General features: G+C 37.9%; 29 protein-coding genes, 11 long non-coding RNA genes and 1 pseudogene across 97 annotated transcripts; 22 read left to right on the top strand and 19 right to left on the bottom strand.

Annotated features, from left to right (window-relative positions):
- Positions 1-2,966: 2,966 nt before the first annotated feature.
- LOC145968425 (endocuticle structural glycoprotein SgAbd-4-like) lies at positions 2,967-5,973 on the top strand. Its single transcript, XM_083093870.1, has 2 exons — positions 2,967-3,134; positions 5,226-5,973. The coding sequence occupies exons 1-2, from the start codon at positions 2,982-2,984 to the stop codon at positions 5,604-5,606; spliced, it is 534 nt and encodes a 177-aa protein (XP_082949996.1). The 5' UTR covers positions 2,967-2,981; the 3' UTR covers positions 5,607-5,973.
- A 2,989-nt stretch (positions 5,974-8,962) lies between these two features.
- On the bottom strand, positions 8,963-34,672 carry LOC145968046 (endocuticle structural glycoprotein SgAbd-8). 5 transcript variants are annotated; one of them, XM_083093253.1, is made up of 4 exons: positions 34,164-34,672; positions 11,555-11,920; positions 10,963-11,162; positions 8,963-10,554 (listed from the first exon to the last, which is right to left on the bottom strand). In XM_083093253.1, the coding sequence occupies exon 4, from the start codon at positions 10,551-10,553 to the stop codon at positions 10,155-10,157; it is 399 nt and encodes a 132-aa protein (XP_082949379.1). In that variant the 5' UTR covers position 10,554; positions 10,963-11,162; positions 11,555-11,920; positions 34,164-34,672; the 3' UTR covers positions 8,963-10,154. The 5 variants fall into 5 exon arrangements, with proteins under 5 accessions (XP_082949379.1, XP_082949380.1, XP_082949378.1 ...); XM_083093254.1 differs by having other exon boundaries at positions 11,000-11,162; XM_083093252.1 differs by having other exon boundaries at positions 9,443-10,594; positions 11,000-11,162; positions 34,164-34,671.
- Cpr14 (cuticular protein 14) lies at positions 13,491-22,542 on the bottom strand. The gene is given in 5 exon segments (XM_083093248.1): positions 13,491-13,901; positions 15,487-15,761; positions 16,545-16,678; positions 22,364-22,384; positions 22,387-22,542. Coding segments are annotated over 5 exon segments (576 nt in total). The 5' UTR covers positions 22,528-22,542; the 3' UTR covers positions 13,491-13,896.
- LOC145968099 (dTTP/UTP pyrophosphatase) lies at positions 27,683-33,809 on the top strand. 3 transcript variants are annotated; one of them, XM_083093347.1, is made up of 5 exons: positions 27,683-27,821; positions 32,826-32,921; positions 33,057-33,298; positions 33,361-33,507; positions 33,582-33,809. In XM_083093347.1, the coding sequence occupies exons 2-5, from the start codon at positions 32,832-32,834 to the stop codon at positions 33,718-33,720; spliced, it is 618 nt and encodes a 205-aa protein (XP_082949473.1). In that variant the 5' UTR covers positions 27,683-27,821; positions 32,826-32,831; the 3' UTR covers positions 33,721-33,809. The 3 variants fall into 3 exon arrangements, with proteins under 3 accessions (XP_082949473.1, XP_082949472.1, XP_082949470.1); XM_083093346.1 differs by lacking the exon at positions 27,683-27,821 and adding an exon at positions 32,632-32,743; XM_083093344.1 differs by lacking the exon at positions 27,683-27,821 and having other exon boundaries at positions 32,646-32,921.
- Positions 34,673-35,608: 936 nt separating the features above from the next.
- On the top strand, positions 35,609-39,628 carry Fis1 (Mitochondrial fission 1 protein). 2 transcript variants are annotated; one of them, XM_083095233.1, is made up of 5 exons: positions 35,609-35,905; positions 36,663-36,748; positions 37,283-37,489; positions 37,577-37,682; positions 38,419-39,628. In XM_083095233.1, coding segments are annotated over exons 1-5 (492 nt in total). In that variant the 5' UTR covers positions 35,609-35,904; the 3' UTR covers positions 38,511-39,628. The 2 variants fall into 2 exon arrangements, with proteins under 2 accessions (XP_082951359.1, XP_082951360.1); XM_083095234.1 differs by lacking the exon at positions 35,609-35,905 and having other exon boundaries at positions 36,486-36,748.
- Positions 39,629-40,513: 885 nt separating this feature from the next.
- On the bottom strand, positions 40,514-49,790 carry LOC145969264 (uncharacterized). Its single transcript, XM_083095232.1, has one exon. It carries the CDS (start codon positions 49,788-49,790, stop codon positions 49,173-49,175), a length of 618 nt encoding a protein of 205 aa, XP_082951358.1. The 3' UTR covers positions 40,514-49,172.
- Positions 49,791-49,901: 111 nt separating this feature from the next.
- LOC145969263 (uncharacterized) lies at positions 49,902-241,656 on the bottom strand. The gene is made up of 5 exons (XM_083095231.1): positions 240,819-241,656; positions 178,287-178,361; positions 119,925-119,984; positions 100,012-100,053; positions 49,902-51,569 (listed from the first exon to the last, which is right to left on the bottom strand). The coding sequence occupies exons 1-5, from the start codon at positions 240,897-240,899 to the stop codon at positions 49,902-49,904; spliced, it is 1,926 nt and encodes a 641-aa protein (XP_082951357.1). The 5' UTR covers positions 240,900-241,656.
- Positions 112,522-115,131, top strand: LOC145968377 (uncharacterized). Its single transcript, XR_014437728.1, has 4 exons — positions 112,522-112,754; positions 112,920-113,006; positions 113,599-113,961; positions 114,436-115,131. It is a non-coding gene; the product is annotated as an uncharacterized LOC145968377 (long non-coding RNA).
- On the top strand, positions 142,133-161,018 carry LOC145969265 (uncharacterized). 2 transcript variants are annotated; one of them, XR_014437999.1, is made up of 3 exons: positions 142,133-142,350; positions 155,294-155,631; positions 160,037-161,018. It is a non-coding gene; the product is annotated as an uncharacterized LOC145969265 (long non-coding RNA). The 2 variants fall into 2 exon arrangements; XR_014437998.1 differs by lacking the exon at positions 142,133-142,350 and adding an exon at positions 153,340-153,603.
- A 1,488-nt stretch (positions 241,657-243,144) lies between the features above and the next one.
- On the top strand, positions 243,145-470,852 carry Nachralpha6 (nicotinic acetylcholine receptor alpha6). Of its 9 annotated transcripts, XM_083093602.1 has the most exons (15): positions 256,038-257,167; positions 259,339-259,880; positions 316,471-316,610; positions 324,239-324,283; positions 349,283-349,392; positions 364,324-364,504; positions 381,566-381,641; positions 384,721-384,915; positions 396,317-396,403; positions 413,945-414,031; positions 455,481-455,590; positions 457,247-457,461; positions 458,836-459,036; positions 459,521-459,673; positions 460,966-470,852. In XM_083093602.1, exons 2-14 carry the CDS (start codon positions 259,778-259,780, stop codon positions 459,603-459,605), a joined length of 1,635 nt encoding a protein of 544 aa, XP_082949728.1. In that variant the 5' UTR covers positions 256,038-257,167; positions 259,339-259,777; the 3' UTR covers positions 459,606-459,673; positions 460,966-470,852. The 9 variants fall into 9 exon arrangements, with proteins under 9 accessions (XP_082949725.1, XP_082949728.1, XP_082949721.1 ...); XM_083093595.1 differs by lacking the exon at positions 413,945-414,031 and having other exon boundaries at positions 256,038-257,088; XM_083093598.1 differs by lacking the exon at positions 396,317-396,403.
- LOC145968245 (uncharacterized) lies at positions 341,131-343,108 on the top strand. Its single transcript, XR_014437699.1, has 3 exons — positions 341,131-341,412; positions 341,551-341,678; positions 341,822-343,108. It is a non-coding gene; the product is annotated as an uncharacterized LOC145968245 (long non-coding RNA).
- On the bottom strand, positions 365,473-372,622 carry LOC145968290 (uncharacterized; annotated as a pseudogene).
- LOC145968244 (uncharacterized) lies at positions 394,833-398,166 on the bottom strand. Of its 2 annotated transcripts, XR_014437698.1 has the most exons (4): positions 398,079-398,166; positions 396,799-397,778; positions 396,297-396,407; positions 394,833-395,445 (listed from the first exon to the last, which is right to left on the bottom strand). It is a non-coding gene; the product is annotated as an uncharacterized LOC145968244 (long non-coding RNA). The 2 variants fall into 2 exon arrangements; XR_014437697.1 differs by having other exon boundaries at positions 396,799-398,166.
- Positions 470,853-473,042: 2,190 nt separating the features above from the next.
- Pka-c1 (Protein kinase, cAMP-dependent, catalytic subunit 1) lies at positions 473,043-536,801 on the bottom strand. 4 transcript variants are annotated; one of them, XR_014437816.1, is made up of 4 exons: positions 536,595-536,801; positions 536,367-536,531; positions 500,858-500,936; positions 473,043-473,225 (listed from the first exon to the last, which is right to left on the bottom strand). XR_014437816.1 is itself a non-coding variant. In XM_083094312.1 (2 exons), exon 1 carries the CDS (start codon positions 529,208-529,210, stop codon positions 528,149-528,151), a length of 1,062 nt encoding a protein of 353 aa, XP_082950438.1. In that variant the 5' UTR covers positions 529,211-530,840; the 3' UTR covers positions 500,960-502,017; positions 525,844-528,148. The 4 variants fall into 4 exon arrangements, 1 of the variants encoding a protein (XP_082950438.1); XR_014437817.1 differs by lacking the exon at positions 473,043-473,225 and adding an exon at positions 500,213-500,351; XR_014437818.1 differs by lacking the exons at positions 473,043-473,225; positions 500,858-500,936 and adding an exon at positions 500,960-502,017.
- Positions 496,758-497,513, bottom strand: LOC145968732 (uncharacterized). The gene is made up of 2 exons (XR_014437839.1): positions 497,222-497,513; positions 496,758-496,986 (listed from the first exon to the last, which is right to left on the bottom strand). It is a non-coding gene; the product is annotated as an uncharacterized LOC145968732 (long non-coding RNA).
- Positions 536,802-537,289: 488 nt separating the features above from the next.
- On the top strand, positions 537,290-541,630 carry LOC145968661 (uncharacterized). The gene is made up of 3 exons (XM_083094313.1): positions 537,290-537,504; positions 539,745-539,971; positions 540,061-541,630. The coding sequence occupies exons 1-3, from the start codon at positions 537,485-537,487 to the stop codon at positions 540,219-540,221; spliced, it is 408 nt and encodes a 135-aa protein (XP_082950439.1). The 5' UTR covers positions 537,290-537,484; the 3' UTR covers positions 540,222-541,630.
- A 445-nt stretch (positions 541,631-542,075) lies between these two features.
- Positions 542,076-550,664, top strand: LOC145968659 (putative ATP-dependent RNA helicase DHX35). Its single transcript, XM_083094311.1, has 12 exons — positions 542,076-542,254; positions 542,541-542,755; positions 547,397-547,576; positions 547,803-547,943; positions 548,022-548,184; positions 548,266-548,427; positions 548,675-548,821; positions 548,906-549,047; positions 549,181-549,467; positions 549,698-550,003; positions 550,083-550,236; positions 550,309-550,664. The coding sequence occupies exons 1-12, from the start codon at positions 542,227-542,229 to the stop codon at positions 550,433-550,435; spliced, it is 2,052 nt and encodes a 683-aa protein (XP_082950437.1). The 5' UTR covers positions 542,076-542,226; the 3' UTR covers positions 550,436-550,664.
- On the bottom strand, positions 549,557-551,116 carry LOC145968662 (uncharacterized). Of its 3 annotated transcripts, none has more exons than XR_014437821.1 (3): positions 551,032-551,116; positions 550,714-550,852; positions 549,557-549,995 (listed from the first exon to the last, which is right to left on the bottom strand). It is a non-coding gene; the product is annotated as an uncharacterized LOC145968662 (long non-coding RNA). The 3 variants fall into 3 exon arrangements; XR_014437820.1 differs by having other exon boundaries at positions 551,020-551,111; XR_014437819.1 differs by having other exon boundaries at positions 550,714-551,111.
- A 23,208-nt stretch (positions 551,117-574,324) lies between these two features.
- Positions 574,325-575,565, bottom strand: LOC145967874 (uncharacterized). The gene is made up of 4 exons (XR_014437592.1): positions 575,389-575,565; positions 574,971-575,042; positions 574,626-574,715; positions 574,325-574,341 (listed from the first exon to the last, which is right to left on the bottom strand). It is a non-coding gene; the product is annotated as an uncharacterized LOC145967874 (long non-coding RNA).
- A 4,070-nt stretch (positions 575,566-579,635) lies between these two features.
- Ufm1 (Ubiquitin-fold modifier 1) lies at positions 579,636-582,280 on the top strand. Of its 2 annotated transcripts, XM_083094696.1 has the most exons (4): positions 579,636-579,784; positions 579,979-580,038; positions 581,337-581,467; positions 581,538-582,280. In XM_083094696.1, exons 1-4 carry the CDS (start codon positions 579,780-579,782, stop codon positions 581,606-581,608), a joined length of 267 nt encoding a protein of 88 aa, XP_082950822.1. In that variant the 5' UTR covers positions 579,636-579,779; the 3' UTR covers positions 581,609-582,280. The 2 variants fall into 2 exon arrangements, with proteins under 2 accessions (XP_082950822.1, XP_082950821.1); XM_083094695.1 differs by lacking the exons at positions 581,337-581,467; positions 581,538-582,280 and having other exon boundaries at positions 579,638-579,784; positions 579,979-581,149.
- Positions 582,010-591,901, bottom strand: Pod1 (coronin). Of its 5 annotated transcripts, XR_014437883.1 has the most exons (19): positions 591,622-591,901; positions 590,878-591,091; positions 590,638-590,786; positions 590,346-590,532; positions 589,979-590,273; positions 589,638-589,893; positions 589,410-589,562; positions 587,814-588,197; positions 586,976-587,606; positions 586,792-586,905; positions 586,500-586,670; positions 585,970-586,408; positions 585,739-585,877; positions 585,454-585,660; positions 585,243-585,378; positions 585,014-585,150; positions 584,505-584,594; positions 583,969-584,170; positions 582,010-583,411 (listed from the first exon to the last, which is right to left on the bottom strand). XR_014437883.1 is itself a non-coding variant. In XM_083094677.1 (18 exons), exons 2-18 carry the CDS (start codon positions 591,035-591,037, stop codon positions 584,162-584,164), a joined length of 3,657 nt encoding a protein of 1,218 aa, XP_082950803.1. In that variant the 5' UTR covers positions 591,038-591,091; positions 591,622-591,901; the 3' UTR covers positions 582,010-584,161. The 5 variants fall into 5 exon arrangements, 4 of the variants coding, with proteins under 4 accessions (XP_082950803.1, XP_082950804.1, XP_082950806.1 ...); XM_083094677.1 differs by having other exon boundaries at positions 582,010-584,170; XM_083094678.1 differs by having other exon boundaries at positions 582,010-584,170; positions 591,720-591,901.
- On the top strand, positions 591,313-594,023 carry LOC145968856 (uncharacterized). Its single transcript, XR_014437884.1, has 4 exons — positions 591,313-592,754; positions 593,342-593,515; positions 593,616-593,903; positions 593,986-594,023. It is a non-coding gene; the product is annotated as an uncharacterized LOC145968856 (long non-coding RNA).
- LOC145968852 (TBC1 domain family member 19) lies at positions 592,020-595,661 on the bottom strand. 2 transcript variants are annotated; one of them, XM_083094691.1, is made up of 13 exons: positions 595,059-595,661; positions 594,744-594,860; positions 594,480-594,618; positions 594,276-594,398; positions 594,010-594,217; positions 593,810-593,897; positions 593,637-593,697; positions 593,325-593,555; positions 593,180-593,254; positions 592,869-593,103; positions 592,602-592,803; positions 592,344-592,530; positions 592,020-592,262 (listed from the first exon to the last, which is right to left on the bottom strand). In XM_083094691.1, exons 3-13 carry the CDS (start codon positions 594,585-594,587, stop codon positions 592,194-592,196), a joined length of 1,587 nt encoding a protein of 528 aa, XP_082950817.1. In that variant the 5' UTR covers positions 594,588-594,618; positions 594,744-594,860; positions 595,059-595,661; the 3' UTR covers positions 592,020-592,193. The 2 variants fall into 2 exon arrangements, with proteins under 2 accessions (XP_082950817.1, XP_082950818.1); XM_083094692.1 differs by having other exon boundaries at positions 595,142-595,661.
- Positions 594,775-600,278, top strand: LOC145968850 (uncharacterized). Of its 2 annotated transcripts, XM_083094682.1 has the most exons (6): positions 594,775-594,913; positions 595,162-595,586; positions 595,658-595,753; positions 595,963-596,124; positions 596,234-596,471; positions 596,563-600,278. In XM_083094682.1, the coding sequence occupies exons 2-6, from the start codon at positions 595,526-595,528 to the stop codon at positions 598,667-598,669; spliced, it is 2,664 nt and encodes an 887-aa protein (XP_082950808.1). In that variant the 5' UTR covers positions 594,775-594,913; positions 595,162-595,525; the 3' UTR covers positions 598,670-600,278. The 2 variants fall into 2 exon arrangements, with proteins under 2 accessions (XP_082950808.1, XP_082950809.1); XM_083094683.1 differs by lacking the exon at positions 594,775-594,913 and having other exon boundaries at positions 594,943-595,586.
- Positions 600,279-600,357: 79 nt separating this feature from the next.
- Positions 600,358-617,300, bottom strand: LOC145968851 (uncharacterized). Of its 6 annotated transcripts, XM_083094685.1 has the most exons (12): positions 617,050-617,300; positions 615,971-616,216; positions 610,260-610,460; positions 604,640-604,893; positions 604,234-604,565; positions 603,761-604,006; positions 603,173-603,479; positions 602,348-602,849; positions 602,092-602,250; positions 601,793-601,968; positions 601,509-601,715; positions 600,358-601,101 (listed from the first exon to the last, which is right to left on the bottom strand). In XM_083094685.1, exons 4-12 carry the CDS (start codon positions 604,752-604,754, stop codon positions 601,022-601,024), a joined length of 2,124 nt encoding a protein of 707 aa, XP_082950811.1. In that variant the 5' UTR covers positions 604,755-604,893; positions 610,260-610,460; positions 615,971-616,216; positions 617,050-617,300; the 3' UTR covers positions 600,358-601,021. The 6 variants fall into 6 exon arrangements, with proteins under 6 accessions (XP_082950811.1, XP_082950812.1, XP_082950813.1 ...); XM_083094686.1 differs by lacking the exon at positions 610,260-610,460 and having other exon boundaries at positions 615,967-616,216; XM_083094687.1 differs by lacking the exon at positions 610,260-610,460.
- Positions 617,301-617,989: 689 nt separating this feature from the next.
- Positions 617,990-621,249, top strand: LOC145968853 (uncharacterized). 2 transcript variants are annotated; one of them, XM_083094693.1, is made up of 5 exons: positions 617,990-618,156; positions 618,448-618,528; positions 619,652-619,779; positions 619,964-620,615; positions 620,699-621,249. In XM_083094693.1, exons 1-5 carry the CDS (start codon positions 618,094-618,096, stop codon positions 620,996-620,998), a joined length of 1,224 nt encoding a protein of 407 aa, XP_082950819.1. In that variant the 5' UTR covers positions 617,990-618,093; the 3' UTR covers positions 620,999-621,249. The 2 variants fall into 2 exon arrangements, with proteins under 2 accessions (XP_082950819.1, XP_082950820.1); XM_083094694.1 differs by having other exon boundaries at positions 618,142-618,232.
- A 359-nt stretch (positions 621,250-621,608) lies between these two features.
- Positions 621,609-623,538, top strand: Cdk1 (Cyclin-dependent kinase 1). The gene is made up of 4 exons (XM_083094697.1): positions 621,609-621,861; positions 622,259-622,551; positions 622,731-623,050; positions 623,114-623,538. The coding sequence occupies exons 1-4, from the start codon at positions 621,825-621,827 to the stop codon at positions 623,355-623,357; spliced, it is 894 nt and encodes a 297-aa protein (XP_082950823.1). The 5' UTR covers positions 621,609-621,824; the 3' UTR covers positions 623,358-623,538.
- Positions 623,539-624,542: 1,004 nt separating this feature from the next.
- Positions 624,543-627,754, top strand: LOC145969352 (apolipoprotein D). 2 transcript variants are annotated; one of them, XM_083095408.1, is made up of 5 exons: positions 624,543-624,699; positions 625,786-625,908; positions 626,183-626,309; positions 626,484-626,579; positions 626,976-627,754. In XM_083095408.1, the coding sequence occupies exons 2-5, from the start codon at positions 625,789-625,791 to the stop codon at positions 627,452-627,454; spliced, it is 822 nt and encodes a 273-aa protein (XP_082951534.1). In that variant the 5' UTR covers positions 624,543-624,699; positions 625,786-625,788; the 3' UTR covers positions 627,455-627,754. The 2 variants fall into 2 exon arrangements, with proteins under 2 accessions (XP_082951534.1, XP_082951535.1); XM_083095409.1 differs by having other exon boundaries at positions 624,598-624,699; positions 625,789-625,908.
- Positions 627,755-628,314: 560 nt separating this feature from the next.
- On the top strand, positions 628,315-634,544 carry LOC145969353 (acidic phospholipase A2 PA4). 4 transcript variants are annotated; one of them, XR_014438043.1, is made up of 5 exons: positions 628,315-628,459; positions 632,138-632,392; positions 632,556-632,893; positions 633,139-633,332; positions 633,591-634,544. XR_014438043.1 is itself a non-coding variant. In XM_083095410.1 (5 exons), exons 2-5 carry the CDS (start codon positions 632,138-632,140, stop codon positions 633,615-633,617), a joined length of 735 nt encoding a protein of 244 aa, XP_082951536.1. In that variant the 5' UTR covers positions 628,315-628,459; the 3' UTR covers positions 633,618-634,544. The 4 variants fall into 4 exon arrangements, 3 of the variants coding, with proteins under 3 accessions (XP_082951536.1, XP_082951538.1, XP_082951537.1); XM_083095410.1 differs by having other exon boundaries at positions 633,139-633,253; XM_083095411.1 differs by lacking the exon at positions 628,315-628,459 and adding an exon at positions 629,294-629,388 and having other exon boundaries at positions 633,139-633,253.
- On the bottom strand, positions 628,680-632,865 carry LOC145969355 (uncharacterized). Of its 3 annotated transcripts, none has more exons than XR_014438052.1 (5): positions 632,566-632,865; positions 632,130-632,372; positions 629,933-630,116; positions 629,218-629,441; positions 628,680-629,099 (listed from the first exon to the last, which is right to left on the bottom strand). It is a non-coding gene; the product is annotated as an uncharacterized LOC145969355 (long non-coding RNA). The 3 variants fall into 3 exon arrangements; XR_014438050.1 differs by having other exon boundaries at positions 628,732-629,065; positions 632,566-632,864; XR_014438051.1 differs by lacking the exons at positions 632,130-632,372; positions 632,566-632,865 and adding an exon at positions 630,196-630,500 and having other exon boundaries at positions 628,743-629,065.
- A 517-nt stretch (positions 634,545-635,061) lies between the features above and the next one.
- Positions 635,062-644,336, top strand: Limk1 (LIM domain kinase 1). Of its 2 annotated transcripts, XM_083093433.1 has the most exons (8): positions 635,062-635,141; positions 635,689-635,803; positions 635,938-636,378; positions 636,746-636,838; positions 637,602-637,734; positions 637,822-638,054; positions 638,119-638,347; positions 638,629-644,336. In XM_083093433.1, the coding sequence occupies exons 1-8, from the start codon at positions 635,120-635,122 to the stop codon at positions 640,909-640,911; spliced, it is 3,549 nt and encodes a 1,182-aa protein (XP_082949559.1). In that variant the 5' UTR covers positions 635,062-635,119; the 3' UTR covers positions 640,912-644,336. The 2 variants fall into 2 exon arrangements, with proteins under 2 accessions (XP_082949559.1, XP_082949560.1); XM_083093434.1 differs by lacking the exon at positions 636,746-636,838.
- Positions 644,337-644,624: 288 nt separating this feature from the next.
- On the top strand, positions 644,625-724,622 carry LOC145969356 (uncharacterized). Of its 3 annotated transcripts, XR_014438054.1 has the most exons (7): positions 644,625-644,857; positions 645,023-645,306; positions 685,533-685,993; positions 690,952-691,127; positions 721,978-722,271; positions 722,636-722,732; positions 724,337-724,622. It is a non-coding gene; the product is annotated as an uncharacterized LOC145969356 (long non-coding RNA). The 3 variants fall into 3 exon arrangements; XR_014438053.1 differs by lacking the exon at positions 724,337-724,622 and having other exon boundaries at positions 722,636-723,032; XR_014438055.1 differs by lacking the exons at positions 721,978-722,271; positions 722,636-722,732; positions 724,337-724,622 and adding exons at positions 708,532-708,701; positions 708,763-709,415.
- LOC145969354 (uncharacterized) lies at positions 658,378-869,395 on the bottom strand. Of its 5 annotated transcripts, none has more exons than XR_014438047.1 (3): positions 868,662-869,395; positions 849,531-849,591; positions 658,378-659,028 (listed from the first exon to the last, which is right to left on the bottom strand). It is a non-coding gene; the product is annotated as an uncharacterized LOC145969354 (long non-coding RNA). The 5 variants fall into 5 exon arrangements; XR_014438049.1 differs by lacking the exons at positions 658,378-659,028; positions 849,531-849,591 and adding exons at positions 721,010-721,053; positions 722,038-722,213; XR_014438044.1 differs by lacking the exons at positions 658,378-659,028; positions 849,531-849,591 and adding exons at positions 752,368-752,567; positions 760,537-760,632.
- Positions 725,189-726,049, top strand: LOC145969108 (uncharacterized). The gene is made up of 3 exons (XM_083094963.1): positions 725,189-725,292; positions 725,615-725,704; positions 725,822-726,049. The coding sequence occupies exons 1-3, from the start codon at positions 725,189-725,191 to the stop codon at positions 725,955-725,957; spliced, it is 330 nt and encodes a 109-aa protein (XP_082951089.1). The 3' UTR covers positions 725,958-726,049.
- Positions 741,928-821,966, top strand: Bi (T-box transcription factor bifid). 8 transcript variants are annotated; one of them, XM_083095401.1, is made up of 8 exons: positions 741,928-743,933; positions 751,362-751,683; positions 771,796-771,909; positions 772,352-772,465; positions 774,154-774,307; positions 814,423-814,569; positions 815,297-815,373; positions 820,371-821,966. In XM_083095401.1, the coding sequence occupies exons 1-8, from the start codon at positions 743,135-743,137 to the stop codon at positions 821,182-821,184; spliced, it is 2,541 nt and encodes an 846-aa protein (XP_082951527.1). In that variant the 5' UTR covers positions 741,928-743,134; the 3' UTR covers positions 821,185-821,966. The 8 variants fall into 8 exon arrangements, with proteins under 8 accessions (XP_082951527.1, XP_082951526.1, XP_082951524.1 ...); XM_083095400.1 differs by having other exon boundaries at positions 774,154-774,316; positions 820,374-821,966; XM_083095398.1 differs by having other exon boundaries at positions 774,154-774,316.
- Positions 869,396-869,631: 236 nt separating the features above from the next.
- On the top strand, positions 869,632-913,260 carry LOC145969205 (Fanconi anemia group J protein). Its single transcript, XM_083095128.1, has 16 exons — positions 869,632-869,852; positions 869,935-870,039; positions 870,209-870,809; positions 870,895-871,006; positions 902,889-902,924; positions 909,850-909,958; positions 910,033-910,131; positions 910,198-910,291; positions 910,379-910,588; positions 910,798-911,040; positions 911,204-911,503; positions 911,596-911,925; positions 912,006-912,338; positions 912,444-912,634; positions 912,711-912,762; positions 912,843-913,260. Exons 1-16 carry the CDS (start codon positions 869,683-869,685, stop codon positions 912,930-912,932), a joined length of 3,075 nt encoding a protein of 1,024 aa, XP_082951254.1. The 5' UTR covers positions 869,632-869,682; the 3' UTR covers positions 912,933-913,260.
- LOC145969209 (coiled-coil domain-containing protein 86) lies at positions 912,477-913,927 on the bottom strand. Its single transcript, XM_083095131.1, has 3 exons — positions 913,667-913,927; positions 913,250-913,454; positions 912,477-913,168 (listed from the first exon to the last, which is right to left on the bottom strand). Exons 1-3 carry the CDS (start codon positions 913,837-913,839, stop codon positions 913,088-913,090), a joined length of 459 nt encoding a protein of 152 aa, XP_082951257.1. The 5' UTR covers positions 913,840-913,927; the 3' UTR covers positions 912,477-913,087.
- A 351-nt stretch (positions 913,928-914,278) lies between these two features.
- Positions 914,279-919,714, top strand: LOC145969208 (co-chaperone protein HGH1 homolog). The gene is made up of 6 exons (XM_083095130.1): positions 914,279-914,486; positions 914,618-914,852; positions 914,939-915,172; positions 915,243-915,527; positions 915,611-915,772; positions 915,854-919,714. Exons 1-6 carry the CDS (start codon positions 914,399-914,401, stop codon positions 915,957-915,959), a joined length of 1,110 nt encoding a protein of 369 aa, XP_082951256.1. The 5' UTR covers positions 914,279-914,398; the 3' UTR covers positions 915,960-919,714.
- Positions 915,876-928,248, bottom strand: LOC145969204 (uncharacterized). 2 transcript variants are annotated; one of them, XM_083095126.1, is made up of 8 exons: positions 925,481-928,248; positions 922,698-922,888; positions 922,401-922,593; positions 919,710-920,032; positions 918,012-919,528; positions 917,543-917,941; positions 916,915-917,297; positions 915,876-916,824 (listed from the first exon to the last, which is right to left on the bottom strand). In XM_083095126.1, exons 2-8 carry the CDS (start codon positions 922,808-922,810, stop codon positions 916,468-916,470), a joined length of 3,285 nt encoding a protein of 1,094 aa, XP_082951252.1. In that variant the 5' UTR covers positions 922,811-922,888; positions 925,481-928,248; the 3' UTR covers positions 915,876-916,467. The 2 variants fall into 2 exon arrangements, with proteins under 2 accessions (XP_082951252.1, XP_082951253.1); XM_083095127.1 differs by lacking the exon at positions 925,481-928,248 and adding an exon at positions 924,757-925,046.
- Positions 928,249-930,190: 1,942 nt separating this feature from the next.
- LOC145969207 (uncharacterized) lies at positions 930,191-939,280 on the bottom strand. The gene has a single exon (XM_083095129.1). It carries the CDS (start codon positions 937,751-937,753, stop codon positions 936,047-936,049), a length of 1,707 nt encoding a protein of 568 aa, XP_082951255.1. The 5' UTR covers positions 937,754-939,280; the 3' UTR covers positions 930,191-936,046.
- Positions 939,281-947,125: 7,845 nt separating this feature from the next.
- LOC145967937 (uncharacterized) lies at positions 947,126-959,087 on the bottom strand. 2 transcript variants are annotated; one of them, XM_083093039.1, is made up of 7 exons: positions 958,875-959,087; positions 956,751-956,935; positions 955,371-955,609; positions 954,757-955,035; positions 949,219-949,561; positions 948,196-948,484; positions 947,126-948,105 (listed from the first exon to the last, which is right to left on the bottom strand). In XM_083093039.1, the coding sequence occupies exons 1-7, from the start codon at positions 959,034-959,036 to the stop codon at positions 947,884-947,886; spliced, it is 1,719 nt and encodes a 572-aa protein (XP_082949165.1). In that variant the 5' UTR covers positions 959,037-959,087; the 3' UTR covers positions 947,126-947,883. The 2 variants fall into 2 exon arrangements, with proteins under 2 accessions (XP_082949165.1, XP_082949166.1); XM_083093040.1 differs by having other exon boundaries at positions 947,130-948,102; positions 958,875-959,084.
- Positions 959,088-959,474: the final 387 nt, after the last annotated feature.

Genomic DNA, 959,474 nt, shown 5'->3' with positions numbered 1-959,474 from the left:
TCCTTTTCAATTAATATCTCTTATATGCTTTAAACGCTTGTTGCACAAAAGATCTTGAGTTCGTGGCTAAAAATGTAAATTTCAATCGCACATAAATATAGTGATTATAAAATAAAAAATATAAAATATATAAAATAAAAAATAAAAAATTAACTAATCTTCTTATTAGCAAGACAAAACGAAACACAATTTTCTTTCAAAATATTCTTTTAAAATATTTATACTATTCTCTCATATCTAATATTTTATTAAATTCTCTATAATATACAATATTGTTAATATTGTTCGAGAATTTTTAAAATTAATTAAAAAGTGTATTAAATTCTCTTTTCTCTCATATTTCCCTTAATAAAATCTTAAAAAATTGCTTTTGATTAAAATGAAAAACGTCAACAACTTTGATTTTAATGCGTATCAACCATTTTCGTAGCATAATTATGTGCAATGTGTGTTGAATAATCTTTACGTAATATTTTGTGAATATTACATTACCGTGAAAATATTGCGTTATAAATTACTGTACTTACTGAACCGACGTTTCATTATCATCCGCGGCACGTTAAAATATTCAATGAACAATCGCGAGACGCTGTTTTAGCATTTATCATGTCAAGCGTCCTCGACTTTCAAGAGAAACACACACACGCCTTCCTAGTTCCCTTCCCTTCCTAGTTCCGATTAACGAATTATTTTAAATCAACTGTGGCTTTTCATGCATTTTAAAGCGACTTGTAAATGCAAATGCGCACTCGAGAAAATCATTCGGATATATCGATGACGTGACTTTGTGAATCACGCAGGTACATGACGCGGTGCTACACGGCGAGCAGCTGGCATTCCTAGAGACATGGGAAAATTTATTGTCGCGCTACGTGCTTCTTACATTTCCCGTAAAAGAAGAAAACTAACGCCTATCGAGGCATTATTCACTGTTCCCCCGACGGATTCTGTCTAATGTTACATCGGTATACTTCGCCGGTAATGTCCACGATCAATAATCGTACGGAGAAAATGGACGGTCTTCACCCCACTTTTCCAAAGTAGTTCTTCTCTTCGAAGAAGAGAAAAAGGGATTGTCCGACGTAAGCTGCTACTTTAATTAATGTAATTAATTTCAGCAATATTTCCATGACTTTATTGGAATTGAGGAGCTTGATTGTTGCACAGAGCCTCATGTTACATCATATCTCTAGATTAACTTTTCAAATTGCTTAATCTCTTTGTATCTTTTGATAGCCGTATTTTTTTTATAAAAACAAATATAAACAAGGGATTATGCAGAGAAATTAACATAGTTGATCAAGGATACTGACAATCTCAAACATCCCAACGGAATAGCATTGATTATTAATTACATGCGCATGTTAGGTACATGCATAATCCCCGTGCAGCTTCCGGCACATGCATCGCTTTAAATCAGCCGTATCGGGCCGTATATATCATGTTATGCAATAAGAAAGGAATTGATATCGCGCATTACGTACGGTGTTTTGCATCAAAAATTAAAAAAAACCTATTTTGCCCAGCGGAGATGCAATTCACGCACATATGTACAAAGGAAACATAATTTCTACGATCGCGTGTAGAAATGTCTCTTGAGAGGTTTGACACTGTTTTTCACAACTTGTTATGCTAAGAACTCAAATATTTGCTTTATTTTTCTCCAAATTTCTTAATTGCGATTGTAATAAATGTATGCTAAATGCGAGCTCATTATTCCCTTACGGCGGAAAGTTCAGTCATGACAAAGTAAACGCGGTATAGTGCGCGCTCCATATAATTATCACCCGATAATGAGAGATTGTCAGGTCGCTTCCGATTGATTAGAATAGACGATGCAATTGTGTGTGTGTCATGCGTTTGTCGGCTGATGCACGAACGTCCAGTTTCATTTTGCCGCACCAAATCCCATGAGCATGCAAGTAATTTAGCCTCTACTGCGATTAGAAAAATCGAGGTAAATAGCTATTTGACGAGCGTTCGACTGATTGTTTAATGACGACGTGATTTATCGATTAGAATCGTGAAACGCGTGTTAATAATGACGAGTACGAATGTTACGCAATATTTATGCAAATGATAAAACAGTAGAATTGCTGGTTAACGACTGGGAAATAGTAGAAAAACAATTCAATTTTATTGCATTCGTATATTGCTAAGAAAATATCGAAACGATTGAGCACTATATCTAATAATGAGATACGAGATTAAATTATTTTCATACGTATGTGTGTTTATCGAATGAAAGCTATTCTTTTTTTTACAAAAATGCATAACGTAACAACCGACAACCATAAATAGATTTCCAAGCATACCACATTCAATTTTTCGCTCTCAATCTTTTAATCTAAGGTTAATTATATTTAATAAATATTCAAATAACTGAAAAATGTATAATAAAATGTAAAGAAATTGTTAAAAATTATTTTTATTTTAAGGAGATTTTTCACAAGTAAAATCTACAAATCTCTGTTTAAGATAAAATCATATCCAAAAAGTTATTCAGCTGTATCTTTCTTAAATTTGATGTCAGAAAAAAATAGTAGAAAGAATAAAAGAGACAAGAAAATTTATATGATTGTTGTGCATCTTTTAAAACAATCATATTTCCAGATTAATTGATCAACGAAACAATAAAAAAACATATTCAAACGTGCTAATGAATCTGTAACAGAGAAAAAAATACGCAAACCGTTTTCGGCTATGAATCGACGAGAAAAAAATCGACAATTTGCCGTGCACATGCTCGTTAAAGAAACGATGATAATTGAGCAAGCATCCTTCAACGGGAACCCAATGACATTTAGCGCAGTGTGACATGGTGATCTCGGGGAAGATGGTCTCTCCACGATGTCGATGTAGAGTGTGTTGTCTCTCCGCGTCCCCCTACGGTGACAACATACACACGTACCCACACACACGCAGCTCTGCCGTTAAATCGTGAATCCGTGTAAATCGCACGCGGCCCCTCTGTGTGTCCCATGTGCATCCTACTCGTGACATGGTGGCCATCGGTGCGTCAAACTAACGGTGGTGTTGGTAATGCCTTCAGGGGTATATATACGACGAGCGCTGCGGGGCTTGATAAACACTTGCCCATCAGCGATTACTGTTGCAGGATGTACACATCACTGGTAAGCGTTAATTAAGAGGAAAAAGATTCGAAATGAGGAGCAAGGAAGAGTCAACTCGTGCACTCCGATAGAGCCGCGTGATAATACACTCGTAGTCAGGTCGTGTGAATTTGGCGGTGCATTTCATGGCGATTCCCTGTGCGCGTTCTCCCGGTTGTTCTGTGAATTACGTTGTTGTAAGTGACACTTCGCGATTATTCGGCATAGCGTACCGAAAGCTCCGGGGGACTCGGATGTCGGTGGGTAGAACGAAGGGGCGAGACCGAAGGATAAGTAGCGTCTCCCGGAGGATCGGCGGTAAGGATATCGATCGATGCCGTCGGGGATACACCCTGAAATTTGTCATCTTCATGTAACGCGCGTACGTTTTTAGATACAAAATATTTGAACTTTTGTGACGAATACGGTGCAATATACATTTTACCGAGTTAAAATAATTTTTTATTTTTTACAAAACTTTAAGCCATCGATAAGTTTTGTTGATAAGCTTTCAAATTGAAAAAGTTGGAAAATATTAATAATATTCGAGTAAATTTTAGCGTAAGGACTAATTATTTTAATTTCTGATAGCGATATAACTGCAGAATTTCATGATAATAATAATAATTAACATTTTCGCAATAATATCCCGTGCGTTCTAACAATGTATTGTTTTGCGCTTCAACTCAAAATATCATTTTATTGTAATATCAGAATTGTGTCACCACACACAAATTAGACAATAAAGGTAATAATAATCCAAATATTGTATAAAATATTGTTATAGCGTAATATGACATTAATATATAATCATTAATAATATTGTTCGTTTCATTCGAGGTGCGGCGTCTGACCTAATAACGCTGATACTACCGCGATTTCTGTCGTGTCTGACTCAAAACGGTATCACTACTGCGGAGCGCGGCGCCCGTTTCTACTGATTCTCGCGAAGCTTTTTCTCCATCACAATACGCTCGATTTAATAATCGAGACAACTTTTAAAATTAAATCAGCAATAATTTCGATCGCGACGAATAAACGCATCGTAATATTACGAAAATTCAAAAATTCTATACATATTTTCAAAATTGCTGCCACATACATCAGGATGTGCGCATTGTTTCTAATTATTCCCTGAAACCGCCGTAGCTAAATCATCGTTTTTACTAATCGTCCTACAAATCGCTTGTGAGAGACGGTTGAATATCTAAGTGGCGGTAACCATTAGCGCATTCTGCATAAACACTTGTGCAACGACGCGAACGTCAAAGAGGGAAACTGACGAAAAGGCTAATGTTCATCTGATGTTTATGCATCTGGAAACTTACGAAGCGATGGTTGACTAAGATCGCTTACTTCTCTTTGTATTGCGATGTAACGTGTATTATATTAGCGGCTTGGATATATTTTATCGTTGTACAACGATATTAAATTATATTCACGCCGCGGGTGCATTCTTGTCCGCGTAATCATCTCTTTAATTGAGATTTCATCTGATATCGATGAACGATAGGTCAATCCATAACAGGATTAATTAATTATCATCATTAATTATTCATCAAGGATAGATATTACTTTTACCCTCGACTCTGTGCTTACATTAAATCTTTTATAGATTCCATAACTTTGTTTCAATGATCGATATCATATAATTTTGTAATGTCACATTTATATATAATTTCAAATAATTAATTAATTGAAAATTTCTATTTCTCATTAGCATGTATATATTTAGTAAAAGTTACATTTATAAATGCAGGAAGCCAACACATTGATTAAATATTAAAATAAATGTAAAATCAATTAGGATAATCGTGACAATAAATTTATCTGCAAATATATTTCAATAATAAATTAGCAATAAATATGTTTAATAATAACTGTTAAACGAATAGCGATGTCATCATTTTTCATAATTTTCTAGACATAATTAATTTTATCATTACGTCATATGTTACATCATTAATATCGATTACATCGATTAAGTTTAAATTTTTGTAGCTCAAAATTAAATGCATTTTTATAATCGGAAAAACGCTTTATCGCGATTAGTCTGATCATCCTTAAACTCAATATTCTTTTTTATCTCAATATTCTTGCGATATCCACCAGGTAATCTTGCTCGCATTGGCAGCGTGCGTCGCAGCAGCGCCTGCTGACGATGTGATACCGATCGTCAGTCAGGCCCAGGAGGGTCCCAATCCGGATGGATCCTACAAGTGGAATTACGAGACCGGCAACGGTATCAAGGCCCAGGAGGAAGGCCACCTGGAGAACGTCGGCAAAGAGGACGAGGCGATAGTAGCAGAGGGTGGCTTCAGTTACGCTAGCGACGATGGTCAGTCGATCTCACTAACGTACAAGGCCGACAAGGATGGCTTCCAGCCGGTGGGTGCTCATCTACCTACCACACCGGAAATCCCGCCGCTGATACAGAAGGCCCTCGAGTGGATCGCGGCTCATCCATCCAAGGAAGACGAGAACCAGGTGTAAGCCCGCGACCGGCGCTACTGTCCAATACGTTTGTGATCTCACGACCTTTCACGTAATTATCATGCCAACGCGAATGGAAGACGAACCACGATATACTCGATGATACCGGATGATGAGTGTTGCTGTGCCACCCTCGCCTTGTCCTCGCCCTCGAAGCTAACACAGAATACTCTGGTTCAAATTGTTGTAAATATTTATTGTACGTCTATGGATATATGTTATATGCAAACACATTTTATAATTGTATTAATATACAATATGCATACTTATATGAAGATACAAGTATGCACCTATATGATTATGTAATTAACTCGTTGTTAGATATATGCCGGTACATTAAGAATAAATGTTGCATCCCAGGAGAGAAGCGTCTCTTCCTATTAATACGCCTGATCCTTTCGAAACATATGCGTATGAGATTCTCTCTCGAGCCCTTCAGGAAGGAAGGATGCGGGAAATTGTGCGGTTAGCATGATAGCGTCACTCTTCCATCTTTTCGATGATTGAAAATTAAAAATTTAAATTTTTTTCCCTTTAAGACATATGTATAATAAAATTATGCGAATTTATTCGCGCGTGCGCGAACAAATTAATCAATCATTGTCAGAAAATGTTTTTTAATTTATTCGTGTCGATTGTTTGCGAAATTTACACATCTCAGAAATACATAGCAGCTGAAGAGAAACCGTATTCGAGCAAGAACATAATATGTATAGATATAATAGATATTAGGACCATCTCAAGCGAGCTGATTTACGATAGAAAGTCGCATGGCTATTACTGTAAGATATTACATCGCTGTAAACACAGCTGCTGCGCGCGTCTTTATTACACACTCACACACACCACATACAACGGACCTTGTTCGCTATCATTAATCAATCACGTAGAGTGGACAAAGACGCGTCTTATGTAAGCGTCATATGAAGACCGCGAGTACTTTGATTACGTTCGTTTGGTGCAATGAATATTTAGACAGCTCGTTTAACCGCTTTCGAGGTAATCATGATTCACATTTACATCTACTGCATTTATTATATATAAGAATCTATTAATTAATCTATTAATTTTTTTATATAAATTAAATTAAATTAAATTAAATTAAATTAAATTAAATTAAATTAAATTAAATTAAATTTTGTTATGATTAAATTTAAATAAAGCGATTATATGTCGAAATAACATTATCCTCGTTTCAAGCAAAATTTTGACAGTAACTTAGAGATTATATCTTCCAGTATGTTTTAATAATACTGGGATTGGAGATCAATAGGCTATAGTAGGTACAAGTTAATAAAAATGTTTCTTTCAAAATTGAGGAGCTGTCATTTCACGTTGATGCATGACAAATATAAGCTTCGGCACGTTCTTCCCATGATTCTTTGCATCCCAAGCGATTTACGCCATTATCAATGATCAAACATTCGTCTACATATCAAGATCCGCTATCTCTCAAGAAGAATGGTACCGAGCGATCAAATCTTCAAAGCTGTCACTTCGTGTCGTGCCAAGTTGTGATGGATACAACATCAACACATTCCTTCCGTTGACTGCTTTCATCTTCTCTAAGATCAAATCAAAGAATATCTCTACATGAAGAGATGTATTATATCTCAGACGAAATAATACTTGCTTGATATAATATTAGCATATGTAATCGTCATGGTGAGACACTGTGGATAATCTTGCGATGTCTTTTTCGCAGATTATCTATCCGAGGACTTTCTAAGAGGTCGTCCGGCGGCCTCATTGACAAGAGGCTCCAAGAGGAAGGGGGTGGAGGAACCGGAACCGATTATACTTCGCTCTCATTGAACTTTCACCGCGGGTGGTATGACACTCGTCATGTATAGCCGTTTAGCGCGTGTGTCAAATTTGTTACAACATCACGTAACCGCGACTTACATAAATCTTCTTGGCGCAAACTCGTGTTTGAATCTTTTGCAAAGTTTATTCCCAAAAGAAAGAAATTGTATACAAGCATCGTATTTCCCAAAAGTGCAGTTTCTTAAAAATTTATTGCTAGTTTGTGATTTCTTAGTCAAAATTTGATATAAGATTAAATTATATTATTTTATATAAGACTATCAATATTATTAAGATCATCAAGATCTTGATAATATCGTAATCGAGATATAAAATAAGATAATAAGATAAAAAATTGCGCAAGAGTGACTGGTGAATTTTATATAAATATTCCTAAAGTTAAAATATATTTAAATTAATTGAGAAAAATTATAGATTTAGTTACGCATTATTTCTGATATTTAAAATTCAATAAAATATTTAAAACAGAACTTATATTAATGCTACACACTATATTAACATAACAGCATTTCTCTTAACATAGATTTTATCATTTGTGGTTAGAGAAAGTGAAATTCTCTTTCCCGGTATACATTCCGGCATATTATAGTACACTTGCGCAAAACAAATGTCGCTCTTGCGTTATATATACCATCGTATTTTACAAATATTATAACAATTTCACGTTTGACAAAATATTAATCTGAATATGCATTAGGATGCGATGTATCGGCGATACATCGACGCGTTACTACCAGCGCGACTCATAATGTTTATTAATAGTTCCATAAATTCGATTATCCGGCCTCGATTAATTCCACCTATCGCAGTCTTATTTGCGCTCGCAATTCAACAAATACCGATTATGATCGTGCCGTCGAATCGAAATTACTGCTGCAATCAAGAAACATGATTCGCAGAATTTATAACCGAATTATGAAGCGGCCGCTTGGTATTAATTATCAAATTAAACGCGGTGGCACACAAATGTAACACACATATATGCACCTCCGTAAACAATTTAGTGTAATAATTGGCGTATGTGAATATTCCCGCAGACGAGCAATCCGTGTTTGTTTACACGCACATTCATTTTGATGATTATAATTCAGACAAAAAATGGGGATATTAAAAAGGAAAAAAATAAAATAAATCAAAAGAAATGAATGAAAAAATAAACAGCAAAAAGATGCGGAAAAGATTGATTTCGCTCATTTAATTGAAATAAATATATAAAAACACTGATTATTGTATAATTATTATAATATAGTGTGTAACATTATAATATAAGTAAGTAAATTATATCTTTTATTAATATAAACTTTAGATAGAAAAGAGAGAGGAATTCTATTATTATATATATATCCTATTATTATATATACAATATTTTAATAATTTATACATTTTTATCATTTATATAATATTGTATTTTTAATTTTTAATTATTTTGTTATTCACTCATTTATTTTTGTATTTTAATATGAAATTATTGTACCAATATATATATATATATATATATATATATATATATATATATATGTGTGTGTGTGTGTGTGTGTGTGTGTGTAAACTTAATAAAACTGTTTCTTTCTACATTTCACTCGTAGTTTAATTGCTTAAGCTACCGCTATATTTGTATATCTGGTTTCGAAAAAGCGGTGTAGTTGATAATACGACAGCAAGAAACTCTCACTATCACTCACTTACATAACGATTTGTCTTTCTCCTTCACCGCAATGACCATTTCTGACCCAAATTTTTCTATTAACACAGTCATGTGTCCACACCTAACATGATGAGTTTGCTATTCTCACGTCAGATAGTCTCTCACAAAATGCTCTCGCAAATAAGATAGATGAAGAATACAGCTTATGTCGCGAAAGAGTAAATATCGATCCTCTCGATTACTTAACGATCAGAAAAGTGCCTCTATCGTCGAGAGAGATAGCAATATATTTTCGAATACATTAGGAAATATTTTTTTTTACATTAAAAATTACATTAAAAATAAATAATAAAAAATTTATAAAATATTTTTTAATGTAGCTATTCTCGAATATATTCAAAATGTCTAATGGATAAATTTATATTTATAAACTTGTACAAATTTATACATTATTAGTTCTAAAGTCCTTAGTTTATAAGATGTTTTAATCTCTCTTTTTCTCTTAAATCAATAACTTTCTCTCTCTCTCCCTCTCTTTCTCTCTCTCTCTCTCTCTTTCTCTTTCTCTTCTCTGTCTTCCATTCTTGTATATTCTATTCTGTGCGGTAAGCCAATAGATAGAATCATTTAAATTATAGGCAAACAAGATAATTATGATATTAAAGCAAACATATGCAATGTATGTATGTGTGTGTGTATGAGACAACGTCATATTTTGCAATGTTATAATTAATAACATAATTACTTCTTAATAATCTGGTAATATATATTAAACAAGCTGTTATCAGTTTCAATAATTTTATAACTGAGTTTATCCCTCTAACGAAACGTATCAATATCATATTTATCCCAGTTTATCACAATTATTCCAATTAATCGTACACAGCACGCGTGATTATTTCATCAAACACAGTGAATATACTCATAAGGAATCTACAATTAAATGACACGTTTATTCTCTCAGCATATAGGATTTTTATACAAACTTTTTTAATTTTTACATATGATGTTAAGCTAAACATGTACAACTGAACCGTGATCGTTCAACGTTATTTGTAGCAAAGGCTCATCAGCGATTACACTCTGTTTCTGTCCTCCTTAGAAGGGTGAGCGGCTATCCAGTCAAGAGCACGCTGGATGAGAGGCGGAATTTCCGGCGGGGGTGGCGGGGTCGGTAGATGCGCCCCTTGGAAAGTGGCGCCGTTCTCGTCTGCCACCCAGCCGAGATTAATCTTCTGTCCGTCAGGCGCGGTCCACGACACTGAGCCGTGCACCTCCTCAGCCTCTTTGTCCTTCTGGCCAAGGTTCTTTTGTACGCCCCGCTCCTCGAAGGTTATCCCGTTGGCGCTCTCCCATTTCGTGAAGAAGCTACCGTCCGGGCTGATGTCCTGCTCCTGCTTGATGATGGCTATCGGCTCATTCGCTGCCGATATTATTGCCGCCAGGCTCAGCAGGATAATTACGTGCGGATTCATCCTGAGCGGGACCGGAGATTAGGGACTCGTCTAACGCTTGACTGCCGATCACACATCGTATATATCGTTCATTTATAATCTTGTTAAGAAAACTCCCACTGCTACAATACTCGAGTTATATCACTTTCCAAACAAGCAGTTTATATAAAAGTATAATCAAAAAATGCAATATTAAAAGTGAAGAACTAAAAAATTGAAAACTTGTAATTTATAAAGTTTTTGATAACTTGTAGTTTTACTCGCACTTTTATCTAGCAGATATAATTTTCTCTTGTAAAAGCTATAATTATATATAATATGAGCAAGAAATATGTTTCAAATAATTTGGGAATTTATTAAATTTTCTCGGATATGAAAATTATTATATATATATGATACATATGACAATTATATGATTACGATAACGTACTTCGTGATTCAATTGGCAGACGACTTTAAGTTCTTACTTCGACTGTGCTTCGTTTTCCAGATATTACGTACGGTACTACTGACGGGCGTTTATCTATTGCATTCCCCTTTTATAGACCAAGGTATGCTGTACTATCGTCGGCGTATTGCTTCAAATGCCACTCGATGATACCGGTTCGAACTTTATTATAGACTGAAGCGCTATAAAAGGAATGTTTTCTTTTACTTTTATACCACTATTCGGAATACGTATCGACAATTTTAAATTTCTGCCTACGCTTTCGACACATACGTGCAGACGCATACAAATACACTATCTCGTTATCATCAATATTTATCGTAACGAGTATATCGATTATTTTTTATATAAAATTTACAAGAAAAGAAATTACAAGTGCAATATAGCGAAATCTTGTATATGATTAAAGTGTAAAATTCATTTGAAATCTTTTAATCCGCAAACCATTATAAAAGCAAATGAAAAATTCAGCAACATTACATGTTGTTCGTGCACATTTCTATAATACAAAGAGACAGATGGAGTTCAAGTATATGTTGCAAATACATGTAATGGTTTAACCTTTGAAACGCACTTTGTGTATTCACTCGTTTTTCCTCGGGATTCCTTTCGCGATCAATGTGCATTGCACTCAGGTGATTTTTTATTATTAACGCCGACAGCTGCGACGTATACGATGGGTCGTTGGAACATTTATATTCATTCGAGTCCTTTTGTGGCAATTTTCATGTACGTCCAGCTTTTTGTAGCTTCTCTCATTTATAGTCTTTTATTAAACCGTTAATTACTCGATATCGTTATTGACATTTTTCAAATATATTTTGTTTGCATTTGTTTTAATGTTGAATTTTCTTACATATTCGTAATGAAATCATTAAGTGTTATCCTTGCAAATATTAAAATTGGCTCTCTCCCACAATTCTCCGTCATCTTTTAGATACTTAGAAAGAAATGCAAAAATTGCGATTAAAACTAAATTAATTATAAAATTTATGTTTGCGGATTCAAAAAAGACAATTGTGAAAATTGTTTAAACTATACAAAGATTGAGGATATCAAATTAAAAACCTAGATATATATTAAATACCTATTTAAATATTAAACATATATAATGAAATGAGTTCATTAAAATGATTTAATTAAAATATCGTTTAATTAAAATATCGCGCAGTTTCTTCGTAATGAGCGAAATAATTCATCCGATATTAAAAGATATAAAAAGTATTATATTTATAATATTTCACATATATACAAAAAGTCTATTTCTAACAGATGAACTTTTGCGTAAAATTTTATCATTTCTGTATCAATTTTATTATGGCATTTAAATCTTTAAATACGCGCCATGCATTCAGTTCAATTGAGACAAAGAACATATTGGCTTGGCAAAAGCGATCGATACAGTTATTTATTAGCGAACGGTATAAGTAAATATCATTGCGTGAATATCATTGTTACATAGAATTGTTATGTTTATTAGACATTTCATTTTAGTGAGTCCTCTAGTCACGTAATGCAGTTTCATTATTGACTATCGAATCTTGTCAGTTGCCGTAAATGCATTTGATACTCGGCAAAATATGCACGCACGCATGCAGAAATCACATAACATTTCGTAAAAGGATGTGTCATTGAAATAGTAGCCGGAGATTTTCCGCGACATTCTGCGTAATATAATAGTATGGCCATGCGAGTCATCAATTTTTTATTTGGCTTATTATTAAAACGGATCTGTTGTCAGATACACCTAGATTTTTGCTCCCGTTAAAAGATGCAACATTCATTCTCCGAGAGGATGAATAAATTAAAAATGTAAGCGAAGCAATAAATTGTATAATAACGAGAAACCAAAGATGTATTCGCAGTTTTTAATCTTTTAATGAGGCATGAAAAGGAAACATTTTTAGTAGCATAAACGCGCAACGTTGGCAAAAGTGATATTCTCGCAATTATTTAGCATTTGCTGTATTTATGTCATGTTTTGCATTTACGATCAATGCACATATAAAGTGAGAACGCTTCTCCTCCGCTTTCTTCTCATTAAAATTATTCGTGTATATGCAAGTGTGAAAGCTCGATAATCTAAATAACAGAGTCGGAAAATGAATTCCAGTTGCAACGCGCGAGAAAAGTAAATAATTCTCGTGAAAAATAAAAATCTACATGAAAAGTATTCGCCAAAACATTTTAAGAACTACTTGTACTACTAACATTCCTTCTAGCTTCTTATGATCTTTATTTCTACAAAATCTATAACAATATAATAACATCTAACAAAAAATAATAAGTACAATTTTAATATAAGATAAAATTTATATATACTTTTTATTGCGATTTATTAAATGTAAAAAATAAGTATACCAAAGAAATAAAGTTTGCTTAAGTTGCATTTATTATTCATACAATTTATAGAACATGGCATTGCGTACACGCTATCGTTAATTTCTAACAGAGGAAGAAGATCGGGGATGGAAAGGATAAAGCTATCGAGATACAACAAGATTCCCAACTTGGGCAAAACGCTTTTATTTATATACAAAAATCACAAGTTAAGTATACGTATATACTATTAACGACCGACGCGCGTAAACGATTCGTACGCGCGTGTCGTTCTCGTTTCTTGCGTGCGGAGGCGGTGCGCGTGCATCTCGGCACGGCATCGTTCCTCCCTGGTGAAACTGCTGAACAGTGCGCTTTATTTTCCATCTATACAAAAGTAAGATAAAGAATCATCTCGGGAGTATATTGCTTATTATATACCGGTGTCTCATGCCTTGTCTTCGTGTTACGTTGTATCCTCTAGATTAATATACCACACTATATTTATTTTTATGTTTGCGTCGAAAGCTCGGGGTCGGTTCTATCCATGGCAAGCTGGCTCGGAATCAGGTCACGTTTGAAGTAAAGTTGGGCTGATTAACCTGCAACACAAGGTAAACCGGAAGCATGAGGATGGTGTCTAAAATATTTAACGGAGACAGGTTACAGAGTCATAGTATGTACGTTAACAAAGTTACACATAAGTAGAAAGACACTTTATTGTTCATATATATATATATATATATATATGCGTGGACAATAGAAAGCGAAAGAGTATAGTATATAGTCGAAATATATAAAATTAATTTTTAAAATATTAAAAGATATATATAAAATATATATAAATGGAAAATGTGCATATAATAATAAGAAACTTGAAATGTGACATATCAAGTAATGGAGAAATATATTTAGATCCATTTTAAAGTTATAGGATCGGCGATTTCGGAACAATCTATGGGAAACTGCACTATGGCCATTCGCGATTACGCTTCCGCATCGTAACTTTTGATGCGTTCGTTTCGCTAGAATTCGTTCCGCGCCTCGAACGATGGTGAATCTGAACAGGGCTATTATCGGCGAAATATGGAGCCTTTTCCAGCGCGTATCTCCAGTAACCAGATTCTACTCCGTAAAAGTGATTAACGTACGCCGAAATTGTTTTCGTTCCTCGTGCACGGTCGCCACAAAGATATTTTCGGTTCACCGACGCGCCCGGATTCGACGGGCCAATTTCAATTTCGAGTTCAGAACTAAAGTGAATTACGATGCCACGAGCGAGTCTCGTGAGCTACTGTCGAGTCGCGATTGAGTAAACTGATTTACTCCGGTTTGTCGGAAACACAGAGGACGAGGCGTACGCTTAACGTACGGGAAAATTTAAATGGCTGCTTGATCAAAACGGGTCAAACGATCGGGATTGTCCGGCGTAAATCAATTTCGCGGCGGGACTTTTATCACCGGTTTATTTTACCCAAAAGTCGCGTGTGTCTTCTATTCTGCGGTAATTTGATTGTCGTTTTTCGTACGCGAGAAATCGCGTGCGGTCAAATTTCAACCGACGACGAAGAAGAAAAATTGCGTGATTTAATCGTTAACTCTGGACAGAGGCGCTTCTTCCAATTATGAAATTAATTAAACCTCCGGTTGTGGAACACAAAGAAACTTCATTTCTACCACGCAGCGCCACGTAGTCACACGAGTGATATCCCTCGGGGTAGAAATACCGTTTCAAACGCCCCCTTTTGAAGTCCCACGTTTGATTATTAATCTTCCCTAATTGTATTCTCAGGCTCGCAATAATTCTCGTATACCTACTTCATGCGATTGTTTCACAACATATATTATTTCGTATTTTCGCCATCAATTTAAAATTTTTTTGTTTTTCTTTTTACATTATGTAATTTTATTGAACGCAAATTTTGTTGAAAACTCTATTGATTCATTTATTTATGGAATGTTAAATCTTTATTAAATGTTAATTAATTAATAATTCTAATTAAACGTTGAAATATTAAAATGTTTACATCCGCGATTCATGCATCATTGAAATGTGGCCGATAATAATCTTTAATATCTTTATCAATATGTCGATCGCCGCGAAATAATTCGAAAATGATACAAGAAAATTTAAGAAAATTCAAAAGTCTTCATTATTTAATTACTATGACGAAACACCGGTCTCACCTCTTGGTGGTGGTCTCTGACCGCCATCGTCCTCTTCGGGATGAGCGGCATTCCATTCGAGCGCCCTTTGGATTTCCGGAGGGATGGGCGGCGCCGTCGGGATATGGGAGCCTTGCACTTGGAAACCGTTCTCGTCCGCTACCCACGTGATACTGACCTGTTGGCCATCAGGCGCTACATACGCATCCTGGCCCTGCGAGACGACCGGCGTCTCATTGTCCACTTGTTTCGGCTGGCCCGTTTCCTGATGACTGATCCCGTTGCTCGTCTCGAAACTAACGATGATGAAAATTAATGTAACAATATCCAATTGCATGTTCGAATCGTAAAATATTATTAATTTCGATTATATCCAGGAGAGAATTTACCTCTTTAAATTATCATATTTTACATTCTAAGTATTAAACTTATGAAACACGATTTAATAGCTTAATCATATCGATAGTTAGAAAGAAATTATTCTATTGTTATCAAGTTAACGATCGGGCGAAAAATATATTCGTAATTCACATAAGAATAAAACGTAAATTCGAGAAGCGTCACGCGCTCACAGATGGTTCCTGAACAGTACACGAAGAAGACAATAGAAACAGTCGAGGAGGAGAAAAGTCCTCGGCACAGTAGCAACTGCTCCCACTCGCGCATAACAATGGAGTTATGCAGAAGGCAGATCATTTGTGGGCGACAATTGGCAGCTGTGCTAGCAAACCGGTGTCATCAGGTACCTGATATATGCAGGCATCTGACAATCTTCCTTGTATCTATTGTCTTCCTAACGTACGATCCGTAGGCGAAAAAGGATACGAATGTCCGCGTGGGTCGCGCGGAATATTTACAGAGGATTTTCGCCAAGTCATTGATTTGCTAATGAATTAATTTGCGAAATTTATCGATGATAACATGATTATTTGACCGATGAAGAAAAGAGAAATCTCGATGAAATATTTTTGACATTATCCATGTTTGTCTTATATTAAATTAAATGATGTTCCTTTAATTGATTGTCGGTTATTAAAATTATTTAGAAATACATATAAAGTTTTAGCGGCACAACTTACTTGTTAACGTAATTGCCATCGAAGCCGACTTCGAGCTGCTGAGACGTAATTACCGCATCCTTGTCCGCGCCACCCTGCCCTCTTTGTGGTGCGCTCAATGTGCCTGTCGTACAAAGTACGACCGCCAACAACACCTGTCAATAATTATCTTAAGTCAGTTACTTGGATCTTGTTGAATAAATTATTAGATAATAATATTGTCTATTAAGAGGAAAGGAGGAGTATCCTCCTGTTCAAAATAATATTTTTGTCAACGAATATATACATATATATGAGCGCAAGAAAATGGCGCTTCGTTGAAAGTCATAGTTGGAACTTGTGGAATTCGAACTCATCGCGCTTTGTAAGCGTGGAAAATTCGCTGTTGCCTCACGTCGCGTTATAGTCGCGCGCGTAATGTCGCTTTAATGTCTCAATGCCGGCGGGCCGTAAATGCGCGAGCGCGTGGTTTTATTGTCGCGTCGAATGAGTAATTTTCACGATCCCATAATAACGATGCATCACAGTGGAATTTTCGCACAAAAAATGACGAAACAAGAAGAAAAAAAGAGCCGCTACGATGTAATTATATTAATCGCATTCAACGAATTGTTGAACAATCGATGGATTAAACTGCAAATCCCTTTGAAAATCAATACGAATTTCAACGATGACGGTGATTCATTTCGAAATCATCGCAAAATTGGTAATCGGGCGTACTTTCAAATTCGTGTGTATCGCGAGAATAGACGGGAAGATTTCGCGATGTGTCAATCTCTTTGATGCTGTATCAGCAAAATCTTTCGTTCAAATATTTATAAAAGTCGTGAAAGTATAGGTTGACGAGTGAAGTCGATTGTACATGTCTATTTGTATATATTATATATATATGTATATGTATATACATACGGGGCACGATTGCAAAGGGCAACTGAGGATGATAATGCTTAGAAACTGCAAGGCGCAGTTACGTCAATTGCAAATGACATTATGAAATACAGCATGTAATGACAAAACGAAAGTGGTGCCGAGCAACGCGCCCGTTTTTCTGTACGAACACGAAGTGAACGTGTAATTTCATTCACGAACTTCAATCTAACCGACAACCAGAATCACATCGTGTCAGAAATGTCAACCGATCTTAATTAGTTACTCATCTTACTGCTGCATTATTTTAAAAATTAAAATTTAAAGTATATTATAATCATGCATATACACTAATATAAAAAAAATAAAAAAAAGATCATTTTAAAAGAATAGAATTAAAATTGATAAGTACCAGCATACTAATAAATGTTATAATTGTTACATATAAGTGTTACATGTAATTGTAATTTAAAATTTTTCTTTATCCAATTCTTTATATTTTAATTTTAATTGCTTCTTATATATAAATTCGCAAAATAATACATTAAACTTTTTACACGAAATAATAATGATAAAATTGGCTTGTAATAATATTATGACCGACAAATTATTTTCAAGCTCATTATATAAAAGATATCGTTTCTATCCATATAAAGCGGATATTCGCGAATTTTAAGCCCTCACAATTAATTCCAATTAATAATAGTTGGCGTACTCTCTCTCTCTCTTCTTCTCTTTCTATGTGAATTTCAACTCAGTTAAATTTTTAAATTCCAATTCAATGCATATGACTGCCATACAATGAAATGTGCATCGGAGGATCGTTATTGATTTTCCAGTAATCGAGTAACGAGCGATTAAAGAGCCACATCGATAAAGCCTGTAGATTAACGAAGCTGTCATGTGTAATTTACAACAATCTATGATTTTCATGCGATATCGTTCACACTTTAATCCTACCAAACAGAAGAAAAAATTATCAAATTTGTCACCCCAATTCTTACAAAATATATTATCTAAAGATTTTTATTCAAATCTGAAATCATAATTATCTCAAAATTTTTGCTTTTCTCCAAAAAAAAAATAAAAATCTGTAAATCTTTTAAGAAAATATAATTAAAACTGCTATAAAAGTTAATTAAAAAAAACTTTTAATCCCCTTTTCATTTCGCGAATAAGGAAGCCGATGCTTTGAAGGTGCACACGAACGAGTCTTCTTTTACCAGAAATTTTCGTCGAGAAAAATACTTATGGGAACATGTTTCTATATCGGAGATGGGCTCTCCCGTTAGCCGGTCAACCGGAGATTGCTAATTACCTCTCGATACGTGTAATTTTGAGGGAGGTAGAAGGTCGGCGTCGTTAATGATCGTTACGACGCATTTCGAGGCATCGCGAGACTTCTCGATGCAAGATCTTTTCTCTTTCTTTGCGGTTGCAAGCGTCTCAAGATTATTTCACACCTCGCGTTCGCGTAATTGTCTCGGCGAACGAATCTAAAATCCTAATTGACCGACAAATCCGTTATTAAGCCATCGGGAAAAATGACACAAAATTAGAAAATCACATCGTCATTGCAAAGAGCGAGACGTGGAGAGGATTATCATGTAATAGCATCGTGTAGATGCGGTTCTATGTAACGAGTAATACATGACGAATTATGAAAAAGAAAGAGACGTTTCTAGCGTCTAAGGTCGCAGGATCATGCAGGAAACTCTCCTTTGAGGCGCACGTGTCTGATATTGGATTTCTCTCCAGCTGATTTTAACATATCGGCAAGATTGTATAATAGTTCTCAATATATAACGTTGTTTATCGGATGCAAACATCGTAGTTGCGTATATTGTATATATGATGATGTGAGTTTAAGACGATAATTGAGTTTAGCCAAAGATTTTCTATTATAAACGACTATAAATAAGACCGTTTACATTGTTTTCGTCGACAGAAAAAAAAACGAGACTCGAATTTCCTTGCGTGCAAAGTCTGGAAGTATTCCTTAAATTTTGTTCGAAAACCGAAGACTACTAACGGCATTGGAGTTTCGTGTTTGCTTCTAGGTAGGAGATTGTTAATAATGTTGATCTTTGTAGCAAGCTTGATTACGGTAACTACGGTAATCAAGTTCGCGTTTCGTAAGTCTGAGATGCTGCAATTTGAAAACAATCTCGCGGAGGAGCCGATCGTGCTAAAGGACGGTAATAAAATATGATTAGAGGGATATAAGATAGCAATCTTTTCCTTTTTCTAGCGTCGCTTTCATTGAAGATTACCGGGAAACCGATACACCTTGCGCTCGACGAGCTGACATTGAGGATTCCAATTTCAATGACATTCTATGTCGAGCTGGAATACGGATACGCGCTTCCGTTGTGTATCAAACGCCGATTTGCCTTGAGAATGTGCGCGTTTATGCATGCATATGAGTGTTCGTGTTAAAAAATCTCAAAATATTTTTGCATTAAAAATTGTTTGCATTAAAATATGTTTGAAAACTTCTCTACGAGTAAAATCGTAAAATCATTCCGTAACATGTAGCAAACATAAAATATGCATAATATACATTTGAAATTTGCATTTTAATATGTAAATATGATGTAAATAGAATTTATCAATAATGTGGCTCTCTGGTTATTTTTGTACAAATTTTGTAACATTCTAAAATAATCATAATTAACAGAATAATTAATCATACGGATAACGCAGTTATATCGTCTCATTTTCTTAATGAAACGAATCATCAGAAATAATGCGTGCACGTATCGATGAGCGTTTTACGAAAATGCATGTGTAATTATTATTTGTAAAGAAGTGAAAAGTCGTCAAAAGTACAACTTTAATACAACTTCCGTCGAGTGTCCCATTTATTACGACAATTATATTCGCAATTCTAATTTATTCGGTATGTATGCCATATATCACGCATTCCGGGTGCGTAACTTGCGTTACGCATTATGAATGATACTCGAAATGACTGTTAAAATTATTATTACCGATAATATAATGTTACGGAGCAACCCTCAAGGAACAAAAACGCGATATTAGAGTCATTTTAGCATAAAATAGAATCATTAGAAGCGACACGGACTCTCGAATTAGACGGTGAGGAAGCGCGACGCCATTACAAAAGAGTGAAGAAACTAGGGTAAAAGACAAACTGACGTGCGATAAATAACATAAAAGTATAATAAAATATCGCGATAATAAAATCATCGCGACACAAATAAATATATTTTTCTTTACCGTTTTTTATTAAGAAAAAAAGATTTTTATAAAATGTATATTTTACTTAAAATTTAAGTGTTGTGTATGCAAAATTACGAGCCCTGACATGTATTATCCCATTAGCGGCTAAATCTGGCTGTCTGACTCCAATCTTATGATTTATGCATCGCGTGTAGCACCCAGAATCAGACAGCCAGATTTAGGTGAGAATAAGATCTATTGAACGAACACAAGTTTTCATGAAACGTATTTGTACTCTTATACAATTCTTGAGATATAAATGTTAACATTGAATATCAAAGCTTCTAGCTTTTGACGCAAATTGTCTTATTCTCAAAACTAGAGGATAACACATTTTTATACAAGATTTTATGCAAAATTTTATGCAAAAAAGACGCGCGCGTTTCTGATATGTAACTTATAAAATGCATTTATTCGATTTGCAAAACGCATTTTCGAATGCCGAATATCGTGATATTTCAAAGCTTTAAAGAATTTTTTCTCCGGTTTCGTGCGCATGATATGATGCATACGTATGCGATAGGCATGTCGCTCTCGTGATAGCGAGCAGCTAACAGCTATGCGTATTTCATATTTACTAATATACGGAAAGCGTGCCGGAAAAATTGCCGAAGTCGCACAAAGTTTATCGGTTCATTTCCGCGAACGGCTTCTCGTGAAAAATTCTGCTGATATCGGACGCCCGCGCCAGAGAAGAGGATCCCGAATGGCGTTTGAATTTATTCTCCGAGCGGACGAGTAAATGCAAGCACGAAAATATTTTTCTTATAATAACTCGCTGAAAAAGCGATCTAACGTTCCTTCCATTATCGATAAGCTGGCTCTCTGTTCGTATTCAATGCGAGTACGAAATCTATGCGAGCTATAACATTGATCGTTCGATGCGCAATAATTTTTTCCCTTAAATTATGGATTTGATGGACTATGAACTGTCCAATTTGTACTGTCATATTTGTTTGTAAAATAATAAAAGAAGATAATTATAAAACTTGGAGAAAGTTATCTATAGAAATATTTCAATTTTTCAACATCTTTTTGACTCTTTATGTCTCATCGAAGCCGACATCAAACTAATGACGATAAAAATACTTTTTTCATGTTTATAATATATAATTTTTTAGTATTTATTTTCTTTTATTATTTTACAATGAATATATAAATGCGCCGTTTGCAGTTCAATTTTTTTGGACTCGGATGATAAAATACGTGCAATATTTTCTTTAAGTCTGAGTAATTAGTAATTGATAGCTTATCGCGGCAGACTTAGTTCTATTGCAACACGATCCTCTTGGCTCGACAGTTAATTATACAAGTGCATAACGTCAAAGACGATGCAATGTGAAACTTGCGCAACTTGAACGTCTCACCGTAATGTCATCCCGTATCGCCGGCGACAAATCGCGCGTGAAGTTCGAAGGCTGTTGGTCCGACTCTAGACTTAAACTAATCTCGTGACAGCAAAACGTCTTCTCGCCTGAGGGACCTGACATTCGTTGTTACCTAACGCAAACGCGATTCCGCGTATGATGAATGACTCGAAATTTCCGAGACCCAATTCTCTCTAGTTTCCTAGTTTCTACGACGTACCATCGCAAGGCGAAAGAGGACCCGCGCGGACATAACGATATCCGACAGCTCGCGGGAAAACGATGCGATCCTGACGGGACGAGATTCAACAGCGAACAACCGCGCCTGACGAGTGTGCTATGCGCGCGTGTTGTACCTACCTTAATAGTATACATAATCTCTCTGTCACACACGGGTGTCCGACGATCAGAAGAGTCTTCTTGCTTGAGATGCAGATGGGTTGGTGATACTTGTGCTTCTTCGTCAGATGCTTCGGCTCTTTATATACACGACGGTGCCAACGTGGTGCAGTGAAAGGGGTCATCCCTGCCCTCTCTTCACAATACACTTCTTCTTCTGGCCAGTGCATCTTCGGAAAAATGCCTGGAATGAATCAGGAGTCGAGACACCGTTCTTTTTTTTCACTCACTCACTCACGTCGGTTCTCTCCCTCCCCCCTCCACGTGTCGGAGCACGTGAACGGTGGAGATTGATTCCGGTACGTTCCTCGCGATCGGACATCCGGTCCACATACTTCACGAGAAGGGAGACATAAAATAGGGTGAGGATCTCCCGCCTCATGAAATACAAATATTCTTTTTATTAAAAATTAACTGGATGTTAAAAGAGAAAGAGATGTCATTATCAATAGAAACAATATAGAGACAAATATTTCTTGACATATATTTTAAAGATATGTTAATATTCCTCATTATTTAAATTTGTCAATTTTCTTATTAATGAGAAAAATAAGAAAAATTTTATTCTTAATTTCAGCTATATATAAAAAATATATGTATAAAACTTCCTAAACTATATATATATAATACATTAATTTAATAACATTAAAATAAACATTAAAATACATTTTAAAATACATTAATTTAATAACATTAAAATAAACATTAAAATACATTTAAAAATACATTAATTTGCAAAATTGCAAAATCTGCGATAAAATTCAATGCCTTCGGGGTTCCTTTCTATTTTTTTTCTTGAAAAACGATTAATATTGAAATCTATTATAATTTATTTATATACAAATTCTTTTTTAAGAGATTAGTCAGGATTTTGAAATCATTTTTTCCTCGACGAAAATATCAAGCGATTAAATAAAATTGCAACACACTCTACATGTTGAAAATTCTTAGCTATTCTCGATACATCCATTATTAGCGAATAGATCAATATTATTTTATTCGATTCGAGACGAGCGATATGGAAATCTGTCGCGTTGATTCGCGACGCGACAGATACGATCGCGATTCTACGAAATGGAGCAAAGTGCATTGAGCTCGAGCATCGGATGCGTGTCTAGGGATGCAATGTCTAGGTCGATTACGGTTGCATCGGCATGGCGTCGCAGCGATTTCCTCACACCATTCATAACATCGCGACACGTAGCCCGATAGCCCATTAGAGTAATGCATGTATGCGGGAAACCTATACTTTATGCGCTGGTGTCAAGTCGCTGATAAGCCGCTTGTTGAATTTAACCTAAGGATAATCCTAAACATGATCCGCGCATGTGTGTGTATATTTCAGCGATCGCGACATTTTACGTCTATTTGTATATTTAATACATGTTTGATAACATAATTGATGTAACATTGCATGTTATCTACAATATTTTTATTTGCATTCTTTCTATTTTCCTCTCACATTTTCGTCATCTGTACAAATTCTCTTCTCGTATACATCTTTATGCCTTATTACATCATATGTTAAAGTTTTATTATTTTACTCAATTTGCATATTTTTTTGGTTTGTTTAAATATTAATTACATGATGATTGTATGTTTATTGAATGCTTTTAGGGACAGACATTTATATTTATATTTTATATTTATTATCATGTATCTCTTTCTTGCGTAATTTTCTTTCACGATTAAGTTTTGGATCTCGCATTTATGATATCATAATTATGTTGAAAGATTATTGCAATAACAACTCGCCGTTTTGAGAAACCGCAGAAATTAAAAAATTATTACGCAGTACCGCACGTCGCGCTTCAACTCGCGCGCGTGTCAATATTCCTGGAAATCGAAATTCTCGTAACTTTGTTGAACGAATCTAATGTTTGCGTATAAAATATTTCCCGTTTCTTTCTGTAATGTGACGGCGTCCACATTGATCCGCGTATTGACCTTTGCGATCGCTACCGGCTACTTTCGACTTTTACAACTATCGCCAGATCATAAATCTGCGAATAGATTACTAAGAGAAGCGTAATGAAAAACACGACAAACCGTAAAGAGACGTGAATAATTTATTACAAAATTCCCCGAAATCGACTAATTGTGTCATTTTATAGCGTTGTTATCATCAATCTTGTGTCATTTACATATGCTGAATTGAAAACATTCCAGGAATTGTTTGGCCTCAAAAATATTTGTACGCATATAAATCAGATTTTAAATTGTATAACAATTTTCCCTGTTTTTCCACATAAATGTAAATATATTTACAAGTTAAATTTGCTAATTTGTTTTTTTTTTAATTGTTTAAATTAAGCTTCATGTATTATACATGTACCCCCCATGTTGTAAATTAGAATTCAAGAACTATTTAGCAATCTATTTCTCAATTCGAACATAGAGAGATGACTGACTTCGAAATCGTTCATTCAACTCTGACATTTGCTCCATCGGCGCTCCAAAAAAGGTCAAGTGATTTACAATTTTCGTGAATCGCCGGCAGTTTTATTCGTCTCGTTTTTACCACACCGGTGCACGCCAAGTCCTTGAAATGAATTACGCCGACCGTTACGCGACGCGGTCCTCGAGATCTCCGACTCGCATCTCGTGTCGAGTCGCATCCTGCAATTGCGAACGAGGGTGCTCGTTCGGTTCTCGGGCGTATAACCTGCCCGACTTTTACCGCTCGTAATTAGACGTTCGTTACGTTGCTCATACGGGAACCTTTCGCCTCCACGAGAATTCGCCGAGCGGGATTTCGCGCTCTCGCTTTTGACATTTTCCTAATTTATCACTGTTGACGCGAGAGAGAAACGCGCGTGTTAGCCGATCGTCTCGCGACTGCTTGCGTGTCACTTGGTCCTTCGGGTCAACCTGGTTTTTTTTTCTGGTAGAGACGTAACAATTCAACGGACGGAGAAACGTGACGGAAAAACGAGGTTTAATTTTTGAAAGTGGCCACGAAAGAACTATGGCTCTCGTGAAAATGTAATTGAACAAAAGTTTCTTATTCTATCCGGAAAAATGTTATATTTCCGGTTAACTGTTATATTTCAACGCTTACCAAAATTAAATTATATTAGAATTTTTTTCTTTCTCTGTCCCTCTTTTTTTTCTTTCTCCGTCTAATTACTGAGAAACGTCGCTAATTCTCCTTTCAAATTTTAAAGATTGCAATTATTATCAATTTCAAAATACTATATAATTGCGGCTGGATTTTCGCTGGAAGAAATGCAACGTTACATGCAAACGTTATCAGTCGGATGCCGAGCGGCATCGTCGGTTTCGTGCATACACGTAAGAGGCGGATAACAACAGATACGCCCGCAGATATTGTGTGGCGCATCAAAGCAACCTTAGCAACCGCGTGCTTTGCGTAATTTCCAGTCATTCATAGCCGTGAGGCCCAATAAACACCTTCGCTAGCCAAGCTTCGGTATACACGTCTTATCAATTTCCGTAATCTCGCATGAATAATCACGCGCATGGAATAATTTCTTTTTGCGCCTCACCCAGAGACCGATAGGCTACTGATCGTTCACCGCTCGTTTCGCGAGTGAAACACGAAAAGAGGGTGTCAATCAAGATACTTGCACAACGCGACATTCCCCCCTGCCCCAGGCGAATTATAATTCTTCTATTAATTTCTTGTGTCGAATATACGCAACCTTTCTCGCGAGCCTCCACGGCCATACAGCGACATTTACATCATGTCATTCATGACGCGATGATACCATAGAATGCACACGATTCTTTGGAAGGTGATTTGTCCTCGAATGGATCGGACTGAAAGGATTTACCCTTAAGGCGCGCGCGACGATTCTTCCCGCTTCATTCGTATCAGTTCATTCGATAACGATAGCTTTTTCGATGATCTGGTCCATGAAAAAGATAGAAATATCATAAGCAGAAAAGAATGGCTTATATCGTAAGATGAAGCGAATATAAGACCTTTAAAATTAAAAAATCAATAGACATACGCTTTTTCATCTTCGATCAATTATAGTACATAATATAACCTTTTTAGAACGATTAGAAGAAGATTAATCAGAATTGACTTAGAAATTTCGTTGAATTTTTATTAGCAGACGATACGAGTAAACGAATAAAATAATTATCTTTTAGTCTTAATCGGTTTCATCCCATCGACATACTTCAATCTTGCAGACGCGCTGGGAATGTGGACGATTGAGACATAAATCCCGTTGAAAAATTCTAATTAAGATTGCGCTTGGCTATTTAAATCGTCGAGCATTCCTATTCCATCGGGAACACCGATAGAAAAACAGAAAATAAATTGAAATCACCCAAAGGAACGGTGTACGCGAATGTGATCTTTTGCTGTTGGTTATTTAATAAGTCTGCAAGCACACGAATCGTGCAAGCGAGCAGAGTGCACCGATCCTCCAAAACGAATATTCAGTACTCGCTCGCGTCACGTTTCTTATATATATATATATATATATATATATATATATATATATATATATATATATATATGATGTTGAACAAAAACCTAAAACGCATCATGAATTAATAAGCAATCGCTTGTGCAATAATAACAGATGAGTCATTTTCGCAGATGATGAAATCGGAGATGGCATTTATCTAACTTATTTATTTATCCATAAAATATCTATCAATACATATTTATTTGCTTAAGTGTATTTACTTCTCAAATAATTTTTTATACGTGTAATTTCATAGATGCCAAATATATCATTTTATTTACATTAATTATATAATAATTAATGTAAATAAAATGATATATATTTTCTTTGGCTAATAGATGCATGTATGATGCTCTACATTCTTTTCTAAACTTTTGATAATTTTATATTTTTAAAAGTATAGATCTGTACATCTCTCATTTAGCTTTCTATTTCCATTTTTGACCTTTTACTTCCTTTATATTTCCATGTTTTATCTTTCCTATAAAAATTCATTGAGACATAAATTCCTAAGAAGTGAAAGAAGTCAAGTAATATTTTTCACAAAGTGAATTTATGAAAGATAAAATTATCTAATAGCTATTGTGATTTGTATTTAAATAAAGTAGGAAAAAAACTATAATATACATATATATGCAAATTCACAGTAATATATTTAAATAAAGAAAATAAAAAAATGAGATGCAGAGAGAGGATTGTTAGAAAACTTTGACAAGAATGTCGGCGGGGGAAAAGGAAAGGCGTTTCTCTCGTAGGAGAAGAGATGCGCCTCGGCGTGATGCATAATCCAATGTAAAAACGTGCAGCTGTGGCGCGACCGTTGAAACATTTCAGGCCGACTCTAGAGGAGACTATCGGCACGACGTTAAAGTCACAATTTGCATTCCGATGGGTGGTAGCCTCGTTGTCTTCCATAGAATGGTTGGAGACTATACGCATACACGACCAGAAGAGTCAGCTGAGATGATCACGTAAGTCGCGCGTGTGCTTATCAGAGATGTAAGTACGTATCGCATGTATGTACACGAGTACCCGTGTATGCAAGATTAAGTTAACGAAGTAATTATGCCAACCGCGATCTCGTCATCGGCCTAGGAAAATCGAAATTAATTGTATGCATGAAGAAAGTGTGCCATATTCCAATTAAAAAATCAATATTCATGTCAAGATTTGATATACAGCGCGTTCTTTATATTTTTTTAACAAAAATTTATGTCTAAAAGTATTATTTTATTTTAAAATTGATAATAAATATAGATATCTTGATCAATTTGAAGTTAAGCTTCAAGATAAAAAAGAGAATGCATAATCTTGCAATGAGCTTCAAATAGTAATACATGCTAAATAATAAACGTCAATGTCAATTGACTTTATTATGATGAGCAAATGTCCCTCGCAGATAAAAAAATCGATATGAAAATATTATCCACGAGCACAGTAGATGAAAAGATTCTCGCGCGAGAATGCGAGTTTATAAGCAGGAAGTCTGTCTTTTTAAATTACTGGCTATGCAATGTCGCGTCAGACAATAAAACGATAATGACAATTGAATTAATTAAATAAAGGTATCTACGCGCGAGATGTGCCATGAATGCTCACTTCCTAGTTCGATGATGGAAAGACGTCGATACCGGATTGCATTATTAATAATCGCGTGAATAGACTGTCACACTTTATTGCAACGCTGCAATGCGGATGTTCCTGTTGTTTAATCATGACAATCATTAGAAAAAGAAAGAGTTTTACAATAAACTTTTTTTATAACAAGTTTGTAATATATAGTAATATATAACGTGTATAGTATAACAAAATGGAGATGCGATATATAATAATAGAAAATATATGAAGTCCACGTAATCATCATAAAAGTTTAAACGATATATAATGATTTAGATAAATAACGGTTTTTAATAGATAAAATCCATTTTATTTGTGCCTATTTTTATATTCTAGAAAAACGATTAGTAATCAATAAGTATGCGTTTAATAATATCCCCTGTAAATTTAGTTTTACGAGGCAAACGACGAAACCCTTCGGCGTATCTGTCAATCCCAGATCGAGTATCCGCGTTTCATCGCGCGAAGACGATCGATGAGCAACAATTCGGGATCGGGTTCCGATCATAAGATACGTCCCTGATAATCGTGTGCAGGCGTTTTACATGTAATACAAAACCGCAAAGGCACACTCCGCAGGCGTGACGCGTAGCGGGCCCCATAGAGGCCACGTTACATGCCACGATGTCATAATGCCCGCGTCCTTTGGAGCCGCTTCTCGCGCGCGAGTTGCGCAATTGCATTTAATAACGTCAGCTCCAGCGCGATTGCCGTGCACGACGCGGCTCTTATGACACTTTAACGGATTTTCACGACAAAACGTGTCGAATAAATTCAACTGCGAATTTGCACGAAAACACGCGTGCGCGCACACGTGTTGCAAAATTTCGGATTAAGCTGCAAGGACAATGAGATTTTCTCTTCCCGTATCTTTTGCGATTATTTATGATTTATATTTTCCTCCGACAGTTTTACAGGGGTAATCGTAGATGAGACGACATCGAACGACGTTTGCAATCGGCGAATCCTGTTCGAATGTCTAATATCGTTGTGTAACATTCGAGAGTAATATGGAAAATTTATATTAGTTTTGATTACTAAAGTTATTTTTATGACACGGCTCACTTTTCACCTCGCGCGTAAAATTGCCATTATATTAGCTAGTCGATTAATTTTATCTGCTTAGGCAGTCATACTTGTCGAGCATGTGTAGATCCTGCCATAATTATACCTAGTTATAATTTAAATATCAATTCATATAATATTATAATTATGTTTAATGTTGAATTTCTAAATTTATATGTAGAACATCGATGAAATGGAATCATCTTACAAAAAAAGAAGATAGTTCTTAATATCTTGATATTTGGTATTAAGAAAAATTTTAATTCATGATATTTATTATTTATTGCTTCTATTAGAAATTATTAAAATTACATAAGATTAATAACATAAGAAGATTAATAACATGAGAAGCAATTTGAGTAGAGTGAACTGTAATTCGATTAATCATACGATGATGTATCAGTGACGTTCAAAGAAAGATTTACATTTAAGCATGATTGCGCGTGCATTTTGCTGAGTTATCATAAACCATCTCGTCCCAGATTATTCGATTTATTTAATCGCTTGAATATTTGTTAAATCCCTCGAGTTACCCTGGTGACGTAATCGATGATATTCTGTGTATCGTACACCTGCCGCGAAGGGGTTGAACCGAAATGGATTTCACGTGGAATATGAGTATCCTGTTAAGATAATAAACAAGCGTGTAAAACCACACTTTATGTGCGCGAGACGACTTGATCGAAAAGCGAGAAAAGATACGACCGCATGTAAAATCTTTTTAATAACTGGTTTGTAATATCCTGCTTACGGCAGCTCCGGCGTTAATATCTGTGCACTTTGCCAAGCGAATCATGTATTTTATTTTCCTCCTTTCTAACACCTGCAATTTGATTCGTGGCACACTCATTTATTGTATATCTGCCGTAATTAGTTTAATTTTGTCCAAATGTCTAATTAATTAAGCAGTGGCTATTTAAAATGATTCATATAGAAAATACATGCAAAGAGGCAAATGATATAGAACAAATAACCTTAACTCTTGAAATAACTAAATATAATTTTTCAAATATATAAATAAATATTTTAAAAATAAGAAAGTTATTTATTTTATTTTTCAAGATATCTTTTATCGAGATAAATGCATTTTATATCTCGCAGTATTAATTCTGGTAAATAGATAAAAATATATCAGAAGATAAATTTTAACGTGTGTATTTTTGTTTAATAAAAAATTTTTATGAAAATTATTCAACAGCTACGGAAAAAAAATTGTAAACATCATAGTTCCGTATGTTTGCATTATCCTTCAGTTTAACGATTGTAATTTCAAACATTTTTATCCTTGTATTTATCACATACAAACACACAATCGTAACTTAATTTACATACAGCAATATGTCGATATAAAAAAATTAATAATTAGCAACAAGCTTATGCTTATAAATTATATGATAGTCATCGTGCGTCAATCATTATTTTCAGAGATTTTAGATATGTTCTAGCAACTCATTATATAAACGCAATTATTACAGATCAAACTACACAAACGCGCGATTGAAAGCAATGAAGCGATATTTCATTTTCACTCGACTTCAAGTAGTAATTATCTAATAAATAATACCGACAGAATGTTCACACGTGCTCATTAGTAAACTTGACCCTGCAGTTACTACCTGCATTTGCGTTTAAATTAAAGCGATTAATTATTTATGGAAATTATTTATCAGAGACAAACGTGTGTTTGTTAATTTTCAGCTGAATCAATAATTGCAAATATATAATTGTATGTTATGTAATTGACGTATATTTATTTTAGTATAAAGCAAACTTCGGACAACGATAAAATATATTAAATCTGATGAAATTTAGACATTGTAATGCAATGCTATCCTAATAAAAAAATTAACAGAATTTCATAATCATTTAAGAATCTTCTAACATAATAATTTAATTACATAAAAGATGGAACAGAGAGTTATTACTTATATTTAAAAATATTCTATTGTATTCTGTAATATAATACATATACAGATATGTGACCACAAATTAATAGAGCTACTAAAATATTCAAATGTCCATAAAACCGTTCATTTATTTAAAAAAATAATTAATATCGAAAATAAATTCAGAATTGCAAAGATTTTTTAAGAATTCTTTTTCTTTATAGAAATAATTTAAATTACGTACTGATTAATTAAGGACACACGAGATCGCACAAGTGACACGTAAAAAATGCCGCTAAATCTTTGTTCAGCTGGAAGGCTGAGCGGCGGTAAAGATGGGTCAACCTTTCGCCTTGCGATTATGTAAGGCCTCGGTCTGACTGACCTTTAGGTTCGTTCATGGCATGCGGCATTTACGTAATTTACCGATTACGATGTATTAGAGTCTTGTGCGCCTAGAGAACAGTTCTCCTTCTAACGCTAATATATTTTTGAATGCGCGCTATATTACATATAATGGACCAGAATATGTTTACATGACTTACGATCAATGCATCGAAAATCTTGTGAATTTAATCGACACAATAATCTCATATTTTCAATAATAACTTTCAAGTGTCGATTTTCCTCGAAGAAAGGAATAAATAATAAAAGATGATTTTTAGAGAATGATAACATTTAAAATATTGTATAATAATATATTAGTAAAATATTGTATAATAATATATTTGTAAAAATTTATATTATATAATTTATATTATAAATATATTATAAATATTATAATATATTATAATATTTTAATATTGTAATATTATATAATATTATATTATTATAATATTATATTATATTATATTATTTATATTATAAATATATTATTATATATTTTTCGTATATTTTTATGTAATAAATTAAACAAGTATTATGTATATGTATATAATTATTTAAATGTTATTTAAATTTTAATTATATCTATAATCAATTTATTATAAAATTTTACATTTTTACAATATCTATATATTTACATACTTATAATCAACTATTTTCAACAATTTTCCATGGATTTCTAATCAATGCAAAATTTATAAAAATTAAAATCAAAAAGTTCTAAAATATTCTGTATAAAATTATATAGCACGTTTGATAATGAAATAAAAAAAAAACGTTATTGAAATAAGTATATTCCTTTCTTCGTCTACAGCGTCCTCTGAAGTGATAGTTGATATTATCGACATGTAAAACAGCTGACATTAATCTGCATTTATCGACGGATGCGACGTACCGTTTGTTTATGAATGTATTTTACGCATCATGTGAAACGTGATTAGGTAATTCATAACCAAGCAATCAATAACCAAGCAAGTTTCATTGATAACAAATATCAATAATAATTACTAAATGTTCGTACAGAGAAAAATGTTAGAGTCGACTATTCACGCGCTAGGAAATGGCAGAGTAATCTTAGCTAGTGGATCTCCAAGACGACGTGATATAATGAAACAATTGGTAAACAATCATTAAATCATATAAAAAATTTTACAAGTATTGTACAAATATAAGTAAATAAAATAAAAGTCATCTTGTGCAAAGATTGTTCAAACAAGTGTGATTGAGAGAATTAATACAAATAATATTTATCAGCGTATAACTGCAGAAATAGTACCATCCTTGTACGATGAAAATCTTGACAAAACCAAATATACCAATCATGGAGAATATGTTCAGGACATAGCCAAATATAAAGTACTCGAGGTATATGAGCGTTTAAAAGCAGATTCAGTACCTCCATCATTAATAATAGGAGCAGATACAATGGTGACAATGGGTGATGTTATTTATGGAAAACCACACAATGAAACAGAAGCTTTTCAAATGTTGTCAAGGTAACAACTTGCGTCAAACTGTGTCATCAAATAGCATATGATAATTAAGTGTTCTTGTTTAGTCTAGCGAATAAAGAACATGTTGTTTATACTGGTGTATGTTTGAAAACGCCTAAAGTTGAACTCAAGTTTTATGAATCTGCGAAAGTAAAATTTGGAGATGTGTCCGAAAGACAAATAAGAGAATATATAAAAACAGGTGATCCTATGTAAGTTATAATCTCATTAGTCTTATTAATATTATATCGCACAACTTTACTATCTAAGTAGAATATTATTTTAGGGATAAAGCAGGAGGATATGGTCTTCAAGGTATAGGAGGCTGTTTGATCGAGAAAATAGAAGGTGATTATTATACTATAACAGGTTTGCCACTGTATGCATTGTCTAAATATTTGAATCAAATATTTTCTAATAGTTAATAAAAATATTGTATTGAGCTTGTTAGTACCTGCAATGCAAACATTGTACCTCTATCTCTATGTCTCTAATAAATTTTATTATTTTACACTAACAACTTTGTAACTTTACGAATTTATATATTTAATTGTCCTTCCCTCCTCCTCCTATTTGTATATTTAACAGTCTTTTATAACAATCATATTTAAATTGGCATGTTAATATTGACATTGCGTACTATTAAAAATACAAAATAAATCACTCATCAAGATGTAAAATTATTTAACATTATATTTTCATTAATAATAACTTTGTGCAATTTATATCAAAATGTATAAAAATTTCTATATAAAAAAAAAAGAATATATTTTTAATATTACATACACTTATTTATGTATAGGCAATATATATATATATGTATAATTTCAATAATAAAATTCTTTAATATAATTTTATTAATACTTACGAACTATGAATAATACTTGGAGCTACAGCCGCGTGGAATTCATTTATCAAACGCTCACAGTTTCAATACTTTTCTCGACATTTCTGGCATATCGCACTATATAGATGATATTTTTTCTCGGCAATTTTTTAATACATTTAATTTAAAGTCAACCATGCCAAGTTTGCTTAACAGAATTATTATATATTTGCACTATCAAACCGATATATTATATCCGAACATAATACGACAGTTGTCTGATACTTTTTTCGACACTCTCGATACCACACATTTATTTAAATATTTGTTTTCGATGATTTAAAATCGTAACTCGCGGACATGATAAAACAAATAATTATGATCGTAATATAATTACACACTATTATTATATAATATGTATAATTATAACTGTAGCACTAATCACAATGATAAGAAGCTCTTGTTCTTCCAACACGATGTTAAATTTAATTTACACTACGTCCACAACCGCACACGATGCACTAAACTTCTTCATTTTCGATTTTTAAGATGGCGAGTTTATACTGCGCTAGTCAAATGACTATCACGACGTGTATTATATGCATTTATGTCTTATTTTCAACATATTAACACTGTGTTTATATCCAAATAATATATATAGTATAATAATATCATATATAATAGTTTATAAACATATGTTTATTATAGTTTATAAACATATGTTTTAATATCATATTTATTAGAAATTAGCACAAACAATTCAAATTTTAAATGATAGTATAACATAATAATTCAAATCGCAGGATCGGAACAGTCACTAACGAAATAAGAAAATGAGATAAGATACCTTCTATTTAAAAATATTCCGAATTATCTGATTGATTAATTAAAGAAATTGAATTTACTGGAGACACGTCTCGTTTATACAAAATATTTTTTAAAGACATGTTCGATATAAAAAAAGAATGTGTTTCTCTTTGATTTTTTAAAATTCGCATATTTTATGTATTTCGAGGAGTAATTTTTTTTCATTGGTCAATCAAACGCTCGAAGAATTTATAGTGTCAAGTGGAGTGCATCTATAGATTTATACATTGAAGACAGCATTAAATGGTATAAGAAAACAATAAGGATTTAAATGCTTTCTTTGCCCGATTCTTTTCTTGTTGAACAAGAAAAGCATCTGACTTTCTAATGTCCTCTCACTAATGTTTACTTTTTTGCTTTTAATAGACGCATAGTCTATCTATGTATACGTCTTTGTTTATGCTATGTGATCTTCGCGCTCACTTCATTGTGTTGCTCAGAGTTTCGCGCGGTTTTTCGTGGCGTCGAGACGCTTGTGATGCTGACGTAAATGCGATGAAATATTGTGAGTAATAATCGCTGTAATTAATATTACATTCGTTAGTTATAAATACAATACGATATATTACTATATTACGGTTAAGAATTATATATCTCATCACATCTGAGCAAATTTAGATTATTGAACATAAATTATATCGTGTACAAGGAAGCGCGTAGAATCTGAAGTGCCGAAAAAAGCATCGGACGATCGATTGTATCATGTGTAAATGCAATATATTAAATAGTGCGAAAGTGTGATGGTTCTGTTAAATAACTGTGCGCGATCGTTCCAAGCAAAATACGTCAATACAATATTAATAAGTCACCGAGGAAGATTATCAACGTATATCGCGAGTGCCGAGAAAATATCGGACGATCATCATATCACGACAATCCCGATAAGTAAACTCCATGTGGCCGTAACTTCAATTAAAGTGAGTATTAATAAAATCATAAAAAAATAATAAAATTACTGAGAATATATTATCTGCAGCATACAATATTGGAAACGTTAAAAAAAATATCGAGTAACCATCGTATTATATGCAAATATAGTAATGCAAAGATGCGATCATGTGAAGGATGCGACAGTTCCATTAAATAAATTCTACGGGAACCCATAACTCAAAGCATTTTTTGTTGAACATATTAATAAATTAATAAAAAAAATATAAACATAAAATAAATGTTTATATAATATAAAGGTCTCTTGCTTGATTTGTTAAATATATTTTGATGTTATATTAAAATCAAGTAAATATTAAGAAATCGTAAATATTTAGTACAAGGGTTTCTTCTAATTTTTTAAAAATTTATTTATAAAATCAGTTTTTAAAAAATTAAAAACTTTTATACCGTATATTTATCAATTTTTCTAATTGTCTCCTTAAAATCAAGTGATTGCACTTACAAATAGATGTTACACATTTTCTTTTATATATTATACATATTATTAAATATTATTTTTATTTTACCCTTTTTATACGAAATAAAATTCACAAATAGCGCCATCTGCACAATATGATATTTAGATAGTTTACCGTCTCTCGTTCTTAATATGTCAAAAATCGTTTTATAATATACCTATAATCATTTAAAAAACTAATTCCCGATTATATAAAACATATATATTTGTAGAGAGTATAGTGTGTATAATCTTTTTTTTCGCTATTTTTTCTCTCAATGCAATAGTGAAGTGCTCTTTATGCTTTGTGTCTTTCGTGTTGGGAAAGATGGAAGACGTTTTAAATGATGTTGTTTCTTCTGAAGATTTAAAGGTAAACATATATTAAACAGTGATTTTCATGTCTCCGATATTTCCACAATTCCTACTTTGACATGTCATTTTTTGTGTTGGATTTTAAATTGATCAAGAAGGAATAATAATATGTATCAGAAAGTTAGGTTAGAGTAGATAAGATAGTATACTTGACTTGTCTTTATTTGTGTAATATTTTATTTTTTACTTTGTATCGTTACGTTATCACAATCTGGGAAACTTCATACTCATATAAAAGAGAATTCTTGTGTACTTTTACAATTCTCGAATCATTCTGCATTTTCATGGTCTTGAAACATGTTCAGCGAGGAACATCACAGTGATATTTCATAATAGTATAAGTATATTATAAGTAATATTTAAATCGCAATTAAATTGACATTGTTAATAATTTACGTTTTGCAATAAATTCTAAATGATTCATCAATTAACAAGTATTATGAACCTTGAAAAATATTTTAGAAAAGTATATAAATATTGTACATTTCGTAACACAATCATTTCAACATACAATTGTTATGCTATATTTTAGAAATTTGAAAGTGTATATCACGAGCAATTGCGTGCATCACATGTTACACAAAAAGCACAATTTGAATATGCCTGGTGCCTTGTAAGAAGCAAATATTCTGCCGATATTAGAAAAGGAATACTGTTATTAGAAGATCTCTATAACAATTATGATACGGAAAAACGTGATTGCCTGTATTACTTAGCTATTGGAAATGCCAGAATAAAGGTAAATATGGTTATTATGAGCGAATATGTTTGATATTGTAGCCATAACATTCTTAATCTCTTTGTTCATTCTCTTATATCTTTCCAGGAATATTCAAAAGCACTATCATATGTGAGGTCATTCCTTCAGATTGAACCTGCAAATGTGCAAGTACAACAACTGGAAACATTGATAAAAAAGAAGATGGAAAAAGGTTTTCCTTTTATAATTTATTATCGGCTTAAAAGAATAAAAATCAAGCTTTGCTTAGGGGCAATATCGCTAAGAAGTTTCTGTGATTTTCTTATGCAGTCATATTATTTCTGGTTGCTTCTAATCATTTTTCTATTCTCCTGGATTGCTAAATTTTACATTTATTCTACTTAATAATTCCCTGTCCCCATAATTCAAACTAACCTCATCAATTATCAAAAAATAACAAATGTATCGCATATATTTCTGCGATAAAGTTTTAACTTTAATTTTAATGATGTAATTTCTTTCACCACTTTTTAGATTTTATATTTAATTTTTTTATTTTGTGCATGTTTATTAATACCTTAGTTCCTTTTATGTGTGATATTTAATTTCATATTTAAATACATAAATTAAAGAATTTAGTACAGATTCGGTACTTTTGTTAATAGTCATTGCTGCATATTTTTTATAATGCATCTATTTAATATTTCATCTCTCTGTACATCTTGTATAATAATTAATAAAAATTTATGTACCGATTACATAAAAGACCACTATTTAATACCATTATGTTGCTCGATGCATGTCTCATTGTTCTTCCTTTATTATTAATCGAATCTTTTATGAATATAATTAATAATGCTTCGCGGGATTAACATAATAAAATTACAAATGTTATTTAAAATACTCAATAGTCACATTTTTTTAACTGAAATTGGCATTGAATTTTGTTTGTTCCTTTTTTTTTGCAGAGGGCCTCGTGGGTATGGCTGTCGCGGGAGGTGTTATTATTGGTATTGCAAGTATTCTGGGCCTGGGCATTGCAATGGCCAAAAAAAATTAGTTATTTGCGAAAGAAAATTGATCATAAAATACAATTGCGATGTAGTTTATCTGCACAAAACATACACATTGTCTCATAATTGCTATGTGAGACACTGTTTTGAATAGAAAAAAATATATATATATTAAAAAAATCATGACCAAAAAAATTACGTAATTTGTAACATCACATTTTTCTAATCAAAAAAATAGAAAAAAAAACAAAAGAAAAAGAACTTAATAAGTCGTATATACAGTGTAATTGCTTATTTAATATGATTCATTAAATTATTTCAAATAAATATATTTGCGCTATTGCGCAAAATGTAATTCTTTGTTTTATGTGTCAAAGATATCTATTCAATAGATCAGTTTTATTTTTAATACATTCCGAAATTGTGCATGTAATTTTTGAATTTTATACCCTATGTGCATGTATATAATGCCAAAAAACCATTGAATTTTTTAACGACAGATTTTTTGGTTAACTTGTAAAGTTTCCTCTCGAAACCTCGAGAGAGACTATTATTTATTTTCGAGTCTTTTGTATTATATATCTTTGTTACTAAGCTTAAAAATTAAATTTTATCAAAACATTCTATCTAAAATTAAACTAAAGTTTATCCATTTAATTCCTAAAAATTTAGTTTGCTAAAAATTTTTCTTTTTTAGTTAGGTTTAATTTGAAAATTATTGATTTCTCAACATTCTTTAAAAAAAAATTCTGTTAAAAAAAAATTAACTCTAAACTAACGAAATAATCTGTCATTAAAAACATGTCAGGTGATTTTGGAACTTATGTACATATAAATAGAGGTATATATGTATGTATATAAATGTTGCAGACATTCTACAGAATTAGTCTTTAAGATGGCGAATTTTGGTAGACTGACGTTTTATAATAAAGCTAACTTAAGAAAGACCCTGCAACATTATATATAATATATGAATGTCATATGGTCTTTGTTATAAATACCGAAAATTTTTTATATTAATATTATGCGAGCATATGTTTAATCATCGTACCAAAGCGTTACATAAATGATAACAAATATAGCTTTTATATATAATTAGGAAAACAATTGTATTTGCTGATTTGTGCTGTTGAATTGATTTAATAAAAGTCAATATTTGAAGGTATATATTGGATATTTTTTTCTATGCAAATTATTAAAGTACGCATGCATAACTTTGCTCGAAACTGCCGGAACCTGACGTAATCCTATCATAATGAAATTATGCAAAATATATATGAGGCAGCTCCGCTTTTCATTTGTAATATTGCACGGAAATTTATTCGCGTGAAAAATTTGGCAATATTTCATTTGCAGCAAACTGCAGCATGGCTGAACTAGACATGGCAAATTTTTGTTCTCGAATGTAACGTATATGATGATGAAATAAAAATCTAGTTTCAACGCGAAAAAGCAAAATATTGCTTTATATTTTAAATAATAATTTGATGCAAAATCCAGTTATCGCATCCGCATTGTATGTTTACTACTCAATGTGATCTTCGTATTGCACAAATGGAACCACATTACAGTAAATGTAACTGTTTGAGTTTCTTCCCGTGTTTACACTGAGAGAATGTGATTTCCATATTAGATAAATGAAACTCAGAATTAGTCAGCCATATCTAGCGTTAAATGCACCGCTAAACACAGATGCGAATATTGATTCCTGCAAATATTCGACCGCACTCATAGCGAATAGCATTTGTAAAACATTGTATATTGGTTTATTTGTGAAAAACAATATTTCACATAGGATTAAGCGATGCAAAATTCATTACAAACAAGATGCGATATTAAAAAAAGTTGTGTTTCTCTTTTCAATCTAAAGGTGCTTTCCATTTACATCAAAACTCAGATAAATCTCACTTCTGTCTTTCTTCAACATTCATGTTAAAGAAAGACAAAAGTGAGATTTATCTGAGTTTTGATGTAAATGGAAAGCACCTTAAATCTATTCGATATAGAACATAATCGGAAATAAAGGATAGATGAAAGAAATATAACAGGCTCTAATTCATATTTTTTTATATATAGATTTATTGATGACTTCTTAATATCTGTTGATAAAGTTGTTTATGTACAAAATAACGCTGGAATATCCCTATTAATATTATTATAACTATTATTATTATTATTATTAATGACCTATGTTATGGCCCAGGGACTCTCTCGAAAGCCCTTTCCCCGCTCGCTTCGACGAGTCAGTACATTCGCTTGTCTTTTTTCCATGCCAAGAAACACGACGGCGATGATGAGCGCTATGCATATTTCTCGCTCGCCTTCTTTTCTCTCGCTCACCCACACGCGATAATAATATTTACACTGGTCGCCCATTGATCGGATCGGCACCTTCATCGGAGAACGGATGAAAAGAAGACCGCGGGATTTGTCGGTAATATTCGCGCGGCTTCGCCTTTACGGTATATCTTAATGAAAGATTCGATAAGTAAAGAGAAAATCGAGTATAGGCGATGAATGCGATTGTTTAACGCGCGTGTGTCGCCTCGCATTCTCCAGCGCCGTTATTAAATTTATTCTTAGCGCAGTCAAAAATTTATTTATTTAATAAGTTTTCTGTTTTTTTTTTTCGCACAAGTAAAACGATGAAACGATCGACGGACCGTTTGCACTTGATACGTACCGTCCGAATGAAATTTAACTTGTTCATTACAAGGTCGCGATTCAATGGGGTGAAATTCGAGCAACCACATCTAGCGCCGCGTTTAACGTCAAATACGATCGCGATGAATTTTTTTCATTACATCGAGTTATTTAGAATTTCATTTATTTTACGTAAATGATTTTTATATAAATTTTATATTTATTTTATATAAAGGAACGCGCGTTTTCTCCCTCTCTCTCTTTCTCGAATCGATCAAGATGAGACGAGGAAAATCGCACATCGGCGTATTTGACGCTAACCGCGCGGCAAAAATGCGGATTATTTTTCTCCGAGAATAAAAGGATAGAGGGAGAGGATATGAGATGTATTTACAAAGGAGAGTCGGGGAGGCTCTACTATACTTGTACCCACGGTATAACGACATCGACGACTTTCGCAGTTGGTCCGCGAAACGACTGATGGTGATCGATATTTGCGCGAAGTGGATAACTACTCTCTGTCGACCCGGATTGTTGACCGCCCCCCTGGAACGTGATGCGATCGTTTAATAAAAACAGCGCGCGCCGCGTATACGGGCAAGAGTGCCACTCTCGGACGCGCAGAGCGGCTATCGATTAATAAACGCTGCGAGGAGAAAATCGCGTTTTTTTTTTTGCGCGCGCGGATCACTTTCAAAGTGGTGAGTTCGGGCTAGTCGCGAGAAACTTTGAATTTCGATTCGCGACTATTATGCGAAAGGTGCACTCCATGGTCTAGAGAGGAAGTCTCTCTTAGATTTTCTCTGAAAATTTTTCGATAGATATTTACAGCCGTGTACCGTACTCCAACGACTCCTTTTGCACGACTTAAGAATTTAATTTGGTTTTTACTCGACTCGCGTGTTTTTCGCGGCGAAAATATATTTCAGCCTCGCCGTCAGACGCGGCCAGTTCGCAAAACTTTTTCGTTCGCAAAACCGCTTTTTGTGTACGAACGAAATTTCGCGATGTTTACGTAAACGCGAGAGTCCACACGGTAATTAAACTTGTCCTTCCAATCCAATTCTACGCTGTATTATACGGTCTAGAGAGAGTGAACACGCTGTTTTATATTTCTATCGTAATTTGTTCCGGATGATAGTACGGTTGTTTCTGCACTCATGGAGTGGTAATATTTCCGAAAAATATCAGAGAGAAATCAAAAGAAAAGACTCGATGTACACCTTATTCGCGGTAATAGATAATCAAAATTCGAAGGAGGATCTTCGCGATAATTCCTGAACTGGCACGTGTTATCCGTGGGTCACAGCTTCTAGTCCTCTCGCGCGAATTCGGATCCTCGCCGATCGCGAATCATTTCGCGATCGTCGAGTTTTCCCTGTTCGCATCGCAGGAGAGACGTTTCGTTCTTTTACCTAGCGTAGGAATTAATCGCTCGATAGATTAGCAGCTTGAAAATACTTTAAGCAGTTTAAGGATGAATATTGCTTTCTCAATAAGGCTCCGCTATGCTTTACACGAATGTACAGTGTGTAGGTGTGTGCGTGCGCGTTTGTGTGAATCAAATTGAGAGTGTTTTTATGTATGCGTCTGTATTCATCGGCTCGTTTGCCGATCAAATCTCGACTCGAACTAGATCTCGATTCTCTATGATCGTCTTTCAAATCTAAAGTGCACAGAGACGAGATCGAAGAATTACAATCGCCTAAAGATATCGGTCGATAGAAGAAGCTTTAAGTTCCGCCATCCTGGAGAAGCGCGAAATATCACTTTAATGATATATGTACGATCTCCCGTGGAATGTGCATAAAATTCATCTCGTGAAATTTACAGTTTCGCACAGCTGCGCGAGAATCAAATACTATACGTATATATATATCACAATTTAAGATTAGGTCGTTTAAATTCGATACATGGAATATCATTAGCGAAGGGAAACTTGTTTAACCACCCGTGAATCCTTTCTGTGGGTGAAATTCATTTCTCCTCCTAGATCGAATCCAATTAACAAACTGAATACTTAGAGACAGACGTGTTAACTGTGTAATTTCTACATTTTCCAAAATAAATTACGCGCGACGCGAGTAATTCGATCTCGAAATTTTCTTCTGTTATGACTGTTAATGTAAAAAAAATATGATTTTTTTCTTTAAATATTGTACCGAAAGTGTACTGTGTTGTACACAGAGGATTAATTGTTACGTCTGTCTTCGCACCGTAAGTTCCCGTTATCATGCACATATCCGGGAATCGCGATCACAATGGTGCACAGAGCACGTATTGATACTAAGTTTATCGAGAGTACTGATAAGCGCGCGCTTGAATACTGACACCTCCAGCGAGAGAGATTGCATTGCGCGCAGCTAAGTACGCGGAATTCGTCAATCGACGCCCTGTCGTTGTCCGATAACGGCATCGTGAGCTCGCGGTCGAATGGCAGAACTCGAGCTTATCTCTCGAACGGCAGAAGGAACTCGGATGAGTGTTATGACAGATATGAGACGAGAGGTGTGCGCGCCTTTTGACGCGGCGCCGATTTAGGAGCCCAGTCACAGTGAAATACACGAGACGCATATGATGAATAAAATATATATTATATATATATTTATAAGAAATAGATATGATAAAGGATAAAAATATGAATGACATTGTGTCAGATTTCCAATTGATGTTAAAAAATTTAAATTTTTATTTATATCACTGTCAAATTTAAATTTCTATTTTATATCTTCAGGAGAAATATATAAACGATTACATCTTTCTGAGATTTAAATCTGATTTGGATTATGCATTTTTCATTTCTCATTCGTGTATTTCGTTGTGCCGTGGCACTTTACATGTGCGTATACATAATCGATACGAAAAAAAGATACAATAGGCCTTACGAACTACCGGCGCTCAATTTTGTACAATAATTTAATATTTCGATTAATTTACTCGATCATTCAAACGCTTCTTTCTTTCTATTATTCCTTTTATTCCTTTCTCTTTCTTTCCTTCTTTTTCTTTTTTTTGAAATACGTCGAATGACTAGCGATACGATAATATTATATGATGAGATTTTAGTGTATCACGGTCATATTGTAAAATATACACTTTTCGTCCTGCTTCTATCGTGATGATGGCTTTTTAATATTCTTTCTTCTCTGCTCACAAAACTATCTATGATACTTGAATCCTGACATTTACAATGTATTTTAATTACGCTATTAAGATTTATTCAATGGCTCGCCTCGAAATCGTGAAATTAAATCGCAAATTATCGTACATAAATTTCAATTTGATTATATATACAAGAAAATATAATAATTCCAAATATAGATACGCATAATTTCGCAATTCATTAACAATTTTCAACAATATCGCACTACGGATTTGACAGAAGTAAAAAATGTCACAACTTATATATAAAACATACAAAGATTTGTTATCATAATTTATCATCACCAGAAAATATATTTTTTTAAATTTATTTTTGCACTACTAACTTTCGATATTTGAAATGTTAGTATTGTATCTAATTAATTTTTATGTTTCTTGTAAAATTCAAAAAAAGATTGATGAGAAAAGAGGAATTTTCATTAAAATAGCGAGATAAATGTGTTTTAGATGTAAAGTACTTGTTACTGATTGTAAATTAAGAGCGTCGTCGTATAATAAATCGTACTTCATTATAAATAAAATTGTACAACGAATCACGCGCATGAAAAAAAATTATCATGAGCGATCGATAATTTATATTATTATTTTATATTATTTTATATATTTTAAAAAGGTGAAATTTTTTGGATTATATTTGTCTCTCGAAAGGATCTGGTTGCATCGCGATTCAAAATTGCACGAGCGTTACATCAGGCGTTTGCGGAGAAGCTTCTCTCGATTTCTCTCGTTTAGTCAAAAGCGAGGATAAAGCCGTCCCGCGGAAATTTGCAAAGTTTCCCAGGATATTTCGGATTAATTTTCAAACTTACGAAATTAAATACTATGTCCCTATGTTAGTTCTCTTTGTCGATATCAACGTTAGAGTGTCCGAAATGCTGCTATCTTACGTCACAGAACATTTGCATTATATTGATTCTCGAATACGAATAATATAGCATACAACTTTTCATTCATATGTATATATAAATGTAATAATATTATAGCGTAAACGTAATATCATATTCTCAAAAAATTTAAATTACTTATGTCGATAAGAGATCACGTTTTTTACGCCGTCTTATTTATTCCGTAAAATTCAATCTGAGCTTAGCGCTCACGAACACTCATGAATTTAAAGCAGTCTTCGATATGTAATATATCGAAACGTGTTTGTAAAACAGCAAAAATTGTTACGGTATAAAATTATAAATCGTATTTGCGGTGTTCGGTCGTACAACACGATGCAATAATAAAAATGTTGGCTCTTCTTCATGGCAGTCATAATTTGAGCGGAAATAATGTTGTAAATCTTTCTCAGATTTCCGGTGACATTATTCATTTGCCAAAAAATGGGCGATAGATTATACGGCTTGATTTCGTGTCCAACTTATTTCTAAGAGACGCTCGTTTGAAACGATATTTCGCGAATATCCGGATTTTACAATTGATATATATTTCAGTATATTTTTCAGTATGTGTGTCACACTTATTTTCTCAAAACGCATTGCAGCGCGGAATGTTTACAGAACAATATCGAACCATTTAGAAAAATCATCAAAATTTTATTCGATTACATCGATATATCGGAAACTTAATATCACTCATTTGAAAAATTTCAACGATTGCTTAAAGTTACTCGCAAATCTTGATCCTTGGCAGCCAAATCTTGTTTCGACACAAGAATATATCTCTCGCTTTTCTTTTTCATTAAATTTATTATTAAAATATGATACGTAACGATATATATTTTAATCTTACATCGAAGGAACATAGTCGAATGTTATAAATCTCGCTCTTATCCGGACAAATTTCGCGTCGCGATCAAATAATAAAGACTCTGATGCCAAATGGCGTCAACGGGATAGAAAGGGTTTATGAGAGCGAAGATGAGTGTCCTTGAGATATGTGCAAACGCATCCACGGGAGAGAAGAGAGAATTCTACGCGCAGTTATACCTAAAAGTAGAGTTGCAATATATCTTTCTTCGGCGATACCGAACGGTTACTCCATTATCGATAGTAACTTTCACTCCCGCCGTATCTTCGCCATTCGATGCATCCGTAATTTTCCTCCGATAAATCATGCTCGATGTACCATAGTATTTTATTTAACGACATTTATTCCTTTAGCTCTTAACGTTAAACACATCGTTCCACTTTTAATGTACTTATCATTTGAAGTCATATTTGCTATGTATATGTGCATACATATCTTTTCTTGTAATTTTTCAAAAATTGATCTTTATTATTTTATTATCGCGCGATATAGAGATAAAAAGAGAAAAGGAGAGAGAAGTCGATTGGGAAAAAGTAATCACGATATTTCTGAGACAGTCCGAGTGCAAATCAACACACATCGCTGCAAGTACTAAACGTATTCAATTTCCGTCCGATTTCCGTGTCGACGAGTTAATGCTCTTCGAGCCTAATCTTCGAACCCGTTGCAAATTCTACCGGAGCTGAAATTCCGCTACTCTCTTCCACGCCCAGCAGCGAGGTAGCGAGCAAGCGACTGCACCGCGCCGCCGGGAGTCGATTCAAGGTGCAGTCACCTTTCTCAGGCTGGGTGACCGTGGAATTCCACTGGGTACACTCGGGCGGAAAAATAATCTCGTTCCGTAAAGTACATCTTCGCCGTACCTCGCCCTCTCTCGTTCTTTGCTCTCTGTCTCTTTCTATTTTTCCCCTCTCCTTTTTTCGTATTCTCGCTCTTTCTAGCTCCGTAGCCATTACGTCTCTCGGGGAACTAACTTAAACTCGGCCGCGCCCCGTGCATTTTAATGTAGCCGAGATTTATCAGGACCGCGAGATTTCCGATGCACATCGCCGCAGGAATTGCCTCGTATATAATATTGAGAGTAAAAGTGACCCGAAAGTTATCCACGTGGCGTATACCAACGTCGTTTAATGGCGATTAAAACTCTATTCCGATGGCGTGAATTGGAGACCGGTTAAAATTCGCATAGTCGAGAGTGCGGCGAGATGTTGCTTTCTTCGCGCGAATAAAAACCCTGAGGACAAGATAGATCGACTCCGTTCTAGACTATGAAATATATGATGTTCCGAGGTTGACAGGTGTGCACGAAGCGGTTCTCTCTTCCTTCTCTCTTTTTCAAATAAAATCAAAATTTTAAAAAATTATAAAAATAATGGACTATATTTTATTCAATTATTTATGAAAAAAACTAACGTTTTATAATAACAATATAATATTAATAATAATAAGAAAAAATTTTAATTTTTGGTCATGTTTTGGATATGAAATCATCCATATATTAATCAACGTGTATCTGAAAATCTGCGAGAATTCTCTAATGTCTCTATCGCGTGGATTGACATCTCGATCTCGAAAGACACCCATTCGCTAAAAAACGAAAGAAACGGACGATATCCGCGTTCAGAAACCTGCGCGGTTCCCTAACAACAGCGTAAACCTTCTTAAGGTTAAATCCTTAACGAGTCTTACACACACACACATCGACCAGAAAAAGAAACGGCCGATCTTACATACCGCTAATTCGAGCGCGATATCGATATTTTGATAATTTCTCCACCCCACGATCTCTTCTCTCTCGACGATCGAGGGATCGAATTGCAAGCGGGTACCCGCTTACTGATTTTCATTCTCTTTTTTTCTTAGTGAGCAGGTATCCGGAAACTCTCGATTTAAAGTTAAGTTCATTAAAGTTACGATAGTCGAGGACGCCTGACACTAGCTCAACTATATCGTCTCTGTCATTGCCTCTGTACATTGGTGTTTTTATTTAGAAAATAATTCGACCGTTTAGAATATATATAATTTATGTATATATATATTTTTTTATTTATATATCTGTATATATATGTATATTTATATAGCTGCAGTTCTACATTCTTTAGTACGGTATCTCCTCGCTTATGATACACGTTTCGCGATACGAATTCTCGTCGCGTGTCCGTCTCGAATAAAACGATCGGGCGACGATCGATAGATCCTAACGAATCGCTCTCATCTGTTTGACGACGTTTAAGCAACTCGTTAAGTTCTCGTTGACTCTTCGGAGCTCACGAAGAATAACTCGACGTAGACCGATGCGTTATCGAACTTCAGTTGCGATCGAGCTCGATGGTCTCGGCACGATCATACCGTGTATGTCAGTGTTTTTACGCGTATATATAGGTACGTGTATCACATGGAACAACAGGCTCCACGTGACCGATGACCCGTCGTTTCCGTCGGTTGGGGATTGTAGACCGACCCTGCCTTCCCACGGATTATTCATCCGTGAGGGATTTCCGTTTGGCATCACTCATCCTGGACAAGGCTGCGACAATCTTGTGGTCATCAGTGATAAAACGGAGAAAACTTCTGGCGAAAGTCATTTCCGTGTTGAATCCTCTTTTCTCTGGAGATTCATGAGACGATGATGCTCAACATAACGTAGAGAGTATTAACTCTCGAGTCGAAGGAAGATAGATTTATTTAAAAAACCGTTGAGAGCTACGAAATACATAATTTTTAGAATATCATCTTGTCTCAGAAAAGTTGATCGACTGATTTGCGGCATTATATTGATAATCAAATAACTATATCGCTGGTCTGATTAATATCGATCAAATAGATATTCCGAATATATTACCGATCATCTGCTATTATATCGACATGGTGATTCGCATTTGCTCTCACTTTTTGATATTCTTTGTCAATGTTTTCTCAGTCTTCTTTACATTTCATTGATTTTCTTTCCTTTACGTCTTGTGAAGATAGAAACTTCAGGCTGTCTTCGTCACACGTTTTGGAATTATTTTCTTACAAATTTTCCCGTACTAAGTGAAACAACGCGGAGGAGTTTACACGAACATGCGATTACGTCTTTTCTGGACTATAAATGCGTCTTCTCATTTTCTTGATCTGCAAGATGACGCAACCGGTTCATCGACGCTCGTCTACGCTCGATACGTCCCAATAACACCCATGTCGAGGCTGTCTCGCAGCTCCATTTCCAGTTGGGCCTCTCGATGTTTATCGGATCGGTGAGACGATATGGGCGGCGGCGGTGGCGGCGGTGGTGGATCGTTATCCCGCTCGCGATTTCTCTCGCGAACGGACGATCTGTCTTTTTCACGCTCCCTCGCATGATGATGATAGTGATGAGCGGCGTGTCCGTTGACCGGCAGAGTGGGATACGAGGATTGGCCACAATTTGCCTGATGCCTGGAGGGCAGCGGCGGCGGCGGCGACGACTGATGGCGACTACCAACCGGGATTCCGTTCTGAAGTCCGGACTCCAGAGTCCGCATCCGGTCGTCCGGTTCTCTGGCCGAGAGTTGTGGCTGTGAATGCGGCGTTCGACGCAGGGAGTGACTGGAGTAATGGGATCTCGCCGTGCTGGACGTGACTCCGTCGATCGGCGTGGCGTTCAGCGACGCCGTGCCATCATCCACGACGCCCCTACCGCCTCCCCCTCCACCTCCCGTTCCGCCACCTCCTCCTTTTCCTCCTCCAGCTCCTCCGCGGTGACCGGAAGCATTGTTCGCGACGGGCAGCGTTCCCGGGCGGCGCATCTGGCGCGCCGTCTCGCCGTCGATGTAGGTGAAGCCCTCGGCGAGGGTGGTGCTGCCATGCGGCAGGAACCAGACCCCGCCGGTCCCGGGGCTCGCCGCCCGAAGTTCTAGCTACAGCTCCGTCACCGGTATCGGTTTGATACCGGCCGTCATCTGTGCGTGAGGCTGCTGTTGCTGTTGCTGCAACTGCTGCTGAAGATGATGGTGATGATGATGCGTGGACACCGGCTGAGATTGTGGCGGTTGATGGTGATGATGATGGTGGTGGGCGTGCGCTGAACGAACAATGTATTCATCATCGGAGAAGGTCTTCTGATATTCATGCTCCTTCCGCGATATCGCACGGTTCTTCCATTTGTAATCCTTGAGCGCGTCTCGGACGCGTCTGCGACATCGATAATATAGAATCAAAGCGATACCGGTAAAGAGAGCCAATCCGGCGGCGCCTACAGTCGCTAGCAGGGCCTGTTTGCGCGGATCCGAGAAAGCGCAGCCTAGTTCGTCGGGTGTCATGCCCTTGATAGGTTTACCTTTGGATTCCGGTGGCTCAGCGCATATAACTGGACTGGAATTCCTCGGTACGAGAACCTCGGCTAGCCAAAGCTGACTACAGTCGCAGATTAACGGATTCTCACTGAGATCCAATCGACGCAGTTCGTTCCAAGCGACCAGCGATTCCGAGAATGTAACGAAAGCGTTATCGCGCAGCATCAGATGCCTCAGATTCGGTAAACCAGCCAGGGAACCGTCCTCCATCGTGGCCAGCCGTTTATTACTATTCAATATGAGTGTCTCTAAATTGGCATTGTCCGAGAAAGCTCCCTTCTCAACGGTAGTCAGCAACTTAGCGCCGGACACGTCGAGTTTCTTCAGCGTCGACAGACTCTGGAAGGCGCCGGATCGCAGGATCGTGAAAAAGTTTTGACCTAGGGTGAGCTCTTCCAGACGCGGTAACACCGCTAGCTGCTTCGTCGGTACTTCGCGCAACTTGTTAGCGCTCAGTTTCAGACTACGAAGAGCGTTCAAGCCGCGAAATGCCCCGTCACTAATGTTGTCCAATCCAGCGCCCATGATATCCAGCACCGCCAACTGCTCGAGGCCCTTAAATGCGTCATCTGGCAACGAAGAGAAGGCGTTCCAGCCGATGTGAAGCTCGGCGAGAGCCTTCATCGGCGCCAAGGCTGGCGACGGGATAGTTCGCAATTGATTGTCGTCGAGATACAGCACCCGAAGAGTACCTAGTTTTTGGAATGCACCTGGCTCGACTTTCGATATGCGATTCTGACCCAGATCGAGCTCCTCAAGCTTCGACAAATAAGCGAACAGGCCGCTACTTAGTGTCTCCAGATAGTTGTCTCGCAGATTCAACACTGTAAGAGACTTGAGGCCTTGGAACGTTTTCTCAGTCAACGCCGAGATCTTATTGTGCTTCAAGTGAAGTTCTACTAAGTGTCGTTGAGCGTCGAAACTGCCATTCGGTATGGTGAACAAGTGGTTACTGGAGAGATCAACGTTCTTCAAATCGCCGTAGAACTGGAAGGCCGCCGCGTCCACGATCTTGATGCGGTTCTCTTTCAGCACTATCCGCTGAATGCTAGGATTCAGCGCGATCGGTATTACGTCCAGATTGGCGCCTACGCAAGAGACAACCAAGGTGTCGTCGTCGCAGGTACAGCCATTAGGGCAGAAAGTCCGTGCCTCGGCCGTGCTGAGAGCGAAAAGCCCGACCAGGACGAGCAGATGGAGAACGCCATTGACGGTAAAGCTGCGCCGCGATGTCTGCAAATAATAAATAAAAATTCTGATTAGTTTTCATTGGAAAGAAACATTTTATTTAAAGCAGTACACAATATCAACGTTGCGATATAAACTTAAATTTCTATTATTAAGAATCATTTAAAAATAATTTTTGACGAATAAAAAATTTGCATCAATTACTTATTGATCAACTTTACTTTCGCGAACTGCTATCCAGGGTGCGGATAAACATATTTGATTCTACATTTAACGGAAAATGCTATCGATAGTTGCCTTGGGAAATGGATACCATCTGATGTATACCGGCGCCCAATTTACGCCAGTTTTACGACGCGAGCGTCGTTGAATTATTTCCCGCGCGGAGTTCATCGTAGCGTCGAAGAACAGCAAGAACAGAGCTCGTTCATTCTGTAACCCTCTCGTAACGCGAGAGAAGTTATTTCCATTTTCGTGGACTGCGATCGCGCACGTAGGTGCGAAATTAAGCCTGCCACGCGCAGCTGAAACATCCGTCGGGCTAAATTATATCCGGAAATACGAGCGCTCGCGGCTGTTCCGCGGATAATAAGCTCCCGGAGCGTAAAAACTTCTATTCGAGATGGAAACGCCGAGAGCACGGTCATCCGGACGAGTCCGAGCGCGCCGCTGCGGCTAAAGTACGCCGTAAAACTTAAACGGGATGGCTGATCCCAGCAACGGGCGAAGACGCCCGATGTTTCGGACCGAGAGGGAAAGAGAAAGAGAGAAAGCTCATCGGTAGACCCGGGAAAAATTCGATATCGACCTGGACTGTTTTGATATAGATACTACGTGAATCAGATAGCCGAGAAAATCTCGCATATATTTCGAATTTTGCGAAACATTCTCTCATGGTGTATCATCTTTGATAATGTGTACATTCTTTTCACGAAAATACTCCATTGTGTAAATTAATATAATAGATACTTGTACTGTTGTAACTTTCACGTTCTTCAGGTAATTACGCGTATTTCAATCGTGCCCGGAACAAAGAAAGTTCCTATCAGATCGAGCGAGTTCGATCAAAATCGCACTCAACTTGGATTATCCGGAGAATCATTCGCATGCACGATCACGGAAACATGATTTACCGAGTTGATAAGGATATTTTTCTTGCAATAGTATAATCCAGGTCAACAGAAGTCTAAAAATCCGGTGAAATCGATCGCGCGGTGACAGTCGCTAGAAAATGTCGGGAATATTAACAGCGTTTCGAAAAAAAAGAGTTCGCGTGATTTACGCATATGGAAGGATTTATTTCGAAAGCTCGCCTCGTCTCGCCTCGCCTAGCCGAATCGGTGTCGTGCTGATGCACTCCGTATGTTCGCATTAAGCCAGGCATGCAGTGTTCCAAAATCACCGATACATATTGTATCTCAACATATGACAGATATATCAAAAACTTAATCTAAAAAAATATACTCATATTTTTCATGCATTGATGATCCTCGAATGATAAGGAACGAAGAGTTAATATAAATTCTCGAATGTAAAAAAAAAACCAAGACGCGATACGTAATTAATATCGTAACTAATTTATTTAAGTTTTAATTTTAAATATTTAATTTTAATACAGGATTTTTATAAATTTATGATATTTAATAATATCGGGTAAATCAGTTGCGCGAGTTGCAAGGTGGTAGAACAAGATATTCGTTTTCGAGAAACTCGCGCATCCGGAGATATGCATGTCGAGATATCCACGAGGTATCCGTCTCTCCCGTGTATATATACAGAGTGACTTTACATATACGTTTCAGCGCGCTGAGTGCTAATCCGCGCGACGAAATATACGAGACGCAGTCGGATATCGTTGCTGCGTATTAAAGCTAAAAACGGTTGCGTCATTAGGAAAGGATTATGCGATCCTCGCGAATACCGAACTTCCTCGTACTCACCACGCGCGCCTGACCCCATTACTCATTTCCCATTTCAGCCGCATTACGCAGCATCCAGCTGTTATTAATGACTTTAGGACACAAATCGACTTTTCCCCTCGCTCTTTCTCGCTTTACATGTATATATAATCGGCTTTTTTATTATTAATACTGTTTTAATAATGTTAGCGCCAAGTTTATTAGAGATAATTAAATATCCTCGGCTGATCAATACGTTTCAAAGAAATTAGTGATTTTCTGTTGCAATTCTATTGTTTTTTATTAAAGAAGTAAAATTAAATAGTTGTAAAATTTATTATTATCTGCAGAAATTTGTGAACCACTGTGAATCTATAAATACTTTATCTTTCTATCTCGAAACGTGTAAAAACATTTTAATTAATATATATTTCTTGTAATTATAATATCACAAAAAATTATAAATTCCCTTATTATTACTTTTAATTAATGATATTTATATTTTTTTCTGCACATTTCTGTATATATTCCTATTTGCTGCAAAGACTTCTCACAGAACTCTTAAAATTCTTATTTAGCTGTTTCGCTCTTTTCATCGAATTTTCTTTATTTTCTTCTGATTAATTTTCCGTTGTTGTAAGTAGCATGATTTCCGTAATTGCTTCTCATTTTCTCGCATTTTTTTTATATTTTACTTGTATTCTTGTATATCCATGTGCGAAATATTCTGAAATTTCCAATGTTATTCCTACGGATATAGATTTTCACCGATCATATAAAACATGAATTTATTTATTTTTATACTTTTAAACTTAAATTTTTATTACTTCTTGCGTTCTCTGGAATCTGTGTTCAACCTGTTGCATTGAAATTATTGACGGTGCGTTATCAATCAATGCATCACACGAACCGACTCTCAAAGTTCAAACTCTCGACATTATTTATGCACTTCGGTGAAGCCACTGTTGGCAGCTCGAGAGCAACGCGACTCATCGGCGCGCACGAGGCGCAAATTACGTATGCGACAACGTGTGGTTGGAATCGGAATGCCGGTGTCCGATTCAGACGTCATCGTCTGCTGCGGAGACAACCGGAGAAATTAATAGAGCAACGTGTAATAACCGCTGCGAATAATCATGCCGGTCGGCTTCACACGCGTACATTTCGTATTATCTCATATCTCACTTAGGATAAGAAGCATAACATTTCCCCATTACATTATTGTAGTTTTAGTCACCTTGACATTTTATTTTTTTTTAATACAGTCCTTTGCTGGATGATTTATTTGCGAAAAATTTCAATGTTAAAATTTGATTGCAGCTAATTTATGGCTTCTTTTGCTAAACATAAAATATAGCTTCCAATTAAGGGGTTATACCTAGTTAGCAAGTCGAAAAAAACGTATTTTTGGGGAATTTAAAAAAAAAACTGTTAGGTATTTTTATTTTATCGATTCTTTATCATAATATATATCTATCAAAGAAGTTTTCATAATTTTTTCAATTAAAAATATCGAGAAATGTAGGCACAGTAGCTATTTTCCAGAGACATCTTTTTTCGGAAGCACTTGGCGGTGAGCAAGATTGCTCGGAGCTGGATCATCCGAAATAAAAAATTCAAAAGGATTTAGCTTTCGTATGAATTGATCTAGTCGGTGAACGAAGGATTTTACAAAAAATTGATTTTTTACAATGTGACAGACGTTTGACGCAAAAATACGAATTTTTCGTGTTAAAACTTTTCGTTCTTTTGTTAATAAAAAAAAAAAAGGTTTCATCAAAATTAAAATCCTTTCGTTCACCGACTAGATCAATTCATACGAAAGCTAAATCCTTTTGAATTTTTCAAGCGCCTCCGAAAAAAGATGTCTCTGGAAAATAGCTACTGTGCCTACATTTCTTGATATTTTTAATTGAAAAAATTATGAAAACTTCTTTGATAGATATATATTATGATAAAGAATCGATGAAATAAAAATACCTAACAGTTTTTTTTAAATTCCCCAAAAATACGTATTTTTCGACTTGCTGACTAGGTATAACTCCTTAATAATAAGATAATATATCTTTCAAATTTTTCTAGAATATTTCGTTAAAGACTTCTTTAAACTGAACTCCTTAGTAAAATTCTCCATTTTACATTTCATGAATTAAGCATTTGAATTTTCATGGGAATTCTCTTAGTTCTATGGATTAAAACAACTGTACACTCTGTAGTTAAACATCTTATCCTATTTAAATTTCTAAACTGGAGAAGGAATTCTGTAGAATCTATCGTTGCGCCGATAGTACAATACAAAGATTAATCGAGAAGTATATGTATGTACACCCTCACCGATAAAACGAATATCGCGGCGTTTTCGTTCATCCATCGTCAGCGATTTTTTTCGTGCTTTCCGAAAAATAAAATATATTTTTCTTTAGACACACAAAATCCGAATGGAAAATTTCGTTAAAAACCGCCGGGTGTCCAGGTGCTTTTCGCGACACTTTCGAATTTTAATCAACGCATCGCGAGAGTACGAACGAGACCACGCTACAACATGCGTACCATAACGCGCTTATAAACGCAGTTAATTATCATCATAGCGTAATCAACTTGGCTCAGTGTGGCAAAACCATCAACTACCGAGCGTGCAAAGCTACTCTCTACCAGCCGTTATGCCTGTACCATCTTCGTCCCTCTTCCTCCTCCCTCCCCCATCTAGTCATCCACCGAAATATCATCCGGAGATTTTGTTCGAGTGCACCATTTTCCGAAAAGCGAGATTTACATTTATTCGTCCGCTTTATACACGTAACGCTCTCGCGCGCGTCGGGCAGATTTACATTTATTTATACGAATGTTTATGGCGGCGGCATTTTTCAACCTATTTTTCGTCTCGCTCCGCCGTTATTCTTTTTCTTTTTTTTTTTATTTTTTTATTCACACTCGCCACTGCAGAAACGTGTATTATACGGGCTCTCGAAACGCCTGATCGATATCGTCGCGTATCACGCGATAATTTTTTTTTCTATCACAGCGAAACGACTGTTGTTGTGCCGGCAAAACGTAGTCGCCAACATATTCATGCAACGTAAAATTGTTTATTTTCAAAGATACGCTCCCCCCCCCCCCCCAAGTCTTTTGAGTAGAAATATTCATTCGTTGCTTATGGATCTATCCTCGCCAGTTTTGAAAATATTGCATACATGCATATATGCAGCTTAAAATCGATTGGTTGCCCCTTTTTTACATTTTGACACTTTATTGCTTTCGCGCTTATTAAGTTACGTTAAGAAAATTCATTAAAAACACTGCAAAGAGTATATCGTATTTGTAAGTTCAATAAAAATTTGTGTTATTTATATATTTGTTTATAATAAAATATTTATAAATAAGTTTGTATAATAATATATAGCGATGTAAAAAGAATATAATATTTTTCAAGTGTGTATACAAATTATTCGGCCAGTATTTGAAGTAAATATCAACTGTTTTCCGATAGCACGACCACCGTTGCGTAGGACGTAAAATATGCGAATTCAATTGTAGTCGCTGGGTCGAAGAGGGTTAATCGTTCCCGGATAACCGGCACGGGAGAATACGCCAGACATCTCGACTTATCGCTCGCACTAATCATAACGCGGATGTCGCGGGCGGGACGGGGAGAAACGGCGGCGGCGGTGGAATATAACGTCACGCCCAGCCCTCGTTTCAGGGTGAATACGTCGGATTTAACTCGATGTAATTAGCGATTACAGATTACCCTTTCGTCCATTAGCATGGGCCATGATATGCACACGAACCCGGCCGCTGTGTTCATGTAAATGCGTCGCATACATACAGATTAGGCGTTTCACCGGAAACCGGACGATCTACCGTGTGTTTATACCGGTTTAGACTCGAAGAGTCTTTAATTTCCGAAATTCCTGCTAGAGATTTTTATACAACGCCGCGTTAATTTTACACCTCCATCCGTTTCCGCGAACATTAATTTTCAATGGGATATAAATGTATCGTTTATTTTCCAGCAGTTGAACATACGTATCATTTTGAAACATTCGTTTCCATTTCGGAAAATAATTAATTTGGCTAGGTGAGCTTTACCGACTATTCAACTTTGAATGTTTCTCATTTCGCATTTGTATATTATTTATGATTATTGTAAATGAGACTTATACATCAACGATTAGTATCGTATTATGTTCACCGACGAAATAATTGGACGTAAAACCATAATAATGTTTGCTGACAATTCTTTCATATTAGTATTCGACGAGTAAATAAAGTATAGCTCTATAAAGTTGTTTAATTACGATATTTTGAACTGTAACTGACATTGTTTCAAGAATGAGTGACTCCTATAAATCTAACGGGTACTTCAGCGGGGGTTTACAGCGTGACAGGAATTAAATAAATCCTAATCTTATTAGGTGTGAGAGCGGTTAATTTTCTTGTGCCATTAAATTGATGTCACCAGCTGTGGATTTAACGAGCGCATGTTACTAACCGCTTTGCGGTTGAACCCTTTTAATCACACGTGCGTCCGAAATGCGCTCGATGGGCGACCATTAAATGAACGACTTTCATATCTCAAAATTACTCGGTAAACGAACTTCGAACTCTAAAAACTGAAAAATGTATTTGATTTCTCATCGCGCCCTTCGATGAAATCAATCCAACATACAACGCTAATGGCATCCACGTATATAAAACAAGTTATTCTGACATGTGATCGCGAAATCTCCTATATTTTCACTGAAATAAAAATATACATGTAATAATATAGTAAAATGTTTTCGATAATTTTTCGGAAATATTTGAGCATCGCAGCCAAAAATTATGTCTGCTTACAACACCTATACATATCTTCAATTAACTTCCAAAATCCATCACTCTCACTCTTTGTATTTCATCTCTCATATTGCGCAAGAAAAATGCACTCCATTTCTCCGCGATTTTTATTATTTTCCATGAGGTCGAGGTAGGTGTCATTTTAAGGTTTAATCATTTTCAATATGATTCGGTATAACAAACCGAGTTTTTACAAAAATACGATATCCAATATCCTTTCTCATTTCGTTAACGGATCGGTTCACGATACTCCACGCAAATATCTCGTGCGTACGATATTTCGCGTACGCAGACACACGAGTTTTTCCAGCCCGGCCCGTTAAGGATTAATAATCTCGCTCTACCTTTTCGACGCCCGACGTCGCCTCGGGCGGCGCTCGTCCGACGACGGGGTGGCGGTATTTGCAGTACGCGAGATTTCGCGTTTACAAACGGGCGTGCAAAACGCGCGGGTGTGCGCGGAAATGGAATTCGCTTTTTGCGCGCGGCGCCAAGAACACGGGAATGCTCAGCCTGGCCGGCCGGTCGTGTAACTAGGTGAGCACGCAGCCCAGGGGCAGTTTGAGGTTTTAAGTGCATCTGCCTCCTCTGGAGAGCTCTACGTATCTCTTGTTCCTCAAAGCTTGTCCGAGTTTTTTTCTCTTCTTTCTTTTTTGTGTAACAACCGCTTATCTGCAATTTGTTCAACTATACGGACGAGAAAAATGTTTTGACTATGTAGTATGAGAAAAAAGAATATTCAATGATGTAATTCTGATATTTGTATTTTAGATCTCGGCTGCTCTCCGGCAAATTCATACTTTAAATGTAATTGTGTGATATAACGTTTTAAATGTTCCCTGAACCGTAAAAACTTTTTTAGTAGTTGTAATTCGCAAAGATTCTTGTGAACTCTTTTACTGGTGACGTACCAGGGTGCAGCAGCTCGTAAAACTTAGATTGAAATCTCTGCAAAATCTCTAAGTCAGAATTGCCAGCTTTTCTTTATGGTTCAATTTCGTATGTCACGCGAATTTTACGATACTGTTTTGTAACAATAATCTTGTTTTTTCTAGAGAAAGACCTAAATTTCCGCAATTCAATCATTCAAGTTTCCTTGTTACGGTTCAAGAACTACAACTAGAAGATTGATAAATGTGATATTTATGCTGATACGAATTGAGAGATTTGTTAAATTTTTTGCGCCTTTCTGTTTACGCTGTTACGCTTCTGGTTACGCTTCTTGGGCCTGACCTCTTCTGTTAAGTTTTTTATTTGGTTGGGCGGGCACTTTTCCATTCTTTACCCGAGATTTACGCGGTCCGGTCGGTCCGAAGGCGAAGTTTTCATCGCGCAAAATTTCATCCGTGACTCGCAAGAATTTATCGAATAGAATAGAATAACAATTTACGATACCCGAGGAGCTAACGGAGGGGGCCCTCCGAGAGTTTTAGCGAAATTTTACATAACATTTTGCGTAAAACAGTTTTGACGTTACCAGGTTACGAGAATCCACAAGAGGGAATAGAAGATATTTTATCCGTGAACGGATCGTGGTAGATATCCCTCGAGAGGCGACATTAAAGCTACTAATTAACAGCAAATTAAACCGTCGGTGCTGTCTCGGTAATGTACAATTTACGTTTCCTAATTTACATGCGAGCAGTATTTTTATTTATTTCGATGCGAGCGAACATCCCCGGGAATATAATAAAAACGTATACGTCTTATTCTATCCTAAAATTCATCGCGGTGGAGGACGATGATATTGCGGAGGAAAACGCGCGGCTGCAATTGTGAGCGCTGTACGCGAGCCGAGTCGTCGACGTCGTCGCTCCGAGTCTCGAGTGCGCGACATTTGCATTTCTATCTTTTTCATCGCGGGTCTCCATTTTCTGCGCCAGTTAAATTCAAAGAGCCATTACTTTCTTCGCGAGCGACGGAAAAAGCGCGTTCGACCGTCACCGGAGCCCGTCTTTCAGACGAGTGATCCGTGACTATGATATCGATAGAATTTGATCCCGAAAGTGAAGAAGTCGATCGGGGTTTCTAAGGAATTGCTTTTAAAAAACCTTTTTTGCATCAACTAATAAGTTGCTTTTCGAGCATCGATTTGATAGAAAATAGTCGTTTTTAATCGTATATTTTAATCTTCAATTTCAACGTTATATTATGTTTTCGTTTTTCAAAAACAATATTTTTATGTCTAAAAAATATATAATATATTGCATTAATAAATATGCCATTTAACTATATATTTTTCATATTTATCTCCTTTATTTTATTTTTCAATTCAGAGAGCGAAAATTTAAAATTTATTTGTTTATATTAAAGTTCACTTTAGATGACAATTCACAACCTACATCTATAATTGTAGAAGATATTTGAAAAAGTAAAATAATATATCAAAATATACATATATTAAAATATGCGTAAAAAATTATCAACATAGATTTTTATCTTAAATTTTATCGCAATGTGTAGAAAGCTAACTTGATATTGCATCACATGAATCGTTTGCTTATGCAAAACACGATAGATGCGATCGACTTTAAACGATTTCATCACATTTTCTCTAACGTGCGGGTGATGGATGCGCGCCAGAAACTTCGTATATATCTTTGTTTTTTTTTTTGCAATTAAATCTCGGAACAAGTCGAAAGCATAGCCCTTCGAGTGAGAATTCTGCGCGCGAAACAAGTTCGCGTGGCTGTTTTTCGTTGCGAAACGGCCGAGTGTAAACGAATAAAAGACTCACGCGGCGATCTTTATCCGCGCGCCTTTTTGTTAGTTTCTTCCTTCTATTCTCTCTTTTCTTTTCTTCTCTCTCTCTCTCCTTTTTGTTTTTTGTTTTTTAATTTAATCCAGAGAAGCAATCCGCCGCCGAGGCTGAAACCGCTGAACTTTCGAGCACTTTGATACGCGACCAGGGTACGTCGACCGCGTTAACGATATCCTTTGACCCTTCGAATCGCCCCGTCGCGTCGGACCGCGGTGAATACTGCCCCTTGGGGCGTCTACGACGTTTATGCCAAAAATTCAAACGAGGATATTACATTGCGTATTACTCCGTTGCGTCGTATAAACCCATTGTAACCCTTTTGATGTCGGTCATTTTTTGTCAGAGGATCATAAACGATCTTTGTTGTCGATGGTAACAATGAAAATCGCTCATCGAGGGAGTTCTCGGCGATAATTAAGTTGTATTTAATCATCTTGGATTTATATGTATATGAAGATATTAGCATTTTATATTTTCTTTTGTCTCTCTTAAAAAGAATAGATTATTTTGACTCAAAAGCGCCGGAATACCAGAGATATTATCTTTTCATTTCCTGCAACGTGTTTGTAGCTCTTCTTATTACTTCTAATCTTAATTTTACGCTGTAATTTTTTCGTGTCTCGCGAAGGCTTAGATGGTTGCGCGCGAAACGAAAAATTTTGCTCCACTTTCCGCCGCGCGTACCGGATTCGTCCGACGATTTTAATTCGCACGTAAATATGCATATACTCCGCGGTCGCTCTAAATGACTGGCGCGCATCTACGGGTCGTCTAAAAAATTACGTCCTCTGTAAATTTAATTAAATCGTGTACATGTCCGAAAGGCGACACTTAATTGAAGCCCGCACACCTGCGCGCGCGTCTCAATTAAGTCTCGCAATTACGCTCGCGTATTTTTTTCAGGTCGTCTACTAACTCGCCGGTCGATACTCGCGGCCGGAAAACTTCTCGCGGCGATTATTATCTGCTTATCAAAACGGATGGCATTCGTTTTGAAATCATCGATAATGCTGCTTTCGATACAGCTAAGAATAAACTGATAAAGCGAATGGCGGTGGAGAAATTATTATATCAATGAGCGATTTATACTCGAATAGGAAGGGAAAAGAAGATAGAGACGATTATTAATGCTAAAAGATTATTTACGAGATACGTTTCGTCGCCATGTGAAATGTATACAAATGTCAAATTATAACGAGTCGGTTAGAAAACTTTAATGGAAAAAAATCAAATATTCCACGTTAATTACTTATCCTATTATTTATAGAAAAATCTACATTTTTATCATTTTAAACATTGCTTTACGATTTCTCTAATTGTAAGTCAGAAGGGAAACTTGTATTCCTTCTAATTTTATTTTCTATAGAGAATAAAAAAATATATATGTTGAATATTAAGGCGATGATTGGACGGGATTAAAGATAATTTGTAAACTGATTCCCTTAGCCAAACAAAATTTCAGTTTTGACTTAAAATTAGAATTATATGATGTTTTCGATAATAGTTCATAAATATTGCAAATTTATCACCAATTTGATCCAAAGATTCATCATACGTATTTTTAGCACTCTCTAGCGCAAGGCCACCCTGTTCTTTTCACCCATCAGCTTTCGTCGGTTCTATCAATTTTGTATCCATCCTCCAGTTTTCGTTCAGCAATTGTCGCGTTCAATCATCTGTCGGCGATATATATGTCGGTCAAGTGTTACTCGCAGTATCCCGACAATAATACAGCCGTATTGGCAGACTCGGGCTCTCGCGCTCTCTACCTACCAGTCGATTGGATAATGATATCCTTGTTCCTGATTCGAGAATCAGTTTCGCCGAATAGCCAGTTGTTCGCTCTGAAACGTCCTGCTCGAATTTCGGCGATCGCACGATAATTGCTAATTTTTCCACCATCCGATTCCTCCCTTCGACCATTCGAATTAATTCCCGCGTGTTCGGATACGCTCGCTACTACGAATTACGCTTATCAGCTTGCAAACGAGTATCGTAACGTACGCTCAATATTAGCATATCTGATTAAACGTCGAATGTTTTTAGGTAAAGTGGCTCTATCGTATTTGTTCGCGGGATATTGGAAATAGAAACTGCATTACGGGGAAAATTCTTCAGTTTAACTCTTTTTCACTTCTTGTAATGCTAATACATTTTCTTAGAAACTTCTCATTTTAAATACTTTTTACTGGAATTTTGACGAAAATTACAATACAAGTTTCTGTTTTCTTTTATTTCTTATAATATTACTGTATTCTTGTATCAATCGAGAATGAAATTTTAAATTGTAAAATAATATTTTAATAACAACGGGCACCAATAATATGCTTCAATTTTTGTCAAGCTGATATCGATATTTTCAAAAAGATAGGGAAGATATCGTTCCCGTTAGTCACTAACACTCTCGAATTTTTCCGTGGTCAACGACATTGCGGCTCGAAATTTTTTCCACCGAACATGCTCCTCTCCGCCTATAGAGAGGAGTGTCGTTCCGCCATCAAATCCGTCAGATTCTCTCTTTCAGGAAAATCGACCACAAATTCATCAAAGGCCCTCGCATTAAAATTTCTCTCGACCGTAATGGAATGCCTCGGGTATTGGTTTTTTTTATTTTCCGCAACGAGAAAGATACCTATATTAATCGCTCTTCTCAATAATAATGGATCTGAAAAGGGCAGCCCAAATCCATTCGTTTCGCTACCATTCGCAACTTCAATCGGGCTAACAGTCACGACGGCGAACAAACCCGTTGGATTGCTTTCGAAAATATCGACCGATCGCACCGGTTTCACCTACAGACACGCGTATTCGCCGGTTCTGCCGGTACATCGATGGTCATTGATTCTAACGACGCATCGATTCCGCATCGGGATTGTTTTGGATACGTGATCGTGTGGCTACACGCGCAGAAATAAGCTTCGCCGAGCGACTTTTGTTCGATTTTCGCGACCGTGTGCATAAAATGAACCGTCCCCGCTGTCGATGCAATTTCGCAACATTTTTCGCGCGTTACGCGTCCCTTCGCATCCCGACGCGAACGGTTTTGTTCGCCCCTTCGCGAATACGCGAACCGGCAACGTTAATGCAAGCGTTAATTGGAACGCTCGCGAACGTTGGATAAAAAAAAAAGACTGCAGCGATTTCGAAATTGTCGACATCTCAGGATCGATAATCGCTCCGCGTACTTCCGGCTCTTCAACGTATGCCGTTGAACTGTCAAGAACTTACCGCGCGACGTCGGAAAAGAAAATTCAATTATTTCCGTCGCGCAAACTGTAGTTCTGAAAACATAAACTGTTTCGACGGAGACAGGAAGTTTCTAAAATTGTATGAGATGGGAATAACAATTATAACGAGAATAATTAATGAGCAGAACTATGAGTAGATGAGTAGTTTGATAATTGTGTATTCGTTCTTCGAATTGTATCTTGGAAGAAACGCAATGATATGGTGACAAATGAAGATTTCAATAAAGCATAAATTTTAATCGAGATGGAAGGAAAAAAGAAATGATATATCCTCAGAGAGGATAATATGTATTCGAAGGAAAGATGACGCATCTAATACACAAAGTTAAAAATACTTTCGGATCGCAGTCGCATACATGATGTTAAAAAAAAATATGCAAACGCAGGTAATTGAAAAAAATAATAAACAGCGCTGTTGTGAGCATGTGAAGAGGACTGTGCAGGCTTCGCTATTTTTTCGCCACGCTATAAAAGAGGTGGATTTTTTAGAGTCCCTCTCTTGTTGTGGACGGCAATACAAGTTTCGTCGCGCGACAATTCCCGCAGTTCGATTTACGTCTTGTATTCAAATTTAAATCGCAAGTTATGAGCTCGTGTCTTTTGCACACACATATATATGTGTATATACACACATATGTGTCTGCGTATATGCATTTATCCACATATGTCTATTTGTGATTTGCCTACGGATACACACATACACAACACACACACACACAACACACACATACAAACATACACAGCGTATACTCGCAATGCTCTCTGTAACTTTTTTTCCCTGTCCAGTCTCGGCCTTTTATTAGTTGGTCTGTACACATCCACGTGAAACATTTATGTGTGCGTTAATTGAACTCTCGGTATCGACGATATGCGACGAAAAATAAAAATCAGAAAGAACTGTGAACTTTGGATGCGCTTCATGAATGGAACGGATGATCGGTATACTACAGGTGAATGCAAGAAGAGTGCATTTACACTTCTAAACTAAGTCCATTTCTTTGATTTTCATGTTTTTGATGTGTAAATAAAATATGAAACAAAATATAGATGAATACAGTTATAAATGTATCCTGAAAAAAATAACGAAATATGATATTTTATATTTATTATATAAATGATATACAAAATCTCTTTGCATTCCAAAATTTGCAATTTTGGCTACGTTCCTAAAACGTGATACACGAGGCATTTTTGTGTGTGCGTGCGCTAATTGAACTCCGACTATAGAGAGAGGAAAAATAAAACTCAAAAGAACGTACAACCGCGCAATTTTAAATCAAAGTAGTATATTTCCGAAAATTCATCTTTTAGATTCAAGCATTTCCATACTAATAAGGGTATAATAGTAAACGATCTTTATAATTTAATTGGTGGTATTATGCGGATGAATGCAAGTAATACATTTTGAACCTTAAAGTTGGAAACGACCTGATTCCTTGATATGAAAATAGATGTGCAACATTTTCAAGGCTTTTCAAGGCGAAATATTTTTCGCTTTATAAAACTTTGAGTAAAACTAGATGCTTTGGTGAAAGTTTTATTATCAAGAGTCGTTCTTGCAAATTAAAATTTTCAAGTGTACCAGTTGAAGATTATTGTTCCAAACTATAGATACAATTTTTTTTAAGCGATAATAAAAGCGATAATAAAATTAAAAAATAAAATTAGACAGTAAAATGTTTTAAAATATCACAGTAAAGCAAAATTAAATAAATAAATTTAGGAAATTCCGACAGAGTTATAGATTCAAATATTATAATACAAATGTTAAATTCAAATATGATAATACAAGTGAAAAATAAAAAAGGATGTGTATATACTTTATGAGATCAATATACAATTATACTTTTCATGTCTCTTTTAAGATGTAGCCCTCAATTTTGAAGGGTGACTGATTGCTCATTTGCGAAATTTAATATTGAGAATCGCTGTGAGAGAATGCAATTTTCGATTCTGTATCCAACGCGAAGCTTGCATGTCATTTTCCTCCAGAGGGTCACTCTAAATTCCGTTCATCTGAAAACTTTATTAAGTCGTGCGATGCTTTCAGAAAGCGAAACCTTGATTACACATACAGACTGGCGATAACGCGATCGATGTAAGCTTTTCATTCAAATGGCAGCTACACGTTGCAAACGTGTATTTACTCCATACGTAGATGCGCGCGCTTTCACACATGTACATGCACATACATAACAAACACACGCACATGTAAGCTCAATCGCGAGTAAAGTAGTTTCGTAGACGAACAACGATTTCAGTTGCCACTTTTTTCAGTTCCACTAGCATATGCGAATGCCGTGCACGTGCTCGAAGCATTAATATGCGTAAACTAATTGAAGGCTGTCACGACTACATATCGAAATTGATACGGTCGTAATAACTTGTCGAGATATACACCGAATTGCTTTCATTTTTCATTCCATTGTGTGTCATTCGTTCTTTCCCATCGCTATCGAAGAATTATCGTTGCATTCATTTCACATCAACTCCTCATTATACTTGTCCAAATTATCATTTAGTTTGCAAATTAATTAATGCACAATCTGTATATTCTTATGATTTAAATATATTCATCTATTAGAATTTTTAAACTATATTTTAATTTTTACACGATTGTATAACTAGAATATTTTTATATTTTAAATAACTATATATAAAAACAATATTTATATATTGATATTTATGCATTCTCATCTTTATGAAATTTTCACATATTTCTATCACTTAATATTCTCAAAATTGTTCTATTAATCAAAAAGAGTTTGAGAAAGCAATCTGAGCATTCTATCCGTGTCTACGTCTATGTCTATGTCAAAACTGTTTAGATACCTAAGGAAGATTGGAAAATACTTTCGGAAAGCATCATTAATATTCTGCCTGCCACCGTTGTCTAGATCTAGGTATGTTTATGATACATCTATCAACGCATCCCAGATAATGCAAACAAAATAATGGTCGAACAGGGTGTGTACGTCTTGGCAGGAGGAAAGTAAAAAGGAGAGAAACACGAGACGCACGCAGGAGAGAAGCAGGAAGCGAACGCCGGTAGCTTTGTACACGTGGCTGGATATTTTTATGGCAATATCGCCGCCCCGTTTGTATTCCGACTGTCGGAGCCGCAGCAGTCTATCGACATTCGCTCGATACTGGAGGCAACCGCTCGGATAGAAATATATGGATTGGAGGGAAGTGGCGCGTTGCTCCTTTTCCGACGAGAATGAAAAATAACGTCGCGGAATCTGTTTTCACCGTCCGTTAAAAGCGCAACCCCGCTTTTTATTCGCGGTCGCGATAACTTTCGCACCGGCGGGAAAAAGACGACGCGACTTTTAACCCTTTCGTGGCGTGGCAACGCGGAGACACCAAACACATCGGTTCGGTCGGCACCGACGTGATTTTATGGGCGATTTTTTCGCCGGTCGCCGGATAAACGAGCGCGCGCGGTCAGGCAGCGCGAAAAATAATTGCACCGGCGGTAACGTTCGATCTGCCAGAGTCAAGAAATTTACGGAATGGAATTTACGCAACGTTCCACAGGTTCGGAACACTATGAACATATACATGGAAAATTATATATGAGAGAGAGAGAGAGGAAGGAAGAGAGAGACAGAGAGAGAGAGAGAGAGCAGTAGTGTCCTGGTTAAAATTATCATGGAATTATGCATTTTATTGGCGGATTGAACAGGTATTTGTGAGATTCCGTTATTGCGTTGGTGAATAATGCCGCACGCAAATGCACATTGTGCCATTATTAACAGATTAGATAATATCGCGATTAGATAATTCCGTGGGTACATTATTGCATTCGAATTAATCAAGAATTTATCTCTCAAAATCAAGAGCGGATATTCAATAGCGGTCTTCTTCTCGCTATAAGCAGAGCCGCTCATGTGTGTATGTATGTATGTTAAATATTTAATCTGGTTTCTCTCTTTTTATCATTTATTATTTTCCCATCATTATTTTTATTTTCACTTTATTAATTCTATCGACTTTATTGACCCAAATATTGTCAAATTAACTTCGTGCGCGAATCTAAAATACCAAACTAAAATACTCGTCACTTTTTTGCGATATTTCTAGTGCGAGGAGGGAATCGATTCCGACTCTGTTGATTCTTCACAACCAATAGTGCATCGTTCGCTTCAGCTTCGCGTGCATCCCGCGGGAAAAGTTCGCTAACAAATCGGCCGCAATTACGCGAACTTCATAATTGAGAAAGGGGCGGAATGCCGGTTTGTCAAGCCGCTTGTATTACGCGAGAAACAGAGACGGAGCGAGAAACAAAGAGACGATGACGACGACGGTCGATGAATACTTATCGCCGCGATGCTCGCGTCGTTATCAAAGACGCTCGTTCGTTATAGTCGGTCGCGTAATAATTAATTTCTCGCGGCGGAATTATAATTTCCTTCGCGGCGGCGTCTCTCTGTATTCTTCGGCGTTGCCACTCTCGACGACCGGATGATCAGTCTCAATGGTTCCACAACTTTGAAAGAGCTCGAGACGTCTGTGCTTCAATTTCAAGCTACTAATTTCACGCGGAGACAGTACTGCATACAAAATAACTTGTAGAAGAATGATCTCTTCGAGAATTATATATTTCAATGCAACATATCCCGAATACATCTCTTACGTAGTCTCTTATGTGAAATTTTCTCCGGAAAAGCGGTTCTATACATATATGTTAATCTTTTTGCGAATCAATCTTCTGATTTACATCACGCTGATTAACCATTATTTTTTCAATTTTTTTATATCTTGTCATTAAATTTTTTTTAAATTAGACAAATTTAAAATTTTTTAAATATCAATCGCACAATTAAATAAAAAAATTTATTTTTTTGCGGCTCAATCTGTTGATTTATATCACTAATCAATCATTATTTTTTTTCAATTTTTTTATATCTTGTCATTACATATCTATTAATAAATTAGCTTAAATGCTAATCTTGATTCATTATAACTTTGCAATGTCTTTCATTCAAGATGCACTCCTCGATTTGTAAAAATTCGGTATGTGAATGCTGCTTATTTATTTGTTGAAGAAGAAAGCCGAATTTTTTTCCAGCGGATCATTTTTTTTCCATTTCGGGCAGACGACAAAGGCCGGTACGACGGGATTTTAGCGGCTTATTGTCTCTTTTCATTCGCAGTTATCGCGGCGATCGCTAGCGAGGTATGCGATCGCTGCCATCACATATCACCGAAGCTGATAAGTCACCGGTACGATCAAACGCGCGTTGTCTCCATGGCTTTATCATTCTCTCTCTTTCTCTCTCTTTCTTTTCAGCGTAAGATACTCGCGACAGACAGCTCGTGACTTTGACATGTTGAAAAGCGGCGTCAGTGAATTCTTCGATAAAGAGCATCATCTATGGAAAAGGGAGCATGTTCTCGGCATCCATGAATGGAAATGCGGCACGAATTTTACACCGGATGTGCGAAACGAGCAACATTTAATATAGTATATTGTCAAATCAATTCTCGATAAAATAAAATGGATTAGTATTGAAACACAACGTGTGTGTGACATTTATTGGTTTTTATAATTTTCATTCTAGAGTTAAATCGATTTTAAACTTTTATTAACACATTGTATGTCAAAAAATATAGACAAGTCAAAGAGATTCACAAAAAGAATAACTCCTGAAGTTCGATTGATACACTTGTACATAATGAATCACTTTTATGATGTGTCGGATTAAATTGAAACTAAATAAGCATAACGAGTGCATCTATCACGATAGGATTAAGCTTGATAAAAAAGAGAGAGAAGACCAATCTAGTTTAAATAAAATACGGAAGAAAACGTTTCAATATTTTTAAGCGCACGACCGTGTCGTATATCAGGCGTTCAATAAACGATCCGGAAACGGACGAACGATCGCGCGGTTGGATTTATGTTCTTCTGGAAATAGCCCGAAAAAATTGACGGCGTGTCACTCTCTCGCGGGAACGGAAACGGCGAATGGGGAACGGTAATGGTGGAACTTTTTCAAGAAACAGCCGTCGCACTTTTCCGGACGCGATCGCACCCGACTCGTCTCCGGGTATCTCCCAACCCGCCGCCCCCTCTTTTTTCATCGGTCCATTTCCATAAAACGCCCCACGCAATTGCGAGTCGTCGCGATTCGATTACGACAAGCTGTTTGTGCGCGGAGCGCATGCGTGTTTTTTTTTCTTTTCAATTAGAATAGCCAACTCGTCGGTTCGACGGTCAAAAACTGAATGAATCTGTACGCGAATCCGTAGGGCGGAATTATTATTCGCGTAACAATCCGGAACTGTCGGTCGGAAAGGTAACGTTATAAAGCCAACGCGAATCCGGGCGGTTTTTGTTTGCGCAGATTTCCGCGCGACGTAATGCAGCCCAATTTGTGACAGGTTCGGTATATATGCGCGTTGTTTTGCGTAATTATGATAAATTACATCAGTACAGAGAAAACAGTGCTATTCCTCTATACATCTCGTCTACGAAAATAATGCGCGATACATATTCGAGATATTTTTTTCAATTTCATTAAAATATTCTGGAAAAATATTTTTCACCATATTCCCTCTATACGCACTAATTCATTATAGAGATTTTCTCTTTGATAAAGAAAATTGCCTGCGTACAGCAGGCATGACTGATGTAGCAAAGTATAATTAACATAAATTATGGATTTCAGAGATGGTACACAATATTATACACGCTACATTTTCGCATACGCATATTAATTCTTTAATATTTTAGTTTACATAACTCAAAAACACTTTTTTTATTTCCCGAACATTTTTCAACGCGTATCACCTATATTAGCAGACCTTTCTGCTTACAATACACCAGGGGGAATTTTAAAAACACAATTTACATCGAACTGTGTACGCAGCGTTCCGTAAATCCGAGAGGAAGTCTGGCTCTCTCCGTCTGTTTATCTTTCTCTCTCTCTCTCTCCTCACACAGAAATTGTTGTACCTTAAATAACATTTTACGACGGACGTTTATGCGTACTGCGCTGACAGAATAGACGGACAGATTAGCCGACGACAAAATCTACTTAGGCTTCCTCCCCGGACGCAGTTTTCAAACTGTCTCGACTGTTACGTATATTATCTGTCTGTTCGCAGTAGCAGTGTTGCTCTCCTCTCTCTTTCCCTCGCGTGAGTTTCCTTCGCCTTTTTCTGCCTCGACGAGGCGCCGCGCGAAAATGCAATCCCGTTGTCACATATTCTGTCACACTTTGACAAGCGGCTGGTAGGGGGTGCGAAACGTGTTATACGGTTTCAACTTGAGGCGGCTTCTCGCCAAATACTCCTCTCTTACTTCCTGCCTCCCTGATTCTCCCTCTTCGTCGTTCGCTCCAAAGCTAAACTCTTTTAAATAGAACGCGGCTTTTTAACACTTTAAACTCGTAGGTGGTATCGGTTAACAAGATATCGGTATGTCACACACGCGTTCCTTTCCTGACAGATATACAACTTTATTCTTTCACGAGGGAAAGATTCCTGCGTTCACATTATTGGATAGTTGTCAAATATACGACTTTCGAGACTAAAATATGTTTTTTTATTTTATTTTTTTTTTAAATACAGATGAATAAACCCTATTTTTTTAAAGGGAATTAGGATGTTTCCATTTGAAATATTTGCGTCAGAATTTTTCGATTTCAAATATTTGTAGAGTAAATTGTGTACGACAATAAAATATTCCGATTGCATGTCACGCGAAATCGAATTGATAAAAAAGGGTCGTATCTAGAACTTGCCGCGTACGCCATCATATTCTTATAACACATGTCCATCCGAATGGCAATCGCTACATCACGTCGGTGATACGCGTTATTTTTGCGGTGTATCTGCCCTGGGGATAACATTCTGCGGCATAAAATTTTACCGATCGTTTTCGATCGAGAATCGACGTCTGTCGACGTTGAACTCAATAAGGCAGCCTTGACGTCGCATGTACATCCAAGATCTCTCGGCGAAATCTTGGGGAAACTTTAACTATGGATGACGACAAGCCTCTGCGACCGAGGCGTCCCATTTCGACCGCCGCGAATGGCTGTATATCTTGCGAACGGGACTTTCAAAGTCGAAATAAAACGCTATCCTGGCGAGAGAGTACAATTCTTATGCTACGAGGAATAAAATTGTTGCAGTTTTAAGAGTTGCTTCATAATAAAACTCACATTAGCATTTCACGCTCCTATTTCATTCTCTTTTCTTTTTTTTTACTTGAATAATTATCGATTAATTTTACAAATGTCATAAAAATCATATCAGTTTAGATCCATATATTTACTAAAAACTGCTTTCAAGAAGTAAAATTTGAAAATATTGATATTAATTCGCAGATTCTGTTGAATTTTGCCGCTGGCAGTAAGAGTAGGAAAGCGTAGCTTTCCTGCACGCGAACTGAAGGTGCAAGTAAATATCTGTATACGAGGGTTTTACTATCAACAGAGTGGTTTTCGAATAGCAAAACTCCGAAATCCCTGCTCGGGAGGGTTATTGGACGATGGCCGGAACGTAATCTTCGCGCGAGCACGAGCCGCTATAGAGGTATAGAGTTGGTTGTTTGCTCGCAAACCGAAACATCGCCTCGAAATATCCAGTATGGCGCGGCACCATTATCCACCAATTACGCCAATTATCGCGTGAATACGTGACACGAATGCGCGCTCCGTTATAACGCGCCACAAAACGCAGTAACCATTGTAAACACATTAAAGTAAAACCTTGCGAGCGCGCGCGCAAAACGAATGCAATCCCGAGCTTCAGTCATCGTTGCGCGATAACGGACGAACAAAATCGCGGCGGTATCTGAACGCGCGATGACGAATGGACGGGGGTTAAACAGCGACCGCATGAAATAGCGCTTTTGAAATTCGCCAGGGCAAAACCGCACGAAGGGAGAAGGGAACAGGGACCGCGAGGATAGCGGAATCGCGATCTCTCCCGAAATGTAGGACGACGCGGTGTCAGTGGGTGGATAACGATAGCTCGACGAATCAATCGGGCTTCTCCGATACGCGGCAGCTCGATGAAAGCTCGGCGCGTTTCGCATCTCGATCGCTGCATTTTCTCAGCTCTTTTCCGTCATGTCAATATTCTCTCTCCTTTTCCCTCCTTCTCTTTTCAGCTTCATCTCTCGCGGCGATGTATTTCGAAGATAGCAGTTTCGCGCCACGTACATTCCACATACTTTGACAAGTCGTTGGTAAGAGATTGCGACGTGTTATATTTTTCAACTTAAGGGAATACATATCGTTCGAAATTTTCCAAGCGAATAAAGTGCCTGAAGAAGTGAGAAAATCGACGAGCGTTTTGTTTTTGTTTTTTTTTTCACAAAAAGGTAATAAAAAGGCGGGGAGGAGAATTTAATATTTATCGAAATTCCATTAGTATCAATTAATAGCGATTATTTATTAAACGAAATGGAAATAAATAAACACGAATAATCGCGCAATTGTGTACGGTTCTGCCATTGTTCTCTCATAATTTCTGTATAATTTATTATATGTGGTATCCAGATCTCTCAAAATGCTCTTCGTGTGAGATGAAGTGATACAAGTTACGGACATCGAAATATCGATATCTCGATATTAGAGAATCCCTCGAAGACCTCGAAGACGATGCCTTGGCTCACCGCACGTCTTCGGTTCGCCGGTCGAATTCGTCTTTCGGGAGAGAGACAGCTCGATACATGCCAAGCGGAAAATCGGATTAAGTAGGTACAAGCGCAGGAGTAGCTCGAGATCGAGACGGGGCGCTTCAAAGCGACCTGTATAACTAATTACGAGTCTTATCTCGGGCCGCCTAAAAGGCGCTGATTAAACGGGGATTCGTCGCGCGCGACACGCGATTGAGTTAAGTGCGCAGCGCGCTTTTGTCGAGGAGCAGATCTCGCTTCGAGGATTCAGTCCCCGATATAATGATGCGCGCACGTAACAGGACGACGAATACTTTTCACGTAACGCTTACAAGTGCTAATTACACGTCTTTCGAAGACAGAACGTCCTTGAGCTAAAATACCCTGAATATTTTAAAGAGAAAGTCTCCAATTTTATACTTTTGCTTTGATGAGAATTCCCAAAGGAAGAACAGATGTTATATATATGCATATAAAATTGCTCTTGGTACTTTATAAAAATCTTTTAAAAATATAAATCTTCACAAAGCATTTAAAAATATAAATTTATAAAAATATATGTTACGAATATATCTAGCACGTATGGAATACGATAACTGAGAGTAGAATTTATTTTGGAGCGCATATCGTATATTTTGAAAAAAGCTAAATATAATACAAATGAAAGCGAGAAGTGTACAGTTTAACCATAGTGTAAAAACTTAAATTACGGTTTAAAATAAACTTCATTAAAGAATTGTGAAAGCGGAGTAACACAAAGATTGGTGAAATCCAGCCTATTCCCATTGTATCAACTTTCAACACAATTTGTTTTGGTAACACAATGTGATATAATAATATATTGAAAGTGCTTGTATATTGAATTATGCGGGATATAGAAACAAAGAAATTATCCTTAATGGAATATATTTAATTTATTGGCCAAGATATCAATTTTAATTCCGTTTCAATTACTGCTTGATATTAATTTATATAATTAGACCTCTCGAATACTCATTAAAAAATTGTTGCAATTTTGATCCATATTCTATAGATATGGAAATCCCAATTTGTTAATATTACAAGAATACGGTTGTAAAACTCTCGATTTAATTGATATTATCGCGCGAAGCTCTATTTCAAATAAGTAGAGAAATTATTTATCGCCATCGTGCAAATTAGCAATGTGTTTAAACGAGAAACGCTTTTCTAATATGTGGGTTAATCACTAGTGCAACAACGTTCGCGTATGTAGGTCCCGTATATGGGTCTTTAACAGCGATATTAACGGCCGTTTAACGACTGGTGCGAAAAGCGATCAAAGTAAATTACGCCCCGAACTGTCCGTGATTACTGGCACGGATCGGAAAGGCCTCGCATTCCATTCGCGACGTATAATCCTCGTTAGTGCGCGAAATTAATACGAATACCTATCGTCCTTCGCATACTCGAATCTCATCATCGTCGAGATCTATGCTGTACATTCTTATAAAAATTCGAGCAATTTTATATCTTAAGTATCTTTGCTATTCTTGAAGATTATCTTATTCTTTGTTACTTAACGAATTATAATCTACTTTAAAATATAATTCTTCTCGCTCATATAAAACAATTTAAACAATTCGTCGCTCAAAAACAAAATCACACGTGTAAGATTCGATCTTGATGCGATAAAGAGAAACTTTGCCCGTATTCATCTTTTATATATGGCGTATTTTCCGCAGCACAGTTTCGATTGTAGTACCGGTCTAAGAAAACGACAGCGGAAAATTAAATTACTCGTAAACGGTAAAACGTGCGAAGGGGAATCTAAACAACCAACGGGAAATGGGACTCCTTTCCTTTGCGTGTGAAATCAATGGAGCTTTCTCTAACGAGCTAACGAAGCGGCGTGAACGTTCGCGGAAAAATCCAACCTGCAACTAACGCGCAATGTGAGCATCAAGGATATTAGCATATCGAGAGCTTTTCGAGGGGAACCGAAAGAGAGAGAGGGAGAGAGAACGATCGGATGCACACGTTGCAATGGAAGTGGGTGTATCCGGCCGAGAAGAACGGGATGAAAATTTCGCCTTTCGCCTGTCGCGTCGCTTAAATTCGACTGCCGCGATGCCGCGCGCGTTTTCCGAGTCGATACCGAGCGGAAAATCGGATTACCGAACGGGCACGAGACGGATGAAGCGGGGATTCCGAGGGGCACATTTCGCGAACTGTGGCTACACGCTTTATCTATGTCCTCGTCGTAAAATCGCGTCGCGCTTCAATCGCATGAATTGTTGCAATACATGTGAAATAATACGCGAGCATCGTCCTCATGTTTGTATTAGCGAAAATAAAAATTGATGAAAATAGATGAAAATGAAAATTAATATCGAATGGATAGTAATAATCAAATAGTAAATGTTACAAGAAATAAAATTGATTTCTCGTTTTAGATATTTTTGTTGATTATTTGAAATTTAGTAGTACTGATATTTTACTAAACAATATTTATATTTATGTTGGACACACACACACAATTGAAAGTGCTGAAATATATATAAATTTGAAAGATCTTTTAAAAAATTTTATCGGATGGTTATTTTAAGAGACACGTACTGAAAAATATCTTATTATACATCTATATTTGTTGCCAGATACAAAAGATTAAAAATAACTGAAAATATATAAATATTTAAAAATGCCTTTTTAAGTAATCTCTTTAAATAATCATCTGTCAAGCAAAATACAATAACTAGATTTGATATACAGAATATGTTTGAAAATTTTTTTAAAAAATCTTCAAACGTTATATATTTCAGAATTTTATATACGTACATTTTGCTACATTTAGTTTAAAAAGATCACTTATGTTAACGAACTTAGTCAATCGCTTTTCGCGATTTGATGCGTTTTAATGCGTTTTAAAACGATATAATTCATGGAGCAAGTTTTGGCAGCCGTCGGGGAAATAAACGCATGAATAAACGGCCTCGGCAGCATCGAAAGTTAGATCGCGCTTTTATACCCAGCCTGCTCTTGGGCCGCGCCGCGACGCGCAAAATTCGGAGTGTCGATGTCCCGTCGTGTACGCGCTATACGAGGCGGAAAATCGGATTACAAACGGTAGACGGACGAGGGCTAGACAAGGACAGAGAAAGAGAGAGATTTCAAACAACCGCGACAGCTAATCATGCTTAATTACACATCTTACACTCTCGATCACCGAGGGAAAGAGAGACAGAGAACACGTCTCATTAAGAACGATTCATACTTATTGCCGTATTCTGAGAAGAAATAGGCAAATTACACACTTATCGCAGTAAAAATAAAGAGCAGAAACACTTTTAAGAATTTAAATTTGATAGACGCAATTAAATAGTAAGACTAATCTTTATGTTTATTCAATTGACGTAAGATATATCTTTTATCAAAAATTGAACTTATTGGAATTATATCTCTGTACCTCAAAGCTTATATAAGTATACAAAGGATGCATCTATATAGAAAAAATAAAAGAAATTGAATGCTTCTTAAAACAAATTCAAAAAAATGACTTAGCGCTTATAAAGTTGTGTCAACGCGTATTTTTTGAATTCGTAAATTACAAATATATTAATCATATGAGCGGATTAAACGGTATTTACACACCGGCTATTCCTGCGCGGTTTGCTCGACGAGTCGTCATCAAGAAGTATCCCGTATAATGTTACGGCGCCTTTCACCGGAAGGACAAAGTTGTCGAAAGGATCGCTCGATTTTAGATTACAATTTCAGTAGTTCGACAAGAAGTTTCAGGCTAGGGATAAATACGAGAAATTCGTGCCGGGAGCAAACGACGCGATTCACTGCGACGGCGACAGCAGCAACGTGGACGGGCGATATCGGTTCTAAGTAATTAATTCCGTCTCCACGCCACGGCACGGATGTCACTCGATCGGATGCCGCGTTCCATAATTTACGAGAAGAGGAGGCCGTCGAATCGACGATGGTGTGGGTGCTAGCTCGGTTCAGGGCCTCATAAATTCTCGCGGTGGATTAAGAGGCGTGAACGACGGCCGCTGATGCGATCTCGATGGATACTTATTAATAATAATTAACTGATTACCATAATCAATTAGTTGGCGGCCTTAAGCGCGGCCAAGCACGCGAAATGGTTTTTGTGTAACGAGACACTGCAGGCGTGTCGATAGACTTAAATTAACTCTTCGTTTGGTAATATAAATTATACAAATTTTATTGACATTAATGTTCGATGTTCTTGGAGAAATAAGAATAAGAAAGATGACCTAAAAGAAGAATTGTTTAAGTTATAATAAATTAAAATTAAGTTTTACATATAAACAAGTAATTTTTTATTAAATAAATGCAGACTGTGCAAATGATATAAGCGACAAGCATGTTTTTAAGCTAGCCTGATTTCATCGTTGCAAGCATGAAATATGAGCGCTTGGGACGTCGGTGATTGCTCGGAATGCTTCGAATTACCTTGCAGCTTATTTCATTTCGCAATATGTACTCAGATATTGCACTCTACGCGCGCGTAAGCGACTCTTTCCAAAAGACATCGTAAAGCGCGAACGACCTCGAGAGTTAATTTCTTCAACGATAAAATTGCATACGATGGTCAACAGATTAGCGCGTTTTACGTCCATTTTGCAACGTAAATTAGAGTAAAACGACGTAAAACGAAAGCCTTGATGCGATAATATTATGTGATCAAATGTCAATTTTTTTTATTACATATGCAATTAATTATTTTGAATCTCAATAAATTGATAAAATTTTACATAAAGCTTAAAAAAAAATGTTGAGATAAACTTACTAAAACATGTTCTGATTGCTTTATAATTTTATAATAAATATTATAAAATGTTATAAATATTATATAACTTTTTTAGAAAGATATGTAATTTGATTGACTTAGAAAATTCAACACACATATAATTTTGAAACATCCAACATTTATGGCGCGTATTATATATATATATATATATGAAAATATTTTAGGAGATAAATGTGCATATAACGTGGCCTGTAAAAATCAGTCGGTATAATCGATAAAAGCGAGCGTGATAAAAATTAAGAATTAATTTTAATTAGCAGCTCCGATCGAGACGTGAAGTGGAAAGTCAAGTTGCAGACAGCTGGTCGGCTGAGGAGAGATCTCAAGAGGGTACAACTAATTACGATTAATTAAGCGATCTTACCTCGGACGAGTGGGCGCAAAATCTAACAGTGCGAGGGGAAGGGAAGAGGGTTAATGACATATTTGCATTGCGCGCATGTGTGTGTGTGTGTGTGTGTGTGTGTGTGTGTGTGTGTGTGTGTGTGTAAAATTTTCTCATCCTGCTTTTTCGGCTGCTCGTTTCACGAAGAGGAAAAAAATGTTTCTCGATCAACGAAGCGTTGTGCAAACGCCAGCTTATAGAATAAATCTGCATTGTATTTACTCGTCGAAACATTAAAGGTGTATTCGATCGCTGCATAAATAAGTTCGCGTTCGTGATGTTTTGCGATGCATATATTGTATCTATCTTTTAATCGTGACTGCCTGTATTTGCACAATTAATTGTAATCGCGATCGAAATATGCTCGATATTCGACGAATTTAAATCTGATAGCAGAGAAATATACGTCTCTCTAGAAGAATTTGTATATCTGCAACCCGATTTGTATATCTGTCGATATCCCGAAACTAGAATAATTATGTACTTTCGTGTGTGTTTTGTTGTTTATATATATATTTATTAAAGCAGTAAATGCTTTCTAGAGAATGCCTTCATGCATTTTCCATTGAAAGTGATACAGTATCATTAATTACTATGAACACGAAATAAAATCGCATATGTTCCTTAAAAGCGCAAAATATTTACAAAGAAAACAAAAGGAAAACGTCAAGATGAGTTCATGGTTACATAATGTAACCACTCTTCGTTAAACGCGTCTCGTTCCTCTGGATCTTGCGTAAAAATACTTTGCTCGATCTTTCTCTCTCTCTCTCTCTTTCGCTTTCCTTTTCCACACGATAAATATTATTTCCCGAAGATTGCAACATCTCTATTACGGGGTATTATTCCACTCCGAGTGTACGCTTCTCGAATTTATTCACGGCGACGCACGGTAAGCGCACTCACCTGGAGACAGGTGCGTCTCTCTGTACGGATACAAATATACGGTGTTTATAGATATTTATACGCGAGAGAGCTCGCGTTTCACAACCGGTTTCCAGAGGCTGCGACGACGACGACGACGACGACGACGATAACGTGGGCGAACCGAGCCATGTCGATCGATTTCGCACTCTTTTATCGAACGCCGAGCCCGGGAGTTATGTTTCCTTTGTGCGCATTCAAGAGCTGCTACGAAAATCCGCAGCTTTTCTACGATTATTACATTGCATCGTGTGTGTATGTGTATATATACGGCCTACATTTGTCTCTACACATGACTCTCTCCTGATTTTTATTTTTATTATTATATCAACGCTTCGATCGAGAGCACGTCCGTTATCATTGTCTCTGGTAAACTCGAGAAATAGACGTAAACCAGAGCGACGTAATTGCCAACGATTTTACTATTAGTCGCATCTACGTTATACAAACAGAGAACTGATATCTTTCGACACACATGATAAATTTAGAAATTTGAAATTGAACAATCTTATATTTAACAAATCGAACAATCGCATATCTTTCTTTTTCCACGTATTACGATGCTACCAACAACTGATTAACAGTAATAATGATATAGAGCATATGAGATTAAATGCATGTAAAGGGCAAGTGAATGTGATATTTTCATACTTTAATAAATTTAATTTTACTTTCTAGTTTTCTCTATCTTAGAAGTTCGAAATTTCTTTCTAAAGTTAGGAAAGAGAGATGTTAAGTAACTTTCAATCACCTTACTATATGCCTGTCCCACATACTCTTACCTCATACTTATCTCACATTATTTTTCAAATGTCCAATCCACTTAGACGTTAAGGTAACTTTCCGCGTTCTGATTTATGAGATTTATCGAAGGGTAAAAATCCCGTACACCGTAATGTAAGCAAATGCGGGGGCACAAAAGCGGCGATAAAAATATATAGGCTACGCCAGGAGGCGAGCAAGCGCGCGAGAGGCGTAGTTGTTGATAAAACGAGTTTGCGATACGATTGTTTCGAGGGCGATTCGAACTGATCGCTCTCCACCGCGCACTTTGCGCTTTATTAATCTCTCACGTCGTTAACGCGAGCGAAAAAAATCTGCCATTATTTTCGCGCGTGCGGCTTTGGTAATCTCAAACGCGCTATATTAAACGGATTACGCCTGCGACTGTTTTTTTCTTCTCTTTTTCGGAAAAACAGAACTTTTCTATTATTTGACGCGTCGTCGGATATCACAGACAATGAATTATAGATCGCGAGAAAAGCTCGCGCGAGAATTTTCAAGCTCCATTTAGCTGCAAGAGCCTTTAAAAATTTATCGACATTGCGGAAAGTAACGAGCCTTGTAATCTGTTCCTTTTATCCATTACCACAGATTGTAATCTTCGCGGTGATAGAGAAATACAATAATTGTATAATAATTAAAACTTCGATTTCACTGTCGATACAATCAATAAATTTATTAATAATTAATAAACAAAGAACATTGTAATTTTAGAATTATTTTATTATAATGCCACGTTATAACTAGTGATTAAATAATGTTCCTCTATTAAATAAAATTCAAATGATATGTATATATTTATTAAGAATTTAAAAATGCAACATATAATGTATACTATACAAAATTTATTTCGTAATCTAATGAATCATTTATGCTATATTTTGCATGCTCTGAATTAGGTAATATAGAACGTAATGGAATTAACGATAACCAATTCATCTTAAAGGATCTTTTGTGTCATATTAAATCGACAGAGCATTAATCTTTCACCACTTTTCCCTCATTATGTAGCGAAGAAAATTTGTGCTTCACTTTATAACGGGATCCCTTTGACGTGTATTACAAAGAATGGAACAATTTTTCGAATAATATTAAATTTTGAATAATATATCGAAAAATATAATTTATTAATATATAATTTAAAAAATACATAAAGAAAAAAATATACATAAAGAGGTGTCACGATATCTAATTTATTCTTCTTGGTGCAAACATTTTTTCGTCTACCAGGATCTGAACGTAAGAATTAAATTTTTCACAAATCGAATCAAATTAGCAATCGAAGAGATATCTTATGATGTAGCAAAAATCAAGCGAGCAAATATTTTTAATCGGGCGTGAAAGATCGATAAACCGGTGGCAAAATAAATGAAACAGTAGAGAACGTGTCGAAATAGAGAGTCTAAGCGCGGTTAACTAAAACGCGCGCTGAAATAATATTTACATTAATGGTGGCTCGCGATGAGAAGAGCTACGAGAATTCGACGGTGTGTGGCGGCACGAAGATAAAGCGAAAATGTTGTACAAAAGCGTCTCGGTTTGTGTACCCGGTCGAGATTAACCGATGTTCCCCTGATCACAGTCGAATTACACAAGTTCAAATCCAACTGTGCAATTATTGACATTCGATTGAGAATTTGGCGAATTCAGTTAGGCGAAATCGGTGATTCGTGCCGCGAATGGAAACTGATACCATGTAAGCACATGTAAATAAGGAGGTCACTATTTTCCACCGGAAATTAGAACGTGCGCGCGATGAAACGATTTAAATATGTCGATTTCCAATTTTGATCCGCGTCGCCTCGTTTCTCGTAAATCGACTTTTGCTAAATTTATCACGACTTACACTATTCATGTATAGTGTAATATTACATAAGTGAAATGAAGTAATGAAAGCTCGTATTGGCGTGGGATTAAAACCAGGTCTCGCACATATAAATACGAATTAAAAGTTTTAATATCAAGATTAGAGATTCCAACACGAGATCATATTGTGCGCTAAATGTTCAGCGGGAATGCGACATTTCTGTTCATATTTAGTGCTAATGCGACCGTCTGATTCTGAGTTTTATTCGTCCAATGCGCTCATAGCCACACTTTCGGCGCTAAATGTGTGGCGAGAGCACGAGTTTCGTCCAGCTCGCGTTTAATGAATCGTGCATAAGCCGCTCGTTGCCCTCGCGTCCGCGATTGCGCTTTATCCGATTTCTCGGCCAGGGTGCGCTCGAAAAAAAAGGAAAAAAAAAAGAAAAACGTAAGAGTAGCAACGGCAATGGTTAAGGGGTCAAGTGGCGGTCTTTGTGAAATTAATGAAAGGTTTCCACGCGCGAACCCGGTCTCTCCGCAAATATAGAAAGTCAAAGCCCATTCGTGCCGTATTATTCCCTTTCTCGCATTCTCGGCGAGTGGATCCTTCTCTTTCTCTCTATACTTTCGCGCTCGACCACTTAAACTTCCAACCCGCCGAGCGAGAAAAACTCGCGACTTATTTTCTGAAAGCGCTTTGTCCGTCGCTTAAACACGCCCCGTCGATCGAAATTTCCGACAGAGACGTCTCGGAAAGCCGTCTCGATCGCATTTTGTTTCGCGAACTTTATAGCCGGCGAAGAAAAAAAGGAGGAAGACTGGAGAGCTTTGCGAGGCTCGCGCCGACGAGAACGAAAATGAGGGAATGCAAATCTTTCGTCGGCGAGAAAAATTGCGGAAGCTTATGGTAATCATTGTTTACGCGTGCATGCTTAGCATTGATTAAAGTCGATAAGCTGGAAAGCCTAGAAACGCGGAACTGAACGGAAAGGTGACAAAAATTTCAACAAATTTAACGCGACTTCTCTTTGTACTTTTCATCGTTATTTTCAAACAATTCGCGACTCACGAAGCATACGAGAAATTATTAATCAATTAGCAGCGGATAATGAGCAATCGCATTTGCATATGACTTTGATCGATTTTTTCAGGATTAAGCGCGCATCGAGAATTGGCGATTTTTAATCCCCGAATTAACTCTGCGCCCGCTCTTCCGCATCGTGACGTTATAATCGCACTATCGTATTAAGAATACACACGCGAATTGTAATCAATGCGAAAATATTTCCAACAGTAAAATATTTCCCGCAAATAACGGAATTAGTCCGGCGATTTCAACCGCACGATCGCTCTAACTTTCCATTTGCAAATATCTCCTATGCGCGCCATGTCAATATTCCTACGAATGTACTACGATCCTAATAACGCGTGTTATAATAACTGTGCGAAACTATTTACTCTATATTCATAGCGTGCTCAAACTGTGGTGATTCCTCGAGATGGACGACCGAACGGACGACCCGGACAGTCGAAAATAATCAAATCGATTAATTGAGGAATCGAGTAAGCTAGCTAAATTGGTGAAAAAAATACGGGTTTGAAACAAAAACTATAACGTTATGACATATTTTTGTCAGCATAATTATTTATGCGCGTGTGTAATTTAATCTTGGTGTATAATTCCAACGAAAAGAAAATGTATGCTAGTCTTATAATAGGATTCACATTAATAAAACAATATAATTTTCTGTCAAGATTTGTCTCTTTTCCACAATATTAATTTTTTCGCAGTTTCATCCGTACATTATAAATCGCTATGAATTAATAATCCTATTGCTCGTGACATCGACGCTCGTTTGTCACGTTCTTCAGTGATTCGATTAAAGTACCGATCAGACAAGTCAATGGCTCATAGATCACTAATCCTTCAATTAACATATCGCCAGATGCATCTCTCAGTCTATTTTCGACGCTATTTCTATCTTTCCCCACAGTTTTAAATATAATCAGGTTATTATCGATATATAGCTCTCGATTCGCTCTTGACTTATGGATTCGAATATTCGCGATATTCCATTTTCTAGAAATTGCAATTGAGAATTATTTTATAATCGCTTTTATAGTGTGATCACTTGGTTTGACATACAATCGAACGTGCTGACTGAATATGCGTCCACATGTCCACGCGTCTATTTAATTTTACATTCTAAATCGCAGCGTTAATACTTTATTTCTTCTCGGAAATATGTAACGCGTGATAAAATAGCAAAGTATATTAGACATTTAGAGGTCGAGACGTCTGAGAGAACGACACAGTTTCGACTTTAAATTTTATGTCCTCCATTTATATCTCTTTATTTTAGGCAGGATTAATTATTAATCTTTTAAACGCCATATTTCTCTATAAAAATAGCAGAATAATTTTATTGAGAAAGTTAAACATGAAATATTTAATATAACACGATATATTTTTTATTTACATGTTATATATAATTTACTGTATTCTATGTCGGCCGTATAAACATTGCTATGAACGCAAATATGAGAAAAGTACATAGCAATAAAATCCAATTTTCCGCACATTTCTCATTTTTCAGCATATGCAAACTCACTTAAGGGATTAAAGGTCGAGTTTTGAATTTTAAAGTTTGCATTCGGAATTAACAACGAAAACTGTTCGACAAAATTTCGGTTACTGAAATTTCGCCGCTTCCCCTAATTGAACTTTTTTCTGGTCTCTTGAAAACTCGGAGTATTACGACAGCATCCCTCTCGCTCTCTCCTCTTTCCAACGTTTTGGAGGCCGCATGACGACGTGTTTGCGAGAGGAGGGAACGTCAAGTGTCGGCTGCACTTCGCAGCTTTTTCGCGACTTCCCGCGCGTTTTTCTCTTCGGGGACCTATCGCGGCAACAACGACGACGGTGGCTACTTCAGCAATAACGATTGGACACACACCGTCGCGCCGCAAACTTGTGCACACGTCTGAAGAGAGAATGGGCGGGACAGCGTTGCCAACCGCACTATAATTACAGTATTTTCGCTATCATTTTGTCATGCGCTGTACAATCTCTTGTAAATTATGGTACTTGATGGTCCGGTTTCTGTGTAATTTTCCAAGACCGATCTCCTTCCAGATAGAAATTTATCGCTTTTGCGATCGAATACACCGATTTCTCAAAATCGCTCCCATCCGGATTTCTAAATTCTTTTGAAGCGGTCATGTTGCACTAAAAATTACATAAATGTGTATGCGGCAAAATTAATAATTTAAATAATAATTATACACATCAAAAGATATAACGATAACAGGAATATCAAAATTCCTCAGTTATTATCTGCTTTCTAAAGCTGCTAATCGCATGCTTTACGCGCAGATATCTTTCCTAAGGGTCTCCTCCAGTTATTTCCACACATATGCTCTATAACCATGCCCCTTTCTGCAAATAAATTTCGAAATACTATAATTCTCTCCGTGCCATTCCAGACTGTAGTGTTTTGAAAAGTTGGTAACGCGAAGTGGAGGGTCGACGGGGAATGGTTTGTTGCTAGGGGAAACAGCAAAACAGAGGGAGAGAGAAAGAGCGAGGTAGCACGGCAGGAACATCCGAAAAGGGTAGACATCTCTCCGGGCTCTCTTGCTTGGAAGATAGAGCAGCACGCTAGAGTATCTGCTCCGTCACCGGCAGACCTCGGCCCTAACGGAGCGCGGACGAGAAGTGACTACCGCAGGCGAGTTCTGAAGGACCAACGGGCGTATACATTCCCGGGGAAGAGGGCGAGAGGGTGGCTCGTCGGGAACGCGTACGAGGGTGGAATTCGCGGGAAACTCTTTCGGGCGGTCGATCTCGCTTTCTTCTTACTTGTCAGACTTGTCGGGTCGATCGAGAGACCGGTTGAGCTAATTAATTCCAGTCGCGCGATACCAGGGCGATAAAATATTTTGACGCAAATGTGCCAGAAGAGAGAGACAGAAATCTCGAGAGAAATTTCGATATTTAATAATATCGTGACTTTTGTTGCGATGTATTTTTGATCGTTTGCGTCGACGATAATCGCTTCTTAGTCGTGAGTTATCTCAATACTTTTGCGCTGACGCTGAAATACGATTCAGAGTCCTGAGTCATACGCTTGCCTGTGCTAAAGATATCTAATACCTATGACATCAGCAAGCAAGCGCTGCACTTGGTGTAACGTTCAACTTACTTAATGGTGTATTACAGCGCTGCAACAGACTGATTTACCGCTCTCATGCCAGAACTGGAATTATTTTAAAGAAAAAATACTACTAACAGCGCATATATATTTCGTAGTTCTTTCAACTTGGAGAATCGCGCGGAAGATGTTCTATTCCGGGGAAACTTGGCGGATTAATAGGCGGGTAGAGAGGCAACTCGGTGATGTTTGAACGTGCGAGGAGCAAATATAACGGTTCGCGATGAAACAGCTGCGGCGAAAGAAACGGAGATGGAAGGAGAAGAGAGAAGTGACTGAGGTAATGGCGTAAGTTGAAATAAACGAGGAAGACGTGAGTTAGGAAGAATAAAGTTTGATTCCGCGATACTGAAATGTGTCGCGATATGGAATGCGTAACGAGTTCTTATATTCCGTTGCCGGTCCTCCGCGACTCGTCGGGGCTCCGAGAATGTACATCGACGTATTTACAGGAGGATGTGCTATTTTGAATTCGCGAGTAGAAATTGGATCGCGAGACTCCGGAGTCTCGTTAGGAGCCATGTAGATATCGAGCGTGTGTTGATATCCGAGAAGCGCTGCGATAATGATGCGCACGTCATTGCATATTTTCATGGGTGTCGCATTTATGTCCGCGCGAGGTATACGCCCTGTCAGCCTGTTTGCGCGACGAAAAATCGTGCAAAATAAATCACGGAGTGTTATTGAGTGCCGAGAAAAAGTTTATAAATGATGCAGCTCCATATATTCGTACGTGATTCCCCTCTGATTGTATCGCTTGGAACGTGTAAAAGTACTTCCGAATGTACTCTAATAACAACCGACTACTCCTGCGAGAATAATCTTTTATTAATTCGTATCTGCGTGCATACTGATTACTTACTGACCCTTGAGGCTACCCGCGGTTTATCATATAATTGGAGTTGTATCGTACATATTTTGAGATTGTTTTGCTCGGTAAAGGGTTTATTTTATTCTTTCATGGGTTATATTTGCATCTTCATGTAAAACAAAATTTTAATTATCTTAATATAAAACATATTTCTATATTTAAATCTACATGTAAATCCTTTGAATATACGTATAAATTCTAAAATTTATATATAATAAAAATTTAATAAGATATCGAACATCTTTTTCCCGGCTCGATAAAAAAAATTGCTTTGTGGAGGCCAATATATAATTTCGTGCAATTTCAAAAATTTCTTCCATGCTTTTTACACGAAAAAAAGAACAAAGATGACAACAGCACAGTTTGCGCACATAACGAGCTAGTTACTCACGTGGGAACAGTTTGCGAGAGATACGTTCGCAACCGAGATAACGACCGAAGATAAAGACAAATGTATCGCGTTAGCTGTGAGTAGGTGTGGTGGCTGCAGAATGCTAAGGCTCGATTTATCCCTTGACAACCGAGTCGGATGGCTCTTACCAGAAGGCATGGCCGGCTGGGTAAACCTTTGTAACGCGAATAAAGTACGAGGTGGGACGTTAACGATATGATGTCTGGGAATTTCTGCCGATCGTTCGCGCCGCGAAGTCGGAACGAAATTGTCGCAGCTGATCATACTTCTTCTATCGGGCGTAGCGAGAAACAAATCGGATTGCGGACTTTTATCTGGAGATCCGGGGACGGAATTCCCTCGAGTGTACCTTCGGGGCGCAGCCCCGAATCTAAGTAGCTGTTGCGCGACTAATGCGTTCAGATTAGACAGATCGAAACGGAGAAGAAACAATTCTCTCCCGTCTGCTAAACAGGAGCGCGTTCGCCGTACTTATGTAAGGAAACACAGTGGATAACATTGCCAAATTATGTTTCTCGGTACGAAAGCTCTCCCGAGCGAGCACGCAGACCCGATAAATAAACGCAATGCACATCGTAACATCTCGCGAGAGCAAGAGGAAGGAATATAACGGGGCGTTTTCATGCATAATTCAGATATAAAATATTTAAACCATCACTTTATGTGCGTAGCTCAAGTACACGTTTAAATAAGATTGTTTGTTTACTTGAATTATATCGGGTTTATATTCCCTCGAGAATTTAATAGCGATAAGAGTTTACAACTGCATAAATATGCATACATATGCATGTAGGATACCGAAAATAGCTTCTACCGTTTTTAAAATGGTAGATAGGAGAGGATAAGAAAAGCGAAGCGGAGGAGTTCAGGTTAATGCGTTTCCTTCAAATAAAGAGTAAGGCTAAGAGCGCATAAAAATAACAAATACTCTTGTCGGTCCGTAGATGCAACACGAGACAAAGCCACGTTTAGCATTCGCGAAATAGCGAGGGCGACCCCGCCCTTATGGGCGGAAGTAGGTCTCGTTGACCTTCTTCTTCTCTATGTAAATGTATTTCCCGTGGGTTACTAGGCGCGGCTTTATTACACGTTAAAGCGAGGGCGTGCTCGCGAGAGAGTGCATAAGAGGGACGCGAATTAGAATTTAAATTTTTTTCACCGGGTGGCCTTTGTGATCCGAAAAGATGCGACTAAATTACCGCAAGTCTTTGAAGATTCCGTAGACGGACGATGATCCCTGAGGAGACAGCAACGGAGTACGCATATAGGGTGCGCAAGAGGGTGGATGAGAGAGAGAGAAAGAGAAGGCGGGAATAAGAGGGGTTGCAGTAAGTTAAACCGAAATAAACGAGGGAGATTCGGCGTGGGTTACGAAAACGAGGTTTAGTCGTAGATATTGGAATCCGCGGTAAAATTGCAGAGCGCAGCACAAAGTGCGACGAAATTTACGATGCGAGCGGGGAGGAGATGGGGAGAGAAGCGGTCTCCAGGAAATTCCGGAGTACGTTCATTATTGCGTTACTACCGTCTGCTGCAATACATTAGATATATAACGCCATTCGCCTGTAGCGACACAAACGAGTTTTACTTTTGATCCCCGCGAGCGTTCGCTTCTGTTGGTCGCAGACGATAGCTCGGACGATAGCTCGGTCGACGCATGAATGGTCCGCGAGTAGAAAAAAAAAACAGATTCCACTGTATTCTACAATGAACATTTTTCTCTTTCAAAGAGCTTCGCGCTGATTGTTTTAACTCAAAAATGTACGCGGTACCTCGGATGGTCACCGCACTGTTAACGACCTGTTAATGACAGATTTTATCAAGTCACATATATCAAAAATTTCTAAGTTATAAGCAATTTAAAAAGAAGAACTTTTCACAAAATAAACTTTATGGAGAATTGCAAGATTATTAAAACTACATTCTTTAATTAATTTCAGGTAGAGTTTACTTTAATAGAATTTTAAATTAGCTCAGTTACAGAGGTATATAATGGTAAAAATTGGAAATTTGCAAAAAGTGATGACTCCATCGATATTTTCGCTGAGGAAAAATTGTCTTCAAATGATTTTGAAAATCTGCCATTAGCCGATAGTGCGGTAATCCTGTGAGACACCATCATTAATCACTTTTCTTTATTTCTCTCATTAACTTATTTAAAAGATCAACGTAATCAATGTAATTATGTTCTAATATATTTATCATCGTATACATTTATTGACAAGATTTACTATATTCCATACATACAGATTATGTATATAATTAACATAAAAATATATATTTATTTAATAGCTCATGCATATTTAAAAAAAACTAATACGGATTCGATGCAAAGAACCGAAACGAAAAGCAATTATTTCATCCGACACTATCTATCCATACATCATAATTTTCGATTTCGCAATAATTGTCGCTTGACTATAATGCGCCGATCGTATATCTAGACACATAATTTTTGGAGAACGGCGCTTAGTGATGCTTACTTCCGGTAGGAACCGGACCGGAATTGGGCACGACCGAACATCGCTCTTTCCGATTCGTTCGCGATTGATGGGGTCATTAAATCAAAAAGTCCATTAGGTATCACGAGTTTTACTGTCACTTTTATGTCTGACGAAATCTAGCTACAGCTACATTAGCAGATGGCATTCAACTGTTAATTAATTTTTAAATTCTTGATAGGATTGAAGAAAAAAAGCTTATTAAGTAATTATTACATTAGTTATACTATTAAAATAAAAAACAGAATAAAAAAATTTATATTATTTATACATTTCATAGAAATTTCTAATCTTTTATTTTGTTTCTAATATTTTATTACAGTGTGTTAAAAAATTTTAGAAAATAATACTTACCATAATACAAATTACAAAAGAGATATAAATATAACTTACATAAAAATTTAGGAGTATGTATTTTTTACTAGAATCCAAGTATATAAATGGAAGGGAAAGAAATGTCCAATATAATACAATGTGCCAAATTTCGAGTTACGATCTATATCGGAAATGTCAAGTTTTTTCAATAAATTTTTTTGAGGCTTTGAATTTGCGATATGAAACTCTCTGCGGGTTTCCACGATCGGTTCCTTGAGAGCTCTACATTCCCACCACAAGCTGCAATTTTGATTTCCGCGTCTGATACGCTCGTAAATCGAGCAAATTACGTGCCCGTAGTCGAAGCGCGAGTAAAACTCCGCGTACCGGTTATTGGATCCCGTTTCTAAAAACCTTCGTTACACGCAGCTCGATCTGCGAGCACAGTCGGCTTTGATGTCGATTCGGCGCTTCATAAAAGGATCACGTATCAATGAACAGATAGCATGAAAAATTTACGCGAGCGGGGTGTATTCTTTATTTCCGCCCACTTCCACGGTATAGTAAGAATCCGCCATATGTGGACGAGGGCTTCATTTATCAAATTTCCGTGTGAAAGATTATATTTCTAGCGAGGAAATAGAAAAATAATAGGGCGAAAATTGATTTTTTTTCTGTACAACGAAAAACATTTCCTTCGAAATTAAGAAATAAGATTTACGAAGATTGCAAAATATATTCTTGATTTGATCGATCCATGTATACGATAATTATGTGTGCATATATTTCTTAAATGAAGAACAGGTATTAATTGAATAAATTAAATAAATTGCGATTGGATAGAAAACTGAAGTACAATTTTCCTAATATCAGAAAATCAATCAGAGTGATTGTTACGTCGAATCAAATATGATATATCGCAATATTTCCAACAAAATTAATCACAATTTTATCATAAGTTTATGACGACCGTTAAATGAGTTATCATCATGTTTAACCACGGATATATTAGTTTGATCGCTGAACAATATTGCAACATTATTCACATCTCACTGTCATAATTATTTTAACAATTATTGCTCCTGTATGTTGCATCGTTTATTCTCGTGAATGGAAAATAATTAAGGATAATTTTTCAATAATTTACAAAATGCGTATAAATTTATGTTTATGCTAGAAATTAAATTGAAAAGTAATTTATCGCAAAATACATCCATGGATTGAATCTCAACTTTACGTAGTTAAATCTTGTATGAAAGCCTTTACACGAAAGATTTCTTACGTTCGACGACATACGGACTCGCGACAATTTCCGGTCAAAAGAATTAATTACCAGATCGATGTTGCGCGGGCACGCCCGTATCCTTTGTGAAGCCAAAGTACATTATTGGGTTAGCGAGACGGGCGGACTTTGAGGGTCCCGCGATCTGCAATTCCCCGGAGCAGTTGTTCCCTTATATAGAGCGAAGTCAAACCGGAATAAACGAGCGAGATTCGACGCGGGGAACGAGCTCTCTCGCCGCGCAAGTTGGAGAGAATACCAGAGTCCGAGTGTATAAAAGGGCGGCGCGTACTGCTCTCTCGGATGCAATACGGTCCTCGGTGGGGTGTGCACCACCTCGCCCGGGTGACCTCCATTATTACATCCACTGTTACATTATTGTACAGTTCTCCGGGCCGATATCGGAGACTGGCTCGCGCTTTGGAAAACACCGCGCCGAATTGAAGCGAGGAAATTGGAGATAATGATCGCGAACGGGTAAAAAAAAAACGCGTACCTTTCGAAAAGCGCGAGATTGGATTACCGCAGACGAACACGGCCTCTCTCCGATACGGTGTACATATATATATGTACGAGGGGTCTGGACGATATATACGTTTACCCGTGGTGCGGCGCGATCCCACGGGAAAGGAGCTCGCCGACGTAGATTCGCCGTGCCCGGGATAAACAGGAAAGTTTTGAGCCTGCCTTCCTGCTCGCCTGTGCGCGGGAAAACGAGGTTACGCAATTTTGAGGCGGATACACATCGCGGGTCGGTTGCGCGCAGCTGATGACTCTCGCTGACGCGGTCTGGCTTATTAAGATAATCGCGGATATTGGAGTTTTCTATTAAGATAAAGCTCGAACTCTGCGGGGATGCAGCGCGGAAAGTACCGATAAACAGTAATAAGGTGAGTTTCTTCCGTCCCCTTCGACGCGGAGGAGGGAAATTTCATTTACGAAGAGAATCGCGCTCCCCTGCGAGAAATGTATATGCTTTCCATTTTAAGAATCATCGATAACAAGACGGTAGATTTTTATCTCCTTCCTCCTCCGACAATTTAAAAAGGCGCGTTAAATTTAAGGCGAAAGTTTACATTCCCCGCGATGTATATCGCGCTAAATACAGTCAGAGAGAGAGACCCAGACTTTTATTTAATATATACGAGCCGGGAATGATACATGTGGCCGCGCATACGAGGCTCCAAATGTGACACATTAATAGATCTTGGTGTTGGAAAAGCACGCGACGCTGTAGTGTTTTAAATCGCCGCCGCATTCGCCGCAGAATCGTGAATAATTCGACACGAGGAGAAGACTCGAATTTATCTCTCTCTCTTTAACGAAACACTTGGCCGCTAATGCCACGGTAATCCCTCCTCGCCAAGTCAGCTGGAGGGATCGCCTCTCTCGGGCGGCCCTTTATCCGAGATCACGGAAAGTCGTCGCAACATCGTGATGGCGGCACGGCTCTCGCACGGAGATAAGCATGGCGAGAAGCATCATCGTTGATTACAGGAACACCGGCTGGCAGTCTGTGTTCCGGAACGTTAGGACGGAATTGCACGCGGCTTACGCAACACGGTAACTTCCTTAGCGCGGCCCTTTTCGACGGGGGAGAATATATCCGGGCTGACGTCCGCGCTCATGTCGGGAACGTCGCCCGTTGTAATCCAATAGTTTGTACCCGCAGTGACGTGGCGGTGCACGCCGGTGAACTCCGTGATACGATGGGATGCGGTTTGCGATGGCATATCCGCAACAACTGGCCAAAGTCGGAGAGACCGCGCGGATCCTGAATTATTCCGTTATTCTCGCGCGGATAGATGGCCCTATTATTTTGTCAATTTTCGCTCGCGGCAGCGGCGCATTTCAATTCTCGAAATCTTGTAAAATCTATATATCGTAGTAATTTCCCTTGCCTTCCATTTGTCGCTCGCATACGTTTTTCTCCAAAAGTCACTCGACGCTTCCAGTTACGGAATTATATTCTTTTATAGCGTCCTGCGTTAGAATTTTGAAAGTAAACAATTGAAATTAATTCGTACTCTCTTTCTCTCTGACGTCGTCGCGTAATTTTTATTTCTGGTTGCTATTATATAATTGCTCCTTTTACTTTATTTAAATTAATTTTAATTTCGTTTGCGAGTATATCATTTACGCTAAATTTTCGTCAACAGATTTCGCGGATAAAACACATCCAAGGATTTGTCGTAGAATTTGCTCGCCACTAAAGAAATTCGTTTCTTACATTATTCATTAAGCGTAAGGGAACGGCAACAGATGGAGAAACTGGATCGTTTTTCAATAATTTCTGTCGTAGTCGTAAAACGATCGAGTCGCCGATGACCCGCGCGTATGTATCGGAGACCTACAAACAGGTTACGTCCTCCCCGGGGAACGGAACGTCATGGGATTCGGCGTGTCCGGAAAGTTAAGCCAAAATAAACGAGAGACAGACAGAAATAAGGTTAAGTTCGAGGATATCGCGGGATGTTCATAGCGGAACAGGCAGAGCAACAGGGCGGTGTGTTCGTAACCAGATAGGATTTATGGCACAAACGGAAAGCTCCTGTGATAAGGGCGGAGAATCAGGGAGGAGAGGCGGGATATAGAGAACATAGTAGGAAGAAAAATCGCTCGGTGCGCGACAGCACTCGTGTTTCGACTTTCCCGAAAGGGTGAAGTCTAGTTCAGCCACGTTGTCAAGAATTCAACGTCGGAGTTTGTCGGAGATTTGATTGAAGCGGATCCGACAGCTGTAACGACGTGTATCCCGCCCAAGAGTGATATTTCGCGACTTTGACGCTTTAATCCGCAAATACTAGTCCATCAATCGATACAGTTCATTAACTATTTGTGGATGTCGCGGTAATCGATTGTAGCAATTCTTCGATAGAGTAGATCTTTCATAACTATTTTGTCACCTATTACTTACGATCGCGCGCCCAAGAACATTATTGACAAATCTGTCAATAACCGGCACAGAATTTGCATTTTCCAGTTTTCTCTGACATTTGCTTAATGTAAATAATTTATATTGGATAAGAAGGTGACAATTTCAGCATCGGAGGAGCGTGCATTAATTTATGTGCCAGTATAAATAGAGAAATAGCTTTCAATCTGTGTATCGATTATCGAATTTTGCACGGTGTCAGAGAAATCCACTAGTCTAAGTAAAATCAATTTTATATCTAGCTATATTAAGAAAGATATTTATATTTTCTTTCAGAAAATTTTAGAATATATTTTCAATTTATTTTGTATATTCCTTCTTTCATATGTTTATTTCAATCTACTTTATTAGAGTTTAAGAGAGAGAATAATTATAAATTCACGTATACAAATTTACTAATGGATGGATATATCCTTTCTTTGCGAATCTCACCGGAGACAGATTTTCGCATAGAATTCTTTCTAACGGACATACGTTATAGAATTATGACGAAAAAAAGGGAGAAAAAGAGAAAGAAAATGAAAGAGAGAGAGAGTGCGGAGAGCGTCGATGTAAACGTCAGGTCGGATATATTTTTCTCGTAGAAGTGCAACGTGTGCGCGCGCAAGTGCGGTATCGAGAAACCTGGATCGGAATAAATGAAAGAATTGTAGAATAGATTGCGGGAACAAGGTTAAGTTCTAGGTTCTAGGATATCGGAATTCATGGCAAAATAACGAACGGCGTATGGGATATATATGATAGGGATAAAATTTATGACGCTGCCCGAATATTTGAGTGCGAATGCAAGAGACAGTGACATAAGAGAACTCACGTTTAGTGCACTCTTCGCTGCAGATGAAGCTAAAGGACCCTTTAGTGTTTCGGACAACTACAATTTCACCTTTCGCTTTTCACCCCTTTTCGATTTGTCATCTCCTCTCTCTCCCTTTCTCCTTAAATTATTCAAGTTATTGCTAAGCATTCCCGAATGTGCGCGTGACTTTGCTTCATCATTGTTTTAAGTACACTTCTGCTTGGTATTCTTCGAGTGAGGGAGAGAGTCTCTCTTATACGATTCTTATATAAAATAAATATTTTTGCACCGACATATCATATTTATCTTCTACCTTTTTTTTATTTCTCTTTCGATTTTTATCATTTCGTTGTTTACCGTTCACTGCTTTGTATCCTTTACATTCTCCACTCTTGAATTATTCTTGTTCTGATGGGGCTTGTTCCAGAATAATAAACAGATCTATTTTTCTCCTTCCCTTGATCTTTCTTTTTTTCTCTTTTTTTTTGCTTTCCTTTTTTCTTTATTCTTCCTTTCGGCACTAGGTCTCCCCTGAGAATTGCGGGTTCGTTGGTTGTGCTACTGGCAAGAAGTAAGGTGTATCTTTTCATTGCGATGGTGAAACTCAAAGCCAAAGTTGCGAGATGAGTGGGTTATATATGTATAGATAAATTGTGATAGGTAAAGTCGTTGTTGAAAGCAACAGCGTTAGAGCGAAAATCCGATCAGGTCGCTCCTCGATCGTGTATCGAAACGTCAATCGTAATTGTCGCAACGGTCGAAATCGATATCGCGCGCATAGCTGGCGATAAAATCGCGACAGCGAGGATCGATTTGGTATTAAAATTTCACGCCGACGAGCGAGGATCGAATGGATTACGGATTACGGAAATCGTCGGGTCGAGTGGATTCTCCTCGCTAAAAAAGGCAAATGCATTGGTGAAAAAGCTAAGAATCACCAGCTCGAATATCGCACCAAATTAGGAAGAAAGCAATTTATCGTAACTAAATGATCACGCCCTTCAAGGTCTACAGAAAATTTACACAAGTATATGTTAAAAAATATGAAACAGAAGATTAAATCTCAATGAAAATGTATGCTATCAATTAATCAATAATCAACCCTTCAACGTCATTCTTTAATTAAATATAAAGAAAATAATATAATTTGTATTATCAAAAAAGAAGATATAAAATTATACGTCCTCAAAAATAAAAATTAAAGAGACGATGCTCAAGTTGTGACTATTTAAATTTCAAATGTCACAGATGACGAAGATTCTAAAATTTGATCTGATCAAACTGACATGGAACTTGACCGCGGAATTTTGTGTTAAATAAAGAAAGGAAGTAAAAGAGAGAAAGGGCGTAAAACTAGGAGAGAAAGCTTCGAAATGGGTTTGAGGAACAAGGTTAAGCACTGGGATATCGGAATGTCCGGTGAGGTGGAAAAGAGATTCGTACGGAATACGAAGGCAACTGTACAAATAGAATAGAGTCCCTCTCGGAAAAATCAAAGACGAGAAAAATACAGTTTCTTGGCGTATCCACCGTATTGCGGTGGTTTAATAGCGTGAGGCCGTTAAACGGCGGCCAAGCAAATAGAATGAAAATCGCTTCTAGGAGAGATGTATGAGGGAATCGACCTCGTCGAGTAAATTAAAAGCGAAGGACGACACGTCGTTGTTGACGTTCCACCAAATGCACGCAAAAACCAAGCAAGGGAAACGTGAGCTTTTAGAAAAAAAAAGCGTATTAAAAAGTTTCGGTAGATGGATGACGAGTTTTTATAATATCGGGCTGTGGCGTTATAATAGATCGTCGTTAGTGTGATCTATTTCATACATCATATCTTTTCCTTGACGAAAAATAAATTTACGAAAAAAAAGAACCAATAATCAATGTTTATTATGTTATAATAAAATCAAAATGTAATTATTAATGAAATATATTGATAATATTTATCTCTTAGAGTCGCCGATTATTTCGATTTATCAAAATTTATTAAATATATCTATCTATCGTAGTGTTTATTTATTTCTTTATCATCATTTTTATAATTAAATAACAATTAGCTTGTGTGCACACTTTTAGTTCATGTTGCAAATCGAGCCTCTTGGTATTAATACGATTAAATAAACAAAGTAAACGCGCCGTTGTAAATGCCGAAACGATGATGAAATTGAAAGCCTCATCCATTCTGCTTGACGCACGAAGATATAGTTGCCGAATGTACCCATACAACACTGTGGTCGCGATATCGGAATTCGGGATATATACGTATAAGATGGGCGAGCCAAAGTAACCGCGGGAGTGCTTCGAAATGGGTTGCGGGAACAAGGTTGAGTTCTAGGATATCGGAATATATGGGCGCGTAACACAAGGGGGGGGGGTAGAGAGGTAGGTAGGTAACGCGGGTGAAATTTATGGCATCGAAGGAAGGAAAGGTCCCTAAAGAAGGGAGCACGGGAGAAAAAGAAAAGGGCAGGTGGGGAGGAGAGAAGAGTATACTCGAGGACGTGGAATAAAATTGTTCGGTCTTTACATAAAACACTAGAACACCCGTCGAAGGCGAGAAACGAAATATCTCGTTTCGTCGGCGCAACAACATAATTCTGCCGATTCGATCCGCATCGATGGGGATGTCTCGAAAAGAAAAAAAAAGAAAGAAAGGAGAATCGGGGACGAAAAAAAACGGAGAGAGAGCCGAGTTGTATCCGGCGGAAATCCTCCGGTGTAGCGAGATCGAATTCCTGGCCACTCCCGTCTCGCGTGGAATAATAGAACGCTCGGGGGCGAATAATATTTAAGGATGCGGTTTTGCTTCTCTCATTCTCGACGGCAACGGCAGCGGCGAGCAGTGGAATAAGGATTTTATCGTGAATCGCCGTAACGATCGTCCTTACGACGCGATTCGCCACGCTCTCGAGGGCAAAACAGCCGCTCGCGTATTGGCTCGAGTTCAAGCCGAAACGAGACGACGACGGTGCCGGCGAAAAATGCGTACCCTGAAAGCTTCGGTAGTATGTTATTTACGAATCGCTATTAACCCCGCGATGTGACCTACTGCTCTTCTTATCTGAAAATTTTACGCAATAAAATCGGAAACGATAACTCAGGTTTTATATTCGGGACGTAATCTGATTCATCTTATCTGAATGTTCTTACACAATCGGATTTAAAATGAGAACGCTGCTTTTATATTACAGCATGTAGTCTGATGAGTGTAGAGCAAAATAAAGATTTCAATGAGTCTACTTTTGAGAAGATGGCAATCTTGAAATTTAAAGAAAAGTTGATATCTTCGATCGTACTCGAGATTTTAGATATCTCTCGATCTTATTTCGCATCATAGATTCAATTACATTGTAATTTGTGTCGAAAAATAATCATAATTATTTTGCTAACGGTCATTAAAATTAATTACATTTTTATATGATAATTCTCGACACTTAATGACCCTTGTTAATTTATCAGTACTCTGTTATGTAATTGGTAATTGATTGAATGCCACGCGATGTAAGGTGATTACGATACGTATTATTAGTTAATTTAATTGGCCGTTCTCTCTCTCTCTCTCTCTCTTTCTCGCGTAGCATCGCCAGTAACATCGCGTGTAGCAGGCAAATGAGAAGCTAATATAGACGACTATGTACCACGCGGTACATATTGGACCGCATTCAAATCGAAACTCAAACAATGCCGCGGACGTGTTTCCGGGATCGTCAATGGATGCTAAGGAATCTGTGCTAAACGTTTTGCCGCATGTCCCGAAATTACTTTGAACTTTGGCGACCGTCTCGGCCGACGTTTGCTGTACACATACAATCGGTACGACGGTACGGCAGAGGAATGGCAAACAATGTTATGTCAATTTAATCAGACATCGATTTTCCGACTGGTATGAAACATATATGCGTATTTGTGCTTTTATGAATGGACATATGTAAGAGAGATGTTATCGGATCTATTTGTTCCTTTACTTTGCCTTTAGAAAGTTAAAAATATTTTAACTCTTATTTTCTAATGAAAATCTTTCGATATTGATTGTGAGAAAATAATAGAGGAAAGAAATTGAAAATGGTTTGAAAATTTACCTGACGAGTTTCCTGCTGTTTGTGTCGTCTCTGTTGATAGCTCTGAAATCAAATCCAATTGTAATGATTAATGATTGAATAATTGTTATGCGCGTGCGATATACATATACATATATATATCAAATATAATGAAATAATATTAGTTGAGCGGTAAGATGCGCACTAATCATTTTCTGCGAGTTACATAATTTTATAATTGCGTCGGTGACAGTATCGCTCTTGCGGCAAATTAATTAAACGAGTTTCTCTTCGTCGCCGGTCAATTCCTTCGAAATTTTCCATAAGGGCCGTAATTCCGTAAAGAGGTTACGGCAATGCGACTCTTACTGAAAGTGGCTTTAACTAGTTAAAGTCCATCCCTTGTCGACGGGAAATACCTTTAACCGCGTCGTCGCAGTCGACAATGCCAGGGTCTCATTGGGATACCGATATATCGATATTATAGAGGAGTGCAAAAGCGATTGTAACACAACAGAGAGAAGAGAGAGAGAGGAGAGAGAGAGAGAGAGAGAGAATTTCCCTTTATTACCAACTCTGAAATTATCTATATTACTAACACTGTCTCAAACTAAACCGTCTAACTTGTGTACATACTTGAATCTTCTCTATCAAACATTATTTAAACAATAATTCTCGTACTCAAAATTTGTATGAATACTTATATATATTATTTTAATTATATTTGTAATATAAATTATATTGTAAAAAAATTTGTATAAATAAATTTTTACAAGTAAGTTTCTTGTCTCAAGAAACTTATAATATAAGTACATATTTTTCTTCAATATTAAAAAGTATATATTTGCAATGGCTGGATCGATCCGTTCTCAGTGCGCCATGGTTACAAGCCAGAATCTTGCTCTAGGGTTAAATCTATCTATCTCGCGAAACGAAGCGCTCTTCTAAATGCGGAGAAATCGATCGTTGCGGTTTCGCTCGCTCGCTCGCTTGTTCGCTCGCCGCGAAGCAAATTCTCGACGCGAACTGTCGGAGGCGAACGTGTTCCGTCGTTAAAAATGTAAACTCCAACGATCTTATAAGCGCGGGCATAGTTCATTTGCCTCATAAAGGCGAAACTAATGGTCGGCGCGAAGTTATGTATCCCCTATTGGCTCGCATTCAAGTCGAAATTCAAACCGCGCCGTGAAACGCGCGACATGATCACCGGTCGGTTTGTTTACGACCCTAGGTTGAAGCACGAAGTCAGCTTGTCGAATTATTAACCCTTTCGTTATCGGGCAAAATTTATGCAAAACGTCGATGATTTTAGGCAATTTCGTGTATTTTAAAAGATTAATGTGTCTTTCTGCAGTATTGTAAAGCTTCTCGTTGTAAGATGGGCGCATTATACATTTTGCGATCGATTATCTATAAATTGCTTGAAGAATTAAAAGTTCATTTTTCTTCAAAACTTTAAATTTCTTGGGAGCTAAAATTTAATCGTGTATAACTGCTGATTTACTTTATTATCAATAGTTTTATTATAAAATTAATTGGTAATTATCTAAAGAAAAGGAATGAGTTTATAATACAAAGAATAATAACAAAACGTTATATTAAGTCATGTAGAAACATTTTTGATGAGTTAATACAAATAATTATCCAGCGTAAACTTATAAATTGCAATATTTTACATATATTTTTATTTTTATATAACTTATTTCATAGTAATCGCAATAAAACGATTGAGATGACAAATCGATGACGATGAATCACAAACGTGGAAATAGCGCGCATTCCTACGTATCGTTACATTCTCGAATCGGCATTGAAACGATGTCGTGAAACAGGTACGTGAGATCACCGTAGGAATCGAGATATTACCGCCACCGGTGGGAAGCCGGAACATTTGAAAAGAATTTTATTTTCTCATGCATTTTTCTATCTATGAAGCATTCGTAGTGCTAAAATGTAACATCGAATCATCGTACCATCGAAGTACATTCGTTTTTGTAAAGGCGAATTATTGCCGGCTAAAGATATGATATAACAAAGATTTTAAATAAATTATGTGAAGAAATAATATAAGCTCTATCATTGAAGAATTTCTTTTTTCTTCGCAAAAATCTACATGTGTGTATTTATTACAGTCCTAAAAATTTATATAGATTTGAAAAACAGAAATAATTCTGATTAAAACAGAAATAATTAAAGACGCAGATTTATTTTAAAACTTTTGAAAATAAATTTGTAAGTTATCATTTATTACCAAAATTGTCATGTTTTAATAAAACTATGATGTTTAATTTTTTAAATATGACGTAATTTACATATTAAAATTTTTATTTTTTTAATCATTTAAAAATCTTCAATAATATTTCAATTTCGATATTTAATATAATCACAAGGCATAATAATTAGCCAGAAGCTTTTGTTAAAATTCCATCACAGTAGAATGTTAATTATGATAATTAAAAGAGGGAGAGAAGAGAAAGGTAGTTATCAATTCTTATCGGAGAAAATACTCGCGCCTGGATTAGACTCGCGTCATTAGAAATCTTGTCACGTGGAATAAATGGACTAGACATTTCCATTCTTCGGACAGAGAAAAATGAATCTATAATTTCTACAATCTGTGATCACAATTTTCTTACTTATCCTGGAAGAAATGTCTCGCGTATAAATAGCAGATTAAGTTAATGATGAATTAATACACAAAACGTATAACACTCTTCGTATATACAAATTATTGAAGATTTCCAAAAATTGCCGTTCCTTTTTCTTCGAAAAAAATTTAGATATAATATTATATTATAAAAATATTTTATTTAATCACTCTTGGATTAAAAAACCAATTGTTTTTGAATTTTTATAAAACAACAATATTTTTTTCATAATCCAATATTTTTTTCATATCGATATTTTAGTTTTTAAATTTTAATTTTTCATTGTAATGTTAACTTCTCTTTCTTTTCGCTCGCCTCGGTCTCTTCAGTGAAAACTTTACTATTCACAAACGTATTTAGACTCTTAGAATTCTAGAAAGCAGGCTGAAGTTACAATGGCGGTCGAGAAAGCAATTCTAGTCGTAAAACACCACAACGATGTCAGTGGTGGTGCAAATTATCGGTTGTACGATTCCGACAATTTAGCGTTTCATCGTTGTACGACGACACGACGCTATTCAAATCTCGCTCCTGTCTTTGCTCCCCGCTCCACCGTGGCGTAGTAAAACAAATCCTTTTATCCCGAACGACGCGTTTCGTCTCCTCGAAATCGTAGCCGCGTTCATCCCGTAGGATGTGTTCGGGATGAAGAGTGTAGAGAGAACGACGCAATTCTACGTTGACGGAGAATACTTTGTCGGGTTACAGGAGGGAGGGAAGGAGCAGGCCGAGGCACATTGCGCAACGCAGCACGTCTGCATTCTGCTCCCCCTCCCCCCTTCCTCTCCTCCTATCACCGTCTTCCGCCCCGTTATCGTCCTCGCTGCCGCCGGCGATGGCTACAGACGGCGCATAAGCCACTCGTCATTATTTCATCGAAGTCGGTGGCTGGTTCAACAGGTACATATCTAGCGCAATATGCCTGCCGCGGTCTCGATTCTGTCGTCTGAGAAAAGAAAGCGGGACAACGGACAGGGTCACCGATACGCGGGAGGATGCTTGCATACAGGATGTCGCAAAAGTGGAGCGCAGATATTATTCCGTGTTGGTTGGTTGATTTTGTCTTGAGCGCGCAGCTCTTTTATATTAATTTCTGCATAGATTTCAACGTGTTAAATATTTTCATAAATAACGAGGATACAACGTGCTCTAAATTTCAAGTTGGAAGTTCAAAATTAAATTTACTTATGTAATTGCCAGTGCGAAAAATACACTGAAACAAAATATTTTACCGTTCAATCGTTTGTATCGTCTCTATCATTTTTATTCCTCGCACTTTTAAAAAATATAGGCGATTTTTTTTATGACACCTATATCCTTGTGCATATCATTGCTCTATATCTTTCTACGATGCATGTGATGCCGAGACGAGAGAATGTCGAACACGAGGAGCTCGACGAAACTGGCTTCGAGCCAGAGCATTACTTCTGGGAAGGGTTAAAAGAAAAAGAGTCAGAGGAGACGATACATACGTGAGAGTGAGAAAATGGAAAATGAGAAAAAGAAAGAGAGAAGGGAGAAACAGGGACCGAGGGGCCGGTAACCCGAATGAATATTTAATTTCTGCATATCTCACCCCGGTAAAGTTCAGAGCAACGGGATGGCCGGCTCACTCCCAAGAGGATAGAAGGAAGAGCCCCGTGTCCCTTGTACTTCCTAGCAGTCCCCGTGATATAGGGTAGACACTCCCGAGGATCTCTCTCGCCACCGCTACCGCCGCCGCTATTACCCTATCCCGCACAACCCCCAATCCTTTCCCACTCTATCCGGAGAGCTCGCTCTGCCGGCTGCTTTCCGCCGCGGTCGCTCGTGGCCGAAGGGCCAATTACGACCTTCCTTACGAGAAGGCGGAGACGAGGGTGAGCAGGATGGAAAAATACCGGGAGAGAAAGAAAAAGAAATGACGACGAGAGACGGTGAGAGGAAAGAGGGGAAAGACGAGAGTGCAGCGAGTGCCTGAAGAGCGTAGAAGCAGGGGATGGTCGAGAGAACGAAAGGTCGTGAAGAGCCGGGGATAGTCCGGAGGGTTGGTTCTAGACGAAAGTATTTCCACCGAGATCTGGATCTTAGACTCGATGGACCGCAGACCATCTAGGAGAGGCGGAATATGGACGCGCCGTCGACAGAGTGGGGTTGGAAGGAGATGCAGGGACAAGGGAACGAAATGGAGGTGCGGTCGAAAGTTTCAGTGGAAAGATAAAGGCGCGAGCGAGATCGATTAGTGCGCCCAGGGTAACGAAAGAGTAATTTATAGTGAGCAAAAGCGACGGGGGCTCGAAAGGGAAGCAGAATGGAATAGTAAATTAGCGAGAGAGAACGAGGACGGAGACCATGGTTAAGAGAGAATGAAGAATTGACGAGGAAGGAGGGAAAAGGACGGTTGAATTGGTCGCAGAAATATTTAATTCCGCATTCTACGGTTTGTACAGGTCGACGACGCGCGAAACGTAATTTATATATACATATAGATATACACACACAATCTGAGATAATAATGCACTTTTTTAAATGAGACTCTCGCTCTCGATGGAGGCTAGATAAAAGAACGAAGAGATAAGGAGAAAAGAGCTTTAGGGAGCATCAAAGCCGGACGAGATTGGACGCTAAAAATGTACATAGCAATTGGACAAAAGAAAAAGCGAACGGAGGCTGGTAAGGAAGGATGGAAGCAAAAAAGGCCTCCGTGACGGGCGTTGAAGGAAATCCCGAAAAAACACAAATAACAATCAACGAAGGAGATCGGCAAAAAGGGGAAAAAAGACACGTGTACAAAAACCGTCGTGACAAGTAATTCGGGGTGTCGAATGCGAGTCGAAAGATAATCCCAGAGCAGTTGCTGAAACCCCATAAGATTTTGTCTGAGGAATTTTTTTGTTGTCGTGTCAAACACAGAATATAACGTTAATCTGTGAATTTATGATTTCTCACGTAATATTTTCCTTTATAATTTGCATGCAATTTATGTTAGATTATGTCAATTATTATATTATTAATTAGTTAATAGGTTAAAACAGTTACTTAAATTTTCAATCAATTTTTTATGTATTTCATTTATATCCCGCTGTCAATCTTAAAAACTTAAATTTATCTTTAGTTTATTTTCGATCCAACTTTAATTCAAATTTAAATATTCGTAAGTGTATCGAGTTTTAAGAAGTCATATTACACATCACATCTAATCGTTATTAGATTTAATCTTAAGATAAACCGGAGATGCCTCTATTTCTCTATCTAATAAATAGGAAAAGTCTTGGACGTCGAGGGAAAGGGCCAGTCATCGCGACGAAGAAAAATGCGACGATCTCGTAACTCTTCATCTCAACCACGCGAAAATCCTGGAGTGGTCGTGTGGTTACGAGCGCGAGATACTCCGGATACACAGTGGCCATTGGTGGCGGTCGACACCAGTCAGAGGGACACGAAGTAGAATGCAGATATAAAAAGTAAATAAAGAAAAAGTAAATGAAAATGAGGAAGCTACCAACTGGGGACGGTTGAAAGGAGTATAGCCGGCGAGGGTGGAGAAGAAAGACAACAATGAAGACGAGGGTCGGGTAAAAAGAAAAGAAGAATATCTACGGAGAGATGGGCGAGAGAAGTGGTGGAAGGGAAAGGGGATGAAGTGGCACGAAGGTACGACGACGACGAATGAAAGAAGGGAGGAAAAAAGAAGAGGAAGAAGCCGAGGCTGGTAATTTGGAGTCGACCATCTACTCAAACCCCGGGTACTAGTGGTGGCCGACCCGCTCCTGTACCCCCTTCGCTAAAATCTGGATCTTACTCGATTTAAGTAGACCTTAAAAGCCGGATAGCTCGTTATAGGATAAAGCATCGTGCACATAATATCCGACCTGATTCGAAAGTATGTCGCGAACATATCCCATTGTCAGAATAAAAGCAAGATTACGCGTATGAACGTGTGAATAGACGAACACATAAGTCGTCTCGGATATAGTATGAGATGTAGGGACTTTGAAAGTCTTATTAAAACAAATATTATCTCACAGACGTGAGTTTCTACATCATTTGAATTTATCATCTTACGAAGTTAAGGTTGTGTTATTTTTAGAAAATTATTCAAGACTATATATATATATATATATAATATCTAGCTTTTGTCAAAACACAGAATTTTTTAATAAATTACACATTACATTAATCAAGGCACAAATTAAAAAATTAACTTGTGCAGTGATATTTAAGTACCCATTATTCCACTAATAATTATATTTCAAAGGATCATGCAATAATAGTATCTTGCAATAATATAGTAATATATTTTAGTCTTTTCCCGACATGTTGACCGACATAATTATAATTCTAATTTTTAGATCTTAAAATAAAATACATTTCCGCAAGAGTTAAGAACCTTTTAATTGCTTCAGTATAATAGTGCTAAATGCGTTTTGTAGAATACGCTGAAACAAGATTAGTTCGCTATCTAATTTTGCGGACGATTATACGGATAGACGGCGAGGCGAAGCCAAAAGCCGCGGAATTAAAATTAGAATTCCAGCGGATGGGATACACGGCAAAAAGTCGGTGGATGAGGTGAGGAGGGATAAAGAGGGGGACGAAATGAGAGACTTCGCGACAGAGAGACAGAAAGAGAGAGATAGGAAGCGTAGGAAGGCTGGGCGAAAATACGAAGAGACGAGAGGATGGCAAAAAAGAAACGATGAGAACGGAGATTGGTAATTCGGATCTAGCCGACTGCGCGATCCAGGGAACCAGTAGTGTCCATCTGGCTGTCTTAAATCTCGATCTTCCGCAATCTAAGTAGCCTCTAAAGCCAGATGGAGTGCCGATACGATAAGAAATACGGTAAGGAAATGGAGAATCCGTAAAGGGGAGTTTGGAAAGGATCGCGAAAAAACAAAACTAGATAAATACTGCTGGAATTTAACCCGAGCGATCAATACCGCGACGCAATTGTGCGGACAATTGGCTGTATAAAAAGGAGAAATTCGAAGAGAAAGAGACTCGTAGGAATTAAAATTGCGACTGCCACGCAGGCGAAAACGCTTACCAGAAAGCGTCTAAGAACACGTCCCAAAGGATAAGGATCGCAACGACCTGTGAGAAAATCGCGAAAAAAAAAAAAAGAAAGAGCTGTTCAACGAAGAGCTAGCCATACGTGTGATATACGAGCCATAGATCCGCACACAAACATACACAGACGCATAAAATAAACGTCTCCGAACGCGATGTGGCGCGCGAGAGGTAAAACCGCCGGAATTAAAATTACAATCTCTGCGCGGAGATATCGCGCGGAGTAGCAAAAAATTAAGCGTAGGTCGGGGAAAATCCCTCAGTCGTTCTCAAATAACCGCGAGACGAAGAATAGAACATGTCAGGAATAGAAATGCGATAATATAGGAAACGATGAAGGATTAAAGAAAGAGAAAGAGAGAGGATGATGACTGGATTTGCGTGGCGAGAGAAACGACTGTTTCCTTTTCCAACATTAGGTGAGGTATCAGTGAGATATCCGTCTACCGTCTTCTATCTCAGCGTTTCTCAAATTGATCTACGCGATGAAAATTTAAAAATATCATTTAAAAATAAATTATTGATTTCGTGGACAATTTCGTTATTGAAATAAATTTTATTGAATATGTTTTCTTTATGAAATAATAAATAATTCATTATTTATTATTTCATAAAGGAAACACATTCCATAATTCATTATTTATTATTCTTTCCATTTTATCTCTCGAATAAACATCACAAATTAAATTTTATTGCAATTATTTTAATAATGTGTACCCCGTGTTATTATCAATCGTCATTTTTATATATTTTGTTTTTTAAATTTTATTTAATCAATTAATTTAATCATGAATTGCGTGCTTGTGAATATAGAGTTCATAAATTTTATTGAAGTGTAGAAAGAAAAGAAAGCAGATATATTATAGAAAAATTTGAGAAACACGGTTTTTACCCCTTTTTCTATGCGATATGCCAGCAACTTTTACTGATTACGTCGACATTGCATTCGCAGGGGTTGCCAAGGAGGCAGGTTATCATCCCGCGAAAAAATCCGGAAATTGGAATCTTAAATCGATCTAAATTCTCTTTATCGCCAAAAGATTCATCGAAAGATTCGAAGAAATTTCCTTTAGAAATCGTCATATCGGTCCACGTGTAAATGTAACGATTGACTTTTCGTCTCTCCTCCATTCCGTGCGACGCACGATCTCTCGAGATTCGATCCTACATCTGGCCAATCGTGCTAGACCGAAGGTCGTCATGATCCGTTCTCATGTTCCCCATCCCCATCTTCGCTTATGTATCGCAAATTGGTTTCGCCTAATTGGATTAGCAAGATTAGAACGACCGTATCTTGGTAAATGGTGCAGAAGTATGTAAGGATTCAAATTTTGTAATCCCCTTTAAGCGCTCCTCAAGACCTGCATTGTGTTGTTATTTATATTACAAATTTCTGATATATTTGTTACTTCCGCAGCATGTTTTTTTTCTCTTTTGAGAAATACCGTTTTAAATCAACGCGCCTGTTTGATAATTATGATGGAAACTATAGCGAAATATGCTACGTATCGTGGCACGACGCATTATTTAGTAGGACTTAATAAATCCGCTTCCTTCTCTCCCCATCTGTCCCAACGGATTATGAATTCTGTTGGCTTTTACGCCATCGGATATGTATATACGAGATGAGAGATACACCAACAGTGAAAGCGATTTGCTCTATTGGGTATAATGTGCAGTAAATATGAAATCGAAATTCGGCGCGACAACCGTATTTAACGTGAAAAAGAAATAGAGGTAAAGATAGATAGATAGAGAATCTGCGATAGATTCGTCGCGGAGGATTTACCGATAGTTGTAGAAGATTTATAGATAGTCGATTACATGCCTCGCTTGCGTATTGCGCGCTTTGAATACCAAAGCTCGGAATACATGTACAACGGCATCGGTAACGAGTGGAAGCCAAAGCGAAAAATTTTTGCGAAAACACGTGATGGGAACCGAAGATCATGAGCTTGAACTTTGAGATTAATTTCATGTATATAATTATATATAATAGATAGCGAACGCGATCACCGATGTCACAGTTTACAACTGCACTGGAGAGAATAGAATAAACATTTGTGTAAATATTTAAGCTTTAAATCATTTCAGATATCATATGTGCATGATAAAAAATTTTTATTTGCTGGAAATCAATTCTGCATAGTTAAAAACCGCGAGAAAACTGCGGTATATGATAAAAATTATGGTATATGATAAAAAAAAAACAAAAACGAAAATTACATGTTCTTTTAATCTATATATAAATTAAACATATAACACTCGAAATTTTTTATATTTTTCTGTAAAGTTAAAAAGCAATAGTAATTTTTTAAAAATTATAAAATAAAGTGTACTATACAAACTAACTGTACTTTTTCACTTTCATTTTTCTTTACGATTTCAATATCTCTCTCTCCCTCTCTCTCTTCTAATTAATATTCGCCATTTAATATCAACGCCGATAAAATGCTCAACGTACGCGCCACACAAATATTTGCAAGCGCAATCTGCGAACCGCCGACGACTGAATTTGCAACGCAACTACTCGAAATTAAACGCAGTCCCTCTCTTATTTCGACAATCCGCTCGCTCACCACAACTGACGCGAGAGACGAGGAAGACAACGCCCAGTAGAGAGATTTATTCAAGTTGCATTCTAGATTGCATGACCTTGGAATAGAATTAAATTTGATGAGATAATTTCCCTCATTTTCTAAGTAGTATTAATTATAATTATAATTTTTATTTTTATTAGTATAAATTATAATTTTATATATTGCCCTATATTCTTCTAAAAATATTTTTAGCCGATACATATATGTTTACGATATATTTTTAGTCGATACATATATGTAGCTTGTAACATTTAACGGGAAAAGAATGAAGAAAATGCAAAATCGCGAATAATAAAAATCAATTAAATCAATATACATATAATAATAAAACTGCACGAAGCACATACCTCAGAATTGAACTATATAAGGGATCCTTGATATATTTACTTTATGCACAAAATGCCGATATTCGGCATCGCTTCCCAGATGTCGATGCCTAGTTTCGATAACAGCAAAGTAAGCATTCCCCGCCTATTGGCGGCCAGATGTCCTCGAATCCTAAATATTCGTACGATTCCATCGACTAGCCGGCTCGATCCCGCCGGTCTCGGCGTCGCATCCGCGCGGTAATCCTGTTTACAATAGCTGATTGCAATAAAATTTACATGCACCGGCGCTGTGAATTTACATGCGGCGGCAGTTAAATTCATGCGCGTCGCGCGCGCTGCACGCAATTTACATACGCCATACGGGGGAGCCCCGAATTTTATGCCGCGCGCAGCGTTCACACGTGCTTCATTTCCCGCCCCTTCCCCGTCACCCACCCCTCACCGGTCGCTCATCACGAGCTGGCGAGCGTGTGTGTGTGTGTCTCTCTAATTTTTGTTTTTTTTTTAGACGTATCTGAAAAAAGTTTCGGTACGGTTTGAACCAATTCGCGATATCGGGCGACAGCGAAAGAGAAACGCGCTCGTGTCGCGCGCGGGCCGCGATACCGCGATTTACTGTCCATTTATCTGCGCAAGAATCGCCGAGTGATAAATTTCGAGTATCGCGCTTAAACGAGCGTACCGTTTTACCGCCGCTGTTCGTCGTGGGAAAAAAGCGACTCATTATCCGGATTCGCGTAATTTTAAGCGCGAAATTCACCGGCAGCACGGCCGACCCGATTATGGTCGACCCCTTTTATGTTTAAAAGGAGGGGAAAGAATTCTAAAATGAATTATATTTTCGAACTGAATGAACACTGAATATAAAGCTAAGAACGCAAAGAATCTTTCCGCTCCACAATTAGCAATTCCCTTTAAAATGTAAAAAAAAATTATACATACATTGAAGAATATTTCTCCACTACAATAAAATTATTTTATTTTTCGATTAAATAATAGGGAAATAAATGCAAATTTAATCCTTCCAAATTTAATCCTTTCGATTTAATCAAAATTTGACAATAATTGATAATATTTTTACGAGTTCAAAGAAATATGATTTCAGATTTCAGATTTCAGATTTCAGATTTTTCAGATTTGCTCTAATTAATTTTTAAGAAAATTATTTAATCATTCGCATTTAATATTCATCTTCGCAAGAGCTTCCATCATCCGATGACAGACAGATTTTAAGATATTCATTCCGAATAATCATTCGCGAATTTAGCCGCGAGGGAATTAGCGAATATAATTCGATCTGCTTAATATATGATTAAATTGGCTCATACATGTAATTTGAAAACAACATTTCTCGACAATTAATTCTTAATCAGATAGATAGACTCAATCAAATTACACGTATGAGCTAATTTAATCATACATTAAGCGGATCGAATTATATTCACAAGTCCCTTCACGTCCGATCGAAATTCGCGACGACAGATTGCGAGGATCGTAATTTCCAGCGAACGCCACCGATAATCGAGATTATCCTCCTTCTAGTCGCCCACTATGTCGCGTAATGCGCTTCGTAAAACGTTCCGTCCGGGTAATCGGCGAGTTATCGAGAATCCTCGTTTATCCCCTCGCGAGAAGAACGCGCGTTAAATCGCTCGCCGTTCTTCTCGGGAGAACAATATCCTCGTCGATACGCCCGTTTCACGCCGATATTATCGGACTGGATTTTATTATTTCAGCTATAACGTTTATCGTCGAAAAAACATTCACTATGTCGGATACGTATCCACTCCTGCATCAAGCATACAAATCTCAAGTCGTGCAATTTTGAGTCTCAAAACGTTCGACTAACATTTATCGTCGAATTTTTATTGCACTACGATATAAAGCGCCCAATTTCCGTATGCGACCAAATACGATGCGAGTTTCGAGATCGGTTTCCGGTTAGACGAAAGTGATCGGCAACAGACGCTTCCGTTCGACGCGCGAATGCGAGTTTTGACGTCTGATACGACCGGCGTTCAAGTTTATTTCATAACCGATCGATGTAACCTCGTTACAATTGAAGTATCGCGAGCGATACCCTACAACTTCATTGATTTCACCTATCTACAAAGTTTTGTCGTGGTTAAAATATAATCAACTTTCTCCGTGCACAAGTAATCGTCTGTCTTATTTGTAATCTTGGATATCAAATTCTCTCTTGATTAAATTACAAATTAAATTTTCTTCGAAATTTATCTAAGCTTCAATCTATAAAAATTAAGCGTAAATTGAAAATATATCTTGAAAATGTTTGTAGTTTCAAATATTATTTCATTAAGATCCTAGAATGCAATATAACGAAAGTTCTACATGTTTGGCAAAAAGTTAGATGTTAACAAGAAAGACGGCGATGATGGATAGCCTATGTAAGTTCATTCGATATTAAAATCGTCCGCAGTTAACAACCGTGTGCATATCGTAATGTCTCAATCCAAACGGAAAGACGACAGGATGAAAAATAGATGCGATAAATGCACGTTAAAGTCTGCATACAGAGAAACTGCAATCAGGATAAATTGGCACGTTCAGATCGCGATCTAGAGTCTTATTCTACTTTTCCACCGCGACAACTGTTCCCGGTTGTGTGTATAACCTTGGTCTCCTTTATCGTACCGCGAATGTATATAATTAAGGTACAACTAAGGTAGAAGCATGTCGACTTTACCTTGCATTATTGAGAAGCTTAACTTCATGTTCTAAATGTTGCAAACCTTATCGAATCAAAATTAAAAATTAAAAAAAAGCGCGCTGAAAAATTTAATTGATATAAGAGTAATAGTGTCTAATAATAATGAATTAAATAGACAACAGTTTAAAAAAGCAAATTATAGAAAGAGGTGCTATATCGATTAAAAAGTATCGATTAAATTTACACATTGTGAACTCGTTTATTGTCATGTTTTCTCAACAATGTCACGTTTACCCAAAGTTTTTAAACGAAACTTAAACCGCTGTTAGGTAACATATCGCGTTTCTGGATTAAAAAAAGAGATCTCGAACACCGTGATATCAAAGGAGAGCCGACAGACGCGAGACGTCACGTACACGTTGCAAAAAGGCCGGAAAGACCTGATAAAGCATGTTTTAAGAAGAAGGAGTAAACGTCGGGGCTCTCGAGTATGCTGTGTACAATGCTTCGCGCAAATAATCGCGGCACATTATTTAACAGATTAAAAATAGCTTGGGAAAAGCGAACGGAACATTGTGTACTTAACTTATTCGCGGATAAGAAAAAGTAGAAAGAAAGAAGCATATAAAGGAAGAAAAAAGAAGATGCTTTGCAGAGAGAATTTACGCTTCTTGCGTTTTTCACAAAGAGAGGTTAAAAAATGAAGATGTTTCGAGACTATCTCGAAAATGTTTCGATTAAATATACACAATATATACAGTATGTATTGTGTAGATCTATATTTAATCGAAGCATTGCGACTGTGTATATATAAAGAGAGAAAGAGAAGGGAAGATCAATTATTAAATTTCTTTAAATTTATATAACTTTTGTGCGTCTTTCTGTAGAGATATATTTAATCTTTATAATTTCTATCATAACTTTAATTTATATTCTCTTGTTCCGGCACGTTTATTTGTTATGTAGATACATATTGCATCCTCCATTATTACCTTATAACTGCCGACTCACTTTTGTATATTGTACATAACAGTTGTGCTTTGCTTTTTGTTCTTGGAGGGATTTATCCTAGAACATAATAAATTTCTCTCTCTTTCTCTGTTTCCCTTCCCCTCCCCCCCTCTCTCTCTATCTCCCCGTTCCTTCCCTTTTCCCTTCCTCTCTAGCTTCTCTCGATGCGGTGCCATACACAAACACAGCGATGCAACGCGATACAGGATGTGAATCCTATATTACAACCACCGGCAGGCTGTTACCTCTGGGTTCTTGTGCAACGTGCATGGAAACATAATGGGCGCATAGTGGTTGGCTGACTGTTACATTATTAAGTAGTTGAGTGCACGTTAGCTGCGAAGTGCTGTCAGCCTCCATTCAGATGCGGCCCGGGCGAAACCAGTAATTTGGCGTTAGCCGGAAGGACGAAAGTTTCCGAGGGAGAGGGATGGGGAAAAAGAGAGCGAGATCGGGGGTTCCCCTTAATCGATTATTCTCTCGCGGCCATCGCGATAAACAATGTTGGAAAACTTCGGGAGGAGAAGGGAGGGGGGAGTATTATCCCCCATGCCCCCATCGGTTAGATAGGTAACCGCGGCACAGTCCAGGGAATTTTCGAACGTTGCAGAAATAACGGGTAGGAAAGAGGGTAAGCGCGGCCAATAGGAAGATCTTTTTATTCTCCCTCCGTCGCGTCAGCGGCGATCCGATTAAAAATAAATTCCGCAAATGCTCGCGTCTTGTAATGGCGGACTACGGACGAAGATAAGAGTTCTTAAGGAGACTGTTTTGTCTATTACATTGCATTTAATGAGAAGCTCCTGTCGCAAGATGCGAGATAATATCCGCGTTGTACTTATGACTCAAAGTTGTGGATTTACATATATATATATATATATATATATATATATATATATATATATATACACACACCTTTAGATAGCTATTTAAAGAAATGTAAATGTTAATTAAGATATTTATAAAAAATTATTATATTAAATATATTTAAATAAATATTTATAATCGCTTTTTCTCTCCCTTAAAAAGCCTACTTTTCAACAATATACCGTGGACGAACCCACGATTTTCGAAAAGAATATATTATTTTTTTGCTCCTTTTCCTTTCATATTCTTTTCTCTATGAGAGGCGAATTTATAATATCAAAAAGGTTAATTCCAGGTCTCGAGAAACCTCGACGACGCGGTTTCTCGCCCGTCGGTCTCCTCGACATGACGACGAGGGCGAGGCGGGCGAGGCTCGTTATCGATTTCGCGAATGCCGCCGAGAGAGTGACTTAGCCTATTCGTTGTATAGGAGAGACGGCGGCAACGGTGACGGTGTAGTGCGCTTATCTGTCGCCGCGCGCAATAAGACGAGGGGCCGCGCTTTACGCGTCATAGATTCTATTATATTTCTCCTGCTCGCGAGTGGCATTAGAGAGCGTATCTACCGCGCCAGCATTTTATCGCGCTCGACAAAACACGTCCCATTGCCAGTACCGCGGAAATGTACCTACCTACCAATGTATCTTTACATTCGGCAATGAAGTGTCCCTGTCGGCCACAAATCATCGAATTTTGACACTTTTGATAAAGTTATTAATTTTTCGATTAAAGTCTTTTAGCGCGGTTTATTCAAGTTAAATTAATCATTTAATCGGCATTCAAACACTGTGTGAAAATCCAAAAGAAAATATTTCTTTCAATGAAACGAGAGCTAAAGTCGACGTCTGTAATATTTTAATCAATATTGAAATTTTATCAAGTTTATGGAAGTTTGCGATTTCTTCAAGTAATAACCATCGACATTAATATTTCGCTCGTATCGATATTCGATCAAAGGCGGTCCTCTAATTGAACCCCGAATCAGGATAAAGGACGAGCACGTTCTCTTAGACCAGCGGTCAGCTCTAATCTTCTCCGCACTTCCTCTTCCTGGGAAATTCCATTATATTCCTGGCCAAAGGAACGCGCGCTTTAATGCATCTCCGTTGCATTTCGCGAAACCGAATACACCGTCGTCCCGTGTCCCGTTCTGTCCTATCCTCTCGGCCATTCTTCCACCGCCGACCTTCGCTGGCACGATACGTCGACGGAAACGGAAGGCGAGCTCTCGCGCGAAAAATACGCGACGCAGAGATACCGAGGAGCAGCCGCGGCCCCGGCGCTTCTACGCCCGCGGTCATGTTTTCGTAATTAATCGGGCGCGATGTTTAACTTTAGGCTTTTAGCGCGGTTTAATATTTCAGACCGCGCGTTTTCGCAACGCCGGCAGTTTCGCGCCGAGTCCGTATAGCAGAGAGAAATGCGTCGCAATTTTTACGCGCTCGTGTCCGCTGTCGGGGAAAAAAAGAGATGAGAAACGTACAATAAAACGCGCGACGTTATCTCTCGCGCGTTATTAATGCGATAATCGACATGAAAATATCGCTTCCACGTTGATATTTTTTCATTCCGCTCCATTCCACTCGCCGTACGGTAGACTCGTTAATCTTAATCTCTCCTCGTTGTCGCGAATCTTAATACGAGTTTTTGAGACCGCGGAATATTTCCCGGTATAGAGTTTCCTCGCTAAAGTTCGCTAGGATTGTTATTTCAGTATTTCATTTTGCATATTACGTCGTACGGAAAATTGTAAGAAGATTAATTAATATTCTAAATTATTTCACTTTTATATAACTATGAGAAAGATTAAAGAGATCAAAGAATTCGAGAGAGAGGGATCTCAAGATTATTATTTACCTTCTTTTTAATGCTTTATAATTTTTAATTGTCGACATTGCTTTCTGGGTTTAATCCACGATAGAAATTGTTTTCGTTTTTCTCTCATTATATTGTATGCAATTTTTTTGCAACTCGCAAGACAAGATAAATTCTAGATGATGCATCCTAAGACTACTGCCGAGCGCGTGCCCGAAAAATTCACGAGACCAGACGGGTTTCTCGCCGAGAGGACGAATTATATCACGGCGCGGCGGGGCTGCTGGCAGGCGTAATTCAGCACTCGAGTGGACAGTCTCGTTGCATCAATTACGGATATCCATTAGCCTAATTAAGCCTCGCGACACGCGCGAAACTGCACCGCTCGAAACTCATCCTGATGGGATAGACAAAATGAGAAAGGACGTTGAGAAATAAATTAATAAAAAAAAAATATGAATTAAAATCAAGTGAGAAAAAATATAATACAAAAGGCTTATAATAAAACAGTAAATTAAAGATGAAAGAGAAAAAGGATTGAAGAAAAAAACGAAAATTGTTGTAGTCTGCCGTAGACAGGTTTCGAGAGGGTGTAAACGATGAGAAGAAAGGCGGGAAGGGGCATCGACGTAGACACTGGGGGGTGGCAAAATATACTTTGCCGAAACTTTCGGTGAAGTACAAGCCTCCGTCGCCTTATGGGAAATTACACGATGAGCTCGGCGGATTACCGTAACCTTCCCAAGTAACTTCCCCTTCCTCCCCTTCCTCTCGTTGATCCCCTTTTCCACTTTGTCGAATCATTCTCGAACCCCGTCTCATTTCAGGAAGACTGTAGATTTTCCTTTAAGACACGCCGCGATTTTGCCTTGAACGTATCTAAAAAAATATCGACATACTGTCTCCGAAAAGGTGAAGCGAACGATGATAAATTTAAGGATCAAGCATGAGCGACGGTCTACCAAAAGTGTCTGAATTTTAACAAAGATCAGCTCGATAGTATATACAACAATATATGTATATCGATAGTAATGCATTTTATCTCGACTTGTTTTTATCTCGTAATTTTGTTGCACACTAATTTTTCATAATTGTGTGTATCGTGTATTAAGTTATCAATATTAAATATTAAAAAAAGAAAAAGAAAGAAGATTCTGTGAATAAAATCAATTTAAAATTAATTTCCAAAAAGTCCCATTTCGGTTTCTATTTATATCTTTAAAATTTAATCATTTGTGTATAAAATATATCCATATCTTAAAATTGGAATAAGCAATGTTTTCCTCAAATCTAATTTTGCTTCTAACTTTCATAGCTCCTAGATATATCTTCTCTCTCGCTCTCTATTTCTCTGAGATGTATATCTTTGAATCATGGTCGTTAGAATATAATGATGCATTGGAGCACGACTAGAAACATATGCATAATGCATAATAACGCATATGCTCAGCGGCAGGAAATTCGGTGAGATTGTGAGAGAGAGAGAGAGAGAGAAATTTTAAATTGGATTGAGAACGTGCTAATGAGTTTCACAAATTATCACGCCTCTCGCGTGAATTCGTACTGACATATGCCCGACATTTTGCGTTTTATATCGAAACACCTAACTAATTAATAATTATGCGATTAAATAATGTGGATGTTTTTCTCGTGAAAACGTTAAACGAATGATTTATGGAAATCTCTCAAATTCAGATTGCAATATATATACCGAGGTGAAAGAAATATCTTTCTATTTAAGTATTTCATATCAAGGCACAAAAAATTTAAATTCTGGATTCGAAATTTTTTCAAAAAAAAAAAACAACGATTTGAATTTAAAAAAAAACTTCTATCAGAACTCTAAAATATTTTATACGTGCATAATTTCAGATGTAGAAAAATAATTTGCAATATATATTTTCAAAAAATGTAAAACGTACGCGTCTTTGTTATTTTAAATTGTTTTACAGTCTATTCGAGTTTCATATTAAAATGATAATTTGTTCGTAACATGTAGCACGTGAGAAAATCTTTACCAACACGAATATTTTAATCATTGTATTCGACAACACGTACACAAGTTTTTTCTTTTTTCTCTTAGCTGATTAATATTCGAATCCATGTATTAGAGTAGTGTCGAGAGGAAGTTTCCACGGGAAAGTGACACGTCCGAGACGGCGAATTAATTAGTCGGCGGGCGAACTGATGAAGCCATTAATTACACCGGTTCGAGCAGTCCCCTTGTCTTGCGGACTACCTTGTAAGCAGTGGTCGAACCCGAAATCCCAAACGCGATAAAACAGCGAGTAGCATCGCTCGGATGAACCTGGGACGTCACGGGACGAAACTTGGACGAAACCAGACAATGGTACTCCATTAAGAGCGCTTTCATCTTTGGGGAACGAAGTCGGTCGAGTAGCTTGACGATCCTCGATACTTAATCTCAGCCATTCCTACGTTTCTCGCTCCTTGTCACGACAGGCCGAGCTTATAGGTCGTGATTTTAAGCTCGACTCCGATTTTTAAGCTCGTTCCTTATACGAAAGGAGGACACCGCGGGAGGTAATCACGGAGAGAGGTTTTCGAACGCATCGGACGACAAGAGTTTTATACGAGGTACTTGGCGAACAGAACGATACTTCTCTTGGAAAAGTGAAATAATTTTTTGTAACAGGAATATCAAGATTAATTTTTAAAAATTTTTTAAATATAACAATAATAAAGAAAAAACAGATTCATGCTCTTATTTTGAGCTTAAATTTTCGAATATTTAATATTAAAAACTTTAAAGAGATTAAATAAGCAAATAACATTCAATAAAATTTAATAGAAGTAAAACCATTTTAAAACCATTTTAATTTCGATGAGGATTATCGCTGTACATATGATGTTATATCATTAAAAAAATTAATCTACATTTTAAAACTGCGCGTTTAAGACTAATGGACTAATTAATTAGGTTAAATAAATATCAACTCACCGAATGCCCTCTGGAAATGTCGAAATTCAGCTTGGATTGCTTCGCGGTGACTCGGTGATGCTGGAAAAAGATACAAAAATTCATATTAATCTCAAAAATGTTGGAATTATCATAGACGAGAGAGAAAAAGAGGGAGAGAAGAATAAAATGTTAAATTGAAATGTAAAATTATAGATTCATGCTTTTAACGATAAATTGAAATTTTTCCAACATAACAATGATATATCATTGCACATGCATATACATACTTATATATATGCATATTACATACACAACAATAAATATCATATACTACATTTTGCATTGTATTAAAAATATTAATCACATTACAAGAGATAGAATATTTATGGACCTAACTAATTTTATCCGTCAATTAATTTATCCTGATGAAATTTGTTTTGACTTTTTCTAACGATATACCAGAATTACGCTAGTAACAGAATAATAGAATGTTTATCTAATACCAGAATGAGAGAATAATGTCAGTCTACAGTACAAATATATAATCAGAGATTATGATTGTTGTTACTTATTCAAGCGTACGCTTGCCCGTGGAAGCGCGCTATTGTTCTTGTATGCGCGTATACACGCAAAATGCTAAACAGGAAACGGTCATGTTCTAAACCATATCATGGAAAGGCAAGCATCGCTTGCTCCGATCAACGCGAGAGCATAATTCTGCGCAGGCCTCGATTATGCGATGCGATCACCTACTACCTACAATCTACTACCGCATTACATTATTCACGATTTGAAAAAAAAACCAAGGGAAAACTGTAACTGTAACCGGCGAACCGGATTGACCTGGTCACAAGGCGAGTATCTCATTGACAAAATTCGAACGAAATCGCACGATGATCCTCCATTAAACGCGGCCCCCTCCTAAATCTTTGCTTTGCGGATCCGCTCGAGGATCTCGACGATTCTCGATCCCGACCTACACCAGCATGATCGTACCTGGCCGCTCGTTGCAGAGCAATGGCGAAGAAATGGAGCGAGCAAGACAAGAGGTAGAGAGAGAAGGAAAGAAAGGAATTGCAGGAAGAAGAGCATGGTAAGGAAAGGTGCGGGAATGTTACGTAGATACTTCCAATTCGATCTGCGGTCTAAGCCTTTAATGCCTGCTTATTCGCTCGCCTGGAAGAGGATCCCGAAGAGGTATCTAAACTTTCCGAATGCTCCTCGGAAGAGAGCTAAACGCCGAACGGTTTTGCTGCCACTACGAGGAACACTTCTTCTCCTCACTGATTAAGTCGTGAAGATCGGTTGCCGATCATTAAGCGAATTGCGTCACGACGTCGATATAAAGTATTCATTTCGACGAAAATAAAAATAAAAAATCTAAATGACTTACATAAAAAGTCGTAATTATATTATAAATTTTAAGATTTTCATTAAAATAAATTTCCACATCGATTTAAGATTTTCCTAATTCACTTTTATGTTAACTAAAAATAAGTCATACTGCATACATCAATGGTATATTTAACGATATCGACATTTGACATATTCACGTATTATTCAACGAATGCATTTATATTCGCTGTACAAATAGGATGAAACCATTTCGTTCCAACATTTGACTTGCATCACTTTTAAATAAACCGTATGTATGACGCATTTATTTTTCAACTCTCTAAATAAATTTGAATCTCGTATTTAAATTTGAAACGTTAAATGTGAAAAAATGAAATAAAAAACGTGGGATATATAAGCTACATCTATAAATCTGCCATTTTGATTATATTTATGAAATATACAAGGAAAGACAAGTAAAATGAATTCGTGAATCTTGTGTGAGAATCGCGGATAACGATTCGCTACACTTAACATTTTAATGGAAATTGGAACGTTTCATTGCAATTTTTCACGCAGTCGGAAATAATTTTTGCCCGGATATCTCCATCGGCAATGTAGTAAAATTGCAGAGCCCATTTACTACGCAGAAAAAGAGAGAGAGAGAATGAGAAACGAGTCCAAAGAGATCGCGGGCATTACAACGTGTATTCCGACATAGACTCGACTTTCTACCGGAAAGAAAAAAGATGCGGGTTCGAAAAAGGGAGGCAAAGCGAGCGAGCTTTATATCCCCCTGGATATCGGCGATTGTGTTTTTTGTCAAGGATCGAAAGTGCCTCGTCTACCCACACCGGCGCGCTTTGACGTTTAACCGGACGCTTATCGATTGCGGAATTTATTTCTTTTCGTATCTCTCCAGTCTCCGCCACCATTGTCCGCGCTGTCGCTCTCTCTTTCTCTCTATCTATCTCTCCGTCTCTATCTGTTCGCCTTCCCTTCTGCATCCCCAATGTCGCTCTCTTTATCCCGAATCATCCGGCCAGGCAGACCGGTCTCTCATTCCCATTTTGTTTCCGTTCCCCGACGGCTGTACAGATAGGTGAGATTAAGCCCCGCGATGGCGCGGCTGCGGTTATCAGGAGATTGCATTTTAGCATAATGGCTACGAGAGGCCGCATTGTAGCTCTGTTTTGAGGGACGCGCTGTGATGTCGTTGCACCGTGATGGGTGTCGGAACATTCATCATGGGTCAGGTAGGCATTTTTGCTTCTTCTTCTCTCTCTCTCTCTCTCTCTCTCTCTCTCTCTCTCTCTCTCTCTCTCTCTCTCTCTCTCTCTGTGTGTGTGTTCCTCCCGTTCTTGCTCTCGTTCACTCTCGCGCAGCACATCGCGTGTATACGCGCGTATACGGGACTCGTAAAGTGTGTTCTCTCTACGACATTGCAAGAAAGGATGTATTGTAATGAATAAAATACATTTTCATTTAATTATTCCTGATGACGATTTTCTATTTTCCCTCGTACATTTTGCGCAACTAAAATTCGCAGGATTAATTGACAATTTGCGAGTCACAAATTAAATATATGCGTAATGTTAAATATTTTTGTCGCGTATATTGCAATTATCGAGTAAACACTCAACCACCATCGAAAGAGTAATTGGGCAATGCGCCATCTCCCCATCGATGCTTGTGCAGCTAATATTATTAAGGTGGGCGCCGATTTGGTAAGCGCTATGTTTGTGTAATACATCAATCGCGACGCCGAACAGACTTGCGCGTCGATGATGCTCGTTCAATTAAACATTTCAGGCTAATTCCGGTCTATGCGATGCATATGCATGCGTGTGCATACGCTTCACGGTGTATCCAATGCGCGCGGCTATATATGCTAATCGCACGTACTCTCAGGTTTATTCGTTTGCGCATCCAGAAAGAGCGAACATGAAATACACATTATACTTAAAAAACAATTTAATGCGATATCAATATTTATTATCGATATTTTCGTTTAAAACATTATCAAATTTGTCGTCCACATCTAAAGTAGCAATTTTTTTCAAATACAATAATATAGAGTTCTATAAGTCTTTATGAGAAAATAGATAGTTCATTATTACACGCTAATGGATTAAATTCACGAGTTGATATATTGTATGAATTCACGCACATCATTTTGACTATTAGACTTTCTTTTTCATATTGTATAAGACTCTATTAAAATTAATGCTTTATTTTAATTAAAATTAAATATCGACAGTTATTTGACTCTAAGATTATATCCATCAATTTCTATTGCTTATATTTTTTATATTCAAATAATCTCTAATTGAGGAAACACAACGATTCATGAAACATTGATTATTTCGCCTATGAGAGAGAACAAACAAACGAATCAATCGTATTGATATACATTGAACGATATAATAGCTCTATTATTTAATAGTAAAATAAGAAATAATAATAGCGCGCGCAAAAATAACAATTTTAACAATAGATTTTTCAAATAACGATTTGTGAAACAGAAATTCATCAAGTATAAATAGGAACACGGATCGATAATTAATTATAGTTTCAATCAGAGATTGCAAATAATATGTGATTATTTTCGATTACAAATATATCGTTCAATATTCTTAATAATATATCGATATAAAGTATTGTGTGGTAAATAGCTGTATATAATATCTATTACGCTTTAATTAAATTCCCATATAATGCACAATACAGCGCATTTTTTACACGTCTATAATAAGTAATCTTTTTTCAATATAATCTATTTAAAATATTTAACGCAACACATATTTAATCACGTATCAGCGGCAGACAAAATTTATTAAATATACAAAACCGCGTATATATAATAATGTTATTTATAACTGTGAGAGTGCTTTTGGTATTTATAACATAGCTCATTACTCTCGTATATTATCATTCTTTAAAATTAATTTTTTACAATTAATCATTTATGTTGCAATTATTGATAAATTAAAATTTATACATATTTTGCGCAACAATTCGTGGAATATTTGGTATTATTGTTGCCATAAATCAGGTTTTGCCACCAGTAATTTTATATATTATCAATAATGTTGTTATTCAATAATATTATTAGTTTAACAATGTATTAATATTATCAGTAATATTATATAGTTGGACAATTTCTTGCAAATTCAAAATATATTATCATATAATTACCATAGAATTATTATATGTTTCCATAGAGTTATATATACATATATATATATATATATATATATATATATATATATCACATATATAAAATCTTTCTTTATTTTCTCTACCTTTTACATTTGTGCATCTTTAATTTATTTATAATTTTCATTAATACAAAACGCATCCTTTTGATGGATCTGATTAATAATCATATTTTCACAGGTTCTATAAATCCTTCGAATGATTCGTTTCGATTTTCTCATTCATTCATATCATCATTCAATTAACGCACAATGCTATTAATCATTGAGGAGAAACACTTTAAAGCACGACATATTTCTCTTAGCTTACATCTATGTAATATGCAACAACATCTCTTTCGTACACTTAGCCGATTAAGACGTAAAGAAGGTAGCTATATAACGTCCATCGGATATCCATAAAAGTTTTCGGTTCCTCGACTCCTACATCTCGCCTTACCGGAGAATAAGGTGGCTGCAACGCGGTTGCATATAATGCGATCGGCCGGGAAATAATGACCGTAACCCCGACGATCGCGACGCGTGTGCGCCCAGGCGCAGCCGGCACCGAATAAATAATTCAGAGTCTACTTCGGCGCGCAGACGGTGGCGGCACGAAAAACTTTTAAATGACTTCTGACGAAAATAGTGGTTCAGCCGCGGCATAAGCCGGAACACGTCGTCGGTGGGCCGAGGATACCCGGAGAGGCAGACGAGCGAGGGGGATGAGACGAAAACGGCGCACGAACGGGGAAAGGGAGGGAGAGAAACACTCAGCAGCTTGTAAATTTGATTTAGCCGAGCTCTCTGTAGCGTACATCGTATCCTGCGAAGTTACGGTTGCGTGGCTCTCGGCTGGTTATAACGAATTCGGGATCGTCGAACGAGGGACGAACGGCCGGGGATGGCCGGAGGACGGGGAATGGAACGGGGGCGAACGATCCGGGGGATGAGGGGCGTCGCGGGTATAATATGCCTCGGCGGACTCGAAAGCGTGCACGCGCGTTCGCGCGCGAATAAACATGCAGTAGAGAATGAACGAGAGAAAGAGGTGGGTGGAAATTAATCGGCGCGAAGCTCTGGTTTTTTGTCGGTGGACCTCGATCTCTCCTATGATCAGGGAGATGAAATTCACATAAGTAACCAATTATAGTAGCGATCGCGCGCGCCGGCGTTCTACATGAGCGGGATAAAACATGTATGAATGGGATTCGAGCGTGAGGAGGCTGAATCAGATTTTATCTTAACATCATGCACACCGATTCGCTTCCATTCACATTAGCTTAATCTATTAATTCTCTCCCGATCGTTTGGAAAGTAGTCGTGCGCGGTTACTGTATCTTCTATAGGGGAATATTTCGATAATTCAATTCATCTTTCAATTATTTACTCGATTTTAATATAGGTATACAATAATAATATTAAGATTTAACTGAATTATTACGTGCTAAAATAGATGCGAATAAAATCGTTGTCGAATGCGAAAAATGCGAATAAAAATAATACTACTAATATAATTTCGCAAAATTGCGCTAAAAATATAGAGCAAAAACAAAGTTGCATTTCATTTTTGATAACTGTCAATTATGATAAAATTTTGATGCAATTCTTTGATCATAAATTCTATACATGGCAACGGGCAATGATGCGTCGAGCGTATGACACGCCTCGTCGAGTCCGAAAACAGCCGGACGCATTTTACACGAAACAACCGGAAGACCGAGAGAAACGGAAATTAATCGGAGAGTGCCTCTTTTTTTCAGCACCGACCTCCGGCATAATGTCCGGCGCGATAAAACGCCGCTCGAGATGTGGCGTATCCAGTTTTTGCGAGAACTTTAAACTTTTGCAAGAAAAGAGATGCTTTCTCATGAAATCAAAGATTTTCTTCTTTCCTCATTTTCTTCAAATATTTTTTTCAGTCTTACAATATTGAAAATTTTTATGGAATCTTTTCTTTTATCTCTGATAGTTTTCACGATTTATCCCCAAGACTCGAGTATTATAATAAATTTGCACGTATTAGCAGAAACAAAGGAATACGTCAAACTTGTAAGAATTGTAAATTTATTAGCATTTTTTATGCGTATCAAATTTCATAAAGATCGTAAGGCGGCGATTTTTGCGAGGACGTTTCTTAGCAGCGAAAATGCCGCGTGTTTCCTAAGTGGAAGTAGCACGAACGAGGTCAGACGAGGCGAGGATAAATCATACCTGTATTACCCGCGGCGGTGGCTAACTCCCGCGAGCAATAAGGTCTAAAAAAGTTTAAGAGTAATACTTATAAATAACGAATAACCTGAATGCATAATACAAAAGCAAGAGAGGAGGGAGGAGGTGCGAGAAGGTGAGGGGGAGGAAAATGACGACGACAGGCGGGGGTGGGAACACGATATGCCTCGGTGGATTCGAAACTAAGAAACGAGCGATAACGACGAGCGCGAGAGCGGCAAGGATGGAGGCGGAAATTAATCGGAGAAAATCTCTGCTCCCGTCGGCTTTAAGCGGCCCCTTCCGCCCGGTGAAAATTATTTACCGAAAGGATTGGTGCGCGCGCCTCCTTTTCCCGTCGGATGAATTTCGAGACGGTCCGCTCGGTGATGCGGAAATTTTCAAAAGAAAAAGGAAAAAGAGAGAATGCATACGGCGAGAACGAAACTTTTTCTCTCCCTCCCTCCCTCCCTCCCTCTCTCTCTCTCTCTCTCTCTCTCTCTCTCTCTCTCTCTCTCGATTTGCTTTAAGCCACGTGCACATTCAACCAAGCTTCTGGAAGAGATAACATAATTTGGCATCCTGCTGAAATAGCAGAAGTGTAATCTTGTACGAGGAAAAGTGATTGATTTTAAATGTAATTTATAAAATTTTACATCTTTAAAGATCGTAATTTGAGAGAGTAGAACATACAGATATATAGCAGGACGACCAGCTGTATTTGACGTTTCCGATCCGCAGCTCATTTAAACCATATGGTTAAAATGTCCCCTTCCCACGTGGTTTGAATCGTTCAGCTTATGCGGTCCGGATTCGCGCGTGCCTAAGTGTGGATGTGGCTTTATACAATATACGGGGATATGACGAGGCTGTCGCGAGGCTGCCTTTCGGTGCCACTTTTCACTCTGCCGCGGCCACGTAATATACATATTCGGAGTAATGGAATACTAGAGTGAATAGCAGTAATCGTGTTGTATGAGAAACTCGGAGTTTCATACACATCTTCAACTTTGAAATAATGTTACATCATATAATTCGAGATATTGTAAACTCGTATCTCTCGTCAAAGTCATCGCTCTGTATTGAAAAAAAATAATCCTAAAGCTGTATAAAGTGAAAATCTATCTCCCTCTAATAATTACTAAAATAAAATAATAGAGAAGAAATTTACACGCTCGCTGCTTGCAATCGTTTTGCAATACATGCTTATTTCGTCTCAAAAACGAAAACGGAATTAATTTATTAGCATTAAAAAACAACGCACAAAAATAATGAAAGATTGTAGATACAAAGCAGCCTTTCCACACGAACGGGTCGATCGAAGCTCGGATTGGCCTCTCGTGCAGGGACAGCATAATTCAGCTGGCCTTAATATATTCCAGGGTGTGTAGTCTCGCGCAAAATATTTGGCACGCGCGGTATAACGAAATTAACGCGCATACGTAAGTAGCGTTAAATCAATAGCGCACGTTGCGCCGGTATTAGAGACGCCAATGCATAATACATAAGAGAGGAAGAAGAGGGAGAGAGAGACAGAGAAAGAGAGAGAGAATGATACGGTATAGTACCGGGTGTGCGGACAAAATGCGGCCACCGGATCTCGCCGATAAATGCACCTGATCGTTTGCACGCCCAAATTTTTCGACGCCGAACGATTGTTTATGATAGTATCGGGTACAACCGCGTAACCCCGTGAACTCCATTTCCGGCCCGATAAATCATGCGCGCGGTTACCGAATTCCAACCTCGTGATAATAGTCGCCGAACGAGACTGTTTGAACAGTTATCGCGCGCGAGCACAAAGTGCAAGCAAAAAAAAAGAGAGAAAAAAAATACGAAAAAATAAGCGATCGAGAATTATTGAGCAGCTGGATCGGAATAAACTCGATATAACTCGCGGAGTTACTCGATTACTAGAACGGAAAAATAAGAAAGCGTAATCGCGGGAAGAGAAGAGAAGCGAAATAAGGGTAATACGGTCAGGAAGAAAAAGATGAGAGAAAAGTCCCGGAAGAGAATTACCACTTCGCGATTCTCCCGATCGAAGTGCGAGAATGGAACGACAGTTCATCAACGGGAGGAAGGAGAGAGAGAGAGAGAGAGAGAAACAGGCGAAAGCGGAAAAGGGGGAAGGGAGATCACTTTTTATCACCGCGGCGCATTTTGTTCCGCGAGCTAAAATCATTCGAAGAAGCGACGGCGCGCCGGTGGTTTTATCGATGGAATTTCGTTTTCTCGGGGAACGTTTGAGGAATCGTTTCGCGATTCCGCGTCGCGGCGACGGGGGGAGGGATCGCACGATAGAGAACGGAGAGTGGAATAAAACGTCGAGCGCAAGGGGGAAGGGAATGCACGCACTTTAAGAGAGAGAGCAGACGGGAAAATGGAGAGAAGCTCGCCGCGCGCGCGAAAGAAGAGATCGATGGGCGGTGGGAAAAATGTGCACCGAAATTTATATAACGAGGAATTCCATTATGCCGGGCTCGATATCCCCGAGATAGTGTGTGTGGGTATATACATATATACATATATATACCGGAATATCGAACGGCGTGCTTCATCGACCGAGATAAGATCCGTTTACATTTGCCTCCCTCTTTACTCCTCCCTCTTCCCTCTTGCCCCGTGCATGAATCACGACACGCCCGTAAGTTCTCCGTGGGACCGATTTTTCGTTTCGCTCACATCCGCGAGATCGTCTTTGAGACGTGAGCGGAATCTCGCGCTCGCGCTGCGGCTCGCGAGAGATCGAGAGGGCGAAACGAGCCGCGAACTGAATGAACGAAGCGCGTCCGGAGACCGGACAATGCACAACGATGAATAATAGATCCGCAAATAAATTCCGTTCCCTCTCTTTCTCTCGAACGCGACAAGATTTATAGCGGGAGGACCGTAAGACAGTGAAAAATGTACGAACGCTACGGACTCCTCATCGCCGTGAGCGGTAACTAGAGGACAAGAGGGAGTCCTTCGCGGAGAATTTAAGCGTCAATGCATTGTATCGCGCCAAAGTCTGGATTACAAAAGCTTCTTATGCGACCGTCAGTCTTGAGAGAGAAAGAGAATCTTATTATCTCACAAAATAATCTTCAAAAATACAATAAAATAGACATTAAGAAGATAATGAGAAATAGATGAATATAAATAGACATGCACAATAAATTTGAATAAATGATTGTAGGAAAAAATTAATAAAAATGAACTTGTAACAGTTAGTCATATATAAAAAATAAAAAAACATTAATAATAAAATAACGAAACGCACAAATAAACAATAAAATTTAATTAATTTCTACATTAGTGGCATTTATCCCATGTTTAAATACATAAATGAATACGGAAAATTAAAGAATTACAAATTATATAGATGAATTGTCAACGTTTATTTCATTTAACGTTGCTGGCAAAAGAAAATTTTCTTTAAATTAAATTTTCTTTAGTACAGTTTGTAGATGTTACCGAAAAATTATAATGAAAATAGATCGGCGATGAGAGAAAAATTTAATAAATTCATAATCCTGAATCTTCTCAGAATGGTTATCGGATAATTAGCATTTTTTTCTCAGCAATATGTCTAATCGTCGTCAGATTAGGCGAGCAGGTGTTATGACGTCGCGGCAGCAGCCACAATCGCGGCCACATGGGGTGGAATCGGTTTAAGCAGGAGAAACCCGTTGAATTTTTGATGAAATTCTGAAAATTCGCGCGATCCTTTTCCGACTTCGTATACCGTCAGCTCGAGCGGGTCACAGGACGTGTTACCGACATCGTCAGATTGAATTTTAACTCGAGAGCGAAGTCGTCCCGACCGCGACGTATATTCTCTACCCTTCGCGATCGTCGAATTTGCAAAGCTAAGCGGAGAGCGGGATCTTCTTGATTAAAAAGATAATTCGATCGCGAACGCTTCGTCTTTTCATGGAATTGAAATGTCTCGGATTCCTCGATATTTCTCTCCGTCTTCCATCTTCTTATCGATTGATTTATTGCATTGTAACGGCCGTACGGAGGAATGCCTTAATTAAAAGTTGTAACTATTTCGAGGCACTGTGTAATTATAAATATAGATATCTAGATTCTCTCTCTTACCAAAAAAATACATTGTATTCTTTTAATACGAAAAATTTCCGCAGCATTATGCATTGTGAAAAAAACCACATAGACCACAATATACGTTAGTTTGTACAAAGATTATAATAATCCACATAATGTTCGAAATAATTGGATAATATTTCATAAATGAAACGCGTTAACTTTTGAATTTCTTTTTAAGAATAAAATATGTACGCATTAGTGACTTTTTCAATTCGTACACTTGTATTTTATGTGTGTGTATGTTAGACATAAAATAAAAATTATTTATCATATATATTGTAATATCTAATTATTTCATTACAATGCCATAAAAAACACAAAAAATAAACAAGAAATAATGCAACAATTTTCAATTTGCTTCTTTTCAAAATGTTAAATCTACTCTTTCCTTTTTCAATGTTTATTTCTTAAGTATTTTACTCAAGTAAATCTAAATCGAGAGAAATTGTTCGAAGATCTAAAATCGCCTAACTCCGATCTCGTGACAAGAGATTCGTGCGGTCACAGAGAAGTCACGTATGCGACATGCTCGAGACTGATTGTATTTTACCACGAATCGATATTTACTCACTCGATCCTCACCATTCTATCGTGCCTCACATATAAAGGTGTCGATATCGCTCTCGTATTCCGATTTTATCGCGTGATGTTCGATGAAAATTTTCAATGTGTGCATTATTGATTCTTTATCATTCCGAATAAAAAGCCTAAGCTATTATCATCGCGTTTATGACACTACTGTTTAAAGAACGATAAGATACTGAAGTCACCGATTCAGGTGAACGGGACAAAATGCGCATCTCTATATGACAATCGATGAAAATTAAAAGGTTTAACAAAGAGAGTTTCATATACATTTCATATATATTTTCATATATTTCATATATTTCATATATTACATATATTCAAGTTATTTACGTATATTTAAAAAGTCAAAATGTAATTAATTTAAATAAAAATATAGTGTTTTTTTACATTAACTAAATTTGAATATTTAAATATTAAATATTAAAAAAATAGCTTTTCCAAAAAACTTGCTTTTATCCTGTAAAAATTTCTCGTATTTTTCATTATCCGCAACGAAAATTATCCCCAATTATCAAACTTTTAAAGTTGAATAAACTAATATAATTATGCGCATTCGCACGACGGCTCGAGATAATAAAGTTTCCTTTGATTGACAATTTTTCGCGATTGATGTTCAGACATTAAGATTAAATAAACAGTGTACTCTCGCGCGCTCAGTACATCAATGTTAAAATTTTCCTTTGGATCAAACTGACGGCGGTTCGAAATTACATTTTGATTAAATTCTGTTTGGTGCCGATCGTGGCGATCGTTCAAAGTCGAGCAAGATGAAATGTATATCCACTCAAGATGTCAACTATAAAAATTTGCTCGGGCGCGTTCGACAGACACCGTCGACGATATAATCGACACAATACATACATGAGCCGTACCAGAAATTACGATCCGTGAACGTTCCACGATATACGAACGAGAATCGAACGAAGCCGGATATATCTCCGTGAAAATTCGCGCCATGGATGTTACGTCTCGTTATATCGAAATGAAAATCTCCGAAAGTAAAGCCCAGTCGCGATCTAATCGACGGTACGCAAATTACGTCGAGAATATACGGATTCCATTTTCACAAAACCAGTACTCTTTCGCTTTTGTCATTGATCGTAATCGTGACTGCGATATGATCGACAAACTAGCTCGCCGACTCTTTCCGAGATATAAAATAATAACTAATTACTCTCCATCGGTTAACCATTATTCTCAAAACGATCACGTAAATAATTCTCGTTCTCCTCTTTTATACTCGTATTTTCCAATAAATCTCAGAAGAACTAGAGAATTGGATTAAATCTACAGAATTAACAGAATGTTCTTTAAGATTACAGCGAGATATAACGAGATATTAAATATACCATGTTTTATACATCCGACATTTCTCCATTATTTCATTGTTCTCTCTTTTCATGTCTATGAGAATATTCTGCATGTTCATACTTAATGAAGAGAGATGTCTTATTGAAAAAAAAAGCTTGTCCTCCTTCATCATTTTTCACGTCATCATTTATCTAAAGATAATTTATTTCCACGTATTTTGCTATTCGTACCCGGTTTGCTTTGACAAATGTTTCTTTATTGACGTCCAAGCTCAACGTATGTTCCATCGGATGTTCACCATCGTGATCCTTTTTCATCGTCGACCGTGTAGATGGAACGGCCGACCGGTCGGCGTTAACTCGGGCCCCGAGTGATAAATCGTCTAATTATCGGTCGTTTTCTCCGCGGGATTGTTGCCGCGATGGATAGGAAATGCGAGTTGCTCCGCCGAGCGTTTACTCGCGCTAATTGCTGCATCAGCGATCCGCGTTGTGACCTTTCTCTCTCTCTCTCTCTCTCTCTCTCTCCTCCCTCTGTCTCTGTCCCTACTGGCTCGTAATTGAATTGCATTTTTCGTTACCGCGCGGAAGGATCCACGATTGTCTGGGGACGCGCGCGACTTTCGCAATTGTATCGTTGCGCGTCGAGAGCCAATCGATGAATAATATACGGAGCAATTATACGCAAATACATCTACTATCTCTTCGTCTCGGATTCACAACTAAATTTTTCGCAAACTTATGTCTTTCGTAGAAAGATATATATATTTTTTTAAATTTAATCTCCAAATTTTTGTGGACACATATCTATTACATCAAATTACACAATAATTAACAGAGAAAAATTTTTTAAATATAAATGAATTAATTTAATAAAAAATATAGAGACATAAAACACAAAGAGAATTTTCCTTATATTATTAATTTATATCTACAACAATCGAGACGAATATATGTAACGTACACATATTAGATTTTAAATCTTATATTTTATGTCGGATTTTTTCAATCAAATGAGAGATAGAACGTAAAAAAGTAAAGCGTAAAGAGATAAAAAAAAATCTCGTATAAAAATACTACATAATAAAAAAGCTAAGTAACCCATAATATCCCTCTAACATACGATATCTCGAATGGATTTTGCTTCACAAGCGCATTATCTTTAAAATTTACCGCCGGATGAATAATGAATGGATCGTCCTTGCATTGTCTTCCCTTCTGATCCGCATTATGTCACTTTGGATACGCGTCCAAGGGCGTAGAATAAAATCGAGAGAGAGAGAGAGAGAGAGAGAGAGAGAGAGAGAGAAAGAGAGGTACAGTGTGCGTGCACGCGCACCATAGCGAATGCCATTCCATAAAACGAAGCGTGACAGCGTTTCGAGGTGCGAGCTGGCCCGTAATAATAGTCAGCCGTATATGTCGGCTAATCCAATTGATCGTGCGCTAAAGTGCGTTATTATCGCCTTACACTTTCCACTCTGAAACATTGTAACGCCGCGGACATTATGTCACGTCGCATAAGGGCACGTATTCACGTATTCACGCATACGCGTGTCACCGAACCCATTGGGTCGTTTTCTAATCGTACTAAACTACAGACCATTCATACTAAACTGGCGATTCAATCTCGACACGCGTTGCTCGATATTGTTAACTAATCTTTAGGCACGACGTTAGAGATATAGTTTTAGAAATTGAGAAATTTGAACAAATTAAATTACAGCAATATAAATAACAGATTTTTTACTTGAAAATGTATACGTTTTCATCCAATGTACCTCTCTAAGGTTCGTGAGAGTTTGTATCTGCCGAACTAACATTCTGTGGGACTTGGAAAGCTTCACTAAAGTGAAGGACCACGCTTCATCTCCTAACTTTCTCATTTCGTTTCGCAAACGAGAGTAGCTAGACCGTCACAAGACTAAATCAAATAACGCAGAAAATGTTGGAAAACCAACTCGACAATATCTCGTCGGCGTGGAATAAGGCGCATCGCGATATCTCGTACGAGATGAATGTCGCTTATGAAAGAAACGCTATATGAAAGAAAAGCACGTCTAGAATAATAAATCGCACGCGGATGCGTTATTTTTATCTCGCAGTCTCGTTATACATTCGCATTTGATGTAATCACAAATTCGTCGCGTCGAAAATACTCCGTCTTACCCCGTAAAAAAATGACGAATATCGCGATAAGATAAAAAATGTCACATCACGTGTACAATCTTTTCTTCACTGATACCCATTCGAACATGTCCGATGAACATTCCGCGCGTTTGTGCGCCTTCTTGACACACGTACGTGACCATCAACCGCGTATGAATGCGACCACAGGCTGCGCTAACAACAGACTGTGCATTACCGATACAAGCAACAACGCCGCACTCGGCAATCCCTCGTCGAATGCATTTGGTGCATTCGACGTTAATGCCCGATACTCGGCGACGATGATAACGGCATGCTCACGAAATAGAGGGTAAGCGCGCGTGCCGTATTTCTGTTTATACCTCAATAGATACGAGTGACTGGGCGATGCATAAAAGCGACATCGCATCCTCCTCTGCTCGCGCGAAGCCGTCCTCTTCCGTGTCCGTTTCATTTCGACGTCGCGCTCCCCCATCCGGCTCGTCGTGTTCGCGTATCCCCCGCGTGTCGAAAAACTTGGCGCTTTTTCTCCCTGCATGCTGCATCGTGTGCATATAGGAAGGGGAGGCACAGACCGAAACGAAACGGTCGAGAGGAGACACGGGGGCGGTTCGAGATACCACCGAGAGGGCGGAAAACGGGGAGAATAGATTAACGCTGCTATTATATGAACCGAACAGCGCTTCTTGCGTAGTGCACGTTAAAAAGGCATTAACATTGTTGTTGTTACCCGACGAGCATTGCGAGCTTCTTTTTCCATATTTTCATCCTTTCAACACGCTCATTTCTGGCATACATAATCATGTAATCACGGTAGAAATATGTACAATGAACATAAAATATTTATTATATGTATAATTATGATAAGGCAGCAATATTTATTTATGTGGTTTAATTTTATCGTACATTAGCTGCATAAAAATGTACATGTCATTAAAATTTTTTAATTTTCATACAGCTGCTTTATGATAAAATCATTTAATGTAAAGGGTGAGATATTATGAGATTATGTATAATAATTAAGCTACTCGTAAGTATATATGTATATAATAAAAATATAAAATGTTATTTAAGCTTAAAATGTAATCTGAAATATTTTATAATGTAATATAGTCTTTTTATAAGTTTTTATGTGTTTTTTAGATTTTATACATATTTTACTAAGCATTAAAATTCAAAAGACCACGCAATTTCTTTTGCAATATTAAGATATCGTTATTCCAGTAATTTGGAACAAAAATAGAGACGCATTAATTCTCAATAATGCATTTTTCATAATAATACAGACGATGCGCGGCTTCGATTAGAGTTGCTTTCCTAGATAAAACAACATAAGACGCAACTACACGTGCGAGAAAAAGAAAATGAGATCCTTACCGCCACGGAAACGCACCTGGAGCACACGCGTTTCTTGCAGATTCCCATTTTCGCGACAGATCGCCGAGATTCGTATTTTTCTCTTTCTCTCTACGGCTCTCTTCGATTCGCGACGATGTGAAATTGATTGGCGAAGAACGGGACCATTTTTGTAATAACACTCCCGTAGACATATCGGGATGTATCGAAAATATAACGCGAAATCGAAATAAAATCGCGGGCCCGAATACTTTTGCAATGGAAGACTTCTTTCTCGAACATGATGATAACGATCGTAGAAAACCATCAACTTTATCGAAGTACTGTGAAGGAGCTGATACTTTCTCTTATTATTCGTATTCGATATACAGTGGTTAGGTCGATCCAAGTTTCTGAATTCTGTTGAAACCGTTGAAGCCCTTTACTACCGCATTTTCTTTCTCTCGACGTTATTTCTATTTCTTTATTCCTTTAATTTCAATTTTATTCTGGTTTTTGAAAATAATTCGCGCATAATGTAATTGTTCCACTTATTAATATCGTATAGATTTTTCTTTGTTAATTTAATTGTTTAATAACTTTCTACTGGCATTTCCACTGAAAATTTTATACACAATTTTTTTCTTTTTTATATATATGCTACTATAATATTATTTTTATAAAATAAACTTTCAGAAGCTCTTTTATTTAACAGTAGCAATTTCACGCGAGATGGAAAAAAAAGTCAAATTTTGTCTTTCCACATATTTCATATAGTTATCATACATACACAGAAAAAGAGAGAGAGAGAGAAAGAGAAACACACACACGATGCCCAAAAATGTGCAGCTGCGAGATATTAACCTACGGATTCTTTGTGGATTGCACGCAGCTGGGCGTATTCTCGCCCATGGCAGATTCTATTTTCGAAAATTCGATACAACGTCATCATGACACATATAAACTGTACATATAGCTTTCACTTTAATTATTTCACCACAATTGTACAATTAATCGAATAGCGTAATTAATCGCTATTCGAAACTGTGTCGGTAGCTGGCACTACCTCGTACCTCGTAAAGGAAAAGAGTTAATTACGTTTTCGCATTTACGCCGATTTACAACGGTATCGCGTCGACGCGATTAACGATAGGACGATCGACAGGTGACGGCCAATAAGGCTCACGATTTACAACGACATCGATTTCCCGGCGCACTTTCAAATACGCCATCCAATCCTCTTTCTCGCCCACACCTTTATATCTTTTTGCACTCTGCGCTCGCGCTCGTGCTCGTAAAGCGTACGATTTCAATATCGCACGCGCGGACTCCTACGTAATTCGATTTCGATCTGACGACGAGGTATGCCGCTTTTTCACTCTGTGAAACAGTAGAGTTAGACTACATACATGTGGTGCATCGCACATACGCGACTATCGCATAGTACGCTCCTATCTATCATCTACGGATTCCACATGTTCATTGTTCTGTATCTTGATAAATATGAATTAAATTAATATTAAATCAGGCACACAACCTCAATCGTAAAATGAGCGCTGTTTATACGAGTTTGCCTAAATAGAATGGATAAAAAAATTCTTATTTTTTTTACGATTCTGTACAAGAAAGAATAAATGAAAGAATAATAAAAGAAGAATGGTAAAAAGAAATAAAAATGAAGTGAAAGAAAAGTTTTGTTTTGTATATATAAACTTTTCTCAAATTCTCGTCCGAGTGATAAAACTTTCGAGGGTCGTCTGCAATTATCCGTCGCATCTTCATTTGTCTCGTTCAAATTAATGAAAGCATTTTTCGTGGAAGTATATTAATGGAAAATCGGTCGAGAGGGATCGCGGGGCAGAAAAAGAAGGAGAAAAACGCGCGCTTGAGCTTTTATTGCTCCGTTATTTCGTTACGAATTCACTGTCGAGCTCGCGCGATCGCAAAGTCGAATACACAATTATCTAATTAGCGCGGCAATTACGTCATCGGAATTTCATTGAGCGCGTTAAGCAGCCAGGTAAGGCAAGTACTACACATATATACACACACATACACTCATATATATACAACCGTCGACTTCGATCGGTCGCTGCAACGTAACTCAATTTTCCAAGACAGTCGAGAATGAAGAAAGAAGAATGAGGAAACTATCTTGCCGGGGCAATTACAGAAAACCGACCTTGTGGCTCTTTCTCTCTCTTTCTTCCCTTCTCGCCACCACTTATTTTTTCTTTTATTTTCTTCTTTACGGCACAAAGTGCGCCTTGACGTGCTCGCGATTAATTTGCTGATTCGCGATCGCGTGACGAATAAAGACTCTGCTAATCAACAGATGCAACCGCGATTGTGGATTCGTATTCATCAATGTACTAATATAATTTTCTATACTAATTAATTTTAAGACCAGCTGTTTTCTTTATAAAGATGCGGAATCAATCGCGGATACACGCGGTTATGAGCTTGATGTAATTTGTGAAATCAATCCTCAATTAATATCGCTTGTACTTTTTGCCAAAACAGTTCGACGAAGGATATAATACGTGAAGCACATATGTAGCAAATACATACCATGTATTATATAAGCGATAATTAATACCGCAATGTTCGGAGCACGATATAATTCAGAAGAGCAAAGGAAACTGTTAAGAAAGAGAGAGAAAAGGAGAAAGGGAACTATGGGAAATGGCCGTACGTGAAATATCGCGTCGCGTGTCGAGCAAAATTTTTTACTTATTCCGAGGTTAATTTAGCATCGCACGACGTTATTCAGGAATAAGGAAGTCGTTTGTATCGCGGGAAGGCTGGAGTGAATGCGCGACGGTATGCGAGAGTGTATTAGCAAGAGTACTTATTACCTCGCCGACAAACGCGAACGATGATTCAAAACTTAAATAGAATTAACGGCGTTTCCAAGCGGAATCCAATTAAAAACGGCATCCTACATTCTTTCGACAGCAGCAAGCCTTTCGGGTCAACATTGTTATTCATGGTGAAATCGAGTGTAATTAACTCCATGTATTTTGAGAAAGGGAGGAAGAGAAAACGCGCACTATCATGATTACAATTTATATTGAAATTTTAGACGATTATCGGATTATACATTATACGGTTTAAAATCCTCAAAAGCTATTTTCATTAACAATGTGCCGATTTAATTCAACGGCTTCCCGCGTCACCCTACTGCACGTGCTTGAAAATAGTGTTTTTCATGACAAAGCGAATATGCATTGTACGTATCATTCTTTCTTCGGAGCGCGCGATCCTCCATTATCCATTTATTCAATATTAAATGTGTTCATCCGATACGAATTCTGAAATTGATCTGCATAATGCATAAAGAATATATGAAAAATACAGGCAAAGAGATATTTAATATTACCTTTAGCATATATCATATAAATGCGCAATCTATGTATATATTATCATTTTCCATTTAATGCCATCTCCAAGTATGTATGAATATTATATAGATATCGCATTCACGCGACGTCAATACCCGTCAACGATTGGATAATCATATTTAACACGCTTGGGCGCATAGAATCCATGCTCACGACTCGTATTTAGCATTAAATGCACTCGTCTGATTGCGAGCCTGAGTTTTATACAAAGCTCGCGCGTAACAACGTTATCTCGAACGGAAAATCATACGGTCGCGTTTCGCGCGCACAGGACGACGGTATACGGGCCCAGAAATCTATTCGATCCAATTTTATACCGTCCCGCCACCCGTCATCGTTCGCGTTGCTCTCGCGGATTTGCATGAACGAGCGTAAACGATTGCGCGCAATATCCACAGATTCCCTCGACGAGCGCGAACAGTATGTAGCGCGCGCATTCGACTCTGCCCGTGACGTGATATATCCGCATTTAATATGAGAACTCGCGCACTCTTGATGGAGGAGAGAGGGGAGGAGGGGGCAAGCGATCCGTTTGTTCCGATTTCAACGATACCGAACGGCACGGGAGCGAATTTTGATTAATGGTTCTTCGTTTACACGCGCCCCTGGGGTTTCGGAGGACGTAAACGCCCCCCCTGGCTTCATCTCTATCCCCCTCGCCCCGTAGTTCGCCGCGCCTCCTCTCCTCCTCTCTTTCTCTATCTCTTTTTATTTCCTATAGACGCCGGAATTTTTTCTCTCCCCTTTTTTGCCATTCATCTCGATCTCTCGGCCACCGCGCCTCTTTTTCGCGGTGTGCGACGCTCCTCTCTTTCTCTCTCTCTCTCTTTTTTTTCCATTTTCTTCTCCGCGTGTCTTTTGTCTCTCTTCTTCTATCCGTCGCGGCAGATTACATTACTGGCTGTAATGTCAAGTATGAAACATTACACCCGACAGTGTCACTCGAGTCGAAGGGATCTGCGAGAGATGCGGTTGCGTGTTTCCGGACGTCTGTACCGCGAAACAGGAGAAATACGAGCGATTATACGGAATATCTTTATATGTAGATTCGACACATCATATAAATATTTAAACACAATGTATTATGTAATACAATAACGAAAATTAATTAATCTTACTCTACTTTATCCTGTCAGAGTTCGCGTCGATTAGGATTAGAGAAAAAAAACGAAAGTCTATTTTTCATCTAATTGACGCGAACTAAGATAAGACCGAGTTGCATCGCAATAGATCCATCAAGCGTCATTCTTCTTAGATCGCTGATAGAGAAGAAACCAATGAAACAACGAATCCAGAATCGTTTCCGATAAAACGCTCATCCATCATCTCGTCTGCCACTTAAACCGGCTCGGCACAAGCCGGTTACTCGCGTAACTCATTTATGCAGTTGCGCATATAAAAGCGCAATCAAGCGGATATTTCGCGACACGAGGTAAAATCCATGGGTCTCTGCGTTACTCAACTACATATCGCTAATGGAAACTCGTCGCTCATATACTAGAAAAACTGGAATTATTATTTTGCTCCAGTTATATTACCGTACTTTGCTTTTATCATCGGACAATCAATATTAACATTATTATCAGCCCATCGCTATTATTTTATTATTATTATCATCACTATTTTGCCTTGTTGTAAAACACGCACGTACACATGCACGTGATATTGTTTTTAGATTCTCGTACAAATTCCCTCTAATACTGTTTGCGCCAACATATGAAAATACAAATATAAATCTTCCACTCATCTATCTATACAACATATTGCGAAAGGACACGATAATATCGTGCAATATTTCGTCGACAAGAAAAACATCGCGCGCATGACCCGATTCGCATGAGCACGAAATAATTTATGTATATAGCTCTTTTAGAACCGATGCATCTTCGTTCTTGGAATCCGTTCAAATGCAGGAAGCGGCTTTACGGTACAAACGATCGTTTGATATCTATCGGTGGTGTATGAGGTGAACAGCATTGCGATGGATCCTTTATATGCCTTTGTGTGTACGTGTGTTTGTGCGCGAGGAGAAGGCGGATTGATTTTTTAAAATATTAATATTTATCTCTCGCGGATTTAAATCGCCGCGCGGAAAAAAGAATGGAATGTTTCCCTCGAAAGAGTAAAGCGAGTTGGAATACATTATTGTCCGGAGAGGCAATATTTATTGAGTCGTAAATCTCATATCTTTTTGTGAACCGCGGTGAACTCGATATACAGCTTGCGCGTGTTAAAATATAATCGTAGAAATCGGCACGAGAATAGTTTTTAACTTTTATCTATGAAATAAAATTCTATAAATTTCCTCTCTCCTTCTCCTTCACCCACACAATATTTCTTTCCTGAAATTCTGCGCGCTTATCCTATAAATATATCCTGAAATAGTGCTTATTTTATAAACGAGCGAGGAGAAATGACAATTTCACGTTACTCTTTTATCGGTGAGCGGAAGAAAGCACTGCCGGAAAGATGACAATTCCGATTCGCCTAAATGGCCCCGTATAATTCATACCATCCGCTCGAAAAACGATACGTCTTCGTTTCCTTAGAACGGACGCTAAAGCGTCCGTTCTAACGTACCAACGGTTTGATTTTGATATCGGTACGCGAGGTGAAATCGTCGTATTCGTGGCACCCACATAATGGCACCCACAAACACATTCGCGAGCACATCGACGCGTTCGTTAATGCAACAGCTCGTCGACATACCGACGCGAAAATACAACGTGGGACCGATAAATTCTCACTTTCGGCCTCGTGGAAAAATGTTCGTTTAAGCCCCTCCTCCCTCGGAAAGTTCGCGCCCGTCCGACAACGTTATTGAGTATCGGAAGTATACCAAGTAAGTCAACCTCGAAGCCGCGCCGCGCTAATGACGAACTTGCTTCGCTGCGCTTTACCGTGCACGCTATATAACCCAACTGTCTAAACCGATCAAACTCTTGTCATCCGCTTTCGGATCTACCTTCGTTGTTGACGACCGCTGAATATATATATATATATATAAAAGATATATTCAGGAAAAAAAGTATAATCATGAGAAAACAATTCATGAGAGAATGAAATTTACGAGAAAACAATTACCTTTGAAAAAAATTTTATCGTTCAATCATATAAGTAATATTTCTTTCCATTTTCTGCCATGTATCATAGCGCATTCGACTGCACGGATTTTCATCAAAATATGGAAAATACACGAGAAAATAATTGAATTTAAAATACGCGCTATAATATATCATAGTAAAATCCTTTTTTATAGAGGTATTATTGAGTATGAAAAATTTTACACGGAGAAAATTTTACAGCAAGTTACGTGAAAAATCCCTTTTACAACATTTATTGTAAAGCTGGAATATAATGTCATTAAAATATATATTATGCTATAAAAATGATAAATTATGCATTTGCTGTATGGTTTGTTAACGATTATGCATTTGTTTGTGCATCAAAATATTTGAATAATTACAATACTCTTTTGTAAAACATAATATTATTGAATCAAAATATCGCGTGATTTCTCTTATATACATATTATATATATATATACGTTTCACGATTACAAAAATTATATTATAATTTTCACTATAATATTTTCTCCGTGTATAGAGGGGAAAATTTATTCTTTTTTGAAATATTCCGTATGAAATTGTGCATAAATATTAAGTGACGCATTAACGAGTCACGGCTCGTTAACGCATCATTCATTTATTTATCTCGTCTCAGGTAAAGCGTGGAACGATTCGCCGCTCGTGTCGTAGCATCACTCTTGTCCCAAAGATCACACACTCACGTATCTATGTATAATGAAAACACAACGCAATGGAAATCGTCAATTTTTAATAAAACGTCGCGACACATATCGCGAAATGCTGTGCGGATGGCGCGGACGTGGAGTCGTTCGATCAATATCGAAAACGATATCAATATCGAGACGAGAGTCGTCCCCGTTCGCGACGGCGTTTTCGACAGCGCTGTCAATTTTAACATTTAATCGGATTTCGCGCATGACACGCGAGCGCGCGTGCGACGAAGGGAACGTATTTAATAATGATCTCTTTCGATTACGCGCGCGCAGGACGATATCGTAAAAAGACCGCCCGCATATAAACTTGCCGAGATAAGACCCGCGGATTCGAACATTCCGCCACCGAGCGGTGGGATTAACGCGAGAGAAACGCGATTGGATTAAGTCGATCCGCCGAAAATCCGACGTGTCATGTATTTCCGGGAAAAAGCGCGAATCGCGCGTGTATTTCCTGCGCGGAAGCGGCCGACAAAGCGAATGCTCTTTTCCCTGCATCAGACACGGTCGTCGACTTCTCTTTCCATCTCTCTCCTTCTCTCTCTTGTCGCGGGCGAGGCGCGGCACCTTCGTGCGTCACGAATGCGCGGCTTTTAGTCATAAAGTAATCCAAGGAAAGATTACACGGTGCTCTCTCGACAAACAGAAGTTAATTCAATTCCGGACACGTTTTTACGAACCCGCCGGGAACTTCACACGTAATTAAATTGAACGCGGTCACGGAAAAAGAAACAGGCAGCCAGCCTAGTCTCAGCGAGTCTTACAATTAGATTCGCTCCGCGGAATGTAACGTGTACTCTACAACCGCCGCATGTGTCAGGGTGGTAACGGTAGTCGTCGAACGGAAACAATTATGCAAACATGAATAGAATTTCGCGACGAATAATCGACTCGTCGATTTCTGCAGCTAGCGGGCGTGTACCTGTTTCGAAAATGCAGTTAAATATAACGCGTAGTTTATCTCGCGCGCATCACAGTAGTCGAATAATTGGTAACAGTTACACGAAACAATAGCCGAAAAACAACGTTTTGTAATTGATTGCCCCGCGGTATAACTGCGTGCAATCGTAATTATGTCGACGCGATATATCTCGCGCTCGTGCGCGCTGCATTACGCACGCGTGCGACGCCAATTTATTTTCGATAGTTGCGTACATACGCGCGATCGGGTCATCCGCCGCACCGCATCGAGGCATCGAGGAGAGTTCATCGATCCCGATTAAAGTTCAAAAACATATGTCCCGAATTCACCGACGCGACCGCGCGGATGTAATAGCTCGGGATATTTTCTGCCATTAATGTACCCTGCGAACTCTCGGAATATATTTCTAGGATGCTCTTTATTTGGGTGCGCGCTTTAGAGGGCACAAAGCGCTTCGCGGTTGTTGCAATTCAGTATTAACGACTCGTTAATGGCGCGGTTCGGCCGAAACAATTAGATATTTTACCGATGCAGCAAATATCAAAAGACAATGGGGAGGAGAGGAGGAGGTTATCCTCGCTTGCGGATAAACTCGATTAATAATATCACGCTCGGCAAAAGACCGCTGACGGCGAACGATTCCATTCGCGGCCGACAATCGACGATTTCTGCTCGATATCTTTATAATATTACAAAAGTATTTTATTTCTTACGGTTGGACGCTTAATCATTTGTTTTAATTTTTCTATCGTATTAAAAAGAGACGATTATTTACAATTAAATATTAAAAGCAATTATCTCTTTAATTCTGTTTACACTAATTATTTCTTATACGCTTATTATTCACTTTTATATTATTCTCTCTCCATTATTTTTATCGATAAGAATTAAAGATTCCTATCATTGCCACAGTAAAGCACCTAATACTTAATAACTAAAAAGAGAGAGCGCAATTCAATGTCTTGAAATATTGAATTTTTTTCGAGTCGCAATGTCTTTCGGAAGGCGCGACATTGTGGCTTCCTTTGTCAAAATGGCGCATGCCTTGAATCAAAATGTTGTCGCGAAATCTGCAGGTAAGAAACAAGTAAGTCAACAGTCTGACACGCCGAACAATACCCGGCGCTGTAAGCTGTCGCGCTGCAGCCGCGTATTTACGGCGACAAGTATGTCTTTACAGCGTCGTTGCGCGCTGCCGCGCACCACCGTTGCACCGCCCGCAACAATGCACTCCGCGAACTATACCATACTGACATCGTTGCAAGGACCATCGCTCGAGGCAAAGCGCAAAACCTTTTCTGTGCGAGCTCTGCCGCGACTCGGGTCTCGAAGCAACAAGTTTCGCGACCGAGTTCTTCACAGGCGCCAATCGATAAATATAATATACCTCTAAATCAATGATTCGATAATAGCCGATGATAACGTCTTTGACAATCATTCCTGATGTTTTATACAGGTGTAAGATGTTAGATTTAACACGTCTCGATTTATCTTGTTCGTATAATTATATTTTCCACTTAAGATTCTAAACAAGTAAAATGAGATGAAGGGAAAGTCATTGAAATCGCTGAAACTACGTGGTTAAGAAAGTTATACACGACGCGCGTACGATCATTTCAGGCTCCAAAGTGCATCCGAGGACTAACGCCACCGCCACCGAGCAAGCTTAACGTCATTGGCCCACAAACGAACGAACTTCGGCGCATTCGACGATGTTCGCGAGTCCTGCGCGAGCTCAGCGATAATCCATGCCTCGAACGCTGCTAACTCAGATGTTCAAAAGTCGCTCTCTCTCTCTCTCTCTCTCTCTCTCTTCCTTCCTCTTCTCTCTCTCTCTCTCCTTCGCTCCTATTTGGCGCAAAACCATACCGCACAACGCGTGTGCGCCATCGTGGGATAACCAGCATTAATTCGCGTCCCCTCGGCACCGAAACTTTCGGGCCAACCATCCTCAAAGTCAACAAAACGATTCGCGCATTAGTAACGTTAATGTTCCAGCCACTAAGCTCGTAACGCGGTCCGACAAGAACAGCCGGTGAGACTCTTATCGCGCGTGATTATTGTTACATGCGCGTGTATTAATGCGTCCGTTATTACGGATAGACGAGGGAATGAACGGTTCATCTGTCGCTCCCATTAATTTCTAGATCTTGTCGTTATCGTAGAAAGTACCTTATGGTTCTTAAATAAAATTTGTTTGAAAGTTGATAAAATATCTATGACATTAGTATATCGCGATCCATTTTACAAATGCTATTAATGTTTAAAATTATCCATGTGCGGATTTCTCTCGTGCGAAAAATTATAAAATGCAAAAGTAATTTACTTTAGTCTCTCGGAATACTGGACAATTACGTAATTGCAATATATCAACGTCGCGTTTATCTGACGACAATGAAAATGTTTAGAGGCGAGGATGTAGCACGCGGCGCCATTATTGCAAACTCCGCACAATCATTTACCGAGAGCGGCGTCCCACATTCGTCATTATTACCGTTATCGTATGTTGCCGTATCTATTGTCATAATTAATTTGATCTGAACGTAATAGATAACCTCACTTGGTAATTTAATGGTAACGAGATTCACGACAAAACAAAGAAGATTATTCGCGATACGTCAAAATCAACTGCATTATGTATGGTCTATGTCGCGATACGATTTAATATCCGATACTAAAAATATATAGGATGACCCAGAAAACCTATTTACAGTATAAATAACTAAATAACAATATTGTAAAAAAGCAATATTGTAAAAAAAAAAGCAATTTTTGCATGTACCTTTAAAAACAAGCATTTTTGTTCTCCAGTTGCTCCACTTTTCTCTTTACTTTTCATTTGTCTTACTTATATGTAAAGTTCAATATAGTTCTTCGAAAACAGGACCGTTACATCTTTTATAAAGATTCTCTCTCCGTCTCTCCTCGATGCTAAGATTTTGCGCGATGCTGCGGAAGATGTACAAAGCATGGCAGCGCGAGGCGAGGCGAGGGAAGGCGCGAAAAATATTCGCGTATACGTAAAGAATATCGGAATCGAATCGAGACGCAATCGAGAGCCCGAGTCTCGAGTTTCATTTCCTACGCGCGAAGAATCATCGTAAGAGAGCAACGAGGGCGGCGAGAGCAGAGGGAGGAGGAGAGGGGGGATACAAATTCCCCCCATTTAAGTTTCAAATTAGATTTTTCCTCGGCAATCTTGGCCGCGCGCGCTCGGATTACATTCAGAGCCCCTTCGCTTTGATCGGACGGGCTGATCGATTTGGCATGGAATGCTCCACTTACTTTCTGTCGTTTGCTCGTAAGAATCGTTCTCCTCCTCTCCCTCTCTCCTCTCCCCCGCTCTGTTCCTATCTCGGACGAATCTCAATGATATTGTACAATTTACGTTATGATGGAAGTATGGCAAATCCACGCGAACTACAGCGGGACGGAGATGTTAACGGAGGAATAGAACCGAAACGGTACGGATGGGAAAAGTGCTTTATTACAAAGCCGATTGTAATGAAAGTTCCGGGAATGGGTCGCGTCCGAGAGAGCTATAAAGAGCAAATTATACCTCGTTCTCCATGGGCTACCTTGTCAATATCCTGAGATAAAATCGCAATAAAGCACGCTTATGCGCGAGCGTTGGCCCGTCGCTCGATTTACTACCGCTCCTTCGTTTAGTAAATAACCGAGAACGAGAGCGAGCGCGAGTCGAGAGAGAGAGAGAGAGAGAGCGCACCGGCGAAGTCCGGGAATGGGGAAATGTTTGATCTAGGCGGACGCACTAGATAAGAAATGATTTCCTTACGTATTTACGTGTTTGTACGCAACGGGGATGCTGCTTCTTTCGCGTCGAGCATGAAAGTCGATTCGAAAACACGGGAATACGCGACGCGAGACGACGCGACGCGCATCCTTTACATCCCCGTAACAGCTGACATTGCAACTCGGTTCTTGTCAGTTATCTTTTTCCTTTTCAAAAAGGTTTCTACATGCTAAAAGATATTTGACTATCATTTTGCCTTTACATAGCGTCTGCTGCAGCATACAAATATCCGGCGAATATTTCTGGGTATTCGCGTTTCTAGAAATTAGATTACACATTATTTATAATGATCGTGTTTTCATTCGCTAATAAGTTTTTCGTGCGCTACTATACGTATTTTGTTTAAATTATTTAAATGTAATTAAAAATACTCATTTTCTATTCAACATTCGCAGTTCCTGCAAAAAAACGAAATGAAAACGTGATTAATTATCGCACCGGTCTCGAACAAAGCGCACTCTAAATTTTGCCGCGGTTTATCTCGCTACAAAACGAGCTCCGCGCTCTCTCTCTCTCTCCCCCTTCCCCTCTTTCTCACCGCGGAAGGGCCGAGAAGAAGCGCACGCGTGAAATATGTTTATTGCGCACTTTCTTCCGTCGACCTTTTAAAAGACTCCCGTGTCGCGTCGCATCGCATCGCATCGTCCCTGCCGTGTCGTCTTTATGCGCCGGAAGTTTTCCGGCGAGATAAAAACTTGCCGCCTCGGGACGACACACGCTGGACGCTGGCGGCGGCAGCGGCGACGGCGAGCGTGTAATTATTTGTTGATGACGCATAAGCCCGCGATATTTTCCCGGCAGCAGGCAGCAGCCTCCGGCATGCTGAAAACAGAAAGCGGGGTAGAGGCGAAACTTTCCGCGTCGCCGCTCCACGCCGCGTCGCACATCGGTAAGAAACCGCCGTAGCGTATGGCGCCAAGTTCGCTGTGACAGATGGCGGGCCAAAGTCTGGGATTTACAGCGAGCGCGTCAGCTGATGTCGCAATTATTTCTGCCGTCCAGTTTTGTACCTCGCTATCTGACCCGATTGCCGAGAGAGTCGCGTCGCGTCGCGTCGTATCGCGCGATTGATAATCCCAATTATATATCGCTCTCGACGGCGAACAACGGGAATAAATTGTCAAGTTTCCGGCGGCGAGATAAAGCGGCCTATTACAAACAGACACGAGTATTAAGGATCCCTCGCTCCGCCCTTGTCGGAAAAATGGGACTATGCGGGCCCAGCTGTGGCGCTAGTTACTTTAATAGTCTACGGAAGAAACAATAAAATAGCCATTTGTGAGGAGCTACGTGTTATTATATCTATATATTTTTATTCGAGGCATTTGAAAAGTTAAATGTTAAGTGCTTTTAAACGTGTCTCCGACTAATAAGGTTTTACGCGTATATAAGTAGACGGCTTAGTATAGTAGTGCTCGCTTCATTTCACATGGAATGTCGAAAATGATAACTCTCTATAATTTCGCATATATACATAATTACTGACATATTACATATTAAATATTAAATATTTACAAATTACATTCATAAAGCTTAATTAAGCTTAATTAAAATTAACAAAATTAAACGTAACGTTTGTGAAATGCTTCGTATCAAAATTTTCAACCGCTGCCTTTGTATTTAATTAATAACATTTAGCGGATTATAAATCCTAATAAAGTACGAGCTTTCTATCATTGTTTAATTATACGTTTAGCTTCATAATCTACAGCAAATCCCCCCTCCCCCAGATCGCCATTTTTTCGAATGTGCATAGCACGCGATGTAAAGTTCAATTGATTGCGTAAAAACTCGCGTTAAACAGTTACCGTGACACCCGCATAGCATAACTCGTAACTTGGAACGAAACCACAGTGCGCGTCATTAAATTCGCCGTAAATCATGTAAATATTTACGACGCTAAAAATACAATCGAGAGGGGAAACGAAATGAGCGCGTGCATGCGGGTCTCGGAAATTCGTATAAACGCCTGATAATTAAGGGCTCGTCTACACAACGACAAAGATTTTCTCTCTTTCAAACGATAAAGACCGTTAAACGCGATATTCTCGAAAGCGATAATCACCATAATCTCTTTCGTCATTAGCCTGTAGTCCCCAGTTGAAAGCTAAAAATATTACCCCTTTGTCTTTGTCCCAGTGCCGAGTCGTAGTTAGGGTAGCTTATGTGGGTTAGGGTTAAGCGAAAAGCCATAAAGTCCGGCGGGGATGTTTCAACGGGGGGTATATCGCCGGTTAGGTTGGGTTACCGGGGTACCCCTCTATGCCTGACGATGGGGTGCGAATATTCAGGGTGATCGCGCGCGTGGTCGCTCTTCTATTCATTGTAATTTCTGCGCACGTGGGAATTCGACCGAGCCGCGTGTAAATACTAAAGGCCGTGCAGTTGCAATTGCACACGTCCGGTAAATACGGCGTGTCGGTCCCTCCCCCTCCCTCCCTCTCTCCCCCCACCGTTCCCTTGAACGTTACGAGATTTCGGCCGGCGCTAATTAATACTCGCGCAAAAAACTCACCCATCACGCCGAAACGGGACGTTCCTCGCACGCTAATAAAACACGCTAATAAAACCCCTTTGCTCGCCGATCGCACACGGTGATTTTATCGCCTATGCTCGAACGTTCGGATCACTCGCGCGATTTGTCGAATGTAACTAAACCGGATTTTAATTTGACAATTATTCGACGGTGCAAAAGAAAAGCGTTTTTGCGCGTTGGTTTTTCTTCCTGTTTATTCATTAAACTCTTCATCAGTAATATGTATAATACTTGTTATTTTTTCAGTTATATTTTTTTTAAATTTTAGTGGACAATTTGATCAGCGATGCAGTAATACGATAATTGGAAACATCAATATAACAACGAAAACATATGAAAATAAAATTTAAAATTTTTTTTTAAAATAGAAAAATAAAAAATTTTCCAAATATTCAAATAGTAACTTTTTTACAGCCAAAAAAAAGAGCCTTATTCCTCGTCATTGTTATATATAGAAACGATTACGTATTCATTTATCCGCCGAAACTTTTCGACATGACGCAAACATGCATCAAGTGGATTAAAGCGTCTTTCTCGGGTAAAACAGTGTTCAAAAATAACGCTCGTTCGTAAATTTAGAGATCCGCGGAGAACGTGCGGGCTAGTTAGATTAACAAATTGAATTATGTTAATACATATTCTGGGACGCATTTGCCGCGCAAACTCATGCACGCGATTACTATCGACGCGATTTCGCGTGCTGCTGCTGTTGCTGCTACCACTCGTTTGGCGTGCTCGAAGTGAAATTAAATCGACCTTGCGCCCTCCGGGATGCCCGTGTATTTCATTTTGTTTCTCTTGCTCAGCCGTGCTCTTCAAAGCGTCTAATGTACCATTGCGAGAGCGGCTAAGAGCTGTGCCCCTCGATGAAAACCTTCGCTCGATTAGCCGTATTCGATAATCGAAAGAGGGATATCTCTCGCACGAGGATGCCTCAAACGAATCGATGGCGAGCGAGACAAGACGCCGTTTCAACTTGTGTTTACGCTCGTCGGAAATGAATGGACGGCACGGTCCATTTTCGACAATTGCGGTCTTAATTGGCCGTCTGTATACTGTAGGATATGCTGTTTATACGCCGTGGTCACGCAATTTACGGCGTGATCGTTTTACATCGCGCAACGCGTTGTTTGCTCGTCAACGGTCGACTGGCACATGTATATTCTGCGAGACTAGCCCGATACAGAACTGGCTGGAAACTAATCGCAAAACTAACACATTTGATCAACAATGCGTAAATTTTCGATAAAAAGGGATTATCGTATCTCTCATGTGATTGTTGTGCGGTCGTTTCTGAGAAATATAAACAATCAATGGTCCCGCGACGTTAAACGGATCGATCTTCCAATTGCCAAGAGATTTCTATTTACTATTTGCTTTATATCAGAAATACATTACAGAATGTTGCTTTAGTTGTAATGGCAGACATAATGGATCTTTGACAATTTTAAGAAATCGATTTTCTCTCTATCATTACATTGAGAGAGATTAGCACAGTTTTAGATTTATATAAAAAATAATAAGAAAAAATTATACATATGAAAAAACAATTGTTATCAACATTAATATATTTCACGTGATTCTCGACAAATGTTTTTTGATGAAATCTGCATTAATTGCCTGTATCACGTATTTGCATTATGAACAATTCATCTGTGACAGATTTTAGCAGCGTTTATTGAATAAAAAACGTATTTGTATGGAACAATGATCGTGGAAATTTTTAATCTCCATCCGCTCTCCTGCTCTGTCGCGCATCCCGTTTGACAAAAATTCGTCGAGTATTTGAAGGATTAACTCGCGAAAATTCGCCGGCTAAAACCACCGATTTCGCTTCGAATCCGTCCGCGGAAAATCGTTCCGGGTCGGGGGACATTGATTTTCCACCCAAAAGGGGGCAGGGAGAGGGGGGACAGGAAGGCATATAAGGCACAAGCGAACCGCGTCCGTTTGACGAGAAAATCGCTCTCGGCTCCGACGCTAGCTAGTCTACAGCCGTTCCTCCGTCGACTTCGCGTGCGGCAAAATAATTTAAACTTTCGATAAACCGCCTCTGTAACCGAGTGTGTTGAGAGGCATCTCGCTCGGGCGCGGAAGCCAATAAGAGAGTCGCGGTCGCGCGCGCCATGTCAAGAGAGAGAGAGAGAGGCAGTCTGGAAATGAATTTCCGCCCGCAGTCCCATCGTCGCGTGTTTAAGCGAAATACAAAATTAATAGCCCGTCTAGGACAACGCGCGCCTCTTTCTCACTTCGGCGCTCGTCCGTCTGCGGATAGGATAGATTTAAAGCACTTTGCGCCTAATTTCGCGCAGGATATCCCGAAACTATCGCTCGGATAGAGCTTCTTTGTCGAATTTGAAATTAACTTTTTTTCCCCCTAAAGGAGAGATTGACGACGCGTCGGTACTTTTCGAGACGTTGAAAATCGATAGCGAAATCTCCGAAGTGCAATAAGTCGAATTTCCGAAAATAGCGCGAACAGACACACATTCATAAGACGAATGTATCTTATTTAATCTGCGAAGGAGAAAAAAACGCGTAAATCGCGCTGGAAGCGGGAAGGAAAAGATCGGCCGTATTGTACGTGTTCGATCGATATTTTACCGTCGAAATATCGCGTTGAACGTCGAGAATTGCATCGCTAGCCAGATCGAACGTTATTCATGTCTTCGAGTTAAGCCTTCTTCGCACTGATTTGTCACCCATCGAGGAATCGTATCGATCGCCGACGAATGCAGAACGTTGGCTAGATAGAATGCTACTTACGTCGCGTCAGTCAGATAACGGATGCAAATGCGCTCACCAGCCGCGCGAAAGGATTTGACAGCACTCGTGTATTACATATCGCGCTTTGCAGTTTCAAAAATAATGGTCGACGCGTCTCGCGAAACAATTTCTAAAATATGTCGCGGTAATCCGTGCCGGGAAAAGAGAATCTCACGCTGCCAGTGTTAACAGATAGTAATGCACACCGATGGTGCCATAGAAAATAACTCGGCGAGAGCTGGGCATCGGTTAAATGTGAGTTATCTCGGCAAACCGTGAATGTCACTTTTGTTCCGCTCTTCTCCGCAAACTATAATATTTAATCACGCTATATTTAATTTAAACCGCGCTTTTTAATTTCATCTCGTATTTTTCTCTTATCGAGTTGAAAACATTTATTCTTTTAAACGTCACATATATTTTTATCCATGCTTCATGCTCGTGTGTGTTTCACGTATTTTCGTAACAGTTATATTCATATTATTTTAATAATATAATAATATAAAATCTATAAATAAATTACATTAAATTATAAATTATATTAAATACATTATAGTTGAAAAACGATTAAAAAAGATCACAAATGCATAATAAAATCTTAATCTATTAAAGTGCTGATTTTATCCGCAAAATGATGTCGAATATAAATAAAATCGAATATAATAAAAACGTCAATTTACGAGGCGAGGAAGAAACAACTTGTTCCGGCAACGAGATCGCTCGAGTCCTACGGGAAGAGTTAGAGCTCGTCCTCCAATTCGCCAGAGCGGCGTTATCCGCGCGAAACGGCTGCGTCGCGACGCTCGGCAACGAATTCACAATTACCGGGACCCTCGGAGGAATCGCTACGTCGTCGCCAGACGACGCGGATACAAAAGATGGGACTTGCGCGAGGAGGAACAACGAAAGCCTCGGGTCGAGCTCGCGCGCACACTAAGCGACGTTTAACTTTCCCCCTCTTGCGTCGCGCGGCCGAATGCACTTAATTAGGCGCAAAGAAGCGCCGACGAAGGGAGAGGCAGAGTACACAACAATTAACTCGATTAATTCACCCGGCGTGCGAGTCGAAGACGGTTAGCTTAAATTCACCATCGTCTCTCTCTCTCTCTCTCTTTCTCAATCTCGCTCTCCTTGTCTTTCTCTTTCTCATCCGCCCGGCTCGTGCACGCGCACGCCACTCGCATACTTACACCACCGGAGTCGTTAAAGACGCGATACTTGGGGTGTCTGGATGCAGATGCGGTTACTTGCGAGATAAGATACCTAGTTAACGATACTTGCGACGGGTTGCATTTAGATGCGGTGCGGGAGCACCGTGTTTGCGCGTGTGTTTACGGCGCGCATTTATATAGATATCCATTCATTTTCGATATAAAATTTTATTCTCTGCCCAGATTATTTATATTAAAGACAGCGTACTTTCTTAAACTAAATCAATGAAAATGTCATTGTGATTAAAGCGATAAATATTTCGCGAAGATTACTATTTCACTGATTTTCCACAAAGATTCTCCGTCTTATATTCCATATGAATATGACAGATTTCACTGAAAACTCAACCACTGCTAAAATTCTTGTCGGTTAAATTTCACTATTTTCAGTAAATATAATACTTAAAACTAAAACCATTGCTTATCAGTGATATAATACATTACAATTCCATTGAAGAGAATAGAATTAAATTATCTACTATATGAAAATTGGCTCAATACTACAAAAATGTATCCATCTAATTACAAGTAATATGAATTTGTTGTTTCACTAAGCGGCTTTAAATAATAGAATAACATGTCGGTTATCATAATATTCTGAAGGAGACTGCAATATTATTCGCGAATCTATTCGAAATCTTCGTACTTGGATATTTAATGACACCGACATACACTCATACGCATACGCTGAAGCGGCGACGTCGACGACGAACTCTAGTTTCGTGTCCTTTCAGCTAAGAACGGCGACGACGACAAGAGCCGGTGAGCACAATTAACTCCCTTGGAGAAAGATACATCCGAGGTTGGTGCGAGGCAACTCGTAAAGAAAGGAAACGGAATGGCGAAAGAAAGGGAAGAATAGAGAGTACGAGAGGTGGCAAAATAAGACCAGAAGAAGCGCGATGACAACGGTGCTCGAGTAAAGTCTGAGGTTTGGAAGAAAAGGTAGAAGGAAAAAAAGGAGGAGGCAACTAAAGAGAAGCCAGCAAGGCGAAAGTGCACAAGAACGGAGGATGAGAGAAGCAATGGGCGGACGGGGATTTTTCCACAAAGCCGATAAATAAAAAAGTTGGTAAGGTCGGAGGCGTTATATATATATATATATATATATATATATATATATATATATATATATATATATATATATATATATATATATATATGAGAGAGATGCGGAAAAAAAGGGTAGGAGGACAACAACGATTGTGGATACGGAGCAAGGTACGATGACGCATCCGAATTCTTCGAGTAATGATATCGATAACTCCGTCCGTTGAGCGAGAGGCCGCGAGTTATATTTTCCATGCATCCTATGCACGAAATCTTGCTTCTGCTTTTTATCCTCTTTCCTTCCTTCCTCCCTCAATCTTTTGTACGAGGTCGCGCGTTCTGTCGCGCGCGAGAGTGTGCAGCGCGCACGCTCATATTTATAAAGGCACGCAGCATTTACCGGTGAGGGTCTCTCGTGAAATTCCGTCATAGTAATAGCGACGGTGGTTGGTGGTGCAGTCCTCTCTTTAACCGCGACTCCACCCCGTCACCCCCGTGTCGCGCCCTCGCGCATATTCATATTTGCCCCCCACATGGGGGCTCGCTCTCTATCTCTCGGTCCTACGTTTCGTTCCGTCGACTCTCGGAACACCGGTATGCATTACAAGGCATTACTCGTCGGACACGTGTAGCCGTTATTTATGTCGCGTGCTCCCTCTTTCCTTCTCTCTCTCGTATGCACGTACGTGTAAAGTGTACGAGCGTGTGTCAGAGCGAACTGTGCACCGAGCGTGCTGCGTAAAGTATCGGTAAATGCTAGCTGAACGCACACTGATATCGGTAGGATTGGCGCCACGGATTTTATACGCTCTAACAATCGAACGAATGATTTAATCGCCCGGTGGCAGTTACCGTATATTGGCGCGGTTAATGTTTTATTCCTTCCGAAATGTGTACTCTGGCATTTCGACTGTCACTTGCACAAAAATTGAAAAGAACGAAACGAACGAGGAGGAAACGTTGCGTTCTTATGAAAGTCGAGTTGATTTCACAAAGGGATTATTATTGTATTTTAGCTCACATTTTTTCATATTAGTAACACGCTAGTATTAGCTATTTTTAATCTACCACGTGTGTATGTTTTAATCATTGATTAAACGCTAATTTCGACAGAGAAGGTATGATATGTGTTTCCTTCGCTCAATTTTACTATTGTATAATTACATCTAGAGATACTAGAGATACTAGACATACTAGAGATTTGCAACGCGCGGCTTTAATTACATCAACGTTACTTTGCGTTACTTATTAAATAATAAATCAATGAAAAGCGTCAGTTGGTTGAAAAATGGAAATTGAAATTTTTCAACCACAGTAGTGTGTGGCAGGGAGGCCGCACGGAGTCCGTGCGATATTGTTTGCAACAATAAACTTCTGAGTTATAATTAACGGCGCTACAACAGCCGCAGAATTACTAATCCAACGAATGCCCGCTCTCGGTTTTACGATGTAAGTACTGTGTACGACATTTGCGCTACCGTCGCTCTCGAAGTATCTCGCATACATGTGCGTAGCCACAAACAATCTCGGCTATGGATATGCGAGCACTTTCAATAAATTACGAGTCACAAACCACGCAGCCTTCAAAGATTAAAAGATTAAAAGCACGCGAAAAAAGTTCTTGTAAAATAATTCTTCTAATAATACAAATTTCCCGTGTCTTTCGATTTGTCAACGTCGATCGTTTTAACTTATGTATCCCTATTCATTGAGAGCGCGCACCGTAGTTTCGACCAAGGCTGTACCCATGTGAACGAACGACGTTGATACGACCATTCAGCTACCATACCGTGTGCTGCGTCGTAAATATGTCGCGAGATGGGGAACGCACACATTCTGCGAAACTTGTCGGGGACCTTTCTGTCGGCCATAGAACGTCCGCTGTTGGCCTTCGGGCTTTTAATGGCCTCTTGCACGCGCTATTATCCGCTACACAGTCGTGTACATACATTTTTGCGCGACTCGTCGTAACCATGCCGTGCTTCGTATTCTCGAACGCGGTTGTCATTTAGCGAGACGCGCTCTTACGACACCTATTAGCGACTCTCTAATCGATTCCTCGCGATAAAACGCTCGGCGAATAGTGTTATCCGCTACCGCGCCAGTACAATCCGATAATGAATGAATTTCCGGGACTGGCCGTTTGCGGAAACTTGAATTTTTTCAGGAGATTGAAGGGACGAACGAAAGCGATAAATTTTTTTTCATTTTATCGATGTTCTTAATGAAAGAACATCGATAGAAATTACGAGTCTCTTTGCTGTTTGCACGCACGCTACGTAATTTAAATTCTCAGATATTTCAATATTAATAATGTGCATACATCATGATAATATTGCAATCCATATTTCTTGATTTATGACTGTCGGCTGCACAAATACTACGTTTCGCGCACGGCTCGGAGAACGGAAAAATTAGACGCTGCCGTTCCACTTGGTGTTCAATTTACGCCTGCTGGGTGTAAATTGCACAGTTGCCGCAACGTGATTCTCGTCGAGCTGTTGTTTGAGACCAGCCCTCTTTGCGCTTTTACGCGATGTAAGAAGCAAACGCGAATGCTATGTAAAAAAAGGAGCTCGGCGTGAAAAACGGGAAAATTGGTTAACGAAGAGTTTACCTTGAGTCTAACCGAATATAAATTGGACGTTTAACAGCGTGAAACGAGCGAGGCTCGAAAAGCACGCATTTTCTGCTTTATTAGAAATGAAGCTTATGCTCACGCTAATGCGATGTAATAAGGAAGCGCGCAAGTGCAGTAACATACTACTTTAAGTATCTATCGTGGAGATACTTTGCTCAGCAATCTTACTTTGTATCTACTGCGCATACAAATTTAATATTAATGTTAAACTGACGAGGAGCGATGTTAAAAGAGCGTATACCATTTACATTTGTTAATATCGCGTTCAAGACGGCTGTTTTTTAACACCATTATTTTAATAAAGAAAAATCACGAGATGCAATATTGCGCGATAATGAGAAGCGAATTAAATTTTCAGAGTAGCAACAATGTTAAATATTAAATTACACGAAGCAATTTTGCTTTCTACTGCGATATCATAAGCGCGTCCGCAACGCGCGTATTTTATTCAGATTCAGCCCAAACTCCTCGATGTAAATTGGCATATGAGAGACTGACTTTTCTCTTTTTTTCGATATAGCTATTAACATAGTTTTATCTATTCCAGGGAAGAAATTCGCGAGCTCGCGTTTTGCGAAAAATTTAAACAGAAGCATCGCCGCACGTCGAGACATTTAATTAAATTTCCGACAGGAGACGTTCGCTCCAGAACAAACATTTTATAATTACTCTTTAATTTCAATTCGTACACGCCATTAAATCAAGAATAGTAATTTATAAAATATGCGATATAAAGAACAGTTTTCGTTTGTTTGAAAATTAAAAATTAATTCTATGGTAAATAATAAGTTTAGATATCAAACTAATCCTACGTGCTGCGTGCAATTTTTTATTATACATTAGACGCACACAAAAAAAAGTTTGTTTACTTGCTCCATATATATGTATGCATATGAGAGAGCATTGCGATATAAACGCTAACGATACAAAGTTGGGAATATTGGTTTTAAAGTACCATTGTTTTCAATCGTACCGGATATTGATAGCTCTGAATATAAAAAGCTAAGTTTCCAATGTCCCATTTCGCGGAAGCGACTTTTACGCTGCTTTTTACTTGCGCGAGTCTCGCCTTCATTGTCAACTTTTATCCGTAACTAAAGACAGAGTCATACGGACAAAGTGTAAAGCGCAAAGTAAAGAGCCGCGAAGTCACTTGGCGGAATAGCACGCGGAAATAAAAATATATACCAGATGTCTCATCTCAAAGTGAACGTTTCCAGCATCCAATTCCCGACCGCTCTCCTCTCGCCCAAAGATAAAATCGAAACCGGAATTAAATTAACTTGAAAATAATTTGTTCCGCGGCCACGTCACGGTAGGTTACGAGCGGTATCGAGATCCTCGTCAGCTCGAGCGAATGCCCGAGGGAGCCGCGCTCGAAAACCCAGGCTCGATGGAACCCCATAATGCGCCGCATTAACGAACCACTCCGCGTCTTCTCGTCGTGAGCGAGGGGTTCATCGCCGGGCCGTAAAACCATCAGACATCCGTGAGATATATAGGGTGTCCGCGAGGCTACCGCACTCTGGCGAGAGAGGCTATAGGTTGATTAAAGATAAATTCTCCTGGCAAATTTCAGACACGCGAAAGAAGGGGAAGATGTATGTAAAGATGGATAAAAATAAAGCACGGAAAGCGGGATATATATCTGGCGGATTTAACTTATTAACGACGCATAGAGAGAAGCGTTCTTTTTTATCGAACCCACGATAAACATAAGTCGAGCTTCTTTTCCTTTCGCGTATTATTGGCCTTCAATTCTCATAAACCTTTCGAATCCCTTCAGCACGAAGAGCGTCCGGTGAAAAGCAGATCCGGCACAGCGCGATTTCAACGGTAAACGGATAGAAGAAGTTCCGTGTACACGAACAAATAAAAAGTATTTACGATCGTGTGCTGGAAACACATCCGACGCGCGCGAAGCTGCGGGAGACACGAAAGGAGAGTTCGCCAAGCCGGCCAAGTAAGTTTCGCCTTCGACAACTTTTCCACGCCGTCGGATGTTCCAAAACGACGGGGATATGACACGTATGTATGTACGTGCATGTGTGTATAAGGAGCGGTGCCGTGTGTCTGTGGGCCCCTAAATCGACGCGGCGATTCGGAAGGGCGTAACCCTCTTTTTGTCGCGAGAAAAAATAAGACGAGAACGTGGCACGGCAATTTTTCTTAAAGCGCGAGGCCTTGGTAAATTCATTACTAGACGGAGAAATATAGTTGGACGGACGAGAAATGACCGATAGATGAAATTAACCTTTCGTACTCTTCAGCTGTTTCGCGAAAATCGCGAAATTGCGCGAAAAAGGTATCACATGTTTTCTCTCGTTATCGCGTTAGTATACCGTTAATATATCGCGCTTGAACTTTCGACCTCCGACACGGAGTGCTATTCGACATCGCCGTCGAGAAAAGAAAGAAAGCATTATTAAAAAGCGCCATACGTTCCTATTATTGCTTTATGACCCTCCAGTGCGCGTGGGCGCGCGCAATAATTTAACGACGAAGAATAGCGCGGAAAAGTCGCCTCGTCTCGCATCTTATTTTTTTTCACGAAGAATCATCTGTTTTCGGGCTGTGCGCCATCAATCTCCGTAAACCCCGCGAATACACGCGAGCATGGCTGGATTCCGGTGAGATAGGTAAGCTAGGGACCAGCTCCCGCAAAATGTACGAATTAAGAGGGTGCAACGTAGCGTGATGCTATCGTACATTGCAAATAAATTAGAGAAAAAATTACATATAAATTTTACACATCATATTTTCGAAAAATAAATCTGTACGTTTAATCTCGCAATCGTATCCGTTCAGAAAATAACGTTTAACTCTAGCACTTATTTTCATGAATATTAATATGAATACATTATATATGATATCATGTTATTTCATTATATATATGACATCATGTTTTAGCATGTTTGAAATGTTTTTCATGTATGAAAAAAAACTGCGAGATATAAAAATAGAAATAAAATGGAAATATAACGCCAACTTTACAATATTTGCGTACCTTTCTTTCTCAAATATATATATATATATATATATATATATATATATATATATATATATATCTGGCAAACTTAAATGAAGTACTATTTATCAAAATTTATTTGTAAATGCAAATAAGATATAAACTCGAATGTTATCTCGAAATATTTAAATGTCAGAAGCAACAAGAGCCGACGCAAAACGCGTATATGATTTCGCCTCGTCCTCACGGCAATCAGCTTCCGGATGTACATATACGTAGAGATATTTCAAACAGCAGTCGAATACACGTTCCGCGGCAGTTTTATCCCGCTCTGGTCGCGCCCGAAAATTCGGACGTGACTGCCAGACACGTAGGCTATTGATTGGCGGACACGACGGTGCGGTGCGGCGATATTTCGCGTGCGGAGAATCACGGAGTGCGCGAGGGAGAGGGCGAGGTCTCGATTTGACCCTCGTATGATAATACGACGGCAGATAATTTCCGGATCCCGATACACGGGCAGAGTAATGGGAAAAACGGTAACCCTTCTGTCATATCCGTTATAGATTCATTCGATTCAACCTCCATTTGTGTGTCCCATTCTTGTGCGCGTATCGCGCTCGCTGCACACAATCGAGGGTGTTTTATGCGTTCACGGCCGTTAATCATTCGTCGAGTGATCAAAGTATAATGCGTATTTCGCAACGGTCCGATGGGGACAATCCTCGGTCGATTACCGAAAGCATCGATGGCTCCCCCACGTAGAGAATAAGATTATTTATAATTCTACCCTTAATTCGACGTAAAAAAAACCCTTCGATTTCATTCGTACCATTAATTCGAAAACTATTTAAAAAATTCTCCGCGTTGAAGTAAATAATTTCCCATTTTGATCTTTGATATACGATGATTTGCGTTAGAAGTTGTAGGAAACTTTATGTACCAAACTCACGCGAAGTACCAAGTTTCTAACGTTTACGGATATCGTTCGAGATTAATGCAACATTCTTCGAAGGAACTAACTGTAAAGTATTTTGCACCGCAAAAACATCAAACACGACGGTAAGCTAAACCGAGAGAAATTAACACTCGAAACAGTTATGTGCCTCTCCCTCTCTCTCTTCCGTTCTCATTCTCTCCCGCAGAGTGGCTGGTGAGATTTTTTAACGCTACGCATCCCACGAAACGTCGCGACGTCGTGCGGAAATTTCAAAAGCCATGCGACACGCGCGTTTACCGCATGGCGACGCGTGCGTTTGTTGCGGTTCAATGAAAATCGCGCTGCACGGCAAATTCAAAACACACATCCCTCGCCAGCCATGGGCGCGTTATCGGGAAAAACATAGGGAGTCTAGCAAGGGGAGGGAATACGAGAAAAGAGGGATGTTAACTGAAACACAGAGAGGAAAACGGCAGACGGTCGACAGCCGCGGGTTACGAAGGGGCAGAAAGAGAGAGGGAGGGGAATGGTTCCGCGATAAAGATGAGGGGGAAGGGGAGAGGGAGGAATACAAAAAGTATACGGGGGCAGGAAGGGCTCGGGACCCTTCCCTACGCAGGAGGGTGAAAAGAAGGGAAACGCCGGAGGAAAGAAGACCGCGAGCGGGCGCGCAAGAGGGAGAGAAGAACACCGGCTTCAAAGAAGATAACGATCTTTGCTTACGTTAATTACCGTCTGACAAGGATGAACGACCGCCCATGGTATTTTCGCCCGCCGGTAAGATTCCCATCAAATTGATTGTCCCGAGGAAGAGGAGGAAGAGGAGGAAGAGGAGGAAGAGGAGGAGAAGGAGGCCGTGACTTCGGGCGATCATGGGTCGCGCGTCAGTCGACCGACCGGTCGAGCGGGCTCTGATAAATCATCTCTGATAAGTGTACGTATTAATTCGCGACCAAGGAAGGGAGAGGGAGAATAAGCGTAATTGCAAAGTGCGGCAATAGTAAAATAGGACGGTAAATCAGGAGTTGCGAGATTGTCTTGGGAGTAGCTAGATCGAACCGACTGGATATCTCGCGCGCGTCAGGACCGATAGATCGCTTCTGCCAGAGTTTCGAGATGGATGTAAGATAAGCCGCTCGAGAGAGTAGCTGGAAGCTTCTCCGATTGTTGTCTCGAAAATGGCGCGGTAAGTCGCAAAGTCGAGCAAAACAACGTTTGCGAGCGGCGTGAATATTAGATAAAACTTCCGATATCCTCCATCAATGTTCATTATTTTGTAGAATAAATTAGTACTCTGCTTTTTTTCATACATTACAGAGAATTTACATTAAATCGTGATTCTAAAGTACAGTGTATACTTTTGATAACGAATAAACAGTAATCGAAAGCTAAATATATTTATTCGTGATTTATTAGAATTTATTAGAAAAACTTAGAAATATTTCATTACATTAATATAACGAAATCTGAGTATATAGGTGAATTGTTTCTTGTGCGTTATTTCAATTTGTAACGAATTTACACGGATAAATAATGATTTATGAAGTTAAACCGTTAGGAAAAGATACCCCGACAATGTTTTTAAAGCTTACTCGGCGCGTCAGCAAGTATTAGATTACTTTAAATTAATATAAATAAATTGCCGTCGCGCAGCGCGACGTTCGGGTGCAAAGCTTTCGCGAAATAAAAGGTAACCGTGACGAGAAAACCGTAATAGCTCGCGGTTGAGTTATTCTATAGTTGAATATGACAAGGCTGCTTCGGACAGCAGCCGAGGGGTGGGAATGGGGAGGGAGGAGGAGGGCAAAACTGTGAGATAAAATGGCTTGCTTGAAAAAAAAAGAAGAATGAAACTGGGTCGATCGAACGAGCCATTGGCTTTTGTAAATAATATCAGGGTCCGCAAAGTTCCGGTCTTCCTCGTAATAGGCAAATAGTTTGTAATTATGTCGTCCGAACCGTTTCGCGACGATAATCAAATTGTGAAACTCTTAATTGTGTCGCTATACAAGTAGACTTACGGCTCTGGTCGGTCTCCTTTGTCCCTTATCTCAATTTGGATTCTATAGAGAGCCAACTAAATTATGATAAATTTTTAACATAGGACATTTCACAATACGCAAACGAACGACCGGGATGGCGGTCGGTATGCTTGTAAGAATAAGAGATATCATTATGCGAACAATTTCCCCGACTGCAGCAGCAGAAACAGCGGTAGCAGCAGCAGCGGCAGCTCACGTGAGGTATTTACTGCGATGCACCGCACGGCAACGAACGGTATCTACGGAGAGTACGCGGGGTATATAGTAACTGTTACAACCTCGTAGCGAATACAATAACGAGGAAACGCTTAGCCGCGAAACAAAGACGCTCGGTGTTACTACAAATTATCCGCCCGAAGCGCGCGTCGAGAAAAGAGGCATACAGTTACAATATCGCAGTTACAATACCAATGTATACGGTGATTTTTGTATACGACGGATCATTTCTCTATGTGGCATTTGTACTTTGAAAATGAAAAACGGAAATGTTACGGAAAGATATGACGCTGAATTCGCATGACGCACATTTTTCACGTAATCAAGAAACTAAAAAAATATTCAGCTTCGAAAGAGATTTTGTAAAAATGCCGTGCTTTTTTAAATTTTTAAATAAAGATCGATAAATAAACGTCAATAAATGTCCATAAATAAATGGTTAATAATAAATGTCTGCAGTTTTATTAACCAGCTGAGCAATAGAAATTTGCACGGAAGAAAATTTTGCCCGTTGTATCAATTAAGAATCGAAACCATATCGCGCTGGAAATGTTATCCGCGAAATTACGGTTATGAAATAATTTCCAAGTGTAGCGGAGGTGAATCGAACGCCTACTTATTTACGAGCGCGTTCGATACTTTCCACCCTATCGGCGAATCATCTTATACCCGGCAGTTCCACGACACAGGTGCAGCTCGGTAATGATCGGCATCATTTCCGTAACCGCAACGTTTCCTCTTTCTTCTTGTTGCGGCAAGAAGTTTGCCTCAGTCTTCTCCTTTTGCGGTAATCGCGGGACATTTACGATTGCGCAAATATGTCGCGTTAACTTTTCTCGCCGCATCTCATCCTCGCTCCTTTATTTTGCATTTTTCCCATCGCATACAACGCATTTTTTCTCACGCTGATACTACGAGTAGAATCCTCGGACAAATAATATTTACACTCACGAACCAGAACCCAGAACCATATTAATCGTAGTTTTCTGTTGATAAATTAAACGCGATGTTTGCGTATCAGACAAAAATTTATCGCGTGCTCGAAGTATCTGGTAGCCAACTATAATATTATACACGACGTTGTGGAAATGAGAATACTTTGTCTGTGCAGATTTTAGCGGGTTTCTTCGAGCTTTCTTCCGCGGCATTCGCGATCTTACAAATATGTCGCGTTAACTTTTCAACCACGTTCTACATCGCGCTCTTTGTCTCTGTCTCTGAGCGAAGAGGTTGTGTGGCAGCAGCAACAACTGTAGGAGCGAACAAAGGAACAAAACCGTTAACCCCCATGCACACAAAGATTGCGGCTTCGCAATCTATGTCGGATCTTGAAAGAGGAGAGGAAGAACAAGGAACGAGGGCCGGAAGTGACGTCGGAGATCGGCAGAACACGACGGTTGAGTTCAGGGAGAAAACAAACCTTCGGGCTATTTCAAAATACTCGCGCAATCGAATTCGGAGCAAAACACAACGAGATTAAATCTGAGGGGAAAAGTGTCGATGTCTATCATTTGACGTTTTCGAATCGATTCGGTTAAATATTTAATCGCGCGAATACGAGAGAGAAGGTATTCCATTCAAATGTGTACGTAAATTCAAAAATATTTTCCTCATCGTATAAACCCGTAATAAAAATCTATGAAATATGCAATATTTGCAGAAGATTATCTCGCATAATAAATACACACAAACATTACTTCAAATATTCTCTGTTTTATACGTAGCAAGAAGGCAATTAACTTCTTGTAATAAAACGCTAAATATATAATTTTCCGAGGATATCCTTCTCTTTCTCTTAGTTATTATCGATCCTATAAATGCGAAAAATTAGAGGAAAGTCGAAGCATAAATAATGCAGCTCATAAATGATTAAAGACACGATCGCTAAGTAGTTTCAAATAACCAGGAAGTGATCTCGACTATTAAAAGATCTTGAAATTAATAAGTGCAAAATAAAGATCATATTTATCGAGTACAAGATTAGTATAGCGTAATGAAGACGTTTATCATCTCCATTATCAGCAAAAACCGCAAAAACCGAGGTAACGTGATATTGCACTATGTAAATTACAAAAATTACATTCGATTATCTTGTAATCAAGTGGACATCGAGTGATCCTAATTACTGACGCAAGGCGGAAGATATTAGGAACGCGTAATTACGCGCGCACGATAGCCCTTTGCGACGGCGACGCGTTATCTCGCAGTGATTAATAGACACGAGCAAGCGCGATAAGCGGCGTCCCTTCTCCTCCCGTGGTATAACGACATTCTTTCAATTTCGAGTCAATTACCCCGGCCGCGAAACAGCCGCGCGTAATCTCGGAAAGTCGTTTACATCGTAAAATGCTGACTTTTATCAACGTGCTGCGCGAGATGCGCTATAATCAGGTACCTGTGCGCGCTGATCCCTAGGGTCCGGGGGTTAAGTGTAACGTTAGGCTCGGTGCGCGACGCGCTTTTTCTTCCGTATACAACCCAATATCTTCCAGAAAGAGGCGCGGAACGACTCGCGTTTACATAATCCTCCTCTTCGCTCAGAAGAGCGAAGCGAAAAGAACGCTCGTGAAGAAAACGTACTGATGAAAATCTCTTCCGGAATTCGTACAACCGCGATAATTTCGTGATATGAATAAATAGAATATATATATATATATATATATATATATATATATATATTTATTTCAAATTTAACGATATCAATACGCGCGATAATTACATAACGTCGATTCTAAATTGTTAAATTACGCAACAATTCACGGACGAGAATGTTGTAATTTTTCGATGAAATTTTTATTCGCATCATGTTCCGTCAACTGTAAATTAGCTAAATTGACGAGCACAATGACAAAAGAGAAATCTATATCAATAACGAATTTTAACGAATAAACTTTCAACGCTAAATAGATATGCAAAACTCTATCGCGGTATATTGCCGCAACTCGTTTTGAAATTAACTGAAAGAAGCAAAACACACGTATTTAATGTTTTATCAATATTTAATCGATTTCGCAATCGTTGCATTTTCATATTTACTATTTATTTGCATTCTCCTTAATTCTAATTCCAGTATCTACGATCGAGGAAACAGTACGATATTCGCGAGACACTCTATATATATTATAGCCGCACGAGCACCTGTACGTGCCGCCAACAACCCGGGCGTGTACGCTTCCGTCACGCGCGTGTAGTACGTTGCCAGACTAGGGAGCTTGCGCCCTGGCCTGTGCCTGGCGAAGGTATCGCGATGATAATCGCGCGCCGGGTGAGAGTCCAGGGCGGACGATAAAATCCACCGCCTAATGCATGGCCGGACGGTTATCCGCACGGCCGGAATTACCGGAGAGCACGCACTGACAGTGACACTGTCGCGCGCACGGAAAGCACGTGGAATTTAATAACCGGACGCCACTTCGACCTCGAACAAGAGGCCCGGAACGCGCTCTCGTATTAATTGCGATTAAGGGACGCGACAGTCGGTGACACGTAATTCGAAGAAAGTAATAACCTAAAGAGCGCATCGCGCCGCGGGAAATCCGCGCTGAGTGTCTCGCGGGAGTCGCCGGAGGATTATTACAACGATAATTACCAAAAGCCAGAAAGCGTGTTGCCGTGACGTGTTCGAGCCTCATTGATACGAACCAGTGGCTGTAATTAGCAATGTGACTTTTAGATAGTGCTCCGACATAATAATGAGTGATGCATCGCATCTCAGATTAAAATATTTCCAGCGGTTCCAATATTTCTACATTTTAATGCCAATATTTTTTCTAATAATACGTATAGATAAAAAAAGAACTCGCAGAAAATCAATGTTGTCAGACGTTATTTACGAAGAATTAACTTTTTTGTGATGTGTACATAATAAGCGATTCACGATCTGCATTATTCATTAAAAATTTTTTAATTTAGTTTCAATTTAAACAGGAAAAATAGAGTAAAAAAATGTAAGATAAATTTTTAAAAGAATTTGAAAAATTTCGCAGTAATAGCAATTACAATGTTAAATATATTATCATCGTAATATTACGATAATGCATAATTGCTGAACATAATAATATAAATAAATCATATCACATAATTTCACAACGTGCTTATTTGTTTTATGTTTCAAATGCAATTAGATTTCTTCATTATCGTAATACGATTTCTTTATTGTTCTTTCTCTCGAGCAATAATTTATCGTGTACAAAGGCGAGAGCACTAATTTCTCCGATGTAAACGATGCAACTTTCATCGAATGACGCGATGTTTAATGCGAGAGCGATGAGCGTGCATAAATGGAATTAATGCAAATTAAAATTATATTTCAGATATCTTATACATTTAACAGAGAACAAAACCAGAATCACGTCGGGCCGAAATTATGCAATAATATTGCAGAAAGATAATTATGAACGAATTAAACAAATGAAATACGAGGCAACATCTGTAATGAATTTTAAATAACTGAACTATATACTGGACCAATAATCAATAGAAACGATACGGTGGTATGTGATGCACAAATAGCAAATATTTCGATGCAAAATCGAAACAAGTTTGTCTTCCTTTCTCTCTGAAAAATCTGTATAGTGATATTATTTGCGCAACATTTTTTTTCTTTTTTTTATTTGAACAGATAGACGAATGATATAGATATCTCGTTTAGGATACGGCGAAATTATCGAGTTTAAAGTTCCGTGCTCACAGTAGCGTAATAAATATTGCACACATATGGATCATTTAATACAGGCTAATCTTATTAAATATTGTACAATTAAATTGATAATATCGCGATATATACGAGAATGATTCATCTCTAATGTGACATCCTCATGAATTTATTTATATACTTATAATCCCGAGCAAGTACTTGTCTCTTTCATTTATTCTTATACCGGATAATAATCATTTGTCCGTTTATAAATCCAACTACGACGTATTACCAGCAACTAATCATGTTACCGGCAACAAGCAATTTTATAGTCCCCGCGTATCGCATCGCGAACAAATAACCATGGAAGAACGCGCGATAATTGGAACGGTATAGTCGTGCCGGTCAACTCGCGTCATAACAAATTCATGTCGCGTTTCCGCCAGAATGACGGAGTAAGTTGCGGGGGAAGGCACGCGCGCGATTTATACGCGAAGTATCCGCGAAATTATTAATGCACGTCGCGCTACGACGCCGACGAGGGATCGTGTGTACTCTTTTTATCGAGCGGTTTATTCAGGTAAATAACCCGGCAAACTCCCTTCGGGAAAAAGAGGGAGAGAGAAAGCGATAAAGAGCGACTCTGGTGAGAGAGTGTGCTTAGACCATCGATGCAGATCGACGCTGCCTGCGAACTTTCGATAAGAGCGCCCAAGACCTGCTGCGGAAAGGACGTATTTTCTTCCACCCTTTGCATTTCATCCCCCCATCGAGAGACGATATTTGAACTATCTTAGAATATTCAGCGGAATAAACGAAAACACGTCGCTAACGTCTTTATCGGACGCTTCCATGATTTTCATTTGGTTTGTTATGAAATCAATTGTCCTTAAAAAAATAGATGAAAGTTCACGAATAAATTTTAACTGTACATATATCGGATAAAAGTTACTTTACGATTATATATGATCGTAAGTTACAGATGTATGACGATATTAATAGTAAAACAATCGGTGTTGCGTGATAATTTACGTACGCAGACATGTTAGTTTTATTTAGAATCCTTGAATCCTTTTCCGTGATGGATTTTCGGAGTTGATTTTTAAACTGATTCTGTTTTGCAATATGCGCCATCATCGCGATGGTGATTTTGCAGAGGCAATTCTGCTAGGCGGTATATCGACCGGTCGCACGGCGCCATCTTTCATTCAGGAGGAACCGAGCAAAAGTCAATACACGCTGTCGCCGATACGCGAGGGCTCGCAACCGCTCGCCAGGAAAATCACATTAGCGATGTTTCGGTAATCGCTTTTATATCCGGCGCGCCGTGATTGACGGCGTCGACGGAATCCGCTTTCATGCCGTGTCGTATCACCGCGGGGATCCCTTCTCCCGCAGGAAAAATCTGGGAGAGAGCCATCGCGCTCCCAGATCGCGTCATTCCGTGGACAATACCGGTCGAATGCCTTGTCCGTCCCGTATCGTAACCGAGAAGAATTACAAGAACATCGCCTCGCGATCGATGAGGCTGCATCGACGATGTGCATTTTTTTTTTTTTTAATAGACTCCAACGTCAAACCATTTGACGTATTTTAACCATGGTCGAATAATGTTTCAAAATTGCGATATATGTAACGTTAGATATTTCGGACGCATATTTCATCTACGATCATTCTAAATTGAAGCTTTGCGATTATTTTGAAATTAACTCTGACGTATGGCATATTGAATTCTAAAAGAGTTTGGTTACAAAACGAGAGATATGTAATATTACATCTACATTTTACTTCATAAAATGAAACATTTTATAGGAAAATGTTGTATTTTGTTACAGAAACACACATGTGTTTAGCGAACGACATTATATTAAAATTATATTAATTGTACATATAACACGTATTTATGAACATCATACGGATTTTCCAATCCTGCAGCTGCAAAACACACCTTTCTATATTCATGCGTACTTTATGCGCGAGAGGTGCGCTTTCAACAATTCCACGTGATTCTCGCTTCTATTCCGTTTTCCTCTCGCTTCTCCGTTCGTCTATCCGTTTGCAATATGATCTTTGGTATACAATTCAGTCGTCGCATGACGCGTAATTGAAGCGCGACTGACGCCCACGCGGAAAAGAGCGTCACTCGCGAAAATTACATTACCGAGGTTTCAACAATCGCAATTTTTGCCCTCGTGATTGACGGCGCCGATGCAATCAGCATCCGTAGCCTTTCATGTCGCCAAAGACACCGTGATACGAGACAAAAATTAGAGTATAGGCTAACGGACGGAATACGGGCTAACGAACGATCGTGATTAAACGTTGCGGTTATATTTGCATTTTTACAACGATTCGATCATAGATGGGAATTTTATTATTGTACTCTTTGTATTATGAGACATGTGCAATTCCTCAAATAATAAGAATGTATTAGTGAGTTATAATCCTTTCATTATTCAAAAATATCGTAATTCAAAAATTGTCAATATTCTTTAGTGAAAATTGACGTTATATTTGCCTGTTGTTTTTATTGGAATAAATATAACACGCAGCTTTATATGAAATAGCGAATATAAATACAAAAATCGGAATTAATTTAGCGAACGAAATTGGTCGCACGTCAGGTGAAAAATAATAACGACAATCTATATAAAGTATACATCGAAGAAAAAAAGTAAACGGGAAAATCATTGAAATAAATAGCTATCCGTTTAATGATCGCGATGGTCCAGTTAGCAGCAATCGGCGCAATTGGAAGCTCGATTTCTCGAGCTTTTGAAATACGACGATAGAATCATATAAACGAATCTTTATGGACAATAAAAAGTATCGCGGTCGACAGAGGAGAACGTCTTATCGACTCCCCGCCTTCACGTTGTCTCAGCCCTGCCATTGACATGCGACCGAACTGCAAGTAACGTGCATATCGGGGTAACTGAATGGCAACGGAAGGAAATCACATTAGTGAAGTTTCGGTAATCCCTTTTATGTCTATTGACTGTGATTGACGCTGTCGGCGATCGACCTTTTTCGTGTCACCGGTCGGTATGGCCGGTGCTCCGGATCGAAGGGAGGGAAAAAAAATTAGCCGGTCGACCAGTTTTCCACCGAGCTCGCTCGTTAATTCGCTCGTTCGCGGTGAAACAGCCGCGACAAAACAAACGCGATTAAAGCGTCATTGCGCCGCGCGCGCGATGTGAATTCATATTTGCCTACAAATATATAACACGCGAGCACTGGACATTTATCTATCCGCACGAGTATATCAAGCGAAAAGCATTATATCCGATAATATAACTCGTCGCTAAATTAGTATATTTCAGAGCTTTGAAACAACTAATATCGCTTGAAAATAGAGGGAAATGCATGACCAAATGTGGAACGTACGCGATTAAATTTACCACCATTATTTCAAAATATATGTATATATAATTATCAAATCTCTCTTATTCAGGTATTAAATAAAAATCGGATATTAAATAAAAGTTGAAATAGAAAAATAATTTAATAAATTAAATTTTGAAAAATCTTGAAAAATTTAAAAAAGTAGTATTTATAAAAGATCCGTCAATTTTTTTACAGATATTTTTCTGTGAGAAAATTGCCTCGCAAAGTCGAATATCGATCCGTCCGAAAAATTTCGAATACTTTTATAGTTTACGACAGGTTATCATACGATTCGCGTCAACAAAACGAAGCATTGTGTAATCAGTTTGTCACGATTAAACAAATCCGGTGTGTAGAATCGAGAGCCGAGCATGTAACGTTTCGCGAGGGGCTCACGAAGTGCTTAAAGGTTAACGAGGTAGCGTATCCACTTTATTTTTCCACTTCCTTTTACACGTATCCGTTGTATTACCGGCGGCCATTGCACGACCGGCCGGACCTCGTCGTGTACCTAGCCCGACGAGTCGACGTGCCTCGAAATCAAAGACTAGAAAAACACGTCAGCAAACTTTCGATAATCGCTTTTACGCGTCGCTTTTACGCGATCGATCGTGATTCACGTCCCGGCTGGAGTGCGGTTTTCGTGAGCTTTTTCGCATCGGCTTAAGAGAAGACCGGTCAGCAAGAAACGTCAGTCGGCGACGGCGACCGATCGTGATCGAATGTCGGAAACGATCCGACCGATATCTCGGTGACTTGCGCTCTCGCGCGGATCGATAACTATAGAGATAACGAGAAATCGTCACCTGACGTGGGCTGGTTATTACCGTGTGTCACGTTCTTTATTATGTCTTATGACAGGTCGGTGATGCGTGCCGAAATGTGATGTAGCGAGACTTAAAATCGCGCTGGTTTTTACATCAAAAAATGCATAAATGCGCATCGCGAAAAATGCAAACGTTGTAGCAGCGAAAAAATACATGGTGTCGGTTCATGTAACGCTTCAATTGCTTGAATAATGCAGCTATTAAAATTAGTGTGTTTCTAAAGCAGAGAATTTTAACGCGGAAGGAGAGAGAAAGAGAAGAGAAAGAGAGAGAGAGAGAGAGAGAGAGAGAGAGAGAGAGAGAGAGAGAGGCGCTAATCCTTCCCTCTATTTTTCGAGGCGAATATAATCGTTGCTGTGTGCATTCAGCCAACCAAACTGTCGAGCACGCGCGCAGTCGGATCCGCTTTTACCTCCGCGGTCCAACCAAGAAATAATTAAATGCGATTTACCTTGGTCTCTGTATAAACGCGCCTTCGCGTGGCGATCAATTTTTCAAGAGATGTTCTAACTCGCCCCGTCCGTTTCATCTTTAGAGCTCTATTCATCGCGCTATTAAATATCATTGCACGCTGATGCATTTAGCAAAAATCCTAAAATCCTGAATTTGCCATTAAATTTGACATCGTTTCTTTTGATAAAATTGTTCCGATGCAACAAAAGTTTGTGGGTTGAAGACGATTAAAAATAACTGGCTTTATCGAAATTTAAGCTTCTAGGTTGCAGCTATTTAAACAATACAAACTCCAATTCCAATTTTAAATCGTTGATTAATGTAAACGCTCGAATCGAAATGTTTAAAATCTGTAATATTAGTTGATACTAAAATATTTGTTGTTAATCTTTCTCATTTTTAAAATCGTGCTAAAAAAATTTGATTAAAATTTATTATTAAAGAAATTAAAATTTTCTTATTAATAATCAATATTCGCAGAATTTAGTGTAAAGAAAAATAAATTTAAAATTGATTAAAAAAGTTTATAACTGAATTAAAATGTAGAAGGCAATTTTACAACACCCTATATATTGATAAGTCCTGTCGATGCACCGAATGTCTTGCTCCTTTCCGATGACGTCGTCTTGAACGAGCGTCGCGTTTCTCGCCCGAGAGAGAACTCGGTCAGTTGCTGGTTGCGACCGGATGTCAATGGCAATTTTTCCGGCAGTGATATACGGGACAACCTCGATATTCCGGGCGGCGCCCGGCTGGAAGAACGGGCTTTTCACGTAATGGGGAAACCGAAGAGTTCAATTAAATACCGATCCTAGAGCGCCGAGCTATCTAAAGTCGAGATAACAAGGGTCGAGGGGCGACAGAAAAGCCGGAAGGAATATAACGTGGGACACACGCTATCGAAAAATGCCATAATGGAAGGAAATGAGTGTAGAAGTTGAGGCAAGAGTAGATAATCTCTCTTTCTCTCTCTCTCTCTCTCTGATTCAGGTAAATTTATCACCGCGTAAAACGGCAGTCTAAATAAATGTTACTGTGCATCGATTTAAAGGCTAACCGCAAAACGTGTGACCGAATTTTAAAAAAGCATCTCAAGTAACAGACAATTCTTTATATATAACTTTTTTTACAACTATATATATATCATTCTACAACTAAAAATATGACAGACTTGACAGAATATCTTTATTAAACATTACTCAAGTATGATTCAATATTTTCCGATCAATTAATTGCAGAATGCGTGCAGAGAATATCCTCCTGAGCGGGGTGAACATATTAAAATGTGTATTTAATTTAATTTTCAAGCGTTTAGCGCTCGACCGTTCGCTTCTCGGCACTCGAGCCAATTTTAAATCCGACTCTTCAAATGCACCGCTGCGCGTTTAACGCGGTCGTGCACCTCACGGGGTGAGTTTTACTATATCCGCGCAATGCCGGCTACTGACGTGCAGTGGAAGTGCAGGTGACACGTGTACGGCGGCGATGGTGGTGGCAGCAGCGGTGGCTAGCCACCACAATGCGAAGTGTGCAGTGTGTGTGTGTGCACGTGTGTGTATATGCGTGCATGTGTGTGCGTTTGCGCGCACAATCGGACACCTGTGCGGTCGCACAGAAAATGACCGTAATTCGAGTCATTATTCTCGTTCTAAAAAAGGAGCCTATCTCTCTTTCTCGCCGATCGAGACCGTCCCGACACTTCCGGTTGCGGCGAGCTTTCCGCTCCGCTGCCCGATCGCGCACGAACGGGACGGAATGAATTGGAGATCGATGCTTTTTCACGAGGGCTTTCCGGGGGATTAGGTGGTTTCTGCTGACTGGGACTCGAGATCCTCGGGCGATAACGAAGGATCGAATGTATTTGGGTCGACGGGGTAACGCGACTTGCTTCAAGATGAATGGCCCGAGGTGAAACTAATAAGAAAGTTTATCATAGTTTTATCTTCGCGAGAGATATAATCAAGAAAAATATTTTTGCGATATATAGTATATTTTTCGCGAAAGATGATATAACAAAAATTTTTATTTCGTAAAGCAACAACGTATCTACTGCTTTTAGAGGACAATTTCCATCGTATTCACACACGAATAAAATTACATTTCTCTCTCTCGCTAGTATTTAACGCAATTATATCTAACAAAATTATAAAATTAAGCTTTTCCAATTATTTGAGTTAGTTAGTTTTGAAATATCTTTGGAACGATATTATGCGAGAGATATATTGCGTTATAATATTTCATATATCATTATTAGAAATAGTTTGAAATATAGCTAATAAACGTAACAAATATAATAATTGAAAATTAAATTGCGCAAAATGTAATAATGTATAAATTATATTTCGCGATATGCTTTATGAATGACTAATAGAGCGAGGGGATTTAATATAACGGATGCTCGTAATATTCTCGTAAAAAGTTTCCATTTTTCGATCTTCTTAACAAAATGATATCTTGTTCGTTAAGCCGACGTCGTCCTTTTCGAGGAGTTTCCGATATTCCTCGCTAATCTCGCGTGATTTTTTATCCGCGCTTAAAGATTGGCTTCGTAAAGGGTTAATCGCCACTATTAACAGTAACCATAAGCTCAGGGCTTAACCCCCGACCTGTCTCCGAACGTTGCTTCTCTTTAATGTCTCGGAAGTCTTGCCAAGACTCGGATAACGAAGGAGCGCGGTTAAGCGGCGAAAAAGCAGCTTAACCTCCTCGCTTCTCGGCCATTTATTTCTTGATGACGCCTCGCCGCGCGATCGAACGATAACTTTCGTCACTCGAGATACGATAAGAAGCGACATTAAACAAAAGCGAAAATGAGATAACGAAATGTTCAGGCGACGAAAACTTCCAAATGGGTCGTCAGAGCCGCTTTTGTCGACATCCGTTCTCGCCGTCATCATTATTGCAATTGTCATTGTTGCGTGGATAAAGTTTCGTTTCGCGAATTAAACTGAATAAAAACGAATCTTTGTATATATCGTTGCTCTTATTTCTGCCTTCGCATTTTAAATAAATCATGTCTGCGAAGCGTCTTTATAAAGAATTCAACGTATCTCGGTAAACTCGCAATGTTTGTACGAAAATAAAAAATTAAAAAAATGGATAAAATAGCGCAGGCGGCAGATTCAAGCTAACCGTAGCGCATCTCGTGATCGATACTGGAGGAACCGAAAGATATCAAGAGAGTCCAGGAAACTCGGGAAGAGGTGCGATAAATCTGTTTCCACGAGAAGATCATCGAAATTCTGCGGACGTAGGGCGTAAGGGGAACACGCACGGAGAGAAAGAGAAAGAAAGGAAGATAAAGAAGACAGAGAGAAGCTGAGAGGAATCGAAAGCAGCTGGGGATTGACTGACTCGTGTCTTCGGGGCTTTGGCGCAAAGGGCGCCGATCGGATCTTTCGACGAGACTGGCGCAAAGGGTCTTACGCACGCACGCACCAACGTCGAGAGTCACGCACGCACAAATACAAGCACGCGGCGTACACGTACGATCAACAGGAGCGCCGAACAAGCCGTGTTAGGGAACGGTAGCTATTGTTACGGGTATTATTTGCCGCTAATCAGAACGGTCGGTGCGGCTAGGTGTTGGAGCGTGTGTTGTGTGTAACGCGTGGATACGCAACGGTGTGTGCGTGCGCGGAGGGAAGAGGGACGAGGCGGGGCGAGGCTCCTCGTTGAACGCACCACCAGCCTGATTGCAGACCCCGCCGTCGTCGTCGTCGTCGGCCACACCACGCCCTGACCCACGAGATTTTCAAGATACCCGGCACACGACCCACAAGCTCCGCACTTTATGCGGGGTCAATCAACTCGACCCCTCGCCGTTACGAGCGTGATATCGATACAACGGCGTAATGGGTGCGGCGGCGCGCCAAAACTTTCTTACGACGAACGTTGACGATATTTAAATACGGATAAGGCGGGAGGGTGAGGAAGGCGTTCGTTATAATCTTGACATAATTTTTTTTTCTTTTTTTTTTTAAGAAGTGTCCGTAAGTAAATATAATGTGTCTCAATAACCGTCTTTAATAACATTTTCGAAATAGACGATACCGAAAGCTAAACGATAAAAGAATGACCGCTCGCTTCAACGTTGGGATAGTAATTATGAATGAAAAATAAATAAAAATTAAACAATGTTAACAAGGGAGTTAAAAAATAGAACATTGAAAAATTTCTCTTATAGAAACGTGCATATAGATGAGAGAAATTTGCATTTAATTTCGAATAGACTTTACTTTGACAGAAACTGTAATTTCAGGCTCAATTACCAAGATGTTTAACTTTGAAAAGAAATATTATGTCTTGAAAGATTTTTATTAAGATAACAAATCGACTTTAAGTCAAACGGAGCCATGTGTAATCGAAGAAGAGATACATTAAACGTATTAAATCAACTATCAGATATTAGATACCCGATAAAGTTCAAATAAGAAATATCGTTGGACGCCTGATAAAGTGCCACACATGATTTTTTAATTTTGTTGTAGAAAATGCATGATATCATAAGGGAGAGAAAAAGGCAGAGAGAAAATGATGGAGAAAAAATGTAAAAATGAAGACTCACCCGTGTCGATGAAAGCGAGAACTCGGCGCTGCGGTGACGATGCTCCAGCGGCTCGTAGTTTTGCCGGCAGCTTTTCTGCAATGATACAAAACTCGCGATTAGTTTATGGATTGGTCGCCGCAAACCATCGAGTACTTAAGCTCCCACGAATGTTTGTTCTCGACAATAATCGTTTGCAACGTACGACTCGCGGTTGAGCTTATAGGACGAGCTACGACCGAAAAACCGAAACTCTACATTTTGCCTCCGAAGCCAGAGAATTTGTATGCCAAATACTACATTTCGCACACTCACTGTTGGAATTATTTTACTAGAAAAAAAAAGAATTACGAGTACGCAACTTTCATTGCGTCTATAATTCATAATCGATCATTATTTATCGACAAATCGTAGTTTTGTCAATTTTTAATTATTCATATATCAGTTGTTCTAATATTAATATATTTCACTATAATATTAATTATATTTAATATTAACAATATAATACTAATTATATATCTAATATCGCTAATATTAACATTAACGAGTAATGTAATATGGTTTTATAATCTCTTTTATAATTAAAACTGCTAAATCATCAACAATATTTTTATTCGCATGTTCATGGAAGAATGTTTTCATTTAATTTTCTTTTATTTAATTATTCTCCATATAATATTTCGCGTTAAACTATTAAATATAAAAAAATTCAATAATATATATAATATTATATAAAAGAGAAAAGAGAGGATCTCGATGTGATTATTTTTAATAATAAGAGATAATGAAATATAAAAAAATCATTTACAAATTATAAAATGATTTTTTTCGAACACGAGTTCACAATACAAAACACTAAGATATTAATCCAAATAATTGAATAACAATCTAGAGTGCGAATCTACAATTAATTATAATTTCAATCAAAAACTGAAAATTATTACACAACTATAAATATATCAGTCTATAAATATAAATTAATAATTCTTTCATAATCATAATATATAGTATTCAGAATAGTGTATAGAGAACAACATACAATAACATATTCGTGATATTTAAAATATTTATAATATTATTTTATGATATCTTGTAAATTCAATGTTATAATATTTGTGATTTTATGGTATTCGGCATAATTAATGAGTTGATTACTCAAGCAGAAAACTTGTGAAATGTACCGATTAAAGACCAAATTTTCACTGATCGATTTTCACATCATTATATATTTTAATATGTATGAATATAATTATTGCAATGTTATTATATCTTTAATACAATATCATATTATCGACTAACAATGTAAGACGTAGTCAACGTATTATCTAAAATCGCCAGTGTATTACGAAGACACCAGCAAATACGAGTGTAAGCGTTCAATATATCGACTATGCTCTGCTCGTAGGTCTTAATAAGTAAACATCACGTAAAATGCATCGCGACATTTTCGAGAGAGCAATGTTTCGAGCGTGACACATCGCGTTCGACGACACGACGGATTTTAAAAGTAACTGACACACTCAGATCCATATAATATATTTACATATTAGCGGAATAAAACGTATGTCCAAAAATATCCCGACGGCGAATTATATCTCGAAAATCAAGAGACGCGATTACGACTATTCGCGATGCATCCATCATTCATCGCCATCATTTTTCATTAAACTGTTAAAATTAAACACGTCATCGAAAGACCGAGCGATAATCCAAATAAGAACTTGAACATATTAACATGTTTAATTCTGCTATATCGAAACTAATGTCCTCAGTACGCGAAACAAATATATTTACCAGATGATCTCCATTTCGCGAATAATGGATATTCAATTAAATCCACGACAGGGAGGAGCTTCTTTTATTCCACGAAACATCGCAGGAACGACGCGTAAGACGTCGCACGAGGAGAATTTTTCGAGCAGCGAATGAACGATATCGAGGAGACGCTGGAATTTCCGCCAACCGAAATTCTTGCGCCAGCCGAGGAATTTTCGGGCTAAAGAAATCGGGAAGTCGGTACACGGTGCGGTATAGAACGACGAACGGAGTGATCCGCGCATTCCGTCAATCGGAAGTCGTTTCCCGAACTGTTAGCGGGAGGTTCGGAATAGTTTGGCGAAGAAACCGGCAAAACTGACACCGTCCGCGAACGGTATTTGCGAGGAGCGAGATCGCGCTGCGGCCGACCGCGACTTCCCCAGACGGACGCCGGAAGTGACGTATCTCCGAGGGAGAAAGACAGAGACAGAGAGGCGTGCACGTACATACACGGCGGGATTAATTCGACAGTTGCCGACGTTGTGGACGCCGAGAATGTTATCTCTCGGATTCTATCCGAAGTATTCCGAGTATAGAGCGCGATCCCGCCGCAAACTGACCGCTAACCGGCGATTTTTGAGGAATCCGAAGGTGACTGACACGCCGCTTCAGCTCCGATCGCTCAATATCGATCTCTCCATGAATTCGGCGGAGAACTCTATTCTGACCGACGAATCGGAACATCGGGAGATAATCCGCTTCCACATACAGGTACACACACACACGCGTACCTATACGAAAATCGATGCGACTATCCTATGGCACAATGCATTCACGCGCTAACACTAAGGAGGTTTAACTCGCAGTTAATGTTGTTAACTATCGCAACATCGAGTGAGATATTAGGATTTTCAACCTGCTAAATTTTTCATTTAACACAAGGTATTTTATGACATTTATATTTCAAATTCTAATTTTTTATTGCTTGTGTATAATTAAAGTATATTTTTGAACTGCATCATCATTAAGAATTAATTTTTATTTTTTCGTCATATTAATTAATATATAAATAAATATACAGAGTGAGAAATTTTCTTGCCCTCTTGAAACGCAGCTTTTCCTCTCAAAACGTACGAGTGAAGCCTTTAATTCGCGTAAACGTGAAAGGAATTGGATTTATCTCTCTCGTTCCTTTTCGTTGCATGCTTGATAGCGCAGCCTGTAAAATTTTTCGAAATTGCCAACAGATTTTTGCATACTGCACGCGTCCACGTTAGTTGGACGAAACTTTATGATGCATGCTTGGTCTTAATTGAGCTCATACATCTTCCTGGATGCGCCTTCTCTCGAAAAATACTGCTAAAGTTCCTTCTAATGCAAGTCCATCATATTTTAACAGTTAGCCATTTCTTCCTTAACATACGTGTTTCTTCAGCCGTTTGACGTACCGAATGGTCAAAAGTAGTTCCGCGAAAGCGTAGCCCAGAATTTTCATATCGCACGTACAACTTCAAATAGATTGACATATTGCCATCGGTTATGTATAATGCGTATTTTCTCTTTTTCAATTCCGACCGCGATATCGTCGGGAAGCGCGTAAATGATAGGGGGCACGTGAAAACGGGAATGGGGAATAACAGAGCGCGAAAGAAAACGCCGCCGAATGCGCGTTGCCGTTGTAATTCGAGCGCGAAACTACAGGGGAAACTTCCTCCCCGAGACATGTATCTCAGTCTCCGAGATAACGTATAGTCGCGTCGTTTGTCACAGAATCTCGCTACGCACCGTCCCCGTTCTTGCGCCCAACATCTTCTCGTAAGCCCGTACGTTTCCGGTTACCACGCCAAGACCGACTCCATCGCGGATCATTAAAGAATTTCCAGCCGCGGCCTTATGGCGCACATATTTCTTAACGTGCAATTTAACTTCAGTTGATAAACCCGGTGCAAACGTGTTCCGTGCCTTTCGCGTTGATATTTCTCGTAATTTCAAAGGAATTTTCTTTGTATAGTCTTGAGTAAAAAATCAAATTTATAATAAGTATTATAGATATATCACTTTCCTGGCGATTTCCACAGGAATCTTAATATTGTACGCGAAATTGTACAACGAAGAAAAAAAATATTGATTGAAAAACTTTACATTTTTCTAATACGATTTTAAAAAGTGTATAGTTTGTAGAGTGCACATGTGCGTGATTTTAAGTGTATATGTGTATATATATTTAAAAAATATAATTTTTTATTTTATATCGAAACACTTTATTTCTGAATGAATATAAATATAATGTTAACATTTTTTCAATATATACATATATATTGTTATAATTCATATATCGATTGGAAAAAATATATGTTTTGAAATGAAGTAAATTTAAATGCACTGAAAAAAATCTAGTACAGTATTAACATTGACATTTTCGTGTTAACGCTTCAGTGAAGAAATTTCAAATCAAGTCTGCAAGCATGAGGAATGGCAAAAGTACGTGAATTCATATACCATACGAAGCCGCAAAATAAACGAAAAACAACGTCGACGTGAACGAGTCAAAAATTCCAGCAGACATGAGGCGAACTCGTAGGCGCCGCGTATCTGCTTATAATTCGAGTGTAAAATCGCAAAATAACGCGACGAGAAATTCCGATGCCGACAGCTCGGGAATTCGCAGGCGGGAAACTAAGTTTCCATAGGCTGTATATTTCACGTCAGTGGGAGGCGCGGAACCGCAAAATAATAGGAGTGCCGCCCTTTCCCCAGACGCGCGCGTCTTCTCGATCCGACCCCGTGAGTCGCGATCCTCTCTCTCTTCCTCCCTCTTTCGTCGCACTTGTAGTCTGCTCGAAGAAAAATATCGGGACACTCGAGACTCCGCGGAGAGCAAGAGGAAAAAGAGAGAGAATCCGCCGAGTTACCGGAAGTAACGCGCCAAGACGAACGAGCGTCGTCCGAATTCCGCGCGCCGTAAATCCGCGACGTCGGCTGATCCGTTTCCCCCGTAAGAGAAGAAGATCGTCGGGGATCGGCTACGAGGTAAACAGACGTATACACAAACGAGCGAGAGCGAAGAAGAGAGAGGCAGAAGGAAGAAGAGCCACATCGGACTTCCACGGGAATTCCGTAAGTCGTGCGTTCTCGTGCTGTAAATCGAGCCCGAAACCAGGCAGCAACAACGGACCGTCGAGAGATATCCAACCCCTCGGTGCTCTCGCGTGTATCTCGATACGTTACCCCTTTCCGGAGGGGGTGTAGAGAAGAGAGCCCGCAGAGCTCGAGACGGGTCGAGGCCGGGAGACGATTGCTTTGCACTTCTGTGCACGCCCCCGGGGCAATCGTAAGTTGAGATACCTAGTAGGGTATCCACTCCCCGACCGTTGCACCCCCTTACCGTCCCACGCTTCCCGTCTCTTCCATCCACCCTCGGTCGCTCGCTCGAGCTCTCGGCTGTACGTACTTCTCTCCTCTGGCGCTTCTCTCTCGGTGGCGACGCCGAAGTCTGGAACCCCGAATGCAACCGGCACCCGCGAGGAGGAAGAGGAGGCGGAGAAGGTAAAGGAGGTCGGGGGCGACGGGGATGGGACAGAGAGGCGAGAGATCGATCGCTCGAACGTGCTTTCGGCATCGTCGAATATTACCTACCACCTATATTCCCAGCCACATAGCCGGTGTATGTACGTACGTAATACTCTCCGGAAAGGGAGAGGAGGTGAGGTACGTATGTGGGTAAACGGGTGTACGGGGTGTCCTGTACCTACCTACCTAGCTACCTATCGCGCACGAGCGAGCCTTCAAACCTAGATGATAGAGAGAGTCGTGACTAAGAAGAATGACGGTTGTTACAAAGTCGAGACATCGATGGTTATTGAGTTAGGGGCGATCGAAAGTCGACGAGAGTTTTGATGAATTAAAGCGTCGCGTATAAATGGATAACGAAATCTCCCTTTCATCCGTTTTTTCCAAAGAGGGAGAGAAGGAGAGGGGAGAATAAGTAGGGGGAAGATCGCGACGGACGTTTAATTTAAGCTTTAATTGCGAAAAAAAAAGTCGCGATGCAATTAAGAAAAACTTGCGACACAGATCGATAATGACCGAGGGGGTAAGGTCAACTTTATAATTCATCGAGCAAAAGCGACAAGTTCAGTCACGCTCGCGTGTTAGCTCCGGGACACCCTGTACACGCGATCGTATGCGCGCCAAGCGCGTATGTTATGTGATATAATACGCGGTGTATGTCCGCGGGGTGTGTGTATATAACGGATAGGTAATATATACATAACGCACAGACCGCGACCAAGGATCCGAGCGCGAGCACGGGGAAGATGAGGTACGGAGGCATTGTTGAGCGACAATGGCTGTGATTCGTGGGCCATCTGTCTGCCGGTGGTTCGAAAATTGCGCGGAAAATCGAAAGCGCTACCGCGCCAACGAACGGGGGATGCATGCGAGGCAGGAGGGTAGGTCGTATCTGCTGTATTACGGTTCTCGGTATTATCGTGGGATATCGAGAGCTCGTGAAGTGGCTGAAGAATTTTCGTTCGGGATATCGATAGACGCGATATCACGAGAGGAAGAGAGAAGAAAAATCCGCGCCTCGAGAAATTGGATACCCGCGATATTTCGCGAGTTGAATGTGATAACTTGTGTTTTACATTTAATAAAACGAAACGAGGGCGACGTCGTGCTACCGCAATGTACTATCGAGCCTCTACCTGCGGCTCTTTTTTATCGAGTTTATAATCCCAACGCTCCGATACGTATATAATTCTTTCGGAGATGTCCCGGAAGGTTTAAACCATTTGAGATTCTATGAACGGAAATGATATTGTCACTTGTATTACTCGAAACACATTCATCGTAATATTCATTGTGATGCTTTTTATTTAATTCTATCTCGTTCTCTTCCGCCGTATTTTTCTCTCGCTTAAATTTCGCATATCGACAAGAACGAGAAACAAACATCGACGTTGCGATAATCGTTCGACATACAAGTTCCGTAAAATAATGGCGCGCACATGAGAAAAAGAACGATATTTGCGTGAATTCGAATGTAATACTTCTCCGGGCTCGTAGGTAATATCTCCGAGTCTGGCAAGTTTCTGTTCGCGTTGGAAAGAGTCCGCAGTGAAACACGTGTTACACAAGCAGTCCGTGCAGGGAACGGTGCACCGGTGCCACGCGAGTAAATTATAGATAAGGCGAGAAGGCAGGCACTTCATTTTCGTGCGGATTATTCCTAAGGTTGGTTTGCCAGAGCCAGTCGTTTTTTGCGGAATAACTCGCTCGCGTTTTCGAAAAGACTTCAAGATTTCAAAGCGTATGCACGTTGCCGTTTGCGTTTTTTGCGGCAGCTAAGCCGAGGGTGTTGCTACAATAATTGACTTTTTCAACTTATTCTTGCCCCCTGCGCTCCTGCAATCACCTTCTTTTTATCCCGGCTTTCTTCCGCTTTCTACCGCCTCTCTTCTACATCTCTCCTCCCCGAGTGACTCTCCTCGTTCTATTCAACGCAACTTTATTTCCCCTGCTTCTTCCCGACTAGCGGATCTCTGGCGTCGCGTTTTTAAAGTAAATAAAACTTTTCGACGATTCTCTCTCTCTCTCCTCTCTCCCGACCAGCATCTCTTCCATTCGAATGCCTGAGTACCGATGACGGCCGTCACTCGGCGAATATATATCCCGAGTATGACGGGAGAAATGTTGAAAAACGTATTTAGACTCTCGAGTGGAGCAGCTATACACGTCACGACGATTAGGTCATGTCGAACGCGAACTTTCTGCTATCGATCCAAGTATCTTTAGCATGCAATTCGAGATAATGAAAAATCGTATTTTTATATATATGGTAAATGTGTATACTCGCAAAATAGTTCGACATTTCTGCAAGTTGAAAATAGCTTGGAAAAGAGAGAACAAATATCGTGTATTTTCTGCAATAACTAACGATACATGAATTAAAAAAACAAACTCGGTTAACTCGGTAGAATTTATTTGGTATCAAGGAATGAATAGTAGTAAAAGAATGCACAACGTCAATTAAAATTCAAAGTCTCTAAGCGCAATTTGCGAACAAATATTTGCAGAGGAGCGCAGGAGAGGAAATGATGTCGCGTCACGATATTCCAGTAGCAGTTGCAGAGTACACATTAAGTAATAGTCTTATAAGCCGCGAATCTGCGATTGTTTTAACGGCCGCTCCACGATGGCACGCTCTATAACGCCAAATGTGATGAAAAACGAACAAACGGATCGTAGCTGCGATTCCATATCGAGTACCGAAGGATCATTCGGGTATTAAGGCTGATCCGTATTCGTCGACACGGCGCGCTTATTCGCCGCTCTCGTAATACTCGATAGCTACACACATATATAAGCCTCATCCGTCCTCAAACCGGGAAAGCGGCGCTCTGAAGGGCCTCTAAAGGGTGAGTGTCGATTTAAGCGCGTCCTACATTCGCCCGTGCTTGTGCATGTGCGTGCACGTTGGCTCGTTACCAGCTAAGGAATTCGATACACTATGGGACACGCTCTTCCCTTCGATTAATACCAGGTCAAATTTTCCCTCTTGGAAAATTTGATACCACATTTGTTTGAGAGTAGACGAGAGATTTCGAGCCAAGAAAAATAGCTGGCGTATTTTCATTACAATTATAATTACGTGGTAGCATATCTAAATTTAAAATTTTCAAGAATATTATTCTCCTCTTATATTATTAAAAAAGTGATAAAAATCGATGAAAAATAATCTACGCCGGCCAATTTTCACGATATAAAATACTCAGGTATAATACCTGTCTCGCCATCGTATCAAGGTTTTTGTCCAAGTTAACGCGGTCCGTCAAAAGAGCCGTGCGTTGCAAAGAGTTGCAAGACTTTTTCCGGAGGCGTTGCATATTTTCGGAATTTTCTCTATTCATGACTATTTAAATCTCCTCGTTCTCGCAATGTTCTCATTGCGACAGTAACAACAATCGTCCCGGGCTTGTCGTAAATCCCTCGCCAAGTAACTTTAAACACGCGCGCCGCAGCTGGGAGTGCAAACCTCGTCCCGTGTCAAATCACGAAACGCCACTCCGCGTGCTGGCCGTAAAGCGTGGATTTAATTTAAAAGGCAGAGGACGTGTGTGCACACAGTCCTGTCTCTTGATAAACTATGGAGTAGAGAGAATTTCACGAAGGTCTTGCGCATTTAAATGAATCGTTCAAATGACCGTGATAATTACCCTTCGAAGAGAGCGAGTGCTCCTCCTCGAGAATTATTGTCGAACTCTATTAAAGTTCAAGTTGTTAAATTCGGTTAATTAACGTGAAATTTTCTTAACATCCCTGTGAAAACGGCCTGTATTTTTGTTTCGAGAGTAAAGTGTTTCTCTTTGAGAGCTACTTTGTCTGAAAATTTTCCTTTCCTGAAATTTTGACGATCGTAAAATTATTCGAGACATTTAAGAATTTCGCGCAGTATTTTGCGTAATAAATTAAGGCGCGGTAATCTAGGAGAGTTAACTCGCGAAGATGCCGAGGGGGTTGTTTTCAAAGTCCATCAAACGCGTTATGACGATGGTGCATAGCCGCGCCGGCATTACGACGCCTACGAACGCGGTAAACAAGGTAATTAAGACTCGCCGGGGGAAAGAAAAGGATTATTATGGAGCAAGCAATAAGAATATAATAGCGCGAACTCGATAACCGCGATATGAAGCGGCGTTATAACGTTGCATGATTAACGTCCCAAAATTGCAGCGAGACGGTGGGAAGGGGGAGGAGGTGTAACACACACACACACACACACACATACCGCCCTCGCTGACTTCAGAACTTTGACGTCGCTTGACTCGCTTTTAGTATAAACTTTATCAGACTAGAGCAACATAACATTATCGCAATATTATACGGAAGGCTCAAAGCAGGATGCCTATTTTCGCCTTTATTCTCATACACGATCCTTTACCTCCTTCTATGCTCCTTCTCTTTTATTCTTAATCTTCAGTATATAAGAATATACGTTATATCTCGTTTCAAAGTATTATGCATAATTATTATTAAAGGATAAATCTCGCTGATCAAAGTTGTACATTTTATAAATATGTAACTTTGTACTGTGTACTTTTTTTAAATAATATCCATATATTTTTAAAATATAATGTTCACTAAAATCAAAGTAATGACATTTCATGTATAGTTTAATAATGTTCTTACATTAGTAATTTATCCCTTAAAATGGTGATCAATCGTCATATTTGACTACATTGATGCTATAATTTGATCTTTCGATATATACTAGTTATTTTTATATCAAAATAAAATTTATGTAAAAATACATGAAAAATACATTTTACTTTTTTAAAAATAATTTTCGTCATATTACTAATAAGTATCATTTTTCACGTATTTTTAATGTATATGTGTATTAATAATAAAGACACAAGATTTACTACACAATCGTATCAACTTACTGCAAACATGTGTGACATCTAATTAAAAATTTGTCAGTCGTTTCCTCCTTTTCATTTGATCTGTTCATCTTTCTGCTCTTTCTAGTTTCAGTTGATGATTGATGATCGATGATCGATGATCCATTGCAAATATAACTGATCAGTCCACTGGATATTACACTACAATAACGTCGCGATGTTTAAAATTCAATGATTGCACAACATTAATCACCACAAAAAATTTGTCCGATATTCATTTTACGCGCTATAACTTTTCAAGTATACTCGCTAAACTGAGTATACAATACTTTTTCTTCGGCATTCTCATCGACATTTATCCGTTTAAAACGTACATATGTATTCATCATAATTCACGGCACACTTTAAAACTCGGTGCAATTACGATATATTTTTGTCCAATATTTTTTTCGATATTCGCTAAACTCGTATATACATGATTCACATAAAAATATTCGACAAAATTAGCGATTCACGAGCCGATTAAATATCGACTACTTTACGATAATTATTCGCGAGGATTTATACTCAATCATCACAACGATTGCTTCCTCGATACTTTGCGTGACGCTCCCGAAATTCAACTAACTTATAACGCGCATTAGTAATAAGACAAGCTCGCTTTCGCTTCAACTCCAAGGTCATGTTTTCTTTTAGTGTATAATACGCTTCGCTGATACGCACATCTTTTGAAAAGAAAAAGATGTTTATATTCCTCTCTCTCTCTTTCTTTCTTACAATTACATTCCAGAAACGGACAGATAATGTGTTTGTTTTTTTCCTTAACCACCAAAAACGAATAAACATGGAATAAAATATCAACATGACATAATAGCAATTAATAATTAATCATCGATGAAACTGATAATATAATAGTTATATAAAAAATTAAATATATCGAAAGAGGAATATTGCTGACGATTTTGTCGCGATGATCTGGAAACCGGTGTGTTTTCCGCGTTTTTCCCACGTCGAAAATGGATATGCGAATGTGTGTATACAAAAGTAAATACATTTCAAAAATATAATATTAAATCGCGTATCATGTAAAAATTGCGGGCACGAGATTGACTCTATTACGAAATATGTGACCGTTAAAATATACAAATAATTGCCTTGTAAACCATTAACTTATTAAAATGCTCAGTTTCTTAAAAGTATTACTTTTTTAGATAATTTCCACTTTTTTAAGAGAAAATTAAAATAATATCTGGTAATGCCTGAAAAAGTCTACATACTCTATAGTACTTTCAATAATTCCCTTCTCGATTAATATGCTACTAAAGTTTATTATTTCTAATTGTTTGCTTTTCATAGGTCATATTATTTTGAGAATGTGAATTGATGAATATTTTCAGAGAATTGAAATTTAATAATTAATGCGCTCCATTCTTATCTCATCCCTCAAAGAATAAATTACATTGAATTCACGTCTTCTTATACGACTTTATGCTTTGCAATGTTAGAGTATCGCAAGCTTGCTGTATTAAGAGAAAAATACAAATGTGCATATTCCTTGCACGTATTTACATAATCTCGATAACGTATCTTTAATTCTATTCCATTAAGCACGCCACGTTAATCCTAGGAATTATACCGCTATACGTTGATTGCGCAATCGCGACCATAAATATCGTGCAATAACAGGCATAAAAATTCGTGTTAACAGCACGCAATGAAATGGTAGATGAAATTGAACGATGTACGTTTAAAAATAAAAACCTAAAACGCAGAAAAAAAACACGTTATAAAAGCGCATTTCGTCGCTATTGTAAACCGCGGTTACGCATTTTGTTAAATTCGAACACACGTACACGTGCAACGCGCTATGTGTTGCAATGATTGACTCGCCAATGGCGATCGTCGCGGAAAAGTGCATCAAACCCGAGAGGGAGGTAATGCACATCCCTCCTCTCTCCCTTCGTCTCTCTTCGAGAGCGCAATATGTTGCATGCGCGCGTGACCGCGATAAACAATGATTAAAACTCGAAAGGAATAAAACAACGCCGGATGCATAATAAAAGGAGAAAAAAATACATAGAGAGTTATAGATGCATCGCCGGGACGCACGCAACATTCGCGCCCTATGCGCGCGCGTGTAAATTCACGGCGAATATGTGTATTATTGCGGATCCGACGCGCTGGAGTTTGTTAAACACGGCGTGATTTATGGCCGCGCCGGGGATAAAACACGTTCGATGTGGCACCTCGTCGCGGTACCTCGTTATACCTCCACGATATTACTATTTTAGGCCGCTGTACGTACATACGAGCCGCGACGGTACCGGGTTAACTAATAACACATTTTTCCCTCTTTTTTTATTCCATCACATTTATTCTCTCTCCTCTCATTTTTTTTTTTTTGCGGTCTCTTCTCCCGACACTCACGTCGCGCAGATGCCACGCACTGTCCGACGCGTTGTAACAAATAGCCTTGAGAGTGGCGTGAATCAGCTCCGGCTTGGTCATTAATAGGACGTGCTTTCGGACCTGAATCACGTTTTCCTGGCAGAGCTCTCTTTTCGCAACGCCTGAGGGCCGGAGGCTGTCTTAAGATGGGCTTATGGGATAAAAGCGCGAGATCGATAATCAAAACGAGCGCGAAAATCTCACGAAAGCTAACAGACGAGATTCTGCGTGTACGTATGAAAGAATAAACAATTTCCATAAAAATATATAATTATTGAAATATACAAACATTCGAAGAGGAAAAAACAAATAAATATAATTTGACTATAACAGGTAAGAGTTAAAACGAATCGCGCGTCAAGATACCCTCGGAATTAACGCTAATTGTTATTCGTTGAGCGCACACGCGACACAGTCTAATTAAAAACCACCACACTATATATATTCCCTACGGTATACAAATTATACCATAATGCGTGTCTCTTTTAATTTAAACACGCGCTAACCAAATTTCATAGTGGTCTCATAATCTCGTATTCCTATTCCCGTCCTTGTTCCTTCTTTTTTTCTCTCTCTACCGAGACAAAAATGCTGTCCGTTTTCCCTATTACGTAACCTTTCCAACAGACGTTGTCTCCTTTCGCAAAAAGACGATTGAAAACCGGAAATTGGATTCCTACGTAAAGGAGAATCAACGATTGTACTCGCGTTTCAGTAAAAAGTCTACACATTACTCTCTTGTCCCACTTTACCGTATGTTCTTATCAAAATACTCGTTGTTATCCTCCGCCTTTAAGATGCGCGAGCCAGGACGGGTTCGAACGGCGTTTCTCGGGCAAGACCAAAGAACAGGTATGGCAGAATTTCGGAGAGAGCGGGTAAAAGATACCGCTACGTGAGCCCTAGGTCGGATGTCGTGTCACGCGACGATAAGCGCGAGCGGCTCGCAATACACATCACGGTGAATATACGAACGCGTGTGCGACGTGCATGTATACGGCCGGGCGGTGTTAACGTAACGGGAAGTCTCACGTACGCTCGCACAATGGCCACCTTTGTCGCGTTTAGCTCGAGTTAGCGAGCGCGAACGGACGGCGGGCTTTCTTCCGATTTTAAGGAATTTTCTCGCGCTCGAGATGCCGCATTCACGACGCTTTGTCAGCGTTACAATGGCCGCGAGCGTGCATGGACCTTTGACTCCTGCGCGTGAAATCCGACGCCTGATGAGATACGGGCTCCGTTAAAGGACGCGAGAAAATACGCCGTCCATTATCATTTCGTAATTAAGACAAAGTGCGTGAAACTGTACCGGACCGGCTAGTTTACCCGACTCTTGCTGACAGCGGTGAGGTAAATTATGAAAAGCGTACGTAAGATGTGTAAGATATTCTTGAAAAATAAACAAAGTAATTTATTTACATAAATTAGTAGAAAGTCTCGAGCACTCAAACGTCGCCAGTAGGATCCATTCAGAAGTCTTTTTTCGCACAATAAATTACTACTTTTATTCTCGCCTTTAAAATTCGCGTAAGCGCCAGGCTACGAGATGCGACACTTCTTTCTTTAAATTTTAAAGATTCTTGCGGTTAATAATATTCTCGCACTTCTTTATATTAGCGGCGCGTGAAAATCGAGTGACATACCGCCTCTCATGTTATTTTTTCTGATCCTTTTTTTTAAGATAGTGATTAAACGCACGATTAATCCCTGCGAGAAAATAAAGCAAATAAAGCAAAATCCATTATGTCAATTAAACGATAAAATAAATAGCGAGATGGAGTGTGTTAAAGTTACATAATAAAAAAATATCGGCGTTAAAAAAGAAAATCAGATAAGAAGTTATGATATTTGAGATAATTCACGTTGGCGTGTTACGAGCTTCTTTCTTAGCTCCAAGAAAACTGGAAAATATATATCAATATACTCGAAGGCGAAACCATTCTCTCTTTCCTTCCTTGCTCGGCCCTTTACGAATGGTCAGCAAGATCGCTAGTAGGTACTTATTCCATATTGAGACTTATCGTTGTACGTGTCCGCGCTTCGGAATCAGTGACTACGGTGAAGCTGGCCAAATTTTCCACATATAATATTTCTACGTGTGCGATTCGCGCCATAAACGCCGCACTCACAGAAGTATATTCCAAGAGAGATCGCTCGACCCCGGTAACCAGTCCAAGACACTTTAGTCTAAGGAAATTAAACTTTACGATCGTAAGTTGTGTCATATAACGGGAAAAATAGGAACATTAAAATTCGGCAACATGAATGCACTTTGCAGATATATATTATTCTCACGTGTCTCGCTTCGCCATAATTGTGGTGATTACGAGAGCGCGAGTGGCTAATAATAATCGCTGGACCACCATGAAGTTCCAAGAACGAACTTCTCGGAAGAAACGAGAATGCGCTCTATTTTTGCCCCTTGCATGCGATTTTATTGCATGTGCGAACTTTGCATAATAAAAAGAAATTTTGTAGCTCGTAAAACTTGTAGAAGCATACGAAGATCTAAACGAAGAGTGAAATATTCGAGTCTATTAACTTCGAGTCAGCATAAAGGTTTAGAGAATTACTAGAACGCGTGATAAAATATATAAGAATATTATGTACAATGATTTCAATTGCATGACATGCTATTACACAATACTTTATCAAGAGTGTCAAGAAAAAAAGTCTATTGATTTTGTAGATTAAGTGCTCCCTCTCGTATAGAAGATGGAAATAAAATCATCTATAAATAGAGTAAAAATAACGATACTTGTTTCACGATAACGCGAAAATCACAGTTCTACGAGCCAGCAAATTCGCGCATCACTTCCATATTCCCCGGCGTGGCGTAAAAATTCTCGATGGAGGAATCGTCGAACGTCGGAATAATTTGTCCCTGAAGGAGTTACGACCTATCGATTCGTGGTGCGATGAACCGACTGTAGTCAGGCCGCGCGAATCCTCTTCCGCGGTGAGTCAGGAAGTATAAATACACTCTACGTATAGAAACGTACACCTAGGCGGCGTGAGTGTTACCACTAGCAATGCCGTTATGGAAATAAAATATTGCATTCCATTTTCGATATCGTTTTAGATAGATATTCGTTTCGGTTACACCAAAATAAATATTGATATTTTAAATCGTTGAATAATTTCGAAAAAAAAAAAAAGAAAAATTGTTTTATTTGTTGCGTCACACAGGCAATCAAATATATAAATAAGATACTATGAAAAAAATTGGGTTTATAAAAAATAATTCTTTTTTTGTATTTTTTTGTAGTTTAAGAAACATAAAAGAATATGATATGTTAATAAATTTTATTATTGGCAAAACTCTTTATGTCAAGACATGCACGTTTCTGATTTCTAATAATTCTCGAAACTTTTTCATATTTGCGACTGTTGTTAGAACAAGAAATAATTCAGTCTTTTATTTGCAATGCAATGAAAAAAAATATCAATATACGCATGTATTGCATCCTTAATGAGAAGTACTCGTGGCTCTCAAATCAATATCGTTTCTAGTACATCTGATTGCCTCTTCTAAAAGGGAGAGAGAGATGTAGAGTAATTCACGGAAATATTACACAAGTTCAGAATTTGTTTTACGAGGCACTTTTAATTAATGTAATAACTATATAAATAATATATAAATTACATTATATTTTAAAAAGAGCAAGAAAAATTTATACAAGTACAAATTTTAAAAAGAGCAAAAAATACTTATTCGGATACAAAAAAAACATAATTAGGATGCTATTTTTTCTTAAAATCGCAATTTCTATATATTTTTTAATTATTCAGAGTTAAAGTACTCTCTATTCACATATCAATTTATTTTATATTCAAATAATATAACATCAAGAAGTAACTTTAGAAATTATGATATATTCGTTAATCGCACTGTATATTTTTTCATTTTCTCATTATCTATTTTTCTTTTGTTCGCAGATAAATATATTTCAAGAAGCGTGAATAGTTGAGCAAAATATAGGTATGGTTCGATATCTGGCATGTATTCCGCGCGCCTACCCATTATTCGGAACTTTATTTGCACGCAACTATCTTCAACTCGAGTAAGCGTATAGAATTAGAAACAACGCGTAGAGCAAATTCCCAGAGTCCCCAAGATAATCCCAAAGTTTGTTTGTTTAAAGCCCGCGATGTCAGCGGGTGAACGCGCACTTGGACGCGTTCGCGAAAAGAAACTGTATCGCGACACAATCGAAACGAGAGAAAGAGAAAGAAGTGAAAAAAAAAAAATAAAAAGAAAAACGATATCTGTGCGTTTTATAGAGTTTCGCGGTGTTCATTAACGGAGCTTAACTCTTTCCCTTCGCATACCGGGGGATTTAAACTCCCCGCTTGAGCTTAACCCCGCTTCGCCCACTCCGGTGTGGGATATTTGCATGGAAAGTTGATTAAAATAAACCAGTCAGGATACTTTTTGCTCGATTGCATGTTCGCTCCTGTTAAGCGACAATAACGTGGAAAAATGCGGGTACCATTTTGAGCTAACTAGTTTAAAATATTTCAGCTTTCAAAAATCGCATTTCTACAAAGATTTCTGATAAAATTTTTAATAAAAAAAATTGCGATATTATAATTATTATAAATTATTAATTTGTATTCATTAACTTATTAGTAACAATAAAAAAGCAAATTTGTTTTTGGCTAAGTTGTACGGACTTCGTATATATTATATATATAAAATCATCTATTTTATTCTTTATTTATTAATCGATGCCGTTCCAACATGCAGCTCTTTTTTTCTCATTTGCGAAATTGATGCGACCTCGCGTAAAATTCCTTTTAAAAGTCGGAGCGAAAGAGGCGCGTAATCACATCAAATTTATCGCGTGCGGCGCGTTGCTTGATAAAAAAAAAAAACCACCTCGAGCCAGACATATTAAAAACGTAAGCCGTCTCGCCCGGAGAATTCGTTCCACTCCCAATCTCCCTTCCCTCATCGCCGAAACCTCTAATTAACCGATAAGATCTGAGAAAATCGCGGGAGTCTTTTACGCGACTGCGGAGAAAAAGGGTTGTCGCGATAACGATAACAGCAGCGACAGTTCCCGCGTGCGCGCGCGTTGATGCGCGGCAACAATCCTCGCCGGAACCTGACCGGACCGACAATTCAGCCCTTCTCCTCGCCACTCCTTTGTCCCCTTCGCCCTCCTCTCCCCGGCCCGGCTCGTCGGAGAGGAGAGATCGTAATTAGGTAGCTGTCGGTTCCCGAGAGATGGGAAGACGTCGGCGTTGTACTAAACTTGAGGAGACACCGCACGAGGGAATCCTCCTCTATCGCCGCTCTCGCGCTGCTCCAATTAGTCGATAAGATCTTTCACCCAAGACCGGGCCGAACCTTCGACGATGGCATCGGGCACGTCGTCCCGGACGAAAGCCGGGACTTTCCCGCCAAACGACGAGGAGGGGCACGTTGTGCGGTTCGTGTTGCTTCGAATAAATGGGGAATGACATTCGGATAAGTTACGGAGTTTTCTATGGGGAAAAGTTACACAGGATTGTTCGAGGTAATAAACTTATTACCGAATGTAAGGGAAGGAAAATGTATAGCTACGAAATTTTCAACGGAGGATATCATATATTCGCAATGATACCGATAAAAGTATAGAGAAAAAGTCTTTTTAACCGTGATACATGTAAATAAAAAAGAAAAAAATATCTTAGAGAGAGAACGAAGATGTATCTAAACATATGTAATATGTATGTATAGTGGAAGGAGCGATATGCTAAGACTAAAGCGATATAATGGATTTAATACTTGGAAACTAGAACAAACGATATCATTTTGTGGTAGAGGGACCAACCAATGCGATTCTGCGGCTTTGGGATAATAGGACCAACTCTGTGGCTTTGAGATAGAGAGACCAATTCGGCGGTTTCCAGGCGAAAGGACGATTTTCTTTCCTCCGCGTCTGGAATGGTATTATAGCCGTTTTAGTTCCAAGATATTGATGGATATATGATCTTCAAGAGTAAGGTTTTAATATATTTCATGGGTGCTGTACGATAAATTTGTCGGATGTGCTTTGAAAAACTTCGGAGAAGTGCCCGAAGTTTCCGGAAGTTCGCCATCAGACGGCGAATATAAAATATTACTCTAACGCCATTGGTGGAAAATTTTGAAGAATCATCGTACCAACATATGGCTGCGTCATGCACCGGCATTGCAGCCGGTCTTGCTTAAAATGGCCGGTGCATAATGCGTTTTGAATTACGCGTAACACAACGTACGTAACACACGTTGCGCGCATGTTCGATTCGATCGCGAGCGAGAGAACAAAAAGAAGAGGGAAAAAAAAGTCGATAACGATCGAGTGTCTCTCTCCCACATCTGTCATAACGATTATGATGCGTAATCGAACGCGTTGCGCGTGTTTACGCAAGAGAGCTTTCGCACCAGCTGTTACAACGACGTCCACACGTGGACACAGCTGTGACTGAGAATCCGCGACACAATCGATCCTTGGCGCGATTCCTATCGACGCTTCGGGAGTGTTAAACGGAATTATGCATTAACGCTGCTATACACGACACGTTTTTGCGCCAAACACGCTACCGAGATTACGGGTCGCGTTGATCTAATTTGTATATTCAAGTCTTAGATTCGCGATTAGAATAGTTTATGTTTTAAAAATGAAAAGTGAGATTTTTCGATCAAGCAACAACAAGTATTCAAAAATTATAAATTCGATATAAATATTATAGAATCGAAATTTATATAAGCCCCTTTTTATCAGGTTTTTATCATAACGATTCGATAACATTCATTTTAGAGAGAGAAAAAAAGAGAGAAAATACATATATTTATTTACAAATATTTATAATTTTATTTTATTACATCTTTTTAAATCTAAGAATTTATAGTATTTTCTCTTCTAGATTTATGTAATAGAAAATTAATTTAAATCTTAATACGATTAAAATTACCTAATTTTACATTCGCAATAATGCGCGTAAACGCGATTATAATTTAGTATCGTGTATACTAGCTTTCTTTATTATCCAAAGCAAGTTGCAGAGTTTATAAATTGACTTGTGCCGCGGCAAGTTGCGGTTCCACAGGTGAAGCTGTATAAAGTCTCGTTCTCGATAGAATCTCTCACGCGAGAGACGCTCTTAATTTTTGACGAGACGAGCCAAGTGGCTCGTGCGCGAGTAAATCGTAGCTGGTCGACCCTTCGCGACAGCTGGTGAAAGTATCCGAAGACAGACGCAGTTACAGCGGCTGGCTCTCGTGACGATCGACCCTCGCGCCCTTTCACGGCCACTCAAAGGGCAGTAAACGAGACGGCGGCGCGTTATTGCCGGCATGTAGGGCGTTGTTGGACAAGCAACGTCTACGTCTCGCTATACAAAATGATCCAATCATCGCCGTCGGCGAAACAGGGATCTCGTTTCGGGGGATGAGGGAGTAACGCTGATAAGGATTCTCCTCACCTGGGAGCAATGGGTGAAGAAGAGGAAGGAAGATAATAGAAAGGGAAACGCAGAGAAACTCGATGGCGCATTTTTCGTAAATTCGAATACGCGCGTCAAATTTTATTCCTTCAATTCGGTAAATGCTGATTGGGGCTAATCGAATGTTTATGTTCTTTCAAAATTATACCTAACGATTATATATGGTCTCTCGTATCATCTATTCCAGTTTTCAGTGACCAAGAGTCCATTTTCCCCCGGCGGCTTTTAAGATAAATCATCGTTTATTGTGTGTGTCATGCATTTTTGAAATATTCAATGCGCTTAGTTTAAATGATGAAGAATTAAAGCATTTCGGCAATTTTAAAATGCAACACAGTCGTGTATAATCGTTGTATATTCTTTACGCTTTTCACATTTATTATAAACGTGCGAGAATGTGGAACGAACGTTTCGTGATACAAAACAAACACGCAATCCTATGTTCAATAAATTTGAGCATTCCCTCCAAACCAAAACGCACTGTTATAGCGGAAAGAAAGTTCTCGATGAATTTATGGGCTGCTTCCTCGCTGCACGAATACAGCGAGAAATACGCGAGATACGCGAAACTCGAACGAATTAATGAGATTATTAGCGCGGCCAAATCTTCGCCGCGAAAGCGCGTACCGAGCATAAGAGAGCCGCGTTTAGTATTCATTAGACGATTAGACCGTCATAAATTCTCTACAATAGGATTAGCAATATTCTCGCCGTTTGAAACGTTTATATCTGCGGAACGAGCGCAGGCAGCGAGGCGCAGCTAGCGAGATCCTAGTCCCTTAAAGCATCTCGGACGAGGTCACGGGGATCCTTTCGCGAAAATATCGCGCAGTCTGGCAATATTGGGAAAGATATATCGTCCGAAACGAGCTTTCAAACTTTCATCGGCCTTAATATCTATGTGCGCATTCGCATTCGCATCACGCGTTATGTCTTGAAAACGATGAACTGACGGAAGCGCGAGTCCGTTAATGTCCCATAAAGTGAATTTTTAAACATAACTACATAAAATTAATTGAATCGACACGAGCATTCGCATCAACATTATGAATCTTCGGATACCAATACCATGAAACGAATCGAATGCAACGATCGATTTTTGCGCGACGTTCAAAGGGCGACAAATAAAATCGCACGCGAGACTCCCTAATGAAATTGAAAGATGCATGCTTTTTGCTACTAATCAATGATGAGATCACACATGAGAAATAGATGCTTGATAAAATAGAGCGAGCAAATTTAAGTTTTTCGCTAAAAAAGATATACAACCTTTGATAGTATTTATTAACTAAAAAAGATCCATATCACCAAATTTTTTAACAGAGTCAAGCAATTATATTAAAAATAAAAAATGTAAATTTAAAACTTGATATTAAAAATTGTAAATTTATACAAGTTATAAATCGATATTGTGATAATTAGTTTAATAAAGAAAAAAGTAAATTGAACATTTTGTAGGAAACGCCAAAGTTGAAAAGATCTATCCGTCCAAGTTTTATTCGACTTTGAAATTTTTCGCAATCACGTCCCGAAGAGTTAATCGAATCCTCCAGCTTTATAGCTCGTGCACGCACGATTCGCTTTGAAGCGGCCGCCGCATCGCCTAAAAGCGTGAAAGCTCATTACGCGTAAAATCAATTCGGCTCGAATTCGTGCTCCTATAGAGGACGAGAAGCAGTCTCATTCTCTCCCTTTCCCCTTCTTTCTTTCTCGCTGCCGTCTGGAGAGGGCATATTAGCATCGCTCGCGAGAATTCGCATGCGGCTGGTTCTGTTTATTGTCGAGGAAAGAAGTTTAGCTCGAAGATTCAAAAGAAGACAGGCGCTAGAAGACCAGAGGAGGGTGGCGGCAGCGACAGAGGAAAAAAGAACGCACATAGACAAGAAGTAGGGAAACAAGAACAAGAAGGAGGAAAAGACGACACCAGAGAGAGAAGTGAAAATTATTCTCAGGGAATTTCACTTGAGCACCCGCCGCGGCGTCAAGCCGAGGGGAGTGAGAAGACGAGGAAAGCGGTCCAGTTTCTCCTTTCCCTCTTCCGTTCGCGCGCTCTCTCTCTTTCGCTTGCGCTCCTTTCGCGTCTGCTTCTCTTTTTGTTTTCACGCTAGGAGCGTCCCGAAGGGGATGCGTTAAAGCCCGGCTGTAATCCGGGCGATGCAATCAAGTAGATGAGACGGGACTGCAACCTCTCTTCCCCGCCGCGCTCTCTCTCTCTCTCTCTCTCTCGTCCTCCCTCATCTTTCCTTCTCTCGTCCCTTTCGTTCCAAGCCAGATCGCACCCTCTCTCCCTCCCCCTTGTCTCTTCTAAGCGCAGTCTCTCACAGGAGTGCTCCTGCACGCGTGTGTTCTCTCTCGGTCAATCTCGTAACATCCCTTTCGCGTTTCTCTCATTGCCCCCGTCCCCCATCGCTATACGAGATTCCCTCTTGCTTCTGTACCGCACCACCATTTGCCACCCTGAAGCAGCCACGGTAACGAAGCTTAAGCCACCCCAACAAATCATTCGTTTTACTCCGCAGTCGAGGCATTAATACGTGCCAAGGCACCCTTATACTACTATACGATAGTGATATCGCCATGCTTTTCTCTCTACCTATTTACCTATCTCTCCATCTATTTATCTCCCTCTCTCTTTTCTGAGTGCACGTCAAATTCGACGAAGAAAAACACATCGGTGTGTAAGATGAAACACAGAAAAATATCCTGTTTAAGGATATTTCCCGATCTGCTGCTGCGGTACAAGGGTAACCAATTTTAAATTCTATTTCAAATTAGGCTTTGTTTTTCCCTTTTCTGCGAAATATATATCGAGGAAGAAAATATATCCCATAAATGTAAAAGAATTTGTGTAGAGAGAGATAATAAAAAATATTTTTGTTATTTTATTTCTTTTCATAAATTTATATATGTGACAATAACAATAAATTGTTATTGTTTCACACACATATAAAATAAATTGTGCTATTGTATTTCATTGATTTTTATCCGCAGGATATAAAAAATTAAGTGCAACTTTACAGAAAATATTTATGACTCTGTCATTATGAAAAGAAAAAAAGAGAAAAAGAGAAAATTATTTCTATTCTCGGCTCTTTGTTCGCAAATCAAACGAGAATCGAGAATCGAGTAAAAAGAAAAATGATTTCCTCTTTCATAAACGCTTGTTCGAGAACGACGCCTTCGATTAGAAGCACCGTGTCGCAGCAGCAGCACCAGCAGCAGCAGCATGTCGCCTTAAGTGATGTTTCACTCACGTGGTTTTTACACGACAGGCCGTCGCCTTCGCTTATGTAACGAACAGGGTCGCGCGTACGAGGGAGTATCTGGGTCGTCGAACGAATTACACGGGCAAGCGGCGCCCGTCATTACAGAAATCCAATAAAGTGTAACGCCGTTCGTTTTTCGACGCTTCACCGCGCTCCGTTTGTGTGTTTGTGCGCGCATGTGTACAGCTGTCGCGATTAACCGGTCAAATAAACGATGACAATGGCGGCCGATTCGTAGTGTGTCTCTCTTGCCGGAATGCTCGTCAGCGCGTTGAAATCGCGCGAACAACCGGAAAGCGAACGGAAAGTAAAGGTAACGCGGGAGATGATGACTCGGCGAAATGATTTTGTCGACTGCGATCGACACAAATCGCGGTCAGCTGCGGTTTACGAAATCGGGCCAACGCGAACTATGCCGCAAATAATTATCGGCCTCAGGATCGGGGAAAGGGGGGAAAGGGTGAATGGGAGGTGGTGAGCCCGTGTTTAATCGTCCGTATGACTGCGTATTAATAATAGAGGGACAACGGCTACGTGAACGCACGTATATACGCGTATATACGCACACGCGTAGGCAAAGGCGGGAGGGCCGACTGCAGTTCGCCCGCAGCGCGCACGGATGCATATTTTTCTCGCAACGGTCCGATCGATAAACTCCGCAATTTTACGAGCGCCACTCGATCTGACATCGCGCTTCTCGATAGTCTGATGCGCCGCGTGATGCACGTTCGAGCATCACGAATATAAAAAAAAAGAGAAGAGAGAGGAAAGAATATGCCCTCCGGAAAGTGCACCCACCATTTTATCGCGACCGATATTATGTTGCAGGCGTTATTGACGTTCTTTCCTCGTTTCTTAAGCCAAATGGTATCGAAACTTATATTAGGGGATTAACATAAACGCGATTGATCGAGAAAAAGTCCGCCTTAAAAAAAGATCCTTTGATTGATCGAAGTCTTATCTTAAAACGCTTTCATTCGGAGCGAAGAAGATCAGACTCGTGAATCGCGCCTAATGTAATGAGTAAAAGCATCGAATAAAATACGAGATTGCTGCTGACTGTTTGTATGTGTACGTGTATATATGTTTCTTTAATTTTCTTACTAAGTCAACTTGAAGTTTAAATGCTGATAACAAAGTTTAATATTTGGTTGCTTTAAAGTTTATGATAATTTTTAATATAACTAATTTTTAAGAAAACATTTTGCAATATATATATATATATATCTCAACATACGTAACAATCTTTATAAAAAAAACTCGTTACGAAATTATTCAATTGTTCATTGTTCGATTTTATTCGATCATTAGAATAGAAAGATTAGTTTTATTGATTTGTTGTCATACAAGGATTTGATTATCGCGGGATCATTAATATCTCATGTTATTCATCCGGGACTAAAATCGTCGCATTAAGCGCAACGCGCATATTACCGCGAACGATCGATGGACATAGAACCAAATGGTGTCGGGCGCATATTACCTCGGGAGGAAATTCCCGTCGGAGATGTTCCTCGAGTTACACGGTGACTCCTTCCTCGGAGTGGCAAATAAAACATCCAAAATGTGTGGCGGACACGCGCGCGTTTCCGAAACAAAAGCCGCGAACGGACGTATCTGTCGCGCTTCCGGGAACAAAAGATCTAGACGCGGATAGCTAGAGCGATGCCGTATAGAAATGTATACCGTATACAACGTGTATAAAACGCGGAAATGTGCGAATTAACGCGACAACGGAATTTCGTCACTGAGCAGTCGAGTGCGTTCATTTAATAAGTAGCCTGTGTATGAAACTATTCTCCCTCTTTCTCATCCTTTTTCATTTTCTCTCTTTCACTCTCCCTTCTCTCTCTTTCGCGATTTCTCCCATCCTCTTCCATTTTCTCTCTGTAAATGCAGTTTTACGCGTTAATACGAAACAGAGAACGACGGAATTGCGTCGTGCGCCGGAATGCGAAAGCCGGACGTAATCGGCTTATACACCGTGGTACCATGGGACGAGGGCTCGATATCAGAATCCGCGCAGAGACGGATCCGCCCTTTTTACATCCCTCTCCCCCACCTCTGTTTTCTTCTCTCTTTCCTCCGTGCCCTCCCGCCCGTTTGCAAATGCTGTAAAGCGCGAATCTGACCCAGATGCTGGAAAATCTGCGCGTTTCCATCTTTCCCTCCTCCCCCCTTGCTCTTCCTTCTCCTTAACGCCCGATTCCCTGATTATGCTCGTTTTTCTTCCCTCGAGCAACTCGGAGAGACTCTCTTCCTCAAGCAGAATTCTAAGGATCGGATTAGCCTTCCTCAGGATCGACCAGAGGGGGAATGGAAGTTACGTTCCGCTCCGGTGTCCTTGGTCCTGCACGATGCGCGGGATTTATCCGGTAATTCGCTTCTTACCGCGTCTCGCCACGTAATCGTCGTTAGCGAGGCACTTTTGCCAAATTTAGCAACAGGTAGTGCCTTATTGACGAGTTAATTACTAGCTACAGTCTAATAGAAGTAAATGGAGCGATATGTTTCCGTAGAATTGTATATTTCGTTCTTTATATGCAAAACAAACTTTGCCTTTATGAAAATATTTATATATAATTTTTTAAAGATGGAAGAGGATAAAAATCTCTCTCCTCTAGTATCTAAATATATAAAAACTGAAGGAGAATATTTTTCATTAAAAAAGAAATTTAGTATAAAATAATAAGTAGAAATAAAGAAGCTTGTCGAGATGGAGAAAAGATAGACTTTCTGGAAAACAAATTAATACTTATTAAAAATTAGTAAAATCTATAAAAATCATTTCTTCAAAAATATGTATTTTTTGCATTTATTTACGAATAACATTGATTTTTTATTCCAGATAAATATTGTGCTACGCTCGAATTAATTCCACCTAAATGAAAGATTTTTTTGAGGATTATTTCAATCCCCCCTATTTTTTATTCTTTTTTATTAACACGTTGACTGCCACGATACTTTTCAGGATTCCGGTGTAAAAAGCCAATTTAATTTAATCATATTATATTATTAAAAACTCTAATTATAGTACATAGTAATCATCAAAAAGCATATAGAATGTGTTTTTTTGAAAAAAAGATCTTGCGAATTATCTCGTAGTTGGCTTATGTAACAGAAAGCTCTTCGCGGCGTCCTAGGCAATAACGCAAACTACGAGTTATCTCGTACTTGGCAGTCAACGTGTTAAATGTGTGTCAATCGTATACTTTTATACGCAAAACGTTCTTCTATTAAGACAAAAAAAAGAAAAAAGGAATTCATCCCGTGAAATGATGTATATGTATGCATGTATCAGTGGCACGCGTGCCTGGGTTAATATCCGAAAAACCGATTCCCTCGGTAATCCGCCGGATTTCTCTTCGTCGCCGCTTTTCCCCGCACGAGTCCCTTAATTTTCGTTTCACCCTCTACTTCTCTCTCTCCTTCTCTTTCACACGGACTTTCTACTCATCGCCCATTCATAGTGCCCTCATCTTCGTCTTCCCCACCTTCGGTCTCGTCCCCCTAAAACACTAGCGATAGCAATAGCGGCGTCCCATCTCCAGCTTTACAGCTACCGTGGGCTTTATGTTTTTTTTCTCGCTTTTTTTCCCGAACCGGTATATTCACCGCTGCTCGTTTAATGCAAGCCCCACCGTGTGGCATAATACCCGAGGTATTTCTCCGCAGTGGCTCTCTTACCTCTCTCCAATCCTTTCTATCCTTAATCTTTTAGTCGGTACAACACCGAGAGTTAGAGCTTTACATTAAATTTTAAGGACTTTTCAAACGGCGCCTAGATGAATACATACACGATCCCTTTGCGTAGGAAACGTGCGTGAATTCATGGGAAGGAGAAGAAAGAGAAGGGGGGAAAGGAAGGATCTATGGATCTCCCGACTGCGTCCCTGACGGCGTAAAGAGGCCCCGACAGGAAACGCACTGAGTGCTTTCGCTTTATATTCGCTCTCGGAGAGACGTGAGCGCGCACGATCCTTTTTGCTTTTATCCCTGGCGACGGTCGTTGTCGTCGTCGTCGGCAGTTACTAGCCGGCCGAAAGCTATCGGCGCCGTGCGACGCGACGTAACGTAGTTCCAAAGAAGTATTAGGTTAGCGACGACTTCGGCACGCTCGAGTGCCGCGCAAATGGATCGGCGGTTTTACAAATTCGCCGTTATTTACACGCGCCGCGCGAACACGATTCGTGTTCTCACGACGACGACCGGGCGCCTTCGAGAGCGCGCTCCACGTGTGTGTACGCACGATTGACAAATATAGCTGGATTAAACGTCCCGGTATCGAAATATGAGAATTTCTCCGCGTGCCTTTGGCCTGAGAAAATCGTTCTCGCGTGAAATATCAGCGACTACGAATGAATGAAAATAATACACATATCCATAAAGCTGTATATATGTATATGTATCGTTTCAAGATTTATTTTTTTCATTTGTATGCACTAAAATATTATAGAAGCGCAATCTTGTACGGACTTTGCGCGCAATCTTATTTCTCCTCTCAGGGAATATTCGCATAATAATACCGTTGTTCTATTGTCATTCTAATTGCGAATCGCATTTGATATTTCGCTTAACGATCGTCGGTATTCATAGTGACGTGGAGAATTTTATTTACATAACGATTGATAATTATATTTCTTAAGTCTTTTGTAAAGAGAGCGCTCGAGCGATTTGAATAATTGCTACCGACGTATTCCTTGTACCTAAGAGAAAAATGTCGCTTAATTAAGGGAAATTAATTTTGTCTGCCTTATTTCACGGGGAAAGGCGATGTTTCTCCATTACAGGCTAGACGACTATATAATTGGAAAAAAGCGCATCGTTACGAACTCGTAATGACTCTGTGGATGCCTACGGGAAGCACGAACGACGAAATTGAGTCCGACCTCGGTATAATTAACAGCCTGTGAGCTCATCTTCGCGTCGTCGTTGCGTTGCCGGAATTTTCTCTCCTATGTAGAAACTCACAAAAAAATTTCGAGCATCTGCCTATTTTGGAGCGTCCCGGCCATGCTCTTAACCGAGAGCTGCGCTCTTAAAAGCGCGGCGAAGAGCGCGCAAAGAGCTTCCGTTTTATCTCGAGTCTCGAACAGAGCCCCCACGGCAGGATGATCCCACTTATTTCATCCGGAAACTGCGCGACATTATCCGGCGAAGACGTACGACGTGGAATCGTAACGAGCGGAGAGACTCGGCTCGAAGCTGGTTAACTTTTTTGCCGCACGACCGTGAATTTCCGCCCGCTCGAGGATGATTATTGCCCGCTTTATAGCCTTCTTGCGGCGAAACCTTCGTGCGGGATCTGCGCGATCTTTGTCGACACACACGTATACGCGAGTACGCACCTACACACACCGACACGCGCGCGCGTACACACACATGTATACATGTCGCGGGTACATTTCCCACAGGCGCTCTAGTCTACGTGAATTGCATTAGGAATTCAGAATATCCGGCGAACTTCCTACACACTGATCACTCGAGAATTTCAGCAAAGCGCACGTCGATTCGGAGGAGCTTACACCATAAATTTCGTTGTACGTGGTGTAACGCCCACCTCGTGGAAGCGCCCCGCGTCGCATTTGTGATGCCAAACGAGCGCCTTGCTTTCTTCAATGTTGCGATTCTACTCTACCGATTCGCGCGTTTTCCGTGTTTTCGTAGTCTACGACGCAAGCACTCGGGGATAGTACTTTTCAATAAAGCAATAATTTCCTCTAATCGTGAATAAAATAACGCGGGCACGCACATGCTCTAAATAATAATGCAGTTTATAATGCCACGGTCGATTGCGCAGTCTCAAATTGTTTGAATAAGCTGTTTATGCCTCTCTTTACTAGGGCATATTTATTTAACGTCATTCGTATATTATTTCATAATTTTATGATTCTTTTTAAAAATCGTAATAATAATTTTGCTAAGTTCAAATATTGATAAATAAATATATAATTTCGTACTTTACATGAGCTTATAGATGCAACATTAATTGTATAAATATGCCTCAGATGAGAGATACTTAAAAATGTTATCCTTTTACGTGCAGTTTTTAACTCGAACGATATTTCAACCAACTAGCTCTTTAAAACCATCGTCGCGGCTTCTAAGAGAAGATAACGAGCATCGCGAAAGGTGTTGCACAGCTCGATGTAATTCAAACCAGTATACGATACCAAAGTGGCTAAGATTACTGCATCCGAAGCTAAATCTCGGCAATGGTTCTACACTTCTAAGAACGGGCTCTACAATCCAGAAACTGTTTCACAAGATTTATGTTAATAATGTGTGTAGACAAATAAAGTAGAATAATCTTGCCGATATGTTCGCGATAATTTCGTTTTAAAAAAAATAGTCAAAAATTTCTTACTATATATATTTATATAAAATCAGGTTTCTTGGAAGAAAATATCTCAAGAAATTTTCATTTTATTATTAATAATTTGCAAGAAGAAATCTACGTGGAGTAGAAATGTTATTAACGGATTAAATTATTCTCAGTAAAAAAAAATTATTTTCACAATTTTTTTATATATATTTGATATATATATATATATATATATATGCTTATAGTTAGAACTTAAAAAAAACATCAATAATATTCAAAAATGTATAAAACTGTTTTAAAACAGGACTCTCAAAAATTTATCAACGTTTTACCTCGATATATTCATATATACGTGTGCTCGCTCATGAATATTTCATTTTAATCAGTTTTTTTTTATTTTAAAACTTTTTTAGAATTCATGTATAAAATTATAAGTCTTTAAAAATCTTACGAGAAAAATGATGAAAGGAAAATCTCATAGAACAAACTGAGACGATGCGTAAACTTGACATATCAATTTGTCCTGAAATATTTTCTTTGGTTTAACGGTCAGAATTATATTATATGTTTGAACTATAAAACTATTAAAAATAAATCTTTAATTATTTATGACTTCCAACGAACTAATGCGCCAATTTTACACACATTTTACCTGTCTCGCTAATCGTATTTATCGCTGAAATCAGTTTTGACTCTCGTTTGTTGAGAAAAAGACCGCGACCACGGATTGCCATATTGGCACCGTATTAATTCTCTAAAATTTCTTCCGGCATTAGCAAGATTATCGACGGTACTGGCGCCGCGCGATGCGGTTAAAAGCATGGGGTAGAGGTAATAGTACGGGGATCGGGGCTTTTAGAGCGACGGCGGTGGATATGCGGACTCATCCCGTGATAACGTGGCGCGGTTGAACGCAGTCCGCTTTATCGAACGTAGCGCGCACGACGCGAGTTAAAGGCCCCGTACGCGCGAGCCCATGGAAAATTCTCATTTGAATTGCAGAACCTGACGAGGCGACTGCGGCCGACTGATTGATTCGTCAAAGCAGTCACGCCGGCAAAGCAGATGCGACGGGCGAGAAGTTTTTTCACGTTGATCCCTCCACGCGCCCGTCATTGTCACCAGGCAAGGAGAAGCAATTACAGAAACGTCTCGCACTATGTGACGGCGAGATATTTACGAAGAATCATAAAGAAACAGTGGCGTAATTGTTTCATGTGTTTAAGGTGCACCTTGATGTATCTGTCTTATCTCCGAGGAATTAATAGATTGATATTCGATTCTATGCTTCGAGCTTATGCATTAAGAGTATCACTATTAATATATAATATGTAAAGTTGGTGTTTTAAGGAAGAGTGGTCTATGTCGTGCTGGGGTTTTCGAAACCTTACTTCATCGATTTCTTTATAATTAATGAATATAAAAAAATCTAATAGTAAAAAAATGAAATAAATGAAATAAAATACATTTTTATTGTGTATTTTTGTACTTTTCTAAAAATACGTTTATTATAAAATATTTTATATTTATTTTGTGTATTATAAAGAATAAATTTTGATACTTCTAAATAAATTCATCATATTTCATAAATCATACCACCACAAGGTTTTTAAATCGTATCGTACAATACGATATTTGGAAAATATTTATATAAAAAAAAGTTATTATTGCCCCAACTGTTGTTTATAAATGTGATATTTAATATAAATATAATTTAATGTGAGATATGGATTAATATTAATATATATTACACATCCTTTTTTTAATTATTATAAGGTTGGATGTTTCTTTATTTGTTTTTAATATGTGTAAATATGTATTAGCCAATGATTTTTTTCTCATTTATTCTTTTCTTATTATTTCCATTCACAAATTTGCTACTTTTAAAGAAATATATATATTATATATATTAAGAAACTTTTGATTTCAAAAAAACTGTACTCTGTAATACGTAGAATGCCAATGCGCGACGGAAGTCAATTGCTTCCGTTTGTGCAAATCTCGATAACAGAAATCTCTAAGTTAATGTATTCGACAATCGCTTTCAATATCGCTGCGAAAAGTATGCGAAGAGTTTCGCTATCGACATTTACTCCGCAAAATGAAAAATTTTCAGATGGGCGCACGGGGAGCCTACGACCTTCGACAATCGAGAGACAGATTTTACGACATTAGAAAGTGAGATCGACTGGCGGATCTTTTCCACCGTCGTTCGCTTTTAATGAAAACGATCCAATCGTATCCCGGCGCGCTTTGTCTGCCGTATCTGTAATTACGCCGTGGAATCGCGATCAAAGCCGCCTCGATATTGATGTAATTGACTTTCGAAGTTGAAACGCTCTCAAGCGATTAAAATTGCCGCGCGTAATGGTACGCCGCGTTGCGTTAACACCGCGATGCGGCGATTACGTTGTTAACAGCATTAAAACGTACACAAACATCATCCGCGTTCAACGCATTTATCCGCATCAAACGTGCAAATCGCACTTCCGAAACGCGAGGCTGAAATCCAGCTGATTATTCCGCCGTGCAGCGTAGCTGTCGCGAAATCGGTAAAAGAAGCTCATAATTACGGATCGCGTTAAAAGAATTCCAGAGTTTTCTCCTTCGCCAACACTGAAAACGCGAGCTTTAAAAAAAAACCTGTTCTGATTTTGCACGTTCAGTGCACACAGCAAAGTTTGCAAAACGAAAACTAATTCGTTTTATAAAAGCGGCGAGAGAGAGTGCTAAAATGTAAAAAAACTGCGATGGAAATTGCGCAAAGTGCCGTGTATTATAACTCGAAATTTGTCGCGTATCTTTGGAAATTTTGTTAATCGGAGTTATATCGCCGCTATAGCGGCGTACTTTAATCTCCAAGGTTGTTCGCTTGTTCGCGCGATGAATATAGCGATTTGCAACGGTAATGGAAGTGAATCTTAACGAAGAAATTTCATGAAACTACCGCGTGAAATTTCGGCATTGCGTCACGCAATGAATAGCGTATCCGTAACTACGCCTGTAGGACTTCAGCAGCGGCCAAAAGTCACAGGATAAACAGGCATTAAACGCGTCGCTGCGAAATATACGTTGTCACCGTCTCCAACGTTAGCAGCTACGTAGCTTAGAGAGTGCGCTACGTCATTTAACGCAGGGAGAAGGTGTTAAACGCGTGAAATGGCTGACTCTATCTTATAACATCTAGACAGCAAGGTTACTGCTCGCGCTCGACGATTACGTTGAAAGTCTTAATATCAGAAATTTCCGCGCAATTTAACGAAAATACCTGTTAACGCTCTTTACGGTAGGGTAGCTCGTTTCATATCTCTCGAAACTGTCGGCACCGACTCGTGCCGCTGTAAGCGAAAAATATATTAATCTTTCTTTTTATTAAAACGAATTTTTGCGTAAGCAAAGACTCTCTCTCTTGTTGTTACTCTTAATGATCTGCGTCTAAGAGTTAATAACGGGAATTTATCCGCATCAACTTATGATGGATTCTCAGCGAGATACCTTTCTGATGCTGTAATTTATATGAAAACACGCCTCGGGCAGGATAATCTCAGCGTCCATTTTTCCAAGTAATATCGAGTCGAATGAAAGACCTCGCGATGTATCACCGGAAGTCAAACGCGGCGCGTTCCGGCTACCCCATAACGGCTCCTCTCCCATCGGGCACTTTGGAAATCCCAGAGTTCCATTTAATCCTTTGAGATCGTATATCCCGACATGAAGAAACAGTTACCCCCTGATGCATTATTTTCCAATGGCTGCCGGAAAAGAGGAGCGGGATTGCGCGAGGGGCACGGACGTCAGCCGGCAATAACTCTGGTAAACGGCGGCACATTGAAAGGGCCAGAGTCATTACCAGAAAAGTCCACGGTGCGCCATGCTGGTCATAGAGAGAAAGTCGAAAGAGCGAGGCGTATAGGGTGTTTCAAACTCACTTTGTCCTTATTCCGTCCTAAGATAGAAAAATGGCAATTTTTTCAATTCGATGGCATTTATATCCATTATATCGAGAAATGTAATGTAAAGAATTTTATAATAAACGCAGACAAAATTTCCATCAACGTATCACTATAAAAAAATTGACGCTATAAAAAAAACTCAATCTCAACTTAAAATCTTCAGTGACGTCAGAATCGACTTGATCGATTTAAAAACTGTTCAAACGGAATTTATTGTAACGTGTCTACTATTTGTGACATCTAGATAGTTTCGAGACACCCTGTACGTCCGACGGCCACGAGCGCGCGGTTCGGCTTAATATTTGCGCCTCGTTTTTCTTCGTCAGCGCACAGGCAAAGGCGGTGGCGCGCGGCCGACGTGAGCGTCGGCACGCGTAATTTACGGCGCGAGTTTTCAAAGTCTTTACAGGCGCAACGCGCTCCGTTTAATTACTCCCAGGCGAAGGCCCGGCTCACTCTCGATCTCCCGACATAGTTTCGGGCGGCGAAGAGAAGGCAGGTAGAACGAGAGAGACGGAATAATAATACAGGACGGAGCGGAGGAGGAGGGAAACCTTCCGCGATCCGCGGATCCCTCTATTGTCCATAAGTATGCGCGAATTTCGCCGCCTTGTTTGTCGAAGCCCGTCCCCGCACGGCTTGCGAAAATTGCGGATATTATGGAAACGGAGCAGCCACCGTTGCACGAAAAGCGGAAAATCGGGGCGTTATTAAATTATGCGCATGGCCCGCGGATTTGCGAAAGGCGTCGGCCGTAATAATACGCGGTCGAAAATTCGGGATCTCCGTTTTATAAGGTGGGTGCGAGCGCGAATTTATGAGACGCGTGCGAAGCGACGAGAGAGATCCCGTTAAATCTGAGAGAGAGAGAGAGAGAGAGAAAGAGGGGGTCGCGCGAAACTCATGATGAATTGTTGGAGCGATAAACAGTAAAAATAATCCCGGCGTATATACGGAGAATTTTTACATCCATTCCCCGTACAAGATAAAAGATATTACTTGTTTTTGCTTCAAATTCGTGCGCTGCACCATAATTATTTATTCCCATGTGACCAACGGGATGATCCAACGATTAAAATTTATTCGCGAACGCAATTTTATACTTGTTAAAATATTTTCGGCAATTTTATACATTTTCGCAGCTTTACTTTAAAAAATGAAATACGCATGTACATTTAAATAAAAAAGTCATAGTTAAAAAATATATTTTACCTTTTTATTCAAACTCCCTCAATTGTCAATAATTATTTAATTTATTGCCTCAGCAAGTGCTTGCGCATTAAACATAACTGATATAATACAGAGACAAATAGTTTAAAAAAAAAACTACCTTCCATTCATCCATGACATTTGATACGCATGTCTCATGAAAAATGCAGAAAGAGCATTATGCAATCCTCAGCGGCGTAATGAGTATAAATTTCGTACGAAATACGGTTGGGTTAGATCGGGCGAATCCTTTAGTACGTTCGACATCGCTCGTTAGAGAACTCGAGCGATACAAAACGCGCGAAAATGCATTTCGCCGAGATGCAACAAGCGCGACCGAATAACGAAGCAACGATATATTCTTTCTCCCATCGCGCGCACAGCATCGCATCGGTATCCTTGAAGCATTCAGCTCTAATTGATCACTTCGCGGAGCCGCGATACTCGTGTCTATCTTGGAGATTTCGCAGAAGCAATATTGCAGTTCGTTCGCTAATGACTCGTACACGCATCGCTCATGCGTTTCCCGCGGCTCGATCATTACTTGCGATTTAGTTATAGCACGTTCATCGAAAGCGGACAAGGATAGAATTGAATAGAATAGAACTGTGCACATAATACACACTTAACATATGTACTGCAACTGATAATTAAAATTCTATACGTAATTACATGCTTCGTTACTAGAACAATCATTCCTTTTATACAATTTATCACCTAGTATTTTTAAATAAAAAGAAAAGATTCAGAGTACAATTCTTCTTTTTCGATATCACAAACATCACAGAGTTTACGTCGCAAAATCAAGATATGAGCGGCTACTCGCAATCGTGGTTGCTCGTAAGGCGTATCTGCATGTAAATTATTATTTAAGAAAGTAAAGAGAGGCAGAGAGGAAGGGAAGAGAGAGAGAGAGAGAGAAGCTACCGCGCGAATCTCGTGCGGTGAGATTACCCGGCGAGGAGCGACAAGAAAATTAATACTCTCGCGCGCAAAAGCGAACGAGGGCCATTAAAAAGGTAGTGGTTGCTGGCAGCGGAGGAGAGAAGGGCTGAAAATGCGAAAGAGCTACGGGAGAGCGAGAGATGTGGAGGTGCCGGTAACGACATCTCGTCAAAAGAGTCGTCTCGCGCTCGCCCGTACTAATATTACCCGCGCGCACATGTATTATGTATACCGCGAGGAGGAGTACAATGACGGCGGCGGCGGCGACGACGTCGGTGCCGCGGGCTGTTTCGATTCGGCCATTTTTTCCCACCGGTCCCGTCACCCTCTTCCACTCTCGCGTTTCGCTCTTTTTCTCTTTCTCTCTCCCTGGGGATTTTTTTTCTTCCTTTTTATTCATCCCGCCCGACCGGCGGAATGCGTTAGCATACTGACGAGAAAATCCGCGACTATGACGACGGCGACGACGACGAGAACGACGACCATGTGTACGCGAAACCCCAACGTAACGAATACACCCGTACAATCCCCTGGGCGAGGATAATGACGTTAGGAAAAGTACACCACCCGCGCCCGTGTATGGACCCGAGCGATTCAAAGCCGCCCGAGTATGCGCACACAGCGCATACATACGGGCGATGCATGTTTGCACGCGGGTGGTTGGGAATCTGCATCTCGACTGTAAATACGACTCGAGCCGCGCTGCATCGCGCGGCTTTCGACCGTCGCCGCCGCCGCCACCCTCTGTCCCTCTCGTCGGGGTTAGGCTAGGGTATCCGCCACTCGCCTCGGGTTACGCGCAAACACGCTCCGGCTTTGAGGTACTTCGGCTTGACTTTTGACCGGAACAGCGACAATTACCCCGAATGTCGGATCGAAGATAACGTTTTAGCCGCGCGTTAGTTAACATTTGCCCGATCCGCGACCATTGCGAGATTAATTAGCTTTCCGAAATGGTCGTGCGTTTCGCCGCACATCGGTTATCCCGGGCTTTCTGCGGTCGCATTCGTACGTGGAATTCGAAAAAGGGATCCTCCTTTAACGAAACCTCCATGAAGCGTATATTTAACGTTTGTATCGCGTATATTTCTAATTTTCTAATAGTAAAATTAACAACACAAATTAATAGCAACAAATATTAAATAGGAAATCAATATTAAGACACTAAAGTACATATATCGCAAAGTATACCCTACAATCACATAAATGTAATATATATATATATATATGCACGCGCGTCGAAATAAAGATCAAACGACACTTGAAAAAATTTAAAAATCGCGTACCAACAACTTGACGCGCATGTCGCAGCAATGTCCATTTACTTATCTTTCATCGACCACGCCGATATTACATGTGACGGCGTAATCGTACCTGCGGCGATTTCGAATCATAACTCGAACTAACGAAGTCAAAAGTCGGAGGGAGCCCGACAACTGGCACGCAAACCGATGTAACGAATGCACAAACAGGCGCGAGCAAATAACCGCGGTCGTAACGAAGTTAGGGGAAAAATACACGCCGGAAGCTGGCTTCCAACGCGATTAGACTTCGAGTGTGTTCATCGGTGTGTAGACAGAGCGACTCTGTGAGCCACTTTGCCGCGAGATAAAAAGCCTCGGAAACACTATGGGGCGCGATAATTTTTCTTTTCCGTTCTTTGCGCGAAATTGATAAAAGTCGTTCGATATCTCCATTTTGCCAATCATGAAACCGTAAAAGAGTCGATTTATTTTTCAAATTTTCGTTCTCCAAATGTATATAAACGCGAGCGTAACGTCATTATTTTCTATAATAAATATTTTTTTGCATATTCTTGTATGTATGTGTCCAAAGCTAAATATTTTTTAAATTAATAAGGGAGTGCAATGAGAGGCTCGTATGATATAAATCAAAAACACAAAGCAATAAAAGGCAAAGAGCCCTAGACACAGGTGGAAATGTGTAAAAGAATTTTTTATCAAATTATAAATTGTATTAAAATTATACAGTTATACACACACACAACTCTTTGCACATTACAAATTTCCAATTCAATATACAAACTATTATTGAGACAAACATTTCGACCTTATCCAGGTCCTTTTCAATGTCGACAAGTACTACTCTGGACATTATTTGCGTTGCGACCTTGATCATTCTTTTCAAAATGTACTTTATACTGCTTTCTGTCTTTTCTTAACTTAATTTGCTCTTATTTTTAAAATTTAACTTGTCGAAACGTTTGTCTCAATAATATTTTGTATGTTGAATTGGAAATTTGTAATATGCGAAGAGTTGTGTATATAACTGTATGATTTTAATACAATTTATTATTTAGTAAAAAATTCTTTTACACACTTCCCCCTGTATCTAGGGCTCTTTGCCTTTATTGTCTTGTATTTTTGATAAATATTTTTTCTTTAGACTTAATCAGTATCTTGTTGCTCGGGAAGATTTAAAGGACGATATTCTCTTTTAGTGCATAATGCTTGTGAATTTATTTTAAAAAAATAACAGAAATGAAAATACAAAAATTCTATTTCCAATATCGATGATTATTGTAAGATCACAAAATGAAAGAAACAACCTGGTACCAGACATCTGGCTCAAATACACAACTTCTATAAAAAAATAATACTTTTGTTATCTTGAGAAGAATACGCTATTGCTTCGATGCTCGATACGTACAAGAGAAAAGGACATATATAAATAAAAGAGAAATCTAAAATCAACGCGACCGCAATTTTAGTCGCAAATTATTTAATTCAATTTGTAGTCAATTTGTCCTTAATTAAAATGTCAAGATACTAATGGCTTACGAGTATTCTTGCTTATAAAATATTGAAGTGTTTTTCAAGTATTAAACTTCTGGGATTCGAGGAAATAACAAAAAATTCACGTTCATTAAAATTCAAGTGGAGTTTATATTTTTGAAAATTTCATTTAGCTATTATTGATTAAAATATTTAATTGAGTAAGAAAAAGTTGCAAAAAATACTTTTCTTAGATTTTTCCTCCTTTGAAGAAAAAAATCGACGCAAACTTTAAATTCAACTAACAGATCTGTTATTAAAATTAAGGCTGGGATTATGTATGCATCGTACGTATGCGGAGGAAGAATGCATGTTTGCACGTGGGTATCTGCATCTCGACTGTAAATATGGCGAGAGAACCCGACAGTTCACCCCCTTCGAAGGCTTTTTGCCGCGACTTCTTCACAGAGACACGTATCGCTCGGCAAGTGTTTACCTTCGCCGCGCGTATCAATAATACAGCGTATTTTCATCCGTATCCGAGCGACTTTACGGGCTGCGCCTTACGGGAGGCGCCATATCGCGTCTGACAACGGCTTAACTTAATCCCATCGACGACGACACCCATGTCGACACGCGCGCACAGATGCCATGCCAATGCGATCTAAACGCATTAATATTTGCTTCATAGGATCACATCGTTATCCATCGAACTTGGGCGCTCTTGTGCTTCGGTATTCACACATGCATTTCATAACGTTACATCTCATAAAAATCATTTCAGAGATATTCATGCTTGCTTACATTTATGCTCATATTTATCAATCCTTATTAAATTGTACAATTTAAAAAATATTATCAAAGTTAAAGATACTAGTCGATATAAATAAAAGAGATATTAAGAAATGAAATATAAAATCTTTAGGTAATAAAAAACAATGATAAAAATATTCACATATATATCATTTCAAACTACAGCATTTCTCCTTGACAACCTTTTTTTATTCTTGACAATATAAATATATCTTTTTATAAAAAAATGAAAAGATTTAAAATTTCTATTTATTCTTAACTGGTAATATTAACTCGAGGTTGCATGTTGCGCGATATTATGCGATAATTTATACCGATGAAAGGACAATACATGCAGCGCGTGCCGCATAATAAACGAACATGAAGTTACATGGAGAGATACATAAATGCGCGCGGACGCCTCGAAATCATGATTAGCGATCGCACATGCGGTACTAAAGATAGCGTTGCATAACGCGCATAACCATGTTGCGTACATGGCAATTTAACCCTTAGGCGCGCGATGTCGACACGACGCGCAAATTTACCCGCTCGCCGGAGCGCAATTGAAAGTCGACTGAATCAAATCCCGCGTACCCGTGGAATAATACTTCATTATTATTCGTACGCGATCATCGTATTGATCTCACATATCGAGTCTGTATTGAGAAGATCAATCAATGCTTCCGCAGCGCGATGCGGAAATAAAAATGCCAATGTATTCGAGCACTGTTCGAATCAAATTTAATTGCGCGCTGTAATTCATGACATGATTAGATCATTTTAGAAGTACAATTTCCCCGATAATCCGTGTATTTAAGAGGAAATTTGTTGTCTGTTTTTGGTAAAATCTGATTGTCTTACAATTGCACTGATTAATATGTATTGTATATTTATAAGTAAAATTATATATTTATAAAACGCGATACAGTTTTACTAATTTAATTATCCAATACACTGCATCTCTACTTCAATCAGTGTAATTATGTATATTTATAAAACAATTAGATATATATTTAAATCTTCTAATTATTAAGCCGAGTGTCTCGCAGGTTGACCAAATCCATATAGAAAATCAATAGAGAATATATAAATAAATAAATCCCCGATACGTGATATATTTGTTTCCGCCAAGCATCGAATTTATATTTATATTCTTTATATTAATTTATATTTATATTCTCTACCCGCAATCGATGAATTTTATAAGAATATTTAATTTTTGTTCTATTTAAATAAACTGTTTCCACTAATTTATTTCTACAAAATCATCTCGATAAGGTGATTCTTTCGATAAAGCTTCAACATCAAGCATACTTTCAAAGAATAATGAATATATAAACGAATGCAAAAGGCCATCCGCATATGTATTCGAACATAAAGCTGGTGGCAAGCCGTGGTCTCGTACACAATTCTAAGAGAAGTCGCACCGACATGTGCATAAAGACGATGCATATAATGCCGGCGACTGCCGACTGCAAATAGTGTAGCAAAGCGAGCGAAATAAATGCGTGTGTGTTTGCCCAGGTAGCGACGAGCTCGTGAGAGACTGCGGCTTTGATCTTTTCAATATCAGATTTCGGGCCACTGAGTATCAATATAACTTGCGATGGTGAAACTCATGTTCGCTTATATCGATTTAACGTGCATATAAAGCGGTTTAATATTAGATTTTCGATAGAGATCAAGATTCCTAAAATAACAAGTCTAAATTTTGATTCACTTTTAGAGTAATAAATATTTGATTTTCAAAACGAAAACTATATACATGTATACGCGAGAAAAGAACAAATTGACAAATATTTATCGATGACAACGTTGTTTCGCGTCACGGTGACATTATGTTGCAGAGCGTTAAGAGACACGGATTGTCAAATTCGACGCCATGATTGCGTACACTATGTATGCCACTCGCGCTTAATAAACATAATAGCAACATAGTGTACGAGGAGATAGAACGCAATATTGGAAAGTACATCGATAATGAGTGGGATGCATAATCGATAGCCAGCAGTGCGTCGATGCGCTCTCAACGAGGGATAATGACTTTATGAAAGGCGTACCGACAATGACCGAGCTTCCGATACTATTCGAGGACAAGTACGCGGTCGCGTATGCGGCGCGCGACGGTGTGGGATGCACATTATGCACGAATCCGTAAACACGTCGGACAAACCCGATATTGTGTTCGCCGCGGACGGTTTTCGTCTCTTGTCTCGTAAAATCCCTCGTCGCGCGCTGCCATCACGAGAGCATCGTTTCGGAATAATGGAACGGTCGCCACGAAGCTCGTTAATAAGAGGAGCGAGGGATAATGGCGTGTCCTCGAATCGAACAAACGAGAGGTATCCACTAGGGACTTCGCGGCCTTTGATCGGTCCAGCGTTTGGTGAAGCTCTGCACGCATTTAGCTGGTCATTGACTGCGCGTAAGCTTGCCAGCTTGCGATCTTGTCGAAAGATTTAGTTTATTCCAATTAACATCGATTTAAATATCTTGCGCGTTATCTTTTTTTTTAAGTAATAATATTTTTGGTATTTTTTATAGCTTTTTAATCTAAGAAAAAAACATAACAAAAAATTAATAGAAAATATTTTTCTACGCTACACTTTTTTACAATATTCAAATTTGTACCTTTCGAAAAGAACACTTTAACGCATACTTTTCCACGGAAAGAATGAGTTAATTATAATAATTATTGACACATGTTTAATCGCTAAACTGTTCATATACGCACATATAGTTAATACATTACAATAATGTCATAATCGCAATTTAGCTTTCAATATATAATTTAACATAGCTCGCTTTGAGGTTTTTGATGTTTCTCTACCATGAATATAATAGAATTAACAGAAGTACGCCCGAAGGCTGACCCGTTTGGTTTGAACTACGTATTTGGATGCCCGTATTTGTGCGTTGTGTAAATGTGAAACTCGACAGAATCGTGATCTAGTAAAGAGGCAACCGCATGTGTTTCCAGGCCTGATGAAAATTTGAAACTTTGCGTCTGGGATTCCCGGGAAAATGTATAAATGTTGCGAAGCCAGATTCGACCGCTAATGAATTAGAAATGGAATCGTGTAATATATAGATAGATCTATTTTTATGTTGCTCAATGAAACATCGTGCCGAAACAAAAATGTCATTTAAACTGCATGTTATCGAAAGTTCGGTATGCATTTAAACAGGTAAATATATCGACAAATGAATTAAAAATCTTCAAAGCGTCGTACTTTCACATGCGTATCAATGACAATTCGATTTTTCTGCAACAGTGCCCTAGATGAGAACGCGCCTGTCGAAACTATTCTTTCTGGAAAAAACGAAACGAAGAATTTTACGCGTAACACGAATGTTACACCGGGGCTTTCAAATACCTTTTCCCCGATTCTAGAAAAATTGGTTCGCGAGAACTATTCTAGCGCCTCTTGTTTGCCTTGCCGTGCGCAACTTCGTGTAACTTTCAAAATTAGATTATGCCCTAGTCAGCACTTCGGGATACCCCGAAATTTTACGCGGTTGAATGAAACCAGTTCAACTGCGATTCTATGAAAGAAATCGATTCGCTTCAATCAAACTACCTGCTACTTTTAACTGTTCCTTTAACTGCCGGCTCGCCGGAAATATGATTACATTACGATACGAATAACGGAATAAAGGAATAAAAAACATTGACGAAAAATCGTGCGGAAATAGGATCCCTCGAGAAATATTCAGCAAAGAGCGCTCCTGAAAATGTTCCCGAAATTTTTCGAGAAAAATCCGGAGAATGAAATCAAATTCCTCTTTATCCGCGAGATAATGCCGACTCTTCACATGCGGGGTGCAGTTTCCGGCACAGTAAGACGTACATCGCGGGCAATCCGAGTTCTCGGGAAGTCGCAAACGGCACAGCGTACGGCGCGGCAAACTTCCGGAATATAAAATAAATGCACGGCACAACGTCATAAGACTGAATTGGCGCGCAATTGAAAGAATACTCGGAAAAATGTTGCAAACGCTAAATTCTGCATATGACGTTTCTCAGTGAAGAAACATGATTCTATCTCAAAAATTAAAAAATACGTAAAAAATATGTAAAAAAACAAATTATTTTTATATGAAAGCTAATAAAAGAATAATAATAAATTATAATAGAACAAAAAGAGATACAAATATATTAATAAATATAAAAATATTACATTTACATAAAAAAATATTTATATATTTATTGCTATTTTTAAGTATTATCATCTTGTTTCTTTATCAGTTCTTTATATGATATTTTATCAATTTCATGTTTGCAACAATTTCTTCACATGATCGAATCCATCGGAATAGGTTTACAATATAAGCTGTAATCTCAATATACAATCCTATCTTTACGTATAACATGCACAAAAGAGAAGTATTCTTAACTGAAAAAAAAAAAAAAAGATTTCTTTAAACCTCTCAGTCTTTTTCCTTCTCGTACGCAAACCATAAGATAAAAATACATTCGTAAATCCCGGTACGCAGCTTTTCCGTCGGACTTTTTGTAAATGCAACCGTCATTCAGCGACCTGTAAACGGAAATGTAAAAAGCGACATAGATCGGTGCGCGGGATTAAAACACGCATCATTCCCGACAGAGCATCAAAAAGGTGACGATGTCAGTCTCGCAGTGAAAAGACACGTCATGAACAAATAAACAAGTCCAAATCTTCCCATCTCGCTGACTTCCCTCCGCGCCTCTCGTCCCTTACAGTCTTTCAGGCCGACGTAGCGTTAGTTATAGCGTTAGTCGTGATAGCACGGCGCGATACAACGCGATAAAAACGCAATCGTGAAAACTCGGAGAAACATCCGGCGGGGGAGTAGTCAAGGTAACGGTGGTTTATTCCGTGCTACAAGCAAATTACCGACGTAAAGTGGAAGGGTGGAAGCGGGCACCCGGGGGAGGGTGAAACAGAAACGCGGTAAAGAAAAAAGCAACTGGCGCAAAAAGCATGTTTCGAAGGAAGATGGGTAAGCGCGAGTGCCCGCGTTCTACAGCCACCCTCCCTTTCTCCTCCTTCCTCCCCTTCGAGGGTTGCCGCGCGTCATCACGGTACACCGCGTGCATGCATCGCACACGCCTCCACGTTTGTTGACAATACCGCCGCGAATGTTGTTAATTGCAGCGAGCTGGCAGAGCAAGCTTCCCCACCCACGCCCTCGTCACGACGAGGAAAGTTTGTCGATGCTGCAGTTTAGCGAGCAGTTTTTTGCGACGGACGGAACAAGCGGGATGTTTCAATACGTATTTTGTGTATTCCGACGCGCGGATACGTGCTTTTTTTCATCGAGCCTTAAAACAAAGAGGTGCAGATGTATCCGCGTGATGTATCCGCATTTTTTTTTTCAAAATTGCGCGCACCATAAGACTGCAAGAACAGGAACGATACCTTGCGATAGGAAACAAAAAAAAGTTCCCGATACTGCATATACTTATTTCATGGAGAAAATAATTAACAAAAAAATATAAATCTTGTAAGGGTTACTAGAGATAAAATCCCCCTACGAGTTATTTTTCCTACGAGACATTATGCGGATGCTTCTAATTTAATGTCGTGCAGTTCGCGCGAGTTCTCTCTTTCTTCCTCACAGGTATAAAAAAAATTGTCGAAGAAAAGATAATTAAATTAGCCACGCATACGGTTCATACAAACAGAAACATGGCAGCATGCGGCGAGAAGATAAATGCGCGATTCGTTAAAAGGCTTCGTTTGATATTCCGACTGTGAAGAATAGCGAGCGTGATGAATCTCAATGTTTCAACGTCCATATTCCCGCAAGTCGGTTCTGTTGTAATATTTCGGCGCTTTTACGTAGAATTTACGAAAATACAAGAGCTCGCCTAGACAAAGTCTCGTTAAAGCTTTAGCATTAAAATCATCGATTCGAAAACATGCTGGCTCCGTGAAAAATTTCGTTCTACGCGAGCACGCGATTGCGGAGAGCGCATCTTCGCGCGAGAAACCGCTAATATCGTTAATGACGTGCTTAAACACGCCGTTTTTCCGGAGAATCTTTTTACGGCTCGGCCGTAATCTGCCCCTTATTCTTGCAAATCCGGAGCCGGGAATGTTCATCAAGCTGGCAATCCCATTTGCTAGGATTGGGGGAGAGAGGGGAGGGGGGCAACGAGTGCATTATGACCGGTCGATTACATCCGTGCGCGATTCCCTCTCAGCGTGCACTTTTTCCGCACGAAATATATAGAATACTTAGCTGATCTTTAAGAAGTGTCTTCTTTAAAAACTTTACGCGACAATCTTCTCCAAGCGAAAATTTTATCGAGCGTTTTCCACTTTTTCGTATTTTGAACCCGTAACACGTTTTAATACGCTTCAAATTAAAATCTTAGCAAAGTTTAAAGTAATTAAGAAGTAAAAATTTGTCTCTTTATTCCGTAAGATTTAATACATCAAAATAATTTTCGATGTAATTTCACACGATCTTGCTATGGTTTAAAAATGCAAACGTAAAATCGACTCGGAATTGATCAACGTATTTTTAAAGCTTACATTAATATAACTCTTATGATTACGAACGGTTTACATTTCATCATTTCGCATTTTTTTCCATGAAAGTCAAGCTGCGAACGGTTTAATTTCCTGCAGAACGAAATTGCGAGGCTACAACGGCATGAAAAGCAATAGCAGAAAAAAGTATCGTAGATAAATAATAAAAAGCTTATTTTATCAAAAACACATTTATATCGTCTAATTTTAGCAGTTTTACCGCAGTTGATAATTGGCAATGTAAACAGACACAAACTTTTCGGCGCTTGTCGCAACGTCCTTTGATAATGTCATAATTAATGTCAGCGTCGCGGATGGCGGGATTGTCAGAAGTTTCGGCGCGTTTCACTTCGACGGTCGCGAGCGTTGTTTGAAAGTAGATTAATGATCAAATATTATGATGTGGTTACTAGAAAATTAGATTACGATCACTAATAGCCATAGTTTATAATAGTTTATAACAAAACATTTTCGTTACATTTCTTATATAATTAGATTATAACTTGAAATTTATGAGAAATAATTATTATTCTCAACATAATTACTATATATCCTATAAATCTTTTCCGAGCGCGCAACTTTGCGTGAAACAAAATATTCTATACAATCTAATCATATGTTTTACAAGCGCAAATTTCCCTCTCTTAAAATCAAGAATTTAATATATTGCGATCAATGTAGAATATATCGCGAATATTTCGTCGTAACATCTGTTTACGATTGACATTACAAACGCTGACAAGACCGCTAAAAGGGCCGCAAGACCCTTTATTTCCCTGAATATGAAAAGAAAAGAGACAACGTCGCCCGGACCTCGTAAAAAGTTAATGCCGCGAGCGTAAAACATTGTAAAGCGCGGGTCACCTGGCGGTTTCGTTCGTGTCATCGCTTTATACTCCTCGCAGTTCTTATCAGAGGAAGGATAAGCGATGCTCGCGACAGTAGTTTATTTCGCATTAGTAGTCAAGTAGAAACGCGGACGGAAAAAACGCGGGGAAGAAGCGCGGTAGAAGGGCACTTTCTAGAGCGAGGAGCCAGGAGAGGAGCCTCGCTTTCTCGGCCGGTTACACGACAAACGCCGACCGCCGATGAACGCGCATCGTTAATTGCTGTCGCGAAAGGCATCGCAAAGTTTTGCGATGCGCAGAGCAGGGCAGGGCAGCGCAGCGCGCGGCTGAAACCGACTTTCATCGTCGTGAAACTTGATGATCATAATTAATGTCGCCTTTTCGCGAGTGCGAGGAAACGCGGAGGGGCGAGAACGAGGACGGGAACAACGAGATGCGACGGGACGAGGGTTGCCACCGGAGAAGTTTCAATACACAAGTTGCGGGGCGATCCCCGGGCACCACGCGAGAATGTCGCAGATATAAACCTCGAGAAACAAGAAGTTTCCTCGCGGAGGCGCGAGGGCATACGTAAATGGGAAACAATGCGGGGTCGGGTATTACTTCTGCTCGCGGACCGCTCGCTAACAATGCTCGGCAACCTCTTTCTCGCGCTTCCTTTTTGCGACTGAAAATGAAATATAGAATGGTCGCGTGGTCGCACTCTCTTTCTCTCTTTCTCTCGGGAACTTTACGTGAACTTTCAAGGTAGCACGCTCTAATTTTGCTGGATTTTTAACGTATAGCGACACGTTTCCGTTGCTAGCTACAGTTAACCTTGCGGTAGTATATGTGATTTATGACGACGATGAAGAATGACGTCGGTCTGCTCGAACTCTTTTGCAAAAGATTCTTTCTCACTATGAACAATTGTATGTGCACGTGTGTGTGCGTGGGCATTTTTGTAAAGTTGGCACTTTATTTCTAGAAGCTCGAAATAATTGATAGAATTGTGACTGCCTTCAAGATTTTAGAGTTTCTAGTAGATTTGAAGAGATAAACTCCGGCAACTTTCTTTATAATTCTTAATAATCTTTTTATACAGATGAAATTATAGTTATCAAAATTTAGTTATAAAAAAGTAAACCACCCTTGTAAAGTTGCGCATATTATACAATTTTGCGATGTTTAATACTAAAAAGCTATGCAAAAATCGGCTAATAACCTCGATAAATAACCAATTCATATTTTTAAAAAATGTTATATTTTTATAACATTCCTTTTAAAATAGGCCACGCTTCGGTTCTGATCTTCATTAAATTTATAATTGATTTTTTTTCTATCTCTCAAAATTTTCATTCTCCACGCATACATAAACACACAAAATTTCATATCAAAATACTAATTACCCATATGTATACATAATTACACAAAACAAATGAATGAACTCATTATTACACAATTCAACGCATATGTTGTACAAAAATTAAAGCGGTCGCTTATTAATGATATCAAAGAATATCCGATAATCCCGCTTAATCGCACCGAAAGTTTTAATGAATTAAATAATGATTTGTATCGCTTGTGCGCGCAATTAGCTGGCAACGGTGTCGCATCGCGAGCATTCAACCGACTTTAATAGACACATGGGAACTCGGCGCGAATAAAGTCAACGAACGAGTAATTTCCGGACGCGGCGCACTGATATCAGCTGAAAAGCTGGATTTCTGCATTATGCCGGGAATTGAACGGAGCTATCGTCGTAACAATCGGCATCAATCACGAACGTAAAGTGGATTATATCGACGCGGCTTATCCGCTCGGTGTAAAATATTATCAGACTTGATCTGTCTACCCGGCCTTTGCATACGGGGAATATCGAATCGTTGCGCATTTGCAATGTAAAATGCGCAACAGAGCGTCGCCACGTAATACACGGAGCGACACGTATTCATCGGTACGTAACACGCGACGTTAAATTATACGACGAGGACGAGGACGAGGACGACGACGACGACGACGATGACGACGGCAACGGCGTCGGAAATGAGAATGAGGAGGACGAGAACTAAGACTAAGACGACGGACGAATGAATGGAATTTACGAGGGGAAAAAGCGGTTTAATTGTCGGCAAGATACCGGCGCCTTGTTAAGAGTAATGTCACTAATATTTTCTTCCGCGCGGAGCAAACGATGAAGTCGTTACGTTGGAACGGAGCCAGGCTCTAATTCGCGCCACCTCGCAAAGGAAGAACTTCGCGACAGCTCGGATACGTTCAAGCTGAACACATCGTCGTGGAAAACGAGAAAAGGTATACGCGCGGTTATCGCGTCTGCACCGCCGAGAACACGCGAGAAATGTGGTCGAGACGAGATCTCCGTAAACGCTGATCCGCATCATCGATCGAGTGTGCCTTCTCCCTTCCCATCGAGCTCTGATTTAAATTCTCCCGAGTGGCAGAGGTTTTCATTCGCGCGCATTATTTTTTAACGCAAAGCCACCGAGGCTATTTTCCGAATGCGTTGGAAGCGGCTTTCACTGTGGGGAAGTTCATCGGCCACCGCGGATACACACCCACGAATCGCACCCCCGCATGTTAAATCACCCGCGGAGAGTTTATATCTTACCGCGGGCGACGGATTAACCACGCGATGATATATGCATTTTCCACGGCATCACTCGAAAGAGAAAACTTTTAATTAAATAAGCACGACGGTGGAAGGCATTTCGATCAGGCTCCGAACCATCCGGTCCCGTTTGATCCACAGTCGCGAATCTTAAGATTATATGAGGCGGGGAGGGAGACAGTCGGCGAAAAGGGGGTCGCGCGTTCAACAAAATTACTTTGAATTCGAAATTTTCCTAGAAATTGGAAACGTACGACTATCCTTCGCTAGTGGCGACTCGCGGCCGTTAAGCAAGAGCTTTCGAAAGTTTTAACTAAATTCAACTCTGGGACGCGCGCGAGGAAAGTAAAAAGTTCTACGCAAGTATTCGCGCGTCCCGAGTAATCCGCGCGAGAGCATTAACGTGTACGAATATACATTACATGCCTATGAAGGGAGATACTTGGTCATATTATTTAATCTCGTAATCGCGCGTTGATTCACTGGTGGAATCTTCAGAAGATGGATAATTTCGATTTAATTAAATGTGTCGAATGAAAATCATTGCAAGATCCATTGTCTCACATATTTTACAAAATACGTATCTTACAAGATTTTATCCAGCTTTCGGACACGTTTAGGATAAATCTTTCCATTGCACAGATTTTTGATAATGATAATTAGATTTTTACGAATTATACGTGTCTCAGAGATCGAAAGTAATGTTATCATTCAATTAATTTCAAGATTTTAACAGAGAAGCGTAATCTAAAATTTAATTAAAATATATAATGTCGAAAATTCCATCTTTTTGGAAAGAATGGCTTTCCATTAAATTTCTGACTAGAAAATTATCTCTGAATACGTTCCCAAAGTTTAATGCAAACGTCAGAGAATAATCTGTGTGTAATGTATAATAAGAGTACACGTCGTGCGATATGCATGACGCGTACACGTTGATATCTTATCATGACAGACTATCCACAAAGAGTATTTAAATCCACTATGTTACAAAAGAATATCGCGCAAGTATGTCCAGACTTATAATAGCCGTGATGTAACATAGTTATGATAAATGGCGATGTACAATAATAAATGATATTGCTTTTATTATTCAGTTCTGATATACGCAAGATTTGTTTTTTTTTAAATTTCATAAACACGAAAATAACGATATATTCCTATGTAAATGCCGACACACCAATCATATTTCCAAAAGTGATAATCGTAATATCTCTCTCTAATAGTGGATATTATGTCATTCGCAAATATATCTGAAAAAGTATGCATTCTTATTAAAGCGTGCAAATTAAATTACGTGTGAAAAATTAAATTACGAAAAATAATAGAATAGCAATGAAAATACATTTATAAAATATTGAAAATAAATTTCAACAAAATTTTCATCATCGGTAAAATGTGCAAAAAAGGAAAGTGCTCTCTAATAAGTTATATCTTACTTTTTATAATTAGAAAAACAAGCAGCTAATTTAAAACACTTTTGAAATCTAAATTTTGTATGACGTCAATATTTTTGAAGGTATAAAAAAAGTATAAAAAAATAATTGACTAATGATTCAATAAAGAATATTAATATTTTCACATATATATAGTCATTTAAAAATATTATTTTCCACAATAAAAAGGGAATAAAAAGTTTCTTATAATTAATATATAATTAAGAGGATTTTATAAAAATAAAATGAGTATTGTGTGTGTACTGTTTGAAATTTACAAAGCAAAATAATTCAGTTGTTGGAGAATTTGGATTTAAATGTCGTTTTACGAAAGTTAAGCTCGCACGAGACGATTTCTCACAATCGCGTTTTACAGGTCACGCGATACCAAAATAAAAACAACGCGAGCGAGGCTACGAGCGACATACAGTAAGCGAACGCGAATGGAAAAAGATCTTTCGAGAGGCGAGAGCGGGGCGCGTTCCCCGGGGAATCGTGCCAAAATTGTTAACGGCCGGGGGACAGCCGTGTTATAGGTGGCATGTGCTCGCAATCGGTCGCCCGACAGGCGAGAGAGAGGTGGAGACAGGTGGTCGGCGGCCCTGAGATACCGGTCGCGGAACTAAGGGCGCTTTATTGAACTCGCACCCGATAGATACGCCGTCCAGTCGAGGCATGTGCGAATCTATCGGGAATAGGCGTGCCAAGTGTATATCGAGAGAGACAATTCCGTTACTATCACCATAATAAACTAAAAGTTCCTCGCTACTAGACTGATGAGAAACTCTTATAGATGTCCATCGGATAAAAAAAATAAGAAAGTTTAGCAAATATATAATTAATAAGAAAGTCAGGCAAAAGTTTCTCCCGCGAAGACACAGAGAAATCGACAATATTTTTAAAGGGATGATAGAGACTGTAATTATTGAGATTGTAATTATTTCTCAACTTTAATTGTCGGCATTTTTAAAACATCGATATTATTGCTATATCTCAGTCTACGAATCTTTCGTCTCTCCTTGTCGCTCTCGTTTCTTATTGCACGTATTAACGAACGAGGGACAGACACGGAGAGTCTCGTCTTTTCATGATTCTCGTGGTCGTGCGTTTTACGTAAAAGAAAAAGAATCGAGCGGAAAACGAAACGAAGGACAGAATAATAACACTGCGGGACATCTGCGGTCGGGCGGAGATTGAAATACGAGATGAAGGCTTTCGTCGTCGCGCACAAAGCGCGGATACAAAGCGCGGCATGTCGTGATACACGCGGCGACATCGGCTAGACACCCGATAGATCCGTTCGCACGGCTAAACAAACTTCTTTTCGAAGGCGGCGCGCGAGTCTGATACTATAAGGTGTATAAAGTAGTGTACGGAAGAGAGTGTAAGCCGATCGATACTTTTTTTTTCCCCCTCGAACGAGGTAATATTTCGCGCCAGCGAAATATACTCGAGCGAGAGTATTTCACGTTTGAACCTTCCGAATTATTTATAGCATCGATAATATCGCGAGATAGATTTTAGATTTTACTCGCGCGGATAATTCGAGTTTCCCTTCCTCTTCCTCGTTACTTATATCGTGGCACGCGAGATAATGAAAATCTTGTTTCTATATAATAGACTTTTATATATGTATAACAGGCTCGGCAATACCTTGACAGCCGTAAAATTAGGTCTAAAGTAGTCACGGATGAAAAGAATATCAATCTAACAGACATTATTTTTGTAAAGAGAATTAATATTTTGCAAATTATTTAACGTGAGAAATATTTCGCGTAGCGAAAAGTATATCAGGAAAAAACCAAACAAACTTAAAAAGATTAATTTGTGTCAATTTTATCGCATTTGATGTACCAAGTATTCTGTTGATATAACGAATATTTTACCTGCGAGAAGAAAATTCTAATTACAGATAAAATGGCAATCCAATTTTTTTTCAAAAGAGACGACTCGTGCCGCATATTAATGAATACAATAACAAGTTAATTGGAATCACGTGGTCATTAATTAAATATAGATTAAGGGTTTTAATGAGGCGCGCATCTTTATTAACTGTTTAAAAAAATGTTACTCGCGAACGCGCTATCTTCAGCAGACAGACGCGATTCCTTCGCGACGCGAGTAAGCAGAAAAATTCAGCAGAGTACCCGGGATCTCTCGGAGATTTCAGACGCACTTTTTATTTCTCTTCACGGCTTTCCACGGGAGCCTTTGCTTGTTCGCGCGTACGCGGCCGTTCTCTAAAAGGTCAAAGGAGCTACGTCCTCATCTTGAAAACATTAATGAGCTGCCTGCCGACGACGACGTACGTACACGCTGCGCGCCCTAGGATGCATACGTCTTTCTCAAAAAGGCGCGGCATCGAGACGAAGCAGACGAGAAGCATACACAGCCGTGTACAGGAAGTATAGGAATATCTCCAAATTTGTTGCGAGCTTTTTAAAGGTATGAAATTAAGGCCCGATTGCACCAACGTTATTTTGACTTTAAACGAGACTTAAATACGTGTCTGTCTTTATTCATTTAGAAAAAAAGATCAAGATATAAATAATATTGGTGCAATCTGGTCTAAGAGGACGATTTACGTCAAAAATATTGTCATTACAAAAATGAAGGTAATCAATTTTTTCAAAAATTTTTCAGCAAAATTCGAGACAAGAGAATAAATATGTCTGTAAAAAGTAGATTGTTTGTGAATTTTAAGATATTGATCATTGTGTAATCAACTTAATTCTTATCGAAATAATATTAAAAATTTCCTCTGTCCCGCTTCTCGTCTACAACAAGAGATCGCCAAAAATCTCGGCGATATTTCCCCGTCATCCAATAGACGAAGGAATACACGTCGCGCGACATGTGTTGCACGTACGCGGACTAACAGAGTCTATCGACTATCGCGCAATTTAACCCGCTTCGAAAGTTCCGGCCGATTCGTTGCAAAGCTGTCGGTGGCACGCGAGCGAGCGCGGAATTCCCCCGTCGGGAGAAACTCGTTTATCAAAATACAGTTTATCCGAGATTACAATGATCCGGCGCGAGCGCGCGCCGCCGTTGCACACCGGATAGGGATTATTTAGAAGAGCCATAAATACGCCGCGTTTAAACCGTCCGACGAAGGGTGGTGTGCGGCGTAAACGGAAAAATGCTCGTTAGGAGATTTCCGCGCAAGCGGAACCTCCTCCGATACGACCCAAGAAACCGAGAAACTTTGATAAGGCGGAAGAGATGATATTTTCGACGAATCTCTCCCTTGTGTTAACAATCCGAACACGAAACTCGTATCCATTTTTTTGCTCGGCGAATAACGTAAGAGCGGAAGTTAAACATTGAGATAGAAAGAAATTGATACCATTATCGTCATGATTCCGTATACTAATACGCGTATCGCATATATAAGATATTTCACGAATAGGGAAACGATGTGTGTGTCGCGAAGAAGAGCGTATCGATTTCTAACATTTGGTCTCGTCAATCTTTCTCCGATTCTCGCTAACGATTTTAAACATTAAAAATTCTATTAAAAGATCCTTATAAATAAGGATGATTTAATAACGATAATGAGTAAATGATTTAATAATGATAAATGCTAATATCTATGAAAAAAATTTTTATTAAAAAAAATTTAACACGCTAGAATATTTAGCGTTCCAACAAGAAATTTTGCGTACTTACATGTCGAATAATTTCGCGACATATACCATATACTATATGTGATTTGTATGTGGAATATATTTACTGCAGAGTTTCGCGAAATACGTTAATAAACCGATATCTCGCAGTTTTGACGTTTTATAGTCTCTGCAGCGCAATTACGCAGTGATCGCATTATAACGGACATGCGGTACGATATCGATTACCGATATGCATTAATAAATAAACGATTTGCGAATTGGGAAATTCGCACGAGTGATCGGCGACAAAACCATACTTAAATCGGTGAAGCGCGACCGGCAGAACAGACCGATAAAGGGAAAAAGGAGAGGATGAAGAGTTCCTTTACTGTGGAATTGTTCTAGATTTATGAGCTCCAGGAGTTCAGCCATTCAAATTTTTCATCGGCTCCTTCTTACCTCAGCCGCGAGCTCTCAGCCCGACAAGGCGCAGAAGCCGATATAGAAATGGAGGGAAATAACTTCTCGTGCAGCTGATGGTGGTGTATGAATCGCGGATATTGATGAACTCTAATAACGTCAATATAAAAATTTGTAATGCTTTGTCTGGTTTGATAGTAGCATAAAAAATTGACTCGCTGTCATCGTGTAGATTGTTGACGAATGAATGTATATCATTCATATATCTTAGAAACGTTCAGTGTACGTACGTTAACATATGTTAGATAAATTTGGAATCCATTTTTTCCGGGCAATAATTTAATATGAAGTAATTACCGATTGCGATTACATCTTATCGATTATGCAAAATATAACATGTCAAAATAATGTTCTCACTTCAATTTAATTCCAATTCATATCGAAAGTATCATTGATAACAGATTCCACGGAAGACATATTATCTACAACGATATCAGATTGCCAACTCTCTTATTAACTTCGTAATCACGCGATGGCGGCATATATAGGAAACGCGCGAAATAAAACTGTCATTAAAAGTTGCCTGGCCGGATGAAACTTATAATGCCACGATAAAATATACTTTCGCTAAGAACTTCACCAATACGTCCGTAACATGTAATTCTAACGGTGCCGAAGAAAAAAAGATTCATGAATAAAAGATATACGTTGACATAGTCTCTATGCTTTTCCAAGAGCCTCTCGAGAAGCATCTCGTCGCGATTGCGCGAAGTTCGGTTCCCTGACAAAGATTTTCTCATTTTACTGCGGTCTAGTTCCATTAAAAAGAATTTTCAAACAATGTACAATGAAAAGATAGAATAATCTGAAATAGCTGTTGAAATTATTTTCAAGAAATAGACAATTAATTTCACGTAGGCAACATAAGTAAACTTTGTTTTACGTATTTAAGAATTTTAATATTCAAATGTAACGAAATATGATTCATTTTAGCTAATGATGTTATACTAAATTCTTTAAAAAAATTAAAAAAAAACTTTTTAATCGCAATCTAGTTTATTGCTACTTCTCAGTTTCCGCAATTTTTTTATACCTTGTATATAGTACTAAAATTTATGTAAATTATTCCGAGCTGTTATCTTACGTATATCTTATCGTAGGACACTTAATTGCTCAGTTGAGGTTTATAGAAATCCGATCTTAAGGTCCTCAAGAGATATACTCTTTCTCCCTCCCTATCTTTTACAGCTTAGCATAGACGGTAATAAGCGCTTTCTCTCTTCTCGTATCTCGTTGACGAGCGGCCCTTCTTGATATCGCTCTCTTTGCAAAGCTCAAATTACAAAGCGAAAAGAATTACTCTCTCGAAGGCTATATAAATATATATATGTTGACTTGATCTCTCGGTAGATTGCACTTCCTGGAAATCAGAGATGTAAACACAGTATCGTAGCGCTCTCGAATTCACGTGCGCTCTTGACATTTTCATCGAGATCTATACATGTGTGTTACACACTACGCTACCGCGATACACATGTCTACGTATCGTACGTATATATGTATATATTGCGAACGCGTACCGATCTGTATCGTGTATCGGGTGGAGTCGTTCGCTCCCTGCTCCACGGTAATAATTACCGTACCGGTTCGATTGCATTGAGACATGCTCGGTTTATGCTCGAGCTCGGCACAACCTGTATCGAAGAGGCAGATGAAGCGAACGGAGCACAAAGAGCGAGAAAGAGAAGGAAAAAGAGAGGAAAGAGAAAAAGAGACGGTTATAAGAAGGCAGAATCATGAGGTATAGGAGAGAAAAAGAAGGAGAAAGAGAGAAAGCGGTAGTACCGGTCCAGCGTGTCCTCGCCGAGCACTTGGAGGCACGTAGATGGGTAGATAGGTAAGGCATTATCTTACGCCATGATACTAATGCCTCTAGATATCAAGAGTATTCTTGGCTCGGTATTTTTCATCCATTTTTCGCCTGCCACACAGACGCGATGGAAAACGAATGGCCGGGTTTTCGCCGACGAAAATCTCGAGCGAAATTAATCGAGCGTTGGTCGATCTTTGCGGAAAAGCGTCGATCGTTCTCGCTCCGAATGGTCTCCCTTCGATAAAAAGAACGCAACGTCATTCGATAGAAATTGACCAATCAAAGGTACGCGTCGCGCTCTCTATATAAAATCGATCATTTTTAACCATGACGTGTATCAAATTTAAAAGTATTGTAAACTTGAGTGAAATATCACTTTTTAACGACGCCATGTATTTATACAAGAAAGTTTGACATTTCTCGTATCGTTTTCTAAGATATAACATGTACATGCATGTAATTTATCCAGTATCCCCAGTCTAATTTTCTCGTCCAAGAAACAGTCCTGCCAATGCTAAACGGCCATCAAAATAGGAGAAACACTCGGGACATCGTATAAAGTATATTCAGTACTCCGTTGTTCTCCAATTTCGAACGTCTTTTACGTCGGAAAATGCCAGCTGACGCGGTTTAACGTGGCTTAGAAATGCAGGAATACGACAGCGTATATACTCGGAGGATATATTAGGATCGTCAAAGCTTTTATTTCAGCTACGTGGCGGATCTTGCCGGGACGAAAACACCACGTGTCGGATGAAATATCGAACCTTTTACGTACGAGGGTTTAAGAGCGACATATGCATGGGGTGCATAAACGTTCCCTCGCGTCCCCACCGTCGCGACGCGGGGCGCCATTGGATACGTTAATGCATATAATAGCCCGTTATTTTGTCCCGCACATAGGAATTTAATTCAGGTGTAATTTTCCATGCCGCGAGGTACCGACCCTTCCCCGCTACTTTGCCCCGCGTTAATTAAATTATCGCGACGCGCCCCGGCACAAAGGCAAAGAAATTAGTTCCAATTTGAGCTAATTCACGATTAAGTCTTGGGCCGTTTAGTCGAGGCGCGCGCGGATAAGAAAAATCTTTGGACCCCTAATAGGCTTTGGCTCTTGGCGTTATCGCGTTAAAGTTATACTCGAACGAGAATACGATATCCCCCTGCGGCGTTATCTCGCACGACCGGGATTTATGTACACATAGACATCGACGCACCCGCGTTTATCGTAACCGAGTTAACGTAACTCAGACTCCCATCTACTTGTGCTGAAGAAACGGCAATAGCGTCGCGATATCCAATCTCTAATTCACATCTGACGGCTACAAGGATTTACGCTCTCGCGTTTCTCAGACGTTTCGTACGCGCCCGAGACATTCGAACGGAATTTTGCAAATCTTGTTAAATTAGATGGCTAGATTTTACATTTATATGAAGGCACATAATGCTCATTTCATACGTGTTAAAATAGCGAAATTAAGAGCGATAAACCCGAATGTGCAAAGTATATTAAAATTGAATACAAGAAAACTAAAGAGAGAAAACTCTCGATTGGATTTATTAAATTATTACGCACAAATTCTCTTCTTTTTAATCAACCGTATGAACGACGCAAAACTCCGTTTCTACTTGAGAAGATAATGATTAATAGTTTTTATCGATCGGACTTTTTAACACAACATTAGGATTCACAGGTACAAGAGAATTCTCTCGAGAATCGATGATATGTTAATGAGACGATAAATATTTATGCCGTACGAAGGCCATTCTGCGATTGTTACGAGATTAGAAGTGTCATCCGTATTAATAGTCGAGAGTTGCCAGAGTCGGAAGTTCGCGTGGAACAGACGGCTACTTCACGGTCGGACGAATTTTTGACGATCGTAGGAACGAATGGAGAAATTTCTCGGCGAGAAACTCGGCCAGCATATTAAACATACCGCTTCCACGAGTCGCGTGATAAACTTTGAAAACGGGCACCGCTACACAATAATTATAACGCGCAGCTAAGAAACAAGCTCGCGGAAATTAGAAGGGAAATGGACCACAATAATTTGAAAATGCAGCCGTAAGCCCTTGGATAACTTCGGGCACTCGCGATACCATTACTTTGCGCGGCATACTATGCAATCTCGGAAATTGTTACGAGCTTCTTTAGAATCACGAACCTTCCGTTCATTCGAAAAATTAATACGGAAAACGCGGACGTAGCGAATATCTCGTAACGAATATATTTACCGAAGCTCTTAGTTTCCAAGTTCGCGCTGTTCCGTAATTATAACATTAAAAGGACGTGACAAACTCATTCATAATCCGCGTCACATGATATTCCAACGTATTTCTCTAGTACCATAAATTTAAAATATGGATAAATCCGTATAGTCGGGGATTTACATACGTTTCCAGGGAACAAATTGAACGAGAATAATTGTCAAAAATTGCAAATTTGTTTACCGCAACGTCCGATGCATGATTTTTAGTTCGAAACAAGGATGGTGTGGCACGGACATCCGAGTGCAAAAATCTCGTTGAACTCGCGCGCACCTTGTTTTTGACAAACGCGACGTGTAAAAGCAAGTTTTTCGTCGCATCATCGTGATGGGACCATGGAAAATCTAAACGTACGCGATAAACCGTGTTTGCAGTGTTCGCGTTTATCACTTTCCGTCACTTCTCTTCCTTGTCGTCGTTCGTCAGACGCGCTTCTCCGTTAGATGCGCGGCACCGACGCCTTTGACACAGCAACGAACGGTCTACGCTTAAGCCGCTTTAATCTTTCTGCCACAGCAGCAGCCTCATCGCCGTCGAGTGTAATAATCTAAACGCCCGAGACATATACATTTCGATTCCTGGAATTTTCACAGGTCGGCACGCACCATGCAGTCTCGAAAATATACCTGCCGAGCGTCAAAGGGTAAAGAAGAAAATCATTTATTATATGGTCTTGGAGCCGTGTCTTCTGTCCAGTTTCACCAACAGATAACTTACTCTAGTGGATATCTAAAATTTTCTTTTACGTTAGATTGTATTGATTCAGTAAGGATGAGTACACTTATATTGTTGGTGAAAAGAATTAAACCGCAAGATACAATAAAGAATGATGAATGTAAACTCGTAAAGTATAACACGACGTAGAAAATTATGGGAAATATACACGAGATACACGAGAAAAGAAAAACTGTTAATATAAATATATTAACGATCCAAATAATAATTAATATAAAGAAATTATTGCTCAAAGACATGCATCATTAGGAAAAAATAAAATTAATGAGAAACTAGTTATATAATGAATGGGTGTTATTGTAGCATTTAAATTGAGATGAAGCTTTTAAAAGGAGAAAAAAATCTCGATACTCGATACGGAAAAGATGAAAAGCGGGCGAGCGAGACGGAAAGAAAACTGAGAAAGATAGACAAAGAGCAACAATCTACAATAGCTGTTCTCCCTCTCGTCCTTCTTCGTATCCCTGCCATCGTTCTTTTTCTTTGACTTCGCTCGTGATACCATTCCCAAGCTAGCAGCGAGCTATAGCGAACAGGGCAAAGTGAAAGAGAGACGGACGAACAGAAAGAAAAGAAAGCTATACGAAGAATAGCGTTTATTATTAGGTTGCAAGATTCACAGAGAGAGGATCCTACGAGCACGGTGTATACGAGACAGTGACGCGATTGATCGAATAAACGGAATGCTCCCGATGCATTAATCCGAGAACCGGTATTTCCAAGAGCAGAAGAAAATGCGGCGCGTCAGCACTCGCGGCAATGCGTATGCATCATGCGATACGCATTAGATTGCGAACGTCTAGATGCGAAGCACGCATCAAACGAGGATCATGAAGATTAGAATGTTCCTTGATAATCGAGAGTCTATGTATTATGCATCGGAATAGGAAACGTGATGCAAAAAAAGAAAGAAAAAACCGAGAAAGGAGAGAGAAAGAGAGGGGCATTTTCACGAGGAAGTCTAATTTACGATATCGATGTCGCGCGATGCGCGCTTTTAAGGCGCAACCCGTTAATGCATTTTATGTCACACATTATCAATTAATTTCGTTACCAACTCGCCTCCTTGATAGCTCAAGCTTAATTACGTAAAACAGTATTAGCAGCGGCGAGTCAAGTGTTGCGCCCGACCTCGCCCGTCGTGAATTTTATATCAGGCATTAACGCGATCGTCTCTCTCTCTCTCTCTCTTTTTTATTCATCGTCTAATCTTCGCCGCAGCTTTTTCACGCCTCGCCGTTCAGTCTGACAGTGTAAATGCGCGTAGTTTTGAAACTCCTCGGGACTAACTTCGGGACTTTCGTATTCGCATTAACGGTATGCGAATGCGAATGCAGGCAAGTCTGTGCGCGTGTGTCTGCATCGGTATGCATGATTGCTAGTTACATGATGTAGTTGCTACAATCTCGCAACTTTGGGCATGAAACTTCAAATAGAAATTAAACATGAGAATGCTAATGATATGTTGGAGCAAAACGCGCGTTTCTGTTAATATCGGTGCACGGACACATCTTCTTTATCAGGTTTACATGAATCTCTGGATTTTGATGGAGAACATCCTCTGATTTATATAAATTCAACGATTTCTACATAACTATCGAGTAATTTATTTTACATTAAATTATCGAAATATAATTATAATTATGTGAATGAAACAAGAAAATGCTATAATTCGAAATTTTATATCCAATCAACTTTTAAAGTATTAAACTTCCTGATAATGATAATTAGTTGCATTTATTTATTACTTAGTCTTCATCGTTTTACGATCAGCTGCTTCGTCGATTACGTCATTTACGATAGATTCTTAAGCCGAGTGCCGAGATGCAATCATCTCACCGCAAAAAACTCTTACAGTCTCGCATTCATAAAGTACCACTTATCTTTGAAATATAATTATTATAATGATCGTCATCAAATTTTCTGCATCGTTCGCATAACAGTGCTTCAGTGTGAGAAGCGAAGAGTACTGATTCTAAAGTCAAACTGATATTTTGAATTACAGAATAAACAAAATATTCAAGTACTAAATGACAAAGTAGTTTCTTGTTATTCTCATTATAAATTGCCTCTATTCCGTCATTCGTATAAAAAAAAAAAATGATGTCACGATCAATACTTAATATTTTGAATCGAAAAGAAAACTTGAAAATATCAATCATTATTTTCCGAATAATCAACAATATTATATTTGTTAATTTCCATTTCGTTATTTTGTAAAATAATGAAATCACTTAAAATGTTATATAAATCGAATAAAAATATCGTGCAAAAAAGAAGAAATTTCGAATCGGAGAATATTTCAAATATAATCATTGTGTGCGATAATTATTATCAGCTGCTCATATTTGTTTATAAAAAGCAATATTGTATTCCTGCACGATCAACAAAATTCGAATCTCAAATGAATTAACGTGGAGCGCCGCATAAGTAATAAATCCACGGTATCGTTATTATTGTTATCTTCTGCTATTGCTATTGCTTTTTACTGAATTCACTCGAAATCGCTCTAATAAATCGACGCATTATTCCTTTTAAAGGCACGTTTAAAGTAAGGGAATTATAAGCGTGTTATTTCTCCAAACAAAAGTTTCCTAACATGAATCAAATATCACGAAGGGAATAATCGCGTAAAATAGCATTTTTCTCTATTGACTTTGTTCCCTGTTGATTCTAAAATGAATAGAAACAACCATGTTAACGAGATTTTCGAGTAAAGTATCGGAATGCAATGTAAACATTGACGCGGAATCGAGCGAGGCAGCTGACGCGCAAAAAAAAAAACGCTCGCGACGGACAAAGAATCCGACCTTCGAATTCTTTCGGGGCAACGTAAATCTGTGTCGTAAATGTGTAAAGGAAATCATTGAGATAATACGTACATTTTTACGATAACTTTTGGAAAAACTTACCCCAATGGACATGCCGACGTCGTCTCCGGTATCCTCCTGGCCGAAGTCACTAACTAGACGAAGCCCTTGCACATCACCCATGATTCCTGACCGGTGCGTTTACGACGAAACAACTTATCCGTCACACTTTCCGCGCCGATTATGGAACGGCGCACGTACACACACGAGCACGCGAGATAAGAGCGAGAGAGAGAGCGAAAGAGAGAGGAGAGGAAGAAGACAGAGAGAGACAGAGAGAGGAGGACGCGGGCGGAGGACGCGAACGGCGACGGCGACGACGACGACGACGGCGGCGGCAGCGGCGTGATGGAGCAGTAAAGGCGGATGCACCGAATGCCTCGACGATCATCGCGTCATGTCTCCGAGTGCGTGGCGGCCGGCCGTGGCCGCAGACTACGATCCCGAAGCTGCATTCCTCGCTGTAAGGCCGCTCCCGGTAGTGCCGCTCTCGCTCTTGGCTGCTTCCTCTCTTCGTCCGAACTCGCCCGGCGAGTTCGCCTCCTCCTCATGTGTCGCGCGCGCCCGTCCGTTTCGAGTTCGCGCGCCGCGATTCACGTCCTTCGTTCCTTTCCCCTTTCCCGGCGAATCAAACTTTCGACGGCGTCGCTGTTTATTATCTCTCGATTTTCACTCACTGTTCGGCATTTTTCGCGCGCGACGAGGTTAACGCGACTTTGCTGCGTACACACGACACACGACCAAGGTGCGTCTACTCCTTTCACAGTGACGCGATGAGCTGCGGAGAGCGAACTGTGGCCCGCTGCGTGGACTCTGGAGCACGAACGACGACGCAACGCGATGGCGCCACGGCAGAAGTCGGACTGACAGCGCCGCCGTCTCACCGGCGATGGCGACGCGCGGTACTACGCCGTACCTCGAGAGGGAGGGGGAAGCGGGAGAGAGAGAGGGAGACGGAGAGAGAGAGAACGAGCGACGCGTATGTGGATAGCGCCATGATATACACATATATAAGAAGGCGTCGAATACGCGTATATATCGTGTGCCTCACGCGAATAGGCGGTATCGCGATCCCAGGGCCGCACTGATCCGTCTTTCTATGCGGCGGTTATGTAAAATCGTCGTGTGTGGCGAGCTGACAATAAGTCGCTCGCACTTCCAAGAACGAGAGAGACACTTGATTTACACTTTCGATCTTCTCCCGCGAAACAACGCGATAACGCTACTTTCGCCTGATTCGTCGACTTTATAACAAACACACATATCACGCAAATAAATATATCGCGACGATTCAAAGCTGGCACTCCCGAATTCCGTGCATTTTGTATACAACTTCACTCGATTCGCGTCGTCCACTTGTTCGGCGATTGTCGAGCGGCTTCGATTATCGTCCCGAGATACGTAATTAACACGAGTGGCCGGCAGTTTTTCGATGCTACGCGAGAAAAGCGTACACTAATACACATCGCACGTAGGTTTATGGTAACTTTCGCGACGGTAATCGAATCATTTCAGCTCGCGAGCAGCGGACGCGAATTCGACGCGCACTATACGTCCGCCATGACAGTTCGTGACTTTTGCGGCGTACTTCGCGCCTTCGATTCGTTTCTATAATACACTCGTCAAATGAGAAGCTAAACAAGAAAACTGTTTTAATTATAGCGCTCGATTTTATAGTCTTTTATTAATTTACGCATACTCGGTATTATATTGTATTGTAAACACAATATATAATCGATTTTTGAGCGATTGTGATTTTTGAAAATACGCCAAGTCGCTCAACGACTTGCAATGCATCGGAGGCGAATTCACTCCGCGCTTTTCGCGATCGTGTGTGCGTGCGAGAAGAGAAGTTGTGGGAAGGCAAGGTGAGTTCGTCGTGCGTGAATAATCGAGCAAACTAATGCAAGTACGAATATCGGGAGTGTCGAATGAAGTATCGTGCAGTCGTCATAGCGTGCTAATCAACGCGACTGTGATTAATATACCGCGTACGGTATTCGCGTCGCGTCAAAACTTCCGCTTAAATGACCGCCGCCATTATTTTCACGTACCAAGTGAATCGCGTGCATAATCGAACATCGGACGAGAGTGATTGAATGGTACTGTAACGTGTCAATTATGGTACGCGGTTGCGATCGTTTGTTTATATTATTCGATTCGGAGTAAATATACAAATACGCACGGTCGTTAGAAAATTGGCTGCCGCGTGACGTCACAACGTAAACATTTCCGCGCAACGTAAACAAACGTCGGAAGAATTCTTTCGCGCGTTTACGTGTGAGTTATTCCGTAAAAACGGCGCGATAAATTCGCACGCTACGCTAATTCGCGAGAGAACTGCCGTAAATGAATATCGTATGTCGCGAGTGAGTGAAGTGAGATCAACGAGGGATGCTGCTGAAGGATCGAGGATTGAAAGCGGCTTCCGGTTGTTTGTGATTTTCGACTCGTTGACAACGCTGTATATGACGGATTTCCGGCTTCATGTATAATAAAGGAGAAAATGGTGAGTGTTAAATATTAATATTTTCAAGTTTCTTGCAAATGTAGCACTGCAGAGAGAGAAAGAGAGTCTTAAATTTCTTACTTAAATATCTTACATTTTCTTTTCTTTAAAGTGAAATTTATGACATTACAATCGATGCAATTAAAGGTTGGAAAATAATAATTTATATAAAAGAAATTCATATTTAATTATGATAATATAAATAATAGATTGTTAATTATTGGACTCTTTCTCTCTTATTATATTAATTATACATGTAATTATAAAATATTATTTTCAAAGAGTGTCGTCAATATAGATATTCTATTATTTATTTGTGCGATAAATTACATTCTATTATATAATTACAAATGACTGCGTTATATAACTTACAAATTAGAAATTTTTACGGTTTTTGTTACGTAATACGCGCATTTTTATTTCCATGCGTTATATTCGGGAATAATAGCATATCGTTCTGACTTCAAGAAGGTAAGCGTAAATTATAAAGACAAATAGCCGTTGCGAAGAGAACGTTTTGAAAACAAAGAAGCAAGTGCAATAATCAATTGTGATGATGAATGAGAGCAACGAAAGTTCTCTTTGCACCATTTCGTGTATTGTCTCGCATCTCTCTCTTGCAGTGATTAATTATACAACTTAATGATTATATTCAAACGGACACGATAGAAGCGAATTTTGCTATCGTCCCGATTAAATGAACGATTCTCAATTATCCGATAAATGGAATGAAACATTAGATTGAAATGACCTGCTATCATATTTTCTCACGTTTAATATGATATTTGATGCATTTACATAAAAGTAGTATTTATGCGAGCATATTATCCTATCATTTATCCCGAGCAACATTTATTTATGGTAAAATATGACTAAAAATATAATAATTTATAATAATACATTTTATGAAATTTTAACTTTAATAATAAAATATTCCCTTTTTTATTATTTCTCATTAATGGTGCAAAAAATGATGCAGAAAATTGCATTAAAAAATATTTCTGAATAATTATTAAAAAATTACAATCAGAAAAAAAGATTTTTTTCGAGGATTACTTTCAAACGCGAAGTAAATCTCAATACTTAATATCGATATGCAAATTTGCAAAATGTGCTATATCCATTCGCGTTCTCTCCCATTTAAGGGGTTAAATACGATTGCCCGTGTAATCCCTTCATCGGATTTCATCGTTTTTGCCACGACAGTTGCGAGCGCGTGCGCGTCTATTATACACATAATTTCGTCGGTCACGTCGGGGTAAGAAAGGGCAGATGTATCCTCGGGCGAATGCGGCCCTGCGGGGTGTAATTGCCGCCACCCTCCAGCTCCAGGTTTCATGTCGCAGGGCCGACGCGACCATAATTCGTCGTCGATCGCGACGATTGCGGCGACTGATTGCGAACGCGATTTAACCGAGGACGGACGGGGTGGCCGTATGTCTGTCTCTGAAACATACCTCGCGCTCGTATAAACCGAGTGTTAAATTGCGCGCTTTAAAACGATTTACGTTCTTTTTTTACGCATATGGAATTTACGCGCGCGTTGACCAATTTCCGAGTGACATTCTCGTTACGATTATGCGTGTTATTCGTTCGTTACGCGCGCATTCCTGCGCATTATTCAATTGATTTATTCGAAAGTTTCGTATCCAAATTGAAGAAATTAAAATAATGTTTCGTAAAAACCATGTGAAGCGCGATGCAATATCTAGCTATTTGTGACTGTTTCATAGTGAAATAAGTCGTTATAAAATTTATTCTCAAATAAAATTTTAAATAACATACTCCGTTGAATATTTTTCGGGATTTTACTCCACGCTTTAATAGCGAAAGGGCCTCTCATACGATTCAGAAACTCGAATCTCGTGACTCTGTAACCGTGAATATACGAAATAAAATTTCGGCAAGATGTATCGCACTACAACACCCGACATAACGACGGCCCTGTATTTCGCGGCAGGCATCATCTGTCCTTTTTCCGCGGTATTACGCGAGTAACGTGTACACGATGCGCAGATGCTAATTGATAGTAATGCGCGATAATCTCAAACAATTTACCGAACTAGAGCCGTGTTTGTTTCGCGCTCTCCCTTCTACCTCCTCTTCTACCGCCAGCATCACCGCCACCATCACAATCTCCGTTACCATCACCACCAGCATTCGTAACGCAAATACGACCGGCGCGCGCGATCCCCGCTCCATTTTTCATTAAAATTCAGAGAAACTTCCGGGGTTGTTGCCAGCATGCGAGTTTCGAAACTACGCCCGCGCCCTTTGTCCCGCGAAACTTGGCAAAATCATTTACATTAAGTACTCACTGCCGGGATAAGGCATGCATTCGTAGTTATTACCTAACTGTATACAATCTTGCCTCGCCTCATACGAAACGGGCGCGAAACAGCGTAGCAAAGCTCATCGTCTACGCGCAATCGTCCTTGCATTTGAGAGATTGTGCGTAAATTAAAACGGTGTCTTTTTCTCGCTTTCTTTCACTTTACATCAATTGTATAGAATGGCAGACGTTCTCTTTATCTTGTCGTGCTACGAGTTTAAATCTGAATGGCACACAATATACCACTACTATTAAATCTGCCACGTCGACAAAGACAGGGATTGTTACCTGATTTATGTATTTTCTTTGTGTTGGAAAAATCTCTTAATTACAAATTGCGTAAGGACCGTTAAGCTTTGTATAAAGTAAACGAGCGTGACAAAAGAGAGATCGTCGAGACGATTTATAACGTTACGGTCGAGGCAATTATACGCAAAGTCGAGGAGAATTGTAATAGAAATCTATAGTTATTTTTGTGGAAACGCACGCTTTTGCGCGATATATAACACTCTCGACGCTTACTTTCCGGTCTCCATACGATTCTTTTTCACGAAGACCTCGAAGGACCGAGGGTGAAATTGTAAGGCCGGCAGCGATGGCGCGGAATCCCATCGATTGCCAAGCGCAAATTCGAGATTCCGGACGGTGCACTCGCGATTTCTCACCCGCGCCGTTAACTACGAAGTTTTCAATAGCGTCGGGCACTCTTCGAATTCTACCAATGTCAAGAAACTTTGGCGATCGAAAGTCTTCAAAGTCTGGCCTGACGTTGGACATTTCCCAACTTTTCAAAAGAGTTACCGAAATTTTCGATGCCATACGAAAGAACGATAAAATCAAAAGGCTATCGCGTGTCTTTCGCGCTATCAACATGCCTCGCTCGATTTTCGAAATTGCCGAAATATCCCCGGGTTAGCGGGTTCGAGTTTATAAAACTCGACCTAACATCGCTCGCGTCGGAAGATCGAAACTCGTCTCTCGGTCTCGGTCCCATCGCTACCTCGATGCGCTCTCCATTCTCGAGAGGATATCCGAAGCCACCCGAGTTCTCCGGCATACATCCCCTTTTCGCTATCCGAGGACGGCCAGGGTTGCCTGGCTAAGTCGCCAAAAGCTTGCACTCCCGGTGGAATTCAACCGCCGTCATGCCTGAGACCAGGCGGGGGCGTATTGCGTGGCGTCCCTCGGCGTTGCCGATGCACTTCCATCCGCCGGGATCGTGCTTCGTAAAATTGGATTTGCGCATGGCATGTAGACGATTTGTCATACCGGCTGGTTACATTCTCGCAAAGACTCCACCGGCGCTCGTAATATCTCGCTCGATGAACTCTCGCGTGACGATATTTCGCGGCACTCGCATCGGCAAGCGATCTCGTAATTGTGATTGATCGCCGACGCATCGCCGTGCATATAAAATCGTAAAACGACGTCTAGTTTGAATCGATAGCTCATTAAACTAGACGCAGTTGTATTTCCCGTCCGTACCTGTCGCGCATCGGATACGCTCGCGAATTTAATACCATCGCGAGTCGCGTTTTATCGCGAAAATTAAATATAAATAAATAACTGTGAGTAAATTGCGATTCGCGAGGTCGTTTATAACATTTGATTTCTCTCTACTCTTTTCTTGTTTTTAATTAAATTTCTTTTAACCCAGATCCGGGATTTTAATTAAAATTTTCTGCCGATTCTTAGTTTTTCCGTCGCATATTTTCCGTCGTTCCTAGTCTCGAATTTCACCCTGCTATTCGCTATTTATTGTGACTCGCAGGAGGCGAGACGACGGTGTCCAATCGATTCTCCATCGCCGAAAGAGCGTGCGTGTATACAGGACGCATGCATCACGGTAAATCCGTGTCGAGCCTGAAAATATATACTCCTGTTAGAAATATGATGACGCCTTATAAATATTATAAACAAGCGCGTACACCGTATCGGATGCACTGGATATTCGCTAAAAAGCGTAGTCGGTGTTCGGTATTCGGTGAAAAGAACGATATTCATTGTCGAGAAAACTGAAATAATATTTCACTATCGCACAAAAACATCGGAATATCAATAGCAATTTGAATTATCACTGATGAACAATCATCTGCGAGATGTTATTAAATTTGATACTCTTTCATAAATTCAGTTTATGCGATCTCGTATACTTGTCAGAATTAAAACGCGAATCGCGCTATCGCGGCGTCATTGATCGATAGATTTGCAGCGTCCGTCGCATCCGTACGCCGCGGGTACGGATTACAAATCGTTTGTTCGGGCATGATTTATGAACAACATCGCACAACCGCCGATTACAATGGAAATTCTCTTCGAAATTGGCCGGACGAAAAAATTATTGTTCGCCGCGCAGATCTCGCAAAAAACGCCTTAGTCGGAGCAACCGACTGAGCTTTTTTCCCTTCTCTCTTTGATCCGTCCTAACAATCTCTCCGAGGCGGTGACAGATAAATCTTCCGGTATATTAGTAGAGAGAAAAGAAGAAGCAATCGCGTCATTCAATGGCGAGTAGCGAGTACGGTTTCCAGTCAATTTCATAATAGCGTCCTCCGACAATAAGTAGCGTAGATAACGGTGCCTCTTATCTAACGGGGGCTCCTTTTTGGCCGATCGAAACGCTCGTCGGAATGAGATAGAAAGTATCGCGCACACACATAACGAACGGAGAACTTCGGATACAGGGCAAAGTTTTTGCGATACCCGCGTGAACTGTATCAGATTTCGTATAGTTAGGCGAGAGGCAGCTAGCTTCTCATCCGCTCTTCCGCAGTTCAATCCTCCGCTTTTAAAGCCCGCTTATACTTCGTACTTAGTTTTCGTGTGGTTAGAGAGAGAAAGAGAGCTAGGGGGATTGGAAAACGAAACTTACCTGACGGATACGAGTCGTTGGGCACGATATGGAATCCCGAGGTCGCACCTCGGTCGACGGCGGTGATGGACAAATCGTCTCGCGGAGAGAAATTGAATGTCGAACTAGTTTCCAACCACTTCCGGAAACGAATAGTTCCGTCAGAACAGCTTTCGATAAATTTTCGTCGCGCATGCGAGCGCCAACGAGGCGAAAATATTTTTTTACTCGCCGGACAAATGTGCCGTCATGCGTTTCATTTCTTATTTATGCGTTCCGGCAAGTCGGCTGTAAAAGTTCTTCAAAGACTAGAGATAAAATTCTCGACATATGAGTTAGGGTGCTCTTGTTTGTCTTGGGAATATTTGTTAGTCCACGATTAACCCTAGAACAAGAAAGGGAGAGTTACTATAATATAGCCCTAATACAAGAGGATATTATTCTGTTTACATATTTGGTATAATCTACTACTATAAAAATGAGAAACATAATCATTATTGAACATAAATTTATTTTCCACTTTTTAAATTTAGAAATGATTCAAATTTTTTAATTATATATAATTTTTTATATGTAAAAGCAATTTAAAATTTGTGAAAATTAAATACAAATTAAAATTTATAGCTTTATTAATATCGTACAATTAAAAATTATTGAAATGAATCAATTTATCTTTAATTGTAATTTATCATAAATAATGACTAGATCATTAAAGATATATGTTATATATTTTCTAAAGTTTTAAAAAAGTAGTAAAATGAATCACGTTTTATAATGCATAAAAGAAATTGCCATTTTAAGTAAACATATCGCGACATTATATGATTTTTAGAATACGAATTTTCCGAATGTCATATTCAAGTGAGAAAAAAATTATATAGTCAATTATGTTCAATAATAATATATTATAATTTTTCTTTTAAATAAATACTAAATAACAACAAAATTCTTAAAAGACAACGCGCTTGGTCTAACAAGAAAGATTCGCTTGACGTTTTTGTTTGAACCAACCAGTTTCGCTTATTAGCCTTACATCACACAAAACGATCATTTCCAATTCGATGATCAAAAGAACTTGGCAACTTCTATTTTCGTAGAAATTAATAATTTCCCGGAACATTTAACTTCACTTGATATTACTTTTATTCTCTGCCCGTTTTCGAGAAGAATGAGAACGCCCTATAATAATAAGAACGAAACGGTAATTTCATCAGAGACTAATCCTGGTGGCTGATCCGCCGACCCGATATATCTATCTTGATGTTACATCTCACATCAACAAGGAACAAATTCGAACGTGTCTAAAAATTCCCCCTCTTGAAATTCACATACAAGTAATTAATTAATTTTGGTAGAACATGTTCTTATTACGTGACCATATTATATATTATGTAGCCGACAAACATCGGCGCAATTTGGCATAACATTACAAGCCATATGAGGTATTCCGTTATTTTGTTTGCCATGGCATCTTCCCCTTTTACGTATGCCACCGTGAAACAATCGTATTCCCCTTACGGCCATAACCGGTTCGTGTGCCGCGTTACGGAGTACGTCTTCTATTTCCGCGTCGAGTTTTGGAGGGTTTGTCCTCCCAGGAGGAATGTTCCTCCTAATTTATGAAACGCGGCGGACGTTACGGCGTTTAGTGAGGCACCTTCGAAGTAGGTACGAATCTGCACGAGTTGGCACATGAAGCGGAAACTTTGCAGGTAACCGTAGGTACTCTTGGGTTACTACCAGGCGGATTTTCTCTCGCGGCGTCATTAGTATTCCGGAATATATACAGTCGCGGCGAGAGACAAAGAAAGAGCATGGGCGGAGAAAGATGAGAGGCAAGAGAGAGGCGAGAAATAGAAACAGAGAAAGAGAGAGAGAAAGAGAGAGAGAGATTCTCTCTCCCAAATGAGTACCTCACGCACAGAGACACGTTTCTCTACTCATTTTACTTAGCGTAGCATTGCTATACACCAGACTTTTTTCCATCGAGCTCTCCTTCGCATCTTCTCTCTTTTTCTGTCATGCCTCTTCATAACTCACTGCGGGGAACAGCAAAAAAGAAAAGCGAAACTCCCTTAACGAATGCTTTTCTTCGTCACTTGTCATCAGACTCACAGATGGCTCATAGCGAGGTGCAGTCCCCTCAGCAGTCTTGTAATCAGCGAGATTAACGAGGCATTTACGTTAGTTCCAATGCATTCGACGCATTTTAATTAGAGATTCCGTGCGTACACCCCGATCACGATTGAAGGACGTAGATATAGTTATTAAACTGGCTTGGTTATAATTATAATTATATATATGGTAGGAATAAATATGAATATATATTCAACACATGATACTGACCGATACATACGATACATTTTCAATTCTGTTTGACTGAATTAGTGCATGTGCCTTCAAAATACCATCCGATATGAAATCTAATAGAGCTAATTGACATGAGTTAATTATTGGATATAAATCTTTTCGGTAAAATTGGCTGTTATTGAAATTCTATCCTTTGCGTGACAAAACCTTCTGGTAATCGATAAAAATATCTATCATGATAGATTTACATCGACACACAAAGCATAATTTTGCAAAGAGTTGGACGTATGCAGGATACTCTGTCCTAGGAAACTTCATTCTTGTGACACGCGAGAGTTGAAAAGAGTTAGTAAGACAAGAATAAATACGGTTAACGCCATTCATCGTATACTTTTGCACCATTCGTAAAAGTCCTCGATATGCAGAGTTAATCGTTATTCCGTTTCTATAATAATCAAAGTCGACCAAGCTTCGTGACGTATCCGCGAAATAATTTATCACCTCGTAAGTAAAGAGTTAGCTGATTGATTAATATTGATTCATTCGGAAAAAAACTTACTTTAACTTTGATGACTAATACTGCAACATGCGCCAGATTTATTTAAATCATTTATTTTTTTCTTTTTCCTCACTCTCTCGATGTAAATAGTTTTGTGTTTTTTTTCTCTTTTATAAGAAAAGTTTTTTATAAGTTTTATATAAGAAAATTTATAAAAAAAGTCAAATGCAAAAACACACAGATATAACATTATGTCGCAAGTTTTCATGATTCAAGTTTTACATAAATAACAAAACTTTATTTCTCAGTTGATTATAGAAACACTTTACTTTAACAGAAATTTTAGTTGAAGTTTACTTATCAAGAAGTGGAATTTTCGAAAATTGGAAAAGTGTTGACAAACGATTATCTTTCTCGATATTTTCGTTAAAAAAATATAGACTTTATATTCGTTAAATAATTTATCTCCATTTCAAATATTTTTATTTGAGTTGAAATATTATTTGCTAGACAAAATTGAAATACATTTACATTTAAAAATTATTTTATGTAATTTGTTTTTTTCTATCTCTTTATTGTAAAATAAATTCAATATTTCGATGTTTTAATCTTATCATAACAGACAGCATCGACTGTAGATCGCACACAGACTCGCGTTCGGGTTGGATAGGTGAAGGCGTTAACATTTCCGTTTCATTCGAAGCACAGCGTCGAAAACACATATTTGCACAGATCGCGCACATTCCGTCCCGGATACGTCAATTGCGCAAAAGTTTCGAGTGATCTGTTCGCGAACCGAATGACCTAAATAGATGTTTCCAGCATCGAATGTTTGACCCGAAAGTTCGGGGAGAGAGAACCCCGGGTCGATCGCGCGCGGTTTTGCTTCACCCCCTCGAGCGCACATGAGAGAACTTTGTCCTCCCTCCTTCCTCCCTTCCTTCCCTTCTCTTCACTGTATTTAACCGAGCGTTCCGCATCGGATTCGTCGCGCGTCGTAAATAAAAGTCCACGGGCGATAGCGAGCGAGCAAGCGATACGTCAGAGGGGTACCACCGTGACACCTGGTGCCTCGTGCAATCGGCATTAAAGTGCAATGAAATTGAAAAGAGCGCAGAAAAGTCAAACCATTCCTGGACGATGCAAGAGCGATCTAAAGGAGCGAAAACTCGGCGATACACAATAGCGTTCCGGCTCGTCGAGGAGCCTTGTCGCTCTTCGAGGCGCCACAATGGTCCACGAGGATAGTCCAGGGGGAACGCTGATTTCTCCACAATTTCTGTTATTTTGGGCGAGTGTACGACCAGCAGGCTGATTCTCAAAGAGGGACGGCCGGCTGTGAGGAATGGACCGTGGAGAGTGGAATGGGTCGGATCGTGTGGTGAGAGACGCGCCTGCGAGGCGTGAGTTCGGGTTCCATCTCCGGGTTGCCAGGTGCAACTGTTCCCTTCCTGCTTGTATACCTGCGTCTTATAAAACATCGCTCATTTCTCGTACCGGTCCGTCCATCCGTCTCAGCTTGTAGCCTTGACCATTCCGAGCGCCGCAAGGAACTCACTTGCTGGTCGTCGCGCGATAATCGCCGAGACGAATGAATAGATTCGTATACGCGCTTTCACCAGTTTTCAATGAATGCTTTCGCCAGCTTTAATAAACGTCGAAATTTTTTTATCATTAATATTTATAAGAATTTTAGTCACTATTCAATCCGCCGTTGCGATATAATTCACTTCTGGTTCTCGAAGAATGGAGAGGATAAGACCGCAGGTACGCTTAAAGCGCGCAAAAATTTGCATCTCAATGATTTGTTTCTCTCGCGCCGATTAATCTGTCGGTATGTGCGAATTTATGAACGCATTGTTTTCTTGGGAACGTGGTGGCGAATCTCAGTCTTGACCATCTCGAAATGGCGCGGGTAAGATGACGATATATTACCTCATCCGGCGTCTTGCCGTAATTAGCATACTGAGTAGGTGGGTAATTGTATTCGATGTTGCTCTAAATGGTACGGGAACGAACCTGATGCCTGACACGGTCTAGAAACGTAGTTTTGATTAGTGATTACGCTGCCGTGGCAAGGGCTTCCCGCTTTTGTGAAATTTAATGTAGCGTATGGCAAATTGCCTTCTCTCTCTCTCTTTCTCTCTCTCTCCCTCTCTCTCTCTCTCTCTCTCTCTCTCTCTTTCTCTCTCCCTCTCTCTCTCTCTTCTCTCTCTCCGTAAACTTTGGGTAGCTGTGTGCTTTGTGTCAGCCGAATTATCTTAGAATAGGGGAGCGCGCGTCTTTGTAATGGCTTCTAAGGAAGTTATAACAATGAGTAAACGACCTCGTATATATAAAGGAAAATGCTGAATCCTTGAATCTTCTCGTTACTCGCACGTGGACTTTGCTGTGAATGTGGACACTTATAACGATAATATTCTACTAAGTATATTATACTATATATCAGAACTAGTACAGAATATTTCAAACAACTTTACACGATGCATAGGAAATAATAAAGGGGAAAACAATAAATATTACTAAATCATTTAATTATAATTACATTTATTAATCATTAAATTATAATTATCGTTTACGAAAATGTGACACCTAATGATTAGATTATATTTATGTACTTGTCTAAGGTTGTTATTTATGTGACTGATTGCAAATTATTAATTGCAGTTTCATTGTATAATGAGAACTTTAATCAGTGTTATTAGATATAGTTATGCAAATATTAATTATTAACATAATTCATCCAGACCATGCTATTATTGCGTAAAATCAATGAATAACTTTGATGAATAAATAAGTTTCATTGATTATAGTTTGGGTATCCATTACAATTTTGAATATCACAGAGTTATTTCATTCGAATTGATTGATTTTCAGGCATTGTGAATTAAAATTAATATATGTATAATATATATTCTTAGATTATAAAAATATACTGGGATTGATACAATGTTATGCAATCAAAGATATGGAAGAGATCTTACATATAATTATAAATATGAAATATGTCTTTTCGAGATTTAACATATATGCAAAATATTTTTCTGCGAGAAAATATATACAGAAAGTTTTCAAGGAATCTGTCTTCTCGACTAGAATATATTTTTGAAGGGAGATATTTGTAAGAATTTAGTGAGTAACAGCATATGATGAACGTAAAAGCCGGTATAGTATCGACTGTAAAAGCCTCGGACTTGCTACATTTTCATAGGACGGTGATGCAGGTTTGAACGATTCTGAAGGGAGATTACCAGCGATAGTATCAAAAAAGTGGCATTTAGGCAAAAATAAGAAAACGAAGTTATTTATTTCTTAATTAATCTTTATCAAATAATATAAAAAATATTTTGAAAAAGCTTGAAAAATTTAGCATTTCCTCTCTCTTTCTTCTTCTATTTTTATAAAATAATGATCTCTGACTGACTAAAGCGCCTTGTATGATTTTCCTGCAATCTTCTCAACAAACAACTGCTGGTAAAGAGACTGTCTGTGTATCGTCAATTTATTAAATATAATTCTATATATTAATATATATTTATATTACATGTACATGTGATACTATATAAATAAAAGTAATCAAAAATATATAAAGCAGTATAACATGTTCATTATTTTAGAAAGATATTAAATTTATTATAAACATATTCATTTACACTGTATTAACGTATCTACTAATTTATTATATTTTATTATTATTTTTATAGTATTAAGTTTCATTTTTTTGTCCAATATTTCAAAATAATCATTTACGAAAAATACAATTATTACCATTAATTATTTCCTCAAATTTAAAAAAGCAAAAAAGTTATCATATAACTAAAATATATTTTTTTAAATAATCTATTGTAACTTTACACCACATTTGCTCTGTTCTTTTTATGAAAAAAAAAGACATTACGCGGGTGTCCATCTTGCAAAAACTTTGATCGATATATAATGACCGTGCATGTAACATTTTGTTCGTCGAACAATCTCATTTTAAACATGCATTTTCCCAACAACTTTGAAAACGACTCATTTGTCAACCCCGATATCTATCCGTGTTCTACTTGTGTGGTGTCGGTACCCTTTGATACACCAAAAACTATGCCGTCCCTGGGATCTCGACCGCCGAGGCTAATCCCCCTTAGCGGACTTGGACCATGCTCCAGCATCGTTCGCGACGGTCGCGATGGAATCAACGCACACCCTCGCGCGCGCGCGCGCGCGCTTACACTTGAGAGAGAAGGCGAAAATAAGAGCAAGGGAGAGAGGATGAATAGGAGAGAAAGAGAGAGAAAGGAGGGAAGCAGAGTGAGCTCGCGATACACGGCAACGGCCGTGAGCCACGGGGGTTCGCAAAGGGGTGGTTGGAGATGAGAGAGATGAAACATACGTCGCGCGACGGTTATAGGAGAGAGACAGGGATAGATTCTCCGGTACAAGGTGGTGGGCACAATATTGATCTGTGGGGTGGGCTTCGGGGATGCTGTCCTCCGGCTCTCTCCTTCACCCCCGGGCCGCCCGTCTCACCCGCCTTCTCGCATCCCCTCGAGCCCCGCGCTGTCTCCCCCCTCGCGCCATCGCACCCCCGAGTCTACTCCCCCGGTGCTCGCGATGTAGTGGGGGTCACGCTGGTTGCGTGCTGGTCCAGTCCGCAGCCTCCCACGAAATCGTGGTGGGAACCGGAGGCGGCCACGGGAGGTAGGGACAGCGGGGAGGGCGGCTGCTCCGGTGATGGAGGTGGCGGAGGAGGATTATGCCCCATCTCGTGGGGAACGCTCCTCGCGCTTATATCGCGGCGGTAGCTGCGAGTCGCGAGAGCTCGACCGGTAGCTCGTACACGACCCCGACCGCTTCCTTTTTCAGGGGTTTCGGTTTCCGGTTCGGGCACCCGTTCGCAGGGACAAGAGGCGGTTCTCTCCATCCCCGCGTGTCCAATCCCCCTCTCTCTCTCTTTCTCTTTCTCTCTCTCTCTTTCTCTCTCTCTGTTTCTCTTTCTTTCTCTCTTTATCCCTCTTATCTTTTGCCACCTCTTTCTCTCCATTCCTATTTCTCTGATCTTCCGTCGTTTCCCTCTTGCCAGCCGTTGTCTCAGTCTAGCGCGAGTTGCCACGTTCGGACGGACTTCGCGGCGTACATCCTGTGCGTGCGGCCTGTACGGGAAGCTACACGTCTCTTCGTCATCTTCGTCATCGTGTTCGTCGCCACAATCGTCTTAATCGTCGTTCGGATATATCGCGCGTTCGTTATTATTTCGCTCGTGTGAAAAGCCGATGCGTGCGATACGAGATAGAAGCGTGCGTACAAGAGGAACGACTTCGCCAAAGGACGAAAGCAATTACGGATAAAAGCAGCGACACATAGAGCGACGTGAGGACGGAGACGGATGGGATTGCGGAGAGAGAGAAGAGCTAGCTGCAACAGGACAGGAGGGACGACGATGATGAACGCGGATACACGAGAATGCACGTTCGCGCGAACGCGTGATCCTTGTTGAGGAGAAAAGAAGAAGAAACGAGTGCGACGAAAAGGGTGCGAAAGGAGAGAGAAGAGAGAGAGAGCAGCTCTATCTCGAAAGAAGAAGGAAAAGAAGAGAAGAAGACGCGCGACAGCGGCGAATTCGTTGCCTACGTGGAACGGGCTGCTGGCAGAGGGAGCAGCCACGCTCCGCAAAGTTGCCTAGATACCGGGCAACACCGTGTTGCGCTCCGGTGAAGTAGGAGGCAGCGAAGGAGGCGGAGGTGGCGGTGCTGCTCCGCGGGAGGATGGAACGCGCGGTGGACTGTAGTGAGACGAGGAAGACGATCGCCGGCCAGGCCGCGAACGCAGGTCCGTGGTGCTGCCAAGAGTCACGATAGCACCCCCGCGCCCCTCTCGAAACCACGAGAGAGAAAGAAAGAGAGCACACGTAGGTCGAAAATCGCGGCAGCGTGTTCGCGAAGCGGCTCGAGAAGTCAATTGCGCAAAGTATCGCGGCGTCGTTTGCGGTGCTACAGAAATAGAGCCGTCGTTCGTCGACACCGCCGGATACGACGAATAGTTGTAACCCGCACAGGCATCCGGAGTATCGCGACGTTGTTCGCGGATGTGGACTCTTTTTCCGTGGAAATTTTTGTATAGAGAGAAATCTTTTTTACGAACTCGCGGCTCGTATCGCTCGTGGTTCTATGTTGTTTCGTGCTGCTCTCGCGGCCGGAAATTCCGATCGAATCATCAAGGTGGGTGTGAGCGAGTAGTAATAAAGTGAGCCCCGGTGCCGGTCGAGAACGGGGTGAGAGTACTCGTAACGATGGACGCCACCGCGTGGGGGAGAGCAGGAGGATTCGGTGTAGCGAGGGCGCGTAGTCGCCACGGACACCTGTAAACGGCACGAGCCCTCGCAGTTTTCCTTCGAGACGAGTTCTTTTTCGTCGTACAGAATCGGTGACGTACGCACGCCAAATGCACGCCGAAACGCGAGTCTGTGATGTACGCGTACGCGTAATTGACGAACGATACCGCGTGAAAAAATACCGGATATAGTCATAGGTACGTTCGTATCGACTGCGTCGCAGCGTCAAAACTCCGCAGACGCATTTCCCGTGAGATTAAAACTCGCGCCATTGTTGCTTCTTCGTGGCGTGAGAGACAATGGAAAAAATTGCTACCTATGTCGATATAGGTAGAAACCGCGGTAATGGCGTGCCATTTAATGCACACTCCTCCGTGAATCCGATAAATAGGTCATCGTAATGCTGGACTCGTGATCAATGGCTGGTTAGTTGGAAAGGGTTGCGGCTAATTAAATCGTATATTTTCGTTAAGAAGCACGGAACGTTTCTATTTAATACAATTTGGTGCATGTAAAGATAAATGAGCGAAAACAAAAGCATATTCTCGTGTATTGTATTTTCAAAAAACACGAGACAGTAATAAGATTATTATTTTTTACTTCTTCCGAATTATTTTCTTTTTTGAAATGAATATTTTTTGTTACATATCTAATAAGATTTGATAATATATCTGATATTTTTCGTTATATCGAATTTTATATATATATATATACATAAGGGGGTAATTTTTTTACAAATTTTTTTAAATTTAATATGTGATATTAAATGATAGTTGTGCTTTTCTCAATTTTATAACGTAATAATATTAATTATTGCAACTGCACAAAATATTTAGATCTAATTCGCAGATAACGATTTATGAGTCTGCATATATATGCGACTTTTTCAATTATATTAGTAATTTATTCGGTCTCACCAAGAGGATGGAAAATTTATGATAACGGGGCTTGGCGAAACCGATCGTGCTCAGTCGCGGCACGTTTTTCCAAAGGGAATACAAGAAATCTTTTCTCGCTGATAGAGAAATAGTAAATCAACCTCTCAGTTTGTAAATCACCTAAGTCTTCGATACTCGCATAAACTGACTACTGTTACGTATACCGGCAAAAATATCACGATAAATGACAGTATTATTCAAATGAATGTTTTACTTCACTATTTCGTACAGAATAATATTTGCGTAAATTTGTATAGCATAAATTTCGTGCACAATTTTTAATTTGAATTTATAGTTTGATAATAATGTGAGTTATTTTTATTGAAATTTTTATATAAGCTTTGGAAAAAATTTTTGAATGCTTATAAGTTAAAATTATCGGATTATGATTAATTTCTAAAATCTCATTAGATTTCTTTCTTATTTTAATTATAACGAGTTTCAGAATCAATAAAATAATGAATCTAAAAATATCTCTTGTGTGTGCCTTCGATTATTTCTCATAAATTCCAGTAGTAATGTAAACTTGGGGAATGATATTTTAGATATAGACATATGTATATGTATATAATATAGAATAATTCGTGATAAAGAAAAAACTGCAAATTTTTAGCTTCAAATAAACCCAATAAAGCTTGAAAATTACATGATTATAGGTAGGAAAGTTGAAGGCAATGTCGACGAATTCACGAGATAATGCAAACACATGCTGCGAAACGACGCCGCGCGCGATAGGAAGCAGGGGCGCGAAGAGGTCGTTCACATACATACACACCTGTACACACATACACACGAAATCATTATTTTCAGGATTTCTCGTGAGAATGCTCGAAACGCTGGGAAGCATCGTCGCGCGAACGTAGCGCGTTCTCTCTGCGAACGATAAAACGCCGCCACCTTTCAACGATCGGGACCTCGCGAATACGCACGACCGAGAAGCGCGGAAGAACGCTTGGTTATGACGGCCAAGTCGGGAGGTGCGTTAGCGAGGGCATCGAGTATCGATTAGCGGATGATTCGCGCGGAATTGAACTCGACTCGCGAGATCTGCACGATGATGATAATCAGTGACGCAACGGATGACAAAGCGTTCCCGGGCGATATTCGCGGTAGTGACCGCTGCATGTAGAAGTGAACACGCAAAATTGTGCAGTGCATTACGGTCACGACGGGGCACGTCGGGACCGAGTGAAAGAACATCGGCGAGTCGGTGTCGAGCCTCGACCTGGGCCTGCAAAATTTATCTGCCATGGCGCACCAGACAAGAGATCTACCGCAGTTGCGAATAAAGTTTTATAATACGGTCGCCGCCGGTCTCCAAATAGTCCTCTTGCTCACCGTCCTACCTCAAGGTAAGTTTGCCGGAACACGAATTTCCGATATTTTACGGTGACGTTGTGTTTACGCGACATTACTCGTTATGATTTTTCTTCGCTCGTCAGAATCCGCTTCAAGAAAAAGGCACGAATAATATTTGCAAACGGTTTTGTTAGGATACTGATGAATAAAACTTTTAATGATTCAAATTACGTATAAAGAATGTTTCATCTGTCAATTGACAGATATGTTTTACCGAAAAATATGAATCAACTTATTCACTTGTAAATATTAAAATATCAAATATTATAGCCACATAAAATATTAATGGCAATTGTTAATGAAAATTTTTGCAATATGCATCTACTTGTTGCCTGACTTGTTTTTTTAATAACGCAACTAAAGTATGAAATATTTCAATACGCATTTACTTTTACGGAAATAGGAAAGCACTTGATTTATCTATAATCTTGATCATTGATATCAAGTGAAAAAGTAGTTCAAACTAGTTTAAAGATAATTAGCACTAAAATCTAATGTAACCTTATATTTATTTTATATTTTGATTTTTGCTGAGTCGAATCTCTCAATTTGACTGATATACTAATGATTATTTATATTAATTATATTTTTTGGTAAAAAAATTGAGGCTGAAGTTTAATTAGGAGATAAATACGTTTCTTTTGTGGATGCTTTTATTATTTATATACACACATATTTATATAATTCCATTATCTATTTAATCCATACAAAGAAAACAATTATTGTAATTTTAGTTAAAATTTTTAAATATTATTAATACACATATTGTGTGTAAAATAAAAATGAATGTAACATGTTCTTATTAGTAGTCAAGGATCAAAGTCGATTTTTGCATGTCGCGACTTCTATTCAGCCATGTCATTTCGTCGGGCTATTCTTTTTCTCCCTCTCTTGTCCTGATATAGAAATTCCGAAAATAACTTTAGACGAGTACATAATTTAATGAGCGACGCTCCCACGACTATATTCCAACGTCATCTTTGGTACAGACATTTCTAGTCGATCAACATGTTAAATACGGTAGGAAATCATCAATATCGTTCATATCGATAAAATTAGTCGCGCACGTGTCAAATATAATAATTGTAAAAATTTACTTTGGAGATAATAGCAATAGTGACCCACTAATTGCTGTCATATAATCTAAATATCTAACTCTGTGTTTTTCTAAAAAATAACAAACGCATTCCATGCTATGTTCTGCACACGCTTATGCATATATGGAAGATGTGTTCGCCTTTATATAATTTACGCGTGACTGATTACCCTGAAAGTGGCGCCGCGTATGCGTATAATAAATCGGTTCGTCAATCATAATTACGGACGACGCGTTCGGCAATAGTGCAACGTATAATAGAATCACCACAACTGCAGTATACTGGGTGCGACCTGCCATCACGATGCATCGGCGCTCGACCGCGACAAAACTACATTTCGTTCAGTCAACGAAGTTTCGCAGCCATGCGCGGTACGACTCGGCCGGAATTAAATCGCACGATTTGAGGTACTCCCTCGGAAAAACATCGACGTGTGTGTCGCGGATGGCGAAGTTTCGACGTGGCCGATGTTGGCTTTCCCTCAGATTCTACGACACGTTAATCTCCGCGGTAACGGGTTTAGACTATTGGGAATTGAACTCGTCGCGATTTTCGAGAAACTTGACGAGATTTTTTTGCCGTGTTATAAAACTCAGAGCTAAAATTGTGAAGTAAAAATCAAATAATATGGTACAAGATGTTTGGAAATTCAGTATCTCTTTCTAATTAACTTCAGATTTGAATATTTTTCAAACCAAGTGCTGTTTTTATGATTTTGATATATTTATTACATAAATTATTTTGTAGTCGAGGATAAAGGAAAATGAGAAATATAATAAGTAAAATACAAGCAATATATTTTTTAATTTCAATTAGAAATTTTGAATATTAGAATTTCTTTTCTGATTCAGCGATCAACGTACCTTAAACGAACACGGTTAGGAGGTTAAACGTGACTTTGCTTGGATGAGAAAATATGCAGAGTCATAAGTCAACTGGAATATCAAAGTTCCGCGATAAACATTCTGGCACGAAATATCATACGACGATTGAACTTGTATGATCGTTCGGCAGCAACAGTAAAGTTAAACCGCTGGATTTAAACTTGAAATTTACTGGTTCGTTGAGACGAAGTCGGAACATTAATAACTTTTCGCCATCATCGCTCATGTGTTAAAGGTCGCGTCCGGCAAAGCGATAAAATCTTTTCAATATAGACGATCCGAAACATTAAGCGCTTCGACAAATTTTTACGGGAGATATGTGTACACCGTCTCGATCATTATTCTCTGGCAATATATTTAACGTATAAAATATTTTATCACCAAGTAACGCCATCAATCGGATGTCATAATTTTCTCGTTTTCTCCACATCAAGTGAAAATAGAACTATAATATAGTCGTAATGTATAATGTTTAATGTAACTAACTCGTAATCCTATATATTTCACTATTTTTATTAGCGATGAAATTCACTTTTATCAAATAATTAGAAAATTTCTTCCGCGTTATCTTTTCGTTATTAGTTTACTGATTATCTATACTGATCGATCATTGCTTCACTCGCCCTCGTTGCGTTGTGTCAGTCGTAAATCAATCAGGGTGCGGTAAGTGGAGAACGATGGGCAGCCTCTCCTTTCCTTCTCAACTCTCCGCTGCATGTCCCGATATAATTTCGATCGAGAATCTATTCAGCCTGATGCTGATGTAAAATTCATCGTCATGTTTTTTATACCGTGAGTCCGGTCCGCGGTCGGCGACATATCTATTTTGTAGCTCGCACATTTCTTCGTGAGTCCGAGATTACACGGCCCGCGATAATAAGTCATTCGATTTATCGCCGGTCTTGCGCAAGATATCTTCTCAGAGGGGTTAGATTTCAGAGAAGGCTCTTGGATTTTTCCCTCAACCTCGTTTCCCTTACCGATCGCCGACCGATCGTGAGTTATTCTCGGACGAACGGGAAAAAGCCTCCCTTCGAAACTGCCGCGGGCACTGCGTATTTTTCTACGTTACGTTTTCTACGTTACGGCGGCCAATGGCTGTTTCTCAATTATTGGGGCACTGGCGAGGGATTCTCCGAGAATTCTTCTAAGAGAGATTGCTCTTCAAAATAGCGCACCATATTCCATTTTAACGAGCAACGCACCACTTATGTATACAATGTCTTTTTCATCGCTCTTGAACATTGCAATTAAACTTTTAACAAGATCTCTTAAATGGGAAAATTTCGAATCTTTGAATGAATGAAAACAAATGTTAATTTCTATTTTGTGATTCGAAGATTTTAATTTGGAATTTATATATTGCATAATAGTAGATAATTGCGTAATAATTGATTTATATTATTTTGAATTCATTTATGATTGAAAAATATAATTTTACTATGCTTCATTGAATACACTGTGCTTTTATTCTACGTGCCACGCACATGGCTTTGAAGATTAATAAAACATTAACATCGCTATCCGATCGATACTAAAATCAAACTATTAATTTTAATATCGATCGATTGTCAGACTAGGCCAGTGAAACATTTGTCAATGAGATGACACACATGAATTATTTAAATGCGAATTATCGATAAATATTATTATTAAAGATGTAAAATATAGATATTTTCATGATTAGGATAACATAATATAGATTGTTGCTAAATGAGAAAAAAACTATAATCGACCAAGTTACCAAGTTTTCATCCCAATAAATATTTAAATACAGAACAAAATATTTTCTTAGTCAATGTTACATTTATGAGTGTCGCTTTCAATAATACATGTGCATGAGATTTATATAAATTTTTACATAATTATTCTTCGCGGCCATATAGAATACAGAATGTCTTTCCTTGAAATATTTGCCCGAGTTATATCATTGTCGAGAATATATCATTGTCGATGAAACAACTCTTCCGCGTTCACTCACTCAGAATACCCCTTCGCTTCGCGTAGTAATCGGTTTCAAAGTTCTGACGAAGTAATCTGCGATCGATGCCCTAGAAAGTATCGCGGACGGAAAAACGTCGAAGAGAGAGAGCGGAAGTCAGTCTTTGTTAAAATTTCAGAATGTTTCGCCGGGGATTACGCTTGCAACGTGTTCGTTTAACGCGTCGGCTCGACGTTTTACTGTCACTGGTTGAGCACCACGGCTGTCGGATATCGAGATTTTTACATTGCGCGTATTGCGCTGCAACGGAACGGAGACGCCGCCTATAACGTTGATATCGATTCTCGAACTTGCAACCGCGCCATTTCTCGTACGCGCGAGCATACACAAGTATTAATCGAAGGAAATATATTCGCTGTGAGATTCGCCTTCTCTTTGCGTTTTTTGAATCGACTCAAAGTCGCATTCTTTGTGTGAGCACGAGCGAAATCAGGCGCGGCGGTGACGGCTGTTGAAATTACATTGTAATCGATAACAAAACTCATTGAGTCTGCATCAAAATTTAATTTGGTCATTTTATCCGCGAGATTTTCGCGTACATCGCGATATTTTGCTTATCTGATAATTACAATCCGATTATTGTGTTTTATCATGATTGTAATTCGGTGTTCGACAAGGTACGCGCGTTTTGTGCTGTATAATTACTAATACCCTCATTATGGACCGAATGAAAAATCGCGATTTCACTGGACGGCTGATCGTACAAGCTTGACTAGTCGTTGCGATTTGACATGCAGATAAAAAATCATATTATCCAGGATTATTGTTTGCGCACAATAATATTGCTCGAATGAACAGGCATTTGTCAAAAATATTTCACAACTGAGTATTGTTATTACTGAGAAAAACCGTGACGTAGAAAATATTATAAATATTATAAATAAAATCAGACAATTCTTTTTTCAAAATTTTATTTAATCCATGAATATAAATATTTATCAATCACAATAGATTATCATAAAATTTTTATAAACTACAATGTAAATAAGTGAAATATTAACAAATATTAATGTAAATAAGTGAAATATTATAGTTATTCCATTTTATGTTTGTTATATGTACGCACACACACACACACATCATTTTTGAAAAATTGATAATATGGAATTATCTAATTTTTTACTCTTCACTTTTTTATTATTTTTAGGGACATTGCTTTATTTAGCTCGTTAAGCATTCACAGATTAGTTTCAATGGTTTTCTATTACCAACTGATCTTTTAACACAGGAACACAATTTAGGTCTATCTATATAGATTTGCATGATGACCACAATATTTGAATATATACTTTCATTCATACAATGTACTAGCGCATGTATATATAATAAATTACTACAGATTGTAAAAGATTAATGTTTGTGTGCGTATTTTCCAATGAAAGCCGTCGTTAGGTTAATAATTCGATATATGGTCATCGTAACTAAAATGTAAGTCAAGATTATATGATATTATTAATATTAATAATATCATATATGAAGGAATAATATTAATTTTTGGCTTTTTAATTTATATCTATATCTTTCTATATCGAAATATTAAAAAAAATCCTATTGACATAAGTTATATAAATAATTATGTATAACTGTACATATGTAAAGCTTTATGCAAATTTTTTTATATACTACAGTTTTATATATTAAATTACGCGTTTTTATTTTTAAAGACATATTTGAAAATTATAGAATAAGATCAGTAAATTTCACCATTCTCAGTTGATTACCGAAGCTTGCAAAACCCAACGACGGCTTCCTCGGGAGACTATATCATAGCACCAATTCGTTAGGAATTAACTTTGCGCGGGCGATACATTATCTCGAAAATGCGCGTAAATTTGTTCGCCGAAAGTTGCGACTACGATCCCGAGGGTAAGAGACCGGTCGCCGACGAATCCCCGAAATGATTTATAATCCGTCATAAAAGCAGAAACTCCCGGGAGACGCGGTTAGAGAACGCCGCAGCATCTTCATCATTTCGGTCGGATGGTGACGGTGCGGTGGGACAGGGCTCGGGTTTTCGGGACTTCGGACTACTCAAACTCGTACAAGATCACGATCTCGTGCACCGATCCGTTTTATTTAAATCACGGCTATCCATAACGTCGAAATTCACTTCGGCCTGTTTAATGGTGATTTATGCTCGGCCCGTCTGGCCGGCCCACTTTTCGCAATTTAGTCTGGTATCGCGCCAGGGATTGTCTGTCGAGATAATCGAGTATGCCGCTTCTGTGTACACACCTTTTCGTGTACGAACTTCAACGTAAGTGATGTTTGAATAATAAATAAGACGTGTCCTCTCTCTTTCTCACTCTCTTTCTTTCTTTCTCCAAGAATACGCTGATAATTAATTGAAACGTATAATCGCGTGCGTGATTTAGCGATACATGCGCATTGATTTGGTGGATACTTGATGAGAATATATGTGCCTATAAAAGCGAGAGTGGCGAAATACACGTTTACAGTCTTGTGAGAAGTTCGTGAACATGATGATTTGGTATCATAAGTGGAATATGAAGCAAAGATTGTATCTTCTCCGCCAAGAGAACGATACGCGGGCGCCGGTGAAGTCCCTGAAACTTTTTGGCAAAGATCTCTTTCTATCTTTACGCGAGTGGTTCGGTTTACCGTATTTACCGAAAGCTAAGCGCATGAAGTAAATATAGAGCGCGACCAACGAGGACCAAGAAATCTCCGCGCGTCAAAATATCGTCGCCAGAATAAATATATGAATGGCTAGAGCAGGAATTACACGATCAACGTCCAACTTTTGCACACGCCGGACGCGTAAAAGTTGAAGTTTATTGGTGACACGGCGAGAATTATTCGAAACGATAAAGATGAGGATCGAATTTTCTCTTATGAGAGGGATTCTCTGACGTAGGCATTAAATTTCAAGGACGACCTCTGTGCCCGATGTGAAAGCGTTCAGGCGCGCAAAAATCTGAATATCCTATGACCCAGATAAATTTGACTTTTCAAGGCGTGGTGCCACCCCACACGCTATGGCGATGAATGAAACATTTCGTCGACATAAGTGGATTCCGCGAGATGATATTAGAATTTGAATTTCTCAACAGTGTGTCTTTGCGTGTGTTCTGGGAGGCTCGATAGGCCAAGCGTCGATCTTCAAAAAATGTAAATTCTTATTGCGCGCGCACTTCTTGATATGCAGATTTTTCCCGCGAGGAATGCAAATATTTTATGGAATGGATTATTTCAAAGATCGTTGACTGAGATAGTTTCGAAAATTGGGAGCTGCAGTTCTTTCACGTTAAAGTTGTATGGCGCAGGATGATTGGACTTGAGACTTTTCATATATACGTTCACTTTGTAACGTGCAATTCGAAATTCTCTATTATTGTCTTTCTCCGATTTCATTCATTATGAGAAAACGTTTTACCGCCTACAAACGCCAGTCTGCAGAATTGCAGAGAAACTATTTGTACTTAATCTCCATTTACCGCTTAAAACGAGCTTTCTGAATATGACAGATTGTAGAAATCAGTAGTTTCGCTTGTATATCGAAAACAATCCCATCTGCGGATGTCCCACGATTAAATTGTTGCTTTGAAGTCTCAATATAGCGCGAACCGCGGTATCAGTCACTTGCGTTTCCATTAAATTGCAAGCAGCTGAATGTACCTACATCTCGAGCTTTGGACCCCGAACGATCAAAGTGGCGTAGCCAATCTCATGTAAATGCGAAAGTGATTGAAGCTAAGACGCTGGTGGTGCAGATAATATACAATACGCGTACATACACATGAGCATAGCTACAGACATGAGTTCCTTGTAGGAGAGATCGATGTGACACGAACGTAAAGCCCGGATCCTATGCTTGGTCACACGATACATACATCACGATCGATACATCATAATCGCTCACAGCTGCAGGTACACCTGCCGCGTCGAATTTCCGTCTATCTCTCTGTCTTCTCCCCTCTCCCTCTTTCTCATTCCCTTCGAATTAAACATGAAGTTAGAGAATGCATAGAGTGAACAGAATATTACACGGAGATCAGTTTTTTAATAAAGCATTTTCTTAAATCTAGCAAATATACTATTGCAGCTTTTTTTATTAATGGAGTAGAATAGAAATTATAAGAAGATAAAGGAATGTTCAAATATTTTCATAAATTTTGCTATTCATGAATTTTTATTTTTACTTTGTCAATCATGCGTTTTATATAAATTATAAATATAGCTTATATTTTTGTTCTTTGACGCTTGCACGCTTACACGCTTTATTCAGATTTAAACACTCTTTTTATTTATTATATAAGCCGACATTACTATACTTTCAGCCTTTTATGAGTTTTTGCAATCTACAATTAAGTCATTATTCTAATTTACTCTTCCGTTATATTTTATCATCTTAATTAATGATTTTTGGTCTCACGTTACCATTGTTTTGTGTCTAACCTTGCAAGAATATTTCCCTTGAGTATTCATAAATTTTCCACTTTCCCTTCATTTTGACATGAGCTTATGCGAGATTTAAGAAAAGTAAGCAGGAAGGTAGATCTCGCGAAATCGAAGTCGACAGAGGCCAACCGAAAGAGATCCTTTTTATAATTAGGCCCACGGGCAACGCGTTGCTCCACTAATTACCTGTCCAACAATCTCCAACGAATGAATAAGTGGCTCTTACCTCAAGACTGATTGCTCTCGTTGTTACAAAGCTTATTTAGTTACAAACAACCATCTCACGTATCTCGTCATTTTTTAGTTTAACTGATGTATTTGTGAAATAATAATCTATATAACATACTTGTTTATTCTATACGCAATATACTAAGTCTAGTACAGTCATCAAATAAATTTTCCAGAAATAAATAGTGGGTTAAAATGGCTTTATTTTTTTTTCTTAAAGAACATTAATTCGCACTGATTATTATAACCATAGTAATAAATATTAATATTTTATGCAAGACTAATTTTTGAATAATTTTTATAACTATCGTAGCATCTTAATCCAATCTTATTTTTAGCACTAAAATGTGATTAAAATATCGATAAAATATCTTTGATCGATAAAATAATTTTCTCGAAGGTGTAAAGTTTATAATATTAACGGATCTATTTAGTTATTAATTATTAATCGATTAAACGAAAAAGATCCCGAGCACATTTCCAAAGCGCTCGCCCTCAAATTTCTCTGATGTCGACCCAATGCAGCAGAAACGAGATTGTTTGCGCGAAACTGTTTACGCAGTTAGGAGCGAAAATTTCCCATAGTCTGATTTGCGAGTGCAGTCTTGTGTAAATGAGCTAGCGCATAGCCGGCCTTTGATTCGTCTACATATACTCGTTATTGCTCTGTCTTCATCGTTACGTGAATAATTAAACGATCAAAGTTATCTCCGGACGACCCCATTTTGCTATGACTTGCTTTGAAAAATCTTCCTGTGCGCGAATTCTTAAGTGTTTCTTTACTTTTGCAAGCTACCTCACAAGTGAAATATTAATATCTCTGAAAGTTCTATTCAAATAAACTTTTAGAAATAAATAAAGAAGCGAGTGCAGATCTCATATTTGATGTAAATTATTTATCTCTAAAACTATATACATATATATATATATATATATATATATATATATATATATATATATATATATGTACATATATTACATCAAATATGAGACTTGCACTCGCTTCTTTATTTATTTCTAAAAGTTTACAATATATACACTCATTACACTTACATATTGTTGCATATTGTTACATATTGTTACACATAGTATGTATAGTAGTATAAACTAACCGCTAAGTCGGCGAGCCAACAAGTAGTTATGGTCTCCATCTTTTTGTGAATGCGAGACAAGGTCGTTACGCCTCTACGATAGAACCCAACATTAGGCATTGTTTAGATGCATTGTTAATATAACTTGCGCCAAAAAAGTATATTCATAAATTCATCGCATAATAACGACATTTTAACAAAGATTGTAAACTAGAATAAAATTAAGCATTTTCGCGTTAGAATTAACGGATAATAATTCCATATAAAATTTTAGATTTATTTTTTCTTTAGACAGAATTATATGTTTCTTGAGATTTTATTTATGTCATCTTTTGAATCTATAATATTGATAAAGTAAACACGCGTGCGTACACACATATATGTATATACATACATATATATATACATATGTGTGTGTGTGTGTGTGTGTGTGTATATATATATTTTCTCATAAAGACTTTAAATCTGGCCAGCTGTACGAGACGGGGTATAGACAGCCGTACGTAGAGATACGATCTCTCGTATAGCTTGAGATAGATCCTAGCGCATGTAAGGTAAATTGCCTCCTCCCTGTTCGGAGTATTACGGATAAAGCAACAGCTGTTGTGTGATACCGCCGAAGTTGCCTGGCTTTCTCCATGAGTTTGCAATCGGGTATCCGAAAAATAAAGGCTAATATGGTATGGATATGATACACGAGAGAGGATAATATAGGGTGGCTTATGAAGATGCCGGATATATAGTCGGGATTATACAGTGATCTCGAGCTATCGTTGTAGCATGCGGGAAAGACGAACATTATGTGATGGGAAAACTCTAGTAGTGGGTCGTAGATGTCATTTTCGACTTTACTGCAAATTGTTCACTATTTCGCACTCGCGATTTATGTCACAGTGATTTAATTTCATTGCTATAGATTAACAGAAAATAAATATGAGATGCTAAACTGAAGCATATAAAGGTATCTCTACTTTATTTGTATAATATAAAAGAGTACATATATATATAAACTGAAATAAGATTCTTATAATATAATACTCATTATTTTGCTCTTATTTATTATGAAATTAAAAAGCAAATAATATTATATTTCATAAATCTTTATAAAGTCTCGAGTATCCGAATAATATTCATATTCCATTAATCAAAAATCAGTCTAGAATAATCTATTCGTACTTTTCCTGTTGTGATTTATAATCATTACTGTTATATCTATAAAATATTTTGTATATTTAAAAAAAAGAAGTATATATTTATACACAATTTTTAATTGAACAGCTTTATTAATTCGTATTTATTGTTAAATGTATCACAAATATGCGGCAATATTGTACATTTCGACATTTCTTAGTAGACCAAACATAGATATTATATATACGTGATGCAGCAATCAATGTACTAATTAATTAAACACTCGATACCGCATAATTAATGCGGTAATAATAATGAATCCTACGGAATGAATTTCAAGACGCCATTACAATCATCTCGTTACCATCAAATTCACATCTTCAAGTAATTCGAGGATCGAATTTATCCATTGTAAATTTCTGTTAGTTGGACAACGTTGTCGGAGGCGACAAGACGTTGAAATCGATATACGAGCACATTGAAAACCGTCGGTAAAGTGTTTATCTGGGAACCGTAAGCTCTTGTGATTCGAGCAACGGAGGCTGCCTCGATATCTGCGGCCTCTTAAGCGTCGATGTGCATATACCGGTTGACCCAATAAGGAGAGAAACATCCATTCCCAGTGCCCATAGCGCTCTATCTGGCTGCGTCTTCTCAAGTTGTCAATGGAGAAAGCGCTGAAGAGAATTATATATCTAGATCGAACCTTGGAAGAGGTCTTGGAACGTTCAAGAAAATACTCAAAGGCATATTTAATTCCTATTGAATGATAAAATTATTTCAAGATATCATAATTATTCGTTACAGAAACACTTTTTCATGCTTGATTTACCTCATTATCTTTCGTTATCAATCTGGACGATCGAATCGAATTAGCGCGAAATGATATTTTTTTGCATACAATTTGAGAAAATGTTTAAGATACATATATATATTAAATAGAACATTTTTCTACTTCTCATATATATATATATATATATATATATATATATATATATATATATATATATATATATGAGAAGTAGAAAAATGTTCTATTTAATATTTCATTATTGATAATATATATGTATTATCAATAATGAAATATATTAAATAGAACAATTTTTCTACTTCATTTTTATGCATTTGTGCTTCGCTCCATGCATATTAATTTTTATATTGGGCAAAGCAAGAAATTGCAAAAACGTAAAACAATAAAATACTATTTAATATTTCATTATCGAAATCACGATGCACACGATAATGATTTCACAATTACCGCCAATGCACATATTTCTCGGTGATAGTGATTCTTATTCGTCAGCTCGTAACGTAATGTCAGCTGTAAAGTCGTTCAAAGTACCGATTCACTTACGCTAACGAAACAGAAACAACACGTTTCCCAGGTCGCCGAGGGGCATTACGAGCATATGCATCGGCGATTACCACCGCACAGCGACGGTATTTGAATCGCAGCAGCAGCGGCGACACCGGCGGGCGGTGATGAACTCGTGCAAGGAGGGAGAACGAAGCGGAGAACGGGGAAAGAGAAGAGGATGGGTGGCTTGGATGCTGGTGTGTGTGTTGGTCGGTAGAATATAGAGCAGTGTGTCAGAACGACAACCTTCAGAACGAGAAAGAGAGGGAGAGAGAGAGAGAGAGACAGAGAGAGAGAGAGAGAGAGAGAGAGAGAGAGAGAGAGAGAAAGAGAGAACCACCGTTCTCTCCAGGACCGCTTGGCCCTCCGCACCTTCCGTTCCCTTTCACAAAGCGTCGAGACCATCTCTTCGACGACGAGGACAACGACTACGATGGACGAACTACTCGACGACGATCCTGCGCCCTTCTGCTCCGCGCCTCTCGCACCACCCTCTCACCCGCTCGGTCCCTTCCCGTTACCTACCAACCTACCTACCTACCTACCTACCTATCTATCTACCTACCTACCTACCTACCTACCTACCCTACCCGCCTATCAATCCCTCATCCTACCTCACGCCGTACAATCTACAACCTACACCACTACGTGCAGCCTATCCAACGGCTTACTTTCTCGTTTCACCCTCTTGCTCCTCTTACTCTTTCCATTTCTCTCTTCTCATCTCTTACCCTCCGACTTGACAGCCTCTTTCTTGCCCGTTCTCTTCTCCGCTGCTACCATATGTCTTTTTCTTTCTCTCTTTCTTTCCTTTTCCACTCTCTCTCTCTCTCTCTCTCTCTCTCTCTCTCTCTCTCTTTCGTGTCTCGCTTCATCGCACGTTCTCTCGACCGTCCACTGTCTCACCCTTGTGGCCTCATCGACATCATCTCGTCCCGTTCTCTCACACCCTTATGCTGTCGTTCTCTTCTAGCTCGCCAACGTCTAACCCGCGCATTGATTTTACTCTACTCACCGCCTATATCCCAAGTCCTCTCATAGAGTAGGTAAACACTCGGCATAGCCGGGTGGCGCGCGTTTTGCACTTTGCGCAAACGAACGCTATCCATTAACCAACCTCTACTTTACCTTTACAAGCGATACCGCTGACAATTTAACGACCGACCGTCATGAATTTTTCACATAATGGGATACTTAAGTTGCTATTAATTTTCTAGAATGTAAATGTTTGTTTTTTCGAATTTAGAATACATTTTGAACAAAAATAATAATATATTACATACAAATACTTATGAAAATTGCGATTTTATTTATAAAAGTATAATTTATATTTGAACATTCGAAAAATTGAAATACATAATTATGCATTCTTAAATAATCGTGCTAATTCAATACATAATTTTATGACTTATTATATATATTCTTTATATATGTCTATATTCAAATGTGTAAATTTGTATATCTATATTCAGATATGTAAATGTTTATATTTATATACTTTATATTTTTATATATTTATATATTTATATAATTTAGTGAATTATTATATACATTTTTCATTTATATATTCATGTAGGTTTTTCCGTGTCGTCGCATGATATCCCTTATCTTTTTTAATGAACATTATGGTATGAACGGAAAAAAATAGCATTTGCAATTGCTCATATGTGCGCGCTTACACACATATACATATGCAAATCATCCATTAAATTTCTATTACATAAAAATTCATTATATCTGGGAGTAGTCGACAAACTGAAACATAAAAGGTTAATGCAATATCATAGTGTGTCATATCCCATTAATTAATTGTCCGTTAAAAAGGCAGAGTACAACTAGATTTCGTGTTATCCAATAAAAATCAGACTTTTCGGTTATATTCCACCAAAGTGATGCTAATAGAAAAAGAATTTCGTACGAGCTCATCTCGCGTATGTGATTGAGGATTAATTTCCATAACAAATTACTAAGGCGTGCAGTGATTGGCAGTGGAGTTTAATTGGCGACTATTTTCAATTTTAAATGAGAAAATCTAGTTTGGCAGTTCCCTTAATTTTGCCAGTCGCATATATCTTTATTAAAACGACACAATCAAGCGCTTTCTTTCTATTTTGTTAATAATTTTCTGTTTTGTATAATTATACTTTCTGTTTTGTATTATCATGTTATTTAAGTATGAGCGAATGTAAATGTTCATAAGACTATTTTCTTAAAAATCTGAATTGAACTGATTGAAGATTTGATGTGAAATATTATATTTCTTAAGAAACGAATTCGTATTTTGTAAAAAATACTTTATATGCCACACCGTTAATAAAACATCTTTATTAAGATTCTTATCATACTCATTAACGCTTTAATCAGTATCTTGGTGACTCTTTACAAATGTAATAATGAAAAAGTATACTACATACTAAGCGAGTTATCATAATGCATAATATTCGGTTAAAGCAAAGAATGTTTTTTAGAGATAGATACTTTTAAAAGATATTTTTTGATGAATTACGCGATCAATGCTTTCAATTTTTATATTGCATATATAAAAGTTGCAACAAAATAAAATAGGCGCAACAGACTAACGAGAATAAATAAAGAGAATAAAGAAATTTATGATGCATTATTTTTTTAGAAAAGAGCAAAAGGCTGTTGGTTACGTCTAATTATCTCAAGCATATTTTTGTAAAATTTGTGAAGCTTGTCTACTCGCATTTTTTAACGAGACACGATGAAAATTGCGTGAAATGAGATTCAATATATCAAATTTATTCTTCACATCGTGCGCTAACTGATACTCACTGAATATCTTACAAAGCAATATCAATCGGTCGAATTAAAATTTAATCGAGAACGATGCTGCCAGCACATAAAATAAAAGACACATAAGTGCGCACCAGCGTGTTTGTGGAAAAAGTTAATTAAGATACACGATCGACAGATCTTTCGTGGAGCGATAAATGGAAAGAACAGGAAGCGTTCTCTGGAAAGATGCCCAAATTTACGTAAACAAACCTTCGTCCTTTTATGGATAAAAGTGAGACTAGCGTTGCCGTTCGTTCTTTAAGTTGATATATATATCTTTGACCGCATATATTATATATATAGTCGAGCTGTTTTCGTCGACGCGGATTCTCGTGCGTATTCTCCTACTCAGCAAACAAACACGGATCAAAAGTCCATAAAATCCGATTGCAGCAGTCCGCGGACGCCAATGCATTTCCGCCGGGACGCGCATCGGTAAATGGGTTTTTCTGCTGGAACATCCGAGCGCTGAGGAAGGAATAAATGACGCTTAAACCGACACTCGCATGCAACCGCATGCATTCGAGGAAGAAATTGAGGAGGAGGGAGAGGGACAGAACGGTTAAAAAATGCGAATTTTTTTACGAAAGCTCGGAAAGCAGTAGCGTCGTTTCCATGTTGCTTACAGTCACGCGTGCTGTTTGCATAATATATTTTGCTGCGCTTCGTATATTTCCCTCTTTATACGTTTCACCGATTAACGATCGCGTTGTTATTTTTCCAAGTCAAATCGATTAGATGGTTATTTATGAAGCTTCACGCGCGATTGTCATCATCAATATCGCTATAATATGTCATAGATTTATTTATGCTATTATTCACGCTATCGATAATATTCTCACGCAAGCGATGATAGTCATTAACTATGTCATCGGTAATTATTGATCGCGTTACTATCTTTTACTTTTTTTCAAGCTGCGAAATATTTCAGATATGTCGGAGAGATATATGAGAATGCGTAAAATTTTATTTTATTCGCATTCGTCTCTAATTTTCCACTATACGGAATTTGTGGCATCTATTTCACGCTAACAAATTTGTTATTTCTTCTTGTTGGTGGATAGTGGAATACTCTGATAACGAAATACACGTGGAGGGGAGATGCGATACGTAAAAAAATATTTCGTCGACGGTGATTGCTTGACGGGAAAGCAATCGGGGGCAATTTCGTTCCGGCTACAACTGCAGCTGCTTCGTATATATCTCCCCTCGCGCGCGCACCCCATCCAAAGAAAACGCCACCCCCATCTCCGGAGGGTAATTGCTATCCCTACAGACGGCGAGCCTTGTCGCGTAATTACACGGCGTTTAATCTCTCAGCCCTTTTTTCCTCGTTATCGATATCGTCTTGCGCTGCATTATGGCGGCGCATCCGCGCGTGAATAATTTTCCGGCTGTAATTTTAGCAACGAAACTGGAGCAACGAAAGAAAGAAATTCGGTTCTCACATTGATGTAGTCGATCCTCTTTTTACGATTAAAGAAGATATTACATCGGGACGGGATTTCTTTAACGTTGCGCGAACTTCTGACAACGTTGCGAAGCTTTCACAATTCCGGAAATTCTTTGCGCTCTTCTCGGACTTTTATCCTTCCTTCCATCCTTCCGTTCTCCCTCGAGCGCGATAATTTTTCCGACATCGGAGATGCATCGCGCGAGTTTTCTCGCGATCTTACTCGGCAGCTCATTTCCCTTCTCGCTGTTCCGTTCACAAAAGTCCACTCCTGGAAAATATTACACGACGATACCAGCATGCTTCTGTTACTTTAATGTGTACGCACGCCGGTATGGGAAGCTTTATGTTTCCCGAAGGAAATAATATTCGCGCTCGGACTTACACGACAAGTTCTCGCGAGCTTACAAAAGTGAATTTAATTATTGGAGAAAGTTTCGCAATGATTGCCAATAGGTAGGATTATGAAAATTATGTTAGCTTTTTAAATATATATATATTTTTTTTTTCTTGGTAAAAGCCGCCCTTATCGATTTTCTCTCTTTCTCTCTCTTTCTCTCTCTCTCTTTTTCTCTCTCCCTTCTTCGGTTAGTAAAAGGAGCTTGGAAGGGAGGAAAATGGTCGATGGTGTTACGAAAGGAATCTGTATTGAGAAAGTGTCATTCGGGAGTACAGCCCACGAGAAAAGTTTGTTACGGTTCTGCTATGAGTCATAAGAATCCCACGGTAGAAAAGCTTCCTTTGAAAGCTCGCTGTTTCCTGAGGCGATGCTTTAAAGCGTGCAAGCGTCTCATGATATGTAATAGTACGAGATATAGAAACATTGTAATGAATATCATAAGATGTTTATATCAGTTGTATCTTTTTGAAGTTTTTATTTTATTTGAGGCAACACAGGAATATTCGATATAATATTAGCTTTTAGAATGTTTGTCAATTTTTCTATCTAGATTTCTCAACATTCAACTCTGGCCATTATAAGTATTATCAATCCTAACAAAATAACGAGAAAATATATTAAAAATATTATAAAAGAATCTTATAAACGATTGGAAAAAGTGTTATTAAAAATTAAGTAAAAACAAATATCACAATACAATTTCACAATATAATAGATTTTTATGTATTTTTTTGTATTTTTAATCTTGAAAGATGTTAACTAACTACTAAATGCTTTCATTTTTTCTTTGAGAGATTCATAATTTTAAATTTCAAAATTGCAGAGCGGATTTTGACATATGATTCTTTTTTGTACTTTTAATATTTGAACTATTGTTATTTAAACTAAGCTACAACAACTATCTTTTTAACTTTTAATTCTTATCACATTTTTTTATATCACATCATCTTTTTAACACACATTCACATCATAACTGCGTTTCACGATTTGATGACTATTTCAAGAGGTTATTTTAATAATTTTTATACCAAACTGAGACTTAAAATGCATTATTTTACTTTCCAATTTTATTTTCCATATTGTGATGAAATTTATATCTAACGAATTAAAATTACTACAATTGATTCTCTTGATGGTAATTTAATTTTTTATGAAACAATGAAATATCTACAACAGGCACATGCATATAATATCATTAATATAACTTTATAGCAAATACATTACAGTGTGTATATGTATATGCAAACGAGAAGTTTTAGTAGACGAATGCAAGTAACTTCGTGTCGCGACGCCTATGCGACGGGAGTAGATGAAGACTATAAAGTCGCGGAATGTAGACAGGGTGGAAGAGAGTCACAAGAGAAACGAGCGGAGGTAGGAAAAAGATTCTCCGGATCATTTACGCCCCCCTTGTGGTAAGATTACAGGGAAAATATGCCCGGATCGGATACACGCTGGCGTAACCTATCTATCCTGCGAGGCGAACAATATCGTGCATCCACGTTACACGTGACGAGCCTATACTCTTCATCCCGATACGTACATCGAATAGTGTGCTCGAAGAACCGTTGTTTTTGAACAACATCGCGCATGGTACACAATAAACAAATAAAATTAAATAATATCAATAGCAGTGTGTATGTAACACTTAAAAAAAGGAAAATAAAACCATTTTTATATTGCTTGTACGCGCATAGTTGGACGTCAAAATATTATTTGTAATAAACTTAATCTTATGCAACGATGATAAATATCGTGAAGATGATGATGGATAAAGATGGAAGACGTGTTAATTGACAGCATGCGATATATAGAGATGTATAGTATGTTGAGAAAAATATTAACATAGAAGATTGGGGAATTTCCAGGTAGATCGTAATAATGTTTTATGAGTGCTCGTTCGCCTTATGTAATCTTGCTGAATGTGGACTTTTAAAGTCTGTGCCTTATTAACGTCGATCGAAAACTTTCCTCTTACGTTGAGTAAAGGAATACTTGACAAGGCGCCTCTAAGTAAATATTTCTCTTCTGTGAGCTAGATCCGGTGACCAAGCTCACGTAACTAATTACGCTAGCGGTAGCCAGTTTCTTCTTTCAATTCCAATGTCGACACATAATGTACGTTCGCGATCAGTTCGGACGATGATATTTGAGCCGGGGAAGAATATAAATAAATTGAATCACTCATTCAAATATGTGTGACAAGTTTTTTCGACCGAATTCAGACCGTTAAGAAATTAAAACGTCATTCAGACGATAGTTTTTCGATTTCACCCATCGTTCGCAAGTTGGCTTTGTCAGCGCGAAAATTATTTGAATGTCGGGATTGCGAGACAAAATAATTGCTCTGTCAATCAAGCAAAATCACGGCTGCGTGACAAAGATTAAGCCGTGTGAAAATCCACATCAAACTTTCATCGATTATAATCGAAGTGCCGTTTTAATACCGCGTTGATAAATAATCCACGCACCGCACTGCTGAAAATAATTCAACGATATACGCCCATTCATTAATCGCTTTCGTCGCTTTTTCAGCGATTATCCGGGTGCGATATCTTTCCTAATGGATGCTTAAAACGTGCGATAATCAATTTGCCTATAATCAACATAATTCGCTAAGCATTTTCTTTCCACGCTTGAAATAATAATAATCGACTAATGGATCGCGCTTTCCTGCGAAAGCGTGAAGTTTATTCGGATAAATGATTTATGTTGTTCCTCGCACGTGAGACTGCCTGATCACGTTAGGGGAAGTGACATCGCATGACACTAATGTCATCACTAATTTTCGAAGTGTCCAATCATTTCTCTGCGCCGGTTTCTCGGGAAAATACACAAGATAACATCGTTATCTTCCTCTGACATTGAGGGAGAGACGGTAAAGCTCGAAGGATCAAGCTGCCGGAAGATCAAATTTCGCGGAATGCGCTTTACAAGGGGATCCACGATGACAAGCTGGCCGTCAACTGCTGATACGAATTTTCATCTTTCTATAAGACGTTGCATCCCTCGTAGTTACCATGATAACGACGACCGTTAAAGGCGAGAAGAGGGCTAAGGTCTTTTTTCCCGGTCGTATTCAGCGGCCTATTCGAGAATATTTTCCGCTAAAATAAGTAGAACACCTTGTTCATCTTTCGCAAAGTCGCTTAGGTAAATACGTCCAAGAAAAATAGCGTTTCGCTCGTTGGCAACGAGACTAGAGTCGCGAGGCAACGGTGAGGAAATAATCGAATAAGAAAACGAGGTAGCTTGATTTTTCTATCTTCTTAGACGAAAGAAAAGCCTAAGTCGATATAGCACTTATGCACAATTTTTAATTAAAATAATACATAAATTATATTTTAATTGGTCTTTATAAATCCTATTTTTGAGAAGAGTGATAAGGAATTATTAAATAAAAAATAATATAAATTGATACTGAAGATATTGCCTTTGCACACGTATCGAAACAGAATAACGATAGCGTGTGATGTTCAATTGTGATACTCTTTCTCTAATTATTCATATTATTTTAAATTTTGCAACTATAATTGTAAGATATGTACCATTGTTTACTTAATTGCCAACATTGTTTGACGTGTTACCTGCCACTTTCATTATTAATTAAGTCATCGTTTAGGATAGTTGCACGATTTTCTGGGATTATCGAGTGAAATCGATACGATTTTAATAGGAGCGTTAAAGTGTCTTCGTCTTTAGTGCTTCGACAGACTGGATGAGGTCAAGCCGAGGGTAAGATCGAACGAACAAGAGTGTAGCTAAATGAGCTCGAGTGTGCCTGACAGAGAGAATAATGTGCGAGAGAATGAACGAGACGGAGCGAAAATCTAGGTGAAAAAGGAATACGATGAAAGTACCTCTGGCTCAGTTGTTGCGAGATCGAGAGGGATGCAGGTTGGCAGCTTTCTCATCTATCTGATTTTTCTTTCTCTTTTTCTCTTTCTCCCTCACATCATTTTCCTTGCCTCTAAACGATCTCTTTCTTTCTGGACTTTGGTCCTTTTCTTAACTAGTCACACTTTATTTCTTTCTTTTTGCGTCTCTCCTTCTCTTCGCGAACCGATTTCAATGGACTCGCGGAGAAGTTGTGAGAAGGAAAGGTACACAGATATAGTAGAAAAGGAGAGGGAGGGAAAGGAGAAGAGGAAGAGAGACAGAAGGGCGATTTTCGGGGGTGCCTGTTGCTATGACGACCATCCGGGACTAAACGCCGAGCAATAGGGGTACCCGGCCATGATTCGCGACACCGTTATACAGAACGTATGTATAGAACGTGTATTTGGAAAATCAAATTCGACCATCTCGTATGCCAGGAAGAGCCTCGCGACTCTCTCCTCTCTGCGTTGTCCACTCATGGATTATGGAACTTGCCAGGATTGTCTACCATCTCGCTTGTGGTTAAGGACAAGATGACACACGTGATATTCGCTGTAAATCCAAATATACGGGGAACGATCCTTCTAATGCTTCGCGTGATTGCATTCAAAATGAAAATACTAAAACAAATTTTGATAATTGCGGATTAACAGAAAATTAAAAAAAAATTGTATTGATGTAATAAAGAAAATAACTACAAATATTATTTATAATATCATTTTTTTTATAATGTGAAACTAATTAATATAAATGGTATAATATATATGGGGAGCGTTTGATATATTAATAAAATTTAATTTATTTATTTTGCAACATTTTAGTTTATAATCTTATAAAACAAAGCTATTTATAATTCAATATATAATCAATATATGTCAAAATAAATAAAATACAATAAATTTTGTAAGCAACCGAGAACAAATAAATCAATACACGATAATCAATTAAAGGAGACAGATTTTATCGTATTTTGAGTTACAATCAAATAACTTGTACAAGAGATTCATGGATAAAATATTTTATCGAGATATTTTTCGCAACAAATTACCATCTTCAGCAAAGAAGACTTATTATTTTCGAACGAGTCTTATTATGAGAATTTGCCATTATAAGAGATTTGCAAGAAATTATTAATAATTATTACATCTATATTTCTGTTGTTTATACACGTTATACAAAGTTTTATAATTATATGTTCAGAAATTAATCAGTTAAGTTAACCAATTAAAAATTATAATTAGAAAACGATATAAATTATCTTTTTGATAATTAAACAAAACTATTTTTCTATAAATTTTTGTTTCCATAATTATTTAAAAACTTCCTCGACCAGTGAATATATATTTGATAATGATATGCGAGATAATTTAATAAAAAGATATATAGATCTAATATTAAATTTTTAGAAATTTATAATATTTTATATATATATTAATTTTATATATGTTAATTGATGATAGCTTTGTTTTAAAACTAAAATGTCGTAAAATAAATATGACTTAAATTAAATTTTATTAATGTCAAATCTCCATGTATTATATCGCTCATATTAAGTGGTTTCACATTATAATAAAAATAATCCATAATCCTTTGCAATGATATTTCGTATCTACGTGTAGTGAGTCGCCAACTGCTGGCAATCATATAAAATCCTCTTGGTTTAAACGATTACCTGTATTACGCGTATTTCTCCGCGACATTGAATTCGCGTGTCGCTTGCTGGCTTGTTCTTCGCATATATAGCCTTGTGTTCTCGCCGGAATTATGGCTCGTATCCAAATGCCACCCTTGTATACCGGTTGGTCGGTGTTAGTATCAGTGGTGACACTTGTGGCGTGAATTTAATCCACTAAAGATCGTTGTATAAAAGTCATACTGGTAAATATATATTAAAATAACAATTTTTTAAGCATAACCATTCAGTTCATTGCTCAAATAACTTGATACACTTGAATGATATTAGAGGACAGATCCATTTATATTAATGAAGCGGAATAGAGTAATTTTATCGATGCTGAAAACCTGAAATATTTGTTTAAATCCTTTTCTTCAAGAAATATATATATATATACACATATAATGAAAAAAATTATCAAAAGTGACGTTATTTAATGATTGTTGAATAGCGTACAAAATGAAATTTATAAAGACAATTTATGCAAAGACTTTGCGTGTACGTATTTTTATATCAATATATTTTCCATTATTATAAAATATATAATATGTCGTGAGTAAAGATGCAGTTTAGAGAGAAAATTTTACTTCACGCGTAAGAAAATTAAGCCACTGAGCCAGTTGTCGTTATGACGGATAAATGCAGCATCTTGAATTTTTGACATTTGAAAACCAATGCTAATCGAAAGCAGGACTAGAATCCAAAATGAGGATGCGGCGAGTGCGGCTGAGAATATGCCTCACACGTGCGACCCGCTTGCAAATGCAAAGTTCACGAGAGAGGATGTGGATATTGAACACGTGACATACGATATAAAATATTCCGTACTATAAAAGATTTTTGACTCGCAATGTAAAGTAAGATTTAAATGCGAAAACGCATGCAATATGTGCGTAAGAAACTCTGCTCTCTCTAACATAAGCATTATCTTCTCTCAAATTAACCTTTCTACATCACCATTCTTGAAACGAGAGAGAAAGAATTGTTATTGGTACGAACATTTTTATTGTTTTTTCATTAATTTTTCTAAAATAAACAAATTAAATTTGTTCCGGAAAAAAGAAGATGAAGTAATAATTATATCTATTCAATATTTAACTTGCATAATATTTAATACTTTTAAGTTTTTCATTTCTATTGATTATTATAAATAATAGGCATTTTATGATTTTTATAATACAAAATGTTGAGTGAATATTATATCATTTTTGTTTTATTACGATTCGCTAGATTTATATGACACTAGTTTTAATGTAATTTTATAATACCAATGGGAGATTATTCTATGTTATTTTTTAGAACGTTTTGCGTCTATGTGCAATAAAGAATAAATTTTCTATGATTAATATGCTTTACATTTTGTGAAATATTTTCGTCTCAAATTTTACTTGTATCGCTAATCTTATATTAATTTTTTTGCTGAGAATCACTTTTTCTGCTGGTTATAACTTTCGCTTTACGTAGACCTACTATCAATAACGTATTTGAAATTCATAAACATTCAATGTGCGTCTACATTCGACATAGAATGATCTATCGAAACGTCGATATTCGGTCACAAGCACTGCGCACTGTGAAATTCGATGCAAACCTGATTGATCTTCAACGATCCTTACTTTCGGACTGACATTTGTAATGAGTATCAATAAGTCTCAAAAAAATTTTGTAAATTTTTTCGGAATGAACATAAATTTAACGTGTTATCCTTCTGTCTACAGCAATAACCAAACGATTACAAATATTTGCTAATAGAACATGCAATTATGAATATAAATATCTTTTGAAATTTAAACATGAATATCAAACATTATAAAAAAGACATAGAAAAATACTAAACATATATTTTTAAATTAACTTATCCGATCTCTTTGTAGTCTTCAATTATAAAGCTCAATTTCGCATCATCTTCTTCGAAGAAGACTATTGTCTTGCCGACAGGTAGACTATTCGCGCGTATCAGTCTATCCTAATTTCCCTCGAGTTTCCGCGAGTAATTAAGCCTCAGGCTGGGCGCCGCCCTGTCGAGCGCTGACAATCAAAACCATCGAATGGGTCGATGTTATTCTCTCGGATTAAAGTTTAGCGATGTCAGCTGTTAACTACGTTAAGCATCAGCTTTTGTCCTGTAGCGGTTCGCGTTGCGCGTTCGATTTGCGGTGTACACCGACGAAACAATAAAAGCCGTGATACGCTATGCTTCCCTAACTCGTGTGCAAGAGGTCAAGGGATGCCATGTATTGTTTATGACTCGTTAACGCGTTGTATCCGTTGCGTCCCCGGCTTTTTGCATATTTTATGAAGCGTCTCGTTCCCCTACGACAACGTGCTAACGAGATGCTAATAAAATATTAATCGCCCACTCGGTGCCTCGTTTATGGAGCGGCGCTCTGATCGATTGGCGTGGTCTTATGGGGAGAGGGTACATCGATATGTAGATGACGTATCGCAGATATGACTCGTGCATTTGCTATTATATTGCGTAGTCGCATTATTTTCATCGGACTTGCGTATCTCCCGACGAACAGTTCGCGAAACACAAACCGCGAATAAATGGTGCATAATTAAAAATAAAGTCCAAGACTCGTAGCTTATATTTTTATGTAATTATTTTTACTGGATGGATGGCTGCGAAGGTTGCGTCAAGAATAGGGGATCCTGTAGCCTCGCTCGAAAATCGATAATTGTTAATGCGCGCAGGTGTTTACTCGAATGACGTTAGTCCAATACTTTAATTATAATCAACGGACGCCTCGGAGTTTTAAATAATGCGAATTTAATGTAATACATTATGATTCCACTCGTTCGATCTCATTTACATATATTTAACATATTACAAGGTAGAAAATTTAAAGAGGACAAATTTTTAATAAGATTTTTTTCAATGCAGTTTCAAACTAATTAAATTTAATCTATTCTCTTTGATAATTTTAATTATTAATTTCTGAAAAAAGCGCAAATTATAGAGGAAAACATGCGAAAATATTAAGCAAAAAATATTTATATAATAAATAAGAACTCGTGTAACAATTATATTAATTACTTTAATTTGTTGATAATAAAAAAATTTTCGATATATCGACTGTAACAAAGCATTCACAAGATTTCACGGTATATTGCATTCTTGTGACATCCGTCTATGTGAAGCATACATCACGATACTGCGATTTTCCATAAATTTCTCGACGCAGTAGAAATTGTAGTGTCATCGCGGCGATATATTTCACGATACCAAATGGAACGGTAAACCCATTAATTTTAGCGCACTCAATCCTGACTTATGAAAGTCGCATATCTTACCGTACATAGCCTTTTCCTTTATTGGCACCAGCTATTTGCAATTTAAACCTCACACAAGTAATCATCTCTTTGAATTTTCCTAGTGCTCAAAGGCTGCAATATTTTACATTCTATCAAAATGCGGGTTATTTTGGAATTGTTGAATATCTAGTTAGTATTAAAGCGATTCTATAATAAGCGATTCTAATAGAAAACCCTCGGGCGCGTGCGCATCATACAAACAAGATGAAAAAAAATGCGCTAACCTTTCAGATCTATATATTGCTATTCCGTAGAAATGCTATTTGCTTAATAATAATCTTATTTAACAATAATCTTCGTATTATTATAAAACATATATATTTTCACATCGATAAAGAAACATAAATGAAACTAATATGAGGAATATTTTTATCATATTATATTTTTTCTAATATGTCACTATTGTTAGCAGTAGTTTGCCAAGCAAAAAATTTCACGCAAAAAATTTCGCAAAAAGTCGAGAACGAAAGTGTCATAACGTATTATATGACATAAACGTATCAAATGACAAGGAATTTACTTTATTAAGCTGCTATCTGCATGTTACTTGTTTGCCGTGATCGGAGAAATCTCTTTTTCTGTTTTATTTTAAATTATTTTATTTTAAATTATTTCTACTCCAAATTTTACATGATTTCTCTCAATACGTTTCACATTAATCGATCATTTCTCGTATGACCATTTTTTTATTTTATATTTGTTTTTACGATTTTTCTCTCATCTGAAAATAATCGATTGCGCAATATATGTAACATTCAAGTGACGAGTTATATTCGCTGGTTCATTGCTCCAGAATGAATATCGAAATTCCGGAAATATATTTGCCGATATGCGTCGCAGCATTCATTGAGAATTACCTCGTAAAATCGAATCCTTCTCACGGCGTAAAACGAACAACTAAGCTTGCCGCGAGTCCCCACTCCGTTCCGTGTAATTCGATTTACAATTTTACTACCTCGAACCGTGTGCATTAGTGCGAGTACACCCTTCCAGCGTGCGAGATTACCGTGGGACGAAACTCATCTATTCAACTCGCATTTCGCCCAGCATCTCGAAAAGCGACCAGCCCTTGGAGGACCCTCGACACATTTCCAGCGAAAGTTCGTCGATTTCGCGTTCCGGCGGTCGAAGGAGTACCTATCTCTCCAATTTATTCTAGACCAACTGGTTTTTGTTCTAAGCGAATTCCATTTGTTCCCAGGGAACGGTCCAAGGGCGAATCGATATATCCAGGCTGCTGTACATATTATCGATTATTCTCGAGATTCGCGAGCTTTTATGTGTCGTTCCGACTTTCAAAGTCTCACTCGTCATGCGCGTTTGCTTCTGTGTTAGGCAAGCATTGTATCTATATGTAGATGGTGAATAATTAGAAAACTCATTTATCGAATTGTTTGTCGTTACAAGTAACTCAATCTTGTTAAAAAATTATTACACATCTCGATTTATTAAAGTTTCAATTCACATTTGTTCGAATGTAGTCCAGTTATTTAATGTTTGGTTAGTGCATCGTCCGGTAATCTAGGTTAATAAATCCGAAGCCAGTGTGGATGGGCAAGCATCCGGAAACATGTGGAACGTAAATGGATTTGTGGGAGTTCGTCGGGTCGATGTTAACCCTCGGACCGAGAGTGTATCCTTACATCTCCCTATCGCAAGGACGATGTTGCAGTTTCAATCATCATCCCCATTATCTGGAAACGAGATCCACGATTTACCCACATCTTCCGCTTCTCAATCACTCGTAGCCTTTGCACATGTCAAACCCCTTATTAGATTTGACATGTACAATTGTATCAGTAATTTGTCACATTTGTCGTTTGTATTATCAGCATTTATTTCGATCGATTTGTACCAAAATTATTTAAATAATTTGCAAAAAGAAATATGAGTGTTTTGAAAGCGAAAAGAAGTATAAATCCATAGCTATCAAGCAGTTATTTTTAGGTATATACTAAGGTATAATATATTAATCATTTTAATACAATGCTTTAGGTATTTAGATATTAATGATATATAATGACATCAATCATTCTCTAATCTCAGCATCATTTATTTTATGATAGATTATATATTTTGATTTATCATAATTATATAATATTAAATATATATTTTATAGCATGAAATAACGAGCATAATTAATTTTTATTTTGTTATTTAGATGATTTTAGATATTTTAGGTTATTTTAAAAACTATTATAAACATTTATATATATTTATAATCCCTATATTTCTCTCAAATAGCAAGAAACAGTTTTCAGTTTTATCTTAATATTATTATCGGAAAAACTATAATAATATTGATGTAATATCGGATATAAAATGCTTATTTCATGTATATTGTGAAGTCAATTTTGTGATGCGTTTTAAACGGCAGTGGCAATCAATTCAATCGAATCAAATTCCATCAAGCAATTTGATAATGTCGATACATTTTGTGGCGATGTGTTGTTTCTGCTGTCATTTTTTCCGGTTTCCACAAAAAATTTCATGTTACTAAATTTTTTAATCTTGCACTCTCTATAAACGGATATTTAAGCCTTTGATCGTTTATATCATGTATGTGTACCTATTTTCAAATAGAAATACATACATCTCTCGCGCCTGTTTTAACTATTATTATTATTAAAACTATCTGGTCAATAAAAGTTGCCGAGTATCGATCGTAAAATTTAACAATAAATAGGAAAAAATCATGCAGATTATATAAATATATGAAAGATTATCGTGTGCAAATATATAAAACTAAATACCTTTACATAAAATTGAAATGTATCTGTTCACAAACATTATATCGCGTTTTCTCTGATTCCAAGAAAAAGTTCGTAATCCGTAAATACAAATTTCTCTCTGGTACGGAATGCCGTTTTTATACCTGTAGCAATTAGTAAATGAGAATGGCTAAAAGTGCATCGTTGTACTTGTGCAACGATAGCGAGTAGTCTTTCTTTCGACTCGATATTTCTCCGGTGGTGTAACACGAGTGTAGATGCGTTCCGGACCATTTAAGCTACGAAACTTTGTGCTTCCTCTAAATTAATAACAATCTCTAATGATGCGTGAAATTCAGTATAGCACCTGCACGATAATGCTTACTGGCTCGAAGAGCGGACTAACTTTTAATTGCGTTCGTTCATTACTATTCGTCGCATTATTTTAACTGATCGTCGAATATTTTTTTTGAATTTCACGTACATTCAAACATCACATTTTTTTGTAGTGTAATAATTTCACAAACCTGTCATCGACTGTTATGGCATAGCCATTTCTGTTGTTCACTTTGTGATCAAAAGTTTTGCTTCCTTCCACTGTGGCTTAGGCGTAATAACGAAGAAGGTCAGATCTCCTAGATTCGCTTTTCCTGCACAGTCAGGTAACAAAGGCAAAGCAAACAATATTGTCTAAGTTGTAGTCACGCGTATTGTATACGAGGCTGAGAGTAATAAGCGGATATAAGTTTGCAAGCAACTGTACAAAGCGATACCGTACCCTCTGTCTGTAATATCAGCCCGGGGTATAACAAAAGCGCGGGAAAAGCTGTAATATATAGCAGACATGGGGCAATACGACGAACAATTTCCATCGATAAGACAGCACGATTTCATCTTTCGATCCCGAGAAAATCCATAATATACAGGGTATCCTGAATTTAAATGTCAAAACTTTGGAAGCATATGGAGAATCGATAAATTAAAAAAGATTTAGAGATTTGTTCGTTTCTGCTCCGTTTTAGAAAATTGCAAAAAAAAAAAACAAAAGTTTTCATTTTTTCATTTATTTATTATTTATTTATATACACTTATTTATTTATTTTGTCACTTCGTTAATGGAGTTATTGCTCAAAATGCAGCGATGAAAATATTGCATCTATCACTGACAACTCGTATTGTAACTATTAGTTTTGTGATGTTTGGTGCACTACACTACTCTTTTGAGCAACTGTTTCGATTGGCGATTGGAATTTTGGATAAATTTAATAATTTTAGTGTTGTTTTACATTTTCTGATGAAAACTTTTTTTATTTATTATTTGTAATTATCTCCAAGAAAATAAGCAAATCTCTAGAAGATATTTTTTCTTAATTTATCGATTCTTCACATGCTCCGAAAATTTTAACATTTAAATTCGGAGCATCTCTTATACATTTTTAACCGCACAATCGCCGATATCAATAATAATCTAGTCATTCAATAATAATTTCTCTGAGATATATTTTTTAAGAAAACATTAAAAAATTGTATATGTATATATATGTATATATATGGATGTGTGTTGCCGAGAAACATACACATGTGCTTTCTTTAAGAAATATTAGGTTACTTCTTTTTTGTCATATAATTGCTTGCAAACACTAAATCCTACGAACAATGCAGATTACGATCAAGTTACAGTTTAGCATTCTATATTTGTAGTTGCACAGTGCAATATGCACCCGCAGACTCGACGCGGCAAATATGAGTTTCCTGAATACAAGCTGCAAGTGGTTTCATATCCTCTGTTACGTAATATTAGACGAGAGTAACAGAAGTAATAAAAGTTACCGACTGTAGCAATATATGTACGAATTACGTAGAATGTGTAATCGGGGCGAAAATGAAGTTTTCGAGTTACTTAGTGAATTGTTACTTATTTGACATTTCAAGTTCTCAGTATTCATATTACAGATAAATACATCGTCAAATCTAATATTTTCAAGAAACACTATTATTAAACTGCTTCGGACATTTATCTAATGCACGAACCAGTATTTCTTTCTTCTTATGTAACTTTTATCGCTAAAATATATCGTAGTTGGATTATAAAAAAGGGAATACAGTCTATTATAACTCGCGTATAATATCGCAGTATCGCGCACGTAAATTTGCAGCAAGTCGTGTAGCCGCGGAAACCTTGTTTATACTTCAACCTAGTTTCTCTTGAAGCAAATACATTAGCAGTTATTACAAACGAATCCCATACTCACTTACTTAATACCAGTCGAAAGTAACACACGGCAACAGCTTTCGATTCATATGTGGCATAGAAACAGTTAGAAGATATTCTGCATTTAGAAAGATAAAACACTTGTATTTTGCAAGGTAAAATTGTATTCTTTTTTCAACACGACACAGACTTATTTATTTGCTTTTTCGAAATAACTGACAGGACAATTGCGACATTGCGCGAAATTGCATGGCATCGCGAAGAAAAACTAGTTATTCGCGGCAAACATGTTTGCTGTTTAAATTCAGCTTGCCCTCGGGACAAACGCGGAGGGAGTGTGCCGGTTTGCATTTTTCCCGTGTAATGTTGTGGGTGATAAAAGAAGCGACGCGACGCCGACGCACGCGTGCCTGCAAAACTAGCGGCGTAAAGCAATGCTAATTGAGTCCCGCGCGAAATTAAGTCCTTAGTATGGTAGAAGCGCTGATAATCTTGCGCTCGCGAGTGATTTAATCTTCACAAGTCATAGGATTTAAGATAAGGTGCTCAATCTTTCTCTCTCTCTCTCCCTTTTTGTCTCTGTTTCGAAATTTTATCTTTCTCTTCTCTTGATCATCAAATAACAATTATAAAAATATATCAAACTGACGTTAGAGATATTTGCATTTGTTTTAAGTTATTCGGACAATAGTTATATAGCCAATTTAATATTCTGCCTTACGTAATATATCGAGTAAGGCCAACAAAGCAGCCGATATACAGTATCGAGTACACACAATGCTTCTGTCCATGATATGTAAGTACAAAGGGGAAGAAGGAGTGGATATTCGGGCATTCAATCCACTAACATCATTGGCAGAGAGACGTTTGTGCACATGCCGCACGAGCCTTTAAATGGGGACAATTGCAACTGAAATGCAAATAACATCAACTTGCGGGAGATAGTTAGAGAGGGAAGCGCGGGGAAGAGAGAAAGGTTTCTATGGATCGAAATCCTTATCGAATGTAATCGGTATTTGATCGATGATGACGAATCTCCAACGACAAAGCTTGGACCTCGGTCAATGGAAATGTTGACATCGCATTACGCAAATTGAACGTGATTTTGGCGAATGTCGACTTCACAAATAAGAAAACCGATTAGTGTATGTGATACGTGAGATATATAGTACGTGCAGTAAAGACAGCCATGCTCGGCTCATTATTCGTGAGCGAAGCTCTAAATAAAAAGGCGTTAAATATAGCAATTGCATATAATATAATAATATATTCTCAAGAGAATTTGAAATATTTCTCAAAGAAAGAAATGTAAATATAATTTCAAAGTAAAATTCCGTGTTTCTTCATGCATCATCTTCCTTTAAGAGATCTTAAAAAATGTTTTCAAGAATTACTTTTTTTCTTAGCTACTTCAAGTATAACACTATTATAATGTATAGTTATGTAGATCGGCAAACTTGTTCGAAGAACATGCCTGCTTCTTTCTCGAAGGGTGCACTTAAACTTTGCTCCGCTCATCGAGCTGATCTCGTAAAATTCCAACTGCACTAGCGGTGTTTGTATTACTTTCGCAAGATATGTACCGCAAAGATAGGTGCAGTGAAGCTGCAGAAAGAAAGACTGAAGGTGCAATCTGATGAATGATTTGATTGAATGACATGAATTGCGTCTCAGGAAATTTTCAAGCAGTTAGCTAGAGCATGATGTACGCTTCACATTGTGGATTTTTGTCTTTATACACAATGAAGATCGTTACATTTAATAGATATGTAATGTTCATTGCATGTGTAACATATAGAAGCAAGGAAAAGTAATCTATGAAACATAAATAAATCGATAAAAAAAAACTTAGAATTCATATGAATCCTCTTATAAAGTTATATAATATCACTAACATATTAGTTTATTTCATATTAGTTTATTAGTTAATTTCCTTAAACAAAATTTTTTTGAAGATTCTTTAACTATTATTTGATAAATATGCAAAGAATTTTAAAAATACTTGACTCTGTTCTAGCATATGTGGGGGGAAGAGAAGAATTGTATAATGAAGCAGAATTGTACAAATATAAAATTCCTCGGCCTTACGAAATAAAAACCACTGAGTCGAGTACTGGCAAATCGAGACAGAATGAAAGAGAGTCGAGTTCTATCTAACGGGGTTCTTCAATCTAGCCGAGCGCTCGTGCGATTTCACGGGGAATGACATAGAAATCCTTCCTTCGTTTCCTTCCGTGAAACGTGTACTTTAAAGCTTTTCTCTTAACGAGATTTCGATTCCCGTCAATCTTCTCTAACTTTGCAATAGAGATGGGAATGGTTCGTGGTGATTGACTCTCCATAAAAAATTTTTAGTCAACTTTGCATAGTTGTCACAATTTGTATGTATGATTCTATTGATAAACGTAGTGTGTTATATAAGAAAGTTGTACATTTTTGAAAGTAATTGTTTCTACTCTGCTCATTTTCTTTTTTATTATGTATAATATTTATATTATTTAAAAATAAAAGACAAAAAAAAACAGAGTTTCCATCAATAGAAATTTATTTATGTATATATCTTTTGTCGTATATCTTTCTGTTTGTAGTACAAGTGAATAGTAAAAGTTATTTTAAGCAAACAATTATAGGTAATATAGCGAAATTTGTAAAAGAATTTAATTTTTGAAAATAGTTTAAGAATTTTCTTGCAAATTTTACAGGAACATTGCATAATTGTTAAATAAACAAAACTTTATATAATCAACTCTCGATAATAAATATTATTAAATACTTGTTAACTATGAACGCATACTTATAAACCGCGTAAACGATTCTACCTAAAGTTTCTAAAATCTGATTTGCATCGCTCATAAATTCTTCATTAAAATTAAAGCATTATAGTTGTATCGTCGTTTTAAATACTCCGGGGAATCGATCTTTCGTGGTTCCTAACGAATCCTTTAATTCTCGTTATGATTATTACAGCCATTTGGCAATTGTCCGATATTAAATGATCCTCTATTATTGCTGAATCTCTTATTCATGAAACCGGAATGCAATTAAAAATATAGGTCAAAGATGGACTAAAAAATATCGCATAATGAAAAAGTACCAATTCATATATCTATACATTTTGACTTTACAATATTTCTAATTCGAAAACCTTTGATATTTGTATCTCGATTCTTCTTCTTCTTTTTCTTCTTCTGATATTGTAAATATCAACGACGATTTAGATGCCGCTTATATTTTTGTTTCTTACATGCTTTGACATACCACTATAAAGTCGAAATATACCACGATAAATGCCAGATGTGAACGTAGCTCTGAAAAGAGAAAGGATAGTCGCGAAGTCTCCATTAGTTTATTAAATATAAATCCTGATAAATAGGTCGTATCTTCGTAAAATTAAGACATCTGTTTCTTTTTATTTACTTCCGTGCTGTCTCATCTGGAAGTATTAGAATAAGAATGAGAATGCGTCAATTTTTATTTCAACTTACTTATTCAAAACTGTATTTTATCAGTCTTTGTATAAAAAACTATACAATATAATTGAAATATTTGTGACAATTTGTAAATGTTTTGATTAAATCTGCTTTTTTTGCAGAGAATTTTAAATAATATCAGAATTCTGAATCTTAATTTTAATGACAAACTCAGATTATATTTTTTCTTAAAAATAATCTTTGTAAATTAATAAAAAGTATACATGTCCAATATAGTTTATTCGATCGCAATAAACTGCACTATAATAGATGAAGACTCAGGTGCAAACGGACCGATAGAAATTAAATATAAGAGAAAGACTAAATACATTTATCGATACTTTTTCCGAGTACTTATTCGTCGACTCGATAGCGCGATAGATAATCGATTCTACGACTCGATGAGTTTCGCCGTTTTTACGATTTATCGTACATGTCGTTTAAAGTGACAAACGATATCGTCCGCGCTTTTCTCGAAAATCGGAGAAGAAGATATTCCTTCCTTTGCACCTGTTACCTTCTGTTTTCGTTATGTTTCTTTTCATTCCTCGTGATTTTACTTCGATGTCATTCTTTATGTATTCGCTACAATATAAAGTGTAGTATACAGGCGAACAAGTTAAAATCTTGGATATTACGAAATATATTTTGAAATATACTTATGCGTGTGTGTGTCTCAAGATAAACTGCATTTCAGATTTTAGCAAATTTGACATTTTTTAATAAAATCGTAGGACTTATTTTGACAATTATTATCGCTATTCCGAAGAGATATATCGGTCCGAATGAACAATATTGTCTTGACCTAATTTCCGGTTTTCAGGAATGCGTATTATTTCATAATAAACATGAATTGTTTCTCCAAATATATATACTCTCGCGCAATGGCGCAGACTATTTCCGGATTCAACGTGAAAAATGTCTTTTTGGCCGGGGAGGCGAAGCATCCGGTATATCTACGGGTATACCGATTCACCTATTATTCGTGGGATTTGACGTACGCGTAACGACGTGCGAGCATATGTGCACAAGCAAATCGTCATTGACAATGTGCGTTGACGCGTACACAGATATCCGGGATCAATGGTGAAATATCGCGCGGAAATTTGATCCTCGATAAACTCTCATATTTTTTTATACTACATTGTCTCAAGGCTTAAAGACAGAGATAGAGAGAGAAAATAGATCCGTACAAAAATCTCCCGTTGCTATATAATTGTTTGTTGCTTAAATAATTAATAGGGTACTTTTTACGTTGAAGTGATATTTGCGCGAAAGAAATTAATTAAACTTTCTCTAATTTGAAGAAAGTCCAAGGTAACGAATAAAGTCAGTGGAAAGTTAGGCCGCACGTTTCATGTTTTAAGTTCTATAGAACAGCGCAAGTCACACATCCTGTTTACCCTCTGCTTCGAAGTTCTCTGTGTGCTCGAAACCAGACGGTGTATTCTACGCAATGGTAGTCTAATGACAGTAGCGACCATAGAGAATCAACAGTGCACAAAGCGTAGGGTTGTAATTTATTTGTTGTCGGGCAGCTTGATGACGAAATGTAAATGCATCGTGGTGCGCAAAACGCTTCTATATGAATGTTGAATACGCAACATTATAACTATACTCCTATCAACATATGTGAGAAAAACAATAAGAGAGATATATATGACAAGAAGAATAAAGTCTATAATTGTGAGAAATTAATTGCAAAATTACGTAATATTGAAAATTTTACATATTACAGTAAACATAATATAAAGACAACAATCTTCTCTCGGACAATTTCAATTCGACATTTTGCCTTTTTTTTATTAAAAATCTAATGTAAAACTTAATCTTGTCAGATATTCACCGCTACAATTAAAGAATTTGATGAACACACATACATACATTTTCAAATGCAATTTTTATTAAAAAAGAAATTGACTTTAAATTGAAAGAACACACTAGTCTTTTAGGATATCCATTTTACGTTCGTTTGACACACAGAAAGTAGAAGCACGTATGGATTACCGATCACATGTCGCTCAGACACCTCTATTTCCCAAGAGACCAAAGTGGTTTCCATTCTGGATTAGCAGAAGCTCTGTGACGTTCCAATATTCGGATATTTCGGCGAATCGCGAGTCGGACGTAATTTGTCTCCTCGTGCTCGTTAGTCATAGCTGTGCATATCGCAACGCGCTCTCTGCATCGTGGAAGCGAACAAAGAAGAAATGTAGGTCATTTATAAAACCGTCGATATCCGATAACGCTTCTTCTTTCTACCGATTGAAAAAAATGACTTATTTCCTTTATGTATGATTTTATTTACTCAATGTTCTCTGCGTCTATGTCGCACGCGCCATTTCGGGGTAGTTATTTACAATCGGCAGATGTGTATTGAATTTTAGAATCAATATATGACAAGTGTATGACAGCCCTCCTACATTGCAAGGTTACATGTATATGGAATGAGTTCACTATGTTAATGTTATTTAATCAGACAAGCATGCTCCCTTGTCATATTATTTAAAAGGAAATGAATATTTCTACATAAAGATTTTGTTATTTAATAAGCAACAAAATTGTATGTATCATTATATTAATAATGCATATACATATCATTAAATTAATAATGCATATACAAGAATAGTTATATACAAAACACGCTATCTAATTGTAGGAGCAAAATTATTTAAATTTTCTATGTATCTATTTAATAAAGAATATACTTATTATCTATTGAATTATATTGATTTATATTTTTATCGTAGACTCGTACCTGCAGCAATTATTTGTACCTTTACTTTTGTTGGATCAAGTATAAATCTCGTAGAAAAAATTAGTGGACCAATTAATTAACAATTTCGCCTTCTTTTCGCCTTTCATTTCTAAACTCAAAAACTCCGGTCTTTAAGGGAATGTATTGCACACGCGCCATTGTATATAGGTATCCATAGACGGCGCTCTACGATTGACCCGAATGCCTGAAGCGGTATTTGATTGAACTGAATAATGTAGGACGAAGGGCATTGATTCGCTTCCAGATAGCCGGGTCTCGGTATTCCGCGCAGCGACGTAACTTTGGAACCCTACGTCGCGGGTTTCCCTTGGAATCACGATCGCGCATCGTACATTATGACCGGGCGAGCGAAATTTCATTCACGTACTGTGCTACAGTGAAACGAGCGAATCGCGCAAATGAGTCATCCGCGCGCGAGAACGTATAACGTGATATAATTAGCACAATGCAGTGGCGCGTCATGTTCAGCGCGGACGAATTATTTCCATAAGGCTTAATTACTCGCTGCGAACTCTCCCTGCGAGGGAGAATTCCGGGAGTAGCGCACATACCTTACGCAAAATGCACGCTCGAGCGATATTCTTCGACCTGGAATTAACGCGTCGCTCCATCCACTTTTTCCTTCGCCCCAATGGAAACCTCTCAACGGTACCTCTCTTCTGAACCTACAATGTTTCATCCATTTGTTTTCAGTTTTAGCATTTCACACGTGCGAATTTCTCCGATCCCGTTCGTATACAGGGTACACGTGAATATGTCCTTCGTCGACATCTTCAAATGAGTATATCTTTTTACCCTTTTACGGATATATCCCTTTATTGCCGTACGCAATGTTCACAGATATTTACATGTTTATCCAATGGATTATTTCGTGAATTTGTAGAGAAATACAGATCTTGCATCGCAAAATACATCGAGACACTTGTTCCGCTCGCGCTTAAATTACGTCTAACTTTCCTGGCACGTACTGCCATTTGTCGTTTAACAAATTTAACGCACGAGACAGTTCTCATCGGTACTGGCTCGGCCCGTTTGCGATATCGTAAAACGTGAGGCGTAATATCTGTTCTATCTCTATTCGAGAGCGTATAAGCTTGATATCTGCGACGCGATGCGGGCTTCGATAATTATCGGCCAGCCTGTTAAAAATGGTCTTTATAAATGCCTCAGCGAGGTTGCTGAAATTTCCCTTAATTCTATTTTCCCTGTCGCGTTCCGCTCGTGCGTAAGTGGATTTCGTTGCGGGATTACACAGGGAAACTTTATTGACGCCGTTGTAAAGCGATTTCGGCCGCTAGAATGTGACTTCTTGGAAGTCATTCCCCATCGCAGTTGAATTCCGCAGTTGAATTGCTGGGTGAAATGGTGTTTTTTGTTCGGAAATAATAGACGTTTTCATTATGCAAATCATCTTTTTATGGAAATCATCTCCATCTCTTTGCGGCGAGTGCGTAGTTTCAGCGGGTCATTGGCGAAAAATAAAGCGGGGAGCGCGTTTTGTCTAGAATCATTTAATATATTTTGGAAAAAAGAGGAGAATAGCAATTATTTTTAAATACTATTATCGTTATATACCGTTTTTAATTTTACATACATGTGCAGATAATTTAATGAAGATGAAAATGCATTTTCCAACATTAATAGATTATTATTGTAAAATCTGCAAAATTTATAGAGGAAATTTTTTTTATAAATATAACGTTTTTGCTCTTAAAATAACGCATATCATAATCATAAAACTTATAAGATTTAGCACTTATAATTAATTCACTAACAATTTGATTACATTGACATATTTATATTAAAATAGAAACAATTCGTCTCGCACACTCATGTATGTCAAAACATGTGTTCTCACTATTTTGTTATTTACATTCTCACTGTCATAAACATCAATTAATTTCATGCTCATGATTTTAACGTAGCATATTAAATAATTCAACATAAATAACATATTTTTAAAATTATTCTTCTTTATCTTATAATATCTTATCTTATAATAATAATTTCGATTTTATAATATTTTCGAATTCTCGATAATTATTATAAATCTCTATATAAATCTCGATAATTCCTTCATATATAACATATATATTTTATGAGATTTAGAATATTATCATAGTGCTCGGATCCATTGCAAATTTCGAAGTAAATGCGAAATATATTTGGGTTAATGGCAAAACTCATCATACGAGTACAAATTTAGATTCCTAACTGTGTCATGAAAGTTCGTCTTCCAACTGAATCCATCTACGTGCGGATATATGCGAATGCAGATATTCTACGTCTTGATCGCCCTCGAACTCGCTGCGAAATAATGAGTTAACATATTCCAGTTAATTGTATATTCAGTTCCACAATGCACAAGTTTAAGAGCAAAATGCATTATAAGAAGTAAAGAAATAATTGAAATTGATTTCAGAATAAGGGAAACGTGTTCCAGATTGCCGAGATAAGAAATTATGAATAAGAATAACTTTTTACATTAAATTCATCTCATCTCATATTCTAGTCGTAATGCTCGGAGTGAATTTAGAAGAACATTCACTGTGCGCTGAATTGTAATTAACGCGAGATTGTCTACTCGATATGTAACGCACGCATACAGGATCGATCGAGGATTGATAGCGCTTACCGGATATTAGATTTTTTTACGTCGGTACATTTGAAAGATATTCAGGTTAATGGCAGATCCGCGGTGATGTATTACGCCGGCAGATAGAAATCACCTTGTGATTCGTACCCTCGCGCGAATGTTCTGCATGCAAACGTATGCCGGCCGCTAGCTTTGAAAACCACTCGCTCGGTAATGGCCGAATTAATATCCCGCGCATGGTTATGAAACCGCACAACCGGAATCTGGTATAACTCACTTCTGCCCGAGTTATTTTCTTCCGGCTAACTTTTCCGAGCACCGCCGTTACGTGCCTCTCGAAGCTAGTGATCCTTCGTTAGTTCCACCGCTTTATGCGACGCAAAATTTCACTTTAACTTTTGAAGTTGGTAATCTAGGAAAAACGAGAAAAAAGTATAACGATGAAATAACTTTTGTACGCGAAAAAGAAACTAATTTTAATCACGCATGATGTTGTTCTTTCGCTTAACAAAAGTAATTCTTGATGACTCGATAAAAATTAAGATAGTTAATATTTAACAAATTATATTTGTCCTCATTTACCGATTACACGTATCTCTCTCATTACATTTCTAAATAATATTACCTTTCTTTTACATGCGTGCCTTACAAACGTTATGCAATACTGAGCTTGATAAAATTAATTTGCGAAACGACGCGACGACACGCGACGAGTTGCTAATCGCCACATATACAAGCCTTTCGACTGAAGCGAAGAGCCGAAACTTGGAGAACGTTCGACGAAGACTAGTAAAATTTGCGGGGTATATACTAGAGCTCGTCTGCAAACTTCGCGAACCAGTTGGTCACGAGCGAATAAATTGCCTCGTCGTTTGCACTTCTGCGCGATTTTGCTTCGTACGCAAACTTCTCCGCTTGTCTGTTCGAAGACCAACGATTTCAGCGAAAGCGTTCGGAACTCATAATCCTATTCGCAATTGATTAGATGTCACATAACTTTTCCACGCTCTCGATCAACTACAATATTAATCGTTGAAATTCATTTAGAAAGAATTACGTAGTTTTTTAAAAACGTCGTTTATATAATAATTAAATCTAAAAAATTTGATCGTACCTTTTTTCTCAATTTTTTTATTATATTTTTATTAAACATCGTTTTTGCTAAAGGTGGCGTTCCACACAAGAATTTTATAGTTTGACCGTAAAGTGTTGTTTGTTCGGAGGTCGCTGACGTGTTAAGAATAGAATTGTTATTCTCTCTATTTTACATGTGTCCCGAATTCAGCAATGTCTCTGATAAAAGTCAGGAAGAATTTCCAAGAAACGACAACTATTCCGATTTGACTTCTTTGGCGGAAGGTATAAAATGAGAAATGTGTTTTTTACAATCTCATTACATTGCAAAGTGGAAAGTAACAAATATCGTACGAGCTGCCAGGTTCTGGTGAACCAATCAATGACTAGCGGAGTATCTTGCGGAAACACATGTACGTACACATACACACGTCGCTGCTGGTTAGTACATTACTGATGTTCTGACTATGCAGGAGGTCAGAAAGGTATCTCGGTTCGATGGGTGGGTGTACGGAATACGCGTACAACGCCGAAACGTCGCGTTGCCACGGAGGTGGACGCAATTTACGGGCAACGTGCCAGCACGTGAGCACCATAAACCCTTGTATATCGATATGACGTGATTGCTGCGGGCCACCCGGCTCCATTTCCACGCGCCGGATATCAATTCAACCATTATCGCTCGTTTGATTCCCGAAGGAGCACGTCTGGTGGTGAACACTCACGTGCCATGTAATCGCGAGCCCCGTACATTGCATAACGATTTCGTCGCATACTGCATAATACAACGAACGATTTGTTTTGCTATTTGCTTCAATTTTCCATACATCCAATAACCTGCTAATAATCAATAATGAATCGAGTATACAATGGTGGAATGATCGAAAGCTTATATTCAGTTTACTTGTTCATTTTCGTAATTTAAAAAATTACAAATTAATATTAATAAGATCTATCATTCATCTTTTTCTATTCAATAAATAGGCAAATAAATATCTAAGAAGAATGCGAGAATTTATATGTTGCCTTAATAAAAATTTGTGTTTCGCGAATAAGTCTTGAAATAAGTGATTTTAAGGATAATTTTGACAAGTAATTTGATTTTATATAAAAATGATCGCGAGCGTCTCAGAATGTGCCACGAATGATTGCGGGCTTATTGAATAAGGGAGAAGACGCGCGCACAAAGTTCGCCTCACCCTTGCAGTTTTAAAACAAGGCGTCTATCGCGCGCGCTGGGCAAAAAATAATTTCCTCCACAAAGATTCCCGCAAGGACGGAGATCCAATAAAAAAAGGCTGCAGAAGAATGCCTCGTACCGTGTGAGCCTTTATTCTCACCACACTGCAGGTAATAACTCGTCGCAGAAATTTCCCTCTCGTCGTGAAAACATTATCTGTATACTCGATGCCCACGGTCGTTCTATTTATAAGCGTTGCCTTTTCTGCTTCTCGACTGATGTCTTTCCACCGTCCTGTCGTATCTCACTAATGGCTTATTTCTTATGTGAGACGAGAAACAACGGAGTAAACGGAGGAGTAGCGCAACTACTAAAGAGAATTATCGTGTCTTCTTTCGCACAAAGTGAATGCCGACCGACTTGAGGTACAACAAAATGTTACCTTTAATAAGTCTGTGATAAAACCATAATGCAAAGCTTCCTCTCAGCTCAATAATAAATCTACAATTATTCATAATATACAGTCATTTTTAATGCTTGCCCGATTTGCTTGTCTTGCTTCATGTATTTAACGTGTAATTATTAATTTTTTATGTAGATATATACATGTATTTTGTTTACTATAATTGAGCCATATACTCTATACATATATTAAATTACATTATGCTAACAAGATTTCCACTTAATTGAAATTCTTGTGTAATGAATTCACGTAACAAATCGCTGATTCCTTGTGCTATTCTATCGCGCGGTTACCACTTTTGTTAATCTTACCAGATCTTTTTATTAGTTCCCGAAATACAAATATATACATATATATATATATTTTTTTTTTAAATGCTTAGTTAATTAAAAACTTATAAATTATAATAATTCGCAAGCAATGAATATACGAACGATAAAATCCTGAAATTGGCCAGTGAAATTCCCCGGCAACAATTTAATAAACTTCCTTTATATTCTTATTCATGAGTTCTTCCTCGTAATTGCGTATATAAATGCTGATAAAAAAGTTAAAAACCATTGAAACACGTACAATTGAAAAGTTTGCATAAAAGACGTATAAAAAATTTGAAATGTACTAATTGTACATTTCTCACTTATTGCTTCTCACAACTTAATTCACTACAAAATTCCCGTTTTTATATCATACTTTTATACATGTCGGAGACTCTTCGTAAATTCAGGCTTTTCATCAAAAGCCTAAGCTTTTCGTAGAAAGCTGGTTTATAAAGATTCGGCGCTCTGTAAAAAAAGCTTTCGTAAAGAGATTGATTTTATAAAGAGCTTGCAACATGTGCACACATACACACGCATTTTTTTCCTCTTGACGTTTTCTTTTTGCACGCAAGATTGCATGTTTTTAATTAGATTTTACATAAGATTTAATTAAATCGTATTATGTTCAATTATATTGTTTTAATGTGAATTCGGCAGTTACACGTATTCTTGTGTTCACGCTTCGACGGATCTCTCGAATTGCCTTTACTCCGGGGAAATACCAAGAAATAAAGAGCTTTTCGCGCTCTTGTTAGCGATAATGCGAGAACAGGAGAATGGCGGGTTGGAGAGAAGTCGTCACGCTCGCTCGTTCGCCACTTGTTTCGTAAGTTTATTAACGTACGACCGACTAATTAACTCCCGACGATCCTTTTACGGCGCGCCGCCGACTTTCGCTAACTGCAAGACACACGGAAATAGAAAAAAGAAAGCAAACATGTGCGCGCGGGAAGTACGAAAGCTCAACGATGTCGGCTGAAATACCGTCGAAAATCTGACAGCGTAAGCTAGCTCGCGTTTGCACGAGGTCAACGGGAAAATTCGGCGCAGCCCGCGTTAATGAAATTCCAGAAACTACCGGCACGGCATCGCTCTCGCCAAGTTCTTTCATTAGAGACATTCGACGGGTTCCAAAAGTGGAATAGTAATAAGGAGAGGAATCGTAATATGCAAATATAGCCCGCATGGGCTCAGAAATATAAATCTGCACGCATGCACACGTATAAATATATATACTCGTCGTATAATAAGTAGATTATGTGTATGCGTGTGCTTATATAAGTAGATTATATGTATGTTTATATAATAAAACTTATCGAAATAATACTCATTCGCTCGAATAATCATGCGACGATGATACGGATTTATAAATTTATTCTGTTTGAATTTGAAACGCGTCGCAAAAAAACAAAAAAAAACTTGGACATTATCATTTAACAATAGCTTTATCTCGTTAAGTTAATTCGACCAGCAATTGCATATATAAATTCAAAGCTGATATAAAAGCGTGCTATGTGCATGTTTAACGATTTTATTAACGAAATGTAATGGCGAGGACTGCGATTAAATTGTCCTCCGATCAAATTGTCTGGACGAGCCTATAAAATTTTGAGCGTGCTTACTCGCGTATCGCAGTATGTCTTTCTTCCTCTCTTTCCCCTCTCCGCTTTTCATAGCTTCTCTTTTGAGGGATGACCCTTTATTTACAACGAAGCTAATTAAGGCCTACGAGCTCTAGCCGGGGCTGAGTGCGTGTCGCTGCGCTTTTAAGTACGTGGCAAAGGGAGCTAAATTGAGAGACGATGCCACTATCATTTACAAAATGCATCATTGATGCATTAGTCGATACACGTTATTCCATTTCAAAATATAATATGCATATTTTTCATGCTCACGGTTGACAGCTCGGCGAAAAAGGGGTTAAAAATAAAAAAAATAACCATACGTTTTGTCTATCACATAGGCGAATTGTTGGAATCTGTGTAATTTTACAATGACGTGCTACTCACTTTTCTCTTTTTTATCGAATGTAATATTTATTTTAAACTACCCATTTTTTTCGTTTTTTTTAATCATGCAAAAATATGACAACTGATCTTTTGATTCGTTTTTTTGTTATTTGTCATTTGTCATTCAAATGTCTTATATTGGAAGGGTTGCTGCAAAAATTCAAAGCCAGTTCGAAGGGACGCTGACGCGGACGAATAGAATTATAACATGTGCTCGCGTGCACTTTCCGCATGAGAATAAGCGCATAGCTGATTTGTGACATCGCGCACTTTGCCCGAGTTTGTGGTGTTATTTTACTTTAGTTTCTGTGTATTCACAGTTCGGTGCGCACCGCGACGACAATTCGCTCCGTTGGTTTCCTCGCGTTGCTTTATAAAGCGGATATATAATACTAAAAATATTGCAGGACGGAAAATCCGCGAAGTGTTTTTTATGCTCGCTAAAACAAGACAGTTAAAAAGAAAACTACCTTAAAACTGGAAGACATTTTGTTAGGTTTACGTGGAGCGAATACGCCCTTTTCCCCAAACTCTATATTAACTTTTAGTATATCTAATTTATATTCAACTAACCTAGGACCATTAAAATACAATGTTAAATTGGAAATTTCTCTAGTTGTAAATATTAAATTTAAGAAATATAAACAAATTTTCTATTATAAAATCTCATCTTACAACAGAAGAAAGAAATATGCTTACTGTACAAAATGCTTTCAAATCTTCAAAACTTAATTATATATATATTTAAATATTATTAATTATTAATTATTATAATTTAATTATATATATATATATAATTAATTTAATTATTTATTTAATTAATGACAAATTTTTATTTATTTTAGAATTAATTTAGCTTAGATCCAAAAATTGATTCCAGATATGTTGAAAAGCCTTATTTAAAAATTGAGTATGTAAAATGCGCACTATATATAATCATATTTTATAAAGAACAAGAATATTATCGAATAACAAGAGAAAAGCATCGAAAAATAAAAAAAACGTTCTTGAAGTGTTACATCGGGGATCTCTTTCAGCGATCCCAATGGATACATATTCCGGCTATATTTGATTATCCGAAAGAACAATCGGCGGTATGGTTTTCATCGTTTCGTCCCGTTTTCTATTCTTCCCTCAGGAGCCTTGCCATGACGCGGAAAGGTTCTCCTAACAGGAAAATCTAATTTAAGTTCTTCGCGCATAGATTTGCGCCACTTTCGATTTTGCATCCCGCGGAAAACTCGAACAATAGGCATCGATAGTCTATTCAGGTAGTAATGAATTCCATACATTTTCTAACTTGTGCACGACATGCGCGAGATTGTTATTGTTCGGAATTTAAATTTTTGAAACGCGTTCCATATCGTTGCACTTCATTTTTACGCAACGTTTTATTATTACAATTTTTCAGAAATTTTCCTTTAAAAGATAACGTTAGATTTTATTGCTTGCGATGTTTGATACCAGTATTGTATAAAAACAATTCGATAAACGTGTAATAACTGTGGATCTTTGTGTATTAACTTTCGTCACGCTCTAGATACTACATTAGGAGCTCTCTATGCATCTCGGACACCAAATCCTATGGGAATTCGCATAAACTATGGAAGGCTCGTATCCGCGTGAAATGGAGCACCGGTGTCGCGCCTCTGTTGGCCGAAAGCCAATTAAGGCTTTTGATTAGACCGTACCGAAACTTGAACTTGGGCTTCCGTGCGACCTTCCGGCGGTGTAGTTTCTCCCCGTTAGACCGCACAACTATTGCGTACAGCCGCCATATATGTTATGTACCTCATGTGTAGCGACGGCAAACGTACAACCGAGGCGGAAACGCCAGTCTCGGTCACGTTAGTTTCCGCAAATTTGGAGGCGCTTAAGTTTTCGTCGTTTGCATTGTTATCGGGTTTCGCTGCAACGTTTGCGCGAAACTATGTTACCGGGCACATTTGCATTCTTGTACATTGAGATTTTTGTTTATTCCTATATCGCGAATATTGCACTATCGAAGAGAGAGAAAGAGAGAGAGAGAGGGAGGGAGTTCACTGTTTCAAAAATGTTGAATTTTTATAATTGTTTCCATTTTCGAGAGATAAATTTTTGAATTCTTTTATATGTATATGAAAACTTATAATAGTGCATGTTCTTGTCTATTAAATTTTAAAATTACACAATTTGATAATATGACATGATAATTGACACGATGTATACGTATAGATATCTGTGTGAAGTTACTACTACTGAAACTTTTACATCTTTGTATTCTTCATATTATTATATCTATTTATCCCGCTTTTATTCCCGATAATGTATGGAATTCTCAATACATCACAATGGAAATATATATACATATATATAAATACATACGCATATATATATATATATATATATATATATATATATATATATATATATATATGTGTGTATATATGTATAATTCTGCGGGATAACATGCGGGTAATTCAATTGAAATACCTTGGTATTTCAATTGGTATTGATTTATACTATACGCTATTATTCCACGAAGCAAGGAATCAGTCGATTCTATTCTAGATAGCGCACATAATTCTGAGAAATGGCAAAATTCCGAGTAATATCGAAAATTAATCGCGGAGCGATCTAGTAAGAGAGTGATTTTGTGGAAACGTAAAGAGATCAGGCAAATTGATAAAAACACATATTCTTATCAGATATTTGAGATGAAATTGTCGACTAAGAACTTCTTTAAATTTATTATTCGGAGATCGGTATGGGAGGAAGCGAGAATCGATAGAGTACTTTGGTTGCGCTGCGCGATGTGATCAAAGTTACCTGGTAGTCGCCGTAAACCCTTTCCGGGTCAATGAAGCTTCAAACTTTTTTACTAGATAAGAGCTGCATCACCTTTCAACATGCTCCACGAAGGGGTCGCGATCTTTTACGTGAATTAAGTGTACACTTTGTTCTAGAGAGGTAAATATATCAAAAGAATTCGCGCACATGTAATATGTCTGTTATTATCCGGTAAATAGTAGGACATATAACACAAGTATGTAGCGAAGTATACGAAATATATATGAAATATATACGAATATATGTGAAATTTATTTATTAGTAAACGAATTTATTTTACAAAAAAAATTCTATAAAATATAAATATCGTTTTTAAAAATTAAATTAAAGCTTTTTCCGCGTGTAATGCATGGTCATCTTTCTTTCTCTCTCTCTCTCTTTCTTTTATGTGAGATATAAATTTAGTTCTATATTACGTCACACAAATTAATGGTTTTCGATATCAGTTTTATATATATCGATGAAAGTACTAACAGAAAATGATATAAAATTAGAATAACCTTATAATATTTAAAAAAAAAATTTAATTAAATGTATAACTTTGAAAGTGCAGAAAGTTATTGCAAGTTTATTGATCTTTCTTTAAATGAAATTGCGAATTGCATGAATAGCTTTATGTTCAACTGGAGCGCATTATTACATTTTCAAGCCAAACGTCGGAAACGGCAACACCACTCGTGTTACAATCCACCGGCGCTGTCGCTATTGAGCGCAGCAACTTGAGTCAAACAAGGTGGCAGGGATCAAGCGTCCCTCTCAGCAACCCCCGTAGAAACGCGGCCCGTTGGTCCGCGAGAGAAGTCTTTTCTCAAGACGAAAGCAACATCGCTGTACGACGGGGTATCCTGTTTACAGCGTGATCAAAGTTACGTCGTAGGCGGTATATATATTCTTCGTGGATCAATGGAGCTTCGAGAGAGCCTCGGCACGCCTCCGCTCTTCGGTAACCTCCCTTTCGTCTGCCATCGTCTGTTTTGCTCTCCTTCTCTCGCCTCTGCTTAACACACACTCACATACACACACACACACACACACACACACACACACACACACGCATATACACGCAACACAGAACGGACACACGATCTTCGGTCCAGGGCTTCTTTCGCGGACACTCCGCCAAGTTTTTTCTCGCAGCAACGCATTGACGTACATCCACGCTTATTGTTGAGATGGTTTGATCAGCGATACAAATTTCGTACATTCTCCGACGACAATAACTTGTCCTACGCAAATGATCGTGAAGTGCCCATTACACATTTCTGGAAAGTAAGATAAGAAAGGGACGGTGAAACCAGTCGCTATGAAACCAAATTTATATGCATACATTTTAAAATAGGCGTATATTTTAAATTAGTTAAATCATTGTATTTCAGCAAGCTTTTACTCTTCTATTTTTTTATTGTCCATTATATATATATGTCTTACTTTTATTTTTTTGTATGATGTGTATTATCTGCAATTATATCCCATATATTATAAATATAATTTTGGATGATTTTAAATATTGAAATAATTATTTAATTATTTTTCACGATTTTTGTTGCAGAGATTTGCAAAATTTAATAGGTATAATGCACGATATGCTATTTTGATATTTATCAATTATTTCGGTAGTTTTCGCATGCAAACCATCTCTCTTTCTTTTTTCTTCTTTCGTCTGACACGAAACCGAGGATAATACGTTAGCGTGATAATAATTTCCGACGCTCGTCTTGACCGGTGCGGTGAAATTCAATAGAAAAACCATCACGTCGATCGCGGGTACTGACTGATAGACTTGGCTGACTTTCTGGAAAATTTACCGTGCAAGCAAAGGAAGCAAGTAGGAGGACTGCTTAGCAGAGACAGTTTTATGGCAGTGTGGCGTGGGCTAGTTTAGACTTCTTCCGAGTGTAACGAAAATGAAAAATGCTGTTGAGTTCTTTAACTTTGCCATTACGTTACGAGATGAATGCACTCGAAGGGAATAAAGCTCCTCGGTCGAATGAGAATATTATTCCTCGTGATTTTGCCTTTTGTGGGTGTTTTTCGTAAAGAATATCATGGTATTTACTGAATGACGCTTATTTATTAGGACGCTTATTTATTCTCGCTCTACCTTTTCTCTTCTAAAAGGCACGCGATCAAGGAACGCCAAGTAAATGATCTTGGAGCGATATAGAAAGTCCCAGATATATCTTTGAGACATTTTTAAGGGATTTCTGAACATATTTGTTAACAAATTTCAATCTTTCACACTTACAAATTAATTCATGGCGTGCTTTTTAATATTTTCCTAATTTTTTACAGCAAAAAAGTGTGTATCGCGACGCGAAAAATATCACGTAGCTAACATTGTTAACTACAATCATTGTGTTGCATCTACTGTAAGATGTTATCTCACGCGTTAATGTCGTTAATCGCGTAGGTGCTCACAGGTAAACGATAATGCACGTGCATGGTTAGGTGCATGGTAGCCTTACCGAGCCGAGAGTCATCACGCAAGAGAATGCAACTGCATGCTATACGCGAGCAAATGCACATTCCGCTACAATGTCGTGGTATGTGCCACAATGCCAGCTGGACACAGTAATATTTGTCTTTATGGAAACTGCAGCACGTATCGCGACACGTCCATCTACCTCATGGCAACGATAAAGACAGTATGTTCGCAATCGTAATGCGATTGCGTAACAAAAGCTACTTATTTGCGTACACGTCGCAAAACAATTCTTACATTTTCGAAATCTAGGCAGCATCTCTCGAGTCTTATTTTTCCTAATGACAAATTCAAGACACAAGTGCAATTAATTCGCAACTTGTACTTTTATTTTAGATTGAATTTAAATATGAAGTGAATATAAATCTTATAAATTCTTATAAAAATAAACCATGCTTATTTTAAGATTGATATGCACCCTTTTTAAGTTCACTCTCCGAAATTCCTCTAATAATTTGTTGAATAATTACAGGAAAATTCGTAAAATATAAAATATATATATATATATATATATATATATATATATATTTTACACATAAATTTTTTAAAGCTATTATACTTATGTATTCTGAATCCCTCTTTCATGTATATCGATGATCATAATAAACCGCCACCAACACATAAATCTTTATGAGACCTGAACTATCCCGTTTAGTACGAGGGATGTGTCAAAAAGCTTGGGATTGCGAGAGTTAATCGAGCTGTCGGCCACACGTGACCCACAGTTATAGTAGTGTGGGTTTCCGCGACTAGGTATACATTACTATATGCATAAAGGCTTGGAGTGTATGCGTGATGATACCCACGCGTGAATACTCGGGTGGGCGAATTTACGCCGGTATTCAAGAGGGCTGCCATTCATAGCGTGGATTCTACCGGTGCCTGGAAGACTTAAACGGTCGAGACGATGAAGATGACGTCGGGGCTGTAAAAACCACCCCTGATGCTGCGTGCGCGCGTTCTATAAAAGTAATCCTATTTATCCGGTGTATAAGTTTATTGAAAGTTGCTCCCTACGAGGTTGAGCAAGAGGATACGTAAAGATTTATAAAGAATCTCAACGATAATGACAATGCGATTACAAATTTCTAGAAAATACTGATTTTGCAATTTTTCACAAGGATGTATTTATTCAAAAACTTTTCAAAGATATCAAATATTCTCGCGTGAAGGTGTGACTATATTTTAAATGTTTGTACGAATAATTTGTGCAAATGGATTGATTAAGTAAAAAAGATAATACTCAAGATTAAATAATTAACATATAAAAACTTCATAACATTTATATCAAACAATTTTCGAAACATTGGTTTCTATAAAATTGATCTCTGTTATTAAAAATTTTTTCAATCATCTCTTTTTCTTACGATTGTTTTTTAAATAGTTTTTCCGTGCATTATTATGCAGTCGTTCATTCTTTATTGCAATCGGTATTTTTACATTGTCGCATGTCGTCAGCAGTGACGTGGGAAGGAAAATATCGCAGCCCCGCACACGTGTCGATTATACACACGCGTAGATAGGCATATGATCACTTCTTATAAAGACTGTCGTCTATGGTGATACTTTCTGCAAGACTCCGTCAACGGCGACAATGACGTTGAAGCGATGAAAAGAATCCGACTATCCATTCATATCAGCGCGTATTTTGACGAAATAGGCATTATGCTACGATCCGCATGAGCTATATTTTAATTTCAGATATATTTAAGCTACGTTCTCTCCCCCCCTCTACTGCATTCTTGTTTCTCCTTCGATTTTGCCGCAACTCGGTCTCATTAATCTAAATCGACGTAGGCGAGCAAATAAAACCACTTTTCTCTGTAAATTTTTTGTGAGCTTCCATTAAAAAGCCCACTCTCTGCCTGGTAATGGCATCTTCCGCAGTGACGAAAAGCCGTGTACTTGCCACTTTTGATGAAATTTCTCATTTCTCAGGCCTTTTGATGAAATATAAAAAATTAATTTCACGCATAAAGTTTTCAAGGACGGCAGTGTATGCTCGTATAATTTCTTTAATAATTTCTTTAATAACTCATTATTATTGCCTACGTATATTTCGGAATCCGTTCTCTTTCGTAGCGACTTAAACTATCAAACTTGAACCTTCAGATACTTCCTTGTTGAACTCGACATCTACGATAGTACTTCTTAAGTCAACAATAGTGACAAACTTTCTTACAAAGCTTTGTCATCTCTCCTTGTTTCCTTCGTTTCTTTCTTTTTTCTTTTTTACATTTCATGTCTGCGAAACATGTCATACCAATTGCTAAACAATTGAAATATTTCATCCTACGCTTTTGACAAACTTTCTCGTTCTTCTCTTTTATTTGTATTAAATTTATTTAATCTTGTTTATTATATAATCTCTCGCACAGGCTACTAATTCGGATTTCAATTTAGGTCGGAACATAACTATACGTAAATTTGTTTCTCCATATTGATAGAAAAAGAAAGAATAGAGATAAGCCTCTATAATTTACGCGAGAGGCACGAGAGAAACGCGAAAATATCACGCATCAAATAACAATTATTTTATCGTATATATAATTTGCAACTTTTCGTCGAAAATCTCCTCGTTAATCCGATTCGCTAGTTTTCGGAAATTAAATGACGGCACACACATCGAGATTGATTCCGTCCTATTCATTTGCAAAGTGCATTTTCCAAGTTGATGTTGATTTTCAGGAATTTGCAGGTACGAGAGATAATCCTGCTTATATGGTTCGTGCTCTTCCGCTATTCTCAACACATTTCTCACCGTTAACAATTTGACCGCTATAGCAATTTAATTCGGGCGATTCGAGCGAAAACAGTTTAATACCTACGGAATGAACTATCGTAAGCTATAATGGAGCTTTATCGGGAGTCGCGCGAAGATACGTGAGAAAGTTGTGGAACTATTATTCGAAATGTGAGATTCATGCTCATTACATGCTTTCACGAGATATATGCGCGATCCATTAAATTATATGCAAATGGCAAACCTTATGGCGGATGTACGTCAAACAGAACAAGGTAGAGGAAGAATAAAGTGCTGCATAAACTTGCGAGATATAAGTATAACAGCAAGTGAGAAATAGCACGTATAACTTTCTAACAGCTTGTTCATTTAATCATATAACTGATGTGATATTTCCTGAATATATTAGACCGAATAAAAAGAATCGCTATATATTATTTTCAGTTTCATCAGATTAATAATTCTTTAACACAATTTTCGATTTAATTAAATTTTTTGCTATGAAACATAGTCTCCGTATTAAATATCACGTAAGGAAAGGAGGACAGCTCTATCATTAATTTTTTTATTCACATTAGAGTAAATATATACGTGTAATGCATTAATTACAAGACACTCTACGGTTCTAACTTCTTCATCCTTGGAAAAGCCATTAATACGAGTTGTGTGATGCACACGAAAATTGCGACGCACGTGCCCCGCTTGTTAGTTTTCCCTAAGTTTCACTCCGGTTTTACGTATGCTCATTAATTACTGCCATCGTCTTCCAGCACTCAGCTAAATGGCCGTTGCACGATTCGACAGAGTCGCTTATTGCTGTACGCTCCGCCGTCGCTCATTCAAGAAGTTCAAGTCTCGAACCGTATTATTTCCATGCGAGGGATCGCTAAAAGGGATTCACGCTTATCCATCCTTTGGCGATGCTATCGATTTTTTCAATTCATTAATATCCCTGAGCGCGCGCGGCGGCAGCGCTGCCTTTCGAAGCGAAAATTGGCCGATAACGCATTGCCGAGTATTTTATCATATTTTACACGACGGCATTTTGCGATCACAAATTTGCGCTCGTTGCAAAAGTGGCTAATTAAACGAGGCTTTGATTTATTTTTCTATTCTCCTAGTGAGCATTCGTTCATCGGGCTGTTCCACTAGGGAATGCGACAGTAAATTACTTTTTAAATCGCATAATTAATTGCAGTCCTAATAATTCGACTTGTTTACACGATGCACGTAGTCAAATGTGCGTCATGCGTCCTACGTTGCAAAATTTGTGATTAATCAACGCCCGCGCGATATGCCCGTAGTGTATAAACTAGAAACGTCGGATTGATATGTGCGTTATACATTTGATTAACTTGACAACATTAATTTCATTTTTGTAATCTGGAAATATTCTATATACATAACGCCCGCTTGAAAATTATTAACTCGTAGGTGTAAAAGTGGGTGTAAATAATTACGCAGTTCATTTTCGCTAACGTTCTAATCATAGTACATGTACATGCGACATTTCTGATGACAAAATTTGATATATTGATTTGTATATCTTTCTCTAATTATTATCTACTTTAGAAGAAATTGAGAAAACTGATTTTATTTCAAATATGCAATTGTTAAGCTCCTAACACGATAACTTGATCAAGAAAAATATTTATGCAGGTCATAAAATTTAAATTCCACGTAAATAGAATACACCCTATTAATATTATTCCAATGCATAATATTATCTTGTCAACCTAAACGATCCGGGGTTTCAGGATGAACCGAGTACGTGATTATCAGTCGACGGAATTCGCAACATGATTGATATCGTGAAGCAATGAATTTGTAAGGAAATTTCGACCTTGGTATCTCGATACCGCTCGAATACGGAATATTAATGTCCCCGGGGCGGACGCGAAGAGGAAGTCGGAATCGTCGGAATAATCGCGAAATATTCGGATCGGACGAAAGACCGGTGTATCTCGCGCGACGATAGATATTTCACAACACGGTGTATTTGTCGCTTGACTTCACACGTCGCGTGATACCTCGGCCTGTTCTCAATGGGCGCACGTGCGCCGAATTCGGCCGACGGCTATTATTCTCCCTGTGCGGACACAATCCTGTTGCATTTCGTATTCGGCGGCGACGCACATCGTCCTGAAATCCAAACTTGATCCCGCAGCAGCACGTGCTGGAATACAATTTGACCCGAGTCGGATAGAGAATGCACTCTCATGCCGGGATTTGTCGAAGGATTAAAGTAGTTTACTCGGTTGTCGTTCAGTCGCTGATAGATAGGAACCAAAGTGGACCAAGTGCGACTCCGGACGGCTTTCGAGTTCACGCCGAACTCTCTAGTCTGCCGACGTTTATGCAAGTTGCGAACTTTATAATCGTCTGGATATATTAATCCGCCCGTCCAGTGCATTAGAGTTAGCAATAAATCATCGATTGCAAGCAATTAAAGAACGTAATTTATAAGATAATGGAACGAAAAAAATTATTAAATTAAAGTTAAATATTCTGAAAGAGAGCACTTTCCTCTTGACAAATAAAAAATATCATCCTAATAATAGGATAACGGAAATATACATTTCCTTTTTGTATATTTTTCTTTTTATGTATAAAAAGCCTCTTTGTATTTTATACATTGTAATATTTCGTATTTTATTTTTATGTGAAACAGTTGAAATATTTTCAAAATATTTTTAAAATAAAGTATAAATTTTTTCAAAAAGAGGAGAAAACCCATGATGATCTAAACATCTCCTTTATTTGTTTACATATTCACACAATGTGTTGACGAGAAATAAAATGCACAGGTATATATACGTTTTTCAGATATCACAACACACGAAGCAGTCGTCAATGAACGAGCGCGGAGATAACATTGTTAAATAAATTATTATGCTTTTCGGTGAAAGAAAGATTATTCCTTAAAAAATATTGATGTGTTATTGGAATATTGTATATACCTTTATACCTATACATACCTATACTCGGTTATCTCACATTTATGTCGCGCAGTGTTTGACAACAGCTGGTTGTGTTTTATATTTCAATACAAAAGAAGGAGAAATTTGTATATCTATAGAGCTTCCAAATATCGGTACAAGAATCAATCATCGATGAACGAGCGCATAGACAGGATCGTAACTAAATTATTTCGCTTTTCGATGAAAGACGGAAAGGGAGATTATCCCTTAAGCAATATGGTAATAATTAGGTATGTTGTTGGCATATTGTACATACCTCTATATGCGTGATTATCATGTATTTATGCCGCGCGGTATTTGACAGTAGCTTATTATGTTTCATATTCCATATAATTACATGCATGCATAATGAATAACGTTTTATACAATATATAAATATTTTAAATACATAGAGAATAATACATATTTTTAGTAATTATTATCCGAAATATATTTGATATACTCGCATTAGTGAGAAAATGTATGGAATCTTTTTTGTAGCGAAATATCAGAAGTAATTTTATGTAAATGGATGTAAACTGAGTTGATTAATTATAATATTACGTCGCAATGTATACCTAATATCATCGTAATAAATCAATTTTAATCTGATTTATGAATAACTATATCGATAGTCCAACATTATATAGACCAACATTACATTTACGATGCGCGTTTATTAAAACAAACAAAAAAAGTGGATATATAGTTTCTATCAATATTAAGAGCCTCATGAATTGCTTTTCGCAAACTGCCGACTACTTGAGAATAAACAAAAAGAGCAAAAAATGTTTCGGGCATTGTTTATCCCGTCTGTTGTACCAAGAATAATTAAATCGCTTTCTGTTATGTTTCTTCCCCAGAATAAAAACCTGTTGTCGACGCGCAGCGAGAATCTTTCCCCTCGTATCTCTTCGTAAATACGCTTTGACAAGGGTCGCTATTATTTGTAGCTCACACCCTCCGGAATAACGCACAGAGAGCTCTGACTGACATTCGATTTTTTTCATTCCTTGTTGCAGAGAGCCTTTGCGGGCGCCACGAGAAACGCTTATTGAATCACCTGCTGGCAAATTACAACACCTTGGAGCGACCGGTCGCGAATGAGAGCGAACCGCTGGAGGTGAAGTTCGGCATCACTCTGCAGCAAATCATCGACGTGGTGAGTCATTGAATCTTCTTTACGTCGCGTATTTTAAATATCTTATGCGCATAAAACATATATTTATTTATGATATAATAACAAATGGGAGAAACATTGAATCTCTGATTACGTGGCTCATTAATTTAATATTTTTATTAGAATAATAGGAATGGGAATAACATAACGAGATATCATTAATATACTAGAAATAAATTTTTTTAGCTATTTTACTCACATAAATAAATGAGCGTACAGTTTATTATATGACTTCTAAGCGCTTCTATAATCTGATTCATTCTTTTAACAACTTATATATGAAACGATTATAGTCAGGACATAAAGATAGTGAGTAATTGCATGCGCAACAGAGGATAACAACCACTAACATAGTCGATTATCTGAAGCATAGTTAAGATTAGCAGGATTGCGGATATGTTCCAAATCCTAAAAGTGAATATCCATTATAAGATGGTTATTCTGCAGCCTTTGCGTGAACCTTCGAGATAAGAAGCGCCAAGATTAGCCCCGCAAGTTTTTGCACTCCAAAATATCGGGCTTATCTAAATGAATGCGCGGGGGGACGAATGAGGCAAGATTGTATTATGTTCTCCATCTTCGCTCCCTCTTACCGCTATTTACTTCTAGCGTCATTATATACAGCGCACTCCCTGTATACACGCGATACATAGCGGAGACATTAAAACGGTACCGAGGGAAAAATGTAAAAACGCGTCCGTAGTAAAATGCGCTTGCAAAACAAAAAGAATTAAACATGGAACGTCGTTAATTTTGTATTTAAGGAAATTCTTTTGGTCTGCAAGATGTTTCGAGGAAAAGTCCATACTAAATTTTTCCGCGAATTATTTCCCAAATTCTAAGAAAAGAAACGAAATTATATGCAATCTTGCTTGAGAAATAAAAATTATTGTGCAAACGAATTTATTGTATAAACGAAAAATGAATTACAATTTAATTCGAATTATTTGACAAAAGCTTCGCGAATATTATTTCCTGGTAAAAAAAAAAATAGATGATATTTTTCGCGTGCCCGCCAAATGTTATTAAATTCTATCTTTGCGGCTTTTTGTTTTTGTGCTAATTGTATATAAATTAATTTTTTTTATTGATATTATTGATTACTTTTCGATTTCTAATGCATACATATTATAGTGAGTTTGTAATAGACATACACATCGAATAATCTCAAGTTAGAAAATCATCGATAGAATTCTAGTCATGAGCGTTATCGTGACCCGTATAAATAAAATCCCGATTGATCAATATTTGATGGACGTAACGAATGAATGGCATTCAAGCGTTCGCGTTAAAGATTTATGACGCGAAAACTTTTCCGCTCCCCTATCACAATTATAAATTGGACGAAGAAGGTACACCGAAGTATTTGCAATCCACTTCGATCTTCTCAGTTTGGGGAAGAGGATAGAAATAATATATAACGCGAATTAAAGAAATTTATCAGATGTATTTCCTGTCAAAACATTCTTATAGTCGACGTTAACTGTCAAGGGAATATATTCGTCACACTGATCCTTTCTCTTCCGTTTCTGATGTTTTACTTACAACGTGAAGATTGCGAGATTCTATGTCGCGTATTCTTCAAATATTTCATCTGTGTACTTAAAGTTTATTGAAATATTTCTACAGTTGGCAAAATTTTTTACATTTTTTGGATAAAATCCATGCCAATGGTAAAACCAATGGTAAAAACCAGTATTTTCCGAAAAAAAAACTGGCAAAAACTGATCTTTTCTATACAAAATGTTAAAATAAATACAAAACTTTTTTATCGATTCGTCAATTGAGAGTGTTCTTTTTAATTTAAACTTTATCGAAAATAAAATCCGTGATAGATTAAGAATCAACGTAACAAATAAATTCGTTTTTGTTAGAAGACGTTGACAGCTAAACATGACCTATGATGAACCTATATTAATTGAAAAAAATTTATTATAAAAATTTTAATCTTACTATATATTATATTTTCTTATTAAACTAAAAATTAATATAAAATTTAGTAACATTTATATTTCAGTTTTTATTTTAAGAATTTTATATATTAATTTGAATTAAAAAAGATTTTATTATATTTAATGTAATTTTTTTAAATTATATAGTGATTATGATGATTTATTAATTAAAACGAAAAAATATCTTTTTGCATGAAGTTATATAAATATATGTATTTTAGTATTACATATTAGTTATTTTTATATTAGTTTTTGCCAGTTTGTTCCATTGGAAAAAAATCCGAGACAGTAAAAACCAGAATTTAGCATGGTTTTTTCCACTCACTGGGCTTTTCCAGCCAACCCTGGATATTTCGCTTGCTTCTCGGATTCCCTCCGGCTACAATATAATAAATGTAACTTTAGTATACAACTCGATTATAGAAAGTACATGCTATGTCTAAAGCAATATCGTATTGCCTCTTTTTCCATTTATTCGCAAAGGATGTGATTATCTAAATAATACAACAGTTTATCTTTTTTTATTCAGTCTCATGTATTGTTTCCCATTATTATAACTGTCATTATTACACGTCATAGTTTTCCTTTTAAAAAGTTCATATAATCTAATATATATTTTCAGTATATGTATATGTGTGTATGTGGGTATTGGTGTGTGTAAAAACAAAAAGCTGCTATATGTTCTGGACGTTAAGAGCGCGGATGTTTCCGAGACAGGCTCTCTTTCTCTCTTTCTGGCAAAACATATTCCATTACATCTTCCGCTTGCCATCCTTATATCCGCATCGTCGTTTCGCTAAGTCGCATAGCTCAAACTGACTCAGGTTTTTGCCGTTGCCCTTTTCAAAGTATCGTTGCTTCTGGAAACGACAGACATCTCTTTCTTATCCGGCGGAAACTGCTACAAGAAATTCGACAATCTCTTAATGAATTAATTCATAAATCTCACAAAACAAAAAAAATATTTATTGCATCTCAAATTTCTTTCGATTTTGAATAAGAACCCTTGAACTATTTTCTCTGTATAATTGATACGAGATTCATTATTTGATATTTTACTATCAGAATGCTCTCTATTGTAAATATTCTTGAGTGAGTGATAATATTGTTTAAATTTTTTAAATTGTTGCGATTGTTATTTGTTTCTACATAAAAAAATTTATAAAATTATAAATTATAATTAAAATATTATAAAAATTATTTTGTTTTGTCATCATTATTATATTCCAGATTAATTAAACTAGGTAAATCGAATAACGTATGACCATTTAAATCTCTACATAAAGATAAAAGAAACTTTTAATATTCAAATAAATTGTGATTGTTTGTCTAACATTATCTTTATTTCTAATATTATTTTATGAAATTATTTTTTATGAGAGAGAAATATATTTAGCTTGTAAATAAGATCACACGAGTGTACGATTTTATTGTATCCAAAATTTTGTATAGATATTTCAACTTAATTAGTACTGTAATAACAATGATAAGTAAAAACAAATATGATATAATGGACAGTCTCTCTTTCAGTTTCTATTTGAAATTAGTTTTAACTCCGTTTTATTAGTTTAATCTCGTTTTCGATTTCCAAACGATGTTCTATATTGATCTCATAAATATGAGAGTATTAACTGAAAAAAGTTTTTTTGTTGATATATTTAGCTTTAAACTCAAACCTTTATTTAATCTCGGAATTGAGATGCGAGATCTTTCGTAAAAGCCAAGTTCCTTTAATTGGTTACGAAATAAAAAGGTGAAAAAGTTTATAATGGCGGGAACTCGACTCTGATGTTAACGGAGAACACGAAACAAAATCAACAAAACTTTCTGCATTCTGCAGTAAACTGAAACTAATCATATTTTAGTGTAGTTGAAAAGCCACGCGAAATAGCATTGATATAATATCTGTGGAGTATTTTACTTTCGAAATTGTGTCTCTTATATCAAAAACATGAACTTCCTCCATGATCTTTAGTATATTTTCTACATTATATGTCATACATCCCGCGCGCGATTTTTATTATCTTTTCGATAAAGCAGTAGGAGATAATATTGAAAGCGACGATCATTCTCTTCTTCCCCTTAATTTCATTTCCAAGTTTTTCAGCGCTCTATAAACTTTTTACTTTACGGTCGTAAATATTTGGCCGCTCAGTCGTGGCTATTTCTCCTTTGCTTCCTGTAGCCGATGAAACGTCGACTTGTACTACTGTCTGCTTCACGGCTGCTGTTATCGAACAAGAATACTATCCATATCTCACAAAAGAAAACATTTTCATTGTTTTCTTGCTTACTATGTCGAGATATATCATATATATTACACAATATTTTGCAAATCAAAATAACGAAGAAGATAATAAAATTATATTCTGAACTTTTAATACTGTTTTTATATTTTGTTTTTTGAGAAATACAGGAAAACAACAAAAATTGAAAGCAAATTATAAAAAATTATAGCAAAAGCGGATGAACGAAGAGATACGAGGTTTTGTTCATGTACTACACATATGCAACTTGTGCATTACGCGACCGATATACGCGTCATGAACTTTTTATATCGCGACACGTTGCATCGATTAATCATAGCATATATCGCGGAAACTCTTGTTCCGAAACGGCCGTACCCTTCCACTTGACGAATGTTTATGCACTTTGTTAGCGTCTGTTGACGTTAATTATCTTGATTAATTGCTCACCCTTAATTAAGACTTCTCAGTTTCCTGTGTGTAAATTGTACAACACACGGATAGTCGCACAACTCAAACAGCTTTCTTCGAAGATTTGATTCGAAATGTAAAATCCATAGAAATTCAATGTGATACATTTCATTCATCGCGGGACGAAGGGAATGCAGTATTCATTGTTACCGCCATTGTCGGCTACGAAATGAAACCCTTGCCTCTCATCGATCAGGAATCGCGTATTTTATGTATCTCCGCAAAGTCCGTCGAATAATGTCGACGTCATGGAGAATCCGTATGCCAATTTCACGTCATTTCAGACGGGAAAGCGAACTGTGAAATTTGCACTTTTTTTTTATTCATTCCGGGTTTCGTATTGAGCCGAGCTCAGCATATCTGATCGATTGTTATATTACGCCGACAGAGTGTGTAACATAAAATATGTTATACAAAGCACATTCAATTTAATATAATAACACTGTCTATTAGTAGAAGCGGAAGAATTTACAGGAATTCCGGAAAAATTATTCTAGATTGAGAAAAAATTGAAAATCTCGCTTCCCTCTATTCGTGAAAAGAGGAAATTAATTTTTGTTTTTTTATTACTGTTTGGCGCCTACAAAAAATTCATAATAACTTTGCAATATCAACTGTGATATCTCATGATTCTTGATGAAATAAAAATTAATTCGTAGCATTATTCATAATTTTATTCGGCTTTACTCAGGCTGACACTGAGTGAGTGATGAGCGCAGAGAGTGATTGCACTATATACTGTAAGTTTTTAATCTTTGTCGTAAGGTGCAATTACGTTGCGCCAATGCATCATGACAAAACGCATCCGTGTGACCCATACATAAAGAGCGCCGACGTAACGGAAGCGGAAGTGCGCCGAGAGAAGATGTGAGAGAAATGCGTGGGCTGTGCACAACCGGTGCACAACCTTTGTCACGCAAAAACCTTCGTCATTAGATTCTGAAAAGCAAAAAGAGATTTAAGCGGCAAAAATAATAACGGGATTCCATTAATTTTATTGACCGAAATTTTGCAAAATTTTATTGAATTATCTTGCAGACATCTTTTAATGTTCTTTTTTTATAAAGATAAACTGTAAATAAATTATTCACAAAGATAATAATATCGCATTTAAATTAAAATTTGTTATTCTGCGCGGAATACAATTTTATTTGCAAAGTTCAAAGATTTTCTTTTTCAACTACAAACATGTATTTTTTAAGTATGTCCTCAAAATGTAAACCTCTCGATGATTGAAACGATATATCGATTTTTGCTTGAGAGATGGAGAGATTGGGATTTAAAATTGCAATCGAAATATGGAATGAGAAATCTCTTGATTCGCAATTTTTCAAATTGATCTTTTTATTCAATGCTGTGTAACGCAGTATGCGTGATCGTTCGTAAATTCTAAATTATTGGTAAACGCTTGTAGTAAATATTTATTCGCAATATGATTATGATCTAATATATTATAATAAATAGTAGACAATGTGAAAAAGCACGTCTATATGTAGTAGCATTCCATATTTCGTTTGATATTACATTTTTACGTATATAAATATTATTTTTATTTACTTATTAATATTTTTTTATTTTTTATTGAAATTTTATTGAAATTACCTATCAATTTGTTTCCATTTTACAACGTGGAATGCGCCCGTCGAGTAACGAAATCAATTAATAAGACTGTCTATGAGATTTGCCTCGGCAATAATACAAAATATATTTGTTTTATAAATCACTTCTCGATAACACTACATGAGAGAGGATGAGGTCGATTCGGTCGAAGCCACGTTTGCAGTCGGCAATTTACGATTATTGATTATCTCTTTGACGGATGTTCTTACGATTGGACTATTCGCATTCCTTATCGCATTCCTCGCATTGCTTCTGCGTTTGTCATAATTTTTCAAAATTTTTCGTTAGTATCATGAATCCAAATTTTGTACGCATATGCAATTGCCGGCCGAGCGAAAAGCGGTTAATAGCTTTTTCGCGACATAAAGAAATCTTCCACGTGCACACGATAAATGAAATGACACAAATCCGATTTTAAATTTAATTTTTCCTTTCTTAATAATCGATAATTGTCGATTGCATTATTTTTAATTATGTTATAGATATGTAATAGATATTTGCATTACATATATAATAATCGTTTTAATATGTTTTATTCTACATATTTTAAAATTATATGTTATATGAACGTAATCATTATGGATGTCGATCGAGCTTTTTTTAAAATATTTTAAAATTAATCCGAACACAATGTGCGTTATCGAGTATATTGGTGGAGTTAATCGCACTTTCAACTCATTTTGTGAATAAATATTTGCTGTATGCGTTTGCTCGCATCGAGCGAAACGTATGAGTGAGTTTGTGCGTCAACGTTGAATGAGATATGTGGAACTATGCTCTCAAATGCATATATTATCAATAGCATCATTTTCAAACAAATAGCTTGTGTTAGAAAATGATAGAAATGATAGAATGATGAAATTTCGTGAATACAACTTATGTAATGTAATAAAAAAGTATAATTTATAAATAAATATCTATTTTAGTGAAATGATTCAAACATAGTGTTAATATATGTATAGTTATGTTTTTTTTGACAAAAATTATCAAGTAAAGTTTAATATAAATAATCGTGCTAATTTTTAAAGCAATATAAGTAATATATCATTCATATAAGTGTATATCATACATACATAGAAGTAATATATCATACATCTTCTCAGCTAAAATACAGGAGACTGAATTTTTAATACAATATCAAGCAAAAAAAAACTCTGATATACTCTAGTAATTATATGCAATGTATACCTCATAATTACAATACACACACACACACACACACACATACACACACACACACACACACACACACACACATTACAACATGTACCTTAATTTTTGTTATGTTTATGTAAAATAATATAATTTTGTTTTTTTTTAGGATGAAAAGAACCAAATACTTACGACCAACGCGTGGTTGAAATTGGTAAGTGTAATACAGTTTTTTTATTGTCTCTGTAATTACTTTATTACAATCAACTCTTATAAGATGAAACATTTTAATATGGAAACTCTAATATTATAAAAATTTCAAGAATAAACTTTGTATGTTATAAACTTTTAAAATTTCAAATTTTAAAAATTATAATTATAATAATTAAATATCAAAAAGAAAGAAAGAAAGAAAGAAAATATGTAGAAAAATTTTTTAATTATTTGTATAAAATGAGAAATTGCTTGCGCAATTTTCATTGAAAATTCTCACTAAGATTCTCATTAGTTAAAAATTTTATTCTACAATAGAACAAAATATGCGATAATGAATGACATCCATTACTAAGTTTACGATCTGTATGTGCTTTTCTGCTCTTTTAACGAAATTGTTAGAAGAATAAAATAAATACTAAGAATTAAACCTAGTGTTTATTTTATTACATTTACAGCTAAAGATTGTAAGTTCTTAACGATCATATTTTTTCTCAATTTCAAATAAACACGAATGTACATACAGTAAACGATAATATGTAGTTATGCGCATAGATTCCTCTATTCATAGCTATACCGCGTTGGAGTAAACGACACGTTCGAAATGCGTTCGTGGTAATTCTCTCGGCGAAATAGCCAGTTAACAGAAAATCAATAACTGTACCGGTTACTTTTCCATCGCCTGCGGTCTTTCCATTTACGAGGATGCGTTGTAATATCGCTGATAAAAAATACATCTGCCATCGTGTAGCACGACGTGATGAAGCGAGAGCAGCGTTAGAGGAAAAAATGCAGCGAAAATTCGGACGGTATATGTGGTTACGATCAATAATTACATTTCAAATGTGCAACCCCCATGAAATACGCAAAATTATGAAAAGTTTTGTTTTTCCAATTTTCACAAAATCTTTCCAGAGATTTCAGGGACTTGACTGGACAATTTTAATACATATTTGTGTAAAAATATTTTATTTTGCACCATTTATATTAATTGTGACATGAACCAAATTTTGGAAATATTTCATTAAAATCTTTAGCCTTGCAAATTTCACAGCCTCGTTTTAATTTTGAAATATTAATATTAAACAAGAAAGTAAAGACAGAAAGAAGACAAGAGAAAATGTATTAATATAATTTTATTTATAATATAAAAAACAAATGTATATATAAAATGTAGTGTAATAATTAATTCAATTTTCATTTATAGTAAACATAACGATAATATGCAATTAGAAAATCTTTATTAATATTACAAGATTAAATTCCTATGTGAAAGTTGAAAATTTGACTCACGTCACATTGACTTACAAGCAACTCGTTTACGAGAGATCTATTTACGGATTCTCTCGCTATATTACCGATCGTACCGCATGGATGAGCAATCAGTAGATCAGAAGCGCGAGAATGCGGCGGCTGCTATTGTCGTTTCGTCTCGCTGTGCATCGATTGCATCGTAGACGAACATCTGCGCCAACCACTTCTTCTCCTCAACCTTCCTAAGAAGATGCTCCGTGTTCCCTCGGGTGCAAAAAAAAAAGTAAAAGCACTGCATGGGAGTAAGAACGTGAGAATAGACGGGTAAAAGGAAGAGACTGCAAGTAGATACGATACGATAGAAGCGAGTTCGAGAAAATCGAGAGAGATAGAGAGAGACAGAGAGAGTGCAACGATGCAATCGGAGCGCGCTCCTTTTGTCACCATCTTCCTCTTTCCCTTTCCCTATTTTTCTCTCTCCTCCCTCGCTTTTTCCTTTCGCATATTCTCATTTTTCTCGGCAACGAATTGGAAAGAATGTTGAATGTTGCTCTTTATCTTGACATCATTCGGAGTAAGCGAATAAAATAATACGATATGTCATCGTTTCAAGTTTTTAACAAATTTGATGAATCCGTCCTGAGTGCAAAATGTACATATATAAGAGTTTTTTAACTACCGTATCATTTTCTATCGCAGTATTTGTTTGTGCTGATACATTAAAGCTTGCAAGTAACTTATCTTTTACCCGGTTAGCAGACGGTGATTAATTATTTACTCTGTTTGCCTTTAATGTTTGCACAGTTGCGAGATAATCTGGCTGGACTTTTTCATCGCAAGCTTTTCACAAGTTCGTTTATGGTTCCTGAAAAAGATCGGTACACATTCTGGCCGTAATTAATTTGGGATTTCATCCGGAAAGCGCAATGTTTCCTCGTCGCTATAATTCTTATCTCATTCGTATATGACGCAATATCGATCTTTTGAGTTTATAGCTACTTTATTGTCTTCAAGGAATCGATTTCTGATCGGTAAGGAGAAACCTCTCTCATTCGCCTCCTATTTTCACCTTGACGAATCTTTTATCTTCCTTGTCGACTACTTCTTCCTTCTTTTTTCTTTTATTCGTACACTTCGACTGTATCTTTTTTACTGCGTTGTCCTTTTCGCTCGAATCGCTGTACCAGTTGCAATAAAAAGTCACAGACAGCTGTAGATTCTTGATAATATCGAGCCAAAGAAGAGAAAGAACCCTTCGTTATTAATTCATTAGCGAAACTCTTATATTGAATCCCGACTATCTTAATTTAGAAGTACATAGATATATCTATATACATAGAATAAATTATCGATAGATATTAATTCTAGCTAGAATCTTAATCATTTTCGAATGCGGCCATACGTGAGATATTTATTGTTTAATAGAGAAAAGAGTATATTCCAAATGATATTGTTGAAGCTTAGTTAAAATGAAATATCATCCTTGTCTCATCAATTAAGGTGAAGCCATTATTTATCACATAAACTGCCATTAAGATAATTAACAAAACCTTTGAAATTTATTAAGCTAAATAGAATTTTAAAATAATGAAATCGATCTCGATTTCATTATTTTAAAATTTACTATGATGTTTATTATGATGTTTATTATCGATGTTTATCATGATGATTAATGTATTACATTAATGTATGATATTTAATTTATTTATATAGTGACTATACGATACAAATGTTTGTTATTATTCTGCTAATAAATATGAATAAGCATCTCTTATAATATAGAAAAATAACTGAAAAAAAAAAAAAAAAATATATATATATATATATATATCTGCACGTATATACTAAATAAACTTCCAAATCATGCAACTACACGTGTTAACAATTTTGCAGAAAAACATAATGTTGTAAGTATAGGACTTTCAGAATTAATTATTTACCAGATCGACTCTTTTGGTTCGTTGAATAATTTATTGATAGATAGCCGATACGCAGCTGCGGTTTCCAGGATAGATTAATAATATAATGCACTTTACTAGTGAGAATTCATATCAGAACATTATATGGAGACCATGGTAATATTAATCGACGCTCTAAATTCACATGGCAAACGAACACGTCAACCATAGCAGAATAGATCTTAACATAATGCTCGCTTTAAATAAGATTCTTATATCGGTTCATTAAATTAATCGTCTATTAATTTTGAAAATTTCATTAACAAATTTAATATTACATTTTAAGAATTATGAACCTCAATTAAATTACTCGTCGAGAATCAATTTCAATTATCTCAAAAATTATATTATATAGCTATATATTATTTCCCAGATATCAACTTCATTTGTAATTAAATTAAAATATCTTCATAAAAGTTCTTCTTTATTTAAAGTCAACTAGGGATAAATTTTGTCGTTTATTTGTTTTGTTGGTAATGTAACAAGTTCATCAATTTTTCTGATATATTATTTAGTACATATAGTTATGAAGAAAGACAAGTGGCAATAATTCTGGAATATATATAATATCTACGAGCGTTGCTCGTATAATTTGCAGATAAATAGCTGCTCAAGAAGCACGAGACAGCACTTCTCGTGCTCTCGGCAAAGCACACTTTGGCAAGCTCAAGGTGTTACAGGATTCGGGATTTCATGCGACGCTCTCGAATAACGCGACCAAGAATAACGTAGTTACGACACGATGACAAAGTGTCCAAATAATTGCACGTGTGTGCATCCTCGATTCGCCAGAAACGAGATCAGCAACGATATTAGTCGCTTTTGCGTGCGAACATACAAAGGGCCAACGAAGGTTCAATGAGGATGGCAAACAGAAGAGGAAGGGAAGGAGGGGACTACGTAACATCATCACGTACGAACATGTCGCTCGTGTGTTGGCATGATGTAGTAGCGCTAAAATATACGGAGTCGAGAACGTTGTCGCGACATTCACGTTTCAGCACGAGGAGAAATGTCGCCGTTTCATCGTACCTCTCGTTGCGCTCGCATTTTAGATCAACCGTTTCGCTGCGAGCAACCGACTAGAAGCAGCTAGTTTGTCTCTTCGTAGCCGAGGAAAATCGGAATCAATTTACGTTACAAAATCGAAATTAATGTTTACCGTGTACAAGATGATTCCTATTGCATGTGATATATAAAATAGTATGATATTTGTTAGTTGCTAAAAAATGAGTCTACAAATATATAGCTGCAATTACGCCGAATGTTAGATTTTAATTCTATCTATTGCAATCAATAATCATTTTATACATTAATATAGTAAATTTATACACGAATAATTTATACAGATTGCGCATGTGTGTGTGTGTGAGACAGAGTATGATAAATAATGAATAAGTCTGCAGAAAATAATTGCATCTTTTCGTCTCTCAATCAGGTTCCTCCAAAATATTTAAAAACTTAAAGATACTTGAAGCCTAAATAATGTATTAAAATAGACAAGAAAGAAAGGTGAAACGGATTTCATGTAGGATTAAATTAAAATTTGAAAATCTTTGCGTTCTTTGAAGGTAGCCTATTATTATATTTTAAGCTGATTGGTATTTCTTTGAGTTTTGCTTATTCTCGACATTGCAATCAAAGCATTGTTATTCAAAGATTTACAGTTATATAATAGAGATTCAATTGGCAATAATGGCGATGAACATGAAAAGCATGAGAATAATAATAATAATTAGATTATTATATTTTGATAAAATAAATACTTGAATCGTAACTAATATATTCTGTCGATCGTTTTAATTCATTCAAACTGTGTTGCTCCTATCATACGTCTCTCTATCATGATCTCGAAATGGGCCGATTCGAGTCCATTCCGAGATCCAATTTCGAAGTCGGTAAATCAACTGTCAGTAGGTCGGCATCAAAGTTTATCTTGATAAATGCCTTTGCGAAAAAGACTCAGTGAAAAAAAAGGAAAAGAGAGAATCCTAAAAGTGACCCTCGGGACAATCATGCGAGGGTACCGATAATTATCTTTTCTTTTATTCCTTGTTCTTTCAATCGTATCTCATACCGCGGCAACATCCGACATTTTTCTTTCCGTGTTCATTCGATATTCAGCGTAGAGAGTTAGCAATTTCGGTTCATTGAGTTCCTTGTTGCGCGCTCACATTTTACGCCGGATTGCGCAAGAGATATGCAATTGCCGAGGAACATTTTTGAAAAAGAAAAGAATCACGTTCGCGATTTTGATCGATTCTTCACATATATCTCATGAGATAAAAAATAGATAAATGACACGCAATAATATTTTCTCTGTGCTGAAGTTCGACTTTTATCATCCCGAGAGAATATAACGAGAGCAAAAGAAAAGTAATGGAATATCCGGAAATTGTTAACGATGCGGAACAGTAATTTTAGCTTTTTAATCTTGAAATAGAGACGCAACGTCGATCTCATTATGTCGATTCTTCGAGCAAAAGACGTGAGAAAGGTTGGTAAAAATCCTGAATCCATTTATCATAGTAAATCAGACTACCTACGTCTTGGCGTTCTTCTACGACTTGACAGATATATATATTTTTTGTACATCTACTGCGGGACGAAAGCCATAATAAAAGAGGCGATTCTTTAAACATGATGAAAGAGAAAAGGATTTATCGCGTTTTACAATTCTTAACAGTCTTTGTCTTGGTGAATCTATCTCGATTTACAAGTCATAAAGGAGATTCGCGGTGGACAGATCAAACGCGTACTTAAAAGAATGGTGTTAAAGCGCAGCGAATTAAATTGAAATACGAACCATATCAATGAATCCTACAAGGTTATTCTCTGTGTAGATGTAAATGTCAAACAATTCTTTGAGATCTAGAAATATACGCACCGCTCTCTTTTAAACTCTTTTTTTTAATGAATTTAGTTACCTTTCTTTCGTCAAGTTATTAATTTAAAAAAAGATATTAACTAGCTATTGCCATCGAGAAACTGTTTCAATAATTATAGTCAAATTAATAAAAAAATCAGTAAATGAAAGATCGCTTGAGAAGAATTCAAATGGGAACCTGTGACATCTCAAACAAATAGATAGGATATTCATTCACATGACGCATATTTGCGGCGATAGATATTGTTATGATGTAGTCACACATTCATGTACTCCTCGCGTATTGCGAGATGAAATAATTCGTGCGAGTTTAATGGTTTTCGCCGCATTTGGATCGCCGAGTGTCACAGCAATGATACATTAATCCCTCTAACGATATCCTTGGCCAATTTCCGCCTAACCGGCGATAAATTTTAATGTCATGTTAACGGCGTCGTCCTGTTGCCGCATTATCAAGTACGCCTGTCGTGGGTGTGGCGAAATTGCACTGTTATGGTTTATCGTTAAGCCCGTGTCGCCCACGTAATGTTACGCGTAATCGGAAATAATTAATCACTGTTATAGACGATAGCTCAGCATTTTGTCTAGCAATCTCTTGTCTAGCGTTTTGTCTGATATACTCGATACTTCCTTTCGGTTAACCTCGCGATTCGGTAAAAAGCATGCATATGCAAGAGTATGTTTTTCTCATGTCAACTGCAGCGTTTCTCTCAATAAAATTCGCCAGAAACTGGTTCGACATTAGCTGAAATAACGTTTATGAATGTAAAATTCCTCCTCGTTTTCTCTTTCTTTACGACTTTCTTTTAAAGTTTATATTAATATACGAAATCGTGAGCAGACACACACACACACATACACACACACTTAGTCACTTTATTTAATTTTCATGTATGATGTATGTAATTACTCGATGTAAAAAAGTTAGCTGTATAACTATGAAAGCAGTAACGATAAAATCTTTTAGTGTCGTTTCGACTTTAATCCGCTAGAAGAAGGAAAAAAAAAGAAAAATTGCTTTATCCACTTTCTCTACCGCGGTACAACCCGCGAGAAAACTGTTAAGTCATAACTGTGCGTCAATTTATACCCTCGCCAAGCACTCGCGAAGTTTCTCACGTCCTCGACGACGCAACGAAGTATCATTACGTGATGGCGACTCGCCAAAGTAAAAGCATCGTGATATCAAACGTTTTTACGACGCGCTCTCGCTTTTATAAGTATACACCCACGCTCGCCAGTCGGACTGTTTCATTTTCTCGTGGAAATAATACCGCATCGCGTGAAACATGAATGATTGTTGGACTATTTGATTCTAAAATGTCAAAGTCTCTCGTGATGCTCTTCTGATCAAAATTTTACAACTGGTATAATTCACTTGAATGAAAGAGTTTCGAATTACACGTGTGAAATAATTCAAAAGGCTGTCGTTTTCTCTCCTGCGTTTTGGTGTAGGCGTTGCAGCATCAAATACGCATCTGACGTTTCGGGTGACAGACAGATAGCACGAGGTGAAGTGTATGAATTCATTTTCAAAGTCATGCGGCGAGAAAAGATGTGTCGAGAATAGCTAGGCTGGTTGCGATTGTGTTGCCGGCTGAAACACAGCAACAGGTTTTAACAGAAATTCTTATTCGCGCGGTTGTCGTAAATTTCCTCTCGCGACACCGTACAATTGCAACGTTTCGTCTGTTATGTCGCCCAATTGTATCCGATTGCCTCGGGTCAGGGCGATATTCGAACGGGGATCGAAACACGGGACGAGTTCTTTCTTCGACGAGTAAACTCATTCCGTAAACGATTAGATCGGAAGTTGGTTTGATGGACTTTTGATTGGCTGCCGCTCCGTAAATTCCGGCGGACCCAGCAATTAGCGGAGGAAAGTCGAGAAAGATTAAACGACACCGTAATCTTTGTTAAGGCAGGTCGAGTTTCACTCCTGGAACGCACTCGTACATTTCGAGACAACAGAGTTCTCCTCTTTTGGAGCAGCGCGCCCGACGATGGAGAACGATGATAAGACTTTCTCAATTAGTTGCAGTATTTTCAAGATAAATATATATAATGAAGGATTACCCACACACGCGTATACACACACATTCAAGCACAGATATCCCGCGATAATTACATTTCACCATTAAAAGAGGAAAAATATATATGAGAAGAATAAAGAAACTTGGAAAAAAGGTAAATATTAAGAGAGAACGAGGAAATTGGGGAAATTTTAGCCATTTGCAATAATACATGAAATAAAGGAGATTGAAGAGCACATTCGATGTTATAGGGAAATATAAAAACCGGGGACGTTCATACATATTCATACATAGAAAATAGAGGTATACAAATTCAACAGATATGCAAATCTCTTACTCCGGAAACATGAAAGTTTAAGTAACATAGCGAATATTTATCAGTTTACTCCAGTTTCCTGAGACTTTAGCGAGACTAGTCTTTTTAATTTGGACGGTAAGCAGCGAAAAATTTATATTCGCGGTGTATTTTCATTTAAAATTACTCTTCATTTTCAATACAATCCACAACACGTGGCGCTTTATTGCGCCATTTTTTTCGATAATCGATAGTTGTTGTCGACAATTTTATTCCTTATTCACGTCCGACTTATAACGCAACATAATTCCTCGTTATATTCTTGTATTTCATAAATAAGCATAAAAGGCGCAACTTCCAGCATGCCATATATTTGGAAAACATTTAATTAACAAAATATATAAATCATGTTTCTCTCTCTCTCTCTCTCTCTCTCTCTCTCTCTCTCTCTCTCTCTCTCTCTCTCTCTCTCTCTCTCTTACTCTCTCCCTCATCTCACTCTGATCCATCAGACATCATCTGTTTTTCTGATGCAAAAGTGGCACATGCGCTGGCAAGTTTTTTACGTTGGAACAAATATTTGTACATTTTCTAGATTTATCATGGCGCGGTCGAAAGTTTTATATCACGATACGCACTACACCCAGCGCGATACATCGAACTGGAGATATAACATTGTGTACGCGATGCGCATGTAACGAACAAGCAAATCATACGGTAGGAAGGGTGCATTTTATATTCTCCGGGGAGATATATGAATAATAAAATATTTGCGAATGAGCAAACTGAAAATTTTTAGGGCATTTCCGTTGTTACGGCAACGCGACGTATAGCGCGACGAGCTCGCGCGAAATATAAACAACATGATGAACAGTTAAGCTGTTTGTTAAATGTTTCTCGTCAAGTTGGCTAGAACTGTTTATCAAATAAACAAACTGCGATGAGCGAATATATCGAATAATTGCAATAGAGCGCACGATACTGCTTGTTAATAAAATCGTCCCTTTTTTTAATAACTGATGTTATTTTTCGCTTGATGGGAGTTTTAATGAAAACAATTCCAAACACAAAGGATTATATCGCTACGCCGGCTACTTATTTTCATTTGTCGCAGAGATATTTTTGTAGGACATCGTCGAGTGCGCTTGATCATGATTAGATTCTAAATGAAGAATTAAATAATAATAAGAATTTAATGAAGTAAAAGAATAATGTGCAAAACATTTGCAGAATTATTCTGCGAAATTTAATCTTGTGTTAAACAGGATGCCACACATTTTCGCACTGATATTAGAAAGAACCGTGTATATATTAGCCAAGACAAGCCCGATAAAGAGCGAAAATGCGATCGGCGAGAACATGTTTATGTCGACACAAGCCTATTTATCCGAGTATCGGTTAACGATCGACGACGTTGTTCAGCATCCCCGGAGGACGCCGATAATACACGGCCAACCAGGAAGGATGCATTTATCACTCGCTTACCAAGAGATAACTCCGTTTGATTCTTTGTAACGTCCGCTAACGCCGGTGAATTACGTTTATAGCTCGGCAGAGACGCATTAAACGTGCATCTTCGAAGAATGGACCATATATCTATGTGAATCTCACGTACTTTTCGCAGTTGATTACAAGAGGCCTTCCTCTGATCAACCTCGCAGAAGTCTTTAAGCAAGAAATTGATTACATTGCACTTTTCAACATTCAATTTCAACGAGATGAGGATATATTTGACAGAATATATTTAAAGTATATATTTAAACAACTCTTTCTCTCTCTTTTTTAATATTTTACACGATTTTTTCTCGATTATATAAAAATATACTTTTAATACAGTCTGTTGCGCAATGTTCTAAAAAAATATTTGATTATTAATAAGTAATTTCAAATATATATCTGTACTTGAAAATTATTAAAATTATGCTTCAAATTAATTCTATCAAATTTAATACATATCTATTCTTTTAAACAGCAAGCAACTAACATATCTATTTTTTTTTATAGCAAGCAACTAACTCGTATTTCTACTGATACGAATTCGAAACCGTTAATCGACGATCGGATAAATAGTCGAGCATAAATATTCCCTTAAGAAGGGGAGAAGGAAAGGGGGTTAACCTATTTTTTTGTGTAGAAGCCACAATAAATGATCCCGATGTACACACGGGATTTCGAAGGACTAACGCGATAGGCTGATTTATGTGTTTCTAAACAATGTCCCGGGGGGTTCGACGGGAAATTTCGACGGAAACGAAAACGTATGGCAATTCCGGTTAATCGAATCTATCCTCTGATATCGACGACACGATTGGCGCCCATCGCTGAAAAAAATTGAGCGTTTAATCTCGCACTATTATATATGTTACGTATATCTTAAAAGCCATCACATGCAACAATAGCTTTTCGCTCCACTAATTTTATGCACTCGAAAACAGCGCGAGGAATCGAAAAGCAGTAAAAAACTTAGAACGTTATATTTCCCGATAAAATGTCTTTTCAATCACTTTATTTTTTTCAAGCCGCCTCGCGTCATTATAATTGAAAATATCGACATAGAGCCGCAACAAAACCATTTATTCACACATCGTGATGCTGTAAAATGATCGTGCCCGCGCGTATTTTTACAAAAGCAATTTTAATTTGCAAAGCACATAAACGAACTGTCATTCGTCGCGATGAATATCATATTTACGAATCGCACGACGATAAATGTAAACCATGCTTGAGGTTGAGAATACTTAATGATGATCGTTCATTCGACAAAAGATATTCAATTTAATCGTGCTGTTTAAAAAATGCAATGTATGTATATATGTGCATATACATACACAAACAATATATATTGTGGATGGTTGAAGCGACATTTACCCAAGATCGCGTTCTTCCTATCTGTCTAATCTTTGCAAAGTGCATTAGCTCACTTGCATTAATCTACAGCCCTCGACCTGACTCTATCATGCCCAACGTTGACCGCCCTCGCCCGATCCTTGGAAATGTGTACCTCGATACACACTTATGCACACGTAGAGACGCAGCATACATACATGCGCATCATCCATCATAACCTCCCCTCCATCCACCCCTAGTCGGCATTAGCATAGATTCACCTGTGAGACACGATGCGTAGAGAATGATAGGCGCCACTTGATCCCCCTAATTCGCGTTAATGTCGAGGCATGAAAGACGGAAATCCGATACTGATTACAGATCATCGATATGATCCGATATAAGATATGATTACATCTATGTGAGATCCAATTGATACACATTTGTACTAATTCGGTAGATATTTAAGTTTTTTACGTGTAATTTAAATTTTATTAGATTCAAGAACACATACACAACAATTGTAATAAAGACAAAAATAATTGAATTTTTTTATCGTGATTAAAAATTAATGAATTATGAAAAATAGAGGATAAAGCGATTAAACAGGTCATTACATATTCAATGAGCAATTGCGCAGTGCGCAATTTTGATGTACATGTAACATGTGTGATGTTTATTCTTTTAGAAATGCATTTTTACTTCCTCTAGTAATACAATTTGCTGAAAGCATAAAGCTGTGCCGAGATAAGATGCTTAGAGACAGTCGAGTGCGAGGTTAATGGATACTTTTGCTGATAGGATATCTTCTTATTTAGAATATTTTTCAGCTCTTTTCTGTGATTAGGACATTAAACACCGCCCAAGAGCGTGCTATACATAAGTACATAATAATATACGCGCATTTGGATCAAACAGTAATTAGCTACGCAAATAGTACGCAAACACATCATACATGCAAACACTGAATATATGTAGGCGAATTTACACAGAATGTTTTATATCAGTTATATGCTCTCTTTTAATTGTATATTTTTTATTATATATTATTCTTTGTGAAAATATCTTTAAATATCTTAAAATATCTTTTTAAATTATTAATGATAAAAAACAAAAGGATTTTAATAAGCTAAATATAAATTTCGCACTTTTGATGAGTAACGAAAAATCAATGAATTAATTAATATAATTTGTTTTTCAAATAAATTTTAGTGAATTTACTTTAAAAAATCTTTCAATTTTAGAATATGAAGTAGCAATCATTGAAAATTAAAGATAGAAAAGATGACATTTTATCGAAAATATGCTAAGAGAATCGATCCATACAAAGTTGGTCATCGAATTCGCAGTTAAATAAAATTCATGCATCAGTTCAAGACATTTTGCAGTGTTATACAAAAGCGTTGAGTTTCGCAAAACTATCAAATACGAACTTGCAATAGATGTCTCTTTTATAGAAAGAGACTTTTACCATCTTTATTTCTGCGCAAGAAACTTTCGTCGAGTTCGCTTCGTGAATAGTTCCGTCATTTTTCCATGCGGATGAATCTCATTGTGTGATTGTCGCTACAGATTATCAGAGAGCGACGTATATTCTTCGACGACAGTATGTCTCTTTTCTCGACGAAGGAGGACTATCTCTAAAATTGTAAATTTTACTTTGAATTTGCCAACTTTATCAGATAGATGCTTTCACGACTTGGCGATTTAACACGCGACAGTATTAATTGAGAACGAAAGGAGCGATCATTTGGAGTGATTAAAATCAGACGAGTATTTTCTCGATGCTGTGAGCAATCTCCGAATAATCTTTCAACGTAGATTTTCTAATTATATATAATATGCTTCTTTTTTTAACAATTTTACATTTTTTAATGTTAATTTAAATTTTAACTTAAAATTGCATAATTGTATTTGAAATCGCGTAAAAGTATTGAAATAACATATATGTGCTATACTTATTCAGATGCAAATATAAACATAGATGATTGTGCATACCATATTAGTTTAGTATTAAAATAAAAATTATTTATATTAACAACATTTATTAATTACGCACATACATTTTCCGTTTTATGTAATATTAAATTTTATTTTAAAATGTACGACATGGAATTTACTGGGATGAAATATGGCATTTCCAGAGAAATAGCCTTTGTGATCCATTTCATCACGAAAGGTTAAAAGCAGCCGCGTGCCATGTAAAAAATTGGAGCGCGTCACGTCTCGCGCATGACTGCATTTACATGCACGCGGTATGTTTGTCCTACGAACTGAAAATTATTATCCATACTTTTGCGAACGTGACGGCTCATCGTGAAAGAGTAAGACAATTCGTAAGAAAACCGAGAACGGACGTCTGAGAAACAAATAGCACGCGTAACAATGACATTTTTAACAAAGAGCTCAATCTCGCGAGTCTGCTCGTGTAAAAATTCGGAACGGAGTTTGACAAGCGGAAGTGAACGCCGAGTTCGTGTCCGATGTTTCCAAGAAGTTCGACATGAAAGCTGCATATACAGAGAACTCTCCTCCGTATCTCTCCAGACACACCGGTGGAAGCCCCACTTGCAGATTAGTGCCTCGTACATAAACGTGCTACATATTATATTTCCCAAAAGTTTCTCCGCACTTAGCGATGGCTTCCCGAGATTGTAGTTGCACTTTGCATCCGTTAAAGCACGCGCGCGCAATTGCATCCCCGAAATCAAGAATGCGATACACGAGCGAACGAGTTCGCAATTTCTGACCGTCTCATTTACTTTTACGACTCGTATTTATATTCTCTTTTTAAATCCTCCAATACAAATCGCATTAAACATTTGTGTTCGCTACTTGTTACAATTGTTTACGCGATGTAAGTACAACTTTATGAGTTAGAAGTAGTTATACATTTGCGTCTCTAAGTATAAATTAAAAATCGAGCTATTAATGTCGAGCAAAATGACTACTAACAATTCTGAATAATTTTCTCTAAAAAGAATGTTCAATCAATTTCTGAAATTGTTTCTAAATTATTCGATCCGTTCGTAGAGAATGAATTATCTGCAGGAGACAATCGCGCCGCTCCAAATTTAATTAATTCAATTTGAAAGGCATCGTTACTGCATGTCTTGCTGTCGATATAATGAAATAATGAGAAAATGTGGATGTGGAATTACGAGCATTTCTACGTTTGCTCTTGAAGCAGAGCTCTAATTGATTATTTTAGACATTCTTAATTTTGAAAGATCTTATCTGCATTCATTCCTACAAATAGATTACTATTTTCACTTTACGACAGCTTGAAACATCTTTCACACTCCGATAACGATCCCGATTAAACGATCGCGAATTCACATAACGCCAAGTTGGTCGAAATTAAACCGCCCGCTCTCGGAGAGATGCGATTTATGACAGAATTAATTATTCGAGCTGAATAAATGCACGGTGTCGCGAACGCCCCAAGACACGCGCTAATTAAGTAAAAATATTTACGTAATAAATGGCGCCGTCGCGTTTCCTCGAGCGTGTTCAAATGCAATGGGAATAATCTCGATCGACCGACAGGCCCCACGACATAACTCTATAGAATATATTGCTCTATACGACGAAAGTATTGTGCGAAACTCGTTCTGAAGATTCAACTTAAATTCGCCAATTACCACGCGCTATTTTCATGCACAAAAACCCTTCGTTAGATAAGAGTTTGGGTTGCTTGAGAAAAGTTCGAACGCAAACTCTCTCCAATCCTGCTCCTCTCTCTCTCTTTTCCTCTCTCTAGCTCGTTTGTCCTTCGTCAGTGCATTCGCAATTTCATCGGTATGCAAATAAGCAGCCGACGTCGTATCGTTGGCAGTAAACAATTGCGATATCGCCACCCGCTCTCTTGCAAGTTATTTAATATTATATTAGGAGAATTGGCTTTTCTCTCTCTTTTCTCTCTTGCAACGTACTCGATTGGCGCGTGCACTGCATTTCACGCGAGTTTGTTTTGTGTTTTTTCACAACCCCATAATTGAATATTTTCTTTGATTTGATTGGCTTGCTGCAATAGTGGGGATAATTGCAAATGTTTCAACGTGTCGATCAATATTATGGAGTATGAAAATTTTTTCAAGGAATTAATGGATTAATCGCATATAATATTAATACGTAAAGACATAAAATAATTGGAAAGGAGATTTACTGTCGTATGTCGAGAATCGCGGGCAGTCTAGTATGTCATGCTGATGATCCCCTTATTTCAATCTTATGTGACTAAATGGTTTATGGAATGTTGCTCTCCATCGTTTCTGGTATCTCACATCCGAAATTTCGCCCTGTAGAAACGCCCTGCAGCTGTCCGACACAGGATGCCTGCAGATCCTGTTAACGTTTCGCAAGCAATTATCCTTAATTGCCGTGCGCATCCAAAATTTTGTTGAACTGCAGCGGTGCTTTCCCTTAACACCGCCCTGCAGGACCACTCAACCGGCGACGTCACAATTTCAGCAGTAATTATCCCTAATTCGCGCTTACATCCAAAGTTCCGGTAAAGGACGTGCAAGCTCTCTCACCATAATTGCGACATTATTTTACTTCTTTAGCGAGATAGATTAATGCATTTTATATGTGCATAAATCGTCAGATTTTTTTAATCGATTAATTAAGAATTTTTCGCGTACATTGCCATTCAATACATTTCATTCATTTAGTCGGAAGCAAAATTTGACGCTCACGTGAGATGAATCCGAACGATTGTGGCTGCAAAATTCGTGGTCCATGCCTCTGGGACACTAGCAATTATATCGCTATTCTGTTATCCTTCAATTTGCGCTACATTTGAGTCGCTGACCAGAAACACCTCTCAAATTTGCACCGGATAATATACTCAGGGTGTGATAATTTGTAGAATCACGCAGAATATAATGCCGTTGATAATTCATTCACGTTAATGCGCATTATGCGCTAAAAGCATTCGAATGTAATTGGAAACTATTCTTCTCACATTGAACTCTTTGTATGATATTTGCCGGAGTTGCGCTTTCAATTAAACTGAAAAAAATATAAATATAAATATAAAACTAAAATATAAAATTAAAATATAAAATTTTTAAATATAAATATAAATTGAAAGAATTAATACTTTTGATTATACGCATATTGTAAGAAGGGAAAATTAAAAAAAAAACAAAAGCAATTTAAGAAAAAGAATGATTAAAGAACAGACGAATTATAGAAAGATAAATGTTTTATTTATAATTATATAATTTTACAATTATTTATAAATCGTCCCTATTCAAATTCTTGCAAGTAAAACGTTTCCCTTATTTTATCCTCTGCTGAAAGAGTGAGAGAAGATACAAAGAGGGATAAGTGTTAAGATCCCATTCATAGATTATCGTACATATGTGTGCTCATATGTGTGTATATATAGATTATCGTACACATGTGCGTATATATGCGCTGCGGTCAGTTAGTTATCATTAAGAGGATTTACGGCAGTGTGAACGTCTGCTCAATGAACTTAGGAACGCTTGATGTGCATTCATTCAAGGAAAATATAAACGTTTTCAAAGAATAATAGAATGTAAACTTTAGTTTTTCAGCAGTATTACATGCGTGTAAGAAAATTATGTTGGTTAAATGCACAAGATCGCGCAAATCGAAATTCCAATTACAGAAGTACGAAAGGGAAAGCGACATATGTAAATCTTGTTTTCAGCTACAAATCATAATGCGATACGGTATCAAAGCGATTGCAATTATATTAATATCAGGTTACATCAACCAATGACGTGGCACACTCACGTTGTATTAAATGTTTCGAATTATCCACCTATGTCGATTAGTGACGAACCCTCTGTAAGGATTAACAATTCTGAAACCAACGAAGAGTAATGAATCGATATAATTGTAAGCGAGAAATTAAACGTCGTTTCATGCGACGTGCAATCACAACTGTTATTGCAAATGTCTTGATTTATTTCTACAATTTTATTCGAACCGTTCGATGAGCAAAACGTAACTTTCTATCATCTTTCGCAATATTAGTCTGCATGGATGAAGATTAGATCGTGGATTGGAGTCTGACTAACAAGTCTGAATATCGATACGCGGTGGCGCTTATCGGACTTAAGAAGCGGGAATTAAGCTAATAACGTCGTGGCAAGTTTGGAACGGTAAGCTTGATTAATAATCGCGGGTGTTTGCTTATGCACAGCCGTGAGCGAATAAATCTCGCAAGCGACATATACAGAATATAGTATGTACTACGTACGGACAATCTTTTATCAAATTTAATTTTATTTTATTTCGTGCGCAGCATACACGATCAAATCTCGCTGCAACGAATAACGACTCGAAGCAGCCTTGACGTTTTCCATCATCTTACCTTATTTTACTAAATTACTCACACGTTTATCAAAAAGATCTATCTCGCTGTCTCGAAATTCAAAGAAACTTCAAACTCTCATCTCTCGCAAGAATCTCATCTCAAGCCGTTTATAAATTATCGCTCGTAAATCCTGAACAAAAGAAGCGCACTCACGTAAAATGAATAAGAGACAAGACGCGGGATACCGATGCTTATACGAGGGAGACCTGCAAGACCTTCCTCGAGCGTGTATATCCTGGTCCGGTGCATGAAATTCTTGCCAAATAAACGTTGGACATGTGCATTTGTACGCGTGTACTGCAATCCCTAGCTGATATGCGGGCATAAACCGAGGTCGGGATTTGAAAGTACAGCTTACGTGTCTTCCCCGCGTTCCTTGTTATACCGAGATGCAAAACGAATAATGCATGACAATGCATGTAAAATAAAAAAAAGTCCTCCGGGAATAAAAACGTCACGGTCGATAGAAGAACGAAAATAGAAGTGGAAAATTTAAATCTTGTGTACGCATCGGGAGGAAGGAAGAGGGATGAATCGTGTCGAATTTGCCGAATCTGAGCATGCACGATTCTTTGATGGAAAACTCGAACTAGAGTACCAAGTACACATTTGTTTAATTTACAACCGTTACACAAGCAAACGCGTTCTGTCGATCGGGCAACAAATCGTCAAGCGTGCCAACACAACTAATTGCGAGCAGAATACTAATTATTATCCGTTCGTTTCTAAGCGCGCGGCCATTGTGGCGGCTCGTCCCAAGGAAAATCCGCCAACAATGAGCTCTCTAAATAATATTCCGTTTAATCGACGTTTAAAGCTTATTATATACAAAGTCGTGTTCCCGCGCAATTATCTACCTGTAGAATGTTGTTCCGCGTGTATTCCCTGACCTATGCCATATTCCCCGAAAATTCAATTAATCGCCGCGTGTTGCGAGTCTCACATGTGTAGACACATGGTGCGCGCGTATTCACACGTCCGACACAGTCTCGTTAAAATCAAGCATGGTGGAAACCAGGTGTGCTTCAACAATGTCCGTTGCGCTTAACCGAGATTTGCGGCTTACACTTAAACTTTGAAAAGCATTATCTTCTCATCCGAAAAGTCACCGACTAAGCTAGCCATGTTTTCGGTATTCAATTACTCGCCGTTTTCTCGCGGGACTAATGACATATGTAGCTTGAAGGTTTCGCAAACAAGCTCGGAGCATGTAAAATCGTGAAGGAAATAATTCATGGAAATAAAATTCGGGAGAATAACTTTTCTCACCACTTTTTCTAAAATCCATATCGATTATTCATCGTTATGTTACTTCCTCAAAATGAATCACTAGGATCTGCTGAAACTGTCGGACACTTTTAACTCGCTGTATTTTAAATTAATAGATTAGATAAATAAATGAGGAGAGCTGTGTATTTCTCTCTTCTCTTTTTCTCTTTCTCTCTTTTGGAAGAAAACAATCTGCCGCAACAAAATCGCGCACACTTGTTATTCTCCACGTGTGGGACGCCGAATCTTTCTTCCGTTGAAAAATGCGGTGTGGTTATGTAAAATATGAGGGTTATATACGTATATATGTATAAAATACGAATCCTCTACGGGAAATCGTAGTGTTACCACACGAGTTACCATATATTTCGCGAAATTAACAATTTAGACTAGTATATACGATCTCGAATGTCGTCGTAACCTATCTAAAGTCAACCGGCGCAAGTTAACTGGGCAATCTCCTTCGCCGCATAATCCAATAACTCTAATTATCCTAACGAGATCAATAATTTCTCCTGTGCTATTCCTCGCTACGTGACGACATAACCAAATGGCGAAATTTCTAGCCATTATAGTATGCCTTGATTATTCGATAAAAACGGACGTCGATAACTTTACGGTTACGACGAGATTTTATGTAATGCCATAGTATAAAACACATGATCAAAGTTGGCAAGAGCGTCCTATATCCTATGTATGACAAGTATTTATCCGATAGTTAAATATTTATAATTTATCTTTTTATCTTTAGATAAAATTATTTTTCTTTAATTTCGTAAAATTATTTTTCATCGAATATCCTTTTTTTATTTTTTAGACGTTTATGATTTTACATTGCGCTCTGTATACGATGTCATATTTCATTTCCGTGCGACTATGTCGTATTCGTCGTAACGTAAATCTATATGTGACACTCCGAAACAGATGGAAATCATTTTTATACTATACCTAGCGTATCACGTAGAGGCTTCAAAATGGTTGAAACATATAATGGATAAAACAACATACACAATATATATATATATATATATATATATATATATATATATATATGTATATGTGTGTATGTGTGTGTGTATATTACACGCGGTAAATTCATAAGGATTCAATTTAATAAGATTCAATATTGCAGTTGACAGATAAATATTTACAGAGTAAACGCAGCGGATTAATAAGTGCGATATATCTAGAGGAAAGAAAGATTAAAAAAGCGTACGTTAAAATAACACAGAGTAAAATAATAGATAAATATACGTTATTATTCGTTACATATGAAAGGGGAAAATATTGCGTCGATTCGCGCAAAACCGTCAATTACTCATCGGTAATTCACTCTGCAAAGAGTCCGGCGCAGTTAAGCGCAAGGGTGCTCTTATGAAATGGCTCGCTCGTAATTAATTGGCGTAACTTGATACGGCGATTGCATAAATCACGGCAAATCAAACTTGGAATATATACGTATGTGACCGTAATTTAGTATCTCGACTCGCGGACGAATCCAATCCTCGGAATCGCCGTTCTGGTTAGCGCGGTGTCACGAGGAGTGTGCGGGAGTCTGGATAGGGTTGCGGTTTCGGAAGATCGTCGTATATAGCGGTCCCCGACCTTAACCCGAAGCACGCATTGCATTAATGCGCGCGCGAGGGGGCGGCAGAATGCATACGCCTACCCATTGTGGCCGTCCGAAGATGGATAGCATGTGTGCGTAGTTAGCCGCACATACTATTCTAGCCACGAGGGAAGAACGCGTCCGTAAATTATGATTTCTTAACGCGCTATCTCTAATGAATTTAACGCGACGATGAATATCGTTATTTCCTTCTTTTAACAGTGAAATAGAATAAGGCTGCTTTTCCGCTGCTTCTAAATCAACCGGAATATTGATACAAAATATCTTTTGTCATCGATTCTGCAGCGTTTATAATGTTATGAGATAAAGGAAAAACGTGTGCACAGACCCGATCCGATTGACTTTCGTTTCACGTCGATACAATATATCTTTGTGCGAAAGCAGGCTGTGAACCGCATGCCACTTGTCTATTATGACAGACACTACACTTGTGTGTATATAACAAAGATATAAGAAATTGTTACAACACACTGTAACATCGTTGCCGCTCAATAAATGGCTAAAAGTTTGATTCGATAAAAGTTTCTCTTGTGTAAAAGAAAAATATACTGGCTTTCTAAAAGTTTTTCCTTTGATAGAAAAATCTGTCAACAGGCCGGTGTACTTCGCTTTCGATTACCAAATGTAAAGTTACATAAAGTTTCTAACAAAATTGTCTTTCTTCTGTTATAATCACCTTATTTTTTATGTTTTTATTTTGTACAAATATTAATTTACAATTTACACTTTTGAACGATTCGATATTTTAAAGTATGTAAAGTTTATATACAGACGAGCCTTTTCATTTCTTGTTATTAATTCTAATACTCGCGTTGTAAGATAAAATACTTGGACAAAGCAAAAATTATCTAATAAATCGAACTATATTTCTCTCTCTCTTTTTTTCTCTCTCTCTTTATACAAGTTAAATACTTTACATACGTACAAAGGCGAAATATTTAATAAATATATTCATATTTTTAGACATATAATTTTTTCCAGATATATAACTTAAACGATTTTTATTAACAGCCTACGTTAGTAACACAATCATGGCCGATGACCCCATTTTTTTCTTCTGCATCGCTCTCATCGTTCGCTTTGACGTGGAAAGGGTTCGATTATAGCATTAAGGTAGTAGCTTAACGCCCCGGATGGCGGAAAACGCGAGAATTATGGCTCGTTAAGTATTACGATACACAGTACACAGGGAGTACAAGAACGGGAAGTTAAGTAATAACGTTCCGAGCATTCGTTGTAAAACTAGCTTCGTGAAACAATGCGACGGATTTTTCCTCTAGAGATTTCCGACTAACTTGGAAACTATGTTACCACGTCCTACATAATGCTATTATGGTAGAGAGTTTGTATCTTAGCACGATATTAAATAAGTAAATATAAATAAATCGAGTAGAGTCGCTATCGTTTAGAAATTAGAAAATCGCTGGTAATAGTATATTAATAAAAAAGGAGATACTTGAAATTCATTTGCCGTAAATTAATATCGCACCAAAGTTGACATGTACTATACATCGCAAAATTAATGACATAATGTAAATTACATTTTGATTGATCATACAATCGGTATTATTCCTCATTACTAGTTATTACGCGATATTAACAGCGGTAAATACTAGCATATTTCATTAATAGACGTGTGTCAAGTTATATACTCCATATTTAATTTGCAACTTTATTTTTGATATAATCCCTATAATATTAAAAGTATGATTTTTGTTCTAAATTAAAGAGAAATATATATATATATATTTCTTTGCAGTATTTTATTATTAAATTTATCAGATTATGATGTACGAGGCGTATTTAATCTTACGAAATAATATTTTGATATATTTAAAAATATGTAAAGAATCTTCCTCCCTCTCTCTCTCTCTCTCTCTCTCTCTCTCTCTCTTTCATTCTTTGCTCGCTCAAATACTTATTAATAATATTAGATTGTTTTTCTTATTCCTTATAGTTCATTATTAAAAATGTTTGACAGCAACATTAAAATATATAAATTTCATTAAAAATAATTTAAATATTGAATAAAAAATATCTTACTTTATTTTATAATTATTTACTTTATTTTTAGATATTATAAACAATATGAAAATACAACATAGCTAAAATTCGCGGTACGCGAATGACTTTTTTGAAAAGTTACGGCGCAGGAGGACGGAAATCAGCGGGCATTTTCAACGATATTGGCGTAATTCAACGCGACGAGTGTAATAAAATAGACGGTCGTTGAACGTGAGATGAAATTTCATTTTTCGGGAAATGTCGTCGTCCTCTTCGTCGAGTATATCCTTCATTACATCGCGTTTCCCGTGAGTCGCGGGATACGCGCCGTAAAAGGAGGACCGCTATCGCGCGGAAACGGAAACTCTCGAAAATCTCGGCGAGAAGAAGGAGAATGAGACGCCGTCGGGCCCGGCGAGAGAGGACGGATACTTTCATCGTGCCGGGCACGCTGAATTTCTCGTTTGTGCAATTCAGCCGCGTAATCTAATGAGCAAATGCCGCGGACTTACTGCGCGCGCGCGTACCGGAAATTGAAGTATACATTATAAAACGTGCTACCGTGGTGGCACCGACGGCGGTGCGCTTCCTATTCGCAAAACTAGGTCGCGCATGCCGCGTACAGGCCTTATCCCCGCGAATTCGCGAACTTCGCACCCGAATGTGAGTTGCAGTTTTCTGATTCGCGGCCGACTATTCCGTCTCGCCTGCTGGAGCGATGAATATTTAGCGACAAGTACGTGACTCCGTTGAAAATATCCGAGCGGAGCGGAAGGGTCGACGGTTTCCAGAAGGAGTCCCGGCGCCTTCCTTCGTACAACGTGACTCGCTACCGGGAGAATATGATTTATCGAGTTTGCGAGATATTTACAGACATATCTTTCTCCGCATTTTGATCGTACAATACGTTTCTCCGATAATAATTTTTCGCATAAATCGCGCGCTTTACAATAACAGCGCGGCGGTGGATTAAAAACGCTTACAGTTATACATGTAATACGCAAGATATAAATGAAATATAGAGTTACATTCTCGCGTACAAGCTGCGATAATTTTAATTTAAATTTACTCAGTTCTCTGTATAATGCCTTCGAAGAGATTGCAGTGATATTATTATTGTTATTTTTGTCTGCTTATCATGCGCGATTTACGTACCGCATTTACGAGAGCACGTAGTTTTATCTTCGCAATTACAACTTTCGCAAGATTCATCTCAATTACCGAACATCGTAGTCGTAAAACGCATCTTCGCAAGAAATTTGATCGTCAAAATTAAATGCGACTCTTAAATTCTATCGGTTCCTGCCGAGACCATCGAGCTGACAAGACTGTCCATCGAGTTAAAAATACTCCATTTGTTTACTCCGATTAATGCGATGAGTTCGTAGCCGATTTTTCTTGACCATTCCATGAAATTTCGCTCAACTTAGCTGGTCAAACTTTGTCGAGGGAAGTAGAATTTACGCGGATAATTAATCTTTCATATAGCAAGGGGGGGGGGATTAATTACCTTGTGCAAATTTATCCGTGGCAAAGGGAAGCTTCGGGAATCCTTGGGCTCGCATTACCATGGATACCTGAGAATGTACATGCATGCACAATTTAGAATTAGTCATATTGTCGAAATTCTATGGAGATTTTGTAGAAAATACACATTAAATACAAAAACAGACTGTAAAATTATAATGTAGATGACAACATATTTTATATCGAGCAATCGAAAATAAAACATAACAAAAAATAACACATACGCTTATTCAATTTATTGTATATTGCGCGTTACATTAATTAAATTAAACAAATTTTTGACCGCAGGGAATAGCCTCTTGCACACATACACACACACACACACACAGACACACACATCATACTATATAAAATTTTATCATAAATTATTTTTATTTACTATACAAGATGTAGTTGTACTATTTATGTGCGTGCTGTAGTTTGAACGCAGCGATAATATAAACGTCAAAGCGAACGTTAAGCACGCGCGTATATCGATTTTATAATTATATTACTTGAACAGAGGAACGAAAATTGAAAATTACGCGACCATTTATTTTGCATAATGGGGATTGGTCGGAGGAACACTCATCGCGTTTATTAAGCGGGGAAATTGTACTTATAATTAGATCTGAATTAATAGCGCCTCAGATTAGCCATTTCATATTATTTTATATATTATTATTAATTTTCATATTTCTCTCGTATCTATAATAGATATCTTGATATCTAGATACTCATGCAGGACGTATACATATAAAGCGATCGTTATACGATAATCATCTATGTTTGTTTTCTAAGCATTGATCTTACAATTAAAGATTTTTTTAATGAATATTTCTATTAAAATTTTCAGATAGACAGTTTTATCAGAAATTTTATTCTCATAAAATTTTAAAAAATATTCAACTCATTATGAAATATAACATCATATCTAAAAGAGAATTCAAAATATAATTCTTTTAATTTTATGTGTGTAGGAGTGGACAGACTACAACCTTCAGTGGAACGAGACCGAGTACGGCGGAGTGAAGGACCTTCGAATTACGCCGAACAAGCTTTGGAAACCGGATATCCTCATGTACAACAGGTAATCTGGCCTCGTTACACCTGCGTAGCGACTCTCATTTTGTATTGACAAGTCAGTAGTCTCGACTAATAACATTTGTCAGGAGTATTTCAGTTTCGCGCGCGCGAGAGGAGGGGCGTCAGTCTCGTAATAGAATTTTTAATTAACGCGGGCGGATAAAACGACGCGCTTGTAATCATCGTGTTAATAAAGTATCCCTAATAAAAAGACCCGTAAAATACGCGTAAACTGATTTTCCACGTGTTGAAATTGCGCTACTTAAGATAATTTTGCGCGATTACGTTTGATTTACGTGAAAATATTTAAACTGGTAAAATCGAGGCAACTTTTAATCAATAATAATATAAAAAAAAACCTCTTTTTCGCATCAAATATCCGAGAAGATGATAGTCGAAAAACTATCACGCTCTAAATAAATATATTTAACGACATCGCGTTACGTCGAATTCTCACTCGTTAGCGCAATTCGTCGTGATTTATTAATTTAACTATAATTGCAAATGAAGATAGGCCACGAGACTTCCAGTACCTCGATCACGATTCCGAGCTGTCAATATTTCAAGCGTGACTATTTACCATTTTCGCGGAAACGTTGAAAAGCTCCACATCCGTGCAAACAAATTTACATCGACTTGTAAATAACGTATTACGAGAAAATCGCGAAAACGTGATTGAGAAACGCGATCGTAAAGAAATGTGCGGTTTAATTATAAAAAAAATAAAATACGCGAATTTTATTTGCGTCCCAAATGTATATCACATACGTTAAGTTCTTCTGCCAGACTTAACGACTAACTTATTCGGAAGGTACAACCCCCGTACGTCTCCTGTGAGGGAAAAAGAAAGAGAATTAAGATTTTTAAGAATGTTTTTTTCAGAAAAGCTGCGAGACGGCTAAGAAATAGCGCGGCAATAGCGCCACTGCAGCAAAAGTTTTTTCATTAACTTTAAGTTCGCTCCCTCCGGAGAGAGAGACTCCGTTCGGAGCGTAAATTATTTTCGATGTACCTCGTACTCTTCTCACGTGCCGTTACAGTATTACAAATGTAGTATAAAAAAAAAGAAAAGAATCGAAGGGTACGTAACTTTTATTCTAGTGTTGCTTCGCATCTCTTATTTGAAAGTATTATATATATATATATATATATATTATATACATATATATTTTTTTATTGAAATCCCTAAAGTGCATGCGTTTACTTGAATCCTAGTAAGAGCCGAGTATATATATTATATATTTATATACTTGTACTCTATGTATATCTCTACATTTTTCATTTGTAAATATTGTATCCACGTAATTATTGATCCCGATCGTAGAAATCTCTCTTATTAGATCGGATCGACTCGTTTCTCGCTTTTGTATCGACTACGTACTCGGCGTATTATACGATTTACGTCGTCTCGCGAATGATGAGGCACAAAATCGCCAAGCGAGTCGAGCCAAACTTTTTCGAACGCAGTTATTACGCAGATTTTAATTAAAAGGCTAGAGTAACGATTGCATAAGTGCCGATCATTTTCATTTCTCGAAAAATTCTAAAGTTGGCCACGTCGTGGAGAGCAGAAGAAATGTGTTTTTGAAGTGTCGCGATATTTTACAACTTGAAAACCACGCGATTTGAAAAAAGAAAATTACGTCCACGAAAATCAAATCACTTTTTTGTCCTTTTTCGAAGCGATCGACGCTGTGGCCGGCTCGCATTTTCAGCCATTCTCTCTATCATAGCCTCTAGAATAATTAGTCTTAGGTACTTATAGGCTGCAGAGCTATATACAACAACCACCAGATCGCCGTATGTGAGTGCGTTTACGCAATTCACATTCGGTGATCTATAAAATTAATACGTCCGTCGCTCACTGTCAATCGATTCGCACGAGAAAGAAATAAATACGTAAATCGCTTAATCGAATTGCTTCATACCAGTTTTCGTTTCCCGTTAACGCGATCGATGCATAAGTCATATGTTTCCTGATCGCTTGACGCAAAGCAATCAGACGGAATGGAATGCGATCTATTGCGAATAATAGAGAGCAATTTTGATAATCGATGAAACATGTGTTATCGAAAATTTCATTTTTTATAACGCGTCCATACAGCATACACGCATTGAGTACTGAGTAAATAATCCTATCGTGATTAAAAACAAAATACTATATGTATAAATTTGGCAGTTTAATTGGTTTAAAAATAATAAATGAAATATATATAACAACGTTTTGATTTAGAAATTAAAAGGAGGAGATTTTTTTCTCCATTTTTCATAGGAGTTCCAATTATTTTCGATCACTTCGTAGATTATTCGTCGTTTGACCCAAGTTTAAATTAGATAATCGTCAACTGTCGGCGAACGACTGAGCTGAATAGCAATCAAATGCGATTAGAGAGAGAATCATGATCCATTTCCAAAATTAAATCTTGAGATAGGTAGAAATTTTAGCATAACTTGTAACAAAACATTTTTCTATGCAAAATTTTAAATTAGGGTTGTGTAATCAAAAATTATGTTTGATCTGGTGTAATAATTTCTTTTATCCGTGTATTATAATAATTAAATACAGTTATAATGTATTTATAATATTGTAAGAAATAATAATTGGACAGTGAAAAGCATTTAATGACAAAATGACTCCCTCGGAAGCACTCAAATAGGCAATAAAATTATATCGTGAATTAAATAAATAAATAAAGAGAGATGATAAAACCACTATATTTTGTGTATGAATAATTTTAATGCATTCTCAGCAGTGCCAAAGATACCATTAAATTATAAAAAATGGAAATAATTATAACGATTTGAGTATAAAATTCAATTACAATTGTTTTAATTAAAATACTAATTTGTAACAAAGAAATAAGCAGTTAAACGATTTATTTAGTCTTGAAAAAATGGGGAGTAAAGTAAAGTGTGTCGTGGGGATAGAGAGAGAGAGAGAGAGAGAGAGAGAGAGAGAGAGAGAGAGAGAGAGAGAGAGAGAAACAGATAATATATGAATCGAAAGTGCGACAGGAAAAGTGAAGAACAGTAAGTAGAAAAGAAAGAAGTGGTCAGGCGGACAGACCGAATCCACCTCCGACCGCAACTAACAGCAGGCCAAGTTGTTAGCCAGCCCCGGGCTGCCGCGAGAGAGATTTCTCGCCGGCGCGCTGGTAAAGTGTGCGGGATCGCTTCAATTAATTAAAGTCTCGTCTCGGTGAAACTTTGCCTTTGTAGGTATCACGGGAACGTGCAATGACTCAGGACTATTGGGATAGCTAACGAATGACTTTCGTGACCGCGCAAAACGGACGAAATTAATTTTTTAGAAATAAAAAAAAAGATCCTTAATCGAGAACACTCGATAGGGTAAACTTCCTCTTTCGAAACGATTTAAGCATATCTGAGATACGAAAATCGATGAAACAGTTTGAACTTTGAGTTTCTGATTTTGCGGCGGTTTTAGATGGCCGCGAAGCGTAAATGATGGCTCGTTAACGGGAAGTGACACTAGAAATCGATGGGAACATTGATGACTCGACGAGTTAAACTTGGATTTCGACGGTTTCTCTCTAGCGATCATTTTCAATTTACTGCTCGTCCCTCCACGAGTACCGGGCATCAATTCGTAATGGACGCTTATTGTTTCAACGGTTTGCTATAACGCGGTTTGTGTGTCCCAACGCGGTCAAATTTATTCGCAATTAGACGTATCGCGTTTTGTTAACGAGTTATTTCCGCGAGGATATATATCTTAGCACGCGCTGTGAAATCTCTTTGGAATTTATACAGTACATAACGTAATTAATATCGCGTAGAATATGCATTTTAAAATAATACCGATTCTCATACAGATTGAACAAAAAGATTGATAATGTAATCTAAATTTTGGAATAACATTGTGTGAATAATCTTTAATTGTGTGACGTCCTTTTAAAATTTTGTTACATACTCTCTACCGCGTTTGTTACTAGTCTTGCATACAATAACTGCCCATGTAAATGTTGGCCACGGGATTTTCATCATGATAGGCCGCAAATATTTTCTCAGCCTCATTCGAAGCGCCCAAGACACATAAATCGTCGCCCGAAATTACATCGTCGATTTTCCGATAAATATGTCATGGACCGTTAAATCATTTAACTTATGTGCTCCCATTATCGACTGGAAAAATTTATAGGGACATTGGCGGAAGAACGGCTTATCGAAGCAGCTGCGCGAGATCTAACTGACGTCTCGTATGGTCCGATACCATATTCCGAAAACAATCCCACCGCCAAATTGTCGACGAAACAACCATCGGGCCGATGATTTACGCGCTTGCCGCCGTGAATCGACTTTACTTTTGAAGCTCGCGCTCGCTACCGCGTCTATCGAATAGAAACTACTGTCGCGTTCCTCCATTATTAAAAATAACACATTCGAATATCTGTTTTTAATTATTATCTAATTATTTTGCCTTTTTCTGAACAAGCATTTTTTGAAAATTGCAAGTTATTTGAAAATATAAGTATACTTGTTTTTAAATTAAATTATATAAAGTGTTGCAGAGAGAAAGAGAAAAAGCTAATTATTTATTTTAAGATTTTATTTTAAATTTTATCAATTGTAAAAGAGATTCCTTCATGCTGCCCGGATACAAGTCAATATTATTTTTTATCTCCGATGCTTTGAAGGTCCTAACGTTTTACCCTCGCCATTTCATCGAAATGAGAAACGAAGGCCCTTTGCCATCGCGAATAGGGAGCGGATTATCTCGTAGTGATGCATCCCACGAGTACTTGTATAAAGAACGAGTCCTGTGGGCATCAGAATTTTGAAGACGTCGGTCCCAATCCTGTTAGAGAAGTTGGAGTGTAAATAAGATAACGACACGGAGGGGTCCAGCGTTCGCGCGATGTGGTTCTATTTTGCAACGGGCTCCGGGGAACGGTTACGCGCTGGTCCCTCCAAAGGGAAAAGGCGCTTTCTTCGCAAAACCGTAAAGCGAATCTCGAGTATCCCGCCCGAAGATACTTTCGGGCGTTACCGTCAAATTTAAGCCGTCGTTAACCCGCGGGGTTAAGAGAACCTCGGTACTGGCGCGCGCGGATCGTAAAATCCGTTTCGCTTGAACACCTTTCCGGCCTCGTAACTACATGTTCACCTTCCAACCGAGCGGCACATCAACGAGCTACTACTGAAAAGTATATGAAGCGACTCGCGGTAACGGTTCGCTCGTGGCCGAAACCTTCGATATGCCTCCTCGGGGAATTGAAATAATTCCATACGCTTCGTATCGTCTTATAGCACATACAGGTTTCGATTTCAGATGATTTACTCGGCTTTTTTTTATTTTGCACTCTCTCTTATCGAAAAGATTTATTCTTTATTACATTGTTATACTCCAAAATATGTTACGTATAATTGCTGGATAAAAATAAAATACGAGAAAGAGGATTATTCGAGTTCTATTAAGATTTAACATGAATTTTAAAGTCAATTTGCACGACGTCAAGTTTGTTAATATGATATTCAAGATATGTAATTCAAGTGTGAATCCAAGATAGTGATTGCATTTGATAGGTATCGGAAAAATCTCAAAATTCTCGTGAGAATTTTAAAATTTTAAAACTTTCAAGAGTCTGCGGAATGAGGAAATGTAAAGAACGCTGATGCATCCGATCGTATTAACATATATTTTGATGCGAATTTGATAATAGAAGGATGCATGGAGGCAAGTCACGATGTGGCTGTCCATTCCACTGTCGGCGCAACCACATATGCGAATATTATACGAGCCACAGCGGAAACGTGAACTTCCGCAGAATTCGATCGGACCGGTGAAGTATATTCTCGAAATCTACTTGATCCATCTACAGATAATCCAATCGCACTGGACATTCTCTCCCCGTTTACATAAGTGTATATAGATTTATAACAATCCCCCGCGCGTTTGATCGAAACGAGGACACGCTCGATCCGCTGCGATTTTTTAGTCGAGGGAGAGAAAGAGAGAGAAAAAGAGGGAGAGAGAGAAAGAGAGACGCTACTCTAATCTACATACTTGATCCGGTTATTTAATCGAATCACGCGCTCTCGAACGAATGCGGTCGCGATTCTATCGGTCGCCATCCTGGGAATACCAGAGTACATAGAACACGGTCCGTGTCCGTCCGCTGTCCAGCATATACTATTTCTCCGATCTACATACAAATATACGGTGTCTCGTAATCATTATTTACTCACGTTGGATTGAGAATGTGTTTGATTTTCGTAACGTCTGCCGAATCGATTGCGCCGGAAACGTACCTCCCACTTTTATGTGTCTCTCTCCTTCTCCCTCTTTTCTAAGTCCAAAATGCTGAAAACACTGTTCCTCGAAATGCAAAGAATAATCAACGAATAACAACGAACACACCAGATCAAACAAGCTTTCGCGATATTAAGGAGAAAATAGAAGAGTCAAATATAAATTTTGAAAATAAATATTCTAGGATACTTCGAATATTGACAAAATTTGAATGCAGCAGAGATGTATCCTGTAAATTGAATTTATTCTACACAGCAGGCTCTCGATATACAGTTATTTAATCTCTAGGAATGTATACCGGTCCGTTATCGCGCAATGGAATTTCGAATAGGAATGAACTGAATTCTTACATTTTTACAATACGAATTTATGCAATAATTATATTAAAATAGTTTTCGCAATGATCGCATTCCATGCCGATCTGATTAGATCGGTATTTCTCTCTTCGATGTAACTGCTGGGCAAGCTATTGTAATGCCTGTGAAAATCGCCCGAAATTTATAAAGCCCGCGAGTCTTTGGAGTGTCTCTCCATCACATCGAGGGCGAATACGATGGTCAGCGAGCGGCGGTTGTAATTATATGAATAATTAATTGAAACGCGACGTCAGGCCACCCCGTTACTGCGGGCCACCGCATGACCGGGCCCGGTACCTGCTCGCTTCTATTTCCGCATACTGCTGCAGTTTTCGATTATTAACCAGGACGTATCCTGAAAATAAGGACCCGAGTCACGAATCGGATGAGAGAATTTTTCTCGCCATTTCGATCGTAACTTTTCTTTTTCTACGAGGAATATTATTAACTTCACATTCGCCGAAAGTATCGCGTGCATTCTGTCTACAAGGAAATTTCTCGCTTCCCTCTTCGCGGAGACAGTCGGAGAAATCGAAAACATTAATCTAAAGCTTTGATATCGCGTGAACATTGAGCGCACAAATGGCGACATGCTTGATAAAGTATCTCTGTCAACTGTGAATGTGCGCCATAAGATCGGTATATCTTCACGAGAGGACTTTATATCATGGGCGTGTCAGCTAAAATTATCGCAACAGCTTTGCTAAGTGCAAGCGTATAACGTGTAATAAATTTTTCATATCGAGTATACAATTTCTCGCTTAGTTTTGATTTTCCAACCGGCGTGCAATTATTGTTAACATATTTTCGGGGATCTCGTCTTAAATAATTGCTCGAAAGTCGAAAATCAGAATTATTTGCAATATTCACGGGCGACAGTGGTTTATTACGTGCTATTCATTTGCGCAAACGAGAGTTGGGGCGACATCGCGTGTCGTTTCCCGGTGATTTGGCGCCGTTAACTTTCCGACAGTTCGCTCTCTCGACGTTTATGACATACAGAGTTTGAGAGCATCTCGTTACATCGTCGGTACTATTTGCTCAAGGGAGCGCAATGAGCGAGTGGACGACATAGAGACGTGCAATGGACGTGCACAGAGTTCTCCAAAATTTCCATCTACGCTCGATATAATCTGAGTCGATTTAGTTAAATCGCAGTCAATTTTTCCTTAAATTTGTTTATACCACTTCTGGCTTTAATATTCGCGATATTAAATATTTTAGTAATTGAGTTTTAAATTAAAATTTAACTGAAACAAATTGAAAAACTTGATTTTGATCTCCCATCTCAATTCCGTCTATAAATAAAAAAAACTATTATATATTTTTATTTAAAAAAATCGGTTTTCAGCTAAACTCATTCTACTGACATAAACGTCTCTCGTGTATGCATCTATTGGTTGACACGTCGTATATAGTATCGGCATGTAGACTAAAGCGAAAGCAAACAATTTAAGATTATAATCATCGATTGATACTAGATTGAAAGTCGTAAAACATCGAATACGACTTTTACGCGTATTTTATTCGCCGATATACGTGACTCGGGACTCGTAAGGTAAATTTATCGTGGCGAAAAAAGCGGAAGGGAGCGGGTTTCGTGGCAAGGTCGGTGAAACCCCAACCGTCCTGGATTTTAAAAGGAAAAACGAGAGAAACGCTAGACCGCCGATAAAAAAAACCGAGTAAACTTGTTTGCGAGAAAAAAGGAATAACGCGAATTGAATCCTCGGCGAGGGTGAGGATTGAATGACGACGACGACGACGACGACGACGACGATGACGACGACGAAGACGATTAAATCGATAAGTCGGCGCGTAAACCATGAAAACGAGGAGACGTCGACCGATCAATTCGGGCCTCGAGGGCGCACCCCGAATTCCACGTTTGACATTTCAATCTCCATGCGACGAAGGTGCTTGGGCGGATACGCGGCTCGTTAGTCATTGCATGTGTCGGTTTATGACGTCGATCTAACGAGATTAAAGGGACAGCGCTTTACGATCTCTTCACAATGCGAGACGGGACTATCGCTGCCTGTCGTTTGCGCTTGGTGCCTTCAATAATGTGTTTTTTTCTCTCTTTTTTTGTTGAGCTTTCTTATTGGCACGCAGATACATCCTCGCACGAGGAAACTCGCACAGAGTATAACAGACTCTATCACGCAGACACTCTACCGTGCACCTAGTGTGATTTGCGTATATATATACATATATACTCTACTGTAGCTGGAGATAATTTACAGGTGGATCACTAGGAAATGCTGTGTCGTGCTGAGGAATTGATTACGCATCTCGCTCGTCCGTCTTTCTAGTCAATCTGATACGAAAGAAACTCTAAACTTGTTGCATTCGTAACTTTGTAGTTGGAATGACAATTTTCTTCTCTCTAAAAATAGTGTCCTTACAAAAATACTGTGTATGTCCTCTTCTTAGAAAAAAAATATCATACTCTTTTTCATAATATTCTATAAAAATAAATTGTGCTCCACCAGAAAAAAAAAACAAGATAGCTCGGTCGAATCTATCACGGGTTTACGGGGAGTTAAGGAATCGCGTGACAATATCGAGAAGTATCTTAATCGCCGCGCATATAAAATTGCATATAAGGAATACGAGATTTCCAGACTATCGTATCGATGAGGCGCGAGTACCGGCGTTGGATCGAATAATCTTCGATATCTTGTGCCATTTCAAACTTGTGACTTCCATGTGCGACACGGTTGTGCGGATATTTATGTCACGAAGAATTTTTATGATCGAAAATCGCGAAGGTAAGACGCGAAAACGTCGACGCGGCATCACCGACAGCGACATCCATGTTCCGTTTGCGACGCGAGTATGATCGACGTTTTGAAATTTCGCAACGCGTGCGCATAGTGTTACATATCGTAACTGGTATTACATATATCGGGGCACGTCATTGCAGCTACCGCCAGCGAACGGCGAGACTTTTCCCGTCTCATCGATTTATAATATTTTTATATTCCTGCTGACCCGATCGCGTAATATTTTCACCTTTACGCGGTATTTACGCGGCGCACGCATCAGCGGACTATGCGACGATACTCACGATCGTAGACGCATCAAAACCTATAATTAACGTTGCGCAATTTTCCTTTTTCTTTTTTTTTAGAAAAGACACAAGGAAGGGGAGAATATTTGAATAAAAGGCATTAATCTTTTTATCTATCTATACATCGTTAAATCTGCATTTATTTCTTAGAATATGTACTTTTATGCAACTAAAAAATTTTACTTTTGCAATTTCAGAAAATAATTAAATTATATACATATCTAATAATAATTATATTATATACAAATATTTATAAGGTATATAAATTCTATTATTTTGTTCAATTATATAGAAAAAATTTTTAGAATCTGATACAAATTTAACTAATTGCGAGATGATCGGAATAATGAAGAATAGATAAAAAATTAATCAATTTGTAACAAAATTGTTTGGATATACATATATTTCAATGTTACAAATATTACATTTTGTTCATTTCTATACAAATATTGCGAATATTAAGATCTTTTTATCATTCTTTTTGTACGGCATTTAAACTATGTATCTTGCTTCCGCTATTTCCAGCGCTATTACCAGAAATGATTTTGAGAATACATGAATTAAGAAGTCACTATGCATCTCGATATCGTCGTTTTTTAAAAGCAAGCTTAGGAACAGTTACTAGAGTGTATTCATCGACTTTGGAGCGCATCACAAGGTGATTAAGATAATCGGTTACATGTCGAAGCAATTTGCGCGGAAAATTTTTAATTGTCCCTAGTAATAATCCTCCCTTTTTTCCGGCAACGCGACTGATCTCGTTCACCATGGATTAACGCGCTTATTAAATCGACCTTAAGTATCAACCAGATATTATTTAAAAGCTACACACAGCGCGTATAATGGGGAGAGGACGAGATGGTCGTTACTCACGGAACAAAAGGGGGTGGTCGCTTACCATCTGGAGCGCACGACTTACTTGTTGCTCACATCGGGCAGCGCACTCTTCTCATGAATATCGCGATCTACGAGAGCGATGTGTAGCGGAAAGCATACGCGAAAACTCACGTTTGCGGATGGACGAAGGAAGAGAAACAAAACACACAGAGGCGAGACGCTGGGTCAGCGATCCTCGGTGAACAGAATTTATCCGAAAACTCGACAATAGGCATCGCAGTGGGATCCGCCTTTGTTCGACGTGGAACAATCGACGAAAACGCCCCTCAGAATTTGCGAATGCGACGGCGCGTGGACTTTGATGCACGTCCTGGCGTAACAGGAGGCTGGAACTCTCAAAGCAAGAGACAGAGCGAGGACGGCTCGATAAACATTGTCCTTTAATCCCATTTGACTATGTGTTTCATCGTCGAGACTTACGCAGCCGAATTTTCTTCTGCCATGCTGTTTCGGTATCATTTTAAATTGTTATTTTATTTAATTTTCTTTCGCTTTGATTATCGTGTAAGAAACTTGCAGATGATGACATAATCATTTTCATCACTAATGAATATGTACGATGCAAATGCGTCAGAGAATATGTAATTTTATAAACTATATATACTATATATATGTTCCTCAGAAAAAAAATTATCTTTTTATTTATAGTGTTGTGATAAAATTGAAATTGATGTTTTTTTTTATTTCGAGACTTTGTAGAGCGCCAATCTTTATTAACATAACATTTTTATAATTAATTTTTTAATATTTGTTTTTTTTCTTTTCGAATTGCATAAAGAGATAAGTTTTCAATTAATTTGTAAATGTAATAGTTTATTAATTGAATTAATCTCTTTGTAAAGATTACAAACTTACAAAATTTAAAAAATCCGATCTTGAATATTTACAAGATCTGTAATATGAAGAAATAAAATTGAATTTCTAAAGATAAAGTTTTTAAGCTAAAGTTCAATGAAAACTTTAAAAAATAAGGTTTTATTATTTATTTTTTCTCAAATTTTAATGTATCAAAATTTTAAATGTAATTGTTTAAATTCTCATTAAAAATTCATAATTTTTCTTTAAATTGTCTTCTAATAGGGAGCTTGAAGTAACAATTGATGGTTCTCGGATATCCTGTGGAGTGTGCCTCCACTATTGTTTTAGTTCGAAAATTCAATTCACACACATTCTTCCCATTCGGAAATTGAGGTGTTCAAGATCAGATTTTTCCAACAAACACCGTTGCCACTCAACAGAGGTGCTTGCTTAGAGAGTCGATTAAAGTGTACATAAACTCCCCCTTCGCAAGTTACGTCCATGGTAAAAATACCGAGCTAACTCTGAGCTTTGTTTCTCTTCCTCGTGTGGCTCTCCTCTTTTTTTTTTCATCGAATTTTTGGACAGCGCCAAATTCGAGATAAATCGTGGAAATATATATAATACTGATGTATACGATCTTTTTTTTATTCACGGATCTACTTGCTTTCTCGCTAATTAAAAACTAGATTATACGTATACGTAAATTCGAGCGAAAATCAATTAATTTGTCAATTATCTATTAATAGTGATATTATTACGTGCAACTTTGCGATATTAGATATAAAATGCCGTGGTATTCTTAAAATTCATGTTCTATATTTTTCCGCTCTGTTTCACAATCTTGTTGCTGACAACATGTGCCAAAAATGCCAAAATGATTTCGCGTAACAACAGTTTGCGGCGCGCGCATAAATTTCTTACATCCTTAACTACCCTATGAGCCATCCTAGACAAGTACTTAGCGTCGAGCAGTCGTTAGGCATTCAGGTACTTTGTTTCTCTTCGAGCGGAAACTTTCGCGGCCACTGTTGTGATAGGATCGAAAGATATTAACGAAAACTTGGAAGTTTGCGGGAAAGTTTATAACAACGCAATATCGAGTGCAATACAGTGTCAGGCTAAATTGTAACTTCCATTACATGGGATTACGTTAAGTTACATCAAGAGTGTCGCGCAACTTCCTTGATAGAATGTATTACTTGTCAGTGGACAAAGTGGAAGCGAGAGATGACATATATTACTTGCCGTACTTCATTAAATTGCTATTCAGAAAATAGCGCACGTGCCTCGCACATCGGCGAAAGTTTACGGGAATAAATAAAGGCAATATTTTTGTTTTTAATTGCAAAGAAATTTATTAAAAATTATTAAAAAGAAAATTATATACGTAGAATCGCGTCGTTGACAGTTTGATTCAAGATAGCGTTCTCATAATTCAATATCTATACGTAATTAACATTCCCGTCAACAGTGACCCGCCATCTCTCAATCTCGCGATAATCCGTCGATCGAATATCGCCATTAACCTATATACTAATGCGTCCCTTGGGATCGTTAATTAGCCCCTTACGATTCGGTCATTAAATTCCATGCGTCGTTATCGCGGAGTCAGTCTATTGGCCGGGTCGCCAATATACGAGTCGCCGAGATACGAACGGTTTCTCATGATTTTATGTTATAAATTGTAGTCGGTAGCACGATATTTTCTCGCTCCGTAGCTAATTAACACTCTTTCTCGCAATAACGAAACATCGGCATGAAAACGCACATATTATATATCCGATATATCGCGCGTACATTTTCTCATACGGCCGGGAACAAATGACATTGGCAACGGATAACGAAGTTATCCATAAAAGAGGAAAACACACGATCAACAAAATCCAATGCCTGGTACTCCGCCAACACGGTTTCGTTCCGTCGAGATTAATTAATCCGACATACTTTTTGGGGTGAAGCCTCGTTTCTCGTTAGTCTTCATTAGCCACACAACAACGACGACAATGCCGCTATCCCCCCGACGTGCCGACGGAATAAACGCGCATTAGCGGGAACGTTCGACCGATTTTTTCGGATTGATCGGTTTTCACAAAGCCTATTTTCACCGATGTCCCGTTTCCTCGCGCGCGAGGATTCGATTAAACGACGCGCGTTAATCGACGTTGAAAGAAAAACGTCGCTCCCGGATGATCGGGATCTAGGCCAGATGACAGAACACACAAAAGCGACAAAACCGCATTTGATATCTCGTTCGCGAAATGAATAGACGAGCATGGCAAGATCACGTACGATAGGAAATAACATGATATAACGATTATATATTGACAAACGGTACTGAAAATTCAATTCGCCGCACGAATTAATTAACTCCATTTTCCGAGACTTCAGCGAAGCGCCCCTTTTTTCCTCTCCATCATTTATCGCCTTGCTTTATCCTTCCTGCATTCTCCGTGATAACGTGTGAAAGTAGCGAGAAGCACGAGAATCTTAATGATACGGCGGTATCGATTTTCGATTGGAGAGAACGACATCCTCAAAACCTTCGATAATGACGCCGATGCCACCATCCGTTGACTCTTCCGTCAATAACATTCTCCGCAACGAGAACATTAATATCGGTACCACTTGATTTTTGCGAACATATTTGTAACATTAATTTCATCAGGTTGTCTTATCTTTAAGTTCTAATATTCGACGATTGTTTATTTGTGTGACAGAATAAAAGACAACACAAGACTTTTTATTAACGTGTCTTTTTGTTATCGTGTGGCGTTCGAAAACTTAAACTAATAAGCCGCTTTGTTAGATGAATATGTTATTAAAATTCGCGCAGATTTCCAGAACCGACTACGAATATATCAGGCTTTATCCTTTAACGCTGTTTAAGTGGCCGTTTCAAATTATTCTTGAGGGATTAACACGAGCGGGTGTAGGCAACGCTCGCGGTATCCTTCTTCCCTCTGTACCTTTTCCGTTCTTCATCATTCCTCCCAACCCTGGGTCGCGCTTAAAGGGACTCTTGTAAAAGCAGTCCTAAGCGGTTTGCATTTTCATGAATAACATTCGTGAATATCCTGCTTTATCATCCTTCGTGATTCCCATTTTATTGCTCGAAAGATGCAGTCGAACATTATGATTTTGATAAATGACGACAGCGCATCAAGCTAAAGTGCACCGAAAAATAGTGTATCCGTAAAATGAGACATCGGCGATTCTGATCAGAGTCCGATTTTTTACGTAAAATAATGTTTTCTTCTCACGGATAGTGCAACGCCGCAAGTAAATGTAATTAGAATGGAGAACTCTTCCCTTGTACCTCGAGTATCCCATTCGTCTCTTCGACATAAACACGACATTCGTGTTCTTCGCCTCTCAATATCCTTCGTGCGAGGTCTTGCCGGCGGCATTTAACAAGAACCGACGACGCCCCGCTCCGTCACGCGATGATTAAAGAGACGCGCGATTAAACCGGCCGCGAAACGGTCGACGACTGACGAGGGTAATTAATGGAAGTATGATATAAAACGTTAGTGCGGATGAGGGTTTCGACGGGACGTACCAAACAAACGTGGTGGTCACGCATAACGGCAGTTGCCTGTACGTCCCTCCGGGCATCTTCAAGAGCACATGCAAGATAGACATCACTTGGTTCCCCTTTGACGACCAACACTGTGACATGAAGTTCGGATCCTGGACCTACGACGGCAACCAGGTACACTACTATCTCCACTTACACACCGACACACTCTCAGTACACACCGAGAGCACCAAGATTATATTATCGATCCCTTCAATTCTTCCGAATGAGCTATACGCGCTTTTACTCGAGCGAACCGGAAGCGAGGGATAAAAGAGGGCTAGGGACCGCGAAATGTGGTTGTACCAAATGCGACCGATGGTGACTATGCGATGCGACAGAAGGGGAGATCATTTTTGCATGATTTTCGACGAAAAATTTGATAAGATATTTTATTGATAAATAATGATATTAGATAAAAATCCACAAAAATTCTCGATTATTCATCGGTGTATATTTTTTGAACAGCAAATCGTACGAATCAAATTTTGCGTTTGATATCACTTTATTGGAACCGAAACCATTATTTTTATAATTATGACAATTTTTTAACAGCAAATTAAATATTCAGTGTAAAAACTAGCGAATACATAAATTTTATATATAATTTAATATAAAATATATATTATTAATGCTACGTTTTTCTTGTGCGAAATTATTAGATTCATAACGCTGCTCCAATTAAAGTTTGCGTTAATTTTTATAAATATTTATGCATTTTCCGCGATGCATTTTTAAAATTACTAAATAATTATGAAAAACACTATTAATTTGTCGCCGAAACCGCAGCGATAAAAACGTATCTCAATCGCGGCTCACGTCGCTTAATTACCGTCCAATTACCAATTACCGGGATGCGTTCTCGTTCTCGCTTAACGAGTTTGCGAAAATTTTCAGTGGAGAAAACTGCCGAATACATTATCCCATCTGCGCCTCGTTGCCCTTCGGCAAGCGAGCGGAGAATCGCGGGATTCTCCGGCGCTCTAATCGCTAATGGAGCAAACCACTTTCGGTGTCCGTTCGCCATCAGGACTCTCGCTACCATGAGAAACTCGACCCGCCTCTCTTTTCCTGACCCCTGGTCCCAACTGACCAGATAAACCTCATCCCGCGCCCGTGATGGGCACACTACGCGGCTTCTTCTGTCCGACACAAGACTCACAAGTGCAACACACAATAGCGATGCTCCATAGATAGCCGTTCTCACGCTTCGTAGCTTCAGCTCGGATCTATATACATAACATAGGCATATATATATGATATATAGCATTACATGTTACACCACGTACGACACACGTATCACACGCACCGACGTATGTGTGAGCTAGATCCGCGACAAAAAAGAAATGAAGTAAGATAGGAACGTGTATCAGGGATGTCCAGCACTCCGGAAAAGAACACGGACGTAATTCCAACCTGCGACAATATCTTTACGCAATCTTTATTTTATTCGCATTGAAAAGTTTGAGACGCCAAAATTTCCGCAATAGTCGAGACAGGAAAAACGTCGCTTTACGAGCGATCAACTTTACCGATTTCTACTTCGGTCGCATCGCTTTCCAGCAGCGGAAATTAATTTCGAGCGTTTTTCTTGTAGCACAAATTTAACTCGAAAACTTATGCACTTACCGTGAATTCCGTAAACACCCTATCTCGGGAGTCAATTAGCGCGCGGAAATAATGCGTACGCCTCGAATCGCCGGATTCGATCTTGCCCTGTTTAATTATTTCCAAATTGCGGGTAACTTGAGGTGATCGCCATTAATGGAACGATCTCGACGCAATATTACCGTAACGCTATTTCCATGCGCCGAACCAACGATGGTGATTGTTTCTATAATGTTAGAAAGGCTACCTCGCTCGATCGTAATTACTTTGTCACGCTAATTTCTCGGTAATCTGCAAATTGCGCTTATTATTTCTCACTATGAATTCAAAATTTTCTAAAAAATTATATAAAATTAAACTACAATGTACATGTATAATTAATAAATATCATATTCTAATTTTGAGTTTAAAAACGGAGGCATAATCGTTTTAATTTTGCATGGCATAATTAAAAAATTAACTCATCTCGTTCAATTTTTAAACGCAAGTTTGCTTTTAGATATTAATTTTATAACGCAGAGCCAAGGATGAAATTTTGTCAAACTAACTCTAGTCGATTATATCTGAATTGCGGATAACCCGTGGCGGCCACCGTTAATGGAACGATCTCGACGTTCACGTAGATTGTATCGTGGATATTTCAACGTGCGTTATCAAGGATAATCATATTCGCCGCGCTAAATAAATTGCCGTTGTCTTCCCTCCAAGATGCGCAATTTACGATACGTACTTTTCCGGTCGAGATACTTTTGCATTACACGCTAATTATCCTTAATTGTCCTTTTTATAACATTCTCCGCATAATAACCGCGAAATTTGCATTTGGATGTTTCCGCTCCGGGGAAAATTACGCTTCGCCAAGAAGAGAGTATTCATCAACGCCTCTTTGTCATGACTTAATCTTTCGTAAGTTTCCATTAATTATCAAATTATCAATTATCAAAGTTTTATTAATTCTCCAAAATTCTCGTTTAATTCCCTAGCTACATAAGTTTCTTAATATTCCGTTAATTTCAAATTTCAAGTTGGCAGTCTGCCAAATGAGGACGATTCGAAGTTTCAAATTTGCACAAACAATTATAATTTTTGTATGTTGAACTATTAAATTCACATTAATGTTAAGTGCCGATAAAGTTTGACGAAAGGCAACTTGATTTTGGTACAAGCGTCATCGTAAATCTGCGAAACTGTCTCTCATGATTTTACGTCTCTTCGTTATGCGAGTGAAATTTTGTCGTCGACACAGCAACTATTCCCCGTCGTCGTAATATGTAGAAACCGAGATGCATGTTTGTGTATACGCCAGATATTAAGGCGTATATGCGAGGTATCGCATTTAACTCGCGACGTCGAGTTTGTCGAGCTCGTTCCCACGGCGCGCAGTTTGCAAGCCGCATATAAACGTTAAATGTTAAATTCATTTTACTTACGACCCGGTTTCGACACTTCGCCACGTCCGTGACAGTTTCCGATCCTTCGAGACTCTCGTGCAAAGAACTACTCGCTATCAAGCGCGAAGCTTGCCAGTTTGTCCTGTCGTTCGAAATCATTCCCTGACGCACGGAATTAATGAGAAGTATCAATATAATTTCACGCAATTCTGCCTGATTCGAACAAGGTGTGTTTGTTAATTTGTTTATAACGTATTGAATATTGAAAATAATCTTTATACATATTTTTTTATAAAAAGTTTTACCCCTAACGATATGTAAAATCGAATCATTTTTATTTAGAAAATATTTCATATTTTCCGGAAATATTCAAACGTGGTACATAATTGGTTGACGACATTTTTATGTATCTGTCTGACGACACAAAAGTGACAAAATTACATGCATTTAACGATACTATTTTTCCATAAAATACTATCTCAGCGTAAAAAGTTTTATGTCTCGCGACATGTGAAACCACATTTTTATACACGCGCAAATTTAATATAGACCGCCCGACGTCTTTATTGCGATGTTTTTTACGATCCTGAGCGAGGAGGGGCCGAACTTTATGATAACGATTTATCGTGACTCGTATGAGAATTGACGTCACCGAGCCATAAAGCAAACTAAAAATGACAAATTGTGATTTTCCGTTTGCTGTTGATACATCGTGCCGAATCGTAAAACTTAATGAATATTCGTTATCGGTTGAATAACACACTTATCACGACGACAGAATGAGAACAACAAGTGTCGAGTGCAAAATTTCTCAAGCGGTTCGCCGCGAAAATCTATTGTTAGCTCTATTAGTATCGTCGTTATCGTTCGAAAGGAATATTTTTCATCTATAATGAATTCACGCGCGACCAAACGCTAAATTAATCACACATAACGGTCTATCATACGTACATACACACGCATGAAAGCATATATTTCTCTATTTATTTCAATATTTTTATTTGTACAATCAAATATATAAATACATTCTCTCGCAAAATATAAATTCAAAGTTATCGAAATCAATCAGTGATATTTTACCATTTTGTTTCTACGCGTTATATTTTATGATTGGTCTCGATTCATCGGCGTTACTGACTTTGACAATATTAAAATCATTAAGCGCACACGTTGCGGCTTTATCGCACGCTTTGATGATAAATAAGGTACACGCTTAAGCATTCTCATAAATTGCGCGTCAAACTATTTCCTCGCTCCTCATTGTCGATAAATTTATAAACACTCCGTCATTCTTCTTTGTCCCCGGCGTTTTAATACGTAGCTAACGTCGATAAGACTAAAAAACTGGCGCTGCTTTTCAGGCGGAACTATCTCTCGGGCAATAAATAATCCTTGTACTTCCGCAACACGGTCTTATCGATTTCCACTTTGAAAGAAATAGATCCTATCATTATTTGTCTCAGCATATATGAAGTTTCTCGTGTCACTTTGCAACACTCATCTGCCCATCTAAATTATGCGAGACACAGATAAAATTTATTAATACTTCAGATATTTCAGAAAGATTTTTTATATAAATAATTATAATCAATAGCTTTTAATTTCCCTAGTTCAATTTTGCTTGGAACTGAAAAGAATAAAATATTGCATCTCAATCTACTTTAACAATTTATAATGAGTCGATTTTGATTTGTCAATCATATGATTAATTTCAATAATAAGTATCTTTAGACTAGAGACCTTTAATCGATAATAAATCAACGATTACATCTTTCGCGGATTTCTTAAAAATCAAACTTAACACGATTTGCACAGTCAGAATAATGAATATCATTTCTCCGCTAAATTTCGCGTTTAAATAATAAATAACCTATCCATTTCTATGTACAGTAGCTCTTTTTCTCCAGCGTCGCGTCATGTCAGCTCACGTATAATAAAACGATCGCGTATTCGGTTCGTCGAACTTCGTCATCGACCATAAGGCAAGCTCGATAATAATGGAATCTTAATGAGGGATCAATGTCTCTTGAATCATACCGACCGAACGAGAGTATTATTAGCGATTCTCATAAAACGTTCACGGAACGGGAACGATTTTCCGACCGACAGTGGCCTTTAATAACGAGGACGTCGTTCGCGCGCGAGATGACGATGAGATAACAGATGCTTGAAATCGATTACTCGAATAAAATATTATTATGCAGTTCTTGAAATTTTTAAAACTGTTTCTCGGACAAAGACATACTTCTCGGAGACAGAGCACCATGCGCCGCTCTTTGAGTCCAAAGGCTTTTTTTTATCCACCATTAAAATCACTCGCAGAGCTTCAGTAAGAGCTTTTTTTAAAGTACATTTGCGATTAAGTCTAATTCGTTCTCTCGTGTTCATTTTACTTTTACAGCAACTTTATTATGCTTCGTAATAGTATTGTCATCCTTACACTTACACACGTTACTTGTCGTTTATTTATTTAGATGTGTTATATAATTAAATCGAATCTAAAAGTCTTCCTATCTCGACACAGTGATAAAAACTATCCAATTGGACTTGTAAAAATGGATCAAATATAAACAAGCAGTCGCGTTTGTCGATTCCATTCCGATGTATAAAAATTTAGTTGCGTCGATAAACAAATTTATTTATTTAATTCATACTAAAACGCAGTTAATGGACAGACCCTTGTTACTTTAAGTCGCGAAGATGACATTTTACCAGATATAAACGTTTATCATTTCCAACAGAAATTCATGCGTTTTATTTGGGATAATGAAAACTTTTAATTTTTCGCGTTATATCTACCTGTGTTTTACAACTAGGTCACACGATGTTGATTTCGATTCTTCATCAATGTACCAATTTGATCCATTTTTTTTTCGAACAATTTATTCTAATTACTCGCTGAATCAAGTTAATCGGGTTCTCTTCGGAGTGCTGGAATGATTTATTAATGAATGCAATCGAAACAACCGAGATTCGTAACCACGTCACGAGCGCAATCTGAGCACACGAATTGGCTATAGCTATGTTGGATCTTATATATAATGGTGTCGGCATATATAACCTTCCTACGTAGAGGAGGGCGCTATGATGTGCTGATGTCGCTTGCCGGTGTTACTTTGCTTTCACGGGCTTTTTCTTCGGGTATCGAGTGAGAGCTTTTTCGCATATATATATATATATATATATATATATACATACATACATATATCTCTATATACTATGATGAGTGCGGGAGAAAAACGAAAGGGAGAAAAAGGGAGGAGAACGGAGAAAAAAAGAAAAACGAGTGGAAATGGCAACGTGGGTGATTTCCGGGATTTTATATATCCACATACACAGATTTTATTCCCCGCGTCTTCCCCGCGTCAGAAAGATACTGTAGAGAAGAAAGTGTAGGACGAGACCGCGCGAGTACACAACCGTCCCAAACTATACTTATACATGCCTCACACACATACACACATATAGACCAGTCAAAGCAGGGACCACGTGATTATGTCTGAGCTGGAAATTACGATTTTGCATGGAGCACATGTCTACGTCGTTCTACTATCGACTCCGCACCGATTATCCTTCACCGATCCTTCACCATTTCTGTCCTCTTACGAAGAATCGTCCCTTCATCCAAGCTCTTTCTGAATCCTTCTCGATTTCCTGCGCGTCCACGATCTCTATTCCTCCTTTCTTTTTACTCTCATGACGATTACAGTCGCGTGCTTGTATACATACGCTTTATATCTATTCAATCTCTCTCTATCTTTCTATTTCCTACTTTTTTATCGCTTCGACAATTTCCCGTGCATGCAACGGCGATCTTTTGCTGCGCATGTTGTGCATAATTTATCACGACGATAACTCGTAGCTAGAGGAAGGTGAGCCTGTTGTGCACTTCGCGTTACGTATCTCGCCGTTTCGGGATTAGTTCGATTCGAAGCCGGATAGTATTCAAGTATTCAGTAGTTTGTTAACGAGAGTTATTTAGGAATGTTGCGCGTACATATCGAGATACAATAGAGTACCCTTTCGAGCGTTTGATTTAGAATTTTCAAGCGTTTCAACGTTAAACGAAGATATATATTTTATGTAGAATTTGCAAGTATTTAAGTATATCGAGATATCTATTTAAAATCTTGTGACATGTTGATTTTTCACGTAGAAAAGTATCGCTTTTTATATCTTTTTTACTGCGAGAATAAATCAATGTCCGATCATATGTTGACTTATATCACTAACTCGGTAGAGTATCAATCAATCAATCAAATTGTCAGTATCCAGTTGGATCTAATCAGCCATCGCCGACAGATATCTTGACGAAAATGTTCTGTACGTTCTAAGAATTCGGTAATTAATTATGAAACGCTCGATTAATAATTAGTGAATTTTTACGTCCGCAAAGTGCAAATATGCATATTAAATCACTTCAATCATAATTTATTTATTTCCGAGAAAATTACGTTACTTACCAGTGGTAACTGTTTCGAAGTTTACTAAATCCCGATCAAAGATCGAAAAAGTGATCATAAAAAGAAGAAAAATTAACGCCGCTTTTACTCATATCGATGGCGAATTATATAAAAATATTCGCGCGTATAATCCACGATTACGCACCACTTTACGTAATCGTGCCAGCAATAGCAGCAGCAGCAGCAGAAGCCGAGGATCACTTTCCTCTCAAGTCGATTTATCAGAGGCGAGAGAGAGAGAAAGAGAGAGAGAGAGAAAGAGAGAGAGAGAAACGCCTCGTTCATTCAGCGGAATAACCGACGACGACGCTCCCGTTCCATGCAATTTTCCGGTCGCTTCGTCATCGCCGGCGCTTCCGGCCATTTCGTTTATGAACAATTTGCGAGGACTCCTCCCGACCCTTCTCCACCTTTCTATCTCTATCTCTGTCTCTGCGAACCGACTCCTCCTACGTCTCACGGACATTCTTTAACTCTCATCTTTCCCGAGCAGTTCCTCCTTGGCGGTCTGCCGACGCAAACACGTCTCGGTTGCCGCCCGAAGATCAAATCTTTTGTATTCTGTCGATCCACCAACAAGTCTGAGTTTCCTACCTTCCGTGGAGTCGATAGCTGAGTGATATCTCCGTGCCAGCGACAGGCAAGTCCTCATTCTTGAGATTCTCCGTCTGGTCGCGCGCGCTTCGATCCACGAGAGTTAATTCTCGATCGATCCTTATGCCAACTATTCAAAAACACTTTGATTTTCTTAATCGACAATTCACTGTGACATTATTAAAACTTTCGGACATCATTAGGCTTAACCGTAGAATCCCATAAAACATAGTCACTGTTGTGATATTATGTATGGTCTTTGAGATTTCACAGATCGCATAAGTATTACCAGCATTTAATCGGCGAAAATTCAGCCGAAAAATATTTTAAAATATTATTAATTTATTCAATACAGCTGTTCTCCAAGATTATCAATCGAAACTATAATGTCAGGTTCTTTGAGAAATTATTTACAAATATATCACAAATATAATTTACAACTAAGCAACGTAGTCTGTGCGAGAAACAGAATTTATAAGATTTTTTATCGAATCAAAAAAATCATTTCCTCATAAAAATTCAAGTTTACAACTGTTGCAAGATATTGAGTCGTTGGTAGGTAAATTCCAATAAGACAAATAAAGCTAATGTTAAATCATCGTCGTATGTTAATTGCAAATTGTTAAACCGAGTCTATCCTTAGTTCGTGGAGAACAGATGGGTCGTTTATAAAATAAATTAATTGAACCGCTGACTGTGTAGATCGAGACGTGATGTGTATACATGATTATACATTCAACACGTATACATACGCACGTGCTGGTGCATATGTAGACAAATTATATATGTATATAGGAAGACAGAGAGAGAGACAGAGAGAGAAAGAGAGGAGGAGAAAGAACAAATGTTGCACAATTAATTGAATATCGAATCAAAGTTGACACCTGCAAACAACGACCTTTAACTATTCGATAACTTGTCGACAAAGATTGCAATATGCTGGTAATACTTCCACGGTCTCTCGTATCCTTAATATCAAAAACCGCGAGCCTAGCTCAAGTCGATTTAATAACGAATCTCCGGCGAGAGAAGATTGATTATTAACACGCGACCGAGTTTTATCCACGGTAAAACTTGGGAAACATCGCACGAGAAAAATGTAATCTAAAAGTTTTGCCGTCGAAAGTCGTTACCTCACATTTTACTTCGGTCGGCCTTTATACGGACGCGAAATCGACGCGCGATATGTACTATAACGGGACAGTCGTTAGATTAGAAGACAGATCAACGACTCGTACAGGTCATACGGATCGAATCGATTAATCGACGATTTAGAGACGAAGATATGCGATAGAACGGAGAATCCGAAGAATGAGTACTCGCTGAGCTAAGCTTAGGCTAAGTTCGCGTTCGCTTCGCGCACATCAGCACGTCTTCATCTCGCCGAAGATCAGAATACTTGTCGTTATCGTTATCTTGATGTTCCGAGGCGATCCTTCAAGTATCGATCTTCTCGGAACAATAAATTATTTACTCGAATGAATGTTTCCTTAACTAATCGCGCTTCGAAAAGTCGTGCAAGTGGAAAAAGCAAGCAATATAAAGATATAGGTAATCTCATTTGTCGATATCCAGTAATTTATTATATGGGACGTACTAATTGCGTGCTAATTACAACCGCCATGTTGCATGAATTGGTGCGGAAGAGAGCCCCAAACTGAATACGCAAATATATACTACCCCCTCGTATCATTTTCACAATATGCATCGAGAAGGCGATAGTATAGTTACCGCAATAATTTTACATTAATTCGAATCTCTCGTAAATAATGTGATTGATGTACATTCATTAATTATATAAGATCGATAAATTAAACTCACACACGCGCAAGTTGAAATCATGCGTACGACGTGTCTAACGCTACATCAGAATAGAAGCGAATATAATTAAAGCCGTAATTTTCATCAACGGATTTCGATTTCTCGAAGAGAAATGGAAGGGAGATGATGTTACATTCGATTACTGGAGCTCGATTTTACACACGACTCACAAATTACAGACTCACGCGTGCCTAATCTTCTGAAGCGCATAACACGTCACTAAATATTCGCGTATGCTGATCGGCGGCTTGTGGTTTGCGCTACACATACGTACAGCAGGTACGCCACACGACGATTTCTTGTTGCCAAGCAACGCAAGACGCATGCTTTTCATGCCGTATTTGCGAATGATATACTGTGAACAATCTCGCAGATTTCCTATTCGCCGCACTATTTCCCTTTCGTATTACTTTCTACGTGGAATACTTAAAACAAATAGTTCTTTAGTGCGGCAATTTAACCACTCGTCGTCATCATAAGTCGTTCTCGAAAATTCAATGAGCAAAGAAAATTTCAAATGCTTTGTTCGAAGGATAAAATGACAAGGAAGGAGGAATACGAATGCGCACATTTGTACTCGGAGCTATTCGTCGTAATGAACAAAATGAAGAAAACGAACGCAAAATTTTACTCAAAATGAAAAGCTCTAAGTATTTTCATCTCTATACGCGCCGTAGAGAAATTATTTTTAATTGGATACTTTCTAACTTCGATAAGAATTGTGGAAGTTTGTCGTACAAAGTTTCTGCTTGATAATCATCTTCGCGCTCGCATATAACTAATTGGAAATATTGAGGCAAATTCATTTTTATCGCATATAATTTATTTTTATAGTACAACATACAACGAATCAATATCAGTATACTTGCATACATAATATAATTAGATAGTTAAATTTCTTCAGAAATATTTCTTTCAAATATTTCGATAACATACGCATAAGCGTATAAAAACCTAGTAGTCGACGAAACGAGAAAAACGTTAATTCAGATGTGACCAGAATAAGATTAAAAATTCCGTTTGTTTGCGGCTATTTTGTAAATTTTTAATCGAGTCGCGACGCGCAGTTTTAAAAGAAGAGAGAATAAAGAAGAGATTCGGCAAACAATAAAAAAAATGTGTCCCTCCTGCGGCGAGGCTAGATGTCGGGAAATAAACGAGGTGCTCGATACCTGCCTTTCACCTGTTGCACATGTGTGTTTCCGCCGTTCCACGGTATGCAACGACGCGTCGAGACACTTTTCTCTGAAGTGCATCTACTCGATTCTTCCTTCCATCTCGCGTTTCGTCCACGCGTCGTCTTTCAATCCTGTCGCGTATCCTTACAGCCGCCGATCCATCAGTATCGCATCCTCGAGAACGACCGCCCTCGCGAAATTCCCACTCTCGGAATTTATTCCTCGTTGAGTCAAGACGAACGGCTGCCTATCGGCTTGTCCGACTGCAGCGAAATACGTTTCTCGATCACCTCGAATTGAAATCCCCGGGTTAGTAAATCAACGAGGGATACGAGCTGCGGACATTTATTTTGAGCAGCTGCTATTGATCGGCGCCGCGGACAGTTTCGATTTGTCTGTCTATCATTGACAGAAGGTGACATCGGGGATCGATTGTACATACGTATTTTGAACTTCACACGAGACAGATTCATTTTTATCGCGCAGAGTATAATATACATTGAATCAATATCAGTGCGTATGTATTTTTCAGATACTTATACATATAATATAATTAGATAATTAAATTTCTTAAAATATTTCAACATAAGATAGCAACAATGATATAAAATTTATTAAAATCTATAGCACTTATATTAGGCACTTATGAACAAAATTCGAAATTGCGAAATCATTGTTTTGCGCAAACTTCCACTTGCAATGATAACGAAGGATGTATAGTCCACACGACAACGATAACGACATAATCTCGTAAAGTTAATAGCAGTACTTGTCTTTAAACGGCAAGCTGTAAAAGAAAGATTATTCGCAACTACGTAAGCGCGAAGCGGACGTGTTTGTTCGGATGCGCTCTTACTTGCGTGCCCCTCGGCGCACTTGATCACGAATTACAGATTGTACTATAATTAAATCTGATACACTAAACGTGCGGTGCGTGCGAGCTAGGGCACTCATGTAAGACCACGTGCCGAAACGAGAAAAAAAAGAAAAGAGAGAAACAGATGTACCGACCTCTCTCGATGAATACATTAAGCTGCGTTCCTCTTATTATTAGCCCTTAAGTGTTACTCGACGAGAAGTTGGACATCCTATTGCTCGAGGAAATCGCCCGCACGCGGCTCGCTCGCGCTATCTCGGTTCGAAGCGTTGACGTCTCGTCTTTAACGGTCGATTACAATCGAATAAAATCGCAAAGATCGCGCGATCGTTGCTTGTTAATCGATCGCTACGCGAGCGCGAGCGCCCGATTACGAGACGCATCCTCGTGATCGGCGAGTTTAGGATCGTACGAGGACCGAGGCAACAAGACGCGCCGAGGGCGGGCGACTTCTTCCCTCCACATATGCGTGTCGGACGAGAATCGTAGATCGTAAAGAATCGTAAACTTCCTCAAACCCCATCGTCTCCATAAAATACATCGCAACGTCGAGCGGTGCCATTACCGCCGCCTTTCTTTTCGCGGTGCAGCGCGCGGCGACAGCGGTGGAATCTCCTCTCTTTCCCTCGATTTTAACTCGACTTTTTCGCGATTGCGCGCAGAAAATGGCTTCAGTCAATTAAACGTACGATGTTGTAACTTTACGCGCATCCGGCGCGGGTTCATATGGACGAAATATTTCATCGGAATATCGTCTCGCGTTTTCGAAAGTTGGAAATATTGCCGCCGGTGCAAAATATCAGTAAACGTTGCGAAATTTCAGTTTCCTAGTTTCATCTTTTTTTCCAATTTCTTCCGACCGAAAATTATTTGCTCATTAATTTATGGATAGATACTTTATATTTCAGCAGTTCCGTATCGATCACATGCTATATACGAGGAATTAATGAGCAGCCATATACTGGCTTGAGCCTTACCTCGTTCGATATTACGACAGCAACGACTTCCCCATTTGATTGTATGTGTAAAGCACACAAAACCGCATACGCACGTGCGAGCGCATGGAATACGATACCGCGAATTCGGTATTTACGAGCGGAACGATCAGCCGAGATTCGGTGATCAATATCGAGCTCGTTTACTCGTTCTCGCGCGAATTCACTCCGAGGTCTCTCGTGAATTCGAAATGCTAGAAAACATTCGGCAAGTTTCGCTCGTTAAATCGCGGCTTCACCGAGAAATCGAACTTATCAGTAACAATTGAATCGTGAGGTGATAAATTTCTGTTTTTTTTTTAATCGTTATACGTATCTTTTCTTATCGATTACAATAGTAAAGTATAATAATTCTCGTACAGAATTGTGAAAGAATGTCTGTCCTTAAAATCTGGGGGCTCGATAATACTCCGAGTCTTTAACGAAAGAGCTCGTGTTAAAAGCGGCCGGGCGGGAATCAATTAAGACGCGGTCAATTAAACAATTTGCGCGCGATTCAATCGAGCCGCACATGGCGAAATCCTCGATCACGCACAGTGGCGTGAGGATACAAGCCGGGCGCGTTTTCATCGCACGTATATCCCGACGGCGGGATTTACGAGCTTCGCTCGCCACCCATGACTCGATAGATAGGACAGGTGCCGAAATTACGAGGCTCGTTCTCGATTCCCGATTACGCACTGCTACATCGCCGTCGCCGTCGCTGCATCGCCCCGTCGAAATGCAGAATCCGTGCGCATTTTCACCAACTGCTCCGCCGCATATATAAACGTTGTCTCTCCCCCACAGCCCGGCCTCCGCCCGACTCATATATCGACTGCTCTCCCCCCCCCCCATGACATAAATTGTGTGTCTATATATCTATAGATTTGTGCCAACCAAAGACTGTGCCGTCTGTATGTCGTACACACCCGAACTTTGTTCGATCCCCATTTCGCCCTCCGTGTCACTGAACGAATCAACATCAACCGTATTGATTGATCTATCTGTACAGCGTGTGTGTCGCATGTTATATGTGTGTGTAAATATATACATATATATATATGTATGTCCAGAAATATTAATAGCCGTTCCGTATCGTGTGCGCGGTGTAGATGCATGCCTTCCTGACGATGCGTAGAATGATGTCCGCCGTTGACACGCAAATCCCTCCGTTCGTCCTCCTCCTGTCACGTGTCTGTGTACGTGTTGACGCGACCATGCGAACCGACAAACCAAGATTGAATACCGGAATAATTTCGGCGAGTTCAAACTTCGGCGTTACATGTGTGCGAGAATGACTTTCGTGTCTGTTCAGCGCACGATGCATTTCCTATACCTGAAGCATCGAGAATCGAACTTGCCGAAGTTGGCAGTATCAATCTCTGATTACGAGGGAAACATGTGCATTTGTATATACTTGTGTAGAAATGTAGACATATCTCGATGTGGATCATTGTTATCGATAAAGAGAGCATGATCAATCGTGCGATACATTTAAATCGGCATATTTAAACGTCGTCCGCTATCGTGAAGTAAATGTGTAACCGTGCTTCGACCGTGACGTTCCTTCCTCTGCATCAAGTCCGCGACGTATTTTATCGCGCGATAAATCTCTCGAAATCACATTTTCAAAAAACGCACAAATAAATTTCATCCGATAAAAATGCTCTGCAAGCTAACGCAAATACGCGAAACATTCGGAAAGGTGAGAATTAAAGATGACCTCTCGGTTGGAGATTAACTAATATGATCGATAAGAATTTCAGAAGATGAAAAATTTAATTTAATTGCAATTTTTGTCGTTAATTTAATTGTGATTGGCAATCGAGTAACACGAGTTGACGTCAAACATTGCATTATTTCTAATTGATTACGATACTGTTTTCATGTGCGTGCATCAATTGCCAAATCCGTTTATGGCACGAATTGTAATCGATCTAGTTTTGAGCGAGTGCATATTTCGATAGCTATGCATGAAGGTAATCTCTACGTTAATTCAAAATCAATGGAAACGCAGTAAACGGTATGAGATGCATTCACTCGTACTTGTAGCGTGGAAAATTGATCTCGCAAAAATTACTATTGATTTCAATTCCCTATTTATAGGTAAAATTTGCGGTCGACGGCGGAAAATGGCTCATTTTTTAATCGTCAAAGAGACTGTAATTATTCGACGAGGCGCTCGATTGCGTATGTACGAGAAGCCCATCCTGCAGAAACGCTCCTCCAATATCATCGTCTTGATTAAACGCGTCGGATAAGAGGCGTTATATATGAAGATTGGATTTAATTAGTTAAGGGATTGCAGGACCGTGCACATAACAGCAGATGCATTTGCATCTCGAGACGTCCATTCCCGATGCATCGCGCTGACGCAATAAACTATGTGTAGCCGCTTCGTGAATAAAGGCCGAAGCAAAATATACGTGCCGCGATAAATTATGAGGGGCTATCTTTATGAGCCCCATGTAATCCGTCCGTAATTTTCGCTGAGAATTTCACGATATATATATTATGTACCTGCGCTACGTAGGAATTATTACGGAAGATCATGAGGGAAGGATCAACGAATGGAAAAAAAAGAGGGCGATGATCAGAAGATAAAGTGAATGAGTCGATTTGATTGGTCGAATACAGGATATGAGCTAGATACGGCAATAATTTTCTTCGAGAACGAGAAAATAAACGCGACATAATCGGTCTTTCCTATAAATTGAGTTTGTTACATCGAGGACTCTCTTCCAATTTTCTCGGTACAAGCGCGACGTAGATTTTCACATGTATTTTGAGAAAGGGAAAGTAACGTTCTTCTCAAAAGAGATATTCGAAGTACATCGGGGACTAAACTGAATTTTTATCGAATTCGTTTTACTCTAATGTGCCCGGGAATATTGGAAAGTAACATCTTTATGAATAATATCTTCTTTCCTCTCTCCAAGGAATAATATTTCTCGATAGAAAAAGAAAGTTTTGTAAAAATAAAAAAGCATTTATGAGAAACTTATATACACGAGAATATGTGCGTTTAAAAAATCATACGAAAAGTTATCTATTATTCGACGCGATTTATAATTAACATCGTTCTCTAGTGTTAATAATACACTTTTGTAAATGATTAAATATTGAATAGCCCAAGAAACAGTTCTGTGTGTCAAAGAAAGTTTTTTCGGAGCCTTGGGTGGTCCGTAACAACCAGACGAACCGCGTATATCCTATTTGGCTCTTGATCAAAGAGCAACAGATATCCGACGAGCGATACGGGACTTGAAAGAAACTAGAGAATCTTCTACGGTATCCCACCGGTGTCGTCACTTTATTTCCTGTTCTCCAATCCTCCGTGTAGATGGGAGCAAAGATGAGCAGAAGAAAATCCCTTTTCTCTGTCTAAGATTTCTTTCAATTACTTTAATATGATTACAACGCGATACGTCCATAGAGAAGTAGCAGGCCGTGAAATCTTTTCGTAGATTCTTATTACTTTTAAATTGAGATATCTGTGCGAAGCAATCGAGCGTAAAATCTACGTGAGAAACGAGGTATTCTTAAGCTAATATTATATTTTATCGTCATATGGAAGATTAAACGGACGGGAATGGATGCTATTGATTTTAGCTTTCGCGAAGCCCTTAGGCTAATATTTCACTTATCGTCCACTTTAAACTCGTCAGATAGAGAACTTGCCGGATTCTCGAAGAAATTTCACTAGTCTGCGGAAATTCCTTATCGTGAAATATCGATCCGAGGCTTTTTGTGGAGGCCAAACTCGGTCCATCTACTTTTATTCCCCTCCGCAGATGGTACACAAATATACCTATTCGTCTCATCGACATGCGTGATATGATTGAAAAGTTTCGCACGGGGGGGAAAATTTCGCGGCTATAGAATCTCGCATATATTCGTGACATCAAGTTGCGAACGCTTTATCATGGACCAGGACTTGTTGACCGCGCGGAAAGCAATTTTCAGCGACGTTAAAGAGCCAGTTTTCCGCCTGTCGCCCGCACAAATGCGTTTCTCCAGACGCGTTATAAATACGGCGCGCCACTTACAACGAGGAAAGAAACCACCATCCGTCTCTTCTTCGCACCGGCCAAGTAGATTCCCCCGTTGCACGTCTTATCACGCCGGATTGCGAATGCACTTTCTCGTAAACATATAGTGTAGACGTAGGCGTAGACGCGAGCGGAATTCGTAGCTGCATGCGGCACGTTCGGCTTCAACTTACCTAACGGAATGCCCCCGTCGTGTAGATATGTGCCCGTCTTAATCAAACTTTGACCTTGGTAGCTCGATCTGGTACTCAACTCAGAGGAGGGTGGTGACTTATCCGATTTCATCATGAACGGGGAATGGTACCTCATCGGTGAGTTTCACAGAGCCTCAAGTTTATGACTTTCCAAGCCAATCAGAATCTGAATTGGCTCGTGTGTGCGTGTGTGTGTCTTCAGATTAAAAATAGAATCTCGAATCGACTCGATGCGTATTGATGAATAAGTTGTGCGCTATTAATCCGGAAGTATAATGATCACAAGTAAGATCGAGAAAAGTCTGATCTATCACGTGTGGACGAATATAAATTTCTGTCAGATTATCGTCGATTTTCGTTCAATATTCAATCGTTTGAAAGATTAATACGTATAAGTGATTGATATAAAACGTCATTTTTTTGATACGTTCGAATATGACATTTTGTCTCTCGCCAACAGTCGCTTGATTGAAACGGATCAGATTTTAAAGCATTTTGATATTTCCTGTTTCAATGGAAATGGCGATCGAGTAATTTATTTCGGAAAAACAGACGATTAATAGATTCGAAGGAGATAGGAAGAAAATTAGTGCTCGACGTAATTTAGATTCTCTCTTGCCGTTTCGCGTCGAGACTTAATCCTCGTCCGTTCTCAGCATGCATGTACAATACTAATGCGCCTACATTAATCCATCGCAATTTGCGAATCTGTTTGTACAGCTTGTACGTTATGGAAGCACAGAATGGGAATAGAACGTCGAATAAAATGCAATATATCGCAAAGCTATTATAGAATTTAACGATTCTATTTTCTATGAGCGCAGAGAGTAATTATACGGCTTTATCTTTAACAGCAAGATGTAATCTTTCAACCGCGTTTCATTCTTAGCGCGCTACACACAATCACGTGGTTTAATTATGCAATTCTGTAAGTTCAATAAGATCGAATTGTTGCTGCCGTGAATCTTTGCTTGCGAACTATTATTCACAATTAACGAAAAGTTTATTCTCCATTTCCTAACCGCTCTGCTTTGCATCTCAATTCGAAACATTGACGATACGAGAATATGAATATACAATCCGAGTTACGACCTGCTTCTTTATGCGGTTGGTATATTACATAATTCACGAATATAATTGTATTTACATATTTCCCGACTACATTGCATTTATTAACTCCTTCGTTATTTATCAAAATAACTTTTTGTTTCTTATTCTAAACTCTTTTACATATATATGGCAAAAATGTATTTCAACTCATTTTGTATTATCTCTGCCAGAAATGAGAGTTTTCGTAAAAATTATGAAGAAAAAGTATACTGTGAAGAAAAATCTGCCATCCTAATTCGTTCCAGTTTCTCGGCTGAATTCCAAGACGCAAATTTCGCCGGTGATACGAAACAGCGTCATCGATGTGTGAAGGAATGTTGATGGAAGTCGTTAAGAAACCGCATCCCCGACTTTTCGCCGATGCTACTCGCAGATGTTGCATCCCGGAGCTTTTCGTTTCGCGTGAAATCGCGATCGATATCGCGCGGTCGAATAGAAACCGAAAGATTTTATGGGCTCTCCGTATCTCTCGCGATGCCTCAACGGGTATAACTTTATGACGTTCCCTCTTCGCGGTGGCAATGTGACATTCCTTCGTCGTGCTTTTCTTTTCCTCTTTGCCCCGCGTCCCACTTATTGGTCCGCTTTCTTTTACGATCACATTCCTCGAGCTATCAAAAAGTGCTATTCTCGCGGTTCTCTCGAAGAAAACTCACTGTGTCTACGAATCGAAATTGCAACGGGGATGAAATTTGCGATAGTCTCGATGTTGAAAAAAATTCTGAAAGTACACGTATATCTGAGCGAGGGAAAAATTTCTGGCAAGGGAAGAGCGCATTCTTCCGAAACAACATTTCAAGAGAGAAACATAAAAATCTTGCGTAAGAATGTAAAAGAAACACAATGTCATATCGCATAATATGAAAGAGTTTGCGTTTCATATATGCATATATGTATTTTCGTTTCAATAAAATTCATTGGACATCGAGTAGCTTTTCCGATGTGAAGCGAAGACGAAATTGAATAAGATTTAAAATAAAACTGATCGATATCAAGCGACGACGGTTTTAAGAGATGGCAGAGACAAAATGCGCTCGATTGTAATACCAACAAATAAAATACAGAAACGCCAGCTCGATATCTTCAACTTATTGCAACCGACAGAACAATACACTCCATGTTCCCACGTGGTGAACATGTCGATGCGTGATTTAGAATGTCGCCTCTAAAGTGTCACTGCATTTTCCGAGACACGTTAATTATCTCGAGCCGAGTGCGTCGAGCACACGATTGTCGAAATACAAAGAAAAAGTGTCCTGAGAAAGAAGCCAGCAACAAGTGACTGTCCGATATTGCGACGTTCGAGGTCGATTCGAGAGTCCGATCGGAAACTATCGCGAAACCCTCCGTCCTCGAAAGTATCGCACGGTCGTTTTTCGTCGAGTCGCCTCTCACACCATTTCCTGGTGGCGAGAACGCGCCGGCAGGTGCATCGTATTTAAAGACCACGAGGAGGACAAGTTCTGTTTTATTGCGAGACACGTATATATCGTCGCCATTCGTTCACCGGTAACTTAGCCTGTCGCGGTAATAGAATCGCCGCGGTGGGAACACAAGGAAACATTTCGCAACTCCACGAGATCCTCTTCCTATACACATCTTGTAGCGTAATCTTAAAATAGTTTTTAAATCGAGATCGCGCAAGAAAAGAATCTTTGCTTACGACTCGATGGCATCCACGTAGCCTCGCTATAAAACAGATGGAGGTGTGATAGATAGACCATACTTTATATCTTGGGATTTTAGTCCCCTCAGGATACAGTACAGATATAGCATCAAGAAAAGTAGAAAAGATGAAGGACGATAATAATAAAAGCATGGACCACGGTAGATAGAGATACTGACAGAGATAGGCGGACATTTTATATGTTCTCCGATGAGAATACATCTCGAAGAATAGTATGGTCAAAATGTATAGCGAGTAACGACGGGAGAAAAAGTGAGAGTGAGGAAAAAAAATTATCCGTAATCGAAAACGCAATCGATGCGATTATCCGGGCTGCGTAAAGCATCGATATCATTTTTTTTTAATCCCTCGGACAGACAGACATGTCGGCGTGTACATCGGTTCTGGCACTTTTTCCAGGTATGCCGGGGAAGAAGAACACGATAATGTATCAGTGTTGCCCGGAGCCGTACGTCGACGTCACATTCACGATACAGATACGCAGGAGGACCCTCTACTACTTTTTCAACCTGATCGTGCCCTGCGTGCTGATATCGAGCATGGCCCTACTGGGCTTCACCCTGCCGCCCGATTCCGGCGAGAAGCTCACCCTAGGTAACGTAACTCGTAGCATGCCTGCCTGCACACCAGCCAGACACACCTCCTCCTTTCTTTTCGATTGGTTCGTTTGGGATTGTTACTGTTTACACGATATGTAATATATACGCGATAGAGTCAATTTTTTAGAATAGAAAGTTTTACACGAGACGCGTAGAGTTTTACAAGACACGCGTGATGATTTTCTAATTTGTCAGAGCTCCAATTTTTTTCTTCTGCAACGTTAAACAGCGGATCTTTTTTTTCAACGAATAGATTTGTTATCGCATCACGATTATCGAAGAATTTCAAGTTATAGTTCGCACACACTAAGGACCTTAGAGTTTTTACTTTACACGTCCGTTAATTTAATAAATTTTTACCTATAGAAATTTTTCTAGCTTTTCTCATTTCCAAGCTACGCCTTCGATTAGTGGATGACATTTTATTAGTGAATGATAGGATTACGGCGTTAACGTGTAAGATGATATATACCATGTTATACTACGTATATATTACATTATATTACATATTACGTATATATTGCTGTATATATTACATATCTTATACACGCGTGTTACGTCTTTATACTTTTCTGTGAATACTTTCCGTTCATACTTTATACTCTCGGCGCCACTGCTGACTGTCCTACGTTTGTTTCGTTTTGACGACGGAAGGAAGTAGTCGAGATCGACTCTACTTCGATCACAGACGACCAAACGACATCGCGCAACGTTCTCGTCGGGCGATTCTCATGTAACGGCGATTTATACAGCGAGATTCCATTTCTTTTTCCTCTCACGGACCATACGCACACTTTTCCGGCTGTTAAATCGTTCGGGAGGGGCTCTCGATGTCTCGAAAGCTGTCGTTCCCGGATATTTATCACAGACGACGTGCACTTTCACTCGGGTATCGATTAAACGAACATATTTTCGCAATTACCTAACCATCAGGAACTTTTATCGTCGCGTTATTTCTGGTGTGAGATGGGAGTATATTATTCTTCGGATATAACTTCTATTAATTTCTCGATTTCTGCTTTCAACAATTTATCGATGCAGGATCTATATAAGATCAATATTTATATTAAGATCGTCTTCTCTGACAATTTTCACTCTCTTTGTTTGATCGTTCAAATAAATACAAGATCTACATAAATCTGTTCATGGATAAGAAACAACAGTGCCAAAATAGCTGCATCAATTGTGCGAAATCGATATTCCTCGCTATATTTATCCCTCACATTTACGTGGATAACGTCGCCTTACTAACGTGTCGATACCTTCTATGTATGCGCGTTTCTTGCGCACCAGACACCTAGTGCGGTCGCCACGATATCTCGTAAAATCGTAATATCTATGGCCGCCTTCGAGGTCTTGCGGGTTTATACGCGTCCACGTTTACATTTACGTAGGGTCGTTCGAGGAAGAGTGCCGCGTGATTTGAATTTTGGATACGTCGGGCAAACCGTTACATCGCGTTAACCTGTAAGGGCGAGCTGCATGTTACATAGTGTATCTAGACATGTAAACGCCGCTGAGCGATGCATATTTCAAGGGCTCGACGAAATAAGCCTCTCTCGAACGGCTCCTTTGGTCCAGCGGCGACGGTAGGTTACGTGAAATATTACTTACGCGCTTTTCTCAGGTCCACGATGAGCACTGTACTCAAATTGACCGATGGTATTGGAATTTTGGCGCATCTCGTTCGAGTAGATAACGTCCACGTTAACGTAAGCGTTAAATTTGACAAGTTATTAAGCCGGATGGATCGAGGAATTTATAATTGGAAATGGTCAACCGATAACCCCAAGACCCTCAATTATTCAGGGTTAACAACCACTCGAATAACCAGCAGCAATTACATCTCCACCGTTGGCTCACTACTTTATGATAAACGCCGAATGAACTGCATAAAATGGCAGCCGCGCATTCTGTTGAATATGCATAGCGCACCGACAGATTCAATCTCCAGCTCTCGATTGTACAGTACATCGAGTACAAAAGAGAATCGCTATCTCCCCTCGAAGTTTTTGACGTGTCGGAAATAATGGGATTTTTCCCTACGGGATGCTTTGCGCGACTTTTGTAAGATCGCGCGGAAGTGGCATCCATCGGCCGGTGACAACGTCATCACTAATATATCGAGGATCTAAACATTCTTCAATAGTTATTTCTCAAGGTCCTGATCCTTTGCGTCTCGTAATTTGCTAGTCGCAGCTGTTTGTTTCTCTCATCTCGTGCGACTCTGCTTTCAATCAGGCTTTTTCAATACGCCGGATATGAACCATATAATTTCTATCTTGGAACAATCGACGGGTTCGATAAAAACACGCGAAACATCAAAGTAGGGTATTAGAGAATCGTTTCGCTGAGATATATAGACTCCGATTGCGAGAAAATTCGTTTCACGAGGTATACTCATTCCTGGCACGTGATCATACTTGCCATCCAAATCGTCAATTCTCGATGCGTTCTCGATACTTCCTCACGTATCGCTTTCTTCCCTCCGTTATTTTTCACGCGGGATTAGTCGGAAGTGCATCACTGTAAAATATAATGGACTCATTGCGAAATTCGCGCCGACTTCCTCGGCTCTTTTCCCATTTGTCATATTTAAGAGAAATTCCGAAAGCTGTAGCAATTACCGAGCAATATCTCTGTGCAGGAATACCATACTTTTCCATTAACTTTTCCTCAGAAACCTTATGAATCATTTAAAATCCCGCAAAAACATTTTGTACAAAATATATAAATCTGATATCATATAAACATAGTCCTGATACCTTGCATTTTATTTTCGATTTAATTTTTTTAGTCAAATGAAGTAAACTGTCACGTAAATAGGAAATTTTATGTGTACATATTTTTCATTATATATATATAATTTTCTTCACATTTTATTTGACGTCGAAAAATACTGCAATTGACAATCTCATTTCGGCAAGTCATCTTGCATAACGTGAGTGGTTTGAGAAACGATTTTTTCGTTCGTCGGATGCGAGAATTAAATTTCCCTTCGGGAAAACGACAACCCGGAATCGATGTCGACGCCGATTCGCGTTGCCGTCGATGTCGTCGCCCTCGTGTCCGAGACTGCTCTCGACGAACGTTATGGCATTATGATGTTAGAGACAAACCGGACATCGCGCACTCTTTACGTCGCGTATTATTTTCGGTAGCTCGTAAAACCGTGAAAATATTTCCTCTCGGTACTCTCTCGTTATAGCCCTCGTGAAGATCGAAGTGCCGCATCAATATCATTTCATGAGTAAATGTCGATAGATCGAGACTTTATCGAGGAACTATACTATTACGTTCGACTTCATTGTGACGTCAATGAATTTCGATTTAATTATATCGTAAATTAAATTATGAAGTAAGGAAAATTTACAACTTTCGAACCCTCTCCTGAGACGTTCAATTGAGATACGGATTATAGGATGTTACAGATACATTAACTTTAATTAATTCTTTGACTAATTTCGAGTATAGATTTTCCTTTAATTAAAATATCGGAACATTAATATTACCTGAGTTTCAAGCAATTGAAACTAGAGTATTTTTTGTGGCAATAGAATTTTCTGGGGTGCGATTAAATAAAATCTTATCGCTTAATTAAATTTTCGAATAGAGACTTATTCTTGCAAAATTTTAATATGCGGTTTAGTCATAAAAAAAGTTGTGCATACTTGAATAACCGTGTTTAATATTCCGTATGCATACACGATTTCGAATATAATAAAAACATATAATAAAAAACACAGTCGTACAATCGAATGAAACGTACTGAAGCGAATATTGACACTGTAGAAGTTGATTTTATGACGCAGCACTATATAATTTTTCGGATAAATAGGAAAAATGATCCAATTCCGATGGAAAGAGCAGAACGCGTGCTTCGTAAAAGTGAAAACATAAGTGCACACACGCACGAAATAACGCTCGTTGCATATTTTCCCGTCTCTACAAATTTATAGATGTACGAACCAGAAAATAGATAAACTATAATACCACTGAAATTTACATTTATCTATCGAAATAAATTTCTTCGTTTTCTTCAAAAGCGCGCCATCTTTTTTTGTCGCAATTTCTGTTCGCGAATTTTAACGCTTTCTAACTCTCTTGTCCTCGATGTCTCTTAATTTAATCATGCTAAATAAGTGCCACAATGCGAGTACTCAGCGGGTTTTCGGTGCGTGCAATTTGTGCTTGACGTTGTCAACCATAGCACAAGTTGCAGTAAAGTCTGGCATTGCAACACGGCTATATGCAAAGTATCTCATTATCACGTGTCACACTTCATGGACTAGTTCCCGGATATTACAATAATGAAATACATTTATGTCCATACACATGCGTTGTGCGAGCATTGCTTAGTCTTTAATGATTCTAAGAATTAATAATATCTGTGTTACATCTTTTTCTAACGATTTTTTTTAACGATTAATTAAAACCGATTTACTTGCAAAAATTCCAACATGAGCCAAGCATAAAGCTTACTTATATAATTAAATACTATTGTAGAAACTAACTATATCATTCATCAAGTTGAAATTAAACTTTAGAATTTTACGAGCACTCTTTGCGCGCTCTAATCGTAAAAATTAAACGAGCTAAAAATTACACGTCGCATCATTCTATGTTGGTTAAAGTCCCACTTTTCCGTGGTTAATAATAGCTCGTAAAGTCTCACCGAATTAAAGCAAGAAAAAAATTCTGACCCCATAAATCTGATAACTCCATCTAGGCACAATTTGATAGTATTTGCCGTTTATTATATTTCTTATTAAGGATTCTAGCAACGTACTATCACGCTCTTTCGTAAACTTTCCCCTTGTTGCGGATTGATGAGGAATCGTGAGCGAGAAAGGAGACGAGGATAACTTTTGCGCTACGCAATCCTTGTCGTTAATCCTGCCGAATTACGCTCACGTGTTCGCCGACGCAATTTCCGACGGCAGTGTGATTAGATTAAATGAATAAGTTCTTTGACATCAATCGACATTTTCAACTTTTGATACACGCTTCTGTCGCAGTAACACCAAGTTTAGGAAATTGCCTCATCGCTATAAACTTTTTCCGTGATACGAGAGCTATTATTTTAGAAATATTATTTTAGACAAATTTTTATTTAATCGTGTTTATACCTTTTCACAACATTTATATATTTGATAAATCGACAAAGAGATAACGTGCAAATTTCGATTCAACAACATTTCAATTATATTACATTCAATACTATCTGTGGAAAATCACGCATTTTTAATCACTTGGAAAATACAAGGTGAAAATTGGTTTCATGAAAAATTGGAATCGTATCTCCAGCGTGAGTTTTCAAAGTGCTTATTCACCAACTTTTCCCATGAACTATTTTCCAACCTAGGGATTCCTAGTACATTTCTACATTTTGCACTCTCGAGCCACACAAGAAACATATATAGATTTTCTCAAACTTTCCTCGAGATTCGAGGTATTCTACTTAACATCCCAAAGGGATAATTCGTACGAAATATGTACCATGAGAGTCGTTAGACGCAAACGAGCGAGCGTCTTGAAAATTATCACAATTACCGCTGTTTTTTGCGACACGATGCGATAATAATCGTAAAGTGCGAGCATATTCGGCAATTTAATTTCAATTTTATGAAAGTAATCTGTCTTTTGCGTCTAAAGATTTGCTGCGCATAAATACTAATATTTTAACTGTTCCTTTAGTAAATTTTTAATATGAATATTGTTAGACGATGCAATAAGTAACCCTGTTTCAATCTTAAGTGATATCTTTTACGAAATGTATTCAAACATAATAAACTTTAGAAACTTTAACTAAAAGTCTGAAAGTTCACGCGATAGATAACATTATATCATTCGAAAGAAACTGTTAAAGCTTCTATATATCTGTGACCCAGTTAAATTTTTACTTGGAAAATCTGTGACAAAAATTTCGGCTGCAGATGTCAAACGTCGCTTTATGAAACTGGTGAAGTAAATTCTGGCAAAGACTGAACTTATGACGAGAGAAACCGACAGGAGGAGGACTGCAATCTACTGACAGATTCTGCGAGAGCCGAAACTCTTCCGGTATCTTTTCGTTTCATTCTCAATTCCTCACCTCTGTGCTATTGTTTCTGCCTTGTCTGCGGATTTCCTTTTGTCCTCGATGAGTCTTTCGTCATTGTTGCTCTGCAATGTTCGTTTCTTTTGACGTTCAGCGCGTTTTAAAACCTGAGAAAGATATCGCGCTGCTACTTAAGACACAAGAACCTTGTTCTTTTCTTACTGAAAGCTATCTTGCAGTTCGGTAAAACGGATGGGAAAGCGAAATGAAATTTCGGGATTGTTTCCTTGTCCGCGGAGAGAAATTTTATCATGGACCATTTCGTCCTTACATTCTATTGGTCCGTATAATAGTCACTGAATTCAGCAGTGGCTATTATATCATAACATAATGAAATTGGTATTAACTTATGTACACTTATATTATTTTTTAACAATATTTTAAATTAGTTTTTAAAATATCTATCGCATACACATTATAAAGTTTTCTGCAACGTATTTTTTTCTAATAACTTGTAACATGTGTCAATCATGCACACGTAACTTTTATCCGCACGATATTTAACGCAAAAAAAAAGAATCTTCATCGTAGATTTGATTTATCAAAAAGTTCCATTCTTCGTTTCTCCACCATATTTTCCTTCTTATAGACATCTATCTCCTCTACGTCGTAATTAATCATTGGTGAAGTCTAGGCTATCTCTAGTGGACTTGCGCGTCCGTTCCAGCGTCTAACAGAACTTTCCTTCGCGAAGATATCACACGAGGATTAGGGACTTTAGAACTTTCAGAAGATCACGCCACATTTATCTCAGGAACGTCGATACACCTTGAAGTCATTAAGAATTTTCGAGCAGCGATAATAATTTTTCACTCTTATACGAATGGGAAAATTGTGGAAGTGTCTGCAAGGAATTATTACCGAAATTTAACTTTTCTTAAATAATTATATAAAAAAATTTATGCAAACAGACGTATAATTTTGAATTTAATAATTTATGCAATAATACGTGCAACTATTAAAATGTTTGTAGTTTTAATTTAGAAAGGTCTTAATTTTCCAACAAGCTGTCAATTAAAAACGTGAAACAGCGTCATTGCAGAAAGCATTATGCGACTGCCTCTGCGCGCTCTCTAAAATCCGCGCTCTCTCGACAACAATATCGTGCCAAACTACGCTTGATTATGCTTAAAAATGCACGGGAGCGAAATTTACATAACATCACGCCGCTGTAAATTCCGAGTAAGGAGAGCGCATTTCATGCGACGTTCGCGAATTTCATTAACCGGATAAATGCGTGCGTTGCGTGTACCCCGTTCGAGGCTGTGTTTATTTGAACATTATCATGACAAAAGGCACGATATGGATGCCCACGTAACCGTGGTCTCTTGTCAACCATCGTGACAATTTTCATCCACAAACGTAAGAATATAATAAAATCAGATGTAAAAGTAGAAAAAAGAATTATAAATTACTTTTTAAAGATCTGAGTCCGCTAAAAGAGCAAAACGTTATAATTGTTGATAGGTATAAATGATCGCGATAGAAATAATTGTGTAAAACGGCATAATGAAGTAAAAATTTATGATAGATATAAATACACGGCCACATGAAAACTTGCAAGTAATCCATAAAGTGAAACTATCCATAAAATGGAGTAGGAAGAAGGAATATCTGTCATTCTTCCCCTTAAGGTATTACTCTACTTGAGAACAGGTGTTCGCTTCATACATCGTTTTGAGCGGGATGAAACTCCATTAAATTGCATCAGTTACATGAATTTCGCAGGAGTTATAACGCGATTACAGCACACATACGAGAGACATATCGGATGAAAAAACGAATAAAGTTGTGTATAATATATATATAGTTTCAATCTTGTATTCCTTGTGACTTGGCGTGATTTAAAGACGCAGTGCGACGAAAGTCTGGCTTCATTGTTTTGGCACGGAATGTTTCAATAACGTAGCTTCGTAAAATACGGATTCATTCAATAATTAAAAAGTAAATGTTATTTTAAAAATTCGATAGAAATATTCGGAAATTACGTGAATAATAGGAAATTAACGAATGTTTAATTAAACGTCACGTACATTTCTTGCGAAAAATATAGATTGATTTTTCCTCGGTATTTCTCATATTTATACATAAACGACAACATTGGCTACATGAATTCAGGAGGATGACGAAAATAAAAAATTGTCGCATAGTGCCAGCTACAAAGTACTGGAGTCTACTTTAAGTCATGTCAAAAATTTATCACTGTTTTTCTTACTCGAAATACCGACTAAAAGAAACTTGGCGCACTGCCTTGTTTTCTTTACGCCTGTACGAATAGACATTCGTAACCAAACATCACACACTGTTTCGCAAAAATGTATGCTGGCCATGACACAATAATTCATTTAGTAAGAATTCCTTTGGCACATAGAAAGAATAAAAATGCATCATCAGGATTAAGAACAATTTTTTTCTGCAGTAATAAATATATAAAATAAAATTCCCTCTCATTTTTAAATAACAAAAAATTTTAAAAATCATATATTATCAATCGAAGCCTATTATAAAAAAGGATTAAGGTTCAATATCTTTTATGACAAATTATATTGTGATTGACATAAAAGAAAAGTTATATAATATTAAAGATACAGCACAAATTTATTTAAAAATATATTTTCCTTATTTAAATGTATAAATGCGTAAATTATTTAATACATATATAATAATCTTAAATTATTTATTATATAATAATCTTTCATTTTTCATTATTATTTTTATTTCTATATTTTATATATTTTTCTGTTAGTAAAAATCTTTATATCTTTTGAATAATAATTCTGCGAATGAGAAATTTTAAGTAAGTAAAATCAACATTTTTCGAGCAAATTTTGGACATAATCTTGAAAAAATATCGATCAGCGATGTCGACATTCCAGCTAATGCTTGGATCTAATAGCAAGGAATTAATTGGTCACTTCCTCCAGTTCCGCACCTTCCCCCGCTGACCAACAATCCCCGCTGATATTGGTGGTTTGCCACCCATCATGAATGCATCTTGTCGCGGTTTACGCTCATCGGTTCCCGAAATACGATGTTCTCACTCGATTAATGTAAAATCTCATTTAAATTCTTAAATAAATTAAAGCACGAAAAACTGTAAAGAAAAACTCGATTTTACGTGTCATTAACATATCACTCCTCGATTTTGAAACAGTGATACAATAAGTATATTATAACAATAAGAATATTATAATTCTTTAATTATTGAATACACTTTGAAAAATTTTTTTTCCATTTTCTTTCCTTTACATCATAGAACAATTAATGTGTTACCTTATTATAAATCAAATAAAATTGGCGTGATGACAAGTGCAATTAAATTCATAACATAAATTATTATTTGGCAATTATTGTTTCAGACTCAGATGTTTATACACATTTCTTGCTAATTAACTTTGTCGATTGTGTTATTTATGACGATATTGCATTGTTCCCGAAGTACCAGCGGACGCATCACGCTATCATATTTTCTGGTGCGCGAGCGATTTAATGGCGACGACAATTCATCGACTAATAGTGAGCCCACTGCGCTCCGCGGAGTTTCAAGTTACTTAAACTACGTATACATGTATCAAGCTTAATGATTCATTGTCAAATCCTTTCGCGCTTTTGAGAGTCATCGTAATGCTCTACATTTAGCAGGTTAATTCACGGAGTTGCAATTTGTTGGTTTTGTTCAGGAAAAATTAAAATTTTGGTACTTATTACAAAAGCGACAAATGATGATTGATGTAAATGTAATACGGATAAAGTATCTTTATTTATTTCTTTTTACACTTAAGAATAATCCTTAACAATAAAACAATGAAAAATTTCACATAATAATTAATATATTAATATTAATATATAAAAGTATATACAAAGAATTTTTGAAGATTCATAGCTCGAAAACTTCCTTCATTAATAAAAACTGTTATCAAAGATCATAAGATATAATTATACATCCACACTTTCTGCTAATTCAAGATATTTTATGTATCTCATTTTCAAACTAATTATTAGAAAGTTTTATTAATGAATAAAAGTGCAAAAACTAAACATTTGCATTTCTATCCCCATGTCATTTCCTGCACAGAGTAATAATACTGCAATTAGTATTCATTTATGGCACTAGGTTAATCGAGTTCGCAAATTCTCAACAAATTTATATGACAATTCAGAACTTGCACCGCCCAATCACTTGTGGTCAAGCAAGCGTCTGTTTCATTCGACGAGGATTGTCAATCGTTCGCAGAAGTTTCTGATTCTGGAGAGGAGTAAGATAATCAAATTTCACCGGTCACTTTGAAGACTGTTACGCAGTAATGGAGTTGCCGACGACTTAGGTAGGTTGGTCCAAGTCTCGCCTAATGTTGCGGCAACATAGCGTACTCACGCGCAGCATCCGTTACGTGTTTCGAACTTTGTCGGCTATCCTTGGAAATCCTGGTGAGGGCAAGTAGAAACTATATTGACAAAATTTACCAGTCAATTATTCGCGTCTGCTCTTAATCATACGAGCTTAATCATCGCGGGTATGTCTTCCCGAATATCTCCGCGCAGTCGCATAGAGGTTAGCAAATCATTCCTAGCGTTCTCTCTCATTATCATTAATATCTCGTTACAGTAAGCGAATTCTATATATTCATAAATCATTCTATGTTACGGCAAATTACCTTCATTTTTCTTTTATTATATTGTATGTGAATCTTTTAGCTCTTAAAAAAGTGTAAAGGGAATTTTAAATAAATTTTTTGTACACGGTTCATTACATATGCATAAAATTAATAAATGATATAGAATTGGAATTATGAAAGAAACGATGACTAATTAATAGAAAAATTTATAGACGAAAAGATTTCGCATCATGATAACAAAATCATAGAGACTGTTAATCCTATAAGTCGAATTATCTAAATTATGTATTTTTTCATGACTGAAAAAGTGCAATTTCATAAAATCAGTCTACAAATCCTGTCCAAATTATTCTTGCAAACCGATGTTATTAATCGGCAAATCGTAATCACGATAGTTTTAGTCAGAATCTGCTATAAATTCAGGAAATTCCCAGTAAAAGAAACTTAGAAGTTTGAGCCATCTTTGGACACGATGGGATTTGCGCTGATCTACGTTATTCGAAAACACTCGTGCAATTTTATCTCGATCGCTCCTAGTTTTTGAGGAGAAAGAGGGGAATGTCAGCAATATAACAAATGTTGTAAGCTTAATCTAGGTGCCCTAGATCCGCGAGATAGACGTTAAACCGGCGCGTTGCAACGCAGTTTAACGATGTTTACTTTTTTTTGGACCTGTTCAGGAGTGACCATTCTGCTGTCGCTGACAGTTTTCCTGAACCTCGTGGCAGAAAGCATGCCGACGACTTCGGACGCTGTCCCTTTAATAGGTACCTATGATTGTCAAACAACGATAACTCGCATCTAGCACACAAACGTGTTTTTACAGTGTCTGTACATACATTCATATGTGTATATATCCGTGAGAAACGGGGTGCGCCGCGATCATCTGACACGACAACGGTAATTATTAAGCATTAACGCTATTGATACCACGCAATGTTGGAAAATAATAGCATAATTATACAGTAATATCAAATGAAATGAGAATATAAGAGATTCTATTAAATTAATTCTTCTATCTAAATTGTGCCATTAAGATGGTATCTCTCTCTCTAATTCGAGAATTATTATATATAATTTCAAAATAGGATTATGCAAATTTCGCAGCTCTGATTAATTACTAATAATAAAGATGATACAACGGCGCTCCCCATAAACGTACCTTCGCCTGTCTTTTGCGCAAATCCTAGAAAACCTACGAAGTAACCAGACCAGTAAAGGTGGAAAATCGATGACAACGGATTATGAAGGTAGTCTAGGATGACAAGTGAATCGGTTCTATCGTTTGGATAATGAGCGCTCGAAGGCGAATTCGTGAATCAAGTACGAATTGAAGAGGGCGACTCAATCGCTTCTTGAAAGGACTGGTGTTCGAGCGACCTATTGCTCGAAAGGGCTGCTCCAGTTCGAATTAGAACCAGGGTGGAGGAATAAGGAGGTCGCCGCGCGAGAATCAGGATTGTACGTTTCCCGGAAGTCGATAACTCCCTCTTTTCTCCTCCCCTGGGTCTTATTATCCAGTATTCTATCCTTAATTTCCTCTCAAACCAGAGTTACGATTAATTTTGCAAAATCTGCCCGAATGGATAGTTTCTTAAAACTATCTGAAAAAAATTGGAATCATTAATTCTTACGTTTTTTCCACGAAATTATTTGTCCGGCAAAAGCTTGTTAAGATTTCACCATCATGAGTTACAATCTTGCTTTATTTTCGACGCGACGGGACGGTTGTTCCTAGGAGGAGACTGAGGGGAGGGGTTGGGTATCGGACGAAGGAAACGGCTTCCTGTCACGGCAGTTCCGGAGTGTATGTCGCGTTCGTGGAGAATGTCGCGAAGGATCGCGCGGATCAACGCTAAGAGCTTCCAAATCCCACCACTGTTTATCGCATTTTAACGGTACCTACAAACTTATCTTCTCTCGCCGGGAAAAGAAGTGAAGGATCGCCGAAAACTGATCTTCATCCAGATTCTTCGCGCGTTAAACTCGTCAAATTGAATTCTCCACTTATACTTGCCGAGAGCCACAACTTTTAATAAAAAAAGATAATACCTTTCATCCAGAGGAAAAGGGGATCGCCTCTTATTTCGTTGTAAAATGTTCTTTATATTTCTTTCACGAAATAAGAAAACAAAAGTGCACCTTCAACAAATAAAACACACATCAGAAACGTTGCAATTACTATTTTAAGTGAATCGTTCGATTTAAAGAGAATTTAATAGAAAAAGAAAGAAAACAATATGCTCTTTGTGTCGTGAAACGTTTTCTTCCGTCAGAAAATATTTTTAAAGACATAAACACAGATCGCAAACACACACATATTTGTGTCACGATTTTAAATTGTCGCAATTATTATTCTAACCAGATCATTCGATGACATCGTAAAATTGAAGCAATATCAGACGCGAATATTTTTATACAAGATGTCGACAATCTACTCACTATTCAATTACACTCATAGACACATAGCTAGCTCGTTCACTCGCAAACAACGACTCATTCGTGGACAGGTTCTTCTCGAGACTCTTTTATGTATGATTTTATTTTTATACTTGCATCGATGGTCGTTATGTCGGGATAGCAAGCAATAAAGATGTGAATGTCGAAAATAAAATCCGACGAACCAGCTGAAGTACATATATTCCGTTACGATGTCGGTGTGAGAAGGTAAAATAGATTACAAATTACGTTTACGATCGCGAAAGCGCCATAGTATACGATCGTTAAAATTAATCTTTACCGTTATGACTGAAACAGAACTAAACAGAATTTTAAAGCGGAGCTCAAGCCAGAGCGCTTGTCGAGATGTGATATTTACATAAAACGCTTCATTGTCCGGGAAACGCTCACATCTTTAGTTCTTGCCGTACCGAATTAGTTGGTTTAGTTTCTGCGACATGTCCCGAATGGTTTGTTTCCTCCAATGTCCGTGTACAGCGAATTTGTTTTTCGATTTCTTTTTTCCTAAGCTTTGAGATTTCCCTCGTAGAACCTCATATATACTGTTGTATTATGTTTTCCATCTAAATGTCCTGCACACATATATCTACTTATATGAGTCTGTTTAGTATTCTCCTTCAATAAACAGCGTGCTAACCGCCCATAAAATCGTCAAACAATCGATGTAATTGACGTATTATATTTTTTTACCTAATAAAAGACCCATTGTGATGTAAAAAAGCTTAATATATAGCAATGAATATTATATTACAAGCCTAAATATTTGTAGTCCAATTTTTACGAGCTTGGAAATGAAACAAGCATTTTTTAACATTTACATAAATCTCTCGATAAAAAGCAATAAAACGTATCAGGCACCAATAAAACGTATAATCCTGATGATCGTCCGATAAAGATAATTAATTGTTGCCTTGTTTAAAAAAGAGATTTCAGAAACCGACTCACGATACGAACGATAGAAGCCGAAGAAATCGCGTTAGATTAACTCTTTTAGAGATTCGTTATCGCCGGTGCATATATCTAGTATGATACGAAGTGCATTTTTGATTCAACACATAGGTTGAATTAAAGCACTTTCGCACTTTAATCTCGTTACTACACATGGCGTCCTAGATTACCGCGAATAAATGAGATCCGGAAGTAATTTAACGATCAAGATAACTTTATTCGGATTACGTGATTTGTGATTTTCCGAAATATTTTTTATTTAAAGATCATCTAAGTTACAAAGAGAATATATCTTTATCTTTTATAGTTCTATTAACTTTTTAATATCTCGATCAAATTAAGTCGATTTCGTTCTGATTGTAACGAGAGCTTACCATCTCTCTTTTTACATCATAGCTCAAACTATAATAAGAAAAGAAATTTGATTAAGCGCACTTCGGCTTAATTAAAGTTGGCGCAACAAATTGTAATAAACGTCATTCCATTCGATGACGCGCGACGCGGGAAAAAAAGCGATCGATTTCCAGAAGCTGGTCCCTTCTGTTGTTCAATGAAAGGAAGAAGAAGAGGGAAAAAAAGAGTATCCTCACGCACATACACACGGTGAGGATCGTTCCTATACTACTTTCTCTCCCCTGGGAAAGAAAGTTTAATTAAAGTCCGTGGCTGGGATAAATGTGCCGTGCGATGCATCTTAAACCAAACCCCCATGAGAGCGGCGCTGAACGCAAATTCCTTTTAGGCTCTATTTCGTTCCCATGAATTGCCCTTTCTCGCCCTTTTGTAGGGCCATTCGATGGGCTATTTCGCTGCTGTTCTAACCCCTTCAACGTCCAACACTGTCACAGAAAATTACATTTCGCGTTGCTAGAAATTTGTTTCAGTCCATAAAGTAATAGAGAAAGAGAGAGTGAGAGAAAGAAGGAAAAAGAATAAAACAATTATCCAGAAGGTAGAATCGTGAAGATATTTCGAGTATCTCTTAATTACCGAGGTCTAGTAGCGCGAAGCAATTAGCTTCTAATGAGTGTTCAGTGAACGCTTTGATTTCACACAGCTCTTTCGCTTCGTGATAAACGATATATTTGGAAGTCTTTTTAATAAAAAAAATATTAATTGTTATATATTGTTGGCGATTTTCGATTTTATTAGTTATAAGCGAGGGAGCTTTATTAGGGAATGTAGTGATGTTTCTTGATAATTTGATAACTCTTTCCTGTTATAATTTTATGCACACATAAAAAGCCTAATTTTAATAAGTGCTTTAACGAACTGACAACATCTTGGCGTCCAATAAAAAACACTGCACCATTATCATGATCAGAAATTTACCGATTAATTGTTCCTTCTTGTCACGCTTCATGAGAATAGAAGCTTACTTCCTCCCTTTCACATACAGGAAGGAAATCCGTAAATTGCGACCGGAGGAGGTTGAATGAAATCGCTAATTTAGCACGAAGCACACTTGGCAGTACGGACTGTTAATTACATACCTGCTCGCATAAAGTCGCTTCTGATAGTTTCTCAATGAATTATGTAATCAAGATAATTCGACAAAGGTGCCGGATTGTTAAAGCAATTAAAGTTAATAATGAATGATCACTTTGATTTTCCATCCTTAGTTGATTAAACGTCGTCAATTTTACTATTTATTGTTGAAAGAAAACGATACTGAAATCTAAAGTTCAAAATGTACTTTTTACTATATCGTTAAAGCGTTTAGATTTTCAAATTTAAAAAATGTCATGCGTCAGTAAATCTCTTTTCGCGAATAAAAATTATGGAGGAAAAAATGTCGCGATTGAAGAATATTTCAATAAACTGAAAAATTATACTATTATTTCTCATTTAGCACATTTTACTTCTATGATATTTTTTAAATCTGCGTTGAATTTTGCTTAATCTTCAGTGCCATAAGTTTTGTTCGCGTGACATTTTTCATTTGATGAGTCATAAATTTTTTCATGCTTTATAAAATATCTTTTACGAAGGATTCTCTCCAAACGGAGATAAATCAAGACAATGTCTCGGGAAAATTTCAATCGTTTTCCATCGACTGAGTGATTTCGTCATTTGAATCATCTGTTCGCGCCATAGAAAGAGGCGTTCTATAACTGCTCCGAAATTGACAGATGAATAATTTTGTGACTTTCTTTCTTCCTTTAGAGCGGTTTCTCGTGTGATTAATGCTCATCGTCCGCAAAATATGATGTCCAGCCGAACGATCCCTTCTCGTTTTCGAGAATCTTTTCGACAAAAACGTCCCAATTCGCGAACGCGCTCTCGCTCACGTATGTGTTCGACGCCGATAAAGTGCGATGTTGAAACGAAAAATCGCGATCCAGTAAAATGAAAGATAAGCAATAAATGCTCGTAAGCTGATATTTATGCAAATCGAGATAGAGCAATAGACGATTTCCTCGAACTCGAGGCAAAATAGAATATTTTTAATTGTAGCGATACGCTTATTCGTACGTTTTTAATTATTGGAAACGTATTGTATAACTCGCGAAATTGTCAGATAAATGTGGTCTCTAATATCGATCCGTGAGCGCCGATTGCCGTGAATATGATCGCATAAACGCGATTCGCGAATTTCATTTAAACGCTCTCTAAAGCCGATGAAATTACGAAATCCTGCGTCGCGAATAAGCTGCGAAACAATTTTTCAACGGTGACAATCCAATGAGAAATTGCGCGATATTTACATAAATGGCATCAAAATTGTTTTGGCAATTCTTCAAAAACAATTCTTCATTCTAAGAATTTCATTTTTTCACGTTTTAATATAAAGGAGATGAAATCTCTCATTGATGTTAGTAAAAAATATTTCTCCAAGAAGATAATTATCGATTTAATTTTTAAATTTTAAATAGATTTAATTTAATTACTCGCGTAGTACTTGTGAGCATAATTTAATCATCATACAAATGCACGACAAAGCGACCGGTCGCATTCCCAACTGTTCCCAATGTTCTTCCCATTATGTTCATTTCCACATCCTACATTTGGCACCAAATCTGTCTGTTTGATTCCGAATGGCATTTATCCAATATGGCTACCACGAATGGCCCTCGTAAAACCGCGTTTTTAACACTGAATGTAAGATCCAAACATACGTCTGAAAACAGATTTCGTCAATTAATCTCGATCATAATTTATATAGTAATTCCATATATGATTTATATTCCATGATTTATATAATTCCATATATTTTCAAAAGAATAACAAGAATTTTTTCTGAAAGTTTCCCTTAAAGTCTCAGTCTATGATTATTTCGTTGCGTTGAATTGGACTGAACTACGCTTGACAGCGCTGTAAATTTCTTAACGTTAACCGAGACGTCGCGTCGAAATCGGCCCGACAGCTTCAGCAATTTCAATTTCGCTCGAGGCGGTGAGCAGCTCCGGTTTAAATCGGCGGAATAATCCGTAACGGTGACAAGAAAATAGCGCGAGACGGGAAGCCGATACCGAAGCGCGGCCGACGAACCGGGTTCGCTTTGTGCTAACGTGCCACCTCGGAGCGTCGCGCCGTCGTTCATCGCGCGCGCTATGCAAATTTATGCAAGAGCGCACGGGCTATCGCGCGGAATAGCCGACGAGGAAGAGCAGGCCCGTCAGCTACATCGAAAGCGATTGTGCGCGAGCAGCTATTGCATCACTAATACGGCTGTATAGGTATAACATCGCCTTCCGATACACCGATATCGCGCCTGTCGCGTCAACCATAAGTTACGTCTATCTCGAAAACCGAGTTTTACAAAGGCCGTTGAAATTTTTACCGCTATGGCGCACCTCGAAATCGCTCAACGTGAGGTCGCATAATTGTTTCTACATAATCCAACGCGCGCCGAAAAGGATCTTTGGAAAGAATACGTGACGGCGAAAGAATCGCGCGTTCAATAAGCGTCCTTTTGTTCATCGCGATGAATATATTATATATAATGTCTCCGTACTTCTTCGATTTTATCTTTCTTTTATGTTCATCATTGAAATCTCAAAAAGATCCGCATCCTAAATTCGTTGAGAAATTTGTCTAGTTAAAATTAAAATTTGAAACGGTAGATTAAAGTCTGTAAGAATGCACTTAAATAGAGTAGAGCCGAATCAAAGTTTAAGACGTTTTATAAAATTCCATGACTAATATATATATTTCTGTTACTTTTAATCCATTAAGATATATTTTTTATTAATGACTACGTTGTTTTAGAAAAAGATATCACGGTCGGTTTATATCGCGTTGCACGAGACGCGAAGTACACGAACTATCGCAGCAACATGGAAATTACCATCCTTCACTTTAAATTACAAAGTTCTCACCGCTGGGACTTTTTCGAATAAAACTACACGACTGGCTTTTGGGATAAGTTACGTATTTTACCGCGCGTTCAAATATGAAACGTTTAATTAAAACTTTACGGCATTCGTAACGATTGCAGACTACGATACATCGATATTCCACGAGGTATTGATTGTCCATTGGCTGTTGGGAAAAGTTTCTAATTTGGATATTATTGTCGGGCATTTTAATGTGCAGCAGGAAAGTTTTGTCATCGTCGCGGTGAGCAATTTACAATTCATATCTTCCTTGACCAACGTTATCCGTATTGCGAATCATTTCGGGCGTTTCATTTACTAGGCACGATCCAGAAGAGAGCACGCAGTGAATGATGCAAATTTCAATTTCCATCACGGATCTGGGACCAACGATATTGAATCTCGAGATTCGACGCAATATATCGGAAACGGACGATATCAAAAGTTTTGAAAAATAGGATATGCCATTATATATAGTATATATATATATATATATATATATATATATATATATATATGTATGTACGTATGTATATATATACCGTTGATCGATATATACATACATACATATATTTATATATACATATACGTCGATCGATATGAGCAATAGTCGAGAAATCCGAGATGAAACATTTTCGGCATAAAATCCTTGAGTGCAAACAGTTATAACAAATATTTTTTAATAAAATCATTCCTTATTGATCATTCCTTATAGATAATGCTATATCGCTTATTTGCAGAAAATTATACAAAGATGTAATACCTAATTACAAGAGCAGACACGAAAATGACGAAAACAGTTTTTGCCGATGCAATTTATTCTTAAATATTATCAAAATGGTGAAAAATTTGAATAATAATTTTCTCTATAATATAAAACTTTATTAAAAATTGAAATAATTCTCTACAGATATTTTTACATCACACTAAATTTAATCGATAAGGATGGAAAGTCAATTTACTATTTATTCATTAACAGACTTGAATGAGTATTTTTTCAAATAAATAAATAACATTAATTAGTGTAACAGTCGCAATAGTACATATATCCTATTTCGCTAATTCTGCGTGTCCGATAAACTTTATTAATAGATATTGATTACCGAAGAACGCAAAAATGGACTGCTATCAATGCGTAATCTAATTCTGAAAGTGCAGATCTTATGCTAGCCAGAGTGCATTATCTGTGCATTATCGAGTGAAGCTCTCAACTAATATAAATTCAATGCAATTGTAAAGCGATATTCTCTACGCAAATCCCTTGACAGTCCTATTGAAAATATTAGCAGAAATTTCATTGTCACAGTCGAACATAGTGCAATGATGCGATAGAAAATTCAATCGTAAATCCAATACAACCGCGAATCAAATAAAATCCGTGAAAATCTTTTAACTCTTCGGCACCCGAACAGCATTCCATTTTGTCCGACATGATTCAGCTTTTATGTATTAAATTACATTGTGTAGTAAATAAAACAATCTGAATATAAAGACAGGGACATAAATGTATTTTTTTTAATATGAAAATATGAAATGCTTTTAAATTCGAAAAAATTACTGTTTATGAGAGTATCACAAATTACATAAAATGAAAAAATTACAAATACGCTTGATTCTTCAAGGCTTAAATCAAGTAACCAGTAAAAGTCTGTCAAATAAACTCTTGAACAGAAATTTGTCAGAAGTTTATATTCCTTTAATTGTGTGCATTTTTTGTATATAGTCTTTCGATTTATTATTCGTTCTCAAATTAGCTTCATTAGTTAGTTCTTTCTTCGCAGATCGCGTCCCTTCGCAATCCCATATTTCAAAGTACTCGAGATGAAACAAAAACGCGGCTTATTTGTCCTCTCTCGGTAAACTTATCAAGAACACGGAATAATCGATTCCCTCAAGCGTCTGTACGAAGATAGATAAATGTGGCAAATCGCGCACAAGCAGGCAGAATTCTACTCTTTGTTCGGCTTACTCGAGGGTTTCCCAGATGGCATTTCTACTTCCGTCTTAGCCGACGGAATCGACTTTGCAGACATATGCGTTCATCTCGGCACGATTAAATTAATGCCAAGCCAGAGAATAGAGGAGAATATCTTGACACATGGCACAAGATAGAAGAGCGACAATCACACGGAAGTCTCATATTAGCAGAGATTACGTGACAGTTGTTCTTATTGATGAAAATTTGGGTTAGCGAGTTTCAGTTCCAGGATCATCCCCCGGATCTATTGCCATTTGCCACATCTTGCAATCTAGAGATAGAAACGCATATTCGCTCGTTCACGTCCCATCTCGTGATTCGGGGCGGCTCGGTTAATTGTCCGCCTGCAATCCGGTCTGCGGTCGGACTCGAAGCGTTTTCGTAGGCGTTAGTGGCCGCATAGTTACTGATGGCGGCTGCTTGCCAACCGCATTGCGTGATGACGGCGCGTACGTGTAATGCTCACGTGCGGCAATTTTGTATCGACGGCACGTCGGATTGATCGATCGATCGATCGCGTCCAACTATTTAATCCGTTCTCCTTTTTCAAGACTTTTTCACGACGAGGCTTGACGCTTTCTCGAAAGTATCTTCCTCGCATCAGCAATTTCCTTAAGAAGCGCACTTTCCAAACGTCATCCTCCAGGTGTCCGCGAGGCACCCCGGTAAGTATCGTACTCGTATCCACACTTCGCGGAATTCTTGTCACATGTCGAAAGCGACGGCAAAAAAGGTCGTTCGATCATTTACCATTTGATCGACGAGCTGAGAGAGATGAGAAGTGAGAAATGATCTTGAGGAATATTCGATGTGGTTCGTCGAAAATTGGGACATTAGTCGCTTAGTTGCGACTTGTGTTCGAAATCAATTGATGAAAAACTTTGATTAATCGCTTGATTGATCAACGATTAATTATGCAAATCCATATGGTTGAGGAGAAATATTCTAATATTTTTATTTTTATCCACTCTGAATACGATTTCGCATGTCCCGAAATAAGGGTATCACAAGATCCATTTCTTCTACATATACATGTGGTTTCAATCTTTTCTACATACCAATAAGAATTATCGCATCATCCAATTATTGTCCATTCACCTTTATCGACACTAACACGAATTACGTCTTACTTGTCGCGTTTCGCGCAAGAAGAATGAAACCTAGAGACTCGAGAAAGAGAGAAAGTCGTTTCGTAGTGCGCAGCACGCATCTTTTTTCCTCTCCGCACCTTCGGAATTAACGACTTTTCGACTTGACTCGAGTGAGTGCGTCTCTCTCGATTCGCCAGCGAGAGACCCGAGATACGAGGCCGCGTGTCCCTCACGTCTGCGGGCGACTACAGAGCTTGCGGGGCCTTACATGTACATCGCGTGTACATATAATCAAGTCTTTCGTCTTCCCTCAAACCCTTGATTTCTTTCCTTGACATTCCAGCCTGGAAGCGTAAGGTAAGTCCGCTCGATCCAAGAAGATCCTCGGTCGCGCGCGGGGAAAAAAGATCAATTCTCCCCGGCCGATTTCGAGTCGTCGATGATCGTGACGCGTAAAAGTGTCCGTTTGAAATCGGGCGTGCGTGAGAGCGAGTCGGAAGGATCAAGAAAGAGGCACGGTGTTACGGTGTATCGTGTTAAGAAGAAAAATTCCAAAAAAAGAGCCAATTCGGGAGAAACGCATGCATTTCTCTAATTTTTAAAATATTCTCACATTGTATCAAGTTTGCCATTTAATAAATATTTTAATAACAATTTTGATTTTTGTCTACATACGAAAATTTAGAAAAGATGAATATCTTTAATACTGCCATCATATCGTGCACACATTTGTAATTTCGCAATTTTTTGAGACACAAAAAAGTGAACTTATCTAGATAAGAAAGAAAAAGAAAGAGAGGGAAAGAATGGAAGGTGATTCTTCTTTAATTTTTAAAAAATAATTTATAGAAGCTTTTTGTAAAGATACTATTATCACAAAAAGATTAATTCAAATTGCATTTAATGGTAACAGAGGAGATGTAATTTGCCAATGTCCATTGGACATATCTGTGACATCTTAGATTGCCAAATAGACTAATGATGCAACAATGGACAATCTGAATGCATCCTGAATGATTACAGGAGTTATTGATGTGACAATCAATATGTACCTATCTATGGTCAATGAATGCGTGTCCATGGTTGAAAATGGACGAACAGTGACATCTCCATGGAAACATATCGGCCCAAGCTAATTAGATGCAAATAGGATCCTCGTCGGAAGGATCAGCTCTCAATCGATGTCCCGTGTTTACAGGGAGCATCCTAAATTATCTGCAATGCATTAACTTAATTAAAGGCCTAGCTGAAACAAAACTTTACTGCATAGAAAAGACTCTCTCTCTCTCTTTCTCTTTCTAACATGCTTTAAAGTTTGAAACTCAAACCCATTAGTCATCGTATATACCTAGAGAATGTCGTACAAGAAAATTATTTTCAGAAAATAATTTATTAATGGAGTGAACATAATTAACATCAATAAACTTAATTAACATGGAATTAAGCGCGATGTCGCAATTATATTGCGGGGATCATTCGTTTTGATTATTCGATAAGCTTTAACCGCGCTTATGTTTGAAAGCATGAAAATGCTGACATCTTTAAAGAAAAGAGATGAGCACGATATCTTTCGTTATTAAACCCGACGCTATGATATACCTCGGTAAGCCGGTTACGAGAACGATTCCGGATTACTTTCCGCGGTCTTTCTCGAGTGCCACGTGCCGTTTCACGAGCGTCGCGACAGCCTAATTGAATTAATAGGAGTCTAGGGGAATCACGCGCCGCCAACGATTGTATGACCGGGATCGGCAAAATCTCTGCTCGGTTTCCCGCTCACGTTTGGGCACGCGGCCAAACGGATTACCGTTTTTCATCGCGCTGGATTTCGCATCCCTCGTTCGCCGCTACAGAATAATGGATCCCCGTTTCTTCGTTTTAGCGGAAGCGTTAAATCTGACATACGACTCTGTAGTGCGCCATCGAACGATCGGTCCTAATTGGTGGCGGCTGCTTCGTTAATCGTCGGAATAATGCAGAGTCTCGTAGTTTAATCATTTACGAGAGTTCCGACGAAGCCCGAAATGGCTGGAAACCGATCAGCGGAAGAGGTACACGATTTTGCGTCGTCTCTCGGAGAAGCGATGTGTAATGCGCCCATGTTAATGCGCTTAATTAATGCAGCAAACGATATCGATAAGTTGATTTAATGTCGCTCGATAGATTCTCGATAGGCGAAAATTTAATACAGAATCATCAGATTCTTGAGGGTTTCTTATAGTATTTTTACGTTGATTCACGCGAACAAGAATTTTTTTTTATATCTTTCTTATAAAATTTTTTATGTATGGCATACACGTAGGTATTTAATAACCATTGAAAAAAATTAATTCCGCTCTCTGACATATATATATTACCAATATTTTATTCAAAATTATTTCCGCATTGGATATTGCAGGAAAAGGAAGACGACGTCTGATTGAAAAGAAAAAAAAAGTATTGAAGTCAATCTCTTTTGCCTTGAAAAAGAGAGCTTGGAAGTCCGATGAGAATAGGATGTCTGGTGACTAGTTCAACGGATTTATCGCTACCGATTTCTATCGGGATTGGAATCGGACAGTAACATCGTGTTTCCGTACAGGAAGGAAATGGCATCGTTCGTATGTCGATTCGGCAATTACCTTGCGCGAGATATACATCGCAGTGTATGATTTTTAAGCGCACACGCATGCGCCATCTCGTCAATAATCGCATCACTATTCTAATTACTGTAAAATGACGTTGAATAGATTCGCGCGCGAAACCGATAGACACTCGATAAATTGCAACACTCATAAATTTCTCATTGCATTAATTATGATCATAGTTGCTGGTGGCTCATTTGTGGTAGCTCACAAGTGAGTTAATCAATCGATTAATATCAATAAAACTCAGTGTTGCATATTTTCATCGCCCACGTATGGCGTATGTATTTTAATCGAATTTCGCGATATCCTTCTCATCGAATTTAAAATTCCAGATTCTCTATCTTTAATTTTATTAATTTATTATATTAATCGCATCGATTACTGATTAAAAGAATCAAATCATTCGATTTAAAATCGATCGCATATTCATATTTCTCGCGACATTCTTAAAACAAAGTAATTATTAATAAAATTAAAAGTATAATAAGAGAAAGAAAGAATACTTTGCTTTTTTTATTATTCTTATTATGCAGCAATTTAATAAGATAAAATTATCTGTCTTACAAGATAAGTGTATGTGTTTATGTAGCTTCAATATAGCCGTTACAACTTTAATGATCCGTAACTAAATTAAATTTTAAATCCTTAAGAAACGGAAATATTGTATTTTTTACGTCAGAGAGTTATTCAAGAATCGATAGGCATTACTTCCAAAAATAATCCGCACGTGTTACCAGACATTCTGAATCTTGGACAAGAGAATTTTTTTCACATCTTAGACAAGAGAATTTTTTTATACGGTCCGCTGCTTTTCCATACTAATTCTTATTTCTCCCTCTTCGCCCCCTACCTCTCTCTCTTTCTTCAACGAAACTTCGACAAAACTTAAATGATAACCGTCACCTCGAGTCCTCTTTTGCCGTATCGAGTCACTCATATTCCAAGAGAGCCAAAAGAAATCGGGCACCGACGAAATTTCACGCCGGGCGACACTTTATTCCTTCTCCGCCTTCTTTTTCAGTTTCAAGCCTCGCTCTTTCTTGACGTCAAAGTTTTGTACGTCTACATGGAGATATTATCTCGCTCATAGTAAATTCATAGTTCGTCGAGTTATAATAACGCCGTTCTGTCCGATGACATCGAATAACGTTATGACGAAAAGTTTCGTGATAGTTGAGACGAAAAAAGGGATTCGGATATAACCGCGACGTTATTAGAATTAAAAAAGAGGGGGAGCAAACACAGGAGAAAGAAGAGTGGTAGAAAATTTATTCCTCTCTCCAAGAGTGAGACAAGGCGGCGAAGATGGAAAAAGCAGGGAACCGGCTTCACGTTTTTCTTTCGCCTCTCTCGTCCTTTTCATTTTCTTGCGGCTCTCGAGTTTCGCTCGGTCTGAGAGAGATTGCCTCTCAAAATAAATTCACGATGCTTCGACTTATAATAATTTCACGCCGACGTCGCGACACGGCCGCCAAATGATTTGTTCTGCGGCGTAAAGTTTTCTTAACGAAACATGAAAAAATTAATGATGTGATATTATGACCAAAAAGAAAAGAAGAAAGTATAATGCGGAACTTGATATCACCTGCCATGATATATTAACTATAATCGTTCAACTTTTGAAAGAAGAGAATATAAATGTTACCCAAAATTTACCAGAGTTTTTAATTAACTTTTCGCAATAAATTCAATTTCTCAAGATTGCACTATTTTGTGATGGGAATTTCTCTCTCAGGGATTTATTTCGTCGACGGCAATCTTTTTTTCAATATGACTTTTAAATCATTCAACAGAATGTAAATTTCACCCATAGTCATATCACAAAAGTGTTATTGTGAAAACACAAAGGAATAAACTATATGTTTTAATAAAATATGTATAATTGTAAAAACAGTATTATAAAAATAAACTCTCACCCGAATAAGTTTCTACATCAATACAAACGCAATTGTTATTCGAGATATATGTATAATGTTCTCGGACAAGGAAAAAATTGCACATTTTTGCAAAAATGTATCGAAAGTATCTCTCTTTCATTTTTACATGCGTGTACGCATTTCTGGCATGTATTGTATGCTAGATTTTAATAAGAATAATTACAATTCTCAATTCCCAGAAAAACTGTGTTTCATCAAAGCGTAATACTATTGTATTTCTCCGCATTTGTTTTTTTTTTTTTAATTGGACATCAGTATTAATGAATAATTTATTTATTTTTCCAAATGGTCTGTGTTTTATGTAACTTTGTACTTTTTATACAAATTTATCTTTATCACTTTGATCTGAAATTCAACTCACACACTGATTTACGCTGTGGCTTCACATTTCTAGTTAACATATATATTAAATTACTATTTTGATATATTTCAACAACTCATTTTGATATATCATTTTTCACTTTTAATTGTATTTTCCATATAAAATATATTCGCAGAAATAAATTAAATCAAAACAAAAAAAATTGCCTATACTTTGATCTTAATGAATAATTTTTCAGAATATTTTATAGGATATAGAGTTACAATTTTTATAATGTCCAAGTTTTTAAAGACACGTCCATGCACGAAAAATAATATAAAATTCATTGAATGAGTATATCAGTGAAAGACTAACTTCTCTTATTAATTCTAGGATTCATATTGTCGTTATCACTTTTTAAGATTTTTCTTTTTTTTATTTTGTTATCAAGGCTGTTTTTTTCTTTTTTTAAATTACAAAGACGTAAACTATTCTTCTGCGATACTTGATTTAATATTTTTCGCATTATTTTCTCATTATTTTAATTTTTGTAGTGCAAAATTAAACATTGTGACAAAAGAATCGAAATAAGTCGCAAACCTCCGAGTACTTCCGAGCGCTTGCAGCGGAAGCTTTACACCTGGGTTTCATAACTACGTGACACAGTCAATTGATACTCAAAGAGCTGGCCGTCGCATCGCAACTCATTCGAAGCGGACACTGCATCGTAGCGATGTGAGGTTCATGGAACCTGTGCATTCTCATACAATGGCGAACAATTTTCCAGGAGTGAACATTCCCCAGCTCGATGTCAATGGTAAAACCGTCCGAGGCACGCGAATCGGTGGATATAAACGCGTCGTAGTTCGCTAAATCGAAATTCCATCCTCCCACAGGTCATACTCGTGTGGATCTGGAAGCGGAAGTGTCCACCGTTCCAGGCCCGCGACTTTGTCGATAAATAAAAATTGGTTGAACACAATCATTCTCGTCCCGCGATTCGTTCGTGTAACTCGCAATTTTGCCATACTATCGAATATAACTGAAAAACAACACAATTTTTGCTGCTTTTTTTGTGAAAACGAGGTTACACGGTAAAAAACATTTTGTATTTCTGTTAAAATTTTCTCGTGTCAAAATTTTTGTGTTAAATTTTTAACATACTCTTATGTTAATGTAACATATTGTCGTTGCGTTATTTTGACATTTCTGCGTTGAGTTAATATTCACCGTTTCTAAGAGTTAAAACCACAATTAATATGTAAATGCACGAATTTTTGATGAAATATGTTATATGTTAAAATGAACAGATAAGTTGTGTTATTTTTCTCTCTATAACAGTTTCCATATGTTAAATAGACATATCTCTTCTGTTATTTATCATAAAAATGTAAGAATAACATTTTCTTTTAATTAAATTTAACATTATAAATATGTTAATTTAACATAAACTTTATTTCCAGATAACTTTAAGAGTGTTACACTTTTGTGTTAATTTTTCACATATTACTTGTGTTATTTATTTACATACTTGCCTTCTGTTAAATTAACATTAAAATTAGAGTGGATAAATTGGGACATGTGAAATATGTTAAATTTAACACAAAATTTTTTACTCTGTATGGAAAAGATATTGAATGATAAGAGATAAATTCTGCTACCGAGGCACTGTTTTATTATTTCTTAATAAAAAAATTTCTCTACGTACAAGTTGGTTAGAGATGATATTCCATCGTTAGTAGTGTAATTAAAACTACAGAGAAATTACATTGCAGAAAATGTGTCCATTAGCTGCTTTGCAATTTTATGCAAACTCGTTCTTTGATTGCGAATTTTAGTTCCGTATGTGATCCTAGCCAGTATAATTGCGCTATCGCTTATCATAAATCATAAAACTGATTAATTTTTTTATCTATTAATATATAAAACTAAAACATAATTTAGAGAATATAGATTTAAAAGTTACTTGATGCAACTGACTTCAAATATCTCGCAAACTCCCGAGTTGGCTTAAAAACAATTGAAGCATTTAAGCGTCATCTCATTATGATTCGTTCATAAATATGCGTACGCGAATTTGCATATAAGTTTGTGCACCGTGGACCGTTTATCTTTAACGAGATATCTATCATTTTTAGCCGCTCTCGATCCCGATCTGGATATCGAGGTCGAGCAGAGCAAAGCAGAATGAATTTTGGGCGGAGCTGAACCCTTCGGGACAGAGTACTCGGTTCGCGTTTCGAGATTATCGAGGAAACATCGCCGATAAAACGGCAAGGAGGTACTACTCCCGCGAGATTTCCGTCGACAATTCCATCGAGGCGAGTTGCGAAACTTTGCTCCGGCTTACAATCGACTGCTACATATCGAAAATATTCTCTTTCGTCCCCTCCCTTCTTTCGTTCATCGCATTCGAATCGCATGGAGATAAATTTTTGTTCTTATTGATGGAAACTGTTGACTCGACGTGGTTCAGCTCCGCTCGATTTCTCTTCGTCGACGAACGACAGGGAGAAAGGACGAGCGGCCGTCGATCGACGATCACGTCTTCCTCGAGTAGAGAGGAGGTGTTCGTCGACACCGCTCGCGAACAGACGTGACGAACGAGAACGGATCATTGAGCACAGGTGGGCTACGGCTGTTTCAGGAGTGACCATCTTGCTATCGCTGACGGTGTTCCTGAACCTCGTCGCCGAGACCCTGCCCCAGGTCTCCGACGCAATACCCTTGTTAGGTACAACTGAGTTTTTACACAGAGCGAATGTCAGAGTAAACCGATGTATTCGCTGCAGCGCCCACAATTCATTCAAGTATCGAGAGTGATTTTCTGATGAACAGAAATCGTGAAAGTTTGGTTGGATCTTTGGGGAGAGGCTTTCTGTATTAATATTTAAAGAAGCGAGTTTCTTTCCTACGTTTTTCTCACGAGAGATTCCCACCCATTTAAAATTGAATCATAGTGATTAAAATAAATGAGATTTTTTTGGGTCATCTTTTTTAAATCTTTAATGCATAAATCAATGAAATATGTCTTTTCTTTCGATAAATCTTGTTTCATCGAAAAACGAAAGGAGAGAAATACTTCGTTGATTTATACTTTGTACGTATTAAAAATTTAAGAAAGGCAAATCTCTTTTGAAAGATATTACTATATTCAAGAAATATATTTGTCTTTCTTAAATTTTTAATGCGTTATCATATTACATCTACGGTATTACATCTACGAGGTATATTCGCTTTTATTTTAATAAATTTATTCTATTCAATAAATTTATTCTGTTAAACATTGACAAGGCAATTCTAAATTACTTTTCAATTTTCGCTTTCTTAACATCTTGAGTGATCGAAAGTTTCTGACCGATAAAAAAACATACACATTATTTATAATATTAAGAGAAGCACTTTAATCCTCCCTCAAAGATCTCGTATAACGGAAGCACAAGCGAAAGAGATGTGGCGCCCTGCAGCTGAAACGAAAGCGCTTTCCCGTATGGAGGAGAATTGAAAATCATAGAATATTCGAAAGACGTTGGAAGAGGAGACTCGTTGTTCAGCGTCGCTTTATCCGATAAAGTTATTTTATCGAAAAGCGTATCGCAGTAAACAAACATTCCCTGCGCAGCCATTTCTTTCTTAAATTGCGATAGTAGGGAAAGACGATAGAACGACACGGAAACGCGTGACTCTCAAAAGTTCGATAGTTCTCAAGGATCTATATCAGGTCCATGTAATGCGTTAGATATGCAGTAGATATAAAGTCAAATTGTAGTTTGGAAGCGCCGTAATAGAGATACGTAATCTTGAAAAATAATCATCTTAATCGTACAAGAACTTGGAAATGATCATCGAGATCATCATCTGTCAGTTGTTGTTGGAAGAAAAGAGTAATTATATTTCGATTTTATTGATCCTGTTTTCGAGATGATTTTAGTAACATGTGTGAATATAAATTTTCTATAGTATAAATACTATAAATTTCTTTACACAAATATAATTTCTTTTCATTTTCTATATAATTTTTTTTAGTTCTATATAAATTTTTATATCAAATCTAATTATCATGCGTGCGAATGTCTAAATATGTCAGCGAAAAAAATATTATATTAGTGTGTTAAATTTCAATTCATAGATTCATCTTTTGTCAAATGGCAATCGCCATTTGATGTCAGACACAGATTTTCGCGAGTCATAAAAATTCTGCGAGATTCTAAGAAAAGTCCTGTAGCACGGCAGTTGTCGATTTACAAAAGTTCGCGAGAGATAAAAGCAATGTTGAGGACCGGCAAAGAGACGCCTTGAGAAGTAAAGGAATAGACAAGAAGCACGGGAAAAGAATCTCGAGTACGTCCGTAGTTGTTATTGCCAAAAACGAAAATCGATTTGCCGGGAGAAAAGAAAGACGATAAAAATAGAATTATTGCCTTCTTGATGCGCCTCGAAGATTTCCTCGCGCTAACTTCGATCGGCTTTAATTGAATAAGTTTGCATCATAACGGCCAAGAAACATCGACGCTGCATTCAGCATACTTTATCAAATAACACCGACATTTTGTTTTCGTTATTATATCGAAAGTCTTTAATTTACATCGTTTCTTTCAAACGAAACAATTCCTATAAAGTGTGCTTTTATTTCATAAGAAACGCTTTGTTCCGCTTTTAATTTATTTATTATTATTTCCTCTGCTTCATAAATATCTTTTCCGTAAATAATATAAAATTGCAAAAACGTTTTCACTTATTTGCGATATTTTCAAATGTTACCACGCCTATCATATCTCTGTTTTGTGTTTTTCGATGTGTAATATAATTCTAAATTTAGAAATATTATTTGTGTAAATTTTTATGAAATGCAGAGCATATAAAATCTCACGTTCAAGTCGTGGAAAGCTTATTTGAAAGTAGTATGTCATCGACCACCGCAAGAGCCGATTACAGCTGTCAATTCGTAGTTTTTCTCATCGCCAAGTCCCATCGCGGTCCATTCTCTTTTTTCGGTACTTTTTGCGCGCACCATTCATTTTATAGGGAATGACATCTCAACGGTTTTTATCAAGCCGCACTGATCGAACTAAATTAAAATGCGTCAATCGCCCTTTATCATTACGAATCCGTTATCAACGTTGCGACTTATAATCGGCAGTTTTTGCTCTCTTTCGCGCATCAATATGAAGGTTATCGAAAGAATATGTCGTATTATTCGGCAACGCTAACAAGAAAAAACATACTGACGTCGACTTGCGAAATCCGGCGGCTTGCGAAATTAATTAACAGCAAGTCAAAAAGAAAAATTCGACGCGCTTTCGCGTGATTTCTAGGAAGAGGAGGAAGACAGCTGCTGAGAATTAATATCTGTCTGTCATCCTATGAGAAAAATGACGTGCTGGGAGACGGACTGGCGTCCATCGGTTTCCATCACGCGCTTTTGCGTCCGCGTTGTTATGTCAAACTTGTCGCGAGAATGTGACCTCGTATAACATTTGAGATTGCTTTGTCCGAATATCCTCTTGTATCTCATCGCTATACATAGTGCATACTCCGATCTTTAAGTTACTTTCGAATTTGTTTGAATATTGATCAACACTCTGTGCATTCGTGATGCAAATAATAGTATGTTTTTTTTTTATATCTATATAGATTTTTTTGCAATTCGCGTCTGTCTTAAGAAATATATTCGAAACGCCATTTTTTTTGGTCTGGTCACTAGATAACAAAAAAGCTTTTTTTTATCTAAATTTCAAATAAATTTTACCTCTTTAAAATATAATTTTAATAAAATAAAATAACTTCAAAATTTCCATTAAAGAAAATCGATAGAAAATTGATCAAAGAGTCCATAGTTTACTTGCAGTATATTCAGATCTTATCCTTTTCTTTTCCTTTATTATACTACATCTTTTCATGAATGAATTTCAAAGCTCGTATGTACCCTATACAAAATTCGCGCATACAAAATTCATATTCCGCGAGAGACATCTTTTCGTAGAAGTTTAGATATTCCCTCTGCTATTATACAGCGAAGAGTACTCTTTAGTGAGGAGGGTACTTCGCGAAGTAGCGTGCGCTTGCAAAGTGCCTACTAATTAACAATGTTCGATGCAAAGCAAGGTCGAAACGTATACGGTGCATTATCGTTTTGCACGGTCACTCGATTACCATACTTATCTCGAGGACCGCATCGTAAAGCGACGTGATCAAACGCATGGTTGATTCACATGGAAATTGAGGCCCCGCCTTGATGTCAATGATAGAAATTAGATGCGGGCGAAATGGAAATGGTAAAAAAAACTAACAGTCGATCTTTGCCTTGAATATTTCTCTATTCGAGATGCCTTCGTATTCGTGCATACATTTCATCATCGCATATTTATTCGATTTATTCGCAGTGCAGCCATATATTCCGTAAAATACACACGAATTGTAGATAGTCGAGAAAATTTCTTTTATCAATGATCGAGTTGCATCGTGTGCGCAATTCCGTTTAATAAATAATAAAAAATAAATAGTTATATGATATTGATAATAAACTGTAAAAAACAAATACTCACTCAATTACGGCGCTTCATAAATTTTATAGCTTCTTTAAAATTATTTTTCATCCTTAAATGAAATCGCTGCACACGAAATTCAATTAACACTGGTAACGTTAGCAACATATTTCCGACCAACGATAACAGCGCAAAAATTTCGCTTTTTGTGAAATTAAACGCGGTCTCTACGCGCAGCAATGTAAAATTATGTTTTCCCTTTGTTCTTCTCAAAGAGGAAAAACTAAAAGGAAGAAAAATGTAGAAAACGAGTAAGAAGTTCCGAAATATGCCGGCGTATGTTCGCTTTACTTTTCCTTTCTCGCGGAAAGACGCATTCATATTTCCTCATTTTCCCATCTACCAACGCTGACATCGCTTGACGCCCGTTTTATTATGTCTAATCTAGCAAGATGAACCACGTAGCTTACCGGAAACGTCGCGTCTTTCCCATGCTTCCGCCGTGACAATCTCTCATGTCGCCGGCGCGTGCGACGCTATCTCGTGTATCTCCATTTATAAACACTCACGAAAACCGTGGAATTTTCATCGCATCGTTCCATCATTTCGGCTATTAATTACTCGCTGTCATCGTAAACACGATTCTCGACTCTTAGTGTTAGTATCAGCTGCGAAGTCATCTAACACGCAATATCGAGCGCTGATAATTTTCTCGCAATACCTTGCATTTAACGAAATAGAATAGCTTTGCGTGATTTACTTAGAGACTTAGGAATGTAGAAGGAATAGAACTTAATGAAACGTAATTAGAAGCAAAAGTTTTCTGTCAATGCTAAATGCAGATGATAAAAAAATAATGTCTAAAATATTCATGCCATATTTACTCTTTAACAAGTTTTGATACCAACTACGTAAAAAATGTCATGAAAGCGAACTGAAAGAACAAACGAGTTTCCTCTTCCATCATGTAACGACTGCGAGCAACTCTTGCGCGATGCAAACTATACGTATACGTTGATACGTTGCAACGTGAGATTCGCCTCGAGGGATTAACACGTTGCAGCAACAGGACGCGGGAATTCGTGAAATCGCCACGCGAACGAAATGAACGACTTCGCACATTCAAAATCCGGGCAAAACTCTTCGCGAAAATATACGGAATGCGGGAAACTTGCGCGAACAAAATGGCACGAATGAGAATGACTGAATGTGTGGATGCGTAAAACAATGCATAGCTTCATTTCTTTACTTCACTTCGAGTTTTTCGAGCGGAAAAACGCGCATCTATATCTCCTCCGCAGCGGGGATATAACTTCGATATTCGTGATTTTCTGTCTCATCGAACGTCTCGAGACGATTCCATCTTCTGCTGAAAAGTTTCGAACGTATTAAGTAAAAAGATATTTCCTTACAATGTTGAGCACGTATTCTTATTTGATTCTTTAATTATATACTTTATGAAACTTTTGAAAAAAATTTTCATTTAGTTGTAGCATATTATTTATTATATTTGATTGAGTCTGAAGATGTAATAAAATTTGCAGAAGTATTTAGATTTGAACTTACTTGTGATGTGTCTTTCAATTAATAAATGAAAATAAAATTTGGAAATATATGCATAAATGCGATATTAAATTTATCTTTAGACTAAAGCTTTTAATAAACAATTTGATTTAATAATTTAGGATTAAAAAAAATGAATCTGATGAAAAATAAAGATAAAAACTTACAGCTCAGAAGAAGTGCAGCAATTGAGAATAAAGTAATTGCGCTCTTCTTAGCGATCAAGATAATTATTAGAACTATGCGAAGCAAAAATGAATCAATATTCAATATAAAATCCAATTTATCCTTCACTTTCATATATGTCTTATTACATAACATATAGGTAAATAAAAAATTAAATATTTTTAATGATTTCTACTCCAGATAGAGCAAAATTATTCTTCTATCTAACTATCTAGCCATGTAGATTGCAACTTACTATAATATATACTAAGAAAAAAGAGTCAAAATTGATTGAAGTAAATCAACAAATAAATTTTCAATTAGATAATTGAAATTTATCTCTCCACACAATTCCATTTATCCGCCTTTATTATAAATAGATTTGTTATCTGAAACAATTTATTTTAAATTTAAATTTAAAAAATACAATATTCTAATATATTTTTAAATATTTCCATTAATTGTAATCAGAATTATTTAACTTGATATTGATACGTTCGAAACTCTCTGGCTTTAATTGGCCTGGCTTTTTCAATTCTTCATAAATAAAGTAGACGGTATAACGGAGATGTTTGCAACCGGAAAACCGTGTGTTACATTTCGCATCTCTTTCTCGAAACGCAGGAGCAAGACGAGATCTGTTTTCCTTGGAGTACGCTTGACCTGTTTCGCGATTATCTTTGATGCCCTCAAGCGATTGTTTCATCGACAAACAATAACGTTCCCTGCAATTTCCAATTTCCGAAATATTTTAATATCAGTAAATGAAATAATAACACGCCATTAATATTATTCCATATATTACAGAAAGAGAGATCGCATTTCTGATTAAAAGTTCTTAATATTTTAAACTAAAGTTTTTATACGAGAATTGAATTATTTACATATCTCTGTTAACCTGACATCTCCAACTGCAATAAATCAAATTTGAATGTATAGCGTAATTAAATGCTAATGTATTGTTAATTTATTGCTCTTATTCTGAATTTATTGCCCCCGCAAATTGGCAAAAAATTTAATTAATGATGGTGCTGAGAGAAAGAGATCTTTGCATACATTAATACTCATGAAAAATACATATAGCGAATAATATAATAAATAAAAATAAATATATCAGAATAAATTGCTAATTATTTGCGTAAAGATATTGCAATAGATTTTAATGATTTACAATTCGCTATAAATATTTTTCGGAAATGGAAATACTAATGTTAAGCCAACACTTCCATTTTTTATGAATTTTTCTGCTAATTAGTAGAAACAAAATGAATTCGAAATTAGAGCCATAAATTAGCACTTAATTTTGCCATTAAATATCCGAATTTGATTTCTCGTAATTAGAGTCCAAGGTTAACGGAAGTGATTTATTTCTCGTTGCTTTTATTGTCATTCGAAAAATCGAATACTGCGAAAAATACATTCGGATAGAAGTTATTCTAAGAAGACACAAGATAGCGCTCTAAATTTAGTGATATGAAATTGAAAGACAGCAAATTTATCTGGTATACAAAATTATTTTTTTATCGCGCTTTCCGGAAATTATAAATGCAATCAATATTTGCGGCTCGCAAATATAGATAAACGTTACTTTTTCGCGATGCAATGTAGGAGTCTTTACGAGATGCACGCAATCGGATCACCCTAGTTTCAATAATAGCTCGAGAGCGCAAGACGCGACAACCCTCTTGTCTGGTTTCTCCCCGTGCGGCGCGTCTCGTATATCTCCCTGAGCGAGCCGAATAATTCACCTTATGTGCAATTGATTTTCCAATAAACTACCGACGACACGACACATGTACGCGTTCGACGACATATACGAACAGTCGCAAACCATAAAGAGACAAATGTAGAATATCTGAGAATGTCTCTTGTCTCGTGGGCAATGCACCCATCATACCTTCGTTCACGTCCAGATATGTCGAATACATACAGAATGCTCCGAAAATGTTCATCTCTTCCATTGCACTCGACCATATAATCGTTTCGCAAATTATTGTAATATGTAACTTATAATGAAAAATTCAAATCACGTAATATAAAGTAAATATAAAAATAAAAGTTTCTTACGATATAAATAATATATTAACATGTGCAATACATATTAAAAATGATATATCTACTCTTTAAAAAAAATGACATTTATATATCTCAAGTTTTATTATTACATTTCGTTCACTTTTCTCGCTATTTTTTAAAAAACCTCTCACAGTTCTCACTTGATGTTCGTTATTTGTAAGTAAAATAAAGGACAAATATTTATCTCGTTTAGATGCATTGCCGATTAGCGAATATCCACTATTCTCAAAGTTCTCGTTACGTTCACAATCACGTCGCGAAATTAAATCCCGTCTGAGATAGAGCCGCTCTTTGAGCTTTACGAAGCATTCCGTCCGCCTGCGGGGCACTTACGGAGCGCTCTGTATACTTTCGCGTACCGATGGGACACCTTTACACGGACACAGCGTGCCATAACTAGCACAGCAGTTTTCACGGTGCATTACCCTCAGTGGTATGTATTACACCGCGAAATAAAATTCGCCAATTATCCTTGTCCTGTTTGCGATATGCCAGCGATAATAATACGCTTAAATAAGGGCCTTATATTAAATTGTTGAGACAACGTTACGCCAGCTACGAGCGTTTGCAAGCGCGAAGACGAGCATTTTCCGACCTCAATGAAAAGGCTAATCGCGATTTGCATAAAAGCTTTAGCTATGGCACAGCGCGCGAAGACGCCGGTCGTGAAAGGAGCGAAGGGGAGGAACGTGGAAACACATATCTGAGATGAGAGGAAAACTTGAACCTCGTCGACTATTTTCGCGATCCTCGAGTGATATGTCGCACTTACATTCGCTCATCATATGCAAACGATTTCGGGGCTGGTTGAAGCCAAAAATGCATCCCGCCTTTTTTCGCAACTTGATTTTTTATAGAACGCAATCTGGGATCAATTGCAGCAGCTTCAAAATTTTGCAACTACTCATTACAAAATCGTATCGCGATATCGAGATATAACAGAAATTTATTTATGTTCGTTAGAAAGAATATTATTTTACCTTTTGGTACATATATAAATTGTCACATATATATATATATATATATATATATATATATATATATATCAGATTGACAATTGATATGACAGATTTTTATAAACTGATAATATTACTTTTTGCACTTATTTTTCGAAAATATTCTCAAGAGAAGTATACCAGATATCTGCTCTTTCAATGACGATTAAGTAATTAAATCTAGGACATTATAAATAATATAGAAATTTGTTACTGCTTTAAAATTAAATTTTATTACGATCGAATTTCCAAGGAAAAATCGTTAGGCTGTTCGTAGTTTCTTTGCTAATATATTATTTCGGTAATATTCTTGTCTAGGAAAAGAACAAATTATCAATTATTTTGAAGTGTTAAGAAAACAAATTTTCAGCTATTTTACATTCGGTGCTCGGAGAAATGTAAAGGAATGCAACAGAGTCGTTGCAACTGACGCGAGAGTTTCGTTTAACAGATTGGCAAATTAAAAAGCGTGTTTTGATAAATTGGTGCAGTGAATAAGAATTTTGTTAAATGTCTTTGAAAGCAACATTCACGCGCAATTATACATATAAGACACGCATAAGCGTAAAGAAATTACATTTTAGCGATCAATTCAAGTAATGACAATAGCAAGCAAAAATGCACAAAACATCAGATGTTGTTAAGTAAGAACAGAATGCGCTTTGTTTTTTTTCTCTCTCATCTTTTACTCTTATCTCATGAACAAAAGTTTGGCGCAAAAAGTAGCAAAAACAGCGCGAGAATGAGAATCCTAAACTCTTACTTGACCTTATTATACGATAACAAACAGGTCGATTGTATTCCGAGGCTTATAGAGAAATATTAATTATCGTTACGGTGATTCGGAGATACTAATAATGAATAATGAAGAAACAAAGACAAAGCCAGGCCATTAACCTTGACGAACGACATTTGTTTGCTCTGCGCAACGTCTTTGGTTTCCTTTCCTACGTTTCCATGGCTGCCGCTTCGCATATTATTTTTTGATATATCTTCGAATTGCGTATCTATATATAAATATATAAATATATAAATATATAAATATATATATATATATATATATATATGTATGTATATGTTTATATATATCATATTATGTACATTATATATCTTTCTACACACATTATATAGTCACACATATTTTATTTTTCCCTTCGTTCTTTTCTCTTTTCGTTTCATACCTATATATTAATACATGTTAAGCAGCACAACGTCGATAACAGTGATATTATACACATACACACACGCACGCATCAAACTCATTGACAAATTAAATATCATAATTAATCGATCGACCGGAAGAAGGCAAGGAGGTATTCGCGACTTATTAAAATCAACAGTCTCATCGAAATTTTGATTGCAAGAATAACCAAGTATTTCGTCGATTTTTCGCGTAAGAAATAATCAGTTTGCGCTAACAGAAAAGTAACTTTGCACCGCGCGATATAAAAGACTTCTTTGTATAAAAAGACAACTCTTTGTATAAAAATATTCCATGAAATTTTAATTGCATATTTGAATTTTGAAAGATTACACGTAAAGTATTTTGTAGCTGTCAGATATGAATTTTTTTTTGCCGCGATGCAAAGTTGCGAGCCCGAGTCGCTACGATCTAATCTCATATTGTTAGCATTTGATGACGAGGATCGGGTATGTTTAAAATTTTTTGCATCGGTGAAAAGACGCGAACGCGTTTGTTCCACGGTCAATCCTCGCGCGCGCCTCTCTACGAGAACTTCAGCTGTAATGCGTCATTGTCGTGTAACGAGGCGCACTCCTAGAAACGCAACGGTTGTACATCACTGCCTCGGTAACATCGAGTTAAAAAGCACCCTCATTATTCGCCGTGAACAATGGCGGACCGTATAAATGGCGGATGCACGATGACGCGATGGTTCCCGGCGATCCAGCGACGAGTGACATTTTTTAGTTGCCGACATCCAGAACGACAATTGGCTCGTCTATTCGCTCGGAGAGTCGGTATAGCGATACTTCAAATCGAAAATGAATTTTTTGCAAGTACGTGCACCCTATTTATTTTTTTTCGAGACTTGCCGCGTAATAAAAAATTTCATCGTCATAAAATGGTTTAATCTAAGTTTTTCTTAAGTATCTCAGTATCGAATTAATAAATAATAGTGCGAAAATATTTAGCATTTGATAATCGATTATATAAGCTGCGAGGTGAGCAGTTGTAATCATTGTCAATGAAATATCAACTGCTGAATCTTGTCAGTACTTTTTTTTAACAGAAATGCGTGAATCTTGCATCAATTGTGCATTGCGTATCTCCATGCTTGCGAAATATATTGAAATCCCAGAATTCTGCTATGATATGAATAATTTAATATACTTTTCAAAGAGAACTCTTGTGTATGTCCTTTACGCGAACGGCTTATTTTCATTTACCCTATTGTACGGTCACTCTGTTCTCGCCCTTGTATTGCTATTATCAATTAACGTTACTACCACCTGTCATGCTACGAAGTTCATATCTCACGATGCGCATTTCCGTTGCAATTAATTATCTCGAATGCGGGCTGAGTATCACGGGCAGAGTACGAAGGTTTTCACGCTTCTCGTTTGACTCTCTCGTAATTTTTGCGGAGCTGCTTTCGTTGTTTTGGTAGTTGCGACATGAAAGCTCTCCCCCTTATGTAGCTAAAAAATGTCACATCCCCTGTATGCCTCGATAGTATATCTCGCTATTCTCCTCTCTTTTTCCACGGTAGTTAGCACGACGTACGAATAGTCGAAGGTCTCCCGGAAAAACGTTGCAAGCGGAAATACTCCAACGCGACGTTCCGAAGAAACGTTGCTACGGATTAAAGCCTAATGAGCTTACTCATTAAGCTTACTTGTATGCAATAGAAGCAATAATTGCAAGTTCACAAAAAAAAATTGTTTAGTAAAAGCAACGTGTTTCGTTCAATTACAATTAGCGCCAAGCGAAATGACTAGCAGCGTTTTTTCACTAGAGTATTTCAATTGACATATATATATACGTATATATATTTGTAGCTCGTTTTATGCTGACGAGCTGTTCGGTTTAAGAAGAGACGACGACGACACTCCTCGAAGACTTCGAAATGCAATCGAATGCGCGACGAATCGACCCGGATTGATTTCGTCGCCTCGAATCACTACACGACAGGAAGATATCTTCCCCGCGAGAGAATCTAACCAACCGCAATACCGCGATCTCTCTGCACGTGGCGGTCGGCGAGAGACGGTAACGAACCGTGCCGATTAACCGGAAGCTCGCATCCCTTCCCGTGCGTGCGGTTAAAGCGGAACGATCTGTCCGACGCGAATCGGCGATTTAACAACGGCTATTTGTTGCACGAGGGCAAGTGCAGACGCGCTGTAATTTTCTCGCTGCATTTTCTCGCAGAATTCGCGGCATTTCGTCGGTGTAAATGCGCATCGTTTATTTTATGCACTTCCGCCGCGAGATTCTCTCGAAACGAGAAACGCCGATGTCGCTGAAATGCGCGACGTTGACGAATAATCCGCCAGTCGTTTCGGTATCGTTTCAGGCACGCTGGATACGGCAAAGTTACTATTTACATATTAAGATATACATTTTAATTTACTTTTGCATTTCTCTCAGTACTCTCTCTTAAATCGAATCAATGTATTATCAATGAAAAGCATTGAATTGATGATCTCAGTTACAAGTGTAATGTTCCAAATCTCTTAGGAAATCAGTTAATAGTAGTTCTTTCAATCATATAATATTTTAGAATGTATCTTATATTATATCATATTCTTATATGAGATAGATTTGCAGCAGTATATTTTATTAAAGAAATATTTGAATTTTCGACAAAATTTTGTTCATGTTCCATGAATTTATCATGTTTTAAGAGTAAAAAAAAATATGTATATAATTTTTAATTTGAATATTAATTATTTCACTCTAGATATATATATATATGTATATATGTGAGAGCTTCTTCTAAAAAAATAACAATCCAAAATAAATAAAAAAAGCTATATCTTGCAACTTCCTTACGTACGATTATTATTGTTTTTTTAATAAAATCTTACTGAAATAATTAGGACATAAAACGGAGGAACAAACTCTGAGTGTTTTCACTGAAAATCAATGAAATACAATCTTGTGTCACTACTTTCATCACAGTAACATTTTCATTGATTCAATTTAAGAGAGTAAATCGTTTAGATTCAATAAGAGTATCAAATCTACGATATAAAAATATAAGAATTAACATAAGAGATATAAAAAAATATCCAGTAATTTTAATTTGTAGAAATTAATTTATTAAATATTTATAGATAAGCAGAGTAGAAATTAATTTATTAAATATTTATAGATAAGCAGTTAGTTTCTAAAAGATTTTTGAATATTCGTTTATATGCGCGAAATCTTTGCATATCCAAGAAATATCTAAAGTGATTTTCTAGATATTCACGCTCTACAGCTTCGAGCAGAAGCTATTCCGCAAATCTCGAATTTTTCAACGTAATAAAAAAGCTTTTTTCGATACTTCTTTAATGCTACACAAAGAATTACATCGAAATTACATTGTAAACAAATTCTTCGTTAAGCGCGCGTAACATTGCGAATAAAAGATCGCGCAATACATAGTTCTTTTACCGCGTACGGTATGTACGGTATAATTGAAATACGACTGGATTTTCTTTGACTCGACGATCTCGTGCGCGTGATACGCTTTTCTCGTTAACCAACGGATGTAGCATCATGGGTAACTAGGATCACGGTCGGCAGCGAAGTATCTAGACACCTATCCAATTACTCGAAAAATACCCTACATTACCGGAAATAAACGGGAGATGCATTGCGGGATTGCGCGCGGAATCAAAGTAATTTTTTTTATCGCGCGCGATATGCAATTAAAAATAACGATTTTTGTCGATCCGTATGTGAGCTAAACTTTTCTAACTCTATGGGCTCTGTGTGTAAATCGCATGAAAGAGATCACAAGTAGAGCCATTAAATTCTTAAGAAAAGAGATGAAATTTTGGTTTGAGGTAAGTACTATCATCGTCAGCTTCTCACAACTACGTCGTCGGCAAGATGATTATCTTTATGTATATTCTCAGTTGTAAAGGTTTATAAGCACGCAGAAAATGAAGGAAAATGCAAAAGACAATAGAGAAATGTCGCATTTTTCCGATCGTTACGTTTTAACGATGGAGAATGGAGAGAAAGAATTATTTGAATTTTTTACTACTGCATGTAGTGCAAAAAATTGCAGAAATATATTTGAAATATATTTTTTAAGTAAATTTTATTATTATATTTTTTCTCTCTTGTATATTCTTTTGCATTTTTCTCAATCATGCGTACAGTTTGATGTACTGATAACTATAAATGATGTATCATACAATAGACGTCAAGGACGCATTACGTCGCCGAAGAATCGTCTCGTAATTTTAAAGTCGCGCATTTTTCACGCGCAAGAATTTCGCGACAATCTCGAAGAGAGAAAATGTCTTAAAAGGCAGGAGGAGATTGAGAGGAATTAAACATTGTCTTCTCTCCGAAATAGAGGAAGGGGGAGAGAGAAAGAAAGAGAGAGAGAGAGAGAGATAGAGACACCCGGCACTTTTAGAACAGTCGGATAGGATAATCTTGTAACTTTAAAAGAGATTGAACTTGACGGGATACCTCGTCGCACTTGCCCCTCCATTTGCCGCGATCTATGATAATCGCGATAAAAACGAGCCGTTGTTCCATTAGATCGGCGGCACCGATCAACTTGAATTTCCGACGAGCACGGGCGATGTAAATCGATGAACGCGCGTCTTTCCGAACAATTCGATTTCCGTTTCGTCAAATACCCGGAAATACCTCGATACGAGCGGCGCTCTACGTCTATCGCATGACGCAAAACGAATTCATAAACGATTTCATTCGCGACCGACACGTACAGAGAAAGAGTCGTACAAAATACACGCATCTTCACACAAAAATTTCACACACATTTCATACACACAGATAAACACAGTACGTGCGTATACACGCAACACAAATAAAAACGCATTCATCCCACGTTCAAATCCTCTCTCGTTCGCTTCTTCATTTTTCTTGTATCGCGATACAATTCGCGACTTACTCTCACTTGCATGAGTCGATATTATCGATATTAATGAAACACACTCGATATCGTGTGTGTGTTGCCTTACTTTTCCTTTTTTTCGTCATTTTCTTACTATTTACTCTCATACCATCACTATCACCAACACTGGAAAACGTCTGTATTTCTTGCGATGGAGTACCGATGCAATCTTGACCGATTTATTTGTCTCTGGCGAGCTTCTCTTCTTTTTTATCGTTTCTTTGTTTTTCGTCACCGTTTGCCGCTGCATAATTATCAGAGAACCGATTTACATTTCTGTCTATATCTGTCTATGTCTTATTCTCTTTCTCTCAATTTCTGAGTCTATCTCTTTCTCTCTCTTCCTTCTTTCTCTCACTTCTCTCACTCTGTCTCTCTCTCTCTTTCTGTCCTGATTTCTTCATTTCCACCTTGCAAGCTGCTGGTTCGTTGGGTTTTCTAAAAGTGCCTGTATACTCGGACATTGCCTGTAACACTATATGCTTTCCACATATCTACGTTAAGTATACACGTGTAATGTCTGTTGGTTGATGTTGATATGTTTCGTACGAGCGGTATATATATATATATATATATATATATATATATATATATATATATATATATATATATAATATATATACATATATATTATATATCTATATATTATATATTATAAAGTTATATTTGATAACAATTAATATATAGTCTTGTGTGCACGGATTACGGATGCGATATCACTGAGAAACGTTGCTGCGCGCGATGCGTTTCGTGTACGTGAATTTTGCGTGCCGTACTCATGCATTTTGATCGTCACGTGCAAGTCTTGTTGAAGTTTCGAGCGGTGAAAGAACGCAAGGCGGGTATGACGGCGCCGGGATTGCGTCGCTAATTTTTATTCGTTTCCCCTCGCGGAGAGATTACTTTTTTTTTAAATATTCTTCAGAGCTCGCATTCTCCTCTCATTTCAAAAATGACCCCGCAAGAATGTAACGAACGTCGCGTTGCATTTTTTGCGTCTTTTTTTTCCTAAAAACCGCTCGCATCGTACGCGTGAGTTCAAAATTTATTCTAAATTACAAACGAGAGGCATCTCGATTCTTTTCCTTGACGATTATACGAAAAATATCGTTAAGAAAGAATTGAAGACGAGAGTTTCCTTTATTTTTTAATTGCGCAATCTCGCTCGCGTAAGAAGAATGCGATTTTGATTGAATCGAGCGGAGATGGGAGGAGAAGTAGAAAAAGCTAACTTTGCGCGCTCGCATTATCGTTTTATCAGTTTGAGATAGTTGAAAGCACGAAGGGATTGTCACTATTTCAGGTTTCGCCGTATCTTCGCGAAAGTTTACAACGAAATCGCGATGATAATTTCGACATCCGATGCGCAATTATACGTATTAATTCACGTTTTATAGATCGTATTTGCCTTCGCTCTCAGCCGGCGGCAATATTTAGCGAAATACATCCCGTAATATGACCTGCCAACATTATCCCAGGTAAATGGAATCGGCTTGAGCTTCCATTCCATCCCCTAGTTCATTTTGTTTCCCTTATCTCCCGCTCATCTCTCGATGCTGCCTTCCGCTTCATCTCTTTCTCTTTCTGTCCTGAATTTTTTCGCGCTCTAGCTTTGCGATCCCAGACTCTCTCTTTTCTAACTTTTTTTCTCGCTCTGATTTCTCATCTATCCTTTTCCTTTCACCTATTACTTTCCTTCCTTCTTCCTTCTTCCTTTCGGTTTTCGAAACGCGTATGTATGATAACGATTTAACGGAACAAGAGGTAAGATTCAGATCGTGCGAGGCGAGATATCGCAATCGTTGACGTTTGCATTCGTGTAGTCTATTAATTCTTATTTATTTGCGTTTGAAGCCTTTTCTAGATCTATATTCTTTAAATAAAAAGTATCTAAAATAATATCGATGATATATAATCATCGACAATCATCACACATTTATCGCATATGATTAAAAGCATCAGAAATTGATAAGATCCGCTACACATTACGTAGTGCTGATAACGCGTCCGCGCTTGCGAGCATCTCGCTATAAAGGACCGTCATAGAATAGTTTTCGTGGAGAGCGAGCGCAGTAACTCATGTACCGAGGTGATCGTATTGAAATATTCATACTTCGCTCTTGGCGAGAGAGAAGCGGCCGAGCTCTTGCTGAAACCGCGTGAGTCGCGTGTCCTCTCATGTTATAAGGACGCAAAGGGTGCATGATTCCCAGAGGACATTTTCGCGGAAATTCGCTCGGCAAAGGATAAAGGGCGGCGCGAAATTGAGAGTGAATTAGGCGACGAGGTTCCGGCAGGAGGATCGTAGAAAGGCGTTATCGTCATAAGTCGGGGAAATCTCGTTTCGGTCGGACGGAAGAAATAGTCCCGGTGAGATTAAGGGGCTAGGACTCAATTTCGAGACGAAAAAAAAGAAAGAAGGACGATAGCACATTTGTTTATTGCACGAGCAATTTTTAAATTCGTCTTTCAATGTTCAATAAAGCGATGTAACGTAGTAAAAATTAATAAGAGAAATAATAATAATAATAATATGTGTGTTAAAATAATACTAATGAAATATATATCTATGTGTCAAAAAGAATTTAAAATATTTGCGATAAAAATATTTATCGTTGATACGATACATAAAATGAGATTTCTGTCAAAAATCGAACGACACGATCGGATAGATGATTTCTTCTTAAATAAGATCGTGACGCGACCTCTCTGTCCGCAGATTTGTGTCCATAATTTCGTCACGAAGTCGGCGCACGTACGGATCCAATCTTGGTGCCAGCGAAACTCCTATCATACGCTTCCACGCAACTTTAAAATTTAACGCGAATTTCCTGGAAACGCGACGATGAATCGGCGCGGAATGACGCGCGCGCGGGGGTGGAACTATCGCGGAAAATGGTTGATCGTGAATTTTCAATCCAACGAACAAGCACATGACACATTTCTCGAAAATTCTTGTATTCGCAAGATATCGCTAAATCCTCACATCCGAAGATGAATAAATGTCGATTTGAGTAGAAAAAAAATTAGTTAAAATCAACTCGCGAAGTGAATTCTTTGAACGGAAATCGATCGCTCGAATTGTCAAACGAAATGATTTCGCCTGCTCAAGCATCAGCGCGGCTTTTTTCATTGGTTTTATCGAAAATATAGTAATAGCTTTTTTTTCGTATCCGATAATCGGATAGGTACATGTTGCGATTCTATTTGATTGGCTTTCAAAATCCACGCCGATTTATCAGTTATCTCGATCACATGCGATCTTTTTGATCCTGGGAATATCAGTCTTCATGAAGTTCAATCTAACTAGAATTAAACAAGCGATTGTGCCGACATGCTATCGGTAATCCTTTTCTTTTCAGAAGAAAACCGATCGTTTGGATGAAAAGTTGAGACAAGAAGTTTGAGAACGAAAATTGTTTTGTCACCAAACGTAATTTATCTGGATTTTTGTCGCGCTGACGACGTGCAAGCGTGCACTAGGAGATTTATTTCTTGCTGGTGATTAAACTTGATAACAATTAATCGGATCGTAACAAATTAGATTCGTAAGAATAATTCGTTTTCGATTCGAGAATTTATTTATCCAACATAGAGAGAGATTATTTATTTATTCGCGAAGCATGAATATAAACGCCGAGTTTATTTTGTATTTCTGCTTCACATAAATATTTCGTTGGTGGATTAATATTTTCCAAGCGCGTACACACTGCGATCATTTCCATATGAAGATTAGAGTGATCTGTTATAAAAATCTGTTATAAATGTCAGAATTTATACCCGCTCCGGCGTCGGGTTCGCTGGAAGAACAGTAGCATCAATTTGCGGAGAACTGCCGGATTTTCCACGGAAATCATCAAGGTTGTTCATCTTCTCTCACCACAATCCTTATCCCTTCGACGATTCTGCGAAAGCCACCCACATATCCTGTCGGCTTTCTCGTGAAGCGCCCGTTTGACGGCGCCGAGGAAATTCGCGCGACTTCTCCAAAGTTCGTCCATAAAACCGACGCGACGAAAAGAGGGAGAGAGAAGGAAAAAAACTAAAACTACGAGGAAAAGCTTGCATCGCGGCCGATGGTAATGGTCGCAGTTGCAGTCGCAAGTTCCGCGAAAACGATCAATTGAACTCTTCCTTGCGGAATCTCCCACGCTTCTCCCTCCAGTTTTCCCCGTTCCGATGTTCTCTCATAGAGACGAGGTTCTCCCTTCTTTTTCGAAGAAAAACGATTTTTGGAGATGGAAAACGAGGAATACGGTCGATCAGTTTTACGCACGTATGCACGTCGTCTACGCTCATATGCAGGATACGAAACCAGGCGGGTGTGTGTGTGTATGATGTTGCAGGTGTGACCATCCTGTTGTCACAGACGGTGTTTTCCCTGCTGGTGGCCCACGTGTTGACGCGAACCTCCGAGGCGGTGCCACTTATAGGTACCGATCCACCTACCTACCCCGACGAGGCTAAACTCGATGCTGTGGGGAGTTTTCTTTAACACGCGAACGATTTGACCAAACTCGCAACGAACGATCTTAATACTATCTCTTTTTCGTATAAAACTTTTTCACGAAACAAAATTTATTATAATTATATCCTATATTTATGTCTAAAAATCGGTAGAAGCTTTTCTATAATTATTTATTATATTTATTAAAATTTTTTCAATATTATCCGATATTCAATAATATCCAAGCTGGGATATTGAAATTTTTATCATAGATGGAAATTAAGATCTAACATTAAAATAATTAAATTAATATAGATGTATTATTATTACTATCATTATTATTATTATTATTATTATTATTATTATATAATTTTTGTTTTAAATTAAACAATCAATTTTATCTAATCTTTGTTAATTAATTTCTAATTTGGGCAAAGGGAAAAAGTCTCTACGTCTATCCAAAAAGCGAAGGTTCATCTTTTCGGCAGATTTTATTTCAACTCTGCTATAATTCTTACAAAAAATATCTTACAAAAATACGTATTCAATTCAAACATTCTTGAGTGAACCGTCAAGGCCAAACAAGGTTTCTTCCCTACTGTTGTTTTACGAGCGCATTTGTTTTTGTGACAAGTACGCATTGCTCACTCTATCAAGGACAGTCGTGTAGTACACAACACACTTTCCATTCACAATCTACGACCACGTGGAAGATTTTAAAGAACCGTAACACTTGTGGAAGACTCAACGTATAAAAATATGAAACAAAGAAGGTATCTCGTTCGCGTGCAATCTTGGCCAAGCCTCGAGCGATAGATTTTCGAAATGGAAGACTCCCCATACGTCGCATCCTCTCTCATTCGTGGCAGGGTCGCTTAGATTCTTTCCTTCATCTCTCCTATCGCTTATATCAGTAATAAATCCAAGTCAACCTACTACCGATGTCAAAAATAATTTACAGCAGGTATTTATCTTGTGCGATCGGACGAATAATTTAAATCTAATTAAATCTTGTCGTTCACGATGGTGAATGTTTCTAATGTCTGCGTTCTCGACAAACATATAATGATAAAGTGAGTGAAAATGTTAGATATTAAAATATTTCCATTTAATAATAATAATAATTTCGTATTCAGTTGATAATTATTATAAATTGAAATCAGCAATTAGCGTTAATATGGCTCAATATTTCAGGCATTTTTGCTAAAAATATTCGAATTGTGATTAAATGCGTTATCGCGCGTTTTTCTCTTAAAAATAATACAATACTAAACAATATAATGTATATTTTATATTTCATGTACGCGTGATGCGCATTTTATGCACGTAAATGCAATCCAGAAATTATTGGATCATATATCTTCCATTATTGCGCATTGATTATTATGAAGGATTATCACGATGTGTTTGATGAGAACTGAAAAATATTATATGCAATTTATATATGATAATGAATTTTGCGATACGACGTTCCTCGATCGTGGTTCCTCTATCTAGGGATGCAAAGGAGATGCCAGAGCAAACGGCGCGGCGTGAACGCGTGAATGTAACGTGAGTGTACTTGAGTGTAAGACGCGAATGGAGATTGTTACAGGCAATGTCTGCTGAACAATGTAATCACTGCTTAACACACTGTCTTTCATGCGAGTGCAATGTTTGCACGTGATGTGTCATCAGATAAGACACGATAAACGTGGCAACTGCGTCGCAATTTTCGTAATTTTCCTCAAAACTCAACGATCAGAACTTACCTAAATTGAAGCTATATTAAATTTTTTCGCGTCACTACTGACGCATTTTTTCCCCAAGTTGCTTTCTTGAAATTATAAGTATAAATGATGAAAAATAGTTTCTGTGATTTAAATTACTTGATTTTCATTTCGTTTTGTATCCTATTATTTCCATTTTTATTTGCACAGCCCAGTCATGATTAAAGCATCATTCATCGAAATCGCAAAACACGATACAGCGATATTCTAGATAATTTTTTAAAGAAACTCCAAGTTTCAACGTTAAATATTAGAAAGTCTCTTTAGTCACAAGTCGTGGCAATAAAATAATTCTTTAATCGCATAGAGAGAGAGAATGCCTGTCCTGTGTATAATATTATACTAAGTATTTTATTAAAAATTAAATTGTTAACAAGAATCTTTTTAATTTCAAACAATTAGTAACGCGCGATCGATATTACCCTTTCCACTGACCAAAAGCGACGATTTCCACGTGCGACTCGAGGATCACGTACCGTTTACCGAGATATCGGGTAGAAGGGAATATGTGCGATAGTCAAGAAACCTGATAATTACGCGCTGATAACAGGAGAAACAATTACGAAAGGATTAAACTGCTTTAAGCACGGCTTTATTTCGCAATCAGGACGTCCCGTATAGATACAAACTTAGATCGCTATAAAAAAATAAGGCGGAAACTGCACTAACAAGAGTAACTTTGCATCGCATTAATAAAGATTGCGTTATTATTTAATATTCAAGACAAAATAATTCGCCAGTTTGAGTTTCTGAATAATTTCTTTGATATTCTTGTTGGTAAAATATTGCGGCGTCATTCCTATTATTTTGCCATCTTTATTGACTGTAACTTCATTTTACAATATAAATTATAAATGGAAAATCCCTCATTATAAGAAAAATTTTCTAAAAAATGATTTTGAGGAAATATTTTTCTATAAATTAAAAAAACATGTGTATCTGTAATAAGAATAATTGAAATTTCGATAGTAGAAAATTCTTTTTATATAATCTTCAAATTTAATTAAATCTTTATTTAAGAAAATCAAGAAATCTGTTGAGATTTCATATTTTAGTTAATCTTACTTTGAAATCTTTGCGAAAACGACACACTAACGATTCTTTACAATAGGACGTATATTTTACAATGACAAATTATCGAGCAATAGCATAGTCTGCTATTACGTCATGAATCTCAACGAGAGTAAAAATCAAATCTTTTCGATAAGAAGTTGGGTAATTGGTATAATTGACTCGCGCGGCGCGCAGAAAATAAATGGGGCGAGTGCGACCTCTGCATCCGATGCTGAATACATATTTCCGAGCGTTAAAACTTTACCGGGTCATAATCCAGCAGGTGGGGGGCGAATTACGACATTATAAGTACATAACTCGTAAACCTTTGCCCGTCTCGTAATTGCGGCGCGACTTTGCGCCACCATTCGTGCGGCCATTATCACGCTTGTATCAGTCCGGACTCTACGCCCTACGCCCGCGATTCCGAGCCGAGTTCGCGTTCCTTTGAGCCGCATATTTCCAGGCAAAGTTAACGGTTCATGAATGAAAAACAAGACTGGCCGGCCAATCTCTCGCAGTTAACTTCGAAGGCGTGTTCTCCAAAGTATAATCAGCTTTAACTTGCACCGTTGCCAAACGAATTCCATCGAACGCGTCGTGTTTCCTTGAAAAGAATTCCCCTCCGCTCGTGAAACTTACATTATCAAATAGCAAGGTACCATCGTATTTCGTGTATTTCCAGCCGATAGAGAATGTACTTTATGCCAATCGGAAATCGTGGAAAGGAGCTTCGCGTAACAAAGCTGATTTTTTAAAATCCTTCTGATTATACTTTTATTGAGAGAAAAATATAAAGAAGCGGAAAGGAGGAACGATCAATAGTGTAGCAAAAAATATTTTAGTCTTGCCTCTCGTATATATCTATAAAAGAGTGAAACTTTCCTCATCTTAAAAATCCGTCGAAAATGACTGAAATTTTCTTTCGCGTGGAATTTAATCTCCCCAAAACAGCTCCTGGCCGCTTCAAAATTCACAAAATAGAGGCAGAAATGTGCGCATTTACGACCTCTTCATTTCTAAGGATACTTATATCGAATGCACACCGCATAGAAACGGGCGGAGCAGCCATGTGGAAATTTAAAGGCTCATGTAAATTCAAAGACACGAGCGAGCATAAGCCGCCTTCGGCCGACATGCCGGGCGAAAAAATTTCCTCCCGACATTTCGACGTGAATTTCGCTCGACGTTTCATCTTCGACCTACTCTCCCGTTTGAAATATATATATTGCTAATCGGCTAATTCACAGGTATTTCACAATTGTATCTATCCCGCAAACGTGTGTATCGAATTTTTGACGCAATTCCGCAAAAAAAAAAGATAGAAATAGATGTTTAATTTAATCGTATTGAGAGCGCGGAATATAGATGGCCATTTCATTATCGGTTCGTTGCGAAACAACGTGTTTCTGCCGCACTGTCGAAATCCAATTTCGCAAAAACAGGTACGCTTTTCGACAACACATATGAACAATAATCGAGTACAAAACAGTGTGAATTTATCATATAATAGGGAAACAAGATTGTATGTTAATTGTAATTTAATGGGCTTCTCTTTAAACCTATCGAATCGTTATATTAAGTCGAATCGTTATATTAGATCTTATTTTCTAATGGACTTTCTTTTAAACCTATCGAATCATTCATATTAAGTCTTATTTACAGTCAGTAAACAATTTCTGTTTAGTTGTACTTTTTATCTTCGATCATTCTATCTTCTTTTAATAATTAACGACATATCTAGAAGCTTTTGAATTATATATATAATGTTCTAAATTTTTTTTCTAAATTTTCTTTAATTAAATTAAATATTTTTTAACATACTTTAAAATTTGTTTTAAAATTTTACGAAAGGAAAATTCGCTTAAAATAAACAAGTTTCGTTATTTAATTGCGTCTCAATTCCTGCCAAAAGTATTTCACTTTTAATTATTTATAAAAAAATTATTTATCCATCTGAATTAAAGGAGGTTGTGCAACAAAATCGAGCAGAAAAAATTAAGACATTTCTCTGCTAAGAGACTTTTTTGTTACGGGATGTGAAAATATTTTATATTGAGATATCAATCATAAATCGTAACTTAATCATGAACAATTCGAGAGGAAAAAAAATTGTTTATTGGAATGAAAAATATGTATATATAAGTCGCGTGAATACCCGAGTGAATCGAATTACATAACAGGTGACAGATTGGATTTCGAGCAACGCGTCCCGAAAATTCCCACCGTGCCTATTCTTTTTATTCGCAACGACAACAATATGATAACGAATATAACGATGAATATAAAACATATCTTTAACATGATTGATCGAATGATATCCAATGAGGCAGTATAATTTAATATCGCGATCACCATCATTGACATAACGCTAGAAAGTAAAATAATTGAATCCACAATTCGTGTGCGATATTACAATTATTACCCTATTAAGTATCGCTTTTGCCGCGAGCGTTTGCAGTTATGCAGAACGAACGATCAGATTCGCGTCGCCTCATTTGAAATTAATTAACGGGCTTATCACGAACGCTCGCGATTATTTACGGTCTCGAAAGAACGTGATATTTGTTCGGCCGACAATCGCATCGCGAATTTTCGGCCTCGATCTAATTTCTGCATTGATTTTGACGAACGATGTACAATACATGACAAAATCATATCGTCCAGAAGATTTGTATGTCGGCGTGTAACAACATTACGGATATAAATATCGTATTTATAATATCATGATATCTCTCACTTCAAATTGCGATCGAAAACCTTATATTTGGAACGTGGTTTTTAAAATGCAATGGTTACAAGGTAAATGAGTTACGTATTACATGTTGTTTTATTGTCGCGTTTTATAACTGCTTTACATGTTATATTTTTTACATAGTATAGATAAATATCTTTGCTGGAGTAAAATCAGCAAACATTATAATTCTCATTTGCAGTTTTTCACGTTTTATTGCAAAATCTGCATTTTTTGGCACTTACGTCCTCTTTTAAATTCTAAATCGATGCGCTTATTTTACTCGAACGCAATTATTATGTATGTACGCTAATGGCGTCTGGTAATTTCCACGACGATAATGATTACAGTAAAGCCAACTAGTCGGGATATATACATATACGTGAACTTGCCGGATTGAATGCAAATGGAATGATTGATATACACCACCGAGTATTACCGGCGACATAAATTCGCGTCTATAATTCAGCAAATGTAACGAGGATATAATTGCATATCACATATTTCGTTATTATGTGTTCACCGTTAACTGTCAGAAGAAATTATTAATCAATAGACCCAGAGCGGAGCCGCTCGCTGAAATTAATGTTTTTGCTTGGACATACAGAATGTTTCGACACGATTTACAGAATTGTAAAAACATTGGTTGAATCGCACGACGGTGCAAAAAAACGGGAATGGTTATCCTACTAACAGTTGTCCAACGGGAAAACTATAAATTTGGTCAATGGAAAGAACGGTACTTGGCTCGATCGCAACGCGTTCCTTATTTCCTTTTTCTAGCGTGGTTTCCGCATTGTAGAGACTTTGCCACAAATAACCGCGGTAAATCGTAGGGACAAAAGTTTCGAGATACGAAAGTGTAAATGTAAGTGGTACAAGAACGACGATAAAACATCAATTGCAAATGCGGTGTTAATGAATCGGTGACTCGAAACAATAAACGTAGCCAAACACACAATACATGCACATACACAACAATGTGCAACTACACAACATAGTTACACAACTCGTTTTACGACGAGCAACACACATGGCTTTTGTGGCGAATAAATCGCACGACAGATAATTAAACTGCGATATGTCATTCCTAATTACGGTCGCGAGATGCATACATGCGTTAAACATTTTACGTGTTTCGCGTCGTCGTCGTCGTCGTCGTCGTTTATTCATCACATGTATATGCGTATAAAACCTGACATCCTATATTAGCTCGTTCGATCGCACTTGTCGTTAACAGATTATTATCGAAGGAAAGAAATCTAGGCCTCCGAAAGGAAAATCGCTCTTTTAAATTTCCGCATCCATATCCCACAGGATTGGGCGATAAATGTGGCCGTATCATCTCGAATTTTATCGTTTAATATGAAGATCGTATACGGGATTATATCCTGACTGGAAATCAGGCATTCTCATATATAACGATAAATGTGGGATATGAATACGGGCTTAAGACTGTATGGTTCGACATAACGCATTCTATTGAAGCTGCAAATTTCCGTAAAAAGCGATTCTCATAAAATTTCGTAATATCGCAAAAAAATGCTCGAGCTCTTGTACGCATTGCGCGCGCGTGTGCTACGCATTTTTCAATTTCTCACGTTGCTAATTTGACGCATTTTGCGACACGCGTAAAGATCAGTTAGCTCGAAATTGATTCGCGAACGCACGCGAAAAATACATAATGCCCGTTAGAAGCAATACATCATGATGTTTAACAGAGATCGATAAAGTTCTCCGAGCTTCTCCCTTTCGAAATTACGAATAACGACAATTTCCTGTCACGTGAATTATACTGCATGAAATGCGAATTGTGTAATGCAGTGCGTACGAGCTTATTCGGGAGTAGAGGCATATGTAGAAATGACATGCACGAAACACACGCAGACCAACAATGATCATTATAATAATTGATCTACCAAAAGCTCGCTCACATCTGACAATGGAAGTGATGGCATAAATTTGCTAACTGAATATTAACATCTGTGTGATTTCAAGCCTCTCCCCCCCCCTCTCTCTCTCTCTCTCTCTTTATTAATATAAAATATAAACAGTCTTACTCAAAAATTCATTTTTTTTATTTTCTCAAAACAAAGCGATTATTGCAATGTATAAAGTTAATATTAATATACAACCATAATTTTCACTTTTTAATAGAATTATTTCTCCCAGCTAAAAAAAAATAAATAAAACGATAATTATATACAAATCTTTTTTTTATGTCGCTATAAAAAAAATTGCAATATTACGTTTTACTAGCTAAGATCGATTCAACTATTTGACATCTCGTCGCTTTTTCGCGATTATCACGGACAAGACGACAGAATTCATCCGCGCATAACGCATTCGATTACACGTGTGCGAGCTTTTGGATGGCATGCGTGTGTCGTTCGCTCGTGTCGAAGGGCTCTAAAGCGCGAGCCGATGTGCGTTTCAATGGAAACGGCGCGAACTTTCCCATTCAGCAGGCAACGCTTTGTCGCTCCGCCAATTCCCTGTGAGCGATGCGCACGTTTCTTCGCGCGCACGACGAGAAAGAGATCCCTTAAACCTGTCGCCCTTTGAGATCGCGCGCACATTGACGAGCGATAAATGATGAGCAATTGAATTAAACGGGCTCGATTATCACATGGAACGTTGAGGTACAAATAATTCAACAAGTGTCTGTACAATATTTTTTTTTTTTTAGATCGACGATTTCACGTCCCTGTGAGAGTGGCATGTGACTGCAACGTAATATACGATAGTTAGCTGCGCTGCCCATCGTTGATATATACACGATCATCGAAGCGCTGCGTTGAAATTTCGATTTCGACAAGTGCGAGATCGTTTATATCTCTCGCAGCTCGTGATTTATCGCTCATCGGTCGTCAATGTTCGGGCGATTTAAAACGCTTTGCTTCGGCGATAGTTCACTTCCACTGGCTCCGCGACCCGCCACCGGCGAACACGAGGAGGAGGCTTGCGCGTGCGTGTGTGAATGCGACGACTACGTATGCTATCACGCTCGATCTCAATCTGCAAACTCTCTCTTACGCAGAGTCTCTGACCTTCCGACCGGGGCAGGTGCTAGCGCCTCAAATTTACGAGTTTAGTATATTGCATTGGTAGTGATTAAAGTATCTCACATGAAAATGTAACTGCACCGAAGGCTCTGAATCAAGGAAATGATCTCTTACTTTCCAGCACCGTCTCTCTCCGTCTTTCCATCTTCTTCAGTTCTATCCACTTATCTCTATCTTTCTCTCTTTCTCTCTGTTTTCTTTCTCTCTTTTTCCATCGCTCTCCTCTTTTTCTCTTTCCTACTCTGCGTTTTTATTCTTGAGTGGTGTTCTAGTTTTATCTCAAAGATAAGCCGATCGTTGCAGTGAGTGGGAGTAAAACAATCTCAGAGACGAAAAAGATTAAACGCTCGTAAACGCGCTTCGAACAAATTAGAACGTTGCACGAAACGCGATACGAGCGGAAGATTTGTTCTTAGATCGTGGATGAAAAAGAATATATCTCGGAATCTTCGCGAGAAAATAGCTTCATCGGGATAATTCAGCGCGCGCTCCGAAAAAAAAAAATTCTCCAAATGTCCTGATCCAGTAATGCCACTCAAGAACGAAAAATTCTCCTCCCCCGCCACAAACGCCATCGTTTCTCTTCCCATTCCTGTAGGCTGCCTCCTGTCGCTCTGCAGTCGCGGAACTTCAACTTGCATAGCCAAGTAACAATAAGTTAAAGCGTATTAAAAGTCACTCTCCGAGCTGTACTAGTTATTTATAACCGCTACGCCATTCATCGCCATTGTCGTAATCACCCCCGCAATTCTAACTTCGCAACTCTCCCCGCGATCTCGTGTCGCTCACCTCCCGTGGATTTCTGCTCTCTGCTGTCGATCTGTTAGCTCTTTGGAACGTCGCGATAGGCACAGCTCGACGTATCGTAGAACGATATCAGCGTTTACTCCTCTTACGCTATGTCGGACTTGGTAGTTGCTTCTTTACCTCTGTATCTTCTTTTCTCTTCCTTTCTCCCTCTCTATCTCTCTTTCTCTGTCTTTACCTCCACCTCTCGCTCTATGAAACGTATCTCGAGAGCCATAAAGTCGCTTTTCTGTCTGTCTCTCTTTCCCTGTCTCTGGCAAGGCTTATTAAAAGTTCCTTCGTAAACGTTGGTTGATACGCATACCTCACGATCACGTAGAAACGTAAACTTTGACTCAAATCATGCAAAACTTAGTGCTCGTTCTCTTTGTATTCCCCTCGTCTTTCCCTTCATTCTATCTCTTCCCTCTATCTTTCTCGTTTCTTTGGTACGCGTTCAAGCAACCGACTCTCGTGCGATTGATGCAGTACGTAGTATATTACGTGCATGGCGCACATTGATTGATTCTGCTGCTGGTAACAGAGTGAATCTCACATACGGAGCATATTGACAGTAGACGATATATGGAAAATGCATCGCTCTTCTCCCCTACGTATTTCTCCTCTTCTTCTTCTTCTTCTACTTCTTCCTCCTGTATCACCTCTTATCGCTAGTTTTGCTCACCGCTTCTGAAGTGGCACTGCTCGACTATGCAGATGTAGTTATATAATTATTACTATACAGATTGCTCTGAGGGTTGGGGTATGAAGTTCAAGAGCGAATGTTTCTCCATCATACTGTACGACGCTTGTTAAAATCAATATTTCAAGCGATGCAACGTACGTTAAAATCTAGTTTGAATAATAATGTAACGTGCAACGTGTAAGTTTAATTTGGGAATTATATAATTTAATATATACATACACGCAAACAAATATACGCATTAGCATTGAGATACACGGATATAATTGCGCATATTTCCATACAAAATATTCATAGTCAACAATACGAAATTAGCGTAATTATTTAGATATTATTAAAATTACGTTACACACAAATATTACGCGTATTTATTTTGAGTTACATGTATAACCGCGACTCTATCATGTTTCATTAATTTTAACACGAGATAATAGAGAAATTATTAACATGAATGACGCAAGTTTTCAAATAACCAAATTTCATGTTGTACGAGAGTGCATCTGAAATGTTCGACCTTCCGATCTCGATGAAGGTGACAATCGATTTGAAACATATCGTAATCGAGATAATCTTAATATTTTAATGGTCCAAAAACGAATATTGTATTAAGAGTGATAAATTATAGATGACGGCTATTTACATATTTGGCATCATATCGAGAATTGAAACTGAAAAATAAACGAGAAAGCGAATGGTAAAATTATTAGAAATAGAAATATCAAAATAGAAATGTCGAAAAGGAAAAATATTAAAACAGAAGAGCAAATTTCCTCAGTAGAACAAAACAAACTTCCGTAGAAAACTATGAGAGAAATAATAAACCGATGCGTGCGCGAAAATATTTCCGTTCAAGAACGGAGAGCTTCATATTTTCGCGACGATAGGATACGATCCGTTATTTATGCGTAAGAAAAATATTCGCCACTAATCCGCAAATGGAAAAAAAAGCGAAAATTATATACAATATACCCCTCGAGACACTCTTCTCTCGTGCGATCGCGAATTATTCAACGTGATTGGTTTCGCGCTTTAAATCATAATTAAATTAGCGCGTGCTTGAAAATTAATGCGAATTATGCGTGCATTATTTCACATCGGCGATGATGATCTTGACGCCACGCTATTATATTTCAGAATTCACGAACGCGTAGCTCGCAAAATCTTCGCGATCGGCCGCGAGAGAATACGATAATTATAGTTTATGCGTAGGAGGTAATAGTAATATGGGCACATGAAATGTGTATGTACAACGCGTGTTACAACGATGAAATAATGCACGACAGCGCGCGACAGATGTCGAGAGAAAGAAAGATCACACATACAGATGCACATATATAAGCATACATTACGTGTATGCAAATGGAGAAATACGAAGCTAATCATGTAGATGAGTAGCCTATTTCGAGAGAAGGATACAACAAATGTTAAACCACATATTTTACTGCGACCTATACCGCTGCCATATATTTCACAAAACGAAGCTGTTGAATCTGTGACAAAATAGTATTTTCCCAATCGTATTTACATCCCGCGTGTTTTCGGCTTGGCCGATATCACTGGAACTATTTTCACACAAATGTCATTCTGTTAATTAGAATCGAAAATATGCATCGTGATTATCTAACTGCCATACATCAACGATATCGCCATTCATCTGGATTTTTACACCAAGAATTAAAATCACTAATCGAAAGGTTTAATGGAATAGAAGCGCCTATCGCGATTATTATTAATTTTTGGGATAATATAGTTTTCCTAAAATACAATTTATACATATACATATATTTCAAATAAGAAGCAACAGAAGGCTAGGAACCAAAGACGCAGATAATAGTGCGCAGATAATAGTAATAATATATTATGATAGAAACTTTGTAAAGTTATTTATCTTACATATAATAAAAAGCACAAAAATATATATTTAAAATGTACCGTCGACGATGTTTCGACCCTGCTCTGGATCCTTTTCAAAGTCAAATAGGAAAAACATAATATAATTGTATTTAAATATGATTATGTTTTTCCTATTTGACTTTGAAAAGGATCCAGAACAGAGTCGAAACGTCGTCGACAGTACATTTTAAACATATATATTTGTGCTTTTTATTATATGTAAGATAAATAATTTTACAAAGTTTCTATCATAATATATTATTACTATCACGCACCATTATCTACGTCTTTGGTTCCTAGTTTTCCTTTGCTTCTTATTGTATGTAAAGTAACTTTACAAAGTTTCTATCATAATATTAATATTAATATTATTACTATCACGCACCATTATTTGCGTTTTTGGTTCCTAGCCTTCTTTTGCTTCTTATTTGATTTGTATCACATTTGAACCATTTTTACATTTTTATATTTTTACTTTTTTCATATAAATATTTCAAGTACAAAAGTTCAAAGTTTATTCTGTCATTTCGTGATTAAGGAGAAACTACAAACTTGTAAATAAATCAACAAACGATAATCTCTCATGATGTTTAATTTTCGTAAAAATGAACATGAATGATCGCTATGGAATAAGATATAATAAATCAATTGAATCGCTTCACAATCAACACGGAATAAAATCATAATATATACGTACACATATTAATTTAAAACAACATAAAACAAATTTCATTTCTGCATAATCCATTCCCAACGTTGGGGAGCGCGTTTAAGGATGATTCATTTTACAATTAAACGCAGTTAAGTTCAACTTAGCGAGTCATTAAGCTCTCGCGTAGCTCTTTCTCTGACAATATATCATTTATGCCGCTGATAAGCGTGCAGCGAAGCATAATTTGGGTGACGTTGTTCGAAAATGTGCTAACTGTGCTGGCTATATTTACGGGAAATTTCTCGTACATATTTCCTTCTTCTCTACATTTCGCCACTAACAGCTAGACAACTTTAACATGCATAAAGTTCGTTATTTAAAAATAATTCTATATTGGTCTCGTATACACAGATTATATAGATTTATAAAATGGAATAAAATTTTTACATTAATACAATATTTATTATATTTTATATTATGTAAATGTTATTTTATTTGTATAAATTAGTCAAATTAGTCACAGTTTCTTCATTTATTTTTTCATTTATTTGTGTAGTATCAGATCATTTTTCCTGTTAATTAATTAATCGATTTGTTAACGTTTTAAAGATTGCTTGAGAATATCTTTAAATTCATAAAATTATAACGTACATTATATTTATGTACAGTTTATCTCCCACTGACAATTTCGATTATAAATTTCCTGTATTAGCAACATACTTGAAAAAAAAATATATTTAAATAATTATGAATGAAATACAAATATTTTGTTACACACTTGTAGATTCTATCACATATTTTTGTGTTTTAGCTTTATCATTTTTCATATCATTTGTAATATTTTAATTTATCACTCTTTTTGTTTTTCCAGGAAAAGTTATAATTAAAAAAATTTAATATATATAAATTGTGAAATCTATACAGAAGTATGTAATAAAAATACATCATTTTTTCTTTTCTTTTAAATGAAATATGTGGTATAATAAAAAGTATATAAATCTAACGAATAGTCTTGTATCACAATTTGATTCGCTTTAATGTCAGGTGTAAAAAAATGCGAGAGAAGGAATGCGCTTGACAATTTAAAATTTGGAATTTTCAAAATCAGAATTTCCCAGCACAATTACCGTGAAGATTCAGGCAAGAAGTGTACTGTAACCGCGCTCGCATTACGGTGAGGATGCTGCGCGTTGAGCCGCGAAAAGAGCGCGCTTTTAAGAGAGCAATTCACGTACGGAGCGGCACATAAACGACTGCCAAACTGCCGACAATAATCCCAGTCGGAACATGCGCTCCTAACAGGACATATAAGTGCTCGAAAATCCTTTCGCGATTCGATAAACGGCGCACGCCGCCAGATGCATCGAATGAAATTCCGAGACATCGTACTAACGTATGGACGGCGAAGCGCGCACGATACCGAGAAATTTACGATTTCCTTTTTGTCACGTGCAACAGTCGTATAAAGAATTCTCTGAATCTTTGTTACAAGAAATATAAACTTGGTAAAAATGTTATATGACTTTTCGTGAATTATTTTTTCCAACCAGAATGAAATCGCATATACTTGTCTTTTAAGAGAGCTCGCTGTTTCAAGCGTGATACTTGGAGACATCGGTATAAATGTAACTCGACATTTCACTTGAAACATTGCCACGTTTTTCATTGTTTTTTTAAGATATTTAATAAATACAAAGGTCTATTCTCTTTTATAATTATTTTTTAACTGTCTAATACACATGCATGCAAAATAGCATCAGCTGTATATTGTCTTTCGAAACGCTGCCCGCGTGTAAATACTGGATTACTTGGCTTAAATAATACGCCGAAAGAATTACTATAGTAACGATAGTAACATCGCAGACGAGAAGCACAATGGAGTAACAATGGTGCGGAAACTCGTACTGCGCTCAACGTGATTTATTTATTTACACCTCCGCACGCGTAGCCATCGACCACGTACGCCCACAAACGCGCCAGCTACCGACAGGTGGACGATACTGATAAAAATCGTAAGAGAAACTCGCCTGTGACTTATTTAAATGTCTCTGTATGGGTGTATGTTACTATAACACCCGCCCACACAAACAAAACGAGGCTACGTTGTCGTTGCCAGTTACAATAGTCGTCGTGTAAAGCAGAGATTCTCAACGTTTAATCAAAGAGCCTGTAACATATCTAACTACGATCTGATTATTACAATGACAAATCAGATAATAATTCACGTGTTTGAATTTATTTATTATTAGTCTGAAAAGCGCGCGAGATTGTTCAAAATTAATTATCAACTATGTTTAATCTTTCTAAACATTATTTTCTTGATTTAATTAATGTATATAATCATTAAATTATTTAGAAAAAAGCAGTTGCTTATAAATAATATTACTTATGCAAATATTAAGAAAGAGCAAAAAATAAAACTTTGATTTGTTTATCATCGAAATCTCGTATTTTTTTCAGCTAATCAAAGATTTCCGAGTGAGCAGTCTGAGAATCGCTCGATGCGGATTTCTACGATTTCTTCTTCCGTGTGCTCTTTCTTCCTACTTTCTTTTTCCGCATTCTCGTAACCGGTTACGAACGACTCACTGCAGTCTCCAAGTATCATGCAACTTTGACGAACGCCATACTCGAAGAACGTTCGCTACTTTATTCTTCGTCGTGGCTGTACAATAAGTTTTTTTTTCTCTTTCTCATCATAGCGTACTTTCGCTCTCTCTTTCTCTCTTTCTCCCTCTGTTTCTACACTCGCAAAATAAAATTGCAATTTTTCACAAAAATCGAATACGAACCGTCTTCTTCCTCGTTGCGAGAATTATTTTAAGAAGAGAACAAAGTTTTCGCAAGCTTGCGATGCTCGCATCGAGAGCGAAAACTTACGAGGAAGTCAGAATCGAAAGCAATATTGTGGCGAAACTTCTAAGACGGAATGGCAAGAGAGCAATCTATGTAATAGTTCTCTTTCGACACATTTTGCGGCGCATTTTTCAGACCTTTCTCTCTCCGCGAATTTTCCATTCGCCGCGAGTTTACACACTTTGACTTAGAAAATATGGCAAACTAGATAAACAATACGATTCGATGATGGAAATGCAAAAACTAAAATACAAAGTACGAGGTTGTAAATAGCGCAACCTAGAAACAACATTTCATAATATTGCCTGCGGAAATGCCGGACAGAGAGTCCACGTAACTGCACTAGACTTTGAAGACATAAAAGATGTTCGCGCACGACCGAGTCGTAAACGCACGTTCGCCGTAATCAAGGGCGACCGCAAAATGTACGACGATACCCCGTAAAACGAAGGAAACTAGGGCGCACGACAGGCAGAAGATAAGAAAAAAAAGCGAGGACGAGAAGCGACATTTATGAAAAATAAAAAAAAAAGAGAAAAAGCAAGCATTTTTCATCCAAAACCAAACTTGCGCGCATAATTGCTCAAAATAATTGGAAAATAATGGAAGACAAGAAAAAAAAAGGTATTAAAATAATGAGAGATCTCTTTAAATGCAATCGTGTATCTCCCTTCATTTCGAAGACGCGAAAGTCGATGTGAAAATAGTAAAAAGTCCGCGACGTTGCATACAAAAATGGAACAAAAATAACGAGGCAAGTATAAGACGAAGGTGAAGAGAAAATAATGGAAAAGCAGGAGCGCGTCGCGTCCTCGTGATGAGATTGGTGATCAGAAAAGGAGCAAATAGCAATCAGCAATGTAATGAGAATAATCGGTTCTCCGGGACCATCAAAGAGAACATTGTAAGAGTATATTAAAATTTGCAGCCGAGTGTCACCTGCAAGGATGAAATCCTTTCATGACTCCCGCTGTAAACGGCATTACGCTAGAACGATGTAAAAACGCCGTCGTAAAAGCGGGATAAAATTCATCTTCAAGATCGAGCGATCAAGAGATAATGCAGGTGTAAAGTCACTCAAATGTTGTTAGATTTAGTATAAAAGTGGAGATGACTAGAGCTGCAAAACGACATCATAGAACAATAATTAACAGAATAAAACTGCCGTAAAGAAAAATAAAATGCTACTAGCAATCAGAAAGTGATGCTATCAATAATTCTCGGCAGTGATATTTCTCTTTGAAAAAATACAACTTTTAATAACATACGAATTATTTAAGCGTTTATATAATGTTCAAAGTAATGATATCAATGAAATATCTTGTTTTATTTCTCCGACAAGATGCAGTCATTGTAATCGAAAGAATAAAATACATATATATAGGATTATTTAAATTGAAGAGATTAATAGAGATAAATTGAGAAAATTGATTAGAAATAATTTACTAATTAATAACGTAATGTGTGTAGCATAAATAGTAAGTTTATAAGTTAAATTTAAATTGTATTTGACGCGAAAGAAACATCTATGATATCAAAATTGTGAAGCATTACTATTGCAATTCGCGTCTAGCCAGAAAGATGAGTATGGAAGTGCTTACTCAAAAGCCAAAAGAGAAATAAAATGCGCAAGGAAGTGCACTTTCGTTGTATCAATAAAACCGGTTATTCGTTCCAAATAACCAAGGACTAGCTCAAGGCTCCGCAAGTAGTACGTAAAAAGGCGGGAATTGAGTAGTAAAGCAGTAAACCCGAACGCGCGCGCGCAAAACGAAGACGCAAAGCGTATAAAAAAAGCTGCAAGGGAGGCAATTCAACTGACAAGAGAAATATATACAGGGGAAAGAGCGAGAGAGAGAGAGAGATAGAGAGAGTGCTATTACGTGACTACGTAACGAACGAGCCACTTCGTCGACGAGTCGTTCGAAGTAATCAAGGAATAGAAAAGGTAAACGAGCGCCTTCAAGGAAAGGAAATACGCTCGGGAAACGAAGCGGGATTCGTGGCATCGACAGAAAAAGGAAAAAAAAAACAAGAAGAGCATCGACAACGTAAAATTCGTTCGCGCTCGAGCAAATAGACTCCATTTAAAATATCTAACAGCAGTTCTATGAAAACACGAATAATTTACGAACGCGAAAATTGTCTACGAACAATGTGTCGTATAATGTCAATAGTCGATTGATTAAGATATAACACTAAACAGGATGATTATTCGTTCTTCAGTGTTAATCAGTTCTTATATTGTATTATAATAATTAATATCTGGTATTCGCATTATTTATTTTAATAATGAATTATAGAATATTAATATAATACTCTCTCTTCTATTAATCTATTATTCTCTTTACATATGTGTACGGTGTTAAGTATATATTAAATAAAATATGTTAAATATATTAAATAAAAGTTTTCAAGTTAACTTTTTTTTTAATTCAAAATATGATTTTATAAAGTCGTTGCAATTTGAAATGTTAAAACCGAAATAGAGAATTTAACAATATTTAAATAACAAAAGATCTGTTAAAAACTCTCTAATTCTGTTATTATCAAAGCTTTATACTTTTTACAAAACACACGATGGCTCTTTAGAAATACTTTACTGATGATGATATGAATAGCATCACAGTTACGTGAGTAGTATTGAAATGACGGCACAGCAGCATTCATAGAAATTACCTTGAAAGCCGTAAAAAATGAAAAAAAGATTTGAATTACCGCTCTCTTGCATTTCTTTAACAGGGAAGTTATTCCACTTGTAACTCTTGGCGCCTCGTAATTATGAATCGAGTGAATTAAAGACCGCATCACGTACAAGAGAGGAACAGATCGATAAAAGAAAATATAATACATCTTTAGAAAGTACGTTTTTAAAATATTCTGCATATTTAAACATTTCGTATTTGTTTTAATCCTTTGAATAATATATAATATTTCATAATTGTTTGATAAACTTCGCATCAAAAAAAGCACTACTTATGATAAACATGAAAAAGAGTAATGTACAAGTAAGATTCGTGCTAGATAATCTTCAGATATCTTTGTATTATAATTATAATTATGCAAATACGATTTTTTAACTCACATCAAACACATACACGTCATTATTAGTTGGTTTTTCGACCGAATTATATTTCGTAGCAGCGAAATATCGACGTTCGTTACAATGATTTATAAATTCTGCATTAACCATTACATTAACTGGGTCGGCGTTGCAGCGCATGTAATAACTAATTAATTCGGTAGAATAATTTAAATTATGACCTATCTGTCAGTTGGAAATTCGACGATGTCAGTTATATATTTCATCGGTCATAATTAAATTGGAGCATATAACGGCCGAAATAATAAGCAGGCGAAGCAAGTAGGATTATTTTGTAAAGATTTTTAGAATCTCTCTGCCATGAATCGAATGAACTGCAAATAAAATGCTTTTCACGTCTCGTATTGTACATAATTTTTGTTTGCTGCCCCGACGGATGTTTGCTCACGTGCGTATAAAATAAATATTTGAAATGAATATCCCTAACTGTGCGAGGAAAAAAAGCTTTATGTACGCGCGTAGCGACTGTTTCGTCGGAATAAAATTTTCTCGTCGTACTGCGTTAATATGAAAGCAGCGTCACGTTTAATTTGAGAAAATACACCGCTCGATTTCATATCTATGAAAAACAAATTCGTCAAAACGCGAAATGGTTTTATAAACAAATACATACAAGTAATCACTACCAATTCTCCCTTTCTTCAGGTCAAATTCAACACAATACTTAATTAAATAAATAACAAAATTTACAACAGAATACATCCCGACATAAAAATATATTACAGTATTTTTTTGCGATCAATATATATTTTTTTTCTTTATTAAACATTTATCTAAAATCTTGGTTGAAAATGTGTAAATCGTCTTTAAGAAATTTAAAAAAAAAAATTATAGTTGACGTACATAAAATCAAAAGGTATGATAAATTTTTGTATTAAATTCTAGAAAATAATGAAGTTCTGCTAAAGAATGATTTATCTTGGTTCTGATGAAATGTAAAGTAACATGTTATCTATATAGCTTGAGATAAAATATTACTGAATAATACTTTTGCTCGAAATTACAATTTTCTGCATCTCATATCGCAACCTCTTATATCAATAATCAAGCTATAATATATTTAATGTAAATTTTCAAGGAATAATCAGCGACTGAATCAAGTAACTCAAAATGACATAACTGTATGCACTACATAATAGCAGGCGAATCTTAAAGATTCATTAATAAAAGGAGATAGCCGTTTTGTACATGGCGATTAATCACAACTTGAGACGCTCGTGCCGAGCTTTATGGAACCATTAAATGCAGCCGCCGAGATAACACGAGAAAGCGACCTTTTAGTATTTTTTTCGTTGACACTTGAAGCTCTCCCGTTCTTTCTTCTTTTTTTTCATTTTCGCGCGCACCTCGTCATTCGCGATCTCTTATTTTAAAGCAGCATTTCGGATGCGCTCGTCCGATTATGGCGATCTAATAATTAAGGGAAATAGATATCCGTAATTGGAGTTACAAGCGAACCTTTGCGATTGTAGGAAGGAGAATAAATATTCAACTGCGTCCGAGCGTAAGCGGTAAATGAAAATGTATCGCTCGAAAATCTTTAATTTGCGAGAAATGTTCCGCATCTACGTGATATAACGTTGCTCCGTTATATGAAAGGGACTTGGTTATTTCCTGGTGAAAAGATAATCCGTAAAAAAAGTATTAAAATATTTTACAGCGTGGCGCCGGAATATTTCACGTTATTAAAAAAAATTTTATGATAGAGTTGATCTTAAATATACATTGACAGGATTGATTATATTTTAATCATACTCTTTTTTAATGCAATTCAGTTAGATCATGGGAAGGGGAAGATAATAATGATGATTAAAGATGATATAAGAGAGAGAATAATATATAAAATCATATAAATGCACAATATTAATAATTATAATCAACATTATATCCAATATATAATACCATGCGATCGAAGTTGCGAACTTCGATTACATTAGCTTCTCCGAAACTCCGATAACTCGCTAAACAGGAGTTTTGGCTTAATCGTGAACACGTAAGATATTCGCGCCGATAATAAAAGTGAAATGAACTACATCCCAATCTTATCGTAGTGCGTAGTCTTAAACGCAGCTTAAACGTTCTCACGATATGCATCCCTGTTTTATTTTTAAGTATTGTTAAAAAATGTGTATCGATGATTCAAGATGTAGGAAACAGAAAATAGGTTACGGAAAACCTTTGTATGCATATTTTATCAGAATGCATTTTCTATAGCTGCATGAATAGTGTAAGCGTTTTCTCTCCGTTGCTATTTCTCTGCGCAACATAACCATCTCGCCTCTTCCTTTTCGTATACGTCTACACGCACTTTGCGCACAAGTAAGTACACTCTACTTTCAACTTTCTTTCTTATTTGCGCTTATCTAACATTGGATGATTGACGTAAGTTACCTTCATTATTCTAGCAAAGTGAGAAACGCTGACCTTAACGTAATTGCAATCAATGAACATTATTCATATCGATGTATCCCATTGTTGTTAAAATTCTGGAAATGTTAGTATTGAAATGAAGTTAGATAAATAAAGCATTTATATATACTTAAGTATAATATATGTAAAAGAAAATTAAAAGATATCTAAGGAACGTTTAAAATATTGAAACGTCTTTCAGATATTCTTTCGCGACATCCTTCAGTCGTTTCTATCCGCCTAAATGCAACACAGAAATGCGAAAAACGCATAAGAAGTATCTGGAGAATGCTCTCTAGATGTCTTATTGTTAGATCGTGCCTTTAGACAGTTTTGTTGCTGATGTAGTGTACGCTATGTACATGAGTGTGTATGTGTACATGCATATATGTATATATACGTGTATATATATATACATATATATTTTTTTCTCTTGTACGTGTGCTTTCCTTTTAGCTCTATGTTATCTATTTCCCGATTATTGCCGAATAATAATGCTCTTATTTCGCTCGTCTATTATTTCTTTCTCAACATTCGCCTCCAGTGTGAGTCGCGAGAGTCGATTCCGTGACTGATCCATTCGGATGGCACCGAATCGTCGTGTGTTGTGACTGCGAATGTATGTCTTGTGGAGTGTGTGTCTTTATTCGCGCGGAGAGGTTTGAATTTTCGCTGCATCATCAGAAGAATGCATTCATATTCAAATTTGAATCCGTATATTTCACTTATTATGTTAAAGTGGAGGAATCAATGGAGATTTCCTCTTAGAAACAGGAAGTGGAAGTAAAAAGAGTTAATGCACGATACACAAGCTACCATCGTGGATGCAAATAGATGTAAACTGGAAAATACACGAAGCTGATCTCAAGCAGATCTGACAGCACTTTTGCGTAATTAATATAACATTAGAGCGAAAACCCGTGAAAATTGTACTTAAAAAATGAATCGCTCTCTCTTTCTCTTGGAGAGAGTCGTCATTTTTTATATTAAAGTTTCGCGTTTAAAACATTTAAAGTATACAATATTCTCCAAATGTATTTGAACCTCTCCACGCGCACCCGAAAACGCGCGAGCAATTGTATTAGCGAATGAAAGATTATTAAATATGCGAGCAAAAAATGAGATGGAAGAAGTATAAGAAGCTTCGCAAAAGCGGAAGCGATTACGCTGTGAGCCGAGCTAAAAGAGAATCCGAGAGAATAATCTTTCATTCTCGACGAAAAAGCGGGCTAACAGCGTCGATCTACACCATTTCCGTGACTAATCGCCTTCTTTTTGTATTCTTTCTTCGGGGGATTTTTGGGAATACCTCGATTCAGGATCATACTTCAATTGCATCATGTTCATGGTGGCGAGCAGCGTCGTGTTGACCGTTCTGGTGCTCAACTATCATCACAGATCGCCCGATAGATACGTGATGCCAAATTGGGTAAGAAATATATACAATTAAATGTAATTATAATATATAATTTTAGAGAAAATTAGCTTCTAATTAATTAATAATTAATAACACATATCTCTCCCAAATAATATAAATGCAGAGATAAATGCAGCGTGCAATTATTAATGATGCAACATGAAAATAAATAACAACAATTTGTCACTAAAATAATGTTGAGTATAAACGGTTTTAACTTAATTAATTAATTAATAACATTGATAATGAGAATTAATGTAATTATTAGGATTATACAAATTATTTGTCTTTGTTTGTAATCTCTATACGTGCGAGTTGTCTGTCCAGTGAAACCTGCATCTCTGGCGCAATCTTTGTAGAGTGGATTACATATGAATTCGCGAGGAAATTAATTAAACGTGGATATTTTCAACTTGCTCTGAAAACACAGTCTTTGGTAGAGCGTGTAGTAAAATATTTCAGTCAAATAAAGATTAATCATTTTAGATACATAGAAATAAGCTGCTTAACTAAACGGATTAGCCGAGATTGCACTTGCTTTCATCATTATTGTATTCGTACTGCATTGAAATCAATATAAATTTAATTGCTTTCCATTATGCTCGATAATTGAATAAGCAACAATTTTGAAATCGTAGAATCATAATTTATAATCGTGATAATAAAATACGATCATAAATATATTAGATTTCCAAATTAGAGAGAGGGTAGGCTATTATAATTTTCAGTTTGATGTATATTCAGATAATTATAAGCAAATGATAAATTATAGTTTAATCGCATTATTTAATAGAAATATTTAAATCAGAAGCAATTAATTTATAAATTCGAAATAACACAAAATTTCGCAGTTGTATGTAAAGAATATTTCGAGTAATGGTTAGTAATATATTTTGCACAATAAGTCTCGCGCTGGCCATTACATCCATTAAAAACAGTGTTTTACTTCTTGAAAGTTCAAATGCCTTCGAGGTGTTAGTAATTGCTCTCGGCTGGTCCGTCGGTTAATACAAATTTCGTCAACATACTAGAGAAATATATTCTGAATTTAAACAGACTCCGTTTACAAAACACTCATAATATGTATATACTTATATAATATGCCAGCATAAAATGCATTACATTGAATTTTTAATCCGATAAATGATTCTTTGATTAAAAAAGAAATACGTTGATACGAGTTGACACTTTTCTATTGAATTTAGGTATAAAAAAACTAAAATCGGAATTATATATATGTATACTGATTAAATATTAATAGATTTGTCTTCTCCTTAAATTTTTTTCTTGTTGAAAAACTCAGAATATATTACGTATAATTTTTAAAATATATATAGCTGCTATATCATGATAAAAGAATTATTACAAGCAGAAAAATATACTGTTGAAACTATCGACAGTTAACTTGGAAGAACTCTATTTGTTTTAGCAATTTTCCATAGTTATTAGTTTTTTAAAACAATGTTAATCATAAAATATCCTTAAATTGCAAGTCCCCTAATGTTAAACTTTAAATATGATATACGCGCCAGTTTAGAATTCTAATTTAAATTTCTGAAAAATTTTTCTCGTTACAAAATTCAGAAAAATAAAAAGGCGAGGCAAATGGCGATACAATGTAGTTACAAAGTTTCAGAGAGACAATCATTTTTGATGTTTATTACGCAGGTGAAAATACTGTTTCTGCAATGGCTGCCGTGTGTGTTGCGCATGAGTCGGCCGGGCAAGAAGATCACGAAGAAGACCATTCTCATGAGTAATCGAATGAAGGAACTGGAGCTGCAAGAGAGGAGCAGTAAGAGTTTACTGGCGAACGTTTTAGACATCGACGACGATTTTCGCCATGGAAACAGCGCCGCTAATCCTGCCTCGGGCTATATAAGGTACCATTCAGTTCGCCGTTCAATCTCTTCAGCTCGTCGCGATTGGCGAAAATCCTGCGATGCAGAGCGGGGTTTAATGCTTCTTTTTTCGACCAGGCGCACTTTTGTTCGCTAACAAGAGGGGGGTTGTTTTTTTTCCAACACTCAAATGACAGACAAACGTTATTTGTGAAACATAACGGAAAATCGCGTTTTAATCTTGCTGCGAAAAAAGTACCGAAAGGAAACAAAAACCGACACAAACGCTTATAATAATCCATTGTGAACCATCGAATGAGCGGCAACGAACGCATCGAAAGCGGATGGGATGCATGTTTCCGAATAAATGCACCTTGTTGTACGTAATTCAACTCGCGTGTTCGCCTGCGTTCGACGTTATTTTACACTTCTAGCAGGTAAAATCGAAGACACGACTGTAAATCGATTTACGGAGCGGTACACGGTCGTATTTGCTTTGTAATAACGGCGAGTGCGGCAGAGATTCGTTCGCACGAAATCTGTCGACCGTCGTTTAAAACGGCCGCAACAGTTATATAGCCGGAATCGAATATCGAGATTTTCGACCCTTGATAAACGCCGACTCAATCTACTGAATCTGGATTTCCGCGCTTTCCCACGGGGTTCCTTCGCGATTTTTCCCCCGTGCCAGTTTTCACGAACCGTTAACAAAATATTCCATTCTATTTTTTCACGATCCTTCATCAATAACCGCTTCTAGTTTGCCGGATGATTTTCGCCGGACAACCTGTTTTCTCCTTCCGTCTCTTCTACCCTCCTCTCTATCACGTCACTACGAAAACTCGATATGAAAATGCCTATGACGTATTATTCCAATTCGTATGCATAACTTGATAATTTCATGATTTAATTTTCTGTTTAAATTATTAAGAAGATATAAACGTGTTCATTAGAGAGATTTTACATAAAATATGATATTTTATAAATGTATTATTTGAAACAGGAGAAAATTATTTTAAAAGCTCAAATTAAATAATTGTAACATAGCATAACAAATAAAGTATTTTAACAAAAATATAAATATAGATATAATAATTAATATATTTTTGTTGTTGGAAAAGTTAAAATATGAGAAATTAAAATATGAATGTTGTAAACTTTTCAGGTATAAATAACCACAATAATTCATAATCGTTTTGCTGAATAAGAAATTTTTACAAAAATTTTGCAACTTACCTTGTGTATATCGAGATATAAATTATTTCAATAATTTATAAACAACTGTTATATATCTGACAATTTGATTTTGAGAAATTGCGTTTTCTCAAATTCTCCGACAATCGAAATTTCTATCGACGCTTGAGAGACCTATTATAAGACACCTTCGAGAGTAATAATTTACATGATCTTTTACAGTAGGTCGGCGTACGGTACACCACTGTCGACCAGACCGGCGACAGTCGAGGAGACTTCGGCATCGTTGCCTCTCAGCGGTATGCAGAAGGAACTTCACACAATTCTCAAGGAATTGCAGTTCATCACGAGTCGCATGAAAAAGGCGGATGAGGACGATGAGGTCATTAGCGACTGGAAGTTCGCCGCCATGGTGGTCGACAGGTTGGGATGCTTTTAAATCTTTCATGTGGTTTCAGTCGTGGTTGCACTCGCGAAAAATCACGGACAAAGAGATAGCTTTTACAGCGAGGTTCGAAATTCAGATCCTCGTTTTTCGTACAAAGAAAAACTCATCCGTCATTTATGCACCGACCCATTAACTTAACTTTAGGAGAATCCATTATGTAAACGTTTGAAACTTACTTGGTAATTATCAACTATTCTCTTCTCAGAATTTCTCTATTCAACAATTTTTCAATCTTATAAAGCTCATTTATTATATAATATCGATTAAATTTAATACGTGAATTTTGATTATCTCGAGATAGATGTGTTTTTATATCTATGTTATTTACAATTCAAATTTGTTTCAAAATAAAATAATTTTTTGTCTTTATTATTTATCTAACAAAAATACATTATTCTGCTAAAATAATATTATTCTGTAAAAACTAACATTAAAATTGTTTTCCCTTACGAAATCAAGGCTTTGTCTGTTCATCTTCACGTTATTCACGGTTTTGGCTACGGTGGTGATACTGTGTCGTGCGCCACATATAATCGTCCAGTAATAGACTGCCCCGGTCGAACCGAAAAAACATGCACAAAAAATGCCAGGGATAGCGCCTCCTGGAATTTGGTAAGGATATAAATTATGTCTCTCTTTTTATTACAGTTCTTTTATTACTCCTCTTTCTTCCCTTCCATATATTATATATTAATCATTCACGAGAAAAGATTTCCTAGTTTTTGTATTTTTTTCTTATTTCGTATTTTATATTTTATTTAATTTCATAGAAAAAGAGACTAAAAAAGCTGCCCAAAAAACCCAATAATTTTTTTACTGAAAATACAACGTCAATCAATCTGTCGAAGCTCGTGAATTCACTTAATAACGTGCGACTAGTACATTGCTCGTATATACAAGATTGAAATCAGCATGTGAATTCGCACCGTACGGATCGCATAGTTCGTCATCATTACATGCGAATGACACGAGCCAGATGATCGTAATGCAGTTAATAATGCGTAGAAATGTTAACAAGCGCCATGTAACAAGCTTGGCTCGTTGGCCGCTGCACGCGTTGAAAATTTCCAATCGTACTAACGGGAATATCTCTATTTTACTATTTCGTCGTGCTAATTGCCGTTCGGTGCCTCTAGAACGCAGTCCGGAGCGCAATTATTTATGCATTAACTCGGATATACGGCCATTCGATTAAATAATTTCAAGTATTTGCTGCTACTTTATTATTGGCTTCGAATGGTATAATAATTCAAAACTAGCATATATAATTAGTAAAGAATATTTATTTCTCAAAATTAATAATATATATTATATATATAATAATAATATTATTATATATAATAATATATATAATAATAAAATTAAGAATACTTATAATATGTGTGCTTATAACAATATATAAATTAGCAGAATTTTAATATTCACGAAATAATAACCTTTATATAGAACAAACGAGCATATTTTAATTACGTAATTATACTGAGAAAACTAAAACGTTAATTAGCTTCGACTGGCACCCCTTTATATGAATGTTACTGGAAAAAATTACATATGAAAACTAAATTTTTGTTTGTTAATCCAGGAAATTTCTGACCCAATTTTTATCTTCATTGCTTTTCTTAATCTTCTTGAGTTTAATTACACGATATTCCCTTTTCAATCGAAGATTAAAAAGTTATCGGAATATATTAGTCAGATGGAAACTCTCACATTTCGAGCTTTAGAACTACTGGAACTAAAAGCTCGACTCGAAGGATTTAATGAAAAAATAAACTTGCAAGAAGCAATCGGCGCTCGCACACACACATACATATATCCCGGAAAATCCTTCACCCTAAATCAGTTCTCTAAAAATCAACAGACATTTCACGTTATAATTGCGTTTTCTCCTCTCTCGTTCATAGGAACGACGTCCGATTCGAGGAGACGGCTACGGAGCGCGTGGAAGTGACGAGAAAGCGCGGAAAAAGAGAGACGGACTCGTTAGCATCTTTCGCGCCCTTCTTCGCGACTCACCCCTTTCGGGAACAAGAGAATGTTCTCTCGTTCTCGGAATCCTCGACGCTGGAAAACGCCGCCGGGTTGTGCGCCCGGTTCTTTCGCGCGACGTGCTTTCACTTAGGCGAGTAAGTAGGCAAGCAAGAGTGAGACCACCAACGACGTTCATGAGAAAAGCCACGGGGAGGATGGACATGCGGCAGCGGTGGCGGACGCCTCGTCTCTTTCGAGTGGAAAGAAACATACCTGGAGGGAAAAGAAAACGCTTCCGGATTCGAGAAGAGAGAAAACGAAGGAAGGGAACAAGGAGCCGATCGCCGATGTCACGCTTCGTTGCGGCTGCGTTCTTTCGTTTAAGTGACTTAATTAACTAGTTCTACAGTGCGAAACCGATAGATAATCGACGCGCGACGCGAGCTGGACGGAGATTTAGAGGCTGCCTCTAGATCGTAGGAGGAAGGTAGGTGCAGACGAGAGAGAGGACGCGCTGCCGAGTAAGTCTAAATCGCGTATCGCGGGCTCTCGTCGATCGCGACTTCGTTCGACGATCTCCGCGACCTTGTTTCGGCGATCGAGATCGATCTCGAGTTCGACGAGCGATGCGATTTCGCGGATAACGCGATAAGTGGACGCGCGACGAGAATCGACACGTGGCATCACGAGAGAAGGAGATCGCGCAGTCCTCGGAAGAGCGTTGTTGCGGCCTTTCGATAATAGTAACAATAACGATATATAAAATATTTCTTATAATAATGAAAATAATAATTAACGATATAATTAATTGTTAGTCGCTTTGCGCGCTCGCACGCACGCGCGTTACGACTGAGTCGTAATTAATTAACGCCGCGATCTGTTGAGGGTCTCTCGTGGGGAGCCGAGACGGACTTTAAAATAACTGCCAAATATAAAAACTCGAGTCAGGGGTGTTCAACCTTCTCTCAAACGGTGGGAAAGTAAAGTGCGGCCTGGACGATCGACAGGGTGAACGCGCGCGGCGCCGTGACCAATGACGAGAGCCGAGACAAGGGTGACCGTGTCGCCGTTTGTTTCGCGCTCGACGAGGATCCTATATTTTCCCTCTGTATAAACCGCGCGGCTAACGCGGTTTAGCGGTACGTTTCTCCAAAGGTGAGCCCCACAAAAACGCGAAATCTAATAGAAACTCGCGCCATCACCGATCGCACGATCGACTCTCTACGCTCGATATATTTTTCCACGTTCTCCCGTTATAAAGCCCTCCTGTCTCGTATTCGAAAAGCGTAAGCGATTCCTCCGCATTTCCGCAAAACCCGCCGAATATTGTCACACCGCGTGTATTACTACGGTGCGTGCGTGTATATATGTGTGTACGCATGTGTACGTGTGTGTATGTGTAATATGTGGGGCTTTGTGGATGTGTGGGTGTGTGTATTGGACACGCGAGAGATATACAAGCGCACAAGAGAGCGGTCGACGCGTCGCTTATTTAGCCGATCGGCGAAAGAGGATCGATCGATCGATCGGCCGCTCATTCGTCCGAGGATCGTACAAGCCGCATGAGCCGCGTAAATACGCAGCGTAACTTACGAACGACCACACGCACGGAGGCGAACGCGTCGAGGGCGAACGAACCGCGCGTAAAAAAAAACAAGAACAAGAAAACTGCCAAGTTGGACCACCCCTGCTTTCCGTACAGAGTCACGCGCGTACCCTCGAGTCCTTGGAGACGTCGGTGAATCCGTCGTGGATCGTGTTCGAGCGCTGCGAGAGCGATCGACATATTCGCGGTGCTGTGCCTACCGCGACGATGATTTATATCTCGGTGGATCGCACAGTTTCTTTGCTCGACTTCGCGCTGTCGAATCCTTCAACGACTGTAATTTGAAATGATCAAGTACCCTAAATTGTATCACGCTTTCTTAACATACCTTCCTCGCGTTATTTTTCAAAACGAATCTCGAATAATTTGTCGATATAAAGATAAAGTCATACAGATGATCATTCGATAAATTAATATAATTTTATTCTATTAGATATATAAATCATATTCTATTAGATAATAGATATAATTTTTTGCAATATAAAAAACAATTAATATTTGTATGAAATACTCTGATGTTCCAAGCATAAAGCAAAGTTTATATTTAGACGTTTAGTTGTTTGGATTTTCCATGAAAAATGTGTCTCTTAAGAAGAAAAAATAATAAATCATAAAAAGTAATGAATTCGTTGTCGATTACAATGCCCGATTGTCGATTATAAAGACCGTTAACGATACGATCCGCAATCGCGGAGGTGAAAAAAGGTGAAAAAAGAACTTGATCCCGAACGAACTAATCAAACAATTAATTCTTGAGGGAGAAGCAGGAGAAGCAGGAAGGACGCCAGGAACCTTCCGGGGCTCTCATTAGCGTAAATTCGTCGTCGTCGAACGAGTCGATACCTTTACATACCGCGGCTAATTACGAACCGACTCGCGAATCCGCTTGTTATCGCGTATCACGTGGATTATACGGATCAGTGTTCTATTTATACGAAAAAAGTTTTGCCGGACTATCGTTATCGCCGTTGATTTTTCGTTGTTTATTTTACTACGGTTATATACGAACACTTTTCGTACGGATTGATCGCGTATTATTCAGAATTTCAAACTGCACTCGCCATTTTTTATCATTATAACAGTTTTGTCAATTGTAACAAATTGTTATTTGGAGAGAGGAGAGATTCTGTTGCTTTAATAATATTAATAGTATTAATTTCGGAAGGAAATATGCCATGCGATAGATAAAATAAATAAATATTACAAAATCTTCAACAATCACATGATGGATAATTAATATTAATTCAGAAAAATCGTAATATATTTAATCGAGAAACGAAATTTTTCCTCTTTATCTTTAATACCATGTTTTGTAATTGATGATATCAGTATTATAGTTAAATTTTTTTCAAATTATTTCGTTTGCTCTATGTAGGACTAATTCTATCTCGATATGTAAAAGTTGGCGTAATTAACAAGATAGTTTCAGTTACATATAATGTCAAATTACAGTCGCCAAAGGTTTTAACGTTGTCAAACATTCTCGCCGTTCCCGGACCGCTCTCCCTGCCTCATTTTAACGAAGCTGTACGGAATGACAGAGTGAAATAATCGTTCAAACGACGCGAAGAAAGATATAATGATGAATAACGTTAAAGTGTTCCGACTAACAATACTCAGATAGATATGTACATAAGTGAGAAATCGTTTAGGTGAGACTTAAGTACATCCTGCAGCGATCCAGTTGGTACATGAGTGAACAATGTTGGCTAACACGCACGCGTACACATCTACATACATCTCTACACGAATGCACATCCACGGCGAACTGCTTAAATGTATACGATGGCGACAGTATATATTTATCTACATCTCGATAAATTCTCTATCTCTCTCTCTCTCTCTCTCTCTCTCTCTCTCTCTCTCTCTCTCTCTCTCTCTCTCTCTCTCTCTCTTTCTTTCGAGACGAGCTGGATGATCTACGATAGTCGATCGCGTACCGATCGAGATTGTCGATCACTCCGTGATCTCACAGACGACCGTAAATCGCGCACCGAGGCGATCCACCGATAGAATCGACGAGCATAGAACGGAGCGTAGCAAATCAAATCAAACCGGAAATCATTGTAAATTCGTTTATCGTGAACGGTTTCAGTGATTATCGATCATTGCCGACAATCATTTCGTGCGACGTAGATTTGCAGCGTTCGCGAAGCGCGTGTAGACGAAGGAATTGTGATACAATGTGAATCCTCGGGACGCACGTGAGAGAACCGGACAAGGTGCGCGACGCACAGGAACAATTTTCGAGCACAACGAATCGCAAATAGAATTCGCGAGTACGCGAGGGAGATGACTGAAGGGCCGTTTACATTGCGCAATTTCTCGACACGATGTCACATTCATGCTAAAGGTATTATTGGAATACAACACGTTATTTTACAATCGTTACAAACTACTGCAGCTTCCTGTAATAATTAAGTGAGAGTCGATGATCGGATTAAGAAACATATTATAATATTTGTAATAATTCGAGTTGCGTCTCTAATTATTGAATCGTAATCATTGAATCAACTAATTCGTAATCAATGATTCAATAAATAATTAATGTAATTTGTTCATTCAACTTGATATTCGTTTGAACGAGCTTTGTTAAATCAAACGCTAGCTTCGTTTTCTTTCAAGCAGTTTCTTTCTCAGATATTTTTCTACACCTTACGAATCTAATACGCGATGTAAACGGTCCTTGCACAATCGCTGGAACAATCGACATCGTACGGGAGTCACCGACGATTTCGAGGCGGCGCGGCCGATCAACGGGAGATTCACCCAAAAAAAAGAATATCCTCCGAGATCTAGCGTAATTTTCTAACTCATCACGCGCTAATCGATAAGTATACAAGTGTAACGGCGACGGCCATATTTGCGGATGAAAGACGCTAAAAGAAAACCGGGGAAAAAATCCGAGGACGCGTGCGTGTAAATCAAGGGACGAGGTGCACAATCTACGATCTCGAGTGGCACATCTCGCGAGAAATGACGCATCGCTATAATAGTGATATAAAGAGGAAGAGAGATACACATGTGGGTGTACAGATCCGTATCGCGAATGCGTTTTTAACGTTAAAAACCGGGTGCTCTCGATCTCCATGCCATGTTGATTTTGTTGATGCCATGTGTTCTTGTACTAGACAAGTAAAATTCGAGATCGGGCGGAAGCTAAGTGCGAGGCGAATGTACGGGCCGCATCCTCCCATGTAGACGTATAGGCACATGTGTATCTTCAATGCCTCCTTACCGGGGATTTTTTTATATATACGATACGAAGGCGAAAAGGCAGAGTAGTGCGTTAGTTTAAAAAAACGCTCAGCAAAACGAATCTAGTGAGTACGCAGCGTAGAGAAAAATTTTACATGGTGTTTGTACGTTTAAGAGATTAAACCGCGTTACATACGGAGGACCACTCTGTGATCGAACCGCTGTACGTAATTAATGAGAGCATTGAAGAAGCGCGCGCAAGAGACAAAGAGGGAAAAGTACGAGAAAGAAAAAAAAATAGAAAACAAAGAAAAACGAGTCCGTGTAACATTAAGCGAATTAAGCTCTAGAAGCTCGACGATGTACGGTAAATGATTTGGTTAGTGTAAAGTCATGTGGTTATTATTACTATTGTTTACGCCGAAGGAAACGACGATCATCGTTAGTGCTATTATCTCACACACACACACACACATACACACACACGTACACGTACATACATACACACACACACATACACACACACATCGCAGGAAACTATTACTATTAAATATGATTACCATTACTATTTATCACTATTACTAGCGCTACCGAATATTATTATTATGGTTATCATTACTACTATTATTATTATTACTAATGTCGTTACTAACTATACTATTACTATTACCGCTAGAGACTACACTTACTATTACCTACCTACCGCTGCTCTACTGTCGTTACTATTAATTGTATGCTAACTTCTCTAACTCTCGCCATCGGGCGTGAAGCGCGCGATATAGCGAGAGATCGCGCACGATTTTAGCCGATAAGCACGATTTGCGTTTTTAATATTCAAATTGTGGTGTTTTTTAATATATGCGCGGGTAAATAGAGAGACAGACAGACAGAGCTCAAGCGATATCACGACATATCCCGAAATCGTTGGTCGAGTTAAGAATTCTGACAAATTGTCGCGATAACGCGCACGTGCCACCCACGTGTACCGAAAAAAAAAGTCGTCAACTTGATTAAATGCATTTAATTGGTTATCGTTTCTTTAATTGAAATATTTTAGGTATTTGATTTAAATATTTAAATGTTTCAATTAAAAACGTGTTTAATCAAGATAACAACTTTTTTCTCAATGTATAATGCGAGCGATGCGTTAACGCGATGCGGAAACATTCTTTTTTTATCGGCCTTTCGATCGGAAGTAAACGAATAGAATTTCGGTAGAGTCGTTGCTATTGCATCCTTAATCTCAACAACAATCGCAAGAGACGACGCGTACAGCACTACGCGTATAAACTCGGTTACTCGATGTTGCGTAATACTTTGAAATTCGTGACGCGAATTAGGCCGACTTGGGAGAGACACGGGGTTATCTTTGCGCGCAAATTCTCTTCATCCCTTCGCGATTCGTTTGAAAAATCCTTTTGCGTTTGCACGCGTTTAATCCTTTCAATCTCGAATAATTCAGTCTCGATTTAAAGTAAAAAATGTGATACATGCGAAGAGAGGCCATTGTGTAAGAGTGTTCGAAGATCACCCATTAAATAGATCCAATTAAGAGAGAATTATAAAGTAGAAGCGCTTTCACACACACGCATACAGAGAGGGCTTTCATTTTAAAAATATAAAAAATGAATAAAGTAAAGTAGATTTAAAAAAATAACACCAATCAATTTGTTTGCCATAACCGCGAACGTATTTTATGTTTTTATTTCCTGGCATACATTTTTTTAATTGAAACAGATATTTCCCTCACAATATATTATTTTAAAATATTCAATTTCAACTGGGACTGAAAGAGTTAAGCGCTGCATCGATTTTTCCACGCGCGCGGTTCTCTTTCCGATAGAACGGCTAGATTTCTCGATTATCTTCGCCGCGATTAAGGATATAGATGACAAAAAGATAAATTTACATACGAGGTAAATGTACGCATCTTTATTGGTACGAAGCTCGTTTCGTAAGCGCGCGGGCGGGCGGATTGAAACATGAAAATTGTGTAAATAACTTCTGTGATAAGAATCGATTATATTAATAATTGCCGAATGCGAAACCCCTTGAGACGAGGACGACGGCGGAAGCAGCGACGCGAGCCCAAGCCGACAACGACGACGACGAATCGCTTCGCCGAAACGACACGAAACTATCGCGAACAAGATGATTTAAATAATACCGAACATTTTTATACATACATATATATACGCTGTTTAAAAATATTTTTTCCCGTATGCAGTAAACAACTTTCATAAATGGACGATATGCTTGCGCTTGCACATTTGACTTCTACTTTAAGTTAAACTATTTCTGCTCAAAAAGATAATCAAACAACATTTATTTAGATAGAATAGAATGTTACAAAAAAAATAATATTTTGATACGGGTTTGAGGACAATGTGCTTGAACATGTGAAATATATCTTAATTCTGATTTTCAAAACTACACTTAGGGGTTGGTCCATGGGAATGTAAATAGGTAGAATGCGGTAGACGTATATGCGTTATATATAACGTAATAGACGATCGACTTGAACAGATATCAGAATAATATACGAACCGGATAATTGACTTTGTTTCACGGCCGAAATAATCCAATTTTCTAAATTACCGAGTCGGTTCCCACAATCTATCCCGTGCCAAATTAACCACCGCCGTGTCAGGTGAGATTGGCTCCGGATCTTATTCTCGCAAAAAATAAGACTCATTGGCATCTTTACAGCTACCTTTTGCAATCGTTCTGCGCCTTGTATTTTCTTATTCATTTCGCGTGTCGAGCAAATAGCAGATTGATATTCGATAAAAGATTGGCCGCATATACGTGATACGTTATCGGTTTCGTGTTTCGCGGCGAAGTTTAACGTGTCTTCATTTGTGGCTAATTGAGACCAATTAGTAGCAACGGCTCTTGCGAACGTCCCCCTCCCCCTCCCCTGTCGAACGAAGATAAGCCGGAAATGACGGGGCTTAGTCTGGAAATTGCCAATCGACGTCTATAATTCATCCGTTTGCGGCCAATTTCGACCCGACGCCGAAGATGGAGCGGCGATGCGCGTGCTTGAAATACGATCGTCCAGATTGCGAGAGATCTAAAAAAAAAAAGAGCTAAATTTGAAGAACGCCCCGCGATTTTCCGCGGCGAATAGCGATCGACGTGACCGGCCCGTTAATAGCAGCGCTAATTACAAGGGGGCATTACGTGCCCGCGCAGTCTGTTTTTACTTTTTTATATGACATCCGCTTCGTCGCGACGAGGACGACGAGGCGCGACTTTTCGAGAGTAGGGTACGTCCGATCGGTCGCGAGTATCGATGATGAAAGAGCTGGAGATGAGAAGATGGCATCGGGGCTTGGGTCTCGCGACGTTACTTCCGGCGTGGAGCGGTTGCGAAGAACCCTCGTTACGCACTTGAGCGATTTCGTTTCGAGTCAGAGGTGGTGCATTATCGATAACGTGTAAAGCCATGCGTCGTGTGTCGGTGTACACATACACGCATATACTTTGAACATACGAATATAAATATATACATATATATATGAATATAGGCGTATAGATAATGCATTATACATATATATACATATTATACATATTATATATACATATATATGTATATATATAGCTTATTATATATATATATACATATATAGAGCAGAAAAAAAAAACAATATTGTAACATACGAATCTGCTAAAGGTGAAACAAAAATACTATATAAATTAACATTAAACGTTAAACTAATGGATAGTGCGAACTGTTAATAAATTGTAATATTAACTCTAATTCATTAATGAACTAAATACAAAGGAATTGAACTAGGTTACACGGACAACTGGTAGTCTGTCCCCAAAACATTCGTCTCTGTTCCTACTTTCTGCGAACATGAACTCGCGCGTTGCTTTCGGTATGCATGTATAGTTTCGCGATTGCCACCGAGAAGCATCTAATTGGAGTCTTCTTTTATTTTCATCGGATAGTATATGCGTAATAATCTTTAATCATTTGTCACGAGTAAGTCAAGAGCTACTGGCCGCGAGACACATCCCCGCGATGCTCTCATTTATATGATAATTATACTCGCATGTACATAGGACACCATTGTATACACACGCGTGCCAACAGTGATTTATAAACGCAATACGAAACCCGGCGTGCGAATCAAAAGAAAAAAAAATATTAAAAATGACGGTGAGACTGGAAGAGGCTACGAGAATGCCGATTGTCGTCGTTCCTTTCCCGAATTCTGCACTGATTCTCAAATAAAAAATATGGCATGACCTCACGCACCGACTGCTCGTATTTTATTCCTCAGGAATAAAAGCCGAGGGTGGTCCCTTCCCTTTCCATGATCCGCGCCCCCGTTCGCTTTCGCTCTAACGATACATAGAAAGAAAAGGACGCGATGAGAGAAGAAGAAAATGAAAAAAAAAGACCAAAACAGGGCGTTTTTCAGATGGACGCGAGTTGAAACGCGATAAAGTGACACACGCAAAAGCGTGACTAGTCGCCATCAATCATGTGTCAATATCGGCGTTATGAGAAAACACGCGCACACATTGCCACGGATTGACCGTCGACGGATCGATCCGCCAGCCGTTTTACACGAGATAAATACGTAATGTTACGCCATTGTGTAAGTGACGTGCGCGAGACGAGGTATCATATAAGTAAATTAATAATAATAATCGATATATGGAGAGGAGACAAGCCAGCCGCGCGCGGTATGCTCAAAATGTAGAATAAAAATTACGACACTGTAAAATGCGTTTAAGGATATCCTTATGTATAGATAACACGTTAATACGGAGTGTGTAAATGCGACTGTCGTGATGAAAGCTAGACGGGATTGTTGAAATTGTAGGATTAAGCGAGAGGATGCGAGAGCGCGAGAATTCGACAGTATTTGCAGTAATGCGTCGCTATTTATAGCGTGAAAGAACAATGCAAATGTGAATGCAAAATTCTACATGAATAATCTTGCGTTCCTAACAATGAGAATATTGTCAGATGAATAAATGATGGATTGACGCTAATTGATTTTAATTTCTATATCACAGTATCGAACACAAGTCGACATAGAAATTTAAACCAAATAAAAGGGATATAATTATTATTTGTTCTATAAACACAGTGATTTTTATTTTATTCCTTTATAAAAATCCGCGTATTAAATTATATTACTTGTGAATATATTAAAAATTTTAAACTTCTCACGTATTTTACTTAAAGATTCAGAAATCTGCAGATATATAAATTTTCTAATAAAAATAAAAGAAATGAGAAGAGAAAGAATAAAAATGCAACGTATTGAGTAAAAAGGTGCAGCCTAGAAATTCTTTCGAATGACCATATATGTTAAGAAAAAGAATTTAAATGCAACATTAATAATTAAATAATAATATTTAAAAGGTTGATTCGCCAAACCTCTTGAATATTTTATTTTATTTAATTATTTAATTATTATCTTTATTAAATTAGAAACATACGTGTTATATACCCTTCGTTTAAGTCGATATAAGATGTAATAAGTTTCGACAGTTTTGTACAAGCAGATGGAAATAAATGTCACGCAGTCTTTGTCTTCTACATAAATTTATTTTTTTTTATTCCTCTCAATTCTCTATCTATTTCTTGTAATATTGGAATAAAAGAGAATTAAGCAGAGACATTTATGAATAATTTACTTTTACAACTATTCTTATATATATCTCATTAATTTAAAACGTTCAAAGTGATAAAATTGAAAAGAATTGATTGTGTGACAAATGACAACGGAATAGAATAATTTTTATGTCATTCTCTTTTTTCTCTTTTTCTACTTGATTTTTACAAAAGTAATTGCACATTTACTCTATTTTTTACAACTGCCTTCATTATAGTCTTTTGTTTTATTTCGCTTCATTGAGAAGTGATGGTGATTTAATTCATATTCATAATTAATTGATAAGCAACAGACAATTAATCATTATTAATGTATTAAGTTAACTTAATTGTTTAATAACTTCGTAGTACGTCGAACTAAGAGGAAAACCATCGTACAATTTGCAAAATCGTAAATGTAGTATAAAGATTTTAATTATATTCAATAATAAATATGTGAATATAAGAAAAAAACAGAGAAAATAAAATATCTTGATTAAATAAAAACCAATAAATTTATACTCTTTAACATCATTTGTAAAAATGCTTTCATAATAAAAAAATATCTTTTTTATAATAATATATCTCCAATTTATGTAATATGCAGTTAAGTATCTGGTATTTATTTCTGACACACAAATTATTCATAAAATATTTCTATACATTTATTGTGAAAAATAAAGTATAAACACAAATGTAATATATAAATACGATTTTTTATACATAAACGTATATGTTATAAAAAATGTTTATATAGTGTTATATAAAAATATACTTATACATTCATTTCACTTTCGCTTATATTTGTTACAATTAATGCTGTATAATAATAAGTGTAAATAATCTCTCAAAAGTGGGAATAGCTAATGTTTCAATACATATTTTATAAAAAGATGTAATTATTATAATATGAAAATTATAAAATTTTAAAATGTTTTGTTTTGTTTTTTTTCTATAATTAAAAATAAATCTTACTATATATACATACACATTCTTCTCTGTTATTATATATATATATATATATATATATATATATATATATATATATTATTATTCTGCTATATTTTTTAATCTATAATATATATTTATAATATATATTATAAAATATATATTTTTTTATTAAAACTTTTTTAACTTTATATTTTTCTCTTATAGATTAAAATAGCAGAGACCTCTCCCAGTAAAATACTGAATTTCTTTGAAATATATTCTATCTGCTTGGAAAAGAAACATAATCAATAAATCTTTCTGATGATATATTTATTGGTGATAATTTTATTGACATTAGCTATATTTCGAAATTTTAATATCAGATATAAATTATAGTTAGATTTATATTTTACACACAAAAAGTAACAATTTTGTTTTTCTCTTATTTAAAAGAATTGTTCAGCAATGGAAAAATTAAAAAAAAATGTGAAATTTCACTGAAATATATATAAAACTTAATGATGCAATTATTAAATGAAGTAATTTTATTATTATCGCTCAGAAACAATTCCAAAGTAAAAGCATCTCTCAAAGAAAAATTCATTTGCACAAATAAATTTTTCTTTAAGAGATAACATTAATAGTATGTAATTATTATGCAATAAAAAATCGTAGTTTCTTCTCTTTCCGCTGGTTGACAGCAAGAATAAATCTCAATTTTCGTGAAAGCGCATTCCAAAATGTATTCAGTTACCATCCGATTCAGATCAACGTGTTTTATGTGTTCGCTCATAGATATCAATCACATCTATTTTCTTGATAAATATATTTTACGTCTAAAATAATTAAATTCATTTTTATTATTTTCAAATCGTTTAATATGTTTAAAATAATACTACATAATTGTCTAATATGTTTTATCTAACAATAAGATTAAATTATATGATATTTTCGAAAAGACAAGACTAGAAAATTTGGATACATATAAATTATACTTTCTACATTTCTGTACATATACTTACGTATATATACATATACTACATACATATATATATTTTCTTTATTTTAAGAATACATATATATGTTATTAAATAATTTTTAATTTAACATGTATAATGATATAATATCAAAATGTGTAAATTTATCCAGTATAATGAATTATGTTTAATCTACAATAATAATAAAAATGAAAATACCTTGTTTGTTACTTTTGTTTAATTTCCATTTTCCGAGTACAAAACGATATATCTCAAGCAGCTAGTGTAAACCATAAAGGTCGGTATTGTCCAATTAACATGAAACGCTAAACCCCTATCAGCTTAAAGTAAAAGCACGATCCTTACATTGAGATTATTTCGGGTTTATCTTTTAAACCAGCGTTAAGTTTCGCAACATAAATAGTAACACGCATTAATGAATTACTTGAAAAAGCATCATTTATTTTTCACTACTTTTCCTTAAATATATCCTCTCAAAGTATTCTTTACGTGAAGCCCAAAGAGACCCCTAAGTTATGGACGACAAAAAAAAACAATACTTTCACATAATACAAATTTAATATCTATTTATATAAAATAGTAAGCAATCAAAGTAGCATTTTTGATAAATTTCTAGAAATAGATTTAGATACGCAAAATTTTCTATTTCATTCGTACCATATTGCCACATAACAGAACATGAAAGCTAAATTTACCAAACACAATAATAAGAAAACATTTTTGGATTAACATCATCGATTGCTGCAAAATTGAAACAAAAATAATCATACGCGACCACAATTAATGCCGAGTAAAATATATAAAAATGTATAAACTACTGTAAAAAATTATTATATGTGCAAAATAGTCTTAATTTTCTACAAAAACAGATATATAAAAATTGTAGTGTGCTAAGAATAAAAATTTGTGCAAGTTAAAATAGAAATATTTTAATTTAAAACACATACTGTTGTACAAAATAGTTATTTTAATTTTCAAAAATAATAATATTAAATTATAAAAATAATACAACTAATGAATAATCCTAGGAAAGAAGATGATCCTAGCCAAGGAGAACCAGACGACGGAAAACAGAGGATAAATAGATAATTATTGTAAGATTAAATAGATAATTGATTGTAAGATTTATCTTCTGTTATTTTAAACAAGTAAGGCTAATTGTTCTCGAGATTTTATTACCAAAAGCCGACTTTACATATTAATTATATATATATATATATATATATATATATATATATATATATATATATATATATATACCTATATATATTTTTTCTGAGAAAGATAGGGATGTATGTGGGAGAAGGTCAGACGTATCTATACGCCCATTTAGTCAACGAGTGACAGAATCCATCCGTGGCATTTTGAGCCCAACGAATAATTGTTAGAAAACAATATTCGTGGACTAGAAAAATATGTGAGGTGCAAGTGGCTGGATCGAGAATCGAACCCGAGTCTTTCGCTTTCCGGGCAATTGCTCTAGACCACTGAGCTATTCAGATCTCACACCTACTGCTTTTTAACACAGTGATATGCGACTCCAGAGCAATGTTAGTATCTTGCTCGATGGATGCAATGCCATGGAGAATCCTTGAAAGGTCGCTCGCTGACCAAATAAGCATTGTACTAAACATAAAATAAAAAAAATTACAAAATAAAAATACAAAAAAATTATTTCAAAGAAAAGTATATACGAAGAAATAATTACACAATCGCAAATATTACAATAGACGCTAATATTAGAAACTGTCATATATTTTTGAATTACATACAATTAGATCCATCAAAATATAAACTCAGGTTAATAAAGAAGAAAAGATAAATAAATTAATCAAATATAATACATTTTAATTAAACAAATATAATAAATTTTATAAATATTAGAATTATAAATTATGAAAAGATACACATATATATAAATATGTCAAAAACACACAAAATTATCAATCTTTCTGATTAAATTATTTCTAAATATACATTTATTATTATATATATGTATATACAACTCTCGTAATTTTCATCCTGACTCGGCAGTATAAAATATCTCAAACACGTTTCTAAACTCGCGAAACGTTTATTACCCGCATAACGCACTGTAAAATTGGACACGTAATTAATGAAAATAATTGGCAATCGCGGTATGCGTTAACGTAACCAAAAAAGATTCGCATTCGATAATATAAAATATTAATATATATAAGATAATATTTTAATACTATTTATGTACATTATACAAACAATAATAATAATAAAACAATATTATAAAATATTTTTTCATACTGTAGACAAATATATAATTTTTATCAAGTTGTTCGTATGGAATATATATATATATATATATATATATATATATATATATATATATATATATATATATATATATTATTTCTAATTTAAAGATGTTCTGTAAAGTTTCAATTTTTAATATATTACGTGTTTATTGCAACAGCAGTTAAAGCAGAAACTTTGTACAGAAACTTCTTCTTTCATTTACAAAAACTGTTCAGCAATGCAAAAATTTAAATAAGATGTAAAATTCCATCGAAATATATATAAAACTTAATAATGCAATTATGAAAGTAATTTTATTGTTATCGTTCAGAAACAATTCTAAAGCAAAAGCATCCCTTAAAGAAAAATTCATTTGTTTACAAAAGAATATTCACTTGTAAACAAATGAATTTTTCTTTAAAAGATAACAATATGTATATATCATTATGCAATAAGAAATAGTATGTATATATCGTTATGCAATAAGAAATCCTAGTTCCTTCTCTTTCCGTCGGATGACAGCAAGAATAGATTCCAATTCTCGTAAAAATGCATTTACAAAGTGTATCCACAAAGTGTTACCATCCGATTCAGATCAACGTGTTTCATGTGTTCGCTCATAGATATCCACCCTAATCTATTTCTTCTATTTTCTTAATAAATATGCTTTACATCTAAAATAATTAAGTTTATTTTCAAATCGTTTCGTATGCTTAAAATAATAATACTACTACAAGTAATTGTCTTATATTTTTCATCTAACAATAAGATTAGATTATATTTTTTATGAAGAGACAAGACTAGAAAATTTGGATACACATAAATTACACTTTTTAGACTTCTGTACATATACTTACATATATATACATATATATATATATATATATATATATATATATATATATATATATAATATAATATTTTTTATTTAATATATATAATAATATAATAAAATGTTTAAGTTTATCCAATGTAATGAATTATGTTTATTCTACAATAACAATAGAAATGAAAATACCTTATTTTGTTGAATTTCCATTTTCCGAATACAAAATGATATGTCTCAAGTAGCTAGTGTAAATCGTATAAAAGTCGGTACAATTAACATGAAACGCTAAACCCTTATCAGCTTAAGGAAAAGCACAATTCTTACGTTGAAATTAACTCGGGTTTATCTTTTAAATGATCGTTAAGCTTCGCAGCATAAATTATTATGGTGCATTAACAAATTATACTTGAAAAAGCATCATTTATTTTCCGCTATTTTTTTTTCAAATACATCCTATCAAAGTACTCTTTAAGCAAAGCTCAAAGAGAACTCTAAGTTATGAACGAGAGGGAAAAACAGTTGGATATACGTTGAAATTTTCAACTCGCGAATCGATTATCGGATAAAGTATTCCGCTCTATCTTATTCTTTCTCGTACCTTTTTTTTATATACATACCTCTATATAAATATAAAGTTATAGAAAAAATTTCACAATATGATCACAAGAGAATGTTGAAAAATATGAAATCGATAAGGTCGATACAAATTACTCAATATTAATTACTCAATATTAAATATTAATATTAATAAAAATGTTTCCAAAAAATGGCGCTCTTTCGTATGACACAAATTTAATACCTATTTATATCAAAAATGCGCGTTTCACATGATACAGATTTAATATCTATTTATATAAAACAGTAAGCAATTAAAACAGCAATAATTTATTCATAATAAATTTCTAGAAATAGGTTTAGATATGCAAAACTTTCTATTTCATACGATATTGCCGCATGACAGAACATGAAGGTTAAATTTAATAACAATAAGGAAACATTTTTGGATTACTGCTGCAATTTTGGATCAATGCTACAAAATTGTTACCGTGCCAGCATTCAATCGAAAATAAAAGGAAATATTGTCATGACCCTTTTTTTTCAGATAACCGAGATAAACGAGTTTGTAGAGGACCAATTGGTTTTAAACACCGAAACTCGTGGTTGGGTTCTCACTTATCGTCCCTGAGGGTCTTGTTTTATAGAGAATTAAAAGAATTTGTAATATTATGCAACAACGAGGGAATATATTAATTCTAAAGTGTGAGTATTATATATTGTATTTATCTTATTTTTCTTTGATATTTATGTATAATATGATACGTATAATGATTTTTCCTCTTAAAATGAATATATCAAGATTTTTAAAATAGATTTTTCTTTTCATTACCTTAATATGTTAAATTAAAAATAATTAAATTAATAATAAATAATTTTTTTATTCTTCATATCTTTTTTATTCATCATGTCTTCTATTTTTTTCTAAAATATTAATATTATATAATAGTGTTCTATAAAAGCACTCAAAAATTTATTTAAGATTAAGAATCCAAGTTTCTTTTAATCTTTGACTATTTATCTTATGAAACGGCCATTTGACTATCATCTTGCGTGACGGGATGAACACTCCCACGATCGTAAATGCGCGATTCCATCGTTACACGTGTAATCCCGAAAATAGTCATCCTCGATCGCCACTGCGACCTGTCTGCCTACCAGCCGTTCTGCACGATCTACTTAAAGATAGCGTGTACTATTGATTACCGCGTCTGTATTTTATTGTGTCGCATATCGAATTAAATGGCAGAATTAAAGAAAATTTTTCGCATAAAAAGCTAAATGTATAAAAATGGTTTAAATGTATAAAAATAAATCGTCACATATATTAACATATCAATTATTACTGTAAATGTTAATATAAAATTTTATATCATAATATATATATATATATATAAAGTATTAAAATTAATCATAAATACTTGAAACTCCTCATTAGGATTTAAAAAACGCATTCACATGTTCACAAATGAGATTAATTAAAATGGTGCAAAAATCGATACACAAAAATGTAGGATATTGATTGCATCGTGTAGCGGTTATTGAGACAAGAATAATCACACATACGCGACCGCAATTAATACCGAATAAGATATATCGGTGCCAACATGTAGGCCTGATGCGTATTGACGGAAAATGAAAGTCGTGGGTGGAGAGTATTCGTCGCCATCTCTCGCACAGTAGTAGTCGACTGCCGTTTTGGATCAGCCACGCTATCAGTTTGATGGACGCAATCAATATCTCACGTTTTCCCCGATATCATTCCTCTATCTTCGCGCGTCTGTCATTTGTTTTACATTTTCGTCACTTCCCAGACACTTGCGCGTTTTGTCCGCATTACATTCGATCAACCAATATCCAACTAATATCAATTCCTCCAAATATTTTAAGAGAAACTTTATCAATATTATCAATCAAAGAGAAAAGTATTCAAATTTTATAAGCACTTTTCTCGATCAAAATTATGAATGCAGGAAACATTTTGGAATACACCAAATAATATACATTCCTTATATACAATAATATACATTCCTTCTCAGCAAATTTTTCGCAAAATGCTGTTAAGTGATGAATCGTGGAACAAATACAAAAGCGTGATGCAATTAATTAAAGCCAGAGACAGAGCAAATCCGATCAACGTATCTGCAATTAATTCAGAAAATTCAGTGGGAATTTTAATCGCATCTGAATTATTAAATCCTTAATCGAAACCCAACTTTAAGCGTAAGTTAAATAATCAGCAGGTAGGCGTGGGATTCATTTTCTTTTCAGAAAAGTTCTAGGCTCACTATCCTTCGCATTCCTATTCTCATACTCCGGTAATTATTATTCATGATGTACTCAAATGCCCACGCAATGAAAACAAAAAAGAACATTTTAACAAGAATATTAAAAGATGGTAATTAAATTAGTATTTAAAAAAATTACATATTATTAGCACTAGATGTATATTATAGTTTAAAATATTGAAGCCATTCTACTTAAGAGAAGAAAGCAATATTCTTAATTTTTCATTCATATAAAAAAAATTAATTCTTTATTCGATATATTGTGTTAATATAAGGAAAGTTTAATAATAATAAGTATAATAATATATTTTAAAAGCTATTTTTTTCTATTGTCCAATAATTTATATAATTATAAATTTATAAATGTATAATGTATAAATATGTCATCCACAATTTATTTACGAAAATAAATTAGAAAAGTTATTGGAGTGTGTCAAATTTTATCCGTATTTTGAAAGTCTAGTCAAATTTTAGAACTAATTAAAGCAAATTAAAGTTAAATATTAAAATAGTTAACTAATTTTAACTAATTGATGTTAAAAATTCCAAGATTCAATCTACATTATAACTTTTCGCTTTTCAATTCACATATATCGTGTACAAAATTTACCGAGCGTAAGTTTTATAAGAAGCTAAATAAATACACAACTAGAGATGTGGTTTTTAAAGATTTATAATAGGAATGAGCAACAAAGGCATTTCTTTGTAATTAACGTCGGGACACGCATTTGTCTTCATTCGTCCCTTTTTATCATCCCTTGTACTTTTCTCTCGTCCATCTCTCAAATGTCTCCCTACCTCCCTTTCTCGTGCTGTCCTCTTACATTTCTCTCTTCTTCTCGTGTTCACCAACTGCCATTGAAAGCCCCGCTGCACGTTATGTCTAAACGCCAGCGAATAAAAGCTCGAAGCCAGTAAAGTGAGTATACGCTTCGTCACTTCTAATTTTAGCACAAAGGGTGCGGCACGCGCACGTATAGGTGTAGATCCATCGTATTAGTACACATATATACAGGCAAACATAGCACGTTCATCGATAGACGCGTCAGTATGTGTATATGTTCATAGAGAACGTCGAAGGGTAGGATATCTACCTATGGATTTCCAGTACGACGCGATGGCGCGCTCACCGCGTTGGGGTGATTTTTATAGAATTTATCCTTTGACTTCGCGCCCCTCCCAAGTCGCCGAGGCGAGTTCGATTGAAATGCTATTTCCATCTCGCTGCATGTCGATGGAAGGAGGCGTGATTTCGTTGCAAAGAAAAACCTCGTCGAAAATTGGAAAATATCGGGAAATACGTTTTGACAAACAAATGACAAGGTGCTGGAAATTTCTAAAGAGGAGCACCTCTGAAGCATCACGAAATTGAGTCGACAAATCTTTCAGAGAACCTTCGAAATGAAATAAAGTTATTTCGTTGCGATCTTGATGATATGTATCTTTTTCGATCCAAAGTTAGATCAAAATACTGCTTCCATTTCAGTGCAGATCGATATCGTAGAAATGCGATTTTCCTACAAAGAAAAACTTAACCATTTAAACATTTAAAAATGTTGATAAGTATCAGTGAAAGGATAAGATTTAGAAAAATAATGAAGATGGAAAGCCAGAAAATTGAACGATTTATCATGCGCGGAAATATTTTAAAAAGAAAAGAAAAACATCTTTTTATAATTTTGAACAAATAAATTTTTTGTTTTATTATTTTCGATATGGTTTCGGTCAATGTACTATTTCTATCATATATATCGATACAAAGAAGCAATTTTCTTTTATAAAAATAACCATATCAAAGATGTAAAGAACGATTGAAATTAAATGTTACAATTATAAGTCAATGAATTCTCTCTCTTTCTCTCTCTCTTGGCAATTAAATTTTCAGATCAAAACTATCCAATCGCCAATCTTACGCAATATCGATTTCCTCAAGCGTAATGTAGTTGGTCGAGTCACTTAGAAGCACCTAGAAGTTTGCATGATATATACATATAGCACATAATGATCGCATATAAGTACAAGTGCTATTAACTAAATGAAAGTGTCGCACAATATTCCTAGAATCAAACCCAAAAAGACTTTTTAGTCTTCTTCTTTAACGCAAACCGTCAAGTGAAAAATTAATAGATTGTCAATTATCTGTTGCAGATAAAAGATATAAAAATTTGAATATGCTGATGTGAATTAAAACTTAGTTCCGCATCACAAGAAAAGTAAAAAAAGAAAACAGTAGTGGTTACAGAATTTTTTATGAATGGTACCGTAAAAAATTCTATAGGATAAGAAAACGATAGCCGCACATTTTCCAAAATTTGTGCTAGAGAGAAAAAATAATAAAATTAATTAGGAAATTTTAACATTATTCAAGCTACGAAGGCAAACATGGTTCTACGTTTCCCTTACGAATAATTTTTAAATATAATAATAAAAATGATTAATATTTTTATTATTTTTAAGTTTATTAAAACTTTTTAACGCGTATATAAAGACTAAATATCGCAAATTTATATCGTACAAATGAATATATAAATGTGTTCATTATAACGATATGTGACAATCAAATCCGTAACAAAACGAACAACACGCGCCACTGAAATATGCAAATTTCCAATTACGAGTTTTCGCGGCTTTACATTTCCGGCCGATAACGAGTTTATAAATTCCCATCCCACGCCAGTTTTTCTGACTCGAACGAACGTTTTTAATCGATATTCCTGTTTGTATAATAAAAGCAACTGTAGCCACAACGACAAAGACCGGTTTGTCAGACGAAAATTTAAATTTCATGTAAATCGAAATCCGTCTGTAGCGTATCCAAATGTTCAAGATCGTTTTGACAGTTGTATGGGTGGATGAAAAAGAACATTACGCGAGAGTTTTTCCTCCAGGAATACATCGAAAGAGATAAAAGAACAGGGGACAATGGCGCTTACGGTTCTAACTTCGTATCTCTCGGTGATTCTCCTTAATAGCACTTTTTTCTATGCGGCATTTTTCTTCTTGTTTTTGTTGCTGAATGTCAAACCTGCAAGATATCTCCTGAGATCATTTTGTGAATAAGGCAATTTACTAGCTGTGAGAAATTAATTTCAAATACCTATCCCAGATTTTGCGTGAGCATTATATTAAATATCTCATGCTTCTGTTTACCTGTGTATTCTTTGATTATTTTAAATTTTTCCTTAACAGAAATGTAGGCAATTCTTAAATTATAATTAAAAATCTATTCTTTCTGTCACTTTTTTATGTTTTTTTAATCTTATTTAATTCAATTAATGAAGTTTCTTCTTCTTTCTGTCTATTCTTTCTGTCACTTTTTTATCTACTATCTATTCTTTCTGTCACTTTTTTATGTTTTTTTAATCTTATTTAATTCAATTAATGAAGTTTTAAAATAAACTTTTTTAGTTAGAACACTTAATTTTTCAAAATAGAATGTCGAGAAATTTGAAAGTATACAGTATAAGCAAATTTTTATTACAATATAAACAATTCTGGAAGATAAAGAATCCTGCAGCCAATCTTTGACATCCTATATATGTATATTTTCATAGCTGATTAAAGAAACTAAATACGCCAGAAATATATCAGAAATAGAAATATAATAATTTGATTAATTTCTGTGATTTATTAAGTGCACGAAAGCAAAAATCTAATCCACGCAAACACACTGTACATTGTATTTGTGTTTCGACCACGTCGCTAATCCCTTTGGAGACTCAAAGATGCAAATGTTGTGTAAATGTATTACGTAACATTTACAACATGTAGCATATAGCAAGAAAACGTAGAGAAATATTCTAGGAGTAAATATAATTTTACATGAACAATTTAAACTTACAATGAGTACATGTAAACTTATCCTTCTAGACGCTATCTCAAACCCTACTATCTCTCATTCTGTTTTCTGTACGTTCTTCGAAAGAAAATTTCTATAAATGTCATTCTATAAATGTAAAAAAAAATTAATTTTTCATATGACTGGATTTACTAGAATACATTATAATATTATAATATTACATATGCTACAAGATATATTTACGATTTTTACGTATAAGATTGGCTTTGCCAATCTTTTCCACAGAAATAGGATTACAGAAACCATTTAAATTAAAAAAATCAAAGAACTTACATATTGCAAATTTACACGTCTTATTATAAATGATTATATTTTTTTTATGAAAGAGAAAGTAGGTTATAAAATACGAAAGAATTTAAAATTTTCATATTATAAAAGCGAAAAGATTTAAAATATCCATATTTCATATTTTAATCATGCTATGCATAAATATTAGATCTGTAAAATATGTCGATAAAGATAATTGAAATTCGCTCAAAATATCTCCAAAACAATGTAATGCACAAAATGCATTCTATCATACCTTTTTTAAAATACAAAGAACGATACAATTTGAATAGTCTGGTAAAGAATTTCAATAAAACCACGTGAATATCTGGAAAAAATCGGACAAATTGCTAACTGGATCTATATCCGGATTGACACGAGCGCGCGCGGACATCGAGTCCTCGAATATACTGACATACATGAAAATCATGTAGCGATCGTATTCTCGACGAGAATGCACCCACGCACGAATACAATGTTTGGCTGTCCCGATTGATAAATCCGATCTGTCGAGTCAAGAATTCTTGCGGATTGTGGTTGACAAAATCTCTACTATGATCTAAATCGCGCTTATACATTTTAATGCCTTCTAAGTAACGATCACATATAATTGGATCTGGCTTTGCGATCTTGCGGATGCTTGATTTGCTCTCAAAAATAAACTCGGTTAACCTACTCAAACAATAAATGTGATGCAACTTTTTTAACTTTTATTACCAATATTTGCTTTTTTCCTTGTTACAATAGAAAATTAGATGAGTAAATGTTAACGTTTAATCAGCGATGTTCTGAACGAATCGCTGTGAGTGAACTAAAAAAAATATAACAATATTTCGAATGAAAAAAGTTCATCACATAAAGAATAAAACAATTTTGATTAGCTTTTATATCATATTTCTAGATGATGTGTGGATAAAATGTACATGACTTTTATTCTTCTCCAATCTTCTCTAAATTCGCTTTTATGTGATATATAATAATTAAATGTTTTAATGCAATACCGTAACAATAACTGTTTATCATAAAATGCTATAATTTCTGTATATGATAATAATACCTCGGTGCATTTTACAATAATTAGGTCACTATTAGTAATACTATCAATTATATATACATGTATATATCGAGTTTCCTATTAATGTAGGAAAATTATTCCACGTAAATATCGCGCACGTAATTGATAAATTATACCTATATCGAAGTGAAATCGATTTTTTCCATAAATTGTTTGTAATCATCTCATTATTAGTAATAGAAATAATTACAAAGGCTTGATGATATGTATACATGATTAGATATATATACACACACAGTTTCGCATTATCGTTGACATTTTTTGACGTTTGACATCTCAGACATTTTTGTTTAAGCAGAAATATTTTCAAAACTTCAAATGTGAAATTACTAAGAGAAACATAAAATTCCAAATAATAAAAAATTATAAAAAAGTGTATTTGCAAGCATAGCAGAAATCAGATATTTTTTATTATTTCTTATTTCTTTTTTAATATAATCTTTAGGAAAAATAGATTTTTTATAATGTTTGCATATTTTAGAAGAAAAAAGCATGATATTGAGAAGAAAAAAGCATGATATGAAATTAATAATATTTTGATACTGAAAGAAGAATTTATATTAGCAAGAAAAAGAGAAAAAAAGAGAAATCCGATCATCGTAAAACATAAGTACTTTTAAACTTTTTCTATATCAATTTCATATTTAATATATCGATAATAATCTTTATTAAATATTTTGCAAGCACAAAAATATTTGCCATTTTCTGGAATTTTTATTCAATTAACAATATTTAGACGTTCGATTAAATTGAGAAATTCATGAATAGATATATATTGGCTTGATTTCATCCCTTGCACAGTGACAGAGAATCAGAGGGAGATTTTAACGGTATTGATTTCCAAGCCCGGGACCTCGCACCATCTGCAACTCAAACTCAAGCTCCGCTCGTCTGAGACACCCTTACGTGCCCGAGGCACGACGTGTAAAGTCGCGTTACAAAGTGTCCCCGATTAGCGTTTATAGGTAGAATACACTATAAAGATTTACACGAGATGCGCGCACCAAAGCCGTGCCTATATTTCCCGCGCGACGTTCCGTAGCATGTCGATTTAGAAAAAAAGAACTGTCGCTTTTCAACATCGCCGAGCTTGAAAGAAAAAAAATATCGTTACGAGAAGAAAGGCCTTTAAAAGATGGTGTGATCTGGAAATAATGGTTTCTCAGTAGTTATCGATGCGGTAGCTAAAGTTGTAAGAGCCAAACATGCATATCGTACGTAAAGATTTATATATAAAATGCATATTGATTACACAGGCCCACAAAAAAAAAAAATTTGTTTGACTATGAATCAGAACATAGTATTCCCATGTATTTTTCGACGCTGAATCCGAATCCGATGTCCGTTTTATCGTATCACGTCAGGTTTAAGGGCAATTCAAGGTCATATCGTTGAAAAGCGCATTAATGAGGCCAAATATTGTATCTTCATGTTTTTGAGGTTGCTAAATCCAAATCCGGTGTCCATTTAACCATATCACGTCGAGTTCAAGAGTATATCAAAGTTGAATCACACCCTAACGCCCCCCTGCAGGGCAGCGCGCCTTCGCTGGCTTCGTTACTCCAGAGAATCGGAAAATGGATCATTCTACACATCCTTCATTGAGGCAGTTGTCACCATTTCCAGCATCCTCTGGGGCAGCAGGCATTCTATATGCACGCACGCGCACGCACACACACACACACACACACACACACACACACACACACACACACACACACACGAACACACGTACACACGCACGCACATACAGACCTCATGCACTCGCGCACTCATGCAAACGCCGGCGTTAGCGTACACACACAAAAGTGTGTGTCTGGTTAAAAAAGCTCAAACACGCTTATTTAATGATTTACTCACTGATTTTTTAAAGATATAAATCGTTACTGAACGTTCCAAAAAATTTATTCTCAGGCCTTTGGGTTGTTTGGGAGTAAAGTCGCTTGGGGTCTTAGAGCTCGAGGTTAGACTCTCAGACCTTCAATCTGTCTGGGGGCTCTTTTCAACGATATGACCTTGAATTGCCCTTAAACCTGACGTGATACGATAAAACGGACATCGGATTCGGATTCAGCGTCGAAAAATACATGGGAATACTATGTTCTGATTCATAGTCAAACAAATTTTTTTTTTTTGTGGGCCTGTGTTATTGTTAAAGAATTTACGAGCAATATTATATTGCAATCGTATAAAATGTATAACATATTTTGATAAAATAGAATTAAATAATAAAAAATCAACGTATACAAAGTGCAACAAAAATCACATATTTGCCATGACATGGAAGAAAAGTAAATGGATAAAATATATATTTTATATTTCAATTTCAAATAAATCTTATTAAAAGTTTCGATCAAAATATTATTTAAAATTTATTAATGTTGAATATTTAACTTTTAACGAAAGTAATGTACGAAAGTTGTTGGCACAAAGCTAATTCCAACAACAAAGCTAATTCCAAAATTGTCAAAAAATATGCGCTCGAAACGGTAAATGTATTATTTCCGAGGCATTTTGTTTGTGTAGCATTTAAAAAGATAAAAAACGCGTAGAAAACTATTTTTACGAACACACTACTTACGTTGACGCGACATTTTTTTTATCTTCACGCCTTCGACTATGTAGCCCTTCGGCCGCGCATAAATAATCGGAGCAACGCAGGCGTTAAGAAAAATCGTTGAGCCAGGAATGAAAATAGCCGCGGTTAAAAATAAATTCTTATAATACAACAAGCTTCTCTCTCGCTCTCTCTTTCATTGCGTCTACTCGATTCAGCGTGAAATTATATTTCGATATCCATTTGATTTCTTCGGGTAGCAACGTGCGAAAGTTCGGCGCGCGAATACGACATAGATCGTGAGCGTCCTTCCAAAGCGGTGATTATACCAGAATGGAACAGTTAGCCGCGTTACATAAGCCGCACAAATACAATGAGCTGCACATGCCACGTATATAAATCGTGAACGATGAGGAGCGAAGTCGCGGATGAGCCGCGAATGAAAACGTCTCGTGCAGCGTCTCGACGCGTCTTGACCTCCGCAGAGGCTGACCTGTCTTTCAGACCTGCCTCTCTCCTATCCTTTTTCAATTTTATTTCCGTACGTAATCGATAATCGTTCGATCGGTCGGGTCGGCGGTACATTTCCCAGAATACAGTTTCGCGAACATTCGAGAAAGAAGGGAGAAACGCCGATATACGAAGAGTGTGGTGCAGGTAGAAGGTCCTTGCCGAGGATCATGGACGCCGCTTATAAATATCCGATTTATTTATCACGCTCGGCGAAGGGGCGCGATTATGGTCGACCGCAGTATCGATCCTATCGATGTGCTCGATCGAGGATGAATTCGAGACGCGAAACAGGATTGCAAGGATATTTTTTGGTTATATCAGATATTTATAGAGGAGAGCGAGGATATACATGCATATATAATCTACGGAGAAATGGTAACTGCGGCTTTTCGTTCTGTAAAAGGTCGCCGATAAAGCGCCTATAAACAAGCCGTGCTCATGCATTTTTTACAACGCTTATATAAACGTTAAGCGTGTTAAAATTTTAACATGCTAACCAGAATAACGAGACATTTTTATTTTAAACGATAACGTGGGATCAAACAATGTGGGTGATTTCATTAATCTTTCACGCGGTGTTTTATAATCTACCAGAATATTGTACGTATGTTCAGCATTTTTCATATGGGTAAAAATAAATTTGTAAATTTTTCCAAACGCATAAATTATAATTTAACAGTGATTAATAATTATGGTACAAACATCGTGTGTACATCCGATAGTCGTGCGACATTCTAAGAGAAGAAATTTAAAACAAATATAAGCATCAAGAAGATGCACTAAGAGAACAATAATAAAAATATACAAAGCAGCTCTCTTCTACATTCTAAAATCAAATATGAAATTAGAATTTAATAGAGGTATAATGTAAGGTCAAGAACAAGTCCGAAGTTGAATGACCGATGTCACCATAAGAAACGAGAGACCTTATTCCACATACACACACACACGCGCACATATGTACACAATTATCATCATTAAATTCGAGCGATCCGCTCGATAGGTCGTGACAGCGAGACTCGATTGTTACGAGACGACGGAAGACGCGGTGGCGATACCTGTTGTATGCCAATTAGACAGAGACCAATGCAAAGAATGCGCGGCGCACGTAACATGACGTGACGGTGCTCCATAAGATTCGCACGCGCTGTGCTTAAGGGCTGAATAAAATTACGAGCGATCGTGGCTCGTAATGGAGTTCACTGGCGGCTGGAATAACACGCGCGAGCGGATCGGAAGAGAGTGAATGGGCCCTCGGTGTGCATCGCGAAACCGTGCCTCGGGAACGAGGCCAAGAAACCGGGGGGAGAAGAGATCTGAACTAGCGAGAATAAGATCACAGGTCACGGTTCGCACGTCTCCTTTCAGCCTAGACTCTATGCGTTGCACTTATACGCTCGCGGGATCGCGCGTGGCGTTCAAGGATGGGGCACCTCGTGCATGCATGCATGCATTCGCGCGAGAGTAAGTGAGACTAGGAGAGTTGGACGAAACATGTAGAGGAAGAAAAAGAAGAAAAACACAAGGAAAGACGCACAATCCGGCTGGTCAGTCTACGTGATTCCGCCGGTTCTTCGCTGGCTGCTTCCACTCGCTCGCTGCTTGTGCTCATGTCTGACTTCGTTTTTATCGTGAAAAGTAGAATCACACTCCGATGTGACAGAGTCATCATCGGAAATGCATCTGTTGGAAACAAGAATTTTAGTATTGATCGTGCATTGAACTTTGATAGACATTTAAATTATTTATGATCGATTCGAAATAAAATAAAGATTCTTACTTAATAAGTGTCTTATTTAATAAAATATTTACAGATAATTATTAAAATAATTATTAATTTATTATCATAATTATTTCATTATTATTATTAATTTATTGTCATAATTATTTCATTCAGTTTAAAATAAATTGTGTATCTCTTTTTCAAGGAAGTTAATTTATCTTTAGCATGCAAAATCTCTCTCAAACATTTCTTACCAATAGCACCAATTAAGTAAATGTGATTCTTAAAATTGTATTTTTAAAATATACCATTTTGTTCCTTACAATAAAGCGATTATGATAAAAGAGGAATAATTATTCGTCATAAAAATCTTGAGTATAGAAAAGTTTTCTTCGAGAGGCGATTCTTGCGTTGTTAGTCTCTGTCGTTTAGGTAAATTTCCGTTGACAGATGTTCACTTGAAATCTACGTCTGTATATCGTTGATTAATATGACAGGTGACCTTGCAGATCTCTTCTAAGGCTTTAAATTTAGAGATGAAACGAGAGAATGCGAAACGAATATAAATCACGCCGTAAAATGGCGGAGGTAATTTCGTGAACCTTTTAGAGGCTTCGAGTGTATCTAGATTCATTGGGGTGGATGAGGGTAAGGAAAGAAAAATTAGGTCATCGTGCACTTCGCTCCTCGGTACAATTATACCTAATAAGTTTTTCACGTTATAACATTTTTCTGTCCTATTGTATTAATATATATAACAACCATAAAAATAATAATATTATCGATATTATATGTATGAAGGCTTCTTAAAACAAGATTTTTATTCTTAAAATAATTATTATTTATTAAAATTACAGTATTAAATTATAGTATTTATGTGTGTTGTGTTATTAATACTGCTATATAGATATTTTAATAAGCAATAAGGTATAATTTTAAGTCAAGTTTTTTTCTGATTGAACGAAGTTGTTCTTTGTAGAACATGAGATGCAACAGCGCGTATGCTATAGCGGGGGCTAGATTACGGCACGTTACACATCGCAAACACACGCGGTAAATGAATGATACCGACTGTTAGAAAAATGTCGCCGCACGTCATACACATCGTCATATACATTCGCTCATGGTCCACCAGACATTTGCAGCTATTGGAGATATCCGGCGACGTCCTTGGCCCGATAAGCAGAAACTCATTTATCCAGACAACCACGAGTCCATTCTTAGGACGATAACTAAGCGAAGACGCGCGATCACTCTCGGCTACGGTGATCTAACAACTCTTCCCGAGTTTTTTTCTCGATCCGCGGATGAATTATCGTTGCCACGTTACACGCTTCCTTGGCCATATCGAAGATATCGATTTCCGTAAGTGGAGCCTTTTGGTAATTATCGACGCACGGTTCATCGCGCGCTTTACAAAATGGACACCCCATCTTATAAGAAGCTGTATTGATATAAGACGTCGTTATGCGTCTTATTATTAAATATTTCAAAGCGTAATTAAACGTAATTAAACTATTTTCGTTACATCGATACAAATGTACATTCTGATGTATAAGATTGATTTATAAATATATCGCCCTATGCTTGTAACGAGATAAAAATTTCCGAGAAAGATTACTACAACAAGAGTGCACCGGATAAATAGATCCGAGACCAATATAAAGAGGAGGGAAAAAAGAAGAAAAAACGGGAGAAAAGAACAAAGGGAATGAATAAGCGAGAGAGGGAATGTAAGAGAGCAACGACGTGGAAAAAAATCGAGAGCTTGTGCCATTTCATTCTCGCCAGCAACAGAGCGGCAGACACCGCTTTTCGAGCACTGTTGGAGGTTGAATTGTTGGCGGTTCTTGACAATAAGATCGCGTTTGTTGTATCGCGAGAAAAACAATAGAAACGGTAGATTATCGAACAATAAGGAATTATAATGTATGTTCTCTTTTGCAACATTCGCATTCCTAAGAGTACCCAGACATTTAATTATTGTATTCATGGCGAGAAGATGCAAACAATGTTGATTTTAACTGAATAAGTACATATAAGAGCTCGAATATTTTTAATAAAATATACAAGATATTCTCTTTCTTTCTATAAATAAATAAATAAATATATATATAATTATTTATTTATTTATACAGTATTTTATTTTTCTTTTACGTGAGAATTTAAAATATTTTTATAAATAAGGTATGAGTTTCTTGGCGCATCTTTATATTATAGTAATATAAGAAATGCGTAAAATGTATAAAGTAGGGGTTTAATTCTGTTTCTGAAAAATACTTGTGAATTTTATGAAAGGAAAAGAATGAAAATTTTAATATTCCTCTAGGGCATATGAACGTTCTGCTAAAATCAGCCCTGCCTCTCTTTCTACGAAAATTCTTTTGTCAAAAGTTTCTCAACTTTTCCTTCGTCGAGAGCAAAGTACCTAAGTACTCGAAATTACGTCACAAGTCCTTCCGAATTTATTCGGTTCCGAAGTTTAGTAAATCCAGATCGCGTGAGAAAGAGCAGGAAACTACCTGCACTTTCTAAACTCGTGCTGGTTTTATGCTCCATGTGATTTTACGCCTACATGAAGTGCACTCTAGCTTGAATTACCTATTCACCTCAAGCGCGATGCAAGGTGTCTTCGAGTATCTGGAGTAGTATAAAAAATTGCACGATGTAGAGAGGATAAAAAAAAAGGAAAACTAGTTCAAGTTAAAAAATATCGAAACTAATCGATGTTAAAAAAAAAGACCAACAAAGAAAACTCAATGCCGTGATCTTAGATTTGTATTGTAACAAGCAAGTCATTTCGAGATAATTTGCATAAGCTAAAATCACCTGTCCAAAGTATCATCGTGATTATGTGTGCGAGTTTGTTCGCGGACGGAAAAGGAAGCTCCATTAAAGCCACGGTATATGTTTGATATTTCGAATAAGATAGTGCGCGCCATGATTCACTTATACCCGGATGTAGATAACGCGTCGAATTTTGATACTATCGCGATGCGGTAAGTTTAAAGGTAATTCAGCGGCGGCGCATCCGGTTTCGTACGCTCTATACAAGTATTAACGAGTTTATCTTATGTTATTAAAACGATATCACACTGAAGCGCGCGCTTATCGATTATATCATTTCAATGCACTTGACATACAAATTATTTGATTTAATATAAATATAAACGAGACTGTGTCGTAATTATATTTTATATTTTATCAGTTATTTTATTTTGAACGTTAGTTTTCTGTGTAAAGAAAAATCAACATGGTGTGAAGTAGCGGAAAAATAGTAATATTATTAAATTTCTGACATAAATTTTATATGAAGATTTTTTTTATTTTTCATTTAAAAAGATATCTCTGCAACAGATACTGTTACATGTAATGATAATTATTTGTGAAGCAACATCCAAAATAAAACAAGGCGAGATTATTTTATGGGAATTACGTAAATAAAGTAACTACTAAGAGCGAGATATGATTTCAATGTGAAATAAACAAAGGGCAAAAGATGGCTACCGAGCGATGAGAGAAAATGGATCAAAGCAGCTCGCGGATAATAATGAGACACAAACATTAAGCGCAAGAATGCCTCGGGCATCGCCAAAGGCCCCCTCTTAGCACACTTAAATACGTTTATCGCTTCAGTGACTACCGTCCATCGGCTGAGTGGATCCAGTGACGTCACTAGCGTTTCTCTAACGTCATGTCACGATAAAACAAAACCGCCGCAGAATCGCGGCGAAGATATTGACCAGCGTTCACGTGAGACCGCAGTTCTCTCTTCCATATTTCATTTCGACAATGTATTCCCGGTATCACCTGTGTGCCTCCGCTCGACTGGGAAGCCTTACTTGTCAAACAAAAATTCTCGACTACAAAATGCGATGTAGCGCAGCCTTAGATCAGTTCAACGATTATCAATATCCAAGAACGCTGCGTTAAATTTACACGCGGGCTCACCTGTTTATTGACGTCTACGTATGTTAATTAATTAAATACATGTAAACAAAAATAATTGCATTTACATATCAATAAATATCAATAATTTAAATATCAATTTACATATCAATAATTGCATACAAAATAGAACTAGAATCAATCAACGATGAATAAAGATAAAATATCATATAGATAAAATATCAATAGGATATTGTTAGGTAATTAATCGCATATCGATAGCAATTTTTCTATAATTTATGCTTCGCACGTGATTTCCGATCCACTATCGATCAAATTGCAAATGTGCTAAATTCTACCGCGGAATAATTCTACTCGCATAATTCGATCGCTTTTACAAAACCATCGTGACATTGAATTTCCATAATATATACGTTTTCATGATTATTTACGTGCACTTCCGCATTGTTCGAGGTCGCCACGTGGAAAATGCACTTCGCGGAATATGGATGCTAGAAATTATGCCGCGTGTGTTGCAGCTGGGGAAGAACAGAATACATACTAATTGCCCGCAATCGATCGCGTAAATCATGACGATTGATCCCGCGGGCAGAGATAATCGATCCGATTTGCGGAATCGATCTCGAGGACAGAAAAGCCCGCGAGGCAGAAGAGCCCGAGGATTGCATTCTCTTTTTTGCCTATTTGCAATTCGCCGATTCATGGGATTATCTGTTCATCTTCCGGGCCTATTGTTGACCTGATACACCTAACCGAGCACACCGATTAAATGACCTACATACGCGCAAACGCCGTCCCGTAGAAAATCGTATATTCCGATAAAGTGACGAATGTGGGTCCTGACCGCACGGGGCGATAACTCGACCATCCTGTTTTCGTGGCAATATATCACTTTGTTTTTGAAACACGACTGTAAATTCGACGAGGAATAAAAGAAATCTTCCTTATTCCAAAACTTGGCAACGACACGACAGACATTAGAGGATGATCGTTGTTGTCAGGAAAGAAATTATGGCCTTCTAACGTCGTATCTTCGATAATTGAGGTGAAGCAACTCCGAAATAGTGACAATCATGCGAGATTGGATATGATATTTGAGAATACCACTATACAATATCATCAAAAATATATAATTTACATTTGAAATTTTATGAAATTGACATTCTAAAAATGTTTATTATTTATTTAATTTAATTTAATTTAATTAAACTTAATTTAATTTAATTTAATTTAACTAATTCACGAAGGAAAAATGAATTTAGAACTCCCATAAGATATAATATTAAAGTATCGCGTTTTTATCTGACAATTTATTTTAACTTATTATTGTCTTTATCAAATACGTAAAGAGCTATATAATATTTAAAATCTCAGATGACATATTATCTCACCTGAGATATACGAGTATATATTTTTCTAGTTAAAATTAAAACTATTCTCGCATCATTATTCTCCGTCTTGAATTACATAGAAACAATAATAAATTATGTACAAATATTTCTATTTCCGATTTTGTGTGTATGTTGACAAAATAAACATTACTGCATTTGCAATTCCCCGAAAGAAAAGAACGAAGATACATGTTACAACGTCATTGATATGGCACATTATATAAAAAGATTATATCATTATCTACACGCTGCACGATCAAACATACACGACATAAGTTCTGAACATAACAAAAATCTCATAATAATTTTTATTTTATCTAATATCCATTAAATATTTTAACATTAAACGTAGAAAAAATTAAATAACCAATATATCCTCATAATTTTAAGTAAATTAAATAACAAATAAATGACATTCAAAACTCAATCAAATAATATATGTATTAATAAAGTATAATAAAATAAAATATAATAAAATACAATCTAACGTGATCGAAAAAAATAAATATAAATAAAGAAAATTCGAGTTTAAATTAACGTTGTAAAAGCGAATAAATCGATAGTGACGGCGACATATATTAATATTTCACATATAAAAAAAAAGAAATAAAGTCCAGCAATTCAACAAGGCAATCGAGAAATTCAACGAGATAAATCGAATTTTCGAAACCCTTCAACCTTTAATCGATTTCTCATACGTATATGAATCTCGAGATTAGTTTGGATTTGAACGTTTCGCAAGAATGACGATTCGGATCAAGGATGAACACGTTCAACCGGTTCAACAACATTTTCACGAGATTTATGAGTCCCGATGGAGTTCCATTCTCTATTTCTTTCTTATAACCGAAGTTGTTGTACGGTGTACAAAAATTATGCTTTTCCAGAATAAATCTTTGATTCAAAATAAATATTTCGCTTTATACACGCGAAAATCGTGACATTTCGTTTCAGTGCGCGACGAAGCGCGCTTTAATTTTTAATTACGAGAACGAAAACCCAGTTCTCGTTTTAGTTCCTGACATACATCAATGTTTTAGTGGATGGGCAAACAACTTCATTGCAGTAATTATATTTTGACGGAATAAAATAGATTCGCCGGAAAACTTTTTATAGAACCATTTACAAAGTTTATAAATATATTACTTTGATAAAATAATATGTATATTTACGTTATATAATAGAATAATAGAATATAAGACAATATAGATATGAAAAAATACGTCTTTACACAGCCTCATTCTCGAACAAGCATTCTAATTGAGTACTATTGTCGGATATGCACATATATAAACAATTATGATGTATTGTACAGGCAAACTTAATCCGTGTTTTAATAGTTTATTATTATCGTTGGTCTTAGAATAATTATATTACCAAATTTTACTGACAAACCGATTTCTCAAATTTTTTTGTAAATAAGTTATAATGTGCATATAATATTATTAATTATTTTTAATTGAGATTGTTATATATGTGATTCGTAATATTTACTTTAGGTATATAAGTGTAATGCACATTTACTTTAATTATATAAGTGTAATGAACATTTACTTTAGTTACACAGAGGAAAATGTATACTGTGTGTATTCAAGTAAATATTATTTATTTTAGTATATCATAAGTTTGTATATCCGCAAATATATCATAAGTTCACCACAAGCATTAAATTTAATTGGATATATTCTGAATTTTCGTAAGTGCAGTATTTTAGTCAAGAATATTAAATTAAAACAAAAATTTGGTTTGCTTACTACAAGAGTTGACGTAAAGTAAGTGTGATTTTTCTTTGATACAACTTTACAATATTCTTGAAGAGAAAATAAATTCTTCTTTTGAGTATATGATAATAAGATTTTCTAACACTTGTGATGAGTATATTTTAAGACTATTATCAAGAATATATTCTTTGTTGAAGAAAACTATTACTTAAAAAAAGAAAAATAAACTGAGTAATCGCTTTTCTTGGCAGTAGAATGATATTTTTCTCTGTGTATATACGAGTAAATAGATCTAATAATATATATTTCTGTGTATAAATTAGTGATTTATATTTACAAAAATAAAAATAAAAAGTATAAGACTCGAAATATAAAATTAAACAAAACAGTTATAATGGCAATACGAGTCGAGTGTTGATATTATAACACATTTATTTATAATACAATCAAATAAATATTGATATTAAACGAATACAAAGAGAGGATAGCGAACGTTTCGACCCTATTTTTGGGTCATCTTCAGCGCGAAAGTGATAATATAATAAAAGAAATAACAAAAGTGTTTTATATCGGAGTCTGTTACAAAGGGTGCTGTCTAAAGCGATAATAAATGTCTCGGTATCTCATTATCTTGACGATGCCTACGTAAAAACAAAGGACAAAAAGTAAAATAAGTTAAATAAATAATATAACTAATATGAACAAAGAAAGAAAAAAGTACTAAAAATTAAACATGAAAATTACGAGATTGAAAATATTTTAATGTCAATTTATTAAAAATGATCTAAATAAATATAAACTGAACATATAGTCAAAGAAATAAAAATTAAAAAGATTAAAAAGATAAGAAGTTAAAACTACGGAAATAAGACTTACTTCCAGGCATCGAAGACAATGACGCGCCGAGGAGACGAATAGAGACAACTTAACATCTCCGAAGACAAAGATCGACTCGTCTTTAACGGATAAATGTGACTTATATATAAACGGTAAAGCGAGTCAAGTAATGTATAAATGTACACATACGCAAAGTCGCAGACCTATTTGTTATGATAGAAACTGTGTTAAATTTTTGGCAAGTTGTTGACAATGTTTAAATAAATTTCTGGTAAACGTTCAGTATCCGTTTGCAAATTGAGGCCATTTTTTTGCCTTTTGATATATAGCATGATTTATATTTGTTCAATTATTTTCAACCACTGCTAGCTTTACTATATTAATAGCGTCGCTTCTTTTTACACTTCCTGTACTTAAAATAAAACGAGTATATGTTTACACATACTTGGAAAAAAAGAGAAAAACAAACTATATAAAATGCAATTAAAAAAGATAGATCTATAATTGAACAATCTTTCAGTAATTAAATTATATAACTTCTTATCGATATAATTATTAAATAATATATGGTATAATATTTATTTTCTTTTTATTCAACATCATTTAATCATATCAGAAAGTCTAGAAATTTCTGAACAAAGGAATATATATTTTAGACACATTTAATGTGTATGTGTGTGTGTGACACATTTTAATAAGTTAACGAAAAATATCACAATAGAGTTACATCAAACGAGATATACGAAACATCCTCGCATCATTCTTGAAACATTTTAAACTTTGATCGATTTGAGTCATCGTACAATTGCGATCGAGCGAAATGGTATTGAATTTTATCGGGGCAATTTTAATATTATTGTTATTATAGCGTAATTTATTCAACGTTCTAAAAGATGAATCTTTTTAAGCACAAAATATTACAAATAAAAAATATGATAAATAGACAATAATTATCATTAGAAAGATTAATGATTATACAAATAAATCATATATAGAATATGTAAGTAGGATATATATTTCAATCGAAAAATTAGAATTCTAAATACATTATTAAAACTCTATATCAGATTTCAATAATAATTTCTTACTTTAGCATAATATCAAAAAAAGGTCATAAATTTACTTTGAACTCGTTGATTTTGCTTGAATTACGGATTTCGGATGGAATATTATTTTAATATGTGTGTGTTTTGTATACATGTATGTATGTACATATAGAATTATCTTTTATGCAACATATTCCAAGGTTTCTACACGAAGACATCGAGCGAAATTCAAGCCTTCAAAATACAAAATGTAACATATGAGGAATTACATGAATATAAAATTATATCTTGACGCAGCAGAAATGTACTACCAACATCATCTTGCCGAAAGAAGGAGAAAATTGAATCTACTAATTAGAATGACAAGCTTATCATTACTAAGCATAATTTGTACAATTTCACTAATTAACTAGAACTACATTTTATCTGTCTTCAAGTGTAGATTAAAATTTGAAAAATCCATCTTCTTTCACCTTTTAAACTTCTTTATATACAATAAATCGTATAATAAAGTAGCTAGAAACTACTTTTAAATTGGCTGATTTTGTACGTCATAGAAATACAATACAAAAAGTAAGAAAATATTAAGAATGTGATATGAATGTTCGGACAATTTCTTTTTGGAGATGTTTAAAATAAAGATTGCATCTATATATTGTATATATATCTTCCTGATTCAAACGCGTGATGAGAGAGAAAGAAATTCGAAAACAGAAAATAGAAAGTATAAAACAAATTTTAAAAACTTATGAAAGATGAAAATTGTTCTATCGAATTTTTATTTTTTACTGCATAATGCATTATATGGCTTCATTGAAGACGAAAGAATTAGAGAGGATCTCCTGTCAGTTGATGCTCTTTTAATTTGATATCTTTTGAGCCTCTCTCATTTGCATTTTTATTAAATTAACGTCACGTTATCAAGGTACAATATGAGTGACATTTTAAGAGTACAAATAAAAAAGAAATTATGTTACACAAGGAGCTTATATTTTCTGCTTGCATTTTCTAAAAGTGCCTATGCGTAGTCGCGTCGCGAAGATCGGGTTGCAACGATACCGTGTTACATACAACAAGCTCTCTAGCTCGGATAGGCCATACGATACTAACGAAGTGTCTTACAAGGCCGAGGATGAAAGCGAGACGGTAGAGTCGAAAGACGCAAAAGACCTCGACGAGCTCCCCTTCGACGAACCGAGAACACGAACTCTTCCGTAAACGTCAGGTAAAAAGGAAAAGGAGCATCTGCTTTGTACCCAAGCCGCGGAAACCAATCCTATCTTTCACGTAAAGGCCGACAAAGAGGAGAGTTCGAAGAATCATAAGCGGAGGTACCGTTCTTCGTTTAACTGCTTAAAGTACAAGGTGAACGCTTCGTTGAATACCTCGTCGATTGGATCTGCCGCATTTGATGGCATTTATGTCTGATTGCAACGTGTCTCGCAAAACTACTTTCTTGGGAAATCGATGGCGAACCGATGTGTAGTTCTTCGTCGTCGTCGTCGTCTTGGCGAGAGTCTCGTGACTGGCTCAATGTAGCAATTATTGGTGTTCATGGTCTTGGCGGAGGAACTAGCTTAATTGAAGAATTAGTTTAGGAACGGGGGAAGCTCTCTCTCAACTCATGTTCGTGCTCTCAAGGAGCCCGAGAAGCACGTTCAGGATCGCGTCTCGTGTGTAATCGGGACCTTTATGCGTGCGAGGAACATCGGGAACATCAAGACGTCGAGAGTGACGATAATGAATATGAGTACTTACGAGATACATGAGTGCTTATTTCAGTTACTGAATAACATAAAATGTAAAATTTTGCGAAGAAAATGAAAAAAATATTACAAGAAGACGAGAATAATATAATATGAGGATATATATGTATAATATGTCTTACTGTAAATGTGTTGAAGAATTATTATATATACTTTATTATAAATTATATATATTATTATTCCTTCATGTGTGTGTGTTATCTTATATGTAAGAATTATATAAAGAGAGTAGAGATAATAATTTTTGGTGAAACTTTAATTATTTACAATAACTTGTTTTTCTAAGGAAATCGTTGAACCAACGCTTCTTCCGCTTGTTGGCGTGTTATAATACGTTCGATAATTCTTTATGCCCGACTGTAAGTGGGTTAAGACGCAGTACAACTATACCATATTGCCGCAAAACTTAGATTATGAATTGTTGAAGTATTATACATAATATATCAACACTCTTTCATACATACGAAACAAACAAAATTGAACGTGGACAAATTGATTCGTGATTGATAATTTTTTAACTGCTTGATATTATCTTCCTTCTAATTAAATGTTGAAAACGTTTTTAATTTAATGATTATATATGTGTATATGATTAATAATCTCCAAATTTCTTTAAATTCTCATATTTTACGATTTACTGATATCGACAATTATTAATATAAAATGTAATTGTTGTAAAAACATTTTTGTAACGAAATTAAAAATTATTTAATGTTATATATATAAAATATAGACTCAACATCATATAATTATGAAATTGAAAAAGAAAACTGTGACTGTTTAAATATAAAATATAGTAGTAATATAGAATATTAATTGCGTCCTTTGAGTCGATTTATTTTCTCCATATAAATCGCACTTACCTTGTTGCACCTGTAAATAAGCAGAACGGGAAGGAGGCTGACAGGTTTATATCAGGAATATTTCTTGCAAATCAGTTAGCTGCAAATAGAAAAGATTCGATATAACTATTTAATTAGTTTATTTGCATTTATCGTATAATCACTCGTAAAAGTAACAGGGATACGTAAACAATTAGTTCGAATTAGCTTAAATACAAACAGTCTAAAACACATCTTTTCTATTTCCTTTTCGTACCATTAAGATTATATTCACACAGACAAGTTTCGACCACGATTCGCAATTACGAATATCACTTTATTCAACCTCTCTCGCATCACGCTTTTATATATTTATACATGTACAATCGACCCGTATATTAATGTCGGCTAGCCGAAAGATCGGCCGTAGATCCTTCTCCACCAGGTACGTCCTTAAGGACGTCTAGTCTAATTGTAAGAGTCGAAATTTTTTCGACTATTAGAAAGTGAAAAATGGAGATTGAATCAGGACACGAGAGAGATTTTAATTTTTTTTTTGCAAGAAAAAGAAATAGACAGGATTAACTATACATATGAGAGATGCTAAAACCACAAGTCCACAAGTATTTAGCATCTGTCTTTGTCGATACCAATGTCTATTCATCGTTGTTAATCTTGATCAATTATATCGTGCCTCATTACAGTTCGAACTATGATTTAAAAGAGCCTACGCTAATCAGAGTTAATGATCTCGTATTCACTGTGGATGAAACGAGCAATACGCCACGCAAACAGTCATACATGTCACAATCGTGATTATTGCTTCTAAAGTGGTTGCGTACTTCACTGAAATATCTCTTAACAATCGTCTTAATCCATTGTAGAAGTGCATTTTATATAGACACGTGTTTACACAACATGTAGCTTATCTTGGACGTTGAAAAATCACTAGTATCGACGTGAAAAAGCTTACTTAACATAACAGACGAGACAATTGCACTCGGAAACACTTAAATCACATACTTGAAGAGTCCACGGATCCTACTCGCTAATGTGATCGTACTTACAGCTATCTACACGTATTATTACAGTATTACTATTACAGATTCGTATTGATCTTTGCGTTCGCCGAAACGATCGGAAGACTCGCGTACTCGATCTCTTGTTTGGTACTGTTAGGGATGGCAAACGGCAATCATGATCTATAAAAAAGATACATCTTTTGTATTACGATTTTTGCAATATCGTATTTGTGAATACAAATTACTAGCATTTGATATGAATCAACTAGTTTGTCCTGACAGTGTCTCTATTTTTCACTTGTATTATCTTGTATTGACTGGTGTGATTTAACATAAACATAAATTTAACGCTCGATAAAACGCGATATGACTAAAAGTTTTTAATGACAATTAACATTTTTTATGATAAATGATTGATATTTGAAAGCGTGGCATACTTTTTCGAAACCTATTTAAAAAAAATCACATGAGATGTCATTAACATTTCATCTAATAGCGATCATGAATCATACGCTACAACTTAATTCACTAGTTAATCAAAGATATGCATATACCTTAGCTAAACGTATTATACTCTTTTTCTCTCTGTCTCTCTCTTTTTTTCTATCTTATAGCTGATAATATATGGAAGTTAAAGACTTGGTTTTCCCGCATAGAACAATGATATCATGGAGAATATGAGATTTGTATGTATTTAACTAGTTGTCGCTATAATTCACAAATTAAGCTTTATCACCGCCACTCGATAGGAGATGATAAATAAATAAATCAGCGATAACAAGAGCTAATCGATCTCGAGATCGTACTGTGTAAATTCACTGAGAATGTTTCGACGAGATGCTAGTGAAGTAAGAGACAATATTATTATAATTTATCGAGCTGTCAAAAATATCTGCGCTTAAATTGTTAAAAATAAATAGGCGAAGTGATAAAAAGCTAAAGATAAATTCACGACTTTTCGATAATATGTATACTACTCTACCATTTACAATTTTATTTTTTACGCAAAATTGCAAATTGCTATACACATGTGAATATTTGTTATTAATATCCTGAAAATGTTTGGTTTTTAAATGCATGCGCAATTTCAGCATATTTTTTTTCAATTGTAAAATTATACAATATTGTTATGTGCATCTCCAATTTAAAAAATGCATCGCCGCAATTAATATTTAATTAAAATATTGTATATTAAGGTTTTCCTTAAAAATATTATTAAATTAATTTAACATCAACTTTAAATAAATTTGTTGCTGTATTTCATAATTTTATTTTTCTTTATATTATTTTATAGAATAATAAGAAATATATTATTTGTAAAATTTTTTATAAAAAAAGATCAATATTATGTGAATTTTTTTCATGATGATCGAAAGCGATGAAGCTTTTAAAAAATCACGGGTATATTTACGGATTAATAAAAATCGCGCTTCGTGCCCTCGAACGCGAGTTTGTAGCCAACAATTGGCAAGTCACGCACACTCGTTTCGCCGAGTCGAATGTCTTAGGCATTTAAATTGTCTTCCTTTCCTGTCACACACGTACACACATACACATTATATGCGATGTCTACCGAAGTTGACCATCGTGCAATGTAAAAGAGAAATGCGATTCGCCGTTAGCTTTGCGTAAAATATTTTTTCGATTGGAAAAAAACAAAAGACAAATCCATTATTTATAAAACCTACTTTCGATTTATTTTTAAGTCATATTAACATTGGACATGTCAACTACCACATAGAAAATATACATAACAAAAATGGATTTCTAAAAATTTTACTCCAAAGTACATGTATATAATTTATGCATAAATAATATTTTAATAAGAATTTTTTTATAACAAATATAAAAAAAGAACAATTATATAAGAAGGCATTATGTATATGGTCATAAAAATTTTTTTTTTGATAACTAAGAAGTGTGTTTATTATTTAAGGCAATCGCAGTAAACGTGTTGCAACAATTCTTATAAACTTACACCATTTTTGCACTCAATTTTCTATTTTTATTTTTGTTCTATATTTCAACAATAAGATTTACGTGATTTATTCTAACATCAATCTGATTATCTCGAAGATAACATTGTTTACTGTGAATGAAGATTCTTTCTGTTTGAATAAAGAATTCTATTGCGAAATAGATGTTCTTTATAGATTATATCAATACATATATATTATACAACACAAAGAATCATGTCGCATATAAATATAATCCTCGCGTCCTGGGAATGGCCGCAGTACGCCACTGCCGTGACAGGAATAACGAGGACATCATACTGCGATGTAACGCTCGCATACATGTGCAGTGCACTTTGAATCGGTCATGGGCATTTAATTCATCTCATCTGTGCGTTATATGAGAGTTGAAAGCAAAAATGATGTAAACCAACATTTTCACAGATTACGTCAAACAGGAAATCTCGATCAACTTAAATCATCGTTCCATTTGTGTATGAACAACGAAAAGAATTTTTTTTAATCTATTTTTTTAATTATCTGCCTGTTTTTTTTGAAAAAATAACTATTTTATATAAATTCATGCGCACGTGATATATATTTTGTTTATTATTCAATTCTTTTAATTATGCCAATTGTGAAAAATTAATGGAACTGTACATAATATATGAATATATAATGACAATATATATTTGTGATGTGAAGATATATTGACGAATCAAATAGCGATCAATCTTCCTTCCCTTTAGCTAGGTTTTATCGATTATTATACTTGAACTCGCAGAAACTTAATCTCGTTCATCCACAGTCTTAACAGTATAACGAGTGTGTGCTCCGTGAATTAATGCTGTGCAATAGATATCGCGCATAACTCTCTTTTGCGACGACACGTGGCGCACACAGATTGGGTCTTATGCAACGAATTACAATGGCATTCTGCTGTGTGGTCATATTTGTCAAATCTCGTCAAGGTGCACAATATCGAATCTACATAAAATCTACCGATCGTGAAAGAGAGAATCAGACGAGGAAACTGATTTCTTTTTTTAACATTTTATCTACAAACCTGAAAGCAAATCGTACGTTTAAACGGTGATAATGCAAAATTTTGCGATAAGATGCCGCGATAATAACCACATTATTTGCATATCGAATGAAGTATATATACGATTTGAAACCAGTATCACTGATAAGACTTGAATAAACTTTTCCAGTATGTTACGATAGAAGTGCATTTCGAGCGCGGTCGCAAAGACCGCTACGATCAAAGTTAACGAACGTATGCGCTTAATGAAATGTCATTGACCACAAATTATGAGCGTGTTGAATTTATAGGTGAATTTATAGGTTTTGACTCACCTGGCGCGTGTCATGTAACAAAAGTAAAATGTGCATAACTTATTGTTCGATAGATGAATTACCTCGGGTGACAAATATCTGTTGAAATATAATGGCGGTTATATAAATAATTCTATTGATGATAAACAAATAGAGAAACGATAAATATTGTTTAAATATAATTTTAATTTCTCCACATAGCTGTCTCTCTCTTTTTCTCTCTTCAATAAAACCAAATTATTAAAACAATGAAAATGATAATAGGATAACTAGAAGAAAAATTTCATAATTTTTATATTCGAAAAAACTCCGTACATTTTTAGAAATTATTTAAGAACTCAAGAATAAAATGTGTCTTTTGTAAACAGAAATATTCAATGGAATGATGTGTGAATGAGATAGAAACGTCGGCGGACGGTATCGTTGCGCGAAACAGGTAGTGTTTTATCAAAGATATCTCGAGATATATCTTTATGTTGCTCAAACATTACTTGTAACAACATCGTAGTAATATTGTGATTGTTCGACACTCCCCACGAGTGTGTCAATTTTAGTCGCGACGACAGGCTATAGTAGTACCAAGGTCGTGCCGTTGGCTTTTCTCTCGATTCGCCATCGTCATGCTATTTCGAGGATTTTCCGAAATTTGTCGCGCGGCACCCATCGCCATCGCGAAATATCGATATATATGTATTAGACGTCCCCAATTTTAGCCGACGCAAAACTGACTTGGAAAGAATTAAACGAAAATTATTTTTTTATTCCCTACTTTGTTCTCTTTATCTATCTTGCTTTCGGATTTATTTAGAATATGCGGTAACAAGAATCGAATATTTTCGCTAATTAAAAATTATTATCATATATTCGTTATTAATATTCTTATGAGACTTTAATATTATTATTTGTAATTTAATATTATTATTAAATGTGGCATTTTATTATTTTTAAAGTTAAATATGTTAATTAAAGATTGTATCGCGATAAGCATTAATATCGAAAATATACAAAATGTTTTATGATCATTGATTTTAATTTGAAAGTGATTGTGTTTATATATATTTCTTTAATCAATTTAAACATATTGATTTTGTCTTAATTAAAAACAAGTGGCTATAAAATCTCTCAAGATATATTATAATTTCAAGATTTATTAATTACTAATTGTAAGATATTTTCAGTATCGATATTTTAAAGATACACAATGATTTATTCTCCTTGAAATGTTCCTTTAGGAAAAGTTAATTTCAGTTCAGCTCATTGGAAAATGTGTCGTAAGTTAAAATCGAGAGAGAGAACGAGAAAGAGAGAGAAAGAGAAAGAGAGTTTTACGACACTGTGTTAAAACGGAAAGAGTTAAATATAATTTACCAAGAACAGCAAAAATATACTCTTCCGTTGCACATGTGATAAACTTTCATTGACGCAGTAGAACTCCGTACCTATATCTCGTCCGAGTCGACGATATAGATGAGATGACACAAGCACGAAATCTCGTATCCGTCGTCATGCCAGCAGTACCGTTACATTGTCGCACGTCGGTGTCAGTGACATCAACGTTTAGGGTTACCAGGACGTTTTAATTGATCTGTAGACCAATTTATTTTAATGTGTCTTCTGTCATTTTCCACTTGACTAGCACCAACGTTAATTAAATTCCAAAGGAGAAAGTTTAATTATCGAATTGATGAAATATACTTGTGTCTCTCAATAACTTCGATAAAAAGAGAAACTCAAAATTGCCACTTGGACACAATATATAACTGTATTGTAATTATTAATAATTGAATTAATTATTGAATTGAACGCGTATTTGTGTATGTGCGCGCGTGTGATGTTATTACCGATCAATCGCTCCAATATTTACATCTATATGCAACGAGTCCGTTTTATAGAATTTTATAGCGTGTCATGGTTGCGAATTTCAGGCAGTTGATATGATCTCCTTCCGAGCGAGTTGAACTTACATCCTAATCGGAAGTAACCCGGTTTCCGGCAAGACTCGACCCACTTATTTCTTGAGTTACGCCCTCGGTAACTTTATCCGCATTGATCACATCGCACGTCGCGATTACTATCGATTCCCCCGTCCGTCTTTGTCCGATAAGAAGTAATCTTAATCACATCGAGTAAATAGCGTGTGTAGCACAAACGCAAATCCGGATCTCGTCATTTCCGAGACAATGGTATAACCATGAATATACGTTTTTACGACTTCGCCCACTCTTGCTTCCAAGCTTATCACAGTGCTGCACGAACAGCGCTGTTTCATGGATTACGCACGACAAATTGCAATGCGCCTAAAATCCACGAGTAATGTACATTGGAACTCCGAAATATGTACTGGCAAAAAAATACAGGGAAAGAACTACAAAATGCAAATCAATAAATATTTAAATAAGTATTTATGAAACATAACATTCTGCCGAATTAATTATAACTCGACGAAATGCATTTATTTAAATGTCTATATAAGTATCGTAAACTTAAGGAAACAATAATAGTCATAATAAATTAAAAACTTTAAATTGCAACAAATAAAATTGAAATAAACGTTAAAATATTTTAAAATAATTTCGAGACTGAAAAGTTGCGAATATCGCGAAATGCAGATGTGCATTTTGATACAGTCGATATGGAATCTCCAAAAGTGCACGTTATACGCATGCGAACAGTGATAATATCATTCGGAAGAGCCGCATTATATGACGCTCCCGTTCGTGATTGCGAAACGCGAAGCGGATTCGGGTCGACGATCGCACACTGATCGGTGGTGAACGATGAAGTGGATTGGAGAGGATGCGGATGGGAGCGCACGTGTGGCATCGTAATATATGTACGAGCCACTCGTGGCACGTGATGCAAAAAACGGGTCTTACATATGAAAAAAAAAAGAATAAAAGAAAAAAAGAGAGAGATCAAGCACGATGTATGTGTGCCATGTAAATTATACAATCTTTACAATAGGATTTATTTAAATTAATATTTACAAAAAATGAGATTTATATATATATTTATATGTATATATATGTATATCGATTAATTAATTCAATCAACTCATCGACTGCTAGATCCGGGTAATACGAGTCCGATTTTTCGGGGATGCCTACGTGTATAATCGCATTGATAGCGGCTAACAATCGGCTATGATTTACAAACATAATAATCACAAGGCGAGAAAAATCCTCACTTTACAATATATACTCCTCGATGCAAAATAGCGATAATATTGATTTTGTATTTTATTTTCTTCTCTCTCGTTAATTCCTTTTTATTCTTTTACTTTTACGCACAAGTATCCCTATGTCGTCTCTATACACGTACAGACAACTTTAAACTTTACTTCATTCGTACGAACTTTGGCGTAACATCGTTAGCGAACAATTACTATTGTTATTATTATCATTAGTTATTATTATTATTACTATTATTTTATTATTATTATTAACATTATATTCGCCATGCACACACGATCCTCGTCTTCAGCGCGTAAAAACGATTTAGTGCGTGTGCTCTTTTTTTTCTCTCTTTCTCTCTCACACACACATACATACACACACATCCTCTCTCTCGGTTTTTGCAAATATAGCGAAATGAATCTCGTATCGCTTTGTTTTGCTCGCACATAAATCCGCTCGTAAATACACTCCTCCTTCGTTTTTCTTATCTTCATGACCATAAAACTGACGGAAATTAACGTTTTCGGTAAATCAACTAAAGTCTCATGTATATTTGCTACAAGTTTAAATGGCAAGTTCCATTTCTCTCAGACCTAAGAGATATTATTATTACGGTGTACACACGTAACTTTAGTATCTTTACTGTATTAAAAAGACGATATCGCAAATAGAGACGAGATCTACTTTGTGACTATTTTCGTGGCTATAACGAACGGAGATATATTCTATGCACGCACATATATATATAATAAAGTATCCTATCAATCTATCAACGATGCCGAATTTACGATTCATGTGAAAGAGGAGCATAATCGGAGGAGTTCGATCGATATAACGTCCGCGAACGGCACGAGAACAATATTCATCCGGTACGAAGCGGACGAAAAAATCGACGTTTCCCCCGAATGAATGTTGTCATTACTCTCACATCGATTTTTCTGCCTCAACTTCTCGTAATTTGAGTCCATTCCGATATCCAATCTCTCGCGCGATTTCTCATTCGCCGCGCGCTCAAGTTCACTCAAACCGTCAGTTATCTCTGAGAAATCTCGCCGAGAAATTGGACGGCCGCGCAAGAATGCGACCGAAGGATCTCAATGACATTCCGTGGATCCTTCACGGAACATTTTGTGACGATGTATACATATCGGGGAGAGTCCGCAATCTCGCTTTGCAAGAGGCTGAAAATAGTATCTAGGATCACGAGATGTCAAAAATTCGTAGCTTATCCTAGTGACACGTAAGATCCATGCTCGCAAATCACGTGCGAGAGAAAGACAAAAAATGGGTGGATGCAGTACCTACGCGATCGGAGAGTGTGGATGTATATTCTTTTCGTGTGAGATTCGTCAGGACATATAAGAAATTTATATCGATTCCGCCCGATCCTCCCAAATGTGCACGAATTAAGGACACACACGTGTGTGCGCGCGCGCGCGCACATTCACACACACGCGACTATGCATATGTACATACGTATACACACGCACGCACGCCGAGAAAATCAATAAAATCAGTGTGCGAGTTACCCGATTTAGTTGCTCCTAAAGAAGCCATTTATTTCGAACACAAATCAAATCTCTGGATAGTATGATATTGATTCTTCATTTTATTTTCTCTCTTATGTGTGTAATTATGTATTAATATTCATTTAAAAATATGCGCCTATAATTTTTACAGGAATATGCTACTTGGCTAGAATTAATTTTCGTTTATCTTTCTGTCCTATAAAAAGACATATGAAATGTTACGTATCAATTTTGCACCTATTTTTCACTTAAACTTTCATTGGTCTAATGGAATCACAGCCAGCATTGTCTAATCGCATTATAATTATAAAAAATCTGTACTATATAACATCACTATATAAATTTTTTTCTTTAATACACTATACGCAAAGATGATAATATGAATATAATTTTTCAAATTCATTTCTTTATAATAAAATCTTGTCATTTATTAACATGTTTTTGCATTATTTCCTCATATTCTCTTTTTATTTTTGTAATAAAATCCGCAAACATGTAATAACTTTCTATGCTTGATACATCAAAAATTTTACTTTAGACAAAGATAGACAATTCTGGTCGTGACTCGAGCAATATTATTTTAACGGACCAATTAATGTTTAAGTTAACTGTTTTTTTTCAAATCCAATTAATTCTCAAAGCAAACAATTCGAATGCGTCACGCATTCTAAAAACGCCAGTTTAGGGGAACAAAGGGCCGAAAATAAAATCTCAACGAACGAGGGTTTATTTGCATTGTTTCACTCTTGGTGCTGATTGACGCGACATAAAACATCGGGAATTTTTCGATTCGCCATGTCGCACGCGCATAGTTGCTCACGAATTTCTCGCCGCGCGTAAAATGGTTATTTTCGCTCTCTTGTCCAATCGGATTAACGATTTCACTTGCGATATCGATGGCACTTCGTTATTTCGTTCCATCTGCAATTACTCATCGTATCGAAATTCCACAGATAAAGACAGAACGCGCATAATGCGCCAAGATCATGATGCGGATTACGCACGTAAGCGTACATATGCCACTTACGCATATGCACACTACGCAGAGCGTAATCAGACGACAGTTGAGATGTATTGTAAATTCGATTAAATATTTGCCGATCTCGTAATCGGATTAATCGGTGAATCGGAATACACGGGTTCGTGAAGAAAAATTTCGTTTCGCCCTGTCAAATCGCGAGCATATATCCATTCATTTCTGTCTGATGTTTTGCGAAAATATTCGATATTAATCCTAGCAGACAGGACCAAAAAAGGAGAGTTCGATATTAACTATTCTTCATCATAATTTTATATGTCAATTTATTGCAATCCCATTTCTTACACTTTTTACTGTTATAAAACTTTGATGATTTACATATATATATATTTCTGAAATTGCTATATTCTTACATTATATCTTTTAATATTAAATAACAAATTCTCTAACAATGTTTTAATATTATTTTAATATTATTCAAATGTCATTATCACAACTCGGAGCTCATTCTGCTAGGATTAACTTCGGACAATGATATTCTCACTTACTGCGTATTTTCAATTTTGATTATCTCTGTCTGGTTGTCATTTCATATTTAAATTCATGGATGGTTTCTTAGATTTTTAAAACTAAACATATCATATTAAATAGCGTTGAATAGAGACAAGCCTGATTATCGCAGTTGCTCGCGATTGGTACATTTATCATCGAATAAACCGTATACGTGAATACATTTTAACATGTCCTACATCTGCATAGATTTTCAAGCATCAGTATCGCATAATTCCTACAATCAATATGAAAACCATCTCGCATGTCGATAATTCTATGGACGTGCAAGATGTCTTAAAGAAGACTTGTCTTTCAATAAAAGCTTTCAACAAATTTTTGACGTGATTTGACATCAATTTTAGCAGTTTTTTAAAAGAATTATATGTAATGTACGGAAATATGTTATAAAATAATTTAGAAAAAAATGCTCAAATAAGCAAATAAGATTATTTCAAATTACTGACTTATTTTAAATTTTATCTAAAGCTTAATTGTTATGAAATTTTAAACCGAATATGGGTATTTTCACAAAAAAATTAAATCATCCAAAATCTGTCAAGTCTTGGATAATTTTCGAATATCGATTGTATTTTTATATCCGATTAAAATTTTCGATTTTTTTTAGGAACATTATCTCTGCATCCTCTCTAGTCGCAACTAGAAGAAAAGAGGTGAAAAGAGTCGTTTCTCTTTCTCCTATTTAATATTACATACAATTATTTAACACATAAAGAACAAACGTCTATGCAAAGAAAAGTTCGAGTAGAAAAATCGAACATGGCAATGTGCAATTCTCTTGTAAGATTCTTCAGAAAAATAAATCAAGCAAAGATGACGAGACGAAATAGAAAATCGATCATAGTATTATATTATAGTATATAGTCGATCCCTTCCATTCGTAGCAACGACATTCATGAAGCGTTGTCTTGGAAAGTGGAAAATTACTGACATCGAAATAGATTGTATAAGAGATTCTTCGTGCGTCTAACGGAGAATGAAATCGAGATAAGAGATCGAGAAAAATGTACCGCCTCCCGCACGAGATTCGTATTCTTGTTCGAAGCTAAAGGAGGATTATTGGAATATTTTTAGAACACATATATAAATAAATCCAGCACGTTTTTTATTAAGCTTAACTTGATAAAAAAATTTTTTTTCTTATTTATTCGACAAGAGATTTAAATGAAAATTACTGAATATTCAAAGCGCTTTATATGCATGAAAAAAATATACTCATGTACTGCAAGTGATATCATGCAATACATTGAAAAATGTCAATGAAAAATAAATCTGAGATTACTAAACGGCACAATGCGGATTGTCACAGCAAGATTGGTTCGGAGTTTCGTTTAATCCATGGATTATCGTTAATTCAAATCTAAGCACCGCAAGGTTAAGACGAATTCCAGTCTTCTGATTCGATCTAATTCACCCCACATGGAGACGCGATTTTCCCTCAGACAAACCTCTTGAAGTTCGAGAAGGATTGTTAGTAAGAGCATTGAAACCTTAAGCTCTGTAGAAAAGGACAAATCGAGATTTGTAAATATCTAACTATAAAATAAGAAGATATAAAAAGTTGATAAGAAATAAGTATACCATTTCTCAAAACGCGAAATATTTTTAAGTTATATTTTCAATCTTTTTCGTTATATAATTTCACAAATTATGCCACTAATTTTAATATTTTTATTCTCCATAAGTATTATATATATTTTTCTCCGATATGATACACAAATTCTATTAAAATAAATACTTTTATTCATTGTTCGAAATATCATTTATGATTTTTAGGAAATATATATTTGATTTTGTTGTCGAGAAAAAGATGGTAATTATATATATTTCAAAGTAATATCGTACATTATGTATGAAAAAATCGATTCAGTTCGATGGAATTATACTCGATCAAAAGATATCCCCGACTCCAACGGATCGATTTGAGAGAGAGAAAGAGAGAGAGAGAGAGAAATATAGATTAATGACGAATACGTCGCACCGTGAGCGCGAATTACAACGCGTCGAAGCGGAGCTCAATGAAGTGCCTTGTCATTGAGCGATTGTCCTCGAAAAGTCAAAGCATTTAAGTATAAACCACTCAAACTAATAGCCATCGAGTTATACCTGCTTATCAAGCTTATACGATTTCATTCGTCGCTCTTAATCGTGCTAGGATCTGCATCACAAAGACTCTCTAATAGAATGATACACATATTTTAATAATTATATTAATTTAACAAGCAATTCTCCCGAGTCAGCTGATTTATTTCCATTTTTATTTTTATATTTCGCAGTTTCAAATTACTTTCAGATATATTTTCTATATATATATATATTTTATTATACATACATAGTATATAATTAAAATAAAATATGAATTTTACTGACGTCTGTAAAGATCTAACAGATGTATAACAATCGCTCTAATGACAGATGAAACGATCGCAAAGTGCCGCTGCATAATTACAATACTCGTCCAGTATTCGTTGTCGCATCTGGTATCCAGACGTGGTATCGTTTGCACAAGATTATAATAACGAGCTCTCTCGATACGATGAAAGAGAGACGCTTATTGAGATACTAAAATGTTCAATTAACCCTAATATTACTGAATAGAGGAGAGAAAAGCATTTTGCTTTAAATTACTATTTTTAATAAAAAATTATCTTAAAAAATAAATATAAAGGAAAATAATATAGTGTCAATTTTTTCTTTCTCCTTAACGTAATCTTTTCTCTCTCTTTCTTTCTCTTTTTAATATGATTATAGCATCTTATAAAGAGATAAATCTGTTAGTAATAAAAAAATTTTCTATACATAAAATATCTCGCGTGCGATTCTTTATTATAAAAATACCTTATTATAAAATACCTTGAAATTATATATCAAGATTGGGACTCTAATTGTAAGTTATCGCGATCGAATTAATGGAGCGATACATGCCTTGAAAACAAAATCGAGATAACGAAATTTAAGAGAAATTTCGTATCAATATTTCATTGATCTTTGAAAATATGTGTGTATCCGCTTTTGTGCATGCATTATATCCTTGAAAAAACGACGAACTTTTCACACAAACCTGTTGTTGTTAACTAACTATAAATTACAATTATATTTCCGAGGAAATCGAAAATAATTTCACGCGAAATAGAAAATTATTAGCAATTTCCTGTTGTTACATTCAAAACAATGGCGAACAAAACATCAAACTAAAAATATTTTCCCATGCTATATATTTCACGTTTGCACGTGGATAAATATTAAATTGAAATCACAGTGGATATTGCCGAGATTGGTTTAATAGGAGCGTTACTCTTCTGTAAATAATTGATGCAATTGCGGACGAGTTTATAATATAAATATTGATATTAAAAAATTAAATATACTAAATGTAAAATATTCGCGTTTCGACAAATATTTAATCAATTTTTATCATTTCTACAATTCAATTTCTGTAAAGTTTAAACAATCTCCGATCACTTATTCATGCTATCAATATTAGAATGAAAATTGTAAGAGGCGAATTCACATATATTTTTATCAAGAATAATAAAATTTATAAATTATTACAAATAATAATTTTAATAGAATTTCTGAGATTCTTAAAGTATAACTTGAAGAATGAGACATAATTGTGTAATCAACTTTTCTATTCCTTTATCGTATATAGACGGAAAATTTTATATTCGTGAACATTAGAAAACCCAATGCAAACAATTCCAATATTTTCCAGTAACTTATCACGAAAAATTATGCGGGCAATCTATGACATTTAATGAATTCCGCGACCTTGGGAGGTCGAGCGTTGTGCACGCAAAGCAACGAACTTTATCAAGGTTAACTAGTCTGCAAATAAGTAGGAGAAAAATGCGAGAAATTGTACTCACCTTTTAAACACAAAAGAAAATCACAGAAAATTGCGCGGCAAAGAACGAATTTCGTTTAATGATTATATCGCGTGATAAACGAAGAGCGTATAATGGTAATTTTTTATCCTTTAGATTCTCACACTCTATATCTATTTGATTATCTTCTGTCATTATGTTTTTATTTATTACATTATGTCATTATGTTTTTATTTATTACACAAGATATATCATTTGAAAATATGCAAAATTTCAACAATGGACAAATTAATTATTATCAGAATTGTGAACGCGATTTCGTCGTCGATAATGGTATTTTTCCGCGGCGGATTTCTATTATCACCCCTGACTTCTCGATGCCGTTAAAAGACGTCGCGGTCATTTAAATTACGTCATTGCAGCAAAAGCGAGCGATGCGTCAATGAAGTGTTCGACACATGCAGAGACTACTGCTGTCGGAATTGCGTCAAATGTTTACGAACAGCTTCCACTTAGAGCGATATGTCGTGCTACGTGTATCACTCACAATCAGCAAGACAAATGGCACGAATTCTCGCACGACGCGAGTATAGTTGTAGCGATTCGTACGTCGTTCATGAAAACGTCTGTCACGTTTTCGCGGAGAAAATAAATGCGATGCGTGTCTTTCGAGTACTAATGTGAGATAAAAATACCCTCAACAGAATGATTCCAAGAATGAGACTATTTCAAGACTATTGTGTTTGGACATGAAAAAATTATTCTGATAAATATTCTGAAACCAATTTTTTTGCGCACAAAAATATTTCTCGAAAATATATATTTTCTAACATTCAGAATATATTCTTCGATATTTCTGATATTTCGAAAATATTCTAGTGTAAAAATATTCCAGGAAATTAAAATATCTCTTACAATGTCTTTTCCGAAGATAGGTATTCCCTCAAGTCACATTATTTCCAGGAATTTGCGGTATGGGATATTCCATTAGGAGTGCTAAAACGGTCTAATGCAAATGAGACTGAACGCAAGTTCATACGACGGATCTAAACAAACCGTTGCGTAACGCAAAGTAAAGTGCATGCTGATAGTCAAATTATGAATATCAGTCTAATCTTCTATTCACATAGCATTCCGCGTGCAGACATGATATTCTGCAACTCGCGAATTTTCGACGCCACCAGCTGTTCCATTGTGCGCAGCATTGTAACGATGCATGTATCTACATTGTCTCGAGGCGAATTGATCGTTTAATACGCCGGTCGTAACTTTTACGAGCGTGGTTAAGCACAGGCGCACTGTGCCACTTGTATCGTTAAAATCGTTATCTGCCACCGAGAACGATCTTGCCCGCGCAATATCGCCGTCAATCGCGCGTTTCCTCGCTCTAATTGACAACAAATGCTTCCGTTTGCTTTCCTCTCACCGTCAAAGCGCTTTGAAAATTTATTTGAAGTACGAGAAAAATCTCAAATATATCAATCATAGAAAATTGTTGATTATTTATGATTCCCCATCAGCTATGCCAGCAATCATAAAATATATCGAAAGAATCATCTTCTAGATTTAAATTCTTTTTTCACATATATAGCTTGAATAATGTATAATTAAAATTTTTAAATAAATGTTGGATATAACTGGATCTCTCTCTTTTTCCCTACGCGAGTTAAGTCTAATTTTGTCGAATGGGCTAGTCGATCGGGTTTACATTTATTCGGTATCGTGAGACAATCAGAGCAATTATTGTTATCAGAGCAATTACGCCAGGGGTAGAGAGGCAGAGCAATGAATTATCGATGCAAACTCGAAAGTAATTGGCCTTTGTCGGCGCGACGACTTAATCGAGATAGAAATGATAGATACGATCAAAAGCAAAACGATCTCATGTGCCAGAGATACGTGTGGGCAAGAGACAAATTTTACGCGGCGCAAAAACGTCATATGGTTGGCTTCTTTATTGTTGCGCGAATGCTTCGGGCGAAACTCAATAGCGCACACTCATCGATTATTGATGCAGGTTTCTGTCACAAGAAAAGGACAAAGGTAATTCAAATTGTGGTTACATTGAATAACGAAAGTCATGACCGACTGGTAAATTTCCATGCTATCTATCGGTTGTATCATACATATATGCAGGATAATTCGGAAGCATCACATATTCCATTTTAGCTTCCGATTCTAACAATAAGATAAAAAAAATTACGGTAAAAATTGAATTTTTTTCACTTTTTTTGTCGACGAAAGTTCCTCCGCGCACTATTATTTACCGCAAATTTATTATATCTGACATAAAATGCCTTAGAGCGCAATTAAGTCTGAAATCAAATTTGTGTCAAGGTAAAGTCCGCGGTTGAAATAAATTGCGAGACGAGATACCGTTATCTAATTTCCTTGAGACCTTGCTTCATTGAAACTTTTTTCATCTTTAACATTAAGTAAGATGAATTCAAACAACTGTCGATTTTCTTAGCTCATCTTCCAAACGTCTATATTCGAAAGAACATTCGCAGTGATTCTGAAATTCCTGCATAATCGTGCACGCGTTGCTCGTTTCGTTCCTTCTCACGGTACTCTTTTTTTATTGCGTTTCGTTTGCGAAAGCAAGGTCAGCTTGACGACAACAGTAACGGGCATTTTATTTAATCGGTCGTCATTAATTTTTGACAAGTCATTGAGAGGAAAGCTCTGCTAAAGCGAGATTCCACGTGCTATATGAGATCGAAAAACGCCATCGTCCTAAAATTTGCATTTTCCTGTATAATTCGAGCTTACGGACTCAACGAAGCGGCCGACTCCCCGTCCCGGGATTCGATTAATCACTATGAAACCTCATTACACGAGCTATTAGCTCCGTAACGATGCTGACGCAGTATAAAAGTACAAAAGGCACTCGTGCTTCAACTACGCGATATTATGCGTGCCGACCGGCGAAAGAGTGTTACGTGCGAAAGTTTCATTATAAAATCATTTCTCTTTCGCGTCTACATTTCTCGCGTAACTGCACGTAAACGCAAGCAGCGTGCAAATCCTCGGCAGGAACGCGGAAAACGCAACAAAAAAAGGTCACTTTTATCTCATAAAAAATTAACGAATTAAATTTAAACAATACATAGATATATGTAATTTATAAATAATTTAATAATATAATTGAATAAAAATAATCAATAATAATTACAATTGAGAATAAAAAAGAATATGTTTATAATGGATTTATATATAAAAATAAATAATGTATATAAATAATAATAATATTAAAATAATAATATTATATATATAAATAATAATAATAAATAACAATAATAATTGGAAGAGATTCGCGCGCGTGTCTATGAAAATTGAATATCTAATCTTAAAATTACAATCAGATTCATAATTTATATTTTACATTGAATTCCATCGTAATATATTACTTAAGATCTTATAATATGTAACTTTTCATCTTTTCCTGATTATAGCAATTGCTAAAAAAAAGTTTCTTAATTCTGAGATTTTTAAGATTAGAAAAATTCACAACTTTACAAAAAATTAATGTTCGCCGATCTTTCATTTATTTTTTACAGAGAAGTATACTTTGTTGACGTCAAACATCTTTTTGTTTGTTGGGCGAAAAGAAAGCGACAGCCGAGCTCGGAGGGCGCCAATGAGAAGGAACGAAAGAGGGTTAGATTTGTGACGCAAAACACAACATGGGGAAAAATGAGCTGACCCGTTAAATTTGTGTCGTCCAGAAAAAGCAGACGCATGTCCAATAAACGCGAAGCGTATTCAAGGGTTGGGAGCGACCAAGCGCAGGAATATAAAGAAAGATACAGAAATTTCTCTCTCTGCCAAAGAGAAACTCGAATTGAGAAAAGAAGCTCCCCGAAATAATTGCGGATGCCAATTAAAATATCGAACACCCCTGCTCACTTCATCGTCCTGTGAATTAGATTAAGAAGACTAATTACAACCTTAATTTTGACTCCCTCAAGTGAATAATTCAGAAGACGAGGCTGAGGGTGGACAGAAACCACCTATTTTTCTCGCCAAAGATACAATCATCATTTCTATTAATCTCGACATAAATTAATCCATTCTCATTTTTTCTGTGAAAAAGATGTCGATCATTAAGACTAGATTAATAAAAAAATTAACGGCATGATATCGTCTCGCAATCCTATGTGAAAATAATTTATAGAAATAGGAAAAAAATGATAAATTTTTCGCCAAAAACACTCGAAATAGCTGAATAATTCCGTTTATAAATTATTCTCATCAATTCTCTTTAAAACAATACAGATTGCGAAAATTTGCCATAATTACGCGCAATGTCGGTAATCAATCAAAACAAAAACAAGAGATTTAACGTTAATTCACTGCTCGAAATTGTCTCGAATTTATCTCGGAAGGTTCAACAGTCGACGCATAAAACGCGCCCAATGATTGCTTCGTTAAGCGCGCAAAGACAGATGCGCGAATTTTCGAGGCGACGTATTTATACGCGCCTTCGGCGTCAGAGACCCGGGATTAGATCGCGACGGAGAAGATACTTATTACGAGACGAGGCGATTACGCAAGCGAGCGCAACTCGTCCCGGCGCCGGGAGAAACGAAGAGAGATCCGGATGAAAATGAGCGGAGCCTAAATAACGCGCGTTCCATCGCGCTATTAATTACGTATCGAATTACGTCAGTTTCCCGAGGCGACCGCTCGCGCAAATGACGGATTTGTGGTAACGCGGGATGAATTTCAGCAAATTCGCAACTGAAGATGGTCATAAATTGCTGTGATGAGACTGGATATATAAATGCTCGTACAATCGAAGATCTTGTTTATTAATGCACTGCTCTTTAAAAATTTTCGCGGTTGGCTTAAATAATTGTAAACTTCATACGTCTTCCCCCTCTCATATGGTGGTCTTGTTTACTGATGCTTGCGGATACTGACGGAGCTTTGCCAAATATGAAGAGAGACTACTTGCATCAACGATATTTCTCCTGTATCGATCAACCGAGTACAAACAATCTGCTACATATATGAATAATTCATGCCTTGCGGTGGTATGTCCGAGCATATAGAATATCGTTGTTTCGTTGTAACAGAATTTAGATCAATTCCAATCTATGATATTATAAAAAATACAAATGTGTCACTATGGACAGAGAGACACGTGTTTGTTTCATCCAGAGAGTTATCGATATAATAAATTCTCGAATTTACATATAAAATATGCGCGAGACGCGGCTGAATCGTTCGAAGAAATAGAATTTCCTCGGATTTCGGCAAAAATATTAATGAACATCGATATTTTGTGCGCGCGAAAAACAGCTGATATTTTTCCCACGCAACGCTTAACAAACGATTAATTCGTAGCCTCCAAGACGCGCCAAGAATACGAGAGGATGCACATAGACGAAGGATATATGACGAACGTGTTTACGAGAGGATCTCGGGTGCGCGAAAAGGAATCTCTCTCGGAAAACCGCGAAAGAGGAAACGTTTTTCCACGCGTGCAATTTAATCCGGCGCGCGGTGAGGAGTCGAGACCGGTGAGATTGAACGGATCAATGCGAAAGAGAGGCGTTTCCAAAGTGGGACGGTGGTGATATAGCGTATAGAGCGGCGCAAAATCCACATTTGCCAAGCCACATATTTTGGTGTGTCGTGGCGCGATCATTCTGTAATAAACGATCAGCGTCGTAGAGTCGCGTGACAATACGCGCCGACAGCGAACACGCATAAGAGAGACCTTCGCTGCATTTTTCTTTCATTTTTTTTTCTTTTCGATGGAGCACCGGCGATACGAGCCGGAGAACCGTGGAGGAAAGATTTTTGATTGGGCGAGATTCGACGAAAACTCATATTAATTTGTTCAGTGCGTGATACTGTACGCTTAACTTCACTGTACTCTAGTCGAAGAACGGAAAATTTTAAAAATTTGCAAACTGATAATTGTATATAGAAATATTATTCTGATTATAGATAATATAACTCTCTATAAATAGCTCTCTACAAAGGACTGCACACAAAATATATATATATATATATAACTATTGTATTAACTTTTAAATCGAAACACAATGTACTTAATTAGCAATATATTGCCTCTGAGATTTTTCTGGTGCATTTTATTTTTATAATAAAAGAAGTAAATAGAGGGCGATATAAAAAGTTTAATTATTTAATTAAATAAGAACTTGATAGAAATATATATTTATATATAATTAGATTTTTAATTTACAGTCTCGGAGGGATTAATAAGAGATAATGCATTTCGATTTAAAAATTATATAACTATATTTCTCTATAAATGTATTTCGAGTCGGTATCATCCTCGGTGACTGAATTTAAAAACCGTTTAAGGCCTCTACGAGCCGCGACGATCAGAGATATGGAGATACAATAAAGCGACAAAGAGACAAAGTATAATATAATAAAGGCGCCGCAGGCGCAGCGCGCGTGCCGGATGCAATTTACGACAAGCGAACTTCAACGAAAACGTTTCGATAACTGACGAATATGTATCCGCATAGACGCGCGCGCGTTGTGTACAGTGCGTGTGTGTGTGTGTGTACGTGCGTGCGTGCGGCGATTGCGTAATGATCGATATATCGCTGGACCGAGGAATAAACTACGTATATAAATAGAATAACACTTGCTCGACATCTGTGTGATACAAAGAACACTGAATTAAAAGTAATAATTGCAGGAATAATATACAATGGACCTGGGGAAATCTGCAGGTACACACGTGTGCTGTCCCTGTGTGCCTTCGTGTTCCTGTGCTGTGACGTACGCACACGTATATCCTCTGAGTGTTATAAACCGATTAAGCACCGAGTTACATCAACAAACAGCTGATTCGGGCTACGTGATGGTCAATCGGGCGTTTCTGCCGATCGTCATCCCTTTCCTGAAGTAAGTTCTAGCTATGATATAGACAGAGAAAGGGGGAAGGGAAAGGGAGGACAGAGAAGCAGATCCAACGGTTTCGACAATCTCGGTTAAATCTAATCGCAGCTTAAGTTATCGTGTAATTTCTCGTCACACATTCAACGTTAAACACATAATTCTTTTATTTCGTACAATGAACGTCATTATCATGTTAAATAACAGAAATTAAAAAAGAACGCATTTAATGTTATGCGTGGCGAGAATATGAATCTTGTTCCTCTCTCTCTGTTTCTCAAAAAATACACAGAATCGAATTAAATTAGAGTTGAGATTGATCGAAACCGTGCCCGAAATAACCAGGGGCAGCCGAGAAGCTTGATCTGTCGGTGCACCATTGGTCTTAAACTGAAAAACGCGAAGATATTTAGAGGAAAATTGCTCTCAAGGAGCCACACACTGCGGTGAACACGATGATATACGTACTATTTTGTTATCTACTACTAATATTTACATGAAACGCTTGCGCTCGCATACGCGCGAGTCGTAAATACGTCGGTTAAAGCTTCCCGCAGGTGCAACAAACCCCCTGCCATCGGGGCCACTTGGAAAACAAGAAACGAGCGTCAACAAATTAAATTATAGACGTGAAATATTTTGCAACAACCGATTTCATTCGCGATAAACTGTTTGCACTTATTACAGCGCGAGAAATTTTACGCACAAATGAGAGTATAAGAAATTCTTATGCAGTTGCGTTGTATTATACTGCATTTTTTTATACAATTACGAAATAGTTTAGCCTTCCGAGAACTATTTGCTTCGACAATTGAATATATCATTCAATAGCATATTATTCACAGTGAAAAATAATGCCATGCTTCTTATATAATAATAAAATAAATGTTAGATTTTTTTATATATACAGATTATATATATTGGAAAATACGAGAATGCTTTAAAATTGCTTATGTTTCTATGAACAATTGATGTTCGCGCGTTTTTATCGAATTAAACATAAAATTATAATTGGAGATTTGAATTGAAAGAAAATATTATCTTTCTCTCTTTCTCGATTTCAAATGATAACTGTATCCTGTGCGTTATACGATCAATGGATAACTAGACTTGATCGCGATAAGATTATTTTCGCGTGAGAAATGAAAACCATTTTTATTGTAACATACACTCCTGACATGCCTACGTTGTTATTGACACAACCCTTAATGTCGCAAGTCGCTGGTCGATATTGTATTATCTACTGGAAACAAATGGTCGAGATAATTTGCTAAAAAAGAGCGACGAAATCCCTTATCAAACATATAATCGACGATAATAATTATCCTGTCATCCTATTATAATATCAATAAAGCATTAACATTACTAACCACGATCATCCGACAAAAATTGTTTGCCTCGCGATTAAAATAACGATAACTCTTCTGAAAAAATATTTTTATTTATAGGGATTTCATTTTGAGCGATTAAGAATATCGCGTCAATAAAAATTTTATCATGATTAACATATGAATAAATTTCGATGGTAAAGTAATTTTAGGAAGATATTGTTAGGCAACAAAAAAAAATAAAGCCAATATTAATAATTAACTATTATATTTCCAAGAATAAAACGCGACAAACGTAGGATAAAGTTGATTATTTCTCACGATCGATGCAAGACGTTGCGAATGCACACATCGCGATGTGACTTTACTCAAATATTCTAATCGATATGTTTCAAGAAGTTTTTGTTCTCCGAGTCTCCAACGACATATCGCTTTGTATAAAGTATCCTGCGGAAAATAATAATTGTAAAATAATAATTTATTACACGAATTGATAATCGCGTTTTCGTGACGAATTGTTTATGGTAATAATAATTCACACATAATATTCGCTCATGTATCTGCATTTAGGCACATCATGCTCACCGGAAACGCGTAAACGGTCACGATCTTAGAAATTAGATATGCTTGACAGATATGACAAATTTCAAAATTATCCGCAACAAGATTCGCGTGACTATTAAAGGCGCTCTCTTTTTTTCTCTCTTCCAATATAGTTTTTTTTAATCTTATATTTCATCAAATTCTGACAGAAAATTCTGCACGATATTATAGATATTAGTCATGTTTGCTCACATGGATAGCTACTTTAATTTGGAATATAAATATTGAACTTGGATCAATTGTGTGTCTATGTCGGAAAGAGATCGAAAGCTGTTAGCAAACGTTATAGCGATATATGGTGTAATTATCTAAATCGAATAAAGAAATAAGCGAAAATGAAATGTTGATTGCGAACAAAAGTTAAATTAAGCCGCAGCAACGCAATTTCTGAGATATGTTAAACAGTTTCGTGTTGTGCGAAGAAAATTCATGATGCAAATTCTCGCTAAATTCCGAGGCGAGGTAAGTATCGTAATAGTTGCATAACTAAGTATGTTATTTAACGATATATATGCTGTAAATTCATCGATGCGAATCGAGAAGCACGGTAAGAAACTATCTGAAGAGGCTGAAAATCATTGACGATTAATATTAATAATGTTCATATTAAATCATATTAAATCCATATAAAATTTAATTGCCAAGGAATCTAAAAATGCTTTTATAATCCATGATATTTATCAATTTCGTAATGAATAAAATTGTTAGATCATTTGCAATTATATGTAATCCGTTTGCCGCAATTAAAATTCGAATATTAATAAATATGAAAAACTATAATACCATATGTTTACAACATGATTGTCACTATGAATTACATAATTAGGACGAGTAACGAATTCTCGCAATATCACAAGCAATTAAAACACTAAGAATAGTAGAATAAATATATAACTTCAATTATAAAATGGAAAAATAAAAAGAGCACAAAAATTAAAGCAAATAACTCGTAGTTATTTTTATCATAATATTTGACTAATTGTTAAAGCAAATAGTCAACGTACTATCTTGAAGAATTATCATAATAACACAGTTTTAATAAAAGTGTCTTAGGTCTATTATTCTCAATGCTTTGTTATTTTTTGACATACGCGCACGTATATAACGCGTGTGCCTGCAAGCGCAATTGCATACCGCGTCAGCCAAGTTCTCGTTATTTGAAAATCTCGTCACGAAGCCGCGCCAAGTGCTTCATTTATTTCGCGGCTCATACAGCTATGCCATTTTCTTTCTCATTCTAATTCCTTCATAACATCGCGACGTGTGCAAACGAACGGCGTGTGCATTCGTGTATAGAGACAGAAAGAACATATATATGGACATGAAGACCCCCACTTTAATCTCTCTCTCTTTCTCTCCCTCTCTTTCTCCCTCTCGCGAAATTACACTCGCACGTGTAACGGATGTTTATTTTTTTGCATTTCGTATCTCATTGACTGGATGTTGCAAAGAGCCCTCTTCGTCGATCAGCTGATCGCTCGCGATCTAATAATTTCCTGGTAAAAAACTGTTCTCGCTTATAACGCAGGAAAATATCAACGAAATGCAGTGAGAATGTAAATTCGGAATTTTTCAAAACTCACGAAAATGAATAATTTATTTGCGCGCGATATTTATGAGATTTTATTTTTTGACATAATGTAAAGGTTCGATACGTCGATGCGCTTCAATCGTCCATTACTTGGGAGTTCGTTCGACTTGAACGGGAAACTTTGAAATCTCAGATGAATATTAGACGCGCGATATATTACCAAGTTCGCGTTGAACTTCTATCGCGAATGCTAAAAGGATATAAAAGTTTCGTCGCACTTACGTGCCGCATTTTCTCCGCATTGTCCGCGCGCGTGTTACAACCCATCGCTGAATCGATCCTCCTCCTCCTCGACCGGCCACATCGCGCTGGCGTATGCCCAATCCAATTCCGAACCATCGTTTTACTCATTAACGAAACTCGGTGCACCGACATTGACGTCAACACGCGAAAGTGTTTTGCGTCGTCTCGAGAGCCGGTCGAGAGCGCGATCCTCTTCGAGAGAGGAAAAGAGATGATCGCTCGCGCGTGGCTAATGCAATCTTCGATCGTGTAATCGCGGCCACCATTGCCATTAGCTTCCAATCGAGTAATCTTTACGTCGACACGCTTCGTTAGCACCTGCGACGCTTATTAATTCGCCATCGATTTAGTACTTTTTACCGTGCCCTACATTGTGCGCTTCATTTTTCTCCCGATATTACGTTTTATGTCGTCGAGATCGCTAATCACAATTATACTTGTTTTCTTTAATCTTTAAGTTCAAAGAGTAAGATTTAGAAAAGGAGAGAGAGAGAGAGAGAGAAAGAGAGATTTAAATATCACGATGCCATATCGATGATTACACTCGCGCACACATCGACACTCGCATTTACGAGGAAGCTGTTAGCGCGATTTAAACTTTGTGCTCTTGATAGCTCCTCGTTTCTTCCAATATTGATATTCTTATATCAATAGTAACTAGAATGATATCATTGCTAGATTCTCTTTCTTTCATACACAATGATTCGAGATGGCCAGTATCTCTCTGTATGTTTGCACATTTATCTTAAGGAATTAAACGTAAGCTTTCAAGATAATGCAGATAATAATACATCGGGAATGAAACGCTATGCAAGGGAAACTGTAATAATCGGAAGTTGATCGCGTGCGGATGCAATGTCACCGCGATGATGGACGTATCCGATTTGCTTGCATATATATATAAAGGAATATTTCTCACACGTGACACGTGAATATTTTTTTATCGCGAATATAAAGAAATATCTATCTCCTCCAATTGGCCCGTCATCGGCGCGATCGATGAGAAAAACGTTCATATATAAATTATTTCATAATTAGTATGTATGTATTTGTCTGTTGTGTGTGTGTATGTGTGTGTTATGTGTGACGACTAGTTATATAAATGTGAATCGTACTCACGAGGAATACGCAGATCGTACTCTCTTTTTCTCTTCCTTTCTCTCTCATTCATTCTCTTTCTCTCACTCACAACGAATAGAGGATAGAGACAAATAGTAGACATCGAACGATGCACGATATGAGTCGTTTCACAGTACTTCTCTCTCGATTCGTGTGTAATGCAAGGATAAACGGAATGGACCAGCCAAGAAGGAGCTTATCGACGATTTGGACGAGAGAGAGGACGCTGCACGTGTGAGGCGAGGAGCGGAGGGGAAAGGAAGGTACATCATTCACAAAGCAACGAGAGAGATATATGTACAAGGTAACTTCGGCACGGTGACATTTCCAATACTACTAATTAATTATTGGGAATAAACTTTACATGTGGCCTTCTCTCTACAAATCGGATCATGAAGCTATCCTGAATGGATAAAGGGGACAGGAAGGAGGGGAAGGAAGAGGGAGGAAAAGAGGAATATGAAGATGCTGAAAGGACGCACACACATATATATAGTATACAGCCGTTATTACGTTTAATGAATCGATTGACCGGCTAAAAAAACAGATTTCTCCATGTAAAAAGTGATGCTGGCGTATGACGTCTACTACACACATACGTAACAACCGAGAATTATGTATATCTATAATTTTTGGATGCTCGACGCCGGTGTATAAACGTCTCTCATCATCCCTATAGTTCCCGTCTTTTTCATTTCCTTCTCTTTAATGAGTTCAATCGCGAAACGTACCGTTTCGTATATCGTTCTCTTTTCTTTCTTTCCCTCTCTCTCACAATTCTTCCTCTCTCTCTCTCTCTCTCTTTCTCTCTCAAATAACACATTTTTCCTACCATTGTCGCTCACGCGAGAGAAACTCCGTCCCGAAAATCTCCGTTTCGCGCTGTCGAGAGCTGTTGGGTACACGCGGATGCGTCGCGTGCGCGCGCGCGCGCCGACACACACATACATCCTTCTCTCTTTCTCGCCTTTCTCTCACGCTCTCTTACTCTCTCTCGAAAGAAGCGAGCCACCAACGTGGTGACGACGACAGCGAAGACGACGACACCGACGACGAAGAAGCGCCGCGCCACGTCGGCCCGATGACGAGGCGCGACTACGACGACGTATACACGACGTGCGTATCCATCTCCTGTTACGAGCAACTTGCCGAGTTGGCGCCGCGTTCAAAACTCGGCGAACTCCTTGGCGCACTTCTCCGTCAGCGAGATTCTCAGGGTCTCCTCCTCATAGTCGTCGAAATTGCTGGTGTCGCCTGGTCCCTTGCAGCGCGGTATAAACGGCGCCTCTATTCGCTTCTGGAAGACGGCTATCCAGTCGGTGCTGGCGAACCACTTGTGACCCTTGATGTCGTTCACGCCCGCCTTGAGATTGCCGTACCTCTTGGTGAGGTCAACCTGCAGCAGATTGCGCAGCAGATCCTTCAGGTCGGAGCCAAAGTGCGAGGGGAAGCGTGGCTTGCCGCTCACGATCTTCTCGTAGATTTGGATCGGCTGATCGGCGAAGAATGGCGGATATCCCGCGGCCATCTCATAGACCAGTACTCCCAACGCCCACCAATCCACCGCCTTGTTGTAGCCCTTGCTGAGAATGATCTCGGGCGCGAGATATTCCGGCGTGCCACACAGGGTCCACGTCCGACCCTGTACCCTCTTGGCGAAGCCAAAGTCGGTGACCTTCAGGTAACCCTGCGAGTCGATCAACAGATTCTCCGGCTTCAGATCCCGGTAGATCAGATCGAGGTAGTGCAGGTACTCGAACGCGAGTACGATCTGGGCCGCGTAGAAACGCGAGTGCGGCTCCGAAAAGCGGCCGACCTTGCGCAGGTGGCTGAACATCTCGCCACCTGGCACATATTCCAGTACCATGTACAGATAAGAGTTATCCTTGAAGTGGAAGCGCAACGATACGAGGAACGGGAAACTGATCGCTTGCAGTATCCTCTTCTCGTTAAGCGTGTGCTCCACCTGCTTCAGCTTGACGACCTTCTGCTTGTCTAGTATCTTCATGGCGTAATATTCCTTGGTGGGTTTGTGCTGGACGATCATCACGCGGCCAAACGAGCCGGTGCCCAGAGTCTTGATGCGCTCAAAGTCGTCCAGACCAGCGGTGTTGGTCGGATTCTTCTTCCATTTGTCCTCAAATTCCTTCTTCGCCTTGTCGAGGAATTCTTTGACGCTCTCGGCAGCATCGACCTTCTTGTTGGCAGTCGCGGCATTGTTGCCCATCTTAGCCGCGCTGGTGCCCGAGACTGCCAGGGCAGCTCCACGGGGCTCGAGATAATCCAGAAGACTGCTACGTCTTCGTCGGCGTACGTCCGTGTCCGCCGAGCCTGCCACGGCTCTGCCGAGCTCTGGTTTTCTCAGAATCTTTGCCACCTTCTACCGCGCGCTGCTGGTGGCCAGACGTCACTTCGTCGCACCTCGGAAACTATACCAAGAGCCTCGCGACGACGACGACGGATCCTCGCGTCGCGTATTGTCCTTGCACCCGAACCAGGTCCTTCGACGAGACTTTTGCGAACGCGACGATGACCTCGCGACACACGGGGAAAGAGACAGATCGGACGCGAGAAGAAGAAGGACAGAGACAGGCACGCACACTCGCGCGATTATGTCACACGGTACAAAAAACAGGTTACACACACATACACGCAGGAGGAGAAGCGCGCGCGCGAGCGCGGCGCGAAAGGGCACCCTCCCGGCGCAACTCCAGAGTCCGTTCTCTCTTTCTATTACACTCTCCTACGGCTGCCTTCCCTGCTGTCGTCGACTATATTTCTCTCGGCGAACGTCACCACGCTCCGCAAACGGCGCTCGCCCGAGAGTGAGAGGGGGAGGGACGAGGGAGAGATTCCTCCTCCTCCGTCGTCCTTCGGCGAGAGGCTCCCGACACCCGGAGATTTGGCGCGTCGGAAAAAAAATAGGTCAGCAGCGATCCTCGTCCGCGACTCGCGCCATCTTCCCTGTCAATTGTACCAGTTAGTCGTCGTTGTCGTCCAGCACGGCTGCGAGGTGCCGTTTCTCTTTCCTTTCCTCTCGCACGCTCGTGTCGTTCTGTCCCACCCGTTTCAATGTCCGTCTATTCTCTCTCTGCCCGCTCTGTCTTCGAGTACCGCGATTATACCGTCCGAGTCTCCTATCCCGAGCAGTCGCACAGCGCAAGATTCCCGTCGACTGTCACTCACACGTACACGGCAGAGCCCACTTGCACGCGTTCGGCATCTAAAGGAATTAGATACACACCGATCGTACCCGGGTCGCGACACTCCAGGGAACCGCACTCCGGGTCCTTTCCACTTACCGTTCGTTCGTTCTCGCCGGTCCTTGTTCCCCGATACGTTCCTCCTCGCGACGAGAAGCGAAGACAGTGACGGGGGATCTGGAGAGGAAAGAGGGACGTCTCGTCGGGCGAGGAAGCTACTCGCGGCGCGCACCTCGCTTCCTCGCGCCCCGGTTACCGATGTGATCGAGCGCGTACGCGCGCAGCCGATGTCTCGGGGGGGTTTTGCTCTCACGGCCAAGTCACTTTTCGCGTTCGCGTCCGAAAGCGCAGGCACCGTTGCGCGACGCTCCGAAGGTTGCACGATTGTCGTGGACTCTCGCACGCGTCGTCGGCGAACGACGACGACGGCGACGGCGACGGCGATGACGTCGGCGAGACGGGTACAGCCGTGCCTAAAGATGGCGACGCGACACCTCTTCCGCTCGCTCGCTCGTTCGTTCGGGGGGTTTTTCGCACGAGTGCGAAAGTGACGAGGTGCCGCTCCGGGAGGCGAGAGAGCTACTGTGCGCCGCGAGTCAGCTGTTGCTTCCTCCTGTCACCGAGAGATGTAGCGTCGTATGGGAGCTGCGCCGAATCGGCAGGTGCTGCCATCGCGAGGCGGTATCCGAAACTGACGCGCGATCGAGCCGACCCCCTTTCCCTTTCCCCCCCTCAAATTCTCCTGACAGTAATCTCTCCTCGACGATGCTCGCGCAACGTCACGTGACGAATACGCGCGTAAAGAAGCGGAACGTTGTTGCTTCTCTCTGACAAGCGGCCATTTAAGCGATTTTTCAGACGCAACGTTATTCTAAAATCGCATTTTACATCGATATTGCTTATGCATGCGTCTCATTCGTTGATATATGTAAATTGTTGATCAGTAATTAAAGTTTGTGCAGCAGTCTTGAAAAAATTGAAAAAATATACCAATACACATACATAGATAATTAAACAGAGATTAATAAAACATATGTTTATAATAATTATGGAAATTTCTATCCAGAAGATGATTATATTAATCACACTTTTTTGCTCTCTTTATGAGCTGATAACGCCTTCGCTGTAAGGAATGTTATTCTTGAACTATTACATCTGTACTTTTTTCCAAAAGACCGCTTATGCAAGCATACATGGCTCGGATTTGGAAAAAGAACAACCCTGACCCGATTTCTTCATTTTATACCCTACGTCCTTCCTTTCTTTAAAAAGTGCGACCGTTCTGTAAAGTCAGGGCCCCGAAGGTGGCTCAAGTCAGCCCTGATCGATGAGCTCCGAGAAGACGATTGTGTCACGTTCTTCGATTCCGAGGACGGCACTCTGAGTCAGCCGACCGAAAAACTTTACATCGTGTCCCGTCAAGGTCTGTTTCCGAAATTTGGAAGCGCTTCGGAGGTCACGTGATCGGCGCGATCGCGCTTTTATCTCCGTCGCAGATAACGTCACGTCAAGGGATTTTCGCAAACGACTCTCGCGCTTGACTTTATTTCTACTTCGGGAAACGCACGAAAAGAGACACTTAAAGCGCACTATAACCGCCGAGCATTATCGCGCGCAATCTAATGCCGACCATGTCGCACATTACGGCATCGCGATAAAAATTCACTCTCCCGAGCGCGCGTGTCTCCGCGAGCGAAACCTTTCTCTGCCGTTACGTTACTATACCGCACGTCTCTATCGAGATGCTTTTATGTACCCTCACTCGGCTATTTACACTGCAGAGATTCAAATTTATGATTTGTAATAGCAAATCTTGATTGGATGAGATGATAAGGTTGCTAAACGTCAAAAGTCAGCGAAATATGCATTTACTAAAATCCTAATCACAGCAAAGCGTAAAGTTTTTGTTGATTATTATATTGAAAAAATAATATTTTCACACATGGTTTTATGTATAACTTTCCTTTTTTCTTTCGACAATATATGATATTCGCCTATAATTTTCTTATCGCAAGTCGTTACATTTCTCCTTTTATCTCGTTAATTTCTTAATTAAGATATTTTCTGCGCGTTAATTAATTTATGTTGAAATCGGGCTCCGTACTAATCGAGAATACAATCCACGCTTTATCGTAATAGCGCTTCTTATCGCAGGATTATCCAATCGAAGGAGAGGTCGAGCGAGTCATCCATATACGAACGGAATTAAACGAGCGTTAAAGCTCGTGCTTTATGCGCAATATTTTTCAAAGCAATACGTATAACTGCTTAAAAAATTTCGTTCGCTTGGAGATAAAATAGAGCCGACCATTGTACGAGTGAAATCGACCGTCTAAATTGAATTCGTGTGTGAAATTTTTAGATGTAGAGCCTCGAGAGTATTTTTTTCGTTATACAACGTTCTTTCATAGAATCGTCAACCTTTTGAGATTTTTACGACACTTCTAGCTCGGCCTCTTTAATTTCGGTAACACGTGAAAATATCTATTAAAAGCGAGCGCGAGGAAGACGAATGAATCGGGCCGCTTTACGTGCGAACCTTACAAATGTCGTGTCGTCGCACAGAATATCACGGTCAGAGGCTAACAGACGAGACTTGTTGCTGTCAGTCACGTCAACGGGGGAACCGGTTCGAGAGATCCAGAGTCGAATAAACGCGCGATGATGGTATCGCAATCGACGAGCGCGCGCGAGGGGTTTCGGCGACGACGTCGTTACCGGCAACGGCATTGGTCTATTAATAATGATCGACTGGATATCGCGGTATCGAACCGTAGTAGATAGGTAGGTGTACGGAAGGTTGAACACCCGCTGACCTGTGATAATCCTTTGCCGATTAGTTCTCAACTGTAGACAGAGGCGGCGCGGTTTTAGAACGGTCGACGGGGAAGCCGGAGAGAGAGGGAGGAAAAAAAAGAGAGAGATAGGGATGGAGAGAATGGGACGTGGACGGGACGCGAGGGGAGGGCGGGACGAAACGCGAACCGGTTGCTCGCGAGTCCAAAAGGTGCGATCGGGTCAGGCCAGCCTGAACACGCGCGGCATTTTCGTATGATACACCGCCGCGTCGTGAACGCCACGCTGGATATAAAGGCCGATCAGGATATATATGCGTGGCGTTTATAAATTATATCTCCGTTGAGAAATTTATCTATAGCCGAGCGGCGGCTGTAATAATGATTGGCTGATTAATCGCGTCGCAATATAGATTAAAAAATATTGCTTAGCCGAATGAGACGTATCAATATCTTGGAAATGAACAACTGTGACTTGGCAACAGAGGAAAAGAAATGTTTTCTAAAGAAATATTCCAACAATACGTCACATGTAGTTTACAGATGTGTAAATTTACAAGTTTGAAAACAAGTAATTTTTTACACGGGATACATTTTTGTAATTATTAAAATAGCAATACGCGTATTTAGTTATCTTGTTTCTTATAATCTAATTTTTCATATATATACATATATAAAAGTGTATTATTTGTGTATTTTATGTCACGTGCCTCTCTCGTGCATCACAAAGATAGCCCACATAATTTGCATGTATGCTACTGCCGTGTTCCAATATTGTTGAAGATACACAAAGGACCTGTGGGAGTTTGCTTGTACTGTTTAGGGTTAAGCCCAGTTTGATTCTACCCTACAGGATGCGCGCGTCCATGCGCTCTCTATTGATTGTGTGACCCGAAGCGGCGAACCAATTTGTCGAAGGGAAGCACGCTAGTTTCTTACATGGAACATCTCGCAGAGAAAAGATAGAATGTTAAGTTAAAAGGCTAGAGCGATAAAAAGAAAAAATATAAAATTTTCTTCGAGAATTTTGTGACACAAATTTCATAAATATATAATAATTCTACAATTATAATAATAATAACTATACAAAAATTATTTTTTTGATCCTTTAAGTTTCTTCTCTAGTATATTATTTATCAAAAATATAGATTTCCTACAAAGTTTTTTAGATATTTTGAAGAATTTTGCAAATGCATCTTATGATACTTCTTTTATTATTTTAATATACGATCTCAATGTATATAAATTTAAATTTAATAATCTAAAGTGAAATAAAACCCATCTTTTAAAGAATATTCTTCCTTAAGATCCAACTCCTCTTGCTACATGCTCTATATGTGAATTATTTAATAGGTTCCTTTACGCTTCGCGCGCGCTTTCACGAAGGCTTTGCATAGATCGTCACGAAAACGCAATACTGTGTGCTCGTATCCTTGAGACGGTATTTATTCGGGGCGCTATTAATAAGCGTATTCGTATGTAGGCACCACTGGAAATACATGTCGACCACTGCCGGTATATTTCCATTTCTAATTTTGATTTCTCTTTCTCTCTCTTTCTGTCGCGAAATCATAAGCGCGAATTACCACTTGGAAACCTAGGTCCGAAAGTGCATGGCAAAGTGCATCTCAATGGGAGCGACGTGTCGCCGACGCAAAGAAGAGGGAATTTGGTCCAGCGAAATGAAAATTTAGATGTCCCGCATCGCTATCTTTAGCGATCTCGGTACTGCAAAAGCGAATATAGATCACTGTCGTCGGAATAGATCCGCGGTCGAGGCGGGCACATCCACTGACCCAGTAAAAACGGGCTCGGCTCTTATCGAACATCGATGACTTTCGAGCAAGTCCACCACCGTGAAGCGATTGTATCGACAGCCAGATAATCCTCAACATAATCAATGCAAACATCATTAATGTATTACGACGGCTTGTTACAAGATATTACAAAAGGATTCTGAAATAAAAAAAAAAAAGATAAGCACTGTCACAAATTTGCCTCGATGAAAACGCGTGGGAGAGGAAAAAGGGAGAGAAAGAGGGAACGAGAAAGGGAGAGAGAAGGCGCAAAGATGAGTTAAAGAGCGAAAAGGAGCAAATATTCCACTCTTACAAACGCACGCGATATTACTTTCCCCCGTGAAAGTTCGATCGAAAATTTCGAGCGGACCTATATATCCGGAATACGTCCGGATCGAGTCGGTTTCGTCGAAAGATGTTCGGAAGGAGGCATCTGGCCACCTCGCCTCACCTGTACAGCAGCTGCTGTTCGCTCTGATTATCTTGGTGCTTACGTGGACTGCCAGCACGTGTGCCAGAACAAAAAATGTATTTACGGAACGGACGAAACGCTGCTACAAGTGTGGCACAGCCAAAAATTGCGCACTCGTGATTAATAAAAATATTCCATCATGATATATAAATACATCTTCTAAGAACGCTTATTGAAAAAAATATATCTAAAAATATATATCATTTTTAAAATATATAAATTCATCTTCTTTAAAATATTTAAATTCATCTACAACATCTTTTGTATTATGTATTTTCGTGAAAATTAAATTAAAATTAAATTAAATTAAATTAATAAATTTTTCCTTATATTCTCGCTTAGCTTTAATATTTATCAAAAAACATCCAACTATCTCTCGGTTATTCATCAAATTAATTACCGTAACTAATACGACTCGCCTTAAAAGATTAATGATTATTATAACGATAAAATAATTACATCCCGAATAAATATTAATTTCGAAAAAAGTAATTATATACGCTTCCTCCGATATTTCCTTCCCATTGATTTGATAAAAAGATCTCGAGAAAGCGGAAGCCTAAGGGACAGCTATACGTGACCGCAACCTGTTTCTAAAAAAAGATCGAATGCCGGCTCCTCCAGCGGCCGATTTCTCCAGCGACTGGCAACGTTATTATGGTCTTAGAAGAGAAATCTCGCATTTATCGAGTTTGAGAGCAACCTGTAACATGGACGCGAAGCGGCACGCTCGTCGCGCACCTTTCCCGCACACCGGAAGTGCTGCCATGCCGCGAAACTTCTAGAACTTTCGCAAGCACGCCGCGCACAGACGCGCGATTGTCAAACGCTCGAGCCTCGAGTTACGAGCGGGAAACATCCGATCGATGCGACGAATTATTCGACGAGGCGCAAAATCGCGATTCGCTCGGGTAAATAATAAATGTACGAATTTTTTAACGCTAACATGAGCGAGTTGTAATCGTGGATGTCGCGGTGGAAGGAACTCGGTTGGAGAAGGGGAATCGTCGAGACATCGAGATGGTGTCGCTACCTTCGTTCGTGGAGCGAACTTTGCGCCGCGAATAATTGAATGGCCGCGTTTGCGGCGTCGTGTTATCCTTATTTTACTTACTTCCAATCGCGTTGGCGTGGATATAATGATCGCAACGTGTTTCCGCCGATGCTCTCGTCATCTTTCTCTACGTCCAGCGTACCTTGATCGGCAACTATTCGCTGTCGCGTACGGTCTTAACCTCACTCCGAAGATATAAACTGCGACTCCCTTGTGTGCCTCTTCCTGAAATTCAAAAAAATAATCAATATCCTTCGAATACATTGTACTAACGGATTCCAGAATTACCTTCGTAAAGCTTAGCAGCATACCTGATGCGAGAGATATTTTTACGAATCATGTTGCACGCGATAAAATCGCACGATAACGGCGGTAAAGATGGGACATACTGAATAAGATATGAGGAACGAGGAATAAATATAACGATTCGTTCGTAATAAACGTATCGATGTATAGGAATTAGGAATCGAACCGCTACAACTTCAATTGGTTCAATTATGGATAAGGAAAAAAAACCGTTAATTTACATGTCAATAATCGCATTTACATTTTCATAAATAAAGAAATCTATCTTTCTATAATATAAAAAAATAACTTGTTACAATATTATTATACTAAATAAGAAACGTAATTAAATTAAACAGAAAATTGAACGCGTTAGATGTTACTTATCTATTCTCTCTTCTCGACAATATTATATCATAATAGCAAGAAAATACCACAATACGTACAATAACGCTGACAAAATATGAACGCATCGATATTATAGACGATAACGCGAAATGCAAATTTATTCCTCGTTTCTTACGTCTCCTGTTTTTCACCTCGATTCTCGAGAGGGCTCGATTTCCTTCATGGACGCGAGCGGCGAGACGGCGAGACGGCGCGCGCGCGCGCGATAGCGACGCGACGGGCGCGCCATCTGTAAACGAGCGGGAAAGAAAAGCGTTTGAAGGCCGCCGGCCCGCCGGCCGGGCCGAGTCGCTCGGGTCTCGGGCGAATCAGTGCGCGTTTCCCTCTGCCATTTGCGCGTCGGTACGCGGCAGCGGTGTTACCGGAATCTCCGACGTGTGCTTACCGGTGCGTAGAAGACGCGTAACCGCCGTGTCGATTGAGGTGTGCTTTTTACGGGTTCGGTGCTGTTTGTGCGTGGATTTCTCACGATCGAATCGATCGATATGGCGGACACGGAGCCTAAGTGAGTATATACATGCGTCCCCCGGTGCATAAATACGCGGTATCGATTCGTCGGCGAGGAAAAAATCGCGCGACCGCGCGCGGATGGCGTCGGTTCCCTTTGGTGGCGCGCGCGAGATCACGTTTTCGCGATCGGACGATCCATTTTCCCGATCCGGGATCGTCATCGTCGCAATCATAATCATCGTCGTCGTCGTCGTCGTTGCTTTCTCTCGTTGCCCTTGCTCGTTCGCTTTCAAATTATCATCGAGATACTCGCGGTCCGCCGCGAGAAAGGTTGGCGATCACGAGGAGAGAAGGAAGGGGCGACGTGGGGCTCGCGGCGGGAGGAGGAAGACCGAGCGCGTTGCCCCTCTCTCTCTCTCTCTCCACAATATCTCGCCGCGACGATATTCTCAGGCCGATTCGCGCTACGCTTAACGATCGCTGGAAATTACCTGCCCTCGACGTCGCGCGCGCGACGCGTGCTCTACTTGCGGCGATTTCATGGCGGCTTCATCGTCATCCCCGCGCCGATCCTCTCTCCCTATCTCTCTCTCTCTCTCTACTCCCCTTCCCCCCTTCCCCCTCGCGTCCGCCCGCCCTCACACGATCGAAGACGAGCGCATCGTCGCCGATCGGCGGCGGTGGCGACCTCGTATTCCTTTTGTCTCTCGCGCTCGACCACTTCGCTCGTTTGTTTACGTCGCCTATGTAGATGACATATGTGCGCGCGCGCGCACATGATAATGCATACAAACAAATCGCGTATGTGTGTACGTAACGCGCGACACATGCGTGCGGTTTTCCGCGGGAACCACCCTCGTCGAGAGGACGAATACACGAGGACGACCCCGCGGTTTCGAAACAATATTTTTTTTTTTCTTTCACGTGACTTTCTCGCTCGCTCTCGACGTAATCGGGAGAAATCGTCATCGTGTAGCTGCCGGTCCTTTCTCCGTCACGCCATCAACTTGAAAGCAGTCGACGACGTATCGATCTGTCGGCTCGCGTCGATTAGACGTTCCCGAAGATGACGAAGGACGGTGGTTTATCAAGCGCGATATTTCCCGCGAAAATCCTCCGCCGAGCCAAGTACGCGCGGTTTAATCGGCGACTCCGGAAACTTTGATCTTGACGTAAAAACGCGCGAAAAGGGAAGGGAGATTTATATATTTATATTCATTCCTCAATCAATTATATACCGGTTCCTCAATGCTGCTTTCAAGACGAATAATAGCGGTTAGGGATAACGGCATCCTTTACGTTTCTACGCACGCGTAAAGAGACCGATGTTGAAAGAGGGAACGTATAAAGAGAACGCGTGTATATCTCACACGTTATGTATTACATATCGTGCATGTACGACACACGCGCACACGATTCGCCACGCTGAGCCTTCGTGTGTTTGTGGCGAGTTTGTGATGGTAGTGGTAATGGTAGTGATGTAGTAGTAGTAGTAGTAGTGTAGTAGGAATAGTAATGGCGGTGGTTGTTTGACGGCCTGCGAGAGACGCAAAGGGGAAAGAGGAGGGAGGATAATATTAACCTCACTAGGTGCCGCCACAGTTGGCGGCGTCCCTATCTCTATTTCGCTTCGTTCGTCGCATCGTCCTTGTTGCGAGCCAGCAATGTGAAACGGCAGCAAATACCAAAGCAGAAGCGCGCCAGCAACGACCTGCAATTTTGAACGGGAAATGTATATCGCGCGGTTTCTTTGCGGTTTTTATCGCAACTCGGTCGTAGTATTATGCTATTATAAATAAAAATATATACAAAACAATATTCTAGTTATATTAACAGAATTAATATTCGATAATGCATTTCTCTAGCCAACAATTAATTTAATAATCGTTTACTCGTATAGTTAATTATTACTTATATATTTGTTGTAATACATTTCTTCTATACTGACTTAAATGTTACACTATACACACAATATAATATAAATAAAATAATTTATATCACTTTTATATCACTCTTTCTAATATAGAAGAAATGTATAACATTGTAGAAAAAGTGTATTATAATAAATATACAAGTAATAATTATATGAGTAAATGATTATTTAAATTAAATACAATGACAAAAGCAATTATTAAATTAATTGTTAGCTAGAGAAATACATTATCGAATATTAATTCTATTAATATAATTAGAATGTAGTTTTGCATGTACTTTTTTGTTACACAATATATTTAGTATATAGATACTAGTATATAGAACATACATTCTACTTACACTATTGCTTATTGTTTCCAGGGAGACCAAAGTCACTACCCCTCAGAAGAAGGTGGTTGAAGAAAAAGTAGCAGAAAAAGTAACAGAAAAAGTAACAGAAAAAGTAGCAGAAGAGGAAGTTGTAGATGAAGACTCAAAAGCATCTGAAAATGGGGATACAAAAGAAACCAAAGAGAATGGCTCGAGTGAGGAGAAAGAAGAGGTTGATGAAAAAGAAGCTGAATCTACGGAAAACGGAGATTCTACAGGTATGTATTATTACATTGTTGTTGTTAACTGAAGTTCAAAGAGACATCTGTAATAAATACATTCCTTTTTCTCTATTATTTAATTTTAGATGCTCCTGCCGACAGCTGTTGCGTAAAGAGGAAATCAACAGCTGGGGTTGATGCAGCAGAAGATGCACAGGACGGCGCGAGTCCCGAGAAAAAGTCGAGACTCGAGGAGAAGTGCGCCGAGGCCGAGAATAACGGCGATACAGAGGAGGCCACGGCCTAATATTCTCTTATGTTTATTATTGACAGACAGACCTAATCTATAGACGCAATTTTAACTACCGAGTGTGAAGCCAGGGCAGATCATCTGTGCATTTTCAGATAAAGAATGGCGAGCATATAAAAGCAAAAAGATACAGAAAAAGGAACATTTGACATTTATTGCATTAAAGACTTTCTGTGTTCAGGATGCTTGTGTGTCTCCCATAGTATTTCTTATAATAAATTGGCAACATTGAAACGAGACCGATATTTATAAAGAAATCATGGTTACGTGTGATTAATGTAAAACTTAAGCAAACCGTGTTCTCTCTGTACTGGCATCCACTGCATACATATTATATATTCACTTAGCGTTAGAATTTTAAAGTAAGGAAATATACCGATAATGTTTAGAAATAATATATTTCTAATTCTTCAAGAGAGACAAACGATAGTGCGGTGTCTGGAAAATGGGTACGTTGTGCAACATAATATTTCCACCTACTGCTAGTCCTCATTGTTTCCGACGCACAGATACATATTGTAGTTTATACATATAGACACACACACCTTGAACTATACATTGGAGATAGAATACGGATATTTTTCTGCGAATCAAAATACATTCCCGAAAATAGATTATGACTTGTAATGTTACGACTGTTCGCCGATAAGAAACTGTTAAGAGAGCGCCATTTCTATAACTGGCATTAAACGTACATATTTAAATATTTTATTTATGTAAACTGTAACTTTTACAAGAAGAAAAACTGGACCGTTTAGATTTTAGATAAACTATTAAATATTAAATTCTGCTAACACATGATGTGTTTATGCAGAAATAATTTTTTTTCTTTTTTTCAAGAAATCATTTTCAAAAATGAAATCTATAGGAATACTATATTTCTAAAACGTGTGTGGTCGTTTTTAAGAATTAAAATTTTTCTTACGAGGCGTGCAGTATACACATAATTTGTCTTTTACCTCGGTTCTCATTGTACCTATGTATGTAGAAACATTAATGAGTAATGAAAATTGATTTGAATTTTGATAATGACATGTTAGAAAATTATAGTTTGATAAAAATCGCAGTTGACACAAAGAAAAATCACAATCTGATTGACTTAATCCAGATTAGCTGCTATTGATCTGCATATTATATATTCGAAATTATTAGATGTTAGACAAGTTGTCATTTTCCTCTTTAGTTACGTTTATGAAATGTTATATTAGTTTACAAAAATTCCAATATTTTATTTATTGCAGGAATATCAGTCATATGACAATGATTTGTATAATTTTCAACACATTATTTTGCTTCGCATATAATAAATATAATTGTCAATCAGTGGAGGTAATAACATGTATATTTAAGATTTAAAATGGTAAAATGTGTTCAACAGCCAATACAAATAAAGATGGTTCTCTATATTGCATAAAACATTATTTCCTCCTCTACAATGGTAATTTTGACATATAATTTTTAAAAAATTTAATATTTTATATATAAGTTTGTGTTTTATCTACAATTTAGATATTTAATGAAATTTATGTATATAATAGGTGCTTTCAACATTCATGTTAAAGAAAGACAGAAGTGAGATTTATCTGAGTTTTGATGTAAATGGAAAGCACCTAATTTATTTTATATATATATATATGTATACACAAATATTACATATATATTTATGGATCATATAAAAAAAAGAAATATTTTAAATAAAACGCATTTATATATATATGATAGTAGGATATCATTCATATGTATAAATATTAATTTTGAACAATTTTGCATGATTGATTTAATGATACTCCGGTAAAATTTTTGGTAACAATTTTAAAACGACAATAGCAAGAGCCATCTATCATGCAAGTGAAAACTTAACATTGTAATAGTTTAGACGCTTGCACGGTATTGACATGCAGTTATATTTAATTATCTTTTATTTGAGTAATTTATAATATTCGTTTAATAAAATATATAAACTTTTTTACATTAAAAAACGCTACGTTTTAAACTTTTAAAAATGTTTCGGCCGTTTTTCTCTAAACCAGGTAAGGTTATGTTTATCACACTATTATATGTTTATTACAATTTCATCAAATTATATTCTGTTTTTATATAATGAAATATTAAAATATGCGAGGTATATCAGATCGAGGTAAATGAAAATTATATTTATATTGTCATTTCTAGCAGATGGTTTTGAAGATTTGTACTTGAGTCTAATCTATGTAGTTTAATATAAATACATTAGAAGATGTTTCATGTTCTGTAATTTATAAGTTGTAAAAAGGACATTATTTAATTAATTATTCATTTAACAATTTTATTAATTAGGAGAAAGCATGTGGCAGGAGGATAAGCCTGATATCGATGCCCATTCGTCAACACAATTTGTTTACAATGCGCACCACTCACTTGCACTTGACATGCAGCGTCAACGATTACCCATATTTAAAAATAAGAATCATATTATTTACTTATTGGAGAAATATCAGACCTTGGTCCTGGTAGGCGAAACAGGCTGCGGTAAAAGCACACAAGTGCCACAGGTGAGACTCGAATGTGTAATTTATATTTTTAAGATAACTCAGAATTTACAGTGCCGTACTTATTATATTCATGTGTCTTGATTTCTTTAAATATGAAAATTAATAAGTTTGCAAAATATCTTAAAAAAACAATATTAAAAACAATATTAAAAAAGAAAAGAAATACTGATGTTCCTTTGCTCAAATTGTAAAATTTTGTCATCTTGTTATTTATGTCTTTAAAAGATGCACAAATTATTGAAAAAAAATTATGTATTCAATTACATAATTTTCATGTTATATCATAGCTAAATATATATTTATATGATTTATCATATCTGTGATATTTGATAATGTATCACATGATACATTATCAGATATACAAATCACACTATAATCAAATATTCTGAAAATTGTTAAATTTATGACAAAACCGCATACATTGTTGAAGATTAACCAACATCAAGATAATCTATATTTATACCAGATATATACAAAAGAAGAATATCATCTACCATGTTGGCCTTAAACACCGAATAACGGTTTTTATTGTCATCGATTATTCACGCTGTGTGAAATAAAAATTCTTATCTTCGCCTCTCGTGGTTTACATTCAGTGCTAACGTGGCAAACATTATTAGCGGTAGAATTTTCCATTTGTATATACATATATACGACCTCCTGACATCTCAAAATGAAATTCAACACCGCGCAAATATAAATAGAATTTCCCGTACGAGGGTTCTGCGCGTGTACTAGGATTTAACTATAAAGAGAGCATTTAGCCGTGCGAAATAGCCTTCAGAGATTCGAAGAAAGTGCGCGAGGAGAGACGCTCTCCTTCTGTCATTCTTATCGCGTTCATCTGGGGCGGAGCTCCTTTCCCTGCGAGCGGGGAACATTTTAACACAGTTCGCGTCATAATGTTCGGTGGGTATGTCGAGTTCTCTTGGATTGCATTAGGAATAGTCGTGGGTCGATCTCTAATATTGATCTATTACAGAATGGAACGAAGCCTGTGATCGGTAGAGGTAACAACAGCAAGCCATCTCTCTCTCTCCCCCCTTCTCCTTCCTCTCTCTCTCGCTCCCCCCTCTCTCTCTCTCTCTCTCCTTCTTGCTGTCTCTCCTCTCCGTTAAGCGTGGCGCGACCGCGTGGCTCGACGATTATACGACGATCGACGACCTCTGAAAGAGAAAAAAAGAAAAGAAAAGAGTCAATGGCGGGATATACGCGCGTGTCCGACTGCTGTGTCCCTGGCTTTTGCACCGAATAGACCGAAAACATTAGCCGATGCGACGCCATAATCTGATCTATGAGGAGACTCGAAGTGAGGTATACTGATAACGGTCGCATTTAAGAAACGCAACGTATTACATATAAAGTATTCCAGAATATCGCACAGTAACGGACACGACGACAGCGAGATCCGGTGTGCAGTCCTCCTGCGGCAAAAGTGTATCCCCCGTTTTCGACGTCGAGCCGAGTGATATTTAACTTTTATCGCAAGTCAGTGTCAGTGTTTATTAGTGAACGTCGCATCGGCAAGTGAGTTTTTACGATGCGAGAGACGATCTTCTTCGAGCCATTAACGTTTAATTGCGTCGAGATGGAAATGTGACTCATCGAAAAATGTGGAGTGCATCCAAAGGCGAGAAAAGGACTTATCACAAGAATAATGCTCTGGCAATCGATCCGTGCCGAGGCGAAGAGAATGTGCATACTTTGACAAGATTTTCGTGAGACGTGTGCACGCATACACACGCATACACACACATACACACACATATATATATACACACACAAGCTGGATTCAGGGCATTACAACAATTAAAAAATAATAATCGATCGTGACAATAGAATATATATATACATATATACTAGCTTTTTTAACAAGCTCAAGAAATAATGATATAAAATAATTAAAATGAAATTAAGAATGAATATGCTAGTAAAGAACTAGTATGCTAATGGACTTGAATAAAAAAAGAAGAATATTAAGAGAAATAAAACTGACGAGTGACATAACGACGCAATTTCCGAAAATGTGGTTGCCAATGTTAATCAACAAGACATTCCTGGTGCTTCTGCTATTATTCTCAGTGTATTTTGTCGGGATGGATCTGCTGCTTTACTTCAGGGTGCAGAATTACGATGTGCGTCCGCGTGGAAACGACACGCGAATTTCGCCGTACCCTTCGCCAATTTTATGCGATGTGAATCCGATTTGCACGGTGACGGTGAAAGCTATGATGCTGGATCATCCTAATCATTATATCCTGAGTCCCTTGGCGAGCCTAGTGGATTACCTACTGGGCATCAGTCATCTCTGGACGTGGCTGACGCCGAACATCATCAGCGTGTCTCACGTGATAGTGGCCATAATCGGCGCCCGATACATCACACGGAATTCTCTCTCTCACAGACGAGTCGGTGCCGTTCTGTTTCAAATCAGAGCCTGGTTAGATAACCTGGACGGCCACGTGGCCAGAACAAGACTCAATATCGATGGCGAGAGATCGGATTTCGGTTCTATCGGTTACTTTGTGGACGGCGTTTGCGATGGCCTCGGCTGCATCGCTCTCGTAGTCGCGGTATTTCTATTTCTAAAACGCAATTCCAATCGCCGCGCTGGCTATGAACGACTACCCATTCGAACGTCATCAACGTCCAACAGTGCCGTTTCCTCCGTCCCGTTCTGGAAGTCGCCCTTGTACAATATGCTGATGGTGGGCCTGAACTTTTCCCTGACGAGTATCGCTTGGAATCGATACATATCCGTGTATCAGGATCTTCTAGAGACCGACAGTAGTATTCTTCCGATTACCCGCAAAGATCTCTACGATAGGCAAACCGTCGTCTTCAGGAGCCCCTCCTTCTGGACAGTCGCACTCGCCTGGAAGACTTTGAATTTCCACGCAATGATGGATTACTTGCTTCTGGCGATATTCATGGATCGTACCTGGGAATACGTTAGGCTCGCATGGTGGCAATTACCCTCCGTCCTGTTATTACTTGTTCTTATCAGCGAGTTTCATTATATTAATGCGTATGCATATGTGGAGGTATATGAACCGGTGAACGAGAGTCTGCGGTTCTTCTCCTTCTTCTCTGCGCTTCCTAGTCCATGACACTTTGCTTCTTGTTGTTGTGAACGTTCTGTACATCTATAATGATAATTATTCACTTGATGAGTTTGTTCTTAAACCGCGTTTTAAATATTTATTATTTTTTAAATTATAATTATGTGCTTATGTGTTTATTATATGAATTTTTTTTAATATAATCTTAAAACACACTGCTTTGAGGATAAAATTTCTTAATTAAGGAATATATGAGACTGTATTGTGCCGATTTTCAAATTAAATAAATTGTATTGTAAATTGTATTCTTCCGCGATAATGTTGCAAATATCCATGTCTTCGAAAACAAAATTTTGTAATTAAAAAATTGACACTAAGCGATTTTTAAGCGATGGTCAAGAACATTACATTAGTTATTTTAATTAAAAATAGACATCACATTACAGTATCAAATCACATTACATTAACAATAGTTTCAAATCGAAAAAATTATGCTCCAAAATATAGAAATTAAAGACTGGACAAATTCAAAAAATACTGTAGCTTGTCATCTTGTCTTTAAAAGAAAAGCTATGTGATACATATAAAAGTGAAAATTATAAGATTTTACATGTATATTTTCTTAATGTTATAATTTTGTTGGTTATTTTACTACTAAAATACATGTATTAGAAGAGAGACAATATAATATATATCATATAATTTATATATAAATATATTTAAATGTATATATATTAGTATATAAAAAGACATAAAATTACAAATTTTTCATATATATGTATATAATACATATGATATATATTATATTGTTATAAGTATGTATTCTGAAATTCTGCGCGCTATTTTCGTAAGTGATACTGAAGTTTTTATACGTATAGTTTTACTTAAACGCGCGTAAGATGAATAATTCTTCTATGCGAAAGCCAAAGTTCTCGTAAACACTTGAAAGTTTTTTTCCTTTTTTTTATCGTTACAAGACAATCGCGTTTGTATGTATATTTGAATAGGTCAGTTACTGATTGCAGTTATGCATTTTTATCTAATCCAGTGCCAAGAATGTTACCTAATTGCAGCACGAGTAAGCTGGACATATGCAAAAACTTGTTACGTGTACGAGAGGAAAAAAACTATAAGTTTCGCAATACTGCGACAATCAATGTCGATAGTTGCGTTCGAGATATAAGGTTTCTCGCGTTCGAATTTTATTATAACGCCCGATTCTTGTCTTGTATATTTTTATATAACAAAAATGTACAATAAGATGTTTTTATATAAACGATCTCTGAAGTACATGTGTTCATTCTGTATGTCTCTTCCGTCTAAAAATAAAAATCCCACGTTATAATAATGGATTTTCCAGAATTTTACACAAATGTATGTCTTCTATAATGTATATGTGCTCCTTTATATAATAATAGCAATTAATTTATTCGTACATAGATACATAATAATATGCATATGTATATCATTCATATTTTCATTAAATAATTCATATTATTCGATATATAATAAAATGTCTTGAAATAATATATCTTAAAATAATATATGTACATGTAAACTACATTTATTATTCCTCCAGTATCTTCTTGAAGCAGGATGGTGCGCGGATGGAAAAAAGATCGGCATCACGGAACCCAGAAGAGTCGCAGCAACCTCTCTAGCGAATCGCGTGGCTGACGAACACAATTGCATACTAGGGACCACCGTCGGTTATTGCATACGGTTCGATGATTATACTGATGAGACGACCAAGATTAAGGTGCAATATCATAAGACACACATAATGCAAATATAATATTTATTCGGAAAAATAGTTTTAATTCATTGCAAAAGAATAGTTCTCTCTCTCATCTTCTTGCATTTCATGTATAATTTATATTATAAATTAGAATATCAATGTTTATCTTACAGTTAATACATTTATAAGTACATACATTATTATATTTTTATATGAAAATATTATAACATATAAATTATTTTTATAGTATATGACAGAGGGTATTCTTCTAAGAGAATTAATGAGCGATCCATTATTGACAAGCTACTCGGTCATTATATTAGACGAAGTGCACGAGAGAACGCTCCTAACTGATATTATAATGGGATTGCTGAAAAAAATAATCAGGGTAATTCACTAAAGCTATTTATTGAGAGACATAAGTTTCCTCGCGCGAAACTTGATAAATGCAAATTAATCGTTACAGAAACGGAAGAGTCTGAGAATTATCGTCTCATCGGCGACGGTTGATGCGGAGGAACTTCGAGACTTCTTTAATGTAAATACGACCAAAGATTCGAGCAAAGATAACGCTATTATAATGAGCGTCGAAGGACGATTATATCCGATAGATGTCTTTTTTCTAAAAGGTATACATATAGAACGTCATTCGCGACTAATTCATCGTTATGACTCTTCTATTATTTAATTAAGGCTGTGTCGCGTTACAGAGCCAGTGGCAAATTACGTTAACGGCGTAGTAGACACCGTTCTAAAAATACATGAAACAGAGGAATCGGGAGATATCCTGGCGTTTCTCACGGGACTCGATGAAGTCGATCAAGCCGTTTCTCTCTTGTCGGAACATGCGAAGCTTATAAAAGACGGCAAACGTAAGTGGATGATTCAACAGTTTTTAAAACTAGTGAATTTATCTTTATCAACAATATTTAACAGTAATTATTTATGCTACTTTAACGTTCTCCATTATTCTGAAGACGACAATGAAATGATTCGAAATTTGTATGGTTATTCGACATCTTGTTAGAAAAAAAAGAAAATTTTAATATATTAATGACTTTTTATAAAATTAATAGTCTATTTTCTTTCTGAAACGAATGAATATATATTATTTTCCAGAGAAACTGCTTCCGTTGCCGATGTACGGATCGCTTCCAAACGCGGAACAGCTAAAGGTGTTTTGGAGAGCCGCTAAAGACACTCGCAAAGTTATCGTAGCGACTAACATTGCGGAAACATCTATCACTATTCCAAATATCGTTTATGGTATATACACCTTTTTTTCTCTAGATAATAACGACGTTCCTAACTCGATAATATAACTGTAAAGTAACCGACTTTAATGCGCAGTAATTGATTGCGGTTTCGTCAAGATACCCTGGTTCGAAGCAGAAACGCAAACGAACAGTCTTGTTATCGTACCCGTATCGAAGGCTTCCGCTGACCAACGAGCTGGCCGTGCTGGTCGCATTCGTACAGGAAAAGCATTTAGGTAGAGCAAGAAAGCAAGCGAATACTTGCATGAGTTTCATACATTTTAAGTAATTCAGATATGATATCATTTTATCATTATTAAACTTATGACTATAGAGGCTATAAAAAAATATGTTACAATTTTATAATAGATTATATACAGAAGAGGCTTACGCTGAATTATTCGAGGCTACTCCACCGGAAATGCAACGATCAGATTTAGCGCCGGCAATTCTGCAACTAAAAGCACTGGGTATTGATAACGTGTTGCGGTTCAATTTTCCGTCTGCGCCGCCAAGCAAGAATTTAGTCACGGGATTAGAATTGCTTTACGCACTAGGTGCAATCGACAATAACGGCGATTTGACGACACCGTTAGGTTTGACGATGGCGGAGATGCCATTGGAGCCGGTGCTGGCGAAATCTTTAATCGCATCCGGTAAAAGCAGTTATATTAATTTTTTAAATAATTATATTAAGTTTCTAGATGATATATTAAGTTTCTAATGCATTAAAATATAATGTAGATGAGGATAAAAAAATTTATTATAAATATATAAAATCGAGTAAAATCAAAATTCTTTTTTCAATCTTTAAAATATATAGGTGTATAAAATTATAATTAATATAATAAAGTTATTTTAATAATAAATTTTTCGTTATTTATAGGTGAAATGGGATGTTCTGTCGAGATCACAACGATATTAGCCACGCTGCAAGTTCAGAATATTTTTATACAACCTGGTGGAGGACAAGCAGCTCTGAAAGCGAGAATAGCACATCGCAAGTTTGAGGTGGAAGAGGGAGATCTTCTTACTTTATTAAATGTCTATACAGCTTATGAGCAGAATAAAACGCCTGCCTGGTGTCAGAAACATTTTCTCAATCACAAAGCTTTGCGGAGAGCCACAGAGATTCGCACACAGATGCATAAGATGTTGAAACGTTTGGACATTTCATTGACTTCCTGCAGTGGTATAATTTAAATTTAATTAAGAATATAATCTCTCTATTAAATTTTGATTGAAAATATAACAATTATCGATTTTTTTAGGAAATGTTCAACAAATTCTAAAGTGTCTGACAGCTGGTCTCTTCCCTAAAGCAGCATATTTACACTATACGGGTGTGTACAGAACAGTTCGAGGTAACAAGGATTTATATATTCATCCAAATAGCTGCTTATATACTTTGCAACAACCGCAATGGTAAATATAAGAAATTCTTTGCTTATTTCTATTAGAATTTTGTTATTTTACTCAATTTTTATCTTATTCTAGGTTACTATTTTGTGAAATTTTGCAAACGAATAAAACCTATATGAAAGATCTGACTGTTATTCAACCAGAAATGTTATTGGAAGCAGCGCCACATTTTTATGAAAGTACATTTATCGAATCTGTTTAGAATATGATGAAAGCTAACAAGCAGATTTTGTACATAAGTGAAAGTATTATCGAATATGATATATAAAAGTTGTCTATTTATTTGTAACAAATGTAAAAACAAAATGTGATATATATTAAAAGAATATATCAGTATTTTTTCAAAATTCACAGTTGCATTTAGTTGCCATAAAATGGGTAAAATATATTTCTGAAATATATTCTATTGAATATAAATGTATAGACTATGATTGTCAAGCGAATCTGAAAAATAAGTACAGAAACTTCTGCATCGATAACCTCGCAATACTGGATCAGGTCCGATCAGGATTGTCCAATTATAGTTGTACGAGAGTACGAGGTTGCCGCCACAGACTTCCAGACGGAGCATGAACTGCCATCTTAGGCAAGGGGGGTAGGTCGAGAAGCAAAGGGGGAACTGTGGTGAAAGTGGGGAGGAGTCAGTGTATTTCGGTTTATTTCGGTTCTTTTCGGATATATTCGGTAGAGTTGATGCGCAGAGCGTCTTTGTCTCTCTTTCGTCTAATGACCGAATGTATCCGAGGGGAGCCGAGGTGAGCCGAGGTGCATTGGTTTCCCCTTTACCGCTGCCCGTACCTTCCCCTCGGGAAAATGCTCCGTCTGGAAGTCTGTGGTTGCCGCCAGCTGCGCTGCAATTTCCGCACAGCTGTTAGATTTCTAGATTTCCTGTCAGAGAGAAGACTGAGAGGTGTCATGGCATGCTTTTAGGTGATCCCTGAAAGCGGTACTCCCTCTATGGACATTGAAAACGTGGACATGAACTACAAAGCCAATGTCCATGAATATTCTCAGAGGGTAATATATAATGTGCACAATTTCTGGTTTTGTTCCGTGCTATGTGCACGAAATACCGGTAGCACCAGTGCTGTATAACAAGATACTTATGTATGTAAATTGATAGTAAATAAATTATTCAATCGCGAAAGATACTGTAATATTCAAAGATGAAATAAATATTCTTCTATATTCATTGTCATATTTATATCTTTTTATTTACAAAACACAAAATGCCTGCTGTGGGATAAAAACATTTTTAACCGTATTTCTATAAATCTTCTTAATTAGCAGTAAACTGATCTTTAATATTTATCAATCATTTTTTTAATTATTTAAAAATTTAATTATTAATACATGTATAGAATTTGTCAAATTAATCACTGAAGTTTTTATAATTAAGACTCGAAAAATATAGATATTGCAAAATATTTTAAGTCTCTTCCTTTATATAAAATATAAAGAATTCATATGTTCCATTTTAATATAGCTAACATTATTTTTATATATTTTTATTATAATTTTTATTATAATTTTCATACCAACATAATATTTTTATGCTTAATATAATATTTTTATGCATAATATTTTTATGCTAAATACATATTACAAAATATATGACAAAATATAATACAAATTTAATATAAAATATAATTCGAAATTTAATACAAAATAATTTATTACATGGAATAATTTATTACACGAAAATGTCCAAAATATACGTATAATATAAAATTTACTAAAAATTTTTACATAGTCCAGACAAGACTGATCAGCGAAGATTAATTACGCAACATTTATTATTAATAATAGATATGCAATAATAAAATTTAACAAGTTTTATATAACGTAAATAATCGTGATCAAAAGAGTCATTAATAAAATTATTGATCGTTTCTTCGATTGTAAAAGAAAGTATTTGCATTATTGGCGCATTTTGTATAGATTATCAAAGGAAATATTCAAAATGAAAAGATAGAATAAACTTCGAAATCAACAATTAAATTACTAAATAAATCGCGATTTAAAATTCGCGAGAAAACGCGACGAATAAATAAATCAACAATAATCGGAATATTCGCGATTGCGAGATACGCATAATTTTTATAATATGATAATCGAAACCATCAATAGACACGCGTGCGATATAATTATTATCATACAAATGATGACAGACGAAGATATTTTGGCAAACATTTGTGATCCGTATTGTTTATGAACATAAAATTCACTGTCCGATTTATTTGTGATTAATACGCGACTTTATATTCAATTTCACGATTGAGAATAAAATACATATCCTATTTCGCGCATGATTAGCTGAATAAAATGAAATGAGCTTTATAAGCTTTAAAATATAATTAAAAATCGCGTTGTGGCCACGTATAATAGAAAATAACAGAACGAATGATTTTCAAAGTCCCTCTAATAATCGATGTAATTGTAGAGTTTAATAAGATTTAAATAATGTAAAGAATCAAGTTTAAAACAGTCATTAATAAAGTTATCGATCGTCTTTTAAATTATAGAAGAAAATATTTGCACTACCAGCATTTTGCACGAACTATTAAAAACAATATTCAAAGACGTGGAAAGATAAATAAAGCTTTAATGTATAAATCAACGATTAAATTATAAGATAAATCGCGATTTAAAATTCCCGAGAAAACGCGACGAATAAATAAATCGATAATATTCGGAATATCCGATTGTGATATGTATACCTTTTATAATATAATAATCGAAGCGCCTCAATAGACATTATAATCGCGCGCGATATAGTTATCACATAAATGCGAAGATATTTTGACAGACAATTTGATGTCTGTAATATTAACGAATACAGTACCCACTGTCCGAGTCAATTGCGAATCTTTATAAGATAAATCGCGACTCGAATTCACGGGAAAATGCGACGAATAAATAAGTCCATAATATGCGGAATATTTGATCGCGATACGTATAATTTTTATAATATAATAATCGAAGCTCTCAATAGACACGAGCGCGATATAATTATTATCACGTAAGTATAGAAAATCAAAAATATTTCGGCAATCATTTGAAATCTGTAATGTTTGCGAATATACAATTCACCGATCGATTTACTTGCGAATTTTTATAAGATAAATCGCGATTTAAAATTCGCGATAAAACGCGACGAATAAATAAATCGATAATATTCAAAATATTCAATTGCAGATACGCGAATGATATATCAGTAATATCCGATAAAAAGAGGAGCGATCTTAAAAATAGAGAACGATTAACATCTTGTGTCTACATCAGATTTCGCAAGATCAATCCGCGAAGAAAAGTTAAGTGATCCATTAAACGTCGGGAACTTGACTGTAGGAGGGAACGAATCCTGGATCTTCCGGACTATTCCCGATAACAATGATTTCAGTAATAAATCAACGACAATTATCCCTCGTCCATTATCTTCAATTCACGAAATTGATATGTACATCAAAAAATATATTCTTCCATTATTAAGAAATATATTTCTTTATTAAAAATTAAATGGATATAACGACCTTTTTTATTGAAATGTTATTACGAACGATTATATTTATAAATAATAAAATACATGCATTATTGGAGTTTGTGTTAAATGTGCGAACACATAATTTGGGGTACCGTTCGCGCGCGCGAGACGAATCGAATCCGATATCAGCAAGATTTAAAAAATTTCAATTCGAACAGTGTGCAAAATAAAATAAATCAAATAATTTTAAACAATTAATTCTGAATTAATTCTCTAGATTCTTATTCTTATAACGGTTAAATTAATAATTTTTTTTTTTTAATCAATATCTTACTGATATAAGAGTACCCATTCGATTCGTCTCTAAATTTTTAAAAGTATTCGCACATTTTATGTAACATTCATGTATAATTTCGCGTATATATAATATATAACATTATTAAAAATTATAAAAATATTTTGGATACGTGAATTTGTGCATGTATTTTATTATACATATATATAAAATGGTATATACCTAAAAACTAATATTTCAAAATGGCGATGGATGTCCAATATCTGCAAATAGTTTCTTAAAAGAAACTAAAAATTAATGTTAATATCCCCAGCACCTAGAAATAATTTTTCAAAAGAGACAAATTATATTAATTAAAAATATATTCGTTCGTAATCATTTTTATCAAAAAATTTATACAAATTAATTACAATATGAAATTACTTGAAAAACTAAAATTTATACACAACGCTATATCCATATTTAATCTACTATTAAATCTTTCTGGCATTATATATATAGACAATAATAATACCAATCCTAGTAATGATAGAACATTTTTAACGAAGAAAAGAAGAGATACATTTCTCTCATCTAAATATATATTATTTAAATTAATTCGAAGTTAAAGAAGCGTATCGTCGTTGAATTACTACCGAAATCATTGCTTTCGGAAATTGCCAGGAAAACCTGAGATTAGTTCCTTCAATCTTACAATAAAAATTCCCAATTTTTAACAGGGCACCGAACTAGACGTCGCGAATGGATCTCACAAGAACCGGTGAGAAATAATTCTCCATGATGAAAATCGTTTTGACTCCTTGGCGGTACGAGCCACGCAACTTTCATTAAAGTTTATTTAACGGAAGGAACAATGATAACTCTTTTATTAAAACGACAATTTCGTCTAAGAACGCGAAAAAGAACGCGAGAAAAACACGGTGTTTTCGCAACGGTAATTTATTAATTTATTTATGAATATTTTCCGATACGAAAAAAATACTTCGTAAATACAAATATAACTGAAAAAATAAATTATTAAATTCGTAATAATTAACTCGCGATTCTATAATATCGAAGGTGACCGTTAAATTTTGTGAAGTTAATATTTAATTGTTGACTTATCACGAATCTTATCGAATCTTCACTCTCTTATTCGATATTTCTTTATATTTAATTAGCAATATTTAGGAATATTATCTGACGAGAGGGATAGCGATAAAATTCTTCTGTTAAAATGATAATCTTGTATAAGGACGCGAAGTGAACGCGGAAAGAACACGGTATTTTCGCAATCATAATTTAATAATTTATTTTAAGAATATTCAGTTCCGCGCGATATGGAATTCATAAATAAATAAAGCTAACGGAAAGCATATCATTAAATTTATAATAATTGACTCGCGATTCTGTAACGAAGGCGTCCGTCAAATTTTATAATGCTTATATTTAATCATTAATTTAGCATCGAATTTTTACATTTTATATAAAAATTTTTCGAATTTATTAATGACTCTTTGACATAAAAATACAAACAGTTACTCTTTTATGAATATTCCAAAAATATATACTACAGAAACAAATACTTTAATTTAATGAATTATTATTATGTAATCATTATACGTATACTTTCGATAATTTTTCGTGTAATTTACATAAGAATTTACAATCGTAAATACAATTTCATATAATATAATTATAGTCATAATTGTATTGTATTTTAAAATATCAATGTTAGATTATAATTAAAATACAATTATAACTATTTATAATTTACAATTTACAATTTACAAATTTATGATGCTATCAATATCAAATAATAATATTCCATTTATTCAAATATTTAATAACATCGATATAATAATTTGATATTGATAGTATTAACATTTGGATTTAATATTATATTTGATTTAATACACATATATTTTTAAGTTTTAAAATAAAATATAACATGTTAAGATTTCTTAAACGTTAATAATTATGCAATTTCTTTAATATTTCTAAAGATAATTTTGATAATTTAAATTTCACTTTTAAAACATTTTTATTTTTAAAACATGATATATTTATTTTTACGTTTTTAAAAATAAATTAAACTTAATTAAAATAATTTTAATTTACCCCTAGGATTATTGGAATATTAAAAGAAAGAATGAATCTTACTTAATAGCCCTAACAACCCTATTAGTAAAGGATTCTAATAATTTTAATAGCTCTAACAATCCTACTATTACAGAATTCTAATGATCTTAAGAGCCCTAACAACGCTAATATTAATAGAAGAATTCTAATGATTTTACTTAATAGCCTTAACAACCCTACTTCCTGATTAACTAAAATTATTCGAGATTTGAGGAACCTATTTCTAATCATCACCTCACCTAATCATGTATATATTTTAGTCACGTGCCCTAACCGCGTGCCCTAACCGCGTACCCTAACCGTACTCTTCAGGCCAGTTGAACCTACCTTTCGTTGATCCTGGCCACTTTCTTTCTCAATCTCTAATCAGAGATCGAAGAAGGAGATAATTACTCCTTCTTTTGCCGGATAATTACCGGCAAAAGAGCGTGAAATATTTACGCTCATTTAGTAACGATCGTTCGATTTTACGATCGTTCGTTAAATATTGAATATAACTTTATTTTAACTGAAATAAAGCCAAATTACTACAAATTTCTATAAATTATATTTTATAATAAAATATAAAATTAATGTGTGTATTTATCATATTACAAATTATTTAATTAATTCATCATTTGGCTTTATATTAAGTTAAAGTAAAGTTTAAAAACAATATCTACAAACAAATTCTACGATGGATGAGCTATGAGTAATTAGAAGATAAGTGCGTATTATAAGAATAAATTAGCATCAAAAATTGATAAAATTGATAATTGTTAATGCGTGTCCTTTATTTAATAAATTAGACAAAATCTTTACAAAAAAATCTTTTCTTGATCTCATCTTTTTTTAATTAATATTTTAATATATTTTCGCAATAGATGCAAAGCATAAGTTCAAAAGAACTTATTAAAATTATTTAATTGAATTGAATTAATTTAATTTAATTATTTAATTTAATTTATTTAATTTAATCCATCCTAGCTCATCCATTTTAAGGCAACGGATTTATTTACAATCTACAATCTACATCTACATCTGCAATCTCTACGAATCCGTTACTTTAAAGTTAAATAAAAGTTTTTTTCACTCACCGGCATTGATGCGCAACAGCGGAGTTGTTGTTATCGAAGCTAGTTGTCTGTAACATACAAATATAAAATTCATTTATAATAATGCTTACAAAATGCAATTAATATTTAAAAAAATTTTTATCGCGCGGAATTCTATATCCGATGTGTAAAATAATAAGCAGATAAACACGTATGGAAAAATTTTATAAATTTTTGAAACTGTTTTTTAAATAAAAAATTTTATATGACTTTTATAAAAATCTTTCTCCTTAATTCATTTAAATAATAAGATCGAATATTGTTCGTTTATAACAAGTTAACGATTTATATCAATTAATATATAAATAATAGATATTCACCATCAGGTTGCTCCGCCGATGCAAGATGCCTCTCCCAAGCCTCCTCCTCCTCTCATGTGGTTGACGCGCGATACTTTCAACGGCACTTCCGCACTCACGAGCGATATTTTTATATCGCTATTTCTGCTATTTTGCGCACGATACTAAACGGCACTCCCGCACTAATTCGGTACGGTTAAAAATTTGGTCGCGCGATGTATATATTTAATATATATATACTTTGTACGACACTCCCGGTTTCTGTACGAGCGAAAATCCCATTTCATTTCACGAGAATCAACTTCGAGCCAACAGGTCGGGAATGCAACGATAGAACGAGCAAAGACTAGGTCCGAACCGGAAAGAAGACGGAACGATTGACAGAAATAGAGGAAAATGAAGTTCATCAACTCTTTTTCGCGCATAATTATCCCATCTCATATCGAACCTGGACCCGCTAAGCACGATTTCAGGTGCTCCGCCCGGACATATTATGCCTCCCGCGGTTGCTATATGCTACACCAGGCTAGTAGACGGCAAAAGAAGAGGATACCCACATTTTTTAAATGCTAACATTCAGCAATTTAGAAAATGGGGAGGCAACCCCTTTTACCGAGCGAAAATCGTGCCTAGGGGAATCCACTCGACTCCTCGACAGGGTTAACACACGCAGTGCGTGTGGCTGTAGACGAGCAAAGAGAAGGGACCCATTAACGACCATTCCGAGCAATCGATCGAGTTCTAACTAATTCGGGCCGAATCACTTGACGAAGCACGAAGCAAGAGTGTACGTTGCATAGCAACATGTGCAAACTCGAAACATCCCAGTTAGTTGGCATCGCAAGTAGAGACTCGTGACAATAAATGAAATTGGGATTTTATATGAAAAGTCCAAAAGTTCCGCGAAAACGCGACGACGCGAGAATACTACAACGCGAAAACGCGGTAACGAAGCGCTTGCCGTCCGCGGCACGTTGACGGCACCGACGACGCGAAAGGGTACTTAGCTTCCCATTCAGGCACCTTAAGATTTATCATAAATAGAAAAATTTAAGATAAACCTCAAGGCACCATCCAAGTACTAAGCCCTCCCACCGCGACAAGGTGTACCCCATGGGAGGGTTATATTATATATAATTTTATATATAATATAATACATAATTTGAAATTTATTTTGTAATATAGTACATAAGTTTAAATTTGCAAATATAAATAAATATACGATAAATAAAAATATAAAGGATAAGAGAACATCTATTATACAAAGCAATGTTCAAAATAATTGATTTTAAACCTAATTATTGCGCGCAATTAATTTTTACATTTTTACTTTTAAATAGATATATTTTAATATTATAAACTGCGTAATTACAAAATAATTTATATTTCTTAGATATAAACTTTTAGTAATACGATAAATAAAAAAATTTCTATTTTTTATATGTGAAATATTTAAATCAATATATTAATATGAAATATTTTATAAAACATAAGAAGTATCTGAAAATATTAAATATAATAAAAAATTTTATAAATGTTTTAATTATTTTAAAATAAAATGGAATATTTTTTATAAGTATATATATTATATATGTTACAATTTAAAATCACTATCACTAAAGAAATAAAACGAAACGTGAAATATGTATATTTTGAATATATACTAATGATAAATAATTTATATATTGTTGCGTCCGCGGAACGATATATATCGAACGCGCACAATACAATCGGCATACGCTGACGCTTGTGCACTCGTAACTAATAACGCGATTTAAGGTGCACAAGAATTTTAATAAACCGCGAGTAACATACAAGAATTCAGAATAATCGTAAAACGGATCACAAATAGACGCGCGTCCGCACAGCTTGACAACTGGGCTCAGACTCTCTGACAGTCGTTGTTTATAACAATATCTTGACAACGCGCGCGGAAACGATCTTCTTCGAAAGAATTCAACGGGTGACGAATACATTCAGCGGGACGAGACGCGGGGATGCAACAATATAATAAATAATGAATGTGATAAATAATTTATATCAATGACTTACATTATATCTTATTGGTCCATCCATTTCCAAAACCTCCTTCTTTCTTTTGCTTTCTTCGCTTTTTCCTCGTGACACTTCAATCCTCCTTGCACTCATTTGAATTCCTCGTTGCACTTACACTCATTCACGAAAAGTTCCTCGTTGCACTTGCAATTGTGTTTAGAGAAAGAATTTGATAATATATGAAATGTCTCACATCACTACTTCACTGCTCAAGAGCCACTGAGCGAATGATCGTAAGTCAGAAACACTACCGCGGTACTGTTTATATCGCCAAGGTTGACTACGTAAAGAAAGAATTTGATAATATGTGAAACGTCTCTCACGTCACTACTCAAAGTCACTGTGCGAATGATAATAAAGCCGTGTAACGTATTAACAATAGCGCTATACTGTTTATCAAGGTCGAACACGGTTTTATTGATAATTCTCTCATTACCGAAATATTTTCTGTAATATAAAATATTTGCACGAAGAATATTAAATTATAGAAGTATTTTAATTTATTGATTAAAATTAATTGATTATTCATTAAACTATTCATCATGAACTCTTTCGTTATGCTAATTATTTGCATCTAATCGATTGTTTTACTTCGTGTTCTCTCACAATCCCCCCCCCCCCAATTATATTTAGATTGTCAAGTAGAGTGATAAAGTAACACGGATGGAATTGTATTTGTGACTCTAAGTATTAAAATAATAATTATTGTCCGTAAAGATTGCAAATATCGATGTGATTATTTAATATGTTGGATTCCTATCACATTAAATCGATTCTCAATTAAATTGTATATTGTTTAATTAACCAGGATTGAGAAAATTTAAACCATTGGTCGAAATATTTAATTCTAATATTGTTAAAGAAATATTATAATAAGCATCGATGATCAAAAGATCATAATATATTTAATTCTCTTGTCCCCTTTCATGTATCCCCTGTTTCAATTTTTATTCGCAGTAATGAATGATTACGATTCGATAAATATTTATCGTTGCGATACAGTTTCATGTCGTTTATCAAAAGTTAATTAATTTTTAATTATTAATATTTATAGCAAATTATGTTTCGATACTAATTGTAATCGTATTTAGTACAAAAATTACAATATACAAAGCGTTTCTCACCACTACTTTATTACTCGAGAGTCATCGTGCGAATGATGACAAAGCCGTAACGTATAGTGTGCTATTGTTTATATTTTATATTGCCAAAGTCGAACACCGTGTTATCGACAATTCGTTGAAATATTTTATATATTATAAAATATACGCTAACGCGAAATATTAAATAACAGAAATACTTTAATTTATTGATTATTAATTAAACAATTTATCACGGAGCATTTCGTTACGTTAATTATTTGCATCTGTAATTCGATTGTTTTACTTCGTGTTCTCTCAAAATCCCCCCCCCCCCAAATTATATTTAGATTGTCAAGTAGAGTGATAAAGTAACACGGATGGAATATATTTGTGACTCTAAGTATTAAAATAATAATTATTATCCGTAAAGATCACAATGATCGAAGTGATTATTTAATATTTTGTATTCCTATCATTTTATCGATTCTCGATTAAATTGTATATTGTTTAATTAACAAGGATTGAGAATATTTAAAGCATTGGTCGAAATATATTTAATTCTAATATTGTTAAGGAAATATCATTATAATAAGCATCAATATGATTGAAAGGTCATAACATAATTAATTCTCTTATGCCCTTTTATGTATCCCCTGTTTCAATTTTTATTCGCAGTAATGAATGAATGCGATTCGATAAAGATTTATCGTTGCGATACAGTTTTATGTCGTTAATTAATTTTTAATTAATTAATACTTATTAATATTTATAGCAAATTATGTTTCGATACTAATCGTAATCGTGTTTAGTACAAAAATTACAATATACGAAGCGTTTCTCATCACTACTTTATTACTCGAGAGTCACCGTGCGAATGATGACAAAGCCGTGATATGTATATAGCGCGCTTGCTATAGGTCGCCAAGGCCAAACACGATATTATTGATAATTCTCTACCGAAATATTTTACGTGCTACATATACATGCGGAATTTTAAATTATAGAGGTATATTTTATTTTAAATTAATTATTAAACGATTCATGTATCACGGAACCTTTTGTTATGCTAATGATTTGAATTTATTCGAATGTTTTACCGTGCTTTCCCAAAGTCAAATTTCATAATATTTAGTTTTGCATTTTAAAAGACTGACTTAGAGCGAACTAAATAAATAAATAAATAAATAAATAAATGATGTTGAGAAAAAGAAAAAGAAGACACATAAATAAATAAATAAATAATAGCGTGAAAAGAGAGAACATACTAATATTTTTATATAATAAATTATTATTAATTAAATTATTTATATTCTTATTTATATTATTTATATTATCAGAGGGACATATGTGTTACCCTCTGAGAACATTCGTAGACATTGTAGTTCATGTCCACGTTTTTAATGTCCACAGAGGGAGTATCGCTTCCAGGGATCACCTAAAAGCGGGCCATGACATCTCTCAGGCCGGTATTCATAGTCCGATTTTATATTTAAGATTGTCTTAAGTCTGGTCCGAGATTGACTTAAGACCTCATTCAACCAATCAAATGGCTGCGTAGCATTTCAAGCTTGAACTTAAGACGATCTCAAATATAAGATCGGACTATGAATACCGGCCTCAGTCTTCTCTCTGTTACTGTGGTTGTTTCGCCAGAGAGAAGACTGAGAGATGTCATGGCCTGTTTTTAGGTGATCCCTGAAAGCGATACTCCCTCTATGGACATTGAAAACGTGGACATGAACTACAAAGCCAATGTCCATGAATGTTCTCAGAGGGTAATATATAATGTGCACAATTTCTGGTTTTGTTCCGTGCTATGTGCACGAAATACCGGTAGCACCAGAGTATAACAATCATTATTTTGAAAATAATATATAAATATGATAAATAATAATTTTTATAAATTACTTACCTATATGTGTATGTGTGCCCATACGTTGTCCAAATAATTTTAAATATAAGAATAGACTATATGAATATCGGCGTATGTTACCGCCGGCATAGTTCTCAGGTTCATGAGAGTACTGAAACCTCCTCACCTGGCAAATGCCTTCGTTAAGGCGGAGATACAGGGGAGGAAAAATTGAGGAGAAAAAATTTTTTTATTTTTTTTTATTTTTTTTAATAGAGTTTTTAAACACAGAATATATAATACATATAAAAAATATATATTACATAATTATAATATATACAACGTAAATTATAATTAATTTGCAATTACATAAAAAACACATTACAAAATATTAAATTATGTAATATAAAAATAATTACATTACAAATATTATATATTACAAAATTTAATGCAGAATATATCAAATACAATGCATTAGAAATATGTATTACAAAATATAATACAAATTTAATATAAACTATAATTTTAAACTTAATACAAAATAAAATTTATTACACGAAAGTGTCCAAAGTATACGTATAATATAAAATTTACTAAAAATTTTTATATAGACCAGACAAGACTGATTAGTGATGATTAATTACGCGATATTTATTATTAATAATCGACATAGAATAATAGAATTTAATTAGTTTTATATAAATAACGTATAAATGTAAATAATCATGATCAAAAGAGTCATTAATAAAATTATTGATAAAATCATTTCTTCGATTGTAAAACAAAGTATTTGCATTATTGACGCATTTCGTGCAGACCATGAAAAGAAATATTTAAAACGTGTAAAGATAGAACAAGCTTTGATGTAAATCAAAGATTAAATTACAAAATAAATTGCGATTTAAAATTCGCGAGAAAACGCGACGAATAAATGAATCGACAATAATCAAATATTCAATTGCGAGATACGCATAATTTTTATAATATAATAATCGAATCAATAGACACGCGTGCGATATAATTATTATCACACAAATGTTGACAGACGAAGATATTTTAACAAACATTTGTGATCCGTATTGTTTATGAACATAAAATTCACTGTCCGATTTATTTGCGATTAATATATACGCGACTTTATACGAATTTCACGATTGAGAATAAAATACATATCCTATTTCTCGCATGATTAGCTGAATAAGAAGAAATGAGCTCTATAAGTTTTAAAATATAATTAAAAATCGCGTTGAGGCCACGTTTAATAAAAAATAACGGAACGAATGATTTTTATTAATATAGTTATCGATCGTCTTTTTTAAATTATAGAAGAAAATAATTTACACTACCAGCATTTTGCACGAACTATTAAAAACAATATTCAAAGACGTGGAAAGATAAACAAAGCTTCAATAAGTATAAGTCAATATTCAATATTGTATAAGTCAACGATTAAATTATAAGATAAATCGCGATTCAAAATTCACGAGAAAACGCGACGAATAAATAAGTCGATAATATGCGGAATATTTGATCGCGATACGTATAATTTTTATAATATAATAATCGAAGCTTTCAATAGACACGTGCGCGATATAATTATTATCACGTAAATATAGAAAATCGAAAATATTTCAACAATCATTTGAAGTCTGTAATGTTTGTGAATATGCAATTCAGCGACCGAATTACTGCGAATTTTTATAAGATATATCGCGATTTAAAATTCGCGATAAAACGCGAAGATAAATAAATCGATAATATTCAAAATATTGAATTGCAGATACGCGAATGACATACCGGTAATCCGATAAAAAGAGGAGCAACCTTAAAAATGGAGAACGATTAATATCTTGTTTCTACATCAGATTTCGCAAGATCAATCTGCGAAGAAAAGTTAAGTGATCCATTGAACGTCGGGAATTCCACTGTAGGAGGGAACGAATCCTGGATCTTCCGGACTATTCCCGATAGCAATGATTTCAGTATTAAATCAAAGACAATTATCCCTCGTCATTATTTTCAATTCAAATTGATATTCACGTCAGAAAACATGTTCTTCCATTACTAACAATAAGAAATATATTTCTTTATTGAAAATTAAATGGATATAACCTTTGTTATTGAAATGTGATTACGAACGATTATATTTATAAATAATAAAATACATGCATTATTGGAGTTTGTGTTAAATGTGCGAACACATAATTTGGGGTACCGTCTGCGCGCGCGAGACGAATCGAGCCCGATAACAGCAAGATTTAAAAAATTTTAATTCGAAGAGTGTTCAAAATAAAATAAATGAAATAATTTTAAATATTATAAATTATAATTAATTCTAGATTAATTATCTAGATTCTTATTCTTGTAACGTTTGAATTAATAATTTTTTTTTTTAATCAATATCTTACTGATATGAGGGTACCCATTCGATTCGTCTCTAAATTTTTAAGTATTCGCACATTTTATGTAACATTCATGTATAATTTCGCGTATATATAATATATCATATTAACAAAAATTATAAAAATATTTTGGATACGTTAATTTGTGCATGTATTTTATTATACATATATAAAATAGTATATATCTAAAAACTAATATTCTAAAATGGCGATGGATGTCCAATACCTGCAAATAGTTTCTTAAAAGAAACTAAAAACTAATATTAATATCCCCAGTACCTAGAAATAATTTTTCAAATGAGATAATTAATTAATAATTAATAAAATATATTCGTTCGTAATCATTTTTATCCAAAAAGTTAATAAAAACTAATTATAATATGAAATTACTTGAAAAATAGAAATTTATACACAACGCTATATCCATATTTAATCTACTATTAAATATTTCTGGCATTAGGCAATAATAATATCAATCCTAATAATGACAGAACATTTTTAACGAAGAAAAGAATAGATGCATTTCTCTCACATCTATATATATATATATATATATATATATATATATATATATATATATATATTATTTAAATTAATTCGACTTTAAAGAAGCGTATGGCGTTCGTCGTTGAATGACTACCGAAATCATTGCTGTCGGAAATTGCCCCAGGAAAACCTGGGATTAGTTCCATTCCTATAATAAAAATCCTCAATTTTCAACAGGGCACCGAACTAGACGTCGCGAATGGATCTTACAAGAACCGATGAGAAATAATTCTCCATAATGAAAATCGTTTCGACTCCTCGGCGGTACGAGTCACGCAACTTTTATTAACGTTTATCTAACGAAAGGAACAACGATAACTCTTTCATTAATCTCGTATAAGAACACGAAAAGAACGCGGGAGAAACACGGTGTTTTCGCAACCGTAATTTATTAATTTATTTATGAATATTTTCCGATACGAAATTCGTAAATACACAAATATAACCGAAGAAACAAATTATTAAATTCATAATAATTAACTCGCGATTCTATAATATCGAAGGTGATCGTTAAATTTTGTGAAGCTAATATTTCGTAATAATCATTGACTTATCACATCGAATCTTCACATTCTTATTCCATATTTCTTTATATTTAATTAACAATATTTAGCAATATTGTTTGACAAGAGAGACAGCGATAAGATTCTTTATTAATTCAATCTCGTTTAAAAACGCAAAAAGAACGCGGAAAGAGCACGGTATTTTCATAATCATAATTTATTAATTTATTTTACGATTATTTAATTACGCGCGATATGGAATTCATAAATAGATAAATCTAACGGAAAGCATATCATTAAATTTATAATAATTTGACTCGCGATTCTATAACGAAGGCGTTCGTCAAATTTTGTAAAGCTTATATTTGATCATTAATTTAGCACCAAATTTTTACATTTTATATAAAAATTTTCCGAATTTATTAGTGATTCTTTGATATGAAAATATAAACAGTTACTCTTTTATGAATATTTCAAAAATATATACTGTAGAATCAAAAATATGTTAATTTAATGAAATTACTATTATATCATCATTATACGTATACTTTCGATAATTTTCGTGTAATTTACATAAGAATGTATTTATGTAATTTACAATCGTAAATACAATTTCATATAATATAATTATAGTTATAATTGTATTTTATACACATTTATGTCAATAATTAAAAATATCAATATTAGGTTATAATTAATATACAATTATAACTATTTACAATTTACAAAATACAATTTATGTTATTAATATCAAATAAATGTACTTGATTTATTCAAATGTTTAATAACATAAATAATTTGATATTGACAGCATTAACATTTGGACTTAATATTATGCTATATATTAATTTACACATATATATGATATATTTTTAATTTTTAAAATAAAATATAACATGTTAAAATATATCTTGAACATTTATAATTATGCAATTTGTTTAATATTGTTGAAAATAATTTTGATAATTTAAATTTCATTTTTAAAACATTTTTAAAAGTAAATTCAATTCGCGCATAATTAATTAAATGAAATAAAATGAATCTTAAGACTTTACAATTTTAAATATAATTAAAAAATCACGTTGTTCGCCACTTAATAGAGAATAACGGAACGAATGATTTTACCAAAGTTCCTCTCTAATAATTTAACTATCTAATATATCTCTAACTATCGATGTATTAGTAGAGTTTAATAAGATTTATATAATGATTTAAACAATCGCGATTAATCATTAATAAAATTATCCATTATCTTTTTAAATCGTAAAAAAATATTTGCTCTACTAGCGCAGACTATAATATTCAAAGACGTGGAAAGACAGACAAAGTTTCGACGTATAAGTCAACGATTAAATTATAAGATAATATTAAGATAAATCGCGATTTAAAATTCCCGAAAAAACACGACGACTAAATAAATCAATAATATTCGGAATATCTGATTCCGATACGTATAATTTTTATAATATAATAATCGAAGCTCTCAACAGACACGAGCGCGGTATAATTATTATCACGTAAATATAGAAAATCGAAAATATTTTGACAATCATTTGAGGTCTGTAATGTTTGCGAATATACAATTCACCGACCGAATTACATCCGAATTTTTATAAGATAAATCGCGCTTTTGAATTCGTAATAAAACGCGACGAATAAATAAATCGATAATATTCAAAATACTCAATTGCAGAGGGACAGCGATAAAATTCTTTTGTTAAAACGGTAATCTTGTATAAGAACGATTAAAAATTTTATATTTGATCACGCGATGTGTATATACTTAATATGTATATACTTTAGACGGCAGTCCCGGTTTCGGTACGAGCAAAAATCCCATTTCACTTACGAGAATCAGCTTCGAGCCAATAGGTCGGGAACGCAACGATACAACGAGCAAGGATTAAGTCCAAACCGGAAAGAAGACGAAACGATTGACGGAAATAGAGGAAAATGAAGTTCACCAGCTCTTTTTCGCGCATAATTATCCTATCTCATATCGAACCTGGACCCGCTAAGCACGATTTCAGGTGCTCCGCCCGGACATATTATGCCTTTCGCGGTTGCTATATGCTACACCAGGCTAGTAGACGGCAAAAGAAGAGGATACCCACATTTTTTAAATGCTAACATTCAGCAATTTAGAAAATGGGGAGGCAACCCCTTTTACCGAGCGAAAATCGTGCCTAGGGGAATCCACTCGACTCCTCGACAGGGTTAACACACGCAGTGTGTGTGGCTGTAGACGAGCAAAGAGAAGGGACCCATTGACGACCATTCCGAGCAATTGATCGAGTTCTAATCAATTCGGGCCGAATCACTTGACGAAGCACAAAGCGCGAGTATACGTTGCATAGCAATGTGTGCAAACTCAAACATCCCAGTTAATTGGCATCGGAAGTAGAGACTCGTGACAATAAATGAAATTGGGATTTTTATATAAAAAGTCCAACACGGAAGCGCGAAAACGCGACGACGCGAGAATACTACAACGCGGAAACATGGTAACGAAATGCCGCCGTCCGCGACACGTTGACAGCACCGACGATGGAAAGTCGACGACGCAATGTGCGTTAACGCATTAAATGCGCGTGCCACATAAGAGCCATTGTGAGATCTTACAATAAAAATCCCCAATTTTTAACAGGGCACCAAATTAGACGTCGCGAATGGATCTCACAAGAACCGATGAGAAATAATTCTCCATGATGGAAATCGGTTCGACTCCTCGGCGGTATGAGCCACGCAACTTTCATTAACGTTTATCTAACGAAAGGAACAACGATAACTCTTTCATTAATCTCGTATAAGAACACGAAAAGAACGCGGGAAAAACACGGTGTTTTCGCAACCATAATTTATTAATTTATTTATGAATATTTTCCGATACGAAATTCGTAAATACACAAATATAACTCAAGAAACAAATTATTAAATTTATAATAATTAACTTGCGATTCTATAATAGCAAAGGTGACCGTGATAAATTGTGTAAAGCTAATATTTTATTGTCGACATATCACATCGAATCTTCACATACTTATTCCATATTTCTTTATATTTAATTAGCGCAATGTTCAGGAATATTATCTGACGAGAGGGACAGATAAAATTCTTTTGTTAAAACGGTAATCTTGTATAAGAACTCGAAAAGAACGCGAAAAAAGCACGGTATTTTCGCAATCATAATTTATTAATTTATTTTACGAATACGAATATTCAGTTCCGCGCGATGTGGAATTCATAAATAGATAACTCTAACGGATATCATTAAATTATAGTTATAATTGTATTTTATACACATTTATGTCAATAATTAAAAATATCAATATTAGATTATAATTAATATACAATTATAATTATTTACAATTTACAAATTACAAATTACAATTTACAAAATACAATTTACAAAATACAATTTATAATGTTATCAATATCAAATAAATGGATTCGATTTATTCAAATGTTTAATAACATAAATAATTTGATATTGACAACATTAACATTTGGACTTAATGTTATATATCATATATATGTGTAAATTATATATTTATATATTTTTAATTTCTAAATAAAGTATAACATGTTAAAAAATATCTTGGACATCTATAAATATGCAATTTGTTTAATCTTTTTGAAAATAATTTTAATAATTTAAATTTCATTTTTAAAACATTTTTAAAAATAAATTTAATTTAATTTCTTAAAAATAATTTTAATTTATTACAAAGAATTACACGAAAGTATCCAAAATATACGTATAATATAAAATTTATTAAAAATTTCTACATAGTCAAAACAAGACTGATTAGCGTTGGTGAATTATGCGGTATTCATTATTAATAATTGATAGGCAATAATAGAATTTAATAAGTTTTATGTAACGTAAATATATATAATCGTGATCAAAAGAGTCATTAATAAAATTATTGGTCGTTTTTTCGATTGTAGAAGAAAGTATTTGCATTATTGGCGCATAATACAAGATAAATAACGATTTAAAATTCGCGAGGAAACGGTAACGCATAAATAAATCGATAATAGTAATAATATTCGATTACGATATGTATAATTATTGTAATACGATAATCGAAACCGCCAATAGACAGCGCGCGACATAATTATTATCAAACAAATACGAAGATATTTCGAGACATTTGAGATCTATAATATTTGCAAATATAGAATTTATTGTCTGATTCATTTGCGAATTTTTAGAAGATAAATCACGATTTACAATTTGCGAGAAGACGCGACAAATAAATAAATCGACAATATTCGAAATATTTGATTGCGATATGTATAATTTTAATAATAGAATCGGAGCCCCTAATAGATACGCGCGATATAATTACTATCACACACAAGTGCGAAGATATTTCGATAGACACTTAAGGTCTGTAATATTTGCAAATTTATTTGCGATTTATTTGCGATTAATACGCTATTTTATATAAATGTCGCGATTGAGAAGACGCATATTGAAAATACATATTACATCTTGCGCATGATTAATTCAATGAAATAAAATAAATCTTAAAATTTTACAATTTTAATATATAATTAATATATAATTAAAAAATCGCGTATCACCACGTTTAATAGAGAATAACGGAACGAATGATTTTATCAACGTCCCTCTAATACTCTACATATTTAACTATATCTGTAACTATCAATGTAATAGTAGAGTTTAATAAGATTTAAATAATGTAAACAATCGCGATTAAAACAGTCATTAATAAAATTATCAATCGTCTTTTAAATAGTAGAATAAAATATTTGCCCTACTAGCGCAGACTATTAACGACAATATTCAAAGACATGGAAAGATAAACAAAGCTTCGATGTAAGTCAGCGATTAAGTTAGGTAAATTGCGATTTAAAATTCGCGGGAAAACGCGACGAATAAATAAACTGATAATAAACGGAATATTCGATATGTATAATTTTTATAATATAATAATCGCGAAGTCCTCAATAGATACGCGCGCAATGTAATTATGCTGTCACATATAAATGCGAAGATATATTTCGACAGACATTCGAGGTCCGTAATATTTGCGAATATAAAATTCACTATCCGATTTATTTGCGATTAATATGCAATTTTATATGAACGCCGCGACTGAAAATAAGATACATATCTCGCGCATGACTAACTAAATAAGATAAAATAGAAAATTTTTATATGATAATCGAAATCATCAATAGACGTGCGCGCGACATAATTATTATCACTCAAATTATCACACAATTTGTAAATAATTGCGATTAAAACAGTCATTAAAAAAATTATCGATCGTTTTTTAAATAGTAGAAAAAAATATTTGCACTACTAGCGCATTTTGCGCGGACTATTAGAAACAGTATTCAAAGACGTGAAAAGATAGACAAAGCTTCAATGTATAAGTCAACGATTAAATTATAAGATAATATTAAAATATAAGACACATCGCGATTTAAAATTCCCGAGAAAACGCGACAAATAAATAAATTGATAATATTCGGAATAACCGATTCCGCGATATCTATAATTTTTATAATATAATAATCGAAGCGCCCTCAATAGACACGCGCGCGATATAATTATTCACACAAAGGCGAAGATATTTCGATAGACAATTTGAGGTCTGTAATGTTTGCGAATATATAATTCATCGACTGATTTACGTGCGAATTTTTATAAGATAAATTGCGATAAAACGCAACGAATAAATAAATCTATAATATTCAAAATAATCGATTGCGCATAAATTTTATAATATAATTCGACGCCATTTGATACGCGGATGATATACCGGTAATATCCGATAAAAAGAGGAGCGACCTTAAAAATGGAGAACGATATTAACATCTTGTTTCTACATCAGATTTCGCAAGATCAATTTGCGAAGAAAAGTTAAGTGATCCATTGAACGTCGGGAACTTCACTGTAGGAGGGAACGAATCCCGGATCTTCCGGACTATTCCCAATAGCAATGATTTCAGTAATAAATCAACGACAATTATCTCTCGTCATTATCTTTAATTCACGAAATTGATATTCACGTCAGAAAACATGTTCTCACATTATTAAGAAATATATTTCTTTATTGACAAATAAATGGATATAACAATTTTTTTATAGAAATATGATTACGAACGATTATATTTATAAATAATAAAATACATGCATCATTGGAGTTTGTGTTAAATGTGCGAACACATAATTTGGGGTACCGTTTGCGCGCGCGAGACGAATCGAACCCGATAACAGCAAGATTTAAAAAATTTCATTTCGAATAGTGTGCAAAATAAAATAAATGAAATAGTTTTAAATATATAATTAATTCTAGATTAATTCTCTAGATTCTTATTCTTATAACGTTTAAATTAATAATTTTTTTCTTTTAATCAATATCTTACTGATATAGGGGTACCCATTCGATTCATCTCTAAATTTTTAAGTATTCGCACATTTTATGTAACATTCATGTATAATTTCGCGTATATATAATATATCATATTAATAAAAATTATGAAAATATTTTGGATACGTTAATTTGTGCATGTATTTTATTATACATATATAAAATAGTATATATCTAAAAACTAATATTCTAAAATGGCGATGGATGTCCAATACCTGCAAATAGTTTCTTAAAAGAAACTAAAAACTAATATTAATATCCCCAGTACCTAGAAATAATTTTTCAAATGAGATAATTAATTAATAATTAATAAAATATATTCGTTCGTAATCATTTTTATCCAAAAAGTTAATAAAAACTAATTATAATATGAAATTACTTGAAAAATAGAAATTTATACACAACGCTATATCCATATTTAATCTACTATTAAATATTTCTGGCATTAGGCAATAATAATACCAATCCTAATAATGACAGAACATTTTTAACGAAGAAAAGAATAGATGCATTTCTCTCACATCTATATATATTATTTAAATTAATTCGACTTTAAAGAAGCGTATGGCGTTCGTCGTTGAATGACTACCGAAATCATAGCTGTCGGAAATTGCCAGGAAAACCTGGGATTAGTTCCATTCCTACAATAAAAATCCTCAATTTTCAACAGGGCACCGAACTAGACGTCGCGAATGGATCTTACAAGAACCGATGAGAAATAATTCTCCATAATGAAAATCGTTTCGACTCCTCGGCGGTACGAGTCACGCAACTTTCATTAACGTTTATCTAACGAAAGGAACAACGATAACTCTTTCATTAATCTCGTATAAGAACACGAAAAGAACGCGGGAAAAACACGGTGTTTTCGCAATCGTAATTTATTAATTTATTTATGAATATTTTCCGATACGAAATTCGTAAATATAACCGAAAACACAAATATAACCGAAGAAACAAATTATTAAATTCATAATAATTAACTCGCGATTCTATAATATCGAAGGTGATCGTTTAATTTTATAAAGCTAATATTTAATCGTTGACTTAACACATCGAATCTTCACACTCTTATTCCATATTTCTTTAAATTTAATTAGCGCAATATTCAGGAATATTATTTCACGAGAGGGACAGCGGTAAGATCCTTTATTACAATGGCAATTTCGTCTAAGAATAGAGAAAGAATGCGGAAATAAATATGATATGTTTCCGTAATTTATTAATTTTACGAATATTTATTTCGGATACGAAATTCGTAAATACATAAATCGAATTGAAAGTATCACTAAATCCGTATAATAATTGACTCGCAACTTCATAACATCGAAGCCGATCGTTAAATTTTGTGAAGCTAATACTTAATCGCTAACTTAACATCGACTCTTTATACTCTTATTTGATATTTTTTTACTTTTAATTAGCAATATTTAAGAATATTATTTGAGAGGGACGGCAATAAGATCCTTTATTAAAACGGCAATCTCATCTAAGAACGCGAAAAAAACGCGGAAAGAGCACGGTATTTTCGCAATCATAATTTATTTCATGAATATTCAGTTCCGCGCGATATGGAATTCATAAATAGATTCCGAATTTATTTTTTATTAATGACTCTTTGGTGAAAATACAAACAATTATTCTTTTATGAATATTTCAAAAATATATATTATAGAATTAAATATGTTAATTTAATGAATTACTATTATGTAATCATTATACGTATACTTCGGATAATTTTTCGTGTAATTTACATAAGAATGTATTCATGTAATTTACAATCATAAAATACAATTTCATGTAATATAATTATAGTTAAATTAATTATAGTTTATAACTATATTGTATTTTACAATTATAATATCAATATTATAATTAAAATATAATTATAAATATTTACAATATAAATATGTTAAGATATTTCTTAAACATTAATAATTATGTACAATTTTCTTAATATTCCTGAAAAAATAATAAATAAAAATAATTTTAATAATTTAGAATTTATTTTTAATGTTCTTTTCAATAAATTAGGTAAAATTTATACAAAAATAATTTTTTCTCGATGTTCTTTCTTTATAATTAAAATACTGCAATATATTTTCGCGATGGATGCAATACATTTCGAAAGAGAGAATTTATTAAAAGTTATTTAATTTAATCTATCCTCATCCATTTTAAGTTAACAGATTTATCTACAATCTCTACAGTTACCTTAAAATTAAATAAAAGTTTTTGTCACTCACCGAGACATTGATGTGCAGCGGCAGAGTTGTCGTTATCGAAACTACGGAATTGTTGTTATCGAAACTACGTTGTCGTTATTAAAACTACGTCTGTAACATACAAATATAAAATTCATATATAACAAAGCTCAAAATACATTCAATATTTCAAAAAATTATTATTGTGCGGCATTTCATATCCAGTGTGCAAAAGTAATAAGCAGATATAAGTAATAAACATGTATGAAATTTTTATATTTATAAAAATCTTTCTCTCTAATTTCCTCTTTAATTCCTTTAAATTATAAGAACGAATTATTATGCGTACGATTTATAACAATTGATATATAAATAATAAATATTCACCATCAGGTTGCTTCGCCGATGCAAAATGCCTCTCCCAGGCCTCCTCCTCCTCTCACAATAGTTTTTGTTGGTCTGTAACATACAAAGAAGATTCAAATTGTAGTCACGGTCAAAAAATTATTATTATATGCATTTAATTTTATATCCGACGCACATAAATAATAAGCAGATAAACAATTTTATAAATTTTGAAAAAAATTCTACTAATAAGTAATAATTTAATAATTCGATCAAAAGCTATTCGAACGTAGAAATTTTAATTTACAGTTTTTAAATTACAGTTTTTATGTAAAAATTTCTCTCTTTTTCTCTTGTTTAAGTCATGTAAATAAAAAATCAAATTACGCGATTAATTACTTAATTTAAATCGCGCGTACGCAATTAATAAATAATTATATATAAGCGATAATTTATTTACCATAGAGTTGCTTCACAGGTGCCTGATGCCTCTCCCAGGCCTCCTTCTCCTCTCATGTTGTTGACGCGCGATACTTTCAACGGCACTCCCGCACTCACGAGCGATATTTTTATATCGCTATTTTCGCTATTTTACGCGCGAATACTTAACGATTTTCGCACTATTTCGATGCGATTAAAAATTTTATATTTGATCGCGCGATGTATATACTTAATATGTATATACTTTCAACGGCACTCCCGGTTTCGGTACGAGCGAAAATCCCATTTCACTTACAAGAATCAGCTTCGAGTCAACAGGTCGGGAATGCAACGATACAACGAGCAAAGATTAAGCCCAAACCGGAAAGAAGACGAAACGATTGACGGAAATAGAGGAAAATGAAATTCACCAACTCTTTTTCGCGCATAATTATCCTATCTCGTATCGAACCTGGGCCCGCTAAGCACGATTTCAGGTGCTCCGCCCGGACATATTATGCCTCTCGCGGTTGCTATATGCTACACCAGGCTAGTAGACGGCAAAAGAAGAGGATACCCACATTTTTTAAATGCTAACATTCAGCAATTTAGAAAATGGGGAGGCAACCCCTTTTACCGAGCGAAAATCGTGCCTAGGGGAATCCACTCGACTCCTCGACAGGGTTAACACACGCAGTGCGTGTGGCTGTAGACGAGCAAAGAGAAGGGACCCATTAACGACCATTCCGAGCAATCGATCGAGTTCTAACTAATTCGGGCCGAATCACTTGACGAAGCACGAAGCAAGAGTGTACGTTGCATAGCAACATGTGCAAACTCGAAACATCCCAGTTAGTTGGCATCGCAAGTAGAGACTCGTGACAATAAATGAAATTGGGATTTTATATGAAAAGTCCAAAAGTTCCGCGAAAACGCGACGACGCGAGAATACTACAACGCGAAAACGCGGTAACGAAGCGCTTGCCGTCCGCGGCACGTTGACGACACCGACGACGCGAAAGGGTACTTAGCTTCCCATTCAGGCACCTTAAGATTTATCATAAATAGAAAAATTTAAGATAAACCTCAAGGCACCATCCTAGTACTAAGCCCTCCCACCGCGACAAGGTGTACCCCATGGGAGGGTTATATTATATATAATTTTATATATAATATAATACATAATTTGAAATTTATTTTGTAATATAGTACATAAGTTTAAATTTGCAAATATAAATAAATATACGATAAATAAAAATATAAAGGATAAGAGAACATCTATTATACAAAGCAATGTTCAAAATAATTGATTTTAAACCTAATTATTGCGCGCAATTAATTTTTACATTTTTACTTTTAAATAGATATATTTTAATATTATAAACCGTAATTACAAAATAATTTATATTTCTTAGATATAAACTTTTAAAAATATGATAAATAAAAAAATTTCTATTTTTTTATATATGAAATATTTAAATAAATATATTAATTTGAAATGTTTTATAAAACATAAAAGTATCTGAAAATATTTATTAATAAAAAATTTTATAAATGTTTTAATTATTTTAAAATAAAATGGAATATTTTTTATAAGTATATGTATTATATATGTTACAATTTAAAATCACTATTAAATCACAATCAAAGAAAGAAAACGAAACGAGAAATATGTATATTTTGAATATATATATTATTGATAAATAATTTATATATTGTTGCGGAACGCGGTATATATCGAACGCGATATATATCGCGCGCGACACAATCGGCAAAATACATAGCATACGCTGACGCTCGTGCACTCGTAAATAATAACGCGATTTAAGGTGCACAAGAATTTTAATAAATCGCGAGTAATATACAAGAATTCAGAATAATCGTAAAACGGATCACAAATAGACGCGCGTCCGCACAACTTGACAGCTGGGCTTAGACTCTCTGACAGTCGTTGTTTATAACAATATCTTGACAACGCGCGCGAAAACGATCTTTTTCGAAAGAATGCAACGGGTGACGAATACATTCAGCGGGACGGGACGCGGAGACGCAACAATATAATAAATAATGAATGTGATAAATAATTTATATTAATGACTTACATCATATCTCTTATTGATCCATCCACTTCCAAAACCTCCTTTTTTCTTTTGCTTCCTTCGCTCTTTTCTCGTGGCACTTTAATCCTCGTTGCACTTACACTTATTCACGAAAAGTTCCTCGTTGCACTTGCAATTGTGTTTAGAGAAAGAATTTGATAATATATAAAACGTCTCACATCACTACTTCACTGTTCAAGAGCCACTGAGCGAATGATCGTAAGTTAAGAACATTACCGCGGTACTGTTTATATCGCCAGGGTCGACTATGTAAAGGAAGAATTTGATAATATATGAAACGTCACTACTTTATTGCTCAAGGGTACTGTGCGAATGATAATAAAGCCGTATAACGTATTAACAATAGCGCGATACTGTTTATCAAGGTCGAACACGGTGTTATTGATAATTCTCTCGTTGCCGAAATATTTTCTGTAATATAAAATATTCGCGCGCGGAATATTAAATTATAGAAGTATTTTAATTTATTGATTTAAATTGATTATTTTTTAACAATTTATCACGGAGCCTTTCGTTATGCTATTTATTTGCATCTATAATTCGATTGTTACTTTGTATTCTCTCATAATCCAAATTATTTTTAGATTTTCAAGTAGAACGATAAAGTAACACGGATGAAATATATTTGTGACTCTAGGTATTGAAATAATAATTGTTTGTAAAGATCGCAACGATCGAAGCAATTATTTAACATTTTGGATTCCTATCATTTAATCGATTCTCGATTAAATTGTACATTGTTTAATTAACAAGGATTGTTAAAATTTAAGGTATTGGTCGAAATATAATTAATTCTAATATTGTTAATGAAATATAATAAGCATCAATGATCGAAAGTTCATAACATAATTAAGTCTCTTATCCCCTTTTATGTATATTTTGTTTCAATTTTTAATCACGGTAATGAACGATTGCGCGATTCGATAAAGATTTATAGTTGCGATACAGTTTCATGTCGTGTGAATTAATTTTTAATTAATTAATTTATATTAATATTTAAAGCAAATTATGTTTCGATACTAATCGTAATCGGTGTTTAGTAAAAAAATTACAATACAATACGAAACGTTCTCACCACTATCTTATTACTCGAGAGTCACCGTGCGAATGATGACAAAGCTGAAACATAGCGCGCTACTGTTTATATTTTATATTGCCAAAGTCGAACACCATGTTATCAATAATTCGTTGCCAAAATATTTTATATATTATAAAATGTACATTAACGCGGAATATTAAATTAATGAAGTATTTTAATTTATTGATTAAAATTGATTATTTATTAAACAATTTATCCTTTCATTATGCTAATTATTTGCATCTATAATTCGATTGATTTACTTCGTGTTCTCTCACAATCCAAATTACATTTAGATTGTCAAGTAGAACGATAAAGTAACACGGATGAAATATATTTGTGACTCTAAATATTATAATAATTATTATTGTCCGTAAAAATCGCAACGATCGAAGTAATTATTTAATATTTTGGATTTCTATCATTTAATCGATTTTCGATTAAATTGTATATTGTTTAATAACAAGGATTGAGAAAATTTAAAGCATTGGTCGAATAGTTAATTCTAATATTAAAGCTTTAACATAGCGCGCTACTGTTTATTTTTTGTATTGCCAAAGTCGAACACCGTGTTATCGATAATTCGTTGCCGAAATATTTTATATATTATAAAATATACGCTAACGCGGAATATTAAATTATAGAAGTATTTTCATTAATTAATTAAAATTGATTATTTATTAAATAACTTATCACGGAACCTTTCGTTATGCTAATTATTTGAATTTATTCGATTATTTTATTTTCAAAGTCAAATTCTATAATATTTAGTTTTGCATTTTAGAAGACTGACTTAGAGCGAGCTAAATAAATAAATAAATAAATAAAAAATAAATAAATGATGTTGAGAAGAAAAAGAACACACATAAATAAATAAATAAATAATAGCGTGGAAAGAGAGAACATACTAATATTTTTATATAATAAATTATTATTAATTAAATTATTTATATTTTTATTTATATTATTTATATTATCAGAGAGACATATATGTTATCCTCTGAGAACATTCGTGGACTTTGGCTTTGTAGTTCATGTTCACGTTTTTAATGTCCACAGAGGGAGTATCGCTTCCAGGGATCACCTAAAAGCGGGCCATGACATCTCTCAGTCTTCTCTCTGGTTTCGCTCTGCTTTTCCTAAATAGAGGTTAAGTTATTGTTGAAAGCAGCAAGCATTTGGATTGCATTTGGAACATTATTATATTTTATATAATATATTTGTTGAGCAACTATGGCGTACGTATTTTTTACATTTTCTACAATTTTAATAATTAAAGTAGAAAAATCGAATGTATCCAGAAGAATACATATTAGTCTTGATAAAGTACCATATGTTTTGTCAATTTGACATTTCCTATTTATATACATAGAATGCAATGCAACATGCTGATACAAAATGTTATATATATATATATATATATATGTTCCAGATCAAACAAAGTTACTTTCAGAATAACTCTCACATCTGATCCAAAGTTGCCATACAAAGTGTAAGTGGCCATTTAGGATAAATTGCATCTTAATTACTTACAATAAAATGCAAGCTGTCGGCTCTGAAGTTTTTAAGACTATCGACGTGTTTCTCACGTTGCTGCAAAGTCCAATCATTAGTGAACAAATGACCGCGGAAAATATGATACAAGCTTTCAATTGTGCCTATTTCATTGAAGTGACAATTGAAAAAATACAAACTGAAAAGAAAAAATTACTATTTGAAGAATATTTGCGTTGCAAATCAGAACGAAAATTATTTCCACAAAATCAGAACGTCACATGCTCCGATTTGGAGAAAGCTTGTGATAAATTATTAGAACGTTACTTGAAGGATAGTTACATTCCCACTGAACTAGTAGATGAATATCTAAAATTATATAGTCAACACTTTGGTTGTGACAGATTAAATGCTTTTCTGAATCAAATAATAAGTAAATCCCTTGCCACAAATATGGTTATAGAGTCTTTAGAAGAATTAGGGGTACCACTCTCTAATATGGAAGATGAGGCATTAATTATGACATGGCAAATGGCAATAGCTAATAATGATCAAAGTGAAGTAGCAAAATGTATAAACAAGATGTTAAATGATGGCCATGTATCAAGACTAGTACATTTAACAATAGAATCACATGATGAGATAATTAAAAAATTAATTATACAAATTTTTAGTTCAAAGCTAATTCACTATGATCCTGAAATTTGTATAGCTTTTGCAAATACTGAGAAAAAATTACTTTTAAAATTACTTCAAGACAATAGCTTTTGCATAGATTTTATAGATGCAATATTCTATTTTGGTCGAAATATGTACTTGGTAGATGAAAAGTGGTGTTCAGATTTTAAATTTGAATATAAACATCTCTGCAAAATAATGAAAATTTTATTAAGTGGTCCTCGTGTAATTTGTGAACTTGTATACAATAGAATGTCTGCTGTTAAAATGCAACCAGATAGTGAGATATGGAATAATATTGAAATTGATATCTTGAGTTGACATTTAGATTTAACATACGACTTGTAATAACAAATCATTTTTGTATAACAAAATTTGTATAACAAAATTTGTATAACAAAAAGAAATAAAATACTTCTATTGCAAATAAATGTCTTATTAACAGAATAAAGTTTCATCACATTCTTTTATATATTAAGAAATATTATATAAAAGTATTACATAAGAAAAATATATTTACTTTTATATATATACATATTTCTACATTATTCTCTTTATAATTTTCTAATACACAGTATCTCTAAAATAAGGAAAACATTATTATTTCATTAATTGCAGACTTAGTGTACCAGAAGTTACTCCATTTAGTGCTGTAGTACAATTTGCTGCTGAGGAATTTAGAGTACCAGCAGCTACATCAGCCATAATTACAGATGATGGTATAGGAATCAATCCTCAACAAACTGCAGGTAATCTTTTTTTTCTAATATATAATAGCTCTCTATTTTAAATATACAATAATCAATTATATGCTTTTAGGAAATGTATTTCTTAAACATGGCATGGAACTCAGATTGATTCCTAGAGATCGTGTTGGATATATTAAATAATTCATACATATATTTATTTTGATTATTTTTGCATATAGCGCAAGAAATAAAAGAAAATAAATATAAATTAATACTGGCTAAATATATTATAAATTATATATATCATACGATTATAAAAAGTTACATTTATTCACAATAAAACATTCCATGCTTTCTGAATTTAATTGATGTAAAAATAATTCTGCTTCTTAAAAGCTTCTTATTATTTTAATATAAGAAATGTTTATTAATTAAATAAAAAATTATTTCAAAATTTTTTTATTTTATAATTCTATGAGATATAGTTTGATTAGATAGAGGATATTGGAAATGGATGTTATAATTAAATATGATTAGAGTTTTTTTGATAAAAAGATTTTATAGCTGAAATACATGAATGGTATAAGATTGATATAAAGGTATATTACTATATGTGTGATATAAAATTATTTAGACAGCGATCATTTACAGAGCAGAAGATCGAGTTGCGAAAAACTTTCAGCGTTTCGTATATTTTTATCAGATCTTCATCTCGTAAATCTTGCTGTAAAGAATTGTGCTTAATTATTCGTACTCTGGTCACATAAACAAATTTAAAAAACTGCAAAACGGTTCAAAATCTGAATTGTAATTGTGAAATATTTAATATACGCGCGTAAACAGTTGAATAAAAAAGATACATTAAAGTATTAATACTGTTGTATTCCTATTTTTCTTCATTCATTCATTCATATATAGATCAAAAATGTGGACGATATAGATGGCAGCAATAAGTTTTAATAAAATTTTATCTAATTTTTCATCTTTGACACAGGTTTAGAAAATTTGTTATAATACTTTCGAATGTTTTTTGAAACATCTTACTCTAAAATATGCAACATACAAAAAAATATCATTGGTAATGAATTTTTGGCACTATATTAATCTTCAAGTATATTCATGTGCCAATATGTGTAATTTTAGTGAAAAAGTTTCGTCGCAGTAAAGAATCTTTTTACAAAGAAAAATATTGGGATTTATAAATTGTTAATAATTATAAAACTTGCTTTTTAATTAATAATTAAAGAAACATAATATTATCACTTTTTGTAATGATTAATCTGTAACATATGAGAAAAAGAAAACATTTTCTGACCTAAATATTCATGTAGGGGGGAAAAAAAAAAGAATCGATTATTAATTGTGATATTTTGACTGATAAGTATAGAGGAAACCAGTCATTTTCTTCAAGGTAATATCATTTGAATTTTGCAGAGTGCCTGATGTAATACATCAATCGAGACGTAATACACTTCGCAATACAATTAAGTTATTGGCTTACGACTTAATATCTATTATGCGTCGCATCTATCAGTTATCTTGTATAATGATCTTTTCTCCTATGTGCGTATAAGGATATGAAATATCGTAAAAAACCTCTGTTTCATAATTCTGTGAAGACAGTGTCTCGCTTGCTCTATTATCACATATATACGATGATAGATTATAATATGACATATACATTGAGACCATTATTGACATTTGGTATTACAGAAATGAAGATGAATCTGGCACTGGTGCAGCATTATATAAAAAATAAGGAATGTTGATTTCATTGAGAGAAATAATTACATTTAGAGACCTAATATTGGTATAATACTAGCTTTATCCTTTTATTACTGATAGATTGGATGTTATGTCTATCTTTGCAAATGGCACACATCTTGAATTCTCTTCCCCATTTATACAAAAAATCCTTCATTCTAATACACATTTGATTTCTAGCAAGTAATTAAATCGTCAATAATTGTCTCTGATACAGTTGATACTCGTTCACACTTGGTACTGGAAAGCGTAATGAATATACTAGCATATTTGCTCTAACAATAAAGAGAATTATTCATCTACTAAACTTCCAAACTGATATTCATTAAATGGATAGAAGCTATTGTCAAATCGTATTATATAAGTTTTCCTCAATTCTCTTGACATATAAGCATATATTCTATATCTATATATATATAATCTCTATAGTGATAATAATACTATAGAATTATTTGTGTAGCTAAAAATGTATGAGAGAGAAATTAGCAGTTGAAGAAAAATGATTCGAGACTAGAGCTATAATCACGCATTTGGTTTTATAAGAACAGTATTTTCATATCAATGCTGCACTGTATATCAAATACTACATTGTTAAAGATTATGAATCACTTGTGTCGTCGTTCGCTTCATTTCACTTTTTTATTTTTTTTTACTTTAAATTAATATTTATAACAAGGCCTGGATTCTTATTTCTCTATACGTTGAAAAATGCGTTTACAAAAATCTTAAGCTAGATTTACCAAAAAATGAGTATTATTTGTTGTAAATTGATATAAAACACTGTACTTATCGCTTACCTCCTCAAGAAAAGAAATTGTTGGAAGTATATCTCTCAGATATAATTCTCGCACCTCTTTCTCCTTATACACAGTAATACTGCGATGTTCTTGCGCCATTTTCAATATATAATTTTAACTTATAAATAATTTACGGCTCTCCAACATGTTCAAATTTTTGTTTTACCAATGTCTATCCATAGGTCCTCAATTTTCACTCGTCCTACAATGATAAATTCTAATATTAGTCATTTCACATAAATTTTTCACATAAATAAACTTTATATATATAAATTTTCTTTCAATTTCAAAACTTGATGTTTCATGTTATCGTTTTTATTAGAGTGCAAATATATAACTTTATCTCTAAAAAAATCATTTTAAAAAATGCAAAAATTAAAAATATATTAAATAAAAATTAATGAGTGTACATACAATGTGTTAGTATATATAGTATAGCAACTATTAAAAAATAATGAAAAGAATTAAATTATTAATAAATAAATAGAAATCTTTAAAAATCAAAATATGTGTAATATGACAAATAAGATATCTACCCATTCATGTTCCTCAACACCTTCCATGTGATCCTGTTCCAATGAACATTGGATAACATCTCCCACAAAATGGCTCATAGTTTTCTGAATCTGGCACATATATCACATAATATTACATAGAATGAAAATAAAAATGTTTTACATAATAAGAATGGTAATGATGGAAAGTTTTTCAAAATAGTTCTAAAACAATTTTTTCAAATAATCTAATACATTATATTTTATCATTCACTAATAAAATCAAGAATATTTATATATTTATAATTAATATATAACAAATTTGTTACACTGTACAACACTATATATATGATTAGAAAGTTATATACATTTATATATATTTATATACAGTTATATACATTTATTATCGATTTCAAATGCATTGTATATAATTTCATTTCTCAATGAAATCTGATTTATTAATGTTTTGTTTTGTGATAAATGATTTTAATAATGATATTTATTTACTGAAGACTTATTTACGAAAAATGCATACATTCTATTTTTCTCACCTCTTCTTGTTTCGCTTTAACGTTTGGATTCCATCCTAGTCTACTGAAAGGTTGCGCAGATATGCCGAAAGGGGTCGAGGATGGTTTATTTGCGATTTGAGGAGGAGTAACTGCACTTTGCGATTGATTTTCAGTTACTATGAATAAAAATTCGAGTGTATTCAGATAATCGGGAGCATATTGTTTCGTGAGCATATTGTTTTTTATTCTCAATATATTTGTTACTTACAATTATCCATACCAGGTGGTTTGAGACTTATTCTAGATGGCTGCTTATTACCACCATTAAACCATTCTGCTGCAGATAAAGTCGGCTTCCAGATAACTTTAGTCGGAGGAAAAAGATCATCTTGGAATAATTCGCTCTAATTAAAAAAAAACAAATATATCAATCCACTTCTATATTAAAAATTTTACATTTATTTTTTTTAATCGTGTACCTTTATACGCGGCACGGTAAAACTCAAAGGCTCTATTGTATTATTTGTTAGCCTCAAAGCAGAGGCGAATTCTACAATGGCCACATCACATTTATGTTTTGGAAGGAATGACAATCCTTGATGTAAGCTACTGCATCTGTGATGACTTAATGGACAACAATATGGAGGTTCTTCGGTTACTTCAAATGCATATATTGTAGAATCACCCTAAAAATAATATATCAATATTGCGTAAATTTTTTTTTCTTATTAAGATATGCTTGATTGTAGAAAAAAATCTCTTACACGTCCGGTTAGGAAAAGTGTGGAGCTATCCTCGTCGTAATATGGCATTAGTATGGCAGGTGAAACATCTAGTCCAACAGTATTCAAAGGAATATTTAGATTATCCACTTTAAATACATAAATTTGTCTTTCAGAAACTCTGAAATATATAGAATATAATTATTTCTCTTTTTGTATCTTTTTTTTTCTTTTTATTATATTACAAACATTTGTTATTTGTATTATGCTTACTTGTCAAAACCCATTACAACAAGATATTTGCCTTCAAGCGCCCATATAACTCTGGCACCTCTCGTACCGACTGGACCTTTCCCTTCTTTCACGACAACGTCGCTAGATCGAGGTTTGTAGATTCGTAATTTGCCATCTTTGCATGCACTAGCAAGATACTGACCGCATGGTGACCATGCCAAGCTAAATATCTGATCCGTGTGACCGATCAATGTGATCTTCGCAATCGCCGTTTCAGTAGACGATAAAAGCGACAGGTCCCAAACTTTGACAGTCATATCGTACGAAGCGGACGCAAGAACGTTTGACGCCAATGGATGAAATTTGATCAAATAAATCTTGTCAGTGTGAGCTTCTATAATGTGTTTCGGTTCGTTTGTCGGTTCCGCCAAACCAGACTCCGGTATTTCCCATAATCGAATTATTCCATCATCGCAAGCTAGTGCACAAGCAAACAAAATCTAAGTGTCTTGATCTTTGTCAAATTTAGTGAAATAATACGTTTTTCATTATAATTTTCAAAACTTTACCAACTGCCAATCGCTGATTATCGAATGGATCCCATTGAAAGTCCATTACGGTCGCGCCGTGGACTAATGCTGGCATAACTCCATCCGGTAATCTTCCAGTTTTCTTCAATTCCAAGACTGCTATCTTTCCACCTGGACCACTCAAAGGTACAGCTACTCGATCGGGATTAGCTACAAATATATAAAATAAAGATGTCATGTTTTGTTTATTATAAAAAATCTCGTTAATTTAGAAATATCTTAGAATATACAGAGGGAATCTTATATTTGAAGAAGGAAAAAATTATTTTACCATGAAAGCCATCACATTCGCCGGATATTTGACGACTAATATTGCGTATATTTTCGATATGTGTAGATTTGTGACCTGGCGTACCCTTCAAGTGCCGAAACTTGGATACTCTTCCTGCATAATGATCAAAAAATAAGAAATGTATCAAGATAATAAATTTCACAAAGTACATTCCAGTTCTCACCAAAAACTGTCGATGTTCTCTTGGAAGCTAACGTTGCAACGGGCTCCACCTTTTCCAACTTGGGATCCATACTCTGCTGCCGCAACATGGGAATGTTCTTTTTCATTTCGTCTTCTTTAATCATCTCGCTCTTCGCCTTGAAGGAATCTCTTCGTCTTAACATAGTTGGCGAACCCATCGCTTTCTCCGCCAAATTTCCATCAGTAACCGATACGGATCGACTTTCGTAAAGACGTCGTCTTTCGGCGATTGAGTTCCTGTTTGTACCACGTTCGAAATTTCCAACATCCTCATTCTCGGGTGACTCGTCCTTTACTTTCGTTTCGAATACTTTGCGCCTTTCCGCGGTGCACGGTGTCTTCGGCTTGTAACCAGAATCGCTCGAATTGGCGTCTTCCTCGATGGAACTTGAGTCGCTTTTACCATTTTCCGCGTCTTTCGCACGTTCATTAGGTGTAAAAGTCGGCGACTTATCTGCTTCCGTGTTATGCTCTACAACGTTGTTAACTTCGTTCTGATAACCGTTAGTATTATTATCATTATTCGGTGCGACAGGTACAGAGAAGACTTTGTCGAACGAAAATTCCTGGCTGCTAGATTTTGCTTGGAATGGTTTGGGACCAAGTCGAGGCTAAAAATAAAAAAGAAGAAAAGAGAAGATATTGATTCGTTCCTCCATTCAAGAATTGTTCTTGTAAAGAAGTGATTGTTAGTAATGTTATGACAATGATGATAAGTGTGATATGGAAATAACTAGCCGCACGCAAAAATATCATAGAAAAATCAGATATCCCTCTTATTATATATAACGTGTTCTTTTCTAAGCTATGATTACAACCTTATATCCGCCGATCGCATTAGGATTCACTGATGTAACTACTGATCCAGGATTTGGTGATGTACGTGGACGTGCTACCGGTTTTGGTTCCTCCTCGGAGATACTGTTAGTTCTTGATGCTCTCGGTAAAGGTTTTGGTGGAACGGCTTGAGCACCCCCATTTTGTATCTTAATCTTCTCTTCTTCCGCCTCGGATAGCTTCTTCGTGTCTTCAATCTTCTCGGTATCGTTTTCTATGTTAGTGTCATTTTCGTTCACGTTGCTTTGCACTTTCGAGAATCCTTTCGGCGTGGTAATGGCCAAAGATTTAGATTGCCGATTCGTTTGTTCTACTTTAATTTCGCGCTGATTGTCTTTGAGTGCTGCTAAGTTCCCTTTGTGTACCTGGAGGTACGGTAAATTCCTTAATGATCGCAAATCGCAATTACAAATCCAACTACACTGTCCGATTTTGCACTTTTGAGATATGTTCGCATTCGACGTAATAATTTTACGACAACAATTTAGCAACATTCGCACACTTTTACATACATTTATACACACATAACTCGCATTTTTTTGTACAGTATAGACACAAATATACAGAAGACACATAGCTAAGCTAAATAACTAAAATTTCAAATTTCTCTTGATTAAATTTGTTGGAAGCAACGAAAAAAGTCTACTTTCTATGTATAGAAATAATACAAATGTTTTTACACATTTTGTACTATTACTTACGCTGTAGAATAAGCTACAACATCAATTGCCACTTATATTACACGTGCCAGGAATAATATTTTGAATGGTGCTAATGTATAAATTATAAAACATATATTGGATATCTGAAACGTGAAAAAAAATATACATGGAATAGGAAAAGAAATTAAATGGCGCAAAATAAAGTAGTAGCATAATCGGTAATTAAATAATTTATATAAACTCCTGCAAAGAAAGGAGATTAAATATGGAGACCATAATAAAAATATCCTTACATTATATTTTTTACTGATCTTATATTCATAATATATAGATATTTTTTTTTCTTAGCATACTAAAATTTATAGTCCATATAATCATGAAAATACATATATTGCAAACGCTTATTATAAAATTAGCTGGTGTAGGTTAGCAAGCAATTTAAAAAAAAAATTATGTTGTGTAACACTTTTCAACGCTTCAGAAAACAAAACTCGGTATGTGTTTTGTATAAAAAAAATATATTATCAAATTGATTTCTTTTTACATATTCCAGAATTTCAAAATGTAACAAAATCCATTTAAAAATACATTAACTATTGTATGTATAAAGTAAAAATAAATATTGTATGTGTGAAATAACAATATCATTGACATATCACACCCCAATGTTTATCCTCAACATTCAATTATTATGAAGCAAACAAAATAATAATGCAAAAAAAATAAATTCTGATGATGAAAAGCATGCACAATGATAAGTGATTTAAAAATTTGAAATAATCATACAATGAATATTTACAGATATGATCAGAAAGATGTTTCAGTCCTTTTAATGATCAAAGCTATTCCAAATATATATGATATTAAGATCAATATTAAAACACATTCACAATAGCTTTTAAAATGTTTACTCACAGTAATTGGTTCTTCGCCTTTGTTTCTCTTAGCAGGATCCAATGATATCTTTGGTACAGATGCATTATGACCTTTAATCCATGCTGCTGCGTTATTTTGAGCAACACATCCAGTTGTATCTGGATAAATGTCTGCATGAAAGTCTCTGTATGTCTAAAATTTAGTTATAAAACATTTAGATATATATTACATGTAACAAAATTCATATAAACGATATTTAGTACTTACTTTTCGTGGAACTTGATACATGATTGGAATCACCATATTAGAAGTGAGTTGTAATAGTCTGTTAACTTCAGCTTGCATTACATTCAATGCTCGTTTAGGAACCAGGCAAACTCCTTTAGTTTGCTCACCGCTATGACGGATTCCTTCTACCAGATAAGGATCTTTATCTGTAACTTCCATGTACATAATAGTAGTATCCCCTTTTCCAGCGAGAAAGAGCATATTTGTATCAGGATCGAAAAGCGGCATCAAGATACTACAAAATATAACATTATATATATAAACAATTATCGATATTAACTTAAAATAATTTAAAATAAACTAAAGAAATTCATATTTACCCAGTACTACAATCTAATTCCAATGTTTTCATAGGTTCATTCAATTGTCTCAAATCCCTAATGAAAACTTGACGCAATCTTGCTGCATCAAATCCTGTGGTGAGTATTCTGTCGCTATTTAGCCAAACTATTCTGGAATCTTTGATACTTTGGTGACTTGAGCACGAGTTAACGATACATGCGGATGCGCGCGGATCTATAATCCTTAATTGCTTATCTTTGCAAGACGTTGCCAAAATGATACCATCTTGCTTCCAACTTACAGATTGAATTACTTCTGTGTGGTCACTGTTAGCTACAATATCGTAAAATTAATTTCAATAGCAATAAAATAAGGCAAATGCCAATAAAGTTTCAAAATATTTACAGAATAATTCTTGCTGAGAAAGAACATCCCAGAGTGAGAGATTGGTGAATGATGCAGTGGTCAGAAGATGTTCAGCAGAAGGATGCCAACATACTGCTTCCACTCTTCGTTGACGATGCGAGAATGTGCATTCTGGATTGCACAAGGATTCTTCCAAACCACTTTCTGGGATATGCCATAACTTCACCTAATTTTACAAATAGGATTAATATAATCTGTAGAAAAATGTATCTTACATAATATTTCCTACATCTTACATTTTGCTGAAAATATAAAACATCAAGACACTCACAAGACAATCTTGAGAACCAGTTGCAAGCAAGCCATCATGAAATGGAGAAAAATCCATATCTGTCACAGTATCCGCATGTGCATGAAGTAGTGGCATAGTTTTGCTCTTTCTACCACAGTCTTCCAATGGTAATACCGCTAAACTGGATCCTTTAAAAAGAAACATATAAAAAAATAACTTGTGTGTGAATAAATTAAATTTAACAAAGACTAAATCTATTGTAGATAAATGCAAATGTACCATTATGATCAACATTGAATGCCATAAATGCCGCAGATGCCGTTATGTTATTCCCATAAGTTTGATATGATCCCACAGAAATATCTCTAATACAAGCCTCTGGCTTGGGAACAATCGGCGTGGCATTTTTGTATTTGGATGCCTTGAAACGCCAAGCCATCTTTAATGCTGCTAACTTAATTCAAATATCCACACTCTACTTAAATCATGTAATCTAAAGAAAATAAGAAAATATCATATTATATCTCATTAAAATTTTTTATATAAATAATAAATTTTTAAACATATATATAAATAATATGTATATATATCTAATTAGCTATCATTTGTGAGTTCTGCCTTTAATCTCTTAAGATATATGTCTATTAAATCTGAGATAAAGCACTTGTGTGTATGATAAGCATATATAGCAAATATCGGGATTTTTTCAGAGTGTAATAAATACAGTTTTAATAAAACCAAAACGGAGAGCGTTACCGAAAACTTTTATGGGAAAAAAAGTCTCGCGATCGCAAATTTTACGCAAAGGAATGCAATCGCTCGAACACAGACGCGAATAATTCGCTGGGCGTTGCTCTCGGCGCGGATAATGGCAGGGAGAAATCGACTCTGTCAAGCACAGCGTTTCTCGAGATCGCATCAACAAACTGATTCGTGCGAACGAACAACGCTGACGCAACACTCGCCGCCGAGCAAACCGCGGTGCATGACTAATAATTTGGGGGTGAGAGAACACCACCCTACCCTTCGTTCGATGTGGGGCTGTAGGCTGTAGATCGCCGATTCGGCGTTGCCACTATAACGACGCTGTCAGAGAGACGCGACGAAAGCGGGATACTCACGATCTGCAAATCGAAGCGCATTCACGCACGGCGTCAATTTTATTCGCACTTTCTATTCCGCGAAATTTCCCGTAGCGGCGAGATAAACGCGCGAAAAGACGAGCCACAGGCAGGACGTCGATCAGCGTCGATGCTCTACGCTGCTCTACCAACTTCTACGGTTGACAGCCGGAAGCAGGAAAATTCTCCCTCCACTCTTCCCCCCTCGAGACACCGGCGACCTTTATCCCTCCCACACGATGACATTATTTCAAGTCAGATATCGTAGATATCAGCGATTATTTACAGCTTTGAAAATTAGCGACAAAGTTTATAATGTCTATTATTTATTCAATGTGTGACGTCTACATTAATATTCCCCGATATCGATATTTCATGAATAAAATCACTGAATACATACGTAGGATAAAAGAGAAATGACATAAAAATTTACAAATTCTGTAATGTGATTTTTTATACATAATAAAAATTGTATTATTCTTTAAGAAGAGCTAGCTGCAGTAGAGGCATCACTTTTAGCGAAGATAAATCTGCTAATACTGCCTGAAAATAAAAAATATATAAGTGTTAAATATATAGAAATATACAAGATATATATGTATACCAGTAAAATCATTTTTATACCTCTACATTTTGTTGGGTATTAACTTGCAGTAAATTTTCTTTTCGAAAACTCAATATTGTCACTGCTAATAAAGGAATAATTTCTAAAGAATCATAACCCAGTATTAAATCCCAAAGATATAATAATTGTTCAGGTGGTAAATGACCACTAAAACCTCTCATAAGCCATTTGAAAACTATTCTTATACTAAAAACATATGCATTAATGAATTATGCAAATAAAAATATAGGAGAGGAAAAACATAAGAATAAACTTACGGTTGAATATGTAAATTTTTGAAATGGATCCACAACTGTGGTTCATGGCATTGCAGTAATCGTTCAAAGAGTAAACAGAGAGCAACTATACCTTGCTCATGACTTGACACAGTGTGTAAACGAAACCAATATCTCAGATAGAATGCACGAAAGGTATAATACATGGCACAGGGATTGTCATATAAATAACAAAATGGTGTAGCTGACATAAAAATAATGATGTAATAATTAATTAATGAAATTCTAACATGTTCTGCAATTCCTTACCATACATTGTAAATCCATGAAATGGAATAACACCGCTTGGTGGAAAAACTAAGGTATTTTCTAATGTCGCTGGTTTGCCTTGTAAAACCGCGTGGATCACTTGACCACCAGCGCTTCTGTCAGTTGTGACTGGTGCAAGTATTTCGGAATCTCTTGAGAAGCATAGCATTGTTTTATACAAGACATCTTCAAATACAAAATATTGATCGTCGTTTCTCGCTGTTAATTGTACATCCTACAGCAATATCAACATATGATTTCTTTCTTTTATTTAAAAAGATAATTTAATTTAAGAAAAAAATATAAATCACCATTATTATTAACTTGTCTACAACAATATCATATTGTAAAACCATATTTTTCAATTCTTCGTAATATTCTATGTCCTAAAAAAAAAGAATTATCTACATCTCATGATTATAAAAGTAAAAAAGATCCCTAGTACATTAATTATACATTATCTTTGATAACAGATCCCAGAACGAGCGACCAGAGACGACCGCGCAATGCTCGAGGAGATCCTCTTTTAAGAAATTCTTGAGCGATCGGAGCATGATTCGAATTCAATACTTTTTCCCCAATGTGCGTTCGCTCGGCTTCTAAATTTGGGAAATTTTCCGTAGCTGGCATATCAGGATTGATACCAAGTAATGGCATTCCCTGTGCTAATCCTGAGTACATACATCTCTATATAAAGAGAACAAAAAAATGTTTGATACATACAATCATATCAATTTTAAATTACAGGAGTAACTTTAAAATTCGTACCAACTGTGCAAGTGTCTTTACATTAATTTGTATATGACTGAAATCCCAATTTAGTTCATCTCTAAAATATTTTTATATAAAAGACTTGATGATATATATTTTTAGTTTCTAAGAAATATAGATAGATTAATTTATGTACAGATAAATCTATATATTTATATATAATTACACACGGTTGTTTTTTAAAAGAAGGATCACGTATGGAGAATAGTACATCCAAAAAGTCCTTTGGCGCATACAATGGGCGATATTGTGATAAATCTAAAGGTAAAATTTCTTCATGAAACATATATTAACTTATCTTATATAAGTGATTTCATAAAAATTAAATTTTATATTTTATTTGCAGGTTTAAAAAAAAAATAAAATTTACCGATGTCATAAGTACTCAATTCATTCCATTTCTCTGCCAATTCGTCTCTATCGGTAGTAAGCCTTATACGAGCCAATGGAATATTTAATTCACTACAAGTCGAATTCAATGATTTTTGAATACGTCGTTCCCATTGAATTTGAGTCTTTTTTAAGTAGCTCAGATCCGCCACCTGTATATGCGAAACTGATCGAGAATGCAGTGAACCCTATAAAGAAATTTCCATTTAGCAGTAGTCCATAAATTGAAGCTGATCAACTATGTACCCGTGATCGTGCCCAGTGAAACACTGTGTTTCTGATCTCCGTCTCCAAGCCGTTATTTTTCAGAGCTGTGATTAATGAATTCTTGAAATCATCTTTATCTACGATGGGTGAGGCGACGATTCTCTGTAAACAAGCCAATCAATTTCGAAAGTATTTTAGCTTGATATTCAATGACTATGTGGCCTGGTATTCAATCAGTTTTACCTGTATCTCGTTATAAAGGGCTTTATAATTCGACATGTTCTGCATGTCATCGGTAAGTTTTCGCGCTGTTTTGTCGAGGGACGCATTTTTTGCGACTTTCTCGTCCATCTTCGCAAGGTAATTGCGTGTTTCGTAAGTTCTTCTCTCGCGAGAACAAATCGAAAATGTGCGCCATTTTTAAACAAACATCACCAAAGCAATGGGTCTGTTCTTTTTAGCTGCACTGCTGCACTAGTGCAATAAGTTAGAAAGAGACAAACATACTTTCTTTCACTCTAACTAATTGCACTAGTGCAGCAGTGCAGCTAAAAAGAACAGGCCCATTATCCGCATCCGCAGTATTGGAGTTACTTCAGCTCGAACCCTCGACCCATATGATCCCTGCGAGAGACCATAAAAATGAATAAGTTTCACGAATATCTCTTTAGGATTACGTATGTCTACCAAATAATTATGTGAAATAATACAAATTTAATTCTTGACAGCTAATTAGTCAAATTTTATCTGATATAATTAGTCACATTTCATCTCTACGCTAATTTTTGCAAAATCAAATATAGTTTGATTTGTCATACGTACACACTTTTCTTTTCTAGCTTTACTTTACAGTATGCATGCACAGATAACTCGAGCATGACATGCTTTAATAATAATCCCGTTACTTTCGTGATTTGTATGACAGGGCGAGCGTTAAATGTCCATCCGTCCTCGTGACAGTACACGATGGTTTGATGAATGTTTGGCGCGGGGAGAGCAAAGTTCTGTTTCGAAAATGAACGCCACGTTTCCATGAACGAGAACTACCTTCTCTCGTCCTCTTTCTCTCTCCCTTCCCGATGTACCATTCCATTCGGGAATTCCACATTTTTTTCCAAAACAGCGTCGCGAGAAGGATCGTCGAACAGACTTGCGTCTCTTCGTCGGTCAGGTCCACAGAGACCGGTCGCTTCCGTGGGGAAATGGCGGTATAATAGCCGCGGTGGCCGCGGCTTGTTGTGTTTTGAAGCGAGCGTTCCTTCTAACGGCCGAGCCCGCGAACAAACACCATGGATATCTCGAGTATGCTCGAAGTACAGGTGAAGGAGGAAGCGGACGTTAAGGAAAACGGTGAGGAGATGGCGATACGCGATTTTCGCATCCGGATGATTTCGATGCTCTAACCTACTTGTCTCTTTCAGTAACACCAGGGCAGGATCAGGCATCCAGCACGACCAGCACGGTCCCACCGATCTCTCAGGAGGAGAGCAATTTCTACAAGCTTATGTTCAAAAATGGTCAGTTTTTTCTGTCTCTCTTCTCTTTTTCTAAAGAGGATTTTTTATTTGCAACAAATAATTCTTAGTTCAGTTTAGTTTTTCTTTTATATTTGTATTCTAGAATTAAAGTTTATTGTAGGGAAAATACAGATTATATTATGAAAGATCAATGCTCCTTTTAGTTATATAGGAGTTGTATATTGTAATATAGGTATTTATCCTTTTAGACATTTCATCCGTGCGATATCGAAGACTCCATTGTACAGCTTGTGATATGCATATTGGTTCTGCTCCAGCTCAGATCGATAACATGTTTGAACATCCTGTGCTTCGCACATTGTTATGTGCAAATTGTCGTGAATTTTATGGAGATGGTAGCTTTGAGCAAGGTAATAATTATATATTTTATAGAGTTTATAATTTCAATATTTATCTTCATATGGATATGTGCTTTCACATATACTAATTTATGTTTTTTAAATTATGTTACATTCTTAGGTGATGATGCTACAGATATGTTCTGTAGATGGTGTGCAAATGGTGGCAATTTATATTGCTGCTCATATTGTAGTAATACGTTTTGTTATAAATGTATAAAACGAAATTTCGCTCTTTCGATAAGAAAGAAAATTGAAGCGGACGAAAAATGGAAATGTTTTGTATGCAATCCAACTGATTTATATAGCGCGAGAGGTATATGCTGGGCTCTACTTGAATATGTACGGACAATGACAAGGTATTATTGCATAAGTACAATATTAGAAACATATTAATTTTCATCAAATTATGTTACTTCATTGTAAAAGTCAAAATGTCATATATTTCAGGATAATACAAAATGATAAAGATTTAAGCGCCTCCGAGATTGAAACAAAGATGAATTTAGATGAAACACCCTGTTGCCCGCGTAGGAGGAAACGTAAGCGTCGAAGAATGGAATCCAATTCCGAAGAAGAGGACGAAACATACGTACTTGAGGAGGAAATCAGTAAACCAATTAAGAAATTGCCAGTTAGAATCAAAGCAAACGGCAGAGTTGAAAAACCAGTTTTTGTGAGAGTAAAATCTGCGCCGATTCCCATCAGACCACGTCCGTCTTCGTTTTTGACTGGCCCATCGCAATCTATGACGAATTGCGAAAGCTCATCAGAGAGCATCGTCCTTCCGTCGCCTAGCGTGATAAATTCAAATACTTCATTACCATCGAGATACGATTCTAATGTACTGCAGCAGCCTCCTCTGTACCATACAACTTTTATGAACAGCGCAGGATCTAACACTTACATACGAAAACCCGCTATAGTGAATCCTACGACTCGGAATCGGATTATTCTTCCAGCACCACCACCGCCGTCAATACAGTCATCAACCTCGTATCAAATGCCGCCGCCACCGCCAATACAATCGTCAACCCCGTATCAACAGCCGCAGTTGCTTCAGTCTTCACAAAATACAATGGTGTCTATACCTAATCCGACAGACAAAAGTGGCAAATCAGTCTATCTTCTTCCGAAGCGGAGAAAAGTGAATCTAACATTGACTCCCAATATAATTGATCTCGACAGTGATTCCGACGACGAGCCAAGGGTCGTTCAACAACAAAATAATTCAACAGTCAATGGGGACGACGACATGGACGTTGTAGATATTTCGCTCGACAAAGTGGTACCTGTTGCTCTCACTTGGGAGAATAGCGACGATGATGGCGTAAAGGAGGAACAGCCTCTGCGAGAAATGAGCTCGACTTTGACAAAGAATGTCGCTTCTTTCAGTGAGATAATGTTGCCGTACAGTCAAGAACTTGATAAACTTTTAAGTGACGTGAAGGAAAAAATGTATTGTTTTTTCGATTTAAATAACGCGATCCAAGACGTTGAAGTGGTAGCACAACAAAAGATTAAGCAGTTCTGTTGGAATATGCGCAACACAGTCCTTCAATTAGCGAATATCAATGATAGGATAGTGCGCGAGTACAATGGATGGTGGAGGTCTCAAAAGACAGAAACGCAAGTTGCAGAAATGCAGTCTTCAATAGATGAAAACGAATTAACGTCCCAAGAAAATGTAGAAATTCCTTTAGATATGATCTGTGTTAACGATTCTGATACCGAATCCGATTGTGAAGGATCGGAATATCGAATTAAGAAACCATCCGAGCTTGTTAAGAGTGGCAATATTATTGAAAACTTGTTATTTTCTAAAAAGACAGTTATACATCGTGGCACTGGTGATGATAAAGTGCATTTGCCTGTGAACAAAACAACTCAAGTGTACAACATCCCAAGAGATTATGAGAAATGTATCTCTTATTCTATGTTAACAAAATCTAATAATGATTCAGAAACGGACAATAGTGTCTTGAAACAAATGTCACCACCAGACAAGAATTTTGGTAAATATGAGGAACAGTTTATATTTTATTTGCAGCACATCGAAGATCATGGCTTTCAGACAGAAGATGTAGAAAGTTTTGAAGACACGGATGAAATACCGTTTCAAGAATTGATAGAAACAAATTCATCATTTATTTCACATTTACTTCAAAATACTAATTCAACTGATATATCTACTGATGAATCGAAAATTTGTGAAAAAGAAAAAAGTGAGAAAAATAATTTAAATGATCATATTAATGCAATAAACGATATAACTGATACGTTGAAAAGTACAATTAATAATGATGACCAAAAAATTCTTAATGACTCAGAGTCTGATATTACAATACAAAAAACAAAAGATATTAGAATACAAGGAATGATTCTACTTGATGAAAAATTACAAAATACTCACGATAATGCAACAGATGGAGGGACGACATCGATAATGTCAAATAATGAAGATCCAAAATCAGGCACAATTGTTAATAATACAGTAAATATGGAAATAACTACTTCAAAGGGAAATGAGGATGATTGTACTATTATCGATGAGTAATGAGAGACATTGTTTATCAATGTGCAGTTCATCAAACTCTAATGATTGCAATTAATTTGCAATTCACAAAAACGCGTTTTTTCATTTCCAATTTTTTATCTTTTAAATATTTTAATGTGTCAGAAATAGTTTACGTTGTATAAAAGTTGTATAATAGTTTATTCTGAACATTATTGTAAAGAGATATTTGATCTAAAAACATCAAATAAAGAGCTTGTTTCTAAAAGAAATTAAATTTATTTTACAGATAGAAATGAAATTTTTTTTAAGGATATATTCCGTTGCACATTAAGTACTATATACAATAAAGTACTATACAATTAAACACAAATTAAAAGTTAACTTTTATACTTTAAGTTAAAAGTCTTTATCAAAAGTTAACTTTGGCATATACTTTAGGAGAAATGAGCTCTCTAAATTATATCTACCATAAACTTTGCTACACAATATAATTTTTCTTGAAGCTTTATAATTGAGAGATTGCTTATTTGATTTATACATAATTAATACATTTTATTTTTAAAAATTTTCTGCATTTGATGAATTCTTGTAAGATGTATATAATAATAATAATAATAAATTTTGATCACAATATAGTTTCCATTAACAAAGGGGTATATTCCATTGAACAAAGAGATATATTTACTAATAATTTAATTTAATATTGATTTTGAAAAAAAAAATTTTAATTTCAAGATATTGAATTTGCAATAGAAGAACTGAAACACACATCATAGAAATTAAATATAACATACATGTTACATATTCATTCTTTCATATCTGTATTCTTCAGTATTCTGAAAAAAAAATTTTTTAAATGAAATCTTAAATAAGATGTGGCACCTTTTTTAAGAAAATAGATCTTATAGAGTGTTTAGAAATTTATTTGGTATATTGCTGTTGTGATGATAATAAGTGGTATAGATCAATTTTTTTATTATAAGTTAGACTGAATTTTTTGTCTATATATGAATATCGAAAGATAATCAATACGTAAAAGAGAATTTATTGTTATTTAAGTTTACTCTACAAATAGCACAAAGTCTGAAGTAGTGCATAAAATATTTATTGGAAAGAAAAAAAACATTCTTATTTGTTTTCATTATTAAAACAGCAAAAATTTTGCGCATTTTAATTTACATATTATGAAGTATATAATTTGCATTGTAGTACGATTATGCCATTTTCATATATATTGTACATAAGAATCTATCATTCTGTATAAAGAACAAATAAGTAAAATGTTATACTTTTGCGGTGACTATTATTATATTATTGCGTGATATGCGCAGCGAATTGTTGAACGATGCATCTGTATGCGTACATATGCTATATAATATGTGAATATAAATACGTATGTATTATATCTATTCATAGATATTTGCATGTGTTTGTGACTCATACATACGTGTATGTACACAAATATTAAGATAAGTGTATGAATAAATTGTTTTATATAACATATATGTTAGAAATTTACTTTAGATTTATAATATAGTTTTTTTGCAATGTAAAAGGGAGACAGAGAGAGAGAGAGAGAGAGAAAACATTTTCTTTCGGCTGTAAGCATTTCAATAAATAGAACAAAACTTTGTTCAAAGTTGTTCAATTCTGTCTGAATTTAATATGAATAATCAGTACGGGATATAATTGTTTTTAAGATAATAATTGCCGATCATTTTTCTTTCTGTATTTTTTATTTCATTTTTTTTTTTTGTGTACATATATATCAACTCACAGAAACATAACATTGGTCAAGTAGATGTTTTACCTTTAGCATATCAATATCTATAATCGATTTATGTTACATGTAAAGATGCATGTAAGTCTCGCTGTAAAGCTTTTCATCATAGAAAGTTCTCCATCTATTCGTATCTTCATAGTTTTATGAACATAGCAATTGTACAAAAAATGAATTTACAGTATAAAAAATTAACGAAGTATTATAGTCACATGTAACTTTTGTTATACAGAACGTTCGCACATGAAGAGAAGTATTACTTCGCTTTTTATTATTGCGATACACAAAAAAGTTTATATTTGTCATAGCTACTTACACTTTTATAATTAGAAATGTAAAAACTGATGTGTGATATAGCTCATAGAAAGTACTTGAGCAAGTAATGATCCTTATAATATAATGATTCTTATATAAATAATAGCATTAAGAAACAGAAAAATGATAATGCAGTTGTTTTAGATTTTACAAATTAATGATAAATGTGATGCAACGAAAATACATGTGAGAGCACATATCATCGGCAATTCGTATATCTTGAAGTTCATGCGTTGCAGCTTCGTTCCTAAATCATCTTCATTCATCTACATCTTCATTCATCTTCATAGATCTTCTCAATATCGAAATTGACCTTTTTTGCCCATTCCGTTATGATACACCCTCAGCGGCATGTAATTCCCGTTTCCGTTCATCGCTATAGTTGAGAAATTATAAAAAAAATTATGGAAACGATGAAAATTAGAAATATAGCGCGAATTCGCGGAAATAACTGACAGACATAGTTCTCCATGATCCATGCAGAGGAGGGATATTCCGCGGAAATGCGCAGAACTGGTCTTTTTTCCGATCATGACAGACAAAATCAAAATCGGAGAAGACAGTTTTGAAAATTTCCACGTTTTAATAAAGAAACATTATTAGAGATAACACATATAAGACATGTATTTCGAAGAACACGAAGTCGAAAATCTCGATCGTGTTTGATCACTTACTCAATTCGTCTTTTATGGCAGCTTGTAAAATTAAAATTGTGATGCATACATTAGACAGGGTGCGATGAATTTAATTATGTATTACATGTGTACAATAGATATCGCTTACCTTGCATAATTGTAAGAGGTTGACGCGGACCTTGAATAGTGTGTGCATGACATCTCGGCTTTAGTAGACCGTGATACAAGACGAAATACAAGGCGGCAACAATAGCTGCCGCTATCGCCATACAACGATACACGAATCTTAGCGATTCTACAATATCCCCGTCAGCAAAATTTATATAAGCACCGACGACGGCTCCGAGGCATCGGCCTGCGCATCAAATAGAAAAGTCAATATCATTCAGATCTATCAACCTGAGTATATACGCTATAAATGACGAGACATACCGACGCAAAAGTGAGCTATCACAGGCAGCGCTTGGGCAGTCACAGTCAAATGACGCGGTACCAAATGTCTTAGGTAGAGAATGGCAGTAACCCACATTATTCCTAAGGTGAATACTTCTAAAGCCTCCGTAATTAGAGACCACCAAGGCTCCGACACGAGACTCAATACGGTGAATCTATTGTATTGGTTAATTATGTCAAATTTTTCAAACAAATGTGAAAACTTAACAAGAAGAGATCTTTCTTCAGTTATATTTGCGATTATCATCCGTTTATCAGATTAGAAAAAACTTACCTACCTGATTATATACACCGTAAAGGCAGTGATGAGAAGATTACTGTGTCCACAATAATCCACAAGATGTTCCGATTTCCAAAGAAACAGGAACGCTGGAATTGCTCCAACAGTCATAGCGACACCAATGGAAAGTTCATTGCCCCCTAGTTTTTGCAGATGCCTGTGTGACGAAGAAAAAAATTCCTAATGTCTTGAATCATAGTTTAACAAACGATTAAATTATTTTATCTATTAACTTTATCTTAATAGATTCTTACAAAGGCAAATAACTGTCCATTGCACTCCAGAAAGTCCCCATAATTAATAGGATAAAGATCAGGGCAGCGGTCTCACTACCGTATCTCTTGATAGCACTCATTGGTAGCGCCAGCATGCCGCTTCTCGTGTGCCACCACCATTCCGGTGGACTGAGTGGCATGCCATTCGCTGACAAGGCGATAACGGCTGTGAGGATCATGAGCACGGCGTGCAAAACGAGCGGTAGCCAATAGGCCGGCCCGATATCGTTCGTTAGAGTACTCAGATAGCCGGTCAACGGTCCTAGTAGAGCAAAACCGAGAGAACCGAAGGCCAATTGGCGTCCTACGTCGCCGCGACCGCATGACGTCTCCCTCGTCGCGATCACCACCGCCGCATCGATTAGAGCCACGGCAGTCGTCGGGAAGATATCCGCGATCGAACGTATGAATAGATACATCCAAAACGCTGCTTCCGCCCAATCTCCAGTACGTTGACACTGGCTTTCCGCCAACACGCTGCCTGAAATGGTATATTATCACCGATGTAAAAGAAAAATCTGCAATTTTTCTTTGCTATCATCGTGAAAAATAGAGTCGCCAAATCAATAAAGGTGATATATGATATTTGTGCTCTTTTAAAATTTTTTATTTGCCAAGTCTCATTTACTAATGCTATATAAAAGTATTAAAACATGATTATTACGGAAATCTTCAAAGAATCGATCTCTTGGGACTGCATTTCTAATCATAGCTATAATTTCTATATAAAAAAGGTACTTAATTCTAAATAAAAAATTCAAGACATGGAATTGAATTTCTAATTAATTGTGCATAAATTATTACCTGGAAGAGTATACGGATTGACCAGATCGCATTCAATGGAGCAACTCTGATTGAATTCGGCCATTCTGACTTCCAACTCGGACGGTATGCGACAAGCGAAGTACTCAGCCATAGGATATGCGCACCATTCTTCTTCATTTTCGGGATTCAATGCCTGTCCAAGACTACCATTCACCGGCAAAACACCGGAGTACTCTGTATAAACATGACAGATGATGTCGTCGTCTTCATCCTTGTAACATAAATGCGGCGGCTCGTTTTCGGCCATGACATAACGACGAGTTTTTCTCGTTTCTTCGCGATCCTCCTGTGAAAATTATGACTCATGTATATAATTATACATAAATTATGCGTTGATCAAGATTATTTGCTTAATTTTTTTTTTTAATTTTATTTTTTACGAAAGAAAGAAAAGAGAATATGTGTTTCTCTTTACTAGATACATGTAAACGATATTTCCAGTTAAAACTTCTATTTATACAATTAAATTTTTCATAATTTATAATACTAATTTATGTTTTATCGCGACACACTCGTCTTGCAATACAAACAGTCGAGATGTCGCATTTATTGTAATCATAGCCTTACCGGCGCATAAAGTTCGCTGTATAACGGTGCCACCGTGGTCTCGCCGCTGCCGTCAAAGAAATCAACTTCGGGATCGACGGCGCTTTGAGAAGTCGTTGTATCAGTAGCGACTTCTGAGTGCCATCGTCGCCAACCGATCGGATAGCAAACATAGTTGCAGTCTCTTAGCAGCATGATGCCCACCTCGCTGTCGTCATCGGCCCAGCGATGACAACCGAAACGATCTTCGCATCTTTCTTGCCGCACCTAGAGGATGTCATTACATTACAATTTGATATTATTTACAATTAGAAAAAAAGAGAAAAAAAATATTTTGACTATATAAAATTCAAATATATTTTCTCCATATTTTTTTACTCTCCTTCTAATATGGATTCTATGTATACAATTAAAATATTCTTTAGATGTATATCTGAATTTCCTCTTAATTCTCTTTATTATTTATCTATCAATTTAATCATTAAACTCCGCACCATCGCTCCTCGCCGATCGCAGTTGAACTTGAGGCTCGGACCCTTCGCGCCCAACGGCAGTGTGCGGTCCACGGAGGGCACTATCAACAATAGCGAGTAAAAGAGTGCCGAAAAGATACATGCAACGGCGATCATCACGCGAAGATAACGACCCGTCGATGATTTGTCATTGTTGCTCTGATGGCCGGCGAGTTTGTCAGCAATCGGTCCCGCTATCAACGGCCCCAGTATCGCCACTGCCGGCGAGATCATTGACACGAACCTGACATTTTCGATGCTCAGTCCCACCTTCGTCATGTGCAGCGGAAGAAACGGAAAGAGACAGCCGATGCCTGAAGAAAAATAATCGTAAAAGTTGTTCGAACTAAAGCGATTGTTTTTGCGACGTCGATCGATATCTACCTACCTCCAAAAAAGACGAACAGAAGACATTTGAGTGATATCAGATTCGTGTTGATGAGCTTCTTCTTCGGCAAGTCCTTCTCCATATCCATCTTCTCCGTCGATGCCATGGTAGCCATCGCGAACGAGCAACCGGGTCAGTCTTCTCGGGAACGATTGCGGATGAGCCGGTCAATCAGGACGACCTGGGGTCGTCTACTATGCTGACTGATCGCCTATTTCCATCGCGAAGCGTCCATTCTACGTGCGCTTGAGATGCTAAAGAAAAAATTATGTGCGGATAATAGTTATTTATAAAATATGAATAAACACAAGAGCGGGCAAAGATCGTGCGCACATCTCTTAATTTAGTATAAAACAATTTTGAAATTACAAAATTTTAAATATATAATTAGTAGATGTAACATTAATTTTCTACTATTGTAATTAAAATTAAAAATAGAATATTTCAAGTAGATTTATCAGAATTCCGCACTATATAAACAATTAATAATTAATTTTTGAAATATTTCATTTTTATTTCTATAAATGACAAAATTTCAAATATATAATTAGCAGACATTAAATAAAAACGAAATATTTCAAAAATGATTTATTATTAATTTTTTTTACAACATGCTTAAACAAGAATTCTGTGACAACACTTCGGTTGACTGAGCAAGGTCGTCACGCGAACCGGCCAAGTGTAATCGGACAGGAAGACGATCGCACCTGCACACGCGTGCGGGTCATCAAAGGCAACCCATGCGGATGTAATATATCGACGTCATATATCGATTCTTAATGCGTGGCAATGAAATCATTGTGCCATATTTATACATTGGCCTGGTGCTCAAACGTGCCATGGAAATAAATTATCAGATGTACACCGAATATGTATGTGATCCTTCGTATGCAAAGCTCGCGTGTGTAAACCTTACTTTCTCTTCCCATAATACGCAAACATAATCCAAGTAGACGTCTATTTCGAGGCGCAATGAAAAGGAAAATTGTCGAAAATATAACTCCAAGTACGTTTATATGGAATGAGAATGCAATTACAAGAATTGTAAAATTAGTAAAAGATCTAACGAAATGCAATCTTCACTTGTCCTTCGACGAAAATTCGTCGCTACCAGACGCCTTTATTATTAGATATCATATTGGAAAAACGTTCTTGTGGATTAATATAAACGGCAAATTCAGTTCGCAAAAAGGAAGATGATAGGTCGCAATTAATATTCCACAGCACGCGATGCTTTTCGCAGCGTTCATGATGATGTGAGAGCGAAAGAACAGGTTTAATTTAAAATATGCATGTGATAATAAAATTACTTCGACGTGTCAAATATCCGTTGCACGAGGAAAGGCTCGACGCATTTACTTCTGTCAGATTATAAAGTTCTCCCGTACCCTAGAGATGACATTTATCCATGAATGAGCGCGTATATATATCTTACAAGTTGCGAATTTATGCCAAGGTAAAACGCGCATGTGGATACGCTTCACAAGTGCCATATCAATTTATCCGATCCAAATACAACGAATTCGGGACATTCAAGGCGCGCGTAATTCGTGTAGTTGTGTGTATGTATGAATATATCCGATCCGTACATATATGTATGCACGTATTGTGACGATCGATTTTCACCAAGAGTGTTGGTGATATATTAATTACATTATAACAAACTGCTCTGTCACATACAGCTAACTATATTACAGCTTTCATGGAAAGTTAGCACCTTATTTTTAGAACTTTAATATAATTGACAAAGTTTCACTTCTTTCGCAAAAAGTTTCGCCTACAAGATTATGGTATTAATTAATTAATACCATTAAGATATTACTTAATACTTTAAACGATAAAAATAAAAAGTAAAGATTTAATATTCTTAAAGTATTCTAACATTTTCGACACGATCTATTTTTTAATTTTGCGTTCGTTGAATCTTTCTATACTTCGAGAAGATTTTCTTCTTATTTTTCACTCTTACGTATCACTCTTCATTCAACGATCGTACATATGATAAGAGGAGCTGCGAAAAGGGGAACGCACAGTTGAACGGTCGCTCAGCAGGCATGATTTATCTTCGTATATCCCCCTGTGTCGTTCCGGATTGATTATGTCGCCGTCGTAATTGTCGTCGTTACATATAAGAGATATAGTTAGTTACATAGCTCAGCTATCTCGCCATTCTTTCAGCGCGTGTCTCTCCTCCTACGCCGACCGTAATTAAATGTCCGCGTCTTCTTCATTTGGTCGATCAGCATCTTCCGTTCCGCAAATTTGGCATGGTCAGCAACCGCGAAAGAGTAAAGTAACGTGTGCGAATTTTCACCGAAGAAAGAGACTTTTGGTCTTGTTAGAGAGAATCTCCTTACATTGCAAACCCAAGTTTAGAATCATTATCTGCTGACTTTTCATACCGATGAAAATCTATCGGTGTTGTTTAAAAACCATGAATATTGACGCAGTTATCATTTTTTACTACATACATACGCACTAATCGATTTCATATTTACTTATTTTGAGTTCTGCAAAGAAAAAAGAACTTCATTTTAATCGTAGCAAGTTTTGACATTTGTACAAATGATGGCAACATTTTTTGCTCGCAAGTTATGAGTGCAATTGATCACAATTGCGACATAAATTTTGCGTTCTAATCTAGGAAATCAGTTCGCCGATCTTGGAATGACTATAAAACAAGTTAAAACAGTGCGTACTGGAACAGTCCTAAGTAGGTTAACGACAGGTTACGGAAGCCTCGAATGTTTCTGCACGCTTTAAAGAAGCGGCTATCGTGCTTGTCGCTCATAAACGTGATTCCGACATGAAAATTCGTGCCCATTTCTACAAATAAGTCATAAAATGTAACAATGAGAGAGATTTCAAGCTCATGAAATATATTAAGCTTCTTCCGAGAAGTCCGCGTCAATATTTACCATCAGTATATCGATTATTTGATCTAATCTCACCGAATGGTGATATTAAATTTCATTCATTTCGTATCAACATGAAACACTTTTGATTTTCAGCACAATTCACGAGATGATTTTTTAGTCAAGAAACTACAAGCACCAAGATTCCCGCGCATTTTCCATACGTATTATGACCGCCGACTATAAATAGACGTGTGAACGCTTTTTAACTAGGCGAGATTCATCTAATCTAGCTTTATTCGATCCGGCGCTCCGATGAGACGGAAGTTATAGTCTGCGATAATAAAATACGCGTTTAATGTCTCTTATCCTACTTAATTTTTTTTGTTTATACAAGATAAACATATTCTATAATTCTGAGAAATTTCATATTTCCATAATAATAAAGCTACAATATGTAAGCTAAAAGATGATACAGTTAATAAATTATTTTTATAATACTACTTTTTTATATGTTGTATTATTAAATTCTAAATTTTAAAATCGTAAATTTGCAAAGCAAGAGCTAATATCCGAGACTAAGAGGAAACGAACATCCGGTATACCTGCGATATTCTATGTGGATGTAACACGTTAGTTTTAGGTGAATAAGTTTTTTCTTTCTTCACAGTGCACATCTAGATATCCTCCGCAAGACGGCTACGTTACGTCATCGAGAACAGGTCTCCGATTACGTCAATATCCAATTCCGTTAGTATGTAGTCACGAGCCACCAAATATTCTTTGAATCTCTGCGAGATACCCTAATATACCCGGCTGAATATTAAAATATATATAAAATAATTCTTATACAATTGTCATATACATCGTAAAAAGTTATATTTCTTACCGACTATAATAGAAATTCTAATTGTTTCCTGAAAACGCTGACCCAATACATAAGAAGTAAATCATCTTTCACTTCTTCTTAGAGTTAAATTCTTCTTGGTTTTTCCTTCATACATTTTGTATTTAGTTCCATAATTTTATATTTATGAAAGTACGCGTCTATACACATCTTGATGGGATGTCAATAATAAAAGCCGGCGATTCGCTTCTTATTCTATGAATTGAACGTGGGTGGACGTAATTTGAACGGACAGGTTCTCGAGAATGCCTCAAATGTCCAAATCAAAGACTACTTTCCTCTGATGGAAAGTGAAAGATTTTTTTACTCCTCTTTCAAGAAGAAAAGCACCCTCTTTTCAGAGAGCTATTATCTATTCTTATAAGAGTCTGAACAATGAATAGATATTCTCGCAATCATTCCTCCTCATTTTCTTGATTCCGATAATGGAACGTTTTACTTCGCAGCGTAAAAAAATCACGAAACATTCACAGGTGAAAACACAAGAGATGCCTCTCATAAGTGGCGTGAGAAGCCTGAACAGCGATTAAATCTTTCCAAAAGCATGCAGTATGCATGTACATACAAGATCGGGCATGCTTCGATTCTCTAAAAATAGACTGTTTTATTACAACCCAGGTGGTTCAATTGTGCGCATGTATCTTGTGATTAAATAAAGTGGAAAATTGGCGCGTTGTAAACATTGTTCAACAACATCTTGAGGTATACATAATATGCAAAAGATATCTTATAAATATATAATCAATATCATAAGTATATAAATTTTTTTATGAAACGAAATATATCTATTAGAAAAGAATCCAAATTTTTAAAGCTTTTTGAAGTTACAATACAAGCTAGCTTAGTGCTTAGTTATCTTAGAGTATAGCAAGATACCCGTGTATATAGTCGATGTAATACATTGATCTTTGTTATTCAAGATCTTAAGATAAGAGTGAACGAGTTTCTTCTCCCAAGATAATCTTCTATCGTTACTTCCTGTGCGCTATCATAATATCGTTTACTATATACTTGATATTTAAATAATCATCAAAGTCGCACGCATTCTCAGGACGTCACGCGATACGCAATGCGTGTTTCCACATGATTATTACGTATCCTTATTACACGGAATGCCGTCATCACGCGCGTACGACCTTCCGCTCATAGATTAGTCTAACGTGTGCGACTCGTGAAATTGGGTTAATGAAATCATAGAGGAGGAAGAAGTTATTGGCCCATGTGAACTCACCGGTCCAACGACGATGGCGATGACCCTTTTCACGGAATTTCGCGCGGAAGATTGTTCTGTTGAATCGTGAGTTGTGACATTGCGACGTTGATACAGCGTGATAATTACGGACATTAAGATAATTAAATGACACCGTAGTTTTTACTTTTTTATTACATTTTACGAAGCCTATCTAGGCCTTCTATCTTCCGCTCGACGATAGACATGGCACTTTTCGGGCGGAGCGCGGAAGAGAAGATAGAGTAACCGCTTTTTCCTTAGGAGTCGATAATGGAAAACTCTCATATTAGCGCCGCGAATGAAGCACATATGTGCGATGACGTGTGCGTACATGTGTGTGTTTGAGTAGGAAGGTACACACGAGAATACGTTACAATGTAACAGAAACCTACGGAAAAATGGGGTAGATCCTTGTCATGTCTGAAAAGAGATGAGAGGTCACAATCGAGCTCTGAACTTTAATATCTTTCGATAGAAATGAGATTGTAATTTTGTGCGCGCTTGCGCACAATAGACATGGAGCAAATATAAGAAGTTTTTTAGAAATGTATACAAACTTCCTTAAAAAGATAATAAAAGCTGGTATTATAGTAACGAAACGGTTCCTTTCCGTTTATATATTGTTACCCGCATCGTCCTTGAAAAACATCGCCGACACATATCGTGGTAACCGTTGTTGAAGCCCGCGTGTCGTAACGTTGACAACCAGAATACAGATCGGCTAGCCGTATGCTTCAGGGTCACGTTTATACCAGGCGATGACGCTAGGTTGCTCGACTATCTTTCTTTCTGATTAAGTCACTGATTTCAAGATGAAAACAAGTTTGCCTGTAATTTGTTCGAGAAAAAACAAGAAAATCGTATTATAAATTATATTAAATTTTTAAAAATAAAAACTCTGTAATTTTAAACATTACAGATTATGTATTTTTCGTAAAAAAATTGAAAAATAAAAATAATTAATATTATATAAATTATATTCATTTTTTTATATATAAAGGTACTTTCTTTTTTTAAACACTCTTTAAAAATAAAAGAAAAGAGATAGAGAAAATTATTGTATATAGACAGATTATGCGACAGAGAGATTATGCGTACGTCTCGCACGTGAATGGATAAATACATAGTCCATAGGTAAACGAGAGCTATTTTTATCCGAAGACGGCTATCATTCATTCCACGATTTATCACGCGCTTTTCACATAGATGTATATTGTCTATGTTTCAGCGCGGACCCTAAACATCGTCTAAAAATGGACCTGCATCCCTGCTAACGAAACAGCGATTCAATAGAGAAGCAGTGGTGTGAGACGTGAGACACATGCAGGGACAGATTTTACGATCGATGAGAATTATTCATTCAAGCCGTTGCACGACCAAGCACCTAATTCCGCCCCATCTCCCCCTTCTCACACTTACTCATGGGGCTGCACCCTTCGGATGATGGTGCTTCGAAAGAAATTGCGCGACGGGGAACTTGCTTTCCCAGCATACCTCTATAGAAATGGTAAATACGATGCGCTGAATAATCGCCCGATTCTATGGCGTAATTCCGCTCGTACAATTCGATGACGAGTTCCTCGCGTTTGTGACCTGTTGAGGTATCTATTAAAGTTCTTTTTTTAAAGAATAAATTAAATGATAAACGAATAAATATATAAAATCAATTTTAAGTACGTAAATTAAGTGAGAAAAGAATGCATTAATATGAAATGATAGGAGGTATAGCTGTGAAAGTCGGGCATCCCCATGCAAATATAAGCATTATTTTTCTTACTCTGATCGATTGCGGCAAAAGTTTTTAGCGCATACAAAGAGGAAATTATCTTACAGTCGGAAACTTTCGCCGATAACGTTGTTACGCACTTACTCGCAGTTGTGCAAAACAATACAGCAAATCGTTTTGAGCATTCCGTTGGTCTCGACGCACTCACATTTTGTATTCTTATATAAATTTACGGACATTGGCATCGTGTTGACGCGATCGAAAGTTTCTTGCGCAATATTTCTTCATGGAATAGCGTATGTAAGATCGGTATAGAGATGGTGGTACTTTTCCAATACAACCGATTTCGTATTGGTTTTGTGGCAACAAAGTTCCTCGGCACAATAGCAATGCCAACGTAAGACGAGATCGTCGCTACTGATATTGTGAACTTTGGTATACACAAAGACGTTCTCCGGAAGCCGGTATGGAGAACCGATGAAGCCATTTAGAGATTCAAACATATTTGTGTGTATGATATCACAGATTCTTTCTTTTAAATCTCTACAGAGAAATAATATCGCGCCTGTAAAAGATAACAAAGATAATTACGAAACCTTTGTATAAAAGAATGAATAAAAAATATCTTATAAAGAAATTATTACTTATAATATTAATTTTCTTTTATCTATAAAGGTAGTTTGCAAAATTATACCATTAGGATTAATTTGTAATTCAATGACAGTTCAATATTGATCAATTATGGTCAATTGTTGATCAGTTACTCTGGATAGCTATATCGCTTTAATTACGGGAAATGTAAAAAAAATTGCTAGTTTTGTAGTCTATAAAAATATTAGCTCGATTTTTCGCCTCGTCATTTCTCTTTGTAGCCCGATCGCATACACGGTGTCAATAACGCACGGTCGATGCTGCGCACACGCTGGACACTGTTTATTTTCTCCGAAGGTAAAACGCACGGAGGATGCCCGGCATGTATTTACCGCGCATAACGGAATCGCGGCGGTGTGTCGGAGAGCGAGAGAAGAAGGATAAAAGGATGAACGGCCGGAGAGAGAAAGAGAGGATGAGAGAGAGCAAAGCGAATCGAAAGACGGAAGAACGCCTGATAGAAAGAGGTGCTTCAAGGAAACGAAGAACCTGTGTAACAAGAATGTACAATGTCCATTTACGATTTCACGATAAGAGTAGTATAACAGTGCGCGTGTTCACTGTAAAGATCTTTAATAGAGATATTAACGAAAAGTCAATTTGATCGGTTCAATACAAGAAAGGTAAGCCCATAATTTGTAAAATTCATTTCAGCATGATTTCATATATAAAGTGAATTTTACAATTTATGGGTGTAATTTATTTTTTATATAAACATAAATATGGTAATTGTAGATAATAGTTAATAATAATATTTAATTTCTATATATTTTTTTAAATTAAATTAAATTAATTAAAAGGCGGCGATATATTCAACATAAATTTTAAATGTATTATTCAGAAACATTATGTCGCTCATATGTATTTTTGTTTAAATATAGACTCTTTAAATTGTGGCTAATTTATCTGGCGTAAGTGCAGCTGTCCTTAGACGAGTGCTCAGGTCGCGAGGCGAACGCACGCGTTACGCGCGGAATGACACGAGCGTTACGTTTACTCCTGCCGCTCGCGATATAATAGCACACCGTGTGTATTGTACAATGCAACACCGTCCTGCGTGCGTATGTATTAGAGCGAGAAGATCTTGCGTGATAAGGAGGCGGCGCATAGAAGTCCTACGAACTGGTTCGCAATGGTATTCGCGTCATGGGTCGACTCGATCGGAGACTGTTTTCAGGAATAATCGGCATTCGAATCGACGTAATCGATATTACACGCGACACTCGCACGCTATTTCGCAAGAATTACGAGCCATTTCTAGTTTTGAAGAAAAGAGATAAGCAATAGCTTTAATAAAAGTATCGTGGGCAGAAACTTATCAAGTCTAAAAAAAATATATATAGAATGGTTTCTCCTTATCTGGCCAACGAACGTGTCACGCATTACTCCCTCGATTATTTTCAAGGAAAATGTTAATGATCCTGTAAAATGTCCCGTGAAACTCTTTCGTCGGTGGGAAGTCTTGGATGGTACCTGCTCGCGGATCGATATAAACTCGAGCATCATTTCTCCGTAATCCATAATATTCTCATATCGCACCATCAAATATGATTGAAACGAATGATTCTAAGCCTTTGCTTCCAAGAACTATTTAATACCTACACGACACTCTATTTCAGCAAGAGTTACGGCACGTTTATCCTATATATTTGGTGTGAAAAGGTTCGTTCGGCGAATCGATTTCACATTAAACTTGCCAGAAAGTTGCTACACGAATAATATTCTTACTACTTGCAAGAATAGCATTTCTGGATAGGGAGATAAGACAATTTGTTTGGGAACGATTTAGAAGAGCAGGAATTCGCTCGGCGACCGGGTGAGGAAAATTATTAACGATTAACGTGCGTATAGTGATGCAACGATGCATTACGGGTCATAATGGACTAGTGGAGGGAAGAAATTGCCGGATGGTCTACGATGTCTACGGAACTGTTTACTTTTAGAAGTTTTTCGTCGATATTTACCCGCCGACAGGCTCGCTCGAAAGTTAGATTGCTTTTCGCACAACGAAAGATAATAAACAATCTATGAGAGCAAAATTATATCCTTCAACATCTGAAATTAATAAAAAGTTTTAAATGATCTCGATAAAGCTTTGAGAAACTCGATTCGTTAAAACGAGTGCTTTCATGCTGACGCGATGTTAAAATTAAGTGTGTCAATATTGCTGATGGAGACATAATGATCGCATACCATATAGCTTTAATATCTAACGTATTACGAGTGCTGATTAAACTGACATGTGGACCTTGGATTATTCAATGACGTTCTTTCGGTCGATCTTGCCGGTATCAATTGGCAGAAAAACCGCATATATACAAGTCGTTGATTTAATACAATTTCGAGTGACCGAAAAGTGATTATCGTGACGAATCGAAGAGGGAATCGCTCGAATTTCGCAGTCGAAGAATTCATTAACACGGTCGAGATTCTGGAAACCGTGGGAGGATGAACGGGTCGAAGCTACCCGTAAAGAGGACGTGGTCTGTTGAAAACAATTGGCTGGGATTTTAGTCAAAAAGCGGGTCATGTAGATTCGAGAATGGAATGAAAGGGAAGTGTCGACGGTGCTACGAACGTTACCTCGTTACAATATTTGACATTTCCATCGCATCTAAGCTTCGTGTTCGAGAGTATCGTTTACCTTAGAGAGAATCAGCTACGTCTCGCTACTTGGCGATTCTCGTTAACGAAGTTGCGAGAGATTCCATTAACGGGAGCGTTGACTTTTCGAAATTCCGATTTCCCCCACGGCAAATTAATCCTAAATGTCAACATACGAAATTTTATATCAAACGGATTTTAAAGGGATGTTTCTCTTTCACAGAGGAGTCATTTAATTGTGAAAAAAATTAGTCGATAAAATAAAATTATAAAAATAGATGGAATTTTGAAAAGAAATTTCGTAAATTGAAATTTTTTGTCAAAACTTTACACGTGATTAAGTGAAACGATAATTTGTGCAGCTTTCGAATCGCATCGATGATGTAAGCTATCACTAATTATTATTGTAATCAGTAATCACACAGCACTTTAGATCATTCGATAATAATAAAATACGGAAAAGAAGATTGATAAAAGCTCCTAAACATCGAGGCTCTAACAATAGATACGCGTCTAAAGGAAAATCCGTCACTAGAAACATCGTAAATAGAATTAACGTTAACTTACATTACTGCGACCGGCCCTTTAGATTAGTCGCACACTGGTTAACCAATTGCGATCGACAATATTGCTCTCATTCTCACAATTCACAGTTATACTTATATCATAAATAGAGAAGGAAGATTGCTTAATCGCGGGATAGCGCTAATCCATATTATACGAGCCATCAGTTACACCGATTGCGTCGATTAACCACCTTGATTTTCTCACGAAATACACTTTAATTTAGTTTTTTTTAAGGGACAACGCTAGAGCTATTACATGGGCAAAAGCCTCGTAGCAAGTCGGATGTAACGGTAACCTACATTGCACAGTGCAACCAACCCTCTCGAGGTCAGAGATGCAACCCGGGAGGTGTGCGCGCGATCGCATCCCTCGCGAAATCCAATGACGAAGTACAATGATTGAACGTATACTTACGATCCGGAAGTGCGCGACGGTGTGTCGGTGTACTCGGTGTACGTACTCGCTGGGAAAACAGGCGTCAATCCTCGGAAGGGGAACGCGCGGGAACGAGATATCACGGCGGATAATCGCGAGAGATCGTGTCAGTGGACGCAAGCGTTGGGTATCGCGACACGCATCCCGCGACCACCTCATTCCAGCACGAAGTCCGGCGAGCGACTGTTGCGTCCCGGTGATTCGCCCCGCGCGACGACGCGCAGCTCGACGACGCGCGTCACGTCGCCGGCTCGGCTCCGCTCGGCTCGCTGGCCCCGCGCTTCTTCGCACGTAAACGTCAATGCGAGACGTTACGTATATACGTACGTACGTACGTACGTATGTACTTACTTACGCGGGGTAAGCGTGTATGCTCCCATCTCTCCGTCTTCTCGCACCTTTCATGCACCGCGAAGATTGAGACGGCGCGGGTCGCTCTCGGGTTCGAGTACCTCTGAAGCCGGACGCTCTGTTGCATCGGGCACCCCGTGTATTACGTCCGGTAGAGCCTCCCGTAGACGCTCGATCGCGCACATAGTCATCCTTCTTCATTTATGATGCAACTTGCAGTTTAGATGCCGTCGTAATTTAATAGGATATCCTGAAATTTCATTCAAGAGTCAGAGACATTTCTTCCTAGAATACTACATGTCGATCAATTACGATCTAATTAATTATTATTTTTTTTATAGATTGTAATATTGAGTTATTTATGATCTAATTAATGATTTTCTTTCTTGCAATATTAATCAAGTACTTATAGAATTAATGCTAATTTTTAGAATCGCGTTTTAATACCGATGAAGAAACGAAGATTTTCCTGATGATAATAAACAATTAAAAAATAATATATATATATATATATATATATATATATATATATATTATTATTATTTTATTTATTTATTGCACATAATCCTCGCCTTTCGGCTTAGGATGGCTTCCAGTCTGTACATTCATAATAGTTTTTACACAAAACATCTCCCCGCTAAATCAACCAATTACTTAATCAATTAATCAATTAATTAATTTCACATTTCAAATTTCCAATTTTCCAATTCAAATTCAAATTCAATTTCACATTTGCATTCCAACTAACTCCAAAACTAGATAACTGAACAACTAACCAACTAACTAAATAATTTAATTTAATACAATACCATATAAACTAATATTATCTATATACTATATACTATAATATATATATATATATATATATATATATATATATATATATATAATATATATAAATATATAAATAATAAACACACATAAAAGATACGGAAAAGATTATAAATTAATCTGCCCTATCATTAATGATACTTTTTATATAAGAGACAATACCCTATCGTCTGTTTGCAGTTTGTGTGTAAATTATTGATCAATCCTCGGTGTATCTCGAAAAGTAACCGCAATATATATATATTTATTAACCTCTTTCTTTCACTAATTTCTCCTCTTCTATTTTCTTCCTGATCCTGAATTACATGTTATAATGACAAAAATTGTCATTGACGAGAAAGTGTAAGATATGCACGATGTATATATGGTTACTCGACGACAGAAAAAGTGTTATTTTTATATCGTCGATCGGGTTTTTCCTTGCGTGGGGGGGAGTGCTCGTTAACCTCTTCAGCATACTTATATACAATACGATGAGAATCCGAGATACACATGCGAATATACTGTGCAAGGGAAATTATAGTTGAATTAATAATGGGATGGAAGCATATCAACATGTAGAGAGAGATAGTTGGAAATAGATAAGATACATGAACAGAGATAAAGAATGAAATACCAAATTCTTGAAATTATTTTTGAATTAGAATCTGTGAATTATTAAAATCTCACTCGTGTGTTGACACAAAAAAAATTTTTTTTTTCAAGCAAAAATATTTTTCCATCATAAGAGAGAGCTCAAACTATCAAGAATTATTCTATAAAAATATCGATAAAATAATGAAGATTTTTCTTCTCTCTTGATGGGGGGGGGGGGGGGGCACAAAGATTTTAATAAATTTTACTTTCCTCACCCAACTTCTGCTCGTTAAAAACGGATTCGGGGAAACACGAACAAGTGCATCGTATAAACGATATTGTGCTCTCTGAAAAACGTTTAAGAATTGAAAATAAAGAAGGAAATTTAGAAGGAAATTACCTTTCCTCTCTCATCGAGATCGAATAAATGCATCCTCCGCAATCGAAGAGCGAAGGAAGAAGGCGGAAACTTTGAAGGAGCATACAAAAGGAACATTTCGTTAATTGCACGATGCGCTGCACTAGCCAAGATATCCGATATTCGAACTATTCACAGCAACTCGTTCCACCAATGGCAGGAGCGTGCGCGAGACGAACCAAGAGATCGGCGCGCCACGCATGATAGCGCTAGCGAACGACACGGCACAGCCACGGCACGATACTCGCTCCCGAGAAGTCAGCGATTTAGCGGACAATTGATTGCGCTGTTTATACGCCATTATGGATTCCTTGGCGAATTACGCTAGCGACGGCGACAACAGTAACAATTCGGACGACGTGAAGGTGAGGAATCGCGAGGATACGCAGGATGGTCGAAGATTAGATCGTCGTCGTCGTTTAGGACGCCTCGAGTTGCAATGTATATCGCTCGACATGGCTCCTCTATGCGTATCTAACGAACGTTATTCCGCAACAATTGAAAAACCTTATAAATGTCGCACTTTCATGAAAATGCACATATTACAAAAGTTGCGCTTGATCCTTTTTGCAATATCAGTAGACTGCGATTTCAACTGTTCAAATTCAAGTCTAAATATTCATTCAAGCCCGAGATAATTGATTTTATTTCTTTAGATGCCAAATCGGGGACAGGAAGAGGCAAATAGGAGGGCTAGCGATGCCAATTACGACCCGGTACAAATGGACATGAGTGAGGTACAGTGAAAGCACGCACCCTGTAATCCTTGATTTTTAGTTATTAAGTTATGAAACACTTGGGCAATGCCTAAGAAGATACCGCAGTGACTTTATGGGTACTGTATGTACATGCAAAGTCTTAGGCGTGATATATAAGGGGGTCTAGTATCTGGTTTTGCAAGGTCGTGTCAAGTTATCGATCAATGTTGTCTATAATAAACAAATATTATTTGCGCAGAAGCTATCTGTATTGGCAGTATTTTAAATCAAATTATAATTTGATATTGATGTTTATCATAATTGAGTAAAAAATTAACGTGCTTTCTTAATCTATTTGAAATCTAAATATAAATAAGACAGGACCTTGGAACCTTACCAAACGCAGGATAATCAGGCTCTATCATTGACATAATTAAAATTTAAATGATAAGTAAATGGGAATAGTGCCACTTCGTGAGACAATATTAACACGTAGCTCTGTTGGTAATACATGATACAATATCTACGCATCTCGGCAAGGTCTATGCTGTGTGAGGGTCTTTCAAGACTACCCCAAGTCCTATTCAGAAGACAGAGGTGAGTAGAGGAAGCTGGAAGAAGGTAACACTAACAAAACATCAACCATCAAAGAAACCACATGTACAAGTATACTCGGGTGATAACTAACTGCAGAGGCAGATTGATATGAAGGGCCCTCATATTCCTCTCTCTTTTTTGTGACATTGTTGTTTCGTACATTGATTCCATTTTACCTATCTACCGGTAATTAACATACATATCATATATACATTATTTTTTATCAAATGTAGCGATACGCGGATATTTATGTATCGTGCAACTTTTGTATCAAGTACAACCAAGGATGCGAGAAAGTTGAATTTGTAAAGTTTTTATAGACAAAAATTTTTTAAGTTTTTCACTTGTATCCAGAGTAAGAGTACTTTCTCTCCTTGTTTCTAAATATACATATTATATAAGTTTCTCTACAATATATATTATTTACTGTCAATGTCCAACTTTGCGTGTATTAAAATTACATATCTTAAAATAACTTTTGCGTTAGTAATTAAGAACTACTTCTTACTTAGTAAATTATATGTAAGAGATTTATATATTAAAGTTGATAATTTTTCTTCTCTAGGAGAGCAACAACAACAATTTATCCAGGGAATCTAGTAGTGAACGCGCAAACAGTCCTTCAGTGGCGCAGTCTACTTTTGGCTCGAGAACGGAATCGTCTCGGGCCTTGTCTTCTCCTTCAGACCAGAGGTAGGCTGGTTTGCTAATTATATACATGTAATGCAAATGTACTTTAATGATACTTTATATATAGATAAAATTTTCTATAAAAGCAATAATTTAGTATGACTTACTAAATTTATATACCTATCGTGTACAGAATAATAATACGCATCTGTGTGGTATACCCCTGCAGAACGTAATCATTTTACAGGCGAGCCGATCATGAAAATCATACGAGTTCAAAAGACGACTATAGGCGAGGGGACCGCAGCGATCGGAGTCGTCATACATCCGATAAAAGTCGTCGCTATGATGATCGAAGGCAGCGTGACAGTAATAGTAGTAGAGATCGTAAAAGTCGAGATGACGACAAACGTAAAACTTCCTCATCCAAGGACGAGAAAAGTGACGATCGAGAGAGAAGCGACAAGGATCATCATTATAGGGGGGACGATCGAAGAGATCGTAATCGCGACAGGAATGAAAGGGATAGGCGTAGAGATCGCAGCGACCGGGAACGGGATCGGCGACACTCCAGGGACGATCGATCAAAGGATAGACACCGAGACGAGCGTTCCAACTATCACAAGGAAAAGGATCGCACGCGATCCAGGTCGCGATCGAGGGATCGCGCTCCACCGCCACCGTTCAGAATGATGAGTTACCGGGAGGAGAAGGGACGGAACAAATTGGCCCAATTGGAGAAGCTGGGCATAGAACTGAAACCGCTGGAAGGTGGCGGTGACCTGGTGACATCCGGCGGTATGCAGAGCGAGCAGAATTATTATAATCCGTTGGCGACAGCGACGCAGGGCAAATATGCGGAACAAATTCAAAAGAGGAAGTTACTATGGGCTAACAAGGTGATGATTATCATTAGCAATAACGACATTGTTAAGCAGCATAGTCAATATACAATCTCGTTCTACAATACCCTTTTTTGTAGTCAAAACAAGATGATGGTAAAAGTGCATCAACCACAGGTGCCACCGCCAATACTTGGATGGGAACAACCTTCACACACGATCAGGATGGGAAGGTGTCTGCCAAATTCAAACGACTGATGGGTATTAAAGGCGACTTACCTAGCGCACCTACGGTAGGAGCCAAACCGGATATTCTGAAGAAGCAGGAGGAAATGTTCAATAATATGGAGCAACAATACGAAGTGGCACGAGCTACTACACATACACAACGTGGCGTAGGATTGGGTTACGCTACTGGTGGCTATCAATTTCCACGATGAAGTGCACTGAAACTACATCCTCATTGTTTAATTACATTTAATATAGATAGAAAGATATACGAAATATAGTTATGTTCGACAGATTTTACCAAATCAAATCTCTTTGATTCCGAGTCTTTCCTTCAAGCCGTGGATAGCAAATTGCTCTAACCCGGCTTCAGAGTTCATTATGGATACGAATGCAATGAAATTATGTACTTGCGCGTTATAACATTGCAAATAAATTTATTAAGATTATCTAAAAAATAAAATTTTCTTTTATTTTTAATTATGAAACGTTCAATTAATACTTGTTTTATATGTAAATTTATATGTATAAAATAACTATTTTCTGTATGGGTAATTGATTTGATGCCTACTTAGAAAGTTACAAAAATAAAGATAGAATGATATGATAATGGTAAGATAATACGCTTGTGGATGGTGGAAAGAAATTATAGTTATGATTCCCTTTCATTTTTATTTTTAAATTTCCCGTAAAAGAGAATAGTTTAGGAGTACAAGTTTATGCTTTGAATATACGCGCGTAAACTGATATACAAACTCTTACATAATGGCGTAGCGAGAGTGTGCGCTTGTAAAGCGGAAGTACACAGCAAGTCGGAGCATCTAACGGTTTATACGCGGCAAAACGTATATGTGAATCGTGTTTATCAAGATGGCGTGCCAACGTTTGATTTGAATTTGTTCGTTAGCTTATTGGCGATGCTTTGAGAAGTTTGTATGACACGAGGACTGGCTTCGTCAAATCTTGAGAGAGATTTCGCGATTAGTGCCGTTATATGGTGTTCAACTAGCGTTCCTTTAAAGAAAGATACAGAGCATAATGGATAATTATACTAAAATAGAGAAAATCGGAGAAGGTGAGTTGTTGGAGTTATGGAAGGACTAAATTATTGTATCGTGTATTGTGCATCTGTGGGAATAAATATTTACCGATCTCTTTTTGGCAGCGATTTGGCTGCATTATCTGTAATAAATAACAATCTCACATCCTTTGTTTCTGTGATATATTAGAGAATTAGTGTATAAACTTGTACGCTTACATGTGTTATATCTAAATATTTATATATAATCAAACAAAGTTATACTTTTGTTAAAAAAAGAATATAGTGCAATATATATTAATTAATTATTAGCTACTACTTTTTCCATAAAATTACGATCAACTTTATAAATAAGTTACCTTGATTTCTAAGATGTTTTGCTAACATAAACATATATACATACGTATATTTCCAAATTTTTACCATTTTTTAGGTACTTACGGAGTAGTATATAAAGGAAAACACAAGAAGACTGGAGAAATTGTAGCTATGAAAAAGATTCGTTTGGAAAGTGATGATGAAGGAATACCGTCAACTGCTATTAGAGAAATTTCATTGCTCAAGGAATTAACCCATCCAAACATTGTGAGCTTAATTGATGTATTAATGGAAGAATCAAGACTGTATCTTATTTTTGAGTATCTTACTATGGATCTGAAAAAATACATGGATAGTTTAGGCAATAAACAATTAGAACCAACTGTAGTTAAATCATATTTATTCCAGGTTTGTTTAATATAGAAACATTTTATATATATTATTTCATAATAATGTTATGCATGTGTGTATGTGTGTGTGTGTGTGTGTGTATAAATGTGTGTGTACAAATTTTATTAGATTAGTTGGAAAATATCTGAAAATTTTATCAATAGTTTTAATATTAAGGCGATTATCCATCATTTTAGATCACACGTGCAATTCTGTTTTGTCACAAGCGTAGAATATTACATCGTGACTTGAAGCCACAGAATTTACTGATTGACAAAAGTGGAATTATCAAAGTAGCTGATTTTGGTTTAGGAAGGGCCTTTGGAATCCCAGTTAGAATATATACTCATGAAGTTGTAACTCTGTGGTACAGGGCACCCGAAATTCTTCTGGGTGCTACTAGATATTCATGTGCTATTGATATATGGAGCATTGGATGTATTTTTGCAGAGATGGCAACCAAAAAGCCATTGTTTCAGGGAGATAGTGAGATTGATCAGCTCTTTAGAATATTCCGGTAAGATTTGTACATGTTATCATTGTTATATTATACTTTTAATAATTATACAATTGTTTTTAGAATATTAAGAACACCTACAGAAGAAATATGGCCAGGTGTTACACAGTTGTCTGATTACAAAGCGACATTTCCAAACTGGATGACAAATAATTTAGAGTTGCAAGTGAACACATTGGATGCAAATGGGCTCGATCTGTTGCAAGCTATGCTCACATACGATCCTGTGTACAGAATATCCGCACGAGCAACATTAAACCATGCTTACTTCGATGATTTAGATAAGAACAAACTACCCAATCCATAACATGGAAAAACCGGCTATGAAAAAAAAGCAGAACTGTTATTTACACTTGCATACATTTACAATTAACACATGTGTACAATTATATTTACATTTTTAATCGTGTGACTACATGAAGAGTGTTTTTTAAGGTGTACTAAAAGTTAATTTATTTGAGTAAATGTCTTTTTCTTTCTCTTTCTTATTTTCTCTTTTGATCATTTCAACTTGGAAGTTTATGTTTCTACTTTGTACTAGAAACCATTCTATATGTTCTAAAAATAAGCTTATAGCTTTTAATGGTTAAACTTTATATTCCATATTACATAAATTCTATATAAATTATTAAAATATTACAATAGAATATTTTTATGTTATATTTAAGTAAGTTTTATGCAGAATTCACGATTTGCATTTAATAATGCGGATTCTATATATTTTTTTGTGTTCAATCAGTGTTTTATCAATTTGTGTTTTATGAATATTAAATATTACGTTTTGTTTAATTTGCTATTATATTTAAATCACTTTTGCTGCATAATTTATATATGATATCCAATCTTTTATAAGCCTTACTTTATAGAGCAATGGATTTTTAAAATTAACCCTTTCTATTGTGTATGTTAGAATAACTGTGAAATCTGTGCATCTTTGTGCCTTCTGATAAATACTCATATAGTAAATTTGTAAATCTGTGTTATGTAAATCCATTGCTAATATAAGACGAAATTAATCATTTTTAACTTGAATTTACTACATTACGTGCCCGAAAATTTATATATAGAGCGTTAGCATTAATTGCAAATGTAAATTTTCTACTTTATAAATAAATCATATTTTACTACAACAATTTATAACTTTTTAACTTTAACAAAAGTAATTGTAAAAATTATATTTTATTTTACATCATCATTTATAGTATAAATTTATGAGAAAGATAGGAAAAGCGTCATATATCTCATAAACAGGGAATTATTAATTCCCAGAAATCATTTAATATGTGCTTTTGTGTATGTGGATGCGTCATTGTCCTCATTGATATAACTGTAAGAGTAACATTAGTGATAATTACGATTACTCCGAATTTTTTAGAGATTACGTATATATTTGCTGTGTCAATATATAATAGTGGGATTATCTTAAAAAAAAACAGAAAAATTAATCGGAATTAACTGATTCGTGATTTATAGAGAACAGTCATACATTATACGTATCTCCATCGTCAGTATTATATGTCTCAATAAATGTGTGCGTGACCTGTAATTGGTTCGAGAGTGGGGCACCAGCCACATAAAGTCTATCCCTCCATTGAGTCTTGTGTTTATAGTGTGTGAACGCAGAGAGACCGGCAGCAGCAATTCCTACAGTGAGTACATTTTTAAGAGAGCTTATAGCTCCAATATTTTCTCCTTTAATAAATTGATCTTATTTTTCACCTGTAGGCACCACAACAACCGATATTGTTTTATTTAAATTTCGCTTATTTTAAAAAGATCTCCCCTTTCGCTCAAATATGTATAAAGTTGCATGTTCGGGTAACAAACGACATTGCTTACACTTTCCGTATGATGTAATCGAATCTCGAGAAAATATTAATCAAAAATATGTATTAGTTTTTCTTTCGCGAAATAAATTCTGATAGTATTTGTCAAAAGAATTTCCTGTTAGCAAGTGGAAAGATATTAATCGAATTCGTATAGAGAGCATTAATATTCTTTGTGACGCGGAGCGAAAGGTCGCACAGGTCGAATGTAATCGTGTATTCGTTAGTCACTATTGGGCATTTATCTTTTTATCCATCATCACATCTCGTAGTATAGAAGAAAAAACCAAATATGCACATAGTTTATTCAGAATCAGAAATTCTTCTTTGCTCTACGATGCGTGTCCAAGGTGAGTGAATCATGCTTCACTAGTTGTACTTGAAATCTGAGAAGAAAGAAAAAGAAAGAGAAAGATCATGACTGTTTGAGTGCGAGTTTAAAGATCGTTTCACACTAAGTGAATGCTTATCTATAGATCGTACCGGAAAGCTACATTGGAATGGTAAAAAAAAAAACATGTGTTATATCATCATTTCCGTTGAAATCTGTGATCACATCGAAAATAACACCCAATTTATATAACTGTATTGTTTATTATTTTATAGATAGTATCGTAATTAGAGACTCGCAGTATTATATATATTTATCTCAAACAATTTTTTTTCATTAAATTGCATTATAATAACACATGTGTTTTTGTGTGTGTTGATTCGAAAATTTGAAGTAAATTAATCATAATGAATCGGATTTAATGACTAAATTTTAATCTAGTGTTACTAATAATTCGTAAACACGCTTATCTATTGATATAAATATTACATTGGGGAAAATCCAATTCGTGTATTAATCTTTTACGAGAATTTAAATTGCTTAATGTTATTGTTTATTGATTTTTATCTTTTTTTTAGAAGATGCAGTACTTGACTTCGATCTTGATATTGGCGGGATGCTTCGCTTTTATTCAAGCTCATTCGTATCATATGGGCGCCTGTCCCATTGTGGAACCTATGCAGGGTTTTCAGATGAATAGAGTAAGCGGAATAAATAAAGCTATATAAGTAAATAAATAAATATGTATACACACACACACACACACACACACACACACACACAGTTTATATTTATCAAGGACACATAATGCAAAGTTCTTCTCATTATTAGTAATAAGAAATATTTATATAATAACTATGATAATAAAAAATTTGCAATTATTTCGCGTATATTTCGGATTATTATGTCTTTTATTATGTTTAATAAAGGACAATCAATTTACTTTAGTAATAATCAGCTTGTTTAAAATTTTAGTTCTTAGGTCTGTGGTATGTCATCCAAAAAACGTCGACAGGTAGCAAGTGTATCACTTACAACTACACGCGAGGAGAAGAGCCAGGCGAATATGTAATAACGCAAGACTCTGATCATCTAATCCTAGGTAAGACAATTAAAAATTAACAAGCGTATCACATGCAATTGATGAAGAAAGGAGATGCGTCACCTTTTGTGAACAAGTCATCGGGCCTTATCGAGAGTTATAAAGGCCCGTCAATGGGATAAATGTCTAGCAAATGGGATGAATTATCCGTAATTGCGTGATGCGTATGTGCAGGTCTTACACCATTAAAGCATGAATATCACTATACTGGTGAGCTGACTGTACCGGAACCCAGTACTCCAGGACGCATGGAAGTCCGTTTTCCTCTTAGTAAGTGCTTTAAATAAAAAATTAACATTAATTAATATTATCTAAATTTATTATCCAAAGAAAAGCATTTTACATATTCCTTATAAAAAATAAAATAATTTATATAATAAATAATTTATAGAAATTCAATATATTATGCGGCGAAAATTCGCTGTAAATATATGATTTCTATATACTATATAACGCTAGTTATGCTTTTCAAAATGCAAGCTATAGCCTTTTCCTCAATCTATTATAAGACAATAAGATATTAGATAAATTGATGACAAATAGCTAAGTAAAAAAACAGCTAAGTTTTAATTTTGCGAGAAACGGTTCTGTATTCTTCGTTAATAGTATTTATCCAAATTACAAGTCAGGCTTCTGTATTACGTAACTAAAATTTCTGCAATTTAGGTGTAGCCGGAAGTGCGTCCCATGTGATATTTATGACCGACTACGACTCTTATGCTGGCATATTCACATGCCAGAAACTGGCATTCGCTCATCGACAGAGCGCCACGATCCTCTCGAGGACCCGGACGTTAGATCAGTCGCAGGTAGACAAGATACGTCAGAGATTGACCCAGTTTGGCGTCGATCCGTTTGATCTGAGCATCATTTCGCAATCTGGTTGTCCGCACGGTAACAATACTGTGGACATTAATATCGATCCCAACACTTTCACTTCCGAAAATTTGGGCAATGTAGTGCGCAAAGCAGGAGAGAAGATTGGCGACGGTGTTCAGTGGGTCGCCCAAACCGGAAGCCACGTTTATCACAAGCTGACTGGAACGGAAGAGGATCGCGCAAGTTCGACAGAGCAGAATGGTCGCGTAACTAACACTAGAAACGATGGAAGATTGGAGAACAACGACGTAGAATGGATTCCCTAAAAATTATACAATCCGTTATCTTTTATTGCGTTATTGCGTTAATTGCGATCTCCACGCGACTAAACATCTATAGTACTCATTGTATAGATTTATTGATATTTTTCTTCTGACTTATGTTTGTGTGATTTTTTATTATTTTATTTAGAAATACGTGATAAATAGAAATAAAATGCGATAAAAAGATATTCATACGGCACTATTTGGTTCGACTAATACATGATTGCATCATGAATATATATGTTTTAAATAATATGTACGAAAGAGAAAATTCTGATGTCAATAAAACTGAAGAAAGCATAATGTATATATTTATTATTTCTATATTTTATTGTATTTAGAAATGTATAATTTATGTAATTAATTGTTATATTTGTCATTATTATACACTTATATGTCACTGTGTTTAAAATTTATTATAAAAAATGCATGTATACTATATATTGTACTATATAAAATTGGTAATTAGACATTTACATATTTTGTTAATATCACATCAGTAAATTAATTAAAAAATTTAAAATGATTTAACAATATTGTTTTTTCATGTATTAATTTTCCAAAAGAGTATGCAAACTAATAGAATTTCAAATTATAATGTTAAAGATAATTTTTCTTTCAATGAAATCTACATACGAATAAGATTCTAAATTTATCATGTCTTGTTCGAACTATCAATCTGATAATTTCTTATTAATACGTTTTCAGGATATAAATCTGGGAAAAATCAATTATCTATTTCTTGTGCTCTATATAAACAGTGTCTCTGTGTCAGATGATTTAGATTCTCCCCTAATGCATGTACAATGCGACCGCATATACGCGTTTGTATATACGCGACCACGAATATTAATATCCTCTCACGTCTCGTTCGAACTATCAGTCTGATAGTGACCGCGGAGGAGCGACAAGCCAATTTCGTGATTGCAAGCAGCACGCGTCGTCTTCGAGATTTTTAACTGCGATCACGTCATTTCACAGCTCTAAGATCTTAACGAATTTCTCAACGTATGTAAATTAATGTATTAACGCATGATATTAATACCTTCATATTTTTCTAATAATATATTTAATTAATATAATTTCTTATATTCTCTCTTCGTGTTAAATTTTTGTATAGTAAAAATAACTATTATGATTTGATCTCTCGATGTGTAAATTCATTTTATTATTTTTATTTAATAGATTGTTAAAACAATAAAATAAAATTTATATGCATTTTTTTATTTTTTAATAAATGCAACGATATTTCATTCAAAAATATAATCATTTAAATTTTAATTTCATATTTATTGCCAAATTTTAACGAATCATTGATTAACTGATTGATATGACACGTTTCACTTTACATATCTTAATTCTAAAACTGGCCGAATATTTCACACAAAAATTCGAGATTTATTAAAGGAAGTTTCTTCGTAATGCGAATGGTATTTCTCATAGACTAATGTGTTAACATAGTCAATAAGCTTTTGACATTCTGCTAACGCTATTTCAACTATTACTATATACCTACACTTATTATATATACCTACACTTGTTATGTTCCTAAAACTGTTTTATAACGATTCATTTTTCATCTATGCCATCCTGCTGTATTTTTCATTTTTAATCCTTTTAAAAATTTATAAAATTTTTAGCAATAAGTCTGAAATAAAATATAATTTAGTGACACATCAGCATTAGCATATATCTCGCGTGTAATAGCGATATTATTGAATTATTGTTTTTTGCAAGCTATAGAAATACGGCTACACCCTTCTTACCGTCCGTTTGTTACGCACTGCAGTGTACAACGAGCTCGGTGGGGATGCGGGGTGAGTGCGCAGTTTACACTTGCACTACCGACTTTGTGCTTCCGTGCCTTCTTCTTTCAGTCACAATCGAAGGTTTCTCACTCTTGGAACGATCACCTCAGATTCTGTTTTGTGAGCAATGTAAATTTCACATTTCGCTCGAATTGATTTATTTTTGAGATTACACCTCGCACCTAAATATCATAATCTAAATGTTAAGGCGTACTACTCGTTTTCGAGTTATAATATGTTAAAAAAAGACTGTAAATCAAATATATAATAACGCGTATTTTTTAGTTAAAATCTAGATGTATAATTTAATAGAATTTAAAGTTCAGTTAAAAAGATATATGATGTGTGAAAAACAAAAGTTGTGTGTTGTACATGATAATCCCTCCTCGATATTTTTGTAAAAATTAGTTTCACAAATTGACTAAAGAATTTATCGTTGAAAAATAATATAGTGAAAGTGGAACATCGTATATATTATAGTATATACATAAAAAAACATCGTTAACGTACATTTCAAATTATATTATTTATAATATTAATAAATAATGATTGTGAAATATGTCAGCATTTAATGCAAGTTTCTATCTTATATCGGTACTTACAAAAAAAAAATTGAAGAAATTTTCCAAATTTAAATCCCAGATATTAAAGATTAGGTAACACTTTAAATTACCTGCAATGCCCTCGAAGTATTCGACGATTTCTCCAGGTATTACTGGATGGACCTGATGTTTTATTATCGAGATCGTTGATGTAGCCATAGCGCGCGCGTTATGTTTAACATTTTATTTTTTCGAAAGATAGATTTATACATATGTCCTCTGTATTTTACATGTAGCCTCATTAAAGCCGGAAATCTTAAAAAAATATTGTATATTATTGTATAAAAAATATGCATATAATTGCATAATTTTAATTATATAAATAATAAAATACATTATTAAAAAATAGAAGCATAGATAAAATAACATAAAAATGAAATAAAATACACACGCAGTATTCTTCTATTTTTTAATTCTTTTTTTCGTATTGCGACTGTTTTTGTCACTATGTCTCTATCGGTCGAACTGATTTGATAATAATCGCGATTAGCAATAAACGATGATCGTCGGGACGCACGATAGATACGCCACAGAACTGCCCAGACTGCGTCCAATTATGAAAGAATTATTCTGCTGACATATCGGCACGCAGGTTCAAGAGACAAGTTCGACAATCCTCGTTGACCCACATCGTATATTATGCAAGTTACAGTTGGAAAACGAATTCATTAAAACTCCATAATACATATATACACTTTATGTATACCTCTATGATTAACTTTTGTTACAAAAAATTTTTCGTGATAAAAATAAAAAGAAAATAACTTCAATTTTGTTATGAAAAATTTGTCTTTGTAAATAAATGTAATAGCCGGAAAGAAATTTTTTTAAAAAAAGCATAAGACTATTATCGATACCTCATAGTGCTTGAGACCTGTATATTTCGAATAATTTTGTAAGAAATTTGTGGTAGAAAATAATCAGCTTATTTCGTTTAAAACTTCATGTTGTAATATGTTGTAATTTTCGATTTCGACAGTTTGTTGCTCTATCTGTGACCATTGCATAATCGGCTAGTGTATGTATCATGTCGCAATGCGAGATTTTGTCTACACTATTTAAAAATCAAGATACTATAAATTATTTAAATTATATTATACAAACCAGAATTATTAATATTTCCTATTTGTTCCTCTATGAAAAATGGAAAAAATTAATACACCATAATTTGATAGATGTTAAAAGATGTAAATCTAGACGTGAATATTATACGTCAAAAATTTGCTCGTATTATTTTGAATTTTTTCATCGAGCCAAACACGAACGCAAAATAATGGATGAATAAACAGTTTTGATGACTTGATTATAACAATTCGCGACGAGTAATGACCGTCGATGCGGTATACTGGGTCAGTCGTCCAGACCGTATGAATTGGTTGGGGCGACATCCCTCAGCAGTGCAGGTTCAAGAGACAAGTTCGTCAATGGACCTCGTTGACCTACATCGTTGTTACGCGCGTGTTCTTCTTCGGGGCGCGCACTCTCGTTTTCACGATCGGTCTGAATTGAAACGACCCAAACCGAGCCGAGGTCACAGACTGGTTCGATTCTCAGAATTAAATATATCCGCCGAGGACTTAATCGTTTGCCTGCACCCGGCAATTCTGTACTTTGACAAATGACATGAAGATACATGCGGTATACTTTGATATTTTAGTCGATCTAAAAAATTGTTATATTGTAATTTTACATTTCGTAAGAGAATAGCAGTGTAATAAATGAGCAATTCGCATCTACTTGTTAATCCTTTCGCTGCGGAAAAATCGCTTTGTACTTTACTGAAAACATTTGTTGTGTATGGAAAATTATTCACTAACAATTTTTGCTAAATATTGTACATAGTACAGGAATTCACTAAATAAAATCGTTGAATAATTTCTTAACCGATTTATGATAATTTGCACAAATATGTTAATTTACGTTATGCAATAAAGTTTTACTGCACCAATGTTTTTCGTTTTATTCTGTCGTCACGAAAAAGTTGCATTAATGGCTTTGGGATCGAGTAGCCATTTAAAATTGCGGTCAAGTATCATTTTAATCGAAATCTGATGTTTGGTTATTCGCAAATGGACTTCTATTTTGTTTTCTTGAAAGTCGCTCGTGAATTGAAATTTCGCAAATGCGGACACTCGAGAAGAAGGACGATCATTGAATGACCTTTGCATATTTTTTTTGCTTGCGTTAGCGAGATACAAAAAACCTTCGTCAAAATATTCGCCAGTCATTTCTCACTTGTTTCACATGGTTTCATCATTTTTTACGTACCGTTGCAGATGATCGCCATACTATTCAGCATTCTGCCGATCCTGTGGCTCCAGAAGATTGAAGCGAGCGTACTGGTCGCCGACACTACCATGTCCAAAATGGTAGAGTTGAACGCCGATGCGCCCTTTTGCGCTCTTTATAGTGATCGTGGGACCATCCAGAGAATGGTGCTCAGTGCAGATCCCAGGAAGGTTCGACAAATTTCCAGCAACCTTGTCGCGGACCTTGAAGAGACCTGTAAAGCTTCGCAAAACAAAGGAAAGGTAAGACATTTGTTCTCAAGAAAATAAATATTTTAAATTATTATCTGATTCCTTTTCTATCTTTTTAAATGCATTTTTATACTTAAAATAAGTTCTTTTTTATGAGATGATAATTATTTATCTTTCCAAATTTATTTCCAAAAAATAATTAAATTTTCTATAGAATCAAGCACCTGGCAGTGGTTTAATATATCCGGGTACCAAATGGTGCGGGCCGGGCAATGTGACAGTTGGCTATAACGATTTGGGTCAACATTCGGCTGAAGACGCCTGTTGTAGGGAACACGATCATTGTCCGTACACGATAGCGTCGCAAGAGTGTATACACGGTATATGCAATAATTCACCATTTACTCGCTCGCATTGCGATTGCGATGCCAAATTCCGCAGATGTTTACAAAATCTCAATACCGAAGTGGCTAATACCCTCGGCGCGTTATTCTTCAACATTATCCAGGTCACCTGCTTCAAAGAAAGACGACCGTGTTCACAGTGGCAAAGGTATATATTTTATATCTTATATAAAAAAGTCTTCAAAATTTTATATATATATATATATATATATATATATATATATATATATATATATGTATGTGTGTATCTTTACTTTAGACAAATATTTATTCTAGATACATATAATAATAAATTATTGCATAATTATAAAAGAAACTAGGATAGACTTTATCATTTTTTTAATTAAAAAATATATAAATGCGTTTTTGTTATATAATATAGAATCATTTTAGTTGCATTTTACAATGGGAGAAGTCCCCGAGCTATTTCCCAAACGAATTATCAGAGAGTAGAGGATTCCGAAGACCACTGTTGACAACCTTCTCCTTCGTACTTAAGGATTTTATGGTCAGCCAGAGAAATTTTCCTTAAGCTGTCACATCTTTATTTGAAGAGATTTCAAAATATAAAAAAAGGACTTTGCGCTGTAAATGTCTTTTTATTTTTTCAGCATTTAATACATGGCGATGGTTCTGTACATCATAATTATTCTCTCTCTCTCTCTCTCTCTCAATGTTTATCTAATAATTTTAATTCTCTGGTGAAGGTTCTTCTACATAAAATAGTATTAAATCTAATAATTTTAATTCTTTGGTGGAGGTTTTCTCATTTTATGAAAGCCAATCTAGTAAATTGCTCTACTGTCGAGATTTTTGATTTGATTGAGCAATAAAATTTGTTGCAGAAATGGCTATGCAGAGGCTGTGTCTGATCGATTGTGCTCGCAATACAAGTTTCGACCTAGCGATAAGTATGTGCCCCTAATGCCTTCAAATATGAAGAAATAAATTTGGAAGCAATAGAAGGACAGCCCCAAAAATGATAGAATGGTCCAAATAGATAGGCCAATGATTCAATATGTGATTACAATATAATAATAACATTCTTTACATCAAATTGCCGTCCTTACTATTGCACATTAATATATAGGGTATCAAATAATACATACCATAAAGATTAAGTTATGTCAATCCTTTTATAGTAGTGCAATATATAGATATTGTTTGGAGCTTATGGATGATAGACAACTCTTTATGTTATCCTTAAACTAAATTTATCTTACTGTATATATTTAATGCACCTTATTTCAATGACTCTATTAAGAGTTTGGCTACCTGTAAAAAAATATTTGTTATACTTAATTGAATCTATTTTACATTATATAATAAAATCTTTCTGAAAATAATTCAAAAAAATTATAAAATGGCAACAACATAATTTCTTCTTTCTTGAAAGTAATAGTAATAGTAATAATTATATTGTATTTGATTATTTGAGTTGGCATTAGTAATATATTGTATATTATTATTTATGTAGTACATCTATCAAAAATGTGTGCCATAATTATTTATTTCAATTACACTGAACTCTAATCCGGTTAAGGATAGAAGTATGCGTCCAATTATATTGATTGTGATAAGTAACAAATATTTTTATCTGCTAGAAAAAAATTAGCTATTTTAAAATATAATGCACAAAGAATGTATGTTTCGTATGCTATTTTAAAATATTATATTCACTTAATATATAGATAATTGTATATATATTGAAAATAATGATTTTCTTAAATATTTGACAGATTTCTACATGTAGTATTAATTCATTTAATAGAAATAAAGCGTTAATATGTAACAATCATGATATACTATGTCAATATCCTATTAAGTTTTATTTTCATAAAGCGTCAAGACATATATTTATCTTTAAGATTCAGATGTAAGTTGTAAAAATAAGAAAGCTACATGCAAAAATACACATGTTTATAAAAAAACTAATTGTATATTTCTCAAAATCTAAATATATATGCAAGTGAGAGGACTTTTTGTGTTTCATTGTGACTCTCCCCGTGTTGAAAGTTATATTTTATATATTTTTTTATGCTTACTTGGCTATCGATTTATAGTACATATGTTGTCGTTCTCGTGATACGATGATGCTTTATTATTAAAACATAAAAAGAAGGAAATTGGAAAAATTGTAGTACTGTGTTTCACTGGTAACGAAAATCCGCTCATTGTTGATGTTACTCGTAAATGGCCGCCGTTTCTGCATTATTTGCTTCGCAAGTTTCACGCAACATGACGTCATGTCGTTGCGATCGTGGCTGGCGTTCGAATCAGTTCAAATCTACTTGAATCCCGCGCTCAGTGATCGAATCGGAGTGGAATCAAGTGGATCGGAGTGGGAGTATGTCGATCGTACATACATGCCGTGATGGATGAAGTTTCGACGAACGGTAGGTATATTTTGGAAGGAAAAACATGTTATGGTAATCAAGTTATGGGTGATAACTCGATCTTGCCGATAAAAAGGGCGTCGCGACGATGAGACGCTGCTCGCGCGAGATGCCGTCAACGAAACGTCAACGCGTCACGCATCGCGTGGGCGTCCTATCTTCCGTGTCTCTCGTGTTGCCCACGCATTAATAAGTTTATTTATGCGTCTTTCATCGTATTATATCTTCCCGCGACAGAATCTTCGCACATTATTGCGATACGCATCGTTTAAACGAATCTGCGTCATGCTCCAATCGTCGTCAGCTACTTCGTTACATATTCGGTCGATCTTGTGCCTAATGTCAAATATGTGATTCATGTTTCCTTCCCAAGTACATCCCTCGAGTCCGCCTTTTTTCTTATCTAGAATGATTACACATATGTTTTCGCATATGATATATATTTGTGAAAATATTGATATTTTGAAACATAAATATAATATTTTGGATTGATGAATCAACAATACGTAGAGCCTTAATTTATTAATGATAATAATTTCTTTTTTAGATCTAGGAGGCGAGGAAAGTGGGGGAACATTAATATGTGCGGGTTGTTTGAATGCTATTGATGAAGATGAATTTATACAGGCATTGAACCAAGAATGGCACATTGATTGTTTTCGGTAAAAACATTAACACGCTTATAAAGAAAATAATGTTATACATAATATAAAATACATTGCAACTGTAATACGATATTAATTATATTTTATTTTTATATTGAGAAAAAAATTTTTTAAATTATAATTAATTTTAGATGTTCGGCGTGCGATATCGGCCTATCGTCTTGGTACTTTGAGAAAGATGGCTTGCTGTTTTGTAAAGACGATTATTGGGCCGCTTATGGCGAAGCATGTCAAGGCTGTGGTCAGATCATCACAGGTCCTGTTATGCTGGCAGGCGATCACAAATTTCACCCAGAATGCTTTGCCTGTACTTCTTGTGGTGCTTTTATTGGAGATGGTGAAAGTTATGCACTCGTTGAACGGTCTAAATTATACTGTGGGGTTTGCTATAAGCGACAGATGCAACCACTCAACAGGACAGCAAACTATCCTTTTGCTAGAAAACCACACAGCATTAGGCTAGTCGAAATACCTCCTAGCACGACAGATCCAGATAAGCAGAGAGGAATCAAACTCACATTAGACACAGCTCCCAGTCCTCGCAGTTGTGGTGCTTTGCTGCGTATTTCAGAGTATGTATGATAATATATTTTGTTTTTATAAATATCCTATTGTATGTACCATATATGCTACTTATAAATTGCGTGCACAGATGACTATTTCAATAGAGATTTTCTGAATTTAGAGATTAAAATTATATAGATAAGTAAACAAAACTCATATGTCATATATATGATAAAAGTACATTATATATCGATCTCTTCAGGATTAACTTATATACAGAGGATAAACTTATATATATATATATATACACATTTAAAACAATTGCTTCTCTTAAAATACTTATAACAATGCATGATTATTTTGATTATTTAAGAGAGAGTTGGTGTATATAAATTTACATATATTAGCCTCTAATAACATTCAACTAAAATGCAGGTTAATGAGAAATGTTCGTGGAAAGATCAGTAAGCTGCTGGCCTCTGTGATGGAGGTCCTATTTAGACTATGCTGCCACTTCTCTAATCATAGGTATTGCATAACAAATCAATAATATGCACTACATATTGCTAACTCTGACAGACTGTGCATTTCAATAATGATTTTGTGTAATTTTAACTAAAACATATGTGACAATCATATTATATGTTAATTACATATTATAACTATCATTTTTTTTCTGTATTATGTGCATGTTCAAAATGTAGCATATCAAGAAGTGACAGTTTATGTTGTTAGAATAATTTTAGATAGTTGTTGAGGAATTGCAGCTATTAACATATATTATCACTTAAACATACAATTGAAAAGCTATTTTGTAATTTAACTAAAAACTTAAATAGTTATAATATAATACAATATTATTAGTTATTATAATATTATATACTATAATAATATAATATTATATTACAATATTATTTCTGAATGTTATACTTTTTGCTTCTTTTTGGTCTCTGGTTTTTGATAAATTTTCGTATCATCTTATCTAATAAAAGAGCACTTTAAAGTATACATTAATATAATTAGGAAAATACAATTAATTAATAATCTTTAATGTATAATATGTTCCCATTGTTTATGTAACTTTCAGTAATCTTGTGAGGTCTTTTTTTAATCTTATCGCTGGTGTTTTGAAGTTGTTCCATATTCTGGCAATTATTTTTTATAAGTTGTGTTGCCATGTGAATATATGTTACAGTAAAGAGAAAATATAATGCATACAAAAGTTTGCATGTTCTGCTACTGCAATGTGTAATAGTGACAATAAAAATATTCCATAAAATAAATGTTACAGATTGAATATGTCCAGTGATCTTATATCATTACACATTGGCGACCGAATTTTAGAAATAAATGGCACCCCTGTTAAAGATCAGCCTGTGGAAAATATCGAAAATCTCATACAATATTCAGATACAGTTTTACAAGTAAGCCAAAACATTTCTAAAGTATTGTCTCATTTGCTTTGTAATTTAGCACAATTAAATTGTTTGACATAATCTTTGATGTTTTAGTTGACTATCGAGCACGACCCAGATGCGGTGTCACGACGGCCCACGTTTTGCTCACCGTCCTCGACCATGCTGACATGCGTTGGTAATCCCAGGACAAGTCCCGAAAACAAAGAGCGACTGTTTAAACGTCGAGATGAGGGTTATATGAGTAGTGCGCGGAGCCGACAATTACGAAGGACGAGAGATCCTATGCATAAAGAACGCAGTAGTTCTATGTCGCGATTACTTGACGGGTAAGTCAAGACGAGTCTTAGTAATTAGAGTGTAATTTATTTATCAATTTGAAATCCACCATAGATCTTCTCCAACGAATCCTACTTACGATCTGAGCCGAACCAGATCCTTTCGCGTAGAGCCAAAGAATCAGAGAATATTCCGAGCGAGTGATTTGGTGAAGGGCGAGCTTCTAGGTAAAGGATTCTTTGGACAAGTATTCAAAGTTACACATCGCGACACGGACGAAGTGATGGTTCTCAAGGAATTATATAGAGTGGATGAAGACGCTCAGAAAAATTTTTTAAAAGAGGTAATTTCATTTTTTAAGTGTATATATATATATATATATATATATATATATATATATATATATATATATATATCTGAGCAAAATATGCAAAATCCGAGCATTCACAAAAGTATTAAATTATATATACTTAATGTCAAAAATACTTGCACACTTTTTTTATTCCATTTATGTAACATATATATATGTATATAGAATGCTCAGATTTTGCATCTTTTGAATCTTTCGATGTTAAATTATTAGTTTCAGTTCTTATTTATTTTTTTTCGGAAACTATCCAACAGGTTGCAGTACTGCGTTCATTACACCATAACAACGTTCTTCGATTTATCGGTGTTCTTTATAAGGACAAAAAACTGCATTTGGTTACCGAGTATATAGCAGGTGGCACATTAAGGGCCCTGCTTCACGATACGAACGAACCATTGCCATGGGAACAGCGTACATCCTTTGCGAAAGATATCGCTGCCGGCATGGCCTACTTGCATTCCATGAATATCATTCATCGCGACTTGAATTCACACAATTGTCTCGTTCGTGAGGATAAGACTGTGGTAGTTGCTGATTTCGGTCTGGCGAGGATCATTCAAAATGGCAGTTCGCCGGATAATCGCAAATATAATCGACATTCCGATGGAGAAGTGAAGACCTCAAAGAAAGAGCGGAAGAAACGGTACACAGTTGTCGGAAATCCTTACTGGATGGCGCCCGAGATGATGAAGGGCAACAAATATGATGAGAAAGTGGATATATTTAGCTTTGGCATTGTTGTATGCGAGATCATAGGTCGAGTCCAGGCAGACCCCGACTATTTACCTAGATCGTCCGATTTTGGCCTGAATCAAAATGTTTTCAAAGAAAAATTTTGCTCTAATTGCCCCGAGACCTTTTATATGATCGCATTTCTTTGCTGCGATCTGAATCCGGATAAGAGACCACCTTTTGAAGTTATGGAAGTCTGGTTGGAAGGACTGGCCATGCATCTATCGGTAGGCGCCGAATTACCGGCAAATCTAGATTTTGACATTAGAAATTATAAAGGACCTAGTCCGAGTAGTAGCGAATCCACAACTCCGGAAACTTTGGCGCCACAATTAAAACCTATTAAGGAGGGCCAAGTGCATCAAGAGAAAAAGCGATCTAGCGGCTGCGATGACAGTACACTAGAACGTGAAATACAACCCGTACCGATATCTAACACGCTTCTCGTGCCTGAAGTCGTCAGTCCGCGTAACAGGTATACGAGGCAGAATAGCAAAAGTAATGACAGCTCGAGCAATGTGGGACGTTATTCGAGACAAAATTCCAAATCAAAAGACTTTGATAAAGAGAAGTCCATTGTAATTTCACCCGATTCCAGCGGTTTTAGCGGACGTTATCTAAGGAATAATAATGCCAAATTAAAAGATACATCTCCCGATATTCCAAATATCTACGCTTATTCAAAAATTGATACAAGCGAACATAATGTAACTCGAGTACCAACTATAGAAAAAATAAAGTACGTAGGAAGCGCAAGTCAGTGTACAGTTTCCGACGCTTCAGATTATATAATCGACAGTAAAGGCTCATATAAAATCAGTAACAATCTGAAACATAAATCAACGGAGAAGTCCAACGATACGAGTGGTTGTAAGATGAAATCAGAAAATAAATTTAAAATACCAGACACTGCAAGCTCCGTTGGTTCGTATTTGCGGCAAATCGGGAAATCTATCGGCGCTATAGAAAAGGAAAATAAAGCGATTAATAATCGAAACGATGTAAACTCTGGTGACATCAATCCAAAAAGAGTAGTTGGCGAAGGCACGAAGCCATGCAGCGGATCGTATCTGCGAAGAACTAAAATATCACCAACTAAGGAGACTACGAAGAACGCATTTTCTAATAAAGAGATTGATAAAGTTGATGGCGTTTCATCGTTACAGAAAAAGTCGGTACAGTCAAAAGTCCCACCGAATCAAGAGAATGTCATCGAAAAGGAAGATGTTAAAGATAGACTATCCAAACAAGAGAGCAACGTGTCCGACGTCGGCAGCATCTTGTCTAGACAGGGAAGTCCCACAGTATTAGATTGCACGTCTAAGTATAAAGATTACTCGTTCGATACCTACATGAAGGATGATTTTCGCAAAAATGATTCCTTCAAAATACATAGTTCGAGTCTATATCATACAGACAGTCTTTATTCCAACTCCAGCGTATCGAAGCGCGATAATCTTATCACACCTAATAGGCAAAATGCGAGTGACGACGGTAATCGTCCTGTTGTAGCCGAATCAATGAGCGATGATACTAAGACTCCGATGATGACTTCGTCTATTTATGGCAGCGATTTAAAGAATTGTCTGGCTGATTACACCAGGTGCTACAAGGGTATCGATGTTTGCAGACAGGACAGTTTCGGCTCCGATAGTGCACTTGGTACTATGAAGAGCGATTTCTTCGCGGATATTGATTTCGCGCAAATGAGGGATGGCAGACATACACCGGACTTGTGCCATACATCCGAAAGGTGCTGCACACCTAATCGTCCAACGACACCGATAGAAAGTACCGCTTTATAAATTAAAACGCAAGGAGATAACAGCTTTCCAAGATATCGAAATAACGTGCGTAATCCCTAATAATGATTGAATCTCAATGCTACTAATTTGATCTCTTTATTCATAATATGTAAGATTCGAACATGTAACGTGCTTAGTTTGCAGTATTAATTTTTTTAGTTAAAGAAGTTACTTCGTCCATTATTTTTATTGCTTAAAGCGAGGAAAGATTGAATTCATTTTGATATATGTGCAATATATTTTTATAAAAAATTTCTTGAAAGGATAATATTACATTATTTTATTGAAACTGAATTTAAAATATTGAAAGAATTGATAAAAAGGTTTAAAATGCAAAACTTTGAGATAGAAATATATATTCCCGTTAATAAATCAAAATGCTTGTCTCTTACTAAAGAAAGAAATGACAAGATGCAATATTCAGTATTAATGAATTTCATGCGCCTATCGGACTTTTACAGATTTTTAGATCGTAATAACATCAGTAGTTAATTAGCCATAAGGATTCTATTACATTCCTCTATGAAAAATCTTGCCACAAGGTTTTTAAAAATGGATAATAAAACATGACTCTTCGATAAAAGCATTCCATCCAAAATACTATTTACAAAGCCGGAATTTTTTGATAAGTACGATATTACTAGCGTGTGCTCGAAAAAACCGACACTGTAAATATGTCGATTTTTGCAGATTACAAATTACACGAATTATAGAATCAAAAACCAAAGTCAAAGTTGGTGCAAATACACATTTCTCCAGATATTGTACAACCACGAGATTATGTTTTCTTTAAATTGTAGACTTACGTCATGTAGAATCAGTTTTTGTAGAATAGAATGTAAAAATGGTATATCTGTTACTGGATATATAGATGTACATCACAGTGTAAAATATTGTATAAGTTTGTAATACTGCTATGTATATGTACAGATAATTGATATATTATATATGTATGTATACATACGTGCATATAAATATATACATATACATGCGACACGTTTATATCTTCGTTATACCTGTAACTATTCTTGATATATTTTGATAAAATGAGATTACATATACTAAAAATTATTTATATATCTTTTATTTGCTGCATTATACATTTTTTAACGAAGATATAAACGGACTGCAAAGTAGTATATTTCGTGTGTATAAAAAAAAATAATTTGTATATAATAATTTTGTACATATATTCAAATATTTTTCAAAACACATCGAGAGAGTTCTTAATAAGTTTTATAATTGCGATGTAAGTATATATATATACATATATACACACAATTAGTTTTTTCTTTCTACATTCTATTCAAAATATTGTTCCCTTTTCTATTTCATGACGTTTAAGTAAAAATTATATGCTTTTATAGATGCATTTTTAAACACAATAATGTCAATACTCATAAAATTTCATGTTTTTAAACATTCTGTTTAAATCGAAAGTTAAGAGATTATTTCATGTTATGTTATGAAATTAGAATAAAAATAATGTGACCATTATTCGAAAATTTTTTCGGATGCACTTATATGTTTTGGTTAAAGTATATTGTTTCAGAAATTATTAACGATTATTTATTTGTAATAAAAGCATTTTCAAATTATTTACAGACAATGCATTTTGTAACTTGTAATCATTTTTACCCTAAAACTGCATATTGGATAAATGAAAAAAGAACCAATCAAATAACCCCGTCTTTTAACTTTCTCGTGCTTATAAAGAACGGGAGAAATATTATCACAAAATGTTATTCTCGATATCGTAAGCGTATTATTATCACTTAGAACAAAGTATCATTAAATACATGTCTACTCATAAAAACGGACGGTTATGTGCAATAATTGTACGGCTTACTGTATGTATATGGTAGAGTTAGTCTAAAGAGATCATTTACGGCTTATATATTGTTAGTTAATGAGAGTAAACTAATTAACAAACTAGTTGCAGTAGAGAATTTTGTAAAACATTACAATGTGTTATGCGAAGAAAAAGTTTTGCATTCTCGGCATGCAGCGTTCGTACAGCCGTATGATTTCGATTTTGCAATGTGAAAATCATATTCAATGTAAATAGAATGGTTGAAAAGCGAATAGTCATAGCTCTAAACGTGTCGTGCGAATGAAGGAAATGGCGATTGTGTAGACGTCAGATAAATCAAACATGTAAGATACATATATTGGACTGAAAATTCGCATAATCTATTGTAACGACTCGCTTACATTTTACATAATGCGAGAATGAATTATTGTAACATGCCGCGTGTGAAACAGTATTAACATTACTCGCTACATCTTGTTGCTTAGTAGTAACATACGTTCGCTATATCGTACTTCTTTGATATATACCGGGCACAAAAATCATGTAATACCTGTAAAGAGATATCTGGAATGAGTAGACGTTATTTTTATAGCTCCTGTAAATTTTCACATCTTTTTGATAGCCGACACGATCGTAGACTAATATATAGAGTGTCCGACCATTAGCGCATTAATCTAATAACGATTAAGGCTAGAATGGTGGAATACACTATATAATCTCGATTATCGAATATTTTTTTTACTCTATAAATTGTGAATCACTTACTGATCTGATCTATAGTTTTGAACAGATATCTTTTATAGATATAGAAAAACTAATGTCTCTATAATTGAGACTGTAATTTTTTATAAGAGAAACAATATTCTTGTAATTTTCACTCTTTCTGTCGGCCTAATCGGCCTAATTTTGCACATAGAAATCCTGTAATAATTTTGACATATTTCGAATTGCGAATTGTTTTTATATATGAAGATGCAGATTCGATTTAACTTAGTAAAGTATTTAGTCATCACGAGAGAGAGTCGCGAGGAATTTGACTCTATTCAATACAATATTATAATACAAGCATTTAATTGACGTTAATGGTATAATAAACCTTGCGAATTGACGTTAATGTTATAATAAACCTCGCGAAATTTTTGGTACGAAGCGAACGTTATCCAGATATATGGCTAGCAATAAAAAAAGGGACGGCCTTGATGATTTCCAGATGCATTCGGGCTTAAAACAAATTCCTAAGCGAGAGCAATAATTGCGTTATCAACAATATATGTATACGTTTTCACGTTGTTTTACTGCACATAAGTTGATGAGCGGAATTGAAATGCGACTTCGAACCAAGTTAAATATGTCTGTTATATCGATGACAATATATAGATCTCGATGACGATTGTTTCTAATATATCGGCGGTCTATATATTTGCGAAGGGGGAATGAAAAAACTAGAGATTTTTCTATTATCTTCATAGTATTTTCGTTATCTGTGTAAAGGTAAGTTTACGAGAAAGTTATCGCGCAGAGTTTTCTTTTATGTGAAACAAAAATGTGTGTTATTTAACATTCCAATAATTTAGCAAAAAGAAAAGAAATACAAAATAAACCGTTGACAGTATACGAGAGTGTTTTGTATAATCGTCCTTTTAACTTAAGCATCCTTAGCTATAACTATGCCATTAAAATTGGAATGAAAAGCTAACCATCTGTTTCACAAAACTTTATAAAATTCATATTTAATTTAAATAATTATATAAAGCACAGTTTGTGTGAACGTATATTGTCTCATTTGAATATTCTCGCTATGTCGATAAATTACCATTAATCGATAAATTACCTTATCACACGTTCTAGTTAAAGTTGCTACCATTAGATGGCAGCATGCTTTGCACCGTATAATCGAAAATCTGACAGTTTGAATCCTAAATTTCGTAAGAGTACACAATTGTTCCTTGCATCGAGTACAAGTTTCACGGATGTGTGATATTGTTAATCATCGTTTGAACTAAAAGTGATAGAGTATAAAACGATGGAGAAAATTCTCCGTTGAAAGTTGCTTAAAAGAAAAATGTTCCGTCAAGAGGGAAAATTCCTTATTTAGAAGAATTCCTTTGCACGCTCTCTCTTTGTCGAGCAAAGGTATCGTTTCAAGTACGAATTTAGCAAGAAACTATATAACATTTCTAAAGATCGTATGTATAAGTGCTTTAAACATAAGTGCGCGAATGTATGTATTATATTATATATTTAGGAATTTGAATTTTTATTTGAATTTCCCACTTTCTCGAACTCATTATTCCGCAGGGGGGCGCTGCCGATTTTCAAAAGCTGTTAATCGAGGCGCAACCGTCGCGCGCGCGCGAAGAGTTCGGTCGCGAATAAATCGGCTTCGGGGAGAAAAATTGAGATTTATACCTCGCGAAGAAAACGTGTGTCGAGTGAGTAAGTGCTCATCCGCGTTTCCGCGTGCGGACAAAAGTGCGCGTGTAATTTGTCGCCGATGGCAGCGAGGAAAAGGAGACGAGCGGCGAGACGGGACGGATCGCGGTAGGGGAGAAGATGGCGGCAACGGCAGCGGCAATAAGAAGGTAAGGAAAAAGCCGGCGTTCGAGCGCGGAAATTTATGAGTCGCGACGTGTCGACGGAAACCTTAAATTTTAACGTTCCTGCGTCGCCCGCGCTCTCGCAGTCGGGGGTCCCAGCTCTCCGCGCGCGCCGTTTTAAGGATCTAAGAGGGTCGCGGGGGAGGGGGAGATTATACGACGCCGGGACGCGACGAGGGGAGGAAGAGGATGGATGAACCCGGGCGGCGACGGCGACGAGTTTACATATAACGCGTCTCGAGCGCGCGGGGCATTCGAGTAAAATGATAATAAACGCGCGTCGCGCATCTCGTCGACACGACGCGACGCAAATTTCATCGCTCCTGGCTTTCCCGGCGTTTCGAAACATGGCGCCGCTCGAAAGCGCTATCGTCACCAACAGTGACGTCGTGTGACGTCGGTAGGACGATGTATGTCGACATCACGTGTTAGGTATCGCGCCAGATACGTCAGATATGCATAGAGTTGCATAGATAGATGTGCGCTTTTATTTAACGCGAGATGACATTAGTACGAGAGAATAAAATAATTAGATGCTTCTTTCTGTCGATTATGCAATAGGAAAAAATCCGATAAGAAAATTCTATCTATATAAATACAAAATAAGATTTGAAATCCTCGTAACAAATATATGTTAGATGATTTGAAGTGAAAGAAAATGCGCGTTTTTCGTTTATGTATCGGGGGTGCTTTTCTAATTATTAAAAAAATTATACGAAAATAATATAAAAAAATTGATAACAAAATTATATATGATACGAATTATGCTAAGCTCATATATATAAACGAGGAAAGAGATCGAGTATATGACATTTTTCTCGGGATAGATCGACGAAATTTTTCGAAATGGTCGATCGAACAGCCGATGCTTATCTAAAACTTTTGGGATTTATCTGCGGTACGTTATGGTGTAATAAAGTCCAAGTAATTTCACCGCCGGCTCGAATTCTCCCGCGTCATAACACTGGCTTTATAAAGGATTAAACACTACAGTCCATAAAATGCATTTTTGGAAATAGAAATATACTGCGCGATGAATATTTTATATAAAGTCAATTATATTAAATTCCAATGACGTATGAGCATAATTATTTTCTCTAATTATTCTCTATACCTTGGATTATTTCTGTCAAATTAATTTTAATCAATATTCCCAAATTGGAACTAGAATTTCATTTATTTGATTTTTTCTTTCACGAAATCTTCAACAAAACGGGCCTTTAAATATAATTTAAAATAATTTTAAAATTCTATGCATCTCTCTCTCTCATCATGATAAAATTATTTTTATGAATCTCTCTCTTTTTCTCTTTCTCTTTCTCGAAAAAGATTCAAAGGGATTCAAATTCGTTTAATCTGCGATTGATCTCTGACTTAAAGCAACACACGGCTTAAATTCGAAATGTACCTGTGCGGAGAAAGAGATCGCGAAAAAGGGAAGCTGAGGAAAGAAAGGGGAAAAACACATAGATTCTCTCTTTCTCCGTCTCTCTTTCTCTCTCTTCGTAAATCTTCCATGCGTGTAACTCATCTGACGAAGGAAGCCGCGCGGCGCTCTCGTTGCGAACGGAGTTGTTTATGCTTTCCTGTGCAGCGCTTTCTGAAATATGCAAATCGCGCGTATTCGCATAATGGCGTTATCGCGGTGGGATGCCGGCGACGACGACGACGGCGACGGCGAGATAGCTGAATTCACCTCGCGGCTCTTTCGCCGACTTCAAACGACGCGCCTACCGCGGGCCCCGGTCGTTCGAGAAGAAAATCAACATCGCGTTTCTCATAGCGATAAACGCACGATCTGCGAATTCCCGGCGCGAAACGAAGCCGTCTTGCCTCGCGTTAATATGCGGTGGCAAAACGATAGCATGGGATATCGGCGTATCTCGTAAATATTAATGCATAAGATGCAAAACGGCGACTGTATTTAGATTGTTACGCGGATCGCCAATAGAGAGTCGGTTCAACGAATGTACATATGCGCGTAAACAATTATATCTATTGTCTATTATCGAGTATACGCTTTAGACTTGAAAGATTAATCAACTTCCTTTCATGTTAATGCTCCATCGCGAATATTTCATGTATGTTCATTTAAGAGTATCAATCTATTATTACTGTTAGTTATGATTTAAAAGGCGAGAGATTAAATAAATTCTCGCGTTCGCACGTTTTCCTCTCCGCTCCGCTTTTAATATCTCAGGCTTATCGATGCTCGGGTGAAACGCTTCCGCGCGGCGATAAAGCGAGGTGCGGGAGTGCGCGCGCGGAACGGGGGCGGTCTTACATATTATAATTGATACGTTACAAGCGCTCCTACACGCCGTATAAGTTTATCTCCGACGCGCATCGACGAAACCGGTTAGATAACGAGGCGCGCGCGCGCGCGCTACATCATATAATAAGGTTTAATTATTCGGATAATGAGGGCCGCGCGCTCGCACTCGTCTAATGACAAATAGCGGCCCGACACGGCCACATCGTACCCGTGCGATGCCGATGTAACGCGTACGGCGAAAACGACAAACAGCGCACCGATTTCACGTCTCGTCGCGCTACCGTGCACGCGTCTTTTTTCGCCTCCATTATGTAAAAGATCGATTTGCGCTCTAATTTATTTTGAAGATAGAGGGGCCGGAAGGCGCGAAAAAAAAAACACGCGCTTATAGTCAGTTTCCTGTTCAAGCAGAAGCGGTAAATTTAAAAAAATATATAAATGATTGTCGTGATAAAACAATTTTAAGAATTATTCGTTATATTTTATGAATTTTTTTTACGCAACATTATCATAATTTTCTTATTCAATCGAAATGGATGTCATTGATTATTTCGGCGCTAATTATTCCGGCTCGTGAACTTCTATCGTCGTATATTTTTCGCCGTACAAATTACCGATCGAAGAGAGAGACAAATAGCATGGTGCGATCCATTTAGTTCATCCTCCATTTTAATGAACTTGTTACGTCCGGCGATCGTCGAGGCTCCCGTCTTCCTAGTGTTTCTCAAATTTGAATTCTCGAGATCGTAAAGTACCGATGTAACCATCACCACACGGAGCCGGACGCACAATCGAAGCGAAAGATCTCGAAGGTATCTTCGATGCCGCCGTCGAATTCCAACGAGATCTTAAAAGAAAGGAAAGACTCGAGAGAAGGATGATGTACGTTCTGATCGTTCCCAGGGAACGGATGAAAGGGAAGGAGGGGGAGAAGAGCACACGTCGTATCCACGTTTTTGACGATATTTACGTGTGTCCGTATTGCGGTCAAACGGCTGTCGAACAGCGGGTTTTACAACGCGGGGACAGCATATATGTTGAATCAGAAACGTATCATCGGACCCGGAGGCTCTACTGCTCGCTTACACGCAAGTAGATGGATGAAGGTGGCTCTTAGGAGAAGAGAGGAGGTGGCGGTTGATGGGTGTAAACTCGAGATAGCATCTCCGACTGTCCTCTCCGTCGACTGGATCTACCGACTCCTACATCTCTCCGCCCGACTAGACCTGTCGTCTTTACCCGGTTTTTAATTATCCCCGGGGTTTACCCTCCGCACATAAAGACAAAGGTGAATTTCACGGGCGCGGTCAGGTAAGAAGCGCCGCCGCTTCTCGAACGGGTGACGTTTTGACGCGTCTCTTATGACGAGATTTCGGAGAGGTGACCCCTAGACTCGGTGATGTATCGTTTTCGGCTACGACACACACACACATACGCTCTTCCTCTCTCTCCGTCTGCCTGTTCTATCTCGTCGCTAAAATTCGTCGGGAATTTTTTTGTCGGATATCATATTTTGAGCACATTAGTGTCGTTTAGTAGTTGCGAAGAACTTTTAGTGAAAAATTATCTCCGGTAAATATATAGTCATAATTAGTACTATAAATAAGATAATCTTGCTTTGTTTTCTGTCTAGTATATTTCTATGCGTGAATTTTTGCTAAGTGAATTTCGTGAAAGCACTTTTAAAAAGATAGATAAGTTTTCCATTAATACAAAAATGCAAGAGTGTTGCATTTACGAGAATTTCGGAAAGTGCATCTATACACACACAGGATGGTTGTATATTATTTTATTACCTCCTCGGCGCCACTTGTTTTTAGCCGAGTATTGCAATCGGAACGAATTTAGCGGATCGATCTTGTCGCATATTCGAATTGAAAGCGAGCGGGACGGAAATAACGAATAGTCGGGTCAAGTCTTTTAAACGGTTGAACCTCAAGACCGGGAGATGTGTACAGGAAAGACACAAAGTGCCGCTATCCGCACCATCAGTGTCCGATACTAGGCTCAGGTGACACGCTTTCCGAAAAGGTACCTACGTACCCTTATTAAGGTGGAGACACAAGATGGGCGCCTCGACAGTGCCTCGCCGATGACAGCAAATATTTACAACGTCATGCTACCTAGAGTAGGCGTTCTCTCGTGCGTGCTTGGCCATTTCGCCGGCGTCGAAGGTTTCTCCTCTCGATATAGAGCGTGTTTTTACCACGCGACGCACCTTTTTCCCATTCGATCGAATTAATCTCAGTTAACTCCAAAATCAATTATGTCAACGCTTAATTGTTATGTATTTATTTTCGTACTTATTTACTTATTACCGTATTTTCAGCAAAAATATTTTAAGTAGGATGTATAAAAAATTTCATTAATTTATATATAATTTAGATTCGCGTACGCATATAATTTATGTCTTCGAAAATGATTATCGATTATGATTATCAAGATTTTGCTCAAAGATTCTAAATCCAATCCGAAAAATTGCTAATGATATTAGGATTTGATTTTGCAATTGTAGAAATTCATTACATCAATTTGTTCTTCAAAAATATACACTGATTGATTATGACCATGTATTCTATATTTTGATATTCTTGTTACCACGAAATTCATACAATAATTAATGAATTGCGGGATGCTCTCTGTTAACATATTAATTTACAATCAACAAGTTAATAGTTACGCGATTAAATATGCAATAAATTGAACCAATCGAACCGTATTCTGTTTTCGGGCGTTTAGTCATATTCATCGATAAACAAAATGTAACCGCGATGTTTTAATAATAAGTCTCAAATTACATAGCCCAATATTATGAGTCTAACGATGTTAATGTTATTTTTCTCTCTAAATTCATAAGTTTCATTAGTTGCGTGCAGGTAAGAAAATAAAACCTTTTATTAGTTAATCTTAAGAATTTTATAATTTAATAAAATCTCTTAATTGAGGTACAAACGATATAATAGCGCATAGGTTGTAATAGAAACGTGATAAAGGATTTTCATATTTTTATTATATTTTGTTTTGCTGTATGAAGAAAGTATTTCATTTAACTTAGTACCCGATTAGTACTCGACTGTTGAAGCGTTAATTTTTTTCATCGATTAAAAAAAAAAAAAAAAATCGAAATTTCCGCCGCGCGAGTACGCGTTCGAAACGAAAATCCGAGGTATTCCGCTGTCAATCGTTGTAGGGGGAATTTTCGGTGATACCGAACAGGGCAAAGCGGCCCAATGCTGACCCCCCACTGGGGTATCGGTTACGCTTAAACCGCGTTTAAGGCTCTCGGAGACGCGGCTTTTCGTGCGAGCTAGGGCGGCAGGGCTCGACTTGGAAGAGAACTTACGAGAGGGCCGGCTCGTTTTCTCTCTTTCTCTCTCTCGAAGGGCTCCGAGACGGTGGCGCCAAGGAGATTCGTATCTTGGCGCGGGGCCCCGAGAAAGGGCTCCTCTTCCTCGGCTTTACCCCACCATTGGCGCGTCGTGGACCTCGTCAAAGATAATATCTGATTCCAAATCGTTCGTTCGTTCGTGCAGGCTTCCATGTACTCAGACTCGTTTCCTCGGGTCCGGTACGAATGTCATCGTGTTCGCTTCTTACAAGCGAAATCGGGCCCTTCTCTCTCCTTCTCTCCTTCTCTCTTTCTTTCTCTTTCATGAAGCCCTCTTTTCGTACGCGCCGAATTAACGATCGGAAGGGCATACGTACTGTCGACGGATGCACGGAACGATCGAGATTAATTGCGAGCCGCGTTTAAGAAAGAGAAAGGAAGAGTTCCCTTCCGTGGCGATCTTAAAGAATCGACGCCCGCGATTTGTATTCCGTGAGTCCGTTTCGCGAACTGATGTCTCATAATGACGCATAATCAAAAGCATCCTTTGTGACGCGGCACAACGCGCTTATTAATCGAAGTATTATACGGTGATGTGATAAACGGCGCACGAATCCTTCGAATATTATCATTTAAATGGACACAATTTAGTGGGAGATACCGCGAATATCGTATACTTTGCTCTTTCGTGATCTGAAATTTTGGATTATAATCTTCTTTTTCTAAAGAAAAAGAGTATAATAGCAGCCAATTTCACGATCATCGCGCGCAATCCATGAATTAAAGAAATTTAAGGAAACAAAATTGAATTGAGGAATAAAAGAATAGCTCGTGACTAATAGGCGGCGTTGTTTCATCTTTCAATAATATACTGCCATCTGATTATACTTAATATAATCAGACATTTTAATATAAGGAATATTCGAGAATTATTTTGTGATTTTTTTTATCTGTCTGACATCAGATGGAAAGAAAAGCTCGATCGAAAGAGTTTAATGAAAATTATATAGCAACGGCAGATAATTGCCAAATATGAAGTAAAAAATAAATTACGGTTCGATCATGTTAAAAAGTATCGTAAAGAGAATTATTACCTTCGATAAAAAAATTATCGTCGTTAATCGTTTTATATCTCGAGTGTAAAAATTATTTTGATTGCACCGTGTATTACGAGAGAAAAACCCTAAGGTCTCTCTCGCGCGATCGAGAACGAAAAAAACCATATTCCGACAGAGATAATCGCGCGCGATAATTAATTAGGGAAATAATATAGCACTCGACATTAATTATACGAGTTACACGGTGAAACATAAATACATCGCGTTTTTAGATCTGTTTCGAGTAATCACCGATGTCGGAATACGTTAAGTTCTTATTAAGTCGATATCATTTTCTCTCAATGTATGTTATTTTAAGTTTAAAAATTCAATTCCTGCGATTCGCGTCTTATAATTGTACTCTGTTTCAACCTCCATTCTGCCAACCAAGATGGCGTGTATTTTTCCACAGACTATATTTCCCCTTTCGCGTTTGCCTCGTAAGTGAAACGCGTCATCTTTGTGGCGAGAAAAGCACCGCAGGCGCGCTAAGCGCTAGGGTCAAGGAAACGCGGTCGGCCAGTCAAAAAATCAAGCATTTGTATTCCGCGGAGATTTTTCAACGGCGGCTGGACAGTTTTCTCATTTCGTTTATGGCCAGTCGTAACATAACTTGGGACCTCTACTACTACTACTACAACCGCTGCCGCCACCACCACAATCACTGTCCTCGTGCTAGCTCGCGCGCTCCATTCTCGCAGCAGCCGTTTTACTCCTCTCCTCTCCTCTCCTCTCCTCTCTTCGTGGCGGATCACTAACGCGAGACGAGTTTGCGTAGGTGGAACGAGCTCCGGTATCCGTTCGAGGAGCGTTTTAAGCGCGGTGCAAAGACGCGAGATGTGCTGCTCGTAATGCCATTCCTCGTAAATCGCCCAGGCTGCGACGGGAGGTCTTCGATTGTAAAAATCCCAACTTCCGCCCGACTTTTCCTTGCGATCGCGCCGTCAGTCGTTACTCGAGCGTTACGGATCACGTCGCTTCTAAATTGCATTGCGCGGCGCGCCGCTGAAATCGTCTGGTCGATAAAACGTCGAATCGCGTGACGATTGAAGAGAGTAGAAAAAATGGCGTACACAAATCTCGCAGTCTCGTAAAATCAATGCTAATATATTCCAAGTTCTACCAATTAAAAGATTCTATTTCGTTCCTCAGAAATATCTCGTCATTATATGCAAATGACAGCGTTAACTCGCGAACCGAAGGTCGACCGTGCTTTTATAAGGATCAGATATAACGAGCGGCGCGCGCACATTCGAAATATTTATTTTTCGAAAATGAAGAAGCAGTCTGGACCCGAGCGGGTCCAGTCGGAGACAGGTTCACGCTAAATGGCGGTCAGACCAGGCATGTCGCGCGCCGCGGGATGTCCCGGTCAAAAGCGCCGGCTTTGCCTTTCTTCGCCCCACGACGTCCTATCACTCCTCTCCCGTACGCACCCTTTATCTCGAACCCCACCGCCGAACAAGCGGATTAATTTTCGATCGGGTTACGATATTCGCGATATATTTTAATAGTGTTGGGCGATTAAAAAAAAGATTGAATTATTAATCGCCGAAAAAAATACACCTGATTCTGAGCAATTTCGTCAATTCGCATTATTAAATTCCCGTATTTGTGTTTTCGCGTGTATTTCTGCAGGTGCTCGCTTAATTGTACGCGTAATTCCATCCGTTTTCTAACAGTCAGGCGAATCGTAACAAGGTATCATCGAATCGCGCGTAATTCGGGGCAGCGTCGGGACGCGCGATTTCTTTCTAGATGATTTACAAATTAGCTTCCGTTCCTACCGGTCGTAGGGAGATCGCCAACCGCCATTCGGAATGATCGGTGCGCCGAGGATGGAGGTTTCGTTTACCGCAAGGTAGCTTCTGCGAAGAAGGGCTCCTATTAGTACTTTTGGCTCGGGCCAACCATGCCGCCCACCTTCGCAGCCGCGGCGCAGGATAACATATGGTTAGCTGAGATCTCTCCAAACTCCATTAACATAACGCCGATCTCCACCTGCTTCAGGAAAAACGCGAGAGAAGGACGAGGCCCGGTGGTAACTAAGTCGATTCTCTCTCGAACACTCTGTCGTCGAGACGACTGTCGTTATCGCGTCTCTTTCCTCGGTGACACTTTCTTTCCTTCCTCGTTTTCACGATCCCCGACGACCACGATCGATCAGACTGTTTCGCGGAGGGAAAGAAAAGCGCTGTATTAAATGTTTCCTTCACCCAGCAAGACGTTAAACGCCAACGAAAAACGTCAGGGCTTTTAAGTTCCCTTGCTTCCACAAACGCGATCATTTGTCTTAAATTAATGCGCTCAGTTTTATTATTTCATTATTAATCTTATTGTAATAATGATTTGTTTTTAGAAAATACGATGCAAGCTAATTAAATTACTTAAATTTCTAGCATATAAAAGGAAATTATATTAATTACTTTTATCAATTTTTAATGACTTAAGTAAATTTTAATAAAGATTTATTTTAAAATATGCGCTATATATCTATGACAAGATATATTTGATGGAACCGGCTTCATCTCGAAACAAACGTTTTTACTTGGACTGCCGGTCACGAAGAGAAACGAGCGCTTCTACGAATGGTACACGTCTGTCGCTTTTTCTCCGCCGCGATATAAATATGCTAGGATTAATACGCGGAGCACAAATCCCAAATTATAGTCGTAGTTTATTGTCCGATATGCGTCTGCGCGAACCACCATAATAATAAAACAAAAAGATTTCTTTCGTTGGGGTGCGTCCGCTCTACGCGCTATCGTTATCGTCCCACCGGATCGAATGCGTGACAGACTGCAGGCAATATTGCATTCCTATCTGTCTATGAATTCGCTAGGAATCGTCCTACATTTTTCCCTATACGATATACTGTCAAGAGGGGACGGATACCAATTTTCGCGCTAAAGATTATCGGCGCGACCGTAACGAATATATATCGATGTGATTTCACGTGCTGCGAAATTCAGAAAAACGGCTGGTTCGACGGCAGAAATAATTCTCTTAATATGTGTCACAGTATGCTTTCGATACTTAAAGATGAATCATGACGAGTATGTATTATCAAGGAGATAATAGGATGTCATCTTCGTTTATAGTGCCATCGTACTCGGAATTCACCGAAATTTATTTATTAGAAAAAATGTAATTATTTAGAAAGAAATAATTATTATAATTATTTTAATTATTTTAAAAAAGTAATATATAATTCTATAATCATTTAAAAAAAAAGCAATGTAATTATTTTTAAAGTAAAAATTTTTTAATTATTTTTCAAGTAGAAATCTGCTTGCGCAAGAGTAACTTTTTGGTGAAATTTTTTCTTGTTCTCGTATACATGTTATCGGCGACCCGTAATTTGACGAGTATGTACTTAAAGCATCGTCGCATTACGCCTCGAGATGCTGGTTTCTCTCTTCGAGGCTGTCATCGCGCGAGCAAACCTTAATTTACTGTCGATCCGCATTCACCCGCAGTGCGCTCGTGCGTCTGTTCTAATTGCAGGTCCGCAAACTTGTAAGAAGAATATGCTCCGATACACACCCCCTGACCTTCCCACCTGCCGTCATCCCACGCGAAACTTCTGTAAGATATCAACAATGTACCGCGATGTATCATTCGATTTAGTGTAACGCCTCCACGTGAAGTGCATTCACGTAACAAAGACATTTGCCCGCGGAAGAATCGGAATCGGGAGATCATCATCGATGCGATAAATCGTTAAATTATTGTTACAGCGAGATGTAACAATCGCGAATTTATTATTCCGAGATTGATATAAATAAACAATTTAATAGACCGGTACGATGCGCAACAGAGATGTAACACACGATGTTAATTTGTAAAATATAAATATATAGATTATAATACGTATATATAAATACATAAACTAAAATATATCAGTGATATTTTTAAAAACAATAATTGTACAATAATTTTGAATTTTTATGTTCCTCTAAAAGATATTTAATAAAAAAAAGATTACACAATTCCTAAGAAAAATTCTTTTTTTACAATCGAATTTTAAACAATATAATAAATTCTTAAAAAATAAAAATTAATTCTCATTTAAAAAATAATCTGAATAATTAGGAGTCTCAAATAATATTAAATACTTTAAAAGCTTAAAGTACTTATAAATACCGTATAACTTATACACATATGTGTGTGTATTTATTATAAAATATTATTCATTGAAAATATTTTAAAAGAATAATTGTCGAAATATAAAATTTAGAATAATATATATACGTATTATATATTATACAGTGATGTAAAATCATTATTACAGATATTAATTTTACAAATAACAAATAATGATATAATAAATTATAAAGTATACTCACCCCACAATTGCTTGGATGTCTTTCCAGACTTCCTCTTCCTCCTTTTTCTCTCTTCATTCGTTCTTCGCTGCTGTTTCATGGCACTTACTTCATATTCACTCGCGAAAACACGGTTAATTATGATCGCGCGTATATTAATCACCACAGCATGAAGATTGCGGTACGATGTTAACCCCGACGTAAATTATACGCGATACGCACTTTATTATATTACAAGAGAATAACGCAAAAAGGACTTCATATAAAGTCGAAGATTTGCTGGGGACTCAAAAATCTAATCGCGTGTGTGATCTAAATTCGTATATCACTATCCGCAGTAATTTAAATCACACGAGTTGATACTCGCTCATCAAAGTATAGAAAAATGATCGTACTTAACTTATGAACGATGTAATAAACAAACTCGTCCCACTACTTGCGCGCTCGAGTCTCGCTACGCATATCAACAAGAGCACGGTATGTAAACAATAGTACACTATACTCGTATGTATAATAATTTATTCGTTGCTGCCATGAAATATTTAATGCCCTATAGAATAAAAATACAATATATTCGTCAATTACCAAAGAATTATTAATAAACGATTGACTTATGATTTTTCTCGTTATCTGAAATCTTGATCTTGCGAAATTATATTATTGTATATTTTCAGTTTGAAAATGATTAGTATATTATATATAAATTAGAGCGATATACAAAATTTAGAACATGAAACGAGATATATTTTATTTCGAGAATATCTAAAAAAATTATGTAAATATCACAATGACAGGAAGAAATAATAACGTATAATTTTCTTTTGTAACAGATATATATATATATATATATATATATATATATATATATATAATTATTTTCTTAATTAATTTATTATATATAATTTTTAATATAATTTTTATTTATTTTATACTATTTACTATATTACTGTTACAATTTTTATTTTATAGGAATAAATCTCAAGAAATACTTAATAAATTTTTATAATTAATTGTCATTTTTATACATTCTTATGAATCGTCGCAAATATTGCATGGCAATATTTATTCTACAATTTTTTAAATACGTTTATTATTAGATTCAAATATATTTTGTCTTCTGCGTTTTTAATTTTTTCGTTGATTTAGATGTAATTTTTAAATCTTTTTTGGACTAAATATGCGGTAATACATAAATTGCAAAATCGAGTATTTCAGATAATGAGAAATCGCAGATAAATCAACAAATTTTATTAATAATTAAAATTTGTAATTCACAAATATATTTCAGTTATTCTGTAGCGTGTTAAACATTGTGTGGCAATGACGACTCGTATGTATAATAGGTACTGTTTACATTCGTGATCTTGTCATTCGCGCGGCGAGACTCGAGTGGGTAGGGGTAGGTAGTGGGGCGTTTATTATATCGGTCGTCGTATTATCCTTTGAAATACGATCAGTCCTTTTATTTACTTCTATGAATGAGTATCAGTTCGTATGATTTGCTTGTTACGCGCAGTAACGCATGAATTAGAGAAAAAGATTGCGCGATTTTCAAGTGCCGAGAGGATTATAGCTTTATGCGACTTTTGCGTTGTTCTCGCATCACTAATAAATGTGTGCCTTTTTTTAATTTCGATTAATGTCGCGAGTGTTGTGCAAAATGCCACATAAAATACTCTATAATTGTCTGCTAATTAACGCGACCTTGAGTATCTGTGTTTTCGCAATGAGTGTCATGTGAGTGCCATGAAAGAGAGCAAGGGAAGACGAACAACAGAGATCGAGATGGCAACGACGAAACATGGAGTGAGTAATTTATTTTACACTAAGGATTAAATATTTATTTAATTTAAAAAATCATATTTATGTGAAAAGAGAATTATTTCAGGAATACTTTTTTATTATTACATATTTATTTAGAATAATAAATGACATATTTCACATAAATATTTTTTTGAAATATTAATATTATATATACTTTTTTTCTTATTTGAAGTAACAGAACGCAAAATATATATCTATACCAATTATCAAATTATCCTGATTTGTTTGTATTACTTTGTAATAAGTGTTAAGTGCTTATTATGCGTGTCTTCCATGTTATCAAAGATAAAAAAAGAAACTCGCGTAAAACGTTCTTTTATTTAAATGTATCTTATTCTCGTACACGCGAAAAAGGATCGTTCTGTCTCTAAAATCCAGTAGTAGCTCGAGGATCGCGAGTAGTCTTGGCTTGTCGCGTTGGCGTGGATGCTTACATGGGGTAAATCTTGACGCTGACCCGATGATTATGCTGTCGACACTGCTTCTCCCTCTTCACTTCTTCCTTCTCTCTGTCCTTTCACGTAACTCGTTCCGGCCTCGCGGAAGGACGTGTGCACGAGTCAGAGTAACCCGAGGACCGCCATTGCACCGCTCGTCCTTCCGTGGACCCACCGCTTGCCGTCTTTCTGTACATTCGAATCATTTGCGCGTACGGGACTGACGATACTCGTGTATACGTATGCACGTACACGCGAGCGAACGTGGTACATGCGTGTGAGAGATCGCGTAGGTAAACGCGGTCCGTTGGAGGCGTGACGGCTCCCTGGTGGTCCATCACTGGCGTGGGTTTTCGAGCCTTCCGAAAGGCCCTCGTGTCCAAGTTTCATTGGCGATTTCCTTGGTGAATCCTTAGATCTGAACGTGAACATTTCAATAAAAAAAATCAGATGTTTATACCATAAAGAAAAACCTACAGAGAAAATTTTATTTCTCTATTGCCTTAACTATTAAAAAAAATTAATATTGAATATTTATAAAAAAAAATGTACTGATTTCGCGAGAGAATATGCGCGTCAGGACTCTCTACGTTTTGGGAAACTAATTTTAGCTCGTATTACTCGTCATGACGTTTCTTGGACAAATAATTTGGACAAGACGGAGAGGGGGAAGAAATTCCAATGCGTAAAGTCCTGTGGAAATATATGAAACGTCGGTCGAATAACTGCGCCATTACACTCAATTAGGCGAACCGGCTCTATTCACGTGAATGAGCGAAATGCGTGTTATTAATACCCCATCGTGATCCGCGGTTGGTAAGTAATCACAGCTCCGGATGAACGCGAAAGGAGATCTCAATCTCCTTCAAAGTATCGCACGAGGCATGTCCGTTGCGCATGAAACAGTTCCGTTCAGCTTCTGACATCGTGACTACGCAAAGTCTGGAATATGATAGGTATGCAATTACAGAGAGAATCGTAGCTCTTGCCGACGTGGAATGGCTTTTCACGATACGAACACGGATTCGTAGGTGGATCAAGTTTTTATCGCGCACAAGCACTTTAATTCAATTACAACCTAGTGATATGTGTAAGAGAAAAACGGCAAGAAGGAGGAAGAGAGAAAATTGTATATCTCGTTCTATATTTTCTCATGTTCATTAATTACCATATCGTATTATATTGTCATTTTATTTTAAATATCACATGAAAAATTAATTATCACGTATATCAGCTGACATCGTTGAAATCAATTCTGAAACAGATTACGATAATATCTATATTTTACTATCTGTAATTAAGATCCCACATACCTCCGTGTCTCTCTTCATCAAGTCTCTGCTGTAAATTGGCATATATCATATTAATTTCGGTCATTATATAAAAAAATCGATCACATTACGAAACGTGTAATTTGGAGAAAATGATTTTAAAAGTATTAACGCGGCGAATGAGTATACGCCAATGGGCAGGTAACAACCGCGTAACGAGGCTGACTCGCGCGTTCTCGACCCACCATTCCATTCCTTCGTCCTTCGTCCTAGCGCGTTCGTAGAGAGGCGCTCGTCTCACGTCTGGTCACGAACGGCTGGACCTCACATCGTCACGGAAAAGACGTTCTCCTTGTTCCGTCGGCGTTATTAACCGGTCCGCGACGTTAAACCAGACGGTAACCGTCACCGGATTGCCGCGAGGATCGACGAGAATGCGCTTATCTCACGCGCTTCGAGGACTTCGAGGACTATTATAGTAAACCGTTATTGTCGTATTCTTCACATCACGCTATATTACGGTTTTTACATTCTGGCGACAAATCGCATCTTTGGTGTTCGATCAAAATGCTTCTAACATATCGCCAAAAATTTTCTTTGTAACCACTTCTTTCATTTACACATGTTTCTAATATTACGTAATTTTTTCACATAAATCGTAAATTTAATTCAAAATGGCTCGTAATGTTTTGAGATAGAAGAATATGTCGTATATTTTTTTATTGAAAAAGATGTTACAAAGATCCAACGCTACATGTGATTCTCGTATGCTCCTCTAACGTCAACGGTGAATGCAATTCTCATTTTAGACATGCAAAGTGTAGTTAGCGTCAGTCGCGACTAGCAGTCTTTGTCGTGAGAGCGCGTTTCCTTTGCTTTTTATCTCGAGGTTACGCCTACGGTGACGCGTTCCGTCGCTTCCGGAAATGCGGAAAGTAGACGTGCGCGTTCATAGAAATTAATTTCCGATCGGTCATTCGGCACGTCGCCCGAAGACAGTCGTTTTCGACGGTTTCGACAATTCCGTCGAACGAGCTAATGCCCCAGGGGCGTCTCCTCATTCTTTTTTCCTCTTTTCTCTTATTTTTTTCTTTCAACGAATGTTTCGCTTCCGCGAATGAATCGCCCAGGAACTCGTGGTTAAGCGTTTTACGATGGTGGGTCACTGCTCGTGGTAACAGTCCGATTATCTCGTTTCCGCAGAATTATCGGGAATGCTACCTTAGAAAACGAGGAGGTGGGTCTCTCTTCGTTCGAGGGTATCCCATAAAAATTGCCCCGAATTGCCAGTTGCCGATCGACGATCTCTCGCTCCTCGCACGGAATTCGTCGCTCATGGTGCCTTGATTAGGGATTATTTTCTATCGCATTCCCCGCTGACGCGTCCCGTGGCTGACGAGGGTGTCGTTAGCGATTCGGTCTCCCGTCACTGTCCACGATTATCATTATTATTGACATTCCGTGGTATAATGCGATCTCATTTCTCGTCTGTATGGATAAAATTAAAATTGCGTCTTGGGAAAGAAGGCGATCTCTTATTATGACTTTGTGAAAATACTTAATTATCATCCGATGCGCAGATAAAGGTATTTACCTTTACTTAATTACTAACCGTCGCCAATCGTGATCGATCGATCGATCGGATGATAAGCGATCTCGCATCAATTTCCACGTTCCTCGATATTTCGCAAGGACGTCGATGGTTTTCTGGGTCGGTGGGCCGGGCTGGCGCGAAACGAGATTCGCGCATTTTGGACAGAGAGAGAAAGAGAGAAAGAGAAGGGATATACACGAAGTCGTATACACACGAAGGGACGTTACGGTGGGGAGCGGAAGACGTCGTGTTAATTTCACTTCGAAAAATCGTAAAATGCAAATGAACGATCCGTGGACCGGGGCCCGATTAGCGAATTGCGAGAGAAGGCTGCGCGCGACGGCCGAGCTGGCGCCCAAGGTGGTCGAGTAATTTCGCGCAGTCTCCTCCCCCCTTCTTTTTCCTGGCCGGAGAGTGAAAAAATAGAAAAAAAGTAAAGGGGACGGCGAGAAGAACGAGGAAGAGAAAGAGACAGAAGGCAGAAAAAACAGAAAAACGAGCGGCTAGAGCTGTAAAGGGGGAGAGAGGAAGGGCGCGCGCTTCACCACCGGGCGTGCAGGCCATTCAGAAGAGGAGTTTGGCTGCGGGACATAAAAATGTGTTGATTATACGTTGCTGGGCATCCTCGGGCCCGTAGTGTCATTAAGGAAACACACCGGAGACGAGACGAAGAGTGAAAGCTAGAGCGAGAGAGAGAGAAAAAGAGAAGGACAGAGAGAACAGCTTATCCGCGGACTCGTTAAATGTCTGACACGATCGTCACATCCGAGTGTCATCACTGCGATAACGCGATGACGAGCGCGACATAAACGACGACGATTATTACGGCGATTATGATTGCTATCTTGGAATCGAAATTAAAGCGAACTCGAGCATTATTTATCATGCGTTGAAAATCGCACATAGCTTTTGTTGTAAAAAAGTATAAGATACATCAAAGATGTTATTAACTAACTATTAATTTTCACTTTTTTCATGCAACTTTAAATACTTTCTTCATTAATGATTACGTTATAAGGAAAATATTATCAGCGCTTATTAACCATTTGATTCGATAAAATCGAAGATTTTGTTAAAATTGAGTTGTTGAGAGTCGATATCCAGTTGTCTGCTTTTTCCTTTTATTCCGATAAGATAATTAACGCCAGAATTTGGAAGCCATGGAATTAATAAGCGACGAGAAAGCATGGCAATCGATCAATTCACGATAAAGAGAGCGACAAATAAAGTAGTCTCGACAAAAGAGTAACTTGTAGATCGGCCGGAATCACACAGATCGACCGTTAATCGGTCGTCCTCGGTCCAATAAGACTAATGAATCGCGGCGAGGAAGGCAGCACGGCGCGCCAGCGGTGGGTCCTTGGGTCCGGATGTGCCCTCCTGCGATACGTCTGTCCGCCTGTCTGTCCATCCGTTCCCGTACGCGCCGTTCTCAGTGTGGTGTGTGGATTAAAAATAAATAAAAGGCAATAAGTGCGGGGCCCCGCGCGAAACCCGTCATTACGCGAGGCGGGCCCACCTTGTTAGCCCAGTGGGCCCCCATGACGATATCCGCAGCCACTCTCATTCAGGATCTCTCGTCTCTCCCGGAGGAGTCCTGGCGCCTGTGCCGTTAAAATTGCCCGAAATTCCCGGAATTCTTACCTCTCGACGTAGTACAAGCCCACAAGCAGCACATTACTATCGTCACTCCCACGTACCTGGAAATATATCTCTCCGGGTGTCTTCCCTCTCGCATCAACAAAATAATGGCGCGACCGTAAAAGCAGCGTTTGTAGACTTGAGAAAATTAGAGTTTACTGATTGACAAAGTTATTTCCTCGGGCGATTGCGTCAGAGTTTCACGCGCGAAATCGATTTCCATAAATTTATATGTCATGCCTTATATTTATCATTTACATATACATTCGTGTATCTCTCTTTCTTTCTCTCTCTCTCTCTCTCTCTCTTTCTAAATAAAAATTTCGTTCATTAAAATTTATTACGATCTCTTCACCGACGATCTGTACATGTGGCTAACGGAGATCTTGAGATTTCTGTCTAAATATACGATAATCTAGCTGTACCAATATAGCCGTGACGCGAACGGCGCTTTCGACGTAATTATTTCGATCATTAATATTCGTTAGCGTCCATCGGCGCACAAGAGCGAGCCAAAACAGGGCGATTACTCGATTCGCGTCGACAGCGCGTTCGCATTTCTGTATGCAAATCGTTTCGCCGATATCGGCGTGCCAACTTTCTCGTTGCCGGGGCCGCCCGCTCCTCTTTCCAGACTCGTGGAAAGCGGCGTGTAAGAGAACTCGGTCGTGCTTCGAAACAACCGGTATTACGCGTTTCATCGTTGGTATTCTCGGACCCGAGACTCAGAACACGAGGATGGTGAGCGGATGGATTATCGGGAGGGGACCGGAGGGGTTGGTCGTCGACGAGGCACGGTGGTTAGCCGACAGGGAAGTGGCGTAGGAGTCTTGCGCCAGCGCTGGGTAATGCCTAATGGCGGATAATTGGACAAAGCCAGCCGCAAATTGGACCACCGACCGTGGGGTCGCCGGGTCGCCGGGACGCCAATCGTCATCGTCGTTATTTGCATCTGCCGATGCGTCCGTAACGTATGTGATGCTCGCTACGACGTATCCTCCGTCCGATTCGATTTGTTATATCGCGCGAGTGATGTAACCCCGGAACGTGCGAGACTTCGCGAAAATCGTCCACATCGTCGCGACGCCTAGAAATAGAACTGACCGACTCTCGTTTTATTCGGAGCTCGAGTCGCGAAGTTAGAGCGCCATGTTATTCGCACATTGAACGAGTAGTAATTTATATCGCTAATATTTCCAATATATGCAATATGTTAATATGTGCAATTTATTCGATATATAAGCAGCTAATACATATATTAATCCAATATTACTCTTGGAATATACATATATAGAGATCAAATTAAAAGTACGTTTTCTCTCTCCATTTATTAAATGTGAAATCTTATTCATTGCGATATGTATATCATTTTTTTTGCTCTACTAAATTTTCTGTGCATATACATTAAACATTATATACTAAATTATTATTTATATATCTCTCGTGCTTGATTAATATCGCATATGCATTTTTCTCCCCATCTGCTTATATATTAATTATGGATATATTAATTATATATTAATTATGGATCTCTCCGATGATTTTTATTCGCTTTTAATGAAATGATAAAGATGTAGACTAATTCACGCATTTGGTATCAATTCAGTTGTAAAACAATTGACATATTTTCTCTCTCTCTTTTTCTTTCTTAGGATCAACGCGTCATGTATTAATTGTCGTCGCGATTTCTATTCGCCAACTCAAAATTTATTATATTAGCCTACCAACTATTCAGAAGCGAAGTTGTTGCGGTGAAGTTTCAATCGATCGTAAAACCTTTGCGATATAATCAACAGGCACTCTCATTTGTTAGTAGTAGTTCGCATTCGCATTATTGCGCGTAATGGAGTTCGTCGATTTTATTCCCTAAAATCAGTACTTGAGTGGATAGACTCGCAGTCTTTATTGCTTCTGATCGTGTTTGCGCCCTTCTATAACTATCCATCGCGATTCTTTCAGACGTCATTAATTATACGGATTACTTTGTAACGATCTCTCAGATCCTTTTTATTCTTTCACGATTTCACAAAGACAGATTTGGCTTGATTACAAATAATTAACGCGAAGATGCTTATCCTTTGCCTCGAATATTCCAGATATTTCTTTACAATGTCTTCTCAAATATATCCTTGATGAATCCTTTATTTCGCATCGGATAAATGAATTACTCGGACATTTTGTCTTGGCTCGTTCGATCATCAGAGAGAATGCATATTACTTTGATATTTGACTTATTATTACATACACAATCTTGGTAAATTAGTTATGTGAAATGGAATACCGCTAAACAATAAATGTAAACTATTAAAATATAAATACTGTCGATAAATAAATTGTTAAAATAGAATCGCATAAAATATATATTAACCTGCAGTTTCCCTTAATTATTACGCGTTTACATTTTTCAAACCAAAGTCCAAGACCGTCTTTAAAGTGAACGCAGTCGGTGTGTAACGCGGCGATAAGTCCTATAAATAAAGGCGTCGGTAGATAGGTGGCCAAGTGTTTTTCTGGGTTAGCGCGCGTTTCTTCCCTCGACCGTGCTTCTTCATCTTTCTCCTCCTCCTTTCTCGGACACGCGACTTCTCTCTTTCCACGTCCTTCTTCGATCTCCTCTCCCGATGCCGGCGCGGAGATGCTAGGTCGAGATCGTCGACGAGAGTTCCGGGGCTAATTACGATAATGAGGCAGGCTAGAGGATCAGCCGCTCTCGCGGTGAACGCGACGAGGACGCGAGATAGGCGAGGAGATACTCTCGAGAGAAGGAAAGAAACGGTGAGGGTTACCGAACATCGGAGAGAAAAAAAAGAGAGAGAGAGAGGAAGATATTCGTGTCGGTCGGCTGGCTTAGCACTTTGAGCTTGCCTCGGAAGCCGCCTTCTCTGATCTGATAAGATAAAGCTCGCCTCCTCTCGCGGGCTCCACTCTTCGTGGTACGAATGCGCTCCCGTGTCTTTATGCTCGTCAGCGTCCTCGAAGCGAGCAGCGACGAACGCGGCTCTGTTTAGGTCGTCATCGCGATCGCTCGGATAGATACGATGATCTATGTCGCGCGGCTTGCTCGGACGCCTTGCCAGCGGAATCTTACGAACTTGTGTCGCGTCGTCCCCAAATCAGTCTCGCGGACGTGCGTCCGTTTTCGCGCGAGCGACCCTCGTTTCCCGACGTCCGATTATAGCATCCTTGAGACGCTAATTATCTTCGTGCCGATCGCGTCGCATTTTCTGGCCTGAAGCGCCGATCTGGCTGCGATTACGATCGCTTCGCGACATTTTCATCCTACACGCGCCGCGTAATACATCTGATAGTCCATTTAATGGTAAAATGAAAGACGGTCCAATTTTACTTTGACAATCAGGCGAATTGTCGAATCACGAAAATTGCGATTTCGTAATCTATCGGTATTCAGCATTCAGCCCGAGTGACGTAACATTCGCGCTATTTCTCGTTGCTACAAAAATTCGTCTTTTTTTCCCCTTATTTTTCTGATTCTCTCTCCATTAATTATATATCGAGAAATCGATATCTCTCTCCCTTTTTTACGACGAACCGCAGGTGTCGTTGCCGAATGAAGCTTTTGTCTAAAATCGATTGGCGAATTAATGCTCTTGCGTAACCGATCGAAGTATTACGATGCATCCTATCGAAAGAGGCATTAGGTCAAGTAAAGTAATCTCTTAGCAGTCACGCCAGCAGGCTCCCACGCACGTACGACGGCTTTATATCCTGATTGGTTTTCGCTTCTACGCCGTCACCCTCGATCCTCGAAGGAGTATTCTCTGCGTATCCAGGCCTAATCCATTTTCGATATTAACACTAATCAGAGTTGCCGTTGTCGCGCCAGGTTTGCGTTGAAAAGTATCGTTTTTTATACGTGTCTCGTGTAATTGGGAATTATTCTGATGAAAATCGGGACGTATTTATAATTGTTGATGACAAGCATTTTCGCTTGTTAAATTACAAATCTAACAATTATTAATTTTTAAATTTTTCTTATTTAATTTTTATTTAATTCTTTACTTAATTTACTTAATTCTTTTTACTTGCAATTATGATGCATTAAGGCTATCAGCGTGTGAAAAATTTGTTTTTTCGATTTAATTTAGTTTTTCAAAGTAAGAAGGATCTCTAAGCGAAAATGTACAATCACTAATGATCGCGAGAATCAGTAGCATTGCCGATCACTGATGTCGATATTGTTCGGCCATTTCGGGATGTCAGTCACGATCGAATGACATCCACGATCGAGCTGGTTCTCGTCACCTCGTCTCCTTCCCTCCGCGTGGATCGCTCGTCGTGGCGTATTCCCGCGGCGTTCGCCGCGGACAAACACTCCCGATAACGACCTTTCCGGGACTGAAATTCGGACGGCGTGGCGCGTAAACTCGTAAACGAGCGTGTTTAATACCGGTCTCTACGGGCCGCAACGTAGGTCGGCGCTGGATCAAAGGATCACGTTTCTCTTACGCACATTGCTGCCACGGTTCCGTGATGGGCATGAGAACCGATTGCATTACGCCCGGTACACGACCGGAAAATCGTTTAGCCGCTTTTCGAAAGCTGCTCCGCAGCGATGCGTATTCGACCACACGCATAAAAAAGAGAATTGATTTATAGAATATCGTCGATCACGGCTTTTCACGTCGGGGTTCACAAATCTCGTGCAATTACTTTAGTTTGAGTCTGAAAATTTGTGCAATTTGCCATACATAAGTGGACGTATAAAAATTTCGACAAGATTTTTAATCTTGTAGAGTATTATTTTTTATGTATCTCTTGTAAATATAAATAGCACAAGTATATCCAGAGATCATTATAATTCTCTTTTGCGCCATGTGTGGCCCGCGATCGCTAGAACTTTGCGATTCCATGACTATTCATGAGGAATCAACGGGGTGATCTGACGGGGTTGGTGGTCGAAAAAGGGAGGAAGGGAGAGAAACGATTTCGCGTTTGTACGGAGCCGCACATCCGGCGGGCGATCTTGGCAGATTCGGTAGGTAGGACAATGCCGGCTCCTTTACTCTTTCGCTCCGTCTCTCCACCGCGTTCGCAAACTGTAAGCAGCCGCGGTCCGAAAGAACCCTGGGGGACAAACAGAAGTATGATCCAACATAAAAGGACGCCGCCGCCGTGCCAGGGCTTGTCCCCGGCGCACTCAAATTTGGATTTATGCAGCTCGGTGAAGCCCGCTCGTTTGCCACGCATGCAAATCGCTCGCGCTGCCACGAAATATCGTTTTTCTTATGCAAAGGGGTGTACCGATGCGAATTAAGAAATTTAGATTGTAGAAATTACGATTTAAAAGAACGCGGGTTCGAGTAAAGAAATGTATATTAATGTAATTATCTTTTTATTTAATTATCAAACATTGAGAATTGAATCTATTTTTTAAGTGGTTAATGAAAGTTGAAAAAAAAATAAAACTTGTGGAATTTTATCAAAAATCGGCAACAATAATTTGCATTCATAAATTTGCCAGAATTCCCGACCTTGCTATTTCGGAGCAAATGAGAGGTAGTTTACTGTCCGCGCGATATTCTTTCTTAGTGGAAGCGCTCACGTGATCGTGCTACCGATGCAGCTTCGAATATGCGGGAGGTAAGTGTTTGCACTGGTTAGGGTTGCACCCGAGGTACATTTGACGTAGGGATTGGTCAGTTTAGCGGCGCAAAACTAGGTTCGTTAGCTGATTAAGTTAGCCCGCTCTCTCGCGGTCAGCACTGATTAGAACAAACTGACCGGCCTACGCAGCTTGATTGCAGGACAAGGACGGACCGATGGAGTCGCGTTCATTCGCGTACGTATGTGCAGAGTGAAAGGCAGAGACGAAAGATGACGAGGTATGAGAGATAGAGAGAAAGAGAGATGATCAATGGAATCGGACGATCGTGACCACGACCGGTTGTTTTCGGATTTCGTTCCACCTATCGCGATAGCGGAGCGAAGCACGAACGATACTCTGCTATCTACGTGAGCGGATTGCCAACGGCAACGCCGTTTGCAATACCGGACTATCGGAGATAGCCGACTTGACTAATTGGCAATACTTCCTCCCGAATGACCATAAACGGCGCTCGCCACCGAGTCGTACCATCGGGGATTAACCACGAAGACGTAACCTCTTCGTCACTAGAGATTGTTATTTCATCGAAGGGCATGATTTGTGGCAAATATCCGTGGCTTGCACGATAGGTGATGTTAGGTAGAGATAGACATTGGGATTCACGAAATAACAGCAGGATTTAGAATGTTCCTGCAATAATTATGAGCAGACATTCTGCGAGTAGATTTAAACTCGAAATAATGACAAATTTTTTTATTATATTTAATATCTATGAATCAAAAATAGTTTAATTAATTTTTTATTTTATTTAATTAAGCTTTTCTATATTATTTTATATCTACTATTTTATATCTACTATTTTAATTAAGCTTTTCTATATTAAATGTAAAAAAACTAAATAAAATAAATTAAATTAATTGCACTTTATATACAGGGTGACCCATTTTAACTTAGGCAGCCAAATAACTCGAAAAATAAGCAAGATAGAGAAAAATGTTTTAGACAAAAGTTGTATGGTTTCGAGGGGGCCATAAGATGGTATCATTGGTTTGACCTTGAAAAGTCATTTGAAGGTCACGTGAAGGTCACTTCAATTTTTTTAAATGGAACATCCTATATATTTTTGTACATTCTTGTAGCTCATCTCGAGAGCTTTCCAAAACACTATAATTAAGTACCTTTTCGTTAAGTACTTTTTGAGTTATGAGGGTTGAAATAATTTCTTAATTTTACATAAACCGTAAAATATCTTGTAAAATATTCATTTTTCGATTACCTTACCTTAATAGTTTTATGTACAAAATAATGAGAGGAATCAATTGGTGTAAAGAAAACACATAGTTGTTTTTAAGAAAAAATATGGAATTGTTAATTGCAAATTACATATTTTTTCTTAAAAACAACTATGTGTTTTCTTTACACCAATTGATTCCTCTCATTATTTTGTACGTAAAAGTATTAAGGTAAGATAATCGAAAAATGAATATTTTACAAGATATTTTACGGTTTATGTAAAATTAAGAAATTATTTCAAGCCTCATAACTCAAAAAGTACTTAACGAAAAGGTACTTAATTATAGTGTTTTGGAAAGCTATCGAGATAAGCTACAAGAATATGCAATGACAAATAGTAGGTTCCATTTAAGAAATTGAAGGTGACCTTTATGTGACCTTCAAATAACTCTTCAAGGTCAAACCAATGATACCATCTTATGGCCCCCTCGAAACCATACAACTTTTGTCTAAAACATTTTTCTCTATCTTGCTTATTTTTCGAGTTATTTGGCTGCCTAAGTTAAAATGGGTCACCCTGTATACATATTTTCAGAATTTAATAAATTAAAAATAGAACAAGAAATATAAATATAAAGTAAATATTTTGTGAAAATAGCAAGGAAAGAATGAAACGAGACAAGTCTTTGGCGACCATGTTTTTCGAGAGACAGTCGAATAGAGGTGAAATAAGAGCCAAAGTGAAAGAAAGAGAACGAGAGAGAGAATGAACGATAGAGTAGAGTGCGTCCCTCGTTAAAAAACGAGGTGGAAGCTGAGAGGTTCGCCAAAGAGCGATGCACTCGAGACCTGCATCCCTCAACTCGCAATGAAAAAACATGGCCGACAACTCGAGTCATTGGAAGGTCTGCTATCGTAGTTGTTATCGACTATCCATCACATTGCGCAAACTCGGCCAAGTTTTGTAAGAAAATGCATAATAATATCAAAATTTAATTTTTAAATTAATCTAAAAGGTTTTATCAGAATGCCTTGAAACAATAATTTCAAAAACAGTGATCATTATTTTATAGAAGAGAACATGCGAGTATTTGATACGCGCGGAATACTAAATCTGCATTTCCGTCTTTGTCGTTACTATGAGTACACAATTCATATTTAATTCTAGATAATTAATCATGGAATTATACTCGTTCGTGAAGTATATAGTAGAAATAATTGTTTGGCATCCTTGACTTGATGTCGTCCAATAAGAGGCCTTATTGTCGCCGAATTAGCATTCTCGTATATGCGCCTTTTTTCCACACATGCAGACGTTTACGAGGAGCAGTCCCATTATCGTGAGGCCCCATTCAGCTTTGCTTCTCTGTCACTATTTTCTCTCTCTCTCTCTCTCTCCGATAGAGCGCGGATCTAGTTTTCATTCATCTCCAGTCTGCTGATGGCCTCGCTGACCTCGACGCGGACCCGGCATGAATATTACGTTCGCCGTAATACGCCCTTCATTCGCCCTCCGTCTCTCTCGCTCTCTCATGCTCGGGGCCCGCTCGCCTTCCATCTTCTCTTTCTCCTTTTTCTCGTCCGCGACCGCGAGCCTTTTTCTGATTTTTTCTAGGCGCGACAGAAAGAAACGAGAAGATCCGACAAGATCCGTATCTGAGGCACCGAGATACGTGCCACGGGGCTAAATCATTTGACAGTGTTTCATGTTGCATGCTGCATTTTATTTCCATTTATATCGGTCGATAGTCGTTTAAAAACATTTTCTGCAGAATTCTTCAAAAGTTCTGCACGATACCAGTCAGATATATATAATTATTCATTGAACATTATATACATAATTAAAGATATGCGTAAAAATTTAAAGTTATAACAGCACATTTAGATATTCTAGTTTTATTCCTAGAGTCTCAGATTAGAGGCTAAAAGATTGAAAAAAGATGATCAGATGTGTATTCCTCCTTAAAAAGGAAGGAAAGATAAAAAAGAAAAAAGGGAAAAGATTTAACGCGGCAACGCGAATTATTCTCTGTGAGTGAGCGTCTCGATTTGTCGCGTGCATCCACGTATTTTGATATTCTTTTTGAGTGCTGTGTGTACGACGAGCACGATTTTACTACGACGCACGATTTGTTCGCAAATTCTGAGAAAAAGAAGCGTCATTCAAACGCGGCGGGTTTTGGATCCGTGGCACACCTGGAGTACGTGATGCGCCTCTCTAACATTTGAGAGAAAAGAACAATCGGCTGCGACTAAGAAAGGAAAACGTGTAGCCATTAAAGAACGAAAGAAGATATATTATCGATGGCAGGAAAATCGTTGTAGAAGTGTATGACGAACTAATTAGAATCAATTATGTTATCCTCTTTGGCGATGAATAGGATAGAAATAAAAACGTCTAAAATGTATCTATAGATCAACTTGATCTTATCTTGTCTACCGATTGTTCTTCTTCAGAGAGTTACACCCCCGATATAATATCTTTATTAAAGAGATACGCGTAGCTAACTAACGCATTATGTTTCCGCTGTCAGTATCAGATTAGTCATAAACGAAGTTTAGACACCTAAATTGAAAAGGGAAAGTGGCTTGCAGAACCTGCGAAGAAAGAAGTAAGAAGAAGAAGAAGTTGAAGATGAGGATGAAAAGGAGGAAGAGGAGATGATAAAGAAAGAAGATGAAGAGAACGATGAAGAAGAAGAAGAGAGAGGAGAAGGTGGGCCCCCGGAGGCGGGAGGGCAAGAGTATAAACAAGAGACGGTCCCCGGCCACCCAGCTAGCAGCCTTCTCTCGCTCTTCGCCGTTCTTCTGGCTCGACTTCTTCGTCCTCCTCCTCCTTGGTCTCTTCTTTCTCTTGCCTCTACGTACTCCTCCTTCTGCTGACTGCGCTCGATATTCAAACTAATAAATTAGGAGGCCCTCCGGGGCCGGGCCCGCGTATGAATCATCTAAAACAATGGAATGCAGACTAAGATGGCGCCTCCGACTCTCGCTATCTCTTCTTTTCTCGATCATCGTTCTCTCCTTCTTTTTCTCTTTACCCCTTCTCTTTCTTCCTCTCTCATCGGATATACAAAACGGCGGTGCAGTTCTCACTGACAGCGCGACGACAGACAGTCCGTCCGTACTTGGTATCGGGAGGTCCTTTTGTCTCCGCCATGACAGTGGTTCTCATCGACCGGTGGCCGGGTCTGTCTGTTGTGAGTCCCATAAATCACGCAATCGAGAGTCGCGCCGTGAACTCTTTACAAGCCTCTCCGAAGCAACAGCGTCTACGAAGCGGAGATTCTCTTTTTCCGACATCCGCGACTGAAAGGATAGATAGAAGATTTACTTTTCGAGTCCGGGGGACAAGTTCTCTCGAAGGTTTACACGAGAGTCTGTCAGCCCTTTGCGAACAAGCTACATGGCAAAATGTAATAGCGCTTCTACCAATTGAGTCAGTGAAATTAAAAAAAAAAGATACGATTCATGCGCATATCTGAGATTTTATAGAAAATAAAAATATTATATATTACCTGTATATTATATCTAATAAATTATAAGAAAGAAAAAGTAGCCGCACGCTGAATATTAATAATTATAAAATTAATAAGCAAATCAGCTATATATAGCTATATTTTGTAGAAGTTTAGATATTATATTAGATATTACATTGAATGCTGGTTTTAACGGTTTTTTAAATCAAGAAAAAGATTAATAGATAAATCATCGCACTATTGGCGTTATTTTGCAATTATCTAATTAGACATATAGTAGTCATAATTAATGTCACTCGTTTACGAGATCATTTTCGTTATCTATAATTTTTTTATTATATGCGAAAACGTGCGTTTTAAGCCACTGAAGTAGAATTCGTGTTCTCGTTGTTAACGTCTTAGAAAGTGACACGTGGGATGTCGATTGGCGCGCTGCGGGCGAAATAAATGCATGGAGAGATAAATCAGACACAAAAACTGTATCGTAGATTGCGGACAATCCGCAAATATAGTATATACAATGAAACATAGTTTATAATCCGTCACTCATCAGAAAAGATTCTACGAAAAAAGACAAAGAAAAAATTAGGCATGAGATTTTTTAAAATTATATTATTTTCCAATTTGAAGAAATATCCCATCTCACACACGAAAGTAACCATGTAATTGTCTAATATTTCTTGACACGGATAACAATTTATTTGAATTACATTTAATTAATCAAAGTCGAGGAGCATCAAAATCATGTGCTACGTAGATACTCAATTTCGGTAACGACGACGGTTAGTTTGTTGATGCGGAACGGCGAATCTCTATTGTATTTAATGTCGGTGTTGCGCTAAGAGAGTGGACCAAAAATAAATCATGCCACCCGCGACCGCCGGCTATCATCCCCCTGTGAAGCGTGACCGTGTTGGCCAACAATGACCATTGTCCGGCCGATACGTAGCCACTCGAAATCATCTCCGGTCACAAGCCATTACCTTTTCATTTTAAAGCACCCCTACCACACGCCTGCCGGCTGCTAGCTTTCACGGAAAACGAGAGGGACGTTGCACGCTGACGAAATGCGGGGGTGATTTCGCTTGAATCCGTCGTCGTGCGACCGACATCGTTAAGCGAACGGATATATTTTTGTCACGTACATGGAAATAATTAACACGCCATTAATCGCAATCAATGAAAATGCTCGTGTGCGAGCATCGCGATCATCACACATACATCGGAGATATAACTCATATTGAGAGAGTCTGTTATTATTTAATAAGATGTCCTTTTAAATCTCGTGACTGTCAGTTTCATAATTTTATTTTCAATCGAGTAATCATGGAATGTTCCAATGATTACGTAACATGACAGTTGCCTCGCGTTAAATTTTCAAATAATTTAGCATTCGCGTGATTGAAAGAAAAGTCTGAATAAAAAACAGAAAATTATACACGATTATGACATATATAATTATAGTAAACTAAATTAATTTCGTCAAGGAAAATTTATGTACTCCACATTCTTATATTTTACAAAATATTGAAAAATATTAGAAAATTTTTAATGAATTGTACGCTTGAGAAATCACCGTCGTTGCCTTGTTTTAATCTATTCGGAGACAATGTTGCGCAACGCGGAATTAAAGTGCTGAGATCCGCGGCGGTGAAACCGCAGACACCCCGGGAAGAGCGCAAAAGAGACGGAGACAGTTTCAACGACGCGAACGGAAAAATAACAGATAACTATAGAAATTACGCGCGGACGCTGCTTAATCGTAACTGCGGTCGATCCGCAGCGTCCTTCGTCGCGGCAACATAGTGACCAATTTCACTCGAACCACTGTCATCGCCGCGCACCGGACCATGGCGAATAGTCGTTTCTTTTGCCGCGCGGATGTCGTGAAAATAACTATGTATGCGTGGCCGTTCGCCGATTCTCGAGAGAGTTCCCGGCAGAAATTCCCGGTCGCCGAGACATCGGCAGATACCGACCGTGAAATTCTGGTGTGCGCGCGATTCTTAACGAACGTCTTCTCCATTTCTTTCCTGCCCCCCTCCCGCTATTCCCTGCTTTCCCCCTTTCTCGTCTTCATTTTTCCCTTCTCATCGCCTTTTTGCTCGCGGTCGAGAATTAAATTAGTCCAAGAATTACGTTTAATCGGGGGCATCCGATACGCCTCGCGTTATTGAGCTGAAAATCATTAAGTCCTCTCGTTGATGGTGCCGCCTTTTTTTCATTTTTTTCGTGCGAACGTTGATGAAATTAGTCGCATCGAATTTTAATAAAGATGAGAGCGACGTACGACGCTATATCATTACTTTGTGACGTGCGTTTCACGTATTTTCCCAGACGACGACGAATCACGTGGTGGATTTCTCTACCGCGACGGGTGCAAACACCTCGGCGCGGACGCGTCGCGACGCGTGGAGGCGACGTTTCCGCAAATCATGAATCCGCGAAACGATTTCGCTCGTGTCCGCGGCACTTCCTGGCAACGTCGTCGGCGTCTCCATCCTGTCGCATAATGGAGTAGCGGCAACGGTTGTTTCACGAGTTGTTCACATGCGGAAAACCGGAGGAAGGGGCGTGACGGTGCGTCGCGTCCTGTCGCCGACGTCCACAAATGACATTATAATCGTCGGCAAGATTTTTCGTCGCGTAGTCGCTAAATGATCGCGTACACACGCGTATACACATATATGTATGTATTTATATAACGAGCGAGGTACAACCTGGCTACGGCCCGTTTAATTCGATATTCCAAGGGGGTGGAGCCACGAAAAAGGCAGCGCGTAGAAAGGAGCTTTTTTTCGGATCCCACTAATGAATCGACAATTTACGAGAGTTTCACGGCTCGCTGGAGCTTGTGTGCTTTTGGCATGGTCAGGGCTATCTTCCCTTCTTTATCTTTCTCTCTCTGTCTCTCTCTTTTCCAATCTCCGTTTCTCTCTCCTCCGCCAGCCAGGGCGGTAGCTTTTTTTCCACACCGTAGCAGTTTTCTTCATTCTCGAGAGAAAGGGGCCAAGGATCTCGGGAAGAAGTCCAAAAGAAATTGTCAGTGATCGATGGTCGCGAGGAGGTCACCGAAAAAGAGCGTGATTCTGCGATGAGGAAAATGTGTCTGGGAGTTGAAAATTTTCGTTCGAGAGATTTCTACCGGAGACTTGCTTTCCACGAGCATGATCGATATGCGAGTGTCGATGGCACCGACTAGACGCTGTCATCGTTTTGCGCGAACCACCCCGGAAATTCCGGTGTGCCGTCACTCTTCGTGAGTATGGATTCGTGTCGCATTGCATTCGTGCCTCCTCTTGAATCCTGCGAATAATAGAAAGAAAGAAAAATCCGAAGCATTTTTTAGGGCGGACAATTGTGAATGCACGAGACTTCTTCCGGATCGAATACTTTCTTCCGAGTGAATCATTCGGCGACTTTTGAATCCGGAAGGCGATGATTTTGGCGCGAAAAATTGCCCGGCGATTACCTCCGGCGGATACCTGAAAGGTGCGCACAATGCCTCGCCATCTGCGACTTCCTCGTCAATAAAAACGGCACCGCAGCGCAACACGCTCGCGTGACGTAATAATAATGGTCCTAGTTTCGTTGCGCAGACAGCCGCGGCACGACAAAAGGCCAGTATGTCGTTTCTGCGGTTTTGCGGGCGCCGAGCAGTCCGTGGACGCGCGCCACGAAATTTTGAGGTTCTCCGACGTGAGGTACGGGCCCTCTAACTGCGGACCCGCCACTTTAAAGTTGCCTTTCACAACATCTGACCTGCTTTTTCGTTATAAAAGTAAATTAAGCGCAACGTAAAAATTTTCACGAAAATTACACGGTTGATATTTTCATATTATATCGAACATTAATTTTAAAAATTACGTATACGGAGTTTCATTAGATTATTGCAAATTACGATTCTAATCAAATCGTTTTCTTTGTGAAGAAAGCCAAAATTCAGCACATAGCGCACGTATCGAGCATTAAACTACCGTTGCTTCCGGTGGGTTAAAGTTTTTTTTGTCTTTAAATCCTGCACGCTTCAAATATCCGTGTTCGTGTAATTTGGCGTCTGCTATGCCGCTATCAGATCCGTTTCTCGCTTTTTGGTCTTGAGTCATTGCTCGCGCAGCTAATGCTCGGTCAATAAGAACGAATATCTCTCGACAGGCCGGAAGGATACTGCGGTATTTCTTCCGGAAACATGATTTTTTTTCCGTTGCATATGTGCTCGTAGTTGTTACGGTTCGGTCAAATTTCCGGCGAAACGTCACTTCACCTTGAATACGTGCACTTTCATACCCACTCTACTGCGAACATGAAAGAATAATTTTAAGAACAATTTTAGGTAAAATTGCATTTTTTAGAATCTGATTAAAAGTTTTATTAATTGATATTTAATGAAATAATAGTTATAGTATTTTAAGAGAAAAAAAAAGCAAGACAGAGAAGGAGAAGAGAGAGAAAGTTCCTTTGCAATATTTCTTTCCAACCGAAGTATTAAGCGTGCGTAACGAACAGCGTGGGACGGCTGAAAAACACAAGGGGTGGAAAGAAAGAATTAATATCTCGCATCGGAGTGCAAGCCGTGTAATCTTACCCCGTGACGACGACGGCCGACCGGCCGCCCCGCATTTTCGGGTTTTTCCTGCTAGTGAAAAACTTGGAGCCGTGAAATTAAAAATTCATCTCGTGGTCTCTACCTCGCGTGGCCTCGCGCGGGGGCGTGTCGCTGTCGTTCGTGAAAAATTGGCGGGCATTTATTTTCTCGTTAAGGACCCATGGAGAGGATAGGAGCCTCCTCCATGTGTCCTGCTCGCGTCCCCGTGACCCGATACTATTAATTTCGTCCTGGTTTCAACGGAAAGGAGGAAGCGCTAAAAAAATGCTAATGAAAAGTTCTGTCGTCGTATAATCTATTTTCGTCGGCCGATTTCGAGACGTGGACAAATTTTATATTTTATATATTGCAAAGATTGTTCATACAAATTCTTCTTTCTTTTTCTTTGAAATCTTGCTAGTAAATTTTTCACTACAAAACTAAGTGAGATATAACTTTCGTACGAAAAATATGCGAATTATATGAATTATCTTGATACAAAAAGATTGAAGATTTGCGCAACGGTGTGCATTTCCTGTAGAAGGCAAAAGGCGTCAACCAAAACCTAGTTGGTTTCCGACCGATTTTCCAAATTGTAGTCCGCAAAGCTGAAGGAGGCGCGTTACCCTATAATTTGACGCATTTTCTTTGCAAAGGACGATACTTTGCTCCTCGTCTCACGAACCATAATTACAATAACCGTCTAACGTATTCCGATGGACACCTTCCTCAAGTTTAGTCCCGTGTCGGGTTTCGTTTGGGTTTCACGTGCAACACGCCGCAGAACTGCCAAACCATAATTATATTATCCAGGTAATTCCGAAAACGTGCTTGGTGCTTTGTGACGTGTCACGTCGAGAAGACATACGATAGACGGACTGCTCACAGCCTGTTCATTCTCAGGCTATCAACGACTAAGAATATCGTGGTTTTCTCCTCCTTTTACACCCTCGTCGGAGGGTCGGCGAAGGGTCGCGCGACAATTTATCGCACAGGCGCGACGCGTTTCTCATGGAAAAATGAGAGAAAAGTTTGCACGAAACGTTATTTACGTAATTGAAGATAGATAAAGAAATGAATCTCTTGATGTGTGTGTGTGTGTGTGTGTGTGTAATATAGCTCTGCGAATCCTGGGAATTAAAAAAATACGGTGTAAGAGAAACGATCGGAAACATCTTGAAAAATTAAGTCTACAATTCTTTCTTTTAAATATAAAATTTTATTATTTTCTTACACAAAGGAGAATTTTTTAAATTTCACGATAAAGAGATAATCGTTTTATTTATCCATCTTTCGTATCGTTCGATGAAAATAGATGATGCATGAAGATTACACGCAAAGGTATTTATCTGGCGACAAGTTTGTACATATGCCAATATTCACATGTCGCGCAGAGTATAGTCTGTCGGAGAAATTTGCGACGACAAAGAGGATAGGGCGACGGAATAGAAGACGTGCAGGAAACGGGACACTAGCAAAAACATAGGCGCCGGCGCTATGTAGAAACCGTCACCGCCAAAGGACCCGTTCTCGGTATTATTTTCGGCTATAAGAGAAAGACTCGCGTCCCCTTAATACTACGAAATCCAAAAGGAACGAACTGATGGAGGACGGGAACCGCGTTGCTCACTTACAAGAGTGTTAGATCTCTGCGGCGGACAGAAATCGCGATCGTCGCGCCTTTGAAATGGCCCCGATAGTCTTACGAAAGAAATTGTTCGTGGAAATAGAGTATGTGTTAGCAAGAAAACTTGGATAGGAGAGAAATGCGATATTGCTTTTCATTAACGATTAAGATAATTTATACAAGTGACACTTGGCGTAATAAAAATTGAAGTAATTGTAATAATAATTATTGCACCAAGGGAAAACAGAAGAATAAGAACTTCATATTTTATTTGGTTTCTAGCAGATTATAAAATTTATAATTTAATTCTTATCAAACGGAATTCTTATTTGTTATTAAATTTTTATTTTTAATATAATATATAAAATTATATATATCTCTCAATTTGAAGAACTGCAATAGAGATATATATGTTTCATGCAACCTGTGCATGATTTAGATAAAAATATTAAAAAAGTAATCCGTTATCGTCTGTTTCATTTATATTCTTTGACTTGACATAGACTAACGTGTGTAAGATGTTCTCTTAGAGAGAACGAGTTATAAAAAATTATAAAAATTTTACCGCGAAATTCAGATTGTGCTTGACTATTCTGCGTTGCTATTCATTTCTTTGTTTCTCTTCATGAGAATCTAATTCGGAGTATTATCAATTTTCACTGCCAGGCAAACGTTAATTAATTTACACGAAACTACATACCGGGAATGTATTAACGCAGAGCGAGTCTGGCTAATTTTTCCATTTATATTCTTCCGCGCGCTACTGCCTTGCATTATTTTATTTTGCGCGAAGCACGTGCATGTTTTAGTGCGCTACTGTTACGTACTTAGTAAGTAAATGAAGGGCATCGCCTTAAATTTATTCGGAAATGTTAGCTCGCAATTCAAGCAAATTTGTAAACGTCTTTTGTTTCTATTACCATTTATTTAAATTTAAATTAGAGGCGAGAGTCTGAAGAAATCGGGTTATATTCTTTTGTGTGTGAATAGATTTAAAACCCGATAACAATACTTAATTGATTGCATTTTTTAATTTAATTACAAATGATACGTTTTGTATAAGAGGCTCTTTAATTTATTTTTAATTAATCTAAATTTATTTATGAAATATCAATTTGTGAGCGTCATAACAAAATGTTATGAAAAATATATAATTAAATTTAAGAAACAAATTTTTCAAAATTGATGCATTCTTCTAGTAAAATCGTATCAGTATTCATTACCAGATAGAGGTGAATTTATCCGTAACCGACGGAAGGATACGGGAATAAATCGCGTCGGCGGCGATGACGATCTCGCGAAAGACAAAGAATGCCTGAACGAGCCAGGATGAAAACATAAAATGATTTTCGCCCAGTGGCCATTAATTGTCGCGGTCGTCGCGACAACCGGAGACACTTAACGGACCCAATCGGGCACTTTTTGTCGATTTCCTGTACCGCCGTCTTCGAACGAGGCCGGCCATCTTGGCGAACGTGGAGCACAATGGACGATCCGCGTTCATCTCGTCGTATGCGTATGTGCGTGCGTGCATGCGTGCGTGCATTCGTTCGTTCGCGCGCGGGCGCACGTGTGCACGTGCACACACTTTAGATGCCGTCTAATTGATGCCGAGAGAGCGGCCCACACGCACCGAGTCAATCTTCGTTCGGTCGAACGTTTTGCCGCCTCTTCGTCCTGCTCCTTTTCTCCTCGTTCCTTTCCTTCGTCATCTCGCTCGCACAACTCGCTCTATTCGCACGATATCGACCCGGTGAGTCTCTCGCCTCTTCTTCCCGTGACTTGTCCCTCGTCTTCTTTCCGCGGGATTAACGTTATTAATTGTTCTGCATCGAGATATTGAATCTCGATATGCGACGAGACGATCACCTTACCTGGTGAACGCAGACGAAGCTTATGCTTTTGACGAGCTCGGAAAAACGCGAATCCGCGAAAGAAATACGTGCGTTAAAGGCGTAGAGAGAGATGCAGTTTTTTGCGGCCGAGATCGTCCTTTTATCGATTTTTTTTCCGCAATCGGAAATGTCTGAGAATCTCTCAGGAGGGATGATCGTAAATTTGTTCAATTCTCGAAACAGGTCGACCAAAGTGAGTCTACAATACATTATCTTTTTTTCCTTGTAAGCGTATTCTTAAATCAATTAGCCATGACCATATGCCAGCGGCATTGCATAAAAAAACTTGAAGGTTTATACACATTGCGTTTCTCAAAAAAAAAAAAAAAAAAAATGTGCACAGAAATCACTTGATAACTGTCAAGTTGTCAAGAGCAATATTAATGCGCATATCATAAATTTATTATCAATGTAAAAATTATTTTCTTCAAATTTTAATTTCTCAAGTATCTTACCTGCGCCGTGATATTTTCAAGCGAATGCCGCGCGACGTATACGTCGACAAATTCGATGGTGTTATCTTGGCGTCGCGGTGTAGGCATCCTCAGAATTCTATAGGCGCTGAAAAGCCGCCGTAAATTCGGCGCGTCGCGGTATCCCCGGAAGTCGGGAGCGCGTAAATCCCGAAAACTTTCAATACTCGTCCGGAATTCCACACGACGATCGTTTCTTACCCTCTCATAAACCTGCCTACGATCGAAGAAAGCGGCGGCCCGGAAAGGACGTAATATTCACAGGCCATTTGCGGCACAATGCCGTACGTTAACGACGACAATGGACGCAATAATGAGTGCCTCGAGCCAAGAAACTCCTACCTGCGCTTCCACAATTTCTTTCATTTTACGGAGAAACGTCGTTGAATTTGATCGCGGGCTCTCGATCGGTTCTGCAAATTCGCTGAAACTCATTCTAACTAGCGGATGTATGCTAGAAATATGCGAGAGCCCGGAGTGTTTTTAAGCGATCGAATGCTGTTGCCAAAAGACGGAAGGTAATATTGTCTAATGCACAAAGAATAGTGCCGGATTCCAACACTTGTAACGAGCGATTGGCTATATATGTTTCTTTGCATTTCAATCTTTTTTGCATCATGCGAAATTTTCAGAATTCTTGGACGATATTAGAGGGAATAGAGAATCATATCTGCCTAATTATCTTAATATTGTCATATTCCTGAGCGCCCGCGAGTTCTGTCATATCAGAAATATGCACAGCTTGCTATCGTATACTTGTCACCCTCTCTATATATCTGATATTAGGATTAATAATAACATTCGCTGGCTAACGACAAAAACTAGAAAAGAAATAGATACAATTTGTATGACGGAGGATATTGAACTCGACGAGTATCCTCCTCGGGAGAAAATCGCTAGGAACAAGTCCATGGCGGCAACAGTCGCGGGGGCGTTGTCAGGGATAGAAGAGGGACAAGAGGGGGAATTGCGAGCGAGAAGAAGGAGGAAAAGCGACAAACGAGCGTATGTGGGAGCAGAGCGTCACGGGGACAGGTAGAAATGACATGGAACGGCGGAGAGCCATGCGGCGTATGACGGGAAAACAAAAGAAGCCAATAATTTCGGGCAATTTGGGGGCAGCCGCGCGAGACCCGCGAGACAGAGGGAGGGAAAGAGAGAGAGATAGAAGGAGCGGAGCGACGAGCTCGCGTGACCGAACGAATGGCCGACGTGCACCACAACAACGCGATGCGACGCATCGCGCGCGCGATGCAACGCGAGCGATCGCCAACAACCGTGCGACTATCCATCGGCGAGCATCCTGGCGCGACTGCTCGCACCCCGATTCGCCCTTCTCGCCTCTCGTCCTTGGTTCCGTTGGTGCGATGTGCCGTCACGACCGCGCACCCGATTATATGCACAGCCGGCTTATATATTATAACTATAATGAATACTCTACTTTCGTCAGGGGTGTTTGCGACTGACCGCACTTCCTCTTAATGACGGACACGACAACGGAAACCAAGGGTCGATCATTATAGATTTGGTTAACTCGATTTTCTTCATTCTTCGTGTCGCAATTGAAGAACTCCTTTTCGTTTTAAATTCATATTTAAGAGAATTGTGTGATTATTATGAGCTCTCTATATGTATAGCTTTTTAAAAAATAAATAAAAAAATTTGCGTGCTTTAAAATATAAATTTAAAACTGTTTTAAGACAACTGTTATTTAATATTTTATTTCTTAATATCTTTCTTATAATATCGTATCTAATAGAAATCTGACGCATACAGCCTCTCTAAGTTTATGTGCTATTTTGCTTTCATAGCCGTGAAAATGACATCCTAAAAGTTTCGCCTTCGCGTTTCGTAACGTAAAGACACGAGTGCATTTACTGACTGCCACCGCGATTTACAGTCCCGTCATTTTCGATCGCTGCTTCGCGTCGCGGCTACCGGACATTGTGACAACGTGACACTATAATATGTTCACCGTATGCTTTTCTCTTCCTCCTGACCCCTTTCCTCCTCGCGTCCGCGTAACACTACTCCTTTTCTCGGGTCTCCTCGCATCGCGACAGCTTATTCGTTACACACGGCCGGCAATAAGACGACGGAGTACAATATAGATAAACGCACATATAGAGACGCACGCACGAGGTGGAGCGGCGCGAAGCTAATGGCCGACTGGATTGTTCATGTAGCCACGCTCGGTTTCCGGTCGGACACCACAAACCGACACAATGCCGATCACTTTGTCACGCAAATTTTAATATCGCAGAGATAAAATTATTGAAGAGAAATGTTACGTCATAATTAATATATCCTAGATAAAATTAAAAATTATATAACTTCATTATTTTAATCTGAAAGTGCTATTATAAATATTAATGAAAAGTATATCGTAAATTAATGAATAAATTAATTAGTGAAAAGTATATTATAGTAATGCATGAGCATGATAAAGTATAGCCAAGTATATAAAAGCTGGCTCTGCAATATATGATATATCGTTGTTATCAAGTGGCTTATTCGGAATTTTTAGATCAAAAATATATTTTTAATTAAAATATCTCTAAAAAATCTCTAGCTATGATAAAAAAATCTTTAATGCGTTTTCTATTTTTCTCGTATAATCTGGATGTAAATATTAAATAATTGCTAATCTTATCTATTTCATAATGCGTCAATTATATATATTCTAATAAGAAAATAATTCATAATAAATATTTCATAAGACGAGAGACTCGGGCCTTGTGTGATTGTGTCATTATTTTTGCGATTGTGCGATTATTAACAGAAAATGCGATTTTATTTCTGAACAATTTTAGTTATCTGCGCGATTATTTATCTTTCGGTAATGATTCGTAGTATTAAAGTGATAACTATTTATTCAAACAAATATATAGTATGATTTATTCATGTAAAATAGAAATTGATAGGAAAATGGGAATTTTAATTTATTGTATTGTGATCCTCTCTTATAAATGCCAATTTAGCGATGCTTATTGACTTTGATAAATTTCGTATCGCGTTTTTTTTCTCGCTGATATGTAATATGATATTATTATTTTCAGATTAAGAGTGCACAGAAACAAACAAATCACCGAATTGAATAATTTAAGTAACAGAAAACAATTGATATATAGAGCGTGGAATATATGAATCGAATAATTTAGGTAATGGAAAGCCGTTATGTACTGATCCGTTTATTAATAACCAATCAGAAATGCGAGGAACAGAATATTCGATATGAAATTATTTTATAAAGCGTTAAATATTTGCAATAAAATATTTCGAAGTGTTTCGAAGCGACAATATAAATCAATTGACACCTTGGCATTTTTCTATGTATACTATAACATTCGAGCTGACAAATAATGGCACGATCCACTTTGCATATCCTTCTTTAAAATACATTTTCCATAATATATCAGCTTGTACGATTAATTAACTCCAAAATTAAAAAAAAATATATATAATAATTTTGTAATTTATTTCAATTAAAATAGAATTTTGTGGCGGTGAAAGCATATTGGATCAGTGCTAATTTTTTTCAATATATTTATGTTGCAGGGTTTTTGTCCCCCTGCCACTGGATACACCTTGACATTGGTAGAAGGGTTCAGTAGTCTGAAAAGGAAGCCAAGTATCTAAATGGTTTTTAACGTTTTCAAGTGATATTTGTTTTTCTGCCTTAATTAATTCGGGAATGCCATGTAAAATCGCGCATTCAAATTCGGGAGTGTCGTCAAAGTGTCGCGCGTGCGTTTTTTTACTGTGAATAGTTCGTCTTAATTTTAATTTCGGGAATGCCGTGCAAAGGCATTATTAAGTCGAATTAATGTTGAATGTCTTTTTATTGATATTGTTTTTATCGAGCTGTGGACGATTCGCGCGCGATTGTCAGTAACAAACATTTTTCTGTGAATTATTAATAAAACTCGACAACGGATTCTAAAAAAAGGAAAACAAAATCTGTCTATCTGAGAGGATAAAATCTAGGAGACATCGGGCAACAGCGAGGAAACCTTGTGGTAATTTATTATATTTAAATATTAATTCTTCTTAATCGTGTATGCATATCTATTCCCATTTATTTGATTCGTTTATTTGAATAAACTAGAGAGAGAAAGGTTTTTTCATACGAGATCCTATAAAAATTTATTTTATTATTCATATTATTTAAATTATTTATTTTACATTATTTATATTATTTAAAAAGATAATTTTTTTCAAAAATCATTACATTTAACTATTTCATTAAATATATATGTGTTACAATAGTTGTGTTACATGCATTGAATTCGATGCGTACAATAATTTCCTGAAATACTATTTATTTTGAACTTTGCTATATAATTTAGATCTTATATTAAATCTCTCAATCTAGTTTATACAGTCAACTCCGCTATTATATTATATCAATAGTAAAATTTATATTTTATGGTAAAAACGTCACGTATATATTTAGTAGATTTTATTACGTAGCATCTTTTTTAAATTCCTGTTTCTTTTTATTTCTATTTGTTGCATATACAAATATGAATATTTTTACATATACTTGGCTTGCGTTAGTTTTTCAATTCTTTCAGTCACATTGAAAAAATAATGATTGAACACTTGTCGAATTTATTTTTTATATATTTTATGTTATCAAAAAAGCTAGAAAAAATAAAAACAATTATTTTATGATGTAACTATTCAATGAAACAAACATTGTATCTTCATCATCATAATTGTAAATAGATTGTGAATGTGCCTTTGAGCAACTACTATATCGATATAACTAACGCAAGCAAGATAGAAATGGAACAATTTTGTCATTTGCATGCGCGTACGTTCACGACCAGTGTAATCATTAATGGTTATCGATTTTGAAAAAAAGAGTTTGCCTGCTATTTTATCAATTCTTTGATAAAGAAGCTTGCTAACATTATAGCTCTCCATAGGTTTATTTACTTCGTCATTTTATATAGGTCTCCATATTTTCTCTGCTTTTACCATTTCTTCTTGAAATTAATGTATTAAATGTTGAAGGTTTTATTACGTGCTCTTGTGAGAATACATTTCGTGAAAAATTCATGGCTCTAAAATTTATACGTTACATATCAAGATCTTGGCTACAGAAATTAAAATCAGTGCCCCTGATGGCTGAGGCGAAATCGCGTGTCGCGTGGTCTATATGCTCATGCGTGTGCAGGCGTGGGTGCATACGGGAAATCGCGAGGCGGAAGGGAGAGGATATGCTGGAGGGTGGTTGAGGAAAAAGTTAGAGGCGGCGATATTTGCCGTGCACGGCCGGAGTTACGCCATCCGACAGGGGTAATAAATAATGTTTCATCCTGCGCGAAGAGAGGGAACGAAGCGCGCTTGGCTCGCGCTTCCGTGTTCGTCTCGGCGAATCGATTTAATTCGATGGTCAAATGCTTTTCTTAGATATCGCGAAGTTAAAGCCCGTTTCGATCGCGGCGGTGAATATGCCGCGCGTTAAACTTTTCTCGATCAAATCAATCTCGGTGATGCGATCTGAGCGCCGAGAAAAGCTATAATTTTCTTACTCTACCGTGTATATTCTCTACCCTATTTTTGTTATGTTATTTTTACGTCTCATGTACAATTATCGTCATCTCGGGAAATATACAGGATATATCAGTAGTATGCTACTTTCCGATTTGGCGAGTTTGTAGTCGAATTTTCTTTGACAAAAAATACTCAACGAAGGGTGTAATTAATTATTTATTTAGCGTTGAGAATTAAGAGAATTTTAGCACACTTCCCCGTCTTATAGAAAATTCGCGTGGAAATAATGTGTCGCGAATGATCATTTTTTTGCGAGGATCTCGCGGTCGAACCGTAAATTTCCATCGGATCACTATAATCTCGCTTATGGTTAGATCGTCATCTCGGTGGGCGAGTTGTCAGTCTTCGCATGGAGAACTTCCCTTTATATTCTGCGAAGCGTATCCGCGCGTGCGATGTGTCGACATTTAATAAATTCCAACGCGTCTCGCGTCAAGTCGCACGTAAGCATTTAGAGCGAATGTGGGGCATTTCAGAGATAATTGACGTCATGCGATCTTTCGCAACGTATAAGGGGCATAAATGAGTGGTCGGCATGGCTTACTTCCAGATGAGCAATTGGAGATTCTACAGAGTAAATATTATTTGCGAGTATACATAAGCGAGAAGCCTCGTGTTGCGAAATATACATATAATTCAGCATCATATTTATTAACGCACTGAGTATTAATAAAATTAAACACAGAAGTGATAAAATTAATATCGTGGCTTTAATGAGGAAATTTTATATTTATTCGTGTCAAATGTAAACTTATAATATCTCGTTATATATTGCCGCGCGATTTAATGAAGCTAATAATGTATTATACATCGATGATTACGTTAAATCATGCCATACACAATGCACATGAAAATATTAGTGACGAAAAGCTCTTTAAACATTTTAAATAAATTATTAAAATATAAGTTTTTATGACATAAAATTGTACTTTTATTTATCTTCAATATTAATAAATACTTCTGGCTTACAACAAATTGTTATATTAACTGATACAACAAATTGTTATATTAACTGAAAGAATAATGACGTCACTAATAGATATCTATTAAAATGATAATTTTTTCCTTCAATCGTGCTCTTCTTGATCGCAATATGTCCTCGCATCCAAAATTCAAAAATAAAATAAATATATATTCATTTCAGCGCGTCGAGATCGCCAAATTGCGATTGTCAATAAAAAACTAACTCGATGGTAGGCAATCATATGGATGTAGAAAAATGTTTTGGGCTCTCTAACGGAAATTTTCTTTCTACCTGGCAATTAATCCGGGCTGCTTTCCGTACTTTCGCGGAACCGCCGCCATAAGTCGATTCCGGCCGTGCATCCCTGCGAGAATCAATGCGAGCGCACGAGAGAGGCGCGCACGGTAACCATAATCGGAGACGTGGGTGGCCGCTATGATTTCTTCGGGACTATCTGTCGATCTCAATAGCCGAGTAATTCCACGGTAACTCTGTTTCCCCGCGGTTCTCCCTTAATCCCCGCGCGTGTGCCCCTTCGCTCCCCGTTCTCTCCCGTCTCTCCCCCTTTCCTCCCTCTCTACCAACCCCTCGATCTCTCGGCCGAGGCGAGCGAGGCGCATTCTGACACCTACGACTGGCCATGAGACGCGCCACGGTAAAAAGATCTGAAAGAAGCCCGACGACCAAGCTTGGTTTCCAGTGCCGGTTAGGCCTCCCGTCGGCCTGGAGCCAACCAGAAACCAGAAGAACCACTCTGGTACACTCTCATAGCCACACCTCTGCAACCAGCCTGATTCCTCTTCTCTTTCGAGAGTGCCTTTCTCCCTTCGCCTACCTCGCAACAGGCCCATCTCGCTCGCTCCGCGCGGCCGTATCCCTCCGTCCTTTCTCTCTGGCCTCTACCGTGCGAGCCAGCCTCCGTGAGATTTTTTTGGTGCTCGACAACCGCCAGATGAGAGCTGGAGACCTCTGCAGGCTGAAACCGCCGCCAGCTTCGAAATTCGATTCCCGATCTTCTCTTCGTTCGAGAGAGATTTTTTGCGTGATCCAATTATTCTTTAATTTTCAGATGAAAATACGTAATTATGAATCAGATGAATTACAAAAGATCGGAGAAATGGTTGAACGCTGGTAATGATAATCATTTTTTTATTTCTTAATGGAGTTTAAATTTAAGATTTACTTGGTATTTTTGAGAAATTTGAATAAGCTTGGTCTCGGAGCTTCATTGTTGCTGAAAATAAGCTTAATAATTTATAAATTTAATTATATTAAGACGTGCGTACGTAGTAAGATTCGCTTCTTCTAGAAGCTTATTTTCCCGTCGGCAAACGTTTGCTGTGGATATCACAGCTAGCATCTTGAGTAACATATGTTAGATATAATTAATGACACGCTCAATAATTTTAGATTATTGTAATGTTTTATTTATCTTTTCTGTATCCACACACACACATCAATTACTGGATAATTACAAAAAATAGATATATATGCAAATAACTTCAAGCTTTCCTAAATACAAGTTGCATAAATATGTTTAATATATGCAATTAGCAATTAACAAGAATTCTTGTTCTTATGCATTCTTGTGCGATACTCGTATCCAGGACAAAAATTAAATTATCGCGCTAAGATTTCGACTGGCATGTAGAATTCGCCGCGTAGCGAACGATTGTCGTTTCTCGAGTACACGGTTTTGCATCAAAGTCCCATTATTAGCACAGGTGGTCGTATAGCGGGAGAGTATTCTAATTAGCAAGCGTTCCAATTATCCACTTCGTGTTTCTCACCGATAATTGCGACTCGTGCCGCGCGCCCGAGGAGCTCGTCACGAGTTTCCATTTGCGATTGTGCAACGCGGGAAGGCTTCGTGAAACCGCGACTATGCGATATCTCAGATGTTATGCATTTGTTGCACCACGTACGATATGCCCTCGATGTAAAATCGCCCCCCCCCGGGTGCCCGTGACTAAGTCATGCTGATAAACGGCGCGTTTAACGTTACGGCTCGTTCGACGATTTTATTCGCCGCGCTCGCAATTAGTTTCGAGTTACTTTAATTGCGAAACTCGCCGCATGTACGTAATCAAGTTACGTCGTGCGAAAAATGTGATGCAAAAATTCACCAACTGTCGTTTCTTTCGTTGCAGCGCGATGAGAGATTTGCACAATGCTTGGTCGCTTGTATCTTTAGTACAATCAATGTTTCATAATACGTAATAAAATATTGACTTGAGTATGTTAGTACTTATATGACATCAAGTAATTAATTGTTATCGATAACGAAAATCTTATTACGGTACAATTATTTATCAAAAAAATTTCATTTTTTTATGAAATAGATTTACAAACTGTTTTAATCTCTTTTACATTCATAATGTATGTGTATTCTTTGAATGTATCCATACTGATTTCACGTTCGCTTTTTTCATTTATATTTGCTTCCAGAAAAAGGAATAGCATAAAAAGAGTAGCCGATGCGGTGGCAAAGTCGTATTGCGGGAGAACGCGGGGAATTGAAGAGAGAGAGAAATTAATTAGCTCTTGCGTTGCCGAAAAAAAAGTTCAAAGGAAATGGCGCAGACTGCAGAAACCTGACTTCCGACCATGCGTTCGTCTCAGGGGTATGTGTAATCTTTTCTCCATTTCTCCCTCACGCATTTTCGTGCAACTAACGTACAGCTAAAATGGCGAGAGATGCGAAAATCGATAATGTGATATAAGTTTTAAGAGAAGATAATTCTTTGCGATACACGAATGTAATTCGCGGCTCTTCAGAAGGTCTTTAACAAGCTATTTTATGCACCGATGAAAAGATTATCGGTTTTAATTAATATTTATCCACTGATAAAATCTTTATTTACTGATAATTTTCGATGCTAATGATAATTAACGCAGAGTAATTAAGTATCTATTTTACGAAGAAAGCGATTATATATCAGGACGAAAGTGCGTAAACAGCTACGTATAAAATATTTCTGCGATCAAACGTTATTCCTTTTGCCGAGAAAGAGCATTTCCGAGGTGGAGATACGTTATCGGTGTTTGTCGCGAGCGTTTACATCGAAGTGAAGTGACTTAACCGACGACAAACGTCCGCTCGCTCGGTGAGTCCATCCGAGGCCAGAGATCCGTGCGTTTACTCTCGATGGAAGTCGGGGTAGAGTATACCCGATAACTTTTCGCTCTTGGAAGGGGTGTGTCTGCGCGACGCGGGTCGAAAGGGGCAAACAAATTGAAATCTGTATCTCTAATCCGATCCACTTTGTCTCCAAATAAGACCAGCCAACCCCCTCGCTTTGAGCCGACGAGTCGGTGGTGGAAGCTTTACGCGCGTCTCCGCACAAGCGCACGTGTATGTGTCCGCGTATGTGTGTATTGCGGCGCGTCAGTGATGGCACATACACACACGAGCACACACTCGCACATACGTATACACTTACATGCGACGTATAAAGGAGAGCGGAGGAGTGTACGGGCAAAGTAAACCCCACAACTAGCTCGGTTGCCGAGGCCAGCTCGAGTTATACGCAGCCAGTTTCATCCCCTTTCGCGTTCCGCGGTGTCATCGTCAGAGGGCGCTGTGGTTGACACAGAATGACACCCTCCCCCAACCAACGCGGCGCGGCGACGGCGGTATACACAGCCGAGCTAGCGGAATAGTCGTCACCGCCAGGGGCGGACACGTAGAGGCACGAGGCGCATCCTAGATGAGAAATCTTTCGATCGATCGAACACTCCAAACGACGAGTGCGACTAATTGACTCACTTGCCTCGACCGAGCTTAGGGAATGTATCGTATTCGCTTCTCCTCCTTTCATGTGGAAGAAGAATCGTTCGGGGAAGCGTAAAACACGAGATATTATTAAAAGCAACAATACTTTTGAAAATTATGAGGAAAAAAAGAGAACTTTGTTTCTTTTTTCCAGCAATAAATAATATAACGTCATAATGTTTGTTAATTTCGTACAGACGTGTTTATCGAACACAATGCCTGAAAAACTACCAATTCTAATTATACGTACATCTACAATACTTTATTTACGTACAATAATTATTTCTATCGATTTCACACAACTACCCTGGTATATGTTTACCCTTATATGTTTTCGGGGAAGGGAAAGGGAGCACGCAGTTTTGCAAACGAGCTCTGGATATTTAATTGATCCGCGTGCAAGAAGTTGTAATGTCCGTCGTAAAACTTTGCCAACGACGATTTAATTAGAGCTGTTGCCGCTTAAACGCTCCCATAATCTTTCGTGAAGAACCCGGAATACGGCGTGGGGCTAATACGCATCGACCTCTTTCGCCCCCTTTTAATCCAAGACCGTGGCGTCGGCCGAACAAACAAAACAGTGTTCTCAATCAGCCACCCTTCCTCGCGCAGCGCCGTCGTTTCCTCGACTCCCGCGTATCGCCCTCGGTTTGACCCGTTAAATCTCGGTTCGAATTCAGGGGGTGGTCCCCGTAGGGGTGGAGACCTACTCTCCGCTTTCCAGCGAGAAGGAGAAAAGAAGGAATACGGACGCGGCGTGGCAGCCACTAAATTTCGCGTGGAGCTGAGAGAGATATACTATATGTGTATCAAGAGCGCGTGCAGCATCGCGCGCACGCTGGCGAGGAGGATTTAAATTTTAAATTTTATTTGATTATATTTGAATTTAATTTCGTTACTTGTCCGGAGGGTGGTTCCCCGGTCCCGGCAGCAATCTTTGCGATACTCACGTACGTACACACGCTCGCGCACGAATACTCGCACGTATGCGCATCGCATCGGTGTATATCTCGTCGCCGAGCGCGCAGTGGGTGGTTTCTTTTTATTACACCCCGCGGAGGAAGACGTCAGGGATTCTTCGGTCGGGTTGTTCGCTACGGACCTGGCAAAGGCAGCTAGGTAGGTGAATCGTGGTGAAGGAGCAGCAGTCGCCGCGAGGAAAGAGCGCGAGGGAATAAAAGAAAGAGAGAAAGGAACGGAGAGAGCGCGAAAGTAATTGAAACGGCCAGGCGCACCGTCCCGGAAATTCGGGGTTGATCATAGCGCGTGACGTTGCCTGCAAAACTTTTAATCTTCCGACGGAGAAAGACCGCGACGTATTGCTGCCCTCGGAAAGGCGAGATTCGCGTAAAATGAATCCGCCCCCCGTTCGCTCGCTCGTCTCTGCATCCGCGGATACGTCACACGTGCATTCGTCTGGATAATTTATCCCCGGCGAGATATGCAAGAGTTTGAAAAATCTATTTTACGGTAATATATGCTAAGTCATTTTCCTCTTCCGTAGCTTTTAGCATCGCGTCTCCGGTGATAACAAAGTTATGCCAAGTTATGCGATAAGATCTTGGATGTAATCCATTGATTATGTCACAGCACTTATTCGATATTATCAAACGGTAATTCAGAAAAGAAAACCGAAATCGAAATGTATAACCGCGAGGGTCGCACGCTTCAATAAATTACGAAACAAGTCCGTGGAGATTTTGCGTCACGCAGCGTACGCGAGTTATTTATTATTTCGATGGCGAGTCGCAACGTTGAGCGATCGTCGCGAATTAAGGACGCGTTCCTTAGGTATCGCATACCAAAGAAGACCGGTGAACCGGTAGCCAGAATGCGCCGAGGAAAGTATCCGGAGCTGTATCTCGTGCATCCCGTGCATGTCCTTCTCGTTGTGCGGCGCGATAAAGACAGGCGATATACGGAAAGGATATAAACTCGATGAACGATGCTGCAATTAACCGGGATGTCTTCTCGCGATTGCCTCGAATCAAGAATAATATGCAATGGCTCGATGATACTCATAACACCTGGTAGAGCGAGCGAAACGCTTCTTTGCACGATTTCGCCGCGATCATTGCTATTGGAGTCATCGCGAATTGATGTACATGTATGAGAGATAATATATAATGCGATGTAATTACTCGATTACTGTTAACATTTGATTTAATTAATACACACATCAATATTGGGAGTTTAACTTTCTTATTTTATTCTTATATTCTTTCTAAGCTCTAAAGATTAGAGATTAAATAGAAGCACTGGTTCTACATTCTATAATGTAAAAGGGCGTTACAGATTGTACTGTTAACATGCTACATTGTGGCAAAATGAAAAATAGCTTCTGATATCGGGGAGAAATGCAATCATTTTCCAAAATATCGGGCGTGTCTTTAATAGCGAATATTTGAGTTACCGTCTAGGCTGCTTTCGTAATAAATATTGTGCATGGGTCCATAACACCTTAAGTGCACGTAGCGGTCCTTAATTATGATGACAAGGCTGCAGCTAGTGCAAATGCACGCGAGAGGAGATGTAGATGACACGTTAGGATTACAGTCGGCTTGATTAATATACAAAGAGCACGTAGGTGCTCCGAGATTAAACTCTCGACAATCTACGGAGCACTTTTGAATTAATCACCGTCAAAGCAAATTTACTAGCGCTATAACTTGCAAGAAAAATATTGATATACCATTTTTGTCTATGTTTATCTCCAATTCCAATTTGCAAATTTAAAAGAAAAGCAACACAATATTCCTGATAAAATTTAAAAAAAGAGATTTTTTTTCTGCAGTATATCGAAAACGTATCACTGTGTGTATTAATTAAATGTTAAATTTAAAAAAAATACGCGAATGACAGTTGGTAAAAATCATTTTATGCATAAATAATAACATTTCTTATTTGTGGTGAAGCTATTTGTACAAAGAATAACAAAAACAAGGAGAACAAAATGTTGGTTGTAGGTGAATAACGTCGACCGTCTCGTAGTCTGGTTCTATCTCCAGTACCGACCGTCAAACGCCATAAAATTAAATAGACGTAAATTCTCTCGACGAAGTTGGCCAGGCGCCAAAATTCGCTGCCAATGTTGCCGACAACGCCACTTCGCCGTACCACTTGGACACAGTGTAAAGGCGGAATTGGAATTAGCTGTGAATTTTCGAACATTGTTTGCGCTTCTATAATGACGAGAGAGAAAAAGAAAAAGAGAGAGAGAGAGAGAGAATGTGCGATGCGATGTGTTATTTTTTAATTTCTATGAAATTTATAAAAATGATATAAATATTTCATTCTTTTAACTATGACTTTGAAATTGTTATTTCGAAACTTTCGAATGAATCACGTAATATCAATCAATTCATAAAAGATTATGACAATATAATAGTTAGATTTTTTTTATTCGCGATAGTTCGTACTCAGCAGATCTCATCTCCTCTTCTCCCCCGCGGTATCCCTCCTAGTGTCTTACCTCGTAAAGGTGGAGGATCGACTCGATTTTTATCTAAACCAATCTTCCTTCTTCTCCTGTCTCCTCCTCCTCACTCTTCTCTTCTTACTCGACTAGTAGACGCTCGCGGTCTCGCTTCGCAGAGCGTATGCGCGACTTTAATCTATGCTAAGTCGAGCTGTGGGGTCTCATCCCGATGCTGATGGCGGTGGTGGGTTCCAAGCCCGGACATGGAAATCCCGTGGCTGGCTTGGAATCAGCGATAATGCAGAGTCATCCTGATCCCGGGCGAGTTTAAACGGTATTCCTGTTAAAGGCGCCACAGCTAAGCGATCACGTAAGCCGAATTCGCCGAAAGACCGTTGTCTTATAGCTTGTGATTTTTCTGTGTATATCTCCTAACAATTTAACCATCCATCGTGTTAATCGTTAATTAAAATATTAGTTGATTTTATACGCGATTTTGCGCGGAATTTCTTTTCCTCCTGATAAAGTTTTACAAGGAAATAAAATATATATATACAAAAATTATAGCTACTTGAATCCAATATGTGTTGATCGCAAATTCAGATGCTCGAAAAATTCGATGGAAAGAGCGACAGTTTTCAAGTAGATGGGAAAAATGGGAACGGAGGTAGGAGGGTGGGAAAAATAAATGGAAAAGAAAAAGGGAGAAGAGAGGCCTTAAGAGTCCTCGTGGAATACGAGGACAGTGTAATAGGCCGCGGTAAGAATCATCCTCGAAGAATCAGGAGGAATTCTTCTCCTTCTCACAATCGAAGACACTGCGGCCTTTCTTACGGCGAGTACGGCCTCTGAACCATCTCACCGACAACGGCGAAATAATTCAGTCTTAATTAGAATTTACGCGACTGCGGGGAACAATTAAAGCGTAAGACAATCGCCACGAGAACAATTGGCTACTGTCACGATCACTGGCGGATGTTGTCCCCAGACTGTAGCTTTAATTTTATCAGAATTCGATTATCAGTGTTATCGATCTTTCTTTCTCTCTTTCTTTCTTTTCCTCGAAAAGTTCGATTGACGATCGCTATAGCGAAAATTGCGACAAGGCAAAGAACTGAAACGGAAGTGCGATAAATATTAATTTTACGTGACAAATGTCTCTTTTAATTATTGAAGCAAAAGTCATTGCATTCTTTAATGATATATTTTATGATAGAATATATCAGCTTTAGAAAGTATTTTGCTGTATGCCTGATGCTCTTTCCTACCGAATACGATCTGTATTCATTAGCTTTTCGAATAATAATTGATCGAATCTTCTGTTGTTGTGATCTGATCGTGGGAAACTCGTACCTAATTATAAATCGGGATTTAACTTAAAAGAGATCAAGATTAATAGAAACGAAAAGCAGAAATAAATAGTAAATATTATTTTTTACCTGCTTACACGCAACATATATTATCTCAATATATATAAATTTTCATAAAATATAATGATAAGAAATCAAATAAAAACTAGAAGACAGAGAAAGAGAAAATTACGATTGATGGGTGTCGACAGCGTCGCGCGATTCGGAAATTGATCGTTGCTATAGTCATCGTTTGGAAGGTCGGGATCATCAACTCGCATTTCAGGATAATCTCTGAGATTAGCGATTAGACGCTTAATAATCATCGTGAGTAGCTCGTGAAGCAGCCGAGCACCTGCCGTGCAGGTGCAATCGCGACGAATGGCGCTACCTTTCGTCCGGATTGAAACCTGTTTTCCTATACGGCAAGAACTCACGACGAAGAGCTCACGAATTGCGCCTATCACGGATTCCCGGAACACCATCGTTCCGAAATTGCGCGCGATCGAGATGTTAATGCGACGATAGCGTTCCGTGCTTTTTCTCGCGAGAGACGTCGCTTTATTCAGATTTCGAGATAGCCGTGTTTTTGCCACGTGAGGAATTATCGCTTCATTATTCCTCTCGTTCATTAATCTCGCTATTGCACATCCGTAGTCGATTACCGGACGCTGTAATAAAAAAAAAAAAAAAACGGAACGCGCATCTTTCAGACATCATCAGCGCGAACGTTCGTGCTACTTTCTCAATCAAATCAATCGAACGTTATCTTGTCGACTGCTGCGTTTCGATCTCTGGATCTCGCTTGATATTCCAGCGCGACCGCGTTCGCAAACAAGCTAGACTCCAGTCTCTCGCATACGAATCTCTTCATCGCTTCTAAATCAGTTAATTTGCATAGACCGGCGTAACGCGAGCTTTTATGTTCGCGAATCAATACAACGATTTTCGCGGAGCGCGCTGCGTCGACGTACAGAGCGAGAGGAGATTCCGTGAGACTCCGATCGATCTCTCAATGTTGTCGGGTCAGCAGCCATTTTCTGTGGCAGCGAAGATCTAATGATCGAGGCACACAGCTAAGCAGCGTGCAACGTGCAACGTGCAGCGGGGTTTGGCCGATCGCGCAGGGTGGCGAGCGGACGCGCCACGAGAGAACTGACATTTCCCCGCAATAAATTCCACCTGGTTAGGGGGCAAATAACCGACGTAATGCGTATGGTAGGCGCTGTAGGGAATTACGTGTTTGCGGTTATTGGCAGTCCGGGGCCTCGAAGGGCAAGAAAAGCCACCACGGATAGGAGCAAGAGTGCGAGACAGATGGCGAGAGAGAAAGGGAGAGAGAGTAAGAAATAGAGGGAGGCATGAGAGAAGAAGGATGAGGAGGAGCTGCTGGCCGGGAGTACTCCCTTCTTTCACGGTGGTCCGCAGCTCCGAGTGGCTCTCTTCGTCTTTATCTTCCGAGAGGGCCCTTCACGAGAGGGACAGAGAGAAAGAGAAAGAGAGAGAGAGAGAGAAAGAGAGAGGGGCCCCCGCGGCTAATATCCGACGTAACCCACCCTATTTGGTTTTCGAGCGAGGGCCCCGGCGCGTTGCGCGCCTGGCTTTCTCTCTCTCTTTCCACCGGAACCGCGGCATAATAATATAGACGTCTCGTTAGCCCTCGCACACGAAGAGCAGAGGAACTAGAATTGGTTTTAGGCGCATGCATGGCTAATGAGGAGATCCTCCCGTTCCACCGTGGGGGCCAGCTGCCCGCCGACCTTCGGGGCATCTTCTACGCGCTCTCACACACGACTCTTTTCATCGATCTTCCGGATTTTCAAAATGCATATCGTTATAGCTTGTTAGATGCTGCGCAGCCCACCGACTGATATCCAGAGTATCCCGGAGCGCAGCAGATGGTCGAATATCCCGATAAGAATAAACGAACAAACGGCCGAACGTTTAGATACTAATAGCGATTGTAGAAATTAATTTTCAGTCATATGATTTAAGTTTGTATAAATTAAAGTTATTATTAGCTTTACCACTCGCAGGCTCTTTTGATAGGACGTCATCGTCGTGTCATTGACGTGCTATACGTTTAAGAGAAACACGTCCGGGCTTATACCGATGTCGGCGCATCGCCGAGGCTCTAGGACCGCGGTATTTAATTCGTGCTTCATAAATCGAGGGTATTCATGCGAGGCTCGACGTTCGTAAGTCAAGGCCCGCGGACCACCTTGTCGCGGCGCGGTAGAGCGTAGGTCCCAGACGCTCCATGTGCCACGTTATCCCGGTACGACCTACCTGCCTCTCTTGTTCTTGCTCTTGTTCTCGCTCATGACCATCATCCGTACCCCTCCTCCCGCCTTTTCCCACTCGCTTATTCGCGCTCGCGGCGGACTTCGGTGCTCTCGCAGCGGGGCCCGACGCCGCGCGGTGCCCCGCGACGTCTCGTCCTCTGCTTTGACCACATTCGCTCGCCGCGAACAGCGCCGAACCTCGCGTAGACATTCAAGCCTTTTCTCGTTATCCGGTCGCAGGCACGATTATGATTTGTTGACCTGGACCACCGTGTCGGATCGCGGGCCACCGCTGGGTACGATGCCAGGATCCCGGGATCGAGGAATGGAAGCCGCGAATTCTTCCTTTCGTTGACCTTCGCGGCCGGCAGCGTTATGAGGGAAAGGGGGAGATGGTACTTCTCTCGCAATTGTAGGAATGGTGTACGCGTGTGTAGGAGATATTTTTATTTTTATCTTATCCTGTTACGTCACGGCAAATCTGCGGTGCCATCATTCGCGATATTGATTAATTGCACAGTTAATGAAAATAATATAACGAATTATTGATTTTTAATCCAATTTACTTAATAAAACCTTGATGTTATTGATATAAACAGATGTTTAGTGTATGTTACTATTTTTATAGAGAAAATCTCACAAGAAGAATATCGTGCAGAATGTAATCGCACTATGTATCTTACCGGATGATTTTTTGTCGTCATCTATAATTTGTAGATTTCTTTTAATGGCGTATTAACCAACTCTTGGAATTTCGAGCGACATACTTTTATGAACTGAATATTCATACGGTGAATTTCTTTGGTATTTAAAGCGTACGAGGCGAAATGAGCGTAAGCGTTACACCTGCAGTAGTTATCTTCGTAAGGATATGCATAAGAAATAAGGCACGATAATTATTAATAAGCGAGCTGTGCTTTGAAAAATCATTCTGCTGTAATTAGTAATGTGTCTCGTGTAACTTTTAATTTAATCGCGTCGGCTGAGTAATAATCATCGAATATTTTATCCTCGCAATAATGTATCGGCACCTAATAATTCCAATAATAACCGTAATTAATGTAATTCGTATTTAATTATAATCGTACCAAGTTAGACTCGCGAATATACTTGACTGTCGCGGATAGTTATCATTCTTGTTGCGTGAATGTTGCCTTCGCTGTTTTACGAAAATTTGCGGTCGGACATAGTAATGCTCATCATACTCGTGAACGTAATCATTTAATAGTATATCATTTATACGTCATTGGAAATAATATTTCCGATGCTCTCTGCGTCGTCTATATCCACTCGTCGGGAAAGATGGAGGCAACACGCCTACACGAAATATAATACAGTTAAAGAGGACAGAACGGACACTATTGCATTAGGATATATTCGCGTTAGTCGTTTTTATCCTACATGTTTTACGATTCCCATGACGTGCGCAAAGAGAGCGAGAGAGAGAAAGAATCCTGGGGAGTCTTGTCTCCCTCGCGCGTCTGCCGTGCGCATCTTATTCGTTCCCGTCCTCCCGGGGTTCAGATGTGGGTTTCAGTGTTGTCACAGTGGCTACACACCCCGACGATAAACTCGGGGAATTCGCCACGCCGGTGCTGGCGACCCCGACATGCCGCGCCGATGGAAAACCGAAGCAGAACCGTCGCGGTATTAACATGAGAACACCGTGACCAATCGATTCGGCGCACCATACTCCCTCGGATCTCTTTATTACGCGAAATTCCTTTTTTGCTCGCCTACGTACGCTCGCGTACGTCCGCGCGCGTTGAAAAGGCTCGCGCAACCATTGTGCGAGTTTCGGACAATAGTCGCGAAGTAAGCGTGGGAATTTTACGTTGGAAGACGATAATATGTTCGAGGATCCGATATTCCAATTAGTAATTAGCGTTCGGTCTTCTCGGTGTAGATATCTCTTGGCTCATCTCTCTATATTTAACCGTATACGTTATACGTTTCATTAAACCGTAAGCTTCACACAGTTGAGGCTTATAAGCGTCACGACATGTCACGTCGCCATGGACTCGACACGCGATGATCATCGTCATCCACCGTCGAGAGCAAAAGAATCAGAACCGGCGAGGGAGGAAGAGAAGGGAGAAGGCGAACCGGCGATGAAGCGACCGGGGGAGAGCGCGCGCGAGGACATCACGAAGCGGAACCCAAACGTCGGCCGGAAGTTGCCGGTCACGTGGCTTAGGCAACACGCAATTGTGTCCGGCATAATAAAGCACATCGGCTCTATCTGTCCGTGGAAATGCAACACGCTCTCTCCCAGGGCAATCCAGGAGCGACTCATTGATTTATGCTCTCCTGACAGATCTCTGTCATTTCTCTTTCTCTCTCATTCTCTCTCTCTCTCTCAATCTCCCTCATCATACATCACATGTGTGTGTATGTGTCGAAACGCGGCTTCCATAGAACGTGGACCAACCCTCTCTCGACCATTTCGATAGAACGTCATGTTAAAGAGATCGGACTAACCGAGAGCAGCTTCTTCCGGATGATAGAAGTTATTGACTCTACCAGCCGCAATTAATCTGTGGAAGCAAAAGGGGAATTAAACGTTGAGAATTAAATATGATAATAAACGTTTATCATATTTAATTAAATGTTAAATGATAACATGAAGTAAATATATGTATATTACATTATACATGTGTGTGATACATATATGTATATTAAAGAATAGATTAGTAGAATAAAATAAAAGAATAACTCCATTAGCCGTTGGAAAAATAATCACAATGAGAATAGAATATCTAAATAATTATTTTATAATGATATATGAATAAAACAAAAGATTTTAAAAATTAAAAACCTCCATTGTCACAGTTTTCACGAAGCTGCGAAAGCGAACCACTATCGAAATACAAGATTAACCGCTAGTGTACCGGTGTTTAAATCCGCGGTAGGTTTTGCTTAGGGCGGTAATAAAGCACGGCTAGCTCGACGCGAGCGAGCGTATTGCGCGAGTTCTGGAAACAAGCCACGGCTTTCTCGGACATCGCATTGCAGAATTACGTGAAACTTCCTGAGAGATGTTGGTGGTAACGACGTTGCAAATTACCCCACGCGAGACGCGTAGAAACGCGCGCGCTTCATCAAGAGGTCGAGCATTAGGCGCGATTACGAGCGTTGTTATGGAGCTAAACGTTGTAATTGGAAAGCTGAAGCACGATAATACGATCTGACAACGTGATGGATACTATTAGGCTTTGTCAAAAGTCAGTAATCTTGTAATCTCTCGCTACGATAAAAGTGAGTCTATTAAATTTAAAATTGACGCGAACACAAGATAGATTATATATTTATTTAACATTTCGTACAAGATTTGTATGGATGTGTATAAGCGATTCTCTTCTCTCTTTCTCTCCCTCTCTCGGAAGCTTGAGGCAATTTGACAATTCGAGATATCCCGAGTTTGAAGTGCTACAAAATGCAACAACTTCGCCTATTCGCAATGTTGCGTATTGTGCGTTGGCCGCGCCGAAAGCTGCTCGCGATATTGACAGTTACGCGTTATTTGGACATGGCGGCGTGCACACGCGCGCATACAGGCACGTATCGGGCATTTGCATACGTGATTATACGTCTAGAGTCGATCGAATTGCAGTTCGCGCGGCTGGAAGCGAGTCGAGCCGCACTTATATCTTTATGTACCTGTCGCGTACGCCGTTCGTATTTACGTGTCGACCGATCGCCGCGAATAATTTCTCGGCGTCGTTTTTGCGATCGAAATTACGAAGTGAGACATTTGCCGCGCACCCTCCCCGCGACCGTCTTTCGATCGAATTTCGATGTGTATACTTTCGACACGAGCCAGATACATATTACTTATCGGTTACGCGCGATATTTATACACGTCCAGTTTTTTTCGCTCGCGGCACATAATGTAATCCTGACCGCGATATTTTGCGAATTATAGTTTACTGGCGACAAATTGCAAATCCGAACCGCATAATAAACGTCTGTCGACAAGATTGTAAGAGTAATTTAATCGGATAATATTTTTACGTTTTTTCGTTTTGCCCATTTTTCTCATGGACGTGCACATCGTAGGCTACGATAATCGCACCGGTTTTTCCAACTGACCGCAGCGATGCGTTCGGAGCAGGATCGGCCGGAATCTCACGGGTGATTGTGCGCAAAAAGGACGAGCGATTTGGCGATGGGGTCGGAGACGACGACGACACCCCGTATCGTTATCCCCGAGGCAGTATTATTTGTTAGCAATTTTCCGAGCTGTCGGACGGCGCGACGCGCCGACGTGTGCGTATGCTGTCACCCCAACGCGGCGAGAGCCGGTCTCTTCCGATCTCGACGCGCGATCGTTATTGCGGTCATTGTCATTGTAATGCCGTCGGGAATAATGGATAATGCGAAAGTGGTGCGCGCGTGCCGGTATAACGCATCCCCGACGTAACTTGCCGACTCGTCATAGGCGCCGGCGAGCATTCGATATTACGTCGGAATAAATTCCCGACTGCTGCATCCGCCGAGTCAGCGGAAAACCCTCTCTACTCGTCAACAAAAGACGAGATTTCTCACACTTTTTACTTATTCTTCATCGAATGGAAGCGATTAATTAGACTTTGACGCGGGATTAAATTTATCGAGATAAATTGATTTCGAAAGTATGATGACTGCACAGTCACTGTGTTGTCAAATTTGTTTAAGACTTAGAGCTCTTAGAATAACACCGACCGGTAACAGATTTTTGATGAATACGGAATTGATTTCCCTGGCGCAAAATACACGATTGGATTACGTCATTGAAGAAACGAGGGAAACGACGCAGCGCTGGCAAGGAGGAATCAATGCCGCGGGATCAAAGAAAGAAAGGACTGTAAAATTCAGGAAGGAACATTAGGGAGAAAGGGTGGTGTCGGTTCGCCGATCCCCTTGGGTGCTGGCTCGAATTAGGGGTGAGCCAACGGGAAGAGCCGTGTTTATTGACACAGGAAGTGATTGCTGCGCCCATGGCGCGAGCGGGTCGAGGGGAAAGGGGGAAATCTCGCGCAACGGCGTCGTGCCATACGACACGAGGGTAGAGGGAAGCGCCTCGGAAGGTTCGACCCTTGGTTGACGTATTTGCACCGTAATCCCATGATAAATTGCCAAAAGGCCGTGCCGGCACGAGCGGCATGGGATAAGCTCTATTAATTTTGCGTTATAAACTCGACTATCGCGCGCGCGCGCGTCGTGCTCGCATTATGGAAACATAAAGTTACCCCGGTACATCCATTTATTGCTGGTCCGCGAACTCATACGATCTGTTCAGTCGCCAATAAAAAGACTTACATATTTATTATTTCGTGAACAAATAGTATAAAATATTAATTATATTTTCGAAATATATATAATATATTATTTTACGATTAATTTAAATCGCAAGATTTTAACAAGTTTAACGCACCACCGAGTGACAATCGTGCATAGTTTAATTTCCTGGTATAGTTCTGTCATAATAATTTTACGTATCTTCCGCAAGAGTAACTAGATTGCGAGAGTGATGTTTATGGGAGCATTAAAATTTTTCTCGTTTCGATCAGCGAAAAGTCTCGCATCTCGCGAGAATACAAGCGACACGATGCTTCATTCTTTCAAGGCGATAAATCATCGCGTGAGCTGTAAACCCCATAGAAGGCAGTAGAATTAATTGCGCTTGCGCTACTTTGGTCGAGATCTCTACTGCCGTCAAGATTTATACCTTTTCGCCGTTACGGAAAACTGTTAGGAGGGAATAAAATTTTAGTGTCGATATATAAGAAAAAGAGAGTTAGCGTTTCTGCAGATTTATAGAGGTGATCTCTGAGTAATGTGTGTTACGTCATGAACTGGAATATATATGTTGCGAACAATGTTATCATTTTGCGCTAATTAAATCTGTCGCTGATTTCTGCGCGCTTGCATCAGTTTCTCGTGTAATGTATCACCTGTCGAAGGAGGAAAGACTATAACTGATATTCCAGCACGCGGTGCCGGTATGCGCAGATGAACCAGTAGATACGGTATTGATGATCTCACGAGTCTCGGAACGATCTATCGAGGCCCAAATCCGTCCGCGTGACGCGCTCTAGTCAACGGTCGAAATTGTTTTTAAGCCTGATACATCGACACAATTTCGACGTATCAGATGGCGCAGCGCCTCCCTCCTTTATCTATCCTTAATGCCGATTAATTTATCAAGGCCTAGTCGAGATAAGCGAATTGGCTTCCTCTGTTTGGGCGATACGGTCGCGAGACGTTCGAAACGACGGTGTTTGCACGACTAAGGGGAAAAAAAGGAAAAAGATATGGAGAGACACCGAGCGAAATGATTTCGTGTTCAGACACGAGGAAGACGTTTGCCAACGCTGTGCTTTGCATTTTGATTGAATAACGACGAGCATCGTGGCACAAGACACGCCGAACATTTGTCATTCGCACCACCGTGATCACTGATAAGTTCGGGCGAGACGAAATTTAAAAGGTAGACGAATGGTATTGGGTATATGTCTTAAATAGAAAAACATATGTTTCTTGTGTTGCATGTAATATATTGACGCGTTTTTACACTTAGCGCCTATCGCTTTTCATGTATATTTCAACAATTTGTACGCTGCACTTCTGAATCGATTTAACATGCTACTCTTTCCTTTGGCTCTCTCATATAAATATGATTATTACATCTCCCTCTTTAATATTAATTAGATAATTAATAGTAAAGAGGGAGATGCATTAATTAATTAATGTAATATTATGATAATAAAAATGCAGTAAACATATAAGAATTTCAAAGAATAATAACAAGTCATTAATTATCGCATGAGTTTTTTTTGTAATTCATAATTTCATTTATTTTTTTTTGCTACATATATTTTTGATTAATATTGATATTTTGATTAATATTGAATTTTCGCATTTTCAAAAAAGATTGAGAAAAATTTCTTCCATTGTTCGAAGATATATGTTGTCGAACATTTACTGCCGTCAATAAGTAAGGCATTGTTCGGCCGTGACTCTTAAAAGTGAGTACGACGTTTCGAACCGATTTTTGCGTGTTTTTCCGTGCAAATGCTAATAATTATAATCGGCGCGAAAGCACGTAACGTTCGTGTTGCCATTACGTCGTCGTGAATCGGAAACCGCATGCTATTGTGCGCCCGTGATCGACGACAAAAAGAAATCTCCCCCTCGTTCGCTTTTACTTCGAACTCGACGATTTGTATTAATGAAAGCGGAAAGAAAGCATTGCGAAAAAAATGTATGAGCGCAAAGGGATCGCGAAAATTAAATTGAATCTCCAAGGGATCAGCGATCGCCGGAAGTTTTTTATAGCCGGTGATTTCTCGTGTTTCTCGAAAGCCAATTATCTCACACACACTTTATAATTAATAAATCTCTTTCATTTTCCCCATATGATTGAAATTCTACAAATATCAATTTTACAAGATATACGTGAAACGCACTTCACGCGTGTACCAAATATTTGTTTCAGTCGCGGCATTTATCTTTGATGAATTTACAATTAAACAGCCTTCGTTTTGTTTTTCATGTTTTTATTTCTACCTGCTTGAAATCTCTCGTCGAGCCGAGCGCCATTTCTCACTATTCTCGTCTCCCGTGCTTTACCCCTGTTAATACTTTATAATTAACAACTTTATCGTGATTAACTGCCTTAACACCGGTCCTGTTATATTACGTGCCGGTTTCGCGTGCGCGTCACTTCACCCATACGACAGATAAGCGATCGTGAGGTTAACGATGCGCGAGAGGCTATTCCTTTTCCCGCGCGCACAAAAATGCATTCTTACGACCTTGAGGACACGTCGATTATATATCCCCGGGAGATAATATCCCTGTCGGGGCGTGCTGGACCGAAGGCAGGAATGCAGCAGGCCCGGGGACTTACATCTTTTTCCGCGATTCGGCGCATAAATAAACGCCGTCGGACAGTTTCGGGGCCCGTTTCCAGGGACCCCCGTCTCTAGGCGCCGCTCTTTTGTCTTAGCTAATAGAACACGCGTTCCTGCGCGTCCCTTTCGTAAAAATGCCCGAAATGTCCAGTCGTATAATGCTCGTTCGATCGGTCTCTTCTGGATTCCGTTTCTCTTGCTTCTTGTCCTACTCTCCTCGCGCGACGTATCGTTCTCCGTCTCCGTCTTTCTTAGCTGTGTGCAACAAATGCTTTTTCTTCTTCCTTTTTTTTACCGTCATCTTTCCCTCTCGACTTCGTTCCGCCTGTCGATTTTCGCGGTGAGTCGAAGAAATCGTCTGTGATCGCCTTAGTCGACCATTAATTGCTCCAAGGCCACTTGGGAAGTGTCTGCGGAACCAGGACGTTAATTAATTTATGAAAAAGAGGCGTTGAAAAAAATACCCCTTGACTCTCAATGCGCACCCGCGCAATTTTGCAAATTCATCTCCAATCGCCGCACGAATTCAGATCAACCGCGTCACGCCAGCTACGTAAAGAAGAGTCATAAATGCGGCAGAATAAACGAAGAGAGGCAAAGGGATGAAGTTTAAGTTGCCTCTAAAAAGCGAGAACGGTACCATCGATATTCCATCGATGTTCGACGAAACATCGCTCGAAGATCGAATCGTTAAAAGTCCCCTTTACAACGAATCCCTCTTTAATTAGTCAGTCTTGAAGGGAACTGACGCCGGCTACATAAGAATCGGAATCCACGGCGGCGTTCACGCGGATTCCCGTTCTTAACGAGAGGAATGCAGCCAGTTAGAGGAGTGTACCTCTTCGTCGAGATTATTAATTTCTGTTCCCGTGGTCGAAACGGCTCTTCCAAGAGGCTGCAGATAGAATTGGATCGACGGCTCTTCTCCCCGAGAGTGCGACGGCGAGAGAGATAGCGTTAGGCGGTTACCGTAGGATAATGGACGCAGAGGAACGGAGAGAGAAAAAGGGGGAGAGAAAGAGAGAGACCAGGAGGCCAAATAGGAAAAGAGAAGAGGACGAGATCCGGGGGGAAAGGAGAAATCCTGGCGCCACTCTTGGCATACCGCTCGCTCGCTTCGTTCGCTTCGGCATGGGCTCGGGATGATCTCTTCTCTCTCTCTCTCTCTCTCTCCCTCTCTCTCTCTCTCTCTCCCTCTCTCTCCCTCTCGCGTGCGTTCTCGTCCCGCATTTCGATCCCACACTGATACCGCCGGTCTCATCCGAGTGTGCCTAACTTATTGTCTTATTATTGGACCACCTAGAGAACGAAGCCAGCCCGATCGCTGAGCCGCGCCGCATCGGCCACTTTTCCCGCCGCCTCGAATCGACCATGATTCGCGAAAAAGACGTGTACGTTGAGCGTAGATGGAAGAATGGTACACGATTAATTACATCGTCGATAAGTCTAGGGTGACAGCAAAGAAATAGGAGTGTAAGTTTCATACTTTTATGTCTATTCGATACGATCAACTTTGGTAATTTTATTAATGTAGAAAAAAAATAACGGGATTATCAAACATCTTCCTCGGGAGATCTTCCTGCGATAAACGGCTCTCAAGCATGATGACATGATGTTTTGCGATCGATCGACGAATTCGTCATTTGGAGGTATGCCGAAGCCAGAATCCGCCACTTTTCGGAGATAAACCGCACGTTGCTCCGGCGGTATATCGAATCGAAGTCGCGGCGGAGATTCCCGGATGCCGATGTTATAGTCGGACGACCGGAGAATAGTACAGATTCCACGACGTCCCGCCGGAGAGAGGAGATTCGGTGATTTGCCGGTACGACACGACGGACACGCACCGGCGCTTGTAACGCGGGCTTGTAGCCGGAGCTCCGACCGCTCGTCGTGCCGATAAACACTTCAGTGCCTGTGGGATGTCCGGACTGACAGTCGAAGTTACGCTGATGAACTCCGAGAGGAGAGAGCGCAACCGGCGAAGAAAGAAACGGCCCGGCAACGATGATATTTCTCGTGATTCCTCGAGAACCGGCCAGTGAATCGATTATTTTCTGGATATTAAGTACGCGGAGAAAGAATCGAATATCGTTCATATGAAAATATTTAAGACGACGTATTTAATAACTAAAATTTAAGATATTAACGCACGTAAATGGTTCTCTTGATTATAGTATATCTGAATTAAATTACAATTGACTTTGATACATATTAAATTTTTTAAATAAAAATTTATAAAAATTAAAACGTATACATATATAAAACGAATTAATTATAAATTTAAAAAATTAATTGAATAATATGAAAAATATAAACATATATTCTCATTAGGCGACAAAATATTGATGTGCGGTTTACGTCCCTTAAAAAAAAACATGGTGTTAGTCACATAATAGCACTATTAGAAGTGCTAAGATGTTACAAAACAGAACTTACAGTTTTATTGTCGGAGTCGAGCGTGCCAATGACTCGTGTTTATTAGAAATACAAACATTCGAAGGGAACAATAAGCAACAATAGCAAATGGTCTGACCTGACCAGACAATCATTGACGGCGGGCGACGTTCTCGGGTCTGGTTTGGCGACACGTTGATGAGATTGAAACAAAAGAATCCTTCGATTTCGAAAGTTAAACCCCCCGTGGTGCGAGAAACTCTGGGGGGTTGGCGGCGCCATGAGCTGTCATCACGTGTCAAACGCTTGGCTATGATATCCAGGTAGATCCGGGATCCACCTTTGGTCAATTTTAGATCCAGCTACCATTTCCCTCAGACTATATCTTGGCGTACCAAAAATTCTATTCGGCATTCGATTGTTGTTTCTCTCGAGATTATATGCTCAGATAGCAAAGCCTTAATGCTCGCATCCCGTTAAATTTCCATTCTTTTTCAGGACTATCTCTTATTAATTATTCACGTATTCTTATTAATTATTCGCATTCAATTCGTAAATTTAATGAATTTTGTTTATGAGAATTTTTTCCTCATTCAGATTTATTATTTAAACAAAATACTTTATTATAAAAGAAACCTCGTATATTCTACTAACGTTTTTATCAACGCTTTTCTCTCATATTTTTATCTAACATTTGATCTAGTATTTACGGAGATAAAAATAAGATTCATCAATGAGTTGAGATGAGAATGAAATAAATTGACCTCGATAACCGTCCTCCGCGAGGTTGATACACTCATATAAGAGTGATCAACGAGCACCGTTAGCGCCAGGGAGAACAAAGATAAAAGCGCTGACCGCCCTACAAAAGCGACAAAGACGGCTTTGGCGCGGGAAGAGGAAAGAAGCGGGGTGATGAGGGGAATGAAACACGCGTGGCGGCTACGTGTGGTTACGCCTACCCTGAAATCTACGAAAATTACCAAGTTTCCATGGTGGTATCGTGCGTAAGAGCCATCGGTCGAACGCATGCGCCGCTTAGGCGATCTGGTTAAGACATCTACCGGGCGTCCCGCGTCCACGGATCAGCAATTGTCCGCCGATCGGCCGCGTACGGGCCGGTCCAGCCCAGACAATAGTTGCCCGGCCACGTGGTATGCGCCGGACCACACACGCCGGCGCCGTAACCACACCGAAAGAAAGGGTGAACATACGAGCGGCGGCCGGTGTAAACGTATTTCAAACACCAGCCTACGTGGAAACGATAAATAAACTATAACTAACCGCCCTCCGCGAGCCGGTGACAGGTGAATGGCGAGTCCTCTTGTTAGTCCCGAAGAGAGAGAGCAAGCCTCTCCTCTCTCGAATGGTAGAGCGCCCATTTTCTCTCTTTCTCTCTCCCTATCTATTATCTCTCTTTTTCTTTCTCGATGAAACTCTCAAACACCAAGCTTAGGTGCTCCGTCGTCGTTGCTGCTAGCGAGAGAAGTCGCTGGCTTCCTCTCGTCGTCGCCTTTACGCGTAGTCAGAATATTGTGCACGTCGAGGTATCGATATAATGGAGAACAAAGGACAATATATACCATTTTTTTTTTCGTAGGCGCGATTAATCGGAGCGATTAATAATTGTAGATTTTTACACGGTGGAATGACGGTATATCTGAAAAAAGAACCGCATTTTCCGGCAGCATGTTTTTTTATTAAATTATATGAATCTTTTTTAAAAAGATTATACGTATATTACATGTGCATTTATTTCCATTCAGTGTACTCTCAAGAGATAATAAATATTATCTTAATATTTATATTAAAATAGATTATTAGTGATAATCATAAATTGTTATTATTAATCTTACAACAAGAGTTACGAGTTTTATAAATTCTATTTTAGAGTAAATCTTTACACTTATATTTTACGTAACATATAAATTATATTTTGAGTTTATTCTAATCTGTATATTATTGAAGTAACAGATGTTACTTATTAAAGCACAAATTATTCATAATAATCATAAATTAGAATAGTTTATCTCTTATTATTACCTAACAGTAGAGAGCAGTTTCGTGAGTGCCACAAATTTGCATCGCGATATAGAGCAAACGAGACGCCTGCGAGCAAAAAAGTTTCCTAAGCGAAGCCTTAAGAAGACCTAATTTTAAGCAAATTTAGTAACCATTCTTCATGAAATTGGTTAAGCGTGTCGCTCGTCTACCTGGACTTAGGACCCGTTACGCCTATCCAATATTTCTCGACATTGTCGCGATACAACTCAGGTACAGTCCTATGATTGCCCCGCTCTCCGTACCAATTGGATTAAATGTATCCATTACTATTGTCGCCCTGAATAGTTCTCCTACGACTCATATTCGATGCCGAGGCTTGTTATTCAGATTTCATCTAATGTCACTCATTTTTCACCGCCGGTCACACACAATGCCTCTCCTCGTTTAGATTATCCGCATAACTTTCCAAGGAGGAATTAGGCAATCTCAAACGATCCACATCGAGGATCGCTCTTTTGATTTTCGCCGCTAGGAGAGGACATATAGGCGAAATGCCGCATGAAGGAGGACATCTTCTTTCTTTTCCGGCCTCTGTTTTCGAACTCGTCCGATTTCCGGCTCGTTGGAGCGCTGCACCGGACGTTTTCGGAACGTCGAAACAAAACGACGAGCCTCTATCTGATTCGGCGCTCTGAAATTATTCGGCCTGCCATTTGAAAATTTCGCTGCATGGTCGACGTCGGCGAAATAAGGTCTTTGTTAAGGATTGAGAAAAAGTCTTACGAAAACTCATGCATGGACTCGCAAAGAATTGTGAAGAGTAATGTTGCTTTGCTTTAATGATTTACAAAAAAAGAGTTCACATTATTTTATATAATCATATTTAATCATTAAATTATATTAAATGATTTTCTTTTTACATATTATGTACTATTAAAATATTATAATAAATTCTACGACTAAATATTTGTCATTAATTTCAAATGGTTTTTTATAATTAACTTTCTTCTACAATTCTTTAATAAGGTTCAAATTCTGACTCAATCACTCGTCACAATTCTTTATAAAGCTGTATAAGTTTTTGCAAAATGTTTTCGAAGTTTAAATTTTTCTTCTTTTTCCACTTTCAATTTTCAATCTTATCTATTTTGATGCTTTAAATAATTAGATTACTTTTTTTAACTAAACTATTTAATCTACAAAAAGTTTTTCTTTTAATTATCTCAGTGGGAAACTATTTATTCATTATTTCCTTGAGATACAAAATAGGAACTTAATTTCTATGTAAATGAAACTTGTCTTCTAGAATTCATAAACGTCAGAAAATTGAGATTGAAAATAGGAGGAAAATTTCGATTTAATTTCAAACTTAGATTTATACGATCGAAAGGAGAACGCATCTTTCCGATACACATCGTTTCTGCCGCTTGTTGAGCGCGTACTTTATCACGAGATTCCCGATGCCCTTCGCGCAATATGTGTCGGCCATCAAGACAATCAGCCATAAAGGAGCATGGAAACGCGGTAGTGCAGCATAATCATTACGAATGAGAACAAGCGAACGGAGAAGCAAAGGAAAGCGAGAGAGAGAGAGAGAATGTAGAAGAGAAAGTTGGAAGACAGACGAAGGAAGGAGAAGCGGACGAGGACATCAAAGAGGAACTACTGCTCGCCGACGTCCAGGGAACTCGAGGAGTACTCCGGGTCTGTAACATGCGCGTGTATGTGGCTGGAGGAAAGGAGGAGGGAAATATCGCAACTTTAGAGAGCGCGCGATATTTCGGAGCGGAGGCCATGCGATTACGCGGGTCGTAGGTTCACCTAGTCGAAGAGCGGCGCGGCGTTTTGACAAGTAAAAATAGAAACGCGTAAACCGACCTTAAGCCGAGGGTGCACCGGGAGTGGTCCCTTTGTACGAAAGAAATTAGGCCTGAAACGCCGAGGAGAGAGAAACGCTCCGTATAATCGAGGGTATGTATAAATGTCTTTCTTTTCCACTCGGATCATCCGAGTTAAACAGATCCCTCTCTCGGTTGTGTGCGCTGCTCGCTCGTTCGCTCTTCTCGAACGTCTTCTTTTCTTCCGTGTTTTTTTATTATCAACCGTCCACGAAATGGTTTCTAGGACTGTTAGGACTGGGCGCATGCTCCCTGTGTTTTCGTATTAGGTATCCTCCGATGTACTTCTCTGGTGTAGCGAGGCGTGCAGGATCAGCCGCCTGATCCGGGACCTCGTCGAAAGGATTCGACGGTTGGTTGCGGGTTCAGTTACGCGAGTTGTCTCTTAATTTGCCTCGCTCCAAGTGCGTCGGAAAACGAAGTGCCATTTCTATTACTTTCCATTTCTATTACTACTATCTTGCACTTTGCACAAGACTCCTTCGATAAATTTACAGTTTTTTGTAACGATGAAATATTGTACGATAGCATTATACATATTATAATAATATTGAGATTAAATTACATGAATAGTTAAACTTAAATAATGTAGAATTAGTGTTATATTACTTCTTTTTTAAATTATTTATTTCTATAAATTCTTTTTTGTTAAATTAACATACATGTCACATTTACGAAGAAAAAAATTAGTTAATGTTAACAAAATGATTGTGATTATTCAATATTTATAACTAATATAAGAATTATGAAATCTCAATAGTAAAATTTTCAGTAAAGAATAATCAAATCTTGCATATAATACAATGAAGAAATAGCAATCTAATCCACTTGTCTTGAATTTTTATCGACTTATTTCCTACGAGTTGAAAATCGTAGCAAACTCGCGTCGCGAATGCAACCCCATGTAGTCGCGCGATGGCGATTCTACGAGAGAACAAGAGGAAGAGAGAGAGCCGGAAAGGGTTGTCAGTCGGAATATCGGCGGGACATAAAGGGGAACCAAAGACTCAACATAGGCAGCGAATGAAATGCATGTCTTGTGCTTTTTACTTGAACTCCAGACCGACGACATCTTCGGCGGGGGCCCCAAAAACGAGAAGAAAAGAGACAGACGGAACTCGAGGGGAAGGGAGAGACGGAAGATCCCAGATAGACGAAGCAACGAAAGAGGTGGCAGGAGGGCGATACTTTCGAAGGGCTGGAACACCCCGGAGATCCCAGATCGAGTTAAGATAATTGCTCGTTTGTTTAAACATTTGACCGACCGTCCGAGAACGCCTGCAGCTTTTTGCTCCCTTTTCGTCGTGTCACTTGTACGAAAGTGTGCACCCACACGTACACCCTTCTCTCGCATATCGTCTACCTTTACGCTGTCCGCCGCGCCGACAAATTCAGGCTCATAACGCTTATTAGGGGATCAAAAGATGCAAATCTCTTTATCTCGACACACGTTGACTTGCATGAATAGATAATAAATATAATTTTTTCGTATACATATATATTTCGCAGTAGCTCGTATTCTTCTTAAAATTCTACATATATCGGAAAGATACAGCATTACGTCCGCACATGTAATGCAACTTTGCGAAATTTTTCGAAACTTTTAACGACATGCAAATGCTTTCCGAACGAATCGCGCATTTTACCGTTGATTCAAAAGTTACGGCAGGATCGAAAATTGTTCGGATTATATTTTGCTATGGAGAACGCGTTCGTATGTACGAATTCGTAATGAAACGGCTGAAAGTGACAGAAACGTTGATGGGGGTTGTTTTCGTGCGTCGGAATAAAGTCGGTTGGATGCTTCCGGCGAGCTTTGCGGGTGACACCGTACGTAGCGACTACTCGCGAACTCTCAGCGTTGTTAAACACTCCGCTGTCGTCTTATGATCGATAACAACAACTCACGCAATTAAATTGTATTAGACATACATATTGAAAAAAACTTTTTAATTTAATGTATTACAAAACTTCCTATTAAATATTTTTGGAAATGTATAAAGAATAAAACGACGCAAAATAATCTCATTTTACGGTGCATTTAAACGACATAAATTTTCAAAGTATTTAATTCAAAGATATGCAATTTTATTGTCATTATTTTTCGGTGCAGAGACATTGTATCGACAAATGAGATAGAAGTCGGATAGCGAATCGGACGGCCTTGTATGCTGCTATTTGTCTTTCAGTTCCGCGAGTATCGAACGTCGATATTTACCCACGCCATAATGACTTTGGGATAAGCAACGATCGATCGACAGCGAAGTCGGATGCAATATTATGTTTCACGGAATGATGTGCCGGGGAAAACCATTGAAACCGTCCCGTCATATATATCAAAAACGATGTTTATAAACTAAAGGATAATGGATGCGCGCTATATCTTCTTGAATCGAGAACGTGTTGCGATTGATGATCATTATTGCATCGCCGCCACATAGATGTCAGTTCGCTTTGATAAAAACAACGCATCGAGGTCAAAGGTCAAGATTACGCCAAGTCTACGCAGCATCAGTTTCCATTAATCCTCTCGCGACGCTTGTTCCTCTTTCTTTGCGACCTTCCTCGCGCGGAAAAATATCCGACGTAAAAAGTGTAGCGCCGAATTATTACTCCTTCCGCGACGTCTTCTAGCGCCGAGTGTCCTCCACGCTCTGATAAGTTCCCTTCTCGACTTACGACCCCGACGTGGTCGCCGGCGCGATTCTTCCCTCGCTTGCCCGTTCCTTGTAACTGCAACCTCGTTCGCGACATTAAGGGGGTGGGCCACTGAGGGGGTGATAGATGACGGGAAAGGCGCCTCGGAGGGACGCCTAGCATCTTCCATTCCTTTACGAGGATCGGGGAGTGCTAGGGTCTGCTCCGACACATATAAACACGATAGGGAGAACGCGCCCCTCTCGAAAAGAACATTTTCATAGACACGCACATGGACATTTTCATAGACACGCATCGATCTTCACATGCCAAGAAAATTGTTCGTAAAAGGGAAAAAAGGGAAGGAGCAGTGAAAAGACCAAAACTATGATCGCTCGGCAAATATCACGAGTAATCGTAAATCGGTAATGATTTTCTCCAGCTACAATAATAAAACGCTGGATGTTTCTCACTATGAACCTTTTATACATTTTTATACGTACATGTCATAATACTCATCGCTCTTATTAACTCGAACAGCGTACAAAGGCTTGAGTAAAACTTGATCGCGTTAATAAACGACACGATTATTTCATGGACAACGAGTGGTGGCAGACAGTTCCTTTTTTTCATCGCGAACGTACAACACGGGTACATAGTTACACGCGTCCGGTAGTAACGCGGTTATGCGTTCGCGTGTATTTTATGCGCAACTCGTCATACATACACGCGCGCGCGAACACACGTTGGTTGCCGCGGGATCCTAGGAATGAGAGAGAGACGATATCTCTCACATAACTCGACGGCCGATTCAATAACGGCCGTGTCGCCCACAGGACAATGCGCCGGCATCGGTTAGGTGCGCTTGGTCTGCATCCAATAGTAAGCTAGGTTGGGCCTGAAACATATAGCGCCTATGTAACTTACTCGTACACATTAAAGTACACGCGTGCACGTATTGTACCTCGCTATTTTGCCACACGCGTTTTGCCTGCGGGAGAGACGCTCGCGGGCGCGCGTTAATTTATGTTGCATCGATCGCAAACGCTTTTCATATCGACATTTGTCCTCCAGTTCGACCGCTGAATCATCCTGATAATATTTCTTAAAGAACGTTGAAACAAATTTAAGAATTGTAATTTTTTAATCACACTTAATTGATTCATAATTGTTGAGACTATTTCTTGTGGTTTTTTAGCCCTTATATATTTTATTAATTTTATCCACATAAATCACTTTTTCGTTTTTTGAATTTTTTGTATATTTGAGAATTGTATGTATCTTTCCTTCTCTAATTTTTCAAGTATTGAATGGTATCTCGAATAATGACATTATTCTATTTATCAATTCCGCAAGTCGGACGCACTATCTGACATGTGTATAGCCGACGCAAAAACTTTACAAAACTCAAATCTATAGAAGTTAAACTCGGGAGGATATTAACTTGCGCGCCCTGCGCTTGCAGGGTGCATGCAAAGAACTCACGCGCGGTCTATAACTCGCGATTGCAAAAAAAAAAATACATCAAGAATCTTGAATTTTAAACTTTCCAAATCTAGCGAGGAGTTTCGAAAGTTCCACAAAGAACAGTCTATAAAAAGTCCGTTTTACCACGAGGGGAAACTCTTGTCTCCCTCAAACGCGGATTATTATAGATGGTTATTTCAAACGTTTTATAAATAAAATCTCTCTAACTCGCCATGTCGTATCGACATATTTATATATCGCGATGACGACGAGGTCAGTCTCCGTTCGCGGTTTCACTTTAAACGACTATTACGTTCGACGTTAAAACAAATGTACGGGCACGTCGTAATCGATACTCAACGGCTGCTTAAATCCGGACACGAAACCTCAACTCTACATGTAAATACGACTCAGGGATAGCTTTTCACTCGAACGCTATCAAACGTAGTCACGACACCCGGCTCACGAATTGTTCACCGCAGACAATCGAGCCATTTACTCGCGAGTACTGTTTAGGGATGCTTATACCTCGATACTCTCTATCGGAATATCATTGATTTTGTTAGAGAACCGCGTTGACAAAATTAGATTGTTAAAAATTATAGATTAAAAATCTGAATGTAAATTTATTAAATTGTTGCATATAAATTACATAAAATAATTTACTATTATTACGCCTTGTTTTCGATACGATAAACGTATCTAACAGTCAAGTAGATGGAATGTCGATTCTTAAGGAGAAGCCAGATATTATCGCTCGCATGCCTGTTGCCGATTCATTATTATCACGTCTTACGACGCGGCTAATCGGCCGCGATCGCAAACGTGTCCGCGCGGATTAACGGGGTGCTCTCGCTGTCGTTGCGCCTGTTATTGTTTAATATATAGCGGGAACGGGAGCGCGCGCAGTGTATCATAAAGCATTCGCGAGAAACGGCACGAGAATCGCACACGCGGGTATTATTTGTGTATGAGTGCGGAATGGCTCGCCTATGCTATAATGCTAATGCCATAATGCGCCGCCGTTTTGCATTACACAATGCACACGGTTACTTATGTCGACTCGCGATTCGCGCCCTCCTACCGACCGAGATTATCTCGGATGCAAATTCCTGCCCGATGAAAGTCGAGCGCGGAGAACCGAGATACTTTGACTGCTATTTGCTTTTTTTACATCGCGATAGAGGCTTTTTTTCAAAAAGAGAAATGTCAACCGTTATGTCGTTCTATTGTTTCACCAAAAAAAAATCAGATATTTGTCTAGCGAGTGTAAAAATAGACTTAATTATGACGCGATTAATTTATATTGTAATAATTTATATAAATATCGATATAAAATTTTATTGATTCTTCTTTTGTTTTTAGAATTATATTATTGTAATGAAATTTTTATTCTTAGTTCCATTTTTAATAGACACATTGCAAGTTTTATATACCTTAAAATAATTTTTGTGACATGTAACATATTTTATTAGACGCACGCATCGTCAAACGATCAATCGGCGACTCGTAAACGTGCGCTATAAAAATTCCGTTTCGCTGTGATAGAGGCAGTTGATGTTTTTGCTTTCGTTTTCTATCCTTTTCTCGTTTCTCATCCCCGATCGGTAGAGACGGTTCCCGGAAGTCGTACTTCGAAATCGCTTCCACGGAAGATTCTCTCGATCTTGAGGGTGAATCCTGCCGAGCGAATCGGGGGAATTATTCGAAACGACTGACAGCACGGCACGTAGAAATCACTATGTCGTGGCGATGCAATTTCGCAAGCACGTCAGACATAGACGGAATTCGTTTTACAATGCAGTCTTCGGCTTCAGGATTTCGAATGAATGTCCACCGCGCGTTCCGATATCTGAACGGCGAAGATGTCATTTTAATAAATGCAAATCGAATGTAAAAGGAAATATTGGAAAATGATGATACAGAAATCATAGGATATTTATATAATTTATATATTTCACCCATCCAAAAAGATAATCAAAACTAATAAAGACGTCTACAATTGCACTAGGAAACTATCCAAATAATTTTAGATTAAAAATGTGTGTTATTTTTTTCTATGTACCATTTTCAAGGTTTTATATTTTGCGTGACATAGTCTTTAATAATCGCTCACGTATCTAAAATGTATGACCGAATTGGAAGCTCGATTCGTTTAATGATCGAAATCATGTATGAAAATTTGATATTCGTAGCCACTACAGCCGTTCACCTTACAGACGATCACCTTCGCTCAATATCCAGTATCCAATAAGGCGTCGTACGTGCTGGAACGCACACTGACACGTAAGACACTCACACACCGGGAAAGACCTTCTCAAAGCACACATCGAAATCGTACGAGCCACCCCCGGGATGACCATCCTCCCCTGGGCACAACGTTTTGGGGCGCCTTTTGGCTGCCGAGCTCTCTCGTTCTCACACACGCGCTCACAACTCTACGTGAGCACACATACACGCAAACACATACATATATTCTTACGTACATAAGGTGGGGTGGGAGGTAAGGGTCTGCGAGATGGTGCGACGGTTAGGGGTTGCTGGTGTGTCCAGTCCACTCCAGTGGAGCCCAGGGCAGACCGTTCGATCAATAGAGGGTAGAGGCTACACGTTTCTAGGAGGTGGACACCCTGCTCTCTCTGCCGCCCCTCGCATATGCCGTCGACGACGATCGTGCCGTCCATCCGATATCGCCACCTTTCCTCGCGCTCTCGTCTCGCGATTTTCTCACTGATACCATTTCTATTTCGAGCATCATGGAACATTGTCCGAAAATTGGTAGCGTCTTTTGAGGACACTCTATCTAGCGATATTTTTACGGAAAGGAGAGCGAATTGTCTTCTACAATCTTGAATGTTGCCCATAGTTTCTTGAAAATTGAGGTAAAATTTATTTATTAACGTTTTCGGACATTGTATGTGCGTTGAACTTTGGTGGTGACGTAAATGACATTGATGCGAAGAATTTGCGTTGACGTATCGAACGGAGGAGTCAAGGTCGCCGACCCGCGGCCAATCGAAAATTACGAGGCGCTTTGCTCGCGGTTTCGTACTCCGAGTCTTGATCCAATTATCTCGTGTCCCTTGCGTCGGGATCGGCGTGCTACGCCATTGGTCTGCGTGGTCCAGACCGCCGGGCCGTTTGTTTTGTAAGTCTAATCGCAGAACGGGCTCTCCGGTGGTCCTCCTCGGTTCATTCCTCCATCTACCGCCGCAGCGATCTCTTCCCCTCGCGTCTGCTCCATCCTCCCACTCGGGCCCCTCGCGTCCCTCGCTTCTTCGTCCCCTCCGTGTATGTCGGCTGCCATTTTATTTTTAAAAAAACGACCGCCAAGCGCACTTTCGTTCGTTCGTTCTTTCGTTCTCGGTGCAACTGAGGGGTTCGATTCTCTTCTGCGTATGGTGGCGCCATGGCTAACGTTCCTAACCATGAGAGAAAGAGAAAGAAGAAATAAACAGAGAAGTAGAGAGAAAGAGAGAGAGAGAGAGAGAAAGAGAGAGAGAGAGAGGAGAAGAGAAGAGGAGCCAAGACTCCCGCAGCTATGTTAGCCACGAGAATATCGCGCTGGACAAGCCCCGGGAAATCCTATTCACCCTCGCAACAGCATCATCATCATCACCGTGAGATCGGTTTGGTCGGCTGGTTATGCGAAATTATTTAGAATAGCAAATATTCAGAAATCAAAGAATAATCCGATCGTCTCCAGCTTTTCCATTTAAAATCATTATTTCACTCTCTTTTTATCATTATACATTAAACGTATTTCTATTACTCACGCATGGGAACGATATATCTCTTGCATCGAGGTACATGAGCAATTGCTATAATAACACGTAGTCGTAGTAGCGCGAACGTAATCGTCCCGTTGAATTATTCTAGAGCTCCATTATTTTAGGGAGTATAGTCCATGTTCTCGAGGTTCTCGAGGTAGAAAGCCTTACTAAGATCGAGACAATTTGCCTTTTTTTTCTACACCCTCAAAGTAGTCATACACGATGCCTTTAATGACATTGATTACCGTAGAATGATTACAGATAGAAGGCGATATAAAAAGATAAAATGATACTTCACTTTTGATCGTTAAGTATTCTTCTTTTTCATAGATTATTCTGCATTTTAATCTGTTAATTATTTTTCAGCTATTAATTATTTTGTTTGTCATTATAACTTTATAACATTTAAATAGATTGTTATCATTTTATTGTTATAATATTATAACAATAAAATATTATAACAATAAATTATTAAGTTTATTCGATTATTAATATTAAAAATACCACTGCGATTTTATTTGTTTTAAGGGCGCAATTATTTCTATTGATTTTGTTTTTCTTTTTCGCATACAGTACATGAGCAATACTTCTAATAATTCCGAGGGAGAATAATAAGTTGAGAAAAGAACAAACTGTCGTGACTGCGTCTCGTAAGAGATGACACGGAGATTCTTCGGAGCAAAACTTCGCTCGTCCTATACACCTCCTTCGCCGAGGGATTCGCCGCGGTATTTCTCTCATCGCTTCTTCTCTCGAAGTATGTATCTAGTGAGGTCCCGACCTTTGACCCCCGCATTGGCTTCCTCCATCTTCGAAGGATCGAAATTGAGATAAAAGAGAAAGGAAAATATCACCACAAACAGAAAAGTACATAAAGACGGATGGTTTAGTAGTAATAGTAGTTATGAGATTTTCATAAAGATTTAGAAATAAAGAAGGCTAAGAGAGAAATTTAAGACGCGTTAAAAAATTAAAAGTTGATAATATAAATCAGGAAAAATTTGATCGATCGTAATTAACTTTTTAAATGACATTAGAGAGAAAAAAATTGTCTTGCTCGAAAAAAATGAAACCGTAAAATAAAATCCTTGTGTTTAATATGTTTGCACGTTTTGTTGCAAGAATTCCTAGTTCGAAAAAATACGAAAGAAGCGGTAAAAGCGAGAAAGAGCGAATACGCAAGAGAAACGCGAAAAAATATCAGCCATGAACGACCGTCTCTTTTCCACAGGGCTAAAGTTCTTCTCTCGAGGGAGTTTCAGGGCAGAGTCTTCCTATCCTGGCGCCAGGACCAGGCGGGCCCTGGTAAAAGGGATAAATAAAGCAACGTACGCGTGTTTGTGAGGGCGAGTGTGCGTGCGCAGCTGTGGTCAACGAGTATTAGAGGATTGACCGTAGGTGGCCTAGGGAGAGAGAGATGGCCACGAAAGCCATAATGATATTGGTTCTGGATCCGTAATCACTGTTATACGGGAATTAATAATCTCTGCGGTTTTCGTTTCGCGGACAAAGTCACGTGACCACGACCAAACTCATTTCCTCAAGGATGATTGAGACATCCGCGTTCGAATTTTGCGAGTTGCATGAATTATGTTAATAATAATATGTATACGTGTATGTATGCAATATTATAAATTATTATAAAACATGCTGTTCTTACGTCCTTTATCTAAGATAATATTAAAATTGTTAATGTTCTTAATAACTTATAAATAATTAGGACGTAATGTGCAATAATATTAAAAAAAATCCGAATACCCAGTTTCTCAGAATTCTTTAAGTATCAGTTTCTTTAAGTATTTTTGAACAGTTTATATTTTATTTTCTTTAGAAGGCGACAATAATAGATATTTTTGTAGATATTCTTTAAAGAAGAGACAAATTAATATCTCTCTCTTCATTAATATAGAATTTTTATAGATAGAATACTTTTTATATCTAAAAATACCTCATATATACTTAAAATGTATATATTATACTTATAAGATGTATACTTTATAAAATGAAAAGTTATATATTTATTTACTTATTAAAGTAAAACTTATATACTTATAAAGCGTGTATATATACATATATACACTTTATATTTTTGTTTTATATCTTTTATGCTTTGTTCGCGCGTCGCCCAGGACAACTTAAAACCGAAGGGACGATGGAACATCGAAAGAATTCCGGGCGTTGAGGGACGAAAGAGCGCCTTCTAGAATTCTAGACCGGCATGAGAACCCGCGGAATGCTTTCACATAAAGACGCAACCCCATAAGACTTCATCCCCCTTTATACAGAACGTTCTCGCCCCCGAAGGAGCGCGAGCGCGAACACGCTCTATGTGTATATATATGTAGGTGTGCGCGGCCGCGTATGGGTTACTACAGGATCGATGTTTCCTCCTTCATCCCCGGTATCGGGGTGTAGTTCGTGCGTAAAAACCAACCCCCGCAAGATCTTGTCCCTTTGCTCTTCATGCCATGCTACGCGTTCTCGTTCGCGTTGCTTTTTTTCTCGGATTCCACCGCGTGAGAATTCGAAGTCCGTTTGTAACATTTGACGACAAAGTTTGTGAATATTTTTTATCTCCCACGATCTTTGTGAATTTATGCCTCTGACGTTGCATTTCTTCAAGTTTTATGATACGCGAAAGTAGAGATATAGTGACCTAATTCTCTTCTCTCTTGAATAAATGTGCCGGGAAAAATTTTATAAAATACAGGAAATCAGTTAATAACGTAATTTAGATAAACAGCAATATACATACATGTATACATATAATTTTTTTAGTTGACTCTTGAAATATTACAAATAATCGCTAGTTTTAATTAAATTAATTAAATTTATTTTAATTTCTATTATGTGTTCGTGTGCAGCGAGTGCGATGTGTAAAATTAAATTGCGATTATACCTTCATCCTCTCCATTTGATGTTTTGAACATAGTATTGTTCGAGATCTCATTGGGCCAAAAACTTGGACGAGCGGACGCTCGCCGTCGTTTTGCCATCTACGAATTCCGCGGAAAACCCTCGGGCGAAACCTCAACAAAAGTTTCACAGTCGAGGAGCCAACGACAATAGGAAGAGCAGAACACGAGAACGATTTAGCGCTGAATGCGGATGTGACTAATTTTCTGGGTTGTCCACACAACCTACCGTTTAAATCTTCCCCCATCGCTGTCCAGAAAACGTTAGCCGACGCTCCAAACAGTTCTGACCGTCACCAAATTAACGGAACTTTGCGGTCTGATTTATCAGCCAAAACATATAGCAGTTTACACAAAATAATCTAATTGCGTGTATGATTTCAAAAAATAATTATTTCTAAAATTTTGAAGTATAAATGCAATTCTGAAATAATGCGTATATGTGAAGATTAAATCGTAAAGATGTCTATCGGATTGAGCGCTTCTTTTCGACATATACTGTTTAATATCAATGTCGGTGAAGAAGTGCTTGCCGGATGTTAAATACGAGCGAATCACTGGCTGCACGCCAATTAATATGTAGTCTAAGGTTAATGAAATTCCCGGTGTCGATTTCCCGTGCTCTTTCCGACATTCTGAATTGCCAGTTCCGTGCTCCTTCCTGCTCTGAGAGTATGCGCGCGGTATAATGATACGAAGGTACGTCAACGGAGTAAAGCTGAATTAATGACAGACGTCGAAGAAGAGCCGTGGAAACACAGGCTACGGTTTCACAATGGCCGAGGTGCAGGTTATAATGCGAATGGCAGTTATGTATCGCGGTAGGAGTGCCCAGGATAATAAGGGGTTGTTGCCAGTAGCAGTGTTGCATGTGCGGAAAAGGGGGAGAGATTCTACGCGACACTACGCACGGCCCAGATACATATTCGCGTTGCGTGAACATACTTTTCAAATTTAAAATTATATTGTCCAGGTAAATGTAATCCTTAATAACTCAAAGCATGAGCAAAACTTGCAAGAAAAAAAATAATAAATCTTTTAAATATCCGTCAAAATAAAAAATTACATTGTCTAAGAGCCATAGAAGAGAAGATGATGAATTTTTATCAATATAATTTTTTTATATATATTTTATATTTGTGAAGAAAGTAAATATATATTATATTTTTTTTTAAATTCAATAAACTTTGTTTATAGCCGAGTTGTTTAATTCAGAGCGTGAAAAATTCACGTTAAATACATTCTTTTTAGTATTTTAAAAGCAATCATCTCACGAAAATTAAAATGTATTCCAGATTACTTCAACGAAAGTGGTACTGCAAAGTAATCCTGAAGGCGCTTTTGTTTACATTCTGCGAGATACTTCGTTTGAAACGAGTAACAAGGTAAATTTTCGGACATTGAATAAAGGTATATGTGTATTGTACATACATATATAAAATATTCGAAATACAAAAAGATTACATACGATAAGCTTTATCAAAATTTCGTCTCACTATTAGGTTATGCGAAAGCAACGAAATAAAAATGAGAACGAATTCAGGCGATTCGCATTACTGTATCCGATCATTGACGGCGATTAATGGCGTGAATTTTCAGTGCTCCAAAAGCGTGATTGAAAGCAGAACAATTATTTGAATGCGATTGAAATTTCGCGTTTTCCGCGGTGGCGGTCGCGAGGAAATGTCGACTGACATCGTCAGAAATTCGATGCGATCCGCACCGGCGTTCCGCGCGTGCCGTGTAATTTATAATTTCCATGAAATATTCACGCGTCGCTCGCGAATGCCGGCAAAACCACGGTACTCGCGGAACTTTGCGAATCTTGCGACTCTAAATGCGCGTTCAAAAATCGAGCGCGTTCTCGTTTTATCGCGTCAGAGTTTTTGGAATTAATTAAACGTGACTGTGCAAAACTAAATTCTCACCTCGTTGTTTACAATATGCATTTCGACTTGAATACGTTCGATGACAGCGATATAATGACAGATGGATTTGCGTGAATTTTATTTTCTAATTAAGCATATTTTTTGCACGAAAATATTTTTTACAAATATCTATAACGGTAAGAAATAATTTTGTTTGTGATGGTTATACGTGATTTTTGTAATAGCATTAATATTAAATTAAAAATTAAAATGAAAAAGATGAGATAAATTTAGTCAAATTGAATTAAAAATTTTTTACGGAATACTGAAGTGATTATAAATAAGTGCAATATATCAAACATTTAAATTAGTAAATAAATAGGAGTTATAACGAGCGATAATCAAATTATAAATTATAATAATAAATTTTAAAGTTTGAAACTGCCGTGTGACGTTGTTAATGATTGTCCCTTTCGTATCACATGTTTGAAATTTTTCTCGCGATGAAGATTAATGAGACTTATATGCGAGAAGAAACAGGACAGAAAAATATAAAAGAACAATTTAGTATCCAAAAATATATAAGTATTTATAAAAATTACTTAGCGGTCAATATAAAACACTAAAGTAAATTTAATTATGCGGAATTATAATCGGACTCGATGTGAGGATCGCACACTAGCGTTAATTCAAGCATTCTGACGCGTGTGATAATCGCTCATATCTATTAATTAAATATTTACGAGATATCGATCGACGCGGTTTCATGGCGCGACAATCGAGAGGCCGAGTTCGACCGATTTCGGGGGGTACCGAACTCGGGGAGGCGCACGGCCGAATTTCCATTGGTGCTCACCTCAGGGGTGGTTTTTGGCCGAACTGCCCCGAAGAAAGGACCCCTTCGCACACGACGGCACAAAACGCTTCGCGCTAATACACGTACGGTTGTGTACGGATGCTAGAAAACCCACCCTCGGAAAAAACGCGCGTCGCTCATAATGGAAGCGAGTAAACCCCGCCTGTCCTCTCTATCCTCCCTTCGCCTTCCCGTGACCCCCCTTTTATACTGACGGCGGTGCACGCGTGTGCCATTGGGAATTTCCGAAATATATATCCCCGTGCGTCCTATTGTCAGGCGAAGAATGGCCGGAATTTCATAGTTTCCTCCATCTTTTCCTACGTTTTCACAATCGACGCGAGGGAAAGATCGTGTTTCGAGCTCTCTCTTTAACGACGCAACGTGCCCCTGTTCTATGTTCGGGCTTTTTCCTCTGCGAGTCTTGCTCGCTCCGCGAATCTCCGCTTCTCCCAAATGTATCGAGGTAAGACGGAAATCGTGAAAAATCCCTCGTGTAGTAAGGAAAAGGTCGTACAAGTGAAATTTTCCTCGCGGTGAGTGTTTCAAAAAAGTTTGAGTGTGTGACGATACGAGTGGTTATTATTACCTAGATTCATCGCATTATAATTTGGCATATTTTTGACAATTCGTATGTTTTTATTTATTCGATAAAGTCTTTTTATATGTTTCATTTTTCTCTCTTTTAGCATTCTATATGATGCTAATTTTTGAAATTTTCTAAATTTATCTGACTATTATTGTCATAAAATATCTTTCAGAAATATGTATAATCTCTATACTAGTACGCATTTATTCTGTCAAGAATAAAAGTAACGGACATAGAAAATATTTATATTCTTAGCTATTAAACAGTTTGAGAGAGACGCAACACTCGCCGCAATGGCAGTGACTTCAACCATTGGCATTTTCTCTCACGGTATGTATAGCGACGGAATCCCTCGCGCTGACAATACGCGCCGATTCGATTGGAGGAGAGCGTCGCGAATGGAGACACTCTTTAATTTATTTAGATGCCGAGAGCGCACGTCCGTGTCGTTTTCCGATCGCGTAGGCTATAGATGAGTCTTTAGCCGTGTAGGTGGAAGGGATTAAAGTAGGTGCATTGCGAGCAAATGGACGGCGATCCTTGCTATGGAACGACCAATGTGAATCGGCGAAACTTCGACAAGCTTAAAGACTCGTCATTTGAAATCTGGCTCCACTTCCAAGCGATGGAACATCTTGCTTCGTGTTGGATTTAGCATGAAATGATTATAGGCGACAGTAAGTGGAAAAGTTTTTTTTTCGTTCACAAAATGCTAGACATAAAACGGGCGAGAAAACCTTGTCGCTTTAACAGCTACTTATAATTTTATACTTTGAACTTTACCATACAATGACTTGTGTGCAAGTCTAGTGATTTTGTGACCAACAATAAGTAAAACTTTTGCAAGAATAATATTTAAATTACTATCTTTAGTTATCTTATATGCGGTTAAGTGCATTGATAAGAAATAATTAATAAGAAATAGAACTTTGATAAAACGCTATAATATGTTTAGCCATGGAGGATTTTTATCGAGTATCGACATTTCAGCTATTCGAATTATTTTATATTTGCAAAATTCGTTATTATAATTATTATTGTGGCTCGAATACACGCCTATGAGCATTTTATGATCCGCAAAAATTCGAGGAACTTTACGCTAAAATTTCATTCGGGATTTGAGCAATTCGACGAGCAAAGCAAATCGTCCGTCGATTCACCGCTTATGAAGTTTAGTCGCTCGGATAAACCGTTGAAATTGTCCTCATTCGTTCGTGCGAATTCCGTGACTTAAACTAGAGCAAGGCTATAACTAAACAATGTGTTCTGCAAACTGTTGGTCAGCAAGCGAGCGAGCAAGTTCGACATGTCTGCATGACGTTTCTTTTCGCATATTTTCGATTCGACTCAGCCATCTTTTTATATTCTGCTTTTTTCTCCTCAAGCTTCATAACATATAACATATTTGCCGATCACTGCGTTAACAAAGAAATCGTGTGGGTCGTACACAATCGTGTCTGGACTCTCAAAGTGTTCATTTCTTTTTTTTTTCTTTCGAACATATGCACACCTATAACAAGATTATTCACGATCCCATCCAAAGAAATATCGCATATGAGTATATTTAAATATTAGCTTGTCATCGCGTCATGACAATTTATATAAAGAATTTGTGTGGCGTGCAAAATTCAATCTTTAGTGTTGTCACATTTAATTTTTCTTTCTACGGATTTCTTTTCAAAGACAAACAACTATTAAAATTATAAAAATATTAAAACTATAAATATTTTTGCGTGGAGGGAAATGATAGAAGCCCCGATGACTTCCGGTACGCCCTACACTCATATTAATGTTACGTACACACACGTCCTTCGTGGATGTGGGAAGGTCTTGGCAGATCAATTAAATTTTCACGATGGAGAGGAGAGACGCGTCATTACGGCGCGACATACCACGACAAAAGAGGCCGAGACGGGCTAGGCTACTGCTACGTGTGATATTGAATTATCGATGAGTGTCGTGTGTTTCGATATTCATGTGTTAGCGGCAAACGGCAACATTACGTCCGATGAACGAACGAACAAATTCCCTCATATTGCTCTGTCACGTTCAGCGCCGCCCAATGGCCATTTTTCACAGACAGGCTTGGGTAAATATTTTGCAAGATCCCTCGCGCAGATTCATTCGTGTTGTGACATCTCAGATGATACCGCGATAGTCTGCTTGAAAATTAAGAAATATGCGTGATAAAAGTGTTAATTATAAGCGAATAAATTTTAATTGTACCTTGTAAATCTTTTATATTACCTCGTGCGACTTTTAACACGTTGCTTATTTATTATTAACATATATAAAATTATCAACATATCACATATAATCTTTTATTATATTATAAAGAATACAATCATATCTCTAGTCATTTTAATGAATTCTTTTACATTCAACTGAAGATTCTCTCTCGGCATTTCGTCTAATGAGAGCTCCCGAACGTCAAATCACGACGTGGCGATCTAAGAGACCGCGGTGTAATCCGATCTGAGAAATCTATGTCGATAGGGAAATAATTAGGCTGCTTAAAGACGCAGAGGACGAGGTAAGCAAGAGGGAGCTCTCGTGTACAGAAAGCACCGCCGCCTCTGTCTTCTCGAGCCTTTTCCTTTCTTTTCTCGCGCGCTGCCGAAAAGAGGGTCCGAGGGGACGACGAGAGGACAGTCGTCGGTACCGCGTTTACCCTTTCATCCCTTTCGAAAACGCGTACCGCCATGAATAGCCCAACTAAAGATCCGGGAGAGTGCGGGAATCTCTGGAGCGTCCTCCTTCTCTTCCTCCTCTTACTCCTTAGTCTCTGACGCACGAGAGGCGCACACATCCTTCCCTCGTCGAAAAAAAGAAAGACGAAAGGAAAGAAAAAAACAATCCAGAGGCGTTGCACTCGTACGCGTGCATCGTCGTCGTCGTCATCGTCATCGTCGTCGTCGTCGTCGTCGACTATGAGTTTGACGTCCCTGTGAACTATACTTTGGGCTTGTATCCGTGCCCCAGGATGTAAGAAGAAGAGTCGAGGGGAGGACCTCTCCCTTTCTCTCCTTCTCTCTCTCTCCCTCCCTCCCCGATATAATGGCGGCTTCGACACAAGGCCCCAAAAGAAACCCATAGATATCACATTGCGCGCTCGGGACTGACGGGACAAAACAGTTCGGGCTCCGAGACAACGAGCGGGCTGGGCAGCGGCGGGGGAGGGAGTTCTTCGGCGATCCGTCGCGAGTTTCGTAGACCAACTAACGAAAAGAGAGACGAAGGGATGGACAGAAGAGAGAAAAGATCATACGATACTCTGCGTACGAGATCAGCGGGTAGATGAAGGCAGAAGAGATGAAACGACGATGCAAGCGGCGTTTTCATGTCACACTGGTGGGTCTTCCACGCGTGCCGATCTGTTAATTAACGATCGGCATTTCTTGGAATTATTCAAATCAAAACTGAAAAAGGACCGATATTGGTCTTTTGGGGACTGAAAAAAATCGTGGTCATTTCAGATTGAGATACATTCGTGTAATGTATGTTTTTTTTATTATCAATTATTTTGTGAAACACCCACAACTAATTTCGCGCAAAAAATTGTTGGTAAATATCGGAGTTTTATTTGTCAACACGCGGAAAGAGTAACCCTATGTGTCACTTGTGTTTGCGATCGATCGCGCGTAGAAGGATCGCACGCGTCGCGATGTTTCCTCCATAAATATCGGGTTATTATTTTCTTCAATAATGAATCGGTGTTTCCACGGCGGATCTCTTGGCAGCAAAATTATCCCGCCGTTTTTCCCTGATGCGTGCATCGGACAAAACGCGCGACGACAGTACCGAGATAGTATCGAAGGGTGAATAACAAAGTTGTCGCCGGAAAACTATAGCTTTCATGCATAGGTAATCAGTTTCTAAATAAAAGTCAAGTCAATAAAATGACAATCGTGCGTGTGTATTCTTCGGTGTATTTTGCGGTGTTGACATTTCTTCGAATTTAAATTACGACACGTAATCCTATGATAGAGGATGATTGCGTACGTCGGACTTTTTTCTATATATGGTAGATGAACGATATTAGTAACGAAATGTCCAAGAGAAATTGGACGTTTTTATGTAAATCCTTTAAAAAAGTTGATATTAATTTGATAAAAATTTGACATAAAAATATCTCCTCGAATATATATGTATATATATAGAGAGAATCAATTAATCAATAAATTATAAGATTGCATTTTTTTAAAGTAATTTAAAATGGATTTAAAATCTTTTTTTTAGATGAAATCAGTATATTATCGTTGATAAGCGATTTTAGTAAGTCACTGCACGAACAATGAAATCTCATTCTAAAAGAATCAATTAATGATTTTGTTTTAATCACAGTAATATTTTAAAATACATCATATATATAATTATATATGAAATAAATTCAACAATACTTTGTTAAGAGAATATATGAATATAACCAAAAATCTTCTGCAATTTTCGTGAGTTTATCATATTTTAAAAGTATAAAATGAAGTAAGAAATATAATTCTGAATACTAAGTAAGTATTCTGAATACTAAGTAAGTGAAATCTTACTGCCATATAATCATAAACATAAGACGAAAAGCAAATTATGTTTTTATTGTTTTAATTAATGATATTTTCATTAATTAAATTCAGTTAAGAGAATAGTTTATAACAAACGCAAAATGCAAGTCTGTAATATAATAATTTCAATTATACATTTTTTTTGGTTTATATAATCTAATTTAATTATATAATGTAATCTTTTTAAATTTTAGTAATAGTAATATGTTACTGCTCACTTTCGTTACGTTTTTTTGTTATGAATACTGTTCATGATCAAATCGATATGTTATTTCCAGATATATACTGATATTCTAAAGCTCACATATATTTTAAGATCTCAAGCTAGTAATGCTTAATGATATGTATACAATTCGTCATAGATGCTTTTATTATTAACCCTCAAAGTCCTTGAATGTCAATTGTGGCTCTTACGCAGGTCAAATGATTCATGGCTCCTTTTCATTCTTTTTTTTTACATTACGTGCAATTAGAAAATTATTTAAAAATTCCATAATTGTTCTAATTCTTGATAATTTAATAAATTATGTGTATATATCCAATAATATAAATTTTAAATGAGATGTGAGAATTATATAAATATATAAAAATATATTAGATAAATTATTTGTACATAGTTATCAAACTTTGATTAGCTTTTCTTATATTGCCTCATATATATCTTATATTATCCTTTATTAATTTGCGATTGTTATTGCGAGATATACGATTGTAATAATTAATTAAAGTTTAGAGTAAACCAAAACAAAATCAGAGACCATTAACCTCCCATATTATAGATATAGTGAAAATTAGTTTTAAGTTTTCATTTTAAGAAAACGTGAATTACCTCAGAGTAGAATTAACTCGCGAATGTGCTAATATAAATTGACAAAGAGATATGCACGTTCTTATCAGAATAGAGGGCATATCTAATTGGCTGGTTTAAATAGTTACTTGGACGATGAGTTAAATGGGTTTCATTGCGCGGCAGTACTACCTACGGCGAATTCAATCAACTGCATGCCCGATAATTCAATCAGTGGCGCGCGAAGTTGACTCTCGGAAACACAATCGAGTCTCCGTGTTATCGGAAGTGAATTTCGAGTAGAACAATCGTCGCTCGCAGCTACGTGGGCCGCGAATCGATAATTCGTTGCCGAGATCCGGCGACGGTTACGCAACATCTGTTGTGTTAATTTTGCTGCAATCTATTGGATATATCTTGAGCCGCACGAGGCGAGTATTAATTATCTAATTACAGCGAAGCTCCGAGGTATGTGCGCGATTAGCAGATAGCCGCGGTTATCTATTCGTAATGCTTTCGCATTTCTATTCAAATGTGATAATGATTTCATTATCTATTTTCCATTAGAAAATTACTTTACTGAAAACGCCTAAACGTCTATTTTCTTACACTCAAGTCTTCCAAATTATATAAGATTTTTGTAAATTTTAATCAAATTCACAAAATGATACGCGCACTTACTTAAATCTTCTAAAAATGTCAAAGATTTAAAATATCGCTCAGATAAATATCATTCGGGAGATATGATTTACTTCAGTTTGTAGAATCGAGGAATCGCGAGGTCTGAAAATCGCATTACGAAGAAAATGAATGTTCTCGAACGAAGACGCGAGTCTCCCTGCAAAGCGGAACGAGGCCTATTGTGGATTCTCGTTTACCAAAACTATCAATTGATGTCGGGGCACAAACACGGGTAACGCGCGCGATATAACGCACACTCGCGCAGCTGCACCCTCTAACACCGAAATCCAAACAGAGCGTATATATCTTCTTGCCCGTCCATCTGTCGTTGTGTAACGGAACACCGGCTAATAGTATTAGAAATATATATATATCTCGGACTAAACTACCCCTGTCAAACCACTCGATCGAGAACCACCCTCCTGCTTTTGGCTTTCCCGTTCGTCTACAGATCGCTACGGTCGCTACGGATTACGTTGGTAAACGTCGGGGTTCGTCCAACGAGTCCTGATCTCTAGCTTCTTTCACCCCAAAATCTGCTAAACACATCGACGGATCGACGATATCCTATCGAGAGCTCGACACTCGTCACCCTCGATTTGTTATTCAGGTCTATCGACGTATTTGTCATCACGTGTTAACGAAACGATTGCATATCTATGAACCATTATTCCGATTTAATTTGCATGCATTTGTGATTGCGTTATTAAAATTACAACAATAAAATAGATAGAAATCATTCTTATCGAAATTACTCATTTATTTCCATGGGATCAGAAAAATGCGATAAATTTCAATTAATTGTGAATAAGCTTAAAGCGTGCTAAAGCTATAAACATTATATCCTACAAAAGACCTACTGAATCAAAAAGAGTGCCGATTTTACACCGATTGCACATAACAAAGACTAGGTATAAATATTTTCGCTCGGTGCACGTAAAATCGATCGGCCGATATCGAATTAAGAAATGTAACGTGTAATTGGCATCCCTTCTTTTTGCTTTACGCCACATCCAACGTAGCGGCGATATCGGACAGGTCGGAGAATTCGAAAATCGTGACGCCGAGCGCGCCTCACGCGGGCAGGCGCCGTGGAGGCGGCGGATGCCGCTTTTTGTTTGCTTGTTTGTTGTTTGTTCCGGGCGTTTCGTTGCCGCGTCGGTTAGGTACTTGACTCTCTTCTCGCGCTCCCGCGTTTTCTCTCAACCACCGATCATCTCCTTCTCTGTCTTTATTTTTCTCTCATTCTATTATTCGTCCTGTCTCCCTTTTTATCTCCCCCTCTTCGTTTCTCCTCTCCCGAATCGATCCGTGCAAATTTACACGTCTGTCGAGTGCTGCAGTGACGTTGAGAATTTTCACTGTCATCGATACCTCTATCATCTCGTCTCTTCTGCATTCCTTCTCTTGCTCTCATCGACGATGATCGCCCCGAGGCAAGGTTTTGCCACCGGCGAGGACGGAACAGGATGCTTGCCCTTCGATTTATTGTTACAAGATCGCGGGTATAACCCTGTTCTATTAAAATATTTAATTGGTTTGTCGTTATTCGCGTAGTTCCCCTGTTTTATCTGGGCGATGCTGTGTAGTTAAGCCTCCATCTCGCCGTACCAGATTCTTGAAGGAAAAGCCTATACCGAACACGTTCAAAGACGGTGACGATACGCGCCGTTCACGACTTCGATGTACAAGATTACTGGCGATCAACCGTATCACGCAACCTTCATTAGTGTCTTCGTCGATTCTTCAGCGCAAACGAGTCACTCAAAGTGAGATCGGTAATCGCGCGTTCGATCCTCTCGTGCTGGAAGAAAATCGCAGTCCTACTGCCACTTGAAAATCTGTTTCTTTCTTCTTGCACACACTTGTCTCAACATATAGAAATTTTATATTTGCATACATGTTTGACAAAGAGTGATACATACATATATATTTCAAATAAATTGACTTTATAATTTATTATACGCTTAGAAATAATGCTTCATGGATAATCTAAAGTGGAGATAGATTATATGACAATCCCTGCATCGTCGAGACCTTGGAAAATGGCGAAGAAAACACGTGTGGTAAGATATGACGAGTCTAAGTCGAGAAACAAACGAAAAGACGAAGTCGCGCTAAGAGCGCAAATTTGGCCGCGGTGTCTTCCTCTCGCGAAGAAGCGAGCTGCGACTTGATGAGTTTGGCGTTAAATTCAGCCGTCAAAGCTTTCCACCCCATCTCTGTCTTCGTCACCCTCGCGCGGGTTATTCTCCCATCCATTTGTCCCTCTCGCGAGTTACTCGCGAAGAGAGCGAACCGACGAATCGTCACGCACATGCTGCAACATCCTTTCGCGTTCAAAAGCTTTGTTTATGGGCCGAGAAGATTTATAGGCTGCGCGCCGATATACATATAGCGGGTCGTGTGCTCTATCTGTCTGGAATCTCTGTGCGCGAAACGTTGTGGAGGGAAATTCATCTTGCCGTATCCAGTTGTCGAATCGCTCTTTAATAAAATAAAAGGCGTCGCGGAACACGATATCCGGTTGTAGGAGATAATTTAAGGAGGAGATAAGAGGCTCGAGTTATGAATGATTTCACGGCATTTACATGGGACAAGTTTTAAATCATCGGAAAGAATAAAAAATTATATTTTTTTACGTATACATATAAGAATAAATTAAACGTAAAATTTACATTTTTGTGGCCATTATATATAAATATTGTCTTGTAGTAGTCTTATGTAAAGGATATTAAATGGATATTTATAATGTCGAGTTATTACACTCAGATACTATTTGTTTTGTATTGGCTACATCGCAACATTCTTATATTCGCGCGTCCATTAAACTTTGCATTCGGAATTTTAAAGTCGATGTATTTTTTTCTCGCTTGCGAATTCTAATAGCTCGTCTCCCGTACGCAGGCTGCCGATTTCCAGAATTTCACAGCCACTGTGGTTAACTAATGCGACTACGCGTATGCGATGGTTTACCGCATCAGGTGGAGATGGGAAAGGGGGTGGAACAAATGGTCTATATCGACGCGGCGTGCTCGCGAACGGTGTGTATGTGTGTGGTTGGTAGGCATCATTAATTATATGCGAGTTATTGGCACTATCAACGGTAGCGTTTCAAAGACCGGATGCACTACATACGCGCACTGTCCACTTCCTGTGGGCGGAATAGAACGTGATCGAAGACATAATTTGATAGTAACATTATCACTCAGAACGAAGAGTTTATTTCGTTTTAATGGAATGTGTTTATGGAAATAATATATGCAATGGACACATTTATGGTGGCTCTCCAGAACTCGTTGCGTATATATTTTTATTTTTATTAAAACGCGTTAATTTTTTTGCGATAGTTTTTATCGTACATTTTATACACGTCTCTTTTAATATTTCTGAATATACATCTTGTCTTTATATATAGATAATTATTATATAAATTCTACAAATATATATTTATCTGAATTATATTTTACTATCAAGAATTATTTTAAGTAGAAAAGTATCTATTAACTATCTCTCAAGTTTATGCGACTCTAAACAAAAAGTCTGTGTTTTATTATATTGCAGAACAATTCCATGAAACTACATATATTGTACTTTTATATTTCTTCGACATATAAAAATTTCACAATGAAACATGCGTGCATGTATAGGATATTTATTTAGTGCAGACAATGATTTATTTTTTTTTCTTTCTATGCGTTTCGATTTGTTTCTCGATTGTTATTTTAGCAACGATCGAAACAATATAATAAGTTTCAAAAATTTTCAACACTAGAAGCGATTTAATCATATAAAATCAAAACTAAAGGGTGAAATTTTTAATCAAATTTAATCAAATACGTTTTGTAAATATATAAGATTTCATGCTTCACTCTTGTCGAACTGATGCACACTATTCTTCAGAAAATCAACTGTGTTTTGGTATTAATTTCTCTCTCTCTCTTCGTTTAAGGAAACCTTTATACGGTACGATTAGCCATTTCGTGATATCAACGTGATCATTTTGCGGGATCTATGTCGCGTTGCTGGGACTCGACGTAATTGACCGACCAGAATCCGTGGTCCACATGCGGGATATCCACACCGGCTGCGCTCCCGGGAATGATTGTAGCCGCGGCATAAGGAAGCAACGATGTGCGCAGAATTTGTTCGCGTAAAAGTCGTGATCCCCGATCTCCACATCGCGGTGGTCAACCGATAAGACTATCGCGTACGCGCCGAAAAAAAACTCCGTATCGTATGTGCGCGACTGGACCAGTGCCAACGTGCGCGCACGCACGCAATGCTCATCTCCTTGTATGCGTTCTGTCTTTCGTCTTGCTCTGATCGTGGTCGCGGGATGAATGCCACCCGAGTCTCCGTCCTCGTCTCGCGGACCCCCTCTTCTCGTCTGTTCCCCACGCTGTACGGCACGATTCCGCGCATTTCACGTTGAGGATTGTTCCACCACCCTCGTGCAGCTGCGTCGGCGGAGGGGTGAGCTCGGATACGTAGGCGGTGTCAGGTCGGGCTACGCCCAAACGAGTTGCCCCTTTACCAGCCCGGTGCGCTCGTCAAATGTTTTTCGTCGCGGATTATGACGCGGTCTGCGCGATTATGACCACCTCTCTCTTTCTCTCGCCCGCGTCGCCGCTTTCTATCTATCTTGCGATTATTCCCCCTCCCCCACCCCATCCCCACCTTCCAACCCCTTTTCTCCCGTCATCCTCTGCGCCGCGTACCCCAGCGTTTTCCGCTCGGTGGCTGTGGATTTTTTCCTTCTCTCTGTCTCTTTTTCCGTCTCGCACCGCTATCTTCTCCCTGCCGACGAGGACAAACTTTGCTCTTGCCTCAGCCGCTCGCTACGACGTCGTCTCGGACACGCCAAGAGGCGACCAAGCTCGTTCTCTTTCTCGCTATGGGTTTCTCGCGGTATACGCGTATCCCCATGGGATTTTCGGATTCTCCTTCTCTCACCTTCTGCTTTATATCTCTTGCTTTATTTCGTTTGCTTTACGTTCGACTGCCTCTATCGGATAGCTAACGTATAGTGGCATCGATCGCCGCCGATACGTTTTTCTCAGGTTGGTCAAGAAACGAAAGAGGGAGAGAGAAAGAGAAAAAGAGTAGGATGGGTTATATCTACGGCGAGTATCCGACAATTTAGCGAAATGGAAACAAATGGTAGCTGGGATAAGGTGAGGGCATGAGAAATAGCTTATTAGATGTACATGCTGTGTCGATTATTATTGCGTGATTAACTCGATCACTAAAGTCTAATTTTCTACTCTAGAAGATAAGATGAATGTAATATTGAAATCTCAAACTTTTAAATATAAATAAATTAAATGAGAAATCTATTATATATGTGTATTATAAAGTTAAAAATTAATTGGAGAGTTCTTTATATACATAACGTGTTTAAATCAATTATACATTAAGAAGAAAAATTCACTTGTATTGCATTTTTTCTCTATCTCTCTAAAATATCAGGAAACTATATAAATATATATTACGATTTTTTTATTCATAATTCGATATCGTGATGATTTAAAGTTTGAAACAAGATCGAAATAAAAATCGAAGAAAATTTTCAAGCACCGTTACTTTCCTCTTGTGACGTAAATCAGAGAAATTGAGTTTATAAAAAGTACAGCGGCACAAGGTGCACATTGCCAATAATTCACCGCAGAAGCAATAAATAATGAAGCAACATGTCCCGCCCCTTTATTCCAGACGTTTAATCCTCTCGTTCCTCTTTCCATATAATTACGATTAAACCGGATCATAGCCCGGCTGAGAAATAGAGAGAGAAAGAGAGAAAAAGAGAGAGAGCGTATTTCGCTCCCGGCCAACAAAAGAACAAGACCGATCGACGGTTTCAGCGTGACGCTCGCTCTTTACGACGCTCCCGAATAATGTGATTCTGGGTATATAATTCCGGTCTGGTAGAAAAGCTCTCTCGCGGATTTGGCAACACTGTGATGCTCTGGGCGTCTCAGCAACACTCCACGGCGCGAAGGACGAGCGTCGCGAGCGTTTCACGGCGGAGAAAAAGCAGGAGAGAAATTTCGCCTGGGAGGAAAGGGTGAGGGGCGGCACCAGCGAGAGATGAGATGAGATGAGAGGGAGCGCAGCTACGTGCACGACGGCAAGAGAGGGGAATCGACTGGATCACGTGATCATCGCGGTGGCGATCGCGGCAACGGTAGGGACACTGGGAGGGTGTGGCTATCGCCTTTCCCCTCCGTCTGTTGCCGCTGTCGTGTTCGACACGAGACTGCAGCACGTGAGCGCGAGCGACAAGGACGGAACATGAGAGAGACGGAGAGTGAGATTCGTGACGCTGTGCCGTGCGAATTTTGGCACGGCTCTCGAAAACTTCTCACTCTCGCGGCATTTCGCGGAAAACTCGCTGAATTCTCGATGTAGCCAATTGCGTTGCATTACAGTGATGATAAAGTACACTCGTTGCGAGAAAAAAAGAGGAAAGAGATATGTATTTTCGGGCGTAAATCTTTCGCCCGGACTCTCGGATCCGTAAAAATGAGTTATGTGACTTTGTACATCCTGATTCGTTCGGACAAAAATTTTCGCAGCTTTTTGACTTCAGAATTCGAAAATACGATAAATAGAATGAAAGTAAGATGATGTAATGTTATTGATTAAAATACGTTTATGTGAATCGTTGAAGATGTATATTTTATTATTGAAATTGGTACAGAGAACTTTATTTACGGTAGGAACTTATTATATAGATAGGTAAATTTATTTTTATTTCTTGCCTTTCGCCATTGAAAGGAGTTTTACGTAAAATGTACATTGCTTTAATAATATTTTACATAAAAATATGCTTAACTTATACAATTGTTTCTTATCCTAATTAATTTCAATTACTTCTAGATTGTCTTTGATAATCTCTTTGGTTTTCTCTTTTCTTAACCTTAAAATTTTCTTCATCCAACTGATTCCCTCTCCCTTTTCTCCTAACACATTTGATTCATTCTTTTTTTATTCTTCGCATCTTCTGTACAATTTGTTGCTAAATGCTCTAATACTACTTCCTTCTGATATATTCTACACAGTTTCTTCTCCTATCCACGTCAAAATTTCGGAGTTCTTCGTTTCCACATCTAAATCTCGCTATGATCCTTTAAGAATCTTTCTGACCTTGTTTTAACTTATATAATAGTTGTAATATTTCTTCAACGGCAAATAATTATTACAAATAAATCATCTGCATTAATATATAATTAAATAAATATAAATAAAGACACATATTTGTACACTTTTGTATACAAAATTATCTTTGTTGGAAGTAGCAAGTGATGAAAAACCTTTTTATTCTCTACATCTCTTATTTATTCTTTCTTTCTCTTGCACGACGAGAGGGAGAATTATCTCGTCATTGATTATCGTCGTTAAAGATAAATTTGATAATTGACTATATGTAAATATGTATATATATCTTTTCGATCCCTGCAATTAATCGAAATACAAGAGGGTGGTAGCGACGAGAGTTAACATTTTTCTCTAGTTTGCGGAACGAAGGTGTCGACCGACGTGGCAAGTCGGACACGAAAATTCTCTCGCGTCAAACGCGAGAGCGTTAACGTTCAGCCGGCAAAGATCCGAGGGAGCCCCACTAACGACACCTCGCGACGTCGATCGCGCGCACCCCCTCTCGCTATACCCCATGCCCCCGCCCTCGTTGGAAGGCAGTGACGCGGGGTGGTGTTAATGGGCGTACTCGCGGTTAACACCCTTAGAACCACCGTGGTGGGAGCGCGGTGGGAGCTCGGTTCCCGTGAGCGGAGAGCATCGCAAGCGTGTGTGCGCGGCGCGAAACGGAGGGGATAAGTCCAACTGAGAGGAGACAGGACGAGCGAGCGCACGGGCGCACGGGTACACGGGCACACAAGCACACAGGCGCGAAGGCGCGAGCGAGACGACCTGGTCCTGGCTCGAGTAGCGTCGAGAAAGGCGTCGGGTCCAACGCCGCTCGGATTGGCGCCGGAACGCCAATCCGGACTACGAGCGCTCATTATCACCCGACCAGGAGGTAGGGAGAAGGTTCCGCGCGCGCGGTTCCCTCTCCACGCTCGACTCGCGCTATCCCGTCCGCATCTGCGGCTCTCGCGACGGCCAAGCTTCGCCGCCGTCGCCGTCGCCGCCGCCGCAGCCGACAGTCGGGGAAAAAGCCGGCTCCCCCACTCCCGGACCGTAGACAGTCATAGGGGAAGGGAGGAGGAGCCCCCGCACGATCTCAGTCTTCGCGTCGCTGCCCTCCAGCATTCACGCCTCCCGCGTCCGTTCCGCGGCGCAGGCACAACGCGGGTCCGTAATACACGCGCGTAACGCACGCACACGGACCACCCGTATACACGCGCGGCCGCGCCGCGCCGCGTACACCACCGCCCTGAATCCGGACGGGGACTTTAGCACACCAACACCTCTGCGGGAGGTGTGGGGGTGAGCCCCCGGAGTAGGTGTCAATCCTAGCGCTGCTCAGTGACCATCGCGGCGCCACCCAAGTAACACCTTTCGTCCGGCTCTTCGGCCTCGACCGATCCTCGCCGTTATCGAGAGACGAGATAAGCCCGATATCTCTCTTCGTCATTGTCGATCGTCGACTCTCGTTCTTTACGTCGCGTGCGTGCGTGTCGACCGGCGTGTGAAACACCTTCGAACTGCCTCTCGTCAACTCCGAGTCGCGAACACCCGTCGGACGGTCGAACGGGTGCCCAAAACTTGTTTGAAAACGGTGTCTGAAAGAAGCGTAGAAAGAAAGACGCAGGGGGTGACGCGAGGAGAAACTTGGCGAACAAATCTAGGTGGCGAAGTCAGTGATTAGTGAACATCGGATTTGCGCTTGCAGTGGCGCGCGGCTAGTGTCTCGACATGGGAGTAACTCTTATACTGAAAATCTACCACGCGGCGTCACCGTAGACGTCCGCCCGAGCCCGCGAGTGACAGTGTACGATCTTTCTTGTCCCGCTTCAGACAACTCGTTCGTTTAACGACTCCTCGAGAGTGACAGCTGAAGAGTACTTTGCCCCACGCTGAAGATTCGTTGAAGCGTGGCAGGATCGAGTCGTAAGATGTCGACTAGACGGTCCTTGGCGATAGTCAGCGAGACGACGATTGTCGGCAGCGATTTTCCGCGGCTGGAAATTCGCGTGGAAGAGGAACGCGGGCGTTCCGATCGCGATTCACGATTTTGAGTTTGCCAAGTGCCAATTTCTATCCAGAAAACGCGCGTGTGTGTGTGTATGTGCGCTCGCGCGCGAATATGAGGAGGCGCGATCGTTGAACGCATCGGACACTCGGCAGAGCAGTCTCCATCCGTCGGATCCGTGAGCGGCTCGCGCGAGAGCGGACGAAAAGAGGTGCATTCGAAGCAGAAAGAGAGAGAGAATAATCGCGCGAGCAGCATTCGGAGCAGGCTTGAGTCACTCGAAGAGGAATCTCGCGCGACTCGGCACATCCGCCCGTCTCGATGAGATTCGAACAAGACACGGCGTGCAGGGGTACCCACTGCGCCAGCACTCCGCAACCCTCCGCGCTGCAGCAGCGATCACGGCCCGAGGAGGAGGTGGTGGTGGAGGAGGAGGAGGAGGAGGACGACGACGACGATTCCTCCAAGAAGGACGTCGACGGCCAACGACGTAGACTCGGTGGCATAGAATTGGAGGCTAACGTGGTCGAGGGTGCGAACACGGGGCCGCGGGCCGAAGGACTGGCGGGGGGGCCTGGGATGGCGTATCCCGCGTCAGCGACGGCTCTGAATCAGCACTCGCCCTTCGCAAGCGCGATCGCCGGCGGTACGCCGCCCGCGAGCAACCCGAACGGCCACATCGGTGCCGGCACCGGACACCTGCCGGCACCGGCGGCACCGCGGCCGACGGACTTTAGCGTCTCCTCGTTACTGACTGCGGCGAGCACCCATCCGCCCGGTATCTTGGGCGGCTCGTCGTCGCAAAGCAGTGCGTCACCGCCACCCGGCGGACCCGGCAGTCCGGCCGCGGCTCCGGAAACGCCGCCGCCCTTGCCGGTGAGCGGCCAACGCGACTTGTCGCACCCGTCCTCGGCGGTGGCGGCCGCCAGCTACTTCAGCGCTGCCGCCCTGGCGGCGGCGGGTTTCTACAATCCGGCGGCGCATCTACCGCCCACCAGCTCTCCGGGGCCAACGGCGGCTGCGGCCGCCGCGGCTGCGGCGCATCATCTTCAGGGCAAGGGGTTACTCACCGGCGCGCATCATCATCCGCATCTCAATCCGCACGCTATCACGCCGCCAGGTGAGCAGACTAAGCAAAGTAGTGCGTACGTGTCAACGTGTCGACCGTGATTGTCGGATCGTTGATCGTTGATCGTGGAGCGTGCTTCGAATTTGCTCAATTTACCCTACTTCGATTCGTCTTGTCGTGCGTCTTGTGTGTCTCCATCGACCAAAGTGTTTTAGCGTTTCGTTCGTACGTCGTATCACGTGAAAGAGAGAGGAGAAATTTTATGAGCCCTACGAGATAAATAAACTGCGAACAAACTTGTTGCGCGAGGTAACACCGTCGATGCTAATTTCACTACGATTCACGGTAAAATTACTAACGAGAGAAATTAGGCAGGCTGTTTGTTGGCTCTTTCACATAGAAGCGTACATACTTTTTCCGTTTCTTTAAGAAATATGAACGTATCGTTTTCTTTTATCTTGCCTCCGAATAACGCATCGAGTCTGTCTCCAACTGTCATTGTTTCATCGTCGTTAACACTAAAGCTATCGACAATTTATATATCTCTACCGAATTGATCGAATGACCGGTCCTTAAGTAAAATTGTATAAATAAGGTTGTAAGGAAGCTACATATTTTTCTCAGAAGAAACGAAACAAAAAGAGAGATAGGTACTGAGAAATTGATTATATGTATATTATAGGAAAAGTCGTGAGAGAAGTGACGAAAGCAATAACATCAAATGCAAAATTTTTAATTAAAAGTTTAGTGTTAAACGAGAGACAAAGATTATCGTTAGGTCCGATAAGTATAGTTTCAAGTTCAATCTCTGTATATTCCTCGTGTAAAGAGTCCGCGAGTCACTCCGACAAGACTCTCGGTTTCCGTCATCCGGAAACCGACGTAATAATCTGGGCATTTCGCGAAGTTCGTAAACACAACGCGCGCACTTTGTTGCCCTGGCGCGATGCCATTGTTGCCGCCGGAAGCGCGCTCGTTTCTCGCAGGGAAACGCGTTCGCAACGCGCTGGAAGTTTCTCGTTTGTCACTCATGTCGGCCGTTTCGTCGCGCGCCTTACGCAACATCCTGGCCAGCCTGGCGCGTAACGTCAAAGCATGCGACACGCCAGGAAGATGAACGGCGAATGAAATACTGCGCGTTTTAAAAGGACAGGCCTCTTTTTCTCTTCTCTTCTCTTCGATGCTGCGCAATAATTACGCGTCTCGTGCTCGCGGCCATTGTTAATTCGCGCGACCGATAAAGCGACGTGGCCCCTATTGATATTAAATGCCGCTAATTAGAGAATTTATTACCTTGTTTGCCAGAGTCGTTCGGTGCCATTATAAAGATTGGCGCTAATGTCGCGACATTTGATGGCGCGCGATTAATCGGTCGCTAATTGTTTTCTCAATTATGCCCCGTGTTGCCCAACGTTGCGGAAAGTGTCGCCAATGCGCGACGTCGACTTATCTGTTGTTTTCAGATGTACGGTCTCGCGTGAATGTCATCGGAGTCGCGGCTACGATGGCCCGACTCCATCGCAATCCGTGTCACGATGAGAGAGAATCATCTTCGAGAACTGGAAATATTCCGAGAATAATTGAGGAAGCGAATAGATATTCCGTGAACGTTTATCAAAATGGATTCTCGAAACGAAAGTATTCTCTCATAATAATTCCTCGAAATTATTTTTTTTTACTTATTTAGTCAAAAAAAATAATCGGAAAGAAATCGAGTCGTAAATACATTAAATATTTATGTATGTCAAGCTATGATTGACTCAATCGCGTGGACAGATTTCTTCCTCGATTTTGCAATCTGAAGGAGAAATGTATTAAACTTTGTCGTTCAAAGACAGCGCGATTTCTTTAGCTTCTAGGTAGAGGATTTTCTCGCTACGAAAAGAACGCGATTCGCGTCGATATCCGCGAACTGACGTGAAAAAAATATGCGGATCGTACCCGATCAATGATCACAATAGCGCGCGAACGACGATAATATCGAGAATGCGACTTTAAAGCGGTCGAGAGAAAAATGCACTCGGTATACGTCAGCGATACATTATGACTTAGGCATCGATAATGTAATCGTTCTGGCATATCTCCGGCGTTAAATGAATAGGGCGATGCGAACGATGAACGTGGAACGCGCGGCTTCTCGGTTCCTCGACATCATTTTCACAGTGCATTGTCTTGTTTTTTTTTTCATCGACGAATATCGTGATGATACGCAAGTGCATAAGTGTAGAATATTTCGGAAAAAGGCGACGCGATATGAGGGTTAAAAGTTGAAACGAGATACGATTCCGATAAATTTGGAATTATCTTTACAAGGAAAAAACTGTCAAGTTTTCGATCTCACCGTGTATAGAATAACGCAACGAGATTAAAAAATTCATCGCGAAAGGTATCATTCGCATTTTATCTTGTGGCAGCGTGAATATGATGCCGTCTGTGCAAATGTCGTGCCAGGTGCGTGTTAAAAAAAAAAAAAAAGAATCGGAGGAACGATTTCCAGAGCCGACAACGTGCTCATCGCTCGTCTTATCTGACATCGCATTATTACGCGCGTCCACCTCATCCGCTACAACTAGTTATTCCTTCGTTAGGCTAAATGATGAATTAATTCCCGACGCCGGTAGACACGCCGGGAACTTCGCTAGATGATTTAGTTTCTCTGCGGGCAAACAGCCCTTTTACAACGACGTATTTTATGTGATTTTACGATTAAATATATTATTGAAGCTTTTTTAAGGAAAAGTTAAATAATATAGAAACGTTTGTTAAATTGAAACATATAAATATGTCGCGTTTTATAAATATTTTCTCTAAAATTGTGTGAAAACGTGAACGTATCTCGATCAACAAGCTTGGTTAAAATCAAAAAAGAGAGGCTGTTTTGTTTTCCACTTTATTTGCAGTAGCGACACGCAGGCGATGATCCTGCGAATGATGCAAAACCGTTGCGTCGGTGATGCTCTTGCGGTTCATCGCGATCGTCGGGCCAAGCTGCAACGGCAAGCCAAGACGAGAGATATCTGTCACTGTTATTGTTCCTCTTCCCCGTCATTTTTTGACACGACGCGGCGCGGCTCGTTGTTCTCTTCCTCTTTTCTAGTCGGGCTCGCGGCCAACTGACCATAAGGTAGTGGTGATTAATCTTGCCAAGGGCATGCCCAACGTTCCTTGCATTCGAAATTCGGAACGTGTAGTCACGTGTACGTGCGCGCGTAACCCGTGTACCCTGAGCGAGGAAAAAACGAACGCGCGTGATGGGGAGAGAAAGAGGAAAAAACGGAGTGAGAAACGTAAAGAGCGGATTGGAAGGCGAGCGTTTCATGTCTGTCGGATAGACGCGCGCAGCGATAATTTAATGGGGGGGGGTGTTTTCTTATCAACTCTCGTTTGATCGAATTTAAATCGAACCCTAAAAATGAGGAATAAAATGTATTAGTCTGCATCGGAATTAATTTTAGCATAACTCTTTGTGGAATGTCAAAATAATTTCATTCGCAGACATCATCCGCAAGGCACTTTGATCCGTCTGTACACATTTCAGTGTAAAAAGTGTAAAACGTCACGTGTGCACGAGTAACGACAAAATCGTTGCTCGTAGAAAACGATGGAAATTCGGAGTGGGAATTTGTAGCGCGATTAAATACACGGTATTGTTGCATCTTGCTGTTAGCAATTGTATTAAGGTATTATTACGGCGCGAAATCGCGTTCGATAAATCGAAAATCCGCACACCGCACTTTATTGGCGCTATTTTATACATCGTTGTTTGTTTATAATTTTCAATAATGTATTACTTGTGCACAAAGAAAGAGAGTGCACAGGCTGCGCACAATCGTTGATAAATTGGTGGCAATGAAGCAATATATATATTTTTGCTGCACGATAGCAGTCCTTGCAATCGTGAACGAGTTATTAAATTTGCCGCGTGTATTTGTAACGCGCAACAAAGCGCTTTGCGATCAAAGTTCCACGTCGCGCATAATTAATAAGCTAAAAATCGCACAGCTACAACAGCGACGGGATTGTTTCGAGATCGGACTCTAAAGAATAATTCGGATAATTCGAGCTCGCCGAGTGAAATCCAAAGCTGCTCTCCCAATAACCGCTTTTCGTCCGTTTTATCAATTATAATAAAGTAATTCGTCAAGTATGTCGCAAGTTAGATGCGTATCCCAAGGTTGCACACTTTGCGCTAATTAATGTTTCCGTTCTCATTAAAATAAAAATGGAGTTTGACGAAAATCCGGCGGGAAGAATGTTACGCTGTGGTAACACCGTGGCAATATAATGAATATGCAATTCGACGCGGTCGAGGAGCGACACAAAAATCAGTGAAAAAAACGAGATGGAAATTGAACGAAGAGCGACTTAATCCGCGCCGCCATCTCGACAGGAACCTCGCACTTTGCGTCATATACTCCAAGTTTCGTCCACTTTGATAAGGAACAACGGCGCGACCGTTATGTAAACGGCGCGTAACGGCCAACTAATCCAAGTAACTAACCCAAAATAATATCACCGGATACTTATTTTTTTTTTCTCGATTCACGATATCGCGTTCATCGTAAACAATCCGTCTCATTCCGCGCAGTTTGACAAGCGATTTTTAACTGTATATTAGATTTATGCGAGAAATACAACGCGTTAAAAAATGCCGCGGTTGAATAATACCGAGGCCGCACATTTTCCGTTACATTTTCAGCTCGCGAATGAAAATTGAAATGCATATACGTCAAGTATGCGCGCGTAAGTGTCCGATAAAATTCGATGCGGTCGCGTCGGACGGATTCCGGGACTCGTGCATTTGATGAACGAACAAAATACCAAACGTGACAGTTCAATAGCGCTTTTGCGCGATAATACAGTAAATTTTAGCGAATCTAGCAATCCCGTGAATGCATTAACGCGTAAAAATATGTGAAATCTGTCGATATTTCATCGATTTTTCGTCTATGGCGGAAATAGCGGTGCGAAATGTAGCGTTCATAATCGTAATCGTATGCGAAAAGCCACCGTCTTGCATAATACATATATCTTGGAACGACAGAAAACGGCGTTTGAAATATTTTAAATAATGACAAAAAAAAAAGGAAGGCGCGCGATAAGAAACCGCGTCTTTGAAATAAGCGGTCTCGCAAATCTGTTATAAGAGCATGCGGTATATTATTATCGACTTAGTGCTCATAGCTTTACTCTAGTATTATATCCACATCACTGTCTTTACACAAACGCAAATACACATTATGTTTAATGCAAACAACAAATACGGATGCATGGAAACAAATTTCTCCATCCGCATGCTTCGCATAATTATTTATCTCCTGCACATGCGTTCTTATGATTATCATTTAATTTTAATCAAAATGGATGTGTGTGACAGATTCGCATCTTTTGAAAGTCATTCTATGGTATCCATAGATGAGAAACGTCAAAATGAATCTCCACGTAACTAGAGCCGCGTATTGTTACATTTTATCGTTTTATTGCGCCGCAAAAAATAATACACGTTTAACGCGCGCGTACATACATCATTGTTACGAGTATAATTTGAGATATACGTTGCCGTCGGGAGCGCGATTCATAAAAATGTTATATAATACATTTTATTTTTGCCCATTATATGATCGTCGGGTAAAATTTGTTAGCGACTGCCGCTCTTTTTATATAAACAAATGCGAAAAATGAATTTCTTTATGAGTATATTACACGAGCGTGCATTGTTGTATAAAAAAACGAACAGGTGGTGATATAACAATATAATTGAAACGTTAAAAACGCAAGATTTTGTTTTTCAAACGTATCATATTTTTTTTTGACAATTTTTTGATTCAGCTAAAGATATCATCGAAATTTCAAATGAAATAAATATTAATTGTATTATACTTGGCAGGACTTGGATAGACACGCGCATAATTATAATAATTATTATTATCAGTCGTTTTGAAAGTAAGACAGCATCGCGTGATAAATCCATTTCACATATTAATTTTGAAGATAAATCAAATTGCTAGTTGCACATAAAGAATTGGTTTAACTGACATGAAGTTTCATCGAGAGAAAATTAACGCGATAAAAAAAATTATAGTACAAGAGAAAAGTAGCGATTATATTTTTTTTACACGTCTGTGATAACGGAATAATTAATGCGTGCGAACAGAAATAAGATTTAGAAAAAAATAAATCGTGAAGATAACGGTTATCGAGATAAGGATTGACTTACAGAGATCTGTTGCGGTAACAATCATAAAGTCATCATTACGCGTGTATAACAGGTTTTCCATTTTTCCGTTTACAGACGGTAATTGATCGAAAAGGAAAGGAAATACTGGAAGCCGCATATATATGTCGTTAACTATTAACCGCATCATTACTCATAACATTTATAGACGGTGATTTACATTAATCATTCTCACTACTTGATATTATAGCGAACAGTGATATTATTTAAAGATCAGTACGATTCTATTCTCACGTATACGTATACGAGTCACGCTCTTTTGACACAAAACGAACGTAAAGCTATTGATATTTGCGATTGCGTCAAGACATATTTCCGGGAAAATTGCAAATTTGCAAAGTTGCAATTTTGCAAATTTATTCGCGATAATACACTTGCTGAATTATTTAAAAATATTTTACTGCGCATCTCTTTCTTTTTTTCCACAATTTAATCTCGATTAGGCTAAGAAACAAAAATATCTCGCAAGACATTTACTAGATACTTTTATATACACATATATATATATAATTAAATCCTAAAAAATAGCTAAAAATCTTTCATTTTATTCAGTCATTAGATTTTTATTGTTGTATTCGTTAAGTCACAACGATCGATTGTGGAAGGGAATAACTGCCGATATAAGTAAACCGTCTATTGATCCATGGGTGCATCAGATTTATTTTTAATGATACATCTCTTTGATTTAAGAGATATAATGTTTATAACCACTTGCGATCGTTCGTGGTTTGCTCAAGATGCCCCTCTTAAGTCGTCGCGACAGGAGCAGCTTAAGGAGAAGAGGAAGACGATAAAGTTCCTAACTCGGAGCAGGGTCAGGTAAAGGGAGAAGGGTGGTACGGAGAAGAATCCGTAACTTTCCTTCGGGGGTTGCTACCGCGGGTTGCCAGGTGATTTACCCTCGCGAAACTTTAGGCAGCTGTCTTTTACTTGGTATCCGTCGCTGATCTTCGGCCTGCACTGTAGATCGCCGGATCATTATGGCTCGCATCTTGCATTTACGTTGCAATAGTGCGACCAGATGTTGCCCGGCGCAAACTGATACCGATTTTCGATTACCGTGATTATATGGCTCTTCGATTGCGATGGATTAAATTAATCCTACCGAAAATTATACACTCGTCGAACGTTTTCATTAAATTTTTTATATAACTTACTGTCTTAATATTATATTTTTTTTTATATGCGAAAGAATGTATGTTTTCAAACTAATTCTCAGAACATGTGACATTTGAAAATTCCAGGCCTAGGCCTGGGCCCGCACACGCCGGAAGAGGCTGCTGTCCTGGCGGCAGCCGCGGCGGCGTTACATCATCATCACCAAGGTCCCGGTGGTCCCGCGATGAGGCCCCTGAGGCCGCCGCTACCGCCGGGGATGCTCCATACGTCGCCGCATCCCCTGGCCACGCATCACCCCCTCACGGCGCCGCATCATCCCCTCGTACCACCCCATCATCCGGAGGAGGACGGCGTCGTTGACGATCCCAAAGTCACGCTTGAGGGCAAGGAGCTCTGGGAGAAATTCCACAAGCTCGGAACGGAAATGGTCATTACGAAGAGCGGCCGGTAAGTGTCAATATCGCCGTCAACGTCATTACCATGATTACGATCCTTTGTCGCTAATTGAACGATCGTTGCATAGCATCCTGAGAGCAGAGCAATCAGGATGTCAGTTCTACCAAGTTTCATCGTATGTGCGTGTCCTGTAATGTAAATGTGCAGCATCTAACAGACGCTCGAGTGGTCGAAGCTTTGGACTTTGAAGTTCTCTATTGATGCCTGGCCACGTTATCGAAAATTCACAATTTCGCTCAAAATACAGCGGCATGAATATAACATAAAGCGCGACGTGCAAGTCGTGTTTATGTTAAATAGTGCTTAATTGTCAATTTGTAAAAATTCGCACCATTTTTCTTTTACGATACGAAGAGACTTATTTTTACTATCCACTGCCAGAGATGTTAGAATATAACTAGAAGCGCGCATAGTGGTTTCTCACATTTACATCGGCTATTTTTCTTTCGATTAAAGATACAAAACTTTTTGCGCTTAAAGAAAAGCCCTTAATAATGATTGTATGTTTGGAGAAGGAAATTAAGTGAGTTATCCCCTATTTTAATGAAGATAAGCGAAAGATTTTTCTTATTTACACTCGAAAATACTAACGGAATAAATATTAGTTGAAAAAAATATATACGGATATACATACAATTTAAAAGTTAAAGTAAAATTTTATTCATTTTTGCACGTTTAGTTTGTAGATATATACATAAGATAGAATCTTTTGTCTCATCGAGAATTATAATTATGACTGAGAATTCTCTTGAGTGAATACAAGAGCTCAAATGAACATGAGAAAAAAATTTTATGCGGGCAGTCTCGAGGAACTTATCGGGTGACATTCACAATGCGAAGACGCACAATGCGAAGAGTTTTCAATTGTCTTAGTACTTCAAATTAAACAGATATTTTAAATTTTAATTAAATCTATTTATATATGTGACACACACAGACATATCGAGAGGTTTAATATCGACGTATCTCGATCAAAAATTGAATTTGCTCCGATTCCTCCCGGATATGTAAGAGGAAGGACAACGAACATATCGATTTCATTATTCCTACGCGAGAGGAAAGCGTCGCCGCTCTTGCGAGCATTTTTTTCCGCGTACGCTCTCGCGACGAAACTTTTACTTTTTGTTATTGCCACCCACGCTCGCGTATCGGGCACGCAACGCACACGTGTCCTCGCGCGTCTCCGCGACCCCGTGCACGTGCACGGGAGGAAAGCAAGGGTGCGCGGCGAGGCAAAGAGAGAAAGAGAGAAAGAGAGAGAGAGAAGAGCGGCAGAGTATCACGCGGTACTTCCCCGATGACGTGTAGCACGGTGCCGTCGTAAAAAAGATATCACTACAGAGTTGTTGGATCCCTTCGTCGCCAGGCAATTGAAACTTGTCGGCTCCCCTCCCCTTCGCGCTCTCTTTCTTATCCTTCTTTCTTCTATTTCTTCCTTTTCTTCTTTCTTCGCAAGCTCAACTTATCTATCGCCGCACCTTATTCCGCGGAGTCATGATCGCTCGGATAGTGGGATACGCGTCGTATCGCACGCGACAAAGAGAATAAGGCTGCCGATGTGGAAAGGCGGTGAGCGAGTGCGAATCGAGAGAGACAGAAATGAAGAAATGACGAGCGTTGTTCGGCGATGATAGGCCGAGCGGGCAAAGTATATCGGCTTTCAATGGAGACTACGGCAAACTATAATAGCCGAGAATAGAGCACGCGCGTTCGCGACGAAAGGGTGAGCATATACGCTTACATATTTCATGTGCGATGTGTACAGGTGCTAAAGCGCGCGTTCGCATGCACGTGTGTGCGTGTACGTGGATTACACGGCTACATCGACGCGAACGTCGATCCACGTCGCACCACCGTCTCTTGGCGAGTGTATGCGTGAATATCGGCCGGATTAAATCTTTCTCGCTCTTTGCCTTCGATCTTCGGTTAATACGCTTTTCGCGTTTGCTCTTCCAACTTGTGTCATTAGACGAGGGGAAGCGCAAAGGTTGCTTTAAGGGATTGCGCCGAGAATCGATATTGGAGCAAAATTATTTATCAAGGTGCTAATTAATAATATAATATTCTTATATGTGTGGAATAAAAATTAATACGCGAGCTAAAAAAAATCAAACTAGAAGAAGAGTCTTGTGAAAAAAAATTGAAACGAATTGATAGGTAGTATCGATTTATTCTATGTCTATGCGTGCTATTGTTAGTCAAGTTATTGGCGGTTTTATTAATGCAACAAGACAGCTTACAATAGAACAAATACGCTTATCGCGTATAATCTTGCGATCTCGGCGCCGTCTTTGATAAATACATGCTGCCGTTTAGCGAATGACAAATAATCGATCATGATATTTAGCAGCTTAATTTGCAGCACCGAAGAGTAAGTTGAATGTATGAAGGAATGACTGATTCAAAAGTGCCGACATGATTAATTCATACGCGTACTGACACACATCATAATGTTCGAACGTTATCGAACTGTAATAATTATCTTTCTTTCCTGCGTATGACAGCTATTCTACATTTGAAATTTATTCAACGCGTTTCTGATTTTAAATGCAATAAATAAACTACTTTATAACGCGAATCTTCTTACGAACAACATTAGCATTTATAGTGACATTGCGTTAATTTACTAAAGTATGTTTATCTTTTAGAAGATTGAAATTGGACATCAATCAGAATTCAGTCGAATATCATCTTTACACATTTCAAGAATAAATTGTTATCCAGATAAATTGTTATCTAAGAGATTTAGGAATATTTTAATAAATTTCGGAATTACAGAAGTAGAAAAAGCAAAAGCAAAGCTGCTTTCGATAGAGAATTTACGTTTAATTAATACACAATAACGAATAGATTAATAATTAAAACCGAATACTAGTCGACAACGAAAGAGCTTGGTTCAAATTGTCAAAATGGATAGCTTAGCGTTTTTATTAGAATCGAACGAGGATCGGTGTCCGATCGATTTGAAATCACAACGCTCACGCGTACCGATACCCGCGGCCGATCGATCGCAATCTCGAAAACTGGCCGCGCTCTAAATCAATCTCCATCGATAAATAATAACCGTCATGTCCGAGCGATCTGTCTCCCCCTTTCCCGTCTTGGCCGTAATATCCGCCCGTTCGCGATCGGGTTTCAACGAAACGCCGCGTCGGGCCGGGCCGGGCCTGTAACGGCCCGATCATCGATAATTATACGCGTGGAAATTATGCCGTAGGGCCGGGGCCCGTTGGACCCTGCACTCGAACCCCGTCCGGTGGTCTACGTCTCAATATGCGGAGTACGCGTTTGACACGTTTGCGCCACCACACGCAAAGTGCATTTACTGCACTCTGGATCACGTGCGTGGATCCACTCCAGACGTCTCTCGTCCTCGCTTTCAACGTCGCCGTCTCTCGCCCGCAGCATCGTGGTACGTGTACGTTTGTACAGGGCGTCTCGAAAGATGCATGAAATATAGCAAGGAATTCGACACTGACGTTTAGCGAATTTAAAAAATTTTTTAAAATTATTATCAGACAACTTTATCTACTTTCAATGTTAAATATATATACGTCGATAGAGGGATTAAGGATGGAAGTAAATTGGGAAATGATATCTTATTAAAGCTTAATTCGTGATTCTAATGTTGCGAAAAATATCCGCTACTGTTTTTCCAAGATAGTTGTGTGACACTCGGCGTATATATACATATATCGATAATGAGACGCCACGGTATCCTAGATGTGCATAATAGCGAGCATGTAATGTCAGAGAGGGTGCGCGGGGTGGGGCCGGAAACGAGTGTGGGGAAGGGGATCTTAAGTATAGGGCTGCCTTAACGATGTTTGTTTTATACATTGGCAGCCTCTTCTCGAACCTGTAATCTTTCTAAACGAGATATTACCCGGACCCGTTGCGATACACAAACCCTTGCCCGAATGAGTCGTGTGGTGCGCGCCCGAGGAGCTCGACCCGTTCGAATGAGGAAGAGGGAGAGCGTATGAGAGAGAGAGACAGAGAGAACGAGATAGGTGGCGGGGAAGGGGGAGACGCGGGGTTCAGGCGAAAATTTTCGCCGTGCCCGTGTTTCACTGTCGAGGAGCCAGCGCCAGCCGAAGGGAGAGGAATGAGTGGGGCCTCCCGGGCCCAAAATTGCCTCCCCTCCGCCTCTTCCGATTGCCTTCAAATTGCCAGCCTCCCATTCACGGGTTTCACGCACGACGGTTTACACACATACGCGCGCGTGCTCGTACGATGGCGTGGAATTGCCAGGGATACGCGCGCGAAATTCTTTGGCTTATTCGCGCTGTCGAAATCTGCGGTTGTCAGGCACGACTTAAAGAGGAGTGACTCGAGTTGTGTCGAGATATATGCGTAAGAGCTTTAATTCGTCTGATTTCTAAATCAAATAAAATAAAAGCGCGAGCGACTCGGGGCAAACAAAGAAAAAGAGACCCGTGAAATCTTATGTAATCGGCTTAACAGAAATTCATCTCCGTCACTTTCAGTCTCTTGGCCAACGTCGGCACGAGCCATCGTTTCATGCCACTGTAAACATCTTATGAAACACAAGTACTTATATACTCTCGCTCAATATTTTTATTATTTCGCGAATCGTTGAATCTCGAGAAGAACCGTGCGATGTCTCTAAAACTCAAGTTTGTGTGTGCATGAATTATGAAATATTGCCTTAGGATAAATCGCAAAGAGAGAAATATATCCCGCTGTTTAATCTGAAATATCAATATTAAAGTACGCGATATAATTAACAAAATTTCGATATCTCGATAATATCGAGGCTTGCTCATTACTTATATGTATAAATGCAGCATCCCCCCTCTTCCCCTCATTTCTTTCTTTCATCCTTCTTCCTTTTTTTCGCTCAACAATTGGGTTCACCCCATCTCTATCGCCCGCACGCATGCGTGATAGGTTTGCACGCAGCTTCTCTGTTGCATTTAGCACAAGTGCGTGCCCTTACCAACTTTTTCTCTCTCTCTTTCTCTTTTTTCCTCCCTTTTTCATATACTCTTTTTCAGGATTGCGCGCGCTTGTCGCCGGTTAACCGAGCTCGGTATAATTAGCCGTATAGCGGGCTTGCACGCGCGTGCGAACCTTGAAAGTGCGTGCCGCGATTGTGACAAAAGTGTCGGTGTATATAGCCTCCGTCGTGTATCGACGTTTCTTTCGGGTCGTCACGAGACTAGGGTGTCTCGAAGCGAGAGTACCCATTTCTCCCTCGCCCAACCATAACCGGAAGCATCTTCTGCGCCGTTTGTATGCGTGGCCTTTTATGGCCTTTTACACTCGATTCTTTTCCATCGCGCGCATGTTAAAAACATTTTTTTAATCGTGCCGCAATATAGTACGAGAAGCTTTTGCATCTATCTATATATTAAAAATAATATTAAAAAATAAATTGTGATAAAGTTCTTTTAATATTTTATATGCTCTCTCTCTTCTCTCTCTCTTAAGAAATCACGTACGTAATAATAATATATAATTACATAATAAAATAGAAATTAATAACAGTAATATAGTGTGAACCTTAATTTACTCTTAAAGAATCGATCATTGAATTTAAAGTACAGATAATAACCAATAATATTAAATGTATATCGCATCGATGTTTCGGTGTGAAAATAGCTTGCTTCGTCGCGATCGACTCGCAAACTTTGCGTGACTCTAATAAGGAAGTTTCTCGTGCCGGAATATTGAAACTGACAGTCTATAATGAGTCGATGTTTCGGTTTCATTGTGCATATTTCAAAGCGAGATGAGGATAAAGATGAAGAATAGAGCGCGAATAATCGAGATGGTTCTTTTAGTTCGCAAACTATTGGCTTTGCTTTTTACACTCGTTGGGCTCTCTCCTGTCTTTTTCTCTTTGGGTCACGCTCTTTAAAAGCGATGATATCTACATGAGACGACTTTAAGCATTCTCACGTTCCACTAATTTTTCCGCCTACGAAGTATCGCGTTTTACGCTTTACGCTTCGACGAAAATCAACCGTGAATCTGAACATCGCAATTCAGAACGAGACGTTTCATAAAACAAAAAAAAATAGGAATATAATATAAAAGGGGAAAGAGGGTCGCAACCATGTGCCCGTTTCACGAGAGTTGATTTAAGACCATCGTAGTCATATGTTTTGGAGGTTCGAGACGGTGTTTGTGTCGAAAACGTGTAATAAAAAAGAGAAGAAGAAGAAGAGAAAAGCGACGCACGCGTTCACGGATGCATTACCGCAACATTACTTGTATATTCGAGAAGCCTGCAATCTTTCCGTGCCAGTTAAACGATAGTTGTGGGTCCTGTGCATTCCGCGCGGCCAATAATTACACAAATCAAAGGGGGGAGAATAATCGCCGCACTCTTGCATCACTGTTCATAAATATTAGCCAAAGCGTCAATTCATTACCGCGCTTGTACATGTCCCGAGCACTTTGTCTCCAACGGCTTTATATATCGGTTACACCTTTCCCTTGCCGCGTCCTTGCTTGTCATGCCAAATCGTCGTCGTGCAGACTGTCTCGCGTAAAAAAAAGAAAAAAAAAAAGAAAAGGGAAAGACGTGAAGAAACGCGTACATGTAATTTTAGTTCGTTTCATTCACGATCCGACAGGTAGACAGGTTGTTCCGTGGCTGCCGTCTATCTTTCCGCGACTTTACGTTAAAAAAATCATTCTGTGTGTGCCAAGTGGTTTTTTATCGTATTTCGCACTCGCAAACTTTTCGCGTCTTATTCGACCAACCTGTCATCTCATCTCATCTTTGTGCTTTCGCCGTGATCTCTTGCAATCAATCAAGTCTTCATTTTTTTTTCGCAATTAATTTTCTTGGATAGTTCATTTTTTTCGTTATTATGTTGAAGCGAGTTATTGGCGAATTTATATTTTAACATCAAACTAGACGTAACGATTTTTTTCATTTATTCACTTAGCCTACTTCAACTCTACTCTTTACCGTTTGCGTTTCTCTTTTCCCCTCCGCCGCTTTTCCTTATATCTTCTCCGCCAGCTTTGTTTTTTTATTTTTATTTTATTCAAACACGAATGTCCTTATCTTCGGCGGCACTTCGCGGCGTGTTTCAAGGCTACGAAAACCCATACGCACGCGATTACAAGATACCGCATCGCATTGTATCGGCCCCGCACGCGAAGCTGCTTCACGCGCGTGTACTTAATGCTCGGGAGAGCGCCGTGCGAATCCCCGCGCTTTAAAATGATTTTTCTTGCTCGTGAGCTTTCACCTGTCCGTGAAAACCCACACTTTTCACACCGCGTGCGGTGTTTAACGATCGGCGCGAAACTCAACGCGTGTCGGTCGTATGCAAGTCACGCATCCATATTGATTGAATGTCCATTCGTCGAGCTTCACCATCCGATAGTTAAATTTCCTGCAGAATTAAAGTACTTCGGAGCGAAAAAAAAAAATGCGGTTTTTCGGAAAATAAAAATAGACGGGAAAATTTTATTTACTTAGCCTAGTGCTTAACTGTTAAAATTTATTCCTATATTTTTTGATATTTTTATCTGTCTCTCTCTCTCTCTCTCTCTCTCTCTCTCTTTCTCTTTTTTTTCCCATATTACGGTTATATATTGCTGAAGCTTCTATTATTCACCAGCTGTTATTATTTAAATCATATATTTTAAAACATTATCAAACGAAGATTTCGTAAACAAATGATAAGTACATATAAATTACTGCTTGCAGTTAGTCAATGCCGCGTACCGGAAGGTTATTGCGAATATATTAGCATGCGGTGAGGTAATGAGGCGTTAAATACGTTGCATTGTCACGGCGATACATTTGCACATAAAGTGCGGTACATTTCTTTGCCGTTTGTCCTGTACCATCTATCATGGGATAATCGCGCACGGTTAGTCGCGATTTGGTTATGCATGGCGGTTTTTGAAGACATAAAAATGTGGTTAAAATTTGAGGATTCCGATACACATGCTCTACACGTATTGCCATAAATTTCTGTCCATTGTTACATTATCACCGGACAGTTATTTATTACGTTCAGTTATGTTATCTAACGTGTCATTATTTTCAAAGGTCGCATCGCACGTGATAAAGGCCGGAATGATATAAATAATACGAAACCGGGAGAGATTATGGCATCGAGAGGCAGCACCGGTATAAATCAGGAGAATAATCGTCAATGAGGATAGTTTGCGTGTAATTTCACGACTTTTCGTGATAAAAGAAGTCGTAAACACAGGCGAAAAATTATTAACCCAGAAGAAAAACCTCGGAGAGCAATTTAAATTTCAGTGTTGAATAATGAAAATATCGATGAGATGATATCGAGCATTTACACGTATATTCGATACGTTATCAATAGTAACGATTCACAAATTCACCATATGATGTAACTGTAGCCCGTGCTTACGTTACACGTTACGTGCCAGATGTATAATAATCCGTAAAATCGTACGTCGATTTTCACGATCGCTCGCTGCTTGCGATGTTTGGATCTTGATCGATCGACCGGATCCATCGATCGGATCCACCGCTGCCGCACTTACCTCCCTACCGATGCCATCGATGGCTCGTTATCGAACTGCGATGAAAAAGAAGGTGATCGGATCAAATTCCGCGCGAATATATTAATTTAAAATTGCTGCCGCTGCTCTGCCGTTGCATCGGGCGGGATTATAAACGGCGATTGCGATCTGACGTGCATCTCGAACAGGTGCGAGAGCTTTATTATCCGTCTGTATAGAGAGAGCAGGATATCCTATTATATTCTCTCTCGCGATACGTCAAGATCATCTTTTTCGACAAGCTTCAGTTCTGCGAGACACGTCGAGAGCATACCTCGCAGTTCAAATTTAATAAGGTATCGATACCGAATAAGCGACATGTCTTCTCGTTAATATCGAAGATGAAGTATCGGTACAACTTATTGTCGGGATACGGAATACGAGAGAATTGTACGAGCACATCTGAAAATAAAGCATAATTTAGATGATTGACCGAACAAAATAACAAATCGCTGATGACGCATCAGATCAGCTCAAGTTCGCGATAAAACGTGTAACGTTATCGGTCCTTGAACACGATAGGTGCGTCCATGAAGTGTCTAATTAAGCGCGTCGCGACACATTTCCTTGTGCATCGCACTTCGCATTCGCCTCGACTCGTATCGCATGCTCGGCATGAATGTGTAACAACGCGGCGTGTTAATGGTCAGGGCTTTACATGCATCGTATTATACGTACATTACAGTTGGTTCAAATCTTGACGGACAGCGGCTGCGCCGCGCGCGCGCGCTCATTTTTATAATTATACAATATAAACTGTCGAGGCTGATATGTGCGCGCGGAAGAAGGATAATTATACTTTCTTGCCTCTGAGGGAATTCTCTCTTCATCTCACTTTTTCAGTCGTGCATCATTATAATTGCTATATCGAAATGAAATTTTTATTGTGGAGGAAAAAAAGATGAGCAAAAAAGGTTTTACCGTTCATAATAAATTAAATAAAAAAAATTATATAATATTGTGTAAGACTGACTTATTTGACAGTTTTCGCATGAATATGCGAGAATTTAATTTTGTATGAGTTATAATATATCCACAAAGAAAGAACTGCGATCGAACAATCTAATCAGTATTATATCACAAGAAGCAAATACAGCTCGACACCGGTTTTGCTTCTCGATGTGACAAGTTATTAAAGATAGTAACATGTAACGTGTGTTCGTAAAAATTTCCACTCGCAGTGCGTGCAAAAATTTTTCATTTATATTTGCACAAAGATATATTTTTCGAATGATCAAATGTCTTATTAATTAATTAATTAACGCTTATTGTATTTCAATCTTTAAAGTAAAAATAAAATTCGAGACAACATTATTCACAGGGAGAGTCAAATGAATCTCTATTGAATTGGTGGCTCGTCCAAAATTTTTAAGAACAAGGATGGAGCGCGAAGGAAGGAGAGAAGACGATGTATACGGACGCAGCAGGAAGGAAGGAAAGAGAGAGATCGCCGCGCGGTGGTCGACGGCCAATTTCTGAATGCAAATAACGGTGGTGTCGAAAGGGGGTCTCGCGAATGAAAACGCGGGGAGGCAGTAGAGTATGCAAATAGAAAGCTGTTACGGGCGTCTTCTTCGCCTTCGGTCTAACCTACCACTTGCCATTTGAATATGACGTGCGAGCCCAACCCCTTTCTCACGGCGGAAAGTGTGAATTCAATGTGAAACGCTGGCGTGTGTGTGTGTGTGTGTGTGTGTGTGTGTGTGTGTGTGTGTGTGTGGTGGGTGCAAAAGAAAGTCTTGAAATCGAGGATACCGCGCGTTCGTCATTTTTTCAGCGGCTCATTTTGGACCGCGTCGTTGTTCTTGCAGAAGGGAAACCCTTTTGAAAATAAGCGTAGCCTGAAAATTTTATCAATAGAATTTAAATTAATTCAGTTTCCTCGTGTGTAAAAAAGTCGAGTCGTAACTTAACACCAAGGATTAATGTAACAGGAATTAATCGATTGCAGTTTTTGAAAATAAGCGTAGACTGAGAATTTTATCAATAGAATTTAAATTAATCTAACATTGCCTGTAAAAAAAGCCGAGTCGTAATTCGTTAACACCAGTGTAGAAGGAATTAATCGATTGCAATCTATTGATAGTTTTGCTAAACGAAATCGCGCAATGTATTTCAGTAGGCTTAAATATTCTGACTGCATCCCCGAGAGAATTATCGCAGGATTGTTGTTCCTCATGCGATCGTTGGCATACGCATGTATCAGACGCGGTATTAAGCCAACGACAAGCTGGATCTGATTAATTAGCGATCGCATGCAGGCAAATTAATCTCGCGTTTTATCTGGAGGACTTTAATAGGTACCTAACCATTCACCAGCTGCCGCTGCTCGGGATATGGTTACCCCACTTTCAACGGTCTATATTAGTTCGAAAACCATAAAAACATCAGCGTACCATTCCATTCTAATATCAATGTTAATTATCTTTTTTTCCGCAATCTGATCAACAAAGTTTCATACATAACTAACTTGCTACAACTTGCTGTCATTTTATCAAATGCAGTTATAAAAACGTGGAAAATATGAAAACTTGGAAAGAAAGTATAGATAGTACGAATATATTTCTGATTGTTGGTTTTAATAACGAAACTTTTCCCTTACATCGCCGATGATAATCTTTTCCATCGTTTTATAATAGTTATAAATTTACGACACCCGGTATGTATCGATCGTGCGTCATTATACGATCGAGCCGGGTTCTCCGAGTTTCTCACACCTGAGTTGAAGAGCCGTAGGACTAATAAGAAATCCTATAGGGGCGGCCGCATGGCGAGATCACGACGAAGGAGAGCCTCCGCACTCACACATCCTCGTGCAGATGTGTGACGTGCACGCACGTAGCGAGGACGGCAGATATAATGATGGCCGTGGCGTGCCCTATAGCGTGTAAACCATAAGAGATAATGTAACAGTGGAAGTTCGGCTGGCGCCACTCGTTATTTATACAGTGTGGTCGGCCAGAAAAGGGGTCGGTCGGGGGACTTCGGGATCTCTCGGGACAGGGGGTGAAGGCCGGAGACGCCCACTAAATTATTATTTGTTCTTGGCGAGTCATAAACGCCCGGAATTATACCGGGACTACCACGAAGTCTCCACGATCGCGAAACTTTTGCCCGTTCATCTTCGAAACGGCAGGAAGTGATGATGAGAGTCCAATGGCACTCGAGATTCATTTCCTGTCAAATATTTAATTTCTTACAAATCACAGTCTTTTTCTCGAAACTGCGTGTTAGTGTCACAAGCATTAAAATTGCCAATTGTTGCCAAAAGAATTGTGCTACAAGATACAAAGAATATATTTCGGTTATATATGTCGATTGAAAGCTATGAGAGGAAGTGATTTTCTTTCGATTCTGACTCAAAGTCAGAGAAAACAAAGGCTCGCGTCGCTTTTCCATTTCATTCTGGGTCCGTTAACGGATCGAATTGCACTCGTAATAAAAAGAGAACGAAGGGGACGAAACGTTCTCGAAGAAGGAGCTCTCGGTGGACGCGACTTTGGGATCGATTCTCCTCTCTCGGATCCGGTTAAAAAGTTCCTCGCTGCGGGGGTTCCGCGGGAGGAGACGCGACCAAAGGGTGCAGGGGGGGGAGAAGCTCTCGAAACTCTGGCGGTGCCCGAGCGGCGACTATCGGTTTCCCTATCGCGCCCGCTCATCTCCTTTTGGGGCCCTCTACGCGGGACCCTACGGTGGAAAGGCGTATATAAACTCTGCCTTAACTGCTTTACGACGATCGTTTGTACCGATTTGTTCGACAAGACGCACACAAGACGACCTCGCACAGTCGATAGATTGGACAGGATGGCAGGGAGAGAGAAGGAGGGGAAAGATGGGGGTGGAAGATGGAGAAGCGACTCTCTTCTCTCCTTCGCTTTCCGTTTCCCTTTTTCACTGTCAGTTCCCTTTGCGAATAGATTTGTGTCCTGCCCTTCGCCGTTCCATAAAATCTTGTCTCCTCGCTTCCTTCTCGTTTCTCTCCGCGTTCTTCCGTGTCTTTACCATCGTGTTTTGCCTCTTGCTGACGAGTCGAGGCGCCGAGGCGAACGGTTCGCGTGTCGTTATGGAATGCGTCGATAAATTTGCGCAACGTAAACAGATTAAATTATAACGATGTCAGAGGTGCACGCGATAATTATGTGATGTATGGCACGATTGATTCATCGGGAAAAGGGATACGACGGCGGGATGTTTGTAGCGCGGTCGATTTACGGTGTAATTTGCGTTATAGATGCAAAATTTCCGGGGGAACTTTTTAATTTCCTTTGCGTGGCGGCACTTTTACGCGAGGATCACGCGTTGTGCGGTTTCTTAAACCTGTACTTTATGCTTCTTAATTTACGAAACGCGGAGGATGCGATGGAGCCTGCGCTTTTATCTGCAACGGGTGTTTTCGGAGAAAAGGATCGGGTAAATCACCGTCGTTTATATCGATAAAACAAATGAATAATTAATAAAATTCAAACTAAATTTGCAATCCGCCATTTAATCGTCCATGAAACTGTCTTAATTCAAATTAAAAAGTGTTATCCACATTTGTATCTCTCACACACCGCGTGTAAAACAATCGACGTGTCACCCGTTACATGTCCGAAATCGACCGAGAGGTGGAAAAGAAGGAGAGGACGACGGTGCGATAAGGAGAGTCACAGATTGGCGGGCGGAGAAATAATGGGCATGCAAAAGGGACGCGAGCAAATCATCATGGTGGGCGCAGCGCTTAGCGATAAAATAAATTAACTTAAAGCTACCGGCTTGCGCCAGGATTCTTACGGTGGCCGCGTCCCCGTCGCGCGTAATGACGCGCCGTAAATAACCCATCCTCCCCTCGATAATATCGACGAGAGCGACAGGGATGAGAGGATCGGTTCGATTCTTCGGCGTTGCGTAAAGTCGACGGACGTTAGTCAGTTGCTGATCGAGTATTATCCGTTCGCGGCGTCGTTTTTACGCCTTACCAGGGGGAAACCTCGCTCTCGTCGGACTAATAACGAGGCTTCTTCTAGAGGCCTCCGGCTGCATGGCACGAGAAATCGTAACGATTAGTCGCGTAAAGTCGTAACGTTCTTCGGCACGTCGTTTGAGTCTCTCGGTGTCGAGATGCGAAGGAAACGCGCACGTGAAGGGCTCGAGGCTGTTCTTAATTACGGCTAAATGAAAAGGTGAAGGATGCGTCTCTTCGCGTGCATTGAATTTATAGAAAAGTGAGCTATAGAATTATTTTTGACAGTGTATAACGACGTGACGGATAAAGTATATTTTTTTTTGGTTTCTTCGATGCACCTGGATAATTCGGTACAATGGAAAGCATGTTTACAAATACGTTAATCCTGCGTATTTGTTTCATTGAGCGCGTTCGTATTACTTGGAGAAATATCGTCCCTCGGAAGCGTGAAACCGGCGTGCATAATCAACCATCGTAAATAAGGCGCGACGATCGTATAGGATATACACCTATCGGGCGTCCACGTCGTAAATCCGCGGTTGGTTTCACCGAATCGGCGGCGGGTGTATCTCCATCGAGATATCAGCGCGGCTTCGACTCTCGCAACGACGAGGAGAAGCAGGAGCAACGTGCACATATGTGGGTTTAAACCGTCTCTTTTTCTCCCCTATTTGTCATCATTACTCATCGATATTTCGCAAGCGATTATTTATATCCGTTTAGAGGCTTTTCCCGCTTTAAATTTGCATAATCGCGATAGCCACGAATGAAACACTTTACGCGCATAAATTTCTTCATTTTTCTTCTCTCTTCCTCCTGTTACACGAATTTCAAACGCGTGATCGATAAAGCATCACCATTTAGTTATGGATTATTTCCTAGTATTAATGTGACACGGAAAGTTTTATTTTTTAAAATAATCAATGCTTTATAAATTATATCGTAAATTATATCGTATCATTATACGAGAAATTAATTAATATCTGCAAAAATTCTCTCCTTTTCTACATTTATCGAATACACATTTGTCATGAATTATTCAATAAGAAAATTATTCTCGCTGCATTAATGATGGGCAATCATCGCGACTATAGAAACTCGATGCGATCGAATAAAATAGCATCGCATATACGCGTGCAGGCCGTTTCTTCGACGTTTCTCTGTCTCTTGTTAACGAGGCAGAAGCCATGGCATGGAATACCGAAAGAGCGCCCGAGGCCGCGTCTAGATCGGGCTCCGCCGATAGAGCCGTAACGCCGAAAATTAGCGCCGTCCGAGAAACAAATATGTGAGGGGAAAGAGAGAGAGAAAGAGAGGCAACGATTGGATGGACAAGGACAGCTCTCACGCATGCTTGCCGGCAGAAAGAGAGAGAGAGAGAGAGAGAGAGAGAGAGAGAGAGAGAGAGAAAAGGAGACCTGTACATGTATATATAGCATATTCGTGAAGAGAGGATGCGTGCGCGCCGAGTTGTATCGCGCTTGCTCGTCGCCGTCGCCGTCATCCTCGTCGTCGTTGTCTCGTCGTGCTCTCGCACATCACCGCGGGCTCCTGAGGTTTCGTGGAAGCGATCTCTCTTCCACCTGCCATACACTACGGAAAGCACGGCACCGGAGATGGGATGTACTGGGTGTCCCGGAAGTGCATCGCTGCGGTTACCCGAAACTGGCAGACCACTTCCGTATGGGAGAAACGCGAAGATGAAAGAGAGAGAGAGAGGAGGAGGGGGGGGGCTTGTATGGGCGAGGTCACAAAATAATCGAAAGAGGATGAAGAGTGCCAGAATGATAAAAATGCGCCGATTATCTTGCTTTTGCATTCATAATTAATATCCACGTGTATAAATTAATATGCATAATCCAATTAATTAAACGCATTTATATATGCTAATTACAATTAAATTATGACGCATGGAAAGTTAGTTATAGTTAATCCGACAGGATTATACGCCGTTATCGAAAGAGATAGGCCTATCCGGTCAATGATAATTGCGATCATTGCAATTATCGTCGGCTAAGAGAGAGAAAAAGAGTATAAATTATATCGATTAAAAAGATTGGCATCTCGCAACTTATTAACGATGGCATCCGCGATATAGGTTCGTGCTGCGCATCGATCGAAAGTCTCGAAAATGGGAGTACACCATATGCCATACGGGAATAAGCCGACGCGGTATGTTCCAGAGAGAAAGAGAGAGAAGAAAAGAGAGAGAAATCGCTATATGTAAAGCCCTTTGAACATTGTAGCGGGACGAGGAATTACGAACGAGAAAGCCGGATGATCGACTGTCGGACGAAGCAGGTGCTTCTTCGCAAAGTTGCCCGTTTCACCGCGCTTTATCTTGTATTCCATTCTGCTTCATCGCGCCTTCGATACCTTCGGAATCAATCGTATCGATATCGCCACGGTTACCGCGGTTATCATTTCCCAGGTGTAATTGTGTCGTCGTAGCTCACGCGTTACATATTTAATGGCAATAATCGCGGCGCAACGACGCCTGCATATGTAAATGAGGAAACGTGTGTGGCGTGCGCTCTCGCGAATACACCGACTCTTCGTTTGCATGATCGTTATCTAAATTCTTTATTTATTTTTCTTTTTTTCACGTGAACGCGATATCGCCATCGTTGCGTTGCATTTTTACTTGTTTTCACGAAAGGGACAGCGGAGGGATTCCAACTCTCTCTTTAAGAAATTAACATGTATAAGTGGATTTTATGTTACTTCATAAATTTCATTAGCACCGAGAAATTGGACGATAGTATTATCATCGCGGATTCATTCGATCTCGGAATAAAAATCATAGAAAGGAATGCCATTGTCGGCAGTATCGTATATCTCTAGGTTCTACTAATTTTCTCGGATACGATTTATCGCGCGTTTTTGTGCGATCATTCCTTTTACGGTTTAATTTTTAGTATTATTGACGCGGCGTCGACAACAGCAACGCGGCTCGATCTAGCACCTAATTTCTTGTTCTCTCTGGCAGTAACATAAGCCGTAATGAGCATACTGGTCGTATCCGATGCCGATAAATATTTCTGATGACTCGGCCGCTGTCGTAAGGCCCCGGGATCTTGAGACCTCGGAAGCCCTTTCCCGTAATCTGTGCGCATATAAGAGGAGAATGGCCATTAAAACCGATGACGCCGATTCCTCAACCTCTCTCTTTCTCTCTCTTTATACATATATATAGAGGAATGTCTTTTCTTATAAAGAAAACTCTGGTCGAACTTTCGATAAACAGTAAACTTGAAAACTTCTCGAGTCTTTCATCTTTTAATTATTTCATAATACCTGATTAAAAGATACTATGTAAAGATTTTTGACTGGTTTTTTAAATATAAAATTTATAAAAGAGATAAATAGATTATATAAATAGATTATATACAGAGAGATACATACATTATAAAAAAGAGCTATAAAAAATATGAAAGAACACAAGCTTTACACATGTAACTAACAACAGTGTTAATTTAATCGACACTGTATTTCTCGAATTTGAATCCGGAAAGAACGGTAGTCATACGGCAGCTGCTTTAGATTGGACAAGCATCTTATCGGGCCATTTCAAGTTATAGTTTCGAGCGGCGAGAAGGAAGGAAATTACGGCGGGAGCTCTCAAAGGGACATTTATCGAACGATTTACAGCTTCGACAAGCTCCGTACGGCGACAACGGCCAGTCATAATTTGTTTATTCTTATTGTCGCTCATTAGCGAGAAAAGTTATGTACGACGGAAGAGGAAAAAGGTTTTCGTCGTGATACGAGGAGTCGACGACATCTCGCTTCTATGACACACGAGGCAACCGGACAGATTCCGTATATGATTTCAAAGTGATAATACATCCGTTTTTCTCTTTTTTTGTCTCTCCTCTATGATCTCCAAAATGAGATACACAGGCGTTACTTTGTGAATATAATTTCGGAGATTTGTATCCAGATTCCTCGAAGGAGTATCGTGTGTCAACTCACTTTATGCGTCTCCGCGATAATTAATTCCGAAGACATAAATATACATTAGAGACGAGATGGCTGTTTACACGAGCTGATATTTAGGCGATCGAAAATACAGATAGCGACACACCTGTCATTCGATTAATTTAATGCGCGCGAATCAATTAAATGCCACGTGATGTTCGCGTAGCTTGAAAAATTTTCAGCGCGTCCGCATTTATGTTTCTTAATTGTTCTTAAATTAGCAATATTATCGAACAGTATAAATGCCCACTTCATGTATTATGTATATTTCAACGATTTTTTTGCTATTACGAATTCGTTGCTTCTATTAATTTTACATTGTTGCGTTCTTTGTACACAATAATACAGTAAAATAATAGAATATATATATATATATCATAGGCGAGAAAAAAACATAGAAGCAAATTTTTTTATACGTTATGCAATCCATTGATCACACGTGGCCGTCAAAATAAAAAAGTAAAAAAAAAGCGCCATTCGCGTCCTGTAAAATTTACGATGAAGCGCCGACAGCTTCACGCTCGTCAGAGGATTCCCCCGCGCGCGTCCTCCCGCAGGATATTTTGGCTCACATAGCGCGGATAATCCGGCTTAGTGTCCTCTACGACGTGAATGAGAACGGCGTCTCGTTTATCGCGATCGAATGCGCCATCGAGCCGAACCGAAAGGTCCTGTCTCTTCCTCGCTCGCGTTGAAATTCCACGAGGTACGGGATGTGTCTCTCAACGGACAGACAGTAGGCAGATGCTACTAGAGAAATCATTGCGGTGCGTTTGCTACCTTTCTTCGCGATACCTTTGACGTTTTACGAAACGAACGGTCGATCCTTTTTAAGAGCCTTCGATCGATATCCAGCAAGCTCTTGGAGTTTATAATAGGATTTTCTGGAGTCGTTTTTGATTAGCTTTTTAATTTTTGTATGTACAACGCGTATAAATGAATATAAAATAGGTTTTATTTCTGTTATATTTGATATTTATTTTTATTTTATTATTCAAAAAAATTCGCATAGTTAGTGTTTTTATTTTTTAATATTTAATATTGATATATTAATATTATAAAATTAATATTTAATATTTAATATTATAAAATATTTACTTATTTATTTATTTTGTCGTTTTATTACTTAAAATGTGATTTGTTAAAAGCAGATTATAGTTTGAACAGGCGCATTGTTTTTAAATCTAGAAAAAGACAAAGAATAGAGTTTCTTCTTTTATAGATGCTTCTTTCTGCTGTCGTTATGTAAAGACTGCCTGACAGAACCTAGATATATCCAGATATGTCTTTGAATATATTTTTAATCTTCTACAAATTTTTAATCTTCTATAATAATAATAATGTGATTTAGATTTGACGAGTTTACAATATCTAATTATAATAATAGAATTTTTCATCATAATGTGAGAAACTACTACTACACGCGCATTAAAGTGCATTATCAATTTGAGAATATAATAATATAATTTTTAAATACCTTGGACTTTACATTCAGAGCGCAATGAAACTTGGATAGCATGTTATATAAAAATTATTGGAATATTATATATATGTATATATCTAATATATAATATAATTATCATTTTGTGATGATAAACGTAAATTGTAAATTGATGAATTACGTCTATTTTATCATTATTATTATGGTAATTATTTTCGGTAACAAAATTTTCGAATTAATAATATTTTACAAGTTTAATAAATCTTAATGCATGTGAGATATAATAATTAATCGGCCTGCATATATTCGACAAAACTTGTCAAATTTATTTTCTTAATTTTCTAAAGTAATATTTTGTGGTGCAAAAGTTTGGAATTTTTTCTACGCGTATTTTAGCACGTGCAGAACAGTACAACTTTAGCGTGATCCCTCATCATGTGGAATCTCGACTCTTCTCGAGAAAAACACGGTCGCGTGTAACTTTCCATTATAGAACCAGCGAGCTGTACAACCACGACCACAGATCTCATTGGCCCGAAAAACGTGATTCCGAGCGACGATTTTCCAGGTCTCTCGCGGCACCAATATACCTCTCCTCTTCGTCTTGGATATAATTCCTTCGGACAAACGCGCCGAGCTACCTCGACTACCTCTACCGGGATGCGCAGCACGGCCGTCATCATCGTCGGTTTCTGGCCCGGGGTCCGGTTTTTATTCCAGGGAACGCGCCTCGAAAGCCACCGTCTGACAGCGGCCGGGATTGACTCGTGCACGTTTCTATTCCGACCTTTCAGGATTCTACCAGGTGTCGCCGACGTGACTTCGCGGCCGCGCGTTCCATGGAATGCGCACGTCTCTCGAAGACATTTCAGGAGTGAGAACTCTCCGAATCGTAATCGTGAAAGGAAAGCAATGATGGGAAGAAGGCGGCGAAGCTCTTGTAATATTGGCGAGAATATCAAAGAGCGTCATTTAAAAAAATTTTTTTTAGAAAGATGACGAATGACAAATTATTTTCAGCACTATACATTAAATGCGAGATATACTACATTTTTTAATTATTAAAATGAAACGAGCGCATATACAAAATGATCTAAAATAAAATGCGATGACTATATGAATTGCATGATAGTTTAAGGTGACTCGATTAGTCGAGCAAATAATCTAATCGAACTGTACATGTTGATCGGGGGTCTAGGCAGATGTTTCCTCAGATGAAGTTCCGAGTTTCCGGCCTGGATGCTAAGGCCAAATACATCCTTCTCCTGGACATTGTCGCCGCCGATGACTACAGATACAAGTTCCACAACAGGTAGAGGTTTTGCGTGATGTAGGGAAAAGCGGAGGCACTCGTGAAAATATAATTATCGCGGACAACTCTTGTTAACGGTCTCAAGATAGTTGTGTTAGAGATCGAGTGTTTCTCGAACTCTAAAAATGATTCTTGAATTATGGTCTCTTTTAATATGATACCAATACATTTATTGTTTACATTTTATTGTTTTTATTTTTAATATTAATTAAAGTATTTTTTTTATATATAATGATTTTTTCAATATTAAGCTATGTGAAAAAGCTTTGACGCTTGTCGAGATCTTTAAAATCGGTTGTCCGCCCAAAAGCACTGTATCCAAAGATACGAGTTTTATGCACAGTTCCCCTTTTCCGTGGGAACATTAAAGAAGTTCAGCAGTGAACGACAGAACTAATGTATGCTGTGTTTGTCTTTTTTGCGATCGCAAAATTGTTCGCAGACGCATGTTTCCCGCGTATAAAGTGAGGGTGTTCGGGTTAGACAAGCAGGCTAGCTACATACTTCTAATGGACATCGTGGCATCGGACGAATGCCGTTATAAATTTCATAACAGGTGATATTTTTGACCCTGCGCGATCGAAGCGATCCTGGATCATTTTTTTCTCGATCTATGAAACATACGATCCCAATATTTGAAAGATTGGAAAATGACTACTTGAGATTAAGCACTAAATATTTTTTTATTGGAATTGTTTTTTTTTTTAATAATGATCCGAGATCGATCTTGATCGAGTAACTATTTTCACCAGGAAGAGCTCTCTTAAAATAAGTGTGGAGCGTGCGCTGCGAACAATTCCTCATACTCGTCGAAAATAATTTATCTCTCTAATCCTGTGCACCCTTTATCGCGATCGTGTGTTAAATCCGATTAATCTACCCCGTCATGCGTGATAAGTTGAACGTCTAATTCCTGTGCAGTTCTCTCGTGCGAATAATCAATTGTGTACAATACTTAGCAAATAAATTGGCAGATGCTTAATTAATAAACATTCTATATACTGCCGTGAATGGAGTAATATTTTTAGAAATAATGATTTTTTTTTTTTATTCTCCCGCAGAAATGGCACATAGGGGAAAGGCTCATGGGAAATTATTTCGACTTGTATGGGGATCGCAAGCCTTCACATTAGTTAACCGAGATGCCTTGCAAATTTCGTAACCTCCGTATTTTTCAAAATTTCATCACAGCATATATATTTCAATATAATTTTATAAAAATTATAAATACACTTCGTGCGTAAAATTAATTATTATTGCTTCGGCGTGACAGTTTGAAATTCAGACATGATTTTATTTTCAATACTTTCGTCGAAGGTCTCTCTTGAATTTGGACCAGCGCAAATATTTGAGTAGCTACAAAACTAAACAACCGTGTATTTCTTTCGCGTACTTTCGCGTATTTTACGACCGCGCGCAACTTTTTCGCGACAGACATCGGATCTCGGCTCGTGTTCCGACAGAGGAGATTCGATTGGCGCTTCTTCACCTCGAGAAAATTCTTGCGAGGCATCCCGGATACCTCGACGCGACGTTAGGACGATCGAAACGCAGACCACAATGAACGATTACATCACGCGGACGACCGCAGCCACTTTGGAGAGAACTCGTCGAACGAGTTCTTCCTTCGGTTCTTCGCGTTCGAGTTTGACCCACCTGCGACGACTACGAACGGCGGACACGCCTCCCTTAAAAGACAACAATCGCCCGGTTGATACTCGCGGCAGGCAAAACTACTCGAACTAACGAGGAGCACCCTGTTTCTCCTTTTGGCTCATTCTAGATTTCGTCATCTATGTGAAAAGATATATCGTAAGATTATCGATATTCGCTATGAGGAAATTAAGATTTATTTGATTAATAAAAGTACGATTATCTCGTTTCCGATCTGTGTTAAAGTCGTCTAGGTAGATAAAATTAATCGAATAAAAATTAATTAATAAATTATATTGGATTGAATTATAATTCAATCTTTATTTTCTCGTGCATCGGAAAAGGTTTCGCGTAAATTAAATATTCTTCACAAATCTCTTCCTTTTTGAGACAAAAATAAAAAAATCGACGTTGAAATAAATTACAGTCCATTTCGCCGGATTTTATTTTCTTACGGTCTGCGTTTCGATTTCAGATTTATCCTAGGTAACGACGAAGATCGTTACTACGTCGTATCTTTGTCGTTGCCGAGGCATGTTACGTGACGAATCCGGAAACTTTCTAATACATTCTTACGCGTGTTGTGAGCAGTAGGTGGATGGTAGCGGGTAAGGCGGATCCGGAAATGCCGAAGAGGATGTACATACATCCGGACTCGCCCAGCAGCGGCGAGCAGTGGATGCAAAAGGTCGTGAGCTTCCACAAACTCAAGCTCACCAACAACATCAGCGACAAGCACGGCTTTGTAAGTACTGTACGTAACGCCAACCAAACAATTACTTACTTACTAGCTACTCTTTAAGCTTGCTCCTCTGGTTTGCAATTAATCGCTAATTTTTGGATCTGTCTGGAACGCTCGCACACAACAGGTCGATTCAAAATGTGAAACGGTCGTAATTGAATGTGCATGCATGCGACATTCTTTGCGATTGATGATTTTTACGACGATGACGGTCAGCTATTAATAAAATAAGATCAAAAAGATCCAGATCTTGAGCTTTCATATTCAGCTAAAATTTTTCCAAAAATCAAATATGACATTTTTACATAAAATTAACGTGAAAATAAGTCAGCGTTAATATTTTTCTATGTAACAATGTTTAAATAGTATAGGATTTAAGGATTTTTACGGTATACAGATACATTTTTTACATGCGAATAATAATTCTCGCGTTAATCGTACATTAGCAAAGAGGCCGGGACTTGCGAGAAACCGGAAACGGAGCAGTCGCGTTTCTTCACAACGGTCCTGAAGGATCCTGTCAGGCGCGCGCGATCGGATTTCCGCGCGGATACCTTAACCGCAGCGTAATCCCCGGATTAAGTTATCGCGATGGATTTCGCCGTCAAGTAGTTTCGCCCTCCGTCCGCGCCCCTTTCCCCGCTTTGCGTTCCTCTTATTCGTCTTCTTCTCTATTAGCCTCGACCGCTTGTTCCCTCGACCCCTTTCGCTCTCCTTCTCTTTCCTCTCTCTTTCTCATCTTTTCTTTCTCTGACGCAAGGGTGCGCGGAAGCCAGCATTAACTAAAGAAGAAGCCCGCCTGTCCCCTCCCCCTTTCTACGGCCATGGTGGCTCTGTCTCTTTTTCCCTACCTCGTTCTTTTTCTTTTTTGCGAATCCTTTTTGCGGCCAACCCGTCGGCGTCCTTTGAAGGATCTTGCATCGCTGGCTCGTGAAATCTAGTCCTCCTTACCCAGAGCCCACCGATGTCAATGGCTGGCTGTCGCGCAGTGCGTGGCAGACCGACCTTTGTTAAGACCACTCTCCTACCTCCTCCTCCCGTTTCTTCCCTTCTCATCTCCTTTCTCTCTCGACATCTATCCATCTCTTTCTCGTAAACATTCGCGTAAACACGTCTACGCGCCAGGTGAAGAAATAAAAGTGGACGAGTACTCGTGAGAGAGCGAGCGAAATAAACGTATGAGGTAAATCGAAAGAAAGAGAGAGAGAAGAGGAAAGAGGAGGCTAGGTAGAACGAGAAAGAACAGCGGGCAGATTGTCGTCGAAAAGTAATGTGGCCACGACATTATGCATGGTTCACCTACATCGTGTGACAGGGCAGCGGGCGTGCGTCTCTTCCGTCTTTAAGGACCCTTTTTCTCTCTCTCTCTTTTTCGGAGTAATGTCGAGAGATCGGATCCAGTTTGTGCACGAGCCCAGAAAATGCCTCTCGAAAAAATCCCTCCGAAAAATCACCCCTTTCTCGTGTCGCGGCTAATAGACGACGACCCTTTTCACCTGGCCCAACCCTTTCCAGATTTACGAAAGATCTGGTCCGGGAGAGGGTTCTTTGAAGGATTATGCGTTTTTTCACGCTACCTCAAAAGCGAGTCTATAAGAGCGATCTCATATGGATACGGTGGAGTACACACTTATTGAGAAACGAGAGTACATGATTTATTGACGTAGAATATGAAACGTAGATATGTTCATTTTTCTTTTGATCGTATGGAATTTGGAAAAGTAAACATGGGTATAAAAGTAACGTAAAAATTACAGGTAACTTATAAATTTGAATGTATATTAATTATTTTAATTTTTTTTAAATACATATGTATTTGAATGTATTAAAATCAACACATTATATTATCGTTTTTAAAGAGTTAACAATTAAAGATTATATAATAATAATAATCACTCATTTAGTAAACAAGGTTTTGACTTTCTTCTACTCACGCGAATCCATTAGGCCATGAGTTGCGTTGTTATGAATTGAGTTTATAGATTCATCTCTCGAGATTTGACTTCAAGTTTAACCTTAATTTTCGCCGAGATTTAACCCTCTTCTGGTTATCCTACTTAGCGAAGGCAAAGGTCTAAGAGGGAAAAGCAAAAAAAAAATTAGCGCAAACACCTCGGAATCCTCTCGAGTCTAATCCCGGCGTCTTGGGGGTAGCGGAGAGGAGATCGGGGAGAAGAGATGACGACGCACCGGGCCCTTTGTCGGGAAATCCCGGCGTGGCAAACAAAAACGAGACACTGCCGAGTCACGGCCCTTCGGGATGTCTTCGAGGGCGGAGGGCCTAGGCCCGCGAGTAAATATCGGTGAAAGGCCGTCAAGGACCGCAAACAGGACACCGACGGTACGCCACGAGAGACATCCCGCCGTGGCGACAACAGCGGCTGAAAGAACCTCGTTGCTCCCGTTTTAAAGTGACACCGCGTGCGCTTCCTCAGACGCTAGTAAGCATTAGGCGTGGGAATGTTTGACAGGATGAAAGCGCAGGGCGGATCCGATCTTAAGTGTAAGCCGAAATATACGCGAGATATACTTCACGTATGATACGTCATACATATTTCATTATTAATTAACAAAAATATACGTGTATAGAAAAAATACAGCGGAAAAAAATTGAATTTATTTGCGTCAAAATAAGCATAATTTAGAGATTTTTCTCTCTTTCTTTTTGTCTCTCTCTCTCAACACGGATATTATGTAAATGTACTCTCTAAAAGTGAATCAGTGTATTATCACTGAAAAACAGTAAATAGTCACTTATTACAGCACTGTAAATCAGTGATATTTTATTGAAAGAATCAGTTAATAATTTTGACTGTTTCAATCAGTAATATTTCTCAATATTAATAATATTTCTTTCGTTATTGTCAATAATATTAAACTACAATTCATCTCTCTATCTGTTTCATATAAACTTAAAAATTTTATTTTATTTATATATATTACATGCATATTGAACTTGTTATTTTAAATAGATAACGAACGAATAATTTTCATTAAGTCGCCAGACATTTATTTGTCCGACTTATAAAGATCGATTTAATATCTGAACCCTCTCTATTGAGATTGTATCAGAAATTAAATCGAAGTAATACTTCTAATTTTAAATGTCGCTCTTTGCAAATTTTATATAATTCTTATGACTAAAATTAAATACGAGAGAGATAGCGATCGTAGTGGTAAACGAACGAACTAGCGATTACTGATTTTACAGTAAAATTTACTGGTTTTACAGTGAATTTTATTTTAACTGACCATAATCAGTGAGATATAAGATAAAATAACAAAAAAGTAAGCGTTTCCACTGAAGATCAGTAAAATACTCACTGATTCTCAGTGAAATCTTATTTTACTGTTTAAATTAGTGATATTTTCACTGATTTACTTTTAGAGAGTATGACACATTATATGTATTTATATATTGTCACATATGCATCATCCCCGACTTTATCATCATATGTCGTTTACATATTATATATCGTTTACATATTAAATATTACACATATTTTCAACCTTTTAACTAGCCTTGGGCGCAATCCGGTAGCAATTCTATACCGCTACTGTTTATTAATTGTCGGTGTGATCATTTCTTTTTTTCGTGGTTGACTCATGTTATCGTCATTATGGCTCGCCACTAATAAAATAGTTCAATTTGGTAATCGAACCGCCTCGCCGTGGGGCACTCGAAATACTGGAAATACTGGAATCACGAGAGACCTTCTTTCACATTGCTAAAGATCATCGTTTTACTCATTCGTGAAAACGTCTTCTTGCTTCGTTCACGCAGTCTTTCGATAAAATACTTCCAGCTGTATCGAATAAGAGATTATGTCAGATGATATAATGATTCATTGTTCTAAAATTTTTGAATTTGTGTGTTACTTACATTTCAAAGAATTATTTACAAGCGAATTATTTACCTATCGAAGCGATAGCTTTATAAAGCATCCGCGTATACTTATCAAATCTGATGTTTCTTATATATTCAAAAACATTCTTGTCGACACACATGATGACTATTAAACTTTCCTATTCAAAATTAATTTGGCTCGATCGAGAGACGTCAACGAAATAATAATCTACAGCATCTTTCACATTTTACTTTCCTTTTTTGTCTAGTACGATCGTACAACGCGACCCACATCCACTGCAATGATATTCCGACGAATTGTTCGGCGAAGATACAGCCGAGAAACTATTTCGTAGGCGCGAAATTTCGGTATCGCTCGATACGTGCTCGACATATCGCTCGGAATTCCGTTCGAAATCAATTTCCAATTTTCGCCCGATAGTAGCGCATGCACAGAGGCATTCATATCTGCGCGTGCGCGCGCGCGAAAAAAACATCGAGAAAAAAAACGAGAGGTAGGATTCCTTTTCCAATTTTCCGAAAAAAATTAAAATGGAGAACAATCGGTCTGTCGAACGGAGAGCGACCGAAACTCGATCAAATGTGCCTCGCAGCTTTAATTATCCAGCGCCCAGCGGCGGAGCTTACAGAAGCACGGTCGAGCGGCGCTCGTGATTTGTTTAGTAATGGATACGTGTAGCTATAGTGGTGTTCGTTAGTTGACATTCAACGATAGACCGATATGGGATGCAGCTTATCCGTGATAGCGCTGTTCCCATTCTTGCTTGCTTTTCCACAATTTTTGCCTCGCGATATTTACGTTGCATAAGAGCGGACGACGTTCTTAAATCATATCTAGAACGTAATCATATCTACATTCTTTCTCTCTAATGTTTACGATATAGCTGCGACAATTATCCACGCAAACTTTAATTATTTGCTAAGAAAATAATAATCACACGTACGAATAAAGGAGAGGGCGCGCGACTCTTGTACACGGCTTTACGCACATAGTACACATGCGTATTCACGCGGCATGCAAATAGGACACGTGATGATCCGCAGGCCGCAATACATCACGCATACATCGACGGAATAGTATCGCGGCCAGGATATTAGATCGTCGCTTCGCGGCTCGTTGCGTGCGTCGCGTGCACGCACACACGCATGTCCGTTCATTACCGCGGCATCGCGTGTCCCGAGGCGTCGTGCCTGCGTGCGTGTAAGCTTCGACGGTGGCTCGCGGGGGCCATTTTACTGTCCGCCGTGCGAGGAACACCGATTCGATACGTGTCGCGGACATTAAAGTCCGCTGCGATCTATCAGATGGAGATTAGTCACGAGAATTGCAACGAGATTGCGCGCGTTTATGCCTCGCGAGCGCTTTGCGTCTCTCCTCCGCGAAATGCGCGTGCTTGTACGGAGAACACGTTTGTACATCGTCGAGTCTGCAGTGCATGATTATTTAATAGCAACTATCATAGTCATATTTCATACACCTGATACGTAATCTTATCTAGTGCGCGCAAAATCTTGATGCAACGAGAGATATAATTATCAATTCGTGGCAATATCGTCGATAATTATATCTCGAATTGATCGAGATGAAATGTGTACGTCTCGAGATTCGATGTCGGTGTGTCAAAGTCCTCTCTTTGCACATAGTCGCGAGATCGCTATATGAATGAGATCACGTTTATATTCGGGTTCACACGCCGTTGAGACGATTACGATCGTCGCGACTCTCGCAATTTGCGCGAGTCTGAAGAGATCGTTCCGGTTTTATAGGCACGTATTTTGTCATTATTTACGGCATATAAACTGGCATTTAATATTCTCCGCGAGTGTGTGTCTCGATAACTACATGTATCCTTTGGTCGTGCATCACATCGGGATCCGTGTCGCTTTGTTCTCGGCGCCGCTCGTACTTGCCTAATTATCGGCGAACTGTATCCTTTATGCGTGCTCTCCACGCACAAGCGTACATTTTGCGTCTCGGGTTTTTCAAGTTTATTAATATAACTCACGATCTGCCCGCGTTCATTACCAGCAATGCGCGTTCTTTGCCTTTAATTTTATCGTTTCTCTTATTTACATAACGATAAGCTTCCGTCGAATGTTTGTTCGGCGGACGCGCTAGAAAATATCGCGTGTAAACCGATAAATAATAAATACTAAATGATGATATCAAGTTGATGATATACAATTTTCCGCTCTTTTCCGTATATCTATTTTACGCTTAATTTTCGATAGCAGAATATCGAGCATTTATGTAGAAGACTCGTCCGTTTGTACTTTTTCTTCATTTCGATATGTATTGAATATTTGAAATAATATTTTTCTAAACTAATACCTTTGCGTAAATTTCAATTTTTGTATTTCGAGAACGAGTAGCGTCGAGCGAACCGTCACGCCCGATGCAAAAAAAAGGAGAAAAAGAAAAAGGAAAAAAGAGCTCGCGCTACGTACGCTCAGACATTACTAAATCATTTGCTCGCGGCTGCGTTTCGCACGCACTCTGCAAATTTCCCTGGGGGTTCGCCCTCCGGCAACAATCGAGCGCGAATTCTGCTACGAATTCTAGTCGATACGACAAGAAAAGGGACCCCACTTCGCGCATTATCGTCTCGGAGGTTGATATTTAACCGCGGTCGAAAAAAAATTTCTTACGATTGTTTTGTCTTTCGGCGTGCAACTCTCTCTCTCTCTTTCCCGCGTACATCGTATCAATTTTGCAGCCCTGCTGCTAAAGGCGTGTCGGTGTAAATTCCTGAATCTTTAATGAAGCAACACGGACACCCGTAATAACTAAGTTAAATCTCTTGGCGTGATCGAAAGATGTATATCGAAAATGTACCATCTCACTCTCGCGGCCCAACCCTATACTTTCGACGTCGTATACCGCTCGTTTGCTCCGGCTTCAACGTTTACTTAAGACACCCCGAATTAATGAGAGCCCCGACGCGCGCGCGCGTTCATTTGCAGCTTCATGGCGGCCTGATTGGCCCGCGTTGACCTATCTCTTAAAATTTTATGGTTCCCGAGAAACCCCGGAGGAAATGACGAAGGCGGCGAAGACGCACTACGCATGTCCGTCCGTATTTGCGAACGCCGCAGAGGAGAGGATTAAACGGCGATTAACGATCGTGCATTTCGTATCAAGACATCACCGTGTATCATCCGCGGCCGGGTACGCGAGGACTTCGCCGGCGCGGCGCCCGGGCAATTTGCGTCCGTCGAGCGAGAAACGGGCGTGGAATCCGGTCGAGCCGCTACAGTGGCTCCTGATCGTTATAATAAATGGGATAATGACATAACGGGCACGCCACAGGATCGAGAGCGCGCCCGGATCCTAACATCGTAATTATTACTTTCGGCTCTCCCGCCCGCCGTTTTCCCTGGATGCTTCCTCGCGAATATTTTTTTCCGCGACAACACGCGTAATCACGCATTGTTTGAAAGCGGACGACTGCGAGAGGGCAATGATAGTCTAGGTTTTTTGTAGGATCAAAGCGCTATTTCTTTAGATGAATAATTCCTGAATGTGTGCACTGAGAAAAATCGTTTGATTGTATCAACAAGACGTATCTGATAGAAGGCATTCTGGTTAAACCAAGCAAAATTTCTAGTTATCACGATTAGATTCGATTTTTTATAATTAGAACGTTTAATAGACTTTACTACAAGGATTTGTTTAGTATTTTCTGTTAGTTGGATCTATAAAACTTCTTGTTATATTAACTAAACATGGACAGAAGGTTCCCATTTTTTTAATATTATAATATTATAATTATTTAAATTTAATATTATTACCAAAAAAATCTGGTAAATTTAACAGAAAGAAATTAATCATACTCATCTGGTAATTTCTAAAGAAATTCTGATTCGTCCATTTTCCAATATACTGGTTGAATCTATCAGATTTCTAATTAATGCAACTCGATTTTTTTCTCAGTGTGGATATGACGTATGCGGATGAAGAATGGATCATACACTCGTGTCGTTTTTGCACTTTGAAATCTTTGTTTAATGAAGCTAAACTTTCTTCTCCACTCGCGGTGCATTGGACTTACGTTTATTGATACGCTAGGTGAAAACTCGAAGAAGGAAGTAGAGACAACTATGATATTAGTTGCGATATTTACACGTAAGTGAGTAAGTTGATGAGTGAAGAGGCGTTTGCCAACTGTCGGTTACTTCCTGCTCTATTCGTCAACTTATTCTCTTGTGTACAATGTTTCTGAATAATATAAGTTCGATGAACTCTAAGTACAATGCAGAAAGATCAATATAAAGTACTTCAATATGAAAAGAGTACAAGTAAGCTACAGATAAATATGCCTATACATGTAGAACGAAAGAAATGGAAATTAGATACTAATTGTTAACATATGGATTCTAAGATATAAAAGAAAATTATAAAAATTCCAATAACGCGACGTGCACGAAGAGTACGTATATCGCGTTAAGCCAAGAATAAAGGCTGTGCGATTATTTTACGGTGAAATGATACGAGGGTGGTAATCCGTCTGTTATCTCCTTTTTCGCACCAACTGTATGCCCACGCTAACTAACAGCCCTCCTTCTCACCGTCTCGTTAATCAACGTCTGCCGCACTTGTCTGCCGAACGACTAACCGACCGCCTTCCATTTTTCCCGTCTTAATGCCGACGCGGCATTTCGCACAGGTGGCACTTGGCGGGCAATTTACCGAGCCACTCGTGGCGAGAGATCGCTGGGAAATCGCGACGCGGATTTTATCACCGCTAAATTGGAATAGCGAGCGCCATGAATGTTTCTCGTCGCACGTGGAACGGAATAAATAAACTGAAATTGGTTTAGAGAAACTGTATGTATATTTTACTTCATCCGAGATCTCTCTCGTGTCGCGAGATTAATGTGTCTTGACAATTAAGAATCAATCTTCTTTTCAATAAATTTCCTACAGAGAGAATTTTAAATTCCATACTGCTTCTGCTGCATGTTCCGAGATATAATATCAAAACTAGAAGAGTTTTAATAGCAAATCAAATAAATACCAATTACGAGAATATATGCTCGATTTACAACATTAAAAGATATCGATAATAAACAATTTTATTCTTAATATGCATAAAGAAAATTAATTTCTTGAAAAAGAGATGTCTATCTCCCAAACTTTTCTAATATTTTTGCTCTCGTATATCTACGAGATTATTTATTCTTCTTCTTCTTCTCCGCTCTTGTTGAACATCTTGTCATTTTTCCGCGCTTTAATATTCAATTTGTAGGTCGTTACATGGATACGTCACGCACCTGTCGTGTTTCCGAGTGAAAATTTCACGAGCTAGCGCACGCAGTTGTGTGCTTTCGGATTCGCCTAGTTCCGCAGCTGTCATTGTTCCTCCGAGTCGGCGATTTCTTCGCGAAGAAGTCGTGTCTTAGGTCGAACGCCCAAGTCCGAGCGCGCCGCAAGCGTGACAGCTGTCACTCAGCGGACATACATCATCCACGAGATTGGCATATTATTCCAACCAATGGCATTCATTTCGCAAGGTCGATTATTTTGCGCACATGTGTATGTATCGGTACTTATCGCTCGGCCCGTTTCGACAGCGAGATACACCAACCATTCTACTTACAGTAATGAAATCGAATCGATGAATTTTTTACGGTTCGCATTACCAACGGCATTGAATAATCAAACGTTTGACGGAATTCCTCGCATATGTAGATCAACGCGCAATTTCGGTTACGCCAATCATTGACCGAGTTTTACCATAAATTATTAATTATTCGTGATCTCATTAATTCATACGTTACTTTCATATATTTAGTCACATTTTTATTTTTTATTGTCAAAACGGGAATGAATAATCTATGAAAAGCCATTACCGATCGTCAGTGCTATAATTACATAATTGATTAACTTGGCGTGGAATAGAATCATCGATTAAATTACGAGTTGGATGGAGAGATGCGGGAAAGGTGCCTCGCGGCATTTTTGCTCTGATTTCGCCGATGAAGACGCCGATGAAGAGAGAGAGGAATATATATAAATTGATCTTGACGAAAAGAGACGAGCGTTCCGGGCGAGGTTGAAACGAGATAGGAACGAATTTCGTTGGGGTCACCAATGGATTTCCACGTTAAGCTCTCTCTTTCACTCTTGTTCCGTATATACGTGGGATAGGGCGCCGAAGGGCGTACAGGGAGATAGAGTAGGTCGGTTTAATAGAATCGAACAGGCGGTAAGGCGATCCCGAACGATCTGTCTTTTGCCGCTGAACGGCCCAATCGAAACCCTCCTGGCGACGTCTGACGCGACATTTCCTCGCCCCTCTCACCCCTACCTCTTAACATCGGCAAACAACCCTCGTACAACGTCCCTAACGGACGTCCGCGCTCCGTTTCGTGGGGTAAGACGCGCCCTCGCGATCCGAAAGTGATGGATTCGTCGTGATACTTCTTGTAGCAGGACGAAAGATGGCGACGATATAAATGCTAGTTCTAATTCAGAACACATTTCTATTTCTCGAGTATAAGAAAAAAAAAGAGAAAACATTTGAACATTTAGGAGAAAAAAAGAATATTTAAATATATAAGAGTATGGAAGATATTCGAACACTCACATTTACATCTATTAATAGCTGATTTGAAAACGAAACGCTTTTCCTAATATCAAAAAAGAAATATCAGAAATAATCAAAAAACAAAAAAAACCATGAAGAATATGTAAAAATATGAAACCTATCTATGGGAGAATTTACACACATGCGTATCTTTGTATGTAAATTTGATAAAATTGTTTATCAAGATCAAAATTAAAGTCATTATTAATGTCAAGATGCCTCCCCATGACACTTTCTGTAAACTTATTTTCTTTGCCGAGCTGTTCGGCGGTTCGAGAAGAAAAAATTCGAAAGGTAAAGAAACGTTAACGAAGCACGCTGGATAAAGCGGGAAGGGAGACGGTGTATTCTTATTCTTGGTGGGTAGTTTCACGGCATTACCGCCGCGTTTGTTCGCCGTTTTTTTCCGCGGTTAGACGTCGACGGGGGTGGAGATGTAGCAAAGAAAGTAAAATTAAAAGGTACGCTGTACCGCCGTGCGAAGGTTTGGCTGGCAAGCGTGGTTTAAATAAAAAGCACAGTTTTCCTTGGCGAGAGAGACTTTCTCTGCCCCGACGAGCGAACGTTCTTCCGTTTCCGCCGACGAGACTCGCGACGGAGAAGAAACGAGAACAACGTGCGGTTATTGTTCGCACGAATAGCAATTTTCGAATTTTCTCCGTCGTGGCTGCATGCGTCCTTTAAGCTCGCTGATTTCACCCTGAAAGAGTAGAGCGAGTTGAAAGCGAATTACAATTCGAAAAATTATTTTTCTTTAATTGTAACAAAGTACGCAATGCATTGACACTTGTATTTTAATATTAATTCACTTTTGCTTATTTATTATATCTTTACTTAATTATTATAATTACTTCATTTATTTATTATAATTTTTACTTATTTTTTTTGAAACATGTAAATATTGAACATGCTTGCGGGCACAGAAGGCTCTCTTTGTTTTTTTCCCTTTTCGAAAACCGTTAGAGATCAAGTTAGAAAAAAAGAGGTGGAATTATTTTGCGCATATGTTGGCGATATCCAGCCGGATAATTGCGGAATCAGATTATTCGCCGTACCTTTCTGCTGAAATTCGCCATTTTCACAGGACGGTGAAATAAAGGTCGCGCGGCAGGCGCATTTTCCGCGCGGTATCCCGTGAAATTTTCGACGCCAGCCGGCCGCGGAATATCATTTCCACGATCTTACCGGAGGCGAAGCGAATTTCGTCGGCATTTTCTCCGAGGGCAACCGGGAGTGGGGGAATATGCTTTTTTTTTATTTCGAATTTTTCCATTCGTTCTGTTGCAAACGCGGGCGAGTGTCCACCCCGTTCTCACGTGCGCGTGAGCGCGCGTTATACGGGGTGTGTCGAATCCGAGTCTCGCGGCAAATTGAAAAAAAAATTGGATACCGCCCGGCCGTTGGGATCTCTCTTTCTCCCCGTCTCTCTCTATTGTCATTCCATTAAAAAATACCGGCGGCGGCGGTCAGCGTTGCGTTGCGTTGCATCGCATCGCATTCCACGCGCACGTAAACGCACGTTGAATGCATCTAGCGTATACGCGTAATTTTTTTCTCGTACGCGTAAAGCCGACCCCGCACAGACGATATATTACGCGCATATTTACTCGTCAAGTATTTGACAGCTCGTGACAAACGTTCTGGGAAACGTGATGCGTGTTGATGCGATAAAATGCGACATAATGTAAAGCAGAATCGATTATTATGCATTATTTCGTTGTGTGGCGAGATACGTGACATTGTACTTATTTTATCACATGTAAATACGAGTAGATTAGAAAAATAGGAGAGATTATCAATAAGAATGATATGCGCGTAAAATCGAATGAAATATTTATTACGATTTAAAACGAAAAAGAAGTAATTTAGACTGTTGGAAATTAATCGCGCGTGTATGATGCATTGTGTATAAATTGAGCCGTTTTTTGTACTCTGTTATTCTCATCGACTACCGATCGATTTTTCACGCAAACGCGTCGCATGTGCATGCTCGTAATAAACGAGACGAATTATTACATAACGCACAGACACCGCTGTGTGAAATTACATCATATGTTTTAACTAGACTCGAGAGATTGGATTGTTTCTTGGGTAAGAGATATCCACATGTAATATTTTCCACGTTGCTTCAACACTTTCTCGTCGACATACGTGTAAAAAAAAATTCGTCGATTCGTTCTGCTCTGATTACAGCTGATCAACGGCACGATACACGTCTTGCGGTTCAACTTTAAGTTTCCTCAAGCTTCCCTTTGTTTCCTCTGCTTTAAAACTTTACAACCCGAAACGTAACATTATCTTGTTTTAAATCGCGAGTAGTATAACCGAAGGTTACTTTTGGAAATCTCCGAAAAGCAAGCGTACGTTATTCGAACGATAGAACCGAGAACCGATCCCTTTTAGCCCTTCGTCCCTTCCTTTTCCCAACGCCGAGGACAGACGACTGCGGAAGCTCGTGAAGGGCTCCGCCATGCAGTCCTACATACGCACTCCGTGTATGCACGCGCATGCACGGGCAGATGTGAGTGCGTGTGAATGACGCACGCATCAGCAGACGCGTACCCACACACACACGTATATATCTGCACGTATATGCGAATATTGCGAGTATATCGCGTAGAGCTGTCGTCGTCGTCTCGTCGTCGTGAAGGAGCATACGCGCATATCGGGTGAAGCAAGTCGAAGGGCGTTTCTAGAGGCGGTCGTCGTCCCCACCAGAACGGGGAATATTACGCGGTAAAGGGGCACGGAGAGGGAGCATATAGCATATCGTATATCCTGGTGGAAGGGCCGCGTCCCTCCCCGGCGACGAAAATGCCCAGAACAGGCTTTTATATGTATGTGTGTGTGTGTGTGTGTGTACGTGAGGGTTTGCGCGCGCGCGAGCTGATGTATCACGAACGAGAAAGGGAGGCAGAGGGATACCGCATAGATCTGGTCGATTAATCCACTAATGGATGAACGAGATGACTTATGTCTAATGTCTCTGAAATCGATTCTACGATTTTTTTTAAACGTCTTTTGAAAATTTGACCGTCGTGGAATATTACATTTTCTGGGGTTGATTTTATAAGCTTGCAAATTTTTCGAAGGAAATTTTCTTCCTTGAAAAATGATTGAACAGCTAATTTGTTCATATTTTTTAGTCTTTCTAAAGATATATAAAAAATGTAAATGAGGTTTTTATTTAATATAAGAAATGAAAATAAGAAAAAAATATTAAAATTTCCTCTGAAAAATCGATTCTTTGACTCTTTTGAAATATCTCCTGAAAATATAAATGTCATGGAATATTTAAAAATTTTTTGGATTGATTTTACAAACTTGCAGTTCTCGAGGTAAATTTTGGAAAATAATGGAGCAATTAATTTATTCATGTTTTATCTTTCTTAAGATATATAAAATCAAGTATTTGATTTAATATAAGAAATGGAAAATGAGACAAAATATTGAAATTTTCTGTTAATTTTACTTTATTGAACGTTTTCGTTTCTCTCTTGCGTATCTAGCGCATAGTTTCGAAAGTTTGGCACACTCCGAGTGTTAGTGCGTCACGGCAGTGCGATGTTGTCAGAGAGTAAATATTAATTAGCGTTACTCCGTGTTCATTTCGTTCCCTGCGCGGTGCAGCGTTAACCCGAATAAACACATTTTCGCCCGGCAGCAATCGCACCTTCCGGGATTTCGGCTGTCGCGAATAATTAAACGGTAGCGTCGAGTCTGGAAATTGTTTATAGTTGCCGCAAATTATAATGTCACATTTCTTTCTAAAAAAAATACAACGCGGAGGTGAGAAAGCGCACAAAAGGAACGCTCAACACATACGCACAGAAGCGATTATCATGTTCATGTAATTTGGTTCCTCTGTAGTTTATCGGAAAATGGAAATCATACGCACGCATATGTATATCGAAACAGAATAAAATAATATGAATAAAAGACAAATGTGTTTTATATCGTTGTCTCGTCGCCGATCGAGTTTCCTATCGACTATCGTTATTATCGACACGCGTTTATACACATTCGCGTTGTTTTTACGTCACGCCAGTAAATGTCATATTTATCGGACAATTTATCTAATCACTTCGCGACGCATCGGCTCTGTACATTTCTTCTTGAAGTAACTGTCATTAGAATTTAACGAGTCTACAATTACTTACAGGCCGTGCCGTTTCAACAAGCGTGCTGGAGCGGCGAATCAGTTAAAAGTGACAGTGCTGAATGATGTAAAAATCGCGTTCGATTTCACGATTAGAAAGCTCAATGAACGCGTAGAATAAAAATATCCTGGCGCGCGCGAGAATGGATGACGATTTTATCGGCTCGATAAAAACATTTGTAGTTTCCGATAGGTCGAACGAAATATTATCACGCGATATATTTGAATTGCTCCCGTTTCGCAATTGATCTCGGTAACCGTAGGCCATGTGCGCGGCTCTATTCTGTATTTACATTTAAAATTACATCGGCGAAATTGGTCGTTGTGCAGAGGAAAAGAGTAACTCCAAAAAAATTGATACGATAAAACCCACGAATGCACCTTTTTTCACAGAGAACGTGTGGTCGGTAAAAAATAGAGGAGCAGATGCCGCATACGTTTAAAAAAAAAAAGAAAAAAGAAAATAATAGTGACAGAATAGAAAACTCGCGCAATTCACGACGCTCCAAGTTGTAGTTATATTTAACTATTTGGTCTTTCTTTTCTCTGTGACGCAAGGTAGATTTATAATGTGTGTGATTCACCTCGGAAAGAGAGATGGTTTTTTAAAATTATTTTTTATTTTTTTAAAGATCTGTGAAAATTTTATATATTTTTTTCTTTATACTATTATATATGTATGAATAACTGTATACATTGCAATTTTTTTACGAAAGAATATGAGCGCTAATTTTTTTTAATTAAAGTTTTATTCGACTTTACATTCGCGTTTTAATGAATACATGCTTCTAATTAACAAAAAATGGAAATTGTATGTGCTTCTGTAGTTTAAAGTTCACGCGACATCAGTGTTAGATAAGAAAAGAAAAGCAATGAACAAGTTCCGTCTTCTACGGTGCAATGACACAGTTGTAAGATAAAAAAGGAGAGTCGGGAGAGAAAAGTAACGAGAAGAAACAGCCCTCTTGCTCGCCGTCGTCGTCGAAGCGTAAGATCGAACAAGACTCTTTTCGTCTTTGTTTGATGCCGACTAAGCCGGCGCGACATCGCGAAAACCGTGACACGGTCTTTCGCTTTTTTCGCGGCGGCAATATTTGGTTGCCGCCCTCGCGTTGCGCAACGTCATCCTCGATTAACGATCACTATATCCCGCGCAAACAATTAGCACCTCGTACGAACTCTTATGACTTAATAATAAAACCAGCTTCTCATTAATAATTACAATCTAAACAGATCAGCACTAAATTGCAAAATTTTTTAATGTATAAAGAATGTATAAAGAATATTGTAAAGAATGTCGATGCAAAAAATTTTAAGTTATGATTTGGTTTATAATAAATTGCTAGAGAGAGACTAAATTTCGATTAATAAGACAAAAAGATATACCGATAATTACTAAAGATAAATCGAAGGGTTGACCGAAAGGTTGGACGAAGGGATACGAAAAATTGGAAGGGAAAAAGGGTGACCGAATGTTTCTAAAAGCTTCCGATAATGACGACAATTTTCGAACGTTGGGAAAAAACTTACCACGCTAAAACGGTTTAATTATGGTCATTGCGCTAAGAAATCGATTAGCTGAATGCTTAAGAGTCGCTCTACGATTTTCGTAAAAAAAATCCTAATTTTGCGAGAGGTTACAGTACTTTTTGTCACGAAACTTTTCGAATGCGTCTCTTCATAAGAGATTCGCTAGAGATTCTCTCTCTCTCTCTCTCTCTCTGTCTCATATCCGTTCGCTTGTCGATTTTTTGCTGATTTCGCGGCGCGAAGATCATCCCGGCAAACTCGTCCTAGGACATCCGTCGTCCCTGTCGTCTTCCTGCGAGAGAGATCGTTACGCGGAGCAAACCAGGAGTAATAACCGTTAGGCGATCCTCGACTATCTTGAAATTACTGGCCGCGCCACTTTTCTATCGTCGCCGTGGGCAACGCGGTTTCTCGCAACCCATTCTCATTCTTCCCATTAATCTCCCTTGTCCCTTCGACTGAAATTTTATGAGCTTCGAAGAGATTGTTCGCACTTTTTGCCTCGCGTCGCGCCGATGCTCGTCCGCGCGATCACTCGATCGGCCAGGAAGTTGCAATTATCCGATACGAGGCCGAGCTCGCGGGAGATAGAGGTAATCGTGGACCACCATGTGAAAGGTGCTTCGGGAGATCGTCGAATCTCTACCTAGTTATGGTCGGCTTAGATATTCGTCCGCGATCCGCTAATAGAAACTGGCGCAACGCTCGTTAGTGATAGAAGCAGTCATGATCGTGACTTCATCATTAAATAGCACACCAATCGTCTTATCTAAATATACGGTGGGTTCGTATACTGGGCGTCCCGGAACTAGTTTTCAGTTTTACAGAGTTCCGGACTGTTACCTATTATTTTTTCAATATCAATATATCTTGCATCGCGTAACTTGTGGAAATAATCAATTCTTTTTGGAGTAACGCTAATTTTATGAGGATACCGCAAAAATATATTTTTAGAATAGATATTATATAAAAGAAAAATTATCATAACAATATAAGATACACCCTCGTTCGCTCGCGTTTCGCGAGCTTACACCTCGGGTTATCGTCGTGCATGCGAAAGGAAAGTGCGCGTTACATCGTGCTCGGATAATGCACAAAAAGAGGAAATTGCAGAGTATCGAGCTACCCAAAGTATACGGTTATACGTGGCGCAAATGCGGTTCGCGGTAGCAAACAGTTCGCCGCTGCTAAAGCGTAGGTAGGTACCTACACACCAAGCTATGTACCTGATTCTTGATTCCGCGAATGTAATTTTCCTGACAAAGGAAAGTATTCGAAAAAAGGCGAAATACCAATGTATTTTCCTCAACGTAGGATTTAAAGGAGGCAAAACACGCGTCACAGCAATGTTTTTATGATTAATTATCATAGCAGCGAATCTTCGACAGCGATAACAAAGAAGCTTAAGAATTTGAATTTATTGATGATATTTTAATATCAAATTTGGAAATTTATGCATTTTAATTAACAAGTTATTTTATTGCTTGACTAATTAATAACGAAGAATAATTTCTCCGATATGTTAACAAGCCGGAAGAAGTCTTTGCCTTTTTAATTTTGGCAAACGCGTTGGAAACAAAAGATTTGCCTGAATCTTAAACGATGCAAGGGGCAAGTCTCCCATCCGTTCTACAGAATGCTCTTGGTGTACCTGCTCGAAGCAATCTAGAAAACGGTGATCCATTCATAATCTATAGACGCCTGTGGCTAATCGTGGGTTTGTGGCGCCAACGACGGTCATCAATTTCACGGGAAATCGCCCGTCAATTTTGTATTTTGACGTGGGTTCAGTCCAACGGTGTGTCATCTCTCAAAGTTCATTGATGACATTCTTCGGTCGACTTCTGCATATTTTACGTGTGCGCGCACGAAAACTTTCTTTCGCATCCCATTGTTTTCGAAGCGTCTGACGAAATGTATAATCATGAGAGCTCCACAACTATTATGATTATGTCATTGGTAGAATGCAATTTCATAACTGGTGTTTTGAATCTTGGCATATTTTATGAATGTATAATATATATGAAAAAGAGGTCCTTTGAAATTTTTAAAATTCAACTTTTTATTGATAATCTCTTATCTATTTATACGATTCTATAATTTTTTAGGAATTTTATTCGAAAAAATGCTTATCATAATTTAATTTTTTTTTAGAACAAGGATAAGAAATAATAATTAATCAAAAGACAATATATTCATTTAAGAATCACACATATATATTTAATCACAATTGCAGGCATGTAAATATATGCTTGCACGTATAATTTATAATTTTACTCATCTTTCTTTTTCTCCCGAAATCTTAACGAGTTTCACGGAGAAGTGATTCGCGCGCGCACACATGTTAGATGGTACAAAAATTGGAGGCAATTTTCGGCAATTCCGAATAATTCACGGGGCGTGGAGCGGCCTGATGCGTTTCAGATGCGGGGGAGCACGCGAATAAATAATATCAAAGTAGGAAAAGAGAAGGAGAACGACATATGGCTCGTGTACTGATCGAAAAGCGCGATAAAGGTCTATCGAGGTTCTATCGTATTACGGGGAACTATCTCTTACGGGGCTTTTAGGGGGGGAAAGAGGGTTTCGGGATTACGGTCCACCGCAGGATCCTCTCCAGGGGGATCATAGATCCGCGATACGATATATCAAGAGGGTATATAACTGCCGTATCCCCGATCCTTCCGCGATTTGACCGCTATATCCCGAAACAAATCGGCCTTCTTTCGATCCTTTTCTATGCCCGATTTCGCGTGAAAAAATCATGAGGCGAGTCGTATTGCGAAAGCATCATTGGGATAATAGTATTTCATTACTCTTCGTGAAAATATTAAACTGCTCTCTATTGTTTATTCTAACTAATGTTAATTTATTTATTATTTATAATAAATATTCTAACTATTGTTTATTCTAACTAAATAACTCTATTATTATTCTAACTAATGATGCAATGTATTAAAGACAAAACGATCAAAAATATCTTTTTTACGATCAAAAATATCTTTTTTTTTTAAATCGAATTCCTGATGTCGAATTAAATTAAATTGAAAAAACGCTGCTCTCTATATTATCAAGGAACTGATTTCGGCTGCCTTTTCCGGCGATCATCGGAGTACCATTCCGTGTTCCTCCGATATAGGCGGTTCGGTATCCCGCCGCTTTAGTCATCGCTTCTTGGGTCTTGGGTATCTCGAGCAGGAGCGAGAGAAAATCATCGTCTCGTAAGACGGCTCTCAGGCGCGCGTCAAGCATCGCGAGCGGCGCTGCATTAAACGGCTTCTTCGCGCCGATTACCGGTACATCGACATCGAGATACGAGAGAGAAAGGGAGAGAGAAAGAAAAAGAATCCCTATCACCGGAATAACGCGCATACGCCGAGATATCCCACGATACGGTAACCGCCAGATGAGTCACTGGATGAGTATTCCGCTCTTCGTATATCGCCTAAGAGAGTACTGGTATTCGCGGCTGCTGCTTTAATAGCCCAACATTTAATGTGCCGCTCGCGTTCGGCAGGCTAAATACCGGTACTTGGGAAAGGAGCTAACTACCGCGCGTGCGGATTCTACGTAGAAAAAGAGAAAGAGAGAGAGAGAAGGAGAACGCTCGTAGCATTTTTCAAAGTCATTCGAGTCACATTGAATCGTTCTCGTTTCCAGACAGCGGAATTTTCAGTCGTAATCGCGCACCGCGAGCGAGCGAGACGATAAGCTTCATCCCTATTACCCCCCATCATTATGCTTCGACGTATTTCCATATTGATTCGTTAGATACGACAGTATCGTGTTTCAGGCACGTATCTACCTGGGCGAGGTATACGAATACTCCCGTTGTGGGTGAGAGGCCCCCTGGGGAAAAGCGATTCCCGTCAGAAAGGGGTTGCCGTCTCGTTATCTCTCCTTCGAGCACTCCCATATCTTCTCCCTTTTTCCGATTCCGCCACCATATCCGACGTTTCTCGACGATCGTTACCGACAATCTGCGTTTGTTGCTTCAAAAGATTTTAATTAGGAAAGAATTGGTGAGATTTCGCCAGACGACGTGTACACCAAACACGATATAGCGCGCGTCTGGCTTTCGCAGTGAGAAATTGATGCGTTTTCATCACACATATCTCACATATATACACACATACGCGTACAATCCCGATATCGGTTAATTTAGATTCTCATTTACGCTGGCGTTGAAAATAATCGCGTAGCTATCGGAAAGAGTCGACGTTGCTCAGGTCATAATAATAGCAAATTCCAGCGCAGCGGATAGTGGATTATCGGAATTTTATACATGATCTCTCCGAGACAGCGTAATGTAAATTATTTTTAAAAGAACATAATAGAGAGAGATCGACTGGAATATTCGAAAAATTGTACAACAATCGAGTTTCGCGAGCGTTCGCCATCTTAATGTATTGTCATTAATGATGCATACCTTATATAAAATTAAAGACGTTTTTCGCTATTATCACTTTGCGATATTATTTTAAATTCTATAATGTACGCGTTCCATCTGTTTGCAACATGTAGATATGCAATATTATATTTTTATCTGGTTCCATATCAGATCATTCTTTGCGTAGGAAATCATGCGTACAATGATATGTAATAGTGATTCTTGGAAATATCGTAATCTCGATCTTTTCCTGGATCTTCGACTTCCGCTGATAATCGTTATGTACATAACGGACCACCGCTGAAGAAAACAAAAGATAACTAAAGGAGAGAACTTTAGAGAAGGTCGCGAGGTAGTTCCCGACACGTCGTTATTGCAACAACGTGTACTGCTTGTTCGAGGCGAGAAGTAGAGGCGACGACGAGCGGTAGCCGAGCGGGATTTAAAGGAACGTCAGGTCACGAAGACGACGTTTTATCGTCGTGCCGGGCGGCGCGATGAAAGGCCGTGCCTTATCTACGGGATGTCCCGGCCTCTATCTCTACGCGGTAAAGGATTCCCGTGTTCCTTCCGAGATAGATCTTATTTATGTAGGCCCTTTCTCGGCTACCGATTAAATCGACGTACGCGTCTCTGCTGCTGCCGTTGCTGCCGCTGTCCCCCAGGCATCCAGATCCCGTTTCCGTCTTCCAGGAAAGACGGCGCGCCGCGCGAATAGCTTAGCCCGGAGAATCCTGGAATCGAGTCTACAAATTCCTCTCTCGACGTGGCCGCGAATAAAAGTACCGCCCGTATTGCGAAAACGCGAGCACCGATTGAGAACGGATTTTTTGGTGTCCCCGGTATGAAACTGCAAGATGAATTATAATTATACATGTGGTGCAACCGGGCCTTAGAAGCTTCACGAGATACATTATCAACGGACGCGATTTATAAAGTTAATTTCATAGATATGGATTAAATATATACATATTTGTGTAAGAGATAAAAAAGCGATATTAGAAAAATAAATACAAAATTAGTTGACTATTCAAAAGATAATATATCGATTTCTTATACCTTATCTTATATTTTATAGAACTAGATATTTCACAACCTTTTGTGTAGAGTGTGTGACTCAATTCTCTTTATCTTCATTTATGTAGTACAAAAGATATCACCTTGTCATTTTATAAGCCATGACAATACGTCTTCGATAACATATTGTGAGATTTTATGTAAGCGTCTTTGACACAATACATGTCAGACATTATTATTTCACAACGATACGTACAATCAGGAAATGACCGATATCATAACGCCTATACAGTTTTCAATATTATTATCTGCATAAAAGTTTCTTTAATATTTGCTTACGGATATTTACACTTCTATTTCATCTATAGTTACCAAAGTTTCCATCGCGTGCATGCTGTTTTACCCTTTCTTCTTTGATAAATATATAAAGATGCAATTTATATTACTTACTGACGACTTATATCTGCACCTACTACTTGAACTTATTTTAAACAAACACAGGGGCAAACAATATAAAGCGTCAGGGAAACTAAAGCAAAATGATGTGCTAAGTGCGTACTTTGATGACTCGATACTTTACACGCTTTTCCTTTCGTTAATAGCACAGTCACTAAAAAAGATTAAAAGAGAAAGAATTATACGATAGATTATATATTATGTTCAAATCGTACACTGAGAAAAAAATCTGGTTGAATTAATTAGAAATCTGATAGAATCAATCAGTATGTCTGTTGGAAAATGGACGAATCAGAATTCCTTTAGGAATTACTAGATGAGTATGATTAATTTCTTCCTGTTAAATTTACCAAATTTTCTTGATAATAACAAATTTACAAAAAAAATGGTATCACTCTGTCCATGTTTAGTTAATATAACAAGAAGTTTTATAGATCCAACTAGAAAATATTAACCAAATCCTTGTAGTAAAGTTTATTAAACGTTCTAGTTATAAAAAATCGAGTCTTATTATGATAACTAGAAGTTTTGCTTGGTTTAAAATGCCTTCTATCAGATACGTCTTGTTGATACAATCAAACAATTTTTCTCAGTGTATATTCTGTATCATTAATTAAAAATTGGAAGATTATTATAACGAAATGTTAAGCTGGAATTCCGGCGCGAAATGACCAAAGAATAGAATTTTCACGAATCAACGACAGGCGAGGGAGCAAAGCCTTTTCTCCAGGGCCTCGGAACCCCTAACGCGATATTCGTTCTATCGCGAGATTCCGCTTCGTTCTTTTGCTTCGTCTGCCTCCTGCTCTTCCTTCTCCTCCGTAGCTCGTTGTATACCTGGTCGCGGCTAGTTAAGGGCCGGCCGAAACTTGAAACAGTTAAAACAAAGCCTCGCGACCGAGATAGCTCGAAGCATCCGAGAGAGAAAGAGAGAGAGAGGAGTTAGAAATCGGAGGCTGGTCGCCCAGAGCCGAGCCGGTGAGCTCATCTAAATCACAAATCTCAGCCTCCATCAGCACACCTCCAGCGATAGAGAGTCCACGGTTAATAACCGTCCCGGTGTGTCGGTGTGCAGCGAGTCCGTCGCGAGTTTCGGCGCGACCTAGTGTTGGTGCGCATCGCAGCTTCGTTGCGCCTCCTGCACTCCTGTCGGGAAAGAGAAGAGAGAAGGAAGGTACGCGCGCGTGTTGGTGAGCAGTCACGGATAGAAGCCGGTTAGTGCCGGGTAATATCGTGGCTTCTCTCTCACGGACACGCTCGTCGGCCCTTGTTTCTCGTGTTGGTAACCACGGACCCCCCGCGACATGGCGCCAGGGTGCTCCGCCTTCCTCCGAGGCGCTCACGATCGCGCGCCCATAACCCCCTGTCGTAGTCGTCGTGCAAGTCCCTCGGTCACCTGAAACGCTCAGCCGCCCCGGCTTGCACATCGCTACACCGTGTCGATGGAAATTTACACGGGCTTTTTTACAAAATTCTGGCAGATTTAATCAGTTCTGTCGCTGGTCGCGCCCGCCCTCCCTTCCCCGCTAATTAGTTATCTTTTTATGCGCTCGCTTTGCGTAAAAAGCAACCTAATATAGCGATATTTTTAGTGCTCCTGCCAAATTCTCGTCTCGCAACTGGAATCTCATTCGGTTATAAATATTAGACTATAACGTTACGATTTTTTTTGTCAAGATGTACGTGTTTTTAAATTAAAAAAAGTGCTATAAATAAATAATTAAGAAATAAACTTTTTTTCTTTTTAAATAACGGAATCATTACGTAATTTCAATACATTATTCAAACAGATTGTTCGCGCATATTTTCTAAATTTAAATTTCTATTCCGACGAGCCTAATATGATATATATATAGATTTTTCGAATAACTGGTGGAATTCTTCGCCATATCATGCGATACCGTGCCAATCTTAACGACCCGGTTATTCACCGTTTGCATACCAAATACCGGCGCATGGAAGGCAAGGCGTACGTTATCGCGCTCGCGAAGGTTACAGGTTGAAACACTTCGTCCGTCATACTTATTCAAAGTGGAAGATTCCCTAGCCTTCGGGCGACTTTCCCCCGAGTCGGCGGTCGCACCTGAAGGCTCTTCATAGGTGCGAGTACCATATTATAGCCGGCTATAATAACGAGCTCGGTGGTTCCGCACGAATGTTAGCTTCCTCCCGCGCTGCCCCCGATCCTGCTCTTGCTCTACATATGCACGCCGCAGGATCGGCAACTCGCGGCTCATCTCATATGCACTTGCAAATTCGTCGTGGATACTTATGACTATGTTATACCCGTCGCGAATCAAGCTTCAACCTGCTATTCCCAAGAAGCGTCTTATCGTGCACCTACGGCGACTATTATCGAGTCTGGTATAGATTCGCCCTCTTCCTGGTTGCATTTCAATTGGAGGCTGTAACGAAGGAATTCTGAAATAAAAACGACTATTCTAATGTCTGTTTGCGCGAGTTAATTACGTAGATTCCCCCGGGATTTTCCCTTTTCGAACTTCGTGAAGCTGAAGAAAGAAATTTTAGCATCCTCGCTTTCCGGGGGTCCGGACGCGCGTGAACATCGTACTCTATTAAATACGCACCGTAGGCCGAGGTCAACCGTCACTCGTACCCCTCGTTCCCGATCCCGCAGATTGGTCCGGCTCTGCAAGACAGCGCGAGAGATCTGCCGTCACGAAGGAGCAAAAGAGAGAAAGAAAACACGACATCTTTGTTTGGTGAAGGCTCGGGGTGGCCCAAGCTCCGTCGGCCCGTTAGGGTGGTCGAGGGGGAGACCCCGTAGATGAGGGGTTTTGGAGGTTAAACAAACATGTGATTACCGACTGCCTACAGCTGGCTACATTATATCTGCCTACCAAGGTAACCATCTATCGCCTCTCTCTTCTTCTGTTTCTCTCTCTCTCTCTCTCTTTCTCTTTCTCTCTTTTTCTCTCTCGTGTCTCTCCGAATCCATCATCCGGGGTTTTCTGCCAAGTCTTTCTCTCTTTCTTACTCCTTCTTTCTTTCGTCTTTCTCGAGCATCGTCGTTCATACCCGAGTCCAAGTCCGGAGAAAAAGAGAAAGAGAGGGGAAATAGAGGAGGCAGCGAACCGTGGCCAGAGGCTATATAGCACGCCATCATCTTCCGTGGAAGATGAAGGAGAAGGAAGAGAAGGAGGAGGAACCGGAGCCTCGGGAGAAGAAGGGAGACGTATCTGTCTTTTTGAGTAGCCACCTAAGGAACGATCTCGACTTGTAGCCGACGAGTAGACTATTTTCAACCTGTACCGCATTGTCCCTCTTTTTCTGACGATTAATTTCCTGTTTCCAGAAAAACCGTCTCCTTTTATGCATCGTCCTCGTCACATATAACACCGACATAACGCATATGCAACATCTGCAGATGAATCTCAAAGCTTCTACATATTTAGATAATTAATGATTTTAAATTTAATTTTTAATTCAATATAACGCTCCGTATAATCTTACGCATTTTGCGTAATCCATCTGCCTATAATCGTAAATTATATTATCTAAAGCTTTCGCGTAAGATGTAATTTAAATAGTACATCGCCAGCGAGATAGAACGAACAGAAATAAAATTATTACAGTACACATAAATTATATATAACACATACACGTATAGGGATATTTTATATATATTATATATATATATATATATATATATATATAATACATATATATATATATATATATAAAATCTTGGGGGCATTTATTTCCCTCGCATCATGAGGGATCTCCACGTATTCCCACGATAAAATCACGCTTATCGTGCTCGATCGCATTTAACGCTAATTACAGCAAAATCTGTCATTCCTACGCGCGCGGCTCATTAAGAAATGCTGGCAGCCCCACGGGCAGCGTAAATCTCGTCATTATGTCTTGCATTTTCTTGACGAAACTGCGAGGTTCTTCGGGACGCGTGAAGTGGCTGCGGCTCGAGCAGCGGCCGTTTAATTACTTTGCGGCACGTACATCTACCGCGCGCACAAACACACACACACATGCGCGGAATCGCGCTCGCTCGCACACAAGTCTACGCGATGCACTGTACGTACGTTCGCATCTCGTAGCCGGCATTGCAAAAGTGCAGCCTTTGATGCACGTGACGGTGAGCGCTTACACGTGTCCGCCCTTTTTATCGAGGTTTCAAGAAAGCTTCTCGCGCGAATCCGCCTCTGACTGCCTTTGCTTTCTTTTGCAAACTTTCGAAATGATGATACCCGTCTTTCAACGATTGTCGTATTTCGCAAAAATACTTTTTTAAATTTTACACTAATCCCTTTTGTGATTTAATTATATTACATTACATTATTTTTAATTAAAAATTTATTCAAATTTGATATAATAGATAAAATCTCTGTTAATAGATACTGGTTGGAGAAAGATATCTTTTCTTTCTTTTTATCTTTATATACATTTACTAAACTTCTCTATAAAATAAGTGCCAGTGATACTTTAATAACTTTATTCTCGATTAAGTGGAAATTCTCACGGTTTAATTGGTCGTCGTCTGCGTCTCAGGTCATATTGAAAAATGAGTTGAAATGATAGAGCGCAGTTTGAAGGGCGCACTAGCCGGCAAGACGAGAGAGAAAGACAGAAGAAGAGAAGATTCAAAGTAGGGGGCCCCGTAGGACGCGCTTAATGGGTCCGCTTCGTCGGGACGGCTTCCTGCTTAACGCCGAACCACTCGCCCACGTCCGTTCGTTCCACGCAATTCCAGGTCGTCCCTTCTTTCTGTTCCTATCTGTCTCTCCGTCGTCCCTCCTCATCCTCGGCGCGTCACATCAATTCGCCAATCATAATTTCTATCAGAGCCACCTCCGGGTGACGATACCCGACAATCGCTAAATTGCCCGGACGCCTTTTGTCTCCCACCGCTTCAGCCATAATGTACTCGAGCAATTTTGCCACGCGCACCACGACCATCATCGCCATCATTGGTTTCTTTTCCACTTTTGTTCCCGCGTTGATAATATAATTTTTTTTACTGAATAATATAGTGTTTTTTATTGAATCCTGCGTTTTGAAAAATGTTGCATCATAAGTAATCAAAGTTATGATATCGGAAAATTAAAATATTCAACGTTACATATTAATTCATCATTTATCTGTAGAAAAAAAGAAATAATAAAGAGGATAAAAAATTCCAGTTTGCGCTTTAAAAAAGAAAAATTTGTCCGATTGAAAAAAAAAACGCCTGCGGCAATTCTAGGTGAGACATGCACTTCTCAATGTTCTGTAATCTTCGCACGAGCTGTCTTTGTGAAACCCGAGCTGCAGAAAAACGTCCCGGCGCTTCAACCCTTGACGAAGAAACGTGCGCGTCTCTCTCTCTCCCTCTCTCGCTCTTTTTCCTTTTTTTTCTCTTGGCGTCTTCGGACCGACTCGATTTACTCGTGTGATGCGTGCGTAGATTGCACGCGCACTCGCGCCCAGTTTTTCTTCTTCGCACGAATCACGTTCTTCCCTCCTGCGCTTCCCTCTTCTCATCTTCCCTGACTCTTCCATTTCTCGCGATTTTCTCTCTTTCTTTCTTCCTCCCTTTCTCTTGCAACGTCTTTTTTGGCAGGCGCTTGCGCCCACGCAACGAAAACGGACCGGCGCGTACAAGCGGCGCCTTTGAGCAAATTGAAAACACTCGTGGATTCGGCTAATTACCGAAACATAATGAGCGCCCTCTCCTTCTCGCGTCTTCCGCCGCTCGTCTTCCCTCATTCTTCCCGCAACGTATAGTCGTTTCCCAGGCTCCACGGTCGATTCCTTCAACCCTTTTATACCAGCTTGGCGCCACCAGATCGTTGAATGCATGGGACGTCATCTAGATTCACGGATTTTCGTCTATGACGAATGGAGAAGCGTTGTTTGATTTCCAAGCATTACGATCCATCCATCGCTTGGCTTTTATAACATGACTTTTCTTTTCTCGTAACGTTACTCTCTGTCTCGCTACGTATGCCAAAATTTTTTAGTCGGAATATCATTTATGATCTAGTACGTCAAGGATAGTGTCAAGTTAACATATGGCTGAACGCTCTTCTTATTTCTTCATCTTGTCTTGCTTCTATTTTATATTTTCTTTATTCCAGAATATAATAATGTAACGCCGGGCATATGTCGCGTGATTAGAATGTACGCATGCAGTATGTAACTTCGACACGATACAGATGTGGGAATAAATCAGTTTAACGATCGTACTTGGATCCTCATTCCTTTCTTCATTATTTTATTGTGATAACTAACGAGCTGACAAGCGGGACAGATGTTCCGCGGCTATCGCGAACGCTCCTAAAATCGTTTTCTAAAGAGACCACCTCGTCGCTGACGAATCTCGGCGTCGCGACGACGTCGTTGGTGGTGCATCTGTTGCAAATTAGGGCGGCCTATAAAAAGGCACTATTTTTCGCCGAAAGCAGCGCGAGAGTCCTTGAGTGGCAAATAGAGCGAGTCACAAAAGAATTATCGCTTCTCCGATAAAAAATATAAAATTACGAAACATTAGCAAAACAAAATTAATATAATCTACGTGTGTTTTAAAAAAAAATGCTAGGAATAAAATGGACAATCGATATATCGATGTAACTCGGTCAATCTCTAGAATTTGCGCGAAATTTGTCAGTCGTTTCATCATTTACGTTCGTCGCCTTGATTCTCTCACGAAGACGAAGAGTCTTATGCGAGATTCTTTCGCGACGCTGATCGAAGTGGGCAGCCGGGGTAAAAATTTGTGTTACAGCCGAACACACACACACACACATACATATACATATACGTTGCTCGCGCGATCAGAGTCCCGACATCAGAGGCGCCGCCGCGCAAACTCTACTAATGGACATTCGACGACGACGACGACGACGACAACGACGATGGCGAGGACGAGGACGACAAGCCGAGCGCTGGGCGCAGGACGTGAGACGGGGACGGAAGAAACGGGGCTCCTTACTGTTTGTCGTTTGAATGTTTTAGGACCTCTGCTTAACCAACTTACTTACTGCCTCTGTGGAAGACAGCCGCTGCCGTGTTTGCATGGAACATTTCTTCCTTTTCTTTCTCCTTCCCCCCTTCGTCCCCCCTTTCCCCTATCGACCGTTCATCGTCGTTGTCATCGTCGTCTTCCTCCTTCTCCTCCTCCTTTTTCACTCTTCCTGAAACCGCGGACACCTTCTGTGTCGCTCTACGAACACACAGCAGACGTTTCTCTCTATGACGGATGCTTCTGCAAACACGCGTATCTGTTTGCGCTTTCTGGCGGCTGCGTCCGGACACCACCGTATTTTTGGTGTGCGCAACGGGCGGCAGTTAAAAATCGACGCGCCACTATCGCCTACTATTTTTCTACCGATTTCGTGTTCAAATTTGCTTCCGGGTACGCCGCGCCGTTGGTTTGCTCAGTCGGCGTTACATTAACGATATACCGCGAGAACAGGAATTCACCTGGGGGCGGAATCGCACTGAATTTTTTTTTTTTTAATATTGTCATAGAGACGAGTTGTTTACACAACATCATCTATGTGTTTTACGCGCGGCATTGCGTATCAAGGCACACGTAAAGCAAAGTTAAATATATACAACGGCACGCATTCTATGAATACATTATATTCTAAGAGTAATTTAATATCAATTATAATATCAAGCGACAATAATAAGAAAAATTTAAATGTTTTAGTGCATGTTGATGAGCTGATTGTTATAAATAAAAGATAATGTTAGTCGCGCAAGCAGATCAGCTGATCGAAGCTCCAAAGAATCGCGATTATCGATACGCATCCGCGGCAAATTTGACGCATTCGCGATGAATCCCACGCATTTTACGCCGTATGTATGCTCCGAATTATTAAGACAGATTGTGATTTGAACTTCGAGGTTATCTGAACACCTCCCCACGGGTCACGGATAACGGGGGCCGATAATTTGAGGCGACCTCGATCCCAAAGGTTGGATGGCAAGAAAAAAAATAAGAAAAAAAGTGAGAGAAAAGTAGTCGAGAAAAAAAATGTCGAATGACGGGTTCTGAGAGAGGTTTAATGCACGCGTTAATTCTCCGATTATTACGCTCTCCCAGCTACTTATCTTCTTTATGACCGACAAACTATCCATATTTATACTGTATATCTTTGAACAATCCTTCAGCTTCGAAAATTTTATTTTGCCGTTCGTTTAGTTTTCTCGACATGCCTCTAATGCTTTTTTCACGATGATCATTATTAATCGATAATGATTCATTTACGTTATCGATAACAATACTATTCCATAGTTCTAGATTGGCAAATAATAAAATATAATACATCAAGCGAAGTTTAACAACAATGTGATGTCAAGAGATTTTTTTTTCGGGCTATAAAACAAAAAAAATATTTTCTTTCGTGACTGAAACATAATTGTGGCTTGTTAGTTTGGGAGGGTCAGTTTAATGCTAATAAATTAGAGTTACTTAAGGGTAATGGAGCAACGAAGAGACTTTATGTTTCCCAGGGGTAAAATATTTCATGCGTGTTGTCGACATACGTTTCTCTTACGTGACACGACCATTTAATTCCATTTTTTCAGTGAAATCAGAAGAGCGAGCGTGTCACGAGCGACGAATGGTTAGAGGATTGCATAGACTCGTTTCACGCGAGATGTCAGATGCTCGGTACAGCTTTTGTGGCGAAAATCAATGATGTCTACTCTTTCTCGCGTGCGCATTTGCTGATGTCAATCGAGGAACTAGAAATTATCAAGAGTATCTAAATAAATAAATCACTGTTTGTAATTAACCAGATCAAAGATTTATAGACCAATTTCAAAGATTTATAAGATCTCACGCACAAATCACTATCACTTTTTTTGCGAATTTAAATATATAATGACATCTCATATCAGAAATTATAACAGTGATATATGTTAATTCGCTCTTTAGAATTACATTGCGTTTAAAGAGGTAGAATATCTAATCCATTTTTAATGCATTCGCAATATCCCTGTTGCGGCTCGATATAATCGATCCGATATATTTCGTATTCCGTGCTCACGGCCTTCTAACCGCAGTGTTTTCGACGGGAAAAATATCGACGGCGATCAGTATCCCTTCGAGCCACGAGCCCTCGTTCGTATTTCAAAAAACGAAGGGACGCGCGATTACCAGATAGGAGGGTGGCCAACGCGGATTGCGACGACTCCCGTATTCTTCAGAACAATAAAGCCCCGACTCGTTTTCTCTCTTTCTCTGAAAACGAAGGGGGTGACTACCAGTCCAGATCCCGGGGGTTAAGTTTTGCCGAGCTTTCAGCCTTCCGTTTTCTCCTATTTCTCTCCTTCTCTTTTCCGCTTTTCTCCTCGTTCTCTGTGGCATTTCTCTCTTCTTTCTTTTTTTTTTTTTTTTACGTTTGACCCTACGACGATGAAATCACAGGGTCGTAACACTTCAACTGGAAACGAATCCGACGACTGTCGCCGTGGCGGGGTCAAAGTAAAAAAAAAAAGAAAAAGATGAGAGGAGGAGAGTCCGATAATCGGTTTCAATCAGCACCATTGTCGGTCAGCGTAATCCGCTAGAGGTATAAAAAAAAAGGATAGTAGCGCGAACGACCGAAGGCGAGTTTTGCTGGCTCAGCAAGGAAAGCTCGTTCCCGATAAATACACGTGTATAGCCTTGCTAGGCTATGTGTATAGTATTGTCTTTAGCCAATATTTAATGTTCTATATTTAAAGAATCGTCTACATTCGATACGGCGAGATCGATAAATAACGCGATACCAATGCTCGTTGCCAATGCATTTGCTTAACCGGGAAGTTAGAAGAATTCTAGATATGTATATATAGGTTGTGCATTGAGAAAAAAATCTGGTCGTATCAATTAGAATTCTGGTAGATTCAACCAGTATATCTGTTGGAAAATGGACGAACCAGAATTCTTGTAGGAATTACCAGATGAATCTGATAAATTTCTTCCTGTTAAATTTACCAAATTTTCTGGTTAATAATACTAAACTCACCAGCACCAAGTCTAAAATTTTTTCCATCTAATCTCAAAAGTCTGTTTAATATTCTGAATTCCAACAAGATTATTAGATAAATTCAATCCAGATTATTGAATAAATTACTTTAAATTTAGTTTGCTGGAAATTAAACTGATAAACAGTGATGCAAGAAGAGGATGCAGCTCAAACACACACAATCAGAGAGCTAGCGTCCTTTTTCTGGCACTACTGTTCGTAAGAGAAAAAAAATATACTTTGGATTTAATGTTAATACTAGTTCTTTATATACATTTCATGGCAAATATTGAATACGAGTTAAGTTAAGAGTGGCTCGCCGCCTAGCGGCAAGCAAAGAAATTAATGTAACAAGAAATTTTATAGATCCAACCAGAAAATACTAACCAAATCCTTATAGTAAAATCTATTAAACGTTCTAGTTATAAAAAATCGAGTCTTATCATGATAACTAGAAATTCTTGTTTGATTTAACCGAAATGCCTTCAATCATATACGTCTTGTTGGTACAATCAAACGATTTTTCTCAGTGTGGTATTCTTGCTCTTTTCTTTTATTACTAATATATCGGATATATGTACTATTCTTTTACTGGAATTGATCATTTTTCAGTGAAAAGGCAAGAATAATGAGATTATTCATTCTCCCTAAACAATAATAATAATAAAAATCTATAATAATAAAAATGCGATTTAAAAATGACACGAATGAGTGAATGAGATAAAAGAGGAAAAAATTAATCTCGAACTGAATTTGCTATTGCGTCATGAAAAGCGAGGCGACAAAGGACACAGCAATCCGTGGAATTCATCTTGTTTATCGCGTATAAGAGAGACGAGCTTCCGCATCGCTGTCGGATCCGCGGAGCGTTTCGAATCACCCGTGTATCCTGTGTTTCGAGGGCTTCAAAGGGCTGCGGCGGCCGCCCGTAAAGCTCCCACGAGCACCGTGCAATTAGCGCGATATGCAAACAGCCGCAAAAGGACAGCGACGACGGCGGCGACACATCGGAGAAAACGTCGCCCGAAACTCTCGAATATTCAAGAACCATTTTTCCCGCTTTTCGCGCTGAAAAAAAAAAAAGAAAAATCGAAGCTTTCGCTCTTGTGTATTTCACGGCGTATCGAGCATCGCCGGCAATTTCACACTTGCGAACCGAGCGAATACCCCTTGCGGCGTCGCGATTTCCCATCTCTTCCGAAGCCGCGTATTTCAGCGCGAGAGATACCGCGCGCTCTCGTCGTCTCTCAAAGAGCTTTTTTTCCCTTCATCATCCTTCGGGCGGGAGCGAGAGAAAAAGAAAAAAAAAGAAAGAGAGGGAGTGACGCCTTCTTTATACACGCGGCTGTCTGTAAGCAGCCTGATTTCCGTTTAACGTTTCCCTCCGTTGCTTTTTTTCCGTATCAACCGCCGCGGAAATCAAGGGAAAGGACGATTCTCGCGTGTACCCTCCTCTAAGCCTTGACAATTCTCGCTTAAATAATCTCTCGTGTACGCTCTTATGTAAACGTAGAGCCACGTCAAACGTATTTATCTTGAATACTTCCACGAATTGTAGTATAAATTCGAAGGGGCATTTTGCTGGAGATTTGTTGGATGACAATTGTGTAAAAAGATTTTATCTTTACATGCATTAAGTAATTTATAAAGCTTGGAAATGATACTCTTTGAGCGTTAATTGTATGTAAATTTTTTCTCTGAGTTTTTTTTATGAGAAAGTATAATAAGAAAGGTTTCAAGCTTGGAATAGTAATTTAATTTCTGTTTCCGTTTCTCAATGAGAGATTGCCAGACTTGGATCGCGCGGAGCTTATCAGAAATTATGATGACGGCGCGATAGTATTGGTCGGCGACAGTACCTATTTGCTTTCATTCGGTGATCAAAGAACGGCGTTAAGTCGATAATCTTTATCTCTTTGCGTGCACAGTGGATCCATTGAGCGGTTCCGTTCGATCGATGAAACTGTGCGTAATTTGACTCGAGGACACCGGAATTGAAATTAGCATCAATGCGACGGCTCGCTCGACATTAATCGTGCTTTTCAATATTCGCGACAAATTTGCTTATCTTTTTGCTACTATTTTAATATAATTATAAATGCAACAAATTAGAAATAAATTAAAAATTCGATTTTTATATTTAGAAATAATTAAACACGAAGATATATTTAGATACCAAAAAAAGTTTCATGTTCTGTCAATCTGCCTGTCTGTAAAAGATTCTATTCTGAAAATTGTCTGAATAAGTTATCGATAAAGAAATATTTCCCGTCATCCTCCTGAGCGGCTTAAACTAGGTGAATGCGACATATTGTGATACCTGTCATATTTCACCGAGCAGCAGCGTTTACAAAGTAGCCTCGAAAATCGGCACGAATTCGCGTGGAAGGGAAGAAGGAACGCGATCTAAAGGAGTTCCTCGTGTTTGCTCGGCTATCCAGCCGGCCTGTTATTGGCTTGTCGGCTTACGTGCAAGTCGGCCATAATGCCCGAACCGGATGATGGAAAAGCCACCCTCGATTCGGGCCAATTAGCTTCCGGGCGAGTAAGTGGCAGAGAAACCCCCCAAGGATCCATTTCTCTCCCATATCCCTCCCCCTCCTTCCCCATTCCTTCCTCCTCCTTCTCATCGTCTTCGCCGTTGAGCCGCCACGAATTGACCTAACTTGGCTGACCTCGCTTTGCCAACGAGCAAGACTGTCGCGTCGCGTCGCCGAGCCGTCTGTAAGCCCAAAGTTCATCGCCTAATTCGTTCTTAGAACTGGAAGACACTCTGTCACGCTCCCACGCGTCGCTTCCCCGAATTCAGATTGATTCGAACTAATTGACTTGGTCGAAATTACGCGCTTAATCGCGAGCTTGGAGGTAACATCTGCGGAGATTGACGCGAACTGAAAACGCGATTAAGTTTCAGCCGCTCCAAGAAGTGTTTTGATTCCAAGGGTCTTTTTCACGTAACATGACTGCCCGAAAAATTAATCAAACAAGTTCCGGTTGTATTGATTTTACACCTACTTTGCACACTTTATATACTTTGTACACTTGTCTCATTTTTATAATTTACGTAAACTTTGATATATTTTTTTACCAGAAAAACTCGTACGTATTTGCAAAACTTCTCTATGATTGTCTTTGATTTTAATTGATGATAACCGTTTTTTAATTCAATTTTCATGATTTTTTTCATGAATTTATGGAATTATTAAAATTCATAAAATAATTGTTTCTTAACAAAATTTCATTTTTCTATCCGAAAGTTAAATTATATTAAAAGATTCAATCTCTCTCTCTCTCTCCCTCTCTGTCTTTCTCTTTTTCTCTTTGTGATTAATGACGCGAAGTAAAGAAATTTATTTTTGTGCCGCATTACTAAATGCAACGAAATATTGCCGAGACAGTCCACTTTTATTTTTATTCCGCGTGACGAAGGTCCCGAGATGGGCCAGTCGCGTTCGCGTCCGGAACACGTCCTCCTACACGACGGGTCCTCCGCCCAGGGATAGAAAAATCCACCCCTTTTTCAGGCGGTCGATACCAGGACGACCAACCTTACCACCACCTTCCCTTTCCGCTCCGGTGCGTTCCACCCCCGCCGCCTCCTCGTCTTTTCTTCGTCACACCCTTACATGGCAAGCCAGTTGTCTCGCTCGCACCCTCGCCTTCGGCGAAAAGTTTCACTCCTCTGCCGCTTTCTGCCGAGGTAGCGCCACATTCGTCGTCAAGAACCACCCTCTTTCGCTCCTTCTCGCTCACTCCTCCACGTATCGTATCATATACGCGAACTACCCCTTTCTCCTTTTTCCGTCCGATGACTTTATACCAGTATATCTTTTTTCTCGTTATTCTCGCGTTATTCGTTCAGATATCCTGCTCGATCTCGAATATATATATATATGTGTGCGTGTGTGTGTGTGTATCGAAGATCGTATGTACACACAGGTGTGTACGTAAGCGGATGAGAGTGCGCACATACGGGAGATACGTGCATTCGCAATGACTGCAAACTAAACCGCACATGCACTGTTACCTGATGTACCGACGGCTAAGTAATCCTTGAACCATCGGCCAACTCCTTGACCCTCAAAGTGAAAAGCGCCGCCTTTTTCCTCTTCTTTCTCTCTCGCTCTCTCTTTTTCTCTCTCTTTCTAGCTCGTCCTATCTTTCAGTTCACAGTTCTCATCTTCGCAATACGTCGAAGCGCGTTCTGCACTTCGCTTTTTGCTCCTCGCTACGGTGAAAGAATTTCGCGATACCACCGCCGGTGCTGCTAAAGTCCTTATTTTCAGTGTCTCACCGAGGCAGGCCCTTTCAGCCCAAGAGATTTGTTTGCTCTTCTGTACGATCAGTTGACCAAACACTAAAGACAGTAATGGCGAGGCTTTGTTGCGCGCCTTCGCGTTCTCGGCTGACCGACGACGAATTATTTCATCCCTGTCTTTTCCACGCGTCGATCTCTTTAATCTCTTACGTTTTCAATTTATTTTACTCTCGTTTTTTTTGCACGGTTCTTAAGTATTATTTGTGTAAAAGAGAAAGTAATTTAAAATCAGAATAATAGATTTTTTTCAAAGTTGTTAAGCGGATAAATTTTTTTATCGGACCATGTACTAAAGATATGTATATCACATCGCCTCAAAAGCGGCGCATCTAAAGAGATCCTTGGATTCCGTGATTCTGATGGCGCAGGGATGAGCAGACAAGAAAGGAGGGGGGGAAGGAGAGAAAGAGGAGCATAAAGAAGACGCGCGAGGAAGAGAGACGCAACAGCAGCAGCGTGTGCAGGTTCGTGATTCGAAGTAGGTGGGCCCCCAGGTAGCCAGGACAGATAACACCCGGAGATTACCGCGGACAGAGTCATTAGCAATGTCGGCTTCTGTGTCGGTCGAGATATTCTCTCACTTTCCTCTCCCGCCGTCCCTCTCTTCCTCTACCCGCTCCCTCCCCGTCCTCTCCTCCATCGTGCGGTTTTATCTGGCCAGTCAATTCACGCGGCGCGATATACACACCGGACCGCTTCAGATCCTACCACTTACTTTCTATCCTACAACCATCTCTTTCCATTCCCCTCTTTTCTCTCTTACTCTGTTTTTTTATTCTCTCTTTCTCTCTTAAGCTAGGCGCATCTCGCGATACTAGCCCCCTCTCTCCCTTTTCTTCTCTCGCAAACCATACCCTTCTCTTCCTCCGTCTATCCTCTCTTTTTTATCCCCCATTCGCCGATATGTTGCACAGGTAACATGCACCGCGAAAGACGCGCATTCGCCGCGCTCGAGCGAGTCCAGATTAGAGTCCGGAGAAATACTAATTGCTCCGATCGGCGTTCGCACATATTTTCCACGGCGCCAGAGGCGTGTCGAGGCCGAAGGTCCACGAGAAACGAGATAGGGACGAGGGGACCGCCGGGGTGACCGCGCAAGGGATCGGAAGAGGGAGACGGGGGACACCAGTGGCGGTCGGTGACGGTGGCGAAGGGAAAGAGAGAGAGAGAAAAAAAAGAAAAGAAGCATTCGGCTTTGATAGGCTAATGACAAACGCCTAGATTGCCGGCTTATCACCCGGCCAGCGCTAATTATTTCCCCTTTGTGCCGTGCCGCGCATAATGGCGTCCGCGCGGGAACGAGCGAGAGCGGGTTCTCTCTTTCCGTCTTACGTGTCCTGTGCGATTTACACGCACGAGCGTGACGGTGAATTTTTTTTGTTACCGCGCGCGCGACGTGAATTTCTCGTGGATCTTCGTGGATTGGATGATGTGCGCGTCTTGGGTCGGTTCTTTCATTTATGATTACATGATTACTCCAAAGTGGCAGATCTTTAATTACCCCCCCGATGATTTTTAGTTTTCTGATTTTTATTTTTTTTCGTATGGACCGAGATCACTCACTTGGACGCGAATTTTTATTTATGAGAATGACAATAAATTAATGCGTCAGATATATACTCGTTTTTTTTCGATTCTTTAATCTCCCCTTTTGCATTATGATTCGTATACAAGCACTAATTTTGTCATGGAGCTTGTCTTCTAGTTCTAGGAGAAACTAGAAATTGTTACATGATGTCATCGGCATATTTTCTAATGCGATAGTTGTACATTTCTCATTATATAATAATCCGTCCTTCGCAGTTAATTACAGAATACTGTAAAAATTTTAAGTCTTCCGCGAACAATTCTTGGCATGTCTAACTCGGTGTTTCTAGTTCATAGACTAACCCGGTATTATGTACTTTAACGACATTGTTCTCGATGTATGGCGAAACTTGGATTGTAGTACAACGTTCATCTTTTAGAAAGATCTAGTAATCTAGAATAATTTCTTATGAAGTTTAGCTTTATAATCATCTTCATGAAATTCATTGATTCTTCGAAGCTCTTAGGATTCGGTTTAAGACAAACCGCGAATCTTTGATAATAAGTGTTTCCTTTGACAAAGATGAAAATTTTTTTTGGTTTAAAAGAAACACTGCGAGCTCTCGCGCGGTGGCGAATGAACCGGTTTCTCGATGCCTCTCATTGAAATTAATCTCGCCTCCCCTTCGCTTATGCGATTCAGTCACGATATACGGGTGATAAGCGCGGTATCGATATGTTTTATTTGGCGAAATGGCAGCGAGAGACTGCGGGTTCCATTGAATTAATAAGGGAATTCGATTGAAAAAGCCCCCCAGAGGGCGACCGATATCCAGAACTACGTCGGCCATGTTTTGGAGCGTGCCTATCGATCACTATGTATGCGCGTCGATAACCACGCTATATATAAATTATGCCGACGACGATCGAGACGACTCCGCGAAAGCGACCGATCGGTCGGAAGTGACGGCCCATCGCGGATCCGGGAATCCATTTCCGTGGATTCGATTCGAGCGATGAAGACACGATTTCCGGTAGTATCGATCGTCCGCATTTTTACAGACGCTCCCGATAATTTGCTCGTTACCGTTCACGTATTAATCTTTTTCTCTCTCTTTACGCATGCGACGAACGTGCGCGGGCTACGTTCGCCCTTGTCGTTTCGCGTGCTGGAATATTCTGAACAGTCCTTTCGTAATAAAAGCAACACGCGTGCACCGGCAAATTTGCTCGGACACGACGTGAGCCTCGTGAGCGAGTAGTAACTCGCGTCCGTTTAACAAGATCGATGGGCTACCGCTCTGGATAACGCGAGCTTTAATCGCGAGGCCGAGGTCGATAAATTATCGTAATCAGGGAGTTCGTTTATTTCGATAATTCGACAAATTTGTATTATGCCGCTTAACAATGATAATTTGGCGTCAAGTGCGGTGCTAAATCGAAACGTGTACGCATTATTGTAGGTAGGGTAAATACGCGGCCATTTTATCATAGTCATTTCTGTCCATTAGCATATCATTCGAGTGCTAATAAAGGGGATGTCTTCGACAAATAATTACGTTTTCAATGCAAATATGTGGCCGCAAATCGTCATCGTCGGCAGCGATAAAATCGCGCAAAGCTTGCTCGTAAAACTCGATTGCGTTTACAGACTTTGTATCGATCAGCCCGGCATGATGTATCATTGTAATAGCTTTGCCAAGCTGGCTCTTTCTTGGCCCGCACGGAACTTTATGAAATACTTGCACGAAGATTAATTAACGGGGGAGAAAGAGTAACATGCCGGCGCACGCTCTCTGATTGTATGATTAACGGCGACACCTTCTTGACACTTTTTTAATCTGACATATCTCTCTATATTTTTCTTCGTGCAAAATCGTTCTCGTATCTCGTGCCGCTTTTGTTTCTTAATTTTGCATCGTGCTGTAGATCACTCTCAGACCACGCTCTCGCAATGGCTAATCACGAAAATTCTAAGCTCCGTGACTTGCGTTAATTGGAACGCTTCGAATATATAATGATAAATAAAATGAAATACTAAAATGAAATACATTTTCTATAGATGTTCGAAAATATTTATATGGTCTTTAAAAAACTTGTTTTACAACATTGTACGCCTTCTTAACTTGAGGCTTTATAAAGAGAAATTTTTGTGATATAGAATTGCATCGTCAAACAATTTGTCTGAAAGTACGAACGGAGCGAATTAATTGCAAACGTTCTTTGTCAAAGTTAATATAAAACAATCTGTCCCAATGTATGCCCCCTTTTTTATTACAGACGATACTGAACTCGATGCACAAGTATCAGCCGAGGTTTCACCTCGTGCGAGCCAACGATATCTTGAAACTTCCGTATTCGACGTTCAGGAGTTACGTTTTCAAGGAGACGGAATTCATCGCTGTAACGGCCTATCAAAATGAAAAGGTAAGTGATCATCGAAATTTCTCCTACGTGAAAAAAATCTTTGTTAGATTAATTTCAAAATATCAAAGCTATCTTTTGGAAAACATCGACTTTGTATTTTATGTTATTTGTTGTACGGAGATTTTGAAAAAAGTAGAAAAATTTTTACTTTTTTTTTCTTTACTTTATAAACTTCATCGATGTAAAAATATAATCTTTCTGAAACCCCTTTGATTCATTAAGACTTCATCACCTTATTGTAGAAGTAGTAAAACTTACACGCATAGCGAGAATTCGTTAGGGAAAAGCAATCTCGCGTTACGATCTGAGAGAGCAGGCCGTTTTGGCTTCGGGCCTTCTTTCGTTAATTAATAATTTCTCTACATTCTCGCCTCGATAAAGCTGTGAACACGAAGACCGTTTCGTGGAATAACGAATCTTCTCCGTATACATTATTTTCGGTAGTGAATGAGTTGCTCATATATACGCATGTGGTCGTATAAGAAGAGACCGGGCCTTGTACAGAGATTTTAGGTCGTTTATATATGCGGCTATATACTACTATCTTAATTATCGCGCCTTCTCGGTATGTCGGCTGAATACAAAACAAAGTGAAAAAAAAAATATTAACTCCAGAGTCTCGTTTAGGCCTCGTTTTGCCTACTGCGCGAATATAAATTAATAAGAAGTCTTTTAATTTACAAATGTTTTTTCTAAAAGAATTTATATATATTAATTTTTTGTTTAGATCACTCAGCTGAAGATCGATAATAACCCTTTTGCAAAAGGATTTCGGGATACTGGCGCGGGGAAGCGCGAGAAAAAGTGAGTATCGCTTTTAAAACTGCATTTTAAGTGCGGCATATTTTTTTACCGCTTTCCCGAAATTAAAAATTGACAGCGAAATAGATATACGTACTTACAGTATATCTCTATAAAGGAATTATTTATTTTACTGTACACACATATAATATTCTCTTTCATATTTTCAATTTCTTCACGAAAAAGTATATAATATTAATAATTAGGAAAAAGAGTTAAAGAGAATCAAAGTAGACTAAGCGTCTTTCATCGAATATCCTGTAGAAAAAATCGTACGCAGAGCGGATTAAAAAACTACCCTAAATGCAAAGCGAGGGATGTGCCCTCTCTTCGAATCGCGCTTCGTAAAGAGCGCAAAGAGCGCGAATCTGTCTTCGGGGTCGACCTAATTGATCGTAGACCTTTCGAGCTTCCCCTCGATCGGGACTATTATGCCGACCTTAGGGTCACCCCCGGAGCTAAGGGTTGGTTTCACAGGGCTCATTTGCACTTCGCATCGCCGGCAGTGCCGTCCATTTGTATTCAATATTGCGGGTTTATGAGCTTATGTCAGCGAGCGCGTTCCCCTCGGGATGCTGCGGCCCGTTACCGTGGACCACTAGGCCGCTATGGAAACTCATTTCGATCTCATTGATCGCGGGGTGAAAAGCGGATTTTGATGAAGTTAAGTTTCGCTATGCATAACAATTTAAGCTGTCCCTAATCCTTGTTACATCATTAGCGAGAATGTATTTTCAGAAAAATTTCACGAATGTGTGTACATGCATGCTCGAAAGAAATTATTATGTATCTATGACGAATCTCGTATCATCGCAGGAAGTACATTACATTATGCAGGAAGGAAGAAAAACTGTGCAAATCGCGGAACAGAAAATTTTCGGAAAATTGTGGTCGGCGACGTCGAGCGGATAAAGAAAGGGCGAGGTTAATCGAGAAAATATGCAAAGCAGGGGGGACGCGTCGTCGCCGTACCGCCTAATTAGAATAAGGGTTAGTTTTGGCTTATGGTTTCGGTTAAGGGTAGTTGGATGCCATCAGGAAGCCACAGGGAAACTAGAAAGAGAGAAGGAGACGACACGGTACGGGGAAACACCGGCAGAAAGAGACAAAGAGACGTATCGCGAGAGAAAGAGAGTGGTACAGTGAGAAGAGGGATCGGGGGTTGGAACATAGCCAATCATCGGATTAGCATACTGATGCTCAGGGGCGGCGCTGTCGTTAACGTTGGAGGGTGCCACTCTTGGCGGCTTTGAATTTTATATTGGCTCTATAGAGATCGTTTTGTGGCTGCACAAAGACTGCGCTTCGAGAGCGTGGGCGATCCTCGTACGAGGCTTTCGTCGATCGCGCATGTCCCAATGCATTTTTTACGCACTATACCTTCGATCGTATCCTAGACTTCTATACTAAACCGCTAATAGCGATATCGGAAAAAGTAAGAAGGATTGTGGAATAAAGGAAGAGACGATAAAAGTGACCGCAAATGTGTAACGAAACCAATCTTGTCGGAAATCAGCTTCGCGCAATATAATTTGGACGATCACTTATATAATTCAAGATACGTAACCGCGCACGATTGTACTCTGTGGAAATCGCTTCCACTCGACGCGATAGCGTCAGTTAAACGGTACTGACAGCTGGTGCATTGTTTCGTTAATTTTTTAACAACGCGCGACGCGGCGTTTCGTCACGAGATGTAACGCCACTCGAGCGTGACGAGTTGATTCGCTGCAGTGCTTAAAAAAAAAAGAACGGGGCAAAAAAAATGAAAGAAAGTACGCCGGTGCGGCGAGTTGTCACGTCATTTATCATCATATACACCGTGGAAAGATCGCATTGCGATACGCGGCGAATTACTCCGTTCGCTTGTGAAACTCCCACTATCGCCTTTAATACATATAACGTGAACGATACATAATTCCTACGATACGTAATCCCTGTATTTAGCGCGAAAATTAAATTAATAATCGTGACACTAACAATTGTCTCCGGAATTAATTTACACATTCGATATTTACACATTCGACTACTCCATTTCTGATTAATGAACGGATCGAGATGCGTCGAGAAATCTACGGAGAAGCCAGTAGTGAGTTTTACTCTTAACTTTTGCAGTTAATTATATTATCCGCAGAACGAAAATCGTTGGGATTCCTGCGAGTTCTCCGCATGCAACAAAGCATTCCTTCAAGGTATAATTACTAGCCGGATTAGCCTCCGGTTTTACCTTCGATTTTCGTCGAAAAATATCAGTCTAGCCTCGTTGAGCAATTTCCCGTTAGGTAATGTCGAAAAATTAGTGTTCAGAATAACATATAACGACATTTTAAATATCTCGTTGTTCGCAGGAGTCAACATTGGTATTTCTTGCCACATAATCTCTAGCAGTTTTTCGTCAATGCAAAAATATTCATCGCTTGTCGGCTCACTTAAAACATTATGTACTTGCACAAATATTTTGACGGAGTGGAAGAGCAGTCTCTATATTTTCCACAAAAATAGTTTTTTGCGAAAAGCACCGCAAATACGTCTCTCATAATCGCGCCAAATCGAAATATTCGATTCCGCAACCTGATCCAGAATTAATCGGCGCACACGGATCCTTTCGGGCGAGCTCGAGCAAAATTTCCTGGAATGTTTCTAATCACGCGAAGGAAACTCGATGGTACGTTACCGTCGACAATCGAGTCGAATGACGGGCCGGGGTTACGAGGGCGCGACGCGAAAGGGAGGGGGGAGGAAAGGGAAAGGGAGAATAGGGCAAATCTAATGCATCGTCTCGTGCAGACCGAACAAACCTAAGCCTCGTGTAAGTCCCAGCTATAGTTCGCACAATGAAAGGTATATCGGTATGGCTTACCTTAATGCCATGTAATGCGATCATTTCACTAACACACAACGCTTTCGCTCGCTCGAGGTACATCCGCTTGACGCCTTGCACGCTCCTCATGGATGCATCTGTGACATGCACTCGTTGCAACGAAAGGGGTGTGCAGGTTCTCTGGTTTCTGTACGTTAAGTGCGAGAGCGCGCTAAATCAATAATTCGCCACCGTATATAGGATTCTCGAATAAGTACGCGTCCTTCTCTTCCATCTGCGATTTCGATGACAAACGTCCACTTTTATTTGTACTCGCCGGGAAACGATCGTCGTTTAGCCCTAATCACGGCTAGTTATTTTTATTCTTACCTGCGTGTCAATCGATTGTAAAATCAAACTGTAGAAATGTATAAGGATCCATATATGCTAATGTAGATTAATTAAGAATGATTAAAGCCGCTAGGTTTCTCTTGTGTAGAGGCTGCCCATAGAACGCAGTTCGATAAATCACGTTGCGATATACGCGACTCTTTGCGTAGATCGGGTGATAGAAACACGTTGCCCCGAGGAAATCGCGAATAGATCAGCGCATCGCGAATCGATACGGTCTCTCGCGTTCGGCATCGCCGCGACACCATGAAAAATGATCATGACTGTCGGGGATACAGGCGGCTAGAGATGTCAGCGCGATAAATCAGCGCTCGATTCCCTTTACATAGCTCCTCGCGATTCGCGGAAAAAACTTCTTTGCGTTGTACCGCGACGCGGAGAGCGATATAAAATAGTGTGCCTCGCGTATATCTCGAGTGTTCCATCGTTTATGCGAGCTTACACGCACGTCATACACACAGGCGCGAATTGCGCCACACTCTCGTCTAGTTATAAGTGCAAATAGCCGCGAGTGGCATAAAGTTAAGCGCGCGCACGTGAAGGCAACGCACGCGCGAGCGAACGACGAGAGCTAGACGCTTGGCGCGCGCATAGGAAAGGCGTTGAAGGTGCAATTAAGATAATTAATCTAATACCACGGCCGCGCCTCGGGGCGATGCAGCTACCGGCGCTCGCATAAATCCCGGGGCCTCGTTTATTGCATCGCTCGTCGACCAGCCTCGCGTGAATTATCGTCTCGGAGACGAGCGCCGCATAAGCCGAGAGCGAGCGCTGCCGCTGTCTCGTGTGCGTTGGGGGCCTTTTGAGATTCTCTACGACACAATACCTCTCTGTGTCTCCTTGCGATCGCATGATCGCATGCGTCTGTTTCTCCTGAACGCGGTATTTTAGTTCCAGCAGCAAAAATATACCGCTGTACAATTTCTTTTTTTTTTAAGACACGCGTAATCGCAAGACTATATTTATAAAAATTTCACGGAACTTTAGATAGTTTATTTTTAGCAAAATTTGCCAAATTTTTAAAGAGTCGCTCTATCACTTTGCTTCATGTTGCAAATTGGAAGCTATAATTTTCACATGTGGTGTACTCTAAGTAGTTAGCAATCAGTGTGTGTATAAAGTAAAAATATCGTCGAATTATTACGCTTCGTTTAGATTGAAATCATTGATCGGGTTTTGCAATGTTTCATGTATCTTTCTATCGCATATTGTTTATTATACATATATTTTCGATTGAGACATATGCATACGGCTTGTTAACAAAACCGCAACGAGATGTTGCAAACAATTTAGCGTTGAAATTGCCGCTGCCAAGGAAAGAGGTAACTTTATCATCCGCCCTCTCGTTATATTCTCGGAACCAATTATAGTATGCCGTAATCATTGAGCATTAGCGCGTCTCAAAGGAGATTGTCAGCTTAGAAACATCGATAAATCATATCGAAGGCGGAACCCATTTTACCCGGCAGCTACACTACACATTTTTTTTTAACGATTGATAACTCTTACTAACCACGCCTTTCCATAAATCAATAATCGATCTATATAAAAATATGAAACTGTTATTGTTTTTTTTATATTCGCACATCACGGCGACGCATCTGTTTTAGCTCGCAATTTACTTTTCGTTTTCGAGATAAAATCAGCGCGATATAATCTCATTAATTTTTATAGTAATATATATGGATTTTCAATTTAATTTTATGCGATAGAAAATTAATCTAAAGGGTAAATTAAGCGCGATACGCTTGAACCTTGCAAGATTGCTAACTCTGCGTCGTTGTTGCAGAAGGCAGGCGCTACTGACAGTATCGGGCGGCGGTTCCCGTTTGACAGCTGGCGGACCAGCGTCGCCGGACAAGAGACGTTCGTCCAATTCCGCCACCGATCTCATGGATGACGAGGACAAGCTGCTGGATGTGGTCGGCCCCGATACGCCACATCCGGCGCATCATCATCGGGAACGGGAGCACTCCCGCGAAAGGGACGATCGGACGAGCGAGCGGGGCGAAGGCAGCGAGTCATCCGGGTCCGAGAGCGGCGGCGGGCCAGGCCCGACCGGGTCCGAGGGCCCACGGCCGGATGTTTCCGTTGGTCCTCCGCTTCATCCACCGCTGCTGCCGTATCTGTATCCGCCGGTTCCGGGACTCTATCCTGGTCCCGGTCCTCTGATACCACCTACACCTTTGGGTCTGCACGGCGGTGTCACACCCGGCATGCTGTTTAATGCCCAACTGGCCCTGGCAGCCTCTCAACATCCAGCGCTCTTCGCGCACTATCCGCATCCCCTGGCGAGTCCCTTGCACCAACTGAAAGGTCACAGATTCGCGCCCTACACTCTGCCAGCTCCTTCGCACGGCTCCGCTTTTGAGACCGTGACACCCGGCAGCAGGACCTTGAGCCCGAGATCGCCGCCGCCTAGGCCACCGACCGACTCACCGACGCCTACCGGTGGTGCTGCTCTGACTTCGACAACGCCCAGTTCCGCCGGCGAGCTCAAGTCCATCGAGAACATGGTGAACGGGCTGCAGGAAAAGAGACGGAGAAGTCCCAGTTTGACGCCCGGACATCGAGGCGACGACGCCGGTGGAGGGAGTCCGTGACAGGAGAACGAACCTGTGAGCAGTACGAAGGACGACGATCCCGACGAGGATTGCGCCGATGAGTCCGGCGGCGACCCGGAAGACCTCTCCGCCGACGAGAGGGAACCGGACTCCACGTCGGAGCCGTCGTAGCGGAACGTCGGCTGGTCGGCACTCGGTTCTCACTGCCTCTTCCTTCTTGTTCTATTCGGGAATCTTTGTCGCGCTCGATCGTCTGCCAGGATTCTCGCTGGACGCGCCGGAGGAGAGCGAGGATGGCCGGACTCTCATACTATAAAGTGCAATTTTATTTCCGGAGTAACGCCGCGCTCGAGAAGTCGTGCTCGCGAGCGAAAATGGCGTTCTTCGTGCTTTCGGGACAGGACAAGGAGTCCTTCGCGTGTTTCCTGCATCTGTAAATAGACCTGTGTGCGCGATGCGCGCGCATTAGGATTATATCTCTGTTGAAAGACCGCGTGGCGGGATACGGTAGACTCTCGACCGACGTTGCGCCTATCACGCGTTAATGTAAATTTAAACGAGACGCAAGGGTGAATGAGATGGAAGGAAAATGAATGCGAGAGAGGAAGAGAGAGTCTACGAGCGCGTACCTGTATCTCGTGTAAGTCTACGTTCTACCTGTGTACGTTAGGTCTTAAGGGAAAAGAACAGAGAACGATATTGCAATATAAGAGCACCTCCTACTATTTGCAGTCCTTGTACATATGTACCCTAGTGATATTATATATTATATATTATATTATACATATAAATATTATATATAAATATAAATAACACATCTACACTCTCTCTGTACTAATTATTATATAAATATATTATATTATAACGATATTAGGAGACGCGTAAATGCATAAACGCATGCTGCCCGATTTACGCCTCGAAAATACAAAAAAAAAAGAAACGCAAAGAATCCCAAATTCGAAGAATCTCGGGGCCAAGTCTGCGAAAAGAGAAGCGCGACGCGGCGTAAAAACTGCGAATTGGTTCAGCGCGACTTCCGAATCCTCTCGAGTTTTCGAAATTTCACGTCATCATCGCGCGAAGATTCGCGTCCGTTAAAAGTACGTAAGAGATCGATCGAAACGACACGATGGCGAACAGCTTTTTCGTTGGTTTACTCGAATGATAATTATTTGTGATTAATCGTGCTTTTTTGACAACTTACAAGGAGAAAGCTTCTCGTCATCTTGCGCGCTTTCGATGATCTTCCTTGGGATTTTACGGATAACCTCGATCTTTCGATCTTTTGCCGGTAGATTGGAGTAGGTCGGGCTTGTGATCGTCGCCTATAAAAAATGTCTTTCTCTCTATTCCAATTATAAAAATTATTTGTCAAAAATGATATTTCTTTCATATTGCCGTCAAAAATATGACGACTCTGTGGGGCTATTTTTTTTATTTTAAAGTTTTCTTCATAAGGAAAAATGAGGTTTTACAATAACTGCTCATTACTCGGTCGTGGATTTAACAAAGGGCCGGAATTAATCCGCGCCGACCAAAAGTCCGATCCGGTCTGCGATTTGTATAAATAGTAGCGATCGGTGTAGATACATATTAAATATTTAATAGAACGTCGAGTAACTTTCAATCAATTCGCGCAGTTTTAGCAGAGAGAACGTTATTCGCGAATGCTATACGTAACACTATAGAAATGGTCTAACGAGAAAAAACGTGACATCCGGGATGGGAGATAACGGTGATTTGAAGCGAAATCGCGCGATGTCTGCGGGAGCGCGGCGATTTTTTTTTTTTTTTTTTTGAAGAAAACGTTCGCGAGTCTGGGATTCCCGATGTGATCCAAGAATGAGGAGACCGTTATCGTTTGCCGCAACGTGAATTCAGCGCACGTCCAAAACGGCTGCAACGACAATTGAAAGATTGACTCGATGCTACTCGTTATGCATCCTCGCGTTAACGTCGATCATCCCGTTGTGCAATCGATGATTGGCTTCCTCATTCGTATTCTAAAATCACTCTGTTGTAATTCAACTAATCGCTATCACGTCGTGTTTCCAATCCTGCAATAGTGTCGAGTATCGTAAAATGGGAAAGACGAGTGGATCTTCTAAGTCGAGTTCTCGTTTCAGCATAATTTATTGCCATTATGCAGTAACAGCGAAAGGTAAGTCAACAACGATTGGATCAAGTAAATCGCTCGATATTTTCAATATAACGCTTAAATTGTATGAGAGAAATATATTGATATATAAAGAAATATAAAAATAATTACAATTTTTTAACGATCGATATTTATCGAACTGTAATTTTCAAATTCTTATATCTAGAGTATATATTAACTTTAAATGACAATTAATATGCTTGCACAAATACAATAATGTATTGATTAGACACTTTTGATATCTGAGTACGTTAATTAAAACGAGAAATGTACTTCATAACTATCATATATCGACTTTTGGAAGTTCTGATCAGCTTTGTTTCATTTTACGATACCCGTTAAGCAAGCATCAACGCTATAACACATGCCTGTAAATCCAAATCTATTACGGGGAAGCGAAATGTTCTGAAAGCAATAATCGAACAGAGCCGTGAATGCAACTATCATAGATGAAATTAATACTCGGTTCGGTTGTTTTAATGGAATACCGCGATCGTTAAAACTTTCATGAGCAAAAATCGGTAAGCACTTTGACCCAGAGGAAATCCGAAGGAAGATTTTTGAATGATTTGAAATGAACGGTTTGGAAATTGGAATTCGAAGGATCGAATCGATAGGACCTGCGATTGATTCGGATGATAAAAAATGACGAAGCAAATATTTTTCATAAATCTTTATAACTTTCGCCATCATTTATTACTAGTTTACGCACAAAATCTTCTCTCTTGATTTGTTCTTTTAGTTTGCGTATACTGATTTTTAATGAACTTTGTTCAGGTATGTCTGGCGACGTTGTACATACTTATACTATTTCAACTTGCTTATATTCAGCGCTAAATATGATTTCTTCGGATTTTTAAATACAAAAATTTTACTTGTAGAAAGTGAAGAACACAGTTAATGAAATATAAATTGAGCGAGATGAGAATTGCCACATTTAGCGCTAAATATACAGCGCGATAGCGAGTTCCGATGTTCCGGTGCAGAAACAAAAAAGTGATCGATATGTACAGATACGCAATTGAACAGGCGAGTGGATGAAGAAGGCTTGTCACATTCTTACGCATGCTAAGTTATTTGTATGGATGAATGTTACTCCCTATTGTATCATACGTAATCAATACGTAAAGTGTATTATCAATTTAGTGCTGTGATGGTTCTTAGTGAAGATAGCCTGTGGATGAAGAATCCATTGTACAATATTAAGTCACACATTAACGCGATCATATTGATTTAACGCTAAAGCCTATAATCTCGAAGCATTATTATTATATCGAAACATTTTCTTCGTCCATCTGCTCCTTCAATTAACAATTCGATTATGTATTCGACAAAAAGTTTGTTGTCCATTGGAATTTTAAATTGTCTGCTACGATCAAAGACTCTCGCCCGAATAAAAATCACGTCTCAGTTCTCTCGAAACTTCGGGAATTTGCTCAACCCTCGCATATATTTTTCGTGGCTTTCTTCGGTCGTGCGATGCGAGCCTCATTGTCGACAAAAAAAAAACAGGAAAAGCAATAAAAAAATGGAAAAAAGAAATAAGAAGAAGCGACTTAAACGTGGTCGCGCACGTTAAAAATGGATCCAACTTCCTAACATGAGAATCGTGATATTCCATAGCTTGCTTGTACTTCTTAGACCTTCTATTCTCCTTCCTGACTCCAGTCTCGATCTTACTCAATTGAAAAAAAATTCACATGATTAAGAAATATATATATATTATATATATATTTAAAAATACAACGATATTATGTCATACTCTCATTTTTTACAGTTCATCAATACGACGTGCAAAATTGCAGAATGTAAAACTCGCGTTCACGAAGCGTGCGATCGAAATATATGATCTTCCTGGCATAAAAAATCCGATGGGCAATATCGGCGCCTGTGATTACCGATGAATAAATAAACTTAACGCACGATGAATTTACCGTTGCACAGTTGTATCGCACGCATGAATATCTATGCGAAATATAGTCGAAATATCATTTCTTAATACAAATGGTCGAACGCCGATGGAATGGATACGTCAAAAACGTATATTGTCGGAGATTAGGAATGTGTTTATTAATTTCCATACGGTTTTCTCTCTCGTATTTCATATTAAACGTCAGCTGCAGTTTTATCGTAATATTAATTTTTAATATTTTTTGTACATTCGTTAATAATCTTATATAACACTAATAATGGTAGGCAAGCTTTAATCGAGAAAAATAACTCCCCTCTATTGCTGCACGAAATCAATCATTATGCTCACTAGAGCGAATGTTAATGATTAACATTGAACAGATATTAAACGCGGATCGTTTACGAATGCAACCAATCGACGCGATTTTATAACGAAGAAACTTTTGATTCAGCCGCCTCTTTAATGAAAGAAACCGTTTCGTTTTTGCCAGAAGATAAGCGCACAAGAACGCGCAACGGTGGCGCAGGAATTTTAATCTTTCGACCGATCGGCCGAGCGATTGTAATAATTACGGTTTGCCAGTGTGAAGATGCAACGATGCGCTTTTTCTTGATCGCAAAATAAAGCAATGCAAGTGTGAGAAGCAGCGGACGTATTGGAATTCATTAAGGAAGCACGTATAAAACTTTTTTTTAACGAAATTTGATATTTGTATATACATAAAATAGTTATATGTATATATAAAATTTTATGTGTAAAATTTACATATATATATACATATATATATTTAAATATATATACACATGTTTTAAATTAATATGTATATACATGAATGCACACGTGTATGCTTATAAGAATTTGCAAAATATTTTGCATAATATTTTAATTTAGACATTCCTGTGATATTTCAGAAGAATTATATCACACTCGCGACAACGTGTTGCACGAAAATATCGTATTCCAAGAACGATGCAAATTGACGAGATAACGAAGTAATTAACGACATGCGTGCGTTTTTCTTTTTTTAAATGAAAGGTACCTTCGATGAATTCGCATTTCCGTCATGCCGTAGTGCTGAGGTGAATTCCCCGATGATTACGTAGATAAAAAGCTAATGAATACGGCCTCGTTTGAAGCAAGCAGACTAACGATTTCTTGCACAGTGCAACAATTAGGGATATTACACAGCTAATTAGACGGTCGTGCATAAGTTTCGCCACGTCGTAACTCAAACTGTTGTCGTTTTCATGTCATCATACGTCATTTAACGTAATTTTCCGCAACTTATATACGAACATCTGTAATATATTTTACAACAGCGTTGATGCCGTGACAAATGGAAATAAAATGACACAGAGTGCCAGTAGCAAAATAAAATATGGGAAAAATGTTTCATTGTTCCTAATTTGATTATTTTTATAGAATACACAGAATACTTGAAACTTTAAGTTTGAAGTCTGTTACGGCTTTCGAATGCGGTTACCTCTTCTTCAAATAGTTTTACATAATATATAAATTCGACGAGAGAAAAAGTTCCTGTCAAGTGTTTGCGCTCGTTTTCGTCAAAAACTGAGATCGTGGCATCACGATTATCCCGGTAATTTGGAATGTTTGCGTTTTGCGGTGACTCGTGTCACGTAAGCGCTTTCGTGGATGAGTAAATTAATATAAAAAGAGCAAGATTAGAATGGAGAGAAAAAGGACAATCGCAACAAATGGCGCGGCGGTGACTTTATTTCACGACGAGGATCGAACAGGCTTTCGTGTCACAGTATGCTAAACTATACGTAGCGAGGAGAGTCGCTCGGCAGCGAATCGACCGCGAATGCGAATGACTGTATTATAATAATAAGTTGATTCACGATGCTGAATATTGCGTTTTATAGAGTCATAACGCATGTCGCGATAGTAAAAGTCACGCACGATAGAATGGATGGATTTATGGAAGAATTAGAGTCAGACAATTAATTTTCGCAGACAATTAAGGATCTTTTAATGTCCTTGCTATAATTCTACAATATTTTGTTATATCGCGGAATAATTTTTATTAAACTTTTACTCATTAATTCATTAAAACCGTAAATATATTTCATAAAATTATATTCATAAAAATATTCATAAAATTATATCCATAAAAGTATTATTTATGATTAATGTACAGTGTATATCATATTATACATATGTGGCAGATATATAAAAAAAAGGGGAAAAGTTTAATGAACAAAGAAAAAAGATGGAAGGTGTATTATCGAGCATCCTGATTTTTATAAGATTCTGCTTTCATCAAAATACTGTTGATGAGCTTTTAAGTAATCGACGCGATCATGAGAGCGATGCATCTTATGCCGCATCAGGACGATCAGATCTATACGTAACATAATAAGGCGGTTATTAACGTTTATCGCGATATTACCGAGCGCGCGCACTAAATAATTTATATCTTCATAGCATGTATCTCCTAAAGATAGGATTCGATCAAACTCAATCGTTTTGCTTGTATCGCAAAATTGATTGCTCATTGCTTTCCAATAGAGATGCATTTGAATTTGCATAGCACCAATTTTCATAGCCGTGCTATGATCGTAGCGATGACAGAAAGCATTACCAGAGTATAAATTTCAATTTTTACCGTGTGTCTACCTGGATTGGTTGGTACCAAGCGTGTGGCGTGTTTCGTTAAAAAGAGAACACGGTTTAATATCGTTTATAAATTATTCTCCACGGAGATAGTCATCAGCATACAAATTGTTTCGCCCAGATTCTCGGGGCTTCGTATCAAGAGATTGCGGTATATTGTCTAACTTTTGGCCCAACTCTTCTTTTATGAAAACTATGCGGGAAATATTTTGAAAATTTTTACAAACGCGTCTCTAGTGTCACAGGTAAGCGTCAAAAAATTTCTCAGTCACACAATTGAAATAAATTTTGCATTTCGTCATATATTCATTTACATAAAATTGCTTAAGAAATGTAACAATCTTTTTCGCAGCTCGATCGAATATCATTTTTGACGAGGAAAATTAAAATTGGTGAACACCAATTTAATTTCCAGATTATTTCTATTAATCACTGTATTATAGTAATAAAAAATAGTAATTATTATCTACGTGTCTTCATTCTTTATATAACGCGGACTTTTCTCTCTAAAAAGCATCAATAGAGATCAGACATGACGTATCGTTCCACGATACAGATGAAGATGGAGGTACAGAAAAAGACCACATGGACTCAACTTCCTCGGGACGAGGGAGATTAGGAAGCAATCGGAATGCACGGTGGCAGCCTTTGATCGGCGAATGTACACGATCCGGCGTTGCCGATCCAATCGCGAGCTCCTCCTGTTCTCGAGGGAATTAGAATCTTCGAAGTTTTCAAGAGAGCCGCATCGCGCGGCCCACTTGGCGTGTCTGACGGCGACGAGAATTTAATTGACACCGGGAGGTGTCACCGCACTAAACTATGCAGAGTGGTTGGCTTTCATTCTCTGAAGTTTTCGACAGACTATTCTCAGTCCCATCGAAATAGCCGAATTATTAAATGATTATCGATCGCGAATATCGATAATACGTAGTAACATTTGTCAAATAACACGCATAAAAAATTTTATTAAGTTTCCAATGATGTATCTTTTTCTACTTGACACATTATTAGTATTAATATTTAATAATCCAGAGAAACGAGAATTATTAACTATTGTATTAGTTATTTATTAAAAACAAAACCATAACGTTATTACGGAATGATATTTTGCAATTCTCTCGCATGAGTTTTACGTAATTTTTTAACGGTGTGTGCGTGTTATGCTAAATGAAATACTTAATTAAAATTTCAGATTCATTAAAATGTAACATAATTTTAAAATATAAAAAACATGAGAAATGATCGTAAAGTAAATTAAAATATATTAATGAAAACATATTTTAAATATTACTTGGATAAAATTTCAGATGTTTTATGTAACAATAAAAGACATCAAATTTTTTTTTGACGCGTCCATGAAAAAATGCAAATTTAATTCTTTTAAAGGTTAAATGAAATTAAAATTAATTAAAAAATTTATGCGTCTTGATTTATCATTATTAATATTTATTATTAAGATTTATTATTATTAATATTTAATTAAATCGAATTATAGAATTTTTCATGTATGTTAGTAGAAAACGATAATTAGTAAATACGATTTTATTTAGTTTTGATCATGCCTCTCAATCAGCGATATTGCGTTATATGATTTAAAAAATATGAAATTTAAATTCAGAAAAACAATCATTGTATATAAATGTTAACAATACTTAAGTACAAACATATCGATAAATGTATATCGACTTGTTTGTACTTGAATATTATATATATACGTATATTGTAAAATTTATATTAAAACTTATAATAATTATAAAAGACTTAATATAAAATAACGAAACAGATATTAGCAAGTATTTCGATAATCGGATAATCACATCTATATACTTGGAAAATTGCATTAATACTGTTAATCTTACGATAGTCGATACTTAGGTTGAAACCAGCGTTTCTAAGATACTTAAAGATTTTCACCGTCTTATCCCTGAAGGGCATTGTCTGCGCGGCTTTGAATGGCCGCGCTTAATTGACACTGGTAGGTGTCACGACTCTAAGCTATGCAAAGTGACCGAGGCTCGTCGTCGGCTTCGGTCTCTGATGTCGGCCACGTGTGCACGGCTCTCGAGTCGAGTCGCCTTCGCTAGATACACGTCGGCACGCCTTGACGTCCGCGAAGGCGATCGAAGATGATCATCGATCCGAGAAATTGAGGCTTCGCCATTCGACCGGACCGAATGAACGATCCGTTCGGCGGAAACTCATATATTGGAACGTATTAATTATTGACGTTGTCGGTATCACGTTTCTTCTACATCGGTCACCGCTCTATACGTCGTCTCCGCGCTAGCGGGAGGCCTCGAATTCCTCTCTCATTTAATGCGAACCAGTTTGTAAGTTCTCCGAAGTTTCTTTATAGCGTATATTAGCTGTCGCGAAAAATTCAAACCGCTTTTGATTCTTTTCGCGAACGTTAGATTGCGATTTTATCTATGGCGCATTCTTCATGAAAAATTAAAAAAAGAATTATGTACATCCCCCCCATTTCTGCAGCATTGATACAAAGATCTCTGCAATTCTTTGAATATTTTTTTATTGAGAAAGAGATTTCTGATCTCAAGAGAGAGAGAGAGAGAAAGTTTTAGATTGATTTTAATTAGAGATCATAGAAACTGTTTCAAAGATTCGGCTTGCGTTTTTAAGATAGATAATCACCATCTGTTTCGCGATTCTCTTCGCACGAGTAGCATTCGCGCGCAACTTTTACTCGGCCAGGCGCAAAATACTCGGAGAGTCCAGTCTCGTACTCCCTTTCCCGCTATTTCTTCCTTCTCCTCTACCTCCTCCGCCGTCTTTCCTGTGCCGCGACGTGCCGCAGAGGGCGGATATGTATAGCCACGGCGAAGAGGTACACGACTAGAGGACGGCTCCCGGTCTCGGTGGATGGACACGGACAGGTCCGCATTGTATTCTGCGGCCAGTAAATCCTGCCGCTCGTAGTGTAAATGAGAGAGCCAAGAGGAAGAGAACGGTGTCCCCCCAAGCCAGAAGGGGAGTTCGACTCGATCGCCATGCAGCAACACCCAAAGGAGATCCGAGAGAACGATGAGCGAGCGAGCGAGCAAGTAAGAGGAAGAGGAAAATCAAGGGATGGAGGGATACACACAGAGAAACAAAGACGGAAAGATTTATCTTCCGCGGCAAATGTGCAGCAGCTCTTTGTCGTTGGCCGCGGTGAGAAGTTCGCATTTTTCGTAACTTTTTTTCTCCTACCAGCACACTCTTCCTCGCCCATCTCCGCCGTCATTCCACAGATTTTTTCGCGTTCTTTCTGCATCTCGACACAGCGCGATCCCGCCGCGAATGATGCCACTAGGCTATTGGAATCGAGAACTCCGCGCACATTGTGGATCTGTTCTTTTTAATAGCTAAAAAATTCCAATTGCGAGTAATTGTAAATTCATCGTGCCATTTCTATGTTTGAAGAAAATTTAGAACCATCGTCCAGGCAAAAGGACATCCGGATAATCTCGTTCCACGTGCGACGACCTTGATTAGCACCTGGTCGTCGCGAGTGGGGACCATCCGATAACCAAACTCCACGCATACACACGTCAGGAAACTTTCACACGAGCTCAATGATCGGATCGCATACGCGATGGTGTGTACCTGTGTGTCAAGGAGGGGGAAAGGGGAGAGGCAAGGGTGTGGAGCGGTAGAAGGAGAAGTTTCTAGCGAGACAACGTTTGTCGGCGCGTTTGTGGCCGCCGATGCCGCCGCCATCGCCATCTTAAGGTGTAGTCTTTTAAAGGCGTCCACAGTACGCTAAGGCCCAACGGCTTACGAACGCATTGCCGTGAAACCGTGTCTCGTTTTAATACTTCAACATCTGCGAGACGCGCGCATAATTAGTCTCTTGTATCGCGAACGCTAGTTGGAGACGACTTTTACACAAAAAAGAACTCTCAGGATAAATCATCACATTTTTATACATGAAATATATATTGGATGTCTTATTAATTTATATATAATTTTTTTGAGTTTGTACAAGGAGTCGAATATTGTATAATGTAGGTTGTAGTTTATACGTGATGTGTATAATCGGGGAAGAGCAACGCTGTTTTCATTCACGGCCGAATCGCGTGGGAGGAACTCTCCGCCTGGATTTGCGATTAATTTGCCCTGATTTACAATCGGTGCTGCGAATAAAAATACTTTGGGCCTGTTGTCGGCCTTTTGAAAGGCATTCTGATTATACCTTGAGCTCTTTCGAAGAACTTTTAAAGATGTTCTTTAATTATACGTTTCGAGGCAAAATTAAATAAATTATTAATAACGGGACTAAGAATCCCAAATTATTAAAATTATTATTGGAATAAAAGATGGATGAAGATATCATTGAAAACTACCGATTTATATATATTACACGATATAATAAAAATCTTTTCAAAACTTAGAACGAAAAACTACTTGACGCAAAAAATTTATATTCCAATTTTTTATATCACGAATCTAAATAAGAGATTGATGTTAATCATAAGGGAGAGATTGAAAGAGAACCACAGCATCTCGCTCAATCGGGTCGAACCATTTCCAGAGATCAGATCAATCGGACATTAAATGTGCGGCGTTTCATCGAAAATATCTGCCGTATTAATTAATAAGATCCGTGGCTGATCATAACATGCGTGAGAGATGAACGCGGGGACGAAGAACGCGATAAAAGAAGAAAACGGAGATAAAGAGGGAAGAGGCTGACTCTCTCGTCAAACATGTCGACCGGTATGATATTTTACCGTGACGCATCGGGCCGGCCCGACGCTCCTACGACGCAGCGTCGTACATAACGCTGTGGTCCCTCACAAAGGACTCGTGGCGAGATGGTAGCCTACAAGATCGGATAATATGGGTAGTTATTTGTCGGCGCCGATGTTGGTTTTTCGACTGCGTGTGTTGCCACGTACGTGTGAGACCCCCTGCGGCGACGGACCCGCCGGGCTCCTCACGGGCCCTGCTCTCTCTCGCTTCAGCATCTCTCCCTCTTCTCTCCTGCTTCTCTCCTCGCTGGCCACGAGACGGATGGTATTTTTTATTTCGTCGTATTTCGCCGTCACGCTTGTTTTGCTTTCCCTCCCATTGTATCCGGATACCTCTCTCTCGTCACTTTCCATATTCAATCTCCTCTCGCATATCTCAAGGCTCGATACTGCGGTGTTACGGAAGAAGGAAGATAATACAAATATAGAGGCATATATAGGAATTCTCTACGAACATCAGGAGTATAGTTGCAAAATTTTTTAGAGCTACATATTTAAAAACGACCTGTATCGATCCTATAGTCTGGGAGTAAAATTGCGAGCGCTAATGTATTTTATTAAAATTTACGGATGATAGTAAACCGCTTCTTTACATTGCCAATCTGTTATTTCTATTTCGAGAAATATGTTTTTCGCAAGGATAATTCCGATATGAATAATCCACACGGTGCGCTCACCGTAAAACGCATAGCAAATTATATCCTAAGAACGACCTAGATCATTCTCAGGAGGGATCCGTTTCTCCCCATTCGCAAGGAGAAAAGTGAGAATATGGGATCTCTCGCGGCGAAGGATCGGAGAAGGATTCCAGCGAACCGATCGTAATCGGTGCGCACCGGTCAGCTCCGATCCCGCTAATTACAACCAGCTCGGCTCAAGTGCAGTCACGGAATATGAAAAGTATCTCTTCTCTCGTGGCATTAAAACGGCGACGCCAATCCGAGCATTTACCGATCTCGCCCGATGGCCCCTTTTACGACGTAGACCAGCAGCGAGGCCGGTAATCACCGAGCGCCGATATGATCCATAGGAGGCTGCAGGGGCAGGTGCCTACGGGGGCGGGAGTGGAAAATATTCTACGGATTGTCGGCCGCGCGCGTTAATTCCCTCGTTGAATTTTTTCCAGCAAACGCGAGGCAAAAGCGCGTATAAACCCACGTTCGGGAGATAAATACGACTGTCCGTGGTACCCGCGAGCGAACCACGTCGCGTCGTCGAGTCGCAACGCGGCCGACTTAATTGGGACGTAATTGAAATTAGGAACTGGAAATCGTAATTACATCGACGGAAAAATGGACTTAATTAGTATCATCGGATCGACCCTCTCGTATCATCGTCGTGCTCCTTTAACGTCGCGTGTGCTACTCCGGATACGTTAATTCCATATGGCGCATATGGGCATGTTCGACCATTGGATAGAGATGACACATTGCAATAGAGATATTTCTTCATATACACATATCTATATAATTATGTGCAAAATATCTCAAGTTATTGTGGGCCTCTGCATCGTTATTATTTGCGTTAAGAGAAATATGGTAATTTAAAAATTTTTTAAATAATATATATTTAAAAAATTTTTAAATATAATATTTAAATATAATTTTTAAATAAATGTATAAATATATATTTAAAAAATATTAATATATTTATAATTACGTAATTACGCAATAATCATATATCAATAATTACGTAATTGTAAAGAATAGCTTCCGGTAATTTGCGAATTACTCGACGTCGCACTCGCGATCGATCGTTTCGATCGCAATTAGTAGAGTTACGATCTCGCCTGCAGCTTTATATTCTATCCTCGATTTCCTGCCGCCAATCTCGACGATTTCTCGCGTCGATTTCTTCTGTCGGGCCGTATAAGAGTCTACTCACCAAAGTCCTCTCTCTTCCACTCCCTTCTCGCGCCTCTTCCTCTTTTTCTTTCTTTTCATCGTCTAAATAGCAATAAACCGAGAAAGGCGAGAGCCGTTAAGCACGAAAATATACGGAGGGGGAGGTAGAATCCCGCTGCCACACACATGCTGCGCCGAGGCGTCCGTAACGTCTTTTAATCACGAAATGAGCCGGCTCTCTTCAAACGCCGAGGGGCCCCACGGTCCTCTTTGGCCGAATTAAGTAAATCAATAAATAACGAGGATACCTCGGCAACACCTGCGCCGCTCTCCTCGTCGGCACGATGTAACAGGATTTACGGCGCTCTGCGCAAGGCGCCGCTCCGCGCCGCGCCGCGTCGTGGCTAATTCCTCTCTCCTCGTTTCGTTTCGTTCCTCTCTTCCTCTCCCTTTCCCCTCGCTTTTTATTTCTCCATCGGGCCAAGCGCCAAAAAATTTGCCGAGGCTTTCTCCGAGCGGAAGACGGGAAACAGGTATCCGCTCGGCGAGATGTCCTTTTTGCGTCACAAGCTGTATAATCGCGGTGTCGCGGGTATGTTAACGAAGATGTAGTTTTGCAAATTGGATGATAAAAATGCTATCGCGCGCGTTATCCCGTGAAATTATACTTCGCATGTATAAAACTATCTTATGAATATTATTTACCTAAAAAATTAGATACATTTAATTTCGCTTCTCGTATAAATTTCCACCCATTTCGATGGTTTCGTACTTGGAATGTTTCAGATGCGCGGACGAAACGGGGAGAGAAAATTAATTATAATTCAGTATGGCGTGATTAAATATTATTATAATTGATAGTACCTGCATATGCACGCGCAGCAATGTCATTATTCTATACCCGTGCGGGTTAATACGAATAATAATGCTGTTCGAAACTCGATACCACGCTGGTTGTCGCGCGATATCTTTCGTTTCATATTCTCTCGATATCAATTTTTCCTTTCGCAAAATAATTTTGCGTGGATACGTGTGCGAAACAAACGATGGGAATAACAGAATTTAACCTCTCGAGTAACGAGTCTTTCAACATACAAGTCTTCCGAGCTATAATATATGAGAGCTTATGCTAGCCCTTTCACGTTGGTCGACGTACTCATTGTAGCATGCTTAAGTCCTTATGCAGATTTGTGCGCGCGAAGGTCCTAACTCGCGGCGATGACGACGATCCAACGCAGCACCATTTCGTAAATTGAAATGGTACCGGGTGCGCCTTTTTTTCTCGGCGTTTAACCGTATTACGCGGAGCGTTTATCCGCGTGTACGGAGCATCCTCGACAAAAAGAGGAACTGGCGCGTACAAACGGCAAGGAAATATTGCTCGGTGTCGGCGCGCGAAAATTTATTGCTCTGGTCGGCGACGCGAAGCGGTGAGGGCGAGTCGGCGAAACCGAGAAAGCCGCGATGTGGATGGAAGAGGAGGGAAAATATAGGAACGGAAACGATAGATGGAAAGAGCGCGAAGCATCGCACAAATACTAGTCGAGATATAGAGACGCGTTAATAAGAGAGCGTGCGACATACGGAGCGCGTCGCGTTTCGGCTAATCGAAAATGTAAAATGGGATGGCGAAATGTTCCACTGCGGCTGGAGCCGTGGATGAGAGAGCCGACGTTGCGTTAAATTATCGGGCAAATAGAAGGCGACGCCGGGAATGCTTTGCTTGCGTTCAGCCCGAGTAGAGGACAGAGTGTTTTAGTCAACTACGCGAGAGATGGTATACGGTACCGATGCGAGATGATAGTTTGTCGAGAACAGAGGCTGCACAAAGGTGTCCGGGAAACGTACAGATCCCTTTACGATGACGCGTTATTTACGGTTTGATTCGTGGAAACGTTTCAATCTTGATTCGTTAATGATCCGCTAATGATTTATCGTCGCCTCGAGAGGTATTTTAGTTAAAAGAAATCCCGTGCGTCTCGTGCAAAATTACAATTGCCGTGAGAATTTTTTTTTTCTGTATAAGATATATTAAATAAAAATTTATAATCGTAATTATCCTTTTCTCGATAATTACAACAAGAGACTTCGGAGACGAGAATCCTGGCGACACGCATGAGCGGCGCGAGCTCTCGCTCTGAACGAGGTTGAAGTCGCGTGGGCCTAATAAGACCAGTCCGCCGTGAGCCGTCATCAGTGGGCCCACGCCGATGAGAGGGCCCCGAACCCCACACGACGGCAAAGCGGCGTAATAAATTCACCGTCGGAGTAATTTTTGCCAAGCGCCGCGATCGGGACAACTTGTTCGCTGAATATGGCGGCATCGATTATCAACGGTACCCCCGTGTCTCCTTTCTTTCCTTCTCTCCTATCGTCTGAATAATGGATCCTTTGTGCGGCCGATTATTATTATTCCCGCGAGCACTTTATTATCGGCAACGCGCGTGCGACCCGTGGAAGCGGATCGATCTTTGGAAGCGGGCAATTAAGGAGCTGACTGAAAAAGGATGCCAACTGCGAAAGCGGCACTGATTTTTCAATGGTATATATTGACGGACAGAGATGAGATTATCTATCATCATAAATATTAATGAAATACAGGGTGTTCCAGACTTAACGAATCAGCCATCAATAGCAGATTCCTGAGATCATTTGGAGACGAAAATTCTAATACTAAAATGTTGAGGAAGACTTCATAAAAATGTTCAAACTACTGACTACTGTCGCATCGAAGACACAATCGCCTTCACTGCAGAATCCTATTTTTTATTTTATATTGATCCCTCTATCGATATCGATATTATCGCGCTGTACGCGATCGATTGGTAATCTTTAATCTTTTGTAGCGCCGAAACTACATCTTCCTCAACATTTTGGTATTAAGATTTTCGTTTCCAAATGATCTCAGGAATCTACCATTGACGGTTGATTCGTTAAGTCTGGGACACCCTGTATATCATCAATTAATTCATATGTTTTCAAATTTACTCAAGTTTGTATCGATTTGTAGTCGCGTCAAAAACAAATGAACATCTTCATATCGCATATAGAAAAAAATATCGTTCTTTCTCATGTTTTATTTTTTATCCTTAAATATTTGCACGAGAATGCCAGAAAATTTGAATGTTTATAAATTCCTCGAGACATTGGTGGAACTTTGCGCTTTATCTATAAAATTACGTCGCACAGAGAGCTTCGTCGTTTCAGTAGACTTTATAGTCTGGTTCGACTCGCGTACGTATATAAAGAGGGAAATGATTCCACATATACAAAGACACCCACGTGCGTTCTTTCCTCTCCCGCGGCGCGTTCGCGCTATGGCCGTCGCGTCGTGCGAAAGATGTTATCGACCACTGACGGGATGCATTACAAAATTATGCAAAGCACCGACATGCGCGATTAATATCTTTAAGAACCCCCCGTGCGCCTGCTCGGTTGGTATGTACGTATATACGATACGCGGGTATTTATTCAGGTAGTTGAAGCGCGTATCGGTTTCGCGCGAGCGATTAGCTCGTTATCCTTTATTTCTGCCGAAGGATATGCGGGCGAAAAAGCCTTGAAAACGTGCCGAGGAGCTGTCCGATGGTCGCGCGACCATCTGCGTTATCGGACAGCTAACAGACATCTCCTCGACACTCATTCGACCGGCGACGAGGCCGATGTGTGTTCTCTCTCCTTTCCTTATCGTCGGCCGTATGCGTATATAATGAAATCGCTTGTTAGCTTCGTCGCGTCTAAAGCGAGAAAAAACGATAAGCGGTGAGTTATGAACTCGGACGTTTTTAACTCGAGCCCTTTCCCGTCTTGTAATTATGCGGTCGTGCGACTGCGTGATGGATTGCGAATAAATTGAACGAAAGGAGCGGACGACGGACACTCGATAAATAAAAAAAATCGATGACGGTTATCTATTAATAAAAAAAAGCCTTCTAAACGAAGTAAAAATACGTCAAGTACATGAAAAAATATCTAAATACACACGCAACGACAACACATACGAACACACATGTATGCAATAAATAAAAAAGTTTAAAAAAAAAAAAATAAAGAAAATTACTTATATGTATGTAGTTTTTTACTATAAAAAATTGATTATTCATTAGTCGATACCGTTCACGAATTTTAATCGTGAAGTTAATTAACTGTATCAAGTTGATAATTGCCAATTTTTTTGTAGAGAATGATCGCGTTTCAAGAGACAACATACGGAACAATCATAACATACCGTTAGCCAATTTGTTGTAGTCTCGAAACACCGAATATTAAATGAATCGAATATTAAATATTAAATGAAATATTTAATTTTGTCGTAAATATTTTATTTTGCACATTTGATTAATTATTAATAAACAGGCCGGTATATCACAGTTTTTCAAATAATATTGTTCAAACATATTTAGAAATAATTTATTTTAGTAAAGCCAGCAATATCTTTATATTCGTAAGAAATTATCTTCTCTTTGTATATCAAAAGTTCTTATATCTTTCTATAGCTATAATCGAAGATACGCGCAAGAAACCGTAGGAATCCGAGCTACAACGACGAATACATTGTCCGTAAGCAATCGCATTTATTAGCGCACGTGCTGCAAAGTATGTCATTACCAATGCATCAGCCGACAATAAAAGCGGAGATAAAGAGTTTTTGGAATATAATTAGAATCGCTGCACTTTGATGATACATAGTTATGCGCGTTAACCGCCGTGTGTAAAGATCGGTTATGGATAAGAGATGCCTACCGTACTGTTTTCTCGGTACGAAAGAGAGATACTAATCGATTGGTGATCTACAATGTTGTTTGCCAACACGAGGCTCCACATCGCACTTGGACTCAATGGACATTTTATTCTCTCCTTGTTGCTGTCGATCATGTATACATAATAAAACGCTAGCGTTCCATGTGGAAGAAAAAAATCGATAAGCATTAAATTATCCGTCGTCACACTACTGTATTTTAATGTGCCGATAATCACGTATGTCCGTTTTAAGGCAGACGCATTAAAGACACGTTGCACCTTGCAAAGCTCTAATTGTAGGAAACATTATATATAATTCGAGTAAATCATATAAATCATAAATGGACAAATAAAAAAATTGATATCTGTTCATAAATTATAAATTTAATAGACGAAAAGCCATTACTCGTAAATTGCTCTAATTTAACTGCTCGCGTTAATCACTATAGCGTCAAATATACATAACGAACTAAGATATTAATTAATTTATAGAAATTTGTCGAAGCATTAATCAAAAGAAATAAATCATTAAAATTCATTAAAAATTAATAGCAGATATGCAACGTGGCAATGAGAAAGTCGAAAGATATTAACGAAGCGTTAAGGAAACATTTCTTGTGTGGTCCAAGGACTAAACGAGCCGATAAATCTTTTTTATCGATGATACACATACACACTTTATGCGAGTATGGATACGCATATATGTATATCTGTACACGTACATATATTGTCGCTTTATATCCGGTACCAGGCCATAATTAGGGCGAGAAACAACAGGTGAGACAACTGACACAGCTGCTCTGCGCCTTCTCTCTATCTTCCAACAGCCTGGCATCGATATTGTCTCTAGTCTGATCGTATCTCCCAACAGGATCGTTTTGGGTTGAATATCAAAAGTACGGAAAATTTCTACTCGCGAGCCACGAAGTGCACAAATGCAACATGTACGACGTCATTGGATATCATTTTGAAAATCTTCCTTACCCCGGTATTAATTCAACTATGTAGGGTAGATATATCTGATTATTTGATTACATATTTATGGGCTATATATATATGTAATTATGCATCCACTTTTCAATAAACATTAAATTTGATAGATTGATAAATAACTTAATTTTAGCCAATGTATCGCAGATTTTTAAATGGAATAAGATATATATATATATATATATATATATATATATATATATATCTTTATTTATTTATTTATTTATTTATGCATGTAAACAAAAATCTATAATATGACTTTGGTAGTTTTAAGACTGATTTCATTGGTAGAAATTGTCTGCGAATTTTATTGATATTTTTCTCCATCGAGGAAGGAAAATATCCGCGCGCAAGTTTCGCCGATGCATATAATCCGATTGTATTTCATCGTGAATTAATGATTTTGTGTGTTACATTTTGCGCGAATTGCAGTTTCGTTCGTTAACGCGAGCGCGATTCCGCGCATATTTAATTGTCGAGTCGGGAAAAAAGCGTCATTGATATACGTAGTACGAGTAGTTAAGAAACGACATTTATACATCCGACATTGCCACCGACGAACTGAGATAACGGGAGTTAATGAATTTCGACGCTGGCGATCGCGGTCTGCAAAATTGATCTGCAATTAAAATGAATCCCGGTGACTCGAATCTCATCGCGCGACTATCGACGACGTCTTGAAGCAGATCGTATCTTCTCAAACCTGCCTTACACAATCTATAACGTTTTCAATGTAATTTTCAATATAATTCTGAATAAGATCAATTAATGTTTTTAAAATTTGACGTGAGCACGAGTTATAAATTATGCCTTCAAGTATCGTAATACAATTTACTCTGGTTAATAATTTAAATATATAATGATTTTAAAGACAAATCTAGAATTGAAAACAATTAAAATGGAATTTCTGCAAGTTTCGATTAATAATAATGATTGAACTTGTGACGCAAGCCCATGGGGAGATAAGTAAACACATGGACTGATGTTTTCTAGAAGAGAAGATAACGCGAGTGAAATATCCTACGGACAGTTGCCCGACCGGAAGCAAAAACGTGTGTAATCGTTAGCTTCTGTATAGCCTGGCTTGGCTGGTTCTGCCCGGTCCGTGTACGCGAGGAAATACATGCAGACAAAAAAAGTCACGTGGTTTCCGCTCGATTGAAAACTCCACAATAACAGTATTTTTGCAAAATAATGAAAAATTCTGTATATGCTAAATCACTATTAATTCATTGTTAATTCGATGCGACAGAGATAGCGAAAAGATGTATATTAATGACCTGATGTATTATTTTCTAAATTTTGTTTTCTCATGTTTCGAATTTTGTAAAATAAAATTAGAAGATGAAGATGTAACATCTATTGTTATCCTAACTATTCTCTTTTTCCTCGTTGACTTAATCTCTTGTATATGTACATATGTAGAAACGTTTGCTACAGAAAGGCTCGATTTATTATTTTCAGCGACGCTTAAGCATCATTAGTCACGTTGGATGATGTTGAGACACGATGTGAGAGTCGCTTTAAAGAAGACGATGCAATCGACCAGTCATATCAAGTTGTTCATAGTTCTTTTCCATATAATCCAGGAGCTGGGAAGCTCATTATAGCTGAGAGACTCTTGGTTGGCGTCAGTTACGTCGGTTCACGTCTCGCATGGTCGAATCGACGATCTAAACTGCGGGGATCATCTGATTGCGAGCAGCCGAGTGAAAGATCCAATTCCTCCAATTAAGCTTTCGCACTTTTTGACGGCACGCTCGACGGCATTCAAGAGCGAGAGCGAGAAGAAGTTGGAGGAAAAGAGAAGCGAGTCTCAGCGAAATCCTGCATTAAGGGCGTCGCCGGTCGATTGGATTAAGCCACGGCTCGCGTGACAATTGACTCACGTCATCAGCACGATCGCCGATCTCGATGAGAACGACACTGATCCGTGAAATTTGCGCAAAAGACCTCGTAAAAAAGTTCTCGACGGGACGTTCCTTTTATCGGGGGTCGATTCAATGGCTTGATTGAAATTACCATTTCAGTAATTCAAAAAATTGTATATAAAAAGTTAAATTTAAAATTATAAATACATTTATGAATTGTATATAGACTTATAATCGCACATTAATTTTTTTCTAATCAGATGGAACATTTCTAACATAAATTAATAATCTTTTAAAATAAAATAAAACATTATGAAAAAGATTCTTTTCTGAAATTAATACAATTATCGATGTTAGATCGCACGCGACGAGGAATTCTTTCTCGCGGATCGTCCGAGAAGCGAAACGAACCCCTCGCCGGCGGTCACCTAAACATGACAAAACCAGCACTAATTTCACAAACGAATAAACGTGGCCCCACGATCACCCTGCTAAATCGTAGGGGCAGAATGCGCATTACTCGCCCTCGACAAGCTCGATGGAGGGAAGGCGAGGGAAGGAACGAAGGAAGTTTTGCGTGCTTCTGCTAGATGCTACGGACATACGGCGGAGTTGTTGCGGAAGGAGAGGGCGAGACGGGATGGCTGAGACGCGATAACACATGGGGTGATACCGATACAACTCCGAGACGGAGAGATGAGTCAGCTGTGCTGCCGGTGCATCGACGAGAGTCACCCTCGAACGATTCGCCCTAAATCGCCCGGAGACGCCCTACTATCGAACGATTCCTTTAACTAACCGGCTCGATCGATCAGAGCACGATCCTCGTGACGAATGTGACGATGTCAGCGAGACGATCGTCCGATCTTGATTGCCGAGAAAATCTTCCGAGGTAATTGAAAACAGAATTTGTCATTTATAGTAATTTCTATCGACATGGATTTTTAACGTTACTAACGATTTTGTTTCTTAGGATAACACTAGATGAAAATAATTTTAGGAAATATATATCACGCTTTAAAATCTAATATATGTAAATTACGCGAAATAAATAAAATTTTCAGTCGCATTCGTCGATGGAATATCTTTCGCGATAATACCAATCGAATCGCATCTTCGCGGCGTTGATCTCAAATTAATCGTGCCACTCCTTTCGACGGGCTGGCGTTATAATGGTCATAGGTAGGCGTCGTTCCGAGTGTCGTCGGCTCCGATATCATACGAACGCATCTGCCCCCGGCATCCTACCGTAGGCAATCGGAAAAGGCTATAAGAGAAACGCGCTCCTTTTCGATTTATTTCTCATACTCGCAGCTTAACGTGGTCGGGTGTCGAAACAGCTCGACCAATTATCGAGAAACTGGAATCTCCGGCCACCCAAGGGCCACCCGGAGATGCTCCCCGCTCTCTTAGCCGTCTCCTCCTCGTCTTCGTCTTCATGTTCGTCCGCGTTCGCGTCCGCGTCGTCTTCTTCATGGATCGAAGTCGGCAATCGGCGCTCGCAAACGAGCTCTCCTCCTCGTCGACTTGGAGTTAATTAAGGCCGATCTCTGTGCCGGCTAAGGACTTTCTGGCTTACGCCTTTTCCTCACGTTCCATCTATTTCTCTCTCGTTCTTTCGTTCGACTTTCTCCTCTTTCATTTCATTCTTCCTCTTCTTCTTCTTCTTTCTTCGACAAGCCCGCTCCTGCTCCGGGAATGTTCACTCTCTTTGAGCATTGCCGCGCGTTCATCTTTGTTATTAAAACGTGCAAGAGAACAAACTTGATGTATTTTATGCGTTGCGTTTTCTGTCTTACGCGCATATATGTATATATAACCGGGAAATAATTTAATAAGAACGGTTTCTCGCTGACGAGAATAACACGCAGACTTGTCGCGTTCATAAACATTGAATAATTGAAGCCAAGGTGATTCAAAACTCCTTAAAAATATATTTAAATCATTATTTCACATATTCATGTTTTTGCGATGCTTTAGTTTTATGATTCTTCGGGAAGCAACGCTACTGTTTTCGGCTGCTCCTACCCTCCTGTTTTTAGAGATCTTCCGAATCGCAGGTATATCAAGCTATCGACGAGTGGAATCATATATGCGAAGACTAGTTTGAAATTGTCTCTTTCTTCGTGCGGTTTGACCCAAAATCGTTCGATTCTTTTGTTTGTGCCGACAGATCTAATTGCATCTACGCGGAACGATACCGGAGGGACAGCGCAAAAGGGATCCGCGACAATCTTCGATCGGCCGGTAAACGATCCGTACTGCCGAAGCTGGTAAAGATCTTATCTTGCCCGGTGGCGGTGATCTCGCTTTGGTTACCGTATTCTCTAGCGATGTCTATCTTCTCGACACCATTGCCGATAAAACCGACGTTCGCTGACCGTAGCGAACCGATCTCTCTATTCGTTTTCCATCCTCCGCATCCCGTGGGACACTGGCGTTTGTGAACGCAATCTGTGAATCGCAGAGCCGGTCCTGCAGTTTCTCGAGCTTAAACGCAATATAATGCATACGTTAGAAAATATATTTGATCTCTCAGTCAAACATAAATATCTTATGTTTACATTCTATACGTAATTATATTTTTATACACGTTTCTCTTTTCGCTTAGACAATACGTGTGTTTATTTGGAGCGACCAACTCTGCAATTTCCGGCAAGCTAGTCACACCTTTGTCTTCCAGAAAACCGGCCGGAGCAGTTCTCGTGACCTCGACCCATCCGCCATGAAGGGAGAAAAGATGCGAGGTGTACGCGTGCACGTGCAAGATGCGCGCACATTTTGGTGGATGCGCAAGTGGAGAACGAGAGGCGCGGGTGTCAGATGCACGCGAGATAAAACTCCACGGCCCATGCAGGGTTTCCGGTGCACGTCTCGTGGATGACCGTCTCCGAGAGAAGGAGACGAATAGAGGTAGGACCGGCCGCATAAGGATCCCCTTTCCTTTTGCTTTCGACCGCACGAAAACCGAAAACGTGGTGAAACTACGAAATCTCTTTCTCTCTCAACTCCTTCGCCGATAACATCGCTGCGCCGTCTCGGACCCTTTCGTTGTCTTTCGGGGACAGATGCGCGTGGAAGTGAGTGCTGACCCTTTCGAAAAGAGTCGAAGAAACTTTTGGTAGCGGTCGAGATTTTTGACACTGTCGTAGACTCATAAATGTAGACAAAACATGACCGATATACAAAATACTCGATACTGAAGACACGATAAAGCGACGGAAATAAGTAATCAAGAACAATCAAGAACTAATTAATCAAAAATTAGCGAGTGAAAGAGAGAGAGAGAAAGACGTAGAATGAAAAAAGAAAAAGGAGAAGCGTAAAGGAGAGAACATAAAATTTGTAGCGAGAAAGGATCGACGAAGAAGTTAATGGTGATAAAAGGATGGAGAAGAGGTGCGCAGGAAGAAGGGCAAATGCGGCAAGAAATTTGTGAGGCTTTTTTGTTAGATTCATTAGAAACGTACGATTAATCTGTATATGTACGATCAAGGCTCGTAAAAGTAATCCTTAATCGGGTCGTAAAACAATAAACTCTATTACGCCTTTGACGAAGGCGTAAGGCGGTCCGATTGGACCCTTAGGGAGAGATTTCGATACAGAGGCTTCCTGGAAGCCGCCGGCCGTAACGCGCTCGTCGTATACTTTAATAACTAATATAACCGACAATCGTAACATAATCATAATCTAAAGCCTTGCCATCTTAATGCTCGCCGGCGCTGATGAAACCGTTCGTTCGTTTACGTTGATGAGGGATATTTCGAATGACTATGTTTTCGTGGTCATAAGACGACGTACGTTCGACTCGACGATATTATCGGAAATTCGCACATAATGAAACTATGTATATGAAATACTCTCGTGAGATCATTGAAAGTCATTCTCATCTATCCTGGAAGCACGTCAGCAGTCACGGAATCTCTCTCGCATAGCATCCATGAAATGGTTTTCGCGAGGGAGTAATGGTGTCAGGCGACACTTGTCTCATCGTGAAAAACTGGACGTTCCTCTCCACCATTGGCGCCATTGGCGGCGGTGTCAGTGGTTTCGACAATTCCCTCGATTGCAATCGTTCTCGAAGTAAAATATCATCGCAGTCGACGGCTACAAAAGCGCATCGACGGTCATCGACGCCGTTGGGGATGCACGGTTCCATCCATCAGCCAGGAACGGTCGTCTCGTCTTGTGGCATTTTCTACCGGTGTGCCCCTCTTACTCCTTTCCTCCCGTTTGGACCATTCCTATCCTCATTCTCTCGTCCTCCATCCTTCATTCCTGCTGAGCCTTAATTCCAGACGAGCGACCGTGCATTCCCCGTTACGTTCTCTCTCGTCAACTTCCTTAGATCTCTTTTTCCTTCTCTCCGATTGTTTGCGTTGCTTTTTCATGCTCTTCTTTTCCTTCAATCTTGAAGATCAGAAATGTCGAATACACTTGGTCCGTTATCTCGTTTTTGTGCAAAGATAATTTCGAGATTTATTTCAAGTAAACGTCAATTCCAAAGCATGCATTCTTGAATGAGCGTAAAATTAATATAAAATTATTTTATTTTCTTTTATTCTTTAGAATGTGAGATATCGCGCGTTTCAATATAATATTTCTAATTTAGCCTTCGCTTCAATGTTATTTCTTCCTTAAGATTTTTCCTTTTCCTCCTCTTCGGATTATTTTTATTTCTTCATAAATATTATTCATCTATAGCGAATGGCTAATACCGGATAATGATGTTCTCTCACGACGGGATTTCTTGATGATGTCGTGCACCATGTGCACGATTAACACTGGACGTTGAGTGATTTGTGATCGTCCAAAGAACAAGCAATTTCCACGAACGTAATTCTTGCATTTTAATCCTTTCACAATTTTCTACCGGACTGATCGCGTGGCTTACATTAGCCGTGGTACCATCGCGCGATGATCGTCGATTCGCGTTATCTCGATTAGAAAAATCGTTACATATTTATAAATTGCCGTAAGCTACCTTTCAAGCATTTTAAAAATTCTTGCTATTATCGTAAAAATGGAAGGCGCATTAAATGTATATATTTTTTCAAGTAATTGATTTAATATAATCACTTGTTCAATGAAGACAGAGCCGCTCATTTTTCTATATTACACAATACTATGTAATTTAAAATTTCATAGGCGCAGACGGACATTAAACCCGACATCATTATAATTCCTCAGTCGTGCGAAGAAATAACTGTACAAAAACCCTCGAAATAACACCGTCGATCTTATCTGATGCATCAGAAACACTCCTTGCCTTATAAAATACAATGTGTCCCGCTGAGACCCACGAATGATCCTGATCGTATATGTTGCATTTCTCTCTCTCTCTCTTTATACGTAAAAACAAACATTAAAACGGCGCAGTTAAAACGCTAAATTAGAGGCATCCTGCATAGAGAACTCAGAGAATTAATAAAAGTTTCTATCTCGCTGGCAGATCGCGATAAAAATTGAAGCGTTCTGGCGGTGAGGAAGGTAATCGAGCGCATCAGGACGCACTTTTTTACAACGACAGCTGTAACAGCCCGAGTGACTTATAATCCTAGTCACACGCCACGCGTTAATTGCCTTTTACAGCCCTTTACAGCCCTTCTTCGCCTTCTTCTTAATTGTATCGGTTTACAGCCCGCTTGGAAATCTTTAATTCGTTTACGATTGCATTTGAAGCGACAACTTAAACAACTAAACGAGGTGTGTTAATATGAGAGTTCGTTTTAAGACGCTCCATTAAATTGTCTTCGCACTTGCAAATGACGCGAGAAGAAAGTTTCATCGAGAGAGCCGGCAAAAATATTCTAAAATTCTCAAATAAATAGTATTATATATAAGAATCAAAGTACACATATCGTACTATATTTTTCCAAAATGATTAATCATACATTTATGATTGACATATTGATTGAATACTTGATTTCTTAAATCTTAGGATTGACTAATGAATCTACACAATGCGTTGGTTTCGGGCAATTAATTGGCTTGTCGATCGAAACTTCTCACTTGGCCTCGTTCTTGTAACCGACTAACCGATAACTGGTTAACGAAGAACGGAGAAAGGAGGGGAAAACGTGTATTTCGACCTAGCATGTAACACGTTGTCTGTTTCCGTATATCCGCGGCGTGATCGCCGCGTCGTTGACACGCAAATAGTTTTAAGGGGCTTCCCGTATGTCATTGAACTAAGCATTGACGAAGTTGCTATCACGACTGGTTAACACGAGGCAGGAACTCGCGAGCGATTCCTCGCTCGTACGAGAAGCGTACCTACCTAGCGAAGCATCGCTTTTTCTAACGCGAAATGCATTTCCACTCGTGTGCAATTCATGATCACTTTGCATTGCAAATGAAAGCGGAATCTAACGAAACGTTATCTGTGTCGGCGAATGGAAGGAAATGTGTACTTTGCCTTTTTTTTTATAACCAGACGTAAAATCTCACGGAAATGCGATTGCTGAGTTTTGCCGGGGTGTTCGTTAACGTCGATTGCGTATGGTCGAGGGAGATATTAATCGAGAACCCGAGATCGTGCGCGCTCACCTGCGATGCGCGCTGTCAATTTTACAGGTAGACTATATACGTCGGATGTAGGCAACCAGTAACGCTTCGCACATCCCGTAGCAGTCATTATGCGGCCTTTAACGGCGGTTATTTAGTATGCTTTTTAGCTGCGGGTTAACAGCTGTACATTTCACTGCGTACACTTGGGCGCGAGAACGCACGCAACGCGTATCATGCGTGTAGAAAGAGCGTCATGCCGCTTTTGACTGAATAATAAGGCTCGCACGTCGTAACATAAGCTTGCAAGGTCAATGATTCGCGATCCTATTATTATCGCTCGCTTTTTGAAAACAAATTAATGCAACATTTTAAGATTATATATTTATTTGGAGACGAATTTTTTTTCATCGAATGTATATGTCTATCTAGTATAAGTTATGGAAATTTTTATCTGATTATTCAAAATTTTTTTCTCTTTGTGATTAAGAATAATATAAACACTAATTTATTAATTAGTTTTATATAATAGAATACATGTCTAATATATCTCTCAGATTTTTTTATGCACAATAATAACTTTGTTTTTTCTTCTTCATAATCCTTAATTAAAATAAATGCGCTTCTAAAAATTCAATTTGACAAAGTTATTGATAGTACAAATTTTTTTAAGTTATTGATAATAAATGATGAATTGATACACATGAATGAATGACATTCGTAAAGTACTTTATATTTTTAAGATAATGCTTAAAGAATTTCATGATTGCTTTAGAAGATGTAAAAAAGAAACATTGAAGTATGTAATGTCGCAGCTTACTTATGATCTTCTTTTTGAAGTTTCAGACAATATAACGCAAGAAAATCTAGAGTAATTTAACATCCCGTATATATGATTACACCTGCCCTTACCTTGAAACTCGTTAGGAGATAAAAGTGTCGTGTTGCTTACTTCTGGCGTTAACTTACCCCTTACATCCTTGCTATTGACAGCGAGTCGATGATAATTACACGTTGGTGTAAACATATGCTATGAAAGAGAAAAAAACAGAATACGTGTATGTTTCACCATCATCATTTGCAATCTATAGTAATTGAAGTTAATTTATATCATTAAGATATAAATTACATTTCTGCATTAAATTTTGCAAAAATTTATTTTTTCATAAAGTATTAATGTTTGTCTCATGTCAGTTATCCGGGAAGAGAGCGTGACGTATCTTCGCGATATCTCGGTCCACCTTTAGAGACGTGGCGAAAATATTTGACTTCGTGTAAGGGGGGGAGATCCATCTACACTTTAAGTTGAAGTAGAACCGGTCTGAAGTAACCTGTCAGAACCCGTAGAACCTCAACGAGTTTGGAGAAGCCTTTCGATGTTCCGCGTGTGGCAGAAAAACAAAGATATTGAAAACAGAGCGAGATCGATATCGGGTGGCTGAACACGAGTGGAAGAACTCGCGCGTCTACTTCTTTGTGAAGTATATACGAGCTGCAAGAAATCGGTGAGAAAAACGCTCCTTACGCGTTCGATCGTAAATCGCGGCTTTACGAACCGCGTGTTTCTTTTTGCATTTTGTATCCTCGCGGAAAGACAGCTGAGCGAAAATAGCCCGAGCAATTTTAATGGCGCAAATTCTCACATATAGATAGCTCGTTGAAGAAAAGTACGGTAGAAAAACCAGGCGCTCGTTCAGTTTCACTTCAATTAGAATTGAAAACTGATGTTAAAGAGAACGTACAAATCCGTCAATGTCTTCGTTCGATACAGAATAGAAAATACGAACAATTTCAGAGAACATCACAAACAACCCTCTATGCTATTTGAAAGCAGAATTTAATTATGGAGTTTAAAGCTTTTCCAATCGTTCGGTCATTCAGTAGCAAAAAAGACAATTTCCTCCTGTTAATGATGTATTATCGGTTATAATAGTATTGTTAAAAATTTTTTAATCTTTGTAATAGATCGATTGAGAAAGTCAAATTGATATCGTAAATTATTGAAAATAATATTTCGTATCTAATTTGGTACGTATAAATATGAACACCATATGTATCAGTGATAACGAACACGATTCATAAATTAAATAAAGGCTTAGAAGAGAGAAGCGAAAGTATCAACTGATCTTCGATAATCACGATCGAAGACAACCGCGTATCCATTAAGAGTTTAACTCGCGGCAAAACCGGTCGGTGGTCCGAAGGTTGGCGTGATCGTTTCAGTCTTCAGTAAGAAGACGAAGAACGTGAGGAAGAACGACGAAGTTGTCGAAGATGAAAATCAAACAACAAGTTGTACAAAAACCCGTCAACGACAACGATATTTACTTCGATTGTGAAATTACTTAATTAAACATAGCGATAAGAGGCAAAAAAATGGAGATTGCACGCGAGCGAGAAAAATTGACGCAAGCAACAGGATGTGTATATGTCGAAAAAATGTACACCTTGCTTCAAACATTTCTTGTCAACTACATACATACGTAAAAGTCAATGGTTGCGATATAGAGTTATCGGCTGCTGTACAAGTAACACTGCGATCGCTAATTCATCGTGCGAATTTAAATTAATATATTGGAGAACAAATATTTGTGTATTAAAATGTGTGTTCGATTTACAATTAATTAATTTGCTCGATGCTTCTTTAATTCATTGGTTATTTAAATTTATCAAAATATTATTATTTATTGGAATTATTTATTCTTAATTAAAGAATTAAAATAGAGACATATAAAATTCCACGGAGAAAGCAAGTTTTGTATATTTCTAATTTCTCTGTGTTCATTTTTTATGTAGATATTTCCGCGTGAGTTGAATTTCGATACGAAGTGATCGCTGTCGCGTGAAATTATATCTTTGCGCATCTTGAACAATCGTGAGAGAGGCAACGTATCGAAGACTTAAACGCCGCTTAAAGTCGTCCAGGGACTGGTCTCGCGGCCGAGACACGAGGATCGCGCCGGGAGCTCTTTTGCGTCGATCCCGAAGTCATTTTATTAAGCGCGACGACGGCCGGAGAGAAGGTGGAGGAACCGCGCGGTCGGCAGCCGGCAGAGGAACGACAGAAAAACCGAAAGAGAGCCGCGAACAAGACTCGCGCGGTGTGAATCTCATCTTTTATTCAGCCGCCCGATCGTGGTGTGCGTCCACCTCCGTTCGAGTCGGGCCCCGGATGTGTACGAGTGTCTTCGGACAGAGACACCGCGCCACTTAGGGTGTGAAACCGGCGACATGCCATGGAAAAATCCGATGGACCTTCCTCTCATCCTCCTCACCCTCCACCTCCTCGTGCTTCTGCTCTCGCCTCCTTTTACTCGCTCGCCCTCTCTTCTCACGGATTGGAAGAATTCACTTCGTATCCCGGACTTTAAGACCCGGGCCATAAAGTCGTCGTCGTCGTCGTCGTCTTCGTCCTGGTATGCGATTCGCGTATGCATGCCGCGCAAAAGCCGACTGCAGGTGTATCAAGGGACGTAACGCAGTCTCAACTGCAGGAATCTAGACTACCTGCGTTTTAAGTGCCAAATTCCGAAGCGGCGAACTTACGAGGGATTTCTTCCCTAAAACCAGTGCACCGAGGTCTGATAGGATAAGAATGCAATTTTGTTTCCTTAGTAAATCTTTAACGAGATATTCAGTTTTAAAATGGTAGCATACAAAATAATCAAAGTACAAATAATAAAATGTAACAAATATAGAATACAATAGAGTGTGTTAATTAGTAGCTCTCTTTTTCTCTCCCTCTCTCTCTGATGTAAATCTTATTTAAAATTGTTATTGTAGAACATATTTCATTATGCACTAAGCTAATATTCATGGCACACGAAATCGCATTTAGTTTTCCAATAGCTTTAGTTAGTATTTTAAAGCTGAGTGTGGAATTGCGTAGAGAGTTAATTATGTTAATTAATTGTATCGCTCTTTAGTTATATGATATTATAACACCGATACTTTGCGTTTCGTGAAAAGAATAAAACCCCGGGAGCTATAAAAAATTGCGCTGGCAATTTAATACACTTTTTATATCGTTAAAAGCATCTCGCATGAACGATCGCGATTTAATCGACACCAGACAGATTCCTCACGCAGGTTGACACGTAATCGATCCATACGTCTTTTTAATCGATTCGTTATAGTGATAACGGATACCATCGATCAATGGGGAAAATTAGAGGTTCACCCAACCAATTACAAGCAACCGTTGAAATCTTCAGCGACGAAATATATCATCCCCTAACGCGCTCGGGTATAACGTAGGAAATTATTGCCGCGTTTAGGATCTAATTGGGCCGTCAGCGTCTTGTTATCCTGTCGTCTTCGTACCCTCCGCGCTCTTTTCACACCCATTCGTTTTTTATTTCGTCCCATCTTGGGGACCGTGACAGCCGGTACCGCGAGCTATCCGCACGAAAGGACGATCTCTCATGTCGAGAAAATTTGTTAATGGCTAAGAAAGTCAGGTATTGTCCTTTCTTCGGAAAAAAAATCACGAACTGCATTGCGCAAAATGTCGCAAACATATCGTGATATCCTAGGTTTTTTTTTAATTCGATTGCGATAATAAAGTGAAATTCGTGTAAATTTAGAACAATTTTCGTTACAGAAATAATGATAAACGAGTATAAAAAACATTTAAAAATATTGCTTTAATTAAAATAAATCGATGTAATATCTAAAAATAAAACTAAGTTTTTCAAAGAAGAACGAAAAAATTTGACGTTGGAAAATAAATTCATGTAATATCTTTCGGTGTTTTATTTGAGCGCTACAAAAACGGGAAATAAAACGTATCATCCGCGAGCAGACAATAGCAACCGCGTCGCATTTAGGACCTAATTGGACCGTCGACGTCTCGTTGTCCCCATGCCCTCCTTCCTTCTCTTCACCCCGCTCGTCGGTCTTCTTCTTACCGTGACAGTTGGTACCACGGGACCAGACTTCCCTCGTCCTCGAGGCGTCTTTTCGTAGTTTTCAGCCCGTCGTTAACCCACCCACGATCTTGTCGCAAATTAAACGTCCCACGAAAGGCCCGCCGTTCTCGTCCTCGCTTATTGATTCGTAATGGTCGGTTCCGAACGTCCTAGTACACCCCCGTGTACCCCCGTGGCTGGCGTGCCTCATGCAATTCCCGATATTGCGAAAGCGCGACGACGACGACGACGATTTGAACAAATCTGCTGTCCCCGAAGAAGGAGGCATCGTGGTTCGTGCTCGAATCGGTTCCTCCGTCATCGAACATCCCCTGATCAACGAAAAGAGATCGAGCATCCCCATTTGTCTTTCGAGTCGATCGGGGTGTATTTCATATCGACTAAGATCGAGATTTTATTCGAGTATCTCAAGAAGCGTTTGTCATCACGTAGGTGCGGTAATAAATAATGTGTTACGCTTATTCACGTCACGCGGCGCCTATAATTGGATGAATGTCAAAATGGAAAGGCATTTTTTTTGATAGCGATGGTATCGCGGTGTCGCTTAAGAGGAAAATTGTTTCTTGCGCGACGTTATATGAATTAATCGCGGTCGTTCCGCCTTATGACGAGGAGCGGTAGGCGCGATTAGATGAATTGACGCGCGTCAAGAGGAAATATAGCAGGTGAAACATTCGATGAGGATTCTCGCTGGCCGAGTAATCGCTTGTTCCTTTGAATTACCGGCGTCGTACTAATGGCCGAATTAAGCGACGTTTCTATACGGAATTACGGAAGCCGGCGCGCCGATATTTCAAGCATTCGCCGTCGTTATAAAGCGAAGTAACGAGGCGAGATAAGGCTCCTCACCGCACTTAAGTCCCTTAAGGCCCTGCTTAAGGCCCACACAGAAGCTGCCGCGGTGCTTCCTTCTCTTTCCTGCCACTTCTCTACCTGACGCATCAACTATCTCACTTTAATGCTCTCTCTTTCTCTCTCCGTGGCTCTATCGTGCTCTCTCTGTTTCTCTTTCCGTGTTGAATATCCAAGTGTGTGGGGCTGCGCATTTATTTGACGATGCCTCGCGTTCTCCACAAAGAAATTATCGCTACGCGGTATGTTGGCTCGTTCTGACCAACCGCATGAGTAGCGACCGCCTCGAGTTCTCCTCGAATGCGAACAAAGATAATAGAGAAACATCTTGATAATCAAGATTTGAATTAGATAAATATAATTATTCTTTTCCTTAAAAAAATTAATTAACGCCACAAGAGCTCAATTAAAATTATTAGAGCGTATATTTTATACAAGTATGTGTGTGAATATTATAGTAAAATTATAAGTAATATGATTATTTTATCGCTTAATTTCTATTATTCAACCTCTCTGGAAGAGAGAAAGAATTATTGATGTAATATGATCGTGTTATTTTTTTAATTCCTATATCATATAAATATATCGTAATTATAAACTCAAATTTATAATTTATAATTTTCTTATTACATGCAATATTTCAAGAGATAACTTGAAATAAAAGACAAGCTGAGAGAGAGAGAGAGAGAGAAATAAAAGTTGTATGTATCGCTCGAACGTGTTAATGTGAAAACGTACAACCTGTCGGAATCGAGATTAAGCTTCGATACGGTGAATTCGGTGGTAAGCGCGTAATCGCTCGAGCTCATCGCTAGTCGCATTCGTAATGGGACGAATTATTGCTAGAGTTGGCATTTAAATAATTGGAGTCAGCCCAAGCGCGCGCGCGCGCGCGAACAGATGGGATAGCAAAGGGAGCAGTCCGGGAGCATGTTAGCGAGAGTTCCGAATATTTTTTTCCTCTCCGACTCGCGTGCTTGTTTGTCTTTTAGATACCGATCTTCTTTGTTACTTGCACCTTTTTCGTAAAACGAGCCATGTCAATTTCGATCACGCGATCGCTCGTGACATTTCATGCTCATCTATATAAATTTCAGTGATGTCATCGCTGTTTTAAATATTTTTGAAAAAAATCCTACTTCTCTCTCACATCTTTCGTTTAAAATGTCAAAAGATTCCGTAAGAAATAATCGAAGGTGTTTTCTTGAAAAATTTTCATATCGAGCTATTCACTATCTTCCGGCCAATTTAGAGTGATTACGCCTAGCATAATGTTGACGGTTAATTTATTCTGCCTACTCGTTTCTGCTACCTTTCTTTTCGAAATTACAGCTTGATTATAGTATACGTTAAAGAATAAACCTACGCTCATGTCTCATTTATTTATCATGAATATTGAATAATTGCCACAATATGGTTTCGAAAGTCAACTTCACTTAGAATTTAATAGCTATCATTTTTAGACCTTGTATGGGTATTTCTAATATTTTTTTAACATGTTGAAAAGGTTAATAACCGAGCGTGAAAAAAAAAACGATTTATGTTAATTTTAAACGTGCTTGAGAAAACTGTCGTTCGAATAACGATATTCGATAACTCGTAACATGTATCGACCAAAAAAAAGAAATATCGATTATTATCCGAGTAGATATCGTTGAGAGAGATCTCTTTTCATTAGCATAAACACCAGTCTCTCTCTCACACCGAAAGAAACAGGTCTCACACAATACACGGATGAGAGCGCGAGAGATTAAATTTCACACCCTTCTCCCGATGACCTGACGAATTGGTCGATCGAATCGATTATAACCAGTCGCGCGGGGTCACTCGAAATAAAGAAGGAGCGCGACGCAATATGATCTCCATCGTCTTTTTCTCCCGTACGATCGTAAACAGGAAACGGTTGTATCATTCGTCGGGGTTCTTTCTTTTTTTTTTTTGTACCGATCAGGCTCGCGTCCCGGCCGTTTTTCTGGCCAATTTGCAGCCATTAACGCTCGTTCCAGACCCGACCTTTTCCACACACGCTCGTATCGTTTCCCCGATGTCCTCTCCTCTCCTTTCGTGGCACGACGACGGCGGCAACGACGACGCCGGCAACGTCGAAAGAGAGAACGAGTGGGCGATCGTTCGGGCGTCACAGACAATTTAACACCTGGCCTAAATGGTTTGTTAGCGCATAATATCAGCCGGTACCCGGGCGACAGGATACGGGACATTACAATATGGAAATGACGGGGGCCCCGTCACGACCGTCCATCCATTGGGCAGCGCACACCTCAGGCGCGGCCAATTTCTGTCACTTTAATGCGCCGGATCGGTTACACAGGCAGCTCTTTCGTATCGCACCCGGAGGTGCGTCGTCATCCTGCCTGAGGTCTCGATTTCAGCGTGGACGATAACGGCGTTCGTAATGTGCGGTGCTGTTAACTCCGTCGTTTCGAGCCATATGGCAACGCGTGCATTAAGAATACTTAAGTTAGGAAATTTTATACACACATAAATTTTACCGAGGCTGCGCGTTGATCACGGTAGCCTTCCTGTATGTTAGCAGAATTTTTTTTCAAGAGTACAATATCGATGAAAAAGTTGTTACTCAATTCAGGCAATATTATTATTAATTTAGATTAAACAATTAAATTAAATTAAATGCATATTACGACAAGATAGAGATACAAAATTTTTCTATTTGTGACTAACAGTGAATCTATTTCTGAGCATAATAGCTAAGTCGTTCTGAGTTCTTAGAAGGAGAAGCCAGCGATTCCGTGGCGGAAATTTCTCACCGTGGCTGCGTCAAACGGCGGCAGGAAGGGACACCTGGAAAACAGCGAGTGCCGCTTCGTCGGCGAGGAACGCGGCGGCGGAAGTGACTTCCTGCAAATCGCGAGGCGGTAAAATTTTCGCCTATTATTATCCCCGATCGTGGCATAATGTGACCTTCGGAAAATACGCGCGCTCATACGCTCGAAAGGTGGGAGAGCCCGAAGACGAACCGCAGGCTGGCCTTGTGTTAAAGAGACAAAGTGCAAAAAGAGGCTGAAACGCGCGTCTCTCGTTCGTCTGATTGTACGTTACAGCCGACGCTACGTTTTTTTATTGTCGCGTTTCTCGTATTTCTCACACAAAGCGCACGTTATATATTCCGCCATTTCCTCGCGGTTCAGCAGGATTCCACGAATAGTGGGTGTCGTCACCGAGAATTGTATTATTATGTGTTATTACGACATACTGCTGCATGACGCGATGATCTCTCGCTTTTGAAATTCTTTCAGATCTTTGACGAAATGTTTATTATTCGGGTAAAAAGCAATACTTTTTTTCATTATTAGATCCCGGAATCTCGCGCAAATATTAGACAAGTTTTTTTTTGGTAAAAATACAGCATCCACATGTATTAAATACGGATTTCTACAACGTATACTTTTAGCTTCTATCACTTCCGCCTCGAAACCAGTTTCTAAACAAACGTTCTACACCGGAATGTTTATTCCGGCCCCGAGTCGTACTCCCAGGACGGTTTGTTGCAATATCCAGGAAATCCTTTGCGCGCTCATCCATCGGATGGATCCCTCCCTGCTTCCGGTGAGCCGCTGACAAATGGATCGGCTATTTCCTCGAAGGGAGAGACCCACGATTAGCGAGCGTCGACAGAAAATTAAATGATGCCAATAACCATTAAAATAGCCAGCGAGTCTCGATATCAATCTATTCCCACGAAAGAGAAGATGATATTTGTTGGTCATGCTGGATCGAGATTTTTGAACGTGACAACGATTGACATTAAACTAAAGAGATTTTATCATTGCACAATAAAATTACGTAATATGAACGTTGGCAAAATATTTTTTATAATATCGCAAAATTATATCTTCTGGGAATCTACATAAAATCTATACAAGTAAAAAAAACCCAACTTAGTATATAGATTAAAAATCTATGTAAATGTATAAAAATACGAAAGCACGATTGTTTCTTTCCTATGTGGGTCCACAGTTAATGTTTTCGATCAAATTTATCTAACAATAGTCCTTCCAATTTTATTGTTCACGTTCAATCGCGAAAAACCGTCGCGGCTGGTGCCCGCGATTCGCACGGTCACCCCTCTCCCTATTTTTATTTAATGCATAAAAGCAGGAAATTTCTTGCTCCTTTCCGGCCGAGCGAGTGTGCGTGCTGGCCGTGCCCGGCCGATAAATCACCGAAAAACGGCGATTTCCGCGAAAGGGGAAAATACGTCGCCAATGGTGCCATCGGCAACAGCAACAGCGTTGCTGGTGACGAGAACATATTATAGGCCGACGAGAGGTGTGCTGTGTGTTCGACCAGTGGTCCCGCAGGATCGTTTGTCCGTGTACGGTGTGGAAAAGCGCGCGCGCACGTATCCAGATTGTGACAGACACACGCGCGCGCGTGTCTGTGCGCCTCGTGGGCGATAGAAGGGGACGGGGTGGTCGGAGGGCCTTTATAGATTTGTAGACGAGACCACGGTCATCCGACACTGCGTTTGACCACACCCTCGATTGTGCCAAGATTTATGGGCACTCCGCTCCTCCCGCCCCCGCTTGCGCGAGCTCTCCTTCGCCCCCCTCGCCTATCGGTCGCCTTGTTACCAATTCCGATCGGCAGTTTGGCTTGTAACTACCGGATCAGTCGTTGCTGCAATGTCGGTGCAACGCACGGTTCCCGGCTGACCGACGGGATTAGCGACTTAGGCACGAGCAGCGCGTGCATGCAATTTATGACAGAGACTCGAGTCGGAGAATATGGCCACTGTGACACGTGTCATAAGATATTAGTACACTGAATGCCCCTACATATATTGAAAGATAATTATAAATATTATGCTCAGAAATGTAAGTTGATGTAACAAATTATGGAAACATTTTTTATACATTTTATTAAACGTGCATTAAATTTCAAATTTACCTCCTTACATCTGTGATAATTCGAGAAACCTCGTACAAGGCACAATCGAGTTCTTAAGCTGTCCCGCGAGAGGAAAAGGAAATGTCGCATATGTCAAACGTGAAATTGAAGCCGAAAAAAGTATAAAAAAAGGTGTCTCTGCTATTACGAAACACCGACATCGCCAGACATCGCGTACAATAAAAAGTACTTGGCGACGGTTCGACCGACGTTGCGTTCAAGTCTGCGTGTCGCCGAAAATGCATACCCATCTTCCTACCTACCGTTTTGTATCTTACACACTCTCGGCCTCGCGACGCTCGTTCCACCCTCCCGGATCCGCTGCGGTTCGATCGCGGGACGCGCACGCACAACGCACATGTGCCGTCGCGTAGCGTGAATAATAAGACGGCTTATGCGCGAGTTATTACGCCTTTCCGGTGCTTATAGGTGTCCATTACGACGACAAAGGTGAACGAATTCGTCTTTTCTTTTGTTGTCGCGTCTACGTGTCCCGCTTCTTCCCACACGGCGAATCGCTGAAATTTAACGTTTCCGTTGGCATAATGCTCTCTGCCACCGGACATCTGCGTAAAATCGTTGACGGGAGTGCATTCGCGAGTTTTTCGAAATTTCGAATTCAACGACCCTCTCTCCTCCCCTTCCGGATATCGAAGATCGCTTTTTCGGAGCGACTAGTGCGTTTCCAACCTTCGCGCCATGTACGGTCGTTTTGCGTGTCACGGCCTCCCTCATATGGCGACCTTTAATCTGTAAGCCCTCGTACTGTGAAATGTGTATCGCATCCAAGGGCGCGTAGACGACTTGTGACATTCCCCCCCCTCCCCCGGTATTCATTACGGTCCACCATACGTGGTGTCATTTGGCCCCCTCGTTTGGCTGTCGCGTGGAAGTCGACCGAGATGTCGATTACGGTAATTAAGCTTATCTATTTTATTGGATGACGTAATCGTAATCGACTCTTTTTCAATATATCGAGTCTATCCGCGTGTGTCAGTCGACAATTATTTGTACTTTTATTTTCTAAAACGATTTCGTGAAAAAAAATTTTATCATCCACGAGAAACTTTTTTCCGAGTTGAATTACTCGTTCGAGCTTAATATAATAGAAATATCATAATTATTCTAGCAGTGATATTTATAAAAATTTAGGGAGAAACGCAAATGGGTAATATGGATTGTATACAAAAAAGAAGACAAAATTGAATTCCACGCGCGCTTCATTAAGTACTCAAATTGTTGTAGCAGCATGACGCAACAACTTTTTTTCGGCTCTGCAGCATCGTCTCGTGTTCGTGTCTTTTTTTTGGGTCATCGTTCCCCCTTCCAACTTCGAACGTTGGTCCTTACCGACCCTTGACCTCCCGCTCGATCCTGCAATTAATCTGGAATTGGATAGGACATCCACTCGCGCACCCCGTAATCTCCCTGCTACCCCGCTTGAACGTAACATTCGGTGCTCTAAGTAAGGTATATCAAAGGACGACAGCGTAGGAAGTAGAAGATGGACCGAGAGAACGAAATCACCCCAATCTTCTCACAGAAACATGGAGAGAAAGATAGGATTCTCTCGAGCGAGATTAGGTTCGCTGTATGAAGTGAATATTCTTCAAATTCTTCTTATTAGTAAAGGTGAAAAAATGAGCGCTTCTACAGGTTTCGATATCGTAGATATGTTAAATTAGCTTTCCTAAAACTTATATTTTAAGTTCATATAATATATAATATATATTTCTTTAGTCTTTCATCGTGTTCGCTTAAATTTAAAGGCGAGAGTAGTCGAGAAGAGAACATTTTCCGAACGATATAGGCAACCCTAACTTAGTCAAGTTATGGTAACATGCGGCATTCTAAACGAGACGCACCAAAGGGACAAAGCTACGCAAGAGAAGGGAGAGAGGGAGAAAGAGAGGGATGGAGAAATCGTCCCAATTCTCTCGTGGAAGCAGGGGGTGCCGAAGTTCACTCGAGTGAGAGTACGGTGATCACACAGGACATTGAGCAACGTGACGCCGACTGCGCCAAATTATAACTTATTTTATGACTTTTTTGCATCGGTCATTTAATCTGCCGGCGAAGGAAGGACGCGGGGGAGGTTGAGGGGAAAGCCGAAAGGCGATCCCCGGCGAGAAATTCGGAAATGAAATCACTCCCTAATAACTTCCACTTCTGGCATCCTATCTCTGTGTGCAGGTCTGTTTTCGTCCGTGGATCAATTCGACAATTTACATTCGCATCATAAAAGTCTTTATGTTGCACATGTGTTTGATTATGCAATTTATTATTACTCAATTGAAAAGTGATTTTACATGCATAATAAGATAATTAAAATTTACGAAAATGTAAAAAAGGTATTTATTATATAATTATTAGCATTTGAATATTATATAATTATTAGCATATTGAATATTATTAAGTAAATTCTTTTACTTTTTTAATAAGTAATTTGTACGTTGATTGTTAAAAGGTAGCAATGAAATGATAAACATAAAAGAAGGAAAAAGCCTAGATAAAAAATATCAGATATATATTTTATGATTATATGTGTGTATGTGTATTAATTCGCGTTGGCCATCAACGAGCGGCTAATGATAGCGTCGCGAATTTCAGAAAGAGAAAAAAAGAGAAAGTGTAAAAAATTAACAGCGGCCAACACGTGATGTGGCGAGCGACGATCGCGTGCTGATATGACACACGAAGCAAGCGAGAAAGTGTGCCTTTTCGTCGCGCTTTTATTTCTCGTTAGTATTGGCGCACGCATACGCTGTACATTCGCGACAGTGCAGTGCAAACATATTTCAGAAAAGCGGATAGCATAACGACCGCAGTGAAATACTACCGACATGACAGCCGACAAAAAGTCCGCATTTGCTCGACTTTACGTAAGAGGCTAACGCGATAGATGTGCGCTCTTCTAGTTCTGTTTTCTCTAATCCTGCTGTCTTAAAAAATATTCAACAAATTACATAATTCTGCGAAAATAAATTTTCACTGTTCCATTGACGATTGTAATCTTGTGATATTTTATTCCATCGCATTAGATTGCAACAAACGCGTGTTTTGACTTCCTGCGTAGTGTGATGTTACGCGAGTTCATATTTCTCCCTGATATCTGAAATTCGAGTGTCGCGATACAAGGCCTCATGCTGCGCCGTACGCCGCATTTTATGGCCTTTTCATCGTTGGAACTAAACTTATTACTCCGCGGGGGGTCACCCCGCATTTCGTCGCGCTCGCATCATCCACCCCCTGTGCGCGCGCGCGCACGAGGGGGTGGCCTTTTTATTAAATCACACATCTCGCGTGCTCGTCGTCGCCCGATTAATTTGCCGTGACGCTTTCTTTTGTGGCGCCGGGCCAAGCCAAAATAGAGAAGGAGAGAGAAAGCCGCGCGAGCCATCCATATTTTATGCCAACGGAGACTCATCCCCGCGACGGGACCCATTCTATTTTCATGTTCGCCCCGCGAGTGACGGATGTTACAGGCGTTCGACGTAGACGGAAGCATCTGAGGCCGGAGACGTCTGTTTGAATGTTGAGTGTCTGAGAATCTGTTACCTCTCAAAGTAACGGTCGAGAAATATTTATATTAAAAACGCGAACGCCAAAATATAGAACAATGAATACTTAATTTTTGTCTATAAAATATTTCAATTTGCAGTTTATTGTCGACCTTCGCGAATAATATTAAGATAAACTGAAATATTAAAAATTAAATTTTGATACGAAATTGAAATTTTGATATACTAAATTTAATGAAGTTGTTTTTTTCGACAAAAATAAAATAAACGGCTAAAAAGAAGCTGATTTGTACAAAAATAACATGAGATTGTAAAGGTATACAGAACGATAGGTAAGAAAGTCGATGAAATATTGAGAATTGATTTCCCGTAACATTAAAGAGAAATACACGAATAAAACAATTATTTCAATTTATTAAGTAAGTTGTGAAATGCCTTTTGTGTGGCATATAAATCCGGACCCCCAGAAGTAATGCTATTTGCTGATTCTGTTAAGTAATTATTTTTCTTTGCTCCCTCTATCGTTTATTGTATATCCGACAGTAACAGGGTGATTGTTGATCGTCTCGAACGTCTCGGCAAAGGAATAGAAGCGGGATTGGCTTGGCGACGATAGCACAGAAGCGGAAGAGGGCGAAGGAATTCTAGAATCCTGCAAGGGACGGCTAATTCCACCGTGATCACATCTGATCGATGTCCCTCGCTTGCCCTCGTCGAAAAGTTATTGTCCCTTCGCGGTTCATCAAATGTAATTTTTATGCGATGTCTTCTCTCTTCTGACACAGTGTTATTCTCAAAATAAATTTCTATTCGTAAATAATTTTATAAATGTATCAATTCCACTTCAATTTTAGTTAAGAAAATATTGCTTTATGTATTATATTTAGAGAGGACACATCACATTAATTTCTACAACTTTAATTAAAGAACATATTTCTAAATTCTGTTAAAGATGCATTGTGATATCTTGAAATTAAATCTTTATAATTGTGGATCGGAGAGAATTTTGCCAAAAAATATAATTCTTATTTGTTTGAAAACTCCACACAAATACCACGATAAATTGTGTGGGTAATAAAATTTCGGAAAAAAATATCATTCCAAGTCATCTTCGGATGATTCGACTCTGCGGAATCGCGTTCACGGCACTTTGGACAAAATATCCCCACCGTTCTCGCGCGAGCGGACAGTTTCGTCGTTGCCGTGCTTCAGCCAGCATGATTCTTTTATTTTAGTTTCGGTCTTGTTCCTGGACACAGGCGCACTCAATTTGATCCTCCATCTCCGCCGCTCTTCTAGCGTCTATTTTCACCCGTTTCGAACGCGTACGGTGAACGAGGCAAGAGAATCAAGAAGAGAGAGAAGTAGCACGAGAGCTTTCGGTGGAGGGTCGACGGGGAGATCAGACAGAGGGTGAACAGAGGAACGGATAGAGCACGAGCGAAGCAGGGAAAGTGGAAGAGTTACTACTCTAGAAGTGAACGAGAGAGGCAGTCGCATATGGCTAGCGATGGGCTCGATACTTTCACGCAAGATAAAAACACCTGTGCTCTATATCCGTATTATATTATAATAATTTACGAAAAAAAGTGATGTAAAACAATAAATTTCTGACAATTATAAAATGTAATAATAAATTTTTATCAATCTAGGCTATTAAAATAAATGTGAAATAATAAATTTCTGACAATTATATAATGTAATAATAAATTTTTATCAATCTAGGCTATTAAAATAAATTGTAGAAAAATATATTCAAGATCAAGATATTATTTTTATAAAGCCGAGATTGTACCAGAGACTTATGGGAATGCGATGAATCAGCCCTCATATAATAATAACGCAAAGTATATGAGTTCTACGCGATCGGGTGAGGGATATCGGTTTCGCTCCATCGCTATGTACGATTCGCTCAACCCCGCGGAAAACGTGGGATTGCAGAAGTTTGGTGTACGTCCAAGAGATGACTATCTTAACTCCCACCGGGCAGCTCTTCTTATCTTATCGTACCGCCGATGGATAGAAGCTTTCGCCGATAAAGCTCGGCGGAGAAATGACGGCGCGTTTCGCGTGGATGCACCCGCCACTCCTTAATTAAGTTCGGACAGCCGTTTATTCGGTTTATTGTCTTGTTTGCCGTACCCCACGAGATGTTCCTGCACGATTACGCGCATCCGTGTCAGTAGGTGCAACGTCATCGCGACAGAAAACACATCATCAACGCTCGTCTACTTCAAAAACATGCTTCTTGAATCGAAATTATTTTTGTGATTCTCGTAGAGATTCAAGGAATTCAAGAAAGCTGATTTCAGAGAGAAAAATAGATTCTGAATTTGGGGCTGATAATTTATATCTTACAAGAAAGTAAAAAAATTTGTAAAATACGCAGAATTTTAAGATCTTATTCATTAATTAACGTAATAATTTCTTTGAAAAAAAAAAAAAAAAAATAAAGTAAATATATATAGCAAATTAATATACATATATTTATAAATTATGTTTTTTTTTAAATAATTTTTAATTAATTAGGATTATTGTAATTAATATGTTAGATATATTAATACTAAAATATTTTCAGTAATTAGAATTGATATCTATAAAAGCAAAAAAAAATATTTTTAATAAACAGATATTTTATAGATAAACATTGACAGTTTAAAACGTTAAAATTAAAGTTTGCATGGCAAAATCTGTTACAATTAGATTGATACACGGCAATTTTGCGTTTGTGCCAACCGTGACGGATTCCTTCCACGAATTTGACCCGGCGCTATAGTGTGGACAAATTATGCGCATTACGAAAAGTGTCCCCGAAATAACAGCACCGAAGGGAGCCACGGCGATGACCACGGGGGATGAAATGTCGGCACGCGGACCGCGCCGCGGATGAGAGATGGGCCTATTGTGCCATCGTAAATACAGAGAAGCGGCCCGTCCCGAAATAAGGGCATATTTCAGCTTCTGTCCGACAATCACTGCTTCTCCGCGGATCCACGGTTGTGCTGTTACGAATATAGGCGCGGTAGCGAGGATGACAGCAGAGGAGACGGAGGGGACGGCGGAAAGAACGAAGGGGACGACGAGAAGGACGGTTTCGAATGAAAAGGAGCGAGCGGGTGGACGAGGGACACCGAGTAGGAAGAGACCCCATTTCGTATTCCTCGGGCATCCCTCCTGATCTCCCCGCATTTTTATTGTACTTGCCGCCGGTAAGAATATGTTTTATTTATATTTCATATTTTTCCCTTTCTTTCTTTCCTTCTATTTCTCTGTCCCTCTTTTTTTTTTCTCTCCGTGTCGCGTTTCGTGGTCAGAAACGGACGCGGCACATCGTGGATTCGCACGGGGTGACCACGAAATATGAAGTTGAGATACGGGATCCCCCGCGTGTCTACGCAGAAGAAACTCGGGCTATATACTCTGCTCGCTATGGTTTCTCCTAACGCCCCTATTTTCGAAGGGAATGGGGTCGCCTTCAGCCGGGTGAAAATATTTTGGCAACGTCTCTCTGCGGAAAGTATTTACGTTTGTCCGCGACGGTGAATCTATTTCTTCGCGTAGTTTTATTGGAATGTTGCATTAATGAAATTGCATATTGTGTAAATGTGCTTGTCCTTTAGATATCTATACCTTATCCTTCATATACTTTACGAACATGAACAAATCGTAGAGAAATTAGAAAATATGCAAGGAATAAACAATACAATATTAATAATTTACTATTGTTTTCAAAATCACTATTATAAAAAAGGCAGTGAGACAGATGCGAGAAAGAAAGTTAGATCCAAAGGAGGATCAAATGATCTTGTGCTTTTAGCGTCCAAATTTAATTCAGCGTCATCTGATTGAGACGAAGGGTGTTACACGCAATTTGCCGCGTTTCGCCATAATAACTCGCCGTTACCCTTCGGCGTGTTTTATGGGTATCATACTGAGTATGCATAATTCACGGTCCAGCGCATCAATTTTCGAGCAGCGCGTATCTTCCTAAAGATTCACGAAACGTAACAAAACAACGCGAAACGCGATATTTCAGATTAATGACTTCCAGCGTATAACGATGCACCGAGTTTCTTTATTTTTTCATTCACAGATCAGCGTAATCGTGAGAAAAGTATCTCGAAGAATCTCGCACAGTCATTAACGGTGGAGGAAACTCGTCGCGCGGATGCTGCGTCTCTCTATCCTCGAGGAATATCCCTTATCGTACGGCGCTGCGCGATCGTTAAGATATCCATCATAACCGTGTGAAAGTGCAAGAAGTTGGTGGAATTGTTTGGTACGTGCACGTGAGTTGAGAGTGAGCCACGAATGAGCAATTTCATGTTCAGCCGGCGTACGTGACGGGGCCCCTGATATCCCGTTTACGCTCCTGATACGCACGCGTTCCGCGCACAAACTGCGTGCGCGTGAGCGCGCGTGCGTGGGAATTTCGGATTATAATTTGATAAGGATTCATGTCTCTCACACGAGGTGGAGAGGGCGCGGGGGTGTTTTGCTCTGCAAGGGCAGAGCCGGCCGCCTTCTTTATTCCGCGCGCACGCACGCCTGCCGTGAGTTTTGATTCCAGCGTCGCTTTTGATACGCACCGCTCTCGAAACCCGAGAAACATGTAAATCAGAAGTTTGATACTTCTGAAATGGTTCCCGCTGAGAGAGAATTCCTTCGAGCGCTCGGTAATAAATTCCCCTTTAGATGTCTTACGTATAAATGTTTCAAGTGAATAATTACGCAATTCAACTAAAAAAATACGCACAAGAAAGAGAATAATCTTTTTTCGTAATTTTTTTTACGCTAAATACTTTAACAATATTATATCAAACGAAAAAAATACATTAAAATAGCTCGTTGTGCAACTTTATTCGCAAATTTCTCAAAATTATAATGGGGAAAATTAAAAACTAGAATTGTATTTACACACGGTAAAAAACTACAGGAAAAAATTAATTACTTTTTTCTCGCGTTCGAAGAAAATTTTTTTTTGTTGAACCGTTATGAAAAGGAATGTTTTTTTTTAATATTTTCATATATGTATCTATTCTTAGATTCATATATAACAGGATTGTAAAATTTTATGTATAATTTCAAGTATAAATTTTATATAATTCCATATACAATTTTATATAATTTTTATTTTTTTATATTTCCATATATATATTTAACATTCCTAGATTCGTATGTGTGTGTGTAACAGGATCGTAATATTTTATTAAATTTCTCATTCGCGATAATAAATTCCTTTTAGATGTTTTATGTATAAATTTTTCAAGAATGATTACATAATTCAATTAAGAGAAAGAGAATCTTTTTTCGTAATTTTTTATGCTAAATATTTTAATGTGTCACATATTAAACTTATAAAATGGAAAAATATTTTAAAATAGTAATTTTTTAATTATTACATTAAAATAGTTCTTTGCAATTTCTTCAAAATTGTACAGAAGATTGAAAGTTGAAAAAATCGTGTTCAAGATAAAAAACTAGAGGAAATAATTATTCTTTTTCTTGTGTTCAAAGAAAGTTATTTTTTGTTGAATTGTGTTATAAAAAAGAACGAATATTTTTTTTATATTTTCATTTATATTTAGCATCCCTAGATTCTTATATCAGGAATAGCAGGATTGAAAAATTGTAAAACAATAATAAAAGCTAAAATTTTAATATGTATCGCAATTTATAGTAAAAAAATGAGCAATCAGAGAATATTTTCTCGTCTTATTCCGAAAATAGATCGCGTGAAGGGAGATTTTTTTTTTTTTTTGCGATTGTGTGTTTATATTATTGCGATGCGTATTAATTGCATACAATATAATATTTTCGCATACGTGTATCATTGCCTTTTTACGATTATTAATGAGAGTACTCACTTTGCTGCTTGCTGCTGCTCTGCATTCCATCTGATTCCATTTTTTGTACAGCTTCCTTTCGATTGTCCATCCACTGCTCTCAATGGCCGGAGAAACACACACACACTCGAAAAACACGACACTTGAAAAATGCAAATAAAATAAATTTTAAAAAGCGCGAAAACCAGCGTTTCGATCCGTCTCATTTTTATTGCGCGTCTTCATCGATGTCACGTGATTACGCATTTTTATAACACGGAAAACTTCGTATAATATCATGCGCCGATTTTAGGGCGAGGGGGGGATTTCTCCTAAAATGTTACTGTGTATTTTAGCTTTTCCACAGCTTCTGCAGCTTCACGTCCGTTGCTTTCAACGCTCGGGGGAGAAATGTAAACAATATACACAAAAAAAAAAAAAAACATTTCCGCGACACGTCTCGCTTATCGCGCGCCTTTCTCGACATAGATCGACAACGTCACGTGATTACGTCATTTATACATTTTTCTACAACGCGGACTACTTCGTATAACCTCGCTCGGAGATTTTAAAAGAAACCGATATTCCGTATTTGAATTTTTCCACAGCTTCCGCGACTGTACGTCCGCCGCTTTCAAGAGCCGCGGAAACACAACACTAGGGAGACACACACACGACACTTGAAATACATATGTATACAAATAGGATTACATTCAACGAGCGCGAAAGTAAATAAACATTTCGATCCGCGACACCGTCTCGCCTGACTGCGCGCTTTTATCTTTTATCGAGCACTATGATTGGTCACTTGCGTTCCGTGTTCTAAGGGTCGTGGTCCTCGTGCCATTGTCCGCTAATTTCAAAAGAGTCGAGCATCAATGACCCAAGAAACTTCAACAAGATATATATAAACAAGACATATATATATATATATATTATAAATGTCACTCTCCTTTAAAAAAAATTATTCTCTATCTATTAAATCGTCTAAATATTTGTATAAGTAAATATTTATATGTAGAAATATATGTAAAATACACACGAGCATGGAGATGCCCGCGTTATGTTTACTAACGCGCGTATGAATGACGTCACGTGTCGGTCGCGCCGGACTATTTTGACACCGCGTAGCACACATTTGACGAAGAAGCAACGTTCACGGAAGGTCGTTCGTGATATATTCTCTGCAGCGAGTAATAGAAAGGATGTTGAGAGTTTAAAATGTATTATCGTGTGAGTACAAATGCCGGGAAGATACATGTATATATATAACACATATCGTGTATAGCAAGGTCGCATGCGTTGCGTTCCACAGGTGTCTAATGCTCGTGATTAGCGTCATTTTTGCTGTGATAGGATCATTTATATACGCATTAATTAAAGTTACAAACGGCATTGACAAGAGACTTGAGATTTTAAGGTAAGCATTGTGACAGGCGTCGAGAGAATTTTGTAGGTTAACTTTTCAACTTAAAGGAATGTACGTCTCTCTTTTGACTGATGTAAACGTTTATTTTGAGAACTTTTTGCATTGCTAAGCGTCACGTTAAGATTTCTAACTCTTATTTGTATATTTAATTATTTTTTAGCATGGACCAGCAATCAAGGTTATCTTTGAAAAGAGATCGTTATCACCAGTTACATGTCAAAAATATTATTTCAGTGGAAATATCAGACGATGAAAGCTCTGATTCAATATCAAATCCACAGTCAAATATAGGACAAGTAAACTGTACAAACGCAAATCCTGGAACAGCTTGTATTTCAAATGATGTAACAGATAGTTCAAATCTTGCATGTAGTTTGACAAATATGCATGATTTATCAGACGATTTAAGCAGTGATGAAGATGTCGTAGTTGATACGCCTAGTACTTCTAAGAATACCAATTCAATGTTTAATTGGGGGAATACAAGTTTTGCTTATGCGTCAAGATATCAAACCAGCACGTCTTCCGTATTGCATGATTCAAGAATTGAAGAGGAAATTCCTAAAGAAGTATTAAACAAAAAACAAAAGCTAATGTTTGATTTGACAAGTTCAAATGATGATGACTTGATGAGCTTGAACAACTTTAAAGAAGAGGCTTTGCCATCTGAAGTTACGATACAACATAGAATAATGATTGCGGGAACTATAGTCACATTTCCTGTCGAACCGTATCCGTGCCAGAAAGCAGTGATGAATAGTGTAAGTATAATTGTACTATAATTGTGTAGTTATTGTTGTAATGCTGTTACAATTTTATTAATTATATTGAAAATTACATGTGCAGCTTATCAAAGGATGTACCAAGGAGCAGCACTGTCTCTTGGAAAGCCCTACTGGTAGTGGAAAGACTCTGGCTCTTCTCTGCGGAGCTTTGGCGTGGCAGGACCAATACAGTAGTGAGTTTGTGATGCATGTATTATTATATATTAGATATATAACAAGAGTTTAAATTAAAATCTCTGGATTATCACTCATTAATGAAATCTTTACACAATTTTTTCTGCTCATTAATGAGATTATTATGTTTCATAATTAATACATAAGATAATCCGCGGATTTTTTCTCAACTTATTCGCCCATCTAATTATAAATATAAAAACTCCAAGTGCGTGCAAGTGAATTGAATGATGCAATTTCGCGATCATATGATATTCATTAATTTCCTATCAATCATGCTCATGCAGCGCTTTCTTTACCACGTTATGTTTGTCTTTAAGATTTATCACGGAGTTTCGCAAAAATCTCGTTTTGTCGTCGTGTCATGTCTCGTGATAGCCGGTCGTTAACGTCAACCGTCTTAGCGACTTCTCTCTCGTTGTACACCCGCATACACGTGCGCTCATCACTCTCATTAGATTTTTGACTGTCGTGCGAATTTTGGAAATTAAAAAGGGGCTGAGCCACCATCTACCTATTTCGTTTGTCTCTCCTTTACCTCGCGGCCGAGTATCGCCCTTATTAAAGTTTCCCGAAGTTTGCGAACATTTTGCTTTACCTCGTCAGAACTTTAAAAGTCTTCCGGATAATTTCTCAAGGCATGTCACCACGATGTCAGGCGTTTGTCGCGTTCATCAACTGATTAGTTTCCGCGATCTTTATTTTGTCTATTATACTATTTATATACTATATTATATTTTTAAGAATACATTATATAAAACATTTATTTTTCTTGAAAAATTCTACAAGAGAAATTCGCATGCTGACATGACAGTATCGAAAGCGCATTCTTGTTTGAAACGGCAAATTTATTTATCGGCATTTTACATTTAATCTATTAATGCGAGCGAGGTTAAACATCACATCGCGCAGGCATTAATTTACATAATTTTTTTTCTCAACGAAATGGTATAAAAATTAATACATTCGTGCTGCATTAATGCATGGATCGTAAATATTGCGCGATTTTCACGCATAAGCGTTCTTTTACATCGAATAATGGTCTCGAGTATATTTAGCTATGAGGAAAGAAGGCGCGGATTTTCTCATTTCCTCGCCGAGAGAGAAAGCAATTCGGATCGTTAGCGGTTTCTTGGCTATTAATTTAAATTATTCAACCATTCATGCGCACACAACACCGTCGTAATAATCATTACGATCTGAAGTCGCTGGTAATTCCGACTTGCACGCGTGCATGCAGCTAATTGTTCGTAATTCGTGCAATTTCTAAACAATTAGATTTACCTTCGCGATGAGCGATGTCTCGTCCCGTCCTCGCTCGTACCAGTCTACGAAAAACAGCGGGACGAACATAATTGTCCTTCGTTATGATAATGCGACGAGAATACAATTTCGTCTAACATTATGTTCGATAGCCGCGTTACCTTGCCTCTAGCGACAAAATATTGGTGTCTGTTGACGTTTGTGGCAAATATTGGCCAAAGTATACGGCTTGCAAAGCATCGTGTAAAACGGTCTCTAATTGACGATTGTATTTAAAAAAATTTAGTCTTACATTTTTGTGAAAATTTTTTAGTTTAGCGAATCGAGATTTTTATAACGTAATATTAATATATGTATATTAATTTAGATTATTATATATTAATTTAGATTGACATTCCCTATAAACAAACGTGCAAGTTTATCGAAGTTAATCGTTATTTGTCGGAGTAGAATTTTATTGGCCAGTCTTGTCTGTGAAAGTCGTGTTATTGTTCTTAATGTAGGATCTATTAACCATTAACGCGATCGATGATCATTGCTTACTTTGCCGGAAAGTTTCGACGGAGACGCGTTTCCGCGCTTATAGCCTTTTTTGCGCCCCCCCTGAACGAGCAGCTGAATTAGCTAGAATCGCCGAGTGAGGTGGTTTATCGTACGATCCCATCTTAATATTCCACTAGGAAATCGTGGCGAATGTCGATTGATCGAGGAACAATCACATCGCATGAAAATGACATTATTTACTACTCGCTAGAAACGACTTTCCGAGTACGAATAATTCGAAATGTCGTTGTGGAGATATTTTTTTCGATAGTGTGTAATCCGATTCCAACAAAATAACATATGGTTTTATATAACTATATTTTACAATATATTGGCCAAATTTATCGATATTTTGATATTCGAGAGCCATGTTTGTTATAAAACATTAGTTAAAGCGCGCATCGCGACAATGAAACTGGAACGTTGCAAAGTATTCGATGAGGCGAACGATCGCGTGCCATTTCGAGCTGCACGAGCGACGAATTAAATGTTCCGCGATGTTAACGTCAAATTTGCGTGAGTAACTTCGCATTCGTTGCCTACGCGAAAAACGACGTAGGACGGATGGACAGGACGTCTTTGGAACATATACTGGAAAGGACAGCACGAACCGTCATCGCCTCCCAAAATTACAGACAAGTCCTCCCTGTGTTTTATCCTCGTCGTTGTGACATCGCATTACAAACCGACAAATTCAATTACAAACCGAAAATTATCGACCATGCGAAAATTCTTTTTCTTCGTGACAATACTTTTGCAACTGGGGATCGGTAAATTATGATATTCAATAATAATCCCTTCGTTGATTAGCATCATTCTTTATTTATTGAATAATGTCATATGTATATATATATATTATGCGATTTGATTCAACAATGGCATAGAATTTAAATCGATATTCGATTTGCCGTGACAAGAGCAAATTAATAAACATGAGTTATGAGCAGGATAAATGAAAAATATGGGATGTGATCGCTTCTAATTTTAATTCGGTCTAGAATCTAGAAGTTACATAATATTGTATATATATATATATATATATATATATATATATATATATATATATACATATATATCACTAAAATTAATATATTAAATTAATATATTAATATATTTAATTAATTAATTAATATATTAAAACTAAAATTAAAATTAATATATTAAAACTAAAAAAACGTCTGAGTAAGAGCTGCATTTCGCATATGTTGCTCTAGGTTTGACAGAGAACATCACGCGTAGATAATTATCTACGACTTACGACCTGCTCTTAGTTTATCGATGCGCATCCTAATTAAGCAAATCAGAATAGAGCGACTCGATGGAGATTAGTCATGATACGAATTTTCGCGTGTGTATGGCAAGGATGCGTGCGTAGGTGTGCCGCTTTGCACGACATCCTGCTTTTCCCAGTTATAATTTGCTTTATGCTTTAAACTTGGCGTTGTCACGCTCTGCCGGAGGTCGAGTGGTACTGCTAGCCGCCAAACTGTAAACTTACCTCGTTGGAGAGCCGCATAAATTAGGTCCTCGAAAGGGAATAGAGAATTTTCTGACGTCGCGGTTTAATCGATATCGTCGTTGCCGTCGATGTTGGAGATTCGCTTCGACATTTACATTTGTTTCTTTTTAAAATCGTAAATAATCCATCTAGAAATACATAAAAAAAGTCGAATAGACTAGAATAGTGATATACGGGAAATATTCTCTTTCTCTGAGCTTGAGAAAGAGACATATGTATCAACTTTGTATTTGCTTAAGGCGTTGAAAGGAAACGCGAAGCTTGAGGAATCATCCTCGAGCCCGTACGGCCACTTTGTTTAGCGGGCCGCATGCGATTCACAGACCGCGTGTTCCACGTGCCAGCCATAGCGCTCGATTAGCTTGACGCAACATTTACCGGAGAATTCGAAAAACTTAAATCGTTCGTAGAACGAAGGAGCGTGATGCGCCGCTTTCGGTAGAAGAAGGGAAGGGAGGGACATCGAGAGGGTCGGACGAATAAATTTCGAAAGTTTATCGCGGAATCGCATGCTGGCTAATGTCACTTTATTACTAGTAGAAGACGGCGGCAACGCGCGGCGACAGGCCGTGGAGGGATCTTCAGGGGGAGAGAGAAAGAGAGGACCGCGGGAAGGATAAGTTGGAAATAACCGGCAGCGACGAGACCCATTGTGCGGCAGGAAACTTGGGAAGTCATAATAATTATCGGCGAACGCGGAATTATATATTGTGTCCCTGTGGCAGCCTGTCGTCGTCGTCGCCGCGAATCGTCTTTGCGCCTCAGCATGCAACTCCGACTGAATATGCAGCTACGTGCTCTGTGACGTTCTGACATTAATAATGCGCGGGGAATCCGCCTTTTATGCCGGAGGTACCAACCGTGGTACCATCGCCGTGGACTCTTCCCAGAAGGAGCTCGCCGATCGTGTCGTTTCGCTCTTGTACAACTCGCGAGGGGAAGAGTCTGAGTAATTTTTTAAAGGGAGAGCTGCATCGATCTGATATAAATTTTGTTTAATTACGCGCATATAAATATTGCTACAATTAATGATAACCGATTTGATATAAAATTTTGATACAAAATTATTTCAGTCAAATTTGATTTCTCAATATTTTCTCCAACTTTCACGTCTCTCGAATATCTCAGCTCGAGTAAAATAAATGATGCTTCGCGCGCGATGAATCTTCCGAAATCGAATATCGAAACTCCTTATCGTTGATTCTTTTATACGAGCCTCTTCGCGATTAGCGAGATGCGCGAGAGGAGGAAAGGAGAGATAGAGAAACCTGAACGGTAGCTTCGGAATGGTGCAGGGCTACCCGCAGAGCACGCTACTTGCTGCGGCAGCTTCGCGAGCGAAAGACAAAGGAAGGCCCACGCTTTCATCCGTGCCGACATTAAGGCACCTACCGTATATGCCCTTTCGGAACACAATAAGGTCCGCATGCGGGTCCAACGGATCTCACGTCTCCTGTGTACACGTATACCCTTCTCACAATGAGAATCTCCCTTTTCCTACCCCCTTTCCGCGCCCTTTTATTTCTCCTCCATGGGAGTCCTCCTTCGACGGCTATGCACTTCGGTCCCGAATTCCGGAGCAACGGATTATCGAAGCGCCAGCGCGCATCGCGAAGGTACTCGACGGGTCGTAAAACACTCGGTGCGATAATAAAGTCGAGGCGAAATTGATTTCGTCGCTAATGAGCCGCCTGATTATTTCCATCGGTTTCGCCGCGAGTCGATGAAGAAGAACGTTTTTAACTTTTTTTCTTTTTGCAAGAAAAAGTCTTGTCCCCTCGCTTGATTTCCCTTATGACCGATGTTCAAAAATTTCAAAATGTATAATAGTGTTACGCGAAGAATACGCTTTTCGTGCATGCATAACTTTACGCAAGGACCTAGTGCCGACCGATAATAGGACGCCGTGGAGCTCTCGCGAGAACGAAAGGTCTCGCCGATTCCTGGGTAAGCGAATAAGATAAGGGACCCCCCAAAGGTACGGCGTGCGCCGCCAGTTCCCAACCAGTCCTGAACCTCTCTCTCGGGTGGTCCACGACGTTCCTCTGCCTCTCCGCGCTCGTTCTTTTATATTGGCTCTCCTTCCTCTTTCTCTCGCGCCTTCTCTCTGTATCTCGCTTTGACCGCGGCTCGTTCCGCGGCGATCTTCTCCGCTGCTTCCGGTTACATCTCACGATTTCGTGTAACTGCAAATCGGCGAGAATCAGAAAATTATTCTTAAATTTCATCTGGTATCTCGGTGCATGAGTTGTCGTTGATTTTTGTAATGAAAAAAATGATGCAGTAATATCTAAATTATTGGAATATAATACAATCGATATCTTATAATTATTACCTCTTGCCGAGTAAATTGAAATTTCAAAGGAAATGGAGAATTTTCATATTTGAGATACTGAAGAAATTAAATAATATAAGTGTCGCGTATTTTTTCCATATTTGAAACATTGAATTATTATCGCAAATATTAAGGGCTCGCGATCCAATATTCGCGATTGCACAGTGCGGTCGATAGGAGCGCGACAACGATTCCCTTTCTTCCGAGAAAGGATCCGCGATTCAAAAAGCGCCGCCCTTGCGAATTCCAGACGACCCGCGATCTTACATAATTCCACATGCTCGGCAAGACCGCCCAGCGTCCTGGAATCGTCCCTTTCAGGATTTCCAGGATCCCGCTAACGATTCCGGATATTCCGACTGCAGGATGGATAATCTAAGTCTTCAATTCTCGGCTTCCAGGACTTTGTTCGCGTATTCAATTTTCCAATGTGTGCAAATTAGACGAATTCGCAAAAACATTTCGTAATTCATTTCGTTGATATTGTGTCTGTTGCTTTTCCTCTCATAATATTTTAAAAAGCAATATAGTGCTAGTAGATTTTTTCGAATTTTTTTTATCATTTTCAATCTATGTCCTGTGAATTTTTAACGTCCTTAGCATTTTACGTTGTTTTTATCATTATATAATGCTACATATAAATATTATATATAAAGTAAATAATTTTCCCATAATTTTTATATATTATGTGTATATTTTATACCCAAATTTGAAGCTCCCAATTTTAATAGACGCTGATAAAAACGGTAAATAAATCACATTGATCTCTCTTAGCGCCGGATAATTTGAAGCAATCGCGAACTCGCGGAACACGCTCGTTCAACGAATTCGGCCGCGCATTCCCCGATGTAATTCACGTGGAATCGATCGTGTAGGGCCCCAGCGGCATGGGCGCTTTTCGTTCGGGCGGAAATGTTTCTCGCAGGTAAATCGCGGGCGCCAGGCGCCCCCGGGCGTGTCGGGAATCGCTTGCCACCGTTTCGCCAATCGACGCCAACAAACCACGTCGTCGCCTCTTTTAAAATAAAGTTCGGTAGATCCGTTATTTTTCATTCTTTATACGATATTTAGCATTTTCAATCGTATAAAATCGATAGAAATTAATATAGCAATACACAAAGATAAAATAATCAGCCGCGGTAGCTTACTTTAGATAAAAATAAACTGACATCTTTTACATATGTTTTACGATGTTCGTGTTATCGGGAGAAAAAGAAATATTATTTTGTTATATGTATAAAATATAAAATATTTTTTTTTATAGATGTATTATCTTTATATTTTCCACATTATTTGAGGATCACACATAGGAACTCAATATTATGTTTCCTCAAGATTTATTTTTATAAAAAAAATGGGAAACACCACTATTTCTATGTGACTTACATAATACACAAATTTGATGTCCGATAACGTCTCTCGTGTTTCTCTTCATCGTCGGTATTTCCTATCTTTCATCGTCCGATATACAGATATAAAAAGAGAATGCGGGAGCGGAAGTAAACATAGATAGGGCAATAAGATGACAGGGGGAAAAGGGAGAGATGTACTCTCGAATGCTTTTAGTTAAGTGCGGAAACTCCCGCGCATTCTGCATCGCGTGCACTTCTTTAGCTTCTGGGTATACAAATTTATAGCGTGCATACGCACAAACAATATGCGTGCGCACGGCGTTAAACAAAAGCCGCCTGTGTGCGTGCGTGCATGTGCGCCGATCATGAATATGTACGGGTCTTTTTGCGGAAGATACGTGCGTGTCCTTTTTGCCCCGCGCGGCTCGTGTGTGCGTGCAAGATCAAAGGATGCCGCCCTCTTCCCTCTTCATTCCCCCTGTTACACATACGCACACATGTGCGTTTTCTCTCCTTCTTATCTTGCTCTTTCTCTTTCTGTTCCCTTGTCTCTCTTTATTTCTGCATACGTAGATTACGCGACCGTGTCCTCTGCTTCGTACCCCCAACTCCGCCTCCTTTTCTCCTTACGGTGTATGGGATCTCGACGCGGTGCAATCGAGTGTGCGTAACGTTTATCAGCGGATGCAACCATAATTTCTTCGTTGTTACATTAATAACGTATTTTTCGAACTATTATGCGACTTCGCAGTAGAATATCTCTGTGTGTAATAGCGCAATTTGTGAACATAATGCATGTATATATCGTTAATCATAGAAATATAAATGTGACAGAATGCAGGAATATGTCGTGAAATTTTTGGCAGCTGTGATCTATATTTTTTTTTATATCTTTGAGATTAAATTTTTAATTTAAATGTAAATTCTAATGTGGCGAAATTGCAAATAAAAATATAAAATAAAAATTTTATAACATATTTTATAATATATTCTATAAAAATTTTTTTCTCGATTTTTATAGACATATCATGTACGTAATAGATAATATTTTTTAAGTTAGATTATATTTATTAATTTTAGTTATGGACGAGAAATTATTATTCATTGTGAATTATCCATATAAGAGATACAATTCTCGAAAAACTCAAATTAATTAAATTAACTCCGTTAATTTCGCGGGAATTCTGGTCGCACGGTCTTCACCGGCGCGCTAGGACAATCTTTTTTTTTTGCCAAAGTGTGAGCTAACCGACGCGTGAAATTATACATAAACGAGGTGAGAGTATTCCCGACTAGCGTTTAGGCAAAAAGGTCGGATTTATTGAAGCTTGAAGCGGAAGTCCGAAGGCGGTGTTCGAATCGGCCTCGGCTTAAACGAGAGTACCGAGTACCGAGAAGGCATTCAGCCAATAATGCGCCCACAAGCGCAAAGAATTTCTCGTTGCGCGCGCGTCAGCTGGCCGGGAAGGAAGTGAATGCTAATTAATGACTCTTAATTCTCTTAATTGGTCGTTACGAACGCCGCCGATCACGGTAGTCGTCCACGCACATACAGAACCCGTAGCCTCTTCACTCGATTATTGTTACTATTGTTACTGTGTTGTAATTTTTCTCGGAATCGTCCCCCTGTTTCTCACACTCGAGCGTTTTTGCGAAATAAAATCAACTCATTCGGCATGCGATTAATTATAAAATCAAGCAATAATCTCCGTTTGGTTTTTGCAAGAACGATAGGCTTCGTGGCTCCATCTGCGAACAAATGCCGGAAATGTCTGGGATAGGATCTAGCTGAGACACAAACCCGCTATACCGGGTGGCTTGAAAAAAAGAGAAAACAATCATACATAATAATCGTATAAAAAAATATATATATTTTTCATGACAATATTGAATTTTTAGCTGTATTTAATCCTGTAGTTCTCCTGTAGATCACCTGAATTATCATAAATTAGGAAAGAATAGAATAAAGAACTCAATGAAAAACTTGCAATATTATTATTTTTTCTTATTTTTACTCACTCTATTAAGAGCGAAACGTAATGATAATGTTATAAGAGAAATCTATTCATATTGTTCTATCTCGGTATTGTTTTTTAAAGAGAGAATGAAAGGAAAAAAAAGAGAAAAAATATCGCTTATGCTTGAATAACAATGTCTTTCTTTCTTGTATTTATTCTATCTTTGCATCTTCTTCCACTTCGTCGCGGAATGCATTAACGAACTCGTGAAATCTTTAAAAACATTTATCGTTTTTTTATCTTCTTTATTCATCATGATATTCATCATTAAACAGATTTCTTGGTGGTTAAAGGGTTTTGTTGCAATTGTACATATTGATGCGAAATTATTGCACGCATTACCATATTTTAAAAACGAAACGAATAAAAGTGTTTACATTTCTTAATTATTCATATAAAATCCATTATGCATTAAGTTAGATAGTAAGAAAAACGAAACGTACACTTACACATATAACTACAGGACTCCTTTATTGTTTGAAATTATTTATATATAACCGAATAGATTATTTGTATTGTTTTTATTACGCAAATATGGTCGTGAAATAATTTATAGAAAAGTAGGTCTCCTTAATCAATATGGAAGAACCTGCAAAATTATTCAGAATATCAAATTACTCCGAAATTATCGAATATTTAACGATCAGGGAAATTGGAGCAATAGTAGAGGCAAATGACAGAGCGATGACGAGATGCATGGTTGTAATATAATCTTCGTTCGCTATATGATAGAAATATTCATGATGTAACTGTCGTAGACAGTAGGGGAAGTGTAAGGATGAGAAGGAGATCGAAATGACTTCTTGTCATGGGCGGGTGCAATGTGACTCTCGCGACGACGACGACGACGACGACGACGACGACGACGATGCGAAATTAAAAATGCGCCTGGAAGCGAATGGATACGAAAGGAAGCGAGAGCGGAATGAAGCGGGTGTGGGCTTTCGTGCTTGGGCTTCCATTCGTGGGCCTGCGATGTAGAAAACAATGCCGGGAATCCGCGTCAATGCGCTCTTCATGCGACATTTCATCGACGAAGACGATGAGGAGGATCCTTCCTCGTGATGCTTATACCGTTTCCTCTCATCTCTACCGAATTGCTATGCATTTGCTGATGTATTCGTCGAATTTGTACATAAATGACGAGACGTAAAAGGCATTTAAAGAAGATAAAATATTCCATCAAAGAAAAAAATAATATTTAATTTAGTAGAAGAAATTAATTTAATTACGATTTTTTTTCTGCTAACAAATATATTAAGGGATATATCCACATCGTATATTTTTAAAAATATTTAAAGTGACAAATATAAGAGATATTCATTTGGAAACGTGAAAACAAGTTCGATATGAATACTAATACATTCTTGAATACAATGATAATGTTTGCGAATAACAACTTTAATAAATGTGCGGAAATATAAAAACACGATGAAAAACGACATCATTTCCCAATTACGCGACATATTTTTTATTGTCATATATTATCTTCCCCTCGACTTTGCCGCCTTCTCGTCGACTCCTCTTTTCGCTTTTCGATGGGTCTTCGTTCTCTGACACTTTATGCGCACATATGCCCACGCCCCTACTATATGGGAACGTAAGGCGGGTATGTATGCATACAGTGATGCTCTTCGTGTGTACCAGACGAAACCGCCTCGCGTCGCGGCTCTAATTAACCGATTCTCATTACGTAGTCGCGTTATACGAAGCTGCGTTTAATGAGACCACCAGTACATCGTACGGCTTCTCTTCCTCCCTGCCTCCCCAACTATTCCTATCCCTTTCGCGGTAGCGGTGCGTCGTTCTCTGCAGCCTCTCTTTTTCTCTCGGTCCACATCTCGTTTGGCCACTCTGTGTCACGGCGAAACGATCGTCTTCCGTCGTGGGTGGTGATGGATTTTTTACACAAAGAGAAGTAGTAGACCAATGTGGGAGAAATGCGTGCCTTGCGACGTAGACGAAGAGGAGAATTTACCGCGAGTACCCGGTATCGATCTCACGAGTCAGAGCGAATCCTCTTTCGAGAGGCCGACTGTATTTATGCGTCATCAATCGTAATTTTTTTCACGGGCTGATTTTAGCGAACTTTAATTGTGCACGATTACAATCTTTTTTTAATACAATATGTAATATGTAGAGCTAACGACTGAGCGCTTAACTTATTAAGTAACGATTAACGATTAATGAGTAAGCAAGGCTAAATAGAATAATCGTTGTAAGAATTTCCTTAAAATCGGAGCTTTCATCATGATAAAGAGTTGTATATCGAATCGTACTTCGTAAAACTACTTTCCCTTTCCGCGCTTCGTACTTTATTTTCTTCTTCAACTTTTATTCATAACAGAGCGCAGTCATAAACGGTGATACGCAAATTGCGACATGAAAATCCGCAAAGTTGCTTTGCAGGAGTACTTGATATTGGTTTCTTAATTATCATTATAATATATGTATGATCGTATAGGGAGATAAAAGTTACCTATATAGTTTTTACACGCACGAAGTAATGTAAGAAATAATCTTCATATATGTATGTGTGTGATTAGATTTGATTATTCTTTATATGATTTTAATTCGAAATGGACACCTAGAAATGTCCAGTAGAAAATAAGGTAAGGTCTCGATAACGGCATGATAAAATATTACAGATGCTTGAAATTGATATCCCGTAAAAACAATAAATAGATGATGAAGTAATTATCGTAGGACGTTGACAAGAGAGTCAATCATATGATAAATTTCGAACGAATATCGAACGATGTAAAATCTGGATCGCAATCGCCGATCCCGTTTACTTACCGCCGCTCTCCTCCGCCGATGCATGGTCCAGGAAGAGGCTGCGCTCTCCGGCTCTCTTGGTTTCTCGGGGACACGGCGTTCCGATTCGACTTCACGTTCTTTGTCGAGGAGGTGGATGGTCTCCATCGCACACAAAGTGCCCATGTACATTGTCCTTCTAGCCAGGGGAATCCTGAATTCCCATTGGGCGAAAACCGTCACAAGCACCACGCCCATCGGACCTTCTATAGAGGTTCACCTATACCCATGAGTCTTCGAAGAGATTCTCTCTCCCTTTCCCTTTTCCTTTCTCTCTCTCTCTCTCTCTCTCTCTCTCTCTCTCTCTCGTTCTTCTCTTTTCCTTCCTGCTTCTCTCTCTTCCATCTCTCTCTCTATCTCTCCTTTGCTCCATGTCTCGTCGTCGAGAAGAGACGAAGCTTCTGTATGCTTCCGCTGATGTGTACACACGTGCGTGTCGCACCACGATACACATGCACGACTCGTTGCACTCCAGCTCTCTTTCTAGCCCAAGTTCCTGTCCTCTTCCTCTACACCTTTCTATGCAGTTTTCTCCCTTCTTTTAGCTCGTACACACTTGCTCTTGCTGCTTCACTATGAGCACTGGTCTCCATTCGCTTCTGTTTTCTAAAAAAGAGGAACAGAGAGAGAAACAAAAGGGGAGGAAGAGAGAGAAAAAGGAGAAAGAGAGAAAGAGAAGTAAAATAGGATGGGGGTAGTACTCGGAGAAGAGAGGGTGAGTTACCTCTAACGGAGAGGGTACTACTTGCTCGCGCTACCCTCCGAGAAAGGCGAAGGGATGAATGAGGAGAGAGTCGAGAGAGTAGAGAGCGCTATTAGCGTGGGCTCCGATCCGTGTGCCCGGCAGATTTCTCGAAAACAATTTATTCCTTTGTCGTTTGTAATCCGGGATGAAGGATCTTCTTGAGATAACGAAGCCCTGCACGCGCGCCCGCGCCGTGTATGGACGCGCTGTGTAAAACGTAAAATATGCGAGAAGCCGAGTCATTAAGAAGCGGCGCGGCGCTTTGAATTCATTCGACCGCGTTGATGGGCCCCGATGGGGAGATCAATCGAGATGCTCTTCATCTGAATATTTCGAAAGAATATCACTAAGAGAATTAATTTGTGAATCTTGAGGAATACTAATAAAAGGTTGTGCCAAGGCGAGGATAGTCTTATGAGTCAAGATTTATACAGAGCTATAAAAATGTTGTATTTATTGAAAGAGGATAATGAATGTTTATATATACATGTATAATTTAATTTTCTTTTTATAGTCTACGAAGAGTCCTGTGTGAATATATAATTTTTACAAAATATTAAATATATTTTAGAAATATATAGAATTAATAGAATATTTTTCAATAACAATCTGTATTGTTTTTATGTATTATATAAACATTTGATCGAAAATTAAGCCACATTTTTAAGAGAGATAAAAAATTGCGATACTATAATCAGTAGATGGAAACAATCATAAACTTAAATCCAACTTAGGAGCAAAATGAAAGAGCCTGATGAGTTTTTCAAGTAACGGTCAAGAGTGCATAAAAAAGAGAAAGAATCGATCTATTTAGATCTCCAAGTTTTCGCCTTAATTGTACTCGCAATCTGTGTTGCAATTGTATTATCCCTAAAGAATTAATATATATTTTCAATCTATGATTTTTTCAATTAAAATCGAGAAAGTGTGTTCAGAATTACAAATTAACAATTGATAGCTGGAAATCGAAGCTTCATATTCTTATGTTTAAATGCTTCACATTCTTATATTTAAGTCGTATTTTTGAATATGAGAAAAACTTTATAAAACGGTATATTCAACGCTATTTGGGTCGCGAATCGTGTCGCGTAATTTTTAATCTTCTCCCGCGGGAAAAATCCCGCGCGACTTCATTTTGCCGACTTATATTCCGTTCCCGCGGGAGTCGAAGAGGAAGTAGCCGGGGCTCCTACGATCTCGATGGGAAATCTGGACGAGCAAAAAGTCTCGTGGGATAGATACATGTTGATCCTTTCATGTACATGCGAAAAGGGGAGCGGCGGCGTAATCCGGCGACCGAGCTGCCGTGTAATACATATCGCTTCTAATGCCTTTAATTAAATATACGCGCAGGAGACTAGGCGATCCGGTAGAATTATGCTTCGTGAGTCATAAAATTATAATATGAAAATGCTGAGCTCCGCATCTCTCGGAAAGGAAATAATTCAGGAGTGCATTCGATCGCTCAGAAAGATCGTCGAGGACTTGCGTCATACATTTGTCAGATATTCCTGTCGCTGAAGAAACCTCAATTTTAAAATTCAAGCAAATTTCAATCGCGACGACATTTAAGAGATTGCAATTTAGGAATATTATTGATTTAGAAAAAGTAATTTATGAGAAAAATAATGCTATATTATTTTAAAAAATCTCATTAATAAACTTATTTAAAAAATTTAGGGTTTTAAATTTCATATTATGTATTATTGTAATCCTCCCCTCCTCCCGAGTTGGAAACAGATGAAAATTATACTTTTTCTACGAACTTCTATAAAGCGTATATTTGGGATATCCACAATGTATCCTTCGTTTATTGTCCATGAAACTTTCTAAGATTCTCAAAAACTGCGCCACAGATCGAAATCGGTTCGATCGAAATCAGATCCCAAGGAAAACAAGCGAACTGGGTGGCCCTCTCACACATTTCGGAACGTTTCTCGCTACTTTTCTACGATTGGATTTCCGATTCACGTGAATCTTATCGCCGCCGTGAAATCTCTTCGCCGCTGACAATACGCCGGAATAAAGAAATCGGTAAGAGAAGTGGAGCAGCGGCTCTCTCGCGGCTTGATTTATCCTTGCGATCGAGAGCGAAGGATGCTGCGCGAAGGGTGCCTCACGAATTTTACGTTTTTCCCCCCTCTTGTCCCTCGGCTCCGATTATTTCGTACGCGAAGGCCCCCAGGTCAGGTCCCGTTCGAGTGTTTACGCAATAGACGCTTTTGTCCATCGAGCGATGAGCATCATTGTCTGTCCATCTGTCTGTCTGTTTACCGAATAGATATCCGCGAGTGGTAGGATAGAAGACCTTGTTCTCTCGTCTTCCTTTCCTCATCTCTGTTTCGCTCTTTTTCTCTCTCTTTCTTTCTTGTCGGCAGCCTCTCCAAGCTCGAAGATGTACTTTTGTGCCTTTATGAGAGAAGCTCGCCCGAGCCTCGTTCCCTCTTTTGTTCTTTGTCCGCTATGAAGGTTTTCGTTTCCACGGTAAGGTGGGCGCGGTGGGGGCAGAACGGAGAATTCTGGTACAGGATTTTGCAGGACCTTTTCATCTATCTCCCGAGTTTCTCTCGGTTCCCTCTCTTTCTACTCCGAAGTGGGTTTTCGATTTCTCGGAGTGCACCCTTCGTTTCTCAAACTACCGTACTGAGACAGGTTTACCATACTGGTTCCTTCCAGAGATGACGAGAGGACGCCAAAATCGATCTCGAGATCCTGGACGTTGTTGAGACTAGGGCTTGTTTCTAATTGGATGGAGGCACGGCTTGTCGGAGCTTCGTTGATGGTCGCGAGAACATCGAAAAGCAGGCCTGCTCCTGAAAGTTCGAGATACACAAATGTACGAATGCCAAGAGATTCAGATATATTCAATTGCGATATGCCTCAATTATTCTTCCATGCGAATATAAAGCTTCAGTTCTCGCACTTTATTAGAGCGATCTGCATGCAATATTAATGTAGCACAATTTTATTTAATTGATTTTGTAGGTACCTAGATCATTGCATGACGATGCAAAAGAATTAACAAAAAATATATAAAGACTTATTCCAATGTTTTCTTTTTTTAATATTAGTATTTATAATTTTATGCCTCGATATAAATTATTTGAGATTTTGCGGATTATTATTTGCAGGAGAAAAATAGTTGGATTGTTGATTGCGAAGTGAAAACAATTCGCACCGCGGTGTTAACAATGAAAATAAATCGCATGCGATACCTGTTTGCGAAAACTGAGTTTTCACATTTTTTTCGTCGATAAATTATATTTAAACTGTCGGCCGTTTGTCACGCTCACGTTTATATTGTTCGTATTTTTAACGCAAAGAAATATGTTATTATTGATTTCGAGTGATTAAACGACGATATTGCATCGACTATCAATGAAGAAAAATTTTTAATATTTAGGTAATATATATTACTTGTGTAATATTTATCTAATATCCTTTTATATACGTTATATGTATGTATATATGTATGAGAAGGGGAAGAGAGAGAGAATTATATATTTCGACAATATATATTTTTTCATTTATAAATGTTTTATATAATGTGAAATCGGTGTTAAATCTCTCTTAACAGCCATTCTCTTACGCTAGCATTTTCCCATCTTTAACCTAAAACAAAAAAAAAATATCAAGCAATAGCGCATTTAATGCATTCAAGGGTGAAATGTCGCTTGGGCGCCATTACAGTGGCCATATTTACCCTGATCGTCAGCCTCATAGGGGGTCTGTATACTGGCAGTGTCCATACTTACCCCGTAAGTGGCGTACAGTTACTGTCAAAAGTACATAATGCACCGCCATGCCGGCAATAAATATCTATAGTTAGCATATATTACAGTTGGTTATGCCGATCCTAATTGTTATTGAAATTCATGCGCGTTATCTCTTGTGGGAATATCATGAATATGGTGAAATGATATAAATTATACCGAAAAATAACTTTATGAAGATCGAATGTTATGTAATCAGAAAATACATTTGAAATGGAATATTCGTTTATCACGTTTACTACTATGACAGGTTTTATTGCTGAATTAAGTGAATAAAGATTAAATATCAGTAGACTTAAAATATTTAATTTTATATAATAATATATGTTATATATTTTATATAGTAATAATAATATATTAATTGTTATTGCTTGCACATATATATATTTTTATATTTATATAATTGGAATATTTACATATCATTAAATTTTAAATTTAACATATTTATTTGTCAAGGTTATATTGTTATAATTTAACTTTTTATTGTTGTTCCATCATATGGAACTTTTTCTGAATCTCAACATTGGAATTCAATGAAAAATGATGAAGAAAATTTTAACATAATTTTATTTAATCTATCTGGGTTTTTGGATTTGATCGATGATTGAAAAAGCGATATCAAATTAAGAAAAATTATTCAAAAATTCTCTTCTTGTTATTGTCTTTTTTTAATCAATTTCGAATTCTTTCTTTTGCTATAAATATATTTTTTTCTAAGAGAGAGAAAGAGAGAGAAAGAAAGGGATGAGATGGCGAAAGAAGGATCTTTCTTTCGCGCGACATCCGTGTTTTGTGCTCGCGAAAGAAAAGGCGAAGATGCGAGTCTTCTCCTAGTTTCTATTGGAGTGGCATACGCGTAACAAGTTACTACTAACAAGCTGCGCGCTTCTTTTCACTGTTTTTCCTGATTCTTTCCTTTCCTCGAGGAAATCACGAACGAGGCAAATAAGCGGCCGCGTTCTTGCGCGACCGCGATAATAATAGCGCGTTATATGCTACGGTAGTTAGTGCAAATAGACCGTTAGCGAATGACGAAAAAGTGGATAAAAGCTATACGAAGAGGCATAATGGGGTGATAGCGTTAATGATAGAGTTAAGCGCGAATGAATTGCGAGAAAGGAATGTTCAGAGAATATTAAAGTCTCCACTTTTCAGTTGTAATAATTAAGTTTGCGGGGAGGAAAAAAGTGAGTTGAGAAAATTGCGACCATATAGTAACGGGTGCGGATAATTTATAAATGAAGGTTTGAGAGAATCTCTCAAAGAAGTGGAACCAGATTTGCAAGATAAGCTTCGTCATCACAAATTATACTAACGATCTCTTTTAATCCGATTGTTCTGAATTTTACTCGAGAACGAAACGTATCCCTCCGAGAACAAGAAATTTTTCGCATTAAAATTATGGATGTTACTGATTGCTGATGTACATTATCAGCCGCTCCTTACGGTAGTGATCTTTCGAGGCATTTACAAGCTTACGTACAAACGTTTCGGCGTGTTAATTATCGACGGAATTAATTATGTAACGTGCCCCGCGCGCTTCATCTCAACGAGTGCGTGTAATGAGCTTAACGCGATGAGACTATGGTCGAATTTGCCCCAGATGGACGCAGGACCTGGATTGAGATGGGCTCCACGTGGGAGAAGGAATACGATAGATAAGCCCAAAGCCGGGAGAGAATTAGTAATGCAACCAGCCGTATATACCGCTTTATGCGCGTGTGCACGTGCCGGCTGACCAATCAAAGCCTCGCGGCACTCTATGAAGCCTATCAGATCCCTTATGTTTCCTAGAGGCTCCCGTTACGTGCGAGAGCGTCCGTTTATGCGTGTGTTGCGCGGTGCACGCACGTCATGAATGTGCATGTGCGCGCATACAGAGCGTCCCATTAACTTCGTCCCTTCCCACACTCAATTGAATTTTAATGCTGGCGATTAACTGCACGGCTGTGCTGGCGATTTATAATTTAAATACGACAACGCGCGCGCGTCGCCGCTATAAGAATTAATTATAAATGGGCGAAAGTGCGGGTGTTGGGCGAGAGCTCGGCGGTAATCAATGCTTCGGTCATTTTAAACAAATCGTTATTTTGCAAAACATCGTGATGAGCATCGGCGAACTTAAGCTTTTTAATCGCCAACCAATGTTTAATATAATCCTCGTCTAATTGTGAAGTGCGTAATTATACCGTCATCAGCTGAATGGATGGAGGCTGTAGGCACGCGTAGTTTCTGCTTTTCTGCCCGCGAGTGCGTTAGTACGTTACTTACAATGAGTTTTATTCATTCTATCTCACCATTGTAAATTTAAATGGTCGCGATTGAATTTTAATGGTCCCTATTAATTGTACAGCTTTGCGGTCAAAATATAAATATAGCAATGCGCGCCCCGGTATGCTTCACCGCTCATAATAATTTATTCTACGTGCGTGAAACAGTCAATTACCGAATGATAATCGTTATCATAATCGCGGCGTAATTTGTTGGCAAACCATGCGTGTAACGGCTTCTCCATTTTTAACTGATTGACGTTAACATTTATCCGTGCGATGAAACATACATTGTATTCTCTAAAATATAAAACTGCTTTTTCTTATTTCTCGTCATATAGTTAAACACATTTTTCTAAATCAGAAATGAAAATATGAACAAACATATCCCTTGATATTAATAAAATATTATTTATTCGTCCACTTAATACGGAATTAATAGTTTTTATACTCGTAGTTTCAGAAGAATCGGCGAATCTAGAAGGATTCTGCTTTCCTAATGATTCATTTTTCATATTTTTTTACGTTTTATTGTCGCACTACTGGGCGTGCGGCATCAAAGTATAGGTTGAAAGCGGTTAGACGATTGAAATTGGAGAAGCCGACGAAACGCTTGCCCACTCAACGCCGTTGACGAATAATCCGAATTTCAAAGGGCCCCTTCGCCTGACTTCGTTGCGCAAAGGAAATCCGCTTTTGACAATCGCGCGTTTCTTCTAAATTTCAACAATTTTTTTTTTGTTTATTAAATGTATCGACGAGATGCAGCCCAGACCGTGTACTGTTTCGAGACGCACGCATCCCCGCAATTTGATTCACATGCCATTCTTACATTCTTACATACCTCAATCAGATCTATTCGGCAAACGTTTCGCAACAACATGTACGAAGCGCATTCCATTTTATTTTGAAAATCGGACACGCGTTAAATCGCTCACTTTTACATCCCCAATAGTTTCTATTTTGAGGAAGAGGAAGATAGAAACGATACAGCGCGCGCAAATAAAATTCTTCTCGCTTACGGCGACGCAAATACTGTCAGCCGGGCCGATGTTTAAAAACGCAATCGCCGTAACTGAAAATCGAGAGCTGCGCGCTTTCAGGCGATGTATCGACAGATCCATCTTACTTCTCATGGGCGTGCCTCGCCCCGAGGGGCAACGTGTCGTTTCGCGTTTTGAAAATCAACGAAATCGCCGACGGGAAGAAGGATTAAATCCTGCAATGCGCTGCGCCGGGCTTTTGGCAATTTTCGCCGCGGGCTTGTTTGCACACCTGAACTTTTCCCGGACATAATTTAGGCGTACCATTAATAATGGTTCTTTCGTACGATCGCTCATGTAAAATTGTACTGAGAGTTTTTAGTAACGTCATTTAAATTTATCACACAAAAATACGATAAATTAGAACATTAATAGGAACTTTCTTCTAGATATTTTCTCCGTTTCGCATTAAGATGACAAAGATGAGAAAGCGAAAGGAATCTCAAATTCCTACTCGCATCTAAATTTAACGTATTATTTATTTCATTTATGTTCTATATGTTGACTTTATGTGAAATATTCAATAATTTAAAATATCAAGTTAATTTAAGCAATGCATCATTTACTCTAATTGACCCAAAAAAGCGAGTAATCATCGATGTCGAATGCTGAAAGAATATTTTTTTCAATGACTTGATGTTTTATTGAGCTGGGATATGAGTCGTGGTAATTAAATAAGAATATATAGCAGAGAGAGATGTATCGCACACGAAAAATAAATTGGACGCTCGCCCGATAATTTACTGATGAATAAACATAACGCGGGCATTAATACCAGCACCGGTCAATAATAAATAAATTGGATGCAAAACGCGGAAAATTGTAATGTATTTACGCGTCATACTTTCGCGTGGCAAGCTGCGTTTATATTCGCGCTCCGAAAGTTTTTATTAACTTCCGCGTACCGCGTAATGTTCCCACGGTAATTAACCCGGGACAATAATTCTCGCGGCTGCGGGAATAACTCGATGCGATCCAGTTTCTGCTTCGTGCGAAGCTATTTGAAATCAATTTGTTAAGTTTGCGCGTATACAGAGTGAGAATGCGGAATATATTAAATTCTGAAATTAATTTTTGATAAAACTTTCTTCTAGAGTTTCTACAAAAAAAAGATTATCGAAGATAGTAGTTAGTTGTTTATATAAAAAATACGATTATTTATTACTGGAATATTTCCCTCTTTAATTTAACGTTGGGAAAGAAATAATTTGAACATTATTATAGGTTTATATACGTACGTATCTTTGTATTTATTATGCATCATACATACATGTATACATAAATTTAGTCATTTACTTTGAACTCCAAGTACTTTATATATTTAAAATGTTCTAAATTCTAAAACATTTCAGAAAAGTAGCAATTTTATTATTCTTTATATATTATTCTTTATATATTATTCTTTATATTATTCTCTTTAATGTGCAAATATTATAAATTATTTTTATTCCAGAAGTTTATAAAGATTTTTATTTAGACATGTTTTTTGACGTTTCCATCATAGCATATAACAAAATTGATCGTTTGTCGGGTTGTGTACAGGCACGAATGGATGTGTAACCGGAATCGGTTGTGTAAGATTGCCATTCGCGGACGCTCGAAATAGAAACGTTACGAATCATAACAAACAGCGTCAACGCTTTTCGAAAAGATCGCAAGTAACAAGTAAACTCGTAATTCCGTTTGTACGCGATGACATCAATTCGACGCAGCCAACATCCCGCCGACCGGCCTCGAGCGATCGGCGGACGGCCGGTTGCCGGTTTGTTTTTATTGAGTAGTTACTCTCGCGAAAAAGAAGGAAACGAATGTAACTAAACGCTTCGCAAAAGTACCCCGAGGGTTCTTTAGATCCCATCAATCGCGATCTGTCCGTTTTCATGTGCCGATACGTTCATATCTCCCTTTCTCTAGCTTCCATCAATCGTCCGTTCAAATCGCGCGATCGACTTAATGCGGCAGTTTAAAATATCGTTTCCGGCGCATATTTTTATTTCGATGACACTCTTCGTGACGCTGCTGCGCTCTGCCATATTTATGATAAATTTAACGGCGAATTTTACGATTACATTTCTCGATCTCGGTTGTTACCGAATGGGGAAGAACTTGACGAGAGTCAAGATGAGAGAACGTCGCTCCATTGTTTTCGACTTCCGTTGCCGTTTCGAGTGATCGGAGAGTCGCTGAGTGTGCGCCATCATGGGAGGGGGGGGAGGGGGGGATCGTTCGCAATTAATACGTCTCCGTCGTGTATGGGGCTCCACCCTCCAAAATCGAGCCGAGTTGCCGCGATGCCATCCTCCGCGGCGGCGCCGCGTCTACCGAAAAAGAGCCGGGTAGAATCGAGGGAAGGACGAAATTTCGTAAATCGAGTTGGCCTTCCCCTGGAGGGTGTCAGTGCGTCTGTCCACCATATTGATCGTGGAGGCGGCAGATACCCTGCTCACCTCTACGTGCATGTATATATGTGTACATGGGAGCATACGTATGTATATATGTATATATATAAATATATATGTGTATGTAAAGGAAGAGCTGTACATATATTGTACATATATATCTTTTCTTTTTACACATGTATAAAAGTGTATGTATACATACATACATACATACATACACATAAATATATATATATATATATATATATATATATATATATATATATATATATATATGTATATGTATGTATGTATGTGTATGTATGTATGTGTATGTATGTATGTTACAGGACGGCTTTAGTTAGGGGTGGTTTTCACCCGAGAGTAGAGCGGGGGGAGGGGAAACGAGTGAAGGGTGCTGACGCTGGCACGAGGGTGGGCGAGAGGCGGCTTTGCTGGCGTTGGATGATGGAGAGAGGGTCAGGAGAGTAACGGGCACCGGGGAAAGGGGGGGAGGGTGGTGGTGCAGAGGGTGGGCGGGCAAGGAGGGAGATGAGGGATTCTGGTGGCGTTGGAGCCGACACTCGCGGGTGCCGCCGTTACCATGGCTACCACCACCCTCGCTGTGAACAAGCCCTCCACGTCATATTGGCATAGTATATTCCCCGCACCATAAAGCCAAATAATCTACCGAGTGATCCAATCTGAGAGACTCCCTGTCTAACTCACGCCCGGTTAGCTGCACTTTTGTTCGCAGATATTGAACATTCGCACGCTGATTGTGACATGTTTCTGCTTTTACGCTGTGTTCAATAGCGGCGATGATGATATCGGATAAAAGACGGCTTTTCTCCCGAGTTGGCCTAACGAAATTAATCACCAGTCGAAATAACGCTGGAATATTGTTAAATAAGTGATTGTTAAGGACCGCTTTAGATATAAGTGCGGAAGACAAAATTATAAATTGAAAATAAATATTGTTGCAGTCTTTATATTGAGAATAATTATTCATAAATCAATTTTAAATCTTAAAAAATATAAATACTCCAAAAAATTGATATCAGAATGGAACCTTGGAAAATGGCAGCGACATGATTATATCAAAGTCAATATGCGATTAGTGCATGAAAGAAAATATTGCAACATAGGAAAGAAAAAATTAAGATTTAGTATGTAAGAATCAATATTCTATATTATTCATTTTTAATATTTCTTTCGAAATTTTTGATTTATATATAATCTCGAACTGAATAAATAAATAAATAAATAAATATATAAATCATTTAATTATTCATCTTTTCAATGCGCATAAGTTTTATCAAATTTTTAGCGCAATGATCCGTTGAGTGAATTTAACTGATTGGCGGCATTATGCTTGCACATGACATTCCACGTGCTATAAGCTCGAGCGTGAACCACGGCATGATTCATTTGAGCAGACTCGCGTAGCTTCCATTTTCCAAACGGGTGGCATTTGTACTCCAGGCTATTCTCTAATTGCTACTTGATCATCGACGAGTTACAAGTCGTTCGGTGGCTGCCAGTTCGCATCCGGGTTTGCGAGTGAGAAACAATAAATTGCATTCACAGCGTGAGATCTGTTCCGCGGGCCACGAACCGAACTTACTTTGATCACTATCTATCTGAAATCGGAATGCTTTGTTCGCGGTTGCACGTGTCTGCTCCAGGATATTGCTACTTGATAGTTGCGTTCGACGGCCGACCGTGCATTTTGCAGGGCGAGAATCAGCGATTCGGAAGTCAAAATACAGTATGGGGAAAAAGTTTAGACAAGTCGCAAACAAAAATGGAGATGGTATTGTCGCATGGCGTTCGCATCTGCTGACTTGATTCACGAAAATTGATAATTCAAGCATCATCGTGACAAATTTCCATGAAATTAATATTATAATAATATCGCGTCATTTTTTTATTTACAGGATGTTTTATTTTAGCTATATCTTTTTTATAACGATGAGAGAGTGGTTTATGCTTTTAACGGAGCATTTTTAATTGAAACACAGATATAGAATATCGATGCATTCGTAATTATAAATAATAAAATTATCGCGTATATAATTATGTCATTTCGAGGTTGCAACGTTACGGTTAGGGCATATTACGTCAATCTTATGCATTATTGCATACAGTTGCTTATGAATTATGAAATTAATTAATTTCACATTCTGCGCTACGTCGCATCGTGCTGATACAAAGCCACAATTGGATGCTGCGTGTGATCTCGCGTATGTATCGGTTCTGGAAAATGTCATTTTTAAATTGTACTGTTAAAATTGTTATTGCTACTCGCGCGCGACGCGCCTTGTAAAACGTAAACGTGCAATAAATGAAATTTATCAGGCAACGACCAAATGTAATTAATTTAATAGAGTGAGAAAGGCAATACAGAACGAAAAATTATTGCAACAATCTTTAACCAGAAATATAATCTGTTTCTGCTAAATATGTGTTTCTAACGTATTTCGATATTCAATCGAATATATCTACGGAAAAGGGTATCGTTTCACTGGCGAATCCATGAGCGGCGAAACGAAGTTTCAATAACCCAGTTTCGATTTTCAAATAATCCTCCCCGAATCTAAGCCGCGTCTCCTATCGCTTGAAAAATCTATTCGCTCTATCATAAAATTCGATAGGTTTTACAATAAATTAATTTCTTTCAAGTTAATCGTAATTATAAATTTTGAAAGGATTTTAATTTCATAATTTATAATGATGGAGAAAAAAAGGAATCTCTTATCTTTCTTTAATCATTACCATTAAAGATCATTTTCGTTCTAAATTATCTATTGGAGTGATTAGAGAAAATAGACGAGCTTATATATAAAGAGATAGGAAATAAGAATTAAAAAAAAAACGACGGAAAATCGTTATAAGAATAGGAAAAAAAAACTACTCCGACTGTCCCATTTCATTCTCTGCGAAACAAGACGATGGTTCAGTCAGGGACAATAATCTCTGCACGGTCTCGCGCAAAACTTCGTCGCTGGGATATCTAGTCGGTGGCGCGAATCGTTTTCTCGCTGCTTCACCCACGGCCGGAGGGCGGTTGGCGGCTGGATGGCGCGCGGGGGATGTGGGGGATGTGGGGGATGGCCGGCTAAGCGAGGCTCATTTTGTCGGCGGCAGATATGGCGCGGCCCGCCGCCACCCCCGACGCCCCGGCCGCCTTCCACAGCCGCTCATCCGGTGACGTGGAGGGCGCGGTGGAGGTGACGGGAAGGGAGGAGGGATAGATGGTTGAATCGGGGGTGGAATGGCTGGCTGGCGACATTATTAGACGCCCCCGGTGAGTCAGTGAACGAGCGCGATGGTGAGGGCGGGGGTGGATGACGGCGATGTTGGTGCTGTGGGGTTGGATGGAGGATAATGAGGAAAAAAGACGGTGTACAAGATGTTGCAACGAGATATCGCGCGGTCGCTGCCGTTCCGCGCCGCGTAAAAAGGCACCTGCTTGCGCGAAGAAAGACACAATTTTCGCGTGCGTCTACTTCCGCCGGAATATTAACTCGCCTTGCGGCGGAAAAAAGGATGCCAGGGATAGCGAAGCGTCATCGTTGAAAAGATTTAACCATCGAAAAATTAAACGATATTCTCGAGAATTATCACAAACTAAAGTAAAAAGAAAAGAACATCTATATATAATGAATATATTTATATTAAACACTTTAATCTAAAAAGAAATTCGAGTTTTGATTTCGATATAGTCACACATATGCAACCATAAGATATTTATATGTAAAAATAAAACATAATAGATATATAGAAATACATATAGAAACACATATAATAGATAAATAGAAATACATTTATAATATATTTGAGGCTATATCGGAATTATTAAAAAATATATATTAAAATTATCTTAATCGATGCGTTGAATAGACTGTTATATTCAATTCAATAGACTGTATCTCTTCGATATTTGACGATTTTCCTAGCTGTTCTCTTGCACTCAACTAGGAAATAAGGTGACTGACATCAACTGGATTTCATCGACTACTCGATAGTGATGTCTGCGGGAAGTGAGCAACCCTCGAGCGCGCCAGCGGAGTTCTTATTCCCGAAATTAAACGGCGGCGGTTCATCCCCCCAGCTTCAGCCGGAGCTTTTATTTGATTCGCGATGCGACAGCCAAGATAGCCGGCGCGGCGCCGAGCGTGGTGCTTATCCGAGCTCCCTCGTGTTCGCGGATGCGGTCTGAAAGCTTTTTCGCCGCATAGTAGGTGGAGGAGGAAGAGGGATGAGGTGGAAGAGAGACGGTGGCGGCGGAACGCGGGGGCGAGCAGGCGGGTGATGTTCCATCATGGGGAATGAAAATCAGGGACCCCCTCGGGGCTCGGAATTAAAATGGCTGTCACACGCAGCCGGGGGTTGTGCTCTTCCTGCGGAAAACCTCGGCGAGAGGAAGAGGAGGAAGAGGAGGAGAAGGCATGAAAGGTACCCATCCCCTTGCCGTCGTTTGCCACCCTTTAACCACCCTCCTCCTACTTCCCCGACATTTTTTTGTTACCTTATTCTCTCTTTCCCGCCGGTTGGCATGTCTTTCTCTCTTTTTAATCTGTTTCTGCTCTTATCGGGCGCTTCTCTCGCTCATTTTCAAGACGACCTGTCCGTCGTTTGATCGACACCGATATTCGATCGCTCGCGGTAGTAGCTATCAGCGGTGAATAGAACGGTTATATCCGGCCCTGTTAATTATTACGAGATCCCAGAATTAAGTAGATACGCTGTGAAAATTCGGGAAGAACAACTTGAGATGGAAAAAGTAATATATTATTAATAATTTATAAAATGTAATTCTTAAAAAATGTTTCTGGAAATATATTCAGGAATCTTTGATGCGAAACATTTTTTTTCATACTTATTACGGCAGAAATATGAGACATAATTATCAAAAATAATATGATAATATGATTAAAAAAGATAATGTAATTCTTGAAAAAAATGAAATAACGATATACACTCATTTTTCCATGGTAAATAATTAAATTAAGTAAAATAAATAAATGTCTCATATTTTAATTGTCTGCAAAATTCTCTTATCTCTTTAGAAGGGAACACCCGGTATAATGTCGTGTTTTCGTTGTAACTAGTTTCTGCGTCGTCGAACCAATCTTGCCAAGGGTGCGTAGCTTCTCTATACTGCTCCCTCTGGTACGCCCCACCCTCCCGTTGGCCCCCGAGGGGATCGAAATTAAAATGACAATGAGGGCAGATCCGAAGGGTGGCTAAAAATGCGTACCCTTGCCATCGTCCAATCAGCAACGGATCCGACGACGCCATCGCGAACCTTCCCCCTTCTGTCGTTTTCTTTTTTTCCTTCCTGCGGCCTTTCGCGTCCGGAGAAACGCCACGAAATGAAAGCGCTTAAAGCGCGATGATTCTTCAGCGAAATCTCCAACCCCTTCCGTCTCTCTTATTCGCAGTTACTGGGGGAAGTTTTCGAGCAATTAGTCGAAATCGAAATCGGCACGATTTGTGTCAGTTTATGTGATGGTTCTTATCGTCGATAATGATAGAGATGATATTTGTGCGCGAAACGAACGTTTTAATAAAATCGATTAATATTTAAATTTTACACGGCTTATATATCACGTGAAATGAATTTAAATGGAAACTCACATTATTTATTCTTGTAATATGCTAAATTAAACTTATTGGTCGTTTAAGGAATATATTTCTAGTGAATATATTTCCATGGTTGATATAGATTTAAAAGAAATGATTTGTGATTCTAATATTCTTTTAATTACTTTACAGAACTTAAATAATGCGAGTTTTACAGAGCTTAAATAATACGTTGTAAATAATACGAAATATATGTAAAATTTTAAAATTGCTAAAAATGCGAAAGATACATTGAAAAATGTATAATCATATTCGGAAATGTACAAATATTTTTCAATCGTGTAATGAAAATACAACGACAGCGTGACGATTATACCTGTAACTATTGGCTTCTCACCTGGCGTGTTATTTCTATGAATATAAAAAATGTGATTCGTATTCGCATGAAATGCTAATTTCGAAACTGGGATTTTTCATGGTTTTCTACAAATATTTCGATAAAAAATGACACTCCGCGTCTGTAAAATTTTTCAATTACACATTTCTCAGTGTGATTATTCCATTTGGACTTATTTAAAAATGTTTTGAAATTATATTTTACCACACACATGGTGTGGTAAGATACCAAATCTAAATAAGATTCTCTTAGAATCTTATTGTCTTTCTCTCTTCATCGCGCCGACACGATGAAAGATGCAGGCGTAAGAAAAAAAAAGCGTCCGCAAGTGACGGAAGGAAGAGGGTGGAAAGTTCTGATACAGAACTAAGAGAACGAAAACGATATCTCGTCGGCACGTGCACGCGGTTAAAAAGGTTCACGAGATTTTGCCGCGCGTTTCGTCGGCCGCGGCCCGGTAAAAGCGGAACCGGCTGTCACGATACGGATCTGACCAATCATAAAGGCCGCTCATACACATATAACAGCCACTTTATTCATCCATCCAGGCCTGCCTAACGGACAAAGGCGGAAATTAGTCAGGTTCGTTATGCTTATTAATTGACTGACATTTCCGTCATATTATTGTACGATGAATCGAGAGCTACTCTCTCGCAAGGCCCTCGAAAAACAGGCTGCCCTCCTTTACGCGCACGGTTATTGCTACAGGACGTTTCATTGATGGCAAAAGTCAACAATGTGAAAAAAAGACGTGTCAATGCTTCCATAGGTAGATTTAGAACTAAAATTTAAAATTATATGATAAGATTGTATATATAACATGTATAATATTCTTGAGATTTAGTAGATAACTATATATGTTTAATATCTATTTCTAATTTTCTCTGTAAAAATCACTATTCGTTATATTTTGCTTTAAAAATAATTCGGATTTATATACAACGTAAAAATGGCGGAAATAAAAAGGAATGACCGAAGTTTAAGGCATAATTAGCCGTCTTTGCACAAAATGAATCTCAAAAAAAAAAATCGTACATTTGAATTGATTAATTATAATATTTCTGTAAATGATGATTTCTGTGATATTCCTGGAAATTTATAAAAAAAAATGATATTTAGAATATTGTAAAGAACATGTAACAGCATTCAAAAGCTTTAATTTTAAAGAAATCTGGGAAATAAGTTTGTCGATCAAATACGAATACGAGACGATGCGATTATGCGATGTTCCGCGATAATTACATATATAGATATTAATTACTAGTTTAGCGTAGTGTTTTTATTAACGGCAGTGCGGTTGAAGAAAGAAATGAGAATACAAAGCGACGAAAAAACGACGGAAAGGTACGAGCAGGATGAATAAGAGAAAATGAAGCGCAGACGAAACGCAAGATGCGACCTGAGTGAATCGTAGAAAAATTGCACGCAAATGAGAAGTTTTTCATATAACGTATGTTAACGTATAAAAGGCTCAAAAAGATATGACGTTACATACGGTATCTATTTTCTTGCATGCTCAAAGAGAAAGCATTCACGTACGAAAATCTCTTTTTCATATGCGTGGCAAACTGTTATTACGTCTAAATATTCTTTATTTATATCGTTAACTTGCAACAAATATTTAAAATGTATTTCAAATTTCATTGTTATTATTTTTAATTAATGGAGAATTATTTACGATGTAGGAAGACTTTCTTTCTTTCTCTATCTCTATCTCTCTCTCTAACTGAGAGAGAGATAGAGATAGAGAAAGAAAGAAAGAGAGAGAAAGAGAAAGAGATATATTATGAATTATTGTTTTTCGTTATTGCATGTACAAGATATATTTCCATAACTTTCATACATAACGTTATAATACATATCGTTATTTTTAAAAGTACCGTCCCTTTTGACGATATCTCGTTATCTTGTCCCTGCGAATATGAGGAGTAATCGAAACACGTCGGTACACAATATATGAAGGATTAAAGCAATTATGCGTTCATTCTAATAACGATGTTCACTGTGCGCTATTCTCTCTAAATCCGTTTTCATTAAAACGTTAAACGATCGATCTTCAACTATGCATCCTAACAAATATGAAATTACATTTTGCATATGTATAAATATATAGATATATATTTTTTTGTCTTTTTTACATATATATTTTTATGTACATTTTTCTCTCTTACTAAATGATAAAACATATGCAATTGTCTTATTTCAAATTTTGTTTCTATACATACGATAATTTGCGCAGTATTTCGAGTATCGAAAACTGGGATTCTACGAACGCGCGATGTTGGTTCGCGTATTCATTTTATGCACCCTTCGCGAGAAGTCGGTTGAAAATGGCGAGACCGGTCCTGAAAAGGGTGACGGGCGCACGTGGTGGGGCTCGGGGATTTCTTAATGATGCTGTCTCGTTGCTGAGTCGGCTCACTCTTATATTTATCCTCCGCTAAGGGATGACACACATGAAAGAGGAGGGGGCGTATCGATGTCGACGTGCAGCTGCGCCTTGTATCATACACCTATATTCTTACGCAGGGTGGTAAGTTATATCGGCGAGGGAATAATGCCACGGGGGTGCTGGAACGGTTTCATTACACGGCTTCCCGAGGGATAATATCCCGGGATATCTCTCCGCGGTCGACCCCAACGGGGGTGAAATTCCGTGCCACCGGCCCACCTCGTATGAAAGATGAACCCTCCGTGTGGCGGCCCCATACTGGAGGAGCATCACCCTGAGCAACCCCTTTGGAGGGAGAACGCGTTTGGGGCGAGCAAGAGAGGAAATTGCAGCAACCGACCACACTGGGGCAAGGGATCGCCATGCGGCGACGGAAAATGGCCGATGGCCTCGTGGCGATCGCAAATACGAAGGCGCTGTTTTAATAACGCTACCGGTAACAACGGATTACGCCGTTTCTGACTCTTGCCTATTCTCTCTCGAAACTATAGAAAGAGCGATACGTGGCGAACTCAACAATACGCAACGGACGTGTATATTTCCAGCTCTTTTATTCCTAGATATGAGATTTTTAAAGGTAAAAGATGAGAAATTTGCTGGAAATTCGGTAACAATATGATTCGTCCAAAAATAGCTTTATTTTTACACGAGTCATATTATTTGTTCTTTATCGAAGAAATGTTGAAAACAGTTTCACCGAGAGAGAGGTGATCGACGTTTCACGGAACATATTTTTTTTCTCTTCTTTTTTTATGTCGGCACCCTTTGAAGCTGCTATATAACACACACGAATTCACCTAGCACGGTGCCATTATATCGCTCGCGCACATTGCGATTAGTATTTAATGCGCACATTGTATGAGAAAGGGTCCTTTTCCCGTATCAGATGCGGGGCGGGCCTTAAACTAGTTATTAGACCGCTGACAGGCCCATATAATCCACCTCTCGTGATGTACAGAACGAAAAATATAATGCCTATTAACGAGGATCTTTTCAGCGCGGTCCGGAATTTTTTCTTCGCCTTTTATTTCCTTTTTTCCCGCATCGGTCGCGCGTTGATTCGCGCGCGGTAATTTTCATTTTCTCCCTTTTCGCGTTTTGTTTTAATCTCATGTCGATAGTCACTTAATTGACAGTATAATGGATCAAAAGTCATTTCTTCCGTACGGCTTATCGATATTGATAAATCCAGATAAATCCTTGTTTAGACAGAGTAAAAAATTATAAAGTTAACAATGTATTTATTATTGTTGCACATTTTTATCTTGATGTTTTTTGACTGTATTTAACGCGATTTGGAATTGAAAAATGTATTTATATCAAAAGAAGCTTTTTATTAAAAATTTCTGTCAATTTTTAATGATTAAAAATTTTTTTGTTTCAGAAAAGATCCAGCAGGAGAATAATCAAATGAATGCAGGTGAGTTAAAAATGGAAAAAATATTTCCTTTTTTCTATTTCCGATATTATTCATTGAAAAAAAGTTACTTGTTAAACATTTATCCATTTCACTTGTTACATCTAAAACACGTCGGTTATAGTAACGTGTTTGTTAATGAACATGTTACCAAGTTAGATTGTCGAGAGAAAGATTTCCCTCAGTTTTGCATGGTTTAATGGATACATTGTATCTCGAACGAAACGAAACGTTGCGCGAACGTTCCAGGTGTCTGCCCACATTGTACGTGGCGATATTCGAAAAGAGAGTAAGCGAATATTGTATAATCTGAGCCATTCGAGCGTAAAGACCCCAGCCGCAGTTATTATATTTAATATAGTATCCCGCTCTGCTAACATCTGTCTGTGAAACGGTGTGTTTCTTTATCACGAGCGAGAGAGCATTCTCTAGAACTTTGTAAATAACGATGTGATAAATGTATATTCAGAATCAATATATTTTAAAATTCCATGCTTTCGGACATGTAATGGATAATATTAATATCTTGCAAAATTTTAAACTGACCGTCAAAATCTTATTTTAATTAGCAAAAGTGCTCGCTTATGATTGTGCTTTGCACATAAGATATATATATATATCGTACGTATGTTTTATACTTTCTTTTCCCTCTCTGAGATAATACTTTTCTTTCTTTCAAAGATTTAAGACTAGTTTCTTTGTTTTAAAATGTATTTTATATCGTAAAGAAAAGCACTTTCAATTTTCCGTGCTTTAACTATTAATAAATAATTTTATCATCAATATAATGAATTACAAAAGTGATTTAACGGTGCATCGTAATGCAGCCTATAGTTTTCGGTTCGTTAGCGATCATGCAACCGCACGCGGATTTGCTTCGGTGAAAATTACTGCACATCCTGGTACAATCAACTCATATATTATTTGTAAATTATGGTTAATGATTATTATTATCTTCGATTCAAATGTAACTAATGTTACATTTGCAACACTAATGTGCTGTCCATATTATTCATGAATCGTCGAAATAATATCACCGCGTGCGGCTGGCCTGCAGATCTCAACATGATCAAATGCATCGAACTGACGTTATGATTCAATAATGGAATCATTTACTCTTTGGTTAACGTAATTTTGCAATTGTCACGTTGAATTTTTGCTAATTGCATTTCGATATATTTTTCGAAGAAACAAAATAATATGGATGTGGATGTAATATTATTATCTCTTCCTTTCTCTTTTCTCCGCCTATACAAAATAGATTAAAAGATGATTTAGATTAAAACGAGGCGACTTTGTGTCTTAGATAGAAGGCGTAAAGTATTTTTGCAGCTGGTAAATATTTTGATATTTTCGCTAGGTTTAACGACAAAGAGTTGGCGTTGAAGCGCTCGATAAAATATATTTTCTCTCGACTTCCGTCCATTACGCAACCTGGAAAGACCATCGATGCGACCTATCGGCGGTAACATTACCGACTATGCAGCCTCCGCCACCAAAGCCGCCGCCGTCGTCGCGACCCTATATTGCACCCCGCGAGGGACGCGTCGGGGGTTGCGCGGCAGCGCGGTAGGGTGAGTAATGTCGGGAAATGCAGCTAACGAAGTTTACGAAGATACTTAACGGAATTACGCCCTTGCTCGCAATGGTCCCCGTCGTCGTTCCATCGCTCCCCACGCGCGCGCGTCATATCGCCAACTTCCAAGCGTCCTTTTACACTTTTCCGGCAACAGGGAGGTCGCGTTAATTACCGGCAGAGGCAGGAAGCCGGGGAAACGGTGGCGAGACATCTCGTCCTCGACGCGATGCGTCGTCGACGCACGGCGATGGTTACGAAAGTCGGGTTATGGGGGCGGGTGACGGAGGACGGCGAGGGGGTGCGCGGCAGTGGAGCCAGGAAGGGGTCGGTTTGCGCCGAAGAAGGGTGTTATTGACATGGTGGATGTCGTCGGCCATCTTGGGCCGCAGCAGTCTCCCCGCCGCCGTCACCACCTCCACCACCTCCTCCTCGTTTTCCTCTTCCTCCCGCCGCCACCATTCATCGCATTCACTCTGCTCCCCATCGCGTCCGAAGGACATCCTTGTGTCCCCTTGTGCCGAGTGACATTCGGGCTGCGTACCCAACCTAACCTGCCCGGCGGACGCCCTGGGCCACCCTTTTCGACCAACCCCGGCAACGAGCTGCGAGGGTCCCGGGGGCTGCTTGTCGCCATGGCGACCAAACCCTCGCCCAACCCCCTCAACCAAACGCCGATTTCCTATCCCTCGGAACTTTGCTACCCTCTTCCGCCACCCCTTCCTCGTCGCGCGCGTCGTTTGCGCTGCCGTTCTCGTCGCCAAAGAGAGAGTCTTTCGATATCCTCGCTCGCCTCTCTTTGACAGCTCTACGATCCTCGTCTCTTTCTCATCATACTTGTTTTGTCTCCTTACCTTGCTTCTCTCCCTATCATTTTTCCTTCTCCTTCTCTCTTCATCTTCTTCGTCGGATAGCTAATGTCAATTCTTATTTTTTTAGAATTTGTGTTATGCCTTTTACTCTCTTTCATTATATAATTCACTTTTAATAATAATTTATATTTTCCATGGGAAGATGAGGATTTCGTGCTGTTTCTTCTCCTTAATATTTTTCGATTTTATTCTTCATATTTTTACTTGTTACGTCATAGGTTTTACTATTTCTTGTTTTTCTCGATTTTATATTGTTTTAATAATTGTAATTATATTTATCTTTAAATGAAGAAAATCATCATCTGTGTTCTTATGACGTTAACTTATAAAATTTCTATCTTCTCTAATAAGCATAAAATAAAAATATAATAAAAAATTATGTTATAATAAATTATGTAATGAAATGTAATCTTATCCATACTTATCATGTATCTTATCCATACTTTCCAAAGGATTTTAATATTTCGAAAATACCATTCTTTATCTTCATTGAAATTTTTACTTCATGAAATTTTTACGAAGCTATTTTTAGTAATTTTAAAAATCTTAGTTTTGAATCACGCTATATATAATATATATATATATTCTGAGCTAGCACAATTTATCTATATTTATGTAATATCAACCGATAAAAATCTGGCATCGATTATTGATAATCGATGTATAATATATGTGATAGAAAGTTTATAATTTTCCTATGTTAATTAAAAAAAACGGTATGGTGTTTCATAGGTGTTTTATATATTCTGCTTAAAATGGGAGTTGCGGTTTCGATATTACACAAATTTAATGGCCCGCGTCGAAAAATCGCAAAAAATGTCGGGCGGTATTTAGGGTTGGTTAGATCGGTGTGGCGGCTATTAATACCGCTAATTATATCGAAGAGTCGATCTGTCGGAGATTCTGCCCGCGTTCTTCCTTTTGTCCGGAGATCCTTTATCAAACATTCTCGAAGACACAAAGTTGCTCCCTCGTCCCACGAAATTGGCGGATATTAGGAAGGACTTCGCCCCAAGCTTTTGTCCCGTTCGGCCACAAAGTTTCTCGAAGCACCACAATCCCGACCAATTAGCGACGATTTCCTAAAATCAAACCGTAACCGCGAGCTAATTGGCACTTGACATTCAACCCACTCTCTCCTCGCGAGAAACTCTTAAATCTTAATCATCGATGACAAATACTCGAATTAATATGTAATTAGTATGTCTCAATTAAAGGAGTCCTTGGCCTCTGAGAAGGTTTTCGATGGGTACTTTGAGTTTTATTTCATCATTGTAGAAATCGTGATACAAGAACGATTTTTAATTTTATCTACGGCCCTAATTACAATACAAACGTGTTTGCAAATTTAGCGAAACTTTTTATTTAAATGATATCGATTATATCAGAAAAGTATCTTTTCCTTAGATAAAAGCAATAAGTTTAATAAATATAATATCAAAAGAATATATTTACAAAGAGAACTCTTGTACAGGAATTTGTAGCATCTTAACTATCGCCGATTATGTATCCATACACAAAATACTCGATATTAGGAGCAAAGTCTCGACATTTCGATAGCGTCGAGGTATCTTGAGCATTCTTAGGTCCCGAGATATAACAGAGCGTTCGAATGAACTCGGTGACTCGAACCATGCAGCTGCATTGCGGCAAAACAGTAGACGCTTGTCATCGGAGACGACGATCCGTGGGCGACATATCGGAATGTAATTCCGCAAATGCGCAACGTGGTTCCATTCATTGGCCAGTCGCCGCGACCAGCTGCGGCTTTAAAATAGCGCTCACGGGGACGAACGTGGGTGATCGCCGAATGACAACGATTCGATTAATTAATGCCGGTGGAAGTGCCATGCATCGGCCTCGTGCGACGATAGGACCGGAAGTGCGTGTCGGGCGAAAAAAAAGGAGGAATCGCGGTCTTTATGTACGCGGATCAACTGTTTATTCAGCATGTAGTGAAAACGAGAGAAAGAGGAGAAAGAAATAGAACGAGAGAGAGTGCACCGGGTCGGCGGGGGGAGGAGAAGAACCTGACGGGGGGGCGGGGGAGGAAGGAGGGAATGCAACAGCAAGCGTGAGTGATCGACGTGAAACGAGTTCATTCATGCTTGGATGTTGTAATTCTGAATGGACGTGGAATGGATCGAAGTTGTGCGATTAGATTAGGACCACGTGGACTTATTTGATATTTTTTATTTAGATGAAGATACGAGTAATTTTATTTTGACGGTTGATACACAAATTACTTTTGTTGTAAAATAACTCGTCTCTGTTTTATATCACACATTTAACTGAAAGTAATCCTGCGATTCTTGGCTCTTCAACAATATTGAATATTGAATATATAATTTTTGTAATGCAGATGATGTAATCGCGAAGTTATATTTAAAATTTTAAATTTAATAACCTTTTTCATGCTTTAACGATTAAGCTCGTACAATGCTATTTCGGATTAAACTGAATCCAGCGTCATTCAATGATTCGCGTCAAAATCCAGGCTTGTTGGCAAGGTTAAAAGGGCGCCTCTCTGTCTCTCAAGGGTGCGATAACTTTCAGCGCCGACTGTATCGCTGGATGATATCCCCCGGGGGTTTTCTCCCCTTGGGTGTTGGGGTGTGTTTCGTTGCCTGGCAACGACACCCTCGAAGTCCGCGCTCTGATTGGCCCCGTCTCGCTTTTCCTGTCTTAGCCTCTCTTCTCACCCCGTCGCCAATCAGGCCCCCTTGCTCATACTACCGTATCCACCCTATACCCTCACCGATGGAAACCATCGTCCTCGGGGCGAAATGCACACACGAGCGCGCGCGTGCAAAAAAAAGAAAAGAAAAGAAAAAACACTCTGCTACGCGTCCACACGAACGCGAGGAATTAGAGGTAATTCGGTGCAATGGTGCAATGGTGCAACATTGATATATGTAACGATACATATTAGTATTTGCATACAACTGTACGTGACGAAACGTTATAATATTAATTCAAATAGATAATATGATGGAGATTTATATCTTTTGTTATTTTCATACATAATGCATCATTATACGAAAAAAATGTTAAACTTTTAAGCTTGCGATCGTTTTATCAAATTTCCTTTTACAGATAATTTTCCCTAATAATAATAATAATAATCTAATAGGAAGTAAAAGAAGGCTAGGAACCAAAGACACAGGTAATGATGCGTGATAGTAATAATATATTATGATGGGAAAACTTTGTAAAGTTGTTCACTTATATACAATAAGAAACGCAAAAATATATGTTTAAAATGCGACAACGTTTCGACCCTGCTCTGGGTCCTTTTCAAAGTTAAATAAGAAAAGACATAATATTATTTAAACCAACTGACTGAATAATAAGAGAAAGAAGTTAATGTAATAAAATAAAAAGAAATTAAAAAGAAACGGTAGGGTCGCACAATTGTATCGTAGACACATGTTTCATAAAACGTTGACAAAAATCTGATATCGCACAAAAAGCGATTCTTTTATTATTCAGTTAGTTGGTTTAAATAATATTATGTTGTTTCTTATTTGACTTTGAAAAGGACCCAGAGCAAGGTCGAAACGTCGTCGACAGCACATCTTTAAAACATATATTTTTACGTTTCTTATTGTATGTAAATGAACAACTTTACAAAGTTTTTCCATCATAATATATTATTACTATCACGCACCATTACTTGCGTCTTTGGTTCCTAGCCTTCTCTTTTACTTCTTATTAGATTTGTATCATTTGAACCATTTTTACATGTTAAAAATTGTTTTTACTTTTTTAATAATAATAATAATAATAATTTATTGTTATTATCATGATGATGATGATCATCATCATCTATATATTTTTCTAATGAAAAGAAGTATAAATGAAAAAAGTTAGGAATATATATATTTATATATATTTTCGATGCTATATGGAGGAACATTTTTGATGATAAAATTAAGTTCATAGAATAAATATCCGGAATCTTATTTGCCATAGATTCATTCTGTAAATCCGATTACGAATAAACAGCCATTTCATCGCGGCTCTCGATGTCATTGAGAGTCATTTCTATTTTTACGACTTCGTAAATTGTACGAAAGGATTAAAAGCGATTCTACTGGCTTCCTTTTCAATACCTTCTTCGAGTAGCTGGCTTGTTGTCGAAGCTGCGCAGCGCTCTGCGAGAGGATTAAACCTTCCTATTGATCCCGTTCAATGGATTCATGCCCTTTCACGTGCCAGCGTTCGTAATGTTTTGACATTCTTTGCGCTCGTCCCTTCGTATCTTGCTTCCTTCTTCCATGTTAGAAATATACCTTTATATCTTTAATTTGATAACGAATAATAAAATCATTTTCCTGACATAATACAGACAAAATCATTTATTTTAAGAATATATATATATATATATATATCATAATTTCGCATATTGAAAAATTTTTATAAATATAATAAGTTAATAATTGTATGTATAATTAATTAATATTTGTACTTTTAATAGAGAGTTCGTGCTGCGGCAGTGAGGAGGATTGTTTAGACGACAATTTCTTCTTAAACTCATCACAATACTTCGACGAAGAATGGTGTGATAAAGTTCTGCGCAAAGCCAAGTAAGTGTATCAAATATGGATACATTTTATTTGTACAAGGATAAATAGTCTAATTCATTATTCGTTTACTGTAGAGCGCAGAAAGTGCCAAAAATATATTACGGAACGCGAACGCACAAGCAAATCCAGCAAGTAGTGAGAGAATTAAAAAAGACTGTGTACAGGGATAAAAGGTAAAAAAATTGCGAAAAGTATTGCCTTAAAAAAATAAAATGGATGTACAATGAATGAGTTTCCAGGATGACTATATTGAGCAGCCGACAATACACGTGCATTCAAAGGAGCAATAAGGACAAGAACGAATTGTGTAAAGAGCTACTCGATCCATTAAAGGTTTCTATATATTATATCGTCTTCTCGCATGCGCAGTTAAAGATTAAATAATTATATAACGGGATGTATTTTGTTCTTTGCGCATAGTCTACAAAATGCCCATATTATAATGACCAAAGTAAAAAACGAATGGCGGTATTTAATGAACTAAAAAAACCTTGGGATATAGAAGATTTGTTTTCATTTGGCAAAGATATTGGTATCTGTCCATATTTTGGCGCGAGATCTTTGATGGACCAGGCAGAAATCATTTTTTGTCCTTACAACTATATCGTGGATCCACATATTCGCGAGAGCGTAAGTACATAATTATCAATCAAGTAGTAATCAATTATCAATCAGGAAGTAGAAAGTATTCCAGAGAAAAATAATTGTAGAATAAAGTAAAATGCTTTTTTTATTGTTACATTAAATCTTTTTATCTTAAAAGTGCACAGAATGCTTTCGCTATTTTCGGTACTATATTAAACATGACATATAACAAATAAAATAATTAAAACATGCAGATGCAGATTAATTTGAAAGGCGATATTGTAATCCTTGACGAAGCTCATAATATTGAGGATACTTGTCGAGAGGCTGCCAGTGTGAATTTCAGAAGTGATGAACTTAGGATTGCTGCCGAGGATTGCACACATTGGGGTCGCAAATATTGTAATCGCAATCGTGATCGCGATATTTACACCATCATTGAGACGTATCTCACTGACATTGCAAAATTCCTGGAAACTATTGATGTTAAACCAAATGTGAGCGTATATATTTATTATTAATTATACATTGCGTTTATATATTAATTTTATGTATCATTAAATTTTTCATCATATTCAGATGTTAATCAATTCATATTAATTTTTATAAATAATTATAATCGATACTTTTACCTATCGTAATAAAATATATATCTTTCAGGCTAACAATGAGATGGTCAGTAATTGTTGGCTTGGTGCCGAATTTCTGATGTTACTTGACATGAATAATATCGGAAGTTCAAAATTTTCCGCTTTTCATGATGCTAGCAAGATGGCTATTCAACATTATGAAGAAATGAAACAAGAAACTCGTCCTGATAAAATAGTTCAAGCTATTTCGCAAGATACTAAGAGAATTTTAGAGGACTTATGTTTCGCTATACAGATGCTCACATCTGATACTTTTGTCAATGATTATAGAGTATGTGTTATAGAAAGTATGGAACCTTCTAAGAAAATTGTAAGTCCGTATATATGAACAGTTTTGTCATTATAATCTATATATTACATGCCCATATAATATTATAGTATTATATAATGATTATTTTACAGATACCTGAAAACACCTGGATTTCGACGAAAAAAAATTTCGAATTTCCGTTTTCGAAGAATAAACCATTACGAATTATGAAACTGTTATGTATGAATCCTGCTGTAGTTTTCGCACCTTTGGCCCGCATCGTTCGCTCTGTGATAGTTGCTTCGGGTACTCTTACGCCGATTACGTCGTTCCAAAGCGAACTTGGCACGAAATTCCCGCATGTAGTCAATCCTGATCACATTATATCAAAGGAGCAAGTGTACGTGAGATGTATTCCACGTGGGCCGAATGGAAAAACCTTGATGGCTAACTTCGGAAACGTAAATTCTTGGAATTTTCAGGTAAAATAAAAATTGTTTCTCTTTTCATTTAAACATTTATTATGTTGAAATCCAATTCGTAATATTTTTTAATGTAACAGGACGAACTCGGTAGTCTGATTCTTCAAGTATGTGACGCAATGCCATATGGTGTGCTATGTTTCTTCTCATCTTACATTACAATGAATAAATTACACGATAGATGGAGGAATACCGGCACATGGAGCAAACTCGAGGAATTGAAAAAAATTTTTGTGGAACCGAGAAATAACTCGAATCTGCCCACGATGATGGAAGAATATTGCAACGTAATCAGGGAATCGTCGTCTAAATCCTTTCGTGTGGCATCCGGAGCTATTTTTTTCGCAGTTTACAGGGGGAAAGTGGCGGAAGGAATCGATTTTAGCGATAATGAGGCTCGATGCGTACTAGCGGTAAATAATATTCTTTTCCTAATATTTCATACTGATTTTATTTACATGTCTACGCATATATTTGCATACATATCCAATATAAACATTTGGGATACTCTTTATTAGGTCGGCATACCATATAGAAATAAAAACGAGGTATCTATGAAAATGAACTATAATGATTCGAACAAGTCCAAAGGTTTCTTGCCTGGTTCAGAATGGTATACTGTAGATGCATTTAGAGCATTAAATCAAGCATTAGGCCGTTGTATTAGACATAAAAATGATTGGGGTGCTGTGTTACTGGTTGATGAAAGGTACGTATTAGACAAAGTATGTATAAAATTTGAGTAAAGTAGAAATAAATTTCTTATTAAGATAATTTATATGTAGATTCCAGAACCGACATAAAATTAACTATTTACCAAAGTGGATTAAAACAAAAGTAAGTTAGTCTACTACAAAGATATTATTAATAAACTATTATTAACTATATTTATATATATTGCAAAATTTATATTGTAGTGGATGTATGATGGAAATTACGATCTTCAAACAGAACTTGAAGATTTTGTAGCAATACAAGTTGCACGTGAAAGGGGAGAAAATGTGTAACAGCTGTATAGAAGATTAACATTTTTTTTTAAAGATGTAAAGAAATCTTCATATGCTTAAGATTAAAAATATTTTAATTAAGAATGATTTAACAAAAACAGTAGTTTATATATGTGATTAAATGTCCTAATATAGTTGTTGTTTTTTTTTTAATATTATTTGTTAATTGTGTCCCTCTTTTCAATCATTCTTAATTGTTTCTTTTTCATTCTTTTTATTTTTACAGGATTTTTAATCTGAAAATGACAATAAAATAAGAGTTATAAAATATATAAAATTATATGTTACAGTTTGTAAACAATAATATTTCTACTTACAACTTGTACAATTTCGCTCTTCTTTCGATTTTCCTCTGCTCTCTTTAAATTTTCTCTTCTCCGTTGCTTCTTAGCTTCTTTTTCTGCTTGTTTTTGTGCCTTGATTTCTCTTGATATTTCCTTAACACGTTTCAAATCTTCTCTCAACTTTTGTTTTTTAGCTAGTGATAATCGGATTCCACGCGTTTTAATTATCGAAGAAAATCTACAAATAAGTATATTACTGTCACTTGTATATTTTGTTTTGTTAAATAATTTACATGTTAAGAATATAATTTTTAATGAAAATTTAACAAATACAAATTGAACAATGCAACAAGTTATACTATTTAAGAAGGATTTGAGGAATATGTTAATTTTGATTTATATATATTTTATTTATATAAAATTTTTTAATCAGATTTATGTATAACTTACCTTGTTTTTTCTTCTTTCCATATCCTACCAGATTTTGGTTTACCTCTCGGAATATGAGGTTTCTCACGTCTTTCAACACTGGATGAGGATTCTGATACATCTTTATTCTCCGCTGGCGCAGCGTTTTTGTTTAATACATCTTCCATACGTGTTATTTTCTCTCCACTCTCCATCGTTCAAAAATATTAAAACGTACAGCTAAATTATGTGTGTTCTTCCGTATAAACAATTTTTATAGGTTATTTTTGTCACATGGCATCATCACAGCCAGAGAAGCCAAGCGGAGAATAATCGAAGTAGAATCGAGATTGCCATTGACAGCCTGCATTACCGAAGCAAGATTTGTTGATGAGATAAGAAATGGAAATATTTAAATGAATTATTTATCTTTATTTAAAAAGAACTTTTTTTTCATTTTTATTCTGTATTTATTATCTTTGAATTTTGTTTACTTTTCGAGTAGCTTTGTATATACGTATCGACAGACGTAAACTTTAGCTTTTACCATATGGTATGCTGACGTAAAAGTCATTCACAAATTGTCTACTATTTACGTATACTATAGAGGGCTCGTACTCGCATCGTACTCGTACATTCATGTTAATTCCATCAATGCTACATTTATTAATGGACGTATGTACAGCGTGCATATGCATGCAGATAAACATAACCTTTTTTAAAAATTAAAATTACCAAAATCTATCAGTTGTAAAATTAAATACATGATCCCTAATGATGGAATCCCTGCAAGAAATTTCTCAATATTTGTGTCGTGATGCACGATTGGATTTGAAAGCCATTGCATTGGAATATATACTCGGTACATATTTGTTTTAATTGCATACATAAATATTTTGTATATAAAATATATCGTATTTTATATAATATTTTATATAATATTTTTATTAGTTTGTATAAAAGGATAATTACTAATCACTTAAATATATTTAGGTGTCACAGCAACTGCCGATGGTCGAGAACTCCTGTTGAAGCTACCAGAAATATTGAAACAGCTTGTTATTCTCGTGCAAGATTCTTCTATTCCTATTAGAAAAGATGCCATACTGACATTGGTAAATATTACCGGAGATGAATCAGGAACCAATGCAATGCTGATTATTTCGGAGTCAAGCAATTCGATAAAGGAACAAGAATATAGTTTGAATTTAATAGAAGTTTGTTTAAGGTAAATGCAATTGTATAATTGCTGTTTATTTTTGTGTGTATATATAAATATATATAACATTTAGTTTCATAAATTATTTTTTACAGGAATATAATGGATAAATCCAGCACCTTGGCAGATCCATGTTGCATGATACTTTCCAATATGACAAGACCGCTGTATTTAGTGGATAGAATCGTAGCGCTCATTGAACAAAGTGATTATACCTGGGACACAATAGTGGCTGCATTTACCGCTAAGCAGTATAATACTACAGGTGCTAAATTGCACTATCTTGGACCTGTTTTTAGCAATCTTAGTCAATCATCGCATGTAAGAAGGTAACATTTTAGTAACATCAGTTTTAGATCTCAATTAGTTGTTCATAGATTGATGTGTTTTATTTCACAGATATTTGATGGATCGAGATCGCTGTGTTATTCAACGGCTTCTTGCATTCACAGAATATTCTGATAGTATAATTAGGCGAGGCGGTGTTATTGGTACTTTGAAAAATTGTACGTTTGACACAGAAAATCATGTATGGTTGCTGAGTCCAGAAGTGGATTTATTATCATATTTATTGTTGCCACTTGCTGGTCCAGAAGAGTTCGACGATGAAGATAATGATAAATTGCCAATTAATCTGCAGTATCTTCCTGAAACAAAGACTCGAGAACCTGATCCAGATATAAGGTAAATCATAGGTCAGATATACGTCTCACGAGACGCAATGCTCAAGAATTTATTATTAATATTATATTATTATCTCATTTCAGACTTATGCTTTTAGAAGCATTAAACCAACTCTGCGCAACGAAAGTGGCGAGAGAAATATTGAGGGAAAAGAATACATATATCATACTTAGAGAACTTCACAAATGGGAAAAAGACAAGAGTTGTTTATTGGCATGTGAAAATGTTGTGGATATCCTGATAAAGTAAATGTTTGAATAAGGCTTTATATCTGCTTAATTATTACTTTCTTTTGCATAACAAAAATATGTGTTTGTTTGTTATAGAACCGAGGAAGAAATTGGTTTAGATAACTTGAAGGAAGTAGATGTGCCATCTGAATATACAGAAAAGTTTGATAAGATAAGTAAAGATTTTATTAACAATACATAGTGCAAAAATTGATATAAATATGTGTAATATTTTGTAAATATTGCACGTACAACAATACATACGATACTTAATGCTATCTAATGAAAATGTAATTATAAAAATATGGTATTTCTCATAACACATTCAACTCTTTGTATCGTACTTGTCACGATATTGCACTGCCCCGTTTTTTATTATTAATAATAAGCTATCAGGTCCAGCGTAGCAAAAAACATTCAATAACTTAATCTTTTTATCGCATACAAATAACCATAGATCTTTGAAATTGAAATAAAAGCACATAAATAATTTCTATTTCCTGTAACTTAGACTAAAGATGAAACAGGTACGCGAGTAAGTAGTTGCATATTTTATAATATTTATCGAGACACGACTAATAGAATCACGTTCATGACTGATCTTTTTCCAATGATAATACGAATGGCAAGCTGTTACGAGACACGTGTATATTATGGTATCAGTTATTTTAAATATTCTTTTTCGTAGAGATAATTTATGGATGCTTCTGTCAAGGTAAGTAACCCAATCCAGCTTCGAGACTGATCGAACTTCTTATACTCGATGCATTACTAGCCCTTCTCGAGTTCCGATTATTTTCTCCTGCACCAAAGACGGCAGCGATTTCCGCGCTTTTCTTGATGGAAAGTGCTTCGTGATGCGCTCCGGATCTCCCGTTACCGCGAGAGGAATACTTTTTATCTCGTTCTGTGCCACCGACGTAAACCAAACGGCCCTGAGTATCTCTGGCGCTAACGACGAGGACTTTCTCGCTGCCGGACGACTGCTGGGATCTTCTTCCTGGGCTGAAGAGATCGTAATCTAAGGCCAAATTATCCGAACTACCACAAATCGGCGATGATCGAGTCTGAAGTGAGATTCGTGCAAATAGATTTTAATATCGCAAAATTGTGAAGTAAAAAAGATCGACAATTCATTCAAGATTTCTCCAAAGTACCTTAAGAAGATCAGTGTTGCGCGATAAGCTATGACTACCGGTCATTCTCGAGCCTTTGATCCTCTCGGGACTGTCTCCTCTGCTAAGGGTGCTCTCCGAGGGCACGATACCCTTCTGCCTAAGTTGCTCCAGTATGGTTGGCTGTATCGGCTTCCTCGCGCAATAACACTTATTGCTCTCGGAACAACTGTCAGTGTCGCAAGCGCAGATTACCGTGTTCTCTGGCACCGACGTAGCTGGTATCCGTCTAGACAACGAGCAATAACATTTGTCCGCTGATACGCACGTGCACGACTCGGAGTCGTAGCTACACTCGCTGCAGCTTACATAGCCGCTGCTGCTTCTGTTTGCGGCGGCACCCATACTGCGACTTAATCGTCTACCTGTGTAATTTTATAATTATTACGTCCAATCGTGCACATTTTAATGATTTGTGTGTATTATTTTAAACATTTTAATGATTTGTGTGTATTATTTTAAACATGTCATGATATTTTTATTATGCTTTTCTATATTTTATTCTGTTTTATATTTTTAAGACACTGGAAAAGAAAATCCTGCTGACACTATTTATAGACTTGGACAAGATTTATAGATTTGAATTTTTAATTACAATATTTTTACGTACATGTATCGCTGTCTTCCGAGGTAGTGTGACACGCGCCGTTTTTGGTCGCCTTCCACGAGGATTTTCTCCTACCGAGCCTACTCGCCAGCACTCGATTTCGATGGTTGTTTCTAACATCGCACGACGAACTACTGCCGAAGCTGTCGTTCAATCTTCTCGCCGGAAATATGACAGAAGTGAATTCCGTAGGGCCACCTTTCAATCTCGAGACCGATCTCTTGATGGCTTTACCCAATAAACAAGATCGACGATTCGATCTTCGTCTCTGCGGTCTTCGACGTCTTCTCATGATGCTGGCAGATCTCTGATACAGCTCGTCTTGCGTTAAGGTTGCCGCCAATTTAAGTAAGAATTCTTTGTAAAGTGGCTTCAGATCGTTGAACGACATACCTTCCGGATCTGAAAAAATCACAGAGATGATCTTGCTCTAAAAACTGTGTTATTTTACATAGATATCATCTTTTATTACCTATAATAGCCGCCAAGATATCATCCACGCTGGTCAAGCCCTCCTGATTTCTAAATTCATCAAACAGTTCTGTGAATCCTAAAGGAGTGCCACCTTTGATATTGTTAGATCTCCGAGTACTTCCGGAAGTCAAGAAGCTGCCCCTTCTGGGCAACTCGACTCTCGTCATTAGATCGCCTCGGTCTACATCTATGTCACTCTGCGATCTCTTCAACACGTTCTCCTGCAGAATCTTGTTCTCCGAATGACTGACGGGCGGTTCGCTGCCTGCTCTGCTTCTTCTTCTTCGAGGACGACTATACTCTGGGACTATACTCAGCGAATAAGCGGGATCCGATTGCTCCTTCTTCAACGGTTTGTCCATAGTAACGACTCTGTTGAGCTTTTTGCCGGAATATATCCTCTCTGCATCTCGTGAGCGTCTCTGTTGTTTTATCGTATCATCCGAACGTTCTTGACGCGACTGATAATGCCCGCTATTCTTCAAGTTTTTCGCAAAGAAGATGTCTTCCTCAGAGCTTTTCATCTTATTGTTCCTATTATTATCCTTGCTGACATAAATCTCTTCCTTTCCGAGACTGTAGATCTTATCAGCGTCTTCGATGCGCGGACTGTAAGTACTTTCCTTCTTCCTGTCGGTTTGCTCGTAAATAGAGTTTGTCTCGTTTCTTCCGATCTTATCGATTTTTTCATACATTAAAACGCTATCAGTTCTGGAAGAATACGATTGTCGTTCGCAATTATCAATGTTCCCTCGACTCAAATTGTACGATTCGTAATTTTTTTCGTAAATATCTTTCAAACCCGCCGACTCCTTTTTCGGATTGTTCTGCTTATACAGTTTTTCGTACTTATTCGATTGTCTTTCGTAGATTTCGTTCGTATTATTACTGTTGTAATTTTTTTCAGATTCAACCTCGATTCTCAAGGAATTTTTATCCTTGGTAGAAAACGCCTTATTCTTCGAATTTTGTAATTCCTCATTTCTGGACAATATAACGTCACGATTGCTTTGTCCAAATTTGTTTTTTTCGATCTTGACGTCTCGTCTTCTTCCACGCGCCTCAAGGATGTCTTCCGCCTTCACGTCGGAATTCTTCTTCTTTCTACGCGGCATCTTCTGTAAACTAGACTTTGTGCCTTCGTCCTCGGTGACGGAGCTACTCATGGAACTCTTCTTGGTTCTGGGTGGTCTCACAGGGTGAGGCGCAGTCGGTCTTGGTGGCGGAGGCAACAAATAACTCATCCTGCTGCTGAGGCTGGGTTCTCGAACGCTGGAAGCAACAGAGGCCAGACTAATGCAACCGACACCGTTCGCATGACGTGGTCGTCGGCGATTCGCATCCAGATCAGCAAGAAGAGCGCGATACAACGTGGCCGCAGCTACCACAGCGTCTTCCTCGGATTCGCAGGCGAACCCGTGACATTCCAGGAGTCTGGCAGCCCCAGGTCGTCGCATCACCACGGCGAAGATCGGCGGATATAATTCTGCTTCATTTTTTAAACCGCTCATTGTCCTAAAATTGAAATTAAAATTTAGATTATACACGTGACACAGGATTATTAATTTCTTATTTTTTTCGTAGAATTTTTAATTTTATTTTCAGATGTAAGGGCGTGTTCTCTAAGTTAATAATCATAAATTTTACTTTGTTTCAAGCACAAATTAATCATATCAAAATATAACGTTGTTGAAACCTGTAGAGATCAGCGTGTTTATTTTCCAATGTCTGCGTGTATCTTTGATCCTGATCGCCGACTAAAGGTAAGAAGGCGTGATGCACGTCACCCGATGGTATTCTCTTGCACCTCAGCTTCAGGGCACTCCATACCGCTATCCTGCGAAAGGGATTATTCTTCTCACAGATATCGCTCGTACGGTATGTCAGTCCACGCCTGGAGATTTCCAACTCGGCCCTGACACACCCTTCTATACGTGCCAATAGCTGACGAAGAGGCTCTTGAAGACCCCGAACACTCGCTACGCGTCCGCCGACCGGGGCAGCTCCCATATATTTTACCTGTGTAAAAAAAGGTACAAAATATTTTAATTAGCATAGGAAATAGATTTTAGTAAAGAAAAAGAATAAGGAAGAGAAAGCAAATAACTTTAAATATTAAATGTACATGAGACTCGTTTATCAGACTAGAATGTATCAAGTCAGTAGTGTGAAGCAATCAATGAGAATGACAATGTCTGTATAATGAAGCTTCATACAGCACAGGATAAGATTTTATTTATCGCAAAGATTTTATAACACTAACGTATGCATATAAAAATAGAGTTTGATAAAAGTGCGTTCTTTTTACGTGTGTTGTGCTGAAATCGGTGGAAACCTGTTTTTCATGGGCAATATCAAAGATAAACAGACGGGATCGTTATATAGGAATTTTATTGCACATGTCGAACGCGATAAAGTTCTAAAACTAGTCTTCTGAAACGAGGAATTTTGCTGTGTGGCCATTTCATTTGTTGCCACTTTAATACGTACGGGATGTATCGAATGAAACGAATCGCGTGGGATTTTGTGCCTTCGAAATGAAAAAAAAAATAACGGTTCTTTATTATAATTATCTGTGAAATTTAATGCCCTGAGTTATGTATGGAAAGAGGTATGCGAATTCACAACCATAAAAATCAATGTTCGATGTAAGAGATAAAAAAATTGCCAGGTCATTATGATCGACTGCCACGCCTAACAATAAGAGAATTCTCTCGCGAAATGACGTAACTCTATCAATTGATCGGCAGCTTCTTTTGTGAGTTCTAATCAAAGTGCGCGAAGCGAGGCGAAACAATGCAGCGGTGCCCAAACCCCATAAAACAGGATACCGTGCCGGCGCAAAGGAATCCGCGTACCGGCACAACGATTGAAGGAGAATTTTTCAGCGCTCCGAATAGTTTGTGGAAGTCTGTCACGCTTCGCGGATCGTGAGCGGAATGAAAGTGACGATTAAAAATTCCGAATAGACGTCCTGAGGAAAGTCGAAGGACTTTTCGCGACGTTTTTTCTCGAATTGGGACGCATCTGCGATAATGGCGATTGCAATTGTGCAATATATGCGCGACATGCATACCAAATACAGAATAGACCATCGATAATTTATAAGTAAGCAATTTATATGCATTGAAATGCAGATAAAATTATTTATTTTGAAAATATATTAGTTAAAAATAGATATTTAAATGATTGATATCTATTATAACATCTGTTATAATATTCTGCTAATTTATTATATGAATCTATTTCAAAATTTTTATTACAATTTCAGAATTATAAGATTCTTTTTTTTGAATTTTTTTGCTATTCTGTTTATAATTAAAATTATCAAGACATTATTAAAACATTTTCTCTATTAAAAGTACCTTAATATGTATTGCAATGTATATTATAATCTCATTTGAAACGATATCATCAGTATACGAACTAATTATCATGACAAAAAATTTAATGTTTAAGTCAAGATTAATCAAAAGATTTGATATAATCTCAACTTAGATGTTAGAGACAGAAATCTCGGATATATAATATGCTTTCTCTCTTGATTTTTATCTACCTCCAAATATACTTCGTTCTTCAAAAGATGATCGCGCGATTCTTTCCTTTCTAACCAACAACTAGCTCGCAAGTAATTATACGTCGATCTCAATTTTATTTCTGACACGGAATCGCCACGAGCATCAGGATGATTTACGCGAGATTTTACGAGGCGGAAAATGCTTTTCACAAAGCTTTTCACCGATTTCAGATCCCATTTTCGATGAAAAATAAATTGAATCAAATATAAAACTACTTAGATTTTTCTGAGACGAAATGAGAAATGTGAATTAATTAATTGAAGAACGAATTTAATTATTCAATTTAATTATGAGTATAAAAGATATAAATATGTTAGATCATATTTCTGCTCGAAGGAAAAGATGGGTCACTCGGATACACAATATTTTTTGCATGAAACGATTTTATGTTCCTCGCATTAATTGCTCGTTAAGTCTCGACATTCTCTTCCGCGATCGCTTTAATTTTGACACTGAATAGGCGATTAAATACTTAAGGGTCACGTTCGTTGGCGAAGTAGGTGAGTCTTTCGTTGCCGTGCTCAATGTCCCTCAAGAGTGGAACGGAACGACCGTTCGGCCACGCTGATTTGCGAGATTTTTTAAACGAGAGAAATAAAAAGAGAGAGAGAGAGAAAAAGAAAGATCGCCGAGATGCACAATAGAATTAACATAAGTGAAAATGCAAGCGCGCGTATTCGTCCGTTATATGGTAATTACGATTTCTGGCCTCTGAACATAAGTCTTCGAGACGATAAAGACTCGAGCAAAAGTAGCGTGTGGTGCGTCTCTCGAGTGTGCTCTACGTGCGTAATTATTCGTGTCATTACCGGCAGGATAGCGGCGGCGCATTCACCGGGCGTTCCACTTTCAGCCTCCACCGAGGCGAACATCGCCTCGATGCGGGCCTGGACGGCGCTGTTCACCCTTTTCTGCTCTTCAGCGCTCGAGTCATCGGGGTTGGTCGGGATGACGACCGACAATCCGGCGTACCAACCGCTCAACGTGGAGCTGCAGATCGATCTGAAGTGATCGAGAATTCATTAATGGAAAGCGAAGCGCAAGATCGATTTAATCTGGATGTTCATGTATCTGAAGAACTAAATTAATGATTAATTCGATTTTACCTGGAATCTTCGAACAGTGCGTCGATCTGCGCCTTGCTCCTGAGGGAGCATTCCGATGGCGGGCCACCCAATCGAAACCCATCCTCGTAACAGGATATTCCTAAGGTCGACATGATTTATTCGAATGTTGCACAATCCGATGTACTTGCAGATTTCTTTGTCTATCGTGTTGCCTGTTGATGTCATTCGTTCTGAAAAGGAAAATCATTACAATGAAATGTTTTCAAGTACGAAAGAATTATTATAGCTGATGATATAATTGACGCTATTTCTTCATCGATTGTAAAAAAGCAGGATGATTATTTCGATATCCACTTATTCTCACAGAAAATTAATTTTAAAATATAATTTTGTAAAAATCAGTCAAGATTTCCGAAATGACTTGAATTCGATGTTAATCGTATTCGATGATATTAGAAGAAAAAATCTAAAATCTAAAAATCTTCAAACCGACTGGACAGCACAGGATCAGTCAGTGACTGACAGTTTAACTGATTTTTATAGTACTTGCTATTAACGTCGCGATGCGTTAAATCTATGCAAGCGCTATGCGGTGCGTGAATAATTAAAATAGGGACCGGGTTAGTCTGTTACTTTTACATACGCCGGTACTTTTGCATGGCAACGGTAAAAGTGATGGAGATCAGACAAAAGAAAAATACAGAAAACAATGAGCTTGTCGATGCGTGGTAGATGAAACGGTTGATTAAGACAGTAGTAATTTAGATCTCGCACGCGTCATGTCACGATATTATGCGAACGAGGGGCTGGCGTATCGGTCGATGCACTAAGCGATGAAAGTTCTTTTTCTACTCGGAAAATCAGGATTCGATGTTTACACACGTAAATGTAAATCAAGCTAATTAGATAATGTTAAGGTCATTATTCTGCGAGCTAGAAATCGCAAAAGCCACCGTAGAAACTATAATTCGCGGGAATATATAGGAAAATTGCGTGCATGTCTGTGTTGCTGCGGATTTCACCGGCATTTCGTGAAACTGCACGCATTTCTTCATTAAGGCCGTACGCGCGATGCCTTTTTAACAACTCTCGGAGAAAACAGCTCCGTCATTCGGATGCGATATTAATTTTGACGAATTCGCGCGATGTATTCGCAGTTTTTATAGATGTTCTTTTAATTAGGAAGAAGAAGCATTATGCAATTTATATTTCAATTATTTAAATAAATATAATAATTCGAATTTAACATAAGATAGTCATATACATCAGAGAACAAATTTTACACCAAAAGCGTTATATATATTTTTGCAGTGAAAAATTAAAGTTAATCGCGCATATGAATCTGATATAAAAAAAAACCAGTTGTCATGTTTTAGATTATCTGTGACTGCTCACAGACAGTTAGACTGTACAGTACAGTTATGGACCAGGTGTATCATGAGCAACAGATCGACGATTTCCGAAAGGTGTCAATGTCGGCTCAGATTCAGCATTACGTACGCAATCGAAATAACTGTCAATGCGTCCCTTCCCCCTCCTCTCCTCCCCCACCCTCGCGAATCTGAGCGCGTGTTGACCTCGCGTATGCTGTTCGCGATCGTGACATGACGAAATTGATTGCCAAACAGCCGCTATAATTAGGATTCGTTACGCTTGATCGAAGCAGCGGCATCGAGGGAAATATGTCGTAAAAGAGCCGAGGCTGTGCGATAATCATCAATAATTATCAGGCCTGATTCAGAGTACAGTATATGCATTTCTGGTTTAATTAAAACGGAAGTTTTCTCTCCGCGCGTTCTCATCTCGTCGTAAGTAGCTTTCTTGGCGCTTAATTTTTGCTTTACATAGTTTATATGATATGTAACGCGTTATTCCTCATTCATTATGAGGCTGCACACGAGGAGACTGCCTCCTTGCTCATCGCATGAAGCCGACCCTGAATAATCACCAACAAGCTTCTTGACGCCAGTGACCCAGTTTCGGACTGCACGCTACCGTAATCACTATAGCAGCACGAATCTAGACTCGATCGACGATTGTTAATGACTTGTGATTGTGCAACTAAAGATGACTTTTGGAAAATTAACATTTACTTTACATTGTCGCGTAAGAATGCGAGATTCGTAAGCAAAGATGTTGAGAGCAGTTGCGGAGACAACGGGAAACAAAACAACCATGAGTGCACTTGATCGCATCCATCGACGAGACGCGTTCATCCGTTTCTCTCGAGAGCAGCTCCCCGTTTTCATAACTGTCGAAGCGTCCACGGCGTGTTTAAGGCAACGGTATTAAGGTCGACGAACACAGATTACGGCATCACGTGTCGATGCATCGTAGAAGAGAGCTAGTCGATCGAACGTCGTTCAACTTGCAATTACCAAGTTCACGGCTCGTTTCCCGCCTGCATCTGCTTTAATGGATATCGAACCGGCCGATAATCACATGCGTGAGATATACATCTCTCGGAGCGCGTCATTTCGATTAAATCGATTCCGATTTCCTTAGCTGCTTTAAAAATTAATATATTGATTTTAGAAACTTGTTAATTATCGAGAGATTTCATTTTGCACGTTCACTTAAGATATGCATGTAAGATCCGTTTATGCTAAAAAGATATCAGCAATCAAGTGTAGAGTAAAATTTAAAAGAGCTATTTCCATAATTTTCTTTCGTCGCACATGATGTATTCTTGTTGCCAAATTAGAATGTACAGAATTGATGTAATTGAGAGAGCTCCATTATCGCATGTCACAATTCAAAATAAGAGACAAACTTTATGTATACTATGTCAACATCGATAAGACTAAACTTGCAAAATATACCTGTTTGCTTCTGATCAATCGCTTCGTGGGCTCCAGAATTAAATATAATCATCCGATTTCGGCACAATCACCTTGACACGAGTTAATCTTAAAAGTTCTCGTTGTCATATCACAGTCAAATACTCGGAGAAATCTATCACGATAATTGGCCGAACCGAGATTATTTGCGAGAGCACGCTGCACCACAACGAGCTTCACTCGCGACGATCGTTCGCCAATTCTTCCGTCCTCGTCTCGACGACCTTCGACGAGGATCTTCCTCTTCACGACAACCGACCTTGGCCGCGGCGAGTCGATCCGGATGACCGTCGACGCGAAACTGCCGGGGATGTTCCGCAGGAGAGGCTCGAGTTCTCTAGCTGGTGAGTCGGCGCCTCACGTGGAACGAATAAGAGGAGAGGGATGAAGATCGGCGGAGAAAGAGAAAGAGAGAAAGAGAAAGAGAGAGATGCTCTCGGCAAACATCGGTTACTCTCTCGTTGGCTGTCCGGAAATTATGTTCCAATGATACCACGCTGATAAAGTGGGAACACCCACAATATCCGGTGTTTCTACCGGATAAGATGTTTTATTCCTTCGCTATCACACCTGTCATTTATTTAAAGAGGTGTCGTGGTGTAAATTCTTTGCCTTATTATTTCAGGCACATATATATATAATTCATACAGATCTCAGCATTTTGAAATGAGCAAGGATGTATTGTTAAAAAGATACTTTTCTCTTCGTTAATTAGTATTCTTTGTTGTAGTACTACTTTTGATGTAGTTTCATAAAAAGTTCTGACATTGAAATTGAATTTATATTTTAGAGAAGCAAAACTGTTGATGCGAAAAATATCTTGTTTACACATCTTTAAACTAAAATTTTACTTAATTTTACTTTTTTTATCTACATTTATGAAGAAAGGTAGAGACAGCACATTTTTAACTTTCCTCACACATATCTTTTTGTTTTACTCTAAATTGATTAAATATTAGCAAGTTGATCGCATACTCCGGGTGACCGATATTGCAGCTGGTTTCAAGGTGGGTTACCGAAGATCCATCAAGAAGATTGATCAAAGGATTGGTACTGAGAACAGAAGAGAGCGAGAGAGAGAGAAAAAGAGAAGGAAAAAGAGAGAGAGAGAGAGAGAGAGAGAGAAGAGGAAAGAGATGCAACCGAATCAATCGGGTGGACCGTATGGCGTCTCGATCCACCGATTACCACCGGCATTGGAAGCCAGTATTCGCTTATATGCGGTAACGTCGTAACCGGTAACGGTAACGTGATTCTCGATGGCGTTCGCCAGGCAGTCGTACCAACGTGAGAGTACTGTTATTCCAACTATGCAGAGGCTGTGCGTATATTCCCTCTTCGTCTAATTCCTTCACGGTTGCCTCTTCGCCCCTGTGTCCGTTTCGTTCCTTCTTTATCTCCTTCAAGGCATCTAGCTTGCGATATTATTGTTCGTGTCTCTCTATCGAGATGATTTTTTTTTTCATTAAAAGATTGGACTTCTTGTCCCATGAGGATGAGCAAGTAATGGCAATTTAGTAAATCATTTCTGAGCTTCTCCGCTTAATGAAATTTATTGTATTTTTCTCGCGCAATCTGATTGACATTATTTTTAAAATTAATGAGAATCGTATTTACATAACGGTATTAAATATGCTGAATATTGAATAAATATACGAGTATAACAAGGCCATCGGTAACAGTAAATTTCCATGCACGAGGATAAAAATTATTAGAATTGTTCCTCTTTCTAGAATAGGATCTTACGTCTCGCTACAAGTAATTTCTGTCGCAATTTACTTTCGTTCGCGTATTGTTAGCAGCGCCCGTAGACAAACACACTGTCATTAATTTATAGCTAATGGTGAGAAAGTCGAACTTTAGAGATATCGTCTGTGTTTAAACTGTGCATTACCTTCGTTTTACCCGCATTACAAAATTATAGGCTGTTGCTAAAGCGCTCGTATATATTGACGGTCATAGAAGTTTCTTTATAAAAAAGATGCATTTTTTTCTGTAATATGTTTACATTAAATTATTATAACATATATTTTCATTACATGTGTGTTATAATATTATAATATAAATTACATTTATATGTAAAAAGGTTGCACAGACTCGTCTAGTAGGTTAATTGTATGAATTTTATACATAAAACATGGAAAAGCAATTATAACTGTTCACATTGGACAGAGAGAGAAAGAGACACGACATATCTTTCAACCAGAAAATTTGCAAAATGATCCATACGATGTTTCTGTCAAGACTGATGGAGATCCGTTATAGAACTAGCATAATAACTATCGGTTTTATGCATCGCACACGATTACAACCTACGTCCTCTCATAGATATCGTTTAGTCAACAGCAGGTGGCATATGCTAGTCGCAGAATATTTTGCCTTAGCGGTAAGTCAATCTTTCATGAAGGCAATCTCGCATCTGTTGTTCATCTTTTGAAGATCATTGCGAGTGCTGTTCTTGAATCTCAGATAATTCCACGATTAGTGCTATTTTGCACTGCTTTTTTTAGGGTCTAGATTATCAAATCGAGTTGTTAATTCTCGTTTCACATTTGTCTCTGTAAAGTGCATTTTATTTCTTATTACCGTATCTAAGTATATTGCAAACTGGCAAATCAACTAAATATTTATTAAAACCATTTGTCTCTATGAGAATTTAGATTACAATAGTAATTTGAAAGAGAGAAGATAACCTGACATTTTTTATGAATATTAAATAATATTTTTTTTATAAAATAATATAAATTGATTTTATTTACACACAATAACGAAAAAAGTTTATTTATTATTAATTATTAAATTATTTTTACAATTGTCCAATATATTTGCTGTATCATAAACCAATATTATTCATCTTTTATACCGACGATTAAGCCTTAAGCACTAAACCTGCCGGATGTCTCGGCGGTGACTCGGCCTGCATAAGGCTCTTAAAACCGTTTAAAAGGATTCATCTTAAGCGGAAGTATTGGCGACTATCAATTTGTCACGCAGGCAGGTTTTGCAGCTGTTACCTCGCGCGTCTTCTCTAGGCGCGGAGTTCCGCGTTTAAATGCCGCTTCTCCGTTAGTTAATTATGAAATCACTTATAGCTCATAATCGTGCGTTACTTCTTCGTATAAAGCATTGAAATCGCATTCAAGCATTTACATTAGAAATAGAAAGTACTCAAAGCATTAAAAATAGAAAGTATTTGCATATGCTATCGAGAAAAAATAAAAAATAAGTTGTATATTTTTTGAAGCCTCAAATTATGAAGCATCATTAAAAAAGGTATTTCTATTAAATATATAAATTTTAGCATTTCAAGATTTCTACAGAGTATAGGATATAATATCTTTCTTTTTTACCTCTCATGTAAATAAATATTAATAAATATTAATAATCTCACGTGATCCCCGCGCGTCAACTGATCAAGTGCGCGTATCACTCATTAAAGTCACCAAATATTTTCGAGCGATGTAACCGCCGACATCTACCGGTGAGCGTAACAAAGTATCCTTTCTTCTTTTCGTGTAATACTTTTCTCGTATAAAAATTAGGTCCCGGGCTTTTGGAGCAGGGCCAGCAGACATTATTTCGGCCACGACGCGGCCCGAGTATTAATTCACTCACCGTATCATTACCACAAGTACATACACAGGACGATGGTCCTCTGTATGCATTTCTCGTGTCCGCGTATTCTCGACCTCCTCTTACACGTACTTGCTCCGAATCTTTCTCCTCCCATCGTATCTCTTTCGCCGATGCACCCTTGCGACCTTATTCGCGCATTGCAGTTACTCCAGATTCGTGGCCACCGCGGTATGCGCGATGCAATTACACAGTCTGCTTCTTTCGAAAAGGAATGTTCGATGGACCTATTGTCACCATCCAAGCAACGAGAGACGATCAAATACAAATTCGTAAAGATAATTATTAATTTGAAAAGCAAAAAAAACGTATAAATTAAGTAAATTTATATAAAAAGATTGCATCTTTCTTTTTTTATTAATTAAAAAATTGCGAAGCTATCATTTTTTTTTTCATTAGGAATACCTGTCTCTATGTGTTCATATTTTGCGTAATATTTAGAAACAGAGATAAAGATATAAATAGTATATTACGCGACTTGATATAAGTCGTAATGTTAGAAATTAATTGCATCGATGTTGTAATTGCCGTACGTAAGCGAGTATTACGCCGGTCACTTTGTGGTAAACGATCGTCCGTTATATTGGCATCTGCACCGTTACGAATTAATTTTACACGAGATATTAGTCTAATAATCGGTCAACGGTCGCAGGGATTGTACGAACATTCAATGGATTATTAAAAACCAATTTCGTCTCTCTGACCCGATTTCTTTACGTTCGTACGCTCGTATGAGCGTATACGCGGCTAACTGTAAATTATAGAACTACCTTCTAACTGTAATTCGAGCTTTTAGTTCGAGTTCGCGAGGCTACGTTATCGTAGCAGTTTAAGAATGTTAAGGTCACATACTACAACTAGCTAATTAATGATTTGTGAAGGCCATCAAGTATAATAAATGTCCAATATCAAAATTTGTAAATATACCGGTAACGAAATTCCAAGGAAGCTGAAACAAAACGTCATGTTTACAGTCGTATGTATTGTTATATAATATTATTTTTTTCACTTATAAAATTCGCACGAAAAATTGCTACCAAAATAAAAAAAGATGTGATGTAATCATAAGATTTCAGGGATTGCTGATTTTATTAATTTACATAATTATACGCTCTATTTTTTCTATGTCGAGCTGAATTACAGATTGATGTGAGGGATGATGGATGCGAATATATGTATGAAACTGATATAAAATATTAATCGGCGGATTTATTTGTTATATAATTATATATGATATTTATTTGTGTTGCGACAAACGTGTACAATATATTCACATGCGTATTTCTCTGCTTATGACATTAATCTAAAGTGTACGCGTGCACACACACGCGATGGAATTAGCTCGCAGCGCACTTTCGTCGCGAAGGAAAAGCGCGGCTTACGCAACGTATTTTCGCATTTTCTCCCGCCAAGGAGATAATGCATCCTCATTCTTTGCGACTCGCCGTATCCTGCGTGTGCATGCCATACGTATTATATATATATATATATGCAATTAGAAACGTAATGAGTCTTCTTTCGCATTCTCGATGGCACATTCCTATCAGTGCTCGTCTCAGACGCGAGGGTTAATAAAATTAATGTGACAGGCGTCTCTTTGCGCGCGGCGCAATCGTCTTTAAATAGACTGTTGCATTCCTGCGTGCACTCATAATCACACACATACACACACACACACACACACACACACACACACACATATTCACATATACATACACATCAATATCAATCGTCGAATGAAATGACGATCTGTACCTCACTGCACGAAGCAACTATGCAATTTTTCATTTCACTGTGAAAAGCTGCAAGGTCGTGGAGTAGTGCGCCGACATCCGGATGCCATTAGCATTCTTTCAAATGCGTTTCGTCCCTCTTAACTTGCATCGTTCTTCCGGTGGTTGTACTCGGCTAACAACCGGCGGAAGGGCGATAAGAAGCAGAAAGAAGCACGATGCACTATTCCCCGGACACGCTTGTGTACCGCTACGTGTGTCTTCTCTTACGCGATCGACTGGTAACGTGGCTTGTCACGCGCGTATTATTTTTAAAGCCTAGGCATACAATGAAGTGGAATAAAGAATGACGTGACAATAATGCGAAACACACAACAAAAAGAGATGAAAATAATGAGAATAAAAGAATAAATTCATTATCTCCAGTCTGTCGACTGTGTGCTTTATTTGCCAAAATATATTTTTTATTTGTCATACTTATATGTTCTCTTCATTGTAAGCTGGTTCTCGAAGACTCTCTCTGCGTTCGTTTACAAAATAATAGATATAAAGTAAATTTTGGTGAGTATTGTCGCACACGGTTAGTACATTATTACATCAGTATATTAGTTTGACTTGATATATTTGGTATACGAACGCATTTAGAATCGATTTTATGGAAGACGGTTAATGATAATTAGTATGGAGCGATAAATTGACATACAGAACTTTACAAATACGTAGCGCTATAATTATACCTAAAATAATATTGGTAGCATTTATACTATTTATAGCGCTCTTTATATATATTTTAATTATGAATTATAATTACAAATGATAAATCGTCTCTTACAAGACGTTTTATTATCCTATATGTATAAGTACAATGGCTATATTCCGGCGAAGAAACGCTAGAATAAACAAACTTGAAATCTATTGATATTTCCAGCTCGGGAGTTTATTTGGAAGTGTTAATCTTTTTCTCTTATCGATTCTCTTAATGATAAAGAAAATTGATAAAAGATATCTTTGTTTTTTAAAAGACATCTCGTCCCTTGGACAGCTTTAAGATGTCTTTTGGCCTTTTAGTCCAGGACCTTTTTAGTACTTTCTTTCCTTTAAAAATTCTGATAATTACTATTACGTCATCAACGCAACATCTGAAAATATCTTTCACTTTCCTATTTTCTTTTTGACAAGATAAAACATTTTGTCTCATGTGACGAATCAATTTTAAGACTCTTTCACCGACACATTTCTTTTTTCTTTTTTTTTTTTAAAAAGTGTTACAGTCTAATAATTCAGTAGTTTTTCTCATATACACAAAATATCCAGAGCGCAGACTTTCTTGGAGAATGTTGCCTAAGCTTTTAGATCCGACTTTCCGACTTTCGACTCGTTCGAAAATATTATAATAAAATGATTAAAAAGCATTTTCATTGCGGGAAAGAACGCGCTCCATTTAAGCCATCAATCAAGGTGATTTGCATTCCACCGGTTATTTGTTGCAATTCTGAAACTAGAGTATTGCATACGACGTTTGCGGTTAACCCTGAAAATTATACGGGGGAACGGAATGTAGTCGATGTAACGACGACGACAACGATAGAAAGGTTCGCGTGCATAGTGCATGTAATGCACCGTAAGTGAAATAACGCGTCTCGTGTCCGAGCAAGCGTGATGCCCGGCGTCGAAATTCGTTTTAAAATTCTACTGTTTATCCGTACGGAGCTTGTCGAAAAGTTTTAGTAAAACACACTTTATATTCTATCAGATCTTTTTTTTTTCAAATTTAATTCCTAGTAAAATGAATATATTTCATATTTGGCAAAAAATTTATAACTATAAATATGAATCTCTCTCTCTATATATATTTTCTTATCGCAATCATTGCACGCATCGATCAGAATCGAGATGAAATATCTGCCTGATATTTCTGTACAGCTTAATGGCATGTTTACTTATATAATTAATTTTGCCTAGCTTATTTGATAAATATATTTATATAGAAATGATCTATATCACTGTACTCGTATCTATACTTGCATGCGTATTCACGAGGTGTGCGGTCGGCTCATATTTTACACGCACTTTCTACTTCAGCAACTACAGTAGTTGTAGCAATATAATGGTCCTCGCCATAATCAATGTACATTTTTATTTTATCAAGCGAAATCGCTTGGATGTCTGGGAAAAGCGCGGTAAAAAAGAACCGAGAGAATTATATTATGATCGCGTAGAACAGCCTTGGCGTGGAAACAACGTGGTAACGATAGTCAGGTGACTAATAAAGTGTGCGTCCTTCGTTTGTGTGCAACCGATGTGCACAATAATAATCAGTGGCGTGGAATTCATGTTTTTTTTGCATGCTATTGTCGTTTGAATTTTTAAAGGCCTTCCTTTTTTACAGTTAGATAATTGATCGTCAGATAATTGACTGTATGAATCTTAATCTAGCGATGCTTAATCGGCTTAATGGCTTGCGGCTCTTTTTCTTCGGCGATATTCCTATGAGAGAAACATTCTCCAAAGAAATGCTGCCTGCCGTTTTCCGATTTGCATAATACTTCCGCCGTGGACGACTCATCGATGACGCGTTAACGATGCCTACGTGTCGTTGCAACTTTCTGTTCGAAGACACGCGTCTTAAATAGCGACAATGCCACCTTTTATAAAGCGACATCGTCGTCTATTATTTTGAATTTGTACACGAATCGCTTTGCATATTATTTTTTCGATTAAATGCTAATTAGGAACGATAAAAATATGTTGGTTATGTAATTAATTATGCAATTTGTTGAAAGCGCAAAGGTGATTTACATAAGATTATTTTCGTTTTTACTATTTTTTACGAGAGAGAAATGTCGCAAATATATTATTGAAGTTATTTCCAATATAATTTTAAATACGAATGTTAATTTTAATTATTAATTTTTTCGTTTATGAATTCTTTATCGATATTTTTCTGCGTAACGCCTACCATTATAGCTCGGAGAAATTTGCGGCGAAAGGTGAAACCTTTTTTTATCGTTCATAATCGACGCGCTTGGTGACGTACCGATCGAAGGAGAAACGCTCTTCCGAGCAGAGAGTATTTAAATGCTATGTACTAGTTGCATAATGATGGATAATTGTTTTTACATTCTTCCTGACCAGACTATTCATATGCATATGAATTATTTAAGATTTTCGCAGCACTTCGTTTACTTTTATATAAATGACATTTTAAAATGAAAAAATTAGAAACGCGAAATTGTCAGAATTCGAATATTCGAAGTTTCAAGGATTCATCAACGACATTAGAATATGAGAGAATTTATGTAACTGCATCATAAGGTGATTAAAGTGTTAATTATTACGAAAGTGTTAATTATTGCGTAGCTACTAAATGATTAAGATCCTCTGACGTGTACACGAAAGCATCTCGACGCATTAAGTATTTTTAATCGGAGCGCATTTGTGTCACTATTATCTGCAGAATTAATGTTCTTTATAATACGACATGGCCATCTCCTGTCTTTAAAAACATGTTTTCGCAAAATAATTTACTTCAACTTTTTCGAAATGTCGCGTATAATTCTTTCATCGACGATAATAAGAACAAGTTGCCCCAACACATGTTAATAAGCATATGATATATATTCATGCGTAGTAACTTTTAAAATTCTTTCAAGCGCTGTGAAAGATTAAAGATTAAAGATTCACTCTCCAGAGCCAGTATCGACGAGATTTTTTGTTTTGCATTTAAATCTTTACTTACGACATTAGTGCTAATGCGCTATGTAAAAACCTCAACGGTGTCGGCCGCAAAATGTCATAACCAAGGATATTTTTCTCAGTCGATGTGATATATATATGTGATTTGCATATCTTTCTTGCAAATATAAATATCGGAATCTCTAACTAGACTTTGTTCTTTTATGCAACAATTTATTTTATATTTTTTTCTCAAATTATATGAAATATTACGCGCAATCTCAATTAGATTATATTATATTTAATTGAAATTATATATACTATTCGGAAAGAAGTAAAATGCTTTAATTAATTATATATTATGGCAAAGTAAAACTTAAAATGTAGTTGAAACTCGATATTCAAGATATATAATAAATGTATCCAAGGAAATAATTTAATACCGACGACATTGGAATCTTCTCGTAAATCTTTCGACTTATTTTCACAAGGAAAATTTTATATAGCAGTCTCTTGCATGCTTTACACTCTCACCTAATGAGCTTCAGACAGCAGAACTGCCTTATTCGTAAGACGACAATAATTACGGTCTAATTAGTTAGTTCGCGCGATAGGAAGGTCGTTGCGTTTCTCGAGATATTATGTCATCATGTGATTTAAGATGTTTCACCGATTTTTCTTCTTTACACTGAACATTAATCTGGTTTAATAAAATTTTTTAAACACATTTAAGATTTAGAAATTAAGCAATATAATTAGAGTAAAAAAATTTTTTAAAGCACTTTTTATCTTCAAAATCGACATTGTGTGTATCAATTAAGAAGCATAATTTGAAATATGTTTGTCAATAAAAATCATAAAATAAAATCATATAACCATTAGATAAAATTTGCTATAAAATATCGGAATTTCAATCTTTTGCAATCTTTTCCCACATAACACAATGACAAAACATAAAATCGTTTTAATACTAGTGTCACGCTTGGAAAAGTAAGCTGCAAGAAGATGTTTGTTAATCCAGACAAAATCGCTCTTGCGTCAACGCGATCGACCGGAAAAAGTGAGATTCATTGTCGAACAATTGTCCAACAACAACATCATCAGTAAAAAAAGAGAGAGAATTCTCAAGAAGAATTTGTAACGAACAATTATTAATTATAAATTTTTATAACAATTATTAATTATTATTTTATAGCATTTATTAACAATTATTTAGACATTTAAATGCATTATGTTTTTTTGCTTTTAGTATTTTAATTTAAAGTTGGCAGATCATGTCGATGGAAAGTTAATAGATCATAATCAACTGAAATTCATGACGATTAATTATCTAGTAAAAAGAGGCATTTAACAAGATAAATACACATGTCAGTTCAACGCCAAGGCTACGGAAAATTGCTTTCTTAATGAAGTTTTCGTTCTCTGAAATATATTTAAAATTGCTCTGGGTCACCTAGACATTTTCAAACAGTTTGACATTGAAGCAGGTCAATCTCAAGCAAGGATTCTAACGGGGTCTCGGCCTAGGTAGCGGTTGTATCTGTTGCTGCTGCTGTTGTTGATGATGATGAGGATATCCTCCTCTCGAATTCGAAGCCTGCGTCCGTTCCATTCCTTCATTTAGGCTTAATCCGGCGACCAGCTGGGCGATCTCGCGATCTTTCTTTTCTTCTTTCGGCACTGCATTGCCATTTTGAGCGCTGAAGCCCAAGGAAGCTAGGCTACCATGACTTCTGCTCCGGTGTTCGGCACGAATGCTGTAAGAAAAGGCTCTCTCATTCAGATGACCTTTCCGCCGATATATGCCGGTACCAAAGCGAGATTCGTTCTCTGGACTGTCCGCCTGCCGAGTGATTTCTGCCGTGGTAAGATCGGCATGAGAGGCAGCTAATCTTTTGGACGTGCTTAGGGTCGAGTTATCTGTTTCCGGATGTCTTCTGCCTTTGTTTTTGGCAGTGCCATACGTGCCTGCTGGATAAATGGCCGCCGTCGGTGCTGCGGTCGGTGGTACTACAGGTAAAGGTGCGTAAATCGGTACTATGGGTGCCGCAGCTGGAATTGGCCTCAAACGCGGATGATGATGACTCTTGCGTGGCAAGGTGGCTGCTGGTACCAAAAGCACCGGCGTTGGTCTAGCTAAAGTACCAGCGACAGATCGACTACTGGGTGGTAGCGGGTGAGGATGGTAATGTTGCTGCCTGATCGGGTGACCCAGAGTATGATGTCCGTGCCCGTTTGCATATACGCCTTGATGAAGCTGATGATGGAGAAATTGCTGTTGCTGTTGATGCTGCTGTAATGCATCCTCGTGCAATGAACGAGTCTTCATCTTCTTCAGCTTCTTATTAGCTTTTCGTCGCGCAGAAGAAGATTCCTCCAACAATAAGGGTTGCGCGGGAGGGGGTGGCGGTGGCGGCGGCGGCGGGGGAGCGATCAATTGACGCGGTCTGGATCCCTTAGTGCTTCGCAGGGTGCCTTGTTCTTGATAAAGAGCATCGACTTCATCGCGACCCTTCGCCCAGACCTTGTGATTCTCGTCGCCGTTATACAGGCTGAGGTCATCGGTCGATGTTGTATCCAAACGGGTCGCTTGAGGACTGTCTAGAGTGGTGCTCGAGCCGCCTAGAGTATGGTATAGACTGTTGTTTGATTGTTGATGACCCGTGGTGACTCCGTTGGTCGTCGCTGACGACGGTTCCAGGCCTTTTGCATAGCTACTGTCGGCGTAAGCGTGGAAGCAACACCTTACCAGGGCGTTGGCCGCCATATCTCGTTTGCAGATGAACGCGTGACATTCGAGAACCTTGATGCCGGTTGTTCTTCGCAACACGGCGGCGAACAAGGGCGGATGATTGGCGTTGGGTGTTCGCGCGAATGGCGAGTCCAGTGGCAGGAACCGCGTACTGGACGAATCGCTATTTCCACCTTTGACATGTCTGACCGCGGCGCAATAGTGAAGCGCTTCGATGGGGAAGAATCGCGTGATCTTCTTACGATGTTCATCGACGTTCTCCAATAATAAGCCGTTGCTCCAAACGCTTAGCCAGGAATCAATCCCGCGTGCGCCCAGCGCACCCTGCTCGGGATAGAGCTCTCTCAAAGGCTCCTGGACGCCCAGAAGTCCCTCTTTACTCGCGTGAGGTACCGAGCTTCCTAGATAGAGTACCCTGCATCGACAATAAGGCGTCGCCGTATCTTGATTAGCTCCCCTCATTTTTAACTCGGCTCGTAATTAATATCGATTAAATTTAACTTAAAGGTCAATCTCGCGATACAAAAATCACGATTAAAATCTACTTTATTAATAATCCGTCCGTTTAGAAATTGCGTACATATATACGTTCAAAAATTCGTTTGACACTGGCATAGGAAATTCTGGCAAAGAGCTTTTCCAATGAATTTTCAAATGAATTATTTTATATAGCTCAGAGTCGTGTTGTTATACAGAAGCCGATACTCGATGGAGCAGAACTGCTTTGAATGGAGAAACCTTTCGGAGATTTCAATGCGAGATGCGTTGGTCTCACGATAAGCATCGATCTTCTCAGTGGTGGCAACGACATCCGAAGATACGGATCTTCCTGAACGTTAATTACCAACCGGCGAATTCCTTCTCACGAGCGTTGCCGAGTCGCGGACGTGACTCAGAAACTTATTGAGTGTACGCGAGGCATGCGACACGTTCACGGCAGAGCGAACAACACGAGAATCCGCCCGGTAACACTCCCCGCAGCCGATTACGTAGTAATCCGCTGCTTTCCAAAGATAGACAGAGGCCGCATATACGATGTGTTCGCAGCACGATGTTGCAAAATATATTGCGCGCAGCAAAGGCGAGAGGAACTCGGCGGCGCGGATATTTCGCAGCAGCTGTAGCCGCTCGCTCGAGATCGCGTCAGGCCATTATGGCCGCCTTCTTACGAGTCTCCCTACCAGTATCGGACCCCAGTTTTGCTCTTTCTTTCTCTCTCTCTCTTTCTTCTTCTTTTTTCTCTCGTCTGACTCTATCTTTCCGTCTCTCCTTCGCTTTCTTTCCCTTTGTCCCTCTACCTTCTGCACGTTCCCCTTCCTCGTTCTTCGTCTCTGTCGCTTCCTTTCAATTCGCTCTAGGCTTTTCTATCCCTCTCCTCGCTACCAGAGCCGGGGTCTCACTGGTATGCGGCGCAGTGGCGTCGCAAGGCTCTCACCAACGCACCTCCACGTGTGTCCTGTTGTCATACACGCACACTTGGCACATGTATACACTCGCTCGACCAGGTCGACGCAAACACTTTTGGAACGATGAGCGAAGAAAATAGCCGAATGGTGCCCAGCGGCGAGGATTTTAACGACTATCTTCGCGTGTCGTGTGTTGGTGTTTGTGGAATCCAGAGGCGCGGCCGTAGGCGTCAGCCGCGCGAACCTGTACGAGGACCGGTGGCTCTCATCGGGGCACTTCGCGTGGAATCGGCGAAAATGGCGGAGTCTGCTCTCGTTCGACTATCGACTCGATGCTTTCGAGTGACCGACGTCTCGCGATCGAGGAGGGCTAATGATTCGAAAAAGAGCGATGCAAACGTGGCATCAAGATCGTCGTTGACACACCGTCATTGGGGGTTGTATGCCCACCGTGTTACGTTCGCGCGCACGCGCGCGCGTACACGCACACCCTCACACACACGCACGCACGGGTGATCTCGAGCGAAGCAGCGAAGCACTACCCGCCAGTACGTTCGTCTTTAGACTGAGAACTGGTGGAAGGCGTGAGACTTCGTGACTGAGCCCCACTCCATTTTACTTGGAGACCCCACTCTTTTCCATCGAGTTTTTCATCGTTGGGTCACTCTCTGGACTATGATGGTGTCATTGTATTTACCTCCTCGACAGGCAGCACGTTGTCATTCACGAGGTAGCGGAAATTATGTTGAAGAAAATGGACATTCTTCGATTCGATTTTACGTAGGCACGTTAATGACACTTCCCCTTTCCTGCGAATGATGCAACGCGCTGTTTGCATGGGTACCTTTTCTCGAGAGAACAATTTGGCTTGCAGAAATCTCGTACGCATCCGGATGTAGCGAGAGAGCTGAGTTTTCAACTGACCTGTCAATGTTATAACATCTCGCAGTCAAAAATATAATATTATAATTACGAATATTGAAATATAGAAGTAAAATTGTAATATAAATTTTAATTAATACAATATATCTAATAACGAAGGAAAATGATACAGTGCAGGCATATAATATCTTCGTATATTTATTGCTTATCAAAGGTGTCTGCGGAGTCGAGCACTTTGTGGCGTGCGGTTTGTAAGCCGCATATATGTTGCCCTTTATAGGTCAGAGATTGCGTAGGTACCGTGAAGGAGAAGCTCTGGCGCACGTTTTTCACACACGAGTCGCCAGAGCACGGGAAGCGGATGATTCTCTTTTGATGAGAGGGATTTGAGGTCTCCAGGTCGCTCTTCATATCGACGAAGCAGAACATGGCCACGAAGGTGAAATCACGAATTTGTTGCGCAACAACATGAATTGAGACATCCACCAGACCAGACGAATAACAAGTGGAAGAAATTCTGAATGGATCATCTTTTTATCTGTCATTTATATTTAAAAAAATATCCTACTTTACTATAATTTACTTTATAAATAAATTATACTATAATTCTCTATAAGTAATTCTCTTTTTTTATAAATCGATGAATGTATGACTTTCTACATTTCTACAGAATATTTTCAAAATACACGCAAATAGGAATAATTCCCATGTTAAGTTATATTAATTTAGATATTTCTGCAAAATAATTCGACGTAAAATTATTTTTTTCTCTTTCTTTTCTCAATTAAATATTATAAATAACTGTACATCTTCCACTTGGAGGAATAAAATTTTGTTTCGATATTTGATACATATTTATTCTTTTTCGATCATATTTTTTGCACTATATAAGCTGTTATGTAGCAGGAATGATATATTTCCCGCATAGTTACTCGTTTTCACCGTAGAAAAATGAAACGACAACCACAGCGTTAATAAGTTTTCTATGCAATTAACCGTAGGTCGACAGGAAGACGAGAAAATCCGGTAGTGAGTTCGCGTTGCGAGCGTGAAATCGCGGAGACACAGAATCAGGGTCGCGTGACCGGAACCCTGACCGTGGCCCAATGTCGGCATTTTTCAGTGGGAATTCTTCTGGAATCTTTTCGCACAGCTGACATATTTAGAAGCAGGGCAAATACGGCGGAGTCATTTCCGTTCGACATGAAACGTACGAATTAACTTGAGTACTGTTGCTTATAACTGTATCATAATTTTATGGCAATAAAATAAAGATGCAAACTTTAAATCCGAGAGATCAAAGATTCCCTGCTTTGCATTTTTTGAAATTTTCGGAAGACAAAAAGAGCTTGGAAAATTTAAATATTGAATGAAAATTTCGGGAGTTAATATTATACATTCTAATATCAAAGATTCTTTTTTATTTCTTCTTAATTTTTTGGGGGAAAAGTATATCTATAGTTAGTTTACGAAGACTGTTTTTCTTATTTCATTTTATGATCTTCTTTTGGATATTTTTTGAATTTGGATACGTCTGTTTTTATTCCCTTTATTGTATCGCAGACGAGATAACTCTTTTTACTAAAAAAATTAGAAATAAAGATCACCAAATCTGCCGTATTTCTTTAAAAATATCCGAAAGAAGAAGAAATAGTCCGAAATGGCTGATTAGTATGCAAGTTCTACTCGGGATCTTTTAAATATTTATTTCGGGTCTCAGGAATGCCGACCTTCGACATATCTTTGACATGACTCGAAGGACGACTGGTTCACATAATTTAGAATCTGTGATGCATAAATCATAGCTCTTAAATTATAATAAATATTAGCAAGCCTATATAATTCTGATAAAAAATATAAGTGCTTCATAATCCTTCGAAACGCTCGCGGTAGAAATCTATATACATTTAAAAAAGCATTTGTCTGAAACTGCTAAACAGAATCGATCATGTAGTGGGTTAGTGGGTCATCGTCACGTTAATTACAAAGATTCCAAACGCTGTGTACAGTGCAATCACCTCTGTCCAAGAATCCTCTCCTCAATCCCCTCTTTTCAAGTGCGTTACGCATCCCCTTCCTGTGCGACATTTCGAATACATGTTCGACGACGTTTCCTCGTGACTGACTCGCTGATTGATAATGCTGTTTTTTCTGTGTTTTCCTAATGTTAAACCGTTATATATTACAACACAATATAAACGAATTTCTTGTTTAAAAATTAAAAAAAGCACTTTAACTTTAATATTTTACCATTTTTCTATACGAATATTTCGCCTGCATATATGGAAATATTGAAAACCTCTAAATAAAATTTAATATATTCCAAGACAAAAGGATATTTAACTGTATGCTATAAATTAACTTAATTGATATAAATTAATTTGATTCTCTCTCTTACGGAAAAAATAACTTTTCATTTCTGAGCAAAAAACAAAAAAGAAATCAAAAAACTCTCTTACATTTCTGAAAATTTAATCTTACTTAATCTTATTTTCAATATTGAACTATTAGAAATATTTGTAGCAAACATATCACGTCCTTTATTATCTATGTCAATCTTTATAGAGATGTCGCTTGTTTTAAAATGTAAGTAGTGTTTGCACAAAGTTTAGGAGCAAAGGCTCCTAAAGTTTCCAAGCACCCATTCTTATGTTTGTGCTATCTCAGGTTTATTCTTGGGATGGATAATCCTCAGATAGAAGAATAGTCAGACACATCTTGACAAAGTGCTTTGAACCCGATATGGCGTGGCCGGACCAAGAAAACATGCCGTTATGCCGAGGACTGTAATGGCTTTCTAACAGACAGCCAGGCGGACAATTCGAAAGTTTTATGCAAATAAAGACGATAGTCTTCTTGCGAGGGCTTGTAAAAATCCATAAAATGCGCAACCGGTATTTGTCGACCTGGCACAAATATCCGCGCGCTGTCGCCGCTGCCGTCTCGTCGAGGCGAGGTACTTTCTTTCACATGCGTAATTGTTTTCCGCGTGCCTGAAACTTGCGCGATGCGTAAATGACGACGCCGACGCGATTAAACCGCGAGAAAGTTTAGTGAAACGTTGAGGAAAAGACGATTAAGCGTGGTAAATTGCGAATCGCTTGAAAGCTAACATTAATAATCATAATCGGAAACTTTGCAAATCTATGCAAAGTTTCGATTTACAATTTGTCGTGTATACATTGTGAGCTCACTTGTCAGATACTCAGAGTCGAATATCTTTTATAAAAGATTATTAAAAAGGAATACTGCGATACTAAACTGCGTTTTGTCGTTTCGCTTAGATCTCAATTTGTATGAACAGTTATGCTTTAAGTATTTTTATGTCTATAAATTTCACATGGTTGATTGCATTCGTACTATTGATTTGCCGATACCGAGACGACCGAGCATTAAAGTCACCGGATTGAGTAAAATAACGGGAGATTTAAACACCGGAGATATGCGAATGAGCGCCATTGCTACATTTGTGATAGTTCACTTTTACTAATCAAAAGGATGATCGAATTCCTCCCCTTGAACATTACAAATATTCCTCATTGCAAGTTTAACAACAATTTGACAATAGTATTTTTAATATATTGCGCGATATAACCGTGAATTATTTTAAGATTTTTGTTATATATAATTGAGAGAAATTTGAGTAGCTGTATAAAAATAATAAAATTATATTAAGAGATATAATAATATATTAAGAATTTTCGAAGATGCTCAAATTTCAATTGAGCAATGATATAATGTGCAAATATTATGGCAAGACAATCATGTAGAAAAAGCTTAAAAAATTCCTCCTCGTACGCGCATTGAGAGCAACGGCACTTCCATCACGTAACATCCGCTTTTCCGTCACGTACTTTTGTCTTTAGATAGTCACGAGGTCATGCGCTTATCATGTTTATTGATGGCGAATCGGAACACGAAGCTAAGTCATGTTACGTACAAGGTATGCCAAAACTAAATTTATATTCAAAATATATAATTATGTTTAACTATTATCTATGGATTTATATATCTTTCTCTTTTTATTCATTAATTTTTATCCAGGAAATTTATTCCAGATAGTTTTCAAGGAAAACCTTCTATAAAAAGTCAATATCAAACATTAAACTCACGATAAGTTGCGAGTGAAAAAGTCGAGATATTTCGCAACTTTCTCGCGGTGCAAATACAAAGGGTAATGTAAGATCAAATGATACATGAGTTTATAGCGCACAGTATAGAATGCCTGGCATTTAACTAGGAACTATCGCGTGCGCGCGAGTGTAAAGGCCCTGGGGCCCGTGAGACCCCTATAACAGGTCACTGCCATCGAGAGAAGCGAACAGACAGGTTCGAAGCACTGAATCCCTTTATGGGAGAAGGGGAGCCTGTTTATCCGTTCTGCATTTACACACGTATAGTGACATGCAATGTGTTCCATTTGCCCGAATCGAATATCCGATACAAACATCGATCTCGTCTCACCAAATCATTCAAATGTGTTAGGAATAATCCATCTGTATATTCGTTTAACACACGAGCCCTTCTCCCCTTCCTTTTCTCTGAAGGGAGAGTGTCTCTCGTTACTTTTGTATTCCAAAGATGCGAAACGGACGTGTTTCTGTGAGAATCCACTTTTAGACGCGGTAACGCAACGGTAATCGAATTTCTGAATTACATTATATAAGCGGCGTGCGAATTACGTTACAGGAGAACGACACAAACACTTTGCTCTTGGTACCGTTGCCAATAACGGTCACCCGGTATATGCCTTGCTCGAGGATGGAGCAATGTTCCGCACGATTGCAGGTCTCATCAGAGGGAGGAACGAGACAGCGACAATTCCACGCGTCTTAATCTCTTCGCTTTATCTTTGCGAAACTGCAATCGAGGATGATTACGGTTTACGAAACTTCTCGGGAGCATTATTATAGAGAGATTTGGCACGTTTGTCAAAGCTGGAGTGAATTGTGACGGATGACAGAAAAGTGCGAGTGAAAAATAGCGGCACGGTAATAAATTGCGAATATTAAGATATGTTGAGCGTTATGTCCCGGGCGAAAAGACTTTCTCGAAATTACACTTATGCGCTTGTTGCGCTTTCCTCTGTAAACCGCGATATGTATCAATTTCTTCTGTGCGAAATCGTTTCGTACCGCGTTTAAGAACAATTTCTCCTCTTAACACTGAAAGTTGATCAACGCGGGCATCTCTGACTGTTACTTTTCTGTCGACATATTTTTATACATCCACATACATGTCTATTGCCTGCTTTACGCTGTCTAGGAGCGTGTACGGAAGTTGCGTTAAAATAAATCAATGCATTGCAGTTATATATCAGTTAATGAATATAATGAATAGCAATAACATACAGGCCTATAACATTTTACATATCAATAATATAATTTATCAACTCGCAAAAGCAGTTAATAATACCTATAATTAATTCGATTTTTTAATAAAATAGAGTTATATACATCAAAAATTATCCGCGAATAAGAAATATTATCTATTTATGTTGTTATGTTTCGCAAAAGAATTCCAGAAATGCTGAAATAATATCTGCTGACCACTTCCTGCTTCACATTAATTCAAATAATTTTTTGTTGCTAACCGGTTCACGATAAGTTTCTCTACGATTGAGTAGATATGTGTATTATGTTTCATCGTAATCAATTTCTGATACTGTGTATAAATGGTTAATTTATTTCCACGATAAACATTAACGTTAGATTCGTCTGAACGGTTTCATTATATTAGAATACAAAGCGCGCGCTACATGCATGTTATTTATTTCTTTTCAAGCCATATATTATTTAATAAAATGGAATTAAAAAATTGTACAAAGAAATGTGTATTTCAAAAATATGAAAATTTAACGTAAAATGATAATATTAAATTAATCCAATGTTTTAAATTTTTCACTAATTTAGTTTGTCATTAAGATTGAGATTATAAATTAAAACGTAAACTGTTAATCAAATATCAATTATAATAATTAAATTAAACGAATTAAAATAATAAAAGCAATAATCGCTTAATTAATAATTAATTTAAAATAAAAAAAAATTTTAATCTATTTTATATATTGCGTTAAATATATCGCCAGTAATGAATTAACTTTACACAATATTTATGTATTAATATTGTATTATGTATTAATATTATAGTCGGTGAATATTTATTTTTAATTTTAATGTTTAAATGTAATGGAGACATAATCTCCCAATTATAAAATACATTATAAATTATATATTAAATTAAAAATTATATAAATAAACCCTCCCAATGGATACACCTTGACGTTGGTGGGAGGGCTTAGTACCTGGAAGGTTTATCCTGAAGGGGAAGCTAAGTATCCAAATGATATGTAATTTTATGTAAATTACATTTTATTATTAGTTATGTGTTATATGTATTATTATAGAAATTTTATTAATTAATTTTGATTAATAACTTGATTCCATAGGAAATAATTAAACATTAAACATAAAATTATACATTAATATAAACGTCTAATACAAACGTTCGTAATTTATATGATCGTAAAACGTTTATTCTTACGCATCTAATAACGATGATAATTAAACGGCATAAAAGGAGTTTATCTCTTTCCTGTAATAGAAGTCAAATTGTCAAGATGTAGTCAGATAAATAACCAGGATAAAATAAAAAATGAGTACGTCCATAGTAATCCGAAAAATCAGTAAACTATTTAAGATATATAATCAATATATTATTCAGAATGCGTATTCATGATAAAAAAATCCGTGAAACACCTGTAAATATTGCTTTTAAGTCGCATTGAATCTATTACCATTTTTCCGTTTTTTTTCCATTTTCATGTGATGATTTTCGTATTGTTGCTGAAAATGTGAGATCTTTGAATACATTCGATGCACATTTGGAGTGTAAGGTTCGTTGAAATGTAATGCAACCTGGAGCCTCTTCCTAGAAATTGGAGAGAGCATTCCTTACGTCATTCGATTTTCACCGGATACATCTTGTGTGTAAATGTTATGAAGGCAAGATTCTCCGAATTCATTTTATCATAACTGAATTCTTTACATAACTGCCGGTATTACTGCGAAAATGCGACTGTGGAATAAATTAAACGGAGTTATACATGTACTTCTTCTAGAATAAGAAGCTTCGTTGTTCAGCTTAAAAATTGAAATGTACAATCTTAATGTAACGGATAAAAACTTACATATTTAATGAGAAAAAAAGATTTTTAATCTACTTCTCTAATATTGCATGAAAAATGAAACTTATAATTCTTAATGAGCATTTGTAATTTATTAATAAGATATATTTTATGGCAAAAATATGCATTTACTGACAATTTTCTATTAAGAGGAGAAATTTTTGTTCAATAATCAATTTTTGATGAATGTATTTGACGCATATATATTTCGGTTATGTAAATAAAATATATCTTGTAAAAGAATATATTTCCAAATATAATATTTTCTCTAAGTTTGTTTTCAAATTTATTTAAGCGGAAATTTATTTCTCACAATTATGTGCTTGTAATGTTTGATAACTTCGATCGATCAAAGGAAGAAATAAGTAATACAAGAAATTGTTATTATAATTATTATTGGTACTGTTATTATCGATATCATTATGTTGTTACGATTATTATTATATTGTTAGTGTGGCATCTGACGTATAACAAGATAGCACGTATGTCAGGATTGTGTTGCATTTCGCTATTAATTAAAACCATCTTGTTAACGAGATCTTCTGTTCGTACTCGATAACAACGATACACAAAATCATAATTGAATTCATCAAAAATGTGATACATATACAAGCTTCTTTTACTCTCGTTACATATATACATATATAATCTTGAATTTGCATTGACTGTTCAGTGACATAATCAAATCGTTATAAAGAGATGCACGTCTTCAATTAATTTTAAAATTTAAAATTATTATATCAAGTTTATTAAGTACGTAGTATTAACAGTAATATTTAGTTTACCAACAACGAATTACATCATATTAAATTATTCATTTTTGCAGTCTTTAATTATATGAGCGACTGAATATTAATATTAATGAATGATATGAATATTAATATTAATTGAAAATTTCCCTGTTGTTTGGTTGCTTTTAAAAAAATTGAAAAATAGAAAATATCTTCTTTCTCTCTTGCAGTCCTTCCATCTTCTTTCTCTTTGCTTATTCTATGTGGCAGAATACACCGTTATAACCACGAGCACACTGAACGATCAAGGCACAGTACATGAACAATATGATATAACGCGACGTATCGATTAATTAAATAATTCATCAATTAACAAAAATTAATGCATCAGTAGGGATGCAGCGCGGCTAGACCGAGTCTTGGCGGTTCGGCATAGCTGTGACGGTATCTTCCAGGTGTCGGAATCATCTCCAACGCCGGTCTGGCACTCTCACGGTCGAGTCCGGGGTATCTTTCGTGCTCCGACAGCTCCTGGTAGGTCGTGCTTCTCCGCAGTTTGTCACGCAATTCTCGCGAGTGTTGCATACGTTCTCGAAATTCTCTCACCTGCTTAATGGGCGAAATACGTTATTATTTTAAGATTGTATATGTACAGTAATTGTGTGTGCTAACTATACGATTTTTTAAAGAGTCGCAAACCTCTCTCTGATCGACGGGATGCCTTTGGTCTCTGAAATCCCTGCCAATCGCTGGATTTTCATAAAAGCTTCTCGGTCGTGGCCTCGAAATTTCCGGTTCGGATGAACGTTCGATCGCGTAATGATGAGTCCTGGGTCGCGGTCTGCCCTTATAAGACACGCCATTTTCATGATCCAGCGCGTCCGGCTGATTTCGTCTTATCACATGATCATGTGAAGACGTGGAGTGCATGCTCGTCGGATATTGGCGGCTGGATCGATCCTCGTGGACTTGCCTCGCCGATTCGACCCTATCAAATAACAAATCGTTATAATATAATCATTTAATAAATGATTTCTTTACAGAAACTCTGAATGTAATCAGGATATTATTGTACAATATTATCAGTTTAAAATGATTCAGAAAGGATTATATTTCTTCCTACTCTTAATGATATATTACTTAATACTCTTTTTTTTATACATATATAAATGAGTTGTTAGAGTTTAAGAGAAATTTTTTATGAAAAATTGAGAAATGTGGACATGCAGGATATCGATACTAATTGCAATTTTTACAAAACAAACATCTGATCTATCAAGATCCACGCCTTCATAAATCTTTCTTGCAGGAATGCGTTTGATCGGTGAAAATCTTAGTTATACTAGAAACCTGTTCAAGCATGGAAAGTTGAGCAGAACCGTATATGTACAAAACGAAAAGCGCGACAACATATTGATGTCGTATTTAGATCTCTGGATTGATACTCTTTACAACATCACATTACGGCTTTTACTCCTTATCGATCCGTGCGATTAATGTTGCTCAATGTTTTCCGTACTAAAACATGCTCGCGACGACATGTACTAGATATTATATTACACGTAGAATAAATTTGTTTCTGGCGCAACATAAACTTTTCTCTATTTATATTATCTATAATTTTTATTGCGCAATTTTATAACGAGAAACTGTTAGTAATATTTATAAAAAATAATATTTTCTATCTCTCTCTAAGATCTCTCTCTAAGATCTCTCTCACACCTGTGCACAGGATGATGATCGTTGTCTCTCTGTTTAGAGAAAACAGGTCTGGCGATGGCCTCCCTCTCCATAGCCCTAAACATTTCCTTGGCATCTTGGAACCTTTCTCTAGGACTGGTCACCTCGCCGGGATTGACCCTCGGCTGATATTGAGGACTCGGCGATCGCTGTCTAAATTCCGCCGCTCGTCGATTCCTGTTGCAGCTCGGCGAAACTCCTCTGTTTGCTTGATTGGATACCCTTTCGGGGCTTCGCGGCAACCGCGGCAATGTCAGACTTGATGCAGCTGTTTCCTCTTCTGGCAGATAATCATTCTCCTCGTTTAGCGCACCCCAATCGTCATCTACGAATGATTAACATATACGAGGTCTGTAAATAAAGTAATGAGACTTTTTCGAGATGAACTTTTATTTATAATTTAACTATAATTTAACTCTGTCTTTTTCAAAATAGTTCCCTTGGGAAGCCACGCAGCGCCTGAGACGTTGTTTCCAGTCTTCGTAGCAGTGCTGGAACTCAGAAATCCGAATGGCCTTCAGCTGGTCGGTTACAGCCGCTTTTACGTTTTCGGTCGTATGGTCGGTTACAGCCGCTTTTACGTTTTCGGTCGTATACAGGAATGTTTTTCTTAAACTTGTAAACTTTCGATTACGGAGTTTTTGGCACGAAAAAACATTCCTGTCGTCCCCCAGCCCCCGTATTCGCCTGACTTGAGTCCCTGTGACTTCTTTCTCTTCCCGAGATTGAAAACTCATCTCAAAGGACATCACTTTGATAGACCGAAAACGTAAAAGCGGCTGTAACCGACCAGCTGAAGGCCATTCGGGTTTCTGAGTTCCAGCACTGCTATGAAGACTGGAAACAACGTCTCAGGTGCTGCGTGGCTTCCCAAGGGAACTATTTTGAAGGTGACAGAGTTAAATTATAGTTAAATTATAAATAAAAGTTCATCTCGAAAAAGTCTCATTACTTTATTTACAGACCTCGTAAATTGGCATTATTAATTTTAATTTCAGTCTATATAATATACAATGAATATTCTTTCTATCAGTGTTTTATCGCTTATCGATATAAAAAATCTACCGTTAAAAGTATTTTAACCTTGTATCATATATCTAATATTATATTCATACTTTATAAAAGATAAAAAAACTTTATAAAAGATATTTCACGAAAGACAATGGTAATAAACATCGAGATATGACTGCGAATTTCGTCAAGCGTAGCAGTTTTGCTCTTCCAGTTGACCCGTGGAAAATCGGTCGACGGTAATTCTTGCATCGCGGAATCTGGCATCTTGATGAGGTCAGGAAGATTTAAAGAGCGGTAGCGGGCTAAGAGAGCACGGAGGAGACGGCGGAGAACGGAGCACAGATGAGGCACGAAAAGACACGAGGAGGCTGAGAGGTGCCTCGGGCTGTGGGCCGAGAATGCGGAACCTTATTCCGCAACGTACAACGGCCTCCCACGAGGTCGAATCACGCACGAATTTACGTGCATCCGCGCGCCGCCGCCGCTCCGGTCGCCGTCATCAAGACAGCGTCTCATCATCATCATCATCATCATCAGCAGCATGACTATCATTATCCGTTGCCGTAAACAACGACGACACGGAGCGACGCTCTCGGCCTCCGCCTCCTCTCGGCCGCGTCGTGGAAACGCGCATTCGGAGAAGAACTCCTTTACGCAACGATCCGCTGTAGAGAGGCGAAGTGCCGTTACTGTATTAAGTAAGAATTGGAGGGATGAAATCAATTACATGGGACCGTCCCTGCCATTGCATTGTTCGCGCATCTTCGGAATTTTTTCAATTGTGCCGAGACACTCTGTATGATTATAACAATTATTACGCGTATTATTTATTAACGCGACAATCTATAAAATTGCATGTTAATTTGTAAAACTGCGTCTGCGTGGCTAATGAGATACGATCCTTATCTATCAATTCCATCGTTCATATCGATTCGGGACAGCGTAACGGCATACTTTCCGTGGAGATATTAAATCTTCATATACGCAATAAGGCGTCGATGACTGTGTAATTGATTAACGTCGATTTTAAAGCGATTAATCGATAAAGCTAATCTTCGCCTGGAATCTAAGTAGCGTTAGAATAATTTCGCGCGAAACGCAGCCACGTCACATAAGCTGATGCAGAGGAGAATCCGTGAAAGATATGTATGCGCGAAGGTAGTTAAGTGTGTCATGTCGCTTTACATCGTAAGGATTTCTGATAGGATCGAACGAAGCGTCGTTCACACGACAGGATGGGAGTAAAAAGATTGTGATCAGGTGTTGATCACCACGTTCCAACATCTGTTGCGTCCTTTTTAATCGCGCGAAACCTAAATGTGAAGGCGATCTTTTACACGTGTCGCTCATCTTTCTCGTATTTCAATATTCAATGATATTTCACTTCGGAATAAATTATCGATAAATTTATCAAATATTAGATAACTAAAACAGTTATAGCGCTTTAATTAAATATTAATATTATAATAATCATAAATACCAATGATTAAAGTTTGAGATTTTATGCGACCTGGTTAGAAAAGAATATGCAGGTAAGATCTCTCTTCCCTCTCTCTTCATTATTTATGCTCTTCATGCCGCGACTGATTTTTTTCATCTTGAACAGCAAAGTTCCGTGAAATTTTACAACTTTGCGCATCATGAATCGAAAAAATAATAGCAAATAGCTATGGATCATTACATTGATATTAAAATTTTATCTTAACATATTACTTATCGATTTAATTTATAATGCAAGAATTAATGTCGTTAAAATATAGAATAGAATATTTTAATTATATAAAATATAGAATAGAATATTCGAAATCTTTTACGAGTCGAAATCGGTGGCTCGTAAAATGTCTAATTTTTATGCAAAATCTGAGCGCTAATCGGCGATTGACTGATTTTCGCGGTCATACGTCGTTCTGGAGGCAGCTGAGATACGTGCACCCATCGTAGGCCATGGTACCTGTCGCTAACACGACGACGTCCTAACGGTATTCCTCTTCCACTGTAACAGGTGCTCAATACAATCTCTCTCTTTCTCTCTTCCTTACATGTGTGAGCTTAACGTCGTGCCGTGCGTATCTCTACCGGTAAACACGATGTACGATGGGGGCATCTTTTTTTTACTCTCTTGTTCATCTCGAAATTTATTCGGCGATGTTATATGGGTCAGTCGTCCGTTAAAAAACATGTTTCTCACGCGAGAAGGAGGCACGCCCCAGAAGACGAGCTCCTCGACTTTGGAGCTCTGATATACGTGCATCGCGTGCATATTTAATGTGCATTCTATCGGTTCACTTTGTATGAAAGGTAAAGTAAGTAGGATGAGTTCATTCGCGAGGCTGAGTGCCAATAAAGCATCTACATGTACTGAAAATCACCGTTATATATACATACTCTTCTCTCTATTACTTTGCGTCCCCGTTTTGAAAAAGTATATTCTAAACGAAATAAGTTTCTCTTAATTGGATTGCGAGTTTTTTTAGAAGCCTCCTCCATCAAATACGGTTTATTGTCTGCGGTCGCCTTTTTGATTTTGACAGCTTCAACCGCAGAGAGATTCGATCGCAAATCATGGAAATCTTGAACGATCGATTTATGTGTGTATATAGAAAGAAAAAGAGAGAGAGAGAGAGAGAGAGAGAGAGAGAGAGAGAGAGAGAGAGAGAGAGAGAGAGAGCAGGAAGAGACTATTAATTTGCAAAACGCGATTTTTCTGCGTCAACTTTCCTGTGAAATGTTCGTTGCGCGTAAATCGACTTTCAAAGGATGCGATTTCGCACGTTTCCCTCGGAACGACGCGCGTGCAGGCATCACGCAAATGCGACGTTTTCGGGTTCGACCGGGGTGAAAGTGGACAATTTTATTGTTAGCGAGAGCGCGTGATTTATAACAAATTAGGTCGAACTTAATTCCGTATTCAATACGACGGCGGCGAAACAGCGATGTAAAAAGGAGAAAAAAAAAGCGAACGTGCTTAAAGACGTCGAGAAACGATTTTTCGTAGTTATCGGCAATTGGGTTATGGGGTCGTACGGTTCGCCACTGCCCAGTTTTCTACGAGAGCCGATAAGATTCGAACCGACACGCACGGACACCTGTTCCGCGAGTAGAAAGCGCCCAAATTTTTGTCGTCCGGTATGAATCTTTGACCGCGGAATTATAGTTCCGCTTTTATGCGCAGCAAACGCGTTGCGAATGATTTGTTTAACATGGTTATTTCCGATAGGTAATAATATTTTCAAGAGATAAAGAAAGTCACCAGTTAATTTACTTTTTTTATATTTTCTGGTACGGATAGCAATACATACAAATGTATTGTTATTTTATTTATGTTTTTACGTGGCAAAATTTCTTTTAGAACGAGATTAATTTTCTATATATATTATGCCATTAAAAACTAATTTCGTCGATGACGGTAGTTCTCTTCGCTTCGAGAAGATTGATTATTAGGTGCGCGATCGTTTCCTGAGACGGATCGTGAAAAGAAGAAGCGATGACTTTCACTTTCATGTAGCGTCCAGCATCGTCTTGCATTATCGCTTAACCGACGTAATGATGCGTCCACTCGATAGCAGAGATTACTCGAAAAACTTTCCATTTTGCAATTAGCCGCGAATGGCGTAACGACGCGAAATTTTTAGCGCGCTCGTTAAACATTTACATAACTACAATCCTTTCCTTTGTTCCTATCGATCGCTCCCCGTCTTCGAGTTTCGATATTTTATATCGCGAAATTTTTGAATATAAATTGAACAAGTTATTCAACTTTCAGAATTTAACGGCTATCCCGTACTAGGCAACGCGGCAATAAATTTAATTACCGCGAGAGTCGACATGGTATAAATTTTCCATTAAGTATGTCAAATAAGAAATACATACGGATCGAAATAGCAATTTCGAGGTAATTCGTGTTTACGTCCTGAAAACCTATTTTCACGATCGTGTAATACCTATCCATGCAATTACTCTCAAAGAACATATTGGCATAATAACGCAAAACTTATATGAAACGTACGAGCGTAATATTTGTAGCAAGTTTCACATTCGCTAGATGCAATTGTCATGCTCGCAGTCAATTTTACGCATGCTCCTCCATTCAAACTTTCTTACTTGAAATGGGATGTTGCACTGTAACTTGATGCAATGCTGGAGAATGCTCTCAGACTTTACATTGCAACGACCTACTTGCCAATTTCATACATGTGTCTCTTAATAGTAACAATAGAAATTCTAACTTGTCGGAGAAACAAGTATCTCTGACATGTTGCCTTGCTCGAGTCTTAATTGTCAAATTATATGTAATTATATGAAATTAAAAACTCTGGAAATTTAAAACTTACGAGCAAGATGATGCTCGAATCTAAATTATATGCAGAACAAAAAGTTAATTTTATGAAACAAAGAATTATTAAAAAACATGGAAAAATTTGGGGATGTCTAAAATTAAAATACACTATTCAAAAAAAGATGAAGTGTCTTAAGAACCATGAATTTTATACGATAAAGATCACTTACCGGAAGAGGAATCTCTGGACGGTCTGGACGGTCTCTGACCGAGGGGATGATGCGTCTGATAAGGTGGTGGCGTTGCCGCGCTATCGGATCCTATGCCGCTGCTGGCTGCGCTTCTCGTGCCACCCCTGTCAATGGCCGTGCTACCACCCACGATAGTCTGATTTAAGCAACGTCTAAACTCGATGCCGGCCAAGTTACCACGGTGTCTGTGCACGGTGTCATAGTCGCGCGGCGGCAGTAATATCGGGCCTACGTCATTGTCGTCGGAATTACCTCTGCCTGAAACACGATTGTTTGCTGGTATCCACGTTGCCTTGACACGTATTCGAACGAGCGCGGATGCTCTAACGTTCGTTCTCTCGCTCAGTTAAAATCGTCGATTGTGAAAATAGCGTTTGATATAAATATTAATGAAAAAGATTAAATAAAATCTTCAGGTGATTCTTATCATATATAATTTTTTTTCTATTTTTTTATTAGAAGATAAATCCTATGTGAAATTTTACATGTACGATATACGTAACACTTTTCCAAATATTCCACTTGTGCGCGCTGACATACATATAAAATCTTGTACAGCGAAATGTTAAGCGAGATTTAAAGGAGGCATTCACCTAATTTCGCCCGCAGCTCGGCGGCCAGAGACTCGTAAATGGTCGTGGTTTGGACCGGATCGTGTCTGAGCTCACCGCTGCCTTCAGAAGACTCGGACTCTCTGGTACTTCGACCGTCGCTGCCTAGATTGCTGCGGATTCTGCCTTCGCTCGCCGTGACCCTGGCCAAATTGTCGGTGTGTGACGCCAACGCTTTCAACTGGCCACCCAACAATTCGGCGGTTTCGACTGAGTCGCATCTAAAGTGGCCGGAAAGCAAGAGGAAAGATAAAGAGAAGCCCCAGTCTTTTAGACTTTTCAAAACGATAGAGAAATGATCTCGTCCTACCGACTCTATAGTGATTCTCCTATGTGGGATTTTGCTTGTTTCCACGCAACATTTCATGAAAACTCTACTTGTCTTAAAACAATTTATTACCGACAAGATAAAGATAGGATAAACAGAAAATACGATACAAAATTTCCGTGTAGAACATAAAACGTGTGGGATCAATCTCTATTCTGTTAGCGAAAAATGCGTGTGGAAAATTCACATTATATTTTTTATATCTAGATGTAAGCTCGCGATAAGCACGATTGGCGTTTCTATGTGAAAAAAAACCGGCCGTTTCTTCTCAATCGGGTCATTGGTATACTTAACGAAATTCATCGCGGAATATAATTGTATAAATTCACTCGAGCTCTTTATGCTACAAAATGTTCTTTAACGGGACTTTCATTGAGCATACCAGAGAGATCGCGCGCCTTCGCGGTTACTTCGATTTAAACAATCGCTGCCGCGATTCTCGCATAGAACTCGCTTTATAATCCCGTTTCTCTCTTTGTAGCATGAAATAAAACTCGAGGTCTCTTTCGAGATTCGAATAATTATATCAAATGTTCTAATTATCCTTGTAATAATAGCCTCGATAACTTGCATATTAATGACAAAGTTTCATCTCTATTCATCCGCTGCATCGTTGCAACGATATAACGCGATTGATGTGCGCGGGATTATGAAAGTCATTAGCGATCTGTTAGAATTATGAAATTTGTAAATTAAAGAACGAAACACGGTCCGTAATAAGTGAGATCGAGATGATGAAGCGAACGGACGATCTCTATTTAACCGCAAATTTCTTGCGCGGGCTTGAAATAACGTGGCTGCATCTTATTCCCATGCTGTATCTATATTTCTAATAAAAGTTTACAACTCCTTTCTAATTAATAAATAGGCGAATCATAAGTATATTCGATTGAAAGAACAAAGTTATTAGAACGAGAAAATATTTACTTGTAATCAATATATTAAGCAGTATCAAAAATATGAATTTTCAAAAATTTAGTTTAATTTAAATGGATAGTTTATCGCTTGTCGAGTATTCATATTAGCTCTCTGACCTGTATGCGTGCACGTGAACAGGATTGTTCGTCGCAGGATTCGGCAGAAGTAGAGTCGCGGCTACGACGTCCTCCCGTTGCACGGCTGCCAGAACCGCGTGACCTGGTACCAAGTGTTTCACCGCCGATCTCGTCGAGCCACCCGGGTGAACCGTTTGTATGATCTTCAGACCTTTGTTGCTCACCTATCAAATATAAATGCATCGCCGTTCACGTCTCTTGCATCGCGGAGCGCGCGCTCACGCGTTTCTTGCGCAAACCCTGGCTTTGTTTGCCTCTCGCGAGATACATTCCACAAGATCGTTCCAACATTTAAATGTACGGTATAACAGTAAATTAAGAGTTATGTACGTTTCTTTTTTTTTTTAAATAAAACTCGTTAAATCTTTATATAAAAGTAACGTTACATCTGTCGAGGAGAGAAAGACGATTAATAATTGATTCATATTAATAAAATCAAAGTAAACTCGCGTGGTAGAATTTTAGCTCTCTCGATTGCCTCGTTCTCTATCTCGCATCCCGCATTCGCAAACATTCGTCCTTGTACTTAAAGAGAATCACGCGAGAGCAGATATACGCGAGGAGGCGTACGTGCTGCGTAATTCTCTCTCCGTACAACGTGTTCCACTTCGCGAAAACACTTAATTACCGCGCCGTCGATCATCGCGACGATTCGAATTGCTGAAATACTGGCGAGACCGGTTATGGATATCTGCCACCTACGGACAACCCCGTAGACTTTCCCGCATCGTCCATGCCCCGCGGCCAGCGCAATTACACTTACACAATAATTAGATGGATCTCATTTCGTAACGTGTCTTTTTCTACACGGTGTGTGTACGTGTCTTGCGCGATGGAATTTCGACAAAATAACGAGCAAGAGGAGGAGAAGCGTTAAGGAAAAAAAAATAGAAATTAAAAGGAATAAAAAGCATATAAATTTATATTTTTATTTGCACTTTACTGCTCGATCATACGTGGCAAATAATTTTCAATGAAAAATTGTCGCGAGTACAGTTAGAGATTAAACTTAATTAGTTGTAGCCTGCCATTTATATGTTCCTATCGCAGACCGTTCATCACGTAATAATAATGATAATAATAATTATTTTCTTTTAACAGCATGCGGTCCGGCACATCTGGCGCATTCTATAATGCGTAGATTAAAAATTCGCTAATCATTATAAAGAACCCGTTTGCTTCATTTGACGTCGTTACCAACGAGCGTTGAATCGTTCCTTACTGTTTAGGTCCGACTTACGTTTAGCGAGATTTATTGCATCACGCACCGGTAGCAAATGCGATTTCTAAACGAACGAGCGTATCCTTTTTCAGACGCCACTTGATATGCATCGAGAAGCTCATGCCACGTGCTAATGTTTTTAACAGTCACGAAACAGTTTTGGCACCGTGCGTTCATTTTCTCTTTTTCCTATTCGAGGTAACGCGTACTGAACTCGATTCTATAAGATTCGGGTCAATGAATTTATTATTACTTTTATTCGCTCGGCGAACACGTAATGTTACAGATACGTAAAGCTTCATATGCTTTCAAGACATAATTTCATTGTATATCTATTGTAACTTGGAAAAAATATATTGAACAAATATATATAATATTTATAATATTTATATAATATATATATAATATATATATAATATTTTCTAACAAGAATAAATATCTATATTTTTATTAATATTAATCAAAGAACTAGAAATTGTTAAATGAAAATTATTAAAACGCATTACATGGACAATTTTTCCTCTTATCGCGAACACGTCGCATCTCTCTTTAGATCCGCAATTATCGAAAATTCCCACGTTCCAATATACAACAAGGCGTCGCTAATTCGCGTCAAAAGTCGTCCGTTCCATCGCGATCGATTGGACAGAAAACATGGAAGATTATTTCGATGGAGACAAATTAATTTAAGCGAATCTGCAACTTAGACAAGGTCGTGATTCTTGCAGGATAATTTAACAGGGATAAGAGAGGAAACAGAGAAGCTACAGGATATGTATTGGTGTAAACTCCCGAGTGTACGCGTCGTGGCTTATTCGTTTCCGTTTAAAATATTTTCGGCGCACAGTGTCGAAACCGGATTTCAGGATGATACCGCTCACCTGCAGTGTGACCTTGAAAGGTTCTTGAAGTCGTTCCCGCTCCAACAGGTAAGCTATGGCAACGGGCATCGCGTCCACCCCCTTAGCCTCCCTCGCGCCAAGGTACCAGACGTAATAGAAGCTCTTCTTGACATCCTTGCTACCTCTCAGGCGTAGGGCCATCACTCACTATGTTCACGAAGAAATAAATCAACTTTATCATTTCGTTTGCAGGTAAGGACTCGTTATCGAGGAAACGAATTGAAACGGTAAACGCGCCGAATAATGATCCGTTATTACGAATGTATTCGATATTTAATCGAAGCATTCTTTATACGAACGCCTGCTTACTTACTTGATTTACAATCTAATACATACACTCGCAGTTTTGCTTTTATATTTAAAATAACGAATGAGAATTCTCCCTGTGTGTATTTCAGATTCTAATGTATCGAAAATTTCGCATCGGAATATTTTGTGAAATAAATAAATATAATTATACAGTGTGACGATAATTTATTGCTTGATAAAGACACACCCAACTGATAGAGAATTATTGACATAAAACGATAACACAGAGAATACAAGAAGAGAATTCATTATTCTTAATAGCCGGGACAA

Source organism: Camponotus vicinus, unplaced genomic scaffold, assembly GCF_025532165.1.
Source record: "Camponotus vicinus isolate PSW18456_S1 unplaced genomic scaffold, iyCamVici1.0 SCAF_3, whole genome shotgun sequence".
NCBI classification, from domain to species: Eukaryota; Metazoa; Arthropoda; class Insecta; order Hymenoptera; family Formicidae; genus Camponotus; species Camponotus vicinus.
Note: the sequence above shows the minus strand (reverse complement) of the source record. Positions and strands in the feature narration are given on the sequence as shown.

Bases quoted from the DNA above. Each gene is read 5' to 3' on its own strand.
- Nachralpha6 (XM_083093602.1), top strand. From the start codon at position 259,778: ATGGCGCACCAGACAAGAGATCTACCGCAGTTGCGAATAAAGTTTTAT. The intron at 259,881-316,470 runs GTAAGTTTGCCG...TCCTTGTTGCAG, and splicing joins GCTCACCGTCCTACCTCAAG to AGAGCCTTTGCGGGCGCCAC. The intron at 316,611-324,238 runs GTGAGTCATTGA...GTTTTTTTTTAG, and splicing joins TGCAGCAAATCATCGACGTG to GATGAAAAGAACCAAATACT.
- LOC145969353 (XM_083095410.1), top strand. From the start codon at position 632,138: ATGATCGCCATACTATTCAGCATTCTGCCGATCCTGTGGCTCCAGAAG. The intron at 632,393-632,555 runs GTAAGACATTTG...AATTTTCTATAG, and splicing joins CTTCGCAAAACAAAGGAAAG to AATCAAGCACCTGGCAGTGG. The intron at 632,894-633,138 runs GTATATATTTTA...GAATCATTTTAG, and splicing joins CCGTGTTCACAGTGGCAAAG to TTGCATTTTACAATGGGAGA.
- LOC145969205 (XM_083095128.1), top strand. From the start codon at position 869,683: ATGTTTACTAACGCGCGTATGAATGACGTCACGTGTCGGTCGCGCCGG. The intron at 910,292-910,378 runs GTTTCTATATAT...CTTTGCGCATAG, and splicing joins AGCTACTCGATCCATTAAAG to TCTACAAAATGCCCATATTA. The intron at 910,589-910,797 runs GTAAGTACATAA...TAAAACATGCAG, and splicing joins ATCCACATATTCGCGAGAGC to ATGCAGATTAATTTGAAAGG.
- LOC145968852 (XM_083094691.1), bottom strand. From the start codon at position 594,587: ATGGACGAGAAAGTCGCAAAAAATGCGTCCCTCGACAAAACAGCGCGA. The intron at 594,218-594,275 runs GTACATAGTTGA...ATTTCTTTATAG, and splicing joins TTCACTGGGCACGATCACGG to GGTTCACTGCATTCTCGATC. The intron at 593,255-593,324 runs GTATAATTAATG...CTTTTTTTTTAG, and splicing joins GATCTGTTATCAAAGATAAT to GACATAGAATATTACGAAGA.
- Limk1 (XM_083093433.1), top strand. From the start codon at position 635,120: ATGGATGAAGTTTCGACGAACG. The intron at 635,804-635,937 runs GTAAAAACATTA...AATTAATTTTAG, and splicing joins TGGCACATTGATTGTTTTCG to ATGTTCGGCGTGCGATATCG. The intron at 638,348-638,628 runs GTAATTTCATTT...ACTATCCAACAG, and splicing joins AGAAAAATTTTTTAAAAGAG to GTTGCAGTACTGCGTTCATT.
- LOC145968659 (XM_083094311.1), top strand. From the start codon at position 542,227: ATGTTTCGGCCGTTTTTCTCTAAACCAG. The intron at 547,577-547,802 runs GTGCAATATCAT...TTATTTTTATAG, and splicing joins ATGAGACGACCAAGATTAAG to TATATGACAGAGGGTATTCT. The intron at 549,048-549,180 runs GTAGAGCAAGAA...ATTTTATAATAG, and splicing joins CGTACAGGAAAAGCATTTAG to ATTATATACAGAAGAGGCTT.
- Bi (XM_083095398.1), top strand. From the start codon at position 743,135: ATGAGATTCGAACAAGACACGGCGTGCAGGGGTACCCACTGCGCCAGC. The intron at 772,466-774,153 runs GTGATATTTTTG...TGTTGTGAGCAG, and splicing joins CGTTATAAATTTCATAACAG to TAGGTGGATGGTAGCGGGTA. The intron at 814,570-815,296 runs GTAAGTGATCAT...TTTTTTGTTTAG, and splicing joins CGGCCTATCAAAATGAAAAG to ATCACTCAGCTGAAGATCGA.
- LOC145969207 (XM_083095129.1), bottom strand. From the start codon at position 937,753: ATGAGGGGAGCTAATCAAGATACGGCGACGCCTTATTGTCGATGCAGG.
- Ufm1 (XM_083094695.1), top strand. From the start codon at position 580,086: ATGCAAGCTGTCGGCTCTGAAGTTTTTAAGACTATCGACGTGTTTCTC.
- LOC145969352 (XM_083095408.1), top strand. From the start codon at position 625,789: ATGCAGTACTTGACTTCGATCTTGATATTGGCGGGATGCTTCGCTTTT. The intron at 625,909-626,182 runs GTAAGCGGAATA...TTAAAATTTTAG, and splicing joins AGGGTTTTCAGATGAATAGA to TTCTTAGGTCTGTGGTATGT. The intron at 626,580-626,975 runs GTAAGTGCTTTA...TCTGCAATTTAG, and splicing joins GGAAGTCCGTTTTCCTCTTA to GTGTAGCCGGAAGTGCGTCC.
- LOC145968851 (XM_083094686.1), bottom strand. From the start codon at position 604,754: ATGGCTACCATGGCATCGACGGAGAAGATGGATATGGAGAAGGACTTG. The intron at 601,969-602,091 runs GTAGGTAAGTTT...CCAATACAATAG, and splicing joins TTTACGGTGTATATAATCAG to ATTCACCGTATTGAGTCTCG. The intron at 601,716-601,792 runs GTATGTCTCGTC...TTTGATGCGCAG, and splicing joins GATAGCTCACTTTTGCGTCG to GCCGATGCCTCGGAGCCGTC.
- LOC145968853 (XM_083094693.1), top strand. From the start codon at position 618,094: ATGGATTCCTTGGCGAATTACGCTAGCGACGGCGACAACAGTAACAAT. The intron at 618,157-618,447 runs GTGAGGAATCGC...TTATTTCTTTAG, and splicing joins ACAATTCGGACGACGTGAAG to ATGCCAAATCGGGGACAGGA. The intron at 618,529-619,651 runs GTACAGTGAAAG...TTTCTTCTCTAG, and splicing joins TACAAATGGACATGAGTGAG to GAGAGCAACAACAACAATTT.
- LOC145968425 (XM_083093870.1), top strand. From the start codon at position 2,982: ATGTGCATCCTACTCGTGACATGGTGGCCATCGGTGCGTCAAACTAAC. The intron at 3,135-5,225 runs GTAAGCGTTAAT...GATATCCACCAG, and splicing joins GCAGGATGTACACATCACTG to GTAATCTTGCTCGCATTGGC.
- LOC145969204 (XM_083095126.1), bottom strand. From the start codon at position 922,810: ATGTCGACCTTAGGAATATCCTGTTACGAGGATGGGTTTCGATTGGGT. The intron at 920,033-922,400 runs GTAATGACACGA...TTTTTTACACAG, and splicing joins GCGCCGCCGCTATCCTGCCG to GTAAAATATATGGGAGCTGC. The intron at 916,825-916,914 runs GTACTTTGGAGA...ATCTCACTTCAG, and splicing joins GCAACACTGATCTTCTTAAG to ACTCGATCATCGCCGATTTG.
- Pka-c1 (XM_083094312.1), bottom strand. From the start codon at position 529,210: ATGGGCAACAATGCCGCGACTGCCAACAAGAAGGTCGATGCTGCCGAG.
- LOC145968661 (XM_083094313.1), top strand. From the start codon at position 537,485: ATGGCGGACACGGAGCCTAA. The intron at 537,505-539,744 runs GTGAGTATATAC...TATTGTTTCCAG, and splicing joins ATGGCGGACACGGAGCCTAA to GGAGACCAAAGTCACTACCC. The intron at 539,972-540,060 runs GTATGTATTATT...ATTTAATTTTAG, and splicing joins GGAAAACGGAGATTCTACAG to ATGCTCCTGCCGACAGCTGT.
- LOC145967937 (XM_083093039.1), bottom strand. From the start codon at position 959,036: ATGGCCCTACGCCTGAGAGGTAGCAAGGATGTCAAGAAGAGCTTCTAT. The intron at 955,610-956,750 runs GTCAGAGAGCTA...CGGCCACTTTAG, and splicing joins GTTCACGTGCACGCATACAG to ATGCGACTCAGTCGAAACCG. The intron at 948,106-948,195 runs GTTTGCGACTCT...TCGCCCATTAAG, and splicing joins ATCCCGTCGATCAGAGAGAG to CAGGTGAGAGAATTTCGAGA.
- LOC145969208 (XM_083095130.1), top strand. From the start codon at position 914,399: ATGATGGAATCCCTGCAAGAAATTTCTCAATATTTGTGTCGTGATGCA. The intron at 914,487-914,617 runs GTACATATTTGT...AAATATATTTAG, and splicing joins TGCATTGGAATATATACTCG to GTGTCACAGCAACTGCCGAT. The intron at 914,853-914,938 runs GTAAATGCAATT...TATTTTTTACAG, and splicing joins TTAATAGAAGTTTGTTTAAG to GAATATAATGGATAAATCCA.
- LOC145968850 (XM_083094682.1), top strand. From the start codon at position 595,526: ATGGATATCTCGAGTATGCTCGAAGTACAGGTGAAGGAGGAAGCGGAC. The intron at 595,587-595,657 runs GTGAGGAGATGG...TGTCTCTTTCAG, and splicing joins AGCGGACGTTAAGGAAAACG to TAACACCAGGGCAGGATCAG. The intron at 596,472-596,562 runs GTATTATTGCAT...CATATATTTCAG, and splicing joins TATGTACGGACAATGACAAG to GATAATACAAAATGATAAAG.
- LOC145969263 (XM_083095231.1), bottom strand. From the start codon at position 240,899: ATGGGTGATGTGCAAGGGCTTCGTCTAGTTAGTGACTTCGGCCAGGAG. The intron at 178,362-240,818 runs GTAAGTTTTTCC...GTATCATTGCAG, and splicing joins ACGTCGGCATGTCCATTGGG to AAAAGCTGCCGGCAAAACTA. The intron at 51,570-100,011 runs GTAAATTTTCAA...TATTATTTGCAG, and splicing joins AACAGCAGGAAACTCGTCAG to ACATCGCGGCGCAGCTTTAC.
- Pod1 (XM_083094677.1), bottom strand. From the start codon at position 591,037: ATGGCTTGGCGTTTCAAGGCATCCAAATACAAAAATGCCACGCCGATT. The intron at 590,787-590,877 runs GTACATTTGCAT...TTCTTTTTAAAG, and splicing joins ATTCAATGTTGATCATAATG to GATCCAGTTTAGCGGTATTA. The intron at 584,595-585,013 runs GTGAGAAAAATA...TATATGTGCCAG, and splicing joins TTAAAGCGAAACAAGAAGAG to ATTCAGAAAACTATGAGCCA.
- Fis1 (XM_083095233.1), top strand. The intron at 36,749-37,282 runs GTAAACATATAT...GCTATATTTTAG, and splicing joins TTTCTTCTGAAGATTTAAAG to AAATTTGAAAGTGTATATCA. The intron at 37,490-37,576 runs GTAAATATGGTT...ATATCTTTCCAG, and splicing joins TTGGAAATGCCAGAATAAAG to GAATATTCAAAAGCACTATC.
- Cdk1 (XM_083094697.1), top strand. From the start codon at position 621,825: ATGGATAATTATACTAAAATAGAGAAAATCGGAGAAG. The intron at 621,862-622,258 runs GTGAGTTGTTGG...ACCATTTTTTAG, and splicing joins AATAGAGAAAATCGGAGAAG to GTACTTACGGAGTAGTATAT. The intron at 623,051-623,113 runs GTAAGATTTGTA...AATTGTTTTTAG, and splicing joins CAGCTCTTTAGAATATTCCG to AATATTAAGAACACCTACAG.
- LOC145969108 (XM_083094963.1), top strand. From the start codon at position 725,189: ATGTGCGGAAAAGGGGGAGAGATTCTACGCGACACTACGCACGGCCCA. The intron at 725,293-725,614 runs GTAAATGTAATC...AATGTATTCCAG, and splicing joins TTTAAAATTATATTGTCCAG to ATTACTTCAACGAAAGTGGT. The intron at 725,705-725,821 runs GTAAATTTTCGG...TCTCACTATTAG, and splicing joins CGTTTGAAACGAGTAACAAG to GTTATGCGAAAGCAACGAAA.
- LOC145969264 (XM_083095232.1), bottom strand. From the start codon at position 49,790: ATGCGCCGCCCGGGAACGCTGCCCGTCGCGAACAATGCTTCCGGTCAC.
- LOC145968046 (XM_083093253.1), bottom strand. From the start codon at position 10,553: ATGAATCCGCACGTAATTATCCTGCTGAGCCTGGCGGCAATAATATCG.
- LOC145968099 (XM_083093344.1), top strand. From the start codon at position 32,814: ATGTTCGTACAGAGAAAAATGTTAGAGTCGACTATTCACGCGCTAGGA. The intron at 32,922-33,056 runs GTAAACAATCAT...AATATTTATCAG, and splicing joins GTGATATAATGAAACAATTG to CGTATAACTGCAGAAATAGT. The intron at 33,299-33,360 runs GTAACAACTTGC...GTTCTTGTTTAG, and splicing joins GCTTTTCAAATGTTGTCAAG to TCTAGCGAATAAAGAACATG.
- LOC145969209 (XM_083095131.1), bottom strand. From the start codon at position 913,839: ATGGAGAGTGGAGAGAAAATAACACGTATGGAAGATGTATTAAACAAA. The intron at 913,455-913,666 runs GTAAGTTATACA...ACTTATTTGTAG, and splicing joins TGGAAAGAAGAAAAAACAAG to ATTTTCTTCGATAATTAAAA. The intron at 913,169-913,249 runs GTAAGTAGAAAT...TGTCATTTTCAG, and splicing joins AGAGCGAAATTGTACAAGTT to ATTAAAAATCCTGTAAAAAT.